A 1,153,433-nucleotide genomic window follows, 5' to 3' on the forward strand; every position below is an offset into this window, starting at 1 on the left:
TTTTTCACCTTTTGTTTTCTAAAAGCTTCTTATTAATTCAGTAGAAGTACTATCTGCAGTAGTGAATATTATTTATTATAAATTATGTATATGCTGCAGTTCTTGTTGCAGAGGCGAATGGCTAGAACGTTTCTCCAGTGACCAGAAAACTCAACGTGACTGCCAGCCTATGTCGGCAGGTAAACACGAGTCACGCCCTGGAAGCGTTTCCTATGACGAAACTTTGTGTAAAGTACAGGTACCGGGTGGTTATAATTAAATGCAGCTACTCACGGAGATCCAGTGTGGGCTGTCATTGTCGTACGGCAGCGGAAACTTGGTACATGTGCTAACAGGTTAATGTGGAGCTGACTTATGCTGGAAAAAATTGGTTCCGATTTTGGTGACCAAGTGCAGATCTGGTGGCACTGTGCACTGCTTTTATGCCGGTGTCGCATCCACGCTGTCGTTTGACAAGTCTTAAGGCGAGCGAGAAGAGAGGCTGGTGACCGGCAGCAGGTACAGACTGACCGCAGGGTGGGCGCGGTGCGGCCCGCGGAAGAGGCCGGCGTCCAGTCCTGGTGGAAGCTGCTACTCTGCTAGGTCGCTAGTGTCGGTGCCCGAGCACTGCGCGTCCAAAGGAAACTTTTGTGCTGTCTATTACACTAGCACGCGTACAAGATCCTCAAACCTCATAGTCCGCAGCAGCGTCGTCAATTTTATGTTCTTTTTCGGACACGGGGCGCGCCCGACATGTCGCCGGACAACAGTCTGTGGGGTGACGCCGCACGTTTTGCACTACGGGCTGCGGTGCGATGTTCGGATGCTGTGGGACGGCGTGCTGTGCACCGAGAGCCGCTGCACTGCGGACTCGGTGCGTGCTTCCTCGAAGAGCCACGGGCACCGTGACGTCTGCGCCATATCAGGATCTCCACGTGGCTGCTGTTGCGTGGAAACACTGTTTTCGTGCAAGATGGGACAACACGTCATTAGTGGGAGGTCTGCTTAATGCAACCTTCAACGAACGTCTAGAGATGGGACGTTTCCCAGATGAGCGGCCCGCAACATCAGCTGATCTGAATCCGTGTGACTTTAGGTAGGCTCTGAGGAAATACAAAAGAACTCCTTTACCAGGGACAACTGATGTAACGGCCAGTATAAAGGGACACATTGCTCAGATTCCGCCGGAAATTCTGCGAGAGACTGTCGATCACAGCGTTTCACGGATGCACCATCTCGTCGACGTCTCCGGTGATCGTACCGAAGAAACTGTCTAAGCGGCGCTTAATATTTGAATCCACATTACGTCTTTCTCAATTGTTTCACCTTTTCTGCCCGCACCCCGTTCCTAATCCATTACACACGGAAAAATTTCTATACGTCTTCGTTGTGTTCACACCTTCAACTGCTGGCCAAACTAGGAAATAATTTTTTTGGAGCGTAAATCGGTTCCGCTTTAATGCATTAGCATATCTCCCAGCTTCCGTGCCGTACGGTAATTATAGCCCACACTGGACCTCTGTAAGCAGCTACACTTTAATAATTATAACGACTCGGTACTTATCTCTCGGTTTTATAGATTCGTTCATATTTGTACCTTGCCGGTAAATACTCCTCCTGTCTCATTCGATGACGCGAGCAACTTTGGGAAAAAAAGAAAACCTTTTGCGTTCAAACCAAATTACGAAACGAATCTCGATCTTGAAATCTGTGTGATGAAGTACGTTACCTGAGAGTGACGCTAGTCAATGCAACATCGAGAATATGGGTATTATGCAGGTAGAAACCGACCTTTTTTTTTTCCTTTATTGTAATTTTAAACACCTATACAGGCGGGCTGTCAGCAGCATAGTACGCTGCTCTTCAGCCTTAAGTGGAACAATAAACAGGACAGAGAGGTGATATATACAATACAAAAAACGGCGGGAAAAAAATGGAGATACAAAAAAAAAAAACAATAAACAAGAAGCCGTTCACGTTGGATGAAAAAAAAACACTAACACTTGGAGACGCGGCGCACAAAACACGGAGAACGGCGACGGCACATGTGAACAGTTGAGTTGTAACTGCACGAAACACAAAACGATGCACACACACTAAACACTGATGCCGATGATCTCCGGCGCGTGAATGTTCACTGAGCGTGTACGAGTCCGGGGACCTGCCAAGAGAGGAGGTGGAGGAGGAGGAAGGGGAAATGGGAGAGGGGAGAGCAGAGATGCCATGGGCAAAGGAGAGAGGGGGAGGGAGGAAGAGGGAGGGGAAGCCCGGGGGAGAGGGTAGGAGGGAGGGGAGAAAGGAAAGAGAAGGGAAGGGAAAGGGGGGAGGGAGGGTGCCTAAAGGAAAGGACACAGGAGGTGGGGGGGGGGGGGGAGGATCAAAGTTGATAGGAGGGGTAGATGCGGGGGAGGAGGACATCATCAGGGAGGGGGAGCTGGCGGAAGCCACCTTGGGAGAGGGTAAGGAGGGTTGAGAGATGGAGACCGGGTGGGACATGGGGTGGGTGAGGATCGGGGAGACGAGCGGGTGAGGAGGGTCGAGTTTACGGGAGGTGTACAGGATCCGTATCCTTTCAAGGAAAAGGAGGAGGTGGGGGAAGGGGATGAGATCATACAGGATCCGCGTGGGGGAGGGGAGACGGATGCGATAGGCGAGGCGGAGAGCATGTCGTTCAAGGATTTGGAGGGATTTATAAAAGGGAGGGGGGGCGGAGATTCAAGCCGGATGGGCATAACAAAGGATAGGGCGGATGAGGTATTTATAGGTGTGGAGGATGGTGGAGGGGTCCAGACCCCACGGACGGCCGGAGAGGAGCTTGAGGAGATGGAGTCGGGAGCGTGCCTTGGCTTGGATTGTCCGGAGGTGGGGAGTCCAGCAGAGGCGACGGTCGAGGGTGACGCCAAGGTACTTAAGGGTGGGAGTGAGGGCGATAGGACGGCCATAGATGGTGATGTAGAAATCAAGGAGGCGGAAGGAAGGGGTGGTTTTGCCTACAATGATCGCCTGGGTTGTGGAGGGATTGACCTTGAGCAACCACTGGTTGCACCAAGCGGTGAACCGGTCAAGATGGGATTGGAGAAGGTGTTGGGAGCGCTGTAGGGTGGGGGCAAGGGCAAGGAAGGCGGTGTCATCGGCAAACTGGAGAAGGTGGACGGGGGCTGACGGCGGCATAGAAACCGACATTAGACAGTATACTTTAAGTACAGTGACTTTGAAACCGAAAATGGGATGACAGCTCAGTCGGGTTAAAGAATAACTTGCATTAGTATGCATCCGAGGTGGCTGTACAGCGTTATGTACTCTTGCTGCACCGTTGACGAGTCCAGAATCTTCTTCGACAATGGCTCATAGAGTTAACGCACCTGTTTTAAGCGCGTCCATTGTGGTAAAGAAACTGTGTGATTTACACATTAGGTGCAGTCACGAACTGCAGCTGGAGAGCGCTGCGCTCGCAAATCGTGTTCCGTGGTCGTTTGAGAGCGACCGGCAGCCACGGCGGACAAATTTGTGAGCGCGGCTGAACGGTCGTGTATTCTACAAGTACAGAGAAAGAATTAAAGTAGAAAGGAGTCGCTACGGTAATGTCGACTGGAAATAGGGGGTGTTGCAGTTCCCCTGTTTCTGTACGCCACATGTAAACAAGAACGAGAGCACCTGAGAATTCGCTGCGCGAGGACCAGGTGGAAGCGGAGGTGACGCGCGGCGCATGCGCAGGCAGCCGGTGGGGCGCTCGCCTCTCTTATCGAGCAGCGGGGCTCCCCTCCCCTCCACTCGCCGCCCGACCAACCGCCCCCCCCCCCCCCCCCCCCCCCCCCCCCCCCCCGCTAGACCCATGGCTGCCTCGCCTGCTGGCTCTCCGCCGCCTTCCGCCAGTCGCCACGCAGCGCGTCGCCGTGGTCGCTCGGCTCGGCAGCGGCGGACGTGACGCGGCGCGACGTTACGGGACGCGGCGCGGTGTGCGGTCGCGGGTGCTGTGCGCGCGCGTGTGTGCGGGTGTGTATAAGTGCGAGTGTGTGCCGGCATGGAGACGGGCCCCGGCTGATTGCAGCCGACTGTGCAGTGCTGAGCGTGTGGTGTGTGTAGCGAACCGCTGCTTCCATTTCCTCGTTGTGCACCACCAGGGGAAAAGAAACAGCCGAGTGTGGATACGTACCTCGAGGAGCGGACACCGGCCGGCGCTGCTATGCGGAGAATAAGCGGTAAGTGGCTGCTGGTGTGTGGCGCGCGCCGCCAGCCAAGCCCGCCGCCGCGTGCGCTCGCCGAATCTTTCTGGTGGGTGCTTCGACGCGGCGTCAGTGAGGGCGTGTGCTCATACACGTTTCCCTCATTAGCGAGAGCCAAGCGCTGCTGTCGTTGTACGAAGCACTTGTCATTCGTTGTCAAACAGATCCTCCTCTAACAACTTAACTGTACCGTTGTCAGTAACCGATCACTCCACCACCTCGGCTTGGTGCTCGCAAATGGGAGCCATCTGATGCTCTTACGAGTGTCAGAAGAGGCTGACTGGATCGTTGACGCCTTTTGTCCAAAATTTCATCGAGGAAAGTCGTTCAGATACGTTTAGGGAGTGAAAAACGTCGGCCATTGTTATATCCGTGGCATATTTCGTGGAGGTCCGTATTGCTGACTGCGATATTGACGTGTCGAATTTGCACAATTTCACCAGATACCGACAGCGGGTGGCTGTTAGCACGAGCCGTTTGGACAGACAAACGTAAAAAGAAATGTATTCCGAATATCTGAACGTGCACTGTAAATAAACAATTACTGGTTACGTAATTATATTAATATCCAAAACAACTTAAAGATTTGCAGAAAAAAAGAAAAGAATCCTCTGATTTCGTAGCGGTACGGGCGCAGTAGATTGCTTGCCAATGCTTTAAAGGCGGTTGGCAGCCATTCCTGCTGAGTGAAAGTCGCGAGGCATTGCGCAATTGAAAGAGGTGAGGAACAGCGGCTGTTCCGGAACAGCTAGCGTCTCGTGACAAAGGCGGCGGACCAGGTAGCAGAGAAGCAGGCGCGAGGTGAGTCTGCGAGTAGGTCGCCGGCACGCAGTCGGCAGGGGCGCTTCCGAAGCACAGCAGCTGGCGGGCGCACGCAGCTACAGCTGCAGCTACGTGCACCAGGGCCGGCCGCAGCTGCGCCGCGCCGCGCCGCTCGCGTAAACGTCGTGCAACACGGTCAGACTTTCGGGGACGTCCTAGAGAATCCTTAACAAGGGGAAAGCACAGATGGAACGAACTCGCAGGCACACGTCGCTAGCAGCTTTCTTCGCTTCGTTAAAACAGTTTCCGTGGAAACAGAAAAATTAGCACAGGTCGTTAATTGCCAATACGCAGCAGCTGCGCGATATCCGAAACTTAATCTGTTTCGAGACGTTTCGTCGGCGTCAAGTCCGTAGCGGTAATTCATCTTGAAATTAATTCTCCTCCGTGAGTTAAAACCACACAAAGACGATTATGAAAGCAGGGCTTAGATTTTAGTTTGTTTTTAACTTTACTCCGGATTTCCTTAAGATACTACAAACGAGTTAATACAGTCCCTACAACAGTATAACACTTGTAATTAAGAAGATTATGCAGCAACCTTTAGAAGACAAATTATGCATTACTCGCGAGATCTTGTTCCATAAATTTAGAAAACGGTTATACCGGGAAGACTATGCGATACGATTCTATTGCCGCGGCAGTCAGGGTCGCGGAAAGGAATAACGTACAGGAGTCGTCGTATTAGGGCTTTGACACTGGCATCGCAACGAATCGAGTAAAGCAGCTAAGCTCGGACAGCCACGAGGTATGTACCCACTGCCACGCACACTGCACTCGCTTGCGGAGTGCAGGCGCGTGTACAGCAGCTGTAGAAAAGCGACGTGCTGGGTTTGGAGCGCGGATGCTGCTGTCACCGCGGTGTTTTGTGTCGTGCTGTTGCGTCAGTGCGTGCGTGTGTTACGGCAACAGGCTGGTCTGACACGTACGGTGTGGAACCGTATTACACCAGAGGGTAGGGCGTGAACGCCGGAATGCCTACAGACGTGTGGCTGCTCATTTCAGTTAGTGTGTGTCACAAGAAATACAGTCTGTACAACCTAAGAAAAGATCGTGCTAAATTTTATTAAATGTTATACTTTACACACTGTTTAACAACACGGTGTACAGCCTGTTACTGCCGTGTCCGTCGCTGTAGCAGTAGGCCCGCCACGTCGGCCGGCACGCTTTTTGTAGACGGGTTCGAGTATAAGACGCTGACTGAGTGTTCAGTATTCACTCCAGCTATTCATGTAAGGGGGACAGGACTTCAAACGAGCCGATTCGGAGCAGCAGAGGCACCACAGGACGTCTTAATTTCCACTATCTATACTTTCACAAATATATTCACAAGACTGTCACCACGACCAGGAAGAACTTAGGATGCACACTCATAGCAGTGTAAGTTCAAAAACGTAACAAAATAATGTTTTTACATGTGAAATTTCATAATTTTTGTCACTTACTATTGCCTGCATTTGTTGCTATAGGTACACTTTTCTTCATAAAAAAATGGTTCAAATGGCTCTGAGCACTATGGGACTTAGCATCTGAGGTCATCAGTCCCCTAGAACTTAGAACTACTTAAACCTAACTAACCTAAGGACATCACACACATCCATGCCCGAGGCAGGATTCGAACCTGCGACCGTAGCAGCAGCGCGGTTCCGGACTGAAGCGCCTAGAACCGCTCGGCCACAACGGCCGGCCTTTTCTTCATAACTAATAGAGATTATTCGATGAATTTTCCACACAAACTGCTTAATGCAAAACTCTAGATTTTTCCAAACTTATTAAAAAGTGTGGTAAAAATTGACATAATTAACTATAAAATTTGAGCTTTTTCTAAACATAAAGTTTAAAGTGTAACAGCTAATTCATTTTTTCGCATATTAAATACTCTGGAGTTTCATACAGTTGTAAGTATGGTTTGTATGCTGTGCAAAATTCATCGAAGAATCTCTCTTACTTATGAAGAAAAGTGTACCTATAGCAACAAATGCAGCCAATAGTAAGTGAAAAAAAGATGAAATTTCACATGTAAAAACATTGTTTTGTTAAGTTTTTGAACTTGCACTGCTATGAGTGTGCATCCTGAATCCTTCCTGGTCATGCTGACAGGCGTTTGTGAATTTATTTGTGAAAGTATAGATAGTGGCAATGAAATGTCCTGTGGTACCTCTCCTGCTCCAGTCGGCCAGTTTGACGTCCTGCCCCCCTTAACTAAACTGACTGTGGATATGCCAATTTCCACCATTTGTCTATAAGGGTACTTGAGGCAGTCGAACCGTACTGACATACAGGAGTAATATCATCAGTGGGGTTGATTCACTCCCCCCCTTCCTTTTCATTGGTCCAGACGAGTTTTTTCTGGCGCTTGCGCACACGCTCCTGGGCATTTTTCAAAAAGCTTGTCCTCGACTGTAGTTGTGGTTGTACTTGGTGTGTGGAGCAGTGCTCACTGGCAGGTGACACGTGTGGTGGGTGTAAGGAGAGCTCCGACAGTCGTGTGAGTGAGTGTTGCCTAGTGGAGCGACTCCCTTCTTTTCGCGGTCTGACAACGGTGAACTGCAGAGAAGAACGGCGCAAGAGCCGATGCCTGCGTGACTGGGGAGCGCACCACACGAGGAATCGACGGCAACACCAGTGATGTGTTGCTCGTCGGAACCCATTGTCCCACTTTCGACAGTCACGAAGGTGAAGAGCATGTCAGTGCTGATCTGTAGGCAGGTTGATAAGACTGTATTTTCTACCATGCCACGCTTTCTTCCCCGAAAAAAGTTTCACTGTGTGTTTGATTTCTACAAGTGACTTTGCTCCGCTGCAGTCAGTTTCATTCTCAGGAAGATGTGAAGCTAGTTTTTACCTGCTTTTTTAAATAGATACATTGTCGTTTATTTTTGGAGGATGTGGGTGTTGCAATATTCAGTCTCGATACGACAGCTCTGTGTCTGCTAATCCTTGTATCCGTTTTCACGTGAGCTCCCCAACGTCTTGCCGGTGGCGGCAGAGATCAGACGTCGGATGTGAGGGCTGCGGAGGGCTATCGTTACCTTTCTCCTTTCATCGCGGACCCACACGCTACTGAATGATAGATCATTAAAAAAAATCGAACATTACTTGAGTATGGTACGGCAGCTGTTGCTGAGCTATTAAGAAGCCAGTGCAAGACACGTCATCAGAGTCAGACCCTCGCCTGTTGTCGAAGTCCGCGACCCGCGGCGCGCGGCACGGCAGCTGGGTACGCCGCGGCGCAGGAAGCTGCTCCAGCCCACATCCCTAACACCGACTGTACTGCTCTGTGTGCGCAAATGACCACGGTATCCTCACACTCTATACTAGTTGTACTATGCAGCGTTCTTCGGATGTTCGCCATTACTCTTGTCATCGGCCGCTATCGGATTATTTCCCCTCGTCTCTTCGATTCATCCTGCTACCAGTCACTATACCGAGTGCAGATTTTGTGTCCAGTATTTCTAAATTCCCGTACGGTCCTCTGGCGATGCCAGGCAACACCGCCTGTCTACAGCGGGATTACTTGCAACCGGCAGGCGTCGCCCGCGCTCCGTGGCGCCGCAGCGCGCGCCCCCGTGCTTTCTAAACGAGTGACGACGAGGCGAGCCGCTCTTCCCAGGTCGGCGGTCACTACTGAAGGGTCACTCCAACCAGTGTTTTGTCACGCGCTCATTTCCTTAATGTTGCTCCAAATTTTGTCGGCCTAGTGTTTGGTTTTCATAAAACTAATTTTCTGGGCTTTTTGTAGAGTAAACGATGAACAGTTTTTAACTTATTTCTCTTGTTCGTTTTTAGAGGCCGTTGTAAAATAATGAAATGTAGTTTCTGGTTTTGTCAAAATTAATTGCTGACAGAAGCTTAGACCGAAATTCTTCTTTCGGGCTTTATTTTTGCTGCTCTCTTTGATTTCGCCAATAGACGAATGTAGGGGTGGAAGCAGAATCACGGAAACGACCAACTCGCCTCCTGTCGCAGCAGCAGGGGCGGGATTAGTGAACGCTGCCGCGACTCGGCGTTTCTCGCGAAACTGTAGCGGCTCTCGCAATCTCAGCAAGTAAATAACACGAGGAACACGTAAAGAACGCAGAGTATGATCTGAAATATTAGTTTCATTGTAATAAAGTGTAAGCAGTATTTGTCCGTGATGAAAGTAAATCTCCTCGACGGGTTTCGTGAACAAATGACGAGAATAGATCAGGAAAACCGCATCTTCGTGACGATATCGCTTTCAGTTGTAGGAGGAGTTAAGTTTCTGGACCTTACAATTCGAGGGACACCAAGAGATGAATACACTAAGCAGATTCAGAAGGATGTAGTTTCCCGTAGGTACTGGGAGATGAAGAAGCTTGCACAGGATAGAGTAGCATGGAGAGCTGCATCAAACCAGTCTCAGGACTTAAGACCACCACACACACACACACATGCAGGATTTGACGGTCTACACAAGGAAAAATTTGAAAACGTTAAAAACATATGTTTTGGCAGAGTACAGGCAAAAGTGTGCGACTGTGAAACTGTTGGATTCATTTGTTGCAGTTTATGTGACAAACTCTTATGTTTTCATCAGTTTTTTGGGAGTAATTCTCACACCCACAAGAAAACCTAAATCGGGCAATGTAGAATCTTTTTACCCATTCGCCAAGTGTACAAGTTAGGTGGGTCGACAACATATTCCTGTCATGTGACGCACATGCCGTCACCAGTGTCGTATAGAATATATCAGACGTGATTTCCTGGGGAGGAATCGGTTGACCTATGACCTTGCGGTCAAATGTTTTCGGTTCCCATTGGAGAGGCACGTCCTTTCGTCTATTAATCGCACGGTTTTGCGGTGCAGTCGCAAAACACACTCTAAACTTATTACAGTGAACAGAGACGCCAATGAACGAATGGACAGATCATTACTTTGCGAAAATAAGGAACAACTTTTCACTTGAGGGGAGATTTGAACCGAGGACCTCTCGTTCCGCAGCTGCTCACGCTAACCACGAGACCACGGCGCTCCTGAGTGCAGATTATCCTTGATGTTGCTTATCTTCGCATGGACTACTCAGTTTGTATATTTTGCTTATTTTTTCATAGTTCCACACAACTTCTTCCTGTTTTCTCGATTGATCTGTGTTCAGTTTTTCAAGGCCTATCCACTGTGCCAACTTATAACTAAATCTGAGGGGGGTGCGATGGGGAGGTTCCCTTGTCAGTGAACCAGGAACGCAAACAGGCAAAAATCCTTTCGGTCTTGTTGCCCATAGAAAGTAATATTCCTTTCGTGCATCGTGTCTGCCGCCTTACCTGCATTCAAGTGCAGTTAATCGTTATGCCACCTCGTGAGCTCACCATTTTCTCATAGTGCGTCTAACATAACCCGTTAACGTCGCTCTTTTCTCGGCTTCTCACTTCTCGTTCAGAACTCCTGTGCATATATAACAATAATAAGAAGAAAGGGTACATAAATAAAGAAATTAATAGAAATCAATTATTTTCAATTAATGCCCAAATTTTGGAATTTTATGCTTTGTTTCCGTTGAGTCCGTTTTAAGGTGAACTTACTTTCATGTAGTCAAGATCTATACACTCCTGTTAGGTGCTTCTCCTTCTTCCGAAGCCGCAAAACTTACAATTGACCTTGTAGGTAATGTAATTTTCATTTTCATCGGACTTGTTCCTAATTTGCAGGCCGTAGGAGGTGACATGACCTTTTCGTGGTGCGCGGAAGAAAATGAAAAGGCCTCATATTTTTGCACTGAGAAAAATTATTATTCAGATACCGTGAAACCTACAACACGCATCTCATATCTAAACACGTCTTCTCTCCACTATAACTCAAGACATAAGGTGACAAAACATTGACCGAGGTCTTTATCATTTGCTCTTGCCTCATCTTTTGTGGGCGCTTACAGCGGTTATCCTCGGCTCTTCCTACGTACCAACACACTTCCTCACTGCTCGCCGGGCATTTTATTGTGTACAGCGACCCTAATCGAAAGATTACACTAGTGCCTCTCAGGTTCGTATCTGTTCGTCGTGTTATTAAATAAATTTTTAAAAAATCTTATAACGAAGCATTTATTTGATTTGGTTCATTTGATTTGAAGAAGTAGAGGAAGAATAGGCGGAGTACGCTCGCAGTATGGGAACAGCAGACAGTAATGAAATGTCACGCACTGGCGACCAGTTTGAAGGCTTTAGCCGGTGCGAGGTTATTTCGCGCACTTACAGTGGTACCAGTATGTTTCTGTCTGGAGACAGACATAATTACGGTCGAATTGTCGACCGAGAGAAATGACGCAGTTGGAAACGGCCGTCCAAATATCTTTCCCGTGTCGCTCGTCCCGTGGTTTCCCTGAAGTAGCTTAAGGCGACGCGGCGACGATCTCAGCGTCGACGGGACCTTCTCCCTTCCTCTGGAGCCTCGGCCATCGATAAAATTGTGACTCCGATCCGTGTGTGAAATTGTGGCGATAATTGTCGCTAAGAAACAAAAAAGGAAGGTGATTCTCTGGCGAAGAATGCAGGTGAATCGTTATTTTGAAAGTGTGTGATAGCTGGAGTGGCCGGCGGTAGCCGCTGCTGGCAGTTGTGCGCCGCTCCCGACACGCCACGCCTCTTGTAGCTGGAGCAGCCGCCAGTGCAGCTGCAGGCAGAACACAGCGAGCCGCCGGCGAGGCCGCCGCACGCGTACCGCGTCTTACTGGAGCCGGATTCCTGCCGTCGAGTTTTGTGTACACAGCACCGTATAACGTTAAACATATATCTGATGGTGGGACTGGATTTGTGGTACCACATACAGAGCAAGTGGTAGCTAATAATTACACTGCGTAACAAAATTAAAGGATCACCCCGTAATGTTGTGCCATTGTGACGCGTGAGCTGGGAATTTGGCTGGACCTTCCCGTGTGACGCTGCACAAGCGTGCCGCCCTGCGACGTCGTCCTCGGGCTGGATGACGGGTGTCCACACGTGCGGGGGATGGGCCACAGCCCAGCTGTAACGACGCACACTGCCACCCAATGTCGTGCCACCGCGGACCTGTCAGATGACGGAAGGGCGTCGCAGCCGCTCGCACACGCCTTCCACTACTTCTTTTGAGGTCTCTGCTGTGGATGTCAGAACCGCGACACCCAGCGTTTAAATCACGCATTGCACTTACGACTGGGCGTGGAAAACATTTGACACACTCCGCCGTTCAGAACCGACGCGAAAAAGCCTCGGAAAGTGGCAAAAGGGGCCGAACGAAACCACCCCTTTCCCTGGGGCATCGATTGCCGCACATTGTCGGTCGAAAACGATAGATCGCCGTGCGATGCGCAACAGAAATGTGGCGCCCTAGGACGTTACGACCCGTCTCTAACGATATTAGGCGGCTGCATACCTTTCGAACGTAATGGCACGCCTTTCGGCTGCAGCGCGACTTCAATTTCTGCTCTCGAGTACTGGTTGGAACTACAAGGTACCGTCCAAAACACTCGACGAAATTTGAACGTACGCTTTTTCGTCCCTCCTCTTTTCCGCCCTCCTGTGGCGTGATCACGCGGGAGTGCAACATTAACGCGTGCGCGAAGTGAAATGGGCAACTGTCCCTCTCAGAACCCCCCCCCCCCCCCCCCCCGCCCCCAGTTCGGGAACACCCTCGGTGCCACCGACACAAGTTTTTCTTTTATTTGTTTGCTTTCGCTTTTGGTTTAATGACATTACAAACAACTAAGCACATCAGCAACGACTATGACTTATGATTATTATCTATGTACAAATTTCAACGCAGTTATAGCAAAAGAAGTATAAATTTCATAAAATTGGTGTGTATACACTCCGCTTATCTGTGTGCAGAATTTAATATATATGAGGCAGTTACAACGTCAGGTGTATTATTTTAAACAAATCATTGTGTACAACTAGAATTGACTTGACGTGTTGGGTGAGTGGGGTTCTGCTTGCAGGCGGAGCAGCAATTTTTTCGCTTCCGCTCTCGCCTCCTCCTCCGTACTCGCGGGACCTACATTTCGATGCGACTGATCACACGCACACTCCCAGGGCGCTCAGTACGCGGATTCGTATCGTACACCCTGACGTCTGTTGCCACCTAAATAGTGATAACGCAGTGGGAGGGGGGGGGGCGGCTTTGTACCCCATAGCACTCAGTTGATTTAGTGTCTCGTCTGCCCTGTCCGTCTGTTCAGGACGTCCTAATATATTATACAGTTCGCGTCTCCTTCATTTCCACAAGTACGAAGAGGCCTGTCGATCAGTCCCTGGGCGTGCAAATGTTTTTTTAAAACGAGCTCTACTGAATTTCGTTCTTGCATTGGTGGTATACAGAAAATGCTGCCGCCGGGAGCACGGGCTGTGTCGCGGTGTGACGCCCCCCTCCGCCGCCGGCTCGTGCACCCCGCTCGCCGCCCCGCCCCGCCCCCATCGACGTCTGACGCCCGCGTGCGGACACGCCGGTCCACGAGCCACGCCTGCTTTTAGCCGGCTGGGCTGGTCGGCGCATCCCGCTGCGGCCTTTGTTACTTCTCTCTGTTGATTTTGTAGCCCGCTCGATTGCTGGATAATTTCACGAATGACTGGACTCTTGTGTCACTGTGTAAATTCTTTCTGCCAGATCTGACTGCTGCTCGGGAGTCGGCTAAGATGATAATTTTGCTCTCAATGCATTTTTCTGAGTACGTAAAGTGCTGCTAAAGTGGCCACTGCCTCCGGCGTCGTAATAGACAGATCTTCCGGTAATTTATAACATCCCGAGCTTACGTTGTCTACGAACGCACATCCGGTGCTATTTGCATTTTTGGCATCCGTTACATGTTCTAAGTCTCGTACCGCCATCACGTTCTCGAAGCGTTATCACAGATATCATTGAGTTGTTTGATTTGAGCGAGGGATGTGTGATAACGGCAGAGGTGCAGCGTGCGTCACTTTGTGCTGCAGCTATTCTGTTTCAAAGTAATGTAGAACATAATTATGTCGACGCTTGTCTAGTGGATTGCCGCGTTCCGGATATTCTGCGTAAACGACGCTCTCGTAAGCTGGCTACGTTCTAACATGACTTAGGGGCGAGATGAAGCCGTCAGAGGTGTAGTGGTGGTTCTGGTGTATCCCACAGCAGTACGTTCGTTGGCGCCACTTTAATCGCAGTGACGCAGGTGCGGAGCGCTTTACACTGTATTTTGTCCAGTTTAAGTAGGGTGGACTTGCTTGCGGATGCATGCATAGTCCAGGGAGGGACGAATAAGTCCCCTGTAGATGCACATTGGGGTGCCCCCCCCCCCCCCCCCCAACCCAGGCAATATCCGTAACTGCTCCCCTAGGATATTCGCATATTTACTGCTCTTTCGCACTTTTCTGTTTACTCTTTTAACATGTACGCACCATGTTAGTTTGCGGTCTATTTCCAGGCCTAAATATTTGACAATTTTCTTCACTGGAAACGTACATGACGCTACTTTTATTTGATTCGAGACGGTACATCTGTGTCTAGTGAATACACAGACGGAGGTGTTACTAGGAGATGTTTCGAGTGAGTTATTTAACAGCCAACACTGGAAATTGTTCACTAGCTGTCCTAATGTGTCAGTGGTCAGATTCAATCTTTCCGGTTGCATATGTGCAGAGATGGGCAGCAGATTGCAAGACGTTATTGTTATCCCGCACCAGGTCATGATAGCCCTGCTGTAGAGGTTGGAAAGCGGTGGGCACAAATTAGAATCTTGCGACAAGCCGCACTCGTCATCTGCAGTCCGATTGTTTGTGGGCCATTTCTAGTGGCGATTTGTCGGTGCGATAATACCTCTTGTAGACGGTGAGCAAATCTTTTGGGCATACCTTAGTTATTTAGCTTATGTGTTAATATCGGTATCGAACCAAAGTCGTAGGCTGTTGTTAACTCCAAGAAAGTTGCCAATAAGTATTTACTTTCACTTGCGGATATGTGAATGTCGGTTATTAAAAGCATTAGAATTTGGTTTGTGCCCATTGCTCTTTCAAACCCAAATTGTTACGGCGCCAAAACGCCTGTCCGCCCACGACTTCAATCTATACTTAATCAACCTTTCTAATGTTTTGTATTTCCACGTTAACAACGTTGTCGGTCTATACGATTCGACGTTATTTCTTTCGTCGTCTCGTTTCTTACTCGCCACTGTTGTTAATAGTTTCGTGGACGGATCCCATACTCTCTTCAGGATATTAAGCAGGAGTTGTTTTGCCAGTCGTGGGAGGTGGCAGAGCATTTCGTAACTGTTATGGTCAGGGCCCGGTGCTGTACGTTCCCCATTTACTGCTGCTTTGCCCGTCTCTGTCAGGCTATACGATTGCAAAAGCTCATCGGCCGAACCCGCGCACCTTTTACTGAGGTCTGGGATCCATCGTAGTGTGAGCCAGTTTCTGCAGTATTCCCTCCAACACTTCCTCCGATGTACGAGCGCCCCGTTGCGTGGTCCTCCGTGCCAGATTTCTGTGACCGCTGTTTCTTTAGTGAAAGTCAAACGGAAGTCCTCTCAACTTATTCTTCGCTTTTGTTCCAAAGTACGTTTGGCTTTCGCTATTGCACCTTTGAAGGCGAGGTAATTTAGTAATGTGGTGAGTTCGTTGTAGCGCCTTAATGCCTCCGTCCGTATCACATGTACGTCGTGGCATTCCGCGTCGCACCGTGCCCCCGGAGGCCGGTGTCGGAGCACAGACAAGGCCCTTGTACAAGCCGTGCGAGAGCCCCCTGCAGCCGCGTGTGAGCGCTTCTGTGTCGTATCGCACGGCACGCATTTCTTGCACGCCTCCCAGTCACCTTTCCGAGTACCCCCTATCCCCATACGAATATCAAAACGAGCCATTCGTGACCGTGCAAGCGGTAGGCAGGCTATCCGATGATACGAGTGGGTCTGGCAGCGGGCAGAAGCCAGGTAGACTGGTCCAGTAACGCTAGGTCGGCCGCTGATTTTCCTTGACTAGCAACACTGGTGCGACTCGCCCAGCCATCACTCAACATTACTAAATTCTCTTCATCGAGTATTTCCAGAATCATTTTCCCCCTTCGTCAACCCGTCTACAACCCCACGTAGGGTGGCGTGTTCTGACATCTCTGAAAATCGCTTTAGGGGCATCCGCTTGCTGTAATCTACGGAGAATCGTCTCCTTATTTGTCTGTGCATTTTGAGCTCTGAATGAAATGATATATTTTTAATCGCAATGGTTACTTCAATAGCAACTGCTGTTTTTTTAATATGTCCAGTGCTTCTTGCCTCCAGTTCCCCGACTGTGTTGTTGACTTCGACCCATTTGTAAGTTACGTAATCACGGATCAAGATTGCTGAGCCTCTCTGTCAGCTCCTACAACTTGATAGCTTGGAAAAGGTGAAGTTTTCAGGGGAGGCAGTTTTCATATTTCGGTAACGGCATGTAATTTAATGTCGTTCCATTGTGTACTTAGGTTTTTGTAAAGGTTTCAATATTCATACGCCGGATTTCCTGTTCCTCAACTAGCTCCCGGATGTTTATTAGTTCAATCGCGTGTTTTTATCCGCTCCACTATTCGTATTAGAAGTTTACTCCCTCGCAGCCATTGCTTATCGTTTGCTTGGGAACTTACGGATTGATCGCTACTGCACCCTCGGCTAGTCCCTGTGTCGGCGTATCACCACAGAGTCCGCACTCAGCTGTCACGTAGCTCAGGCATTTCCTCCTCTACTCCTGTTCTGCAGGTGCGCGGCGCGTGCGTCCCACCCAATGACTCGTTCGCAGTGTCGCTTCCTATAGAGCCACGTCAGGGAGTACATTCGATCTGTTGTTGAGTGTGGGCGAGCAGTTCCAGTGATGTGCAGCGACTTGAGCGTAAGATGTCCAGTGCTTCTTGAACTGAAAAGTATTAGTGACGTACTCTCCTTTCGATTCACTTAGGACATCGAGTCCGATTCAGAGACGTTCGGTGAGCAGCAGCACTCACGTCACACGTGGGTTTGCTGCGGCATTGTCTTCGTAAGTAACATACGCGCACGGGTTGCAAGGTTCCACTGAGCATCGCGTACAGTAAATGTACTCACACATTCTGAGGTAGTTTGAACACGTGTTTCATGTTTCAGGTCACCTTTAGTATTGTTTTGTAAGACCATTTTATTCAGTCTCACTTCCACTAACGATTTTATTTCGTGCATTAGCTCGTCTGTGTCAGGATCTACATCCACCCCTCGTATCACTCCCTGTTTATAGACTGGGTGGTGTCGTGTATACAATTCTAGCTAGCGATCGACTAATGTCTGCGACCTCATTATTCTGTTCGCCGCGTTGGCCGTTCTCACTCCCACCTTTAACCTGTTTCTTATTACTGCTGCGGTGTTTCAAACCTGCCCTCTGACTTCCAGCATATGTTCGTGAAACAATTTGGCAATGGCCATAGCATGGAACTTACCTATGTTGTCAGTTTTCGCTTCGATGAATGCAACGTAAGGACCTGGATCTGTTATTGTTTGAAGCCACGTTTTGCTGTCTTTACTCGGAGTAGGAGTCTGCACAATCGTTCTCTGTTCTATACCTCGTACTACAGCTTTGTCTATTTGGTTTATGTCTCACTGATTTACGTATGTCACGATTCGCATTTCCTGTCCTACCTCATCGTCACCTAACGCCGGTCTTTTATCGGCTGCAGGCTTCCTGCCTAGTTGCTCCCGTTTTACGTCCACGTCTGAGCCCTCCTGAGTTGCCCACAGCCCTTTCGACTTGCGCTGCCACGTCGTTTACTGTCGATGACGTCGCCGTGTCGTACGCGGGGGCCGGCTGCCTCCTCCGCCGAACGCCACTTACAACCACAGCTGTTTAGTCGTCTGACTGTGCACTCCGCTAGCGCTTGCCTGACACGTGGACACGGACCTGGCCACCTGGCTGCTGCCCTGGCGCCTTTGCGAATGCTCCGGTGCAGCAGTCTGGACGAGAATAGGGCGCAGGGGAGAATATCGGACGCATTGTACGAAAATGTTGCCTTCGAATCCACTAGATATAGAACAGCCAATGTGAAACGCAAGATTGAGATAGGGAACAAACGACGAAATAAACACACAAATGTCCGGAGGAAAGCTGTTCTGAACAGCCTGTACTTAGTAGTGCGTGGATTACACGAGCTGTATGTAATATTTGTGGTATCTGTACTCGTAGATCGCTTGCTGCTTCGAGAGCGGTAAGGCCGTGGTGAGCACGTAACGTCGTGAAAAATGCTGGCTAACTTGTGCACCAACATACCTGTAAACACCTACAACAATAAATACAGTGCATCGAGCATCCTAACAGTTAAGAGGCAGCAACAGTGGCCGCTCGTCACTATACGTTCCGGGCGTTCACAAATTTTCAGATTCATATAAATTTGACAGTATGAAATTAATAGCATCTGACGTTTAGCAGTTACGCTTATCAACATGTTTATACAACTACAGCCACTGCCAATAATAATAGTAATAAGAAGAAGAAACATAATTTATTTGACAAAAGAAAGAATTGTTTTGTGGAATTTTGTTGTATCGTACACAATCAAGTGCAAGAGCACCAAGGCCACCTAGGTTATACGGTCTACCCAAGGTCCATAAGGATGGGATCCCGTTGAGATTATATTGTTAGTGCTATTGGGTCTCCTACATATCGGTTGGCAAAATACTTATCCACATTATTAGCACCTGTAGCCATCATATTAATAACTCAAAAATGTTTGTTGACATCATAAAGCAGATGAGGATGGGTCCGAATGACATCATGATAGCCTACATGCGGTCTCTTTGTTTACAAAGGTACCGGTGGAAGATACGTTAAAACTGTTGGCTGCTCATTTCTCTCCTGAAATACTGAAGTTATCTCGACGCACTTTGACGACCACCTATCTTTTGTATGGTGGAAAATATTATGAAATTACTGACGGAACAGCCATGGGTTCGCCACTGTCACCAGCCATAGCTAACTTTTTCATGGCGGATTTCGAAGAACGAGCGTTTAACAGTGCTCCCTTACGTCCATTCTGCTTCTTCAGGTATGTTGACGATACATTTTTAATCTGACCACATGGAAATGAGGCACTGCAGCAGTTTGTTGATCATTCGAATGCTGTACACCAGAACATAAGATTTACAGTGGAGGTGGAGAAGGATGGGGAGCTACCCTTCTTAGATGTGCTGGTGGAGCGAAAATCAGTTGGACGTCTCGGACATTCTGTGTACAGAAAACCGACGCATACAGATTTATATCTAAACGCACATAGTTTTCACTACCCAGCTGAGAAGAGAGCTATGCTGAATACCTTGGTACACAGAGCAAGGACTATTTCGGACAAGGATCATCTCGTCTCCGAGATTAACCATCTGACGACGGTATTCAGAAAAAATGGTTATTCTGAACGTGATGTCAGATCTACTCTGGCGAAGAAACCAAGGAAGGACACTGTTCGAACAGATCACGAGGACGAACACTTCGCGCGGCTACCATTCTGCGGTGCAACGACCAACACGATCGGCAGAGTCCTGAGCCACCCAGGAAGATTAAGGAAATGTTGCGACCCGTGAAAGATAATCTCGGCCTGAGAGTACCGAGAATTTATAGCATTCCTTGCGAGTGCGGCAAAAATTATGTGGGCCAGTCTGTAAGAACTGTTGCCGATCGCTGTGTGGAACATCAGCGTCACCTGAAATACAGGTACCTGGAAAAATCAGCGGTGGCTGAGCACAGTTTGTTAAATAAACATAAGATTTTATTCGATGAAACAAGAATACCTGCTCTCACTTCAAACTATTGGGACTCTGTCATCAGGGAAGCAGTTGAAACTACTCTCTGTGAAAATAATTTCAACAGAGACTCCGGATATGCACTCAGCAATGCATGGAAGCACGCAGTTGATAAAGAAAGAGCGCAGAGGGAGACTTCTTACATTGCTCGCAGTTCTCCGCCTGTTGCGATGGGTGGCGCTGGAAGATTCGGAACAACCGCCAGGAAGAACACCACTGGCCGCCATGTTTGTTTTTACAGCTGGTAAACAGTGACAGTGACAATTCAATACTCTGTGTAGTGTTTGACAGTGATGGAGATGAGGAAAAAGGAAACGTATGTGAAACATTATGTAAATAGACACACACATACATACATACATACACACGCACACACACACACACACACACACACACACACACACACACACACACACAGAGAGAGAGAGAGAGAGAGAGAGAGAGAGAGAGAGAATTAATTAATTTCGGGCACGGAAATAACAATTTGTTTCTTGTTTGGCGGTGTTGACGAACATGCTCAACATTGACGAACATCCCTGCTTAGCCATTTTGTACTTGCTGTTCATCTCATTTTTGAGACGTTTGTATTCCTTTTTGCCTGCTTCATTTACTGCATTTTTATATTTTCTCCTTTTATCAATTAAATTCAATATCTCTTCTGTTACCCAAGGATTTCTATTAGCCCTCGTCTTTTTACCTACTTGATCCTCTGCTACCTTCACTATTTCGTCTCTCAAAGCTACCCATTCTTCTTCTACTGTATTTCTTTGCCCCATTCTTGTCAATCGTTCCCTAATGCTCTCCCTGAAGCTCTATACAACCTCCGGATTTTTCAGTTTATCCAGGTCCCATCTCCTCAATTTCCCACTTTTTTGCAGTTTCTTCAGTTTTAATCTACAGTTCATAACCAATAGATTGTGGTCAGAGACCACATCTGCCCCTAGAAACATCTTACAATTTAAAACCTGGTTCCTAAATCTCTGTCTTACCATTATATAATCTATCTGACACCTTCCAGTATCTCCAGGCGTCTTCCATGTATACAACCTTCTTTTATGATTCCTGAACCAAGTGTTAGCTATGATTAAGTTATGCTCTGTGCAAAATTCTACAAGGCGGCTTCCTCTTTCATTTCTTCCCCCCAATCCATATTCACCCACTACATTTCCTTCTCTCCCTTTTCCTACTATGGAATTCCAGTCACCCATGACTATTAAATTTTCGTCTCCCTTCACTATCTGAATAAGTTCTTTTATCTCATTATACATTTCATCAATCTCTTCGTCATCTAGTTGGAATATAAACTTGTGCCACTGTGGTAGGCGTGGGCTCAACCCGTGAGCCGGCCTCGCACCTCACCTCCGCCAGTATCTCTTCTCCTTCACGTGCCGCTCTACCGTTTCAGCTGCGGGACTAGTACTCGTGCAGGAAAGGATATATCGGGGACGCGGCTTAGCCAAAGTCTGCGGGTTGTTTCCAGAATGAATTTCCACTCTGCAGCAGACTCTGCGCCGATATGAAACCTCCTGGCAGATCAAAACTGCCTGCCGGATCGATACTCGAACCACGAACATTTGACTTTCGCGGACAACACATTCGTTCTGGAAACATCCCCCAGGCTTTGGTTAAGCCGTGTCTCTGCAGTATCGTGTGTTCCAGGAGTCTCGGTCCGCCGGCCTGTGTGGCCGTGCGGTTCTAGGCGCTTCAGTCTGGAACCGCGCGACTGCTACGGTCGCAGTTTCGAATCCTGCTTCGGGCATGGATGTGTGTGATGTCCTTAGGTTAGTTAGGTTTAAGTAGTTCTAAGTTCTAGGGGAGTGATGACCTCAGAAGTTAAGTCCCATAGTGCTCAGAGCCATTTGAACTATCATTTACACAGTACGGTAGTTGATTATAGATGTCTGCATTTTCTATTTGTGCGGTCTTCTATCTGTTTCGCATACGGGTGTGACGGGCTTTCTTCCAACCATTGGAGTACTGTACGATAAATTAAACATGGTGATTTTTTTCATCGTGTACAAACTCTAGGCACTGATCGATGTGAGGATGCCGAACAAAACAGGTCTAGTGAACTTACGTCCGGAAATGTACGGTTTCCATGCTAGAGGCCATTTATTCAATCATACACCGTTACAGAGACTGCCGTCTAATACGCGATGTACCATGCAGCTACACTTATGGTGTGTGTTGAAAATGGTTTCCACGTCCCTTAAAAGATGCGTGTACGCCGAAGCATATTCTGTGTCACACGTTCACATCGGCCAGGCTGCTCGAATACGCTGCTCCAGTGTCTCCACGTCTGGAATGGACTCTGCATACACGATACTTTTGAGGTGGGCCCGCAACCAGAAATCGGACGGGTTGAGATCCAGTGAAGGAGCAGGCCATGCGACTGGACCGCCTCGTTCCGTCCACCGACCAGGGAAGACACAATTGAGATGCGTCCGGACTTTAAGGCTGAAGTGGGTTTGAGCAACATCGTGTAGTGGCGCTTCTTACGGCAGGGGAGGCTAAGTCACCCGCAAGAGACGCCGATTGCTGCTGCCTATTAGGCGGCGTGAAAGGAAGACTAGTCGCAAAACACGGTCGCCAAATATCCGTGCCCACACATTCCGGCGTGCTGCACTGATGCTGATGATTCGGTATCAGCATACAACGTGTGTTCTGCATACTATCCCACAGATGACTGTTACGAAAGTTGAAGACACCACTCCGCGTAAAGGTGGCCCCATCTGTGAATGGGATGGATGACGCAAATCCCGAAACTGTGACGAAACCAGTGACAAGACTGCTCCGGATGTGGAGAGTCTGTCGCCAGTAAGCCCTGCACACGCTGTGAGTGATGAGGGTAGTAACAAGTGTCCTGGGGAATGTTACCTGTACTGGCTGGCCAACTGCCCGCCACTGACACGGCGGTCTCCTTCCAATGTGTTAAACACGTTTCCTCCAAGTCTGGTGTCCGAACGTTTCTGGTCCGTGTTTCACGATTTCCTGTTTTAGACAAACGCCGAAACACTGTCGCAAAGATTGAATGCTGTGGTTGTTGCAGGCGGGGATAGGTCTCCTGATACAACCTTGCCACCCGCCACCTGCCGCCGGTTGCCATTTCCCTTTTCGTAACTAAACACCATCTCGGCAAGCTCTCAATTCGAATACCGAACCATTGTATACAACGCTGTATCACGTCCAGTACAAGGTGAGTCGGCAAGAGGACTGAATCGGACACAACATTACCAATTACTGTGGCAGGAGAGGCCGCTAGGAACCGTACCACCCTGTAGGAGGAAACCGTGGTTTCTGAGGCTGTGGCTGCCTGCACGGTACAGCGCGTTTTAGACCGCAGTCTCTGTAAGAAAGTTATGACTCAATAAATGATCTCTAGCATGGAAACCGTGCGTTTCAAGAAGCAAGTTCCGGATCCTCTCATCGATCAGTCCCTAGAGTTTTTGCACGGTGGAAAAAACCATCCTGTAGTTAAACGAGGGGATTGTTGTTGTTGTGGTCTTCAGTCCTGAGACTGGTTTGATGCAGCTCTCCATGCTACTCTATCATGTGCAAGCTTCTTCATCTCCCAGTACCTACTGCAACCTACATCCTTCTGAATCTGCTTAGTGTATTCAGCTCTTGGTCTCCCTCTACGATTTTTACCCTCCACGCTGCCCTCCAATGCTAAATTTGTGATCCCTTGATGCCTCAAAACATGTCCTACCAACCGATCCCTTCTTCTAGTCAAGTTGTGCCACAAACTTCTCTTCTCCCCAATCCTATTCAGTACCTCCTCATTAGTTACGTGATCTACCCACCTTATCTTCAGCATTCTTCTGTAGCACCACATTTCGAAAGCTTCTATTCTCTTCTTGACCAAACTAGTTATCATCCATGTTTCACTTCCATACATGGCTACACTCCATACAAATACTTTCAGAAACGACTTCCTGACACTTAAATCTATACTCGATGTTAACAAATTTCTCTTCTTCAGAAACGATTTCCTTGCCATTGCCAGTCTACATTTTATGTCCTCTCTACTTCCACCATCATCGGTTATTTTACTCCCTAAATAGCAAAACTCCTTTACTGCTTTAAGTGTCTCATTTCCTAATCTAATTCCATCAGCATCACCCGATTTAATTTGACTACATTCCATTGTCCTCGTTTTGCTTTTGTTGATGTTCATCTTATATCCTCCTTTCAAGACACTGTCCATTCCGTTCAGCTGCTCTTCCAAGTCCTTTGCTGTCTCTGACAGAATTACAATGTCATCGGCGAACCTCAAAGTTTATACTTCTTCTCCATGAATTTTAATACCTACTCTGAATTTTTCTTTTGTTTCCTTTACTGCTTGCTCAATATACAGATTGAATAACGTCGGGGAGAGGCTACAACCCTGTCTCACTCCTTTCCCAACCACTGCTTCCCTTTCATGCCCCTCGACCCTTATAACTGCCATCTGGTTTCTGTACAAATTGTAAATAGCCTTCCGCTCCCTGTATTTTACACCTGTAACCTTCAGAATTTGAAAGAGAGTATTCCAGTTAACATTTCAAAAGCTTTCTCTAAGTCTACAAATGCTAGAAACGTAGGTTTGCCTTTTCTTAATCTTTCTTCTAAGATAAGTCGTAAGGCTAGTATTGCCTCACGTGTTCCAACATTTCTACGGAATCCAAACTGATCTTCACCGAGGTCCGCTTCTACCAGTTTTTCCATTCGTCTGTAAAGAATTCGCGTTGGTATTTTGCAACTGTGACTTGTTAAACTGATAGTTCGGTAATTTTCACATCTGTCAACACCTGCTTTCTTTGGGATTGGAATTATTATATTCTTCTTGAAGTCTGAGGGTATTTCGCCTGTCTCATACATCTTGCTCACCAGATGGTAGAGTTTTGTCATGACTGCTTAGCCATTTTGCACTTCCTGTCGATCTCATTTTTGAGACGTTTGTATTCCTTTTTGCCTGCTTCATTTACTGCATTTTTATATTTTCTCCTTTCATCAATTAAATTCAATATTTCTTCTGTTACCCAAGGATTTCTATTAGTTCTCGTCTTTTTACCTACTTGATCGTCTGCTGCCTTCACTACTTCATCCCTCAGAGCTACCCATTCTTCTTCTACTGTATTTCTTTCCCCCATTCCTGTCAATTGTTCCCTTATGCTCTCCCTGAAACTCTCAACAACTTCTGGTTCTTTCAGTTTATCCAGGTCCCATCTCCTTAAATTCTCACCTTTTTGCAGTTTCTTCAGTTTCAATCTGCAGTTCATAACCAATTGATTGTGGTCAGAATCCACATCTGCCCCTGGAAATGTCTTACAATTTAAAACCTGGTTCCTAAATCTCTGTCTTACCATTAAATAATCTATCTGATACCTCTTAGTATCTCCAGGATTCTTCCAGGTATACAACGTTCTTTTATGATTCATGAACCAAGTGTTAGCTATGATTAAGTTATGCTCTGTGCAAAATTCTACAAGGCGGCTTCCTCTTTCATATCTTCCCCCCAATCCATATTCACCTACTATGTTTCCTTCTCTCCCTTTTCCTACTGACGAATTCCAGTCACCCATGACTATTAAATTTTCGTCTCCCTTCACTACCTGAATAATTTCTTTTATCTCGTCATACATTTCATCAATTTCTTCATCTGCAGAGCTAGTTGGCATATAAACTTGTACTACTGTAGTAGGCAGGGGCTTTGTGTCTATCTTGGCCACAATAATACGTTCACTATAGGGTTGCAGACAGAGAAAATGTGAATTGCGCGCATTTGGCTGTCGAGAGCGCAACGAGTGAAACCTTCGACGACTACCGCAACAGAATCGTATCGAAAGACCTTTCATAAAACCCTGAGGGGATAATAGCCACAAATTCAGAATCCTATAGAAATTGCATCGGGCCCTAGAGCTCTGTTATGACTGATTGCAGCTGTTTCTCAACACCACCGACACTTTTATCTGTGTCACTCGTCTTCGCGGCTGTGCGAGAATCGAAATGTTGCAGTGAGCGTGCATTTTAGTTTGTAAAACAATGTTTGCAAATTGAGTTCCGCGTTCCTGCTTTTGATTTGGTACTGACGATTTGTATTCGTATGGCATTCGTTAGTGACCAGAAACTGACTTTGATGTCAGCAGCAGCCTTTACATACGACCAGAATTTCTCAGGGTTTTATGAAAGGTCTTTCGATACGATTCTGTTGCGGTAGTCGTCGAAGGTATCACTCGTTGCGCTCTCGACAGCCAAATGCGCGCAATTCACAATTTATCTGTCTGCAACCCTATAGTGGCTATCTCTAACTCTATATTGTTCGAGACGATATGTCTACACTGTGTCGCGACGAATCAGGTGCCGAAATGATGGCACGCTCTTGCGCCCCGTGGAGTGCTCAGCTTTTTTGCAGTTGTCTACAGGCTGATGTGTCGTGGAGATGCGCGTACTTGTGCAGTTGTTATTCGGCGGAAACCCTCGTAGGAATGCGAATTATTTCCGAAAGAGCAGGGAGTGGAAACGGTAACCGATAAATCGTCGTCGTACATCACGGAGAGCAATAGCGCTCTGACAGTGCGCCGGGTCCGGGTCCGACGACTCTCTATCCCGAGGAGAACGTCGTGCGTCTTCCCGACGAGCAAGTTTTCGATTAATTCCGACGCCCGGGTCCTTCAAAAGGCGGCGATGTGGTGGTGGCACTGCACGGCGATGGCGGACGTTTTCGGAAGCGACGCAGATTGTGGTGGCTGCCGTACTGTGGTTGAAGTGTTGCCGCGCGCAGTGCAGGCGACGCAGCAGAGCGCAGCTGTTGCAGCGGCGAGGGCGGGCTGGCTGGCTGGCTGGCTGGCTGGCGTCGCAGGTCGAGGCCGCTGCCGCTGCTTGCCGCGCCGCGCCGCGGCGTTGCCTGATCTCTGCCGCTGCCGGCTGCCTCTCTGCAGCTGGCCGCACCCGCTTGCAGGGAACCGGACAAACGGACACTTCCCTGTTCGCTCATTTTACTGATGCCATTTTTTGGTAAGTGTGATTTTCGGCCGCGATTTGTCACGGTTTAAAATCGCACTGAACTTTTGTCCCTCCGCAACGTTACAATGAGATTTCTCCGACTTACCGTCGATCCGCTACCGAGCCAGCTCGACGCGAGGTGCAGCACGAATGGCTGTGGAGTGAAAGGGGGAACCCAGAAATATACAGGGGCAGCAGCGTTCGTAGTTACACACTTTTAATTCAAGTTCGGACACTTTACTGAAAAGCAGTAGTTTAGTAAAACATTCGCCTTATGAAATGGAGAAAGATATAACGGTATTATAATGGCGGAAAGTATTTATCGAAAAGTTCATAGCGTCCCTTGTAACAAATTATTGTTAAATTACAAAACCACACAGTCCAAAAATGGAAAATATGCGCAACTTATTTACAGATTTCATGCAGTTTAAAAACTACGAAACTGATGATAACTTGGTGCTTAAAGAGCCGACAGACTCTATAAGAGAGAGAGAGCTAACTGCAGGGATTCAGATAATGAACCTTCTCCTTCTACAATTAATTAAAGTTCGTAAAAGTCCTCTAAAACTTTAAAACAATTATATGACAGAACAATAAAATAATTAAGTACACCTGAACGGCGGGACCAAGTAGTTCCTAATTTGCGCATCCCTATGACCGAGTCATACAGGATCAATTTCAAAACAGTTTTGTTCCTGCAAGGCAGCTACATCTACATCTACGTGATTACTCTGCTATTCACAATAAAGTGCCTGGCAGAGGGTTCAATTAACCACCTTCAAGCTGTCTCCCTATCGTTCCACTCTCGAACGGCGCGCGGCAAAAACGAGCACTTCAATTTCTCTGTGCGAGCCCTGATTTCTCTTATATTATCGATCATTTCTCCATATGTAGGTGGGTGCCAATAGAATGTTTTCGCAATCGGAGGAGAAAACTGGTGATTGGAATTTCATGAGACGATCCTGTCGCAACGAAAAACGCCTTTATTTTAATGATTGCCACTCCAATTCACGTATCATGTCTGTGGCACTATCTCCCCTACTTGACGATAATACAAAACGAGCTGACCTCCTTTGTACTTTTTCGATGTCATCCGTCAGTCCCACCTGATGGGGATCCCACACCGCACAGCAATACTCCAGAATAGGGCGGACAAGCGTGGTGTAAGCAGTCTCTTTAGTGCACCTGTTGCACCTTCTAAGTATTCTGCCAATGAATCGCAGTCTTTGATATGCTCTACTCACAACGTTACCTATGTGTTCGTTCCAATTTAGAGTATTTGTAATACCTAAGTATTTAGTTGAATTTACAGCCTCCAGATTTGTGTGACTTATCGTGTAATCGAAATTTAGCTGATTTCTTCTAGTACCCATGAGAATAACTTCGCACTTTTCCTTATTCAGCGTCAATTGCCACTTTTCGCACCATACAGATATCTTACCTAAATCATTTTGCAATTCGTTTTGTTCATCTGATGACTTTACAGGACGGTAAATGACAGCATAATCTGCAAACAATCTAAGACGGCTACTCAGATTGTCTCCTAAGTCGTTAATGTAGATCAGGAACAATAGAGGGCCTATAACACTTCCTTGGGGAACGCCGGATATTACTTCTGTTTTACTTGCTGACTTTCCGTCTATTACTACGAACTGTGGCCTTCCTGACAGGAAATCACGAGTCAAGTCGCACAGCTGAGGCGATACTCCGTAGGCACGCTGACGCTTGTGAGGAACGGTGTCAAAAGCCTTCTGGAAATCTAAAACTGTGGAATCAATTTGACAATTGTTCAAACAATTTTCTGAGAAATCATTCAGTACAATTTCGGATGACGTTTTATGCCTGCCGCCGGCTTTAAACGTGTAACTTTTTCAGCGTATCGAGGGTAGATTGAAGTCACCACCGACTATAATTGTGTGAGTGGGGTACCTATTTGAAATAAGACTTAAGTTTTCTTTGAACTGTTCAGCAACTATATCTTCTGAGTTGGGGGGGGGGGAGAGGGGGGTCGGTAAAAGGACCCAATTATTAATAGTTTAGCTCGATTGTCAAGTATAGTCTCTACCCATACTATTTGGCAGGAACTATGTACTACAATTCCACTACAAGGCAAACTACATGTGACAGCAATAAATACTCCACCACCAATTGTATTTAATCTATCCTTTCTGAACACTGTTAGATCGCAACACAGCTATGACAATTTAGAACTACAATACCGATCGTTTCTACTTCTAACTTACTGTGTTTTACCTGCCCACTTTTAGACAGACGCCCTTTCTGTGGTTCCCTGAGGCCCTCTAACCTAAAAAACCGCCCAGTCCCTTCCACACAGCCTCCGCTTTCAGAATTTAGGGTAAGTGGAAATACAGAAATAATAGAAGTAACAAACGTTGACACTAGAAGCGGACAATGCCGAAGGCAAACTATTGTTGTGTCTAAATGAATATAAACACTAGATTATAAAAGTTTCCAGGCCAGGGCAATGAATAAGCAAATTATTGAAATATTCAATGTGAGGTTGAATTAGGCTGTGATTAAGACATTGTGTATGTTTTTGGACAGGATCCGCCTTTAGCAAAACACAATTTTGTTTATTAACCCAAACGTGTTTCACTGCGGTTGCAGCATCTTCAGTGGGCTTTTATTTCTCATCTGTTAACGATAAAGAATGTTCTTTACTGTTTGTATACATGTAACTATTAGTTTTTAAATCGTAACTACAGATATTTGAAAAAACCCATAAATTATGAATTCGTACCTTTTCACCACATGGTGTGGTTTTTCTGATGTGTTGTGTTTCTACAGTGACTATTTTCTTCCACAGTTTGTCATCTGTAACCACTTACACCTTAAAGTAGATAAATTGTTTTAGCCAAAATTAAGATGTGAAATTGTCATTTCTGTGCCTGAAATTAATTAATTCTCTCTCTCTCTCTCTCTCTCTCTCTCTCTGTGTATGTGTGTGTGTGTGTGTGTGTGTGTGTGTGTCTATTTACATAATGTTTCACATACGTTTCCTTTTTCCTCATCTCCATCACTGTCAAACACTATACAGAGTATTGAGTTGTCACTGTCACTGTTTACCAGCTGTAAAAACAAACATGGCGGGCAGTGGTGTTCTTCCTGGCGGTTGTTCCGAATCTTTCAGAGGTGTCTGTGAATTTATTTATTTTGTGTGTGTGTGTGTGTGTGTGTGTGTGTGTGTGTGTGAAGAGGGAGAGCGAGAGAGAGAGAGAGAGAGAGAGAGAGAGAGAGAGAGTGACAATAGGTTTTAGGATTTTTGTGTGTGTGTGTGTGTGTGTGTGTGTGTGGGGGTTGGGGTGCTGTGATGGCGGTGGTGGTGGGCGGGATGGGGGCGCGGGTTGGGTGAGAGCTCTATAGGTTGGTCTTGTCTAATAATTCTTTGAGGGCAGCGAACAGAGTTCCATTGCAGAGAGCTGTGTATTCATTTATCACTTGTTCCCCTTCGACTATGGCTTTTTGTATCTGATCATTTTGTTCAGTTATTAGTTTTTGTGGGGGGCTGTTCCTGCATTTGAGAATTTTCAGATCAGTTTTGATATTTGTTGGGTTATGTTTCTTGTCCACGAGGTGTTCAGCAAATGTAGAATGACAACTGTTACTTTTTAATGCTCTTCTGTGTGTTCTGTGTATTAAAAAACAAAATTGTGTTTTTCTAAAGGCAGACCCTATTCAAAAACATACGTATTGTTAAAGCGAACACGGAAAAAAGAGCTTCAATCACAAGATGATTATATAATTAAGACATATTAATTTGTCCCTTTAGACTTAAATTACTACTATCGAATTTTAAAAAAAATTAGTAAAACATCACGAAATATACAAATGTAGGCCGTGACCTCGCCACTAAGGCAGCCCAATCACTCTGGTCTCCGCTGTACTACTGGCAGCAGAAATCCAAGGAGCCACATGTACAGCAGACTAGGCCGGCAGCCGACACGAGCGTTGGCGGGCCAGCTACCAGCTGGCCGGGCAGGCCGGAGAGCGGGCTGGCCGGTACGGCCGCAGGGACTCGAAACCACCTGCGAGCCGCAGCGTGTGTCCAACCCAGAGCCCGGATGGCAAACGTTACATTAAATCGTTCATATTTACTCTCACCATTCAAAAAACAACACTACAGGCTAAAACGACCAGAGCTTCACCGTGCGTGACACAGATTTAAATCCGCACGAACGGTAGCTCATCGAAGCATGTTTAACTGCAAAAGTCGGCGTGACCCGTGTTGCTTAGCCTGACCCTTGTATAACTGCTAGGAACTTTTATTCATTCGTAGGACAGCCACACAGTAAAGAGGCCAGTTAGGAGCCGCCATTAATTCTACAGATTAACAAGGAGGTCTCAGAATGTGTCCTACCAACCGGTCCCTTCTTCTAGTCAAGTTGTGCCACAAGCTCCTCTTCTCCCCAGTTCTCTTCAATACCTCCTCATTAGTTATGTGACTACCCATTTAATCTTCAGAATCCTTCTGTAGCACCACATTTCAGAAGCTTCTATTGTCTTTTCGTCTAAACTATTTATCGTTTACGTTTCACTTCCATACAAATACTTTCAGAAACGACTTCCTGACACTTAAATCTATACTCGATGTTAACAAATTTCTCTTCTTCAGAAACGATTTCCTTGCCATTGGCAGTCTACATTTTATATCTCCTCTACTCCGACCATCGTCAGTTATTTTACTCCCCAAATAGCATAACTCATTTACTACCAATTTAGTATTGGAGGGCAGCGCGGAGGGTAAAAATCGTAGAGGGAGACCAAGATATGAATACACTAAACAGCTTCAGAAGGATGTAGGCTGCAGTAGTACTGGGAGATGAAGTAGTGGGAGATGAAGAAGCTTGCACAGGATAGAGTAGCGTGGAGAGCTGCATCAAACCAGTCTCTGGACTGAAGACGACAACAACAACAACAACAACAGGCAGGTGACATCCCGTTGAGTTTAAATAAGGAGCAAGGCAGCCAGGTGCGGCGCGTGGTGAGGCAGTCACGCTGCGCTCTCACCACGATCACTCGAGACAGGAAGCAGCCGGCGGTGCTTCCCTTGCAAGGGGCGGCCAGGCCCGCACACGTCGTTTTCGGACAAACCGTGCCCCAGGAGTTACTTCTAGCCACCTCAGCCGCTCCGCCCATTTGAAACGTGACCAAGTGTAACTTTAACATGTTTTGTCTAACGACGAACAAATGCATTCTATGTTTTTCTTCCAACATTGAAAAGAGAAGTGCAGGCACGGCTGTGAGATATCGATACCCACGTTTCAGCACTGCCACCTTCATCTAATGGCTGCATCGTATCTGACTCTGGTCGAATTTTACTTCAACTGTGTCGATTTATTTATTTATTTTTGAAGTGAAACAGGGAACTGAACCGAGTTGAAGCCCGTCTCCGTGCTTGTAGCCTGGCTGCCGGCTCACCCAGCATCACAATAGCACGGGGGGCTGCATCCAACCAGTCTTCCGATGGAGCACAACTACTGCTACTACCACTACTGCACATAATGTGTGCATCAACGCTGCTGTCGCGTCAAAACCAAATGCAAAATTTCTCTTAGTTGCTACTTGCTTCCTGTGTCTTCCAGTTGTCACTGAAACCGGAGCCGCACGCTGCAAATTGTTTTTGTGGGAACTGCGGCTTGTCAGTCACTCTGATTTCTAAGCGATACGTCATTTTTTTCCCCGCTGCCTCATTTCCTCCGTCGTTTGACAAGCGACAATATCCGACGGCACGTAAGAGCCTGGCAACCTCCGCGAGCGACCACAACGAGCGGCTTCCGCTACAAGCACGGAGACGGGCTTCAACTCGGTTCACTTCCCTGTTTCACTTCAAAAATAAATAAATAAATCGACACAGTTGAAGCAAAATTCGACCAGAGTCAGATACGATGCAGCCATTAGATGAAGGTGGCAGTGCTGAAACGTGGGTATCGAAATCTCACAGCCGTGCCTGCACTTCTCTTTTCAATGTTGGAAGAAAAACATAGAATGCATTTGTTCGTCGTTAGACAAAACATGTTAAAGTTACACTTGGTCACGTTTCAAATGGGCGGAGCGGCTGAGGTGGCTAGAAGTAACTCCTGGGGCACGGTTTGTCCGAAAACGACGTTCAGATATTGCAGCGGCCGATGTCGAAACTCCGAGCATCTTTTCAGTCGGTAATCACCTCCCGTCGATGGAATTCAAGATTACACACTACAGAACTGGTTCAAATGGTTCAAATGGCTCTGAGCACTATGGGACTCAACTGCTGTGCTCATAAGTCCCCTAGAACTTAGAACTACTTAAACCTAACTAACCTAAGGACATCATACACATCCATGCCCGAGGCAGGATTCGAACCTGCGACCGTAGCGGTCGTGCGGTTCCAGGCTGTAGCGCCTTTAACCGCTCGGCCACTCCGGCCGGCTACAGAACTGGATCAAGACGCACTTAGCAAATAACTGGTAAACACGGTTGCTTCCGCTTATAACAGTCGAATATTATTTGATTTCTTATTTATAATTTTTCATTTTCATGTAGCACACGTTGCCGAGAATAGATTATTTAGGAAACCAGATCCTCATTTTATCCCAGCACGATCAACATACTTTTACAGGTCTCTCGCGCAACAATCCACTTGTCGAGAACTTTGTTCAAATTTTTTTTGTTTCCACTTCCAAGAGATTAAAACATATCAAGTTTTTCAGCGTACGAGACATGTTACTACAAAATACACTTTGGAAAACCGCGTCTCGACATTATATACCTCGATACGCTTGTTGTCGATTAGGAATGAAAACGAAAGAAATTCGAACAAAGTCCTCGACAATTGCGTTTTCCACGAGAGAGGTGTGAGAACATGTTGATCGTGTTAACGTGACTTCGCGATTTGACTTAATAATTAATTAATCTGTTTTCGAACAATGTGTTATACTCGAAATTATAATTTCAGTAAATAACAACCATATAAAATAATTACGTGATGGCTGTGGACCCAGTTCACCAAAGTTACAAATAAATCTTTGAACTTTGTGGATACTAATACCGAATATTTCATCTTACACATACGTTTATTAATTATAGACTTCTTTACTTGCAGGGATGTAGCCTCTCGGTACCAGTGGTAACTTCTCGAAAACCTAAACATTAGTGTATATGAAGCTGTCTTCGCAACTTCTTAATACAGCGTAATCTTAATGTACATTTTTCCTATTTATTATTTGCTCATCGTGATTAACGCTACGGCAAAGTAAAATATGTAATTGTTTTTCGTAGAAACGAAAGAGATTTGAATAAAGAAGGAAAGTACCAGTACTGAAACTTCCTGGCAGATTAAAACTGTGCCAGACCGAGACTCGAACTCTGGACGTTTGCCTCTTGTGAGCAAGAGCTCAACTATCCAAACACGCCTCACAACCCGTCCACACTGCCTCATCTCCTACCTTCCAAACTTCACAGAATTTCTCCCGCGGAACTTGCGGGATGTACTGCACAGCACTTGCTCGCCAAAGGCACGAGTCCCGAGTTCCAGCCTCGATCCGGCACACAGTTTTAATCTGTCAGTGGTTGCATGTCAGCGCACTCTCCGATGGAGAGTGACAATTTTATTGTTTTACTGGTAATATCTCTTGTTCTTGGGACTGTGGTCTGCTTAGAAGTTTCTGCATGTCTTGTTCTCGGGACCGTGGTCAGGTTTGATGTTTCTGTCTCAGCCACTACTTCCCTTTCATGTTCTTCCACTCAACTCCATTCTGGATTCTGTTGAAATAGTAACTAATATTTTGTTCCCTGTATCTTATCCCCCCTACCTTCAAAATTTCGGAGTGTATTCCACGCAACACTGTAAAAACCTTGTGTGGCCGTGCGGTTCTAGGCGCTTCAGTCTGGGACCGCGTGGCCGCTACGGTCGCAGGTTCGAATCCAGCCTCGGGCATGGATGTGTGTGATGTCCTTAGGTTAGTTAGGTTTAAGTAGTTCTAAGTTCTAGGGGACTGATGACCACAGATGTTAAGTCCCATAGTGCTCAGAGCCATTTGAACCATTTTTTTTCGTAAAAACCTTTCTCTTATTGCATCACGTATTGCTAAATTTCTCCAAACTCCAGACTGTTCATTCCAGACCCGGCCTTCTCCCGGCTTTTGGATTCTGTAAATAATCTGAGTCAGCATATTGTAAGCGTGATTTATTAAACTGGCTTCCTATAGAATAGGAATTATCACATTTTTCTTGAAATACGAGCATATGTCTTGTGCCTCATATATCTTGCACATCAAGTGGGACACAGAAGTTGGTAAATCAATTATGTAAATTTAAAAGAGAATAAGGTCACAGAAAAGAATGTTTTCTAAAGGGTTCTGAGACTTGCCAGTGATGATCTTTTAATCTTCGATGTCTCAACAAGAGCGCTGTCCCTTCAGGAGTCGGTTTGTTGGATTGCTAGATTCTTAACATCTGCAAAGGGTTGGTTAATAATTTGTAAGTACGTATATTTTATTTACCCCGTGTAACCGTAATGATCAATTCTAAATATGAGAGACCTTTACATCAAGGTAAAAGTAACATTGATCATATTAACAAGCTTGAAAAGGAAGTTCTTCTGCTTATGTTATGAATGAATATTTTTGCTTGCCTTGGGAAGCCCGTAGATTGGAGAATTAGAAAGAGTCTGAAATCTCCGGACAGTTTGTTGTCGCTCTGATGAAGTCGATTCACCGGCAAAGGGGCATGGTTGCGATTATAAATATGTGAAATACAGGGGAAGCAGTTTATGCAGTAAATGGATTAAAATAAACAGTTTAACTGACGAAGAAACTTTAGTTTATCTTTTGCCTTTATAGTTTGTATTTGGAAATCGAGAAGTCCATTTCTGCTAGAGACTTCAAACTTGCACTGCTATGGCTTATAATCTTTTTTCAGATGTATGTTCTCCGAAGAAAATTCAGTTAAATGCAGTCAAATCGTGATTCGCTTAGCGCAGGAGGCTAAGCTGTCGTCACACGGGAGGAGGCAGTTAACGTTGGCGTGAACATGGACGGGGAATCCAACGTCACGAGACACGGGGCGGTGCCAACGTGGTGTCGGGACGAGCTGGTTGACGTCATTCTGCGTTCCGGCGGCAGTTGTCGGCTTTATTTCGCTCGCAAACCACACAGTATGTAATAGGAAAATGGACACGCGCAAAATTCCCTGCGTTATCTCTATTAAAACGTGTATTTCCTCCTTGTCCATGTACTGCTCGTGTTGTTCTGTCTGTAATATACATAAACAAAAAGTTCAGTACCCATGAACACGTGATAAGACAAAAAGGAAAGATACGTGTCCAGACAGTAAGGACGTCAGCATATGAAAGTTCACAAAATAGAACAAACTTACTCCTGACATATAGTGAAGCCATATTTAAATAACAACCTTTACGAAAATGCGAAAGGGGGGGGGGGGGGGTTGGTTGCGTTGTTTAGGGGAGGATATCAGACAGCGAGGTCATCGGTCTCATCGGATTAGGGAAGGACGCGGAAGGAAGTCGGCCCTGTCCTTTCAAAGGAACCATCCCGCCATTAGCTTGGAGCGATTTAGGTAAATCACGGAAAACCTAAGTCAGGGTGGCGCGGGGGGGGGGGGGGGGGGGGGGATAAAAGTCCGGAAATTGCGGGATGCGAACCTGCTACCCTCCAGTTTCGTAATGTGGTGCCCCTACCAACTACGCTACAGTGAAATTCTCTAATGAGCTGCCTTGAAATTTTGTACCACGGTCCTCTAAAGGCCTTACCCTCCATTACGTTATTATAACCCTTTAATTATAACAAATCCTATGAAAAACAACATGTTTCTGATGTATCCTCGATATGCCGCTGCCTTAAAACAGCGTACTTTCGTAACACAAAAATAACTAAATACGAAAATTCTTTAACCACCACCACGACATATCCTGTCATTTTATTACAACGATTCGTACCAGTAACGGTACGTTCTCGAGAAATTCAATATTCTGGTGTTAGAAAAGGCATACACATGTTGGTAGGGTGTAAGTTATGGGCGTCAACTGAACTCGACGAACACAATATGGCGTCTCGGTCTCGCAAGTTATGCTTGTGACGTAGGGAGGCACAGGCTGCCGAAATACCGCATTGGGGGGGGGGGGGGGGGGAGGAGGCAGCGGGCGGGCCGCGCCCCCGCCCTCTCTGCTGCCTCGTCAAAACGTGGCGAGCGTCGGAACGCACTTGAAACTAGAATTCCTTTTTAGCTGTCGGTTTTCCACGTACAACGCTTATGCAGTGTACTTGACATTTGCAGGTGTTGCCACAGCGACAAACGAATACTGAATGTTATTGAGGGCCATTTCTTTAGCTGTGAATGAACATGAGTGAATAGCTGATGAGATAATGCTGACATTCAGCCTGCAGCTAAGCCGCACTGATATGGAGAGTTGTTTTCCACAGAAGAAATGAAACAGATTTATGCTGAGGAGCGCGACAACTGACTGTAATTGTGAAGGTTGTTTACAATTAGGGGAAAAACCCTTCAGTCTATTAATAGTGTAGACACTAGCGAGTAAATCGGACAAGTGAATTAACAGCACTCGTTAAAGTTCATAACATTGACTGCAATGCGCGGGGCGTAGTCGTATGCAGAGATGGGTATTATACGAATAAAATTACGTGTGGATAATTACCCGAATAAGTAGATGTACAAATGTATTCGCTAATAAAATACTCACGGGTAAAGGGATTATTCCTCCCTTCGAATACAAATAATTATTTGTTAATTATTATTCGTAACTTAAGCAACAAGTAACATAGCATGCCACTGGATTTTCTTTGTTTACTTCTTTTACACGATTATAGGTAGTGTCTGTTGCCTTTGCTCAGTGCTGTTTTTATTTGTCAAATGACTTGTTAATGGTTCGTACACAAATTTCCCTCGGTGGCTCGGTGGCTTTTATTGACGTAGCGCACCTTTCGCCTCCATAAGTGAAGAAGGTACCAATTCGAGTTGCACCGTGTTTCACTGTAGGCTGCCCTCTGAGAGATGTGACACAGGCACACAAACGGTCACGTTCGAGACAAATCTTCATGTTGGGCCCTGCATTACAGCGCAACATAGAAATGTGTCGTAGGCAGATGTCGTCACCAGCGACGCGGCCAAAGTCCATGCACTCTGCACTTTCGTCCCCCTGCTAACATGCGGAATAGATCCACGTAAGGAGCCAAAGACGAGAATGCGGTCAACACGAACTCTTAATCTGCAGCATTGTACGAAGATTTTTAAGCCCGCATCTCGTGGTCGTGCGGTAGCGTTCTCGCTTCCCACGCCCGGGTTCCCGGGTTCGATTCCCGGCGGGGTCAGAGATTTTCTCTGCCTCGTGATGGCTGGGTGTGGTGTGCTGTCCTTAGGTTAGTTAGGTTTAAGTAGTTCTAAGTTCTAGGGGACTGATGACCATAGATGTTAAGTCCCATAGTGCTCAGAGCCATTTGAACCATTTTTGAAGATTTTTAAAGTTGTTGGCTATACACTGACGGAACAAAATAGCAACAGGAAAGGATAATCGATGCAGTGCGATGAAATCTCGGGAATGCGTTTATCTAGATAACATATTAAGTGATTGACACAGGGGATTAATGTAAGTGCGAGGCAAGCCACCGCTGATACAGTAATAACAGTTGTAACCGCCAGAATATTGAATGCAAACATGCGAACCTGTATACATGGACTTGACAGTTTGTGGGACGGAGTTCCAGGCCTGTTGCTGTTCGATCACGACGCTGGAGTTGTGGTCCGGCGATGTCCCGTATGTCGTCGGCTGGAGACCGAGCGGGCCAGGGCAACGTGTCGACGCTGTGCGCACCGTGCTGGCGTGTGGGCGCACCTTGTCCTGCTGCAAAACACCCCGTGGAATTTTCTTCGCGCATGGCAGCACAACCCGCCGAATCACAAAACTGACGTACAAGTTGACAATCAGAATGCGTGGGATTGCCACGAGGGCGCTCCTGCACACCCCAGACCGTGACTCCAGCGTGCAGGCAGGCCTTCAGCCGACACACGTCCGTCACTCGCACCGAGGCACAACCAGCTTTCAGCAGAAAACTCTGCCCTGCAGTCAGCTCTCTCTGGACTCGCAAACGGCGCCGCCTTGGAGTCGGTGGAATGTACGCTTCAGGGCGCCTGGCTCGGAGCTTTTCTTGAAGTATGTGATGTGTGACAGTTCGCTGCGTCACTGAGATGCATTACGATGCGTCAGAGCGCTGTGGGTAGTTGCACGTGGCCGTCCGGAGCCCCGTGCTCTGGCGACCGCACGTTCTCCTGATCGCCGCTGCCCCATTCGTATACAGTGGGTACATTCCTGCAGTATCGCAGAAGGAACGTCCAGCTTCTCGTAGCCTCGTTCAGACTCAGTGTGCGTTAACGACGCCTTTGTCGCCTATAATAAAAGACATTCAGCTCACCACTTGCCCATCTCAAAGGCGACTAACGCTAACGACCGTTACAGCGGCTACTCACAGCAAACCTGATTTGTATCCTCATCTTTCAGGTATAGAGAAAGGCCTACCAGCTTTCCTTTATCTCGCATAACTCCTTCTTGATGTTGCGATATTTTTTTCTTTGCGTGTAATTACACAATTCATTCGTTTTTTCAGTGATACAAAATGAGTGAACGAAGTGAGAATTCAGAGGCTCCTAGTGACTAACGTCGACGCAGTTTAAAGAACTCAAGCGTTTGCCTACAGCTGCTGGATGTCCAGAGTCATATGATTAACTCTAAGTTGTCTTTTAGGATTAAGATGTGGGTTTTTTTTTCAGACACTGGATTTGATTTCATAATACTGCAGCACACAAACATTTTTTTTTGCCGAGAAAGTTTCAAGAGACAATTCGAAGACTTTTTTTCGGCTACACCAACTACAGTTACTGCAGCAATGCGTCACCCACAATACACAAACAAATAGTTCGCCCTTATTGCTCTCCTTGACCAAGCGAGCCTTACAACAAACTACGGATGTAATTATAGTAGTCAAAGAAATGCCGTCGAAATCGAGTCACGAGTTTCGTATGATGTTTTGACGGAACAACAAAATTTAAACAAACTGAAACCAACACAAAATCACAACGAAGTTATTAGCCAAAAACTATAGCAGAGTTGATTATTTTTCAGTTTTTGCTGCAGAAGATCGTTATTTGAAAGTCTTACATCGCTATCCCCAAACACAGACGATTGCAGGAGATACGACACACTGATATCCTCTTTGCGTGTGTAGAGCGTACCTCCTTTAGCGTTTCACAATGAAAAGTCTTTGAAAGTTAGATAAGCTTTCTGATGAGATGTTTGAGAAAGTAGTTCTTCTAAAAACTAATTTAAAAGCAACAAAAAGTTATCGGGTCTCCAGGCTCGTCAGGTGATTTAAGTTACACGAGCTTTCGACCAAGCACTGCCTGACCATTGTCTAGTGGTACGACTGGCGCTGGGCACGCCTCTATGAAGGGAGTTATCGGTGATTTCTAATTCGTCAACCCGAGAAGCCGTTAGTGTGAGCCATGGCGGATGTTTCGCCAGATTTTATCCGGTGTCCGTTTTCTAAAGCATGCTCAGCTAAAACAGATATCTCGAGGTAGCGTAAGCGACAAAACCTCTCAATGTCCTGTCCTGCGTGCTTCGTTCAGCAGTGCGTACCGTCACTCCGCACCAGCGAGGGACCTCGTAGACCCCCAGGTGTTTAGAAACGTGCTGCTTCTTTAACGAATCTCAATTTTTGTCGGAGGCCTCAAGATCGATTTGATATTGTGCCTTTTCACCAGAATGCTTATCTCGCCAGATACTGAGCCACAGAAAGGCAAGAAACCAAGTTTCTTTTCCTGCTCCTCATCGGTGGTTTTATTGTTGCTTGAAATCACTTGAGTTATTTGGAGAACGTTATAGCTGTTGTTACTGGAGGCCTTGGCAGGTCGTGGAGCAGGTTATCGCCGTCTCATATCGTTGTAAGACAGTGTGCCTCTGTGCCGGGTTGTGATGGCTGATGGCATGCAAGTACGGATCGGTGTGGGTTGATTTGCTGTAGACGCTGTAGCCACCGCAGCCATTTCGTTTCTGGCGGACGACGCCGAGGAAGGGCAATGCATTTTCTTTTTTCTCTCCGTGGTGAACTGGATGTTCCACGAGCTCGTCACGCGTCTCACGTACGTGGCGCCAAGTGACGAGCGGGTCGTCAACGCGTGGAAGGAAAGAACAAGGCTTTAATGGCGGCCTATCCTCTAAATTCTCCACGAAGAGATTTGCAATAGCTGGAGCGTATGACCTACCTACTGCTAACATTGTCCGCCTGTTCTTAACGCTGGCCGTTGTACAGAAAATAAGAATACGTAAGAGTGTGTCTGAACAGCTCGACCGCGTCAGCCACCAAGAACTGGGATACTAGGCCCAAGTGGTGGCGCTGTATACCGGTGCGCCAATCAAAGACACAGAATTAACCGGGAGTTTCAACGATGAAAGTACGGGAATGTGTGTTATTTGCTTTTAAATTTTCGTTTAAATAAGAAGATAGTTCAAGTACATTGATTTCTGTTGAACTGTATTGTTTGGAGTACCTGTAAATAACGTGCGAATTCATTTTATTACTACATTTGTAGCATTTGCAAGGAAGAATTTCTTAGTCACTAAGACCACAAAGCAGAGGCCATTAGCAATAAAGCCTCTGCTACCAAGTGATTCGCCCTACGTAAGAAACAGTATCGAAGCACTTGTTGCAACAATTACTCCACACACACTGTTTACGTTTTGGGAAGAACTCGCCTATCGATTCGATGTCCGCCATGTGACGAATTGTGCTCAAGTTGGACACGTGCAAGAAAAAGTGCTGGAGTCGCTCTTTCATTCGGTGTATGATTAATAATTTTAAATTGATGTAATATGTGCTACAGAGCCGATATTGACTGTGAAACACCCAGTGTTACCATTAAACACTTCCACGATGTGACGTGCTCCATACTTGTAGTCGGATATTGTCGGATGTTTAATCTTGATTATAGGCATTATCTGGTTTTATCCTGCTGCAGTCGCAGGTTCGAATCCTACCTCGGGCATGGATGTGTGTGATGTCCTTAGGTTAGTTAGGTTTAAGTAGTTCTAAATCTAGGGGACTGATGACCTCATATGTTAAGTCCCATAGTGCTTAGAGCCATTTGAACCATTTTTATTTTGGTTTTATCTGAATTTAATGGGAGCTGCCGTTCATTGCACCAAGCAGAAATTTTGCCCAAATGTTTCAGCATTTACACATTATGAGCGGCTTCCTGTTGGATAATTGCCATTGCAAAGAGGGACTATGGAAGTTGCGTCACGCAGGTTGAGTACACCGAGGCTTTCATTTTAATTAAAGACACCTGAAAGTGCTCAGGGGCGCCAAAGACTGCACATCTCAATGGGACAGACTGCCGCATCGTAGAGAAAGTGAACGAAATCTGCTGCCAAAGGAAATGTAATTCATGTCGGACGAACGGAGAAAGTCGTTAAAAGTACGCTAAGGCAGCCACAGATAACAGAAGTATACTACTATCAACGAAGACGAATGGAAAAACTTATAGAAGCCGACCTCGGGGAAGATCAGTTTGGATTCCGTAGAAATGTTGGAACACGTGAGGCAATACCGACCCTACGACTTATCTTAGAAGATAGATTAAGGAAAGGCAAACCTACGTTTCTAGAATTTGTAGACTTAGAAAAAGCTTTTGACAGTGTTGACTGGAATACTCTTTCAATTTCTGAAGGTGGCGGAGGTAAAATACAGGGAGCTAAAGACTATTTACAGTTAGTACAGAAACCAGATGGCAGTTATAAGGAGTCGAGGGGCATGAAAGGGATGCAGTGGTTGGGAAAGGAGTGAGACAGGGTTGTAGCCTATACCTGATGTTATTCAATCTGTACATTGAGCAAGCAGTGAAGGAAACAAAAGAAAATTTCGGAGTAGGAATTAAAATCCATGGAGAAGAAATAAAAACGTTTAGGTTTGCCGATGACATTGTAATTCTGTCAGAGACAGCAAAGTGCGAAGAGCAGTTGAACGGAATCGACAGTGTCTTGAAAGGAGGGTATAAGATGAACATCAACAAAAGCCAAACGAGGATAATGGAAAGTAGTCGAATTAAATCGGGTGATGCTGAGGGAATTAGATTAGGAAATGAGAAAGTAGTAAATGAGTTTTGCTATTTGGGGAGCAAAATAACTGATGATGGTCGAAGTAGGGAGGATATAAAATATAGACTGGCAATGGCAAAGAAAGCGTTTCTGAAGGAGACAAATTTGTTAACATCGAGTATAGATTTAAGTGTCAGAAAGTCGTTTCTGAAAGTATTTGTGTGGAGTGTAGCCATGTATGGAAGTGAAACGTGGAAGATAAATAGTTTTAGACAAGAAGAGAATAGAAGCTTTCGAAATGTGGTGCTACAGAAGAATACTGAATATTGGATGGGTAGATCACATACCCAATGAGGAAATTTGTGGCACAACTTAACTAGAAGAGGGGATCGGTTGGTAGGACATGTTCTGAGGATCAATGGATCACCAATTTAGTATTGGAGGGCAGCGTGGAAGGTAAAAATTGTAAACGGAGACTAGGAGATGAATACACTAAGCAAATTAGGAAGGATGTAGGTTGCAGTAGGTACTGGGAGATGAAGAAGCTTGCACAGGATAGGGTAGCATGGAGACCTGCATCAAACCAGTCTCAGGACTGAAGACCACAAGAACAACAACAAAAACAACACTATTATCAAACGTAGGTCTTAATATGGCAAAGAAGTACCTCATAATGTGCGTCTGTACTGAAGTGAATTACGGACTCTGGAAAACCCGGAAAGGAAGAACTTCCAAGCGTTTGAAATACCGTGTTACAGAGGATTAAGTGAACCAGTAAGATAATGAAGGGATCGTCAGCAAATCAGCGAGGAAAGAAATAGTTGAGAGTACAAGCGAGAAGACTTTGGGAAGACTTTGGAAACAGGTTGGAGACTATGGGTCAAGCTGCTGGAAAACCATTCTGGAGTGTAATTAGCAGTCTTCGAAATGGAGGTAAGAAGGAAATGACAAGTACTTTGGACAGGTCAGGAAAACTGCTGGTGAATCCTGTGGATGCCTTGTGCAGATGGAGGGAATATTTTGAAGAGTTGCTCAATGTAGGTGAAAATACGATCAGTAATGTTTCAGATTTCGAGGTAGAATGGGATAGGAATGATGATGGAAATAGGATCACGTTTGAGGAAGTGGAGAAAATGGTCAACAGATTGCAGCGCAATAAAGCGGCTGGGGTGGATGAAATTAAGTCGGAACTCATCAAATACAGTGGAATGTCAGGTCTTAAATGGCTACACAGGATAATTGAAATGGTCTGGGAGTCGGGACAAGTTCCATCAGACTGGACAAAAGCAGTAATCACACCAATCTTTAAACATGGGAACAGAAAATATTCTAACAACTACAGAGGTATCTCTTTAATCAGCGTTGTGGGTAAAATCTTCTCAGGTATTGTTGAAAGGAAAGTGCGATTATTAGTTGAGGACCAATTGGATGAAAATCAGTGTGGGTTTAGGCCTCTTAGAGGTTGTCAGGACCAGATCTTTAGCTTGCGGCAAATAATGGAGAAGTGTTATGAGTGGAACAGGGAATTGTATCTACGCTTTATAGATCTAGAGAAATGCATATGACCGGGTTCCTAGGAGGAAGTTATTGTCTGTTCTACGAGATTATGGAATAGGAGGCAAACTTTTGCAAGCAATTAAAGGTCTTTACGTGGATAGTCAGGCAGCAGTTAGAGTTGACGGTAAATTGAGTTCATGGTTCAGAGTAGTTTCAGGGGTAAGACACCTGTCTCCACTGTTGTTCATATTATTTATGAATCATATGTTGAAAACAATAGACTGGCTGGGCGAGATCAAGATATGTGAACGCAAAATAAGCAGTCTCGCATATGCGGATGACTTAGTTGTGATGGCAGATTCGATTGAAAGTTTGCAAAGTAATATCTCAGAGCTAGATCAGAAATGTAAGGACTATGGTAGGAAGATTAGCATCTCCAAAACAAAAGTAATGTCAGTGGGAAAGAAATATAAACGGATTGAGTGCCAAATAGGAGGAACAAAGTTAGAACAGGTGGACGGTTTCAAGTACTTAGGATGCATATTCTCACAGGATGGCAACATAGTGAAAGAACTGGAAGCGAGGTGTAGCAAAGCTAATGCAGTGAGCGCTCAGCTACGATCTACTCTCTTCTGTAAGAAGGAAGTCGGTACCAAGGCTAAGTTATCTGTGCACCGTTCAATCTTTCGACCAACTTTGTTGTATGGGAGCGAAAGCTGAGCGGATTCAGGTTACCTTATCAACAAGGTTGAGGTTACGGATATAAAAGTAGCTAGGATGATTGCAGGTACTAGTAGATGGGAACAATGGCAGGTGGGTGTCCACAATGAGGTAATCAAAGAAAAACTGGGAATGAACTCTACAGATGTAGCAGTCAGGGCGAACAGGCTTAGATGGTGGGGTCATGTTACACGCATGGGAGAAGCAAGGTTACCCAAGAGACTCATGGGTTCAGCAGTAGAGGGTAGGAGGAGTCGGGGCAGACCAAGGAGAAGGTACCTGGATTCGGTTAAGAATGATTTTGAAGTAATAGGTTTAACATCAGAAGAGGCACCAATGTTAGCACCGAATAGGGGATCGTGGAGGAATTTTATAAGGGGACTATGCTCCAGACTGAACGCTGAAAGGCATAATCAGTCTTAAATTATGTTGATGATGATGATGATGATGATGATGATACAAGCGAGTAGAAGGACAAAGGTAGCAAAGTTGGGCGTGTTGGAGGGCTGTGGACGACAGGAATGAGGCGGAGGAGCGGGCGTGTGCTGCTCGTCGGGTCAAGTGAAACACCTTCTCTCTGTACGCAGGGGCGAGCTCTCCAACAGGTCATGGCGGAAAGCTACAGTCTCCGATCATCTGACCCGATCCCAAGCATTTATCCAAAATGAAAACTTCTTAAATGGAATTATAGACAGTCCACGCACTTTTAATTATAAAACATATATCTTTCACTCTCTCTGTTTGCCACGTGAAATCACTGTGGATTCCATAACATTTGTTTTTATGTTGTCCCTTCTTCAGTCATGGTCAACACTTCTATTCGAAATGCGACTACTGGTTGCGTAAAGCAACAATATATTTTGAATTTTTTCTTAGTAAATACAGAGTTTTAATTTTGAAACTATCATCTAGTTCGAGACCAAGTACATATTTGGCAAATGGTTTTTGGTCATCTAGTGTTCTAGCACTAGAATATAAAGGATGACCCATCTAACTCTGCGATCTCAAGTTTCTGAAATGAAACAAAGGGTGAAAAACGCAATTGGTCACGAATGCAGATGTCAGGGGCGCACTCATATGTCAGGGGCTCCCACAATGTGCAGGAATGCACACTCCGTAACAGAAGACAAATACCCTGTCAACTCAATGTTATGTTTATTTAAATGACACATTTGTTTTTTATTTTTACTGAAATGAAAACTTGAGATACAGTTATTCGCCATAGATTTGGTTTCACTCTTGAAACTCAACAAAAATCTCTTCAAAGTTTTTAAAGAAACATGTACATTCAGTGATAATAGGACACTTAGAAACACAGCAGAATTTACACATGTCAAAAACTTAAAAGTTTATGATGATGGAGTCACGCTCGCCTCATTTCGCTTACTGATTTTCTTTTGAACCAACAAAAAAAAAAAAAAATCCCTTCCATTCAGACTGCCGAACTAGTGGACCGGTTGGAACTCACACTCTCAAACAGCTCTTTCAAATTCAACAATATACTCTACGAACAAACATACAGCCTAGCAAATAGATCAAATCTTTCTGGTTTAAGGGGAGACGGAAGGAAAGTGGGCTTCAAAAATTCGATTTTTAGATTTTAGCGTGTTTGAAATGCCTGGTCTTTCCTGCGTAAAACAGTTTGTTTTATAGAAATACGACAATTTTTTCGTGAGAGATGATGGTTTTCCTGACGCTCTGTGCAATCTGGCATTTAAATGCCACGCCTTCCTTTTCGCGCCATGCAAAGATAATACACAGCATTCTTTTTTGCTTCAGTTGTTTTATCGCTTCAGTGTTTCCTACCCTGTATCTACTATCGATACTCGTTTTTCCGATCGCCTTTGTTATTGTTTTCGAGCGTTAATGTTTATACTTAGTGAAGTTTGTTGTGAGGGAAGTACGTGTTGATTTGTATTTTCTTTGGTTCGGCGTGTTTTTGATAAAAATGCCGCAAATAAAGAAATTCTCGCCTAAATTAAAAATCAGAGCAAATAAATACGTAAAGGTAAATGAGGTTAGTGGGTCAAAGGATCCAAGAACGTTAGACATAAAGGAAATCAGCACTCAAGAAAGAAACTGCAGTGTCTTCTAGGCATTTCCTCCCAGTCAGCTTGTGGAGATGAACATTCGTTTGGAAATTTCCAAATATACTGTGTGCAGAATATGTGGTGGTGCCGTATCTTTGCTGGCCGGTGTGGCCGTGCGGTTCTAGGCGCTCCAGTCCGGAGCCGCCCTGCTGCTACGGTCGCAGGTTCGAATCCTGCCTCGGGCATGGGTGTGTGTGATGTCCTTAGGTTAGTTAGGTTTAAGTAGTTCTAAGTTCTAGGGGACTGATTACCACAGCAGTTGAGTCCCATAGTGCTCAGAGCCATTTGAACCATTTGAACCATTGACGTATCTTTGGGTGAGAATCAGCGTCTTCGTAAAGGGATTGTGTCAAACCTGACATGGAGCTGTTCAAAATGTGGTGCAGTTGCTACAACAGTGACATCAAAAATGGCAAATAATAATTTATATGGGAACAACATAAGGCTAGTTTATGGTCTCAGATCTATTGGCAAAGGGATGGAGGCAGGCAAACTCTTATGTGCATTACTTGACATTCCAAATCCTCCCGCAAAATTTGTGACTTACAACGATGTTATTGGTACTGCTGTTGCTGAAATTTGTAACATCTCAATGAAGGAAGCAGCTGAAGAAGCACTCAATGAAAGGGATGACAATGAAAGTTGTGATATTTGTGCACGATTTGATGGTAGCTGGTAAAACGTGGACACGCTTCACTAAATGGTGTCGTGACAGCTACATCATTTCATACCGGCAAGTTAACTGATGTTGAGATTCTAAGCAAGTATGTAAAACTAGTGGCAGTGGAACTGAGAAAGAGCATGAACATAACTGTCAGATGAATTATACTGGTCCAAGTGGTGGGATGGAAGTAGCAGGAGTTCTCAGGATTTTTAATCGTTCAGTGGCAAACATAGGTGTCAGATACACACAATACTCGTATTTAGGGGACGGTGACAGCAAGGCTTATGACCAGGTATGTGCTGAACTACCCTATGGTCCTAATGTCACATTTTCTAAATTAGAGTGTATTGGGCATGTCCACAAGAGAATGGGGCCCAGGTTGAGAAGATTACTGAAAGAAAATTCTAAAATAATATTGGAAGATGGTGAGAATATAGGTGGGAAAGGCCGCCTGAAAAATTTTGAAATAGATTACAGAATTATTATGGCTGGGCCATAAGAAGTGAAGGGAATTTAGAAAACACGAAAAAAGCTGTACGGGCTATCTTTTTCCATAAGCTTTCCACAAATGAAAATCCAGTGCACGGTCTTGGCCCGAATGACCCTGACACTTGGTGCAAGTACAGGAGAAGTGCCAGATATGACCACAAACATTCTTTACCTGCATCAGTAATGAACCCATATTTAGAGACCTTTGTAAAGATACCTTGTTGAAGAAATGTCTTCATGGGAAACCCAAAATTTAAATGAATGTGTGAATTCTGTCATTTGGAACCGGTTACCGAAAACTGTCTTTGTTCAGCTGACAACCCTCAAATTTGGTGTTTATGATGCTATATTATGCTTCAATGATTCTGTAATTAGAAAACGGGATGTTTTGGAGTATTGGGCATAAAATCTAGTGGAAATACTGCAGAATCCTTGGTGCAAATAGATAAAGAGAGAATCCTCAAAGCAGATATTGCTAATTTAAAATCCACAAAAGAAGCCAGACAGAATAGAAGGGGGACTAAGAGCAGAAAAGAGCATCAGTACGATTCAGGTGATGCTTAATATGGTGCAGGAAATTAGATTAGAAAATGGGACACTTAAAGTAGTAAAGGAGTTTTGCTATTTGGGGAACAAAATAACTGAGGATGGTCGAAGTAGAGAGGATATAATGTAGACTGGAAATGGCAAGGAAAGCGTTTCTGAAGAAGAGAAATTTGTTAACATCGAGCATAGATTTAAGTGTCAGGAAGTCGTTTCTGAAAGTATTCGTATGGAGTGTAGCCATGTATGGAAGTGAAACGTGGACGATAAATAGTTTAGACAAGAAGAGAATAGAAGCTTCCGAAATGTGGTGCTACAGAAGAATGCTGAAGATTAGATGGCTAAATCACATAACTAATGAGGAGGTATTGAATAGAATTGGAGAGAAGAGGTATTTGTGGCGCATCTTGACTGGAAGAAGGGATCGGTTGGTAGGGCGTGTTCTGAGGCATCAAGGGATCACCAGTTTAGTATTGGTCGGCAGCGTGGAGGGTAAAAATCGTAGAGGGAGACGAAGAGATGAATACACTAAGCAGATTCAGAAGGATGTAGGTTGCAGTAGGTACTGGGAGATGAAGAAGCTTGCACAGGATAGAGTAGAACGGAGAGGTGCATCAAACCGGGCTCTGGACTGAAGACCACAACAACAACAATGTTTTAAATGTGTTACCAGATTAGATAAATGAGTACAAAGTTTAAGCTATATAAACTTTATAGAAAAATATTTGTGTACCACACTACAAATGAAACATGTATATATATTAACGCAGCCAAAGATGTCCATAACGCTCTCACTTTGAGATAATGGTTTTGTTTTCCTATATTTTATTTGTACTTTGAAACAGTGCTTCTGTTTATGCTATATGCTCTTTGGACCTAGTAGTTTATACTCACCATCTTTGTTTAGAATGTGTGACAGTTTGTATGTGATGTATTACGACGGAGACAGGAGCGTGTGACCACTGGAGGAATTCTATTTTAGTTGTTTTATTTTCACATTTACATTTAGGTATAGTGTTTACTGAAAGAACTCCACAGAGCCATGTTCTGAAACAACGTTTTATTTCTCCACTACATGGTGCCACAGGTTACCCCAGAGTCGTAACGCAACACACACACATATCGTGTTAAGACATACAAATCAACCTGATGATGTATGTCTAAACCACTGAAACGCATTGTGGATACAAATAAACACTGATAACAATAAACAGGACTACTGCCTAATAGGGTTTAATTTTGGGTCAGGTTTAATGCTTCCGTCTCCTGTTTATTCGTTGCTTATCATTTACACGGGGAAATGTAGACGAACTATGACGAAGCTTTGTCTGATAGACCAGAACGTAGTCTTCCCACGGGCAAGTATGTAACAGCTGGAGGATTAAAGTGCTGGGTCCCGTGGGCTGGGCAAGGCGTGCTGGGAGTAGGGGCTGCGCCGGCCCTCGACCACTCGTACAGTGCCAGGAAAGCAAGAAACGTGTTCTCAAAGCCGCCAACGGTCAACTACGAATCTATCTTTACGTATTTTTCGCCATCGGGGCATTGTTTCGGTACAAGACTTTCCCTCATTTTCTGCAAATTGCTTACTCTAATTTATTACCACGATTAGCGTTATTTTATGACGAAGGCGTTAAGCCGTATACGTGTTGCTCGTACAATTTGTGTCGTGAATTTTATCCAGTCACCTGTAATGTCAGTCTTTAACGTACGTCTTTCGTTGGATATTCAGGGTATTTGGATGGCGGTGACGTTGACTCTTTAATATGCGGAATTTGCCGACTACTGTACAAAGTACTTGTCACAAAGTTGTGTGTGCCGCCCGAAGTGGCCGTGCGGTTAAAGGCGCTGCAGTCTGGAACCGCAAGACTGCTCCGGTCGCAGGTTCGAATCCTGCCTCGGGCATGGATGTTTGTGATGTCCTTAGGTTAGTTAGGTTTAACTAGTTCTAAGTTCTAGGGGACTAGTGACCTCAGCAGTTGAGTCCCATAGTGCTCAGAGCCATTTGAACCAACCATTTTTTCACAAAGTTGTGGTAGAAGAAGACGGATACGATGTGCACAAGCAGGCGATTCCACTGTTGCAGCTGCCATCATAAGAAACTAAGACCGCTCGACGCTGTAGAGAATTCGGACCTCCCGTGGAACGAGTCTTCGGTATTTGGAGCTCTCTCGTGGAGGACGACCTCGCATTTTGACCTCAGAGGCGTGCCGTTTACATTAAGCGGCCCCCGTCTTACAGGTTTCCTTATTGACTGCTACTGTTGCACGTATCGACTGCCAACTCTGCGGAACAATGAACAATGTGATCGAGATCCACGTTCAATACATTATTCGACAGATCATCTCAAGTCGACGTCGACTGACCGTCAGGTCTACGACATCCTCTTAATTCGTTGTCGGTAGCGAGGGGAGACATGTAGTCTGCAGCTAGCAGGCGGTGTGACCAGGAACAGGCACTAAAAAAATTGTAAATTTGTCGTAAGGTGTTATGGGACCAAACTGCTTCCGGGCGCGTCGGCTGTTCCCCCGTCGCAACTCAGAGCTGTTACGTTGTCGGCTGCCATCTGTGCTCTTACGTGACGTGGTCGAGTCAACTTGAGCCAGCCGGAAGATCAGAGGTCGGAGGTCCTGAAGAAGGCAACGTGCTCAGGTGTCTATTATGCACGAAAACGGGGAGGAAAGCTCAGAAATCACACGAAAAATCTTACCGTCAGTTTCACAGAGGCGATTAGAAATTAATCTAAGGTGCCGATTAGCTTGTAATTCTGTCACAGTGAGCGAAAGACTGAGATGATCTATTAGAAGAAATGGGTAGTGTGTTAAAAATTTACATTATAAGATGAGCACGAACAAAAGTAAAACGAGGATGATAGAGCGAGCTATTGTGAGGGAATGACGTCAGTGAATGAGACAGTGGGAACAGCAGGCGGGTTGTCGTTCCCCGGGCAGCAAAATGTGAGTGTTAAGAAGGGTTTTCTGAAAATAAACTGCCTGACAAAGAAGTGGAATCGCACAGAAGAAGAAAAGAAAACGAAATGAGAGGGTACGTGAAGTTATTTCACGGATTAGAAAGTGGAATGAGAAATAGTTTGGCAGCGTGAGTCGACTCGTCCGCACGGCCCGGACGCACGCTCCGACTGGACGGGAAGGCTGCCACAGAGCGTGGTGTGAGCCGGCCTACGGGTCTCCGGTAGCCCGGCCGGTGGATCTGCGGGGGAGCCGAGGTCCGAGCTGGTGGCCGGAGTGTGTGGGAGGGCGGCCGTCTCCAGTCTGGACAATACACAGCTCGACGAGAAGAGATTTGAATGTTTCGAAATGTGCTGGCGATTAGAAACGTAGGTCGGATAACTAAACTCTGCGGAGTTTACGATTCAACCCGACTAAAAGAAAGAATCGTGTGGTATAACACGTCCTCTGTAGGAAGGGCCGTGGAGCTGAATCGTACAGTGAGACGTACGCCCGAGTGGGTGTAAGTAGTGCGCGCAGCAGAGGCCTCGGACGGCACCGGCTGGCGTGCCGAGGGGCGGCACAGTGCGAGTTGTCGTCTGCTGGCGGAACTGTAACCACGCTACTTTAGTCAGCTGGAGGTTGCGGCTATTATACTCGAACTGTGACTGTTACTCGCGTGTGTGCGCACTTGGTAAGGCCGTAATGTGGGGATTTGTCGGCGAGCTGTGCGGGAGGGGGAAACCTAGGCGACGGCGTACAGCAACCGAGTTTGAGTGTGGCGCGCCCTCGCTGCCACTCCTAGGAGGTGTGTGGTCAGTGCGAGGGGCTAAGCCGTCGGCAAACCGACCGTGCATCCGAACGTTCAGCGTTGAGCGTGCCCAGTTTCTTACGTCATAGCGTGGAATAGCACGTTCGGGAGTCTTTCCGAAAGTGCAGAGGAATATCTGGCACGTCAGATATTCTGAACGTTCGTCTGAGCGTTGACCAATGAGATGGCACAACGCCACCTACGTCACACGCACGCCGTCTTCCTTCAGTACAGAGTTGTGAGGCGCCATATTGGCGTTCATTTCAAGCCTATGTGTGTATATGCCGTTTCTGAACACCAGCAAATTGAGAATCACTGGAAAACCCGTTGTTAGTTCTGTGATTCGTTCCAATAAAATTATGAGAAACATCATATTCGTGGCAAAAGAATTATTGTAACCTGCATATCTTGAGAGTAGGCTATTTGAAGGCAGCGACACACTGAAGATCCACCCAAAACGCATTGTTCTTGATACAACTTGTTATAATTAAATTTCAATTAGTAACATAATTATCTACGATTAACGTTTTTAGCAACGGGTAAAACAATACCTTTAAGGAGTACGAGCCTGTTGTTGGTTTAGCGTAATGAGTAGCGTCTCTGTCTCTGTTGGGGCGGTGGTTCGCGTCTTATTACTCCCAATTTTTTTCTTAACATTCGCGTTTTTATTTAGTTCTGATACTTTATTTTTAGTTTAATAGAAGTATATGCTATAATATTTGATGTTACGTAAATATAAGTTCACCTTTTTTTGGAGGGTGACTTTGTTCGATTGGCTTAATCTACAGCACAGCTTGCGCTACTTGTATAAAGCTATTTTGCTCCTTTTTCTTTTACGCTTCTTAATTCACATGAAAAATTCGGAGTAGATACTAAAATCCATGGAGAAGAAATAAAAACTTTGAGGTTCGCCGATGACATTGTAATTCTGTCAGAGACAGCAAAGGACTTGGAAGAGCAGTTGAACGGAATGGACAGTGTCTTGAATGGTGGATATAAGATGAACATCAACAAAAGCAAAACGAGGATAATGAAATTTAGTCGAATTAAGTCTGGCGATGCTGAGGGAATTACATTAGGAAATGAAACACTTAAAGAAGTAAAGGAGTTTAGGTGTTTGGGGAGCAAAATAACTGATGATGGTCGAAGTAGAGAGGATATACAGGGTGTTTCAAAAATGACCGGTATATTTGAAACGGCAATAAAAACTAAACGAGCAACGATAGAAATACACCGTTTGTTGCAATATGCTTGGGACAACAGTACATTTTCAGGCAGACAAACTTTCGAAATTACAGTAGTTACAATTTTCAACAACAGATGGCGCTGCGGTCTGGGAAACTCTATAGTACGATATTTTCCGCATATCCACCATGCGTAGCAATAATATGGCGTAGTCTCTGAATGAAATTACCCGAAACCTTTGACAACGTGTCTGGCGGAATGGCTTCACATGCAGATGAGATGTACTGCTTCAGCTGTTCAATTGTTTCTGGATTCTGGCGGTACACCTGGTCTTTCAAGTGTCCCCACAGAAAGAAGTCACAGGGGTTCATGTCTGGCGAATAGGGAGGCCAATCCACGCCGCCTCCTGTATGTTTCGGATAACCCAAAGCAATCACACGATCATCGAAATATTCATTCAGGAAATTAAAGACGTCGGCCGTGCGATGTGGCCGGGCACCATCTTGCATAAACCACGAGGTGTTCGCAGTGTCGTCTAAGGCAGTTTGTACCGCCACAAATTCACGAAGAATGTCCAGATAGCGTGATGCAGTAATCGTTTCGGATCTGAAAAATGGGCCAATGATTCCTTTGGAAGAAATGGCGGCCCAGACCAGTACTTCTTGAGGATGCAGGGACGATGGGACTGCAACATGGGGCTTTTCGGTTCCCCATATGCGCCAGTTCTGTTTATTGACGAAGCCGTCCAGGTAAAAATAAGCTTCGTCAGTAAACCAAATGCTGCCCACATGCATATCGCCGTCATCAATCCTGTGCACTATATCGTTAGCGAATGTCTCTCGTGCAGCAATGGTAGCGGCGCTGAGGGGTTGCCGCGTTTGAATTTTGTACGGATAGAGGTGTAAACTCTGGCGCATGAGACGATACGTGGACGTTGGCGTCATTTGGACCGCAGCTGCAACACGGCGAACGGAAACCCGAGGCCGCTGTTGGATCACCTGCTGCACTAGCTGCGCGTTGCCCTCTGTGGTTGCCGTACGCGGTCGCCCTACCTTTCCAGCACGTACATCCGTCACGTTCCCAGTCCGTTGAAATTTTTCAAACAGATCCTTTATTGTATCGCTTTTCGGTCCTTTGGTTACATTAAACCTCTGTTGAAAACTTCGTCTTGTTGCAACAACACTGTGTTCTAGGCGGTGGAATTCCAACACCAAAAAAATGCTCTGTTCTAAGGAATAAACCATGTTGTCTACAGCACACTTGCACGTTGTGAACAGCACACGCTTACAGCAGAAAGACGACGTACAGAATGGCGCACCCACAGACTGCGTTGTCTTCTATATCTTTCACATCACTTGCAGCGCCATCTGTTGTTGAAAATTGTAACTACTGTAATTTCGAAAGTTTGTCCGCCTGAAAATGTACTGTTGTCCCAAGCATATTGCAACAAACGGTGTAATTCCATCGCTGCTCGTTTAGTTTTTATTGCCGTTTCAAATATACCGGTCATTTTTGAAACACCCTGTAAAATGTAGACTAGCAATGGCAAGGAAAGCGTTTCTAAAGAAGAAAAATTTGTTAACATCGAGTATATATTTAAATGTCAGGAAGCCGTTTCTGAAAGTATTTATATGGAGTGTAGCCATGTATGGAAGTGAAACATGGACGATAAATAGTTTGGACAAGAAGAGAATAGAAGCCTTCGAAATGTGGTGCTACAGAAGAATGCTAAAGGTTAGATGGGTAAATCACGTAACTAATGAGGAAGTATTAAACAGGATTGGGGAGAAGAGGAGTTTGTGGCACAACTTGACAAGAAGAAGGGATCGGTTAGCAGGACATGTTCTGAGGCATCAAGGGATCACCAATTTAGTATTGGAGGGCAGCATGGAGGGTAAAAATCGTAGAGGGAGACCAAGAGATGAATACACGAAGCAGATTCAGAAGGATGTAGGCTGCAGTAGGTACTGGGAGATGAAGAAGGTTGCACAGGATAGAGTAGCATGGAGAGCTGCATCAAACCAGTCTCAGGACTGAAGACCATAACAACAACAATTCAAATCTTGCAAAGATTATGCTACTGGGTAGGAACAGTGATCAAGTAAGACTGACGTTGGGGTTTTACTAAAATGTGGGCATGATGAAATAATGTTTATCGTATGCGGAGAAGTATTCCAAATTTGTCCCGCGCTGTTTGTAATGGAACTGTTATAACCCTGTGTGCTTATTGATTGGATATGGTACTTTCCTTTTCGTGGACGATGGAGGAAATGTGCGTTTTAATACAGCTGACGTGCGAATTTTACGCGCGCCCGTTGAGTAAACGGTGATCATTACGAACTAGGAACATCCCTCAACTGCCGCTGGAGTGCGTTGCGATAGCGTATACCACGTTGCGGCCCACGTACCGCATGCACAAGTCGCGTCGTTCGTGTGCGTTCAGCAGCACGTTGAACTTGGCACGCTCAACGTTAAGGTTCGGCAGAAGGGTCCGTGTGCCGACGGCTTTAGGAGGGCCGCGGCTCGTCGCCGGATCGATACTTTTGACGAGGCGGCGGTGGCACGCGCCCCGTGGCGACCGGGCAGGCAGCCCGCCCCTCGCCCCAGTAACACGGGGGCGCCCACAGAGTGCAGCGGTACTTCTCGTGCGAAACGTCGCTCGCGCCTAAATTCTTCTTCACTTCGCGGACGGCGGAGACTGTTATCTCGGAAGAGGTAGTGTACTTATAGACTGTTTTGGCAATGCGGGCTGTACAGCGTCCGTGAAGTGTGCGGAGGTGAGCACGAGCGCCGCCTCGCGCTGCTGCACCTGTAGCGCGAGTGGACCACTCGCAGGTTTCGTCACCCAGTATTCGCTCGCTGTGCTACAGACGGTACTCTGTGAGTTGCCAGTATGGTTCATTGCCTCGTCAGCCCCAGTTCCGGAGAAATCGTGGCATCATTAATGCTCCCTTCGGCGAGCTGTAAACTGCGAGGGGCCGCGCGTGAGGCTCCGCTAACGTGCGTCGTCTGACACAAGTTTGTCTGCTCTGTGATTCTGCGCTCGCTTTTCGCTGGCGTAACTCGGGACGGTGAAGGCGACGCGCGGCACCGCGTTAGTGTTTCCTCGTGGACCAGCACTCCTCACGGGCTCATAAAATGGCTGCCGAAACAGCTCGCTAGTCAGCGACATACAGGTATCGAGGCGAGGGAAATTAAGTAATGTAACTACTTCCTCGTCACACACGACTAAACAATTACGGATTAAAAATCGATTTGAAAGTAAGTCCTTGTAGCGGTCTGAACGGTGCCACTGTCGGAAGTTCGTGCCATCTTCACCGATAAACTGTTTCGCCGAAATAAAGAGATGTGTATTCGTTTCCTCGTCACCCTTCGGAGGATTCGATTCGAGTGCAATAGACGCACTGTGGGTTTCAGGTGCGCCGAGCTTGATTTTCTGAAAGGTGTTCATATTGCGCTTACACCGTCGGCTCGTTACTAACCGAATGGTTCAAATGGCTCTAAGCACTATGGGACTTTAAACATCTGAGGTCATCAGTCCCCTAGACTTACAACTACTTAAACCTAAACGTGACAGACATCCGTGCCCGAGCCAGGATTCGAACGTGCGACAGTAGCAGTAGCGCAGTTGCGGACTCGAGCGCCTAGTACCGCTCGGCCACAACGGCCGGCTGCTAACCGAATGTTTTGGAACGAAGTCGCTTACATGTTATTCAGACGTCACTTAGTTACAGCAAAGTACCACGAAACTTTCGCGTCCCGAGAGGGAGGTAGAGGCAGACCTTACATAAGACAGGGAATCTTACCTCAGTCGAAACAGCTGACGGGAGAAAGTAGAGCGGCCTGCTTGTGGCACTTGGACAGCGGCTGGGCGACAAGCTCAAAGTGTTTCCAAGTACGCCGCTCGGTGTAAATCTCAAGGGAGCGGGATGGAAATCAAAGAATGGGTTCACGACGTTTTAATGTAGTTATTCTATGTAGACCCCCCCCCCCCCCCCCACTTAAATAGAATAATGCTTAGTTATTACTAAGAGATTTGTAATCGTGTTAAAATATTACGTGCTTTATTCGTGCCAATTCATGTGCAACATTCAGTCTATTCTTTTATATAGATAACAAACTAAAAGAAAACAGCAAATGAATAAATAAATACAGGAACGCTACTCCAGGTGTCGCTCCAAGGCTAAGAGCTCGTCAGCTAATTCTGTGTCTAGCTATGAAGTCCAGCCGACGTAAGCTGGATGACTGTTCCTCACAAACTGTCTCGTTGACAGTGGCGGTGTGCCGAGCGTAACGACTGTTCCAAGTCCGAGAGCGGCCTCCATACCGTTCTCTTGTGGGTCGCGGAAGAACCCGTGTTTATATTGCTGACAGAGGACGCCGTACCGTATTAGAAATGACAAAGGTCGCATTCTAGAACAGGTCCTCTGACGTCTACTTGTGTATCAGGAGAAGATAATTACCTGTTGCAACTCTATTACAAAAGACACGTTCTCTCACTTCATTTCTCCCAGTGCATAAGTCCAGCTTTCAGTATCGTGCAGAGCTGTTCTAGTAACATTCACAAAGTTAAAACAGTTTGCATTATCGCTCACGGCTTACTAATTAAGCCACCAGCACATGTTACAGCAGTAAGCTGCTTTCCTCATATTCTTGCCCAACCTTAATGCTTAACAGTTTCGTGTCAATCTTACAAGTCCTCTAGCGTCTCTCGGCTTACGTTCACACTGTTCCAGACTTTGGCTTGTCACGATCATCGTCTGCTGTGTGAGATCGAAGGCTAGATAAAGGCCTCCTCTAGACTTCTCTATGCCCGAGCTAAACGCGTGAAAGTCGTCTAGGGCCCCTACCCGGCTTGCTTCCATTAGGTAGTTTTCTCGGTGCGAATATTCTGAGCACGCGAGATCCAGCAAACGACGTTCTGGATCGTCTACCCTTTGACTGATCAATCGGTTCACTAGCTTCATTGTTAATTTGCACTATTGTGTTTTCTGCGTGTTCGCTAGTTCTCGTCTCGGAGGTGCTGCAAGAAATTTATCCGCCAATATGTAGTCGACCGTGGCAGGAGAGGGGGTAAAGTTCCCAGGGAAGAGACTTTACGCCAATGTCCGGGATGAAATTAGAAACGCTTCCGTAGCATTTCACGAAACACAGCTGGTGGTGTCGCGTCCATCTAACGGGGATGTTAGGCCGAACGTCGTCTTGCCCCGACATGCTGTGTGCCCGCACAGCCTCCCTCCCGTGTATCCACTCCTAACGCGGCCACACCCTTGACAGTTGGTAAGAGGTCGCAGCAGAGCAGCGACCAAACACTCCGCGAAGCCGTCGCCGCGAGGCACCACGTGCACGTGCACGTGGACGCTGGCGCGGGCGGGGCCGGGGGGCGGGGCCGGGGAGCGGGGGCGGGAGATCCGTCGTGTCGCGAGGCGCGGCGCGCGGGACGCAGCCGGTTACTTGACGCCGCTGTGCTCTCCAGCAGCAGTTGTCGGCTCCGTATGGCTTGCAAAGCACACAGTTGGTTCACGAAACTGTACGCGCGTGCAATTCCCGTGACACACATTCCCCCCCCCCCCCCCCCCTGTCAGTATGCTACCCATGCCGTCTGTCTATAATATACATAAATCGAAACTTCAATATTCGTGAACATGTAACGAGACAGAAAAGAAAGTTCTATGTCCAGTTAGTGGAGACATCAGCTTATAGAAGTTCACAAAATCCAGCAGACTCAGTCCTAACAGACAGGGCACTTATAATACATAACATCAAATTTTACGAACAATAATTGTGTTTAATGAGCAAATCCTAGAACCTTTTAGTAAACGCGAAGGGGGGAAAACCATGGAGTACAGCGGCAGGCTAAATCACCAGGCCACTATCCACTGTTTAATAAAGTGGTGCATTTACCAACTGTGCTACGCTCAAGTACTGGTTTGAGCGATCTTGTATTTTATGTTGCAGTCTTCTGAAAGCTTTAATCGGCGATATGTTATTAACTGCCAATTTAATTCCAACCTTTTAACTATAACAAATCCTACCAAAGAACGACACTTTTTTTTTTAAATATAGTTGTCTTAGCGTACGTTGAGAACAGACGAGCTGTAACACGAAAATAACTAGCAGTAAATGCGAGGTTCAAAAATGTTCAAGTAGCTCTGAGCACTATGGGACTTAAATTCTGAGGTCATCAGTCCCCTAGAACTTAGAACTACTTAAACCTAACTATCCTAAGGACATCACACACATCAGACTGTAGCGTCTAGAACCGCTCGGCCACCCCGGCCAGCTAAATACGAGGATTCCTTAATTATTTATATGACGTTTCCCGCCATTTTAATGCAACATATCGTATCAATACTAACACGCTCTCGAGAGAATGAACATGCTGGTGCCTAGAAACACTGTAGTACGTAAAAGCCACCAAATACTTTGTTCGACTGAGCACGACAATACAGTATGGTGTCTCCCAACTAAAGATCAACGTATTCTCGTTTAAGATTTGGTGGTCCTGAAAAAGAACGATTAGTTTCGTTTTATTGTTCATTATTTGTAAATACTTGCAAGTAAATGAACGTCGGGGTGCTTGTTTCCAGTGAGTCCCCTCGCGTCTCAATTTCGGCCTGCTTGTTGTTCGTAAATCCCTTGCATCTCACCCTTTTATGAAATCAAATGTTCAAAGTGATGGCCTACAACTTCGATGCATTTATTGACTCGTGCTGTAAATCCCTGCGCCGGCCGCGGTGGCCGAGCTGTTGTAGGCTGCTACGGTCGCAGATTCGAATCCTGCCTCGGCCATTGATGTGTGTCATGTCCTTAGGTTAGTTAGGTTTAAGTAGTTCTAAGTTCTAGCGGACTGATGGCCGCAGATGTTAAGTCCCATAGTGCTCAGAGCCATTTGAACCATTTGTAAATCCCTGCACACATCTTGATAACATCTCTAATTGCAGCGCAAGCACCTCTTATTCTTTGCATCATGTTTTCGCGAGTGGTAGGCGTTTCCTGATAAACGATATCGTTTAGATAACCCCATAAGAAAAAATCTGGCGAGGTACGGTCAGGCGATCTGGCTGACCTTATTAGTTTCGTGGGTCAGTTAGTTCTTTAGTTAATGGGTTCACTCGTTAGTAGGTAGGATGTTTCGTTAGTTAGCTAGTCAGATGATTTGTTTGATAATTAAAAATTGTGTGGCCTCATGACCAGGAAAGAAAAAAATGGTTCAAATGGCTGTGAGCACTATGGGACTTAACGGCTGAGGTCACTAGTCCCCTAGAACTTAGAACTACTTAAACCTAACTAACTTAAGTACATCACACACATCGATGCCCGACACAGGATTCGAACCTGCGACCGTAGCAGTCGCGCGGTTCCAGACTGAAGCGCCTAGAACCGCTAGGCCACAGCGGTAAATAAGTATTTTTTATGTATCGGTAACCATTTTCGACGCAAAAATGAGAAAATGGGTTTTCTTGAATTACAGCGCCAACTACCAAGAATCAAATCAAATGTTTAAGACAAAATGTACGCAGTTTTTTATTTAGAATCTGATTCTGCAATAAAAAATGGGGGTTCCCATTTGAAATTTGAATGTTGCCTCCCGCTGCACCCCTAGTGGGCTGGAGTAGCGGGTTAATTTTAGCACCAGCAGATGTCCTTCTCGAAAATAATCAACTTTGGATCCTACACATTTTTTCGTGTGAAGCTTATTTTTCGAGTTATTCTGGTTAGTCGACTTAAAATGTACACCCTTTATATCTGAGTGCTGTCTGTTCTGTGGGGCACGTGTAAGCGTGACACGCAGGGAAGGGACGGCACGTGTGGAAATCGTGACGGCTGGCCTCAACGTCAAGTAGCAGGAAGTGACGTCACCAAAGTTGCACAACGCCGCATCGACGTCGGCTGAGCCGTCCCGGGCGTCGGCTGCGTCGGGACTGGATGTGCCGGCTGGGGGCGCGGGGGGAGACGCGTTCGTGGGGCGACGGCGCGTGTGTCGCTCGTACGCGGTGTCTGCGTCGTTTCCAGTCACACTCCGTTAGTTCGTGTCTTTTGTTGTCGACATTTGTTTGCGCTAGAGGAAAGGAATGCCACCAGCAAAACGAGTACGTTGTACTTACAGCTGCTCGTGCAGTTGACGGATGTGAGAACTTGCTCTGGAGCAGCTAACGACAGCTCCCCCCCCCCCCCCCCCCCCTGCCGTACCCTCCAGCGCGCTCCCTCAGCGCCGGCGCAGACACGTGCGTCGGCCGGGAGGCGGCCACGCGCCTCGCCTACTCGCAGGTGGCGCGCGTTATGCGCAAATACCAACACGAGTAACGTACTGTCCTACTATGCTATTGCTACAAAACCTCTGACGACACCACCACCCGGCAATATGATTTTTTGTATTCACGGTACCTTAAGTTACGTCAATCTTCAAAGAGTCTTCCAGTTCAGTTCATCCTCTGACGCTCACCAACGGATCAGACAAACCTGTCACCATTCGTGCTGCTCTTCTCTGTATACGTTCGGGATCTCCTGTTAGTCCTATTTGATACAGGCTCAAACGCTCGAACAGTATTCTAGAACCCGATTTGTAAACATTCTCCTATGTAGACGTATTCGTACGAGTTGGCCGCTTCCAACAGTCGTAGTCATAGGATATTAAGTTTTCTCGGTTTGTAAAAATTTTAAAATAGCTCTGAGCACTATGGGACTCAACTGCTGAGGTCATTAGTCCCCTAGAACTTAGAACTAGTTAAACCTAACTAACCTAAGGACATCACAAACATCCATGCCCGAGGCAGGATTCGAACCTGCGACCGTAGCGGTCTTGCGGTTCCAGACTGCAGCGCCTTTAACCGCACGGCCACTTCGGCCGGCTCGGTTTGTAATTGTCAAGTGCACAATTTTACATTACCGAACATTTAAAGCGAGTTACCAGTCTTTGTATCGCTTTGAAATCCTACCAAGATTTGAGAGAATATTTATGCAGCTTCTTTCAGACAGTACTTCATCATAGGTAACTGCATCATCTCCAAAAATTCTGTGGTTACTGTTAATGTTGTTTGCGATGTCATTCGTATACAACATGGACAGCAAGGGTCCGAACACACGTTCCTGGGCCACACCTAAAGTTACTTCTACATCTGAGAATGACTCTCCATCCGAGATAACAGGCTACATCCTCCATACCAAAAACAGCGCAATTCAGTTATAAATTTCGCTTGATACCGCAAATGATCGTATTTTTTCCCAATAAGCGTAGGTGTGGGACTGATTCAAATACTTATCGGAAATCAACAAGTACTGCACCTACAAACTTCACTCCGAGAAAATTCATTAACAAATTTTCGAGAACCGATTTTATATTATGACTGTAGGAATATACTACAACCTTCTACGTATCGTTCACATACGAATCGTGACGATAAGATTAGAACAATAACTGCAGACACAGAGACATTCAAACAATCAATCATGCCGCGCTCCATACGTGAATGGAACGACAAGAACCCCTATTATCTGGTGCAGTGGAACTTCCCCTCTCCCAAGTACCTCACAATACTTTGCAGACTACTGTATAATTCTAGATGTAGACCTAGATGTAACTCTCAAAAATTCTCGAGAAAATCGATTTGGAAGATTTCCGAGGCGATTCTTCATGTCGGTCGACGTAGCTCATTCCGTAACGTCGGAGAATTGTCGCTCCGTAATCACTGGATCCATAGCTCGACGCTTGCAATGGTCATTTTTTCGTTTTATTATTATCGTTTAGTTCAAATACCTACATCATTTAAATAAAAAATTCGTCAAATATATGCTAATTAACGCATACCTAATCAGTTTTTTATGAAAAATATGCCTCTTATTGCTCCTAATTGCGTATTATACAAAATGCCAAAATAAATTGGTAATTATCGATAATTTATGAACTATTGTTAGTAAAGATTGTTAAAATTAAGAAACCTTACAAATTTATTAACGATCTTTTATGAAATATCCGCAGTTCAAAAATTATATTTGCAGTGTGCCCGATGGGTAATTAGAAAAAAGAAGACATCGATTTTTCATAAAGAATTATGAATAGATATGTGTTAAATAGCATATATTTCATGAGCCTTATATTTCAATGATGCAGGTGTTCAACATAGACGAAGAAAAAATAAAATAAGAAGAACCAGCGATTCCTTGAGCACTCCATTAATATTCTATGTCGCTACTGCGTCAGCCTTACAGCCCGTCAAGCTTAGTGAATTACAGTTCCTCAGAAATCTCCAACGTCGATTTTCTCGAAAATTATTGAGATTTGCATCTAACGGAGGAGGATCGATAGTTGAGTTCTTGACTTCACGTACCATAACTATAAAAAGATAACAAAATCCCATAGCCGTGTGGTCTACTTGCGAGCCACAACTGGAGTTACTTGTACAAGTGCCATGTGAAACAGTTTGTGGGGCTATCAAATGGAGTGATGATAAAACTTATACAAGTGTCTGTTTATAACAATTTCTGGGTCTATCAAATGGAATGATAATATAATACATACAACTGCCGGTGTGTAACAGTTTGTAGGGTTATCAAATGGGATGGTATTATAAATTGTACAAGTGTCTGTGCCTAACAGTTTGTGGGGCTATCAAGTGGAATGGTAATATAATTCGTGTAAGTGTCTGTGTATGACAAATTGTGGGCTGTCAAATGGAATGATAATATTACTCGTACAAGTGCGTGTGTGTAACAGTGTGTGGGGCTATAAATGGAATGATAACATAAGTCGAGTAAGAGCCTGTGAATAACAGTTTGTGGGGCTGTCATATCTCGTACAAGTGCCTGAGTATAACAAATTGTGGGTCTGTCACATGGAAGGGTAATATAAGACCACGTGCCACTCGCTAACTGCGGAATTTTCGCATAAATAAAAATCTCGCCGTTCACTGACTCATATTCACTTTGTTTAGGACATAAGTTACTGTCAAGTACTGTCTCACTGTGAAGTCCCAGTTACCGCACGAGTTTGTGCTTGTTAAAGTCTATGTACGTAGCTGGGAAAAGGAAATTCGCGGGAAGACAACACGTGAATACTACGGTGGCTGGGGTGTAGGGATTGCTCCCAGCGGCGAGACGGCTGGCTGCATGTTGCCAGGTCCTCCGCAAAACAGCGCTGCAAACAAATTACAATAAATACGAAAATTTCACACTTTCGGCATTCTAAGATATTCTTATTTGCCAAATTTTGCTGTCCGTAATGAAAGAGTTATTCTACAATGATTGTGGAATATCCTTCACGGTGTGCGGCACGCGGATACGGTGGCGCTCACAATCCTAAGAGCCAGGAAGTTGATGTAGGCACAACCGGAATGCTCAACTAATATCTTTGAAATCCTGAGAGTATGTAGGAGGGCCGTCTGCTAGGAGTGAGAACTGTTATCGTAACGTTATGACGATGACATGGGCACGTCGTAGGCTAGGCAGGCAGCAGACTTGGGCTCCTCGGTACGGTACTGGGAAAGTGCAGTCAGTCTGCAGACCAGCCTGCTTCCAGAGCATTTGTGCCATCCATCCTAGAATACTAATAAAGTGTGTGCGACGCACACATTGAACGGAGGTCACAGGTTTGTTTGACGTAAGATAGAGCGCCAGCGAAATGCTGGACCGTTGAAGACAGGTGCCCTCTCCACCTGTCCTCTATTTTTCCAGTCTCTCCCCTATTTTCTCCTACCGTCCCCTCAACGACGATATCCCTTCCACTTCTCACCGCATCTCACTCTTCTCATCCTTTCCCCAGTCAACAAGTCGTGCTTTCCGCAGTCTGTACGTGTATTGAACGCGAACAAACTCAGAACGTCCAAGGAGGTAGGTCGACGCTGTGACGGCATCGCATTCACGCCACACGCTCAATTGCCATCGCCGCAGTGAAACGAACTTTCTCTCTCCAACAAAGCGCGTACACGTAGTTCTGTTCTGTCGCGGACGAGTGTGTAATCCGGGCGGAGAAACACTGCCGTCGCCCACATTTCAGAGCGTGAGCCAGATGACCCGGTAAGATTGGGTGGGGCTTTGAACCATTTCTGGTTTCAAAATGCTGTAGAAAGAGAACCGCTGCTCAGAATGAAGTCAAATTTGAACAGAATACTGTTGACGCACCGGAAATCGCCGCGAAACAAAAAAAAAGTAACAAAAACATTTTTGGTTTGAGTGGCACATTACACCATCCGTACTGTTCAGGCTGGGCAGTCAACAAATGTGGCACTGTTAGTTAGGTAAGTCCATCCACCACGGCGAGGTCGTACCACGTCGGATGGCAAGAATTGGTTTTCTAATTGTCCTGGGGCGAAAAACAGTTTAAAAAGCAAAATGACATTGGTTTCAAACGTCCTGGGACCAAAAACCGCATGACAAGCAAAATAACATCGGTTTTTAATTGCCTCCGGGACAAAAACCGCGTAAAAAGCAAAATTACTTGGATTTCTTACTGTCGCGAAGCAGGCGCAAGGCGTGCCGGCAACCGTTCTCGGCCACCGATTGAAATCGAGAAACAGCATGTTCGGAGTGTGTCGAGCATAACGTTCAGAATGTGTGCCCTCAGTTCAGGCACTGAATACAACACCTTGCGGATACCCCGACAGCCGAGAAGTCACACGTGTTAAGGTCAGGTGACACGGACGGCCAGACTGTAGCCAGATGGCGGGCGATAAGTCTAGGATTTGCGTAATGCCTCTGCGACAGCCGCTCCACTGGCTGGGCAATGGGCGGGGGAGCGCCACCTCGAATAGAAACGCTGCTGAAAGAGTATCAATGACGTTCGTGCGCAACACTCTCATAGCGTTTACTCACCTTGTCTAAGAAATACAGCCCTACGATAAACGATGCCGTCAGTCCGCACCAGTGCAGAATGCAGTTGCATCGGTTGCGTGCAGATTTTCTGTCGTTCATATTCTGCAGTGTCCTCGGAGGTGGAAATGGGCTTCGTCTGTCCACAGAATTTGTCGTTGCCCTTCATTGTCCAGTCCCACGCGAGCAAGAAATTCCGCGGCCAACGTTTGTCTTGCTGGCAGGTCAGCAGGAAGCTGATTTTTGTACGGACAGCAATGCAGATGTTGCGCAGCCGCGCACTGCCCTGCACCGCTGCACCCCTCCACCGATGTGGTGGCCACATCTTCGTTAGAGGTCCGATCAGTCGCTTTCCTCCCTCTGCCGCGTTGCAATTCCAAAGAACCTCTACAGACGCTTGTCACACATTGGACTAATGTCCGTTTCCTCGAGTGTCCAGATGTACTGCCGGGCTAGTGGCTAGTGGCGCTCAGCCGCTGTTCTTGTAGACCAGCTTTACCAGCAGCGCGCCATCCATCACAAACTGGGAACAGCCGCGTACTGCGCACCTGTCGGTGTGCGTATTCTGACGAGTCTCTGATAACAGAGACATACGGACAGTCAACATATAATGTCAATTCCGGGGTAGGTTCCTCTCAATTCTCGTTAATTTTTTTGTTTTTTGTTCCGTGACGTTTCCCCCGTGTCAGTAATATGCTGTTTGAATTTTTACGTCATTGTGAGCAATGGTTCTCTTTCTAGAGCGTTTTGAAACTGGAACTTTAATTATGGAGACTCTCTGTTCGCGTTAATGTGAGACATTCCAGGCTGTTTGAATATTATGGAGTGAAGTCGGTAGCTGTTGCCAAGTACCAGTGACGTTTCGTTTTATCGTCGGGAGAAAATGGCGGAGAACGTCTCGAAGGTGGCACTGCCTTCAAAGGCTCGTAGGAGGCTCTGAAGAAAGAGCTTTAACCTGTTTTCGAGATACATGTACAACATAAATATCATCAAAATTTGTATTTATAATTTTCTTGCCTCCAGACCTTCCGCATTAATGTCAAAGTTTTCATTTCTACGTAACGCTTGCAGATGGCCGCAGAAATTGCTCGAGTACAAGATGTAGAGATTCTACATGTACATCCATATTCCGCAAGCCACCTAACGGTGTGTGGCAGAGGGTACTTTGAGTACCTCTATCGGTTCTGCCTTATATTCCAGTCTCGTATTGTTCGTGAAAAGAAAGATTGTCGGTATGCCTCTGTGTGGGCTCTAATCTCTCTGATTTTATCCTCATGGTCTTTTCGGGAGATATACGTAAGAGGAAGCAATATACTGCTGGACTCCTCGGTGAAGGTATGTTCTCGAAACTTCAAGAAAAAGCCCGTACCGAGCTGCTGACCGTCTCTCTTGCAGAGCCTTCCACTGGAGTTTTCCTATCATCTCCGTAACGCTTTCGCGATTACTAAATGATCCTGTAACGAAGCGCGCTGCTTTCCGTTGAATCTTCTCTCTCTCTTCTATCAACCCTATCTGGTACGGATCCCACACCGGTGAGCAGTATTCAAGCAGTGGGCGAACAAGCGTACTGTAACCTACTTCCTTTGTTTTCGGATTGCATTTCCTTAGGATTCTTCCAATGAATCTCATTCTGGCATCTGCTTTACTGACGATTAATTTTATATGGTCATTCCATTTTAAATCATTCCTAATGCCTACTCCCAGTTAATTTATGTAATTAACTGCTTCCAGTTGCTGACCTGCTATATTGTAGCTAAATGATAAAGGATCTTTCTTTCTATGTATTCGCAGCACATTACACTTGTCTACATTGAGATTCAATTGCCATACCCTGCACCATGCGTCAATTCGCTGCAGATCCTCCTGCATTTCAGTACAATTTTCCATCGTTGCAACCTCTCGATACACCACAGCATCATCCGCAAAAAGACTCAGTGAACTTCCGATGTTATCCACAAGGACATTTATATATACTGTGAGGAGCAACGGTCCTACGACACCCCTGCGGCATACCTGAAATCACTCGTACTTCGGAAGAGTTCTATCCATTGAGAATGACATGCTGCGTTCTGTTATCTAGGAAGTCTTCAGTCCAATCACACAATTGGTCTGATAGTCCATGTGCTCTTACTTTGTTCATGAAACGACTGTGGGGAACTGTATCAAACGCCTTGCAGAAGTCAAGAAACACGGCATCTACCTGGGCACGCGTGTCTATGGCATTCGTGTCGGGCGATCTGGATAGGTGAACGGTTCAGTCGAACTGTCCAGAACGTTCTTCGAGCCAATCGCGAACAATTGTGGCACGGTGACATGGCGCACTGCCATCTACAAAAATTGCACCGCTGTTTGGCTGAAAGTGGTCTCCAAGTAAGCGAACGTACCCATTTCCAGCTTGTGGACAGCTTAGGTCCGTGGCTTCTTGGGATCTGCGCGACACTCGAATCCTACCATCAGCTCCTACCACGGGAATAAACAGACGTTGAACACGGAATGGTAGTCGGAGCTAGATGCGTGGGACATTCCCTTCGGAAATCGTTAAGGAATTCAATATTGCGAGATCCAGAGTGTCTTTTAAGACTGTGCCGAGATTATCAAATTTCAGCCATTGACACTTACTACGGACGACACAATGGCCGACGGCCTTCGCTTACCGGCCGAGAGGAGCGGTTTTCCCGTTGTCTAGAGTCCAACCGATATAGTGACGATCTGAGGACAGGCGCTGCTGTCAGCAAAGGCACTCGCGTCGCTCGGGTGCCACAGCCCCTTAGCGCCAAATTTCGCAGCACTGTCGTCATGGATACGTCGGTCGTACGTGCCACTTTGATTTCTGCGGTTATTTCACGCGTTGACGGTTCTCTGTTAGCACTGAGAACTCTGCGGAATCGCCGCTCCTCTCGGCCGGTAAGCGAAGGCCGTCGGCCATTGTGTCGTCCGTAGTAAGTGTCAATGGCTGAAATTTGATAATCTCGGCACAGTCTTAAAAGACACTCTGGATCTCGCAATATTGAATTCCTTAACGATTTCCGAAGGGAATGTCCCACGCATCTAGCTCCGACTACCATTCCGTGTTCAACGTCTGTTTATTCCCGTCCTGCGCCCATCGTCACGTCGGAAACCTTTTCCCATGAAACACCCGAATACAAATGACAGCTGCTCCAACGCACTGCCCTTTTGTAGCCTGTGTACGCGATACGACCTCCGTCTGTACATACGCAAATCGCTATGCCGTGACTTATCTCACCTCGGTGTATGTATTACGTGTGTTTAAAAGTTTTCTTTTCTCTGCTACCGTTTGTAAAATAAGGAAAGGTTAAGGCGGTGTTCCACGATTGCTACAGAGCTGAGTGAGTACGTAAACAAACGGAGCGGCTCATATTTATACATAAAGGAATATTTAGTATTCGTTTGTAAGCATGTTGACAGAAGTTGCGAAGTGAAGATAAAAGCTGCCTCCCGAGCACTTGTCGAGACGTCAGGAGAGCAGTGGCGAGTTGGTGCAGGGGACACGTTACGTGGACACTTGCATTCTGGGTGTACGGCCTGGCCTCCACGCCGCTCGCCATTGTGAGCAGGCGGTCACGGAGCTCGTTGGAGCAGGGCAGACAGTCCTGCCGCCGCGTCGTCAGTTCGCTGTCCGCTGGTGACCGGCGAACGTGGCGGAAAACAACTAAGGCGAGGTGACAGGGAGATGCTTGTAAAGACAATCTAAAGGCTTCTATTACACTCTTTTTTATGGTCTATGTTTCGACGACACCCTGAATTACCTACGAATGTCCAAATCGTCTTTCTTTGAGTTATTGTCGTTAATAAAGGCTGATATTACCGGGAAAGAAACGAAAATGAGAAAGTGTATCTCACGGAAGAAAAACTCTACTGAAAGTCATTCAAGTTTTTGCTTTAGGAAATATTAATTACTTTAGAAAACGGTTAACACTTAAAAAAAAAAAAATAGTCCGTAGCTCGTGGTCGTGCGGTAGCATTCTCGCTTCCCGCGCCCGGGTTCCCGGGTTCGATTCCCGGCGGGGTCAGGGATTTTCTCTGCCTCGTGATGACTGGGTGTTGTGTGCTGTCCTTAGGTTAGTTACGTTTAAGTAGTTCTCAGTTCTAGGGGACTGATGACCATAGACGTTCAGTCCCATAGTGCTCAGAGCCTTTAAAAAATATGTGTATTGTAGTTCAGTGTATTTATCGTATCATATCAAAAGGAGATTGATTCAAAGTATCAGTAAAAGTAGAACATTAAAAAGAACATTTATTTCCTACATATTGAAGAGCAAAGGTTCACTTATTTGACTATGAGAAGCTTCATTTGATGTGACTGAACTATCTGCACATGGAGGAGATTGTAAGGGCACGTTTGCATTTGGGCATTGTTGAAATTGAGTCTGGAAAAATTGAACTTGTGGTTGTTGATCCACTAGTCCTGGCTGAGAGAGTGTTTTCTGTTGCGTAGGATGTTGTTCCATGCGCCTTATTTGCATAGGCTGTCGTCGTGTAGGATAGTGTAGTGCAGACGCTGGTGGCAGAGGAGCGGAGGGTCCACCGTAACCCACTTGCTGCCATCCTCGCTGTACAGGCTTTCGGGCAGCAGCGACGAAACAATCGCGGAGTTTTAATTTTTTTTGAGCAGATACTTTATGAATCTGTTACCAAAGAGAGGAAAAACAGCTTACCCTCATCTGTTTCATCGAAAGTGCGAGATTTGTCTTCCGATGCAATCTTTTTCTATAGAACTTCAATTAGCTCATCATCGTTGCTGGTTCTTTTTTTAGATCTGTGCTGACAGATCCTACATGTAGGTCCATTATGAAACGAAAGAGAAGATTCATTTTCTTCTTCATTCACAATGTCTTCTTCGTCCAAGTTTGTTGTACATTATTCCACCGCAGTTTCTAGAAAATGTAGTTGTTCAAAATAAATGTACTGTTTTTACGTAGTTGCAACTGAACCACTTTTGTCACCCTTTACCCGAAGAAGTTCTCTCGTGTAACATGAGCGGATGGATCTCCACTTCTTCTGAACGAGAGCACTAAACAAAACAAAAATTTCATTAGAGGGTGAAAGAGAGAATAGTCGGCAGGTGCTCTCACTCTCAAATATCGTGTGCATAAACCTGGGGATATTTTCACGAGCTGGCATCTCATTGTTTATGACGTCATATCTCCTCAGCAATGTGTCGTGGCTAGGAACCTTCGCGGGCGTACGGAGAACAACTCACCAAAATTTCACCGCAATCGCATGGATGGTTTAGGAACGTGTTGACGACAGACATACGTATATTAGAGATGTGAAAGTGATTGAACTGCTTTTTTAATTTTGTTTCAGATATCTGCAACGGGAACTTCGATGCAAGCTCTACATTACCAGTACAGAATAAGTCACCCACAATTTCAGTGTTTCTAAGACAGGTTTTAGATGCCATCTGGAAAAACGTTAGACGAAAATGTCTTCTAGACCTCAGCACAGATTTTTGGCTGAAGACAGCTGTTGGTTTTTTACGAAAAAACCATCTTCCCACACCATATTGGAGCCATTGACGGAAAACATGTACGAGTGATCAAGCCAACTGGAAGTGGTTCATTGTATCATAATTACAAAAACTTTTTCTCTGTCGTGCTACTCGCTATGTGTCATTCAACTACAAATTCATTTGCCGTGGAAGTGGGTGCTTATGGTAGGTTTGCTGATTCCATAACATTTATGGACAATGTTTTTAAGAAAAAAGCTCTATGAGGGCTGCTTAAATATACCTGAATCTCCATCTTCTCTCCAGCGTTTCGATGAGCCTATGCCCTTTGTGACTGCTGGAGATGAAGGTTTCGGTTTGACAACAAAGCTACTTAGACCGTGTGCAGGTAAATATTTGACCGTAGGAAAACGTGTGTATAACTACCGACTTATCAGAGCAGGAAGGAATATAGAGTGTACGTTTGGAATCTTGGCCAATAAATTGAGTATTTTCCATCGACCATTGAATGTTGACCTTCGTTTGGGTGGATTCATAATACGAAGTTGCTGTGTTTTGCGTAACATTGTCAGAGAATGTGATGGTTTCAAAGTTGAAGATACCTTGTCAGTCGAAGGCTTATTTCATTAAGTGGAGAAAAACATATTGAGCCGTGTATCGACTCGTGCTACACCTTGTGTTTAGATTGCACTGGGTTTCCTTTTCTCCCCCTGACATCTTTGTTTGATATGTTGTCTGTCTGTCATTAAGTGGCTGCTTGGTTGTCTTTTCCCTCTACTGTCGATATTTGCGTTTTTGCTTCCGGGAAACTACTATGGAAGAAGTGAGATGTTTGACCGGTTGTAACCTCGTGTGGTGGCGCAGAAGTAGGGGGTTGCCCGCAGAGAGTGTTGTGGACACGGGAGGGCAATGTGGCTCTCCAGCGCGAAGCAGGCGTGGTCGGCTGTACCGAGTCGCCACGTGATGTATGTCGGTTGTGTGTAACGAGCGGGTCGAGTTGACGGAAGAGCTCCCCGCGTGTTGGTTGTACACAGAATCGCCCCACGAGTTGTTGCTGTTCATTTTCGCCTTGGTGGGTCTTTAGCAAGCTGCTTTAAATCCTCCGTTTCAACACTGGGGTTCAAAAGGAGGCACCTAACATGAAGGAGCGGTCACTACCCGTCAACGTTGCAGAGAAGACGTGAACTCCGGTGACAGAGCCTGTCGTCGCGTGACCGTGGCGTGTTGGGTACGCTGGTGACGCGTGCGCGGTCGGATGTGTGGATCCTTGCCATCGGATGTCGTGTACTGCCTGTTTATCCAGCGTCTCTTCTGCCTTGTGGCCTCCGGCGACCGGGTTTCCTGTGCCTGGCACTTGTGTAATTGAAGACAGTGATCTTTCCTCCTCCTCTCGTTACTGTCCGATGTGGGGTGTAATTTTGGCAGTTTAATTGTTTCGCTATTCTGTCGTGGGTTATGAGTAAATTCATGCTTCTTGTTGGTTGATCATGTGGTCGCTCATTTAGGACTGTGTGGTGTAATGTTTCCTTGCACGAGATTAGCTCTAATTCTGTCAGCAAGTTAAGCCATCTTATAACAAGTTTTCACTGGCTAAAAGCCGGTGCAGTGACCAGCCTGAGAGTGGCAATTGTGTTTACGGGCGTATTTAAATTGGTCAGCATTCTGTCTAGCCTGAGCATTCCTGAGTGGGTGGTTTGTGGCCGCCTTACACGGGTCCGTCATATCTGTTATGTTCTAATGATATTCCAGGACATTTTTGCTTAAAAATTTTTTTAATTCCTCCAAGTTTGTAAATTCCTTTAATTGCCATTAGTCGTGTGTTTGCTGAGACCTGTTTAATTTTTTTTAATGGCGGTGTTGGTAGCTTCACTACCTCACCGTACTTTATTAACAAAGTTTTGTAATCACTTTAGTAGCCTGTTTACTTATGTTCTTTATTTTTTTTAAATTGTTGTAATGCTGTAAATTACTTAGATCGGCGTTTGTGGCGTGTTTTAAAAGGTAGTTATTTGCCGTACTGCTAGCTTCTATGTTTTTTTAAATTTTTTAAAAATTGTTGTATTGCTATGAATTACTTGATTGGCGTTAGCGGCGTGTTTAAAAGGCTGTTTATTGCCGGACTGCTAGTTTCTGTAAGATACGAATAAAACATTTGTGAAAATCTCAACTCGACAGTAAACTACTAGAAATTTGGCCCCGTTTCCCAACTTGTCGTGTAGTTTGTAGTAACCGTAACCACTGTGTGTGTCGCATATAGGAATATCAGCCATAAAAGTATGTGACACAAACATGTTCGAAAGCCTAACCATATTATGTATACACCATTCTGCCGGCCGGCGTGGCGGAGCGGTTCTAGGCGCTACAGTCTGGAACCGCTACGGTCGCAGGTTCCAATCCTGCCTCGGGCATGGATGTGTGTGATGTCCTTAGGTTAGTTAGGCTTAAGTAGTTCAAAGTTCTAGGGGACTGATGACCTCAGAAGTTAAGTCCCATAGTGCTCAGAGCCATTTGAACCGTATACACCATTCTACTACCAGTGATATTGAAATTTTGATCTCAAAATTGATACAGGTTTTAAACATAATTTGTCACCCAAGCAAAATACGTAAATTGTGAACATCATGTTGTACATTCTGATTAAAAGCAGCAGTGTGTAGCAGCTGATGCAGTGCATGTACATTCTATAATCAGTTATGGTATAACCTTCTGGGGGTAAATATAGAAACACAACTACAGCAAAGGGCTATACATATTATATTAAACAGTAGCAAGAGAGCTCACTTGGGTATCCTGACAGTTCCATGTGAATACAATTTTCAAACAGTGAGATACATAAAGAAAAATATTGACCAGTACCCAACCAACAGTTGCTTTGATGAACATGGAACCAGATGCAGCTACTACCTACACCTCCACAGGAAAAACAAGTAAAAATCAAGGATAGTGTGGTACACAATGAAATATAATTGTACACTAAGAACAGTGAGATATCTGTGAAACTTGATAACATGAGAAAGTAAAAAAAAGGAATGGTATCTTTGTAGAGGGCTTCAAACTTATGTGTCAGTCCTAAGTTTCTCCACTTTCCTTGAATCTAGTTTGGATTTAATTACCTTATCATTATGCATTTTCTCAAAATTGTTAATGGGTATTCTGTTGGCACAGAGAGATACATATTCTAGTTTGCTTAAAAATGTGTTGTGAAGCAAAGCAAAAACATACATTCAGCATTACCCACTGCTTTCACTACTTTTGACACGCATATCTTCTGAGGAATGGAAAGCTGTTTGCCACATAATATAAATTGCTGAATATAGTCATTCACAAGCAGAGAGACTGTTTACCACACTATTCCAACAGTGAGCACTACTGTCTCTGTAGGCAAAGTCAGTTTTCCCCTGTCCAGTTCCTTCACAAAGTTATAAGAAGAATCTACCTCAACTTCTTTGTTCAGCTGCAACCAGTCAGTACATTTGTCACACTTAAATTTCTGAAGGGCTTTCCTAGCTGCATGACCTCCTATGTATGTCGAAATAGGAACATCATCCATACCGAAGGTGATGTCCATAATACCAGAAAAAATGAAAATGTCAGTATCACAGTCTAGCTGGTGTTGGGCAGGAATCATGCGTTTCAAGTGTATATCATCATATTGAGCTGCAAACATTACATCATTTTTCAATCTTAATTTTCTTTCATTTTCTAAAACTTGGATGTAGCTAATTTGCCGCACTCAACTGTCGGTAGCACCCAGAGCGGCCCTCTAAATCATCACTTTGAAATTTTCCCAGCAATATGTAATCAATGTCATATTTCTCAAATAAGTATGGAATTATCTGCAGAAAAGATTCAGTTGTTAATATTAAAGACTGGAATGTCTGTGATGTTAAAGCATCACTTATTGGAACAGATGCTCTCCAAACTTTAAGCCAATGGCACAGATTATTTAGAAATGTCACCTGATTGTCTGTTGTCTTCCTGATGGCTTCTCTGTAAGGATAATTGAATCTGTGGCCTTCAAAGACACTTCAAACATTCACAAGCTTCCACCAGTTCACAATCACCTGAAAGAAAGTCACTGTCTGATTTATTTGCTCAGTAACATTAGGCAAGTCCTTTGTTGCATCTTTCAAAGCTACTATGTTATTATCATTGAAAATTTTCAAAGCTAATTTCACATTTTGTTTCTGAATAGGAAATGGATACAGCACTCTAGCTGATAGTGTGTGGCCATATTTGACTAAAGAGTTTCTTTCTTTCTCATATACCAACTCCAAATGTGTCAACATTACTGAATGGTCAGTCATGTGAGGAAACTGTAACACTTCACTAACACTTCTTTTTCTGCCAATTGTTCCTGACACATATCAGAATATGCACAGTATCAAACATAAACGAAGATTCTAGATGGTGTTCAATACTAGGATGAAGAATTCTACTGGGGTGAACAGTTAATATGCCTTCCTGTTCACACTGTTGTTATCTGCTATCAGGCCAACAACTTTGAAGCCCACTCTTTCCACCATGCACAGAACATTACTGATCAAAAATTTCAGCTCTTCACTTGTAATATTAGCTACTGGTATAACTGCTACAACACCAATATATTTAGACAAAAGAGAAGAGACCATAAAACCTGTACTGTTTTGGCACACGTCTCAGGATGGAAAAAAGCTACTCCTATATGTATTTAAATGAAAGCTGTGGCTGCACATAAATCTCATACAACAACAGAGACACTAACAACTCATGTTTTTTTTTTAATATTTTACCCTCTTTTCCAAATAAGGACTCGTTTGAACTGATGAAGTGACTAAATGTTAATTACAAATTAGTTTCTGCATGGTTCGTGGGAGGGGTAAAAACATTAAATCACATTTCCTCAAGGCGTTGTATGCACTGACAGAAAGTACATACAAGCAGCATGGTGTTGTTGCCATAGTGTCTCTTGTTTTTTGGGATTTGGGATACAGGGAGTTGTTCTACAATAAATTTCAGTTGTGCATTTTTATCATAATTTGGGATAGTCTGCAGGCAATTGACAGGACAGTTTAATTTATATGTAACATAGGCAAAATTTCCTCTTTCTCAACCATTGACATAACATTTTCTAAAACGTTTATAGAAGTTATTTTCTTCACATCATTGATGGATGTATTAATTACGAAATGAATTCCTTCACTAATATTTACCATAAGGCTCAAATCACTGTTAACAGTGATGAATGCAGTAACACAAGGTATTCCCTTGTCTAATCCCAAAAGACAGATATGCAGTTTTCCATCATCTCTAATCACAGACGACTTGTTGCTGCAAATATCCTGGCCTTCTAGAAACACAGAAATGTCATTGAGACACGAAAGTAAATTTTGTTGGAGGTGTAAGTTGTTTGACTCAATACTGTCCTGAATAGCTTTTTGAAGATTATCGTCTTCCACATCAGCAAGACGCCTCACTTTTGTAATTGATTTAGAACGTGTGAGGGAGTGTTGGGAAAAATAGTTGGCACACCATTTTCGGTGGGTTTTGGGATTATTCTGGGAAATTCTTTCAGTTGTCCTCTGTCCATAATTATGTCCACTCGAATTACATATGATTCATCTAAGTGTTTTGCACAAATATTTGGCCGTTTTAGTTTGGTCGAGTCTGTTGGGATATTTCGAAGCCACAGTGCACGTCGACTCTCGTCAGATGGCAAAGAAAATGTAGTCGTTCTCTCTGTTTCGGAATCATAATTCGACAGACAGCCGAACACACTACATCGACGTGGCATTTCAAGAGTTCCAGATCTAGAAATAAAATGAAACCATATTTCAATACATTACCTCGAAGTTACAGAGAGGTGTAAGATCTCGAAATCACGTCAGGATAAACACACGCAAACGGTTGCAATCTTCTAAAGTAGTAAACGAAGATGCATTTGATGTTAACATACCTTGCTTATAATTATCAATGTTTCGCACACAACACCGTAAATATAACAAATTGTGGATGTATCACCACCACACATACACGTATACACACGTATTCTGTTGATGCACTTAGTTAGGATTTACCTTTGTATTACCAAAAACAAACGCAGCAAATAGCAATGCAATACACACGTTGCTTCCACTAGCAAAGCAAAAGACGCTGAGTGTGACGTAACGTTCACGCGCCTGGCCTGTATTTCTCATTGGCCTCGCGTGAGAGTTACGAGTGAGTACATATAGCAATTTGTCGGCTTGTATATTTACTGTGTAAAGAATAGCTCGTTGAATGGTAAAAAAATCTGTTCTAGAGACGACTTGCATAACTAAATTTGACTCTATAAATAGCTGTTAGGTACGCCGCGGAAGTTAGTCTTTTTGCGCTGTGTAATTTGCAGGTGTAGCGCGGAGGAAACGACGCCCCTGCACGAGCTGTCGGCGCGTCGCGGATCCCTCAGCGCCGCTTCTCTAGCCGTGTGCTACACGTGTGGTCCGGCGCTTCTGAACTCTCAGCCGCGGGGCCGACGAGTGTGTGATTATTCGGGCTGTCGGTTCGTGCATAGTCTATGTTTCTCGTCCCCCAGTTAATACGTATTTCCAAGGCACTGTGCGTTTTCCTAAACCAGTGTTGTCAAGCCTGTGAACTATGTACGAACAAAACAATGGTTCTGAGCACAATGGGACTTAACTTCTGAGGTCATCAGTCCCCCAGAACTTAGAACTACTTAAACCTAACTAACCTAAGGACATCACACACATCCATGCCCGAGGCAGGATTCGAACCTGCGACCGTAGCGGTCGTGCGGTTGCAGACTGTAGCAGCTCGAACCGCTCGGCCACTCCGGCCGGCTATGTACGAACAGCACCGAAGAAGTTGAGTAGTGCTATTACCGCAGGTGTAATACCTTTATGCGTCAGCATTACGATCTGTGTAACTCACTTCTTTTTTTGTGTGTTTCAGGTGAGTGGCGTATCAAAATCCCTACAAGAGCTGAAGCTCAACTGATACCGTAAGTGGCAACTCGTTGCAGTTATTTGGTACAGAAATATTTCTTTAGACTATAAAACACGGCATTGCTTTACATACGAAGTACAAGCCGAACCGTTCCGGTGAACCGTGGAACCGTCACTTCTGCAAATGTGCAAGCACCGCAGCGACGGTGGCCCAGTGAGGCAGCTGTAGGACCACCGTGCCGTTTTGTAGGTTTTTCTTCGCAGGACGCTGTGTCGCATTTACAAACCCCAAAACTACCTGCAAGGAGAACCACCTGGCTTTAGTGCAAGTACAGCTTTACTGTAGCGACCTAAATATTGGTCCCCATAAAAAATTCTTTTTTATCGCTGCAGTAATAGCAGTCAAGTTACCCGGACGCATTTTGTCTTTAATAGGAAGTGTTATAAGGAGAAACAAAACTGGCGTTCTGTGGATCTTAGCGTGGAATGTCAGATCCCTTAATCGATCAGGTAGGTTAGAAAATTTAAAAAGGGAAATGGCTAGGTTAAAGTTAGATATAGTGGAAATTAGTGAAGTTCGGTGGCAGAAGGAATAAGACTTCTGGTCAGGTGAATACAGGGTTATAAATACAAAATCAAATAGCGGTAATGCGGGAGTAGGATTAATAATCAATAGGAAAATAGGAATGCGGGTAACACACTACAAACAGCATAGTGAACGCATTGTTGTGGCCCAGATAGACACGAAACCCGCGCCTACCACAGTCGTACAAGGTTATATGCCAACTAAGCTCTGCAGATGATGAAGAATTCGAAGAAATGTATGATGAGATAAAAGAAACTATTCAGATAGTGAAGGGAGACGAAAATTTAATAGTCATGGGTGACTGGAATTCGATAGTAGGAAAAGGAAGAGAAGGAAACGTTGTAGGTGAATATGGAATGCGGCTAAGAAATGAAAGAGGAAGCCGCCTGGTAGAATTTTGCACGGAGCACAACTTAATCATAGCTAACACTTGGTTCAAGAATCATAAAAGAAGATTGTATACATGGAAGAAGCCGGGAGATACTGACAGGTTTCAGATAGATTATATGATGGTAAGACAGAGATTTAGGAACCAGGTTTTAAATTGTAAGACATTTCCAGGGGCAGATGTGGACACTGACCACAATCTATTGGTTATGAACTGTAGATTAAAACAGAAGAAACTGCAAAAAGGCGGGAATTTAAGGAAATGGGACCTGGATAAACTTAAAGAACCGGAGGTTGTAGAGAATGTCAGGGAGAGAATTAGAGTACGAAAGACAGGAATGGGCGAAAGAAATACAGTAGAAGAAGAATGGGTAGCTTTGGGGGATGAAATAGTAAAGGCAGCAGTAGGTAAAAAGACGAGGGCTAGTAGAAATCCTTGGGTAACAGAAGAAATATTGAATTTAATTGCTGAAAGGAGAAAATATAAAAATGCAGTAAATGAAGCAGGCAAAAAGGAATACAAACGTCTCAGAAATGAGATCGACAGGAAGTGCAAAATAGCTAAGATTATATAGAGGGTATATACAAGGGCGGTGTACTTGAGGACAATATTATGGAAGTGGAAGAGGATGTAGACGAAGTTGAAATGGGAGATATGATTATGCGTGAAGAGTTTAACAGAACACTGAAAGACCTAAGTCGAAACAAGGCCCCAGGAATAGACAACATTCCATTAGAGCTACTGACAGCCTTGAGTGACCCAGCCCTGACAAAACTCTACCATTTGGTGAGCAACATGTATGAGGCAGGCGAAATACCTTCAGACTTCAAGAAGAATATAATAATTCCAAGCCCAAAGAAAGCAGGTGTTGACAGATGTGAAAATTACCGGACTATCAGTTTAATAAGTCACGGCTGCAGAATACTAACGCGAAGTATTTACAGACGAATGGAAAAACTGGTAGAAGCAGACCTCGGGGAAGATCAGTATGGATTCCGCAGAAATATTGGAACACGTGAGGCAGTACTGACCCTACGGCTTATCTTAGATTAAGGAAAGGTAAACCTACGGTTCTAGCATTTGTAGACTTAGAGAACGTTTTTGACAATATTGACTGGAATACTCTCTTTCAAATTCTGAAGCTGGTAGGGGTAAAATACAGGGAGCTAAAGGCTATTTACAATTTGTACAGAAACCAGACGGCAGTTATAAGAGTCGAGAGACATTAAAGGGAAGTAGTGGTTGGGAAGGGAGTGAGACAGGGTTGTAGCCTCTCCCCAATGTGAGTCTATCTGTATATTGAGCAAACAGTAAAGGAAACAAAAGAAACATTTGGAGTAGGAATTAAAATCCATGGAGAAGAAATAAAAACTTTGAGGTTCGTCGATGACATTGTAATTCTGTAGAGACAGCAAAGGACTTGGAACAGCAGTTGAACGAATTGGACAGTGTCTTGAAAGGCGGATATAAGATGAACATCAACAAAAGCAAAACGAGGATAATGGAATGAAGTCGCATTAAATCAGGTGATGCTGAGGGAATTAGATTAGGAAATGAGACATTTAAAGTAGCGGATGAGTGTTGCTATTTGGGGAGCAAAATAACTGATGACGGTCGAAGTAGAGAGGATATAAAATGTAGACTGGCAATGGCAAGGAAAGCATTTCTGAAGAACAGAAATTTGTTAATATCGAATGTAGATTGAAGTGTCAGGAAATCGTTTCTGAAAGTATTTGTATGGAGTGTAGCCATGCATGGAAGTGAAACGTGGACGATAAATAGTTTTGACAAGAAGAGAATAGAAGCTTTCGAAATGTGGTGCTACAGAAGAATACTGAAGATTAGATGAGTAGATAACATAACTAAGGAGGAATAATTGAATAGAATTGGGGAGACGAGAAATTTGTGGTACAACTTGGGAAGAAGAAGGGACCGGTTGGTAGGTCATGTTCTGAGGCATCGAGGGATCACCAATTTAGTATTGGAGGGCAGCATGGAAGGAAAAAATCGTAGAGGGAGACCAAGAGATGAATACACTAAGCAGATTCACAAGGATGTAGGTTGCAGTAGGTATTCGGAGATGAAGCAGCTTGCACAGGATAGAGTAACATGGAGAGCTACATCGAACCAGTCTCTGGAATGATGACCACAACAACAGGAAGGGTTTCTGCTGTGGGTGGTCTGGATGGTAATAATCTTACTAATTCTATTCGTCGATTTTAAATAGTTCACGACCTCTCATTTTACATCAATAAAATGGTAATTTGTATATACAGACAATTTTTGTGTTACCTTTCTTAAGTGGTCAGGGGTTGAAGGTCACACTAGGCGCCTGCCTAGGGTGGCGAAACTGTTGGGGCGGCAAGAGCGGAAAAAATTAATTTCAGATCAAACAGCGAAAGGAATTGAATAAATTAAAATAGAAAAGAGGAAAAATTAAAACACAAATTACTTTCTAACGCACGCTACTTAATAACTCTTTGGTTACTTCGTCGGAAGTAAACTTACACACCACGCGACCGAAACGGCTGATAAAACTTGTAGGCCTTTCAACAGAAAATACTAACTAGGCGTCATTTATTTATTTATTACAAGAACGTGGATGCAAAAAAAAGATGAAATTTATTTCTCGTTCTAAAAATATTTCAGTTAAAACAGGAACGAAGTAACATAACGGTTATCTAGATGACCTCGTCTGATGGTTCTGTAACTAGATGACCTAGACTGATACTTCTGTGTGTCTCGTATTTTTTAATTCAAGGAGAAATTCATTCGCACCAGGAAATAGTTCCACAACTTTATTAGTCCATTTTCTTACAGCCAAATAAAATTAATGGTGCCCAGTTGCACTGGTATATTCAGTCGAGCTCTACTTTAAAATGTTCAGTACATTCTATGTGTTTCGATTATTTTGTGAAATTTCAAAAATTGGGAACAGAAAATAAGAAATGGAGTTGTTCCAGTCAATTTAGAGGAATCGAAAACAAAGCATGTGAATTGAGAACTTCCTAGAAAAAAAGGACGCCTGGTCAAGTTGGTTTAATAATTAAAAGTGCAGTAGGAGAAATGCATTGTTGCCCCATTGGATTTTGAGGGTGTTGGAGAGGGGGTGGGAGGATTGGAACAACTGCTTTCTACCCCAAAGTACCGTTATCGAAGATGGCGGCGATGACATCATCCAAGATGTCTGCTGTGACGTCAATCAAGATGGCGGTTTTTGGCGGGAAGTTTGAATTTTGGCGGGAAAGTGGCACGCCCCCATCCCCCAGAAAAATGGCGCGTATTTTAAGTTCCAACATGATTATGCCTCACACCCCGATTATCTCTACTAAGCAAAGAAAATGGTGGGAAAAAAGGCCTTGTCTTTATTCTTTAACCAATTTCAAGCACGTGTGTTCTACACTGGGATTAGACTCCAACTCGCTTAGTTCCTATCGGTGCCACCAGAGGGCACCATCGTGACGTCAGCTCATGACGCCAGTACCGTCATTCAAGATGGCTGCACCCGGTGTATCCACCACGAGCTCCAGAGCCCAAGTGGCTCAGTTCATATCGGTGCCACCAGAGGGGGCTCTTCTGACGTCAGATCATGAGGCAAGTACCGGTATTCGAGATGACGGCACCCACTGTTTACACCGCGAGCTCAAGAGCCCAACTGACTTAGTCCATATCGTGGCCACCAGAGGGCGCTACCGTGAAGTCACCATGATGACACAAGATCGTCTGCTCTCTCTCTCGCGCACGGGCGCGCGCGCTTTATAACCAGACACGCGACCGCTTACATCACAGCCTCAAGCCCGCACCTTTATACTCGCGCCGGACATAGTCTTCTGTAAATATGCTAACTAAAGTTACACACACATCGCCCATTGATAGGTTTATCAATTACCTAAGTACTTAATTCCATTTCAATTTTAATCATGTTTAATAAGTCAATTTACAAGTTCAATATTCAATGATCAAATGAGAAGTTCCACATTTTCCCCACTATCAGCGCCGTATTCATTCATGATCTCCCCCCCCCCCCCCCCACCCGCAAATAGAATACTGCACTCCTATTGGCTGCTGCATTAGTCACGTGATTCGACTTCATAGAACCCAGGACTTGGAATCAGTTTTCACCAGTGCCACACTCACCTGGACTTGGAATCAACTGGACTTCGCCACGATCCTCAATCCAACAATACGACCCCTTACCGACCCATCTTGGCGGGCTAACGTGCACTAACGGACACTAAGCTGCACTAATGTGCAGTAACCTGTACTAACGTGCAAAGTACATGACGTCATCCTAGATGGTGGGACGAAATGACGGGAAAACAGATCTGAACACAAGTCTTTATTTTGCAGGCGGTGTCTCCACCACGAGGTTAACTGTCCAACTGACACAGTACGCATCACTGCCATCAGATCGTACTGTCATCCCTCCTATGACCTAATCCCAGACGGTGGGCTGTAGGGCCGAGAGTTTTGCTAAAATTACTCCGGCTGCGCTACGCTGCTGGGGAGAGTAACGAAGGAGTCCACTCTATTTACTTTCGAACATTTAAATCGAATATATTTATCTCACTGAGGCAAAACGCTCCCAATCTGATGCTTGCGCTCACAATACGCAGTCTGCAGACACGCAAACAACTCCTAATTTACGCAAATAATTTAATTACAGACATTCATACTACTCCTAAATAATTCAGCACAGGTATGTCCAGACACGCTAAGTACTCGTAAACTGTGCAAGTAACTCATAGCACAGCCTACACACCTCCTCGCACAATAATTCAGTGAACGCCTGCAGGCACCCTCCAGCAGCCGCTGTCCAGTAGAGCCCAGCGACGTGGCGCGACCGTCAGCTGTCAGAGCAGACACAGGCTGAGGCGGCCGCGGCTGTGGTCCCGCGTGCCGTGCTCCCTCCCAGCCCCCGAGCCGGCGTCGTCCAACACTGGTGAAAGTCGCACGCCTCCATACAGTCACGGTATTACTCACATCATAGCAGTCCGAAGCGCGCTCACGCCAGTCTCATATCCGAGGCATCTCCAGGCGCCACTGAAAGCAGAATATCACAGAACGTGTTGACACGCGCGTTCAGCCGCACGTACCTGCCCCCAGCGTGACTGACGCCTCGCCATCTGAAACATTCTCAATGTTATTCTTACGTCACGTGGCTTTGTGGAAAAATCAATTCAGCCGAGTCCAGCTCTTCGTAATTTTCTAGTGCTCCAGAAATAGTTAACGCTCACCATTATACTTACAATTAAATGTTACGATCGCCGTCTCATCAGAACGGTATTAGGCAATGAGCGAAGTATCGGAAATACACTCTGTTGACCGCTGTCGCTCTGGAAATACCTCTACCTTCCTTACGACTAGACATACTCTTCCCTTCGCTCTGAGCACTATGGGACTTAACATCTGAGGTCATCAGTCCCCTAGAACTTACAGCTACTTAAACCTAACTAATCTAAGGACATCACACACATCTATGCCCAGGCAGGATTCTAACCTGTGACCGTAGTACCATCTACGACCATACACTGGACACCAATTAACAGCTGCTAAAAGAGCGTTCAATTATCGCCTGTCAAGAGCTCGGAGGTACCTAGAATGTTCGTTTCGGATAGTGATTTTCCACAGAGCTGTAAATTTAAAACCCATTTTTGCTCTTGACATTGTCAAGGTGTGTATTGTTTCCCACAATACGATTCTTAAAAAAAAGAAGGCTACAACCCCGAGGATACTCTGTCCATAACTGGACTTGAAAGTATAACAAGAAGTGAATGTCTACGTGGGGGAATTTCTGCCAATAATGTACGAAAAATGATGACGGATTATTTTATGACACCTGAGGGATCTGTGAAATGGCAATTATATAAAATTTAATGTGCCACTGACGTAAAAAAAATTTTTTTGAATTTAAGATTTGTATTTACCATAGTCGTCTCCGTCTTTGTCACACATCCGTTCAAGTCTTCGTTCAGCTCTTTGCAAACTGCGATCCGTGCATTCCTTGTTTGTATTGTGTCCGTATAAAGTACCTTGTAAAGTCTTGTCCCACAAAACTGGTCGTTCCTGAATGAATAAGGATTTCGATATCAATTTCCGCCATGACACAGTAGACTATAAATGTCCAGAACAGACTGAACCAGCAACAAAGCAAAACACAAGTGGCCGGCACACGATAATTGTCGGGTAGATGTGTAGCGCTCCACTGCCCACCTGAGCCGGTGTTTCCGCACACCGACACAGTGGGGGCCGCCGGCATCTCACAGCCTCGGCCCGGCTGTCGGCTGTCGTCCCGTAAGCGCCCCAACCTCACAACCGGCTAGCCGGTGCCGGGTAGATGTGAAATAAGCCTTACAGATACATTCGGCCACAAGTGTTTCCCCCTCGCATGGTAACAGGGACTAGTTAATCCACTACGTAAAGAGGACGTTGCCACAGGACGGTCATTACCGACCTGTTTGCATACTTCACGCACTGCCCGAGGCCTTAGAATATATAGTCCACTACCCAACTACAAACAGCCTACTAGCCGAATACCAATCAGGTTTCTGTAAACATCACCGGGCAACATCTTCCTTAGTAAGGGCAAGAGATTACCTGAAGCTTGCCATGGTGCGCGACAGGCAGCTGTCGTGTGCTTCTTACACTCTGACTTAGTCCACTTCGACATTTTACTTGTCAAACGTAGCAGCTTTATTTTCTCGCTACGTGCAGTGCAGTGGTATCTCTCTTACCTGACATCTCGCTAGCGATTCGTCTTGTCCGTCACCGTAACATCATAATGGAGCCAGGTATCTGTGGCGTCCCCCAAGGATCAGTATTTCCTCCTTCACTCTTATCGTTGTACGGCATGTCCTACTACAAGTACAACATGTACGCTGCTAATCTCCAGTTGTATCTAAGTGCAAAACCAATGAACCTGAAGACAACGTCAATACCGACCTGTGCGCACTATCAAAATGGGCCAGAATATAGCGTTAAAGCTGGAGCCGTACAGGTTGCTCGTTCTGGGCTCATTACCGTCTCTAATCCTAAATGGAACAAATATCAACTTCTCTCCTTCAGCAAAGAGTCTGAGAGTAACAATAGCTGAAATATAAATTGGACTGAGCGCAGTCCTAGAAGGCATCAGCATCTTTTCGTGCCCTCCAAAAAAAATTATGATCTGAAAAGAAAGTTATACAAGCACTTGTACTTCCAATTGCTGATTACACCGATGTTACCTTACAAGGTCTCTCACGGCGCCTGGGACTAGTTAGGAATCCGTGTGTTCCATGTGTCTGTGATAGATTGACTCTTTGATCGTATTACTCCATCGCAGGCACAGCTATACTGGCTGCGTGGAGACAAGCTTTGGGATCTCAGTACCCTCTGTGTGTCTTCTGTAGTGTCTTTCAACGTCTCCTCGACCCTAACGCTTTTATGTGAATAACACGGCAGAAACAGCCGTTCCCATCAGAGCCAAATCCTGGCTGCCCCACTCCATCGTTGAGCAACTTTCTTCAAGCCCTTCTCAGTATCAGGGACCCGACTATCAGGAACAGCCCCCGCCTTATGTTAGAGAACGGAGTAACAGATCACAGTTAATACCGTATCTACTGAAGCAACAGTAACGACTGCCATTGCCCCTGTACTCTTTCGTCACTGCTGTACGTCCTTCTTTCCACCCAGATCTTTCTCGTTTCGCAGTATTCTTACCTGCTGAAATCTCCTTAAGCTTCTTTTCCTCAGAACTCGCAGTGTTGGAAAACATCTGTTTGGTACACCTGTAAGTTCTCTTTATATCTTCCACTATCATACTTGTTATTATTACTATCATCACCATTTTAGGTGACAAGAGGAGCAGCAGCAGTACTGCCAGTACTCGCTAACTTCATTAGCTCGTAATCACTACATTTACTCTCACTGTCTCTGTAGACACCCAGATCACTTTAACACTATTTGTCACACTAAATTTATTCCCTCTTAGGTACCTTCGATGTAAAAAAAGTACTCTGTGTGTGAAACACTGGTGCAATGTAAGACGGGGCCCGATGTCCCTAATCAGGTCAGGTTAAATAAATAAAGGGGAAACTGATGAGCGACTAATGTTACTAATCGAGAGAAAAGAGATCTGGTATTCGTCGGCATCACATCCAAATTCCTGCTCCTGGTGGTTAAAAGGCCGTTCATTTTATCGCCAATATACTACCGGCAGTTCTACAAATGGTTAAGTTTGTTAAAGTTATAGCGAGCATCATCACCACGTTGTTTCGCTACTACCACCGACCACCTTTGCTACCATTTCCGATTATTACTGCCACTGTTATGACGCTAGTCTCGATTTTGACGTACCGTATTCCCCGTAAGTGAATCAACGTCTCCAACCGCTATATTCCCTAGCATTTGAAGGTATACCACCGAGCGCGTGGTGACCCTCATCTCCCAGACAAGCCAAATCAAATGTATAAAGTAAACTTAAGCAAACAACCTATTATGAGATACTTAACACCACTGATGCTTAATCAGTCATCAATAATTTTCTTGTGATGCGTACACACTGTTCCACGCCATGATCGTAACGGTACAAAATGGCACACGTACTTTGCTTTACTTTATTAACCCAGCAGAAAGTGTTTGCTGTATAACACACAGCTATGTATGACTGATACAAAATGTTAACAAACATTCTAAAATATGAAAGTTACAAAAGTTGACATACAAATAAAAAATTACAATTTAGGGTGAAACTTCTTAAAACGTTTTCTTAAAGAGGTAAGGCGAAACAGCTTCACGATCACAACAGGCAGCACCTGCTATTGCTGAACATCTCGGCTAGTTGGCCGCCAACCTGCTGTTTCTTTAGTGTACGCTTCTGGTATGCGGAAAGTGCATTTATAGATTTTGGCCAGTGCTGGCTGCACTTATTCTTCCTTTGGTTTTGTCTTCATTTCTCTTTTGTCACCTACCGTCCGTTCAGTTTATGGGTTTTTTGTCGTGTTTTCCCTGTCAAGTGTTATTCTATATCAGATTTACGGCAATATCCACCTCGAAGGAATAACACCTTTCTTTCTTTGCCGTATCTCTTCAGATGCTGCATTCTTACATTCAGTTTATCATTCAGCAATGCCGAAATAAAAATAAAAAGATATGCTCCGTCCCTGTTTCCAACACATTTTGAAATTACGAAAACAAAGAATTGATTCGACAAATATTAAACCAGACACACACTTTCCAAGAAAAACAGAGTATTGTCATAACTACGACTACAAAGAACAGAGTCGTATCGACTGGTTGTTGCCAACAGGTGTACGAAATGTATTTGGAAAGACCCAAAGTATCATCGTTTCATACATGTAAGAAATGGAGAAAAGAGAACCAATTGTATGAATATCAAGAACTCAGATGGAAACCCAGTTCTAAGCAAAGAAGGGAAAACAGAAAGGTGGAAAGAGTATATAGAGGGTCTAAACAGGGGCGATGTACTTGAGGACAATATTATGGAAATGGAAGAGGATGTAGATGAAGATCAAATGGGAAATATGATACTGCGTGAAGAGTTTGACAGAGCACTGAAAGACCTGAGTCGAAACAAGGCCCCGGGAGTATACAACATTCCATTAGAACTACTGACAGCCTTGGGAGAGCCAGTCCTGACTAAACTCTACCATCTGGTGAGCAAAATGCATGAGACAGGCGAAATACCCTCAGACTTCAAGAAGAATATAATAATTCCAATCCCAAAGAAAGCAGGCGTTGACAGGTGTGAAAATTACCGAACTATCAGTTTAATAAGTCACGGCTGCAAAATACTAACGCGAATTCTTTACAGACGAATGGAAAAACTGGTAGAAGCCGACCTTGGGGAAGATCAGTTTGGATTCCGTAGAAATATGGGGACACGTGAGGCAATACTGACTCTACGGCTTATCTTAGAAGCTAGATTAAGGAAAGGCAAACCTACGTTTCTAGCATTTGTAGACTTAGAGAAAGCTTTTGACTGGAATACTCTCTTTCAAATTCTGAAGGTGGCAGGAGTAAAATACAGGGAGCGAAAGGCTATTTGCAATTTGTACAGAAAATTCAAAATGGCTCTCAGCACTATGGGACTTAACAGCTGTGGTCATCAGTGCCCTAGAACTTAGAACTACTTAAACCTAACTAACCTAAGGACATCACACACATCCATGCCCGAGGCAGGATTCGAACCTGCGACCGTAGCAGTCGCGCGATTCCGGACCGCGCGCCTAGAACCGCGAGACCACCGCGGTCGGCCCAATTTGTACAGAACCCAGATGGCAGTTATAAGAGTCGAGGGGCATGAAAGGGAAGCAGGGGTTGGGATGGGAGTGAGACAGGGTTGTAGCCTGTCCCCGATGTTATTCAATCTCTATATTCAGCAAGCAGTAAAGGAAACAAAAGAAAAGTTCGGAGTATGTATTAAAATCCATGGAGAAGAAATGAAAACTTTGATGTTCGCCGATGACATTGTAATTCTATCAGAGACATCAAAGGATTTGGAAGAGCAGCTGGACGGAATGGACAGTGTCTTGAGAGGAGGGTATAAGATGAACATGAACAAAAGCAAAACGAGAGTAATGGAGTGTAGTCGAATTAAGTCGGGTGATGCTGAGGGAATTAGATTAGGAAATGAGACTCTTAAAGCAGTAAAGGAGTTTTGCTATTTGGGGAGCAAAATAACTGATGATGGTCGAAGTAGAGAGGATATAAAATGAAGACTGGCAATGGCAAGGAAAGCGTTTCTGTAGAAGAGAAATTTGTTAACATCTAGTATAGATTTAAGTGTCAGGAAGTCGTTTCTGAAAGTATATGTATGGAGTGTAGCCATGTATGGAAGTGAAACATGGACGATAAATAGTTTGGACAAGAAGAGAATAGAAGCTTTCGAAATGTGGTGCTACAGAAGAATGCTGAAGATTAGATGGGTAGATCACATAACGAATGAGGAGGTACTGAATAGTATTGGTGAGAAGAGGAGTTTGTGGCACAACTTGACTAGAAGAAGGGATCGGTTGGTAGGACATGTTCTGAGGCATCAAGGGATCACAAATTTAGTATTGGAGGGCAGCGTGGAGGGTAAAAATCGTAGAGGGAGACCAAGAGATGAATACACTAAGCAGATTCAGAAGGATGTAGGTTGCAGTAGGTACTGGGGATGAAGGAGCTTGCACAGGATAGAGTAGCGTGGAGAGCTGCATCAAACCAGTCTCAGGACTGAAGACCACAACAACAACAACAACAAATGATCAGCTGAAATCTACGTACAGTTCGTTTTTGCTGTTCAGTTAAAATGAAGGAACTGTTCGAAATATCTTAGGACTGTGTTGAGAATGAAATAAAGCTCAATCGACAACGCTCCTTTCCTGTCTGAAGTCACGCCCGTGTGCCGGGAAAACGCACGTCAGTGGTTGCTGGTGACTCGTAACTGTTGTTCTGGGAGTGACGGAGTCCATTCTCGCAGGAAGTACGGCACACTTTGCGAGTAGACGTAATTTGAAACATGGTCAGAGTCGATGCCGGTACTCGCTGGCGATCTGCCGTAGGTGTTCTGTGCGGCACTTTACTCACTGCACGCGTCAACAAGTGTACCTCCACGTACACAAGGCTCTCACTTTTTAATTGCCCCACAGTTGAATCAAATATAGGTTTCCGGGGAGTTTCCCTCGGCTGAAACGCAAATCGCCTCTGAGAAATATGGCCAGTCCCCCCTTGCCCCCGCCGTTGAGCTGGCGAGACGCTCTCGTCACGGACAACCACTCTGCCGTGGGTTTACCTTATAAACGGGCAAACATTCGATCCAGAGGCTCTACAAACCAACTACACATTTGCGGATTCTTTTCCCACAGGACTGCCTCGAAGTAGGAATTTTCCAGGCACGAAGAACCAGTCTTGCTGGTAACCTGTTGCCCAGTGTCTCACTGTTGAGATATTGCCACGTGCGTTCCTGTAAGTATGTTATAAAGTCAGTATCCATGAGACGTTAGTTACTGTCACGGCGACAGCTGGAAGCCTCTTATGGACGACATTGCTTAGTGGACAGCAGTGTATGAAGCTGTCCGAGGCAGAGTGTCGTAGAAACAGAAAGCGGCGTGACGCGAAAGTGCGTCGCAGGCGAGCGTGTGACGCAGCGGCGCGAACCGGTTGCCCGTGCCGTCACCCGAAACCTCTGCAGCCGAGCATAAAAAATTCAGGAAGCACACACTTGTACACTAACCCGAATGACAGGGAGACGTGCCCAGCAAGTGGGTAAAAGGTGAAAAAAATCCACCACGGTTTAATAACGAAATTCGACGGCTGCTGACGAGGCAGAGGCTGTTGCACTCTCGGTTCAAAAGGGAACGCACGGATGACGACAAGCGAAAGTTAGCAGAGATTTGTCCGTCTGTGAAAATATCTATGCGCGAAGCACACAACAAATACCACCGTCACACCTTAGCGAAACATCTGGCAGAGAACCCGAGAGAATTCTGGTCGTACGTGAAATCGCTAAGCGTGTCTAAGGCTTCCACTAAGGCCCTTGTTCACCAGTCTGGTGTGGCAGCTGAAGACAGCGAAACGAAAGTTCAAGTTAAGTTTTAAATTTCACGTTCGAGAAATCGTTCACACAGGCAGGTTGTACAGACATACCGTCATCTGACCGTCGGACAGACCCCCCCCGTGTGGACGACATACTAGTAAGCATCCCTGGCGTGGAGAACAACTGAAACATTTCAAACCAAATAAATCACCAAGTCCGGATGGGGTTCCAAATTGGTTCAAATGGCTCTGAGCACTATGGGACTTCACATCTGTGGTCATCAGTGCCCTAGAACTTAGAACTACTTAAACCTCACTAACCTAAGGACATCACACACATCCATGTTCGAGGCAGGATTCGAACCTGTGACCGTAACGGTCATGCGGTTCTAGACAGAGCGCCTAGAACCGCACGGCCACACCTGCCGGCATGGAATTCCAATTTGGTTTCACAATGAGTACTCTGTGGTACCGGCCCCTTGCATTTATCGTCAAACTCTCGCCCAGCACAAATTCCCAAGCGACTGGAAAAAAGCACACCTGACCCCAGTATATAAGAAAGCTAAAAGAACGGACCCGCACAATTACAGACCAATATGCCTGACTTCTGTTTACTGCAGAGTCCTTCAACATACTTTCAGTTCCAATACAATAAACTTTCTTGAGGCTGAGAAGCTTATGTCCGCGAATCGGTACAGTTTTAGAAAGCATCGCTCGTGTGAAACTCAGCTTGCAGTTTTGTCACATGACGTACTGAGAACTATGGATGAAGGATAAAAAGGCAGTTACATATTTCTAAATTTCCGGAAAGTGTTTTACACGGTGCCTCATTGCAGGCTGATAACGAAGGTACGAGCGTATGGAATAAGATCACAGATATGTGAATGGCTCGAAGACTTCTTAAATAACAGAACCCAGTGTGCATCCGAGACAAGGCTGTCGTCAGGAGTACCCTAGGGAAGTGTGGTAGCACCGCTTTTGGGCTCTGTATACACTACTGGCCATTAAAATTGCTACACCAAGAAGAAATGCAGATGACAAACGGGTATTCATTGGACAAATATATTATACTAGGACTGACTGTGATTACATTTTCACGCAATTTGGGTGCATAGATCCTGAGAAATCAGTACCCAGAACAACCACTTCCGACCGTAATAACGGCCTTGATACGCCTGGGCATTGAGTGAAACAAAGCTTGGATGGTGTGTACAGGTACAGCTGCCCATGCAGCTTCAACACGATACCACAGTTCATCAAGAGTAGTGACTGGCCTATTGTGACGAGCCACCCATTGACCAGACGTTTTCAATTGGTGAGAGATCTGGAGAATGTGCTGGCCAGGGCAGCAGTCGAACATTTTCTGTATCCAGAAAGGCCAGTACAGGACTTGCAACATGCGGTCGTGCATTAACCTGCTGAAATGTTGGGTTTAGCAGGGATCGAATGAAGGGTAGAGCCACGGGTTGTAACACATCTGAAATGTAACGTCCACTGTTCAAAGTGCCGCCAAGGCGAACAAGAGGTGACCGAGACGTGTAACCAACAGCACCCCATACCATCAGGCTGGGTGATACGCCAGTATGGCGATGACGAATATACGCTTCCAGTGTGTGTTCACCGCGATGTCGCCAAACAGGGATGCGACCATCATGATGCTGTAAACAGAACCTGAATTCATCCGAAAAAATGACGTTTTGTCATTCGTGCACCCAGGTTCGTCGTTGAGTACACCATCGCAGGCGCTCCTGTCTGTGATGCAGCGTCAAGGATAACCGCAGCCATGGACTCCGAGCTGATAGTCCACGGTGCTGCAAACGTCGTCGAACTGTTCGTAGAGATGGTAGTTGTCTTGCGAACGTCCCCATCTGTTGACTCAGGTATCGAGACGTGGCTGCACGATCCGTTACAGCCATGCGGATAAGATGCCTGTCATCTCGACTGCTAGTGATACGAGGCCATTGGGATCCAACACGGCGTTCCGTATTACTCTCCTGAACCCACCGATTCCATATTCTGCTAACAGTCATTGGTTCTCGACCAACGCGAGCAGTAATGTCTCGATACCATAAACCGCAATCGTAATAGGCTAAAATTCGACCTTAATCAAAGTCGGAAACTTGATGGTACGCATTTCTCCTCCTTACACGAGGCACCACAACAACGTTTCACCAGGCAACGCCTGTCATCTGCTGTTTGTGTATGAGAAATCGGTTGGAAACTTTCCTCATGTCAGCACGTTGTAGGCTGGTTCAAATGGTTCAAATGGCTCTGAGCACTATGGGACTTAACTGCTGTGGTCATAAGTCCCCTAGAACTTAGAACTACTTAAACCTAACTAACCTAAGGACAGCACACAACACCCAGCCATCACGAGGCAGAGAAAATCCCTGACCCCGCCGGGAATCGAACCCGGGAACGCGAGCGTGGGAAGCGAGAACGCTACCGCACGACCACGAGCTGCGGGCACGTTGTAGGTGTCGGCACCGGCGGCAACTTTGTTCTGAAAAGCTAATCATTTGCATATCACAGCATCTTCTTCCTGTCTGTTAAATTTCGCGTCTGTAGCACGTCATCTTCGTGGTGTAGGAATTTTAATGGCCATTAGTGTACATAAATGATTTGGGGTGGGCAGCAACATACTGTTGTTTGGCGATGATCCCGTGATCTACGGTAAGGCGTCCTAGTCGAGTGACTGTAGAAAGATACAAGATGACTTAGACAAAATGTATAGTTGGTGTGATGAATGGTAGGTAGCCCTAAATGTGGGGAAATTTAAGGTAATGCGGATCGGTAGGAAGATGAAACCTGTAATGTTCGGATACTAATGCCCTGTCGTTTAAATATCTGTGCGTGACGTTGTAAAGCGAGATGAAATGGAACGAGCACGTGAGAACTGTGGTGGGGAGGGCGAATGGTTGACTTGGGTTTATCGGGAGAATTTTAGGGAAGAGTGGTTCACCTGTAAAGGAGACCACATATAGGAAGCTGGTGCGACCTATTCTTGGTATTGTTCTAGTATTGGGGATCCGTACCAGGTTGGATTAGAAGACATCAAAGCAATTCAGAGGCGGGCTGCTGGATTTATTACCTTTAGGCGTAAGTGTTACAGAAGTGGTTCGGGAAATCAGATGCGAATCCCTGGGGGAAGCCGACGTTCTTTTCGAGAAACGCTATTGAGGAAACTTGGAGAACCGGCATTTGAAGCTGACTGCCGAACGATTCTACTGCCTCCAACATACATTGCGCGTAAGGGCCAGGAATATAACGTACGACAAATTAGGGCTCATACGGTGACATACAGACAGTCGTTTTCCCCTCGCTGTCTTTGGGATTGGAACAGGAAAGGGAATGACGAGTAGCGGTACAGGATAGCCACGGTGGTTCGCGGAGTATCCTTGCAGATGTAGATGTCAGAATCCATGTAAGCTGAAACTAACTTAGCAAGAAAAAAATTGAAGTATTGTGTTCGTAAAATCCACCACGAAAAAATATGTGGGTGATGGATGATGGCTGTTTACCGACAGTAGCATAACCAACAATCACAGAGTCATCAAACATGCGAACTCCATATGTTGGCATGTAGCAGCAACATTTAGGAATGAAACTCGTTTATACTTTCTTCAAGTGGAACCGTACCCATAAAAATTGTGGCAAATTCGTGTGACTGGTAAGTGTGGTACTTCCTACGAGAATAGTCGTCAATATCGCACTTGTAAAAGACATTTCAAGACGAAAGATGAAGTACCTTGGTAACAGAGTGCAGCACGAACTGACGGCAGATAAGTGTAGCACCGCCAGTGACACAGCACACCTCCACCTGGTGGAGGGAGTGTGGATGCTGTGCCTCGAGAGCGTCTCTAGCGGCGAGTAACACGGCGATGGGGGGTGGGGGGGGGGGGCAGGCGGATCCCCGCCGTCGTGCCTGGACGTGGTGTGACAGGCGGAATAGCAGCCCACTTCACAGCGCCGCCCCACTTTACATCGGATACAGCGTCGACATTGACGAATCTACGAATTAACTATCCACCTAAATCGGAAAACTTTCATGTCAGATACTTAACGGTAGACGTTTCCATAGGACTTCTAAGAGGCAGCAGGTGACATACAAACAGCATGCCATTGAATTTCCACATCAGTTTTATGGTTGAAACCAACGAATAACATATCGAAATCAGTGGAATGTCCAGCTAAAGAACTGGCAAGTCCCTTTCCAGGTGTATCGACAACACAGAATTTCGCGTTGAAAATAGCGAATTCAGTACCGACAACTAGGAAAGAGTTCCAAATACATTTCTGACGAATACTGAAGCTAGTCGTATAAAGGCTTGTCAATATTTCCAAGAAATGTTCATCCGTGCAGTTCTGTATTGTACTTTACGAAGCCGAAGAACAACTTATCTCCAACTATGGAGGGATATGTTTCGAGCAGTTTCACATGTTAAGCGTTATTACATCTCTTAAGTAAATGATGTTTACGTATGTAGCTACTGATTCACCTTTCCGTTCTCTGGAAATGTCGGCGTTTTGCGTACGAACTGAATCAGCACCCTGCACTAATGTGAACAGAACTTTACATCGCCACAATCTGTCTGTCTCTGACACACACACACACACACACACACACACACACACACACACACACACACAACTGCCGTGGTGTAGTTATACTACCTTTCGGGTGGACGAACAGGGCCGGCCAGGGTGGCCGAGCGGTTCCAGGCGCTACAGTCTGGAACCGCGCGACCGCTACGGTCGCAGGTTCGAATCCTGCCTCGGGCATGGATGTGTGTGATGTCCTTACGTTAGTTAGGTTTACGTAGTTCTAAGTTCTAGGGGACTGATGACCTCGGATGTTAAGTCCCATAGTGCTCAGAGCCATTTGAACCATTTGGACGAACAGCGTAAGCTTAGTTCCACACAGTCAATATCTGCCGAATACATAGTGTTAATCCCCAGAAAGGGTCCGAGACGTAATAGTACACTAGCGTTACAGACTTTCGGTTGTTTGCATCAAGTCGATCATACAATACATTTTACACTTCTTCTATAACTTGGTGTTTGCAACCAGGTGTAGTTTTGACACATCGTAGTACTGTCGACTGCGTTATCACGTTAAGGTATTCGCATTTCTGCCTCAGACACGAAATTATAGTATGTTCGTATTATTCCTATAAAGTGAGCGTCACCGAGGGCAAATGTACGTGAAGAAACAGCGACATATTACGAGAGTAATAGTCCTTTACCTTCATATCCACGACATTACAACACGAAAAGCAGCCGACAGTGTCAGACACCGGGCGGCAGTGCACCCTACATTTAACACCAGTGACAAGTCACCAACTTCATGTTCCAACACATACTTGACGACATAATCGAAGAGCAGTCAAGATATATCCACCATCGATTGAGTCTCTCCTAGCGATCCATATTGCAGAGTACAGGTCGTACAGGTTCACCACACTTTAACGGACATCTTCGTTCTCCCATTGCTCCGTATGCAAATGGAACAGCAAAAGGGATGGACTAGCAACGCGTCTCCGCGAAGCAGCCAGTCACATACTTTAACACAACACGCACCGAAAACTGCACATCGCATCTCTTTATTTTGGATGATCTGTGAGGGAGCTTGTATGGGAAAATGTGCTGTAACAGTTCATTCAGACGTGTAGGTCGCTTTGACTCAGGTGGTGTAGTACCATACTAACGGTTACAGTAGGTCCAAGCAGGTAGCAACACGGCTAGTATCCGCTTCCACTGTTTCCAGGCTTAACTGCAGTTCTGTCAACACACGGCGACAGCTTAAAAGCCGGCCGATGTGGCCGAACTGTTCTGGGCGCTTCAGTCTGGAACCACGCTGCTGCTACGGTCATAGGTTCGAATCCTGCCTCGGGCATGGATGTGTGTGATGTCCTTAGGTTGGTTAGGTTTAAGTAGTTCTAAGGCCTAGGGGACTGATGACCTCAGAAGTTAAGTCGCATAGTGCTCAGAGCCATTTGAACAATTTTTGAACAGCTTAAAATCTGCGTCGTGCCGGTGGTGGGACGCGGATTTCGTGCCCACTGCGGACAGGGTCTCCGCCTCGACGCGGCTGCGTCGCTCACTGCGGGTTCAGATGGTTCAGACGGCTCTGAGCACTGTGGGACTCAGCACCTGAGGTCATCACTCCCCTGGAACTTAGAACTACTTGAACCTAACTAACCTAAGGACATCACACACATCCATGCCCGAGGCAGGATTCGAACCTACGACCGTAGCAGCAGCGTGGTTCCAGACTGAAGCGCCCAGAACAGTTCGGCCATATCGGCCGGTGTTTCCGCGTGTAAATCAGCAGTGTCGGAGTCGTGTGAAGTTAGCATCCTTTTTTCGAGAAATAGACATTTTTTTCATAGTTCTTGATAGATGTGCCATAGTTCTACAGTTCTTTGTACAAAATTTGAATAGTTCTGCAGAATTTAGCGAAGAAATCAATAATACTCGTAACAATTTTGGTATCGAAACCATTCTTTGTCGATTTTCGCAGAAAGTAAATTCGTGCAACAACTCGGAGGACAGTTCTGAACACAACACCGAGAGTTCCATCGAAAATCCTAGTAATATCGTTTTGTAATGTTAGATCCACTTTGTACACAGAAAAAAATAAATTAGTACAACAGTTCTTATGAACAATTCTGCATAACACCCCAAGACGTCTATCGATAATCATAATAATTTTTTTTGTGGTGATGATATTTTGTGAGATAATTAATTCTGGGCTCATTTACGCTACAAGATAAAAATATATCTATTCGTACAACAGTTCTGATGACCACTCTGGATAGCATTGTAAGAGTTCAATCGAAAATGCTAGTAACATATTTTGTGCAGGTAATTGCTTACGAAGTAACTGCATTTAATAAGGAATGCTTATGAGGGTTTACCGTGAAGTTTGCTCCCCTTTTACGAGAAATATACATTTTTTTCATAGTTCTTGATATGTATGCAATGGTTCTACAGTTCCCTGCTCACAACACGAATAGTTCTGCAGAATTTCGGGAAGAAAATAATAACTCGGCAAAATTTTTGTATAGGAAAAAAATTTTTTTCAGTTAGAAAAAAAAATGTATAACAGCTCTGTTGGCAGTTCTGGATAGCACCCGAAGAGTTGCATTCAAAATGTTAAGAAAATCTTTGTGGCGATAATAGTTTTAATATGATACTCACTTTCTCTACGAAAACAAAATTCGTATAACAGTTCTGATGACAGTTCTGAATAGCACCCACAGTTCTACCGAAAAGTATAACAACATTTTTTGTGACGATAACATTGTATTTGTTATGTAAAAGTAATAAATTCGTACAAAAGGTGTGATAGCATTTCTTAATAGGACCCTAAGAGTTCTACTGAAAACTGTAATAACATTTTTAATGAGATGATATCATTTACGAGAGACCCATTTGGTCTACGTTATAATAAATTGGCACAACCCTTTCGTTGACAGTTCTGGATAACACCGGCAGAGTTCTTTAAAAAACTCTCATAACATTTTTATGGTGCCAATAGTTTATGAAATAGATTGTGTGTTCACTCTGCAGTGGGTGTGCGCCGATGTGAAATTTGCTGGCAGATAACCTAGAACAAATGTTTGCGACAATATTAACGAAGGCAACTTCAAATTTACTCGTTACCCACAGCACATGTTTTTTTATATTCTAACTTTCATCCATGAGGGTCGGAGCATATTTTCAGCTGTTAGTAGGTCCTGGATGTCATGAGATCTCAAAAAAAATCACTGTTTTACATAATAAAATTCTTCTGGTTCTTCCCGATTCTAAAAATATACACTTCAAGTACAGTATCTCGTCATTCTGGTGGTTAAATGTCATTTTGTTTAATTTGGGCGCCGCAGTTTCCGTAGAAACTCGTTTGTGTAATATCCTTGAAGAACCTGTCGACCGTCGTATGCGCAGGAAAAATGTTTACATGGCATAAAACAAAATCAGAATGCGTTTCAACAGTTACATTTGGGAATTCTTGTCGAATTTTTTTTTTTTTTTTTTTTTTTGGGGGGGGGGGGGGCATTTCAGATTTTCACATTGGTGGAATGGTTGTCATATGTTTTAATGATGGAGTAAAAAGCAGATTAAAAACAATGAGCAGACCAGGCATCAAAACTAGGAATAACATGGAAATTGTGCTGCTATGAGCGGCCAGGCAACATGTCACAGAAATTGAAGAAGCTGCTGAAAGCATGAGAAAGGAGGCCATCATAACAAAGAAAATAAGTAAAACTAAAGAAAACGAAAAGGACACGAGAAGAATCAACAAGATTATGGAGCAGGAATGGTTTGAAATGTCGTCATTGGGAAGAAAATGTCATACAAATCTTCAGTTTCAATTTTCTGTAATCAACGTGTTTGCATACAGAGATATTGTTACCGGTATCTCATCCACTATTAAAGCTACATGAACAAAGTTATGGATGAATAATAATATAGTGCTTGCCTACACACTGAACCACATTATTCAACAACTGATTAAATATTTTAAGCTGGAGTATGTCATATTACGTTCTTAAATTGTTAGTAGAAAAAATTGACTCTTAAAATACTTTTTTTAAAATCAGAACATGAAACTAGTAATATTACTGGTTTACTGTTAAAACAAGGTAATAATTCAAAGAATAATTTTTTTTATCTTTTATTTGAATAGTGTGGTAAGTACACTGAACCTAAAATAGCAATTACATGTAATTCAGTATGTAAGAAAAACATCAATATTCACTGCACAATGTATTCCACAGATTTACAATTTTTTTCACTTAGAGCTCACAATATACTAACTGTTTGATAAAAGTTTCATTCTTGAATCTATTGGCAGTCTTGCATTATTAAATTCCAAAGTACAAGTAAAAGCTACAGGCCTTGATGTACAGGTCCCCCTAACAGCTCTTCTTCAAGAAATACATATGTAGGGAATTCAGTAATAAATAAACACAGAACTTATGAGGTGTGAAACAACTAAGAAAAATGGGTACAAAAATATATACTTGAAATTTTGGGCATAAAAGCTCATATTCTAGTAACTAAACCAGGAAGACTGTGGTTCCAGAAACAAAGATACTAAGAATTAACATAAAAGCTGTGTTTATAATATTTAGAGATCAAGTTTTTGCATGACCTTATAAAGCAAAGTTCCTATCTAGGAACCACTTGTTTCGCCTCGTCAGTCTTGTAGCTGTCATTTGAAAACTTTTGTGTCTTGACACACATGAACAGGTGTGGAGAAATTATCGTTTCTTGTGAAACTCTCTGTGCATCTTTATACAGGTCATCGCACTGCTTCCAGCAGGTTCCATCGAAGACGTATGCCGTGTAGTGTTTGATGGAGCTATTGTAATGAATGGCACCAACGAGAGTGTACTCTTGATTGTCGACTACGATTTCTTTCGTGATCGTTTGCAACACTCATTTCTTCCTTGATTCGGAGGAAACTATCTTCAGTTAGTGGACAAGGTGTTATACTAGTATCCATCATCAAGCAGTATCCGAATTCCTTTTCTTCAACTGCTTCTCCTTTAGATTTCTTGCATTTTATGACAGTCTTTAGACCTCCATTTGTTGCATCAACAGCCTGTTCCATGAAGTTATAACCAAGTCTGAAAAGCACATAGGTATCAACGGAAATATAATGTAGTTTCACAGCCGGCCGCGGTGGTCTCGCGATTCTAGGCGCTCAGTCCGGAATCGCGCGACTGCTACGGTCGCAGGTTCGAGTCCTGCCTCGGGCATGGATGTGTGTGGTGTCCTTAGGTTAGTTAGGTTTAAGTAGTTCTAAGTTCTAGGGGACTGATGACCACAGATGTTAAGTCCCATAGTGCTCAGAGCCTTTTTTTGTAGTTTCACATAGCGTGAATTTAGGCACGTCAGACACGATACCTTTTTGTTCCAAATCGGGATATCTTTTAATATTGTCTCGTATAATTCCCAAACATTCGACTCTGCATTCAGAGACCATATTTTTTTAGAGAATACTCCTATTTTTTAGGAACGGTACCGCATATAAAATATCAAATCTCTGCTTAAAATGGGAGTTTATGATTTTTTTGTCCAAAACATCCAAAGCCAGATCCAAAAATGGATGGCTCACAAATTGAATGGTACTTTTGAAATAATCGCTGAGTGAAATAGCCTGCACGAATAAGGTCATCAAAGAATCGAAACCTCACGTTCCCTTCAAGTTGTAGATAGCATATTTGAATTTGCATTGTAAATTTTATAATAGCGTCAAGTGTGGTATTTTCACAAGGGATAAGCTGAATGATTTGTGCAACGCTGCAAGAAATGTGCGTCGTTGGTCCGTGGTTATATTTTTGTAATCAGTACGGTTGGAATCTACGCACAAGTGACTTATTGTGGCAACAGTAAGAATTGTATCGGAAGGAAAGGGTTCCTGAAGCAGCTAACTTATACATTGTTGTTTTCATCGCTAAATACCGCAGAACTATTCAAATTTTGTACAAAGAACTCTAGAACTACGGCATCAAGAACTCTGAAATAAGTATATATTTCTGAATAGAAAAGGGTGCTAACTTCTCAGTGAGTGAAAAGGTTTGCTCCTTAAATTGCAATTATCTCGTGAACTATTAGCTGCACAAAAAATGTTATTAGGATTTTCGATAGAACTCTTGGTGTTCTGTTCCGAACTGTCCTCAGAACTGTTGTGCGAATTTACATTTTGCGAAATTTGACAAAGAATGTTTTTGATACTAAACTTTTTCGAGTACTGTTGTTTTCTTCGTTAAATTCTGCATAACTGTTCAAATTTTGTACAGATAACTCTAGAGCTATGGTACATGGTGAAAAAAAAGTATATTTCTCGAAAAATGGGTGCCAACATGACACGACTGAGTGTCGGTCGACGGCGTGACGTGGATGTGACGAGCTTCCGGGAGCACGTGTCTACCGAGAGGCCACCACACTGAGGTCTGGACGCGAAGCGGAGACTGCACCCGCTAGCGTCTCAGGCGCCTTCGACAGGGTCCAGATTAAGCGAAACACCGACGTGAATTCACTGTGTCGTTCCTCAGACTACTGTAGCACTGTGACACGGACAGCTACCGTAGCCGACACGGAGGGACCCAGTTGTAGCTGCCACAGCCTGCGGCTCGGGTTACCGCCGCAGGCCACAGGGGAGCCGCGCTGGTCTTCTGCGAGCACCGGTTTCACTGGCTGACAGCCTATCCACCTGTCGTACCGAGAAGCGTAATTCATTCGGTTCCCGTAGATAGGCGGTCGAATTTCGATGACCCGAAGCCCACTGCAATCGTAACCGACGTCAATACAGGAACACGTTCGGTTCGTGGACAGCGGGGTCCGCGTCCGGCAGATGCGCTGAGGCGCAGCAGTCTGAGCCGCTGCAGGTCGCTCTGCGAGGACGTCTGCGTCTTCGTGCACGTGCGTACTGCGCAGGCGTGGGGTGGCTACCACCAGAGAAAAACTGCTGTCTACAAGCCTCCGTAGGAGCCCTAAAGCCGCGCATCTCATCTTCGCGATCCTTACGCGAAGCGTACGTTGGCGGCAGTCGAATTGCTCTGTGGTGTGCCTCAAATGCCGGTTCTCTAAATTTTCGCTATAGTGTTTCGTGAAAAGAGCGTCAGCCTTCTTCCAGGGGCTCCTATTTGAGTTTGCGAAGCGTGTCCGTAATACTTGCGTCTAGTTCGAATGTACCAGTAACAAATCTAGAAGCACGCCTGTGAATTGTTTCGATGTCTTCGTTTAATCGGACTCGGTCGGAAACCCCAAACACTGGAACAGTACTCGAGAATGGGTCGCACTAGTGTCGTATAGGCTGTCTCCTTTGTAGATGAGCCACACTTTCGCAGAATTGCCCCACAAAAACCGAGTCGAGTATTCGCCTTCCCTTATAACGATCCACGTGCGTATTCCATTTCGTAGCGCTTTGCGACGTTACGCTTACATATTCAACGGGTGACACTGTGTCCAGCAGCACCTTCCTAACGTTACAGGTGCATTTTTCCTAGTCATCCGCGTTAAGTTGCGTTTAGGCCATTCGTCACACCGATGAGAAATTTTGTCTAAACGATCTCGTATCTTCCTACAGTTACCCGACGGCGAAACCTCCTCGTAGACGACAGCGTCGTCAGCAGACGGCCGCAAAGTGCCGCTCGTGGTGTCTGTCGGACCATTCGTGTACGGTGTGTACCGACTGATGGCGGTCCTGTCGCACTCCTGAGCATAGCCTCGTCTTGGGTGAGCGAGGTCATCGCTCTCATTGGATTAGGGACGGACGGGGAAGGAAGTCGGCCGTGCCCTTTCAAACGAACCATCCCGGCATTTGCCTGGAGCGATTTAGGGAAATCACGGAAAACCTAAATCAGGATGGCCGGACGCGGGATTGAACCGTCGTCCTCGCGATTGCGAGTCCAGTGTCTAACCACTGCGCCACCTCGCTCGGTAGCCTCGTCTCTGCGCGACAGTTTCCGTCCAGGACGACGTACTGGTTTCCATTGCTTAAAACGTCTTCGGGGCACTCGCTTCTCTGGGAAACTGAACAGTACGATCGCACCTTCGTCAACAGCCTACAGTGGAGCCCCGTGTATGACGCTACCCAGAAATCTAGTAACGTGGAATCTGCTTGTTGCACTCCCTCCACCGGTGGTTAAGGTATCGTGTGAGAAAATGACTGTCCTATTGTAAAGGCGATGGAATGAATGTGTCCCAGTAGGAAGACGATGGGAACAGAGTTACAGCATGCCGTCAGTTTCGCACGAGCGGTGCTGTCTGGATACGAGGTTTTGTGTCTCAAAGAAATACATTATATTCGAACTGTGAATGTGTTGGAGGATTTTGCAGCAAACCGACGTTAAGGACATTCGTGTGTAATTAGGCGGGTGCGTTCGTTTAGCAGAGGAGTGGGCCGTGCTTTGTCGCCGCCCTCCGCACTGTACTGGCGCTGAGCCGCTTGCGAGGTGCTGCCGTCCACGCCGCTCGCCTAACCTCTCGGCTCGGCAGCGCACGCACGGCACGAGCTGACAACGCAGCAGCCGAGTCGTTCCGGAGCCACCCCATCACTCAGCCCGCCGCCGCCGCCCCCGCGTCACACGTGGCTCCGACGGAACCACGGTGGTGGGGGAACTGGGGGCTGTCGTGCACGCCAAGCTCACACCGGGCCGGGGGAGGAACCGGCCCAGCATTCGTCTCAATCGATTTGGGGAGGACTGCCAGTGCTGGGTTGTGTGCCGCTGCCGTATACTGGCGGCGCCAACCACCGGACAGGCCGAGCCGCTTCACATCAGCTTTGACCCCTTAACGGCGTTTGTAATCTGTTTTCACCTACACCCACCCAGGCTGGGAGTCACGAAGAAAGCAGCACTCACTTCTCGCTACTGTGTTTTATGGGACTACGCTGATTTTTCCTCCGTAATAGCAGATCTCGAAGAGACAAATTCAGTGGCATTACTCTTTCGTAGGTCGGACAAGAAATAACGGAGTAAAGATACAGGGAGGGACTTTTGTGGTGTTGTTGCCGCGCTGCGGGGAATTTGCACTGCCGAGGCGAGGCGAGAGGTGCGTGGCGTGGCGTGGCGTGTGTAACGCTGCAGAACCGCGTCCTCGGGGTAGCAACCCCTCGTCGGATACAAAGGGGGGCCGGTATCACCGAAACAAGCCTACCGCATAATCGGCGTAGACGTAAGTATCAGCCGTTCCGGATTTCTGGACACGGAGAGCTGAATGCCACTAATTTTGCACGTCCGTTTGAATGCTGTGGGTGAGTTCTCCAGCAAATCAATAATTCTCTGCAGAAAGTATTGTGTATTAATTAGGTTACGTTAACAAATCGCTCGAATGTAAATGTGGGAAATACGCTCTACGTGGAAGGAAAATCGCCATTGCCTAGCTCGGGTGATGGAGTAACGACTGTGAATTGTGAATATGTGGTGCGGCGTAATCCGAAAGTGCGCGATATTTCTTTATTTCGTCGATAGTATGTTCGACAACGAAAAGGATAAAGCTGAAAAATCTTTGCGCTCGATATTAGAAAATGTGGCCTCGCGGACTCGTCACGCGATGTGGTCCCAGCGCGACGACGGCCGACGGCTGTGGAGAACGTGGGAGGTCAGTCCAGATATGTCGACAGCCGACAATGCGTGAGTGGTCCAGCGTGTACGTAAGTGTACTCATGCAAACGGTTCTCATTCTGGGCGTACTCTTTGAACAATTCGGCTACAGCAATGTAACGGCTCAGATAATATGTTCATTATATTTTCTTCACAATATTTAGCTCGTATTTCCTGCATTATTTTAATGTACGATTTTCAGCAGTGTGCAGATGACACATGATATCTAAGAAATGGAAGAAATAATTTGTCATTTAAAGTAATACATTCTAAAATGCAAATTCTAATAATTATGTCACTAACACTCATTCCTCTGCGAGCGTCGTGTATACTGACGGATATCTGTCAGTTTGTTTGCCGCCTCGTCTTCGCACGATGAGCTCTGTGACTGGCCTTTGCGAGCTGCACCGGTACGTAACTCACTCAGTCTCTGTACGTGCACCCATAGGTGCCTGCTGTGCGAGGGGAGCTGTCGAACTGCAGTCGTGCGCTGCGTCCCGCCCGTCTCTCTCTTTTCGGCCGGCAGGCCGGAGGCACTGCAGCTACAGCCGCCCTCGTCGGAACGCGTTGTCGTCTGTCCGAGTAAAAGTGAGTGATTTCGCATCACTCGACGGATGCGATACGATACGATACGAGATGAGGGCGCGGCGCTCTCAGCAGAGAGACTCCGGCCGACTGGCTGATCTCGGCTGCGGGACACGTGTGAGCGCAGCCGCGGAGCCGACCAGACTGGCGGCTGGCGGCGCAGAGTGTCATTTCACGCCGTCATTTGTTGCACGGTCTACAAAACAGTCACGTCACCGAACTTGCCTCATTCTGGCAGCGCGAAATAGCGCAGTTCCGTTTAAGAAGCCGAATTCGTGGCTGCACCTCAGTCACTGACGAAATTGTGAACGCACTGCTGTTTGTCTCCGCTCGCTGTGAAAACGTATTACAGATACCTCGAAGGATCAATAACAGATTGGATGGAAACGTTTGGCGCCTTACCCCGTATATGTGCATACGACATATCCAGTGCGATTGATGCGTCTTCGTGCAACAAATTTGGACCTAGCGAACGTTTGCGTAGCAGGAAGCGATACGCGAAAGCAGTAGTGGTGGACGGTCTGCTCCGAGTGTCCACGTTTCACGTTTTTTATTCCACTCTACGGCGTTTCGATACTGGACAAAACTCGAATTGGCAACGATTGAACAGGAATCATCTCGGCATTCTCCTGGAAAGATTTTACGAAACCGGCTGAAGCCTAAGTCTGTGTATTCAGACGGGATACGAACTCTGCTCCTCTGGAACTGCACCCCGCTAGGCGATCTTCACAGCCACGGACTTGAAGGCAATAGACAAAGAGGTGGGGACAAGACAGAGTGGGGAGGAGCTGTTGGACAGATAGAGGTGAGAGGGTGAGGTGGACAGAGAGCAGCACGACTACGTGCAGAGAGAGGCAGAGGACGACGAGAGTTCAGTATATGTGTCAAAAGCATACGCGGGCCAAGCCGCCAGGAATACACTTCTGGGTATAAATAAAAACGTAGACTTTTGTTCAGAATCGCGTACCTCAAAACTTCTTGACCGATTTCTTTGAAATTTTGACACAACATTGTATTCTGATACGAGCGTATTTTTACGTGCTCATTCGCTCTAATATATGTATATTTTTAGTAGACACTGACGGGAAAAAAATCTCAGCAGCAAGAAGTAGTAGTGCGACATACACGTAAGTTGGCAGGCGTGTTTCCACATCTGAAAAATGATGTCTGTTCAAATTTCGATCCACTCGTCTAAGAGTTGCGCTAGTAGTGCCACTATGAGAATGCAAATCAGGTTTGCTTTAAGTACACACTGTAACGATCGTGAACAGTAGTTATCGTAGAGATTGGTCGTGCAGAGTTAATGTTAGTCAGGAATGCATTTAAGGCGACAAAGACGGCATTAACAGCACCTCACCGAGTTTGAATGAGACCCCACTCCGGACGGCCACGTGGCACTACCGAAAGGGAAGACCATCGAGTTCGGCGGACGGCTCTGGCGCAGCGCAGCAGCGACACAACCGACTGTTACAGTCCGGTTACTTCAGTGACAGCCACGAGTCAGCGTGCACGTCACTCACCCCAAACCACCGCCATTTTTGACTTCAGTGGTGTCAAGCAAAGAGCTCGTTGGAGAGCAGTGTTTTCCGAAGAAAGCTAGTTGTGCCTGTCTGACAGCTCGTGTATAAAGCAGCAAGCAGTCACTTTTTTGAAGCACTTGTTCATTCATTCCAGGAACCGGTTTTCGAACCTTTTCAGGCTCATCTTCAGACGGTTTACAGGAAGTTACAGAGCTATTTCAAGCGTAATGTTGCGTGCTGGCTCTGTGAAAAGAAGGTGGAACATGCCGTGCGTACCGCTATTGTTTATCTGTCGATTGGGTTCAGATGGCTCTGAGCACTATGGGACTTAACTGCTGAGGTCATTAGTCCCCTACAACTTAGAACTACTTAAACCTAACTAACCTAAGGACATCACACACATCCATGCCCGAGGCAGGATTCGAACCTGCGACCGCAGCGGTCGCGCGGCTCCAGACTGTAGCGCCTAGAACCGCTCTGCCACTCCGGCCGGCTGTCGATTGGGATCCAAGTGTTAGTTTTCCCGTTATTGCGACAGTATGGGCGGCTTTTGTTGTTAATATCCACTGTCTGCCACCATTGTGATGGCCAGCTCGCTGGTACCACGTCATTCACTTTCACAGAATATTTATGCATAGACATTGTGATAACGGAAATTTGCCAGCATCCAGCGTGTGCTATACAACTTCTACTTGTTACAAAGATCTTCACACAAGGATGTGACATAGGCTTACTTTGTTCAGAGATATTATTTGTTTTTGTTTGCATGTATTAAAGTATGGCAAAATACTTTAATCAAAACTGACGTTCACATGAAAGCCCAAAATACGATAAATAAATAAATTACCACAAGGACAAACTTCAAATGATGTGGTGTCTTATTTCTACTCTTATATTAACATGTAATACAGGAAGTGGATGAGCAAATGCGCTAATTAAGATTCACATTAACATGAATGCCCAGGAGCAAAATAATACAGATTTATAGTATTTGCAATGAACTGCAGCTGTTTGTATTACCATGAACTTTATATTTAAATTTAAAACAAGAAAAAAACTTCAAATCAACTACTGACTAATTTCTCTTCTTAACTTAACATGGTCTGGAATATTAGTAAAGGCAGCTTGTGTCTATTTCAGTTAGTGGGAATGTGTAAAAAAGTTATAGTATTTGTAATGAACTGAAGCTGTTGGTAACGGTTTTTGGCAGAGTTCCTGGTGATTTTATAGTTTGGATTATCGGTGGAGTTTACAGTGGGACATATTGGACTTTTGGTTTATGGAGCTTAGGTTGTGATCTCAATTTTGTGCTGATGGTTTCATCACTATATAATGTTTTGCTTCTGTTGGTATCAACAGAATATTGCAGTTTCTAAGTAATTCACTAATTTCGTCTTGGGATTTGGGACTAATGTCATATGATATTTCTTTTACGTTATTATTTATGAATAATTCACGAGTTGTTTAATATACTCTGATTCATCCATGACAACAGCTGTGCTGCCCTTGTCTGCACTGACAGCGGGGACACGATTCTTGTTTATGTCACATAATGTTCTATGCTCATTATTTATCTTATTGCTCTTTTTCTTCTGGTCAGTATTTCTCACAACAATGTTTTTAGCCTGATGGGCTGTAGCACATTCTTCATTGTGTTTTAATTTAACTGTGAACGCAATTTTTGTGTTAGTTAGTAGATCCTTAATAGTTTTTCATGTAGTATGGAGATGGTATTGTGCTTAAGGCCCTTGTTTGACAACTGTAATTTATTACTGCTGAAGCATATTTCTGTAGTATTAATCATTTGTCAAAAAACTTATGTTCTATTTGAGAAGAATACTGGGGAACATAACTGCATTGTTGTCTTTTTCTCATGTCTAAGTGAGATGATGGTATATTCTTTATTGACATATAATTGACATAGTCTAGAAAGAGCATGAATACATAAGCAAGAAAGTTATGGCTTAGTTCTAGGTGCATATTGTACAGCTGTGACTTGAGAAGATCTTTCTTTTTGTAAAGAGGCCTGATTTAAGTTTTTAATGAAATAATTTCACATCTTGTTTTTGCTATCTTTGCTGACATGCTTTCACTCGTTAATTTTATTCTGATATATTTTGGAGCCAAGTTTCCTCAGAGACAATTTTTGTTAAATCTTACTGCAAGGATGGTTTTCGTTAGTTTAAGTTCATTTTCCCAAAATGTAAGATATCCCCATCCCAGCTACAGCTAGATTTGCGTCTCTTGACATAGTCAACTTATATATAAATCGACCTCTCAAGGAAATCTCAGTATAAGAAGAAGTAACTTACTCAAACAGGGAAAAATGGGTAGAGCTGAAATCTATGAACTCATAGAGATCCTGGATCACACAGCTACTTCGTGTTCCATAAGTTTTGCATTCAGGAAGATGTACTGGCAATGAGTCTGTCAGACTTTCTTGCAGACATATATATTAACTATCGTGAAAACAACTTTTTTAGATATCAAACCTAACTGAAAGATAAGTTACTTTATTACAAACAGTGCGCTGATGACAATCTCGTTCTGTTCAATGGAACAACAAAAGAACAGAAAATCTAGCCAAAGAACTTAATAAATTACACTAAAACATTAAATTCACTGTAGAACATAAAACAGCAGAAGGCATAACCTTAATTTAACAATTTCATATAAAAATCAAAAGCGTAGTTTTCAAATTTTCAGGATGGCAACAGCCACCAGTATCCATACATAGCTCCTCTTGCCATCCATCCAACATAAGGGCATTCTTCAAAACAATAGTTAACTGCATGATTAAAATCCCAATGGATACAAGTAAAAGACAAAAAGAAACATAAATTATTAAATCAGTTGCCTCAACCATCTGAACAACCACCCACAAACAAGAACACCACATTTGTAAGCCTGCCTTTCCTGGGGACGATTTCTGACCAATTTACCAACCTTTTCAGGACATACAACATAGAAACAAGCTCCTTCGCCAACAATAAAACACAGAATAAAATCATGCATATCGCCAAAACCACTATACAACAGTATCAAAAGTCATCTGTATAGAAATTCACAACCCATTTGAATTGGACAAACTGGTAGAAATAGAGCACATGGATGCACTCCGTCCTACCAACCTGAACAAGTCCAGCTTTGCGTCACAACCTGCGGAACACAATCATTCTGTAAATAACATAGAAGGAAAAATCTCCAAATCCTCCATTTTCCCAAAGAAGGCATGATACTTTACCTTCTTGAAGAAATCGAAATCCTTATCAACGCAAATGCAGCTATCCAATGACCAAACTGAACTGCGAAGTAAACCTCGAAGACTTGGTAGTTCAGAACAGGTGAGCAATGGAGCAACCCTGCCCCCCCCCCCCTAACCATCTGCCCCGCTCTCTATCCCTCCCTTTACATCCTAACTACTGTGGAGTCAATGAAACTATCCTACCACAGAATAGCTCCTGTACGATATACCTAAATGTCGAAGCCCACCGCTGTTAAGATAATCAATACTTTTATACATATTTCCTTTAGCTGAAATAAACAGAACCTGCCTTTACTAATATTTCAGATCATGTCAATGTAGGAACAGAAGTAAGTCAGCACTTCATTTGAAGCTCCGCGTTTCTTTTAAACATAACGTTCATGTTGAAACAAACAGCTTCAGCTCAATGTAAGTACTATAACTTTTATACTATTGCCTCTAGATGAAACAGACAGAATCTGCCTTTATTAATATTCCAGATGATGTCAGTGTAAGAAGAGAAATAAGTCATCAGTTCATTTTAAGTTTCTTCCTCGTTTTTAAATTTAAATATAAAATACATGGCCATACAAACAGCAGCAGTTCATTGCAAATAATATAAATCTGTATTATTTTATTTGTGGGCATTCATGTTAATGCCAATCTTGCTTACCGTATGTGATCATCCACTTCCTGTATTACATGTTAATATAAGGGTAGAAATAAGGCACCAGATCATTTGAAGTTTGTTTTTGTGGCGATTTATTTATTTATTGTATTTTGGGCTTTCATGTAAACGTCAGTTTTGATTAAAGTATTTGGCCGTACATCGACTTTAATACGCGCAGACACTAACAAATAATATCTCTGAGCAAAGTAGGTCTATGTCATATCCTTGTGTGAAGATCTTTGTAACAAGTAAAAGTTGTATAGCACACACTGGATGGTGGCAAAGTTCCGTCATCACAATGTATATGCATAAATATTCTGTAAAAGTGAATGATGTGGTACCAGCCAGCTGGCCATCACAATGGTGGCAGACAGTGGATATTAACAACAAAAGCCCCCCATACGGTCACAATAAGGGGAAAACTAACACTTGGATCCCAATCGACAGATAAACAATACTCATGGCAATGCATTAAAGCAGGTTCCATCTTCTTTTCACGGAGCCAGCACGCAACATTACGCTTGAAATAGCTATGTAACTTTGTGTGCTCCATCTGAAGACGAGCCTGAAAAGGTTCGAAAACTGTTTCATGGAATGCATAAATAACTATTAAAAAAAGGCTGGTTGGAGTTTTATGTATTTACATCGAATAAACAGTCACAGGTTGTTAAACATGCATAATGGATAAGCTTAATATTATGTAGTACATATAGGGAAACATTTGTACCAAAAATTTCAAATTGTACCTTTCCGATTTATTTTTGATTTTTAGATTTCACTGTAATAAACGTTTCGACACATGTAGACTATATACTTTTCGTATGAAAATATATGTAGAATACATATAAACGTTGTTAGAAAACAGGAAAGTTAATGATTTATTGGCTTGTGATTGAAATACTACTACAAAATCTGAATTTGGAGTAACAATAAACAAGGCTGAGGGTGAGATAGAGAGGTGAGGAGGAGATGGACAGAGGGGTGGGATGAAACTGGCATGGAAAGCGCGAAGGAGAGAGGAGGCGGGAGGAGATTGAGAGAGAGGAGAGGGAGAAGATGAGCAGGGAAACGTGGGAGGAGGCGAGGAATGGAGTGAGAGAGGGGGAGATGGAGAGGGAAGGAGGAGAGATGTATGAGGAGGGGTGGACAGGTACAGGGGAACGAAGGAGACTGAGAGAGGGGAGCGGGAGAAGATGAGCTGGGAAACGTGGGAGGAGGCGAGGGACTGAGAGAGAGGGAAGGAGGGGGAGGAGGTGTGGACAGGTGGAGATTAGGACGTATATCCAACTCCACCACGTATCAGAAACGTGCGCTTTCTCTTCCCCTTTCGTTCCGTTTAAGCAGACTGAGCCACCCCAAAGCGGCGCCGGTTACAGCTAGCGAGACAATAAAACAAAACGTAACATCGCAGCACTTAAATTGCGTAGTTTGTCTCTTGATATTGTGATCTATTCGAGGAAGGAGGTGTGGCGTTGAAGAGGCGGTGGTGAGTTGATAAGACACAGTGCAGGAGAGTAACCGTACAGGCGCTTCAAAATGGTCTGCAATCGTGCAAGAGAACAGCCGAAGTGGAAAACTTTAAAATATCTTTTGTTTGGAGTGTCTTATGGATTCTGCGTGCTACTGTATTACACGTTAGTATGTATTGCTTGCGCCGTTGTTTAAACGCAGACCGGGTAGCGAAGTTTGGTAGCCTCGCTCTGGCTCCGCATCTACTGTGGAATGGAAAAAGTGGTCGGACCCGAGTTTGGTGAAGATCAGTTCGGGTTTCACAGAACTGTGGGAACAGAGACGCCATAGTGGCCGTCCGTTGTGGGGAGCGGTTCTAGGCGCTTCAGTCTGGAACCGCGCTACCGTCTGGAACGGTCACAGGTTCGAATCCTGCGTCGGGCATGGATTTGTGTGATGTTCTTAGGCTAGTTAGGTTTAAGTAGTTCTAAGTTCTAGGGGACTGATGACCTCAAATGTTAAGTCCCATAGTGCTCAGAGCCATTTTGAACGCCATAGTGAACATAATGCTACTGTAGAAGATATATTGAAGAAGGGAACACCCACATTTATAGTATTTGTAGATTTAGAGAAAGCTTTTGACAGTGTCGTCAAGACTACACACTTTGAAAGTATGAAGGTAGCAGGGATAAATAGGGAATTCCAAATGCTATCTACAACTTGTAAGGGAAATTAGTGTAAGCATAATACGTGAGAGAGGAGTTGGACAGGTCTGCGGCTTATCCCCGGTATTACTGAATCTCTCCTTTGAGGAAGCAGTAAAAGCAATCGTGAAGAAATTTGGAAAGGGAATCAAACTTGAGGAAGAAGGGGGGAAAATTGAGTTTGCCAGTGACACTGCAATGCCGCCAAACACAGGGAAGGACTTGTAAGAAGTGCTGAACGGCGTGGGTAGTGCACTGAAAATAGATTATAAGGTGAGGATCAGCAAAAGTGAAACGAGGGTTACGGAATGTAGTCGAATTACATAAGGCGATGCTAATGGAATTAGATTAAGAAATGACACACTAAGAAGTAGCTGATCAATTTCCTATTTGGACAGGAAAATAACTGATGATATTCGACGCAGAGAGGATAGGAAATTCTGATTGGCAGTAAGGTGGGGACGTCCATTAATTACGTGAGGCGCTTTGGAGGGGTTCGGGGGTCGAGCCGAAACTCACCCAGCTGACATGGGAAAGTGTCGCGCGGGGGGGGGGGGGGGTTCGGCAATTATTGTGGTGTCACCGCCAGACACCACACTTGCTAGGCGGTAGCCTTTAAATCGGCCGCGGTCCATTAGTATACGCCGGACCCGCGTGTCGCCACTGTCAGTGATAGCAGACCGAGCGCCACCACACGGCAGGTCTAGAGAGACGTACTAGCACTCGCTCCAGTTGTACAGCGCCGGCCGAAGTGGCCGTGCGGTTAAAGGCGCTGCAGTCTGGAACCGCCAGACCGCTACGGTCGCAGGTTCGAATCCTGCCTCGGGCATGGATGTTTGTGATGTCCTTAGGTTAGTTAGGTTTAACTAGTTCTAAGTTCTAGGGGACTAATGACCTCAGCAGTTGAGTCCCATAGTGCTCAGAGCCATTTGAACCATTTGAACCAGTTGTACAGCCGACTTTGCAAGGAAAGGTTCACTGACAAATTACGCTCTCATTTGCCGAGACGATAGTTAGCATAGCCTTCAGCTACGTCATCTGCTACGACCTAGCAAGGCGCCGTTTTCAATTGATATTTATTATGTGAAGCATGTATCATCAAGAGAGATGTTCTACAATTGTGGATTAAAGTTAAGTATTATATCAACTACTTACTTTATTTGCAATTCTCAAGATATTGTCCTGTTCCAGACCTCGCGCCAGTCAGCTTGTAATTAAACGCGTGCATTTCGGCCTCCTCTAGCAACACAGTGTTGGCTCTTCTGCCAACACTACAATTATCAAGTAATTTTATTTGTCCACAAGAAAAAGTGTGGAACTGCGAAGAAACTGTGTCAAATTACGTAAAACACGTTTGTCCGCTGAAGTGTGGGTAAATCCTGCGGTTACGCGGCCACCACGAACGCTGGACCGTTGAGCCGACCAGGGTGGCGGGCCGGGCCGAGCCGGGCCGCGCCTGCCGCGTCGGGGAAGGCCGCCGCTGTCTCGGCTGCTCAGTCGGCGCTGCCGCTCGTTCAGAATGAGTTGTCGCGGCTATCGTGTCGCGTACGTGAAGAGACGGAGAAGTGGCAGAGTTACGGAACGAGGGAGACTCGGCGCCGCACGTTCGCACGTTCAGCGTGAGATCGAACAGTTCGTCACGCGAGCGACGGAGAGGGAGGCCCACACAACTCTGGCATTCCTTAGGCCAGACACCTCTCCTTCTATTTTAAGCACAACACATCTCGAGATCGCGATGTGAAGGCGGAATACTCGAGCACCTTTTGCGTGCGTTTTCACCACCGACAGTTCTGCTGTGAAAACAGATCTACTCAACACACACTACTCACAAAAAACATCGTCTGTAACGGGACCAACCCAATTCTGGACTTTCTTCCCATTCTTTCCGGTTCTTCTGGCTTCTGGGTAGTGGTTTCGTTGAGCTTTTACCCCTCTTTTTTTCGGACTTCCACAGCTTTCTCTCTTGCCTATTTCTTCATCTTTCTGGCATCCGCAGTCAAACATTTCGTTAAAAAAAATATTTCAATCCTAATTTAACACCGCAATACTCGTACAGAAACACGCGATTGGTAACTGGACTGGAAGTGTTAACGCACTAACGAAAGGCGCGACTGACCTGAATTATTTAATGATAGTGCCTCAGGGCTGCGTTATTCCTGCAGTACCGTGTAGCGGAGCGGCAGCAACAACTCCACGTTTGAACATGAGCGAGCTGTGTTTGGGTCGCCTGCAGTCTCTTTTTTTTTTGGTCGATCGGCATAGGCAAAAATAAAACGCAGCGGTGAAATTCTTGATTGAGATATGCTGAAAACACTCCTACAACGTATCAGCGTATTTCTAGACCGATTTGGTATGACGCACTACTTAACTGAGTTTCATCTACCATCGGCGGCGAAACATATGCGGCGCTAGTCCTCGCGCGAGACTCTACATGCTAAACGTTCATGGACTACTATCGCAGCGAATGGGATATCAACGCGGTCAGTATTTTTAAGTTTTGTGTTGTATATTTTATGTTAAAACATTTACTTTTCAGAGGATGATGGTTCCAGTAGTTACTCTTGAGACCACCCATGAGTTCCAGTAGACCTAATTAGAATGAATATTCTTTTACGAATTTTAGTAGTTCCTTTTATTTAAGTATTTTATTGATCGATTTTGTCACTGTCATGCTAGACTAAGTTCTGTCTTAAATACCAGTCTTAAAATAACAGAAACAACTAATTTTAGTTAAATTCAACGCAGTTAAGCACAGATTAACGTATTTACGGTAAAAATACACATTTTGAAAAATCTCACGTGAGATAGTGGGTGGGAGGGGGGGGGGGATGGAGGCAAATCTCCAACGTGTCACCAAGGCGGAAGGGTGGGTGGGGGGGGGGGGGGGATGGAAAAATGCCAAAATCGCCTCATATAATTAATGGAGAAACACTAAAAAGAACAGTGCTTCCGCAAAAGAAACGTCATTTTTAGGAAACCTTTTTTGGAGGTTGCTATATTTAGTGTGGTCGTGTACGGAAGAAAAGGAGAACAGAAATTTCGGAAATGTGCTGCAGGAGAATGGGCAAACCGAGTAACAGGTGAGGAGGTAGTGAGTCGGATTGTGCAGAAAATAGGTTATGACACAATCAGAGTAAAATAAGGTATGACTGATGGGACTGATGTTGAGACATAAAGGAAAAATCAGTTTGGTAACTGAGTGAGGGATTTCGACGAGTGGAAGAGACAGTTATATGTGACAGTGAGAGGGATTTTACGTGCGTATGATAAACCCCTTCCCTTGGAAATTTAACTTCTGCATACCTCCTGTGTGTTAACACAGATAACGTGTCACTGACTTATTTGCCACGCGAGGTGCCTAGTGCCTTCCACCGCTCTCAGTGGAGTGCATAAGCTCTAACTGATGTTAACCAACCTGCAGTCTTCTACAGTTGTTGTGCCCTGCGCAGAAAACAGGTCGTGAATCCGTTATCTTGAGGCTGTCCAAAAGTGGTTCAAATGGCTCTAAGCACTATCGGACTTAACATCTGAGGTCACCAGTCCCCTAGACTGAGAACTACTTAAACCTGACTAACCTAAGGACGTTACTCACATCCATGCCCGAGGCAGGATTCGAGCCTGCGACCGTAGCAGCAGCGCGGTTCCGGACCGAAGCGCCTATAACCGCTCGGCCACATCTTCTTGAGGCTGTAGTAAAGTGTTATCGCGGAACTGATATTGTAGGAATAATTAAATTTTCAATTAGTTTGTTTAAACGGGATGCCACTCGCTTTTTATTAGTTAAATACGAGAAACTGCATAATTATATTCCAATTTATGAATGACAAGTAAAATCCATTCTTCACACGTTCATAAAAAATAAACAAAACAATAAACCGCGTATTCGCGTAGTTACTATCAGATTGTTTTCAATTACATATCTAAAAAACCAGAGATTGGCAACTAGATTCTTAACGGGTACCGACCAATTAAGACAACATGTCTTCTAGTGGTAATCCTTTTCCTCTCATTCCAAGCAACTGCTTTTCAAAGCGGAATCCCAGATACCATCTTCGACCGAATAAATCACGAATACTTTGAATAAAAACATTAACTTTATTTGCAGGTAAAGTAACTTTGTTGACAAGCATATCTATCAGGTTGAACTCCTCATCAAAGAGTTTGGTGTGATCTGTATCTTTCGACTCGAACATTTTATTGCCTCTGTTTATTTCAATTAATATTGCATATGCATAATTAACATCGTTCGCGTACATGACGTGCAATAAAACTGCCACGTGACACCTTTCGCGCACTTTAGCTACGGGAAAATTTGTTTTTAGCTCTGACCATTGCGTGTATATTGTTGATACAGCAGATTCTATTGATAACCACCTTGTCTGGCACGATTGAACTGTTTTTAACGGTTTCCGTCCACCCTTATAAAGAGATTGTAAAATTTCTCGGTAGAAGTTCTTTTGCAGCAACTGAAACAGCCAGTTGCAAGGAATGGCACAGGCAACATACTAAAATCAAGTGTGGTAACTCGGTAAATATTCCGTTATTTACTGCAACCATGACAGAGGCATTATCTGTATCAGTCCCCATTAAATTTTCAAGTCAGAAACCGAATCTTTGAAGTGTCTTCTTTGTAGGAGAGACCATAGCTTCAGCATTACACTCATGCGGTTCAGCAAGGTCAAGGTATGTAGATACTATTTCTGGTGTAATTTACTGTAATAAACTATAATCAATCCCTAGTGTTTATATACTGCAGTATCTGTAGAGTCGCCAGTTAATAAGCTAAATGGTTTATCTTTGCAATCTTGTTTTAGAACGTCAGTGAAATGAGATGCTACCACGTTTTTATAACTGAGTTGCGCTTAGTTCGGTGCAGCTGAACTTTCTCGTTATCCTTTTAATGATTGTGATGAAGTACCTCTCCCAAATAGTCGATAGTCGAAGAGTGGGCAAAGACGTAAAACCGAGCAATGAATGACTAATAAATTTATAAAAAAAAGGTTGCTTACCTTTTTATTTTGTATATGCTTCTTTGACATCCCATGAGACTTCATATCTTTATAGTGACCCCTTGAAACTGTACGACAAAATTTGCACTTAGCTACTTGACCCGTAGTACTTTCAATAACTTGAAGCCAATCTTTCAAATGTGGGACTCGAAGCGGAAGCTTTTGCATATGCTGTGTGCGCCCCGTTAGCTGAGTGCCGCGCGCATTCGGGAGGACGACGGTTCAATCCCGCGTCCGACCATCCTGATTTAGGTTTTCCGTGATTTCCCTAAATCGCTCCAGGCAAATGCCGGGATGGTTCCTTTGAAAGGGCACGGCCGGGTTCCTTCCCTGTCCTTCCCTAATCCGATGAGACCGATGACCTCGCTGTCTGGTCTCCTCCCCCAAACAATCCAATCCAATCCAAGATCACATTTCGAGCGCACTTTGCAAGATCTCGAGCACCTGAAATTGAACGTTTCATCCGAGAAGTACTTCATATTGCTCCTCAAGACATCATTGGGATCCACTTTTCTATAACAAACAGTGTCGTATACATGAAACTGGTCAATGAAGAGGCGTGCACTGATGTCTGCAGACACACTCGTGGACTTAAATTTAACCATCCTGGTGGCCACATAGGAACAGTAACGTCGACCACGCTGGATTAGGCCTTCACACTCTGAGGGTCTTCGAGTTGCCATCCCAAGTTCCGCAAGTTGTTGTGATGAAAGCTTTCAAACTGTACGGTAACGTGTTAAGCCACCTGGCTGAAAAATGGAAAACGTGTGAGACGTATCCCGTCTTAAAAGGACTGCACTGACGAAGCATGTGCCATTCTATCTAGTAATTGGAGGCTGCAGAGCCATTGTACGTACTGGAGCCGGCTGTGACCAGGAAGGACATGGCCGGTCGGTCTGTATTCAATGCCGGCTGACTCAGACACCGATTGGTGAAGCTCCATTCCCAGCGACACCTGCGGGCGTACCTAGCGGCCGCAACCGCCACAGCTGTTCCTGCCCAGGATCGAAACACCGCATCGCAGTCAGTGGTCGGTGACAGTGTGGGGGACACCACATCTCCCACCACGACGTCATCGGCAGACTCACCTCAAGACGGTCATCACTTGTGCCAGCGACACGAGCCTAACGAGAAGATAGAAGTAGAAACAGAAATGGTCCCGACTTCTGCCTTCCTACCAATAGAGGCCGCGTCAGACCATTGCTGCCCGCACTCTGACACAGGACAACATGTCCGAAAACAACGGCCCCCTCGACAACGCAACAAGCGGCGCCATACGCCATCCGATGACTGCCTGCTTCGGATGTGTGACCCGGACGAATTTCCGAGGCGGATCGAGGATCAGTGATTATCGCCCCCTGACCTTACTCGACAGACACGAAGATTTTCACCCGGCTTCTGGCAGCACGCGTAAAGCGATCGGTCGATTGTGTTGTCTCGCAGGACCAGGCATCGTTTGGAGGTGCACTGCACTGCGCCGATATCGAGATATGACCGCGCTAGCCAAAGCTCGCCAAATGCCAGCAGTTTTGGCCTCACTCGACTTTAGCCAGGCCTTTGACAGAGTCGACCACGCATTTTTGATGGAGGTACTGCGACACATGGGGTATCCGGATATCATAGTTGAGGTAGTGATGCGTCTCCTGTGCGGTGCGTCGACCAAGGTGTTATATAGTGGCCTTCTCACGCCGCCGATACGGATCCAGCGATCGGCGCGACAAGGCTGCCCTCTTTCGGCGATATTGTACGCCCTCGTCTTGTAACCATTCCTCCTGCCTCCTACAACGCCTGACTGGGATGTCCCTTGGTGGACACACTTTTTGCTGCACTTCCTATGCGGATGATCTGGTACTCCTCCTTCGCAGTAATGACGATGTTCGTGCAGCACTGGCGTGGGTGGCGACCTACTGCGCGGCATCGGGCAGCAGTCTCAGTGTCCACAAGTCGCACGCCCTGTCTATAGGCAGAGGCCTCTGAGGCGAGAGCGTCGCACCGCTACGAATCAGTGACACAATCCGCTGTCTTGGCATTGAGTTCACATCTGACATGCAGCGCCCCACAGCCCTTAACTACAGGCGTTTCTTGAATCAGATGAGAGCAGGCATAGGTGACCACCGTCTTAGAAATGTACATCTCCTGCAACGGACGCGATATGCTAACGTCTATTTGGCGGCGCGTATCCCCCATTTTGCACAGATACTCCCGATACCACCTACCCTGGCTCACCGCATGTTGGCGGTTTTGGGATCTTTCGTTAGTACGGGCATGTTATTTAAGATTCGTTACGAGTCCCTAACCCTCCCGAGGAGCAGAGGGGGTTTAGGCCTTTGTCATGTTCAGAACAGAGCGAAGGCCCTGTTCGCCAGCTGTCACCTGCAACTGTGGCGACAAAGCCCGACGTGTCTCACTGGAGGCCTTACGACCAACCTCACTCACAAACCCAGTGATGATATCGGGCATCCCAGCACCTTTCTTCTACATTAGCCAATTCTTCCTTGAAGTAAGCTACATCCGCACCGCACTACTACCCACACGCTTGATGATGACGAGGGCGATATGTGCTGCCATGCAAATGAACAGGACGCCGAATGTGGTTGAAAGCAAACACCCCACTACGAAGTGGCGCGCTGTATGGCAGGCAATGAATGCCACCACCCATGCTACTGACGTGCAATCTGCATGGTGTATGACTGCTAATGGGAAACAGATGTTCCAGTCCCGCCTACATCACATCCACCATTGACACGGATGAACATCGTTTCGAATGCGGGTCGACAAAGGACGTTTGGTATTTGGTGCGTCAGATATTGGCTTTTCTCACACGCACGACTCCCGACACGATAACTACTCGATCACTTCTTTTCTCAGATGGGGTGTATTTCCCAAGAGCAAACACGAACTCTGTGACGTGGATTAGCGGCCACGCTGTTCAATACCTATTCGGTAATGGCGAAAAGACAGTACCCAATTGTTGTTATTATGTCAGCGAACGACATTGTACGATCGCCAAGAACCCTAAATGCAGACAACATTTTTCTAATTTTCTTTGGAGCGCATTCCATAACCCGCCTCGCAGCTGGATTATCCGTGTCATGAGAAGATAACCTTCGAACCTTTTTCCAGTTTCTTTTTTAACGAGATTGAAGAAACAACGGAAACAACACAGCATCGAGACGACAGTAATCGCAAAGTCCGCAGCGGGCTATAGCATGGAGACCGTTATGTCGTAACGGGACGACTTTCATTATTCTGGTTGTGTAGCCGAAGAGGAGCGGCATTCCTTTAGCCATAAAAAAAAGTGGCTACGTTGCTGTCTCTACAGGTTAATTTGATATATTGATTATTTTCATTTTGTTGTGTGCAGATGCTACCTTTAATAAAAAAAAAGGTAGCGTCTTTAAAACTTTCTGCTTTCTCTCTGGACCTTTGCCAGTTTCTTCACATCTGGCACGAGCCGTCGGGGATAATCGCTATCGCAAATAGTTCTGAACAGCTGGAAACAGTTGTTCCGAGGTTACGATTTTAGAAAGGTGCATCCCGACCAGAGGTGGACTGTTTTAGAGATAGGCAAATGTCCCGCTCGAGATGGTTCGAAGCTGTCGGTGTTCGCCTGGAAGACGACACGTCCCCGCTGCTGTGACGTGCTCTCCAGTTTGAGGTGACAGCTGCGACGTGCCGCTGCCGCGCTGCGCTCCGGGGACCGAGAGCGCCTCTCTTAAGAAAGGCACTGTGACAACGGGCTCGCATAAACCGGAAGCGTACAATACATAACACGATTATGGATCTGCACCGCCGATCCGTCGTGTCGCTGTATTCCCCATTATAACTTGCGGCGAATTCCTCCGATGGCGATGTACACTTCGGGCATTAGGTGTGTGAAAGCGCAAGATACGAATTCCGTTCCTCGGAAACCGAGATGGTCGGAACTTAGAGGTAGAAAATAAGCCAGAATTATAAGGCGCAGTCAAATGAAAACGAGGCCGTTGGAAAAAAGTAACTAAACTGTTTATAGATCCAAAAGTAATCGCCGTAACTGGAAATAAATTTTTCGCACTGTGAGAGAAGACGGGCATGTCGTCGTGGAAGAATTTTCGCTGTGGCGTGAGGAACCGCGACTGTACCCAGGCGTGCAGCTCTTCCTCCGGAGCAAAGCGACGGCCACGAATGCCTTTCTTCGGTAAATACCGATATCGCGTGGGGAGGAATGCCGGTGCAGGGTACCGCGCAACAGGTAACTGCGAGACGCTGCAAAATGCTACAGCCACACGTATTCTAAAGTCACCAGGTCGCACCGACTTGTCCGCTGACAACCAAACAACAGTGATACAGTTAGTCGATAAAGCGTAAACACTTCCAGCGAAATTCTTTCCTTAAGGAAACAAATGGTTCAGGTGGCTCTGAGCACTATGGGACTTATTTGCAGGATAAGGAGGCTTCTTTAACTGACAAGCAAAACATGGGACTAACAATCACGAGCCTAACCCTGCAATTGCTTTTGCGCTATGCTTGCGAATTTTACCTCGAATTCCATCTTGGAGCGTAGTTAAGCCATCTAAATCTGTCCTGGCTATATGAATGAAACGAGGCCTCGAGTGTGTTGAGGGCAGCGTGACACGTCTTCTGTCTCCGAGCTCTCGACCGAAACTACTACTTCCACTCCCGCAGACACACCTCGTGTCACATCAATGCTTAGAATCGCGTTGCCATATTTCGCCCTCAGATTGTTACTATCTGTATCTGAGTGCTTACACAATGCAAAGAATAGCGTTAAGTTGGATATATTGTTTTATGTAATGGACAATTCTGACAGACTCCTTACAACTCCCTTCTGATAGTGCGTAACTCTTCTAGCGCAACGGTTTAAACGAGAGACGATTTACGTAAATTACTGTCCGAAGCCGTTACGCACAGTGCGTTGGGCTGGTGGCGTTGTCAGCCGAGCCTGCGAGCTCCTTTCTGGACGAGGCCAGCCACCAGCGTGCACGCTGAGGCAGGCCGTCCTGCACACGTCGACGACACGCATACCCCTACCGAAGGTCCCACGTTAGCGGAGGGCTGTCTGGAGAGGCCACACTAACCCGTGGTTTCCGAAGAGGAACAATGACCTGCAGGGGCAACAGTATGGACGGTTGGCAGGTCCGCTGTCGCTGAGCTTCTACTTTCGAACAGCCGTTATTTTCTCCGAGGCCATGCAGCTCTTCTATATGGTCAAATGACGATGTGAAATATTCTTGAGGTAAAGTAGTCCCCCATTCGCATCTCCGGGCGGATACTGCTCAGGGAGATGTCCAAATAACGAAAAACAAAACTGGCATTCTACGGGTCGGAGCACGGAAGATCTTTTAATCCTCCAGGAAGGTCACTACATTTAAAAAGAAAAATGAATAGGTTGAAGTTAGATACGGTGAAATTAATGAAGTTCTGTGGCAGGATGAACAGGACTTCCTTACGTGAGCACAGCAAATCATAAAAGGACTGAATGAATGTTTGATAAAATAAAATAATTTATTAGGATAATAATTGTGATGGGGCACTTGATTTCGTTTGTAGGAAAAGGAAGACAAGGAAAAATAATTGGAGTTTATGGTCTGGGGGAGAGGAATGAAACAGGAACCCGAGCGGTAGAATTTTTGGGATCTGGACCAACTCAAAGAACCAGAGGTTGTTGAACGTTCAGGGGCTACATTAGGCAACACTTATCTGAGACAGGGCAAATGAATACAATAGAAAATTATTGCTTAGCTTTGAAGGATGAAGTAGTGAAGGCAGCAGAGAACCGATTAAATAAAAGTAAATGCCTACTATGAAGCTTGGATAGCAAAGTACATATAGAATTTAAGTGACGAATGAAAAAAAAGTATAAAAATTCGGCAACTAAACCAAGCAAAAACGAATACAGACATTTTAAATGCGAAATTGACGTAAACTGCAACAGGTCTAAGCAAAACCGGCTAGAGGAAAAATGCAGCACTATAGTAACATGCGTAACTAGGGGACAGGTAGATAACGCGTACAGTAAAGTTACAGAGAGAAGCAGTTGTATGAGCATAAAATGTTCAGATGGAAAACCAATGAAAACTGAAAGGTGAAATTGGTGTATAGAGGGTCTGTGCAAGGGAGATGAACTTGAAGGCAATATTACAGAAATGTAATAAGACGTAGGGTGAAGATGAGATGCGAGATATGATACTGCGAGAAGTATTTGAGAGAACACTGAAAGATGTAAGTTGAAAGAAGGCACCTGCAGTAGACGACATTCCGTCAGAATAGCCTTGTGGGAGCCAGTTTTGACAAAACTCTTCTATCTAATGTGCAGGATGTATGAAACAGGCGAAATACTCTCAGATTGCCAGAAGAACGTAATAATTTCAATTCCAAAGGAAGCAGTTGTTGACGGGTGTGAATATTACCGAACTATCAGTAAGTGATGGTTGAAAAATATTAACACGAATTCCTTACAGAAAAATGGAAAGCAAGTAGAAGCCGACCTCGAGGAAGACCAGCTCGGATTCCGAAGAAGTGTAGGAACACGCGAGACAGTACTGATCCTACAGGTTAAGACAAGTTAGGGGAAGGCAAACCTCCGTTTATAGGATGTGTAGGAAAAGCTTGAAGGTAGGAGGGGGTGAAATACACGCAGCAAAAAGCTATTTACAACTTGCGCAGAAACCAGATGGGAGTTATAAGATTGGAAGGGCATGAAAGGGAAACTGTGCTTGAAAAGGAAATGAGAGGGTTGTAGCCTGTCCCCGATGTTATTCGATTTGTAGATACAGCACGCAGTAAAGGAAAACAAAGAAAAATTTCGAGTCGGAATTAAAGTTCAGGGAGAAGAAATGAAAATTTCCTGCCAGATTAAAACTAGGCGCCGGACCGAGACTCGAACTCAGGGCGTTTGCCTTTCGCGGGCAAACGCTCTACCGACTTTTTTTTTCTTTGATCGTTGTGTTTGTCTGTTGCGGACGTCACATGACATCCGTTAAAGTTCTTTTGTTGACCCTTCCACTCAGAGGCCAACTAGCACTTTGACGTAACACGCTGAGCTACCGTGCCGGCAACGACTTACGCCCCGTCCTCAGAACTTCAATTCTGCCAGTACCTCGTGTCGTACCTTACAACTTCACAGAAAACAGTCATTTCATTGTTTTATTTTTTCCACTGGTCTCGTGACTGGCTTGATGCAGGCCGCGACGAATTCCTCTCTCCCTCTCAGTGTAGCAATTGCTCCCTGCGTCCTCAATTATTTGTCGGATATTTTCCAGTTTCCGTCTTCCCCTTCACTTTTAGAGTCTACAGCTTCCTCTAGTCGTTCCAGATGTCCTACCACACGTCTCGTTATCCTGTCCCTCTTGCTCGTAAGTGCTTCCCGTACGTGCCTTTCTTCAGGAGTTATGAGTGCATCTAATTTGGAACGTCCTTCTGTAGTACCACAATTCACGCTCTCGGACTCTCCACGGTCCGCGATTAACTTCCATACAATACTGCACTCGAAACGTACGTTCACAGAAACTCGTTCCATTTGGCCAGGAATGCCCTCTTTGTCCGATCTAGTCTGTCTGCGGTCCTGCTTGCTCGGTCCGTCGTGCCTTACTTTCCATCCAAGATTTTGAAACACGTTTTCTCAAACAATAAAACGGTCCTCCTGTGGAAGCGTTCACTGGCATTCGTAAGAAACACGAGCCCGCGGTTAAAAAGTGACGGCTGTGCGTGGGTGTGCGTGGGCGCTGCACTGTGCTCTGCGAGCTCCCTCCACACTGGAAAGCACGTGTTCGGGGAGTTAATGGAATCGCTCATTTGTAATTACAGCTGCCGCGGAAGTTATTAAGGCTGCTGCCGCTGCGGGAGAAAGCAGTGGCCGGCGAACCTGTCCCCGAGAGGTCGTTACTCGTAAACCTCGGAGAATCGGGAACCGGAGGGGACTTTGGTCTGCTCGCCGACGAGGGCCGGACACGGAGGAGACCGGAGCCGTACGCGGTCGTACTGGGCGCCGCGGCGCCTGCACACGGCTTCGTCGCGAGCCGCCCGCCCGCGGCGCGACGCCGAGCGGATGGCAGGGTTCAGCTCGCGCTGGCGCGGCGTGTGGCGGCCGCCCCGGCTCCCGGTGCCGCGCCGCCTGCGGCCGCTGCGGCCGCGTGTCGCCGGCGTGGCGTGACGTCGCGGAACGCTGGGATGCGCCGCCGCCGCCGCGGCCCGGCCCGGAGGCGAGCGGCCGTGGGCACGCGCTGAGCGGTACGCCGGAGCTCAGCACTTCTGATACCGTTCGACTGGCTCCATTCCCCCGATTCATTCCACTCCCAGCTCACATTAATTGTATCTGCAGCAGTATGTACTCACAAATTCTGCAGGTACTTTCGAGAAGTCGGTTGAGCTGTTCCCTCGATTTGTCTGTTATCCCTAGTGCTTAAATGTACGGGGAGGTCATTTGCTACATTTCGAATGTACGCGTTCGCTCCTAAAGTAAACGACGCAGCCTTAAAGGTAAAGGCGAAGGCTACGTCTGCTTCAGCCGCTCACATACCAGAAACAGGGAAAGCGATTACTGAGCATAAAGAATCCGAAATGTCATACAATTACCGATTCCACAGTGGTATAGAGAGCCTTTGGTGCACATTATCCTACCTATTCGCACGAAAGCATAACAATCGTACATTAAATAATAATAATAACAAAACGTAGGTGTGGATGGCGTGGATTTGCATCTCGAGCTGAGCGTTCGCTCAGTGGCAGGGTCTAGGCTGCAGTGCTCGTCGGTAGCAGGCATCGGCGCGCTCCAAACAGCAAAAAAACCAGCTTCTACTTACTGTTCGCATCAGTACAAGAAGGGCGACTCTCGATTAAATTTACAGGCGATTCGGCGGCCACAGTGTGGCACGTGTGTGTGCGTCGTTACGTCCTGCTTCAGCTCGACGCCAGAATAGTAAACCGCTTGTTTACAGTCGAAGAGAGAGCTGCAGAACACGCTGGCCAGGCGACAGCCGCACGTGCGATCTGGCGTTATCTTCCACGTCACGGAGACGTGGAAGAACGGCTCAGCCAGCGGCCTCAAGCCCGCCAGAGCCAGAGGCGGTCACGCCGTGCAGCTGGCGGCGCCGCACAGTTCGTCAGAATACGAGCAGTTGTCGGATTTGTACCAAAGTTACTACGTAAGGATTAACCACCCTTCTGATTAAGAGTATGTCAAAAAGTGAAACAAAAAAAAACAAAATGGCGGGCTGTATGTACACTACTGCCACGTTATTCATATAAAAGTAATTTTTAGGGAATTATCGTCGTTGCTGATGAGCACTGAGTTCAAAAATTTAAAAAAAATGGTGGATCCGAGATGGCTGTCAAAAATTGATAAGGCTTTTTATTTATATACTTATATAAAAATCAGTATTTAGGGGTTGTTGTACTTAATGGTTAAAAATATAGACCAAAAAAAGTCGAAAGCTCGAAGAAAGAGGCAAATAGAGGATAGAAGACGGTGTAAAATATTACAAAAACTTATTTAGTTTCAACTACAATTATTTCTTTTGTAAATTTTTTATAACTAACATTACAAGTTTTCATTTTCTTATTCTTTTTCATCTTCATTATCTTTTCCTGCTTCAGCTGAATCGTCATCATCTTGAAACACTGTTTCCTCCTCATCTGCATCTGAATCTTCATAATCTTCCGCCACAGGAAACAAGAGGCAACGGCTTCTGGCGACAAACTCTTCACTTTCTTTAGTAGGAAGAAATGTAGGGGTCTGTCGTTCCCAACAATTTTCCATAGTCTTAACGCTTGAAAACTTTCGAGAAAAACTCTGGCGATATTGATTTATCAGCTTATTGGTTGATTCCTGAGCATCCTCTGACAGTTGATCGATGGGTAAAATGGCCGAAGAAACAATGTCTGTACCGTGGATCAGCCATCCTGGGTGGCCGAGCGGTTCTAGTCGCTACAGTCCAGAACCGCGCGACCGCTACGGTCGCAGGTTCGAATCCTGCCCGGGCATGGATGTGTGTGATGTCCTTAGGTTAGTTAGGTTTAAGTAGTTCTAAGTTCTAGGGGACTGATGACCTTAGAAGTTAAGTCCCATAGTGCTGACACCCATTTTAACCATTTTTTGTACCATGGATCAACAATCTATGGACTGCTGTTGGCATGTTGTACCAGGGGTGTTCTTTCACGTAGTGCCCGGCAGTTGCTAAGGCGTATGCTCGAAACTGTTCGACGTCGATCTGACGTCCGCTCAAAATCGTCCGCAAAATTATATGAAAACGGTGCAGACTCCAGTTGTCATCCCCGGTGTTGAAGTGTTTTCAAGAAAACGTTGAGTGGTGTTTCCGTCGTCCGTACTGCCAAACCCTTGTTTTGACATGTCGATTAAAATTCCAAGCTGCTCTTTGAAAGATTTTTGAATGTTGACTTTCAGTATTGCTTTTTCCTCTTCATCTTCTGCTTTATGTGCTTACCACTTCTTTTTTTTCATTTGGTATGTCTAATGAATACAGCATTCAAAACATCGAATCCAGACGTGAAGAGTTGACAGTCCGGAAACTTGTTTTTTCAAAACATCGTCAATGTTATTAAACTGGGCGGGAGTGGCCTGGCAGAGAGAGCACCGTTGCGCAAATTTTGTGTTGGTCATAGTTTTGCACATTTCACCGTCTACCACGGTCATTCTTAAATTGTATTTAATGGAAATGTCTTTCCCATGAATGACTGTTTCGAATACCTGGAGTTGTTCGATCTGTTAGTCGCTTTCTCATTTACAGACGTTTGCTCTGTTTCCTTTCTAAATTCCAAGTGCCGGCCGCTGTGGCCGAGCGGTTCTAGGCACTTCAGTCCGGAACCGCGTGACTGCTACGGTCGCAGGTTCGAATCCTGCCTCGGGCATGGATGTGTGTGATGTCCTTAGGTTAGTTAGGTTTAAGTAGTTCTAAGTTCTAGGGGACTGATGACCTCAGATGTTGAGTCCCATAGTGCTCAGAGCCATTTGAACCATTTTTGAAATTCCAAGTTGAGTGCTCTGCAAAAGAGGTTGAAGACGGCTTCGGATTAATACATACAATCTTTTCTTCTTTCGTTTCTTCGTTTACCCCAGCAAGTGTCAGCTGAACAAGTGAAGTGAAAAATAAAGTTGCATCTGAAACACTCGAATGTGAAAACTTCATCTTATACATCCTTTGTCCGGAAGTTCCGTCAAAGCCCCTCTTGCAAATAAAAGTCATATTAGACATTTCTGAATCACTCATATGTACAATATCGTCTCGTTTCAGCTGTAGAACACGTTGAACGGTGTGCTCTAACAAAGCGTGCAAACGTACCAGCTTTTGATTCGGTAAAAGTAAGGGTTTCGTGTGGAGGGCAGCAAGCTTGTTTTGCTGCCACAACAGCTGACTGCAGTGGATAAAGTGTGTTTAAGCCTTTTCCTGTAGTCCCATTTCTCAAATGCTGGTAAGATTCTTTTGACAATTTCAAATCTAAAAGAAGTGCTAGACCAGGATGGCGGCGATGTTGAGACTCGCGAACCCCCCCCCCCCCTTTTTTTTCCTTTAGGGTGGACTTGAGACTGTGACGTCGTTCACAGCCTTGTGTCTTCGCAGCGTCTGGGTGCCCCGAAGATGGAAGACTCGTTTGCGCAGAGAACGATAATTAGACAGGACTGAACTTCGTCAAATCTCCTCAGTTCTCCTTCTTTTGGACCTATCAGATAATGTTTCAAATTTTGTAGCAGGTCGGGCTTTGGATTTAGTCACACTTGCAGGTTTCGTATCAATAGGAATATATACTATTGTAATCGACGCGTTATCTAGTTAAATAGATTTCGTTTTTCTTGAAAAAAATAATCTTGTCGCCCAGTTGCTTCCTTGTATTTGCTTCCTAACTTTGTCAACAGAATCGAAATGGTAGGCCTCACATCATCGAGAACTGTGATTGTATGTCCACTTTTTTCTGTCAACAACTTTTCCAAATGTTCTATGACCACCTCCAAATCGTTTGACAAATACTCTTTTGTTATTAGAGAAATACCCTTCGCCGAAAATCCAATTCTGGAATAGGCTGGATCAGATAAAAGTAAAATAAAAAAAAATCTGCGTTACACTTTCCGTCATTTTTCTAATTATTTTAATCTTTACTAGGCTTCTACGCGTCGATTGTAATTTAAATTGTACAATTGCAGCTCGCAATTAATTAATCCTATTGTAATTTTTGCAGATATCTCAACAGTGACATTTGGAAGTGTCGTTTAGAACGCGGCTCAAAGCCAGAGTAGGGACTGGTAGCAGGATTTGAAGCTTAATTTACAAAGGTAATAATATATAGTTGCGGACACAGCGCAAAAGGAAGCGGAATGTCGTGGAATGTATAACTTAACTCTATTTTTTAAGTGCATTTTACAATTTTCTCGTCCATTTTTCCTGTTATACGTTAATTGAAAAATAAACATGCATAATTGGTGATAAAAATGTTTTTCATTAGCACATACCTCCTGGAATACCTTCTACATTGAAAGTGTTGGCTTCACTTGCACAAAACACAAACGACTGTCTTCATCAACAAGACTGTTTTTGTAGCCTGGCCAGCTGCACTCACGCTAACAATGAACTGCCGCATTTGACCTGAGATATAACCGAGCAAATGAACATGTGGTCGTCCGCACAGCCGGGATTCAGTTGTCCCATCATTGCTACAGCCGACGTGATAGTCCAAAGTAACCATCAGCAAATTTTCTTTTTCCTTTGTGGCCACGTTTTCAAGATTCTGGCCGTCGCGGCGCCGGTTTAATGTGCACCAGCGGCTGTACCTAATATTTCTTTTACAAGCGTAACCGTGGAAACCTGTATCGTGTCGTCACAAACAACTACAACTGTGGGAATGTAGCGTCGTGCCCCAGGAAGTTCAAAAGGAACATCTCGAAGGAAACGAAAGGCGGAGAAACAACGGCGGATTGGTACTTGAAATAAAGTTCACTTTGCACTACGACTGACATTATAGGAAACTTAATAAAAGTACTTTTCGACTTTTAAAGTTTACGAAATATCTGATCCGTCGCAGTTAAATACTAGAAACGAAGGAATGCCGACGATAACTGAAGCAAGTAATACTCCGCCGCCTTTGTGACGGCGTCGGCTGTGCTGGACGAGGCGTCTGAAAATCTGTCGAGGAGTGGCAGGCAGCCCGTTCTTCCCCCAGAGCCGAAACCGGAGGAGGCGCACCGATGCTGGCCACTTCGCAGCTGCAGAGTCGCACAGCTGTTCCGGTGAGGCCACCTCAGCAGTGTTATACTGTCCACACACCACTGCCGCCGTGCTCCGAGCTGTACGGCGTCGACATCGCTGTCAGGCGTGTTCCCGTCCTTCCGTATTCAGCGTTCGCTTAAGCGCAGAAAGTGAACGACAGCCTAACCACGACCATCACCACTTCTCTCCAAGTTCACTCACACACCACGGCACGTTACGTTCTCCAGGCATTTGTCGAACCCTACCGCTTCCATCCAACTGCCAAACCGCATAACGCGATTCGGCACACGTTTCCGTTCATTGCTTTACACCACTTCAACCGTCACTTTTGTAACGTGACGCACAGTCGTTGTGCTAGCCGGATTACTTTAACACAGAGGAACTGACCAGATGTTCCTTCTGCTCATTTCGTGTGGTTTGTTACAACCGACCTCCTCGGTGCTTTCTGTCCCTGCTCGGCTCAGCTGCGGTCGCTACTTGGCGTTTCGACTCCACAGCTGCACTGCCGACAGTCGAAGGGACTTGTTACGTAGCCGACGTCCGCTGACCAGCTCGCGTCCGAGGCCAGCGCGACCCGCCCGTTGTGCCGACGCCACTTCTCCCCTGATGGCGCCATCCTTCCCGTCCCCATCCATAGTCGTCGGTCAGCCCCTCGTCACGTAATCACTTAACGATTAGCTCAGCATAACGTAGGGACGCTCAGAGAGTGAGTACGCGTTCTCACTTACGTGCTTATTGGCAGATGGAAAACGTACGAGAGTTGACAGTGTGACCGGCAGCGGGGGCGGCGTTACCCCCGCTCCACGTGACGTCACGCCTCACGGCCGCTGCTGGCGCGTCACGAGGCGTGTGTCTCTGCTCCGCTTCGAGAGACGGCAGCTGACTCGACAATGTCGTATTTAAGACCCACACAGAGCTACTGATGAAATACGCCAGTATTCACAACCGAGTTACATCAATCGACCGTCGCAGAATTATGTACGTCAGCCTGCATAGCGCCGTTTTGACTGTGGCGACAAAACTAACGACGACACCGTAAATAATTTAATCGGAAAGGGTGGTGTACTTCATCAGAAGCTCTGGCTGGCCCCTAAGTATGACCTCCTTCAAATATAAACCAACTGATGGCGCAACGCCTTCGCAGAATGTTTTAGAATTTACTCGAGGTTCGGAAATTTTTCACATTATACTTTTGTGAAGACTGGGTGTTGTATATGCATTACCACTCTACTCATTAGGGATACAGGGGGTCGGATAGAACGCAGTTCGTTCGGTAGAAACGGAACTCCTAAGTGGTATTGCCCGTGGGGATTCTGGCTGACGTTCACCGTGGCCTCTTGGACTCTCTATACACAGTGGGCGAGGAATGACCTGGGACCCGGTACTGAACCGTGGCCTTGAACATTCATTTCATCCCCCTTCCCCCATCCCTGCTCCTCCCTCACCATCCAATCACAGCGTAATATTAGAATCAGGCAGTCCAGTCGGAAGGTAGTTTCAATAAAGAAAATAAATTTTAAAAAGTCGGCGTAACTACCGAGTTGAGCTTTGTGGCTCTTTCCTCCCCTCCTATGAAGGCAACTACAGCGTAGCATCAAAATGAGGTAGCCTACACCAACCACAACAGTATTTCAGTAAACAAATCTAAAAACTTCTCCGTGCACATGATATCTTTCTTTCAAGTCAATCCAGTAATTCTGTGTGGAAAGCTCTATTTTCTTCTGCACATTCACGTATTAATCAAAAAGTTGCATAAATGGTGTAACTTGTAGTATTTCACAGTACATTACAGGATGTTCAAAAGCATAGGAAAGCCCTTTTTGCACCGTATTCAAAAGTATTCACCAAAATAATTACGTAAAGCAGCATTTGCATACTTCAGAATTCGAACGAATCGCAAATACTTGTTTTTCACACGTAATTGTTGTCAAGTTCCACGAGATAAGCAGGCAGGCAGCGGAAAGACTGAATTAACTGGCTGTGCATTCTGATAGCCTCAGGTTGTCTGAGAAAAGCACACCTGTATTTTTGTCGCGTCGGGTATATACGGGAGATTGCAAAAATATTGACTCGCTGGATCACTACGAGGGTTGGAACTTTAATAGTGGCAACTATTTATTTACAGCTCGTACAAAATAGATACGTGTTTCAAAGTTTTACTGACCTTCAAAGTAGTCACCAGCATTGTGTATAACCCGTAGCCAGCGATGTGGAAGTCGTCGGATACTCTTAGCAGTGCCAGTTGTGTAGACAGTTCGAGCGGTACGGTCTGTTGCCCGAAGAATTTGCAGCAGTTCTGAAGCCAATGTCCTGCAGTGTATCCTTCAGTTTAGAAATCGCGTTGAACTCACGAGGGCTCAAGTCAGGGGAGTGCAATAGATGGTATAGCACTTAAGAGCCCCATCAGCCAAACGAGTCAGTAACAGCTTGCACTGTACGTGCTTGAACATTGTCGTGCAAAATGATGGTCAGGTCCTGCAGAAAGTGTCATCACTTCTGTCTCTGTGCTGTTCATTTTTGGAACACTCTACGACCAGCTTAGATAATGTGGATAATGTGATGTGAAAATTCAAAAGCATAAGATCTGATGATGACTGCATACCTCTGTCGAAACAAGTTGAAACCTACAGTTATGGATAAAGGGATATAAGGCGAAAGTGAAACGACTGATAAATCACGAACAGGTAATTAGGGTTGTGGAAAGAGCCAAGGAGTTGCTGTCGGATTCATTTCACAATTGTAATTTATTATCATTTAGTTCATAAATACACTTTTGAAAGAATTAAATTTGCTTCACGGCTGAAGGCCTCCAAACAGATGCTTTAGAATAAGTTCAATTTTGAAAAGACGTGACACACTGTTAAATTTACGAATAAGATAAATCGTATACATATATGAGACCAGCATGGGGAGCGGCTGAAGGCCGCCGGATTAAATCTTCAAAATTCCAAATATACTATGATGGTGGCAGAAGGGCACAATGTTTTAAAATGCTAACGGAGCTGATGGCCCACAAGGTGCACAGAAAGAGATAAACAAACGCAATAAGATGGCTGAAGGCCACAAAGTTAAATTCTGCGAATTAAGGAAATATATATTGCAACAATCGGTAAAACAATAAATTAAGTTTAAAAATTTCCCTTTTGCAGCACCAACAGCGGAAGGCCCACAATAACTTGTAAAATCTTCCAGAGGAAATTACAATAACCTTTCAAGGGCAGAAGGCGATAATGTTTGGACTTGAAGGAAACTCTGAAAACATGTCTACAGGGCTGAAGGCGCACAACTAACCTTGCCAAATTAAAAATATAAAATACAGTTAAATTACAACAACATTAAGACTGCCATACGGCACTCAGGAGTCTCCAGTGGGGCGGTCCGCCCTCGTTCACTTAGGCGAGACAGGTGGAGAGTCCAGCTACACTTAATTCGTGCGAACTCAACCACGAGACAGTCACGGATCGACCGACCAACCGCTTGCTTGACAGGACGGAGTAGACGAGAATTCAAGGCCCGAAAAAAATATTACAAATATCACTATTCCTAAACGAATGCATATCTGAACTGAGCTGCCAAAACTACACACAATGTTGGGCAGTAACAACAGGTGAAAAGACACTGCCTAAAAACTACGTTAGCGGCCAGGGCACGTAACCAGAACACAAACGGCCACAAGGCATAAAATTCCGCTGGTGCACTTGACTGTGGGTAAATTAATTTGACCAATTTCACCTGACGGCGGCTATCTCGAACACTTCACTCGTTGTTGCTCACAGGAAAACCTCCACAACAGCAACGCCGGAACCAACAACGTAACACTCAAATCCACTCAAACTCCACGTCCTGGGTGGACGAGCGCCGATGCTCGTACCGATCGGACAGCTCCAGACAGACTCCGACACAGCGCAGAGACCGCCAGCCGCCCAGTCGACCACGTCGCACGGAGATAGCCTCGGACCAACCGACCGACCGACAACCCACCAAAAGTCAGGCCCGGCGTAAGTGACGGGAGGCGGGAACGGGCGGAGGGGCGATGTCCACGCAGAGCAAAAAACTATTTCGCACAGATCGCCATATTGGACTGCAAAAGTGATGTGCAGATCGTCAGGTACATCGCACGTATTGGCCGTGCCGCTGTGCAGCGCCGACGGGGTAGACTACGAGTGTAAGTGCGGCCCATGACCGCCGCCGCGGAAGGCCTCGTCAGCCAGAGAGAGAGTCCATCCAGCCGTGGGCGACCCCACAGCCTGGGAGAACGCTGTCAGCGCTCCCAGTGCATCACTCGTCATATTGAAGCTTCTCAAATTTCCTCCGAGGATACACGTGACACAGCTCAAGGCAGCTCAACGTAAACTGGGTATTAGTTCACTATTCACCCTCCCAGGGGGAGCCACGAGCCAAATCGTCATAAGCCGTAAGCTTTCTCGGACTCTCTGAACTGATGTACAAGGGATGGGCAAGCTCCATCTCAGGACAAAGGCGTTACTGTTTCCGTTTCCGACCTGTTTGCTTGCTGCTACGCTTTCTACAGCCATCTCCAGATTCACAAGATTATTGGGAACCTGACACATATTATTCAGTGTAACTACAATTAAATATTAGGCTTGCTGCCGTTGTCTGACACCGAGCAATGTACTTGAAATGTCTCCTCTTGACAGCCGTGGTTCTGGAACCAATCTCAGTATCTGTAGTGCACATAAATCATCAAAGTATACCAGACAGCACTCTACATGTTTCTCACACCTCGAGCACAGTGCTTAATTTACGATCTGTCTCTCTGCGTATGAGAGTCACAGAGCATTCTCGCTGTCTTAGGGTAACATTAGCGAGTGAACGACCCTCATCACAATGTCACTGAGCAACCCGCCGCCCAGCACCGTAACCCAAATAATCTGCAACCCGTCAGAAGTAGACCGCTGCACTCCATGTCTCGTGAATGAATGGAGCTTTCCAAGTCCTCACCCATCCAAGTGCACGAGATTTCTCGAGATGCACCTATGTCGAGGAGCTTAGCACTCCTTATAGATGTATATTAACAGATTTCAAAGTGTCGTGATATAATAGCAGACAGTTAATAAGAACAAGAAACGAATAATTTTTTATGTGCAATGGACCTAGAGACGGATAAAGTTCGACGCATTAGTACGTAAATCAGCCAAGCTATCAACTCTAAAGTATTGTTCTAGCGTCTAGGATCGATACGCCGGCCGTTGTGGCCGAGTGGTTCTAGGCGCTTCAGCCTGGAACCGCGCGACCGCTACGGTCGCAGGTTCGATTCCTGCCTCGGGCATGGATGTGTGTGATGTCCTTAGGCTAGTTAGGTTTAAGTAGTTCTAAATTCTGGGGGGACTGATGACCTCAGAAGTTAAGTCCCATAGTGCTCAGAGCCATTTGAACCATTTTTAGGATCCGTACCTGGAAGGTGCTGGTAAGAGAGAACATAAACACATGCTCTCCTAAGGCTACAATGTTCTGCACTTAAAATGGGCTATAATGTTAGACCGCCTGCGTTTCCAACGTATGAGTCATATGGAATGTAGCGCTCTTAATATTCCAATATAAGAAATATATTTCAAGGGCAAGACATACATCCTTCTTGCCGGTTTCTCTATGATAAACTATGTTATTGAACTGTAAAACGAAGAAACTACTTCCTTAAAACATTGGCGTTGTGTGATACGGGTACAATACAGCTTTCCGGACACGTATAGTGTGCACTGTTCACAGCAGATCACGGTTCAGAAATTATACTGTACTTGCATCCGCCCTGTATAAAATGATCGTTAGTAATGGTGAATACCTCTTACAAGGAAAGAGAGAAAGGCATAGCAGCAGCGTCCGACATGTGAAAATTACAGATCATTGCGTCACTAACTCCGTAAACAGCACACTTGTCAGCCAAATGTGTGCACAGGGATTGCAGTGCCTCACAAGCACCTCTCGCTAACTTAGTTATGATGCTGAAGTCTCGATTTTAGATTGAGATGCGACAGGGGGGATGGAGTACATCGCACAAATCGAAGTTCGTTTAGAGGAATGTGTCACGCTTCATCACACATGAGATGGAAGTCCTCTGATGACCGACAGGTTTACCGTTAACGATCGCAAGTAGACAGGGCTTTAAACCACATGTAGAACACGTGGATCTCTATGAGTAGAACACAGGCTATGCCTCGCGACTGATGCATCCTGACTGAAGAGTGGAAAAATTGACCTGCAGCAACTTCTTCCTCTCTAGAATGCATCAGTCAACCATTAAATCGTACCTCGTTACAGCTCCATCTCAATCGATCACCCCATCCACTCTCTCTTATCCTTTAACGCAGATGCAAGTAAATTAAGAGGCGGACGGTTCTCTGTCTTCCTGAAAGCCATCAAATACGGTAGTCAACTCGCGTGTCTCACTGGTACCTCAATAGACATACAGTATAATGCTGCCTCGACGGAGAAAAATTGACTGCCTCCCTGATTGCCTTCGTTTCGATTTCGACGTTTTCTCGGATTCCTCTTGATGCCACATACTTGTTCCCACGTACAAAGTTCTCGGCGCGAACCAGAAGATACGCAAGTACATCCTCAATTTCCCCACATTTCTGTGTATATTTGATCAATTTATAACTATTCCGTGTCATTTTTCGCAATTCTATCGATTTTATGGCAGATCTATCCATCGATCATGATACAAATTCTCGTTCTGTGTTCTAAAATTGCTCGAAAATGTAGCAGAACTGCCAACACGTAGCCTAAATGCACTGATTGGGAGGCCTACTATAGCACTGTGCTCGGCTGTATCCACATCTTCTGAGCCATCATCTATTCTGTCACTGTGACAGATGAGTTTAAATGTAAATGTCGTCAATTAATTTCGGACATCAGTTTGGAAACTCTCCACAACACAGCCAAACTCTTCTAGTTTCCTTATGTTGCAACTGTCTTTTATTTAAAATTATCCACCATGTGTCGTGTGTTACGGCAGCCGCAGCAACAAAATGATTTACACTGTGCGATGTCTAGTTTTCCGCGGACGTCAGAGCGTCTTAATGTCAGTTTAGGACCTGCCACAGACCTCCAAGTCGTGACAGAAAAAGGAAATATATGGCAGTGCACAAAGCATGTTAGAGAACAATGTTTCAAACGACTACACAGCGTCACAGGGAGCGTCTCTTGCGACTTAAGTATAGTCTGTGGGATATGGTCACCATCCTACAGTCTGGGTGATCAAACCTTAAACTGCCCTCTACAATTGATCAAAAGCTGTATATTTAATAGGATTGTCCTGCATAGGCAGCAGCAGCAGTTTGACAGGTAAATATGCCGGATGCACATCACAGCTATGTGTCATCACGCCTTCAGCGGTGCCTAGGTGAGTTCTATATCGGATTAAGTTAGTGGAGCTTTTATAGTTCGTAATTTTTCTCTGTTGGATGGTACAGAATAAAGATGATAGCATGTTGGACTGATAGATGTGAATGGACGTGGATATGCTTTGGAATGTAGTGTCTGTCTGTACCTAGTTTGGAAACGTACCACATTGCGTGCACTTCCACCAAATAGTCAAGACACGGTCCTGTAGCACTAACTCATGTCGTTCTGTTTCTACATGGGTTGCAGAAGGTGGTGGATATGTCTTACTCAGACTTTTGCTCAGTTCTGACTTAAATAGAAATGATTACATGCACAAAGCTGTAGAAATGGGAGCAGTTGCAAGATGCGTAGGGGGTGCCAAAAACCACGTTGGAATTTTACTGTAGCAGCCGGGTTCGATAAAGGTGACTCTTTTCAAGGTATGGGAGTGCCAGAAATATGATTGAGTAGTGGTTGTAATCATTAAAGGACTTGTGAATAGGATCCAACACAAGTACGTGCTTGAATGGAAAGACCTGAGGCCACATTATGGACATCATTTCTAGCAGATAGCGTAACACTAGAGATCTGAGAAGCTACTGTACATTTTCTTACGACATCAATCAGCACATCAACTACTACCACTGTTTGTGATCCTTCTCAATCAGTCATCGCCTGTAGCACAGTGGGTATATCGCAGAACGTCTGACGTGGTATCGAGACAGAAAACATTACAAGTACTATAGAAATATCGAGCTGGCGCGGGGTGAAGGAGTCGCAAATACCGCTTACATACCACATTCCTTAGCCGAATCACTTTCAAAATTCAGCGATTTTATTACGAGCATGCACCGTCGGTGACGTGTAACCGGAGTGCTGGTCTGATAATACACATTGCTTCGATCACTGTCTCGGTATTTGTCCGGAAAAACCACCTCATTCGTGGTACCTCGTACCTCGATTTGTAAAGCCACTATAGCTTTTAACATGGATAGTTGTGTGCACCTGTAGAACCAAGACCGCTTGTGACAGTAACATAGTTTCTAGTTACTCAGTGGTCTAGAGCATTCTCCACCTAGCTAAAGTTTCGGGTTTGTTGAGAAATAATACCCAGTCTGCATCTTCGATATTATGTTATGCAACCGATCGATAGGATACTGCTGTGTGCAAACCATGTGAAAATATATTTGTTCTTGTAATCCCAGAACCTGGAGATAGGTGTAGAAAAAAACAAGCAGGGAAGCAGGACCAGAACAGACACAGTAACACGTTTGTGTCAAGGGGAATCGAGCCTGAATTTGTTGAACAGTTCCAAGAGTGACTTCGGCCCACTGAGGGCGCTCTGGTCACACGTCGAGAGTGGATGACCGCCGACCTCGCAGGGAACTATCTAGTGTCGCGAGTATATCTATGGTGTTGTCTGTCGTCGGTCGGCGTGGCTGAGCGGTTCTAGGTACTACAGTCTGGAACCGCGCGACTGCTACGGTCGCAGGTTCGAATCCTGCCTTGGGCACGGACGTGTGTGATGTCCTTAGGTTAGTTAGGTTTAAGTAGTTCTGAGTCCTAGGGGCTGATGACCTCAGAAGTTAAGTCCCATATTGCTCAGAGCCATTTGAACCATTTGTTGTCTGTCTCTGCAGTATATTTATGAATGATGTAAAAGGGGCGATTTTTTTATAGCGTAGGATACGAATTGTATGTTTACTACATCAACACAGTATGTGGTGATATATTGCTGGTTGGAGATCGGTTTCGTACTATAATATTCAAGCTCCTGTCCTCAGTGGGAGGGCAGTGTAATTGAGTAAGAGTCTTTCCATATTTGACAATATGTAGGGCACATTGGGAGGTTTAGTTGTTGGTGCAATATGGCAATCAGTGCAAAATAGTGTTTTGGCACTGAAAGTCTCGTCTATATACAGAAAAAGAAAAGGCAGACAGTGCTTCCACACCAACAGCATCAGTAATTTGGCGGGTAAATTCGATAAGAGCCAATAATAATATCCTATTCATTCACAAGAGATCCTTCGTGCTGCGGTGAGAACGTTTGTGTATGTTGAAAGCAGGAGGGGTAATATGTGATGGATGGGGTATCACATTAGGACCTCTAGGAAGACTGCATTCGATGCTACTCTGCGCTATTTTCGTAAACCTGTTTCTGTTAGGGGAAGAATTTCCGTGCATGCAAGCTGACACATCACGAAAACTCCTACAAAAGCGCACATTAAGTATTTCTGTGATCCTATGCATTTTATTAGAGTTCGACTTGGTTATTATTTTAGATAGTACTTCAGTACAACATTGAGAATGTCACTAGATGCTTTTGCAACAATATGTAGCTATGCGCGGTGATGCATCAGCCACACGTCACGCACGGTCTGTTACAATCGCTAGGGAGAAAGCAGTATGTGCTATTCTGGAACGGATTTCTGCAGCGTCGCTCGGCAATTAATTAGATCTTCGCCAGACCGCAGGTAGAGGGAGGGTTGACGCCAGCAGCTGCGAACACAAGTGCATGCGGCCGACCTCGGAGTGTCTGCGTTCTGTAAATAGGTCTTCGCTACCGTCTGGTTGCGTTTGCAACGGTGCCTAGGTGAACACGTATTTCGAGAGGAATTTCTCAGGAAGCAAGTACGAAAGGGATTTCGCCCCCTCAAACGTGTGGAACCCAAATGGGCATTTGTGCGTCACTTTGCAGGGGGTGTCGGTGTATCCCAACTTGTGGGAGCTTGTGTGGTAGCCTCCTGTGCAGTCCGACGGACAGGCGGTAGCGGGTGGTGTATGTTGTTTGCGTGTCTGTTGCATTATTTTGTGAGCAGGTCTCTAGGCTGCACCGTGCATTATTTGGACAGTTAACAAGTACTGGTCGTGTTTACACATCAGTCTACTGCATTATTTAGGAGGAGTCTGCATGTCTGTACTGAACTTATTTTGGTAAATTAGGAGTTGTTTGCGTGCCTGCAGAGCGTTATTTAGGAGTAGTTTGCAGGTCTGTGGGCTGTGTGGCGTGACCACAAGCATGCGTTGTGTATCAGTGTGATAAATATACTCCATCCCTAAATAAAATGTTCCAAAATAAATAAAGTACACTCCTTCCTTCCTATCTCCAGCAAACTGCTGCAGGCTGAGTCATTTTAGCGCCTTTTCCCCCCTCCAGACCACCCTCTTGGATTACATCACAGGAGTGATGACAGCACCCTCTGGTAGATATACTGTGTACTAGGTCAGTTGGAGTCTAGATTGCACGATGGAGACACTGCCTGCAAAATAATGACTTGTCCAGCATAGGAAGGGTCGTTTTCCCGCCATTTTCTCCCACCCCAGACGGCCATCTTGAGTTACATCACAGATGAGAGCGCTCTCTGGTTGTGGTACTGTGTACTGGTTCCAGACCCCAAGGCAACCAAACTGTTTGCCACCATTTCCGCCCTCCCCCCTCCCCGCCGTCCTGGATTATATCAAAGAACGGACGACATCTATCTCTGGTAGCAGTACTGTGTATTAGGTTCAGACCTCGTGGTGAACACACTGTTTGCTGTCATCTCGTATGACGGTACTTGCGTCATCAGCTGACTTCACGGCCGTCATCTCGGATTACATCACGGAACGGACGACAGTGGGCTCTGGTGGTGGTACTGTGTACTAGATCTGTTAGGCTCTGGACCTCGTGGCGAACTCACTGGATGGTGTTACTGCCTCTAATTGCTTAAATAAAATAGTGCATGCAAAATAATAAAGACTTATGTCAAGCACAGATCGAGTCTTCACCCCGTCGGTCCGTAGGAAGAGGTGGTGGTTGGGTGATACAGGTGACCCTTTCTTTGCCTCCATTTTTTTTAGGTTAGTAGAAGTAGTCCAAATGGCCTTTCTTTACCACCAAAATTCAAACTTGACGCCAGTTCCTAGGACAGATGACATGTTACTGGAGGTAGCCCAAGTGACCTATCTTCCTGCGATTTGCTTAGGTTAGTAGAGTTGCGTTGCATTATCGTGATGAAATTTGAACTTCCCGCCATTTTCTGGGGGAGTGGAGTGGAGGGGGTTTAGGTTAGTAGAGGTAGTGCAACTGACCTATCTTACTACCAATATTCAAACTTCCCCGCCAAAATCCACCACGTTGAAAGACGTCACGGCCGCCATCTTGGATACATCTGGCAACAGTATAGAGTGGATCAGAACATAGGTTGCCGCAATACTATCACCGCCTAGAACCTGCTAAATAGTGACAGGAAGGGCTTTACACGCCTTCTGGCAGCGCGAGTTAGAGGAAGGCCCGTCATTTTGTGTCCGACTATGAGGCGCCGCTAGGTGGAGCGTACAACATTCGGACAGCGCTCTGCCAGTACAGGGTTGTGATTGCCCCCTGTGGAATCCAACATCTACACGCGGCTTTGGCATCCTAAGAGTTAAACCAGGCGTTTGATCGGGCCGATCACTGTTTTGCTCCGTCATACGCGAAACCCAGAAACTATTGTAGAGGGGGTCATAAGGTTTCTTTACGACCCGACATCCTGAGTGCCGTATAATGGTAGGCCCACACGACCGATGCCGACCGGGCGTTTGGTGCGACGGGGCTACCCACTGTGTGCTTTCGCCCAGCCATTGTCGTGTTGACTACGACCACGACTAATGGGGATATCGCTAGGACGACACGAATTTGCTGCACCGCCTCTGTCTTCGAAATGCCGACGACACCCAGGCAGCGCTTGCGTGGGTGGCGACTTCTGGCGAGGCGTCAGGCAGCTCGCTTAATGCATCCAAATCGCGAGCTGTGCACATCGGTACAGGCCTGCAGAGGGGAGCGTTGAACCGCCGACATCACTGATACCGTACTCTGCCTCGCCTTGAATTTTACGCCTGGACCTGGCGCTCTGCCGCCCTCGGCTGCAGACGCATCAGGTTTCGACCCGTCGTACATCGCTTGCGCTGCCTTGCCCTCCTGCTATGTCAACACTCACGTAGCATGTCGGATACCTCACGTGCCACAAACTCACATCCTCACATACCACGTGTTCGCTGCGAGGGGTTCCTCTGTTACCCGGGGCACGATCTTCAGAATCCGCTACGAATCCCCAGGCTGGAGGCGTGCTGGAGCGCCGGCCCACGTGGCTCGCCGGCTCCTCCGCAGCGCCTTTCTGTCACATCGGACTCTTCTTCTCTGGAGCACACCTACCCCTCTGCCTGTTTGCAGCCTGAGCGCTCGTTGTCGACGGAGGCGGTCTACACTGAGACGCGACTGGCGAACGGCCCCAGTGTCACGGAACGGAGGTACCCGCACTACAGGAGCCGCAATACGCGGGGGGCGGTGGAAGCTCCTTCCCTCCACACTGCTGCACGTTCCGCGTGCCGCTTCACCGTCAACGGCAAACACGCGGTCGTTTCCGTCTCCACCGAATTCACCTCGCCCCCTCCCCGCGCTTTGAATCGCTTAAGGGGTACCGGACACGGACGATCGCCGTTTTGTTTGTTTGTGTTGTCCTCCTCATATCGAACAAATTGGACTGTGCAGAATTTGGGACTTTGTACGGGCGCTGGTGACGTCGCAGCTGTGCGCCCGACAAACCAGGCATCATCACCGTTTCGCTTGTGGTTCAGCGGCAGACATCTGGCTCTCGGTCCAGCCAATTCTGGCGTTCCTCACACGTGCTACTCCTGACCTAAAAGCAACGCAAACGGGAATTTGTTCCGCGGTTCTGCAGTTCGATATTATTTTGTCACTGCCGAGAAGAGCGTTTTCGATTTTTGGACATGTGAACGACCGGCATTCCGCCATTGTCCGTAATCCGAAATACGGACATTACTTTTGCAACTTCCTATGGGGTGATTTCTGCTAACCGCCGCGCAATTGGAATGTATTTGCAATGAGCAGCTGATCTGATGCGCTGTTGTGATTTTTTGATACTACGAACCCCAACGGTATTCCCCTTTATTTCTAGAAGACGTATGTACACGGATTATTCCACAGCCACCGGCTTCTTTTGTGGCCTTCAATCCACAGTTCCGAGGTAAAAGATAAAATACAAAAGAAAAAAGAAAAAGAAGAAAAGAAAAAATAGAAAAATAAACATAGAAATTTTTGACTGTTACATACATTTGTTGCCACCTCCTCGTTTCCTTTCACCCTTTCTTAGTGTAGATGGGACTGTTGGGGTAGACTTAGTTAGGGGCCAACGCCTGAAGTTGTTTTTAAGGTCAAAGAGGCGGTGGCATTAGGACGTCCTTTCTTTATCGACTCTTGTATAACCAGGAGTCCTATCGCAAAAACTGACAAGGCAGGGACAGCGGTGTGCTGGCCACGTGCCCCTCCACATCCGCACTCAGTGACGCCTGTCGGCTGAGGACGAGACGGCGGTCGATCGGAACAGGTGGGTTTTCCGGAAAGTGAGGGACTGCACCACAGATTTTTCAGTCCGCCGTTCAGCGTAACCTTCGCCTGTCAACGACGTGGTTTGCATTCCACATTAAAGTGTACGTCTCCTTTCCCCGGTTAGACGAGCGGGCTTAGGCTAGGGACACACAAGTTGCCGAAGGGGCGTGCAAGTGAAATATTTGCACCAGGCCATTCACTCAGACGAAATTATTATTATAAAATTAAAGTTCGTTTCACTAATTCATACCTAGTGCTGCAAGGTGCAGTTTGTCACCAGTAGTAAGATTGTAAGAAGTAAATAAGTACAGATGGCGCAATGGAATAGGCTGCGACGACCAGTTCACTGACACAGTGTAAAGAACATTATTCCGTAATAAAATACAGAAAATCAATAACATTAAAAATACCTAATAAAGATCGTGTCTTAGAATAAAACCTAAAAATAAAAATGTAGTAAACAATATTAAAACAAATTGCATCTGCATTTCACTTTTCGTCTGGTGCTTATACAATTCGTGAGAAAGGAAATGAGACATTAACAAGCACGTCCAATTAGCATTATTTCTGGCGCCCATGTGCTAAAACATAACTTGAAGAAATTGCGTTGATTTAAAAAAAAAGATAAAAATAATCTTGTTGGAAAAAGAGCCGCAACTTGTAAGTAATACTGCTACATGTTCAGAAGGTAAATCCATTTTCTTCATTAAGATTATTGAGAGGTTGCTCCCTTTTGGCAGCATAAATTTCCAGCTCTTCTAGCTCATCGCGCTACTGCTTGTTATTGGATCTGCGCAAAATCTCCATCTTATTGTCGACACCTGTGGTTTTATGGTTACGTGTTGAAAAATGTGTAGCGCAGTTTTTCCTTTGAAGTCAAGTCCACAACAGTGTCAGCCAGACTGTTCCACACAGCCGTACCCTCAATTTCCTGATATATCTTGTTATTAATAGTGAATAAATTAAATGTAAACGTCAACTCCACAAGTTATGTTAATTTTGTCGTTTCAGGTATACTGATCTTTTTGTATTTAATAAGTTATTTTTTTAAGTATCGGAAAAGTTTCCTTAAGAGGTAAATTTGTGTATAAAGTTGTAAGATATAGTGAAGCCAGTATCGTGTCTGGAGGTATGTCAATGCCTTTAGTCTGGATAAGAAGTTGATAGCTGGTATTATTGACAGTAGGGTGTAACTTAATTCGTGCTCGTAATTTCGTGACAGCTGCATTCGTCACATTAAAATATTTTCTTAATAACGAATTACTACGTTGTTATTTATGAGTAAATAGTATGTTATTTCCCTCGGATTCTGAGTCTTCAGGATGACCCAGAATTAACCTCTTCCGACGAATATGAGGAACTCGGACCGTTGTAAGAGATTTATGTCGATACAAGCCCTCAGTGCTGTCGATGTGCTCGTCTGCTGTGGCGCCCACATTTCCTCGACTCTGGTACAGAAGTTCCGCTGCTGCGAGACACGACGTACGATGGGCTGCGGCCAAATCTAAGTCGCCATCATCGTGGCTTCAGTGTGATTCGCAGTAATGTTCCAGTGTTACTCCTGTGCTCGAAAGGTCTTAGACGCTTCAGAAATGATTTCACAATGAAAAAGGTAACACTGGCATTTCTGAAAGTAAGTTGCTGACAGTAATGGATGGGACGTTAGACTCGGACGTCCCGCCGACCGCCAGGTGACTAGAGACGAAGGAAAAGCTGGCACTGCGAGGAAGGAGAAGGAATGGCCGCCTCCCTTCTAGAGGAACGTTCCTGGCACCTGTCGTGAACTGTCGGACGGGGAAGTGGCGCTGGAGCAGAGGCTGCCGAGTCCCCCACCCCACGCCACGTGGCCGGCAATGGCGGCTAGGTGAGCGACAGAGCCACGGGCGCGCCCCGAGTCGGCGTGCGGCTGTGAGCCGACGCTGAATCGCAGGGAGCTCTGTAGCTGATCGAAGCAGCGGCGCACCACTCGCCTCGGAGCCACGCTGCTTCGCCCTATTACATCCGACTCGTGCCCTAACAACGGATTTTACAAGTACGAGGCTCAGTCAAATGAAAAGCTCGAGTATTTTTTAAATATAATATATTGTACAAAAGTGGTACAAAGCTGTATCACTTTTCACGCTCAATGCAAGGCCTCCAGTGCTTACAAAGTGCATAAATTCCTTTGGAAAAAAATTCCTTTGGTAGTCCGCGGAACCACTCGTGCACGGCGTGGCGTACCTCTGCATCAGAACGGAACTTCTTTCCTCCCATTGCGTCTCTGAGTGGTCCAAACATATGGAAATCACTTGGTGCAAGGTCTGGTGAGTATGGTGGACGAGGAAGACACTCAAAATGCAGGTCTGTGATTGTTGCAACTGTTGTACGGGCAGTGTGGGGCCTTGCATTGTCACGTGGCAAAAGGACACCTGCTGACAGCGATCCACGTCGCTTTGATTTGATTGCAGGCCGCAGATGGTTTTTTAGAAGATCTGTGTATGATGCACTGTTGACAGTGGTGCCTCTAGGCATGTAACGCTGCAAAATGACGCCTTTTTTTGTCCCAAAAGAGAGTCAGCATAACCTTCCCTGCTGATGGTTCTGTTCGAAACTTCTTCGGTTTTGGTGATGAGGAATGGCGCCATTCCTCGGTCGCTCTCTTCGTTTCCGGTCGGTGGCAGTGAACCCAGGTTACGTCCCCAGTAACGATTCTTGCAAGGAAGCCATCACTTTCTCGTCCAAAGCGCCGGAGAAGTTCTTTACGAGCGTCGACACGTCGTTCTCTGATTTCAGAAGTCAGCTGCCGCGGTACCCATCTTGCACACAGTTTGTGAAACTGGGGCACATCATGCACAATGTGGTGTGCTGACCCGGGACTAATCTGTAAACGTGCTGCAATGTCATTCAGTGTCACTCGGCGGTTTTCATTCGCTATGTCTTCAACTGCTGCAATGTTCTGTAGAGTCACAACTCGTTGGGCCTGACCTGGACGAGGAGCATCTTCCACTGAAGTCACACCATTTGCGAACTTCCTACTCCATTCGTAGACTTGCTGCTGTGGCAAACATCCATCACCGTACTGAACCTTCATTCGTCGATGAATCTGAATAGGTTTCACACATTCACCACACAAAAACCGAATAATGTAGCGCTGTTCTTCCCTAGTGCAAGTCGCAAGTGGGGCGGCCATCTTTATACTGATACTGCGACGGTATGTGTGCATCTGCACTATGCTGCCACCCACAGGGCATCTTCACGCTGTTTGTAGCACGCTTACCAACTTACAGGATAAAGGAGCGAAATTTCGATTTGTTATCACAAATTTAAGGTTTTCATTTGACTCACCCTCGAAGTAGTAGACTGCTGCACGCCTGGAACTCGGTGTAAATTGTATTCGGAGAGGATGGATCAGGCAGATGTCAGATTCATTTTCATTAGACGTCAGCTGTACTAGGTACAGATGTTCAATCTACTGGTGAGACACGAAAGTTTGTGCCGGACGGGGATACGCAGCCTTGAGCACTCGCTCTATCCGTGCCGATCCCAATCTCCGTACGGCACGCTGCTGGAGAGTGCGCGGATACGTTTGGCGTCCCACCAGTGTACTGCGTACCTGTTTCTGGTGCAGCTGGCGTCGAATGGGTGGGAAGCCGGCCGTGGCGTCGTGGCCCTCGCCGTGTCGGCCGCTGCCTCTCGTGACGCGGGCGCAGGGAGGCTGGCGGCTGCAGGCTGCAGGCCGCGGCGCCAGGTCAGCGACCGCCCAAGGCCGCCGCAGGGACACCTCCCCTCCCCCCTCCGTCTGTCTGTTCGCTCCCCCCCCCCTCCCGCTCCCACGGCTCTTCGTCTCCCTCCCCTCCTCCGTGCACCGTTACCTGGAACGCCGAAGTAAGGCAACACCGAGGCGCTCTTGCCTCAGTCACTCCGCAACTTTCGCTGAGCACGCATTTTGTCACATACAGCTCGGCAGCATCGAAAGTACGCCCTAGGGAGATACGGACATTTTGCTGGCTCTTCCAGACTCTTCGAAATGGGAGGGAGAACACAGTGTTAACGTAAGGCCCTGATGAAGGCTAGCTGCAACGCTGGCCGAAACGTTGGCGCATTTTAAATTATGACGATGCGGTCTGATACCCTGAAGAATTTTATTGAAGAGAACACTGTTGTCTGGTACGCAGAACTCGGGTGTATGGGGAGGTCGTGGACGCGAGATTTGCTGTGGCGAGAGCTGGTGAGTCGTTGCGCGGACGGCAGGCTGCAGCCGCGGCGGCGCGCGGTCCCTGCTGCCGCCACCCGACTCGACGTCTTATCAGAAGCCGTTCTGCGCGAGTGGCCGAGAGGGGGAGCACAACGGCGCACGACTGGCGCTCGCCCGGACTTCCGAATGGGTCACGTGACACCCGTCACGCGCTGTGTGGTACCATCTTGCCCTTGACCCCCACATTTATGAAAGCGTTGTTAGGAATTCGATCGCAGCCAAATGTTTGTGATAAGCGAGACTATAAATAAGAGAGCTCCTCGTTTCATTTGTAGCGATTTAACCTGTACCCTTAGATTCGTACTTAACCGCACACTCGGAAATCGGGGCATATTCGGAAAAAAAACGGTCAAGTAGTTGTGACAAGAAAGAATATCGTCAGTGCTGGTTGTTTCACACCAAGGAACTTCATCTATCGTTTTTTAATCAGACTGGATTCAGGAAATCAAAGAAATTTACGTCTGATGTAGCACGCTCAAAGATGTAAAACATTACCAATATTGCGGAACATACTTTGTTAACGGGAGTAAGAATGTCCCAGAATGTGCTACAGACGCGAAGATGCAAAAAAGTAGCATCTACCGCGATGCGCACACACTTCTTTCGACGCCGTAACTGCACGTCTCTAACCATTTGACCGTTATTATCGTTCACCTTACAGTCGCCTAAAGGCCGTTGCAGCGGATGTGCTTTCAACTGACATTTCACTGTAACAGAGTGACGCGTTTGTGATGAATCTGTAACGCGCTGCTGCTGTCATAAGACGCGAGTTGCTCACTGTTTCTTAACGTTACAGAGTGGGGCGTCGTTTGCTGCTGAAAAGTGGTGACGAAGCTACAGAGACAGCTACTGTGCTCGTCTCTGTCTGTACTCGCATTTATCCTCTCCATTACATAATTGTATTGTTGTTTAAAAAAAAAACACGTGTGGTACACAAAATAAATTTTGGAATAGGAAAACACATAGTACCTTGTTCTTAAGAAGGAAATAATAGACGATTGGAAAGGCTTGGGTAGAAAAAGAGCTCCCTTTCCTGGCTGTTTCGAGTGGCAGGGCTTCGGTAAACACTTCTAGCCTGTCTCACCTGAATTAGCATGTTATATTACACTATGGTTTCTTCTGTATACATGTTTGTCATGAGATTGGTTCTTTGTGGTTTGTGCATGAGGTACGATAACGTGCAATTACTTTCTCCATTTGGCCGTGCCATAAGCAGGGGAGCAGCACTTGTTATATCAGTGTGTGCGTTACTCTTTGCGTAGTTCAGTCTTATTATACTACATATGTGCTATTATATAGAATATAATGTTCACAGTTTCCATCTTGTACAGTTCACATAGTACACAGTTAAATGTTTGTTCTACTTTGCACAGACAAGAAATTTTGTTGCCTTAATTCTTGTTACTAACTCATTTCTAATTATGTATACATATTACTTGCAATGTTGTTGCAGTCGTATGATCTGTTACTGCGCCATATGTGGATCTGCACGTGTTCATGTCGTCCCTCATCTGTGCCTGCATGTTCATCTGTTACCAGATCAGTGTCTGACTCACGAATCGTGTTGTGGCGTCGGTCATGTCTGTATGTGTGCTCGATGTCTTCTATATGGCCGTTGCTACTCAAAAATGATGCGGCTAAGCATGCTGCATTTATATTTGTCTCTTAAGGACTACCCTATGCCTTCGATTTCTGTCATCGATCTTAGTATGCCACACTGCAGTGTTACGTGCTCGGGGGATCCACGGCTAAGGCCAAAGCGCTGCGGGTGTGTCGGGTGAGGGCAGCGTCGCACCACACCGACGTGTCTCAACGTCTCCTCTGCCGTTCCCGGATGTTCGGGAAGAGCGGCAGGCGGCCCTTCTCACATGTCTCCCATTCTTTTCGCCACGTGTCAACCTTCCGAAGATTTAATTGATATTTTTCTGTAGTACGACCCCGTGTTATCTCGCCTACCTTGTCCAGTCTTCCCTTTTTGAGCTAACAACAGCTGCTGCCCCGTGTCTGATAGCGGCGTATCTTGCAAATGCAACGCACAGAGTTTGTACGGACGTGGTGCCAGATGCCCCTGACGTTCTTCACGCCTCATGATGCTTTGCCGTGCGGGGTAGCCGCGCGGTCTCGGGCGCCTTGTTACGGTCCGTGCGGAGGTTCGAGTCCTCCCTCGGGCATGTGTGTGTGTGTTGTCCATTTAATAGTGTGTAAGCTTAGTTTTGTCGATTATGAGAGACAGTCCAAGTGCCCAAGCCCTTGCTGCGAGGAACGCAATAGACCCAAAGAGGGTCGCATCATACGCTCCAAGTGTCTGTTATGGTAGGCAGTAGTGAGTCTAGTTTAGCGTAGTAAAGTTTGTGCACTAGTCTTACCGCTTTTTCAGTTATATGTCTTCTGTACTCGTTGAATGTCAGTCGTTCGGCAAGGCAGTATCCCTGTATGTTGTGGTTTTTCTCTGTGAGGTAGTGTTGTTCAGCATAATTATGGAATTTCTCTGCAGTGCCCCTTTGATCAGTAAGTATAGTTGTTACCGCAATCTTGAGCTTGTTACGGCTGCACCAGTCATTTCTGTTGTGTGCCCTCGCCTTCGAGTTGCTCTCTCGAGTTTGCACGAGCGAGTCGTCATCATACGGCTTAACCCTGTCATCGCCGTCCAGATTGTTTAAGAGCGGTTGTATGGCAATATCCCAGAAACTCAGACCGCAGACCCAGCGAGGTGGCACAGTGGCTAACACACTGGACTCGCATTCGGGAGGACGACGGTTCAATCCCGCGTCCGGCCATCCTCATTTAGGTATTCCGTGATTTCCCTAAATCGTTCCAGGCAATTGCCGGGATGGTTCCTTTGAAAGGGCACGGCCGATTTCCTTATCCGTCCTTCCCTAATCCGATGAGACCGATGACCTCGCAGTCTGGTCTCCTTCCCCAAGCAACCCAACCCCAACTCAGATCGCAGGGTCAGCCTTTAGTTACATTCTTGATAAAATTTGCGTTCCAGATTGTCTTTGAGCCATGCTATCTTTGCAGTAGTCGAGTAAGCTATTGTAAAGGACTGTTGGTGCCTATACCTCTCGTAGCCTTGCGAACAAAGCAGGCGCCGGCTTTATCTATTGCTGCTGCTACTGTGTATTTTTCACGTTTCGTCAACTGCGTCGCGTATTGACCGTTTGCGCCTAGTGCCGTTCCGACGTCGACTAAGGCCGAAGAACCTTCTGTGTGACTGCAGGTGCTACTTCTGCCGCTTAGCCAGTGTTCGAGAGGCAGATGGGCCCGTAAGCCTTTGGGTCTGTCGGGTCCCGATCCTCACATGTTTTAGTGATTACTACGTTCGCTATTTTCCGTCTAGCAGGGACCCTACCTTGCAGCAATGCTTCTTTCCGTAACTGTCTTAGAAAAGAGGTGGTTTCTGGAAATTTATCCATCTGGACCGGGCGTCTTCTGTACTTACTAATGCTACCTCTTATTTTTGAGCAGATAGCACATTTGTGTAGGTGTCGTCCATGTGTGTACGCAAGTGCGTGTGATGGTGGCGGTCAGTCGTGGAGAGGCTCGTCCAACAAGTACTCTGCTGAGTGTCTCCTTTCCCTCGCAATACTGGCTGCGCGCCTAAGAGTTGACAGCACAGTCGCCGTCTTTACCTCATCTGTTTCAAGTTTAAATCGTTCTCGCACTCTACAGTTCTGTAGTTCAGTTTTGACAGAATTCTTCCAGTGATCCTCTCTGGTTTTGTACAGTTCGTTTCTGTATTTTTGCTTTCGTCACGGAATAATTCCAGTCTTATTTCCCTCTCTCGTGGTATTTTTGCTTTCTGGTAATGTTTTCTTTTCTTTCTAGCGTCTTGTTAACTATGTCGATAAGGGGAGTTTCTATTTTTTGTGCACGCGGTCTCGAAATTATCCTCGGCCGACGTTAAAATCCCTGTCAACTGCTACGCCGGCGAAGCCAGTTGCGTTTAGCCGCAGCCTCCCGGCTACTGTCACATCCATGTCTTGTGCACCACAGCTTGAAAATTAGTCACAAATTTCGTAATGCCACGCTGAAGAGGGCCGCAGCGTGTCGGTAGAAACGTCGGCAATTTATCTGTTTTAGTAGTTACAGTGACGTGGTCCGATACCCAGAATCATTTTATCCAAAATATCCGAAGTAAATGTCGCGCAGCGAAGCTCTGAATCGTCGCTGAAAAGTACCTGCCGTCGACGTGTGCAGGGTACCTCCGGCGGCTCCCTACTGCAGGTCGACGGGTGCGCTGGAGCGGCGGGCCGACGCCGCAGCTGGCCACCGGTGCACGGACTGCAACAGCTGCAGCTGCGCAGCTGGCAGCTGGCCGCTGGCCGCGCCCACTAGTTCACCGGCTGTCTGTTGTATTCCTCGGCCTCGAGTCACACGTGGGCGTACCCGGTTTCGACTTCTGATAGCCGGCTTCTGATGCATTTAATGCGTTACGTATTTCGCACGATTTGAAGAGGTTACGTGATAACTGTTTAATGTACTCGTACCATCTGATGATACGTTTGCAACAAGTCTATGCGGTTATGACTAATTGTGTCAACCGAGGCTCAACAATAAAGTATAAGGATTTCGCTCACACGATTTGTAACGAAAATGAACAATTCGTGTTATCTCGACGTGGGACGCGTTATGTATGCCAATACGTGCTCACAACGTGGGACGCAAAATGAAGCCAGTTGTAGGACAATAAATCGGCTTTCTGAAGGTGGCTGTGATTGCCGCTGGCTCACGCGAACTGCAGGCGGAGAGACACGACGGCCACGCAGTGAAGACTCGGCCAGCTGGGACCGACGGCACACCTCGCTTCTGCCGTGGGCCGGCGGAACACCTTGCTGGCAGTACGTGTCTGTCCCGACAAACTGACAAACACGTGCGTAAGTCCAATCACACAAAATTAGGTGGATGGCAGATGCACTGAAACGCCTCTCCTTCTACTTATCTAGATCAGTATTTTCTTTCGAGAAGGGCCGGACCGTTGTGGCCGAGCGGTTCTAGGCGCTTCAATCTGTAACCGTGCGACCGATACGGTCGCAGGTTCGAATCCTGTCTCGGGCATGGGTGTGTGTGATGACTGTAGCTTAGTTAGGTTGAAGTAGTTCTATGTTCTAGGGGACTGATGACCTCAGATGTTAAGTCCCATAGTGCTCAGAGCCATTTGAACCACTTGTTTCTTTCAAGAATATCCGAGAAACTGCACTGACATTAATCTACCAGTAGCAGCTGTGTGACGAAGCAGCAGCTGTTTTCAAAGTATTCTCTTCAGTTCTTTAATTTAAGCTGTTCAGTTTGCTGCTATAAAAAAGGAATAATAGCAAGCGCTACATTGACATTTCATTGTTAACAAGGTTTACAGATTAAGTTTCTAAGACCTGTTTACCTCGTCTTAAAGTATACCTTGAGTCGTTCCAAATTCTCGTAGGATCATATTGTTGATGGAATGTACACGACAGGACCGATCAATGAATGTGACACCGTAAACAACGCAAAATACTTGACCAGACAAATTGTGTAAAATCGTTTCTGAGACGTCAATACCAGCAGATTGTGCGAATGCGTGAAACTTAACACCACTTGACTCTCACATACCTTTTAATCTCTCAGTTGTAGTTGTCTACCGGAAAGTTAGCGCAGAAATGAGGATCTTTCAGATGTAATCAACTACAAGGCGAATCGTGTGGCCCCACTTAAAACAAAGCTGTGTCTTTTAGTATCTACAGAAATGCGAGCGAGAGCTCAATTTTGGGGCTCCAGGAAGAACTTCACTAGACGTCTCAAGAAGCCATATCAGTTTTCTCCTCAAACTGTATACGGTGTCTCATACCTCGATATCGATGGTACCTTAACCCTAATCCCCCTTTCGTCCTTTAAATTGCATAGCAAAACAGTGCAGTACATTCTCTGATCGGCGAAAACATGACCACCTCGTAAGAACCGGTAAGTGGACGTTTGTCACGGACAACAGCGGCGGCACGGAAGCAGTGAGGCGTGGGCAGGCCGCTGGAGGCAGGCGGCACCGCGTCTGCACACACGAGGCGCCCAACTGTGGGAAGTTCCGGGGAGCGGGCCGATCAGCTCTGACGCCACGCTCAGTCACGTCACACGTGTATTCGGTCGGGTCCAGATTTCGTGAGTTCGGAGACCGGCGCATCAATTGGAACTCGCAACTGTGTTCCTCGAACCACTCCATCACACTCCCGACTTTGTAACACGGCCATCGGGACACACGATTGTCACGAAGAGGTGCATGTGGTCTGCAACCAGTGTGCGATACTCCTCGTGTATCGTGGCGCCTTGCACGAGCTTCACTGGATCCGTAGATGCCCGTACAAATGTTCCCCAGCGCACGATGGAGCTGTCGCCCGCTTGTCTCCGCCCTGCATTACAGGTGCCAGTGAAACGGCTGTCCTCAAGGAAGACGGCGGATCCGCACCCTCCCGTCGGCATAGTGAAGGAGGTATCTGGATTCAGCACACCTTGCAACGCTCTGCCACCGCGCCAGTGTACAGTGCCGATGGTGACGTGGCCGTAGTTGCAGATATCGTGGTGGTGATATTGGCACATGGATGCGTCGCCGGCTGCGGAGCCCAGTCGTTAAGAGTGTTCGGTGCACTGTTGTTCAGACACACCGAGTCTGATGTTAGTTCCCCGTCTGTCCTGCTTTACCTACGACGTCCGACATCTGTAATGAGGGATGACCGCTACGTCTAGACGTGGTTTCGCCATGTGTAGAAGACACTCACCAGAACACTTCTCGAACAAGTCGTTCAGTTTCCGAAATGCTCCTGCCTTCCGGGCCATCACAATCTAGCCTCGGTCAAACTCAGCTAGATCCCACTCTACACACGGACAGCACGCTCACTGATACTATACGCACCGTGCGTGAGTCTGTCTAGCAGTCATTCCTCGCCACGTGATACTGCTATCGCCTGGACGGGATTATATCGATAGCAGGTCGGTAGTCATTTTGTTGTGGCTTATCAATGTATAACGGATCTCGAACCAGTGTATTTCCGCTTACGACTCCCGATTTTAGCTTCGAATCAGCCCACATCCTGAAAATGTGAGCTGTTGGCGCGGCTACAAATAGTGAAGGGAAGTTCTGCGGCGCTGCTAGGGATCTACTGACTGTGCGCCGAATCGACGGCGTCCTTCCATTCAATACGTCATTAGTTGGGATCGCTGTGTAGCGAACGTCGACAGTCCGCACGATTGAGGGCGTCCGTTTTTAGGCTATAACGGAATCTCGGCGAACCGAGAGGCAGCGTTTCTTCTACATCCTGCATCCTAAGTTAGGAGCATAAAGCCGTCGGCACACGGATCGTGCCTTCGAACAACGTTGTGTGTGCCGAGTTTCTGGCGTCACAGCGTGGAAAACACTTTAGGTAGTCTTTCCGGCCATGCAAAGCAGTGTCTAGCATGCCAGACATTCTGAACATAGACCAATGAGATGGAAGAACCCCATATGCACGCCATCCACCTGCAGTACAGAGTCGCTTTCATTTGAAGCCCATACGTATATATGCCGTTTCCGAGCATCGAAAAGCCGTCGTTAATCGTACGATTTGTTGTAACAGAATGACGGGAAACGTTATCTCGGTGGTTAAAGAACTATTGTAACTTACGTACTATGAATGTGTGCCGTTTCAACGCAATGGCACATTACAGATTCATCAAAAACACATTTTATTGGTACAATTTGTTATAATTAAATATCTGCGATTAAAGCTTTCAGGAGATGGTAAGATGGAAGTATGGCCGCATATCAGTCATGATCTGTGTAGCACAACAAGCAGAGATGCAGATGTGTCACGTCTCAGTGGATCCAAATAATTTTCTAGTAACAGTCGCGTTTTCTAATGGGTTGTGAAACTTTCTTATTAGTTTGATAGAAGTATATAATATTCGATGTTTCTGAGGAGTGAGTTTGTTCGACAGGCTTCATTTACTGGAGAACGCTTGCAATGCTTGCAGTAAGATATTTTGTACTTTGTTTTATGTTTCCTATTTCACTTGCTGTAAAGATTCTGTTACTGAATAGGAACAGAAATCAAGTAAGAATGACCTTGGGATTTACTAAAAAGTGACAATGATTAAATAATTTTTATCTTATGTAGAAAATTATTTTTATTTATTTAATAAAATTGCAGCCAAATAGCCACATTCAGTTACTTTCCTGAACATTTTACGTTTTACATTTTAGATTAACATTTTACATTTTTGCATATTCATTTATACATTTTACTCTTTAACTGCACAGTTATATATGATATCGTTCACAGGCTTCGTTACACAGTTCACACACACACGTTGTGGTTGGGTCGTGATAATCTTTGTTTTTGCAAATTAGATGATGAAAGCCGTGAATAGATAATCCAGTTACGACATGTCGCAGTTCGAAGTTTGGTGGTGTCCATGAGTGGTTCGTCTTTGCTTCGGTGCCATAGAATTCCGGCCATACTTTTTCACGTTTATCCTAGATGATCTTCAGTTGACTTCTGGCAGCCTTGGTATGCTGCATCATATGTCGAAGTTTGATGTCTTCAATTAGGAATGTCTCTCTCGCTAGCAGCTACACTAGTCTAGATCTTGTTGCCTTTGAGAGACCTAGTGCTCTTTTTAGAAAAGCCGATTTTGCCTTTTCTAGTGTTTCTAGATTATTTTCTGTCAGGTGGTCTCATATAACCTCCATCCCGTAGGCCAGGATAGGCAAGATTTTTGCGTTGAATAATTTCATGGCCGTTTCTAGACTGAGTAGGCGGATGTTTTTGATGTCCTGTGCTGCTATTATTGCTTGGGCTGCACGTTCTGTTGTATGTTTTGTGAAGCATTTGGCTGTTGGTTGCAGTGTCACCCTTAGGTATTTAAAGTCTGATGAGATTTTTATTTTTTGTTCTCTGATGTTGACTTCCACATTCTTGGGTGTTTTGCCTCCTTTTCTGAAAATCACCATTTCGGTCCTTGTTATGTTTATGTGTAGTTTGTGTTCACTGCACCATTTATCTATTTTCTCAATGAGTGACTGTCCACGCAGGCTTTAATTTTTTGTGTAATATGTTTCAAAACGTCTTGAACTGAGTATTTTCTAAGGCTATGCCTCTGTACCTGTTTGTGTCCGCTGGGTCTCCTCTACCTTCGTAGAGAACTTTTACAAACGAGTGTCTCCATTGGATCGGAATTCTTCCAAGTTCCGGGCATTTGTTGAATAGTTTGATCCATATATGTTGGAGAGCCTCTTTCGCATCTTCTATATATTCATTATATATATTATCGGATCTTGCTGCATTCTTGTTCTTCAGTGCTTTTGTTACTTCTTTTACATCTTCATTTAGCGGTTCCCATACATTCTCTTTTTATTTTGTTTGATATTGCTTCTCTTTCTTTGGGGGTGTTTGGATTCCTCGTTTGTTCAGTATCTTACTGAAGTGGTTTTCCATTCCTTCATGTCGATATTTGGTGTATGAGTCTGTCTTCCTGGTCTTACTGTTATGTATGGGTGTTTCGCTGATTCATCCGCTTCTCTTTTTGCCTCACTTTCTATGTATTCTATTATTCTTCGCTTCTATTTGTTTTTTGTAGATTTTTCCTCTCTTCTGCATATAGTTTGTATGTTTCCTCGTCGTGCTGGTTTCTTAATCTGTGGAGCGTTCTTAGAACAATGTTCCTTTTGCTATAGCATTCAGCATCGAACCATATTTTTTCCGTCCTTGTTTTTGGGTTTGTTTGTATCATTGAATATTTTAGGAGGTCTTCTGTTTTGTCTGTTGCTTTTTCAAGGTCTCCTTCCTCTATTAAAGTTTCTATTTGTGTTATTTGTTCTTGTTGGTTTGTTATTTTTTATTTATTTTTCTTTGTGTGATTTGGTGGGTCTTTCTTGGTGGTGGTGAGATGACGTTCTTTTTTTTATCTTCAGTGGAATGTGCTTTCGTAAATGAGTGATGGAGTCATGCCGTATTGGTTGAATATTTCCTTTTATTTCTCCTCTTGTTAATGCGATGTCAATGGTGCTTTTTCCATTATGGCATATATACACTATTGGCCATTAAAATTGTTACACCAAGAAGAAATGCAGATGATAAACAGGTATTCATTGGACAAATATTTTCTACTAGAACTGACATGTGATTACATTTTCACGCAATTTGGGTGCATAGATCCTGAGAAATCAATACCCAGAACAACCACCTCTGGCCGTAATAACGGCCTTGATACGCCTGGGCATTGAGTCAAGCAGAGCTTGGATGGCGTGTACAGGTACAACTGCCTATGCAGCTTCAACACAATACCACAGTTCATCAAGAGTAGTGACTGGCGTATTGTGGCGAGCCAGCTGCTCGGCCTCCATTGACCAGACGTTTTCAATTGCTGAGAGATCTGGAGAATGTGCTGGCCAGGGCAGCAGTCGAACATTTTCTGTATCCAGAAAGGCCAGTACAGGACCAGCAACATGCAGTCGTGCAGTATCCTGCTGAAATGTAGGATTTCGCAGGGATCGAATGATGGGTAGAGCCACAGGTCGTAACACATCTGAAATGTAACGTCCACTGTTCAAAGTGCCGTCAGTGCGTACAAGAGGTGACCGAGGCGTGTAACTAATGTCACCCCATACCATCACGCCGGGTGATACGCCAATACGGCGATGACGAATACACGCTTCCAATGTGCGTTCACCGCGATGTCGCCAAACACGGATGCGAACATCATGATGCTGTAAACAGAACCTGGATTCATCCGAAAAAATGACTTTTTACCATTCGTGCACCCAGATTTGTAGTTGAGTACACCATCGCAGGCGCTCCTGTCTGTGACGCAGCGTCAAGGGTACCCGCAGCCATGGTCTCCGAGCTGATAGTCCGTGCTGCTGCAAACGTCGTCGAACTGTTCGTGCAGATGGTTGTTCTCTTGCAAACGTCCCCATCTGTTGACTCAGGGATCGAGACGTGGCTGCACGATCCGTGACAGCCATGCGGATAAGATGCCTGTCATCTCGACTGCTAGTGATACGAGGCCATTGGGACGCAGCACGGCGTTCCGTATTACCCTCCTGAACCCATCGTTTCCATATTCTGCTAACAGTCATTGGATCTCGACCAACACGAGCAGCAATGTCGCGATACGATAAACAGCAATCGCGATAGGCTGCAATCCTTTATCTAAGTCGCAAACGCGATGGTACACATTTCTCCTCCTTACACGAGGCATCAGAACAACGTTTCACCAGGTAACGCCGGTCAACTGCTGTTTGTGTATGAGAAATCGGTTGGAAACTTTCCTCATGTCAGCACGTTGTAGGTGTCGCCACCGGCGCCAACTTTGTATGAATGCTCTGAAAAGCTAATAATTTGCATATCACAACATCTTCTTCCTGTCTGTTAAATTTCGATTCTGTGGCACGTCATCTTCGTGGTGTAGCAATTTTAATGGCCAGTAGTGTATGTAGGTATTTGTCTATCGTTCAGTAGGGTGGAACCGGCTTCTTCTAGGGTTTGAATGACTAGTCTTGTTTCATAGTTCTCCTTGTCTATTCTGTAGTTGTGATTGCCTGCAATAATGGTGGCTTTGCTATCACATTGTTTGATGCGTGTGACTATCTCCTCATTTATTTCTGCTACATTTGTGTGCGGTTGGAAACAGGCTGCAGTTATATTTATGTTTGATGCTGCTACTGGCATACTATTTTCTTGTTTCATGACTTTTTTTGGTGGGGGTCGTCCAGGGTTTCAGTAGGCTAGGTATTCCTCCCTTGGGTCGTCCTGTTTCTCCCTTCTTTGCCATTAGGTGAAAATTGTAGAAATCTTTATGTTGCCAGTTGTTTATGGAGAAGGTTTCGTTAGAACGGCAAGATCCGAGTCTGTTGGTGTTAGAGTAAGAGCTCTTTTTATTCCCTCTGTATTGCACAAGACACTTGTAATCTTTGTTCTTCTGTTTTTCTTCTTGGTTTAGTTGATGTCTGCTCCCTCTTCCTTTGATCTTCTTGGGAAATAAAATTGACGTAATTTTATGTTTTCAGGCCAGAATTCTGGTTCTTGAGTGATTTGTAGAGCTTCAAACGGAATGCCTATTTTGAAAGCTTTTTTTGTCGCCCAGTGTGCGCAATTCTTCACATTTTAGTTGTCCCCGTATTCCGTTCTGGTTGAGGTATTGCACTCCTGTATAAGTTGCAGTGGTTCTATTTAAGAGAATTGTTGTAAATACGTATCGCAAGAATTGTAATACGACTTTTAGAAGCCGATGTAATTGTTGAGTGGACACACGACTTTTTCCCTCGAAGTTCACGGATACTGATGTTTTTATTCAGCTGCACTACAGGCAGAACAGTACGACTAGCGTATGTGCAAAGGACGAAGTGTACCGCAACAGAGCCGATACAGGAGTCTTCCGCTCGAGCCAGACGCAGCGGACAACTGCCGCTGTCACACACGTAACCACACGCACGGGCGTCGCCGCTTTCGAGCGCTCAGCAGCACGTGGAACTCGGCAAGGTCGACGGTGGCGTTCGAAATGGCGGACCGGCTTAACACAGTCACACGGTGACTTGTATAGCGCAGCCCCGGCTTTAAGCACTAGGGCCTCGGATCGTAGACAGGACGAAGCCGCCTTGCCTCACCTCCAAAAGTGCGGCCACTGCGTTTGTGGCAACTTCGGGGCCGGCTAGCGAACGTGAATCATCGCAGTATTACTTGGCCCTCTGATTTTAATTTACATGTTTAGATAGTCTAGTTAAATTAATGTTAGGATGGGTAAATACATAGCCTTTGTTGATCTTTCTCGGAGTTCCGAAGTTTCGTGAAAGGCTTCGCAATTCGTACCAGTGGTCGCCGACTTGTTCGTGGAACATTCCGAGGAGGAAACTGTGGATTCAGCGCAGTGGAAACTTACTTGTTTGTAGCTCTATGTTGACGACATCTTTGTCATATGGCCACGCGGTAGAGACAAGCTGAATGGAAGTCGAAGTGGATGGAGTGCTCCCCTTTGTTGTTTTGGCGATGTTGCTGACACGTCTGTAAAATATGAGTAACAGAAAAAATGAAGTAGAGCACTCAAGAATTTTTTGAAATATATGCTCTAAACAAATAGCAAAAAATTAAGTACAGCAGCATTCGTGAATAATAATTATCTGCTGAAACAAAGGTGGTTGCATTATAATCATCTTTTACACTTTGGATCCCAGGACTGAGCAGTTCGGGTGACCTTCCCGGTAATTCTCTCACCCAATCATATATTTCCTCCTCCTCATCGAAAAGGGTGACATGGCATTACCTTTTAGCAGCCACCATCTCATACACCCACTCCGGCGTTTTACATTCCCCAGAATTGTTGTGGTGCCATTGATCCATCTCACGGAAGTCATGTACAACAATATATAGATAATAAGAAATAACAAAAAAGTCGGTAATTAATTTGTTTACAACGAGGTATAGATTATACATAACCACGAAAGAAAGGTAAGTTCATACCAGGTACAAGTGATGACTCCTGGTCATCATCCTCAGCGCATACCCCTGCATACCACCTCTCGTGTTTTTTGTAACTCTTGTTTGTAGCGTTGTTTTGCTTTCCTGAGCTGTGTGAGTCTGACATCTCTGTCCCTTGCCGTCGTCGCTCTTTGATAAATTTGCCGTTTAGTTCTTGCTTCTTTCTACAACCTTGTGGTCCTGACTTTTGGAACATCCCCCTTGAACCCCTCCTACATCAACTGGATGGGGATAGCTGTGTGAACGGGGCGATGGCGTACGCAGGTGTCCTCCTAGTGGTGGTCTACGCGGACTCGAGGGTGCAACTCGGAGCCGGCCGAAGTGGCGCTGCAGTCTGGAACCGCAAGACCGCTACGGTCGCAGGTTCGAATCCTGCCTCGGGCATGGATGTGTGTGATGTCCTCAGGTTAGTTAGGTTTAACTAGTTCCAAGTTCTAGGGGACTAATGACCTCAGCAGTTGAGTCCCATAGTGCTCAGAGCCATTTGAACCATTTTTTGCAACTCGGACACGGGTCAACACTGCTACTCACAGGCACCATCCAGTAACCGTCGGATGGCTCTGAACAAAACAGCTCAGATAATACCCAAAGGAACCCAACCATAAAACAGTACGACAACGAAACCACGACATCTTGGTGTGCAACTCGACAAATTACTGTCCCTTGACGTAGACATCAGACAAGCTGCACTAGCTGGCCAGACTCGACATAACACGTTTGAGGGTACCATTACATACACTGAGAACTTACCATTGTGCGCTCTTTGAGTCTGTGGTCTGTTTTGCAGCCAGTTCGTGGGGCCGCTGAGTACGTCTGGTGACGAATCGGAACATCGTGCGGCGAGGACAGCGGAGTGTCCCGGTAAGGTCGTCAGGAGCTCTCAACGCCACGTCAGTGAAACCACTCTGCGTGGTGCTTGGAACCTTCCCTATCGACATAACCGTTCGGTTTCGGGCTGCAAAGCATTGGCTGGGTAGGCGGAGACAGGTTAAGGTAATCGAGGTTACCGGACAGGACATCACCGAAAAGCACCTACTCGTTAAATGGCGGGTGGCGACCTGGCAGAGGGAATGGGAGTTAATCGAAAATGGCTGTAGGATATAGGATTTGTTCCCAGGAAAACCTAAGACTGTGCCGTATCGGTCCCAGCTGGAGTACGGCTCACTTGCTGGCGGGTCACGGCCCCTGCCCTGCGCTCTTGCACTGAGAAAGCCGCAGCCAGAGTGCCACTTGTGCATGTGGGAACACGGATCCTCAGAACACGTACTTTTTCACTGTCACCAGCGCAGTACGACCGTGACATGTTACGGGCGATAAGAGATAAGAAAGCCCCGGAGACAATGAATAACATCGCCGATGATGTCTCGAGGACATTACGTGGTGAATGCAGACGGACACCGCCGCACAACAGAGCACTGCAACACACACGAAGCACGTAATACAGCAGTTCCACGTAGTACCGCAACACAGGCAGCAGTAACGAAGCTCACGCTCACTCACACACCGAACACTTTGACCGAAACGTACCGCAGACAACCTTACGCAAAATCTAGAATAATTAAACTGTATTAGATTAAGCAGTGTAATCCAATCAACCCTGTGAATCTGTTGTAGCAGCACGCATATCCATCTCGCGGTCATTGTACCGTTGCGGGGATGTGACAATTGTGATAAACACTTGCTACATAAGCAATATAATAGAGACACATAATATAGGTACTGAAGGTTAATTAGTAACCCCTAGAAATAACATACTTTACACTCACACTCCAGTGCGCACTTCGTAGTGTACATAATAATTATAAGGTTTTTGTAAATAGTGTTTAGAAATATTAATTCGAAAATTAAACTGCAGCGAACCGGGACTGTAAGGCGTGAACTACTTCTTCCGAGGCTTTCAGACCAGGCTGGCTCGGATACGGTAACATTTGTCTCTCTCTTTCTGTCAAAGTCTTTCCGATCATCATATCTTCTTAAAATCTGAATATTTTTCGTGTTCTTTCTTTGAATTTCTGATGTATTTTTAATAAATTATTATTTCCGTTGTAATTCCTGAAAACAGTAATTGCTGTTTGTAATATCGAATGTGTTTTGTAATGTACATGAAAAGCTGTAAAATGAACGACGTGTTATAAAATGTAAGGCAAAACGTCTTTCAGTGAGCAATAAATAAAATTCAAATTCATCCATAAAAATTCGATCATTGTTTGGCAGCTTATGAATGGCAGCAAATGGTCTCCAGTGGCCGAACATACCCTGTTCCAGTCAATGACCGGTTCATTTGGTCCGAAGGATCCAGTCCAATCCATATAAACACAGGCCACGCAATTATGCAGCCATGACCAGCTCGCACGGTGCCTTGTGGACAATTTGCGTCCGCGGCTTCGTGGGGTGTGCGCCGCACTCGAATCCGAACATCAGTTCTTACCGGCAATCGCCTAGCCAGGCGACAGTTCTTCACCCGTCTCGGATCCAAAGGATGCGGCCACGAGGTCAGGGGCGGCGCTGCAGGCGAGGTAGTGCTCTCAGCAAAGGCACTCGCGTCGCTCGTCTGCTGCCGAACTCGGCAGCAGTGTCCTCACGGATGCGTCGCTGATTTCTGCGGTTCTTTCACACAGTGTTGCTTGTCTGTCAGCACTGACGACTCTGCACAGACGCCGCAGCTCTCGGTCGGTGAATGAAGGCTTTCGGCCATTGCATTCTTTTGCACGACTTACGCGTTCACACACGATCTGGCGCGCTGCAGTTGTTATCTTTGGGTGTTCATAAAGGGTGACGTGTATGTGCCTCCGCTAACTGGTGATCTACCCGGCTTTAGGAATAGCATTGCTGCAACAGTTACTCCAGACACAGTGATCGAGGTTTGGGAAAATCCCGCCTATCTACTTCATGTCTTACAAATAGTGTTCCTGTTGAACAACTGTAAGAAAAACTGTTTGAGTGGCCCTGTCATTTAATATATTATTTATAATTATAAACTGAGTGTAATAAATGCTACAATGTCTTGGCAACACCCTATGTTTTATGTGTGCATGTAAAACGAGTGTTTTCGCAATTTGTATATCTGTCTTGTTCCCATGCAGTTCAAATTCATCTGATATGAAGATTTCATTGCAGCACGAGTTCTGAAAATGTGCAGAGGCACACGGAGAGTTCTTTTCTCCAACTGTAGCTTTACGTTTAGAGGAGCGGTAGTATTTTCGAATATTCTATCGTAACACATCGTACCAAAAACATTACATTTTTGATAAATCTCGCTGACGTTGAAAAGCTTATTTTTATAGTTTTCAAGCAGTAATAGCCTACAAAAACTGCCAAGTAAGGAATTTTAAATTTAGTGAGCTGTGTTCCAGTAAGGTATCTCCTCGGTCCAGCTTGTGCCGTAGAAGCATATCTTTGACCGTGTCGAATGACATAGCCACATAAGTCGGAACTAGTGAGTTGTTGCCTCTAGAATTCTCGGTAACGCGAAATTTCGCTGTGTGATGTCACAAGACTCGTCTTGCCCAGCGTTTAGCATCACGTCCTGTGTGGGGGCACCTTTAGTACTCGGCACGGGAACGGCTGATGTCTGTGGCTTGAGGCACTCGCGCACGTCTTGGGAGCCGTGTAGAGCTACACGCGGCTCCCCTCACGTTGCACTGCGTCGCCTGCCGTGGTGACGAGCAGCTCGGCGGTGGCGCGTGTCTGCCGAGGCGGAAGGCGGAAGGCGGCGCCCGTCTCTCGGCCGTCCTCTCCAGTCCTCCCCAGTCCTCCCACACCGGCCACGTTCAGCACTCCTGCGCACACGGCTAAGCGCGACCGAAAGCTTGCGCCAGTTTTCACTCTCTGGGTTGGAGTAACACGGGGCGAACAAAGAGCAAATCGTATGTCATTGTTGGCTGGGAAGCCTCGAGGAGTAGGCTTAGCCAGCTAATCGGAAACGTTTTTATGCCTACACGCACCAGCACCTGGTTTTTCACAGCGTATTTCAGGACTCTGTCTTAAATGTCCCTGTTGAGCATGGGCTGTGGAGTCACGCCTGCGCTGAAACCTGCTGCCGGCAGGCTGCCTGTCTCTCTCGAGTTGCCGAGCGTAACGCCACCTTCCGCGGACGAAACAAATGTCGTGGGACATCCCCAAATCCCGTATCCGCGACTTTTGCAGTACTGCTGGAAGTGTTGGCGTATTTCCTGTAATCCGAGCTACGGGAGGCCGTTGTGAGGGACACATCTGTGGATCGTCTGCGGATTCGATCGCTGGACCCATGCTCGATGGCTTGACACTTCCGGAGTTGGAGAAGCCCACTAATCGTCAGCAAGCCGAAGCGACGGAATGGATTCTCGGCAAACTGAAGCCAGTTGACCGACAGATGTAGACTGTAAAGCATTCATTTTAAGTGTGCGGGAGCTGTGACGCTAGACTCGCCGTGGCGTCACGTCCGACCTCGTAACTGACGAACTATGTCGCCCGGCGTAGAGTCCGAAACGACTGGAAAAAGCGCAGGTGAATGCTAAAAAACCGACCCGCAAAATTACAGACTCTTTTATGTTCAATTCTTGAACATATTCTGAGTTTGAATTTAATTACCAGCACCGATTTAGAAAACATCGCTCGCGCTAACCTCTGCTTGCGCTTTTCGCACACGATGTCCTGCGAACCGTGGGTGAAGGGCAACAGGCAGATCCGATACGCCCAGATTTCCGGAAAGAGTTTGACGTGGTGCCCCCTGCAGACTGTGGGCACGGACGTGGCGACCGAGGACTTGTGGCTGTTTGCTCGTGATGTTGAGGTCTACGGGAAGGTATCGTTGTTGAATGACTGAAGCAGCACATAAGACGACTTGCGTAAAATTTTTAGTGATCAAGGTAAGTTAATGCAGATGCGTTGGAGAAACAATTTCGTAATGTTGGAATACAGTATTAGTTGTGTGCTGTTCGACACGGTCACATAACGGTGGAAAGCGATATGAAAAGAGCGCGTAACAAGTGTAATAGAGAAGGTGAATAGTCAACTTCGGTATATTGGAAAAATTGTAGGAGGTTGTGATTCATATGTAATGGGCACAGCGTACAGAACACCACCGAGCGGGGTGGCGCAGTGGCTAGCACACTGGACTCGCGTTCTGGAGGACGACGGTTCAGTCCCGCGTCCGGCCATCCTGATTTAGGTTTTCCGTGATTTCCCTAAATCGCTCCAGGCCAATGCCGGGATGGTTCCTTTGAAAGGGCACGGCCGACTTCCTTATCCGTCCTTCCCTAATCCGATGAGACCGATGACCTCGCTGTCTGGTCTCCTCCCCCACAACAACCCAACCCCAACAGAACACCAGTGCGACGCATTCTTGAATACTGTTCGAGTCTTTGGAATCCCCACTAGGTTCTAATAAGGGAAGAGATTCAAGCAATTCAGACACCGGCTGCTGAATTTTTCACTGGTAGTTAGGGTCAACACGCGAGTATTACGGAAATGCTTCGTGAATTCATATTGGTATCTCTGGAGAGAAGACGCGGCACAAAATTGATAAAATTTAGAAAACCCTCATTTGAAGATGACAGCATAACAGTTCTACTGCCGCCAATGTACATTTCGCGAAAGGCCCACGAAGGTAAGAGTAATTAGGGCTATTACGGAGGTATATAGAGTCACGTTTCCCTCCACTCTATTTGCGATTGGAACAGGAAAGTGGCACAAGATACCCTTCGCAATGCACCAAACGGTGGCTTGCGTAGAATCTATATATGTAAACAGATTTTTAAGGGGGTCGTTGATGCTGTAGCCGCTCACTTGGTACATCGTAGCGCCTACTGCATCGGCATCCCACTTCACGTCCAACCGACACGGGATGCCTGCATCACAGGGAGTATATTCACCAGGAAACCCTAGGTCGTCTGTGTTGTCATTACAAATATTTACCGGCGGCCGCAACACAACACCAGGGACCGCTACCCGTTCGCGGAGCCTGCAGAACAGCTTCACCAGAGGTCGCAGCTAGCCCAGGAACTACTTTGTTACGCCAGGAACACGATTATAGGGCGGCGCACTGCCGGTGATGGGCAGTTCAACACACCGCTCGGAAGTATACAGGGCAAACGCCTCTTCTAGCTGGCCGATATCTTGCAGATTCACTTGGTATAGTCGACGGACATCTTCACATTGCAGAATTGTTTTATTGTGATCTCTCACCGTGAAGAGTCGGGTCTTTTCTGTTATTGTTTGTTAATTTATATTGGTGACGGTCCGCATTTGGGATCGAGTCTTTTGTTTTGTTTTGGTGAGTCCAATAAATTGTTTTCGGACTCGTGTTTTCCGAATTTCTATTCTCCTAACGCAGATACTTTAGCTGATATCTTCAATGATGTTATAATCGACACGATTTGTGTCGTACGTGATACGCAAACAAGAGTCAGACGATGAAGCAAAGGTGAAGCACCCTAAAACAGCTTTTATGTCCCTTCGTGGTAGCTTTCGGTAATTACGTAAGTGTTCTGTGTTAACGTAAACGAAACAGGAATAAGAGCGGCTTCTGATACGACGTACGCAGTGTGTATCTGTACTTGTGAGAAAAATCAGGGAGATCGCTTCTTGGCCATTTTTGGACCTTGCAGATATCAACAATGCGGCGACGGTATCCAGGAAAATCCAGATTCAAACTAATATTGCGAGGTTATGCCCAGAAAGGCTTTTAGTAATAACCCGAACGTTAGTAGCCATCAGTACCCATCGCTTATAACGCAAAATCAGCGAAAACCGCAACAACGATGCTTTTCTTTAATTCTTAACAACAAACTAATTACTGCTGCGGCGAAAAGCGTGGATATCCGTGCATCATTATACAGATTTGTATCTGCGGATATGAGAATCTGCGCAGACCTCTGACCACGAGTTGCGCTGCACTCCACGAGACACTACAGACCGCAACTGACCGTTATAGCAGAGGTTCAAAACGCCGCTTCAGTTGTAAATTGCTTTATTTTCACACGACCGGTTTCGGACTGTTATAAGCCCATCCTCAGCTGTGCTGTGGTACCCGAGCGCCGCGTGTACCGGGCGCGGTGTGCTGCCTATGAGCGCAGAACAGGGAGTCTGTTCTCCGGCACCTGAGGGTGGGCTTATAAAAGTCCGAAACCGGTCGTGTGAAATTAAAGTAATTTACAACTGAAGTGTCAGCCTCTGGCCACGAGAGACTGCGGACCGCCAGCCTTACCCCACCAGCTGCCCTCCACTGCCGACCGAGCACTGCTGGCGAAAGTGACTTCAGGGAGCGAAGGTGAAGCAGTGGTGTGCCGAACGTTAAGCACTTGTACACTAGTAAACGGCAATGTCATTTTTCAGTATTTTTCGAATATTTCTTTTTTATTTGGATGTTGATCGTAATGAGGACCCGACCGATCCGTTAGGAAATTAAACGGCCAGCTGTAGCGCACGTTTAACGGCGGGTGAAGAGCACGCACATAACGGGACCTGTCACCGGCCAAAAGCGGCATTTAGTCCGTCATACTGCGCTGTGCAGTGACACATCGCGAACTTCACGACCTAGTGAGTGCTCGTACTTCAGAGGCCACGCAAAGTACAAAGTGACCCAGCAGGAATGGTCAGTATTCAGGGGTACGACAGGAACGACCAATAGAAGCAAGAAAGTCTGCTAAACGTGGCTCTAAAATGCATACATTAAGAGCAATGAGCACTTCTTCATCATCGATACTGTGAAACAAATCTCGTGTACTGCAAGCTCTTTGCTTTTCCTAGCTTGAGAGATGTCAGTATGGACCAAAACAGGAAAAAGTTGCCCAGTGCTTACCTTAAGAGCTCTGAGCACTTGTTCAGTAGAAGAGATGTGTTTCGCAATATCGAAGATTGAAGACGTGCTCGTAGCTGTTAATATATGCACTTTGGAGATCACGTCTACTAGACTTTATTGTTTCGCATAATCGTTCCTGCCATATTCCTGGATAGGGACTGCTCTTCCTGGGCCACCCTGTATCCGTCACCTCCGTCGTGTGGCTGGAGTAGACCGCCAACAACTTTTCTTCTGTACGGAGCCAAGTAGCTCGTCTACTAAGGAAAATAGCCATTTTCGTGGCAGTTCCGCAAACAGCTCAAACTGCTTAAACGGTTTTATTGCAACAATTACGTAAAACAAAGTGTCACACTTGCGACATTAGCAGAATCACATTCCCGTTTTGTGCTGCGGGGTAGCGCAGTGCTTTGCACACTGGCGTCGCATTGGGGAGGAAGACGGTTCAAACCCAACTCCGGCCATCTCGATGTAGGTTTTCCGTGATTTTCCTAAATCACTCCAGGCGTATGCCGTGATGGTTCCTTTGAAAGGGCACGATCGATTTCCTTCCCCAACCCTGACAGAATTCGAGCTTGTACTCCGTCTCTAATGACCTCATTGTCGACGGGACGTTAAACCCAATCTCCCTTTGTTCGTTTGTGGCGCTCCCTACTGGAAAGTCGATCAACAATGTACATCGAATGACTAAACTCGTTTTTTTTTTTGTTTCCATCGTCTGACGATTAGTAAATAGATGTAAAAACATAATTTGAGAGTATTATACTCGCCAACAGAAACTAACTGTAAATTTTTAGGAATCGCTGGTGGTTATTTGACTACTTTTGACATTCCCTTCTGCTCTTTGTTACAGGTCAGTATCCGAGTTATTGCTGCAGGCAGGCACCGTCGCTGCGCAGTAAGTATTCACTAAAGGATGTTACAGCTGCGTGGCCGCTCACGCTGTCGGTATTTGCGCAGTGCGTCCACCTCGTGAGGACTAGGGTCTCCGCCCAGCGCCTCGCCTCAAGCCTCAGGTTCACCGCCGTTCCGTTGAACGCCCGGTCGCTCTCCCATCAGTCGCTCTTTGGCTGCTGCGCGTGTGAATTACGGCGTTTTCTAGAACGAAATTCTCCTCTGTGAAAATAGACGTGGATTCCACAAACAGAGATGTTACGAAACTCAGCTCTCGCTGTTCCTCCACGGAGTCCACGGTGCTGTATACGACGACGCTCAGGCTGATCCCGTGTTCCCTGACCTGGCACCGTTCCGCACTGCCGTTAAGCGAGACAAGTACGGTCTTACCGAATACCGGACCAGATTTGCGACTTGGCTCTTAACCGGACAATATGAACAGACGTAAAGCTAATTTCCGGAAACCTGAAGAAACTGAGATAGGACCGTTACTGTTTACAATGCGTGTAAACAGTCGAATAGAAAGCGTCGGAAGCTCGTTAAGACTGTTCACAGATGATGCGGTTGTTTATAAAAAGAAATTGCAACGCCGGAAGAAAGCATCGATTTGCGTAATGAGAGGCAGAGCGATGATGAATGGTGCTGGGTCTGGCAGTCGGCCCTGAATGTAGATAAACGTAACGTGGCAAAAGAAATCCACTACTGTTGGTGGAAAACTCCTGGAAACAGTATTTACAGCAAAACACCTAAGGCTAACTATCCAGAGCGACCTCAAGTGGAATGAGCACATAAGGCAAATAGTAGGCAAAGCAGATGCCAGACCGAGATCAGTAAGAAGAACCTTAAGGAACTGTAATTCATCCACGAAGAATTTGGCGTACAAGGCACCTGTTCGACCGATTCTTGAATATTGTTCGTCTATCTAGAATTCTTGCCAGATGGTACTGATACATTCAATATTTGGAACAAAAAACAGTACACATATAAGAATGTTTTACAGTGTTTTGTAAGTATGCTATTTCGGCATGTTTTAGAATCAAAGAACTCACTGTTATGGCGATATTTGTCGTTGAAACTAGTTTGGGGAATAAATAAACAACAAAAGTATGTTTTTTTTCATTATATCCATTGTGGATGACTACTGCGACTGTGATTTAAATTGGTGTTTATCTGGTCATAAATAAGCAACTATTCTAAAAAAAAAGCGACTGGTTGCATATTTACTATCAGATAAACGCGAAAAAGTGTTTTGCATCAAGGCACACCCACCATCCCATACTGTGATACAAGACATATAGAAGACCGAACGGAGAGCGGAGCCTTTGGCCGCGGGATCGCTACAGACTGCAGAGACAGAGGTTCCTGAGAGGTCTGCTACTGAAACTTCGGGAGAGCACTCTCCGGGCAGAGTCGGACGTCATGTTACGTATCGCGAAATGACGACGGCGAGAAAAGTGGAGAATTTAGAACTATTGCAGACGATTAGCAACAGTCATTCTTCCCACGCGCCAATCGCAAGTGGAACAGGGAAGGAGGGATGAGTTGGTGGTTCCAAAAGTACCCTCTGCCTCACACCGGCTTGCGGAGTATGATGTAGATGTTGCTCTTCGCTATCGTCGGTAGCGGGTTCACTCATAGTTCAGCGTGCGTTAGATACACTGTCCAGCCGACTCTGAGGTTTCGCCTTGCCTAAGCTGAAACAGCCCTCTGTTTATTACGTTCTCCATCACTGTGTTCTCTACAACCTCTGTAACGGCACATTAGCACGAAAAACAGCTCAGCTTAGGCTAATAACAGAAAGATCAGTGAAGTGACCTGTGAAACCGTGTTGCAAAAAGAGTGGTTGAGGAGGAAAAGGGGGGGAGGAGGAGGGGGGGGGGGGGGGGGGGGGAGACTGCCTGCCTGCCTGCTCCGCGGCACAGCAGAACAGAATAATGTCCGGGACACTACGCTCAACTCTCATTCGCGAAATCCACTGACACCCATATGTTGCCGGGATAAAAAAAGCTGCAATAAGACAAGAGTACTAAAACGACTCGTGCAGTGCAGGCCCACAACAACACTAGGTGTCACAGTTGACGTTTCTTCTTCCACTACGTCCTCCTTCAGGTCACAATTTCAGTCCTAATTTTCCGGAAGATATACTCTCTGAACAGCCCTGTGTTGCAGATAGTATATTACAGTAAGTATACCTTTATGTCTGAAAAATGGAGACAGTCACAAGAAAGGAAATAATATAATGGAGTGTTAAGATACAACTGAACGTAAACATGAAATAAACAGTAGGAGTCACCTCGTGTGTACATAGGAATACAAACAGTGTCTATCATTTATATTTCGAGAGAAAGTAAATAAACGTCAACTGAGAATATCCAAACTGTAGCGAAACATGTTTGTGTAAAAACATACTGTGTTTTGCTCGCAGACGAACCTTTTAGTTGGTTGCTTGATTTGGAGTAAGGGACCAAACAGTGAGGTCATCGGTCCCATCGGAATAGGGAAGGATGGGGGAGGAAGTCAGCCGTGCCCCTTCAAAGGAACCATCCTAGCATTTGCTGAATTGATCTAGGTTTCCGTGGTTTCCCTAAATCAGGAAGGCCACTGCGCCACCTCGGTCGGTCCCGTTAGTAATTACCTCGATTTTTCTGGTCTGTAGACCGGATTTTGTGCTCCTTGCAGTAGTGAAGCTTATTTGCATTTAGGAGAGGTTTGGGAATTTCGACTTGATGGTGACTGCACGGAGGTATTGCTTCGGCAGCTCCCTATCGTATTGCTTTTATTGGAAAAGTGTTCTCTAGGTGCAACAGTAATTTTTGTGACACCGTCTTCTCGTTACATAGAACTAACGCGTGGAAAAGTGGCACGGTACGTAAGTTGGGTTATCCTGCGACCGTCTTCAGCAGCCTTATTTTTCGCCCAAGAAGTCCGTTAGTGTGCCTGGAGGCGAGGTGCGACAGCTGCCGCGAGTCTGCTTCCTCACCGGCCGCTAAGCTTACGCTGGTCGGACATCTCTAAGGCCCGACATCACTGCACATCAACGTGCGACACCTTCATTTACAGCCACGCTTGGCGGCTCACTGTCAACTACGTCGCTGTGTATTGACGAAATATACGTATATTAAAAGTTCTTAGCCGTTCCGCGTACGGAACGCCTGCTTGCATGCGTCTCGCGCTTGTCTCACGTAACACCCTGATTCAAAATGGTTCAAATGGCTCTGAGCACTATGGGACTTAACATTTGTGCTCATCATTCCCCTAGAACTTAGAACTACTTAAACCTAACTAACCTAAGGACATCACACACATTCATGTCCGAGGCAGGATTCGAACCTGCGACCGTAGCAGTCACGCGGTTCCAGACTGAAGCGCCTAGAACCGCACGGCCACACCGGTAGATTTTTGCAGACGGTTGTCTATAATGAAGTACAGTCAGAAGAAAGATGCACGAATATGCAGTCAGTTCTTGAGAAGATTTCATGGTGGTGTAGAGACTGGCAACTGCCTTAAAATGCTCGTAAATGTAAAATTGCGCAGTTCACAAAACAGAAAAACCAGATATCCTGTAACGACAATGTCAACGAGTCAGAAGTGATATCGGGGACTCATAAAGTCACCTGATTGTAGCAATTTGTAGGGATATAAAATGGAAGGATCACATAAGCTCAGGCGAGGCAGCGGTACATTTTGGTTCGTTAGAAGAACACTAGGAAAATGCAGTCAGCCTACAAAGGAGATTGCTTACGAAATATTCGTAGAAATCCGCCCTGCAATACTGCGCACTTGTATGAGACCAGAAGCAAGTGGGACTATTGAAAGCACCACGGATGGCGACAGATTTGTTTGAGCCACGTGAGAGAGTAACGCAGTTGCTGAGAAGCTGAGCCGAAGCTGCGTGTAAGTGGATACAGACGATGCCGAGGAAGCCTACGTAGCAAATTGTGAACACCAGCTTTAACTGAGGAACGGACGACAACGTCCTACGAATTGGTCCTACAGTGATTGAGAACGCTCTAAAGATAGTAGTCTTCTCGTAATCAGTGCGCTGAAGGAAGGAGAAGAAGGCCTAACGATTATCAGGCCTACAACGGGAACTACCGCGTTTACCAGTCACTTGGCTGTAGTGTATACATATCTTGTACCCTGCGTAATGTATTGTCAACAAATATTTTGGGGTAGGTGCCAATGAACTTGTTAGGGGCTCTTATACCGAGTAGCGAAGACTCGAACATTTCGCCGTCACGCTCCGATATGCGTTTCTGCAGCAGCGTACTGACTACTGTTTATCTGCTGGTTTTCGTAGAATGTTTAACAAATGACGTGACTTGCACCATAAAGTGGAGGGCACAACGGAACGAACCTTTATTTAGCACGAGTATATTTTTGGAATAGAGCATAGGTTTACCGAGTAGGGGAGGGGACTGACTTTGTCATCATCGGAAGAAAGGAAGGCCGGCGCCGGCTGGTGGCTGACGCGTGCGCCCGAATGCGCTGCTGCGTCACAGTGGCGGCCAATTTTCCGTGTGCCCGCTGTTTTAGCACAGGGTTTGGTCGCCTAATGGATATTGATTACGGAAGTTTCCATCAATCGAGTGATTAAAGTGCCTCCGAAGAAAGGCCGTGGCGTGCGGGAGGCGCGATCAAAGTTGTCGGCGGAAGGAAGCTGCAGCCATTAGTGGGGGGGCGGGGCGGGGCGGGCCGCTGCCTCTGTGTGCAGGGCGCGGCTGCCCACGTGGCCCGCAGCTCTCTTATATGTCTGGCTGGTCGGAGGGGACCAAACAGCGAGCTCATCGGTTCCATCGTATTAGGGAAAGATGGGGAACGAAATCGTCTGTGCCCTTTCAAATGAACCGTCCCGGCATTTGCCTCAAGCGATTTAAGGAAACCGTGGAAAACGTGAATCAGGAGGGCCGGACGCGTGTCTGAACCCTAGTCCTCCCGAATGCGAGTCCAATGTGCTAACCACTGCGCCAGCTTGCTCGATTTTGTATGTTTACACTTCCTCTGTCCGTCTTAATTACATTCTGTCACTTCCGGTAACACTAGAAATGACAAGTTTTCTTATTGTATCTTTAACGAGCGAAAATAACCGTGTCGAGGGTAATAACTGATAATTATAAGGCTCTCGCGGGAAGAGTCCAGGGTCCGTCACGATAGAGGCGAACAGATGAATATAATGCTATTGAATAGCTAATGCTACTGAACATCTGCATCTACATCGTACTCCGCGAGCCACCTAACGGTGTGTGGCGGAGGGTACTTTCACACTGAAAGTTTTCCAGCAGCCTTCGAGCCGACACTGCCCATTGACATGTGTCGGAATAGTGTGTAGCGAGCAAAACTGTGATGACGTTCCGCTTCGTAGGAATGGAGCACCGACGAGACCTCTGCAGGTGTCTACTCACAGGTCGGTGGTTTGCTGGCGCCCGATAGCGTCCCATCAGGATGTGGTGAGGCGAACTTGCCGGAGGAGACATAATGCGAGATTACTGTCGTGCTCCTCAGAACATTTTAGTACGTTTCTAGTCGGGCCAGACGGACAGTTACGGTGCCGGAGGATGCCATCGCCGTCAGGGAAGACATCGAACACGACGGGGTACACGTGGGCCACATTTACGTTCACGTGGTCCACAGGTGTCGAGGTGCCTCCCATTACTGGAGCAGCCGCCGTGCGAGTCCAGGCGAAAGTGCCCCGCAGCGCAACAGCACTGCCCTGCCGGCGTACTGCGAGTTTGGAGCATTCGTTGGCGTCTCCGGCGACGGCCGTGCACCTGGTCTGGCAACGGTGTCCTCCAGGCGGCCACGGTGAAGGTCCAGAGCGCGCTACCCGGGGTAACGATACTGCCGCACGTAAGCGGCACTCTCATAAAGTGTTCGTTTAGATCGGCTGGCTCAGTTTGCAGAGTGGATGACGTGCCAGCTGGGCGAAAACCACCGTCTGCACACTGTGAGGCAGTGCTTGCACGTCGAGCTGACTCCCAGCTCAACGGAGACACGACAAACAGAATCACAGGTATTGGTGAGTGTCAACCCTCTCTGGATGGATACATCTAATGTAGCTTCCACATCGAAAGTGACGGTTTGTCGTCAGATATAGGGTTCTCGCATTGTTGGGCGCTTCTTCATTCACGTAACACTGGCGACAGGCTGTTATATGCTGTCGCTGTTGTCTGGAGACGGGACATTTCCAGATGTCTTCCTGCGCGGTGGTGCGCACCTCGTTACAGGCTCTGTGTCCCGGCATTCCTCGGTACCAGTTTCCCCAGAGACGGATAAACTGTACAAGTCCGGATTTAAATCCACCAGCTTTCTAGTAGTGGGGTACATATGGAGGCAGCTGTGTATGAGGCGATCACAAACCTTGCACACCTCAGGGAGCGTATCGTCGATGTCTGTGCTGTTATTCCAGGTGTTGAGCTAAGTGTATCACATACAGGTGAAGCCAATAACTACGTTCGTGTGTTATCGAAACTATTTGTCTATTTCTGTACAAAAGGTGTCATAGCTCGAGTGTTAATAAAGTTACACTACCCTGAAAGACGCCTTTCTTTTTGTCCTGTAATTCTCTGCCTGTTTGACATGTCACATGACACCTTCCCCACGTGAAAATTACGACTACATCCGTGATGGCGACTTCAAAAATGGCTCAAATGTTAATAACATACACTCACAAGTTCTCCGCCCCCCCCCCCCCCTCCCCGTCTCCTCTTCTCCCATCAGAAACTACTTGACCTTAAATGTTTTTGTTTTAGAAGAGTGAATGCGCACCTCCAGACTGTCGCTGCTATTCCTATGTTACATTTTGAAGACAGACAATGTCAGATCGAAAAACCTAACGATTTTAAATGTGTTCTGTGATTCGTCTAAAGTAATTAAAACAGAATTCGCATATTTTATCACTGTCTTTATCCCCATGAAGTATGGTATTTCCGAACAGTTTCTCAAAACTCGGCCATTTTATTGCGCGTGGAATTTTTTTCAGAGATACTTTAGTAGCAGCCCTGAATTTATCGACTGTGTTATTTTGCCCCATTTTGGCTCGTATTCGTGTTGCGAAGATCTTAAAAAGGCTTTCCAGCGCCGGGTTGCTACCTAATTGCCGAGTGAGCAGCAGTCGGTGCCCCTGTGTCTTTCGAAACGGTAGCAGCCATCCTGGTGAAACGCGACGAACCGCGAGAGAGGCTGGCGGGCCGGCTGCGAGCTCCCTGCTGCTGCCTCGCCTGGAATGTTCGCTGCGGAGCTCCCACAGTGCCGGCGTGTGTACAGTGCCTGCTGTCAATATCGTGGGCGGTGAGACGCTAAACCTGCAAACAGAAACGACGCGTCAAGTTGTCCGGAGAAGGATTTATCCCAAATTTCGGCTGTTATAATAATACAGTGAGGACAGTTCGGTGACACTTAGGAGCTGCAAATAAGCTTCGAAACTGACCAGATAATTGGAGGTCGTACAATATAAAAATCGTAATGAAGGAGTTGTAACTTTGTTTAGAAATTGCTCCGCATCGAGGAAAAGAAAGATAAAGGTTTAGCGCACTGTCGGCGACGAGGTCACTAGACAAAGCTCCGGAGCAGGTGGTCGGGCAGGGAACCCGCCGCGTTCTTCTCAGAGGGAGCATCCACAGCGATTTAGCGACACCACAGGCGGCAGGACTGGGACCAGTGTCCTGCCGGTCCTCGTGTCGAGGTGTTTGTGGGTGAGCGGCGCTCGGTGCCGGCCTAATACTGACGCCTCATACGAGCCTCCCAGCGGTGGAAGCAAGTCGTCCCTGGACCTGCAGCTGCTCACGTAGAGGTCCGTGCTAGTTTCCAGAGGTATACCGCGCCATTGCCACGAAGACGACGACGACACACACTTTGGGTTTTCTCGTTCGTGGAACTCAGCACCGTCAATTCCACGGGACTTGGAGTGAAAGCTGACAGCCACATCTTCCCGACATCGCCCCATATTCTTCGAAATGCCGCCGTTGCTTGAAACCGAGTTCACCGTCGCGAGACTACACTCTGGGAGGCTGCAGCAGTCTCACACTCTACCAAAGGCGAGCCCTGCCACAGCTCTGGACGAATCTGGCTACCGAGCCAGGTAGCGCTCTCGCTGTTAGCAAAATCAAATCGACACCAGCGCACGTCACCGACAACTTCTTCACATTCGATTGTTGAAAAATGTCCAACTCGTGTAGTTAAAGGCTGTAACTGAGTGGGAAAAAGAAAATGTTGTACTAAAGTTCTGTTACAATGTAATAAATAGCTCGAAAAAGGAATATTCCGAAAGTTAGTAATTTTTCTTTCTTTTCTGTGTGTGCCTGTGGACGGCTCAACGCTTCTGCTTTTGGGTGGGTGGACAAAATAAAAGATCTTTCCGACCTACCGAGGACTTCCGTAATCGCTTCCACTCTGAACTGAAGTGTCGCTGTGGGAAAATGTGGAACGGTCAGAAAAATGAAAACGAGACGGATGGAAAGAAGTAAGTAAACTGTTTGTCATTTGAAAAGTAATCGCCATAAATGTTAATACATTTGTGCCACGATGAAACAGTATGTTCTATACCTTTATCGAAAAATGACATTTTGTTGCCAGCTTGTTTCGACTATGCTGATGAAGTTTCTCTGGGAGCCCTTACACATCCTGCGTGCAGTCTCGATCTCTTCGCATACGATTTCCGTATTTTTGGAGCCCTGAAGAGAGACATCCTCTGTCCTCCATTTGCTTAGAACGAAGAGGTCCACACCTGGGTACAATCGTGGTTCCGGAAGCAACCGCAAATATATTTCCACGAAGGCATTTGCCATCTTGGCTGACAGGGGATAAATGCATTAACGGATATGACAACTACTTCTCATAATGTATAATAGACTTTTTTCCATGCGCCTCGTTTTTATTTGACTGCCCCTTACATAAAGGCGTAATTGGCAAGGCAATAAAAGGACGGGTTAAAGAACACGAAGAGACACGCGCTTAAAGCAAAGTGTGCTATCTGCAATAGGGGAACATCGAGGGGAATGTCGCCACAATATGGTCTTTAACGGCACACGAGTGCTAGCCCAGAGTGCAACAATTAATAGAAGGAAAGTCATAAGTAGGAGATCAAAGTCATAGAGCTTTCTGGGTTCGTGACTTCCCACCATCGAGGAAGTAATTACCCAACTGCGATATACGAGGTGTACGAACTACGGTGACCTTACATAATATTTTGGTAAGCATTCCCCGCCTCCCTTCCAGACCGGCTATCACGACCTACCCGACGAGAATAGTCCACGAGTAGTAGGCCGGAAAAGTTCACCAATGGTTCAAATGGCTCTGAGCACTATGAGACTTAACGTCTGTGGTCATCAGTCCCCTAGCACTTAGAACTACATAAACCTAACTAACCTAAGGACATCACATACATCCATGCCCGAGGCAGGATTCGAACCTGCGACCGTAGCAGTCGCGCGGTTCCGGACTGAGCGCCTAGAACCTCTCGGCCACCACGGCCGGCTTTCACCAATAACAACACTTCTTTGGAAGAAGAATACGAGAACATCATTTTATCAGTCAACACGACGTGCTTTTCGACAGTGTTCAGCCAAAGGGGATACTGAGGAACTGCTGAAGGCAGTGCCAGCAGAAGAGTGGAAACGTTTGTTGTTGGAGGCGTCTGGATAGAAAGCACGACACGGCGTAATCAGCCAGAAGGTTGTCGCTACAGCGGCGTCGGCCGCGAAAGCCTGCAGAGCTGTGTATTCCACGGCCATTCCTGGTGCAGCACGCAGAGCACACGGTCGTGGAGCGCGCCCGGCTGCGCCTGCACTGCCTCCGCTCCCACACAGAAATTGCCCGGCACCGAATGCACGTGCTCACCGCGACCCGCTCTCGACCTGCACCCTGCACTGGTAGTCACGTGGCGATGCAATATTCCGACACTCCAGCGACGTGGAGAGAGTGGTTAGTGGCGACGGCGTCTGTGTAGCACACGGTTCCGCTCCTGGCGGGAAGCCACATCGCGATGCCCGCTACCGTTCTGCAAGAGATAAGAAGATCAGGAGCTGGCATACAGCTACCGAAGTCTCCTTTCGTTTATCGGTTGCAACTGTTACCTCGCATTGTGCGCGGCAGTGGTTGGAGGTCACCTTACCTGCACTGACAGCTTTATCTCCTTCAGATATTTTCGGCCATCCACGTAGCCTCGATCTCGGTTGCCACGTGCTACGAGATTGGCACGAGTCGTGTGCCTGGTCTGTGCTGGGTTACCTGGTCACGTACCTGATCAGGATGACAATGATGATGATTAGGTTAAATAGTTGACCAGGGAAGTAGCAGACGAGGCGCCAGTGAAAGCGGTATACCCTGGGCTTCCTTCGAAATGACGTAACCAACCAATTTTACAGGGACCTACAGTGTAACGTGGATTCTGAAACACGTTAGAATTTTCGTACGAACTAACCGCAGCCAGAAAAAAACATTGCCGTAAGTGACCGATAAACCTCAGAAGCGAGTTAACGGACCCCAGATATCAAGTTTGTGATCTGGTAACGTACACAGCAACCCTTATCGTGTGAATAACTTTAGAACGAGGATGACAGCAAAAATCGTACTGATTGACAGGAACGCTACTAGAACGGAGATGAGTCCGTATGTGAGTAACAGTGCTGCTCGTTTAACTTGAAGTTGTGCGCCTTACCAAAAACCGCCACCTCGGCGTCGCGGACCTCTGTCGGTTACGTCTTTTTCCCTAAAGACTGCCCGACGTCTTTCGTGCCTTGCGCTCTCTCTCTCGTAAATAACGCCAGACTAAGACCACCGACAACTGCATTAGGATAGGAAGCAGCTAGTACTGGATCTGCCATCTCCCATACAAAGTGTGTTTGTAAATATACGTTTGTCAATATCCTTGCGTTGCCACGGACGACCACGGAACGAAGTAAGAGCACGGCGTTGATGCGGACGTGACTTAGCCTACCGACTGGCAGCACGGGACGGGTAAGGCAAATAAAATTGGCCCGGAGAACAGAGTTCCAGGGTACAAAGGAACACAGTACAGGGAAGGAAATACACATGTTTTTTGGGCCCTGGCCAGCACATTGCTGGAGGCGGATCGGAGCTGCACGGCTGGATTTGCTGCAGGCTCATCCGAAATTTTGTGCTGCAGTTGCTGAAGTTGAGGTACGCTTTAGACTTGACGCCTCCTGACACACTGACAGATGAGGTGAGCAGGGTGCTCAGCTGGGGCTGCGACCACACAGGCCTGTGCTAACAGCTCTGTCAGCCGTGAAGACCACCTAAATGTGCTCCACGGTTCGGCCTCGGCCGGGCGTACGGCCGGCTGCTCCGTCCTGTTGGCAGTACCTGTCGGTCTGTCCCCCCACCGTTAATGCTGCCACTCGCATGGCCCTGCGTTAACAACTGCCCTATGTCCTTCCTGCACAGAACGTATATAGAGTCCCGAAATACAACGCAGGTTATCTGTGCTATCTATAAACTATTACTGAAAGTGGATGCGTGTTGCAGATAGATGTTTTAGACCATTGGCTCAAATGGCTCTGAGCACTATGGGACTCAACTGCTGAGGTCATTAGTCCCCTAGAACTTAGAACTAGTTAAACCTAACTAACCTAAGGGCATCACAAACATCCATGCCCGAGGCAGGATTCGAACCTGCGACCGTAGCGGTCTTGCGGTTCCAGACTGCAGCGCCTTTAACCGCACGGCCACTTCAACCGGCTTTAGACCATTAGCCACAGTTTTTAACAGTAGTTGTTATATGTATCCTGACCACAAGGAAGCACAGTGATGAGCAAGAAAGTAACCACCACTGAACCCAGCAAGAGTGAATAGCTCGTAATGACGTCGGGGCATATGACGTGGCAAGCAGAGCACGAGGACAAGCTGAAAAGTACTGCCTCCAGACTAACATTCTATTTCTTTATTCTTTGTGTCTACATATTTGCAATCCACTGCAGCTGGAAGCCTCGAATTGTAGCGTTGGCGAGTAACGTAACTCTGTCGGTGCACGAGCGGCAGGGTGCCGTAATAGAGTTTCAGGTCTGGAGAGCTGGCTCACACGTAGCAACATCTCCTCCAGCAAGACACACGAGCGCTGCCAGCCGACGCCACGGGTTCTCTGTCATCGATCGCCCGCCCGCCGTCTTGGCCCCGTCTGATTTTCGTCTGTTTCGAAAAGTTAAGGAACGTCTTCGAGGACTTTACTTTGATAGTGATACTTCATGTAGGAGTATCATATAGTTAATCAAACGCAGCGGGCGTTTCAGTGGGTTCCGCCCCTTACCTCAGTGGCTGTCCGTCATTGGCTACCGCTAGCGTCTTCCGCTTCCGGATGGGAATGCCAGTTCCGCGAGCCGCCGCGTCAAAGCGGAAAACGCTTGCCGCTGCCGCGCGCCGCGCTGTAGTGGCAAGCGGCCTTCGAAGGCCGGTTCCCACTAGGGCTGCCGCGGGTCAAAACCTCGCGGCAGTGGTGTAGTTGTCATGGAAATGCCGTCAGCGGCGCGGCGAGGTCTGCGTTGCGGTTTGCCCGTGTCGAACTACTGCCGCTGCCGCGTGCCACGCTCCAGGTCCGCGCCGCAAATCACAGAACGCGCTGAGCGTGACGTCAGGTACGGAACCCCGGGCCACACGAAATTTCGCCGAACCGCTGCGCGGACGCGGCGGCAGCTATGAAATACTTATCATCCGATTCCAAGGAAACTATTCGGTAGAAAAATTTGATTCTTGTGCATGTTACAGCCAAATATCTTCTCTCGATAAAGGACCGAATTTCTTTTCGTTATTTGTCGTGGTTACTTGCTGTATCGCATTTACATAAACCTTTACACGCAATTTTAATGAGTGTGCAGAGGTAAAAACGCATTGCGTGGACTTTGCGTACAGTTCATTTTAGGTAATACATTATTGCGTATGAAATTTAGCCAACATATCGAAATTGTTTTTAAAGCTGAGAGCAGAACGATAGCTATCACCGTTCTCGAGATATTGAATGATTTGTCGGCGGACGGGCTGTGCGGTGATCGCGCGCGGGTTGCTCGCGACGCGACCGATACTTCGTCCTGCTCGTCGTAAACCATGTGGTTGTGTCAACCGCAGATTTCGTAAACGGTTCAAGAAATCAAATGTGTTCTTTTGCAAACGATAACTTGTAAAAAGTCATGTATTCCGTCGTATGATAAATTTCCAAAATCTATTTATCTACCGAGATATGAAAGTAACTACAGTTTTTCAAAAGGGATAGATGAATTTTTTTAACGGCGTTTAATTACATGTGGTATGAGAAGTTAAACCGAAACTAATTTGCTGGTATGTCATAAGATGTAATTTACTAAGTATCTACAGCTATTGATTATTCCCTTTGGTAAGTAACAAACGTTTTTTTTTTTTGATCCAGTGTACATTATTGGTTCAAGACGCGTTTCGCCTTTTACTTTAAGGCATCTTCGGTGGAATCTAGAGTGATCCAGTTTTGTTTTGATGTGTGATACTTGCAGATTATAAAACAGTTCACTTCTTTTTTTACATGAATAACTGATTACTTACAGTGAATCGAGTTTTTGGCGGACATATATGTTTCCCCTCACCTGGTCTCATGCTGGAGGTTTAACTAAAACTTAGATTATGGAACATAAGCACATTTTCATGTTCGCTCTTTTTTCTTCTGTCACTAGCTGTAGACATTTTACCGAAAACTTTGATTTGAAGTCTTAACTACAATGTGTTCACCTTATGTCCCTTCCTGTTTGGTTTGTTTATGTACATGGTGCCAACATAAAGAATTATATGCTGAAAACTAACATTTGTTTATTTCTGTTCTCCTTATATTGTATATGTGTGTGGCTAGCTAGTGATAGTTATAGAAAGTTGAAAGTGACTGCAGTAGTTGTCAGACAGTGGTTGAAAGATTTGGTGTTCAGCTGATTTCAGTTTAGGTTTAAATGTTTTGTGGAGGAGTGCATGGAAGAGTAAATTCACTGCTTACATTAATAGATAAAATAGTAGAATAGCATTTCAGCAGATGATTATTATCAGAATACTGTCACCCAACTCTTTGATGCCTCATAATATGTCCTGTCAACAAACCCCTCTTGTAGTCAAAGTTGTGTCGTAATTTCCTCTTCCTCCTCTATTTAATTCTGTACCTCTTCTTTAGTCACACGATCCTCGTATCTAATCTTCAGGATTCTTATTGATCAGCACGTTTTGAAAGCGTCCATTGTCTTCGTGAGAGAACTGTTCATCATCCACGTTTCACTTACATACAAGGCTGCACTCCACACAAATACCTTTGTAAAATAGTACCCAACCATTAGAATTTATATTCGATGTGAACAAATTTTCTTTTTCAGAACGCTTTTCTTACTATTGATTCTTCATTTTATATCCTCTCTACTTCTGCCTTCTCAATTACTGCTTCCCTTTCAAGTCATTGAAGTCTTAGAAATGCAGTTTGGTTTCTGTACAAGTTGTAGATAGTCTTGTGTCCCCGTGTTTTATCGATGACATCTCCAGAGCTTCAAAGAATATTTTAATTAAGATTGTCGAAACCTTTCTCTAAACATGCAAATGCTATAAACATAGTTTCGCAGTTCTTCAGTCTATCTACTTAGCTAAGTGGTAGGATCAGTATTTCCTTGCGTGTTCAGACATTTCAGAAGAATTTAACATTGTGCTTATGTTAGTTTGTACAACCCCTCCCCCTCTCCTCTGTGCATATTCCTTCCACTTTCTAGCCTTCTCTTATTTTCTTACTTCTGGCTTGCGAAATGAGTTCTTGACAGTTGTTTCTCCTTTGAGCAAAGTTTCCTTTCTTCTTTCTCATTTTCATTCTCCTATGTTTTCCAAGTGCAAAATTGCGTTGCGATTTTGGACTTTATGTCAACGTCATATTTAGACATTTCTATTTCCCATGGCCTACTTTATTTGCTGCATTTTTATATTTTTCCCCATTGTCATATTTAATATATCACATTTTATCTAACGATTTCTACTGTACTTTCTTCCCGTTCACAAACTCTGCTGCATTTACCACTTCTTCTGTCAAAGATATCCATTCGTCTTCTAGTGGATTCCTTCCTCAGTTTCAATCAGTCGTTGCATTACGGTAACTTTAAGATTATCGAAAAACTGTGGGTCTTGACTTATTCAAGTTACACCTCCTTAATTTGCTACCATTTATTGTCTCTTTAGTTGTAAACTGCAGCTCGTAACCAATAAATTATTGTAGATTTGCGTCTGCACCGGGAAATGTCTTACAATTTAAAATCTGGTTTCGAAAACTCTGTTCCAAATATATATTATTCTTTCGTGGTTCTTAAGCAAGGCGCTGGCGATGATTACATTATGCTCTGTGGGAAATTCTATCAGGTGGCTTCCACTTTCATCCCTTCCCCCTAGCCTTTGTGTTCTTACTGTTTTCGTGTACCTGCTACCGTATCACATTTTAAATTTTTGTCTCGCCTATCTATCTGAATAATCTCTTTTATCGTACATTGTTTCAATGTGTTAGGAGATAGTGAACAACCATGAACGGTAGTCACGAAATCTGTTTATGGTGAAATGAGAAGACACGAATAATGAAATATGTGAAAGAGTACATCGTACAGAAAATGAAATATTGGTATGTCTTCACCCAACTTCGTCTTTCCTTCATGTAGGTGTAAGATATAGTTATTCAAACACACCGGTCGTTTCGGTGGGTCCCGCCCCGTACCTCAGTGGCGGCCCGTCATTGGCTACCGCTAGCGTCTGCCGCTTCCAGATGGGAACGCCAGTTCCGCGAACCGCCGCGTCAAAGCGGAAAACGCTTGCCGCTGCCGCTGCCGCTGCCGTTGCCGCACGCCGACCTGTGGTGGCAGCCGGCCTTTGACGCGGCCACCGGCGCAGCAGTAGGCGAGCGTCTGCGGGCAGCGCAGCCGCCGCTGTCGCAGCGACCCTCTCAATTTGTCTGACGCCTATTCGCCTCCCTGTCGAGTTCCGTTTACGTCCCCATCCTCTGATCACACACTGAGCAGCATTCGAGTTTCAATCCTGGCACAGTCAGAAAAACTGTTACTGTACGCCTTATATGCCATTTCGTTGGATGGCATTCCTCGTTTGGTGACGCTTGCAGCACGCCAACTTCCCGCCTCAGTCGACGCCCTCTTGGCCCTCTACTGCATTCGCTCTCGTGCCGCGCAGCGACGTTCAGCTCCATCGAGATTCGAGGTGTTTTCAGGTTAATGTACTTTAATTAAGGGAGTGAACATTTATTTCTCATCTTTACATGGCGCAAGATGCCAGGATACAAATCGATATATTGTCTCGATAATTTAACTGTTGAATGTTCGCGAGCTGCTTAGCATTTTATGTCATCTAGAATTTCCACATTACGGTACTTACATTTCCGAATGCAGTCCGTACCGAAATACAGAGTCCGCCAGAAAAATATATACAGTCTTTCTCAGGTTGTATCGAGATATCGATACTATCGTTCGATTTGAGTTACGAGTGTGATGTAGTATGGTCCTTGGCTCAACAGATGTTAGTACTTTCATCTCGGTATTGAGAAAATAAGAGGGCTGGACACACTTGAAATTCCAGCAACGAAAATGTACTGTGAAGTGTTTTCTCAAGCTGGATAATGCCGTTGAAGTGCAACGTTAGTGGAGGCGGTAGTTTGAAACAGGACCGCGAACCCGCGTACAATTAAAGGCATCATCGACAAGTTTGAATTGCACGGAACGATTTGTGATATTCACAAAGGAAGATCAGAAGACAGCGTCAGCTACAAGTCCTGCTTCATCGGCTCTCGTGTTATGCTAATGCTCCACACCAGCCTGCTACTCAATGTGCACGTGAAGTAGGGTTAGCAGAACAAGTGTACGAAGAGCTATGAAAGCTGCAAAATGGAAAGCTTACATTCCACGATTACTGCACGCGATTAATGATGACGATCCTGATCGACGAATGCAATTTTGCGAATGGTATCAGCAAATGGTAACTGATGACGAACAATTAGTGACGAAGGTAGTCTGGAGTGACGAGGTACAATTTAAACTTAATGAAACACTGAATCGGCATACAGTGTTTACTGGGCACCGGAAAATCAGCATCTACCAGGGGTTCACGTGTGTTGTGGACTCTCATCTAGGGGCTTAGTAGGATCCCTTTTCTTTGATGCTACCGCCGGCCGCGGTGGTCTAGCGGTTCTAGGCGCTCAGTCCGGAACCGCGCGACTGCTACGGTCCTAGGTTCGAATCCTGCCTCGGGCATGGATGTGTGTGATGTCCTTAGGTTAGTTAGGTTTAATTAGTTCTAAGTTCTAGGGGACTGATGACCACAGATGTTGTCCCATAGTGCTCAGAGCCATTTGAACCATTTTGATGCTACCGTCACTGGAGCAGTGTACCTGGATATGTTACCTACGTCAATGTTGCCAGGTATATGTGCGCTTTATGGAGCTGTCGAAGAGGTCTTCTACCAACAGGACGGGGCGCCACCATACTGCCTACCACCTAGCCGTACGAGCTTTCCCGGATGACAATTTTCGGGGGCATCGGATTGGACGAAGAGGGCCGATCGAGCTTCCCCCGCAGTCATCAAATCTAATACCTGTGGACTTTTACTTGTGGAGAACTGTGAAAGATAACGTCTATCGACGTAAGCGACGCACGCTGGAGAAACTTGGCCAGGAGATTACAGCGACGTGTGCATCAATCTCCACTGTAACACTGACTCACGTAGTTGCGGCGACCGCTCGTTCTTCTGTTACGTGCTTCTGTTACGTGTGTAGCCGCCAACGGTGAACATTTTCAACGTTTAAAGTAACCGTGTGCTATACTGAAGGTTGTAGAACATGTGTGTTCAATTATTAAATGTAAAATAAACACATAAGTAATACTTTTCGTTCCTTAAAGTGTGTATACATTTTTCTGGCGGATTCATATTCATTAATTTTATTGGTCAGTTATATAAGAGATTAATTTTTGGAATAATTGATTAAGTAATTTGCATAGTCGGTTTCCCCGTTTGCGTAAAGTATCGGTGGGTTGGTGTCATTCCTAGCAGTGCCTCGCATCTGTCTTCGCTGTATTAGGAAGCGCAGTATGCTGTCATTTGCTTTGCGATGTTTAAACATTGCATAGCGGAAGCCGATCCACTGGACTCAAGTCTTTCTCCGATGACACTTTGTTAAGCGCTTTTAAAAAATCTGTTGTTTTAAAACGAAACGTCGAAATTTCCACCTGCATCAGTTGTTGTTTTTGTTGTTTGCAGCTCCCTTTGCCAGTCCGTTGTCTGATCCCCGTTGTAGCCAACTACGTCCATCCGCGCCTGCTTACCGTATTCGAGGCCTGGTCTTACTCTGCAGTCTGTCGTCGCCTCTGTTCGCCGCATCACTAAATCAACTTTCCTTCGTTGCCTGACAATGTGTCATATCAACCTGCACCTTGCACCTTTCTTTACTCAAGTTGCGCCAAAAATTTCGCTTGTGCCCATTGTAGTTGAGTCCCTCTTCATTAGGTATACGAACTAGCCATCGACATGCTTCAGTACCATTCAATTTGAAAAATTAATTTGTACTGTACCGTATATGATCCACATTTAACTCCTGTAAAGGGCTACACTCCAAATAAATACTTCCTTACACTAAATTTTACATTCTCTTTCTGAAAAACTTTTCTTCTTATGGCCAGTTCGCATTTAATAATTGTTCTCTTTACCTCTTCTGTCGTCGCTTATTTTGCTGCAGAAATAGTAAAGCTCGTCTGGTACATTTCCCAGTCGTTTTTAACCCAGCTTCAGCGGAGTTTTATCGATTGCATTCCAATACGGTCGTTCCATATTTAATGATATTCATGTTATAACATATTTTCAAGTCACTGTTCAACTGCTCTTCCATGTCAGTTTGTCGTCCGTGCTACTCGTGGGCGAGCATTAACGGCCTTATCTGTTCTCCTGAAAGTCAGTTTCCATTCCCGGTTTCTTCTCGGTTTCCTCTACTGCGTGTTCCAGGTACATACTGAATAACCCCTTCTCACTCCGTTCTTAGCCACTGCGTCCCTTAATGTCCGTACGAGTGGCACGTGACGACGGAACGCTGGCAGGCAGTGCGGCGACGCAGCAAGGCGGGGCGGCCGACGAGGGCGTGCCGGGTCGATGCGTTCAGCGTGTGCCGTGACGTCACGGGCACGCCGGCCGAGCCGCCTCATTTGGGCGTGCGCCCCGTGCTGTCACCTCACCTTGCACAGTGCTACCAACCACCCCGGTGGAGACGGGCAATAAAACGTCGCCGGCTGGGCGATCGCCGCAGCAGCCCAGGGCTGTGCTGAAGGTCGGAAAAGGCAGCAGCGGCGCCTCCTTCGTCGGAACGCAATTTGCCATCCTACCCGACTAAACACTGTGGCGAGCGTAGGCCGGGGCGTCTGTAGCTCGGACGACGGAAAAGAGCGAGACGTCGCCATTCTTGGAGGCGGGAGTGCCGTGTGGAGGTCCACGATCCACGGCGCCGGAGGGAATGGTTCGCGGGCGCGCCGTTTCAGGAAGCGCGAGGATGTGGGTTCTACGATGACAGCGTTGTCACAGAGTTAACAGGCTGGTCACTGTGGGGGACTCGCTGACGAACTGAACAACTCGCACAACGTTACGGAGAAAAGAGGGAGCTCAGAGATCCTAAAGATAATAACGCCAAAAAACTGGCAACGCGTCGGTAGTGGTCAGGGAGTGGATGAAGTGAAAATCGACATCACCGCCTTATTACCTTAATAGAGAAGGTAATGAAGGAAAACGACAGTGTAGACAAGGTCTGAAAATCTCCAGTTACTGAAAGGGCAGTTCCCGTCACGTTTGCACGTATCCATTGTCTCCGGTGCAATCGGAGGCAGTGATGCTTCGAGTCGTCGAACGATATTAGATATTCGTTCCACAGAACGACAGTTAGGTTCGTGAAACGTTGTCTGATACTAGGATTTGCCCTGTCACTAGTCGTGACTTTAAACTCGAGCAAAGCGTTCTGTGTGTGGTAAATGCAAGGTTTCGTTCAGCTGGTGGTTCTGGGGTCCGAGGGCGGCGGCGGCGGCGACGGCGGGCCGCCTTCAGCGATGCCACACTCGCTGAAGAGCTCTGCCGAGGAACTCGCACTCCTCTCTCTCGTGTACCGAAACAGCTCTTCTGAACAGTCTCTCTTTCTTGTACTGGCTCTGTTTTGTCGGGCGCCGTACCTTAGCAGCAGTCCTATATTACCCTGACTCGGGCAACGAACTCGACATTCACCTTTTTTGTCATCGTTCTGCACAGCAGGGACTATTTCACAACTCGAGGTCCTCCTTTGTCGGAGACTGAAGGCTAGGCGCCGGCTGCACACCTCTCGCGTGCCTTTCTCGCGGCTACTCACAGATCTGTGGTGAGTGTGTGCTCGTCACGGGAGAACAACCGAAAGTTGGCGGCCCGGCTAAGCGACCGATGGACAGAAACCGAACGAGAGCTGCGACACACACTCGGCTGCGCGGGTGCCCGAGTGTAATCCTCGCTACTTACCGTACCAGCTGTGTGCTACTCCGCTTCGTCTCGCTGAATTTCTGCGCCGTGTCAGTACGGCTGTTAAATCTCGCTGCTCTCTGGAATCGACTCAGGAATGGACTTCCTCTGTCGAGAACTAGTTGCATTATGGCGTCGCTATCTCGACTTTTCTGAACCTTATTCTTTTCTTCGGCAATTCTTTTTTTCCGCCACGTCTTCTACTTTATAGTTTCCTCGAAGCCAGTCTGTCAATTTTCATATACGAGCAGTCTGAAATTTCTCACTAATGGCGAACTGTTCTGCGCGTCATGAACGCACAAACTCGTTGCCAGAGCTGCGGTTTAAGACAGATGCTATTCATCTACTATCTATTTCATATTTTTAGACGATATTTATTTATTTATGCATTTATTTTACCTGGCAAGATTAGGGCCTTCAGGCCCTCTCTTACACCTAACCAGGCATACTCAGATTGAACGAATTTCCGTTTGTACAGAACATTATGGACATACCACGTGTTATACAGTATTAATGTTAAAGAAAAAAAAATAGAGATTATAACAGTAGTACAAAGACAATTATAACAATCAAAAACATAATTATAACAATCAATAATAAGAATAATAATAGTAATCACTATGTGTATGAAAGTAAACATATTTTTCTTTTATGATTGTCAGTCCTATTGCTAGTTGGGAATTTTCTCGTTATGTTCTTGCAGCTTGTGAGTTACATAAGACGATATAATGGGGTGAAAGAGATATAGAAGAGGTAGCTAGGTTAGAGACAGAGAAATAGAATGGTAAAATTCGAAGCTATGATGGAGAGGAAAAAGAAAGAGATGAGAGGGGCACAACAATGGTGGCTATACCATTCCTAATATGTAAGTCTTGAGTTCCCTCTTGCATGTTGAGTGATTCTGGATAAGACGCAGATCACAGGGGAGCGCGTTCCATAGTCTTATGGCTGAGATGGAGAATGACACGGAGAAAGATTTTGTGTTGTGTAAAGGTACAGCCAAGATGCTAGACGTGTCCGATCTGGTATTGCGGTTGTGGAATGATGATAGGTGTTTAATGTGAGAAGATAAGTATTGGGGGCACCAGTGGCTAAGAAATCGATGAAGTAAGCACATCGTGTGGAGGTCGCGTGCCTTATGTGGGCGTATCCAGCCTAGCTGGGAGTATGAAGGACTGATATGATCATACAACCGTATATTGCACACGTATCTAACGCAAGCATTCATCACTAGCTCGAGGCTTCTCGAATTTTTCCTATTTGTGCCGTGTTGAACTACATCACAGTAGTAAAGATTAGGCAAGACTAGCGTTTGGACTAATTTTTGTTTAACATGGGTTGGAAATATTTTTATAAACTTTTGGATTGCACGTAGGGAGGAGAGCGATTTCCGGCAAGCTGTGACTGTTTGTTCTTCCTAGTTTAGGTGTTCATCCAAGATTATTCCAAGGTCTTTCACTGTTCTTTAGTATGGTAGTTGGGTACCATTGACGAGTATTTGAGGGACTGTTTCGCCAAAGTACCGGCTGATTAACTTTGGATGAGATATAAGAATGACCTGGGATTTCTTGGGGTTTAGTTTCAGACCTAGTTTCTGTGCCCATCGAGATGGTAGTTGCAGCAGTGAATCACTGAAGAAATATCATTAATGTACAGTGAGAAGAGTAATGGACCAAGGACGGAGCCTTGGGGAACTCCAGAGCGCACGTTTTTCCATGATGACTTCTCCGACCCACAAATGACTTGTTGACTTCTGTTTTTGAGGGAGCTGTCGAACTAGTGTATTTCTCTGTTTGAGAAATTCAGCTATTTCATTTTAATTAGTAATATATCAAAGTCAACTGTAGCAAAAGCCTTGTGAAGTCAAGCAGTGTTAGGATGCTAGCTTCACGTCTGTCCATAGCATGTTTAATGTCATCAGTTACTTTGATTAATGCAGATGCTGTGCTATGGTGCTTTCGGAAACCTGACTGATATTTATCATGGGTGTTATGAGTTTTGCGGTAATCCGTCAGCTGTTCATGGACGATGTATTCTAGGGCTTTAGATATTGCAGTCAGTATGCTGATCGACCTGTAGTCACCTGGCGACTTTGGGTTGACAGTCTTGGGTATAGGTTCAATTAAACTTTGCTTGTACTCAGTAGGATATGTACTACTGACAAAAGACAGGTTCAAGATGTCTGTGATAACTGGAATAATAGTGTCTACAACGTTCTTAATCATGCCAATGCTCACTCCATCAATTCCTACTGACTCGGAAGAGATTCTCATAATTGCCTTGTGTACTGTGCCTGTAGTGACATGTTTTAGGAAAAAATTGTCGCCGAGCGGTCATGGACTGTGCGGCTGGTCGCGTCGGAGGTTCGAGTCCTCCCTCGGGCATGGGTGTGTGTGTTTGTCCTTAGGATAATTTACGTTAAGTAGTGTATAAGCTTAGGGACTGATGACCTTATCAGTTAAGTCCCATAAGATTTCACACACATTTGAACTAAAACTTGTCTCTCGAGAGGTTGATATCTCGGGGCTGGTAATTTGTCGCTGCGTGACAGTTTACAGCTGTTGAGAAGAAATGGTTTAATTCTTCTGATAAACAGAGTCAGATCTTCGCTTCCCTATACCGAAAGTGCGCCGCTTTTTCCACAGTGCAGCAGGTTTTGATATGCCGCATACGACAGAGCGGGGATGTCTGATTTTGGCATTCCTCACGCTTTGCTTGGTTTTGTTTCGGAGTTTCCTATAAGCTTCGTACGCCTCGGGAGTTAGGTTACGCTTGAAGGCGCTATGTGCAGCATCACGTTTGTTCATTAACTGGCGTAATGCAGTGGTGAGCCACGGACCGGGAGCTCTCCTTACCTTGACAGTGCGTTGAGGAGCATGTTTGTCATGCAGTGCAATAATTTTGCGACATAATTCCCGAATTTTTCCGTCCAAAGTCGGTTCATTGCTTATATCATGCCAAGGATGTCTGAGCAATCCTTTTGAAGAGCCTCATGGTTAACATTTTTTAGATTTCTGTAAGTTACTAGGTGAAATTTTTCTTTGGTAGTATGCATGGAGTAATTTAAGAATATCACGTCACGAGCAGAGAGTCCCGGAGCGGATGTCTGATTGGCGCGAATTATTTATTGTCTGGTCGCTTTGTTGCTATTATATCTATGAGTGTATGGCTGTGTGGCGTGTGATGGGTTGGGTCCAGCGGTGTTATACTCATATCATTGGAGTGGAACAGTCTCCTTAGTTTTTCTGCAGAGGAAGATTTTAACTGTAAGTCGATGTTTGTGTCGGCCATAACGATTATGTGTTCATACCGTGTCACGAGCGAGGACAGGGCAGACTGAAAGGAGGACATGGCACCGACGTTTGGAGGTTTATAGATTACTCCAGTTAGTAGTTTCTGATTTGATGTGTTTATTTCGAAAAACAAGAACTCTGCTTCTTCTTCGCCCTTTGCATCCGACGTGCAGAGTATAGTAGGTGTCAGATCAGAGCGAACATGGGCGCCCACACCACCCCCGCGTCGTGTTTCACGATCTGCCCTTAGGAGAGAGTAACCAGTGATTCGGATAGCGTCGGAAGAACTGTTTGGTTTCAACCAAGTTTCAGAGACGAGGATAATATGGAACAGCGACTGGCAGAACAGGTCGCAGAACTCGTGGAAGTGAGCCGTTAGCGACTGCGCGTTCGCGTGGGCCACAAAGAGCCCGCCGCCGGAACCGGTCCGTCCCATTGCGGCTGCCTGTAGGACCGAGCGCGCTCCGTCTACCTGCTGCCTGGAAGAGGGACAGAGCTGGAATTCGCGGGGGAAGACATATTTGCAGGTATGGCCAAGGTCGTGGCTGACTCGAGCGTCTGTGGGTTAAATGTGAAAAACAGGCTGGAAGTATCGGAGAAGGGAGCGAAAAGAAAGATGGAAAGTGGCAGTAGTGGTTACGAAAAAGGTAATAAGAGTAGTAGTAGTGGTAGTGACGAGGATGAAAATAATAGATATAGAAAGGCGGATTTAAGGAGATTCCTGTTAACGGAGAATGTTAATTTCCGTTTGACTGACAATATGAATGTACATGAGCACTTATGATACAGAAATAAAGAAGAAATATTTATGTGAAACAATTGACTTATTTTAAACAGAGTACTTATGGAACTTAGAGAAATAACGAAGCAATATTTACGTTGAAAATGAAAGAAAAATAGTAAACATTAACTTATATTAGACAGAGTACAATATGAGACTGTGTCTCACGAGATTTCGCTCAGTCTTTCAGTTCGAACATGTTCGTCACCGTTTTCCTCCCTCCTTCCATCCTGCCATCCTGGGTCCATACATTTTGAAGGCTGAACTGTGTGATCGCAGCGTTCAAAACTTTTAGTATTTCGCGCGTCAGATCTTCCCTCAGGGTAACCCCACTCTTGGCGAGTTTTCTTTTCTGAGCAGACACTTCAGCTCAAATTTAATTATTACGGGCCTGGGTTTTATCGCACCTGGTATCCTGCGCCCAACACGGTGGCTTCTGTCGATACCGGCCACGTTGACCTACACGCCGAGTTTCTCACGCACGAGGCTAATGACCAGCCCGTCGGTGTTTCCGGCTACCCCGAACTAGCGCAAGCTGTTGCTTCGCTGGTACTGCTCAATTTACCTCCTAGGTCGGCGGCTTTTGTCTCTTGTGTGGCCAGGGACTTTGTAAGAGACTGGATTTTGGAGCTATTGCACGATTACGCGTAGCGTGTCTCTACTGTGCACCTGGGACCGGAGGAGGTGCCCGGTGTCGGGCAGCGAGGCCCCACCTGCCTGCGCCCCTGTGGCCTCGCCTGCCGCCGCTTACTCGTGCCCTTCCCATTTTTCACTCACTTATCACTTATCACTTGTGGTAATCAACGGAGAACAACACACCACGGCAGGTAACACTTGTTCAGTCGGATGCACTGCTCTGTAACACCTTCAGTGAGCGGGAAAACTCGCCAGCCGGAGTCACTCAGTGGCTCCATCTTGCATTCGACTGCTACCTGTTTTATATTTTCTCATGTACTCCGAACGTGAACGAGGAACATTTTAGTAACTCTTTTCCTTAGATGTTATCCCACAGCACAAATGTATTTCGTCTTAGCCGAGTCGCTCTTTGACGAGGAATTTAGACGGCTCCTGTATTCCTCCACGTATGTCCCATTGTGGTGGCAACATATTACAGCCGGACACAGGTACGTTCGCTCAAGGTGTTCGGAATTTCTTGTAAAAACTCTCTGGCTTCTGCACTCGACTGACAAAGTTACCTGATCGAGTAAAACGGGACACGTGTTCTCCACTGCGGCCATCCCACGTGACGAAGCCCGGTTCAGTGTGGTTTTAAACGCGTGGCATCTCCGAGAGACGGACAACATGTTGCTTCTATATGGCGCAAGAACAGTATACATTTCTAAACGATAATATCGATGTTAAAAATTTGGTGTGTCAGACATTTTGAGAAAATGTGCTTGTGTCGCTCTCTTTTTGCCCTTCATTCAGTGGAGGACTTGCTGTGTCCTATTTCTAGGCACTTCGTTGATTTTGTGTTTCAGCTAACACAATGTTCTTCAAAGATTTATCTTCATATAACCTATATGGAAGAGCAATAACTCCAAAGAATTGCCTGCTCAAATTCGAAGTAAAGTGCAAGTCTCCCACTTTTTTCTCCTTTTAACCTTTTTTTTATTTAGGTTAATAAGTCTGGTTATAAGCTCAGTCGTGAATTTTAGTGCTGTGATGAATGGGAATCGAGCAGAAATCAAGTTCGAAGTATCGCAAAAGTTTGTTGTGTGGCCGTATCTGAGGAAATAATTGTTACCATCACCCATTTGCGTTGTTCTTTTCTTTTTTGTTTGTTTTTTTACGTTAGATGGGACATTCTGAGGGCACGTTGTTTCGTCGTGAACCGATTTAGTACGTACATAATTCACAGGCGTAAAAACAAAAAAACAAAAAAAAAATGAACGCGAAAATAGGGAATTTGCGGTATCATTTACAAACAACACGCTACAGCAAAAAGCTGTTAAGTTAATGCGATAATCTACTATAGTTCCGTCAATAATGGAAATAAATTCCGGCCGTGTCTACCATATTTGTATTGTTTATTGTAATTTTCGTCTTTCCGCAACTTACAACTTACCTGACTTTTTTTTTTATAAATAACGTTTTTTCTACGTCAGCCTCGTTTTGACATGAGCTGTCAGTATCACGTGCCCATTTACTAAGTATGTGTTACTTTTGTAGGACTACAGTTACCGGTGCCGGCCGGGGTGGCCGAGCGGTTCTAGGCGCTTCAGTCTGGAACCGCGCGACTGCTACGCTCGCAGGTTCGAATCCTCCCTCGGGCATAGATGTGTGTGATGTCCTTAGGTTAGTTAGGTTTAAGTAGCTATAAGTTCTAGGGGACTGATGACCACAGCTGTTAAGTTCCATAGTGCTCAGAGCCATTTAGCCAGTTACCGGTGTCACGCCAGAAAATGACCCTTGTTATCTGAAGCAAAACAGAGCGTTCCTTACAAAATTCGTAACATAGTCTCTGACTTCATTGAGACGGACAACAGTAAGCTTGTACTTAGCAGCTCATCATGAAGCGCAAATTGGTCACGACACTCGACGCAAAGTACCCGCTACAGCTCCCTGCATTCATTTCGTGTTTTTCTCCTTTTCAGGTAAGTGCCGCCGCTGTACTCGCAGTAGCTGCGCCGAGCTGTAAGTACCCTTTGACTACCGTTTCCCTACGCAGCCAAAAAATTTGTTGTGAGTCGTGACGCGTTTCTCGCCACGTATCGATATCACTATGTGTATGATTTTTGACCAACTCGTTGCCGCCGGAGCGCAGCGCCCTCTGGCGTGGCGGCCGAGCTCTCCGCGGGGCCCCTTCGCCGTGGCGGGCGACACGTGTGAGTTACTATCGAGCCCCGACGTGCCTCGCGCTGTGCGCCGAGCTATCGGGGCAGTGCTGACTGTCATTTCCGCCTGTCATCCTTCTGTTTGTTGCATGTGGATGCCCGTGTATTCGAAGGGCAGTCTGATTGCAATGTCTGGTTAGCATTTTAAACAGATTCATTGGCGCTGATATCTCATTATAATTTGTTTTATGCGTTCGCGTTATGCGTCGCTGGGGCTTGCGAATCTTTAGCCACTGTTAAGGGCCGTGTTCCAGAAGAAAGCTTATTTTTGACTGTTGGGGGAGTGCTTTAGTATAAGCGTTACCTGTTCTTGTGCGCCTTCCTTTAATTCCTCCGATTTTAAAAGTAAATGATTGGTCGTGTAATTTTCAATTGGAGGCGCAGTGAAATGTTTAGTATTACCACTTACCACGGATGATAAAAAGTTTGAATCAGAATGTGTGTCTATTTTGGTGTTTTATTGGCCTATTTATAATTTGCTTTTCTGTTCTGGTTCTCTGAAGCTAATACCATAGCCTACGTTGTTTAAGAAATCCTGTAGTGCTTATGTTCTGTTTAAGTGGCTCAGATAACTTTGCTTTTTCCAGGACAGATTTTGTTTTCTCCGAACTGCTTTGGACTAATGTGTGCACTGATGAGATTTGGATGTAAATCGAGTGTCCTTGCGGCTGCTTTAATGATTTGGTAGAAAGAAAAAAATTTTCTAATGTGAAATTATTAAATCCATTGGTTAACTTGTTAAGACAGTTAGGTTGTGATGGTTTCCATAAGAGCTCAGATTAATCAGTTCTACCCTAAGAGTATTTATGTGATGCATGGCTGTGTGTTGGAGTTGTAATTAAAATTACTTGTGCTGCAGGAAACCGTCAAACCGTCGTTAATAATCTCTGGTACGTGTGTTTGCTTAGCCGGCCGCTTACGCTATTCGGGGTGCCCACGCTCGGCAGGTGTTGTGGCTGCCTCGTGCGCTGCTTCCTCGAACCGCAGTCACATTACTTAATGTTCCTGTTCAGGTTAACTTTATATTTGTAGAAATTCTGAATTTGTATCCGTCAAATTGCGGCCTTCACCTTAAGGAAATTTTGATGTATGTTCGGATCCCAACATATAACGTAATCTGTTATAGCTTATTCTTGTTTTATCGGAAAAAGGTGTTAAATCTTTAATTGATGTGTTTTCCTTAGCTTAAATATCTTGCCTAGGTATTGGTCTTAAATTGTTTTTCATTTTTCTGGAGTATGGTTTTAGTTTTTTTTTTTTAATCAGCCAAGTTTAAATTATGTATTATTCTCACCATTTTATAATTAAGGCCGTGCTAGTCTGTTCGGGTACAGTTCTCAGAAGTTACATCTGCCTTTATTACGCCTTTAGCCTTATTACATTCTGTACCTTGTATGTTTTTGTGTTAAAATTAACTTTAAATTTTTGTGTAAATTATTTAAACTGGCGTTGAATTCTAAATGAGTTTATAATTGAAAAAGAAGCTTAATTGACTACTACACGATTGAAATTATGTAAAATAAATTTGTGTTGTACCAGCGAATGAAGTGCGTGAAATCCACACTGGTCCGGCTCTTTCCTGATTTTCCTTCCTCGCTGAATGAAGTCATTTCATTTAGGCAGCTGAGAAAACTGAAGCACCCACAGACGGAGGAGGAAGGGAAAAACTGTACCTGGTTTGAGAGGATACGTGATGTTATTGTAGCGTGTACAAAATTGAGTCAAATTTGCTATGAAACTTTCCAGCATGGTGTCGTAAGCCCGTCGCGAGCTCTCCCGCTAGAAGGTGCCCCACAACTGCTGGATACCGGGACGGAGTTCAAGTCCCATCTAGGTACGCACATACTCTATCGGGGTCTGATCCGGAGATCTCCCTGAGCTCGGAAGTACCTCACCGTCAACCCCGACCGTCCGTAGAGACACATTCCCCGCGAGGACGAGCATTGTCGTGCTGAAAAAAAGGCACCACGATACTGTCGCAACTCACGACGACGCGGGATGTCAGTACCGGCCGTGACCTGACGTCACAGCCGATGGCTCCGACACCTCGAAGGCAGGGGTAACACGGCGTGCCTCTGCGAAACATCGCAACAGTGGCACCTCTCGCCGTAGTCGTCGACGACGATCATTCGGGATGGTGCAGAATAGTGAATCACCACCGCAGAATTCATTCGTCAGCAGTCCACGACACCATTCCAGACGCAGCCGACTGCGTTGTGGTGACAGCGGCAGTAGTGTTTAGCCCGGCTGCCGCTCGTGTTGCAGGCAGTCCGTTACCTGTTCCGCGCTCGGTGCGGAGTTCGGCAGACCTCCCTTGTCGTGGTCGGCGTCAACCTTGACGCCGAGTATGGCTGACCTCGCGTTCCCATGCAGCCGAAACTCGCGCCACTATAATATTAGAGCGCCCCAGAAGCCTTGGGTACTGCGCGACTCGAGCAAAGGACCAGATGGAGAGCCACAGAGGGTCACATTCTGCCCGGTGCTGGTACTGTTTCACAGGAGTTCGCGTCCTCGACGTGTAAAGCTTTTCTGCCCGTTACGGATAATTGCAACTCTAAACGTGTACACACCTGCCGACGACCGAGTTACACTGGTATTCGACCCAATCTCGTGGGCTTCCATTGCTTTTTTCAGGCAGTCTGTTGATTAAGGGTGGCTACAAAACAACGTTCTGAATGTTAGTGCGGATGTTTTGGGTACAGCTTACTAGCTTACTGTGCATTCTGACCACAGCGAAGCATTATTTCAGAATTGCTGCTAGATAAAGGGCCGTAACAGCCCCCCCCCCCCTACACACACACGCATACATTACAAATTCCACGCAATTACAGGGCAGAAATGACATTAAGTTAGCCAAGTGGGGACTCGCGTCGGCCAGCGTGCTGGCTGACTGAAACAGATGCCGAACGTGGAGGGTAGGACAGGCGGCAGAGGCGGCGGCGGGCGACGCGTCGCGGCCGCACGGAGGAGTGGCGGGGGGGCGACGGCCAGCCCTCTGCAACCCTACACCGCTCCCGAACACCGCTGTAATTTTCTTAGCCATTTTGCGCTTTAAATTGCATCAAATTAACAGGTTTTTTGAAGAAAAATTCACAGCTTAGTGTGCTTCATTGTGCCAGTCATATCTATACATTTCAAGAAACACAAATTAGGAACTAATGCTATTTTATGAAGTTAGAAATATTTTCATGTAGGTAATTAACCACACTTCGACTCGACGAAAAATTGCATACAGGTGTCGTCTACGCAAAAAAAGTTCTAGGGGACTGATGACCTCAACAGTTAAGTCCCATAGTGCTTAGAGCCGTTTCAACCATTGAACGTTTTGTAGATGACGTAAGCGTAACTAAGGAAAAAGCGCATATGATATAAAAACAGTTTAGACGAAAAATATGAACCAGAAAAACGAATGAAATAAATGAATGCTTGAATCATATTATTATTTTGGCACACACTCCTTGCATCCGTTCTTTTTATTCCGAGACGATCCTTCCTCGATTAGCCGGCCGGAGTGACCGAGCGGTTCTACGCGCTACAGTTTGGAACCGCGCGACCGCCACGTCGCAGGTTCGAAACCTACATTGGGCATGGATGTGTGTGATGTCCTTAGGTTAGTTAGGTTTAAGGAGTTCTAAGTTCTAGGGGACTGATGACCTCAGCAGTTAAGTCCCATAGTGCTTAGAGCCGTTTCAGCCATTGAACGTTTTCTAGATGACGTAAGCGTTCGTTCCTACAGCTAATCTATATGAAATGATAACTTGTCGCAGTTCATCTGCCGGTGTTTCGGTGGCCGAATTCACGCTGTACCTCATACTCCAGACTTCTTGCAGTAATAAAATGCAATTGTCTCCAGGTTGTTACTGTCGACCTACACGTCGTGGTGCATTGATGAGGACTTGCCTCACGAACATTTGCCATCTCCGTACTCATAGCCGAGTTACCTAAGGCGGTGTTCCCGCTGATATCACGCAAAAGCCCGGCTAATCGTACCACCGCTTGCGTCGGGCTTCTTCAGTACTGACATGAGAGCCATTCCGCCACTGTCTTTCCCGAGGTAAATGTTGGCTTTTGAAGGTGCAAACTAACTTTATGCCATATATAGTTGGCTTGTTCGCCATGTATATCCTAAATTGCTATCGTCTTCGTAACGTACAAGTGTATCATCGGCACAAGTAAAGTCTCCGATTCCGTAATTTTCTGGCAGTTTATGAACCTATTGACTACTTAAGAACTCGGAGTTGCCGGATCCTTTTCTCCTATGGTACGATGGGTACTAAGAGTCATCAAATTGTAATCCTTTGACAAGGATATTGGAGCGTTTTCGGGACAGCGCAGCGCAGTACATTGGCCTGACTGTGCACCCTGTGGAAAAAAGCGATTGTAGTGATTATCAAGCCGATTTCATAATACAGCTGAAAATAGGCAGATCTACTAGCGCATTTATTTCATCTAGGTCTGTCAGGCGATATCAGTTCCCATTCAGTCTGGTATTGACTCGCGTGGAATACAATTTCACGTTTGTCCGTGTGACAATGTCCTCCACAACATAGGAGTAAAAAGGAGTCCCGAAACGTCTTCAGAGCTGGGATAAAGTAAATTTTACAAGATCCATTCGGTTGTGCATGTTTTAAATTTTATAATATTTTTGCTGGAACAGGTGTTTCTGGTCTGGACGCTGTCTTTTTCCCAAACAAAATTTCTTGCTCTAAAATCACCCCTCGATGGAATGGCACTGGCTAATGTCGCGGTGGCCCTGTGCATTGGCAGGTGATCCCACCTCACGTTCTGTCGCTGTTCTTGCGGATTCGCTTTCACGACAGGAGAGTAGTGCGACGCCAGTATTAGTCTCAGTCCTAGAAAAGGGGAATTTTGCTAAAACTCAGTAAAGGCGCGGATGGGCAATGAAGTCTGGGGCTGCTGGCAGTGTCTGGTAATAATCGGCAGCCAGTAGGCCAGGGAGGGTAAACATGGCGCGGAGCTGTAGCGGTGTATTGCACGTACGATTTGTTTGGAATGAAGCAACAGCGAGGCAGGTTGTCTTAAGTTATTGCGATGTATGAGGCGAGGCAGTAGGCCAGGGCCATGAGTGGCGATGTGTAAATGGCTGACGTATGGGAATTTTCCCCTGCTGTTGTTCCTGTCTCCCTCTGTCACTACGTCAGAAGTGTGGGGAAAAGCAGTATAAATAGTCAGACACTTTTAACTTGAGGCTGTGCCAGGTCAGTCGAGAGTTGGGTCTATGCTTATAGGGGCCAGTCTGGCAGCGATGTTGTAAATATTTTGTGTAAACCTGTTCTTTATTTCTATGTACTTGTTCGGGCTGTATTCCGCCTGCGGGCACACAGTACCAGGGCGGGGTGGAACGGCAGCCGGGTACTTGGAGACTGCACGGTCTGCCTGAAGGAGGGCAGTGACAGCGGTCTGCAGCGGGTCCAGGACGGGCCACGATCGCTTCCCAACTGGCGTACCGGGATCTGAGCGAGGCGTGCACTGCAGGGGGCACGGCAGTGCCGAAGCAGCGCCAGAGATGGCGGCGGGTGTTGCCGACCGGCAAGCATCACAAGCTGCGAGTTGCGGCACCGCATGCAGGAGGGCGCGGGTTCGAGTCCGGGCCTGTCACGGGAGCAGGAGTGTCCCGAGGGCCACGGGTGACCAGTGCTTCCAGCTCCGTCCCACGGTCGGACAGAGCAGGCCAAACGGGGCGGAGGGCAGCGAGGACCGGCGACTGCAACAGTCTCGGGAATCGCTGGCAGGCACGCGACCTAAGATGCGGCACATCGGTGGGCGGCGACCGGGCAGAGCGCGGCCCACTCCCAGCTGAGCGGGCTCGACGACGGAGCAGCTGCGTCGGCATACCGGGAGTTCCACAGCGCTGTGCGCGTCACGCCCACACTACGATGCACCCGTCGTAGTACTGTAAAGTATGTGAATAAAGAAACGCTTCCAAATACCGCCGTATGACTCCGCACTGCCCCTCGACGCTGTCGAACTCTCTCGGCCTCCTGACGAAATACGGCGCGCTAGGTCCCGGCTTCAGCTCGGCCATCTCGAGTCCGGGGTTCGACCGTCGACACCCCGCAGCAGTAGGCTGTCAGACTCGTATTGTGACATTTACAGATCATTTTCCGGAAGAATGTAAGCGTCTTCTGAGCCGAGGTCGATATCTGCCTCCTCATCTGAACCTGCAGCTGAGGCAACTTGAACAATTATTCTGCTGCACGTAGAGACTTCACTGCGTGCTCTAATCGTGTCTGACAATCTGAAACAAATGATACAGATTATACGAATTTGATAGAAAAGATGAATACTAATAAAACAAACAGTAGAAACAAAATTTTCCAAAATTTACGTAAAGAAGAGGGATCTCTTAAACCGCTCCACTACGAAGGGAACACGGGTCCCTGAGACCGGGTTACTGAGACACGTATAGAGCAGTAGCTGTCTGACAGACCGATAATAAACTTACCTCAGAGGAGGAGCAGTCCAGGATACGCAGTAGGTGTCGGAAAGGCGGGAACGGGGGACCACGCGGTTCCGAGAGCCCGACGCTGACGGAACCTACCTGCTGTCCGAGGAGGCAGTGTGCGCCCGGCCCGGTGTTCTGTGTCGTGGCCCACCCCGGCCAGAGCAGCCGCACGGCTCGGAGCGCGGCCTCGCGGCAGCTGGCTGCACTGCAACTGCAGCTGCAGCTGCAGTCTGTCACCTATCCTCACCCGCCGGGGCCGACCTCACTCTCCGGTTAGCCGTGCTGTCACCACGCCGTACGCGGACGTCGGCCATTAAATACAAAGCACTGTCAACTGCTGCCACGCCCAAATCGCAACCCTTAGCATCCGTTCCTGCTCTCGTAACACAGTCCGACGGACACACGTCTGCTGCAGTGCTCGGCCTCCACGCTGTTTTCCCGATACTGGGGGAAAACTGTTACAACGTTGACACGACAGGCTCCAGGGTCTGCGCAGCCACGGCGCGGGTATGTCATTCTGAAGAGAGAAGACTGCGTTAGCCCTTGATTTATAAGCGCGACAGGCTGCGCAGTATTTTAGCTGCATCGTCAGGGTCGACTCGTGTGAGGTAGAAACAAAACACAACTAAAGTGAGAAAGTACATATGGGGTGATCGTACTCACGAAATCGAATCATTTTCAGATTTAAAAAAGAGAATGCGATGACTCAGAGTTCGTAATCGGGAAATTTTCGCTGAGGAGCGGACGTCAAAAATAAAACTACACAGAACGCTCCCGTGCTACCTACAAAGGATGAGACTGAGAAGAAATTCTTGTTGACGGACTGCAGGTAGGTGAAATACTAATTCCACTCACCGTGAGTAGCCGAGTCCCCATATGCCGAATTGCTGATCGAGCCCAGGCCGTATTTCATCATCTACAGAATAACGTAACGGCTACCGGTCACCCACTTGCCTGAAAGAGATTAAGAACCATATTGCTAAGAACCCTGTTACATTATCTTCAGTTGTACTTAATACTCCCGAAAGTACCCTGGTCAATACTACTCGAAGACATAGCACGCAACTGACATGATGTAAATACAGGAAATGAATATCCTTTTGCTATAAGAAGGTACGCGAGATGACTGCCACCGATTCGTAGTTGAATTGAGTCAGTCACACCGAGCAGTTTAGTTCACTCTTCAACACGGTGAACGGCCTCTTTGCACCTGCTAGGACTCCAACACTGAGCTTATCGGAAGGCCGCGACGACAGATGCCATTCACCGCTCCTCCAACCACCAACTATCCTACTAAGAAGACAGCCCTCAGATCACTTTGAGTAGAATGCTGAACGTGCCTCTGTCTAAAACACCTGCTGACCGCGAGTACCAAACTATCCATTATTACATTGGCTATCCGAATGGCTATGACGAAGAGTTTGTCAACATCATATCGAAAGAGGTCTTCATAAAAACGATTCGACTTGTAAAACTTCCTTGCACTTCCTAACTCTTACAAATGCAAGTCAGGATACGTTTTCCAAGTACGCATACCACAGAATGTTTACCTTGGCAGAATTTCTGACGAAATCGCTTGGCGATTGTGCTCAAACAACACTCAACCAGCTTACGTGACTCCCAAAAGTGTGAGTCCAGGTTACAGGCATAAACAACAGTTTTCCGATAAATTTAAAACTACTGGCGTATATTGTATATGTTGTGATGGCCGTCCAATAAGATACATCGCCCAGACAGATAGAATTTTTGAAGTTGAATTCGAAGAGCACCATAACCTGGGAATGTCGAAATCGACCTTAAATTCGCAACTGCCAGAACACAGTCGTACTGTCATTAGCCTGGCCAGAAATCTTCAGATTTTATTTACGTGAAGTAATGGCAACACTTAAATATTCTTGAGGCAGGGGAGATTATGCGTCCCCTGAAAATGTTCAAAAATGGCTCTGAGCATTATGGGACTTAACATCTGAGGTCATCAGTCCCCTAAGCTTAGAACTACTTAAACCTAACTAACCTAAGGACATCACACACATCCATGCCCGAGGCAGGATTCGAACCTGCGACCGTAGCGGTCGCGCGGTTCCAGACTGTAGCGCCTGGAATCGCTCGGCCACTCCGGCCGGCTGCAGGCAGCAGCAAAGGCGTCCGCAGTAGTCTGGCAGTACACGATTGACACGCATGAGTAGGCATTGTGCAGTCGCTTACAGCGCGTTACTACTTCTTCATATTCTTAGCGTCTGCTGAAATGAATAGTCATCGCACCAATATGCTTTTATCGTAGAGTATCCTGATATTGAAAAGCGTTGATAAGCAAATAGTTCAGTTTTGTCGAGAGGAAAAACGGAACGGTTTGCTTCATTTTATAAAACAGTAAAATAGGACGTCTCTTGTCTAGAGCGAGGACATTCTAGCACGGCGTGCACACTTCCTTAGAACATGGAGAGAAAACGAAAAAGAGCTCTTATCTGAACCCAACTCCAACTGTTAGGTCGTAAAATAACAACTTCATCTTAATTTCGTGCACTTCCCTCTAGAAGAATGTCTTAATATTACATTACACGCTCGCTTCAGTCAGTAGTGAAGTAACTTAAATCACTTAATAAAAGAAGTCTTCTGGTCCAGACCTTATACCAATTAGGTTCCTTCCGGAGTATGTTAATGCATTAGCTCCATACTTAACAATCACATACAACCGTTCGCTCGACGGAAGATCTGACCCAAAGACTGTAAAGTTGCACGGGTCACACCAGTATTCAAGAAAGTTAGTAGGAGCAATCCACTAAATTACAGGCCCATATCGTTAACGTCGGTATGCAGCAGTATTTTGGAACATATGTTGCGTTCGAACATTATAAATTAAGCCGAAGAAAACAGTCTGTTGACACACAGTCAACATGTGTTTAGAAAACATCGTTCCTGTGAAACACAACTAGCTCTTTATTGACACGAAGTGTTGAGTGCTATTGACAAGGGATTTCAGATCGATTTCGTGTTTCTGGATTTCCGGAAGGCTTTTGACACTGTACCATACAAGCAGCTCGTAGTGAAATTGCGTTCGTATGCGTGGTCTCAGTTACGTGACTGGATTTGCGATTTCCTGTCAGAGAGGTCACAGTTCGTAGTAATTGACAGAAAGTCATCGAGTAAAACAGAAGTGATTTCTGGCGTTCCCCAACGTAGTGTTATAGGCCCTTTGCTGTTCCTTATCTAATAAATGATTTGGGAGACAATCTGAGCAGCCGTCTTCGGTTGTATGCAGATGACGCTGTCGTTTATCGACTAATAAAGTCATCGGAAGATCAAAACAAACTGCAAAACGATTTAGGAAAGATATCTGAATGGTTCAAAAAGTGTAGGTTGACCCTAAATAACGAAAAGTGAGAAGTCATCCACATGAGTGCTAAAAGGAACTAACTAAACTTCGGTCAGACGATAAATCAAATCTAAAACCCGTAAATTCAACTAAATACCTCGGTATTACAATTACGAACAACTTAAATTGGAAGGAACACATAGAAAAGTTGTGGGTAAGGCTAAGAAAAGACTGCGTTTTGTTCAAATGGTTCAAATGGCTCTGAGCACTATGCGACTTAACTTCTGAGGTCATCAGTCGCCTGGAACTTAGAACTAATTAAACCTAACTAACCTAAGGACATCACACACATCCATGTCCGAGGCAGGATTCGAACCTGCGACCGTAGCGGTCGCTCGGCTGCAGACTGTAACGCCCAGAACCGCACGGCCACTCCGGCCGGCGCGTTTTGTTGGCAGGACACTTAGAAAATGTAACAGACCTATTAAGGAGACTGCCTACACTACGCTTCTCCGTCCTCTTTTAGAATACTGCTGCGCGGTGGGCGATCCTTACCAGATGGACTGACGAAGCACATCGAAAAAGTTCAAAGAAAGGCAGCACGTTTTGTATTATCGCGAAATATGGGAGAGACTGTCACAGAAATGATACAGGATTTGGGCTTTTTCGTTGCGACGGAATCTTCTCACGAAATCCATGTATCCATGTAGATGTAGATGTAGATTAGACAGTGACACAAATTTCATTTTATTTTTTTCATTTCTTGCCCTTTCGCCTAGAATATATTAAAACCAGCGTTGTCTCCTACACGCACAGTTACATTCTACGACCCTAAAAAGGTTTTAATTTCCCGTTCGTTTCGGTTGCTTTTCTGTAGCTGTGAGATAATGGAATGTACGTTTGTTTTTATCGTTGGACTCATAGAAAGTACAGTTCAGGAAGCGAATTAACATTTTGATTGAGCGCTGTTATATCAGTCGTGCGCCCAACCAATGGCAGAACGTGTCAGCAGTATGCAGCGCGCTCAACTAAAACGGCAACTGTAAAGTGAACGGGTTAGAATAAATGAGCGAATAAACCGAATAACATATTGTTTCCTGAAACCAGGCAGCACGGTGTTAAAACACATACAGTCAGCGTCACGAGCCGATGACTCCCGGCGGCTTTTCGTGTCATTAAGCTTTTCTTTGACTTCCTGCTTCGGTTTGTATCGGCAGCGCACCAAGGGGAGAGAGAGACGAGGCAGCTGCTCCACGCCGCGCAGCAGGCGGCGATAGCCGCGTGCGTCACGGCCAGCTGCCGACCTCGTCGCTTACCGTCTCCGATATATCTCACGTGCTTCCTCGAGAATGGATGCACACGTGACCTTCCGTCCACCGTTAAAAACATTTTAGATATTTTAGCGATATTTCTTAAACAGTAACTTCTATCCTAAAACGCACCAACCGTAAAGCGGCTAGCGACTACATTTATCACTTCAAACTTTTCAGAATATGTACGGTGTTTCGCATTACTTCGAAGTATCACAATAACTGTGAACCGTAACGAAAAGAAAACCAGTTCATTATGAAGCTGCAATGTGCGGTTATAGTTTGTGGAAAAATAATATTTCTTTTACCGAATTGGTTCCTAAAAATCGAATGAGAAAGACTGCACAGCGAAGAACACGTGCGAATCCCAAACCAGTTTCTTGTATTTTTTTACGCAGAAACTGAAAGTTTTACTGAGAATGTAACTACGGAAACGGATGTACTTTGTTTCATCTACGTAAAACATTTTTTAAAGGCAAATCGTACGACACGGAGTTTGACTCTCCGTGTGTTGCGTGGAGCCACCAGCTGCTTAGTGGTTGTGGATACGCAGGCGGAATGGGGGTGGGCGAAGCCTGACACACCTCGCACGCCCTCCTCTGCTTACTTCTGCTCTCTGTGGGCGCCGACGACTCTGCTGCACCCGCTCCGGCACACTCACGCCTCGTACTATTCCCGTGCAGTACGGTTTTTGCAAGTTTCGTAGGCGTTTTGGATGATCCGGGTTTCGGTTAACCGGGGCATTATAGTGCTTGCAGGTACTTTTATTTAGTAATTATTTTTGAGATACTGATAAAATTTATTCTTGGTACGATATACAAGGGCGATTATGGAAATGGAAGAGGATGTAGATGAAGATGAAATGGGAGATAAGATACTGCGTGAAGAGTTTGACAGAGCACTGAAAGACCTGAGTCGAAACAAGGCCCCGGGAGTAGACAACATTCCATTACAACTACTGATGGCCTTGGGAGAGTCAGTCATGACAAAACTATACTATCTGGTGAGCAAGATGTATGAGACAGGCGAAGTACCCACAGACTTCAAGAAGAATATAATAATTCCAATCCCAAAGAAAGCAAGCGTTGACAGATGTGAAAATTACCGAACTATCAGTTTAATAAGTCACAGCTGCAAAATACTAACGCAAATTCTTTTCAGACGAATGGAAAAACTGGTAGAAGCGGACCTCGGGGAAGATCAGTTTGGATTCCGTAGAAATGTTGGAACACGTGAGGCAATACTAACCTTACGACTTATCTTAGAAGAAAGATTAAGAAAGGGGAAACCTACGTTTCTAGCATTTGTAGACTTAGAGAAAGCTTTTGACAACGTTAACTGGAATACTCTCTTTCAAATTCTGAAGGTGGCAGGGGTAAAATACAGGGAGCGAAAGGCTATTTACAATTTGTACAGAAACCAGATGGCCGTTATAAGAGTCGAGGGGCATGAAAGGGAAGCAGTGGTTGGGAAATGAGTGAGACAGGGCTGTAGCCTCTCCCCGATGTTATTCAATCTGTATATTGAGCAAGCAGTAAAGGAAACAAAAGAAAAATTCGGAGTAGGTATTAAAATCCATGGAGAAGAAATAAAAACTTTGAGGTTCGCCGATGACATTGTAATTCTATCAGAGACATCAAAGGACTTGGACGAGCAGTTGAACGCAATGGACAGTGTCTTGAAAGGAGGATATAAGATGAACATCAACAAAAGCAAAACGAGGATAATGGAATGTAGTCAAATTAAATCGGGTGATGCTGAGGGAATTAGATTAGGAAATGAGACACTTAAAGTAGTAAAGGAGTTTTGCTATTTGGGGAGCAAAATAACTGATGATGGTCGAAGTAGAGAGGATATAAAATGTAGGCTGGCAATGGCAAGGAAAGCGTTTCTGAAGAAGAGAAATTTGTTAACATCGAGTATAGATTTGAGTGTCAGGAAGTCGTTTCTGAAAGTATTTGTATGGAGTGTAGCCATGTATGGAAGTGAAACATGGACGATAACCAGTTTGGACAAGAAGAGAATAGAAGCTTTCGAAATGTGGTGCTACAGAAGAATGCTGAAGATAAGGTGGGTAGATCACGTAACTAATGAGGAGGTATTGAATAGGATTGGGGAGAAGAGAAGTTTGTGGCACAACTTGACTAGAAGAAGGGATCGGTTGGTAGGACATGTTTTGAGGCATCAAGGGATCACAAATTTAGCATTGGAGGGCAGCGTGGAGGGTAAAAATCGTAGAGGGAGACCAAGAGATCAATACACTAAGCAGATTCAGAAGGATGTAGGTTGCAGTAGGTACTGGGAGATGAAGAAGCTTGCACAGGATAGAGTAGCATGGAGAGCTGCATCAAACCAGTCTCAGGACTGAAGACCACAACAACAACAACAACAACGAAGCTCTCTTCAGTAGGTGCGATCAGTTCATTTGAACGTTTTACCATTGCAGAACACTTGTTCCTGACGAACGTTGTCTTCCTCTCCCCCGGTTTCCTTGTCGGTTTCTCGCACTGCCCTGAACCAGAACCAGCAACATTTAGCCAAATGTTCCCTCCCTTCTCAGAATTGTCTATAATATGCATAGTAGTGTGAGCCGATTCGAACAAAGAGTTAAAATTAGAACGAAAAGTGTCGCATGCACCTGTCGTTCTGCAAAGCGCAGACATACAGGGTGGCTCAGTTAAACGTTTCACACAAAATACATGTAGGACAACTATAGATATTGAAAAACGGCGTTGACGGGTGTCATTTTAAGGCAGAGGCTCATGAAAGTGATACTGTGACACATCCTAACGTGAGCAAATATTATTTTCAACACAAACTTACGTATTTTTTTTAAATGGACACCCCTTTTTATTTCTTATGCAATCAATAACGTGAAAAACCGCTCGGCCACATCGGCCGGCTCAAGGGCGGCGTATTGAACACCTATGGAAACGTACGAAAAAACTTTCTGAGCTTCCCGTTCATCGAAAAACAAAATTCATTGTATATGTTTATTAGTTTCAGAAATATATAGACCTGCCAAATCGGATAAATCTTTTTGATATACCCTGTATAAAGTTTTTTTCTAAATGACAGTGTAAACTATATGGTGCTGGGCATAAGTTAGAAATTTTGGTAGCTGCATTAAGTTTTTATTGTGAGATTTTGACTATGAATCTTTGAGTTATTTCTGAATTATTATTATTAATGGAATTATTATGAACTGAATTATTATTATTAATTCAATTAATTATTAATTCCATATTAATTATTAATTCAATTTCAGTTTAATAAGTTCAATTTCAAGACTGTTGACCACTTCAGGTACCTAGGAAGCCCTTTTAGTGATAACACAACAGATATAAAAATAGATGCCCGTTTAGCAACAGCAAACGAGTCACTTTTTAGTTTTAGTTCATCAAAATTCTAAGAAAAAGATCACTTGGCAGTAACTTCAAAATCCGCTTATATCAATCGACCATTATAGCTGTGATGTTATATGGATGTGAAACATTAATTTTTAGAAAGAAAGATGAAGAAAAACTGTTAACATTCGAAAGAAAAGTACAAAGGAAAATTTTTGGACCTGTATACGACGAAAATAGCATGGAACGGAGAATAAGAAGAAATGAAGAATTAAGAGGGCTGTACAAACACCGTAACAACGTCGAAGTGCTCAAGAGGAGAAGGTTGAATTGGGCAGGTCATATAGCAAGAATGACAGTCTACCTAGAATGGCATTCAGCAGAACAATAGGTGGATGGCGGGATAACATTCGTGAGGACACAACTAGGATGAACAGGAACATGAACTGGACAAACAGCGCATTGGACAGACAGAAGTGGAAAAGAGGCTCTTAGAGCAGGCGTACAGTCGATAAGGCCCTTGCCACATATAAAGTAAAGTAAAGTAAGTATTAATTTATGAAGAGAGCGTCACATATAGCATCCATGAGTTGTAGAGAGTGCGCTGTATATTTGTACTGTTGTGCACGTTATTGTGGTTGCGTGCGTAAACACGATTTGCTGTCCCCGGTTGTTCTTCCGTTGTAAAATGTAGAGTTAAAAGTGATAGACATTACTGATGTACAGGATACTCTAAATACATGACATAATTCGTTTTTTTAAGCCCCTTTTTCAGGTTTATACTGTGGTTTACAGCTGTACTTTATTAAGTTCTGACGCACTCCCAAAACTGAAAGTGTTGCAAGTACCGTAAGCTCTTGCCCCATTCTGTACACCCGCGCGCCTTGCTGTTCTGTTCGTATGTGCAGGACACCGCGATGATGTTCTGAGATTTAAGCTGGCCGTGAAATAAAGATATATTTTCACACGTCCTGCGTACTGTCAACTGTATGAAATATTTAGTTGCTGTTGATAACCACTTTATAAACGCGTTTGCATTTGTGCGAGGGCGTGCTAAAATGTAACGCCTCCGAACTTTGAACGTGAAAACTGTTAAAGCTTTTTAAAATAATACAAACGTTACTAACATTCTACGTATTTATTCTTCATGTTTACATACTTATTTGTAATCTTAGTCGGCGTGGCAACGAACACGTTTCTCGCAGCTAGACATCAGTTTGTCGATTCCGTCACTGTAAAATGTTTGATGGACTTACAGCCTCTGATTTGACCGCTTCATCACTTTGAAAGTGAAGCCCTCGAAAGGTGTTCCTTTTGGCTTTGGAAGCAGACGCAAGTCGCGGCTGTACGGAGACTGAGCGCTGACAGTGGATGCAGGGCGCCAGACTGGTGCAGACGGTGCAGCGCTCGTGTGTGCCGAAGGAGACGTTACAGCGCGCTGGCTCTCGTGCACGGGCTTAGTTCCGTTACACCCTGTAGCTGCACAGGGCTGAAAATATGTAGACACGAAGGATAAAGGTGTGGAATGTTAATAAAGTTCCCTTTATTTAAAAAGATTTAAGAGGTTTCGCATAAAAAAATTTGGAGGCATTACTTTTCAGCACCCTTTCGTACATGTCCTTGCAAGACAACGGGCTGCGTCCTCCTCAGTGCAGTCGGAGTTTGTGTTTTAACTGCACACGATCAAGTTTTTGGTAATTACGGTTTACGCGATGCTGAGTCGAAGGCTCCCAGGCGAATTGAGCACGAAAACAGCGAATAACTGGAGTGTGAAGAGGCGGCAGCAGCCGCGCCAGCGCGTAGCGACACTCGCTGTAGGGGGGGGGGGGGGGGGGGGGGCAGGTGCCGTAAACAGTTTTATCCCGCATAAAAGGGGAAGAGGCCGCCAGATAAAATAATACGGCCGCGTAAAGCGACGCCCCCGCAGCTGCGCAGAGCGGTTGGAGGAGTTGGCGCCGAGTTGTGGGCGGGGGCCGGAGGGGTGGCGCCGCAAGCGAAGCTGAGGCCGCGCCACTGCCTCTGGGGCGCCCTGCTACGCTAGCGCTTTTCAGTAGCTACGCTGACGAGCAATAACTGCCTGTAGGAATGGCCGAAGTGACGAGATAGTTCCGTGCAGACGTCATTTCAAGGAAATACCTTCTAATGAGTAAAATATTATTAGTTCTCAGCTCGTTTGGTGGCAGAAATTCAGAGCTGTGTAGAAGAAAAAAATGGTTCAAATGGCTCTGAGCACTATGGGACTTAACATCTGAGGTCATCAGTCCCCTAGAACTTAGAACTACTTAAACCTAACTAACCTAAGGACATCACACACATCCATGACTGAGGGAGGATTCGAACCTGCGACCGTAGCCGTCACGCGGTTCCAGACTGTAGCGCCCAGAACCGCTCGGCCACACCGGCCGGCAGCTGTGTAGAAGAAATAGCAAGTAGAATGCCTGTAACTCACAGAGCTTTTGAAATGGCGAAATGTTTACTGAAAGTAAAAAGAATTCCGTCACAAGTAGGAAACAGATTCGCCAACTGTTTTTGTCTGTGGTATTACATTGCACCGAATTCTTGGACAGTTTTCGTGCGCGGTTTTAGAGAAAAATAGCTAAAGCGGAGTGAACCGCCACGCCAGAGGAGGGGGGCATTCGACTGCGAACGAGCGGCCTGTTTACAATACGGAATCCTCCAGCTGCGTGTGTACATTCCCTACTAGCCGTGGAAACGTCACAGCTTTTGCGACGCGTATCACCAAACGGAGGAACTCTTCGCAAAATCGTCATACCCTCGAGATTTGGTATTAAAAAGTTGAACACGTGTGAAGGACCGTGTTTACTTTCGAAAAGGCGTATTACGTGTCATTTTTTCAGAAGAAGAAGCATCAGGATCGAAACTACAACTGATTTGGGCTCGATGCGCAGCTACACGCATTGCCCTGTGAGCAGGTGACGTCCGAGGCGTCGTCGAAAGATGTCGCTCGCACGACAGAACGTCGCTCCCGTTCTGTTAAGTTTGTCCTTAGCGTGCGCGTACGGGCCTTCAGTTGGCTTTGCAACATACGTACCTACGCTGTTGTGTCTGAGGAGCTGTCAGCAGGCACAGTGGTAAATTATGGAGTACGTATGTAACATTCAATTGACTTTTTTTATGATCTCATTTCTTCGCCGGCCGGTGTGGCCGAGCGGTTCTAGGCGCTTCAGTGTGGAACCGCGCGACCGCTACGGTCGCAGGTTCGAATCCTGCCTCGGGCGTGGATGTGTGTGATGTCCTTAGGTTAGTTAGGTTTAAGTAGTTCTAAGTTCTAGCGGACTGATGACCTCAGATGTTAAGTCCCATAGTGCTCAGAGCCATCTCATTCCTTCCACATTTCGTGTGCCCGCGAAACCACAAAAAAGTGCAGTAATGAATTGAGGTATCCACAAAATATACATGCAATTGCCGCTAAATATAGACATATTTAAAAAAGTTGCACTTTTGGTTAAACTTGGTAGCCTTTGACTAGAGTACAGTAATTCACAAGAGCAATGTGCGTCACCTTCGAAATATGGGGAAGTACAGCCCTTCCAGATACTGAATCAGAAGATCGAGTAGAATCTTTCTGGGACACACAGTCTGTCGGTCCTCAGTCGGTCGAATATTTAGTGCATGGCTCGGCACACGACGCTAAAGGGGGGGGGGGGGGATACGGAGTGGTGTGGCAACTGCCGTGCTAGCAAAGCTCTACACGACCAGAACGGTTAGTACTGCAAACAGACGACCTACTTAACTCGTATTTCTCCCAGCGGACGAAGACTCGTTGCAAACAGAGGTGGGAGTGGCTGGCTCCGGGGTCCGGCCGCCCCACACAGTACCGTAGCGGCAGAGGGCGTGGGTCCGCTAGACCAGGTGGAAACTGGCAGTTCCGCTGTTACGTGGTACCAGAGCACAGACTCCGTGAACTGCGGCTGCCCTGCACGAAAACTCCTGTCCGATCTCTCCTGCGATATCGCCAAGGAGTGTGGGACGCACACATCGGAAAACGTGCATATCGAACGTATTATTTTCTCCCAGTCACGGTTTCCTTCGAGCTTCGAGGACATTTATCGGTTACAAAGTAGTGTTACAACCACTTTTTGTGGGTTAGCTGACGAAATACTCCACGGTCAGCATTCTGGCAGAGGACGAAATTGTCACGTGTTCCTGAAAATTCGCAAAAACATACGCTTCATGTTGATTGAGTGACAGAGGATTTGTTTTTCCCGTCAGCAGTCGAATATAGCTTCGATTATGCAAACCTCATTAACCATTCGGATGGAAGCTCAAAAACTTGATACGTATCGTAGAAATGAGAGTAGCGAGCGGATAAAGTTCGAAATTTGTGGAGACGCTGTGACGAAGTTGAACTCGAATTTATGCTCGAACCTGTAGCGACGTTTTAAAAGTCGAGCATTAAATGAACGCGAAGGCAAAGTCAGACTGCTTGTCAATTGGTCCAGGTCGGAGCACTTGGGAACATTTAAGTAAAGTAGCGTTGCGCGTGAGCGGACTGGACTTCGGTGCCCCGGAAGCCCAGCGGGTGACGGCCGCAGTCCGGTCCGCTCTCCCACCCCCGCCAGTCTCAGCCGCAGAACTTGGTCTCCGTTCCCGTCGCGAACACGTGCATTGTACGTGCACTGGGTGGCATCAAGCGGAACGTCCGTCGTTACTTTATTAGAGTGGGTGCCGCTCGATTTTGTACCTGAATATGTATCACAATACCGTCGTGTGTAAATGTAAATTAAATTTGAGTAACGAACAAAGAGCCTATTGTGCCTTCGTGCCACATTAACATGCGACATTGTTTATTAGGAGGGTCAGATTCCGCCTCCATTACGGCGGGGACTCGGCGTCTGTTGTGGAGGACCGGCCAGCTCTCGTGCGCTCCGAGCTGGCGGTGGGACTACCGCGCCCTCACAGGCAGCCGTTTCAAATTAATTTCGCGTTCTTGTATAGACGAAAGATAGGCCACGTCACGTTTTGTTAATCGATGAAAGCGATTTGTGCCGACTCTGAAGTTCGCGACACGAACTGTAACAGTGCGGTTCAGCCGACGTCGATGACGGGTACTCGGTGCTGTGCTGTATTTTAGACCAGGGGCTGACCTATTTCTGCAATATAAGGGAATCTTGATCTAGCCTCTGTTTGATTATAAAATAAAAACATATGTATCTCCAAGTGCGACAGCGCATTCGTCTCTGTGTGTGTATGTGTGTGTGTGTGTGTGTGTGCGTGTGTGCGTGTGTGTTCGGTAATGAATCGAAAAGCGAGAGATGTGCAATAGCATCCCTCGAGTACTCGCCTACTTTTGGGCGTCATTAAATATGCGGGCTGCCGTCCTCGGTATGCCTCTTAGTAATTTTGCAGAGATTACAGACGAACGCAGCAGTGAGATGCGTCCCCTCTTCACGGTGTCACAGGTGCGCCTTTCCAGTTCTTCGCTTTAATTTTTTACTCGCCTGTTGACAAAGTGGCAGAGTAGGGAAAGCGATTACCCGCGTTTCTGCGTCACTTTACGGGCACTTGTGGCGTCCTTTTCGTATCCGTTACGTTAGTGGAGTTGCGTTGTTCAGACTGTACAGGTGTCTTTTTAGGTCTGACGAAGGACTCGTATCGTGTTAGTGTTTGTAGCATTGCGTATCTCGCGAGATCTGCTACGGTAAATCAAGAACTGGAGTTGATCGACACTGAGAGTAAGAATCGAGTCATTGGCGCGGCAGCAAGCCGAGGCGGCAACGGCGAAGCTCAAGTCCAAGTCAGATGTGTGATGTCGTTGACCTCCTGTCGCTCGGGAGCTGGTCAGCAATACCTTTCACTGGCACACGTGCACACACACAAAAAGAAACACGTCAGCGAAAATCAGTTTACAGTTAAATCGAGGAAAACTATAAAATTCTGCGCTGACTCGGTGCTAGATCCGTTGTTTCTGCATTCGTGAGACATTTGAAAGTAGGAACTCGATTTACATATTCTTCAGAATTCAGTATTTTAGTCTTCATTACGCGCCTCCCCCTCCCCCACAATTCTGTGTCACAAAGAACAACGAGCATCGGGAATAAAGAAACTAATGTGGTGTTTTCTGACAAGTCTGTCGCCACGATCTCCGTTCCGAATTCATTAAGCTCTTGTCTCGTCGTTGCCGTTACGTTTATTTTTACTTGTTCGGTGTTTATTTGCCGCCAGTGCGGTACAGTTACTTTAAGAAAATGCAAACGTGTCTCTGGCTTGGTAGTCATCAGTTAGTTTGTGGCGTTCTAAAGGCGGGCTGTCATGTACCTAGGGCGCACGTCTGTCGCTGACCAAGTGGCGCCTGCGAGAGCCGGAACACCACACAGAGGACTGTTTGGAGAGACGTCGCCACGGACAAGTGACCCTCAAACTAGAGGCCCAGATGTGTCGAGTTCGGCGAATCTATCCAGTGCCGGGACCTCGCCAGCAGAGGCGTCCTTTCGAAATATCACTCGGTCACACTGCGTCCGGTACCTGGCCGACTCAGTTCGAGGCGTCAGGAATGTTCTGTACGAGACACCGCGCAAGTGGCCCCTGTACGCCTAAAATACAGAGTTACTGAAACAGTCAAAATTTTTCTGAAAAAGAGACACGTTTACCTAGATTATATAAGTACGAGTGTTGGGGACTCCTTTGTGCACGTCTGGAGTACGAAAGCGAAACGTGGACGCCACATAGTTCGCATAAAAGGAGAACATCAGCTTTTGAAATGTGGCGTAACGGACAGTATGAAAGCAAAGGTTAGGTCGCATAACGATCAGGCGCGCGGGGTAGCCGTGCGGTCTCAGGCGTCTTGTAACGCCTCCCTCCGTCGGAGGTGCGAGTCCCCTGTCGGGCATGGGTGTGTGTGTGTGTGTGTTGTCCTTGGAGTAAGTTAGCTTAAGTTAGATTAAGTAGTGTAGTAGCCTGTAAGCCTAGGGAATGATGACCTCAGCAGTTTGCTCCCATAGGATCTTACAACAAATTCCCAAAAAATTTCAGGATGACGATCAGAGAGGTACTCAGTGAGTTGTGGAATAGACTGAACTATAATGAGAGAGAGATTAGTAGGACACGGCCCGAGCTGAGTCACGGTGTTAAACTACCAAACGAGAGGCGGCACACGTGAGGAATGCATCTGTTGTTCCGTCCCATACCGAGAAAATAAATCGGGAGAGCAGTGGATAAGCCCTTTGGGATGTTTGCATTGAGTACACGACTTGCGTGCGCCGAGTGAGGGCCGTGCCTGCGAGACAAATGACAGCCTCACTGCAGTTACAACTGCATCATTATTGTAACGAAATTGGAATATGTAGGCATTAATTTTTGTAATAAAAGAATATTCCTTTAGGTACGCAATCTCGAATTTTGCTTATGAAATAACACTATCCGACATAGGAAGAACACTGTCTGAAAGTGCGCACCCTTTTAGTTCACTCTCCAAAATACACAAGTTCGTTTGACGTCAATTATGCAATGTCGACTTTCGCTATAAATGGTTACGTGTAACCAAAATCTATTACGTGTTACATATTTGAGTCATTTTCATTTTTAACCAACCATAGCCTTAGACTGCATTAGGTATCCGAAAATAGGGCACCTTACCCTGCAGTGTATTCTAAGTGTAGTTTCGTAGGGAGAAAAGTCTGTTTGACTCGAGTAACGCGTAAGTAATGCGGTGGGCTCTCAGAGGCGACATGTGGTATGTTTCACGAATACACATGTATCTGGTATTATCCGTGTTTCAGACTATCAGTGCGGAATCGATTCCGCATTAACTCACATAATAGGGACTTGATGCAAATGAATCAAACACATTATTCAAAACAGAGACTTTTTTAAATTGACTAGTGAATCATAATGGAACCTTTCTGTTTCTTTCCCCCTCTAGAAGCTTAGTTTCACCCTGAGGAGACAAAAGTTACGAGGTGGTGAGTTCGTACTGAGGACGGCAATTGAACGCCGACCTCTGAGTGTTGGCTCGACTTTTTGCAGGCACTAGTACGACTGAGATCGGCAGGCGTGACGGGATGTTGTGTGAGTGGCGGCCCAGAGTGCGGCAGTACGCGGTCACGTGCAGGGCTGGCGGGCGCGAGCCGACCTGCCGGCGTGTCGGCTGATGACTCCAGCCCCAGGGCTGATCGACAGCTGGCCTCGAGGTGCGTTCCCTCGTTTAATTACGTCCGCGGTCCTCGCACCAGCTGACGTCAAAGACGGGCAGAGCCGATTAACGCGCGCCGCCTCTGTGTTTACACGCCCGATACCTACTCTCCGCCCCCGCATTCTAATTATAGGAGCTGATAGGCGGGGCATACAAAACCTGAGGACCCGAAAAGATGGCTCGATTACTGTTCACAAGTTGGCAGCCCTGCGGCTAGGTGGTGGTCGGTCGCTCGTTTAAAAGAGTGCAGCGGCTGACGGCGCGGCGCCCCGCTATGTCTCACACGTCAGAAGCGGGCCAGTCGCTCCGTGTGTCTCACATTCTGTAGACGGCAACTTCACGGACCTCCTGAACACAAGGTGCTCTGAGAAACAACTCATACCCGTGCGGACACTTAAATCAACTGGCAGACCACATCTGTAAACAAATGAGACGTTACATCGTAGCAGACGCCAAAGAGACGACTGGGTGATCTGATGAGGACACAATACTACTGACTCCTCCAACATCGACACTGAGGACATAACACGCGTAGAAGAACGTATAGATACCCAAATATAGGAATGCTAGCTTAGTATCTGCCACGCCCTGCTGTGTACTTATTCCAGCCTTCTATTGGTCCATCTCCTCCTCGACCACTCTACCTATCTCCTCCTTCACCCCCACTCTGTCTGTCTCCTCCACCCCCCACACCTCTATCGACCTCCTCCAGCCCCTCCCCCGTTCATCTCCTCCAACCCCTGGTCTGTCCATCTCCTCCTCATCCCTCTCTCTGTCCACCTTCTCCTCGCCCCTGTCTCTGTCCATCTCCTGCTCCCTCTCTCCCTTTCCACCTACTTCTCTTTCTTTTCACTGTCTATCACCTCCTCTCCTGCTTCCCGTTTTCTCTCCTTGTCATCACGGTCACTCCAATACTAGGCTGATGGTTGTTGCCCCCATACTATTTCTTCGCGCATTGTAACTAATATATACACCAAATTACACTGAAATCGTTCCAGCAGTTTACGATAAGTTTTTTGCTGATGGCTGTGGCCGTATACACAGATATATGTAACATATTTCACATGTACTTGTACACGTGTTTCACCTGTACCTCCAACGGATTTCGCAGTTTCGTCGTGTCTCCTGAACTATGTGAAGTACAATCATGCAATTTTTGCATGTATATCCAGTGTTATATGTTGCTTCTATCAGCGAAACATACTGAAGAGCAAAAGAAACTAGTACTCCTGCCTAATATCGTGTAGCCCCGAACACTCAGATGTGCCGCAGCACAACATTGCATGGAGTCGACTAATGTCGTCTGAACTAGTACTGGAGGGAACTGACACCATTAACGCTGCAGGGTTGTCCATAAATCCATAGGAGCTTGAGGGGTTGGAGTTCTCTTGTGAACAGCACGTTGCAAGGCGTCCCACATATGCTCATTAATGTTCATCATGTCTGGGGATTTTGGTGGCCAGCGGAAGTGTTTAAACTAAAAAGAGTGTTCTTGGAGGCACTCTGTAGTAATTCTGGACGTGTGGGGTGTCGCATTGTCCCGCTGGAATTGATCAAGACCTTCGGAACGCACAATGGATGTGAGTGGGTGCAGGTGATTAGGCAGGATGCTTACGTACATGTCGCCTGTCAGAGTCGTATCTCGACGTATCGGGGGTCCCACATCACTTCCACTGCACACGCCCCACACCTTTACAGAGCCTCCACCAGCCTCCCCTGCTGACATGCAAGGTCCATGGATTCATGAGGCTGTCTCCATACCCGTACACGTCCATCCGCTCGATACAATTGGAAACGAGACTCGTCCGACCAGGCAACGTGTTTACAGTCAGCAACACCCCAACGTCGGTGCTGATGGTACCAGGAGAGGCGTAAAGCGTTGTGTCGTGCAGTCATCGAGGGTACACGAGTGGACCTTCGGCTCCGAAATCACGTATCGATGATGTTTCGTTGAATGGTTCGCACGCTGACACTTGTTGACGGCCTAACAGCAGCAGTTTGCGAAAGGGTCGAATTTCTGTCACGATGAACTATTCTCTTCAGTCGTCGTTGGTTCCGTTCTTGCAGCATCTTTTTCCGGCCGCAGCGGTGTCGGAGATTTGATGTTTTACCGGATTCCTGATATTCACTGTGCACTCGTGAAATGGCCGTACGGGAAAATCCCCACTTCATTGCTATCTGGGAGATGGTGTGCCATCGCTTGTGCGACGACCTTAACGCCATGTTCAACCACACTTAAACCTTGATAATTTGCCATTGTAGCAGCAATAACCGATCGAAGAACTGCGCCAGGCACTTGTTGTATAGGTGGTGTATTCTGCCTGTTTAACATCTCTGTGTTTGAATACTAGTTTCTTTGCCGCAGCAGTGTAGTAGTAAAGAAGCAATAAACTAAAACGTCTTACATGATACGGCAGTTTTTCACACATTGGTGTATTTGATGTCACATTTGCTCAGCTATGTGTCATACAATGATATATTTTTAACAAGTTCGTTTGTGTGGCCATCCTCCGCAGAAAGCATATAAATATTTGTTTTGTAAATAAAACTGCCTTTATTTATCCCATTCGCGTTTCGCATTTTCCTGTTCTAAGGCATCATCAGGCATAAAAGCAGAAACCTCAAAACCACAGACAACAACACAACAGAACCAAACACAAACACGCAGTCCCACAACGACTACACAGGATAATCAGAAAAAGATGAAAGAAAACACAAGATGGTACACAATGACATACAAACACAAACTGACCCATAAAATCACCAACATTTTTCAAAAGACAGGGAGTAAACATAGCATACACAGCAGACAATTCTATACAAAAATACACCTCAAAACTGACAAAAAACAGACATATACCAGAAAGCAGGTATATATAAACTACAGTGTATCACTTGTGAAGGCACATACATAGGACAAACAGGTAGAACATTTGATGTCAGGTACAAAGAACACATGAGAGACTGGAAATATGGGACAAACCACTCCACATTTGCAGAATACCTAAGAGAACATGACCACAAACCAGCCACTAGAGAGGAACACGTGAAAACAATTAAAATCACCAATAAAAAACACCTCCTAACCATACAAGAAAGTTACCTCATACAGAAAACCAAAGCAGAAGGAAAATGCTGTTGAATGACCATGTACACATGCCAAGAAATTCATTATTTACTCTACTAGATAAAATAATAGAATAACGTTCGCAAAAAGGATTAATATAATAATACTGTCCAATATAATAGTAATAGAACCCAACATCTTTACACTCATTGATCCATGAACCCTTCCACATAATACTGAAACGAAAAGTCAAATCAGTTGTCACCAAAGTTTTCAACCACTCGCAAACAGCTAATACACCGCCCCCCCCCCCCCCCCCCGACTCGTCAGCTGTATCCCCCTCTCTCTCTCACTCATACACACACACGGTACAAACATCATAAACAGAAGTTAGTCTCGAACATATACTTCGTTAGGTTGGCAACAAATGGTAAACATACCAAAGAGGATGAAACACGTAATGGAGTCGCAATATTTACGTTGTGAAAAACAGTGTACGACAAAGTAGTTGTATCGAGTGACAAAAGAAAAATAGTACACCACCAAAAAGAGTGAGAAACATGGCGAACTGTGTGAGGAAAGCCAGAACACAAAGTTGTGATTATTTGGCAGTGATAAAAGTGGTAGTGCGACCTCCAGACCAGATGTGAGGAATCGCAGATCAGCAAACCGTAAGTAATTACTTCTTTTACAAAAAAATCGCGAAGTGAACTGTTTGATAATCTAAAACTAACAAAACTGTATCGTTACATATCCCACTGATGATGCCTTAGAACAGGAAAAGGCGAAACGCATATGGGATCAATAAAGTAACTAGCAGCAAGAAAAAGGAGTTTTATTTACAAAACAAGTAATGATATATTTTTGTTGGTACGTTCAGATTAAGATGTGGGTACTGCCTGCAAAAAGTGTTGCGAATAGAGATGGTAGCAACGAAGTAATAAATTTAAACGTTTTGCATGATGTGGAAGTTTTTTACGCACCTAAGTATTCATGAAGTCGTATGTGCAGGGTCATTGACGAATTAACAAGTTGAATACACAACATCATTGGGGAATATTAAAGTTATTAATATGTTTAGTGCTATGATATTATTTTTCTGGTACATTCAGTGGCGTATGTGAATACTGTCAGCAAAGTGTGTCGCAGATACAGTTTGTAGTGAAGAATTCATAAATTGAAACTTCACGCTTCATGCTGCAGTTTTACTGCACGAACAGCGAAAATGTAGCGAGCAATAAACTTTCATCGTATTAGGGGTCGTCAGCGAGAAAAGTTTTGTACAGATGTGAAATTATGTATAAGGTTTGTCGCATGTCTGCCTTTTCATCCCCGTCGCTTTGATAATAGGTGTTTCGTATCCGCACAGCGACGATTTCCAGACGCTAACTGTTGTACGTTCCAAGTCCGGGTGAAATCGGTCCAGTAGTTTAGGAGGAGATGTGGAACATACGTGCGTACATTTTTATAATATGTATGGATTAAACGTAGATGAAACCAGAGAGATACGTGTTGTACTGGTCGTTTATTGTACCAGGCTCCAAGTTAAACGTGTTGCAATAATAACGTAGACTTGTAGCGCTTAGCATAAGTTAGGATAAGAGTACACACATGATAAAACACACGGCGGGGCACAATACGTAGCGTGCACAACACGGATCAATAACGCACAGTATGTAGACACGAATGCGTAAGATAGTGTGGCCGGTTATTCAAATGTGTGTGAATTCCTACGGGACCGAACAGCTGAGGTCATCGGTCCCTAGACTTACACACTATTAAACTAACTTAGAATTAACTTATTTTAAGAACAACACACACACCCATGCCCGAGGGAGGACTCGAACTTCCGGCGGGAGGGACTGCGCAGTCCGTGACATGGCGCCTCAAACCGCGCGGCGCCGGTTGTTGTACCAGGCGCCACGGTAAACCTATAAAACACTAACCTAGAACTAAGTGGACTAGCATGTTAACGTAGCTTTGTAAGTAACCTAGGGAAGCACTGATTAGTCGAGTTCGAGATCACATTCCGAGAGCTGGTCCGTGGACAGCGCATGTGAGGGTACATCTGCTGTTCCATCTGTTCTACCTTCTCTTATCTGTCTGCTTAAACCGGTTTTTTTCTCTTATAATTTCCCATTTCCAATGTCACTCATAACGGTTAAACAAGTACAACACAGCTGCCATTTACACAAAGGAGGAGGACAAGAGATGGTGCACGTGGCGCTGCAGCACGCGGCCGCTCGCTGGACTCAGCGGAGCATACTTCAGAGGGCCCATCAGTCCGAACAAAACCGTAACGTGTACTGCGTATTCAGTACTCAGAGTCAGTCTTGCTCGTGTTACAAGACGATCTCAAAAACTACTGAAATGTAAATACAGAAAATTTTAGCAGGCAGCTGATTGCTACCTACCTGTTAGCAAATTAATGCGTGCGTATCTCTCACACGGTACGCCTTTTCTGTTCAGTATACTGTAGGTGGTAAAGTACTTTCGGGACTACCCTAATAGAGTGTATACGGCTGTCGCTGTTTATAATTGTTCAAGTTAAAGATGTACGGACAATGTTGGAAACTCCGCGCGGCTGTTTGAGGAGGGTCCTGTTGTGTGCGCGGAGAGTGCAGCGTGAGGAATGCAGCATGCAGCAACAGCTGCAGGGGGGGGGGGGGGGGGGGGCGCGGCGAGGGCTACTTGCAAAGTAAGGTCCGATCGATCGCGAAATGAAAAACAAACAACCTGAGACATCCGATGAAGCTCTGCGCAGATATGTCGGACAGTGTCCCTAGCGTGGCCGTCGACCGCGTCACGTCGCTCTTGTCAGTTGTGACGACACAGTGAGCGGGTAAAGGTGTGAACTGCTTGCTGGGGGGTTTTTACCCGATTTCTTGCAGCCCCACATAACGTGTCTGCGGCACACGCAGTTCGTGACAGTTCTGGACCGCACACTGCGGGAGAAGGAGGATGTTCCTGCAGCGTTTTCGATGACAAGTGATTGATCACCGGACTCGGCTCGGCTCGCTCTGGCCTTCACCTGTACTCACACGAGGACAGCGCTGTGGCTGCAGAGAACTGCCTGCCTAGCTTCTGTTACGAGGCCACCACGTCTACATCGGAGCAGCGACTATGTACAGAACTAGCTGGAAGGTGCAGCCAACTGTTACAGGAAAAACTTTCTTTTTTCACTGTGGTTTCCATTTTGCGACCGATCGGACCTTACTTTGAAAACCGTCATATCTCACATAAACAAGCTAAGAGTTTCATCTGTTCGATGAAGCTATTTACGGCAAATGACTGAAAACAGTAACAACCGTATAACACATAGGAATAGCCATCCCCAACCACCTGAAGTGGAACGACCACGTAATTGTACGGAGAGCAGATAGCAGACTGAGGTTCACGGGGGAACCTTAACGAAATATAATTCATTGGTGAGAGCAGTGGCAGGGTGGATTAGCAGGAGAGGCGCAGCAGATGCAGCGAAGAGCGGCGCGCTCGGTGGCGGGATCCTCCAGTCGGCGCGACAGCGACAGCGGCAGCGGCAGGCGCTGCAGCGCAGGCAGCGTGCGGCATGGACGTCTCTGCGTACTTTCCAGGAGGACTCTCCAGTGTACTTGTACCGAAAACTAGGGAAACTGGATCTCGTGGCGACAATTATTCTTCCGACGCGCCGTTCGCGAAGGAAACAGGAGAGGGCCGACAAGACGCAGGTGCCTCGTCCCACGCGTGGTTGTGCTCAACTCGTATTTCTAGCATGTGCAGTTTTGGTGCTCTCATTCGTAGTTCAGAATTACTAAAAAGTTTTAGAACAGCATATGTGAAATAATGACCTTTTTTAAAACATTTTTTCGGCTGACGTCACAGGAGTAATAAAATCAACTAAAAACAGTGTCAGACCGACGTGGGACGTGAAAATCAATCTACGGAAGGTGCAGTTAGGGGTAAAGGGGGAGGGGGGGGGCAGAGAAAGGAAGACTATCAGACACTGCTGCATACTTCAGTAGCGCCGTAGCTGGTGAGTACCATCAGGGCTCTCTAGGAGTGCGGCTGCGCTGGATCAACCGGCGTCATTACTTCCTCACACGTTCGCACTATATTTTTAACTAGGATGGGATGTCACGTAAATTGTGAGCGAGAACGCCCTTAGTGATAGTGGACAGTGAGACGTAATACGTGTATCGCGTGTGTGGAGTGTATATTGGCGGAGAGCGAGAGCAGGCAGTAGAGTGGCAGGAAATGGCAGCACCAAACCACTGCCGCGGCCAGTGGCTGGCTGGCAGGCGCCCCAGTCGAACCCCGCGAGGTGACCGGAACCGCAGCCTCTGCTGTTTCGCGCGCCGCGGCTTCGCTCTCTCCGGCGCCTGCACGTAACGAATGCAAATGCTATGCAAATGGAAAACTGTTAGTCGACCGCCCGGCGATATCTCCACCGTGTGATCTCAGCGAGAACGTAGAAAATTGAGAGAGGACTCAATCCGGAGTACACTGATCTGCACCTGTTACAATGATTTCCCTTTCAGAAAAATCGAGAAACCCACACACGTGCTGTCCCTGCCTGTTCTCCACTGTTATCTACACACGAGTCCAGTCTCCGAATGTATTTCAAACTGAAAAACGTCTCTGTCTTACTACACAACTAAACTACATAACTAACAAAACTGTCCGTTTCAGGGACATTCGAAAGTTGCTCTTCGGAAGTATGTTTATCTAATTTGCGAAAATACTTCAGGTAACAAAGTTTGCTGATGTGGTCATTTTGCGCAGCAATTACGTAAATATTCATTTTATAAATTCAGGCGGTCTTTTGTTCGATTTAATAAATTACAGTTTGTGTACGCCTTTGCTGTTTCGCTTTAAAGGCGTTAAGCGTGGTTTCTTAAGTAGCTTTCGCCTGCGCGTTTCGTAGGTCGTAAGGCGGCCCTTCGTCACTGCACACCTAGGTTGGTGTCCCACAGTTTCTGTGTCGTTTACTGAGGAATGTGAAACAGGCCAGAGCAGGGACGGCAGTAGCTTCGGGTTCGTGGTAGGAGGTAGGGGGAAGGCAAGTGGGGGCAGCGGGGCTGGCTGGCTGGCTGCTGGCGCCAGCTGCTGGCAGGGGCAGGGGCGGGAGCCTTCCACACACTCACTCACCGTCGCCAGCTAAACGAACTACACGAATACCGAACATCCGCATCGGATCGACGACTTGCCATCGCCAGGAGGGAGGGTTGCGTCCAGCGTAACTCGAGGCAGTGTGCAAGCGTCGCCGTACTGTACGTAAACGGCGGCCATTTGCAGCGTGCTCAAAGGTTGGCAGTCGACTTGTGTGTGTGTGTGTGGAAAGATCCGATATCTCGTGACCGTCCGATGAGTTGTCAACTACTGGATCCAACGACAGGCTTCGAAGATGTAGGAGCGTCCCTGTGCAACGATTAAATGTGGAACAGCCACATAAATCTGGCCCTGGACATGGCAGATGCTACGCCGTGACTTGTAGGGAAAATCCGGCGGAGGAGGTCGCTCGCAGAAACTCTGTTCGACTAATCCGTGTATATCGGTTTACTTGTTACTTATTACTGGTTTACTTATTATGTCGTATTAAAGGAAGCGATGGAGATGATTGAAACGAGAGCTAGTGATGGGGATTGTTCAGCCGTCGTGGGAGAGCCACGGAGCTGCCCGACGGATTGCAGTGGGTGACAGGGAAGACGGGAGCAGAGTAGGAAGCGAGGAACGATGAGAGTTGTACGGCGCCCCACACACCGCTCGCTAACTGGCGGAGTACGGGTGTGGGTGAGGGCACGAATAATGTGTCAGGCAGCGCTGTGTCCGGCCACCTTGCACACGTACCGAGGACTTCCACTCGCCAAGGTCTACAGCGGAGCCACTTTCACTACGGCGACAGGCTGCTCTCCAGCAGCTTGTATTCAGCTTGCTATGCTAAATTTTCCACTGAAATAAAGAGACTAACAAATACACTGAAGAGCCAAAGATGCGGGTGCACCTGCCTAATGTCGTGCTGGTCCCTCGCGAGCGCGGCACAAGTACCGCAGCACGACGTGACGCGGACACGACTAATGTCTGAAGCACTGCTGGAGGGAATTGACACCACGGTTCCTGCGAGGCTGTCCACAAATCCGTAATACGAGTGCGTGGAGGTCTCTTCTGAACAGCACGTTGCAAGGCATCCCACATCTGCTCAGTAATGTTCGTGTCTGGGGAGGTTGGTGGCCAGCGGAAGTGTTTAAACTCAGAAGGGTGTTCCTGGAGCCACTCTACGGTAAGTCTGGACGTGTCGGGTATCGGATTGTCCTGCTGGATTTGCCCAAGTCCGTTACAATGCACAATGAACCTCAATGGATGTTGCTGATCAGACTGGATGTTTACACACGTGTCACATGCCAGAGTCGTATCTAAACGTATCAGGGGTCCCACATCACTCCAACTGCATACGCCCCATACCATTACAGAGCCTCCGCCAGCTTGACCAGTCTCCTGCTAACATGCAGGGTGCGTGCATTCGTGACGTTGTCTCCGTACTCGTACACGTCCATCCGTTCGATGCAATTTGAAACGAGACATGCCAACATGTTTCCAGTCATCAACAGTCCAGTATCGGCTTTGACGGGCCCAGGCGAGGCGTAAAGCTTTGTGTCGTGTAGTTATCCACCCCTCTGTTTGAATACGCATTTCTATACCAGTTTATTTGGCGCTTCAGTGTATATTAACAAACTTAGAACAACTACAAACGTACAGGGGATTGCCATGTTACGGATAGACGTGAAATTATGGCACTATTCGCCGTTTTATTTATGACAGGGATAAAGACAGATCAACATATAAATGTAAGACGTTGTATGAGGTTTGATGACGTTTCCACTCGAAATGAAAGGAAAAAATAAAGCTTCACATGTTAGCTGTCGTCAGAAAGATTTTACATTTCTTTACAATCAACCTGAAACGATCCTACAATCCTATTGAATATGTGACGATCGATGAAATGTTGATTGGATTTAGAGGCCACTGCTCCAAGATCCAGTATACAAAGCATCCAGACGCACCAGATATGCGATAAAGACATTTGCCATGTGCTACGCAGAGAACTTTTACGTCAATAACATTGAAGTATATGTGCGAAAGGAGCCAGATGGACCATTTGAAGTATTAAAACAGCCCAGCTGAAACAGTAAAAACCCTTGTCCGCGATATCGAAGGTACACATACAAATATGACCACTGATTATTGGCACACGAGCTGCCAATCAGCGGAAGACATGTTAGAAAAAAACCTCACCAATCTAGGCACTCTTACGAAGAACAAAAGGGAGATCGCGCCTTTATTTTCTCCACTCAAAACTAAGCTGTCGGAATTTAAAAACCTGTCTTTCGAGGTAAGAAATCTCTTATCTCATACTCAACAAAAAGAAATCGCTTAGTGATACTCCTGTCCAAAATGCACGGTGTGGATGATATCGACCCCGAAACAGGAAAGCCAACCATTGATTACGATCGCACTAAAGGAGAAGTGGATACTGTGGACAGAATAGTAGCAGGATATTCTGGTCACAGAATTACGAGGACGTGGCATACGGTGTTAATATGCTAGATACACCTGGGATAAACTGCCAAATTTTACGTTCACTTTACAAATCAGAAGGAACCTGATAAATGAACACTTTAAAGATAGATCGAAAATCATATCAGTGCCGACCAATGTTTCGCAGTTTCCAAGAAGGAGATTCCCTTCAGAAGAAGTTATTGATATAGTAGGGCCGTCATGGAAGAGGAACAAAGGGCGTTGCCACGTGTGAGGAAGGGAAAAAGAAGATAAATTATCTCACATATATAAATTAAATAACATATTTATTTCTTTATTGTGCATTTGTATCATCAAATCCTTCATTCAGGTGCTGATTAAAGCTTATTGAAACAAATATATAATAATATGGCAGCAAAATACAAATATTTAACTGTTGCTAAAGAAATTATGACTTGTCGTAGGAGTTGGGGGTACTGAATACACCACGCTCGTAATCACGGAAAAAAAAATCGGCGCGGCCGCTCGAAGGTTAAAACTTTGAACGTATCTCGTTTTTTTTTTTAATTCGTTTTTATAACAACACACTAGTTTTTGGTTCAAAAGAAACTTGCGTACAGTTAATGTTAGCGAGCATTTTCAAAAATACAAGAAAATTCACGTAAAATTACTTACCTACACATACATGTTGGTACACAGAAAACTTTTCTTGATGGCTAGATGATGCCACGGATACGCCTGACTGTCAGCGGTTTGACACTGTAGCCTCCAGCCTGTTCAGCGACAGGCACGTTTCTTATAGATGTTGACAGCACCGACTGGGGCGGCTTACTTTTTTACCTCAAATTACTTCTGACTTTGCAGTCAGTTTTCACGTAGAAAAACAGAAGCCAGAAAATAATGAAACAAACAGTAATGCGTACGCGTATCTTCATTACCACTGACGTACGGCCACCGACTTTTTTTGATGGAATTGTGCTGTTTCTGACTCAAGAATAGCAGACCTTAATCTCACTGGTATAAGTCGTCTGTGGATCTAACGAGAAATCACGGAGTAAAAGTACACTGAGTGTAAGAATTGTTTCTGTGCTGTTGTTGCGGGCCTCGAACCGGGAAGCTTACGCCAGTGTACGTCAGCGTTATCTTTCACGAAGGTTTAGACATGTGTTGTACGAAATAAAATGATATATCGCTGGAAAGTGATTCGGCCGGCATTAAGGTGAGACAATTAACTTCCACAATGCTCAATAAGTGGTCCGAAATAAATGAGAGCACCAGATGTTCGCAAATGCAAAAACTTTACGAATTTGCGCTGCAAAATTTATTATCTTAAATGAAAATCTAATTATTTCTTTCGTTTCTTTACATATTGTGTCATTTGCTCTCTCGTAACAATGGTAAATCACAATAACTTGCTCGCACCCACTAGTGCATCGCTGAAACAAACTCGTACCCATCCACTCCTTCACTCGGCCCAAGCCGTTGTCATTAACTCTGTCACTGTCTCCTGACTCACAGCCGGAGTCCCGTTGTTTCTTCTCTCTGCTACTGTATCAGTCATTCCTTCCCACTGCTCCTGTCTCTTCTCGCTGTCACTACCTCTCTCATCCTCGTTGTCATCGTCATTATCACTGGCTCTCACCCATTTCCACTTTTTCATTCTCTTTATTCCTGACCCGCTGCCACTGTCTCGTTTACTGTTTCCCTAGCACTGTCGTCAACTATAACTCTGCTCCCCTGCCACTTGTGAGGTACCCCTTGTTTGAAGATAAAAGCACATTTCACTGTACTTACGGCTTTGCTATTCCAAGTACGCGAAGTGAATGATCAGCGCTGCAGTACATACGGAGTGAGGAGCGAGCGGTGGGCTCTGGCGCGAATCGAGTAATTGTTATTAATACCGGTAAGTAAGTTGCCTTTTTCCACTTAGGCATCAGGAGAGGCCTACGGGTCGTAAATACTATCTTTCAGTAACTTTACAATGCCAGGAAACGTTGATATAAATGAATGAGTAACTTTGACATAACCGAAGATGTACGATCTTATACGATGTGTACCGATTGTACGCTCAAGTTACAGACTGCGCAACACAGTCGGCAGTCGTCGATAATACACCTTGTAGCGTTGCTCTCGGGGGGCGAAAAGAAAAAGAATTGTTATTTTATATTTTTTGAAAAATGTCGAAAAAGTGAATATTTTGGTGGGCCACTTGGCAACAGAATCAGGGATTGATTACACTATTATAATAACATACTTTGAGCATTAAATACCTGGTTGGATTATTTTGAACAAGAGCAGCAAATTGATTTATTTGAGATCGTTCGGAAGAAACATTATCATTTCTGTGCATTTTTAAAGTCGCGATGTAGTCATACCCGGAACAACACTAAGGGACCAGGAGATTTATAGACTTTAAAAGAAATGCAACACAACACAATTAAAAAAAAGAGTTGATCCAGAAATAATAGGAAAACGATAATGTTTCTTCTGCATCACGCTGCGTTCGGCCCATCAGCGCGATCGTGATTTCTGGTCGCGAACTAACACAAAATAATTAACATTCAAGTAAATGAGGAGATGGAAATGATCGAAGTTAATTTACTAAAATAAGCACACTTATCTTTAACACACGTTTTTTCATGCTACGTACCTTTTCATATTAAATTACAATAGACGACCATTGTGGTTAAACACTTGATACATAACAGTCGAAATGTGCTCTTGAGGCTGTCTGTTCGTAATCAATCACAAGAAACTACATTTTTTCTGATTGGAAAAATAACAATTAGCGTATTTACTGAATATTTTCACCAAAGTTGCGACACAGACGCCAAGATTTTGGGACAGTGTCATAAAGGAGGCCACCGAGATCAAGGTCACAGACAACCTAATAAACCGGACAGCGGTTACCAACTCAGCCCGGCGTGGAGTCCGGCTCTGGAGCTTATCAGGGGCCAACGAAAGGAACCAAGAGACTCCTCAAGAAGTAGTAACACCGCAGGAGCAGCGCCAGGCGGGCGCGGGCCGCGAACGGAGCGCCCGACAAAGGACTGGCCTCAGAGAGCTGCCACAGATGGAGGCCAAGTGGGGCGCGGACGTCCGAGGGAGCACCGGGGAAGAAACGACACCTTACAAGCAGTGCCAGACGGGCGCGGACGGCAAAGAGAGCACCCAGCGCCTTCTGGGCGTAAATACTGGACGAGATCCTCCAGCACGGCAGTCTCAGGTAGCACCTGAAGAGGGCAACGAGTTACGTGGCTGAAATATTGTGCCAGAGCGACACAAACATCCGGCAGTAGACCCGATTATTCCACAAGCTACAATTTTGCATACGGACCTTTTGCACAGTTAAATAACGGTGCTAAACAAAGCAATACATGTTTCGGCACGACAAGTCTGACCATTCCCTTTGTGAGACGCAATCGTTTCCACAACGACGAACGGCCGCTTTTGAAACGGACAGCGCGGTGCGGTGCAGAACGGCGGCAGCGCGCTCCGGGCGTCCGTTAACGTAGCCGAGGTGCACCAGCAGTCACGTGATGACAGCTTGACGGATCGCCTGTAATAGCCGACAGCACTGCCGATCGAGCGTCGCGTGCGGCCGCTGCAGATGTGGGCGCGATAGCCGGTACCCCCGCCTCGCTGGCTGTTTGGGCGTCGCGTCGCTCAGCTCACGGCCGCCTCTTGCTTCCGGAAAACGAAGTGAGTACTACCCCTGCCGTGTTGCTCGAGCAGCTGTTTCTCGCCTTTACTGCGTTACTTGCTGTACGTGCCAATGTGTCCAGAGATATATTACTCTGCAAGGGGCGACACGGTTCTGCCGTGTTGCCGATGTAGATACAACAGTACGGAACAGACTTTTTTAAAATTTTCTCTTACATGTCTGAAGAGTAAGTAGTTTCACCTTGTGGAAGTGTGACAACGACGGCCAGTATCTTCTCCTATAGCTTCGGCATCGCCCCACGCAAATTAGAAAAGATGGAGGAAGTAACGTTGTGAAACTTTGGGGAAACAGAGGGCTGCAGTGGTAAGAAATGGAAAAGTTTCCTCCCATAGCGGCTGATCATCCTCTCCCCCAGCTCTTAATTCAGTTTCTTTTACATTTCTTTAATTATTGCGAAAAATAGTTCATTTTTCGAAGAGATATGTTACGACAAAAAATATTTCTAGTGAAATTCTGCTCAAAGGAGGTCATATACGTGTTTCAAGCAATATAAACCGGTTTCGAGACACTGTGCTGGGAAGATTAAAAATCAGTTAGGCTATGAGTTTGCGAAACGTAAACCTTTCATTTCGTGTAATATTTATCAGCCGGCCGTTGTGGTCGAGCGGTTCTAGGGGCTTCAGTCCGGAAGCGTGCTGCTGCTACGATCGAAGGTTCGAATCCTGCCTCGGGCGTGGATGTGTGCGATGTCCTTAGGTTAGTCAGGTTTAAGTAGTTCTAAGTCAAGGGGACTGGTGACCTCACATGTTAAGTCCCATAGTGCTTAAAGCCATTTGAACCATTTTACAATCGAAGCTGCGACTTACCCATCACACAGAAGTGCGAAACAATCGTTACATCACATTAGGTGAAAATATATGGGAAGTACACAAGATCCCACCGATTATGGAGGAATGTTCTTCCCAGAAAATAATTTCCCGATGAATGATGGTAGCAATTTTTTACTTGCATATGAGAACAGGGGACGAATACCGGTGTTTGCCAGAAAAAAGGGACCAACATGTTCATCAAGTTACGAATCGTTTAATGTGGATGGAACGTTAGAGACATCGAGCAAGGAGTTTGGACAGTTGTTTATACTCCACCCTACCTTAATAGTTCTTGGGAGCGATCTAACATCGTCCCAGTTGTTTACGCTTTGTTGGCAAATAAAAAGAGAGAAACATATGAACGTCTTTTTTAACTATTAAAACTAGCGTGCCTGGATGGAACCCTGCATCTCTGATGATGGACTTCGAAATGCCTTCGTCCAGGCAGCTAACAGTTTGTTCCCTGGAACGGAGATTACGGGTTGCAATGATCATTTTAATCAATGACTGTGAAAACAAATTTAGTGTTGCGGCCTCGCTCCAGCCTACAAGGAGAAAGATGAAGTACGCCGCCACATAAGAAATGTGTTCTGCTCTAGCACATCTTCTCTTGGATGATGGTTGGCTGCGTATTCAGGAAAGCACGCCTGAAAGCCAGAACCTTCAGGACTTTTATGATTACTTTGTGGACCAATGGGTCGATAGCGAACTTTTCGAAGAGATATGGGACTGTAGTGGAAGGCGCCACCGCACAAATAAAGTCGCAGAAGGACGGAACCGAAAAATGTACCCGTGAATATCAAAAGTTCGTCCGAATGTTTACTCTTTAGTGAAGAATCTTTGTGAAGACGCAGAGTACTACAGCGACCGACTAATTTTGAACCTTGATGGGAACAGAAGTAAAAAGTCAGCAGTGAAGCCTGACGAAGGGATTGCAAAGGCTTTAACGAAACTCCAAACTGATGGGAACTTAAAAATCATTTCCGACTGCCTGCTCAAAGAAATTACGATGACGAAGAAAACGTCAGAATCATTTAAACATTTGTAGATACTGAAAAGTACTCTAATGTAATCATTGGCAGTCTTATTAATATTGTAAACAGATTTAATGGAGGACGAAAAGAGACTACCTTCTTGTGATGTTCCCTGGAAACGACAAAAAGTCGGCTAAATGTCCCTTGAAATTTGTAAACTCGTCCCTAATGAAGGCTGACAAGACCGTCTCAAAGACTAAGCTTTTTCTATGGAACAATCGCAGGATTCTCCTTGAGAGGTTCTTAGAATCAAAATGTGTGTGGGCGGACACCGAATGCAAGACCTTTGCAGCGGAAACGCAGGCAAATCTTATGTAATGAAATCCATACTTCCTCCCTCCATTAGAAGATGAGCAAAGAAGAATGAAACTAGCAAAGACAAAATAAATAAAGTGATTGTTCGCAGTTTTGCAACCTATCAACATAATTCTGTTGAAATTGATGTCTAGTGTCAAATGACTACAGCAGGCCTGTTGAGGATGCGGTCTCCGTCGTTCGCCGCTCGCAGTCAAATGGGGCGGCAGGCGTCGCCACTTGGCGCAGCGCGGCCGACTGGCAATGCTAACAGTGTGCTGTCTTCAGAGGGATGACCGGAACTAGCTTCGGCGTAGCCTTAGATACGAACATAGCAGGATATACGGCGCAGCGCTTAAGCGAAAGTTCCACCCGAAAATTTAAAGTTTCTTCTACGTTGCCGATAGCAACCAAATTTTAAAATCCTGTCTATTATGTAAAGATGTGGCAATATCTAAGTTTAGAAGTCCATAACTTCACTCGTTTTCGAGTACTAAATTTTTAATATGATTTTAATGGTATTCTTGAAAACCAACTTTTGGTACTCACAGCAAAATTTTCAGTTCACAGATTTTGTAGGTACGTTCTCAAGACGCAGTTCAATGGGTCTGTGCGTTGATTTTATGAGGAATAATAATTTTGAATTCAGTGTTTATTTCAAATTTTCTTTAATTATCGGTAGATAACTATGATGATAAAATAAACAAATTACATTTTCGATAATATTAGTGCATAGAAGTACGGAAAGACATCAAGACTACTTCCTGCGAAAATTCCATTCAAATTGGTTAATATTTGTGATAAAAAAGTTGGCATTGTACTTAGAGCAACAAACTTATCGTAAAACGGATTTTAACATTTTATCAAAAACTGAATGACACACACCCATTAGAATTCTCCGGCACCATAACGTTTTCCTTCCCTGCTTATATGAGGCTTCTTCTTGTAATTTCAAGATCAAGGTAGGCTTTATCTTGAATTTTCTGAGTAGAAACCTACTGACAGTCTTCCTGTGGAGGTGTAGTGGTAGGGTAACTGATCGTAACCCAGTGCCGAGTTCCTGTATTCCGTAAATTTACATTTACACGTTCAACAGGCAAAAGAAATGTTTTCGAACGACAGACTGCCGCTTGTTTCTCTTCAGTTTTCCTAAAAATCTTACAACTTGTTTTTCCCAGTTTGAAGTTATTCCAAGTTCGGTGTAAAGCTAGTTCTGTTTGATGGGGATAGAAATCAAAAATTACCTTTAGCAGCTCTCCGTGTGCCACACATCCTTATGCAGTCCGTGTTTCAAACACTTCTTGGACATACATGTAATTCAAATACAGCCAAATCGCTTTGGCATCTAAGAGTAAACACTCCAAAGATGGAAAATATTACTTAAATTTCTTTTGAAAAAAATATGAAGTTTTGGGGTGGAGTCTCCCCTTAAAATAGAGTATAGACGTTTTTAAAGGGGTGAAAAGTAGCATAATGGTCGGGTTAGGAACTTGAAAGCAGACACATGAACATCGGTGTATTACTGCAAGATGCCTACTCTTTATGTTTATTGTATGTAATGGTATCTTGATAAGCTTAGTGTTGCTTCAAAACCTTGGACACAACGAAAAAATTCAGGTTACAGTAACATTACAAAAGCCTCCATGCAAAAGTTCACGAACACTTGGAAAGACAACAGCGAGAAGCTGACGCGGAAAATAAAGAAGGGGAAAAAAACGCTTTTAAGCGATATGGCTGATGAAAGCCATGGGGAGCGGAAAAATAAAGATCTCATTAATTTTTCAATTGTGACTACAGAAATGCTTTTTTTTTGCGGAGGACCACTCAACGAATGGGTGTGCAGTTAGATGACGTTACCGCCGAGTGCTGTACAGCTTGCAGAGGGCCGCCGGCTCTCGGGTCGTGGAGACTCGGCTGCAGCTAGAACTTATACACCTGCACTGTGACGTTTGGCTGATTGCAACTTCTTAGCAAGATTAGTCTCGTCGACTACTGTTTCCCCGATGTAAATTTTCTCGACCTTAGAAGTCTCCAGTTACGATTATGTCGATATTTAGACTTATATGCACATCCTGCATTTTTGCTTAATAAAGAGAACGAAATGCGCCCACAGAAGCTCACTGGCAGACTTAAGAGCTTGGCTTCGAATTAGCATTACTCCAAAAATGGTACCAGACCTTGATCCGTTAGTGAAAAGTAAAATAAGTCATACTGATTGACATTCTGTAGTTTTATGTTTAACATTTAAATAAAATTGTAATGGTTCAAATGGCTCTGAGCACTATGGGACTCAACTGCTGAGGTCATTAGTCCCCTAGAACTTAGAACTAGTTAAACCTAACTAACCTAAGGACATCCCAAACATCCATGCCCGAGGCAGGATTCGAACCTGCGACCGTAGCGGTCTTGCTGTTCCAGACTGCAGCGCCTTTAACCGCAGTCATAATATATTTCTTTAAAGCCAATACCGCCATTAGACTGTTTATTATTTGCAGTGTTACATTTAGACGATAACGATTTCGGCTTAAAATGCCTTTATCGAGTGTTTTAATGCTATACAGTGCCTAAGATGGCATACTGCCGTATTTAAAATACGCTATTAGACACATTGTCTAAGGGTGAATATTTGTGGTAAAATGGTATTGCTTTGTTTTTATCATTGAGTATACCGCTGTCCGAGGCGCCTCCAGACGTGCCTTGGCCGGTCAGCGGCTCTCAGTTCCGAGAGGGACTCGTCGCTGGAGACACTCCAGTGAGTGAGATTCCACGAGTCTGGAGGCGGCCCGGACAGCCGTGGCTTTGTCTGTCCTTACAGCGACGCGCTGCGCCTCGTGTTGTCGCCCTCCGTGGCGAGCAGTCCCGGGTATAACTTGCAGAATGGTAACGCCCACTCTCACACAGCGCAATTTTGTACTGCCTGTCTTCGTGTTTGCCAGCGAGGCGGCCGGATCTCTCCACAACTGGGACCGTCCAACCAGATCGGGCTGTTGACAATTGGAGAGAATGTGGCGCGAGATATCCCTGAGGACAGCCAGCAGCGCTGTCAGTCAAGCTCTTTCATTCGAAAAAACTATCAAATTTTTTCTGAAACTGTAATATTTTTTCTGCCCCTACACGTACATCGCATCTACAGATTTCTGCCCATTCCGACAATTCCTTCATGTTGAGTCTTTTTTTTTTTGTCTTAGGCTGTATGTCGTGCATAAAAGGAGCCCGCTGCGAATTCCTGTCCTGTGGCAACCTCTTCATCTCACAGCAACACTTGCAATCTACGTACTTAATTATTTGCTGGATGTATTCCAATCTCTTTTTGTGTCTACACTTGTTACCCTCTGCAGCTCCCTGTAGCGGCTTGGGAGTTACTCCTCGATGTCTTGACAGATGTCGCTCCTTCTTCTCAGTGGTTTCCGTGTACCCTTCCCCTCTCCGAGAACTTCCTCATTCTATACCTTATTAGTCGACCTAATAGTCAACCTTCTTCTGCAGCACCACATTTAAATGCTCCTTTTCTCTTCTTCTCCGGTTGTCCAACAGTCCGTGTTTCACCCCCACACGATGCTGCCGTCTGGACGCAAATTCTCAGAAATTTCTTCCGCAAGTTCTACGTTCGATACTAGCAGACTTCTCGTGGCCAGCACTGGCCTTTTTGCCAGTGCTGGTCTGCTTTTTATGTCCTTCTCGCTCTGTGCGTCACACGTTACTTTGCTGCCTAGGTAGCAGAATTTCTTAACTCCGTGTACTTCGTAATCACCAATTTTGATGTCAAGTCTCTCGATGCTCTCATTTCCGCTGCTTCTCATTACCTTCGTCTTTCTTTGATTCTCCTCAATCCATATTGTGTACTCATTAGACTGTTCATTCCCTTCACCACATCCTGAGGATACCAAAGTCGTCAGCGTGGCAATGTCATCAGCGAATGTTATCATTGACATCCTTTCGACTGGAATTTTAATTCCATTCTCGAACCTTTCTTTTATTTCATTCATTCCTTCTTCGATGTGCAGATTGAATAGTAGCGGCGAAAGACTACATTCCTATCTTACATGTTTTTCGATCCGAGCACTCTCATTGTTCCGTCTCCGCTCTCGTAAGTATTGTATATTACCCGCCTCTCCCTCTAGCTTCCCCTTATTGTTCTCAGAATTTCGAACATCTTGCACCATTTTACACTGTCGAAAGCTTTTGCCAGGGCGACAAGTCCTGTGAACGTGTCTCGATTTTTCTTTAGCCTTGCTTTCGCAATCGACCGCAATGTCATAATTGCCTCTCCGGTGAATATAGCTTTCCTAAAGGCTATCTGATGGTCATGTAACACATCCTCGACTATCGTGTCCATTGCTGAGCATTATTACAGCAATGGATGCGGTGCCGGGGGAAGGGGGTGGGGGTGAGGGAGGCGCAGCTGCAACCCCGTGGCCGCCCACAGGCTCGCCACTCGCTGGTGGCAGAGCGGAAGCGGCCGCCACGTCGCCACGGCATACACACAACTTAGACAAAGCGACGTTTACTACTTTTTTCACTTGCTCGGAGCACTTTGTGAGAGATGCGTGTGTCGCCTATTAACATTGCTACCGATAGTGAAGACAGCGGAAAAGCCTCTGGCGGGCAAGTTATAAAAAACGGGGACGCGACGGTTCTAATCGCTTCGTTCGAACGACGTCGACTGCTTTCCGGAAACGTGACGAACAACTTCAAAGAGACTCCTTGCCAATGTACGACGATTCGTAAGCCACAGATGCCGTCGTAGGAGGGTACGGCCAGTAGTTGTGCGAACACGTTTCTGCCAGAGAAATCAGATGGGGGAGAGGGTGTTTTGTACTCGGTCCGTGTGGACTGGTGCTGTGCGTGCCGAACGGTACAGCCCGCAGACAGCCTACTAGCGAGATTCCTAAATGAAGTATTACCGAGCAAAACTCGAGGTTTGTCTGAAACAATCAGTATCAGTCGACACATTCGTAACTTACACGGTCATATTTTCCAAATTACGAGTTCCCGTTTTATACGTTCTTCACTTGTCCGTTATCGAGTTGGGAACGAGGAGTTTCGACGGGGCGACTAGAAGCGGCAAGCAGCGGGCGTGTGCTCGGCGAGGCCGGCACGCCCACCTGCTCCGTCATTTACGGGGTAGCCGCGAGCCAGAGCCGCGCTCCACGCTGGTCACGTATCCGCACCTTTGCCGCAACGTGTTACACTCCACTTCACTCAAATTCCACAGCTGCACTTGGACGACTAATAAGGGAAGAATTTCCGTGTCGGAAATACGACTCTTTAGGCACCGCGTGTTCTGTTTTGTGACACGATAAGTCACTTAATGTTTCTTATTTCTCGCCTGGCGAAAGTGTGTATCACAATGTGGGATTGTTTCTCCAGCCATTTGTGTTTCTGCATCTTCGACTTCGTTAAAGTTCACACATCGAGTATAAATTGTTGCACAGTTTTAGTTGGATGTCAGGACGTACGCGTCTCCGTATTTTAAAATGGTTTTTAATTCGATTACAGTCGCTCGAGCTGGGGCACTTCCCGTGTAAGAGACAGTCTGACTAATTTGGAGCGACCCACAGCCGTGGCAGGCACGACGCCGTCCCAGTAGTCTCTGCACCTCCGCTCGAGTCGTTGCTGAGTGTGTCGTGGCGACTGAAAGCTGCAGTCCATCCCACACTCGCTGCTCAGCAAATCGCCGGCAGTCGCCTGTCAGGCCTCACTTCAGCCCTGACTGCAACTCAAGTTTTCCACCTAAACTCCGCGAACGTCGTCGCCCTAGCTTCTCCGAAGGTGGTTTTGCATCACCCCGGTTCCCAGAACTCCTGAAGATTGACGTCGATTCCGAATATTGCATCACAGACACAGTCCCTTTGACTGTTCAGAGATGTCACTAAACCCGCCCAAAGATGTAAACAACCGTGCATGAGCAGCGCCTATTAGACAGTGGCGGTCTGATAGCCGATCAGTTCCAGTCACTCCACCAGGAAGGAGGTACACGGCTCGTGTTGTCTGTAGTTCAACCATGCCTAGACGGTCAATGCGGCGGTTCGACCGCGTCCACATTGTTACTTTGTGCCAGAAAAGGCTCTCAACAAGGGGAGTGTCCAGGCGTCTCGGAACGAACCAAAGCGATGTTGTTCGGACATGGAGGAGATACAGGGCGACAGGAACTGTCGATGACATACCTCGCTCAGGCTGCTCAAGGGGTACTACTGCAGTGGATGGCCGCTGCCTACGGATTATGCGTCGGGGGAACCTTCAAACTGCTTTTCGTGCAGCCACAAGACGTCGTGTTACGACTCAAACTGTGCACAATAGGCTGCATGATGCGCAACGTCACTCCCGACGTCCACGACGAGGTCCACCTTTGCAACCACGACACCATGCAGCGCGGTACAGATGGCCCCAACAACATGCCGAATGGACCGCTCAGGTTTGCCATCACATTCTCTTCACCGATGAGTGTCGCATATGCCTTCAACAGACAATCGTCGGTTATGTATTTGGAGGCAACCCGGTCAGGCTCAACGCCTTAGACACACTGTCCAGCGAGTGCAGAAAGGTGGAGGTTCCCTGCTGTTTGGAGGTGGCGTTATGTGGGGCCGCCGTCGCCGCTTGTGGTCACGGAAGGCGCCGTAACGGCTGTACGGTACGTGAATGGCATCCTCCTGCCGATAGTGCAACCATATCGGCTGCAAATTGACGAGGCATTCGTCTTCATGGACGACAATTCGCGCCTCTATAGTGCACATCTTGTGATTCAAAAATGGCTCTGAGCACTATGGGACTCAACATCTTAGGTCATAAGTCCCCTAGAATTTAGAACTACTTAAACCTAACTAACCTAAGGACATCACACACACCCATGCCCGAGGCAGGATTCGAACCTGCGACCGTAGCAGTCCCGCGGTTCCGGACTGCAGCGCCAGAACCTCACGACCACCGCGGCCGGCTCTTGTGATTCATTTCGTTCTGGATAACGACATCGCTCGACTAGAGTGTCCAGCATGTTCTCCAGACATGAACGCTATCTAACATGAGTGGGATAGTTTGAAAAGGGCTGTTTATGGACGACGTGACCCACCAACCACTCTGAGGGATCTAGGCGAATCGCCGTTGAGGAATGGGACAATCTGGACCAACAGTGCCCTGATGAACTTGTGGATAGTATGCCACGACGAATACGGGCATGCATCAATGCAAGAGGAGGTGTTACTGAGTATTAGAGGTACCAGTGTGTACAGCAATCTGGACCACCACCTGTGAAGGTCTCGCTATATGGTGGTACAACATGCAATGTGTGGTTTTCGTGAGCAATAAAAAGGGCAGAAATGTTTACGTTGATCATCTCTATTCCAATTTTCTGCACATATTCCGGAACTCTGGGAACCCAGGTGGTGCAAAATTTGTCCGGACACCCGTTTTCCATACTACGTGCTTTCTGCTGCCACCTACCCCCAGGCACTCCATATCAACGACCTTAGTAGTTATTAGACATCGTGAGAGAGCAGAATGGGGCGCTCCGCGGAACTCACGCACTTCGAACGTGGTCAGGTGATTGTGTGTCACTTGTGTCATATGTCTGTACGCGAGATTTCCACACTCCTAAACATCCCTAGGTCCATTGTTTCCGATGTGATAGTGATGCGGGAACGTGAAGAGACATGTACAGCAGAAAAGCCTACCTCGTCTGTTCAGTGACAGAGACCGCCGACAGTTGAAGGAAGGCGTAATATGCAAAAGGCAGACATCTATCCAGACCATCACACAGGAATTCCAAACTGTATCAGGATCCGCTGCAAGTACTATGACAGTTAGGCGGGAAGTGAGAAAACCTAGGTTTCATGGTCGAGCCGCTGCTCATGAGCCACACATTACGCCGGTAAATACCAAACGATGCATCGCTTGTTGTAAGGAGCGTGAACATTGGACAATTGAATAGTGAAAAAACGTTGTGTGGACTGATAAATCACGGTACACAATGTGGCGGATCCGATGGCAGGGTGTGGGTATGGCGAATGCCCGGTGAACTTTATCTGCCATTGTTTAGTGCCAACAGTAAAATTCGGAGGAGGTGGTGTTATGGTGTGGTCATGTTTTTCATGGAGGGGATTTGTATCCTTTGTTGTTTTGCGTGGCACTCTCAGAGCACAGGCCTACATTGATGTCTAAAGCACTTTCTTTCTTCCCACTGTTGAAGAGCAATTCGGGGATGGCGACTGCATCTGTTGATTATGCACGGCCTGTGGCGGAGTGGTTACACGACAATAACATCCCTGTAATGGACTGTCCTGCACAGAGTCCTGACCTGAATCCTATAAACACCTTTGGGATGTTTTGGAACGGCAACTTCGTGCCAGGCGTCACCGACCGACATCGATACCTCTCCTCAGTGTAGGACGCCGTGAAGAATGGGCTGCCATTCCCCGACAAACCTTCCAGCACCTGTTTGAACGTATGGCTGCGAGAGTGGGAGCTGCCATCAAGGCTAAGGGTGAGACAACACCATACTGAATTCCAGCATTACCGATGTATGGCGAAACACACTTTAAGTCATTTTCAGCCCGGTGTCCGGATTCTTTTGATCACACAGTACATGTGTCGCGTCGGCGGCGGTGAGGCAGCTGGCTGCCGCCCCACACGTAACTCGTGGCCGCCCCCGCCTTAATGCGCGAGTGCAGCCAGGCCCCGCCAGCCTTCCACAACCTGCACACCGGGCGCCAACGCTTCAGTGTTGCGTATTCACCGACATGCTTGTTATAATTTCAAAATTTCATCCGTTTCACTCGTTCGAGATTCAACACTCTTGTTACGTACACACATCGTCGTGGACGTAGAACGTCTCACGAGGAACAAAATGAACCCCTGTCCGAAAACATCATCCAACGGCGCTACAGAGCGCCCAAGTTACAGGCTCCGGCGACTCTAGATGTGTGTATATGCAGGGCGATTCCGAGATGACGCTACAAAATTTCGGGGATGTTGGAGAAGGATAAATGTATCGATTTGAGGTCAAGGACCCTGGTACGGAAACGAACGAGTCTAAATTTCTAAGCGAAAATTATGCTGATATTTCTGACAGGGAACACATTAAGTTACTGGTATTGTTGTTTCTGATGGTGTGCGATAGGCAACTTTCAGGGGTGGAAGTATGGTCCAGAACGCGAAAAAAAGTTCTGTAAACGTGGGCTCTGAAAAGCTACGAGGACTTGTTTATCTTCGCTACTGTGAGACACATCTCGTCTATCGAACAAGTACTCGTAGCTTTTAAAGTATACGTTTTACGGCCCCATTTACTGGACATTTATTTCTCGTTTCGGTACACACAAGCTCGTCCAAAAACGTGGAAAGTTAGAGAGGTTGCTGTAGAAGAGACGTGCGGACGCCAGCTTTTAACTGGGCCGCTCCCTCGCGTCGCCGGACACGGCTTCCAGTCGCCACTCTGTTCCTCGAGACATCTACGTACTCCCCAAGTTTGTCGGTGTAATTTTGTTCCGACATGTCCGAAAGAACAGACACAATACACTCGTATACGTGGTTACGCCGGTGCTCTTGCACCTGGTAGCAGGTCATCCGACATCAGTGAGTTTCGAAGGTGCTGCCGGTTTGCAAGCGCTTCGACTCTGTTCTCTCCGTAGAGGTACGTTTTTAAAATTCTCAATAGAGGTGGCGCCGGAGGGTTTTGCCAAACTGAGGCCTCCCAGACGGACCCTTTGCCGCTTTATTCGCCAGTGTGTCAGTGTCGCATTCCCCGTCAACACGCCACAGGAAGTGGACCGCTGAAGAAAAAAAAGAAAAAATAAGTTTCGCCGAACGGTTTTGGTCGGTCCTCGGTGGTTGCTCCCTGTTCAGGAGGGCACAGCGTTGGAAGCTAGTGCCACCACGTCCAGTGAGGATTCAGCCCCCCACTGTCCTCGGAGAAGGGTTGCAACGCCGAAGGGCGTCAGCAAAGGCGGTGAGCAAAGTTTCCGAAATCTCTTCCTGTTGCTCGTCGCACATTTTGAGCAGAGGTCTTTCTTTTTGGATGTTTTCCCCGACCGGTCGTAAGAAAACCGTCCTAATTTTTCGCACGTGTCGACGAAACCAAGGTGTCTGAGGCGTAATCGAGCACCGTTACACAGGAAGGCCGTAGGCATCATTTCAAACTTACGCGTCGCAATGGCTGGGAATTAAGGACTTTCAAAAAAATGCTCGGTTTATTGTGTTCCTCAATGTGTATATGACAATAATGGGACCGCGACTAACGACACTTTCTTTCATTGCGGACGCACACCGTGCCCGACCTCTTACGGGAGTCGGGGATCTGCGGTTCGTGGGTAGGTGGCGCTACGCCACTAGGCAGTAAAGGGCGTCTCACACGGAAGACGGATGGAAGCGATCCGTCGCACGGGTCACCGCTCGCTTCGTAGATTCCACGTGTGTGGGCAAATCGCAGCGATCCGTCGTTGGACGCTGCTCGCACGGAAATCCCGGGAAACCTGATGGATCACGTGCGATTCGCGTACGCAATATGGCTGCCTGGCTGTCAGCGGCGGCCTGTGGTAATATGGCTGCGACTCGATTCTCTATTTGTTGAGAGTGGTTATACAGTTTTCCTCCGCTTTGCTTTGCTCACGTTGTGTAAGAAATTTACGTTAGAATTTACTATTATCCAGGGACCACGAACTAGTCAGAGAAGCGATGTGAAAGCCGGAGTCGCCGTTTATACTAAGAAATAATACGAGACAAAGCCTCCGATTTGGCACTGATTAGTATTTTGGAGCGTGTGCTATAGAAGCAGAATTAATGAGAAGTTCATAGTAACAGGCGCGATGCAACGGGTTCCCTCTTACGATTTTCAGTTATTTATTATTCGCATTACTAAAGATTTTAACTTCTAACCAGAATGACGAACTCGTACGTGCCTATTGTAGTGTTCAGAGCACATTTTAATTTAAATGTTCAGGGCAAATCTATCATACAGCCATTCATATAACCTAACTCTTCTTCGTGCAAAATGATAACAAGAGTTACACTAATGAGTTGTCCTGCAGCTGACAACCTCTCTATAGACACGTCGAGTAAATCGTCTAAACACTTCGAGTTAAATGAATAAAATTAATAAAAAAAGGAATTGAGACCTAATGAATGTAAAACGAATCGTATTGGCACACAGCAAAGATGTACACAACAGATTTGGCGTCAACTCCGTATAGTAATCTACAGTTCCCATCAAACACGGTTCAAAGCAAGTTTATTAGTTGCTAATTGTTGAAAAATGGCTCTGAGCACTATGGGACTTCACATCTGAGGTCATCAGTCCCCTAACTAATCTAAGGACATCACACACATCCATGCCCGAGGCAGGATTCGAACGTGCGACCGTAGCGGTCCAGACTGAAGCGCCACATCGACTGGCCTAATTGTTGACCGTGTCGCTTAATAAAAGAAACTTTCATTTCGATGCGGTGAGGTGAACTGTTTGGCAAATAAATAGCAGTCACTGTGTGTCGCTTCACTTTGGTATTAACCCAAAATACTGTCTTGTTCTGAAAACTGTTAAGGGGCTCCGGAACGCCCTATACTTGCAATGTTAAAATAACGCTTATAAATTACATCTTTCCTCACAAAGTATTTGAGGTAGGAAGTTGAACTTTTTACAGATTATTTATTGGAATATGGGCTACAACTTAACACAGGGATTTTACAAAATTTTAGTTCAGTTATTAAAGATGATTTTTTTTCAATTGTAATGAAAATTCACAACTTTTTTTGCAATTTTTTATTTATATATTCAAAAATATACAATTTTTTGGAAAAAGGCTGTGTTAAATTATGCAGAAGGTACTGTGTAACATTTACTGAAAGTGCAGTCCAAATCCATAGGATGGATTATCTTCATCCTCTGCAAACTCCTCCTCCAGCTTCCTCTTGTTCCTCCTCCTGTTTACTCTTGCTTGTATTTCTAGACTCTTTACAGCCCTGTCTGCAGCCCGAAGGCGTTCCTTGTCTAAAGCAAGCATCGCTCGTTGTTGTGTTCGTAGATTTTGCTACCATTTTCTTCAGTTGCAGTTACTGCAACACTGTTCCAAAAGGTGGTCATGTATGAACACTTATCACATTTCAGTTGTATTTCACTAGCAAGTCCTACGTGCTTTATTATGGAGAGTTCCAGACCAACTTCACTACAATGAATACATCTGACACAGTTTGAAAAAAATCCTTTGAGAACCGACATATCAAATATTTCATTCACATCCGATTCGCCCATAAAACATTCATAGTTTTCACTCATTGAACCAAGCTTCTTCTGTGAAGTATTTTCTTTCCCACTTTGACTGCTATGGGCAGGTGTACTTGAGAGGTTAGGTTCACTCACTCTTTATTGTTTACAGTAATAACACATACCTTTGGCTTTCCAACATTTCTCCTTTTCTTAAAAGCCTTCAGAGGATTTCTAATAACTTAACTTTTACTCATTATTATACTTCAACGAAACAGAGACTCAAGAAACAGAATTAATTACGAATATTTTCGGGATAACGACAGAGTAAATAAACATGAAACAATCGACAATCACACCAGCGATATATATTGAATCATCACAGGTTAGCCACAACACATACTTTACCTCACATCACTAAAATGTACCTGATAAACACGGACGTTAATAATAACACCATTTGACAGCAGTTTAACAGCGCCACAGTGGGTCACGCCCATGTAGAACACATTTCAAAAAAAATTTAAAAATAGTTGTAGTCTTCGGAATTGAATAACTTATATATCTATTAAAAGGTAATAGTCTGCAGATTCAGAAAACGCAAAAAAGTAAAAATTGAACTTTTCATGATTTTGAGCCTTTCCGGAGCCCCTTAAACATGAAGAGCGATCAAAATGGTTCCGGTTTCTTTTCCTCAAGGACTCACAACATACTCATCTGTTTCTGCGACTTAAAAAAAAAATTGAGAGTCGTATTTCTCTGATGTAACAGCATCTCTACTGCAGCGCGTCGCTTCCCCTTTTATCTTACGTATTCCTGTTAGGAAACATATAGCAAATGCCACTACACCTCATTCGTTGAGAGAGATATGGAAGGTTTTACCGCCGATTTTGTAACACGTCACAACCGCCGGGCTATGTCATAACCATGAATATAACTGGCTCAGTTGCGTAAGATGTCACCTGTGTGACCTTGACAAACTCCCGGTGTACGCAGCTCGTGGTCGTGCGGTAGCGTTCTCGCTTCCCACGCCCGGGTTCCCTGGTTCGATTTCCGGCGGGGTCAGGGATTTTCTCTGCCTCGTGATGACTGGGTGTTGTGTGATGTCCTTAGGTTAGTTAGGTTTAAGTAGTTCTGAGTTCTAGGGGACTGATGACCATTGATGTTAAGTCCCATAGTGCTCAGAGCCATTTTAACCATTTTTGAAACTCCCGGTGCTACCCGAAACGATGATGCTGAACATAAGTCGGCCAAATGTGTTTACCAAGTGTGTTGTTTGCACTTTAATTTTATTTGATAGCCTACTGGTTCTTGCCACATAGTACTCGAAGCAAATTTAGTTGCGGCATCAAGAGCATCTAATGAATAAATCTTCAAGCAACTACATTCTTTCTCCGGACTATTCTGCGTTAAACAGACTCGGTTTTCATTTAAAATATTTCTTTCTCGGGAACTAATTGTGTTGCGTACCACACATACGATAACACAGTCTGAAAAATGCGTGCTGACAGTTGATTATGAATTCTACTATCAATAGTTGTATCCGCAGGGTTGGGAAATCCCCGCTCGGTTTCCAGAAACACAGTCCTTCTGAAGCCACTGCCGCAGGCCCTGCTGTAAACATGCGCCGCGCCTCGGTAGTCCGTGGCCCCTTGTGACGAATCCGCAGCAGTGCCACTCGGACTGTTTTCATGCAGCTGGGCTTATAAAAACGGTACTTTTGCGGGGCTCATACCTGTGGTTCTCGTGGTGACAGAAAGATAGGGTCACATGCTTCGGATAGTCCTTGGGCGAGGGGGCACTTCTATACCGTACAGAAGGAACTTCTTACTATAGCTTCCTACAGTGCGGGGTCAAAGTATGAATATTACACTCTTCCTCCAGCTTAGGCAAAAAGAGCAAATCGGTTGGTTCTTTCTGAACTAGGTCTGGTCTACTGTCCGTCATAAGGGGCTTATGATGTGGGTGGTTCCTGAGCAAAAGCGACAAACATGGTTTCTGAGTACCAAAGCCGAGCGGCGGATTCCAGCAGCTACGCATAGCAACTGGCTGTAATTTTTTACGATATACAGGGTGAGTCACTAACTATTGCCACCAAGTACGATAGGAGCTGAAAAGTTTGTGAGACAAAAGTTGTATGGGACAACGGGGGCCATAATATGACACTTGGTTTTTGTTTCTAGGTGGGGTCGCTTCAGAGATATGAAGATCAACTTAGTTTTTTTAAATGGGATGCCACAGTTTGGTACTTATTTTCTGATGGCGGCTAACGAGACGAATCCAATGATATGTAACAGTAAGGTCTTTGAAGGTCAACGAAGGTCACAAAGGTGGCATGAACGTCCATTTACAGTGTAACCTCCCCGCAAAATTTAAAATAATTGACAATATTATTTAAGAATACTAATGGACATTGCGCTAAGCGTAACCTGCCCACAATGGAATCTAGTGACAATGACAATTAAACAAAAATTAGCAATCTGACTCAAATATAAATTCTTCACAAAAAATTAAAGTCTATTCAGTGATAAGAAAATTCAATTAAACCGAAACATCGGTCTTTGGCCCTGTGCAAAACAATCAGAATTAAAGTCTTACCTCAGAATAAATGGATGTCACATTTCTGCTCTTTTTTGTGCGCACGGCTTGGAGGAACTGCATTGCAAATAATAATATTTCTTTTTTTGGTGATTTTACTGAAATTTTTCTTTAAAAAAAATGGAGTGAAATGGGAAGTGCAACGAAATCTTTAGTTCAATAAAAAATAAAATTTTTTGAGAAAATGCTTTTGAAATAAAAATTATTATTGGGGGACTTGTTGGAGAATAATTACAATAAATAAATTTTTTCATTATCTAATGATTATATTAATTAATAGTATACCTTATTCACCATCTTGACCAGTGTTGCCGACCGCCTACATCACACAACCGCACTGGGCTGCTACTACTGACCGACCGCTCTGCATGACGACTACAGACAGAGTACTGCTCTCAACTAGACAGAGCTACAGACTCGCAACGACTAACTGACTGACTCGCAACGACTAACTGACAGACTCGCAACGACCACTACTGACAGACTCGCAACGACTACTTGACTGAGAACCGCTCGCAACACTCGCGCGGTCAAGCGCATACTCTCTGGTCACAGATGCTACAATGCCTCGCCATCGCTGCTATGTTACATACGTGTTTCAACAGATGGTGTTCGAAGTGATGACCCATCAATGCAATGCTGCAATCTTCTTATCGTGGATTGAGTGGTGTTTCTTATCACATCGGCACTTATCGAAGCACATGCTCTGAAAATTCTCTCTTGCTTATCTTCAGGTGTAATTGGAACGTCTTTATAACAAACGTCTTTTAGGAATCCCCACAAGAAAAAATCCAGAGGTGTCAAGTCTGGCGAACGAGCCGGCCACGACACATCTCCGCATCCAATCCAACGATATGGGAATTCTCTTTGCATCTCATTTCTAGCCATCAGCGAAAAATGTGCCGGACACCCACCGTGTTGATACCACATACTGTTCCTTGTTCCTAAAGGTATTTCTTCAAATAACAGACCTCATGTTTCTTGCAGGAAAGTGGTGTACTTGCTACCATTAAGATTTCCTTCGATGAAATAGGGGCCTATAATTCTGTCCTCAAGAATCCCATTCCATACATTCACCGAGCACCTTTTCTGGTGTGCAACTTGCCACAGCCAACATGGATTTCCAGTTGTCCAATAATGCATGTTATGCAGATTATCATTTCCATGGTTCGTGAATGTAGCCTCGTCAGTAAATAACATCAAATTAATAAGTGTGTCATCCCTCTGAATCTGAAGTTGAGCCCATCGTCAGAATTCAATGCGATGCATACAGTTAATTCTTGGTGGAGACAGATATGGTAAGGATGATATTTATGGCGATGCAGAACACGAACTACACTACTTCGGATCGCCGGCAGCTGTGGCCGAGCTGTTATAGGCGCTTCAGACTGGAACCGCGCTGCTGCTACGCTCGCAGGTTCGAATCCTGCCTCGGGCATAGATGTGTGTGATGTCCTTAGGTTAGTTATGTTTAAGTAGTTCTAACTCTAGGGGACTGATGACTTGAGATGTAAAGTCCCATAGTCCTTAGTTTGAACTCCGGCTCATGCCAGATTCCCGTGCGATTTGACGCGAACCAACACAAGGATCTCGAACCACAGTGGCAAGAGTACCAATTTCCGTTTCCTCGTTAGTAACTTTCCTTTGCCGGATATGTTTCCGATGAGTTTAAGATCCAGCTGTTCTCAGTTTATCATACACATATTTAAATGTACGACGTGTAGGACGTGTATGTTGAGGATATCTGTCAGCGTATAAGTGCCTCACTGAATTTCGTTGGGATTCTGCGTAAATGAGAAGCATATCGACATGTTCTTCGAAGGAATAGATCATTCAAATTCGCTTGATTCGACGATAGTAGTCTTACAGTTCCTGTTAGTGTTGTATTACGAAACTGTAGAGTGGTGTTTACATGTCAATGACACGTTAGGTGGATACGCCGTATTCGGCGAATATTTACTATTTGCACGATATGCGAGAGAGAGAATTGTCAGAGATGTGCTTCTAAAGTGCAGAAGTGAGAAGGAATACCACTCAATCCATGATCAGAAGATTGGAGCATTGCATTGATGGGTCATCACTTCGAACACCTTCTGTAAATGGACGTTCACGCCACCTTTGTGACCTTCGTTGACCTTCAAAGATATTACTGTTACACATCATTGGATTTTTCTCGATATCCGCTATCAGAAAATAAGTACAAAACTATAGCATTCCATTTAGAAAACAAAGTTGACCTTCATATCTCTGACGCGACCCCACCTAGCAACAAAAAGGCAACGTCGTATTATGACCCCATTGTTCCAAGCAAGATTTATCCCACAAACTTTTCAGCTACTATCATACTTTCGGAGTTATTCTAGGTGGCAATAGTTAGTGATTCACCCAATATTCATAAGATCCCGATCTCGAGCAACCTTCAAAATTCTTTTGATACCGTTTCCTGTTTCCGATATACAGGGGATCAAAGTTACCCTGCTTGTACACGTAAAATACGCACGTATAATCCGGTCTGAGGCGAAAATGTAGTTTATAAAGTGACGTGGCACGAAGAAATGTGCAGTAAGGTATCTCCGTGTTCATCAGAAGGGTTCTGGGTACCGCATGCTCCTGTAGTACTGAGGCACAAGCAAAATTTATGTGCACATAACAAGCGATCTGAAGTATAAAATTATTTAGTTTTGCGTTATTTCAATTTCGCATAAGTAAACTATCAAAATTTTACTGACCCATGAAGTTCTCTTTATATGAATGACATGCCCTGCTGTGGAAAAACGTCGGAACACAAGAAGGCGAGTATGCCCCTGTTTATAAAAAGATTGAAAAGTGGATCACCAGCTGCCTCATTCTACCTTCCTCTGCACCTTCCCCAAAAATTTTGGCGTGCTGAGATATTCGCGCGTTTTTATGTGAAGAGAGAGGCAGACAATCGCAATAGCAAATAGACAGATGGGTAATAACTACTGGAAGGTAATAGACAGTGATTGTAGTATAGAACGAGCGAAGAAGACAGTAGCATTGTGAGAGAAAGAGAGGGACACAGTGACAGTGGAACGTAGTTGACAGTGACAGAAGTGAAGGAGGCAGTGACAGTGGGACAGGAGTAAAGAGAAGGAGAAAGTGGAAATGGTCGCGAGCCAGTGACAATGACGGTGTGCGAGGTAACGACAGCGAAGAGAAACACGAGCTGCGGTGAGGGAGTCACGGGCGCTCGCGTGTTGGAAAGAGCGCCGATGTGTTCCCGTGCCACGTTTTGTGGGGAATTTTTAAAGATCCTGAGGAAGGTAGAATTAGGCAGTTGGTACATCGCTTTTCAGTCAGTCTTTCAAATAAACAGGAGCACATTCACCTTTTTTGTGCTCCGATAGGAGCATTTTTTCCGCTACTTAATGTAACGTACGATTTCTACGAGAGTGCAAGTGATACAGTATGTAAAAATATTTTGTCATTTGCGAACATCCGATGTTCTTGTCGACGCTTTCCTTATTAACCCTCGTACTCCTAGCAGTGTCAATATGGACAAAATAGCAAAAATCTGCGAAATGCAGTTGGGAATCGAACCTGGGTCCTCCTCTCCCCAGTGAAATGTCTCTGTCGCTCCGCCAGCGTAGCATTCGCAGACATTCGCTTGTTTCCTCTAGTTCTAGGAAAATACGCGTTAACCGACGCCATGTATGGTAACGAAAATGTCTCAGTTTTCAGTTATGTATGGATCCCTTCTGTTTTGCGTCGATTGCGGGTTATGAACTTTAGCGTCGGTTTTCTAAAAATCTGTACCGGCAAGGAGCGTGGGGTGGGGGGGTGGGGGGGGGGGGGGGTGTCTGTTGAGTCACAATATGTCAACAGTCATTTATTTTAGGTTGTACACAAGCTACCTGCTAAACATAAGGCGAATCGATAGGTCTTCACCTACTTAGAACGAGATATAAAAACCATCAGAATAAACATCACAAGAGATGCCTCATACGAACTGAGGAATACTACCGTTTTGGGAAAGCCGTTGCAGAGAACAAACAAGTGATAAAAGGCCAGGCACATGTTAACACAAAGTCTCTGCTAACCTTAATAAAATATACGCCGAAAAAAGGTATCATTTTAAACCTAATCATATTGTAACAAATAGAAATTCATTCAAACACACATACACACACACACACACACACATTCGATAGTTAGGAATAATATTCAACAGTTGGCAGCAACATCGAAAACATAACATGAACCAAACGAGTGTTCACATGCAAATGAATAAATAATAAAGGCGAAAAGTTCTTTTTATTCCGTTGTAATTAGACGGAGCCAGAGTGGTAATTTCGGACATGACAGTGGAAGCTGACGCTGGTTGCGGCAGACCGCAGCGGGTGGGCGTTACGCAGCTGAGCCGTTCGTCGCGTCTCTGGCTGTGCGGTTCGCCCGCTGCCCCAGCAAGAGTTTTCTCCCCTTTCTCAGCTGGTCCTGAGCTCCGTAACGTAATTTGTTGTAATGGGTTTATAAAGACGGGTGGGGAAGAGCCGTGTGATGCCGGGGTGTTTGCTGCGCGTGCGTGGCGCCAGCGGGAGCCGGCAGCCGCGCCACCAGGTAGCTCCTTACCCACATCAAGTTCAAACAAATGGTTCAAATGGCTCTGAGCACTATGGGACTTAACAGCTTTGGTCATCAGTCCCCTAGAACTTAGAACTACTTAAACATAACTAACCTAAGGACATCACACACATCCATGCCCGAGGCAGGATTCGAATCTGCGACCGTAGCAGTCGCGCAGTTCCGGACTGAGCGCTTAGAACCGCTAGACCACCGCGGCCGGCCCACATCAAGTGCAGAGGCTTTTCACACTGTACCACACAAGCGGCTCGTACTGAAATTGCGTGCTTATGGAATATCGTCTCATTTCCTGGCAGAGAGGTCACAGTTCGTGGTAATTAACGGAAAGTCATGGAGTAAAACAGAAGTGATTTCCGGCGTTTCCCAAGGTAGTGTTGTAGACCCTTTGCTGTTTCTTATCTATACAAACCATCTTGGAGACAATCTGAGCAGCCGTCTTCGGTTGTTTGCAGATGACGCTGTGGTTTATCGGCTAATAATGTCATCAGAAGGTCCAAACAAACTGCAAAACGATTTAGAAAAGATATCTGAATGATGCAAAAAGTGGCAGCTGACCCTAAATCACGAAAAGTGTGAGGTCATCCACATGAGTGCTAAAAGGAATTCGTTAATTTTCGGTTACACAATAAATCAGTCAAATCTGAAACCATAAGTTGAACTAAATACCTAGCAATTACAATTACGAACAACTTGAATTGGAAGGAACACATAGAAAATGTTGTGGAGAAGGCTAACCAAAGACTGCGTTTTATTGGCAGGACACTTGGAAAATGTAACAGATCTACTAAGGAGACTGCCTACACTACGCTTGTCCGTCCTCTTTTAGAATACTGCTGCGCGGTGTGGGATCCTTACCAGATAGGACTGACGGAGAGCATCGAAAAACTTCAAAGAAGGCTGCACGTTTTGTATTATCGAGAAATATGGGAGAGAGTGTCACAGAAATGATACAGGATTTGGGCTGGAAATCATTAAAAGAAAGGCGTTTTTCGTTGCGACGGAATTTTCTCACGAAATTCCAATCACCAGCTTTCTCCTCCGAATGCGAAAATATTTTGTCGGCACCGACCTACATAAGGATGAACGATCACCACGATAAAATGAGTGAAATCAGAGCTCGTACGGAAAAATATAGGTGTTTGCTCTTTTCGCGCGCTATTCGAGTTTAGAATTATGGAGAAATGTGAAGGTGCTTCGATGAACCCTCTGCCAGGCACTTGAATGTAAATTGCAGATTATCCACGTAGATGTGAATGTAGATGTGCCGACGCGCGGCGTGTGCAGCGGGATCCCAGTACCTCGGCCACGTGTCGACTACGATTCGAGGACTGGCAGTCTGTGTGGAGACGAGTCTCGACATCCGCCCAGGCAGTAATGCCCGTAAACTTACTGAGCTGGCCGTCGGGCATATACAGTAGTTCAGCCCGCGTAAACAAACTAAAAAGCTGAAAGTTTCCAAAGACTGAGATTGATACGCGCTGCATTCAGAAACCCTCATTTCGTCCAGACCCTCGAACGCGCTCGTGTGATCGTAGAATGTGTGCAGTACTCTTGAACTGACAGTGACACACTGCGGCCAAGGGAAGTTGGCTGCGGCGAAGGCGTGTGCGTGTGGTAGTGTCCAGGAGCAGCAGTCGAGAGACGGGAGTGGCGGCATGAGATCGGCGACGAGGCTGGCGAGAGCGGCGGACGTCCTGCGGGGAGACGTGGGCGCGAAGCCAGGCAGGGCCACGGGAGGTGGCGCCCGCCTGCCAGTGATGGAGAGGCCGAGAGGAAGCTCGGCGCGAGGAGCATCGATAGCACCGGGCGCTGGCGAAAATTAATTTAAATCCCTTCAGAGGTGCGGAATACGCGACGAAAATAAATGGGCACAAGTAAGCTGAAATTGAAGACGAAACGAAGAGTGCGGCAGTGGGCGCCGTGCCCTCGACTGAGTGTGTGGACGCACGCTGCTCTGAGCGCCTGCCACTTCCCCGATAGCAGTTTCATTAAGGCGGAGATGGCGGCAATAAATCAACGGCCGTAATAACTTGGACGCATTTACGCAACTTGGCGGCCACGTTTCTGCTAGGCGAGCGGCCGAAAGGTTAAGCTCGATGCAGATTAAAGATACGGCCGGCAGCGGCTTACTCGGCGCGGCCTCGCAGCTGCCTATGTCAGGCACGTGTCAGTCCCTCTCATCTCGCGGCGCATAAAACTCTGCGCGTACCATTTGTAAACGGCTTCGAGCAGGACATTTTTACACAAATGTATTACGTTTTCTCTCGGACAGAACCGGACTTTACCCGCTTATCAGGCACGCGTCTAAATAATGCCGATTTGGGCTTCAATACTGTTGGCGCCCACTGCAGTATTTGTCCAGATGTACTGTAAACGACCGCGATATAAAAGCTCGTGAACAAAGGACATTCTTAAATAGTGCAGTTTATGGCTGGTAAACTGGAACACTGCGCGCGCTAAAACTTTAAAACGCTACACTGATTGGCCAGTGAGAGACGTGTGCCAGCCCCACACACTTCTGGTTCCTTCCTCAAGCATCCCTGTTACAGCGAGATACTCGTTCGCGTTTTTCAAAACCACACTCGATATTCGTGTCACTGAATTACATTCAGGTTTCTTTTTTTTTCCATAAGCCTTACAGTTTTATAGATAGTCATTTACTTCGGGCTACGGATGAGAACAAACTGTGCCGAATGTCATTAAGAAATTGTTCGCGCTCTTTTGGTGAATGAAAAATCGGCTATCTGCTACTGTCTACCGACTCGGAGAGAACTGTCACCTTCAGACGACGGTACTGTAAGTGGTGTCGATGTTGTGTGTCCGAGGAGTTCGGTGGGCCACGATAAGCCTCTGCAAAACACTGCTTCTATCCCAGTGGCGGCGTTAGTACGGCACACAGCGAGAAGCGTTAAAGAATCGGAGGGCGCAGATCTTGCTCTGAGTGCAGACCACGGGTAGAGCTCAAACTATATCACACGGAAAAGAAGCGGCAGGATTTCACTAAAGCCGACTTCGGCCATCTCTGGTTGATCCAAAGCACGTGTCGCGATTTGTAGCCTTACCTCACATGTCACCTCATATTTTAAGTAGAAGAAACCACTGTTTGGAGATAGCAGCCCCAGCAGTCGCCTTCCCGGCTGTAATTGTGACAGCAGGCAGCTGCGACTTTGAGGGAGTGCAGCAGTGCAGGCTCGGCGCCAGGGCGGCCGCCTAACGCCGTAAGCAGAGGGAGGAGCAGGGCGCAGGTGTCTCCAAATACTGTGCTGCGACACGGAAAATAGTAGGCGTCTTATCGGAAGCAGGGAATCAGTGGACACGAAGCCACCGAGCGTCACCGGCTACTGCATCAGGTAGGACTACGAAGAAAGTGAGGAAGACTTGAGATAAAGTAACAGCTCATCACGAAAAACTGGTATAAGGAAGATTCCGCTATGTTAATAATTAAATATAGCTAATGACACACCCCTTCGTTTCATTCATTGACATTGCACTTGTGAATCGCAGCCTCAAAATTTTCAAAGAAAAGAGGTCTCTGACACCAGCTACAGGCTACAAACAATGAAGAAAGCATTTTACCAATGTCCGAAGACCTCTTACTGACGACTCGGCTGTCCCGGGCATCAGGCGGCTACGGCGGGATCGAGTGAGCAACGAACCGCCCGTGCGCGCTAAACTTCGAAACATCGGCTTTCTTCTTAAAATATGAGGCCAAGTTGGTGTCGTTCCCTTGTTAGTTTGGCTTTCGGAGGGCATTTTGAACTTGTCGTTGCTGGCACAACAGATATGACGAAATACGTGCGCATCGTATCTACTTCTCTTGCGAGAAGTTATAGAACACAGAAAATGGTCACAGCGAAACCGACGTTTTCGGCCCGGCCTCTCCCGGTTTGAGGCATCCAGTAACGAGTCTTACGGTTGTAATAAGGTAACGCGCCCAGTCGTACGCCTCGGATAGAGTCCGGACGAGTAGGCCTCTGCCGGCTGGCTGGCCACCAGCTGCCGCCCAGTCGGATCCACACGACGTCACAGCAGCGTCTCCGGCACGCGACCGATCTGTCTAAGGTAGCCGGCAGTGGAAGTGTGGGCATGGGCGCGAGCAGCAGGTGAAGTTAACGTCCGGTTGTCAGCTCTTTCACGCGGACAGCTGCGCCCTGCTTCGAGTGGACGGGAACTGGGCGTTTCGCTGCACCCGAAGGCCGGGTCGGCGGAAGCGGCGGCGTACAGCGCGCTCGGAGGATGGCCCGTCGAGTGGCGCTCGGCCGCCTCCTCCACTGCCCTCGAGCACCGGGCAGTGCAGGCAGGCAGCCAGCACGGCGCTAGGCCGGGGCTTCCCTTGCCGTCACGTTCGCCGGCGTCACTGCTCGTGTAGGTTCCACTTAAATAATGATTTCGTTCACACGTATTGCTCATACAGTAACGTTAACGTACTTTCGGAGAGGCAAACGCTCTTAAAACCTACAAAAGCTGTCAACTTTTTGTCTGAATGGAGGTCCGTGTAGAACAGGGCAAAAACGAGCTTTCCTTTTCAAAAAAGATAGCCATGCGTAACGTACAGTTGACTTGAACTGTTGACAATCGGAGTCCACTGAATGGCGTCTGCTGCTTTTTTACGGTCGCGTCTACGAGCGAGCAGGCTGCGAGAACTAGCTGCTATCGTTTTGGACGTGGGTCGTGTTTTCTGTTCCGTGCTACGGCACTAACTGAGCGCCCGTACGCTGTCCACTGAAGGACAATCTGTCGGTGCATATTTGTATACCAGTGTAGCACACACATCGGATTCCGGCTGTGAGTTTATTAAGCGCTCGGTTTACATTGGTACGCGCGAGCGTGGGAGTGGAGTCGTGCCGCACGCGGTGGCGACTTTCATCGACCGAGCCGCAGGGTTTGTTTGGACGAGCAGGCAGCAGGCAGCAGCCAGCAGGCGGCGCTGGCGGGCCTCCTACAAGCGCCCGCCACTCACGCCTCTGCAGTCACGAGCGCGTCGGATGAGGACGGCTTCTAGCTCATCACTGTTCAAAGCCCGGAAAACTGAAAAAGGAAGACAAGTACGGGGGGCAGCCGTGCACTAGGTCAAACACAGGTCGGGTGCGGTTTCCCGTCAGCTCTCCGAACACGAAAAATTCCGCAAATTCTACAGAATCAGGCCAGACACTTTCCGATTTTCGAAGCAATCATTATCAGCTCTTCTGACAAAGTAGGACAGAAATTTCCGCCCTGAGGTACTCATTACAAGTTCATGAAAGTGTGTGAATCACGATAAAAATTCCACCGTAAAAGGTTTATTTTTTGTATGACTTTGTGGTACTGTGTTGTGTATCTGCGCGCGCACGCGCTCGCGCGTGTGTGTGTGTAGATAGAAATGGAAGAAGCCCGTGATGATGGTAAATATCCGGACGTGTTCTTCTCGTCTCCGTCCAGCCGCTCATTGAGACTGAGAGCCGTTTAACTTGCAGATCTCGTTCACGCCTGCCACAGTGTTTCGTGGGATCAGGCAGCCAGTCAGCACCGTCCCCAGCTGACGATTCGCGCTGTCTTTTCATTTCCAGCTCCGGCTTGTATGGGCGGCATAGAAAAAGGAGGGACACGGGTTTGAGCGCCGCAGCAGAGCGCAGAGGCAGCCGGCAGGCCTCGCCGCAGCCCATCTCCGCTACGTCTCTCGTGTTTTATCGAGGATGAAACAATTTCGATACGTTAGCCTTTTATTGTACGCAGCTGTGTATGGCGTAAATTGCCCAGTGACTACGTTATTCGTTGCAAGATTTTCAAACTAAACCCGATATTGTGGTTATTCATTATCGACCTGTGATTCTGACCATCAGATGCGGAAAAATCCTTTCTTTTTTTTTTCTTTTTTGCAGCATGGTTTCCTTAAGATCAAATGAGAAAGACTCCATAGCGGAGTAAACGCGTGGATCCCAAAACTGGTTTCCAATTTTTTACGCGAAAAGTTTTAAGTTTTAGTGAGAAAGTAACTACAGAGAGGAATGCAGCTTTGCTTCGTCCACATAAAAGTTTTTTTTTTTTTTTCCTGCGTCGCATGAGCTGAACTTTCCGTCGTACGACATAATCCGCAGAAGTTCGGGCGCCGCGACAGAGCTGCGTGCCAGCGTCGGTCACCGTAGTCCCAGTGTGTGTGTGTGTGTGTGTGTGTGTGTGTGTGTGTTGTGAGCGCTCCGGCAGTGCGGCCGCTATCGTGTCGTATGGCGAGCCGCCTCGCTTGGCGCGAAGCCTGAGTGTGAAACACTTGTAGCTTTGCAAGTTTTCGGTGACCTTGAACGCCGATTGTTCTTTCCGACGAACAGCGATATTCAGAGACTTTATGTTGTCGAGCAACGTCTTCGTATTTTTGTGACTGTGCAGGACTGCTTTTTTTCCCCACAGTTTCGACACATTATTCGAGAGGTATCCAAAAGCCCACTGTAGTTTGAACTTATCGCAGAAAAGAATGAGATAATATGTCCGTTCAGTGACTCGTGTGTGGACGATTCGTACTTACACGGAAACCACAGCGTAATTATTCGCTGTTAAATCATACGTTAGGGTACAATAAAATCTTGTCTTTAATGAATGATACATTGCGGTGCAATATTTGTGTGTGCAGAGTGGAGAGTTGAGCCGTGAAGAATTTCAATTTCTCCGTAACGAGTTGTGCAGCGCTGCGGACGTAAGCAGGCGGCCGTCAGGCAGACGCGCAGTGTGTAGGGGTGGGCTTCCAGCCGCGCCTCTGCTCTGCGGGTGGAGCGCACCCCGGCGTTGCCAGGTAACCGGGGCAGCCGACGCCTGCAGGGAGGCGGTTCCCCCTTACTATCTGGCATCTGCAGAGAACGGCCCACGCACGTGCCCTGTCGCTCGCTCACGACTGTAGTAACAGTCGACAAATACCGCTCATTCTGACTGTAGTTATCGTCGGTTATGTAGCTAAGTTTAAGAGTGAAGTAAACAAGTTTCTCTTTCGATTATTACTTCTACGCCGCTGAAGAATACCTTTACACAAAACCTTAAAATTAATGCTTGTCTTTGTTTCATTATCGATATAAGCGCCGTACAGACTATTTCCTAACGTATGTGCATTTCACTATATCGTGTTTAAATATAACATACCTTATTGGGTTCTTTTCCGCAATCCAGTGTCGCCAGAGTACCTGCCTACTACGTGGAAGGCATGGGGTTCAGTGCCCGGTACTGTCGGGTATTTTGGCCCGGCGAGGGCAGTGTTAACGGGGCGCGCGGCCGCGTCGACTCGGCAGAGCAGTCACTGCAGTGACAGAGTGGGGAGGGGGAAGGGCCGGCGGGCTGCCGGCTGCGCGAGCAAAACCGACTCTGCTCTTGAGAAAGTGTCGTCAGCGAAGCTTTTGGAAAGTGGTAAAATGACGGAAGAAAGGTTCCGGGAGGGGGCGGTGGAGGCGCGTCACCTGCTCCAGCGCCTGCCGTGCTGCCGATGCCGGGGCCGCAGCAGCCGCCGTGTGAGCGCCACACACACCGTGCCGTGTCCCCACAAAACCGCCAAGCTATTCTCACCTCCAATTCTTCTTTTCACGGGCAAACGGGCAACTAGTATCTCTACACGATTTTCATGCTGTGTTGCTGTGATCCAATGCACGTGTGTTGACAAGAGTACTGCTGGCGTTCGTCAGCGGCGTTTGGCACCCGTTCTGCTGACAACCTTTCCTTGTGTGTAGCATAACAGCCGGTCAGTTACGCCGCAGCTGATTAATAACGGTGAACAACAACGGACTGTCTCGCCGTAAATACAGAGCCGGATGTGACAGAACTCAATATATAGCCAATAAATACCCTTTCTCGGTCGCCGATTTACGTAATACGGTTATCTATCCGACAAGTTGTGAGACAGTTAGTCCCATCGGCAGACAACTTCTATAACCTCTTTACACAGCCCCCTTGTAAAGTTCACTTCTAACGCCGACATAATTATATTATGGCGCCAGTCCCCTTTATCTGGGCTTAACAATTAATAATGGACACAGAGGTTTCACCCGAGTTTGTAAACGCATTAATGAAAAGACGGTTGTAATTACGTTGACCATTACGTGACTGTTTTCGACGTGCAGTGACATCCAGCCAGTAGTTTAGTTCTGCCACTCACACCGGCCGACCCCGGGGCCCTTCGGAGCAGTGTCTGCCGTTGCCCTCCTCTGGCGCCACTTACCAGCTCTGCTCTTCACTTCAGCGTAACCACACGTCACCCCGCCTAGTTAGAGATATGCTTTATACTCATGTCGAAGCCTCTGTCTTTTTTTCTTCACATTTTTCGGCATCTATTCAAGTTATAACGCGTGCCCAGCTATACCACTTCTTCGACTCATTATTTTTTTAAGCTCTACTTTTCGAGATACGTTATTCTGTTTCCTCCCGCTCCACGTTTCCACATTCTAGCACGTTTCAACATTCTACGACAATATGCCTTTCATAGAATCGTCTTGCTCGGTTTGGAAGCTTCTTTTTGCCATTTTTCCGTGTTTGCGGATTAATATCAACTCTGTCTTATGCAAAACAGAATGTGTCTCTTTCTTATTTAACCAGGCGTGTTTCGACAGGTATGTGTCACCTTCTGTGGGTCTCGATTTATTTCTATAAAATAACATACAAAGTCCACTTTTTTTCTATTTTGGGCCAACAAACTACAACATACGCATTTTGTATAATTTGTTTAGATTCTTCACAGGGACTTACGTTGCTTGTGAAAACGGGTTTTTGCCGGTCGGCAATTTTTTTGTCCCCTTTTATCGTTTTGACAGCATGTCATCGGCAAACTAGACACGAAGAAATTTGCTTGTTTTTGAAATAGTTTTCGTGAGGATTTTCATCCTTTTCATTCTGTTCAATCTGGCACTACTTCTGACTCTTTTGGTGAAAAGTATTGTGGTATGTCTGCTGTGGGAGACCTTACGTTATGTGATGTGGTGTGATGTGATGTGATGTGTGTGTGTGTGTGTGTGTGTGTGTGTGTGTGTGTGTGTGAGAGAGAGAGAGAGAGAGAGTGAGAGAGAGGGTTGGGGGGGGGGGGGGGGGTAGACATACGTACATATTGCTGATCACGGACCCTGAAGGTCATGCGCCGATCTTCCAGTGCTCCTCCAGTGTGGATCCAGTTCTCGTGGACACCCAACAGCTGAACGTTTCATCGCTTCCTTGGTCTTCCACTTGCACGAGTTCCGTCAGGTTTTCCCAAGAGCACACCTTTTCCCCGGCACGTTTTTGGTCTCCTGACAATGTGTCCATCCACGCTTACTCTCCGCGTTTTCAGTTTTTTTGCACGATGTACGGTTGTTCTACAAGGTCGTACAATTCCTAGTCCTTTCTGCATCTCCGTGTATTCCTTCCGCGGATTGATCCATTATCATTCTCATTATTTTCCGTTCAAGGATGAGCAAGTTGTCTTCATCTTTTTTTTGGTCCTTAACGTTTCTGTCCCACATAACAACACCGGTGCTATCATTGCATTATCGGCTTTAAGTTGGTCTTAACTGATAGATTTTTTGATGACATTATCTGCTCCAGGTTGAAATAAGTTTTAGACCCGTTGACAATACCTTGATTAATTTCTTGTCTTAGATTATGAAGCATGTTAAACCAGGTACCAAAGTATTTCAGATTTTCCACTCTTGTTATATTCCATAGTGCAAGCTGTCATGGGGCATTATTAGGCGATGCTCTGGATATTTCTATCATTTCAGTCCTTTCCACATTAATCATTAGCCGGCCGCTGGTGGCCGAGCGGTTCTGGCGCTACAGTCTGGAACCGCGCGACCGCTACGGTCGCAGGTTCGAATTCTGCTTCGGGCATGGATGTGTGTGATGTCCTTAGGTTAGTTAGGTTTAAGTAGTTCTAAGTTCTAGGGGACTAATGACCTCAGCACTTGAGTCCCATAGTGTTCAAAGCCATTAATCATTAGTGAGATGTTACTGAAATTCTTTGCCAACTCCTCTGTGATTTCTGCCACATGTTGCTGTGACTCTACTGCAGCTGCAATGTTCTCTACATATCCCAATAGCTTCACGCCTTTACTTCTTTTTTCAGTTCCCGTATTACTTTCTCATCACCTTGTCTCACGTCTGTTCTGGTGCTAAATTCTTTTCATAGTTCCCCTTGTATTTCATCTTGGTATTTGCCTCTGCTGTACACACCTTCACCAAGCTAATTAACTTCCTCAGTATACCAAGCTCCATACTTAATCTGTGTATACTTTTCCTGTCACTTCTCCCAGATGTGTCTCATCGTGAATATTTAATAGTAGTAGGGCAACAAGGACATCAGGACAGTTTTTAGTGTGCGTTGCCTACATTCAGTGGCAAGTATACATTCAGGGCCAAAGTTATCGGTTTCTTTTGATTCACAGTTTATGGCGATAATCCTTCCATTTGCTTGACAGGTCCTTAACCTATTGTTCCCAGCCCTCCCCGTCATCCTTCTTCCCTTCCAACTTCTCCTCCCCTTTCCCTCAGGGAACTCCCCCTCCAATACAAGAACACTTTTGATATCAGTTTGATTGACTAATCAATTAAATCTATCACCTTAAAAACCCCATCCCCCTCCCATAAATTGGCAGGAAGACGACTCAGTTAATCGGTCATTTGGAGGTAATTCGATTGCAATGTGTGGAATATTGTTAAAACAATTTCGACAGTATGTGGAATATTGTCTATTTATTTATGCGATTCAAGGTGGTGTATGGAGTATAGTTTATTTATTTTGCTATAGAATTTGTCAGGAAATCGATTGCAGCGGTTGGAATATCGTTTAAATAATTTAGACATTTTGTGGAATATTATTTATTTAAACAATTTATGGGATTCAAGGTTGTGTACGAAATATAGTTTATTTGTTTAGTTAAAGAATTTGTCGGGAAATGGATTGCAATGTATGGAATATTGTTTACACAATTTAGACAACGTATGAAATGTTTGACGATTGAAGGCAGTGTTTGGAATATAGTTTATCTACTTAGTTAAGGAATCTGTCGGGAAATTGTCTGCAGTGTGTGAAGTACTGTTTATTTAAACAATTTACAGGATGGTATATAAGTACAGGTTATTTAAAGAATTTGTTAGGAAATCGATCGCAGCATGGAATATTTAAACAGTTGAAGTGCTTTTTTATTCTAATCGCGCTTGGAAACGCTGAGTAGGATTAGTTTATATTTGCTACCCGAGTCAGGGATGTTAAGGCTCTTTTTATTTAGTTTCCTCACTTTTAGAAGCACACTGGTGGCTAAGCACAGACAGGAAAATGAGAACAATTACATATCTGAAAGTTCGTGACATATTTAGAAACCCCTCCGTCACTTCCTGCAATTAGGCAAATTAATAGGAACTCAGCGGAAAACTATTGTCTACAGAATGAGATACATACAGCGGTCATATGGCACTGACACTTAAACTCTGCATAAGTGGTCTACAGATCAAGAATGGAATGAAGTGCGGTATAGTAGCCGCCGTTTGGGGTCTCCCGTGCGTGTATGTATCGTCAAGACACCGCAACAAACGTCAAAACCGCCCAATGTCATAATTACAGATCACGTTACTAAATACTAACGACCACGGACCAAGCATCGGCCTCCTCTGATCTCGCGGCCCCCAACAAAGCATCAGGTGGCTGCATTTTGTTGATGGGGAAATTCCAGACTGATATTCTGCGTCTGTCTTTCTCAAGAGGCCTGTCCCTGATTGTGTGAACCAATGTCCTCAAACATGCGGACAGAGGTTTGCATCTCTCCTCAGAATACATTGTTCCTATTGGCTAATGCTGGAGACAAAGGGAGAGCTGACACAATTTCGATATGAAAAATAGACTGAAATCAGCCATTTGCACTAACCTTTGAAATTAATTGTTTAACAATTTACAGCAGTCAGACCGATCGCTTAAATCACTCACCTCCACATTACGACGACCCTTCATCGTAATAAAACATATTGTCAACCTCTGAGAATCACACACAAACATTATGCAAATGAAGTAATGATATTTCCACCACAAATAGATCGTATCCTACAGAGCACACAAACGAGCGATCGCGATTCGCGCACTGTTCGCTGTCTACAGCGCAGCCCCCGTCCACGACGGCTGGCAGGCAGACTCATACCTGAACGCACGCTTGCGCGGAATACAACTATCGGAAACACGATGGGGCTTTGAAGAGTACTGTAGGATTCCTAAAGTGGTTTTGTCCACTACATTCGGAAGAAGAGAGGAAGATTCTGCTGCGTGGTAGAATAGAAACAACAGTTACACACACGCTCCTGTCCCGAGACCCACACGTTCATCCCCCTCGTACACTGCGTCACTGGCCGCCGACACGTGTGTATCCCAGAGTGCACCAGCCTCGGCCATTGAGAGCGTCCGGGGACGATTGGAGCGGTGGCAATTCGGATGTTGTCAATACCTCCAGCGGAAGCGTCCGTCTCGCGTAACACACACACATCCACTTCTGTCGCTCTCACCCGGCACACTGGACACTTCGCCAGCTCTCGCTGCCGAAATCACACAGGTAGGCGCACTCTTTGTACACATCAAAATGTACAAATGTGTGTGAATTCCTAAGGGACCAAGCTGCTGAGGTCATCGGTCCCTAGACTTACACACTACTTAAACCAACTAACTACTGCTAAGAACAACACACACACACACACACACACACACACACACACACACACACACACACACACACACCCATGCCCGAGGGAGGACTCGAACCTCCGGCTGGAGGGGCCGCGCAATCCTTGACACGGTCTTCTAGACATCGAAAGCTGAGTTAATCCGGTACTTCCGGCTGCCTACTCCTCGTCCAAAAATGGTTCAAATGACTCTGAGCACTATGGGACTTAACTTCTGAGGTCATCAGTCCCCTAGAACTTACAACTACTTAAACCTAACTAACCTAAGGACATCACACACATCCGTGCCCGAGGCAGGATTCGAACCTGCGACTGTAGCAGCAGTGCGGTTCCGGACTGAAGCGCCTAGAACCGATCTGCCACAGCGGCCGGCAATAAATTCTAATGTACTGTTTTAGTGTCTGGGATCAGCACCAGGGGCGTATTGGTAAGGGAGAACGTGAACACATGCACTCCTAAGGCTACACGGTTCTGCTTCAGTTTCCAACCTATTAGTCGTGTGGAATGCAGGGTTGTTAATATTCCAATGTAACAAACATATTTCTAGCGCTCTACGATAAACTATGTACAGAAACTGGAAAATGAAGAAACTACTTCCTTATAAAATCGGCTCTGTCTGATACATGCACAATATATCTTCCCAGAGATGTATAGCGTCCACTGTTCACATCGCATTGCGGTTCAGAAATTATACTATGACCGTATCAGTCCTGTGTAAAATGATTGTCAGTAATGGAGAATACCTCTTAGGGGCGTCTGACAAGTGAAATTACATGTCATGCCACCACTAACTCTGTAAACAAGTCATCTGTGAAGCAGATGTATACACGGGGATTGCAGTGCCTCACAAACACCTATCGCTAACTTAGAATCATCATAGTTATGAAACTCAAGTCTCCATTTTATACCCGAGATGCGACAGTGGAATGGAGTACGTCGCATAAATCTTCGTTCGTCTAGAGGAATGTGTAGAAAGAGGATGGAAGTCCTCTGATGACTGAGAGGTTTGCTGTTAACGATCGCAAGTAGACAGTGCTCTAAATTAAATACAGAACACGTGGTTGTATACGAGTCGAACGCGGACTATGTCACGCGACTGATGCATCCTTACAGAATAACGGAAAAATGTTTCAAATGACTTGCAGCAACAGCTCCCTCCCTCTCAAGGATGCATCATCGGCCTGCTATTAAATCGTACCTCGTTACAGCTCCATCTTAACCTATCACTGCATCCACTGTCTGCTATCCTTTAACGCAGATGTATATAAGTTTAGAGGCGGATGGTTCTCTGTTTTCCTGAAAAGCGTCAAATACAGTTGTCAACTCGGGTGTATCACTATAACCCCTATAGACATTCAGTAGAATGCTGCCCAACGAAAAAAATGAATGTTTTCCTGGTTCCGATGCTTCCATGTCAGCGTTTTCTCGTTTTCCTCTTGCTGCCACATACTCGTTTCCAAATAGAAGAATTCTTTTGCACCAACCAGAAGACGCGCAATTACTTTCTCAATTTCCGCGCATTTCTGTGTATTTTCCCTCAATTTATACGTATTTTCCGACATTTTTCGTAACTTTACATTTTGTGTCACTTCTATCCAAGCGATCATGACATCACGTCTCGTTCCATGTTCTAAAATTGCTTGTAAATGTAGTACAGCAGCCAACACTCAGTGTAAATGCACTATTTTTCTCGTCGAGTGGCATAATATAGCACTCTACTTGAATGCATCCAGTCACCTCCACCCACGTACTCTACAGTTGCAGTGCGCTTGCTCTGTTTTCTGTATGTCTGTGTCCGTGCATGTGCCGCAAATCGCTCCCAGGGTCTTCCCGCTGGTGGACCCAACTTGGAACGTAGAACACACCTTCGGACATAACGCGTGGTCAGTCCACCTGGGAGCCCTGTCCCATATGTGACGTGTGGTGGGTCCGCCTCTGAACATCGTTTTGCATGTATAATGCGCTGATGATCCACGTTCGAACGCTAACTCGGATGTGGTATATTGTGGATCTGTATCCCAACAGCGCTCCGGACCTTCTTATAGGCAAGAAAAGGTGGTCGCTACGCTTTCAGCTACCTAGTTTCAATTACTTTTCAAGGTCATCCGTATTACGGTCGGAGGAAGTTGGCTCAAATGGCTCTGAGCACTACGCGACTTAACTTCTGAGGTCATCAGTCGCCTAGAACTTAGAACTAATTAAACCTAACTAACCTAAGGACATCACACACTTCCATGCCCGAGGCAGGATTCGAACCTGCGACCGTAGCGGTCACGCGGTTCCAGACTGAAGCGCCTTTAACCGCACGGCCACACCGGCCGGCTCGGAGGAAGTCGGTGATTGGATAACCTTGAAAAGTAGTCGAAACAAGGTAGGTGAAATCGTAGCGACTCGCTTTCCTTACCTATATGAACAGCGGACTAGCACTCGCTATGTGTTGGGCAGCCTTCGTGATGGCATGTGTTGCCGGTGGGAATTCGAGAAGATTTCCTCCCATGAAAGTTGTCCGTTTGACTGCTTCTGCACATTTCCCGTCTTTATTTGGTTGAGAGAACATCGATTGTGGTGTGTGTTGTGTGCATCCAGCGGGTGAGAGACGGGCGCAAGACACGTTTGTTGGTTCTCTAGACATGAGAAACACCTTAGTTGACTTTGTAAATTGTAACTATGATTTGGAATCTGTTATATCACCGACATCGGTATTGGCGAGTGGAAATATCAGTTTCCTGGATTTTTTTTCGAGTTTTCACGTAAATATCTTCGAAGATGAGATAAGCTTCTAGTTACTTAGTGGTTTACAGTACGCTCCCCCTCGCTAAAGTTTCAGGTTTCTAGAGAAATAATTTCCAATCTATATCTTCGGAATTATAGCGTGCAAGCTATCGGTATCATACTGCTATGTCTACATCTACATCTATATTTATACTCCGCAAGCCACCCAACGGTGTGTGGCTTGATATCGAGAAGTATGGTGTGATATTCAGGAAAACAATGTGAAAATACATATGTTCTTGTAATCCTCGTGTCTGGAGATGGGTGTAGAAAGCAAGCAAGCACGAGGGTCCAGCCGTAGTGCCGATGGGAACCGACCCAGCCTTTGTACGGAGTTTGGAGAGTCACCTCGGTGGACTGAGGGCGCTCTGGTGACGCGCGACCGTCGGCTGCGATGGATGGCCGCCCGACCTCGTGTGCTGTGAGGAGTATACAGACTGAAATCCGGATTCGCAGGACACAGCGGATCAGGGTGTAGAAAGGGGTCAAGGTCAGTTACTTTTAGCTATACAAGAACACACACACCTTTATTCCTCAAACCACTGCACTGTTTTCTCTTTACAACAACAGAGATCAATTCACAGGTCAGGGCCCAAGTAACTTCTCCAGAGTCAGTTTCAATGATTGCTTTTAAAACACCAGGATGTAGAGTAACGACTGAAACCTTACTTAAGTAAAATTAGAATATCTTCTTGGCTAAAGGCCGAAATAATATTTCAGATCAGCTAAGGAAATTCTTTACAAATTCCGGCTAAAGGCCATATTAAGGAAAATTAAGTTAGTTCTTCGGCTGAAAGCCCAAAAAAAATATTCTTTTTACATCATAAAAGATAAGCTTTTACACAGTACAACAGAAAAACATCTTAAGAAAACTTTGAAGTATCTTGTCGGCTGATGGCCCACACAATTACTCAAGAATAATTAAAGACAACCATAAGATAAACACTTACAGAACAAGGCTGAACGCCGTTTCAAGAATTCGAGATAATTAATGAGGAACCTTACAGACAAGGATTTACATATTAAACCCACAGATTCTGACACAAACGCCGCTGAAGGCCTAAATACAGAGCAACAAGAATTTTAAATAAAAACATGGCTGTAGGCGAAATCTTAAAATAGTTGTCATGAAGTTTGGATGAAGGCCATGCACTAAACATAAAACAGACAATATTAATACACGGCTGAAGGCCTGGCACAGTACCTCCGACCAAATAAAATGACAATCACAAACGACAAACAGTGGTGCTCAGAAGTGTTCCAAGGGTCGGCCTGGGGAGGAAACTCTAACCACGTTTAGGTGAGACAGGCAGCCAAGCGTACCACTAACCAATCGGGTTGCAACACCAGCTAGGGACAGCTGAAGAACCAACTGACAACCTAATCAATTCCCTCTGTCGCAACGGACCAACTGCCTATTCCAGTACACAGACAGCATTCATCTGCTCAGTGGATATCACAGAAGCTACACACAATTCGACGTAAACACACTTGCACAAGAACTCAAACAGTCGCAAAAGCAGTCAATTCGACACACAGAGAGTTTCCACAAGCGGTCAGCGACCAAAATACACATCGTCCCACGAGATGACCGACCGAACGACCAACCCAGGTCGTTCCAACTCAAGTTACGTGTGTCGGCGACGGTTGGGCGAGTATTGGCTGTCTGAAGCTGACTGCAGTTCCAACCCGTATCAACTCCATGTCCGTTCAGAACTCGGAGACACGGCGACCCTGGCACAATGGCTCGAACCCATCCATGCAGAGGTAACTCTTGCCCATTGGCCACGACATCTCCGCGCAAGGAAGGGACCGACCCACGTCCGGTACGAAGACCACGTGACGAGACCCAGAAACGGTCAAACGACCCAATACACGTCGCCTGATGAGGCGACCAACCAACAGTCGTCCCATTCCAATCTCCTTCCTTTGGACAGTTAATGTGTGTAGCCAGCGGTCGGCGAGCACTGGCTCTCCGCACCTCACTGGCGTTCCATCGCCGACTTACTGCTCCTGCGTCCCGACTTCACTGCTGCTGCACCCCGACTGAACTCCCACTCGTGCCTCGTCCCCGACTTCACTGCTGCTGCGTCCGGACTGAACTCTCACAGGTGAGGACCTTGAAATACTAGTGGTCGCTCCAGAGACGGCACGACAGTTGACATACCGATAATCGCTGCTGCTGCCACTCACAGGCTAGCAAACCGGCAACTCAGTGACGCCAGTAAATCGAATTAAAAGATAAAACGAGACGACAAAACCACAAAAACAAGATGGCGAGCAATAAATGGCACGACCGTGAGCCTCGCACGGCTCCTATACGCTGCAGATGCTTATGCTGTCTCTTTGCGGTATATGTATGAGTGTGTGGTGGTTGATAGCTATATGCAGGATGCAGAAGTGGCGATTTTGTATCGGGCAAGGTACGAGTTGTGTGTGTTTACTACACAGGTATGGTATGTGGAGATCGGTTTCCGTTGTCAGTGGCGGAGCAGTGTAATTGAGGAGCTGTCTTTCTGTATTTGTCAATCTGTAGATTATTTTTGGAGGGTTTAACTGCCAGTGCAATGAGGTGAACTGTAGAAAATAGTTTTGCTGCCGAAAGTCTCCTTCCTCTCCAGCAGCCCAGTACAGGCTGTGTCCTTTGCCGACATTTTTCTCCAGACCGCCACGGGACGACAATGTCCTCTGGTGGCAGTACTGTGTACTAGGTGAGTTGGACTCTCGACCTCACGGTGAACACACTGGATAGAACTATTGCCTATGACAACTCAAATTGTTTGAATAAACACTGCACGCAAAATAAAGACTTACGTCCATCGTATCCGGCAGCCCGGCACAGGCCAAGTCCTTTTCACAACAATTCCGAGAAACAGGTGGTGGTCGGATGACTTAGGTTAGTGGAGGAAGCCCAAGTGTCCTGTTTTCCTGGCATTTTCTTAAGTTAGTGGAGGTAGCCCAACTGACCTTTTTTCTTCCAATATTTTAACTCCCGCCATTTGCTCAGAGAGGGGTGAGGAGGTGGGGAGGGAGTTAATTTGCGGAGGTAGCCCAATTGAACTATTTTCCCGCCAAAATTGGAGCTTCCCACCGTGACGTCATTGCGATGTTGCCACATCAATCACCGCCATCTGGAATACATTTGGCAACAATGCAGAGTGGGGCCATACAAACTTTTCCCTATTACTCAGGCGTACGAATACCTCCTTCTCGTAACATCAATTTTACCCCCCAAATAGAAATGCAAAATGTGGTTCTTCAGTGGGAAGCAGGTCCCATTGTGTGCAGCCTTCGAGAAGAAATAGACAGCCTGCAAAACCGCCTTCTGTTGCTAAAGTGGGGTGTACCTGTTTGCTCGTCTATCGTAGCGAAATTAAAAACGTTCTGGCTGCGCCGAGTGGACGCGCGGGTTTAGGCGCCACGTCACGGGACTGCGCAGCCCCTCCCGCTGGAGGTTCGAGTCCCCCCTCGGGCAGGGGTGCGTGAGTTGTTCGTGGTATAAGTTAGTTTAAGAAGTGTGTAAGTGACCTCAGGAGTGTGGTTCCTTAGGAATTCACACACACTCGAACATTTGAAAAACGTCCTGCATTGCGGTGTAAAGTTCTTTGTTACAAGAAAGAGTAGATTCTGACAGTTTCCTCATCCTACAAATCAGACGTGTCATTTTGACGAGAGTTCCTTACTCTTTCGCCGTGCAATACAGCCAACGGCCGGTCGGGTAGACACTCGTTTTCTTCCGCATTTAATTTTTAAATTTGTCTGTTTCTCGATTTTACTTGTCATTTAACGGTGTAGAAGTAGTCAACTGGACCGTTGCGATGTGGGTGTGACGGTGGCAGTTGGACGGTTCAGCAGTCTGAGCATTGAACTGTATTGAGGTAGCACTAAGTGGTTTGCAAAGTTTAACTGTTTCGTTCGTGGGAAAACGAACGTATTTGCCTTAGTGTGATTGCAAACTCGCGTGCACGTAACGGTCGTCCTCAGAGTTGGAGACTGGAGGCAGGAAGGACGCACCGGCGCGCCGCAGCCACACACCGGCCTGCTACCACTTCCGCGGCTCGCCCTCCCATCTCCCGAAGCTGCCACCGCAGGCTCCAGTTCCAGGCTGCGGGCAGCTTTCACCGTCACAGCTCGGCTAATTTCAGCGAGACTGGCCACTCGGAAATGGGGACTGCCACCCTGAATCCAGTGCCGAAGAATTAAATTATAAAAAGCACAAAAGTAAGACTGACCGACCGAAGGAAAATTACTTTGTCACACCAACACTTGCATACATATGATGAAAATGTATGTTTGTATGTCTCACATCTCCTCTTAAACCATTGGATCGATTTCCACCAAACGTGGTATACGTATCACCTACTGTCTGGAAAGAATCGCTGTGGTGCTAAGAACCACCAACCAATCACAGGGGTGTCGGTAAGAGCCCCTACCTATCAAAGGAATAGGCGGGGGGAGGGGTTAAAAAATGTGTAGCGCACGACCTGCGAATATTCACACTTTCATCAAGTATTTGAGAAACAGAGCGTTAATGACTCGCAACAAACATTAAGTATAATTTCAATCCATTAAGAGACTATTTCCCGCAGACAATCCCCACAAACTGATGAAAGGAAAAATGTTTGTCAGTTACTGCATTTTCCCTGTTCGTGCAGTAAAACTGCCACATGAAGCGTGACATTTCAATTTATAACTTCTACGATGGTTGCCCAGATAGTAATCCACCGCATTTTTTTTCTTCAACAGTTCTTTACTGAACATAACGGGAATTATACACACGAAAGAATGGTGGAAAGAATGGTGGAAAAATAGGGTGTGCAGATAAAACACCATTCTTTCGTGTGTATAATTCCCGTTATGTTCAGTAAAGAACTGTTGAAGAAAAAAAATGCGGTGGATTACTATCTGGGCAACCATCGTAGAAGTTATAAATTAAAATGTCATGCTTCATGTGGCAGTTTTACTGCACGAACAGGGAAAATGTAGCAACCGACAAACATTTTTCCTTTCATCAGTTTGTGGGGGTTGTCTGCGGGAAATAGTCTCTTAATGGGTTGAAATTATACTTAATGTTTGTTGCGAGCCATTAACGCTCTGTTTCTCAAATACTTGATGAAAGTGTGGATATTCGCAGGCCGTGCGCTACACTTTTTTTAACCCCTCCCCCCGCATTGTTTTCGGCTGAGAAGAAAAATGCGATGCGTTACTTTCTGGCCAGTCCTCGTATATGACTAGCTGTATTCGCAACACATTTCGCAGACGAAATGCGCAGATGCCACTGAACGTATTTATAAAATTACGTGTCTGCACGACACATTTTTCAGCTGATATGACGTCATAAAAGTTTGAGCTACGTGAAAAGGAAAGTGCAGGGCGAAATACTCTACAGGTACCGCCGAAATATGTTTTACTTTGTCACGTGCTTTCTCTGGCACAGCCGCTAGTAAAAAGCTCATCTCAGTAAAAAGCTCATCTTAAACCCTCAAAGTTAGTGCGTTACGGCTACAATTCTAACGAACCTCCACTACACAATATAAACAGTGTAGCTAGTCATCGTTCCGGAGAAGACGTCGACACCTAGTTAGAAGGGTTTCATTTTATCCTTACGAAGCTTCCATTGTACAGTTGCTGCATCCGGCCGCGTTCAAGATTTTAAAGCTCGGTACACATATTCCTTACTATGTCAAAAGAAATACTCAGGGAGTAGGAACAGTTAGTCTACTACTAGGTGATAACTTGCAGATAGAAGGTGAGGCAAGAGAGGGAAGGGAGATACCGATACTGATAGTGGGGAGCAGGAAACGGACGAAGGGAAGAAGATAGACGGAGAGAGGGGCAGGAGGAGATGGACAGAGAACGGCCGGAGGAGGAGGCTGGGTTAGGGCGGATAGGGAACGGAGAGGCGTGAAAAGGGGCTAGACTTAGAAGGGTCAAAGAGGGTGTGGGCAGTGAGAGGGGGACGAACAGAAGGGCAAGAGGAGGCGGGGGGAGGCCGTGGAGACTGGAATACGTACGCTCTCGCGCAACTTATAAAATGAGGCAGATGATGAAAGCATTGAAGGAGCACAAGTAGCGGACGAATCGAGTCTGGATGTACCAGCAGAATATTTTGATCGTGTCCATGACTTCACGTTGGGTCGCGTTCTTCTGAAGCCGAAGGGCAGCCGAGCAGCGAGGGTAGGGTGACCAATTTTCTTCAGACAAAAGTGGGACTTTCATACATTTTCTTGGCCAAAAAGTGGGATAATTTTTATTTCTCGCTAAGTATCACTTTTAATGCTAACATTTCTTCTTCCTCTGCAAATATAGCTTTCACGGATATTTGTGTGTGTGTGTGTACAAAACCAAACAAAGATTGGAAAGACTGGAAAGAAGTACATTTCAAGTTTTCAGAAATTTACTTATTAAGAAATGTAACATTTATAATACAGAATGTAGAAAGACATAGAGTAACAATCACTACAAAAAAAGTTCTTAGTGAACACAAGGAATTTATGGTTTTGTGGATTCCACACTGCAATCATATTTCTTCGAAGATGAAATTTCATTCAGCAACTCAGGTTTGCCTAATAGGTATGAATAGAAGTCAGTGCAACTGTATTTACTGAAGTTTAAAGAGGTCAGTAAAATACACTTAGCGCTCCTCACCTTAAATCTATTCCTCTCATCTGTCCACTGTGACGATAGTAAGCTGAAAACTCTAGCAACATTTGCATTGTTGGCAAGGACTGAAAAGAAGTACTGCGCTATATTAAGCGATTCTCTGAACTGTTCATTACACTGGCAAGATCTGAAAAACCTACACCATTTTTCATGTGCGATCAATTGATTCCACTGTTCACTGTCTGTTTCCACTTGTTGTTTTACAAATGACTGTATATGAACTATTTCATCAAATAAGAGGCTGTCATGTACTAGAATGCCCTTTTCATTTAGTTACATTAAAGTATTTTCAACTACTGACCATTCTGGTGGTTCCGTGAGCATCATCCATGAGAATCCAGAAAACTCAGCTATTCCCTGTAACCGTGAGGATAAAGAGTCTACTGAAGCATCATAAAACGTCGATACTGCTATGTCAAATTTCTTAACAGATTGGTCATCACAATCATTCGGCAGTTTTTTTACACTTAGTGGTACAAAATGTTCATGTTTCCTTGAATTTAGACTTGTCAAAGCTTTTTTTAAGACTGCTAATACTTCACATATGGAATTATTCTGTTTCTCAATGCTCAGAATGGATTGTTGGAAAACACTCATTTGTGAATGTACAAAAAGTAAATAACATTCATTTATAGTATCACTGAAAAAACTAAGATTGCAGGGCACTCTGAGTTAGACTGTGACAAAAAGTAAGATTTCAAAGGTTCGTCCATCCTTTCTATGGCTGGCAACAATGAAAGCCACCTTGTTTTGGAAAAGGAAAGTAAATTTTTGTAAGTGACACCAACACATTCACAGAATTCAGTGAGTTCTGCAACACGAATAGAAAAAATATGAAAATGGTTGTACAACTTCATGACAATGCAGTCAATGTCAACAGGTAAAACATCACAAGCACTTTGAAGTGTGTTATGAACAACATGTGCTGGACAACCTATGCCAACAAGTTTTTTAATTTTTCTTTCAGATTTGTGAAAACATTATTACACTCTTTCTTCGTTAACCCCCCAGAATTACAGTTAGTATTGTCTGGGCCAAATGCAACACAGTTTGAGATGATACTGAATGACTGTATAACACGAGAAAGATAATTGGAAATTGTTTCGGACTTTTCGTTCTGCAATTCATCGAGATCAAGCAATTTCGTCTGCAGTCCACCCTCACTTACAGAAAAATACTGAATTATCACAGGAAAAAATTTCTGATGCTCATGGTTGCTTGGCTCAAATTTATATTTTAATTCATGGTTGCTAGCATCAGTAGATATTGAAAAGTATCTTGCACTGTTTAAAGCAGCTATTACCTGTTTCTGGGAATGCGGAACTATAACATTGTTGATAATTGCTTCACACTTGTTCTTCCACACGAAACATTTTCTGCAATCTTAGAATCAGGAATTTTTTTTGTTTTTGTTTAGTTGAACACTGAAGTCATAGAGCGATAGCTTTGGTGGTGTTTAACAACATGGAATGACAGGGTTCCTTCTGCTGAAGCTACGTTTTTCTGTTCCTGTGTTTTGAAGTTACAAAATATCTCGTCATTTTTTGCAAGGAACCTGCCGATCGAAGATTTTTCCTGTGTTTCTCTGATTCCACATGATGTTTGAGATCTGCAGCACCACCATGAGACACGGATACAGCACAGCTACGTACGTTACATTTTGCTGAACAGTCATTGTCTGTAGCAGTGAAGCAAGGAAATTTCCTCTGAAGCTCTTCCGAAAACTTTGATTTTCGTTTCGGCATCACCACGACGTGCTAGCACTTCACGAAACTGATACTGAGTGCTGACAACAATGGCAAAAGCAAAGACAATAAGAGTACGCAACAATTATAGTGCTTAAGCTGTACATTATCAGGGGGTACCAACGTACGGAATGTCACTTTCAACTGGTAGTTTATAAATTCGACACTCAGAAAATATTTTAACCACTTTGTAAATGTCTGAAAATAATCCTTGAAAATCGGGACAAATCGCTGGTTTTTAAAAAAACAGTCGGGACATATTTTTGAGCCTCAAAAAACGGGACAATCCCGGTTAATCGGGACCTATGGTCACCGTACGCGAGGGCGACGCTGTGGTGCTGGCGTTTTGTGCGCCCCTGCGGCGGCGCGCCCCACCTGCTGGCTGCTGGCTGCTGGCTGCTGGCTGGTACCGCCGCCTCCCAAGGCCGCGCCTTTGTTCCAGCTCCAGCGGCACGCACACGCCTCGCGCACCGTCCTCGCTTCGACTCCCGCACGCCGCCACCTGTCGCTCTCGCCAGATCCACGCAGCGCGTTGTGCTCCTCTCCAGTTATTCGTGGCGCAGTCTTGCTGGAGCTCCTCTCCACTCGCTTCCTCGCCTTTGTCCGGGGATAAACAGTCACCACTGTCGATTTTGGAGAAATTACTAAAAAAGTACTTTCCTCGCACCAGCTGTCATTTATTCTTTTTCATTGCACGTCCTGTTTCGAAATACGAAATTTCACTTTCCGTAATATGGTAAGGCACTGCACTAGCAAAACAAGTTTTCATTTGGCAAAAGAAGGCAGTCAGATGCATCCGTGGAGTCAGAAATAACGAGTCTTGTAGAACATATTTCAAAAATCTAAAAGTACTAACAGTTGCAGCCCTCTTTATACTAAGTTGTCTGATACACACACAAGAAAACCAACACAGTCACAAACTACGACAACCTATCCATCACCGTGACACACGTATAAAACAGCAAATTGACATCCCAGTTGCTAGTCTAAAGAAAACTCGAGATAGTTACAGGTACGTGGGAGTAAAACTATTTAACATGTTGCCAATAGAGGCACATAATGTGTCACTGAATGAGTTTAAAAGTGTCGCAAAGAAATGGCTTAGAGAAGAAGCTTTTTATACAATAGAAGAGTTTATAATGTGCACTAAAGATGATCTTAAGTACCGGTACTAATATAGTTTCACTTGGATTAAAGTTATACATGTAAGTATAATGCAAATACCATGTGCAGCATCAAGGACAAATTTTGTATCTTATTAGACAATAATGATCTACAATATATTACACCATTTCTGTTAGTTATGTAAACTGTATATGTACACAAATGACGACATCAATTGCATTTTTAATGCTTAAAGATGGATAATAAAAATAAACGCTGGTTCAAAGGCTCGTCCGGCGATCCAGACACGATTTTTGTGGTTTCGCTAAACCGTTAGGGCGAATTCCCTCGAACAGTTTGCAGCCCATTTGCTTCCTCATTTTTTACGAAGCAGAAACTGTGCGCTCCTTGTAGTCACCTCGCCGCCAAGCTCCCTGCACTGCGCCCCTCTCCCACTGGCAACGAGAGGCGGCAGGCAGCGCGGAGTCAGCGCACGCCTCCCACATTTGTACAGCTGCACATTTCGAAACCGGAGTTGCTATTTAAAAAAAAGAACTGGCCGGAAGGTTCCGTACAAACTTCGTTATGTGTATAAACAAACAGTTCACCCCTCCCGGGAATCGGGAAGCTGGACGACTTTTGCCTCCACATTTATACGGGCATCGGTCCCAGGAATTCCGAGACTTTCGAGGATGTTTTAATTGTAGATCTGAAAGCTCATGACAATGACAAAAAATATTTTTATCGTGTTGAATGATTAAAAAGTTGACACTCTTCGGAATTTTTCCTTTACGTGTACTGTTAAACCTTGCTCCTTGCCAAATTTCATGATTCTAGGCCGACGGGAAGTACCGTGCAGGTTGCGACGAGTCTCAGAAGGTCCACGTCTGCAGTTAAGTTCACGGCAGAGGGTTCAAACTAATTCTCTTCCGTTCTAGCCGGCCGGGGTGGCCGAGCGGCTCTAGACGCTACCGTGTGGAACCGCGCGACCGCTACGGTCGCAGGTTCGAATCCTGCCTCGGGCATGGATGTGTGTGATGTTCTTAGGTTACTTAGTTTTAAGTAGTTTTCTGACCAGAAAGCTGATAATTTAAATTGTATTTATAATTTAAATTGTATTTGTTTATTTTAATGACTGCCGGTTCTCGTACCATATCCGTGGCTGTCTCTCTCTTTCCACTTCGTTATAATACAAAACCAGCTGCCCTTGTCTGAACTTTTTTGATGGTTTTCGATGTCCGCCGTCAATCCTATCTCATACGGATGGCACGCCGCACACTAATACTCAAAAACAGGCCGAACAAGCGTACTGTCAGCAGTCTCTTTAAGTAGACCTGTTGCATTTTCCAAGTTTTCTGCCAATAGATCGCAGTCTTTAGTTTACTATCTAATTCAAGTTCTCGTAATCGAGTATTTGGTTGAGTTTACAGCCATAAGATTTGTGTGTGTTTTTTTTTTGTGTAACCGTGTTTCAACGGATCCTCTTTGGTACTCGTGTGGATGCCTACACATTTCTCATTAATAAGACTCAGCTTCCACTTTTCGCACCATACCTTGCCAAATTGCCGGCCGGTGTGGCCGTGCGGTTGTAGGCGCTTCAGTCTGGAACCGCATGACCGCTACTGTCGCAGGTTCGAATCCTGCCTCGGGCATGGATGTTTGTGATGTCCTTAGGTTAGTTAGGTTTAACTAGTTCTGAGTTCTAGGGGACTAATGACCTCAGCAGTTGAGTCCCATAGTGCTCAGAGCCATTTGAACCATTTTTGACTGCATCTTCTGCAAACAACCTAAGAGAACTGCTCAGATTGTCTCCTAAATCGTTTATGTAGATAAGAAAGAGCAGAGGGCATATAAGACTTCCTTGGGGATAGCTAGATATAATTTTTGTTTTACTCGACGACTTTCCGTCAGTTACTAAGAACTGTAACCTTTCTGACAGGAAATTACGAATCCACTCGCACAACTGAGACGATAATCCACATGCACGCAGGTTCACTAGATTTCGCTTGTCAGGAACGGTGTTAAAAGCTTTTTGGAAATCTAAAAGTATAGTATGAATTTGTGACATAAATTACCGTATTTTTTGATTGCATTGTCTTAGAACCTTAAACTGTTTACACGTCCAAGCCGCGGTAGCCTTCGGTACGTGACATAACTCTCAACTTGACACATCTACCCATTCTCGAGAAAAAGTGTTTTTGACAGTCGGACAGCGAGATAAACAGGCGGGCAACGAGGTAGCTCTGTAACGGTTGCGTTTTCAGCTACTGAGTTACGGAACTCTAAAAAGCTTGTACAAAGAAAATAAATTTCGTACTTCCGCGATTTTGCAGTCTCGGAAGTAGCACCACACTTTTAACCATACGTAGTAAATTAAACGTTAGCGAGTGTATTTGAATCCTTTTTAAAGCCGCTTGCCAATACAATGGTCATAACGAGCCACGTTAATGTGACCACCTGCCAGCAGCGTGGATAAGCGTCGTGCAGCAAGGCAGCCAGTGTGGCTCTGGATGGGAGCCTTGCCGACTCCAGCGCCCTGGACAGATTTTTCGACTGAGGATCAGTGGTGCGTACAGCCGGAGCAGTAAAATGGTCCGAGTGCTCTTCGATCCACGCACGTACAGTGCGAGCCGTGTGAAGCGTTGCACTGTCCTCCTGGCAGACGTCATCGTGCCGAGGAAATACGAGATGCTTGCTGGGGGTGGGTACAATCCCCGAGGTTGCACGAGTCCTTGTGTCGGTCCACTGCGCCTTATAGAATGACGAGATGAATGGCACGAGGATATTCTCCTGTCGGTATCACACCCTCCTCCGGCTCGAACCCTTCGCTTTCAGACGTTTCGCGCCGTGCGTGCCGATAGCTATCTGCCCGAACGTGTGATTCTTCAGCCACGCGTCGCCAATCGCTGGACGTCCAGTTTCTATACTGACACGCAGCTTGTAGCCTCCGTCAGTGACGAATGGCAGGCGGCGCCGGTGCTGTGGAGGCGACACTTTGCCGAACAGAGGGTAGTCGGTCGGTGAGTGGGTCGACGGTCGCGCCTCTACGCTCTCTCCACAGCTGCCGTTCGCCGCAGTCGTCTGTGCACCACTAGTGCCTCGGCGCCGGTTCTGGGTAGCGACACTTGGCACTGACAGTACACTTTAGCCCTAGCAATTCACAAACTTGTAACGTTGTTTCAGAAGTGCTTCCACCCTGGGCCCAAAAGCCAACGATCATGATCTCACGGACGTCAGATTAGTGTCTCCATTTCAGGATTATGACGACAGGACAGCTTTCCGTATCCCGCCGACACGCTTTATATATCCTCCTCAACTATTGCTGCCACCTACCGTATGTGAGACACTATTGCTTGGTGACACCCAACACAGGTGGTGGTCCCGTTACTGTGACCGCACCGTGTGTTACGGGTGCTCTGTGCACGGAGGAGCAACGCCGCTGGCACACGCCCGAGCGTTCTGTGAGCCGCACAGCTCGCCAGCCCAGTCTGAGCAGACAGCAGACACCAGCGCTCGCGAGCGTGGCCGGACATGCGTGCTGTCTGAGCATGCGTGATTGCATGCGGCTCTGAAACCGCTCTGCTCGCCGCTATGCGCTTATCTTGACATTTGTTTACAGCTTGTTCTTTGCTGAAACGCGACTCGCTTCACTAAGAAGAGTTTTATAGTACCTGAAAAAATCAATGTGAAACGAGGAAAAGGAAACGATAAATTTTCACCCGTGAAGCCAGCGGCTGGCCACAGCGAAAGTCATTTATTTCATCGTGAATCCAAAAACGCTGAAGGAAATGTGTCTCCTGATACTTTCAGAAAGCCTCATTACAGAGCACTGTAATGATTACAGTAACCCTTTGTAACAGTGTGAAAAACAAACTGTCTTGAAAATAACTTTATGATACACTAACTCGTAACATTATGAATGAAATGCACACTCATATGCAACAGTATTTATTATTTGTTACACGAACCACTTCTTGAGTGTTACATCGTCATGTGGTGTACTCAGATTTTGTCATATCAGTGATTTTAAACTAGTGCATGTACAGAATATGTCCATTTCCAGAGGTGAAAAATCTCACTGTTAGAATCAGGAATAAAACAAGAGAAAATAAACTGCAATGAAGGAAATGAGGCATTTGAGTAAACACATGTCTGTCAGACCAACCTTAGTGCTGAATGACCAGGCATATTTCCCTTGCTCGCCACTTCTTACTGCAGACAGCGCTTGTAGTCCCGTCCAGGCCATGTTGTGAATTACCCCTCTTACTCGCATACCTCATTTCCTTCATTTCAGTTGCTGTAATCATTCTCATTGTGTCAAAAAAGTTTCTGCTTCGTATTATGATAGCTGCTTCACTCACCTGCTTAATATCCCTGTTATATTGCATCTCTTTGTAATTTAGGACCTATTAAGACAAGATTATTTTGTTCAGTCACATTTTTGGAATGTGTCACAAATGTTTCTTTTCTTCTATGTACAACTGCCCTAATTTGTCTATAGTTCATTAGTTACTCTGTCACATATTCTATCTTAGTTAAATAATCTTACATCACATTTACAATGAATAATCTCTTTTGTTTTGTATCTAATTCTAACATTAACATTTTTCATTAGGTCGTGACTAAAGTGCTCGTCATTTATGTTGGCGGCCGAGTTTAGGTTCGTTCTGCGCATCTGACGTCACAAAACACAGTCTGACAATGAACAGAGAACGACGTTGCCAGATCTCAACTGCATTGCAGAGCATGGACGAGTGTCTTCAGTTTTAGTAACGTTCAGTCATAAATAAAGTAATTGAACAAAAGCAATGTCTTGATAGCAGACTTTCTTTTATAGAAAGTTTGGAAAAAGCATTCTTTGTACCAACTGCTTCATATTCTATTAATTAATTAAACCAAACAGGAAATAAGACTCCTAATTCAGGCGATAGCAAGGAAAGGTGTTTGTATCTATCACACGAACCGCTTTTTCGCAATAAAGAACAGCGGTAATTGTTTATTTCCTATTGTACTTCGACGAAGCGTGAGTAATTCATAGTCATACCAACAGCGTTTGTCAGTATTTTGCGTGACGTGTTAGAGTCTTCATGGGGCTCTGTAGTCAGACAAGTGGTGATAGCGTAATGGTTAAGGTGGTAGGCTTCTACGCGAAAGGTTATGAGTTCAAACCTTGTGTGGAGCGTAATATTTTCATTATTTAAAATCAATATCGAAGTGCGTTACTTCGCGAATTATATTCGTTTGAATGCAATTTTTTTAAATTTCTAGTGCTTTGTCTCTTTATTTAAAATAAAGCCAAACGTGCTCAGTGTAAATAAAACTTTTGTTACAGTCGGGAAAGACGGAATATTTCTCAATATTACATACGGCACCTATCTGGTACTTAAATTAAATGAGGTATTGTTATACACTAAATTTTATATGAAATTTAGCTGTCTTGTCCACATTTCATTCTCAACATTGTGGCAACTATAATCGACCATACGGAAAGTATATGCTATAGACTTTTACCTCTGCAAACTCTTCAAAATTTCGTACAAAGGTTTACTACATTTAATGCTGCACAATAACTGCGTTGAACGTCGAACCGAAATTAAGTCATTTATGGGGGGAAGGTATCGGTCAAGAAGATGTGTAAAAATCTAATTTTTGGGCCAAATAGTTTTTGTGGAATCGAATGATAAGACTGTCAAAGCAGTCGGAACACGATGTGTCTGCACAGGCAAGCAGTGCAGTGACAAAATCGCGCACTGCGCGGAATGCGGGGAGCACGTCTCTGTAGTAGCGAAAGGGTTAATGAAGCCGTGGTGGCTTTACTTCATGAACTGCGCGCTTCCCCCTAAACGTAAGTTTGCGAACTATACTATACTACGGCGCTGCTTCTATTGGCGCGTGCGTCGTGGGCAACTGGCAACGCAGCAATCTCCCCCGTCTGGGCGGGCATGCGCGAACCGCCAAGATAAAAGAATTGAACTATAGTAAACACAATTTCCAAAGTAGAGCACCCAGTGAGGTGCTGGACATAAATAATGTACATATGCGCAGTTAATAGTACCAAGAAATGACTATAGTAATTTCACACGCCAAACCTCAGTGTATTCATATTTACACTTGCTAAGATTTCCCTAGTTCACGTTAAGCAAATACTGCCATGATGCTACAGTAAGATGACGCCAGCTATTTGCGCCCTTGACCAGATGTAGTAGCTATCTGCCTATATCCATTATGATCTCGTTGTCGATGAAATACGAAGCAAATCCACTCTGGACCGAATATTTACGAACAGTAAAAAAAAAAAAAGAAAATAGCTCTGAGCACTATGGGACTTAACTACTGAGGTCATCAGTCCCCTAGAACTTAGAACTACTTAAACCTACCTAACCTAAGGACATCAGACACATCCATGCCCGAGGTAGGATTCGAACCTGCGACGTAGTGGTCGCGCGGTTCCGGACTGCAGCGAGTAGAACCGCGCGGCCACTCCGGCCGGCCCTTTCAAAGGGACCATCCCGACATTGCCTGAAGCGATTTAGCGAAATCACAGAAAACCCCATTCTGGATGGCCGGGCGGGGATTTGAACAGTCATCTTCCCGAATGCGAGCCCAGTGTATCGACATCGAAACCACGGAAAAAATGCGATCTGTTCTATATAAACTTTACGTACCTACTAAACAACTCGACAAAAATCTAAGAGACGGCAGATTTTTTAGCAATTTCGAACTTGGTTCTATAGTAAAATTTGCCATTATTGATGAGTACTTTAAATCACCGATTTTTTAACGCGGTATAAAACTACAAAATTCACGGCGTGAAGAAAGCTGGTTTTTAAAAGAATTGGAAACTCAAAAAAGCCGGTGGTTGATGGTATATTGCATCAGAGCTTCTGTTATCCGAACGTAGGTCAATCGGACGACAGGTTAACCCAGTGGCCGTCAAACTTTTCCGCTAAAGAGAGCAAGTGGTGGCACGGCGGAGCGGCGCACGTACCCACCTGTAAGTAGGCTGTTTATGTTTTCTTATTGGTAACGCCACCTCTGTATGAAAATCACTGGCTGTGCTGTGTGCAGTCTGTGGCTAGTTTGCATTGTTGTCTGCCATTGTAGTGTTGGGCAGCGGCAGCTGGATGTGAACAGCGCGTAGCGTTGCGCAGTTGGAGGTGAGCCGCCAGCAGTGGTGGATGTGGGGAGAGAGATGGCGGAGTTTTGTAATTTGTCATGAACTGCTATATATATTATGATGATATTAAGGTAAATACATTGTTTGTTCTCTATTAATATCTTTCATTTGCTAACTATCCCTATCAGTAGTTAGTGCCTTCCGTAGTTTGAATCTTTTATTTAGCTGGCAGTAGTGGCGCTCGCTATATTGCAGTAGCTTGAGTAGCGAAGATTTTTGTGAGGTAAGTGATTTGTGAAACGTATAGGTTAATGTTAGTCAGGGCCATTCTTTTGTAGGGATCTTTGAAAGTCAGATTGCGTTGTGCTAAAAAATATTGTGTCAGTTTAAGCACAGTCCTGTACAATTTTTCAAAGGGGAGTTTCACACCTTACTATTAACTCACAACATGAATAGGTTAGTATTTTACCTCGTGAGCTCACAACAAACATTAGTATGTGTGTATGCTAGTTTTAATGATACGATTCTGCAAAATGCTTTCAGTATGTAAAGGACATCGCTTACCAGACGGCATCTTAGAATATCGCTCAAGTATTTGGCGTCGATACGAAACAGTAGTATCTGGGGATATTACACGTTTAAAAAGAACGGCAGCACCAGTAATCGCACGTTTGTTTGATCGACGAGACAGCGCCACGGAAATGCAGAAAAACCTGAGCTGGTAGATGCTAGACGTAGATACGTAATCTATTTGTCGTAACATAATATCAAGACAGTACCGAGTGAGGAATCTAGCAATATGGTACTGTGTGTCGTATATCGCTCCTATAGTAATCGCAAAGACAGGGTTACACTGATCACAGCTTGCAGAGAGGCATTTAAGATGTCTTTTTCCCCAGACTCCGAACGCGAATGGAACAGGACGACACCACAATACAGTGGGAAGTACCCTGTGTGCCGTGTACTTCACAATGATTTACAGAGTGCGGGTGTAGACAGGCGTAGAGAAGTGGATCGGCGAGGGTCGCAGCGAGCAGCGATGGCGCAGGTTAGTCAAATGGGCCGGCGGGAAGGCGAAGGCTGTGTGCCAGCGCACTGCCCCGATGGCCAGCAACGGTCGGGGGGGAGAGCACAGCACGAGTGGCGGGGCGGCGGCAGTGGCAGCCGTGCCCCTGACCTCTCTATCATCACTTGTGCCAACTTCTCCACATAAAGCACACTTGCGATATACAATTCCTAAATGTAAACGTGTTGTCCTTTTTGTGAGAGATAAAGACGAGATTATCAAAACTCTTCGGAAGTGAATCTGCAACAAAGTTATCTAATACGTACAAGATTGCTATGTCGACAATATTTAAGAAAAAGGCGAGACTCACAAATGTTATATTTAAGCTTGTTCTACTGATGACTGGCCGGCCGCGGTGGCCGTGCGGTTCTGGCGCTGCAGTCCGGAACCGCGAGGCTGCTACGGTCGCAGGTTCGAATCCTGCCTCGGGCATGAGTGTGTGTGATGTCCTTAGGTTGGTTAGGTTTGGGTAGTTCTAAGTTCTAGGGGACTTATGAGCTAAGATGTTGAGTCCCATAGTGCTCAGAGCCATTTGAACCATTTGAACTGATGATTGACAAGTCGTTAAACAATGAAACTCACCACGAACACAGGCCTAGGTGATTCTGTTTACAAAAAAAGATAACATGGAGAATCTATCACCAGTTAAAACGCAATTCAATTTAATGGAAGTCTTTGTGAGCCATCGAATTTTAAAGCAAGCACTGGCTGGTAAAAACGCTCTAAAGTAAGACACGGCATTTGTGAGATTCAAATACAAGGATAAGGAAGGTCTGCTGATTCTTTCGAAATCAAACAAAGGTGCGTATTGAAGGAAAAAAAATTTTTTGATTCGTCAGGCTTGTGACTATTTTCATACGGCCCGCCACGAATTCCTCCCCTGTGCCAAACTTTTCATCTCAGAGTAGCACTTGCAACTTACGTCCTCAAATATTTGCTGGACGTATTCCAATCTCTGTCTTCCTCTACAGTTTTTACCCTCTACAGCTCCCTCCACTACCGTGGAAGTCATTCCCTCATGTCTTAAACAGATGCCCTATCATCCTGTCCCTTCCTCTTTTCACCGTTTTCCACGTACTCCTTTCGTCGCCGATTCTGTGGACAACATCCTCAATCCTTACCTTATAGGTCTACCTTATTTTCAACATTCTTCTGTAGCAGAAAATATCAAATGCTTCGATTCTCTCACGTTCCGGTTTCCCCACAGTTCGTGTTTCACTGCCATACACTGCTGTGTTCCAAAGGTACATCCTTAGACATTTCTTCCTCAAATTAAGGCCTATTTTTGATACTAGTAGGCTTCCCTTGGCCAGGAATCCCATTTTTGACAGAGCTAGTCTGCTTTTTTGTGTCCTCCTTGCTCCGTCCGTCACGTGGTATTTTTCTGGTTACGTGGCAGAATTCCTTACTTTCATCTAGTTCCAGGTCTCCAGTTCTGATATTGAGTTTCTCGCTGTTCTCATTTCAGCTACCTCTAATTACTTTCGTCATTTTTCGATTTACTCTCAAACCGTACACTCTACTCGTTACACTCTTCATTCCACTCTACCGATCCTGTAATTATCTTTCACTTTGACTGAATGTAGCAGTGTCATCAGCGGATCTTATCATTGATATCTTTTCATCTTGCGTTTTATTTCCATTTTCGAACTGTTGTTTTATTTTCCCCATTGTTTCTTCGATGTATTGAACACTAGGGAGGAATTCTTGGTCTCCCATTTTTACTGTTTCCTCTTGGTTCCTGCACATATTGTATATATATACAGGGTGTTACAAAAAGGTACAGCCAAACTTTCAGGAAACATTCCTCACACACAAAGAAAGAAAATATGTTATGTGGACATGTGTCCGGAAACGCTTACTTTCCATGTTAGAGCTCATTTTATTACTTCTCTTCAAATCACATTAATCATGGAAATGAAACACACAGCAACAGAACGTATCAGCTTCACTTCAAACATTTTGTTACAGGAAATGTTCAAAATGTACTCCGTTAGCGAGGATACATGCATCCACCCTCCGTCGCACGGAATCCCTGATGCGCTGATGCAGCCCTGGAGAATGGCGTATTGTATCACAGCCATCCACAATACGAGCACGAAGAGTCTCTACATTTGGTACCGGGGTTGCGTAGACAAGAGCTTTCAAATGCCCCCATAAATGAAAGTCAAGAGGGTTGCGGTCAGGAGAGCGTGGAGGCCATGGGATTGGTCCGCCTCTACCAATCCATCGGTCACCAAATCTGTTGTTGAGAAGCGTACAAACACTTGGACTGAAATGTGCAGGAGCTCCATCGTGCATGAAGCACATGTTGTGTCGTACTTGTAAAGGCACATGTTCTAGCAGCACAGGTAGAGTATCCCGTATGAATTCATGATAACGTGCTCCATTGAGCGCAGGTGGAAGAACACAGGGCCCAATCAAGACATCACCAACAATGCCTGCCCAAACGTTCACAGAAAATCTGTGTTGATGACGTGATTGCACAATTGCGTGCGGATTCTCGTCAGCCCACTCATGTTGATTGTGAAAATTTACAATTTGATCACGTTGGAATGAAGCCTCATCCGTAAAGAGAACATTTGCACTGAAGTGAAGATTGACACATTCTTGGAGGAACCATTCGCAGAAGTGTACCCTTGGAGGCCAATCAGCTGCTGATAGTGGCTGCACACGCTGTACATGGTACGGAAATAACTGGTTCTCCCGTAGCACTCTCCATACAGTGACTTGGTTAACGTTACCTTGTACAGCAGCAACTTCACTGACGCTGACATTAGGGTTATCGTCAACTGCACGAAGAATTGCCTCGTCCATTGCAGGTGTCCTCGTCGTTCTAGGTCTTCCCTAGTCGCGAGTCATAGGCTGGAATGTTCCGTGCTCCCTAAGACGCAGATCAATTGCTTCGAACGTCTTCCTGTCGGGACACCTTCGTTCTGGAAATCTGTCGGGACACCTTCGTTCTGGAAATCTGTCTCGGTACAAACGTACCGCGCCACGGCTGTTGCCCCGTGCTAATCCATACATCAAATGGGCACCTGCCAACTCCGCATTTGTAAACATTGCACTGACTGCAAAACCACGTTCGTGATGAACACTGACCTGTTGATGCTACGTACTGATGTGCTTGATGCTAGTACTGTAGAGCAATGAGTCGCATGTCAACACAAGCACCGAAGTCAACATTACCTTCCTTCAATTGGGCCAACTGGCGGTGAATCGAGGAAGTACAGTACATACTGACGAATCTAAAATGAGTTCTAACATGGATATTAAGCGTTTCCGGACACATGTCCAGATAACATCTTTTCTTTATTTGTGTGTGAGGAATGTTTCCTGAAAGTTTGGGCGTACCTTTTTGTAACACCCTGTATATACATATTACCTATTTCTCCCTATAACTTACCACTGTGTATCTCAGAATTTCGAACATGTTGCACCATTTTACATTGCTGAACTCTTTTTCCACGTCGACTAATCCTGTTGCCGTGCCTTCATTTCTATTCAGTCTTGCTTTCATTATCAACCGCGTCAGAACTACCTATCTGGTGCCTTCATGTTTCCTGAAGCGAACCTGCTCGCCATCTGACACATCCATAGTTTTCTTTGCCATTCTTCTGTATTTTTTTTCTTGTCAGCAACTTGGATGGATGAGCTGCAAAACTGTTTGCGCGATAATTCTCGCACGCGTCGGCTCTTGCAATCTCCGCAATTGTGTGGATGATGTTTTTCCGAAAGTCTGATGATATTTCGTCAGTGTCATATTCCAAACGCCAACGTGAATAGTCTTCCAGCAATGATTTTAGAAATTCCGATGGAATGTTATCTATCCCATCCGCCTTATTTGGATCATAAGTCTTCCGAAGCTCTTCTAAATTCTGATTATAATACTGGATCACGTATCTCTTCCGTGTCGACTCCTGTTTCCTTTTCTGTCACGTCCTCAGAAAATTTCCCCCCTCCCAGAGGCCTTCAGTGTCCTCTTTCCATCTATCTGCTCTGTCCTCTTCATTTAACGGTGGATTTCCCATTGCTCTCTTAATGTTACCGGCCTTGCTTTCAGTTTTACAGAACGTTGTTTTGACTTTTCTATAGACTGAGTCAGTCCTTCCGACTATCATTCCTTTTTCGATTTCTTCGCATTTTTGATGCACCAATTAGCTGCCCTACACTTCCTATTTATTTCATTCCTAAGTGACTTGTATTTCCGTAGTTCTGAATACCGCTGACCATTTTTGTACTTCTTCTTTCATTGATCAACTGAAGTATTTCGTGCGTTACTCAGGTTTCTTCGCCGTTATTTTCCTTCTACCTATGTTTTTCTTTCTAACATCTGCGATTTCTCATTTTAGAGAGGTCCACTCCTCTTCAACTGAACTGCCTACTGTGCTGTTCACTATCGCAGTATCTGTAGCCTCACAGATCTTCAAGCATATCTCTTCATTCCTTAGCATTTTCGTAACCCACTTTTTTGCTCTTTGATTCTTCCTGGCTTAAACTTTAGCCTACTCTTCATCATTACTAAATTGTGATCTGATATTGGATTGTAATCCAATATCTGATTTCGGAATCTCTGCGTGAGGTGATGTAACCTAACTGGAATCTTCCCTATTTCCCCCCCCCCCCCCCCCCTTGTGATTCTTGAACATAGTATTCACTGTTATTAGCTGAAATTTATTGCTGAACTCAGTTAGTCTATCTCCTATCTCGTTGCTACTACCAAGCTCATATTTTCTCGTGACCGTTTGTTCTAGTCCTTCCGAAACAACCATCTTCCAATCCCCCATGACTTATATTTTTGTCTCCTTTATGTAATGACTGATCTGTTCAATATCCTCATATACGTTATCTATTTCTTCATCATCTGCTTGCAACGTTGGCATGTTCACCTGTTCGGTTAGCTGTCGATTCTAATGAGGAGTTTACGCTCTCGAAAACGTTTCCAATGCTGACGAAACTGCGTCCGAATGGAAATTTTTGCCAAGAAAAATTGTGTTTTCACGTCGTGAATTAGCAGCTCCTGGTCGTAGAATAAGCAGGATAGTGTTAGTGCTTTAGCTTGGCTAAAGCTGCTGGTATATAGCTACCGACTGTCAGTGCTCGTCATTGGGAAAAGTAAGAATCGGCGTTGTTCCGAAAACGTTAATATGTCTACAATGGCTCTAGTTTGAACCTGAACACCCAGATGGATAGTACTATTTTCACGGAGTGGTTCGTGGACTTTTGTACTCTCTGTAAAAGCTCACCAATTAAAGAATGGCAAAAGAGAGAAAACGTTACTACTCCTTCACAACGCATCAACACATCCGTCTCAAACGAAATATTTCTTGCACGTAACGTAACCTTTTTATTATAGCCCATGGATCAAGGTGTTACTGAGACTTTCTAACAGTATAACAGAAAATAATTGTTACGTAAGATATTGTTAAAAAGAGGAGGAAGAAGAAAATCCGCTAAAAAATCCCAATAATTTTGGTTTGAAATATGCGTCCTACCTGATCGGAACAGCACTGGACAGGAAGGAGGAACAGAATTTGAGAAAAAAAGCCTGGAATAAAATTTTGGGTATTGTGAAAAGTTCTAATTGAAAATGAGGAAGAGAATGATATATCCGAATTGCTCAGTATGCTAAAAGAACTCAGTTGCCATGAATTTGTCGAAGAAGAGGTTCAAGAACAGACGAGTGTCGAGATATACCAAATCATGCAGGATAACGAAGTTGTAAACCTCGTCACTGATACATCTGGCGCCGCTAGCATCCCGTCAGCTACTTGTCCAGAAAATGAAGATGAAAGTACCGGCTGCTTCTGAAACAATTAGAATGTCTTGCGACTCTTTCAAGCTCAAGATGAAAGCGACCGCCGGCCGCTGTGACCGAGCGGTTCTAGGCGCTTCCGTCCGGAACCGCGCGACCGCTACGGTCGCAGGTTCAAATCCTGCCTCGGGAATGGATGTGTGTGATGTCCTTAGGTTAGTTAGGTTTAATTAGTTCTAAGTTCTAGGCGACTGATGACCTCAGAAGTTAAGTCGCATAGTGCTCAGAGCCATTTGAACCATTTTTTTGTAAGGGTAACAGATTCAGGGTGTTGTAAATACATGTAGTTTTTATTGGTAAATAAGATAATACAGTTGGAGTTTCCTAATAAGCCGCTTTTCTGAACATCCATGTCCCGCGCTTAGTTGGGATAATGGAAGCTGTCTCGTGCATTCGTACGATAAATATTACTTTCTGCTTCCTCTTGTAGGGCATGCAGAGAGGGGTGCCCAGAGACCAGTTCGCAGCGCCCCACACCACATCGACCGAAAGGTCAACCAACGCAAGCAAACACAAAGTCACAGACTCGACTTATCGCGTTTATACGAATTTCATTTAAGTAATCATACATACAAAACAGTCAGGAGGCTGTAGGCCTACCTGATTTTCGCTCGGTTCGCCCTCTTTTTTTTTTCCAGGAGGAAGAGGTGGTGGTCTTGTGTTTGACGTCCCCCCGACATCGAGGTCATTAGAGACGGAGCACAAGCCCAGATTAGGGAAATATGGAGGAGGGGATCGGCCGTGCCATCCCGGCATTTGCCTTTAGCAGTTTAGGGAAATCACTGAAAACCTTTAGCCGTCGTCCTCCCGGATGCGAGTCCATTGTGCTAACCACTGCGCCACTTCACTCGGTTCTTTGTAGTAAAGATGTATTTTTTTTTTTCAAAGCACGCAGCGTACCAATTAAAAAAACACTCCAACAGCGGTTTCCGTTGTCTCGACAAACCGTACGTGAACCCGAGCTACAACTCGGCGCCTGTCAAGTACGCACACGTGTTCTGATCAGCCACGAAGAAGCATGTACTCGTCAGTTAAATAGTTTGCGCTAGCGAAATTGAGATCACTGTTTGTAAATGACATGTTAAATAACGACAAAATAGTGCAGCAGAACACAAATGCCAAAGCATTCGACGCCAGCTAACAGTACGCTGCGCTTGCCAAGTTATACTGTAGTTTCCATATAATGCGGGGGGGGGGGGGGGGGGGGCGCAGAAGGAAACAAATTTGTGCTCCAGCGGTGGTTTCTGCCATTGTGCCCGTGTCGTCAGAGAGGAACACATCGCGCCTAATTTGTATGTTGGAGGCTGTCTGGTTTCCTTAACGTTGTTATTTTCGCTTAGTTGCTTTTGTGTTGTGGGTATTTGCAAGTTAAAGTGTTTTCGGTGTGCGCAAGTAATGCCAGTTTGTGCTGTTATTGGCTTATACTCGCAGCGCTAAAGGGTGGTGGTGGTGGTTAGTGTTTAACGTCCCGTCGACAACGAGGTCATTAGAGACGGAGCGCAAGCTCGGGTTAGGCAGGGATTGGGAAGGAAATCGGCCGTGCCCTTTCAAAGGAACCATCCCGGCATTTGCCTGAAACGATTTAGGGAAATCACGGAAAACCTAAATCAGGATGGCTGGAGACGGGATTGAACCGTCGTCCTCCCGAATGCGAGTCCAGAGCGCTAAAGGGATTTAGTACTTCGTCCTTTCCCCGCGATGGAAGTCTGCAAAGGATTTGGCTGTCGAAATACTGTGGAAAAGACGCCACGAATGTTGCAAACGCTAGAGCATGCTCTCGTCATTTCAAAGGAACTGATTATGTTAGAGACAAGCGTTCGGAGCTGATAAATTTACCACGGAAACGACTGGTTGAGAGCGGGTTATCTCCTTCGTGTAATGCTACTGCAAGCCGTCGCTTGCTTTAATCATAAATATATGTCCAAGTGATGCTAGATGTTATTCTTCTTCTTCTTATTCAGCTTCGTTTGGACCCTTCAGGATCACTGTGGCATATTTTGCACGTCTTCGTTCATCCTAATACCTCTTCATTCTCTCGCTTCTTCTGTTTCTTTATTCTTCTGTTAGGGCAACTTTGATTTTGGTGTCCGGCCACCTGTGACCATGCACCAACCCTTTATACTTTTCCCTGACCTGTATTACTGCCTGCAGATTCCTTTCTTTTATTCGTACAGCCTTCCAGTCAGCTCCGACTTCCTTCACCCAGTTGTTTCCCGTATGACGTGATGCATTCCATATCGTCTTAGTCGACCTCTCCTCGTCCATCCCCACGATGTGCCCAACAAATCGTAACCTCCTACTCCGTATCTCGTTCGATGTGGGTTCAGTATTTTCATACAGTTCCTGTCGTGTTCTGTTCATCCGGATATCCCCAAGTTTTTTTGGTGCCCCATACGTGTCTCAAAATTTTCCGCTCTTCCTTCTCCAGCTGTATACAAGCTCTCTTGCCGAGTGTGATCGTTTCTGACGCGTACAGAGCAGCAGCTCTTACAGTTGCCGTGTAATGTCGCAACTTGGCATTCCGTGACAGATTTTTCTTATCGTATGTTGTTTTCACCGCATATCGAAGCTTCTGCAAAAGCTGTGCCCTGTCTAATGCGCTACTGTTACTCTGTATGCCACCAGTTATCTTCTCCCCCAAGTAACGAAAACTGTTGACTTTCTCAACCACTGGCCATCTATCTTCCAGTCAGACTCAGTGTTCATGTCTCGGTCTTCTTATATGCAGTGTCCAGTCCGACCTTTCCTGCTGTTTCGGCTAGATTTTTTTGGTGCTCTCTTTGCCTCTTCTTCTGTCTGCGAATGCCAGGCAGTCCACTGTTGCCTTGTACCCTATTTGCACACCTTCGACCTTCATGTTACTGTTTAGTTGCCTCCGCTGTCTCACTAGTTCGTCCAAAACCAGGTTAACTATAACTGCCGGACTGCTATCTGACAGCGTACTGCGCTGCCTGATCCTCGCAGTAGAGCCGCTTAACGCTTCCTTTATTATTGCGTGTGTTGCAGCATCCAGTCGTCTATCTTCTAACGCATCAAGCAGAGTACTTCTGTCAACTTAATCGTAGGCCTTTCGGAAGTCCACAAATGTCACTGTTATCTTTTTTCCTTCCTGTGTCTGTGTCCTATCAAGCCTTTTATTCCAAATATCTGTCCTGTACAGTTAAGGCCACACTGGTACCCACCTGTTGTCGGCCCAGTTGTTCAGCAAGATTCTCGACAAAACCTTGTACCCTACGTTTAAAGAGAGAGATGTACCTTTAGTTATCCAGTACTTTCTTGTCCCCTTTCTTGTGTAGTGGTATTATAATGGCTTCTTTTCAGTTTACGGGTATTTTCTTATTTCTCCAGATATCCATCATTATATTGTACATATTCTTTCTACTTCAGGCCCACCCCACTTCATCTCTTCAGAACAGTTACCATCATTGCCTGATGCCGTGTTTTTTTAGGTTTTTAATTGCCTCTGCTACCTCTGCCCTGGTGGATGCATTCTGTAGACTATCCTGACTTCCGCCCCAAGAGCGTAAGTGTGTCCACTTTACTATCGCTGCTTCTGCATTCAGCAAATCTCTAAAATACCTAGACATTTCCCCGAACACCTCTTTCTCGCCAATTTTTATTGTGCCATCTTGTCCTATTACGAAGGGTTCTTTTGTCTCGAAGCCTTTAATTCTGCTCTTCATTTCTCTGAAAAAGACTCGTGATTTTTGTTTCTTGATGGTTGTGTTTGCTTCTTCAAGTTTCTCACTCCATCTACTTCTCTTGGCATTTCCGATCGTTTTGCTAGCAATTTTTCTCGCATTCTGGAAGTTCGACCAGTCTTCTTGCTTTTTACAGGATTGCCGTTTCTTTCATGTTTTCCTCCTGGTCTCGACTGCATTTTCATATCCATCCGTCCATCTAATGTTATTGTCTTTACATAAAGAAAAGTACCATGTTCTCAACAACCTTCAAATTTTGAGCTACACGCTTAACTTTTATATATGAAATTAGTGAATGTACTCATGGCACTTTTGTTGCCAATGCCTGCGTCCGATAAATCTTACAAAGAAAATGACAAAAACAGATCAGAAAATGAGTGGTGCACTCGCTGGGGTGGAACCTATACAAATTCTTGCCCCAATTAATCCCTCTTACTACGCAATCTGACTTCCTTGACATGAATCGACTGTGAGGCCAAATTCTATTCAAATGGAATCAACTACGACCAAGTACATCACAAACTATGGTTGACGGAGAACAGACAGCTGCGAATGTCATTTACCAATGGAGCAATACTTTACCCTTTCTCGTTGATCCTGGCGGCAGCAGAAGACAGCGCGCTGTGGGCGAGCAGCGGCCGTAATGCTCCGACGTGTCCCCGGCCCTACGATCTGCGGGGTACTCCCCTGTAACGCGGCGCGTGTCAGGCGCAGTGGTGCGTGCTGCACTCGTCGAACGTCAGACGGCCGAATCGGGACGAATAAGTTCACCCTCGTGACACACTATATGCCTGGGATGACGTGCAGTTTCACTGTCGGTAGAGTTGAAAACTCCCACTGCCTGTCAGTCCACCAGAGAAAGACATAAAGTTCTCCACTAGTGGAGGACCAGAAGACGCAGAAGCAAAGAATCGTAAACACTTTCCACCGAGCCTCGGTAGAGGAGCCAATCGGGGACTCAAAATCTCTTGTCTGGAAGAAGAAGATTGTAGACTAGGGAGGTGTAATTGTCACAGTAAGAATGGCCATGTTTTGGCAAAAAACGTCTACTTAGGTGGGACCACAGTCCGTCATTTACAGAGATATCTAATCTTTCCCGGCTGACCACTTCCAATTTCTTAAAGAAGGCTGTTAAGCTTCCCACTCAGTGGTGGCCGTGAAATATTTTTTTGCTGGTCACTTAAAGAACCTGGCGACTTCCTGGCGTCAGTTTTTAAACACGCACTGTTGTTTTTTTTAAAAAGTCGAGCATTATCGAATCAAAACACACAAAAGTATAGCCTCTTCCTACAGTTTTCTGTCACAATAAATCTCCGAAATGAGTCTCCAGTTTTCCAAGTCTGTTCTGAAAAAGTCTGAACAAGGCTGGTACAACTCTCAATTTCATTTTGTATTCATCGCACGTTTAAAGGAATTCCAGTTAACAGCTGGAGACTGCCGTTTTCACTCAAGAAATTATACAAGTGCTTTATTTGTAGAAATCATTTGAATTTGCTAATCCGACTAGAACATCCTTCAAAATATCTGGTGGCAAACGAAACTGTGGATTATCCGGGAACACAAGGTTGACAGTGCAGGTAGAGGATATCCGAATTTTTCCGCTGAAGGAAGTTACTTTCCTGCACAACTGTGTGCAAAGGAACTGACCTGCAAAATAATGTCCTTGACCCATAGATTCCGTTTAGAAAATATTTTTCCCAGTAGTCGATTACTTTCACGACACAAAAATACACTTTTATTACTTTCTTCATTGTGAAGACGTGGGTTCGTCGATGACGTGTCATTTCAAAGATCTTTAATAGCTGCTTGGTGTGTTATCCACGTATTTTTCATATGAGCATTTCTGCTCTGTAGCAACAATTATCTGAATCGTTGGAAACAACTCGATCTCTAAATATTCATTTATCAGCGTTCTTCTTCTGTGCTGAAAGCCCTTCTTCTGTGGTGAGTGGTTTGGGTTGTTTTGGGGGAGGAGACCAGGGAGCGAGGTCGTCGCTCTCATCGGGTTAGGGAAGGCTGGGGAAGGAAGTCGGGAGTCGGCCGTGCCCTTTCACAGGAACCATCCCGGCATTTGCCTGGAGCGATTTAGGGAAATCACGGAAAATCTAAATCAGGATGTCCGGACGGGGGACTGAACCGTCGTCCTCCCGAATGCGAGTCCAGCGTGCTAACCACTGCGCCGCCTCGCTCGGTCCTCTGTGAATCTCAGATTGCTCCGTTCTCCTGCTACCTGGGCTGTGGTACTGAGAGATGGCGCGCCACTCTCTCGCTTCAACAATGCTGCCAGACGGATTGATATACATCTTTTAGGCCACGATCTCGGTGTTGCCAGTACTACATTTGGTATGTGTAGTTTATGACTTTTTACACCGAGAAATTGTGGGCAGAATGTTCGTATAAGTACACGAGGAGCCTCTAGAGAACTTGTACCCGAGGGACCGTAGTCTAGGTGACGCAGAACAGGGAGAAAGTTGCGTTGCGGGCCGTAAATCCTGTGTCTGGCGACCTGGCTGTGAGAGCGACTCTGGGATGCAACACTCTGGAGAGGGGCTTTGGCCGTCGCACTCCCCTCTTCCCAGGAGGGCGCCACTTGGCAAAACATTTTACCTGGACCGGGCGACAGACCGTCACGAAGACGATGAGTTGACCGAAAATAGGTGGAGGGAGCCATTTAAGACAGACTGCTCTTGTGTTAACGTAGTTACTGGCTGTAGAGGTAACTCTCTAGCAGTAGCAGAATGTGAATTTTCATTTTGTTATTTCAGTAGAAACTGAAACGTACCGCAAATACAGGGCATCGGTGCACCGACCACACGTGATAGCTCTGGTTCCTGAGGACCACGAGACAGACAGGACGCAGCGCCTGCGCCAGAGGTCGCCAGCTCACGTCAGCTCAGTTCGTAACACCAACTGTGGTTCTAGCCCTGTTAACTCATCACTGTGTATTTACGTACAAACGAGAATAGAATGTTCCACAGGAATCCGCTGTTCTGGAATCTTACTGATTACTGGTATTACAACGAAACACACTACTTCGCAGTATGCTGTTATTTTATAACTGTCTTTCGTGTAAATGATATGACGGCTTGTCTACAGGTGTAGCATCCAGCCTCTTCTGCTTAACAGGATTCACTTCGTGTGCCTCGTGCGAGAGATACTCATTTAGGCACGATTTCAGCTTTATTGTTCCTAGTACAGGTCAGTAGCAGGACTGTTTACTTCATCAAATGGTTCAAATGGCTCTGGGCACTATGGGACTTAACTGCTGAGGTCACCAGTCCCCTAGAACTTAGAACTACTTAAACCTAACTAACCTAAGGACATCACACACATCCATGCCCGAGGCAGGATTCGAACCTGCGACCGTAGCGGTCGCGCGGTTCCAGACCGTAGCGCGTAGAACCGCGCGGCCACACTGGCCGGCCTGTTTACTTCAGTCGTTGTCTAACTAGTAAGCAGTAGGACTGCACAGCAGCAGATAGTATCTCGCTTGTACGTAAACACTCAGCCTCGAGGCGATCACAGTTGGTGTGCCGAGCTGAGGCCTACGCACTGCTTCCCGCACGTCACAGCACGTGGCTCTGCACGTGTTCCGAGCGCCAGCAGCCGTCTCCGGCGGGCAGCGACCATAACTGCCGTGGGCCCTTCACGGAGCCGAGCGTTCACGAAATATGACGTCACAAGTCCGCTCAGCCAGTAGCAGCACAGAATGCTCACTGGCCAGGCTTATCTTTCTCTGCACCTCGTGCAGTGTGTGCGGCAGCGCGGCTCGCGCATCGTACCGCGACTAAACGTAAACGTACCGTGCACGACCGGCGGTGGAACGTGCTGGGGGTTAATAACTCGACAACTGAACACCTCCGTATGGAAATTTAAAATCTGAAAACATGTATGTCTAATTAAAATGCACTAAGTAAGGATAAGGGATCAAAACTGTATGTACGTAATATAGTTCTAAGAAAGTTGGATAATATCAAGTTCAATTAGAGATTTTAAGAGGTATACTCCAAATACTTGAGGGCAGGGGGGACTAAGAGGACGGTAAATTATATATCAAACTCACGCACATATCCGTTCAATATCGACTAAACGTAAACGTACCGTGCGCGACCGGCGGTGGAACGTGCTGGGGGTTAATAACTCGACAACTGAACGCCTCCGTACGGAAATTTAAAATCTGAAAACATGTATGTCTAATTAAAATGCACTAAGTAAGGATAAGGGATCAAAACTGTATGTACGTAATATAGTACTAAGAAAGTTGGATAATATCAAGTTCAATTAGAGATTTTAAGAGGTATACTCCAAATACTTGAAGGCAGGGGGGACTAAGAGGACGGTAAATTATATATCAAACTCACGCACATATCCGTTCAATATTATTTTAACAATGTTCTCGTAATGACATTCAGCTGCTGTATATACGCCTCATATTACAATTTAATCATACCCGTCACGTTGAAGAAAGCTCATCTCCTGCAAATGTAATTCACTTTAACAGTGCCAGTTTTAAATTCCAAAGAAAATAACGCACAACGGCGAGGTTAATAAGTGAGCAGCGTGCCGCTTGTTCTTTGGTAACCCACCAGTTCGTTTCATTTGTTGATACTACACCTGTTCAAAGCAGATAGGTCTGAGGCACTTTGACACAGTGAGGAAAACATTTTTACCAGTGTACGGTGCGTGGCGCTCGGACACAAACGGCGGCAGTGGAGCGGACCGAGCGGCAACTGGCGCTCGTGCACGTTCAAAAACGACCTTTCAGAAGGTCGTAACTGCCACGTATCACAATTACGGCCCAGACTTTCTCGCAGTACCGATTACTGGGACTTGTATCTTGCAAGTGTGCTGTTTTCTTCTTGAAATATGAGGCCGAGTTGGTGATTTCCCTTGTCCAGCTGCCGTACGTCTTCATCTTCGACCTCCTGTGTTACAAGACAGCTACTCGTCAAGACATCTTTTCTTATTCGCAGCGCTCTTACCGATTTTCATCAGTTTATTTATGTATTTTTCTAATAATAGAATTCTAATTGGCAATAATATATTCTATACACCATATCTGAAAACAGATTTTTGGTAATGAAGCTTTTTCTCAGACGCCGTTCATTCTCCATATTGAGTGTCGAAGAACCCAAAAAAGTCCTCTCGCTGGTGGATTGACCTTAGAATCCCGCCCCAGACATACGGCATTGCGGATCGTCCTCTAGACACCGTTCCGGATATAATGCGGAGTGCAGCCACCTTCTGGGCGCTTCAGTCCGGAACCGCGCTGCTGCTACGGCCGCAGGTTCCAATCCTGCCTCAGGTATGGACGTGTGTCATGTCCTAAGGTTCGTTAGGTTTAAGTAGTTCTAAGTCTAGGGGACTGATGACCTCAGATGTTAAGCCCCATAGTGCTCAGAGCCATTTGAACCATCCACCTTCGAACCCTGCCTCGGACGTAGCGCGCTGTGGATCCACATCTAGAACCATTTCGGGTATAACATGGGGTGAATCCACATTCTAACCTTAACTTAGGCCTATCTGCAACACACGCATAGATATAGGCAAACAGCAAATGCAATGCAGCTGTAGAATATTTGGCACTGAGTGACTGGGTGCATTTGAGTGCAGTGATATACTATAGCGTCCGACTAATGCGCTGTTCAATCTTATGCATAAGAATAATAGTCACAAAGGGGTGCCTCCACGCTTCGGACATCTGGTACACAAAATAGCAGAATTGGGATAATCAGGTGCCGCCATCGTGGTTCTTTAAGAGGTGTGATAGGCGCAGCACGCTACCTCGGTCTGTTGTTATTACTGGAGAATAAAGGCAAGCCGGCCGGGGTGGCCAAGCGGTTAAAGGCGCTACAGTCTGGAACCGCGCGACCGCTACGGTCGCAGGTTCGAATCCTGCCTCGGGCATGGATATGTGTGATATCCTAAGGTTAGTTAGGTTTAAGTAGTTCTAAGTTCTAGGGAACTGATAACCTTAGAAGTTAAGTCCCCTAGCGCTCAGAGCCATTTGAACCATTTGAAGTAAACAGTCGTGCTACTGACCTGTACTAGGGACAATAAAGCTGAAATCGTGCCAAAATGAGTATCTCTTGCACGAAATATTGGCAATGTAAGTTGCATCGAAGATCTGTTGTTGAGTCTCCCAACCAAAATATATAATGTACACTAACCTAACCTTCCTCTCCTACATCACGGCAGTTTTAATGTATTGGGGAAGGGGTACACTCGGGCTTTCTATCTTCAAGGACCAGGGTTCGAGTACAAGCAAGGGCACTGCCATTTGTAATTTCCTGCCAATTCCCAGGTGCGGGGTTGGAGGTGGGACGTCAGCAAAGCCTTTCGATAAACTACATTCCCGCCATTTTGAAATTCCCCCCAGTTTTTTAATTTCCCGCGAAAATTTGAAATTCCCACAAATTGGTTAGGGGGTTGGTGAATGGGGGGGGGGGGCGGGGGGCGGTGACCCACATGCCGACTGGGGAAGATATGACATCATCCGGAGATGGGGGTGAGGTGTAATTAATTGATCAATTTAGTTAATTTGCTTATCAATTTGATATCAGAATTGCACCCGGAACTGTACCATCCAACTGCTGCGAGCAACTTCCAGCAGAGAAAGGACGTGGATGTCTTGTAATACACTGCCGGTAGTCAGCATCTTCTGGACTATGGAATCCAGTAGCCAAAAGAGAATGTTTCGGAAACAATACTCTGTCCCTCGTTATATTATTTCTGCTCTTAATTATTTACGATTCAGTATATTTATTTGTTAGTGTGGACGGTGGTGTAAAGCAAAAGTAAAATAATAACTGAAAATTTTGATGTATATTAACTGAGTATGCAGCAGTGTGAGAAGTATGACTGTGCAGAGAGAAAGAGTCATATTCTCAGGGGAAATTTAACAAGTCCGCCTACCCAGTTTACGCTACTGGAAAACAAGAAACATTTTATGATAATTCCGTTATTTAAAGAGATAGTTATTTTCATATTTATGGGTTTTTAAGTTCATTTAATAAACTGGTCGTAAAGTTGTAGTTGGTGAAATGTAAAAAACCGAGCACTGCGTGGCTTAATGCTAATTTTGAATTGTCTATGATGTTTCCCAGCCAATGAGAAGAGCGGACGTTTGTTCTGATTTCACCTGCTTTGTGAATGTGTGGTTCAGTTCGGAGTTCAGTCATCATCATGTTCGAACACGTTAGTTAGGAGCTCTGAATAGATATAATAATTTTGCGGAGTAACGAGTAAAATTTCGTCGTGGAGTGCCGCGAAGTTAACGCTGAAGTGTGAAAATTTAATACAATTCCAGTTTTTATGTGTACACCGTGACTTCTGAATTAACTAAAATCTGCCTCGCGTATTGTGCAAATGGGGACCGATAATTGAACGTTCAAATGGATCGAGTTGTGTAATATTTGAGTGAGCATTCTGTCGCAGAGAATCCATTTTATAATATTTTTGGTAACTCGTTCGGTTGGACACCATGAAGCTTATTATTACGCTTGAGAATGATTGTGAGTATGGAAGCTGTAACTTAAGTTTTTCACGGGCTTGTCGATGTTTTTGTATCAAGTAGTTTTCGTTCATAGAGTATCTGTCGTTTAACGGCTCTGTTAGCGTGATCCAAAAGATGTTTTGATGCACTCAGCGCGGCTTGTCTCCGAAACAGCTTCCTGTAGCCGGAGAACACCATTCAGTTTCTGACGGGTCATTCTCGTGGACTGGACTGCGGAAGAAGATATCAGGGAAGAATGGGTAGACAGACCTTCTGTAGGACGAACGCTGTGACCGAGGCGTCGCGGCGAACTCTGCCCGCGCGGCAGGACAAGTCGCTCGCTTCAGCGCTGTGTGCAGATCCGCTACGCAAGTACAAGGTTACCGGAGCAGAACATCGATGTCGCTTGTGTATTAAGGATTTTACGGTGAGTCAGGACTTGCCGTGGCCTACACAAACATTTTATGATCAAGACACCCCTTATCTGCGTACACACAGCAACAGGTGCTCCTGGGCAATAGCTCTCCTGCTATTGGCGTAGGCCGATGTGGCACGAAGATGGTCGTCGCGCGTGGACGGCTCACCGTCAGTCGGCAAGAGCAGTGTAGCTGCCGGTTATTCGAATCCACGGACCGTGAAAGGGAAGTAGAGAGTGGCAGGGAGTGACTACATTGTGTAGCAAGATGAGGAAAGGGCACCCTTCCCGTTCTTTCCGCGTCACTGGAGGTGACGCTTTCGCCATTACCGAGGACACTTCGCTGCTAACAATTAAATTCGCAGAAAAAATACTTTCTTGTCCGTTACGTCTTTGCCTGCTAGCACCGATTCAGTCCGGCCGCCGGAGACCTCTGACGATTCCGCCTGTGGCTGATGACAGACGTGAAGTTGCCGGCAGTTAATGCAGTTTGCCGCGTGACGTTTGCCGTCTGGCTCACTTGTTAGTTCCAGAGGCGTCGCTGACGCAAGTGAGCTGTCAGTCGCCCGGAGAGGGGGAGAGGGAGAGGGGGCAGGGCGGTCACCCCTCTCCCCTCCCCTGCCAGCCGCCTGGCCTGGTTTTTGTGTGCGCGCGCCTGCGGGCGGCGTGGCGCAGCACTCCCCATAATAAGCACAGCCGGCCGGCTTTGTTTGCGCGCACGCTTGTTTACAGGCAGCGGCGAGAGAGAGAGAGAGAGCACACGTGACGTGACGTGAGCTGAGGTGAGGTGACGCCAGCGTTTTTGCCGTGTGTAGTTTGGGCACGGCGCGGCGCTGTCATCCGGCTCACTGTACACCACATCTAAAAGGTTTCGCTCGAGCATGTTGTTTACCTCACGCAGAACAAATAGACTTTAACCATCCCGGGTCGCATACTGCTTGCTTTTTGCTTTCAGTATCAAGGAAATTATGGAAAAAGAATGACGTTAAAGTGCTAAGACATCATGTTTCCAAACAAATACTGGAATATGTTTATACCATTAAACGTAGGAATTACGTACGTCGCCGGCTGCACCCTCTCCGCCACACGCGGCTCAGCTTTATCAGATATTTTACACCCGGCCGCTCGATGCCACTCTCGTATAGGTGGCATTTCCAACGTTTTAAAATTCGTCGACAAGAACCTTACAGTGAGTGCTTGAAAGAGAGAGCGTCGCGTGAACGTGGAAGTTCGACGTTAAGGATTTCTTCGGACTACTTTTTACGATTTTCGCAAAGACATAACCCAACTACAGTGTATCGAATCGCTTCGTTCAGCTTCTGTTAATCAATGTGTTGTTCACTATCCAACAAATATCGATGCAATAAGCAGCGTGAACGAAGAACGTCGCCGTGTGAGACACGGAAGCCTTTAGCCAAACCGGAATGCTCACTAAATTTCAGCCAGACAATACAAAATTCGGTGTCACACGATATTTTTCAGATGTCGAAAGCACATGTCAAGTGCTGTAAATAAATACTCAAATAATTTGACCTAGGGTATGCAAAATCCGTGTACGACATCGTAACACCAGGCAAAACTTGGATGCATTCCTACGAGCCCAAGACTGGGCACCAATCGGCTGTTTTGGATGTTGCAGTGTCAACAGAAAGCAGCGAGTTTCGTTCGCGAAGTAAAGTATCGGATACGTGACTCACTGCCCTTGCTCTCTAGGCTCATAGCCTAATGATTTATTTTTATGCCTGAAGCAAAATGAAAGATGCGTGCCGGCCGGGGTGGCCGTGCGGTTCTAGGCGCTACAGTCTGGAACCGAGCGACCGCTACGGTCGCAGGTTCGAATCCTGCCTCGGGCATGGATGTGTGTGATGTCCTTAGGTTGGTTAGGTTTAATTAGTTCTAAGTTCTAGGCGAATGATGACCTCAGAAGTTAAGTCGCCTAGTGCTCACAGCCATTTGAACGAAAGATGCGTGCTCAAGGGTTACGTCACCCCAGGAAGAAGCTGAATGCCGCGTTAAGGTTGTCTCTACCGCAAAAAGGGATGCACAGTGCTGAAACAGAAAATTTTGATCACTGATGTAAAATGACCGACAGTCAGATAAGTTTTTTGTTTTTAAAGAAAGAAACTCTTTGTAAATAATCAGCATGTACCCATATTTACATAAAAATTGTAATCTGAGTATAAAATTACTCGTTCCACATCATTATGGTTTGTCGTGTAAATTATACATGGAACACCAAACTAAGTAACTACTTTCCCAAAAGTATGTTTCTAAGGCATCGAGATCGTAGCGAAGGAAATGTTTCGGCGCTCTGTTGTAACACAAGCAAAACTACATACATTTTAAGGGTGAATAGTTTTAGAAACAGTAAAACTGTACGTACAAAAAAAAGTGTTTTCTATCACCACTCTTTCTGTAAATACATGGAAGACGGACGCTGCATCACTCCTAGCACACCTATAAATTAATATCCTTTAGACAGGTCTGCTGTTACATTCATTTTCGTGGACCACACTGTAACTCTTTCTTGATAAATAATATTACGATTAATAAGTGTTTAAGGAACGAAGATGAACTGTCCTCTCGCAAGGCGTTGAATTTTATTGTCGAGTTGGTTACACGAGTGGAGTCATCTGCAATTCTGCGCAACGGCAGGAACTGTACCGTAGAGCACGGTGCACCAAAGGCAGCGATGCATTCATTTATTTAACCTGACCTGACTCTTACATCGCATCAGGGTCCACATACACAGTACTTTTCTTTCACATCATACTTACGTAAGAAAAAAAACGACGATTTCAGTATGAAAGCCAATAATAAAGTAGCATCAATATAATTAAAAGTAATCCGGCTATATGTAGAGAGTATGTCAGTAAATCGCTCTAACATTAATAAAGTTAATAATAGTAGTACTAGTACAACTGCTGCTGCTCTGCCGCTGCAATAAGAGTAATATAATAATAATAATAATAATAATAATAATAATAATTATTATTATTATTATTATTATTATTATATTGGCAGACACAAAAGGTTCTCATGGGTGTACAAAGGTCACTTCTGACATAGCGTGTTCTGAGGGAAAGAAATTGTGATAGTCTGCTCCACCTGACATTACTGGGAATGAACACATTTGTGCTTCAGTAGATATCTCATTAGCTGTCTTCTGAAGCTGCATATGATTTTCCTTTTTGTGACACGTTGAGGGAAGTCATTCCAGAGTCGAGTTCGTGCTACTGAAAAGAACTTGGACAAAGGGCTGAAAGATGGGGTGGGAGTGAAAGGATTGTGCTCTGATAGTAAGAGGTGTTTCTGCTGTGCTGTTCGGACAAGAGTGTTAACGGCGGTGAGAGAGCTGAGGGGCGGTGTTCGTTGATAGGACAGTACAGAAGACACGGGGTACGGAAGTATCTGGCCTGCCTGCGGGCACCCAGGACGGCAGCATGTGAGACGGTGGATTGTGGTCGAGCAGCCGATACGGCGAAAGCAGGCGTTCCTCACGAGTCCAGCCACCCAGAGTTTTCCTGAGGAAGGCCTTGCAGCATAACATCGCTGTAATCAGTAATTGGAATTATAAGCGTTTGGACGAGTTCCTTTTTTGGGGCTGTACGCGGATCAGTGACGAATTGAGGAATGTGCGCAGATGGTCGCGGGTAGGCAGCCAATCGGCAGCTGCAGTTGTCAGCCCGCGGTTGGCTGGCGAGCACATGTCGTTTGGCGAACTGTCCGCAAGTAAGTTACGCAGAGTGGTGGCAACAGCAGCAGCTACCAGCAGCCAGGTCTCGCATCAGACACCAAGTGTGGAGGGAAGGACGCGCGCACTGCACGTCGTTTCGGCAGACTTGTGTGTAATATATGTCCCACAGTGAGTATCTCAACAGTAAACAGCTTCTTAACGTAAAACGTTTTCCTTTGTTTCAGGTACGTCTCTCTTTCGCGCTGGGCCTGTACCGTGTAAGTGAGTAAGATATTGCGCTACTGCTTCAGTTATATGTGTCTAACTTGTCCTTTTTATAAATCTCGTATAGTGTCTAGAGCGACGCGTACACATTCGGTTTTCTTCCGTTGCGGGACGTCAGACTGCAGTAGCCGCAGATCCTCTGCTGCGTTCTAGAGGGGAGGAACAGGGGGGGGGGGGGGGGATTGTTAGTCCCCCCCCTCCCTACTGTCCAACTACCACCACTGAAATATAAATTGGTCCTCCCACTTCTAATGTGCCCCACATGCGTAAGATTTTAATAACTATACATATGTGTGATACAAAATATTTTAATACGTACAATAATAATTATTTGTTTGCATTAGTGCTTACGACTTCGCTTTAGAATAACTCATACGAAACTGTAATTAAAAAGATTAACGATTTCGCACAATATCAGACAACTGTAACAGTAGCAAACTCCCACAACTTTGGCAGCGTCAGTGTTTCCGGGTGACTGTGCCCGGGCGATCGTGTAAGTGGAGGTGATGTTCATTGTTTCGGCCTTTTGTGCTTCCGTTCGGGAATTTTTTATTTTCTTAGTGTGGCGTCTTTCTGTGTTCTGTAATCACCTTGTTGGGGTTTGCCGGTTCTGCCCGCCCTCTCCGAAGTGTGTCGCATTAGTTGTTGGCATCAGCTGCGATCAGTGCGTGAATGAACAGGCGCCTTTTCCCCCTCTCGAATGGTTTTTGGAGCCGCTCGGGCAAGTCGCAAGCGCACAAGCCCTCGCAGGAACAGCTGCAGTCAGTCGTGTTTGCAGAATGCATCGCCGGCTTACTTCTCTGGCCGGCCGGTTTGATAGGAAAATGGTCTGTGTGTATGTGGGGGGGGGGGGGGGGGGGGGCGGAGGGGGTGAAGCCACTTGGCGGCAGGCGAAGGCAGCCGTGTTTCCCTACGACCAGCCACTTACCCACCCCTTCCCCCCGTCGCCACTCAGCCGATGTCTTGTAACCACTGGAGGTACACGGTGGAAATGATGGAGAACGAACCAGCCGACAAGTGTCGACTCTTTTAATGCCAACATTCTGTGTCTGTTGTTTCGACATTTGCTGGTGACTCGGTAAGTGCCTGCAAGAGAATGTCCTCGCAGAGAACGTAGAAAATTTTGTGCTGTATATTAATTCCAAGTACTTTGCCGATAATTCACAGAAAACAAAATACAGGTTGATTCGGCCATGGTGTTGCAAAGTTTCAGGGATTATATGTAAGTTCGAGGTCAGGGACGCTGGTCCGGAAACGGCCGAGTCGAAAGTTACGAGCGAAATTTGTTCTGACACCTCTGACAGTGGAATGGGAGTACCGCTACCGTTGCTGCAGGGTAGGTAACTTTCAGATGTACTCGTAGTATGGACCGAAACAAGAAATGCGTACCTTAACAGCAGTAGGGATCGATTAATCTTCGATACCGTGAAACAAATCATTTATACTGCAAACTTCTTGTTTTCCATATTTTGAGATGAAAACAAGTCCAATAAGTATGGACTTTGAAATGCGTACCTCGTGAGCTAAAAGCACTATATCAGTACGAGAGGTGTCTTTCACAGTAGCGAAGATGAGTAAGGGCCAACACCTCTTAAGGTATACATTTTAGAGCACTTGTTCATCTTCGTTACTGTGAAAGACACCTCTCAAACTGATAAAGTGCCAGGAGCCTTCGAGGTACGCATTGCAGAGTCCGTACTGGACTTTTTTTCTCGTTTTGGTTGAGCCTCTGAAAGTTGACTACCCTGCAGTTCTAGCAACAAAAATACCGAGTACACGTATTCCAGTGTCGGACGTGTCAGAATGGTTTTCGCTTGTAACTTTCGACCCGGTCGTTTCCGAACGAGGATTCCTTAACTCAAAGTGGTTCACTCACCCTTCTCCGTAATCTCTGAGAGCATATAACGTCATCACGGAATCACAGTGTACTACAGTTACCTCAGTAACGGTTTCTAAACATGGAAGTAACGAATAGCAACGACCGCTAACAGTTTAGAAATCGTTCAACTGCCTGTAGTTTTGCCAGTCTGAAGATTAATGTAGAAACGGAGTAGTTTGAAAACGTCGGGCGGAAGTGGCTGCGAATGGCCGTCACAGTCACTACACACACTTCGGTTTTGGTTTACTTTAGTGAAAAAACACCGCATCGGGTTTCGAATTCGAGCATTCGTCGTCTTCGTACGGCTCGCATGCTGCGGTACGGCAGTTTAAGTCTTCACGGTAACGCGTCGGCAAACCAATTTACCATTAGGCAACTGGGCAACGCACTCACCTCGATTGTGCTGCACCGAAGGTGGATTTGGGCGCCCTGCACAAGTGGAACTTTTCGCCCCCCCCCCCCCCCCCCCCTGCCGCGAGGCAGCTATTTCGCCCACAGGACGGTAGGTAGCCTTTGGGAGGGAGCGAGTAAAACCCGCACAGGGACTGCCGACGTTGTTCTGTCTCCCGGTAGACGCCGCAGATAATTAGAAGGGGTTTCCCGTGGCCGGAATTGGCCCGACAGCGAGGCAGATCTCCCGATGACGTTGGTCGAAAGCGAGATATAGCAAGTGACAGTTATGCGACGCCGAGCGGACCGGGCTGGGCGGTAGTAGGCGGCGATGGACGGGGCTGCGGAATGCGGCCTCAGGCTGCCGCCACGGCTAACGCTCTCTCCCTCTCTCTCACTCTCTCCCTCTCTCTCTCCCTCTCTCTCTGTCTTTCTCTCTCTCTCTCTCTCCCTTGAGCCGACCTGCTCAGTCGCAGACATTCCCACGCCACAACACTGCATTCGACAGCGTGCTACGTAGCGCCAAACGGGTACGCAATCAGTGCGGCGTCGATTTCTTCGTCACACTGTAAAGAGGCGATGCCATATCGGAATGGTGCTTGGTAAAGATAAAGTGAAAGTACTTGGCCTGTTTTTTTTCTGTTAGAACTTGCAAATTATGAAAGCGTGCTGCCTTAACTTATCAACCTCTTCGGAGGTACCAGCCATGTGCCGTTTTTTGGGGTACGACTTCTTATAATAAAACGTCGGGACGTCGACACTTAAAAATGCTGGTGTACGTGTAAGCGCAGAGGTCTTGGACGGGATCAGAAACCTTCGTGGAGGCTTCACCCATCCGTAGTCTTGTAGAGGTGAAAATTTAATTTGACAGGAACTCTGAATTTATGGGTACAAATGAGATAACTTTGATGACATTTGTGATTATGCAAATTCGGTGTATTTGAAAGCGCACTGTCCAGGCATAAAATTTTAACTCCTTATTATTCATGAAATCTTTGTTTGTGTGTTTCAGTATGTTATCACTAAGATGTTGTGTGTAAGGGAATGGAATACTTTTAAAGATGTCTTTTAACTGTGTTAATCACCTTTCTATGCACAGACAATGCCAGTTGTTCGCGATTTTCTCCGCGCATATTCCTAGTGACGTGAACGCAGCTTTTGTGTGGTCGACGCCATTTGAAACGGACCACTGCAGCTGGAAAGCGCTGCGGTCGCACATGACGTGACTACATCGACACGCTGAAAACCACGTCCACGTATGCAATTCAGTCTCGTCTGAGCACAATCTTATGAGCGTTTTCTCGTTTTGGTCATTATGAAAAGTAGTTTACTTCTCTTCTACTAGCCTTAGGCCGGTGTAACACTGTCATATTTATTCCACAAATAAATGTGATCAAATATTCGTCAAATTTCTTTGAGAACGATCTTTGACGTGGCGCTGAAAGGTGGTCTTACACTCTCGTCATATTTTTTATCAAATTTCAAGATGGTGGACAACAGTTTGTTATTATGCGCTGCAGCTGCTACTAGCACAATTGCATTGTGTGTGCATTTGGGAGAAAAGCGGCGAAAAAAATGGAAACGTACTTGGATGAAGCCGTAGGTATTACGCCGAGATAGTAGAAGCATTCAGCAAATTTGTTGCGAGAGCTGCAAGTGGAGGACGTCAAGTCTTACACATAAATTACTACGAATGGATGAGTGTGTATTTCACTATTTGGTCACTTAAATAGCTTCTCATATTACAAAACAGAATACTCTCTTGAGAAATGGTATATGTGCAGAAGACAGGCAAAAGGTTACTCTGCGATTTCTTGATACAGGAGACAACTACTCAAGTTTCTACGCGGCTCTCGAGTATCACAGTGCACACGAACCAAAATAACTCCAGATATGTGTGAAGCGAATTATTAAGCACTGAAGGAGGAATATGTGAAGGTAAACAAATGTTACGTACACTACATCAGGAATAAAATCTATTTTTATGTTTGAATAATTCAGTTAATGGAATCAGTGTTCCAACAGCTACAAAATTAGTGAAAAGTACGAAACAGCTGAAGCGCTTTCTAACTTGCATCCAAAGTTCAAAAATAGACAAAGTAGAATGGAAAGTTAAGAAAGAATTTTTTATTTCAGTCGAACGGGTAATTGAAAAGATGAAAAATGGGAAGGCAGTTGGCCCCGTTGAGGTATGGAAGTGTCTCGGTAAAAAGGGAATTGAGCTCCTTTGGGATTTAATGAAGAAGATTTGGCGACAGGAGGAGAAGCCAGACGAGTGGAGAACCAGTGCACAGATCCCAATATTTAAGGGGAAATGTGATGTGCAGGACTGCAGTAACTATAGAGGTATTAAACTGATGGCACACACAATGAAAGAATTATAGAAGCAATATTACGCAAGGAGACTGTGGTGTGTGAAGAGCAGTTTGGGTTCATACCTGGAAGAGGAACGACTGATGCAGTACATGCTTTAAGACGGCTAGTGGAAAGACACGGGGAGCTACAAGCCGATCTACATTTAGCTTTCATTGATTTGGAGAAAGCATATGACAGAGTCCCGAGGGACGAAATATGGAGAAGCATGAGAAAGCAGTGCGTGCCAGAGAAGTGTGTGAGGTTAGTGATGATGACTGGGTGTTGTGCGATGTCCTTAGGTTAGTTAGGTTAATGTAGTTCTAAGTTCTAGGGGACTGGTGACCTCAGATGTTAAGTCCCATAGTGCTCAGAGCCGTTTGACGCATTTGAGGTTAGTGAAGGAAATGTGTAGAGGAGCAATGACACAGGTGAGAAGTAGTGTGGGCATGACAAAGGAGTTTCTAGTAAAAGTAGGGTTACATGACGGGTCTGCACTTAGCCCCTACCTCTTTGACCTGGTTATGGATGTGCTGGTGAAAGATGTGAAGAAGGAAGCGCCGTGGAATATGATGTTTGCGGATGATGTGGTTCTTCGTGAACAGAGCATCGACAGACTTGAGGAAAAGCTGGAGGATTGGAGGAAGGCACTAGAAGAAAGAGGGACGAAAATTAGCAGGACAAAGTCAGAATATTTAGCACTGAAGGATGTGCAGATGAGGTCTTGCAAGATCCAGGATGATGAGCTGAAATCGGTCTGCAAATTTAAATACCTGGGGTTGTACATACAGAGGGATGGAGGACTGGAAAGCAAGATACAACACTGAATAAAGTGCGGTTGGAACAACTTTAGGAAAATGAGTAGAGTGTTGTGTGACAAGAAGGTGAGCACTGGGTTGAAAGGGAAAGTGTACAAGTCGGTGGTAAGACCTGCTATGATATACGGGGCAGACACATGGCCAATCATAGTAGCCCAGGAAAGGGAAGTGGTGGAAATGAGGGTGCTGAGGTGGATGTGTGGGGTAACAAGGAAGGACAGGATCATAAATGAATTTGTTAGAGGAGCTGTGAAAGTGGGACCCATGGGGAAAAAGATGCAAGAGAGCAGACTAAGGTAGTATGGACACTTACAGAGAAAAGGGGAAGAGTATATCGGGGACAGAGTTGAAGATATAAAGATTGAAGGAGCGAGAAGGAGAGGAAGACCGAAGATGAGGTGGAAGGATAAGATATCCGGGGACCTAAGGGAGAAAGTATGGAAGAAGGAAGAGGCAATGGATTGAGTACTATGGACGAGAAGGATCCAGAAGAGCAACGCCGACCCTACGTGACGTGGGACAGGGCGACGATAAAGAAGAAAGAAGAAGAAGAATTGCGTCACTTCATCCTTGCTGAAAAGCTGCCTGGATGTTTCTAGATCTTGAGGTCGATGACTGTAGCAGTGATCGTGGCTATGCATTCGCCTACCGTATATTCCACCTGTCAATTGAGACACAATTAATAGCGTGAAATGTGCCCGGTTGCTCGGGGAAGCGGTGGGGCGTCCCTAGTCGAAGCGCAAGATTATTAAAAAAGAAGAGTCGAAGGAAATCTACGACGAGACGGCGAGGCCCTAGATTTATCATATTTATTTGACGACAAGCGAGATTTGACAAAGTTCCGTATTACACCATAAAATTTATTTGACATAAATATTTGAGATATCAACTCTGACAAAGAAATATGATAGCGTAATATCGGCCTTAACAGAAATTCTCAGTAGCCTTCTCCAGAAATAGCGCTCGTATCTGCACTTCTGTGAGAGCGACTTTGTGACGCCATAGGCAACGAAAATTTGCCAGTGGTTAGTAGGCTGGCTGGGGCAGGCAGCGGTGAAGCCTGCCGGCAGGGGGCGCTCTTGCTGCCCTCGTCCTTTTGCCGTGCGTCCTTTTCTTTTTATCGGTTATTACCTGTGACTGCTAGTTTCGGCATTTGCCCCATTTTCAGACACTCGGAGTGCATGCCAGCAATCTAATTTCAAAGAAGCTGCACCGTCACACACATGGACCGATGGAGATCTCGCAGAAAAACTTGTGTGACAGCTACGCAGAGTGGCCGCCGCTCTTCACGTTGCTCCGTACAAGAGGAGGCTGACCGCGTGCAAACCGAGTTGACTGCCGTCCCGCCGGCACCTCTCCTCTTACGCATACGTCGATTTCGCGTGACATTATGCTCTCTTCCGCACAGACGATCGGGCGCAAACGACAGTGGACAACTACGTTATTGCATCGGTAGCTTCTTATGCGGACTATATAGGGCAGCCAGCATACCTTCCTACACAAAACCGGCAATTCGTTAGAGTGCGCGAGTGCTCTAACAAATGACTGTGAAAAAGCTGCACGCAGAATCTCGGTTCGGGAGGGTGTCTGTGCTCGGTTGCTACGTTCCTGAAAAATGAGTAAGAGCCGCCATACTTGCACCGGACACTACGAGAGGGAGAGCGGTGCGTGCGACGGCGAATCGCGCAGCGCTGCGGACGCACCGGGAGGCGCGTTTTCGGCCGCCGCGGTCGGTCGCCGCCGGGGCCACTGGCGTACGGAGCTCCGGCCTGCGTCTGCGCGCCACGGCAGCGCGTACGTGGACCGTTTCTGCAGCTGACGGGGTTCGAGCGAGGGCGTGCAGTGGGCCTGCAGGAGGCGGGGTGGGCGTACCGCAGAATCGCGCAACGCGTGGCGTGCGAGGTCCCCACAGTGCACCGATGAAGTCGCCAGCGGTCAGCAGGAGGTGCACGTGCCCACAGACCCGGGTCCGGACAGCGGCCGAGACTGTCGCGTCCTACCGACTACCGACACTTCACAACAACCTAGGGGCGCCGTTGCTCGAGGGGTATCATCGAGAACCGTTCGCAACCGTATCCGCGAAGCAGGGCCCCGGTCCCGCCTACCGTTAGGGCGCCTTCTGCTCGGGCCGCAGCATCGTTCGACACACCTCCGCTGGTGTCACGATAGGCGTTTGTGGAAGGACGAATGGAGACGTGTCGTCCTCGGTGATGAGAGTCGCTTCTGCCTAGGTCACAATGATGGTCGTACGCGTGTGTGGCGTCGTGCAGGTGAGCGCCAGAATCGAGCGTGTGTACCACGGAGGCACAAAGGGCCAAAACCCGGCATCGTGGTGTGGGGAGCAATATCCTACACTGGCCGTATTCCTCAGGTAATCGTCGAGAGAACATTGAACAGTGAACGGTACATTCAAATCGCCATTCCACCCATCATGCTACCGCTCGTCCACCGGCAAGTGATGTGCTTTTCCAGCAGGACAGTGCGCGTCCGCGTGTGTCCCGTGCCACCCGACGTGCTCTCGAAGGTGTACGTCAGCCACCCCGGCCAGCACGGTCCCCACTGAGCACGTCTGGGGCCGGACGAAACATCATCTTGCGCGGTCTGCACGTCCGGCAACGGAGGCACCAGGTGGAAACTGCCGAGGCGGGCCATTCCTAAGGCTTCATTCGGCACCTCTACGATCGTTTCCGAGGCGGAATTTCAGCCTGCAGTGCTCCAAAAGGAGGCTACACACGGCGCATGCGATGACAGTGTGCGCGCTCTGATGGCTGCGCTCACGTGCGTACGGCGCTGCCTGTGAGATCGTGCGTCGCGTGCGTCTGTCCTCAAGAGTGTGTCAGTAAAATTTCCCCCTGCTGGGGCGGCGAATACGTGCTGTTCGTCTTCCATTTTCCAAGAATGTGTTTGACCTAGGAGCACGGGGTAAAAGGTTTTTGGCTTAGCAGGACCAGCGGCCATTTGCATTGCCATACTGTACCTACGTTACAATGTATCGAGCAAGGTTTGACGTGGGACCGCAGTTGCCATCCACGCAAATTTTGCGAATTGATTAACAACATTTGCATACGATTTTAACTGGGCTGAATTTAATACTCAACTATTGCACCATTTGTACGTGCACTGTTCGGATTTTACGTACTAAAACAGTCACCCTCAAATAACTCTGGACTGGAGCGAGACTGATGGTTCAGATTTGATCCGCCGATGTATCGGATCTTGGTCCGAGATAAGTTTTAACCGTTTGAAAAAATCTTGCTTCGTTCGGATTTTACGTGCGAAAAGCACGTTTTTTCTGGGAAGCCTTTCAAGCGCCCCACTTCTATACTTTAAACTCGTACGAATCGGTTTAAACTTTGCACGAACGTATATAAATGGATAAAGTCAAAACCAAGTTTTTTACCCAATAATCTGTATCCGTTGTCGGGATACTGTGGTTTAAAGTCGAGTTAAATGTAGAACGTAAAATTAATTTTTACGTGAAATCATTACGCGGAAACGGTTTAAACTAAACCAGATCAATAAAAAAATGCATTCTGACGATAATATTGAAAACTAGCTTTCAAGAATCTAGCTCCATCCAAAAAAGGCTCTTGTTTTTTTATTTTTATATTCGCGCCACTTCCGCGTTTCAAACTTGTGCGAATCGGTTCAAATTTTGTAAGAAGGTACACAAACACATATAATTAATGGTCGTCGTATTGTTTTGTGAAAGCTTTATCCGTTACCACAATACAAGCAACATGGTTCGAAAGACAATAAAAAATCCTATACCAGGTGAGTCGCCACCCGAGTCACCCCAATTCTACATCGGTCGCCAATCTGTTGTTGTTGTTGTCAGTGCGGTCTTCAGTCCGAAGACTTTTTGATACAGCTCTACGTGCTACTTTAGTCTGTGCCAGCCTCTTCATCTCCGAATAACTACTGCAACCTACACGCTTTTGAATCTGCTTATTGTATTCATCTCCTGGTCTCCCTCTACCGTTTTTACCCATCACACTTCCCTCCAGTACTAAATTTATGATCCCTTGATATCTCAGAATGTGACCAATCAAACCGATTCTTTATTTTGGGCGAGCTGTGCCAAAAATTTCTTGTCTCATTATGTGATCTACTCATCTGATACTCAAATTCTTCTGTACCTAACACTATATTTCGAAAGCTTCTATTCTCTTTTTGTATGAACTGTTTATTGCCCATATCTAACTTCCATACATGGCTACACACCAGACAATTATTTTCAGAAAAGAATTCCTAACACTTGAATTTATATTTCTCTTCTTCAGAAATGCTTTTCTTGCCATAGCTAGTTTGCATTTTATATCCTCTCTACGTCGACCATCATCAGTTATTTTGATGGCTAAATAGCAAAACTCATCTACTTCTTTTGAATGTCCAGTTTTCTAATCTACTTTCCTTAGCTTCACCTGCTTTAATTCGGCTACGTTCCATTACCCTTGTTTTGCTTTTGTTCGTATTCACCTTATAGCGTCCATCGCGTTTAACTGATCTTCCATGTCCTTTGCTGTCTCTGACAGAATTGCAATGTCATCAGCGAACCTGCAGGATTTTATTTGGTTTTGTTCACAGCTTGTTCAATGTGCAGATTGAATAGCATCGGGGATAGGCTACAACACTGTCTCACTCCCTTTTCAACCAATGCTTCCCTTTCATGTCCCTCGATTCTTATAACTGCGGTCTGTTTTCTGTACAAGTTGAAGCCTTTCGCTCCTTGTGTTTCACCCCTGCTACCTTCACAATTTCAAAGAGTGTATTCCAGTCAACACAGTCGAAAGCTTTCTCTAAAACCACAAATCCTTCCCTTAACGTATCCTCTAAGGTATGTCGCAGGTTCAGTATTACCTCACGTGTTCCAGCATTTCTACGAAATCCAAACTGATCTTTCCCGAGGTCGGCTTGTACCAAATTTTCCATTCTTCTTTAAGGAATTCGTGTTAGTATTTTGCAACCATGACTTATTAAACTGATAGTTCGGTAGTTTCCACATCTGTCAGCGACTGCTTTCTTTGGAATTGAAATTATTACATTCTTCTTGAAGTCTGAGTGTATTACGCGTGTCTCATACATCTTGCGCACCAGGTGGAACAGTTTTGTCATGGAGTCTGACGGAAACTCGTCTATTTCCGGGGTCTTGTCTCGACCTAGATCTTCCAGAGCTCTGTCAAGTTCTTCTTGCAGTATCGTATTTCCCATCTCATTATCATCTACCTCCTCTTGCATTTCTGTAATATGAATCTCAAGTATATCTCCTCTGTATACACCCTCTGTCCACTCCTTCCACCTTTCACCTTCTGTGCTTAGGACTGATTTTACATTAAGCTTTGATATTCATACAGCTGTTTCTCTTTCCTCAAAGGTCTCTTTATTTTCCCTGTAGGCAGTACCTATCTTTCCCCTATTGAAATATGCTGCTAAATCCTTACATTTGTCCTCTAGCCATTCGTGCTTATCCATTTTGCACTTCCTGTCAATCTCATTTTTAAATGTTTGTATTCCCTTTCGTCTGCTTCATTTGCTCCTTTTTTATATTTTCTCCTTTCATCAATTAAATTCAGTATATCTTGTGTTATCCAAGGATTTCTGCTAGATCTTGTCATTTTACCTACTTGATCCTCTGCTGCCTTCATTATTTCCTCTCTACCCATTCGTCTTCTGCTGTATTCCTCTCCCCTGTTCTATTCAACCATTGTCTAATGCTATCTCTAAAACTCTCAGCAATCCCTGGTTTTTCTTAACTTATCCTGGTCCTACCTCCTCAATTTTCCTACCTTTTTCCAATTTCTTCTGTTTTAATCGTCAGTGCCAAACAATAAATTGTGGTCGGAGTCTATATCTGCCCATGCACATGTCTTACAATTTAAAACCTGTTTCCTAAATATCTGTCTTACCATTCTATAATCAATTCGATACCTTTCAGTGCTTCCAGGCGTCTTCCACGTATACAGCCTTCTTTTATGATTCTTAAACCAAGTGTTACGATGTTTAATTTGTTCTATTTCTTTCTATTCCTTTTCCTATCATCGAATTCTGGTCCCCCATCACAATTAAATTTTCGTCTCCTTTAACTATGTGAATGATCCTTGGCGGTCTAATGTGAAAAGTTATGGTGGAGTAAAAGTTGGGAACCACAATAAAAGGTGGTCCTATCGTCGCACAAAAAAGGCGAATGTGTCCTGGACAGAGTTGGAGATGTAAAAGAAGGGAAGTAGCTTTTCGACGTATCTGGCAGCTTCAGAAACATTCAGATCAAAACACCTGGACATATTCGCGTTCTTTTACTAGTTAGTTTCAGTACTCATCTCACGCAATATGATGCATATCATGTAAAGTAACACGATACGTACACTCAGGTAAGAGCGCGGAATGGCAACTGCAGCTAGACGCACAAATCTCTCAGGCGTTATAACGCGGTGGCCGACGGCGTTCACCTGACGATCGAGAGCAGCGGCGCTAGCGTACAGTTGTCTGTGCTAGTAGACAAGCGCGAAATAACCGCAGAAGTCAATGAGGGATGTACGACGAACGTATCGGTTAGGAAAAACGCGGCGGAATTTGGCGTTAATGGGCTATGGCAGCTGACGACCGACGCGGGGTCTTCCTGGGTTCGTGATCGTATCGGCTGGATCCTAGACGAGTGGAAAATCGTGACCTGGTCAGATGAGTCGCGATTTCAACTGGTAAGAGCTGATGGTAGGGCTCGAGCGTGGCCTACACCCCAAGAAGTCATGAACCCAAGTTGAGAACAATGCACTGTGCAAAAAATGGTTCAAATGGCTCTGAGCACTATGGGACTCAACTGCTAAGGTCATCAGTCCCCTAGAACTTAGAACTACTTAAACCCAACCAACCTAAGGACATCACACACATCCATGGCCGAGGCAGGATTCGAACCTGCGACCGTAGCGGTCGCGCGGTTCCAGACTGTAGCGCTTAGAACCGGTCGGCCACTCCGGCCGGCATGGCACTGTGCAAGCCGTAATGGTACGAGCTGTGTTTACATGGAATGGACTGGGTTCTCTGATTACGTTTGTCTACTTGGAGACCATTCGTGGGCCTCATGTCCCCAAAAAACAATTGAGCTTTTATGAATGACAATGCGCCATGACACTGGGTCACAGTTGTTCGCGACTGGTTTGATGAACATTCTACATCTACATCTACATCTACATCCATACTCCGCAAGCCACCGGACGGTGTGTGGCGGAGGGTACCCTGAGTACCTCTATCGGTTCTACCTTCTATATTCCCGGGTTCGATTCCCGGCGGGGTCAGGGATTTTCTCTGCCTCGCGATAACTGGGTGTTGTGTGATGTCCTTAGGTTAGTTATGTTTAAGTAGTTCTAAGTTCTGATGACCATAGATGTTAAGTCCCATAGTGCTCAGAGCCATTTGAACCATTTTTCTACCTTCTATTCCAGTCTCGTACTGTTCGTGGAAAGAAAGATTGTCGGTATGCCACTGTGTGGGCTCTAATCGCTCTGATTTTATCCTCCTGGTCTCTTCGCGAGTTATACGTAGGAGGGAGCAATATACTGCTTGACTCCTCGATGAAGGTGTGTTCTCGAAACTTCAACAAAAGCCCGTACCGAGCTACTGAGCGTCTCTCTTGGAGAGTCTTCCACTGGAGTTTATCTATCATTTCCGTAACGTTTTCGCTGATCCTGTAACGAAGCGTGCTGCTCTCCGTTGGATCTTCTCTATCTCCTCTATCAACCCTATCTGGTACGGATCCCACACTGCTGAGCAGTATTCAAGCGGTAGCCGAACAAGCGTACTGTAACCTACTTCCTTTGTTTTCGGATTGCATTTCCTTAGGATTCTTCCAATGAATCTCAGTCTGGCATCTGCTTTACCGACGATCAACTTTATATGATCATTCCATTTTATATCACTCCTAATGCGTACTCCCAGATAATTTATGGAATTAACTGCTTCCAGTTGCTGACCTGCTATTTTGTAGCCAAATGTTAAGGGATGTTTCTTTCTATGTATTCACAGCACATTACACTTGTCTACATTGAGATTCAATTGCCATTCCCTGCACCATGCGTCAATTCGCTGCAGATACTCCTGCATTTCAGTACAATTTTCCATTGTTACAACCTCTCGAGATACCAGAGCATCATCCGCAAAAAGTCTCAGTGAACTTTCGATGTGATCCACAAGGTAATTTATGTATATTGTGAATAGCAACGGTCCTACGACCCTCCCTTGAGGCACACATCCTGGACAATTTGAGCGAATGATGTAGCCGTGCAGATCGCCTGACATGAGTCCCATCGAACAATTACGGGGCATAATCGAGAGGTTCAAATGGTTCAAATGGCTCCGAGCACTATGGGACTCAACTGCTGTGGTCATCAGTCCCCTAGAACTTAGAACTACGTAAACCTAACCAACCTAAGGAAATCACACACACCCATGCCCGAGGCAGGATTCGAACCTGCGACCGTAGCAGCAGCGCTAATCGAGAGGTCAGCTGACAAAAAAAATGCTGCACCGGGAACACTTTCGCCATTATGGACGGCTATAGAGGCAAAATGGCTCAATATTTCTGCATGGTACCTGCGACGACTTGTTGAGCGGACGCGACATGGAGGTGCTGGTCTAGGCCGGGCCGCGTGCTGTCTTGGATCCACTCACTACCTGAGGGCCGAAAGAACAAGTAAACACGCGTGTTCGTGCTGGCAGCTGCAGCAGAAAGTATCCATTAGTGGAGGCGCATTTGCAATACCAAGTAAACATTCTAAACTTTAATGTCGTCTTGCTCGCAGTGACATTATGTAGCGTGTTAATTTACTTGTCACGATGCATTGTATTACACGACATTATATTACTAACACTAACAAGTAAAAAAGCGCGAATTATTCAAGTTATTTCGATTCAAATTTGTTTGATGTAGCAAGTAGTCGGAAAGATGGTTACCTTCTTTTATATCCCTTACTCTGTTCGGGGACGTACTTGCCGTTTTTGTGCTGCGATAGGAGCATTTTTCATTCGGTGTTACTACTGTACGAAATATATGAACAGTATTTTGGTTACTTTTCATTTCTTAATATAACTGAATACAATTCTGGTATCATCAAACCATCAATGATGTTGTCCTCTGTTTTTAACACTTGTGAAGGAAAGGGAGATGGGAAATCATGGAGAAAAACGCGTTTGACGCTCTGCCTATGGAAAGATTGCGGGGGGGGGGGGGGGGGGGTAGTGCAATTTGAAGATGCACAAAACAGGAACTGGAGCGACAGGAAGAGGCGTATAAACGTACCAGTGCAAAAATGCTCCTGTCGCAACACTAAAAATGCGAATATGTTCCAATTTATTTACAAGAGACTGACTGAAAAGAGGGTACCAGCTACGTCATGGTACCTTCCCGAGCACCTTAAAAATTTTCGCTTGCGAACGTGTTCGCGCTCTGACTTGGGTAGTGCCCGTGCCAGCAGGTCGCTCACACCCATTGCCTGCCAGCCGCAGCCACAGTCCCTACAGTCTCCTCTGAGCGCCCCTCCCTCCCTCCCTCCCTCTTACTGCTGGTGTATCACCCATTCCTTCCTACTGCTGCTGTCTCTTCTCACTGTCAATATGTCTCTCTTCCTTGTTGCCACGTGTCCCCCATTATCACTGGCTCTTACCCGCTTTCCTCCACTGGCACTGCCTCCTAGAGCTGTCAGCTACGGTCCTTTGCCACTATTTCTCTCACACTGCCATGGTGGCCTTCGTGCTTTCTATAATACCGCCACCGTCCGCCATCTCCCAGTATTTATTACTTTTCCGTCTCTTCACCACTGTCGCTATCTTCTTGACCCTCAGAATAAAAATGCGCAAATATGTCTGCTTGCCAGAATGTTTGGGAAAGTGCTCAGGAAGGCAGAACGACGCAGCTGGTACACTACTTTTCAGTCAGAGTCTTTTAAATAAACAAGAACATATTCGCCTTTTTTATGCTCTGATGGGAGCATTTTCCGATGGTTTCCTTCTTTTCCCTCTGCAGCAGGGCATGTAACTCACGAAAATAAATGTATTGATTAGTAAAAATTTAGATGATTTACTTATGTGAAACTGAAATAACGCAAAAGTAATTTTACACCTCAGACTGGATTTTACGTACAAAAAAAATTTGCATGTGTTTAGTACTACAACATGGGGCTCCCAGATGAAAACGGACACACTTTACACCATATTTCTTCGTACTGCGTCACTTAATAAATTACGTTTTCGCCTCACGCTCCATTTTACGTGTGAACCTCTGTATCCCCAAAACGGATAAAGATACGAAGAAAATTTTCAAGTCTGTTCGAGATCGGGATCTTAGAAAAACACCATGAAACTTACAGCCATTTTGAATACCAAGTTTTTGGGGTGTTTTTCGATAACGTATAAAGTTTTTTCAAAACGTGGAGACGGTTGTTCTACACAAATGCGTAGAGAATGTACTGTTAAAATTTGAGCACACTGCTGTTATTTATTATTCAAAATTTCGCTTCACGCCGGACTGGACGTGTGTATTTTAGGTGTAGAAGTAGTATAACTTTGAACCTCTGTATCTCGGAAGCGGATTGAGATATCGAGAAATTTTTCAAGGCTGTTCGACATTTGAATCTTAGGAATATGGAGTAAAAATTTAACCATTTGCTGTGCAGGGCTGTATTGGAAACCTCGGCTCGGTTTTGTCCCGCTCGTGACGGCGAAAAATACTAAAAAAGAAAAATCCCTTTTCGCTGAGTTTTCCGACGAGTCGGCCATCGACTAATCGTGTCTCCATAAGGCCCATCAAGCCCACCGTAAACGACATCTAATGCAACAACAAGCAGCCGATTTGCTCCATTTGCCTAAGTGGAAGGAAGTGTCTATTATTCGTAATTTGACCCAGTAGTGTAGGACCACCCTTCTGTTGTGTGTACGAATGGTCCCTAGCCCAATAGCTATCCAAAAATCTTCACACTACCTTTTTATCCCCAATATATCCCGAGATATGAGCGCTGGAAAATCCCGTTTGTATGTGCTATGTTTTGGAACATAACAGGAACGCATGTTGTCGCATACGTACCGATATACCACCACACCATGGGGTGATGGGGGGGGGGGGTTGGGGTGGAAGGTGGCAAGGAAGGACAAAGGTAACCGGCTTGACTTTACGGTGGGACTAATGGATCTGCTGGAGCGGCATCGAGGTGCCATTGTAATTGACTAAACGCTATGCAGTTCTTAAGTGGAAAGTTGTGAACATCATCATGAAATGGTTTTGGCATGCGAGGTGCTGGTAAAATGTGATTTTAGACGAAAAGGAGAGTTTTATGAAAGTCGTGTTCGGAAACACGGCGACAGGTGATGACTGAGTTTCTTAATTGTCGTACCCGCTTTGATCTGTACGATCATAAAAAACAATTACCGGTAGGAAATTGTGAGGGATGTTTGTAAACACCTCTCAGTCGCTTTTCTAATGCTGTCAAATGCTAGAAACAGCAGAATGGCAAGATGTAGAGAGAGAGACACAAAAAGCACGACACTTTAACATGCCTGATACGGCGTAGGAAACACTTTGGCATTCAAAACAACGTTCACTCGTGTCAGAATGGATAAACACGGATTTTGCATAGTTTTCGAGAGAATCTCATACTGCTCTCCCTGCAAAATAATGCCAAGTTGAGGTAACGGTAACTGAGGTGGGTACTGATGACGCGCCCTTCTGTGGACCACAAAGGCTCACTACTATTGGGGTGTGGTTGCTGTAGCGCCAGAGCAGATGCGACAACTTCTCGCTGTGCTCGCAAAAGCAGCAGTCCTGCGCGGACGCGGGCCCCTTCATCTTCGAACACACAATCACAGTTGGGGAACAGACATTCCGCCGTGGGCCTGGCCGCCGAAATGGTCACACCATTTTTGGCAGTAACGCGACTTGCAGAGTAACCGTGGGGCCAAATCACCACCGAACCCACGCCACGTGTGACTCTTGGGTACGCAAACTTGGCAAGACATCGGATACAACGAGAGACGATACTGACCCGACCAGACAACATTTCTCCGCTGCTCCGCAGCACAGCCCGTGTTTTATGGCATCGGCACCACGTTCTCCTGTGACGGACACTGCTGAGTGCTTCTGGAATTCCAGCTCCCTTGCAGTTCCTTGTTTTGGTGCTGAAAGGGTTCTCAAGTGTAACACTCAGTTCTGCAGTCACTTTTGCAGCTATCGTCCTTTCATTTTTCGTCACAGTTTTCTTCAATCTCAGTCCGTCACGATGACCCAACATACACTTCCGTTCAAAAAATGGTTCAAATGGCTCAGCACTATGGGACTCAACTGCTGAGGTCATCAGTCCCCTAGAACTTAGAACTATTTAAACCTAACTAACCTAAGGACATCACACACACCCGTGCCCGAGGCAGGATTCGAACCTGCGACCGTAGCAGCAGCGCGGCTCCGGACTGGAGCGCGTAGAACCGCACGGCCACCGCGGCCGGCTACACTTCCGTGCGAGCTGTGACTTAGCGGACGACGTGTTTCCGCTCTCCCTGTGTGCGGCGCGTCCACTTCGGCTGCGGGAGCATCACAGCTGAGAGCAGCAACAGATTCCCAACGGTCGAGCGCGTGTGGACTCCCAGCGTACTGAGGGCACTCCACAGGCGCCGTTCGTTGCCACCTCTGGCTGGCACCGCTACTTTGTTCGAGCGCGCGTTTCTCGCTGCGTTTGCATATTTTTGTCCAAACCCTTGACGCGGCGCCTGTATGTAATTACAGTTTTCACAACTGTTCGCCAGTACGTGTGCTCACAGCCAGTTAGCTACTAGAGTCCTCACGAAACAACGCACGTCGCTCTGTGTGCCAACAGCAAGCCGTATAGCCTTCTGCAAACAGTAGTTGAACACGTAACATTTTCAATATTTTCTCAAAGTCTGTGACTTGACTGGTAAAAGAAAGTCGTGTTTGAACACTGTCCCGTTGAATAGCTATTTTCAGCAAACGACACTCGCGCCAGCGGCGAGTACTTTGTCTCCTAGTAGCACTAAGATTTTTGAAACGACAGGTTCGATTCCATGGCGGAACAACTGTGCCCAGCGACTGTGTTCATTTCAAGTAGTAAAGGGTGCAGCGAGCAGTCGCAATTCGTACCTAGATTTCGGTCGCTGTGTAGCCGCCTCCAGTCCAGAAATGTAAGTTAAACTTAAAACATCAAAAACACTTGTATGTGCACATAGTCCTAGCTGGACTATTCGTGTCAGAGCATGAGTTCGCACCGAGGGCTCAGTATTCGATCTACTCATCTGTTTATTTATTTCATTTATTTAAACTGATCAGATTACATCTTACATCGGATCATGGTTTCACGCATACACTACCTCTTTTTTACATGATTTTTTAGTGATAATGATAATGACAATAATTACATTAATGATAGTGGCAGTTGTAAAAAGAATTTATAGGTGTACAAAATAGATGTTTTCTGAAATAGCGAGTTCTGCGGAAACGAAATCGAAAAGACTACATCAGCTAAGAATACTTGGAAAAAAGGAAGATTTCGTTGTAAAGAAGGATTTGTCTCGGTAACCAGTGCGTACAGGGAAAATGGTAATTCTTATTCTTGCTTTAGTAGACGTGTCATTAACTGCCTTCTGAAGCTGAAGATGTTATTCAGTCCTCTAATATAATCCGGGAGGTTATTGTGGGACACAAACGATTTCGCTCTGATGGGAAGGGGTATTTCTGCTGTGGTGTTCAGACAAGAGCGTCATTGTCGAAGAGAGATGTCAGGGACAGTGTTCTTTGGCAAGACGGAAAAAAAAGGTGTGGGAGTCTGTGTGTCTGTGTGCATGCAGCCAGGATAACTATGCATGAAATGTGATCAAAGAGTCGAACGTCAGAGGTACACAGACAGTCGCAGGCACCGAGAGCTTTCCAGCGGAAGGCCCAGCAGGGAAACGTCGCTTTAATCGATAACTGAAAGCGTAAACTTTCTTTTTCGGGTCATTTATATTTGCAGGGCATAAGGAGACGCTGAGGCCTTCTTGCACATTGCAGTTTCGTGCTCCGTCCAATTTAGATTTTCTTTGACTATTACTCCTAGACACGTTGTTGAAGGAGAGATGATGATATTTGTCCCATTAGGGTTAAAGATGGTAGGGATTCCCGATATTTCGAGCTAATGAGCCTAGAAAGACCAACGATCACTGCTTAGGTGTTGTATGGATTGCGCTTTAACGCTACATCCTTCGCCAATTTCCACAGTGCGTACACTTCGGTACTGAGATTCTCGACAGATGTGTCTTCATGTTTTTTTTTTTTTTTTTTTTTTTTTTTTTTTTTTTTTTTTTTTCAGTTAAATACGACTTGTATCAGCTTACATGTGGTATTCGCAGAATGGCAAAACAATGACTCATCATTTAAGTACAATGAAAAGAGTATAGGACACAATACCGAACCCTTGGGGACACCTAATACGACCTTTCTCCGTTGTGACTTTATAATGCTGGTCAGGCGTCAGGTATGAGCGAAATAATGCCACTGCACTTGGCGAGAGCTTTAGACTGGCAAGTTTGTCGAGCAAAATTTCGAAACCGACAGTGTCACAGGCTTTGTAGAAGCCTAAGAAATATGCGATAGTTGCCCACTGTGCATCCATGACAAGCTTCAGCTAACCCGATATCTTTATTAAGGCAGATGTCGTGCTGCGATTTTCACGGAACCCTGGTTAGTAGTCGCCTAGTAGGTTGTTTGTCGTTAGCTGGTTGTGGGCTGTATACTCCGAGGCCTCAGACGCTGCAGGAAGACTGGAAATACGGGTGCCGCGGCAGGTGGTAGCGTAGGGCGCCAATAATACGCGTCATCACTTGCATATTGCAGGTGCTATACTTTAGACCCCCAGGAATTAACCAAAGAGTCTCCGTTTCGTTTGTGTTTCAGTTGTGGTTGTAGAAAATTTAAAGTACCGGTTCAGTTCCTTCGGCTGAGACAATGGATTCGGCTGCAGCTTCTACTTTCGTATACCACAGGCGCGCGGGTTTTACCACAGGACAGCAGGTCTATTTCTGTCAGCGGTTAATGTATGGGCAAGCCTCAGTATAGCACTTCTCTGAACCTGGCTGTTTCTGTTCGGCTTCTGCTTGTATGTAATACGATTGTCAGGTGTGGGGGGGCTGTTTGTATTCCCGAGGCGCAGCATCTTTGAGATTCGTGAGCTGTTTTAGTCCTTCAGTTAGGCAAGGTGCAGGTTTCCTTCTCAATTTTCGAGGCCTGTCAAAGAGGTCACAGTTCTTAGTAATAGACGGAAAGTCATCGAGTGAAACAGAAGTAATATCCGGTGTTCCCCAAGGAAGTGTTGTAGGCTCCCTGTTGTTCCTGATCTATATTAACGGCATAGGAGACAATCTGAGCAGCCGTCTCAGATTGCTTGCAGATGATACTGTCATTTACTGTCTTGTAAAGTCATCAGATGAATAAAACGACTTGCAAAGTGATTTAAATAAGATATCTGTATGGTGAGAAAAGTGGCAATTGACCCTTAATAAAGAGAAGTGTGAAGTTATTCACATGAGTACTAAAAGAAATCAGCTAAATTTCGATTACGCGATAAGTCACACAAATCAGAAGGCTGTAAATTCAACTAAATACTGAGGGATTAAGATTACAAATAACCTAAATTAGAAAGATCACATAGATAATATTGTGGGTACAGCAAACCAAACACTGCGGTTCTTTGGCAGAACCCTTAAAAGGTGCAACAGGTCTACTAAAAAGACTGCTTACACCACGCATTAGATAGGACTGACGGATGACAGCGAAAAAGTACAAAGAAGGGCAGCTCGTTTTGTACTGTCGCGAAATAGGGGAGATAGTGTCACAGACATGATACGTGAATTGGAGTGGCAATCATTAAAACAAAGGCGTTTTTCGTTGCGACGTGATCTTCTCATGAAATTTCAATCACCAGTTTTCTCCTCCGATTGCGAAAACATTCTGTCGGCACCCACCTACATAGGGAGGAATGATCATCACGACAAAATAAGAGAAATCAGGGCTCGCACAGAAAAATTTAAGTGCTCGTTTTTCCCGCGTGCCGTTCGAGAGTGGAACGGTAGAGAGACAGCTTGAAGGTGGTTAATTGAACCCTCTGCCAGGCACTTTATTGTGAATAGCAGAGTAATCACGTAGATGTAGATGTGGATGCTTTAGGGGAGCGTATTTGTCATCTAGTTGAGTAATTTTGTTAGTAACTCCACGAATTTTTTGTTTATGTCCCAGAAGGGAATAGAAGATTCCCCCATAGTCTTTCTTAGGCCTCAGATGCCAGTTCAGATCAATTAATGCATTTGAAGTCTCGGTATGTAGTCAGCTGCAGTTTCTGTCTGGAACTTTCTAGCGAGTAGGTCATGAAAATTACACTCCTGGAAATTGAAATAAGAACATCGTGAATTCATTGTCCCAGGAAGGGGAAACTTTATTGACACATTCCTGGGGTCAGATACATCACATGATCACACTGACAGAACCACAGGCACATAGACACAGGCAACAGAGCATGCACAATGTCGGCACTAGTACAGTGTATATCCACCTTTCGCAGCAATGCAGGCTGCTATTCTCCCATGGAGATGATCGTAGAGATGCTGGATGTAGTCCTGTGGAATGGCTTGCCATGCCATTTCCACCTGGCGCCTCAGTTGGACCAGCGTTCGTGCTGGACGTGCAGACCGCGTGAGACGACGCTTCATCCAGTCCCAAACATGCTCAATGGGGGACAGATCCGGAGATCTTGCTGGCCAGGGTAGTTGACTTACACCTTCTAGAGCACGTTGGGTGGCACGGGATACATGCGGACGTGCATTGTCCTGTTGGAACAGCAAGTTCCCTTGCCGGTCTAGGAATGGTAGAACGATGGGTTCGATGACGGTTTGGATGTACCGTGCACTATTCAGTGTCCCCTCGACGATCACCAGTGGTGTACGGCCAGTGTAGGAGATCGCTCCCCACACCATGATGCCGGGTGTTGGCCCTGTGTGCCTCGGTCGTATGCAGTCCTGATTGTGGCGCTCACCTGCACGGCGCCAAACACGCATACGACCATCATTGGCACCAAGGCAGAAGCGACTCGCTGAAGACGACACGTCTCCATTCGTCCCTCCATTCACGCCTGTCGCGACACCACTGGAGGCGGGCTGCACGATGTTGGGGCGTGAGCGGAAGACGGCCTAACGGTGTGCGGGACCGTAGCCCAGCTTCACGGAGACGGTTGCGAATGGTCCTCGCCGATACCCCAGGAGCAACAGTGTCCCTAATTTGCTGGGAAGTGGCGGTGCGGTCCCCTACGGCACTGCGTAGGATCCTACGGTCTTGGCGTGCATCCGTGCGTCGCTGCGGTCCGGTCCCAGGTCGACGGGCACGTGCACCTTCTGCCGACCATTGGCGACAACATCGATGTACTGTGGAGACCTCACGCCCCACGTGTTGAGCAATTCGGCGGTACGTCCACCCGGCCTCCCGCATGCCCACTATACGCCCTCGCTCAAAGTCCGTCAACTGCACATACGGTTCACTCCACGCTGTCGCGGCATGCTACCAGTGTTAAAGACTGCGATGGAGCTCCGTATGCCACGGCAAACTGGCTGACACTGACGGCGGCGGTGCACAAATGCTGCGCAGCTAGCGCCATTCGACGGCCAACACCGCGGTTCCTGGTGTGTCCGCTGTGCCGTGCGTGTGATCATTGCTTGTACAGCCCTCTCGCAGTGTCCGGAGCAAGTATGGTGGGTCTGACACACCGGTGTCAATGTGTTCTTTTTTCCATTTCCAGGAGTGTATGTCATAGATGGACATGTCAGGTTCAGGTATTTGAGAGTACAAAGTGCTGTGTTTGTGGGTTTCGTTGCAAATATGTGAATGAGAGTGTGACTAGTGTTCGAGTGGTTGATACGAGCAAGCTGAAGTAACGACACGTTTGAAGAAGAAAGAATCCGATGATATTTCACATTGTAAGAAGTCTTGTATAGGAAATTGATGTTAGTGCCGCCAGCTATGCTTGTAATACTCTTCGAAGCATGCAGTCCCATCTACCTTAGAAGGTTTGTAGAGAATGCTTTCTGTTAAGGGATTTCAGCTCTACGATCATACATTCCGCTCGATTGTCTTCATTATTGTTGGATGTGTGTAGCGCGGCAGGTGACAAATCAGGGAATGTGAACTCCCCTCTTACACCCCCTCGTCGGTGAGTGAGAAGTGTGGGCTCTGTCGTAGGTTTTTGAGTAGTTTGTTACGGTGTGGGATTTGCTTGAGTAGTGTGTTTACATTTTGCGGCGTGCACTGCAGCTGTAGCGGTAATAAAGCTAAGTACTGACAAACTTAGTTGTGCACTGCTATGCAGTTATTAAATTTAATAGTTTTCAGCGGTGTTTCGTGCCGTTTGTGGCGAAATAACGATTTAATAAACTTTTGAAAATGTTCGCTCGCTGTGTTTTTTGGAGTTTGCTGTGCGTTGAAATCGTTTAGTAAATTTGGTGCTTTAGTTTCCAACTGGCGTTTCTTATTCTTTCAGTAAAATTTCCATTCAGTGTTTTAACGTCGTTTAGTGTTCCAGTGGCCGTTTGAATTTTTTGGTTTCAGCTAATAATTTTGCGAAGTTTTGTTGGTATTAGCTGTGGTGTAGTAGTATTAATACAAGTAGTTGCTTTCCTGGTAGATAGAGAATTTCGAGACCGCTATTGTTAGTTCCACAAATAGTTTTACTGGTGTAACTGAACTTTGGTAACGTAGACGTATAGTTTGTTTCAATAACTGTAAAATTTTTCCATGAGTGAGAAGCGTGGGCTCTGTCGTAGGTTTGTGAGTAGTGGGTTACGGTGTGGGATTTGTTCAAAATATTATCAGGGGAGGGGGGCGGAGAATGCAGTGGGGAAGCCAGTGGTCATTCTAGCGAGATCCTCTCCTGGGAACGCAGAATCTGTAGTTGAAATGAGTTGATAGAGGAGCAGGAGCCTGAGGTCTGTGACCTTCAGGTGCAGTTACAATGCGGAGAGGAGGAACTAGATAGGTTGAGGAGGGTGAAGGGTGGTGGGGAGTGGGGACTGGCAGTTGGCAAGAAGGCATCCGGGAGGAGGAGCTACTCAGACAGCTATTTTTGTATCCCGCCTGGATAGGCGGCGCGTGGGTCTGCTCCTGAAAACTGGGGGTAGGCCGAATGTAGGAAGAGGACCAGGTGAGGTAGAACAGATGGTACTGCAGTTGAAAGTGGTTTTACTGTGTACTTAACATTGGCTGAGACGAGCACGTAGGTGCGAAGCTGTACATCAAGTTACAAGTAGTGGCTCGCCCTCTGTGAAATACAAACAATGTTGGTTGGTCGTCTGCTCGGCATCAGATGCGCTGAATCTGGAGCGGCGCTCGTAGAGCTGCACAGCGCCGGCTAGAGGGCGCTGTCGTCGGTGTCGGTGTCGTAGTGCCAACCTAAGAACTTGCACGTACGCCGTGGCGTCGTAGCTATCGATAACACACTTATACTTTGCTTATATGAAGTAGATTTGACCAACTGTCAGAGATGAGTGGAGAGGAGCTTCGTGTAGCTGTAGATGTAGGGAAGATGCATCAGTTCTCAGCAGTTAGGAGGCCTAGGTCAATTGCAAAGTCCAACAGAAAGAAGGTTCTGCTGCTAGGTAGTTCTCACGGTAGAGGCGTGGGCCAGCAGTTGCAGGAAGTGTCGGGGAGTGAGTACCAGGTCACCAGCATTGTGAGGCATAGTGCAGGGTTAGCTTAGCTCAGGTGACTGACAGCATAGGGGAGTTATGCAGGAATTTCACGAAAGAGGATCAGGTAGTGATAGTGGGTGGAGCAGGGAACAGTCTTGATAGGGACGGGTAGTGTGATGTAGGTGGTGACCTGGTAAAGATAGCTACTCAAACTGGTGGCACTAGTGTGCATTTCGTGCACCTCTTACAGCGTCATGATCGGCCTCACCTTAATTCGGCTGTTAGGTGCGTTAACGTGGGGATGGGGAGGGCGCTGATAGCAGAGTGCGTGGGTCACATCTCAGTGGTGCCAGTAGGGTCTATCAGTAGATCGGGATTCACTAGGCATGGCCTGCAACTCAATAGGTGTGGGAAGCGGAGGCTGGCAAAGTTTATAGGTGGTGGTGGTGGTGGGATCACTCATGGAAAAATTCCTGTGGTAGTTGGTGTTAGAGCTGCACCTTTTTTAGATTGAAGCCAGCTGATAGGTATACCTGCTTAAAGGAAGTCCCTCTAACTAAGGGCTCACCTTCTGAGGATGTAATGTTTCCAAGTAGAGAAGGAGTTAGAATATTTGATCAAAATATAAGTGGCATTAGAGATAAAATTAGTAAACTGCTTATAGATGTTGACTCTGGAATTATTGGTATATCAGAGCACTACTTAAATAATTTGACAATTCAGAGGCTTCCTTTACCAGGATACAGATTAGATGGCTGCTTTTCAAGGAGTTTCTTGCTGGGTGGGGGAATGGCTGTGTACGTAAAACCCAGTATTCCATTTGAGTCCACAAACGTATCACGACACTGCACATTCAGATATCTGAATGTTGTGCAGGGGCAGTTTAATTTAGTGAAACAAAAACTACTAATTTTTGTTTTTTATATGTCTCCTAACTCTGACTTCAGAGCATTTCTGCTCGAGGTAGAGAGGGTTCTTGATTCACTTTGTGGGAAGCACCAGAAATTAGTTATATGTGGTGACTTCAATATAAATTTTGTATGTGATGGTGCAAGAAAAAGGATGTTTGTAGATCTGCTAAATTCATATGATCTGATGCAGATTGTGTTTTTTCCAACTAGGGTGTAGGGGAACAGTAGCACAGCCATAGACAATATTTTTATTCATTCTACATTACTAGATGGGCATTCTGTCAGTAAAAGGGTGAATGGCCTTTCAGACCATGATGCACAAATTTTAACACTAAAAGGCTTTAGTACTCAAACAAATGTCATATTTAATTACAAACTATGTAGGAAAGTTAATACAACAGCAATAGAGAGTTTTTTGAACCTTGTCAAGGAACAGGAGGGGCAGGGTGTTTATAGTGCCGATAACATAGATGATAAATATAACGCTTTCCTTAACACGTTGCTCATGCTCTTTGAGAGTTGCTTTCCATTAGAACGTTCTAAACGGGGTACTAGCAGTAATAGGCAGTCTGTGTGGCTGACCAGTGGGATAAGAATATCATGTAGAACAAAGTGGGAATTATATCAAAATGTTAGAAGTAGTCACAATCAAGCTACAGTAACCCATTACAAACAGTGTTGTAAGATGCTTAAAATGTTATTAGAAAGGCAAAGAGTATGTGGTATGCAAATAGAATAGCTAATTCACAGGATAAAATTAAAACCATGTGGTCAGTTGTGAAGGAAGTGTCTGGTCAACAACACAAGGTCGACGATATAAAGTCAGTTCGCAGTAAAAATATTCCTGTTACTGATAAATCAGATGTATGTACAGTATTTAGCAATCATTTTCTGAGCATTGCTGGTGAATTAAATAAAAATTTAGTTTCTACAGGGAATCATATAACTTTCTTTTCAAATACCTTTCCGAGATTGATGTCTGAAATTCTCGTCTGTGATACAGACAAGGGGGAGATTCGGTCAATAATTAAATCACTGAAGACTAAGGACTCTTATGGTTATGATGGAGTGTCGAGCAGAATATTAAAGTACTGTGCTGCACATTTTAGCCCTGTATTTAGCAATATTTGTAATTTTTCCTTTAGGAATGGTCAGTTTCCTGAACGATTAAACTACTCAGTAGCAAGGCCGCTTTATAAAAAGGGAGAAGGGGATAATGTAGATAATTTTAGACCTATTTCTATGCCATGAGTGTTTGCAAAAGCTATTGAAAAGACTGTGTATGTATAGATAATTGATCATTTTATATCACACGATTTCCTATTAAATGTACAGTTCGGCTTTAGAAGTCGTTTAACAACTGAAAATGCTATATTCTCTTTTCTCTGTGAGGTACAGGATGGGTTAAACAAAAGGTTTAGAACTCTTGGCATATTTTTTGATTTAACTAAGGCATTTGATTGTGTTGATTATATTGTGTTGGCAGAAGAGCCAACACCGTGTTACTAGTGGGGGCCGAAATGCACGCGTTTAGCTCACGCAGGCTGGCGTGAGGAGGAAAGAACTATACTGACGTGAGGTCTGGAACGTAACAAGGAATTAGAATTCAGAAAGCGGGCGTAATTAGTTTGATACTTAACTTTAATCCATTAATGATGACCGTCGCTTTTGACGGTACATGAGTCACAATATTATTATAGTAACTGAATATGGCGCCTTGCTAGGTCGTAGCAAATGACGTAGCTGAAGGCTATGCTAAACTGCCGTCTCGGCAAATGAGAGCGCATGTCGTCAGTGAACCATCGCTAGCAAAGTCGGTTGTACAACTGGCGCGAGTGCTAGGGAGTCTCTCTAGACTAGACCTGCCGTGTGGCGGCGCTCGGTCTGCTATCACTGAGAGTGGCGACACGCGGGTCCGACGTATACTAACGGACCGCGGCCGATTTAAAGGCTACCACCTAGCAAGTGTGGTGTCTGGCGGTGACAGCACAGATTACAAAATATTGCTCCAGAAGTTGGACCATTACGGAATTGGTTCACCTCTTACTTCAGCAACAGGCAGCAATAGGTCATTATTCAGAATGTTGAGAATGGTTGTGATGTGGGGTCTGAGTGGGTTACGGTCAAGGGGGTGGGGGGTACCCCAGGAATCAGTGTTGGAGCCACTCCTGTTCCTTATTTAGGATGTTGTGTGCAACATTGGCTCGGTTTCAAATAGTGCAGTACATGACCTAAGTTCGTGGCTTGTAGAAAATAAACTAACGCTAAATCACAGTAAGACTCAATTTTTACAGTTTTGAACTCACAATTAAAAAAAAACTGACGTTTTAATTTGACTGAATGGGCATATGATTAGTGAAACTGAACAGTTCAAATTTCTAGGTGTTCAGACAGATAGTAAACTGGTTAAAATAAATTGTGTGTAATTGTAAAAGGCAACCAATAGTAACTTATTACGGCCCCGTCCACAATCGTAACCGAATCGTGGTCTTGCGGTAGCGTTCTCGCTTCCCGCGCACGGGGTCCCGGGTTCGATTCCCGGCGGGGTCAGGGATTTTCTCTGCCTCGTGATGACTGGGTGTTGTGTGTCTTCATCATCATTGACTCGCAAGTCGCCGAAGTGGCGTCAACTAAAAAGGAGTTGCGATACGGCGACCGAACTTCCCCGCGTGGGTCTCCCGGCCAACAATGCCATACGATATTTCATTTCACTACCAGGTTTCACAGAAATTTTAATGTGACTAACAGTCTATGTCAGGAAGTAAACTGGAAGCTTTTGCTATTGCCCAACTTGACTTAATAGTTATATTCCTACATGACAGTTCTGCGGATTGTCTCATGTTTGTGGCTTGCGACTGATATCTCTTTCGATCGTGGTGAGCAGCTTCGGAAAAATCTATTCTTCCATTCGAACGAAATTAACAGTCGAATGTCGATCTTGAAAGCTATATCGTGACGTTTGTGGTTTCGGAGTGATGGTAGTCAATATAACACTTGAAAAGAGATGTTATTCTTGCCCAGACTGATATTACACACTATAATTAAACTGTATAAAATTTGAAACCGAAAATGTGTCGGAGATTCAATTCAGTTAAAGAATAATTTGTACTAGCACGTATCTCAAATCGTAGCGCAGTATATGTAGTGTTGCTGTATCAGCAATTCGCTGCTCGACCCATCGGAAAGTCCAGAACCATCGTCACGATTTTCTCGGCCCTCCTCCGAAGGCCGCTAACAAAGTTAACGCAACGATTTTATGCGCTTCCACTTTCGTAAAGGCACTGTCAGATTAGCGCGCCAGGTGCAGCCGGGAACTGCTGGGATGGTGTGATCGTTTCAGAGCGAGCAGCAACCACGGCAGACAGCACTTCTGGCGGGCTTCGCGACCGGAAACATGTCGCGTGTGAGGACGACCATAGGATCACGCAACGGTTTATCCGAGTGTCGAAATGGATCCTAGTCGACTTCGGAGATAGCGGGCAGGGAAGGGTGTCTCATTATTTTGAAGCGACCAATTTTAACCATCGCTTTCCAACGATGAAGTTGAATGTGATTCATGTTAGTTTGTACGCAGGAACAAATCCCCTCGCCAAAATAGCGTTGCGTGTCGTTGGAGGAGCCGACGCAGGACGGCACAGCCCGTCGGCGGGGTGGAGTCTCGCTTGCTGTGTCTGGGGGGCAGGGGCGCTGCGACAGCGGGCGCCCAGCCGGCCAAGTTAGGCAGAAAACCGTGTTCTGCCGTATAACGCGCCGGGGCAGGCCTCAGTGCCGAAGAACCAACTGGCAGATCGTCTCTCTGTGAGGAACCGGGAACTGCGAGGCTAGTGGAGTCGAAGCGTTGGTGCGGGCGAGCTGGTAGCTGGTGCTCAGTGGTTTCTCGGACGACGCTAACAGATTGTTCTCGGACGTGTCAGGCGCACACTAGCTAGCCACAACTGCTGACCAGATTACGAGAGGCCGCCGAGACGAGGCGTCTCGCTACACTCTGCACACGGTGCGCTCATTTCTGAGGGTCGACGTTTACTCGAAAGCCAAAATGCAAAAGCTACGTCACACTCGAGGCGCCCATCGTGTTACAGTGAAGGCTGAATATGTACGGCAGAACGACACCGCCGCCACCTTCCGTGATCAGAGCTTTTACTTTTTCCACGAAGGTAGTCAAAATTTCATGACCACTCTGTTGTCAATAGTTGGTTTGGCGAATACGGTGTGAATAGCCAACAAGTATATGTGTGTCAGACCGGAACTGAAACACGTATTTGACATAAGTTTTCGTCGATATCATTTCAGTCATCGCGTGTTCGTTAATTTCATCCCCATTATCTGTTCATTTGTTCCATCGAATGAAATTCAGTTATTGGAGAACGTTTGTTGTGGGAGTGTTAACATCCGTTCCCTGCCTGGGGAGTATCTCGTGCCAACGCTGACACGGATTAACGTCGACCAGATTGTTACCTGGGGTACAGCGATATCTCCGTCTCCAAAATTGGCTGTTAGGCAAGTAACGTGTATAATGGAGCCGTATTGCAAACAGGTGATGCGCTCAAACTTGCAAACGACAGTGCATCAGAAAAAAGTAATTTGAATATTTCGGCTGCTGCTTTTTGCGAATAGTCTTTGTCGATGGATCCCATTCTTTGTCTTGTTGGAGATGCAAATGTCGGCCTGGCGGTGTGGGAGCGTTAAACCCCGATATTCCGATATTTCTTCGTTCAGTGTGGAAACGCGTCGGACGAACAGTGCGCGACCAGTGTTCAAATGACAAACTGCAGCAGCGGAACTCAGCTCGGTAACACCGCCGCTCGCTGCCAGAGATCGCGTCCGACGGTGCACCTGCCTCTGCACTCGACAAGCCGACTGACGACTAGCAAACGGAGTGTCGGAAGAGCGACAGGCGGCAAACGTCCGTACCGAGTGTGCGTCGCCTCACTGTCTCGCCGTATTCTTTTTGTCGAGATGTATGTCGGCAGAACTGATAGGCTGCCGCACTCTTGTTGGAGCGCCTGCTCAGCAGTGAACTCGTGTGTAACGCACAGCCGTAGCGCCTCTCGAGCAGCCTCTGCCACCGTAGCTAGTCGGACGCCTCCGTAACGCCCTCGCTCCCACTACACGCTGCAGCTGGTCTGTCTTCTGTTAATCCAACCAGCTGAACGTCCCTCACTGATGACACGTCGAATGAGTGTTTCGTAAGCCAAATATTTCGTGGATGAATTACATTTCCTTAATATTTTCACTTTGAATCTCAGCTTTCCATCTGATTTTCCTGTAATTAGTTTCATGTGGTCATTCCGCTCTAGGCCACTACGAACAGTTACTGCGAGGCATTTTCCGTTGGTTGCTGTTATAGTACTTTACCGGCGATAGCCTCATTGAACAGTAGTGGGCCCCTTCGCCTGTTAATGAAACATTCTCGTCTCGCCTGACGCTCTCTGTTCGTCATCCGTGTTAGTAACGGATAATGTTTCGCCTCCTTGTCCTTCCTGCGTACTGAAGTGCGTAGGCCTGTTTTTCTTAATCTATTCTCAGAGAATGACAGAGGATAGTTTTAACGGTGTTGTTCGCCCAGTTTTATCGGGGAGACGTCACAGAACAGATCCGTAGAGCTTGAAGAGCCTCGGAAGGTTATAGACATCGCACGAATCTATGCATCTCGTGACGTACGTCGTCTTTGTTTCAGTGTACGGCAGCTACGATTTTCCGAACACTTGTGTGACTCTCCTTCGGCGGCGAGGCGAGAATGCCAACGTTCACGGCCCCCGTCTTCCTGTGCACTCCGTGCCCATTGTTAGTTGACCTGAAAAAGGTGCCGTAGGACGGGGTAGTTCTAGCTAGGGGCCGTACAGCCGTTTTGTAAACCAACTGCCGCTTCCCTCAAACTTACCGAAGAATCGTAGCTCGCTATTTTATCTACCCACAACTGAGCCTGCATCGCCGATGCTCTCGCCATCGCTACACGTATCAATAGGATACGATTGACTCTTCCGAGACGTTTCGGAAGTCAGCCGGATGACGTCGACATCTTGCCACGATGTTTCGGATGACAACCACTGGGACATCTTCGGGCGAGTTTTACGCTGAAGACGGCTGAACGGTTGACGACCGAAATGTATTCCAAGATGTCGTCGTCATCTGGCAGCAAACCCGACGCATCCCGAAATACTCATTAGGGCTGAGAACCTCGAACAGTCGCATGACGGACTGAAGTTGTAACTCGTTAATTCTACACTGAAAGCGTTCCACGGGTTTGTGTTGCGAGAAACGTATAACTTTGCGTGTCTCTACATTCACATCTACGGGAATATTCTGACGAAACATAATGGGATATTACTGCAATTTTCGCCGAATAAAAATTCCTCTTAAATAACCGCATCACGTGCGAAAAGTCTCGTATTAGAAACGAAATTATCCGGTAAGTCATTAACGTACAACACGAACAGCACTGGTTCGATCACTTGTCCACTCAGGATAAAGTGATGCGTCCCGGCTGTCAGCAAGTTTTCCATCCACTCGAAGACCTTGTCGGATACACGTTTTCTGAAGGAGACATCTGTCGGTGTGGTACTGTACGAAATGCCTTTCGACGCGGTAGAAACCCTTGATCAACTGGATTCGGCCCTGCGCAGCACTGAGGACAGCGCGTGTGAACGACGCGAACTGAATTTCGACTGGTAGACGTGTGGGGAAGGAAGGGTATTTCTTGGCCGGTAGGTGAGGATGTTTGAAGAGTGGAGGACCCGTGCGTCGCTCCCCCTGTGATGTAGGCTGTAGCCTACTCCTCCGCTGCCGGTACACGGCTGCGGAAGAGGCGGCGCGGGAGGCTGTGTGCGATGCAGCGGTGGCAGGAGCGGGGGAGGGCGAGCCTGCGGCGCTAATGGCGGCGTTAATAATGGAACGGCTCCTGCACACCAGCTGCGGAACTCGAGGCCTGCAGCGCGTCGCTCGCTCGCTCCAGCCCTGTCCTCCACACCGATCTCGAGGACGTACCAGACGGGCTGCGCACTACGGCGTTTAGAGAATCTGTTTCTCCACTGCGCTGTCGCAAAGTGTTCCCCCGTGGCGCTAACACGCCATAGTCTCGATTGTAATTAAATTACACCCGAATTCAGTTTATTAACAGCGACTTCAGAGTGTGTTGTTACAAATCAGTATTCGGCACCAAGTTTTTTTTGTCAATGACATGTGCAAACAGTTTGAATTGATAAATCTGGCAAAAGTGTAATCGACATAAGCAGACTGGGAGGGGGGAGTAGGGGGGGGGGGAGAAGATATATACATATTCAGACTTCTTTTTAAATTTTTATTCAGAAAACTACATCATAAACATTTAGCCCACTACTTGAACACTTTACTGGGTCCTAAATTTATATCTGTATTACAAAGGGAAAAAATAGTTTGAAATAATGGCGATTTACGTAGGGGACAAATGTGGAATTAAAAGGAGGAGAGAGAAAGTATGACAGGAGCAGTGGGATAATGAGGAAAAGGGGCGAAGAACATACATGAAGGAGCGCTACAGCTTAGATGCTTGAAGCCATCAAGACGACTGGTGCACTTTCTTACCGGACGTGGACCCTCCCCGGCATACCAACGTGCGACTATGTTGCAGTAAGGGGCACCCCGGACCGTGTGGTGTATCTGAGTGCCCCGTCTTCCACGACGTTCCAGCACAACGTAAACCGAGAGGTTCTAGGCGCTTCAGTCCGGAACTGCGCTGCTGCTGCGGTCGCAGGTTCGAATCCTGCCTCGGGCACGGATGTGTGTGAGCTCCTTAGGTTAGTTAGTTTTAAGTAGTTCTAAGTCTAGGGGTCTGATGACCTCAGATGTTAAGTCCCATAGTGCTTAGCGGCATTTTGAACCAGCTCAAGTTGGACAACAACTTCCCAGTCACGACACGCACCACCTGCTCAGGGAAGAAGACTCGTTTCACATTGTAAACAAACTGTTAAACGAAATATCGAGTAAAGTTTTGAAAGAATTTGAAAGGAACAATCGATACTAAATAAAAGCCAAGTTAGACTCCGTGCACATGTTCCGCCGAGGCGTGGACTCGACCAGCCGCTTCACGGCATGGATCCGCCACTTCCCGGACTAGGGGGAGGGTGCACATTCCAACTGATCGAGACACTCACCGGACATGACAGTACAAATAAGAATTACGTTTACATGTAGGATATGATAGGATAATCGACTAGGATAGAGCTGCATCGACTCCAACATATTATTATATCAATAAAAGTGATCAGAGGATCTCACTAAATACCGAATAGTTGACGCAGCCGAATAGTGCACGCGTGTTCAGTTGCTCTACTATACGCTGGTCAGCCAGAGTATGATGACCACCTCGTAAGAACCGGTAAGTCGACGTTCGGCACGGACAACAGCGGCGGCACGGAAGCAGTGAGGCGTGGGCAGGCCGCTGGAGGCAGGCGGCACCGCGTCTGCACACACGAGACGCCCAACTCTGGGAAGTTCCGGGGAGCGGGCCGATCAGCTCTGACGCCACGCTCAGTCACGTCACACGTGTATTCGGTCGGGTCCAGATTTCGTGAGTTCGGAGACCGGCGCATCAATTGGAACTCGCAACTGTGTTCCTCGAACCACTCCATCACACTCCTGACTTTGTAGCACAGAGCATTATCTTCTTTAAAAATGCCGCTGCCATCGGGACACACGATTGTCACGTAGAGGTGTATGTGGTCTGCAACCAGTGTGCGATACTCGTCGGTCGTTACGGAGCGTTCGTTGTACGACCTCCACTGGAGCCACGGATGGCCACGTGAATGTTGCCCAGAGCATCCCGCAGTACACGTGTGACGGTTTGGCGCCCTCGCATCGGCACGACGATAAAGCAGATCGCACCTTGCAACGCTCTGGCTCTGCGCCAGCATCCAGTGCCGGTGGTCGCGTGCATTTAGCACTGGCAGGCGCACGGGTCGCCGGCTGCGGAGGCCCGTCGTTACGAGTGTGTCGGTGCGCCGTCTCTTTGTACTCTGCCCAGCATTAACGTCTGATGTTAGTTCCGCCACGGTTGGCCACCTGCCCTGTGTTATCAGTGCGGCCAGTCGACGATGTCCGATGTCTGCAGTGAGAGGTGGCCGCCTGGCCGCCACGAGCTGAGGGCACTCACCACAGCACTCGCCCAACGCCCGACCAGTCTCCCAGTTTCTGAAAGTCTCGCGCCGAGTGTCCGCGCATTCGCAGTCTGCCCTCGGTCAGCCTCTGACAGATTGCGCGCCTTCCCCGGACAGCACGCTCACTGATACGTGTGTCTGACCAGCAGTCACTGCTCACCCGCTGACGCTACTGTTCCGGATGATCAGTCTATAAAACATAATTGACGTATTTGACCTTATAGTCGCTTTCTGTAGCAGTTAATGGTTTAATAATTATCGTTACAGCGGACCTCCTGCTATGTATGTTACCTTGTGAAAGTGTGTTGCCGGCCGAAGTGGCCGTGCGGTTAAAGGCGCTGCAGTCTGGAACCGCAAGACCACTACGGTCGCAGGTTCGAATCCTGCCTCGGGCATGGATGTTTGTGATGTCCTTAGGTTAGTTAGGTTTAACTAGTTCTAAGTTCTAGGGGACTAATGACCTCAGCAGTTGAGTCCCATAGTGCTCAGAGCCATTTGAACCATTTTTGAAAGTGTGTTAGAGTGCCTTGCCCATCTCGGGCTGACGTAACAGGAAAGGTAGTTGCAAGAAGATTTCTCAGGTACTCCCATACAGATTTAAGCTGTATTAAGCTGAATCTGATTAAAGGGGCGTGGTACTTTGAAATAATGTTGGTGAGAAAGGTCGAGCTTCGGCCACGTCGTCCGCTGACGTGCCTATTTTTGCTACACTTAGTTAGTGCATTGTGTACACTGCAAGAGACAGGTTGGCTTTCCTGCGCTCTCCCTACGCCGCTGGCCGACATGGCGGGGGAGGGGGGGGGGGGGGAGTGGGGGAGTATCTCACCGTGGTCTTCACGCTGACAGCTGGCAGGGATAGCAGTGTAGCAAGCGAGTGACGCAAAGCGTATCATTTCGCGACAGGGTGCATTGTGGTGTCCAGCCCTGGCATCTCAGGATCGTACTTCACACGCACGACACAGAAAGCGAATAAGGTGCCTTTAACTAGATGAAGCTCGAGACAGTAAAACATCGCACGTGTAACGTCTAGTACAAAAAATTGTCATTAAGAGATCTTAATAATGAGTTGGATTAGTGGCGTGAGTAACACCAGTAATAAATGAGCTATCCGGCCGCAGTGGTGGCGCCACCGCGACCGCTTCTGCCTCCGCGCGGACCTGCGGAAGCTGTGAAACCTGCAGCCGGCTCACCTGCCCACTGCGCCACCACCTTCCCTCCCCCTCGCCTTGCGAATGACCGACGTAAAGCATCTAAGTTTTTCCTACGAGCTCTGATTTTTCTTATTTTATTAACATGTTCATTTCTTCCTTTGTAGGCGAGCGTCAACGAAACGTTTTCGCACTCCACAGACCAAGTTGGAGGTTGAAATTTTGTGCAAAGGTCTCGCCGCAACGTAAAGCACCTTTCTTTTAATGGTTGTCATACCAACTCGCATATCGTACTCGTCGCACTATCTTCTCTATTTCGCGATGATACAAAACGAGCTTCCATCCTTTGGACTTTTCCTGTGCCCTCCGTCAATCCTATCTGGTAAGGAACCCGTACCATACAACAATACTCTAGGACAGACAAGCGTAGTGTAGGGAGTCTCTTTAGTGGACCTGTCGCATCTTCTACGTGTTCTGCCAATTAAGTGCAGTCTTTGGTTTCATTTCCCTACAACGTTATCTGTGTGAGTGCTCCAATGAAAGTTGTTCGTAGCACTTATGCCTAGATAATTAGTTCAACTGGCTGCCTGTTGTTTTGTGTGGTATATCGTGTAACCGAAATTTAACGGATTCCTTTTAGAACTTATCTGGATGACCTCACGCTTTTTATTATTTATGGCCATAATTACCACGTGTAAATAGTTTTGCAACTGGTTTTGATATTCTCGTGAGTTTACTAGGCGATAAGTGACATCATCATTTGCAAACAATCTAAGACGGCTGTGGTCATATTGTCTCCCAAATCATTCGTGCAGATTAGGAACACCAAAGGTCACTTCCTTGCGGAACGACACACATCACTCCTATTTTATTCGATGACTCACCATCAAATGCTACGAAGTGTGACCTTTCTGACAGTAAATCACGATTCCAGTCGCACACATGCTTAATTTTTTTTCTTGGTGAAGGAATTTCTCAAAACCGGATTTAGTAACTCTCCTTTACTTGCAGTGCCATTGGTAACATTACCGTGCATACTGTGTCCTAATACGAAAAATTGTTATGTTTTGTCACCTTGAAACGTTCTTGTTACGTGAGGTCTGATGTGCAATCTGTTACTCAGTATACCATTTTACGACGGTAACTCAGCAATACGACAGTGATGTGATGCACAATTATCCAGGACTCTTTCTGCTTCATTATCTTAGCACCACTGCACGGAGACGTGATACAGATACTTGTGTCAGTGGTTTTGGGAAACAGCTGCAACCGCTAAAATTTAACAAAGCTGCAGCATCCAATGGAATCCCTATCAGAGCCTATAGCAGATTTTCGTCTGAGTTAGGTCCCTTTTAACCTTATCTATCATATATCCCTTGAACAAAAACCGGTGCGCAGTGTTTGGAATAAAGAACAGGCAGGTCACACCTACGTACAAGGTGCGTATCAGAAATGAACCATAAAACTAACGTCCAGTACGTTTGTGATATAAATTTGTTGTAGAATTTTACATCACTTCAATAAAGCAAAAAAAAAAAAAAAAAAAAAAAAAAAAGAAAAAAAAAAAAAAAAAAAAAGACGACGGACCACGAAGGAACTTTTGGGATGAGAGGAACTCGGTAGATGCACGGACAAACAAATGATTGCTGCTTCAGGAATATTGGATCATTTATTCGAGAGAAAGAGATCCTCAAATTCAGCAAGTCAGTAACGCGTTAGTCCTCCTCTGGCTCTTATGCGAGCAGTTATTCGACTTTGCATTGATTGACAGAATTGTTGGATGTCCTCCATATCGCCACAGTCCAGACCATGTTGGAGGCCCTGTCCATAATGCTCCAAACGTTCTGCGTTGGGAAGAGATTCGATGACTCTGCCGACCGAGGCAGGGTTTGGCAGCTGAAACTCTGTCCGCGTGTGGGCGGGCTTATCTCGCTGAAATGTGAGCCCAGGATGATTTGCCACGAAGGGCAATACAAAGGCGGCGTAGAATATCGTTGAGGTACCGGTGTGCGGTGCTGATTGAACAAAAGGGCCCCGTGTGAGGCCGTGAGGTGGCCGACCATCAGGTCGCTACGTCGCCGCTGTCCGGGACCACTCTAGACACGTCTCCACTGGTCATCGGGGCTCATTTCTCTACTCCAGGTAGTGAGATTCCAAGCCCAACACACGTGTGGAGACGGTCCGTGCGCGTCGTTCTTTTGTGTTAGAATCTGTTCTGAGGTCAGACGTAATGCGGCATCTCCTCCGTACCAAAGAGCACGTATTCCGAAAATATGGACCATCTGAAACCAAACCTGGAGTTTCTTCACGTGATATGCTTAAAGCTATGGATCGAGGCTGTCAGGTAGAGGTAATATTTGTCCATTTCCAAGAAGAATTTGACTCCGATGTACATCTATGCTCACTATCGAGAGCACAATAGTCTGTGGTATCTAGCAAGATTCGTGAGTGGATTGAGGAGTTATTGGTAGGGAGGACGCAGCAATTATCTTCGACACAGAGTCATTGACAGGTTGAGAAGTAGCTTAGAGGTTGCTCCAGGGAAGTGTGTTCGGACCCCTGTTGTTACGTAGTATAGTAATGACCTTTCCGTCAGTATTTTAGTAACCTGAGACTTTTCACGGATGACCAAGTTATGTATAATGAGGTGTTGCACAAATATTCAATTAGATGTTGATAAGTTTTAAAGTGGCAAGAAGACTGAAAACTTCTTTCGAATGTTCGGGAATGTAAAGTAGTGCACTTCACAAATGGTGTCCTATGACTACAATATCAACGAGTCACAGTTAGAATCGGCCAACTCGTAGGAATACTGTGTGTAACACTTGGCAGGGATATGAAAAGGAAGGCTCACACAGGCTCAGTCGTAGGTAAAGGAGGGGCAGGATACTAGGGAAATGCAAAGGAGACTGCGTACAAAACACTCGTCAAGCCTGCCCGGGCGCGTGGGATCTGACAGGGGAAGGGGAGAGAGTGCCACCAAGGTGTGGATCAACTGAACTGGCCAGTGCTTCGAGATGGACGCAAAATATCAAGAGAAAGCCTAGTTAATAAACTTCGAGAATCAGCTGGAAATGACGAATCTAGGAATATGCTACAAGCCCTTAACGTACCGTTCCCGTAGAGGCCGCGAGAACGATTAACAAAATTACAGCCGACACAGAGCCGTTTAAGCACTCCTCTCTTTCGCGCTCCGTAGGTGGCTGGAGCGATGAGAAATCTTAACAGATGGTACAGTGGGAAGTACCCTCTTCCGTGCACTTCACAGTTGTTTGCACAGTATGGGTGTAGGAAGAAAATTGCTTTCACTCTTTGAGTCACATACAGCGAAAGCGCACTGGTAGCGCTAGCGGTGCGGTACGTGCGACTCGTGTCACCCAGGGTTCCACAGGTGACATTTCAGAGCTTGTTCGGGGATGTTTTGAGGGTATTCTGGTATAAGGAACATCTGTCTCTGGCAGCTCGTTACTAAGTAATAATGTAATTATTTGATCAAAAAAACACTTCGCCAAACATATAATCGTCCACAACTAGGCGCAACAAAAAAGACCTCTAAAAGTACTGCTCGGATTAAACAAATATAAAAACGCCAGCGCAACTCAGGCAAAGAATATATTTCTTCCTCTTTTAAGACAAAAAAAGTTTTCTGAAAGGAAATTACTTCCAACTTGTACGTCAAAGTGTAGGCTCCAGTGCAGTACATTGTTCACTGACGAAGAACGAAGAGTTATTTTCGATGATTGCTGGGGGTTAGATGATTCGGGGAAACAACATCCTTCCGTAGCTGGAAACGTTGAGGCAATGCTTCCAAGTGTAGATACAATAACCCAAATAAGTATCGTCAACTGAACCACACATTTTATCTTTATAATAAAGATTCCAGGCTACGTGTGTGTAAACAGTTTCTTCTAAACACGTTGGGTATTAAGGACATGCTTCCATCCGTGCGATTCTCAGCAAGAAAATCAACGGTTTCACAGGCACTGAAAGGAGGGGAAAACAGGGGCATTAGAGACAAGTCGACACGTTAATTAAAGACCCTGTAAGACAACACACGAATTCTGTACCCAGAGTCGACAGCCATTATACACGAGCTAAGACCAATCGTGACGTTTTTCTGGGGGATAAAAGTTGGGCAGCGCACCATCAAGACAACGTATATATGCAAGAAAAGAAGGGTCAGTCAGCCACCAAACTAATGATGTATTCCATAATTTTTAATAACGAATACAACGCTTCATTCTTTGTACCGAAAAAAGACTTGTGTAATTTGTGAGAGGCGTGGAAAAGTGCACCAAACGATGAAGAACTGAAAGCGAAGTTCCAGGAACATGAAAGAGAGAAGGTTCTAAGTCGCCAAGCCAAATATCACGATAAACGCCAAATTAATAACAACATCATCATGTCTACCTTGGATTTTCGGACCGTAATGTCGTGTCCTGCTGGTAAAATCTCTTTTTTTTCTACAAATCAAGGAGTATTTATCAGCTTGATAGTGATATCGCCATCTTGGAATGATTGTTGGGGTCAGCATGGTTCAAATGAGATAGATGCTTGCTTGCGGATGTATCTGCAAAAACTTTCTTGGCTCGTTAACGATGAAAATTTGCAGTTCACTGTTTACTGCGATAATTGCGGCGGACAAAGCAAAAATATATACATTTGTCATTATTCATGCATGCCGAGAAAACCTTAAAAATGAACAGAACAACTATGGACACACGCAGAATGAAGGCGATGTCGTTGATTCAGTAGTAGAAAAAAAATTAAAAAAAGCAAAGAAAACTGGCCTTATTTACATTCCACAATAGTGCACGACCTTAACTAGAACCGGCGATAAGAAGAGGCGTCCTTTTAATGTGAGCGAGTTGGTTCACTCTGACTTTTTAGATACGAGACGACTCAGTGGAGAAATAGGTAGTGCTCAGGTTCTAAAAGATAATGAAAGTAATGCTCTTGAGATTTCCAGAATCAAAATTTTGAGATTTAATAAATCAAAACCATCTACATTCAGGTTTAAGTGCTCTTATTGATTAGTTTGATTTTTTTGAAGTTGAAATCACAACTAGATGTAAGAGAGAGTTTCTTTCTTTACACAAAGCAATTCGAGACTACATCCTTTGAGTGAAGCCGATCGAGATGGCACAATGGACTAGCATTCTGGAGGACTATGGTTGAAACTCGCGTTCGGCCATCCTGATTTAGGTTTTCTGTGATTTCCCCAAATTGCTGAAGGCAAATGCCGGGATGGTTCCCTTGAAAGTACGCGGCCGATCCCCTTCCCCATCCTTGCCTACTCCGAGCTTGTGCTCCGTCTGTAAGGACCTCGTGGTCGACGGGACGTTGAACAGTATTCTCGTGCTGTGAGTGAACGCAAGACACAAGAGCGTCTGTCCCTGGTTGCTTACCAGCATATTCCTCTAACTTGTACCATTCGCAACATGGAGAGTAGGCTGTACTCTTATACTCGTACAAAATTGTTGTAAACGATGTTCCAATTTGTGAAATTTCTTTATAATGCAGAATAATTAATTTATTTGTAATATAAAAAGAATCGATAAAATAATTCTATTTTTGTTGTGTTATAAAGCTTTTGTTTTTATGACAGTGCAGTTTACAGTGTTTAGTGCTAGTAAATAGTTATTGTAATACTGAATTTGGTAAAGTAACTCGCCTAATTCCATTTCCCATCGTTACCGACAATATTGTGATATAATTAAGACAATGTGATTTATTTTTAGGATAATAGCTTCTTTTCATACACGTGTTTCAGAAGTATTTTTTGCTGAAATTTAATTGTGAGGTTAAAAATTCTTTTTAATGTTGTTAAAGATATCAAAGATTAGGAAAAGGCTTATTTTTTCTTACATTTAATTTCTCGGAAACTCTGCTTTGAATCTGAATTTGCTTTTATGCAAGTTATAGTAAAGTTTAAAATATTGTGAGTGAGCTAAATTCACATCATTGTATGTACTATTTTGAGAGAGAACTGGAATTTAATAAATTATGCCACAAGAAAAATTTCATAAATGCGATTACATCACTGCGTTTGAAGAGGGGGGGGGGGGGGGGTTAAATTTACTCAGTCCTCAGAATGTTTTTAACCTTTTGGTTTTTACAGATTTTACTCTTTTATGTACGCTATTACAGCTACAGAGGCGTTAAATTACATGGCTTTATACTGCGACACCAGAAAGTCGATCTTTCTTTTGCTTGTCTTGCAAAATTTAGTGTTTCTGAATTGTGTCACTTTTCTTGCGGATGAGCGACATAATGAGGTCAGATCCTCATAAAAATAAACTCATGAGAGATGCATATTTAACTATAGATTATCAAGGGCAATGTGGTTTGTAGCATGCTCTTTCGGTGTGTTAGTGCCGAAGTTCCGCGTGTTAGGTCGTAGGAAGTCACAGAGCATATTATGTTTAGTCACGTATCTTCTTTCTTTTCCACGAATTGCTGACATTAATTTCGATCACTGCAGCTGCCCCTGACATTTCACTTGCAGTGGATTCTCACTCCTGCGTTCCCGTTTCTCTGCTGCCATCGTAAATAAGTACCCGACAAGATCAAAGAACGGGTATTGCACTCGGGATCATTTATTGGTCTTGCAGGTAAAGAGAGAATCGCAGGACAAAATGAGTTGGTCTCGCTGCTAGTGCTCCATGTGCAGAGTGTGTCGTGCCGCCGGCCACGTTCTGCTGCCAGTGACGTGTGGCACCGGACGGCGCGGCTACGTCACGTCGCGTCGCTGCTGCCGGCGCTGTCCCGCCCCGTTAGACTGCGTGCGAGAGCGTAGGCTTTCCACCTGGAGGTCCACAGCGCGTGGCGTGGCGCAGCAGGTGTTGACGCAGCTGTCTGTTTAAACCGCACCGCTTTAAGAGGCAGGCTTGCACACCGCTGGCGAAAAGGCGTCATGTCATCAGGAATATGGGAAGTGAGCAGCCGTATGTGAAAACGCCACGCGCGGATTACTAATGCAAGCGAATTACCAAATTAAAACAAACTGAATAAATTCTTATTGCTGGTCGTTTTGTAGTACCGTGAACAGAAGTAGATATCATTGTTCTATTGCTTTATATAAAACTGTGGATGTCGTTTGATATGACCTTCAAAAAGATTAGAGCACTTCAGCGCATATGCCTATCACGCTATAAAAGAACAGATCCGGTTAACGTGAATTGTGCAAGGATTTTGTTGACATTTCCTTCCCAAAGATTATGAACGGGACGTAAAAATGAGCTTTTGGGGTCTCTTTTGAAAAGATACTTGAAGAATGACTTTTTGCCAACACAAGAAATTCCAAATTGGCGTGGAAATGCATGCGGTGTTGCCGCAAGCAGCAGCAAGGACATCGTACATTTAAGTGCCACATACTCATCCTCTTTACAGACCCTTTCTATGGATTATCGGCTCGGAATTATTCACGGATTTTTTTTTTATAGCATTTACAAACGTTTCATTTCCATAACAGCAGCAACAGTAACGCCATTCTAAAATAGATTTTTTTTTTTTAAGAAGTAGCATGTGAAAAGAGAAGTGTACGCTGTCTGCTTTAGAAGCTTTATCTCCGAAGAAAACTGAAGTACCACGACTGTTCGGATAGTAAGGAACGATCGGTCGCGAAATGGAAACCCCCAGTGAAAATCCGGCGAAGCTTTGCACAGTTGTTGGGCAGTGTCTCTAGTGTGGCGTCGTGACAGCTCTCGGCACCACACCGCAGGGGCAATGAGGGAGCTCGGAAGCTCCTACAGCGTTTTCGACTGGAAATGTTTAGTCGCACACCGTACAGCCTCTGATGTTCATCTCTGCTCAGATGAACCGCTAGCTATGAATACAACATTTTGGCACAGACAACGAGCTGCTAAAAAGGTGCTACAACGCTAGGACAGATGTCTAAGTCGGAGCGGCGCTGTGTAGGGGAGTATCTGGTATGTGTAGGTAGCAAACAGTTGCAGTTTTGATTTTCGCTTTGGTTTCCATCCCGCGACCAATCGTCCCTTACTTTCCAAATAGCACTCGTAGATAAAAATAAATTACATCAGATGACCAGCACAGAGGTAGTTCTTGATCCAGATGTTACTGCTAAACAGGAAATAGACAGATTAAAAACTGAGAGATAATTGCTGATGTGAGAAAACTACGGTCTGAAAATACGGAGCAAGGTACTGCAAACAACGTATTCGAAGTATATTGCAGAAGTAAATAGAAGCGCTTCTTCTGCATCTGCATGGCTGTTCTGTATTTCGCAGTTAACTGGCTGGCAGAGTGTTCATCGAACCAGCCTGAAGATATTTTTCTACCGTACTACTCGCGAACAGCGCGCGGTAAAAGCGAGCACATAAATCTTCCCGTGCGAGCTCTGATTCCTCTTATTTTATTATGATCATCATTTCTTCCTATGTACGTGTGCGCTGACAATATATTTTCACAAGAGAAAGTTGGTGATTGAAAGAACATTAGAAAATCCTGCTAGAACGAAATATCGCCTTTGTTTTAATGGTCGCCATTTAACGATTCCATTTAATGATTGCCACCTCCTCAATTTCGCAATAATAGAAAACGAGCTGCCCATCTTTAACATTTTCGATGTCCACCGTCAATCCTGTCTGATGCGGATCCCACTCCACAAGTCCAGTGCCAGGGCACGCCCACTGGGGTTTGTAGCCCAACTGACACACCTGTAACGCTGCAAAGTAGATTAGCATTAGCGTAGCTTAATAGAGTAGATTAACCTTGTCCACAGAATTATGCCAGTAAAAAATTAATTAAGTAGAAGCTGCATTTTTTGTTATTGTATTAATTAAATGACTCCGAGCACTGTGGGACTTAATACCTGAGGTCATCAGTCCCCTAGAACTTGGAGCTACTTAAACCTGACTAACCTAAGGACATGACACACATCCATGCCCGAGGCTGGATTCGAACCTGTGACCGTAGCAGACGCGCGATTCCGGACTGAAGCGCCTAGAACCGTTCGGCCACCGCGGCCGGCCTTGTATTAATTAAAGACCCACTAGTTAGTTAAGGTTATTATTGTATAATTATTATTGAATTGTATTAATAAAGAATTTTTTAGAAAAATGCTATTTTATTAAAAAAATACTTCAGAAGAGGGCGGACAAGCGTAGTGTAAACAGTGACCTTAGTAGATGTGTTGCATTTTCTAAGTGCCTTGTCAACAAATCCCAGTCTTTGGTTGGCGTTCCCCACAACATTATCGATCTGATTGTACCAGTTTAAGTTATTTGTAATTACGAAGTACTTAGTTGAATTGACAGCCTCTAGATTTGTATGATTTCTCGTATATCTGAAATTTAGCGGATTCCTTTTAGTACTCACGTGGATGACTTCACACTTACCATTGTGTAGATTCAAGAGCCAGTTTTCTTCTGCAATAAAAGCAACAAATTAGACAATGTTTCACACTAACCGGATTTGACCTTACACTGACAGTTCCTTGGGTTCAGTCTCAATGAAATTTCTTCCGAATTGACTTACGTCATCGATAATGACCGGATCTCCTTTATCTCCTCCAACTGACTGTTTCAATAAAATAAAAGAGCCCGGAGTATCGTTTTGCAGAAGTTCGACGGTGTCAGACATGCTTTGTGTAGGGCAAAGCAGTCTCTACGAGACAGGTGCAAGGAATATACGGAAAGTTCCGTGACGACTCACACTAACTTGATGTCTTCTTCGTTCCAGTGTTCAGAGACAAGTCCGAGCAGTTCAGCGCTCGGACAGGCGGGATGCTGTGCCCCACTCGCCATTCTGGCTTTGGAGCATCTCCAGACCAGAAGTTGTACGACATCGACATTCACCCAAAATTCCAGCCATTTTTCTCGTCTGTAGGACAGCGCTTGGAATTCTGTTTGTGTGTGTTTTTTTTTTTTTCTTTTTTTTCACGATCTATTGTGAGACTTGAAATATGTCACGAACTTTTAGATACGTAATTGTTCTGATTTTGCCGTCTATGCTTAGACACCGGTGCGCTTTGAGGAGTGAGAAAAGTAAGAAATAAGTCCCTTAATATCACAGACTTCATTAGCAAATATAAATTGAGCCCACGCAGCGTTTGAGAAAAGTGATGAACACAGCAGGATCTATAGGAATGATTTTTTTTATTTTTTTTTATCTCTGGCAGTGGCTGCAACCAAGTAGCTAAAAGTCGAAAAGTGCTGGGACTCTTGTTTAGAGTTATGCAAATGTTTGATTCGACTTCCAAATAACGTCGTTTTGTCGTGTAAAATCGGATATTACAGGTTATATCGGATTCGGGATCTATTTCCCACAAAAGCGGAGTTGGATTACTGTTGTAGCTCCCTTGACCTATTTTCTCGCCCGAATTTGAATATCCCGCGAGAACGTCAGTGTGATGACCGCCGTCTCGGATCCTCATATTGAATAAATTTGGCAACTACGCATTGTGGAGTGGTGCTCTCTTTGTTCCACTGCTTACGTAGACATACGTAAAGCACCTTCCCATTTCAGCAGTATTTGCGCTGGCAGTAACAACTTATACAAGTCCGTACGCCGACCGAAGTGAACAGCCTTACAATCCCACAGAGAATTCGCTAGATGCGATTTTACCGTAATGCAAAATAACCTGTTATTCCTCGTCTCTGTATGTGATAAAATTAAATTTAAACGAAGAAAGCTAACGAGCTACGACGAGTTGCAGCTCGATACAAGTTTCTAGAAAATAGTTTTTTTGCAAAGGTAATGTACGGCGTAGCGAGTGAGCACCTCGTATGCGTCTTGTCAGGAAGTGTCCGCTTTCGGCGTGAGTTCGCCTTTGACAGAGCGCCGGACTCGCGAAACGTCCCGTCTGTCGAACACATCTGGTGAGTGGGGTGCTTTTGTATTCTTTTATTTAGGAGTTGGTGCGGAAACAGTTTGTTGGGATAACAGCTGTGGCGCAGCCCCCTCCTCTGCCCCGGCTGCCGCTGCCCACACGGCGGGCCGCAGCCGGCTCCCGTTTTTAATTTCCGGCAGGCAAGACTCTGCTCCCCCCCCCCCCCCCCCCCCCGACAAAGGAAGCAGTCGGAGGGAGCTGGAGCTGTGTGGTCCCGCGAGCAGCCCTTCACCTCAGCCTCCGCCGCCAGCTGCCACACACGTACCGCGGCTACGCGCCCACTCGCTTTGAAGGGGCTCCGGAACGCCCTATACTTGCAATGTTAAAATAACGCTTATAAATTACATCTTTCCTCACAAAGTATTTGAGGTAGGAAGTTGAACTTTTTACAGATTATTTATTGGAATATGGGCTACAACTTAACACAGGGATTTTACAAAATTTTAGTTCAGTTATTGAAGATGATTTTTTTTCAATTGTAATGAAAATTCACAACATTTTTTTGCAATTTTTTATTTATATATTCAAAAATATACAGTTTTTTGGAAAAAGGCTGTGTTAAATTATGCAGAAGGTACTGTGTAACATTTACTGAAAGTGCATTCCAGGTCCATAGGATGGATTATCTTCATCCTCTGCAAACTCCTCCTCCAGCTTCCTCTTGTTCCTCCTCCTGTTTACTCTTGCTTGTATTTCTAGACTCTTTACAGCCCTGTCTGCAGCCCGAAGGCGTTCCTTGTCTAAAGCAAGCATCGCTCGTTGTTGTGTTCGTAGATTTTGCTACCATTTTCTTCAGTTGCAGTTACTGCAACACTGTTCCAAAAGGTGGTCATGTATGAACACTTATCACATTTCAGTTGTATTTCACTAGCTAGTCCTACGTGCTTTATTATGGAGAGTTCCAGACCAACTTCACTACAATGAATACACCTTACACAGTTTGAAAAAATTCCTTTGAGAACCGACATATCAAATATTTCATTCACATCCGATTCGCCCATAAAACATTCATAGTTTTCACTCATTGAACCAAGCTTCTTCTGTGAAGTATTTTCTTTCCCACTTTGACTGCTATGGGCAGGTGTACTTGAGAGGTTAGGTTCACTCACTTGGTTATCGTCTTTATTGTTTACAGTAATAACACATACCTTTGGCTTTCCAACATTTCTCCTTTTCTTAAAAGCCTTCAGAGGATTTCTAATAACTTTACTTTTACTCATTATTATACTTCAACAAAACAGAGACTCAAGAAACAGAATTAATTACGAATATTTTCGAGATAACGACAGAGTAAATAAACATGAAACAATCGACAATCACACGAGCGTTATATATTGAACCATCACAGGTTAGCCACAACACATACTTTATCTCACATCACTAAAATGTACCTGATGAACACGGACGTTAATAATAACACCATTTGACAGCAGTTTAACAGCGCCACAGTGGGTCACGCCCATGTAGAACACATTTCAAAAAAAAATTTAAAAATAGTTGTAGTCTTCGGAATTGAATAAATTATATATCTATTAAAAGGTAATAGTCTACAGATTCAGAAAACGCAAAAAAGTAAAAATTGAACTTTTCATGATTTTGAGCCTTTCCGGAGCCCCTTAAGCGGCGTCCTACGTGAGCGACCTGTTGGGAACGCTCTGCGGTGCGGCGACAGCGCGGAAATACCAGACAGTGGCCAGCGGTCAAACTGTCCTACGTCAGCGTGTACGTGTGGGGCGGTGTGCGGCGCGATCAAGTTGTTTGATATTTGCGCGCCAAGTGGACGCGGTTTGCACTGTGTTATTCATCTTAAAATGGCTGAAATTTTGATCAGCGCTGTTCGAGAACGGCATGTATTGTGGAACAACAGAAATAAAAATTATCGCAACCGTTTAATATCATACCGCGAATGGGAGGAAATTGCGAAAATAAATGGTAGTACAATTAAGTACATGTGTAACATAGATTTATTAAGCAGTGTTGTTTACTTTCTGAGTGCAGGATTTTATTCAACGTACAATATAAAATTTTTCTTCATTGCCGATATAAATAATACTACAAGTAACAGCACATAACACATTTTTAAGCAGAGTGCTCTACATTCTTTGTACAGGATTTTGTTCAAAATTCAGTTTAAAATTATCCCTCTCTTGCACAGCTGCTCGTGATGATGCATTGTTTCTCTTTTGTAAATTGTCTTGTACCGTATTTAGTATATTTCGGTATACATCTTGGAAAAATGGCTCATTTATTGATTCAAGATCACAGATGATGATGTGTAATAAAGTTATAACTTTAACAACATGTGCTGCATTTTCCACACTGGGTTTGATAGGTTTATGCAAAATTTAAATGTAGATGCTATAGAACCAAAAGAACATCCTAGCACCATTCTTGCCCAAGATAACCGATACGTGTATATTTCTTTACCGTCACCTACTGCCGCCGTTCTTTCTGGAAAATCCCTCATTAAATATTCCTTTTGTGGAAATGCTGCATCGTCTTTAAAAACATATGGTCACTTGATACTGGATCCTGGTAAAAGTTCTTCTTTAGGTAGTTTTATTCTTCCCTTTTGTATTGCTTGTCGGAAGGGGCATTCATCGCACATACCTGCGTCATTGTTTTTGCCGTAGGAGCCTACATTCACCACGACAAACCTATAATTTGCGTCGGTGACGGCTAGTAATCCAGTGGAAAAGGAAGATTTGTAGGAGTAATACATGGAACCAGATTTACTGGGTCTTTTAATACGAATGTGTTTAGCATCTATACTTCTAAGACAGGGAATTGCCATCTGTTCCAAAAACATTGTCCTATTTTTAAAAAATCATCTTCTGTTGGCCGGCCGTTGTGGCCGAGCGGTTCTAGGCCCTTCAGTCCGGAACCGCGATGCTGCTACGGTCGCAGGTTCGAATCCTGCCTCGGGCATGGATGTGCGTGATGTCCTTACGTTAGTTAGGTTTAAGTAGTTCTAAGTTTTAGCGGACTGATGACCTCAGATGTTAACTCCCATAGCGCTCAGAGCCATTTGAACCTCTTTTTCTTCTTCTTCTTCTTCTGTTGGCTCAGAGTGTTGTCCAGATAGGTTTGCAAACTTCTCTAACGATTGTGGAAATAGCCGTTTTAGAAATTGTGAATAAAAAACCGAGTTGATGGAAAGATAGGTCCGTGGCTAAGTACCTGGAATGATGAAGAATCTATGTGGATTTCTTATATTCTTTAAATTTGTTTAAAAATGAGGGTAGGTTCAAAATTGGACAATACTATTTTTTCCTTTTTACGTATGTAATGCGATAATGGAACGTTAACAAATAACATAACTATTTGTAGTACCTGTCCCTTTCACAACTGCTGACAACAGAATGGTGACACAGTCTTTGTTTACACGCTAACGAGCTCGAGAGTATAGTCACTATAGTGATACCCTGCCATTATCTGCCTTGTCCGCCCCCGGTAGCTGTGTGGTCAGCGCAACAGAATGTCAATCCAAAGGGCCCGGGTTCGATTCCCGGCTGGGTCGGAGATTTTCTCCGCTCAGGGACTGGGTGTTGTGTTGTCCTAATCGTCATCATTTCATCCCCATCGACGCGCAAGTCGCCGAAGTGGCGTCAAATCGAAAGACTTGTACCAGGCGTACGGTCTACCCGACGGGAGGCCTTCGTCACACGACATTATTATTGTGTGCCTTTAACATCTTTTGAAATGGATCGTCAACAAGCAGTCAGTTGTTATGATATAGAGCGATTCAGTGGAAAAGCAATTATAAATCACGTAGGTCAAATTTGCCAGAAGAACACGGTTAACTGTGGAGTAAACGTCTGCAGCATCTAATCAGTTATTATGTCATTAACGAATCGCATTAATTTCCTACGCTTTGATGTGCAAGAATGAATCAGTAATATGGAGAGTTTGATACTAAATTTGTCTCATGTTCGCACAGATCATATAGCGTATGGAAAGTTCCATTTTCATTGAGCGCGAATATACCAGTCGCCATTAATTCTAAACAATCGAGTCAACATTTCGAAACGGTTTTTAAGAAATATTGGAAAAATATAAGGGACATGTTTGCAAAAGAATTGAAAAAAATACCTAAGCCTCGTTCTGGGGCTGACAGCGACAGTGAACCGGCATATACAGGCACTTGGCCATATTTTGAGTCCATGCTAAGTTTAAAAAATATTTTGGCACAACGAAAAGCAGAAGGGGACATTCGGCCAGAACACTCAGCACGTCTTCGGATCTTTTGGACTCTACATGTGCTACTACTCTGGAAGACGAAATGGATGTGAGGGACACAGAAAATGCCTTAGAAAGTAATGAGACTCCCAGTGGCAGTAGTGCTGACGACAACGACGAGCCCGAACTTGAGGTTCCTGTAGTTGAAGAGCCAGGGCAGGCCATGCGCCAAGCAACGGAAACTACCCGCAATGACAGCATCCCTTCAGGCTCAAAAACGTTCAAATGTGTGTGAAATCTGATGGGACTTGACTGCTAAGGTCATCAGTCCCTAAGCTTACACACTACTTAACCTAAATTATCCTAAGGACAAACACACACACCCATGCCCGAGGGAGGACTCGAACCTCCGCCGGGCCCAGCCGCACAGTCCACGACTGCAACGCCTGAGACCGCTCGGCTAATCCCGCGCGGCCTTTCGGGCTCGGCTTCCACCGGCTGCAACGAGAAAAAAACGTAAGCAAAAAGAAGATGGGCTATATGCATTTCTCCAAGTAGAGACAGAGAAAATTAAAATAATGGGTCAGGACCAAAAAGATAACAATGATGAAGACGTTCTGTGGTTCAAGACAGTATTGCCATATATGAAAGAGTTGCCAACATTAAATAAATTACATTTTAGAACACAAATGCAGGAGTTGTTATTGAAGCAGTTGTCGAAGCTAAATACGCCACAGGTGCCACAAGTTGATAGTTCAGATCTTAGTAATGTTTGAGAAATATATAATATTAAGTACATACAGTTAAGTGAATAAAGAAGTAAAAGGACTGACTTATTACTTGTTTGTGTTTTTACCTTAAAGTAACCATCAACGGTTCTTCAACTGAAATAGGTCGGTGGAAATTCGTTGAATTCAATGGCAGAACAGGTTTTATAGCGTCCACGGTATAATCAAACGCTGTAGATAACGTTCGAGCATACTCCTCGAATAGCAAAGGTTGACATTTCAATTCTCCGTACAAATGGTGAAATTCTCCACGAATATGCCTTTCCAAGTATATAATATTAATTTCACTCCTTTGTCGTAGACAATATTTCTTCAGTATTTGATAGTGGAGATACGAATTTTCGATTAAAATTGTCTTCCTTCTGCCCACAATGAATGCAGGGCGTGTGTGCTGCCAGGTTAATAACGCGTCTGCTTGCACAACTGTTCACGACTGAGCTGCAGCCTACTCGCAGGCGGCGCGCCCTCCAATAAAAATACTTCAGCATCTTTCTCCGTTGTGTACTGAGATATGGCTTTTGTTTCAGCTTTAAAAACAATTTCGATATGTCAGCTACATTTTATGCGCAGGAACATATCACCTAAAATTAACTAAACCTAAAGTAGCCAGCGACCACATTTTTCGACGTAAACACTCTAAATTTGATGCCATAGCTTACGTAGAAATTGATTATCACAATGAGTACGACAAATATGGGCAAATTTGACACTTGATCGTCAAGCTGCGATACGATACTGTAAGGTACGGAAAAAATCAGTTCTTTGCAACAATTAGTCTCGCTACAATCCAATGAGAAGTGTGATGTAGTGAAGAAAACTTGCAAAACCGAAAGAAGCTGTTTTTAATTTGTTAAAGGAACAATGTACCGAAAAATTAGCTATAGGGTTTTTAGTGCACTTTTTTCTCTGGAAGTGGTGTGATTCGCCGCGCAGCTGACAGCTCACGTAGGGCAGAAGGACCGGCTCTCACCTGTGCGCCGCGGTCGCACTTGCGCGCCGACGTAGGGCGTGCTGTGGGCACAACGTGCCGCGTGCCGCGCTCCGCTCACCCGTGCCCGCCGAATTCTCAGCTGCTACCAAAGTAATGTCGCCTGTATTTGGAAACTCTTGTACAAACTTCCCAGCTGGTGATTTGGAGAACCTCTAATGGAGGAGGACTGCGCGACCCTCGTGCCACTATCGCACACGAGAGTGAGAGGACAGAGATTAAGGCGCCGGCGACGACACACTCACTGATTGTTTCCCACTCTCAAACCGCGAACATCTACAGTCTCCAAGTGAGCAATGTTGTAGGAAAGCGAGCTCGACAGAACGAGCGAGTTGCGGCTAAAAGAGTGTCCTCGCGCTGGCAGCGGCAGACGCCGGCTGTCCGAGCCAGAGGTACCATCGCATCCAGCTCGACACTATTCCACGAGACGAAGGCCGCCGATGAACTCTTAAAAGCAACGGAATTTTCAAGTGATTGTCTAAATTGTTTCCCCTACGGTAGTACAGGGGCTATGTTCCTACGAGCGCATTTTGTTAGTGTCGGTTACATCATTTCCCCTACGGTAGTAGAGGGGCTAAGCTCCTACAAGTGCATTTTGTTAGTGTAGGCTGCCTACATCAGGGGCAGGTATGCACTCTGGGACAGACCTCAAAAATGGCTCTGAGCACTATGGGACTTAACATCTACGGTCATCAGTCCCCTAGAACTTAGAACTACTTAAACCTAACTAACCTAAGGACAGCACACAACACCCAGCCATCACGAGGCAGAGAAAATCCCTGACCCCGCCGGGAATCGAACCCGGGAACCCGGGCGTGGGAAGCGAGAACGCTACCGCACGACCACGAGATGCGGGCTGGGACAGACCTACTGTTCTCCTTTGATTCACAGGTCCTTAGCCTATTCTTTTGTTAAGTAGTTTCCATTATCGCATTTCCTTTTCATTGACAGGCACTTAACCTATTGTCCCCGTCTCCCCCCCCCCCCCAACCTCCCCCCTCCGCTGTTACAGGTACACTTTCAGGTCTGAGTTATTGGAATAGGCCCCCCCTCACTCATATCAATTTGATTGACTACTTAATAAAATTGATCAGTTAATTAACCTCTCTGGTGGGAAAGTGCCATGACAGCCCCACCACGCCCCCCTCCCAGGTGGGAAATTCAAATTTTCTCAGCTTTTAGTGAGTGCCACACCCACCTGGACATGGAATAAAATAGATAAAAGTCTCCACCACGACCCTCATCGGACTGTCACGTCCCCTTACCAACCCGAGTTGGCGGGCTAACGTGTACTAACGTGCACAGCGTACGACCTCATCCAAGATGGCGGCCGTGACGTCAGTTGACGACGCAAGTGCCACATCCCTCTGATTGGAAGTTTGATTATGGCGGGAAAAAAGGGCAGTTTGGCTACCTCCACTAACCTACGTCATCCGAACGCCACCTCTTCCTAGGAATTGGTGGGAAAAAGACTCAGTTGATCCATCATTTGGAGGGAATTCGGTTGCTCTATGTGGAATATTGTTTAAACAATTTAGACAATGTATCGAATATATGGAAATGGTATATTCTTTATTTATTGTAAAATCAGTTTGTGGGGGTTAGATTTTTCTAGTTCATCATTCTCGACTGTTTGGAAGCATGTCGGTCTTGCAAGAAGCAGTTACATGGGGCAATCATGTTGCATAACCTAATGTTACGCATGATACTCTGGGTGTCTTGATCTAATGTTTGGGCCTTACTCGCCACTTAACCTGTTCTGTAATGTGGTTTTCCATGTCACCGCACTTAAACTATTGTACCGCCTGTGATACCAAATTAAGTAATCAGTTATGTCCTCCCACCATTTTCTGGTACACTTTTCGAATTTCACATACTTTTCAACGCCATTTCTGGCGCATTCTTCTTTGTCACACAGCCCCTTAAACTATTGTACTGCGTTTTACATAAAAATTATGCAAATTAACGTAGTGTTCTGCACATAACCTGCTCTTCTGCTCCAAATCACCCACTCACGCACTCCCTACCATTAACAACTGTACTGGTAACACCATATTGATATAAAAAATTATGCAAATTAATTAAATCGGTATTCTTCACATGTATAGAGTAGTTTTTCTTAATTCGCAAAATCCTGTTGGTGAGTGAAATCGATGGAATATAGTTTAAACAAAAGATTGCTAATAAAAGACACACCCCGCGACTCGACGCTCGACGCCGACGCCGCCGCGAGCCATCGCGGGGTGCAAGCCAGTGCGAGCCATCGCTGTCACACCGCTGCAGGTGAAAGTTGGGTCTGTTTTCGTGTGTACAGTTAGAATTCTTCGAATGTTATACTGACGTCACAGAACTGCAAGGCGCGCTCACTCTGGTCCCATACGCGATTACTGTAGAACACCAAAAAAGTAGACGAAAATTGTCAGTGTGTAACACAGAAAAACAACGATGTGCAAGCAGACGGCATTTCCCGACGTAAGCGAGAAAGCAGCCGAAAAATAACCGTAAGTACAAAGCAACCTATTCTTAACGAACTGTTTTTCGATCTAAAAAGCAAATCAAAATGTAAATAAACTTAATTACAGACCACTGATGATAATTTACCTCAATAAAGCGAAACGCGTCTGGTGAAAAAATCACGCATTTTTGTGGTTGCAACGACGGATCAAAAATACCCTCATGAATTATAAAGCAACTACGGACACTATCGCCACACAAATGAAGCAATAAATGAAAACGGCAGAAGGCAATACAAATGTCTAAAAAATTAGGTTGACAAGAAGTTCAAAATGGTTAATCAGGAATGACCAGGCCGAAATGTAGTTAGAAGCACATACCACTAGGGGAAAATCAAAGAGGCATATGGAAAAAATAGAAGCAGCTGTATTAATATCGCGAGCTCAGATAGGAAACACAGTCCAAAGCGAAAAAGGGAAAGATGAAGGCGGAATGAGTATATAGAGGATCTACACGTGGGTGATGTAATTGAGAGCAACATTATAGAAGTGAAAGAGGGCTTAGATGAATATGAGGGAATATGGTGCTGCGAGAAGAATTTGACAGAACACTAAAGACTTATGTCGAGACAAGGCCCTGGGGGTAGACGACATTCTGTCAGAGCTACTGATAGCCTTGGGAGACGCACTCTTCCACCTGGTACGCAAGATACATGACGCAGGCGAAATATACTCAGGCTTCGAAAAGGATGTAATAATTCCAATACCAAAGAAAGGAGATGCTGAGAGGGGTGAATATTAGCAGACTATTAGTTTAATAAGCATGGTTGCAAAATAATATGAATTCCATACAGAAGAGTCGAAAAATTGGTAGAAGCCGACATTGGGAAAGATCAGTTTGGATTCCGTAGAAATGTTGGAATACGTGAGGCAATACTTGACCCTACGACTTCTCCTATAAGATAGGTTAAGGAAAGGCAAACCTACTTTTATAGCATTTGCAGACTTAGTAAAAGCTTATGACAGTGTCGGTTTGAATACTGTCCTTGAAATTCTGAAGGTAGTAGGAGTAAAATACACGGAGCGAAAACCTATTTACAACTTGTACAGGAACAAGACAGCAGTCATAAGAGTCGACGGACATGAAATGGAGTCAGTGGTTGAGAAGGGAGTGAGGCAGGGTTGTAGTCTATCCCTGATGTTATTTGATGTGTACATCGAGCAGGCAACAAAGGAAAGCAAAGAAAAATTTGGTGTAGGAATTCAGGTACAGGGAGAAGGAATAAAAAGTTCGTGCTTTGCAGGTGATGTCATAATTACGTCAGACACAGGAAAGGGTTTGGAAGAGCAAGTGAACGGGATGAACTGTGTCATGAAAGGAGGATATAAAGTGAACATCAACAAAAAGTACAAAAACAAAGCAAGGACGGGGGAATGTGATATTAAATCAGGTAATTTCGTTAGGAAACGAGGCACGTTAAGTAGTAGATGAAGTCTGTTATCCGAGCAGTAGAATTAACTGATTATGGCCGAAGTAGAGATGATATAAAGTATAGACTAGGATATAGATTTAGGTGTGAAAGTGTTTGTCCGGAGTGTAGCCATGTATGGAATTCAGCCATATACGATAAACAGTTTAGACAAGAAGAGATTGGAAGCTTTCGAAATCTGATGCTAGTGTCAGTGTCGTCGTAACTGCCGTTTGTGTCACGTCTGCTGTGCAGCGAGCTACGTTAATTTAAGTACTAACTGTATTTTTCTTACTTGTCACTTCTTCTACCGTGTGTTTTTGCTTTTAGGAATCGTTAATTGTCGAGTGCTAGTAATAGTGTTCCATAGATTTCTTGTTTGTTTTGAATACAGTCAGAGAGAGTCCCATTAGTCAGCCACAGTGCCAGTAGTGCTAGTTTTTGTTTTGAATACAGTCCAGAGACAGGTAGTGCTATTTTCATTGTTTTCTGCAAGGAGTGTCTAGTAACCACAGTTTAGTCAACTATCACCCGCCTTTGGTAAATTAGCAGTCTAGTTAAAAGTTGATTAACTCTCTACAGTAAATTGATAGGATGTGTGAATGCTGTGTACGGACGCAGGAGGAGCTGGCTACTGTTCGCGAACAGCTGAACGTGTTGATGGCCGCGGTCAGCCGTCTTCAGGCTGCTGCCTCGGAGTGTAGCGGCAGTGGGGAGTCTGGTGCGCCGCATGGTACACCCCAGGTGTTACATGCTTCACCCACTGCCCCTGCTGTCGAGACATCTGCGCGGGTACCGGGCGCGGTTGGGCCACCCTCTCCCCAAGGGGAGTGGCAGGTTCAACGGCGTTCGCGGCGCACGAGGCGGAGGGTCAATGTGGAGGCTGGCCGTGTGGCATCGCCCGCTCTGCCTGTGGGTGGACATGTGGCCGCTCCTTCAGCAACGTCCGAGCAGGCACACGGGGGGAGGGGTTTATTAGTTACTGGGAGCTCCAACGTTAGGCAGGTGATGGAGCCCCTTAGTGAAATAGCGGAAAGGTCGGGGAAGAAGGCCAGTGTTCACTCTGTCTGCTTGCCGGGGGGTCTCATCCGAGATGTGGAGGAGGATCTGCCGGCAGCGATAGAGAGCACTGGGTGCACCCGACTGCAAATTGTTGCTCATGTCGGCACCAATGACTCCTGCCGTCTGGGTTCAGAGGTCATCCTCAGTTCATACAGGCGGTTGGCGGAATTGGTGAAGGCGGAAAGCCTCGCTCGCGGGGTGGAATCAGAGGTAACTATTTGTAGTATCGTTCCCAGAACCGATCGCGGTCCTCTGGTTTGGAGCCGAGTGGAAGGCTTAAACCAGAGGCTCAGACGATTCTGCGGAGATCTGGGGTGCAAGTTTCTCGACCTCCGCTATCGGGAGAAGAAATATAGGGTCCCCCTGAATAGGTCAGGCGTGCACTACACGCAGGAAGCAGCTACAAGGGTAGCGGAGTACGTGTGGAGTGCACATGTGGGTTCTTTAGAGAATTCCCTCCCTAGGCCCAACAAGACGCCTCCTGAGACGCGGCAAGGTAGGAGCAGGCAAAATTCAACAGGGAATAACAATATTAATCTGCTAATAGTAAACTGCAGGAGCGTCTATAGAAAGGTCCCACAACTGCTCTCATTAATAAACGGTCACAATGCCCACATAGTACTAGGGACGGAAAGTTGGCTGAAACCAGATATAAACAGTAACGAAATTCTAAACTCAGATTGGAATGTATACCACAGAGACAGGCTGGACAGTGAAGGGGAAGGCGTGTTTATAGTGATAAGAAGTGCAATAGTATCGAAGGAAATTGACGGAGATCCGAAATGTGAAATAATTTGGGTGAAGGTCACGGTTAAAGCAGGCTCAGACATGGTAATTGGATGTCTCTATAGGCCCCCTGGCTCAGCAGCTGTTGTGGCTGAGCACCAGAAGGATAATTTGGAAAATATTTAGAGTAGATTTCCCCACCATTCTGGATGGAGATTTTAATTTACCAGATATAGACTGGGAGACTCAAACGTTCGTAACGGGTGGCAGGGACAAAGAATCCAGTGAAATTTTTTTAAGTGCTTTATCTGAAAACTACCTTGAGCAGTAAAACAGAGAACCGACTCGTGGCGATAACATATTAGACCTTCTGGTGACAAACAGACCCGAACTATTTGAAACAGTTAACGCAGAACAGGGAATCAGCGATCATAAATCGGTTACTGCATCGATGATTTCAGCCGTAAATAGAAATATTAAAAGAGGTAGGAAGATTTTTCTGTTTAGCAAAAGTGACAAAAAGCAGATTTCAGAGTACCTGATGGCTCAACACAAAAGTTTTGTCTCAAGTACAGATAGTGTTGAGGATCAGTGGACAAAGTTCAAAATCATCGTACAATATGTGTTAGATGAGTATGTGCCAAGCAAGATCGTAAGAGATGAAAAAGGGCCACCGTGGTACAACAACCGAGTTAGAAAACTGCTACGGAAGCAAAGGGAATTTCACAGCAAACATAAACATAGCCAAAGCCTTGCAGACAAACAAAAACTACGCGAAGCGAAATGTAGTGTGAGGGGGGCTATGCGAGAGGCGTTCAATGAATTCGAAAGTAGAGTTCTATGTACTGACTTGGCAGAAAATCCTAAGAAATTTTGGTCTCATGTCAAAGTAGTAGGTGGATCAAAACAAAATGTCCAGAAACTCTGTGACCAAAAAGGTACTGAAACAGAGGCCGAAATACTAAATGTCTTTTTCCAAAGCTGTTTCACAGAGGAAGACTGCACTGTAGTTCCTTCTCTAGATTGTCGCACAGATGACAAAATGGTAAATATCGAAATAGACGACGGAGGGATAGAGAAACAATTAAAATCCCTCAAAAGAGGAAAGGCCGCTGGACCTGATGGGATACCAGTTCGATTTTACACAGGGTACGCGAAGGAACTTTCCCCCCTTCTTGCAGCGGTGTACCGTAGGTCTATAGAAGAGGGTAGGGTTCCAAAGGATTGGAAAAGGACACAGGTCATCCCCGTTTTCAAGAAGGGACGTCGAACAGATGTGCAGAACTATAGGCCTATATCTCTAACATCGATCACTTGTAGAATTTTGGAACACGTATTATGTTCTAGTATAATGACTTTTCTGGAGACTAGAAATCTACTCTGTAGGAATCAGCATGGGTTTCGAAAAAGACGGTCGTGTGAAACCCAGCTCGCGCTATTCGTCCACGAGACTCAGAGGGCCGTAGACACGGGTTCCCAGGTAGATGCCGTGTTTCTTGACTTCCGCAAGGCGTTCGATACAGTTCCCCACAGTCGTTTAATGAACAAAGTAAGAGCATATGGAGTATCAGACCAATTGTGTGGTTGGATTGAAGAGTTCCTAGATAACAGAACGCAGCATGTCATTCTCAACGGAGAGAAGTCTTCCGAAGTAAGAGTGATTTCAGGTGTGCCGCTGGGGAGTGTCGTAGGACCGTTGCTATTCACAATATACATAAATGACCTTGTAGATGACATCGGAAGTTCACTGAGGCTTTTTGCGGATGAAGCTGTGGTATGTCGAGAGATTGTAACACTGGAAAATTGTACTGAAATGCAGGAGGATCTACAACTAATTGACGCATAGTGCAGGGAATGGCAATTCAATCTCGATGTAGCGAAGTGTAATGTGCTGCGAATACATAGAAAGAAAGATCCCTTATCGTTAGGTACAATATAGCAGGTCAGCAACTGGAAGCAGTTAATTCCATAAATAATCCAGGAGTACGCATTAGGAGTGATTTAAAATGGAATGATCGTATAAAGTTGATCGTCGGTAAAGCAGATGCCAGACTGAGATTCATTGGAATAATCCTAAGGAAATGCAATCCGAAAACAAAGGAAGTAGGTTACAGTACGCTTGTTCGCCTACCGCTTGAATACTGCTCAGCAGTGTGGGATCCGTACCAGATAGGGTTGATAGGGGAGATAGAGAAGATCCAACGGAGAGCAGCGCGCTTCGTTACAGGATCATTTAGTAATCGCAAAAACGTTACGGAGATGATAGATAAACTCCAGTGGAAGACTCTGCAGGAGAGACGCTCAGTAGCTCGGTACGGGCTTTTGTTGAAGTTTCGAGAACATACCTTCATCGAGGAGTGAAGCAGTATATTGCTCCCTCCTACGTATATCTCGCGAAGAGACCGTGAGGATAAAATCAGAGCGATTAGAGCCCACACAGAGGCATACCGACAATCCCTCTTTCCACAAACAATGCGAGACTGGAATAGAAGGTAGAACCGATAGAGGTACTCAAGTTACCCTCCGCCACACACCGTCAGGTGGCTTGCGGAGTATGGATGTAGATTACAATGCTGAAGATTAGATGGGTAGATCGCATAAGTTGTGAGGAGGTACTGAATACAATTGGGGAGGCAAGAAATTTGTGACACAACCTGATTAAAAGAAGGGATAGGTTGGTAGGACACATTCTGAGACATCAAGGGATCACCAGTTAAGTAGTAGTGGAGGGAAGTGTGTGTGTGTGGGGGGGGGGGGGGAGTAAGAATTGTAGAGGGGGCCGAGACAGTATGCAGATTAAGAAGGTCGTGGGCTGTAGTAGTTATTCGGAGTCGAAGAGGGTTGTACGGGTTAGAGCAGCACGGAGAGCTGCCTGAAACCAGTATTCGGACTGAAGAGCACACCAACACGTCCATGAATACCGTCATTATTACCGTAGTAACGGACGCTGGTGGACTGTTTTGGGCGGGCGCCAGTGCAGCTGCTCCTGCAGACGGAGCTGCTGGCAGAGCCCACAGAAGGCGGCAGGCGGCAGGCGGCAGGTGGGGGACCCGGTGGACCGCGGGCCGCTGTGCGGCTCACGACGCGGAAGCAGCGCCGGCCTTGAGGCCGCTTCCCAGAGCACTGACCCCGCCCCAGCCCATATGGCGCCACACACACACAGCTCTGCAGCCAGAGCGCGTGTCTGGGGCCCGCGCCACATCACACTTCACTATTCTCCCACTGCACCTTGTCTCACTCGCGTACTTGCCACACTCTACTGGCGAACTGATCTTCTTCAGAAGCGCTACGACAATATTACCCCTTACCCGACGGTATTACACTGACTTTGATGGGTTCTAAAATGAAATGAAGCCGACGATGGACCGAGTCGTGTTGATATCCGGCTACTATATGATGGCAGCGTCTGTGAGCACATCGAGAATATTTTATGTAAATATTATTTTTGTAGTGTGTTAATGTAGTATTATTAGTAGAATAAATTAATGTTAGTAGTATAAATATTATTAAATAACGTAGTCGAGTCGCCTATGTTGAAAAGCATTTTCAACTGCTGCTGCTGACGCTGTCACCCTGACCGTCTCGAAAATCTGTTGGCTGTCGCGCCTGTGATAGGCATACAGTTCACATCCAGTTGAAGTTAGGAAATATTTTTGTCACGAAATATGTTTTGCAGGGGTAAAATACAGAGATCTGACTTCGGATTCCTCGTTAAAGAAGAAGAAATTACGTGGTTGTCGTACACGAAACCAACATTCAATTCCTCAACTGACGATCTCGGGGCTACCGTCGAAGAATAACATGCCGAGTCAGTGATGCGAGGATGCGTTACGTGTAGCACAGAGCTGTGATTCGCTGCGTTATTCGGGTACTCGGCAACAACTTAAAATAAAGCAGTAACTATTATCTTTCAGTGTCAAGTTACATGTCGTCGGCAAACGTAATGCAGTCTGTACGAAACAGTGACATCTTGGGAATAACGAAGAACGTAGTGGCAAAAAGAATGAGAATAATACGGTAGTGCAAAATGATTATTTTCGCTTCACTTATATTACTTCGTTGCATCCAGTTTTGTACCGTTTCGGGCACACAGGTTTAAGTGTCCAGTTGACTGTTCCATCTGAACTCAGTTTCTCGGCCGTTGTTGGACGTGATGTGAGGGGCAGCCTAAGCGAATTACCCTCCCATTGGCTGATTACGACTGCGAAGGACTGCGTTCTTCATTTGTTTCGAATGCGTGCCAACGTTTCGCATCCACCCGCGTAGCGTCAGATTTTCATTTACGGTAGTGTTCAGACTGCAAACTCGGAGGTTATAAATGTCATCGGGTACGTCCCGATATCGTGTCGGACCCGCTTTTTCCCGGCGCAGTGCTGCAGTTCGACGTGGCACGGACTCGGCAAGTCGTCGTAAGTGTCCTGCAGAAATACTGAACCGTGCTGTTTCTACAGCCGTCCGTAATTGCGAAAGTGCTGCCGGTGAAGTATTTTGTGCACAAACTGACTTCACGAGTATGTCCCAGAAATGTTCGATAGAATTCGTGTCGGGTGATCTGGGTGGGCAAATAAGTCGCTCGAATTGTCCAGAATGTTCGTCAAACCGTGTCCCGGTGTCGCGCCTCATTGTCAGCCACAAAAATTCCATCGTTGTTTGGGAAACGTGAAGTTCACGAATGGGTGCGGATGTTCTCCAAGTAGCCGAACATAAGTGTCCAGTCAACGATCCGTTCAATTGGACCAGAAAATTCAGTTCATTCGACGTTAACACAGCTTATTATGAAGCCACCTCCAGCTTGCGCTGTGCGTTGTAGATAAATTGGGTCCGTGGCTTCGCCACACTCTAACCGTACCGTAGGCTCTTACCGACAGAAATCGGGACTCATCTGAGCAGGCCAAGGTTTTTCACTCGCCTAGGATCCAACCTTTTTGGTGACGAACCCAGGAGGGGCGCTGCAGGTGACGTGACGTGACCAAAGGCACTCGCGCCGGCCGCCCACTGCCATGGCTCGTTGACGCCGGATTTCGCCGCACTGTCCTAACGGATACATTCGTCGTACGCGTCTCATTGATTTCGCGGTTATTTCACACAGTGTTGCTTGTCTGTCAGCACCGACAACTCTCGGTCGTTAAGTGAAAGGCATCGGCCACTGCATTGTCCGTAGTGAGAGCTTTAGCCTGAAACTTGATATTCTCAGGATAGTCTTGACATTGTGGATCTCGAAATATTGAATTCCCTAACGATTTGCGAAATGGAATGTCCCGCGCGTCTAGCTCCAGCTACCATTCCGCATTCGAAGTCTGTCAATACCCTTTGTGGCGCCACAGTCACGTCGGAAACCCTGTCACCTGAGTACAAATGACAGCTCCGGCAATTCAGTGCCCTTTTATTCCTGGTGTACGCCATCTCTATCTGTGCATATCGTTATCCCAGGGCTTTTGTCACGTCACTGTAGAAGCTTCGACAACTGCAGTCGATGAATTCCGAACATTATTTCCGTCTTGTATCTTTAGAGTACAGAGGAAGCTCTGACTGCCGCAGTAGGACTGTATTCAGCGTTATTAACATACGAGGAAGTACAAATGGCTGTCGCCGTGGTGGTGGTGGTTTTTGGGGGAAGGAGACCAGACAGCGAGGTCATCGGTCTCATCGGATTAGGGAAGGCTGCGGTACGAAGTCGGCCGTGCCCTTTCGTGGGATCCATCCCGGCATTTGCCTGGAGCGATTTAGGGAAATCACGGAAAACCTAAATCAGGATGGCCGGACGCGGGATTGAACCGTCGTCCTCCCGAATGCGAGTCCAGTGTCTAACCACTGCGCCACCTCGCTCGGTCTGTCGCCGTTGTTAGGTGCTTATAGAGTTATATTTTGGAAGAGTCGGTAGGTATAAAGCCGGTTTTAAGATAGCTGAAGTCAGTACTCCACCTCCCCGACAATCCGTGTGTGTCTTTTAGCGTATATAAAGCTTGTCTTTGGCAATTAGCATTGTGAGTGATGATGGAGATGTTTTGGAGGCTGACATTTGGAAGAATAGGAAGCAGTCATCTTGCAGATGGTTTCGTAGATTTCTCCTGGCTTTGTGGGAGAATCCAAAATCCTAAATAAATACGGTAAGCAGTAAGTACATTTACACATAGAGTATGGGGGAAAATATGGAAAATTATGGTAAAAATCCCGATACTGAATTCGAATGTGTGGTATCTATATTCACACGTTTGTATTTATTAATCTGTGGCATAAGCACTACATACGTAGGATATGGACGACACCACACATAGAAAAAAAACTGTTATACCTAGGGAGTAGAAACTGTAGGAGGATTTAAGCTTATCCACTATATATAGGAGATGGATTGTACGACTGAAAGATGTGTCAACTGTGAAAAGATGAAACATTGTAGACACGTGGTTTCAAGACGAAACTGAAGTGTTCCCCTACACAAGGGCTATGCTGCGTCAGCAATGGCCACATCGGGGGGAAAAAAATAACGGGGTAATTCTTTTAAGGAAATATATTGACTGAAAAAAGTAGCAACACCAAAAAACACTTAATGTAGTGTGATAAAATGTTGTGAATATGTTTTTCTAGGTTACATATGTAAGTGATTAACACTGGAAGATGACCCACTGCCAATGTACAATGCTTGTACATTAACAGGCGGTGTAACCGCGGGAGCATTGTTTTGTACAGGCGTCGGATGTCAGTTTGTGGGCGGCTGACGCTGGTCGAGGGTGACGCCGTATGCGCCCGAGTGGGGACACGGAGCAGGCCGAGGCAGCGTGTCGGCACTGTGTCGCGTTGCAACAGCGCTGTCCTGTTGGAAAACACCCTCTGGAATTACCGGACGTCAGGTTCAATCAGCAGATTGACGTTCAGATCTGCCGTCAGGGAGCGCAGTATAACCACGAGAGTGCGCCTGGTGTCATACGAGGTCCAGATGTAGGTGCAGTGTGTGTAGCATGTAGGCGGGTCGGTTACAGGCCCCCAACTAATACACGGCTATGGCTGGCAGCTTTGATCAGAAAACGCGAGAAACCCCCACGTGCACTCCAACGAGCTGTCGCCGGACACTAGTCGAGTGGCAGATGACGGTGGTCCGGCTTCAGTGGGGTGCACGCTGCGAGCTGCGAGCTGTCCTGCAGCAGTTTCTTATGCCACTGTGAGGCCAGCTGCTGCCTCTGCTGTAGGGACGTGGCCGCCCGGTCGTCTTGCAGTCGTAGTTTCTGGTAACCACGGCTACCAGCAATCGTCTACATTAGATTCATTTCTCACCACTTGACAAGTCACTACCGTTCCAGCGTGTATTTAAAGCAAACCTGATGTGAATCTTCACAGAGGCGCTGCTAGCGCCAATCTTATGCGACTGGCACGAAACACGCCTACCGACTTTCGTTTATGTCGCAGAACTCCTTCTGGGTGTTACGATTATTTTTCGTCAGTGTATAAAGAAAGTGTGATTACGTCGTATGAAATATGTTGAAACGCACGTTTCTCTGCGTTCAAATTGATTTCAACTCGATAACCGTCTCCAGCGCTGCAGTGGTACGTAGTCTGTGGCGACTGGAATGGGGAGGGCGCGCGAGTGTATAGAGCCACGTGTTCGCCTGGTTGTCAGTGCCCTGCTGCTCTTCACCAGTACGTTTCATTTGCAAGATTGTGGGTGTCAACGCGTCAGTATTGGCACTCATTCCATCAGAGCTGAATTTGAGGTAGTAATTGAGACAGAGAATTTGTTACGTCGTGGTAAAGTTCAGCCCGCTCCAATAGAGTGAAACGATTGTGCCAGAGGCTATCGTACATCGGGAGCCCTTCAACGATTTATCCATTTGTAGCCATAGCTGCAGCGTTGCACTCGAGCTGGGACATACGAATGACACGGATTGGGATTTGGGGAAAGGACAAAGTAATGCTGCCGTTTGCTCCCTCCGCTGAACTAGCCATGGCGACGGATAGTATTCGCTTAGGACGCTGTACAAACAATACCGCAGTGTGAGCTGTGTGTCCCTGGTTCATGGGGCAGAGTGCGAGGCCGCAGCCACTCCTCTAGCGGCACGTGCGCCGGTGCGCGCCAAAGCCAGCTTGTCTGACGTCAGAGCACGAGTGTTTCGGGGCACGCCGTTCGTCGGAGCAGACGACCCCTACGTTGGCCGTGTCGACCCGACCACACTGCGAGTTACCTGCTGAGCACTGCTGCAACCCGTGGCGCGCACGGTCGCCCCTCTGCTTCCTGCCAGAGGCCGGCACACGCGCCGGTAAGCACGCGTTCGCACTGTTTCGGCCTTTAGAAAGTCTTTATGACTTTCTAACCGTCACACATTCCTCACGTACAGTACCGTACTTCTAACAGCGTCGAGAGCGGCGCTAAGTACTGTACCTTCAGCGGTGACTGTACAACTCGGATTTGTTTGGTTGTTAAGTCGATCTAGGGGAATTATGGCTTTCGCTGTGCGTGGCGGTCGTTTCGGCGCAGTCCTGCAGTCGTGGCTTACAGAACATTGCCAAAACGCCTCCTCTTACGGGCCTGACCGAAGTGACACTCCCAGCGCAAGATAAACACGGCTGCAGAATTCGTGCGTCCACAGAGCAGCCCCTTCCTGTTGCTGCACGACGGTGGTTTGCCGTTTGTCTGTCGTCAAAGAGCAGCCGTCACGGCTTCCTGACACCGCGTCGTGTTTTACACGCGCACAGCCATTGCACTCGGCTCTGAAAAGCACAGTTTTTCAATACCGTTCGTGTCTTCGTCTTCACTTCATCTACGGTCGCAGATTCGTCGATCTAAAAAAGAAAAAACCGTTTTCTGCGCTAGAAGACAGAAAAAATGAGAAATCTCTTGCACTGCTCAAACTGCATGGAATGCAGTGCAGCTGAAGAGCAAGTTGCAGAATTACAGGATCGGCGGCCAGTTTTCGTGGCTGCAGAAAGCGGGGAACACGAGAACCATCTTTGTTAAGGGGGCTGTTTGATACTGATTTATTGGGGTTTTTTCGGTGGGAAGAATTAATTAGAATTTAATCAAATTTTGAGATTATTTCATTCATATTTCGAACAGTTTTTCTGAATTTGTTTGAATAATTTCAGCCAAACATGACAAAGTTACGCTGTGATGTCCGCTGAAGGTTTTGAGTATACTTCTCCAGTTGCGTCCAGTGTAGACATTCCGATTCTCATCTGAAATCAAAGCCGTTTTGATTTTACATTAATAACGTTTTCTAAGAATGTGAACCTCAATGCAGGTGAAAATAATTAACATTAAAAATTTTGCAGGAGTTGGAACAATTTACTTCGATTCTCACGATTTTTCTCTAATTATGCAAAAAAATACCCTTAAGATCATTATATCATCTCATAAGTTGGTTCATATAATTCGTAATTATATAAAGAATCATACTATCAATTTTCATAATGATAGGTTCTATACTTTTTGAGTTAGACAGCACGCAAATGTAAAAAAAAGTAATTTCGAGTTAAACGCGTTTGAAAAAATGATTCTCGGAAACTAGAAATTCGAGGAAGTTTTCCTCTTGTAGCAATGCTTTCTAGGCTTTCCGACGTTCCTTCGATTCCAATGAACTATGTCGATTCTGCCGGCTCATGCGTTGGTTATCCATTTGTTCCTCATAGTAGAAGCTTTACGTGCCTGCTACAATTCCTGCCCCGTTCGTGACAATCAGAAGGTACGAATTTCCTTCACTGAATAATCCCGCTGCTAAATACGATGCCAATTCAAGTGTTCCGGAGGTAATCGCCAAGTAGTGGAATTAAAGCTTTGATTCCCCATCTGTGTGCGTCCACCTGAGCACCTCTGCTGAGGTAGTGCTCCGCTTCATCTGCGCTCTAGCCTGTAGCCGATGCGCACTCGGTTCTATGCTCATAAAATCTGAACGAATGCGAATTTCGCTTTGAAGTTTTGACAGCGTATTCTTGGATAGCTAATCTAACGACTTATGCAATTAAAATCGGATTTTTTGAACCTCCTAATGTGGTTTCCCCTTAAGAGTCGGTTGTGCCGACCAATTTGAGTTTGCTTTGAGAGGTTTCCCACATTAATCTCTTCGAATGCTGACCTTGTTACCGTTCACCCAGGGAACAGAAATAATTTCATTAAACTCTTACTCCAGTCGAGGCACGAAAGTGACTGAATAAATCCGTTAAGATGGCATGTTGTGAGGTTTTATAAGCAAACAAAATGTTGTAGGTGGCATCAAAGTTTTTAAACTTTAGAATTTCTCCACCCTTAAGAGAATTAATTAGTGTTCAGTCATATGGCGAATGTAATTCTATATTGTTACATCGAAAACTTGGAATCTGCATTGATGTTTATAAACATAAGAAGGTACTATGCATTTACCAGTGAGGCTGCTTACTGGTTTCTGGCATCAAAGTAATTTTCCTTGAAGGAATATTCTATTGAAAGTATGAATCGATTGAAATGTCATACGTATAATGTACCTCGAAGTTCTGGGGTACACGTTCTCGAACTGGCACAATCAGTTCTATGATAAATGGCAGTTCTATAAGCTTGCTCCGCTTGCTCTTGGACGAATTTGCACGTTCACCAATGGCCGAACGGTGATGTTGTAGATTAACTGTATTGAGAAGTGCGGCCGGGAAATAAATCAGCGTCTCTGGCTGTGACGTCGCTGTCCAGCTTGTATGGAGCCTGACAGTCCACATCTTTCGAGGCGTTCACACAGTATGAAATATCCATTATCGTTTTTAGAGAAGGACTGATTTTAGTACGATTGCGGTTAATAGGCGGTTCTAGAAGAAAAGGCATCTTACTGTTGGTAGTTTGACCAGCACATCGTATTTTAAAGTCCGCGCTGCGTTTTCCGTTCAGACCACGATTTCAGGTGGAATGACGAAGGTGTGAGAGGAAATTATTCAGTTTTCTGTATTTTAGTTTACCAGATTTGTCGTGGTCGTCCCATGTCAGGCACGCTAAGTATCTGGTGGGTGTGGTGAAGGCAGCGTGATGTTAAGTGAGCAGACTGCGTGATTTGGCCGCTTGTCCCCATCGGCCTGTTAGAAATCAAATCTCATTCTAGGTCATTTGAATTACCAATAATAGTAACTGTTTGTATTTCTAGCACCGAAAAAAAATGTATACTTTATTTCAATGAAAATATACAGTGAGCAATGGACCGACCATTTTAGTGCCTTTCCAGAGTACGATTGGGTTCTTCTGAACTGTGTACACATACGGAATGAGGTACAAAAATGCTACGAGTCTCTTAATGATGATGGCTTGTTGCTAGAGTGTTTTAATGTGTAGTAGTTTGCCATAGGAAGTAGAGAAGTGGAACATAGAAAAACCTGTAACTGATGTGCGTTGGATACAAATGAACTCCACATCGCCGGCAGGGGTGGCCGAGCGGTTCTAGGCGCTTCAGTGTGGAACCGCGCGACTGCTACGGTCACAGGTTCGAATCGTGCCTCGGGCATGGATGTGTGTGATGGCCCTAGGTTAGTTAGGTTTAAGTAGTTCTAAGTTCTAGGGGACTGATGACCTCGGATGTTAAGTCCCATAGTGCTCAGAGCCATTTGAACAATTTGAACTCCACATCCAAACAAATGTTGTTGTTGTTGTTGTGGTCTTCAGTCCTGAGACTGGTTTGATGCAGCTCTCCATGCTACTCTATCCTGTGCAAGCTTCTTCATCTCCCAGTACCTACTGCAACCTACATCCAAACATACAACTTACGAAAATATTTCTGACTATGGAATTTGTCTTATATCTTCCCGGTACGCATGCAGCAGTCGAGTACGTCTCTTGTTCGAAGAATAAGTTGCGGGCACCTGAGGAAACTCAAATGAAAGTAGAGACTCTGAAAGCAATATTTATGGTGAAACTTATTTTGAAATACAGTTCCACGGAATTGGTTCAAATGGCTCTGAGCACTATGGGACTTAAGATCTGAGGTCATCAGTCCCCTAGAACTTAGAACCACTTAAACCTAACTAACCTAAGGACATGACATACATCCATGCCCGAGGGAGGACTCGAACTTCCGGCGGGAAGGGGGCGCGGAATCCGTGGCATGACGCCTCTGACCGCGCGGCCACACCGGACGGCGAAACTCGTCGCAGCTTGTACTCCCAGAAATATGGTCACCTTACCTAATGGAACGTAGCAGAACGACCTGGCGCGACTTTGAGTGAACAGTTGTTGGGTGCAATGATTAGCAGTACTAGAATAATTTTTGTATAATATGTCTGTCGTATAAGCATCTTAACAACAGTTACCATATTTTTAACGTAAAACATTTTCGTCTTTTTCAGGTACGTACTTGGTTCACCCTGGACGCGTGCTGTGTGTGTGTGAGTATATGAGAGCAGGAAGCTGCTAATCTATTCGTATCTGTTATATCCTCTTTTAGTTGAAGGGTGAATGATACCGTGAAATAAGCTCTCTTAGCCTGTAGAAAGCACTCACCAGAGAAAACACTCTGACACCGTCCCAGGTTGCCACGGACGGGAGTGAAGTCGGGAACAGTGCCGGTGACCGATTGTGAATGACTGACACGCGGTGTACTCGGCCAAAGCTCGCTCCGGGCGCCGCGCACCGGCGAGTGCCAGCCGAGCCCGGCCCGGCGTTCGTTGGTGGCGCTGCCGCTGCCGTCGCTGGCGGCTCTGCGCCCGCCGTCCAGATCTGCCTAGCACGAGCCGAGCTGCCCTACCCGAACGACAAATAAAAAATACGGGCATGTGTCTATTGTTGGAGCCGCTCGTCGAGCTAAAAGTCTCCATTTGTCAACAGTCGGTGTTTGAAGACCGAGGAATGTAGAAAGACTAGAGGAGGAGAGACGTCTGAAGGAACAGTGGCGTGTCGGCGGACGCGGCGGGTCTCTTAACAGAAGCCACGCTCGCCGTGCCCTCGGCATACTTGCCACGCTCCTGTCTTCTGATCGCTTTGTCGAAATGCCACGTTTCTACTTCGATGACGAATATGTACGACAACACTACGACTTCTATTTCGGGAAATATGACTTGTGCCCATCCCCGCAGTACCTGAAACGCGACTGTACTATTGTCTCCTGACCCACCTGTGCTTCTGTAACCTCCAACTACGTATTGTGTACGAATTGCGGGCTTTGAAGACGTAACCTTCGTGGGCGGCAGGAGTGATACGTGTCCGCCTATTAAAATCAGTTCCATTGGTTCCGGTCGCTCGGTGTGCGGCACTTTCCCCGCTACACAGTTGTGCTGCAGCCGCCGGCGCAGCCTCTGGTTTGGGGTGGGGAGTGCAGTGGCGGGCGGGTTGGGAAGGGAAGTAGGGGGGGGGCGGAGGGGAGGAGTGGAATGGAGTGGGGGGAAGGGGAGGCGAGGCGGGTGCAGCAGCCTGGTTGGCACTGCTCTAGCCAGACTCCTCGTCACCGATTACGTCCACGTTCGCGGTTCGTGCGCGGCTCGGCCACAAACGGAAGCGACTGAAGTGGGGGCTCTAGATGGCCCAGCGCTTCTTACTAGGGAACCTCCCCATCGCACCCCCCTCAGATTTAGTTATAAGTTGGCACAGTGGATAGGCCTTGGAAAACTGAACGCAGATAAATTGAGAAAACAGGAAGAAGTTGTGTGGAACTGTGAAAAAATAAGCTAAATATACAAACTGAGTAGTTCATGGTAACATATAGAACATTAAGGATAGTAGGATGGCAGGAGCGCCATGGTGTCGTGGTAAAGTGGGCGGTTGCGAAACGAAAGGTCCTTGGTTCAAATCTTCCTTTGAGTGAAAATTTTTATTTTTTATTTTCAGTTTATGTGACAAACTCTTATGTTTTCATCACTTTTTTGGGAGTGATTATCACATCCACAAGAAAACCTAAATCGGGCAAGGTAGAAGAATCGCCAAGTGTACAAGTTAGGTGGGTCGACAACATATTCCTGTCATGTGCTGCACATGCCGTCACCAGTGTCGTATAGAATATATCAGATGTGTTTTCCTGTGGACGAATAGGTTGACCTATGACCTTGCGATCAAATGTTTTCGGTTCCCATTGGAGAGGCACGTCCTTTCGTCTACTAATCGCACGGTTTTGCGATGCGGTCGCAAAACACAGACACTAAACTTATTACAGTGAACAGAGACGTCAATGAACGAACGGACAGATAATAACTATGCAAAAATAAAGAAAGTAAAATTTTCACACCAGGGAAGACTTGAACCAAGGACCTCTCGTTCAGCAGCTGCTCACGCTTCCACGGGACCACGGCGCTCCTGAGCTCACATTCTGCAACATGTGGCCTATGTGACCCATGGACTACTCAGTTTGTGTATTTTGCTTATTTTTTCACAGTTCCACACAACTTCTTCCTGTTTTGTCGATTTATCTGTGTTCAGTTTTTCAAGGCCTATCCACTGTGCCAACTTATAACTAAATCGGAGGGGGGTGCGATGGGGAGGTTCCCTTGTTAGAAACAGCGGGATTTCCGGTGCTGGTCGGGCGAGGCGCGAGCCGTTTCTGTTAGCGTAGGTTCCGGGCGTCGGCTGCCCGCCGCGGGAAGAGCGCGCCGCGCAACGGTAATCCGAGGGTCCCCGCGCGGCAACTCGTGCCGCAGAGCGCGCGCGCCGGTCCCTTTCTGTCTGCTGCACGACGTTTGAAATTGCCGGAAATATGTAACCTTCTCTGTTTCGAGTTCTTGCATAGATATTTGCACATTTCACCACTGCCCCAGCAGGCAGCGACATCGGCCGCCCTCTCTATATGAACGACAGTGCGGTCATTCGTGCTCTTCCACACGCTTTTTGGCTACTTCTACCTGAACACTGTACATAAACAATTCCAAAAACAGTTGCACCCTCTCCTAGGGTCGTTCATCTAGAGAGGGCGAGCGATGTTGCTGCCTGCTGAGGCAGATCCTCCGGAAGTCTCGGCAACAGGGCACATGTCACAAGTTCGCGTAGTTCAGTTTTAAGACTCCGCCATTTCTTTCTCAGTCGTCATCGTTTGCCTGGTGTTGTTAGTAGCCTGTATTACGTTGTTGTCGAGCTCAAACTCTGACAAAGAAGACGTCTCACCTGTGCCAACACACACCCACACGCAGCTTACAACTTGTTCGAATGGCGGCTTCCTTTGAATGCTCATACATGAAAAAAAAAGGTACACACTGTGCTGTCGTATAACATATACATTCACATCCGGTTTCCACCGTCGATCATATATCATATTCACAATGGGAAAATATCTATTGTAAAAACTTCACATGGCGTACATGCTGTTTAACCAAGGAAGCATAAGCCATTGCTGACATAAAAACGTAAGAAAATTGGTATTTAACGTCGTAATACTAGCGCAACCGAGCAGAAAACAACGTTCAAAACACGAAAACCGGTAAGAGTAGCAAGTTCTCAGCACAACAGGCGTCGGAGCTGCTTATTCAGTGCTCTTAGCTCAGTCAACGATCATGCCGATTGGGAGAATAAATCGCATATACAGTGAATACGCTCAGTGCAACTCACTATTAGAGCGCGAGAAATTCCTGAATGAAAGAAGTTTATGCAGCATACGACTAACACAGTTAAAAGTGAGGGACGTGCAGTAAGTTTGAATTGCGGCACAATTATGCGGCCTTACATCGCGGTGTCAGCTATAGACGGCAGCGAGAGCCCGCATTCGTCAGTTCAGTCCGTTTCCCACCACCAGTACAACGGTCGCTGACAGCGTCACAGTTACGAATTACACGCTTCTCGGCCATTGTCTCCAGGAACGTATTTTATGAAATGGCTCACTCAAAACTGCAAATACGTAGTCACTTGACGTACTGAAAGTAACTGAACTATATAAAGACGAGCGCAGATTTTTTGCCTGTTCGCATAAGAGAAGCGGACAGTAAATGGTCGGCAGATGTAGTCTGTTGTAGACTGCGCTCGTGGTGTGCCAAGTTGCCAGACCACTACAAGTGCCGTATACGATTGCTAAGAATTAATTTCTCACCTAGCAGTGTAGAACACTGTGCAGAGATCTGCGTACATTCTGTACACGTGCATTACTCAGAATTACTCTCTACAGGTGTGGGCTGATCTCCAGTATCTGGTGACTGAAACCCCTTGCCTTAGGGCCTGTTTTAAACCTTCTTTTGACTTCTCCGTCCAAGTCTTCTCTCGTGTTGTCACCGCTTAGATTCTGCTCGTAAAGGCTTTCTAGAAGCTCCTCGTCGGTAAGTGTATCTGGCACGTGACATACTGCCACCAGTGGCTCGCGTTTTCGCGGTCTTCCACAGACAATGGTGCGCAGGTCTTTAGTCTTTTCTATTATTTATTTTTTCGACACTACTCCTGTGTTTCCTCTTCTACTATACTGCAGTCTGAGTGGTTCTGATTAAATTGATACGTATATTGTCTTTCCTGGGATTTACTGTATGTTCTCGGTGATTGTCTGTCGAACAGCTTTGGCGTTTCGATTTGCTGTCGATTTGGTATATAGGGTTGCGGCCTGTTTTGTTTTAGCGTCTCCTATTCTCCGGGCCTCTTCGGTTTTGTGGTCTGTCGTTAAGGCGGCAGCATATATCAGTGTGTGCTTGTGTTTGCGCTTGTTGTGTGAGTTTGTTAGTTAATTCGCTAATTTGTTGTCGCAGGTCTCGGTTCGCTACACTGAGTTCCGTATTTTCGTCCTCTAAGTTCTCAGCCCTCTCTTGGAAAGTTTTTATTTGTAAGTCTGTGACTGTATTCGATGCTCTCTGTAGTACAAGTCTCAATCGCAATTAGGCAGGACAGTTTAGCTTCGAGGCTAGTTATTTGAAAAGCTAAGGGAAACACTTTGTCTCTAATGACGGTTAACAGAGCAGATGAAGCATGCTTAACTTTTAACTCTACTCCTATTTCGCCGAATATTTTATCTACGGCTGCTATCTTTTGAGTGGGGTCATGGGCGCAAGTTCTCCCTCCGTGTGTTCCATTCCGGGTGTGGCGTCGACGGCTCGAGCCAGCGCCTTACCCCACGCTTTCCCTCTTCTTCCGAGCAGGGCCGAGCGCAGGCAGGCGGCTGCTCATCGACAGCTGTGGCCGCCACGGCTGACGTCGAGGCAGCCGCTGGCCGCCGCTGCCGACACGCGCTCGGCCTGCCGCAGGGCCGCGGCCTCTCCTGCGGCGCGTTGCACTACAAGTACTCTAATCGCTCTCTCTGCTGTATTTACAGTAGCTAATGAGTAAACGAGAACGGACTATGTAAGATGACACTCCCGGTACCCGACAATCAAACATCACTGCCCACAGTCAAATTTTTACCGAGAAAAACTGCAGCCGAATGCGGAGCCACATCACAGGGCAACCGACTCGGCGGCCATCTTGCCCTTACCCCTGATTCCTCGACATCAGCCCTTGCAGGTGTAGAAATAGTAGCCAGTTGTGACGTACGAAAATTTTGTTCGGTCTGGGAGGCGAGCGCGTATGTGCCAAGTTGTCGAGGCGGCTGCTCGCGATAACCGCAGAATCCGCGTTCGAGTGTCGGTCCGGCACAAACTCTCTTACGTGGCTGCCGAGTAGTACGAGTAGAGGTAACACGGGCAGTGTCGGGGACTCGCACTGCAAGTACTCGTGGATGGTCAACACCTCTGTTCTCTCAGGCTTGCACGTAAGCGTAAGTTGTAACGCCTACTCAATAGTGTTCCTCATAACGGTGCTACCACATTGAAATAAATCTAAAGCTGCAATAAATGTCGTTCCGTTGTCCTTCGTGTCCACGTTGCGAACATTGTCGTTATTTCTTTTCACGAATGTCTTCTTCTGTCACTTTTCTCCACTTGCAATATTTGCAGCTCGACTGCTATTGCCCCGTTGCAAATTTTAGCCGATGATTCTAACATTTTTATTCATTCTCCAAGCATTTGTCTCAATGATGATTACCGGTTTCGTTCAAATTTGCAACGGCTGCAGATGTGTTAAAGCAGTTGGCGATTTATTGACATACAATTCGCTATTTTAAATTTCTGTTACGATTTTTTATATCGCTAATCAGGTTTGTAGCCACTGAAACATTAGAGATGCAGTGAAACAAGACATGCTAGGTTTGATCTTACATACCCGACCTGAAACCCCCATACGATAAGTACAAAAGTACGTACCAGAACAGTTGTAGTTGCAGAGCAACCCGTCGGTTGTGTGTGCTGCGGGCAGCTGCCACAAGTTTATACTCCACATTACGAACTCAGAAATTACAAAAGTGTACGGGCAAGCTTGCTGGGAGGAGTCGTGTTAAAAGTAAGCGCTGATGAGGTAAAGCGTAACCGCAGGCAGAGTCCAGCTGCGGCACTATCGGTAGCGGTGGGGGACGGGGCGGGGGGGTGGGGGTGACTAAACGTTCCCATTTGACGGCAGACTGAGTCGGCATGCAATCGTCCTTGAGAGTCTGGAACGAGGAAAACTGCCCGCCCCTATCTGTGACTGAACCGGGGACATCCAGGGGCGGAACCTACTGCTCTTCTCGCCGGACTTCTACGGGCACTAAAACAAATGACTCAGAAAGATAAGACTAAAGCTAGAACGAAGAGAATCTCGCAGATCACATCTCGAACTCATTTTATTCGCTCTCGTGTATCAGTGCACATCTTCTACGAGAGAATTCCATCAGAGGTCCTGATTACCCCGGTCTCGGAAACCTACTGACAGAGGGAAGCTCGCCTCGGCTCATCGCTTGCGCACAGCATAAAGTGGAAGACTCGTGAGATACTTCTGCTCAACACCCCCAACGGTGGTGAGTTGGGCAGGGGTGTGTGCTGTAGCTCACGTGATCGGCGAGGGCGGGGCGGCGGGCAGTGTCTGGGGCGGCGGCGGCGGCCTCAGCTGTCGACCGGTGGGATGTGTTTTGTTATTAGAGATCTTTTGTTTAAACTGTATTACATCGATTTTACTGACCAACAGGATGCTGTGAATTAAAATTAAATACGCCATACCTGTGAAAAATAACGGTTTCATTAATTTGTATAAATATTTTATATCAACATGGTGTTAGTGGTACAATAGTTAAGGGAATGTTGTGCTTGAGTGTGTGACACGGAGCAGAACATCAGGTTAAGTGCAGAACACTAGGTTAATTTGTATAATTTTTATGTAAAATGTAGTACAAAAGTTTAAGGGGGTGGGTGACAAAGAAGAATGCATCAGAAATGGCGTTCAAAGGAATGTGAAATTCGAGAAGTGTACCAGGAAATGGTGGGAGAAAATAACTAATTACTTAGTTTGGTATATAAGACGGTAGAATAGTTTAAGGAAATGGGGGTGGCACGGAAAACCACTTAACAGAAGAATAGGTTAAGTGCTGACAAAGGGCCAAACATTAGGTTAAGACACCTAGAGTATAGTGCCGAACATTAGGTTACGGAAAACGTTTGTTCCGTGTGTCCGCAGCTCGTGGTCGTGCGGTAGAGTTCTCGCTTCCCACGCCCGGGCTCCCGAGTTCGATTCCCGGCGGGGGTCAAGGATTTTCTCTGCCTCGTGATGACTGGGTGTTGTGTGATGTCCTTAGGTTAGGTTAGTTAGGTTTAAGTAGTTCTAAGTTCTAGGGGACTTATGACCATAGATGTTAAGTCCCATAGTGCTCAGAGCCATTTGAACCATTTTTTTTAACAAAAATATTTTTAAGGCTATAAACAATAAATATCAACAGTTAATGAAGTCCCATTAAGTTGAGCAAGCATCACCTTTTCAGTCTGTGAATGAAGTCCGTGGGTGACATAGGGGCAATCAGACGTTCATTAAATGTTACACCATTAAGGACGATCGCTCATTAAGAATTATAACGGCAAATTAAAGAAGATTCATTTAAAGCAATTAACATCAATAGCAAATAATTAAGTCACGTCTCAGCAACGTATCAAAACCAAATCTTTCAGTTCTATAACTATATTGGATCGTGGAATACGCCAGATTATCGACACAGAAGGCTAAATTTTACCAAACAGCAATTTCTCCAAGCCTAGAACTATCTTAAAAGTGTACAATACTTATGTTATCCAGAACTCGAATTCGCTTTTCTTGGGCAATAGACACTCGGGCAACTCTTACCCCAGCGTGGCTCGGGAAAGAGGATGGCTCCACCAGGAGGAGGAAACATTTACCCGAACTGGAAAGGGAACTCGTCTAACACGAAGAACAGTTGGCGATTTTTAATCATTAAGCGGAGCTTGCTGGCCAGCGGACGAAAATTACAGAGGCAAGGATAGCTTTATTTGTGCTCACAAGAATTGATAACTTCTGCAAATGAGATTCCAGCAGAACTACCGACGTAGTATCAATACGGGACTTCGGAGCTGAGGAGAGCAAGTCAAGAATGGTCTCTACCCAATAGGCCCAACATTTCAGACAGACCGACCAACCGACATCAGTCGTGGCTAGGCGGATTACCAAATAGAAACTCTAGTATATGAGAATGCAGGCTTTCTCGGCGAATTTTGATGATAAAACCTTCTCGGGTTGACAGCCGAGTCACAACTCTAGCACTACCTTAAATAGAACACTTAAATGCCACGGGGTCTAAACTCCTTAACACAAAAATATATACACAATAACGACTAAAGTTAAATATGTCTACATACTAATACACAACAGATATTGGCGAACATTAACATAACCTCGCATTTCAGACATCCATAAAATTAATTGGCTCTAAGTCAGCATGGCGTTCAAATGTACCATCATGCAAGGGGGCAGTAACACACACGCAAGGCAATTTCCGATCACAAACTCGAAGCAGAGAAACGTTGCCACACAGTAATTAATAGCTCCCACAACACCGGGAGATTGGCCCCGCCAGACGACGGCCGTTGCACTAACTAGATGAAAAATCTTACTTTCAGTGACGACACCACCTTCCGGATGTTACTGGCAGACGGACTTCATAGCTTTCCCAGCTGGTGGACGGAAACCAAACGTCTTGTGTCCTCACGCCCCGGGTTTTTGGGTCCATCCAGACTTAGCATGGAGGAGCCGGGCGCCCCGCTGCAGAACGGTCGTCCAGTGCCAAACACTCGCCTCAGCTGCCTCCTCCCGGCACACACCGCCTCCTCCCAGCGCGCGCGGAAACTCCGAACGGGAGTAAACCGAGGGAAAAACAGGAACCGTGCCAAACGACACGGTTCAGCATTGGTCACAGAAATGTTAATTACAAGTATTACTTTGTCTACATTTGATGAATTTTATATGTAAATGACGGACGTATTCGAACTGAGAGAAAAAAATAACGAAAAAACTAATGACCGAAACGAGATTCGACGTAGCGATTACCAGGATCGTGCGTCTCATGTATCCTACGCTTTAGGGAAATGCTCGTAGAAGTGCACCTTCGTTTAGAATTGGTTCCACCTAGAATCGAACCCAGGCCCCCTCATACATCGAGCACGTAGTCTGCCACAGAGCCACACTACTCGAAAATGATGTTCCTTACTTTAGAATATTAAACACAGCTGGAAAATTTCGAAGTAAATATTTTGGAGAACTTTTGAGAGTTGCGTCGAACTGGTTTTGGAGAGGTGTATTCGAGTTGTGAACTTGACGTGTAACACATATAAAGAAGTACAAGAGTGTGCAGCGGTGCGACAGGAGGCGCAGTGAACCCAGAGTATGCAGGCTTCGGTGGTTTCTGCAACAGACGGCCTGTGCGTGGGGGCGGGTGTGCTCCCACCTGCTGGGTGGAAAGCCGTAGCAGCTGGGCCGTTTGTCGCTGGAAGCCATAGATGGAAGTAGCACGGGAAAATCGCTGGAATTCGAAACTGCAAAACTTTCGAGAGCTCACTGTTGCCGGCAATGTAACACTATGCGCACGACAAATCTACGTATCCTACATATAGCGGTGTTTTACGTAGCTTCCGTCAGCGTCATCCCAAATAGCAAGCACTCGGTGTTTATAGTGAAGCTAGTGCACGGCGTCCAGAAGCTAAACGCTTCGTTACAAATTTGTCCATTGCAGACAGGGGCCCTATATACTTCCGGGAACAGCCAGACTGTAAAGATTGAACTCTCGAGTGCACCGAGTGGCTTTAAAGGGCCGGTCGGACGAAGCACGCGTACCTCAGAAGAGAACGCTAGTGCCGCCGAAGAAGAGGTGGTGAGGTGATGGCTGCTTCCGTCGGCGCATCAGTTACTCACGTCAGTAAAAGACGTGCCCTGGCCGCTCCCTGCTACTCTGCGTGCTCCGACAAAGAAATTGTACCTCCCGACCAACTCGGCCTGTCGCTGCGCGCCAGTTTCAATTAACAATATGCTCGAGTTTCTTGATACAACATACTGAGGTAGATAGTCTATTCGAGAACGTACGCAGGATGAAAGTAGAGACAGAGGTAGCGGCGCGGTGCGGTGTACAACTACTGAATAGTTTTGAGCTTTCAAAACAAACAGCCTCGGGTACACGTGCTGTCAGACAGTGTCCTACACTCCGTTACATGTCCTGGATTTGTTCAGACACCTCGAGACCGTGTCCCGAAAAAAGTGGTACTCGGATTGGCAGGTCAGACGCGCTCTCCGTCTCACCACCACAGCACAACCTGTGGAGACGGATGAAGTCACGGAAGAAGAGGTAGCCACTGCCTTTATTCCGTACAGTGGCGCACTATCGGAGAAAATCGGCCGTATATTAAAGAAACACCGAGTTAAAACCGTCTTTTGCCCGCCCAATAAAACACGGGCATTACTGGGAAGTGTGAAAGATGACCTCGGTTTGAGGAAGGCCGGCATATACCAAATTCCCTGTGAGTGCGGGAAGACTTATATCGGACAAACAGTACGCACCATCGAAGATCGTTGCCAAGAACATCGAAGGCACACTCGACTGAAATATCCAAATAAGTCGGCGGTAGGAGGGCACTATTTGTCCGAGAATCACGAGATGGATTATGAGCGTACCAAGATCCTGGCTCAGACCTCTACATATTGGGACAGCGTTATAAGGGAGGCTATCGAAATTCGCACCAGGGAAGATCTTATCAACCGAGACTGCGGCTACAAGCTCAGCAAGGCTTGGGACCCGGCACTGAATGTAATTAAGAAGACTCTCGGCAAGAAGTACGAACTGGCGACCAGGGCGGACGTAGCAAGCACATCGACGCTACGACGGATTCCGACGCCCACGTCTTCGCGACCGCCGGCGCGCGGGCGCGGACGGCGAAGAGAGCGGCCCGCGGGGGGAGGGGATTTGAATCGGCCATCCGCCCTCGGGAGCTCGGTTTGTCAGCGCACCTGACGATGGCGACATGCCTGATCGCCGGAATATTGTGCCCGTTGGCCACTATGAACCGGCAGTATACCCGTGGACTGTTCGAGCAGTTGAGGAGCTGTTAAGGTAACCTGATGCAGTTGTGGTTATATGGTGCTGTCATGACTAGTGTGTGGTGTCATTCATTTGTTTATTTTCAGTTTCCAGCACATAAACAAAAACAGGACTGGAAACCTGTCCTCGAAGCAATAAAAGTGCATTTTAAATTGTCGTCGGAAACGTGAAAGAGGCGCAGAGGCGACGGTGGGCAGGATTTTCTATGCAGTTGTGTTCTCTGGCTATGAAAGTTGAGAAGTAATTTGGTCCGTGATGTCTACTGTATGTGGAACTGGTGTTCGGGAGTCCCGATCGGTCCACAGGCAGGCGTTCCTGCGTGTCGGATCCCAGTGTCAAACAAGTACTGCGGGCAGGGAGCGCGGATGCAGAGGACGTCAGGCGGTTCCCCGCTACCGCTGCTAGCAGTACTTGGCTACTGGGCAGTGGGAGGCAGGGGGGAGGGATTCTGATCAGTCAGCGACCGCTGCTGTCTGCAGACCTCGTCCGCACCTCCTGGAACTCCCCTACTGACGTCTCTCGACCGTTCAGTGACCTGGCGACGGTAACTTGTCTCTACTAGTCTCAACTTGTGAGTCTGCATCAGATTTTCTCTCAGAGATATCTGAGAATCGGTGTACATTGGCCGACGTGCTAAATTTACTTGCGTGCGTGACAAGTGACACATACTGTTCAGTGTTGGCAGTTGATTCCGTAGTCCGGCGTTTCAGATGTCAAAACCATTCACTCACATCTCTCTGTCTCTCTCTCTGTGTCTCCCTCTCTCTGTCATTCAAGGACATGTAGTAAGTGCTGCCGAAACTGTGCGGCTTCTCACTGTAATTGCCGGATAAGTTTTAGCGACAAAATGATTGTCTCGTAATTCTCCGGTGACGGGTATCGAGTACAAACACTTGCTTGCGCTGTGTTTAGGCCCAGAAAGCGATTGCAGCGACGTATCAGTCTGTCTGGCACTTTTACCTTCCCGTGTTTTTGCTGCATTAGCGCTTAATTTCCAGGAGGCAGGAACGCTGGCGCCGCAGTTACGCTCTAGATGGCGCCACATCACCTTACGAGGCGACCCTCTGCGTTCTGCCCTTCACTGCACGCCACGCCTGCCCGCAGACGTGGTTGCTTTTTAACTGTGCTCCTATAAGAGGCATTTAATTACATTCGAGCATAAGATAGTGGACGGCGGTACGCGCAAGTAGCAAGTGCGAGGCAGCGGTATCAGTGGCCAGGGGAGACGTGAGCGGGGGCGGCGGAGCGCGCTCCCTATGCCCGGGTGCTGTGCTGTTTTACGGGCGGCGGCCGGCGTGTTTGTTTGTCAACGCTGCCACCGTCGCCGTTTGTTTCCCCAGCTGCAGCCCCCGCGGGGCTGAATTTACGGGCTCGTTTAACGGCGGCAGCGCCTTTCGTGTTTCGGAAAACGTGAGCCGGCGCGACGGCCGTGCCGAGAAACGGGCGGGATTATAGCAGGGGCGCCGGCGTGTCGTCGCATCCCGGTCACCTCTGCCCCCTGGCCGTGGCGCCGCCGCCCCCTCCACAGGCCACCCGACGGACACTCTATTGAACGTTTTCTCCTGGTTCTTCAGACATGCGAAAGACATGCAGTTATATGTATAAAAGCCTTAGTTGACTTTTTAAAGTACGAGGATGATCTAGAATTTGTTATATAATTGACATCGGTATTTGTTAAAATATCTTCAGAATTATACTTTGCAAGCGATCGGTAACATGCTCGTACGTGGTTGATATTGACAGCTATCGTGTCAGTGGTATGTGAAGTGTTGGCAGAAGAGCCAACACTGTGTTGCTAGAGGAGACCGAAATGCACGCGTTTAATTACACGCTGACTGGCGCGAGGTCTGGAACAGTTAAGGGAATTAATAGTAGCAAATAAAGTACGTAGTTGATATAATACTTAACTTTAATCCACAATTGGTGTACATCGCTCTTGACGGTACATGTTATAATGTCAATATCAATAGCAAAGTCGGCTGTACAACTGGGGCGAGTGCCAGTACGTCTCTCTAGACCTACCGTGTGGTGGCGCTCGGTCTGCAATCACTGACAGTGGTGACACGCGGGTCCGACGTATACTAGCGGACCGCGGCCGATTTAAAGGCTACCACCTAGCAAGTGTGGTGTCTGGCAGTGACACTACAATATGATATTCTAGCAAACCACGTGCAAATACATATGTCTTTGTAATCGCTGAGTCTGGAGATGATCGCAGCTGGAGGCACAAACCACGGCAGCAAGCAGGCCAGGCCGGAAACTTTCCAGCTGTGCCGGGGGGTCCCAGCCCAGCCTTCAGAGAGTGGCCTCCGTCCGCGGAGGGCGGGAGGGCGCTGTGATCGCGCACCAAGCCAGCACGTGTGGGGCAGTTGCCTCGTGACTGCCGGCTGTGGTGGATGGCTGACCGACCTCGCAGGGAATATCTAGTGCTGCCACTATATACGCTGCATGTACTTATGTTTCTTGGGATCTGTCAGTCTTTGCAGTATACGTATGTGAGTCTGGTGATCGACAGCTATATGAGGGAAGCAAAAGCGATGATCTTGTATGCTGCACGACACGAATTGTGTTTACTACATCAATATGGTATTGTGGTACAAGTGCTTCTGGTGATATAGCCTGGATGGAGATCGGTTTCACGCCGAAAAATTCGAATTTCCTCGTTAGTAGCAGACTAGTGTAACTGAGAAAGGGTCTTTGGCGAGAGTTTCCGTATTTCGTGACCTGTAGACCACTTTCGCAGGCTGTACTGTCAGTGTAACATGACTGATCTATGTTTTTCGATCTGTACAAAATATAGTATGGCTAAAATTCTAGTATTTGTCCATCTGCAGAAACTAGTGGACATTGTTCCCACACCACCAGTAGCAATTTGGCGTGTAAATTAAACAAGAACCAAACACAATGCTCCATTCACAGGAAGCTCGAGTAAGAAGACATCCTTTGTGTGGAACGCAGGAGCCTCTAAAGACTGGTTCGAACTAAACAGGGACAAGGTATCTAAGGAGAGTCCCTGACGTCTGAGAGTCACGTGACCAGTCCAAGCAGACCAGCCTCCTCTGTCCGAGACAGACGGGTGGGGTGCTCTTCCCCACCTGCCGCTGTGGCTTCAGAGCTTCTCCAGACCTGCGGTTACAGGACATTGCAAATTCACCGAAACTTGCAGCCACTTTGCTCGTCTGCAGGACTGTGCTTCGAATTCTGTTTGTGTGTGTTTTTTAATACATCAGTGTGCTTCAAAACGTGAGGAAGACTAAGGGCCTTAACATCCCTGACTCCAGCAGCAAATATAAACTAAGCCCACTCAGCGTTTCATCAAAGTGATAAACACCACAGCAGCTGTTGGACTCAGCTTCAAGCAAGCAGTTAAAACTCGACAAGTGGTGAGCGTCCTATTCAGAGTTACAGAGATTTTTATTTCGACTTCCAAATGTCATTTTGGTGTGTGAAATCGGAATTGCATCTGATACCGGATTCGGGATCGGTAAAGTAATATGGGGCTGATGGATCGTTTCTCATTGACATCGCTTACAAAGCAAATCTTCACGTAATTCAGAGTCTGGAGATGGTCGCAGCTCCAACTATAGGTCTCACAGTGCTTAGAGTGCCAGTGTGTTTGGAGCAGTACTTTTGTGATATGTATTCCGTTTGTGAACCGAATTGTTACTGAATATTTGCTGTGACACACCTTCTGAAGCAGCAGCATTTGCATAATTTTGTAACATCTACAACATACTTCTGTAACAGTATCCGTACATCGCTTAAACACCAGCTTTAATAACTGCTGAAGCAGGTAGTGTCCAATGAAAAGAGGTCTCTGTGTGCCACAAAGAAAGAAAGTGCGCCAGGGAGGTGGACGGCGACCGGGAAGGGCTGTCGCTGCCACGTGTGGAGGGGCCCTGCAACAGACGCGTAGCGCATCCCGGCGGTCGCCATGTACAGGGTGAGTCGCTAACTGTTGCCTGCCATTTAGAGTAAAGCCGAAACTATGATAGTAGCTGCAACGTTTGTGGGACAAGTGTTGCTTGGGACAACGGAAGCCATACTATGAAGTTGGTTTTTCTGTTGCTAGGTGGGGTCGCGTCAGAAATATCAAGGCCAAATGGTTTTTTTTTTAATGGGATGCTGTAGTTTGATACTTATTTTCTGATAGCGGCTATCGAGCCAAATCCAATGATGTGTAACAGTAAGATCTTTCAAGATCAACGAAGGTCACAAAGGTGGCACAAACATCTATTTACAGAAGGTGTTCGAAGTGATGACCATTGGTATCAGTGCAGTGCTGCAATCTTCTTATCACGGATTGAGTTTTATTCCTTATCACTTCGGCACTTAAAGAAGCACATGCTCTGACAGTTCTCTCTCGCATATCGTCCAAATAGTAAATATTCGCCGAATACAGCGTATCCATCTTACGTACCACTGACATGTAAACACCATTCGACGGTTTCGCAATACAACACTAATAGGAACTGTAAGACTAGTAGCGTCGAATCAAGCGAGCGTGAATGACGTCTTCCTTCGAAGAACAAGTCGATATGCTTCTCATTTATGGAGAATGCCAACAAAATTCAGTGCGAGCTAGTCTTATACGCTAAAAGATATCCTCAACTTAGTCACACTATACGCCGTACATCTAAATATGTATGCCATAAATTGAGAACAATTGTATCTTTAACGCATGGGAATCATATCTGGCAAAGGAAAGTTACAAACGAGGAAATGTAAATTGGTACTCTTGCCACTGTGGTTCGAGATCCTTGTGTTAGTTCTCGTCAAATCTCAAGGGAGTCTGGCATGAGCCAGAGTAGTGTTGTTCGTGTTATGCATCGGCATAAATATCACCCTTACCATATCAGTCTCCACCAAGAATTAACTGTTACGGATTGTATGCGTCGCATTGAGTTCTGCCGAAGGGCTCTACTTGAGATTGAGAGGGATGCCACATTTATTAATTTCATTTTATTTACTGGCGAGGCTACATTCACGAATTATGGAAATGTTAATTTAAATAACATGCAATTTGGCTGCGGCAAGTTGCACACCAAAAACCGTAGTCGGTAAATGTATTATGGTGTGGGATTCTGGAGGGCAGAACTGTAGGTCCCTATTTCATCAAAGGAAATCTTAATGGTACGAAGTATGCCACATTTCTGCAAGAAACATTAGGTCTGTTATTGGAAGAAGTACATTTAGGAACAAGGAACAGAAAGTGGTATCAACACGATGGGTGTTCGCCACATTTTTCGCTGATGGATAGAAATGAGTTGCAGAGAGAATTCCGAAATCGTTGGATTGGACTCGTAGGAGATGTGTCGTGGCCGCTCGTTCGCCAGACTTGACGCCTCTGACTTTTTCTTGAGGGATTCATAAAAGACATTGTTTATAAAGACGTTGCAACTACACCTGAAGATATGCGAGAATTGTCAGAGCATGTGCTTCGATAAGTGCCGATGTCATAAGGTGCAAATGGCTCTGAGCACTATGGGACTTAACATCTTTGGTCATCAGTCCCCTAGAACTTAGAACTACTTGAACCTAACTAACCCAAGGACATCACACACACCCATGCCCGAGGCAGGATTCGAACCTGCGACCGTAGCAGTCGCGCGGTTCCGGACTGAGCGCCTAGAACCGCTAGACCACCGCGGCCGGCGATGTCATAAGGAATACCACTCAATCAATGATAAAAGATTGCAGCACTGCATTGATACCAATTGTCATCACTTCGAACACCTTCCGTAAATGGACGTTCGTGCCACCTTTGTGACCTTCGTTGACCTTCAAAGGTCTTACTGTTATACATCGTTGGATTCGTCTCGATAGCCGCTATCAGAAAAGAAGTGCATAACAATAGCATCCTATTTAAAAAGCAAAGTTGGCTTTCATATCTCTGGAGCGACTCCACCAAGCAACAAAAAACAAATGTCATATTATGGCCCCCGTTGTCCCATACAACTTTTGTGCCACAAACTTTTCAGCTCCTATCGTACTTTCGGAGTTATTCCTGGTGGCAACAGTTTGTGACTCGCCTAGTATATTTAGCGCGACCTCTGAGAGTCAATTTACACGGTTCCTATTGCTGTTGGAATAAAACCAAAGTACCGCAGTTCTTTAACGTCGTCTGAAATTGTTTAAACACCAGCGTCAATTACGAGGTGTACTGAAATATCAGAAAAAAATAAACAATATACTTAAACGAGTGGTTTAAACAACGCCTTATGCACACCTAGGACATGTTCTGAGGCATCAAGGGATCACAAATTTAGCATTGGAGGGCAGTGTGGAGGGTAAAAATCATAGAGGGAGACCAAGAGATGAATACACTAAGCAGATTCAGAAGGACGTAGGTTGCAGTAAGTGCTGGGAGATGAAGAAGCTTGCACAGGATAGAGTAGCATGGAGAGCTGCATCAAACCAGTCTCAGGACTGAAGACCACAGCAACAACAACGTAACACCATGACCCAGCTGGCTACTTGACTCCCCAATCTCCGTCTATTTTCATTGTACACATTCGCTGAACAGCAACGCTTGTCTCGAAACCTGGAATAACGCAACTTGAAACGAACGGACGTGCACGGCAATGTCCTTACGCGTTCTGTCAGTTCCACGTTGCAAGAAGTTCTGCGTTTAATCACGAAGCATCGCCTTCTCCTGATTTTATACAATAACTAGTTTTGTGTTCATTAACTAGCCAACTTTAGGTGTTACAAAGTTGTTAGTAGTCTGTATGTGGCATTAGTTGTGGTTCAGCCTAGCAGCCAAACGGGCTCGGGGACAGAATGCAAACGTTTTCTGCATCTACATCTACGTGATTACTCTGCTACTCACAATAAAGTGGCTGGCAGAGGGTTCAATGGACCACCTTGAAGCTGTGTCTCTACTGTTCCACTCTCGAACGGCGCGCAGGAAAAACGAACACTTAAGTTTTTCTGTGCTAGCCCTAATTTCTCTTATTTTATCGTGATGATGATTTCTCCCTATGTAGGTGGGTACCAAAAGAATGTGTTCCCAATCGGAGGAGAAAATTGGTGATTGAAATGTCATGAGAAGATCCCGTCGCAGCGAGAAACGCCTTTGTTTTAATGAGTGCCACTCCAATTGTCTGTGACACTATCTCCCCTATTTCACGACAAATAAAAACGTGTTGCCGTTCTTTGAACTTTTTAGATGTTATCAGTCAGCTTATACATATTCCACACCGCACAGCAATACTCCAGAATAGGGCGGACAAGCGTGGTGTAAACAGTCTCTTTAGTAGACCTGTTGCACATTCTAAGTGTTCTGCCAATAAATCGCAGTCTTTGGTTGGCTCTACCCACAACATTATGTATGTGATCTTTCCAATTTAGGTTATTTGTAATCTCTAAGTATTTAGTTGAATTTGTAGCCTTCAGATTTGTGTGACTTATCGCGTAATCGAAATTTAGCGGATTCCTTTTAGTGCTTATGAGAAGAACTTCACACTTTATTCAGGGTCAATTACCACTTTTCGCACCATACAAATACCTAAATCATTTTGCAATTCGTTTTGGTTATCTGATGACTTTACTAGACGGTAAATGACAGCTCATCTAAGAGAGCTGCTCACATTGTCTCCTATGTCGTTACCATAGATCAAGAACAATAGAGAGCCTATAACACTTCCTTGGGGATCGCCGGATATTACTTCTGTTTTACTCGATGACTTTCCGTCTATTACTACTAACTATGACCTTTCTGACAGGAAATCACGAATCCAGTCGCACAACTGAGGTGATGTTCCATAGGCACGCAGTCTCATTAGAAGACGCTTGTCAGGTACGGTGTCGAAGGCCTTCTGTAAATCTGAAAATATGGAATCAGTTTGACATCCCCTGTCAATAGCACTCATTACTTCATGAGTATAGAGGGCTACTTGTCTTTCACAAGAACGATGTTTTCTGAATCCATGCTGTGTGTTAAAAAATCGTTTTCTTCGAGGTAATTTATAATGTTCGAACACATTATATTTTCCAAAACCCTACTGCAAATCGACGTCAGTGATATGGGCCTGTAATTCAACGGATTACTCCTATTTCCCTTTTTGGATATTGGTGTGAGTTGGCCAATTTTCCAGTCCTTAAGAGCCGGTCGCTGTGGCCGAGCGGTTCTAGGCGCTCCAGTCCGGAACCGCGGTGCTGCTACGGTCGCAGGTTCGAGTCCTGCCTCGGGTATGGATGTGTGTGATGTCCTTAGGTTAGTTAGGATTAATTAGTTCTAAGTCTAGGGGACTTAAACCTCAGATGTTAAGTCCCTTTTTTTTCCTTTATTGATTTTCAATTCCCCCCGAAGGGGGCGGGCTGGCAGCAGATTAGTACGCTGCTCTACAGCCTACAGACTTTTATTTTAAAAAATGGAAGAAGAAAAGAAACGAGAAAAACAGGCGATAAAACGGTGACGTCAAATGTAAAATGGCGGAAAAATGCGGAAAGTTAAAACAGAAAGCAAAAGGGGTTGGCAACGTTAATAAAAGACACAGGAATCAGACAAGTAACACACACAATTAAAAAACACGGCGACAGTCTGGTTTCTGTTCACAAGAGATAAAAGGCACACCCAGCGACAGTACGATGGCCGTTCGCTACACTTCCCAAAAAACACAACACAGAACACTCACTGTAGAACACTCACTGTAGAACACTGCACGAAAGTGGCGGCACAAAGATGACACTCCCAAGCCAAAGGCAGATTGGGGGGGGGGGGGGGGGTGAGGACCTGGAGGAGGGGGAAGAACAAGGAGGGAGGAAGGAAAAAAACGAAAAAAGGGGGGGGACCAAGGAGGGAGAGGACTAATAAAGGGGGAGAAGGGCAGATGCGAGGGAATGAGGGGCGAGAGGGCATGAGAGGCGGCAGAAGAGGGAAATGTAAAAGGACTCAGGGGTGAGAAGGGAGCAATGAGAGGGGAGGTGGGGAAGAAAGAGGATGGAAGGGGGGAGAGGGAGCCCAAGAAAATAACAGAGGAAAGGAGGGGGAGTGAGGATCAGAGTTGATAGGAGGGGTAAATGGAGGGAGAGTGGGCATCATCCAGGAGGGGGAGTTGATGGAAGCCACCTTGGGAAAGGAGATGAAGGGTGTAGAGATGGAGGGTAGGGGAGACACAGCAGTGGAGGCGTGGCAGGGGGCGGGGATGGGAGAGGAGAGGAGCAACCAGGGGGTGAGGGGGTTCAAGGCGGCGGGAGGTGTAGAGTATGCAGATATGTTCGAGGAATAGGAGCAGTTGGGGGAAAGGAATGAGATCATAGAGGATCCGCGTGGGGGACGGGAAGCGTACACGGAAGGCGAGGCGGAGTGCATGGCGCTCGAGGATCTGGAGGGACTTATAGAATTTGGGGGGGGGGGGCAGATATCCAGGCAGGACTGGCATAACAGATGATGGGATGGATAAAGGATTTGTAGGTGTGGAGGATGGCAGAGGGGTGCAACCCCCATGTCTGGCCAGAGAGGAGTTTGAGGAGTCTTTGTGGAGGCGGTTGTGGGCTTTGGATTAGATGGAGTGGAGATGAGGGATTCAGGTGAGGTGACGGTCAATGGTGAGGCCAAGGTAGGTGAGGGTGGGGGAGAGCCGGACAGGACAGGCCCAGACGGTAAGGGAGAAATCCATGAGCCGGAAGGACCGAGTGGTACGACCTACGATGATTGCCTGTTAAGTCCCATAGTGCTTAGAGCCATTTGAACCAGTTTTTAGGTACGGATCTTTCTATGAGCGAGCGGTTGTGTATATTTGCAAAATAAGGAGCTATTGTAATAGCATACGCTGAAAGGGGCCTGCCTGACTGGTAGGGGTAAGGGAGATATTTTCGTGATGATTTTTTGCTTGTGTGCAGCGGACATCCCTTTGTAAGGAGAAGGTTGGCCCGTATTGTGGTAGTTCTGTGCTTCCCACCAGATGATAAAAGGCCTAGTGTGAATCAGGAAAGAATAAAGAAAGATTCAGGAGCGAAGTGTTTCAATGAAGAACTGCAACTAAAAGCCTGCACATCGAAATCAGAGATCGAAAAACCCACACGCAAGCAAGATGAGACAGAAGATGATCGGCTTTGGGGTACATGCCATGAATCTCACTCAGGTGATGTTCGCAAAAAGAATGGACCTAAATGGATCCAATGCTCATTTTGCTTAACACCATACCATGTGCTCTGCCAGCATTCCGGCGCAGAGGAGGAAGTTTATATGTGCGACAACTGTTTGAGCATTCAGACATCGTAAACAACAATGCCTAGCAGTATGTTATAACAATAATGAAGACGAAACTTCCTGGCAGATTAAAACTGTGTGCCGGACCGAGACTCGAACTCGCGACCTTTGCCCTTCGTGGGCAAGTGCTCTACTAACTGAGCTACCCAAGCAGGACTCACGCCCCGTCCCCACAGCTTTACTTCTGCCAGTATCTCGTCTCCTACCTTCCAAACTTTACAGAAGCTCTCCTGCGAACCTTGCAGAACTAGCACTCCTGAAAGAAAGGATACTGTGGAGACATGGCTTAGCCACAGCCTGGGAGATGTTTCTAGAATGAGATTTTCACTCTGCAGCGGAGTGTGCGCTGATATGAAACTTCCTGGCAGATTAAAACTGTGTGCCCAACCGAGACTCGAACTCGGGATCTTTGCCTTTCGCGGGCAAGTGCTCTACCAACTGAGGTACCGAAGCACGACTCACGCCCGGTACTCACAGCTTTACTTATGCCAGTATCTCGTCTCTACCTTCCAAACTTTACAGAAGCTCTCCTGCGAACCTTGCAGAACTAGCACTCCTGAAAGAAAGGATACTGCGGAGACATGGCTTAGCCACAGCCTGGGGGATGTTTCTAGAATGACATTTTCACTCTGGAGCGGAGTGTGCGCTGTTATGAAACTTCCTGGCAGATTAAAACTGTGTGCCCGACCGAGACTCGAACTCGGGACCTTTGCCTTTCGCGGGCAAGTGCTCTACCATCTGAGCTAGCGAAGTACGGTGGTCCTCACAGCCTCACTTCTGCCAGTATCTCGTCTCCTACCTTCCAAACTTTACAGAAGTTCTCCTGCGAACCTTGCAGAACTAGCACTCCTGAAAGAAAGGATACTGCGGAGACATGGCTTAGCCACAGCCTGGGGGATGTTTCCAGAATGAGATTTTCACTCTGCAGCGGAGTGTCTCCGCAGTATCCTTTCTTTCAGGAGTGCTAGTTCTGCAAGGTTCGCAGGAGAGCTTCTGTAAAGTTTGGAAGGTAGGAGACGAGATACTGGCAGAATTAAGGCTGTGAGGACCGGTCGTGAGTCGTGCTTCGGTAGCTCAGATGGTAGAGCACTTGCCCGCGAAAGGCAATGGTCCCGAGTTCGAGTCTCGGTCGGGCAGACAGTTTTAATCTGCCAGGAAGTTTCATAACAGCGCACACTCCGCTGCAGAGTGAAAATCTCATTCTGGAAACATCAGAAGTAATTAGCAAAATATCAAATTTATCACGAATATATTTCCCTTTACCATATACAGTCTGGACCGGAGACCTTGCCTTTATCAAGTAATTTAAGGTGCTTTGCTACACCGAGGATATCTACTTGTATGTTTCTCATCTTGGCAGTTGTTCTTGATTGGATTTCAGGAATATTTACTTCGTCTCCTTTGGTATAGGAGTTTCGGAAAACTGTGTTTAATAACTCTGCTTTAGTGGCACTGTCATCAGTGACTTCAGCGTTGTTATCGCGCAGTGAAGGTATTGATTGCGTCTTGCCACTGGTGTGCTTTATGTACGACCAGAATCTCTTTGGGTTTTCTGCCTGATTCCGAGACAGAGTTTCGTTGTGGAAATCATGAAAAGCATCTCGCTTTGAAATGCGCTCTATATTTCGAACTTCTGCATAACTTTGCCAATCTTAAGGATTTTGCGTTCTTTTAAATTTGGCATGCTTTTTTCGTTGACTCTGTGTGTTGTCACCGCCAGACACCACACTTGCTAGGTGGTAGCCTTTAAATCGGCCGCGGTCCGTTAGTATACGTCGTGGTAGCCTTTAAATCGGCCGCGGTCCGTTAGTATACGTCGGACCCGCGTGTCGCCACTATCAGTGATTGCAGACCGAGCGCCGCCACACGGCAGGTCTAGAGACACTTCCTAGCACTCGCCCCAGTTGTACAGCCGACTTTGCTAGCGATGGTTCACTGACAAATTACGCTGTCATTTGCCGAGACGATAGTTAGCATAGCCTTCAGCTACGTCATTTGCTACGACCTAGTAAGGCGCCATTATCATTTGCTATTTATCTTGTGATGCATGTACCGTCAGACCGATGTTCACCAATTATGGATTAAAGTTAAGTATTCCAAAAGCTACGTGCTTTTTTATTAGACTCAACTCCTTTAACTGTTTCAGACCTCACGCCAGCCTGCTTGAGCTTAAACGCGTGCCTTTCGGCTACCCGTCACAGTGGATTGGTTGTGATAGATTGCCAAGTCACAAACCTCTGCAACAGCGATCTGACGCTTTTCGTATACCATTGGGGATCAGTACCATCACTTATTAATTTGTGAATTGCCGTCGATACCGTCACTTTGAAATCATTCCACATCTTTTCCTACGCTTACATGATCAGATAGGACAGTGTGGAAACTAATCTGTTAAAAAGGGATAAGAGCATTTATATCAGCTTTTTTTACTGGCTGTTTAATGCTCGCTCTACTACTGCTTCACTTTCAGAAGTTACCATGCAACGGTTGTTGAATGACACAAATCGCTACTCGAAAATTACTGACCCTCAAAGTTAGTCTAGTCGCCTCTGCCCGCCACACATTTAAGAGGATAATAGAATCAGGCCGAACAAAAGTCTCTTCCCCATCGAACCGAAAACTGGCCCTCTTTTGCTGCATCAGAAGTGGGCAGGACTGGCGCAGAGGCGTAACAAGATAGTCGAGTGCTATCGGCGGGACGTACCACCCACACGGCGTGCGGCTCTCTTCAGTCACGTGCCGTGTTTGCGTCAGGATTACACAAAAGCTTGTGCACACATCTAGTACTGTGTTCCATTTATACATTTGATGTGATGAGTGACTTTTCGTAGACTTTTGACAAGAATGAAGAAGCGTTTTGGAACAGGAAAAACGGTGGCCAGACTTCTGCCGTTACAAAACAATTTGCGAGCGTGGCCATAGGGTGCTGTCCAATCGACCGGTACGCGGAACTGGGCGTCGCCGGCATCTGCGCAGATAAGGCGGCAGATAAGCAGTGCGAGCCGAGCCACCTGTCGCTCAGTGCTGCCAACGTTGCGGGCCGCGAGAGGTGAGTGGCAGTGCACCAATCGGGCCGCCGCGCCGCGGCGCACGCTCGCCGGCTCCACAGCCGGTCGCAGCCACCATCTCGTCCCGTGTGAGTAGTTTCGCAGACCACATTTTTACGTATAGCGTACCTAAGAATGAATAATGAGGGTCTACCAAAGTCGTGTAATTTTAAAGAACGCGCTCACGTCATCTCGATTGCCTACGTTCATTGGCTGTTAGGCTGCCGGAGATCCGTAGGGTTGGTGGGTTGTTTGGGGGAGGAGACCAGACAGCGCGGTCATCGGTCTTGTCGGATTGGGGAAGGCTGCGGTACGAAGTCGGCCGTGCCCTTTCGTGGGATCCATCCCGGCATTAGCCTGGAGCGATTTAGGGAAATCACGGAAAACCTAAATCAGGATGGTCGGACGCGGGATTGAACCGTCGTCCTCCCGAATGGGAGTCCAGTGTGCTAGCCACTGCGCCACCTCGCTCGATGTTAGGGTGCCATCAATTTTCCTACACTCCTGTAACTGCTACATGACGCCGCTCTTTTCAGTTAAAAATGCCAAGTAAGTGCGTGCTAACCGTTTGGAAGTTACCAAATGAGAATTACCGCAAGTGCGAGACAGACACGATAAAGGCCGGCCAGTGTGGCCGAGCGGTTCTAGGCGCTACAGTCTGGAACCGTGCGACCGCTACGGGCGCTGGTTCGAATCCTACCTCGGGCATGGATGTGTGTCATGTCCTTAGGTTAGTTAGGCTTAAGTAGTTCTAAGTCTAGGGGACTGAAGACCTCAGCAGTTAAGTCCCATAGTGCTCAGAGCCATTTGAACTCTTTTTGAACACGTTAAAGACACCAAAGTGTACAGGTGGAAAGCTCATTTAGTGGAAACTATTTGGCCACGCGTTCTACTACGATTTGCTCCTAGCTCTGAGACTCGTGTCTGAATGTCCCGCTTTCGTGCTTCGAGAGGCCGCCACTAAGTAACCGTGTCTCGTCGACAATGTCGGGCTCGCTTGGCTGTCGGTTTGTGTTCCTCGGCGTCGCAGACCCGGCGCTACAGAAGTGGCCAGCACTCGGCCGTTGTTGTCGGACGCCAGTGTTACGAGTCGCTGGCGACATTGCAACCGTCAGTGAAAGCGAGGGACAGTTGCAGGGCCTACTAAATGCAATCAACACTAACTTTAGTGAGCACACAATGTAAACAGAAGAAAAAGCGACAGTAACGAGGAGTAGCAGATACGATACGTCAAAACTGGGGACCACGAAGTAGGCTCGTTGAAGGAAGGAGAACTGTGCGTGCCGGACGAAGCGAGACCAGCACGTGCGCCAGTGAGGGCAGTCCTGGACACAACGAGTCACACCCACGTATCACGTATTTGAGCGAGAAATTTCTGAGAATGTTCGTGTCGAGTGCAGCATTGGATGGCGGCGAGTCATCCATTGTATGAAATCTCAAAGCATTTCAACTCTAGTGCATAGAAGGATGTTAAAAATTAGATGGACTGATAAGATAAAAGAAGAGAGTTGTTAGTGTGTATCAGACTTCCTCTATAACCACACAACTATTCTGTAATTCACACTTAAGTGCTTCGCAGAATCTTCTTGAAACCACCTTCAGACAATTTCTCCACCGTTCCACTCACGAACAGCGCTTGGGAAAAATAAACGCTTAAATATTTTTGTACGAGCTCTGATTTCTCTTATTTTAATACGATGGTCATTCTCCCCATGTACGTTGGCGACACTAAAATATTTTTACGTTAAGAGAAGCAAGTTGGTGACTGAAATTCGTCGAAAGATCTCACCGCAACGAAGTACGCCTTTATTTTAATGGTTGCCACCACAACTCGCTTATTATATCCGCGACGCTCTCTTCTCTATTTTGTGGTCATACAAACCGAGTTCACTTCTTTGAACTTCCTCTATGCACTCTGTCAGTCCTATCTGGTAAGGATCCCACGCCGCACAGGGGACGGACAAGCGTAGTGTAGGCAGTCTCTTTAGTAGATCTACGGCGTCTTCTAAATGTTCTGCCAGTAAAACACAGTCTTTATCCATCTGATCGTTCCAATTTACGTTCTTCATAATTGTACTTCCTAGGTATTTAGTTGAATGAAAGCTTTTAAATTTGTGTGATTTATTGTGTAACCGAAATATAATGTGGATGACCTCACAGTCTTACTTATTCAAAGACGATTGCCACTTTTGCCACTTAACTGATATTTAGCCTAAATCATTTTTGAATTGGTTTTAATCTTCTGGTGGCTTTACTATACGGTAAATGACTGTAATATCAAACTGTCCAAGAAGAGTGCTCAGATTCTCTCCAAAATCATGTGTATGGTTCAGAAAGAGCTGATATAACATTTTCTTGGGGAACACTAGGTATGACTGTTACTCGATGGCAATCGTCAGTTAATACCAACTGTGACCTGTGTGAAAGAAATTCACGAATCCAGTCGCAAAACTGAGGCGATGCTCCATAGGCAAGCAATTTATCTGGAAATATGGAATCAATGTGATGTCCGTTACAGGTAGCACTCATTACTGCGAATAAAGAGTGCCACCTACAACGGATATCACATCGATTCCGTATTTATAGATTTGCTGCGAATAGACAGCTGCTTGTGTTTATCACAACAACGATATTTTCAAAATACGTGCTATCTGTCAATAGAACGTTTTCTTGAAGGTGATTCATAATGTTGAAACACCGTGTATGTTCGATGAATCCTATTGCAAATTGACGACAGTAATTTCATTCGTAGAGTTACTTCTACTTCTTTTCTTGAGTGTCGGTGTGACCCGTGCAACTTTCCAGTCTCTGAGTACGGGTCTTCCTTCGAGCGACCGGTTTTATACATGTGCTAATTACGGGGCTATTGCATCAGCATACTCTTGAAAGGAACCTAAACGGTGTACTATCTGGACCGGAACACATGCCTTTATTGAGTTATTTAAGCTGCTTCGCTACAGCTTGGACATCTACATGTAAGTTACTCATGTTTGTAGCTGTTCTTGGTTCGAATTCTGAAATATTTACGTCGTTTTCTTTGGCGAAAGAATTTCGGAAAACTAAGTTTAATTACTCCGCTTTAGTGACGCTCTCGTCGGTAATATTACCGTAGATATAGCGCAGTGAATTCGCTGGTCGTGTCTTGGGCTGGTGTACTTTACGTGCGACGAGAATCTCTTTGGATTTTCTATTGTATTTCGAGACACTGGAGTCTGCACAAAGTACCGAGCTTCAGTAAAACGTCGCCAATCTGCTAATCTTGCGGCACGAAAAACGAAACAAAATCCATTTTAATAGTGCTTACACTTTACCAACATTGTTCGAAAATATTTTACTTAAATTATATTTCATTTGTGTGCTACGAGAAACTATCAGGATTACCTAGGAGACGAAAAAGATAACGCTTGCGAAGGAAATCGCATAAAAACTACGGGTGAAAAGGTGTTCCCTTACAGTATTTATCAGGAGAATCGGCGAGGAAAGAAATGTGTAAAAAACTGTGACGAGAAGGAGGGTCAGAGAATGACGTGATACGACTGGGGGCTGAAGGGGATGAAACCTGTAAGGGAAGCCGGAAACCGGAGTACATACAACGAATAACTGAGGACGTTGGACTTACGTGCTGCTCTTGGACGAAGAGTTGGCACAGGAGTGCGCCGCACGGAAAGGGCAAAAAAATTACAGTCACAAAACATGGGGGCTGTTATTTACATTTTGTGTTATTAATTGCTTCTAACTTATTATATGTATACGGATGGAATGCAGTTTTCTCACTAAAAGCCAACTTCAAATTGTCTGAATATTGCGATGCCTTAATTCAAATTGTCTGAATATTGCGGTGCCTTTAATTCTATTTCTGTGTTATAAAAGGAAAGTTTCATTTACAGCTTGAACATACCAAACAAGCAATTCTGTAAAATAATACCGCAATGCTTTTGAGATACCGCCGTGGGCTGTATGACCTTTTAAGGCAGCAGTAAACGTGAGGCGTCGTGCGGTGGCTCTTTCACGAGCTGCCTCTGTCCAGTGCTCTTTACATTCTTCAGTATAAAATAACACGTAAAGCCCATTTCGACTATAAAGACAAAGTTTAAAGCATCAGGCAGTTTCCGACTAGGTCGTTCTGTATCTCTGACGCCCACAGCACAAAGTGACGCAAAGGCAGACGTAGATCGAGGACACAGAAATTACAAGCCGCAGCCGCAATAGCTAGCTCTACTGACGGGCCGCGGGTGCAGCCGTACGGAGCCGTGGTTACTTGCCCGGCGTGTCCAGCGCGCGTCTCCGCTAACTGAGGGACTGCAGGCGTTGTTACTTTCGTGTCTCACTAGAGTCCGGGCAGCAGCCCTATTGCGATTTTCTTAACATTCAGTACTAGTGTCACGTACTCCCGAGTTTGGTATACTAGTGATCCCGCCGGGAATCGAACCCGGGAACCCGGGCGTGGGAAGCGACCGCACGACCGCGAGCTGCGGACGAACCACCTTCACAGTTCTCTATTCTTCCAATCTCACATAGCGCGAAAAGAATGAACACCTATATCTGTGATCGTTCCTCCCTATGTAGGTCGGTGTCAACAAATTGTTTTCGCATTCGGAGGAGAAAGTTGGTGATTGGAATTTCGTGAGAAGATTCCGTCGCAACGAAAACCGCTTTTCTCTTAATGATGTCCAGCCCAAATCCTGTATCATTTCTGTGACACTCTCTCCCATATTTCGCGATAATACAAAACGTGCTGCCTTTCTTTGAACTTTTTCGATGTACTCCGTCAGTCCTACCTGGTAAGGATCGCACACCGCGCAGCAGTCTTCTAAAAGAGGACGGACAAGCGTAGTGTAAGCAGTCTCCTTAGTAGCTCTGTTACATTTTCTAAGTGTACAGCCAATAAAACGCAGCCTTTGGTTAGCCTTCCCCACAACATTTTCTATGTGTTCCTTCCAATGTAAGTTCTTCGTAATTGTAATACCTATGTATTTTGCTGAATTTACGGCTTTTAGATTATAATGATTTATCCTGTAACCCAAGTTTAACGAGTTCCTTTCAACACTCATGTGGATGACCTCACACTTTTCGTTATTTAAGGTCAACTGCCACTATTCCCACAATTCAGATATTTTTTCTAATCGTTTTGCAGTTTGTTTTGATCTTCTGATGACTTTATTAGTTAATAAACGTCATCTGCAAGCAACCGAAGACCACTGTACAGATTGTCTCCCAAATCGTTTATATTGATTAGGAACAGCAAAAGGCCTATAACAGTTCGAACACACTATTTGTTCCAAAATCCTGCTGCATATCGACGTTAACGATATGGGCCTTTAATGTAGTGGATTACTCCTACTACCTTTCTTGAATGTTGGTGTGACCTGTGCAACTTTCCAGTCTTTGGACACGGATCTTTCGTCGAGCGAACGGTTGTATATGATTGTTAAATATGGAGCTAATGCATCAGCATACTCCGAAAGGAACTTAATTGGTATACAGTCTGGACCAGAAGACTTGCTTTCATTAAGTGATTTAAGTTGCTTCACTACTCCGAGGATATTTACTTCTACGTTACTCATGTTGGGGCCGCAGCTCGTGGTCGTGCGGTAACGTTCTCGTTTTCCACGCCCGGGTTCCCGGGTTCGATTCCCGGCGGGGTCAGGGGTTTTCTATGCCTCGTGATGACTGGGTGTTGTGTGATGTCCTTAGGTTAGTTGGGTTTAAGTAGTTCTAAGCTCTAGGGTACTGATGACCATAGATGTTAAGTCCCATAGTTCTCAGAGCCATTTGAACCATTTTTGAACTCATGTCGGCAGCTGTTCTCGATTCTAATTCTGGAATATTTACTTCTTTTGTGAAGGCGTTTCGGAACGCTGTGTTTAGTAACTCTGCTTTGGTAGCACTGTCTTCGATAGTATCTCCATTGCTATCGCGCAGAGAAGGCATTGATTGTTTCTTGCCGCTAGCATACTTCGCATACGACCAGAATATCTTTGGATTTTCTGCCAGGTTTCGAGACAAAGTTTCGTTGTGGAAACTGTTATAAGCATCTCGCATTGAAGTCCGCGCTATATCTCGAGCTGCTTTAAAACATCGCCAATGTTGGGGATTTTGCGTCTGTTTAAATTTGTCTTGTTTGTTTCGTTGTTTCTGCAACAGTGTTCTAACCCGTTTTGTGTACCAAGGAGGATCACCTCCGTCGTTTGTTAATTTATTTCGTATAAATCTCTCAATTGCTGCCGATACTACACTCCTGGAAATGGAAAAAAGAACACATTGACACCGGTGTGTCAGACCCACCATACTTGCTCCGGACACTGCGAGAGGGCTGTACAAGCAATGATCACACGCACGGCACAGCGGACACACCAGGAACCGCGGTGTTGGCCGTCGAATGGCGCTAGCTGCGCAGCATTTGTGCACCGCCGCCGTCAGTGTCAGCCAGTTTGCCGTGGCATACGGAGCTCCATCGCAGTCTTTAACACTGGTAGCATGCCGCGACAGCGTGGACGTGAACCGTATGTGCAGTTGACGGACTTTGAGCGAGGGCGTATAGTGGGCATGCGGGAGGCCGGGTGGACGTACCGCCGAATTGCTCAACACGTGGGGCGTGAGGTCTCCACAGTACATCGATGTTGTCGCCAGTGGTCGGCGGAAGGTGCACGTGCCCGTCGACCTGGGACCGGACCGCAGCGACGCACGGATGCACGCCAAGACCGTAGGATCCTACGCAGTTCCGTAGGGGACCGCACCGCCCCTTCCCAGCAAATTAGGGACACTGTTGCTCCTGGGGTATCGGCGAGGACCATTCGCAACCGTCTCCATGAAGCTGGGCTACGGTCCCGCACACCGTTAGGCCGTCTTCCGCTCACGCCCCAACATCGTGCAGCCCGCCTCCAGTGGTGTCGCGACAGGCGTGAATGGAGGGACGAATGGAGACGTGTCGTCTTCAGCGATGAGAGTCGCTTCTGCCTTGGTGCCAATGATGGTCGTATGCGTGTTTGGCGCCGTGCAGGTGAGCGCCACAATCAGGACTGCATACGACCGAGGCACACAGGGCCAACACCCGGCATCATGGTGTGGGGAGCGATCTCCTACACTGGCCGTACACCACTGGTGATCGTCGAGGGGACACTGAATAGTGCACGGTACATCCAAACCGTCATCGAACCCATCGTTCTACCATTCCTAGACCGGCAAGGGAACTTGCTGTTCCAACAGGACAATGCACGTCCGCATGTATCCCGTGCCACCCAACGTGCTCTAGAAGGTGTAAGTCAACTACCCTGGCCAGCAAGATCTCCGGATCTGTCCCCCATTGAGCATGTTTGGGACTGGATGAAGCGTCGTCTCACGCGGTCTGCAATTCCAGCACGAACACTGGTCCAACTGAGGCGCCAGGTGGAAATGGCATGGCAAGCCGTTCCACAGGACTACATCCAGCATCTCTACGATCGTCTCCATGGGAGAATAGCAGCCTGCATTGCTGCGAAAGGTGGATATACACTGTACTAGTGCCGACATTGTGCATGCTCTGTTGCCTGTGTCTATGTGCCTGTGGTTCTGTCAGTGTGATCATGTGATGTATCTGACCCCAGGAATGTGTCAATAAAGTTTCCCGTTCCTGGGACAATGAATTCACGGTGTTCTTATTTCAATTTCCAGGAGTGTATTTCTTTGAATGTAAGCCACATCTGGTCTACACTTATATTATTAATTTGGAATGAGTGGAGATTGTCTCTTAGGAAGGCTGCAAGTGAATTTTTTATCTTCTTTTTTTAATAGGTATATTTTTCGCTTATTTTTCTAGGATTTGGGGATTACAATATTCAGTCTCGCTACGATAACCCTGAGTCGGTTTGGATGCTCGTTATTAACTCAGGATTATTTGTTGTTAAGAGGTCAAGTGTGTTTCCACAACCGTTTATTATTCGTGTGGGCTGATGAACTAACTGCTGGAAATAATTTTCAAAGAATGAGTTTAGCACAATTTATGATGATATTTTATGCGTACCTCCGGAATTAAACATGTATTTTCGCCAACATATCGAGGGTAAATTAAAGTCACCACCAACTATTATTGTATGAGTCGGGGACGTGTTTGAAATCAAACTCAAGTTTTCTTTGAACCTGTCAGCAACTGTATCATCTGAATTGGGAGGTCGGTAAAAGAATCCAATTATTATTTTATTTCTGTTGGGAGCAATGACCTCTGCCCATACTAACTCACAGGAAGTATCCACTTCAATTTCGCGACAAGTTAAACTACTACTAATAGCAACAAGCACGCCACCGCCAACCGTGTGTAGCCTATCCTTCTTCGCAAAAATTTCGGCTGAGCTTATATCCGGCTTTAGCCAGCTTTCAGTGTCTATAACGATTTGAGCATCAGTACTTTCTATTAGCGCTTGGAACTCTGGTACTTTCCCAACACAGCTACGACATTTTACAACTGTTATACCAATGGTTCCTGTGTCTACGTTCTTCCTGTGTTCAGCCTCCACCGTTTGAGACTGAAGCCCTTTTTGTGTTTTTCCGAGACCCTCTAACCTGAAAAACCGCCCAGTCCACGCCACACAGCCCCTGCTACCCGTGTAGCCGCCTCCTGCGTATAGTGGACACCTGACCTATTCAGCGGAACCCGAAACCCAACCACCCTTTGGCGCAAGTTGAGGAATCCGCTGCCTACACGGTCGCATAACCGTCTGAGCCTCTGATTCAGACCCTTCACTCGGCTCTGTGTCAGAGGTCTGCAGTCGGTCCTGTCGAGTATGCTGCAAATTGTCAGCTTTGCTTTCCTCTTGCGAGCAAGACTGACAACCTTCACCACTTCTGTTAGCCGCTCGAAGCCAGAGAGAATCTCATCTGATCCAAAGTGACACACATCATTGGTTCAAATGGTTCAAATGGCTCTGAGCACTATGGGACTCAACTGCTGTGGTCATAAGTCCCCTAGAACTTAGAACTACTTAAACCTAACTAACCTAAGGACAGCACACAACACCCAGCCATCACGAGGCAGAGAAAATCCCTGACCCCGCCGGGAATCGAACCCGGGAACCCGGGCGTGGGAAGCGAGAACGCTACCGCACGACCACGAGATGCGGGCAAATCATTGGTACCGACGTGAGCAACTATCTCTAGTTGGCTGCACCTGGTGCTCTCCATGGCATCCGTGAGGACCCGTTGCACATCTGGAATGACTCCACCCGGTATACACACGGAGTGCACATTTGTTTTCTTACCCTTCTTGCCAGCCATGTCCCTAAGGGGCACCATAACGCGCCGACCGTTGGAGCTCCCAACTACCAATAATCCCACCCTCTGTGATTGCCCGGATCTTGGAGGCTGAGTGGTTTCCTGTGAAAGAGGACAGGCGACAGCATGTGGCTCAGCGACAGTGCCAGCCACAAACAGCACCTGGAACATGTTTGTCAGACAAACCAGGGAGGCCTTACGTGCGGCCGCCTGGGAAGTCTTTCGCCAGCTGCTTCGCCCAGGGCCGACCTCCCACTCGACCACGGGTGAGGGGTGAGCCTCAGTCCGAGCAGTAACTGGGCTGGCCGCCGCTCGCAGGACTCGGCAGTGCTGGACGTCCGTTGGATCTTCACGGCCGGCCCGCTACAGTGGTGCCCATCCACTGCAGCCTCAAGCTGTGTAACCGAAGCCATCACAGCCTGAAGCTGAGAGCGAAGTGCCACCAACTCGGCTCGCATCCGCACACAACAATCGCAGTCCCTGTCCATTCTAAAGACCGTGGAAAACTAAGCAATGCAATAAACGGACTATCGGCACGTGCTGCGCAACTCTACTGTAGACCCTGACGAAAACGCAGGAACTGTGTCTAATAATACGCAGAGACTGAAAAACCTAACTATCGAAGCACTCAGGTGAAACTAAATAATTCGACCGTGATTAAGAACTTGTAATATGTCACAAAATCGGTTTACTTTCCGACGCAAACGAAAACGTGAGAACAGTGGCTATTAGATATAAAATTTAGATGCAGAAACTCAAGAAAGAAGACTATTAAAGAACACAGATGATATAATAAAATTCGCTCCTGGTTAGGAACTCGTAAATGCCACAAAAGCGGTTACTTCCCTGTTGCTGCGTCTGCTACTGCCTGAAAGGATAAGGATCAGTTATGTCGTTGCCCAGCTACCTGAAACTCAGGATTTATTATTGAATAAATCATTCAGCAACGAAACGTGTCTCTTACCAATGAAGCTGCGCGGTCCTAACAAGACTCCAGCACAAGGAAGCAGTGCCGGGCGCAAAGGAGCCTTGACAGAGCTGTGAGGGGCCACTCAGCTATGTCATCACAGGGGGCATTCACAGTCTGAGCAGAAGCTGCTTCAGTCTCGATTCACGACCTCGGAGAGCGTGATTAATGCGCTGAGAAGATACAAAGCACATCGACCAACCAGTGCTGACATCGCTACGAGGGTGGGTCGACAAACAGCTCGCAAACTGGCATAGAGCCAGGTGTACCAGCCTGAAATTTATTTTCCTTTTCAACATACTCCCATTGTAAATTTGAACACTTATCCCATCGCTCGACAAGGCGTTAAAATCTTGCAGCATAGAATTCGTGTGCCAGCGTTCCAACTAACGAATAAGCTCTGGAGATATAATAAGTTTATACTCATATGGATATGGTGTCTGTTCTTTCGGACATGTCCGAAAGAACAGACACCATTGATGACCTACAGCCGTCTAGAACGAGATTAGAATTGTATTAATACCTTCAGCTCCGGGACTCGAACCCGGGATCTCCTGCTTGCAGGGCAGACGCTCTATCCATCTGAGCCACCGAGCGCACAGAGGATAGCGCGACTGCAGGGATTTATCTCTGGCACGCCTCCCGCGAGACCCATATTCTCACCTTCCACACACTGCATTCGTAGGGTCCCACACCAACACACCCATTACTCGTGGAAGACATTCTCACCAAGTCCCGTAAGAGGGCGGAGAATATGTGTGCGTCCGCACAGAAGAAGAAGGTCATGGCCGGTGTTGCCAGAACTATATACGTATATACGTATACGTGATGACTGGGTGTTGTGTGATGTCCTTAGGTTAGTTAGGTTTAGGTAGTTCTAAGTTCTAGGGGTCTGATGACCTCAGAAGTTAAATCCCACAGTGCTCAGAGCCATTTGAACCATTTATACACGTATATGGATATTGTGTCTGTTCTTTCGGACATGTCTTACAATCTTGTGGCGTTGCTACTTTGTTACAGATTACTGCATCATCTGCGAACAGCCTTAGAGAGCATCCGACGCTCTCTACTAGATCATATATATATATATATATATATATATTGTAAGTAGTTACGGTCCTGTCACACTTCCTTTGGGATACTCTGGAAATTACCTTTACGTCTGTCGATTTTGTCCTGCCTGCAAGAAAGTTTTGAATCCACTCGCAATTCTGCTCCGATACTCGATAAGCTCTTATTTTTTTCACTAAACGGCAGTGCGGAACTGCGTCAAGTGCCTTCCTGAAATCAAGGAACACGGCGCCAACCTGTGCGCCATTGCCTGCCGTACTGCGGATCTTGTATGGGTACATAAAGGGAAAGCCCCGACACGCTACGACAAAAGTTATTGCCAATGACAATAAACACTAGCGCGGCCACTGTAAGCGTCGGCAGAGAGATATTTTGCTACAAATGATGGAACGTTTTTTACAATTATGAGAGAGACTCTGTCTTTAGTTCTCGTGGCAAGAAGACGTATTTCTTGTGGTACAGTATGTTGTCTGAATAATAATTTTGTGAAAATATGAAGTCTGAGAGTTTGTTTTTGTGCAAAACCACGAAAGTTTTCTTTTCTTCCGCGCATTATCCCAATGTCATGTCACTGTAGCTGCCTGCATCAGAAGTCTGATTAAGAATCAGTATTGTACACACTGTCAAGAATGAGAACTAATTATGGCGGAAGGAGAACCATTTAACCAAATTGTGTAAATCTCAACACCAAAGCGAATACAGGAATCGCTGTAAGTTAAAAGTGAAAGACGTTGAATTCGCGTAAAAACCTATAAGGAATCAACATGATAAAAGAGCGAAAAAATCAATTTGTTTAATTAATTATATTATATATTTTTATATAAATTTGCACAATCTCACGGAGGAACAGAGCGAGCTGAGTTTCGTAGAACGTCATAATTCTTGAGCATAAACCATGTTTCATAATTCTACAACAGATTGACGTCAACGGTACATTACTCGGAACATACTTGTCTACGACATATTGCACGATCCCTTTGAATTCTTTCCAATTGTTTTCCGTATCTTCGTCCCCCATTTGATACTGACTACTCAGATACTCTGAAATTCGTATCCTGTCGCTGTTGATAAGCAAAACATTCTGTGTCAGAGCCTTTGTCATAGATGCTACCACAGCCTTATGATCTCCTTCGCCTGCGTTAATTGATTCGATATGTTCAGGTGTGTCTGTTGCCAGGACCCTCGCGAGTTGGTTCTATAACTATCTGCTCAAAGTAATTTTCGGGCAAGGCATCCAGAAGAATGTCACTTGAATCCCTGTCTCTGGCACCAGGACACTCCCAATCTACACCTGGCAAGTTAAAGTCGTCCCTTATTGCAACAGCACGATCAGGAAAATTACTAACGATATTCTGCAAGCCGGCCGCTGGTGGCCTAGCGGTTCTGGCGCTACAGTCTGGAACCGCGCGACCGCTGCGGTCGCAGGTTCGAATCCTGCCTCGGGCATGGATGTGTGTGATATCCTTAGGTTAGTTAGGTTTAAGTAGTTCTAAGTTCTAGGGGACTGATGACCATAGATGTTAAGTCCCATAGTGCTCAGAGCCATTTGAACCATTTTTTATTCTGCAAGTTCTGTCTGTAGCGCTCTACCACTATAGCTCCTGACCCAGGCCGTCAGTAGAAGCACCCGATTACCATTTTTGGCCGCTCTTTGATACTTAGCTTTACGCAGATTAATTCACCAGCGGAATCGGTTATAACCTCGCTGGATTCCATCGAAGTCTGTACTGCAGTAAACACTCCGCCACCATTAGCGCCTAACTTATCCGTGCGATAAATATTGCAGTAAGAACTTAATGAACTTAGGATTTCGTTGTCATTACCGTCTGGTTCCAACGAACTTTCTGTTCCTAATACTATATGTGGATTATAATCTTCAGTAAGCAGTAATAATTATGGGACATTTACTTGGATGTTCGTGCAGTTTACTAAAATCATATTAATCTTTTCTATCTCTGATCTGCGACGGCGAACGTTCTCTGAGGACTTTGTGGCTAATTTATCAGGGAAATCGCCTTTAATCCGAAGGGAGGGTTTCTCTAATCTAAAGAATTTCCACGTGCACGCCACACGTACTCCGCTAGCCTGGTAGCCGCTTTCTGTGTGCAGTGCACGCCCCACACGTTAAGGCAGCACTTACAGTTGTGTAACCCATAGCGGAGGTCGAGAAATTCCCAGAGCCGTCCGTCTCTGTGGTTTAGACCTTCCACTCTGCTCCAAACCAGAGGACCGCTACAGATGCATTCACCTTAGCCTGCACCCCGCGCACGACGCTAGTTGCCTCCACCAAATCAGTCACCCGTGGAAAGGAGCCGAGGATGCGCTCAGAACCCAAGCGGCAGACGTCATTCGTGCCGACGTGTGCCACTACGTGGGTACGCACTGGCATTCTCTCTCTTGCCAGCTATTTCCCCGAGGGGCTCCGTCACCTGCGTGACACCGGAGACCCCAGACCCTCGTCCGGACTGGGCAGGGAAATCAGCGCAACAGGACGGGCATCCCGTGCCGGCTCACAGTTACCACGACACGGGCTAGCACCTCGTACCTTTTGCTAAGGCGTAGGGAGCCAGCCGCGGAACCTGCTCCGCCCGGTGACAAGCCCTCGCGCCACTGTCTGCCACCCACTCTCGAGTGAGGACGTCCTGTCAGATGCAGCGACAGCCGGATCACCAGAGGCGTCGCAGCTCTCCTGCCCAGTGCCCCGATGTTGCCGCAAATTGGAGCATAGGCCAGAAGCATGTAGACGGTAGCCAACGCTGCTTCCAGCAACCAATTCTCCTTGTGTCCGCTTACGACAAGCGCAGTCCCTTGCCGTATTACAGTGTGCAAAATAGATACAAGATCACAAGTTAGTATGTACGCAAAATATTAGGACGAGAATAAAGAAACACTGTGCCCTAATCTCTTAAACAGAAATAAATTTCTGTACTGCAGTTAGCTGTACTGAATGCTTTCCCGAAAGCGACTGCATGCAGATTAGAATGTACTGGTCTAAACTATATGTCTACGAGCACGGCATGACGTGGCGGTGTGACGGCCGCCTTACACGAGTATAAGCAAAAACAAAGTTTAGTTTTGGTCGCCTGTGCCGGGGGCCGCAGCTGCCAGGACCCCGGGCTGTCGGCGCGCCACGCCAGCCGGCCACGCACGCCTCTGTCGGCAGCCAGCGCACGCTTCCGGTGAGCAGGGCTGTTGCTGCGCAGACGGCGCCACCGAACAGCCGCCGTCCTTCGCCGAAAGCCGTCCGTAAGGGCTCGTGCTGACCGAAACACGTTCGCCATTTCCTACTGTGTTGCGTGTTCTCGCTGCTGCTGGCTATTTTGTGTAGGGGGTGCATTTAGGGTTTTCTTCCAGATCACTTTGTGTCGTTAACATTATGAAACACGACGATGTATTGAGATTTCCTCCGACACTAAAACGGCGCTGGCGACTGAGCTCGGACCACCACCCGCCCTCGTAGCTTCACTTCCTACAGTGGCCGCGAGGTAGGAGGACCCGTGTTCGAGTCTCTGTCCGGTTCTCGATTTTAAGGTGCGGTGACACACGTGCGGGCGTAACCGAGGCTTGCCCGCGCTTCTGTCGTTCCTCGTAGTGACTGGGAACTCGCCGTCTCTGTTTCTATTAGTGAAAGTCTTCGAAACCTACGTCGAATTCGTGTGAAATCAGCAGGGGCTGTATCTGCTGTACGAGACCGACTAAAAAACTTCCTCAAATCTTCACAAGGGAGTGTGGAATGGCAAGAAGAATACCTCGGCTCGCTGACACAGAGATGACACGAAGCAAAAAGTTTTATTTGTTTACAAAATAAAAGCAAATAAATCGCTTTCGGGTATTAAGAAGTGGCTTGCGAAATTGTTGCAGTTTTCTTCCAGACTCTGTCTTTGTGCTCGGCATTCCGGTATTTTTCGTTTATCTGGTCGTAAAGCACTTGTACTAGTCTGTCCATATCCATTTCGTTAAGAGAAAACAGTCTCGCACGGTTGCACAGTCTACAGAACAGTTGGACCGCCGCCTCGCCCCTCACGGAGTGGCCGCGCGGTTTGAGGCGCCGTGCCACGGACTGCCGCGGGAGGTTCGAGTCGCCCCTCGGGCACGGTGCTTGTGTGTTGTCCTTAGCACAAGTTAGTTTAAGTAGTGTGTGAGTCGTCTAGGCAACGATGAGCTCAGCCGTTTGGTCCCACAGGAATTCACGCACATTTGAACATTGAACATTAAACACGACAAATGGCGGCCGGCACGCTCTATGCTCGCTGACGTTCGTCGCGCCCGGCCCGTTGCATTTGTTCCTTTCAGTGGCAGATTTCGCCCTCCCACTGAAGACCGGTGTTGGGCCGTGTCGCGGTAGGGACACGGTCCGATCGTGTGTGACCGGACCCTTAATCTGACAGCAAGTGTACAGTCAGCTGCAGGGTGAGAAATCAGTCCGGATGACGACAAATTGTGACGAACACCATTTTAGCGCACAGTTTGACTATGTCTGTTGTGTCCTCCTGTCGTACACGCAAGTGGCCAGAGGCAACAGTCTCTTGAAGTAACACACACAGTCACATAAGACTTTAATTAAAGCTGAAATACACGTACCTTTGTAGCTCTCCTCTGCTGTGACTGAAGTGAACAGCTACGTTTCTCGATTGTCGAGTATACAAAGAAGCAGCCGAAGACACTGACACGTGTGATACGGAAAGTCTGTCGATATCGGCCTCTCGGTGTAGTTGCTGCAATACTCGTCCCCTAGGTAGAGCTCGACACTCGGTATGCAGAACCCCGGTACGAGCTCGCCAGAGCGGTCACTCAGTGGCCGTGTCCCCTGGAAGCAGAACCAGAGGTGCCGCGTCCGTCCCTGGCCGCCGTATTTCCAGTCCGACGCTCTGCCCACCACGACACAGTTTTCTTCTGCAGTACGGTGACAGTCCATGTTGTCAGTGCCACAGCCACCATCCTTCTCGAACACCCGACAAGTGCACGTCTGTGTACATCCAATGAGTGTTCTCGTTGTGTAACGCTTGTGGCCGGTATCGCTGTCGGTCACGTTTCCCTCGCCGCTATACAGTGTCGTTTATTCAAACTCCTGTCTCTCTCTCTCTCTCTAAAAAGGACTTGCAATACGGCGACCGAACTTCCCCGCATGGGGCCTCCCGACCAACAATGCCATACGATCATTTCATTTCATTTCTCTGTTTCTGCCACGACGGAAATACAGTGAAAGTCTGCTGAGAGTGTTGATAGTAGCCTCATCTGGGACGGGGGGATAGTGTCCACAAGTTACATCGGGTATACAAGTTCCAAATCTACGAGCTGCCAAATTACCATTGGATTACGATCTAGCGGTGTAGCCGGCCTGTCGACGGGGCGGGTGTTCTTGAGACAAGATGGAGACGGCTGTGGACGCTGCTGTCGGTGACGAGGCGCGACACTCGAGCCTGCGCCCTGTCAGTCGAGCAGTCCGCGTCCTCACGTGAACGGACCGTGCAGCTCCGTTCGCGGTGCGGCTACGGCCACGCCCAAATGCGGAACGCCCTTTCCGCCCCCGTGTCGCGTCGACTCGTCTACCTGCCGCGACTTCCTACGACTGCGTGGCACGTGCACACCCGTCGGGTCAGCGTGCAGGGTCGCACGACCACGTACTACCCGCTCTACGTGCGTTCCGTAGCGACCCGAGTCTTCTTCCGACAGTGCCAGTTTTTTTGCGTTCTTATATCTCGATCGACGGAGGCCTTTGTCGAGCGGTGCTCGTCGTGCGTGAGAGGAGACCACCACACGGCCTCCACACAGTGGTCAGTGTTGTCGTTTCTGTTAGAACTGTTTTCGTACCAGTTTTGCGCGACACTGCTCGTCACAGGTTTTACGTTCGCTCGCGACGCGTCGCCGGCCGGCCAGGGTGTGGCCCGGCGACGTGCGCGACAGAGGCGCAGCAGCCCCAAAGCCGGACAGCAGTGGCAGGCAGTGGACACAGCCGGAGCGCCGCCGTCACTCTGCACTGAGTGCACGCCCTGCGCAGCTTGTAACCTCCCCACCGTAATTTTTAAAGAAAATAAAGCAATACTTAATAGAAATGGGAGCCAAGTGTAACCTCCCCACAAAAATTTTAAAAGAAAAGGACGATACTAATTAGAAATGCTGATGGACATGGCTCTATGCGTAACCTGCCCACAATGAGAGGTATTGAAAATGGCAACAAAAATGTGAAATTCGCAATCTGACTCAAATATAAATTCCTCATGAAAAATTAAAGTCCATTCAGTGATAAGAAAATTTAATTAAACCGAAATATCGGTCTTTGGCCCTGTGTAAAACAATCAGAATTAAAGTCTTACCTCGGAATAAATGGATGTCACATATCTGCTCTTGTTGTTGCGCACCGCTTGGAGGAACTGCATTGCAAATAATAATATTCTGTTTTTTTTTTTTTTTGATTCTAGTGAAATTTTTCTTCAAAAGAAGTGGAATGAAATGGGAAGTGCAACGAGATCTTTAGTTCAATAAAAAATTAAATTTTTGAAAAAATGCTTTTGAAATAAAAATTATTATTGGGGAACTTGTTGGAGAATAATTACAATAAATAAATTTTTTACATTATCTAATGATTATATTAATTAATAGTATACCTTATTCCTCATCTTGACCATTGTTGCCGACCGCCTACATCACACAACCGCACTGGGCTGCTACTACTGACCGACCGCTCTGCATGACGACTACAGACAGAGTACTGCTCTCAACTAGACAGAGCTACAGACTCGCAACGACTGACTGACTGCTACTCTGCATAGCGACAACTAACTCGCAAAGACTACTACTGACTGAGAACCGCTCGCAACACTCGCGCGGTCAAGCGCATACTCTCTGGTCACAGATGCTACAATGCCTCGCCATCGCTGCTGCGTTACATACGTGTTTCATAACCCTCCACTCGGGGGGCAAAAATTTGGCAGCGATGGTGAGTCATTTGGACTTGCCAAGCGCGGCAAAATTTTTCTTTAATTAACAAAATCCTACAACTTACAGAATATTTAAATGTTGTGCACACGCACTAAGTACAAAATATATCAGACAAGGACAAAATGTGAGTACAAAACATAGTAGCAAATCAGAAAAAAGTATATACAAACTTTTTGACAGATAAAGTGCACAGGCACTGAAAAAATTCTTTAGCATATGCAGAACAAATAAACAGACTGGCAAGAATAATTAGATGTAGTACATAAAGTAAATGTTGTGCACACGCACTAAGTACAAAATATATCAGACAAAGACAAAATGTGAGTACAAAACATAGTAGCAAATTAGAAAAGTATATACAAATTATTTGACAGATAACAAAGTGCACAGGCACTGAAAAAATTCTTTAGCATATTCAGAACAAATAAACAGACTGGCAAGAATAATTAGATGTAGTACATAAAGTAAATGTTGTGCACACGCACTAAGTACAAAATATATCAGACAAAGACAAAATGTGAGTACAAAACATAGTAGCAAATTAGAAAAGTATATACAAATTATTTGACAGATAACAAAGTGCACAGGCACTGAAAAAATTCTTTAGCATATTCAGAACAAATAAACAGACTGGCAAAAAATATTATGTTGACAAGTGTACATGCACTGAAAAATGTCTTTAGCATTTTCACAACAAATAAACATAATGGCAAAAAAAATTCATGTCCAAAGTGCACATGCACTGGAAAATGTCTTTAGTATTTTCACAACAAATAAACATAATGGCAAACATCATGTCGACCAGTGACATAAGTGTACTCACACTGGAGTTTAGCGAATCGAAAAATGTATAACCTATGAACATAAATGATGTTACCAAAAAAATTTTTTCTTTATGTGACAAGAATCAGGATAGGAAAGGGAAGGATTGCATCATGGTTGTAGCACTTTAGATTGCACACAGCTGCTCTGAAAGTCCATATCTTTCCACAGTAGTACAACACCAAGTGACACAACTTGAAGTTCTTTTCCCATCAGAATTTATCAGTGTAGCCAAGACACTGAACTGTCGTAGTAATGTTCCATGTTTTCATTTTGGCAGTACATTAGGTACACCAAACAGTGGGACCATAATAATGTCTTCATCGCTCATGGTGGTGGACAGCATGTCGTGTCAACACCACACTCTTACAAGGCACACCAACGTAGAATTAGTGCAAAACCAAATATAGTGCTCCATGATCACTGGGATAAACAGGACAAATGGACATTGCAGTAATTCAGGGTAGTCAGCTTATGAGGTGAAGGACATCAAGTCACATAATATTGACAATTACAGTCTTCATTGATAGTTCGTGGCATTCATAGCCCAGTTATTGAACATTTCTGTACCAAGTATGTAGTATTACAGAAAAATGTTCATTAATTGTTTTACATAGAATCAGTAGCCTTCTTTTCCTGGTTACAAAGCATTATGAAATAATCGCATTCTTTTCAGTTACAGAGTATAATCAAGAATCATTAACCTTCTCCTAATTACAGTTAATTAATCATTTGTCTTTAATTAATCATTTGTCTAATTACAGTTAATTAATCATTTGTATAATTACAGTTAATTAATCATTTGACGTTAATTAATCATTTGTCTAATTACAGTTAATTAATTAATCATTTGTCATTTCAATATACTAAGAATTATTAGCCTTAATTAATTACAAAGCATTATTAAACAGTACCATAGTTAATTAATTATGTGTCATTCCAATCTATTAAGAATCATTAGTCTTTTCCTAATTACAAAGCATTATGAAACAGTCACATTCATTTCCAACAACAAAGTATCAACATTGGAAACAAGAGCTAATCAATGGCATAATTAATAACAATTCGTGGAGTGACATTAATTATTGGCACTCAGTGGCCATCAAGTATTGAATAGAATAAAACATAGTTCATCATTCAGTATTATTCAGATCATTACAAAGTCATTATTAAAAATCAGTTAATTACAGTCAAATCATTAGTAATCACAGGCATTACAATAAACAGTGGCAGTTATTAGCTAGTGACAAAGCATTATTTTGAATATAGTCTCATTAAGAGGTCATTACTCGAGTGACATGCTATTCAGAGTTGATCAGTATTATTCAGAATTATCATAAACTAGTGACATTATGTGGGACTGGTAATACATTTTTTTGGTAGCAATGCATTGCGTTGGGATCGATAATTAATTGCTGAGGCATAATACTTTTTGCTTTTGACCTATTGCTGCAAATGAGGATAGGTAACGTCATTCGTCATGAGTCAGCTGTAGCAAGATTATGTAACAAGGCAGTACATGTGATCACATTTATAAATGATAAACACAAATGGGTAAAAAAATATAAAAATGCAAGTACTAGAACAGGTATAATAAGTAACAGGTTTAGTAAGTGTCATGAAAAACTTCTCCTGGAAAAAATACAAAAACGGATTATTGACCTGAAAGAAGAAACGCACACTATACTTCGAATTAACAAGTAGTGAAATGTGTATAAAATGTGTTCCATAGCTGTCCTTTCCAAAACTTTCCGTCATCCTACTATGCAATGTAACACCTGCTGTCAAAGCAAACCGCAACAAATACTTAAATAACTACGCAGCATAAAGAAAAAAAAACTTCATTATCCATATCATCATAACTTCACCATTATCATCACCTGTAAAGAAAAACTTCATTATTCATAATACCATTTCCTTCATCATTATTCATCAGTATTCACTATCATCTGCAAAAAATCACTTCATTACTCATTACATAACTATTCCTTATCTCTAGCATATTTCATCACTAAAAATACGATGTGTAGTTCTCTCTGACAGCCTGCATCAATCACCTTGTATTCTGAAAGAAAAAATTAGTTAAGACTGCTATTCTGTGATGAGTATAGTATAGTCTTGTTAATGCTTGTTAATCCTGATCCCTTTACTCTTCCTCATAAAGTTATTGCATCTCCTTTCGTTTATTCCGTAGGTGAAATTCCCATTTATGTTAAATTTATTTCTTAGAATCATCATTCCTTTCTGAAATTGATGAACAAAGATTAATGTCTTGCATTTAAATCCTATACCCACTAAATAATGACTGGTTTATGGTGACACAATTAACCATACAGCATAACATGACAGAAAACGTAATATGTCCAAGACATTGACAGTGTTCGGATGCGAAAAAATGTACACAGAATAATACAATGCAGTAGCAAAAAAAATGTGAAACAGTCACGATGTTGAGATGTCATAAGGCAAAAAAAAAATGTCAAAGTCGACTGGTGTGTGTTATATCTTAACTATTTCATAGTGCATACAAACAAAACTGGAGTACAGTCATATACACAAAAAATGGAAAATGTGCACGGTCTGATGTGTAACGACAAGAAAAGCGACCTGCTAACCTTACCTTGCCGGGCACTTGCCAAGAAAAAAAATACGATAATCATCAATAAGTAGTCACATAAATATAATTGCAGAAATAGTCGTAAATGTGTAAATTCATCTGGAAAAATATGCACGGTCTGATGTGTAACGACAAGAAGAGCGACCTGCTAACCTTACCTTGCCGGGCACTTGCCAAGAAAAAATACGATAATCATCAATAAGTAGTCACATAAATATAATTGCAGAAATAGTCGTAAATGTGTAAATTCATCTGGAAAAATATGCATGGTCTGATGTGTGACGACAAGAAAAGCGACCTGCTAACCTTACCTTGCCGGGCACTTGCCAAGAAAAAAAAAATACGATAATCATCAATAATTAGTCAGGTGAATTAATTGCATTAGTAAATGGCATCATAGTGTATTGAACCATACAGTGGTTTCACTCAATAAACGGTTTAATGTTTGAGATATGGTGATTGCCTTTCGATTTTCTGGTTCTCAAAGTTTCGACGTGTACAACATTGGGGTGAGGGATACTGCGAATCCGATACGGACCTGCGTATAGAAGTTCAAATTTACTGCACTTACCTTTTAATTTGCTGGATAAATAGTGTGTACGTACTAATATCTTCTGTCCAACGTGAAAGTCGCGGCGTGTACAAACCTGTTTTTGCTGTCTTCTCCGGCGCTCTGCGGCACGTTTGATGTTGTTCAGCGCAATGTCAATTATTTCGTGGTGTCGTAGGCGACGATTTTTGGGGAATTCTATTAATTCTTTAATTTTGTTCGGTGGTTCAACGTTTTTCAGTATAACAGTCGGAGATAGCATAGTGGATTCATTTGGAATGGAATTAATTACATCTTGGAATGAGAGTATGTGTGTATCCCAATCAATATGTCTTTTGTGGCAGTATATTCTGCACAGCTTACCAATTTCCTTCATTAATCTTTCACAAGGGTTCGAAGAAGCGTGGTACTTGGATATATAGATCGGAGAAATGTTTCTAGCTCGTAACATGCGTGTCCATACACTACTACGAAATTGAGATCCATTATCAGAAATTACTTTCATTACATGCCCTACATGAAATAGAAAATGTTTTACAAATGCTTTCGAAACAGTTTTAGCAGTAGCTTTGCGTAACGGAGTGAAAGTAACAAATTTTGAAGTGAGCTCAACAGCGACAAAAATGTAGCAAAAACATGGTAGTGAGGTCGGACATGTTCTTTTGTGTTCCAATTCTACTTTGTTACTATCCGTAATAGTTTGCACGTATCAAAATTAATCATTTGCTGAAAAACATTTGTTTGTGTTTTGTGAGTGTCGTAAATTGGTAGTGACAGCAGAAGACAACACAGCTGACGGACAGAAGCATTAGCTCGCGCAGCTGACCAAAGCATGTGAAAGAAAAAAAAAGAATACTATGTCTCGTAATGACGACGAAATGAAATTTTCAAATGCAACTTGTTGAATGTACATGACGCTGAAATTTGCTTTGCAGAAGTTGGTTGCTACGTCTTGCTGATTGTTGCCGAGAGAACGCGATAGTGCGTCTGCTATAACATTTTGTGTGCCGGGAATATGAACAATCGTAAAATTAAATTCTTGTAAATATAGTTTCCATCTACTTAATCTGTCGTGAGTAAATTTAGCTGAAAGCAAAAATTGTATAGCTCTATGGTCTGTGTAAACGGTGGTATGTCTGCCATAAAGAAAGTGCCGAAATCTCGTAAAAGCCCATACAACACATAATGTTTCCAATTCTGTAACAGAGTAATTTCGCTCAGCAGGTGACAAAATGCGGCTTGCAAATGCGATGTTTTTGATTACGATTGAACCATCTTCTTCAATTTCCTGGAAAATGTGTACGCCTAAAGCGGTGTTAGAACTGTCGGTGGCAATGGAAAAATTTCTAGTAAGATCTGGGTGCGATAATAGTGGAGCATTCAACAAAGCATGCTTCAAATAACATTCTCGTGAGCAAAATTCTGCTTGTCAAAAGTAATGTTTGCGTTACTGTAGTATGCAATCTGTGCTGTATCTGGTTAAATTCTATCGTACGTGTTATTATTTACGGGAGAATGTTGTGGCATATCCACTGTATGAACTGTTCTGTTATTTCATACTGACGTGTTACGCTATGGATGACACCTATTGTCTGGATCATTCATGATAATGTGTTGTTGCTAATGTTCTTGCTGCTGAAAAGATCGACTGTTATTAAATGTACGCTGAAAATTGTGCTCATCATTTTTACGTCTGTCATGATAGTAATTTCTATACGGCGCATAGCGATGCGAGTTGAAATAGTGTGTTGTCTGTACGTAGTTATTTCTTTGCTGCCATGCGTTACTATTTGTTGGGGCTGGGACTATACGTGCACGCGGCGAAACATTAAAGTTTGGTTGACCTTGTAGACTGCATTGTTGGTTACGTATGCTAAGCGGTTGACTTTCATGCTATTGTGGTGAAAAACATCTATTGTTACCAAAAAATGCGTTTGCTGTTAATTTTACTTTTACACATACTGATGATTACGATTTTATCTGTAATTAAAATTACGGCGGTAGTTGTCATTACGGGAGTGCCTACTGAAAATTGTCACATTCGGTAAAAGTTTGTCACATCGGATATTCATTACATGTTTCTTAATACTACAAAGAGCAATAGTTAAAGAGCAGTTTGGATAGATATAAAGGATAGTAGAAGAAAAGGCAGCAGTGCAGAAAACTAAAGATGAAATAGCACTACTACAGCTCGGGGCCCTATGCTCGCTACGGCACATATTCATTAAAGCGTACTGAATCCCCTGAGGTCATTTACGCACTGCAAATAAATTTTAGCTTTTGTGTTACAGGCAATAGCGGTAAAATTTCAAAGGCAAATTGTTGTATTCGTGCTAATTCAAATTTCTTCATTACAGGCAATGCTGTTGTAAATACAAAAATAAATTGTCGCATCTGGTTCAAAGCTAGTTTCTCCATTACCGATAATAGCGGTGAATGTACAAAGATAAATTGTCGTATACAGTGCAAATCGTGTATCTGTGTTCTGTCATTATTAAATTCTTTACATTTGCTTACAAATGCAAATTGCTCGAAATCTACGTTCTCGTCACTCAGTTTGATAACACGTTCAGGTTTGTGTGTGAATCTGTTCGTCTGTGTCATTTCGGATTTCAAGTTGCGTAGCTTTTCAGATTTTAAGTCGCGTGGCTGCTGTAAATTGCTCACATTATACACGCTGCGTGACTCTGACACATGTTCATAAAGTGGCGTCTGTTGTGTATTATTAACAGAAGTGTTATTAACTGACATGTTTTTCATCTCTGTTACTTCTTGTTGTAAATTTGATAACTTCCGACGTAACGTGTTGTTAGATGAATCGATTTCATTAATTGTCAGCTGTAAATTTTGAAATTCAGGTGTTTGGATAAAAGAAACCGGTGCAGTATCGTCTGATTTATTGTCATTAGCATTTTCGATAACATCAATACGACTGGCCAATTCATCACATTTTTCAGTCAATATCTTAACCTGATCATCGGTTTTAGAATCAGACGCATTAATCTGTTTTTGCAACTTGCGCGTAGTTTCGCTCAGTTTTTTAACATCAGCTTTGATAACATCACAATCCTGTGTTAGATCTAATTGTTCGAATCTATCTGTCACTGTTTGAATATTTACTGTGTGTGTATCTGTTTTTGATTTAAGGTCAGAAATTTCATCCCGTAATTCCGCGTTCAATTGTTCTATGGTATTAATTTTGTCGGACACAGTAGTAATATTATTGTCTACATACGTCTTCGCTTTCGCGAATATTTTACGTTTGTCCTCTTGTCTTTGTGCAGTGATTGTTTCCATGACTTGTCGTTTTACTTTGTTTTGATCCTGAATAAATCTGCGGAAACGCGTATCACTGTTCTGTATGTGCTGATTAAAGCGCTCGTTAATCTGAGTGTTCTGCTGTTCGAATTTCGCGTCTATCTTTGCGTCCATAGTGCGCGAAAGTTCTACCGTCATTGCTCTAAACTCGTCCCGTAATTGTGTAGCTTTTTCAGAGCACTGTTTGGCGACTCCGCTAATTTCGTCTCTGAGTGTATCTGTTGCGGCTGTTTGCATTTCCCTTAATTCTTGTGCAACAGACTTTATTTCTTCGCTATTTTTTCGTGAACAAGCCTCAATTTCCACGCGCAACTGTTCCTTAGTGTCATGGCACTGCGCGGCAACGTCTCTAATTTGTTCACTAAGCTGTCTGTTCTGTTCCCTAAGTTGTTTGAAATTTTCACTCTGTTGTCGGACCTGTTCACTAAGTTTGTCTTGTTTTTTGTCATTATTGTCAAGTTTTTCATTTAAGTGTTTGAAATTTTCGTCATTTTTGTTCTTAGACTGTAGCATTATTGTCATAAATTGTTCCAAAGTAACATTACCTACTTTATTCTCACTACTGTTTGATGGTGTATCTACAATTGTCGCGTTTTGTGTGACCATTTGGTCATTCTGTAATTTACAAAAACGTTTATCAGTCGGATGTACATTGTCAGACACTGTTCCGGAATTAAATAAATCCGTCGTACTTTGTGTATCCTGATCACTTTCTTTAGACAAATTTGCCTGTACGTTACTTGAATTTTCCAAATCGGGTGTGTTAAGCTCTGCAGCGCTCATTACCATAGAGCATTCTGCGTCATCAATTGTCGTCAAGTTAACAGACGAGACAATTGAGTTCGTTTGTTCATCATTAAGGTGAAAGTCATCATTAGTGGTTGGAATGCACTGATTGTTAGTGAACGCAGGATTGTCATCATTACGTTGCGTATCACAATTACTATCGGTCACGTTGTTTAAGTCGGTAATTTCATTCACAATACTTCGCGATACACTATTCACAGTCTTTCGCGGCATTTTTACAATAGTCAAAATTTTTCACAAAACAAATAAGCACAATGCAAAAGCAACACACAAATACAACAAAGCAGCAAATTGCCGTTGACCTGTAGAAAGAAAGTCACAATATTATTAAAAGCGTTGCGCCAAATCCTAATTATCTAAGCAAATAAGAGCAGATATCTGACTGTCGCTCAAAAGACTCTCAACGAAATACGATCCTGGACTGGGTGTCGCCAAGTGTAACCTCCCCACCGTAATTTTTAAAGAAAATAAAGCAATACTTAATAGAAATGGGAGCCAAGTGTAACCTCCCCACAAAAATTTTAAAAGAAAAGGACGATACTAATTAGAAATGCTGATGGACATGGCTCTATGCGTAACCTGCCCACAATGAGAGGTATTGAAAATGGCAACAAAAATGTGAAATTCGCAATCTGACTCAAATATAAATTCCTCATGAAAAATTAAAGTCCATTCAGTGATAAGAAAATTTAATTAAACCGAAATATCGGTCTTTGGCCCTGTGTAAAACAATCAGAATTAAAGTCTTACCTCGGAATAAATGGATGTCACATATCTGCTCTTGTTGTTGCGCACCGCTTGGAGGAACTGCATTGCAAATAATAATATTCTGTTTTTTTTTTTTTGATTCTAGTGAAATTTTTCTTCAAAAGAAGTGGAATGAAATGGGAAGTGCAACGAGATCTTTAGTTCAATAAAAAATTAAATTTTTGAAAAAATGCTTTTGAAATAAAAATTATTATTGGGGAACTTGTTGGAGAATAATTACAATAAATAAATTTTTTACATTATCTAATGATTATATTAATTAATAGTATACCTTATTCCTCATCTTGACCATTGTTGCCGACCGCCTACATCACACAACCGCACTGGGCTGCTACTACTGACCGACCGCTCTGCATGACGACTACAGACAGAGTACTGCTCTCAACTAGACAGAGCTACAGACTCGCAACGACTGACTGACTGCTACTCTGCATAGCGACAACTAACTCGCAAAGACTACTACTGACTGAGAACCGCTCGCAACACTCGCGCGGTCAAGCGCATACTCTCTGGTCACAGATGCTACAATGCCTCGCCATCGCTGCTGCGTTACATACGTGTTTCAAGCTGCTGACTGGAAATGTTGCCGAGGCCGCAGCTGGGTCGTCTACTCGGTTAACCGCCACCTGCAAAGGTCCGAGGAAGGGGCCAGAACCCGTGCCTGCCCGCTGCTACCTGCTAGTTACCGGTTGTCGGTTAGTGCTTACCGGTCGTCGTTACTGGGTGCCGGTTACTGGTTATCGGTTCCCGCACACTGTGAAAAGTTGTGTGAATCCGAGTGCGTGCACCGCAAAACTTCCTCGTCGTGCGAGTCGGGCCCCTGGGCGCCAGTCAGCAGGTGAGGGCGGCCACTTGTGGTCGGGCGGGCCACGCCGCTGTGCCACTCGCGCCCCCTCCACCGCGGGTAGGCCGGCCGCTCCTCATCCCACCCGCCCTCCACCCGCTGGTGGCGCAGCTGGCAACAGCGGCCAGCGACTCCCGTTTCGCGCATTGCTCTTACGTTCCAGCTACAGGTCCCGATGGGGGCGACTAGTTCCAACTGTTTTTCATGTATTTCTGCAATTGTTCGTCATCCAAGAACAACTTCTCTCTCTCTCTCTCTCTCTCTCTCTCTCTTTCTCTCTCTCACGCGCGCGCGCGCGCTAGTGTGTGTGTGTGTGTGTGTGTGTGTGTGTGTGTGTGTAGCTTTAAATGCAGCGAAATATGGAAACGTGGTATATTTAGACTACCCCAGATAACTAGAATCAGGACGTAACACACGTACTTGTGAGGCACGATCTGTAACCATCACGTGGGCTCAGGTGTTGACAAAATAAATGACAGGCTTCGAGTCGTCGGTAGGATTTTTTAATTATTTATTTATTGCCAAATTATAGACCTGTTACCTGATGTTTAAAACAGGCCGTACATCTTACAAGTTTCGTTTTTCATCTTTTTTCAGTTTTCTTTCCTTTTGTTTTATCTACAACATTTACAAAGAATGATTCAAAATAACAATAATTTGAGGTTGAAATATAAATAAAATTTTGTTGTTTTTAAGAAGAATATAAAAAGAAGATAGGATAGATGAGAGATTTGTTAGTACCATCACCGAGTGTGACTGACGGTGAATACCTCGGAATGGTTTCATCGAGCCGTTGACCGCCAGTCACACAGACACACACAAATGGTTATTAGTAGAGAAATAATGTTTCTTATCCTATTTGTTACTAATCCCATGTATTAACTACATTAGGTGCGCATCCATGTACATCATTTGGTGTTTTCTTGGCTAGCAATTTGCTTATTTACATTCACATCTCAGCTTCCTCCTCCTGTTCCTCCTCATTGTCACTATTTTCGCTGTCACTGTGGGTATCGCTGTCCATCCTCTGGAAATTTCTGTTACGCTGCACATAGGCATGTCTGTGATGTCGTGTCCGCATATACTCTTCATGTGTTGTTTTTGAAATACTGTTTGTCAGTGCGTTTAATTGTGCCCATTGTTCTTCGTCTCTTATTGCTGTGTATATATCTATGTCTGTATCTGTGTAATCTAAGTGTAGTGTATGTCTATTGTTCGCGTATTGCCCGCAGAAAAAGACAGTGTGTTCTGGGGAACCTTCTTTCCCGCATGTGCATGTAGGTGTCTGCCTCAGACTCACGCGGTTTAAGTGCGTGGGATAAGGTCCGTGCCCGGTTAAGAAATGTACCATACCGCGGCTGGGATCGATATGTCTCATTCTCAACCGCTCCCTTATGTCAGGGAGGAAGTCGTGCAGTCTACGTCCCTTATCACTTACAGCCCACTCACCTTGCCATGTATCCAAACGCCAACTTTTAAGGTGACGTATCGTCTCTATGGGCACACCGGTTATTGTGTGTACCTTATCTAGTCTCCCCACCATTAACCAGTACCTTGCTGCTCTGTATTTGATCGTGATATCTATGGGGCATATTCCGAGCACCACACACAGTGCATCCGCTGAGGTGATACCGAAGGCTCCAGATAGCCTAAGTAGGACACTTCTCTGCCCTCGTCTGACGGATGCTTTGTTGGTGACCACGTTCAGTCTATGTGCCCACGTGCTAGCTGCAAAGCTGAGTACTGATTCGAAGAGCGCACAGTGGTATGTACGTATGACTGGTAGAGGTAGTCTCTACTGTTTTGAATTTAGCCTCACCAGTTTGTGGAGTATTTTTTCTGCTTTGTCTGTTGTTAGCCTTATGTGTTCGTGGAAATTCAATTTTTCATCTATGTGTACCCCAAGATAGCGCATAATGCGTGCTCGTTTGATGTTTGTGTCCCCAATTTTAACCGAAGGATTCCTTTGGAGTGATCCTTTCAGTAAAGTGTATGTTGTTTTGTTTTCGACTATCCTGAGTTTGTTGTTGTGACACCACTGAGTAATTGTTTGTAGTAATCCACTGGCTTTCTCTTCTAACTGGGCTCTGTTGTATGCAGTGACAACAACTAATAGGTCATCTGCGTAGGCGACAATTCCGTCTGACCTGTCATCCCCATCCAGAAGTTGTAGGAGGGGTTCGATTGTTATGTCCCAGAAGATGGGGCCGCAGATCGACCCTTGAGGACAGCCTTTGGTAATTCTTTTAATTACTTTCCGGCTGTCCATCTGCCATTCGACTACTTGGCCTTTACAGTAATCCAGAAAACTGTCGTACAGTGTTTGCGGTACCTCCAGATGTCTTAGCCTCTGAAACAGTGCTGGCCACCAAAGATCATCAAATGCTCCGGCAATGTCAATCATTACTGCCATGGCGTATTTCTGTTTTGTGGTGTTAACTATGTGCAGGGCCTGGTTTATGGCATCATCTATTGATCTGCCCGCTCTGAAGCCGAACTGGTGTTGGCTCATACCCCTGAGAGCTCTGTGTGTTTGCAGGCGCTTACACAGTAGCTTCTCCTGAATCTTTGCTAGGGTGTTTATTAGGCATATTGGCCTGTAAGTCTTTGGATCTGAAGGATCCCTGTCCGCTGATTTCTTAATAATGACTGCTTTGGAGGTTTTCCATACTGTAGGTACCCTGCCCAGCCGTAAGGCATCGTTCAGTAACGTTGTTAGGAACGGGGTGATCTGCGGTGCTAGTTTTTTCAGTGTTTCCGAGTGGATACCATCTGGTCCAGGTGACTTTTTGTTTTTGAGCTCTGAGATTGCTAGCGCAACCTCTTCTTGCGCAAAAGGACAGGTGACAGTTGCAGTGTTGTATGGTGTGTGTAGGCAGGATAGTCGGGCACTTGGAAGCCGTGTATCCTGCTGCACCGACAGGGGACGCGGGGCGTCTCCACAGGACTGCCATGCGAATGCCGGTCGGCCATCGAGAGAGTGTAACACAGATGTCGGAAAGTCCGACTGACGGGGACTGTAGGAGAAAGAGCCCATTTGACCTCCTGAAAAACTGCTTACGAAACTTCGAGAGCTGTCTTTCGTGGCAGAAGCTGGAAATATTTTCGAGCGCCCTACGTGTCAGCCAGTGAGAGACGGTGCAGGTGAAATCGGAGTAGTGACAGCTCGCACTGAGGAGTGCGTTCGATCACTGTTGCCGCGCAGTGCGTGCTACGGCAGGGAGGCCCTCTGCCGGCAACATCTCAGAGTAAAGCTGCACGTGTAGCTGTAACGTCTGCACGTATACTTTCATCTGCGAAGAGAGCGAAGGAAAAATAAAGTGTCGGTAGTCGAAACGAGTCGTCGTCAAACAATCCTTTGGTTCACGTGGTCAAACGAGGGACGCCTACATCCACTGCAGCTGGTCGACGGGTGCCCGGCACGCTCCATTCCCTGAGCTGGACGCCGGCCGCCCGCCACGGTCCCGCTGCTGGGGTCGACGAGAGCCGGCCCGGCCGCCGCTGCCGGGGAAGCCCCGTCTGCTTGCTTCACTCGCCCTCAATGAAAACACCGCCGAATCTCGTGGCAGAATCGTTTCCCGTAACAGACGACCGAAATGGAAGCGCGTTAATGCTGTTAACACATCCAGCTATTCTTCCTCTGTTGCTACTGCAGTTATGTTCATTATCATTCAGTATTCGAAGAGGAAACAGGTTATTTGCTGCAGCCAGCCAGCCTACTGCCTCTCGCAGGGGCACGGACCACCACTCGGAAACCTCGAGCCAGTACGCGAGGCCTTCCCGCGTTAACAGCGAAACTGCCGGCCTCGCGTCGCGCTCACACGGCTGTATTCTGCGGGAAGCCACAATCGAGTTCTCGGGCCGACGGATGCAGCGAAACTCCGAAACACTGTTGTTTTATTTTATACGTGTATACCTTGTATAGGCTGCTTCCGCGACTGCGTAATTAAACTACGAAGAAGTGAACAGAACGTGAGCAATAAAATAAACAGAGCGTAGGTCTCGTTTATGTAGAAACGTACTTTATTTAAATACTTAAAAAGAGTTTTTACCGATTTACAACTTTGCAATAATCTCTACCGCACGAGACGCTATACACACCAGAAACCTAGAAGACGCCAAGTCCCTCTAACATCTCCAACAGCTAGTAAACAGTGGGTGCGTAAAACGCAGATGCAGGTTTCTTGGGGGAAAGTACGCAATGGTCATGGACCCGACTTCCTGTCTGAAAATGGTTTCAATTTACTAATCTGCCAAATGCGTGTGCAGTAAAAATGATGAATTCTTACAACTACCAGATAGGTCAGTATCCTCGCTTTCCCGGTAGTAGTGCTGTTGAGCGGAAAACCAAAACTTACCGTCATCTGATGACGGAACAAAGCCACCAAACACAGTCGTAGGTGAACAGCTGAAGCGAAGTGACAAGTTACGTCGTGTTTATTTACAGTGTTTATCGTTCTTTCAACCTGCCGACACATCGTTTACCCTACGATTGGCGTTTGACTTAGAACCGACCACTCCACTGACGTCATTTACAATGACTTTCTGTTCTGCAGGAACTCCATTTACTGCTACTTACACCGTAACTCCCTGAATCAGTGACGTTGTGGGAAAAATGACGACACTGGAGACTGCGCAAAACTTGTCTCGCGGCTGCTCCAGCGAGTACTGTACCTTCCCGTAAAGCTAAACGCGACGACGTAACTACTGTTTGCCCGCAAAGGTAAACGCCACACCGTCGGAAATGTGTGGAAACGTTCTACCGTAATACGGCGAGCCGTGTGTCTGCCCTCTCTTCCACAACGAAACATTTCCCAAATGGAAAACACTCAGTCTGTCAGTGTGCGTTTCCTTTTTGTTCAGTCATCAGTCTTCTGACTCGTTTGACGCGGTCCGGCACGAATTCCTATCCCCTCAATTATTTGTTGCGTATATAACAAACTCTCTGTCTTCCTCTACAGTTTTTACCCTCTACAGCTCTCTCTAGTACATATACGTCATTCCCTGACGTCTTAAAACATGTTCTATCATTCTATCCGTTCTCCTTGTCATTGTTTTCCACATATTCCTTTCCTCTCCGATTCGGCGCACAACCTCCTCATTCCTTACCTTATCAGTCTACCTAATTTTCAACATTCGTCTCTACCACCACATCTCAAATGCTTCGATCGTCTTCTGTTCCGGTTTTCCCACAGTCCATGTTTCGCTACCATACAATGGTGTGCTCCAAACGTACATTCTCAGAAATTTCTTCCCCGAATAAAGACCTATGTGTAATACTAATAGCCTTCTCTTGGTCAGGAATGATCTTTTTGGCAGTGCTAGTCTACCTTTGATGTCATCTTTGCTCCGTCCGTCTCTGGTTACTTTGCTGCCTAGCTAGCAGAATTCCTAAACATCATCTACTTCGTGACCGTCAATCCTGATGTCAAGTTTCTCTCTGTTCTCATTTCTGCTACTTCTTAGTACCTTGGACTTCTTCGACTTACTCAATCCATATTCTGTACTCATTACACTGTTTATTCCAAGCAGCAGATCGTGTAATTCTTCACTTCCACTCGGGATAGCAATGTCATTGATATCCTTTCACTATGAATCTTAATTCCAGTCCTGATCATTTCTTTTATTTCCATCATTGCTTCTTCAGCCTACAGATTGAACAGTATGGACGAAAGACTACATCCCTGCCTTACACCCTTTTTAATCCCAGCACTTCGTTCTTGGTCGTCCATTCTTACCATTGTCTTTCGGCTCTTGCACATATTGTGTATTGCCCTTCTCTCCCTGTAGCTTACCCCTGATATTCTCAGAATGTCGAACATCGTTCGCTATTTTACATTGTCGGACGCTTTCTCCAGGTCGACAAATCCTATGAACGGGTCTTGATTTTTCTTTAATCTTGCTTCCATTATCAGCCGCAACGTCAGAACTACCTCTCTGGTGCCTTTACCATTCACAAAGCCAAACTTATCGGCATCTAACACTTCCTCAATTTTCTTTTTCATTCTCCTGTATAGTATTATTGTCATCATCTTGGCTGCATGACTTGTTAAGCTGATTGTACGATAATTCTCGCACGTGTCGCGATAATTATCGCACGCGTCGGCTCTCGCAATCTTCAGAATTGTGTAAATGATGTTTTTCCGAGAGTCTGATGGTATATCGCCAGTCGCATTCATTCTAAACACCAACGCGAATAGTCGTTTTTTAGCACCTCCCACAATGATTTTAGAAATTCTGATGGAATGTTATCTATCCATCCGCCTCATTTGCTCTTAATTCTTCCAAAGCTCCTTTAAACTCTAATTTTAATACTCGATCTCTTTTCTGTCCACTTCTGTTTCTTCTTGCATCACGCCATCAGACAAGTCTTTCCCCTCATAGAGGCCTTCAGCGTACTCTCCCCACCTGTCCGCTCTCCCCCTTGCGTTCAGCAGTGGAACACCAACTGAACTTTAATGTCGCCACTCCTGCTTTTGATTTCCACGAAGGCTGTTTTGACTGAGTCAGTCCTTCCGACAATTATTTATTTTTAGATTTCTCCACATTCTTGATGCACCCATTTCGCATCAGATCCCCCGTTCTTCCTATTTATTTCATTCCTAACTGACTTATAATTCTGTGTTCCTGAATTTTCCTGAACATCTTTGTACTTCCTTCTTTAATCGATCATCTGAAGTACACTACTGGCCATTAAAATTGCTACACCAAGAAGAAATGCAAATGACAAACGGGTATTCATTGCACAAATGTATTATACTAGAACTGACATGTGATTACATTTTCACGCAATTTGGGTGCATAGATCCTGAGAAATCAGTACCCAGAACAACCACCTCTGGCCGTAATAGCGGCCTTGATACGCCTGGGCATTAAGTCAAACAGAGCTTGGATGGCGTGTACAGGTACAGCTGCCCTTGCAGCTTCAACACGATACCACAGGTCATCAAGAGTAGTGACTGGCATATTGTGGCGAGCCACTTACTCGGCCACCAGTGACCAGACGTTTTCAGTTGGTGAGAGATCTGTAGAATGTGCTGGCCAGGGCAGCAGTCGAATATTTTCTGTATCCAGAGAGTCTCGTACATGACCTGCAACAAGCGGTCGTGCATTATCCTGCTGAAATGTTGGGTTTCGCAGGGACCGCAAGAAGGGTAGAGCCACGGGTCGTAACACATCTGAAATGTAACGTCCACTGTTCAAAGTTCCATCAATGCGAAAAAGAGGTGACCGAGACCTGTAACCAATGGCACCCCGTACCATCACGCCGGGTGATACGCCAGTATGGCGATGACGAATACACGCTTCCAACGTGCGTTCACCACGATGTCGCCAAACACGGATGCGACCATCATGATGCTGTAAACAGAACCTGGATTCATCCGAGAAAATGACTTTTTGCCATTCGTGCACCCAGATTTGTAGTTGAGTACACCATCGCAGGCGCTCCTGTCTGTGACGCAGCGTCAAGGGTAACCGCAGCCATGGTCTCCGAGCTGATTGTCCGTGCTGCTGCAAACGTCGTCGAACTGTTCGTGCAGATGGTTGTTCTCTTGCAAACGTCCCCATCTGTTGACTCAGGGATCGAGACGTGGCTGCACGATCTGTTACAGCCATGCGGATAAAATGCCTGTCATCTCGACTGCTAGTGATACGAGGCCATTGGGACGCTGCACGGCGTTCCGTATTACTCTCCTGAACCCACCAATTCCATATTCTGCTAACAGTCATTGGATCTCGACCAACGCGAGCAGCAGTGTCGCGATACGATAAACCGCAATCGCGATAGGCTGCAATACGACTTTTATCAAAGTCGGAAACGTGATGATACGCAATTCTCCTCCTTACACGAGGCATCACAACGACGTTTCACCAGGCAGCGCCGGTCAACTGCTGTTTGTGTATGAGAAATCGGTTGGAAACTTTCCTCATGTCAGCACGTTGTAGGTGTCGCCACCGGCGCCAACCTTGTGTGAATGCTCTGAAAAGCTAATCATTTGCATATCACAGCATCTTCTTCCTGTCGGTTAAATTTCGCGTCTGTAGCATGTCATCTTCGTGGTGTAGCAATTTTAATGGCCAGTAGTGTATTTCTTGTGTTACCCATGGTTTCTTCGCAGTGACCTTCTTTTTACTTATGTGTTTCTTCCCAACGTCTGTGATTCTTATCCCAGTATTTGTAGCCCCATAGAACTTCAAGCGTACGTTTTCATTCCTTAATACTTCCGTATCCCACTCTTTTACGCATTGATTCTTCCTGACTAGTCTCTTAAACTTCAGAGTTGTCTTCAACACTAATCAGTTTTGATCCGAGTCTATACCTGCTCCTGGGTACGCCTTACAACCCTGCGTCTGATTTCGGAACCTCTGCCCGACCACGAAGTAATCAGCTGAAATCTTCTGGCATCTCCAGGCCTCTTCCAAATATACCTCCTCCTCCTCTTCTTGAACAGATTTTTCGCTATGACTAGTTGAAATTTGTTGCAGAAGTCAGTCTTCCTCTTCTCTCATTCCTAGGATCAGGCCCATATTCTCCTGTAACACCCACATCTGCTCCTTACCCTACAACCACCTTCGAATGCCCGTGACTCACATTCTCATCTCCCTCGACGTACCGAATTACCCGTTCAATATCGTCGTATACTTTCTCTAGCTGCTCATCTTTGGCTTGCGACGTCGGCATATATACCGCAACTATCGTTGTCGGTGTTGGTTTGCTATAGAGTCTGATGAGAATAATCCTGTCACTAAACTGTTCTCAGTAACTCACTCTCAGACCTATTCATAAAGATTCCTACTCTCACTATCCTTTTTCCTGCTGCTGTTGACGTTACCCTGTACTCATCTGACCAGAAATCAGTGTCTTCTTTCAGTTTCACTTCACTGACTCAGCATTTCTTTTTTCAGATCTTATAACTTCCCTACCACGTTCCGCGTGACGGCTACGGTCGCAGGTTTGATTCCTGCCTCGGGCATGGATGTGTGTGATGTCCTTAGGTTAGTTAGGTTTAAGTAGTTCTAGGGGACCGATGACCACAGATGTTAAGTCCCATAGTGCTCAGAGCCATTTGAACCTACCACGTTGAAAACTTCTGACATTCAGTGCCTCGACTCGTCGTACGTTGGTTATCCTACCCTTTTCTGATGGTCGCCTCCCCCTTGGCTTGGAAATCCAGTCCCGGAGATCCGAATCGGGAACTAGTCCGTAATATTTTGCCAATGGAGAGATCATCGTAACACTTTTTTAGTTACAGGCCACATGTGTCTTCAGTGCAGTGATTTCCGTTGCCTTCTGCACCCTCACGCCATTGGCGATTGCTAGTTCTTCCGCCTTTAGTGGTAGGGTAGGAGAGTGCCCTGAACCTCTGTCCGCTCCTCCGCCCTCTTTGACAAGACCGTTGGCTGAATGAGGGTGATTTCTTATGCTGGAAGTCTTCGACCGACATTCCTGGTGAATTTTATTCAAAATGTGGCGAGGTTCGAATCCGGGATTAAGGACATTTTGATCACTAATCAAGGACGTTACCCCGAGATCACGGTAGAGTGCGTATATTAAATGTGACACGCGAAAGAAAGGGCTTCCGTTCTTGTTCTTCTTCTTCATCGGCTGATGGATGATACTAGAAACATCCGAGTAATACCTGCTCGCTACCTGTATAACTAGTGACGTGTGGGGGCTGTGTCTGTCCGGGGTGCTGTTACTGGCCGGCGTGTCGGGTTTCAAGCGTTGCACTCCAGACGACTACTACACAATGTTTTTGGATGCAAAGATGCCGACTCAGCCATGGGAACCGAAATGAAGTAGCCGCCGAATGAAGGAGCACCACCATCACGCACGGTACACGCGATAGGAAGACAGCTCGGCGTTTATTAATACCCGTTTTCTTACTCAGTTCGGGACTCATGTGGACTACGTAGTTAACTACTTCTGATCCAATTTCCGGTTTTTCTAATAATTTTGATTTGTGATTACTATGATCCAGTTTCCTGTTAGGTTTCCTCTGGACGCGAGATGGTAAACCATTTTTTTGAACTGGGTCTCTGGTCTCCACTCTTAGTCTCTTTCACATGACATCTGATTTCTTGGAGCGAATGTTCTAACCAGATGGGCATAAGACATCATTCTACGTTTTCTGATCGTTACATTTAGTTGTCCAGTTATGTTGTGCCGTAACTCTGCTGACCGTACCCGTGGTCTAGGGGTAGCGTCTTTGATTCATAATCAAAACGTCTTCGGTCCCGGGTTCGATCCCTGCCACTGCCTAAATTTTGATAAATAATCAGCATTGGCGGCCGAAGACTTCCGGCATAAGAAGCCAGCGTCATTCTGCCAACGGCCTTGTCAAAGAGGGCGGAGGAGCGGATAGAGGTTCAGGGCACTCTCTTGTCCTAGGGGTGGGAAATTGCCCCTAAAGGCGGAAGAATCAGCAGTGATCAACGAGATGAGGACGCAGAAGGCAATGGAAACCACTGCATTAAAGACACGTAACGTGTATCCACAGGACATGTGGCCTGTGATTGAAGAAGTGTCATGATGATCTCTCCATTGGCAAAAGATTCCGGAATAGTCCCCCATTCGGATCTCCGGGAGGGGACTGCCAAGGGGGAGGTCACCACGAGAAAAAGATTGAATAATCAACGAAAGGATAACGTTCTACGAGTCGGGGCGTGGAATGTCAGAAGCTTGAACGTGGTAGCGAAACTAGAAAATCTGAAAAGGGAAATGCAAAGGCTCAATCTAGATATAGTAGGGGTCAGTGAAGTGAAGTGGAAGGAAGACAAGGATTTCTGGTCAGATGAGTATCGGGTAATATCAACAGCAGCAGAAAATGGTATAACAGGTGTAGGATTCGTTATGAATAGGAAGGTAGGGCAGAGGGTGTGTTACTGTGAACAGTTCAGTGACCGAGTTGTTCTAATCAGAATCGACAGCAGACCAACACCGACAACGATAGTTCAGGTATACATGCCGACGTCGCAAGCTGAAGATGAACAGATAGAGAAAGTGTATGAGAATATTGAAAGGGTAATGCAGTATGTAAAGGGGGACGAAAATCTAATAGTCATGGGCGACTGGAATGCAGTTGTAGGGGAAGGAGTAGAAAAAAAGGTTACAGGATAATATGGCCTTGGGACAAGGAATGAAAGAGGAGAAAGACTAATTGAGTTCTGTAACAAGTTTCAGCTAGTAATAGCGAATACCCTGTTCAAGAATCACAAGAGAAGGAGGTATACTTGGAAAAGGCCGGGAGATACGGAAAGATTTCAATTAGATTACATCATGGTCAGACAGAGATTCCGAAATCAGATACTGGATTGTAAGGCGTACCCAGGAGCAGATATAGACTCAGATCACAATATAGTAGTGATGAAGAGTAGGCTGAAGTTCAAGACATTAGTCAGGAAGAATCAATACGCAAAGAAGTGGGATACGGAAGTACTAAGGAATGACGAGATACGTTTGAAGTTCTCTAACGCTATAGATACAGCAATAAGGAATCGCGCAGTAGGCAGTACAGTTGAAGAGGAATGGACATCTCTAAAAAGGGCCATCACAGAAGTTGGGAAGGAAAACATAGGTACAAAGAAGGTAGCTGCGAAGAAACCATGGGCAACAGAAGAAATACTTCAGTTGATTGAAGAAAGGAGGAAGTACAAACATGTTCCGGGAAAATCAGGAATACAGAAATACAAGTCGCTGAGGAATGAAATAAATAGGAAGTGCAGGGAAGCTAAGACGAAATGGCTGCAGGAAAAATGTGAAGACATCGAAAAAGATATGATTGTCGGAAGGACAGACTCAGCATACAGGAAAGTCGAAACAACCTTTGGTGACATTAAAAGCAGCGGTGGTAACATTAAGAGTGCAACGGGAATTCCACTGTTAAATGCAGAGGAGAGAGCAGATAGGTGGAAAGAATGCATTGAAAGCCTCTATGAGGGTGAAGATTTGTCTGATGTGATAGAAGAAGAAACAGGAGTCGATTTAGAAGAGATAGGGGATCCAGTATTAGAATCGGAATTTAAAAGAGCTTTGGAGGACTTACGGTCAAATAAGGCAGAAGGGATAGATAACATTCCATCAGAATTTCTAAAATCTAAAATCATTGGGGGAAGTGGCAACAAAACGACTATTCACGTTGGTGTGTAGAATATATGAGTCTGGCGATATACCATCTGACTTTCGGAAAAGCATCATCCACACAATTCCGAAGACGGCAAGAGCTGACAAGTGCGAGAATTATCGCACAATCAGTTTAACAGCTCATGCATCGACCTTGCTTAGAAGAATAATATACAGAAGAATGGAAAAGAAAATTGAGAATGCGCTAGGTGACGATCAGTTTGGCTTTAGGAAAAGTAAAGGGACGAGAGAGGCAATTCTGACGTTACGGCTAGTAATGGAAGCAAGACTAAAGAAAAATCAGGATACTTTCATAGGATTTGTCGACCTGGAAAAAGCGTTCGACAGTATAAAATGGTGCAAGCTGTTCGAGATTCTGAAAAATGTAGGGGTAAGCTATAGGGAGAGACGGGTCATACACAATATGTACAACAACCAAGAGGGAATAATAAGAGTGGACGATCAAGGACGAAGTGCTCGTATTAAGAAGGGTGTAAGACAAGGCTGTAGCCTTTCGCCCCTACTCTTGAATCTGTACATCGAGGAAGCATTGATGGAAATAAAAGAAAGGTTCAGGAGTGGAATTAAAATACAAGGTGAAAGGATATCAATGATACGATTCGCTGATGACATTGCTATCCTGAGTGAAAGTGAAGAATAATTTAATGATCTGCTGAACGGAATGAACAGTCTGAAGAGTACACAGTACGGTTTGAGAGTAAATCGGAGAAAGACGAAGATAATGAGAAGTAGTAGAAATGAGAACAGCGAGAAACTTAACATCAGGATTGATGGTCACCAAGTCAATGAAGTTAAAGAATTCTGCTACATAGGCAGTAAAATAACCAATGACGGATGGAGCAAGGAGGACATCAAAAGCAGACTGGCTATGGCAAGAAAGGCATTTCTGGCCAAGAGAAGTCTACTAATATCAAATACCGGCCTTAATTTGAGGAAGAAATTTCTGAGGATGTACGTCTGGAGTACAGCATTGTATGGTAGTGAAACATGGACTGTGGGAAAACCGGAACAAAAGAGAATCGAAACATTTGAGATGTGGTGCTATAGACGAATGTTGAAAATTAGGTGGACTGATAAGGTACGGAATGAGGAGGTTCTACGCAGAATCGGAGAGGAAAGGAACATGTGGAAAACACTAATAAGGAGAAGGGACAGGATGATAGGACATCTGCTAAGACATGAGGGAATGACTTCCATGGTACTAGAGGGAGCTTTAGAGGGCAAAAACTGTAGAGGAAGACAGAGATTGGAATACGTCAAGCAAATAATTGAGGACGTTGGTTGCAAGTGCTACTCTGAGATGAAGAGGTTAGCACAGGAAAGGAATTCGTGGCGGGCCGCATCAAACCAGTCAGTAGACTGATGACAAAAAAAAAACTCTGCTTATTGTACGTAGATACCTGTAGTCGACTGAGAGGCCATTTCCAGTTTCCGTGTCCTGTATTGAACTCCCCGTCGAGGCCGCACTTCTGTATTACATCACCAAGCTATTTAAGTTTATTGACTTGCAATTTGTCATAATCTGTGTTCATGAAGTTTGTCATATGTTCTATTTTAGCGTAAGATTTTTAGAGACTCAATTTTGTTTTACAGTTGTTTTCAAAATGATTTTTCGTGTTGTCATTGCTATGTGTCCGGCCAGTATTGCAACATCGTCTTCAAAGGCCAAACACTGAGTTCTGAGAGGTTTGTTTTTGTGGCCCAGTTGCACCTGGTCATTTTCTCCAGACTCTGGAGTTCTTCCATTCTGAGAGCACTTTGTGAAGAACACAGTGGAACAAAAGGGGGATAGACCATCTCTTGCTCTAAGATACGCCTTGAGTAGTTTTTTTTTAAACACTTTCTAGAAGTCTCCGAAGTGAAGGATCAAATAAACGAAGTTTAGTTACTGTATTACGGAACAGATTAGAGGGAAGTGCTGCCACGCTAACCCCGCGCACCGCACGTGGAAGACGACCGGCGCCGGTCCGCGTGCTCCTCTTTGGAGGCCTGCCGTTCGCTGCTGTACTCGTACCTCGTACTGGTACAAGTGGTGAGAGAGAGAGAGCTGCTTATACTGTGTACACAGACAGCAGCTGGCAACGTCCGCCGTAATGGCAGTTTACGTTCTGCAGCAGCAATTTCAGGGAATACTCAGTGCATCGGGACATTTAAAATTATTTATACAGACTCTCCACTTAACGTCAAATGTTTCTGTTCATTAAACGGACGGTTTACGTCCTTTATTACTTGGAGAATGTAACATATTAAAGTTTTAGCACTACTTTCCTTTTTTTTTTTTTTTTTTTTTTTTTTTTTTTTTTTTTCTAAAATGTGTTCCAACCGCATTAAGTGTGCCTACCTCTTGCTCTGACAAACCAATACCTGTAACTCCACTCTTTATATAGAATGCTCGAGTTAATTTCTTTCGACCTCTTATCATTTTTTTGCTGACAGAGTTGTAAACGCTATGAGGATGAGACAAAAACGAAGATTGTCTACTCTTATTGCTCCGTACTTCTGCTGCACTTTCGCTGGAATTTTTTTTTTTTTTTTACTGTGAACCACACACGAGCACGGCCTGTAGTAATGTAGTACGTAATGGCGGTTGTTAAGGGTTTGTTTGTCGTACTGCACTTTCCAGACGCCGTTTCTTAGAACTGCAGTATTCATACAGGATGAACCAAAAGGAATGGTCAATGTTTAGGAGGCAAAAAAGTCCAGCAAACATGGGCTCTGAAATTTATACCGCCAAAACTGTGAGCACTCGTTCATCTACTACACTCTGAAACAAATCACTTCTCCTGCAATATGTTTGTTTTCCATATTTTGTGAGGAGGCAGTATGGACTAAGTAAAGCTGAAGTTGTCGATAAACTTCCGCTATAAAACGCGTACCTTACGAGTTATAAGCACTTGTTCAGTAGAAGTGAATATGAATTAGTGCTTATGCTTCACAGAGTCCATTACTTCTGGACTTTTCTATCCAAGTATAGAAAGCAAAAAGCTTGCGATATGAGAGATATGTTTCACAGTACCGAAGATGAACAAGTGCTCCAACTCCTGTCCATGTCTACTGGACTTGTCTTGTCCTACCCCTGAATACTGACCGTTCCCCCGTGCTACACCCACACGCAGTAGGCGCACTCTTTTCTTCATTATGCTACACATTTTTTCCCTGTAACTTATCGAAGGCTTTTTCGAGATAAGGAGAATGTCAAGTACGTCTGTCGACTAAGATCTGCATGTTCTTGAATGATGTTTCACCATAAATACTGCATCTGTTGTCGATCTTCCTTTCGGAGACCGATTTCCTTTTTTACTTACTCACTTACCCCTCTGATATTACTTTAGTCTGGTGTTCAGGATGCTATCGTAAGTCACGCATGCTGCGGCTAATTCCGGCATAATTGTGGCAGCATAATATACGTTTGTAACTAACACAAGCAGTGTGGGGGCGGAAACTGAATTCTTGATGATGGGCCAAAGGTGTTTAGTTGCCAAATAATACAGGCAGGCTGCTTTAAAGGCGAATAAAGACGTATCATTCGTACATTTGTTTCTTCTACGATAACATTCACACATCTTTCTTTAGACATCTTGTAATAAAGATGCTGTGCACCTAACGCGTCGTTTTCGTTGTTCCAGGTAAGGAATAATTCCATCGAGCTGTGAAGGCGCCATCCGGGATGTTTGCCAACTTGTGCGGAAATAAGAAAGCAGCCGAGCACAAAGGTACCGTAGTCTTTTTTTCTTTACAGTTGCAGTTGGACTTATTTTGAAGACTCTTTGTACATAAATGTTCCGAAATGTTAGGGGCCCAGAGTCATGGAATAAGTCTGCACATATTATACGGTAATACATTTATATAACGCTGATTCTGTGCCGTCGCTTTTCAGTGTTTCATCACTTACTACATAACACGACTCAAGCATAATGCTGTCATTCTTTGCGGAAGTACCGCCTCCGCATGGAAATCACGTCTGAGATGATGTAGCCGGTATTGTAGCTGGTATTTCTGTGGTCCCCAGAGGTTCTCGGTTGTGGGTAGGTCTGCTGATGTGGTGGCCCTGAGGAGACTTTCCAGCGCTATCCAGGAACCTCGGCCCCACAGCTTCGCGGCTGTAGGCGTTCTCAGAGCGAAACTGTCAACTCCGCACGGAACTGTAATACATTCGTGGAGGCACTTCATCACAGTCTCGCTGAACTGCCCATCAGGGACGTCAAAAAGTGTCTCTCGCGTTTTCACGCTAAATACTGCTGCAGAAACTTCCTTCCTCCGCCAAGATTCGAACCACAGAGTTGAGCGGGTATTGGTGACGTCTGGCTCCACCCTGTATTCTGTAATGTCTTATATCCTATATTCTAGAATGTTCTTATCGTGTATACCACACTAGAGTCACGAGATATCTCCTCATACTGTGTCGGACCTCTTTTTGCCCGGCCGAGCGGGATAGCGCAGAGGTTACCACACAGGACTCTCATTCGGGACGACGACGGTGCACACCTGCGTCCAGTCATCGTGATTTAGGTTTTCCGTGATTTCCCCAAGTCGCTTAAGGCAAATTCCGGGACGGTTCCTTCGAAGGCGCACGACCGCTTTCCTTCACCATGCTTCCCTAACCCGAACTCCGTCTCTAACGACCTCGTTGTCGACGGGACGTTAAACACTGACGTCATCCTCCTCCTCCTCCTCCTCGTAGTGCAGCAACTCGACTCGGCATGCACTCGGACCCTGCAGAAATATTGATCCCTGCCAATTCTGTAGCCGTCCATAATTGCCAAAGCGTAGCCGATGCAGGATTTTGTGCACCAACTGACCTTTCGATCGTGTCCCGTGCCGGGCGATGTGGGCGGCCAAATCATTCGCTCGAAAGTGTCCAGAATGTTCTGACATGACAGACTGCCATCCATAAACATTCCATCGTTGTTTGGCTGCAAATAGTTTCCAAGTAGCCGAACTTAGCCAGCAAAGAACCCAGTCCACTCAGTGTACATACGGGGCATAACAACTTGGGTTCGTGGCTTTCGTGGGGTGTTCGCCACACTCGAACGCTACCGCCAGCCCTTACCGACTGAAATCGGGAGTCATCGGACCAGGCCACGATTTTCCAGTCGTCTGGGATCCAACCGATATGACGGTCACGAGCCCACAAGAGGCGCTGCAGGCCGTGTCGGCTGTTAGCAAAGGCTCTCGCGTCGGTCGCCTGCTGCCACAGCCCATTAACGCCAAATTTCGCCGCACTGTACTAAAGATACGTCCGCAGTACGTCCCACATTGGTATCTGCTGTTATTTCACGCAGTATTACTCGTGCGATAAGCTCCAGCTACCATTCCACGTTCAAAGTGTGTAAACTCCCGGCGTGCGACCACAGCCACGTCGGAGATCTCTCCACGTGAACCACCTGAGTACAGATGCCAAAGCGCCGCCTTCTTACACCTCGTGAACGCGATACTGTCGCAATGTGTATATGTGCGTATCGCTATCCCACGACTTTTCTCACTGTATAACGTCGCGTATCCTGTATTCTATACTGTCGTATTTAGCAGTGCACAGTTTCCGACCACCTTCGGATCTGTCACTATTAGCCTTACTGCATCCGATTGGGAGGCTCGGCAATAAAAACTGCTTTCAAAATTTAACCTGAAACAATAAATTTGTGTTTGAGTACCAGAACCGATATTGTTAACAATACTAACATGATACTTGTCATATAATGTGAGGAATGTTGTCAGTGAAAATATGGAGGTTTGCTTACCGTATCCGGTATCGTCACAAGTAGTCCTCCTTTTGCGTGGATCAGTTTCGTAACTGCAGCGCCATAAGCTCACTAAACAAAACAGTGCCGCAGTGCAAATATACTCCACACCGTCGCAGGTTTATTATAGAAAACAGTATCAGAATTCGAATTTACACAGGCGGAGATTACCAGTAGAAATGAATCACCTTGAGTTTTTTTATTTTCGCTGTTATAATTTACTATGCATGTGGATCGCACAAGACATAACAATTTGTGCATTTTGATGCTAATGGATTAGTAGCAGAGGCCTGACGCTTGCTCCTTTTGCAAGTTCGCTAAACGTGGCACATAGGCACAGTCTTCTGACTGGTTTGATTCCTCTCCTCTGCCAACCTCTGCATCTCAGAGTAGCACTTGCAACCGACTTCCTCAGTTACCTGCTGGATGTATTCCAACCTCTATCTTCCTCTACAGTTTTTGCCCTCTACAGCTCCCTCCACTACCGTGGAAGTCATTCCCTCATGTCTTAACAGATGTCCTATCATCCTGTCCCCTCACCTTATCAGTGTTTTCCACATGTTCCTTTCCTCTCCGATTCTGTGTAGAACCACCTCATTCCTTACCTTATCAGTCCACCTAATTTCCAACATTCGTCTGTAGCACCACATCTCAAATGCTTCGATTCTCTTTTGTTCCGGTTTCCGCACAGTCCATGTTTCACTAACATACAGTGCTGTACTCCAGACCTACATTCTCAGAAATTTCTTCCTCAAATTAAGGCCGATATTTGATATTAGTAAATTTCTCTCGGCCAGGAGTGCCTTTTGTGCCATAGTTGGTCTGATTGTGATGTCCTCCTTGCTCCATCCGTCATTGGTTATTTTACTGCCTAGATAGCAGAAGTCCTTAACTTCATCTACTTCGTGACCATCAATCCTGATGTTAAGTTTCTCGCAGTTCTCATTTCTATTACTTCTCATTACCTTCGTCTTTCTCCGATTTACTCTCAAACCATACTGTGTACTCTTCAGACTGTTCATTCCGTTCAGCAGATCATTTAATTATTCTTCACTTTCACTCAGGATAGCAATGTCATCAGCGAATCGTATCATTGATATCCTTTCACCTTGTATTTTAATTCCACTCCTGAACCTTTCTTTTATTTCCATCATTGCTTCCTCGATGTACAGACTGAACAGTAGGGTCTTACATCCTTTTTAATACGAGCACTTCGTTCTCTGTCGTCCACTCTTATTATTCCCTCTTGGCTGTTATACATGTTGTCTATGACCTGTCTGTCCCCATAGGTTACCCCTACTTTTTTCAGAATTTCGAACATATTGCAACATTTTACATTGTCGAACGCTTTTTCCAGGTCGACAAATTATATGAACGTGTCTTGATTTTTCTTTAGTCTTACTTCCATTATTAACCGCAACGTTAATTTCCTGTGAATTTCTTTGCTTGATATACTTTTATAACATGAATCATACTTGCAGATGTACATCGCACTGAATTTATCTTGAGGATCACGTCTTACTCAGTCATACGATACCTCCATTTCATATATTATCACTCTGATGTACACAGGGTGCTCCAGAACTTATGGTCAATATTCAGGGATATGACAGAAATGATCATTCAAAACAAAAACGTGAAGTAAACATGGGCACTAAAGCGCATATCTTAAGAGCTATGAGCAATTCTTTATCTTGGATAATGTGAAACAAATCTCTTCTAATGCAAGCGCTTTGCTTTCTTAATTTTGCGAACTGGCAGTGAGTGCCAAAACAAGGAAAAAATGTCCAATAAACGTGTACTCTAAAATGCGTACCTTAAAAGTTATGCACACTAGTTCATTAGAAGAGATCTCTTTTAAAGTAGCGAAGATGAACACGTGCTCATAAATTTTAAGTTATGCATTTTAGAGCACACGTTCACTGGACATTTTTTTCCTGTTTTCGTCTGTACTGCCACTTCCCAAAATATGGAAAACAAAGAGCTTGCAGTAGAAGCGATTTGTTTCACAGTATGGAAGATCAAGAATTGCTCTTAGCTCTTAAGGTATGCGCTTTAGTGCCCATGTTTACTTGACTTTTTTGTTTCAAATGATCATTCGTGCCGTATCCCTGAATATTGACCGTCACTTCTGAAACACCCTATTACTTGTTTCCATTTAAGCGGTACAAACAAACAAAATACATTTATAAATTTCAAACCTTGCAGTTTCTTACAACATTCGAAACACAATAATCTTGAGGATGCAACCCAAGGTTACCTCAAAAGGAAGTCTTATGTGATTTTAAATGTGTCAGCATAGTAGTGTTAATATGTAGATATGTGTTTCGTGTTGAAATCGTTTTAGATCGTGAAAATGAGGCTGAAACGAGCTAAGCACTCGCCGAGGCGAGTGCCGAGAAACCTGAAAAAAAACCACACTTGGATTGGCTGGCAAGAGCGATTCGAAACGACGGGGAATCAAATCGATTCGGCTCTGGCCTTTCCAAGTCTGGCACACAGCAAGCAGACCCATTTTTAAAATAGCACCTTATAACTGATCAGCTGAATTACATTGTACCAATGTTGAAATGACCTACGAGCGTACTCGCTCAGTGTTACTAGAAGCACAAATATATTTGGATTAATTAGCTTAGGAGAAAGTTAGAATTTTGCAGGATTGAGTTTTCCCGGATTTGTCCTAGTTTTGAGGACGTCCATAGGCGTACTCGACTGATTCTTGTACTACTATCCCGGGCAAACCAGGACGTGTTTCGTGTGTGGGAAAATTCGATTGCTTGGAAATAAATAGATTGTAATAAATCTTAGTTAAGTCATTAAAACGGCTCGAATTAGTTTCTTTGTTTCACTGAATTAAAAACCCAGAGGCAAGCACGCTTAGATGCTCTCCTATACACATGCACGACATTGCAAAATGATCTTTACAGCTTTGACGACGTATATTTCCGAAATGGGAATAGGTAAGAAGGTGCGGTTTGCGGCATAATGTTCACACACGCCGAAAGCTGTTTTTTTTCTTCTTGTTTTCGTATGTTAGTTATTGACTGGTCACCCACCAGCACTTGGCACAGTGTGTGGTCAGATCTGAAACCCAGGTCCTGCGGAGGCCTTTCTTTCTTTTTTTGTGGGACCTGCAGAGACTGTGAACGGCAGAAGCACGTTTTGACGAGGAGAGCACGGAAGGTCGGACGTGGAACTGGAATATCGCTTAGGCATCCAGTGTGCTTCAAATGGCCCACACACTTAAAGTGACCATCCGCCCCCTGCTTTTTTTCGTGACAGTCACGATTTTTTTAACTTTGGCCCAATTTTATCAGAAGTAATTCAGGACCTATTTGTTTCGGATTTATCAATTATGAAATGATTTATCCCCAATTAAATGTTCAGTTTAGCTGTATCAGTATGCTGGTACTGAAAGCTATTTTCCCAAATAAGTAATGTGTGGAGCAGCGACAAAAATAGTTTTTTGTAGAAACTACGAAAGCAATGTTAGTGACCACAGTGAATTATGATGAAGCTTGAGTTGAATGTTTTCATGTGCTGTTGAAGAATGCAGACAAAATTATTAATAAATACTCTACGTCTGCTCGCACTCATTCAGCTTAGAAGTAGGACTGTTGATATTTTTAAAAATTACCAAATAAGCAGCAACCAGTCGCAAGATCATGTTTTCTTTATTTAATTTTGCATATCGATTTTAATTGATTAACAATCGATATGCAAAATTAAATAAAGAAAACATGATCTTCCGACTGGTTGCTGCTTATTTGGTAATTTTGTGGTTTACTGTCGCTGCACAACTTCGGAACCGTATGGAGCCCCCCTCCCCCCCCCCCCCCCCCCCCGCCCCATTCAGGATTTTTAAAAATATCGGAAATCCTATATATAAGTATTTAAAAAATTATCACAATGGCTTGAGATTTATGGAAATAATATCGCTCTATCGGCGGAAAAAATATCGACGTATCTGACTATAAAAATATCGGCAGCACTTAGTATATACAGGGTGTTACAAAAAGGTACGGCCAAACTTTCAGGGAACATTCCTCACACACAAATAAAGAAAATATGTTATGTGCACATGTGTCCGGAAACGCTTAATTTCCTTGTTAGAGCTCATTTTAGTTTCGTCAGTATGTACTGTACTTCCTCGATTCACCGCCATGATTTCATAGGGGATACTCTATCTGTGCTGCTAGAACATGTGCCTTTACAAGTACGACACAACATGTGCTTCATGCACGATGGAGCTCCTGCACATTTCAGTCCAAGTGTTCGTACGCTTCCCAACAACAGATTCGGTGACCGATGGATTGGTAGAGGCGGACCAATTTCATGGCCTCCACGCTCTCCTGACCTCAACCCTCTTGACTTTCATTTATGGGGGCATTTGAAAGCTCTTGTCTACGCAGCCCTGGTACCAAATGTAGAGACTCCTCGTGCTCGTATTGTGGTCGGCTGTTATACAATACGCCATTCTCCAGGGCTGCATCAGCGCATCAGGGATTCCATGCGACGGAGGGTGGATGCATGTATCCTCGCTAACGGAGCACATTTTGAACATTTCCTGTAACAGTGTTTGAAGTCACGCTGGTACGTTCTGTTGCTGTGTGTTTCCATTCCATGATTAATGTGATTTGAAGAGAAGTAATAAAATGAGCTCTAACATGGAAAGTAAGCGTTTCCGGACACATGTCCACATAACATATTTTCTTTCCTTGTGTGTGAGGAATGTTTCCTTTTTGTAACACGCTGTATATGCTGCCGGTGGTGATGCTGTTTGGTTTGTGGGGCGCTCAACTGCGCTCACATCAGCGCTGGTACGAAGTCCCAAGTTTTATAAGGTCCAGTTTTTTCACAATCCATTCTACCCACTGTTACAAATTATGATGATGATGATGATGATGATGAAATGATGAGGACGACACAACAGCTAGTCCGCGGGCAGAGAAAAATCCCCACCCCGGCCGGGAATGGAACCCGGAACCCCGTGATCCAGAGGCAGCAACGCTACCCACTACACCACGAGCTGCGGATAAAATGTACTGCCGGTTTTAGTGTTTTATATTTAGAAGTTGATTTATTGTTAGATATTCTGTACATCAACAAGTCTGCCCATTCCCCGTATAGCAAGAAGTAAAAGGAAAACGATGCACGTCCACACTCAGCGAAAAACACTTTGCTAAGAATGGTGACTGCATGTAAGTGGCACAGTAAAAGGTGTCCTGTGGTCCGTCGTTCAGTTTCTTCGTCACATATCGGATTTGTCCGGAAGACTTCCGCGGTTTTTCATTTCTGCCAGCGCCAGCAGTTGCAGTTTCTGTTGGTAGCCGCGAGCGCCGATTACGTCTGTATTTCCCCCCGCACGTCTCCACCCACCGTAAAGGCCAGTCTTATCATATGGATGTTTGTTCATCGACAACTGTTTCTGAAGAACGCCGATGTGAAGAACAGTAGTTGGTGTGCTGTTTCTTCACGTCGGAAATCTTGTTATTCCATTCACCCCCAGTGCAATCGGACTTCTTTTGTGCCACTTATACTTTCTTCACACAGTTAAAGAGAAAGATTAGACATGATGGAAGCTCAAGAAGTACGAGCAGTAACACACCTTCACACAGTGAAATTAAAATAATGTTCTACTACTGTATCAAACTTCAAACATTTGCCGAAAACTGTGAAAAAAATATAATATAAAAATATCGGCACTCGATGCAGCCATTTTGATATCGATATATAGGGTGAAAGAATATCAGCGATGGACATCGATAATTTTTGGGAAAATATCGATATATCGTTATTTAATCAACATCCTTACCTAGAAGGCACTAACAAAATACACATTAATGTACTTTTCATAACAAATTAAAGTGATAGTTTGCATTTCTTGTGTTTAATTAAGATTTTTTTGCAATATCAGAATCTTTTAATGTGTCCAGAATTTGTGTCTAAAAAATATGAACTGTGTTTTAGTGTGATCGAATTTAAGCAGGTAATTTTGGAACTTCCTACGGAAACTTTCCGTACTTCTTTGTCGAGGCAGTGAAAAGTCACCGACAGTGGGCGATCGCATAAACCGCGACGCCGCCCTGACCGCCAGAAGACTGAATGTTTTAAGTGTCATTCGCCTTCTACTCACTGACCTGCATTAAAACTGACTTCCTTTACGTTCATGGTCCTTGCCGCAGATTACTACGTCTCGTGTGTAAAGGTTATCTGCTGATCTACTGGTGGGTAGGAGGTGCGAGCCCTCTGGCGTTGACCGCACCGAAACGAAAGCGAGGAAACGTCCCCCCTCTCGCGTCGCCGCTCCCCGCGTTTCATCGTGGCCACCGGCCAGCTTACCGTGTACAGTGTGTGTGTGTGTGTGTGTGTGTGTGTGTGTGCGTGTGCGTGTGTGTCCGGCTCTCCTGGAGCCAGGGAAGGCGCGAGGCCGCTGGAGAACTGTCGCCGCACAGCAGTGACCCTTGACGAACCTCGCTGCAGGCCGGTTCCCACTAGGGCTGCCGCGCGTCAAAACCGCGCGTCAGCGGCTTGGTTGCCATGGAAACGGCGTCAGCGGCACGGCGCGGCGGGGTCTGCGTCGCGGTTTGCCCATGTCGAACTGCTTCCGCTGCCGCGTGCCGCGCTCCAGGTTCGCGCCGCCAATCACAGAACGCGCTGAGCGTGACGTCAGGTACGGAACCCCGGGCCACACGAACTTTCGCCGAACCGCTGCCGCGGACGCGGCGGCAGCTATGAAATACTTATCATCCGATTCCAAGGAAACTATTCGGTAGAAAAACTTGATTCTTGTGCATGTTACAGCCTGATATCTTCTCTCGATAAAGGACCGAATTTCTTTTCGTTATTCGCCGTGGTTACTTGCTGTATCATGTCCATTATAATTATCCGGGCTGTTATGCCGTGGTCGGTGGATGAATTTTGTCTCAAATACCAACGTTTCGTCTCCGACTGCGGGAGACATCTTCAAGGGGGTCCGTAGGTCGATGGGAGGTCCAACACACCCACTGGCTCGCTACTGTCACCTACGACCCAAGGACCCCCTTGAAGATGTCTCCCGCAGTCGGAGACGAAACGTTGGGAATTGAGACAAAATTCATCAACCGACCACGGCATAACAGCCCGGATAATTATAATGGACATGATATTTCCGGCCGTGAAAGTCTACATTTTAGTAGTTGCTGTATCGCATTTACGTAAACCTTTACACGAAATTTTAATGAGTGTGCAGAGGTAAAAACGCATTGCGTGGACTTTGCGTACAGTTCATTTTAGGTAATACATTATTGCGTATGAAATTTAGCCAACATATCGAAATTGTTTTTAAAGCTGAGAGCAGAACGATAGCTATCACCGTTCTCGAAATATTGAATGATTTGTCGGCGGACGGGCTGTGCGGTGATCGCGCGTGGGTTGCTCGCGACGCGACCGATACTTCGTCCTGCTCGTCGTAAACCATGTGGTTGTGTCAACTGCAAATTTCGTAAATGGTTCAAGAAATCAAATGTGTTCTTTTGCAAACGATAACTTGTGAAAAGTCATGTATTTCGTCGCATGATAAATATCCTAAATGTGTTTATCTACCGAGATATGAAAGTAACTACAGTTTTTCAGAAGGGATAGATGAATTTTTTTAAGCAGCATTTAATAGCATGTGGAATGAGAAGTTAAACCGAAACTAATTTGCTGGTATGTCATAAGATGTAATTTAGTAAATATATACAGCTATTGATTATTTCCTTCGGTAAGTAACAAACTTTTTTTTCTTTATCCACTGTACTTTACTGATTCAAGACGCGTTTCGCCTTTTACTTTAAGGCATCTTCGGTGGAATCTAGAATGATTCAGTTTTGTTTTGATATGTGATACTTGCAGATTGTAAAACAGTTCACTTCTTTTTTTACGTGAATAACTGTTTACTTACAGTGAATCGAGTTTTTGGCGGACATATACGTTTCCCCTCACCTGGTCTCATGCTGGAGGTTGAACTAAAACTTAGATTATGGAACATAAGCACATTTTCATGTTTGCTCTTTTTTCTTGTGTCACTAGCTGTAGACATTTTACAGAAAACACTGATTTGAAGTGGTAACTACAATGTGTTCACCTTATGTCCCTTCCTGTTTGGTTTGTTTATGTACATGGTGCCAACATAAAGAATTATATGCTGACAACTAACATTTGTTTATTTCTGTTCTCCTTATATTGTATATGTGTGTGGCTAGCTAGTGATAGTTATAGAAAGTTGAAAGTGACTGCAGTAGTTGTCAGACAGTGGTTGAAAGATTTGGTGCTCAGCTGATTTCAGTTTTGGTTTAAATGTTTTGTGGAGGAGTGCATGGAAGAGTAAATTCACTGCTTACATTAATACATAAAATAGTAGAATAGTATTTCAGCAGATGATTATTATCAGAATCCCCTTTGTCCTCACTCTTTGACGCCCCATAATACGTCCTGTCAACTAACCCCTATTGTTGTCACAGTTGTGCCGTAATTTCCTCTTCCTCCTCTATTTAATTCCGTACCTCTTCTTTAGTCACACGATCCTCGTATCTAATCTTCAGGATTCGTATTGATCACCACTTTTTGAAAGCGTCCATTGTCTTCTTGACAGAACTGTTCATCGTCCACGTTTCACTTACATACAAGGCTGCACTCCACACAAATACCTTTGTAAAATAGTATCCAACCATTAGAATTTATATTCGATGTGAACAAATTTTCTTTTTCAGGACGCTTTTCTTGCTATTGACAGTCTTCAGTCAGTTTTGCGTCTGCACCAGGAAATGCCTTACAATTTAAAATCTGGTTTCGAAAACTTTGTTCCAAATATATATTATTCTTTCGTGATTCTTAAGCAAGGTGCTGGCGATGATTACATTTTGCTCTGTGGGAAATTTTATCAGGTGGCTTCCACTTTCATCCCTTCCACCTAGCCTTTGTGTTGTTACTGTTTTCGTGTACCTGCTACCGTATCACATTTTAAATTTTTGTCTCGCTTAACTATCTGAATAATTTCTTTTGTCGTACATTGTTTCAATGTGTTAGGAGATAGTGAACAATCGTGAACGGTAGTCATGAAATCTGTTCATGGTGAAATGAGAAAACATGAATAATGAAATATGTGAAAGAGCACATTGTACAGAAAATGAAAAATTGGTATGTCTTCACCCAACTTCGTCTTTCCTTCATGTATGTGTAAGATATAGTTAACCAAACGCACCGGGCGTTTCGGTGGGTCCCGCCCCGTACCTCAGTGGCGGCCCGTCATTGGCCACCGCTAGCGTCTGCCGCTTCCAGATGGGAACGCCAGTTCCGCGAGCCGCCGCGTCAAAGCAGAAAACGCTTGCCGCTGCCGCTGCCGTTGCCGTAGGACGCGCTGCCGCGCTCTAGTGGGAACCAGCCTGTAGCGTCGTAGCGGGCCGTGTGTGGCGGGCGCGCTCGGGTCGGGAACCCCAGGCCTGCGAGCGAGCTGTCTGGCAGCGTGGCTGCGGTGCTCCTCGGGAATTCTGTTTTGCACCTTCGTTGTTGCCTCTCTAATAGGTGCGTAAACAGGGGCCGGCATTACGTAACCCAACTGGGAACTTAATTCTGAGGGTGGTGGCGCGGACAGCTCCGGTAGGCGCCTTACGTCAGGGATTCCTCCTGTAACCGTGGCCACAGCTGCGGAGCCGCGCTGTTAAAAAAAATGGTTCAAATGGCTCTGAGCACTATGGGACTTAACACATGTGGTCATCAGTCCCCTAGAACTTAGAACTACTTAAACCTACCTAACCTAAGGACATCACACACATCCATGCCCGAGGCAGGATTGGAACCTGCGACCGTAGCAGTCGCGCGGTTCCGGACTGCGCGCCTAGAACCGCTAGACCACCGCGGCCGGCTCGCGCTGTTACGTTCCATCAGAAGAGCGAGTTCTGGGGCCGAGCAGCCAGGAGCCAGCAGGCAGGAGGTGGAGGTGGCAGACTGTGAGAGGCGCTCCTGCTCGCTTTCAGTGCGCCGCTCCCCCTCCCCCCCCCCCCCCCGTTTCCCCCGCCGCCACTAACACCATACCAGTGCGAACTGGTGAAGTTGCTCTGTTACGGCAGCAGGCTGCAGGCTGCAGTGCGTCAGTGCCATAAGCGAACTCGAGAGAGCGGAACGTGACGCGGTCGCCGCTGTAAGCGCCGCCTCTCTTGCGCTACAGCGATGGAGGTCTCAGTGCGGTAGTAGGTCTCGGTAAGAAAGCTGTCTGCTAGTGGGGTACTCTAATTAATGTGTCGTATGCCCGCATGGAAAATTTCGCTACTACTACCGACGTAGCTGTACACAGTACGAATTGCACCGGCACTGATTTCCCAGGAAGCGTGACAACACTCACACTGCTTGTCACATCAGAATTTCTAAGAGCAAAATTTATATATGTGGTTCGAAATTTATTTACAGCTCAATAAGTTGCATTTCCATATTCTTACTTGACTGTCATAACGAGTCAGAGTAAAATATAATTTAAAAGTTCATTGTACACTTAGTGACGCCATAGTCACACTGTATAATTTTTTTTCTTTGAAAAGAAGGGGTTACATTACAGCTTTCAACGAACTATGTCGTCATTTTCAAATGTAAAAACATCGGTTGGAGAATAGGTAATGCGAATATATATAATTCCCATTATATTTCCTCCAAGTGACGTTTTTACATTTGAAAATGACGACATAGTTCGTTGAAAGCTGTAATGTAACCCCTTCTTTTCAAAGAAAAAAAATTATACAGTGTGACTATGGCGTCACTAAGTGTACAATGAACTTTTAAATAATGAGTTGTGGCTTACGTCAAGCAGTGACGCGCCACTCTTCTGTGTTCATTGGGGTCACCTGGGGAACACTGTTGTCTGAACTATTTCTTTCAGATATTGATTTATTTCTCGATTCACTTGTTTAGCCCGGCAAGATTAGAGCGCTGAGGCCGTCTTTCACAGCTTACCAGGCGCTGTATCTATTTCGCATTATGTTCAGCACGATAAATCTCAAGCTATATCAAAAATAGAACATTATAAAACATTTAGTAATTAGAGTAGTGCAGAAAGAGGCAAGAAAGCACAGTGTACAATCGTTGACGAGTAGGACAGTAGAGACAAGTTAGACGGGGATAGTTTCACACTATGAGATTTAGCAGCAGCGGACCCAGACGCATCTACCTGTAGCCATTCCTGAGAAGAATTTCTACGGTCATCTTAGCTGCGATAAATGCAGGAACTCTCAGTGTAGGTGGCTCCGCAGTAGCGGTTCCCAACTTTTTACTCTGACGGGACACTTTCAGTATCGTGGTACTTTGATGGAACACCTCATTTATCTCCGTTTTTAAAACGGACAAAAACTTGATTTATTCCGTGCTTACTTCAATTTTAAATCGTAAATTATCGTAGTATTTTTAAAGAAGTAGATAGTATCGTCAGATGGTCGTGAAAAAACGCAGTGCTAATTAATAGTTTTTGGCGGAACACAGTTCGGAAGAGACACTCCTGCGGAGGCACAGTGAGAGGCGGAAACGCGAGCACGGGCAGGACCGTCACGTGACGCGGACCGACAGTGGGCAGAACTAGTGGCGTAAGCGAGTCTCATTGGGGCCAGAGTGTTAAGGGCCCGGCCACTGGCAACCCACACTCGGGAACCGGGGAGGCCGCGGTGTTGTGGCGTTTGTGGAAAGCGGTCCGAAGCCTGCGCCACGTGTCGCAGTTTGACTGCCGACGCTGTGCGACTGCTCGGCAGCGCGCCGTTCGGCGCACGCTACCCGCACCAGACTCCCCGTGCACGTTTGTCTGCCGACCGAACGACGTCGCGAGTCGCGCTCGCACTGGCCACAGAATAGTCCAGGTCGGGCGAATGACGTCTCTCGTTGCACCGGGCCGACGGCCACACGGGTATGCGCAGTCATCCGGCCGAACGGATACCCGAAACGCGGATCGCGACACGGGAACAGTTCGGTGAGGACAACAGTATTACACTACGGATAAAATCAGCTCGCCTTCCGTGGGCCTGTGGTTGTAATGGAAGGCACCGCAACGCCTGTGGACCGGTCGAACACTGCTGCACACCACGCGCGTCCTTTTAATGCTCGGCGACTTGCAGCAGGACAGCTCTGTGTATGATTGGTTGCGGGCGCCAATATCTTCTGCGTCGCTCCGTTCAACTCCCTGTTGTGCCCTGGTCTGGTCAAGTGGGAGTTATCTTGTCGGTGGGTCCGCTGACTGTCGGTCGGCTGAGTTGTCGTCGCATCGTGATTGGTTGGCCCGACAGCATGTCTGACCTAAGCGAGCGTTAGTGTCTGAATTCCAGGCCGACCCTCGAACATCTGAGCGCCCTTGGGTGTACCTTTTTTATTTGTTCTTCTTGTTTGTACTTGTATGACTTCTAGCCGATTTCTTTTTTAAATTCGGGTTGTTTTGCCCTTAAGGCGAAACATTCTTTAGGCTTTCAGCCTAATTTAAAGAACTGTTTCCCGTAAGACCTTTCGCATTTTAAAGGTTTTAATGTTGTTGAATTTTGAATGTTGGGCCTTCAGCCGATTTTGAGTTTGAGTTGTTTTGCTCTTAAGGCTTTCATCCTAAATTAAAGAACTGTTTCACGTAAGGCCTTTGGTATTTAAGAAAAATTAATGTTATGGAGTTTTAAGTGTTAGGCGTTCAGCCGATCTGAATTTAACTTGTTTACTTCAGCGTAACTACAGAACTGTTTTAAGATAAGGCTTGCCTTTTAAATTTCTGATTATGCTTGAGTTTTAAGTTATTAGTCTCCAGCCGTTTTTAAATTAAAGTGGCTTTCAGCCAGTAATTAAGTCCCAAAGATTAAGGCTATGTGCTTAAAAAAAATTTGGGCATCTTGTAATGTTTGATCAAATAATAAAGTTGTATGTTCGATTGTAACTGACAGCCCCTTATTTTGGCCCCATTCCACAATTTATAAAATCTGTCCTGTCCTGTGGGTAAAGCCGGGCGTTTCTCATATGTTGCTTTATATGAAATGCAGCAAAATTATTGAATTATTCTTTGACTTGGAAGGATATTACTATCTGTCACGAATCTCGAGAAGGTGGATTGTAAGTAAAGTGGTTTGTCCCGAACTCGTGCATCAGCGAAAGAGCCAGAAGGAATATTCACAAGATTCCTCGTATCTCGTAAATGGTTTCAGATATCGAAACAAGATTTTAGCAAATGATAGTACACGAAGTGCGGATTATTTTGCCGTGTGATTAATATGATACACTTCCAAATCTAACGCGATGTTCGAGCGACTACAGAATTTTTCAGTGAAATAATGTAATATTTAAGCACCATCGATAGCTAGTGAAACGAGAATTGTTGTTGGTTTGAAACAACACATATGAAGAAATCACAGTTTATTTTTGTACCGATAATTAACATTTTCCTTAACTATTCATTGTCTTTCCATCAATTGCTGTGTCACGCTTCTGTCGCAATTTGAACTGCGTTATAAGGTTAGTGACATGAATATTTATAAACTGTGCTGTGTTTTGCTGAAACAAGCACATTTGAACGTGGCAACGAGAAAACTTACATATTACTCCAAATTCGTCACTAATTTCTCTGAAGAAAAATGTAGGTAATGATAAGTCTGGGGAAAATAAATCGCTACTTCTGTTGAAACTTCGCCAGAACCTGTATCCCAGTGTATATCTAATAAAAAATTATGTGGGCTGATACTGGCCACCGGATTTGATTTCTCTATTTCAGTAATTTAAGAAATATGAAAACAATTAACAGCATATAGAATACCATGTTTTGTTCCCTATCCCTAAGCAAAATGAAGGATTGTACTTTTCCACCACAAACATCTTCTAGTCCGTCAAGGATGTTGGTAATTTGCATATTTAAATGCGCACCGGATGGGGGTGAAATGATGATAAAGGCAACACAACACCCAGTCCCTGAGCGGATAAAATCCCCGAGCGAGCCGGGAATCGAACACGGGCCCCTCAGAGCGGCAATCCGTCACGCTGGCCATTCAGCTATCGGGGCGGACACGGAGACTAGCTGGTTACGCCACGAGCGGTGCAGTAGCTAGGTGATCGCTTCGCGCCGTTTCTTCGCTTCCTTTCCGACGCTGCCGTAGCTCTCGCATTCGCACGGCAACGCAACGTGATCTTCCTTCTGACTCGATTTCTTTAATGTATAAATTCGAACAAGTTTACGTGTCTCATGAGACGAGCTCTTTCATCATTTATTTATTTTCTTTTTATTACCTGTTTAGGGTGATGTTTTTGTGCCACTATGCTTACTAGCAGTGCTGCGCAAACTGTTTACAGCGACACCGGAACCAATGTGGTGGTGGCTGAACGTCGAGTGGTAACTCTACGCGAGCGTAATTCCTAACAATCACGCACACTCGACTACGCCGGTACTATGACGTCACGGGAAATACAAGCACGTACAGATGTGGTCTATCCGTTGTAGGCTCAAGTTAGACCGACAAGCGAACAGACGCGTGCACGTCAAAAAGAAAGAATGTCGATTGGTAGGAAGGTTTCCAGAGGCACCCAGTTTCGAGGCGAGGCAAAGTGAGGCCCCAGACTGGAAGCGCCGGCCGGACTCTGGCTGTTGCTGCTCTCCAGTGTGCACTCGGGCCCTCCAGCTGACGAGGGGAGGAGGATCCGGCCAGCGACGGGGAGGAGACGGGAGCACCAGTGGCGCCAACACGACCCGACACCCAGCCATTCTCTCCCGAACAATGGTTCACACACTAATATCTTCCCAGAGTGAATGTTCTGCAATAGTAGGGTCCAGTCAGCGCGGATTCAGGAAAAATCGCTCTCGAGAAACACAAAAGTAGCTCTCTGTTCTCACGAAGTAAAGAGTGCTATCGACAGGAGTTGTCAAATTGACTCCGTATTTTTAGATTTCCGCGAGTCTTTCGACACCGTTCCTCGCAAGCGTTTTCTAATCAAATTGATTGTCTTTGGAGTATCGACTCAGTTGTGCGAGTTCTTGTCACATAGAGTTCGCGGAAAGTCATCGAGTGAAACAGAAGTAATATCTGGCGTTCCCCAAAAAAGTGTTAAAGGCCCTCTGCTGTTCCTGATCTATAAAATCGCCATAGGAGACAACCTGAACAGCCCTCTTAGATTGTTTGCGGATGATGCTGTCATTCGCCGTCTCGTAAGGTTGTCAGGTGGTCAAAACCAATTGCAAGATGATTTAGGCAAGATACCTCTATGGTGCAAAAAGTGCCAGTTGACTCCAAATAATGAAAAGTGTGATCTTATCTACTCGAGCACTAACGGAAATCACACAAATCTAAAGACTGAAAATTCAACTAAATACTTAGGGATTACAATTACGAGTAACTTCAGATGGAACGATCATAAGCTAATGTTGTGCGTAAAGCAAACCAAAGATCTCTTATAAATGCAACGTATCGACCAAAGAGCCTGCGTACAGCACGCTTGCCCGCCCTCCTCTGGAGTGCTGCTGTGCGTGAGGGAACCTCGTCAGACGGGACTGACGGAGGACACCGGAAAATCTCAAGAAGGGCAGCTCTTTTTCTATTATCGCGAAATAGGGAAGAGAGTGCAACGGGCATAATACGTGAATTATGTTGCCAGTCATTAAAACAGACAAGTTTTTATACGCGGCAGAATCTTCTCGTGAAATTCCATTCACCAACTTTCTCCTCCGCATTCGGAAATATTCTGTTGGCTTCCACTTGTATAGTGAGAAATGATCAGCGTGATAAAATAAGAGAAATTAGAGATCGCACAGAAAGATTTAAGTGCTCGTTTTTCCGGCGCGCTGTTGGAGAGTGGAGTCGTAGAGAAATAGCTTGAAGGTGCTTCGATGAACCCTCTGCCACGCACTTGATTGTGAATTCCAGAGTGATCGTGTAGATATAGATGTAGTCGTGTGCTCGGAACCATTCTCTGTTGCTTAATGGGAGGATCTGTCGATAAACAGCTAAAGATAAAGTTTCCTAAGTTATAAACTCTTGTTATTACAGCACTCTTATAGAGGATTTGCTAAAAATACTCATTGCTGGTAAAAATACTCGTTCTTGAAAAAACAGATGCCTCTAATTGCAGTACGATAAGCGAGCAACAAATATACTCTGATGTATTATAAAAAAAATGGATTAATGCAATTTAGCACCAAATGTTGACGAGGGTATTTTTTTAGACCGAAAATAGGGAGTATCGTAGGACTGAGCAACTGGCAAACAGAAGCTTGGAATGTGGCCTTCAGAGGTCTTCTGCAGCAGACACACGCCCACATTCCGAAGATAGACGAACTGCATTACACACACACAACAAGCAAAGTCTAAATATAGTAAAGACTAAAAGCAGGCAGGGACAATACAAGGATATCTACGAAGATCTTCAAAGCAAAAACACTTAAAGATGATATTGTTTGAACTTTTATCAGCAGAAAAACCCAAAATTTTGACAGTACACAAATAAAAAATTGAGACAGTACCTGACACAAAAGAAACAGAATAGAAAAAACTGTAAATTACCTTATTTAAGCATCTTACTTATAGAAGACAAGAGATACAGCACGGAAACCAGAAAAAAATTGCAACAGAAAACGCATCTTTAGTGAACAAGTCGTTTGGTACAGAAAGGAAGAAATAACTACGAGGACAGTCATGTGTGTTGTGCTTACGTACTGCTGGGAAAGCCGGACTGAGACAGCGCGTAGAGGCCACGTGAACAAAACGTTATCCTTTTATTTAGGCACAATAAATTTTTTAAGTAATTTATTAAAGTAAAAACAGAGTGAAAGCCAAGAATACCCCGAGACAGAAAATAGTAAAGGAACTACTGGAGCAAAAATGACAGCACAATACACAGAAGAATGGTCGCAACAATACGGAAAAAGAACTAGGAAAAGTAGAAGAATATATGATGATGATGAGGAAACATCGTCAAAAATGTTATACAGGTCGAGGAAATATTAATAGAAAATTACCTAAAAATATATATTTACATCAGGAACAAGTGTTATGACGGAGTGTGTCATGCCAGCCGGCCGCTGTGGTCTAGCGGTTCTAGGCGCTCAGTCCGGAACTGCGCGACTGCGACGGTCGCAGGTTCGAATCCTGCCTCGGGCATGGATGTGTGTGATGTCCTTAGGTTAGTTAGGTTTAAGTAGTTCTAAGTTCTAGGGGACTGATGACCTCAGATGTTAAGTCCCATAGTGCTCAGAGCCATTTGAACCATTTGTGTCGTGACAACAAAATAAAAATTGAGACTATTTAATTCCTACCCAAGACTGAGAGATCGTGTGGTCCACTGTGTATTAACATTCCAAATGTCGTATCCACTTTGCAACTACAATATTGCATAGACGCCACATATGTAGCGTGGGCAACAGAATGAGCTGCCCATGACAGGCAGCATCGGTGAACAACAAGGAACTGCGCATTTCATATCAGGCGGGACAGCAAACGATGTTAAGCGTCATGGCTTACAGGGAAGCAACGTTCCGCCACATGGCACTCGTTAAGCGGAGAAACTGTTGAACAGTTTACATACTGTAGCAAAAGGAATAAAAATTATCCCGATAAAGAGACCAATACAAAAACTTCGTACACCTAAAAAATAATATTTCCCAATTGCCACTCAGTGTTGTGTAAATATATTTGAAAGAGCAGTATTTACATTTGTATTATGTACGATACCATGTAACAGAGTAAAAGTAGCCAACAAATTCAACAATAGAAAATTACAGAATCATACGAACGTGTAAAATTAACGTGAACCCCAAAGCAACTCGTCCCATGGCAAGAATATGTCACAAGCAATTCGGGACCGTTTTACATCAGCGTTGTTAGCAGCAGTGCGCAATGATAAACGTTTTGTAAACCTTACGCAGTCTGTTCGTATTTAATGAAAAGTATATCAGCTAAGCAGACAACAGGCCTACACAGCACTGAACGAGACATGTCACAACGATTGACATTGGAATGAAAATAATGACATTTTTTATTATACATGGTACACATACGTGTAAAGAAGGAAAATACACCGTCGAAACAATGAACATATACATAATAAGATACAAATCTGATTCATTAGTAATATCTGAAAGGTACAAGAATCAGATCCTTGCGAACAATTGCGCAAAACAGTAAGAAGGAAGTAGGTGGGAAATAACATCATTGTGTCTGCCTGTGGCAGCATGTGGCCGAAAAAATATCATTGATGACTGACATATAATTTTTTTATTATGTGATATGTAGCTAAATCGTGGAACATTGTATTGGCAGTTAGTACTACGCCATTTTTCCGTACAAGAAATTTTCTGCGTAATTTCAGAATTTTTCCGTGTAATTTCAGATCCGAAGAGAAGATTGCTAACAACTTTAGGCGAAACGTGTGACAAATAAAAATAATTATATTACTATCTCAATCAACAAAAATTTTTCTAAATCCATTAAATAATTGCAGATCGCGTATCTCGAATTTGAGCGTGTCAAGTAACAGTACCAGAAATACTCGTCGCCCGTGTTTCACGGTGAATCCAATTCGTCCGCGTTCAGTATGAAATCCATTTTACGACACGGGGCAGGTACAGTCGCATCCTCGTTGCTACGGCGTTGTGTAGAGTACTGTAGTGTAGTGTAGTGTAGTGTAGTGTGGTGTGGTGTACGCCGGCGCCGCGCTGTGCTGACCCCCCACCACGGCCACACCGCTCAGCTCAATTGCCGAGTTCGTGGAGACGTATTCTGGGGAAGGCCAAAGCCCATTTCGGGCGCAAAGTTCCCTTTCCCCGCAACACTTCTTGGTGTGCGTGGCTTTCTTCCAGAGATCAGCACTTCAGCTGTCCTCTGAGTGGCAAGCAGTGTTTGGTATTTCAGTGCTGAGATAATGGAGTTCACCGAGACCATCAAAAGGAAGCCTTTACTAATTTACAACAGGTACCAGTGTATAGTGGACTATACAAACAAATAAGGACTTACTGGCATCGTGTAAACTTTAAAAAGAGTAAATACAAAGGAAGACTATCCACAAAAAGTAACACAGTTTTAGGAGAGAGCAACCACGTTTGTATTCCAGATGAAGCAGCAAATGAAGTGCGGAAGCGTTTTGTCATCACAAAGAAGCAGTCAAAAGAAAGAGACGCTACAGTTCCACTGGTTTACGTTGAAGAAGCGGGGCAGTTCTTCAATCGAGGGTACGACTTGTTAACGTAGTTGCCCATCACACAGAAGTGCGAAACAATCGTTACACGACATTAGGCGAAAATGTATGGGAAGTACACAAGATCTCACCGATTCTGGAGGAATATTCTTAGAGTGAACCGAGCGACAGAATACCGCTGTTTGCCAGCTAAAAGGGAAAAGCATGTCTATCAAATCGCGAATCGTTTTGTATGCATGGAACGTTCGAGTCATCTAGCAAGCAGTTTGGGCAGTTGCTTATGCTCCACGCCGACCTTTATAGTTTTTGGGGGGAATCTAACACCGTTCCAGTCGTCTGCGCTGTGTCGCCAAATAAAAAGAGAGAAACATATGAACGTCTTTTTTAACTATTAAAACTAGCGTGCCTGGATGGAACCCTGCATCTCTGATGATGGACTTCGAAACACCTTCGTCCAGGCAGCTAACAGTTTGTTCCCTGGAACGGAGATTACGGGTTGCAATTATCATTTTAATCAATGACTGTGAAAACAAATTTAGTGTTGCGGCCTCGCTCCAGCCTACAAGGAGAACGATGAAGTACGCCGCCACATAAGAAATGTGTCCTGCTCTAGCACATCTTCTCTTGGATGATGGTTGGCTGCGTATTCAGGAAAGCACGCCTGAAAACGGGAAGAACGCAGGACTTTTATGATTACTTTGTGGACCAATGGGTCGATAACGAACTTTTCGAAGAGATATGGGACTGTAGTGGAAGGCGCCACCGCACAAATAAAGTCGCAGAAGGACGGAACCGAAAAATATACCCATGAATATCAAAAGTTCGTCCGAACGTTTACTCTTTAGTGAAAAATCTTTGTGAAGATGCAGAGTACTACAGCCACCAGTGCGACCGACTAATTTTAAACCTTGATGGGAACAGAAGAAAAAAGTCAGCAATGAAGCCTGACGAAAGGATTGCAAAGGCTTTAACGAAACTCCAAACTGATGGGAACTTAAAAATCATTTCTGACTTGAGTGACCTGCTCACAGAAATTACGATGGCGAAGAAAAGTCAGAATCATTCAAACATTTGTAAATACTGAAAAGTACTGTAATGTAATCATTGGCAGTCTTATTAATATTATAATGGAACAATCGCAGGATTCTCCTGGAGAGGTTCTTAGAATCAAAATGTGTGTAGGCGGACACCGAATACCTCTGCAGCGGAAACGCAGGCAAATCTCAAGTAATGAAATCCATACTTCCTCCCTCCATTAGAAGATGAGCAAAGAAGAATGAAACTAGCAAAGACAAAATAAATTATTATAACAAAGTGATTGTTCGCAGTTTTGCAACCTATCAACATAATTCTGTTGAAACTGATTTCTAGTGACACATGACTACAGCAGGCCTGTGGAGGATGCGGTCTCCGTCGTTGGCCGCTCGCAGTAAAATGGGGCGGCAGGCGTCGCCACTTAGCGCAGCGCGGTCGACTGGCAATGCTAACAGTGTGCTGTCTTCAGAGGAATGACCGTAACTAGGTTCGGCGTAGCCTTAGATACGAACATAGCAGGATATACGGCGCAGCGCTTAAGGGGAAGTTCCACCCGAAAATTTAAAGTTTCTTCTACTGTGCCGATGTTGTTGTTGTTGTTGTTGTGGTCTTCAGTCCTGAGACTGGTTTGATGCAGCTCTCCATGCTACTCTATCCTGTGCAAGCTTCTTCATCTCCCAGTACCTACTGCAACCTACATCCTTCTGAATCTGCTTAGTGTATTCATCTCTTGGTCTCCCTCTATGATTTTTACCCTCCTCGCTGCTCTCGAATACTAAATTGATGATCCCTCGATGTCTCAGAACATGTCCTACCAACCGATCTCCTCTTCTAGTCAAGTTGTGCCACAAGCTCCTCTTCTCCCCAGTTCTATTCAATACCTCCTCATTAGTTATGTGATCTACCCATCTAATCTTCAGCATTCTTCTGTAGCACCACATTTCGAAAGCTTCTATTCTCTTCTTGTCTAAACTATTTATCGTCCACGTTTCACTGCCATACATGGCTACACTCCATACAAATACTTTCAGAAACGACTTCCTGACACTTAAATCTACGCTCGATGTTAACAAATTTCTCTTCTTCAGAAACGCTTTCCTTGCCATTGCCAGTCTACAGTTTATATCCTGTCTACTTCGACTATCATCAGTTATTTTGCTCCTCAAATAGCAAAACTCCTTTACTACTTTAAGTGTCTCATTTCCTAATCTAATTCCCTCAGCATCACCCGACTTAATTTGACTACATTCCATTATCCTCGTTTTGCTTTTGTTGATGTTCATCTTATACCCTCCTTTCAAGACACTGTCCATTCCGTTCAACTGCTCTTCCAAGTCCCTTACCGATAGCAATCAAATTTTAAAATTCTGTCTATTATGTAAAGATGTGGCAATATGTAAGTCTAGAAGTCCATAACTTCACTGGTTTTCGAGTACTGAATTTTTAATATGATTTTAATGATATTCCTGAAAACCAACTTTTCGTACTCACAGCAAAATTTTCAGTTCACTGATTTTGTGGGTACAGTCGTGGACAGTCGTGATCCGTACAGCTTTAAAGTCTGCTTTACAGCATAACAGGCAACACGACGAAGTGCTACCAACATACTATGCACAGGCGTGAAATTGAAAAAGTATCCGAACTTTGTGAGACGGTTTTCAATCATGTGTAAGACTATATTAATGCTGATTAGTGTGTTAAACACAACACGTAAATATAAGATATAAATGAAAAAAGAAACGCTAATTAGTATGAACTGTACTAATAAAAATGAATTTCATCTAATAGAGATAACATAACTGTTTTAGTAAGACAAAGTACCCCGGATCGTTACGAATTAGCAAAATATTATGCGCATTCAGCCGCGAAACGGTCTGTGTCAACGTTCAGACCAGTCATACTGGATTACCGTTGCTGACCCACCATGAAAGTGTGCAAATTTAGCAATGCGTGAAGATTCATAACGAAATTCAGTTGACAGAAGCGGAAAAAGTAGGCAGTAACAAGTATGAAATTCTACAAGAGTTTCATATTGACATCCACAGGGCGCCGGTACAGAATAAAGGTAGCAACAAAACGTATTGGGAGCGCGAGAGTTTCTTAAAATTTCTTTGCTGATGGTCTATTTGTCTCCATCGAGATTAGAACCGAAAGCAGACCAGCCCTCCACCTCCCCTGCAGTAGCAAACACCTTTCACTACGGTAGCAGACAACCCAGGCAAACAACCCTCTATTATTACCCCAGACATGAGTAAGTCGGCAATTTCGCGATGAAAATGGCAAAATGATTTTCAGTTTCTGTTGCATAGAGATTTGTGGACTCAAAAACGTGAATTTTCTACGTTTATGTCACCGGAATGGACAGTGTTTTGAAAGGATATAAGGTGAACATCAACAAAAGCAAAACGAGGATAATTGAATGTAGTCGAATTAAGTCGGGTGATGCTGAAGGAATTAGATTAGGAAATGAGACACTTAAAGTAGTAAAGGAGTTTTGCTATTTGGGGAGCAAAATAACTGATGATGGTCGAAGTAGACAGGATATAATATGTAGACTGGCAATGGCAAGGAAAGCGTTTCTGAAGAAGAGAAATTTGTTAACATCGAGTATAGATTTGAGTGTCAGGAAGTCGTTTCTGAAAGTATTTGTATGGAGTGTAGCCATGTATGGAAGTGAAAAATGGACGGTAAATAGTTTGGACAAGAAGAGAATAGAAGCTTTCGAAATGTGGTGCTACAGAAGAATGCTGAAGATTAAATGGGTAGATCACATAACTAATGAGGAGGTATTGAATAGAATTGGCGAGAAAAGAAATTTGTCGCACAACTTGGCTAGAAGAAGGGATCGGTTGGTAGGACATGTTTTGAGGCATCAAGGGATCACAAATTTAGCATTGGAGGGCAGCGTGGAGGGTAAAAATCGTAGAGGGAGACCAAGAGATGAATACAATAAGCAGATTCAGAAGGATGTAGGTTGCAGTAAGTACGGGGAGATATTCTGCAGGCAGCCGAGAGCGTGGGATTCCTGGTCTGCAACCGCAGGACACTGCAGCACAAGCGCGTGCGCCGACACCTAGCCCTCCCCATCGCCGGCATGGGACGAGACGAAGCGCTGCAGTCGATAGAAAAAGAAAAAAAAACAATAATTTTGGGTGTATGTGGAAGCCATTGTCGGCCGTTCGTTACAGATCTGTCAACACGAATGAAAACCAGAGAGGACTCCTGAAGGCCAACGTTCCACCCGGCCCTGACGGAATTCGCTGGGCCGTACTTTGAATACGACCAGTTTGTGTTCGTGGAGAACGTCCGGCATTACATGAAAACAGCGCAGATCACTCTTGTTCACAAAAAGGGTCAAAGAACGGAAGGAGAATATTACTGAGCGCTGCCTCCACTATCCGTCTGCTGCGGGCTGCTAGAGCACACTCTGGGCCAAAATTTTGTGATGTTTTTGCGGAAAAAGACAGTTTTCGCAAAGATTCAGTACGGATTCTAGAAAAACCTCTGATGTGACTGTCTGCTTTGTCCACACACGACATCTCCCATATGGAAGGTGCACGTCAGTACGTAGAATCTGTGTTCTTAGCCATCGACACTGTACAACGACGTCGGGTAGTAACGGAGATAATGCGTTACCAAGTATCTTCACAGACTGCGACTGAGTCCACAAATTTTCGTGTTAACAGAACCCAGTGCACGGCCAGTGTTCAACAGAAACGAACGTGACACTGCATTAGCTGCACGAGACTTGTCCTCGGCGCGCGCCTAGATACAGGATTTACCCGATGGCGTCACCAGCAGTCAGATTGTTCTCTTCGAGACATCACCGTTGTTTGATGCAACGACACCTGGACTGGAATGTTGCTTCACGTACTTAATGATACGCTCCTTGAAGTGTCGATAAATGCGAGATAACACTGGAAGGACCGAACAATTAAGGAAGCTGTCCGGTTAGAGTACTAGTGCCCAACGCCTGCACGCCGCAGCCACACACCTCAAGTATTCAGCGGTAATGACTTGAAAACAGCTTCAAAAATTGAACGCCAACAAAAGCAAAAGAAAAATAATGAAAGGTAGTGCAATTAAATCGAGCGGTGTTGGGAACGTCAGATGAGGAAATGAGACACTGAAAATAATCGATGACTTCCGCTATTTGGCAGCGAAATAACTGTCGATTGCCGGGGTAGGATATTAAATGCTGCCTCACAACAGCGAATAGAGCGTTTCTGAAAAACAAATAGTTCAAAAATGGCTCTGAGCACTATGGGACTTAACTTCTGAGGTCACCAGTCCCCTAGAACTTAGAACTACTTAAACCTAACTAACCAAAGGACATCACACACGTCCATGCCCGAGGCAGGATTCGAACCTGCGACCGTAGCGGTCGCGCGGTTCCACACTGGAGAACAGACAGTAACGCCGAATATACGCATATCAAAAAAAGTCTTACATCACCTCGGTTCCGAGAGTTCCGGAACCTGTACACTAAATTAGAATAGAGATCAACATAAACATCATTTCCGCCCTTTTTATTGCTCATGAAAACCACATATTGCATCCAGAATGAGATTTTCACTCTGCAGCGGTGTTTCCCATATTGCATGTTGTACCACCATACAGCGAGACCATCAGAGGTGTTGGTCCAGATTGCTGTACACACTGGTACCTCTAATATCCAGTGGTACGTCCTCTTGCATTGATGCCATAAACAGCGATTTCCAATCCATTCCAGGGTTCATGTCTGGAGAACATGCTGGCCACTCTAGTAGAGCGATTTAGTTATCCTGAGGGACGCCATTCACAAGATGTGCACGAAGAGGGCTCGAATTGCCGTCCATGAAGACGAATGCCTAGCAAATATGCTGCCGATATGGTTGCACTATCGGTCGGAGGATGGGATTCACGTATCGTACAGCCGTTACGGTGCCTTCCGCGACCACCAACGGCGTACGTCAGCTCCAAATAAAGCCACCCCAAAACAGAGAACCTCCACCTTGCTGCACTCGCAGGGCAGTGTGTCTAAGACATTCTGCCTGACCGGGCTGCCTCCAAACACGTCTCCGACGATTGTCTCGTTGAAGACATATGCGCCACTCATCGGTGAAGAGAAAGAGATGCGAATCCTGAGAGGTCCATTCGGCATGTTGTTCGGCCCATCTGTTCCGCGCTGCAGGGTGTCGTGGTTGCAATGATGGACCTCGCCATGGACGTCGGGAGTGAAGCTGCGCATCGTGCGGCCTATTGCGCACAGTTTCAGTCGTAACACGACGTCTTGTGGCTGCACGAAAAGCATCATTCAGCATGGTGACGTTGCTGTCAGAGTTCCTCCGAGCCATAATCAGTAGGTAGCGGTCATCCACTGCAGTAGTAGCCCTTGGGCGGCCTGAGCGAGGCACGTCATGGGCAGTTTCTGTCTCTCTGAATCTCCTCCACGTCCGAACACCATCGCTTTGGTTCACTCCGAGACGCCTGGACACTTCCCTTGTAGAGAGCCCTTCCTGTCACAAGGTAACAATGCGGACGCTATCGAACCGCGGTACTTACCGTCTAGGCATGATTGTACTAGAGACAACACGAGCCCATATACCTGCTTCCTGGTGGAGTGACTGGAACTGATCGGCTGTCGGACCCCCTCCGTGTAATAGGCGCTGTTCATTGATGTTTGTTTATAGCTCTGGGCGGGTTTAGTGACATCTCTGAACAATCCCCCAGCAGTCAAAAGGACTGTGTCTGTGATACAATATCTGTCTTCAGGAGGACTGGGAACTGGGGTGATGCAAAGTGTTTTTTTGATGTGTGTAATTTTAAATGTAAGGAAGCATTTTGTTAAGTTATTGTTATGGAGAGTAGCCTTGTATGGATGTGAACGATAAGCAGTTCTGACAAAAGGAGAAGACAAGTTTTTGAAATGTCATACTAGAGAAAATTCTGAAGATTGGGTAAGTAGAGCGGATAACTACGAAGAGCAACTGAATTTGACTGGTAGAAAAAAAAAAAAGACATTTAAGCCGGAACTTGAGTGAAGTTGAAAAGAACAGAACTGAGTAGGTAAGAAATCGTCAGTTTGGTAATGTGTGGAGCTAGAAAACTAAAGAGGCAGGTCAAGGGGCGAATGAACATAGGCTTAAACGGATATACGGTGCATTAATTATTTAGAAGTGAAGTAGCTTTTGCAGGGTAGACCGGCGTAGAAAGCTGCACCGAACCAGTGTGTGCAGTGAGGATCTCGGCAATGTACAAAGATATTAATAAGTGCAAAGTTAAGGTAAACAGAAGGCGTTTATGTTGTGAGACGTCGGGCTGGCACGAACCACTCGCTCAGCTCACTTAAGCCGAGAACTGCTCTCGTGATCTGCTCGAGCGCCGCCAGTCAAACTGGAGCGGTTACCTTCGTAGGGGGCGCGTCAGAATGCTTGGATTACTTTAGACACATTTACAATGTGAAAAAAAGTATATAGCAGTCGTATATTTTCATTTTTTGAAATGTATTCAACAATTTATGGCATTGAAAGAAAAATAAAAAGGGAAACATTTGTGTGACGACACAAAACAAACGTATTATTTCTTGGGAAGCATATAATATTAAGATTTTTGTAACTGTTTATATTTTACAGTAAACTTGCATTTTTGTCTTTTCTCTGTTCTCAGTTGTAAATCCAAAACAGTTAACAGTTATTTACGTATGAAATGCGGTGGAAACATTTACGTATAACAAACAGATAGCGTGTCAAGTTTGGCAGTAGGTGGAGGAGGTGACGGTTTAGCTGCAGTGGAGGAGGCCGGCAGACGCGGTGTGAGGCGAGAGCGCGCGCCACGCCAGGACTGGAGGCTGGCGCGCGGCGCGCCTATCGCCGGCTGGAGCGCACGCACACACTGCTCTCTCGCCGGCCCAGATAGTGCGGCGTGCGGCGAGGAAGCGGCCAGGCCGGGCGGTCGGCAGATAAGAGACGCGCCTGCAGCCAGCAACCGGCTCTGGAACCAGGGCCGCTCGCGCACCCACAACCTCGCTCCCGACCTCGTCGCACTGGCTTGCGTCTCACCACACGAATAATATAGTACATTCACCAAACATAATGAACGGATAATTTGTTTATTTGCTTCGAGCTAGGCTGTGGGACCACCGAGATACTGCTTAACTGGTTTAGGTAGCAGCGATCAAAACGTTGTCCGGTCAGAGTGTTTTTGCGTGGTTTGTGCGTGGGTCCGTCGAAGATGTTTGGAGCGGAGCAGCCGGTTGGCTGTTGGCGTGATGTCGTTCGTGTTCACTCTGGCAAGGGTGGCGACCGGTTTTAGACTCGGCCGCTCAGAATCGACACGGAAAGGCCTCTGGGGTGGCACAAAGGGCCGCAGTGAAAGCCCCCCTTGCCTCACGGCGTCGATTCCCACACATTTTGCGGTGGAAAACGACAGTTCGCACTCGCATGAGCGACGGGACGACGGTCTTGGCAACTTTTGACTCTAGTGACATCTTACTGGACGTGACCGCACCTCTTTGGAACACAGTGGGACCGCAATTTCTTTGCTGTGGAACCCCTAGGGACCATTGAAAACCATTCTACGAAATGTGGACGTCGCTAGAAGGATCGGTGGGTGCATATGCTCTTTGAGACCTCGTGTTTCGCGCCCTCCTGTGACACGGCAGTTCGACAACATCCTCGGTGCTACCCGTCGAGCTTTTTCGACCACTTTAAAAGTATACCTGAACAATCTCCTACAGAGTTTTAGCTTCTGCGATAGCCGCTGGTATCGCAGGCGTGTGAGGGAGATGCCAGACTGCCGGCGAGTAAGATTCACTCACAAGTTGCCTCCGTGCAGAAACATCTTCAGAATGCTCAACAAATCTGGCTGGGTGGTACCGACAGTGCTACCGAACTGGCAGGTCTTAAAGTAAAGGGACTCATTGGTATTTTATTTATGTACGGTATGTGTAAATGTCGCAACCGCACCCGTCGTGACCACACCACAGAAGGGCGCGGAACACGATGGCTGAAGAAGCATAAGCATCACGTTCAGAATCCAACCGGAGGTTCTGAGCGGTCCCGGGTCATTCCCACTGTACACCACACCGAGAACTGTGGTCGCACAGCACCCGACAGGGGCGCCGTCACGTTTAGTGCGATTGCTGGCCCACGATGTGGCGCCAGCAGAGTGGCAGAGCCCAGCTGTCGGTCGTCACACTGCAGCCAACTGTCGCTGGATCTGTGAGTCGACGTCCCGAGCAGGGGGCTGCTTCCACTCACCTGCTTTCGCACGCCCTCAGCTATTTTCGTGACATCTCTGAATAGCGACGTGTGTGAAATGTTTTCGTCACCCACCCGTAACAAATGAAGTTGCTGTATTTTAACGCTTGTCGTCGTGGTTCTCATCTCGACACAGAGTAATCGAAAGGAGGGGTGTCATGTGGGTAAGAGGGAGTGTGTCGACCCATCGTGATAGAGTTGGGAAGAACTGTCGTCAAGATCGGTGCCAATGTGACCTCGGTAACACACCTTACACCTCTCTGTTTTTCGCATTTGTGGACACCTCGATGTTCGAAGCGACGCCGAGCCCGAGGCTGAGGCTGCGGACCGCCACGCTTTTCTTGCACCGTTCAGAGGAACCGTGTGGACACCGTTGAGCAGAATTTCGAGATTTTTAATCTAGTGAGAGACGGTTACTGCGTTTCGAAAGAGTTACCCTTTCACTGTGTTGTACAGTGTATCCGGAACAATTTTCACTTTTATTCCTCTGTACTGTCACTTAGCTAATCGTAGATTGTTTCTGGTACGACCTATCAGTTCGTCGTTCCGTGCACTTCCTCCTGGCCTGCTGTGTGTACAACTTCCGTACGTCATATCTTATCCAGGCAAATACTCTTTAACAAGCTACTGTGGCATTACTTTTCCAATGCTCTCAGCATTTCGCACTTTTCCTGTAACCTGCATTTCTTTTCTCAGATTACGCTTTCCTCAGAATGTGCGTCGATAAACCAAACCAGTTCGACCACTGCTCGTGAACTAATGGCGTTGCGGGCAAGAACGTGTAAAAGTGGGGCGGAGGCGAATGACGACCTGGCGGCTCCACGAGACGCAAAAGGAGACACCCGCTGACTGAGGTGCGGTGCGGGGCTGCCGGGGAGTGACGGCAACGAACGTCAGACTGGCTGTCGCGATCTTCCGTGTGCCAAGTGGTCGGAGGGCAGCGTGCGATGTCGGAGGCTTGCCCTCCGTAAAGCGGGTTATAGGCGGGCAGTGCGAGTGCAGAACACGGGCCCCCGCCCCCGCAGCACGCAGCGTACTGACCCGGCGACGCCATCAGTTTGGACTGCAGTGGCTGGGTACACACTGTCACCGAGGTCCGACCGCAGTAGAATGGAAGCGTGTCGCCTTGTAGGCTGTCCACCCCGATTCTCGTCACACCCGGCCGAGGTGCGCCGCCGTCCGGGACAACTGCTGCCGGAAACGAGCAGCGCGCCACGGCGGCAAGTCGGTCGCGGCCCCTGTTACGCTAAGGGGAACATTCGCACGGGCCCCCACGGAGTCGAAGGCACAGTGATATCCGAGGACCGTCTGCGTCCCTTCGTGTCGGCGATCGCACCTTCCAGCAGTACAGCAGCGGTTCCAGGAGGGTGTTGTTCTCCGTGCCACACGTCTGCGGCGACAACTCGCTGACTCGGTGCCACACAAAATAGCCGCCGTACTGCTTTACAAAGGAGGGCGAAGGCGGTGTTAAGCAAGTTGTTCACACTTTGTTTGTGTAACTTAGGAAGCTAGTTTATACCCACGTTAATATATTTCATCGTATAATCTTTCTGTTGCTGGAGAAAACTTTATTGTCATCCGCTAGCTTGCGTTTGTGTTTCTGCTGCTGGAGGAAACTTTACTCTGCTTTGCTACGACCGCTAATACGTTTAAGCTGTTGTCGACGCTGTGCTGTGACCGTAGCGTTCCGTTACGTCAGATCCCACTCGGTAGGCTGCGAGCTGCAGCCAGCAGAAGTTGCCTCAGACAGTGGCGTAGCAGCCGCACGTGCTCTTGCTGTGCGTCAGCGTTCACCCAGCACTAGCCTCTCTCTCTCTCTCTCTCTCTCTCTAACCCACATTGTAGTTAACTTTAGTACCCGTTTGCATGGACTGGACAGCTAACTTCGTTACTCCATTTTGACGCTCGTTTCTGGTCTGTAGCTCCTCTTCACTGCTTTTTAGCGAACAAATTAAAGATAAGTGTCATCAGAGTTGTCTTTCTAAAGAACTGCGTTTCTTTTCGACTTTATCGCTTTAGTGATGTTTCCTTCAATAATATTTCGTCGCTGTCAGTAATATTGCTGAAATAGTCTCTCTGCTTCTGTCTTACCAGTTAGACAATCAAAACTCATATTCGGTCGAAATTATAATGACAAGCGCTCACAGCAGTCTAGATGACATCTATTACACTTGAGCTAAACTTACTCCACGGTCTGCATTTGTTCAGACCTAACAGAGGACAGCTCCACCGCAATCACAGTTTACGTCAGATACTGTTTGCCAGCCGCCAAGTCCGGAAACCTTCTGACCACTCAGCACTTTAGTCGGCAAGTACTGACATCACTAGGCCGGCCGGAGTGGCCGTGCGGTTCTAGGCGCTACAGTCTGGTGCCGAGCGACCGCTACGATCGCAGGTTCGAATCCTGCCTCGGGCATGGATGTGTGTGATGTCCTTAGGTTAGTTGGGTTTAATTAATTCTAAGTTCTAGGCGACTGATGACCTCAGAAGTTAAGTCGCATAGTGCTCACAGCCATTTGAACCACTGACATCACTAGGTGGAACGGTGCAGCTCGGTGCTTAACCGTTAAAACAACAAACGGTTAGTCGCCTTTAGTACTTTTTTGTCACAGCGAGCAACGGGAAAGCCTATTTACTCGCCCAGATCTCTGTCTCGTAACTTTTTCTTATGACCCCTGCGCGATGTACACGTCTTGCAACACAATGGTCGCAAATTCCTTTTCGAAAAGAGGTTCTATAAATTTACCGAACAGCGTTTAGCAACAACTACATCACATTTTTTCAGCGAGCATTTCTGTTACACTTTGGTATGCGTTACACCGAGTATGTGCCTCTGACTGAGTTCGTTCCGTGTCTCTAGACACGCCTGCTTCCTGGCGACTCCCATCTCTGAACACCATTGTAGAATCGGCCGCACTAGAGTGTCGAATGCGATCTCCTTCAGAGACGCACCACATTTCCGGACAACACTCCAAACAATTTTACCTAATACAGTACTGATTTTACGTCACCGTCTCGGTGTTACCACTAAACCTTCTCTCAGTGATAAGGCATTATCTCACATTTGCCCACATTTAATTCAGTCCAAGTCTTTCTGTGGTTCCTTGCGACAGTGTAACGACGACAACTTACCGAAGAAAACGGCATCTTCAGCGGACAATCTTGTAGTGTCGGTGACATTAGACTGGCTGTTATGCTTCCATGGTGCACGCTCCGTCTTATTTTCATTTCTGTGGGGCATTCGTCGTCTAGTGTAACTTTCAGGGTCCTTCTAGTCAAATATTCCTCGATTCTCCTATGACTAGCCGCGGAAAGGTCGATTTAGCGTCGGAGGAAATCAAGTGCACATCATGTCCTGTAGGGGTATTGGTTGTAAAGATGTGTCGTGTTACACCCAGTCCCGTGGATTGTTTATTTCGCTCTACAAAAGAATGCGCTTCCAGAAGTAACTGGAGCATGCTGGAATGCAAATGGAACTGCTGGCTGCCAGTTACTGAAACTTGTGTCGAAGTAAAACTGTTCTCTGACTATATTTACAAAACTATTGCGCATATTCTTAGACAAACCTCCGATTTTATGTGTCCCTTGCCTATCAGCAAGACTGGAAAATATTGGCAAAAACATCTTAAATTATTTTTGACTGGGTTGCTTAAACGGTACAAATATATTTTGTGCGATGCGCCATTCACTTAGCTGGGAGAGCGGTTAAGGAAATCTTTATAGTTTTGTCTGGACAGTCATCCAACAAAAAAGTCTTAGAAAAACATTACTTTCTCCAACGTACTAATGGCCACAAAAATTAAATAGGGTTCTCAACGGAGGACAGCAGAGAAATGTTATTCTTCTCGTTCCGTCGTAAAATTACACAAACGAGTGATGCGGATCGTAGCATGCAACTTTTAGCGTCGCCCGCAAGCTTGAGAAATAGCCGCCTAAGGCATGTAACAGTTGTCAACGCCAAGCAAACCCTCCCTTAACCCCCCCCCCCTCTCTCTCAATCTCTCTCGTCTTACGCCTGTGTAGGCGTAGGAGACGAGTGTTTTTGTCGCTGCAAACAGAGCGCCACACGAAACTTGAGACGCACCAAATCTTGCTGCCCTTGAGGTTTCTTTGTGCCGAGTTGTTTACTCGACGCTTGTCGAGAGATGAATTGCTCTGTGCTGTAAACCACAGAGGCCATGTTTTCTGTTTGTTCCTTGGCTGTTACAGCAGCAGAGCTTTACTCACGGGTAGAAGACTGCTCAAGCTAGATACTGCAGTGTTACAACTCACCTGAATAATAAGGTTCCCATCTTACTCACTTTCGTGTCTCGCCAAAAAAAAGATGGTACCATTATCCCCATGGTAAATGTACGATATCGTTGATGGACTAAGCATATTGCAATATCACAAAGAAGTGATAAAAAAAACCGCGCATATCAGGTTTACGCAGGCAACGTCCTCCGTGGTATGGGTTAGCGTCAGCGGCTCGTAAAGCGGAGGTCACGGGCTCGATCGGCCCAACGTATTTAAAAGTCCCGCCCACCTCTTAGAATGATAAAAGAGGCTCAAGATGAATGCGTGCACCGGTGGCCTGCCGGGACTTTGTGTAGCACACGACACTCATTGGCTGTCATAGTTCAATATCTCTGTCCGCAGATGGCAGGAAAGAAATAACAGACCGTCGTACCAGTGCATTGTTCATTTCGCCATAAGAGTGTACGGATCATAGGACGTGAAGGGGCGTCATTATGAGAATTTTTATGTTAATAATTGATTTTGTTTCGTTTTAATTATTTTACACTAATATTACTAATGAATAAGCAAAGAACCCGGTCAGGTCCGATGAAGCGACTCAGAAGTCCCACTTGCTATATATAAATTAAAACAAGTACGCTTTTCTGTTTTTAATTGCTTTGGTAGTATTCTCCTAAGTATTTAACCGTTTGATCCAGTTTTCCCTTTACTGGGCAGGAAAGCATTAAATGTGGCGCTTGTGTGTGTGTGTGTGTGTGTGTGTGTGTGTGTGTGTGTTCTCTAGTTACGATATTAAAATGTGTGTGACATCACTGTAAAACAAATGAGAAAATGATACGTCGGAACAATGTGGCGTGCACTGCCCTTATGGCAGGGCGTTCTTTTTTATTTTTATTTTTTTAATTTTCTTAAAGCCAGTAATTCAACAAAGCAAATTGTCAGAAGCAATGGCACAACTAAACCGTGTGACGGTAGCTCTTGTGCTGCTTCGTCAAGGTATGTGAAGACTTGGATTCTACTCGCTACCCACTACTGTAAACTTCTTGTGCGTTTCTAATCAGCGAGTTGCTGTATATTGGCAGTGTTCAGGGCGAGATCACAACGGTAAAAGGAGTCTGATAGGCCTGTATGGTTGTAGCTATTTGGTTTCACATTTATTTGTGAAACTTTCCTTCAAATATACGAAGTGATAAATAAAATCTAATAATTATTTAACGTGAGTGTATCATAAACTGAGTATTTTTTAACTTTATGTAGGTTAGTGTACATGATGAAGTATCAAAATGAAATTTGATTTTCTAAATAAATCATGAATCCTCAAGTTCGCGAGTAACTGGAATCAGGTTACTGCCTATTTTAACACGAATTACTGTTTCACGAAATTCATCAATGGTCTTTAATAAGCGTGTGTCTGTAATTAATTGGTAGGTGCAGCAGATATATTTTCGGGGTGCAATCAGCCTCGTGATGCCAATTGAGGAGCTACTCGACCGAATAGTAGCGGCTTCGGTCAAGAATACCATCATAACGACCGGGAGAGCGGTATGCTGACCCCACGCACCTCCTATCCGCATCCTCCACGGAGGATGACACGGCGGTCGGATGGTCCCGGTAGGCCACTCGTGGCCTGCAGACGGAGTGAGCAGATATATTTAGGGGGGTAACTGTGAAAGACAGCCTGCAGATGAAAATGACATTAATAATATACGTCTACATGATTACTCTGCAATCCATAATTACCGCATGAGCCTGGTAGGAGGTTCACTGAACCTCCTTCAAACTGTTTCTCCACTCTCGAACAGCGCGCAAGGAAAATGAGCACTTAAATCTTTCCGTGTCATCGCTGATTTACCTTATTTTATTACGATGATTATTTATCCTTTTGTAAGTAGGCGCCAGCATAATATTTTCACACTCTGAGGAGAAAGTTGGTGATTAAAATGTTGTCAGAAGGTCCTACCGAAACGAAAAACGGCTTTGTTTAAATGATTCCCACCTCAATTTGCGAATCATTTTCGTGGCGCTCTCTTCCGCATTTCGCGATAATACAAAACGAGTTGCCCTTCATTGAACTTTTTCGATGTCTCCATCTGTCCTATCTGATACGGACCCCACACCGCACAGCAACACTCCAAAATAAGCTGGACAAACGTAGTGTAAGCAGTCTCTTCTGTAATCCTGTTGCGTTTTCTAAGTGTTCTGCGAGTAAATCGCAGTCTTAGGTTTGCTTTACCCCACCACGTTATCCGTGTGCTCCTTCGCATTTGTAATCCCTGAGTATTTAGTTGCCAACGGCCTTGCCGCAGTGGTAACACCGGTTCCCGTCAGTTCACTGAAGTTAAGCGCTGTCGGGCTGGGCTAGCACTTGGATGGGTGACCATCCAGTCTGCCGGGCGCTGTTGGCAAGCGGCATGCACTCAGCCCTTGTGAGGCAAACTGAGGAGCTACTCGGTTGAGAAGTAGTGGCTCTGGTCTCGGAAACTGACATACGGCCGGGAGAGCGGTGTGCTGACCACATGCCCCTCCATGTCGGCATCCAGTGACGCCTGTGGTCTGAGCATAACACGGCGGCCGGTCGGTACCTTTGGGCCTTCATAGCCTGTTCGGAAGGAGTTTAGTTGTTTAGTTTAAGTATGCAGTTGAATTCACAGCGTTTAAATTTGTGTGATTTATCGTTTAACCACAATTTAGCGGATTCCTTTTAGTATTCGTATAGATGACTTCACACTTTTCATTATTTAGAGTCAAATGCCACTTTTGGCAGCTTTCAGACATCTTGTCTAAATCATTTTGCAGTTGGTTTTGATCATCTGACGGCTTTACAATACGGTAAATGACAGCATCATCTGCAAACAGTCTAAGAGGGCCGCTCGGATTTTCTCTTAGACCGTTTATGTAGAGAAGGGACAGCAGCGGGCCTATAACGCTTTCTTGGAGAACGCCAGATCTTACTTCTGCCTTTCCATCAGTTAGTACGAACTGTGACCTCTCTTGACAGGAAATCCCGAATCCACTCGTAAAATTGAGACGGGACTTCACAGGCACGCAATTTCATTACAAGTTACTTTTGAGGAACGGTGTCAAAAATCTTCTGGAAATCTAAGTATATGGAATAAATTTGACGCCCCGCGTCGATAATAGCCATTACCTCGTAAGTGCTATACTTTCCATAGGACCAGGGTTTCTTTGCGTTTTCTGTCAGACTTGTTGTGGAAATCATTAAAAGCATCTCGCAATGAAGTTTGCGCTAAATTTCGAGCTTCTGTAAAACTATGCCAATCCTCGTGGTTTCGCATTCTTTGAAATTCACATCTACATCTACATCTACATGGATACTCTGCAAATCACATTCAAGTGCCTGGCAGGGGGTTCATCGAATCACCTCCACATTTCTCTATTATTCCAATCTCGTATAGCGCGCGGAAAGAATGAACACCTATATCTTTCCGTACGAGCTCTGATTTCCCTTATTTTATCGTGGTGATCGTTCCACCCTACGTAGGTCGGTGTCAACAAAATATTTTCGCATTCGGAGGAGAAAGTTGGTGATTGGAATTTCGTGAGAAGATTCCGTCGCAACGAAAAACACCTTTCTTTTAATGATTTCCAGCCCAAATCATGTATCGTTTCTGTGACACTCTCTTCCATATTTCGCGATAATACAAAACGTGCTGCCTTCCTTTGAACTTTTTCGATGTACTCCGTCAGTCCTACCTGGTAAGGATCCCACACCGCGCAGCAGTATTCTAAAAGAGGACGGACAAGCGTAGTGTAGGCAGTCTCCTTAGTAGGTCTGTTACATTTTCTAAGTGTCCTGCCAATAAAACGCAGCCTTTGATTAGCCTTCCCCACAACATTTTCAATGTGTTCTTCCCAACTTAAGTTGTTCGTAATTGTAGTACCTAGGTATTTAGTTGAATTTACGGCTTTTAGATTAGACTGATTTGTCGTGTAACAGAAGTTTAACGAGTTCCTTTTCGCACTCGTGTGGATGACGTCACACTTTTCGTTATTTAGGGTCAACTGCCACTTTTCGCACCATTCAGATATATCTTTCTAAATCCTTTTGCAGTTTGTCTTGATCTTCTGATGACTTTAGTAGTCGATAAACGACAGCCTCATCTGCAAACAACCTGAGACGGCTGCTAAGATTGTCTTCCAAATCTTTTATATAGATAAGAAATAGCAAAGGGCCGACAACACTACCTTGGGGAACGCCTGAAATCACTTCTGTTTTCGTCGATGTCTTTCCGTCAGTTACTACGAACTGTGACCTCTCTGACAGGAAATCGCAAATCCAGTCACATAACTGAGACGATATTCCATAAGCACGCAATTTTACTACTTGCCGCTTGTGTGGTACAGTGTCAAAAGCCTTCCGGAAATCCAGGAATACGGAATCGATCTGAAATCTCTTGTCAATAGCACTCAGCACTTCATGTGAATAAGGAGCTAGTTGTGTTTCACAGGAACGATGTTTTCTAAACCCATGTTGACTGTGTGTCAACAGACCGTTTCCTTCGAGGTAATTTGTAATGTTCGAACACAATATTTGTTCTAAAATCCTGCTGCATATCGACGTTAACGATATGGGCCTTTAATTTAGTGGATTACTCCTACTACCTTTCTTGAATATTGGTGTGACCTGTGCAACTTTCCAGTCCTTAGGTATGGATCTTTCGTCGAGCGAACGGTTGTATATGATTGTTAAGTATGGACCTCAAGCATCAGCATACTCCGAATTTTGGCGTGCTGCAGTCGCTGCCTCTGCAACAGTGTTTTGACCCGCTTTGTGAACCATGGGGGATCTGCAGCATCTCTTATTAATTTTTTTGCCGTCGATAATATTTCTTGAACTCGTGCCACAAGTGGTCCACGCCTTGTGTTGGCACAGTGAGGCTGGCGCGGCTGCTACGAGCGAGCCGCGGCGGCGTGGCGCAGCCCGCATCCCCTGTGAATGCGAATCAAATATTTTGACTTCCGGAATGGAATAAACAGTTACAACAATTGACAGGTTTATGCAGTCATCGATTGCTAGCATTCTTCTGTCAGAATTTCTGTTTCATCAGCGAAGTTAGTCGTTTGTCTTTGCGGTCTGCATCATTACATTCTCAATAGAAGAATGTATCGAAATTGGGAAGCGCGTGTGAAAACAGGCTCGGAGAAGAAAACTCGCGAAATTTTGGAGGTCAGGATCCAGATAGAGAACTACCAGCAGAGAGAGCAATACCGAGGCGCATAAAAATTGACCCATCTACGGATCTGTGCAGAGTGTCAAACGACAAGGAATTCCTTCAGTTAACACACCAGAAGTTATTGCAGAAATTCACGGAAGACTTATTCAAATCCCAAAGAAGTCTACACGTGAATTGGTCGAAGAGGCGCATGTAAGTCGGAGAAGTTGGCAACGGATTGAAAAGTTTTAAGTTAACGGAACACTGTGTAATGGTTGTGCAGCATTTACGGGAGGATGGCAGTCAGACACGTGTAGATTACTGCACGAGGCATCTGAGTAACGCCAACGATAGCTTGTTAAAGCCTTTCCATTACATCACGAGTGATGAAGCGTGGTTTCATGTCTTCGATTGTGAGAATCCACAGAAAACGTGGTACTGGGCAACGGAGGATCCTAACACTGTGTGCCGACGCGATTGCGTATATGGAAATTTTTGATACATTTGTGCTCGACTCACTGAATATTAAAGAGAACACGCTGGTTCCAGGAAGATGGGGCAACATGCCACACGTCTGAGATGTCCCTGTAACGAGTCCACGATGTCTTGACTGAGTGTCAACAAACATTTATGGCCACCACGTTCTCCGGATTTTGTTAGCACACTGGACTCGCATTCGGGAGGACGACGATTCAATCCCGCGTCCGGCCATCCTGATTTAGGTTTTCCGTGATTTCCCTAAATCGCTCTAGGCAAATGTCGGGATGGCTCGTTTGAAAGGGCACGGCCGACTTCCTTCCCCATCCTTCCCTAATCCGATGAGACCGATGACCTCGCTGTCTGGTCTCCTCCCCCAAAACCACCACCACCACCTTCTCCGGATTTTATTCGCGTGGGGCACTTAAAGAGCAACGTCTATGAAACAAATTTACGCACAACACAGGCCTCAAAGACAACATCAGTCGTGAAGTTGCCACCATCGATATCCGAACTTTACGCCGGGTGCATCTGAATGTCCGCCAACGCGTACAGCTATGTATCGATGTTGCACAAGGTCTCTTTCAGCATTTTCTATAAACGCATTTTTCACTGTATTTCTCATTGTAAATAATTGGTAAGTCAGCTCTTCGTTTCCGTAATTTCAGGGCATTTGCTCTATACTTACAAGGGCTACTTTTATCTGCCCCACCCTGTATAAGAGAAACTTGAGTGGTTACGAGTTGTAAGTAACCGACAATGAAGCGAAAGTGGCTTGCAGCGGTAATTGTACCAATACTTAAAGCAGCATAGGAGGGACAGTGATTCCTCTGCCTGCAAGTCGGGAGTGCTGACGCAGGTGGCGGGTGGGCGGTGTCGGCTGACAGCGTGGCTCGCGTTTCAGCGGCAGCTGCGGCTGGAGAACAGAGGACCATCATTGTCACGCACCACCGATACTCAAGGAAGCGTCCGCCGTACTGCATGGCGCATTTTGCTTTCAGTATCGAGCGAAATTAGTCGTTTCTTCGCTCGCGTTAATCGGGAATTGCTTTGCGCGGCGAACAATCCCACTATTTTGACAACAGAGCAGATGGTTTGCGCTCAGAAGGAGGGCCGGCACCGGTGGCGCACGCCCGCACGCTGCAGCTCGGCTCTACCGCTGCGAAGTCCCTCAAAGAATCGGTGCGAGTTCGGGGAACCGACAGCGCGATTCGTTCGTACACGACGCACCGCGAACAGCAAACGCCGGACTACCGGTTACCCAACTGCGCTCGACACGTAACCACGCCGTCACCTAAGTATGCGGAGTGCCTTCACACGTTAGCGGTTCGCTCCAAAGATTTCCGTCCGCCATAACCCAGAACCTCATACTGGACGGCGAACGGCGAACAGAAGCGAAGGTTTCATCGAGTGTAGTAGGAGAAGATGTAGTGTTGTGAGTGCAGGTAGAGGGCTCGTGCAAGCTACGGACGCCGCTGCTCACTGAAGATGCTCTCGTCTGTGCAGACTGCCTTCGGTGAACGATCCTAGAGAATGCATCAACACTCCAACTTTCTGTAATCAGTCTAAGCTCTCATCACCTGTCGATAACACAAGAAGAGAGCTCAAGATTATCAGTGTACAGATAACGTCGTGGAGAACGTTACATTGTACGAGTACATAGTGACAGTGGGGAGAAGGGAAGATGGTGTCAAATGCGGGCGAGAAGTGTGGGCCTTCAACGTCGCACAGCTCTCGGGCGTACACAAGACAATGTGCCTACCACACAGATTCACATTAGTTTTCACATCGTGAAGATTTCGTGCTTGACACACAAAATAATGCCACCGGCGATGGGCTGTATGCCCCAACTCCGGTCTGCAGTTGAATATTTTCACGGTGTGCAAATACGTACAAACTGCGGAAAACCGGGAGTACAAGATTTTCTTGACAAACCGTCACGTTGCAGTAGTATTAGTTGCAGCCGTCCTTTCTCTTTGCCACCGACATACTGACAAAGATTTTTAAATAGGTTACTGATTCGAAACGTAACTGGAAGAAAACGGCCTATTGACCTCAGTACAAGATTAGAGCCAGACATAAAAGCCCGCATCTCGTGGTCGTGCGGTAGCGTTCTCGCTTCCCACGCCCGGGTTCCCTGGTTCGATTCCCGGTGGGGTTAGGGATTTTCTCTGCCTCGTGATGGCTGGGTGTTGTGTGCTGTCCTTAGGTTAGTTAGGTTTAAGTAGTTGTAAGTTCTAGGGGACTGATGACCATAGCTGTTAAGTCCCATAGTGCTCAGAGCCATTTGAACCATTTTTGAACCAGACAAAACATTTTGCGCGAACACGGCAACTTAGTGGCAACTAACTTCAGTGACCAATATTCCAGTAAGAGAACTTGAAGTCGGTTAATTCTCTCTGAAATGAAACAATAGTTACCGTTAGTTGCAGTACGTGGCACTAGGTAAGTAATCTTTCTCGTATTCGCCTGTTCGCCGAAGACATCCACTGCTTAGCGGCGGACGGCTCCATTTGCCGGCGCCCTTACTCACTGCGCGTCGCCTCGCGGCCACACCCCTCCACACCTCTGCCTCGCCGACGCCTAACCCTAACCCTAACCCTGACCCCTGGTGAGCTGCTCACTACGCCCGTGTGTCCGCTCATCTCCACTAGTTTGCAGCGGAGGAAGCGCCACAACAGCCACTATTTCATGTTTGTGCACTTTAATTGTCTTTTTTATGGCTCTATGCATTAAATTTCGTGAAAGCCGTCATTTGCCAGCTTGAGGTCTATCATTATTTTAATTAAACACTTTTATAATTACCTAATACGCTTCCTTGCGCATTATCGAGCAATTACGGACAAACATTACGTTATAAGCTTCACACAGCAGCGGAAAGATCAGGATGTAATGGCGTTCCGTATTACCGTCGAATTACGTAAAAATACCTAATAGCTGAATTTACACAATTCATGTGCTGAACTTTGTCACAGACGTCTGCTGCACAATCATCATTGGCCATGACACAATCGAGAATTAGTTTACATGCTGTTTGCTGTTGCTTTTGAAGCCTGAGAAAGGAATCACAGTGTTCATCTGATAATAGTTTCCGCATGAACCAAAAAGAATACATCACTGTCAGCAATGGCATTTTCTGTGGATATCCCAAGCCACCTCTATCAAGATCTTTAATTAGTTTGTGCTCAGCACCACATGCCAGCTGATTATCTATTGTTAAAAACTGAGCACAGTTACCACACTTTAACTTCTTTATTGTGCTGTAGCAACAGTATCCAGCAATGAACTACTAATACTGGACCGATAAGTTCCACATCACGTTGACTGACACTTAATTTACAAATACCTGATGCTGAGCTGTCACAGGCAACAGTAAGACATTCAGACTGTAGAGATCCAACTTATAATTTTCTTAGCTTAGTCACCTCGTAAAGGAAGCTCTAACAAAGTTGATAATCTCAGCTTTTTCTCGGCCTCAAATATTTGCCTCATTGATACATAGTACTGGGATCCAGACAGCTGTTGATACAATTCAAACCTGGATCCAAGGCATCAGTGTGAAATTTTCCAGGCATTTTAAGTTCTGACAGACAGTACGTTCCCAGTTATAATGATGCAAATGTTGTATGCTTCAGTGGAGAGTCTTTCCTTGCTGAGCGGCAAATTCATGGAGCTCCAGTTGTCTAGAGAATTTAGAAAATTTTCTAGAAATTTACACCTCTCATCATCCTTGTGGCTTGTTAGAGGCTTTTGCATTTCTTCTCTAAGTCTTAAGGCCTTTCAAAGGGGACTTAACATTCACAATTTTCCCCAATGTGCTTGTTATTTTAATAAATTCAGCAGTTCTTTCATAATTTTTAATGTTATTTGTAGGCCCCAACTCCAGTAAACATACACGTGATGTTGACGAACAAGCTTTACATTTTGTGTTTCTAACGAAAAGGGCCACACAGCTTTCATATGTAAACCACATCCAAATTTAGATAATGTGTTCATTACAATGTCGAATATGGACCTAACTGCAGAAAATGAAGCTTGCATTCTCATGGATATATTTTCAAAGCTGGGGAAGCAACATGTCAGAAGTTCATCTTTCAAATTCACCCAGTTATATCTGATGCGTTAATAAATGTGTACTGGGTCTATAACATAAAACAAGGGCCTGGAATGATCTGAAGGGTGTGGGTAGGCAGTACTAAGTTGTGGTGGATTTGCAAAATACTAACAGCTTTCCTATTAATTGAGTTATTGTCAGACGAAATGCAAATAACCTTTAAACCTATGTCTTCCAACCCAATCAATACTTTTTTTATTACATTGAACAACTGGTCAGCAGTCATTTTATTTACAGGCAGGATGTGGACAACATCTTCAAATGGTGAAATTAGACCTTGCACCATAAACACATGAGCAGTTGTTACAAGAGTAGTGGTATCAAGTGCCATACCAACTAAATTTCCTCCTTTGTAGTCCATGGCTGGCTTAATACGTATTTTATCGTACATGAGTGTCACAAAACAATCATGATGATTCAGATTCGATACTTTCTCCCAAATGTATTCTTGAAAGTTTGGACTGTTGGGATCAACATCAGAATTTGCACAGATGTTTCTAATAGTATTAGGATGAGGCACAATAATATTTCCAGTGCTCTGTATGAATCTGTAAGCATGACTTGAAATAAAAAACAACAAAGAAGCAAATACTAAAACATGGGGAGGAAACCCATGTCTCAGGAGGCGAAAAGCTTAACTGAAACTGGCTTCTTATGAATTCAGCTGCAGGTTTAGTTTTCCCCTCATATTCTAAGTTGTCTGACAACTCAAGAATGATGTCTTGAAGATGTTTCTCTTCCTTTTTGCTCACTAAATTTGCAAGAAATATTATAATATTGTCTAGGTCGTGGATATTACTTACAGTTTTTTCAACTTTCTTGGAAGTGTTTTCAAAACCCTTAACATAAATGCTTACACTCAGTTCCTGATTAATAATTATGTACAAAATATGTTGTGGTGTTCTTTCAGTGTCTACATAAAAAACAATATATTTGAATCTTTCACCGCTTTTGACCACTTTTCAGTACAATACAATCAAGCTTCTTCAGTCGCCTATTGGCCGAGGCCAACGAGAAAGACAGGCCGCGCCGCCTACGTCACACAGAGGATGTCACGTGACCGGCAGCGTCCCAACATCTTGTCAATTCAGAACAGATAGCATCTCTGTCTAAAATGCGTCCGTGAAAGTTCTATATGAATTAAAATTGTGCTGGATACACATATACTGGATTTCTGAATACTGGTAAACTTCGATGCAAGATATACTTAGAAACCTAGCAATCAAGAACACAGTTGTAGGCATATGTATTTAATAGCTGAAAAACAGCAGATCTGGCATGACAAATAAAACATATGCATCCCAATTAAGAGTTTATTCAATTTGTTTGCTTACTAACCAAGCACAGTTTACGTCTAGATGTATGTGGTTTTAGACATTTTTTGCTTGTGGTTCATTTTTGTCTCCAGTAACCGGTAAAGTAATTACACCACACAATAATTGCACGAACGAAAGGAAAGAATGTGATCAGAATTTTTTCTAAAATGCAGTTACAGACAACTAATTTTCGAAAGGCTCTCACATAGAATTTCATTCATAACATTATTTGTAAGTGTATGAACATTTCTTACAGACAGCGAAATATTCATGTCACAGTGATCGAAACAAATTAAAAGACAGACGTGTCATAGGCATTTCCGTTCTAGATTATATTCGTGCAAGGTGCAGAGAAATATAGGTAGACCGCCTTTGCTTTCAGTAGGTGTGTTTTTCTCATACGAAAGAAAACGTCAGCAGCCGATATTTTTCCTGGTATATTTCGCCGATTTTTCTCCAAGGTGTTTCATTTTTAATGAGTGAAAATTTAATTACATAAGATGCTCATCTCTACAGAATGATTTCGACAAAGTTGTGCATTACGCCACAGTTTTGACAGGTCTAGTGGGCCGATCACCTGAACGTAATAGATGTACCTTATTTCCTGTTTTGCACAAATGCCACGTTGTCTCTACGAGGCATAATAAAATTGCTTCTGTTAAATACTTTAAGACAGGTATTATTAAGTTCTTCGATTTGAACAAACCTGATGTATCGAATTGTCAGAAGCAACTTCTCACCTGCGTTTTTCTTGCATATTTTATTCATTGCAATTAGGAAAAGGCACCTGATAATAAGGAAGAGGTTTCCTCGAAACTGGTTGTGCAAAATAAAGTAACTTTTAACATGCATTTGCAGTTGTTTGGCGGTCAGTTCTACCAAAAACAAAAATCTCACCTGTGGTTTGACAAGAACTTGTCACTTACCTGTGTCTTGAGGAAGTCAGTGTTGATGCAGTTATTATGTTTATGGAATAAAGGATATTAGTTTTTTGGAAGAACTTATACATCATTTCAGTGTTCTCCACAATGGAAAAATTCCTACTTGGAGTACTGAGTGTGTAGTAATTTTTAATAGACATTCACAAGGATACGAAGTCAAAAAATTTCACTCTGTCAATGTATATAGTGGTTTGTGTCTGAAGATGCATAATCTAAGTTCTGTATTTTTTTCCATTTTATGCTCACTGTATTTTCTGAGTAGTTCCGATATAAAATTGAACATTTACCATCTTGGATTACCAGTTTACTTCTCTACTAGCCCCCTAACTGTCAAGCAGCACCTACCTTTACAAATAGAAGGAACTGGTGGAGAAGGAACTGAATAAAAGGAAATGAATTTCCGAATTGGAAGGACAATTTCAATTTATAAGGGGCTCTGTATCCAGGACAATAGTATTTAAAACTTTTTTGAATGTACCCACATGTGTTTGTTGGATTACATCTGCAACACCTGAGATAAACTATCATCAAACAGCGTACTACAGATCGTTTCCACAAATCAGCAACAAGCACTACTTGATAACATCAACATATTTAGACAAAAGAGAAGAGACCATAAAAACCTGTGCTGTTTTGGCACACGTCTCGGGATCAAAAAAGCTACTCCCATGTATTGAGCCGGATTTAAATGAAAGTTGTGGTTGCACATAAATCTCATTTAACAACAGAGACACTAACAACTCATGTTTTTATAAATATTTCACCCTGTTTTCTAAATAAGGACTTGTTTGAACTGATGAAGTGACTAACTGGTAATTACAAATTAGTTTTTGCAGGGTTCGTGGGTGGGGTAAAAACATTAAATCACATTTCCTGAAGGCATTGTATGCGCTGACAGAATGTACATACAAGCAGCATGCCACTATCATGGTGTTGTTGCCAATAATGTCTGTTGTTTTTCGAGATTTGTGATACCTGGAGTTGTTCTACGATAAATTTCAGTTGTGCATTTCCATCATAATTTGGGATAGTGTGCAACCAACTGACACCACAGTTTAATTTATCTGTAACACTAGGCAAAATTTCCCCCTTCTCAACCATTGATATTACATTTTCTAATACGTTTATGGAAGTTAATTTCTTCACATCATTGATGGATGTATTAATTACGAAATGAATTCCTTCACTAATATTTACCATAAGGCTCAAATCACTGTTAACAGTGATGAATGCAGTAACACAAGGTTTTCCCCTGTCTAATCCCAAAAGACAGATATGCAGTTTTCCATCATCTCTAATCACAGACCACTTGTTGCTGCAAATTTTCTGACCTTCTAGAAATACAGAAATGTCATTGAGACACGAAAGTAAATTTTGTTGGATGTGTAAGTTGTTTGACTCAATACTGTCTTGAACAGGTTTTTTAAGATTATCGTCTTCCACATCAGCAAAACGTCTCACTTTTGTAGTTGATTTAGAACAGTATGAGGGAGTGTTGGGAAAAATAGTTGGCACAGCATTTTCGGTGAGTTTTGGGATTATTCTGGGAAATTTTTTCAGTTGTCCTCTGCCCATAATTATGTCCACTCGAGTTACACACGATTCATCGAAGTGTTTTACACAAATATTTGGCCGTTTTAGTTTGGTCGAGTCTGTTGGGATATTTCAAAGCCACAGTGCACGTCGACTCTCGTCAGATGGCAAAGAAAATGTAGTCGTTCTCTGTGTTTCGGAATCATAATTCGACCGACAGCCGAACACACTACATCGACGTGGCATTTCAAGAGTTCCAGATCTAGAAATAAAATGAAACCGTATTTCAGTACATTACGTCGAAGTTACAGAGAGGTGTAAGATCTCGAAATCACGTCAGGATAAACACACACAAACGGTTAGGATCTTCTAAAGTAGTAAACGAAGATGCATTTGAGGTTGACATACCTTGCTTACAATTATCAATGTTCCGCACACAACACCGTAAATATAACAAATTGTGGATGTATCACCACCACACATACACGTATACACACATATTCTGTTGATGCACTTAGTTAAACTCCACTTTTGTAGTACGAAAAACAAACGCAGCAAGTAGCAATCCTCTTTCACACACGTTGCTTCCACTAGCAAAACAAGACGCCGCGTGTGACGTCACGTTGACGCGCCGGGGCCTTCCTTTCTCGTCGCCCTCGCCTATTGGCAGAGAGCGGTAAGGCCTCGTGACGTAGGTGGTGTTGTCTGCAGTCAGCCGCAGCTGCCGTGGCGGAGCGGAATCAGCTGGTCGCGCGAGCACACCGCAAACGGCGCAGGAATCGCTCCAGGCAAACTGAGGCGCCCGACCTGGAGCTCTCTTGTACTGACGGCTGCGTCGACCACTGTTCGTGGACGTCAGTGTGTTAATTATGAGAAAACGACGGGACCTCGAAACACACATCGCACCCCGCTACCCGGAATACCACACGTATTGCAGTAATATGCCTTCCGCAGGCATTCGCTATTATGGAAGTCAGTCACACGCCGCTTCCTCAATGATATTAATAATAGTAGTGGCAAGTAGTAAGATTAATTGTTCTACTCAGCCCAGAGACTTGGGGCAGCCGGTGTCGCCCAGAGGACGCCTGCGTGCCCGATGGCTTCTGTATGGAGACAGGGAATCGCCGCCGTGTGTCACTGGAGAACGTGATAGAAACCTGAAGTCTCTTACAAGTAGCATTTTGCAGGTGGCGTTCATAATTTTTTCTGTGGTACTTTACACTAGCACGAGTTTATGTAGGCCATTTCCACGTTAAATAATTAAAATTGTACATCCATGGACTATATTTTGCTTTAGACAGTTTAGTCGATTATCCGTATTAGTAACAGAAACATATGAGTAAAGATCCTCAGATGACGGCACTTGCCGTTATACCCTCTAAGTACGGGTAACAACATTATTTGTGTGTGTGTGTGTGTGTGTGTGATATCACGTGGATACCCCCAGGGCCAAGGATAGATCGGAGATGACTTTTTTTATATGTATAGCGTCACTCCAAATACATACCAGTGAAGGGAAATCATTTTCATCGTTATCTAGCTCCACTGTATATAGCCACTGTAACTGCTTATTTAAATGATAATAATGTATGTTGAGCAGAGGATGGCGTCAGGAGGTCACTGACTGACGGATAAGGATACGGGATGACCCTGAGATAGCCATATCGAGAAGTGAACCTTAGCCACCGCACCATGACATGGACAGTATTTGTAGACGCTGCATTCTTGAGGTACAGACGTTGTGACACGACTACACTGTCACTGATCTATAATTCTGCGTGTGTGACGAAACAGTAAAGGCTGGGGCTGGCGCTAAAGACAGAGAAGCAGCAATTCTACCTGGACAGTGTTGTCAACTGACGATCGAGTCGGCCAACTTGAAGAACCAACTGTCACGGGACATGCGTGTCCTCTTTCATAATTTGAACAGCTATCAGCCTCACTTTCTCGTTCAGCAGTTTGGCGGTAAGGACAGTGCCATCCCTGGTGCCGTTAAAAAGTGCATTTCTTTTTCCTATGGAATAACGCTCAGATTCCTGGATTTCCTACGTTTCGCTCACGAGTCTCTTCAGAAACGTTCTGCACATCACTAGCGTCGTATATCCTCGTGACGCAAAAGGGAGTTTTTCCGTATCAGTACCTGCATTCGATGGAGAGACTCCACCAAACCACATTGCCTGACGTACCCACATTTTCCAGTAAACAGGCACTGTCGTAACAGATACGAAGTACGAGCACGCGTTGTATGTTTCTCAGGTGTTCAGCATCTCTTATTTAGTAGAATCTGCTAGATTCTACATGAACACTAGCACCTTCACCGACCCCAAGTTACTTTACGGACAGTTTCACCTATTGGGTGAAGGACCGCGATCCACACGAAGTAATCAGGTACAATCCAGGAGCGCTCACGGGCGTTTTCGAGGAGTTCTGAAGTATACTTGGCCACATAGTATCTCCATCTTGCCTAACCCATGAATGAGTGAGGACGAGTACAGGGCATCCTGTGCTGGCCGCTTTGGCCTAGCGGTTCTGGGCGCTTCAGTCCGGAACCGCGCCGCTGCTACGGTCGCAGGTTCGCATCCTGCCTCGGGCATGGATGTGTGTGAAGTCCTTAGGTTAGTTAGGTTTAAGTAGTTCTAAGTTCTAGGGGACTGATGACCCCTCATAGTGCTCAGAACCATTTGAATAGGGCATCCTGTACTTGGATGTGTATAATCTGTACGGGAATCTAACATTTGGAACGTTCTGATGGCTTTTCAAAGGAAAAATCGTCAGATTGATGGAAATGATCCAGGATGTGCTTGCGGATGCTGGTGAGGCAGAACTGGCATATCCTATCCACATGCGCGAGCACACACACTTGCCAACGTGTCCGCAGTTCCTTGTCCCACGAAATGTTTCCATCCCGAAGCTGTTGACAATGCTGGGAACAAGCAACTGCACTACAGAAACCTCTAGCCAAGTCTCAGGTTGGGAACGGAAATTGTGAAGGAGTATATTGACGTAAACACCGAACAGAGACCTGAAAAAGATTTTTACAAGTTATTGAACAGTTCAGTTTTCGGGAGAACCGTGAAAAATGTTAGAAAACATAGCGAAATTCATTTATTTTACCAGTGGGGTGGCCGTTATGGTCGAAGAGATTACATCGCCAGACCAAATTTCAATCAGGTCACCAATGAAAGACTAGTCGCTGTGGACAATGGCCGAGTTTATATTGCAATTGAGGAAGCATGTCTGTGTTCGTTTGTGTGCTCCGGCCCACTCGAAACTCCAAATGTACAGCTTTCACTATGACTTGGCAAAACCAAACTTCACCGACCCCAAGTTACTTTATATCTACTGACTGCGATCCGTATGAAGTAATTAGATACAATCCAGAAACATTCGACAAATCTGGACAAGCGCCCGATAATCCTGTTGGAATAACACCTCAAAACCTCAACACCTCAAAACAAGAAGGTTATCGGTCTGATGAAAGAGAATGTGTCGCAGATTGTGGAGTTTGAGGAACCCAGATCAAAGTTATAGCCATACCACACAGATGCAGTGGCACCCAGAGGCGGGCTGCACCAAAGACTGTAGCGATTGAAGGTTTCGAGAGGTGTCTGTTAGAGGATGACGTCACTGTGCTCCACACATGGTGTGACAGGTGATCTTTCGATCGAGAGACCACGATGTACATTCTGCACTGCAGCTGAAAGTATGGCTGTCTTGCCAGGACGACAAACGGTTCATCTGTGGGGACGGGACAGGCACCCTACCGCACTCACTGCAGTGCCTCAGCGTGTGATTGTGTCCAGAGTGGTTCGTAGTTCTCTGTGCATACGTAATCATGAATGCTTGATAGTGTATAATGTGTACCACGTACATAACTGCACACTACGTGTGCATTAAAATATTGTGTATATGTTTTTGTGTGTGTGTGTTCCTTTTCTTATGTCTCTTCTGACGTACGGGCTACATCGTCTGCCCACTGGATTCTTTTGCTCTTCAGCTCCTGTAGTGTTGTAGGTCGTTGCATCAAGAGGTAGATTTCCTCATTCCTCAGTCTTCTCCGTTCTCCTTTATCAAAGATGTCTAAGAGATCTTCCTCACTAATCTTCTTTCAAATATTAATAATTTCTCGATTCCGCGTTTTGTCATGCTCCAGGTTTCTGAACCGTGCATCATTGCAGGACATGTCATCTTAGTATTCGCTGATAACTGATTTTGAGCTGAGCGTCTCCCTGATGGAATACGTGCATTTCACTCACTGCCATTCCTTCCTTGCTGTCCATTTCTATATTTGAAATGGTGAACTCTTTTGGACGTCATGCCGTCTATCTCAAGAAATTGTTGCTGCTCTTGTCTTCTTCCTAATTGCAAGAAATTCGTTTTGTCTTGTTTCACCTTTGGCCCAATCTTCTGTGCGTAGTTTTCCATTTTTCTGGTACATTTTTTTCACCTCACGGATTGGTTCACTTGTCATTTCTGTATAGTTTGCATTTGTGAGACAATTGAAATGACGACCCTGTTGCCTACATTCCCGTATTACTTTCCCATCGATAACATTGAATAAAACGCATCTTTGCGACGTGACCCTCGGAAGTGCACTGTTGCTTCGATCCACCATTGTCACTAGCTTCTTAGGGAATCTGGATTGTACAGGCTATTCCTGTGGACGCTGTCGTATGCACGTTGAAAATCGACGAACAGACTATAGTTATTTTTATCATATTCCTAGTGCTTTTCGAACAGTTTTCGTAAGACGAAAATGTGTTCTATGATTTGGTCGATGTTAGCTTCGTATTCCTGTATGTTATCCTCTATGAATGGTTGTAATTTTCTGAGGATATTGATAGACAGTATCATGTAGGTTACAGCCAGCAAGCTGACACCTCTGTAGTTGCCACATTCCATTTGCTTCCCTTCTTGTATATCGGGCGCATTACGGCCAATTTCCATTCTTCTGACAATGTCTCATTCTTCCATACAAACTGGATCAGTGTATATATTTCTAAGTGGAAACTCTCACGTCTCTCTTTGATTAATTCACCTGTTATTCTGTCCACCCGTAGGGCCCTGCTGTTTCAAAGTTTTTTTGATTGCAATCTTCACGTCGTCTGAGCCACTTTCCATTCTTGTTCAGCTTTCCTTTCCTCTGTGGCGTCTACAGGTAGCGTGTGATCTGTGTCAGTACGATTCAAGTGTTCTGAAAAAAATTCTCGCCATCTTTCTACAATAATTATTTCCTTATCGTTCATCAAGTTGCCTTTATTACCTTTAATAAAATAGGTTCGGCTCTAAATCCACGTTTGCGATTTTTGATACATTGGAAGAATTGTCTCGAGTTGTTGTTGTGGCTCTCTGCCTCAGCTTGTTCTGATAAACTGGTTACATGTATTCTGTTCTCTGTTCTCAGTATTCGCCTTGTCTCCCTTCCGATGTTCCCTACTCTGCTGACTGTCGCTGCCAGGCAGCCAATACTCCCTCATCTTCCTTCTCTGTTCTGTGGCCTCCTGGCACGTCTCTCTTCTTCGTTCTCTTCTTTCTCCCCGACGTATCCTCCGCTACACTTAATACCGTGCCTTTTATTTATTCTCTCTTGCTTATGGGTTTTCTAGGGTCTCTAAACGGTGTTTGATTTCTAAAGCAGTTATTCTTTAATTGCACTTGCACGCAGTTTGCCGACATTCTAAGCTGTTCTAGTGCCTCCCTCTTCTTCCTATACACATAGGTGAACCTCAGTGTAAGTCCACACACAACGAGGAAGCGGCTCCTCTGTGCGACTCCATGGCAACAGCGCCGTTCCACCGAGACGTGATCTACCTGGTCGCTAGCTGTTCCATCCGGCTAGCACCACGTATTCCCTTGTGTGGAACTAAGTCCACCTTACTCTCAGGTTATTTGAGTTGATCATGCTCTCACCGTTACCATTGGCCTTCCTATAGTTGTACATAGAACTCTCTTCATGATCATGCATTAAAATCTCCAAGAGTTGTCGTGACATTTGTAGTAGGTGTGCTCTCAGTTGATCATAGAACTGGTCCTTTCCGTCTTCTGTTTTATCTTTTGTCGGGGCGTGAACATTGATAAGTGTGATGTCTGACACTCGGTTTTCGAGTACGGTGTAGAAAATTCTGTTGTTAACAGCTTTAAATTCATTAACCGAATATGCTACTTTGTCGTACATCACAAAATGAGCGCCAAATTGGTGTTTAACAGCACTTCCTCCATCTTCCTTGTGAGTATCCTTGTCTCTTGAGGTGCCACCAAGTCTAGTTTACATCGCAGAGCATAGTCTGGATGGTTCCTGGTCTACATAGGCTTTGAACATTCCCAGATCCAAGATTTAAGTTGCGAAATAATAGGGGACTTTTCCTTCGAACCTTTCGTCTTCCTTCGTATCCATCCTGCTTCTTCGTGTGTGTTTCTTTGGTGGTGGTTGTCGAGGTTGCCAGCGCCGTCACTCGGATACGACGGTGGCTGTTGCGAGGCAACTGAGCCCAGGTGGAGTGTTCTTAGGAAGTGTATTAAGCGTAATTCCTAACTTTTTTCGTCGTGTCCTGTGGTTAGCACAACGCGCGACCACACAGCAAAGCATTATTTTTCACTGAATGCAGTTGACCGTGGGAACCGCCGTTACAGTAACTGCAGCGTAATTCCGCACGTAATCGTCAAATTCAGACTCGCGCCAACTCCCTCGTATTCGTACTCACTCAAGAAGTGCGATGACGAGGCAGCGGCGGCGGCGGCCGGCCTCGCAGCCTGCCACACGGCGTCTTCTGTTCACCACTGGTGGCTGCCGCTGCCCTCTGGAGTCTGTATAATCCAACTTCACTCGATACCAAACTAACAGAAACTCATAAAGTTTCCAATACATTTTGACGTGAACCGTGGCAGCGGCAGTGACAAGGCAGACAACAGTATGACGGTATACGGTCTGATGAGACGCTTATACAAACAAACATTTTCACTCTCGAATTTGGTTGGCATTAAAACAATGTGCCGCCCGTGTAGCACAGTTAATTCTTTCGCACCTGCCGCGCATGTTTCTCCTAATGACCCTGTTTCACCTATTTCTTTAATGACTGCGCGCCTTCTCTGTGTCATCATCTGTGCTTACGGGGTCACTATTAACGAGCAGTGTCTGAATGAGAAGCGCGGTCACACTGAGTGCAGGTATCCGTGTCTTGTGAACTTTCCCGAGCTTTGGAACTTTAGACAGACCGTGGATGCTACGGTAATACTGTATTTCGGTTTAATCGTATCGAATCGCATACACTGGACGGGTGAATTCGTCGGATGGGGCCGTGGCTGGACTTTGGGTGTCGCCAGTGTGCTGCTCACGTGACGTGTCCACGCAGGCGGCTGGCCGGCCACCTTCACGCTCGACAGGCCCGCAGGCGCGCGGCGCGGCGAAAGTGCGCGTCAGCCCGCGACAGCTCTGCTCTGTCGCGTGTCAGCGTCTCCAGCTGCGACCGCTCGCTGCAGCGTAGCGGCCTCACTCCTCCATCTCCCGCCACGTCTCAACACACGTCCCGCCAACCGTTCCTCGTTTTCCTGACGGTGTCCTACACACGTCTTTCCGAGGCGATTTGTATGGCCGCAGTGTGTCTCGTTGCTGCACAATTATTTTACGTATTTCAAATCTGTCCGAGAGTGGTAAATGTGCGAACCTATCTTACGATAAGCCTACCGTTCTATCGATTTAAAACGTGCCCAGCGAAAGTGTACTGCAGCTATCGCCGAGTTGATCCGCGACAGCTGCAACGGACTGGCCCTGCGCCGACTCCAGCCAACACCCGACAACTTTAACGTCTGTGTGGCGAGGCGAGGCCCGAGTGTGCTCACAGCTCCGCACACGGCCACCGTTTTCGCCTGCAGCCGGTAGCGGTGCGCGGTTAAATGGCGGCAACGGCGCTACGACCTGTCAGGAATCTACTTACGCCGTCTCGACTATAGTCGAAGTGTAAATACGCGAAGAAGGCGAGTACAAAAACAGGAATGAAAGCTGACAAGTGTGCATGGAGACGACACTTGCCGATGTAACCGGGAAATCTATGAAAAGGAACGCGTGTGCTGAGAGCGGGCCGCGTTTTCGTCGTGTTAGTTCCCCACTACATTTCCGTACTCTCGCGCTAGCCTCCTACTGTAGCACGCCCAGTTTCCTCTTTTGTTACCTTTCTCCCGCTAAATTCAGCTTGCACCGAGCGCTTTGCTCCTGATACAGTACTTTTCTGCAAGTTGTAGCCGGCCGAAGTGGCCGTGCGTTTAAAGGCGCTGCAGTCTGGAACCGCAAGACCGCTACGGTCGCAGGTTCGAATCCTGCCTCGGGCACGGATGTGTGTGATGTCCTTACGTTAGTTAGGTTTAACTAGTTCTAAGTTCTAGGGGACTAATGACCTCAGCAGTTGAGTCCCATAGTGCTCAGAGCCATTTGAACCATTTTTTGCAAGTTTTAATACACATTACGAACTCGGGTCACCGTGCACGTGATGTTCCATGTGTCAGTTGCAGGGCAGTGAAAACATGGCACAGGTGTGAAAAGCTACCGAATTGTTTGTATGTCGGTTTTCACGACTCGAGGGAAAGTCGTACAACAGCGATATCTCGAAAGATTAAAAGTGGTACAACAGCGATATCTCGAAAGATTATTTGTCAAACAGAAGGTGCTTCGTTCAAAAGAGGGAGAACGAGGAAGACTATGAGAACACGGTGTCGTAACATAAATTACGACCAAAACTTAAAAGTTACTTGAAAGGTAGGAGGCGTGTGTGTGAGTGCGAGTGCGTGCGTCCGTGCGCGTGCGCGCGCGCGCGCGCGTGTGTGTGTGTGTGTGTGTGTCACCGTGGTAGAGCCAAGAAAACGCCGAGCAGCAGCAACACGGCACGCAGAGCGACGGGTGGCGCGGCCGCTGGTAGCTGGAGACTGGTCCCACAGCGCTGCAGCAGGCTGCGGAAGCCTCAGAACGTGCCCCGCCCACTGTGGCGCTACAGCCACAACACACGCCTCACACCGATGACTCAATCGCAGCCGAGCGGTTCTAGGCGCTTCAGTCCGGAACTGCGCTGCTGCTACGGTCGCAGGTTCGAATCCTGCCTAGGGCACGGATGTGTGTGATGTCCTTAGGTTGGTTAGGTTTAAGTAGTTCAAGTCTCGGGGGCTGATGACCTCAGACGTAAAGTGCCATAGTGGTCCGAGCCACTTTTTACTCTATCGTATCGCACGTGGGAAGAGACAGTCTTCTCTGCACAAACTGCCACCCCAGACGTGGCCGCCCCAGCCCTCTCCCGCCGCTGCCGCAGCTCTGCCTGGACTCGTGGCGGACGTGGAACAGCCGCGGAGGAAGCGTGCGCGTGCAGAGTGCGCCAGCCGAGCCAGTGGCTACGTGCCCGCCGGCCGCGGCGGCATGGCGGCGCGCGCCGCGCCCGTACCGCGCGATAAGCCGGCCGTCCCCACTGCAGTGCAGTGCACTGCTGCCAAGGCCGAGGCCGAGGCCGAGCTGACGTCGCCGGCCGAGCTGCCCGTCGCGCCTGCCCTGCCCTTTCCTTTCTTTCTACACTCGCATTCACTCTCACTCTTAACGGCACGTCTAAAACGTTGCGAACAATCTCTAAACGAAAATAATCACCGACAGCTGCTCTTAATTCGTGGTTATTACAAGTTTTCTCTCTCTGGCATTTTCATCTGATCGTAATCTTTCCGATAAAAGAAGACGCGAGGTATAGGTTAGCGGCCGTGCTCTGCAAAATCCGTTCCCGAAAGCCAGTCCTGCCGCACCACAAGGTGCGGTGCACTGCTATGAGGCGTGAGCGCTCTGTCGTCCACGCCTCAGGCGTTTCACAAACCGTTTCAGACATAGTAATTCAGCCAGATGAATTGTGAGAAACTGCCCACCAAACGTGTTTCCTTACCTGTGTACGAAATCAGCAGCTCCTGCATGAAACACCGATCGTTTTCACGTTCAAAACAGATTGCCAAGTTGTAAATATTCTATTGCAGTGAGGAGATTCGCGCAGTCTCGTAAGAGGTAGCGTCCCACTTCCGGCGTGCAGGCGACAGCCGTCAACAGATCTAGCGGAACCGCTCAGTTTCAGAGACCGTGGCCTCGGACTGGAATTCCAACCCCGCTGTTCGTGAGCGCACACCCATTGCGCCGCATTGTCGGAAAGATCCTGGTGACAAACACTCGGTGCAGCCCAAATGTGTAACGGCCCTTCTCTGTGCGCTCTAGCGTATTGTTTCAAAATGAGGAGCGTCACATCGCTTACTAAAAAATACTCGCCTTTTTTAAGATAAGATCATCAATTTCTGTTACTTAGTTCGTGTTTTCCCAGACGTCAGTAAAGCCAAAAACGTAAGAAAGAAAAGGCCGGAATTAACAGCTCGTGTAGGTTGGGAGTTCGATACACGTTACGGGGGAGGTGGCACACACGTGGCGAGCTCGACTGCGGGAAACCGCATTCCTTCAGCCAGTCGACTGCTACTGTTATCGAGGCGGTAAGTCAGACTGCAGACTCGACGACTGTTCGATTCGTTTCCGGACGCGATTCCAGTTCACAACCGCAAGTCGAGGCTGTGTCCGAGATGTTAATTTTTCCACTCCACCTCTACGATGCTCATCAGCAGGAGGAAATATTATATTTGACAAAAAACAAAACTTTTGAGAATGAGATTTTCACTCTGCAGCGGAGTGTGCGCTGATATGAAACTTCCTGGCAGATTAAAATTGTGTGCCCGACCGAGGAAGTTTCATATCAGCGCACACTCCGCTGCAGAGTGAAAATCTCATTCTGGAAACATCCCCCAGGCTGTTGCTGAGCCATGTCTCCGCTATATCCTTTCTTTCAGGAGTGCTACTTCTGCAAGGTTCGCAGGAGAGCTTCTGTAAAGTTTGGAGGGTAGGAGGCGAGGTACTGCCAGAAGTAAAGCTGTGAGTACCGGGCGTGAGTCGTGCTTCGGTAGCTCAGATGGTAGAGCACTTGCCCGCGAAAGGCAACGGTCCCGAGTTCGAGTCTCGGTCGGGCACGCAGTTTTAATCTGCCAGGAAGTTTCAAAACTTTTGAGACTCGTATTTCCTTATCTACCTACGATTAACAATAAAAGTCAGTTATCTTTCAACTCAAGCTATTTTTTTTACAAAATTCACTTTTGACGACAGCAGCACAATAGATTAATAAGATATCTACAGTCGCACTGTAACAAGTAATGTGATTGTTCCGTACACATTCGTACGTTTGATCACGGTAGATGTCCCTGCAAGAGCGGCGCTGACCTCCATAGGAGCGGGACACTCAGAGGCAGCAACCAGGGGGCCGCAGGAGCTGCTGGCCGGTGTCGCGCCTCACAGACCGGTCACCGCCGCCTGTGTTCCGTGTCGACGTGCCGTAATCACTCACAGGCGGCAGGTGTGAGCGTGTCGGCGGGACGTGGGTAACCGCTCAGGCGTGCTCCTACTCTGCAAACGGAGCCATTTGTGTGACCACCAGAAAGGCGTGATCATTGGCTTTCGGACCGAGGGTGGAAGGATTTCCGAAACGGCTGTCAACTGTTGGCGTGCTTCCGTGGTTAAAGTATACGGTGCACGGCAAAATGGAGCAATCCAAAGCAGGTGGCAAGGCAACCGTGCTGCACCACGGGCCGTAGATGACAGGGTTCAACAACGGCTGTGGTGATGTGTACGGGCGAAAACACGCGCAGGTGTTGAGCGACTGGCAGCTCAGATGAACTACTCGTAAGGGGCTGCCAACAGTAAGTGTCTGTCACCCAGCGTCCAGCAAACGGTGACTGCAGTTCATCGGCGGCGAAGGCTGCAATCTGCACGCGAGTGCAGCAACTAGACGTCCACACGTGGCCTCTTCAGAGGCGTCACGTTTTATGCTCCGTGGGACTGAAGGGAACACCTGTGGCAGTCGTCGGAAGGAGGGAGCGCTCGTAACGCGGCATTCCCTGGGCGATCCCATCATTCTGGAGGGCACAAAGGATCGACACAACTACTCTTATATCCGTGGAGACCGTGTCGACCCCTACACGTAGTTTATTTTTCCTCGGCACGATGACATGTGCCGGCAGGACAATGCGACGTCGCACGCAGCTCGCATTGTACGTGCGCGGTTCGGAGAGCACGCAGATGACTTGACCGTACACGTCTGACCACCAAACTCCCCGGATTTAAGCACTACGGTGGAGCTGTCGGGGCCACGAATCCTCAAAAGAGAAATGTAGCGCACTGGAGTCGACGTGGCCCCACATCCCCGCGGTCCGCGCTGGAGAAGCTTCTGAACGGTGATGGCTAGCGTGACGGCGGGGTGCCAGCCTGTGGGACAGGGAGGTGGCCGACCCCAACTCCACCCTGGCCTCCTGCAGCGGCCAGTCTCGCTCTGCTTTACAGCCGCTGTCCCACGCTCCTTTAGGGGAATGTCGGGTCGGTCTCCAAATTTCGCCGCGTCGTAACTGCCGTCTGCTTCACGTCTGCTGTGCAGCGAGCTACCTTAATTTGAGTATTAACTGTATTTTTCTTACTGGTCACTTTTTCTTCCGTGTGTATTTGCTTTTAGGAAGCTTTAATTGTCGAGTGCTAGCAATAGTGTTCCATAGATTTCGTGTTTGTTTTGAATACAGTCAGAGAGAGTCCCTTTAGTCAGCCATAGTGCCAGTAGTGCTAGTGTTTGTTTTGAATACAGTCCAGACACAGGTAGTGCTATTTTCATTTTTTTCTACAAGAAGTGGCTAGCAACCGCAGTTTAGTGAATTTGCAGTCTAGTTAAAAGTTGATTAACTCTCTACAGTAAATTGATTTCTTAGGATGGATAGGATGTGTGATTGCTGTGTACGGACGCAGGAGGAGCTGGCCACTGTTCGCAAACAGCTGAGCGTGTTGATGGCCGCGGTCAGCCGTCTTCAGGCTGCTGCCTCGGAGTGTAGCGGCAGTGGGGAGTCTGGTGCGTCGCGTGGTACAGCCCACGTGTTACATGCTTCACCCACTGTCCCTGCTGTCGAGACATCTTCGCGGGCACCGGGCGCGGTTGGGCCACCCTCTCCCCAAGGGGAGTGGCGGGTTCAGCGGCGTTCGCGGCGCACGAGGCGGAGGGTCAATGTGGAGGCTGGCCGTGTGGCATCGCCCGCTCTGCCTGTGGGTAGACATGTGGCCGCTCCTTCAGCAACGTCCGAGCAGGCACACGGGGGGAGGGGTTTATTAGTTATTGGGAGCTCCAACGTTAGGCGGGTGATGGAGCCCCTTAGGGAAATAGCGGAAAGGTCGGGGAAGAAGGCCAGTGTTCACTCTGTCTGCTTGCCAGGGGGTCTCATCCGAGATGTGGAGGAGGCCCTGCCGGCGGCGATAGAGAGCACTGGGTGCACCCGACTGCAAATTGTTGCTCATGTCGGCACCAATGACTCCTGCCGTCTGGGTTCAGAGGTCATCCTCAGTTCGTACAGGCGGTTGGCGGAGGTGGTGAAGGCGGAAAGCCTCGCTCGCGGGGACGAATCTGAGCTAATTATTTGTAGTGTCGTACCCAGAACCGATCGCGGTCCTCTGGTTTGGAGGCGAGTGGAAGGCTTAAACCAGAGGCTCAGACGATTCTGCGGAGATCTGGGGTGCAAATTTCTCGACCTCCGCTATCGGGTAGAAAATGTAGGGTCCCCCTGAATAGGTCAGGCGTGCACTACACGCCGGAAGCTACAAGGGTAGCGGAGTACGTGTGGAGTGCACATGTGGGTTTTTTAGGTTAGAGAATTCCCTCCCTAGGCCCGACAAGACGCCTCCTGAGACGTCGCAAGGTAGGAGTAGGCAAAGTGTAACAGGGAATAACAATATTAATGTGCTAATAGTAAACTGCAGGAGCGTCTATAGAAAGGTCCCACAACTGCTCTCATTAATAAACGGTCACAACGCCCATATAGTACTAGGGACAGAAAGTTGGCTGAAACCAGACGTAAACAGTAATGAAACCCTAAACTCAGATTGGAATGTATACCGCAGAGACAGGCTGGACAGTGAAGGGGGAGGCGTGTTAATAGCGATAAGAAGTGCAATAGTATCGAAGGAAATTAACGGAGATCCGAAATGTGAAATAATTTGGGTGGAGGTCACGGTTAAAGCAGGCTCAGACATGGTAATTGGATGTCTCTATAGGCCCCCTGGCTCAGCAGCTGTTGTGGCTGAGCACCTGAAGGATAATTTGGAAAATATTTAGAGTAGATTTCCCCACCATGTTATAGTTCTGCGTGGAGATTTTAATTTACCAGATATAGACTGGGAGACTCAAACTTTCGTAACGGGTGGCAGGGACAAAGAATCCAGTGGAATTTTTTTAAGTGCTTTATCTGAAAACTACCTTGAGCAGTTAAACAGGGAACCGACTCGTTGGCGATAACTTATTAGACCTTCTGGTGGCAAACAGACCCGAACTATTTGAAACAGTTAACGCAGAACAGGGAATCAGCGATCATAAATCGTTTACTGCATCGATGATTTCAGCCGTAAATAGAAATATTAAAAAAGGTAGGAAGATTTTTCTGTTTAGCAAAAGTGACAAAAAGCAGATTACAGAGTACCTGACGGCTCAACACAAAAGTTTTGTCTCAAGTACAGATAGTGTTGAGGATCAGTGGACAAAGTTCAAAACCATCGTACAATATGCGTTAGATGAGTATGTGCCAAGCAATATCGTAAGAGATGGAAAAGAGCCACCGTGGTACAACAACCGAGTTAGAAAACTGCTACGGAAGCAAAGGGAACTTCACAGCAAACATAAACATAGCCAAAGCCTTGCAGACAAAAAAAAAAATTACGCGAAGCGAAATGTAGTGTGAGGAGGGAGGCGTTCAATGAATTCGAAAGTAAAGTTCTATGCACTGACTTGGCAGAAAATCCTAAGAAATTTTGGTCTTATGTCAAAGCGGTAGGTGGATCAAACCAAAATGTCCAGACACTCTGTGACCAAAATGGTACTGAAACAGACAGACTAAAGGCCGAAATACTAAATGTCTTTTTCCACAGCTGTTTCACAGAGGAAGACTGCACTGTAGTTCCTTCTCTAGATTGTCACACAGATGAAAAAATGGTGGATATCGAAATAGACGACAGAGGGATAGAGAAACAATTAAAATCGCTCAAAAGAGGAATGGCCGCTGGACCTGATGGGATACCAGTTCGATTTTACACAGAGTACGCGAAGGAACTTGCCCCCCTTCTTGAAGCGGTGTACCGTAGGTCTATAGAAGAGGATAGGGTTCCAAAGGATTGGAAAAGGACACAGGTCATCCCCGTTTTCAAGAAGGGACGTCGAACAGATGTGCAGAACTATAGGCCTATATCTCTAACATCAATCAGTTTTAGAATTTTGGAACACGTATTATGTTCGAGTATAATGACTTTTCTGGAGACTAGAAATCTACTCTGTAGGAATCAGTATGGGTTTCGAAAAAGACGGTCGTGTGAAACCCAGCCCGCGCTATTCGTCCACGAGACTCAGAGGGCCATAGACACGGGTTCACAGGTAGATGCCGTGTTTCTTGACTTCCGCAAGGCGTTCGATACAGTTCCCCACAGTCGTTTAATGAACAAAGTAAGAGCATATGGGCTATCAGACCAATTGTGTGATTGGATTGAAGAGTTCCTAAATAACAGAAGGCAGCATGTCATTCTCAATGGAGAGAAGTCTTCCGAAGTAAGAGTGATTTCAGGTGTGCCGCAAGGGAGTGTCATAGGGCCGTTGCTATTCACAATATACATAAATGACCTTGCGGATGACATCGGAAGTTCACTGAGGCTTTTTGAGGATGATGATGTGGTGTATCGAGAGGTTGTAACAATGGAAAATTGTACTGAAATGCAGGAGCGAATTGACGCATGGTCCAGGGAATGGCAATTGATCTCAATGTAGACAAGTGTAATGTGCTGCGAATACATAGAAAGATAGATCCCTTATCATTTAGCTACAAAATAGCAGGTCAGCAACTGGAAGCAGTTAATTCCATAAATTATCTGGGAGTACGAATTAGGAGTGATTTAAAATGGAATGATCATATAAAGTTGATCGTCGGTAAAGCAGATGCCAGACAGATTCATTGGAAGAATCCTAAGGAAATGCAATCGGAAAACAAAAGAAGTAGGTTACAGTACGCTTGTTCGCCCACTGCTCGAATACTGCTCAGCAGTGTGGGATCCGTACCAGATAGGGTTGATAGAAGAGATAGAGAAGATCCAACGGAGAGCAGCGCGCTTCGTTACAGGATCATTTAGTAATAGCGAAAGCGTTACGGAGATGATAGATAAACTCCAGTGGAAGGCTCTGCAGGAGAGACGCTCAGTAGCTCGGTATGGGCCTTTGTTAATGTTTCGGGAACATACCTTCACCGAGGAGTCAAGCAGTACATTGCTCCCTCCCACGTATATCTCGCGAAGAAACCATGAGGATAAAATCAGAGAGATTAGAGCCCACACAGAAGCATACCGACAATCCTTCTTTCCACGAACAATACGAGACTGGAATAGAAGGGAGAACCGATAGAGGTACTCAGGGTACCCTCCGCCACACACCGACAGGTGGCTTGCGGAGTATGGATGTAGATGTAGATGTAGAGAACACAGTACGCCGACAGTTAAAACACAGAACATAGCTTACACGCTTTACACACAGCTGGCGCACTCGCCTTTCCTCTTTTACATTAAGTTCACGTAAATACCAGAGAAAAGAAGAAGGATGAGCAGAACAAGTTACCGTGTTGACGCATTCTCCCCAGCCTTCTCGTGGGAACGCTCGACGAGCGCTCGTAGACTCACGCCGGAAAAAAATTGGGACCGGTGTTCCCTGGACCATGACGCAGTTCAAACTATTTTCAACACTTTGTACAGCAGTTGGACGAAATTGTGGAAACACCGCGATAAATGCACGCTGGAACATAAACGCAGGTGCTAGCCCAGCCTGCCGATACATCTCACGTGTTGACCACGAACGGCACCTGCGCAATGTCCTCGGTGCGTGGCACAGCAGCGTCCTGTGTAGCTGCGAGTGCATTACGTCGGAGGCAAGTGGGTTCGAACGTGGGCGAATTATTGTGCTCTTATCCCTGGTGCTTCCGTAGCCGAAATGTCTGATGTTTCGAGACGCACTGTATCCAAGTTTTGTACCACGTACAAGGAAAGCCGGCATAGTCGAAACGCGGACGGAAGTTCGTGTCGGTGGATCGTGTCGGACGGTCACTCGAGAGCACTGTGAAGAAAAATAAGCGGAGGAAAGCTGCCAAAGTCACTCCAGAACTGAAAGTCGCACTCGCAAACTCTGTCGGCACCAAAACGACACGAAGGGAGATCCGGAAGCGTGGATATGTAGGGCGAGCTGGAATTTCGAAACCACTCGTCGGCGATGCAAATGTCCGTAACAGAAAAACGTGGTGCCGATACCGTAAAACGCAGAGTCTGGAGCAATGGGAGAAAAAAGTCTTTTCATCGAATGAGTCTCGCTTCACACTGGTTCCAATTTCTGGATGAGCTGAAGTCCGCGGTAGCACTTCCTGAGCGTACGTTGCTGACTTCCTGCCTGCTGCCTGCACTCTACTCTCAATACTAACAATAGCTCTGCCTTCGAGAGTAGACACGATTCGTCCCGGTACTATTATAAACTTTTGTCCAAGATGTTTAATTGAGCGAATGTAGAACTGCGCACAAACTACGTATCCCAATACAACAAAAATAAATAGGATAGATGTCCGTATTACATCGTACACACACTATTAATACACTCGTTCTATTGACAATAATTCAGCAGTTCTCAGAAAAATTGCGTACATATAATTCGTAACTTGCCCCAATATGGCATTATCATTAATTATTTAAATGACTGATTCCTCTTACAGACATCAAATAACTTTATAACACGAAATAACTGTAGCTATCGCTCCTTATTGACTTATTGGCGCTAACGATCAGTATAGTTTACCGCGCGAAAATCTTTCGCTCACTACTACAAAACAAAAACCACCTAAAAATTAGTAATAAATAATTATCATGACCACCGTTTCCCTTACTTACGGTAAATCTCAATTTAGTACACCCTTTTTAAGTTGAATTTAATAAACCGTTTCTTATTACGATAATTCCGAACGTAGCAACCTAAGTTATAATTTCATTGCAAACCAGCGATATAACGATAGCTATCTCTGCGATAGCATTAATTCTCGTGCCACCTGTAAACATTTCTTGCAGTCCCTTTTCCTTATTTCTTCCTCTTTAAATCCTTGAAACAGCTGTTAAGTATAATTAAGAAGGTAACACCCTTGCCTTTTCTTTATGAAATCTAATTCAATCTTTTCTTATCTAATTACTGATTTTTAAATCGTAACAAAATCTGAATAAGAAGCTGATTCTTTGAATGTGGCTCTTTTACTTGGAATAACTGACTTATCTTTGCAAGATTGGTTCGTAATTACTTAGCATCAATGTAGCGCTATTTTTTTTATTTACGCCACTTGCGTATCTTTCAGTGGGGTACAATCCATTTCGCTGTAAAATTAGATTCCAAACTCAGAATTAAGTTTTAACTTTTCTTTATTGTAATCGAATTAGTATCTCACATACAACTTTCATGTGAATAAGTGGCATACAAAAAATGTTCACCCCACAGAAATCGGGATAGGATAGACAAAACAAAAACTCAATCAAAAATTCTACAGCAACCAAAGCTCACACTTAAGGAGTTGGGAATCGCGTTATCTGTGACAGTCCCTAAGTCAAATTTGCCTCTCCTCACCATATCAAGCAATGGAAATGGAATATCGTCTAATACTATTAATTAGTTCAGCTAGGGCATAAAGTCTATCTTTAAAAATTATTGTCACAAATTTTACGGGCAACAATAAGTGTGTCCTCTTTTACATAAGTCGTGCCGTTCCTGGTTCCTGGATTTATAAAACACCAAGTGAGACTTAAACTCGGTAGCACACAAAATCGTAATTACTACGCCACTAACCCTGTAGTGTGTACTAAATATATAGAGCAACATGAACCGCTCAACATTCAACTACCTTAGAGTGGGCGTCCAAAATCATACAAATACCGCGAGTGCTCAATTATCTTAGAGCATGCGTGAATACAACATCCACCAACTTAAACCACAACAACTTCTAGATTCTTGTGCGCACCAGGGACACCACAAATAGCAGTCTAAGTCCAGTATAATGACTGACTAACCCCTTCCAACATCAACTTCTCCGAATATAGTTAACAGTTTCCCGGAATTGGCCCTAACTTTAAAACAGCACGCTAGCCCGTTTCTTCCTAAACCACATGAACACTAATAGACTTTATCCGCAGTACTGCAGCGTCAGCTAGCCAATGCCCCAATACGATCATAGCAAAAACTCTGCAGCACTACGACCCAAATTAAACGCAGATCGCTTAGTTTAATATACCCTACTCTCTCTCGCGGAACGATATAAAGTGAAGCAGATACATTGCTAAACACATCGACACTCGGTCACACTAAGCTCTGACCGACAACACCGACCGAACATTTGCTTACTCCATCTTGACGATATTCTCACAAAACTTATTAAGCGGGATCCCATCTACATTCGCAATCTATTGTCTTTTCCGGTGAATGTTAGACATAATAAATAATTAGAGCTTGCACGTACCAGCTGTAGCGCAGAATTCACTAGCAAGACTCAAAGCAGAACTGAACTTCTAAGTCCCAGAAACAATAGGAAAACCATTTTAGACAATCGCTTCACAATTCCACCGCTTTTAACAATGAAACGTAAATTCACCGGCGGCCTTCGTCACGAGAATAGCGTCCAGCTCAGACAGCCGATGTCTGTTGCAGCCGGCGCGAGGACACTCTTTGTTCTACAACATTTGCACGCGTAGAGACTTTAGTTACAGAACATACATGTACAACCATTCACCACGTGTTGAAGCGAATCCAAGTCCGTGATGGCGCCGAAAACCTGTTGTCCCGTCCCGTGGTACAGTTTGGGCCTCGTATTCCTTGTACAGGATGTCTCTCCCAAGAGTCGTCAAGCGCATTTTCTCTGCTCTTCGGGCGTATATTTGTAATTTTGTTTTTGCGTTGTGTAGCTGGAGTCAAGCCAAACAAATACTGCTCGTGTCTTTCTTGCGACGCCCAGTGTCCTCAGAAAACGTCGGTTTGTTTCGCATTACAAACAAAATGATTTCTAAAGCGGGAATTTTACGTGCCTATTCGATAGAGCGGTCCCAGATTAGTGTAGTGCGATATTTCTATTATAGATACGTGTGAACACGGACGGCCGCTGCCGCTGCCGGTGAGCACGCCCTGCTGGACTGCTGTTCTGTCCTTCGTGTTAGTCCTTCCTGTTAGTACGTATCGTGGCACGGTAGCCTGTTCCGAACTGTGTAAGGCAGTGCGAAGACAAACGAAAACTGACATACAAAAGTTCAGTGGAGACACCTTACAAGCAAGCTTAGAGAACAAGAAAAATTTAAAGTCAGCCAAACGCAAACTCACAGTTGGTAAAAAGCAGATGACCACAATTGATGGAAATGACAGTCGAATCACTGAAAAGGATGAGGTTTTCATCAGAGACTTTTATAGCAATTTTTATAGCAAACCGAGGAAAAATTTGAGTGTATCTAAGTTAAATGATGTACCTAAGTATTGGAACAAAGCGTTTCTGCCCCAAGTACCGTTACCAAAGATGGCGGTCATCACGTGAGCTGATGACGCAGGTACCGTTATCCGAGAGTGCGGATTTTGGCTGGAAAGTGCCACACCCCCTCCCCCACAAAAAATGGAGGTAAGTTCAAATTCCGAGTCTTTATTATTTAACCGATTTCGTGCAGATGTGCTCGCCACGAGGTCCACAGCCCGACTGCCTTAGTACATTTCGTCGCCTCCAGAGGCCGCTACCGTGATGTCAGCTAAGAAAATGGCGCCAATGAAAGGACACTTGTACTAACCTCAGGCACCCGACCGCTGCCTCCTCCTAAGGATTCGTGGGAGAAAAGGACTTGTGTTTATTACTTAAACAATTTCATGCAGGTGTGTTCGGCACAGGGTCCAGAGCCCAACTGACTTAGTACACATCGCCACCAGCAGAGGGCGCTATCGTGAAGTCAGCTGATGGGGCAAGTACCGTTATTCAAGATGGCTGCATACATTTTGTTCGCCACGTGCTCTAGGACACAGCCACTGCACCATCCCATTACGTAATCCAAGATGGTCGCTCGCTTTACGTCAAACACACGTCACCCCTGTAGTCAAGGGCTGAGGGAGAGAGATGGTGTAATGCTTTCTCTCTCACGCGTCTATAATGGAGTGTGCCGCGCGTGTAGAGCCTGCGGGCGCCACAGAGAGCCTTCTGGAAGTATGCTAGCGAATGTAACTGAACACATGTGACACCCACATTGTTCATCTAACGTATCGTTACCTAAGTACTTAATTCCAATTCAATTTTAATGATATTCCGTAAATGAATGTGTGATTTTGACATTAAATTATCAAATCAGAATTTTGACATTTTCTCACTAGAAGGACAGTGTTCATTCATGACATAGCACTCTCCACCCCTAGAATGCTGCACTCCTATTGGCTACTGCATTATTCACGTGATTCTACGTCATAGAACCCCAGATGGTGGTCAGTAGAGGGAAAATGGCGCGAAAATGACACAGGCTGCACTGGGCTACTGGGGAGTGTAGGGAAGGAGTGCACTCTATTTATCTTTGTACGTTTGATTTAGGGATGGAGTACATTTATCACACACATACAAAGCACACACGCTCTCACATGCTTGGGGCCATCTCACACAGCCCACAGACCTGCAAACTACTTCTAAATAACGCTCTCCTGACACGCAAACAATCCTAAATTAACGAAATAATTGCAGTACACACTTGCAGACAACTCCTAAATAACGCAGCACAGGGGTGTGTAGACACACTCAGTACTCGTAAACTATCCAAATAGCGGATGCCACAGCTTACAGGCCCGCTCGCAAAATAATGCAATCAACGCGCACAAGTACCCTCCGCCACATCCCGTCCACCGGACCGCGAAGTGACGCGGCCATCAGCTCTCAAACCACGCACAGCCTGAGGCGGCCACATCCCTTTCATACTCGATTTAGGAGCTGTACCTATCCAAATACGAGTTCACCTAGACATAGGGACGCGCACGCTGGCCAGTCACGAGCTGCTGCCTTGGAACCGTTGATGACGTGTCTGGATGGGAGCGACGACTCATTTACAGACCGCAGGCGCTCCAAGCTTGGCCTCGCGCCTGGGTTCGTCGCTACCCTCGCTCTAACTAATACCTGGCGAAGGCACTGCAGAAATCCACTCCAGAATAGCACAAGCTGATTTCTCCTTAGCCATTCTAACGGACCACACCTGACGTGTGGTTGACGCTTCGCCGCACGTAGCTACATACTTATCTCCGAGTCCTTTTTTTCCCCACAAATCGTTAGGAGGAGATGGCGGTCGGGTGACTTAGCTTAGTGGAGGTAGGCCAAGTGAGCTATCTTCCCCCGATTTTCTTAGCTTAGTAGAGATAACGCCAAGTGAGATTTCTTACTGCCAAAATTCAAACTTGGTGGCTGTTCATAGGAGGAAGTGGCAGTGTGGTGACTTAGGTTAGTGGAGGTAGCCCAAGTGAGCTATCTTCCCGCGATGTTGTTTGCTTACTAGAGATAACCATTGTGTGGCGCATTATCCTCTTAGAATTTGAACTTCCTCCCTTTTTTGTGGGGGAGGGGGGTGTGGCACCTACCCGCCAAAATTCAAACTTCCCGCCAAAATCCGCCAAGTTTGATAACGGTACTTGCGTCATCAGCTGACGTCATGACCGCCATCTCGGATGACGTCATCGTCGCCATCTTGGAGCAGAAACCATTTTGTTCCAGCACTTACCTGGTGTTGCCATCGGAGGTCAGGTGTGCTCTAGATAGCATGAAGAAAAGAACAGTGCCGGGTGATGATGAGCTCAGTGTTGACGTCCTGAAAGTGGCAGGACAGGCAGCAATAAATCACTTGGCAAAAGTATTCATTTCCTGCCTGCGCTATGCTTCAATCCCACTATCGTTGAACAGGGCAAAGATTATACTGACACTAGCTTGCTCTCAATTTTGCGCAAAATTTGTACAAAGATCCTGTTAAATCGAATTAGTCCGACCCTTGACTCGGCCCAATAAGAAGGATACCGAAGTAATTTGACCACATTCTGACCGTTAGTGAAGTGATAAGGAAAGCAAATGAATACCAACTGCCTCTTTGCATTGCTTTTGTTGATTTTGAAAAGGCGTTTGACTCTGTTAGTCATTTAGCTGTCCTCCAAGCTTTGAGCGACCAAGGAATGGGAACAGCGTACATTGAAGTGCTCAGCAATATCTAAGAGACTTCTTCAACTTATGTTACTATCGGCGAATCAACTCAAGAATTCCGCGTCATGAGGGGTGTGAAGCAAGGCGGTCCTATCTCCCCAAAACTGTTGTCGGCTGTACTGGAAATGGCCATGTCAATGCTGAGCTGGGAAGGTATGGGAATTAGAATTAATGGAAGAAGGCTTACCAGCTTGAGATTTGCTGATGATATTGCCTTACTGGCCACCGACTTCGCAGAACTTCAAAACTTAGTTACAGATCTTGCATCGGAATGTCAATTGGTTAGCTTGAACATGAACCCTTCCAAAACAAAAGTAATGTCCAACAAACGTGTCACAGCTGGAGATGTGAACGTCAAGGACAGTCCATTAGAAGAGATCAGTGGACCTTGGCCAGATTATAAATATGAAGGAAGATGTAAGGCCAGAAATCTATCGCCGCATCAAGCTTGGACGGCAAGCATTTGGAAGGAATTCAACAGTATTCAGATGAAAACTGCCAGTAAATCTGAAGAAATCAGTATTCGATCAATGCATTCTTCCTGTGCTGACGTATGGTTGCGAGATCTCATTTACAAAAGTGAAACTTACGAGAGCACAGAGAGCCACGTAAAGATCAGTGCTGGGCTGTACAAGAAAGGACAGGAAAAGGGCAGATGACATCCGGTCTGTGACGAAGGTTAATGACATCTTAGAGACAGTAGGCTCCCTAAAATGTCAGTGGGCTGGCCACGTCGTGAGAAGAAGAGACAGCAGATGGAGGAAGCTAGTACTGGAGTGGAGTCCGAGAGAGCATCGGAGGCCTAGAGGAAGACCACCGGACAGATGGGACAAAGAAGTGAAGAAGATCGCTGGTAGCACCTGGCAGAGAACTGCCCAAGACCGTCCCACCTGAATCCACGACTCGAAGAGGCCACATCATTTAATGATTGAATTGGCTGATGATGATGACACGTCCCAATTGCTTTGCGGCAGAGACGGAAACGGACTTACAAAGGTAGCACAGAAGCATATGCGGTCGCTAGGCTGCGGGAACGCGACTCGCTGTGCTTCGAGGATACGGAAGCCAGTCACCCTGAAAGTTTGCCCGTGGCGGTCTGGTTGACGCTGTTTCTCCTAGGGACGTGACTTTCCAATCCCCCTGTGCGTTCTCCACTAGTGGGAGAGCAGCGCGTGGCCAGAAGGCTGCTGGCGGTCGTGGCTTGTGACGGAAGGAGCGGCCGCCTGCACGCGCCCTTATCTGCCTTTTACTCGAGGTCTTTGCGCGAGAGTACCCTAGTACGCGGTAATATTTATCTGCAGTCAGTCAGATTGTGATTCTCTAAAAATTGCCAACAGCATTCTGCGAAAATACGTACGGGATTCCCCTCTGGCCTCGCGGAGCATTCCCGTGACACACTCGCACTGAAGTAATGAGCCGTTAAGAAAGAAAAGCAGCAAGAGTCTCCAGTTGCTTCAGTGCGTTCCTTTCGTCCGACCAGTACCGAAGTACGGGTCGCTCCTTTGTAACTGGGCCTGCACTTGCTCCGAACTCTTTGCCGATAAACCGTGGCGCGCCGTTTCGTTCCATTCCTCGTGTTTGCACATAGTCTCGGCTAGGATCTCGATCGGTGTAACTGGAGCGAAGACGCTTTGCAGCCAGCTCTTTTCAGAGCAGTTTAGAAAGCAACTGTGGTAAGATGACGTAACGCGATGTGAGGTATCGATGACAGATGGTTTGTAAGATACGGGTATCGTGAGAAAATGGTACTTCTTCGCGGTTGGCTGCTGCGTTCCGAAGTTGCGCGCCAAAACTATTATCTTCTATTATTAATATTAGAGAAACGAAACAGAGTATTTACTTGCGTTTCATATTTGAAGCATCTCTCAGTAGCGTGCTTTTATTCTATTACTTTAGAAATATTAATAGCCAGAAAAATAATAAACTACTGCAAAACGAAAAGCCAGACCTAGCACTTGGGTGATCTTCGGATCGAATCCAACTTGGATGGCGGACGAAGTGGTTCGGCTGTAGGATCAGACCTGGTTCGGGAGTGTCAGAGAACAGGCATGTTGTCTGTTGCGGTCGGTGTTAGCTAAATCTTTGTTAGTACTGTATGTTTGTTAAGAGAGCTGGTTCGGCAGTGTCAAAGGCAGACATGTTGTTCGCTGTGATATCATTTAAGATTTGGTTTGGAATGTTTAGTTTGTGAGTAGAGCTGGTTTGGCGGTGTCGGAGGACAGAGATGCTGCCTTCTGCGCTCGGTGTTCGTTACGACTTTATCAGCAATGTATGTTTAATTGGAGCATATACTTGAGAACAATGTGGCGCTAATAACAGAAATGTGCAGTTCATTAATTTGTTGAAAGACAGAAATCGTTTGTCAGTTTCTCGGGTTCTGATAAAAAAAAAAAAAAAAGCGTGTGGCATCCCGTATAAACGACCTGATTGGAAATTTAATTATTTGTAAAATAAGAGTTCCTCGCTTAGAGTTTGTTACAGTCTCAAGGTAACGGATTCACGACCTACGTGCTATTTTCTGTGCAGGGGACAACAACTGTAGAAGACTGCCGGTCGGTGAACACTTGTGTGATCCACTTAGGGCGGTGGAAACAAATAGGCACCTCGCTTGTAATGCAAATGAAATCAGTGGCACGTCCTCTGTGGTAACGGAGACGAGGTATGAAGGAGAGAAATAGTTTTGACTGCCGCCGCCGCTGGCTCTGGCGCGCCTCCTGCCCACCTGCGGTCAGCCGGCAGTGGGCAGCAGAGGGTCGAGCTGCCGCGCCGCCTCAGACCCTCCTGCGCGTCCAGAACCTCCTCCAGCTGTACCCCTCTGTTTCCCTAAAATCACTGTAGCCAACTGGTAACACAGTTTCTCCAAAGAGGCCACAAAGAAATGCCTTCCGTGCCCTCGCTCAGTGAAGCTAGTGCCAACTGTCGAGCGGGCATAATTCCGAGATACTTCCAGATCTGAATAACCGTCTTCCAGAAACAGCACTTCAAAAGAGTGCTGCTGTACAACTTCCTATGTATCTATTGCGTGGGGTTTTCAACCTCGCTCGTCATCAGTAGTCTCAGTACCTGTGATAAATTCTTGGACACATGCGTCTCGACAGTACTAAAAATGAGCGCCTCTGTCCGAGGTTCCTGGTCTCCACAGTGGCAGCTCTGCTGTCCGTCACACCTACGAGTTACAAATGAGTGATGTGGCTACTTCTTGTCCTCTGTACATCTCGAATTTTTAAAGTAGGTTCAAGGAGAGGGAGCCGTATTTTCCATATGTGGCTAATATTTGCGAGAGCTTAGAGACTTTGTAAAGTACCCCATTTAGGTTTCGTTTATGAGAGATTTCCTCGTTGCTGTCTTTTGGCCAAGTTCTTGTAAACTTTGTATCTATTGCTGATTTGTGGGGCTATTATTATGTAGCTGCAATTGATTCGCGGCAATCGAAACAAACTATTTTACCGTTGTACAGTACAAAAAAGTACTTACTCGTCCACACCATTAAATATTCCACGTTCAGATAAAATTCTTCGCTCGCGGTTCTCACGCATTCTCTCTGCCCATCTTGAAACGAACATTAATAACTGAAACTCGTACGTTACCGTGCAAGCACATGTTAAACGAGAGAGCTCATGATTATTGACATAAGGTGTAAGTAATGTGGTATGTTCGTCTCGAGACATCTGGTTCAAAAATGGTTCAAATGGCTCTGAGCACTATGGGACTTAACAGCTATGGTCATCAGTCCCCTAGAACTTAGAACTACTTAAACCTAACTAACCTAAGGACAGCACACAACACCCAGCCATCACGAGGCAGAGAAAATCCCTGACCTCGCCGGGAATCGAACCCGGGAACCCGGGCGTGGGAAGCGAGAACGCTATCGCACGACCACGAGATGCGGGCTCGAGACATCTGGATTTGTACTTCTACCAACTATATTTTCTTTAATTAAAGCGTTGCCAGGAACATTAACTCCAGAAGAGTACCAAAAATACGTAGCGGCACGGATGATCCAGCCGGCCGGAGTGGCCGAGCGGTTAAAGGCGCTACAGTCTGGAACCGCACGACCGCTACGGTCGCAGGTTCGAATCCTGCCTCGGGCATGGATGTGTGTGATGTCCTTAGGTTAGTTAGGTTTAAGTAGTTCTAAGTTCTAGGGGACTGATGACCACAGATGTTAAATCCCATAGTGCTCAGAGCCATTTGAACCATTTTTTGCTAGTGAAGTCTGCGCTAGAGCTGGTACGTGCAAGCTCTAGTTATTTATTATGTCTAACATTCACCGGAAAAGACAATAGATTGCGGATGTAAATGGGATCCCGCTTAATAAGTTTTGTGAGAATATCGTCAAGATGGAGTAAGCAAATGTTCGGTCGGTGTTGTCGGACAGAGCTTAGTGTGACCGAGTGTCGATGTGTTTAGCAGTGTATCTGCTTCACTTTATATCGTTCCGCGAGAGAGAGTAGGGTATATATTCTAAGTTCTAGGGGACTTATGGCCACAACAGTTGAGTCCCATAGTGCTCAGAGCCATTTGAACCATTTGAACGGATGATCCAGTTCTCACGATAAGATATAAACATTGGCCAGAATACTGCGAGACGATGTGACCAGAGGACACAGACATAGTACAGTACCGTGGCAGTCTTTCCTCTTTCGGAAACTCTAAGCACTGGAAACACTCGACGCGTCGCTCAAACGAGCAAAAGCCAGGTGCAGTGTTTGCCTGTGTGTGTGTAGGAAACAACTCGCTCGCACCCGCGACGTTGTCCGCCGGCTGAGCAGCATGTCCCCCCCCCTCCCCCCCTAGATCAACACCTGCTCCCCACCTGGCCCGTCTAGCGGGGCGCGTCACAAGCGAATTTGTACTCCGACCGCCGTTTAATGGACCCCTGCCCAGAACTGCAATCTTGTTGCAAGCACTTCCATTACTAATAAGTTCATTAGTCGAAACCTATTATAACCCAACTGCCGCTGCTAATGAGTCAAGGAATTATAAATGGTATCGAGATTTACTATCGTAATAGATTCGTACAAAAAATCATAGAATTTTACGAAAACATATGGGATCGGTCGATCTCCGAAGATAGTGTCGCGGGCCACGGGCGGCAGGTGGTGGAGGGCCAGGGCTCTGCTGCCCTCCGCCAACAGCCGACCCCTTCACGGCCTTCAAACACTCGAACCCGGACTTTTCCGTGTCTCGCCGACGGTCTCCTCGGCTATCCGGGCACGGTCCCTCACGGACCAACCCATCCACACAGCACTGACGCGGCCTGCTGTCCGTACTCATTACCTTCGCTACCCGCAGCGACGCTTTGTTCCCTTAGCAATTCGGGCTCGTTTGTGCGTCTACACAGAAAGGATCATTTGCCGTCTCGCCCCGGTTGTACGCATACCGTGTCCGTTCGCTCATGTCTTTCGAGCCGCGGCCCGGTATAAATGTTCAGCTTTCCTCATTCCTTTAATTCAGCTTCAAATAACAGCTAACGCCATTATTAATGCGATTAATTTTCATATTAAGGCTACGGGATCAAATACGTCCGAAACAACGTACACATTGTTCGTTTACCACTAGGCGGCTTTACCAGCTGGTCACGGCTGCTACCACCCTCTCCCCCCATCACCTCCCGCACCACTGTTTTGCAGCCGTCAGGACTCAGGGTGTACCACGGAGGCCGTGGCTGGCGGAAGCAGCACCTACCACACCTCTCTCTCTCTCTCTCTCTCTCTCTCTCACACACACACACACACACACACACACACACACACACACACACACATAAAATGCGGTGGCAAGATTTCAACCCCCTACAAACATTGCTGAGTGACTTTCTCTCAGTTGCTGCTAAAAACAACGAGGACAATTAATCTGTTTGTAGCACCACGATGGTACATCCAGGCGGCATACTTTCGCCGTTTTCCTGTGATGCGCAGCCAGCCGCAGTACACACTACCGACACTGGCTTTCCTCGACGTGTATTGCTTGTGGGAAGCACCGCCACGGCATGTTACAGATTTCACGTTTCCACTGCAGTGGTCTTACACGTAGTACATTCACATTCACACCAGCAGCTACAAGAATTTTGCATACGTGTTCGATTGGTAACCCAAAAACTATAAGTCGTACGTTGTTCCAGGATAGTTCGGTTTTGATCCATTCTCATTTCTCCTTACGGATTCATCGACTCCCTCTTCTCTGTTGTGCGAAATTGCTTTGAAGTAAGTGGCTGTCGAAAGGGAGTGCAGCCGAAAAATGGGTGATCCGAGTTCCACGTGAAGACTTGTCTGCAGCAGCTAACACGGATAGCGATGTCGGATACGGAGTTGAAGCGTGTTACACGCTTAATGCAAGGCCGCCCACCAGCTCCTGAGAATGGACGGGCGAGACGAGGGGGAATTTGACCGCTTGACGTATCTGCAAGCCCTACAAGGATTTATTCTTCCATATCGCGCGACACCGTGTACAGGAAATATTCTGATACCGTACCAGTACAATCACAATTCCTTCCAAACAAGTAACTGTTAACCTGCGCAATAAAATGAAAAATCCGTATCTAGACTTAATTCACTTTCAACCATTCCTTTGTCCTAAATCGTACACTCTTATGACGATGTACAGCAACTAGTAAACGTGCTTCAAGGACTTGACGAATCATCCAAAATCAAATTGTAGCTGTGCGTACAGTAATGAGTTTATTTGACAAACACACATGTAGACAGTGGGACAGCCCCTGTGGAGCTTGACGCACGCTCCACGCGGGACACGGCCCTGCCCCGTGTTTCCTGCCACACAGGTGGGTGCCGACGCCTTGGCCGCTCGCTGCAAGTGTGCGGTGCGCAGACCACGTCCTCCACGCATCCGCAAAGGGAGCCGGAGGGGCCAGAGCGCCGCCACGAGGCGTTGCGGCTGCGCTCCCTGAAGCAACTCACACAGAGAAAGCGTATCGAGACACAGACTCTGCCTGCGGAGGAGAAAGGACCGAAGAGTCTGCGTTTCATTATGGAGCAGGAAACAGTAAGTTTCGGAGAATCAGGTTCCTGTTTCAGAGAGGCATGCGGCTCCTATGTACCCCACATTCTCAAATTATGCCTCTTCACTTAATCACTTAACTGAAATGTTGCTTCGTCGGGGTAAACAGGCCTGTCTCGTAAACCGCCCACCTCCAACTGTACTTGAAATTCAACGTTTTAACTGTCTCAGTTTTGTTTTTCAACTGTTAGTGGTTCCTGCAACATTTGAGTTCTGTAAGCGGGTAACTGTAGTGGCTTTCGGAACACACGCCGCACTTCTCTGCTCGCACTATGCGTGGTTTTCCCTTGGTTTCTTTTCTACGACGTACAAATGTTTTCCATCTTTTCATTCTCGACGGATGGCCGTCCTGAGTTATTCTTCTCGTATGTGCATCCCGTCTCCTCGAGTTGATTAGCCCGCGTAGCAATGTTTTGACGGTCTGGTGCCAGTTTTGCAAACTTGTTGCCTAAATGTCTTTGGACAGTTATTGTTGCTGTTAGTTTTGCATTTTCTACGATACTATATACCTTTCCTAGCGTGGATGCCAACATTTTGAACGCTAACGGTGGCGATGAACGACAGCGGCGACTTTCCGTTCTTTCATTGCTGCAATCTAAGCACTGAGAGTTAACCTTTCAGTCTATACGTGTATTTCTGAAATAAAGTCATTGCTCAAGTCACAAGAATACTTTCTTTTTGAGCCACTCATTTTGTACCATCCCAGCCCTAGGCTGGAGACTATAAGAAATTACCTGTTATTAGTGTATTAGTATGGCGTACTACTGGTTTCAGGGTTGCGCCAACCGTGGCGCATAGTCCGATGAAGAAATTACAACTTTTTCTGAGGAGGAGAGCGTTCTCTGATGCTGCTATATTGTCCCAGTCCCTGTAGGAAAACCACTGTATATACGGTTAACAAAAGTCAGAGACATAATGCTTTAATTTCGTAACTGTATCGCAAACCGTCCTGAGGGAGAAATCGTCGCTGCCACATAGGTTCAGACTTGCACACAGACACGAGACGCAGTTTTCTGGCGAGTCCAGCAGACGGGAGGCCCAGACCCAGCCTGGCCGCTGGGCCCAGCGGAACGCACACCCACCGGGGCGGGGCGCTTCACGCGACTGCAAAAACCGCACAAAGCGACGGGAACTGCCGGCCCGCGCAAGCGGCTCTTGTCGCAAAGCCTGTCCGAGGCGCAAGCAGGCCTGCTGCCTCGCCGGTAGCCAAGTGCGGCCTGGTCACGGGGGTGGGACATTGGTGCCCCTTTTGACGGGACTCCGGGAATGCCCGACGCAGACAGCAAGTCTCGAATCCCTGAACGAGCCTACCAAGTTCCGACCACGACGTACAGCGGACGTTGTGGGTCTTCGCTTTATGTGCTCCAGCAAAAGCCGCCCCATTAGACCGAGCGCAGCGGCCTCGCCGGAAGTCTACAGGGGCGTCGGTGAGTTTCGAGGGGGTACTTCAAGACGATCCGCCGCGAACTTTACTGGTCTAGCGCGACAGCCATCTAGCGGTAGAACGGGTGAAACTACGAAAATTAGCAGACACTTCATCCGCACGCCAAGATAGAGAATAGTTCTAAACTGCCATCAGTCCGAGCATACGCACCAGATAGTGACAACGGGGTACCGCATGCTTTGTGCTTGTCATTCGCCTATTGTTCGGTGGCTAGTAACTAATTTCAGATTTTCCGCGTTTTTTAGTAAGTTAGTTTTCACAATTGCAAAAAAATAAACATTTTTTTGCCTGTAGACTTTCTTTTATACTAGCTGTTTGTGAAAGCATTTTTTTTCCTTTTGATTACTTCGTGTTATAGAAATGAAATGGAGCAAAGAGGCGTTAAGCGTCTAAATCCAGACATACAGCGAGCAAAGGTGTATGTATGTACTCGCTGTATCATTGTAAGATACGTTGGCAACCGTTTCTTTCTTAGTAATATTCATATAACATTACACGTTGATTTTCGATTTTTATCGTAATGGCTCGTCTTAGGAAAGTTCGTGTTTGATTTGATTGCACCTCTTGCTTATTTCGGCGTGTCAGAAAAGAGAAACGGGCAGCTATGGCGAGAAAGTCCGCCAGTTTCGCCCAGCGCGACAGACGAGGACTGCAAGACTGAGTAGCGTAATGCACATTGCATTCCATTTTCCAGACTTGGAAAAATAACACAAGTCCACCTTTAAGTATTGTTCCTTTAAAGTGTTGCAGATTGTTGTGCATACACCCGCAACAACTTTTGAAATGGTAGGCTGTGCTGTTGTGTGGCTAAAAGCCACAATCGTAAAAGATTCCCCAGTCGCCAGGAAACGTAATGTCACAACCAGTCTGCAACTTAACAGGGCAGGTACCTATTATCAGTGATCTAGGCTGGTATCATCACATAACATATAAACATATGATTTAATTCTTACTTTCGAGAAGGTGAGATAGTCTCGCTCATTACTGTGTCACATTGGATAATTCCATCTTCTATCATAGACAGCAGCTTTTCGAAACAGGCCATGTCCTTCCTCAGGAAGTTCTTGTAGATCTTCGGGCCTGTTTCTTTCATAAGCAATATAATCCTCTGTCTACGTTGTTTCCGAGGGTCGGACTCGACGACGTCTGGCTTATCGTTTTCATTGTCGTTCTGCCCTCATCCGAAGATGTATTGTCACTGTTAGGGCAGTAGCTCGAAAAACAGGTGGGTCGTCCATGTGCGGAATGTAAATTCAGATATAGCCTACGTGCACCTGTGTAACCAAGTGTCGCACTAGAAAACTAACTGTAGAGTCTGTAATTGAGAAGAGTAGTAACCTACATAATAGAATAGCAATTAGTTCATAAATAATGATAAAAACAATTTCCTATTAAATATGAACATTGAGCTCACATAAATAATTGACGTTTCAGTACGTCACAAAGTGTTTCGCGCGGTAGAACGAACGACTGTACAGGAGAGCAGACGGTTCTATTTGCGTTTCGCGCGTTATCACCGTCTACTCACTGCGTATGTGCCAGTATATCCCGCCAGCACTTACAAGGGGAGGCCGCCAATTGTGAAATTCAGATTCGATTCATACTGCGCATAATAAAAGCTCATGGCCAGAGGTGTAATGTGGCTAAGCACCAAGATGCACTACTCAACCGTTGTCGAGAAAATCGACAGTTAAAAGTAACCGTTGCGGTGAAATACTCTCTACGATTTGTAATTTCCTACAGCGTCGTGGCGCAGCGGTAAGCGCTCGGGTTCGTAATCCGAAGGCCGAATCTCGCGCCATGCAACTTTTTTTAAGTATTTCTTTTTTTGTAATTCATATATATATATATTTGTTTTTTGTAATTCAAATATATATATATATATATATATATATATATATATATATATATATATATATATATAGTGGGGCCTCTACTCTAATTCGAACGTTGGACTTACACTATACGTATTCGTTTCGGAATATCGTTTCTACGTCTTCCGTTAAGTACACGTGTAAACATTATGAAGACAATTAATAACATTTGTGAAATACAACTTTGTTTGCGGAAAACATTATCATGTTCGAAGTCGCCAGTTTTTCCACGACAAACGACTTTCAACAACTTGTTATATGCATAATTGTTGCAAACTGACTGCCGGGAATATATATATATATATATATATATATATATATATATATATATATATATATATATATATATATGAATTACAAAAAAAGAAATACTTAAAAAAAGTTGCATGGCGCGAGATTCGGCCTTCGGATTACGAACCCGAGCGCTTACCGCTGCGCCACGACGCCTTAAGAAATTATAAATCGTAGAGAGTATTTCACCGCAACGGTTTCTTTTAACTGTCGATTTTCTCGACAACGGCTGAGAAGTGCATCTTGGTGCTTTGCCACATTACACCTCTGGCCATGAGCTTTTATTATGCGCAGTATGAATCGAATCTGAATTTCACAATTGGCGGCCTCCCCTTGTTAGTTACAGATATGCACGCTTGGGGCGCTGGCGCATAGGTGTGCAGTTTATGCGCATCGTGTAACATGGGCTTTACAGTCGAAGGGAACGTGGAGTCGCTGCTCCAAGTTGGCGTCATTGCGCCTGCAAACAGCCGGCCCTTCAGCTTTGAAAATGTCGCGCTACGATAGCACTGGCGGAGACGAGGTCGCAGTCGCACGGCCCCGAAAGCGTACAGTCTGTGCCGACCGGGCGAATCACGAGAGGGCGAGCTTGGGCCAGCTTGGTCCATAGTGGCAGCGAGCGATGTGGGCCGCGAGCGTCTGGACGCCTAGTTCCCCAGTCCGCGGAGCCGAGCTTTTTGTCGCTGTACTGAGCCAGGGGTAGTAACACTACGGGGCTCTGCAGCAGTAACAGCGCGCTCCACTTCGGTGTCAGTTGCTTCGTGTTACATCTCCTGCATCGATAAACGCCGGGCGCTTTGCACGGTGAGCACAGTTATTTCGATTACACGTGACGGGCATTACTAGTGCTGTAATCTCGAACGTACACTGGCATAGCCCGCTTTGCGAAACGAGTAAGTATTGAAAGATGCTAGTGCAGCGAACGAGAAGCAGTAGCTAAACAGATGTTGTTTGTTGTCAGACGTGATTTGTTGCGGATGTTATCCGATAATTTGCAGAGCACGTGGGAAATTCCGTTTCCGTCTGTAACTGACTCCACGAGTGCGAGACGGCAGCCGGCTGTCTCGCTTCTGTGAACGACTCTGGCGTCGTTGCGTTACGGAACGGAAGCATCTCGGGCGGTGTCTGTCGCGTTTCTGGGCGCGAAGCGAGAAACTTTCCACGAGTGCAATTGCGAACGGGTTTCGCAGAATTGCGGCTGTGTCCGTAAATCTCAATAGCGGGTGACGCGCGCTGCTTAATAAGAGGGCAGACAGCTGGGCGGCCGGGCAGCTGGCGGCCTCGTGTCCGTGTGGACACAGCGGCGCCGGCAGACGCCGCCTTGCCGCAGTCTCGTCCGCGGCTGATCGAGGCGCGTGCAGCATAAACGGCTCTAAACGTAGCAATACTGATACACACGTGAGGTAGAGCAGGTCGAGGAGGATAGGTCGTGGCCGGCTGTCGTACTGTGCGCCAGGTTAAACCTGTAATTACATTACATTAACACACAACAATTGCAACGCAAGAAAATCTAGCTAATTACGACTGGCGACGCTCTAGACGTGTAGCGTGGTACACTGCCCACGGAGGGCCACCTCCCTGTACAGCGCCGGCGAAGGGACATCTGTCTCCGACACCCTCTTTTTATTCTGTTCTTAAAAATTTTAAATTTTTCGTTACAAAATTTCGTGTGATAACTTGACGAAGTAATCACGGGTATATCTCGAGTGAGGGTACAGCTGGTGCTCTGAGTGTTCCTCGGAGACTCGATTGCGTTTACAGGAAGGACAATACGAGATAAGAACAGTCTGGCGTGGCTCGGTGACCTGGTGCTAGTTTCTCTATCGGGCGTCACTTGGGCGATACGTACATCCCTAACTTACCGCAGTTATTTCCCTCGTTACGGTGACAGAGCACCGCAGCTCTGTTCATAAACTACTCTGTAGGAAATACTACAAGTTTCTTGAAAATGACTTTATTGTACCTTTAGTAGTTTCAGATCTGAGCCCGTCATCAGACGATAGCGTTTATTTCTTGGCAAGTTTTACATTTGTGTAAATACACTGCTTGCATTTAGTTTAGCTTTTGGATCAGAATGGATCGAAAAAGAGAATAAAACCTCTCTCCTACAATGTCTGAAGGAGACCTTTTCGTGAACTAAGCCGCTTGTAAAACGTGTAAAATTTTTTGTAAAACTTGCCTTCTTTACCAATTACGTCTCGTTACCCTAAAGGAGGACAAGCGATGTGGCCCACGCAAAGCTTGCCAGGTGGTCGGTCGGCCCCGGTTGTCTCCCTGGAGCTTTATAAAACTGCTCCGCGGTCGGTGGTACAGTGACGTGGTGGCCACGAAGCGTGCGCCGGTCTTCCTGCCTCTCCCGTAGCGCACGCGCCAGAACGCCACCGGCTTCGCTAACACCGCATAGTGGTAAGGCCGCGAAGCAACCTGCACGTTATTCCCGTTAGGAGGTGTAATAGCCAAGTTATCGTGCTAATGGAAACGAGGCAGCAGCTCAGGAGTGGACACCAGAGGCGGGCGGCGACGAGATCAGCGGAGGAAGGCGCGCGTGCAGCAGGCAGCCGCCACGAGGGCAGGCCACGGGCGTACGTGCACGCTGCTCACTTCAAATACCTCGAAAACTACACAGCGGACCGGAACAATTGAAATTTTGCACATTTTTAACTGCAGGCTTGAATTCTACGGGCAAAAATACATAGGTTTTGTCTGAAACATTTTTCCCGTTTCGCGACAGGTGACGCTGTAATCGGAAAAACCCAGACGGGTAGAAACGTTTGTGCTGTCCAGTGGTACTTGAATTAACGCCCCTCCCCCACGGTGCGAGTACAGTACGGGCAATAATTTCATAACTTTTACTGGGAAACCGCATTCTCAACGTAGCATTCCTCCGATGGAAGGAAGAGGGGACTGCTGGATGCGGCAGTGGGCACAGCCACTGCAGTCGCATTAAAAGTCGCCAAATAACTGCCTTTCCTACCCTCACACCGGGCAGGTGGGGCGTTAATTCGACTGCCATTGGACAGCAGTTCAAAACGTACGGTTTTCTACCCATCATATTTTTCCGGTTATACCGCAACGAAAAATATGTTTCAGACGAAACCTATGTATTTTTGTCCATAGAATTCGAACGTCTAATTAAAAATCGGGGTTCCCATTTAAGATTTTAAAGTTGCCCACCGCCTCCTCACACGGGTTAAGCTGGGCGGTCGAGTTTGTTACCACTGGACGTGTTCATTTCGAGGTAGTCCAATGCCTTCAGCTAAACGAACACCCTGTACGTACGCTGATGAGCCACAACATTACGACAGCTTGTCTGTCCTTCTTTGGATCTCAATGCATCACCGATTCTACGTCTTACACATCTGAAAGTTTGTTGGTAGGTTTGTGGAGGTGTGTGACGTTAGATGTCTACTCACAGGTTACGTAATTCGCATAAATAACGGGCCGCTGATTTACGTGATGGCGGCCGATAACGACCCAGGTAGGTTCAATAGGCTGTACGTCAGGCATGCCGAGACATCAACGTGAGTTCACTATAATGCTCCTCAAACCACTGTAGCACGGTTCTGCCTCCGCGTCGAGGGCATTACAATTGCTGAGAGATGACAGCGCCGTCGGGGAAGGCGTCAAGCTTGGAGGGATGCAGGTGGTTCGCAGCTGTGAGCGTGTCTTCGGTTACCACCACAGGCCCCACGCGAGCGCAGGAGAATGTCGGCCACAGCGTAATACTTCTCCCACCATCCTGCACGTTTCGAGCTGCCGTTCGCCTCGATGACGGCGTTTGTGGAGACGATTATCGAACAAGTGTGGCAATAATTTGATTCGCCCGAAGGGCCGACACGTTTCCACTCGTCGATCGTCGAATCCCTACGGTCCCGTGCCCGCTGGAATCGTACTGACTACGTCGTTCGGTCAACATGTGAACACAACGTGCGGGTGGTCTGCTGCGGAGCTCCGCGTCGGACAGAGTGCGGCGAACGTCGTGCTCCCACACCTCTGTCTGTGCTCTTTCGGCAGAGATGCCACAGCTTGCCACCTAGCCTACTTTACGTAGCAGACAAGTCTGCGAAGAGTCGTCAACTTGCAACTGCTTAGCACCTAGTGGTAGTTTCGCTGTCCTCCTACCTCTTTCCGTAGATGCTCACGACAGCAGCACGCCAACATTCGACCAGCGTCGCCGTTTTCGAGATATTCGTTCACCGACTGTGCGTAATAATAATCTGCCCTTTGTCGACATCGCTTATCTGAATGCATTTCCCCATTTGCAGCCCATATCTTCGCTAGGGTGATCCCCCGTCCGTGTGTGCTCAGTTTACGGTACTTTGTTACCGCCCCACGTGCCCGGAACGCCACCAGGCGGCATCCGAGGTCGCGGTGAGCAGTGGCCATAATGCGTCGGCTGATCGGCGTATACATTACATACTGAGTGCTGGCTGCCTGGCAGGTCCGCGGCTTCTAAATTCGTAACTAATGGAGAACGAAGCGTGTAGTACCACTTAACTGTCCTCAACGTTCTCTGTGGCTTAATCTGTTAGACTTTGTAGTTATGGGGGGCACTTGAAAACTTTTGTGCATCGATCCTTAAAACACCAGAAGAAAAGCACAGAGGGACAAAAATAATATTACGAAGTCGAGTGGCTGCAATGCACGTTGAAAGTTAAGACAGACAAGTGTCTGTGAAGAAGGGAGTAAGGCAAGGTTGGGAGGCGTCCTCCGTGTTGGTCTCACCGTGACGCAGTCTGCAGATCGTGCATTATACTAACTCGTAATTCTACAGAGAATCCCCCTGACATGATTCCTATATGCAGTATCTGACTTTTACTCGTAATTCCTTGCCCCTGTTGAAAATTCGAGCCAGGTGAAGATGCACGCCCCACATACAGTATAATAACAATCAATTTAATAAAAACACAAAAATAATCCCCCAAAAGAATGACTGTGCAGAAAGAAACAAGTTTTTATTACATAGGTTTTTACATTAAATTCTCAATATGCACGATTAGGTTATACCTCACGATTAATTATGGCACAGTGTGTGTACATAAAAGTGACAACTAACACAGAAGTAGTATTCTTTTTGAGTTTTCAATGGGTTAGCAGCCCTCCTATCACTGACAGAGCGCGTGAGGTTCTAGTTATGAGCTTTATTGACGCACATAAGAAACTACGCTTCGAGCACTCAGTTCACTACATGTACGTGCCACAACTAGCCCTTCTGTACCCGTCTCGGCAAGAGCGATTCGAATACGGCCGGAGCTGCAGATATTTACGCTGCGATGTTCTTCTCAACGTCGCGGTGTCGAGATGTGGATCAGCGTCTTGTTGCACGTGTGACTGCCCCATGCGATCGCGACGGGCAGTACACGGCGCACTTGACCCGGAGTGCGACTGAAGGGTAGACAAAGCGAAGAAGAAGGTAAAGAGTTTTTGAAAACACGAGAACTGTGAAAAATGCAGAATTGGAAGAAGCGAAAGGACGTAAGGCTGCACACGATGCCCGAAGCGAATAATGCATCGGAAGTAGACTTCCGTGGGCTAATGAAGAATAGGGAAAGAGTGGTAAATACAAAACAGTTTTTGAAGTATATTGGGGGTGAAAGTTATATAAAGGTGTGCCCCATCACCTAGGCCACACATCGCTCAATTTCCCTCTTTCGAGAGTGGGTCGTACACTCCACAGGATGGGCTGCGGTCTTCTATACCTTCCCAGCAGATGAAAACTCTCTCCCTCAGAGCTTAACGTCTGGGCCTCGCCTCTTCTACTTCCACACTTCCCATCTTCGTTCATTTCAGCAAATACGACCGTCAAAGGGCGTCATTGACTGCAACATTCCGCAGGAGTTGAGTAGCCTAGATCTGGTTCGTATAGGCACCCTTCTTCAGTGTTTTGTGTTTAAGTACAAGTGAGTACGATGAATGTGTGTTGAGCGTAGTGAGAATGACGCCCGGTGCCGTCACATGACCTATACCGGAGGGGGTGCGGCTTTTGTGGTCGGACGAATCACCATCACCAGCCGGACGCTCTAGTGTCAAAATTACTCCTTTCAGATGTCAGACAAACAGAAATCGGCAAAATTCGGAAGTGTACTACAGTCTTTAACAAAAATGTGAATATATTATTGTCGTAATTCTGTATACGTTGCACCACAGCTTCGCAAATTCCACTTAAAAACTCACTGCAGCTGCAACAAACAGGCGTTTCTGGCGTGTTGAGGTCGCAGTGAAGGTCTTTCAATTAGAACTGTAGTCCTCGTGCCAAAACTGTGCTTCAAATTTTACACTGGCGAAGCAGAATCGTTCCTGAGAAGACAGGCAGGCGGATTCTGTTGGCAAGTTTTCCACTTGCGCCACTGTCTCTGGTTTGCCCAGTATAGCCGTTACGGCTGCCACGAAATAGAAAATCAGAGCGACATCGAAACTTTGACTTATTCCTAAATGTAACAATTTCACATTTTACGAGTTTTTTTACAGCAAAATCCACCGATAATGGCGAGCTATCGTGGAAACGAGTTCAGGGAGAACAAAGAAGGCGGTTCCACAAAAAGTTCCGTATTGTTTTTCTGCAGGTACGGCTCATTTGGGAGACGACATGAAGTGCACACTGGCCGGAATCTCGGAACACATGTACTAGTGGCACGAGGCCGGTGGCGGCCGACTGCACAGTGGCTGCCCACCGTGCCGCACCGCACGCCGCCCACTTTGCGCGCGGCGTGTGGACTCTGCCAGAATCAATGTTTGCCGCCATTACGCGAGCAAACGCGCCGTTCATTGTAGGCTGCGTCGGGCTGCCAATTATGCGGCCGAGCCGAAAAAGAATAGAAAACAGAGGGCCGCGAGCGGGCTGTGGCGAGGGGGAGGGGGCGGGGAGGGGAGGGGATGGGGGGGGGGGGCAGCAGCTAGGAGCGCAGGGCGATGCCAAACGCCAGAGTTCATTAGACAGAGCGAACGCAAGTTGCTCTGCGAAACTCGACGTGTGTCACGTGGCGGCCAGTAGGATGTGTGGCCTTTGCACACACACACACACAAATTCTCATTTTGCTCTTACTATCCTACACATTATTTTTCGCCCTCATAATCGTAATAAAATTTGTGCAAATATTACGGAGACCTGTCGCCCATAAATAAGCTGTAACGTGGGGGGTGCTAGATGCACGGGCGCGAACGTTTGTTTTCGTTGACTGCCACCCGTTCCTTCTTCCTCAGTTTTTACAACAGTCCAGTCATTCGGCGAAGGCAGCAGACGCCTCGCGGCGCAGCGTGCGCCCCTCTGTTGAAATTCCCTAGGTGAAATTAACGATTTCAAACGTGGGGCCGCCGCGGATACACATCCGTTTAGTAACTGAAAGAGTCGAGAATATACACTGCTCAAAAAGTCTGGAGTAGTATAGTAAAATGTAGTCGACGATGCTAGAGGTCTCAGAGACCTAGACACTTGGAGCATTACCCAGTTAGAGCCCACATGCTGGCGGGCTTTGTGGCCGTTTCCCAGTCACGTGAACAGACCGCTTCCGCGAGCACTACAGCATCGACAACAGCATCGCTCAGTTTGTGTTCAGCACTGCAGTAACATGTCGCGTAGAGGCATACAACACTTGGATGGAGTCAGGACGGTGGCTTTACTTTCACGCACAGCAAGAGGTTACGTGTCACTCGAAGTGTTATATCAAACGTGTGGGGAAAGTACAGAGACTCGGGAAATGTGAACGATAAACCTCGCAGTGGTCGCCCTCGTATGACAACACCAATGCAGGATCGTTTGGTCCAACTGTCGACTCACAGACGACCGACATCAACTGCCAGGAATACTGGAAATGGCTTTTCTCGGCCAACAAGGATTAGTAACACAGACCAAACAGTGCGTAGGAGATTGCATCTGGATGGTCCTCATTCCAGAAGACCAATGAGATGTTTAGCGTTGAATCGACGGAACCGATCTAATCGAATGACCTGGAGTCCTGCAGATCGACACTGTGCCGTTGCAGAATGGGGTAGTGCCATGTTTGCTGACGAGACCAGGATTGCCTTGCGACCGGACACTAGAGGTTTTAGGGGTTGGAGAAGTGCTAGGAAGGTCAGCCGTTTGCAGGTGGAAGTGTAACGTTTTGGGCATCAATGATGATGCGACAGCAGACAATCTCCGGGACACACCATTGAAGCTGCCATTGAGGAGTGCGACCTCGTACCCCAAGATAGACTTGGTAGTCTCATACAGAGCAAGCGCCCGTCTGGCTGGCATGTGGGGAGGGCATGCTCACTACTAGACACTCATAATCACTACCGTGTCACCAAGGTTTTCACCGTTTCTTTTTTTTTTCTTTTTTTTTTTGTTTTTTTTTTAAGATGTACTCTCTGGCGAGAGCCTGTTTTGTTTTGCAATGATTTTTTTTGTAACTAACCAAAACTATCCTGTTTTCAGAAGGAAGCAATCATGTTTATTTTGTTAATAAGGAATTGTACAAGCCTATAAGAAGTCACTGTAGTAAACTCTACGATATTTCAAACTTCTGTCAAGGTCCAGCAGGCATCTCACATTGCTGTGGCACTCAGGCCCGTGAAAGATTTCTGTTCTCGGTCACAGAGGACAGAAGAAATGAAACTGTAAAGAGACAGTTGATCGTAAGTAAGAAAAGACCCAAGTCAATCAACAGCGGAAGAAAATTTTTTGACTATCGCCGTCAATCTCCGTTATGTTGTTTGTACGAGTCCCCGTACCCGCTGCGCCACTCTTCTGCTCGAGAAGTGTACGCTGAGCAGCTGTGTCTTTCCTAATAAGACAAAGCGGAATGTGTGTTCTGCCACGAGACAGAGACGACGCGATGTCGTGGCGTCGTCTTCACTCCGGCGAGTGGTAATCGTGATTAATTCTCTGTACTTGAGAACGGGCAGAGAATGGCGCAAGATTCTGTTCAGCATCTCGAAACAACTGCAAAATTTCACGGTCACGTTCTGCAATTCTGACACGAAAATTGTAAGATGGGAAAGGATCGTTCCCGGGGTATTTTCTTGCCAGGACATAATGAAAAGAAGAAGAAGAAAAAGAAGAACCTACTCTAGCGAGCAAATTAACTTTTGCATTGTCACTGCCAAGTATCGTTGCTCGCTGAAACTTGGACCGTACATATGTAGAACTGCTGCAATATGACACAGAAGGACTGAAAGAAATACGGAATGAAACGTACAGAAGTGACATTATTATTTAGAGACAATAATTACACTGAAGTGATCGCAATTTACGATGGTCATCGCAAAAGGCGGGACGTAAGTGTTAATAAGGTGTGTGATCACCACGAACGGCAACCTATGTTCTGGAACGCGCTCGCATACTGGCCACAAGGCTCGTAAGCAGTTTTTGTGGCGGAGCATTCCATTCCTCGACTACCGCGTGGTCTTTGAAGTATGCGGAACTGCTGCAAGTTTCAGCTCGATGCCTCTTATCAGTTCCTGAGGGAAAGGCGGACAGGCAGACCCTACAAGGGCCGCGATTGAGGTACGGAACCTTAAAAGTGATCGACATATAAGGTTACCGAGTACCCGGCCAGATTTGTGCACGTCCTTGCAGATAGACCTGCACTGATTGTTCTTAACACAACCAAGTCGACAGATATAAAGAGAGTGTCTTAGGCAGGGCCGTTATGTAATCGTACACACGATCTAGTCGATAACGTCCGTCAGGTATTCCTGGACGCTGCTGTCGTCTGTAGTAGGCCGGAGCGATGTGCAGGAAGATCCGCACACGAGCACACCAGCTATCAAAGGGGTCAAATGGCTCTGAGCACTATGGGACTTAACTTCTGAGGTCATCAGTCCCCTAGAACTTAGAACTACTTACACCTAACTAACCTATGGACATCACACACACATCCATGCCCGCGACAGGATTCGAACCTGCGACCGTAGCGGTCGCAAGGTTCCAGACTGTAGTGCCTAGAACCGCTCGGTCACACAGGCCGGCCACCAGCTATCGTTACGTAAATAAGTGTAACGTGTTTCACACAAATAGGCGAGGAGGACCGTTACTGTTCGATGTCTCTGATGGCGATGAATCATCTAAGAGTAGCCATCGGAGCCGCCTAAAGTGGAATCGCCACATAAAATTAATCGCCGGGAAAGCTGATGCGAAGAGTGATTCATAGGGACAACATTGTATGGGCCACTCGTTTGTCACGTTCTCGAATGTTTCGTCACAGTCACAGAAGCTACTGAAAGACGATCAGGTCGCGAAAAAGGTTTGCTGCCCGAGTTCCGAGAGCGTACCAAAAAGCGATCGGCGCAACGCGTCACTTCGTGGCTGAGCGGCGCGTGGCGCAGTCGCGCAGCCGCCGCCGCCGCGGCCCTGCTTCATCGGCGGCGGCGCCGGCGCCGGCATCTGTATGCATTGCCCTCACCACGTTGCTCGGATCGCGCCGTATTTCCCCCGGCACTTGCTGTCTGTAAAGGCGCGGTCCGCACTGCTAATTTAACTTGCAACCGCAGGCGCAATTCTCGCCGAGAACTGCCGTGCCCAACACACAGTTTGTTCCTCTCTGCCTCCTGTTCCTGTTCCGTTGATTATAACGTTTTATAGGAGCGGGACCCAATAACGAAGGCGAGCCACAAGAGTTGTGTTCGCCCCTTCCGACTACCGCCCGTAACACTGCTAAACGGATAAAACGGCGCGCGCTGCCAGTTACAGGTTATTCCCAGGGGCAACAAGAATTTAACTATCACTATTTCGTATAGTTAATGACAGAAATTTAAAATGGTGTTTGAGTCTGCTCGTCAAAAATTATAATCTTACGTTAAAATTTAATAAGGGCACCGGACTGATATCGGATTCTTGTCATTGTTTTATATTTGTGGTGCCCGAGGTTCAAGCCTCAAATATCAACCAACCAAAGCCGTTCGACACAAGTCTCATCAAATTCGTAAAATAGACTTCCAAGTTTTGGGAGTCACTTTAATGCCCTAAAGCGAGGCGGTGTGGCTCTGTAGAAGAATGCTCGTCTGGCTTGTGGGCGCCAGCCAAATGTGCGTGTTCTACAATCATTTCTGCACAAAGTATCCTTTACAATGACAGGGAAAATCACTAGCGATGGAGACTGGTAAACGCTATATCGCCTCTTCGTGTCTCGTTTCGGTTATTATTTTCCTAAATTTTTTGTTTCGTTCAGTTCGAATACTTGCGTTATCCGTAAATCCATACATATTATAGAAATGGATGTACGTATGTTCCACATCTCCTCCTACACCGCATTGTATACGCACATCACTTACTGTTTGGAAATAATAGCTGTGGGCCAAGGAGCGGGCCACCTATCCAGTAGCGTGGCGACGACGCGCGGCTAACCGGGTTGTATTCAGTGATTCACAACAAACTCTACACATAATTCGAAACCATTACGAATGTCTCTTATTACATTTTCGCTGTTCGTGCAGCAAAACTGTTGTATTACGCACGCCTTTTTACTTTATTACTTCTATAGTAATAACTGTGTTCGCAACCATTTTGCAAAATGGCTCTGAGCACCATGCGACTTAACTTCTGAGGTTATCAGTCGCCTAGAACTTAGAACTAATTAAACCTAAGTAACCTAAGGACATCACACACATCCATGCCCGAGGCAGGATTCGAACCTGCGACCGTAGCAGTCGCTCGGTTCCAGACTGTAGTGCCCAGAACCGCACGGCCACTCCCGCCGGCAACCATTTTGCAGACAGAATTCACACATACAACTGAATGTATCGGTAACACGATACTTACACTACTGCGCGATGTATAGTTCTGGAGAAATGACGTCACGAACACTGGAATGCGTGACAGTGTCCAGCATCGTAAGTACCGTTTAAATTTGTTTGCTTCTTTGCTACTAACTCTATTCGCTACACTTTTCACAGGCACCATCCACATATGCCACGGAATGCACCTACAAAAATGTATCGCTGTACGACATACGGTTTAGAAGTTCTCAAGTCAAATACTGAGATGCGTGGAAAACTACTGAATCGTGCGTGATATTTTAATTTATTACTGTTTTGTTAACTCTGTTCGCGACACATTTAGCAGGTGGTATCCACGTACACCACTGCATGTACGTCCAAAGTTATGTAGTTGTACGGCACAGAGTTAAGGATATACGACACGATAGACATTGAGCTGCACGAAAACGAAACAGGAGTTGGAATTTCGATATGTGTACAGGTGCACTGATCATGACCACCGACCTCCTTTCGACAGAAACCCGTCCAGGCGACAGCAGCGTCGCCTGGCGGGGAGCGACTGCTGGTCAGACACACGCAGTACTGGCGAGCTGACGGCCCGCCGTCTCTGTGGGTGTGGCCGAGGCGCTCCAGCAGCTGCGCCACTTGTCCGATGTTCGAGGAGTGCTGTGGCGAAACCACGTCCAGGCGTCGCGGGGTTTGCGTGGCCGACCCTTACTGCGATATGGGGCGTCGTAGGCTGGTATAACAGGTCAGGCTGCCAACTGGGCAGAGCAAAAGTGTGACTGAACACACACTGTTGTAACGACGGCCCGTGCGTGTGCCAACGTTAACACCGCGACATCGGCAACTGCGACTCAAGTAGGCACGTGACCACCGGCACTTTACGTTGCACAGCGTCGCACGGTCTGATGAATCGCGAACTTCCTCCGTCATTCCGATGGGAGGACGCGAATCCGTCTTCCAGGGCAGGGCAACAGCTCCTCGATGCCCACAGAGACGAGCTGGCTGCGGCTATCATCCGTGGCGCCAGTGCAGGTCGTGCAAGGCGCCACGACGGCCGAGGGGCAGCAGACCACGCACACCCCTTCATGACAGCCACGTTCCCCGACGGCAGTGGCGTCTTTCGACAACACTGCGCGCCACGGCACAAAGTCAGGAGTGAGACGGAGTGGTTCGAGGAACACAGTGGCGAGTTCCAATTGCTGTGCTGGCGCCCCCAGCTGGCCGCATCTCAACCCGATCGACATGTCGCCGCTGGTATCCCGGCTATTACGTAGGTGGTCGTAGCGTTCAGGGATCAGAGTATGTGTGAAATATGTTCAACAAATGATATGAAATACATGTGGCAAGTGCATACACAGACAATTTACTACATATTAATATCTGGAATGAAATCGTAGAGGGGGGGGGGGGGGGTAAGACTCAGCAACCAGGTATTGGGTTGGAGGTTATAAAGTGGTGCGACAACGGGGGCAGATTGACAGGCGGAGAGGGGAAGACGAGATTGACAGAGACATAGGGAAGCAGAAGTTAAAGTAATAAAAGACTGGGATACACGCATACCAGTGCAACACCGGGTACTCACGCACTTTAAACGTAAAGTTTATCACTTAATATGCTAAGTAAAAAATGTCTAACTGTCGCTTTTATGAAAACTGCACATCTTCGTATTTGTAAATACATACTGCACGCAAAAATCCAGTTTTCATTGCAAATATAAATTCGTAATTACAGATCTGTAAGGTTGTTAACCAAGATGGTGTAAAATACAGAAAACATTACAAATTAATGTTTTTCATCTTGACGTATTTCAGACTTCACAGAAATGCTCGTAGACACGTACCTTTGTTTAAAAACGTACGCCAGGGACACGCATCTGAAGATGGCAGGTTTTAAAGAAACAAGCACCTCGAGACAACAGTATGTAAACGGATGCTATTGTAAGCGACAACAGGATAGCAAGGAGTGCGCCCCCTGCCCCGTCTGTGGAAGTATCGCGAGTAGATCAAAGTCACCCAGGGCAACTTTCCACCGTCCATAAGCTCTAGACAATTGTGCGAGTAGTGTTCGAGATCGTGATTTAACTCAACACCGGTCACTTGACCTAAAATTGGCGGGAAGCTCTTCCCTATGTCTCTCAGCCAATGGGAATACAATGAAATGGCGGAAAACCCAACGGACCAATAAGATTCTAGCTGCCCTCCCCAACTCCGTCTTTTATAACTGGGACTCTTCAGTCGGTGTGGGTCGCTCTAGAGCTCAGCAGTATAGGGAGAGGTTGTACGCTCGTTAATATAACAAACTACGTTAGGTCACGTCTCTTGAGGTCTATCTAGGCTATGACTATTTTTTTTATGGCTATCTGTCTTATGGCTCTTTAATAATTAGCTCAGTTCCTCCTTGCAGTTTTTGTAGGCGAGAGCATTTGGGGAGTTTACTTTTGCCTCTTATCTCCTGCATAAAACTGCTGTTCAAACCCTCCACGTCTTCCTGGGTGTACATCGGCAAGCACTCCGCCCCACATTATTACGGAATGTCTGTATAGAACTTGAAGTTTACAATTTTTGCAAATGTGCGTCCATGAAATGTTGTATTATGTCATCGGTTTCAAACTTTATAAATGGTTATTTTCTTGTTAGGTGCACAACATCCAGGCCGTCACAGTTAGATACACTATAATCATTCTTTTTAAGCAGATCCAAATGAGATCGGTAGTTTATAAAAAATAATTCGTGTATTCTTTAATGTAGTAAGCATATTGGAGTCCAAAGTTTTGGTCAGTGTTCGGACAAGTGTTTGATTTCCATTGCTGTTTACGGTAAATTCAGATATTTTACATTTCCCAGTCATAGCCAGATTTGACCATATACTGTGTTTAAAGCACTGTCTAAACCTTGCTTGCATATCTGCAATAGCTTCTTTTTCCAGTTGCAGTTTATATTCGTCCTTTGTAGAAACTGTCTTTGCTATATATTCCAGTTTTCGTTTTTTGCCTTTGATCTCTTACCTTTCCAGTTTTCTTTTCGTACACACAACATGTTACCTGCACTTAAAGGGGTAAGTGCTTTAATGGGGAATGACTTAAGTCGTTTAGATACATTTACTCTTTGTCTTAGGACTTGTGGGATAATATTGTTAGGAGGTACCAGTCATAATTCGACGGTATCCTTATCTGACGGTATGGTGGAGAATTATCTCCTGGATTGAGAGAAATCTGTTTCACCCACTTTAATGTAGCATTTATATGTAATATTGATGTCATCTTTACCGGAGTGGGTGTTAAGAATCTCCACGTACGTTACAGGTATATGGCAGAGTCCAGATTGTATAACTTCATAACTGAGGGATGTCTTAGATGAACACAGTTGTCACCCAATTTCACGCATAATGCACAGTCATCATGCACTGTTGTAATAGAAAGTGTCACACCAGTAAGAAGAATGTCTGGGGGAGAATGAGTTTGATAATATTCCATAGTCATCTGCTGATTGATGTAGCGCTCTGCACCACCTATTTCATCCCAGTCGAACTCGGGAATTATCACTTTAACACATTTGGATACATTTTCAATCTCCATTCTAGCATGCAACCCCCAGACATGATGCGCTTCTATAGAAATGTTCACACGTTTGGATCCACTGGGAGTTAAATTGTATTGTGAGGTGAAAAGCGTAGGTGCACTCGACGCCTTCTTCTTATCCACAGTATCTGCATTCTGTGGTGCGCTATCATAGGGATGTTCTGCTGGGATGGGTCATATGTTGATGACCAGTACTGACCTCCATCTTGTTGTTTAACACCGCCAGCGACAGCATTTGATGTGCCGGGGGTTGATTGTGTGTCCTCATCACATAAATCGATGAGTGGGACGGACAGCAGCAACTCCTTGTCCTGATCCAGCAAGTGATCTAAGTGCGCTACAAGATCCCGTGTGACCGCTACTAGTTCAGACGTGCTGGAGGCTGTTGCTGTAGGTCTCTACGAGATGGCAGGTGAGGTTTCTACAGGTCCAGACGTGTCAACAGAGCTAGGCATGTTGGCGCTCGACCATGTTGAAAAAAAGACGAGCAAGCGTTACATATGGCAATAGGTGAAAACTTTGAATAATAATAGTAATAAGGCTAAATACTTATTTTTGCATTTAATCTTGTTCATGACTGTGCTGGAGTGCTACTGTTGTTGACACTTCATGGTGATTCTTCTTCTTCTTCTTCCGCTGAGGTGCCAGTTCATAAGAAGATGTGGCAGTCGAGTGACTTGGGTTAGCCCAAGTAACCTATCTTCCCGCGATTTTCTTTGCTTACTAGAGATAACCTTCGTGTGGTGCATTATCCTCTTGGCATTTGAGCTTCCCGCCATTTTTCTGGGGGAGGGGGGCATGGCATTTTCGTGCCAAAATTAAAACTTTCCGCCAAAATGCGACATCCTGAATGGCGTCATGGCCGCCATCTTGTATGATGTCGTGCGCTGTTGCCACGTCTGCATCCCGCCATCTTGAATGACGTCATCGCCACCGTCTTGGATACATGTGGCAACAATGCAGAGTGGTGCAGAATCACCCTTGCCCCAATACTCACTTGCTCATAGACTTTAACAACCATATTGTTATTGCAAAACGGTCCTGTAATGGATGAAACATACTTAAATTCTTCTTGCTAAGGAGGGTGCCATTTTCGCTGTGATTTGTAGTACCATTGTCACTAACAAGATCGGCCAGATTCTCCAATAAGAATTACTGTGCCGCCGTGAGCTGTCGCCAGCACGCCGGTCGGTGTGCGGATTAACCGCGACAGCAGCTAAAACACCAACTTGGGCATCATCATTTGTTGCAGGTCGTGGTTTACGTTTCACATGTGGCTGAACACTTCCTGTTTCCTTAAATAACGTAACTATCCGGCGAACGGTCCACACACTTGGATGATGTCGTCCAGGATACCGAGCAGCATACACAGCACCCGCCAGTTGGGCGTTTTGATCACAATAGCCATACCTCAACACGGTATCGACCTTTTCCGCAGTTGGTAAACCGTCCATTTTAACACGGGTAATGTATCACGAAGCAAATACCGTCCGCACTGCCGGAATGTTACGTGATACCACGTACTTATACGTTTGTGACTATTACAGCGCCATCTATCACAAAGCGAAAATAGTGGTCCAACTAAAACATTCATATTTGTTTACGTACTACACGAATGTGTAATAAAAATAGGGGTTCCTATTGAAAAAATAACGCAGTTGATATCCATTTGACCTATGGCAGCGCCATCTAGTGGGCCAACCATAGCGCCATCTGGTTTTCCCCCTTCAAGCTAGACGAGACGAGTTTCGTTCTTTGTAGTTTTTTCGTTTGATGCTTATTTCGTGAGATATTTTCCCCGGCCACTATCAATGGACCACCCTGTATATATCTCCACACAGACTGTTGTTTTCTATGCGTTCCTATTGTGGACTGCTTCGGCTCGTTTTTCGTTTTCTTTATAATTTCTGCTTGTATGATACAGCCAGAATGAGGATGTTGAATACATTATTGAAACTTTATGACTACTAAGTGTGCTCAGTGTAGATTGAGCTAATATTGAATTATACTATTTCTCTAAGAGCAAACCATTTAATTGTCTTGTTCAAAGTTTCTGATCCGATCGCGAGGTGCTTGTCTAACGCAGTGTTCTCTCTGTTGTTGCAGGTAAGCGAGACAGTTCACACGACATCCCTGGGCAGCAGGGGAACGTTTGCCATTGACCGCTGCGAAGGTAAGTCGGCACTCGGGCGGGCAGCGGCCGCTGGCTGCCAGAGATAAGTAAGTACGAACCCCCAGCTGTACGTGTGAACGCATTTCTTCACTCTTGAGTCCTGCGTTTACTGTTATAAAAGAAGTACGCAAAGAGTACACGGAAAAATGAAGTAAGTAAAACAAACTACACGATATTGAGAAAAGTCGCTGAAAACCACGCTATTTAGCATCCCACATTTTTAAATCCTTCTAGAAAAGCTATAGGAAATTTTACACGAACATCACAGGCAGATTTTATTATTCTGCTAGGAAATCTAACAATGAGCGTGCAATAATATGTCATGACCAGTGCAGTTTCCTAATTTTTGCTGAAATAAAACGGCAGCAAACCGTGCTTACCTGGCTGACTGGCGATGATTCGTACTTATATTTATCCTTTCCTGGATGAGACTGTTCAGCCAAATCTGAAAACAAATGGAAGCGAAATTTTCGTAAAAGGTGTTCGCAGTTCTGCTTACTGCAGCCATTTCGGTGCGTACACCAATTTTAGAGTCATACAAACGACAACCTCGTCGGTCAGGAAGCAAGCAGGGCTGTTGTACAGGCGTGTCTTACACTGAGAACGACTGACGGCCGTTGGCTTAGGTTTAGAATTTCAGAATAGCGAGGAAAACAATATCGCGGTGGTTGGAAGAACGAGAGAAATAAGCTGCGTAAAACGCGGCCGGTCACAGAGATAATTTATTTATTAAAAATTATTCGAGGCCAACAAGGTCTGAGAGAGAAATCGTGGCTCAGAATGTGGACAGAGTTCTTCGCGACGGAGCGACGTACTCGGGGGGCGGGCGTAGGTGAGCGGTGAGGCTTGCACTGGACTGGCGGTCCTCTGCTTCGGTCGACGTCCCTGTTTGCCGCTGCTGCAGCGGGCGGGTGCTGCTCACTGTAGTCTGTAAACTCAAAGAGCGAGCAGCGCTTTTGGTGGGGGAAGTGGCCTTTCCCGGAAGAACGCTGCCACCGGCCTACAGGGACACCAAAAATCAGTTGCCTGTTATCTGTCTAGCGGTGTGGATCGGCGTGCACTGATATACATCGTTTCTGTTCGCGGGATCTTAGTTGCCAGTGTCAGTGAGTTAACTTTCTGTACTTATTGATATACTTCGATATCCGAAAGTGATGGATAATAGTCCAGCATTGCAAGAAAATGTGCAGAATACTAAGAAGAGGTGGTATTTGCGGAGTAACGAGCGTTCGATCGTTTCTAATGTTATTACAGCGTGTATTATAGAGGCGACCCAAAAAGAACTGTTGGCTAATATTACCAGACCCAATCAAAGGGCTGTAATTTATGCAAACGTCAGCCTTGCCCAATAGGACGCATGAGGAAGGAACGCAAAAATAAGCCGCATGGTTTACTGGAATCGGCACGAATTAAAACTAATAATTTTGGGAGGAAACCCCTAAATATAGACAGTTTCAAAATCACGTAAAACCATTGATGCTTATGGAACATTAAATCTCTATCTCGGTCACTATTCACCTGATTCTAAGACACAGTGCTTAAAACATGTGCAGTAGCTATTCTAAACACTGGTGAAATTTCCTTCGAAACAAGTACACTGATTCTGGACTTCTAAGCAAAAAGCTTGACATACGAGGTACGTTCGCATATTAATTTTTAGTTTTTGGTTAGAACTTTATTTCTTAATCTACAGCAATGTTATCCTCTTCAAAATATTCCTCATTACATACTATACACTTCAGCCAGTGCTTTTTCCAATTCCCGAAACACTTTAGGAATTGTTTCTTCAGGATAGTTTATAGGTCTCTTAGCTGTGCATTTTTAATCTCATCCATGCTTGTAAAACAGGTGTCCCTAAAAGGCCTCGTTTGAAATGTTTGTACCACTTGTCTTCCCTTTGTTTATCCGTAACAGGCTTACCAAAAGCAATATTTAACATTTCTAAAAATTTCATACATTTTATTCCGTTCTTATAACAAAATGCAGTACAGATTCTCTAATTTAATTGTATACAAAACAAATAAACGTTGATGCTACCAAAACACATGTAACCTTTCTGACAGCTGACAACAGACTAACTACCCAATATGGATGACATTCTACACATACTTTTGAGGCATGTTTATGAAGACAGTGACAAAAAAGTAGTACAAATCTGACTAATACAACACATAAAATTGTAAATTTCTGCTTACTTTTTAAACACTCTTCGTGTTGCAAGAATTTTTAAGTTTCAATGCAGTCCTTCAAAGAAAACTTCTACCTTTTAATAGGAACACAAAGTAAGAACAAGCCTTAAAATCTACAGACTGATTAAATTATATGGGGTTCGTTTTACGAATAGCAATAAAGGAACATACATTCAGATGAACAAGTATTTGGTTCTATGTTTGTAGTAGAATCCTGACTTCCGTTATTATGTTAATATTATTTCAAAATTGTTAAGGCTATCGTGGCCACTTGTTGACAAACTGCCTATTGGCTTCTGTCTCGGGTTCTTCGGCCGACGTTCATCTAATGATTTTTCTGACGTTTCGCCAGCACGAGTGGCTGGCATTGTCAAAGCTTCACCCTCCATTGCCGGTGGTGAACTGGAGTCGAGCTCGCGGGCGCAGACTATATGTACCTGGGGCGCCAACGTCCGAGGGCTTCTCCGCGGTCATTTCCGGTGCGGTTCTCCTCTTGCTACCTGCGACGGTCGTTCGCTGCAGTACGGGAAGCCAGGATCCGTTGACCTTAAGGCTTTCCTCTTTCTTGTTCAAACTGTTCGCGTGTTTTTGTATTTCTACAGCTTCTCTGAACAAGCGCGTGTGATAGTGCTTCTCTACAGCCAGAACTTCCGTGTCGGCACTCATTGAGTGCGTGCTCTGCCACGGCCGATTTCTCCACCTGCCCCAACCTACAATGTCGCTTATGCTCGTTGATCCTGGTGTTGATGGATCGTCCAGTCATTCCGACATAAACTTTTCCGCATGTGCATGGTATACGGTATATTCCCGACATTGCAAGTGGGTCTCTTTTCACCTTCGCCGATCTAAGACACTCTTTGATCTTCCTTGTCGGTTTGAAAATCGTCTTCACGCCATGTTTGCGCAATATACGGCCGATTCTGTCCGTCACTCTGGGAATGTATGGCAGAAAGGCCGTACCCGACATTTCTTTTTCTGGTTCCTTACTTCGCCGAGTGTTTGGCTCTGTTACACTTCTAATATAATTTTTGGAGTACCCATTGCTCCTTAGGACAGTTTCCAGGTGTTGCATTTCTCGTTTGAGGTGTTGCGGCTCACATATTCGTCTTGCTCTCGTTACAAGCGTCCTAATCATGCCTCTTTTCTGGCTCGGGTGGTGGTTTGACAGTTTGTGCAGGTATCGGTCCGTGTGTGTCGGTTTTCGATACACGCTGTGTCCCAGGACGGCGAAAACCTGGGACAGAGTGGGCACTCGCTTGCTCGCTCTCTCTTCAGTTTGCCGACAGACTATAACGACCGCGCTATCGACGCCACGTTGCAGTCCGTCTCACCTGTCGAGCGGCGCGCACTCGCACGCCTTCGCCTCGCAAAACGAATCTCGTAAGCTCCGTATCTTCCCTTGCATTTCTTGTTACGAGTGCGAGAACAGAGCACACCGTGACTGATAAAAATTCTGGATCAAATTAAAGACAGGTTCGTAGCTAGTAAAGGACTCGTGAGGTGTTTATTTACAGCCGTCGCATCTTACTGTTTCTTGTTCGTCGGAAGCGCTCCGATTGAAATTAGCGCCTCGTCCAGGCGAGAAGGTTATTGCGCTGGACCGGGCACCGGCAGCGGCTGCGGATGTTTTGCTACGGCGGGCTGTTACGGTCAAGCTGCCCGCTTTATGCCGCCGCCCGTCCTGCTGCATCTGCAGCCTGCCTTCCCCCAGAACTAACGGCCACAAGGCGAGCCCTGTTTTGCCGCCGAAGCTTCGTTCTCACTCCGTGCCGGATGTCGACTGTGAGATCCCGTGTACCGTCTATCCCCGTGCAAGTTGGCGCCTTTGCGAAACACTGCCTCTGTAATCATTCCATGTAGGCTTTCACGGCCGGCGTCTTTATCAGTAAACTCTTCCGGGCTAAGTTGCCGTGGTCGATCTGTAGAACTTCTTCTCCCTGACGTTTCGTTCTCAACTACGGAGAACATCTTCCGAGGTGAGTCGACGACTGGCTGCTAGGAGCTGGGGCCGCCGCTTATATAGAGAACGTAGGGGGCGCCACCACACGTCACGTGGCGTCGATGTGCAGCTATCTCTGGCTATCGTCTGTTCTCTCGATTGCAGGCAATCGATTGTCACGTGATTGATGCAACGTCGACCGCCATATCTTATCCAATTTTAATCCTTCTTCTTTACGATTAAAATTGTATTGATGTTTGTGGATTTCAATTGCCTCTCTATACATACGTGTATAATAGTGCGACGTCCTCGCTAGCACGCTTGTTTCACCAAACTTTTATGTCGTGATCTCCATCCTTAAAAACATGTTCCGCTACTGCCGATTTGTTGATATGTCCCAAGCGACAGTTTCTTTTGTAGTTCCTATGTAAACCCTGCCGCAACTACACGGAATTTTATATACCCCTGGGGTGGCTAGGGGGTGACGAGCATCTTTTGTTGATCTTAGGCATTCACTAATTTTCTTAGTAGGTCTAAAAATGGTCTCTACCTGAAACCTGGCTAGTACTTTTCCAATGCGATCCGTGATATTATAGATGAACGGAAGAAATACTTTTCCAGCTGATGGTTGTTGCTGTCTCCTATTTTTAGGCATTTTTCTATTTGGGTGAAGTGCTCGATTAATCTCGTTTTTCGTATAACCATTTTTCGCAAAGACCATTCGTAAATAATTTAGTTCTTCTTGTAAGTAGCCTGGTTCACAAATATTATTGGCCCTATCCACTAGTGTTTTTATGACCCTTCTCTTTTGCCTAGGGTGGTGGTTTGAGTTCTTATGGAGGTAGCGATCAGTATGTGTACCTTTCCTGTAGACCTTATGGCCTAAGGTTCCATCCGCCCGTTTGATAACTGATACATCCAACTTAGCCCGGAAGAGTTTACTGATAAAAACTGCCTCTGTAAGTTGTTCGATGTTACGATGCTCAACTACTGACTGGCGAGTGGACCTGCGTTAACACACAACAATGTGTTGCTAGAAAAGCGTCGAAAGGTATTGACAATATAACTTGAATTTCGGTGGAATGTTTAATGGCACCATAAACGCTACCGTGTACATCTTATAGGCTCCACAGTTGTTGGAGAAACACTACAAATGTACTTTTTTTCTAGCACTAAAATCATTTTGTGGCACCTTTACTCTTTTGCGTCGTCTACATTATCTTTCGCATCCATCCATTTCCAAATTATTTGTGGCAGCCCCTCTCGCGGTAGCAACCTCAGGCTTCCACGACTGCTCCTCCTCTCTATCGTCGCAAAATTTTTCTTCTGTTTTTCCGTTGCTTTCCGTGATCTTTCTCTTATCCCGTATGTTTACTCGGTGCTGAGAGGGTAAGCAACAGGCTCGGAGTTGATCTCCATACTCTCGTGGGATCCTTTTTGTCGCTAGTTTATTACATTAACAGATGTCAAACTGGTCAGTGGTTCGGTGCCAATGGCCGGGTAAGTCAGTTAAAGGCCGATAGGGTCGTGTGTAATGGGACGCTCCCGTTCTGAAACCGAGCTTCCGGTTGAGAACAAATTTATGTTCAAATGGTTCAAATCGCTCTGAGCACTATGGGACTCAACTGCTGAGGTCATAAGTCCCCTAGAACTTAGAACTACTCAAACCTAACCAACCTAAGAACATCACACACATCCATGTCCGAGGCAGGATTCGAACCTGCGACCGTAGCGGTCGCGCGGTTCCAGACTGTAGCGCCAGAACCGCTCGGCCACCAGCGGCCGGCACAAACTTATGTAATTTTAAACTACCTCTGAATCATAGCTTAGAAAAAGCCGTTTCCTCCATTCTTTACTGGTGATGTGTATTTTTGAAAACGCGTATTTTCCGTCCGTGGCTGACAGTACTTGCCACGAATGCCGTGGACATGCTCGTCCGTGAGTATTCGTTGAGGTATCTTCCGCAGACCGCGGTGCCGCACGCGAGTCGGCGACGAGAATCGATACCGCAGGCGGGCGCTCCAGGAGTCCGCAATGTAGAACCGAGCTACGAAGAGCTCTGATCCGGTTTGTGACCTCAGCTTCAGCAGTAATCTAGCAGACCACTGTCTCGGTGGCATATTTACTCGTGTTAATGCGGAACATTGTACTCCGAGAGAACAGTTTGTGATTGTACGCATCCAGTAATGCTTTCTTGGTCAGTGACTCCTGTGGCAGAGAACTGTATATAGTTAACTAAATGTTTGTATTCGTTCGTGTAGTAAAGTGAACTAATATTGCGTCTGTTGTAGTTAAAAATGAACCATCCCCATCAAAGAACACACAGTTACGAGTGAACGACTCTAGTTTCATGTGGTCGCAACACTCGCCTTTTTCGCCTGTCCGGCAAGGTAGAGTTAAGCTGGCTTATTATTGCTTCTCCTTGTTACAATTTGTGGAGCACGTGTTTTTCTTAACTTGAGTGTGCTGCTAGGTAGTTGATCGGACCACTATTCCGCGAAAGGCCTTTTTTTTCTCGAGCTGAAGACTCATAGTACACGGTCAGCTGGACAAATTTCAGGAACACGAATCATCTACATTCCTCTACCAATCGAGATTAACAGAAAGAATGAAATGTCCGCTGAATGGTTTCACAAATGAAGTGAACAGCCTGTTAGTGACTACCGATAACAGGTAAGAAAGAGAACTCTAGCAGAAATAATTATAAAATGCAGGGCTCAAACAAATGCTGGTTGATAGAGGAAACAAAGGAGGCGTATCTCTGACGGTTAGCACCAAATAATATACGAGACCGACACTATTATAAAATATACTGCTCATGATGAAGAAAATGATGCACGAAAGCAAAGGACAACTTTCGGCCTACGTGGAAAACATTAAGGGATTTCAGCCCGCATCTCGTGGTCGTGCGGTAGCGTTCTCGCTTCCCACGCCCGGGTTCCCGGGTTCGATTCCCGGCGGGGTCAGGGATTTTCTCTGCCTCGTGATGGCTGGGTGTTGTGTGCTGTCCTTAGGTTAGTTAGGTTTAAGTAGTTCTAAGTTCTAGGGGACTTATGACCACAGCAGTTGAGTCCCATAGTGCTCAGAGCCATTTGAACCATTAAGGGATTTCAGAGAAGAGCTCAACGATGCCAATTACGAAATAGATGGAATAAAGAGGACTTGGAAGAGTTTACAGTGAAAGAAAATAGGAAACAGAGAAAAGAAATAACCGAAGTACACATATGGTAATAAGAAATGGTTTATATTGCCTTCGTCGGCAGCTGAGGGGCAGTGAGTGGAGCGTCGCCCCTGCCTGCCTTCCCACACTGTCCGCAGGGTCTCGGTGGTCTGTGGCGGAGGGTACTTTCGGTGTCACTATCTGATCCCTCCAAACGAGTGATTGTCGGTAAGCCTCTGTATTGGCTCTAATTCTGGGGGGGGGGGGGGGGGGGGGGGGAAGGTAATATATAGTCCATAGTCCAACTCCTCCTCAAAAGTGCTGACCCGAAATTTCAATAGTAAACGTCTCCGTGATGCATAACGTCTCTCTTGTAACGTCTGCCAGTGGAGTTTGTTCAGCAGCTCCGTGACGTCTCTCGCCAGCTAAACGATCCAGTGACAAAACGCGCCGCTCTTCGTTGGACGTTCTCTATCTCCTCTATCAGTCCTGCCTGACAGGGATCCAAGATGGATGAACAATACTCAAGAATCGGGCGAACAAGCGCCTTATAAGCCACTTCTTTCTTGGATGAGTTACATTTCCTTAAGATTCTTCCGATGAATCTGGAGTTTGGTGTCTGCTTTTCCCACTATCTGTTTTATATGGGTGTTCCACTTAGGGTCGCTGTGGATAGCTACGCCTAGATGTTTTACGGCGGACGCTGTCTCCAGCCGTCAGTCAGCAGCAGTGCAGCTGTACAGCAGTGGAGGCAGCTACTCTGCAGCGGTAGCGCGCCGCGTTGCCGACCCTCTGCCTGCTGTCGGCGAACGACCATTTGTTTTTATTTGCTGCTACGCCGGCCCGACCTTGTTCGGTGAACTGACACAAGTGCAGAAATCCAAATGTTCGCTCAAGTGGAGCAACTAATAAATAATAACCTACAGAGTTTGCGTGCAACACGACTCGGGTATTTGCGAGACCAACACAACTTACACTCTTTTACTAGCTACGACGACTCGTGATGCAGAACACTCGCAACGGTTCGCTTATCACGGTTTGAGATCGTCACAGGCGATCGCCAAACCGTGTAGTCCGTGGTGTGAATTCATCTGAATAGGGTTCAAAATTTGATTAAGGCGCTTCTGTGTAGCACAGTACAAAACCTCGAGAGGTTTCAAAGAACATCGGACAGACTAACAACGGCGGACATTCGACCTGTTGTGCTTGTCTCACGCTACGACACAAAACGCTCGCGTCGGCTCGCATGGACGCTGCTAATGACGTCAGAGTGGGGTGATTTGTGGCGTCTTCCGTGACTGGCAGCATTCAGCGCGGCCATTACGCCAGCACGGCGCGGCTGCGCGGCGTTACACACACGTCAGTCACGTGTCCTCCACTGTACCGACCCGGCCTCTTTACTTTCGTATCTCCTCACTCCGACGAGGGCTACCTCCTTTCAACTGCACTTCGACGAAAGTTCCGCGTTGTAGTCAGGCTGTTCGCGTAACACTTGTTACACGCGTTACAAACAGGTGACTTTCGTGACATTTTCGAGTTAAATGTAAACCAACGATAAATCTAATGACACAGCTTTATTCCTCACACTTTCGTCTTTAAGAAATCATTTTTGTATCCTCATCACGCGCTACCTGTAAGCGCTGCACTAGGTGCGAGGACCCTCTTGCAGTCGAAACATTGGTTATCGGCGGGAAATCCGAGCTATCGTGTTGAACCCCTAACAAAGTAATTTGGCATATGTCATTGTCGGTATATTTTCCATCAGGATACGCAGAATAGTTGAAAAATATTGAGTCCTAACAGAATGTCGGAAGTATTGAAACAAATGCCATTTTCTGCCCCGCCAGCCTGGTGCTTCCAGTGGCCAGCAACCTGCAGGAGTGCGCAACTGGGTAGCCTCGTCGTTAACCGAGTACTTAGGTGTCGATGTGGCGAGCTTTCCATCGCGCCTTCGCGGGCGGTACAGTGCAGTTCCACTAGTCTTCCGAGTAGCTCGAGTCCTTCAGATATCTTGTCCAGTTGTTAGTCATTTGCCGAATGTTGGAAGCTTTGCATAGAATTCTTCCTTTCTGCCAGCTGTAGCGAGTGGCCTTTCCCGTGGAGACCGGCAAGCTGACGTCTCCGTCGTTTCGCGACGAGTGTAGCGTTTATTTCTGTTCCTAGTCCGCCCCCGTTAGGTGAGTGGTCAGAGCGGCGGAATGCCACGCCGAGCGGCCCGGGTTCGATTCCTGGCTGGAGCAGGAGATTTTCTCCGCTCACAGACTGGCTGTTGTGTTGGCCTCTTCATCATTTCATCCCCATCTCCGACACGCAAGTCGCCCAATGTGGCGTCGAATGCAATAAGTCCTTGCCCTCGGCGGCCGAACTTTCCCGGATGCGGGATTCCCGGCCCCCAATGCCGTACGCTGATTTCATTTTCTGTTACTAATCGATCACGAATCGCGCGTGCTCAAACGTGTTGGCTGCATTGTGACTGATTTGACAAACGACGCATGTTAAGCGTTTGGGAATACGTTTCGAATTTGATTGGTGTGCGAACCGCGTGCAAGAACAGGTGCTAATGTTTGTCGGTTCATAGTGTCTCGCTTCAGTGAGCATGCGCGTCGCCGGCAGATGCAGGCACCACGTCTGCTGGAATCGGCTTCCAGCGTGGCGAGCCGTTTCCAATGGTACATTTACGTCTGCTGTGCGTGCGAAACACCTGCAAGTTTAATCCTGTAAAGCTTATTCCCGCTGCTCGGCACTATCAGCTGTACATTGTGATCTCACTTGCGCAATCCGATTGAAATCCTGCATTCGATTTTCGTAGTACTGGCTGAAGCCGGCCGCTGTGGCCGAGCGGTTCTAGGCGCTTCAGTCCGGAACCTCGCTGCTGCTACGATCACAGGTTCGAATCCTGCCTCTGGCACGGATGTGTGTGATGTCCTTAGGTTAGTTAGGTTTAAGTTGTTCAAAGTTTCGGGGACCGATGACCTCCCATAGTGCTTAGAGCCATTTGAACCATTTGACTGAAACCATTCGTATAGTCAGATCAATCGTGTACAGCGAAACCTGCACAGAGTTAGAAGCAGGGGGACAAGCTTGGCGTCGGTGTAATTCGTTAGTACCGGTTGCGTACATTCGGGGGCAGGTATACATTAAAAGGCAAGTTACTGTTCTTGATTGAGAGGTACCTAATCTAATGTTCTGCTAAGAGGACTATGATCCCTTAGGGATCGCCGTTGCTTTTGATTCACTGGTCCTTAACCTGTTGTTTACTTAAGTGGTTTTCCGAGAAGCTCTCACATATTCCCTTCCATCTCCTCCCCCACCTCTTTCCCATCCCTTTGGCAACTCCGCTCACCGATACAAGCACACTTTTGATATCAGTTTAGCTAATTAATTAAATCGATCAATCAATTACCCCCTTCTGGGAAACCTCCTGGCTCTCCCCCACCTGGAAATTGGCAGGAAAGACTCAGTCTATTGGCCATGTGGGGGATAATCAGTTATAGTGTATGGAATATTGTTTAAGCAATGTAGACAGTGTGTGGAATATTATTTATTTAAACAATTTATGTCATGCAAGGCAGTGATTAGAATATAGTTTATCTATTTAGTTAAAAAATTTGTCGGGAAATTGACTGCAGTGTATGGAATAATGTTGATTTAAACATTTTAGAGGATAAAAGGTGGTGTATGGAATATAGTTTATTTAAAGAATTTGTCACAAAATCGATTGCGCTGTGGAATATGTAAACAATTGCCCTTCTTTTTTTGTTCTGATCGCTCATGGAAATGCTGAGTAGACTTAGTCTGTATTTGCCGCCGGAATGAGGAATGTTAAGGCTCTAATTTTTTATTTTCCTCACTTTTCGAAGCGCACTGATGTCTAAGTATAGACGGGAATATCAGAACAATTACATATGTAAAACTTCATGATCAGAACAATTACGTATCTAAAAGTTCATGACACATTTACAAATCCACCGCCACTTTCTGCATATGGACAAATTACTAGAATCTCAGTGACGATCTATTCTGTAAAGATCGAGAAACATACAGCAGTCATATTGCACTGACAGTTAAATTCTGTAAAAGGAGCCTACAGATCACGAATGAAATTAATTGCCGTATCGTAGCCACCCGTCTGGGGACTCCAGTGTGTGTGTCCATTGTGTGGGCGCTTCCACGAAGGTCAAAACCGCCCAGTGTACTAATTACGGATCACATTACCAAGTACCACCGAACACGGAGTGCACGTCGGCCCCCAGACAAAGCATCAAGTGGCGGCATTCTGTTGACTCGTATGTTCCACACTCGCTTCCTGTCTCTGTCTTTCTCAAGAGGCCACGCCCTGATTGTCGGTGTGAACCAACGTCCCGAAACATGCAGACAGAGGTTTCTATCTCTCCACAGAATATAGTGTTCCTATTGGCTAATGCTAGAGACAAAGGGGAAGTTGATGCAATTTCTATATCGAAAATAGTGAAATAAGCCATTTGCACTACCCTTTCAAATTAATTGTTTAACATTTTGCAGCAGTCAAATAGATGGTTTGAAACACTCACCTCCACCTTAAGATCGTAGTAAAACATATTGTCAACCTTTGAGTATCACACACAAACATTATGCAAATCAAGTAATGAAATTTCCCCCACAAATGGATGGTAGCACTAAACATATCTGAGGTATTTTATGCACCATCATTTGAGAGCACAAACACCCTCCTCGACACAGTGTTCCACTAAACATAGCCGAGGAAAAAAAATCGTACCGATTAGACGAACTTGGGATCGCGAGGCGCTCGCCATTCGCCGTCTACAGGGCAGCCACCGCCCGCGCCGGCCAGGGTCCTCCTTCTGTGTCTGTCCGCCATTTTGCCGATCCTTTCGGTGTGCGAGCGCACGGAACGGTCTTGTTTTGAAGCAGAGCCCCAACATTAATCGCCGAACGGTCCTAGCGAATCGAAACGCTGTTGTCAGTTCTCCTCGCGCCAACCAGTGAAAAGCAATCTGCCTCAGCGGCTAGTAGTCGACACAGGCATACCATTCTTCACTGTACCGAAAAGTGTGGTTAGACTACGTAACACTTTTCAAATTACGCCGACCACCGGCATCCATGAATGCATGTTATCGATAGAATATTGACTGTGTTCTAGAAAGTGTCGTAAAAATCACATTGTGTCATTTTATTCTCATTCACATCGATGTCTCGTTTTGGATTTTACGTTTCGGAATATGAGTTAGGAATGGAGTGTAGTACCACATTGTACAATTAAAAATGTATCATTTTTTTTCTGTTTTCCGTCGTTCCTTAGTTGCTTCAAAATTCATGGAGGTACGTTCCGTCTATGCAACTAATTGAAGGCAGTTTGTTTATTGCCATAGGCGTTTCGCTTCCTTTATTCGTGATGATGCTTCACAAATAAAAGAAGCAAAACGCGTATGTAACTAAACTGCCCTTCAATTAGTTGCATAGACGGAACACATCTCCACGAACCCGAAAAATTATTTAAGAGATTGTAAAAGAATAAGAAGATGCATACAATGTGGTTGCAGCTCGCTCCAAGAGATCCAAATGATGAAGTAGCCTACTTCCCTATACGATACATCAACGATTTGATTCATAGAAACAAAATTTAATAAATCTCCGTTTCGAGAGCGTGTGGCGAGTGCAGCTATAGAAGTTCGTTGAAGTAATAACCTGCATGTGATGAATCAAAATGTTTCGTATATGGTGGTATAGTCTGAAAGTATTGTGGCGAGAACCTTTCATCTCTGTCTACTGCTGTTAAGGATTCGATCGCAGATAAATACTTGTGACGAGCTAGACTATAAAGACGATTGCTGCTAGTTTCATTCGCACTAATTTACGTTGTGCTACGTATTCTCAAAAATGGTGAATTATTTGCGACGAGAAGTAGTATAAATGCCAGTGACAGTTGTTTCACGCACAGTAATTTCATATTTCATTTCTTAAACATATGGAAGTCTGGAAATCGGTTACTCGTTACTGAGAAAGTGCGCTCTTACGTGTAAATTACAACGAATATTTCAGAAAAATGCTTAGCTTTGACGATTAAGGAAGTCTCAGAATGTGTTTCAAACACGAAGAGGAAATAAAATATTTTCGTATCCAGCTGTATAGGAACCTGCGCCCTTTGGCACGGCAGTTTCTCAGGAGCAGGAGGACGGATGGGGCAGGGGTCGACACCCGAGGCCCGGCCATCCCGCCGCCATGCCGGAGGCTCGGGGAGGGGATGTAGAGGGATTGTCTGTGTTGTTTTAGTTATTTATTTGTTCAATTTTTATAATTTTTAATTGTTTTTATTTTTACTTTTGTAAATTGTATTTATGGATTTATTTCTGTTTCATTAAAAGAAAAGATCCTACAACTGCCGTAGCCCGGCATCCGAGTCGTCTTCTCGTCTGTTGGGAGCTGTTCTGTCCGTAGAGGATCAATATGCTCGAGGATTCCTCTTAATTTTCAGCGCCTCATACCCGGTACGCCCCATTGAGCAGGAGCATAATTTGCGAAACGGGTTCTGAAAGTTGCATGTGTTCTCATCAGTAGGCACCAAAAGTCGAGTGTGCCTTTGTGAGCATCGAAAAATATGCAGTAAGTGGCCATGCCTTTTAGCCAGTTAACGGCGTTCGTCCTGGTCGATGGAAAATATACGCCGTCGGGGCGCGATATATCATCAGGGGAGATAGCCTCCGGCAATCGCCGCAAGAGTAATGCCAGAATGCGCTGCGTGAGTAGCCAGCACTCGCTGGTCGCGGCACAAACCAGGCGGTGTGCATCTGAGACACAAGGGGTCGTCCGTCAGGTGAATGGAATGTAGCCCCTGACGAGTAGCGAACTTCCCGTTCACAACCAAGTACCACAACGAACGCACAGTCGTAGGTGGAAAAGGCGTGTGCACTGCTCGCCACACCGTGTTCCAGGAAACTTCAGGATGTCTGTGTGCGACCGTATTGATAGGTCGCTGCTGTTGACAGAAGCGATAATAGTCTTGCGTGCTGGCCATCCGTGTCGTCGGAAGGTCTGACCGTAAGTAGCTGAGGTCAATCGAGAGTTCTCTGATGTGGGCGAGTGCCGGTGAAATGTGTCCTACAGAAACCGAGGGGTTGCAGAGAGTGTGGTGCCACTTCAGCTATCAGGCTTCTCGTCAGAGTAGCGTGGGCAGAGGTCCACGTGCGACGCATAGTGTTGAGAGAAAGCGATCGCGCACGGTTATTGACACGAATTAAACCGATACCGCCCGCCCGCTGCGGCAGTGTCAGGGTGGTGTATCGGACTTAAATACAAGTCCGGCGCTCACGAAATGTCCATATGCTGCTTAAAATATGTCGCCGATCGTAACCGGCAAGGGAAGGACATGCGCAAAATCGTTCAGTTTGGAGCCAAGATGGGTGTTGACACAACGTGTCCTGAGGACCATGTCCATGCGACGCAATTTGGTGTCACGTGTCAGAGCACGTGTCTCGTGTAGGAGTCGGCGGTACGTAGCCGCCGCCGTGCAGCGAACACTGCTGTACAACTGCACTCCTAAAACATTTGAGTAAGGACACGTTGTCGAAGGGCACCGCCGTTGCGTAGCCACTGAAGCGCGATATGCATTTCATTATCTGATCTGGCCAGGAACATCACATCATCGGCGAATGCACCACAACGGAAGGTCACGTCCCGCAGGTAAATGCCTGTTAATCGCTGCCGTAGATCGTGTAAAGCTGTTTCGAGCGCTGCCGCAAATAATATACCCGACAAAGGGCGCACTTGTCGCACTGACCGTCCAACAACAATGTGACCAGACTGGTAACCGTTGACCATCATGCGGGAGCGCGCTCCGTGGACCAGTCGAAGGACCACCTGTGCAGACTCTAGAGAGAGGCCCATGTGTTCCAAAACTGCGCGTAGGAAGCCGTGTTCGACGCGGTCGAATGCGTGGTCGAAATCGAGGCAAGGGCGCGTCGTATTTTGCAGGCCGACGTCAAAGCAATTACGTCGCGGTATGCTCCTAACGCTGTATGAATGTTGCTGACACCACTTAAACATGTCTGATCGGTGTGGATGGCTTTCCCGATAGCGGTGTGGAGACGCGCGCTGAGGATGCGGGCGAAGATCTTGTAGGGGTTGTCGAGGAGTGTGCGTGGGCAAAAGTCGTGTTACCTACAACCACCATTCAGTTTCGGTACTGGGGTCGAGATGCCGTCTGTGAATTCCGTGGGGACAGTGAAATCAGGGCGGATCAGTTCTTGAAACATCTGGAGCCACTTGTCGTGCATAAGGTCATAAAAAGTGCGCTACAATTCCAGGGGTAAACCGTCCGGCCCAGGCGATTTGTTCGGGGCTCCACGTGCCAAGGCCGATGTCAGCTCGACGGATGTAATGGGCAACAGCGGAGTATCATCCGGTACCACGTCCCTAGGGGCGGCAAAATCGTGCAACAGCTCGTCATAGTCACGTACGTTTCGCGGATCTTCGATGTACAAGGTCCCACAGTGTCGGGCGAACGTGTGCGCTACGTCCGTTTGCGCCACTGCGCGGCCGCCCTCCTCCGTGTTTACCGCCGTAAGGAGCTGACGTATGCTCTGGAGCCTCTCGCGCACAATGTGGTAGACTGATGCCGTTTCATTGGGGATTCAGTCTTGCACACGCGCGCCGATGCGGACACATTCTAGCTGCTCTGCCCTGATGCGAAGCAGACAAGCTTTGATGCGTTGTACGGACATCTGACGTTCGGGAGACGGCGGTTGCGTCGCCAGCTCACGTAGCGCTGAATAGTAAAATACCGATGTTGTCCTTTGCCAGTTCGATCTGTCACTCCTTTAGGTCATCAGGGTCTTTCAGAGTGCAGGTTTGGCACATCCCAGCCACCCCAGCAACGTGGAAGTGTACATGGGCAGGCGTCTGAAACAACGACGCCACGTGTCAGTAACTGCTTGCCGACACGGTTCCTCGTGAAGGAGGGTGACGTTCGACGTCCACGGGCCTCTGCTGCGCCTTGTCAGTTGTCGGGGTAAGGTGGTAGTGCAGGTATACGCGAGACGATCTGCGAAGGCCGTCGGCCAGAGTTCTGCATCGCGGGTTGCTGTCCACGTGGAGCGCTCGCGAGACGTATATCCGTCCAGATGACTGGCAGTGGCCGGTAAAGTGCGTATACCCGCGCTGGCTCCCACGATGTAACAGCCACGTGTCGTGGAGCGCGAGGTCACGTACCTGTGCTTGTAGAGCCTGGCACGGCACGTAATCTGGTCCTTGGGCCGCAGAACACTGTTAAAATCTCCGCCCATTATGCAAAGGTCCATATTTCCTCCGAATAGACGACATGCCTGTCACCGCAGCGCGAAGTGCCGGAGGCGAGCGTAGACGTTAACGAGGCGGACTGTGCCAAGTGTGAGGGCGATGCCTCACCCGTTCGGCAAGTACGTCACGTCCGTCGCTTCCGTGCCATCTCGGAGAAGGATGGCCGTTCCTCCTGCGCCGTCGCCAGAGGGTAGGCTGTAGGTGGTGTAGCCATATAGGTGCAAACCCAGCTCGAGACGGATCTCCTGGAGCAGGGCAGTGTCGAAGTCTGCCGCTCTGATGATGTCGCGTAACATGTGGATCTTGACACTGGAGTGGAAACCATTACCATTGACTATTTCCACGCGGTATGACTGAGAGATATCAAGTGGCGAAGGCAGTGTCCTGGTGCAAGCCCACAGTGATCTCACACACCACAGAGCCATCTAGCCGCATGCAGTGCATTACTGCACCGTATGATCCCCCGACTGGCAGAGCCCTCTGGGCTCAATGTCAGCCGTGGGCTCTGGAGGAGGTATCGATGTGTGCTGTGTATTATCGGCCTCCATGTCGTCTGCCCAATCACCGAGAAAGGATTGGGAGGTCAGTGGTGGCTGGCCACTTTCACAGTATCCCACACTTTGGGAGTCGACCCGATGCGCCTCGTTTTCGGGTCCACCGGATGTAGGAGAGTCTTCCTGATGGTCAGGCGCCTTCTGCTGAATGAGACTGCTCCAATCCGTTGCAACTGTCGGCACGTCAATGGAGTCGATACCTTCCGCCGTTCTCACATCCCTGTCCCGTCCTTCAGCTGACAACCGCCTCTTCTTGTGTCGCTCGGGTGATTTTTGCTCGCGGGTCCGAGATTCGACATCCACTGGAGGTCGGCGCTCGACACGGTCTCGGTCATCTGGAATCCCTGTGGCCGATCCCGACAGTGACGGCGGCTGGGGGCCACGGTGGCAGAGGCTGCAGGAACCTCTGCACCGTTTGCCTGCGGTGGCGTCGTCGTCGTCGTCGTCGGCGCTGACTCTCCGACGGAGCTCGCAGCAGCTTGAGGTGGTAGCAGGTTGTGAGCGTCCGTCACATTGTGTCGTGCCGCCTCCACATACGTTAGCGGGAAGTTCATTGCGGGGCACTGGAACGAGGCGGCGCTGCAGACACTCAGTTCTAACGTGGTCCTCCTGGCCGCAGCCCGAGCAGGTCCTCTTTTGGCCAACACATATAACAATTGCGCGGCAACGAAAACATATTATGGAACGTGCTCCTTAAATTCGTACCCCTTTAAGGACAGGCTACGTTTCGAATGTATTCCATTTCTCCTCTGTGTGGCTCATAACAGTGCCGTATGGCTGCTGCGCATCAGCGGCAAGGCTGGCGGGAACTCGGAACGGTAGTTCAAAGATGTGCACAGTACGCATCCCCAGACCAGCGTGGTCATCTGCTACCACGCTCACATTACTGTCTGCGTGGCAGAAGCGAAAGACGTTTGCAGATCGTTGGAGGAGTCTGTCGCAGGCCGCTTCGTCAGTGTGCTAGATACAACAGACAAATGATTGCCTATCAGTTCTTGCGGTTCTATGTGCACGATGTCTCGAAGAAACCGTTCAATTTCGTGGGCCTTCGGTCTCGTGTACAGTGCGCTGAACGTTAGTTTGATTGTAGCGTGTCGATATGAGAACGCCATGGCGGGTCGGTACCGGTACAACGACGCACGGCCGCGCTAGCGGGTGAACAGCAACGCCTGTATCACGGCTGGAAGCCTTACTAACTCTGCGTCTTCAACACGCACGCTGCCGGTGCTGTATTTTATGGGAGCGACTTCAAGTGGGAAATACCTTTAAAGTCGCTCCCGTCTGCAAGCGCGCCGAGTGTCAACTTTGTTCGCGCGAGTAGTAATTGCATTAGAGAGAGACGCAGACTGACTACGTTGCCGAATGATGCGGGCGTAAGACGTAAATGCATGACATTTTGGATGGTTTCCTCTATCAGAATTCACAAAATTCCTTTGCATTATTACTTAAAAGTTTTAAACGCGTTTCGATAGTTAATAAGTGAAATCTAGTTTCGCAGGACAGAGCATATCAGGTTGTGGAAAGGGACCAAGGTCAATTACTGTTTGTTATACAAGAACACACACAACTTTATTCCTCAAACCAATGCACAGTTTTCTCTTTAAAACAACAAAGGTCAATTCACGGCTGAGGGCCCAAGTAACTTCTCCAGAATAAGTGTAAATGGTTGCTTTTAAAACACCAGGATTTAGAGTAACGGCTGAAGGCCTTGCTTAACTACAATTACAGTATCCTCTCGGCTTAAGGCCTAAATAATGTGTCAGATCAGCCAAGAAAATTCTTTAAAGACAAACAGTTACAAATTCCGGCTACTGGCCATATTAAGGAAAATTCAAGTTAATTCTTCGGCTGAAAGCCCAATTAAAAAAATTTTCTTTACATAATAAAAGAGAGACTTTAAAGATAAGCTTTTACACAATAAACGAAGGCCTAACAGAAAAACATCTTAAGAAAACTTGAAGTACCTTGTCGGCTGAAGGTCCAAACAATTACTCGAGAATAATTAAAGACAACCTTAAGATTAAAATTTACAGAATTCAAAGAATTCAAGATAATTAAAGAGAAAGCTACATACAAGGATTCACATATTAAGGCCACAGATTCTGAAACAAACGTGGCTGAAGGCCTAAATACAGAGCAACAAGAATTTTAAATGAAACACGGCTGAAGGCCCAATCTTAAAGTTGTTATGAAGTTTGGCTGAAGGCCATATACTAAACATTAAATTGACAATATTAACACACGGCTGAAGGCCTGACACGGTACCTGCGTCCAAACAAAATGACAATCACAAACAACAAACAGTGGCGCTCAGAAGTGTTTCAAGGGTCGGCCTCGAGAGGAAACTCTAACCACAGGTTAGGTGCGACAGGCAGCCAAACGTAACACTAAATAATCGGCTGGCAGCACGACCTAGGGGCGCCTGAAGAACCAACCGACAACCTAATCAATTCCCTTCCACCCGACCAACGACACGACAACCAAAAATATCAGCGAGGACGAGGATCGCAGCTGGACTATGTCTTAATAATTGGCGTCTAAACACAGTCAAGGTACAATAACCACTCAAAGGAAAGGGAGAACAACATGAAACAGTCGAACTACACGCCGTGCCGGACAGCATCAACACACTGCCGGAAAACTACACCAACGTCCAGGGCAGGTAACCAGAACGTTAACGGCCGCAAGGCAGAAGACACCGCTGGTGCACTTCACTAATAAATTATAATCATTTCAATGTTAAACATCACACAGGAAGACGGCTGCAAAATTTTGCCGACTCCAGCACACCATCAGGTTGCTTCTTGCGGGAACAGCCCAGGAAGCAACAACCGCCAATCAACGAAGAGATGTCACAGCAGTCGAGCTTTCATCACAGGTTCACAGGTTACTCGACTCCAGTAAGCAGGTGAGGTGGGCGACGAAGTTAACAGTTCTCGCAGCTAGTGCCACACAACTCTGACAGCGCATGCCCCCGCCTGACCTCACGCCGCAGAGACTTCCTCGCTGGTCCGCCGCAACCGACCGACTGGCTACTCCAGTACGAAGACACCGCTCATCAGCTCAGCGGAAACCACAGAAGCTACACACAGTTCCACGTAAACACTGGCACCGAGAACTCCGGCAATCCTAAAATCACTGTGGAACAACAAGGAGAAATGACAAGCCACACACAGAAAGAGTTTCCATAAGCGGTCGGCGACCAAATACACGTCGTGCGATGAGACGACCGACGGAACGACCAACCGAGGTCGTCCCCACTCAAGTTATATGTGTGGGCAACGGTCGGGCGAGTCTTGGCTGTCCGGAGCTCACTGCAGCTCCAACCCGACTCCATTCGGAACTCGGAGACACGGCGACCCGGGCACACTGGCTCGGGCCCAACCATGCAGAGGTAACTCTTGCCCATCGGCGACGACATCTCTGCACGAGGAAGGAACCGACCCACGTCCGGCAAGATGACCAACTGACGAGGCCCAGAAACTGTCAAAAGACCAAATACACGCCGCTCAATGAGACGACCAACCGGCGGTCGTTCCCGCTCCACTCTCCTTCCGTCGGACAGTTGAGGTGTGTGGCCAGCGGTCGGCAAGTCCTGGCTGCCCGCGCCTCCGACTCCCTTCGGACGGACGACGTCCCGGGGACACTGGCTCGGACCCGACCGTGCAGAGGGAACACTTGGCCGTTGGCCGCCCCACATCTCCGCACAAGCAAGGAATCGACCCACGTCCCGCTAGATGACCAACTGAAGGGGCCCGGAAACGGTCGGGTGAGTACTTGCTCTGCACGCCTTACTGGAACTCCATCCCAACTCAAGTCCCCGACTGAACTGCCGACACACGACGAGCCTTAAATACTATCGGTCGCTCCAGAGATAGTACGACATAGCACTTATCGATAAGCGCTGCTGCTGCCACTCACGGGCTGGTAAGGCAGGAAGTTAGTGACGCCAGTAGAAGAAATAAGAAAACGGGGCGGCAGTACCGTAAGAGAAAATGAGAAACAATTAACGGAATGAACACGAGCCGCGCACCGCTCAATAAGTAAATCATTTGCCGAAAAGAGTACGCGAAGTCACTAGTAATTTCAGCTAACGCTCATGTAATATACGGAAGCAGAGCTGATGTCTTGAAATTTAATGATCTCTAAACTCTTAATTGAGAAAATATTGACAGAAAACTTATTTTTTTGCTGTAATCATTCACAGTAACAACCTAACCTAACCATATTTCTAACAAAGGAAAATTATTATGAACTCACTTCTCAACCGGACGCGTCCTAGAAGAACAGTTGAACGGAATGGACAGGAGGATATAAGATATAGGTCAACGAAAGCAAAGCAATGATAATCGAATGTAGCCGAGTTAAATCTGCTGATGCTGAGGGAATTAGATTAGGAAATGAGATGAGACACTTAAAGAAGTAGATGAGTTTTTCTATTTTAGCAGCAGAATAACTGATGATGGTCGGAGTGGAGAGGGTATAAAATGTAGACAGGCGATGACAGCGAAAGCATTTCTGAACAAGATATATTTTTAACATCCAGTATAGATTTAAGTGTCAGGAAGTGTTTTTTGAAAGCATCTGTATGGAAGTGAAAGATGGACGATAAACAATTTAGACAGGAAGAGAGCCGGCCAGTGCGGCCGAGCGGTTTTAGGCGCTTCAGTCTGGAACCGCGCGACCGCTACGGTCGCAGGTTCGAATCCTGCCTCGGGCACGGATGTGTGTGATGTCCTTAGGTTTATTTAGGTTTAAGTAGTTCTAAGTTCTAGCCGACTGATGACCTCAGATGTTAAGTCCCATAGTGCTCAGAGCCACAGGAAGAGATTAGAAGCTTTTCAAAAGGGGTGCGACAAAAGACTGCTGAAGATTAGAGCTACTGAATAGAATTGGGAAGAAGAGGAATTTGTGGCACAACTTGACTAGAAGATGAGATCGGTTAATAGGACACGTTCCGAGACATGAAGAGATCACCGATTTAGTATTGAGGGGAAGCTTGGAGGGTAAAAATCGTAGAGGGAGAGTAAGAGATGAATACACTAAGCAGGTTCAGAAGAATGAGGGTCGCAGTAGTTACTCGGAGATAAAGAAGCTTGCACAGGATAGAGTAGCGTGGTGAGCTGCATTTAATCAGTCTCTGGAATGGACACCACAACAGCAACATGAATCTCTGTCTGGCATCCGCTTTCCGTACTATTGGTTTTATGCAGTCTTTCGTGGATAGTTACCCCTAGATATTTTACGGTAGACTTTCCAGTAGTGTCTCGTCAGTAGCGCAGTAGTGGATTTCTTTCCCTACGTATGCGCAATATGTTACATTTATTTACGCTCGGTATCAACTGCCAGAGCTGAAGCATTCATTGGTCCTCGGCAGGTCTGTACTGTCCTCTGGCGTTGCTGCTTTGTCGTATAAGACACCCGCATCGACCTGCCAACAGCCCTGCTGTACCTACACCGAGAGGGCGCGCCGCCGCTGCACGTCTACGTCTGCGTCCGCGTTGCTACGTGCTGCCGCCCGAAGTGGCCGAGCGGTTCTAGTCGCTGCAGTCTGGAACCGCGAGACCGCTACGGTCGAAGATTCGAATCCTGCCTCGGGTATGGATGTGTGTGATGTCCTTAGGTTAGTTAGGTTTAAGTAGTTCTAAGTTCTAGGCGACTGATGACCTCAGAAGTTGAGTCCCATATTGCTCAGAGCCATTTGAACCATTTTGCTACGTGCTCTGCGTTCACAGTTAGCTGCTGCCCCTCTCGGGAGCCGCCCCTGCTCGAAATTAGCACCTAAATACATCCGTCAGAGTTCTGACCATCGCGATGGTCATTTGTTCCTGTGTAGGTGGGAGTCAACAAAACCTTTTGGCATTCTGTGTAGAAAGTTGTACACAGAATTTTCGTGAATGGATTTCGCCGCAATGAATAACGCCTTTGCTTCAATAATGACCAGTGCAACTCATCGCATCCGTGAGACAGTCTCCACTATTTTCCTGTAACGCGAAACGAGGTCCCCTCGACTGAATTTCTTCGATGTTTTCTGTCAATCCTCACTGGTAAGGATCCAACACGACGCAGCAATATGCCAGAAGAAGACGTAAGGTCGTTGTGTAAGCAGTTGGTTTACCGAGACTTCGTCTCGTAGTCTTAATCTTCTTCATTTCCGTGTTCGCCATTCACCACGACATTGTACCACGGTATCGAGATTTCCGATCTCGTATCGTTGCCTTCAGTACCGCTGACGAAACACGGTGTACCGCCGTTGTCAGACACGTGAAAGCACCGCGCACGAATTTCATACCGCCTCGCCTTGCAGTGGGAGCCGGCCGCGTGTAGCACGTGGGCCGCAGACGGCGACTTCCTGACCGCCAGCGCCTCGCATGCGTGGTCAGTTTCGTAAAAGGTGTGGGAGGAGGGGAGGGGGCGGGGGTTAGGGCGGTTGTTTGCAGGACCCTGTGTGAGCAGCAGCAGCACGTGGTGGCCCACATCTAGACGTCGAAAACGAATACTGCTTCCCAAGCCGTGCAAACTGAGCCGCAGCACGGAGACACGGAGACAAGAGAGCGGAGAGGAAGCCGGTGCCAAACTGGGACACAGGCACACGCTCGTCCTGTGCTAGGCTGGAGCCGAGAACGACACGCAGCACAGCTGTATGTAAGGACGGAAGCATGCCAGACTTGTACTGACACGGTTCACGTGCACGGTGCTTCCAGGGCTGTGGGGCGTGGGTTCAGAACCCGTGCATCCGCCCGGCTGGGCCTACCCGCGACTCGCTAGACACGCGGCCGGCTCTCGCCCCACTCGTCGAGTGCGGGCCCAGCAGCCACGCTGCCGACACGCGTGGCGTGACAAACCAGCGGTGCGGTGTACTTCTCCTGCCTTTACTGCTGTCTACAATACGTTCCTAGTTATAATCTTTTATTGGTGCTGGGGGGTATAGCTGCAACAGTCAGGGGTGGCAGTATTGAAAGAAAACTGTTGTGAAGCCACGGTACATCTGTATTATGACATCAGTACGGAAATAGACGCACCAGTTTTCCAGATGTGAGCTTCATTTAATTTAAAAACAAAATATGTTCTGGGAACACACAATCACATGATCAACTTCTTAAAAATTTTATACCATGCTATAGCCATAATGCAATCGTGTCTTCCTAAAATATGAAGTGTTTTTTATTTAAGTGCAGCACACATCTGGACAACTTGTACATCACGTTGTTCATACTGACAAAGTTCTTTTTGTAAACTGTTGTGCAAGAAGACTGCGCACAGAGCTTTTGCTCTCGCAAAACACACAGTGACGTCAGATCCTCGTAGAAAATAAACTGATGAAAGGTGCGTCTCTAATAACAGATTAGTTAGGGGAAGGAGGTAAGTAGTATGCTCTTTCGATGTGTCAGTGCTGAACGTCCGGGTCATAGGAAACCACACTGCATATTTTTATTTGGTTCTATATCTTCTTTCTTTTGCACAAATTCCTGAAATTAATTTCGACTACTGTACATGTCAATGACCTTTGCCTTGTAATAATGTCTCACCCTTTATGACCTCTGCTCCTGTTGCTGTATTCGGTACTGCTCTGATCGTAAATAAATACTGCGAAAGACCAATAGAACGAATACTGGCGACGTACGCACTGCTTTCCGGGCGGGAAGGCGCGCCGGTCCCCGGCACGAATCCGCCCGGCGGATCAGTGTCCAAGTCCTGTGTGCCGGCCGGCCTGTGGATGGTTTTTAGGCGGTTTTCCATCTGCCTCGGCAAATGCGGGCTGGTTCCCCTTATTCCGCCTCAGTTGCACTATGCCGGCGATTACCGCGCAAACACTTTCTCCACGTATGCGCACACCATAATTACTCTACCACGCAAACATTGGGGTTACACTCGTCTGGTGTGAGACGTTCCCGGGGGTCCACTGGGGGCCGAACCGTACAATAACCCTGGGTTCGGTGTGGGGTGAAGTGGACTGCGGTAGCCGACCACTGCGGGCTACGGCGGGGACGGAGCCTCTCCGTCGTTTCTAGGTCCCCAGTTCAATACAATACAAGGTACAGAGACAGGCGCACAACAAAAGGAGAAAGTTTCGTAGATACATTGTCACTGTAGACCACGGTCGTGTATCGTCGCGAAGTGCTTCCAGTCAGTCCGGCCAGACTGCGTGCGACTGCGTTCCAGCCAGCTGGAGCTTCAGAGCGGGCGGCGCAGCTGTTCGGCAGCTGTCTGTTTCAAGGGCGTGGCACACACGGCCGGTAGGCAGCCGTTCCGCGTGTTCTGTGCGCTTTTGCTATGCGCTCCCATCTCTCAACACAGTCCGCCAGAGGAAAAATGTGAACCATTAATCCTTGCGTGAGTTTCAGCTTAATGTCGATTGACAACATGGAGACTAAACTGTATTCAGCTGTTTTCTGTGGATTTTCTAAAAGCCTGTTTTGCTTTGCATAACGTTATGCTTGAGAGTGACAGCTGTGAAACTGAAGATACATTTTCGATAACTGTGCTTGAACAAGTACAGGCAGCTGGACTGATACGTCGACAAGTTTCCAAAAATAACGTGAAGATTTTACTGATAGATTACTTTTTACTTCAGCTGGGTCTTTAAACTGGTACTTCTCAAAAGTATAATTGTATAACGGATTACACAGGAGAAAAATATTTTAATGAACCAAGGTGTGAGCAAATGTGTACTTTATTGCTTAGTCTTTTTAATATTTATACAGATGACGCCATCAGAAAGTGGGAAGAAACAGCTCCAGGAGGGATCCATATAAACAATAAATAATATATTTGCGTACTATTATATCTGATGACATTGTATTAATGGCAAATTCTGAAGACAAACTACAATAATCAATACATCTTTTGAACTTTATAGGAAATTATTGTAATTTTAAAATAGCACTGCATGAAGCTTAGCATCCCATGGGAAATATCCAGTACGAAGCGAAATTGTAATTAAAGATCACGTATTGTAACAAGTTCAGCACTTCAGTTACCTAGCGAGCTATGTCGCTTTTATCGAAGATAAGGATCTAGATGTTTGGCACTATAAGCAAAACATAAAAAAAATACTCGAAGAACCGCAAAAACTAAATTCTGTAAGTCTATGGCCGTACCAGTTTTACTGTATGGTAGTGAAACCCGTGTTGTGAAGAGAAAAAGATTCTAGCCACGATCAGGCGGCCGAAATGAAATTTTTACGACCTATCAAAGATTGAAATAAGTTGGGCATGATTCACAACGAAAACAAAAGACAAGAACTGAATATTTTTGCAGTAAATGACAAAATAGAACAACATAAACAAACCTAGATGGAACATTTGGAATGAATGAAACAAAAGGGGATTCCAAGGAAGAGCTTACAGTACAAGTCCAAAGGGAAGAGCAACACAGAATGGGCAGTAAAAAGAGTAAACTTAACGTAGAACAGGTCTGTGAAAGACAAACAAAGAGGAGAACATAAACATGTTTTTGTGTGTGAAATGGGCCTTAAGCTAAATCGTAACACAGTGGCACTAATGGCCTCGTGCGGATTGGCATGCTGTTAAAATTGGAGTCTCCCTTTACCTGTGGAGTTACCGCCTTTTAAATGGAGAAAGAGTTTCACCACGTATTAAATTAGCAAACCCCGAGTATGATCATGTATAACTCTGATACTGATTATTACTGAAGGGCACTGATTCAGCTGTGGAACTGTAAACGTTGGACAGAATAAATCCAAAAGATTTACGTTGACAAGTGACAACTGGTCATAATTGTCCAATATATTTGTAATGAACAAAACATTTGCATCTAGCTACACGGTAGTCTCCAGCAGATACAGCACTTCGTGTCTGATTTCTCCTCTGTTGGAGATTTCGCATGTAAGTGTTGAGAAACAAGAGCTTGTCGACATTTGTAGTGGAAATGCTGACCTCCTTGCCGAAAGTAATTGTCGATTTGTGCTGAACACATGTTCAGATGAAGCGCTGGTAAGTGATATTCCCAAGAGTTTTCAGACCACGTTGGCCAGTTTAAGTTAACCACATTCCTACACAAACAAATCGTTGCCGAAAGTGGATAATATTTGTAAATATGAATTTTCTGGTCGTACCGAAAGTAGAAATATTTACCTTAGCTTCCCCTTTTTACGCAGATATTGGTCATCTCCAGGGCGGACCCTTGGGTAGGCTTCAGTTTCATCGTCTTCGTCACTCTCACGCCATTCGTCATAGCCTTCGGCACGTGATCGCTTCTGGGATGATCAGACAGCTGGCTCGGTCACATTATTCTCGAACGTAACCGTGGCCCAGAGATTTATAGTTTCAGCGTGACCCTGGCACGGTGTTAAATCACCTTCTACTTTGCTGTCCTTTGGTTCACACAGAACATATGACATAAAAAGCTTGCATTCCTCAATCTCTCCTCTTATGTCAGCATTTTAAGTCGTCGGAATTGTGGCCATAAAAACACCACTTTTTTTTGCAAGTATGCGGCACAAACTTTCGACCCAACAGAGATCGGGATTTATGTTTGAGATTTCTCATTGTCAGACTTTCGCTGTCCTTGTGTTCGCAATGTTTCACAAGCCTAGCGAATGAAAGCAAAATGTACTGAGCTGTCGGTTCTCTTCCGGCTTCCATTTTGTCTCTCTCTGCTTGGGAAATAGTAAAAAAAAAAAAAAAAGAAAAAACTGAGTAATTCAAGGACTGTGTGTTGTTACGACGACGAGATAATTAAATGGTGTTGTGATGAATCTCCGAAGTACTACTTACCTACAAAAAAATAACAAACTAGTACACCAAAGGGATTTAGATTTTCTAGTTTCAGAATGAATACGGCCTTCAGAAAAACGTTAAGGCAATGAGCGGAGCAATGCAGTCACTTTAGCCTCGCAAGGGGACAACGCTTTTACGATGTTGGCACGTGCCACCGGTCACGGCCAGCCCGAACCACAAACAGAGCAGCATTTACCCGGTAAACCTCTGCAGAATACCGATGCGAGCAAGAAGTCCTTCCAAGGCAAATGCCTGTCGGAGTATCGATTCCTCCATGGGATCTAAGCTGCCGCCTATGTTGAAGAGAAAGGATCTCGTGACCAGAAATTCAGTTATATAGCACAGTATGTACTGTTTATTTATAAAATTCAATTCGCAGTGGCTGGATCTCACCAGAGAATGTCCCACCCACCTACCCCACCACCTCTCGCCCCTTCCCACCCCATCCCTCCTATAAAAAATTGGTACGAGAATGACTCACTCTGTCCTGGAGAGTGAGGATGTGACAACACGTAATTCAGAGCAAGGTCAATAATATACTGGTACATATTCTTTATATAATCTGTTTGTGGGAGATGGTGTTCAACCACTTTGGTGACATCATGACTGCACCCCCCCACCCCCCTATCCTGGCTCCCCATGACATAATAACTGTAATCACAAGGGAGTGGAATGAAATGCGAAATGCGATATACTAGCCACCGTCTGGGTTCTCCCACGTGTGTGTCTATTGTCAGGACATCGCCACAAAGGTCAAAAAAGCCCAATATCCTAATTACAGATCACATTACTAAGTACCTCCTTTGACCTCGCGGCATCAAGTGGCGGCATTCTGTTGATCGGCAAGTTGCAGACTCGTTTCCTGTCTCCATCACTATCAATAGGCACTAACTGCATCTCTGTGTGGGCCAACGTCTCCAAACGTTTCCATCTCTCCTCAGAATACTATATTCCTATCAGCTAATGCTAGAGACAAAGGGAAAGTTGATGCAATTTCGATATCAAAAATATAGTGAAATGATCCATTTGCACTACCATATCAAATTAATTGTTTAACAATTTACAGGAGTCAAATAGATCGCTTAAACTCTCACTTCCAATTTATGCTGATCCTTCTTCGTAATAAAACATATTTTCAACGTTTGAGTATCACACGCAAACATTTGCGTGCAACCATTATGCAAATCAAGTAATGAAGTTTCCGCCACAAACATATCATAGTGGTAAATATTCCGAGGTCTTGTATGCACCCTCCTGCACCACAACTTTTTCAGTAAGAATATCTGGTGAAAAAACGTCCTGACGATCACACAAACTCCCAGCGCACTGGCCATGCCCTGCGACATGTGCAAAGACACAGACATACAGAAAACAGAGCAAACGCACTGCAACTGTAGAATATATAGTTGGAGGTGACTGGATGCATTTGAGTACAGTGATGTACTGCGCAGCCCAACCAGAAAAAATAGTGGATCAAGAAGTGATGTCATAATCGCATGGGTAGAAGTGATATAAAATCGAAAAATTTACCAAAAATAACGGAGCAATACTGGTACAAGCGAACGAGTGTGAGACAGCAAGAGGAATGCAGGAAAACATTGCCATGGAACCAGCAGGAACGAGGGAAACAGTCTTTTTTTTCGTCGACGCAACATTCTGCTGTACGAGTATTGAGTTAATAGTGATACACGTGAGCTGACAGTTATCTTTGATGCTTTCCTGAAAAAAAAAGAACCATCTGGCTTCTAAACTTACTTGCATCTGCGTTAAAGGATGACTGAGAGTGTATGGAGTGACCGGCTCAGATGGAGCTGTAATGAGGTGTGATTTAATGGTAGGCTGATGATGCTTTCTAGAGAGAGAGGGAGATGTTGCTTCAGGTCATTTGACCATTTTTCTGTTCTCCTGTCGGGATTCCATCGCTTGCGCGACATAACCTGCATTCGACTCATACACAATTGCGTGTCCTGTGTGTGACTTAGAGCACTGTCTACTTGCGATCGTTAACAGCAAACCTCTTAGTCATAAGAGGACTACCATCTCATGTGTGATGAAAGATGTCCATCCTGTTTCAACATATTCCTATAGATGAACGAAGATTTATGCAACGTACTCCATTTCCCTGCTTCATCTTGGGCATAAAATCGAATCTTCAGTTTCATAACCATGTTGATTTTAAGTTAGTGGCAGGTATTTGTGAGGTACTGCAATCCCCGTGCATACATCTGCTTGGCAGATGTCCTGTTTATAGAGTTAGTGGCGGCACGTCAACCACCGCTGCTATGCGTTTGTCTCTCTTTATAAGAGGCGAGAATGCTCTGTGACTCCCATTTGCATAGGGAAACAGGGGCAATCGTAATGGTAAATTACGCACTATGATCGAAGTGCTAGAAATATGTGGATCACTGTCTGGTATACTTTGGTGTATATGTTTGAGATGACATACTGCACAGTCATCTATCTACATTCGCAATGGTACTTGCTAAGTAGAGGAGGGGCGGATTAGCAATGATACAGAAATTGGGAAGCATGCTGTCATGTCACTGGTCGGCGTTTACTGGGTAAGCACTGCTTTGTTTGCAGTTCGGTGTGACCGCGACCATCGCCGCATGCAGGACCAGCAGTGACGGCAACACACACGTCAGAGAGAGAGAGATAGAGAGAGCGCGTGCGTGTTTCGATGGCCATTTCCTGGGTGCTTTTGTCCAGGGATTAGCGTGACAGCTGGTCTGTCCGAGTACAATGGTACGCTTCTGAGTAAAAATCCTTGGAAATAAACCAGCCTGTGCGGTTTTCGAGGTGCCACTTCTTCGTTCCTCTCACCTGCGTCCAAGATTTTCGTAGTTTCCGAAGTATAATCCTTCCAGTTCGGCTGCACTAACGGCCGGTCGCGACTCTATTGTGCTCCAGCACTTGGGTGCTACGGCGTCCGTCTTGCTGTTTCCTGTGCTTCAGCAGGACCAACACACCTGTTTGGGCCTTCCACCCGTGGCTTGAGTTCTGTCTGCCGTTTCATTTCCACTGTCGTTCCAACCTCTACTAGTATGATAAGACACTCCGCCACCTTTCGTGCAATAAGCGTTAACAATTACTAATTGTGTTTGTAGATCATGGCCAAGTAGGTGGATGAGTTCTTGTAAGGTGCGAAATTAAAGCCATCTTAAATACCCCCACCTAGCATGGGGTAATTCTTATAGTATTATCTCATCCAGTACAAAATCATATAACCATCAGTTGTCTGTAGAAGAAAACTAGTAAGAATATGACGGCAGAGGAACACTTGAATCATGATATGTTCTTCTACAGTCATTCTGCATTCATTCATGGGCTTACTGCCATAAATTTACTTATTACATGTTTATTATAATCTGTCTACCCTTTATGTTTGGAACATTTTTCCGAGACGTGACAATTGGAATATACAATATCAAAAGACATTTAACTAACACAAAACTTTTTTATGCTCTTTCAAAAATTGCAGTTCCCATCTTTCTTTAGACTTAAGGACCACACACTGTCATTCATCCATCCCTGCCCGCATCTCGTGGTCGTGCGGTAGCGTTCTCGCTTCCCACGCCCGGGTTCCCGGGTTCGATTCCCGGCGGGGTCAGGGATTTTCTCTGCCTCGTGATGGCTGGGTGTTGTGTGCTGTCCTTAGGTTAGTTAGGTTTAATTAGTTCTAAGTTCTAGGCGACTGATGACCTCAGCAGTTGAGTCGCATAGTGCTCAGAGCCATTTGAGCCATCCATCCCTAAGACATAGGTTGAGGCAAGAAATATTAAAGTAAAGTATCCTAATCTTTCCAAAGTGGTCGTCCAATAAATTACATATGCTTCATTTAGCCATTGATATGCAAAAACGGAATGGTTCCATGCCCGAGGCAGGATTCGAACCTGCGACCGTAGCGGTCGCGCGTTTCCAGACTGTAGCGCCTAGAACCGCTCGGCCACTCCGGCCGGTTGCTAAAACAAGCAGCTACATCAATTATTCTAGCGGTTATCTATTGGTCATTATACAATTCTGTGAAACATCCTACGTAATTTCACTTGTTCATATTTATGCTCTTGGCTTACATTACAAAAGAAAACATTATTTCACGAACTGACTGACCAAGCCTAGTTTTTGCTCAACGTGTTGTTTCGTGCTGTGTTGTCCCCGGCTGAGGTCTCGAGGTGGCTGATGAATAGCCCGCGACCGGGCTCTGGTTTACAAATGGCGTCCTGTTAGCCTCCTGTTCTGTCCGCACGCCATGCGCCATGTTGTTGCTTCCAGCGTGTCTCGCAAAGTTTTTTTTTTTTTTTTGCGCATCCTGTGCTCACTAATGCCCACAATTAGTTCCTGATTTACAGCAAATATTATGCAGTACACAACACAAAATTATTTACATTTATGAAATATAAAATTTTAAGATGCATTCACTAGCGAGGTCGTTTACCTATACATTTATTACTGTTCTGTTTGTGTAATTAGCCAAGACACTCATGTATTTACTGTTATTATTTTGATAAAAAAATTTTATGTGCAAAGTTAATGTTACTTATAAAGGAATATGCCTCTGCCTATGTCAATGAATTATTAAATATCAGTCAGCATCTGTATACCTATAAAAATACATGTTCATTAGTTATTCATACAATAATAGAAGTAATCCTCACCAAATCCCAATGTTAATAGTTGCAAATACTACTTGTTAAACTATTTGTTAATCTACTTGTTAAACTACTGTTAATTACTGGCCAGCAGGATGTTTTATATAGTCTACCTACGACACTGTCGTGGGTATCACAACATCGTCCGATCTCATGGCTCTTGGTTTACATTTTGGATGTCGTCGTGAATATCTGTGAGCAATAAAGCGCACGTCTGCGCACACAAACATACACAAATGAATGAGTAGGTGGGCCTCTTCTTCATTTCATGCTTCGGGCGTGCTTCCTGTGGACAATCATACTACATAGCAAGTTTAGTGCAATTACTGATATCTTTTATTTTAATCACGCTTTCACGTACCTTTTTTCATGGTTTTACTCAGTAATACCTTCTCTTCTCTGTCCCCCTTTTTCGGATCTGCTGCTGTTGCCTTTCTCTGGTGGTCTCTTGTTTTCATCTTAATAAACTTACATTTTATTTTATTAGTAGTACCTGCAAATATAAAGATTTTAGTAGATTATATAAAATCACTGCTCATGAGCACGACTGCCATGTCCTTATGTATTACCGTCCGTGTCCTGTGCTTTGAATGTACAGCTTCGTACTTTTCCTTTATTACATTTTACATGTCCATATCCCTTATTACACTTCCATTCCATGTCCCTCTAGCACTCAAGTAATATTTTGGTGCGCTCATACGGAATTTCGCAGAACTGGTCACCATGTACGCAACTACTTCGTCTCATAGAAATAAGTGTGCGCTCTCACGCAGACACGTGGAGCTGGCCACCTTTTGAATTCATACTTGGACTACACACCTGCGTGTCACCGCAAACCCTATTAGCAGGTCACTCATTTATGATGCTATTGCTAAACATGTAAAATAGACACTGATTTCTAAAAACTTCTTACTTACTTTTTCTCCTAATACGTTCCACATCAATTAGTTAATAATTTTTTTTATCTATTCACATATCTTTACAACGTTTTTGCAGTACCACACATCTCTCAATTTCACTTTATTCTTTCATGGACAGATACCACATCTTAAACTCTAAACACCTTTTAAAATTGTACGCTCAGTTTGCAGTGTACATAGTTATAACCTACCAAGAAACATACCCTAATTTTCTTACCCACGACATTCTGCCATTTTATGTACTGTAGTACCTCTTTTAACATGATAATATTATAAAAAATTTGATAAAGCTACAGATACCTTCAGTGTAACACTTAACTTTATTGCTAACTATACAACACAATACATGTGCCATACAAGCTCCCTTCAATTCTCCCTACTTATTCTATAAATGGCTTGAGATGGCTCACATGATGGAGTTCCAAAGATTTTCCTGTTTTCACAGACTCAATTTCAACCGCATTTGCGTGCGCTGGTCTTCTTATACGTACATGGCCGCTGTATCTCTTGTAGAACTTTTGACACAGCTTCATTTGTTTGTTGGACAACCTGTAAGACTTAACTAAGACTTTTTGTCCAACTACAAACTCCCTTACGTGCGCCTTTTGGTCTCCGCGCACCTCGTGCCTCTCACCAGCGACCCGAATATTGCGCAAAGCGTCCTCCACTATGACTTTATGCTGTCGGCGCGTCCTTTGTGGAAAATCGATCAGTCCTCGAGTTTTATTTGGAGAGTCCCTGTTCTCCGGAACAATCGTAGCCGGCATCAGTGCAGTACTGTGGGGAAGCTCGTTTATCACATTCTGAGAATCTTTAAGAAACACATACCAGCTAGCATGATTATTTCCACAATATAATCTACATAAATGGCCCAAATCCTTCATCGTTCTCTGTGCAGGGTTCGAACTAATACATGTAGGCTTTATCTTATACCTCCGTAGTGTTCTTTTCAATACCTCAGATTTGTATTGAGGTCCATTGTCTCAGATGATACAGTCTACAGTTCCCACTTGGTTGGTTGGGTTGTTTTGGGGAAGGAGACCAGACAGCAAGGTCATCGGTCTCATCGGATTAGGGAAGGACTGGGAAGGAAGTCGGCCGTGCCCTTTCTAAGGAACCATCCCGGCATTTGCCTGGAGCGATTTAGGGAAATCACGGAAAACCTAAATCAGGACGACCGGATTCGGGATTGAACCGGTGTCCTTCCGAATGCGAGTCCAGTGTGCTGGCCACTGCGCCACCTCGCTCGGTGTTCCCACTTGGTTTATGAAGTCTCTGCACAAGCATCTACATGCAGTTGCACCAGTCGACCGTTTTAGTGGTGTCAACATCACAAATTTGAATGTCAGCTCCACTGCTACCGACATGTATTGATGGCCCCTCGTGTTTTGGGTAATAGTCCCATTAAATCCGTCGCTGCCTTATGCCTTGACTTCTCAGGAACTATTGGGCATGAAGGAGCCTGGGTTCCTACACTTATGGATTTCGCCTTTTGGCAGTTTCTACAGATGGTTAGTGCTTTCCGTATGCGTTTCTCCGTGTTTTTAAAGTAGCAGACACTCCTCATTTTCATAAAACATTTTCGTGGACCGAAATTTATTAGCTCATTTGGTATGCACACAACCCACAATGAATTATTAACGTTTGCCCTATAAAACAGAATCCCTTTTCTCAAGAGGTAGTGCTGTCTTATGCAGGCCTGCGTCCGATCCTTCCATTTTTCCTTTATTTTGACTAAATCTGGGTCCTTGTCCTGCTCATTCTGGATATTCCGCATCGTTGCAGTAATGAAGTTTTCAAATGCCACTCCTTTGAGGAAGAATAACGAAAAGTGCTCTTGCTCTAATGCTTCAGCCGTCTCTTCTGTTATGCCAGTAGGTGAGCGGGACAGGGCGTCAGCGATGACGTTTGTCGTACCAGGTACATAGACCGCTGAAAACTGGTATTCCTGAAGCACCGCTACCCATCTCGCTAGTCTTCCATGCGGAAGTCTGGCGCTTAGGAGAAATGGTCCGTATAGACTTTTGTTTTTCTACCGAACAGAAAGTACCTCAACTTTTTAAATCCCCATACTATTGCAACGGCTTCAAGTTCGGTAACAGAGTAATTTCTTACCTGCTACCAAAGGCGATCGTTCTGGGTTCTAATTTGCCATCTTGTTCAAGCTCTTGAAACAGCATGACTCCCGGGACGGTTTTTGCACTGTCAGTGGCCACACAAAAGTCCAGGATGTGATAAAATAGAAGCATTGACGAGTGCCGCCTTCAAATTATTGCATTCTCGGCCTGCACACTCATCCCACACCCAGGGTGTCCCTTTTCCTGTCAATTGGCAGAGTCGAGGACTTGCCAATGTTTCCACATAGATAAACTTCTTATAGAAATTTATGAATCCAAGAAACCCTCTCAGTTGTTTCCTGGTTTTAGGAGTGGTAAACTTTGCAATTTCTGCCATCCTCTCTGGGTCGGTACTAATCCCTTCTCCTGTTATCACGTGTCCCAGAAAGCTGACCCTACTGCTCCCAAAACAAGACTTCTGAATGTTTGCGGTCACCCCATATCTTTTCAAACAGCTTAAGACTTCCTCTGAGAGTTTGTTATGTCTCTCTCAGGTCTTTTCGGCTATCAGTATACCGTCTACATAACACGTGAGCTTCTCTTTTAACTCTTCACTCAATATTTTGCTAAAACCCCTGATAAATGCAGCTGAAAATATATTCAATCCAAAAGGGAGCCTTTTGAATTGAAAACACCTTCCGAAGGCAATAAAGGCCGTGTATTTTCGGCATTCAGGATCGAGCTCAATCTGCCGAAAGCTCGAGTGCAAATGAAGTGAGGAAAACACGGAAAGCCCGTGAAATCTTTGAAGCAACTCCTCAAGCCTTTCAGGGCGATCCGTCTCTGGCACAATAATGTATTTATTTGGCGTGAGTCTAACACCAGTCGAATTCCACCGTCCTTTTTGGCTACCATGCGTAGTGGACTATTATACTCAGACCTCGGGCCCCAATCACCCCTTCGTCCTCCATTCTTCGTAGTTCACTTAGAACCTTTTCCCGGTATGACCATGAGATGGCATAGGGAGGTACCCGAAATGGTCTACGTTTCTTTACCTCAAATATATATTGATACCCATTAATGCATCCGGTTTTGGGTACGGAGATCTCTGCGTTATTTTTAAGTGCAAGCTCCAACCCTTTTCTGTCCTTATTATCTATGTTATCCAGATTCTCAAGTTTCGAATCAATCTTACTGTTAATTTCATTAATATGTTCACGTTCTGACTTGAACTCTGTTTTATTCTCATTTTTTTACACTCTTCCCTCTGAACTCCATGTTCGCCCGTGAATTTTTATTTTATTCTCTCTCCCCAACGTTAACTCCCCCCTTCCTAGATCGATGATAGCTTTCTGCGCTGAAAGAAAATCTACACCGATTGTTATATCAGCTGTTAGTTTCGGTGTTATGAACAGATTTGCAGTCATATGGTGTCCTTGGCAATCAAAGTCTAGACGTGTTTGTTGCAGTATTTCCATACCCTTTGCAACTAACGCACCTCGTACCTTTGTTTTTTGTACTGTGAGCACCGGTGGATTAACTGACTCTTTGCATTTAGCGAACAGCCTATCTGAAATTGCTGAGAGTTCACTTCCACTGTCCATTGCAGCAGTACACATAATTGCTCCAATTCGTATATTTACCACCGGATAGATGTCCTGTTTAGGAAACGTTTCCTTTTCTTCAAGTAATATCTCAGTCATGCCCACGTATTCTATAATATTTGTATTATAACTTCAGAGACGATTTACGGGCGCAGTTTCTCTAGTGCCCGTCATCTGGCCTAGTCATTGTTCGTTTTCCATGTCATCTTGGTGTACTCTCCCAGGGTTGGGTGGTCTAATTTCAATCGATTGCTCCCGATTCCTGTTGTTGTTCGTTCCACCCCACCCTCGGCCAGACCGATGACGATTTTCTCTATTGTCGCCCCATGATGCGCCATTATTTTGTGGCAACTATCTCCGGTCATTTTGTTTCCTATATTCTCTGCCATAGTTCCTCAATTGTCCATTATTCCCGCTACGATCTGTCTGGTCCATGTTTTGCTGAGGCGGACGATTTACATTGTTTTGCCAAGTATGGCCTCTGTTATACCCTCTGTTGTTCTCCCTTCTTCCATTCTGCACGTCCCTCTGCCTAGGTTTTTCTCGCGCCTGCTACTCTTTGAAAGCGAACTCTAACTCTCTTAGGATACTCTTGAATCCTTGTACATCACTTCCACATCGGCCGACGAGCGTTTGCTGGTAGGAAATTGGCAACTTAATGTAACGCAATCTTATGATCTCAGCCGGTGTGCATGGGTCGTCCAACTACTGATTCTTCTTGGTCAAGTTTTCGAAAAACTTCACCGGACTACGGAACCCTGAACTCTCCAAGTCCCTACTTATCATTATTTCCTGTTCGATCCTGTCCTGTGTCTCCTTGGGCCAGTATTTGTTTAAAAATTCGTCACGAAACTCTTCGTATGACGTGCACGTTTTGGCAGTGTTCCGTTGTTCCCTCGATATGTGAACATACGAAGTTTGTACATCAGAGGCCAGTGAGGAAGTAATGATAAATCAATTTGTCCAATGAAAGTTTTCGCGTGTAAAGCATTACCCTCGCCTCTGTAATGTTGAAATTTTCGTACAGAGATAAAATGCTTAAAATCAAAATTTCATTAGAGTTTCTTCCTGCTCGGCCTATCACATTCTCACTTGGCGCTAACGTTCCCTGTCTACCGTTGCCTTGGGCGTCCCCTCTTCTATTCCCTTTCACGTTTTCCTCACTGGAAAAATGTTCCGTGGTGCGCATTATCGGATAACAATTGTGCATATGAAATATTTCATTGCTGTTCTCCGTATTCGCAATCTGCGATCCAGTCGTGCCCTGTGTAGACATGGGGACCACATCTCTAGGGATATTTCGTTGCTCTGCAGGTACGCTTTCAGTCTGTGGTTGACGAGTAACTCTTACATTCGAGCACATTCTAATATCGTCTGGGCTTGGACATGATCGTGTAGAGTTTGAACTGGCTCTTTCGGTTTCTGTTGTTTCCAAATCGCCTACTACTTCTATTCTGAGAGGTGATTTTTGCCTCGGTTGCGACCTGTCTTCCTGAGATAATTGCTTAATTTCGCTCTCTATGTTCTGCTTAAATTGGGAGAGCTCCTCGGTCAATGCCTTATGTGGTGCAATTTCCGTCTTTTGGAGCTGCATTATTTCTACTTGTTTCACGCGCCTCTGCAACTTTGTCGTATTCTCTGTTTTCTCTAATGTTTCAATGACAATCCGCTTTTCACCCCTCGCTAGTAATCGTGACTCGCTCGCGGTTCTTCTGACCTCCGCAATCTCTCGTTCTAGTTTTGTGCGGAGCAACACTACCTCATTTTTCACTTCCCTCGTCTGATGTTTTATTGACTGAATTTCGGCACTAACGTTTTGAATTTTACTTCCCATTTTGGCATTAACGCATTTGAATTTGATTTCCCATTTCTGAGCTGACCTATATTTCAGCACTAACGTTTTGAATTTTACTTACCATTTCGGCATTAACGTTTTGAATTTTACTTTCTATTTGTTTTAGGTATGCAAGAATGTCCACATACCTGCGCTATCTAAATGTTCTCTCCTATTGTGACTTTCCATTCCTCTACTCTTAGGTGATCTTCTCCCATTTTCCCTTTCCATTTCTTGGTACAATAAGTCATAACCGCGCGCCCCCGACATGTTGCCTCGAGACGGTACCACAGACGGCGATCTGCCACAGTTCTTAGTTGTTCTGCGTTCACATGGACTCCCTACATTAAATTCCCGTGTCTTTACGATTGCCTCAGTGTGTCGCTGTTCCTCATCTTCGCTATCAGATTACCCAAAAATGGTTCAAATGGCTGTGAGCACTATGCGACTTAACTTCTGAGGTCATTAGTCGCCTAGAACTTAGAACTAATTAAACTTAACTAACTTAAGGACATCACACACATCCATGCCCGAGGCAGGATTCGAACCTGCGACCGTAGCGGTCGCTCGGTTCCACGCTGTAGCGCCTAGAACCGCACGGCCACTCCGGCCGAGATTGCCCACCAAGGGCTTGACTGTGTCTATCATCCTCAAAAAATTCCCTTGGATCGGTATTCTCCTTGTACTGCTAACAAAGCTAACTCTTTCTCATCCCACAGGCTCTCTTGACTGCCCCGAATATCTGCCATTTCTATGTTGTTACAACTCGTCCTCTGTTGTGCTACTAAGCGCGCTTTCGCCCTAGTTAACATGGACTGCTCTCTTAAAATACACTCAGTTTACAATATCCACATGTATAATGTAACGGCACGTAAGATAAATATCTACAACAAGGAAGCTAAAATAATGGCAGCGTCGTGAACGAGCAGCGTCGCTACAATACAAACAAAATACACTGACAGATGAGATAACATAAATCAATAAATTGCAGCCACGCCTCTGAAAAGTAGTACAATAAAATACACAAATATTATTTTTTAATGTTGTCACGTGACTTTACCACTGCAGGCTATACACGCAGGCTGGTGATCACCATCAATAACACCTAAACATTAAATGGGGAAAAAATTGAAAATTACCGAGATTTGAAACCACTTCATGACTACTATGAGAAGAGTCTAACTAGGATCCTGGCAGGGTAAGCTATATCCATGATGCTACTCCAGGCGGGTGTAAAAGTGAATATGCGCAACGGGAAATAATACACGCTAAAATGAAGATTTGGCCCTGTCTGACTACCCCAAGAAGCAGATCTTACGATCTCTTAATTCTATAAGTTACAATCTAAAATGAATGATGAAGGCAACTAATCCTACTCGATGATAAACGTTGTCCCTGCTTATATATTTATTGTAGGTTAAAAAGAACACCTCTGTATTTCAAAGTTTACTAATCAATTGCCCAACTCTGCCCCTTATTATGAGTGCGCGGTCTAATATCAGTAACGCGAAATGACTGACATCATCTACGTACCAAACACTAGAAGATACTACTTTCAAAGATGATCTACGGTGGTGTGGAACCTCAGTGGAAATAAACTAACGTGATCACAGCTGTTTAGCTTTTATAGCCCTAATAAGCCGAAGCAATTTGCGCTATCACCGTACGCGTCCGGTGCGTCGAAGTGATGGTTCTCGTACTCGTCTGCGAGGATGGGAGAGCTCCAGCCACAAATAAACTCTTTCAAACACTAGGACGGCAGAAGGCGGTCCCCTGACTAATATACTCTAATAATGTCTTCTTCTCTCTGTGTTCTACATACGAGAAACGCGAACTCCCAGCCACAAGGACGGAGTTCAGATAACGTCCCACTGTAAGAATAGGCAGAGGAAGTGCTCACAATTACTGAACGCTGCGTACTCAACGACGACTTCCAGCCAGGAGGTGAAGTCCAGAATCGTATAGGTTCGCAACAGTACAGTGCCTGACTGTTCTAACTATAAACTCTCCTGAGAGCAAAGACAGCAAGTCCGTCTGTACCAACAGAGCTGGTATCGAGCGACCGTCACACACGGGTGCTCACAACGGAAGACCTCGTCTGTCTAGCGCTAGCTTCCCAGCAAGGCTTGGCTCCCCACCATCGTAATTCCGAAAACGAATCATATTCCCGAAACCACGGAATATTCTCCCTCTCTACAGATTCTTCCGAACACCGACCAACCATATTTTAGTCTTTTGTCGTCCAGCGAGGAAAGTTTGCGAGGAAAAACCTATACTCGTACAATGGTACGCTTCTGAGTAAAAAATCGTTGGAAATCACCCAGCCTGTGTGGTTTTCGAGATACCGCTTCTTCGTTCCTCTCACTTGCGTCCAAGATTTTCGTAGTTTCCGAAGTATAATCCTTCCAGTTCGGCTGCAATAACGGCCGGTCGCGACTCAATTGTGCTCCAGCGCTTGGGTGCTACGACGTCCGTCTTGCTGTTTCCTGTGCTTCAGCAGGACCAACAAACCTGTGTGGGCCTTCCACCCGTGGCTTGAGTTCTGTCTGCCGTTTCATTTCCGCTGTCGTTCCAACCTCTACTGATATGATAATAAAGACACTCCGTCACCTTTCGTGCAACAAGCGTTAACAATTATTTACAAGGCGTACGTGACAAAGTCAGTCTTCTTTATATTTTCATACATACGATGTACAACCTATCACACGATGCCTAATTGTGTTCGTAGTAAGGTGAGAAATTATAGCCACCTTAAATCGTGACGGTATTCCTTGTGTGATCAGAATTAAAAAACGATCGATTTAATTACTTCTTTGCAAGAACTGCATTTTCCCAAACTGCAGCGAATGACCAGCAAAAGAGATCCAACTTCTGCAAACTAAACTTTTTATAGATAAACAATATACCCTCTGCTATGCAACTGAATTTCGTGTCATGAGATCCTTCCTCTTCAGCACAAAGCTGTCAATTTCCAGGTAGCGGAGCAGGAGAGGGAAAGGGAAGGTTGAAGGTTTACCAGAGAGGGAGGGCTGATTATTTGATTTATTTAATTCAGTAGTCAGTCAAATTGATATTTGAATAATGCAGACCTAAAAGTGTACCTGTGTCAGCGAGGGAGACGGAGAGGTTTGAAATTTCTTGAGGGATTGGGAGGATGAGGGGATGGGGGCAGGTGGGGGAGGTTTTTCAGAAGGACAGATTATCCCCAGGGATTCATATTCCTCTTAGCACAACAATAGGTTTAGGACCTATCAATCAGAAGAAAGTAATAGGTTTGCCTCTGAATGTATGGTTTCCCCTGATGTATGCGATCTGCACTAACAAAATGCACCAGTGTCCTTGTTGTTCTACACTCCTGGAAATTGAAATAAGAACACCGTGAATTCATTGTCCCAGGTAGGGGAAACTTTATTGACACATTCCTTGGGTCAGATTCATCACATGATCACACTGACAGAACCACAGGCACATAGACACAGGCAACAGAGCATGCACAATGTCGGCACTAGTACAGCGTATATCCACCTTTCGCAGCAGTGCAGGCTGCTATTCTCCCATGGAGACGATCGTAGAGATGCTGGATGTAGTCCTGTGGAACGGCTTGCCATGCCATTTCCACCTGGCGCCTCAGTTGGACCAGCGTTCGTGCTGGACGTGCAGACCGCGTGAGACGACGCTTCATCCAGTCCCAAACATGCTCAATGGGGGACAGATCCGGAGATCTTGCTGGCCAGGGTAGTTGACTTACACCTTCTAGAGCACGTTGGGTGGCACGGGATACATGCGGACGTGCATTGTCCTGTTGGAACAGCAAGTTCCCTTGCCGGTCTAGGAATGGTAGAACGATGGGTTCGATGACGGTTTGGATGTACCGTGCACTATTCAGTGTCCCCTCGACGATCACCAGTGGTGTACGGCCAGTGTAGGAGATCGCTCTCCACACCATGATGTCGGGTGTTGGCCCTGTGTGCCTCGGTCGTATGCAGTCCTGATTGTGGCGCTCACCTGCACGGCGCCAAACACGCATACGACCATCATTGGCACCAAGGCAGAAGCGACTCTCATCGCTGAAGACGACACGTCTCCATTCGTCCCTCCATTCACGCCTGTCGCGACACCACTGGAGGCGGGCTGCACGATGTTGGGGCGTGAGCGGAAGACGGCCTAACGGTGTGCGGGACCGTAGCCCAGCTTCATGGAGACGGTTGCGAATGGTCCTCGCCGATACCCCAGGAGCAACAGTGTCCCTAATTTGCTGGGAAGTGGCGGTGCGGTCCCCTACGGCACTGCGTAGGATCCTACGGTCTTGGCGTGCATCCGTGCGTCGCTGCAGTCCGGTCCCAGGTCGACGGGCACGTGCACCTTCCGCCGACCACTGGCGACAACATCGATGTACTGTGGAGACCCCACGCCCCACGTGTTGAGCAATTCGGCGGTACGTCCACCCGGCCTCCCGCATGCCCACTATACGCCCTCGCTCAAAGTCCGTCAACTGCACATACGGTTCACGTCCACGCTGTCGCGGCATGCTACCAGTGTTAAAGACTGCGATGGAGCTCCGTATGCCACGGCAAACTGGCTGACACTGACGGCGGCGGTGCACAAATGCTGCGCAGCTAGCGCCATTCGACGGCCAACACCGCGGTTCCTGGTGTGTCCGCTGTGCCGTGCGTGTGATCATTGCTTGTACAGCCCTCTCGCAGTGTCCGGAGCAAGTATGGTGGGTCTGACACACCGGTGTCAATGTGTTCTTTTTTCCATTTCCAGGAGTGTATTACCAATAGAATGCTAACATTTCAGTTCTGGTCTGTATAATGGACTGTTATAGAGTCAAAGAATAATTTTTGTTAAGTTCGCAATGAAGAGTCGGTTGGATGCATGACGTTTTCTTTCTGTAAAGCATCCGAAACTTCTGACAGTATGTTGTTTTCAGTAGAAATTGCACATGATGCAACTGGACGTGAGACTGTTGTAGGATTACAGACTAACTGAGAGGCGTTGACACACCCATGCTTTGCTCCCAACTCAATACGTACTTTCACTCGATCCATAAAATATCGTCTGCGAATGTGGCGAATGGCTGAATGTCACCTGCACTCGTATTAACACAAGCACCCCAAAACCTAGTCTTCATTTAGACAGTGTTTTCTGTTGCACGTCAGTCCATAACTCCATATGCGTGTTTGCACTGACACACTCATGTTTTTTTCGTTGGAACATGAAAGACATTGTACGAAACCCCGTGTACCTGTTTGTGCTCTTTTTGAATATTTCTCCAAGTTGTTCCCAGCGTGTACTCGTTATGCGCCTACCTGCTTTGACTCACACCACCCTTTCAATCGACAAAACTTTTTCCTGGGCATTTTGTTTCTGTAATTATTCCATTTTCCCCTTTTTTTTAGTTTTCCCTAAAGAACGATTGTCCTTCACCGACGTTCTGCTGTTATTCGCTCACCCTGCAACTAAACTGAGCAGTTGAATTGATTTGACATGTTAACATTCGATGATGTTAACAGCACTGACTGGAAAGAGGAAGGAAGCATAAGGTGTAGTGGCAAGCTAGCGTATTGTGCATGTACACACTGCAAATTCACAGCCAGTGCAAGTGCATGGTGAGACAGGCGTGTGACAAATCCGTGCCTGGCGAGGAGCGCTCACGCGGCTGCGTTATCAGCCGAGATAGCATCGGTCATCTTCGGCAACTTCCGCCAACGTCCGCGACGGGTATAGGCCCGCCCTCTCGCGCGCGTTCTACGCGGGTAGGCGACGCGCCGCTCGGATTCTGCAGAGGCAAGTAGCCCAGCCCGTGTGTGCTCACATCAGGCAGACACTTGACGTTCAGAATGGACTTAAGAACCGCCAGTTATTACAGCCTGCCAAGCAGTCCACAGCGTTCTGTCTTCCCTGGGATATCTCCTACAATTTTTTGGAATCAGTTCCACTGTCGAAAAATTATAACGTAAATGATAGTACGGGAAATCGCACTATTACCTCTTTAAAGGAGAGGAACTAATTCATCGGTGTATCGAACAACACACCCAAGTCGGTGAAAATTAAGGAATCTTGGACAACCTAATAGCCGACCACTCAGGAAGGGGTTGTAATTCTTAGTACGTCTGCTGCCTTAAAAACAGGGGCATTTCGTGACCACTACCGATTCTCTGAAAGATCTCATATGACGAGACGAGGGCACTTAACTTTCATTCAAACGCCGTTTTCTAAAGTACCATGGTATTCAGGTTGAAAAAAACATGTTCGACGTAATAAAAAGTCAGTAATGGTGACGACATATTGTTACCGTACCCATTTGCACTGAGTGAGTTTTTTAATTCCTCTCTATTACGAAAAGTATGCTGCCCAGCCGTTCCCGATAGACCAGCCGACAACCTAAAATATCCATAAGGCAGCAGTGGAACTCTACCCAGATGTCTCACAGGCCTCGCTCCACAGCCGGAAAATCTATGTAGATGTCGCAAAATATTGTCAAGAAGTGGGCACAGCTTTGGAAACTGGGAAGGCACCATACCACAGCGAGCGTATTATTTGATTGATACTAACATATATGTACCGGTCAAGTGAAGTGAGAACAAGAAGCCGCTGCACTGACTGACAACTTAACTGCTAGCTGCATTCACAGCATTATTGGCCAGGTTCCCGCCTCTGCCTCGGGGCCGCGGGCAGCCTTACACCTGCTGTGCGACCTTACAGGCCAGTGTTGTGGTTACATTCGAAGGAAGGAGTGGAAGAGCCATTCGGTTTATCTTTGAAGACACGCTCAGTTCGGATTCGAAATGTGGTTTCACGACGAGGCAATATCAGGAAACTCTGTTGTAACTTGATCGTACCTGCCACGATCCGGGAAACTGAAGACAAAGGCAGCAGTACTGGAAAACGATTGTGTAGACGAGTGCACCTACTACGTGGCGGTACCAGGAGAGGAACTGCAACAAGATAATTGGGAAACAAAGGTCTGACAGAATGTAGGCCAGCTCTGTCGTGAGGCTGGAATTAGAGCAGACGCTGCTAAGTCCAAAAATTAAAAAAATCAGTATATTCTTGCGGTTATTTCAGCAGAAATTAAATTACAAGTGATTTTATGGTTTCTTGCAACAGAAGCTACTTATCAGTTTTACAAAAATTCGTGTCAAAATGTTTCAACCAGCGATTAGAAAATTTATCTCCTGTATTTGTTCAGGGTAGGTTCCACTTCCTTGTTCCTTTTCAAATTAGACACATAAACCGAATTAGGTCCGCTATTTGACTGTTTAGAATCCTCATCTTTGTTCCTCGATGTAACACATATAATGTAGCTCGCAAATTTTTAATTTTATTTTTTACTACCAGCACAGCAAAGTAGTAGGGCAAGGGGTATATCAGAACACATTGCCAGTTGCATACATTCAGGGGCAAACTTATTGTTGTCTTGTGACTGACAGATCGCTAAGCTACTGTTCTGCTAAGTGGATTATGAGTGGACGGGGATAACCTGTCCTTCAGAGAAAACACCCATATCGCCCCCTCCCCTGCTTCCCCACTCCTGTGGGAACTCCCCACCCCGATACAAGCACGCTTCTGATATCAATTTGATTGACTGAGAAACCTGAGCCCTTTCCCTCCACTCAAGCACCTGGAAATAGGCGAGAAAAAGACTCGGTTGACTAGCCATTTGGCGAGAAATAGATTGCAGTGTATGGATTATTGTTTAAACAATTTCGGTAGACAAGGCAGTTTTTGGAATATTATTTTTTAAACAGTTTATGGGATGGAAGGCAGTGTTTGAAATATAGTTTATTTATTTAGTTAAGGAATTTGTCGGGAATTGAGTGCAGTGTATGGAATACTGTTTATGTAAACAATCTGTGGTTGACAAGGTAGTAGGGAACATTTAAACAGTTGCGGCGCATTTTTATTCTGATCGCGCATGGAAGCGCAGAGTGGGCTTAGTTAATATTTGCTGCTGGAGTCAGTGATGTTAAGGCTTTTATTTTTTATTTTCCTCGCTTTTGAAGCACACTGGTGTCGAAGCATAGGTAGGACGATCAGAACAATTTCATATTTAAAAGTTCATGACATATTTCGAAACCCACAATAGATCGTGTGGGGGAAAAAAGAAAAAAAAGAATAGAATTCGAATCACTCTCCTAGAGACGACAAAAACGGCTGGAATTTTCGGTGAATTTTCGATGTCGTACAAATGTCGGTCTGGAGATGCCTCAAAGCCACAGTGGTCGCTGGCGGGACAGCATCCCACCTGTCGGAACCAGAGGACGCTCCTCTGCTTGGCCTTGTCTCTGAACACTCGAACATAGGCACTCTCTGACGTCACGGAACTTTCTGTAGACGACATTGCTCTGCCGCCGTCTTGATCGAAACAGTCTGTAGAGACTCGTATGTAAACTCCGCCCCACCCCCACCCGGCACAAAGACGTAGTGCCTGTGGCGGGCGGTTAGATACAAAGAAAGTGGCGACCCGCCTGCTCTAGCCTGCTGCTGTGTGTTACGTGAGAAGATTCAAAGTGGCGGGTGTTTGCGCTGTACGATTAGACCAGCCATGTAAATCGATCACTTGCCTGCTCGGGGACGTCTCTCTGCGAGCGTGCGGTGAGCTTCCCCCTCCTCGTCCTTGGGGCCGGCCGAGCGCCAGTTTGTGTGGTCGCTCGCATTTTTCTCACCTAATAACTTTAGTTTAAACGTTGTGGTGGTAGAGGGTATTTGTTCTCTCAAACGTCGGTGCGTAGAAGACCTCAAATACATTTGGCGCTACGATCTGTTTCTGGCGGAAATTTCATTATTTAGTTTGCATAATGTTTGCGTGTAATACTCAAACGTTGAAAATATGTTTTATTATGAACAAAAACTCATTCTAAGCTAGAAGTGAGTGATTTAAGCGATATGTTTGACTCCTATAAATTGTTAAACAATTAATTTGGCAGGATACTGCAAATGGATTATTTCAGTCTATTTTTGACACCGAAATCGTGTCAGCTTTCCTTTTGTCTCCAGCATTAGTCAATAGGAAGACAGTATTCTGAGGAGAGATGAAAACCTCCATCTTCGTGTTTGGAAACATTGGTTCACACAGACAAACAGGGAGAGACAGAGACGGGAAGTGAGTCTGGAATTTGCCGATCAGCAGAATGCCATCACTTGCCGCTTTGTTTGGGGGCCACGAGATCAAAGGAGGCCGATATGTGGTCCGTGGTCTGTGGTATTGAGTAACGCGAGCTCTAATCACGACATTTCGACTGTTTCGTGGCGGCGCCGCGAAGATAGACACACACGCGGGACACCCCAAACGGTGGATCCTATATCGCACTTAATTCCATTCACGATCTGTAGATCACTTTTCCAGGCTTTAACTGTCAGTGCAATATGAGTGCTGTATGTTTCTCGATCTGTACAAAATAGTTTGCAGCTGAAATTCTCGTGCTTTGTGTTTCTGCAGAAATTGGCGAACAGTGATCCCACACAAGCAGCAGCAATTTGGTGGGTAAACTGAATAAGAATGATGCATTCACAGGAAGTTCCAGAGTCTCTACAGACTCATACGTTCGAGTGTTCAGAAGTAAGTCCAAGCAGACTAGCCTCCTGTGTTTCGGACAGGAGGTATGCTGCCTCCCCCCCCCCCCCCCAACGGCCATTGTGGCTTTCTTTACAGCATCTCCAGACCGACATTTGTAGGACATCGAAAAGTCACGGAAAATTCCAGACGTTTTCGTCGTCTCTAGGACAGTGCTTCGAAATCTGTTTCTTTTTTTCTTTTTGTTTCACGATCTATTGTGGCTTCCGAAATATGTCGTGAAATTTTAAATGTGTAATTGCTCTGATTTTCCTCCCTATGCCTAGATGCGAGTGTGCTTACAAAAATGAGGAAAATAAAAGACAAATGCCTTAACATCCATGAGTCCAGCAGCAAATATTAACTAAGCCCACTCAGTGTTTCCATGCGCAACTAGAATAAAAAAGCGCCACAATTGTTTAAATATTCCGTACTGCCGTGTAAACCTCAGATCGTGTAAACAAACAATATTCCGTGCACAGTTTTCTGACACACTTTAATTAAACAAATGAAAACGTGCGAGGAAGAAGGGGCAAACCCTCAAATGTAAAATCCTAGAGACAAGTGTTGCCGCCTGTTGCTGGGTACAGGAACTATCAAAATTGACATTGGCCTCACCCCTAAATAAACTAATGTCATATTTAGGGATGAGGCATAGTCAGTTTTGATAGTTCCTGTATCTGGCAATAGATGGCGACACTTATCTCTAAGATTTTAAATTTGAGGGTTAGGCCATTTTTCTGCACGTGTTTTCAAATGAACTATATTCCAAATAGTGCCTCGTATCGCATAATTTTTTTAAATAAAGAGTGTTCCAGGGATTACCTTGTCTACCAGAAATTGGTTAAACAATATTACATACACTGCAATCGACTTCCTGCCAAATGGTCAATCGACAGTCTTTTACCCCCAATTTCCGGGTCGGGGGAGGGGTAGGGGTAGGGCTGTGGGGTTTCCCAGAGAGGGAGGGGCTAATTAATTGATCGAATTAATTAATAACTCAATCAAATTGATATCAAAAGTGTACTTGTATTGGCAAAGGGATTTCCCAGAAAAGTGGTGTAGAGGGAGGGGTAGAGGGGGGATTTCTCTGAAGGACAGATTATCCCCACGGGGTCATAATCCACTTAACAGAACAATAAGTTAAGGACTCGTCAATCAGAACAGTAGGTTTCCCCCCGAACGTACAGTCGTCCCCGACGCAGGCAACCCGCAATGTCGGGCGACACCCCCTTTGCCCTACTACTTAGGGAATCGTGTACTTTCCTTAGTAGTACCAATTTTAGACAACCATTGTTCCCAATATTTTTGTTTTTGTTGCAGCTGTTTGAAGACGCACAAAAATTCTTATGTTTTGTAGTCTCGGACAAATTTGGATGTCACTTGGACAGTTTTGAAACCATTTAGAAATGTTTCCGAAAAGAACGCTCGCAAGAAAAGACCCATTTGACTTGGCCGATTCGAGTAGTCACACTGGTCGAGTAAAAAGCGAGCAGAGCGCCGGGTGGTCCAGTGTCTCGGCCCTTAGTAGGCCTCGCACTAGCGGCACAACAGCCGGCCTCTGAGCTCCGGCCAGAAGGGTCGAGTCGTCCGCGAACCTTAGCCTCAGGTATGGCGTCTGAGTGAGGGACACAGCTAGCCAGCTAGGCTCGCCTCTGCCGACACGCTGGCTGCGCGAGTCTTGCGCAACGCAGCGGGCAGAGCAGCGCAGAGGTCGGCGCGGCGATAGCGCTATCACGAGGCGGCCACGGGCCGGCCAGCCAGTCTGGCGTCAGCCGCCGCGCCGCGACCACATCGCGACACCTCCAGGCTGTAAGCACGGCGCAGCGCCGCCTGCCTCGCGCACAGCCCGCCACCGCCGCCACAGCCCCCGTGACATCGTCGTGTATTGTGAACCGGCGCCTTCCCCGTGCACACAGATGCGGCGCCTGTTTATATCGAAGTGGTCCTTTAGCCCGGACGGCGCTCACGAGCCCTCACTAAGTCCTGGTAAGAGCAGTCTGCAACTACCCAGACTCCAGTTCAGCGCAGGCCTCAGTGGCGCACTCCATCCTGCACGGTGGCGTCCGCGGGCGCACCGACAGCTGTACACATTACTGGCAGCTGCAGTGACGTCCGGGTTTCGATAAGATAATGTTGCGAATTTTATCCGTAATAGATGGCGTCCATCTCCGTCACTGTTCCTGTATAGCCTGTTTCCAATAAGTTTCGCTTTCAGTCACAATTCGAGGTGATTTATTTAAGGGACGGCTCGTTTCGGGCTTTTGCCCATCTTCACGTGATAATACGTTCATTTACCACTGTTTACGTAAAACGCAAAGTACGTTATGCTGACTCAGTAACGCAAATAAAAGAACTGCGAGTGGTGAAGTGACACGTGTTGGAAATACGAGTGTTCTGACATACAGCTGGAGCATCCAAATCGCACTCTTTACAAGCGAATTGTCCATTTTCGCACATTAACTTGACACTTGTCACCACGGTAATTACTTAAACTGCCATATTACGTCTTTAGCACAGTAATGGCACTTTAGATGATAAGAGCTGTAGATGAGACGACCTGTTAACATTGGAGTGCAGAGAAGGAACTTGGACCGTAGTAGCACACAGTTGATAATACAGACAAATGCTGCAGGTGTTACAATTTACGAAAATGAAAACTGTCACGTGAATGTGGAATATTTTTCTGCTCCGTATTCCAAAGTATATACGCTGGATGATGAGAGCTCTTGTCGTTAACATTCAATATGGTATTACTGTGTTAAAGGAGTAACATGCAAGTTAAATAATTACCATGGAAAGAACTGTCAGGTTAATGTGTGAAAATCGACAACGTGTTTGTAAGAAGTGTGAGAAATGTGCAGTACGATTTAGATACTCCAGCTATACGTAAGTACACTAAATTTTCAACACGTGTCACTTGGCCACTTCTGTTATTGAGTCAGCATCACGTAATTTCACTTTTACGTAAACAGTGCAGTCCAACATTAAATGCAGAAAAATATAAATGAATGTATGATCACGGGAAGATGGCCACAAGCCCGAAACAGGTCGTGTTTTAAGTAAATCACCTCCAATTCTGACTGACAGCGAATCTTATTCAACACGCTAGATATTTTTGTATTGAGCAGCGTAACATAAATATCGATTTACACTCTAGTCCAACTCGTATCGTGTACTGCGTGCATCTTCACTGACTTTAAAAAGGTTATTTGCAATACCGATCCGTATTTTATCATATGCCGTGAAAAATAACATCCGGACAGTGCTCAACCACAAACGCAGCAACAAAAGTAGCAAATTGAAAATAGTCGAGATTCAGTTGCGAGTTTTTGTGACCGTGCCATTGTTGTGTTTACGCCGAGTGTGTACAACATCTTAAGCAGTATTACTGTTCTTAATCTCGCTGAAGGTGCATACAATATCAGATGGTAGTTCCGACAGTCTATAAATAAGTACTCGTATTAACAAAATGCAGTTGATATTAATTACTGTACGAAAAAATGATTTTCATTCGACATATTGAAGATGCTGAGTACTGCTGTGTTAAAGGAGTGACGTATTCGAGATTGCTGAATGTCGGCAGTTGCCCGTCTTCTGCAGATAACGGTCGCACTACTTCAGCCATGACAAAGAGCAGGGGAAAACATCGTGCCGTTGTGTACGTTATATCACACGTGACAGCTGCAGTGATATTCAGCTTCTGCGTGTACATTTGTTTCATATTTTGAAGTGTTAGGTTCGGTTTGAGCTGAAGCTGCCCAGGAAGTGTGGAACAGTTTTAGTGTAACGTTATTTCTCGTTTCGAATTTGTACTCTGTTACTGTTGTTCCCACTGTCGATATACCGAGCGAGGTGGCGCAGTGGTTAGCACACTGGACTCGCATTCGGGAGGACGGCGGTTCAATCCCGTCTCCGGCCATCCTGATTTAGGTTTTCCGTGATTTCCCTAAATCGCTTCAGGCAAATGCCGGGATGGTTCCTGTGAAAGGGCACGGCCGATTTCCTTCCCCATCCTTTCCTCACCCGAGCTTGTGCTCCGTCTCTAATGACCTCGTTGTCGACGGGACGTTAAACACTAATCTCCTCCTCCTCCTCCTCCCACTGTCGATACACGCAAAGAGGTTTCCACCCGTCACTCGCTGTTGGAATGTTTACCTGTAACGACAGCGGTCTCATCGAGTCGCAAAGTACTGATACGACGAGAGATAAGAGCGGAACGGGGCCGCCGGCGTGCATACGCGGCAGCTGGCCGGCCGGCCGGCCGGCCGGCTGAAGTCACCTCCGCGGATAGCGCGGCTGCGCCTCCCGACTCCTCCACTCGTCGCCTCCACTGTCACCTTCTGCGTCACTCTGCACTGCCCCAGGGATTTTGCTTGGCTAGAACATAAAATAGCTGCGTTCGTAATAGCCGAACAATCATACAGCTGTTCTTCGGTATACAGAAAAGTCGCAATGTGCGAACACAGTGTCGTTGTTGTTGTTGTTGTTACGGTTGTTATGCTCTCCAAGAAGAAGAGTGGTTCGATGGGCCCCTTCACCTGTGAATAACTACCGCAGCACTCACCCATTTCAGACTGTTTGCTGCATTCATCCCTTCGTCACGCTCTACACGTTTTACCGCCCACACTTCTCTCCGTTCCCATATCGACAATTTTCTGATGCCTCAGTATGTGCCGTATCGAGCTATCCTTTCTTTTAGCCAACTGTGCCATAAATTTCCTTTTCCCCCAATTCGACCAAGTACCTCCCCACTATTTACTCCATCTACCCATCTAATCTTCAGTATCCTTGTGTAGCACCACATTTCAAACGCTTCTATTCTCTTCTTGTTTAAATTGCTTATCGTCCATCTTTGACTTCCGTACACTGCTAACGCCGTACGAAAACCCTCATCCATGACCGAGGCAGGATTCGAACCTGCGACCGTAGCAGCAGCGCGGTTTCGGACTGAAGCGCCTAGAACCGCTAGGCCACAGCGGCCGGCCTCTCTCTCCCTCTCTCTCTCTCTCTCTCTCTCCCTCCCTCCCTCCCTCCCTCCTTTCTTTAGAAATGCTTTTCTCGACACAGCCAGTCTCCGTTTTATAGTCTGTTTGCTCTAGACATCATCAGGTATTCTGATGCCCAAATGCCATTACTGTCTCATTTTCTAATCTACTTCTTTACCATCACCTTATTTAACTGGGCTACATTCTATTATCCTTGCCTTATTTTTGTTGATGGTCATCGAATAACGTCTCCTCAGGATAGTATCCATTCCGTTTAACCGTTTTTCCAAGTCCTTTAGTGTCTTTATTAGAACGACAAACCTCAAAACGCTTTACTTTTTTTCTCCCTCTCCAAGTTTGTCCTCAGTTTCCTTCGCTGCGTGCTCAGTGTCCAGACCAAATAATATTGGGGAAAAGTTTGAAATGAAGTTTCACTGCCCGTATTTTATGCCTGGTAACTTTAGAATTTCGAATAGTATATTCCAGTTAACGCTGTGAAGAGCTCCCCGTAAATCTATAAATTGTATAAATGTAGGTTTGCCTTTTTTTCAGTCTATCTTTTAAAATAAGTTTTAGGGTCAGTATTTAATCGCATGTTCCTCCATTTCTCGTGGACCGAGAATGATCTTCCCCGAGTTCGCCTTCGACGAGCTTTTCCATCCTTCTATAAACAATTCGTGTCATTATTGCGCAGGCATTTATTAAAATCGCAGTGTGGCAATATTCACATCAGTCAACACCTGCCTTCTTCCACACCAGGTAGAACGGTTTCGTCATGAGTAAATAAGCCAAGAATCTCTTCCCTTTCTATACTTCCATTGTATCTCTTCTATACAGGGTGAGCCTCGTCAGCTGACTGCTGTCCTCTGTCACGTCGTTTCGTTAAATGACGCAAGAATCTGTCGTTCTTTAACTTGGACCACTAATTCACTGAATTGTCCGGCTCCTTTACCTTCCACTTAGATGTCTCTCATTCCTCTAGTATGGCTGATTTCATCCCCTAAGGTGCTACATGTAGAAATTTCAAAATATTTTCAGTACTACGTGCTGCGTGTTTTATCCGTCGTAAATGACGGCCAAAAGCAGTCTCATTGTTCCTTAAATCTAGTACCAGTTACTACCAGTTTGTGGTCTATATAACAGCGATCATGTCATCCGCATTGTAAGCTACACACGGCAAATGCTCGGTGTGTTATAGCTTAAATCGGTGACCGAGCGGTTCTAGGCCCTTCAGTCTGGAACCGCGCGACCGCTACGGTCGCGGGTTCGAATCCTGCCTCGGGCATGGATGTGTGTGATGTCCTTAGGTTAGTTACGTTTAAGTAGTTCTAAGTTCTAGGGGACTGATGACCTGAGATGTTAAGTCCCATAGTGCTCAGAGCCATTTGAACCATAGCTTAAATCTCATTTGTTTGCTGTGCGAAACCCTGCTTTTGACTACTTAGGGAAAGCGTGCGCCATCTTTTCGGTAATAGGTCGTGGTTCTTGAACCAATTCAACTTTTTATCCTCATGTGGGTTTTTGTTGCCTCTGTATTTTTTGAGAATCTGAGTAAATCTCTTTTGAATCCACTGGTTACTGCCATTTGTTTGAGACTACTCATTTCTGTTTGATACGAGGGAAGCTTCACACGGCCGAACCAATACTTCTGTGCTGCGGCGGACGGCTCGAGACGTCCTCTGCTATCGGTTTCGATGAGTTAAATGTCGGTTTCAGTTTTGATTGGTGTGAATTTGGTGAAAAACTTTACCAACAAAACACGGTTCGGCGACGAGCAGTTGCCTCTCTGGGTTATTACCAGACTTGTATGGATCAACGATTTATAGACGGCGGTTTTTCGAAACGACACACTCAGGGTACAGAAGGTAGTTATGTATAAAAGCCACGTAGGCGAGACAGTTATAATGGAGGGAGGGCATGCCGCCCTTCACGAGACATTCAATTATCACCGCCGTAGTATTAAATATACTCTGAAAAATGTCCAGGTCTGTAAATCAGGCGTAAGCCGTAGGTGGCGGAACATTGCACACTGAAATGTCGTGAAACTGTAGGGGCCGGCAGCAGGGCGCCGCGATCTCTAAGTTTAGGACGTACGTAGGGGCGCGGCGAGTGGCGAGGGCTGGACTGTGGCAGCGGGCAGCGGCCTGTCGGCTGGAGGGCGCCACTGGCGCTCACCAGGTGGCGTCACAGGCGTACTGGGGGGTGGCGGTCCACTGTAGTGGCGCCACAAAAGGACTGCGCCCTTCCAATTCACAGTCGTATCGAGCAATTCGCGTAGGCGTCGCACTATCTTTGTGGCCACAACCTGCCACACAGTACTAGTATGGTTGGTGACACACACATACATACATTGCACAAAGTACGAACGGCTTTCGTCCATAAGTACACTACAAAATTGGACCTGTTTAGGTCGGCTGCGGACGCCTCTTTCTCCCGGCGTAAGCACACTGAGGTGCAACAACACTGACGAGAGAGCGCCTCTCGCGCTCGGCCCTTTGTAGTCCTCGGTTCGTCTCATTTAACGGTGCAAGTGTTGGCGCAATTTGCACACGTTCTTCAGTCGTAGCCGTGCTACTCACTGCTGGGGTCAGCGCTATTTCCGCATTCGGTGTACGGCAGCCGCGAAGATTTCGGTCGTGAATTCGTAGAAATGCGGCGGTTGCACCTGAGCAGGTGGGCGCGAGGAAGGTAGCCGCGTCTTCGCGATAGTACTCTGCACTGCCCGCTCGTGGCCTTCAGTCTGTTCGATTCTCGTGACTATTAATCACTTGACGAACCGTCCAAAGTGCTCTCGCTCTCTTTGATCGGAGGCTGGACTACTTGTCCGAACGTTCCTTTATGTTGCAATTATTTGTTTCTTTTGTCTAGTTCGGCGCCGAGACTTTTCAGGCTTTTCACTTTTCAGGTGTTTGGAGCAGTTGTAATTAACTACCTCGTTCCACGTGTTTTTTACAATGTATACAAGTTTTCATCAAATCTTTTGAACTTCTGGTCTGATAAATTCCCCTGTTGCCTCTTACAACTACACTCCTGGAAATGGAAAAAAGAACACATTGACACCGGTGTGTCAGACCCACCATACTTGCTCCGGACACTGCGAGAGGGCTGTACAAGCAATGATCACACGCACGGCACAGCGGACACACCAGGAACCGCGGTGTTGGCCGTCGAATGGCGCTAGCTGCGCAGCATTTGTGCACCGCCGCCGTCAGTGTCAGCCAGTTTGCCGTGGCATACGGAGCTCCATCGCAGTCTTTAACACTGGTAGCATGCCGCGACAGCGTGGACGTGAACCGTATGTGCAGTTGACGGACTTTGAGCGAGGGTGTATAGTGGGCATGCGGGAGGCCGGGTGGACGTACCGCCGAATTGCTCAACACGTGGGGCGTGAGGTCTCCACAGTACATCGATGTTGTCGCCAGTGGTCGGCGGAAGGTGCACGTGCCCGTCGACCTGGGACCGGACTGCAGCGACGCACGGATGCACGCCAAGACCGTAGGATCCTACACAGTGCCATAGGGGACCGCACCGCCACTTCCCAGCAAATTAGGGACACTGTTGCTCCTGGGGTGTCGGCGAGGACCATTCGCAACCGTCTCCATGAAGCTGGGCTACGGTCCCGCACACCGTTGGGCCGTCTTCCGCTCACGCCCCAACATCGTGCAGCCCGCCTCCAGTGGTGTCGCGACAGGCGTGAATGGAGGGACGAATGGAGACGTGTCGTCTTCAGCGATGAGAGTCGCTTCTGCCTTGGTGCCAATGATGGTCGTATGCGTGTTTGGCGCCGTGCAGGTGAGCGCCACAATCAGGACTGCATACGACCGAGGCACACAGGGCCAACACCCGGCATCATGGTGTGGGGAGCGATCTCCTACACTGGCCGTACACCACTGGTGATCGTCGAGGGGGCACTGAATAGTGCACGGTACATCCAAACCGTCATCGAACCCATCGTTCTACCATTCCTAGACCGGCAAGGGAACTTGCTGTTCCAACAGGACAATGCACGTCCGCATGTATCCCGTGCCACCCAACGTGCTCTAGAAGGTGTAAGTCAACTACCCTGGCCAGCAAGATCTCCGGATCTGTCCCCCATTGAGCATGTTTGGGACTGGATGAAGCGTCGTCTCACGCGGTCTGCACGTCCAGCACGAACGCTGGTCCAACTGAGGCGCCAGATGGAAATGGAATGGCAATCCGTTCCACAGGACTACATCCAGCATCTCTACGATCGTCTCCATGGGAGAATAGCAGCCTGCAGTGCTGCGAATGGTGGATATACACTGTACTAGTGCCGAATTGTGGATGCTCTGTTGCCTGTGTCTATGTGCCTGTGGTTCTGTCAGTGTGATCATGTGATGTATCTGACCCCAGGAATGTGTCAATAAAGTTTCCCCTTCCTGGGACAATGAATTCACGGTGTTCTTATTTCAATTTCCAGGAGTGTATTCATATCGCTATCAGAAATCACTATTAGACGAGATGGGGTCCGATGCTAGCGGCGGTCGAGGCAGCAGAAAATTGGCAGGTAAAGCTAAACGTCCGTATTAATCGGGAATCGGAGGTCGGGCACAAGTTTTCATCAATTCTACTATCGGTATCGCCACGTCCTTTTTAACAGAACGGCAGCAGTGTCAAAGCGGTGTCGAGCGGACGCAACGATTATCGTTTTATTACGTGACAGTGCGTATGTGTGTAGTTCGCCGACGTGAGGAGTCTCAACCTCAAGTCATTTGACGAAATATTGTACATAAAAAGAATAGCGAGTGGGTGCAGTTACTTCCATAAAATGTCTCTGAGTATGCGCGTGGAGCGATCTGAAATGGAACGACTACACAAAATAAATCTTTATCGGAAGAATCCACAGGAAATGCAGCCCATCAACAAAGGAAGTAGCTTACATAACACTCTCTCGACCAACACTCGAATACTGCTCGTCAGTCGGAGATTCGTAGAGGAAATGGAGCAGCACGTTTGGTTGCAGGTTTCTGGAGCGAGCGCCAGCGCCAGCCTGCTCCAGTGGCACACGCTGCAGGAGAGGCGTTCTGCATCACCGTCAAAATTCCCAGAGAATTCCTGCGAGAGTCAACTGACTTATTGCTTTCCCCTACACAGATGTCGAGAAAAGACCGTGGACACAAAATTAGAGAGAGTCGAGCCGAGCCCACAGACAGGCTTCCCGGCTGTCATTCTTCCCGTCTACCGTACGTGTCTGGAACTAGAAAAAGGGGTAAAGGGAAAAGTGGTGCACCAAGTACCGTGCCTTGCAGAGCACAGATGTACGCTGAGGAGCCGAAACATTATGACCACCTGCTTAACAGCTTGTTTGCCCGCCTTTAGAACAGAATACGTGTCTGGTTCTGCGTATCAGGGATCCGCCAGTCTGTTGTAGGTTTGTGGACGTATGTGGCATTACATGTCTAGCCACAGGTCATGTAATTCGTGTAAATGAAGGGCCGCCGATTTGGGTGCGCGGTGATGGCGCCCGATACCGACCCAGATGGGTTCCGTAGGATTTACATCGGGCGAATTTGGTCGCCGAGACATCAACGTGAGTTCTCAGTAATGCTCCTGAAACCACTGTTGCACGGTTCTTGCTCCGAGACACGGGCATTTATACTGCTGAGGATGACATCGCCGTCGGGAAAGACGACTAGCACGAAGAGATGCGGTGGTTTGCAGCTGTCAGCATGTCGTCGATCACTACCACAGGTCCCTTGCAAGCGCAGCAGAGTTGTCTCCCGTAGCACAATACCGCGCCCACCTCAGTGACGGCATTTGTGGAGACGGCCGTCCAACTAGTGCAACAAAAATGTGATTCACCCGACGTGCCGACACGTTTCCATCGATCGGCGGTCGAATCGCGATGGTCCCGTGCCCGCTGCAATCGCAATTGACGATGTCGTCGGACCCACGTGTGAACACGTAGGGGTGGTCTGCTGCGGAGCTCCACGTTCAACAATGTACGATCGACGGCTTGCTGTGAAACAGATGTGCTCTTCCGGCAGAGGTGCCGCAGATCACCATTTTTCCTGCTTTACAGAGCAGACAAGTCTCAGAGACTCACCTTATGTGAAGAGTCGTGCATGTCCAATCATTTAGCGCCTAATGCCCTTCTACCCCTTTCCGCAGATGCTCACGGCAGTAGCACGCGAACATTCGACCAGCCTCGCCCTTTTCGAGATGTTAGTTCGCAGGCGCAGCGTACTGATAATCCGCCGAATGTCGACGTCCCTTATCTCAGTGGATTTCCCCACACGTGTCTACGCCGTGTGTGCTCCGCTTACATGTTTTTGTTTGGGCGACGCGCGCCCGCAACGGCTCCAGGCGGCCCCCGACGTTCGTAGTGTTCCTGGTGGTCGGTGCACGTGTAGTAGTGTTGCGGTGGTTGGGTGCGCCGGCAGCCGCGGTGGTGACGTCAGCGTGACGCCACCGTGCGGCTGGCGTCACCCGCCACCGCTGACGTCACCGATTGCCGTTGCTCGCAGAGTTCGCAGTGGACGAGCACTCCGGATGCAGGTTTTCCCAGTTTCACCCACATCATTTACGGCCAAAAACGGGAAGGTTCGTCTGGAATGTTCTCTCCCGATATCCCGTCCAACCTCGCGTCGCTCCTAGCCGGCGTTCCGTCTCTTAACTTGCACTTTGCTCGAAACCTCCGATTTTCCCTCTTAACTCTATTTTTATTTACACCGAAATCGACGAAGTTGATTGTTCAGCTGTCCAGTATCGTCGCCAGGTTGTGTTGTACTTTCAGTTTCCAGAGACCTGAAGCCGGACGAATGCGACAGAAACCGATATTTGTGACGGGGGTACTGTGTAGCGCTAGTCGACGGCCGCTAAAACTGTTCCAGTTGGGAACGGTGGGTCCCTGCTAAGCTTTCTTCTGGTTCGTCGGAGAGCCGGGCTGCCCGATTCTGTTCGTCGGAAATGTTACCCACGTCTTCTGACTTCTTTCGCTCTGTCGTGTCTGGGCAGTTGTTGTCACAGCACTAACTCAGAGGAGGGGGGATTAAAACCCACATTGGCCTAAGTGCTTTTGTGACGCTTGTTCAACTTTCTGTGTGTCACAGTCGAGAATACGTAACAGTACCTTAACTGGAACTTCATCGTACTCTCTGAGAGTCAATTGGTACGGAACATGGAGGAAGGCAAGGGACCACTCCTTTCGGTAGGGCATGGCCACCAGCGGGGTGCGACGTTCTATCGTTCTTTGATACCCACACCAGCTACGTGAACCTTACATGGCGTCCCCGTCTACCCCGTATTTCTATTGCTTCACATTATTTTTACGTCTTATCGTGTTCATCCTGCTTCACACTTGTCATCGCCTGTTCTATGTGAAGTTTACATCTACTGACATCGACAGCAAGCTTAAAACACTTCGCCGTAACTTGCCCTTGTAAAAAAGAACACAGTTAAGTGAAGCCGACCCTAGCATAAGTCGGGTCAGACCTCTTTTGGGAGTATCCCCAACGTTGCCCCATTTAACTCGATCCTCTAATGATTTCGAAGCCTAGTGCAGCGGTGACCTAGCCGTTCCAGGGACTGCGAGCCTCAAAATACTTAACGGAAGGGACGCATTTCGACGTTACTCGGTTCCTCTCACAACTGACTTCCCGCTCCGTCTTTGGCAAAGTTGCTGTTGGCGATAGTCGCATATTAAGAACGAACGAAAAGACAAAATAAGGACAGTGCCCGCCAGGTATCCTTGCTGATGTCCACATGTGAAATAATGCAATAGTTTGACGTAAATCTTTGAGTCGGAAGTTCAAAAATTCAAATGGCTCTAAGCACTATGGGACTTGACATCTGTCCCCTAGACTTAGAACTACTTAAACCTAAGTAACCTAAGGACATCACACACATCCACGTCCGAGGCTGCGACCATAGCAGCAGCTCGGTTCCGGACTGAAGCGCCTAGAACCGCACGGCCACAGCGGCCGGCCACTCGGCGGTTCACTAGTATCACAAGCGACCATTAATATGACAGACGCTTAATTCGAAGTGTATTGAAGATTTGTACTCTCGCCGTCTCGTGTTTGAGACGATTCGTGTTTCTCCTTCACACCGAGTGTGACGTCGCCGCCGCCGAGAACGGTGCTGTGGCGTCGTGCGCACCCTGCGACACACCTCGCAGCCGGGTCATTTCTGTTTAGGTTCCACTTTTACTGAATATTATCACTGGCATCAAGGTTCACTTTGCCACACCGCACTTATTTTGAAACTTGTCCGAGGACTGTATTACACGGTATATAATGGAATCAGAAATCGTTAAATCACGAATTTTTTTCTGGTTATTTAGTTAGTTGCATGTTCCATTGATCAATCGCACTGTACGGTAGCCGTTACGATGTGGAACGCGTCAAGTGCACAAGAAATGCACATATGAAACAAGATTTTTTAATACATATATATTACAATACAGTGTTAAAGATTAATATTTCTATTATTTACCCCATTCCTTTAAATGGCACAAAATGCATAGAGTGTATTTATAGACTTATTTATTCGTATTCACGAATTCGTCTATGATATAGAAGGAGTTGTCAAGGAGATATGATTTCAATTTATTTTTGAAGCTATTACTGCTGTCTGTCAGACTTGTTATTTGATCTGGTAATTTGTCGAAAATTTTTATAGCAGCATATTTTACCCCTTTCTGTGGCAAATATAGGTTGAGTGAAGGATAGTGTAAGTCTTTATTTTTTCTGATATTATAATCATTAACGTCACTGTTGTTTTTAAACTGGTCCATGTTGTTGAGAACAAATTTCATTAGTGAGTAAATGTACTGTGAGGCTTTTGTAAGAATTCTCAATCTTTTAAAAAGATGCCTACAAAATGTACGACTATGAACCGCACACATTATTCTTACCACTTTCTTTTGAGCAGTGAATACTTTTTGTCAAACGTTGAGTTACCCCAAAGCATTATTCCGTATGACATCAGAGAGTGAAAGTATGCAAAGTATGTGAGCTTACTAACTTCTATATTCTCAAAATTGGCTATTATTCTGATTGCAGAAGTTGCTGAACCTAATCGCTTTAGAAGATCCGAAATATGCATTTTCCAATTAAGATTCTCATCTATATGTACACTGAAAAACTTAGTATGCTCTACCCTGTCTACTCACTTCTGTTGATCTGTTATATTTATTGAAGGAACTGTTCTTTTTGCGGCAGAAAATTCTATTTCCACCCGACGAGTAATGTCTACAACAGGTTTAGACCAAGCCCATTTACATAAAACATGTTAATGACTTTACCAAAGACCTTATTTGTATCGTTTTTAATTGGAGTTTCTTTTACTGGATTAATAATGATGCTTATATCATCAGCAAACAGTGTCAGTTCAGCTTCCTGTTTCAGATAGGAAGGGAGGTCGTTCACATACATCAAGAACAGAAGGGGACTCATGATTGAACCCTGTGGAACACCTAATGTAATTTCACCCGTTAGATGTAGCGGCAAACTTATTTACATAACTTGACCCATATAAGGAAACTTTTTGCTTCCTGTTCTGTAGGTATGACTTAAACAAGTCATATGCTATTCCATTTATGCCATAGAATTGTAATTTTTGTTACATAATGTCACGGTTCACACAGTTAAACGTGTCAGGCGACCAAAACTAATATGACCGGACGAAAATGTTTTCACAGTATGCCCGCGTGGACGTCAGCCCGCCTCTGCTGCACAGCACTCGAGTCCATCTTTCACAATTGCACTTCACCGGAGTCTGACAGGTTTGTCTTGTCTGTGGATGTGGCTTTCCTCTTCTTGCGGCCTCGCGTTAAACGTATTCACGACTGGTGGACGAAACTAGGCATCATTCGAAAGCTCCCTGCGTATCGTTTTGGGGCGCGGCGTCGCTTACCCCGTGCATTGTAGACTAGTCGTAAAGCTATCCAGTGTCGCACTCTGACGTGGAAGATGCTGTGCGTGTTTTGTACAATAATAGTGTTGTAGACATTACTCGTCGGGTGGAAATAGAATTGATATCGTTTCTTAACCAAAGTTGTTTCGCAACGTATGTAGTGTGCAGTACAAGTTTTTATTACAGTTCCTTTTTGTCTTTGTTTCGGTCTCGTCCTGAGCCAACTGTTCGCTGTCCATTCTGCGTACCTTGGTCGTCGAGCTGCAGCCTGCTCCATGTAGTTGACAGTGCTCTGTGTGCAGTCCAGTCTGCTGGCCGATGTGTACCTCGGGATCGCGGATGCCACATTTACCAACTGCTCGACTCGTCTCTTTGTCCATGTAGTCATTGTTTCTTATGCGTGTAAACCGTGCAGTACCCTCATGTTGCAAGGCTTTCATCGCAGATCAATTATAATTTTAAGATGCTAATATTGATTACTTACTATTCTAAACCATTCTGCTGGTTCACCTCACCTACATGAGTAAGTTCCTTGCCCCGTTCCATCTTTCCAAACTCTATGCTCATCCATTTTGATCGATCATTGAAGTTTTTCTATATATTGTTTTATGGAAAGAAACCTGTAGACACTTGTTTCAGGTACTTTATTTAGCCGACTGAACTTTTTTGTTGCTGACGCAGTTTGTTATTGGCGATAGGAATGTCATCGGAAAATACCAGATAGGCAATCAAGATACATAGCTCTGAGCTTAAGAGCCACTCTGAACTGTTGATCAGTTTCTTCCTGTCGTCGTCGTCGTCGTTGTTGTTCTTCTTCTTCTTTCTCTTCTTCTTCTTCTTCTTCGACGCTCATTGTCTTTTTTTATGCTCAGATGACTTTCTTCAAAGACACACGGGGAAGACCGCCTCCTTGTACAGCAATCCTGATGTCGCATGGTTAGTAATATATGAATTAGTTTGATGCCATAAATATTTTGCGTACGGAAATATTTGTTGTAGTGTTTTCTGTTAAAAACTCCTAAAGGCGCTCAGAGTAACTGGATGAAACGTGTTTGGTTTGGAAACAGTATCAACTCTTGACTCACACCCAGTTTGGCGGGTTAGTCATTTCGTGGAACGGCGGGATGTTTCCTTCAGTAAGGCACGTGGGGCAGTTTCTGCAGCCCTCCTACTGTCACACACACACACACACACACACACACACAGTCAGCGACACATTGTGCACTGTCCGCCGCTCCTCGTGCTACCTCGACACAAGTGCACAAACACTCCAGCTACGAGAACACTCGATACTTTTAGAGGTGGTCTGGCTGTAACCGCCGACGCTCAGTGTGTGCCGCCGTGGTTCCCTGGCACGTACTAGTGGACGCTCTGCTCGACGCAGCCGTGGCCAGGAACTCTTGCGGCGACTCATTACATAAGCGCTGAGCTGCGCGCGGGAATAGAACGGCGCGCAACTGCAGGATAAGCTTATCGCCCAACCTTTCAACACCAGGCGGACATGTTAGCTCAAAACAACGCGATTGTGACGCGGAAAGCCGGAGGAACGTTTGGGGCGCCGTATTTGGTGAGCGACGGAGCACACGCGCTGCGTACAGCTAGCTGGCTGCACAGCCGGCTGGCCGACTGTTGTTGCCCGTGACTCGCCTATTCGCTTATCTCGGGGGCACGACCTCGTTTCAGCGACTGCGTGTCGCTCACTCAGCACAGAGCTTATCAGGACGTGTGTAGCAGTGGGCGCTGCACGGGCAAATTACGTACCGGACTGCATCTGTTTTAATTTACTGTTTCCGAAAAGCTCATGCTGTTACGGTGTGCGATGCCCAGTAGCAAAAGGTAACAGTGAAACGTCAGGAGAGCACGTTTTATTGCACGCAAGATTTGTTTCTGCAGTGAAATTCAATCGTAATTAAATAGCAATTATTTGTCTACTGATCGGGGATGACACTGTAAATAAACGAAGTAAAGAGTAATTGAGTGCCGTATGTTTTCTACACTTAACGAATTGTTGAAACACCGCACCAACTAATACGTCATAACGACGTATGTGTAAACGGGGAACCGTCTCCCATCAGTTGTCTACTTTTTTTTTTTTTCCTCTGTGGAACTTGGAACGTAAGCGGTGCCGAGTTGCTCAGTGCACACGATACAGATGCTTTCGGGGTGAAGTAATTTAGCAATTTGGTTGTAGCGAAACACTGGGACAAGGCGTCAGTGTATCGAGAATTGTCCGATGGGCATGTGGACGCCTAAGACGCTATTGCAGGACGGAGAGCGCGTTTAGAATATCACACGTTAAACCGAGGTCGCACGTTGCGATGGCGTGAGCAATTTGTATCTGTTAAAGGAACCCTCGAAAACCATCAGCCGCACTTGAAATGTTTGATAGCCAAATCGGTATCCGGATACAGACCCCGTCGTCATGGCGTACTACGAGTCCCTACACCAGTGACACGCGTGTTAGTTGTAAATTCTTCCACATGTTCAGCTCTATGTTCATCTCACAGCACGCAGGCTGTCGTGCACGTCACTCATACCGAGACAGGTAACACGCCACTGACGGTAGGCTGTACACACGAATACCGGCTGCCCTCATTAAAATATCGAGTGCAGCTGACGGTCCTTAAAATACGTTTACGAGTTGCGGAGCCCCGAGCGTTCAACGTTTTTACGATATGTACGTGGTGATATTTTTGGTCAGCGAACTGCCGCTGTACGCAACTGACGGTGGCGTCCCCGTGCAGCTGGGCGTGGCGGCTGGCAGGGGGCGAGAACGGCGCGCCCCCGCCCCCACCTCGCGACACGTGGCGCGGGGGCGCGGCTGTCTGCAGGCCCTCCCCGGGCCGGAACCAGGGCGCTGCACCTGCCGCCTGCCGACAGGCCGCGAACGGCTCGCTACGGGCGTCCTCCTCCGCGCCGGAAAAATAATTTGTAACAATTGTCAGGCGAAAGAACCAGGTAGACGCTGTCAGTCTGAGTAGTGTGTTTTGCTAGAGGCGACTGTATCCGTTCGAGTCAGCACACGTCTGCGTTTGCTTCTCACACTTCTCAAAATATTTGCGCGCAGCGCCTTCGGTGAGGTCGCGCAGGCGCCGTGCCGCGTGTTTTCTGGTCGTCTGCGTTTCACCGGACGAGTAAACTGCTCGTGTGTCGCCAATGACTGCAACCCTCCACCGTGCACCGTACCCCTAGGCAAACTTTCCGTTACCAGACTAGTGCGGGAAGCGTAGTGTAAGGCAGCAACTTGAACCGCTCAGGAGTAGTGAGTGCGGGTGTGTGGGCGGCGCCAGTGTGTAGCTTACACGTGCAGTTTAGCGCTACGATCGCTACTTGATTTGCACAATGTTTGCGTCTGATACTCAAACGCTGAAAAAATATTTTATTTGGGAAAAGGATCATTGTACGAGGGCTATCCACAAAGTACATTACGTTTTGGAATTAAAAATAAATAAAGTATTGGAAATTTTTTTTATTATATGCAGATGAAAGCCACACTTAAATACTACTTTTTTACATTGTTGCCATTTAAATTAAGGCACTTATCGTAGCGATGGACGAGCTCGGAAATTCCTTCGTCGTAAAATTCGGCCGCCTGCGTCTTCAATCACGTGGTTACCTCTTCTTGAAGCTGTCTGTCGTCAACAAAACGCTGCATAGCCAACCAAAAATGGTTCAAATGGCTCTGAGCACTATGGGACTTAACAGCTGTGGTCATCAGTCCCCTAGAACTTAGAACTACTTAAACCTAACCAACCTAAGGACATCACACACATCCATGCCCGAGGCAGGATTCGAACCTGCGACCGTAGCAGTCGCGCGGTTCCGGACTGCGCGCCTAGAACCGCGAGACCACCGCGGCCGGCATAGCCAACCACTTCGTCATTGCTGGGAATAGGTGGAAGTCGCTCGGTGCCAGGTCGGGACTGTACGGCGGATGAGGAAACAACTCCCACTTAAAAGATTCGAGAACTTCACGAGTGGCATTTGCCGTGTGGGCCCGGGCGTTGTCGTGAATCAGCAAGATCTTTGAGCCCAACTTTCCCCCGCGCTTGTTTTGTATTGCTCTTCTGAGGTTGTGCAGAGTTTGACAATACCTTTGAGAGTTTATTGTAGTGCCTCTTTCCAGGAAATCCACAAAAATCACAACTTTTCTGTCCCAAAAGAAGAGGTAACCACGTGGTTGAAGGCACAGGCGGCCGAATTTTACGACGAAGGAATTTCCAAGTTCGTCCATCGCTACGATAAGTGCCTTAATTTAAATGACAACTATGTAGAAAAGTAGTATTTAAGTGTAGCTTTCATCTGTATATAATAAAAAAAATTTCCAATACTTTATTTATTTTTAATTCCAAAACGTAATGTTCTTTGTGGATAGCCCTCGTATGTTGGAAGTGTGTGTCTTAAGCGATCTATTTGACTCCTGTGATTCGCTAAACAATTAATTTGACAGGGTAATGCAGATGGGTTATTTTACTCTTTTTTTGTAGTGGAAGTTACGTCAACTTTTGCTTTGTCCCTAGCATTAGCCAACGGGAAACAGTATTCTGATGACAGGTGGAAACCTCCATCTTCGTTTCAGAAGATGTTGATTCACACAGAGAACCAGGGAGTGGCTTCTTGAGAGTGGCAGAGACAGGAAGTGAGTACGGAATTGGCCGATCCACAGAATGCTGCCACCTGATGCTTTGTAAGAGGCCCACGAGGTGAAACGAGGTCGATACACGGTCCGTGGTCGGTGGTATTTACTAACGTGATGTCTAATTAGGACACTGGGCTGTTTTGCTATTCGTGGCGGCGCCCTGACGATAGACACACGCACACACGGGAGATCTCGAACGCTGGCTATTACATCGCATTTCATTCCATTCGCTTCTCATTACAGTTATTATGTCATGCGGAACAAAGGTGGGGGGTGCAGTCATAACGTCCACCCAAGTGGGGGAACCCCGTCTCCTGCAAACTGATTAAATAAACAATATGTATGAATATGTTATTGACTTTGATGTGAATTTCGTGTCGTCAGATCCTTCTTCTCAAGCACAGAGTGAGTCTTTTTCCTACCAATCTTTTCTTGGCCGGGTGGGGAGTGACGGCGTGAGGGGTAGAGGGGTGGAACGTCCTGTGGTGGCGTCACTGCGCACTAGCTCAGTCGATCCCTGCACGTCGAGGTGAGCGCAAACAGGAAAATTTTCCAGTAACACGTCACCTTCAATCTGCAGCAGTGTGATTACGTAATTTGGACATGAAGTTGCTGCATTTGATGCTTTCCCACCAAATAAAAGTTGGATCCACCCCTTGCAAACTGAACTTCATAAGTAAACAGTATGTCTGTCCTGTGCAGTGTAGTTGAATTTCTGGTCGTGAGATTGTTTTTGCTCAGCACAGACGCCGGCTTAGAGCCCATGGCGGAATCCGTTCTGAGTCAGGAATTGCCTTGGAAAAAGGTTACCGCGTGCGTCGGTATTCTGCAGGAAGGAGCTACAGCGTGCGTCGGTATTCTACAGGGGCACGAGTTTCGGCGTGAATTTCTCGGGTGCTTTTGTCAGTGGTGGCACCCACGCGGCCTCAGATGCACTCGACCGCCGGTGCACCCCGACTCCGCACAGCCTGTGCGGGTGGAGCGAATGGCGGGCGGTGCGTGCTTCACGGTCGACAGATTCTTAACCGTGTAATTACGTGTGATGACTGTTTCATGACGGTATTCCTTGCGCTATCGGACTAAAAAGAAGCTGTCGATTTACCTACTTGTTTACGAGACGTGCACCTTTTCCCAAACGGCAGAGAATGATGAGAAGAGAAATCCAGCCCATGAAACTAATTTTTTTGTATATGAACAAAGGCATCCACGGCCCTTGTCACGCTCAGTAAAAGTTTTCTGTGTATGTGGTGGCATTGTCAATACGTAAAACTACCGACATTTCAGTCACTGTTGCAAGTGACCTTGTTCAGGGTGTTTTTGTGTACTAAACACCCTGAAGATGGTCAGTTGCAACACTGACTGAAATGTCGGTAGTTTTACGTATTGACAGTGCAGGCACAAATCCAGAAAAATTTTATTGATTGTAAATTTTTTATAAATAAACAATTGGCATGTAATTAGATTTCTTGCGAGGAGATCCTCCCTCTGCAGCACAGAGCCACCAGTTTCCAGGTAGGGGAGGGGAGGGCTGGTGGTTTGCCATATGGGAGAGGTTGGTTAATTCGTCAATTTAATTAAGTAGTCAGTCGAATTGATAGAGTGACTGGAGTCTATTTGAGTAACTCAGACCTGAAACTGTAGCTGTATCGGCGAAGGGGATAGGGGAGGGTTGAAGGTTTCCTGATGGATTGTGGTCAAGAGGGGGAGGGTGAGAGGTGTCACAATCCTCTTAGCAGGACAATGGGGTAACGACCTGTCAATAAAAGGAGAACATCCGTGTCGGTGCCTTGCAAACCTCAGTTACTGTCTTGCTGTTCGTCGCGCAGTCTTCTGTGGCCCTGTCAGGTGGTGACAGTAGTGTGACGGGCCAGTGTGCAGCACACGGCGATTTCCCGCCTCGACCTTTGCGTCTTTTGTCCTTGAGTGCTGAGTAACATCGATGGCTGTTTTCCTCCTTCTACAGAGTGGGGTTTTTCTCTTGTACAACAGTGTTAACCAGAAAAGTTTTTGATCTACTTAAGTTCTTATTTATGGACAGTGCAGGTTTCTTAGTTGCGCACTTGTTGCAAAAATTATATTACTTGTCGCTTTCACATATTTGACCCGCCTCGCCTAAGCCCCAAATAACGACGAAAATCATATTTTCACTGTCAGAATAATTCTCATTAAACACGTGTATCTATTCACGTTGCTATTTACACTTAGTGTAGGTTTTTTTTCTGTAAAACGTAAATATTTTTTGCCTTCATATATTTCGTCTCTTTTGTGGAGTAGAAGAACACTGGTAGGAAAAAATACCAGTACCCCGTGTGGCTTTTCAGTGTGCCACGAAAACAAAGCAAAGAAGACGATGAAAGATTAAGGTAACAGGAAGACGTTACCAGACGCCGCTCTAGTTCCTCGTCCCTGGACACGCACAGTGTGCAGCGTAGTCTGACATTTACAAGTCCACACTCGACACAATCTATAGACGATTGACGTCACCTCGCGACGCGTTCGGTTGCCGGTTTACACGCAGGCGTGGAAAGCGCACGCACTTGGAGCTGTCATTTTGACCAGAAAGTCACTCGTGTAAAACGGGAAGCTCTCGCTCGGGGTAGTGCAGGGGGGGGGGGGGGGGCGCAGGACACGTCGGCTAGAAGGCGCAGGTAGATCACGCCACGCCACTGCGCGGCGTTGCCTGGTTGCCGGGCCGGTGCGTGCCGCCGCCGCCGCACCGGAACTGCCGAGGTCGGCAGACGGCTCCGCCACTGTGCGCTGCGCTCCGTTATCCCCCTGTGCGCCTCTGAGCCCGGCGTCCTTCGCGGCAGGAAGTTTTTCGCGGGTGGAATGCGCAGCCGGCCGGCCGCGCTCTTTGCGGCTCGGAGGACGTGACTCGCCTGTCGGACTGTGGACCGCGGCCGCGCAAAAAAGCGGGACGGCCCGAGCGAGCGAGTTGGCAAGCGCGTGGCGCGCACTGTGTGACTGCGGCAGGCGGCGGTGGCGGGCGCTGCTCTGCTCTGCTCTGTCTGTGCTCCGCTACTGTGCTCTGCTGTGACGCGCACAGGTGCTCCACACTGGCGACCGCCGCCATGTGCTTCTGGTCGTGGGTGACGGCCGTGCTGGCACCGCGCCACCACCGGCCGCAGCAGCGCGACCACCAGGTGCTGTACCGGCCGACTGCCTGCCCAGGTAAGTCCACCACTCGCCCTCTCTCCTCGCCTCCTCCTAGCTGGCCCATCTACTGTACCTCCGCGGACGTCTGTCGAACCGTCTTCTCAACTAGCCGCCTGTCCTGCAGATAGATAACCTCTTCGCGATGTTTGCTACGGAACGAGTAAATCGACAGCTCGAACCGTACAGCAAACAATTGGGCACAATCGTTGTACACTTAAGCTTTTTTCCTGGTGGATTCGTATGTGTAGGAAAATAGTACGAGGTCTGCGAGGCCTTGTTATTTCTCGGGTCGTCTATACAACGCAAAAACTAAACGTTTTCCACTGCGCGTTTCATCTGTTTAACACTTTTTTAAAAAAGAGCTGATACAACGAATTCTCGCTGAAACTGCTATTTTGGGGTAGCAAACGGAGGCCTTTACATCAGGGCGGACCCACCGTAGCGGTAACGTAAGTATACCTGCATAGTGTTGCTCCCCTCTGATTCGGCGAATGAAAATGCGAATACCTAGTGCGTAATGTAATCTACAAACTCCGTTACGTTTCAGACCGGATAACTAACCTTCCGACCACTGCGCAGCCTACGTTGCTGCTGTTTTCTGTATATGTTATAGGTCTACTCGATTACTATGAAATTTACAGTTAATTCTTCGGGTTTATTGCTACTGAACTTATCCTCAACTCGAGGCGAAATCGTAAACTTTCCGTTGTGGCTCTCCGATGCTGCTTGCTGAACCAGTCGCACCAGGATGTCTCGAGAGTTTGCTTGTGCTGTCCTGTGTCTATACGGTGCGAGAAGGACAACCGCGGCAGAGAGGTGGAGGGGAACGTCAGTCAGCAGTCAGCCTCTGGCCGCCCCCGGCCACACCGTGCAGCCCCAATGACAGCCGTTCTTGTACCTGTCTTCAATATGCTTCCTGCTGTTAGCGAGCATTCAGTATTGCACGGAGGCCTGTATCACTGTCGAATTACTGGTAAATGTGTCCAAGTAGCTTTTGAGGTTGAAGCCGCTAGTTAGTGACACACATACTCTACGTATCTTTCACTATATGTATATAACGGTGAATTTTCGGTGCGAATTACGTCTCCGTGTCAGCAACTTAAGACGCTTCGAATGTGATGTGGAAACGTGTAATACGTGAAAACGAAACAACTGCGATTTGCAATTGCTCTGCAAGATTCGCTGTTGTACGCAGTGCATTTATTTGTTGATTGATTACCATTTACATTTCACTCCGCAAAATGTCTTCTGTAATCTTTGTTGTCTTTCAAATGGCACGTGTTTTCATAATGAAGGGTAACAGGGAGATTTGGAATGTAAGCGGAAGGTGAGGATTTCGTCTGCTGGCGTCACATTCCCCAAAGTTTTCCTTTTACAGACTGTACCAAACACGGTGCACTTCAGAGAGACAGCTACAAAGTGGCTCTGTAACCTCACAAGCTGTAAGCCGCTGTGTATGCTTGCTTTGTTTCTATCACCTAATCACGGCTCAGGACTCATAATAACATTCACACTTTACTGACGCAAGTTATTGATGCAATCAAATCAAATCCGTCGGTTTCGGCAATCCACAACCGAACTATCGTCTTCTACGCAGGTCTTACAGCTGTCGGTTTGCGCCACGAATCAGTCACTGCAAACTTAATTCCATAAGATAATGAAACTAACATTGTGAGTGTTGTGTGGTTGACGCCAGAAATATCTTTTGTGTGAGGTCAAGGCGCCTCCTGCACTGGTTGGCTCAGCCGCCGTGGTGCACTGCACCCTACTGAAGAAGTTGTGGTGTTCTCTGTGTCGAAAATCGTGTGCTGTCAATTACGTTCTTTGGATGTAAGCGTGCATCTGAGATCTCTCAAAACTAGTTACTTTCGTAATACTTGATGGTGCAATGTGTCGTGAAACGTGATGCCAGCAGATTAAACCATTAGCCAAACGACGCTTAAACTGGAATGCGTTATAAACTGTCCACGGAAAATACGAATGCTACTTTAAGACAATCTTCAACTTTTGTTGTCCTGTCTTCCTCATTTGCGTGTAATATCACGGTATATTGATAATTTTTATATTTGGATCGTCTAACTGTAACTGAATGAAACACAATTTTCGTGCGATACGCGTTTCGCCTTTATTCTCCGCAAGGCATCTTCAGTTGCCTGGAATATGTACATATTTTTACTATTTACTTTATATTTTGGGTCAATGAGCAGTTCTGATGGTTGGTTTTTGCTATGACGTAGTAATTTGTTAAATTCTACTTACAGGTCGCGTGGACGATTCTCTACATATTGTGTTTCTGTTCCACTTTTGGCGCTGTTCCTCTTCTTATAATCGCCATTTGGGGTTTTTGTTTTCCGCATTTCATAGCGCTAGGAACTGAACACTTGTTCTGATGCAATGTTTTGGTTTGTGTTGCCGACTGTCGGACGTTATTGTCGAAGATCGAATGATATTGCATCGACTCGGCCGTAACTGCGGTAACACGTCTGATTGAAACCAGGCGCAGGCTTTTGGTCGTGCGGTAGCGTTCTCGCTTCCCACGCCCGGGTTCCCGGGTTCGATTCCCGGCGGGGTCAGGGATTTTCTCTGCCTCGTGATGGCTGGGTGTTGTGTGCTGTCCTTAGGTTAGTTAGGTTTAAAGTAGTTCTAAGTTCTAGGGGACTGATGACCATAGATGTTAAGTCCCATAGTGCTCAGAGCCATTTGAACCATTTTTTTGAAACCAGGCCCAAGTCCGCACAGCGCTCTTGGCTGCTCTCGCGTGCCGAATGTACATCATCTGGCGAGGCGAGCGACTGGCTGCTTCAGGAATCTCTGTGCCAACGTCCCGGCGTCGTGTAGGTGAACACGAGTCAGTTCCGGACGGTCTGCCCTTGGCTGCACGCTCTCCAGCCGGATTGTCGGCACGTGCTCCTGCACTGCCCTGCGTACGGTAACCCTAGCTCTTTCCCACAGTTGTTAGTTCCCTCCTGCTTTCGTATTACGTATAGGGGTTCTCGACGTGACTAATGAGCATTTTCAGACCTCCAAAGTCGATCGTTCTGAGAGTTCTCATATCGTGATAAATAAAGCCGCACTTCGTCTAAAACAAGGACGGGACGAAACATAGGGTCACGCAGAGACTTGAAGGGCCACTTGCAGTACCGACATCCTGCAGCACTACGTGAATTCTCCAGCCGGTGCACTGGCGTTCCTTCGCAGTGTTTCAGTTTGCGCTCAGCAGTGTGAGCAGACAGTGCTGGCCCACCCGTGCCATTGTGGCCCGCACCTGTCCACACAGATCTCACATCCTCCTTTCAAGACACTGTCCATTCGGCTCAAGTGCTCTTCCAGGCCCTTCACTATCTCTGACAGAATTACAATGTCAGCGGCGAACCTCAAAGTTTTTATTTCTTCTCCATAGATTTTAATTCCTAATCCGAATTTCTCTTTTGTTTCCTTTACTGCTTGCTCAGTATATAGGTTGAATAACATCAGAGATACGCTGCAACCCTGTCTCACTCCCTTCCCAATCACTAATTTCCTTTGATGCCCCTCACTCTTATAACTGCCATCTGGTTTCTGTACAAATTGTATATAGCCTTTCCCTCCCTGTATTTTACCCCTGCCACCTTCAGAATTTGATACAGGGTATTCCAGTCAACACTGTCAAAAGCTTTCTCTAAGTCTACAAATACTATAAACGTAGGTTTGCCTTTCCTTAATCTATCTTCTAAGCTAAGTCGTAGGGTCAGAATTGCCGCACGTTTTCCAATATTTCTACGGAATCCAAACTGATCTTCCCTGAGGTCGGCTTCTACCAGATCTTCCATTCGTCTGTGAAGAATTCATGTTAGTATTTTGCAGCCGTGGCTTATTAAACTGATAGTTCGGGAATTTTCGCATCTGTCAACACCTGATTTCTTCGGGATTGGAAATATTATATTCTTCTTGAAGTCTGACCGTATTTCGTCTGTCTCATACATATTGCTCACCAGATGGTAGAGATTTGTCAGGGCTGGCTCTCCCAAGGCTATCAGTATATATAATGGAATGTTGTCTACTCCCGGGGCCTTGTTTCGACTTAGATCTTTCATTGCTGTGTCAAACTCTTCACGCAGTATCATATCTCCCATTTCATCTTCATCTACATCCTCTTCCATTTCAATAATATTGTCCTCAAGTACATCGCCCTTGTATAGACCCTCTATATACTCCTTCCACTTCTCTGCTTTCCCTTCTTTGCTTAGAACTATGTTTCCATCTGAGCTCTTGATATTCATACAAGTGGTTCTCTTTCTCGAAAGGGGCAGTATCTATCTTACCCCTAGTGATATATGCCTCTACATCCTTACATTTGTCCTCTAGCCATCCCTGATTAGCCATTTTGCACTTCCTGTCGATCTCATTCTTAGTCGTTTCTACTCCTTTTTGCCTGCTTCATTTACTGCGTTTTTATATTTTCTCCTTTCATCAATTAAATTCAAAATATCTTCTGTTACCCAAGGATTTCTACTAGCCCTCATCTTTTTACCTACTTGATCCTCTGCTGACTTCACTATTTCATCTCTCAAAGCTACCCATTCTTCTTCTACTGAATTTCTTTCCCCCATTCTTGTCAATCGTTCCCTAATGCTCTCCCTCAAACTCTCTACAAACTCTGGTTCTGTCAGTTTATCCAGGTCCCATCTCCTTAAATTCCCACCTTTTTGCAGTTTCTTCAGTTTTAATCTACAGTTCATAACCAATAGATTGTGGTCAGAGTCCACATCTGCCGCTGGAAATGTCTTACAATTTAAAACCTAAATCTCTGTATAAATCTCTGTCTTAGCATTATGTAATCTATCTGAAACCTGTCAGTATCTCCAGGCTTCTTCCATGTATACAACCTTCTCTCATGATTCTTAAACCAAGTGTTAGCTATGAGTAAGTTGTGCTCTGTGCAAAATTCTACCAGGCGGCTTCCTCTTTCATTCCTTACCCCCATTCCATATTCACCTACTATTTTTCCTTGTTTTCCTTTTCCTACGATAGAATTCCAGTCACCCATGGGTATTAAATTTTAGTCTCCCTTCACTATCTGAATAATTTCTTTTATCATACATTTCATCTATCTCTTCGTCATCTGCGGAACTAGTTGGCATGTAAACTTGTACTACTGTGGTAGGCGTGGGCTTCGTGTCTATCTGCTGTTTGTAGTAGCTTACCTGCGCTCCTATTTTTTTATTCATTATTAAACCTAGTCCTGCAGTACCCTTATTTGATTTTGTATTTATAAACCTGTATTCACCTGATCAGAATTCGTGTTCCTTCTGCCACAGAAATTCACTAATTTCCACTATACCTAACTTAAACCTATCCATTTCTCTTTTTAAATTTTCTAACTTGCCTGCCCGATTAAGGGATCGGACATTCCAAGCTCCGATACGTAGAACGCCAGTTTTCTTTCTCCTGATAACTACGTTCTCCTGAGTAGTCGTCGTCGTCGTCGTCCCCCCCCCCACCCCCCGCCCCCCAGAGTTCCGACAGGGTGACTATTTTACCTCCGGAATATTTTACCCAAAGAGACGCCATAATCATTTAACCATTCAGTGAAGCTGTGATAGTACTACGCAAAACAACAAGGCCGACAAGCCCCTCCATGAAAAACACTACCACACCATAACACCACCGCCTCTGATTTTTACTATTGACACTACACACGCTGGCAGATGACGTTCGCCGGGCATTCACCATACTTACACCCTGCTATCGGATCGCTACATTGTGTACCGTGATTCGTCACTCCACACAACGTTTTTCCACTGTTCAATCGTCCAAAATTTACGCTGCTTACACCAAGCGAGGCGTCGTTTGGCGTTCACCGGCGTGATGTGTGGCTTATCAGCAGCCACTCGGCAATGAAATCCAAGTTTTGTCACCTCCCGCCTAACTGTCAGAGTACTTCCAGTGGATTCTGACGCAGTTTGGAATTCCTGTATGATGGTCTGGATAGATGTCTGCCTATTACGTATTACGACCCTCTTCAAGTCAGTCAACAGACGAGGTCGGCCTGTACGCTTTTGTGCTGTACCTGTTCCTTCACGTTTCCACTTCACTAACACATCGGAAACAGTGGACCTAGGGATGTTTAGCAGTGTGTTAATCTCGTGTACAGACGTATGACACAAATGACATCCAATCATTTGACCACGTCGGAAGTCCGTGAGTTCTGTGGTGCACTCCATTCTGCTCTCTCACGAAATCAAATGACTACTGGGGTCGCTGATATGGAGTACCTGGGGTAGGTTTCAGAACTATGCAGCTAATATGAAAAACGTATGTTTTTGGGGGTGTCCGGATACTTTTGATCACATAGTGTGTTATCGCACCATTTCCAGCTACCCCATAACGGATAGCCAGTTTCACGACAGATAAGCTCCACGACAGACTATTTCGCATTCGGTTGCAAGCCGTCACATTCCATCAGTTCTCATCACTCCGTTACGTCAGTACGATTTTGTATGCATCCCTTAAGAGTGGGCACCTAGCTGAACGCCCTCCACTGTTTGTAACTCCTAAGGAGTTCTCCTTAAATCTGGATGGTGCGAACTTTTGAGGTCACTGTGGCGCGATGCAAGTTGATGGTTTCTTTTTAACATTTCTCGAATGTCGACGATGCCCATTTAGTGAAGAGTAATACATGGATCGCATAGGAGGCTGATCTCTGTACCTCCCAGTCACTCATTTTCTGTCGCCCTTCTCATGCACACATTGACTCATTAGTAGCTAATTATTTTTTGTGAGATAATTGTGACCACAGCAGTTTCATATGAGCCTTACTAAAGATGAACTTGTCGCCTCGCACTCAATGGGTTATTCGTAAGCCAGCGAACGACAGACATTCGATTCGGCCGAACGTCGCTCGTAAATGCATTTCCGCTCCCTCCGCTTGTCATCCTCACGAAACGAAGCGCTGGCGGCCAAGGGATTCGGCCGTGTGGTATCGCAGCTGGCTCTGATAACTTGCCGACGTGCTGCCGTTGTTTTTGTTGTAAGCAGTGGTTTAATTATGGTTTCACCGGCGGATGTTTTGAGTGAAGAATAGGATTTAGCGATAGTCGCATGTGCGACATTTATTTCGCTGCAGAAAGCTGATCACCAGGAAAAGAAGAAAAATAGGGAGCTGTGTGGTGGGACAAAATTAGTGTCTACCTTAAAGCAGTATTAGAATATGAGCTGTGTCATAATTTTCTCCGAATGAAAGCTACAGATTTCAAACTGTTATTGGCTTGTGTAGGCCCTAAAATTTCCAAAGAGACGCTACTCTTAGAAGAGGTGCTCGTGTAGCAGAAAGATTATTGATCACTCCCTTTTTGATTTTTTTCTCTGTTTCGTTCACGGTGAAAAAATGTCAACAGAGACTCCCTTTTCTTCTCCACGTCGTGCATATTTGTTTCCAGGGGAGAAGTACCGACGCTTTGTCGTTACCGCCACCAGACGGAACCTCAAACGAGGCTTCGTTGGTCCGCTTTGGTGTCCGTAAGCGAAACGGTCGTTGTGAAGGCGCGGGTTGCGTGCGACCACACCGCAGCTGTCGCGGGAGGTGGGGGCGGGCTTCTGGCAGAGCGCCGGCTGCTGTGCAGCGTGTGGGCGTGGGCGTGGGCGTGGGCGGCGCCACAGTAGCTGGAGTCCAGCCGACAGGTGCCTGCGCGTGCTCCCTCGCGTCACGCAGATCTGTGCAGCATAAACCACACCAAAAATGCAGTGACAGAGTTGCGCTCATAATAATTAATCCTTATTCACGACACGCAGATCTGTGCAGCATAAACCACACCAAAAGTGCGATGACAGAGTTGCGCTCATAATAATTAATCCTTATTCACGACAGACTCTTTCGGTTTTTATCGCCGTTGTCCAGAACGTTGAGAAGAATGTCACGTTCGTATTACTTCGCTAATGAAGTGACTCTTAACTGTCAGTGTTTTGATTAGGTGGTAAGTGACATAACTGAAAATTAAACGTCAGTTATGATTTGACAGTAGTTGTACAGTTCTTTTCTTAGAACGTTATATGTACAAGGTAGTACACTAGTCATGTGACATGGCTGTCACATCATTCTGCACGTACTCGGCAATGCAGATGAATGCCAAAACAGTCTGTCGCTAACAGAGATTAATTACGATAAGCAGCTGTACTGGTGAGTCTTTCTAATAATAATGCCATTAGTTTTGTGGTACTGGGCCTACAAAACAAAAACAAATTAACAGTGTAGTAGCTTCTTTTAAAGTAGGCCTACGTGGCCCTGTGTTGGCTGCCTATCCTTGTTCGGAACCCTAGTCGCTCTGCCTCCAGCACGGTGCACGTGGCAGTGCTTGCACTGCTGATAGGGTAGCGGAGTCATTTGTTCGCTACAGGACCGCTAATATCGAGCACCACAATAAAAGAAACACGAGCTTCCATTAACAGGAAATGGTTAAACTCTTTCCTAGTCACTACATCACACTGTTCGATGTGACGGTGCAAAATATCGTACCAAAACTTGGGCGTAATTTTGTCGGTAGCAAATATTACGCACTAAGACATAGGCCAGTTTTTCTCACACAGCAGTATCCTGATTGTAAAAATAACGGCTCTGGAAATAATCCCAAAGTAGCGTCCAGCAGCCGTCTGCTTCACACCGGAGACTGTGGATCGGCCGATCTGGAGTCGGATGTAAAGGGTGGAACTTGGATAAACTAACGCCTCTGTTTGCGATGCAAACGGGAAACTATAACGTAGAACGGTTCAGGACTACGCCAATGCGTTTTGAAAGCATTTTGATTTATGTAGGTGAAAACGTATACAATCTCTTCGGTGCTTACAGATGGCAGTTCCAGCCGGGAAACTCAGCTCATCGATAAGCGAGGTGTTCCAGCCAAGATGAACGTAGAAAGGGTGAGGTAATACTTCGAGTCAGCGGAGCTGCCAGTGGTGTTACTGATGTAATCGTGGTTAGCAGGCTGCACATAAACTCCCATCACTGTGATGTGCTAAACCTTCCAACTAATGTGGGCTTTCGCAGCGCATTAAACTTGCTCGCAGGGAAGCTTGTACTTCGGCCAATTTTGGAGCGTTCCCTTCATTTTTTAAAATGTTGAACTCGCTCTCGTTTCTTCTGTGCACATCTACATACAGAATACTGGTTTTCTTTTTACACTCGCCGAAAGGCCGCAAAAGTACACCGTATAAAAGTTTCTCTCGCACATGGTTTTCATTTGTTATTCGACATTCAGTACTGAAGAGGACATAAAAGCTTCGTGCGGCGTCACGTCTTGAAACTGTGTTAAAAGAGTAGCAAAACGCGTTGTAAGTGGCGGGTGTACGAGCAGAACGGTGGGATGGGCCGGAGCGGCGACACGTTAAGGCGTTCCACCTGCTTAGTTGCCTCCGTCCAGATCTGAGCCAGTCGTCTGTAAGCAACGGCGCACAACGTACTCCTCCCTAGAAGCTCTCGGTTTCTGCAAAATTCTCGTCAGACGGTTACGTGAATTTGTACAGAGGATAGGCAGAAAAAAAGCTTGTCGTGTGTAGACAGAGCGGATCATGTGCAGAAATTAATTCTGTATTTTTTCCCCTCGATGTTTCGTATATTCCATAATGGTGAACTGCTTTCTCATTTTATAAATGAAACAGCAGCGATGTTTTTGAAGGTGACTGACGCTGCGGTTAACATATGATGACGGAGCTGGTTCTTTCCACGAGCAGTTTGTGTCAGGAAAGGGAGATACGACAATCTCCGTAGCTTAGGTGATCGTAACCCTTCCCGAAATGTTTCCTATATCAATAGCGTCTTCAGCAGACTATTCGCGTACTTCGTAAGCGTCGCAGACTGTTAATTCTAGTCTGTACTCTGAAAGGAAAATCGGTTATACTGCTGTACTGCGAGAAAAAGGTCACCTATAAGAAAAGCGAACTGCAAAACGAATCAGAAATTGACACGAAAGACTCGTACAAGTCAAAGCGGTAGAGCTTAAAGTTTCCGACTGTAGCTAAAGTAAAAGTACAGTCACATGAATGGTGGTTTTGATGGGTGCAGAATTAGGTGTTACTCGACGCAGTAACAGTCTCACTCGTGCCGGAGAGTCGAATTGTTGCAGAGTATACTCATGTCGCCGGCTGTCGCCATAAGCTGGCCGGTGTGTCTCAGCTAGTCAGACGTGAGCTTCGGAACTACTGTTGTTCGATCGGTACCCTGCTGTTTTTTCCACACAACACTCCAAATCTCGAAGCAACATCTTGCTGCATTTACCGTTGTAGCGCGCAGAAGCCGACAACATCACCGGGGTTGTGCGATAAAACCGGATCCCCCTTTATTGTCTTTATTTTTAATTTTCTTTGGGAGGCTAAATGATTAGGAGTGTCCGCAGCTAGACAGCTCCTACGGTGATGATGATGAGCGTTTGGCGTCATTGGCCGGGAGGCCCCTCGCGGGGCAGGTCCGGCCGCCATATCGCAGGTCTTATTACAGTCGGCGCCACATTGGGCGACCTGCACGCCGGATGGGGATGAAATGATGATGAACACAACACAACACCCAGTCCCTGAGCGGAGAAAATCTCCGACCCAGCCGGGAATCGAACCCGGGCCCAGAGGACGGCAATCCGTCACGCTGACCACTCAGCTACTGGGGCGGACAGCTCCTACGGTGAAGTAATGGCAGCGACCGAGTGGCGGCCAGACCGCCGAGTGTGGGGAAGTGCTGGCGGCGGCGTCGTGGGACCGTGCAGCGGCGCCGCCCCATTGTGCAGGCCGCTCTCACGGCCCCACTAGCGGCCGCCGGTGTCAATAAGCACGCGTCACTACGTTCGTTGTTACAATCTTTTCTTCATCACTCGAATCGTCCGCAGCGTTGTTCGAGTAACAGTGGAAACGATACCGTTGTACTAGCTCTTTTTTCTCTGTTCGCTCATTTCGTTGGTGGTGTTTGCTACAGATATTCAGATCTGCTTCTTACGGTTCAGCGCTTCTCATTTAAAGATACTAGGTTGCACCCCAATAACTGGAAAGGCTCCAGAAAGTGACTCACGCGGATGTGAGACGTTTTGTGCGGTATGCAAATCCCCTAGCAAAATAAGCTGGAGGTGAGTACAAAGTAGAGGGTTCAGTTACGGTAAGAACACTTTACTTCTGCAGACAGAACAACCAGTATTAAGTGAGGAATCGAGAAGTACACAAGAATCCTGACGCACTGCCCGCCTAGGAATGCCGGAAGCAAGAATAATTACACCACGCACAGCGGCGTCTTAAGCGGACTTTTTTTGTCAGGAATCACATGTGATTGGATCGGGAAATTTGTCAAATGAGTTGTACAATGGGAATCACCCCCTGTCGTTTACTCCAGAGTGGTTTGCAGAGTGTGGATGTAGATGCAGATGCGGATTCCAGTGTTCGTGTGTGTGTGTGTCTGGTACAATGCTTGGACCGGCCGAAGTGGCCGTGCGGTTAAAGGCGCTGCAGTCTGGAACCGCAAGACCGCTACGGTCGCAGGTTCGAATCCTGCCTCGGGCATGGATGTTTGTGATGTCCTTAGGTTAGTTAGGTTTAACTAGTTCTAAGTTCTAGGGGACTAATGATCTCAGCAGTTGAGTCCCATAGTGCTCAGAGCCATTTGAACCATTTGGTACAATGCTTGTGCAGGCTTCGGAACGCCAGTTAGTCCGCAGCGGTGCTCGGCTGTCAGAATGCTGAAGACTGAGTGTGAAGTAAGTACGATTAGGTGGCGCTGTAGCTGTCAGTGGGGTCCAGCTGTCGGTGGGTGAGACTGAGTTGCGAGGCAGGCGCCCCAGTGGGCGTGCCCTGGCCCCAGCCCCGTGCTTCTGTTGTCAGCCCGCGCCGCCACCGGCCGCACCCCCCGCCAGTCCGCGGCGTCTCCTCCACGCTAGTTTCCCGAGTTGCGGAAAATGGATCTGCCGGTAGCATCTCAGTTTTTGAGTGTCGCATCACGAATCGGAAGGTCCATCCGATCACGTTCAAACGTCTGTCACTTAGTGCGTAAACCGTGAATAATAAACAACTGCTGTCTCGAAACCGACCTTCAGATTGGCGACAGTTGTACCTTATACCATTACTGGAAAGCTGTCTCTTCACTACGGGAAACATTTACCCTCGGCTGCACGACGCATCCTGTAATTCTGATGAACAATGTGGAATCTATATGCGGTCGGACTGACACGGAGTTTGACACGTTTGTAAACGAGAGCAGGGCGTACAGCGCGTCATTATTTTCCTCGCAAAAAAATGCAGCAGAGGTGCCGGCAACCGGAGTGCACGGCGGTGGTGGGCTCTGCTGCGCGCCAGGTTGTGTCGTCACCCTCGCTTCCCGTCTGCCGTATAATTCCCTTTGAGCGCCAGATACACTACGCTAGACTGACAGAGATCAAATTTGTAGAGTAGGGAACAGACGTAAAGAAAAAGCGGATAACGGGGACCCACCTACACTGCTGGAAAAACGAAATTCTAACACCGAGAGGGAGTTGTACGAGATAAACGAAACTTGGCAGGCGCGTGCCTGCATCTGAATGATGACGTAAGTTCAAATTACGCGTCGGTCGCGTAAGTGCTACCGTGAGCATCCGAACCGCGTCTGTTTAAACACACACTGCAACGGCCGCGACCGCCAGCAACACCGACTCAAAGGAAGGCCTCGGCGCTTGTTGATGACGCTAGGAACGGCGAACGCCAGGTCTGTTGCAGGCAGAAACGCCTGGGCGTGCTTATCACTACAAATCTCTTATTTTTGGACAAACTGTTTGGTATTGTTTTGGATTCTACAGTTTTATTTGGATGAAAGATTTTCTTACTATCGTAAAGCTACAAATGAAGATCATAGTTATGTATTACTGAATCCTGTCGAAACAAACGTAGATCAATATGAGAAGATGCTTTGCCCCATTGCAAGCTTCGGACATTTTACATTCAACAAACTATATTTACTTGATCCATTTCGTTATCCAAACTTACCGCAACCCCCTTACAATGAACTCGTTTCTTTTATTTATTTATTTACTTTCGTTTGAGATCGTCACTGGAAATGTGAACTAATTTACATGTATAAATGTCCAACTGTTACCAGTCATTAGATTACAGTCGTTTTCAACGAAAGGAATTCTAAACAGGAAGCAAAATAGCTTCATACATCGAAAATACTGCCGAGCTTAAACTTTTTTAAACATGCACATTAAAAAAAAAAAATATTCCCGTCTTGCAGTTGAAAGGAGAAACTTTATGAGATAAAAAAATTTTATTTGACAAAACAAGTATCTCTCTTTTGCCTCTTCTTCTGTCCCCCACCCCCTCCCCCAACATGTACAATCGCAAGATATTTCATTAACATTCAGTCCTCCTCACCCCATAGTCAACCAAGATACCTAAAGAAGAGCACCAATATGTTCACAGTTTCTTGTAAATGCAACCCAGTACAAACGTAACTTCCTCAGATTTACAAATAAGGTAAAGAAGCAGGAATTCTGTTACTGCTGGACCATGAGGCTGTTTTTCTATGTCAATCCTTAAAACACGTGTAAATTTAAGTTCAGGAGTACACTATTTGTGTAATCAATTGCAGAATTAATTGATTGCAAAAGTCTCTCAGAACAATGTGTGTTGGTCAACTACCACCAATAGTTTCACATTTTCCTGTGTCAGAGAGGGAGACACCACCATTATGAGTATGCCTGCAACAGAGCTGGCGTTCGCCGTGCCTAGCTGACGTGACGTCGCCAACAAGCGCCTGATTGTGTGCCGGGCACGCTGGACCTGCAGTGGTGGTCTGGGGCGCGAATTCGTAGGACAGCGGCAGCACTCTCGTAGTCGTCCCGCAAAACTGTACGTCAGTCTGGTGATTCGACCTGCTGTGCTGTCGTCTACGAACAGCGTTCCAGGGGTAACGCTCGCCCACGTGTCGCTGTTGTAAGCCGACTTGTCGAAATGTCACTCTGGCCTGCTGTCAGTCGAGCACATACTCGACGGCGACTGCAACGTCACCCTCAGAGAGCGTTAACTGCCCCGTGTTGACCGCCAGAGTGCAACGAGCACGGAACTCCTGCCCAGAAACTGATATCAGGCACCTGTACACCACGCACTTGCCTGTCTGGCGATTACGCAGGTTATTAACGTAGCAGCACTTTTGCAACGGCTATTCTCGCGCGTCATTAACCTACGAACTTGCAAAGTTAATCATAAATACGTTACCTAGACAAATGTAGTCCCGGAAGTTCATTATTTTTTGGTGTTGGGAGCTTTCCCAGTGAGTGCATATTACAACAAGAAAATCGAATAGCTGCTCCAGATGATCTCAGAATGTCTCGACCGAGTGCTAGGTAATTAGTCCGCACAGGCCCCTGAGCCCGAGAGGCGCCACAGCGGGGACGTGGCAGGGTGTCCGGCCTCGCCGCTCTGCAGCGCCTGCCGGTCGCTCCGCTCGCCCTCTCCGGCGGCGCGCGCTGCCACCCGACCACTCCGGCAGCCGTCGCGTTCCGTCTGGGCTAAATGGGCAGCGCCGACGCTGCCGACACTGGCGAGGGACGAACGAGTGTGAAGCTGGCGTGACGCCGCTGCAGCGCGCTCATACCGGCAGGGTGCTTCCGAACAGGTTGTGCCAGCGACGAAGGGAGCAGTCGGCCACTCTCCGCAATAGAAAAACCGAACAGATATCGACTCGCTTTTACGTCGAGTAATATGCGGGCCGTAAATAATCCGTCTTTCCGGCAACAAGAAAAAGAACGGCAGAAGTTTTCAAAATCGCGGCCGTGCCTGTTGTAACATTTACAGAGCTACCGGTCAGAAGGATGCGACGACCACGTAACGTTGCTCTGTGTGCGGCCACAGTTTCAGACCGCAGTCCACCTGCACCCCTGGAGAGTAGTGCGTCTGAGGAAGCACCTCCGTATACAGTGCGCCTACTCGGAGCGGCAGCACAGTGAAATTCGACAGACACCCCTTCGAGGCCAGTGTCCGTCGTTTGCGGCTGCTCCGAGTTAGATCCGCCTGAGGTCGGAGTGGCGGACCACAGCCTGAGAGACGCCGGCTGCTCGTCCGTCGGTACTGCGTACAGCTGCTTCGGCGAGCAGCACGGAGGCGCCGTCGCCCGACACCGCGGTCCACAACTGTCCAGTGCGGTCAGGGGATTCGTATCATCACTGGTCGTACCACACGTTCCTCTTCATCTGCTCCTTGTGAACGGTTCGCTAACGTGTACGATGCACCACATTTACGTAACACACAGGGTAAACTGTTGCAAGTGCTCGGTGCAGCACACTTGGCAGCAGTGTTAGCGACTCGCTGCCCCCTCGCACTCGCGTGCATTGCTTACCGCGAGCCGCAGTGTGTGCCGCAGTGGCTGCCGCCTCGTTCCCTCAGCCCTTACACGTGGCGCACTACGGTTCGGTGTTCCGCTCCATCGTATTCTGTGGCCTGCAGCGAGAGCGCCGCCTCCTTCCTTCCAATGGTCACAACACGACACTGACGATCGTAGCATCGCCGCCCTGTAGTCGTATCGTACGGTTTCCGCCGTCAAGACTCCTCGGTAAGGACGCCGTTGTTCAGTACAGTTGGTCGCACTAGGGTCTCGTTCGCGAATTTCTTTCAATTTTGCTACGACCCTTGCAACAATTCCTTGTGTCCGATTCACCTTCCCTTCCTCCAGTATCATTAGGCTTCCTACTATCACTGCTAATCATTTACACGATGCGCGTACTACATATTTACTATCGGGTTCCTCCTCTCTGTTATCGAGATTGTATTGTATCATCCGCATTGAACACTGTAGCAGGTGCAAATTGTCTTTTTGTATTTCCTTAAAAACTCGTCCAGCGACGGTCCTTTCCTGCTGACTATATGACAAACCGTCTAGGTACTACCAGAACACTAAGCTGAAAAAAAAGTGCTTCAAAATGGTACGAGAAAGCGGCCGAGCGCAGGCAGCTGTGTGTGTGAGAGATGAGTCAGTTGTGAGGCGATGTGCGGCGTGCGGAGGCGGCGCGACATCTGGCGGCCACGTGTGCGCAGTCTGGTCCGCCACCTGCTGCTGCTGTCGACCGCACCCACACACCTCAAGCTTTGGACGGTGTCTACCATTCTTTGCCGTTCTGCTCATATTTGTCCGAGTGAATCCGAGCCGTAAGGCCTCCCTCGTGCGCGGTTGGGCCAGACTACTAAGAATCTTCACAAATCCTTCGAGAAGGCAGCCACAGAATCGGTCAGCAATGCTCCTTTCTCGATAGCTGACCATCGCAACAAAATTTCTGATGAGTCTGCTGCATTCTGCTTATGGTGTGAGTTGACATGAGAACAGGACGTGATGAGGTCTCCGATTACGGCCCACCTGCGGGCAGCCTCTCTTTAGACATCCTGATGGTAAGTGTCGGACATCCAGTATGAGACGTGTCCACACATCGACTTTATGACGGTTTGAACTCACTCGAGGTCACTTCCAGTACGGTGTCTGAATGTGTGAAGTAACGGCAATCCATTGTTCTTCGAGAGCGGGAAACACAGAAGGCAGAATGTTACGTCGCATCGGTCTGCAGGGACGTCGGCGCTCATTTCGTCCCGATGATGTTCCATCGGCTGCAGGTGAGTGTTGCCTCCCAGATTCACGGTGCGCTGCCCTGCTGGTGCAGACAGCCGCCGTCTCCTCACTGTTGCTCTACTGTCCACGGTACACAGTGCTGTGCTCCTATCCTTTCGCGTCTAGTGTTTTCTTAAACTCTGAAAGACGACCGCACCTTAAGCAAGAAAAGAACCAACATACCCTAAAACCACCTCCTAGGTATTTCACTGTTGGCTCAATACACGAAGGCAGGTAACGTTCTGACGGCGTTCGCCAAACGGAAACACATCCGTCTGATTGCCACAGGGCAGGGCAGGTGAGTCACTCCAAATCGCTCCTTTCTAGTCATCATCCGCGAGTCGTTCCTTCCGCCGATTTCGTGCGACTTTGTTACAGCAACCGTGTCCGTCAGCGTACGACATCTACCTGGTCTCCATTTAATTAGGATTACGCAAACAGAGATATTGCGAAATTCAGATCGCTCCGTTCCTCCGTAACGTCCACAGTGCAGTGGACATCGGCTCTGAGGCTGACGCCGTGTCCTCGAAAGAAGGCTTTGGCAGTGCCTTTTAGTGAAAGAATAAATAAACACGACCTTACCGAGTATCGGACCAGATTTGCCACTGGATTTGAGGCACCCTAGCAGATAGACCTCAAAGTGTCGCTCTTAGAGCAACTTGACTATCCCCGCCAGCGGAGGCAGACGAGCAGCGGTGTAGCCTACTCAGGAAACGTGCCGCGGGGGGCGGCCGGGCAGACGTCGTTCCGTATTTTCTGCTTCTCGTAGACTGGCTCACACGCCGAGCGTCGTTTGCTCTCACTCTGTTCCCCGGTTACGATCGAACCACCGCCACCCTACCAAGTACCAACGCCTACAGTATAATGTAGCGTCGGTGTGACTCCTGTGCAGGTACTAGGGGAACAAATTGACAGGTGTAAGGGTAATTTGGGGAGTACCCAGAGAAACTGAGATAGGACCGTTAATTGTTTCAGACGTATATAAATAATCTAACAGAATGAGTCGGAAGCTCTTTTAACGCTCTTCGCAGATGACGCGCTTGTCTACAAGAGGGTAGCGATCCGTGAAAAGAGTAACACTTAGCGGAAGAACCGACAGAGGATGCACGAATGGCGCAGGCTCTGGCAGTTTAGCCTGAACGTAAGGAAATGTAACATACTGCGTGTACGTAGTAAAAGAAATGCAATGCTGTACGACAACATTTTTGATGACAATTTTGTGGAAACACTAAACACCGTAAAATGTGTAGGACTGACTGGCCAGAGCTACGAGGGAAGCGTAACTCATCCGTAGAAGAGCGCTTGTTTCACCGATTACGGAAGACCCGACAAAGGAGCACTGTGTTTCGTCAGAGGGTCATTTAGTCGGCACAAGAGCGTGCTCGACAAACGCCAGTTGCAGATGCTACAAAAGTGGAATCGTGCATCGCACAGTAGTTTACTGTTGAAATTCCGAGAGAGTACTTTTCGAGAAGAATCGGAAAAGATATCTCTTCAGCTGTGCTCCTTCCTTCACAACACATTAATTCTCATCACCGGCAGTCTAACTGGGCAGCTTTATAAGGACGAAGTGATATGTAGTGACTGCTCCACGTGTAGGTCCTGACAGATCCATTCTGCCGGCAGCGCGTCCTTTCTGACAACGCAATAGTCCCCGTCTCCTTTTGTACTGGCTGGCCGCACCCTCGTCACATATCGTGGTAAATTCCGCTTTAGAGAAGGGAGTCTAATTAATTTTGATCACATATTGTATACGGCAGCGGGATTCTGCCTAGGTTCTGTTCCATCTTGTAACTCTGGCGTTGTGACAGCTGCAGAGCAATCGTTTAAGCCGCCAGCAGCTCACGACTGTTGCCAAATAAAGTATTCCTGAGCGGACGCCCCGCTACAGAAACCACAGCAATACTTTAGAGGGCGACAGCGGAAGCCCACTAAGCGCCAGAGCGTAGGGTTTAAAACATGTAGTCAGACGCGATCATACAGCCTTTTACCATCGACAACACAAGTAATAAAGAGGATAAAGCTAACAGAGGGACGGCACTGTTGTGTACTGCTGCCTGGTGTCTTCACAGTTACTAAGATGCACAAAAGTGTTCCGTTCGCTCGGCAGTTGTCTGTTACACGGGGTCATTCAGCTGCCCCTGCCGATTCCTTTTACGCAACCCCACATAAGAAAATAATGTTGTTGACTAGTTCGCCTCAGAGATGTGAAGCACATTGCCAAACTGTGACACAGTAACTGGTAAAGTATGCGAAGACATCTTGGACCAGTCTGGAACCGCGTGACCGCTACGGGCGCAGGTTGAATCCTGCCTCGGGCATGGATGTGTGTGATGTCCTTAGGTTAGTTAGGTTTAATTAGTTCTAAGTTCTAGGCGACTGATGACCTCAGAAGTTAAGTCGCATAGTGCTCAGAGCCATTTTGAACATCTTGGACTTGTCGCACAAATTATTATGAAACTACTTTAGCATATTAATGCAGCGAATCAGTTATTAATCTTTTCGTTGGTTTGTATACCGGAAAGTTGTTATTTCCACGCTTCCCATTTTGATACCTGCTGTTAATTTCGTTGTTTCTCATCGCGAAACACATAAGGCAGTGTTTCTGAATCATTTACGAAAGAACAAGCGGAATAAACTTACAGACACATCCACAAGCTGTACGAATACACTGCTGATCGAAAAAAGAAATGTTGAAGATGATTGGATAAGTATGGAAGAAGTAAAGAAGGTTAAGTACCACAAGCAGACATTCGAAACCTATATGATTACATCGCTAGTAACATAAAGAAAGATTGGAGACACTAGGCTAAGTATGGGAGAAATAAGGTATACCTTGGTCAAAAAATTCGGTACGACTCCGTTTGCTAGCAGCCGCCCAAAGCCCTAGGTAGCGGTCCTGACACAGGCGCAGTACGGATTGTATAAAACGCCACGGTTAGGGGCAGCTTAATCACCTCGTGTAAGACGGGCCATTAAGTCTCCGTCAGCTGCGAGGGTACACCCGTGTAACGTACGGAAGGCCACTTCCCGGAAGCCTCTCACACAGTCCCGTCCGGAAAACAATACGCGTGCAGCGCCTCGCGAAACAGGCAGGGGACAACCCGATCGTGTCGTCGCGAGCGGAGGTGACTTTGGTTCGGTGTACGCCAGTCGTGTCACGTAATGCCGATAGCAACTCGTGAGAACATGCACAGAGACGCGCATAGGTGATGAGTTGCTGGAACGAAAACTGACAGCTGACCGTAAACTTAACACAAAGGTAATGCGATGCGCGCACACAGTCGGAAAGGTCTCGTATTGTAAGACCAGGCGGTCGCCGATCGAACACTGAAATCGGTCACAATCCTCAACTGTCGGGGAGTTTCTGTCGTGAGAAATTTATAACACAAATTTGTCCTTCGGAAAAGCCGATACCAAGTTCAAATTTACGTTAAGGACGCGTAAGCCGAGTACGGCAGAGATCGTTCACAAAAGGCTAGACCCGAGAGTTCTCGAATAATCGTTCGAAGCTCTGGGATACTTACTCAGTTTCTTGATGCAATAATTTACCAACAGCGCTATGATCTGTAGAAGTTTATTTTATTTTATGAACTTCTATGTGCTACCAGTTTCGGCATTACATTGATGCTACCGTCAGGCCCCACTCGTCATAGTCGTAAAATCGCTGTACACGGAAGGAGCCATATAACTGGATCCGTCAATCAATCTACCTGCAACAGCTCTTGGTGGCCAGGCCAATTAGCGCAAAGAACAGGAAAATTGTGAAGAAAAAGTTTCTAATGTGAAAATGTGTTTATGTGTCGTGTCGTAAGTGAAGTTACAGTGCGACCTACAGCCACGACCAAATGAGAGGAACCGCAGATGCCAGACAAATACTCGATTATCTGTAAGTAGTCACTTATTCACGTAAAAAAAAATAAGACGTGAACTGTTTTACAATCTACAAATATCGGAAAGATTCCACTGGAAAGCAAAAGGCGAAAAGCGTCTAGAACAAATACAATGCATCACAGCAGGAAAATGGCGTTTGCTATTTGCGAAACGAATATTTCTGTGCTTGCTGCAGGTGATGGCCACGTAAACAAACTTCTTATTAATTATCTCGTTTTGCCTTAAGACACTGCAACGTTTAGAGTACTTTATAATTACATGTAATAGCACCAGATTGCCAATTACTCTTTCCACCACCTCTGAAACAGTCTTAACAGGCAGGATATGTAGCCTTTAATAAGTCGATTTCTTTTACCAAAAGATTTTACATCCCTGATCGAATCTTTGCATGAAGTACCAAATATAATACTGTGTGAATCGTCTTCAATATCCATAAAGTCTCACTGATCCCAGTCTTGCTAGTAGGACGAGTCCTAATAATTGGTTTCACAGTTACCACTTTAGGCGTTATAATCCAATTGCCGAGTCCATATTTGGTTGCGAAAATGCTGTATTGATTTTTTGATTACACTGCTTTTCCCGACACAAAGGGTAATTCAAAATAGTTTCGTACGTCGTTAGTGCATCCTTTAATATGCCTGAGAATGGTCACATGCTACCTGAAGTCAGCGGAAAAGCCTCCACTGCACAAAAAAGTATGGCGGCATATGTAAAAGAGCATAACGATACATTTGCCACTGATGACTTCTACACAGTTTGAGAACTGCCAGTGCATTCGAAATTCATGGATAATACGAAACCGGTCCTTGGTTGTTGTTTAATGAAGGAATACATGTCTTATGGAAAATGATACAAATGGCAGAGTGGCCATAACAGTAATTAAACTTCATCATTTGGTGACAGTCACCATAAGAAAACTGCATTCAAGTTGTAACTTTTCCCTAATATAAGGCTGTTTGCAGAGATGTATACACAAATACATCACAAATATATGTGAAACTTCCTGGCAGATTAAAACTGTGTGCCGGACCGAGACTCGAACTCGGGACCTTTGCCTTTCGCGGGCAAGTGCTCTACCATCTGAGCTACCCAAGCACGACTCACGCCCCGTTCTCACAGCTTTACTTCCGCCAGTACCTGGTCTCCTACTTTCCAAACTTCATAGAAGCTGTCCTGCGAACCTTGCAGAACTAACGCTCCTGGAAGAAAGGATACTGTGGAGACATGGTCCACAATGAGATTTTCACTCGGCAGCAGAGTGTACGCTGATATGAAACTTCCTGGCAGATTAAAGCTGTATCTGTCGCAGTTCGTGGCGGGACTGCTTATACCAATACCGAAATCGACAGCGAGTGTCAGCGCCCATCAATTTAGACCGCTCACAATGCTCAATACTGGCTATAAGATCTTTACGCGAATGTTGGCGGCAAGGTTCAAGACTGTAATATCCAAGACAATACCGCCAGACCAGGCTTGTCTAGGGCTTCGGAGCAACATCCATTCTGTCCTAGGCGAATACTGTGACAATTTCCGTGACGGAAGCTTGTCGCATGCGAGCGGCATTCGTATCGGTGGATATTGATCGTGGCTTTGACAGGATCAACCATGATTTCCTTGACTCGACCGTCCTGATGCGCCTCCTCCGCGGCGCTTCTTCCACGGCGAGAGTCAATGGCAGGGGGGTAGGAACGATTCCTGTTTGCAGCTGTCAGGCAAGGATGTCCCTTGTCGATGATGCTGTTTGCAATAGCGCTCGAACCATTGATACAGGCTCTTAGACGGCCTCTAACAGGCGTCAGACTCCGTGCGAGCTCCTTCATGTGCCGTGCATATGGATGATACTCGTCCGGTCGGAGAACGAAGTACGGAGTAGCTGCGGGAAGCAGGGTCAACATGAATAAAACCAAGATTATGCACATCGGACGAGGGCTGGAGGCTGTGCACAGTCCGTTTACGACGGTGGACATCTTGCGATGCTTAGTTGTATTGTTCAGCCGATTGCTACGCCAATCAACGGCGGCGAGCTATTGACGTCTCCTCCAGCACGTCCGGCTGCACATACTCAACTGTTCACCCCGAACGCACGACCTGCTCCAAAAGGTGGAGTATACTAATGTTCATGCGGCTGCCGCACCTGTCACATGTGCTGCCAATGCCCCATGGTATTGCTGACCGATTAATGGCGGCCTTTGGATACTATGTCAGCCAAGGAATGTTGTTTAAGATCAAATACGAGACTTTAACTCTCCCACACCATTCTGGAGGACCTAATCTCGCGAATGTGCGGAACAAGGCTCTGGCTCTATACCTGCGAGCGACGCTACGAACTTAGAACCAACGGCAACACGCCATCACGTCGGCAATCCTGGATGTGCTTCTTCCCCCCCTCCTTTGAACCGCCGGTGGCGGTTGGCACAATATCACCCAATTTTTCTCACGTCGTGCGATTCTTTGTTGATTTTAGTTATGTTCAGTTACAGATACCTTCTACAAGAAGCCCCACTGCCCGTGAGATATATCGCTACTTGCAGCGTCATCATGGCAGCAATGCTGTCGAACTTAAATACCCAACGCGAGACTGGCGACAGATTCGGCGAGCTGTCCGTACGCCTCTCCTCTGCGCGACAGCGAGATCGTCACGGTATACATTAATCAACCGACAGCGGCTGTACGACATTCGCATGGTAGATTCCCCGCTCTGCCTTATGTGTGGCATGCAGGACACCGACGAACATTCTCTGCAGTGCGGTGAGGCAAAGAATGTTTGGCGGCTGACGCAACGCATCATGACACTCCTCCGACGCACCGACGAATCCTCGCCCACGACGGACCCTTTATGACGCTGTCTTTTTCCCCTCGCATAAAACATCGGCAATCCGCTGGATCGGAGGACACGCATCGCACTGCGTGCTGTCGCGGACCTTGATATCGGGCATGGACTATTGGCATTATCTACTAGAACAAAACGAAATCATCCGACGCCACTCTAAATATAAAACGCACTTTGCGAACTTTCTATGCAGCATGCTTCATGACACCCCGAAGCAGTGGGGAGTCTCAGGTTTACGTTGTTTCGAGGGATAGGATATTACTCACAGTCAAGTGACGAGCATGTCACTTCGGCCCTATATTTCTTTCCTTTCTTTTTCATATATGATTTTTCATCTGGGACATTAAAATTAAATAAATAAAAAAATTATATTGGTAATAATAAAAAAAGAATTACATACATGTACAATGTTTCCTTCCTGCTGCCTCTCCCTTAACCTGTCAGGACACAAGGACACCGTGGCCTGCCCACTCAACCCCTTCATCTACTACACATTTCAAAAAAAAAAAAAAAAAAGGCAGGTGGAGCATTTGCACGCGTTCGAGTCTCGGTCCGGCACACAGTTTTAATCTGCCAGGAAGTTTCATATCAGCGCACACTCCGCTGCAGAGTGAAAATCTCAGTCAATATTAAACAAATATTGTGGTAATAAATACGCAACTGACCTACCAAATGAAAAGTGATGTTATTTGCTGTTGGGCTGCATTAACAAGAAATGCAGTTGGTCTGTGTGTTGACACAGTTGCCGCGCGGGGTAGCCGTGCGGTCTTCGGCGCCTTGCCACGGTTCGCACGGCTCACCCCGTCGGACGTTCGAGTCCTGCCTCGGCCATGTTGTCCTTGGCGTAAGTTAGTTTACATTAATTTGATTATTGTGTAAGCCATTTTGGTCCCATAGTCCTTAACACAAATTTAAATTTGTTTCACAGCAATATATCCTCAGTAGGCCTCTTCATCTCTACGTAACTACTGCAGCCTACATCCATTCTAATCTGCTTACCGCTGGCAAACCTCGATGTCTCTCTACAATTTAGCCTCCATTGCCAGGCTGACGATTCCTTGGTGCATCATAATGTGTCCTGTCAACTAACCGCTCTTTTAGACAAGTTGTGCCATAATTTCCTCTTCCTCCTCTATTTAATTCAGTACCTCTCCTTTAGTTACACAATCTTCGTATCTAATCTTCAGCATTCTACTTTAGCACCACCTTTTGAAAGCGTCCATTGTCTTCTTGACAGAACTGTTCATCGTCCACGTTTCAGTTACATACAAGGCTACACTCCACACAAGCACCCTTGTGAAATACTACCCAACCAATCGATGTGAACAAATTTTCGTTTTCAGAAATGCTTTTGTTGCTATTGACAGTCTGCATTTTATATCCTCTCTACTTCTGCCTTCTCAATTACTGCTTCGCTTTTAAGTCATTGAAGTCTTAGAACTGCAGTGTGGCTTCTTTACATTTGTTGATAATCTTGTGTCCCTGCGTTTTATCGCTGATGCCTCCAGAACTTGAAGGAATGTCTTTCAGTCAGGATTGTCAAAACCTTTCTCCAAATGCAAGTGCTATAAACACAGGATTGCCTTTCTTCAGTCAGTCTGCTTATCTAATTGCTAGAATCAGTACAGCCCTGCGTGTTCTCACATTTCACAGGACTCTAACATAGTGCTCATGTTAGTTTGTATAGCTGGTCCCCCTCTCCTCTCTACATATTCCTTCCATCTTCTAGCCTTCTCTTATTTGCTTAGTTCTTGCTTGCCAAGTGAACTCTTGACAATTGCTTCTCCTTTGAACAGAGTTTCCTTTCTTATTTAACGTCGGCACCTATGTTTCCCAAGAGCAAAATAACTGTTGCGATTTTGGACACTCTGTCAACGTCCATTTTATACATCTCTATTGCTGATTGCCTACTTTATTTGCTGGATTTTTATATTTTCCCTCGTTGTGAATTAAAAGTAATATATCATGTTTTGTACAAGGATTTCTACTGTACCTCTTTCGCATTTACATCCTGTGCTGCATTCTCAAACATATTCATTCGTATTGTAGCGGATTCCTTCCTCTGTTTGTCAGTCGTCGCCTCACGGTACCTTTAAGATTATCGGAAAACTCTGGGTCTTAACTTATTCAGGTTCCATCTCCTTAATTTGCTGCCGTTTCCTGATCCTTTAGTTGTAAACTGCAGTTCGTAACCAATAAATTATTGTCGGCCTACGTCTGCATCGGGAAATGTCTTACAGTTTAAAATCTGGTTTAGAAAACTCAGTTCCAAATATGTACTATTCTTTCACGATTCTTAAGGAACGAGTTAGCGTTGATTAATTATGCTCTGTGCAAAATTCGATCCGATGGCTTTCCCTTTCATCACTTCCCCCAAGCCTATGTTTTCTTACATTTTCTCTTCCTATACCTGCTACCGTATTTCAGGCTCTCATCACAAAAAAATGTTCAAATGTGTGTGAAATCTTATGGGACATAACTGCTGAGTTCACCAGTCCCTAAGCTTACACACTACTTAACCTAAATAATCCTAAGATCAAACACACACACACACACATACCGATGCCCGAGGGAGGACTCGAACCTCCGCCGGGATCAGCCGCACAGTCCATGACTGCAGCGCCCTATACAGCTCGGCTAAGCTCTCATCACATTTTAAATTTTTGTCTCGCTTAACTATCTGAATAATCTCTTTTATCGTACATTGTTTCAATCTGTTCATCACCTGTGGTGAAGGTAGGCATGTAAACTGTGGTGTGTGTGTGTTAGCGTTTTGTCTATCTTGGTAATCTATAATATTAATGGCAGTTTACAGATGGAGCTGAGTGTTGTGATACTAGTTCATTGATAGTTTCAATAGCTAACACTCACAGAGTGGTTAAAATACATGATCTTAACATAGCAACTGTCATACATTTTGAGTTATAAAAAAGTGACTATCGGATAACAGGTAATGTACTATCATTATAGTAAACTGCGCTTAAGTACTGCAATTTGCCATACTAAAAGCTCATTCTGTTTTGGAGCCATCGGTTTTTAAAATGAGATAGTGAACAATCATGTACGGTAGTCATAAAATCTGTTGAAGGTGAAATAGGAAAACACGAGTAACGAAATATATGAAAGAGGACATCGTAAGAAAAATTAAAAATTGCCGTATCTTCGCCTAGCTTCGTCTTTCCTTCCTGTAGGTGTAAGATATAGTTAATCAAACGCACCGGGCGTTTCGGTGGGTCCCGCCCCGTACCTGAGTGTCGGTCAGTCATTGGCCACCGCTAGCGTCTGCCGCTTCCAGATGGGAACGCCAATTCGGCGAGCCGGCGCTTACCGCTGCCGTTGCTGTGGGAATCGGCGTTAACGGAGCGAACCGCTGGGGGAATCCGGCTCGCTACTGGTGTTATTACCTGGGCAACGGCGTCACGTCGCGTCCGCTGAGCCTGACGTCAACACCCGCAGCGGCTGTTGAGGTGTATACCAGCTTCCGGTTCGAGGAGGAGGAGCGCAGTTAGAGGACGAGTTAGCGTTCTCATATCCGGACTTCGGTAGCAGAACTGGACGAGCCGGTTGGCAGACGACTGACAGCAGCGCTCGGAGTAGCTGGAGAGGCTGGAGCCGCGGCCGGCCGCGCGCTAGGCCGTTCTGCCCTCTCCCCCCCCCCCCCCCCCACCACCACCCTCGCCCCACGTGTGTGGCGTGCCCTTTGTCCGGTCGCAGGTACCGAGCCGCGCCGCCGCCGGAGCAGCCGCCCGCAACACTCTTCCCTCCTACGCTTACTTCTGCATCACCCCTCCCCTTCCCTCCATCCTTTCCTCCCCCTCTCCCCCCCCCCCCTCCCCCTCGCCCTTTCTTGTTCCTTCGCGAATGCTCTTGGTGAGAACGATTTCTGATAATCTCCGTTTCGAGCTGAAATTTCTTTCATTCTTACCGTTGCGCTAATTTCGCGAGACTTACGTTCAGGGACTCTTCGTGCAACATGCGCACACGTAAACCTCTCATAAGGGACGAGCGTCTGCCACGGCAGCTTCTCGACAATTCCCGTGCGGTCTCGCGTGGATTAAACGACCCGGTGGAAAACGCGCCGCCCTTCGTCGGACTCTCTCTCTCTCTCTCTCTCTCTCTCTCTCTCCAATTAATCTTACCTGGTAACTGTCCCAAGTTGATGAGCAGTACTTAATAATTTGACCAACAAGCGTTTTTAAGCGACTTCTTTCGTGAATTATTTTACATTTCCTTAAGATTTTACCATACAATCTCAGCCCAGTATAAACTTCTCCTAAAAGTACTTCTGTGCGCTCATTACAGTTCAGGTCTCTGCATCCGGTCATTCCGCGGTATTTTTCACTCCGTTTTAATTTCGCGATTGATCTGCAAAAAGCCTCACCAGATTTTCACTTCTTCCAAACTTTACAGAAGCTCTCCAGCAAACCTTGCAAAACTAGCACTCCTGGAAGGTAGGAGACGACGAACTGGCAGAAGTAAAGCTGTGAGGACGAGTAGTGCTCGGGTAGCTCAGCTGGTAGAGCACTTGCCCGCGAAAGGCAAAGGACCCGAGTTCGAGTCTCGGTCCGGCACACGGTTTTAACCTGCCAGGAAGTTTCACATCAGCGCACACTCCGATCCAGAGTGAAAATCTCATTCTGACGACGATATCTTGACCTGTCATCAGAAAGATTGGATATGGGTCGACCGAGGATACAGTGGACGGTAAACTTGTCAGGAGAAAGCACAGAGGAGCCGGAAGACGACGATCACGAGCATCAGCATCCACAACGCCAAACAGGTTTAGAATTTCCTAAATCTATTGAGGCGAATGTGCCGTAGGTTCCTTTAAGAAAGCTCGCGGACGATTTGTTTCTCTGTCCTGCGCGAGGTTGAGATACGCCTCTCACGACCCTCGCGTTTTCATGACAACCGTGAATCTTCTCCTTGTCTTTCACTTCCAAAATATAATAATGGCAAAGCAAAGTATTTTTAGTAGTTGGGAAGTGTGGAAATGTCGTGTGCTTCACGAAAAACACAAGAACACGAGTTATTTCGGTAACGTACAGCTTGCGTCGATGTAGTTGCTAGTGCGAGAACTAGCGAGCGCCTGCCGGTCTCATTGTATGCAATCCGCGAAGTCTGAGAGAGCGATGGGTTGCATACACTGCAGGCATTGGCGTACATGTGAGTGACGATCCAGAGAGAATGAAATGCTATTCTTGTTCATTTTTGTATTGAGTTTTATCGCGAAGTAAACGCGTCCAAATTTTATGTGCTAAACACAATAGGGAAATGAGTACTAAAGTCAGTTGTGGAGGCAGGACGGCTTCCAAGAGGATCGTCGCATTTATTGAGAGGACCACCGTCACAAAACCGACTACTGAATTTAATACGAGCCTAATGCATACGGCGCCATAAAAACAGTGTAACGGAAACTGCTTGGTCAAAATATCGTGGTGAAGTTACTGTTGGAAATCCCGCCGTAAATCAAGTGACAAAGGACACGTTTCGTTCCTGCAATTTCTAACCTGACTCGCAGCCGACGGAAACATAGTGTGTGGTCCGGTAGTTCGCTTTTAAATCGTTACCTACCGTACGACGTATTGTTTATGGAGAGTACCAGAGCATATGTACTAACCTACTTTCATACAATTGTACTGCACAAACCACTTTGTAGTACATAGCATTGGGTGCTTTTGGTTTTTATCTTCAACCGCTGGCAACTCGTGATTTTAAAAATTTCCTGTTCGATCTCCAACAACTCAGAGAATCCCGTGACCCCTCGTGCTGCCGTCCCTCGGATACATTCAGTATTCTCTAGTATTCCCTGTTAGGCGTACGTGTTGTGTGTTCCACATACTTTGTCAGTATTCTAGGATGAGTCGGACGAGTGTTTTATAAACGATCTCCTGTGTAGACTGATTGCATTTGTCCCGTATCCTATGAATGAACTAAAGTCTCCCGCTTGGTTTACATGTGATGAAGCTTATGTAATCATTCCATTTCATATCCTGTCGAATTATTATACGCAGGTATTGTTTAAGTTAATTGATTTAATTTGTGACCAATTGGTAGTGTATTTATGTGATACTATGTTTCCGTGTGTTGTCAAGTGCTCAATTTTACATTTTTCAACATATATAACAAGTCGCCGATGTTTGCATCGTATTGAAATCTTAACGATATGTGATTAAATATTTGTGTTGATATATTTAGATATTACTGCCTTATCTCGCAAAAGTCTGAGCTTACCGTTAATAGTGGTCGTTAACATACGATATGGACAGCTAGGGCCCCGACACCCTTCCCTGGGGCGCATCTAGAGTTACTTGTTTATCTGTAGATGACTTTCGATAACAGATCGATCGTTCTTTCCGTAGTAAGCGTCGGTATGCGACTGAGTCAATCGCTGAAACTGGAGATATTTGGCAATGTGTGGAACCATTTTATGTGTACCTGTTAAAAATGGCTCTGAGCACTATGGGACTTAACTCCTGAGGTCATCAGTCGCCTAGAACTTAGAACTAATTAAACCTAACTAAGGACATCACACACATCCATGCCCGAGCCAGGATTCGAACCTGCGACCGTAGCGGACGCTCGGCTCCAGACTGTAGCGCCTAGAACCGCAAGGCCACTCCGGCCGACTGGACCTGTTAACCCCCGTGGCACAAAAGGCAGTTGCTACAAGAGGACTGCGGGTCTACCGCCATCTCTGCACAAGAGTTCACGAAGTGAGGTGTATGGAGGATGTGGCTAGTTTGATGTCTGCGTACGTCTGGTTGTGATTAACCATTAATAGGATTGGGTCGTAAATTAACGAAAGGTAGCGTTTCGAAGGGCAGAGGAAAAAAGTGCAAAGGGAGGAGCCGGAGCCGAGGGAAAATTGCCTCTGCGAGGGCGTAGACGGGTGGTGAGAGCAATAGCGGATTTCTTGCTGTCTGCGACAGGTCATGCAAGGGACTGTTTGTTAGAAGTGGGTAGCACTCATCGAGACCGCGTCAAAGGCTACAGTGAGAGCGAACCAGTGCGCTGCTGTGAAGCTTCTGCTGTGCCGTGACTGAGGCGGAACGGCGGCAGCTCGCTGTGGTGCGGCGCAGTTTTTCTGTAGTCGATTCTCGAGCAGTTGTGATCGCTCGACGAGCTGCGCTGGCGATTCTTGGGAGAGCTGCAGGCAGGTCTCTCCCGCTGTGGCGAAGAATGCTGCCTCCTTTCCTTCCGTCTGGACGCCGGTCACCCCCGCGGCTTTCGGCTTTGCGGTGGACGTCTCCGTGGCGCGGCAGGCAACCTTGCAACCTTCTGCTGCTCTGCGGGGATGCGGGAGCTTTCGCCGCGGTTTGGAGCCCTGCAGCTGACCGCAGGACTGCACGCAGTTGCCTCCAGCCTCCTCCCCCTCCCCCTCCGCAGTCAGGTCGGCCCTCCTGCTGCCACGACGGCGCGCTCTCCTGCGTCCCCGCTGTTGTCCTCCGCGCTGTCTCCTTCTGCCGGCCTTCTTCTCCTTCTCCTCCTCCTCCGCTGCCGCGGGCGCCACGTCGCTTTCGGCCCAGCTTGGGCTCGATAAAGGCGGACGGCTGGCCGCACCGGGCACAGGTCGGCGTGAGCTCGGGGCTCCGCGCTGCTTCGCTACGTGGCCCTCGCCCTGACACTCTGTGTCGGACGGGAAAGGCTCTGTCGTCGCAGGGAAGGCCGACGAGAAGGCGCCGCTAGCGCAGTCGACCGCTCGCACTGCGGCGCGCGACAGCGGCGGTCTCCTGTTGCCACGCAGCCGTACAGCCGCGTTACGGAGCCCTAAGCGCAGCAGTCCTCGCGCGCCTCGCAGCAGTGGTCTCCCCTCGCGCCGGCAGTACGGGCGGCCACTGCGTTGTCGATCGGCCGCGGTCGGCCCCGTTCGCTGCCCCACGCACGTCGTCGCGCCTCAATCCACTCCACACACCCGTAGGCCACCTCGCGCTCTTTCCAGCTCGCCGTCGAGTCGAACAGCGCTGTCCACGCGCCTCTGCACTTGACGTACGGAGGGGATCTCCTCTGACCTGCACTTCCCGGTCGGCAGACTCGATCAGCTGCGCGACCGTCACTCCCTTCGTCGCGGCAGGGCGATGGCAGCACGAAAGGTTGCTGCCGTTGTCAAAAAGACGTCCGACAGTTTGCTTTCTGTGGCGGCCACAGCGCCGAATTTGTGTACGGGCCGTCTTCGACCTATCACGCGTAGCGTACGGCAGCGGCGGCCCGAGATTCTGGTGTGTGTGTGAGGGGGGGGGGGGGGGGGGGGGGGCAGTCGCTAGCCGCCGCCGCGGCAGACCGTGGCGTGATGTGGCCGGTGATAGCACCTTCTGCCTCTGCGGACTGCGGGGACGGACTTCCGTAGTGCCGAGCACGCAGCTCACCGGTGTCTGTCTCGCAGCAAGGCAAACGCCGATTAGCTTAGCGTTCAGTTTTTGTTCTTCCAAACTGATCCGATTACTCGGTGTAGCAAAAACGTTGCGACCCTAAATGGGTCGAATCTTACAACACACTTTCCTATTTATAATATTAGTACGGATTATTACTACTGTCCGTTTTCTAATGCGTGTACTGTTTTAATTGAATGTAATTAAGAAGTATATTTCTATTATAACTCATATGTAAAAAATTTCATTTCGTTGATTCGTGGAAACGAAGTCCATATTTTCGAATAGTAACGGGAGGAGTTAGAGCGCCAAAGGAGAAGGCGCGGGGGCGGGTAGCTGGCACGTCCAGAGGCTTCAGCCAGTCAGCAGCTTATCTATTGACCTTATAATTGCATTGTTCTCGAAACATTCGAGTCTCATCTTTATTACAATAACGATGGAAGGTGAAGAAATGAATCCAAAATTTATGCCACAGCGAGGGCTCGAACCCAGGTCTCCATCTCCACTTTTCTTCTTTTTTCTTTTTTTTTCCTGTCGCGAGAGGTTTTCTCCTCTACTACTTGTTTTTTCTGCCCATGGACATGGTAGGAAAAACTACAATAAAAAAATCTACTTGCCACCGCCACTTGTGTCCTAACAAAAAAAATAAATGCACCTCTTCAGGCGTTGGCGCCTATCTAGGCCTATCCCAAAACAACTAACCTATTACTACAAGGGTTGGGAAAGGAAGAATGTAGGTTGGAAGAACATAGAGTATAGCGATGAAAATTAAAATACTTGTCAATGGGCTTTCTTCTTTTACTTTTTTATTGTATTTTTTTGCGTTTTCCTATATATAGTTTTATATCCTTTTATTTTTTTCTATTTTTCATTTAAATTAGTCTATCTACCAGAATTCCAGGAGTCGCTAGCGCCTTCCGATTGGCAGAACATCCAAAAACGTCTTCTCGAAAATTTAATGGAGATTCCGTTTGTAGTGCGTTCAGAAAATTATGAGGGCATAAAAAGTATCATCTTGGACGTTCGAGCTGGAAGTCGGGTCACGAAAGGCGCTCCGTAGAAAACTGAAAAAGAATTGCTTGTATCTGGGGTTGCGAACAAGTCCACAGTGTCGATCGTTAAGGTGCGTCCAATAGCTTAGTTCTGATTCCTCGTCGGGGCCAAAAAGGTAGCGGACCGTATGACCGCGTGTCCAATTCACAGCGTTACTTTTTGTTGCTGGGTAATGAATCACATCTGGGAATAAAAGCGCCTGGAAAGTGATCTGAGCAGGTGTCTGTCGGGTAACGAAAGCCAAGGTATGCTGCGCGGGCCTCCAGACGTCAGACGACGGACCACATGAGAATCGGTGAGCGTCCGTGTCCTCTACACCAAGGTGAACACAGAGGGGTGTGCCAGCGAGGCGGAGGCGGGGCAAACGAAACTAGTTGGCCTGTTTGCCATTGACGGTGATGCACCAGGTGGACTGGACGCTGGTGTCGAGATAACCAGCACGCACCGCTTTCCACACGCGACGCCATATGATCTGGGGAAACTCGTGCTCTATGGGGTTGTGGGTTCGAATCATTTGTAATGTGTCATGCACGTTTTTGTCCGGAATATACGTGGAGGGGTAAGGAGTGCAGGATGTAACTTATTTCAAGAAAGAAGTGCCGAAAGTCATAAAAAAGGGGTGGAATGTCTGATGACAAGACTGGGGCTGACTCGGGGACTGGCGCGTAGAAGCAGTGCTCTCAGGCTCGCCGGGCACCCACGCCAGACTTTCAGTCGGGAGCCGACAAGAAGCGCCGTAGCTCTGCCTGGCACGTGGAATAGGCGAGCTCCAGCACGCTCCCGCGGGAGGGCAACGGAGGATTACAGAACTTTAAATAACATCCCGGTACAGACAAAGCATCCCATCGCCATCAACATAAGAGGTGCGAGGGTAATCGGGACCGGGAACACTTGTGCCACACGGGAGATGCGCGAGGCTTGGTAAACATTCACGTATTGCGCACGCTGTACACTGTCGAGGGATCTAAGCCGGTGTTCCACAAGGCCAGCCCTGATCGTTTGGAGGAGACGTCTACTGCCGGTTGCCGCTGAACGACGGAGGTCACTCATAAAATCAGTGCCCAGACAGCGGACGCTGGTGGCCACATTTAGAGGAGCGACATATCTCTCGCGTAGACCCTCACCAATGAGAAGAACCTTCGATTTGGAAATGTTAGGAGAACTGCCCAATGCCTCCCCATATGTTGCCACCCAAGTAAGAGCCACGCGAACATCGTCTTCATTGCGGAGGTAGAGCACTAGATCGTCAGCATAGGATGTACAACAGAAGCGGTGCCCGTGCAGTGTGAGGCCAACCAGGCGTTGGCGAAGCCCCTGCACTAGCGGCTCTAATGCCAAAGCATACAGTATCGTGGAAAGTGGCCGACCTTATCGGACAGAGCGCTCGATCGCTAGAGGTGCGGTAAGGTCATTACTATCATTACAGAGTATTCTTGCAGTCGCGCCGCTCAAGAGTCGTATTACCACTGTTACTGTACGAGCCGGAAAGCCAATGTGTCGGAGGACCGATTTCAGAAAGGTATCGTTGACACGGTCGAATGCCTGACTGAAATCAAGCGATGCTAATGCGCCAGGTAAATGTTGCGACCGCACGATCGCGATCGTGTCTCTGTAACGGCAAAGGGCCGAATGGATGTTGTTGTCACCGGCCAGCGAAGTCTGATCGAGGGAGGTGACGTATCTTGCTGCCTTCTTGAGCCGTGAGGCCAACAAACGGGTAAAAAGTTTCATGTCACTGTTGAGCAGAGTGATGGGCCGGTAACCTGAGATCTGTGATCCCCCATGTAGCGTAGGGACCACGATGGTGACCCCATCGAGGAAGGTGGCTGGGATCGTCTTGTCGTGGCTGACATCACTTCACGACTGATGGACGTCCAAGTAGGTACCAAAAGATAACTAAAACAGTTGTAAAATTCGAGGGGGCGGCCGTCAGGTCCAGGGGAGTTGCTGGCAGCTCCCACCTTGATAGCATCTAGGACTTCATCGGAGGTCACCTGTTCCTGAAGTTCTTGAGCTACATCCTCTGGCCTGGTGTTGACAGCCAGTGGTGCTACCCCCGCAATTAAGGTGAGGGGATGTGGGACGTCAGCGTAGAGCCGGCGGAAATGAGAATAGAAAGCGGGACCAATGGCGCATTGCATAGTCTATCGTCGTCCTTCCGCATCGGTGAGCTCGATGACGACGTCGGCGTTCTCGGAAGAGGTGGTACACCGATGGCGTTTCGTGAGGCATATGGTAACAGGTGCAGGATCTGACAAAGGCCCCTTCCAAGCGTCCTCGCGCGAGTGAAGTGATCTGCGTTTTAGCACGATGCACTATCGTCTGACGGGTAGGAGAGAATGCCATCGAAGTGCAGTCACGAAGCACCGCGTAATAAAAGTCCACGGTGCTCGCTTGCCAAGCTTTGAAGTCCTTGCGATATCCCATCAGTGCCCTGCGTAGAGACGGTTTCGCGCAGGATAGCCACCAGGATAAGGTGGATGTGTATGGGGGGCGACGTCGACGACAGACGGCCGACGTATCCTCAACGATCCGTCGGCAATCGGGGACAGTCAGCTGTGAAACGTTTAATTTCCACAGGCCATGGCTGTGCCACACCTGTTGGCGGGCGAGGACGACATAGCAGTGTAGGCGTCGTGGTCAGAGAAAGCCAGAGGCCATACTTCGGCAGCAAGGGAAGGTGTGAAGTATATACAGTCTAGGCGACTGGACTAATGCGCCGTATAGTATGTAAAACCTGCACGGGTGCCATGAACCTTTGTCAGTGAGTCAGGAAGCTGAAGTCTGTCGACGATGACAGAGAGGGCTGCACATTGTGAGTGATGTGGAAGTTGGTCATCAGGCCCTTGTGTGGAGTTGAAATCGCCACCGAGGACCATTTCATCCAGAGCACCCTCAGAAAGCGGCCTTACCTCGTCATCAGGGAGTCCAGGACGCAGGAGGATGGCGACTCCACTACCGTTGACAGAAGCATGGGAGATGTGTGCCGTGGGGGAGTAGAAATCAGCGACGATCACTTCTTGGAGGAGGGCAACGTCGACATCACCAGCATAAATGGGCTCTCGGAACATTGCCAGTTTGTGATAAACCCGAATGGTGGACAGATTCATCGTCGCGATGCAGTAGTGTTGTGGGCGAGCTCCCACCATTGGCACAGATGTTCCGGCACAGATGTTCCGGCAGAGATGCCCGGCCGGCGTGTAACATCGGACGCACTCCAAGGGGCACTGCTTGACGGGAGGGCCACCATCGCGATCTGCCCCACCGTCGACATCATCAGCCCAGGAGACTCGAACAGGTGGCAACCTACTGTCGCACTCATCGAAGGCGAGTTGTGGTGGCTGTGCTGAAGCGGGCTCCAGGGTCTCTCCCTCCACGGGATCCATCGTTGTCGGGTGGGACCGTTCCATCAGGAGCGGCCAGTCCTGTCGGCAGGGTGCCCGAAGGGAGATCACTGGCGCGTATCCGCTCCACTGCTTGTGATGCCACACGAAGAAGTGTGTCGTCGGATGGCGTCTTGAGTTCTTCCGCTTTCGAGGCGACCGCTGCTTTCGGAAGTGCTGTTCTGTATCAGAATGTGGACGCTGTCCCTCGCAGCGGGCGGGCTTGTCATCGAGCTCTGGAGAGGTTGTGGTCTCGTAGCTGTCGGAGCAGATGGTGCCGGTGCCGGTGAGGGCGTGCCGGAGGGAGAACAGGCGCTCCCTGAAGTGAGGCATCGGGGCGCAGCTGTCTGGTAAAGAAGTGACCGTCGCTTTGTGAGCTGAGTCACTGGTCGGGACCTGGAGCAAACGTCGACGGAGGCAGTTTGACCCGAGATGGCCCCATTGTCCGCAACCGGCACACGTTCGCGGCTGGCCATCGTACATAACGAAGGCTCGCACGCCACCTATCAGCGGATAGGATGGTACATGTTTGGAGAGTTCGATTTTGATTTGGTGGACACCATTCGACACGTGGTATGTCGTGAACGTCTGCCATTTTTCTGCGATGTGCGCCACAGCATTGGCGTAGGGTCGGAAGGCTTCGAGGACTGCGTCTTGTGGCACTTTGAAAGGGAGCTCAAAGACCCGAATTGTTGGAAGACCGAAACCAGCGTCATCTACTGTTAGCTCTCCAATATACCCGTCAGAATTCTTGAACTCGAGTCCGTGTGCGTGTTGTCGAACTACCTTAGCACATGCTTCCTCCGTCGTCATTTTAATATAGACGATAGTGCCAGAGATAGAGAAGTGAATACCTATCACTTCCTGGGGGTCTAGACGTAGCTCTTCGCGAATGGATTGTTGAATGTCATAAGCGCGTGGCCGTGCACGTTCGGGCTGGAATGTCACTCGGCGGTGACAGCGCGCGCCACGAGGTGCAGGAGTGCTGGACGCAACACAACACAACACCAAGTAGCGCGACGTGCAAGTTGGACAAGCGCGGTGCGCTGTCGGGCGCGCGGAGCCGGTGGGCGCGCGAGCACGGCCGACAGCCGGCTGCCGGCCGTCGAGGCCATCACAGCGCTGCACCGACTGCCCAACTCCGGTGCCTTCAGCGCTGGTGTAACAGCTCTCATTTCCTGTCTAGTAGGGGAACAGACCTGGGTTCGGGTCCCAGCTGTCGCACAAATTTCAGTGCGTTTCTTCAATTTCCATGAACATCGCAGTCAGTAGCTCGCCGCCGAAGTGTGAACATCCTGGAGTGGGAAATGAAGCAAACTTACTTCCACATTGTCGTAAAACTGCAAGTGGTTTCAGCGTATCACGACACGGCATAATGTGGAGTGCTCTGAAATGCCCGACATTGACGAGAAGAAATTTAACAGAGCAATTCGTACCAAAAGCCACAGCTGCACAATAGTTGTCAGTATCCTCACCGCAAGCGTACATCTCCAGAGTACTTAGACTTGTCTCACTGCATGGACTGCTCGTTCCATTGCAGTGTGTCGATATACTTGTAAAATTCGATGTTGATATGTAACGAGAACAGCACTGAACTAACTCACGTAAACTGTATCGCGGTTGTGTCACCTGATCCGTCGATATTTATTCGAGTTAATATTAATAATTATAGTGTTTATAGACACGAGTGAAATTATTAAATGTGATGTCGTTTGTAAATTGCTCAATGTGATCAAAAAATCAAATTGGTGCAGAAAATAGTTGCTTTAAATTTTCGTACTAGCTCGAAATTACTTTTGTGTAAATTAGTGCTACAAAATTTAGCGTATGCCGTATGCATTTCTGTGTCTGAAAACTGCTGTTAAAAGTGTTGTTGTATCATACCGCAATTCTAAGGTCCCCGTATGCTAGTAATTGTTTTGATGAATGCCTGATTAATTTTCATTGCAACAGTTTTTTTTGTACATTAAGCTGGTCCGTTAGTACATGTTACAGTGTGGGAAGTTCCATTATAAACCAGTAGGGAGCTCGATGTACAAGTAGTGTGTCACTGATTTTGCTGATATGTTATGACCTACTTACGGAGTTTACGTCTCTCTCTCTCTCTCTCTCTCTCTCTCTCTCTCTCTCTCTCTCTACCTCTTTTATTTTTGTTTTTATTTTTTTATGTAGAATGCTATGTTTGAAAACGAAGTAATCCTTGACAGAAAGAACCCTGTAAAAGTTGCGACATTTTGGCAATTTACGATTGATGAAAGGGCTGTGAAGGTGGCCGGCTGCCTAGAGTAAGCTTGGTTTTCTGTTGTTGCAGGTGAGTGGGAGCTGGCTGGCGCTCTGCTTCAGCTGCCGTGCGTCTCGTGTCCGGCCGCCGGCTGCGGTGGAACTCATTTCTGATACTAGTAAGGGAGCTAATCTTTGTAGTTCGGCACAAAAATCTATAACTGTGTCGTTTCTTTAAGTCGGCCCTGTTTGTCCTGCTAGAGTCTAGCTTGAATAAATTTAGAGAAACATTTTGAGAAAAATATAGCAGCGGTGATGCGTCAGTAAGCTGAAACTCCTTAAAAATGAATATCTATGATGTTGTTCAAAGCAAGGCTACATGGCATAGTGACTGTTTGCAATTATCACATCTTGTATTAGTTCCTCAGTCTTCCTTTCACCTCCATATGCTGATGACTCGTAAGAGCAAAGCGAAAAGGCACTTGGTCACATTGACCGTTACAGCTGACCTGCACATGATGTAACATTTCTCCGTTTAGACGGCCAGAGAAATATAGGTGGCTGCCACATCTCGGTGAAGCCAGTACACATTCTCAGGAGGAGAACAGAAAGGATACGTAAATATTTGTTTGAAATACAAGTAAATGGCTAAAAACTGAATCCTCTATGCGAACTGCATATAAGGTGGCACCAACTGACGGCGGCTACATTAAATCGCCACCGAATGTATCCTCTCTATTGTACCAAATAACTCATTAAAGATTCTGTTTCTTCGTGGCAAAAGCGGTGCATAGAAAATAGACAAAAAGAGAAAAACAGATTCAATATATTAAATTAGTACATGCAAAGGAAATTTAGACACAATGTGACGCAATTTCAGGCATACAATAACACTTATAAATAAAGAGACTAAAACTCTGAATATAATCGGACCAAAAATTAGCGACCTCGCACGGCATTGTCCCTGCCCCACAATACGCCCTCCAGCCCCGTGCAGGAAGCTGGGAACTCAGGGCAGCTGGTTCGGCTCCACATTTTCATTGTTGAGGTCATCAGCCCCGAAGACTTAGAACTGCTTAAACCTAACTAACCTAAGGACATCACACACATCCATGCCCGAAGCAGGATTCGAACGTGCGACCGTAACAACAGCGCGGTTCCAGACTAAAGCGCCTAGAACCGCCCGGCCACAGCAGCCGGCTACGTGTTTCCAAGATAGTTCCATTTGGCCATGTTATCCTTTGTTCTAAACCATCCCGCCTGTGGGCGGACTTCCACGTTTTTCATTGCAGGTTTTCCCCTGGGGGCATGGCCTCCGATGGTGGGCTGCATGGTGCGATATCTGGCCGCGAGTCACGAGGCCGCCTCCACGTGCGACGCCGCCGGCTGTGCTCGCTTAACGGGCGGCGATGTTCTCGTGGATAGCTTTTGCGGTATTCCGTACGAGGGGCCGATATACGGAACTTCATTTGCACGTGATGGAGTCATCGAATACTGCGATTTTCTCGAGTTAATCCCTATTGCGACGTATCAGAGTATTCGATTAAGCACACGGTGATAGATTTTATTCGTAATTTGTACACGGCAAAGGTGTTTTAGCGTTAAAATAAATGTCACACGTTTTCTTCATTTTGTTGCATTCGACTATAGGTTATAAGTAGACGGCTTAGCCGCAGCCAGAAAAGGTGGCCTCGACACGAGAGGGCAGCACGTCCCCGCCTGGAGCTGGAGGCGGTGCGGCGCGGCGCGCCTCCAGGGAACGGGACGCGGCGGCTCGACGCCACGCAATATCATCTCGACGGTGTAATGTAAATGCCATGTGACTAGGGCCTCCCGTCGGGTAGACCGTTCGCCGGCTGCAAGATTGGACGCCACTTCGGCGACTTGCGCGTCGATGGGGATGAAATGATGATGATTAGGACGACACCCAGTCCCTGAGCGGAGAAAATCTCCGACCCTGCCGGGAATCGAACCCGGGCCCTGAGGATCGACATTCTGTCGCGCCGACCACTCAGCTACCGGGGGCGGACATGTCGACGTTGATAACGTACAGCAAAAGCAGCTGACATTTCTAGTAGGAACGACTGTGTCACCTGCTTAAAGTGTGAAACAGTGACAAGGCCAACCGAATTGGGTAGTGACTGCTCGCACATGTAACCTGGCAACTCACCTGTGCTGGATCGAGATCTGCACAGATTAAGTCGGAGGAAGACTGCAATTTATGTAGCTTATTAACTGTCGTGGAACTGGAGGAAAAGTGTTATACTGGCTTTATTATTTCAAAAATTAAAACTTACAGCTACTGAGGTATCAGTGGCGCAGTCGTAAACGTCTCCAGATCGCTGTGGGAACAGCTAAGCATCCAATAACGATGGACACTCTGCGCTCCTCGCCTGCAACGTGCGGCCTCGATGCTGACAAAGACGAGCGCCGCAGCACGCCACCTGCAGCTGTCAGCAGTAGGGCAACAACCACCTCGTGTGGCGCAGTGCTCCGGTGCAAATCGGACGCCACTCGGCCGACTAACCTACCCCTACACCTCAAAGTGGATCCTAATCCCTTTTCTGGCGAACCTCCACATCGTGGAGAGGTAGATACTACGTTAACAGGCAGACGAAAAAACCTGTGGTTCGGCCGGCATTGGGTCCCGCGACCTATCTGGTTGTAGGTTCGCGCCCTACCGTCCTGAATACGTACTAGTTTCGACTCATTACAAAAGTGACAGATACCCTTCAAAGACGTGCCTCGAAAGTCAGAAAACCGTGAAATTTGTGCGAGATTTCTGGAAAAGCATCACAAGGGAGGGTACTTGTGCAGCTGGCACCATTGTCGTTGCTTTCACGCAGTAATGACTGTTCTGCGTCAAATGGCATTGCGGCATTTTTGTTAACTGACTACAGTTTCCTGTGACTGATCTGTGATACGGAAAATGGTGCGTTAGGGTCCTGTTACACCGCTCTTTGACGAATCTTCCGTAAAAGATGGAATTACCCTCGAACTTTTATGAAATGTGCGACACAAGCAAACCGTCATGTGAAAAAAGCACACCGCCAAGAATTTTCTGTCACGTGGCAATATGAAAGACGATTGGCCATATCTAGTGCAATGCGAGTGTTAGCAACGGCAAGTCAGCGTGTGCTGCCCGCAGAGCACATGTATAAGGCGGGTTGCCTCCTCGCACAGGGGCTCGTGTGTTGGCAGGCATCGGCTTTCCTTAGATGAGCACGTCTCTCTTACAAAAATGTTGCGCTCTACGGAAGAGTGTGACGTTTAGTGCACTTTGTAGCAGCGCTGTAGATTTATGCAGAAAGTAAGAGAGATTAAAGGGGGATACTGTCACTTGAATCCACGCCACCTCAGGTGTTCTCTTTTCGCTTCTGGAGTGAGTCCACGCTCTCCGGTCGTCTGCATTCCTTTTGTGGCATGCATATTTTAATCTAATACGCAGCTACATACGCGAATTACACTGACATAACGACGGCTGGTGTGGTAGAAGTAACTGTTAGTGAGCAACAGCGGAACGAGTAAAGCCGAAGGGAATATTTTAAACGTGTGGTTCAAGATGAGAACAGGAATATGCAGGAGGCCTCCGTGGGAGGAGAGCGGTAGTCATTTTGGATGAAATCTGACTTTGGACTTCCCGCTATCCCCGTCACCCCTTTCCCTCCCCTCTCGTTCCTCGCCTCTCACCCCTCCGTATCCCCTCCCTCCCTTAGTAAAGCCCTCCCCCTTCCTTGCGCCTTTTTTAGCCCTTCTCCCCGTTTCTATTTACTTTTTTGTGAGTAGGCCAAGCAGACAGCTTGTGCCTTGTGAAGTGCCTTGTCACAGCATTTAGCTGTCCCAGTCATAGCTGAATATGGACTGCCATATCAACTCCTCCAATCACATTTCTCATCTTTCCCCACGCCACATACTTTGACCCGCAGTCCACCGTTTTTACTGAAATAATTTTAGTTAAATAGTACAATTAGAGGGCTTCCTACGGAAGTCTACATGACGTCGGACATATTTACATCATTGCCAAAAGGTAGTTCGTTTTCTATATACGGAAGGCGGGCGGCTAGAAAGGTGAAATAATTTTTAACCAAGACCAACTATGAGAGGACATTCTTAGTTTGCTATATTTTCTGTTTTCAATATAGCTATGAGCCTAAACATACGCGTCGTGACCTCGTGGGCATTATCAAAAAATGGTAGCATCATGCTATAGCATTTCCTATTTCCTATTTCGACATTTTTTGAGGAAAAAGATTTGTAGTTACAGCCATTTCCACAGGTAAATCAGTAATCTGTTTTTTGTTTGTTATGAGTATTAGGTATTTATGAGCGGACTGTGAAACGGCTTCTTTACTAACTATGCAGTTTTGCGCTGTTAAGTCTCTGAATCCTTCCATCATATGAGTATAATATCCGTGATTCACTATTAAAATGAGTTTTTTGGTAAAAATTTCTAGGTGTAACGATTTCATTGAGCAGCTTGCCACTTGCCCTGGCGAATCTGTATGAGCCGCAGCTTCAATATTTCGTGAGTAACTTTTGTCCTAGAACCAGGTTATCAACATTTAAGACGTGGTTTCTGGAAAATATCCTCCTCCTCGGATGTGATGCCCGAGGAAATAAGAAAAGTATTTCTGTGACTCGACAGAGAAAATTGCTTTTTGGTCGTAATTTTAAAACTTTCTCGACCGGCGTATTTTGACTTGTAGTAAACAAATTAGGAAAGTTACTGTCTCGCATATAAGATTCACTGTACGCGTTCAGAGGCCGCCATGTGCGAGTGACGTCTTTAAAAAATGATAAACTGTTTACGCGGACCTCGCTCACCACGGAGGTGACCTGAAAAGCCAGCCGATTTGTTGACAACTGCAAGGTATGCTGGGTGAGGAAGCTAACGTGTAGACGTGGATCACGTGGTAGGTACTCGGTATCGCCAGGACAGCGCAGGTGGCGGGCCGTGTGGCACGGACGCTAAACGGCCTGCGGGTCTGCTGCTCCCGGAAACGTCTCCACTTGTCGCGCTCTCCACGAACGACGCGACGGCTCCTCCGGCATTCCAGCTCCAGTAGTCGACACGATTAGTTGTGGCGCAGGCGGCGAAGGTTCTATTACTTTATAACTGGGCCACACGTGGCATCTGATGACTCCGGTGTATCATTATCACCGATTTTACGTCCGTAAAGTATAGACGTGGCCGTGTTGTATCCAGTCTGCGCAACGGATATTGGAGGATTTTGTTTATGGGAAACGTCTGACTCGGTCGGGAGATGATGAGAGTTAGGCTCACTGAAATGTCGAGAAGATTTCGTAATCGGGATGCACCGGGGGCGGGGGGCGTCTGCCAGTATGCACGCGCTGTCACTTCGCTGGAGAAGAGGAGCAGAGGAGGGCTGAGCGGGCTTCACCTCCAGATGACCCAGCCCGACACTCACGGGGAAATCACGGAAGTGCTAAATCCGGAGGTCTGAACTGCGTCCACTACCCCGACTCTCCCGCCACATCTCGTGCACTTTAGTGTAAATCTGCACTAACTAACAAATGTGTCAGCAGCAGCTGACGCTGCGTCTTTTCCACCAACACCGACACGCTGTACTCCCCTTCGGTTGGAGCGAGATTCGAACCCGGTTCTTTCACACAGATTTAGGACTGACAACCCATTCGTATTAGGAAAACGTGTAGGTGGTTCCTCTGGAAAGGTTACGCTCTGTTTTCTTTCCCATCCGTGTTCAACATGAGCTTCTGCTTCGTCTCTGATGATCTTGCACTCTAATCTTCGTTCCCTTGCTGTGCCTTATTTTGCGAGTTCTTTGCTTCGCAGACTCTGGACAGAGGAATCTAGCGAGGCAGCCGGGCCTCGCGAATCGTCCAGCGCGCCGTCGTTCGCCACCAGGGTGTCCGCACTGCCGCAGTAATTCGGGGTGTCTGCCGTGGCTTCACGTACGACGGTTCGCCTTCCTATTTATCGGCGACCGCTCGTACGGGAGGCATGCCCAGGGAAGGCTGGAATGTGGCGCGTACCCGCGCCCAAATTATGGTCGAGCGACCTGCCGAAAACCCGGGTCGCATTCTCTCCACGAACATTTCACGTCGGAATGCTCGGGAATTTCGCGAGCTCTACATTCTCTGGAAGCTTTTGCCGAACAACTTGAGCAGCGGGACATTAACTGTTAAGTACAACGCTGCGCCCCTAACAGTAACTCAGTCGTGAGAGTGTTCGATACTGTGACAGTGTAGAACATGTAAAAAGAAAGTGATGCAGCTCTGTAATACATTACCCATGGCAAACCAAGGAACGTGTCATCGTTACAAGTACAGGCTCGTCACAGTTTGACCGCCTCACTTATTATCATAGTTTGCGTTAGCGCCTCCCTAGAGAGTGCGTCAAATTGAATTATTAACATTAATTTACCGGCGATGGTGGTCGTCGACCACCGTGGCTTACCAAACTACAGCAGAGACACACAAAACTGAAGTCAGCACACGGGTCGGGTCATCTATCACGGCTCTGTGCATTAATGATGCTATAAACTGAAAAGTCGTGGTCGGGAACGTCCCATTTGAGGATGTGCTTTGTGTGACGCCCGAATGTTGCGGAGTTCGGGGCGAGTGCAGCACGGTGCTGGGACAGACGAGGCGCCAGCACGCCGCCAGTACGTCGAATTATCGTCGCCTTCACAGCGTTCTGACTCGTGACGCAGCGTGCAACTTATCCCCGGCTGTTTCTGTGCTTCGCTTCTATAAACAGCTTCTCTGACACTTTTTGCATGTAGTACATGGCTGTAGCAATGAATATCCTGTTGTGCGCCCACCGCTGAAAATAGTGACATTGCTAATGATTGATAATTACAATGTACGCATATTAGAAAAATCGATGTACGTGTACACATATGTATGTATGTTCCACGTCTCTTGCTAAACCACTGGACCAATTTCAACGAAAAGTGGTACACATGTCACTTTGGGGGGTAAGAGACACCTACCTGTCAAAAGGGGTGTCGGTGGCGCGAAAAAGCAGCGTAGCCCACGAAAACACACATACTTTAGCCGTCGAGTATTTGAGAATGAGAGCGCTTAGAAACTTGCAACCAGCTTTACACATTATTTTAAATCCTTAAGAAAATTTTTTTCACCAACGATCCCCACAAAATGAAGAAAAGGGAAAATATTTATCAATCACTACATTTTCGCTGTTCGTGCAGTAAAACTGCAACTTGAAACGTTAAGTTTTAGTTTCTTAATTCTGTATTACTAACTGTATTTACGACACGTTTTGTAGTCAGTATTCACATATACTACTAAATGCACCAGAAAAATTATATCATTGAACAACTCTTAGTTCAGGAGGTACAGCGTCAAAAACTCTGAGATGTGTGTGAATGAAATTGCAGGGCGAAATTCGCTAGAATACAGGTGAAATATGTGTACAAATACGTGTGCAATATTTGATATGTGTATACGTGGGCCAAACCACAAGTCAGAAGGCTCATACGAAACCCATGACACGATTTGAAACAAATTTGATACACATATTACTTACAGTCTGGGAAGAAATACTGTGGGGGTTAGAACAACCAATCTGCTGAAACTTCCTGGCAGATTAAAACTGTGTGCCGGACCGAGACTCGAACTCGGAACCTTTGCCTTTCGCGGGCAAGTGCTCTACCGACTGAGCTACCCAAGCACGAGTCACGCCCCCTCCTCACAGCCTTACTTCAGCCAGTACCTCGTCTCCTACCTTCCAAACTTTACAGAAGCTCTCTTGCGAGCCTTGCAGAACTAGCACTCCTGAAAGAAAGGATATTGCGGAGACATGGCTTCGCCACAGCCTGGGGGATGTTTCCAGAATGAGATTTTCACTCTGCAGCGGAGTGTGCGCTGATATGAAACTTCCTGGCCGGACCGAGACTCGAACTCAGGACAGGTTCGCAGGAGAGCTTCTGTAAAGTTTGGAAGGTAGGGTACGAGGTACTGGCAGAAGTAAGGCTGTGAGGACGGGGCGTGAGACGTGCTCGGGTAGCTCAGTTGGTAGAGCACTTGCCCGCGAAAGGCAAAGGTCCCGAGTTCGAGTCTCGGTCCGGCACACAGTTTTAATCTGCCAGGAAGTTTCATATCAGCGCACACTCCGCTGCAGAGCGAAAATCTCATTCTGGAACCAATCTGCTGTCGGAATGGCAATGATAACATGGGGACAGAAGGGGGAGAGTGAAAGAGGATGGAGTAGGAGGGGGGGGGGGGGGGAGAGAAGAGAGAGAGGAGGTGGAGGCGATGGACAGAGAAAGGGGGGAAGGAGCAGATGGACTAATAGAAGACTGGAACAAGTAGATACGGGTGCAGTGCTGGGTTTCCAGCTGGTACAGCGCAACTCGTATACAGACCTAGGCTGCGCGGACGCCACGGCTCCGTCTGCCGCGGGAGGGGGTGACGTCATGGCGGCTATAGCGCCCCCAAAGACCGTATTGTCGGCCGTCATTGGTTTCTTAAGCTACGTAAAATATGCCTTTATACCTTCGATTGTAGCCGTACGCACAAGTCGTATTTGCCAAAACAGATGTGTGTTGTGAAATGATGACTGATACGGAGGGAAAACTGGAGGTGAGACAATGAGAGCTCAGATTACGGAGTCCGCCGACTCAGCACAACCGGCAGTATTTCTGAAAATGTCCAATGTAGCCTTGGACGAAACGTCAGGGATTGAAGAGTTCCGTGGAGCACGGCCATACAACCCGGAAAAATTCTCAGCAGCTGAAACATCCGGTCGCTAAAGCCTTCGTGGAATGATCCAGGTTGACACGACGACAGCCACCCTGAAAGGAGTGCACTGTCCAAATTTTAGTTGCTAAGATGCTTTGCACTTTTTTTAAATTGCTGAAGTTCCTCCTTTGTACCGCACGAAGAACCCTTTGTGACAGCAGTCCGCACAGCTCTTCCCCCCTAGCGCGGGAATCGGCCGCGGCAAGAGAGCGTGGACTTAGAAACCGTACACAAAATGTCGCGTATCATCAAGATTTTGACTGAGAAGCAATGGGTATCGACAGCTAAACTGTTGTTATGAAGTCCTTTCAAAGATAACTAGCAGAGAAAAATAAATAAGTACAGAGGACCTTCATCAGTGTGGATTTGAAATGAAATATTTCATACACATATATCATTTTTAACAACTTCTCTGGCACATTTCCTACGATAATTTTTGAATAACGTATGTTTTACTGACAGTGAAATAGTTCTTTGTTTATCGCCCACAGTCGTCACAGTAGAGCCAAGTGTCATTTGAATGACAAAACAGTTTCCTTACATCAGGCACACCTTAGAAACCAAAAGTTAGCGACTTCACAGTAACTACTAGTGTAATTTAGGAAGAATTGGGATGGTGCGAGGAATGGTCCCGGCTGTTCTTCCGCTTATAGTTCTGCATACCAGGCATACTTAATGTAATTCATAAAACGTGCCACGGCAAACTGCTAATGCAAAAATCAGTGACGTTTAAGAATACCGTTCTCCTGACAATCCTCGAATGACAAAGAGATATCGGAAATTGTATTGTCCGTCAGTTTGCTTAAAAATAATTTCCACTGTCGAAAAAATAGTTCTTTTGCCATTGTTCCAGATTTAGGTATTTCGATTATAATTTTTTTTGCCACGAAACTGTCCCTTTTATATTTTTGATCATAATTTGCCCTGACGTCTACGAAACAGATATAAAACCGCAGAAACAGTGATCCACTCACACGCACCAATGACATCTTTGTACTGTACACGAACGTGTCGTAGCACGAAGCCGCCGCACCAGCGACTGCCTTTTTTTCGCTCAGAATTGATAAAGTGCGGTTTTTTTCGCAGTTACTTCACGAAACGTGATTCGTCGGCGTTAGACACAGACGATGCAGGGGTAATAGCAAACTTGTTCGTGCTATCTCGCAGTTACTGCCATCTCCTCTGCACGTTTACTTGCAGGAAACTTAGTAGTTCTGCGACTTCCTTTAATCTCTGATTTCTTGAATCTGTTTAACCGAGTCGAAGAAGCCTCGCAGTCGGAACGGTTCGTCTCGCTTGCCATTAGGAGGGCTACATCTCGTAGACCCCCATCGGCGACGGTGCATTGCCTCTCACGACATTTGTACATCTTTCGAAAGGTTTTTCTTTCACCTTTTCGTGAGTTCCATCTTGATGTATGTTTATTACTTTGTGTAAATCCTTCTTCCATTTATGCAGTACACATTGAGATATTGCGAAGCAAAACCGGGTTCGCACACTGTTTAGCGTTAGCATTAAACACAATGAATATTAATTCAATATAAACTCTATTGTTAACGCTCGTGATACTGCAAAAACGTCTGATGATTTTATTAATAGCAAATGAGTTGCAAATTTCAGCGAACAGTAACTGCGGAAACTTATTGCAGAGAAAATATGAACGAAAACTGAAATTCGCTTTACAAATTGCGCTCGCAGTTAGTCGTGTCATCCGTTTACCGCTGTGCGCCATCAACCGTGGGCTGCTACAGCACCGGTACCGATCTGCGTTTCTGCAGCCGTCTGGTGCCCCGAGAATCTGGCAATTTTCAGCATTAAATAAAAAGTTTTTGCAGTGCTTCTTAGCAGCTAAGATTCGGGCACTGTATTTGTTTTGGTGTATTCTTCGTGTATAAAAAATTTCAGGCCATGCTTCGACAGGTGAGACTGGACCGTGACCCGCCGTGACTTTTGTGCCCTTCAGCTGCTGCTACGTCCTTGTCTTACGTTTTCATTAGGAATCCTGCCCCACTTACGGCAACCTTTGACTGCTCTAAGAATTTCATTTCAGCCGCCTCATCCTGCTTAGAATTTTTCCCCACCATATCCCTGGTTTCACTGCCATACGGTAGAACGTGCACAGCGATCAATTTACAGGTTGTAATTTTTGTGGTGCTTTGTATATTTCTTTTAATGCTTTGCTTGTAGCGCCACACCCGCTGTCATATCTCTAATTTAACATCCACACCATTATCTTCGTTCAAGTGATGTAGCTCGCCAGGTAACTGCTGTATTGAGCTTAAATATCATCTTCAGTTACAATTCTATTTCGTACTGGGTATTTCCCGTGGAATACCAGTGCCTTAGTTTTATTTAGCGCCAACTTAAAATTATAAGGCTTTCCAATAAAGTTTAAAAGAATGATTAAGTTTTCTAGTTCATGTTCCGAATTTGCCGTTATCAGAATTATCGGAATATCATACCATATTAATTATTTATTATTCTTATGTGCACCCCTTATGGCGCTCTTTCTTCCCCATTTGCGGACGGCTTCGCCTACACAATTATCAAAAGAGAGTAAGCAATAAAGTAACCCTTGTCTCTCGCCTTGATTTATTAAAAAATTTTTTCCCTGTAGGATCTGTTATATACTTACGTTTTACAAAGCTGCCAGTTTAGGGACCCGACTGAATCAGAAAGTAATCTGTAATTATGTTCTTCAAGTTGTTTGTTTAAATTTCTCGACCGATCTGTCCAGCTGTCTGCAGTTGGTCAAGCCCAGTTATGGACAGTGCAACTTCAGTTTCGCAGCAGTCTCTGTCACGCACGCACTCGGTCTAAAGGGGCAGCGCCTGCCGCACTCACGTGACCCAACCGGCCGGCGCTGTACGGAGGAGATCTTGTGGAGGATTCTAATGTGTTCACTGCTGAATAGAGCAACGGGAACACAACGTGACACTTTACCAAAAGAACTTTATCAGTATGAAGAATATGACGCACAAGTTGTTCAAATGTGTACTGTATTTAATTAAAAAAAACACGTTTCTGAAAACATGATTGCGCTATAATTATAACATGGCATAATATTTTTAAGAACCTGATAGTGGTGTCAAGTCTTTCCAAAACACGTTGTGTCTTTTTATATTAAACCTTTCCAGCTGGTGCGTCATATTTTCGTAACAGATACCGTAATACAGGCTCACAACGGTCTCTTCTAATACTTCCCAATCACTGTTGCAGCCACAAAAATCGCCAATGTCAATAAAACTATTAAACGTAAGAACGTATTTTGGACATCTGTTGCTGTGACTGAAGCCAGGGAAACCTGACCGTCCCAAGGAGGCGCGCTGCCACCTGACTGTACTGATCTCTACCAACGTCGAGGGACGAGCGTGTCGCGCCAGTGCCACGTGTCTGACGCGCCACGTGTCGCACCGCTGGCCTGTCACAGCACGCGTGTCAGCCGCGCGCCACCTAGGCCCGCACTCGGTGAGCGAGCGCCGCGTGCTTCCGCGTGTGCGTGCGCGTGCCCAGCAGGTCACTGCAGGCCGAGGCGGGCGCTCGAAACGCACTCTCCCGGGATTTGCAAACTTCCTGCACTTGCTGGCAGGTAAGCTGACGATAGCGCACTAGCGTAAACTTGACGGTTCGGGAACGTTGCGCGCATACGACAGCCGTCCTTGCAGACGCCCACTCGTTGGCAACGTTGGCGTACTGACGTTACTACTGTTTTATAATTTGTCATTTGTTACTGTTAAAATAATGACTGTTTAGCGGTACGGTTTGTCTAGTTTGAGTATTTAAAGAAGCGGTGTCGCGAAAGAAAGGAAATTTCAAACAAAGCTTTTTTTTTTTTTTTTTTTTTTGGTGTTACTATTTTCGGATGACCGTAACTCAACAACCAACCCTCGAACCGCTTCGTACATCCTTTTTTTTTTTAAAAAAAAAAAAAAAACCTTTATTGATACAACAACATTATAACACGATTGAAAAGCAAGTATTGTGATACAGATGATTCATAAACAACAAACATTGTATTATACACACTAACTCACCACCTTATATAATTAGTGGGTCCAAGTACTATACTTAAACATGCAGCTTATACTAATTGATTAATGGCACTTGCTATAGACAGGGTTAATCTAATCGTACATCTTTTGTCGAACCACTACCTCCAGCACTGTTTACAAATGGTTCGCATAATTTCGTCACGGTCGTCCTTCCGCTAGCGGTGAATTTCGCGAAGGTCTACCACAATCGGAAAATCGATCGTTATTATTGTTGGATGTAAGGTCCGCCAGTTATGCAAAACACGGCGGTTTCCAAGTTCCCAAACAGGTTTCGGCACCTCCGTGCCATCATCAGTGGGCTTCTGTTTTACTAAATGACTACAAAATCACGGGAATATTTAGCTCAAACAACAATTTCTTTCTTTTAGTTAATATCTTTATACTCGGTTTGCATGGGTTTTCAAGACCACTAGTGTATTATTTATTACAGGTAGCATGTCATCTGCAACCAAACAATGTTGATGTGAAATTTTGTTGGGAATTAACCTGTCATTTTATGCTATAAAACGTAATTTAGTTTGCCGCGATATTTCGCGCCTATATTTGTTTTACTTAAGTCTTTTCTGGCAAGCTCTTTTTTTCTCAGCATCTTCATAAAGTGTTGTGAAGCACACGTAAATATAACACACATTTTCGCAAATATGGTCGTAAGAGCACTTTGCACTTCACCAAAACACACGTGTGTCCCAGCCCATTCAGTGTTAATTTGTCCACGAGTGAGTTTACCGCCGAATCTGAGTTTTTTTGACATTTTCTCTTTGTGTGTGTGTGTGTGTGTGTGTGTGTGTGTGTGTGTGTGTGTGTGTGTGGTGGTTCCACATCTCCTCCTAAGCCACTTGCTAGACACGTCCATTACTGTCGGGCAACAATCGCAATGGGGATAAGAACCACCTACCTAACATAGTTCACGAGATACGCTGTCAGTAACAATGAGACGCGGGAAAAGCAGCTGCATCATGCGTGACGTTTAAATGTATTACTTCGCGGTACTACTTTTATTCGCAACATGTGTCGCTGAATGTATTTACACAAATACATAATTTTACGACACATAGTTCGAGAGATTTTTGACGTCATAAATACAGAGATGCGTGAAAAAATGCTGAATGATGCACCAAGTTTTAATAGATTTATTCTTTACTACTGAGACAGTCCCACAGCTAAGTCAACTTAAGGAAATCCCTGACACCCGGCAGCAGCGCTTTTGACAGCTTTCAGCTGCCGAGCGCAAACGGAAACAGTAGCCGTCTGCAGAGCCGCGAAGACGCGTGGCCTCAGACGTGTTGGCAGAATCAGGTTGTAGAGGCGCGAAGCCGCTGCGCCTGTCCGGGATCGTGTTTCATCATTTGGACACGGCACGTATACATTTGTACGACTGTTTCATGATTTCAGAGGTGTTCTCTCGAATACGTGGAAATGGAATTTGTTCGACACTTCACTACAAACAAGGTGATTTTTTTGTTTTCGCTTGTAATAGAAAGTTGGCCACACGGATGCCCGGGAAACGCGGGTTTGACAGGCAGTTGCCGGTACACGGTGCGCCGCACTCGTCCACAGGTGTCGGCGGCCGGCTGACGTCACCACGCCGCCGCGCCGTACTCGGCGAGGCCGGTCCGCACATTCCGGCAGCCTCTGCAGCGCGTGACCCCGCGGGAGCAGCGTATGGGGTGCGCGACACGTGCGGGCGGCACGTGTGTGCCCGACTGTCGGCACGCGCTACCACCGCTTTTGATGGAAGGAGGAGACTTTTCCCTCTGCTCCTTCTGGCTACAAAATTCCACACCACTTTCAGTTTTTTACAATCGTCCACACATTATTTCCCTAAACGCTGTAATTCGTTTTGGTATAGTTTCAGATACCGACACCTCAAATGTGCTTTGCAAAAGGGAAATTGTTACGTGAAAGGGACAGTGCAACTGCGGAGGTAAATCAGTCTTCCTTAATTTTGCCCTCGATTTTGTCATCGCACTTGGTATTACTACTGATGTTAGTGCTGCTACGGCAATATGTAGGCCTATTTGTGTCGAACGAAACGTCTGAAATTACTGTTACTATAAATAACGTATTCAAGTATTCTCCGACAGGTCCTGGAGTTCTCAACTCCATCCACTTTCTCGAGATTGAAGAGGGAAGATGGGATCTATCACTTTAACACGAAAACTTCGTTACAACTATTACAATACTTAATCCTAACGAGATTTAAAAATAGAGCTCAAAGTATTAAATGACTAGACTAGAGGGTAATCAGGACGCATTTTTTTAAGTAATAGTAGTAGAAAAATTTTGAAGCGTGGGTCCCTGATTGGGTACTGCTTTTTGTCTGTGTAGCTCGTGGAGGTTGCAATCTTACTCTCCTACACATCACTACTAAAATTCTCTGTCTCTGCACAAATTTTGAAAGCTTCGTGAGACGTAAGATATACAAAAGAAAACCATTTTACTTATCATTTTCTCTTGTTCTTGTTGGCTTCAGTTCTTGCGTCTAGGGATACATTCTTGCGCCTGAAATTTTGACGTAGAGGGTTCCCGATGATTAAATAAATGTTGTAGATTTACTTGTATTACTCTTCAATTTTATTCTTTGTCACATTTTTCCATAACACACCGTCTTTACAATTTCCACTTGAAGACTCAAATTGACAGTGTTACAGCATAACATAAAAATTTCATCATAGGCGTGCGCACTACTACTTACATCCTGCGGTACTCACAATATTCCAAAGCGTTTACAAAGCAAAAGAGTTTACAAACTTTCTTGACAAAAGAAGAATCATCGTTAAAAATATCATTATTTTGTAAATGAGCCAGAATTAAATTTTATAATTATCGTCAGATAGTGAAATTAACAATAAGAATTTTAAGTATGCCAGATATTTCTTAATTTCAAATACTTTTAAAAGAAGAGTAATTTTAACTGTTAGTACATATCGATTGTAACACATTAATTTCTTGTTAGATGTTTCAGCCTGAAATATAATACATCTTATAGAGAATCATATGAAATTATTTTAGCAAAGAACTGAGATAATGTTCACCAATACAAGAATCGATAGTATAAATGGTATCGGTTGTTTCTATGACAAAAAGGTAATGTTAGAGGAGGGTGTCCCATTACAAGGTGATTTTGTACTGGTTAAGTAAGCACCTGCTTTATTCTCGATCACCTGTCGCTCACTGCACAGCAGTCAGCTGCACCTGACACCAAGACCAGCCGCGACTGTCTGTACAAATCTTACACATACTCTCTTCCGATTATTTTTACATACCGCTGCTTTACTCCAGGAGGCATGAACTGACATCACGAGCGTCACCAATCACCCTACAAACATCGACATCTTTGCTCTGAAGCAAATGAGGTTGCCCGTTTTCTTTTTCGTGTCGCCTCCGTCCCACCCTGTCCTCCATTGCTGTCCGTGCTTGGAGTGTTTCAGCCCGCAGCATTTTGTCCTTTGTACTACATTTGGCTGAAACTGTTCCAGTGCTTTACTTACCATTCGCACTGGTCCCTGCTGCACCTTCCTTCGTCACTCGTCAGGTTTGTGCCAGTGTGAAGTTCCAGTGAGGCTCATATGAGACAGCAATATGTGCAGCACGAAGACACGGTACGTATCCGTGTCGCAGTAGTTCGCCGGAAGCGGGCCCTTTCGCCGACCTGCGAGCGGCCGGCTCACAGCGACTCACCAATTGAAACTGTGTTCATGAAAACACACGTGCTCGCTCAAAGCGAGTACCATCCGGATGTGTTAGCAGCGACATGAGAACATTCATCTTGCCGCAGTTGGGTGCACATACAATTATTGCACGTGTATTGTCAGGAACGATTATGCCGGTCTTCTTGCATGCCGTCACGACTCCAGTCGCTTACAACACAGTCTCGATGCTCTACCCACCCTGCCATAATAGCTGCTGTGTGTAATGGTGTTTTATAGAAAATAATGAACCCTATGCCTTGCCATCGTATCGATTATGTATGGCACTGGCGTGCAATGGGCTTTTGCAGAGAATTTAGTTAAATGACATACTTTTCTACTGTTGTACGTTTGTAGTGAAAATACTGGTAGCAATAGATCTAGTTCTTGCAATATAATGAGAGGTAAGAGATAAAATACATTATACAGGGGGTGCACTACATCAACAGGTTCTTTCTTTATCTTAACACCAGTACAGGATACGGAAAGTAAAGCCTTCTTGTAAGCACTGAATTGAGCACGTTTTTCTGTCAGACGTATTGTCAGTACATTAGTTTCCGTTGGCACCATATTGATTCACTGCTGGAAGTCGTCTACATGCGCACTGTTTACACTGAGAGACTCCGCAGTGCCCCTATACACAGCTTTAACACAAGGCAGCCATCTGTTCAGTCTTTCCAAGACAATGGATAGACCGAAGAAGTCTGTAACGGTGGAGTGCTGTAGACAAACGGATGTGTCACCCGCACTGTTGTGACGGACAGAGTTGGAGCAGCACAGTAAATGTCCGGAGGAGGACGGCTCGGGTGATACTCGGCGGTCACCTGCTGCTCGGTGAAGGCTTTTGCACGACAGAGTTCATCCCATTCCATCTGCGTAAACCGCACTTTGGCACTCTTAGCTGCATTCTCGATCTCTATGACAGTACGCCACTCTCTGCCTGTGATTGCTTCTGTGGAAAAATGGAAATGAGCGTTTGGCGTGATTGGCCGGCGGGCCCCTCGCGGGGCAGGTCCGGCCGCCTCGGTGGAGGTCTTCTTTCATCCGACGCCACATTGGGCGACCTGCCCGCCGGATGGGGATGAAATGATGATGAACACAACACAACACCCAGTTCCTGAGCGGAGAAAATCCCCGACCCAGCCGGCAATCGAACCCGGGCCAGTAGAACGGCAATCCGTCACGCTGACCACTCAGCTACCGGGGCCGACATTGCTTCTATACCAATACGTAAACGCTTCGAATCACTATCGTTTAAATTATACACTGAAGCGAACAGTAGTGGCGCACACGGTTTAATTGGTATCTTCTCATCCATCATATCCCCCTTTTGTCCACGCAGTGTCACTGGAATATTGTGCAGTGGCCCGTACGATTGGGCCCAGTACCGACCTGCGTCATGCAGATTAGGACCCCCGGGGCACTTCTGCGCATCCGGGGCTGGCTGTGTGTCTTCAGCTGACAACAACAGCTGACTGTCCTGCTCCGACAAGCTGACCAGGTGTGCGATAGGGTCCCAGGATGCAGCCGCTGCTGCAGGGACACGTCGCTGTTGCAGACTCCGACAGGCTGCAGGACGTCGCATCCACTGATGAGCAAACAAGAAAAACCGTTACAAGCGATGACAGCAGCACGAATACTTGGTCTTCCTCATACGACAGTAAACACAGGCATCAAGCAGGGGGAACTTACTCTTGCGTGGATTCTCCCTGTTGTGCTGCGGCTGCGGCTGCGCACCGCTGGACGATGCCGGCTGGCGTTTCGTGCTGACTGCAGAGCTGCTGGGCCCGCCGTGATCGGGTGCTGCGTTCCTATTGGCTGCTGCCAATTTCGAGCGCGTCTGGTGGCACGATTGTGAACTAGACCAGTTTCTTGGTCCTCTGCCGGCCGCTGTGGCCGAGCGGTTCTAGGCGCTTCAGTCCGGAACCGCGCGACGGCTACGGTCGCAGGTTCGAATCCTGCCTCGGGCATGGATGTGTGTGATGTCCTTACGTTAGTTAGGTTTAAGTAGTTCTAAGTTTTAGGGGACTGATGATCTCAGATGTTAAGTCCCATAGTGCTCAGAGCCATTTGAACCATTTTTTCTTGGTCCTCTGGATCGGAGGATGTCGTCTCTTGTGTGCTGGCAAACTGAATTTCAAAAGTGGCAGGCAGTTATAAGAAAAGCATCGGTCTGCCTGACTTGCAGAATACATCCTGCTGCATAGTCATTATCTGCTGGACAGTATTCGTTTTCTTCTTCAGGTACCCATCCAGTGTAACTCCTTTGCGTTATGCATGTAGGAGGCTAAGGGCAAAGTCCTCGGCCGTTTACTTACGGGCAACACACCTGTTAAACTACTCCTGGTTGGACACCGACAGGTCTTCAATAGAACACATTCCACACAGCACCGAGGATCACGAGCAACTGATGACGGGATGAGACGATGGGTTGGTGGAGGGTGAAGTGGATGGAATGAGCAGTCGCAGCTCTTCAGTGGTGTATATCACGTATGGGAATATGCTTCCACTGAAGCGAATTAGCATCAACTGGCTGCCTCCTCTGTTTTGGAAGAGTGAGTGGTTAATGTAGTATATCTCGGCAGTTTTCGCTCGCACGTGACCGCTTATCGGCTGCAACGTGCAACTTAGCTCCTTCCCTCTGCATTGTCATAATCTGCTGAACGGATTTCTTTTGCTGCTTTCTCCTACATCCTTCCATTATCATAGTGTTCAGTTCCCTGTGTAGTGAACTGTGGGTACGGTCCTCCTCCGAATGCGTGTATGTAATACAGCTATGGAAAGCAGCTCTACCCTTCAGATTCACCTCATTGACTGAACACATTGCGATGCTTCCACAATGACAGCTCAACATAGACCGAACCTCTCCCACCAATTCTGGTCACGTGAGCGGTGAAAAAAAAAATCCCAGGCTATTTCTGTGGGAGGGGATAGGGTGGGACGTCGACGCAGTCCTGCAATAAAGAAATTCCCACCATTTTTGAAATTTCCACCAAAATTCGCAATTCCCTCCAAAGTTGGAAATTTGGAGGTTAGGCGGGGGTGGGGAATGGGTATGGAGAGACAGAGGCCGTGGGGACACATGTACCCGCTGGAGAAAGCACATGACATCATCTGGGGGAGGTGGGGGTAATTAATTGATAAGTTTAATTAATTTGTATATTAATTTGATGTGACAACTGCGCTCGGAACCCCATCTCCCCACTACTACCGTAAACTCCGTCCTCTTCGACCAGAGGCTGTACAGCCTCCAGCGGTTTAATCAGCCTCTGAGGTGAGTGAGTCGTAGTGGTTTGTAGCGACACATCCGACTACACAAAAGTAAAAAAGCCAGCCGTTGTTGAACACAGCACAAGATCAGTCGGTGGCCTGTTTGACTCATACAGTGTTTGATGTTGCCGAAATCTCGAACTTGTCTAACAAATTGACGTGGCAAGTGCACCGAGGACATGTAATACAGCAAAAGCGTCATCTAAGACTTTGTCGTTATTCTACTGCTTTAAAACCAAATTCATTCGATACATCGTCCGTTTTAAACTAGAGAAATCATATCTAGGGCAAATTACCAGTAAGTACACATTTCTGTTCTCGCTGTACTAAGGAATTCTCGCCTCCAGCTGTTCGCGGGCTGTGGCAGAGGTGAGCAGCCCCCGGCTCCAATCATCCTCTCTACCCGAGCACACGCGTCTTCAGTCTCTGGCGACACTGTCGCCGACGGGACGCGAATTCCTGACCGCTCTTTCTTTCCAGCTAGCACCACTCTCTACGATGAGTTTCTTATCCGTAGTTAGAGGCAACGCACACTCGTCCTTAGAAGGATACTACGATCGAGCTTCAGTTTCTTCACATTTTATTGGAGTCAGCGTTCCTGTTTCACAGTTCAACACACATGACACAAAGATTTCTATGAGGCGTTTCGTTGTGGGACTTTCATGGCCTTGTAAGGGGTAACCTTTCTTTCTATTAACTGAGCGATTCAGACCCACTGTTCGGCTTAATCACCACATTCCTGCGTCTAGAGAAGAAAAAGTTTAACTTTTTGAAAAAGGGTCCATTATATATAAGCAAAGGTTTTCTAAAATCTGAATGTATTTCCACACATGAAGATAAGAGTGCATTTGTCTTCCGCACGTGCCGCATGCAAATGTTGCGTCCTCGGAAGAGAAAAATAAAATGAGAGCTGGTTTGTCTGAGTTAGTATAAAAAGGACGTTCACGTCGCGTCGTACTTTCTCAATTGTTAAGACCAGCGAGCAGGTGCGGAGTGCACTTCAGAAGCGAAACAGGCCTCCTTACGGCTTCTTACGACGTAGTCGGGTTGTAAAGTCACAAGTCGAGATTCTCAAGAGACCGGCATATAAGTTCCACAAATCTTCGTCCTTTTTATGAGCATCTCATTCCCTATTTCAGCAGCAGCTCTTCTGCCTTTATATCCCGGTATAAGTCACGCAGGACAACGTTCTTTGATGAGAACGAAGATCCGGCTGCAGAAAGCGGGAAAGGAAGATAGAGCAGCCCTATTAGAGACGGAATCGGCGGTCGCGCTGGACACAGGTGGAGAAGAGCATACGCCGCGACTTCTTTAGGCGAACGATGTGGGGAAAGCACACTTGATCTGCAGGCGATTTTTCTATCGTGTAGCAACTGTAGGGATTCTCAATGACAGGATACGGAACAAGAAAAATCTAGGTTTCCATGCTAAAGACCATTTATTCAATCATACATTGTTACAGAGACTGCAGTCTAATAAGCGCTATATCATACACTCACAGTTACAGTATGTGTTGAAAATGATTTCCACGTGCCTCAACAAAATGCGTGTCAGCGTCGTAGTATGTTGTGTCTGACACGTTCACATCGCCCGGGCTGCATCTGAACAGTGTCAAAGGCAGCACGAATACGCTGCCCTCAGTGGCTCCACATCTGGAATAAACTCCGCATACACGATACTTTTGACATGGTCCCACAACCGAAAATCTTGAGGGTTCAGACCCGGTGAACGAGCAGGCCATGCAACTGGACCACCTCGTCCGATTTGTCGACCAGGAAGACACGATTGCGATGCGTTCGCACGTTACGGGAAAAGTGGGCTGCAGCAGCAGCCAGATAACCCTTCGAATCATCAACGGCACTTCTTCCAGGAGGGAAGGCAAAAGTCACCGGCAAGAATCGCCGATAGTTGCGGCCTGTTAGGCGACGTGGAAGGAAGACTGGTGCCAAAATACGGTCGCCAAATATCCCGACCCACACATTCCGGCTGCACCGACGAAAGTTAAAAGATATCACTCCGCCTCATCTGTGAATAGGATGTGTGACACAAATCCCAGAATCGTGATTGCCTGGTGACGAATCCAGTGACAAGACTGCTCCGGATGTGGAGAGTCTGCTGTCGCCAGTAAGCCCTGCACACACTGTAAGTAATAAGGGTAGTAACAACTGTCCTGGGGAATGTTACCTGTACTGGCGGGCCAACTGCCCGCCACTGACACGGCGGTCACCTTCCAATGTGTTAAACACATTTTCCTCCAAGTCTGGAGACCGAACATTTCTGGTCCGTGTTTCACGATTTCCTGTTTGAGACAAACGCCGAAACACTTTAGCAAACATCGAATGCTGTGGTTGTTAGCGGCGGGGATAGGTCTCCTGGCTGCCCGCCGCCCGTTACCATTTGCCCTTCCGTAACTAAACACCACCTCGGCAAGCTCTCGATTGGAATACCGAACCATTGTGTACAACACTGTATGACGTCCAGTACAAGGTGAGTCGGCAAGAGGACTGAATCGGACACGACATTGCCAATTACTGTGGCAGGAGAGGCCGCTAGGAACCGTACCACCCTGCAGGAGGAAACCGTGGTTTCTGTAAAATTAGGCCGCAGTCTGTGTAACAAAGTATGACTCAATAAATGTTCATTAGAGCTTTTTCGTTCCGCAACCTCTCATCGATCAGTCCCTAGAGTTCGTGCACGGTGGAAAAACGACCCTGTATATCTGCTTTCAGATGCGTTTACGGCGACTTCAACCCTGCTCCAAACGAATTTGAGTCCAGCACTTCACCACCTTATTCGGCTTACAAAATGAAAGATTTGTGAGAAGTGCAGCCGTTCTGTGTAGCCGACAACCGGCCTTTGTACTCGTAGTGGTGGCGACACTTGTCCCACCTGTGGTCTGTCAAAGTGGGAATGGCTCTTATCTGTCTACTTCCGCATCTTGTGTTACTGCCAAGGAAGATAGCCAGTATACATACATAGAAAAAAGTCCTATAGTACAGTACGGTACAAATAGGCAATGGGACGATCGGAAAAGCCACGTGTATTAAAACAAAATAATTACATTTAAGTCATTGCGATTGACGATGTTGCCCTGGACGGGTGGGTGACGGTTTTTCGCAGCGTGTGTGATGGCAAGCCTGCAGCAGGCCGTTCCATTCGTCGAGGAGCGCGGCTGAGCGTGCTGTTCTTTAAAAAAAAAATAGACCAGTCGCCCAGCAAGTACGGTAACAGGGGCTCTCACGGTTGTGTGAATGTCCTTTTAATCAGTTTACACGTCTGTAAACACCTTGTTGTGTTAAGGATTAACAAAACGGAATCGAGAAACAAAAACAGAAAATCAAATTGGACAATAAAAAGAAATTCCACCGTAAAGGAAAATAAGGCTAAGCTACACAACTCTGATGATTCGTAGTCCTAGTATCAGCGATAGCATCTGGTTTGGAATGAGTACTTGTACTGCCACCGGTATCGGCGTTATTCGTGAACGGTATCTTATAACCAGAGAAACCGCTATCGTACATTAATACTATCGCTACAGTAAAAAAAGAAACTGCCGCTTAACGCGTTATTAGCAGTGACGTGATCGTCGATGTAGCGCCGCCACACTGGCCGTGGCCGCCGGTGCCACGTCTCGACGCGGAGGAGGTGACGGCCACAGCCTCGAGTCTGTCTGCTGCACGTAGCACCTGCCCTCATTCACTTCCACTGACACTCGCACCGTGTGTGTGTGTGTGTTGCGTTCTCTAAGCCTGCCTTCCGACTTCCCTATCTGCTACGGAAGTACTCCAACTGAAAGTAAATGGCAAGCGCGTGCTGTTTACAATGTACAGCAACTCGCGGCCCTCAATATTATGTTCAGCAGGTATCGTCATATATGGTCTCCGGCCTGTGCAGGTTGGTCAGTGGACTCTGTACTGGGGCACTAGTCATTTTCCAGTTGGTCGGCGGCACTGGGTGGTAGGCAGCTGCTGTGGATGAGCGCCGCTGCCGCGGAGCGGTGGTGGGGGGGGGGGGTGGGCGGGGGGCGGCCGGCAGCCTCTGCCACGCGAGACTCGGTCGCTCTGCGCCTCAGCCAGTCCACTGTGTCGCGTCACCCTTCAGCAAGCGAGTCACACAAATTCGGACGGGTACGGGAAGACAGAACTGGTCGCCACTGTGTGCGCAGGAGGCTGGAAAAGTGAGGTGTACCTTACGTGGTGACGTGATTTTCCGAATGATCCTCCTCGGACACAGGACTCGGAGTGCTGGTCAGGCGTACGGCGAGTGCAGCGGCGTGTCGGCAGCGAGCAGCCGTACGGCGGCCATTGGCTGCCGCCACCCTGCTAGCGCTCGCGTGCCGTGCGCTCTCTGCGCCTCCCAGACGGAGTGGCCGCCTCCGCGGAAGGCGGCGCACGCAGACCGCTGTCCGGCGAGCGCAGGCGGACGAGCCGCAAACTGGCGCCGCCCACCTGCCGGACACTGCCAGTCGGCCGTCGCAGCCCGCTACCTCCAAAATATTAGCCGTCCACTCAAACTAGAGCTACGCAAATTTGTGCGACGGCAGCCTGCCTCCACCGTCGGAACACGTTCCCCTCGCGTACCCGTGTCCATGCCCTGTTAGCAGAGCGCGGCCCTGCCCGCGCTCCGACGGGGCGTTCCCTACGAGTTTGGCAGCTGTCGATGCTGTCGTCCACAAGAATGTTCCGTCTTTGGTCGGCCATAGTCACATGTAAAAAAATCGTCGACAAAAATTTCCACCTCCTCTCACTAAATGTAGTTATATGTGAGACAATGTTCGTGACAAAAAAAAGTATCCTTGTAGTACTGATGCAAAGTCGAAGGTGAATATGGTGAGTTCAAAGCACCGTAAGTGATATGAAATGGGAATATCGTGTAAAATGGGAACTGAGAAAGGCAGATGGACGAGTTCTGGACAAAGTGCACTGTTGACAGATTTCTTCCAATTTCCGCACGCATAAAATGGCGAGAAATTCGAAACGTGGTATCAAATACAAAATAGTCCGAATGGTGCACACCCTCGTAACATAAATGTGGAGGTACGGCTGTTGTCCTAAATATAAATTGGCACGAAATTAAAAAATCCGAGATCTTGCATTGGCCTGTTGGTGTGTAATTCAAAACATTCGAGGTGGCGATCCGAGACGGCTGATACGGTATCGTGACGTCAGTATCCGAGACGAGACGGCGATCTGCAGTGGCCGATACCATTCATCACCGTGCAGCTTCTGTACAATAACGTACGTAGATTGTGGACACACGGAAACATGGTGGGAATTTGAACAATTTGTGGCTGCACATTGGTCACTTCATAACACTTACCGCACACGTGTACATCTTACAGAAAAATTGTAATAAATTGCCCAAAAACTGCAACAGATTACCCCAAACTACAACAAATTAGCTTCCAAACTATAAAATACTGCCTCCAAACTGCAACAAATTCCCCCCGAACTAAGAAATTGCCCCAGAATCGCAACATAGTGCCCCAAAATTGTAACGTAGTGCCTCAGTACACACAAATGCTGCAGAGAAGTTTCAAAACTGACTATTATCAGTGGGCATAACTGCAGTGTGCAGCTCTTACTGGATTACTGTACAACTTGTGTGGAGGGCTACGCAAGAACATCAGAAATACAGAAGAACAGGAATACCGTGCACAGCGCTGACTTTTAGGAATCTCTCTGTAATCGAGTATAAAAGGATGAGCAAGTTGTCACACTGCATTACAAACTATCACTGTGAAACAACCTGCCAGTGTCACTTTCAGAGGCGTATCACCAAAAGAGACATATCACAAAGTAGCGAAAGACGTCACTGAAAAAGACCGCTAATACGTTCGTAAATTTGAAATAAATTTCATGACAATGCAGCTATTTAGTCGAACAATGGAAACTGATTTTATAGGTGACCCTAATCTAGCTGTACCTAACGTTTCCAAAAAACTCATCAGACTTTTTTTCTAACCTGAACGAAAAATCCACAAAAAGCAGCTGCTGATGATAAAAAGGCATGCGTATGCGTATTCTGCGCTAAACCTGTGCAAAGTTTGATTCAAGTGCAGCTTATTTACCAAGAGAATAACAAGAGGACAGACCTAGGCGACGGACTACTTCACCTACGCAATGAGTACGGTCCGAATTTTAATGACCTAAAAAACAGTTAAGTTTGCGAGCATTTATAACCTAAATCAGACATAAATCTAAACTCAAAAATAAAATATGGCTTCATGTAAGTTTCTTTAAGAACATTCTCGTTGATTTTTTTACATGCCATGCAACACAAAATTCACTTTTGAACAAACTGGGAGTATAGTACTTACTTTTTCACAGTGTTTGCGAATAGCTAGCAGTTACTTTTCAAATTTGTCTACATACCTGGAAAAAAAACACGAAGGACAGTGAAAACAATAATACCTATCCAAATAATGAAACCATGTTTTTAATACTGTACACTACTTGTTTGAAGAGTTAGAATAATCCTTTAAATCTTCAGTTCGTGCAAAGTCGCACTCGATCACAAGCTGCATTTTCGGGTTTTCCAATTTCAAATATCTACTTTTGACACTGGGGATAATTTTGTACCTGCTAAAACTCCTCTCCACATCACAGGACGTCACAGGGTAGTATTTTAAGGTGGCGAGGTCACTGCAGGGCAGGTTCGGTGCATTGTCTTCGAACGTTGTGCTACTCCCAGAAAGACTGTCACTAATTTTGTGCAGTACTAAAGCATCGATAGTGTTCAGAGCCCCCTGTCAACGCTGATTTAACCAGCCGCCCGTTGTTGGTCGGTCCTCGTTCGGTCACAGACTTGGAGAGCATCAGTACTGAGTGATAGGAAGACAATACTTAGCGAGTGGTACTTGCAAATAGGAGGCACATGAAGCCACTTCATAAACAGAAGTTACGTTTGCTTCCGTTTTAGAAATAAAGTGGTATATTAATTTTAAGGTTTAGTATACAGATTCACCGCAATTTCTCTCCTTCCTTGTTCCTGTGGGTGCTGACTCGACGGCAGCCGAAACATTGTAGGACTCTGAAGTCCACTTTGTTCACTTTTTCAGCCACGTGACCACGAGCTCGACTTTATGTTGCACGATGTCATATCCAGGGCGGCACACACTTGAGTAGCTGTAGCTTCCAGTCCTGTTGTGGGTTCTGATGCCGTAGAAAAGTTGTCGTCGATATATGCCAAGTCTCTAGACGAGTTTTGATAGCACTTGATCAAGTTCACAAATGACTGTCTTTACTTTGATGTATTTGGTGCAGTAATACTCAGAAACGCCACCGTGTAAGATCAGGTGGAGGAGAACGGGCAATGAAGATGCTCTCGACTGCTTAAGCCACGTATGAAACACCATCTGCTCACACCATCCGGTCACAGTAGCTACGTAGAGCTTTTTACTCTCTCCAGAACTTCATACGTTACGAGCAACATTTCTTCACGCGTCAACTTTTACAACAACATTTGCAACATAACGGCCACCTACATGGGTGGTTTCTTCTATGAACATTTTGTCAGGAACACTAATTCGTGTCTTGTTGAGCATCTCCTCGTAGCACAGGGATAAATTATTCTTTCTCACTGTAGATTCATTTGGAACTGAATGTGTTGCGTGCAAGAACTGTTTGAAGGCTGGATTCGTCAGCTTCTCCTATGACATGTTGCAAGACACCATCGTCTCAGACAAGTGCCTGCACAGTTGAAGGTGGACTTGCCTTCCCAAGTCTCGTTTCATTTTCAGAACTTGTCTTCACACAATTGCTGTCTTAAGTGGTATTACGCTGTCGTTGCACATTAAAGCGCTTTTTTGCACTAAGTTTAGCTTTACGTAGTTTACAAAGTAATATTTCCACGTCAGTACCGAAGACCAGTCTTCAAAACGACGGGCAAAACCTCACAACTTCGTGGTTTTGGAACACTTTGGTTTGGGCATGTTGAACCATATTGCGTTTGAATTCAGACTGAATTCTGTGGCCACGTGTGCGACGCAAATTACGCCGGAAGCCACCCCTGTTGGCTTCGAGAGCCTTCTGTCGACCCCGCGCAACAATGTCTCGTCCGCGAGCCGACTGGCGTGTGACGCAGTTTGTCCACTACAGTAACGATAAATGAAGCTTTGTAATAATTGTTGTTTATTTGTGACAACATCACTTGAAACATTGTCGTGTGGCAATCATTTTCATTTTTTTATTCTTGTGACCTTAAAGATGCGCCCAATATGTACATTTTTGGCAAAACTTGGCCGAAATATGACCTATTACTAAGAAAGTTGTAAATATGACTTCATTTGCGCAATGAAAACACATTATTATACACCACAATACTCGAATTCGTGCATAAATTGTTGTAAAATTCACCGTTACTTCGTGGAAAAATCGATGCCCCCCCCCCCCCCCCCCCCCCCAGCGATCAATTCGAACTTGTCACTTTTCGGCAGTGTTAACTACCTTCAGGAAGTTTCAGAGATGCGACCAGTACGCGGCTGGTACATGTAAGCCGCTGACAGTTCATACACTGCTCTCCAGCTGGTTTCTTGCTACATTCGCCAATATCTCCACAACAACAAAACAGAAATACGGTTCAGAGTCTCACACAAAAACACCGCACTCTAATATCCACAGTAAGAGGTGGGATTTATTTGCCTCCCTATGTTTGCTTCGTTCAGTGAGCACTACTTGGAGCTAGGGAACGGCTCGACACTGCCCTCAGAGATATCGACATGTCGTACTATGGAGCACGTTCGTGTAACACTCGCCTAGAGCTCGGAAAGTACTAACCAGAATTCGACGCTCGCGCACAGAAACACCTTAGGAGTTTTGCAGTCTTTTTTTACTTTACGTTTTAGCAACTTTATTTTGACGTCTTCGTTTAGCCACGTTAAGCCAGCAGCCCCGCCTGGGCCGCGCGAGCTGCCAGCGACTCCAACTCTTTGTATACGCTCTGGACATTCGGCCGATCAGACCCGGCAGATGCAGCCAGGCACTTCCCTTCTCGAGTCCGACCTCGCGCTGAAAGATTGTGCTTTCCGTCCTGTCGCTTCAAAAGTTCATGTTGAGCAGGTACTGGGAAACAGCTGCCAACTTGGGAAGCTGGTTCGCCCTGGAGCCGGACTCCGGCACAACCCGTTTAGGACGATTACCGAAAGACCAGCCCGTCACCTCCAGTCTGGAGAAAATCTCCCGCATGTACGCCTCCAGGAAGTGAAATGTTACAGACGTTTAAAAGAAGTGTAGTGTTTTAAAATAGACAGCCTCTTATATTCTTAGAGGGATCTTGACGTTTCGCCGAGTAGACGGCCTCGGAGAGAGCGTGGCGGTGTGTTGTTTGTGTTGCTGGTAGGTGCGCGGTGGAAAGTTGCGGGGGCTGGCAGCTGGTGGGCGGTAAGCCGCAGCCGGCACAACTAGGCTAGGCTGCGCTGGGCTGGCGGGTCGCAGCAGCAGCAGCAGCTCGGCCAGCCCGCGCTGTGCTTTAGTGTTCCCTCTGCCGCTGCAGTTACGCCGTTTCACAGCCCGCGCAGCGAACAACGCTTCGGCACTCGGCGCCTCTGCCGCCACGGGAAGTTACGTGCCATCTTAAACGCAATAGGCTCCGTATGTTGAACGTGAGGCGCCGAGGCAGCCAATCGGCACGCAGCAGCTGCCAGCCAGTAGTCGCCGGCTATACCTCTGATCTGCGAGCTGCGATAATGTGTCGCTCTACTTCAGCATAGTTATAGGAATGCCAGCCTCTCATAGTTCTTGGGAAGTAATGTCTCTTTTAATTACAAATTATATCTGGGTCTGTTTACATTTCGTTTATATTTTTCACCCCAAGAACTCGTGACGACAGTGTCTTTGACACAAAGTGTATTGCCCTCTCGCAGAACGGAAAGGGTTTTCCGTAACTACAGCAACAGCTCTCTTACCAAACATTCCACTGTAAAACCGAGCCTAACGTACGATAGTGAAATTTGAACCACCTACAGAGGTTGGCCGAAAACATCAGAACATCGCGAGAAATGCATCATCGAACGTAAATGCAGACGCTAGCCGACAGAACGCAGCATGTCATTCTCAATGGAGAGAAGTCTTCCGTAGTAAGAGTGATTTCAGGTGTGCCGCAGGGGAGTGTCGTAGGACCGTTGCTATTCACAATATACATAAATGATCTTGTCGATGACATCGGAAGTTCACTGAGGCTTTTTGCGGATGATGCTGTGGTATATCGAGAGGTTGTAACGATGGAAAATTGTACTGAAATGCAGGAGGATCTGCAGCGAATTGACGCATGGAGCAGGGAATGGCAATTGAATCTCAATGTAAACAAGTGTAATGTGCTGCGAATACATAGAAAGAAAGATCCTTTATCATTTAGCTACAATATAGCAGGTCAGCAACTCGAAGCAGTTAATTCCATAAATTATCTGGCAGTACGCATTAGGAGTGATTTAAAATGGAATGTTCATATAAAGTTGATCGTCGGTGAAGCAGATGCCAGACTGAGATTCATTGGTAGAATCCTAAGGAAATGCAATCCAAAAACGAAGGAAGTAGGTTACAGTGCGCTTGTTCGCCCACTGCTTGAGTAATGCTCATCAGTGTGGGATCCGTACCAGATAGGGTTGATAGAAGAGATAGAGAAGATCCAACGGAGAGCAGCGCGCTTCGTTACAGGATCATTTACTAATCGCGAAAGCGTTACGGAGATGATAGATAAACTCCAGTGGAAGACTCTGCAGGAGAGACGCTCTGTAGCTCGGTACGGGCTTTTGTTAAAGTTTCGAGAACATACCTTCACCGAGGAGTCAAGCAGTATATTGCTCCGTCCTACGTATATCTCGCGAAGAGACCATGAGGATAACATCAGAGAGATTAGAGCCCACCACAGAGGCATACCGACAATCCTTCTTTTCACGAACAATACGAGACTGGAATAGAAGGGAGAAGCGATAGAGGTACTCAAGGTACCCTCCGACGCACACCGTCAGGTGGCTTGCGGTGTATGGATGTAGATGTAGATGTATTTGAGCGGGCGTGGCACCTGTGCAGCGCCCTCCGTACTGTCCGGTTCTGAGTGCATTCCGTATGACGGAGCTCGGTGAGTTCGAACGTGGGCAAACTGTCGGTGCTCGTGTGGTGGCCGATTCTGTAACAAACGTGGCCCAACTCTTTGGCGTTTCGAGAGGCGCCGTATCGAAGATACGTACCGTATACGTGGAAACCGGGAAAACATCATTCCCTAAGTCGCAACGCGGATAAAAGTGTGTGTCGAGTGCGTGACTGTCGACCACTGAGCGGACGACAACTGCAAAAGTCACTGCGAACTGAATACACAACCAGCGAACCCCGGCAGTACCAAAACAGCACGAAGGCAGCTCCAGAAGCAGCGTCTTGCAGGGTGAGCTGGAACTCCAGAGCCACTCGTCACTGATGGAAACACACGTAACAGGAAAATTTGATGCCTAAGCCGTAATATGTGAGTAATGGTACAACTGATCAAAGTCGTTTGGTTGGATCAGTCTCGTCTGACAGTCTTTCCAACTTCTGGACGAGCACGAGTTTACGTCTCAAGAGTGGAACTTGACGGGCGTTCGGTGCTGATTTGGACGGCATCGTGGTACCCCGCGGTCTCCGTGTTTACTCTGCGAGATCGCATAACTGCCGAGGATCGCTACTACGCCACGGTGCAGTGCTCGCTTTCGCCGGCGGGGCCGGCTCTTTGAGCTCGCGCCTCCCTCGGCCACCGCAGTCAGCACTCACAATGTTATTGAGCTTTTGTGGTCTACTTTGAAGGCAAGGTTGCGTGATCGCTATCCACCTACTTCATCGTTACCTACAAATAACGACTATTTTGAGCGAAGAATGGCACAAAATTGCCATGAAAACCGTATCTGAATTTCTGAACATTGTTGTTGTTGTTCTGGTCCTCAGTCCTGAGACTGGTATGATCCAGCTCTCCATGCTACTCTATCATGTGCAAGCTTCTTCATCTCCCAGTACCTATTGCAACCTACATCCTTCTGAATCTGCTTAGTGTATTCATCTCTTGGTCTCCCTCTACGATTTTTTGCCCTCCACGCTGCCCTCCAATGCTAAATTTGTGATCCCTTGATGCCTCAGAACATGTCCTACCAACCGGTCCCGTCTTCTTGTCAAGTTGTGCCACAAACTCCTCTTCTCACCAATTCTATTCGATACCTCCTCATTAGTTGTGTGATCTATCCATCTAATCTTCAGCATTCTTCTGTAGCTTCTATTCGAAAGGTTCTATTCTCTTCTTGTCCAAACTATTTATCGTCCGTGTTTCACTTCCTTACATGGCTACACTCCAAACAAATACTTTCATAAACGACTTCCTGACACTTAAATCTATACTCGATGTTAACAAATTTCTCTTCTTCAGAAACGCTTTCCTTGCCATTGCCAGTCTACATTTTATATCCTTTCTACTTCGACCATCATCAGTTATTTTACTCCCTAAATAGCAGAAGTCCTTTACTACTTTAAGTGTCTCATTTCTTATCTAATTCCCTCAGTCTCACCCGATTTAATTCGACTACATTGTATTATCCTCGTTTTGCTTTTGTTGATGTTCATCTTGTATCCTCCTTTCAAGAGACTGCCCATCCCGTTCAGTTCCTCTTCCAGGTTCTTTGCTGTCTCTGACAGAATTAGAGTGTCATCGGCGAATTCAGAAGGATGTAGGTTGCAGTGCATACTGGGAGATGAAGAAGCTTGCACATGATAGAGTAGCATGGAGAGCTGCATCAAACCAGTCTCAGGACTGAAGACCACAGTGGCGACGACACGTATCATTGCGAGATGACTGGAGGCCGTTTTGAATGGCAGTGATTTTTCTGCCCCGTCTTAGGGCTGATAATGTCTTTCTATGTTTTTTTTTTTCTTTTTTCTTTTCCAAAACGTAAGAACAGTTTTAGAAACAAGGCCGAGGGAGCCTGCAACGGCTAGGCAAGATTCAGGGAAAACATCTTTCGATGTTAGTTTACGTCTTTATTTTACAAATTGTATTTAAACAAAACCAAAAATTCTTAATAAGGAAATATCGCCGGTGTTTTAAGAAATATAACAAAAGAGTTTAAAGCATTTAATTAAAGAAACACGTAGCGTAAACTACAGTCCTACTCCTGCGTTGGAGGAGGATTTACTATTACCTAATTTTTAGAGGAAGCATTAATCGTTTAAAATACAAAACAAATTAAGAGAGACCCCAATAGTGTGTTTTCAGTTCAACTTTGCTAATATGCATCAAATCCTTTAAGATATTAAATTCCCAAAAAGTCCACAATATTTAGCAAAATGTTACATATTTCTCTGAGTTAAACAAGCAACGGGAATTTTTTTAAAGGTATTAACCGTTTAAGAGACCAATCATATAATAAAATCTCGAAAATGTGCGTTCAACCCACATGTATATAATTTTCTTTTAAAACTTTGGTCTCGTTGTGTCCACCATACCTAAAAGAATCTTATAATTGCTTTCAGTTAAGGAAGGAACAAGATTTTTTTTTAGTTACGAAAGGTATTAACCATTTAAGAAAAGAACCATTTAAGACACATCCCAAAAAGGTACTTTCCGCTCAACTTTGCTAAAGTGTACAAATTTGTTTCGATTCGGTGAGCCGTCTGTCGGGGCAGGTCCGGACGTACTTCCATCCTGTCAGTCCGGCGTCGTCTTGCGTAAGGTCTGGAGAAACTAGAACAGTCCGAGGCGTGCGTTAACGGTCACTTCCGTACCACTTGTGCAGAAGTAGTTGTAATACCAGTGCGGTCCGAAACAGAAGGTGCTGGAAAAACGACCAGGGCGGACGACGATACACTGGAACCGAGCGTGAACGCCTGCTGGCCTGCTGGCGGCCCGGCCAGAGCCGCTCCATGAGGCCGCGCCGCGCCGACGGCGACGCCCGCCGCCCTGTCGCGGCCACCGTCCAACTATGATTGGGCTTTGGTAACGCGTCGGACTCTGCAGTGCCTTTAACATCGTGGCCTGAGGAGGATATTTCGAATAAAATAGCTTCTATGAAGCTACTGGTAGTAGCATAGGGACGACAATAATGTGACATCAGGTTCGATGAACTTTCGGTATCGTTCCCTACAGAGACTCGCATCTCCCCAAAGAAATAGTGAATGCTTAACATCGCAAGGAGGGTAACGTAAACGGCATAAAGCCGACTTGAAACGCGAAAATGCATGATCGGTATTGAAAATTGGGAGGCTACACGACAAATCGGCAAGCATGGCGCCGGTCTGTCGATGAAGACCGACGACACATGGAGGAGGAACACTGGAAGTATAAAGACGGGGGCGGAGGGAGGGGGGGGGGGTGGCCAATCCGAGAAGGACGGCCAGCGTGCTCAGACTGGTGTTAAACTTCTGCCAACGTCGTCTCGAGTCTGCAGCTGCCGCATTAGCCTGTGTAGCCATCATTCAATCCACAAGCAGTCAGTTGACAAAGTAGCAGGTGATGGTTGGCAGCGGCCGCCGCCCTGTCCAGCTCCGGTGTGAGCGGCGCGGCTGACACAGCAGACGCAGCCAGTGAGGTGGCAGCCACACGCCATTCCGGGACCCGCAAGCGGAGTCGGCTGGCGCACGGAGCAAGTCTCCTCTGTGTTCCGTTACGGTGGCAGTGTTTACGGGAGATCAACCTTGGCTGCGGGTCTGGACACTACTGATTACGCCGACTTACGTTTCGTCTTGTTTTCAGTATACATTTTGTAACTAGTGATTAATTCCGACTTTCCGTTTGGTAGTTTGTACCTGGGGTGCAACACTACATGTTTAAGTTTCATTTTTATACAAAATCTATACGTCTATGTTTCATTTTTACGCAAATTGCGTGATAAGAATAAATATTCAGAGTTACTAATTTGTAGACTAAAATACGCAGCTATTTTTTCTCAAATCAGTTTAAAAACGATGTTTCACTATACACAAAAATATCTGTACAGACTTATTGTTATATCGACAAGTCTGTACACTGCTTAAGATTTTCAGGTCTACGTAAAAAAAGAACTTTGACAAGAAATACGGTTAGTCATATGTTGGGAAAATTTGTTACAGTGCAGAGTGGTGCAGGCGTAGTTTGAGTAGAACCGGTTTGAGGTCTGTGCTGCTGCCTGCAGCTCCACTGCCCGACGTATCGCTGACACTCGGCTCTGTGGCGCCTGTTTGCGATTTCTGTCTTCCGAGTCCTGCTGGAGGCAGCGCGAATGACCAGCTGTGCTGACGTAAGGTGCGCACAGTGAACGAAAATTGTCAAGCGCTCGGAACTTGTCCCCGTGCCGGTGCAGCGGGTGGAGCACGGGGCTGAGGCCCCGGACGTGCCGAGTTCGATCCCGGGTAGGGGCGGCCATTTCTTCCCAGCCCAGTCTCTCCGGGGCGGCCCGAGCTCCACTCGCCCTACTCTCGAACTCATTCCCCGTTCTGTCAGGCAACATCTCTTTGCAAAATCGTAGCTGGTACTTGCCGTTTGACCACGTTTGCCTGACGTATTAAGGGTTTTGCCATTTGTTCCTCTTCTCTTTCTATTGCTGCTCACGCGTGGTGTAAGTGACATTTAAGCTACGTAGCATTAAACAGAGTAATTGGAACACTGCGGGAAAGACTGAGGTACGTACGCTAGAGACAAAAATGCGTCTCACACGGAGCCCCACGTCAGTAAAAGAAAACGGCTGTTTCTTTAGTCGGGAAATAGAAAGATGGTTGGCAATACAGTAAGAGATCGACGCATAAAAATAATCGACTCTGTTTTCGCAGGTGGAGCGATACGGAACTGAAACGTGCGATGTGGGCAAGATGTTAAGGGAATATTTAAGCTTCGACTGTAGACCGCTCCATTTCCTCGTCGTGAACACTGTGTAGACGGCTCTGTCGTGGCCTGGACCCGAGCACCGGCACTTGTCCCGAGGCGAGCAGGACTGCCGAGGAGCGGCCGCGGGCGCGCGCGCCACCTACCCCAGCCCCAGCCCCAGCGCCGCAGGGGCGTCGCCGTGGCGACGCGCGGTCGATGCGCCCGTAATTAGCTGCCGCCGCCGCACGTCCCCCACAAAATCTCGACCGCACAGCCGGCAGTGGAGCCTGCCCGTCAGGCAGCGAGCGAGCGTGTTGTGGCACACTCTCCCACCCCCCGCACGCGAGCAAAACATACTCAGTGTGCGCCCGATCGCCGTCCGACACTTAGTAGCAACTCGCATGCCTCTGGGATTCCACTGTACTCGGAGCCGAGCTGGTTTGAATGCTGGCAGTGGAAGTCACTTGCACCGACTCTATTTCGCGGGCATCGGGAGCAGAGAGGGTGACGTGAAGTTTCTGACAACGAGACATCGAACCAATGTCTCGGATTAATGCAAAACCCCGTCCGCAGAGCGTCACAGAATGAGGAGACGTGGCACTGTCGAAGGGGGCCGGCACGCCGGACAGGTGCGTGCGTTCAGCTCGGCGGTCCCCCGCTGTGTTCTCTCGCGCCAGCAGGACGCCACACACCCTTGTTACAGGCACCTACACCCCCCCCCCCCCCCCCCCCACACACACACACACTTCACACGACTCGCGAGAGGTCAGCGTGGCCTTTCCGACGAGGTGGCTGAACCGATCCGTCATCGTCTAAAAGTGAGCAGTGCCTCACGATTCTTCCTTCGTTATTTCTGTCTTTTCTTAGCGACAAAGTGACGAAGGAACCGTCTCTACATTCGCTTTAATACACATTAGGTAACGCCATAACGCGTATTTTCGACGCTCTTCCCTAGCAAGAGGCACGTCTCACACTCGTGTCCGGGAGGGCGGAAGTAGTAAGTCAAAGTATGTTCTCAGACAGTCTGTTCGTGTGCGTTGCTTATATCAGGGGCAAGTATGCAATTGGGAGAAAAGCTATTGTTCCCTTTTGATTGACAAGTTGTGATACCCTCGGGATAATGCTTCCTTTAGATTGACAGGTCCGTAACCTATTGCTCCCCCCCTCCCCCCCGTCCTCCTCCTCCTCCTCCTCCTCCTCCTCCTCCTCCCAACCCCTCAGGAAACCTCCAACCCTCTCCCCTCCCACTCTCTGATACAGGTACACTTGCAGTCCTGAGTTATTCGGAGAGCCTCCTCTCTTATCAGTTTTATTGACTACTTAATTAAATTGATTAATTAACTAACCCCTCCCTCTCTAGTAAATCCCCCAACCCTCACCCCCCCCCCCCCCCACCCTACCTGGAAATTGGCGCCTCTATGGTGGAGAGGCAGGATCTCATGATAGGAAATTCAATTCCATAGCACAGGGTATATTGTTTATTCACCAAAAATCCAGTTTGCAGAGGTTAGATTTCTCTTGCTCATCATTCTCTGCTGTTTGGGAAGATGCAGGTCCTGTAAAGAAGTAATTACATCGATCGCTCTTTTTATATTCCGATCGGGGAAGTAATACCGTCATGAAACACCCGTCACACCTAATTATCCATCGCGAAGGACGCACTACCCGCCGCTCCCTGCCCAGTGGACCGCGCTGCCGGCTCGCACCACCGCAACGCAGCCCGCTCGGGTTCTGCAGAGCGACGCGCCACGCGCAGCCGCCCCCGTGGCCCGCCACTCACAAACCGGATGTCGCGCTAATCCCCGAACACAAGCATCCGACAAATTCCTGTCGAAACGCGTGCTCTTTCTCTGTTTCTCCTCGTGTTTGTCGGGCCTGCACACGCCGTCGCTCGCAGTCAGACCGAACTGCAAGCGAAGCAGCGTTTACACGGAAAACCCCTGCGGAATACCGACACATGCGAGGTGCCTCCCTTCCGAGAAAAAATCCTGGCTGAGAATGGATTCCGCCATGGGCTCTAAACTGCCCCAGCCATCCTGCTGCACTTTCTTGTCTTGCATTTCACTAAATGATTCGCCAGTTATTACATCCGGTGTTGCGGGATACCGTCACATACACAACTTGAATATAGCACAGGAATTAAATGTACCACTGCACAAAGAGCGAGAAAGAGACACAGAGAGAGAGAGAGAGAGAGCGAGAGAGAGAGAGCGAGCGAGAGAGAGAGCGAGCGAGAGAGAGAGAGAGAGAGAGAGAGAGAGAGAGAGAGAGCTTCGCAAGTGATGTGAGAATATTTAAAAAATTTCCAGGAATACTTCCACCGCCACACTTGAACACACACTCTCAAAGAAAAGATTGCGACACATTTGTGAAACCGTTCCTGAGACAATTCGCGCGCTTTCGCGTTAAATCCCCTTGCCTACGAGCACGACCTTCTTCAGGAGCTACAAAATCCAACTGAATATGGCTCCAAACGCATTTTCAAAATTATCGCTGCACAGTAGCTTGCGTCAATTTTCCTATGTGTACCGCCACTGACTCTAAAAAAAGATTGTGGCACACTTGTGAAACCTTTCAGTCTTCGTCCACTACTCCTTATCATTTACCTACGCAAACAAATTAGGTAAAGTCTCAATACATTTGCAAATGTTGCTTTAAACAATTTGTTTGAAATACGCTAGCCCGCAAAACACTGCACTGTCTCCCCAGGTACACGTGGAACGGCAATACATTACGGCAAAAGACACTCAAAAAAAATACATCGCTAAAATAAACGAGTGCAAATACACCGCGTCGAAACTCTGGAGACGATCGCGCAAAATATGTTAAGTAGAAGTCATTTGACTGTCAAAGTTAACATATTCGATGCATTTGCAAATTAATCTTTTCTTATATTTTCCGCATCATCTGTTTTGTGGTATTAGCGGGTATCTCATTGTTAGAAATTCCGATGGGATATGTAATTCGAGGAATGCGGAATAGAATATTGATCCCACTAAAAAAAGGTAACCCGCTTAACCGAATGAAACTTTCAAAACAGATCTGGAGTCACTGTACGTGGCAGTGCACGGGTGGAAGGGTGTCGTGTGTATCAGAATTACACTGTCATCGGCAAACTATTTCATCTGCCTGGCATTTAACTCGTTTCCGCATTTCTTCTCGGTTCCCATTACAGCTTGCGCTTTGTGCAGAAGAGTAGCTTGGGGTTTGTACAAATCTCTGTGTCACTCGCTTTTGAATCGCTGCCTTCTTTTGACGTTGCTCTACTTATACACTGGTGGGAAAAAGGTGGCAGCACCAAAAATTGATAATATAGAGTAATGACATTTCGGAAATATGTTTGTCTGTGTAGCATAATTAAGTGATTAACAGTGCAAGATGGCGAGATGAGGCATTGCACGTGTGAAATGCTGGTACATTAATACCCTCTGTAGCCAGCAGAATGTTAAATGCGAGCATGCAATGTGGGGGGGGGGGGGGTTTCAGTTCGTGAGATGGGGTCCTCTGCGTGTTGCGCTCGGTCGGTCAGTCACAGTAAACGCAGTTTGTGGATTATGGCGGAGGTGTCGTCCGAGGATGTGCCGTGTGTGCTCGACTGGAGACACATGTGCTGATGGAGCAGGCCGAGGCTCGTGTAGAACACGTCGAGCGTGTGGGCGGGCGTTATCCTGCGCCAAAACACTCGCTGGGATCAGCATCCTCGAATGGCAGGACAACAGGTCGAATCACCAGACTGACTTACAAATTTGCAGTGAAGGTGTGTTGGGGCCTCCTGTTCATACGAAACCGGACGCCAGACCGGAACTCCAGCAGGCCCTGATCGTGCTTCCTTGTAACCACTCGCAGTTGGCAGGGCCAGCTTTCACCAGGAAACATGACAGGCCTTGACCCCGCCCTTCAGTGGGTCCCAAATGACAGTGGTTTTGAGCCGCTGGAATCCAGGCTACAGGGCGTCTGACTTGGAGCTGTCCTCGAAGTAACGGTTTGTAACAGTTGGTCGTATCTCTGTGAGGCCAAGTGCTGTTGCAGACATAGTACGCGATGGTCTTCCCTCTCGAGAGAAGCGCGTGGCCGTTCGGAGACCTGACATTCCTGCAGTATCGCAGAAAGGACACACAGCTTCTCCAACTCAGTGAAGGGTTGATAACGGCATCTTTGTCGCATTAAAGGCATTCTTGACTAATATCCGCTCACCACGACCAGTCTCAAAGGTAACTGACGCTCACGACCGTTCCAGCGTGTATTTAAAGAAAACCTGATTTGCGTCCTCACGGTGACGCTACTAGCATCATTTTATACGACTGGTTCCAAGTCTGAATGTTTCAGATGTAGAAACACGCCTACCAACCTTCATTTTTATGTGGCACAACTCTTTGTTCTGTGTCTTGTGGCTGGAGGCCGGTTTCAGTTGAGACTTGTAGACGAACGTTCGCTCTGTGTCCGCGGCCTTTCCTCCAGAAGCGCGCCGGCCAGGCTGTGCTGTGGTTGCTGGCCCCCGCGCGCCGCGCCCGGCCTATATTGATCGCGCCTCCACTGTACGCGCGGCCGCTGCCCCCAGACCGCGCCTCTCCCCCTCTGGGCCCGCCGCAGTACATCGCGTCCTGGCACGAAGGCGTGCCGAAAAATACGTTCACCTTTCCGCCACGTCGGTTCTTTCACTGCAAATGACATTATTCGCGGAATGAGTATCTTCTGAACGAACTGTGTACAATATCAGCTCGGGATCGTGAGGTTCGGCTGGCGTGTCGTTAGTGTGTGTATTGCCGACGGGGGGACGCTGGAAGACAGCGTGCCACTTTGTCGTGGCTATGGCACCACTGACGGAAGACCTGACGTAAAGAAAATGGTGCGCAGAACTGTTCGGAAGCGGGCTGCGGGTAGCGCCGTAATGCTCGCTTAAACGGCGTCGACGCGCTCCTCCAGCGTCGGCGCACGCGTACGAATTAGACTCTGTTTGCGACAGTCTTTTCTTACGCGTTGTCTTAATATGAGGATGGTTTCCACAGAAACTTATGGACAGGGTTTCAATACGCGCTAATTCTGCTTCACAAATTACACTGAAGATCGTTTGCAGAATAAAAAATTTTATGTCATTCGTAAATTTTTCGGATTATGAAGAAAATTCATTTTACGTGTTGCTGTTACTACCGTTCGTGACTTTACACTACGGGGCGTCATTATCTGTACCTTGTAATTGGGCGAAAAACTGTATCAAATGGAATGCTGCGTTACATCATTCAAGTTAAAAGAATGTGTGACCAGTGTACAAATTCGAGGAGATTACTACGTGTTACAGAACAAAAGGCAGTTGCAGTGTTCAAAATGCAATCCGTAAAAATGTTCTGCATATAAGGGTACGTATTTCGCCAACTGAACATTAATGTAATCCCGAAACGTGTCTTGACGTAAGAAAAGACAGGCACTCCTACGTAGAAACTGGCTGCTCGCTGTACGCCTTCGATTAATTTAAACCGCAGAGGAGTAACATATCTGTAAGTTTTCGCATAGAGCGGAGAGGCGGAGTTTCGTGTAGGCACAACAAAAAGACTGTCACAAATAAGCTTTCGGCCAGTAAGGCCTTCGTCAATTCGCTCGAGTTGCCAGTGACTGCAGTCATGTATAAGTGAGCTGCGTTCGCGCGCGCGCACGCCTGTGTGTGTTTGTGTCTATCTATTTTTGACGAAGGCCTTACTGGCTGAAAGCTTATATTGTGACGGTCTTTCTGTTGTGCCTATCTGCGGCTCAGCATCTCCCCTATATGGTCAGTAGTATCTTTCCTTTTCATAATATTCTTACATTCCAGCCCGGATTTTCCTTTGTTTGATTTTCCGCATAGAATGATACCAGTTTGTCACAGTGCACGGAATGCGTAATCTCCATTTTCCAGCTACACAGCCTCGGTACGGCGCTTAAGGGATCGCTCCTCAACGAGACACGTCCAGGTGTCGTCAGTTACGCAACGCGCGAGAAATGACCCACCGGCTACACCAGCAACACAGCTACGCCATTCCTCCAAGTCTCCACAATACCGGCGCTTGGCGGCCCAACTTTCCCGGATGGGGTCTCCCGGCCAACGACGCCACACGTTCATTTCCAATTTTTTCCAAACTTACCTCATATAGGAAAATTAAAAACTTTTTCACTGCCGTGTGATGAGGATCCGAAAGACACAAACACGCCGTCCGTTGCAAAATTTCTTGCTCCCTCGAAATCTTGCTCCAACGTAAATATTAATAGCAGTTTTACTCGGGATTTAGGACACGAAGCAATTGCTGATAAACATAAAAACAGATTTATGGTGTGAAGACACCAGTTTCAGATAGTTGCTTTCCAGATTCCGGCAATGTCCTACTGGAATTTCTCAAGTCCGTCGGAATGCACAATGGACATCAGTTGATGCAGGTGATCAGACAGGAGGTTTACTTAGGTGTCACGTGTCAGAGTCGTACTTAGACGTATCAGGGGTCCCATATCAGTCTAACTGCACACGCCTCACACCTTTACAGAGCCTTCACCAGCTTGAACAGTTCCTTACGTACAGGGTCCATGGATTCATGAGGTTCTCTCCATAACCGTACACGTGCATCCGCTCGATACAATTTCAAAAGAGACTCGTCCGATCAGGCAACATATTTCGACTCATCAACAGTCCAGTGTCGGTCTTGACGGGCCCAGGCGAGGAGTAAATCTTTGTGTCGTGCAGTCATCGAGGGTACGCGAGTGGACCTTCGGCTCCGATAGCCCACATCGATGATACTTCGTTGAAAGGTTCGCACGCTGGCACTTTTTGATGGCGCAGCATTGAAATCTGCAGCAATTTGCGGAAGGCCTGCACTTCTGTCACGTTGAACGATTCTTTTCAGTCGTCGTTGGTGCCATCCTTGCAGGATCTTTTTCCGGTTGCAGCGATGACGGAGATTTGATATTTAACCGGATTCCTGATATTCACGGTACACTCGTGGAATGGTCGTACGGGAAAATCCCCACTTCATCGCTACCTCGGAGATGCTGTGTCCCATCGGTCGTGCGCCCACTACAACACCACGTTCAGACTCACTTAAATCTTAATAAGCTGCCATTGTAGCAGTAGTAACCTAACAAGGGCGACAGTTCAAATGGTTCTGAGCACTATGGGACTCAACTGCTGAGGTCATCAGTCCCCTAGAGCTTAGAACTAGTTAAACCTAACTAACCTAAGGACATCACAAACATCCATGCCCGAGGCAGGATTCGAACCTGCGACCGTAGCGGTCTTGCGGTTCCAGACTGCAGCGCCTTTAACCGCACGGCCACTTCGGCCGGCCAAGGGCGACAGTCACTTGTCTTGTATAGGGGTTGCCGACCGTAGCGTGGCCGTCCGGTGTGGCCGTGCGGTTCTAGGCGCTTCAGTTTGGAACCGTGCGACCGCTACGGTCGCAGTTTCGAATCCTGCCTCGGGCATGGATGTGTGTGATGTCCTTATGTTAGTTAGGTTTAAATAGTTCTAAGTTCTAGGGGACTGATGACCACAGATGTTAAGTCCCGTAGTGCTCAGAGCCATTTGAACCATTTTTGACCGTAGCGCGTTCCTTTCCGACATTCTCACTGCCTAGCTGCCGGCGCCACCTCGGTTTACCTGAGAGCCCGCGGCTGGGGTGAGGAAACACGCTTCTGACGTTTGAGCTATTGACATCGTACACACGTACCGTTTATTTTACATTTTATGCGAGTATTTTGCCCTTTTGGGCGTTCTGTATTAATGTTGGATCGTGCCTCTTCAGGCAGTTTGTAGTTTTAGTGTGTTCCGAAGAAGGCGTGGTTATCCGCGCCGAAACCTAGGTCAACACCCGGTTTCTACTTGCAGTCGAGGCGGATTCTTTATAATCATTAATGTCTTTCTGGTGTCGGTGATTCTACAGTTGTGGCCGAGTCCTTTACATCGCCATCACTTCAGACGTTAGTCGAGTCCGTGGCACGTCGTGGTGCCGCTCTTCTGCACGCTCGCGGGGGCTCTACACGTTGTGAGGCAGGTGTACTAGCAAGTACATTGTTTATACACTGTTCTACGTCCATTCTTAATAAGCAGTTGATTTTTTTAAATAACACACCTGCCAGTGTATAAAAAGGCTTCAGACTTCCGGTTAGTGTACAGATGAGTTAATATGTTAAATATTCGACGCTAAGCGTGTAAGCGGGAATAATTTGGGCTAAGCGCTCTGATTCTCAAATGCTGGATGAATGTGGTCTCGGTATCCGCCCGTGGTAAATCACGCAGCCTGAAGTAAACACAGTTCGTAAGTGCAAAACTTGTCTTACTATGTCGAACATTTGACGTAAGATTAGACCTCTTAGTGACTCGGTTATGTCAGCATTTAAAATTTTTTAATTTTGTCAATAATTACGCGAAACGTTCGAAATGAAATGTACACGTCGGAATTATCCGAAAGAATAGACGGCACATGTGTGTGCCTTAGTGAGACCTCCGTGCAGGGAGGACCGTGTGCACGCGGCCACCACTCGCACTAGGGGGAACGTCCCGATCCGGCACAAATTTTCACTTGTCGCCGTTTGATTTATTTTAGAGCCAAATAGCAGCTGACGTCGCACTTTCTCTTTCTCCGTGAAAACGAAATCGCTGTTGCTCGCGAAAGCCGTTAGCTAGCGCACCGGCAACCAGGTCCTGGGATATTCGCTCAATTCGTTTCCTTGGAAACGACGAATTCTGCTGTCGGAATAACACCGGTCTGGAATATCGAGTACGGGAAGCACCTGTTACCTCTCACTCACATCTGCAGATCAGACACTAACTTCCCCTAAAGTCCGTGTTCTGACGATGAACGGCGAGACTAGGACGTAAACACCTCTATGCGGGCAACGCATATGTTGCGCAGATGGCCGCTATGTATAATCGTAGGTAGCTATCTCAGCTATACTGACAAAGTGAATGTCGCTCCGAATGAAAGGTATTCGTTTCGTATCGTGCGCTCTGTCGTACGTGATGAACGCTTCCTGTAGGCAGATATTCTCTTCGTACTATCTGAGTGTGTGTGTGTGTACCCTCTATTAGACATTAAAACGTAAGAAATTCCTGTTAGCAGTGCTGGAACGGTTGGCAGTACATTTCGTGCAGCACATGCGAAATCGTGCAACTCTTAGTAAGCGGCCTCATCCGTACGTTAAACGTCACATAGTTAACGCGTACTTGCAGCAGTTTTAGTACCGTGCGATAATGGTGGAATCTGAATAAACGTATTAATATTTTTGCCACGGCCGGGTCTCGAACCCAGGTGTCCTTGCTTACTAGACAGAAATGCTGACCATTACACCACCGCAGCACTATGTCTAATATTGCCGCACGGACTACCCAAATCGAGTGCCCTCCCCAACACAAGCTTCAGTTCGTACCTTCGGCTTATTTTCCCCCTAAATGCCGAGCGAGGAGACCCAGGTTCGAGTCCTAGCCGTGGCACAAATTTTAATTGAGTTATTCAGCTTCCACCATAAACTTATAAATTTGATAAATATTGTACCATCGATTCATGGGTGCACGATGGCTTCGTAGAAGCTCGACAAAACTTCTAGCAAGTTACTACCAGAAACCTGCAGCAGTGGGCCTTGGGCGCTGCAAGTCAGTTCCCAGATTTCAACTTATAATTGCAACAGCTAGAGAAAGGTGTCACAAAGCAAGTAGTATTCTCTGTCTGCGTATAAAGTAAATAATTATTCGTGAAATCACCTACGGAACACGGTGCAACGATAACAAATGGCAGTGACAGTGCGTGCGTAAACCCGTAGCCACTGCCCCGTTCTGGCCCAGCGGCGGCCACTGTACAGCAGACGTCGACCGTTGTAGGTCGAAATTACCTGCGATACGTGGCGACAAAAAAAGGTTTGCAGTCGGCTGCCCTTTCGAAAATGTAGCTGTTCGTGAGCGACGTAGTCTGCGACGAGAATCACTGTGGGTCTTTCTGTGTCTTGCTGACGAAAGTCTGAAATAGCTCACCCGTTATGCAGTGCCTTGTGGAAGTGCCGGAACGGTGCGAAGAGCCACGGCCGGATTATGGCGGGGGGATGCAGAGGAGGCGGCCAGGGGCGAGTGCGGGATCATTCCGGGGGCGCCGGCAGGGCGGGCGGCAAGGGGTTCGAGGACGGCCACGCCTCGTGTCGGAGGTTGGCCCGCTGTGTGCAGTGCGGTGGGCGGTGCACGTCGCGACTCCGCACTGGACGATGGCCGTGTCGTCCCGCGGCACCGTGGATTACGATTGCAGTGGGCGCGGTGGGGCTGTGTATTAGCGGAACCGTGTCGCCGATTCCTGGATATCCCAGCCTCGCTACACGCTGACGGTTTTTCCCGAATGTCTGCTCGAGTTTGAGAGAAGCTCGTTTTCCTCCAGGAACGACGTGTCGTCTGACCTACGAACACGCTGGAGGTTCCCGCTGCTGGCCTTTTATTTTGTGCGTCCCATCTCTCGGTGCCGAGTTTCGCCTTATTATTGTGTCGATTACTAGCAGGACTTGATTTTATCGCGTGATTACTTTGAAACGAAAGGTTTTAAACTTTCAAAGTAGTCTTTGTGAGGAACGGCGTCTAAATCGGAAGAGCTGAGCATACGAGCAGGCGCCGTTGGCACGCAGCATTCGCGAATGGAAGACGAAATGAGCTGAATGAGAGCGGGAGCTGGAGCGCCGTCAAGACTCGTCCGCGTGACGGGCAGCACGCCGCTCTGGCGTCCGCGTGGCCGGACGTGGCAGCGCAGGCGGCAAGTGTGTGTGTCACGGATGGTGGCTGGCAGCTGGCGGCGCGGGCCGGCACCCCCTGCCACTGCTGCGCCTAGCCGGCGCTGCCCAACTCGACGGCGAGCGCCGCGCTGCAGTCGCCCCCGGCCCTGTGCCCACGTAGCGAGGGCAGCAGCGCGCCGGAAATGGCCGCGGAAAAGCCGTCGCACGCCGGCGCACCAGATGCGTCTGCCGTGTATTCTGCGGCCGCGCGCTCCACTCCAGTCCAGCACAGCAGTGCACACCGGCCAGTGTGGCCGAGCGGTTCTAGGCGCTTCAGTCTGGAACCGCGCCACCGCTACGGTCACACCTTAGAATCCTGCCTCGGGCATGGATGTGTGTGATGTCCTTAGGTCAGTTAGGTTTAAGTTCAAATGGTTCAAATGGCTCTGAGCACTATGGCACTTAACATCTATGGTCATCAGTCCCCTAGAACTTAGAACTACTTAAACCTAACTAACCTAAGGACATCACACAACACCCAGTCATCACGAGGCAGAGAAATTCCCTGACCCCGCCGGGATCGAACCCGGGAACCCGGGCGCGGGAAGCGAGAACGCTGCCGCACGTAGGTTTAAGTAGTTCTAAGTTCTAGGGGACTGACGACCTCAGATGTTAAGTCCCATAGTGCTCAGAGCCATTTGAACTATTTTGAACAGCAGTGCAGTGTGAAGCTGTGACAATGCCAGCCACTCGTGCTGCCGTAACGTCAGAAAAATCGTTCGGCAAACGTCGGGCAGAGAACCCGAAACAGAAAGCAGCGGGCAGTTTGTCAACAAGTGGCCACGAGAGCCCTAAGACTTTTGCAGGCTGGCTGTAACTATGACTCCGTGAGAATCGAGTGATCGTAGGACAATGAAACTTCGTGGGAAGACTCGTAAAGTCGTGCCGAAGGGAAATAACGAATAAAGCGCTTAAAGGACGCATTTTATTTTCCACACGAGAGGCTAATTAATATTTGTTAACAGCTTGCTGACACCCTTACGCTCCGTACTTGCGCCGTCGAGAGCCTGGGAGCGCACTGTGGATCGCCCTCCTGCTGCGGACCGTCGCGACACAGCGCGCACGCTGCTCCGAGGTCACACGCCGCGGCCACGGCGGCACTGACTTCTTCGACACTTTGTGGCACAATTAGTCGTCGGCCTCTCCGAGGGGCAATCCCCAAGTCGCCAGTTAATTCTTATTCTCGATTCGTCTCCTTCAACCCCGCTGAGGAAGAGGACCTCTCCGTATTGGTTTGCTGCCCCAATCCCCGCGAAGAGCGGCCCCACTGTTGTTGTTGTTTCGATAAAATAGCTTCAGGGGTAAGGCGGTGCTCGCCTCTTCGAGAGCCGCTCCGACAGTCTGCAGCTGTGATGCACAGCGATGTCTTTCGGCCCTCCGTCGCCGAACCGGTACCGGCGCCTAACGGCAAGTCGCGACGTTAACACTATCAAAAACGCAAATTCTGTAGCCTACAGTCTGAACATCATTCCTACAAAGTTCGGTAGGAATACGGTAAATAATTTTCCGTCTAGACAGGCTCGAGTTGCGAAAGTTTTGATTATAACCACCCTGTATATTTCTCGAGGAGACAGCGTTGGTGACTTAACGCGAATCGAACGCGCTTTTTCGTCGTCCTCTTATCGTTGTTCCTGTTTCGCTGGGGTTGATTGAGACGTAGAAAAAGTACTGATGACGAGGAGTAACTGCGCGGCAACCTCCTCCCTCCCTCCCTCCCTCCCTGCCGCCGCCGTGCGCCAGGTGTGGGTCGTGGTCGTGGTCGCAGCCAGGCTCCACCCATTCTTCTCGACGGGCCGACCGCGAGAGGTCGGCTGAAGATGGAATCGGGCGACGCACGTGGTTCCTCTGCGCTACTGCACGAGTGCGCTCGTCACGCTGAGGGCATACCACGCCGAGGGCGCTACCGGCCACTTCCCATCGCAAACAGAGAGACCCACATACATTTAACGTAACAAATGCGACCGCAGATTCCAGTTGCCTACAAAATTTCAAACTCATCGGAAACAGTCTGAGACCGGACGGATCTGTAATCACAAAACTAAATCGGTCATTTTATGTAATTACAATAATTTTCCGCAGCCGACGACATCACCGAATGAAACTTCCTGGCAGATTGAAACTGTGTGCCGGACCGAGACTCGAACTCGGGAGCTTTGCCTTTCGCAGGCAAGTGCTCTGCCGACGAGCTACCCAAGCACGACTCACGCCCCGTCCTCTCACAGCTTTACTTCTGCCAGTACCTCGTCTCCTACCTTCCAGACTTCAAAGGAAGTTTCGTATCAGCGCAGACTCCGCTGCCGAGTGAAAATCTCATTCTGGAGACATCACCGAATGATTCCACACGTGGAGCAGTATCAAATGGAGAGGGCAGGCGTCAGAGCGCTTAGCCCAAATTATTCCCGCTTACACGCTTAGCGTCGAATATTTAACATATTAACTGATCTGTGCACTAACCGGAAGTCTGAAGCCTTTTTATACACTGGCAGGTGTGTTATTTAAAAAAATCAACTGCGTATTAAGAATGGACGTAGAACAGTGTATAAACAATCTCACAACGTGTAGAGCCCCCGCGAGCGTGCAGAAGAGCGGCACCACGGACTCGCCTAACGTCTGAAGTGATGGCGATGTAAGGGACTCGGCCACAACTGTAGAATCACCGACACCAGAAAGACATTAATGATTATAAGGAATCCGCCTCGACTGCAAGTAGAAACCGGGTGTTGACCTAGGTTTCGGCGCGGATAACCACGCCTTCTTCGGAACACACTAAAACTACAAACTGCCCAAAGAGCCATAGTCCAACATTAATACACAACGCCCAAAAGGGCAAAAGTCGCATAAAATAGAAAATAAACGGTACGTGTGTACGATGTCAATAGCTGTACTTAGCTCAAACGTCAGAAGCGTGCTTCCTCACCCCAGCCTACGTTCGGTGGGCCGCGGGCTCTCAGGTAAACCGAGGTGGCGCCGGCAGCTAGGCAGTGAGAATGTCGGAAAGGAACGCGCAAATTGAGAAATCCTCTTCTTCCATGTGACTGGCGTAAAATGTGTTACGAAAGTGATCCGATATTCATTCATAGTCCCAGCTGTAGCTTAAAATTAGGAAATAGTCCTTAACTTTTTAAAAAAACGTTGAAGTGACGTCGTACGTCGTGGAGAAAATGCAGAAAGTGACGCATTTCCTCGCCAGTTGCGGGCCGTGACGCTTCGGTGCTGCCGCCCGCCCCCGCCCCCGCCCCCGCGGTGGTCGTGCGCCAGGCCGGTGCGGCGCAGCGACGGCAGCCGGCGCCGCGGCCAGCTCCGTCGTTGGGCCGCTGCTCCCGCTCTGGTGGCTGGGGTCTTATCCATCTCTCGTCCAACTCTTCCTCGCTGTCTAGCCACCGGACGTAATTTCGTTCAACTTCGATACGTTTTGACGAATTTTCTTGTTTTAAGGTAGCTTCCTGCCAAGCTAGTGCCATTTGTCAGTGCACGTCATAAAAATTTTGATAGGCCTACCTCACATTCGTCCGTTTTACTGCAACAGGAGATCTCGAAACAAAGTTCGAATTTAATGTGTCGAGGTGAAACAGAGCTTAAGTCTATCGACAAAATCTTTACTCATTATTGAAATGTACAGGTTAGGAATTTCCTTTTCGAAGATAATTCAGTTAAATGCAATCCAGCGCGTCTGCGCCACTGACTTAAACGATAAACAAAATGTTTCGTGTCTGCTCGGCACATAGACACTGGGACGGCTGCCGCTGCGCTACAGACGTTTTCTCTCAGCTGCTACACAGCAGTCGCATTATTCGCATATACTTTAGATTTGACATGTCTCCGTAAGAAAAAAAAATCCGCGAGCCTCAAATCTGGACTGCGTGACGGCCAATCTATCTGTCACCCTTCTGGAAAACAGTTTGTCAGGGAAGATTTTACCATCTGGCCGTTACAGATTCTTTGGACCTGAGTGCTGTGACCCCGTCTCGACGAAACCGAATTCTTTGGTTAAATGTTCAAATGTGTGTGAAATCTTATGGGACTTAACTGCTAAGGTCATCAGTCCCTAAGCTTACACACTAGTTAACCTAAATTATCCTAAGGACAAACACCCATGCCCGAGGCAGGACTCCAACCTCCGCGGGGACCAGTCGCACAGTCCATGACTGCAGCGCCTCTGACCGCTCGGCTAATCCCGCGCGGCCTTTGCTTAAAACCACAAAAAATTTACAATTTAGGCACCAACGAGTCATTTAACATCGTCACATAACCCGAATTCCATGTAACTGCTCGACTGCTCTCGTGCTCGTAAAAGTACGGGCCAATTATTCGTCGAACCAAACAGTAGTTGCTTAATGACATGACAGGTCAAAATTGCTCAAATGGCTCTGAGCACTATGGGACTTAATTGCTGTGATCATCAGTCCCCTAGAACTTAGAACTACTTAAACCTAACTAACGTAAGGACATCACACACATCCATGCCCGAGGCAGGATTCGAACCTGAGGCCGTATCGGTCGCGCGGTTCCAGACTGTAGCGCCTAGAAGCGCTCGGCCACATCCGCCGGCCGTGACAGGTCGGGTCGGGATGTTGTTAAATGAAGGGTGTTAAAGAAGGGCACTGAGTCACGTCCTTAAGGAACTGCAGCCTAAGTCTGGCACCCTGAGGCTTTAATTCGTGCGCCATTTGTATTGTGTAATGTTGTACTGGTGACCTCCGACACATTTAAAGAACTCGCACGCTTACGAATAGTCAAGATTTTCACGAACAGACCGGATTCGCCCGTTCTCGGTCACCTCCGTTGCCTGGGTTTCGGCTCAGCCTGCGTCGAACCGGACTCCTCAAACGTTTTCCTCCATTCCCGGATAAGGGGAACACTTGGAGGATCACTTACGTTATGCGATGCACGATCAGTGCAAAATTTCCTGCGTGCTGCCGTCGCCGAATAACCGTTCTTGTAAAACTCTTCCACGCACAACGCGCAGTCCGCTGCCCAGAAGCGCTCCATCTCATCTCAGTTCCTAGAGGCTAAGCGAGGCAACGGACGAAGGCTGTCCCCTCCGGTTTCTCGCGTGCACTCAGACAGATTCTTCAAATGTAGACTTCCTTCTGGGATACGCCGTATATGCCTATTTTAAAAGTGTTTACTGCCTCTCGCGAGCCGGCCGGTGTGGCCGAGCGGTTCTAGGCGCTTCAGTCTGGAAGCGCGCGACGCTACGGCCGCAGGTTCGAATCCTGACTCGGGCATGGATGTGTGTGATGTCTTCAGGTTAGTTAGGTTTAAGCAGTTCTAAGTTCTAGGGGACTGATGACCTCAGAAGTTAAGTCCCATAGTGCTCAGAGCCATTTGAACCATTTGAACCTCTCGCGTTCTGTAACTTTCCCGCTCTGATTTTGTCATTAAAGAAGCTACGAATCAGGCGAGGAAACACCTGCAGAGAGAACAAGTCCGACGCCTATTACGGTCCAGGGACCGCTGATGAGCAGGTGAGCTGTCAGGGAAAAGACGGTAGGCGGAAGAACAGTACGCGGCACCATTGAGCCACTGCAGACGTCGGACCGGCGTCCACAAACTCCCTGTCAGCCTCGCGTTAACAGCACGTGACGGGACCGCACTTACCACAGCTGCAAAGGCCCTTCACTTATCTAACTAGTTTCAGAAACATCCCGAGATTTGACCACTAGGGTAGAAAAGGCTTCGGGATACTGGCGGCTTGTAACAAACATAAAACAGGGAAACAGCGCGGCAAAATCGCCGGGGAAACAAGTCTCGTACAAATATATTTCACAGAAACATCGGCAAGCCGTTTCTTTTAGCAAACATCTCTTCCAACAAGCTAAACATTCCACTACTTCTTAGTTAAGTCGTTCCAACCGAAAATACAATACTCCGGAAAATTGGAACTACGGAATTTCCACACCCCCGCACGAGGAGGCGTGTGCGAACTCTCCGAAGCTTTCAGTACCGACAGAATAACTTTATCCAGCACTGATTGAACGACACCGGATCGGCGACACGCCTCCCAGCCCGACCCTTCCCGGCGAGCTCCGAGTTGTGAACGTGTCGACCTTCCAGCCAGCGAGCCTCGCTCCCACTGCCAGCACTGCTGCCACCTGTCCGCAACTCGCCGGCCGCAGGGTCGCCAACACAAACGGCTTGGACCGGCGCTGGCTCAGCCGCTGTGTGGGCTGCAAGCGACTGCCTCTTCCGCCAGTGTCCTTAGCGACAGATGGACGTGCACTGTACCGTCGTTTGGCATGCGCTGCGTGTTCGGCAGGTCCCTCACTCGTCACACTCCGTTGCCGTTCTTCTTACGCGCATTCCTTTGTTTGAGCGTCTCCTGCGTGCAGTCGACGAACGTAAAAGGTCCGTATCTGTTCGCGTACCACACGTGCCAATCGATGGGAATTTCCGAGCAGTTCGATGAATCGCAAGCGACGAATCGCCCGAACCGACAGAGATTAGTGGCTGCCACGTTTCTGTCTATTTGCCAGCCGTAAATCTGTAGTTGTGTTTCCTTTTGCTGTGGCCACGCGTAGTGAGGACTCGGTGTTAGAATGTATAGTTATTCGGTAAGCACGAACGACTCAAAAAAATGAAGTCGAAGGAGGCGTTCTCTTTTCTGTTGAAAAGGAATACACATCGAAAAAGATTCGTACTGTTCGGTTTCACTGCGAGCAATATTTTAAAGTTGGTGCAGTGGAAGTAATGTTCACGGGGAGTTCTACAGCCTCTGGGAAGGTGTACCCCTGCACGCGCAGTCTGTCGGTAAACGACGTCCGAGTGCACGGCGGGGGCTTCGCGCTCATCGAGTGTGGCACGCGGCAAGAACGACTGCAGCAATTAGTCTAATCTCGTCTTCGCCATCGCCATACGCAGATTCCTCACTTAATACTGTAATAGTCACAATTCGCTAGGCTTCAATTAATTATTTTGTGTCGCTGATGAAATAACGTGAAAGCACGATTAAATATTTTAGCCTGTAAAAGGAGCTGAGAATTTAGTTTAAATTTTTATGACGTGTCTAGGTAGTCTAGAACTATAATTCACTTCGCATTTCATACAATAATCTGAACTCCCCTTCGCACAATGTACAAGATTTGTAGTAGCCACTAGTTCTGCTGTTCGTAGCATTTTTATAGACACATTGAGATCGCAAAGCTGCCTGCAGGACCATAATATTAACACATGAGAAAGGAACTAACGAGTTTAAGGTATATTCCCGAAATACAAAGTAGAAAAGTGTATACCGTGCATTTGGCATTAATGAAAAATATGTCAGTCAGTAATTGGTTAGCTGCATTGAACGTTAAATTACATCACAAAGCACTTTGTACAGTTGTAAACGGCATCGTCATAGAATCGAATTGTACTAATTTCCGACAGAACCTGGACCTCTCCAGTAAAGGGGTAACAACTGTTTGGAACGCAGTGAAAAGTAAGGCACGCAAAAGCAACAAGGAAAATGAGGATAGACACTTTCAGCTTTTTTTCGGCAAGTAAAGTCATGTACGTCTGAACACTTCCACAGAGGCTAGCCTGTAATCTGCAAGAGAAGCGTCCGAGGACAGATTTACGACCTGTGAACTCCCCCTGAACACCGTGCCTGAGGCTGCCAGAACGCCCCTCCAGCCGCTACTCCTCGCGAATCAGCGCAGTTCTCGTCTCCTCTGAGACGACTCAGAATCCATGCCTGATCAGGACTCGAACCCGGTCCCTGGCCATCGCCAGCCGAGAAGCCGCCTCTGTTGGAGCTGGCCCGATTTACAGTTTCGTCGTGGCTGGTGTTTCCGAACGCTGCACTGCGGGATCTGGCCGCGGCGTGTGCCGGAGCGGCGCCGCAGCGCTGCAGGGACGCATTCGCTGGCGCCAGCAGACGGCGCGGCGTCGTGCCTACATCGTGCCTTAATATCGCCGCTACGTGCAACGGACGCAGGAGTGAGAAGAAGCCAACAGGCCGTAACTGTGTGATTTACTCTGAGCGTAACGGAGACACATGGCCGCAGCGACAAAAGAACAACAGCGCCACGTGTGCAGGGGAGCAGCAGCCGACACAAATGGACAAATGACAGCCTGTTAATGCTCGTGCAGCCGGGTCCTCCTAATGGAGACTAATGCCGGCTAATGCTTGTTTTCGTGCCAGCGAGTCCGTTTACAAAATCACGTACCATGTTCACATTGCTCTCTCTCTCTCTCTCTCTCTCTCTCTCTCTCTCTCTGTCATCGCAGCTATAACTGACTTGTCATCTTGTTACGTGATTGTGCATACAAAATGAAGTGTTACAATTTGACAACATATAAGTTCATTAGTTAAGACAAATTACGATGATTCTTGCAAAAAGTTTAAACAGGAACAAGCCACTGACAATGTTGCAGTTTATTAAGAACACAGGTTCCAAAGATATATGCCTAGGGATGTACATTCGTGTTCAGAAAAAAAACTCAACACCTTGAACAGCTAGAGATACGACGTTCATATTCACAGGACATATAGATTAGTATGTTCTGCAGAAATGGTTAGCATTTGGCCCATGTCGTCTCGTAGATTCAAGGTCAACATGAAGATCACGACGCAACACCAGCTACCGATAAAATGTGCCTACGGCTCTTGTTGTCTCTATAAACCGAAGGTAATGGGTCAGTGTGACTTGTGCAGAATACGTCGCAGACGTATACGCAAACTGTACAGCCAAATCAGTGAGCTTGAAAGAGGGCCCGTTATTCGCATGAGGGAATGTGATGCAGCCATCTGGAAAATTGTTGCTCGTGTGGGACGAAGTGTTTCGGCAATGTAGTGTGTGTGTGTGTGTGTGTGTGTGTGTGTGTGTGCGCGTGTGTGTGTGTGCGTGCGTGCGTGCGCCGAATGGTCGACGGAAGGCCGCACAACACGAGGAGATCCTTGGGGTTGTGATGTGACCACCGCGAGAGAGAAGGTCGGAAGTTCATCCGAATGGCACTGCAGGACAGGTGTGCGCCCTGCTCGGCTGTGGCGCAACACTGGAACAGCGTAACACATCGTACTGCATCAGGGGCGGCAGTCCGCCGCCGTTTATTACGCCATGTTTTACGTGCGCGTCGTCCGTTTCTTCCCTACCTTTGACAAATTTGCAGAAAGTTGCTCGGCGGCAGTGGTGAATCGGAAAACGTTACTGGCGACGAGAGTGGCGTCAGACACTGTTTTAGGACGAGCCCAGGTCCTGTTTGTTTAGAGGCAGGGGTAGCGGTATGACAGTGAGTGCACCTGCACGAGAGCTCGCGGTGTGGGCTGCTAGGGGGGGCCGCTGCGTGTGCAGGGCAGCGCTACCTGTGTGACGGGGACGCCCTGCCACCCGTAGCCGTACTCTTCCTGCACCACCTCCAGGACGCCATGTTGCAGCAAGACAATGCACGGCCGTATGTCGTTGCACGAACACGTGCCTTCTCGGTTTCACAGGGTGTCGGCCTGTTGCCCTGGTCCGCCATATCACCAGACTTGTCGCCAATCGGAAATGTGTGGGATGCGGCGTGACGACGGGTGAAGCGCTGTGACAGTGCCAGCCACCACACGTGAACAGGTGAATGCAGAGGGTGCTATTCGCGCCTTACACGCGTCTATTCCGTCGCGCACAGAACAAGTGGTCCGGTCGTATGACGAACACTGTGCCCAGTAGGCGACAGGGCATATGCTGCACCGAGGTGACTGAAATGCTACTCATTTCTGCAGAACGCACTAATGTCCAATTTCTGGGAATATGAACGTCCTATCTCTAGTCGTTCGCGGTGTTCTGTTCTTTTCTGAACAATAATGTACAACCAGTGTTGCCCGCTTCTCATTGTGGCAAAAGTTCCTTATTGTTACAGCAAAGAAATAATGTCAGGAAAAGGATTAGTTTACTGTAATTCGACCTAACGACGAACTGAAAGTACTGTCTAATATAAGAAACTGTCCACGATAATTTGACGATTTTACTAGAGCTGCCCGAAGCGGAGAAAATTGGCACTAGTTGAAAAATATTCGTTAGTCTGCGAGTGCTGCCAGCATTAAGGTGCCGCTAGACACGAAGTATCGCTGTACCAGTTTTTGAGGGTGATGTTGGCAGCACTGCGGGACTTGCCCTCGGAGCTGTTCTCCCCTCGGCACGCTCGATGCGGGTGCGACGCACGCGTCCCGCCTTACCCGACGGCCAACTCTGGAACCGTCTACTGTCGTTTTTCTTATGCGTACCACCACATCGAGGAACTTTCGCGAAAAGCGGTAACAGCGAAAAGTCGAATTTAATTCCTCGTTTAAACTTGTATAGTCATCTTACCACAAACTTGGGGACCGATGAGCTAAGTAGTCTAGTCCCGTAAGACCTTACCACAAATTTTTTCTAAAAGAAAAGAAAGATGAAACCTCGGTAACCTCGCGTTTGGTCGCTAAACGGCAGCCTGCAACTGCGTCGAACACGTTCCGCAAGTCGAAGGATACCGTTCTGACAGATAAGTGGCTCTCACGGACGAAGAGAGCTTTTCCAGAAAAGGACATCATTTGTCGGAGCAAAACGTGTTCCTTACGTCATCGGTAGGCGTACGTCCGGCTGCGTGGCGGCGCTGTTGTCGCGAGCTGGAGCGCCGGTGTTAAAGGCCCGGCGCCGCTGCCGCTGGCCGGCTGGCGGATCGCCTTGGGCCCACGCGAGGGCGGCGCCGCCCACCGCGCCTCCACTCTGCCCTGCCGGCCGGCCTTGTGCGGCCCCCAGACAAAGAAGGCTGCCGGCTCACTCGTCCCACGGAAGCAACGCTAGCGCGCTGTTTGCTCAGCCGTCACCGTGGCTGTTACCGATAACCAGAGAAACAACTGTGCCGTTTGTCAATTTAAGGACCCTGTCCAAATTACCGCGCCCCATCTGGACGTTGGGACGCAAATATAATCAAAAGTTCACTCGTAGAATCCATTTTATTTGACATGTATATCAAATACTTTATTCATTCCAAAAGCAAACGCCCTTCCAGATTAACATACATCTGTATATTCTTCAGAATACAAAAACATTACTCACACAATATCGAACCGAAAAGTTTTTAACGTCAGTGTAACACTGCAGTTCACAGCAGCATCATTAAAACAGTTTCCCCGAATATAATTAGTACAGACTGGCAACACAAGTAGTAAAACAATAAGCATAAAACTATTACTTAAAAATTCAAACATATTAGGTAAAGACCGTTTAATCCTGTTAATAGAAACACAAAACCGTGTGGTGAAAGAATAACAAGTTTACAAAAAAGCGGGCTGGTCGGAAGGTATGTGATGTGTCGAAGACGCACCACGGTTTGCGTCGTACGTTTCACCTGTGCCGGGCAACACCTAACTACCAGTACGGCTATTGACGTGACGTAACCCAGCTTCGCCTCTGAGCACGTTTCTGAAACGTGCATACTTTGGACACAGGCTAACGGTAGATCGTACACAATCGAGAACTAAAACTAGCGCTTTCTGCGCGACAGTAACTTTTAAATCACGTCCGGAAAGGTGACAAAATCTTTGAAGGTGAGGATCAATAGTTCAAACAAATCATAATAACGTAACCATAAAGAACCATAAAACAGCCTCCGAACCCGGGCCCAACGTCATAACACTGTCCAATTACGAAGTGGCCCTAGGAGCACGACGTGAGAGAGTCTGCAGCACACCACTGATTGTCGAATGCGGCCGTTACTTCGTCGTGAACGCACCTACACAGCCAGACTCGGTGCCTGTCTGGAAAGTCTTGTTCCCGCTCTGAAAGCGCTGGAGCGCCGCTGCAACACCAGCGAATGTGAATCGGGAGAGGGCTGGCAGCTGAACGCGGAGGTGCAGCAACCTTGAGCCGTCCCCCGAGAGCTGCCGGCCTGCCCTCGGCAGCGTTTCCGCCTAAGCGGAGCGTTCACCTTGCCGAGCGGAGCGGCCGCGCGGTTAGAGGCGGCATGTCCCGCCGGAGGCTCGGCTCCTCCCTCGGTCATGGGTGTGTGTGTTGTCCCTAGCATAAGTTGCTTTAAGTAGTGTGTAAGTCTAGGGACCGATGACCTCTGCAGTTTGGTCCCTGAAGAACTCACACACACACACATACACACACACAGAACGTTCAACGTCTTTCGCCGGCTGTCCGTCGGTTCACGCCCTTCACATAACGTGTCAAAGAGGCCAACCGGCCTCGCGATATCTTTCGCACAGCCGCTGTAGTTTGCACTAGTGCCAGCCATCGGTACACAACACGTCGACTGTTTATGGGCCACAAGTTATTTATTTGCACGGCGCATTTTGGGAGGCTTCTTTTTCTTTCGTCCTGCCTCCGAAACGCGTTTTCCAAATAAACGAATTATGGCCGGCAACAGTCAACTCGTTCTTCTATTCTATAGTAATAATCACTGTGCCTTTCGAGCATTACAATCCACTGATCCCTTAGGAGCATGTAGGGGGAAGGCCTAGAGTCATCTGTCTGTTTTGCCCAGTTCGCCTTGTGAGATAATCTCTGATTTGTGTCCTGTGTAGATGTGTACATCTGTGTGTCGTTGTTCGAGATGATAGCGCTGTGGTCGCTGTGACTACGCGACAGTGCATTCGCATTTGCAATTGTCGTATCGATGGTGCTGCTGGCTGGCGGTGGCTCATTCGGAGTGTTGACGTTGTACAGGTTGTGTTCGGTTATCACCTCGTGGACTCGGTTGTCCGTTGTGTCACAGTGCCACACAGTCGACCTAGCATTTACGTCTGCAGCTATTCCTAAGTTTCTGTTATCGGCGTATTCGACATCGACTCTGTCGTGCCAGTACTGCACGTATAACGACGCAATAATCTACTTCTTGCGATCGTGCACTATTTCCCCCGTTGCGAGGTGTTCGGTACATCACTGACATATCTTTGTAACTGTCGAGATTCGATTTGTGACAACGATCGGAGCCATAGCATTGGACGTACCTGTTACGATGCTTTGTTTGTGGTCAAAACCAACTGGTTTGTCGTTCCTGCGAGTAGACCACGTTCTGCGTGCACTTCATCCATTAGGTCCGTATTAATTAGCGTCTGGTTGTTTCCATTCAGTTGTTAGAGTCTCATGGATGTCGGGCATGTAAAAAACATTTAGATCCCTCTTCATTGTAATCCAAGTACACTCGTCCGTGGGATCCGCCAAGGTCTTGTGTACATTTTCTAGAATGAGCTTTTTGCCCCTTCTAATGCAGGTTTTGAGTAGCAGCGCAGTCGGTATATCACCCGATTTCAGCAAAAGTCCGTTTGTCTGCTAGGTGGTCGGACAGCAGATTGTGGCAGCTTTTGAGTTGCCGATTCTAGTCACGAGTCCCAGTGCTGTTCGAAAGGTGTCTCTGTTTTGTACACTCGAAAGCCGTACATTTTCTTCCAGCTTTAAAATTCGTCTGTACTCCAAGTTCTGCGTTCTTTGTCTCGGTCTGATGGTTCTGTAGCCGTCTGCTCGGGCCGCGAGTGGGTGTCTATAGTTCCTGTTTTGTGTCGTATTCTCGTTAATGTGGTTGAAGCCGTGTTGGGTTTTCTGTTCGTTTGTGTTCCTTTGGAATCACCTTTTTTCCATCCAGCTGTTCCTCATCTGATACTGTGCGCTGTATTATTTGCATTTGTGAACCCCCCTGAGATGAACGTCACTGGTTTGATGTAGGTTTTGCACTTTTCGGTGTTGTATACCCTGATACCATGTTGTGTTTCATTGTGTCGCGGTGCTTTTTCTTATGTCTGCGTTTTGCGTGTATCGTCGGGTGCCTGTGCAAGTTTTGAGAGCTGTGTAGTTGTCGGTGCAAATACCATCATTAATTTCGTGATGTCTACGCCTTCCACAATCAGTACTAATTCTGTTTCTAATACTTCTATTCTTAACAATAAGGGTGTCTGCACAGTAGCCAGTCGGTACGTTTCACGGTTTAGATGGCTGGCTACCTCGTAGTGCACGGCACATCGCGTGCACAGTAGGTCGGTGTGCTCCGAACGTCGCTGACAGCGACGCACGCTCGCATGCGCGCCTCGCCGCACGCCTCGCGGTCGTAAACAACGGTCTGGCGGCCGGGCCTGTCTCGGCGGTCAGCATGCGTGCGCATGAGAGGCGGCCAGCTGTTTGTGGGGTCGCAGTGTGTGCTCACGCGGAGGTGCGGCGCGTGGCTGCGGAATGTTGTGGGTGTCGGCAGGTATCGAGAGAGGAAGGTGATGTGGTGGCGCCTTGCTGCAAGAGTCTGTGGGAAGCGGTTTACGGCCGGCTTGCCGAGACGAGAAAGAGCGGTACTCGGTAGCTGGGGGGCCCGCTGCTGCCAGCTGCTTGCGAAACCGCCGCCTGGCAGGCTGGCCGGTCGGCGGTCGGCCGCACGCCTCTGCCGTGCCAGCCGGCAGTGCGCGCGCACCCGTCACGCATTAAAACTCTGTCCTCACTTTGCAGGACAACGAAGGACGCAGTGTTTGTCGTTCACAAGCTAGTTTCACTAACAACTCGCTAGCGTCAGTGAGCTTTTTGTTTTCTTCCTTTCCACATTCTCTGCACGTTTGTATCGTTCCCCCGCGACTCCTGTGTGCTAGTCCTGTTCGTTACCGTAGTCGCGTAGTCCAGGTTCAGCTCGTGGAGGGCGGGGTTTTCCTTCGGTCGTAAGTTGCTGGGCTGGCCTTTCCCTAATCCTCCGAAATGCACCGTTCTCGTAGCCGATTACGAGATTTGAAGGACAAGTAATTTCCCCGCGAAGGCCGGTGTACGCAGTTCACTGGTCCTGCGTTAGCACATTTAAGGTTTGAGCGTGCATAGCGAGAGGACTCACTGTCCTCCCCTCGTTTCTCCCCTCGTTTCCACTCACAATAGTTACGCGGAAGACAACCTCTGTGATGTATAAACGTTTTATTCCGTATTACTTTACACGTGCTAACGAGTGCACGATGTGCCCGCGGGCTGGACGACACATACACTGTGTGATCAAAAGTATCCGGACACCGCCAAAAATCTACGTTCTTCATATTAGGTGCATTGTGCTGCCAGGTAATCAGCGACCTCAGTAGTCATTAGACACCGTGAGAGAGAAGAATGGGGCGCTCCGTGGAATTCACGAACTTCGAGCGTGGTCAGGTGATCGGGTGTCACTTGCGTCGTACGCCTGTACGCGAGATTTCCACACTCCACAACATCCCTAGCACCACTGTTTCCGATGTGATAGTGATGCGGGAACGTGAAGGGACACGTATAGCAGAAAAGCGTACTGGCCGACCTCGTCTCTCGACTAACATAGGCCGTCGACACTTGAGGAAGGTCGTACGTAATGTGTAATAGGCAGACATCTATCCACACTGAGACGCCCGCTAAACCCGCAGGGCACAACATGTGATTAGGATTGTGGAAAGGGCCAAATAAGGTGGCGGTCAGTTTCACTTCAAAATTTTAATTTATTCTAATTTAATAACACATTTAAACCAAAACGGCACATAGCCGAACCTTTACAACTACGAGTTTCAAAATCCAATTCTTTCACGGCTGAAGGCCTCCAAACAAGAAATCTTAAAAATCAACAAGATAAATTTCAAGTGACTGAAGACACGCAGTTAAAATTGCAAATAAAATATATGTTTATATCACAGCTAGGCTGAAAGCCTCAAGGGAAAAGCGGATAGAACAAACGTAAACAAGTTGCAATACCAACGGCTGAAGGCCACAATTAAATTTCAAAATTTTAAAATATATTACCATAATCTTTTAAGAGGAAAATTAAGGATAAGGCTTTATGTGGCTGAAGACCCACAGTTGATTTTCCAAAAATTCAAAAAATAGCTTAAACCTTCAAGTTTTCAGTGGCCGAAAGCACACTAAATGGAAAGGCAAAGCAACGACAATAACTAAATCTAAGAGTAACGTTTTAAGCAGCTGAAGGCCCACAACTGATTTTCCAAAAATTCAAAATACCTTAAACCTTAAGGTTTTAAGTGGCTGACAGCGCACTAAATGTAAAGATAGCACACAACAGTAACTTTCAGCAAAATATCCACTTGCCAGAATTCAACTTACTTATACGAGCTGAAGGCCCTTGGTTTACATAAAGCACAATAATTTTTGTTTCCTTTAAAGCATTGCCTATAATAGATTACCAACCATGAAATGGACAATATACACAACGGCACTCGGACGCCTCCGGGAGGGGGGGGGGGGGGGGCGGTGCCCTCGAAACATTAACGTTCACTTAGGTGAGACAGGTGGTGGGCCCATCTACACTCGATCCGTCGGTAACCCAACCAAGAGACAGTCACGGACCGACCAACCAGACTTGCTAGCCACCGATCGGTACATGAAAACTCAAACACCAAACTGTTACGGACGTGATTATTCACAATGAAATATGTATTAAACTGTCAAAACTACAGACCGTGTTGGACAGCGACAACAGGTGAGGACAGGACGCTGCCTGAAATTACGTTAGTGGCCATGGCAGCTAACAGGAACAGTGGCGGCCACAAGGCAGAAAATTCCGCCGGTACACTTGAATTTGAAATAAGGTAGTATAGCTAACTCCACCCAACAAGAACACTGCCTGAATTTACGTCAGTGTCCAGGGCAGGTAACCAGAACACTAACGGCCACAAGGCAGAAAATTTCGTTGGTCCACTTGCATTGTAGTGAACCGATATAGTTAATTCCACCGCGACTCGATTTCACCACTACAAACACTCGGTGTTGCTCACATGAAAAGCTCCCGAACACCGAACAACCAAAACGAACGACACAACATGAACACACGTGGCTTGGGTACTTAAGACACCACTCAACTTTGGCGTCCTGGGTCGGTGAGCCACGAAACACGTAGCGATCGGACAGCTCCACATCCACACACGCTGAGACACTGCGCAGGGACCGCCAGCGGACCCAGCCGACTACGCCGCACGGAGATGTCCTCCCTGGTCCGCACCAGCCGACCGACTGCCCGCATGCCCCGTAGCCGGAAACTATGTGCACAGGACCAAAGATGGTACACGGTGCAAATATCGATACACATCGCTGCTTCCACACGTAGAAGGAGTCAGAACCACGGCATAACCGCAAAAATGGGTGGAAACCAAACACAGATAGACAGCCAAGTTCAAGGAAACGCATAGTTCCAAGTAAGCTTGGCTCACAGAGCATCACTCACGAATTCCAAACTGAGTCAGGATCCACTCCGAATACTATCACAGCTAGGCGGAAGGTGAAAAAACTTGGATTTCATAGTCAAGCAGCTGCTTATAAGCAACACACCACGCCGGTAAATGCGAAACGATGCCTCGCTTGGTGTAAGGAGCGTAAATATTGGACGATTGAACAGTGCATAAACGTTGTGTGGAGTGACGAATCACGGTACACAAAGTGGAGATGCGATGCCAGGGTGTCGGTATGGCGAATGCCCGGTGTACGTCATCTGCCAGCGTGTGTAGTGCCGACAGTAAAATCGGAGGTGGCAGTGTTGTGGCGTGCTCGTGTTTTTCGTGGAGGGGGCTTGCACCCCTTGTTGTTTTGCGCGACAGTATAACAGCACAGGCCCACGTTGATGTTTTAAGCAGCTTTTTGCTTTCCACTGTTGAATAACAATTCGGGGATGGCGATTGCATCTTTCAACACGTTCGAGCACCTCTTCATAATGCACGGCCTGTGACGCAGTGGTTACAAGACTATAACATCCCTGTAATGGACTGGCCTGTACAGAGTCCTGACCTGCATCCTATAGAACACCTTTGGGATGTTTTGGAACGCCGACTTCATCCCAGGCCTCACCGACAGTCATCGATACCTGTCCTAAGTGCAGAACTCCGTGAAGAATGGGCTGTCGTTCCCCAAGAAACATTCCAGCACCCGATTGAACGTATGACTGCGAGAGAGGTAGCTGCCATCAAGGCTAAGGGTGAGCCAACACCATACTGAATTCCAGCATGATCCGTGGAGAGCGGCACGAACTTGTAAGTCATTTTTATCCAGGTGTCCGGATACTTTTGATCAGATAGTATACGTCTGCTCGCTGCAGAGTCTCCGTGTTACCTGCTGGTGCCGGCCGGAGTGGCCGAGCGGTTAAAGGCGCTACAGTCTGGAACCGCACGACCGCTACGGTCGCAGGTTCGAATCCTGCCTCGGGCGTGGATGTGTGTGATGTCCTTAGGTTAGTTAGGTTTAAGTAGTTCTAAGTTCTAGGGGACATATGACCACAGCAGTTGAGTCCCATAGCGCTCAGAGCCATTTGAACCATTTTTACCTGCTGGTCCCTTACAACGGCCGACCAGCTTACCTGCGCGCGTAAAGGAGCTGGGAAGCCTACTTCCGCACACACATACAGGGTGTTTCAAAAATGACCAGTATATTTGAAACGGCAATAAAAACTAAACGAGCAGCGATAGAAATACACCGTTTGTTGCAATATGCTTGGAACAACAGTACATTTTCAGGCGGACAAACTTTCGAAATTACAGTAGTTACAATTTTCAACAACAGATGGCGCTGCAAGTGAAGTGAAAGAGATAGAAGACAACGCAGTCTGTGGGTGCGCCATTCTGTACGTCGTCTTTCTGCTGTAAGCGTGTGCTGTTCACAACGTGCAAGTGTGCTGTAGACAACATGGTTTATTCCTTAGAACAGAGGATTTTTCTGGTGTTGGAATTCCACCGCCGAGAACACAGTGTTGTTGCAACAAGACGAAGTTTTCAACGGAGGTTTAATGTAACCAAAGGACCGAAAAGCGATACAATAAAGGATCTGTTTGAAAAATTTCAACGGACTGGGAACGTGACGGATGAACGTGCTGGAAAGGTAGGGCGACCGCGTACGGCAACCACAGAGGGCAACGCGCAGCTAGTGCAGCAGGTGATCCGACAGCGGCCTCGGGTTTCCGTTCGCCGTGTTGCAGCTGCGGTCCAAATGACGCCAACGTCCACGTATCGTCTCATGCGCCAGAGTTTACACCTCTATCCATACAAAATTCAAACGCGGCAACCCCTCAGCGCCGCTACCATTGCTGCACGAGAGACATTCGCTATCGATATAGTGCACAGGATTGATGACGGCGATATGCATGTGGGCAGCATTTGGTTTACTGACGAAGCTTATTTTTACCTGGACGGCTTCGTCAATAAGCAGAACTGGCGCATATGGGGAACCGAAAAGCCCCATGTTGCAGTCCCATCGTCCCTGCATCCTCAAAAAGTACTGGTCTGGGCCGCCATTTCTTCCAAAGGAATCATTGGCCCATTTTTCAGATCCGAAACGATTACTGCATCACGCTATCTGGACATTCTTCGTGAATTTGTGGCGGTACAAACTGCCTTAGACGACACTGCGAACACCTCGTGGTTTATGCAAGATGGTGCCCGGCCACATCGCACGGCCGACGTCTTTAATTTCCTGAATGAATATTTCGATGATCGTGTGATTGCTTTGGGCTATCCGAAACATACAGGAGGCGGCGTGGATTGGCCTCCCTATTCGCCAGACATGAACCCCTGTGACTTCTTTCTGTGGGGACACTTGAAAGACCAGGTGTACCGCCAGAATCCAGAAACAATTGAACAGCTGAAGCAGTACATCTCATCTGCATGTGAAGCCATTCCGCCAGACACGTTGTCTAAGGTTTCGGGTAATTTCATTCAGAGATTACGCCATATTATTGCTACGCATGGTGGATATGTGGAAAATATCGTACTATATAGTTTCCCAGACCGCAGCGCCATCTGTTGTTGAAAATTGTAACTACTGTAATTTCGAAAGTTTGTCTGCCTGAAAATGTACTGTTGTCCCAAGCATATTGCAACAAACGGTGTATTTCTATCGCTGCTCGTTTAGTTTTTATTGCCGTTTCAAATATACTGGTCATTTTTGAAACACCCTGTAGGTTCCCGAAAGGGAGCAAATTACGCCGGACAGTCTGCCCGGCCCAGTTTTCAATCTGCCGTTACATGGCTCTTACAGTGGCAAGTGAGTTAAGGAACTCAGCCATTGATGATTCCCAATATGCGCGGCGAACTTGAAGAAGCTCTTCCACGGAAGTGCCGGCGCCTAACGGAAGCGACTCGCCGGGCAGAAGGCCCACGTGTTGAGTAACTTGGTGCACCGAGACAATCGTGCCTACTACCGATCAAAGTAAGTAACCTGGCAGTAGTGAAGCTGGTTAAATCACATAATAAAAGCTGCTCTTCCGATCCACACTGTATACCAGTTGGGTTCCTTTCAGAGTATGCTTGTCAGTCGTACAGAACAGCTCGCTGGACAAAAGATCCTACTCAAAGACTGGAGAGTTGCACAGGTCACACGAATATTCAAGAAATATGGTAGGAGGAATCCACTAAATTACACGCCCACATCAGTGACGTCGATATGCAGCAGGATTTTGGAACACAGTAAGAGAGGTCACAGTTCGAAATAATTGACGGAAAGTCATCGAGTGAAACTAAAGTGATTCCTGGCGTTCCCCAAGATAATGTTATAGGCCCTCTGCTGATCCTTATCTATATAAATGATCTGAGCTGTCGTCTTAGGTCGTTTTGCAGATGATGCTGTCGTTTATCGACTAGTAAAGTCAAGAGAAAGTCAAAACATAATGCAAACCGATTTAGAAAAGATGTCTGTATGATGCGAAAATTGTTAACTGACCCTAAATAATGAAAAGTGCGAGGTCGTCCACATGAGTGCTGAAAGGAATCCGTTAAAGTTGGGTTACACGATAAAACAGTCTAATGCAAAAGTCGTAAATACGACTAAATAGGTAGAGCAACGTCGGAAAACTACGGATTCGACAGCGGTACACAGCAGACACGGGTCGGTTACTGTTACGTGTGACCCTTTGACACGTTTTCTAGGTAGTAGGTCGTAAATGTAGCAAGTTCGGTTGAAATGACTCTCTCTCTCTCTCTCTCTCTCTCTCTCTCTCTCTCTCTCTCTCTCTCTTGTGTAATGTTTAGGGAATAGATCGTGTACGCCAGCTTTGATTTTCCCGGCGGGCTTCCTTCTGCAACGTTCTAATCGTCAAGTGTCAAAACGGGGTTGCTTTATTTTCGTGTGCACATGCGTGTTAAATACGAGTAAATGTTGATGAATAGGGAGACGCTGTTGTAGTATGGGATGGCTTTATTCGACGCATTTTACACAGCGTTTGACTTGCTGCCTCTGGATCGGAGACTGGGGCAGTGGCGTCACAGACGGACTTGTTCTTTCGTTTTCCGCTCTCAGCAGTGCCTACTTTTCGACCGTGACGAGTGCAGAGGTGTGCCTGTGTGGAGAGTGGTGGCCGGCTCTATCAGTTTCGCGACACAAGGACGCGCAAAACTATCCGGCGTGACGCGCAACCCGACACGGCCGCCAGCCGCCAGTCGCCGCAGCCCCGCCCTGCAACACGACCTGCCGCCGCCGCCGCCGCCGCCGCCGCCGCCGCCGCCCTCTCCCGCGGCCTTCTGAGGCAGCCGGCGTCTGTGTGTGCACGAGCGCCGCTCCGCTGCCAGTGTCCAGCAGTGCCGTGTCGCCCGCCCCCACGTTGCGCCCTGCAATCGCTTCGCTCGTCCCATTTTTAATTTTTGCGCGCCTACAAGATTCCGGCAGACGCCCCCGCCGCGTCCCGCCCATGCCGCTGTTCTGAGCTCGTGACGCTCCTCTCTCTCTGCCCACTGTGTACCGGCTTCTGACAGCCAGCGTCCGGCTTCCCATTATACAACTTCGGCAGCTGCTACAACCGTTCACAGGGCGGAGTGTTGGACTCACACACGAAAATAAAACACGGGACTCCGGGAAGCAGAAAGTAGGTTTGTACACTCGACTACAGCAGGCACATGGGCTCACCACATTCGTAATGAAGACAACGAGGTTCGGATTTCTGTAAAGAGCAGACTGGAAGATACTAAAGTTACATCGTGTAGACAAAATGGCCAAACAAGGGCGCCATCGTCCGATGTTGGATTGTTGCCACATGTATTCGAGATGACGTCCATAGATGCGGCAACGTCGCAGTGACGTCATGGCGAGAAGTTCAAATTTTGGCGAGGAAATAGTTCAGTTGCGCTACCTCAACTAACCTAACGCCTCCTCTCCCCCCCCCCCCCCCTCCTCCTCCATCTGGAAATTCGCCGGAAAAAGACTCAGTCCGTGCTCAGCTGCCAGATAGAATGGACGTAAGTCTTTATTTTGTATGCTTTGTTTGTCTAAACAATTTGAGTTGTCGTAGGCACTGTGTTCACCGTGAGGTCTGGAGTCCAACTGAGCCAGTCCACAGTACGGCACCAGAGTGCGCTGGCGTCCCTCCCACGCTCCCCCCCTCCCCCCCGTAACGCAACCCAAGATGGCGGCCTGGGGGGGGGGGGAAATATGGCGAGAGAAGCACTCAGTCTAAGTTAGGTGCTGGACTTGGAGAACAAAGGTAATTGTTTATTGTGTTCATTGGACAAGATGTGAGTGCTGGACAAGGAGGAGTATATTAGTATCTGAAGACGGTGTCGATAGCAATGATGTTTGGTGAAGACGAACCCACTTCATAAAATAATGCAAATGGGGCTAAGTTGCACTTCGCAACTCATGCTGGTAAATGTGTGTCCTTTAAGCGTAGATCATTCGATGACAGTCCAGTAAGTGAGAACCTTGAGCCCAGGGTCTCCGCGCCCCGCTCTGAGAGAGGCATCGCGCCGCGCCGGCTTACCGCGCAGGCACGCGGTAGCCGCTCAGCACTTGCCGTCGTGTTGCAAACACCCTCGGCCATCCTCCTCCACATCCCCGGCTCACGGGTACCCTTTGTCGTTCAACAGGAACTGCTTCACGAGTTACTACAACTGGTGTTGCTCAATATCTTCACGTAAACAACTTGAAGATCTCACAGGAACTAAATGTACCACTGCACCAAGAGACACAGAGACAGAGAGAGAGAGAACTTTGCTGATGACGCGAGAATATTTAAACACTTACACATTTCATTCCGGGGAATACCGCCACCCGCGCCCTGTATAAGGAAAAGATTGCGACACAGTTATGAATCCGTCCCAGAGACACTTGGCGCGCTTTTTTGGGAATAGCCTTGTCTTCGAGCACGAACTACTTCAGGAATTACTAAATCCAATGGAATATGTCTCTAAACGCATTTTCGAAAAGACCGCTGCACAGTTGTTTGCCTCAATTTTGAAATGTATACCGCCACACTTCAACACTGACTCTATAAAAGGTCGCTGCACACTTGTGAAACCTCTCTGAGACATTTCACACACTTTTGTGGGAAACAGATCCCGAAACCAACATCAGCTGCAGTAGTGACTTTACGCACCAAAAATATCCCTGTAACTCTAAACAGGGCGCTCGCCACTTTTCGAGTTTTAGCTGCTTGTCTCGAGGCGCTGCGAGAGAGAGACAGAAATTTCTTGAGTCCTACAGCTGCTGTGGTGGGCATCACTTTCCTGAAACGTGTAGCGGGCTTAGTTTATATTTGCTGCTGCTGCTGCTACTGCAGTCAGGGACATTGTTTTATCCTCGTTTCTCGAAGCACTGCCTAAGCACAGATGGGAAAATCAGAACAATTATACCAACAGAATTCGAAGCACTGTCCTCTGGTATTCTCGTGTCTCGAAACAATTCACCATTTTGTAACCTATCTCCTACAGTAAAATACCAATGTGGTTCTACACAGTCCCCATGTGTCCTGTAGCTGTTCCTCAGACTCTGTCCTCCCTACAGCTTTGTTCATGTGATCCAATTTTAATCGGAACTGAGCACAAGTCGGAGAGCCTTGTATCTACCACCTTCTGCAAACCGTGCATAAACACGTCGAGCTGAGGTAAAGCGACAGGGCCGTATTTTGACCACTCGGTGGGAATGGGAACATGTTGATGTAGTTCTGCTAACCGTGTACGATGTGTAAGGTCAGCGCCAGACGAAACCTGCTCCTGCAACACGAGGTAGTATAAAGGACAGTACAACCAGTTACAAGAACTGCGAGGAGGACGACAATTTTTCTGTTGCATTGCAGTGTGCCTCCAAACTACATACAGGTACTGCAGTCCGAAGGAGATCTGCATTTCTTAGGGTGCATCCACGTCTGTTATCCAAACATTCTCTCTATCGTGTACCACCCAACAGAGGAAAAAAAACTATGAACTATAAAAGTTCCGCTAACTACGTGCGACAGGACAGAGAACTCAGTACATCTATCAGAAACAAATACCGTGTATGTGCTGCCACCGAGCATATGCGCCGACTCCCATTAAATATACAGGTATTGATCCACTCAGTCGCCTGCACAGACCAGTGTAAAGGTATTGTGGGGGGAGGACCGTATACCACAGGCTATACTATCAGTCGCAAGAGAGACTCCCTCTGTCATTGTTTTTTTCTGCTGTAACACGTCCAATCTGCGAATGACGCAGCTTTGTGCACCACCATACATTATATGTTTTTTCCACCATGACTTCGAAGTCTGTGTGAGGTACTAAACTAACCCACTGGCCCTCACAGAAACTGAACATCAAATGGTGCAGATTATCTTGTTGCTGCTACTACACCCATGCGCGAGGCAGGAGTCGAACATCCTGCGGGAGGGGCCGTGCAATCTGTGACGTGGCGCCTCAAACCGCGTGGCCACTCCCTGCTGCACAACACACACACTGGATGATTTTAAATAAAAGACAGTCACAACATATGGAAACTGGAAGAGTTTTGCGGCTTTGTGGTGATTGATTGCCTCTACATTTAAACTCGCCTTTCACAGTGACGGGATGGCTGATGGTTCAATGGTCAGTTTCGATTTAATCCTCATACAGCAGTCATATATGCGATCACTGTTTCGGTGCTAGCCATCCTCGGAAGCTGTTGCCTCTCCTCCGAGACTCTTTCTCCATCTCAAAAATGGTTCAAATGGCTCTGAGTACTATGGGTCTTAACATCTGAGATCGTCAGTCCCCTAGACTTAAAACTACTTAAACCTAACAAACCTAAGCACATCACACACAATCATTCCCGAGGCAGGATTCGAACCTGCGACCGTAGAGGCAGCGCAGTTCCTGACTGAAGCGCCAGGAACCGCTCGGCCACAGCGGCCGGCTTCTCCATCTCCAACAAGTGATGTCAGTCACTCATTATGTCGTAATCAATAGTGTACCTGTAGATGGATGAAATGGAAAAGATGCCATCGATGTGCTGTAATAATAAGCATCACAGTTGATAGTGTGATCAATTTTAGCAATTTTATTGTAATTTCAAATTTCTTTATCATCAGTAAAGTGCCCCTCCACTACTTTACACGGACCGTATACTTGATTGTGTATGTAGAAAGATGACTCTGCAGTATGACGATCCATTGTTAATTCTTGAACATATACATCAAAGTATACCAGACAGAGATCTACATATTTCTAGCAGTTGGATCATAGTGCGTATTTTACGATCTTTCACTGTGCGGATGGAAGTCGCTCTGGGTCTTGCGAAGAACTAGAGCGAGCCGAGTCGGCAAGTGCTCACGGTACCCATCCTGGTGCACAAGGTTTCTCCATATGTCCATGTCGAGGAGTTGTGTGCCCCTAGTAGTAGACATTAAAATGTCGTCATGTAACAGCAGACAGTTAAGAAGAAGAAGAAATAGTTGGTTTTTATGCATGATGGAGCCCCAGGCGGACAGAGTTTGAAGCATTTTACTTAATCAACTGCGCTATCAATTCTAAAGTATTGACTTACTGTAATGTCTACCGAGTGGATTCCCTGTACCAACGATATTCTCACAGTGCTACATCTGACTGCACCAAGCTCCACGTTGCACACGCAAATTGCCATTTCCTACCGGCTCATCTCGACGACTTCCGTCATATATTTCGAGACAAAGACATCCGTGCAATGCTTCTGTCGGACACCTGGCTTAGTACAAGCATTCCCACCAGTTCCATGAATATTGACGAGTATATTTTTCCAAGACACGACAAATGTAACAAACGAAGCGATGAAGTAGGGACTGACATACCATCTGAACGAAGAAAAACGACTGGAATATGTGTTCGTACAGATCTCAGCCCCTAACAGGACCTGTCGACTGTGTGTCCTCTATAAACCTCCTAAAGTTGGCGGCTCGACCTGTACTGAAACTGCCTTTTCAAGTCTCGAATCAACATGCGAGCATATAGTTATCTGTGGTGACACCAAGTAAAATTTTCTACACGACAGTCGCTTCATTGTGGAATGGTATGCTTTTTTCTTAAAATCTGACGCTAATGCAGCTTGCGCCTATCCGTCACACGACCAGCAGTCACACTCTCAGATATACATTTCCAGCGAAATCCCTAAAGAGAGTAATTCGTACCTGGCAAACATATGAAAGAAAGAAACCACAACTGACTACTTATAGAGGCTTCATATGCATAAATCTGTATGAACTTGCAGCTGAGGTGCAAGACATGTTTTGAGGGACAGCTTGTACTCCATTCCCGGAAGCGAAAGAAAATCTTCATTCTGTGTGCTTGTTTGGTGATGGAGATGTTTTGTAATTTAACAAGGATTTGTACGCAGTGAAAGCTGACCTTTTAGGATTATGTATGTAGTTTCTGTGAGGGCGTGGTTAATTTGTTCTGCGCAACACCGCTGCACGCCGGAGAGGACGCCATTCGGCTGTCCCTGCAGCTCAGCTCTCGAGCAAAGGAGCGCCACCACCTGATCGACTCGGTCGTCTTCTTCCTGGAGAGTTGGCGGTTTCCCAGCCAGCAGCTAAATCCTCGCTTCCTCGTACACTCTGCCACACCACATGGTCTACTATTGGCGTTTCCAAGTCGCCATTACTGCGACTCTGTTGCTGTATGCGCGCCTTAGTGCGACCAGTGCAGCGAGGAGCTTCTCCTTTTCGTGAATTTAATTACGATCCATCCCATAACCGCATCTCACGGTGTGTTGTATTTGCCACCTTTTCGAGCAATTTCGTTTTCGCCCGGAGTCTACACTTTCGGAGGCCTCACGAACGAGCCAGACTGGCATAGCGGGCCATCCGTGGAGGACGGGCGAGGACGGAGAGGGAGGAAGGCAGTCGCCCAGTGCTCGAGGGGCGACCGGAATGGCCCGTGTGCTTACCTGCTAGCGGAGGCGGCGGCGCGCTCCAAGCTTTGCCCAGCTAGCTCAGGCGCCTCTCTCTCTCTCTCTCTCTCTCTCTCTCTCTCTCTTGATGCTCGCGGGTCTGTTGTGTTTCGTCTGCGCCGTAATTAAAGATGAGGCGCGCACAGCGAAAGCAAAGACGGTAATGAGTGTAGAGGCGGCCAGGCGGCTGGATCCGCTGGCTCGGGTCGAGGGGCGCCGTTAATTAATCCCTTTAGCGAGGCCCCAGGCCCCGAACCTGCGCAGGCGCGTGGCCATCCGGCTGGCAGGAAGCCGAGCGTGACCACACGCAGTGTCTCCATAGGTATGCGGTTGGCGCAAACAATTCTTGACTACGACAAGCCTCGAGATTATACTGTGCTGCGAACGTTCGAAAAACACCTAACTTCTTCGATGTGCCGTAAGGAAACGTAAAATAACCTCTGTTACTACATTACTTCAGCAGACGATGCCGTTCGCTGCAGGGGTGTAGTAATTGGCCAATCGTAAGGAATTGCAGAAAGACTTACACGAAATTTACAGTCGTTGTACTGAAGAATAGCTTTGTGTAGAAACAACAAAAAGAAACAACGACTATGCGATTAGAACATTTGGAGTTCCACGTGTCGTTCAAATATTTAGCAGTATACTAACGAGGAACCCGCTGAGTGCGACGTCGTGAGTTCAATCTTTAGTAAGATTCATTTGAAACTCTTAACAATTACGACAGGAAAAATAATACTTGCTGATGACTCACCATGTGCATTGTTAGCACGGCGGAAAATGAGTGTCCGGATGGTGCAGAGATCAGCCTCCTATGCGATCCATGTATTACTCTTCACTAAATGGGCACGGTCGACATTCGAGAAATGTTAAGAACAAACCATCAACTTGCACCGCGAACACCGTATGAAGGCGCGCCACAGTGACCTCAAAGGTTCGCACCATCCACATTTAAGGAGAACTCCTTGGGAGTTACAGTGCAGTTCGTTCAGCTAGGTGTCCACTCTCAAACATTGCATACAAAATCGTACTGGTGTAACGGAGTGATGAGAAGTGATGGAATGTGGCGGCTTGCAACCGAATGCGAAACAGTCTGTCGTGGAGCGTATCTCTGGTGAAACTGGCTATCCGTTAAGGCGTAGCTGCAGTTAGTGCGGTAATGTGTTTTATAGGCACGGAAAAAACAAACATCCAGATGCTGAATTTATCCAGTGGTTGTAGGTGGTATGAACTGCAATGTGACACATTTCTCAGCAGGAATTGTTTGCTCTAAAGGAGTATCATTATTTACATGCAGAACAGGAATCAAGAAAATGCTATTGGCCAAAAGCATTGCTCATACCATAGTTATAGTTCTGTTACGCCCATTTTCCCATTCTTGCTTATTGTGACGTAAATAGTCGCTACTGTCGTTGCATTATTATGCACAAGAGAAAGATGTGAAGGGGGCAGAGCACCTTCCGCTTGTCGGAAGACAATAACTAACTTACCAGTCAGTTTACCATCCCAATTAACTGTCAGCATAATTGTATACGAGTGCGTTGAGGCGCTGATGTTAGTTGATTTTGATACAGCTCTCTTCCTACCTTTCCAGAGTTTCTTTCACATGCAATTACGCTTCAAATCCCGATTGGTCGGAGCTCAAAATAAATCGCTTACTGAACGATGGGATAAGTTTCTTTATCTAATCTACTAATTTACTGGCCGATTCCGCAGTTTGCATCGTCAAGTTGACGCTTTGTTTCAGATTTCGTTATCTTACGTCTTCCAATTCTGTAGCACTGTTTGAACTTGTGCAGCCATCCGCTGCTTCCCCTGTAATCTAAGCCACGCGCAGTTTGGTGTGCATAACGTAGCGGGCCACCGCCGTGCACGTCCTTCAGATTTATCGAGCCTTCTCGAAACACGCAAACGCCAGTTTTTCTATATAAAAAAAGTGCCTTCTTCTCCTTTCAACATCCTTAGTTTTTCATATGCACCATTCGGTCACGTTGCTGTCGGCTTATCCGGAATCCGTTGATAATGGTCTTTTTACTATGCTGCACAAGATCTTCCGTGTACGTAATTATGTTAAGTACCCGCTCCTTGGACAACAACTGTCCTTTACTATACAAAATTGTTAAGGTTTTCGTGGCCACTTGTTGACAAACTGCCTATTGGCTTCTGGCTCGGGTTCTTCGGCCGACGTTCACCTGATGATTTTACTGACGCTTCGCCAGCACGAGTGGTTGGCATTGCCAAAGCTTCACCCTCCATTGCCGGTGGTGAACTGGAGCCGAGCTCGCGGCCGCAGACTATACAGTATGTACCTGGCGCGCCGACGTCCGAGCCGTGGGGAAGAACAGCTCGGTGACTTCCTAAGACACTTGAACAGCCTCGACGCCAACATAAAATTAACCATCGAAGTAGAAAAGGACAAAAAATGCCATTTGTAGATGTGCTGGTCACAAGGGATGGCGAAAACCTGGGGCACAGCGTGTATCTAAATACACTGACCGATACCTGCACAAAGTATCAAACCAACACCCGAGCCAGAGAAGAGGCACGATTAATACGCTCGTAGCGCGAGCAGGACGAATATGTGAGCCTCAGCACCTCAGACGCGAAATGCAACACCTGGAAAGGGTTATGAGGAGCAATAGCTGCTCCACAAATTATATTAGGAGTGTAACAGAGCCAAACACTCGACGAAGTAAGGAATCAGAATAAGAAATGTCGGGTACGGCCTTTCTGCCCTACATTCCCAGAGTGACGGACAGAATCGGCCGTATATTGCGCAAACACGGCGTAAAGACGATTTTCCAACCGACAAGGAAGATCAAAGAGTGTCTTAGATAGGTAATGGAGAAAAGGGACCCACTTGCAATGTCGGGAATATACCGTATACCATGCACGTGCGGAAAAGTTTATGTCGGAATGACTGGACGATCAATCAACACCAGGATCAAAGAACGTAAGCGACATTTCAGGTCGAGGTAGGTGGAGAAATCGGCCGTGGCAGAGCACGCACTGAGTGAGACCGAGCACGTAATAAAATTCGCCCACACGGAAGTTCTGGCAGTAGAAAAGCATTATCACACCCGCTTCTTCAGAGAAGCTGTAGAAATACAAAAACACGCCAACAGCTTCAACAAGAAAGAGGAAAGCCTTAAGGTAAACGGATCCTGGCTTCCCGTACTGCAGCGAACGACAGTCGCAGGTAGCAAGAGGAGAACCGCACCGGAAATGACCGCGGAGAAGCCCTCGGACGTTGGCGCGCCGGGTACATATAGTCTGCGCCAGCGAGCTCGGCTCCAGTTCACCACCGGCAATGGAGGGTGGAGCTTCGACAATGCCAGCCCCTCGTGCTGGGGAAACGTCAGTAAAATCATCAGATGTACGTCGGCCGAAGAACCCGAGACAGAAGCCAAAAGGCTATGTTTGACAGCAAAAGGGATTTGTGGCTCCCTGTGCGCCATTGCTCGACACCTGTTTTAGTATCACTTACAAACACATGTTCGTTGCCCGCACAGTCGAGCGTATACGACACCGCACGTACCACTGACTCATCTTGCAGAAACGCCAATATTTCATCTGTCACTTGTTTCTCGCTTGCGAAATTCCTCGGGTTCCTTTCTGGCGAAATGGCAACTTCGGCAACTGTGTTGTAGATATAATGCCATGCTTGCTTTGTTAATCGCTGTCATTGCTCTGCTCTAGATCTGTAGCACTGTTGTGAGTCGGAGTTCAACGACGGTCCACAGCGTCACGCTGAGCACACCGGTGGACACCTTCAGTCCAGTCCGCTGTTGCCGTTGGCAGACAAATATTGTGGTCGCCTGGTGGACAATAAGCAAAGTGTCAAATGCCGTAAACATCGGTCTCTTGCGACTTGGCACTCGAGGCGTTCCTTGTAAAAAGAGAGATGAACTGATACGAGCCTGTAAAATCCGTGGTATGGAAGGCAAATAGCAGACTCAGGTTTTTTGGAATTATTCTGACAACGTTCAGTGTGTCAGTGAAGGAAATCGTATACGAGACGCCTATGCGATCAATTCTAGAGCACCGTTCCAGTGTTTGGAGTCATTATTAAGTGGCCATCGTGGCAGAAAACACGAATTTCCATCATAGCAAGTGGGCGTAACCCACAAGAAAATTAAAGATGTTCGTTAACTTGGATGGCATTCTCTGGAATGCACGTGACCCTGTCGGATAAATTCTGCATTCTAGGAGACCTGTGTGACAGTTGTGCCGCCGGTGTAGTCTTCCTCGCGTATGGATTGTGAGAATGAGACAAGAGAGACACAGTGAGGCCGGTAGGCAGTCATTTTAGCTTCGCTCAGTACGCTGGATCACAAAATGGCGAGTATGGGTAGCGTGGATGTAGACGAATAGTGCCGTGGTGCGAGGCTGCTTCTGCTTCCGTCGCTTTATGGGAGGTAACCGACGAGCAAATCAACAACATAGTCTGGAACGGGATGTCAGCCCTGAGGTTGCCGAAGCTGGGGTACTGAGCTGCCAGAGCGCAGCAGTCCACGGTCGACACGACGCACGAGGCTGGAGCGTGGCCGAGGTGAGTTTTCTGAGCCTGCTAAGCTGTCGGCTGCAGCAGCGGCAGGACGTAGACGCTCCGCCGAATCATGTTTTGGCCACAACGTCGTAGGAACACACGGAGTTGCCAGTCGGCCACAGTTTCCTAGAGCTGCCATCTGGAATCCACCTGTCGCAAATCACTGATTTGCTAGATGGTTTCGTGAACATACTCACCGTAACACGCCCTCGTTTCAAACTCTCCGATCTCACCGCCGTAAGAGCGATGTGTCGTGTTGAGATTACGAGATCTGGACGAGTAAAGCGGTGCGAATTCCTGCAACGAGGCCCCAGTGAGCTGAGCAGTACGGGAAGATAGGTGATCCCCAGTACCTTCTGTGCTGCGTTGACAGTCGGGACTGGCGCCCTGGAGTGTTGCCGGAATAAAATGATTTTCGTGAGTGGCAAGATTGCAGTGTCGGGACGCAGAGTTGGTGTCGTACTTACAAGTGGCTCGTTCTGCGTGGCGCCGGAGGAGGCAGTACTGCGACTGGAGAATGCCTCCGGCACTCGAGTGCAGCGCTGGATGCCGGTCGACTAGAGACGCATACACGCACTGTCGGCCAACAAACACACTCGTGTAACCTCAGTGTTTGCTGAGCTAACGTCATACGTAGCTCACGGCCTCTCTGGATTTCTACATCTTCATCTACACTGTATGATACGCGTGACATAGTGCACTGCACTATGCGGCAAGAGTGACAAGCGAAATATGTCGGTGCGCACTGTAATTTGTCTGGGCAGGCCGTACAGAACTGTGAGTACTCGGCTGTAACACGTTACAAGTTTTGTTTGCAAACTTTATACGAAGGCTTTCGCGTTACGGCTGCCGTCTGAAGCGTCTTCCAGTAAACGTTTCTCAGCATTTCTGTTTGGGTTACTTGTGTTTCAGTGAAACTAACGATCATTAGCGCTGTCCGTCTTTGTATAGTCACTTGTATTTGGTAAAGATTCTGCACACTAGAGCCGTATTGTAAGGTGGGCCTCAAAATGTTTTGCAAGGTTTTATAGCATGTGTCTATCCTCCCAAAAAGCCAAGTCTGCCAGTAAATTTCCTACGACCGAGCCTGTGTGATCATTCCATTTCGTACGTCCACGAATTGTCACTCCCGTTTATTTGTTTAATTTAACTGATTCCAGTCGTGACTCGCTGGTATTGTGGCCACAGGATATTACTGTTCCAAGTTGTCTGAAGTGCACAGTGATACACATCTGTACGTGCAAAGTAAGCTGCCAGCCTCTGCGCCAGTTTTAAATTTTGTCAGGATCTGATGGGATACCTGTGCAGCTTACGGGATTACTGCATCATCTCGAAAAAGTCTGAAGATACTATTATTGCAGTGTGACAGGGTACCGTCACAGTGCCTCGGGGCACACACGAAGCTACTTGCACCTCTATACTTCACTGTCCGAAGGAACTTTTGAGGAGGTTGTGGAGGCCGACATTTGTGATGTGGTGCCGACCTCAGGGACCGCAGCGCCTCTGAGACATGGCGCTGCACCAGCCTGGTGGCGCTGGCCGTGGGCGCGTAGCTGTGCCAGGGCAGAGGAAGCGGCTGCCCGCCGCCCACGGCTGCCGGCCCACGCGCCGGACGCCGCCCACAGCTGCCTCGCTGGCCACCTCGAGGCGAGCCTGCAGGAGGCCGCCGCGCCGGTCACTGTCTGTCAGCTGTCGGCGGTCCTTTCTCTGTGAAAATCCGCGCTTCCGACTGGATTCCGGCATCGCCTTCGTCAGGAAAGCAGCCCACTGCGGACCGAGTACCGTAATGACCGGCATGTAGGCTGCGAGCGCTGCGGCCAGAGGTGACGGCGGCGCCAGCGGACAAACTCGTCTCACTAAATGGCCGTCACATCGACCGCCGAACAAAATCGGAAAAATCTCACGTCTTCAGAGGGAGAGTCGTAGCTTCAGGGTTCCACGTGTTTACGACTTTTGTGTTAACCACAAACAATACGGACTACACACTCGCCAATGCATTGATACCGTGAGACTGCTTAAGTATTTTTTAACTGATTTTTCTCATGTAAGTAGAGCGGGCTATGGAACATTCTCGAGTCAGGTAGTTTCGAGCCAAATACCGGGCGCCTTGTTGGTGGGGGGATTAATGACAGCGGCTTTCCGGGGCCCAAACTCGCCTGACACACAAGGAAAACCCGCCGTTAACGTCAACTGGACCACGGAATTGGAACTATTTGTGTCTCGCCTTGTGTCGTGTGCCGCAGTACGAGTATGCTGCGTGTCGCGTTTTGTGGCCGGAAACGAAGGCACTGCGACTGCCACAAGTGGCGCACCGGCCTCGCGTTACGTTTGTGCCCACTCGAAACCTTCAGCGCCTGACAGACTTGCAGTGGCCGACTCGGCTGGCAGCGTAGCTTGTGATAAAGTGAAGAGCGAGCAAGCGAGTCCCCACTCTGGCTACCCTGGTACGTCACAGGGCGCTTCTACAGGCTGTTTCACAACGTAGTAGCGGCCCTGCCGCGCCCCGCGCCGCCGTCTACAGATACGTCGCGGCTGCCTTTATTTTTAGACAAATGCGTTAAGAGTATAAGGAAAACAAAAGACGATAGCATCTTCGAAACAAAACACAATAGAGTAATATTATTTACATAAGAACGGAAGTCAGGATTCTACTACAAACGTAGAACCGAATGTCTATTCATGTGAATGTATGTTCCTCTATTCGTAAGACGAACCATATACAGGGTCTTACAAAAAGGTACGGCCAAACTTTCAGAAAACATTCCTCACACACAAATAAAGAAAAGATGTTATCTGGACATGTGTCCGGAAACGCTTAATTTCCATGTTAGAGCTCATTTTAGTTTCGTCAGTATGTACTGTACTTCCTCGATTCACCGCCAGTTGGCACAATCGAAAGACGGTAATGTTGACTTCGGTGCTTGTGTTGACATGCGACTCGTTGCTCTACAGTACTAGCATCAAGCACATCAGTACGTAGCATCAACAGGTTAGTGTTCATCACGGCCGTGGTTTTGCAGTCAGTGCAATGTTTACAAATGCGGAGTTGGCAGATGCCCATTTGATGTATGGATTAGCACGGGGCAATAGCCGTGGCGCGGTACGTTTGTATCGAGACAGATTTCCAGAACGAAGGTGTCCCGACAGGAAGACGTTCGAAGCAATTGATCGGCGTCTTAGGGAGCACGGAACATTCCAGCCTATGACTCGCGACTGGGGAAGACCTAGAACGACGAGGACACCAGCAATGGACGAGGCAATTCTTCGTGCAGTTGACGATAACCCTAATGTCAGCGTTAGAGAAGTTGCAGCTGTAGAAGGTAACGTTGACCACATCACTGTATGGAGAGTGCTACGGGAGAACCAGTTGTTTCCCTACCATGTACAGCGTGTGCAGGCACTATCAGCAGCTGATTGGCCTCCAAGGGTACACTTCTGCGAATGGTTCCTCCAACAATGTGTCAACCTCATTTCAGTGCAAATGTTCTCTTTACGTATGAAGCTTCATTCCAACGTGATCAAATTGTAAATTTTCACAAACAACATGTGTGGGCTGACGAGAATCCGCACGCAATTGTGCAGTCACGTCATCAACACAGATTTTCTGTGAACGTTTGGGCAGGCATTGTTGGTGATGTCTTGATTGGGCCCATGATTAATGTGATTTGAAGAGAAGTAATAAAATGAGCTTTAACATGGAAAGTAAACATTTCCGGACACATGTCCACATAACATATTTTCTTTCCTTGTGTGTGAGGAATGTTTCCTGAAAGTTTGGCCGTACTTTTTTGTAACACCCTGTATAGTGCAATCAATCTGTAGAATTCAAGGCTTGTTTTTACTTTGTGTTTCTACTAAAAGGTGGAACTTTTCTTTGAAGGGCTGCATTGAAACTTATCAATTCTTGCAACACGAACAGTGTTTAAAAAATAGCCAGAAATTTATAATTTTGTGTGTTGTATTAGTTCCATTTGCACTGCTTTTTTTGTCACTGTCTTCGTAAAGATGTCTGAAAAGTATCTGTGCATATTTTGCATATTGGATATTACCTTGTTGTCAGCTGTCAAAAAGGTTATATGTGTTTTGGTAGCATCAACTCTTATTTGTTTTGTATAAAAGTAGATTAGAGATTTGTTCCAATATTGGCCACTATAATCCTATTGCTTCCGCTAACATTGTCCATAATGCCATCAACGCTAGGGCCCTGCCAACATTGTCCATAATGTCATCAACGCTAGGGCCCTGCCAACATTTTCTGTAAGTAATGTTGTTTTCCGCCGCCCGGGGTGGCCGAGCGGTTCTAGGCGCTACAGTCTGGAACCGCGTTACCGCTACGGTCGCAGGTTCGAATCCTGCCTCGGGCTTGGGTGTGTGTTGATGTCCTTAGGTTAGTTAGGTTTAAGTAGTTGTAAGTTCTAGGGAACTGATGGCCTCAGAACCATTTGATTAGTGTGTGTTATGGTCCTCATAAGTAGAGCTTTGTAGTAAATGTTGTGTTTATTAGTGACAATATCACCTGAAACATTGTCACGTAAGTAACATTTTGATGTTTTTATTCTTGCGCCCTTAAAGATACGAGAATTACACGCACTTTCAGCAAAAATATGCTTATTACTAAAAAAAAGGGTAAATATGACTTTATAGGCACAATAGCAATACAGTTTCTACACTGCAATGCCTAGATTCGTGCATAAATTGTTGTAAAGTTAACCGTAAAGATCAGGAGAAAAGCTGACTTGCCGTCAACAGCCGGGCCCTAATGAAAGTCGTGCGAGGAAAAGAAGCAGTCGCTGGGAAGGGATTTTAACAGTTACGCTCTCGATGATAGGCAAACCCTGTGCTGGTCTGCCACTGGCGTCTGACCAAAAGAAGCGCACGTCGTCGTATGTCGCCCACCAGCTGTGTGGAGCCGGCAGTGAAGACCGCTGGCTGACGAGCACTACTCGAGCATCGGCGGCGTGGACGTTTTGTCAGCCTTCTCTTTTGTGCGTGAACTGTAGTTCCGTCCAGTTGGCCTCGGCCTGGTATCAGCCGTTGATGCAACTACATTCCCTCGACATGCCGCGGTGCGTGCGGCGCTTCCTACCTCCGAGGTGTTCCCGCAGCTGCCTGCCGCCTAGAATGACGGGTCGCGTCCCGTGCGCAGTCGCAGCGCAGCTGCTGCCCTCTCCGGTAATTTGTTGTCTCGTTGGCCGAGCCGCAGAGCGGAGCAGAGCCGCGTCTGCCGCCTTCCGGATGTCTGACTGAGCACTCACCCACCCACACATCTCGTCCGTGCGTGTCTAACAGCTTATCGTGTTGTGTATCTTAAAGAAAGTTGTGTAGCATTTACCTCTTTATATACATCGTCGTTACTGGCTTCTCGATTTTCGTCCTGAACTTCTGTGAGCAGGGTGCGTAGACTCTAGAATCCATATTTTAGAACGATTTTCAGCAGCAGCGCATTTTCTACCGTCAAGTACGGACGTTTAGGAGTTCAATGTGACGGATACTTGGAGGTAAGGCGTTAATTATTTTGTGTTGTAAGTTTGGTGAAGTGTAAAATGTGACACGGAAGTAGCGTTGTCAGATTTTGTTCCTAATTACGACTCGCAAAGTTAAAAAAGAAGAGCATTTTGGTTATCAGTTCACGTCTGTCGGCGAATGGTCTCGCTTCGTCACACCGAAACAGCTTTTCGAAAGATACATCATTAGAATAGAAAGGGTTACGGATAAGAGAGACGTGAAAGAATTTCCCACCACTAAGCCGGAACTTTGCGAAAACACTTTGCGAACCGTCTTCCGAATACATCGTGCTAGTGCCCAAAGTCCGCTGCCGACGCGACATGTGCGTAACGTGGAGAACGACAGTCTGGTGAGAGCCGATCCTAAGTGTGTAGATTCCCCCACCAAAACATATTAACAAGGGTGCAGTGAGGTTCCAGCACGACATTACTGCACTACTAGGAAACCAGCAAGTACCGTAGTAAGTGGTCCGTCTGTTTTCTGTACGCTTCAGAAGCATCGGTTAAAAGAAACACGAAAAGGAAATTACAAAACACGAGTGAGTTAAAGTGGCCGTGTGGAGGGGATTAAACTGGCGGACGGTGTGCGGACACTTGCCACGACCTTACCTGCCCCGAAGGGTTGTGTCCCTTGTCTGCCCCTCCTCCTCCTCATCGCTGTCGTGCAGTAAAGTTACTTACTGAGCCTTTCCGCTGGTTTACTTAACATAGGACCAGAATCTCTTTGGGTTTTCTGCCACTTTTTTAGAGAGAATTTCGTTGTGGAAACTATTAAATGCATCTCGCATTGAAATCCGCTCCAAATTTGGAGCCTTACTAAAACTTCGCCAATCTTGGAGATTTTCCGTTCGTCTAAATTATACGTGCCTTTTTCGGTGCTCCTGCAGCAGCTTTCTGCCGTGTTTTGTGTACCGTGGGGTATCAGTTTCGTCTGTTATTAATTTATTTGCTATGAATCTCTGGAGCGCTCTTGATACTATTTCTTTGAACTTAAGCCACATATGGTCTTCACTTGCATAGTTTGGAAGGATTGGAGACTGTGTCTTAGAAAGACGCCAACCGATTTTTTAGCTGCTTTTATAAATATATAGCTTTCTCGTTTAGGTTTGGTGAATTTCTTTGTTACGGAATTGAGCCTCGCTCGACTGTGTGTTCACGAATCCCTATATCCGTCGTGATACTCAGGATTATTTGTGGCTAAGAGGTCAAGTGTGTTTTCGTAACTATTTACAATTTGAATGGCCTCGTGAATTAACTGTTCAAAATAATTTTAGAAAAAGCATTTAGAACAATTACGGAAGTTGTTTTCTATCTACAATAGGGTCTGAAAATGTGCTTTTGTCAACATACGGAAGGTAGATTGAAGTCACTGCCAACTATAATTGTATGAGTAGAGTACCTATTTGTGATGAGACTCATGTTTTCTTTTCTTTGAACTGTTCAGAAACTGTTTGATCTGAGACCGAGGGTCAGTAAAAGGAGCCAGTTATTAATTTATTCCGGTTGTCGAATATAATGTCGACCCATACTAAATCACAGGAACTATCTGCTTGAGTGTCGCTTGTGAGCTGAAACACACATTACGTTATTTTTTCCTTAAGTTGTCCTTTTTTCTGTTGTAGTGCAGATAATTACAATTACGGCTTTTCCCTCCAAAACCTAGGATGGTTTCTCTGTGACCCTGTAAACAGCAGAGCTAAACAATGTAGAACAACAACGTACGTTACAAGCATAGCATTCTGTATACTTCATTTTCCTATTTCTAACATTTTGAAATTGTACGTCGACTTTATATGACATGTCAATCATATATGTTCTTATGTCTATTTAGTGAACGTATTTTCAGTCATGTTTTGAACATTGTCACGCTACACTTTATTAACTAATGTTTCGCCGCAAGGGATATCGGATTTTAGAGAGTAAATTAATATGCAGTATGTCGTTCTTCTTTTCAAACATTTCCATTCCAATTTCTTCTTTCCTTGTTGTCTTTTGGGCATGCAGTTGTAGTAATTAAAGTAGGCACAAATGCAGTGATCAAAAAGAAATGATTAGCTTACATTCGCATTCTCTTTACATCGTTCCTTTCTTGTTGCTCCCATGCCGCTGGACTGTTTCTATCGCAATCAGTAAGCGTGAAAGGAAGCTACCCTACAAACAGAGGAATCTATATTTATACTTGGCAGAATTAATTACATACTGACATAATCGTCGGTATAGCTTTCGTTTCCCAAAAGTTATAAATATTTCGATTTCGGAAAAGAAGCTCTGTATTTCGGCAAGATGTAGAAGAAGAAGGTCCCTTACGTACTGGTTGTATCGAGTAAGATGTGGAGACGGCGGTCTGAAAGCGGACAGGAGTAGTGCGGGGAAGGGCGTCCCTTACCTGAGGGATCGCTACTCAAGCTACCTGGCGAAGGGGCAAGTGTGGCGAATGTCCGGCATTCCTGCCGGACAGCCCTGTGGCCTCCTGGGCTAGGCCTGCCTCCGCGCTGGGTGAGTGCGTGGCGCTCTCGCTGGCAGCTGCGGCTACAGTGTATACGCATTTTCTGAAGGCCGAGGCCGTGGAGGAGCGTTTGCAATTTGTGTTTTGCCCAGAATGAACTCGTCTGCGAGACGTTGCCGATTTTCACGAAGCTCTTCCGGCTGGTCCTGTGTGAACCTCAGGACTACTAGGAACGTAATAGTGTGAGGGGCGGCGCGCGTGTGGCTGTGTGTGCGTTACTCGGCGCCTCGGCCTCGTTCTTCTTAACGTAGGAGGCCCGCGTGCCGCCGGTCAGCCTCCTCAGCCCGGCATCCGCCTCCAGCAACTGCTGCGGCGCTGCTGCCAGCACGGAGGGCGAGCCGTGCAAGCGGGCTGCCGCCGCTGGCTCGCGGTCAGTCCAGCGCCGTGGACGCCGCTGCCGGCAGCCGTCTCGCCCTAAATCTGGGGCCGTAAAGCGCCGACGCCTGCGTCCCGGGCCACGCCCTTCCCTCCTCCTCCTCCTAATAATTCTTGCGCGCCCTTGTGTTGTGTTGGCTGGCGCGGACGTCCCGCGGACGGGCAGGCGCGTCCCCTCCCCTCCCCAGCTGCCCGCCTCGACAGCGTTGTGACTGCTGGCGTGCGGCGGCGGCGGCGGCGGCGGCGGCGGCTGTGGCCAGCGGTTGCCAGTTCGCCGGCCAGGGGAAGGGCGCGGCGCGCTCTTTAAACTCGCCTGCAGTGCGGCTGCGGTGGGCGGCGCGCTGCCCACGTCCACACTCACCTCACTGTGCCCAGCGGCACTTGCCAGTCCCCACTGCAAGCAAGGCACCGCCCGAGCGTACAACCTGGCGACGCTCCGGCTCCTGGGGCACTCTACTGCACCTGCCGCACTAATCACACAATTTCTACACGAAAATGGACGCGCGAGATACAGTTACTTCAACTCTGTTACCGTTCGTCGAAGAAGGACGGAGAAAATTGAGAGGAAGATTCTGGACTCGTCGACAGCTCGACCTGTTAATTGCTCATGAGGGACACTACATTCATTCTTCCCGCGCGCTATACGAGATTGGAATAATATAGAATTGTAAAGGTGGTTCCATGAACACTCTGCCAGGCACTTAAATGTGATTTTCAGTGTATCGATGTAGATGTAGATGTAGATATGGTGTACAACGATCTGAGATAACTACCAGTAGAGGTTTTACTCGCCAGCTCAGTTGAATCCCCATTACATTTTCAGTTTGCAATTGAGTACAGTTAAGCTATAGTGTCTCAGTGTCAATTTCCGCACATGCAGGATGAATCACCAAATACTTCCACCGCAAATATTGCGGAAATCGAAAGTGCTATTGATCTGCGGTTTTCACAGAATGGATTGGTATTCAGGGGCTCTTATTGTTAGTCGACAAACAGATTGTAGTAATACTAAGAAAGTGTACACACACACACACACTTTTTAATGGAACAATACCTATTGACATTAACAGACTAAAAGTAGGGTAAACTACAAAGAAGGTGCTGTTTGTTGCAGGATTCTAGTGTAAGTAATTTAGGAAATATGGTGTTTTCAAAACGTCGCGCTCACCCACACTCCTACAATAGCTACACACTGAAGAACCGGCACACACACACTACACTAGGCGACTGGCCGTCGCACGATGACCGCCGGCAGCGCCAGTACACGCCCCCACTCTCGTACGGAACGAATGCCGCACACGTGCTAGCATTTCTGCGGGAAAGTCCGAGTAGTGCGTCTTTGCATATGACCGGCTGCAGTCGGTATGCCATTGTAGGCAGTGTCTTTCAGCTTTCTCCACAGAAAAAACTCCGCGTGTGTCAAATCCAGGGAACGGGCCGACCGAGGTACAGGTCCACTCCATCCCATCCAACGGCTTGCGAACAACTCGTGAAGACGTGCTGTAGCACTTGCGCTGTGGGCTGGACTACCGTCATGTTCGTGCCCACATTCTTCCTAGTCTGTAGAGAAACGTCTTCTGCCATTATTGGAAGATGATCTGTTAGGAGACTGACTAGCAACCCGCGTTGCACTCGAGGAAGACAGAAGCACACTCTAAGGAACATAAAAACATCGTATCTAGCAACTATGCAGGTTGAATGCAGAAACAAAGAACACCAGCTGACATCCTGATTTACCCTACTTTTAGTTTGTTAATATCGATAGGCATTGTTCGATTCAGAAATGTGTATGTTTGCACAGAAGATACACTTCCTGAATATTATCTCTTGATTGGCTAACAGCACGAGCGCCTGACTGACAATCCATTCCGCGAAAACCGCACATCAGTAGTTGCAGGTGGCTCAGCCACATCCTCGACGCCACGCTGACCACGGCGTCACAGTCGAGTCACTCACTCACCTCGTCACACAGGTTTCCACATCGACATCCGTTTCGTAATTTCATTCGAATGGAAGAGGAGTTTTTTTCCCAAGATACTGACCACCACAGAAAAAATATTTAGCGACGACATATAAATACGAGAACATAGAAGAAAACCAACAGATAGGTATACAGTTTTTACAGAAACTTTCGTAATAGCAAAAACTTGTAGTGCGTGAGTTTTTGTTTCTTTCTGACCTACTGGCAGTCACGTTAAAGATTTCTGGCCACTGGGCAGAAAATCCAGTCGGTCGTTTATGCATCGAGAATTGCAGAAAATGCATTACTCATAATAAATAACATGGAGTATAGCAGATAATACTTGCATTAAATAAATAAGAACATATCAATTAGAGAAGATAAGTCGGGGAAAACTAAATGTCGCCAGGCAGACGTGGACCTACTAACTTTCGCCTGGCAGTTTGCAACGCTACCAATCACGTTATGCTTTTAATACGTCCGTGGTGATTGACCTACTTGCTACATAACTGACAGAAACGTCTGAAGGCTGTAGTCACACGAGTGCCGGTACGTAGATTAGTTAGCCGTCATTTTATTGTAGCAAATCGCAACGGAAACGACGTGTTTGCCAGAGATCCTCCGTGTGCCGGTGCTGTTAAACAGCTTATATTACTAGCACTTAGGTTGCAACAAATGAACCACCTGTGGCGTAATTCAACTCCGTGTCGCCCCCATACAGTGTGGCGTCTCCAGAGTTGTGCTCGTGGGGGGAAGCCGACGCTGCACCAGGCACAGAATGTTCTTCCTTCCACGCTTCGCAATGTATCCAGAATCGTTTTCACGTTCTGTGAAGGACGACTTAATATAATCGATTTTATGCATTTGTATCTTCTTAATCTTTAATTTGTTGCCACGCGGTTTGAGGCGCAATGTCACGGACTGCCGGAGGTTCTATTCCTCCTTCGGGCGTGGCAGTGTCCGCTGTTCTTAGCATAATTTAGTTTAAAGCAGTGTGTAAGTCTAGGGACCGATGACCTCAGCAGTTTGGTCCCTTAGGAATTCACACACATGTGAACGTTTTTATTTTAAAATTTTCGTGACGTTTGGCAAATGTTGCGTGACGATTTGGAGTTTTCCCTAGAGATGTTTTGCCACAAGATAGCCCACATGTCCAAAAATGGAAGTTGTCTGTATTATAAAATACCTGGACAAATATAAAACCTGCGCTGTGGGCTTAAGCAGCTTAGTCGATAAAAATTATTCGTCTGTGAGGAAGTGTAGTCTGTCGATGGAGAAAAATTATTTCGGATACTATTTGGCACTTGGAAAGAAATCGAGACGCAAAGGATAAAGCAGAAAGGCGATGTCTAGTGCCTCTTAAATATTGTTTGATCACACGGTTGTCATAACGGCTACTCCTGGCGAAACGGAGAGACCAAAATCAATAGAGATCTCACTAGCAAAATCCGTCTTCTTTTTTGTCGGTATTGTTTTCACTTCTCCAATTTTCGCGCATATGCCGCGTTGACACGGCAGTGAATGTCGTCCCACAACAAGCGCCTTTCTTCTGAGGAAAGTGTCTTCGGAAATGCGCATTTGCGAAACGAGAGAGCTTTTGGTGAGACAGGAAAGTGGATTTTATTATTAAGAGTTCCATTGTTCAATGTATATAAATGCATACGTTTCCTCGAGCAAGTCAAAATCGTGCACTGTTAATAGTGCTTTTGTCATTCGATGTCGTTACAGTGTTTTGATTTTCTGTATCGAGGACGGGTGGTGGTGACGTGTGTTGCACTGAATAGCGCTGTCTCCAGACACAGACACGGGCACAGCTGGCCGGATAGGCTGCAGTGGAGAGCAGAGTGGCTGCGCCGCCGCCGCCGTGCCCCCACCCGCGGGCCGCGCCCCCCACCACTGCCGCCGCCTGGGCTGTAATTTGTCGGGTCGAGTCCTTCCGGCCAGTGGCGTCTGCGTCGCGCGCGCACTCGGTCGGTTCTTCCGCAGCTGACCCCGCGACAGGGCGGAGCCGTCTGCCGTGGACTCGCTTCTAGGCCGTTGCCGCGGCGTTCGCGTGTAGCGCTCTTTACGGGCACCGCCTTTATTGCCCACCGAACGACGGGTGGCAGGTCACGCAGCGAAAGCGGCACACGCGTCGCCTACGAGAGGCGTGCCTCTCGGCTGTGGCCGACGTACGCCCGGCGGGCAGCCGCTGCCAGCCACTCGAAACTGCGCAGCCGACCAGTGTTTTGTGATACGTCTGTGAACAGTGCGAAACACTATCTCGTAGAACAGCCGTCGAAGGTCGTGACTCTCGCCGGAGACGTGGTGTACTGACAAATGCCAGAGAGGTGGCGGGCGCAGCGAGCTACTAGCAACGAGTGAGGGGCGCGACGCGCAGCCATGTCGGGCGCGTGCCTGGGGCCGGGGCCGGGGCCGGGCCTCCCGCAGGCGCCGTCCACGTCGACGTCGCGGCGGCGCCGGCAGGCCAGCGCCTACCTCAGCTTCAAGGAGCAGGAGCGCGAGCGGGAACGGCGCGGCCGCGGCGGCGGCTACGGCTACGGTTCGCTCAGCCGGCCGCTGCAGCGCGCCGACGACGACGGCGACGACGCGGCCATCCCGCTGTCGCTGCTGAGCCGCAGCGCGTCGGACGGCAACCTGCGCGCGCCGCCGCCGCGGCCCGGCCGCCTCGGCAGGTGCCTGCGGCTGCTCGGCAACAGCTGGAAGAACCTCCTGCAACGTGAGTGTGTGGCGCGGCGCCTGCCGCGGACAGCCCCAGTTGCGCCCTATCTTTGCCAACAAACCCTCTCAGTCGAGTCACATTTACGAGAGCGATTTGCTCCTAGCGTTTTATTCCCGTATACAGTCCCGCATGTCACGTCACCGCCAAAGTTGCGGGTATTCTGAAATGTGCGTGTGTGGTACCTCGACGGCGTTCGCTATGATGTACTACATATTTTGCAAAAAAATCGAAATGTAATTACAGAATGTAGGAACGAGCAATTATAGTTGAGTTTATTAACGAGCAGAGCAAAGCCGATGGTCGACGTTATTGACAAAAGTCGTGTGCTAAAGTCTCCATGTCCCAGACAACTCGGAACAAAAGGGAAATCATCTTCCAAACATTCCAAAGCATTGACGATTACTTACTCGAAAAAATAAGTTATTAGAGATATGTTATTTTTGTGGTCTTCACTCCAGAGACTGGTTTGATGCAGCTCTCCACGCTATCCTGTGCAAGCTTCTTCATCTCCCAGTACCTACTGCAACCGACATCCTTGTGAATCTGTTTAGTCTATTCATCTCTTGGTCTCCCTCTGCGATTTTCACCCTCTACACTGCCCCCCAATACAAAATTGGTGATCCCTTGATGCCTCAGAACATGCCCTACCAACCGATCCCTTCTTCTCGTCAAGTTGTGCCACAAATTTCTCTTCTATCCAATTCTTTTCGATACCTCGTCATTAGTTATCCGATCTACCCATCTAGTCTTCAGCATTCTTCTGTAGCACCACATTTCGAAACCTTCTGTTCTCTTTTTGTCTAAACTATTTATCGTCCATGTTTCACTTCCATACATGGGTTTCAGAAACGACTTCCTCACACTTAAATCTACACTTGATGTTAACAAATTTCTCTTCTTCAGAAATGCTTTCCTTGCGATTGCCAGTCTACATTTTATATCCTCTCTACTCCGATCATCATCAGTTATTTTACTCCCCAAATAGCAAAACTCCTTTACTACTTTAAGTGTCTCATTTCCTAATCTAATTCCCTCACAATCACCTGATTTAATTCGACTACATTCCATTATCCTAGTTTTTTTTTTCTTGTTCATCTTATACCTCCTTTCAAAATAATGTTCATTCCGTTCAACTGTTCTTCCAAGTCCTTTGCTGTCTCTGACAGAATTACAATGTCATCGGCGAACTTCAAAGTTTTTATTTCTTCTCCATGGATTTTAATTCCTACTACAAATTTTTCTTTTGTTTCCTTTACTGCTTGCTCAATATACAGATTGAATAACATCGGGGACAGGCTACAACCATGTCTCACTCCCTTCCCAACCACTGCTTCCCTTTCATGTCCCTCGACTCGTATAACCGCCATCTGGTTTCTGTACTAATTGTAAATAGCCTTTCGCTCCCTGTATTTTACCCCTGCCACCTTCAGAATTTGAGAGAGAGTATTCCAGTCAACATTGTCAAAAGCTTTCTCTAAGTCTACAAATACTATAAACGTAGGTTTGCCTTTCCTTAATCTATTTTCTAAGATAAACAGTAGGGTCAGTACTGCCTCACGTGTTCCAACATTTCTACGACATCGAAACTGATCTTTCCCGAGGTCGGCTTCTACCAGTTTTTCCACTTGTCTGTAAAGAATTCGTGTTAGTATTTTGCAGCAGTGGCTTATTAAACTGATAGGTCGGTAATTTTCACATCTGTCAACACCTGCTTTCTTTGGGATTGGATTTATTATATTCTTCTTGAAGTCTGAGGGTATTTCGCCTGTTTCATACATCATGCTCACCAGATGGTAGAGTTTTGTCAGGACTGGCTCTCCCAAGACCGTCAGCAGTTCTAATGGAATGTTGTCTACTCTCGGGGCCTTCATTCGACTTAATTCTTTCAATGCTCTGTCAAACTCTTCACACGGTATCGTATTTCCTATTTCATCTTCATCTACATTCTCTTCAATTTCTGTAATATAGTCCTTAAGAACATCGCCCTTGTATAGACCCTCTATATACTCCTTCCACCTTTGTGCTATCCCTTCTTTCCTTAGAACTGGGTTTCCATCTGAGCTCTTGATATTCATGCAAGTGGTTTTCTTTTCTCCAAAGGTCTCTTTAATTTTCCTGTAGGCAGTATTTGTCTTACCCCTAGTGAGATAGGCCTCTACATCCTTACATTTGTCCTCTAGCCATCCCTGCTTTGCCATTTTCCACTCTCTGTCAATCTCATTTTTGAGACGTTTGTATTCCTTTCTGCCTGCTCCATTTACTGCATTTTTAAATTTTCTCCTTTCATCAATTAATTTCAGTATCTCTTCTGTTACCCAAGGATTTCTGTTATCCCTCTTGATCCTGTGCTACCTTCACTATTTCGTCTCTCAAAGCTACCCATTCTTCTTCTACTCTATTTCCTTCCCCCATTCTTGTCAATCGTTCCCTAATGCTCTCCCCGAAGCTCTCTATAACCTCTGGTTCTTTCAGTTTATCCAGGTCCCATATCCTTAAATCCCACCTTTTTGCAGTTTCTTCAGTTTTAATCCACAGTTCATAACCTATAGATTGTGGTCAGAGTCCACATCTGCCCCTGGAAATGTCTTACAATTTGAAACCTGGTTCCTAAATCTCTGTCTTACCATTATATAATCTATTGATACCTTTTGGTATCTCCAGGGTTCTTCCATGTATACAACCTTCTTTTATGATTCTTCAACCAAGTGTTAGCTATGATTAAGTTATGCTCAGTGCAAAATTCTACCAGGCGGCTTCCTCTTTCATTTCTTCCCCCAATCCATATCGAGCCACCCATGACTATTAAATTTTCGTCTCCCTTCACTATCTGAATAATTTCTTTTATCTCATCACACATTGCATCAGTCTCTTCCTGATTTGCGGAGCTAGATGCCATATAAACTTGTACTACTGTGGTAGACATGGGCTTCGTATCTATCTTGGCCACAATATTGTGTTCACTATGCTGTTTGTAGTAGTTTACCCGCGTTTCTATTTTCCTATTCATTATTAAACCTACTTCTGCATTACCCCTATCGAACAATATTTACAACGCAATAAATAGAGGTCTTTTACTTTATTGACTGTGTCCTCTCTCTTTCCAAGTGTCAGACAACACTGAAAATAACGTTTTCATTACATAGATCGGATTTATTTCATGGTCGAAGCAATTTCTATTAAAAATATTTAATTTGTTATTTTTGTACGGTACATACTTTTTCTGCCACTATATTTCAAAAAGTAAATAGGACACGTTGTGATTATCAAATATTCCGTCTCTCTCTCTCTCTCGAGAGAGAGAGAAGACTGGTACGAAAATACCAGGCCGTCGAGCAAGCTTTGGAATGTATCACGAAAACAAAGCAAACGACAAAATTAAGAATGCGAAATGAAAACAGGACAGTATGCGTTACTGTAACGGCAGACATCTCGGCGAGAGCGACTTCGCTTGCGATGTCAGCAGGCGACGAGAAAGAAAGTTGCAGCTCGGCACGGTAGGCAGCTCACCGTCGACCCACGGGCCGCTGCGGCTCATCTACAAGCGCAGTCCCCCAGCCTGTGTGTAACGGGCTCTGCGCAACTAATTTCCCTCTAAAAACTTCTTTTCTAGTTTTTACCCACACGTAGGTGCTAAACGTGTGGAAATGACTGCGATTTCATACGATTTACTGCCGTTCGCGATGGTGTATGAACTTTACTGTTTATGAATCGTTTGACACATAGCCAGTGCAATTTCGGTGGGAAATAGATTTGTAGGATGGTGTATCAGATTTGGCTAGGAAATTTCAATATGTTCTTTTTAGGTGCTCGACAGGTTCCCTGCTGAAAGTTGTTTCGATTCACGCAGGGAGGAAATAGGTATCGATTTTGTCAGCAGGTCTTGGTGCTACATAAATATGACTGCGTTATACACCATGTGATCAAAAGTATCCGGACACCTGGCTGAAAATGACTGACAAGTTCGTGGCGTCCTCCATCCGTAATGCTGGATTTCAGTATGGTGTTGTCGCACCCTTAACCTTGATGACTCTCGCAGTCATACGTTCAATCGGGTGCTGGAATGTTTCTTGGGGAATGGCAGCCCATAGTTAACGGAGTGCTGCACTTAGGACAGGTATCCATGTCTGTCGGTGAGGCCTGGGATGAAGCCGGCGTTCTAAACCATCCCAAAGGTGTTCTGTAGGATTCAGGTCAGGACTCTGAGCAGGCCAGTCCATTACAGTGATGTTATTGTCGTGTAACCACTCCGCCACGGGCCGTGCATTATGAGGAGGTGCTCGATCGTGTTGAAAGATGCAATCGCCATCCCCGAATTGCTCTCCAACAGTGGGAAGCAAGAAGGTGCTTAAAACATCAACGAAGGCCTGTACTGTGATAGTGCCACGCAAAACAACAAGGTTTTCAAACCCTCTCCATGAAAAACACGACCACTCCATAACACCACCGCCTTCTAATTTTACTGTTGGCACTACACACGTTGGCGGATGACGTTCACCGGACATTCGCCATACCGACACCCTCGCATCGCATCGCCACGCCACTTTGTCTACCGTGATTCGTCACTCGGCACAACGTTTATCCACTGTTCAATCGTCCAATATTTACGCTTCTTACACCAAGCGAGACATCGTTTCCGTTTACCAGCGTGATGTGTGGCTTATGAGCAGCCGCTCAACCATTAACTCCAAGTTTTGCCACCTCCCGCCTAACGGTCATTGTACTTCCCGTGCACCCTGACGCAGTTTGGAATTCCTGTGTGATGATCTGGATAGATGTCTGCCTATTACACATTACGACCCTCTTCAACTGTCGGCGGTCTCTGTCTGTCAACAGACGAGGTCGGCCTGTACGCTTTTGTGCTATAGGTGTCCCTTCACGTTTACTCTTTATTATCACATCGGAAACAGTGGACCTAGGGATGTTGAGGAGTGTGGAAATGTCGCGTACAGGCGTACGACACAAGTGACACCCAATCACCTGACCACGTTCGAAGTCCGTGAGTTCCATGGAGCGCCCCATTGTGCTCTCTCTCGATGTCTAATGACTACTGAGGTCGCTGATATGAAGTATCTGGCAGTAGGTGGCAGCGCAACGTACTTAATACGAAAAACGTATGTTATTGGGGGGGTTCTCGATACTTTAGTTCACGTAGTGTATGTATTCTCGTACGGAGTATTACTGTTCCAGTGATACATCAGAAACCGCATATGTAGACGCCCTGCCCCGCCTCGAACTTTCAAACGAGCTATGAAGCACACTTGGGATTGCACAGTCGGTTAGACCGTGGTCTGATTACAACGGGTTTGCACCTGGTGGCCAGTTTCACGGCCGACTACGATCCATTTCACTGTGGCAGGCTGTTTCACGTTTGATTACAATCCGTTTCAATGTGGCGATGAGACACCCGCTAAACCCTCTGGCCAGAACAGGTGACTAGGATTGTGGAAAGGGCCAAATAAGGTTGGGGTCAGTTTCACTTTAAAATTGTAATTTATTATAATCTAATTAAACATTTAGAAAGAAAGAGGCACATAGCCGAACCTTTACAACTACGAGATTCAAAATGCAAATCTTTCACGGCTGAAGGCCTCCAAACAAAAAATCTTAAAAGTCAACAAGATTAAAATGCAGTTAAAATAGCAAATAAAATAATTAAAGTATAAAAAGCCTCAAAGAAAAAGTAGATAGAACAAACATACGCAAGGCGCAATACAAACGGCTGAAGGCCCGCAATATATTTTCCAAAAATTTTAAAACAATGCAACCATAAGCCTTAAGTTTTAAGTAGTTGAAACCGGACTAAAAGAAAGACAACACAACGGTAATAACCTTTAAGCAAATATCCACTTTCCGGAATTCAAACCTTTTTACATAAAACAGAGTAAGACTAAGAAATTTTTTTAAAATCATTGGCTGTGATAGATTATAAACAGACAATTAAACGCTGGTGAGAAGAACAATAAAGAAAACGGCACTCAGAAGCCTCCAGGGAGGTCGGTCTGCCCTCGTTCACTTAGGTGAGACAGGTGGTGAGCCCAACTACACCTGATCCGTGGGAACCCAACCAGGGGACAGCCACGGACCGACCGGGGACTTTCTTGCCACCGATCGGTACATGAGAACTCAAACACCAAATGTTACGGACGTAATTATCCACAATCAAATATGTACAAACACTCGCTGTTGCTCACAGGAAAACATCCCCAACAGCGAACCGCCGAAAAGAAGCACAACACGAATGGACGAGGCTTGGGCACTTAAAACAGCACTCAACTTTGACGTCCTGGGTCGGTGAACCACAAAGCTCGTAGCGATCGGCCAACTCCACACACACTCCGACACTGCGCAAGGACAGGCAGCGGACCCAGCGACTGCACCGCGCGGAGATATCCTCCCTGGTCCGCACCAACCGACCAACTGGTCCGTTGGCGACTGCTGCTCCGTCGCGGCTGCACTGCTGGTGCGTCTCCCAGACGGCGGAAATACTGGCTCGAACCCAATGGTGCAGGGGAAACACGCCAATTGGCTAAGCGACATCCCTGCACCGGGAAAGGACCGACCCAAGTTCCACAAGATGGTAACTGAAGGGGCCCAGGAGCGCTCAGAGCACCAGTTACACGTCGCCCGATCAGACGACCGACCTCTCAGAGCCAGTACGCCGACAACATTTAAAATAATCGTCAGTGGAACTAACGCCAACTACACACACAACCTGACAAACACTTGCACGAAGACCTGAACGATACAACAGGAACTAAGCACACATGAAGACAAATCGATGCGCGCGCACACACACGCACACACACACACACACACACACACACACACACAGCCGACTCACGAACGATCGGGGAGCCAAAACTCGTCGTCCAGTTGGACGACCGACCGACGATCCACCAAGACCGTGGCCCGGCTCAAGTGATGCGCGGCGGCAGTGGTCGGGCGAGCCATGTCGACGCAGACCTCACAGATCCAACCCGACTGCACTAGTCTGCATTGCAACTCCCCGACTGGCAGGTCCGGACTGAGCTCCAGACGCGTTCCGACTGACTCGCCACCCGAACTCGCGACCCGAACTGGCGATCCGAACTGACTGGCTTGCGGCAGAGAACGACCGGGAAGTAATAGCAGTCAAGCAAAGATACTTACTACGAGAGTGCATATATGTATACGCGCTGCTAATGCCGCTCACGGTCAGGCAAGGCAGCAACTCAGTGGCAGCAGTAATTTAAATTAACGTAGTGGGGTGGAAGTACGTTGAAAACAGGGTGTAAAATACATAATGGCGGGAAGACGGGCCACGCACGGCTCAGTGGCCAGTTCCACGTCTGACTCAGGCTAGAGGTTCAGCTACAATTTTCTCTATTCTGCCTGTTATGTGGTTGGAACTTTCGCGACACTTAATTCCATCGAATTTTCAAGTAGAGAATACACAAAGAGAATCTTGCCAAGCTTCCGGCACAGTGCCGTCAGAAATCGAAAGCACTTCCTACCTGCTAAAACTTTTAAGAACTTTTTGTGTGTCACGTCTAATTAACTAAAACGAAAGAAAGGACTCATGTTCTCTATAAGCTCTGTTATTAATGTCTGGTGTTGACACCTATAGTGGTCTGCAGCGACCTTCTCGTTGTTAGATGACGAGAGAGAGTGAGAGATATTACTTCGTCCACAAACTAATAATTGACCGTGGCGGAACGATGAGAGAAATAGGAACTCGCACGCAGTGCTTTACTGTGCAGCGAAATTCTAGGGGACACGGTAGTGGGAAATGCAGGTCCGAGTCTGTAAGGTTTCTTCCAGCGTACAATGAAGGGAACGTGCCGAAAACGTCGGTCCGCACGGGGCGATGGGAACTACTTGTAACTCGAGAGACGAAAGCCTGGTGTGGGAGTGTTCGCCGTGGCGGGCGTTCACCCCCAGCGGCAGCTGGCCGCCCGCCTGCACCCCAGCTGCACTCCGCGGACACGTGTCTCTACCAGAACACACACTCGTCACAGAAAGCGTACGCGCTGCAGCTGCCGAGTGGTAAGCTGCTGTGGTAAGCTGGGCTCAGTTTTCTACTGCCGGGGCCGAAACCGACAAATCTTGCGTACGTTCAGCACCCGCTCCAGACAGACTGCGCGCCAGTACTACGATCCAAATCCAGTTCAAACAAAAATCTGTTCCGGGCTCGCCTTCAGTACGCGCCTTACCACGGCGAGTCGTACTGAGCGTCGGCGTGGTGGAACGTGTGCAAACGAGCCGGTTCACAGTATACAGTCGTTTAGTCCGAGCGTTTTTGGTAGCCGTATTTACCGCGTAAATTTGCGTAGCTAAACTCATTTAGTTTATTTATTAAATTTGCTCAGCGATAGTTGTTGCCGGCTGAATGGATACTTAACAGACTATTATAGTACATTTGCAGAGCTGGTACCCAGTCGGTGAGCAAAGTTTTCTTATGTCCTGTATCGATACGTTCACCTCTTCAGAGACACTGTGTACGTGTAAAACAAACACAGCTGTAGGCGCGTCGGCCCCTTCGACGGATCTTCAGAGCGAGCTGACCTGCACTTGCACACGGAATCCCATCCACGGCACACCTCGCTAGGTAGCAGGTGAACAAACTAAGCAACAACAGCTGACAGGTGAAACCTTACGGACGACAGGAAGACTGAACGGCGTTACTTTGGGATTTACGTACCGGCGAGCCACGGGCGGCTCTCTCGCTGGAGGGACGTGTCAGCTGCGTCCGAGTACCTTTCTTGCTACAGGACGTCCGCCGCGAAAGAGCGCGTTTCTCTCGCTTTCTGCCGCGGCTGGCTCATACGCAGCTGGAATATGCTCGCTTCAGATGAGAGCAGACAGCAGAGCTGCAGACAGCGCGCGCACCGTAAGAATAAACCAGATGTAAACATTACGCCGTGTACGGTTCCGCGTTTGCTTCATTCTCGTTGGATTTCGTTTCACGTGGAGCGGAAGCCAAGCAGTGACCAGTACAATCAAGTACGATGATAAAGATACGTTTTATGCTGTGTCACACGCACATAGACTGAGCAATAATGCGGGACAACAGGTTTACCGGCGCACTAAACTTGGACAACGCTGTCCAGCCAGCGGCCCTACTAACCTGCAATGATGTGAGCAGTTGGAGCTCAGACGTAAAAAGAGACGAGCAAAGAAAGAACATAGCTTCGAATGTCATTTAATTTTTAAAGAGAATGAAATAATATTCGGAGAAACTCCAGGACCACGGCGCGCTTCTTAGGGGACCAAACGGAAAGCATAAAATGCACTCGTTCTCAGCTGACACAGGTGTTCTAATTACAAACAAGAGTGGTGAATATTTCTAATTTAAACACAAGGTAATTTTTCAGACAGAGTTGTGTGTAATGCAAAAGCATAGTGCACTGATTTCACCGTACTGTTGAATACTGAAGCCACTGGAGGTATTAATTAGTCAGTCGTCTGGCAATCTCTTGGCTCCTTCCTTATCCGAATCCGAGAAATACATTTAAGTTCTGGAAGTGTCATGTGCTACCTTGATAAAAAGCCTGCCAACAACAGAATCCACGAAGCCAACCAGGCGCCGCATTGTGTCTTCTTCTTTCATGACGAGCCGTTCTATACCCAGCCAGCGTTCGGCAGTGACACGTGAAAAAGCTGCGTGCGTCAGTTCCAGTACGACTGGCAGCTGAACAGTCTTGTTACTTCTCGGGCCAAATCCCTTAAATTGGCTCCAGATCAGCTCTGTTGGGTTCATATTGTAATGGTGCAATAGCAAATCTAAAATTGCAGCATTTGTATGATGTGCTCGATGCTGTGAAAATGATTTTTAATGTTTCTACGATATCTCTGTGGTATAAAACGATGCACATAGTCCAAATAAAGAGGATTGGGTTTCTCATTTTTGCCTTAAAAATTAAATTCTTATGTTTTCTTAATTTAAGTAACTTTTATGAATAGTCTTTCATAAAACATCGATAATTAAGGATTTGTATTTGAAATACAAACACGAATTCGCGTCCAATGTGTAATTAGAAACAAGAAGACGTGCATTATTCATAATAAATGACGATGAGTTTTATAATTACGAGATGTGCGTATCTCAAATGAAACGAGAAAAAAAACAGTACTGGGTAGATTTGAACCAACGAACCATTAACTGTACTTGGTTACCATTCTATTAAAGATACAGTCCCTCGGAAATCTTTAAAGCCGATTATCTCCGCAAATGTATGAAAAACATGAAGAACAGCCTGTTTCAGGGCACTTTTTAACCGTGTTCCACTACTGAACAGAAAGCAGCCTCAGCCATTTTCATACTGCGCATTAACAGCGCGACAATCAGAGCACAACGCTGCAGAGGCTATGACTGTACACGATTTTTGAAATAAAAACTACGGAACTAAAGCTTGATTAAGAAAAAACATCGATGGCTGTTAATACATCTGAATAACTTAACGTTTCATTTAATGTAAATTAGTAATAACACCTATCTAATACATAAGTAGGGCCTATTTCCAAGAGCTTACTTAACAACACCAGTGTACGGCTTGTGACCAGTGGTCGCGTTTGTCTTTGTTTACACCGGGCTTATTCCTGTGATGAACGGATTACAGCGCACGCTGGTCTACGCGCAGTTGACCCGTGGCGTTCGTTGCAGATCTCGATCTGCGATTTGCCCAAACATCTTCACGTACTTGATGTTTTCTACAGGCGTCATGTACGTGGCAGAACCACACGAGGGATTTGAAGCGGCTGTTCTGGCCCCTTTGACTACCGTACAGGAACACAAAGAATTAGTTTCGCGTTTGACTGCGCAGTGCAGCATGCTGCAAGTTGTGTAGATTTTCTTCCTTTGCGTTTCCTGTCGCAGTGGTATTAGTTACCAGCATATTTGTGTATACTGACTTACTTACTGAATTAGTCAGCTGATGAGTGGGTGTCCCATTTACTTACAAGGAGATCACACAATGCAATCGCATTTTTGCATTTTTTTAAAAATACTTGTGGTAAGTGAAGTTCAGAACTCAGACATCGATACTCCATAAACAGTTCGATGCAACACTGAAACAATCTTTTATAAAAGACTGACAATTACGAATTTATATTTGTAATGAAAACTCGATTTTTTTTGCGCAGTATGTTATTAGACATAAGAAGACACGCCCTCCCCTGCTAGCCCTGTCAACGAACACCGAAACAGGTCGAATAGCGAAAAAAATCGTGCAGTCGCAAATTTTTGTGCGTTGGTAGAGGGGAGTGTCGTCAACAGCGTACTAAAAATCCCCTCCGGTGGAGAAAATTAAACTATTTCCTAAAAAAAAGTCCCATTCATTTTTTTCTCTAGGACTAGTGGAGGTGGAAAAGCACAACTATTAAAAGCAGTGTTTTAGTGGTATAGTGATCACTGCTAAATGAAGTGGGTTAAGAACAAATATTAAACGTGCGTACGACGCCCGAGTGCAGTGCAGCCGTAATATCGGATAAGTTGTGTTCTTGGGGTGTAGCAGGCTGGAGGGGGTAGAAGTGCGGGGGAAGGCAGGTGGATGGACTGTGGACGTCCACAGGTGTGGGCTGGTTCCCCACTCTACCTTCCGCACCCTACTACGTCACAAGATGCGACTCCAGGGTGTTTTACAAAGTCGCAGCGCGCCTCACGAATCGCCGGCGACGCGGCGCTCACACGTCCACTGCTAGAGACGGCGCTGATCCTCGGCGGTCCTGCACCTCAGCTACAGCTTTCTTGCCGGAGAGCCAAATTCCTCCACCACGAGCGCTGCTCGCCTTTCAATTTACGGACACGCTGTACATCCATTGCGTGAGTAGACAAAATAACTTCACTGAAGATCGGCTGTGACAGTCTGCTTTCTCGTCCTACAGTGCGGCGTAACAGCTCTGCGAATTGCAATAAAAATGCTGCTCGTCGTGCTTCGCACACATTTCAGATTCCCCCGCTCAGCCAAGTTGACAAGAACATTAAGCTTAGAATAAGAAAATGTCCAAAGGGTTTATATAACACGGAAGATACTGTCAAGGATATTGCACAGTACTGCCCACAGACGCCACAGTATTTCCGGGCACCGCAAAATAGTTCAAAAGTTATTAACGTTCTCGATATTGCTCCGCAATCTGTCGATTTCACTCGTACACTTTCAGTGTTATTGCGCTTCGGGAAATACTGCGCAATATTATTGACTGCCTACGGTAGAGCTCAAACCCAAGGCGTTCATTTTAACTGAAGGCATTGAAATATCTCGAATACTACAAATCGGACCAAAAAAAGTAATAATTCCAGTTTGTTTGCCTCCGACGATACCATACTCGAGCCTCCTTCACTCCACCTCAGCCCGTCCGTCCGTGGCAAGGGTCAACTTTGAAATCTTCTGTTGGAACCCCTCATTTTTGTTGCAGATTACGATTCCTCAGCAAAATCTACGCAAGTTTTGTCCGAAGAAATTTCTCCGTTTTGCGACAGATGGCGCTGTTATCGGAGGAATAGAAATGGATACTCAATCGTAATTTCCGACATGCTTCTCAATGGCACTCGACCATCCAGTGGCACGTGGAACCCCACCTCCGTGCTGCGAGGGTAGCACACGCCAGTATTTCAAAACTTCTAATTGGAAACCCCATTCGCAGTGTTGTATTCCGCAGACATATTGAACAGGGGACTACTGGACGCACCACTGAGACCGTGGCTCGAAGCGAACGTTACTCTACTTTTCCAAGTAGAATAATGTTCAAACGTAGTACTCCCAACTTCAATACACTTAGTGTTTCAAATGACCGTACACAGGACAGAAGCATTTCCGCGAGAATGTCGGCGCAGGCGTTTCTGAAGCGGTCGACCGTGTCTTCACACCAGCTGCCGGCAATGGCTGGTAGACCTTACCTTTTAAATGTCCCCACAGAAGGAAATCCGTGACGTAGCGGGCCAGTTAACAGTGCCTCCTCTGCAAATCCACTTACCAGAGTAAACACGGTCTGATACGTCCCGTGCTTCAGTAGCATAATGCGATAAGCGATCGTCATGCTGAAACCACGTACGTTGTCGAACGTCGAGAGCAACATCCTGCACTAGTACGGGAAGTTCCTGTCCCAAAAACGTTCGATATTTGCGTCCATTCAATGTGTCGTCGATAACATACAGACCAATCAGTTTGTTCCTCACGATGCGTTAACCGGCCAAAGACGTCGACGGTCGACTTGCCGTAACCAGTGGAGTCTGTCTACACGTCTTATGCCGGCTAACGCTACCGTGGTTTCTGGACGTAGACTCAGCAAAGGACGTGGGGGTCGATTTCATTTCTAGACGTACCATTTTCAAAACACTACTCGGTTATGGAAGTCGGCGTCCTGAAGTTCTTGCTGCAGTGACACGTGGTATGGACGGTACTTTTGACGATGCAGCACTGTCACAATACTACGTACGTACATACCGGAATGCCGCCTACCCGTGGCGTGTGGTGCTCTGCCGCTAGTACTGCTATTCCATCAATTTCTCCTGTAACACGTTTTGGTTTCTTTCCTTTTGCCGGTTCGTACGCTGCCCTCAGACATAAAGGCGTTCACAATCTTGTAAAAGGACGAAGTAGAGCGAGGTTTCTCTGGAAAACGCTCGGTATACAACACCAGCCTCAACATTTCTCCTACATTATCCGTAACTCACGATCATTTCAAATTTTTCTTCTGTGGTTGCATCATTCATCGTCCACTTGCACGGCTGTTTTCCAAATGATAGGTAGGTGTGCAGGCAGTAAGGATTGAGCAAGTATTGTAATGTTTAGAGCCGCAGCGTTACAACTATGTGAATGAGGTCCCCAACTACAAGTTAGGAAATACTGGAGTGTCCTATCCGTGTAACTTAGAGCTGGCCTCCCACGTGCTATTGGATATTCGAGAATCGTTGAGTAGCATGTCGTAAAATACGATTGTGTACCAATTTCTATTCCCCCGATTACAGCGCCGCCTGTGGTGAAACAAAATAAAATGCTCCAGACAATACGTATGTAAATTGTACCGTAGAGTCGAAATCTGCAATAAAAAAACGGGGGTTCCCATTGAAGTTCAAAGTTGCCGCCGCCACCCACGCATGAGGTTGGATGCCGGGTCGCGTGTCGTATCGTTGGATGTCTCCCTGCGTGACAAAGAAACTGGAATTATAACATTTTTGGTCCGATGTGTAGTTTTTGAGATATTTCAGTGTATTCAGTTAACAGGAACAACCTGTATAATAGGCTGAATCGTCCGCCATTAACCTATCCACGCTGATTTCTACAATATTTCTTATAAAATATTTTATATTGCACGTATGATGTATTCTGAACAGTAATTAATGTGTGTAGAGATATTTAGAATGCTCTTTTCATATAACAGAATGATTCAAATGTAGTATTACGTGATTATGGAAAAGTAAACTCGGAACTTGTGTGGTAGTTCGTAAATATTAAATGTTCAGAACTCGGTACTAATGTCTTCAAATATGGGTGTTATGCAGTAACAACCTCTGCTTATTTATTAGTTTTGCCCATATGAAAACACAAAAAAGTGGTGTTTATTTTATATAGGGACTTGTAAAAGTGGTGTTTATTTCTTAATCACAAGCATTGTACACACGGGGGAAGAGTATATAGTTCCATGTTACAGCGAAACGAATTTTTACTGATAGTTGCATCCATTATGAAATCGGTCTTCATTTTTTGAACTTGGTTAGAGGTTTGTTGTTTATTGAGTTGTGGTAAAAATCTTTATTGTTTGAAGGTAATGTGACCCGTGCAGGATCCCTCAAAATCAACAATTCGCTATAAAAATATCTTAATTATCTCTCGTCGTACCCCGTATTGTTCAGCGTGTGTATGTAAGTTTTGGATCATAAATATTCATCTCCACTTTCCCAACTGCGAAAATATCTGAGGAATCGAAAACTTTTGAGATGAACTGCTTGAGTATAGTTTTCGACTGGGGAATGAAACGGAGATGTATGCAACTGGCCTCGTGTTTACAACTGCTTCTGCTAACGTGTACGTACACTACACAGCTGAGCGCCAGCTCTTGGTTCCCAGTCGCCTCTCCGGCAGTTTGAGGCCAATATTCGGGGTCGCTTGGAAATCCAAACACAACCAAAACCATTTCTGCAGTGGTTAGTTCTGTTCACAGCTGAGCAGCCACCCATATTTACGGCGAATTCTTCAATACATTTAATTAGAAATCTCCACTCGCATCGTGACTCGTATACAAACAAGTATGAATATCCTGTAGTGTGGGGGAAACGTGGCGAACAGTCCAGCCCAGGTCTTACAGCTGCATTAGGGGGCGCCTGTCCGTCCCTTGGTTCAGGGCAGGCAGGAACTGCCGAGTGGCAGCAGTCGAAGGACGCGGCAGTCACGTGACACAGCCTGCAGAGAGCGGGGCCGGCCGGGGTCCGCGCACTAAAGCAGCTGAGGGCGCCGAGTCCTCAGAACTTACTTGTACCACAACAGCAGCTGACGGAGCGTTGCGGCGCTGCCGCAATTTCCCGTTCTTTTCACGACTGAGTGGCAGTCCTTGTGAGCAAGATTTTCCCTTCGTGGTACGTCAGAGGAAGTGACACGTCGCCTGACTGTTCTTGAAATGTGCACTCTGAATGAACCCGTGACGAATCACACAACTCTTGGCTCTGTCTCCGAGCACCCTCTATTAACGACCCGAGATGCGACTTACAATAGCGGGCAGCATTCAAGAATTGGTCGAGCGAGTCTTCTGTGCGATGAATACCATTTCCGTGGCATTCTCCTAATAGTTCTCAGCCCCGTTTCTGCGATTCGTAGAACTAGCTTTATGTGATCTTTGCATTGTAGGTCATTCGGACGGTCGTTCCCATAGGCCTAGAAAGGTAAAGTTCTGCCTTCCAGAAATTAGTGGAATTCGGGGAATCACTCGTGTAAGCTTCTGATTTGAATAATCTGAGTTCGCCCCGATTTCTGAGTGAATGTAAAAAAAAACCACCAAAATTATGGACTTTTTTCAGTTTCTTCCGAAACTAAGCGTTTTAGTGAAAAAGCCAAGGCTCCGAAAGCCCCTATCGATGATGTTACGCTGAACGGTTCGCACGCTGACACCTGTTGATGGTCCAGCCTTGAAATCTGCAGCAATTTGCAGAAGGGTTCAACGAGTCTCTTCAGTCGTCGTTGATCTCGTTCTTGCAGATCTCTTTCCAGCCGCAGCGGTGTCGGAAATTTGTCGTTTTACCGGATTCGTGATATTCACGGTACACTCTTGGAATGTTCGTACGGGAAAATCGCCACTTCATCGCTTCCTCGGAGATGCTGTGCCCCATCGATCGTGCGCCGACTATAACGCCACATTCAGACTCACTTAACATCTTGATAACGAGCCGTCGTAGCAGCAGCTGCCGATCTAGTAACTGCGCCAGACACTTGTCTTATATAGGCGTTGCCGACAGCAGCGCCGTATTATGCCTGTTTGCATACATTTGCATTTGAATTAGCAAGCCCGTACCAGTTTCTTTGGCGCCTCAGTGTATTATCCGTGTGGATGACCTCACACTTTTCACTGCTGTCATTCAATTGCCACATTTTGTACCACGTACATATGTTGGCTAAATCTTTTGCAAATGATTTTGATCATCTGAAAAGTTTACAAGACGGTAAATGACAGCATCATCTGAAATCAGTCTAAGAGAGCTGCACAGATTGTCGCAGAATCGTTTATGTTGAGCAGGAACAGCAGAGGAGCTATAGAACTTCCTCCTTTTCGTCAGTTGCTACGAACTGTGACCTTTCTGACGGGAAATCACGAATCGAGTCGCTCAGCTGAAACGGTAGTCCACAGGCACGCAGTTTGATTAGAAGCAGCTTATGACGAAAGCTATCGAGTGCTTCTGGAAATGTTTGACGCCCGCTGTCGATAGCACTCTTCGTGAGAATAGAGAGCTAGTTGTGTTTCAAGGGAACGTTATTTTCTGAATCCGTGTTGGGTGTTTGTAAATAAACAGTTTTCTTCGAGGCAAATGATAAATGTTCGAACACAGCATACGTTCCAAAACTGTACTGCAAATCGAACTTCAATTCAAAGGATTACTCCAGTTTCCTTTCTCTGGTACCGACGTCACTCGTGCCCAGGTGCCGATGTTCGACTGGTGGTATTTTAAGCTGATTTTCTACACCGAGGATATGTGCTTCTAAGTTACTCATGTCGACAGCTGTTCTCGAACGAATTCTGGAATTTTTACTTGGTCTTCTTTAGTAAAGGAATTTCGGAAGCTCGCTTAGCAGCGCTGCCGTCAGTAGCAATGCTGCTGACATTGTCCAGCCCTCTGAATGTGACGGAGGGAGACGGACGTCGCTCTGGTTGTGACCGGCTGCCCCATTTCGCTGCCGGGGCTGTCAGAGACGGGCGAGGCGGCCCCCCGCAGTTCCAGTCGCCCGCGTGCCTCCAGCTTCTCGGTCAGTTCCGGCGAAGGAAATCTGGAACTCGTCGCGGCACTGGAGACCAGCTACACCCTGCAGAAAGCGACAGAGACGCGGGTGTTGAGCAGTCACGGCGCCGCTGCTAATGCAGATGGCGCTGCACACGAGTGGGCTGGGCTCGTCAAAAAGTCTCCGTTTGAGGGCTTTGTTGCAGCGTGCGACTTCGATACGGGTATATAAGCACCGAAGCTCGTACAAGGGATTAGTGTGGCATTATACAATGCAACCAGACAAGGCTATCGTAAGGAGTGCCCGAGGAAAGTGGGGAAGGCTGTTATTTTCTGTATACGTAAGTGATCAGGCGGACGGGGTGGGCAGCAATCTGAGGGTGTTTTTTTTTTTTAAAGGTGTCGAAGTTGACTGGCTACAGTAAGATAACACATCAGTGGCGTAGCGTGGTTTTGTAAATGTTGGGGAGACTCTGCAGTTATTATAGGGGGACAAAGTAGTGCAATAAACATTAATTTAAACAAATGAAAGAAAATGCATCAGATAAAACAACAACAACTACTACTACTACCACTACCACCGCCACTAATAATAATAATAATGAAGAACAAAAAGCCTGTTGCAAAGGAGCACGAGGATGTAAAGATCAACTGATAATAGATGGAGAAGTGACATATCAAGCTAAAACTAAACAAAGGTCGCTACACTACGCATACATTGATTACCAAAAAGCATTTGATAGTGTACCCCACTCATAGTTACTACAAATATTGGAAATATACAAAGTAGATCCTAAATTGATACAGTTCCTAAACATAGTAATGAAAAATTGGAAAACCACACTTAATATCCAAGCAAATTCAAATAATATCACATCACAACCAATACAGATTAGGCGTGGAATATACCAAGGAGACTCATTAAGTCCTTTCTGGTTCTGCCTTGCTCTGAACCCACTATCCAACATGCTAAATAATACAAATTATGGATACAATATTACTGGAACATACCAACACAAAATCACACATGTGCTATACATGGATGATCTAAAACTACTGGCAGCAACAAATCAACAACTCAACCAATTACTAAAGATAACAGAAAAATTCAGCAATGTTATAAATATGGCTTTTGGAACAGACAAATGTAAGAAAAACAGCATTGTCAAGGGAAAACACACTAAACAAGAAGATTACATATTGGATAAACACAGCAACTGCATAGAATCGATGGAAAAAACAGATGCCTATAAATATCTAGGATAGAGACAAAAAATAGGAATAGATAATACAAATATTAAAGAAGAACTAAAAGAAAAATATAGACAAAGACTAACAACAATACTGAAAACAGAATTGACAGCAAGAAACAAGACAAAAGCTATAAATACTTACGCTATTCCAATATTGACCTACTCATTTGGAGTAGTGAAATGGAGTAACACAGACCTAGAAGCACTCAATACACTTACACGATCACAATGCCACAAATATAGAATACATCACATACATTCAGCAACAGAAAGATTCACATTAAGCAGAAAGGAAGGAGGAAGGGGATTTATCGATATAAAAAACCTACATTATGGACAGGTAGACAATTTAAGAAAATTCTTTGTAGAACGAGCAGAAACTAGCAAAATACACAAAGCAATCACTCATATAAATACATCGGCTACACCACTGCAATTTCATAACCACATCTACAACCCTTTAGATCACATAACATCAACAGATACAGAGAAAGTAAATTGGAAAAAGAAAACACTACATGGCAAGCACCCGTATCATCTAACACAGCCTCACATCGATCAAGATGCATCAAACACATGGCTAAGAAAAGGCAATATATACAGTGAGACGGAAGGATTCATGATTGCAATACAGGATCAAACAATAAACACCAGATATTACAGCAAGCATATTATTAAAGATCCCAATACCACAACAGATAAATGCAGACTTTGCATACAACAAATAGAAACAGTAGATCACATAACAAGCGGATGTACAATACTAGCAAATACAGAATACCCCAGAAGACATGGAAATGTAGCAAAAATAATACATCAACAGCTTGCCTTACAACATAAACTTATAAAACAACACGTTCCCACATACAAGTATGCACCACAAAGTGTACTGGAGAATGATGAATTCAAATTATACTGGAACAGAACCATTATAACAGATAAAACAACGCCACATAACAAACCTGACATCATACTCACCAATAAAAAGAAGAAATAAACACAACTAATCGAAATATCCATACCCAATACAACAAATATACAAAAGAAAACAGGAGAAAAAATTGAAAAATACATCGAACTGGCTGAGGAAGTCAAGGACATGTGGCATCAGGATAAAGTTGACATTATACCAATTATACTATCAACTACAGGAGTCATACCACATAATATCCACCAGTACCTCAATGCAATACACCTACATCCAAACTTATATGTACAACTACAGAAATCTGTAATTATTGATACATGTTCAGTTACCCGAAAGTTCCTAAATGCAATATAACACATACCATACAGTTAAAAGGAAGTGACGCATGATCAAGGTCCACGTCACTTTCCATTTTTAACCAGACTTAACGTCTGAGAAAGTAAAGCAATAATAATAATAACTAACTAGTTCAAGAAACGATGACAAATTTGTAGAACTCCAGCAGCAAGAGAAGACGCACTTATATTTTCTTGAACACAAGTGCAATGCTGTCTTTTCTTTCCACGAATAAGTCTATAACTCGGTCTACAAAGATCTGATCACTGGATAGCTCTCCAAGTAGTGTCTTTTCTATTGCTAACGTGCTCAAACACGACAGCCGGATGTTGGACACTGAATTCCTTAAATAATTCTTCACTCGTTTTAGATGACTCATGCTTCGTTTACTGCTTGCTGTAGTTGCGGGTAGGGTCAAAACCAAACGCAGGACCGAGCGAGGTGGCGCAGTGGTTAGCACACTGGACTCGCATTCGGGAGGACGACGGTTCAATCCCGTCTCCGGCCATCCTGATTTAGGTTTTCCGTGATTTCCCTAAATCGTTTCAGGCAAATGCCGGGATGGTTCCTTTGAAAGGGCACGGCCGATTTCCTTCCCAATCCTTCCCTAACCCGAGCTTGCGCTCCGTCTCTAATGACCTCGTTCTCGACGGGACGTTAAACACTAACCACCACCACCACCACCACCACCAAACGCAGGAACTTCGTTGTTTCTTCGTAAACGGAGTCTAAATCATTGTTGACAATGTACTTTAAGAGGATTCTTGGAGATAAGTATTTTTTCTCATCAGCGTATATGTTACACAGTTCATTTTCAAGTTGTTCTTGTTTGAAAAGAGGGTACTGTTCTAATAATTTTAGCAGTTTCAACTTCGGGAATTCTTTTTGATAGTTCGGGAAACACTTTTCGTTCAAAAGTTCAACAAACTGAATTTGGGGAAAGTCTTGAAACCTTCTTTCCATCTGAACAATTTGCAAATCGAGTATCGCGTAAGTTAGTGCCCTGAGAGATGTCTTTCGACTGACGCAGAATGATAAGTTGCCATTCAAACACAAGCTGCATTTAATGCATTCATCAACGAATGTTCCGTTCTTAACTGTCATAAGTTTCTCAAAACAGTTCCTATTTCGTCGTGGCAAGTAGTTACACTGACAGATTTCGACTAAAGAACATTAAAGAGATGATCAACGTAAACAAAGCACCCCCGGTAGAAACAAAGCAAGTAAACAAAGGTAGGCTCATCCATTTAAAAACACTATATAGCCCTGAGAAATGGCTAGATGTGGTTAAACTGCACTGGAAAGAAAGTTCCAGCGAGTGTTGCTTGAATGTGGCAGTTTAAATCCTTTCTCAGTTAGCAATACAGTTCGTTTTGATGATTTGCTGAAAAACGAATGGAATGCAGTAAGATCACTTACAAACATGCGTACTTGTCGTATAATTTTGGAGGCATGTAACAGTACCAAATTCAGTTGGTGTGCGTAACAATGAATAAACAGCGCATAGGGACAGAACTGCTGCAGCAATTGTTGTGGTCCTCTTTCTCTGCCCGCCATTACTGAAGCGCCATCATATGTTTGACTAACCACTTTTCTTTCCACATTCCATTCTTTCAACACTGCATTAATAATGTTTGACAAACCTTCAGCAGTTTTTTCTCCAGAAACGTCGTAAAATCCAACGAATCTTTCCTCAATTTTGTCTGCAATACAGTACCTGAATATTATACTCATTTGACTCTTGCATGACACGTCTAAAGTTTCATCAGCCTGAATCTAAATGAAATTGCAGTTCTGAATTTCAGATTTTATTTTCTCGTTAACTACCAGAGTTATCATTTCTATTACATCATTCTGTATATATGGAGAAGTTCCTTTAAAGGTTGAAGATAATGGCAGATGGTCTCGGAATAACTGCTCTCCTTGAGCAGAATCCAACGATTCCAGATAGTTACCTTTGTTGCTGGAGGATTCGTCTTCTCGATGGCCGCGAAAGGCTGGTTCTTGTTTACAAAGAAATAGAATTGCCTGATTAAGACGAGCCAATACTCTCCTGCTGGATGCAACTTGTTTGTTGTATTTTATTACTGTCAGACGAGCAGCTTCAGAAAGGGCGTGCTCAATTCTACTTTTGCCCAATAACTGAAATCATTCTTTGTTCTGCAGGTGACGTGTTGATATCTGATGCTTTTCTGCTTTCCTGTCAAAGTCCTTTATTGTACAAATGCCCTAATTGCATTATTCCTTTTCACCACCAAGCGAAAGACATGTGGTATATAACAATATAATGTGTTATTACCTGCAATCGCAGTCAGCCAAGCATACTTTTCGTACCAGGCTGTCTGAAAAGTGCGTTTTTGTTTGGCTTCACTTAAAACTACACTCAGTATAGGAGTAGGTCGTTTGTCCTTCAATTCGCAATTTTTTTCGTACGTTAATGTAGAAAAAGGCGTTTTTAATAAAAATTCTATAAGGTGTTCAGTTGCTGGCTCACTCATGTTGGCGACACAACGAAAATATGCACTAAAATCACACAACAATGACTACGAACACAAACCGCGCGACTGTCCACTTCCGTGTTAAAAGCCAGCATAGAAGCGGCAGGGACTAGTCTCGATACCTGCTGGCAAGTGCAGCGCACCGGCCTTCCTGGGAAGAGGGGAAGTGGAGGGGAGCCGAGAATGCCAGGTAAGGGAGGGAGGCAGACGCTGACAGCAGGCAGATACACCAATACTCAGGCTGCGGCGGCGCGGGCTACAAAATTAATGTCTTCGCACATTTAGTGCTCTTAGTAGAAAGTTGTTTATAGTTTTGTTATGACTTACTATTGCATCTTTTTTAAGCACGAATACAGGGGAGACTAAGTACCCAAGTCTCTTCTCACGCTACGCCACTGTAGCAGATACTTAGACAAGTATTATAGTTGGTGTGATGAAATGTGGGTGAATGTAAGTTAATGCCGGTGAGTGGGGAAAACAAAGGCGTAATGTTGGATACAGCGTTAGTAGCGTACTGCTTGACACAGTCAGGTCGTTTAGGTAGCTGGACGTAACGTTGCAAAGCGGTACCAAGTGGAACGAGCACGTGACAACTGTGGTAGTGAAGGCAAATGGTCGACTTGGACTTACTGGAAGAAGTTTAGGAAAGTGTGATTCACCTGTAAGGGAGGTCGCATGTAGGACGCTAGTGCGACCTATTCTCGAATACTGCTCGAGCGTTTGGGATCCGTACCAGGTCGGATTGAAGGAGGACATCGAAGCAATCTAGAGCCGCAAATGTTACGGTGACGCTTCGCGAACTCAAATGGGAATCCCTGGAGTGAAGGCGACGTTCTTTTTGAAGAACACAGTGGAGAAAATTTAGAGAACCGTCATTTGAAGCTGACTGCAAATGAGTCTACTGCTGCGAACATACGTTGCGCTTGAGGACCACCGACGTAAGATACGAGAAATCAGATCTCATACGGTGCCCGCGGACAGTCGTCTTTCCCTCGCTCTGTTCGCGAGTGGAACAGGGAGGGAAGTGGCTGGCAGTGGTACAGGCTGCCCTCCGCCACGCGCAGTGTGGCGAATGCGGAAGCGTAATCTGTATCGACGTTGTTTCCAAATGCTTTCGAACCAGACCGACGCGCTGTTATTCTTTTCTTGCCCGGTCCTTTAAAAGAGGCCTCGGTGTCGGACGAGGTAGCAGGCAGTCAGGCAACGGGACACGGCCTTGTACCAGACGGGTGCGTCACACCTGTGCTGTCGGTGGTGCGGCTGCCTCGACGCCTCACTGGTACTCCGACTCCGGGCTGTACGGCCTTCAGACGTAAACTTATAGCAGCCACGTACAGCCAAGATGAAAGAAACATTGCCATTAAATGAGCTTCGCTATCAAATCTTTGAAAACTGTACATCAGAGACATTGTCGCACCTCACGTCTTTGCCTCCTAAGAAGTATCTGCCCGACAGCATTCTCTACAAGTGGAGGTTCGTAAAAACAACCAACCAGATCCACTGCAGTGGGGTTGGAAGGCTCCAGAATTTGACCTCTTGCCATGTCCCTCTACTAAAGACCTCGCGGAACTGTTGTAAAACATTTCGAGGTACTGCACGTGCGGTTCAGTGAGCCGTGGAAATCGTTCCGGCAGAGAAAACAACATTAAGTGTACCACCGTTTGCAAACCACGCTAAGCCTAATCCTGCACCAATCATCCAGCTGAAATTTACATTTATGACTGTGACACAGATAATGAAATTTGGGAAAAGGAAGAAGAAATCCCACTGAGCATGTGAATACTGAAGAATTAGAGATAGTCTTCCTTGGACTCTCATCATCCAAGCGCGTAAAGGAGTAATACTGTAAAATTAAGAGAAACCATTGCCTAGCCATACATTAATCTTTTACTCCCTCTGAAAATAACTTCTTTATTGTATTACATTAACGCAGTTTAATAGAACCATATCTAATTCAATTTATTGTTAATTCAATTAAGTTCTTTATTCATAATAAAACAGTAAGAAATCTTTATTTTCCCTTTAATACCCTCGTAACACAATTTTTTGCCCTTTACCGAAGATTATTCTATTAATTACGTACAGTCTTAAAAACTATTATCTTGGTAATCTATATAATAGTGATTGTGTACCAGAAGAGAGTTGAAACAAGTGGATGTTAACTTTCATTGCATGGAAAGTAGAACGTCGATGTTAGTGATAAATCATGTGATTTACGTGCAACTCATTAATGGCGATATGTACTTAGCAGCTAGGTTTTGTGTCTCTCTCTTTGATTTTTTGGTGGTCTACAACTTTTCTCCTACAAAATTTGGCTTCAGATTGGTCAATTCTCAGATGCAACACGCTTTATAGCAAAGATGTAATGCTCTATATTTTTGTTAACATTGTCTTTTTCGATAAAACGGTTAGTTTCGGAGGAGTTTGAAAAAAGAACCTCAGGGAAAAACTAAAAGCTCTGTGGTTTTCTTTTCATCCACTAAGAAATCGGGGCAAACTAAGATTATTTATATTAGAGCCCTACTCCAGTGATTTAAACAGTTTCCAAACTTTCACTAATTTTTGGAAGGCCATCTCCCCTTTTTGCAGCGAACTTTACTCGCCTGTTACATATTTTACAATTGTACCGGGGCCTGCATATTTAACGCGACTTCCGTTAACTATCCTGCAGATAGGCCTACGACTGTAACAACAACCGAGAAACCAGGCCAACTCCCCTTTTTGCAGCGAACTTTACTCGCCTGTTACGTATTTTACAATTGTACCGTGCCCTACATATTTAATGCGACTTCCACTAGCTATCCTGTAGATAGGCCTACGACTGTAACAACAACCGAGAAACCAAAGTGTGCCAGTCTTACTGCGGGACGAAATGCTTGAACGAGGAGCAGTCGTTACGCCGGTCGCGTCACGTCGGTACTGCCCCGGGGCTTCCTGCTAGGTGCTCGTCTTCAAACGTAGTCCCTTTCTGTTTTGCAACTAGCTCTCGGTTGGTTCAAATGGCTCTGAGCACTATGCGACTTAACTTCTGAGGTCATCAGTCGCCTAGAACTTAGAACTAATTAAACCTAACTAACCTAAGGACATCACACACATCCATGCCCGAGGCAGGATTCGAACCTACGACCGTAGCGGTCGCTCGGCTCCAGACTGCAGCGCCTAGAACCGCACGGCCACTCCGGCCGGCTCTAGCTTCAGGAAAAAGAGCTCTAATAAGAAGTGCAGCAGCTGAATCATAATGTGTACGTACTGATATACTCAGCTGTAAAGCAATTTAGGATTGTTCTCCGTCATGCGGGCACAATCGATTTGGTGCTAGCGGCTAGAACGTCACTGTACTATCAAACCGGTAAGAGACGGGAGAGACATACGTGCTAAAGATACCGACGAAAGTAAAATAAAATAAAGTAAGTAATGGTGATAATGAAGACGATGAGCTGGAACGATTGTGGGCACAAGAAAAGTGCGAGCTGCTGGCAACTTTTTTAACGTTCTACGTTCTTGAAATGTTGGTTTCCGTGACTGTTTCAGAAATTAGAAGATATTACGCACTGTTTTCAGTTTCAGTCACTTTCTAGTAATTCAATTAACAGACTGAATTTCTGTAGAAGGGCACCACTTCACATCAATGTCGAATGCCTCTTCCTTCGTGTTGCTTTGCTAAACTCACAGAAAACAGACCAGGGCGTATTCGCAAAGTGACGAACATCCCCAGTTACGAGAAATGACGCAGGAGAGGTTGTGTGTGTGTGTGTGTGTGTGTGTGTGTGTGTGTGTGTGTGTGTAATGACTAACCGCTACGCAGCTATTGTACTACTTCTTTATTTTTTTGGGTGTGAGGAAAAACTTTTAGTGGAAGGGAAGAAAGCACAGGAGTAACGTTTGAAAAGTTGCTGCACATACAATTTGATTTCTGGCATTGAGCAGACCGTCCGACTAGATTGCTGTGTGGAGGAATCGCGGACTAAACAAAACCTGCCTATAACGAGCAGTTACGTCGGCGTTCGTGACAAAAACTTTTCCTTCGAGACGGCGAACAGCCTCGTTACGTGGCTTTATCGCCCGAGTCCTTCCCGTCGGCGGTGGCAGCTCTAAACGTCCAGCCGAAGCGCTCTGCGGCGCTCGTTTAGCTGGGCGTTCGTGCCCTGCACGGCCGGCAGTCCGCTCTCTGTTCCTCCCCTCGCACCTACACACCACTTGAGGCACCGCTTTGAAACACATTCCTGCGGTATCGTAAAGCCGTACTGGTCAACACCTACCGTGTTTTAGTGCATACTCCGTGCACCACTGGACGGGGCATAGCAGAGGGGTGGTCCACGGCCACGACACCACGCGTCAGCCAGTGCGCAGCGCCGGCTTCACATCTACGTCTACATCTGCATACATACATGCTCCACGAGCAACCGTGCCGTCCATGGCACTACCACTAATTTCTTTTCCCGTTCCACTGGCAAGTAAGGCCCGTGCGGTTCTAGGCGCTACAGTCTGGAACCGAGCGACCGCTACGGTCGCAGGTTCGAATCCTGCCTCGGGCATGGATGTGTGTGATGTCCTTAGGTTAGTTAGGTTTAAGTAGTTCTAAGTTCTAGGGGACTGATGACCTCAGAAGTTAAGTCGCACAGTGCTCAGAGCCATTTGAACCATTTTGGCAAGTAAGGCGAGAGAAAACGATTATCTGTCTGCCTCTGTACGAGCCCAAGTTTCTCGTGTCTGATCTTCGTGATCCCTACGCGAAATCTACGTCGGTGGCAGTAGAATCGTTCGGCAGTCAGCTTGAAATTCCGGTTCTCTAATTCTCTCAATAGCGTCCGTCGCCATTCCTCCAGGGATTCCTATTTGACTTTCCAAAGCGTCTCCAGCCGGCCGCCGTGGTCGAGCGGCTCTAGGCGCTTCAGTCCGGAACCGCGCTGCTGCTACGGTCGCAGGTTCGAATCCCGCCTCGGGTACGGATGTGTGTGACGTCCTTACGTTAGTTAGGTTTAAGTAGTTCTAAGCCCAGGGAACTGATGACCCCATATGTTAAGTTCCGTAGTGCTTAGAGCCATTTGAAAGCATCTCCGTAACACTTGCGTGTTGTTCGAACTTACCGATAACAAATCTAAGAGCCCGCCTCTGAATTGCTTCGATGTCTTTCTTCAATCCGACCGGGTACGGATCCCAAAGCCTCGGGCATTACTGAAGAATAGGTCGCACTGGCGTCCTATACGCGGTATCCTTCTTAGAAGAACCACTCTTTCCTAAAATTCCCCCAGCAAAAGGAAGTCAGTCATCCGCCCTCCCTACCACAGTTCTCACACGTTCGTTGCACCTCATATCGCTTCGCAACGTTGCGCCCAGATATTTAAACGACTTGACAGTGTCGATCAGTACACTACCAGTGCTGTATCCGTACACGACGGGTTTTTCCCACATTTAGAGCTGACTACCGTCCATCACAGCATCTAGAAACCTTGTCCGAGTCGCCTTGTGCCTTCCTACGGCCACTCATCTTGTACACCACAGCATCGTAGACTGATGCCTGCACACCCAGTCCGCCGACACTTTTTTTTTTTTTTTTTCTTCCCAGTCACCAGGACTCGTTTGATGCGGCCCGCCAAGAATTCCTCTAGTGTGCCAACCTCTTCATCTCAGAGCAGCACTTGCAACCGACGTTCTCAATTATTTGCTGGATGTATTCCAAGCTCTGTCTTCCTCTACAGTTTTTGCCCTCTGCACCTCCCTCTAGTACCATGGAAGTCGCTCCCTCATGTCTTAACAGATGCCCTATCATTCTGTCCCTTATCCTTGCCAGTGTTTTCCACATATCCCTTTACTCCCCGATTCTGCGCAGAACCTCCTCATTCGTTACCTTATCCCTCCACCTAATTTTCACCATTCGTCTGCAACACCACATCTCAAATGCTTCGATTCTCATCTGTTCCAGTTTTTCCACACTCCATGTTTCACTACCATAGAATGATGTGCTGAAAACGTACATTCTCAGAAATGTCTTCTTCAAATTGAGGCCTATGTTTGATACTAGGAGACTTCTCTTGGCCAGGAATGCCCTCTTTGCCAGTGCTAGTCTGCTTTTGATGTCGTCCTTGCACCGTGCCTCGTTGATTAGTTTGCTGCCTAGGTAGCAGAAATCTTTAACTTCGTGTTCTTTGTGACTATTAATCCTGATGTCACATTTCTCTCTGTCATCATGTATGTATATAGAAAATAACAGCGCTGCTATCACACTCCTCACGCAACCCTTGACGCTGATAAACACTCGCTCTCATTACTTAAGAAATCTTCGATCCACTGTCATATCTGCAATCTATTCGCTATGCTCGCACCGTGTCAAATGCTTTTCGGAAATGTAGGAACATGCAATCTGCCTGTTGCCCATCACCCGTAGTTCATAATAAATCATGTGAGAAAATGTGTGGCAAAAGGGCGAGCTGAGTTTCGCACGAGCGATGCTTTCAAAAACCATCTCGATTCTAGGAAATTTATTTTATCCGAACTCAAGGCATATTCTAGAATTCTGCAGCACTCCCATATTAACGACGTTGGTCGTTAATTTTGCTGCGTCGTTCTTTTACCTTTCTTATATACAGGAGTAACCTGATGCTCTCAGGCAGATCCTTTCCTAAGGTAAGACGCTCTAATTATAGGCTTCGCGCATCCATCTTTTCACAGATGCACGAATCACTGCTAACCTCTGCCTGTCGTCATTTGCACGTTCTCTTTTGAACCGAGAGTGCAACAGCCTTTGCTTACTCAGCATTTTCCGAATTTCGCTGTTAAACTACGGTGGTTTTCCGTACTTAATCCACTTACTATGCACATAGTTGTCCAGAGCACGATTTACACCCCGTTTAAACTTTGCCCATGTTTTCACGTCATTTTAGATACGATGGGGCTACGTAGTCACTGTAGCGTTCGTTGTGGGTGGCGTAAGACGAACGCAAGTATCACGTTAAAAAGCGACAGCGCTAGTTTTCCGAGCTTCAAAGTTTCCCTACGCAGAGTTAGAAGCCGAATGCAGCGCCAGCTAACCAGGGCAGCCAACGTCTGCAGAGGGAGGTGCTGGACGGAAGACAGACGGAGACGGCGGCGTAGCCCCCCCTCCCCTTTCCCCCGCGTCCTCCTTCCTACACTTATTTTGCTCGGTATTGACGCCAACCCCATGGAGGCAGACAAGACCTGTGAATCACAATGTGAATTGTGACTTAAAGTATTGTGTTACATTGATGGCTAATTACGTAGATACTTCATTGCATCCTAATGACGCTGACATTGGCGGTTCTGCCCGTACGCAAATTGTGTTTCGACTGAACCGGAACCAAAGGGCTAAAAACATAAAAAATACTATAATCACTAGACAATGTCGCATAAAGTTCGTATATATGTCTTTATAGCTGTAAATAACTAACAAGAATTAAAACATCGTTTTTTAAGTGAAGTTAGTGATCAGAAGAGAGGTATCTCGACGCCCTTAGACCACTCGCTTCAAAAGCCTCTCGTAAACGATAAGTGTCGCATTAAGGTGAGCACCGTACTCGTGTGCCGATTCGCAAGATTTGTTGCTGGATTACGTATGTGTGAGTGAAGCTCAGAACAATTTCTAAACGACAAACTAAAGATCTAAAACGTAAACCTTCAATCTGCTAAAGTAAATCCGAGTAAAAACGTCGATATGAAAAGGCGAGGAAACATTTATTACATAGAAATTGGCCAGTGTTCTGCTCTCCTGAAGACGCCGTGCTGTCGAAACACGCGTTCCGGACGACAGCGAGCGCTATAGGTGGCTGCCGGCAGAGCGGCTTGCAGGTAGCCCGAATGACCTCTAACCCTGCCCTACGTCCCACTTTATACTATACCACAGGGGTACTCGCCCAGCGTATCAGAGGCGCACTGTGTAATCTAGTAGTCTGGCACGTGTGCGCCACAGGCTGCGCTTACGGGGTCGCCTCGCCTCTCTGATACATTATTGTACTTGGGTTTTCAGGACCTTGCCAATGTCGTAAATAAAAGTACGTAATATGTCATTTTCCGGTCGCCCTGTGTGAGCCCCCTTTGACCACTGCGTACGAGAGGGTCGGGTTCTGGAGGAAAGAGGCTTTTTAAGCGTGGAAGCGATGGGTCGCGACTGGAACCTACACGGCTGGATCATAGGACATTTGTTTATTAATGACGGCCTCTGTTTTCAACATGCGTCTCAGTTTAAAAAAAAAAAAAAGAAAGAAAGAAGTCCTTGCGTCCAACAGGAGACAGCAGGTAAGAGAAGCGCTGCTTCTGACTCTGACTAGCTTTGGGTCTACACGTCGAATAATTTAGTGGAGCACTTTGTGGGCTCAGGAAATGAGTGAGTCGGCTGAGAACCGTGTTAGGATGTGGAAGCGGCGTGCGCTCTGGGGAGTTTTCTGGTGAAGCGAGCCACTCATTGCGATCCGAAAGGCGCGGCGTGGTATTCTGCTCAGGTACCAGTCCGTGTGACAGTTAAGAAAACCGAATTGAAGCAACAATTCGAGCGAGCTACAAAGTTGCTCACATTATAGGGACGAGTGGCAAGCCATTTTCTTTGGGACTTCTCGTAAAATCGTGCAGTGTGACAGTTGCATAATGTTTGTACCCTAGGGACCTAAAGGCAATTGAAAGGCTTTGCCTTTCGAAGTAAACAGTGTCTCGTCGAATCCTGGACGTCGAAACGGATTTAGAGACAGAGCTCAGGAAAGAGGTCGAGAGGTCTCTTGCATTTTCCTTAGTACTTGACGAAAGCACAGATAAATGTGACTGTCCTCAACTTTAGGTAGTTGTGTGTGGTGTCGCTATGGAGCTGGAATTATCTGAGGAACTCTTTGAGTGTGGTACCGTTCGATTACACCGCTACAGGACTTGATGTTTTTGAAGCTGTTTGTGAATCAGTGGACAATTTGAATTTACCGTGGGATAATCTCATTTCTGTAGATACAGATGGTGCACCACAAATGATTCGACGTCATCGAGGTTTCTGTTTTTAAAAAATAAATTAAAGAAAGAATTCGGGGAAGACACTTTGGCTGTTCATGTTTTTCATTCACCAACAGTCACTGAGTGCTGAAACAGTGAAACTGGGTGATGAACTGAAAGCTGCGGTCAAGTGCGTGACTTTTGTGAGGCGGCACGATATGAATCACCGTCATCTCAAAGGATTCGTGAAATATTGGAAGCGGAGCATGGGTACATACCTTACCATAGCGCTGTTCGTTCGCTTAGTCGGGGAAAATTGTTGATGTTTTCTTTGTCATTCACGAGGAAATATCTCTCTTTCTCGAAATGAAAGGGCAAGAAATGCGTTGTCTGAAAGATTTTAAATGAACATTGGACCTAACGTTCTTATCTGATGTAACTATGCATGTGAATAATTTAAATGACGTAGGAGGACAAGGAGCAGCTAATAGTTGACATGCACGACCAAATCAGAGCGACCGTGGAAAAGTTACATTTAGTTTGAGAGGCAGATGGGTGATGGAATGTTAGCATTCTTCAATCGTCAGGCATCTTCCAAATTGCCTGAACATATCAGTTTCGGCGATTATCGAGCGAAGATAATGCAGCTCATCGTATCTTTTGAAACAAGATTCAGAGGGGCCGCCTTTACTGAAATGGAAGTGAAATTGTTCAGCTCTCGTTTCTCGGTTTCAACCGATGATTTCCCATCGCCATTCTAGTTGAAAATTGTTCATTTGAAAAATTCAAATTTGTTGAAAGACAGATACTACAGTACGCTTAACTTGCCACGGTGGTATCGTTCACTACAGCAAGAAACATTTCCCAAGCTCCACAAAACTGCCGCGCAGGTCGTGTGCAAGTTTGGATCTCTGCATTCTTAACAGCAGCTTTTTTCAGCAATGAAAAGAATAAAAACAAAGGAACGGTCTTTTCTTCAGGACGCGACACTGAAGGCCATCCTCCGCGTTAACGTTGGGAACTGTTCGACGCCCTGTATTTCTGCTCTTGCTATGAAATAACTGTCTAATTTCAAAAAATGGTTCAAATGGCTCTGAGCACTATGGGACTCAACATCTTAGGTCATAACTTAGAACTACTTAAACCTAACTAACCTAAGGACACCACACACACCCATGCCCGAGGTAGGATTCGAACCTGCGACCGCAGCAGTCCCGCGGTTCCGGACTGCAGCGCCAGAACCGCTAGACCAACGCGGCCGGCGTCTAATTTCAAATGCTCAGTAAACGTATGCAGCTCCTTCTTAAACAGTTATCTTTTATTTATTTTCCAAACGTCCAGTTTCGCCGAGGAAGCATGCCGCTATGTCAAGGAGTACGGCGTCTGCGCGTCTTGTAAAGGCCGGTTCCCACTAGAGCGCGGCAGCGCGGCGTGCGGAAACGGCAGCGGCAAGCGTTTTCCGCGTTGACGCGGCGGCTCGCGGAATTGGCGTTCCCATCTGGAAGCGGCAGACGTTAGCGGTAGCCAATGACGGACAGCCACTGAGGTACGGGGCAGGACCCACTGAAACGCGCGGTGCGTTTGATTAACTATATCTTACACCTACGTGAAGGAAAGACGAAGTTGGGTGAAGACATACCAATTTTTCATTTTCTGTACAATGTGCTCTTTCACATACTTCATTATTCATGTTTTCTCATTTCACCATAAACAGATTTCATGACTACCGTTCACGATTGTTCACTATCTCCTAGCACAGTGAAACAATGTACAACAAGAGAGATTATTCAGATAGTTAAGCGAGACAAAATTTTAAATGTGGTACGGTAGCAGGTACACGAAAACAGTAAGAACACAAAGGCTAGGTGGAGGGGATGAAAGTGGAAGCCACCTGATAGAATTTCCCACAGAGCATAATGTAATCATCGCCAGCACCTTGCTTAAGAATCACGAAAGAATAATATATATTTGGAACAGTTTTCGAAACCAGATTGTAAATTGTAAGGCATTTTCTGGTGCAGACGCAAACCTGACTGAAGACTGTCAATAGCAAGAAAAGCGTTCTGAAAAAGAAAATTTGTTCACACCGAATATAAATGCTAATGGTTGGATACTATTTTACAAAGGTATTTGTGTGGAGTGCAGCCTTGTATGTAAGTGAAACGTGGACGATGAACACTTCTGTCAAGAAGACAATGGACGCTTTCAAAACGTGGTGACTCATAAGAATGCTGAACATTAGATACGAGGATCGTGTGACTAAAGAAGAGGTACGGAATTAAATAGAGGAGGAAGAGGAAATTACGGTACAACTTTGACGACAATAGGGGTTAGTTGACAGGGCGTATTGTGGGGCGTCAAAGAGTGAGGACAAAGGGGTTGGGTGATAGTATTCTGATAATAATCATCTGTTGAAATACTATTCTACTATTTTATCTATTAATGTAAGCAGTGAATTTACTCTTCCATGCACTCCTTAAAACATTTAAACCAAAACTGAAATCAGCTGAACACCAAATCTTTCAACCACTGTCTGACAACTACTGGATTCACTTTCAACTTTCTATAACTATCACTGGCTAGCCACACACACATACAGATATAAGGAGAACAAAAATAAACAAACATTAGTTTTCAGCATATAATTCTGCAGGTTGGCAACATGTAGATAAACAAACCAGACAGGAAGGGACATGAGGTGAACACACTGTAGTTACGACTTTAAATCAGAGTTTTCGGTAAAACGTCTACTGCTAGTGACAGAAGAGAAAAGAGCGAACATGAAAATGTGCTTATGTTCCATAATATAAGTTTTAGTTCAACCTCCAGCATGTGAGCAGGTGAGGGGAAACGTATATGTCCGCCAAAAACTCAATTCACTGTAAGTAATCAGTCATTCACGTAAAAAAAAGATGTGAACTGTTTTATAATCTCCAAGTATCACAGATCAAAACAAAACTGAGTCATTCTAGATTCCACCGAAGATGCCTTAAAGTAAAAGGCGAAACGCGTCTTGAATCTGTAAAGTACACTGGATAAAGAAAAAAGAAAGGAAATAATCAATAGCTCTACATATTTAGTAAATTACATCTTATGACATACCAGCAAATTAGTTTTGGTTTAACTTCTCATTCGACATGCTATTAATGCCATTTAAAAAAATTCATCTATCCCTTCTGAAAAACTGTAGTTACTTTCATATCTTGGTAGATAAACAGATTTAGGATATTTATCATGCGACGAAATACATGACTTTTCACAAGTTACCGTTTGCAAAAAAAAAAAAAAAAAAAAAAAAAAACCAATACGATTTCTTGAACCGTTTACGAAATTTGCGGTTGATACAACCACATGGTTTACGACGAGCAGGACGAAGTACCGGTCGCGTCGCGAGCAACCCGCGAGCGGTGACGGCACAGCCCGTCCGCCGACATATCAGTCAATATCTCGAGAACGGTGATAGCTATCGATCTGCTCTCAGCTTTAAAAACAATTTCGATATGTTGACTAAATTTCATACGCAATAATGTATTACCTAAAATGAACTGTACGCAAAGTCCACGCAATGCGTTTTCACCTCTGCACACTCATTAAAATTTCGTTTAAAGGTTTACGTAAATGCGATACAGCAAGTAACTACGACGAATAACGAAAAGAAATTCGGTCCTTTATCGAGAGAAGATATCAGGCTATAACATGCCCAAGAATCAAATTTTTCTACCGAATAGTTTCCTTGGAATCGGATGATATGTTTTTCATAGCTGCCGCCGCGTCCGCGCCAGCGGTTCGGCGAAAGTTCGTGTGGCCCGGGAGTCCGTGCCTGACGTCACGCTCAGCGCGTTCTGTGATTGGCGGCGCGCACCTGGAGCGCGGCACGCGGCAGCGGAAGCGGTTCGACATGGTCAAACCGCGACGCAGAGCCCGCCGCGCCTTGCCGCTGACGCCATTTCCATGGCAACCACGCCGCTGACGCGCCGTTTTGACGCGCGGCAGCCCTAGTGGGAACCGGCCTTAAAGGCCGGTTCCCACTAGGGCTGCCGCGCGTCAAAACGGCGCGTCAGCGGCGTGGTTGCCATGGAAATGGCGTCAGCGGCAAGGCGCGGCGGGCTCTGCGTCGCGGTTTGACCATGTCGAACCGCTTCCGCTGCCGCGTGCCGCGCTCCAGGTGCGCGCCGCCAATCACAGAACGCGCTGAGCGTGACGTCAGGTACGGACTCCCGGGCCACACGAACTTTCGCCGAACCGCTGGCGCGGACGCGGCGGCACCTATGAAATACTTATCATCCGATTCCAAGGAAACTATTCGGTAGAAAAATTTGATTCTTGGGCATGTTACAGCCTGATATCTTCTCTCGATAAAGGACCGAATTTCTTTTCGTTATTCGTCGTGGTTACTTGCTGTATCGCATTTACGTAAACCTTTACACGAAATTTTAATGAGTGTGCAGAGGTAAAAACGCATTGCGTGGACTTTGCGTACAGTTCATTTTAGGTAATACATTATTGCGTATGAAATTTAGTCAACATATCGAAATTGTTTTTAAAGCTGAGAGCAGATCGATAGCTATCACCGTTCTCGAGATATTGTCTGATATGTCGGCGGACGGGCTATGCCGTGACCGCGCGCGGGTTGCTCGGCGACGCGACCGGTACTTCGTCCTGCTCATTGTAAACCATGTGGTTGTATCAACCGCAAATTTCGTAAACGGTTCAAGAAATCTAAATTTTTTTTTTTTTTTTTATTTTTTTATTTTTTTGCAAACGATAACTTGTGAAAAGTCATGTATTTCGTCGCATGATAAATATCCTAAATCTGTTTATCTACCAAGATATGAAAGTAACTACAGTTTTTCAGAAGGGATAGATGAATTTTTTTAAATGGCATTAATAGCATGTCGAATGAGAAGTTAAACCGAAACTAATTTGCTGGTATGTCATAAGATATAATTTACTAAATATGTAGAGCTATTGATTATTTCCTTTCTTTTTTCTTTATCCAGTGTACTTTACTGATTCAAGACGCGTTTCGCCTTTTACTTTAAGGCATCTTCGGTGGAACCTAGAATGACTCAGTTTTGTTTTGATCTGTGATACTTGGAGATTATAAAACAGTTCACATCTTTTTTTTACGTGAATGACTGATTACTTACAGTGAATTGAGTTTTTGGCGGACATATACGTTTCACCTCACCTGCTCACATGCTGGAGGTTGAACTAAAACTTAGATTATGGAACATAAGCACATTTTCATGTTCGCTCTTTTTTCTTCTGTCACTAGCAGTAGACGTTTTACCGAAAACTCTGATTTAAAGTCGTAACTACAGTGTGTTCAGCTCATGTCCCTTCCTGTCTGGTTTGTTTATGTACAGGTTGCCAACCTGCAGAATTATATGCTGAAAACTAATGTTTGTTTATTTTTGTTCTCCTTATATCTGTATGTGTGTGTGGCTAGCCAGTGATAGTTATAGAAAGTTGAAAGTGAATCCAGTAGTTGTCAGACAGTGGTTGAAAGATTTGGTGTTCAGCTGATTTCAGTTTTGGTTTAAATGTTTTAAGGAGTGCATGGAAGAGTAAATTCACTGCTTACATTAATAGATAAAATAGTAGAATAGTATTTCAACAGATGATTATTATCAGAATACTATCACCCAACCCCTTTGTCCTCACTCTTTGACGCCCCACAATACGCCCTGTCAACTAACCCTATTGTCGTCAAAGTTGTACCGTAATTTCCTCTTCCTCCTCTATTTAATTCCGTACCTCTTCTTTAGTCACACGATCCTCGTATCTAAAGTTCAGCATTCTTATGAATCACCAAGTTTTGAAAGCGTCCATTGTCTTCTTGACAGAAGTGTTCATCGTCCACGTTTCACTTACATACGAGGCTGCACTCCACACAAATACCTTTGTAAAATAGTATCCAACCATTAGCATTTATATTCGGTGTGAACAAATTTTCTTTTTCAGAACGCTTTTCTTGTTATTGACAGTCTTCAGTCAGGTTTGCGTCTGCACCAGGAAATGCCTTACAATTTAAAATCTGGTTTCGAAAACTGTTCCAAATATATATTATTCTTTCGTGATTCTTAAGCAAGGTGCTGGCGATGATTACATTATGCTCTGTGGGAAATTCTATCAGGTGGTTTCCACTTTCATCCCTTCCACCTAGTCTTTGTGTTCTTACTGTTTTCGTGTACCTGCTACCGTATTACATTTTAAATTTTTGTCTCGCTTAACTATCTGAATAATCTCTTTTGTCGTACATTGTTTCAATGTGTTAGGAGATAGTGAACAATCGTGAACGGTAGTCATGAAATCTGTTTATGGTGAAATGAGAAAACATGAATAATGAAATATGTGAAAGAGTACCTTGTACAGAAAATGAAAAATTGGTATGTCTTCACCCAACGTCGTCTTTCCTTCATGTAGGTGTAAGATATAGCTAATCAAACGCACCGCGCGTTTCAGTGCGTCCTGCCCCGTACCTCAGTGGCTGTCCGTCATTGGCTACCGCTAGCGGCTGCCGCTTCCAGGTGGGAACGCCAATTCCGCGAGCCGCTGCGTCAAAGCGGAAAACGCTTGCCGCTGCCGCTGCCGCACGACGCGCTGCCGCGCTCTAGTGGGAACCGGCCTTAAGGCGCGGCGCGGCAGGCAGATCAGAAGCGCTGCCACGTGGCAAGTGCCGGCGACCCATTCGACTGTCCACGACGGCAGCTCAGCACCGAGAGACAGCCTGGCTGTTACGAGCAACTTTGCAGGAATACCGTACTGGACAAGCCTCAACAATACGATAGCAGATTGCGCTGCCCGTGCTAGTCCGATTTACGATGCAAAGTTCCTTCGGATATGCATGCACGAAATACGTGAAATGCATCCGCAGTTGCGAGTATGGACTACCGTCAGCTGTACCATGGAATGATGACAGCGCAAATGTGTGCCGGACCGGGACTCCGAGCCGGGTTTCCCGCTTATCGCGGGCGATCGCCTTACCATTTGGCTATCCGAGCGGACGCATACTTCCGTATGTCGTCAACCGTGTGTCTACACCCCGTACTCGTACATGCATTATGTATATTCCCGTATAGGGCAGACGCTGTATTTGAAAGTCGCTCGCCTCGTGTCGGCGGATAAATACGGTATGGCTCAAATGGCTCTGAGCACTATGGGACTTAACTGCTGAGGTCATCAGTCCCCTAGAACTTAGAACTACTTAAACCTAACTAACCTGAGAACATGACACACACATCCATGCCTGAGGCAGGAATCGAACCTGCGATCGTAGCGGTCTCACGGTTCCAGACTGTAGCGGCTAGAACCGCTCGGCCACTCTGGCCGGCTAAATACGGTATCGCAGTGTCTGTGTTATTCCGATTTACGATGCAGGGTTCTTGCGACGTACATTCGTACACTCAGAAGTAAACTGTCTCCCCTGTACTGGAATCGTACAAGTCGTAGATGCAGAACTGACGACATACAGAAGTTTGCGTCGGGCCGTGAGTCGTGCTCGGGTAGCGAAATGACGAACGCTCAGGATAAGCGGAAAATCGGGGTTCGAGGCCCGGTCGGGCACAAATGTTCAACATCGTCATTCCATTATACAGCTCATGATTGTCCATATTCGCAACTGCGAATGCATTTAATGCAAGTTTCAACAAAGTTGACCGTGTAACAAAATGTCGTGCATCTGCGCGTACCGCCACCTGCAACTCTGAGGCGTTACGTCTGTCGCGACGTACGCTGTTTACGAGTCACTCAGACTCTACAGCGTTACGCTTTGGTCTGAAGAGGGGTTCTGCGCGTCGTGTGAGCGTGGCGGCGGAGCAGCGGGGAAGCCGCTGCGTCAGTAGCCGGTGGCGGCGGCTGCCGACATTTCCGTGTCGAGGGCAGAAGAGCCCGTGCCGAATGTCGACACAGTTCGTGTGTGCCCGGCGCGCCGTGTGAACATCGCTGCAGCGGTGGAGACGCCGTGGAGCCGGGCCGCTGTCGCGTGGGAGCGCGCCGTTTTTGCGGGCGGGGCGCGCGCCGCATGTTTGTGCGCGCGGCTGACGTCATCCGCGACCCCGCGCTCTTCGCTCGCATCCGTGCCCCACTCTCCGTCTCGTGTTTCTCCTCCCCAGTTTTTAGCTTCGTTCTCACTACAGCATCTGCTTCATTTTTGCTTCCGACGTTTGCATTCCGTCGACGTGCTGGTCATTACCGAAGCTCATCCGTCTAACCGCTCGACAGCTGCGTCGACTGGAGCCGGATTCCGGGACGAGGGGGCACGGCTGCGGTTTGCCGTGCTGTTCGCGCCCACCACCTACTTTTCCGGTTCTGCACACTCGTTCGCTGGTGTCAGTTGGTCCAGCCTCAAAGTTTTCACGCGTTCGTTATAGTGATGTGGTTGTGGTCGGTTGGTACGTCAGCATTTGCACCTACGGGGCAGCAGAGGCGGCTGGCCACCGCCGAGGACGCCCTTCCACTCTCGAGTACCGCGTGGTTCCTCCAATCGGAAGAGCAAGTTGTCGATTGAAATTTCGTGTAAATATTTCTATGCGACGACAAACGCTTCTGTTTTAATGGTTCCCATCAGCATTCGCTTATCGTACCCGTGACACTGTCTACTCTGTCGTGGTAAGGCATAATAACTCGCTCTTATTTGGCCCTTCCGACGTCGGCTGCCAGTGCTACGCGCGGAGCAGTACCTTACAGCAGGACAGAGAGGCCTAGTGCGGCCGGTCCCTCCAACGTGTTTGTTGTACCTCGCATTTGCTGTGGCAGTCAGTCGCAGCCTTTGCTTCGCCTTACCGTCCGCCAAAGTAAGTGGTTCCTAACTGTAATCTCAAGATATTTAGACGAACCGTCGATCGCTAATATTGCGTGACGAATCGTGTAACAAATTCAAAATTGTGTCGTTCGTCGTGTTATTTAAATTCAGTGGAATCCGCGTAGTAGCCGTGTGGTGGGCTTTACACTTTTTATTAAGATACGCTGTTGAAATCATTTAGAATTTTGTTTCAACATCTGTTCACTTTGCTAAACGACAGTGTCGTTAACTAGGAGGGGTGCTCCGGTTGTCTCCTAAATAACTTACACACAACCAGAACAGCAAAGATTGCAGCAAAGTCGCTTGTGGAATGCCGCGTGTACATTGGGTTTCACTGGAGGAGTTTGCATCCGTTTCTACGTGCTGTTAGCTTTTTGCACGAGCAGACGAGTTCGTTCGCACAACCGACCGACGTGACGGCGGCACGCGGTGCGAGTAGCTGGCGGAGCGGACCGAAGGAGGCCGACGCACAGGCAGGGCGTGGACAGGAGCAAGGCCGCCGGTTTGGCGAACCTCTGCCGGGTCACTTTTCGACACGCGTATTATCTTTTTAAATAACCACAGTGGGAGTGTCGTCGATTAATTACTCACGTCAATCGACGACGATTGCGAGAAAACTGGAGATGTAAAAGATACCTGTGACGGTAGGTGCCTCGCCAGTGTTGACCAAGTTGTCAACTGCATTGCCTCATACACACAAACACACGAGCGCGCGCGCTGTAGAGGCTTTATAGGCCTTCACATTGTTCTAGAGCTATCAAAAAGTAGTCCGGCAGTTCCCTAATTCGGATCACGATTTTCAGGGGGAAAAGACAAATGCAGGGGTTGCCGATCCCGTCCCACGCACTCCCCGGTAACTGAGGACGGCGGTCGTGGGCTCCCGGAGCCGGTGGAGGCACGTGGTCGCGTGCCCGCCTCTGGCTGCCCCGACTGCGCCGCCGCCGGCCAGCCAACTCGACCGCGCGCCCTTGTGCCAGCCAGCTACGCGATGTGTTCGGATGCGTAAATATTGCTTTTCGTTTTCTTATTGAAAAGAACACACTGACGTCGACGAAAGTATTGTATTTTCCAAGTCGGCAACAATCTTTTCGTTTTTCGATGCTGTTGCCGTAATCTTCATTTCCCGAATCCCAAGTTACTGCACGTCGTCGTAATCGAGTGACGGAACGTTCCACGTTACTTCTGCAGTGGGACAGTGCACAGAATCCTTTAAAACGACGCATCAAATACGTGGGAATCGACGATCACGAAGCACTGACGGACGACGGACGCGGCAGTTGTTTACCCTCTGGCGGACCACCCCGTGCGAGTGGTCGGTGTCCGGAGAGGCTGAGGGCCTCGCCACGCCCCACCTACCTTCCGTCTCTCGTCACGAACTGGCAGTGCCTCTTCCGGGTAGCGCGCCCTATCGCCGGACTACGTTTGCGACTAGCGCCCTCGGTTATCTGTTGCACGTAAACCAATCTCTGCCCTCTAGTGCCGCAGATGTTTCTTTCTGATGTCGTATTACCTGTCCCTCCGTCTAGACGGCGGAATATTTTCACAGGTGGTGTACGCGGTTTAGTGAAACGTGCTTACTAGCTGCGGCCTGTGTGGACCACGTCGTCTCTGCGGCGGTGTCGGGAGAGGAAATGAGGCCGCCTCCTCCCCCCCCCCCCCCCTCCTCCTGAGGCCGCACACAGAGCGCCCCTGTGCCCGCGGCCAGCCGGCCCAGATAGCCGGCAAAGCCACTCACACGGTCGCTACACACCACACACACACTGTGCACACGACCTGTAGCCGTCCTATACTCAACACCGCATGTCTCGGCTATCCAGTGACCGGGATTCGATCTTCCCGAGTATCGCACCGGATTTGTGACTCGATGCGGGACTTTCTAGTCGCCGCTAAACGTCGTCCTAACGGGAACAAGGGAAGTAGGGCTGCAAAGCCAGACCACTGTAGCGAAAATAACCTGCACTTCCGTCGCCGGGATTGCAGTTCACCCACGACGTAAACAAATACACAGTATTGTCTACATACAGGAGAAGACAGCCGTTACAGTCGTGCCCTCCAGCTGATGCATCTTTCCATGCCGTGCGAGCCACATCGCCTCTGTAGACCATATCCTCTTCAGCCCCGTCACTGTATTCCAAGCTTGCGCTCTCTCTCTCTCTCTCTCTCTCTCTCTCTCTCTCTCTCTCTCTCTCTACAATGTTTAGTCAAGTCATGCCGCGCATTTCTTTTCTCCGCAGTTCGGTTCAGCACCACCCAATTCGTTATTCGATCTGTTCGTATAATCTTCTCCATTATTCTATGTTGTTGTTGTTCTCGTTTGATGCAACTCTCCATGCTACTCTCTTCTGTGCGACCTCCTTCATCTCCGAATAACTACTGCAGCCTACAGCCTTTTGAATCTGCTTACTGTGTTCATCTCTTGGGTATCCCTCCGCAATTTTTACACACACCCCCCTCGCCACACACACACACACACACACACACACACACACACACTTCCCTCCAGTACTAAACTGCTGATTCCTCGATGTCTCAGAATGTGTCCTACCAACTGATTCCTTCTTTTCGTCAAGTGGTGCCACAAATTTCTTGTCTTCCCAGTCCTGTTCAGTATCTGCTCATTAGTTACGTGACCTACCCATATAATCTTCAGCATTTTGTGTAGCAGGCTGTGCAATGCATTATTTTGGGTGTTTACGATTAGCGCCTGTGCAGAGTATTATACATGGTTTATTTAGGAGTAGTTTGCAGGTCTGTGTGCTGTGACCCCAAGCGTGTCGGAGCGAGTGTTCGGTATCACTGTGATAAATATGCTCCATCCCTAAATAAATTGTTGGAAAATAAGTAAATAAAGTACATTCCATCCTCTCTCCAGCAGCCCAGCACAGGTTGAGTCCTCTCCCAGCCATTTCCTAGGATGAGATGGCGGTTGGGTTACTTAGGTTAGTGGGGGTAGTCCAAGTGACCTATCTTCCCGCTATTTTCTTAGGTTAGTAGATGTAACCATGGTGTGATGCAGTATCCTGTTGGAATTTGATCTTCCTGCCATTTTTTGGTGGACGTGGCAGTCGCGTGACTAGTTAGTGGAGGTGACCTTTCTTTCCAGGAATTTTGTTAGGGTAGTAGAGGTGTGTTGCATTGTCCTGATGGAATTTGAACTTCCCGTTATTTTCCTGTGGGAGGGGAGGGGGTTAGGTTAGTGGAGGTTACCTTCCTTTCCGCCATTTTGTTAGGTTGGTAGAGGTGTGTTGGATTGTGCTGATGGAATTTGAACTTCTCGCCATTTTTCTGGTGGGGGGTGAGGAGAGGGATAGGTTGGTGGAGGTAGCCTAATTGACCTGTCTTCCCGCCAAAATCCGCCATCTTGGATGACGTCACGGCCGCTATCTTGGATGACGTCATGCACTGATGCCAAGTCTACATGCCACTATTTTGGATGAAGTCATCGCCGCCATCGTGGTTACATCTGGCAACAATGGAGAGTGGGGTGACACGTACTTTGTCCCGCTACTCTTAAGGGTCGGTATCAAAACAACTTATCAAGTGTCGTACGACTGTTACTGCGGAGGACGTCGCTAATAATTTCGTACTTTACTCGCGAAGGCGGTAAACCAATAGAATAAGTGCAAGAACGTTTTATGCAGATGAGAAAAAAGATACCTGTTGTTGGATATCCGAATGTTAGTCGCTTTTAAAACGAATGTGTCGGATGTTGTCGGGTGGCCGGTCACGCGAAGAAGAAGAGCAAGTAATGAGCGGCGGTGCTACTTTTAGCCGCCGTCCGAGCTCGTTTCTCGGAATCCAGAGCAGAGTCAGAAACGAAACTCGAAGCCGGACGATTGAGGCAATTGGCGCCAGTTAAGCGCAGAGGGGAAGGAGCGCCGTGGTTGCGCAACCGCCGGGTCGCGTTATGGGCGGAGCGTGGGCCGTCTCGCGTGCAGACTCGCACAGGCAGCGAGGACACTCCTCGCTAGACGAAACCCAGAGTTATCAGACGCAGGCATTAGCCTGAGCTAGACATTCCTGCGAACGTCGGCGTGCAGCACGGCGCTGCCAGCGTTCCTCACAGCTCGGATTCTCCGCCTCACCAATCGACTTAGTTGTCAGAAACTTTCACTGCTGTCGCGTAATGCCTTCTTCTTCGTACTAAAGGAAACAGTCACTCGCGGAGTATGTTCCTTTCTACAAGCATTCCAAATGGTACACAGCTACTGCGTAGGGTTGTCTGGGACATATTGATTGTGGGGTGGGGGGTTAACGGGACTAAACGGCGATGTCATCAGTCGGTTGTGTGGGAGGGAGATTAAGGGCTGAACATCTTCTCGTGACCAAAATATTTACTGAACAACGTATGCTTATAAGATCAATCAAACCTATGAATAAATATTACTTGCAAGTTTTCGGCAGTTAATTAAAAACGCGTTAAGAACAATAACAAAAAGTGTCGAAGGTGATTCAGTTTCATAGATGTGCACATTCCCGAACATGTGCTGCATTGCATACTTTGCATTCGAGTAACACTTTAATACACTGTCACACTGACCCGCATTACACTGTTAAAAACATAGGAAACCCAAAATGTTGTACACATGTATTAAAAGACGAGCTTCGCACGTAACTATCACAGTTACGCAAGCAAATGCTTTCAACAACCCACATCATAGAGCCAAAGATATTTCTTACACTTCGTCGAGAATTCCTGTAATGAGGTAATTATTAAGACAAAGAAAATTTTTAGTACAGTTTTACGTCACGGAAGTGCGATGAAAAAATTTGATATAGTATCTGTTTCAAACCGACAGCTACAACAAGAAGAATTTGTGTCACAATCAAATTGGCAATTCACCTTGTCGTATTTTCTGATAGGCTGTTTACTGATTTACAGTTGCTTGGTATCACAGTGTTCCACAACACTACTGACCAAAGGAATGAAAACTTACTAAAACAATGACCTGAAAATTTACAATCAGTTTCCCAAAAGGACACACACATTTCCAAAAATATATAATTAAAACAAACTAATAGAGGTATAGTGTTGCGTGAAGCAATTTTCTCGGCCGCGCGGGTGCTAGCGATCGAGAGGCAGGGCAGCCCGCGACCCGCGACCTCGGAATACAAGCGGCTGCACTGTGCGTAGGGCGGATGTAGAAATCTGCCGGATAACCAAGACAGTTCTGGCCATGGCGCTGGTAACTGCTGGTATTACCTGCGAAGGAAAAGGATCTTCAAGTTCAACAAATTATCAAATCATTAAGCACCTTTACTCCTCAGTCATGGAACTGAACACAAACATGGCTATGAGCGTAATTGCATACCAACACATCACTCAACTGGCAGACACCGAGCCCTCCAGTATTAACAGCATAAAAACAGTCGGCCCTTATTACTGAACACACACCAAAATCTCAACAAGGAGATAAGAAGATTCGTCCGCTAACCGCAGTTTAGTTTCAAAAACACCCAAGGGCGTAATGGTAGCAAGGGGCCGCCACGCGGGACGGAGGATAAGCAAGATTTGAATGGATGCACGCGGTCGGCATCCACCGTTAATTACATTAGCAGAAAGTATCGTAAACATCAAGAAATTGGCACGAACGCTTTGCTACCAAGATTAACAAGTTAACTTCGCAGGCATAAAAGCCACTCCCAGCAATAAATGCGGTAACTTAAACCAGAGTAAGTGAAGGTGAAAAAATCAGTGTGTCTTAATTACAGAAAATCACAAATTTACGCCGGTGTAATAAGCAGTCGGTACAGACACGTGCAGGCCTCTCCAACCCGCGACCGGGGCTTCGAGCAGGGAAGATTGTGCCGGCATTTTTAGAGTTCTGCCGGCCGCTGTGGCCGAGCGGTTCTAGGCGCTTCAGTCTGGAACCGCGCGACCGCTACGGTCGCAGATTCGAATCCTGCCTAGGCCACGGGTGTGTGTTTAAGTAGTTCTAAGTTCTAGGGGACTGATGACCTCGGATGTTAAGCCCCATAGTGCTCAGAGCCATTTGAACCAATTTTTTTTTAGAGTTGAAACAGCTGCAAAGTGCATAAGCAGATTCCGATGCACTGGGAAACGCAATAGAAAGGAACGTTTTGCGAACCTCACACGCTGTTGCCAAGTTCACTCGACGGAAGTGATGTGGTTGTGAGGCTGCTCTTTACCGACGCGGACTTCCGCAGCAGGAGCCGCCAGGACAGGAAGTTGTTCTCGGACACGCGCGGCCCCAAGCGGAGTATGAAGTGCAGTCGTCGGCCAGACACCCCGTGCCTGCAGAGCCCCCTCCTGCCCCGACATCGAGCGACGCCCTGCTTCCGGCGACACCGCAACTAATACGCAGTAGGGTAGCACGGCCGGTTCACAGACAGCTGACGATTTTATCTTAAGGTCACAGCCAGGGTAAGGGCTACACGAAACGATGGCCTTTACATTTGACTGATTTATCGTGTAACGATTTCTTTCAGCACTCATGTGGATCACCTCACACTTTTCGTTATTTAGGGTCGACTGCCAATTTACACACCATTCAGATATCTTTTCTAAATCGTTTTGCAATTTGTTTTGATCTTCTGATGACTTTATTAGTCGATAAACGACAGCGTCATCTGCAGACAACCTAAGACGGCTGCTCAGATTGTCTCCCAAATCGTTTATATAGATAAGGAACTGCAAAGGCCCTATAACACTACCTTGGGGAACGCCAGAAATCACTTCTGTTTTACTCGATGACTTTCCGTCAGTTAACTACGAACTGTTACCTCTCTCACAGGAAATCTCAAATCCAGTCACATAACTGAGACCACGCATACGAACGCAATTTCACTACGAGCCGCTTGTGTAGTACAGTGTCAAAAACCTTCCGGAAATCCCGATATACGGAATCGATCTGAAATCCCTTATCAATAGCACTCAACACTTCATGCGAATCTACATCTACATCTACATTTATACTCCGCAAGCCACCCAACGGTGTGTGGCGGAGGGCACTTTACGTGCCACTGTCATTACCTCCCTTTCCTGTTCCAGTCGCGTATGGTTCGCGGGAAGAACGACTATCTGAATGCCTCCGTGCGCGCTCTAATCTCTCTAATTTTACATTCGTGATCTCCTCGGGAGGTATAAGTAGGGGGAAGCAATATATTCGATACCTCATCCAGAAACGCACCCTCTCGAAACCTGGCGAGCAAGCTACACCGCGATGCAGAGCGCCTCTCTTGCAGAGTCTGCCACTTGAGTTTGTTAAACATCTCCGTAACGCTATCACGGTTACCAAATAACCCTGTGACGAAACGCGCCGCTCTTCTTTGGATCTTCTCTATCTCCTCCGTCAACTCGATCTGGCACGGATCCCACACTGATGAGCAATACTCAAGTATAGGTCGAACGAGTGTTTTGTAAGCCACCTACATTTTCTAAGGACTCTCCCAATGTATCTCAACCTGGTACCAGCCTTACCAACAATTAATTTTATATGATCATTCCACTTCAAATCGTTTCGCACGCATACTCCCAGATATTTTACAGAAGTAACTGCTACCAGTGTTTGTTCCGCTATCATATAATCACACAATAAAGGATCCTTCTTTCTATGTATTCGCAATACATAGAAAGAGCAAGTTGTGTTTCACTAGAACGATGTTTTCTAAACCCATGTTGACTGTGTGTCAATAGACCGTTTTCTTCGAGGTAATTCATAATGTTCGAACTCAGTGTTGTTGTTGTTGTCTTCAGTCCACAGACTGGTTTGATGCAGCTCTCGATGCTACTCTATCCTGCGCAAGCTTCTTCATCGCCAAGTAACTACTGCAACCTACATCCTTCTGAATCTGCTTAGTGTATTCATCTCTTGATTTCCCTTTACGATTTTTACCCTCCACGCTGCCCTCCAATACTAAATTGGTGATCCCTTGATGCCTCAAACATGTTCTACCAACCGATCCCCTCTTCTAGTCAACTTGTTCCACAAATTCCTCTTCTCCCCCAATTCTATTCAGTACCTCCTCATTAGTTATGTGATCTACCCATCTAATCTTCAGCATTCTTCTGTAGCACCACATTTCGAAAGCTTCTATTCTCTTTTTGTCTAAACTATTTATCGTCCATATTTCACTTCCATACATGGCTACACTCCATACACATACTTCCAGAAGAGACTTCCTGACGCTTAAATCTATACTCGATGTTAACAAATTTCTCTTCTTCAGAAACGCGTTCCTTGCCATTGCCAGTCTACATTTTATATCCTCCCTTCTTCGACAATCATCAGTTATTTTGCTCCCCAAATAGCAAAACTCATCTACTACTTTAAGTGACTTATTTCCTAATCTAATTCCCACTGCATCACACGATTTAATTCGACTACATTCCATTATCCTTGTTTTGTTTTTGTTGGTGTTCATCTTACATCCTCCTTTGAAGACCCTGTCCATTCCGTTCAACTGCTGTTCCAGGTGTTTTGCTGTCTCTGACAGAATTACAATGTCATCGGCAAACCTCGAAGTTTTAATTTCTTCTCCATGGATTTTAATTCCTACTCCGAATTTTTCTTTTGTTTCCTTTACTGCTTGCTCAGTATACAGGTTGAAGAACATCGGGGATAGGCTACAACCCAGTCTCACTCCCTTCCCAACCCCTGCTTCCCTTTCATGCCCCTCGACTCTTATAACTGCCATCTGGTTTCCGTACAAATTGTAAATAGCCTTTCGCTCCCTGTGTTAGACGCCTCCCACCTTCAGAATTTGTAACAGAGTATTCCAGTCAACATTGTCAAAAGCTAGAAACGTTGGTTTGCGTCAATATATGTTCAAAAATCCTGCTGCATATCGACGTCAACTATATGGGCCGTAATTTAGTGGTTACTCCTACTACCTTTCTTGAATATTGGTGTGAATTGGTGTGACTTGTGCAACTTTCCAGTATTTAGGTACGGGTCTTACGTCGAACGAACGGTTGTATATGATTCTTAAGTATGGAGCTAATGCATCAGCATACCCTGGAAGGAACGTAACTGGCATACAGTCTGAACCAGAAGACTTGCTTAGTGATTTAAGTTGCTTGAATATTCCAAGGATATTCACTTCTACGTTACTCATGTTGGTAGCTGCTCTTGATTCGCATTCTGGAATATTTACTTCGTCTTCTTTTGTGAAGGTATTTCGGAAGGCTGTGTTTAGTAACTCTGCTTTGACAGCACTGTCTTCGATAGTATCTCCATTGCTATCACGCAGAGAAGGCATTGACTGTGTCTTGCTGCTAGCCTAGCATACTTCATATGTGACCGGAATCTCTTGGGATTTTTTACCATTTATAAGCATCTCGCATCCGCGCTAAATTTCGAGCTTCTCTGAAAGAACTTGAGGATTTTGTGCCTGTTTAAATGTGGCATGTTTGTTTCTGTCTCTGCAACAGTGTTCTGACCCGTTTTGTGCACGACGGGAGATTAGCCACGTCGTTTGTTAATTTATTTGGTACAAATCTCTCAGTTGCTGCAGATACTGTTTCCTTGAATTCAAGCCACACCTGGTTACACTTATATTATTAATTTTAAACGATTCTCAGGAAGGCATCAAGTGAATTTTTATCTGCTTTTTTGATTAGTTATATTTTTCGTTTATTTTTGGAGGATTTGGGGGTTACAATATTCAGTCTCGCTACGACATCCAGTGCTCAGCAATCCCTGTATACTTCTTGATGTTCGTTATTAGCTCAGGATTATTTGTTGCTATGAGGTCAAGTGTGTTTTCGCAACCGTTTAGTAATCGCTTGGGTTCATGGACGTAGATCATCGTACACAGGGAAATACTTAGGATGTTTAGTACGACGGCAAATAAGACAAGAAAACACTCTCGTACAAAATTTTGTTAATTTCTACATTCATATTTACACACGGGAAACAACCCTTTCTTTCTGTTTGTTTGATTTAGTTCCAATAACATGCGGCTTAATTTTGGCTTATAATTGTAATCTTCAAATTCCTTCTACATCCTGGAACTTGTCACGTACAAAGAATTTATATTCTCGAATTCCTATGTGCATCTAATTTTTTGTTGTAAAATGTACATTTTACGGCTTTCACAATTAGTTCCGTGCCCGCATCTCGTGGTCGTGCGGTAGCGTTCTCGCTTCCCACGCCCGGGTTCCCGGGTTCGATTCCCGGCGGGGTCAGGGATTTTCTCTGCCTCGTGATGGCTGGGTGTTGTGTGCTGTCCTTAGGTTAGTTAGGTTTAAGTAGTTCTAAGTTCTAGGGGACTTATGACCACAGCAGTTGAGTCCCATAGTGCTCAGAGCCATTTGAACCATTTTGAATTAGTTCCGTTCGTTCGTGCAAATGGCTCTGAGCACTATGGGACTTATCATCCGAGGTCATCAGTCCCCTAGAACTTAGAACTACTTACGCCTAACTAAGCTAAGGACGTCACGCACATCCATGCCCGAGGCAGGATTCGAACCTGCGACCGTAGCACTCACGTGGTTCCGGACTGAAGCGCCTGGGACCGCTTGGCCACCGCGGCCAGCTTCGTGCAAATCTTCTAGCGGAGATTGCTCTGGGAGTTTATCTTTTACTTCCTGGCTGACACTAATTATAGCTAAAGACCGCCGGCCGGAGTGACCGAGCGGTTCTAGGCGCTACAGTCTGGAACCGCGCTACCGCTATGGTCGTCGGTTGGAATCCTGCCTCGGGCGCCGGCCGTAGTGGCCGTGCGGTTCTAGGCGCTACAGTCTGGAACCGAGCGACCGCTACGGTCGCAGGTTCGAATCCTGCCTCGGGCATGGATGTGTGTGATGTCCTTAGGTTATCTAGGTTTAATTAGTTCTAATTGTAAGTTCTAGGCGACTGATGACCTCAGATGTAAAGTCCCATAGTGCTCAGAGCCATTTGAAACATTTGAGCTAGAGACCGAGTGATATGCATTTCGTTATGTGTCATTGAACTGGCCGTGCTATCCTGCTGATCGTCACTCACTGGAAGTGATGCGGCGCCCAATGTTTACCTGTGCTCGTACCGGCCCGAGATAAGTACTTCTGTCCTGTCCACCCCGACACTGGGATATGACGTCTCGATGTCGGAAGAATGCGGCTCGTGGTTGGCTCGTATAACGCGTTAGGTGCCGTTTCTCGCTTTACCGGTTGCCCAGTTGCAGCGCTGTACGTGTTGTGTGCGACGGCTACACGTGGTGTGTTTTCTTTTGTTGCAGGTGAGTACGGGCAGCAGCCGCGCAGCAAGCGTCGCAGTGCGGGCTGCGGGAGGTGAGCGCGCGACGCAGCTGCGGGCGCTCAAAGGCCGCGTGTCACGCACAAACACGGCCGCGCTTGATTTCCCAGCGGTCGCCAGCCGAGGCATCCATTCTGACTGCCTTACACCCAAAAGGCAATACAGTAAAGAAGCATCCAACTTGGCTTCGGTGTTGATCGTGTGTGATAAGATGAAATCAGCACTCTTGCCTCCCTGGGCAATGAGCACCTATCTCAGACCCTCGACCGATCTTCTTCAGGCTTTGTAAGGGTGGGCGGCGCGGTGAGTATGTCCCTCAGGCGACTTCATACAGAGGAATAGTCCAGGCATGTGGAAACCTGCCATGAAATTTTTCACACTCGAAGAATGCTCCGAAAGAAAGGCATTATCAAAAAATTTTAGCTGCCAAGGTGCACTGCAAGTATTTTTTTTTTTTTTTTTATGTTGAAGTTACTCACTTCAGCCGCTTGCAACAGCGGTTCGTACAGCACTCTCTGCCTATTGCTCGAGTCGGCGAATTAAGCGGATGCATCCGTGACAAGCAAACGTAGCGCCACGTAACGCGAAATCCAAAGTCCACACACGAATTTTAATCACTTAAACTGCCCCAGAATGTCTCGAATCAGTAGTTTTTTAATAACAGCGAAACTGTTGCACATGTAATTATAACAGAAGTGACTCACAGAGGAAAGACAATCGAGGCATTTTATAAAGTTACGTTACAGATGTCTTCCATCAATTGCGACTTTAATTTGTTGACATTAAATATTTTATAAGAATTCTGTAGCACAGTTCTTATGATAATTTTTGAATAATGTACATTTTGCTGACAATCAAATATTTTCTTGTTTATTCCCTGTAATCGTCGCAAAAATGTGAAGTGTCTTTTGGATGACGATTCGTTTTTACACCAGGCACATCTGACAAAATGTCAATTCGATCGGGCACTTCTCAGTAATTGGTAGTTTTATTGATACACAACTGGAAAGCTGTAAGAAATGGTTGTGACCATTGTTCTGCATTTGTACCGCTGAAAATTATTCTTTGCAGTTTCCACAGATCTTTTTAATCTTAATTCGGACTGTTGCTCTTCAAGACAGGCATAAACGTGCGGATACTTATCACTGGCACTGTGGTATAAGAGAGTGTCATAGCATTCTTCGACTGCACAAGCGACTCTGCCCTTTTTATCGTTGGAAATGATAAAAGTGCGTTTTGCACACAGTTCGTACACAAAACCTGACTGATTCGCTTTATACACAACATTTTACAGAATAACAAGAAGCTTCCTCTTCACGTTAGCTAAGAATCTCTTTACAGTATTACCTAGTAATGACATCGCCTCTACAGGTTTTCTTTAGGTACGCTTCGTAATTTTTCGGCTTCCTTTTCCGTATAATTACCTGAATCTTTGTAATAAGGTCGAACAAGCCTGGAAATTGGTAATCGTCGTATCTCTTGGATTCTAGAGTGTCCAGTCTCGTAGATACTTCAGTGCACTGACTTTCACGAGCAGTTCTAACGTTTCCAATAGTGTATCTTTCACATTTCCGTGAGTTTAATTTTGGTGCATATTTCGCACTTCGTGTAAATCTTTCTTCCATTAATACAATTCTTGGTCAGATTTTACGAAACAAAACACACTACGTATGTTTCTCTCTCCTTCGTGTAACGAAACTGAAAACCGCGACAGTGATGGATGCTGAAGAAATGAATTAAAATTTCTGCCACCGCCGGGGACTTCAACCTAGGTCTCCTTATTTACGAGGTAAAAATGCTGACCCCAGCATTATGGTCGACATTGCTGCACGAGCTACCCAAGTCGAATGCCCCCCCCCCCCCCCCCCCAACGCAAATTCACATTTCCAGCTTATTTTCCCCACTATATTGTCACTTACGTAATGGTCTGCATTTCTGCATACTGAGGAAGAAGACACAAACAACGGTCATTCAGTTTTATCTCCATAGTTAAGACTTAGCGATACTGCAAATTCAATGCGTTGCACATTAGAGCGAATAGTAACAGTGAAGAATTTATTGTGTCAGGAAACTATCAAGGGAAACCGAAATTCACTTTACAAATTACGGTGGCGTTGTGCTGTCTGTTTGCCGATGTGCCGTCAACGAAGGGTATGTGGCTGCCCTGTTGCGCATGCGCTATCTGCTACAGCTACGGCACGGGTGTACAGTTCTCCAGTCGCCTGGAGGGATGCGAATTTGACTATTTTTAACACTCTTTAAAAACTACCAGCATTGTAAAATTTTGACATTGTGTTTCAATCTGCGTATTCTTGCTGTATAAAATATTTCAGGGCAGGTTTCGACATGTTGGACTGGACCATTCCCAAGACAGTTGTAACACCGACAGGCAAAAAATTTAGTCGTTGACGATCCACTCTGGAAATCTATCAAGAGGACTGTCCGAAGTATAAAATTTAGACTCCATGTACTTTGTAGTCGTTGATGCTGTTTTGGTTATCATCCGTGAAGTAAGTTTGATACGAGCGTCCATTTGCGCGGCTTGCTGCTGTTCCCTTCACTTGAGATGCCTCGCCGGCCACCAGGTACTTCCCCTGCCTTCGACTACGGTTTCTGAGCGACGATTCGTGTCGTAATGTGTGTCCAGCCATTGCCTCCGCTCTTCTCTTTCGGTTCATTTTTAGACTTTTGTTCTCGCTGCGTTGATTTCTTCTCTCCTGAATTGAACAACTTCTGATATTCGACTGTCTCGCGTGACACCCTATTTTTAAAAATCGTATGATGAGACGACTTGTGCGTTTTCCACTGTCCACGTGCTGTGTTTGAGATACAGAGCCGTCCTTTTAAGAAGCCTTCTCTCGTCTGTAGCCGTACATTTATGGAAGTTTGCAGTTGTTACCTTTTTTAGAGAAAGTCGTCCTGCCTCGTGCAGTGCCCGCTATCGCTGCGTATCCTGCACCTTCCTACTCTGTGTATTTTTCTTTCGAAGTAGAGAAATTTTCCGACCTCAGAAGTAGTCTCTCGCTGAGATGTCGCTACCGTTTAGTCGCCCACCGTGTTTCTGATGCGCGACCCGCGTGCTCAGACTCGGCCGTCGCTCACGTTTGCGCACTAACGTCACGTCATCGGCGACGGCCACCGTGCTGAGTGATGTTACGCGGGTGAGTGTGTCAGACGACACCCACGTCCGTCGCTTACGTCATCGCCCCGTCACTGTACCAGGTAAACACCACTAGTCGGAGGCTAGTAAGCGAAGTGATGGAGACAGCTCAATTTTACATAATTTGTTTCGCGTTGTTTGCAAAGACAGATCAAAAAGAAAAGAAACGGAGAGAAATTTATTAACGTTTAATATAAATTTAAAGGTAGGACATTTTCGTGAAATGCCGTTTTTCGGTTTATTGTGTCAAAAGATAGTGGTAGGTGGGCGATAAATAGTAGAGGCGAGAAGTAGAAGCTTACGAAACACATTGTTACAGAAGAACGCTGAAGGTTATTTGGATAGAGAGTGAAATGTTGCTAAATCGATCGAAAAGAAACGAGTTCTATGGCTAAAGCTAACTAAGTGGAGACTTGCCAGCCACCAGGAAGTAGTTGCTGGCGAGTGAGGAGAGGGAGACCATAGCAGGAATACACTGCGCAGTTTAGGCAGTTTCCGAATAAGCACATCTCAGCTACTGTGAAACACTTGTGCTACCTGACCGATGTTCCAAGTGTAGCCCATAATCGGGAAGTAATGCGTCTTATTTCGTTAAGCCGACCTGATCCGGCAAGATACGCAAATGGCGCGGATAGACTGCCCGAACGATGCGTACGATATACGTGCGCGTGACCTGTTAATGAGAGACCGCGGTCGTAATGTTTACTGTCGAGCGGAAGGCCACATCAGCCGTCACTGCTTTGTATTCGGCACATCTCTGCGACTCCTACTACTACCGACTGCTATAGGCTTCGCTACGGGCCTCAGAGCTTGCCGTCACCTCAGACGGAGTCGGACGTGCCCGCAAACTGGGCTGCTCGATAGCTGTCCCATACAGCGTAGGCGTGTATCACATCTCTTTCCTGTCTGTCATCAGCTTTTGGTTTCGTCACGATGCAGCCGTCCACAATTTCTGTAAATTATCTATCGCGAATTCTAAATACTATTTGTGTACAGTGATATATACAGATTAATAACAATATTAACATTTTCACACAAAAAAAACATATTTACAGATGACGTTGTCGAGTGCTGCGCGACGGCCGCTGTCGTTCCCTTCCGCGTTAACCATCGCAACAGCTATCTAATCGAAAAGTTGCGAGGGAAACGTTGAGGTTTTGTGTGGCGGTATTTCGCTACTGTACTCTGTCACCCCTCCGCAGCTCGGTCCAGCGCCATGTCGGCAACTCCTGGCAAGTCGCAGTACATACTGTCCTTCCTTATCTCAAACGTCTCCTACACATGTCTCTCCTCGAGCATTACTTTTAAAACTTGTTCACTTTGTGCTTAATTTTTGACAATTTTCTATAGCATCAGATCTCAAATGCTTCAATTTTCTTCTCCTGAAGACCTGCGTTTCACTCCAGTACAGTGCCGTGCTGCAGGGGTGCGCACTCGGCAACTCCCCGATTCGCGCATCGATGTGTGCTACTGTCAGTGCCGGTTTGTGGGAGGACTGTTTCTACTTCCTCGCTTCGGCGACCCACCCCGAGTGGTCTCATTTCCTGGACTGGAGACTCCTTTCACTTCAGTTGTCCCAGCCTCGATATTAAACGAGTCCCTGTTCGCCACTCTGCTACTCTCCACCGTCTTCGGCTTTGCTTCGTTGGTCCTAAAGTCGCACTGCGTGCTTAAGTAAGTCCTACGTTCCTTTCTGTAAGTGTCTTAATCTGTCCAGGAGGTGTATATCTGCTAGCCTAGCACTGCCATTTCCCTTCGGAAATTTTCTCGCACACACCCGACAAGAGAGAGCTGTGATAAACTGCAACCCTGCCTTCACACCGTTCTCGACAGCGTCCAACTCTTGTTACCGCCACTCAGGTATTGTGTATGTTGCAGCTTACTGATCTGGTGTATTTCAGACGCAATCGCTCGCCAAATCGGCGTCAACTTCCGACCTGACCTCGCATTGTCTAAGGCTAGACAGCTTGCACTCCCAGAAATGCCAAAAGCGTACGCTACCCCGATTTTTGCTCGGTTCGGCTTCTGTTGAGTGTTTTCACGTATCCCTGTAAGCTGGCAGCCATCTTAAGGTGTGTGGAGGACACTACTTCTGCTACTCCCGCCCCTTCTCCATTCGCGGATGCCTCGCGGGAAGAATGACTGCCGGCATAGTTCCGCGTCATCTGATCTCGGCGTCGTGGTCGTTTCGCGAGACGCACCTGGGAAGAGGTAGCGTGCTGCCCGCTGTGGGAATCTCGGCAGTAACCGCTTCTCTGACGCACGGCGCCTCTCTTGTAGCGTCTGCCATCCTTACTTAGCTGAACAGAGCGTGTCATCCGTCTCCAGTGACCTCGTTGTCGAAACTCTAATGTTCTTTCTTTCTTTTTTTTCGTGACGAAACACGTTGCTCTTCGCTCAGTGCGCTCTGTCTCTTCTAGTCTTACAGCCTGATATCAGCCCCACACTAGTCTCGTGGGTGAACTACATTTCCTCGAGAGTTTTGCCATCTCCTTCACGTACAAGTATTTTTATGCGGTCCCGCCACCTTGGGTCGCGCCGGACGGTTAGTCGGAATTACGTAACGAGGTTACGTTCGTTTGCAGCGATCTGTCGCCAGTGGCCGCTAGCTCGTTGCACTCACCCTCGTCCAGGGGCGACTGTCAGCCGCTGCCCGCACCGGCCGTCCTCTGCAGGCCTTGCCGCACCTCACCAGTTTCCTAGCAGTGCCCTTTTTTTGCTTCCATCCTGAAACCAAAATGCTGTTTAACGCGACCGTGTAGCCAGGGCAGGGCCGTTACCACTACCACTACCAGTACCAGTAGCAGTGGCAGTAGCGGTGTGCGGTGCGACCTGCAGCGCAGCGCAGCGCAGCGCAGGCTTGCGAGCCGGCTGAGCAGGAAGCGGTGGCCACGAGGCTGGCTGAGCGCCTCGAAGGCCATCCCTTTGGTCTCTACCGTTCTTGTTTTGGTTGCTCTGGTGCAGGTTGCCTTTCGTCTCTTTGTGTCTAAACGTGTATGTGTCTGTGTAAAATGTCACTTGGTCATATGTTTGCGTTTTTGAGGTCCTTTCCAATTTCGTCCAGCCAGGGTTTTGGGTTCCTAAGTGATGTTCCGTAGTCTATTTTTGTCATTCGCTTTTCTGGTAGTCTGTTGAGGTCATGAAAAAGAATTTCAGTCGCGTTTTCCTAATGTCAGTTTCGATGTTTGAAGACTTTTCTGTTGTTCTGATTAACTGTAGGCTGTAAAAATTTTGCTAATGATCTTCTCACTCCTTTTTTTGATTTCTTCGAGTCCGCAAGCTCGTGTTTTCTGTTAAGTGTCAGGTTTTCGCTCCCGTAGAGGACTGTCGCTTTCGTGACTGGGTTGAAGTGCCAAATTTTTGTCTCTCTTGACACGTATTTTTTGTTGGAGAAGTTTAGGACCGACCCTTACTTTTTGGAGGCGATTTTGCCGTGACACTTTTTTTCGAGAGCAGTCACTTCGATGAAATCTCCGAGATATTTAAAGAACGAGACCCTGCTGATTTCACCTTACTTTGTTTTCAGACTCGCGATTTCTGTTCTTTGAACATAAGATTTCAATTTTCTCGAATGAGATTTGTATCACTCCTTTTTCAGCACATTTTTTGGTATCTCGACCGGTTAGAAGGCAATCTCTTCTTCCTCTGTAAGTATCGCCAGGTCGTCCGCAAACTCGACGTAAGGTTTGCAGAGGTTGTTTTTGGGAAAGCGCAGTACGACCTATTACTGACAGTGTTGACTTCATTGTCTCCACTATCACTGTCCGGAATACTTGTCAGAGCATGAGAGGTCTCCGGCTCTGTCACGACGCATGAAGAGGCTCGGAGGCTTAAGTTTTCTCCCTCGGCAACAGAAGTTGGTCACGTATGTCTTGTGGCATTTGATATATTTCAGCACTGCATTACAGCAGATTACTACTGTAGATCTGAATACAAGCAGTCTCACTGCATTAGACATAGCATTGGCACCCAACGTGGAATGCTTACAGTGTCCTGGACGGAGCGCCCAGTGCCACCGTACAAGTCCCACCAATATCTGAATGGAAAAGATTTATGTAGACTACCAGTAACACAAGAGAAGTGCATTAGCTTTCTGGTCACTCATTAATTCAGCACCAAATGACTGCAAGACAATTACACGAGTTTACCGTACCCTGTCAACGATAGGCAGCAGAAAGGTATCACAATTACCGATACAGTCCCACCAAAACTACGTAAGTCACCCACCACAGCACACATAAACACGTCCCAGCCATCGTTTATAGGAACGTATTTTACGTAAAAGATGAACTGCGAATACATACTCAATAAAGTAACAACAAGTGCACTTTATAAATACGTGCTCTACTCGTGTAAGTGCGCTGGACAGGAAATACTGGTGAGATGTAGCGTGCCTGCAAAGTGAGAAGCGAGGGGCGCTCGCGGTCTGCACAGCCGCCTTCACCGGAACGATGCGACACCTACCGTCTGTCTCCCCTCTCACAGTGTGCACAGATTTACGTAGGATCCGCCCATATACTTTCCTTGCTTCAGCACCATTAGTATAGTAAGTCATTTCAGAGTGACGTGTCGTGTTAACACAGAGCGGGCGTGAGTCATTCGCAAGGCGAGCTGCAGAAGGAAGGTTTGCTAAGACAAGCCTTTGGTGCAAAATGGTTTAAATGGCTCTGAGCACTATGGGACTTAACATCTATGGTCATCAGTCTCTAGAACTTACAACTACTGAAACCTGACTGACCTAAGGACATGACACAACACCCAGTCGTCACGAGGCAGAGAAAATCCCTGACCCCGCCGGGAATCGACCCCGGGAAACCGGGCGTGGGAAGCGAGAACGCTACCCCACGACCACGAGCTGCGGACGACAAGCCTCTAGTTGCTTCTTGTGACGTAGTGGGGTAGACACAGTGTGGAATCGGCTGCTGGTCTTCAGTTTGCAGACCTGTTGAGGAGGGGAGTGCACCGACACAGTTCACCCCTGGAACACAGTTTATCCTTCACTGCGTTTTACCGCTCTTAGACGCGGTACAAACGTTAGTATTTGTTCTTAACTTGCTTCATTTAACAGTGAAGAGTAATTGTATAGCACTGAAACGGGACTTTTACTTCCAGAATGAAATTTTTACTCTGCAGCGGAGTGTGGGCTAATATAAAACTTCCTGGTAGGTTAAAACTGTGTGCCGGATCGAGACCCGAACTCGGGACCTTTGCCTATCGCGGGCAAGTCCTCTACTATCTGAGCTACCCGAGCACGAGTCACGACCCGCCCTCACAGCTGGTAGAGCACTTGCTTGTTCAGTGGACGTATCGTACCCTGATTCCTGTCTTCCCATTCAATTTTTTACCCTCTACAACTGTCTCTAGTATCATGGAAGTTACACCCAGATGTCTTTAGCACAGTCCCCCTGGACAATTCACTATCTGGGATACGTGTGAATGGAGCCCTCTCCGAACCATTTTTCACAGAGGCAGATGTAGCAGCGCGTGCAGCCCCCTCTCCTGTGCTGTAGAACTGAAATGTGGACAGGAAAGAAGGAAAGCTCGGTCTTGTAGGCCAATGGAACAACTTCCTTGTGTCGTGTACTGACCGTGGATGAGCTGCATAATCGTATCAATAAAGAGAGAAGGTGGCGAATTAAAACCGACGCTCAGAAACTCAACTAGTATTCGATCACAGGAACTGCACACGATGCACGAGACACACTCTTCGCAGTCGCAGAAATGCGTATCTGAGGACGAGGCCGGCCGGCAGAGGACGCTGCGCCCCACACGGCGTGTTGCGTGTGGCACACTCGAGAGCCACAGTGGGAGACGTGCGCAGCCTGGCCGATTGCGACACCCCTCAAACTTTTACTGTCGCTTACCGCTCCTTTCACCTCTAGCAGCAACGCGTATTCGCGAAAAACCAAAAATTCTATCTCGGTCCGCAGCCCACGAGCGTAATTCAGCGCACATGTAGGATGAACACTACGGCAGAACCACGCACCTGCAGTAAAGTACTGTGCCGCTCAAACATTTGTCTGGACTGAGGACAGCGTTATTGTCACTGTAGCGAGGCTCGAAACCATCTCAAACAAAGCCACTAAAAATAAACGGAAAATCTACTTAAAACAGCAGATAAAAATTCGCTTGGTACCTTCCTAAGAGAGAGTCTCCATTCCTTCCAAGCTAATTATGGCTCAGATTCAAAGATACAGTATTGACAGCAATAGAGAGATTCCCAGTTAATAAGAGACGGGACTGATCCACCATGGTACACAAAACACGTCAGAACACTCTTGCAGAAGCAACGAAAAAATCATGCCAAATTAAGAAGAACGCAAAATCCCTAAGGCTGGCTAAGTTTCACGGAAGATTGAAATTTAATGCGGACGTTAATGCGAGATGCTTTTAATAGTTTCCACAATGAAACATTGTCTCAAAATATGGTAGAAAACCCAAAGAGATTCTGGTCGCATGTAAAGTACACCAGTGGCAAAAAACAGTTAATACCGTCACTCCGCGATAGCGATGGAAATGTTACCGATGATGGTGACACTAAAGCGGAGTTACTAAATACAGTTTTCCGTAATTCCTTCGAGAAAGAAGATGAAGTAAATATTCCAGAATTCGAAACCAGAACAGCTGTTAGCACGAGTGACATATAAGTAGATATGTTAGGTGTTGCGAAAAAATTCAAATAGCTTAAGAAAGGCGAGTCTTCCGCTCCAGATGGTATACCAATCAGGTTCCTTTCAGTGTGTGTGCAGACACAGTAGCGCCTTTCTTAGCAATCATATACAACCGATCACTTGACGAAAGGTCTGTTCCTAAAGACTGTAAAGCAGCACAGGTTACACCAATATTCGAGGAAGGAAATAGGAGTAACCCATTGAATTAGATACCCATATCACTGACCTCAATTTGCAGTAGGAATTTGGAGCATATACTGTACTCGAACATTATCAATCACGTTGAAGAAAATGACTTATTGATACATAACCAACACAGATTCAGAAAATATCGTTCTTGTGCAACACAGCTAGGTCTCTACCCCCGCGAAGTAATGAGTGCTGTCGACAAGGGATCCCACATCCATTCCATATTCCTAGATTTCCAGAAGGCTTTTGATACCGTTCCTAACAAGCGACTATTAATCAAATTGCGTGCATATGGAGTATCGTCTCAGTTGTGTGACTGGATTCGTGATTTCCTGTCAGAGAAGTCACAGATCGTAGTGATAGACGGTAAATCATCGAGTAGAATAAAAGTGATATCTGGCGTTCCGCAAGGTAATCTCATAGGCCCTCTGCTGTTCCTGATTTACATAAATGATGTTTGTGATAATCTGAGCAGCCTCCTTAGATTGTTAGCAGATGATGCTAGTAAAATCATCAGACGAGAAATTCCAATTACAAAATGATCTGAGAGAATTTCTGTATGGTGCGAAAAGTGGCAATTGGTACTAAACAACGAAAAGTGCGGGGTCATGAACATGGGTAGTCCGATAAATCGCACAAATCTGAGGGCTGTCAATCCGACTAAATACCTAGGAATTAAAATTACAAGCAACTTAAATTGGAAAGACCACATAGATAATATTGTGGGGAAGGCGAAACAAAGACTGCGCTTTGTTGGCAGAACACTTAGAAGATGGGCCAAATCCACTATGCGCCAAACCCACTAAAGAGACCATACATTACACTTGCCCATCCTCTGCCGGAATACTGCTGCGCGGTCATCAGTCCCCTAGATTTAGAACTACTTAAACCTAACTAACCTAAAGACATGACACACATCCGTGCCCGAGGCAGGATTCGGACCTGCGACCGTAGCAGCAGCGCCGTCCCGGACTGAAGCGCCTAGAACCGCTCGGCCACAACGGCCGGCTCGTCGTCGGTGATCGATAATATTAACAATAAGCAAAAGTGAATGAGACGTGACCGTGACGTATGGAAGTGAACACGAGCTACTCAGCGACATTGTAGGGAGTGTCTGCCCCCGCCCCCCCCCCTGCCCCTACCCCTGGACCGCGGCGCTGCGGAGCGCTGGCTGCCCGCTGGCCACCACTAGTTTAACAAAGACAACGACGACATTTATTGCTGGCGCCGCCACAGATACAGTTCCAGAGTGAACGACACTGATTCGTATTTCGTCTGCTTACGGTAGTCGCAAGGGATGACTAGTTCCGAGCGCTACGCAACGATTCCCCTCCCGCGCCCAACCTAATCGTCTCAGGCTGCACTTCTTCCAGACGTCCTCGATTGTTTGTCGGATATATTCCAGCCTCTGTCTTTTCCCCGAGTATCAGTTTTCCTGTGCTCATGACGTACGAAGGCCGACATTTGATACGTCTTCTTATAGCGATCGATACTCTCCTCACATCTGCTTCTCAGGTCCTTCTCGCTTCTGTGTTAACAAGGGACATTGCCAAATCGTCTTTCTGAACTACCTTAAACGCACGGAACGCAGAAGCAGACATTCTACGAAAAAAATGGTTCAAATGGCTCTAAACACTATGGGACTTAACATCTGAGGTCATCAGTCCTCTAGACGTAGAACTACTTAAACCTAACTAACCTAGGGACATCACACACACCCATGCCCGAGGCAGGTTTCGAACCTGCGACCGTAACACCAGCGCCGTTCCGGATTGAAGCGCCTAGGACCGCTCGGCCACAGCGGCCGGGAGACATTCTACGGTTGTTACAGGAAATTTAGAAAGGTAGAAAGAGAGCGGCGATAGCGGGCCTCCACTGTTCTCTGTTGCTGTCATTTGTCGCTAGTACAGGTAAACAATTAGTTTGCAGTTATGATTTTAATTTCTCACCTACCAGTGAGAGCATACTAAGGAAATATTTCCGATTATACTTTCAGAAGAGAAACTCAGAGCAGCGGGATGTGTGATTAAATAAGATGGCAGTCTCTCGCACAAACACGAATTTGTACACTGCCCGAGAAACCTATTAGTCGAGTGTTAACAGGTGAGTCGCTGGAGGTAGCTTTTACCAGAAACAGGGGCGGGACAGTTGTTGTGACGGCCAGCCTCTGTTTCACAGTGAACGCCGCACAATACTGTGGCAGGCCTGAGCGGAAGACATCAAACGAGTAAGCAGTCGTTACGCGGCGTCGGATTCGTTTGTCTTCCGCTTTCACGTTAGGCGGTCGCTGCCGTGAATGCGCGAGGACAGCTGAGGGAAGGCTTTTGTTCGCTGCCCTGTTTACGACGGCGCCGGCCAGTGCGTTTCATTTCGCTGTAGCTCTACAACCAAATATAGTATGTGCAGAAGAAACGAAGCCAAACACTGCCTGCGTGTCTGTGCATTTCTGTTACCCTACGTGCCTGGCTCGGGTAAAATATTGTCGGGCACGCTAACAAAAGTAAGAGAGAGAGAGAGATGATAGAAGCCGTCACCTCGCACCATCTGTGAATTCCTATTCTAGGCTACGTGATCAGAGGCACAGTGCGACTCTGTATTCTGCACATAAACATCAGATCTGCCAGTATTATCTCGGATGCTTTAATTTCATCTCACAAAAGTCAACAAAGTCTAGCTCGATGCTGCTGGGTATTTCCACTTTGATGCAGCTACGGCGCGTGTCTCGAGTTTAGTCATTGAATACGAATAACAGAGTGATTCACGTCTAGCTGATAGAAAGGCTGGGGTCTAGTGAAGCACGGGATACAACCCGTCGGCTTTGGCCAATGACGTCAGAATTTGCCAGAGATCATTTATTACACAGATGTAACAGTTGACAAGAGTGTTCAAAAACAAATGAATACGAAACACAAAAAATATGGTTGACATATATCAAGGCAAGTAATATTTTCACGTTAAGGACATCGCCTGTTTGTATCGTATTATTTTTGTGGAAAATGAAGGGGAAGAAATGGATGGAAATATTGGTAGCATAGAGTACCTCACGTCACATATATATGGGTTGTATCTCGAACCTCATTCGAACTGTATTGTTTAACTGCAGTACAGGATACAAGTTCAGCGTACGTCGATTTCTTCGTTTTCGTTAGTTGTTCAGTTGAACTATATAGGTCAACTAAAGCACGGGATACAAATTTTACATGTGTTGTTTCTTTCGCCTCCGCTACTACTAATAGTCTGTCCTTACGTAGATAGTAGTACTACCGATGGCAGAAGGAGCTACGTACATAATATTTTTATCCCGTACTTCCGTTGACCTATATAGATGTACACTGCTAATGAAAACGTGGAAGTGGACGTACGTTACATTTGCAACCTGTACCTCAGTTGAACTACGCGAAGACGCAATACGAAGATACGTATACAATTTGTGTCCCGTACTTCACTATGGGGAACAGTGTTTTTTCGCCTTCGATGCTTGTATCGACTGAAAGTCATAGTTTTGATCACAGCAGTATCCCATTCTTTAGTTGAGCTACATAGCTATACAGAACATTTGTATCCTGCTCTCCAGTTGACATACATAGGTAAATCTCACCAATGTTACGTATGTCATACTTTTCGAATAGATAGTGTCACTGTAAAAGTCAACTGAAGGATGGGATACAAATTTCAGTTGTGTCGGCTGTTTCGCCTTCAATATTGCTAGCACAGATTCGAAAAAATCCTACAGATACTAGTGCTGGGAAACGAAAGAAGAACGACAGGTGCGAAATTTCTGTTACGTACTTGAGTGCACGAAAACATACGTATTGGCGTAATACAACAATGAAATACCTCAAAATAGTGAAATGCAGTAAAAGAAAATAATGGAAAACTGAACTTACCACCCGGGAACTTCCTAAAAGAACCGAAGCTCGCCTAGAAAGACATCAACAAAAATCTCATACCCACATACACAGCAAACACAACCATAAGAAAACACACACACACACACACACACACACACACACACACACACCTATCCTAATGTGGAATTAGCTAACATATTTCGGACCGTACATCTGCCCAACACGTTTACCAAAACATTTAAACGGGCATTACGTTTGGGGAATACTACGCCTCCACGAATATTCGGCTAAGTGACTTTGAAGAGTGGAAACCCGGCGTTTCCCCTTCCCTACAAGAGATTTCACAGCTGACGAATAACCTTCTATGCTATCTGTGCAATGTGGATAATGATCTGGACTCGATATTGTGAACTACGAGATGCTGATAACTCCTTTCCCGTAAATCCCTATAAGAAGAAAATCCATCTGAAATTACAATGGAACACTCTGCAACGTTATCTTCAATTAAGCTGACCAAAACTTCCTTCCTTCGATTGCGTACTACTTTAAACACTATATCGTCACACTCTTGACCTGAAACTACAACCCCCCCAGCCCATAATCCCACCGGAAGTTCCCCCACCCCCCCGTTGTACTTCCTTTTGCCAAAATTTGACTCGTCAATTTCGACCATAACATCCGCCCTCTCCCTCCCCCCGCCCCCTCCCCCACCGGGCCCCTATATTTCATGTATTCCCCACAAACTTTCCTACAAAAAGAGTACCAATCCACAACTGTACGCTTACTCACACGACATTCATGCACACACGGCCACACAGGATATCTGGAATACCAACAGTACGTGATTTTCATAATGTGTCTCAAGGCGAACTTTTTCGAACCACGTCCCTCGTCTAATGGACCGCTACAACCGATCTTTGCTGCAGCGCCATACGAATAAGTCGTGAGTTCGGCGACGAGATACACTTGTGAGGTGCATATGTACGGCGCACTCACGACATCGAACATACTCTGCAACGAGATCACACATTTGTAAAAAACAAATCGTAGCCAACATGTATTCGCCCATAGCCTCTCTCAAATCGGAACAGATAAATCCATACCTACAAACTAAAATGAGATACCAAAAATTGTCCTAAAATAAGAAACAAGTAGTCCAAATTACCTCAATATCACTAAGAATGAAATTAAGTACCGAATGAATAACAACCATTTATTTAAATAAATGCACACGAAGAATATTTTCAGCAATATGTAGCATCTCTTTTAAAATCATATTCAATTATTTTGATTTACATAACTGGTTTTTTATCTATCGCTGAAAGTGAAGACATTATCATCTGTGAGTAACGTATGACGTCATTCGTCAAAGCCGACGCGCGTGGTCTCGCCTTGTGGTGTGTATACCTTCACCGCTGCGAAATCGGTCTGCTACTACAGGTGACGGTTACCAGCCAGTTGCGGACCAGAGTTATGTCTGGTAAACAGATCCGTTTCCGTTCTGTGCTTTCCCTGTGCGGCGAGTTTATTTTGTGCTACGCAGAATGGCAGCCGAAGTGGGGTCTAGTGAAGCAGGGGATACAACCCGTCGGCTTTGACCAATGACGTCGTACAAAACTCACAGATAGTAACGGCTTCAAAAAAATGGCTCTGAGCACTATGGGACTTAACATCTGAGGTCATCAGTCCCCTAGAACTTAGAACTACTTAAACCTAACTAACCTAAGGACATCACAGACATCCATGCCCGAGGCAGGATTCTAACCTGCGACCGTAGCAGCCGCGCGGTTCCGGACTGAAGCGCCCAGAACCGCTTGGCCACCGCGGCCGGCAGTAACGTCTTCACTTGGAGCCATAGATAATAAAACAGTTCTGTGTCCGGATAAGCGCTATCATTGTACATTAAAATAATTGAATGTGATTTTTAAAGAGATCGCTACATATTGCTGAAAATATTCTTCGTGTGCCTTTATTAAATTAATTGGTTGTTTCTAATTCATTCGGTACTTAATAACATTCTTAATTATATTGAGGTAATCTGGACTATTAGTTTTTTATTTTAGAAAAAATTTTAGTATCTCATTTTCGTTTGTAGGTATGGATTTATCTGTTCCGATGAACCTTGATGGTTTACGAGACGCTATGGGCGAATGCATGTTGGTCACGATTTGTTTTTTGCAAATGTGTGGTCTCATTGCAGAGTATGTTCGATGTCGTGAGTGCGGCGAAGATATGCGCCTCACAAGTGTATCTCGTCGCCGAACTCACTACTTATTCTTATGGCGCTGCAGGTTGTGGCGATCAATTAGAAGAGGGATATGGCTCGAAAAATCTAGGCTCGCCTTGAGAGACATTGTGAAAACCACTTACTGCTGGTGTTCGAGATATCCTCTGTGGCTGTGTGTGCATGAATGTCGTGTGAGTAAGCGTACAGTTGTGGATTGGTATTCTTTTTGTAGGGAAGTGTGTGGGAGTACATGAAATATAGGGAGCCGTTGGGGGGGAGGGGGGAGGTTGTGGTCGACATTGACAAATCTCATGGGATTATGGGTTTGGGGAGCAGTCGTTTCAGGTCAGGAATGTGACAACGTAGTGTTGAAAGTAGTACCCAACCTAAGGAAGCAAGTTTTGGTCAGCTGAATTGAAGCTTACATTGCAGAGGGTGCCATTGTAATTTCAGACGGGTTTTCTTCAAATAGGGATTTAGGGGAGAGGGATTTATCAGCATCTCGTAGTAAATCACAATATCGAGTTCAGATCATTATCCACATTGCACAAATAGCATAGAGGGTTATTGGTCATCTGTGAAATCTCTTGTAGGGAAAGGAAAATGCCAGATTTTCACACTTCAATGTCGCCTAGACGAATATTCATGGAGACATAGTATTCCCCAAACATATTGCCCGCATAAATGTTTTATTAAATATATTGGTCAAATGTACCGTTCGAAATATGTTAGCTAATTTCACATTAGGATGGGCGGTTGGGGGTTCAATGTGTGTGTCTCTGACAGCGCGCGTGTGTGTGTGTGTGTGTGTGTGTGTGTGTGTGTGTTTTCTTAATGTTGTGTTTGCTTTGTATGTGGGTATGATATTTTTGTTGATTTCTTTCTAGGCGAGCTTCGGTTCTTTTAGGAAGTTCCCGTGTGGTAAGTTCAGTTTCCCATTATTTTCTTTTACTGCATTTCACTATTTTGATGTATTTCATTGTTGTATTACGCCAGTACGTATGTTTTCGTGTACTCCAGTACGTAACAGAAATTTTGCACCCGTCGTTCTTCTTTCGTTCCCAGCACTAGTATCAGTACGATTTTTTCGAATCTGTGCTAGCAATATTGAAGGCGAAACAGCCGACACAACTGAAATTTGTATCCCATCCTTCAGTTGACTTTTACAGTGACACTACCTATACGAAAAGTATGACATATGTAACATTGATGAGATTTACCTATATAAGTCAACTGGAGAGCAGGATACAAATGCTGTGTACAGCTGTATATCTCAACTAAAGAATGAGATACTATTGTCAGTGTTGTGATGAAAACTACAACTTTCAGTCGATACTATTAGCATCAAAGGCGAAAAATAAAAAACTGTACCCCATAGTGAAGTATGGGATACAAATTGTGTATGTGTCGTCTTATTGCCTCTTCGCGTGGTTCAAACTGAGGTACAGGCTGCAAATGTAACGTACGTCCATTTCCACGTTTTCGATAGCAGTGTACAAACATAGAGGTCAACGGAAGTGTGGGATACAGATATTATGTACGAAGCTCGCTCTGCCATCGGTAGTAGTAATATCAACGTAAGAACAGACTGTTAGTGATACCGGATGCGAAATAAAAATCACATGTAAAATTTGTATCCAGGTCGTCATTTAGGGTTTAGTGAAGCAGGGGATACATAGTTCAGTCGAACAATAGAACAATAATGGTAGTGAAAACGAAGAAATCGACGTACGCCAAACTTGCATCCCGTACTGCACTTAAGCAATACAGTTCGAATGAGGTTCGAGATACAAGTCATATATATGTGATGTGATGTAATCTATGCTACCAAAATTTTCCATCCATTATTTCCCTTTCATTTTACAGAGAAATAATACGATACAAGCACGCGATATCCTTAACGTGAAGATATATGTCAACTATATTTTTCGTCTCTCGTATTCCTTTGTTTCTGAACATTCTTGTCAGCTCTGTCATCTGTGTAATAAATGCTCATTGGCCAATTCTGACGTCATTGGTCAAAGCCGACGGGTTGTATCTTCTGCTTCACTAGACCCCCGAAGTGTGCAGAACGGTTTGGTTGCTAAACGGACAGTACAGCAATCTGGTCACGTTTAGCGTGGTCATCATGCTAGTTTGTGTGTTCGGTGCGGGAATATCTTGAGGACAAGAGACAGTGGTGTGACTCTGTTGCGTCTAATAAAGGTTATCGAAAAAACAGCAGACATTTTGAAGATTCATAAAAAAAATTGTAAGGAAGAATACTGTGGAAAACAGGAAGAGGCTTGTTCATCAAAGCAACAGAGACTAGGGAAAAAAACCACACACACGAATAACAAATTTGGTGATATTCCAACAAGATGGTGTTCGTCGCCCCATACACGATACACGGATATTAAGTGAAGAAAGAGCATCCGTTTGTAAACAATCTGTTCGTTAACTTCTGCGAGGCACAATATTATTCTGTTGCAAGAGGACTTGTTTGTTATGAGTTGTCGGCAACATCAAGTTCCAGGAACAAAAAATATTAGTGGACGTAAAATTACAATGGAGAGCAGTGATACCTTTGCTTGGCATCGTCGGTTTACAGGAAACTTTGTTAAGGTATCGTTTAAAGATGTGGCTCGCAGTTAATTATCTCATATCCAGGGCCGGATCTAGGAGTTTTACGAAGGGAGGCAAGCTTAAATTTGCCGCCCTCTCTTTCACCCCCACTCATAAAAATGAAAAATTTTTGAGAGTAATTTGGGTAATATATTTCGAAATAAATGTCAGTATCTGACAACATTAACGTATTTCATTAAATGAATTAAGGTCAAAGAAAACAAACATAAACAATTTTAAAATATACAAATATACCACAAATCTGATACAGTAATGAATTTAAAACTTCGCTTTCTGAGCTTTTTTGGCTGCAAAAACGTTTATGATATCATCATATTTTATGGAAGCAGCTCGTTTGTGCTCTATGGAGATTGTACTGAGATTTGTTAATCTTCGTTGAGCAGTCACGCTCCTCAAATCATTTGTAGTTAGTTTCAGCTTGCTGAAACTTCTTTCTCCACAGGAAGCAGAAACCGTTATGGTAAGGAATATTCTTAAGGCTGTAGTAATTTATTTTTATACATCAATTTGGATGATACGGTAGCAGTTGGAGGTTGTCGTCCGGTGTCAGAACACGTTTGAACAGTTTACTTCTGTATTCATTAACTTTCGCTGTTACGGAATACATGTGTCGTTCTTTTCTGATATTCTCATTTAATTTTGAAACTCTGCATAACTGTAATATCATTTTTGCCGCACGGTTCTTAGATTCATCTGTGTGCTCGATCAGCCGTGTACGCTCAACTGGGACAGTGTCTCTGTTGTGATGAACATCACTTTGTTTTGCGCGTTGATTTCCCACTCGTAATGTCGCACGTTTTGGAGATGGTTACATATAAATGGCACGAATTCCTCGAACGAGTCTGCAATCGTTGTGAATTTTTACGAATAATCCAGTCAAGATTGGTTACTGGTTTTCATTTAGTACGATGTTCCGGCCATTGCTATTGTCAGATAAGTGCTTCGAACTCGAAGAAGGAAGTTTAGTGTCAGTTGCAATAAAACCTCTGCGTAACTGTGAAATAGGTTTTTGAAGTTTACGTTCTGAGGTTTTTCAGTTGCGAGTAAAAAGTTGTCGGTATTGCCTGTCCCTTTTGGGCTTGTTAGGGTGCCAGCGGGTGCTCGTACCCTCAGAGCTCGAAGCAGCTCGCCAGTGCGACGTGCGCTGCTCCTGGGCCACTCGCATCGCTGTTGCCGGTGCACCCGGGCGTGGGCGTGGGCGTGCCCTCGTGGTCTAATGGGGCCCGCCCCGCCGGGCCCCGCACCGCACCAACAGGCGTCCACGCTGTCGCTGCCGCTGCCGCTGTCGCCACAAACCGTCGCAGGCCGTTTCCGCGCGGCTTTCGGACGTAATTTCTAGGACTCGGGTTTTCGACTTTTACATCTCTATACGTACTCTGGAAAGTGCGTGTCAGCGGGTGCTACCCTCGTACCGGTCGTTCTATTTGCGTTTGGGGCGCGGGAGAAATGACTGCTCAAATTCGCGTGTCCGCTGTGCAGTTAGGCTGAGCTCGTGTGCGCCGCTGCTGCAGTAGATGCGCCTCTCAGGCCACGGCCTAAGCTGGACGCCCAGCGTCTAAAGCAGCAGCTTCAAAAGTCGCCTGGTGGTGGCCACATTTGACCGTGTATACAGCTTCTTTCGGCGCAACGCGTCCTAGCGACCGAAGACGCGAATGTGGCCATATATGGCTCAGTAGCGATTCAGACCTGCCTGGGTGACATCGCAGCATTGAGAAATGAATGTATTAAGTAAACAATTTGCAGCAATAATATGTGCTGCATTGTTACTGATTCGGCGGAGACGACGTAGACAAAAAAGACGTTTTGGGATTCATCCAATAATTGTAGACAGATCAGAGAGGAGAACATTCAGTCACCTACACAACAAACTTAATGAAAACACTGAAATGTATTTGAGTACTACGGGATGTCTATTAAGTCATACGAAACTCGGCTGTCTAATGTGTCGAATGCTGTTACTGGAAGAAGCACTCGACTGCGTGATTGTATAAGGGCTGAAGAAAAACTATCAATTACTCCGAGGTAAATCAAGTTTATTACTTATTGTATTACTTGTTTACAATGCATAAAAGGACAGGATTGAATCTTCTGATTTTTCCTCGAAGATCATTGTAGGTGTGCTGCCTGTGGTCTGAGATGATTGTTGGCCACTTTCAGATGTAATTCTGGACGGCTTTGCATGTGTGTACGGCTGAACCAATTGTAAATATTTCAACTGAAAATCCATCTTGTCAGCTGGGCTAAAGTTCTTAATAAGGGGTATTTGCGAAAGTAGGAACATTTCATCTGGATCATTATTTCTAGGTTCCTTTATATGTGATTGTTGCAAACTCGTGTCCAAAACGCCCAACAACTTTTTTTTCAAACTCGTCCTGTTATCGTTTCTTCGGAAATGGACTTTCTTTGTCCCTTTGCGCTGTGCGAGCAGGGAAAGAGACTTCGGATGTAGTATTTATGTTGTATGTCAGGTGTCGTGTTTGCTTCTTGTTGTGCAGTGTTTTTGTCAGCATCTTGCGTACTTTCTGTTAGATTGACAGCCATATTCCTAGATGTCCTGTAGTAAAAAGAGAAAACTGTGATTATTCACAGTAAAATTTTATAATCTGTGGCCATGCATCGCTCAGTCTGGAACTTAAAAATGCACGAACATTATAAATATGGAATATTCACTCTCTTTCTACACGTAAAGATTGGAGAAATGACAACTGTTTGTGATAAATGTAATGTTTCCTGGGTTTTGGTGAATGTGCACATTTGCCATCGTGCATTTTCACATTTTTGTAGTAGAAATGCTTAATGCTCTTCCGTTCAACAATTTCAAAGATTTTTCGAGAGACATGCTCAGCAATCTGGAAAACAATGCAAGGCCAATATATGAAACAATTAATTGTTGAAGATTGGTTGATATTAGTTAACAGTTTGAAAAAAAATAGGCCAATTTTCCACATTGCGTGGCATGTATTGATGGTGACCATATTAGAGTGATCAATCCATGGGGATCGAATAGTGAATACTTTAACTACAAGAAATACTTTTCAACAGTTTTAATGGCAGTAGCTGACGCAAATTACTGCTTCAGATATATAGATGTTGGGGCCTTTGGACACGAGGGAGATTCAAACATTCTGAAAAGTACTAATTTTGGCAAGAAAATCTATTCCAATAGCCGGCGGCGGGTGCCGAGCAGTTCTAGGCGCTTCAGTCCGGAACCGCGCGACTGCTACGGTCGCAGGTTCGAATCCTGCTTCGGGCATGGATGTGTGTGATGTCTTTACGTTAGTTAGGTTTAAGTAGTTCTAAGTCCTAGGGGACTGATGACCTCCGTTGTTAAATCCCATAGTGCTCAAAGCCATTTGAACCATTTTCTGTTCCAACAATTTACCATTACCACCACCAGCCCCCTTACCAAACGATATATCCGGTCGATTACTGCCATTGTGTTTCTGGCAGATGAAGCCTTTGCTCTGTGTGAAAACCTTGTGATACAATACCCCGGTTAGGACATTACTACCATTAAAACAGTTTTTAAGTACCGTTTATCGAGTGCCAGGCGGTACGTCGAATGTGGCTCAAATGGCTCTGAGCACTATGGGACTTAACTTCTGAGGTCATCGGTCCCCTAGAACATAGAACTACTTAAACCTAACTAACCTAAAGACATCACACACATCCCTTCCCGAGGCAGGATTCGTACCTGAGACCGTAGCAGTAGCGCGGTTCCAGACTGTAGCGCCTAGAACCGCTCAGCCACCCCGGCCGGCCGTCGAATGTGCATTAGGTATTTTAGCCGGTAAATGGCGTATATCCCACCGTCCGATTGACGTCAGTATCGATTTGGTTGACGTCATTGTTAAAGCCACTCGTGTACTGCACAACTTTGTGAGGGAAAACGATGGGCACAACTTTGAAGACACGTTGTCGTGTCCTTTGGACAGCATTCCGGCCCAGGGGACAAGAGGGACCGTGAAAGGAATACACACAAGAGATCAGTTTGCTGAATATTTCTGTTCTACCGCAGGTTCTGTACCCTGGCAAAAGCGATACGCAAACAGTGCTGAGTGAAAAAGACAGCTGGCATAACAAGACACCTCTAATATATTGTGACTTGTTGTACTTACTTAATTTAACAAATGTAATTCACCAGACGCCTTCCAAAAATTTTAACTATTTTATTGTATTTTTTATCTTTTATACTTCCCAAATTAAATGTTTCTACTACACTTACCTAAGGCTTCTTTTGTTTCTTTGTCCACGTTGTCCCAACCTTCTCAAACAACATAAGATGTCACAGCTAGCCAACTATCTCTTCTTTTTTATCTGCTTTTATAATCCGCATTTTGAATGTCGTATAAAAAAGGTCGAGCTTGAACTTGTAAAATAAGACGTTCGGTGTCAAGTTGAAGTTTTTCCATCTCACACATGGAAGAGACTGTAAAAAACACTTGACTGCACACGCTACGTTGTGTCGACACACTGCAAAGTTACCCCCGAGTCCACGTGGGAACGCAATGCGAGAAGCGTCTTTTGACGCAGGGAATGGGCCCCGCCCCGGCCCACCCGACTGGCGTGTGACCTCGAGGATGCGGGCTCCCGTCGGACGTTGGCAGAAAGAGACGCCGTGTGCGGCCGGCCACCACCGGCCCTCTCCAGCCTGCCTATAATTGTGCCGTCCTTTGACGCTGAGCGTCCAGCTTCAAAAAACTCGAGTGTGGGCGGAGCCTTAACGCCGGCTCTGTAAGCGGGCTCCCATGGCAGGAGTGTTGCAACTGCCCGCACTCCGTCACTTGCCCCTTAAGACGCGACATAGAGTTTTGATTGCACGACGGAATCGCTAGCTCACAAATCGCCCCAACGTAAAATCCTAAGTGGGCGAATTGCTAAAAAATCCTACTGTATGACTATTTTTACTCACTAAACAAAACAATAGTAGTAGTAGTAATAATAATAATAATAATAATAATAATAATAATAATGAATTTAAGAAAACTACAAGTTAATTCAGATGAAATTTTGAATGAAAACCAGCGTATGGCCCCGACTTTAAATTAATAAAAAATTACTTTACACGAACACAGCTTTATCGTAACTACAGATGTGAGCTCACTAGACAATTATCAGGCCTTGTGAATAAGAGCCGGCCGGTGTGGCCGTGCGGTTCTAAGCGCGTCAGTTTGGAACCGCGTGACCGCTACGGTCGCAGGTTCGAATCCTGCTTCGGGCATGGATGTGTGTGATGTCCTTAGGTTAGTTAGGTTTAAGTAGTTCTAAGTTCTAGGGGACTGATGACCTCAGTAGTTAAGTCCCATAGTGCTCAGAGCCATTTGAACCATTTTTGAATAAGGAAAATAACAATTTGTAAAAGCTAGTAGGTTTACAAAAATACTCAAATAGCGAGATCTCGTAAATACGTAAATTAACTATTATGGAAAACATTCGTAAATATGATATTATGATAGCCTGAAAGATCTACACAGCAATCAGCAAATTCTCGACGTTTGACGTTCACATCGCCCGCGGGTCTAAATTCCTTACTGGAGAGCTCAAGTGACAACAGGCAGGAGGGCCTGCGCACACCAATAACTGCTTCTAGAAACACAAACCCACTATTAGTACACAGTTCGCTAAAACCAACAACCAAACACTGGGTAGCGCTAAATGCAGGAAGACATGTTACACGTTCTAGTGTGACAACCGCAGTTACTATTAAAGCAGTAGTTCATTACACAATCTCGAATGACGTGAAATTTCACTCGATACATTTAGAAACCACAACAAGTTCAAGGTGATAATGACCAGACAATACGCACACAATCTTAAATACCAAAGCACTATATGACGGCGCAAAATTTTTACTATTATAGTTGCAAACCGAAATGACGTTGGCAATTCCAATTTAAATTGGCGGCTGAAGTTTTATACAGAGAATAAACTTTTTTTAACATATTGACAATAACAATCAAAAAGGAATCACAGAATTTCGGTCACACTTGTAATGCAACAGAACCGGGACACAGAGCACTTACAAGGACTTGGAATACCGAGCATCCCCGACCCAGGTCCAAGTGATTTAAGGAGTAAGTAGCGAAATCGAGGTGGCTACACGCCGCAATGCCATCCCAAAGATCCACCACAAAATGGCTCACCATTTAAAGTTAGTCAGGGAGCTGGCCGTTAACATGCACGCCAGGGTAAACTCCTCAGGATTGGAGACGGACACGTCTCTCAAACAGAGCCTATGTCGACCGGTGTGTGCGTCCGCAGTGCAGTTCCGCCCGCCGCCTCGCGCCGGCCGACTGCTCTCAGTGGCCCGTGCGCCGCCTTGGCTCAGCCCCTGTCCTGTTGCCAGCCGAGTGTCCGTCACTGACCCGACCTAGGCTCCCCACTGCCCCGTGAGCCACAGGGCGCTAGCCAACGAAGCGCCTACTAGCCTGACACGAAGTGCGGCTCAGGTAGCTAACCCTACAGTTAATGAGGATCAGTGGGAAGATGAAACGTGCAATGTTCGGGTACAGTGTTACTAAATAAAGTCCTGCTTGACACAGTCGAGTCGCTTAAATCTCAGGACGTAACGTTGCAAAGCGATATGAGATGGAACGAGCGTGTCAGAGCTGTGGTACGGGGGGCGGATAGTCGACTCGGCTTTATTGGAAGAATTTTACGACGGTGTGGTTCACCTGTAAGTGCATATAGGTCGTTGGTGCGACCTAGTCTCGGGTACTGCTCTAGTGTTTGGGAACCGTACGAGGTCGGATTGCAGGACACCGAAGCTATTCAGAGGCGGGCTGCTAGATTTGTTACCGGTAGGTCCGAACAACACGTAAGCGTTACGGAGGTACTTGGGGAACTCAAATGGGAAATGCTGGAGGGAAGGGGACGATCTTTTCGAGAAAAAACTATTAAGGAAATTTAGAGAACCGGCATTTGAAGACGACTGTCGAACGATTCTACTGCGGTCAACATATATTGCGCGTAAGGACCACGAAAATAAGATACGAGAAAGTAAGGCTGATACGGTGACGTCTTTCGCTCGCTCTGTTTGCGAGTGGAACAGGAAAGAAAATGAGTAGTAGTGTTACAGGGTACCCTCCAGCCCCGCGTACTGTGCCTTGCGGACTATCTTTGTACATGTAGGCGTATAACAGTGTTTTTAAGACATCGAAAAATCTATGTGACTGACTTTATCCGTAGCTCTCAGATCGCCACGTGAGAAAGCCATGAGTTTGGTTTAGTGCAAGTTGGGCACAGTTCCAGTGCACGTTTAAGCTCGTTGCTGTTGAAACGGAAAACGTCAATCTGCATTTTCACGGTTCATCTTCAGGTACATAGAATGCGTGTGTAGTCCGCAGCTCGTGGTCGTGCGGTAGCGTTCTCGCTTCCCGCGCCCGGGTTCTATTCCCGGCGGGGTCAGGGATTTTCTCTGCCTCGTGATGACTGGGTGTTGTGTGCTGTCCTTAGGTTAGTTAGGTTTAAGTAGTTATGAGTTCTAGGGGACTGATGACCATAGACGTTAAGTCCCATAGTGCTCAGAGCCAATGCGTGTGTAGGGCTAGGGATTACTTGTGCGAGGTGCTCAGGCCTGGCGCTCGATCCTGAGGCAGTGGGAAGAGTTTGGTGTGTGACTTGTGGCGTGTTTCCCCTGCAGACTCGCAGGAGTGAGTGGCGCGACGCCGTCCCACGCGGCGGAAAGGCACGCGGCTACCCTGCTCTCTCTCTCTCTCTCTCTCTCTCTCTCTCTCTGCGCCACTGACTCGGTCGCAGGGTGTCACCGCGCTGGCCTTCGCCTTTCGGCATCTGCTCTTCGTCAGCCTCGTTCCGTGTGCCCATCCTCTTGTCTGAAAGGAATGCTGTAACTAAGTGTCCACTGTGCAGCTGAAAATAAATATGCGAAATTTAGGCCGTACCCATTTTCGCCGCAAACAGCTGGCCTTCTCTCCTGTCGGACATTGTTGCTCTTTATATCTGAGACATTTAAGACATTCGTCAGTCTTCCCTGGTTTTACTTGTCGATCAGCGTTAGGCGTTTCGCAGATTTTATGGTAACAGAGCAAACATAAAACGAGAGTGTTGTATAAACATCTGTTAGAGGTAAAATAAAACAAGCAGAAAATGTGAGAGCCAAACAAAACGGCTTCAGACTAAGTTCCGCTGCGGTGTTTGAGGCTTTGCAGACTCGATAAACGCCCGAACGGTCCTGGGGCGCGTGGTGCCGGGGAGTCTGCACAATGTTCTAACGAGGCGAGTGCTCGTCTTGATGTGCGGCTGTGGCGAGACGACATGTGCAGGGAGTGAGCGAGTTCACTGCGTGCGGCGCGGCGGCGCAACATCGCCGCAGAATCCGTTTCTCTGCGGTGCACGCCCACCTCCTCCGTGAAGGGAGTCCCAGTAGGCGGGGACGGAAGAGGCTAATGGTCCTCCACCCAGTCGGCGCCGTGTTCCGTACCCACTGGCCGCCAGCATCGGATTCTTGTGGCGGACCTGATTTCGTGTTGGTCGCACGTGTCTTTAGCGGCGTCGCGGGCTGGATCAGAGCGCCCCCCCCCCCCCCCCCCCCCCCTTGCTCCATCCCACGCGAGGACAGCTGCAGGCGGCACGGCCCAGATTGCCTCTCCCGGTCTCCGTCATCGGCGATATTTCCTGTCTCGACGTCTGCGTAAGGTGACCAAGTTCCTCGCAAAGTTTGACATATAAAAGAATGCCACGTTCGGAATTCACTCTTTTTTTTTTTTTTTTTTTTTTTGGTCATCAGTCTACTGACTCGTTTGATGCGGCCCGCCACGAATTCCTCTCCTCTGCCAACCTCTTCAACTTAGAGTAGCACTTGCAACCTACGTCCTCAATTATTTGCTTGACGTATTCCAATCTCTATCTTCCTCTACAGTTTTTGCCCTCTACAGCTCCCTCTAGTACCATGGAAGTCATTCCCTCATGTCTTAGCAGATGTCCTATCATCCTGTCCCTTCTCCTTACCAGTGTTTTCCACATATTCCTTTCCTCTCCGATTCTGCGTAGAACCTCCTCATTCCTCACGTTATCAGTCCACCTAATTTTCAACATTCGTCTATTGCATCACATCTCAAATGCTTCGATTCTCTTTTGTTCCGGTTTTCCCACAGTCCATGTTTCACTACCATACAATGCTGTACTCCAGACGTACATCCTCAGAAATTTCTTCCTTAAATTAAGGCCGGTATTTGATATTAGTAGACTTCTCTTGGCCAGAAATGCCTTTTTTGCCATAGCGAGTCTGCTTTTGATGTCCTCCTTGCTCCGTCCGTCATTGGTTATTTTACTGCCTAGGTAGCAGAATTCCTTAACTTCATTGACTTGGTGACCATCAGTCCTGATGTTAAGTTTCTCGCAGTTCTCATTTCTACTACTTCTCATTACCTTCGTCTTTCTCCGATTTACTCTCAAACCGTACTGTGTACTCATCAGACTGTTCATTCCGTTCAGCAGATCATTTAATTCTTCTTCACTTTCACTCAGGATAGCAATGTCATCAGCGAATCGTATCATTGATATCCTTTCACCTTGTATTTTAATTCCACTCCTGAACCTTTCTTTTATTTCCATCATTGCTTCCTCTATGTACAGATTGAAGAGTAGGGGCGAAAGGCTACAGCCTTGTCTTACACCCTTCTTAATACGAGCACTTCGTTCTTGATCATCCACTCTTATTATTCCCTCTTGGTTGTTGTACATATTGTATATGACCCGTCTCTCCCTATAGCTTACCCCTACTTTTTTCAGAATCTCGAACAGCTTGCACCATTTTATACTGTCGAACGCTTTTTCCAGGTCGACAAATCCTATGAAAGTATCCTGATTTTTCTTTAGTCTTGCTTCCATTATTAGCCGTAACGTCAGAATTGCCTCTCTCGTCCCTTTACTTTTCCTAAAGCCAAACTGATCGTCACCTAGCGCCTTCTCAATTTTCTTTTCCATTCTTCTGTATATTATTCTTGTAAGCAGCTTCGAAGCATGAGCTGTTAAGCTGATTGTGCGATAATTCTCGCACTTGTCAGCTCTTACCGTCTTCGGAATTGTGTGGATGATGCTTTTCCGAAAGTCAGATGGTATGTCGCTAGACTCATATATTCTACACACCAACGCGAATAGTCGTTTTGTTGCCACTTCCCCCAATGATTTTAGAAATTCTGATGGGATGTTATCTATCCCTTCTGCCTTATTTGACCGTAAGTCCTCCAAAGCTCTTTTAAATTCCGATTCTAATACTGGATCCCCTATCTCTTCTAAATCGACTCCTGTTTCTTCTTCTATCACATCAGACAAATCTTCACCCTCATAGAGGCTTTCAATGTATTCTTTCCACCTACCTGCTCTCTCCTCTGCATTTAACAGTGGAATTCCCGTTGCACTCTTAATGTTACCACCGCTGCTTTTAATGTCACCAAAGGTTGTTTTGACTTTCCTGTATGCTGAGTCTGTCCTTCCGACAATCATATCTTTTTCGATGTCTTCACATTTTTCCTGCAGCCATTTCGTCTTAGCTTCCCTGCACTTCCTATTTATTTAATTCCTCAGCGACTTGTATTTCTGTATTCCTGATTTTCCCGGAACATGTTTGTACTTCCTCCTTTCATCAATCAACTGAAGTATTTCTTCTGTTACCCATGGTTTCTTCGCAGCTACCTTCTTTGTTCCTATGTTTTCCTTCCCAACTTCTGTGATGGGCCTTTTTAGAATGTCCATTCCTCTTCAACTGTACTGCCTACTGCGCTATTCCTTATTGCTGTATCTATAGCGTTAGAGAACTTCAAACGTATCTCGTCATTCCTTAGTACTTCCGTATCCCACTTCTTTGCGTATTGATTCTTCCTGACTAATGTCTTGAAGTTCAGCCTACTCTTCATCACTACTATATTGCGATCTGAGTCTATATCTGCTCCTGGGTACGCCTCACAATCCTGTATCTGATTTCGGAATCTCTGTCATGATGTAATCTAATTGAAATCTTCCCGTATCTCCCGGCCTTTTCCAAGTATACCTCCTCCTCTTGTGATTCTTGAACAGGGTATTCGCTATTACTAGCTGAAACTTGTTACAGAACTCAATTAGTCTTTCTCCTCTTTCCTTCCTTGTCCCAAGCCCATATTCTCCTGTAAGCTTTACTTCTACCCCTTCCCCTACAACTGCATTCCAGTCGCCCATGACTATTAGATTTTCGTCCCCCTTTACATACTGCATTACCCTTTCAATACCCTCATACACTTTCTCTATCTGTTCATCTTCAGCTTGCGACGTCAGCATGTATACCTGAACTATCGTTGTCGGTGTTGGTCTGCTGTCGATTCTGATTAGAACAAACCGGTCACTGAACTGTTCACAGTAACACACCCTCTGCCCTACCTTCCTATTCATAACGAATCCTACACCTGTTATACCATTTTCTGCTGCTGTTGATATTACTCGATACTCATCTGACCAGAAATCCTTGTCTTCCTTCCACTTCACTTCACTGACCCCTACTATATCTAGATTGAGCCTTTGCATTTCCCTTTTCAAATTTTCTAGTTTCCCTACCACGTTCAAGCTTCTGACATTCCACGCCCCGACTCGTAGAACGTTATCCTTTCGTTGATTATTCAATCTTTTTCTCATGGTAACCTCCGCCTTGGCAGTCCCCTCCCGGAGATCCGAATGGGGGACTATTCCGGAATCTTTTGCCAATGGAGAGATCATCATGACACTTCTTCAATTACAGGCCACATGTCCTGTGGATACACGTTACGTGCTACAGAGCTGTATTTAGGAGTAAAAAAAGCGCATAATTGTTACGCAGCTACATTTACAAGAAAAGCTCGTAAAAGCGCACGACGAAGTGCACCTTGTTCCTAGATTTACAAGTTATCCAGACCTCCGTCCATCTTGTACGGTGTGTCGTGGGGGGTCGTTCACTTTCCTCTGACGCTGCGCAATGCGAGCGAGGGAAGTGACTTCCTGCGTGCCTGTTCAAAATGGTTCAAATGGCTCTGAGCACTATGGGACTCAACATCTTAGGTCATAAGTCCCCTATAACTTAGAACTACTTAAACCTAACTAACCTAAGGACATCACACAGGCAGGATTCGAACCTGCGACCGTAGCAGTCCCGCGGTTCCGGAGTGCAGCGCCAGAACCGCTAGACCACCGCGGCCGGCTGCGTGCCTGTGAACCGGTCCTAAACTCACTCGTCGTGTCCTCGCGCTGCTGACGCGAGATGAACTTCGCAGGCAGCAGAATCATTCTGCAGTATGTCTCAAATCCTGGTTCTCTAAACATCGCGAGTATCCTTCTTTTAGAAAATGTGTGTCTTCAGTCCGACGAATGGCATTTAGGCACACGGAGCATTTCGGTAACACTCACTGACATACACAGTAGCAAGCGTAGGTGGTTTGCTTCTGTGCAACTTGACAGCGGGCGCGGTGGCGCAGTGAGAAGGCGGTCAACGGTGTCTCATTCGACAGAGCAGCCGTTCGAGTCCGAACCGTTCTGTGCTTTGCCTAAATCGATTTACCTTCAAAAGCATTCCCTCCCTGTACTCAGCGAACTGGCGGGTAAGACATCTATCAGTAGGCTTCTTAATTACTTTGATAGCTCCTTAAGAACGCTCTCCGCGCGGTCTGCTTCGTACACTAGCTGATCGAAAGCATTGGCGCACGCGTTAGTGGTCTGTCCACCCTCGGGCTTCGTAACGGGCCTAACTCTGCTGGGGATACGTTCGGTGAGGTGTCCGAATATATGTTTAGGCTACTCATTGTCGAGAGGCGAAACCGGGGAATGTGGTGATGTTTTGCGCTGGGGTCGACATTCGAACTATTTTCAAAGCTATCCCACTGGGTTGAGGTCAGGACTCTGGGCAACGCATTCTGTTTGACGGAAGTTATTCTCCACAAACCTTCCCTTTGCAGTTGCTCCTATGTGACACGGAATATTATCGTCGCTGTCGTCACCGCCACTGTACGCGGCACGCAGTGCTGGAAAACGTGTTCCTATCATTTAGCATTTAACGCACGACAGGGGCCGGCCAGCCCCACAGCTCTTCCGTACTTCACTGCTGTACTACACGTGACGGTCGGCCGGCAGCGTTGTCCAGGCATTTGCGACAGACCGAGACCCTCCCGTCGGCCTGGCACGGACTACAGCGTGTAGTTCATCGTTTCCGGTCATCCTCTGTCCACTGGCGATGCCCCATTCTCTGTAATTCCGTACGCATACGCGTTGTGCTAGCTGGAATGCCGGTAGCAATACGGCTATTTAACAACTACTTTTCGTCCGTCAATACCTGAGATCTCCCCGATTTCGGTCTAGCTGTGATGATTCCTTCTCATTTCCAGTTCACAATCACATCACCAGGACTCGACTCGAACGGCTGTAGGAAGGTCCGACTGTCGCTCTGGATTTGTTACTCAGCTGACGGCCTAGTCTAGTCCGCGTTGGAATTCGTCGAGTCTCCCAGCCGGTCCAGCCTACCGTTACCTCTGCTGACGACACAGTACTTGGTCTCCTCCGCCACTCGTAGCATCTACTCGTTAATTCCGCATCCCGCAGGCCTGTCTCGTAGTTTTTATCGGACAGTGTAGATTCGCTAAACTCTACCGACTGCTGTATTCGGCCCTCCACGTTCCCAACAATCGACCTTACGCGATTCTTCGATTTCACGTATTTCCGGAACGCTATGCCGAGGTACATTATCCGTGTGACTGAGTCGACAGAGTTTCCGAATGTTTCAGGAATGTGTCTTCTGCTCATCGGCATTTTTTTGACACTTACAGGGTGCTACCGTCCACCGCGCCTGTTGCGAATCGTGGTCGAGTCATCCGGAATCCCACCGCGTGGTGTGTGTGTGTGTGTGTGTGTGTGTGTGTGTGTGTGTGTGTGTGTGTGTGCGCGCGCGCGCGCGCGCGGGGTCGCGTGACCGCCGCTCGGCACGGACGCCGAGTTTCGGGAAGGGCGTGGCACGGCGTGCGTGCGTGCGTGCGTGCGAGGCAGGAGCGCGGCGGCGCCGCCACCCACGCCACTCGGGCGTTCCTCCACCTGCCACACAACACAATGAGCCACGTCCCCTTCTCGTCCGTGTTTATATCTACGCGGCCATTACACGTGTCGCTTTTCGTTCCGGTTTCATTCGCTGGCTTCGGCGTCCTATTCGAGTCCGGAATGTGTGGACGGTGTATCTGACTGACGGACTGCGCCGAGTCTCGACGTGATGCCGTAATAAACGGACACACGACGCATCGACAGTACGACCGCGTCTTCGGCGAACATGTTTACGTGTTCGTGTCATTGACGTCTGTATTTTACAAATACTTCTACTGTAACAAAACTACACGAAAAACCTAAACCAATTACCTAGCCACTGATCTACTGCAGTACGACACATGTCCAGGTTTTTCTGCTTTAACCGATGCAGGCTGTCGCACTCGTGGCCACTGAAAGCTACCGTCGACTGTATTTATTGGGACCTTTGAAGGGGAAAGTGAGACAACACACGGGTAACACCCTGCTCCAAGTATCGTGACATCCGTTTACTGGAAACCCTGTACAGACTGTATGCGACGCATTTATTTATTTATTCTTCGTAATTACAGCCTATTATCTGGAAAGGTAAAATAGGCCCTACAAATCACATTTCCTTGGATAGTTGTAAATTATGTATTATTTATTTATTTCCAATACTTAATTTAAAAGAAGGAAAAGAGATAAAAGATACTACAAATACTTCTACTGTAAGAAAACTACACGAATAACCTTAACCAATTACCTATCCACTGATCTACTGCAAACACTATAGAATTCGTTCTCTGTTCCTCATTTAAGTTGTAGACGGCTGTTTCCGCTACTAGATCGGCCCTCGTACTATCCCGGTCGACAGCCGTAGCCTGCTGGATTCCTCGGGCGCCAGCAGCGTTTCCACAGCAGTGTTACTCCTTAATGACCACTTTTCCGCGATGACTTGCACCAGCGAATTGTAGATTCGTGGGACAGTATTTGATTCGGTGGTCGCCGACCTCACTTATCTTCTCTCCATCTGCAAAGTGTGCTGTCTAGCCTGGACGCAAGCTTGATGGCTAACGGCTGAATGCCTCGTGAAGTCTTACTTGGCCTTCCTGAATCCTGCTCAACTGGCTCTAAGCACTGCGGGACTTAACATCTGAGGTCACCAGTGCCCTAGACTTAGAACTACTTAAACCTACCGTAAGGACATCACGCACATCCATGCCAGAGGCAGGATTCTAACCTGCGACCGTAGCAGCAGCGCTGTTCCGGTCTGAAGCGCCTAGAACCGCTCGGCCACAGCGGCCGGTTCTGGACACTGCCTCTGCAGGGTCGTCCAAGATGCGCCAGGTCGACTCGCTCCTTAGCGCTGCTTTGGGATGCAGCATCCTTAATACGCGGCGTCCATTACCCGCAGCATCATCATACAGCGTGCAGTCCCACACTGTCTTCTGGTGTGCCCACACTGCTACAGGCGCAGCTGTCATTCATCTGTCTTCTGATTTTGTACAGATATGTGGCATAAGGGCCATAGCCAGTCAGCTATTGTATCAGTCCACTCGATGGATTAAGAAATCTCATTTTTAATCTCTCCCTGCTGTTAGGGAGAAATTCGTATGTTCTCCTGCCTGTGCCGGAAGTGTCCCATTCATTTTGCCAGAGTTGTAGCGTGAGATCTTTTTTTGCCTCAGTTCCGAGCACCCTGTTTGCTTCCATTTGATAGCCTTTCTTTAACCAGTAAAAGGCTCCCGTTCTCCTTATTTCCAAGTCCCGTGGGCATATTACTAGAATTACAAACAAAGGACCATTCGGGGTAGTGCGGTAGGCGCCCGTCAATCTTAGTAGCACGCCTCGTTGAACTCTTATCCCTGTTGAGGCTGGCTGCACTAGCTGCAGTCTATGAGCCCAGACTCTCGCACCGTACCCTACGTCTTACGCTAATATAGATTGCTGATATAATCTTATTGTCTTAGAGGGAAGCCGAAATGTTCTATCTGCAATGGTTGTAACTTCATTCATCACGCTACCTGCTGTATGATGTGCAAAGTTACAACGTTCGTCCACAAATACCCCGAAATATCTCGTTACTCGCTTCTCGTAATCGTTACATCATTTAATTTTGTTTTAGGGCTTCTTATTAGGTACATTCTTTCGTGAGGTGTTAGTGAGAATTACATTTGTTTTCTATAAATCTTCTCGAGTCACCACTTACAACGAACCGCACGTCATCCGCAAATGCCACCAGTCCGCTTATGTTACCGCTGTCACATTGGACTCCAGTGTTACATTCTAAAACTCCGGACCACACACCGATATCTGCGAACAGCCTTTTGTTATTGTCTTCGTTATTTTCTTTCCTGGGCATGGTAAAGAAGACTGTCGCCCTTGACAGTAATCTCTCAGGCAATTACACAGGGCTTCTGTACACTGCAAATCCCTAAGGCGACCAAAGAAAAGACGGCCACCATAGGTTGTCGAAAGCGCCAGCAATATCAGTCACCATCGCTAGAGCGTACGCGGGATGAGTATCTGTTGCTAGCGAAATCGCCTGATTAATGTCGTCTTCAGTTGACTTGCCTCTTCTAGACCCGTACTGGTGAGGCCTCATCCCGTGTAGCAGTCTGTGATCTTGTAATCTTTTGCATAATAGTTTATCAAATGTCTTGACGAGAACGTTCAAAAGACAAATTGGTCTGTAGAATTTGGGTATCATTGGACCTTTATCTTTCCTAATTATTACCACCTCAGCGTTCTTGCACAGTGCAGGGACCCTTCCAGCGCGAGATGCAGATCGCAAAAGTAACTATTAATTGGTCATATTAGGCTTGTATTACTTCGGCAGGGATCACGTCCGATCCTGGAGATTATTTATTTTTCAGTCTTAAAATTGTATGCATAATTTCTTCTTGTGCGAAGGACTACACAAGTTTATTGTTGCTATGTTTTTCGAATAACCTACGCTGGTCATCCGTCTCGCCTTCTTCTCCATCGCCAGGAAGTGTTTCCACAAGCAGGGCAGCTGACTGTTCCCAGCTTTCTGTTAACGTCGCATCGTTCCTTCTGAGAGTGGATAAGACTGTTGGTGATCGTATTTTCACGCAGACTATTTTATACAGCTCACCTCGGGGCAATTTGGATCGGATTGAGCAAGGCATCTTTTAAATCCGCAAGCAACTCAGGAAGTGCCTTGTTAGTTTATATTACGAACACGCAGCACAACAGGCCGAATCCTGGACATTCTCTGGCCCCCATGAGAACCTGAAACGTGCCACTAAACAGTCACTTGGCCAAAGCGAAATATTACTAAATTATAAAATAGGTACAAGTATGATTCCATCAGTAGTAGCACGAACGCTAACCACGCTCTGCTACCATTAATGAACCGTTGAAAATGTACTTTCAAAATCTTTTCTTAAAGAATTTACTTTATTTACTAGCGATTCAAATGTGTGTGAAATCTTATGGGACTTAACTGTTAAGGTCATCAGTCCCTAAGCTTACACACTACTTAACATAAATTATCCTAAGGACAAACGCACACACCCATGCCCGAGGGAGGACTCGAACCTCCGCCGGGACCAGCGGCACTGTCCATGACTGCATCGCCTTAGACTGTGGTGATTCAACATGTATAATTCTGTATTATACTATACAAGTAAACAACATAATTTTATGATTCATTTTTACGAAAAGTGTGCCATCATTGTAGGATCAGTCGACAACGCAGAAATGCGGAAACGAGTTTGTCGTGATAGGCATGTAGGGAATTAATAACGTGTCAATAAAAAAGCAGCAAAAACTTGGAACAATTTATGTAATATGTCGTTGTTCGACCCAGTACGGCCTGCGGACGCCGAGGAAGGAAAGTTTCGGATGGAACGTCTTAATAACATGACACCTTTCAGTAGTACATGTCGACTGTCTCAGTGCTGTGCTCTTTCTGCAGTTCAGTTTACTACCTTAAGAAATCTATGGCACATCGGTGTGTTTAGAGTAGCTGATTCAGTAGTCGAGCTGCAACCTGTTAACTGTATTGTGGTGTGCGTTCGTACGGTGGTGTCAGACGCGCGGCGTACTTCAGAGAGCTGAGAGCGGGGGCGCCACAGTAGATGCACCAGTCGTACCGGCGGAGTCGGCGGAGCCAGTGGGGATGCAGCCCCACGGAAGGGGAGTCGTCTGCTGGGCCACGTTGTTGTTGCGCTAATGTGAACTCTGGCTGCGGACTCGGACGAGAGCGATTCCGACTTTCCATTTGGTAATTTGTACCGCAGAAACTCGGCGTCCGACGTAGCCAGCCGTGGGTAGATGTTATACGGTTGCGTAGCTTTGACTGTGCAGCTGAAACAGGTAATTCATTTACCAGCTGAGCTCTTCAGCGTTAAGAGCTGTTAGCTGCGGCAAGTCCGTTCGAATCCACAAACTTGTAATCGCTCGCCGCCGATTGGCTGTCGTTTTGTGCCCGTAGCTCCAGGACTGTGCACTTCGGAGCTGTGGTTATTCTGCGCTCGCCGTTTGTTTGTGCCCCGGCAGCCGGCGGCGCGCGCCGCGACACAAAGGCAGGCCGCGGAAGTCTCCTCTCCTCTTACTCACAACACTACACACTCCATTCCCTAAATATAGCTGGCCGCTACCATGGCACAAAGCGAGCTTCAGTTCTCTCTCTCTCTCTCTCTCTCTCTCTTTCTTTTTTAATTTATCGGCAGGCGTTTCGGCGGGTTTAGTGGTGTCCACCTTTCGCTAATCACTTCACCCATGAGTGACGATTACACCCAGTATTTTCTGCAGCTCCACCGACCCGATATCGGCGGTTGTTGACGGAGTTTTTGTGAGTGTTTTGGTACGGGCGATGCGTGGTCTCTGGGACTCGGTGGAGAGTAGCTGCATTTCATTCTACTTCTTCCTGCTACGTATCTATCAACTTCGTTGAGTTGGGCAGTAAGCAGTCAAGTGCTCGGGCCCCGGCCCGTCCCTCGCAGACAGCGCCGCGTCTTCCTGTGGCGGTGGCGGTCCACTCTCCAGCGACGGTCGACGGTTCGCTGCCGTGCAGTCCTGCACTCTAGACGTACTTCTTCCTCGCAGGCGTATCGGTGCCTTACGCCGGTTCGTCGCTGCCTTCATTTCCCGTCGTTATGCCTCCCTTTCTACGTGTCCGTAGGCTCACCGGCTGCCTTCTGCGTACCGTGCCGTCGACCATCTGCTGGACCGCCCTTCTTTGCAAGCAGAACGACACACCAGTGCCCTGCCTTCCGCCCGGCGAGAACAAATTTCCTTTTACAAAATGGCTCTGAGCACTATGGGACTTAACATCTGAGGTCATCAGTCCCCTAGACTTAGTACTTAAACCTAACTAACCTAAGGACATCACACACATCCGTGCCGGAGGCAGGATTCGAACCTGCGACCGTCGCTGCAGCGCGGTTCCGGACTGAAGCGTCCAGAAGCGCTCGGCCACAGCGGCCGGCTTTCTTTTCTAGGCAATAAGATTCATTACGAATAGCAAAGTAGGGCAGAGAATGTGTTGCTGTGAAGAGTGATAGGTTCTTCTTATGAAAATCGACACCAAGCCAACATTGACAATGATAGCTCAAGTATACTTGCCTACATCGCACGCGGACGGTGAAGAGAGAGAAAGTATATGAGAATATTGAAAGGCTAAACGGACACGAAAATTTAATAGTCATTGGGGCTGCAATGCAGTTCCAGCGGAAGGATCAGAAGAAACGGTTACACGAGAACATGGGGTTGCGACAAGCAGTGAGAGAGGAGAAAGACTGAGTTCTGCAGTAAATTTCAGCTAGTAATAGCGAATACTCTGTTCAAGAACCACAAGAGGAGAAGGTATACTTGGAAAAGGCCGGGTGCTACGGGAAGATTTCAGTTACATTACATCGTGGTCAGACAGAGATTCCGAAATCAGATACTGGTTGCAAGACGTAGCCAGGTGCAGATATAGGCTCGGATTACAATGTAGTAGTGATGAAGAGTAGCCTCAAGTTTAAGAGATTAGTCAGGAAGAATTAATACGCAAAGAAGTGGGATACAGAACTGCTAAGGAATGACGAGGCACCCTTGAAGATCTCTAAAGCTATAAATAGCTCAGCAGTCAGTACAGTTGAAGAGGAATGCTCATCTCTGAAAAGGGCAATCACAAAAGGTGGAAAGAAAATGGCTCAAATGATGCAAATGGCTGTGAGCACTATGGGACTCAACTGCTGAGGTCATTAGTCCCCTAGAACTTAGAACTAGTTAAACCTAACTAACCTAAGGACATCACACACATCCATGCCCGAGGCAGGATTCGAACCTACGACCGAAGCGGTCTCGCGGCTCCAGACTGCAGCGCCAGAACCGCGCGGCCACTTCGGCCGGCCGGTGGAAAGAAAAACGTAGGTACAAAGATGGTAACTGCGAAGAAATCGTGGTTAACAGAAGAAATACTTCAGTCGATAGAACAAAGAAGAAAGTACAAAAATGTTTAGGGAAATTCAGGAATATAGAACTACAAGTCACTTAGGAAATAAAGAAATAGGAAGTGCAGGGAAGCTAACACAAAATGGCTGCAAAAAACGCGAAGAAATCGAAAAAGAAATGATTGTCCTTAAGACAATCATTTCTTTTTCGATTTCTTCAAAGGACTGACTCAGCTTATAGAAAAATCAAAACTATCTTCGGTGAAATTAGAAGCAAGGGTGGTAACATTAAGAGTGCAATGGGAATTCCACTGTTAAATGCAGAGGAGAGACCGATAAGTGGAAAGAGTACATTGAAGTTCTCTACGAGAGGGAAGATCTATCCGACGTGATAGAAGAAGAAACAGGACTCTATTTCGAAAAGATAGGGCTTCCAGTAATAGAATCAGAATTTAAAAGAGCTTTGGAGGATTTAAGATCAAATAAGGCAGAAGAGGTAGATAACATTCTGAATTTTTAGTCCTCGGGAGAAGTGGCAAGAAAACGGCTATTCACGTTGATGTGTAGAATGTATGAGTCTGGCGACATAGCATCTGACTTTCGGAAAAATATCATCCACACAATTCCGAAGACTGAAACAGCTGACAAGTACGAGCTTAACAGCTCATGCATCCCAAGTTGCTGATAATAACATACAGAAGAATGGAAAAGAAAATTGAGGACGAGTTACATGACGATCAGTTTGGCTTTAGGAAAGGTAAAGGCACCTGAGAGGCAATTGTGACGTTGCGGTTGATAATGGAAGCAAGACTAAAGAAAAATCAAGACACGAGTCGTCGACCTGGAAAAGGCGTTCGACAATGTAAAATGGTGCAAGATGTTCGCAATTCTGAGAGAAACAGGGGTAAGCTATAGGGAGAGACGGATAACATACAAGGGAACAATGACAGTGGGCGACCTAAAACGAAGTGCTCGGATTAAGAAGGGTGTAAGACTGGGATGTAGTCTTTCGCCCCTATTGTTCAGTCTGTGCATCGAAGAAGCAATTATGGAACTAAAAGAATGGTTCAAGCGGGATTAAAGTACAAGATGAAACGATATCGATGATACGATTCGCTGATGATAATGCTATCCTGAGTCAAAGTGAAGAATAATTACAGGACCTACCGAGTGGAACGAACAGTCTAACGGGTACAGAATACGGACTGAGAGTAAATCCAAGAAAGACGAAAGTATTGAGACGGTCACGAAGTAGATGAAGTTAAGGAATTCTGCTGCCGAGGCAGCAAAATAACCAATGACGGACGGAGAAAGGACGACATGAAAAGCAGACTAGCACTGGGAAAAAGGGCATTCCTGGCCAAGAGAAGTCTACTAGTATCAAACACGGGTCTTAATTTGAGGAAGAAATTTCTGAGAATGTACGTTTGGAGTATGGTAGTAAAACATGGAGTATGGGAAAACCGGAGCAGAAGGGAATTTAATCATCTGAGATGGGGTGCTACAGACGAATGTTGAAACTGAGAAGGCAAGGAATCAGAAGGTTCTGTGCAGAACTGGAGAGGAATGGAATGTGTGGAAAACCGTGACAAAGAGAAGGGATAGGATGATAGTACGTCTGTTACGACATCAGCGAATGACTCACTCGGTACTAGAGGGAGCTGTAGAGGGTAGAAACCGTAGAGGAAGACAGAGATCGGAATACATCCAGCAGATAACTGAAGACGTAGGCTGGTAGTGTTACTCTGAGATGAAGAGGTTGCCACAGGAGGGAAGTTGTTGGCGGGCCGCATCGAACCAGTTAAGAGTACTGATGACCCAAAAATATTCGCTCCGTGTGCTCGGCGGCCAGTGGGTCGGCAAGCGTCGGTCCGCTCTCCAGCAGATGGTGAGTGCCACGGCTTCCCAGGCTCCCGCGCCTTCTTTTGCCGGAGAAACGTTTCTCCGTCTATGCCAGCCTACTGTCGGTATCCCTCTTGTGTCCGTTTCTGTAAACGGGAAAACACTTCCTCCACTATTCTACATTTTACGTATTTCTTGGTCCCTATTTTCCTTTCTAGTAATCGTCACCATCTTCCTCTTTCCTGTGTTTGTTTTTAAACCGCATCAGATATCTCCGGAGAGTGAAGGGCATAAAAGACCACTTTGCTTTTAGGATTGGCTACGCCTCGCAAAGTAAGATGAAATATTCAGCTTAATGACGGATCTAAAATTCATTGTGAAGGTTCCCCGATGAAGCGCAGGGCAACTCGCGGAGACACGCGGCTGGCGGCGCTGCAGGCCATGTGGAGCGACGCGGGCTAGGGGGAGAGAGAGAGGGAGAGAGAGAGAGAGACGCGCGAGGTCGGCGACCTGTGGTGGCTGCGCCTGCGCCGTCAGCCTCCGTCCCCGGCAGCAGGTATCAGCGGGCCCTCCAGCTCCAGCCCCAGCGCAGCCACTGTACAGCCGAGGGACGCTTGTCTACTAGTAGCTGCCACAATCACTTTTATTAACATTGCGCTAATTCCGAAACTTTTGTTTTTGTTTTCGGGCCATTTCCCTCCCTCCGCCCTCCGCCCGTCGACTGGCGAGCGCTTGTCCCGGGTCACGCGTGGAACCCCGCAGACCCTGCAGCGGCGTAGCACACTGCACACTGTGAAGCCGCGTACGCCTCCCAGGTGCCTTCGGAAGCTCCCGCTACGGTCGGCCGCGCGTTCTCACTTCATTTCGTCATTTTTCCTTCTCCGTACGGCACACCCTCACCGTAGTCTCTTTGCGTCGTCTGCCATGTGACATTCTCGTCACTTTTCCTATCCTGTCCAGCGTGTAGCTTGACTCTGCGCGTTTCTGAATTCTGTTTTTTCGGTTTTTAGCTTGAGGCGAATTTACGTCGCGAAAGCTGTGTTCTTGCCTCCGCGTTCACTCGAATAATCGATATACTCTGACGACAAAATCGTAACACCGAGATATTATTAATGTAGAGAAATGAAATTTCGCCAATACATTTATCTACGTTACATATTTGAGTGATTAACATCTGCCGGCGTTTCCGGTTTTCCTGGTGCACTTTCTCCCTTTGTACAGTGCTCAATATGTGACTCCCGTATTCGGCTTCTTACTTACCATCCAAATTTGGGATCACACACTAAACGGAGTGAAGGAATTCTGTTATCTCGGAAGTTTCGGTTTCCTCGCTGTAACATCCGTTGCGTAACGACGTATGCTGATGTCGTGCGAAAGACATTTCTTTTAGTGTAGGTTGTTAGTGACGTTTGGTGGTCTATCTCGAGTTGGCGTATTCGTTCCGCGAGTGCTCCTTTGGCCGGGCCGCTTCGCTCTCCGCTCGTGCTCCACAGTCTCCCGTGGCATACGTTTTGAGAAAATAACCTCGGCAGGGACGACGTCCGGCGAACCGTTCGCGACGAGAGTTTTTGACGTGTCGGTCTCGTTCGAATTGTGGGGGAGATTTGACCTCACGTATTAGTTTGCGGCTCTGGCAGCGTCAGTCTGCCTCGGTCCGACTGCCGAGGTTCGAATGCCTCCCTGCGCTGTAGTGCGTTCGCGTGTGCACGCTCCGTCCGTGCTGGAAGCCGCTGTCACAGACGGGCAACCTCCGTAGGGACCTGTCGACGGGGGACGGGGTGTTTACAGCAGTTCTGTCAGATGACGCTGAGGTGGGAAACTGGCCGGACAGCGGGCAGCAGGCACAGTCTGTCTGTAAACTCAAGAGCGAGCAGCGCTTCTGGTGGGGGAAGTGTCCTCTCCCGGAAGAATCCTGCCGCTGGCCCACAGGGACACCCAAGATCAGTTGCCCGTTACCTGTCTCGCGGTGTAGTTCGGCGTGCAGTGATATACGTCCTTTCTGTTCGTGGGATCTTAGTTGCCAGTGTCAGTCAGTTGACTGTTGCAGGTAGCAAGAGGAGAACCGCACCGGAAATGACCGCGGAGAAGTCCTCGGACGTTGGCGCGCCAGGTACATATAGTCTGCGCCCGCGAGCTCGGCTCCAGTTCACCACCGGCAATGGAGGGTGGAGCTTTGACAATGCCAGCCACTCGTGCTGGCGAAACGTCAGAAAAATCATTAGACGAACGTCGGCCGAAGAACCCGAGACAGAAGCCAATAGGCAGTTTGTCAATAAGTGGCCACGAAAGCCTTAACAATTTTGGAATGGAAATTTTATTCATCAAGCCTTTTCAAAAACAGATTTAAAATTTATAAGCAGAAAAGCAGCCTCGAAATATCAAGTTACAATTTAACAAACGCGAATTTTATTGCTAAAAGCTTTTTCAAAACAGTTTTAAAATTATAAGCAGAAAAGCACCCTCGAAATATCAAGTTACAATTATTCAGAGGCAGAATAAAATTTTTTTTTGTTTCAGTAGGAGCCGTCGGGCTGAGAAGCTTCCGCGCCCTTTCAACACGGCCGTACTCACGACCGCTCACAACGACCTCTGAAAGACTACACTGGTGCAAATCTGCAACACACCAGATTACCTTAAACTAAAAAATTTTAACAACTCACACAAACACATTAACTATGCACCCCGTAAGACGGATGGAAATAGTACAAACGCTCACACTAAGAACTTATTTTCCACGAAAAGTGCAATTTGTTTTTAAAAGGGCTCTTACGGTGGAAGGGTGGCAACTTTATAAAAATAAGTGTTTAAATAAAACCCATGAAATTTAGACTTACATAGAGTGTACAACATGCTCTACATTACACATATACCGCCTCGCAAGATGATAGGCAAGACAGGAATTCGGCCCTTACCTTGATTCTATAAATTCGTTAACACCGAATCCGACAAACATGACAGAGGCAGCTATTAACGTACGGCAGACCGACAGACAGACAGACAGACAGATAGATAGACACTAACTGCCTAACAATAGGAGCAAGCTGGGGACGAGAGACTGACCAAGAAAACAAGTAGAATTTAACAAGTGACTGAAACAGCATATCACGGATCACTTAACTTCTAATAAACTGCGATTTCTGGCGAAGACCTGGCGCAGCACCCCCAAAACGCTCTCCCGAACTGTCCGCTGCCAGCCGCTTCAACGGACGCAGGAAGGCGCGCCCGTCTCACGGCGCCGCAGCTCGCCCCGGCCAGACCGACGTCGTGGGTTGACTCCTGTTGCTCTCGTGTCGGCCGCGAAGCCACTCCCCTCGGTATAAGGCGAGGCCCACTGGACTGACGTGGGGACCTCACATGGGCCGACGCTCGAGACGGACAAGTGATGCTGTGTCCCAGTGCGCGACCGACCAACCGAGCGATCCGACCGCCAATGACCGTTGCCCTGAACAACTCGAGCAGACTGGCGGCCTAAAACATACCAGCACTCCGGACAACCGACAGACACCGACTGCCCCACACTGATCCGGCTGACCAACTAACCAGACACTTCTCAGACTGACTGACTGGTCTGGCTGACCGACTGCCTCCGACTGAGTGACTCAGACTCTCCAACTGGCGAGCTCATAGCGCCCCTTAGATGCACGTCAACAAGTAACTTTTCCCCTTTCCCACCAGAGGGAGACACCAAAGCTGCGATTGCCACAGCGGCGCCACCGCCAGAAACGGAAGGCGACTGCTTTACACTACGCGCTGCGGCGCGTTCTTCAAAACAGCAAATTTTACTACGGTTCAACAAGTAAATGGAATTATAGCGTTTCCTTCCTACTTAATAGCTGCACGAAAAAAAATGTTATACACTATTGCCGATTGTGACGAAGATATTGCGTTTAGCAACTGGAAGCTCTTATGATTGTTGCGTTATCTCTACTATTAAAAATGTGTAATAATAACGACTGAAGGATGCCAAGTTATAACTTATCGCGTAGAAAATGTTGAATAATAGAATGTATATGTCAAGATGATCCATAATACGTAGTTATACATCTGTCATTACTAGAAAGACAATACGAGAGTTTCATTGCCGTAGGAAGCAGTAACGTTAAGTCCCTGTGTAGGTAAGCTTCAATGGAACTCATTACATCGCCCTTCAGATTCGTAAATTAATGGTGGCTTAAGAAGAATACTGCCAAACGCAAACGTGAAAATTCGTCTCTTCTCGACAGTGACGTGACGCGGAAGCGCTCGCTGCCGAACGCTTTGGCCCGAATTTTCTATGTAATAGCCTTGTTGGTGCCTGTACCGATGCGGCCACGCTCTCTCGGTCTCTCCCCTGTGTCACCCCAGCACGCCGCCCCCCGACGTCAGGGAGGTCATTGCCGAAGCGCCTCTAGTGTGATCCCTCGAAACTAAGCATGCCGTCTAACGGAACTACGAGCACAGCCCCGGGACAGTGGTTTAGGGGCAGCTTGCTCTCTGTGTATATGTTACTCTGCAGCCACTGCCGGACCAGAGAAGGCCGTCCGTGCCCCGCCAGGCCAGGGGCTGCGGCTACAGCGGAATGCTCTCCGCCCGGGCGCACTTATCAGCGGCGTTCGTGGCCTTATCCGGCCGGCCTGCGCCGTGTTTACCTGCAAACAGCGGATCGCGCCGCCAGAGTGGCTCTTCGGAAGGCAAACACCCGGGTGAGGGGGCGGGCATATCTGCTGGAGGTGTGTGTATATGTGTATAGAGGGAGAGGGCTGGCAAGGCGAGGCGAACCGGCAGCGACCATCACGACGCACCGAGATTCGGGGGCCTACCGGCTCACTGTACGGTGGAAGCCGCGACAGGACGGGTGGCTGCAGCTACAGCTTCCGCTCAATTGTAGAGGGCAGTGCGGCGCGGCGGACCTCGCCACGTCAGCGAGTCAGTAACTGCCCAACTGCGACGTCGGATTTACCTCGTTTCAGTGGGTTCTTATACTTCCCTCTTAGCATTGGAATGAGCCTTCGAAGAGAACTCGAGTGACGTAACGTGTGTGGAACTGGATAAGGTAGTAATAAGGCAGCAGCCTGGCAAACCGCGGCGCAGCTGTCAGCAGCAGAGGCTGCGGCGACTTTCTCACTCGTATGGAGGCTCGTGTTTCATGAAAGCAAGTTTATTGTAGCGAAGAATGTCGTCTTTGCCTGTCCGCGTTTGCTCCTTATATCCTTCCAGCTTTGTCCGCCCTCCCTCCCCCCCCCCCCTTATTTTACTTAGGCAGCAGAATTCCTTCACTTCGTTTAGTGCGCGATCGACAACTCCGATGCTAAGTAACGAACCGAATATGGGGGCCACATATTGGGCACTCTAATAAAGGGAGAAAGTCCGGTAGGACAATGGAAACGCCGCCAAGCGAGTCGGGCCCCGCTGCGAACAGAGCGCTCCGTCGTGGTGGGTTGCCAGCTGGCTGGAACTCGGCTGAGCGCCGCCCTTTTGTGACCACAGCTGGCGTGTGTCGGGCTGTGCAGCCGAGGGCGAGCGGCAGCGGCCTGGTCCGCGGCGCTGTCCACAGCAGCACCCGTGGAGTCCGCCGGCAGGGACACGCCAGACAGCTGCATACTGCAGCCAGGCCAGGCCAGGCCACGTCTACGTTCCGCCGCAATAACTCAAAATAGCCAACACAATACCGTCGAATGCTGTTTATTGCAGGTCGCAAATTTCGGCACTCTGCAGACGGATTTTTTTTTTTTTTTCGGAATGTTAGCGTTACTTCTATTTCACTATGGGCATTTCTAAGTTGTACTGGTGTGTTGTTGTACAGGTTTCTTTTATTGCCATGTTCTTAGAGTTACTGATGTCTTGCTTTATTAACTAATCTAGTCTACCTGCAGCGTGTTATAAAGCTACGTTGTCGGCCGTGCCCACCGAGCTAATCGCAGTGGGCGTCCCCTGGCACTGGGCTGGCCCACAGTATTTGAATCACTGCAGTTTTGTGCTAATGCCATTATCCTCCGTCCGACCTCATACTAATTCCTACTGTCATATCTGGTGAGTGTCTCGATCAGTTTAAATGTGCACCCTCCCCCTAGTCCGGCAAGTGGCGGATCCCTGCCGTGAAGCGGCTGGCCGAGTCCACGCCTCGGCAGAACGGGACAGGTGCACGGAGTCTAAATCGGGCTTAACCTGTTATTGGCTGTTCCTTAAGAATTCTTTCATTGGCAAGTTTATTTAGGATTTGAAAATGGTCTTCTTGCCTGAGCAGGTGGTACGTGTCGTGATTTCGTAGTTGGTGTCTTGGTTGTGCCGCTACATCGTCCAAGAGGTGCGCCCGTCCACCACACGGTGTGGGGTGCCCTGTGTGGTCCCACAGCCACACGTGGTGTAGCCCGCTTCCCGCTTGGTGTACGCCGGGTAGGGTCCGTGTCCGGTAAGAAAGTGCAGCAGTCCTCGCGGTGCCTTGAAGTATTTGAGCTGTAATCGCTCCGTAATGTTAGGCAGCAATTCGTGTCTTCTACGACCCGTTTCGTCACTAACCCTCTGTTCCTGCCATAGCTCGTCCCCCTTACGTTTAATTTCACACTTATTCCCTATGTGAATCCCCATTAGTTCGACTATTTTGCCCCTCTCCTCCTTTTTTACCGAGTACCGTGCCGCCTGTTCTCTGATTTTTATGTCAAGAGGACAGAGTCCCATTAGTACTAGTAATGTTCCCCCTGCAGAGCGCAAGAGCGTATTTCGCTGCGCTCTTCTTACGGCCGTGGCGGGCATGGCCCTCGTCAGCCTATGAGCTCAGACTCCTGACCCGTATCCTACAAATGATCTCTGAATACTATTATGGTATAATTTTATTAAGTCTGGTGGCAGTTGGAAACGTCTATCACAGTGTCAGTACGTCATGTATAGTTGCACCTCTCATCGACGACTACACCTACATGTCGGGCCTCACGGCGCCGAAGATCTGGTGAGCCATCTATTCTTACTGGTGGGTTCCTTACGAGTTGTCCCTTTTAAGTTTGCCTTTTTCCAAATGGAGCGGAATTTCCCGAGCCTTAGGCACTCATTGTATAACTTAGCGAGAGGTGCTACCAACTGGGGCAGGAATTGCACCACTTCCACTGTAATGACGTCTGAGCCAGGAGCTTTGCCCGTTGTAAGGGCCTTTACCTGGGCGCCCACCTCCTCTTCAGTCCTGTTGGTCTTCTCTTCTGATTCGTTGTTGTACTTCTGAATCATCTTCCTCTCTGTGTCAGGCAACAGGACCCGGAGGAGGACCTCGGCAGTCTCCTGCCACGTTTCCGTCATCCAGCCCCCGTCCCTGACGGTAGACAACACCGTAGGTCATCTTATCTTTTCCCGTACTAGCTTGTACGGGATGCCCCATGCGTCCGTAGCCAATTGGCTTTGAACGTACTTCTCGCAGCTTTCCAGCCTTGCTGTCCTTAGCTCCTGCTGAAACTGTTCTTTTGCCCCCCTGTCCCAATTCGGCTGACCACGGTGACGGGGAAGCCGCGGCGGCTCCCCTCCTGGACGGTGCAGCTGCTTTCACCGCCCTGACGACTGCTTTCACGAGTTCCTCGGCGTATTCCTCCAAAGTCTCATCACCTTATGGCATTGTCGGTATGTCACACTCCCTGGCCAAGCGATCCCAGTCAGTCTTGTTATAGTTAAACTGTACTTTCAACCCCATGTCCCAGCGGCACTCCCTGTCTCCCAGTGAGAATGTAATTAGATTGTGGTCGCTGGTCATGATCTGATCCCAGACCATGCATTGTGTCAGCTCTGTTACGAGATCAGGCGTGCCTTCAGCCCCACCACCTGTGTCTGTGTAGGTAGGTGGGTGCCCTTGCTTATTGGCGACCATTAGTTGTAATGCCATGAGGGTATCTTCGGATTTTTCTCCTCGGTCGTCTCGGGTGCCGCTGAACCGAGGGGGGACCTGGCGTTTATATCTGCTGTGACGGCAGATACGCGCCCCTTGAGTTAATTTGACCAGAAATTCTTCAATTCCTATACCGTACTGGAAGTACGTGTTGATAATGTACGGCACTCCGACAGGTGACTGTAATTAAAACTGTGCACGAACCGTAGCTCTCAGCGCCCTGTTGGTGACCAAAACTGCAGCTCTCGATTCTACCTCACTGTGTGTTGCTGCTGCGAAGGCGATTCGCCCAGCTTGGGAGTATGGTTCCTGCAGACACAGGACATCCAGTCTCCTCTCGTCCACCACTATTCGGAGTTCCTGCATAACCAGTTTACTATTATGTGCGTTTATCTGTCCTACGTTTAAAAGGCTCACGTGGAAAATATGTTCTAATCTGGGATTCCGGCCTGTTCTTGCTCCAATCGTGCGCTAGTCTCCCATTTGTGATAACAGATTGATTGTACAACTCATCTAAATCAGATTTTTCGTTTCGTCTTTCAAAACGTTTTTTAACTAAGTCTCGCAGGGCTCCGTAGTCGGTGGGGAGATTCATCGTCTTCAGCTGTACCCTCCCCACAGCCTCCGTCACCGAGAAGGTGGCGTCCCTCTTGCACTCGTGACCGACACGCACCACGAGTCTCAGAGCTGTAGTGAGGACAGCCGGCTCCTCCAGGCGTGATAATTGCATTGCGTGTTCTATGTTCGGGGTCTACACCCAAACCTCCCTGGAAAGATGCATCTACAGGCGAACTCGTACTGCTCACAGTGTTCACCCGGACTCTCTCTTCAGTGTCCGTATCTTGTGTTTTGCCATCGGAAGACTCCCTGCCACAGGATGCCCTTTCGGTCGTTCGTGATCTTCAGGCGACCTTAGCCCCCGGCTTGAAGGAGAGGGAGCATCTTTCTGACCACAAGGTTCCGTTTGCATACATGCATCTCTCATTTCCATTTTTTCAGTTTGCATCTCGGTGAACTTTTGTACGAATTCCCTAAATCTGCTGACTCTCAGTGCATCCCTCAAGCGTTAGGTCGGGGACTTTCTCTTAGGCTTGCTGTGTACAGATATCTTGCGATGAGCCTTTGCTCTAGCATCCTGTAGGTATGGCAGTTTCTTCCTGTGCTGTTGCAGCTTTTCTCGCCTCTCCGCGTGCATGGGATACGTATCCCAGTTCTGCCGCAGGTTTTCCTTGTACGGTCTTGGGCCCCACACCTGGAGCAAGCGGGCTTTCGTGCGCTATGTTTGTGAACGTGGTCAGTCATTCTAGCAGCTGGCAGGGGAGGGGCGGGCCCCGCCGGCGAGCTGCTGCGGCCGCCGCAAGCGGCGCTCTGCCGGCTACATTCTGCGTGGGGGTGGGCGCATTAACGTGGCTGATGTCGCACTGCCGTGATTTCCAGTTCTACGAGTACAACCGGGACTGACATTCGGTTGTAGTCTAATATGTGGCATGTGATCTATATAAACGGAGAGAGGAGCTCGTGGGTCGGACATTTTAGACCTTCCTACACTGTTCAGATAACGTGTCCCTTCTTTTTTTTTTCAAATGTCCCATTTGACCAGTCAAATGCTGATTCTTAGAGGAAAGTTTTGTACAATATGTTTGTAGAGGGTCCTGAATCCTAATTGGTAAAGTCCAAATACAGTTTCGGTCCGGATGGGGGTCCAAAACATAAAAATAAGAAAAAATCGGCCTTTTTAAGGTTTCCGCTAGTATCTCCGAAACGAAACTAAAGGGTGTACAGTTCTCGACAGAATAGGTTCCCGTGCCATTTCTCGTCAGACTAACCGTATCTCGTGCATGAAATGTAACCGTCAGTTGTATCATGGAATGACGACAGAGAAAATCTGTACCCCGCCGGCACTCAAACCCCGTTTGTCGCTTTACGTCCGAGCACGCTCCGTGGCTAGACAAGCAAGCATGTACTAACGAACATTGCCTAACCCAATTCCTCATCTCTAAGCGTGCTATGATGTTCATTGAAACAGCAAAGTCAAAGCTTTCACCACTTCCACAGTTAAAAAGTGTTCAAATAACTCATTTAAAAGACAAAATGATTATGCTTTAGTCTGCATTTCGCAACAACAATAATAATAATCATCGTAACATTATATTATTAAAATAATAATTTTAAAGAAATTTCAAAGAAATTTCTTCCCCTACGCGGTTCCTGTACGACTGCCTCTTGATCCGACATAAAAACGACAATATACGCTATGTGATCAAAAGTATCCGGACACCTGGCTGAAAATGACTTACTAGTTCGTGGCGCCCTCCATTGGGAATGCTCGAATTCAATATGGTGTTGGCACACCCTTAGCCTTGATGACAGCTCCCACTCTCGTAGGCATACGTTGCATTAGGTGCTAGAAGGGTTGTTCGGGAATGGCGGCCCATTCTTCACGGAGTGCTGCACTGAGGAGAGGTACCGATATCGGTCGGTGAGGCCTGGCACGAAGTCGGTGTTCCAAAACATCGCAAAGGTATTCTATCGGATTCAGGCCAGGACTCTGTGCAGGCCAGTCCATTACAGTGATGTTATTGTCGTGTAACCACTCCGCCACAGGTCGTGCATAATGAACAGGTGCTCGATCGTGTTGAAAGATGCAATCGCCATCCCCGAATTGCTCTTCAACAGTGGGAAGCAAGAAGGTGCATAAAACATCAGTATAGGCCTGTGCTGTGATAGTTCCACGCAAAAGAACAAGGGCTGCAAACCCCCTCCATGGAAAACACGACCACGCCATAACACCACCGCCTCCGAATTTTACTGTTGGCACTACACACGCTGGCAGATGACGTTCACCGGGCATTCGCCATATCCACACGCTGCCATCGATCGACACATTGTGTACCGTGATTCGTCACTCCGCACAACGTTTTTCCACTATTCAATCGTTCGGTGTTTACGCTCCTTACACCAAGCGAGGCGTCGTTTGGGATTTACCGGCGTGATGTGTGGCGTAAGAGCAGCCGCTCGACCATGACATCCAAGTTTTCTCACCTCCCGTCTGTCATAGTACTTGCAGTGGATCCTGATGCAGTTTCGGAATTCCTGTGTGATGGTCTGGATGGATGTCTGCCTATTACACTGTACGACCGTTTTCAACTTGCGGCGGTTTCTGTCAGTCAACAGGCGAGGTCGGCCTGTACGTTTCCACTTCACTATCACATCGGAAACAGTGGACCTAGGGATTTTTCGGAGTATGGAAATCTCGCGTACAGACGTATGACGCAAGTGACACCCAGTCACCTGACCACGTTCGAAGTCCGTGAGTTACGCGGAGCGCTCCATTAACCAATCTGCGTTCTCACGATGTCTACTGACTACTGAGGTCGCTGATAACCTGGCAGTTGGTGTCAGCACAATGCACCTAATATGAATAACGTATGTTTGTGTGGGCGTCCGGATACTTTTGATTACATGGCGTATATAGCTATAGTGCAGCTAGGTAAGATAATAAAACGACTAAAATCAGTTCATACCTCCCCGCCCCCGGTAGCTGAGTGGCAGCGCCACAGAATGTCAATCCTAACTTCGAATCCCGGCTGGGCCGAAGATTTTCTCCGCTCAGGGACTGGGTGTTGTGTTGTCCCAATCATCATCATTTCATCCCCATCGACGCGCAAGTCGCCAAAGTGGCGTCAAATTGAAAGACTTGCACGGCGAACGGTGTGCCTGGCGGGAGGCCCTAGTCACACGACATTTACATTTTAGTTCATACCAGATAATAGGAAAATAATTAGAGCTGAAAACAATGTTCGGTGTTTGTTACAGTATTGAGGTCATGAGATTTCACAAAGGAAATCTGTAATAAGGACAAAGTGAAATATGGCTTACCTTCGTGTGGCGTGGTACACTGGATTCCACCCATTACGTGGAAATGTTGTTTTCATCAAGAGTGTGGGTGTTGTAATCAGCACTGTCGCAGAGGAATTGAAATGACGTCGTCGTTGTTGTTGTTGTTGTTGTGGTCTTCAGTCCTGAGACTGGTTTGATGCAGCTCTCAATGCTACTCCATCCTGTGCAAGCTTCTTCACCTCCCAGTACCTACTGCAGCCTGCATCCTTCTTAATCTGCTTAGTGTAGTCATCTCTTGGTCTCCCTCTACGATTTATACTCTCCACGCTGCCCTCCAATACTCAATTGGTGATCCCTTGATGTCTCAGAACATGTCCTACCAACCGGTCCCTTCTTCTAGTCAAGTTGTGCCACAAGCTCCTCTTCTCCCCAATTCTATTCAATACCTCCTCATTAGTTATGTGATCTACCCATCTAATCTGCAGCATTCTTTTGTAGCTCCACATTTCGAAAGCTTCTATTCTCTTCTTGTCTAAACTATTTATCGTCCACGTTTCACTTCCATACGTGGCTACACTCCATACAAATACTTTGAGAAACGACTTCCTGACATTTAAATCTATACCCTATGTCAGCAAATTTTTCTTCTTCAGAAACGCTTTCCTTGCCATTGGCAGTCTACATTTTATATCCTCTCTACTTCGACCATCATCACTTATTTTGCTCCCCAAATAACAAAACTCCTTTACTACTTCAAGTGTCTCATTTCCTAATCTAATACCCTCAACATCACCCGACTTAATTCGACTACATTCCATTATCCTCGTTTTGCTTTTGTTGATGTTCATCTTATACCCTCCTTTCAAGACACTGTCCATTCCGTTCAGCTGCTCTTCCAAGTCCTTTGATGTCTCTGACAGAATTACAGTGTCATCTGCGAACCTCATAGTTTTTATATCTTCTCCCTGGATTTTAATACCTACTCCGAACTTTTCTTTTGTTTTCTTTATTGCTTACTCAGTATACAAATTTAATAACATCGGGGATAGGCTACAACCCTGTCTCACTCCCTTCCCAACCACTGCTTCCTTTCATACCCCTCGACTCTTACAACTGCCATCTGGTTTCTGTACAAATTGTAAATAGCGTTTTGCTCCCTGTATTTTACCCCTGCCACCTTCAGAATCTGAAAGAGAGTATTCCAGTCAACATTGTCAAAAGCTTTCTCTAAGTCTACAAATGCTAGAAACGTAGGTTTGCCTTTCCTTAATCTATTTTCTAAGATAAGTCATAGGGTCAGTATTGCCTCACGTGTTCCAACATTTCTACGGAATCGAAACTGATCTTCCCCGAGGTCGGCTTCTATCAGTTTTTCCATTCGTCAGTAAAGAATTCGCGGTAGTATTTTGTAGCTGTGACTTATTAAACTGATTGTTTGGTAATTTTCACATCTGTTAACGCCTGCTTTCTTTGGGATTGGAATTATTATATCCTTCTTGAAGTCTGAGGGCACTTCGCCTATTTCATACATCTTGCTCACCAGATGGTAGAGTTTTGTCATGACTGGCTCTCCCAAGGCCGTCAGTAGTTCTAATGGAATGTTGTCTACTCCCGGGGCCTTGTTTTGACTCAGGTCTTTCAGTACTCTGTCAGACTCTTCACGCAGTATCATATCTCCCATTTCATCTTCATCTACATCCTCTTCCATTTCCATAATATTGTCCTCAAGTACATCGCCCTTCTATAAACCCTCTATATACTCCTTCCACCTTTCTGCCTTCCCTTCTTTGCTTAGAACTGGGTTGCCATCTGAGCTCTTGATATTCATACAAGTGGTTCTCTTTTCTCCAAAGGTCTCTTTAATTTTCCTGTAGGCAGTATCTATCTTACCCCTGGTGAGAAATGCCTCTACATCCTTACATTTGTCCTCTAGCTATCCCTGCTCAGCAGTTTTGCACTTCCTGTCGATCTCATTTTTGAGACGTTTGTATTCTTTTTTGCCTGCTTTTGTATTTTCTCCTTTCATCAATCAACTTCATTATCTCTTTTGTTACCCAAGGATTTCTAGCAGCCCTTATCTTTTTACGTACTTTATCCTTTGCTGCCTTCACTATTTCATGCCTCAAAGCTACTCATTCTTCTTCTACTCTGTTTCCTTCCCCCATTCTTGTCAATCGTTCCCTAATGCTCTCCCTGAAGCTCTCTACAACCCCTGGTTCTTTCAGTTTATCCAGGTCCCATATCCTTAAATCCCACCTTTTTGCAGTTTCTTCAGTTTTAATCTACAGTTCATAACCAATGGATTGTGGTCAGAGTCCACATCTGCCCCTGGAAATGTCTTATAATTTAAAACCTGGTTCCTAAATCTCTATCTTACCATTATATAATCTATCTGATACCTTTTGGTATCTCCAGGGTTCTTCCATGTATACAACCTTCTTTCATGATTCTTGAACCAAGTGTTAGCTATGAGTAAGTTATGCTCTGCGCAAAATTCTACCAGGCGGCTTCCTCTTTCATTTCTTACAAGGGAACCTCCCAATCGCACCCCCCTCAGATTTAGTTATAAGTTGGCACAGTGGATAGGCCTTGGAAAACTAAACACAGATCAATTGAGAAAACAGGAAGAAGTTGTGTGGAACTGTGAAAAAATAAGCTAAATATACAAACTGAGTAGTCCATGCGAAGATATGCAACATCAAGGAGAACGCGTGTCAAGGAGTGCCGTGGTCCCGTGGTTAGCGAGAGCAGCTGCGGAACGAGAGATCCTAGGTTCAAGTCTTCCCTCGAGTGAAAAGTTTAATTTTTTGTTTTCAGTTTATGTGACAAACTCTTATGTTTACATCACTTTTTTTGGAGTGATTATCACATCCACAAGAAAGCCTAAATAGGACAAGGTAGAAGAATCTTTTTACCCATTCGCTAAGTGTACGAGTTAGGAGGGTCGACAACATATTCCTGTCATGTGACGCACATGCCGTCACCAGTGTCGTATAGAATATATCAGACGTGTTTTCCTGTGGATGAATCGGTTGACCTATGACCTTGCGATCAAATGTTTTCGGTTCCCATTGGATAGGCACGTCCTTTCGTCTACTAATCGCACGGTTTTGCGGTGCGGTCGCAAAACACAGACACTAAACTTATTACAGTGAATAGAGACATCAATGAACAAACAGACAGATCATAACTTTGCGAAAATAAAGAAAGTAAAATTTTCAGCGGAGGGAAGACTTGAACCAAGGACCTCTCGTTCCGCAGTTATTCACGCTAACCACGGCGCTCCGAAGCTAACGTCTACCTTGATGTTGCTTACCTTCGCATGGACTGCTCAGTTTGTATATTTTACTAATTTTTTTCGTAGTTCCACACAACTTCTTCCTGTTTTCTCGATTGATCTGTGTTCAGTTTTTCAAGGCCTACCCACTGTGCCAACTTATAACTAAATCTGAGGGGGGTGCGATGGGGAGGTTCCCTTGTTAGCCCCAATCCATATTCACCTACTATGTTTCCTTCTCTCCCTTTTCCTACTCTTTCAGATTCCAGTCACTTTGACATCGTTCATTACTGTGGGGTTCATTACTTTTCTGGAATGGTGAGTGGCCATAGTTTATATTTGCTACTGGAATCTGGGATGTTACGGCTCTTAGTTTTTATTTTCCTCTCTGGTGTCTAAGCACAGACAGGAAAATCAGAACAATTACATACCTAAAAGTTATTTCGAAACCCAGAACAGCTCGTGAAAAAAAGAAACAGAAACAGAATTCGAAGCGCTGTCCTACAGACGAGAAAAATGGCCGTAATTGTCGGCGAGTTTTGCGATGTCCTACTCCTAGTCTGGAGATGCTCTAAAGCAGGGCTTCACGACATACTGCTCGCGGAGCAAGCTGTGAGCAGCAAGGCGCGAGCACGGAGCAGCGCGAGAAGCTACCCCCACTACCGGACCAGAGCGGAGAGTGGGGAGAGTCACGTGGGGCACACAACAGCTGCCGCCAGTCAATGTAAACCCGCGGCCACCTGCAGGGATATCACTCACGAATTATTACTGCGACAAATGAAACAAATAAAGGAGAACGTACTCATGCCACATAGTTTTATTAGCTTAGTGTATGCCTCTACATTCGCATTAATTTGTGAACTGTAACACAATAAAAGGTGTCACTGAAGTGTGGGATTCTCGGTTATCTTGTACTTCTTGCACTTTACAATTGCGTCTATGTTCGGAGTAATTGTTCTTGTGCATTTCAGGCGTAGCGTGCAGTTTAAATTTCGATCAGACAATGCGTTTCTCAGGCGCGTCTTGTTACATTTCATTGCAGAGAACAGTTGTTCACAAACATACGTGGAACCGAACATTGATATTATTGTAGCCGCCAGTTTGTGCAAACGAGGAAATCTATCCTGAGGGAAGTGTCTGTAGAATTCCAAAATGTTTTTCTTGTTCTGAAATTTGTCTCTGTATTCTCTGTCACACTGCAGGTCAATAATTTCTTGCTGCAGCTCAGGACGAATCTCTTAAATATTCGCTGAATATGGAGAGAACAGATCAAAATCACTGTCTAGTGCTGTCAGATCTTGAAAGCGCTGATCAACTAAACTATGTGAATAACGTTCACCGTCTTTGTGAAAATCTTGCATGGATGATAATTTAGGAAAATGAGCTAGGTTTTCTGTTTCCAGCTGACTCACCCAAAGTGTCAATTTCATTTTAAAAGCTCGTATTCGATCTATAAAATGAGTACTTAGCAGATCTTTACCTTGTAGTAAAATGTTCAAAGCATTCAGATGGCTAGTTAAATCTGCTAAGAACGCGAGATCACATTCAAATATGTGCGCACATCATTTCCCCTCCCACCCTACTCCGGGACCTTGCACCTGCTCGCGAGCGCGTGCCTGAGCAGACGCGAGTACTCGCGCTCAAAACCGGCCAGTTGTTAAGCCCTGCTCTAAAGCGACAAAGTTTGGTGTGATGAGGGGGGGGGGGGGGGCAGCGTGAACCACAGGAGGCTGGTCTGCTCTGAACAGTCCAACAAAGAAGACGTCACGTCACTCTCAGCCCACCCCTGTTTTGTTCCGACCAGTCTGTAGAGGCTCCTATGCCCCAAACAAAGAATGTCTTGTGGCTCTCAGACGTCATGGAACTTGTTGTGAATAGAGCATTCTGATGGGTTGTTACTGAATTTACCTGGAAAACTGCTGCTGCCTGTGTGCGAGCAATGCCTGCCACTTTCTGCAGACGGACAAATTACATGCTTTTCTAAATAATTTTTGAGTTTTAAGATTTTTTGCGTTTTTATCATTTTCTTTGGCAAAATAATGAATATATATTTACACAGATATACACTTACCACAGGCACTCATTCGCATACTCAGACATACACGGAAGCACACAGGCTCATACATACCACGCAACACACTCATCCAATATTTACACTATGATAAAAGACCCTGGAGATACTAAAAGGTATCAGATAGATTATATAATGGTAAGACAGAGATTTAGGAACCAGGTTTTAAATTGTAAGACATTTCCAGGGGCAGATGTGGACTGACCACAATCTATTGGTTGTGACCTGTAGATAAAAACTGAAGAAACTGCAAAAAGGTGGGAATTTAAGGAGATGGGACCTGGATAAACTGAAAGAACCAGAGGTTGTGCAGAGTTTCAGGGAGAGCATAAGGGAACAGTTGACAGGAATGGGGGAAAGAAATACAGTAGAAGAAGAATGGGTAGCTTTGAGGGATGAAGTAGTGAAGGCAGCAGAGGATCAAGTAGGTAAAAAGACAAGGGCTGGTAGAAATCCTTGGGTAACAGAAGAAATATTGAATTTGATTGATGAAAGGAGAAAATATAAAAATGCAGTAAATGAAGCAGGCAAGAGGGAATACAAACGTCTCAAAAATGAGATCGACAGGAAGTGCAAAATGGCTAAGCAGGGATGGCTAGAGGACAAATGTAAGGATGTGGAGGCTTATCTCACTAGCGGTAAGATAGATACTGCCTACAGGAAAATTAAAGCGACCTTTGGAGATAAGAGAACCACTTGTATGAACATCAAGAGCTCAGATGGAAACCCAGTTCTAAGCAAAGAAGGGAAAGCAGAAGGGTGGAGGGAGTGTATAGAGGGTATATACAAGGTCGATGTACTTGAGGACAATATTATGGAAATGGAAGAGGATGTAGATGAAGATGAAATGGGAGATACGATACTGCGTGAATAGTTTGACAGAGCACTGAAAGACCTGAGTCGAAACAAGGCCCCCGGAGTAGACAACATTCCATTGGAACTACTGACGGCCTTGGGAGAGCCAGTCCTGACAAAACTCTACCATCTGGTGAGCAAGATGTATGAAACAGGCGAAATACCCTCAGACTTCAAGAAGAATATAATAATTCCAATCCCAAAGAAAGCAGGTGTTGACAGATGTGAGAATTACCGAACAATCAGTTTAATAAGCCACAGCTGGAAAATACTAACACGAATTCTTTACAGACGAATGGAAAAACTGATAGAAGCCGACCTCGGAGAAGATCAGTTTCGATTCCGTAGAAATGTTGGAACACGTGAGGCAATACTGACCTTACGACTTATCTTAGAAGAAAGATTAAGGAAAGGCAAACCTACGTTTCTAGCATTTGTAGACTTAGAGAAAGCTTTTGACAATGTTGACTGGAATACTCTCTTTCAAATTCTGAAGGTGGCAGGGGTAAAATACAGGGAGCGAAAGGCTATTTACAATTTATACAGAAACCAGATGGCAGTTACAAGAGTCGAGGGACATGAAAGGGAAGCAGTGGTTGGGAAGGGAGTAAGACAGGGTTGTAGCCTCTCCCCGATGTTATTCAATCTGTATATTGAGCAAGCAGTAAAGGAAACAACAGAAAAGTTCGGAGTAGGTATTAAAACCCATGGAGAAGAAATAAAAACTTTGAGGTTCGCCGATGACATTGTAATTCTGTCAGAGACATCAAAGGACTTGGAAGAGCAGTTGAACGGAATGGATGGTGTCTTGAAGGGAGGATATAAAATGAACATCAACAAAAGCAAAACGAGGATAATGGAATGTAGTCGAATTAAGTCGGGTGATGTTTTTCGGGATATTAGATTAGGAAATGAGACACTTGAAGTAGTAAAGTAGTTTTGCTATTTGGGGAGCAAAATAAGTGATGATGGTCGAAGTAGAGAGGATATAAAATGTAGACTGCCAATGGCAAGGAAAGCGTTTCTGAAGAAGAAAAATTTGCTAACATAGGGTATAGATTTAAATGTCAGGAAGTCGTTTCTGAAAGTATTTGTATGGAGTGTAGCCACGTATGGAAGTGAAACGTGAACGGTAAATAGTTTGGACAAGAAGAGAATAGAAGCTTTCGAAATGTGGTGCTACAGAAGAATGCTGAAGATTAGATGGGTAGATCACGTAACTAATGAGGAGGTACTGAATAGGATTGGGGAGGAGTTTGTGGCACAACTTGACCAGAAGAAGGGATCGGTTGGTAGGACATGTTCTGAGGCATCAAGGGATCACCAATTTAGTATTGGAGGGCAGCGTGGAGGGTAAAAATCGTAGGGGGAGACCAAGAGATCAATACACTAAGCAGATTCAGAAGGATGTAGGTTGCAGTAGGTACTGGGAGATGAAGAAGCTTGCACAGGATAGAGTAGCGTGGAGAGCTGCATCAAACCAGTGTCAGGACTGAAGACCACGACAACAACAACAAAAGAGCTATACTATTCGATGCAGAACCCCCCATCACCGCATTCACACGCTCATTCTCTCTCTATCAATCAACCAGAGTCTCCCACCCCTACTTTCAATTCAAGTAAATAGTGTGAGTATGGGATGGTTTCCACCCCATCCTCACAAATGACTCTTTTTATCATCATGTGTCTAGGTAACTGGTACTTCAAATTGCATGCGTTGTGAGCTGCACTATGGAACTTACGCTTAAGATGACAGTGTTCTCTACTAGGAGTCTCCGCTTTTGTCTCTAAGGATAGCCCGCAAATATGACAATTAACCGCCTTTTCATACAATTCATCATCTTCCTTTGATTTGGTCATGGGAATGTTGGTGCTGTAGAGCCGATGAATTTGCCATGAAAGTTTTTCAAGCTCAGTGAGGAGCCAAACTGCAGGATCGTCCCCTACATAACACTGTTAGCGGTTAAGTTTAGAATCATATGCACATACAAGTTGGAATGCTGCCGCATAAGGTACGTGTTTTTGTGTGAAAGCCGTATGTGAGGCTAAGGGATTCCCTTCACAACGAGTAATATGGGCCAGCAGGCATTCAAATTCGGCATACACAACACATGACGTGTACCGGGTCCTTGGAAGCACAATCTAATAGATGTACAACTCTTCAGATGACACCTTAAACAAATTTGCTGTTTACATCGCTTGTTACTTAACTGGGAACAAAGGAGATGGGACTTATCTCTGATCCAGACATAGTGACTATTATCAGCTTCAGAGAAGAGCAGCATGTTTACGTGCAGCTCTCGCTCACCTGCCAATTTTGAGAAAGGGGGGGGACCCACAACGGTGTGCTTGTCTTGCTCAGCTGACTTGTCGTTATTCTTCTTCTTCTCCAGGCCATAAACGTGAACCGATATTCCGGTATTCTGCACCTCAAATTTAGCTATGTCCTGGATCTTGACGGGGGACTCTATACCGTCAAAGTTTTAATATGTCTCAACATCACTGACTTTGTAACTGCCTGGACATCTAGGACTATCTTTGTAATTGTAATTTCTCTTATAAGGTAGGACTGACCATGCAAAGCAAGCTTGATCTTTTCTATTTTGGACACCAATGCATGCCCGCTTGTTCTCAATATCCTTAGGGAGTTTAATATAACTGGACCCTACATTTATTGGATATCGAGGTGTGGTATACAGCTGAGCGCTTTAGCGGACCCGCGTACTTCCATCTCGGAAAATCGGGTGGATTCTCGATACCACTCAGCAATGGATGTGCTCCGAGAAATAACGTGATTATCACCCCATATAAAGTGCAGACTCGTTGTCTCTGCGTCACTTTGATGTTTAGGGGGGGGGGGAGATTCAATTCGTAGAATAATATTGTACTGCAGTTAATGGCGTTAAATCTAGGATCCTCTTGGACTTTGAAGAGGTCAGTCTCCAAGGCAGGGAGGCACGCCTCTAAAAACTGGACAGGGTCGCGGTACCTCCCTCCCTGATTCTCAATCCTGGTGAAAGAGATGCGCCCTCAAAAGCCCTAGCAACTGCTGAGTATTCTAGGGAGGTCATTGCGCCATTATTCTGATCCAATTCAGTATGAATAGGACAGGGGAGAGCTCTACCACTAGCCACAGGATAATGACTATTACTATTGGCACTACAACTAGGGGTCCAGCCGGTCGAAGATGGGGCTGGCGATGGTGCGTCATCTGGAGGGAGGGGTATGCGGGTAGGCACACGAACCTTGCGTTGGCGGTGGGGGTGAAGTGCCTGAGGAGGAGGTGGAGGCGGTGATAGCTGACTGGATGGACCGGGCTGCGGCGACGGCCCCTGGGGTGCGATGCCCCCGCTACTGGCCGGCGGGGCGGCAGACTGTCGGTCGTGCTGTTCTTCCTGCATTGCCCGTGGTCGCCAGAGGGTCTGCCTGGTGCGTGGGCTTCTTCTGTCCCTCTCGCTGCTCTGATGGGGGCTACACGCGGTGGAGCGTGTCTCTGTGGCTGTGTGCACCGGATTCCTGTTCCCGAAACCACCTCTCTAGGTATATGGCATATGCCGTGTGATATACCTGTAACATAAATAAGAAAAATATGAGTTTAATGATGTAGACTTAAAACAGCAATAAATATTAATAACAATAAGACCAAATAATGGTAATTATTTGCTGTAATAATAATATTCAAAACTGTTCACCTTCTCTGCTCTGGCCCCACGGTTTGAGCAATTAATTGCCACATTCGGTCAGGTCTCGCACTCACTCAGGCAGATGGAGCTCCCTGCATCGGCCGCCCTTTCGCCCCCGCCTCGCACGCCGTCCTCGGTGCACTGCACCCCCCCCCCCCTCCCTATGCGCGGAATGATCGTCATCTAGAAGGAAAAGAAAAGAATATGTCTGAGAAAGCTCAATCTAGATAGTTGGAAAACGATTATATATTATTTCATCTAAGAACTACGTTTTTATTACTATTGTACTTACATTCGAGCTGTGCTTGACCCATCTCGAACTCTAGCTGCTGATCAAGCTCTTCCAGCATTTGTGGGATGTCATCTAGAAAGATGAAAAAGGCTGAGTATAATATCGAGTATGGAAGAAAATCTCTGTAGAACAAGTGAAACCACTTAAAGGGTGCAGTAGGCAACTGGCACTGCCGCTGCTGTTGGTTGGAGCTGCCTGTACGCTTCATATTGAACGAAAGTACACCGACGACCACGACGACACGCACACACGTACTGCGCCGAGCACAGGAGCAGAGTGAGGGTGAGCTGGGTTGTGGTTTGGTTTATATAGGTTCAATGACGTAGAGTCAAGTGACTATTGGAGTAGCCAATAGGAGAGCAGCATTCTAGGGGTGAGGTGTGCTAAGTCATGAAGGAATACTGCATCCCTAGTGGGAAAATGTGAAATGTCTCATTTGTTCATTGAATATCCAGGTGGTACATTAAAATTGGAATGGAATGAAGTACTTAGCTAATTGATACGTTAGATGAGCGATATGGATGTTAATTTAATTAGGATATTTACAGAAGACTATCCCCGGCACGAGTATGAAGGTGCAGGCTGGAGGCTGTCGGACTGCTGACGCGACGCGTATGCAGTTATAAACGCGTGTGGGAGAGAGAGAGACAGAGAGAGAGAGAGAGAGAGCAGACGATCTTGGGACCAAGCAGTGGCTGTGTGTGTCCTAGAGCACATGCTGAAGAAAATGTATTCAGCCATCTCGAATAACGGTACTTTCGCCATCACCTGATGTCACGGTAGTGCCATCTTGTGGCGACGAACTGAACTAAGCCATTTGGAGTCCAGACACAGTAGCGAACACACCTGCATGAAATTGGTTAAATAATAGAGACAAGTCCTTTTTCCCGACGAATCCTTAGGTGGAGGAGTCGACTGAGGTTAGTACACGTGTCCTTTCTTTTGCACCAGCAGCGAACCCCGAGTGACCTATCTTCCCACCAAAATTCAAACTTGGCGCAAGTTCGTAGGATGAAGTGGCGGCCGGTTAACTTAGGTTAGAGAAGGTTAGTGAGATATCTTCCAGGAATTTTCTTTGCTTAGTACAGATAACTGTTGTGTGGTGGTGCATTATTCTGTTGGAATTCAAACTTAGCGCCAGTTCGTAGGAGGATGTGGCGGTCGGGCGACTTAGGTTAGCCCAAGTGACCTTTCTTCCAGCCATTTTCATTGCTTAGTAGAGATAATCGTGGTGTGGTCCATTATTGTGTCGGAATTTCAACTTCGCGCCATTTTTCCGGGTGAGGGGAGGAGGGTGTGACACTTTCCCGCCAAAATCAGCCATCTTGAATGATGTCACGGCCACCATCTCGGATGGCATCATGCGATGCTGCCAAGTCTACACAATGCCATCTCGGATGACGTCATCTCCGCCATTTGAATACGTCTGGCAACAATGCAGAGTGACCCGATACATATGTTGTCCCAGTACTGCTGAGGTGCCGTCAGCTGCGACGGCTACAAAACAACTGAAGGATCACTCACTGTTTTTATTATTTGTCTTCCTTTACTGACTGATCAATGCCGTCTAGTAACATGTGGTTGGAGGGGGGAGGGTAGTTTATAACCGTGTCTCACGTCTTTCCCTTAGATGCCCTTGCAAGTACAGTGTGGTTTCTGTACCATCTGCGGATAACTTGTCGCTCTGATTAATTTCTGCTGCTTCAAGAATTTCAAAGATTTTATTCCAGTTAACATTGGGAAAAGCTTTCTCTCGATATACGAATGCTGCAAATGTACACGTATTGTCAGTTTTGGGTCGCGTGTTTGTACGTTTCTCCGGAACCAGAAGTGACCTCCGCGGAGGCCAGTAGCTCCTGCTGGAAGCAGCTGAGTCACACACGGCAGTCCGCGGGCGCCGAGTGGGCGAGGCCGGCTGCCCCCCTACCACACACTCTGTCCCACTCTCTTTCCAGCGTCGCTTCCAGAATCGGACGGCGGACTGGTGCGCCCGTTGTGCTTTGCCGCCGCGCATCCGACGCTGTTTGACCTGTGCTGACCACTGCGTGAGAAGCTCGCCGAATGGACCGCTCTCTACGGGTTGACGTGACCACGCGTGTGAGCCCGTCGCGTCTTGTGCGCGGCGCCTGCGTTTGCCGTGAGGCGCGCGTGCTGAGCAGTAGCGGCCAGTGCTGCCACGAGTGGACGTTTTTAATTTTTCGACCTCTCTGGAAGACAATCGAAAAAATTAGACACACAGAAGTTCGTACAGGTAACATTTTCTCCGCTCTGATGGTGGGAGGGTCTTTAAAAACTGATTTTAGAAATATTCGTCAGCTTAACGGGTCAATCAAAGTCGCCGCGAACTCAGTATGTTTAGGGAACAAAATGAAATCGTCAGGCAGCAAGTGCCGTGGTAGGAGCGACGATACGTTTTTTCCACATTTATCTCCGTCAAAAAATTGTTTTACGTACTGTCGAATGAAGAAGAATGATGCGACGTCTTCGGTTCTTTTTGCTGATTCTGTCGACGATTCGTGACGAGCAGATCGTTAACTCTTGTACGACCGTGGAAAGCAACGGCCCTCAGATGCCCGGTGCTGGCTCACACCTCTACAGTTTTACCTCGTCGGGCTCGTCGCGAGATGTCGGTAGCGGGGAGGAGAGTGTTGGAACGTACGCTCTGAATTCTGACAGTATACCGTACAGTGGCCCACAACGGCTGTCTTATAGCGCCTGCCATTCACTATACCTGCTCCCGCTGCCATCGATTTTATGCGATCGTCCCACTTTAAATCGCTCTGTACGCTTACTGGTAAGTATTTAACACGTGTGACTTTTTCCACTAATTATTCGACAGTCGTGTAATCAAACGATAACGGACGTTACCAGCTACATCTCAACTGCCAGTCTCCACTTCGTCCATCCACTCCAGGTCATTCTGAATTGTAGCGTTTTCAGGAAGCACCATTCACATTCGGCGATGACTGAGGTACCGCAAAAACAAATCCGTCGCTACCTCTCGAGCATAAAAGAGTCGAAGAATCACATTTTGAGCATAGCGATATGTTGGTGATCGGCGAGAATACGACTAGGTGGTGGTGCTAGTTGGAAAAGTGCCGCGTCCTTTCTCGTCCGGTCATCGCTCTGTGCACTGCGCCACGGTAACGCGGCGGCGGTCATTCATTTCGCAATGTGAGCGGATGTTTAGCGATCTGCTCTCCACACCTTTTGTGTTTCGGTCTAGAGATAAACGTGAAGGAAATTAAAAAAAAAGCAAGTGGAACAAATCCACGTCGTAGGATGCTTACAGCATCTGGAGGCGGTGGACGATTCTGTGTACCCGCGGTCGTTCGTGAGTTACACAGGAGAGAGCGACAAAGAAACAAAACGACGATCGTGTTTCGCAGAGCCGGGATCGGACTGTTAAAATCAGTTCAGACGTGGCAGAAACGAGCAATATCCACCGAGGAAGAGGCGCTCCGTAGAGTGGTCGTCATTGCCTGTGCTCTTACACGGCTGCGAGCCCTGCTCCGTGAAAACTAGCGACAAGAGCCGAACCGACGTCTTCGCATACAACCAATGCTCCCTGAGCTAGGTAGCGTTGTAAAGCGATCAGTAAACGCGGTTTTCCAATAGCTTCGACTCTCAAGGAACTGTGCGAGACCCCTCGCCCAACCCCGCCGCCCCACTACAACAGATAATGGTCGGCTTATGTGCGCCACGTATCGGCTGATTGAATTACACACAGAAAAGAGAGCCCGCATGTGCCTACCACCTGTTCCTACCTGTGCAATAACGCTTAAAGGTTTGCATCTTATGTGGACTCTTACTCAGTTATCAACAATTGGAATACTTTTATGTCTTTAGGTGTTTCACACTAATACACACCCATAAACGGTGAATATATTTTAGATTTTTCTTTGCACTTTTGATTTTTTTTTTACACTTACAAGGTGTTTAAACAACGCGTAGTCTTCATATACTGTTTAGCAGCTGGATGTGCACCTGCACTTGTACGTCTGAATCGTGTAATATTGTCCAACGATACCGGCACGGTAGATGAATAGTTGTGGTGGTAATGACCGAGATGTCGCCCAATCCAAACAAAAATCCGTCGATCGATCCCTATGCCTTATTTGCACTTGGGCGTCCGCTGGAATACTAAACTGTAAATTATTCTTAACATTGGCAGTAAACTTCTGAACAGAGTACACAAGGACAGAGTGAGAGAAGGGCAGCGGCTGCCCCGTGTCTCCGGCGGCCACACACGCGGTGTGGACAGAGCCGCGCACGCAGTAACTCAGAGTGTGTAGATGAGATACAAAGAGGCACTAAAATGTCACACGTGCGTCGCTTCCCCGCTTGGGGTTCACCGAAGCTCTGACGCAATTCACGTTCGACAACGATGTCCAAACGGCCGCGTGATGAACATTGATTTAGATTTTTTGAAATGTTGCTGCAAAGTTACCCATTTACAACAGTGGACCTCTAGCCGGAAAATGGTGCATCTGTTATATTTTTATCAGATAAAACAATGTTTGTTTTTTCTCGTGTAAATACTGTAAAACTTTGAGTGTGCAGTTCTTTTTTACATTGAGTATATGAAAAACTTGGCTAACGTGGAGCCCTTGATTCATTTAATATATAAGATGTTCAGAAGTTCCCATTACAAACTTATAGGACCTGTAGAGCGAAGTGAGTACGTAGTATATTGAACACGAACCCGTGTCCGGTAACGTACCGTTCCCATTGTGCGACAGTTTCAAATCAGATGCGTAATGCGTCCACGTCTGCTCAGGGAAAGAGAAGAGTCGCACAGTTGCACGCAGTAGGGTAGACAGGATGGCGTGTAGGACGTAAGACGATCAGCCGATCTCACCTAAGTTTGATTTAAGAGATTCCTATGCAGACAGAAGAGTTCTGCCCACTGCACTAGAAACTGAAGAGACACCGGGTGGGCTGGAGAGTGTGCACCAGAACACACTTCGTAGGTGCAGTGTATGTGATAACGTTTGTCGTCGCCCAATATAGACGCCATTGTACTGGATCAGTACTGTTCTGTACTAATGGTATGCTGGGCTCGTTTTTGTTTTGGAACAATGTAAACATGTAATGCTTTATGTGTTATACAAACAAATGTGTTTATCTGATAAATGGATGTTTCCTACTGTTTTCTTCCCAATTGCAACCTAACAGCTGTACAAGCATCAGTAGGGGGACAAGGGGGGCACCAGTCCATTTTGTTAGTTAGGGTTGCCTACATCAGGGGCAGGTATGCACTCAGGGCCAAATCTATTGACTATTTTGATTGACACGTGCTTAACCTATTGTTATCCTCCCATTGACAGGTCCTTAACCTATTGTTCTGCTAAAAGGATCCTTCCTTTTGATTGAGAAGCACTCAACGTATTGCTCCCATGCCCCCTCAGGAAACCTCTCACCTCATGGCTACAGGTGCACTTTCAGGTCTGAGTTATTGGATAGCCCCACTCACCCTTTGATTCACTACTTAATGAAATTGATCAATTATTTAATGTCTCCCCCTATGGTAAACCCCCTCTCCTCCCATCCTCTCTCCCAGAAATTGGCAGGAAAAGACTCAGTCGATCGGTCATTTGGAGGGAATTCGGTTGCAGTGTGTGGAATATTGTTTAAACACTGTATAGAATATTGTGTGCTTATTTATGGCAGTGAATGGAATATAGTTTATTTATTTAGTTAAAAAATTTGTCCAGAAATCGATTGCTATGTACGGAATATATGAAAATCGGTGCAGAGTGATGATCTCATAACAGGAAATTCAAAGATATATTGTTTATAAAATCGGTTTGTGGGAGCTGAATTTCTCTTGCTCATCATTCTCTGCTGTTTGGAAACGTTCTTGTAACAAGTAATTACATGGGGCAAACATGTTGCATAACCTAATGTTCGGCCCCTTGTCGGCACTTAACCTATAGTTGTATTTAGTGGTTTTCCACGTTTCCCCCATTTTCTTATTGTACCGCCTGTGATACCAAATCAGGTAATTAGTTATGTCCTCCCACCATTTTCTGGTACACTTTTCGAATTCTACATGCTTTTGAATGCCATTTCTCGCGCATTCTTCTTTGTCACCCACCCCCTTAAACTATTCACTGCGTTTTACATAAAAATTATGAAAATTGACGTAGTGTTCTGTACTTAACATCCTGTTCTGCTTCATGTCACCCACTTACGCACACCCTCCCGTAAACTTTTGTACCACTAACACCACTTTGATATAAAAAATTTATGCAAATTAATTAATTCGATATTCTTCACTTGTATGCGGTAGTTTCTTTTCAATTTGCAGCATCCGATTGGTCGGTGAAATCGATGGAATACTGTTTAAACAAAAGATCGCTAATAAAAAAAACACATCCCGCCAATCGACGCCCGACGCCAACGCCGCCGACTCTGCGTAGGTGTCCGTTCGGGTCCCACAAACATCAGCCAGTGGCATCTCTTTCGTACATGACGCCCGCGAAATTCCTGTCGAAATACGTGTTCAGCTGGGCACCTTTGCTGGCGCGATGATGCATAGCTGCGGTGCGGGTCCAGTGCCGAGAGAGATGTTCCAATGCTTCTCAGAATAGCAATCCTAACGGGGCAGCCCATCTGTCACTGAATTTACCCGCCAAACTGCTGCTGCTGTCAGTGTGGGAGCACTGTCCGCCATTGTTTTCTGCAGATGACACTTTCAGTGGCAAAAACTATTTTGTACACATCGCCATATTGCAGTGGTAGTTAAACCCCGCAAAAGTTGTCTACAGATCATCAAATACATACAAGATTCACAATAATATTGGGAGCCAGGAACATATTTACCAGTGTAACAACAATTAAATATTACGATTGCTGCTTCAGTCTGACACCGATCGATGTACGTGTAATGTCTTTTATTGACGGCTGTGGTTCTGGAATGAATCTCAGTATCTGTGGCACACACAATTTTCCACGTAGAAATGTCTCTCATACCCCCACGGTTATCGTTGTGGTGAATCTATGTGTCCATCACGATAGGACATACACTCTTTTTCTCTGGTTGTGTAAGAAATAAGCCACAGTAACATTACACTACAATATATACCCTTTTTACACAAACAGTGCAGTTATCTGTACAATGCCCGAAAAAGTTATGGTATATCTACAGAAGTTATGGGTTACCTACACTCACACTGGCTATATGTCTCGATTCTCCTCAGCTTTAGGAAATTGTCGACATAGTCTTCGAATCAGCGCTTCTGGAAGGTGCTGCATCCTGCCAAGATTCTCTCAAACAAGTGTTACGAAGGACAGGCATCCGGTACTATGCGATAACGAATACCGCACCCACAGACGCAATGCTCGGAAAGACATCACCGACGTGAGTTCGTGTACTGTAATGGACATCACTGTCGATAGAACAAGGAACATGTGAGGGTACACTTAGGGGTGCCGATGAGGGAACGTATTGTTACGTATTGTTACGGCCATATTGCCCATCCTGTTTGTACACTATAGCAGGTCCAACTGAACACTCGCATTGCCATATTTTGCAGCTGTGTTCTCGAAATGAATCTGTCACCACTTACATTCGGATATAGTCCTCAGTGCATTGAAATCACAATTCACTGCGTCCAATCTATCCTTCCATTACGACTAGATATAAATAATTTTTTTTTGTTTTTTTACGTGAATAGTAGTTTCACTACTTCCCACAAACGTATGTCAGAACATAAGCCACAGTACCTTTACGTTCAAGCAGCAGCATGTGCACCAACAATTAAACCTTGCAAAGTAGCCTACAGGTCGCCAAAAACGGAAACACTCTTACTCAATTACACTGCTGTGCACCTCGTATATTAGAGCGGGATACCGATCTCCGACCCAGCAATATATCACCACTTACTGTGTCGATGTAGTAAACGTACAGTTCATATCCTCTGGGTTCGTTTTCGAAATATTACGTACTCACTCCTCTCTACAGATCTCAGAAGTTCGTACGGGGAATTCCCGAATACACCGTAGGGGGTCATTCGCAGGCAGCTCCGGGGTTTCGCGAGATATACAGAGTAGAGACAGACGTCAGCGGACAGAGCAGTCTCCGCTCACATTGCAGGTGTCGAGTCTGTGCAGCGTTTGTGACGTACGGAGCGCGAGTACGGCCAGAAGAGGTCGCGTCTGCGGCAGCCCACTTGGCAAGTCTGTTAACTGTGTTGCCTATCTGCAGGTGCAGACCACTTCTGTGCAACAGTGCGGACTTGATGGATTGTTTACACTTTCTGGCACGCGCGGGCCCTCACACACACACACACAGACATGCACTGGCTATGCCACGGCTCATATTACGAATAGAAAGTTGCTGATATGCTCTGTCCACTGAAATACATCATTTTTGTGTGCACGTTGTAGTTTTTGCGCTGTTGTGCGGGGCAGAGCGGCGCCTGACGCGGCGACGTTGTTGTGTTGGCAGTGGGCGGTATGAGCCGGCCGCCCAAGCCGGCGCCGCAGGTGAAGAAGGTGGCGCCGCCCGCGGTGCCCGACCAGTACCAGGCGCAGCAGCAGCAGCAGCAGCAGGGCCAGCAGTACCGGCTGTCCGGCTCCTCCTTCGGCTCGGCCGGCTACTCCTCCAGCTCGGACGACGGGCTGCTCACGCCCGCCGACGTCACGCCCCAGCAGCAGGCCGCGCAGCGTGAGTACGCCATCCAGCCTGCGTGGCGCCTGCACCGTACGGTGTGTGCTTCCTGCAAACAAGGGCTCTCTATAAAACCCCCATTTTCTCATCGTGGTCATTTCCCGACACGTCTGGAAGTGAGTAATACGTTGCCGACTCTTCCCGGAAAGTACGCCGGCCGGTGTGGCCGTGCGGTTCTAGACCGCTACGGTCGCAAGTTCGAATCCTGCCTCGGGCATGGATGTGTGTGATGTCCTTAGGTTAGTTAGGTTTAAGTAATTCTAAGTGCTAGGGGACTGATGACCACAGATGTTAAGTCCCATAGTGCTCAGAGCCATTTGAACCGGAAAGTACGCTTACCGTGTTACGCGACGCACGCCCGCTCTCGCCTCGACTAAGCTGAGCGCTGCCGTTATCGAGTGCGCCGCTGTCGCTCGTTTCTTTTCTGTGCCTTTTATTAATCCGACCTTTCAAAGAGACCTCACCGATGAGCAGCGGGCGAGAGCTGCTGCAAAACCACACGTAGTCAGCTGTCGCCACTACTCGAGTGCCGAAAATTCCAGTCGTCGGAGTGGAGCGGCACACACTTCATTCTCCTAGTTCTCACCCAGAGAAACAAAAGTTGTCTATCGGGTGTTACCAGACAGATTGTGGCCCTGGCCGTCGCCTCCGCACCCTGGCCCGAATGTCGGCAGGAGCGACGCGTCGGCTGCCGCGGCCCCGCCGCTCCCAGTCCGGCGAGCCCTCTGCTGTGCGCCTTCCCACAGTTCGACGTTCCACCCTGCCTGAGCTACGTTTCTGATTTCGATTCGATTGTTGTTCTGGCTCGAGACGATGTTGCTACTGTATAAACTCATTTCTATGATACTCTCACTGTTGTCGTTTACCTCAGAATCGACCGCACGAGCTGTCGTAAACTGTGTTCCACGTACGCTCTCCGAGCTGCTCTATCCAGTGCGAGCCTCCTATGCTGACCCAGGCAGAAAAATCGTCGTTATAGAACTACACAAAAACGTACGAAAGTAAAACAACAGCGCCGATTCACAACACCGACTTACTCGTGATCTGGCATTCGTATCAGCACAATGAGTGGTATTCGATTTCTGTGCTCAATTAATTACAACAGTGCAATGTAGGGGCGAAAAAAATGTTCTAATTCCACTGTACAGCTTGCAAGCTGCAATGCAACTATGCAATATTATTTTGAGCGGGTAGCTATGTGATTACAATTCAGTATGGAGTAATACATTTTAGTCTCATGTAAAATATTACACGCAAACAAAGACACAGGTTAAGTTCATTTAAAGCACCATATTTTCGGTTGAAATGAGTACCGAGTTTGTGAGTCGTCAGCCTACAAAACTGAATCGGACCTAAATAAGGTATAGTAGCTTCCAGCACGTTACAAAATCTGCCGACACGTAAAAAGATTTTGCAGCGCCTCTTGCTTCGTTAACGAACAAATCCGTGCCCGCCCCTCGAGTAATGGTGTAGGCGTCAGCTGCACGCAGACCACCTGCTCGATACTCCCCGTTTACACGTGCTCAGCACCACGTCGCAGTGTTGTTGTGGCCTTGAGCGCGATGCAGCTCTCCGTGCTTGTATTCTTCCCGCTACGAGGCTCGCCGCCGCCGAGTAACTACTGCCCCCTCCATCCTTCTGAATCTGCGTACTGTATTTATCTCTCGGTCTCCATCTACGATTTTTGCCCGCAGCCCCACACTTTCCTCCAATACCAAATTGGTGATCCCTAGATGTCTCAGAATGTGTCAAATCAATCGATACCTTATTGTAATCAAGTTTTGCAACAAATTTCTTGTTTCCTAGTTCTGTTCAGTACCTCCTCATTAGTTACATGATCTACACTTCTAATCTTCAGTATTCTGTAGCATCACAGTGCAAAAGTTTGCAGTTTCGTCGTATCTAAATTTTTTTATAGTGTATATTTCACTACACAGCTACAGTCCATACAAATACCTTCAGAAAAGACACCCTAACACTTAGGTCTATATCTAATGTTAACAAATTCCTCTTCTTCAAAAACGCTTTTCTCGCCATTGCCATTCTACATTTTATCCTCACTAATTCACCACTGTCAGTTATTTTGCTGCGCAAATAGCAAAACTGATCTACAACTTTAAGTGTCTCTTTTCCTGATCTAATTTCCTCAGCATCATCAGATTTAATTCGACTGCATTGCATTATCCTTTTCCGCTTTTGTCGATGTTCATCTTATACCCTCCTTTCAATACACTGTCCATTCTGTTCAACTGCCCTTCCAGGGCCTTTGCTGTCTCTTGATAGAATTACAGCGTCGTCGGCAAACCTCAAAGTTTTGATTTCTTATCACTGAACTTTAATTCTTGCTCCACATTTTTCTTTTGTTTCCTTTACTGCTTGCTCATTATACAGATTGATTAACGCCAGGAATAGGCTACAACCCGGTCTCACTCCATTCTCACTCATTCCTCCCTTTCATCGCCCTCGACTGTTATAATTGCGGTCTCGTTTCTGGACAAGTTGTAAATAGCCTTCGGCTCCCTATATTTTATCCCTAATACCTTCAGAATTGTAAAGAGAGTATTCCTGTCAATCTTGTCTAAAGCTTTCTCTACGTTTACAAATGCTATAAACGCGCTTTTGCCTTTCCTTAACCTTTCTTCTAAGATAAGTAATTGGGTCAATGTTGTCTCGTGAGTTCCTGCATTTCTCCGGAATCCAAACTGAACTTCCCCAAAGTCAGCTTCTACCAATTTTTCTATTCTTCTGTAAGGAATTCGTGTTAGTATTTTTGAACCGTGACTTATTAAACCGGTAATATTCACGCCTGTCAGCACAAAGTTCCTCTGGAATGGGAATTGTTACATTCTTCTTGAATTCTGAGGGTATTTCGCCTTTGCCATACATCTTGTACAGCAGGTGGAAGAGCTTTGGTCATGACTGTGTCTCCAAGGCTGTCAGTAGTCCTGAAGGAATGTCGTCTACTCCCTGACGGACCCTTTTTTCGACTTGGATCTTTCAGTGCTCTGTCGAATTCTTCTCTCCCATCTCATCTTCACCTACTCCCACAATATTGCCTTCAAATCTGTCTCCTCCTCCATCTGAGCTCTTCATGTTCGTGCAGCTGCTTCTCTTTTCTGCAGAGACCTTTTTAGTTTTCCCGTAGGCAGTATCTATCTTTCCACTAGACAAACATCCATTTAAATCCTTATATTTGTCCCCTAGCCATTCCTGCTTAACTGCTTTGCACTTCCTGTCAATTTCATTTTTTAGATGTTTCTGTTGCCTTTCGCCTGCTTCATTTGCTGCGTTTTTATATGTACTCCTTTCGTCAGTTAATTTCGATATCTCCTGTGTTATCCAAGGATTTCTAATTGGCCTTGCCTTTTTACCTATTTAATCCTGTGCTGCCTTCACTATTACATCGTACGCATTCGTCTCCTACTGTATTCTTTTCCACGGTTGCAGTCAACTGTCGCTTACTTCTCACTCTCCAGTTATCAACAACCTCTGGTTGTTTCAAATTATTTAGCTCCCATCTCCTTAATTTCCTACCTTTGAGCAATTTCTTTAGTGTCAGTTTACAGTTCATAAGCAATAAATTGTGGCCAGAATCTACATCTGCCCTCGGAAAGTCTCACAATTTAAAATATGGTTCCGAAATCTCTGTCTTTCTATTACATAATCACTCTGAAAGCTTCCAGTGTCTCCAGGTTTCTTCCAGGTATACAGTCCTCTTTCATGGTTCTTAAACCAAATGTTAGCGATGATTAAATTATGCCATTGTTCTTAAACCAAATCGTAGGGATGATTAAATTACGCTCTGTGCGAAGTTCTATCAGGCGGCTTCCTCTTTCTTTCCTTTCCCCCAGTCCATATTCACCTATTTTTCCTTCTCTTCCTTTTCCTACTATGGAATAGCAGTCGCTCTTCAGAAGTAAATTTCGTCAGCCTTAACCATCTGATTATTTCTTTTATCCCATCGCATATTTCCGCAATTTCATCATCATCATCGGAGCTAATTGGCTTACAAACGTTCACTGCTGTGATAGGTGTGGGCTTCGTGTCTCTGTTGCCTACGATTATTCCCTCGCTATACTGTTCAGAGTTGCTTAACCTGATTCCTATTTTTTTATTCATTATTAAACCTACTCCTGCATGACCCCTATTTGATTTTGTATTTATAACCCTGTATTCATCCGCCCTGAAGTCCTGTTCATCTTGTCACCGGACTTCACTAATTCCCATTATTTCTAATTTCATCGTATCTATTTACCTTTTTAAATATTATGACATACCTGCCCGGTTAAGGGATCTAACATTCCACGGTCCGATCCGTAGAACGCCAGTTTTGTTTCTGCTGATAACAACGTCCCCGTGACCATTGAGATCCGGACGGGGTACTCCGGAATATTTTACTTCATCACCATTTAAGCATACCATAGAAAAATTGCGGCCGTAAAAAAACTTCCTGGCAGATTAAAACTGTGTGCCCGAGCGAGACTCGAACTCGGGACCTTTGCCTTTCGCGGGCAAGTGCTCTACCATCTGAGCTACCGAAGCACGACTCACGCCCGGTACTCACAGTTTTACTTATGCCAGTATCTCGTCTCCTACCTTCCAAACTTTACAGAAGCTCTCCTGCGAACCTTGCAGAACTAGCACTCCTGAAAGAAAGGATACTGCGGAGACATGGCTTAGCCACACACTGGGGGATGTTTCCAGAATGAGATTTTCACTCTGCAGCGGAGTGTGCGCTGATATGAAACTTCCTGGCAGATTAAAACTGTGTGCCCAACCGAGACTCGAACTCGGGACCTTTGCCTTTCGCGGGCAAGTGCTCTACCAACTGAGCTACCGAAGCACGACTCACGCCCGGTACTCACAGCTTTACTTCTGCCAGTACCTCGTCTCCTACCTTCTGCAAGGTTCGCAGGAGAGCTTCTGTAAAGTTTGGAAGGTAGGAGACGAGGTATTGGCAGAAGTAAAGCTGTGAGTACCGGGCGTGAGTCGTGCTTCGGTAGCTCAGTTGGTAGAGGACTTGCCCGCGAAAGGCAAAGGTCCCGAGTTCGAGTCTCGCTCGGGCACACAGTTTTAATCTGCCAGGAAGTTTCATATCAGCGCACACTCCGCTGCAGAGTGAAAATCTCATTCTGGAGATTAATCAATTCATAAAAAATCTAAAGGGTCAAGTAATGGGATGTTACTCATAGTGACACATCCCTCTACCGTAGCGTGTCGTCGTTTCAAACATGTTATACTGCCCTATTGACCATACGCGAAATAGGTGCTGTTTACAACGTTTCTCCAGTGTAGAACATTTTTTACTGCGTTACTGTACTTTCGTTACAAGTGAACCTACATTTATAAATACCATACAAAATCTGCATGTGATGTTTTACATTAAAAAAATGCTAAACTTATTTCTTTACATAAATGGCCAACGTGAGTCATCTCAAACTTCGTTAAGCTTCGTAAATGCAGTCAGTACAGAAAATATAATCCCGGGAAAAAAAACCCTAGTAACGTCGACGCGTATAGCTGTCGTATTAGAGCGTGTCCAATGGCAGGTTAAGTGACGACGTGCGCGCTGGACTTGGTCTAATCTGTTCTTCACTGCCTCTAGCCCGCATCTCGTGGTCGTGCGGAAGCGTTCTCGCTTCCCACGCCCGGGTTCCCGGGTTCGATTCCCGGCGGGGCAGGGATTTTCTCTGCCTCGTGATGGCTGGGTGTTGTGTGATGTCCTTAGGTTAGTTAGGTTTAAGTAGTTCTAAGTTCTAGGGGACTGATGACCATAGATGTTAAGTCCCATAGTGCTCCGAGCCATTTGAACCATTTGAACTGCCTCTACGATAGCGACACGCAGCTGGACTTTTGCGGAACTGCGGGCCCTCGAGGTTTCTGTGACGCTCTCGTCTGACCTGTCGCCTTTGCTGCTGCGTTCAGTATTTACTATTCAGCGTGGACCTCATACGCTTCAGCAATATTCTACGACGGGTCGCAAGAGTGTTTCCAAAGCAAATCGATTTGGTACGGCTACGACCCTACTAGAGTCCGACGGGGAATACGAGGCGTTATTTCAGTGTTTACACATCACTGTCGGGTTGTTATAAGGTTCTGCGTCATGCGTACCAGGAAAATTTCGATCCAGACGCCAACCGGGTTAGATGTCTCATAGGGAAGTGTTTTCTTAAGAACGCGTCTAGGTGATACTGAATGAAAAAAGTTTTTGAAGCACAGTCGAGCTTGTTTCTGATTGCTGTCACGTGACGAGCCCCATCTCTGACAGTGAGGCAGTTGAATCGACAACGATTACCAAAGAACAGAGCACTATATTATAGCAAGTAGGAAGTTATATATGCTCGGTAAACTAGAAAAACAGGAAGAAGTGGTGTATCTGGAGGATGAACTCGAAATATTTAGCTCTGGACAGGATCGTGAGGAGTAACTTTGACTCAGTTTTAGAAAAACAATTTATCACCAAGTGCTCTGTACATATGTACAGGATATCACTGTTCCTTATGGGAGGGACCCTCCACGGTATTCACTTTTTCTGTAAAGAAAGTTCTGAAGAACTGTATAAAATTGCACACGAGGTGTGAAAAAAAAGTTTATCACACATGAGAGATACTGATCAAAACGCATTCGTCTATGAAAAAGGCAGTGCGTTAAGCCTTCCACGACTTACCGTAACAGAATGTTATTCAAAGACATTTCTCCAGATCCAAATAAATCCTAGTCATACGTAAAGGCTTAATGGACAGTATCAGTGGCAATCTCGGACTTTTCGCAGCCGGTACAGTAACCGGCGTGTAAATTGTATCCGGTAAAAGTTGCAGTAATATCCGTCTACTCCACGAATAGAGAAAAACCTGGTGCGAACACTGGCGACTGCAGTAGCTCCTAAAGCTCTTAGGAAGTGCAAAATTGTGGACCTGACGAGGTGTAAAACCGAGGTATCCTTCGACTACAGGATAAGTGGGTCACAGGCAGATAGCGAGGAACTGCGGTTATCTGCAAAAGAGTTCACATACGCAACACTTGTATTTACAGAACGTTAGTTACGACAGTCCTTACAGCTCCCAGGCCACGGTAGCAGCGTTGAACTGGCAGCACGTGCAACCGAGGGCCTTGTCACTTTGTTACCTGGGGAAATACTGACACATCTCTGCTGCGGGAGGCATCCGTAGAAATTAGCGATGGACCATTAATCGCAGTTAATCGATTAATCGTCATCGTTCTGGCAACAACCGCTTATCTTTATTCAGTTTCTTATGTTCTATTTTAAGTAAAGCCTAGTGAGTGTGACTTTCTGTGTATTACGACAAGGAAAAGTCGAAAGATTTGGTGTCGACGTCAGCGCCCCAGCCCCAGGAGTTGCAGTCCACGCGACTGCGCAGACGCCTGCGCGTGCGACACGTCCCCGCAAAGCTCGACTGCGGCGACCGACTACCCTCACGCAAAGGATACTTCACATCAGGACACGAAGTCTGCTACGGGCTGTGTTGGCAACTAGGCTTAAAAAAAGCTAACAAAGCGTCAGAGACGGAAATAACGATCTAAATAATGAAGGGAGCCGCTGCTCCTTAAGCGACGGTATTTTCACGTAAGGTATTAATTTACTTAGTGAGTTGTACGGCAAACCCGAAGACTGGCGAAATTATTCGCAAATGATGACGGGAAGATGCCAATATTCAGTAGACCGGAACTCCGCCGTGTGGACGCGCGGGATTTTCGGCGATTTATTGCAAACGCCGATGCCAGGAGACGTAGATAATTCTGTACTGTGTGTCAGTTCAGAAGTAGCTGACGTTACAAGTGTGTCTGAACATGAACGCCTGTAGAATGGGCTGTAACGAAACCTTGTTCCTTCTGTCGTAGTCTGTACCGCAGTTGCTGATTGGTACAAGGAGAGAGCCCGAGAGTCTTCCTAAGGGCAGTTACTGAAAAATTTTGGTTTCACAAGCATATTCACTCGGTATCTCTGTCAAAAACAATGACCTTAGGTTTACTAATAAATGTTAAATAGGTATATATTTCTGCAAAAAATAAAAAATGGTGATTATGTACATACAGTAAAACCCAGTTATCCGAATGCGGGTCAACCGAGATCTGGGTCTTCCGAAAAACGCAATACCAAAAAACAAAAAAAGGAAAAATCGCGGAAATAATCCTTGGCTAGGGTGTGTTTTGGCTGCGGTGAGGAGGGAGAGACGTACGCATACCATTTAAGTTGTTTCTCGATCCACGGACTCACTAGCGTGCACAAGGCTACTCTGTTAGCAGTAGTGCGTTCGACTTACTTCTTTCTGTTGCGTGCGGATTTTTGTGCTATGGCGTCTAAGCGTAACCTGTTGTGACTACTGTCACTGATAAAGTAGCTGTTATCAATGAAGTTGAAAAAGGAAACTGTTGCGGCTAGTTACGGAATTCGTGTTCCTACCGTTTCAGAATGGGTCAACTCGAAATCTAAACTATGAAGCTATGAAACTACGAAGAATGCTCATAAAGAACAGTGAAAACGTCCGAGTTTGAAAAAGTTGGCGAAGCTCTCATCTGTGGTTCACCAACAGGGAAAAAAGGCGTGCATCTGAATGGCGCATTGCTGCAAGAGAAAGATAAAATGTTCGCTCAGTTATTAGGTGAGGAAGGAAAATATTTTTTTACAAGCTCGGGCGAGGAGGGGGGGGGGGGGGTGGGGGCGGGGGGGGGGGGGGGGTACACAGGTTCAGAAACAAATACGACATTCAGCAACTGAATGTATGTGGAGAAACGTTGTGGCTCTGAGAACTATGGGACTTGACATCTGTGGTCATCAGTCCCCTAGAACTTAGAACTACTTAAACCTAACTAACCTAAGGACATCACACACATCCATGCCCGAGGCAGGATTCGAACCTGCGACCGTAACAGTCGCGCGGTTCCGGACTGAGCGCCTGAACCGCTAGACCACCGCGGCCGGCCGGAGAAAAGTTGTCTGCAGTCCTAGACGCAGTTGATGTTTTCGAAACAGAGTTTGAAGATTGCGCCCGAGGGTACACTAAAGACCAAACTTACAGTGCCGATGAAACAGCAGTTAATTTCGAGATGTTGCCTACAAAATCCTTTGCTTTCTGAAAAAACAAAACAAAAATGGCTCTGAGCACTATGGGACTTAACATCTAAGGTCATCAGTCCCCTAGACTTAGAACTACTTAAACCTAAGGCCAACACACACACCCATGCCCGAAGCAGGATTCGAACCTGCGACCGTTGCAGTCGCGAAGCGGCTAGAACCGCTCGGCCACCGCGGCCGGCAACAAAAGTAATTTTAACTTTGATAAATAACATACGTGCAGGCTACAAAGAGATTTCGGAATTCGTTTCACCTTCAAAAGTTTTAAAAATTTCGTACTGTAATTAGGGTACAAAATACTGTACAAAAATACGGTGCAAAATGCTGTAGTACATGTTAAATCGGAAATAGCTTCCCCCCTTCAATTCTGTTAACCAGTGTTGTAATGTATTTCATAAAATTGGGCATGTGTTGTTAATCATAGAAAGTGTGGTAGCATCGATTTTTTTAATAAAAAAAATAGTTTTTGGGGTATTCAGTTTAGACCCAGAAATACATAACGTAACGATTTGTGGAATAATCGATCCGATTAAATGAAAATGCCAGATAATGAACACTTAGTCGTAAGCGGCCATCGTTAGGAGAAAAGTCGCCGAGCACGTCGCGGGGAAGTGCTTAGAAAACCTCGGTCAACCACGTTTCAGCGCACAGACTAGAAACACTGAGACATTATAGAAGTAACAGCTGGCACACGAGGCTGGTCGCGGGGCGGGGTACGGCTGTGCTGTGGGGCTGCGGTGCGCGGCGACCGGCAGCGCCGACCCCAGCCACCGCCACTCCACCTTCACTGGTCTCCACAGGGTTTCGCAGCTCTGTCGTCTCTCTGCTGTCGTCTGTTCGGCATTACTTAGCAGCGCTGACAGCTGCGACGTGATTAGTGGGGGCTAAAGGCCACGCGAGAAGCACAGTCCCGCGCGGCAAACCACACAACTTGCCGAACCTTCACTCCACCCCAGCGCACCACCTCACTACGCTTCCCGCCTGCACTATGCTTCACTTCCAGTGGGCTCGCTGTCCCGTGAGACTTTTGCACCGCACGACTCTGTTTGTGTCCCTTTTCCCGGTTGTAAGAGCATTTGTTTGACTCGTAGTTACTGCTATTTCCTGTGTGCTACTGAGCAACGTCTGTAAGAAGTTGGTCGAGAGTTGTGAGTGGAAAAGTTGGACGACGTTTTCTCCGGCAGGAGATTGCAGACGGTCTGCACGTTACGTGGACGCTCTGACGCGAGAGTGAAGCACTCGACGGGCAGCCGTCGCTCTCCGTTACTGGTGTAATCGACGGACTGCCGCAGCTTTCGGTACAGCCGAAAACGCTGTTCTGAAGATTGCCGAGGGAACGTCCGAGAAAGAAAATAAATCTGAAGCAACATCGAAACTTAAAAGCCCTAGGCGAAAACGTTGTACGGATAACCTGGATACCGGCATAGATAAGTTTGCAGAGGATGCGATTCTCCGTCACGTTTACGATTATCATCGCAGAAGTGAACATCCGACACAGAGAATCGGAACCTCTTCGAGGCTGTCGCACATCGTCATTCACAGTTTCACACAATTTGCGCCGTTCGCTACAGACATTTCTGTCGTCGTGCGCGCTGTTGATAGAGACTGGGAGGTTTTCCATTATCACCGTAGAAACGCACCTCGGACAGATTCAGCTGAAAGTTTGGACTATGCAGTTTGCGACTGAAGAGTGCACGGAAAGACAAGGTTAAGTCTATTGTTTAGATTTTGTCCCACGACAAAATTCTGTTCATCTGGTGTGAGTCAAGTCATCTATCGCACAAGGTGTTCGTGACTGATTGGGTTTTAGGAATAACGTTGTTTCTCAATATTCTGCTTTTATTTCGAACGAACTTGACTGTGTATAAGCGGACCGCACGGTGTGTGTGTGTGTGTGTGTGACCGCACGGTGTGTGTGTGTGTGTGTGTGTGTGTGTGTGTGTGTGTGTGTGCAGACGCTACTGTTCCACGTATTCGGGACAAGCACAGCAGAATAAACATTTGTTTGGTTTAGTCTAGTGTTTTGTCTAAGGAACAGTGTCTACGGGGTACCAAGTGTACCGTCATGGGCCGCTCGACTGTGAAACACGTTACAGTGCGCAACTAAAATATTTTGTAGGAAACATTGGTAAAATATTTTTCTATGTGACAGCTAAAATGCGATACAAAGTGAGAAATCAAAATACACTCCTGGAAATTGAAATAAGAACACCGTGAATTCATTGTCCCAGGAAGGGGAAACTTTATTGACACATTCCTGGGGTCAGATACATCACATGATCACACTGACAGAACCACAGGCACATAGACACAGGCAACAGAGCATGCACAATGTCGGCACTAGTACAGTGTATATCCACCTTTCGCAGCAATGCAGGCTGCTATTCTCCCATGGAGACGATCGTAGAGATGCTGGATGTAGTCCTGTGGAACGGCTTGCCATGCCATTTCCACCTGGCGCCTCAGTTGGACCAGCGTTCGTGCTGGACGTGCAGACCGCGTGAGACGACGCTTCATCCAGTCCCAAACATGCTCAATGGGGGACAGATCCGGAGATCTTGCTGGCCAGGGTAGTTGACTTACACCTTCTAGAGCACGTTGGGTGGCACGGGATACATGCGGACGTGCATTGTCCTGTTGGAACAGCAAGTTCCCTTGCCGGTCTAGGAATGGTAGAACGATGGGTTCGATGACGGTTTGGATGTACCGTGCACTGTTCAGTGTCCCCTCGACGATCACCAGTGGTGTACGGCCAGTGTAGGAGATCGCTCCCCACACCATGATGCCGGGTGTTGGCCCTGTATGCCTCGGTCGTATGCAGTCCTGATTGTGGCGCTCACCTGCACGGCGCCAAACACGCATACGACCATCATTGGCACCAAGGCAGAAGCGACTCTCATCGCTGAAGACGACACGTCTCCATTCGTCCCTCCATTCACGCCTGTCGCTACACCACTGGAGGCGGGCTGCACGATGTTGGGGCGTGAGCGGAAGACGGCCTTACGGTGTGCGGGACCGTAGCCCAGCTTCATGGAGACGGTTGCGAATGGTCCTCGCCGATACCCCAGGAGCAACAGTGTCCCTAATTTGCTGGGAAGTGGCGGTGCGGTCCCCTACGGCACTGCGTAGGATCCTACGGTCTTGGCGTGCATCCGTGCGTCGCTGCGGTCCGGTCCCAGGTTGACGGGCACGTGCACCTTCCGCCGACCACTGGCGACAACATCGATGTACTGTGGAGACCTCACGCCCCACGTGTTGAGCAATTCGGCGGTACGTCCACCCGGCCTCCCGCATGCCCACTATACGCCCTCGCTCAAAGTCCGTCAACTGCACATACTGTTCACGTCCACGCTGTCGCGGCATGCTACCAGTGTTAAAGACTGCGATGGAGCTCCGTATGCCACGGCAAACTGGCTGACACTGACGGCGGCGGTGCACAAATGCTGCGCAGCTAGCGCCATTCGACGGCCAACACCGCGGTGCCTGGTGTGTCCGCTGTGCCGTGCGTGTGATCATTGCTTGTACAGCCCTCTCGCAGTGTCCGGAGCAAGTATGGTGGGTCTGACACACCGGTGTCAATGTGTTCTTTTTTCCATTTCCAGGAGTGTATATTCATGCCCTGATGCGCAGCCGCCAAACCGGCTTACATTTTACGAGTATTAAGAAGACGCAAATTGCTAGCTGGAGCGAAGGGGAACCGCCAGAGGCCAGAGTTTTACAAGTCAAAATGTACAAGATGCCCACAACATAAACCGTGCAACGTAACAAGATGCATAATGAACCCGACTCCGCGAAGGGCGTGCAGAACGAGCGTGCCGACACCGCCGTTCCGCAGGTTCCTTTGGTTTTTTCTCGACGGCCGGTCCACTGTAGAGTGCGAAAGAATTAACTCGCACGCCCTGTACCAGCTGCCTGTGGCAGCCCTCGGACTGCAGTGTGACGTCGCCAACTGGTCTCGGAATGGTTCCGGAAACCGGAGTGACGTGCCAGCGACTGGAGCGGTGTGGCGCGCTGCTGACACCGAGACCGAGACTGCTGCCACGAATAGATCTCGGCGCCGTCTGTTTATACACGGCTAGCGCTAACAAAACGCGAAACCCCGTCTCGAGGGGCTGTATACACAGCGCGTTACATCCAAATGTTCGCTATGTCAGACACGTGGTGTGTGCGGCGTGTCGTGATTTACAAAAACAGGCTGGCAACAGCTCTAAAGATAGCGGCCGAGGGGGAAGAGCGAGCCGAGCCTGGCGGCAACCAAGCCGAACACTGTGCCAGCAGCCGAGGGCCGGAGGTACGAGGCAGTTCCAGTTAAAGTAAATTAGCTGTAAGGGCAGGAGAGTACTTCAACGAAAAAGTCTTACACCGAACGTGAAAACTGTGCAGCACGGCGATGCTACCAGACGACTAGAGTGATGTTGACTCCTGTCTGCAGGCGGGTCCACGGTCCGTCGGCCACGGGAGCACCTACGCTTCCGCAGCGCGCATTTTGAATCGATGGCGACGCAGAGCGCAGACACGCGCCAAAGGCATTTGTTTTCCAGTACATGGCTTCACACAGCGCAAACTACAGAAGTAGTAATCACGCGGTACAGTCACATTAATGCGACGAGTCGTGAGAAGCCCGAGTAGCCACCCCCTGCAGCGCGCGACCTGCCGACGGGGCTGTGAAGACGTGTGCCGACTGCAGTGCTGTCGAGGGGCCCCACCCACGTGCACCTACATTGGGCCACATTTCGACCGAGTTTAAATCGGGGAGTTAATTGGCCGGGGGAGTACCGTAGACTCGACCGCCTGCTCTTCGAACCGCGCGCGTTCGCTGCGACCTCGTGCCGAGAGAACGACAAAGTTCGTGCAGGGGTGCACGTGGCTGCCAGTGCCAGATGAGTACTTGTGTCGATCCGGTGTGCATTCCAGAATGACGATATCGACCGGATAATGCCACGAAAACATTCCCCACACCGTAACGCTGTCTCCCTTGTGCCAGACCCTTACGACGATTGTTGCGGGGCAATACACACCGACGGCCGTCTGAACGATGTAGCGTAAAACGCGATTCATTTGACAGGGTCACCTGCCGCCCAGCTGCGGCAGCAGTCAGGTTGCGTTTACGAACGAGGCACCTGTTGTGGAGGCTCAAATGCAGCGACGTTCGCCGAAAGGTCATCGAGGAAACAGTGTCGGTAGTCCTTTGGGTCAGCTGGTCAGCAGTTGCACGTCTGTAACCCCTGGCACGTCGCAGTCGCCTCGGATAGAGCCGTTTTGCCCTGCACGGTGTACTTAACCACGGCGGCACGCCAACACTTGACAAACTTAGCCGTTTCGGAAATTTATCGAGTGCTAGCTAGAAAGCCAATGGTGGTGACTTTTGGACGTCAGGTACACCGCATCATTTCCGCATTACGGCAGCGACTGCACAGCTAGCCGCGTCCCCACGACACGCTGTATACAGGGTGTTACAAAAAGGTACGGCCAAACATTCAGGAAACATTCCTCACACACAAAGAAAGAAAATATGTCGTGTGGACATGTGTCCGCAAACCCTTACTTTTCATGTTAGAGCTCATTTTATTACTTCTCTTCAAATCACATTAATCGTGGAATGGAAACACACAGCAACAGAACGTACCAGCGTGACTTCAAACACTTTGTTACAGGAAATGTTCAAAATGTCCTCTGTTAGCGAGGATACATGCATCCACCCTTCGTCGGATGGAATCCCTGATGCGCTGATGCAGCCCTGGAGAATGATGTATTGTATCACAGTCGTCCACAATACGAGCACGAAGAGTCTCTACATTTGGTACCGGGGTTGCGTAGACAATAGCTTTCAAATGCCTCCATAAATGAAAGTCAAGAGGGTTGAGGTCAGGAGAGCGTGGAGGCCATGGAATTGGTCCGCCTCTACCAATCCGTCGGTCACCGAATCTGTTGTTGAGAAGCGTACGAACGCAGGAGCTCCATCGTGCATGAACCACATGTTGTGTCGTACTTGTAAAGGCACATGTTCTAGCAGCACAGGTAGAGTATCCCGTATGAAATCACGATAACGTGCTCCATTGAGCGTAGGTGGAAGAACACGGGGCCCAATCAAGACATCACAAACAATGCCTGCCCAAACTTTCACAGAAAATCTGTGTTGATGACGTGACTGCACAATTGCGTGCGGATTCTCGTCAGCCCACACGTGTTGATTGTGAAAATTTACAATTTGATCACGTTGGAATGAAGCCTCATCCGCAAAGAGAACATTTGCACTGAAATGAAGATTGACACATTGTTGGAGGAACCATTCGCAGAAGTGTACTCATTTAGGCCAATCAGCTGCTGATATTGCCTGCACACGCTGTACATGGTAGGGAAACAACTGGTTCTCCCGTAGCACTCTCCATACAGTGATGTGGTCAACGTTACCTTCTACAGCTGCAACTTCTCTGACGCTGACATTAGGGTTATCGTCAACTGCACGAACAATTGCCTCGTCCATTGCAGGTGTCCTCGTCGTTCTAGGTCTTCCCCAGTCGCGAGTCATAGGCTGGAATGTTCCGTGCTCCCTAAGACGCCGATCAATTGCTTCGAACGTCTTCCTGTCGGGACACCTTCGTCCTGGAAATCTGTCTCGATACAAACGTACCGCGCCAAGGCTATTGCCCCGTGCTAATCCATACATCAAATGGGCATCTGCCAACTCCGCATTTGTAAACATTGCAGTGACTGCAAAACCACGTTCGTGATGAACACTAACCTGTTGATGCTACGTACTGATGTGCTTGGTGCTGGTACTGTAGAGCAATGAGTCGCATGTCAACACAAGCACCGAAGTCAACATTACCTTCCTTCAATTGGGCCAACTGGCGGTGAATCGAGGAAGAACAGTACATACTGACGGAACTAAAATGAGCTCTAACATGGAAATTAAGCGTTTCCGGACACATGTCCAGATAACATCTTTTCTTTATTTGTGTGTGAGGAATGTTTCCTGAAAGTTTGGCCGTACCTTTTTGTTAACACCCTGTATACCCTGCCACCTGCCGTCTGTGGATGATTATCGCACGTTAACGTCGAACGAAGGCGTTAGTCACGTTATTCTGCTATAACATACGAAAGAAACGAACACGAGGAGAATGAACGTAAATGACCGTATGCCGCTGCTGTTGCGTTATTCCGGCAGGGGCAGCGCGCTGTTCGCCTTTCGGTTTGCTGACAGACCGACGTATCCGTGCACAGACGGCCGAGAACGAGCGCTAGAAAATGTCTGGACTGCCTGGCAAGGAGGACTGCGCGCTCTGACTAGTTCCTCTCGTCTACGGAGCGATTTGCAGGACGCTGCGCTATTTTCCACTTGACGCTGCGTCTCGAAGCTCCGTAAGCAGGCCTTCCTGGGACCTGCCAGTTCAGCTCTGTGACGCTCTTGCGTGAGTCGGACACGGTTGTGATTTTTCGTGTTGCCATTCCTTGTACAAATTCAGTATCTCTCGCTTGTCATTTGGACTGGTTGCTCTTGTATTTGCCGTGTTAGCAGATAGAATTATTGGACATAAGGTCATCCTGTTATGCAAAACACTGTTCTTTATCGAGTCCTACTTCACCTGACGTATAGTATTTTATGCAACCCAGCCAGCTCCACTACACACCCACACGTATACACGTGTCAGCACCTCTGTGCCATCATTAGCGGGTCTTTATTCAAATGTGTGAAATATGAGCATATTATCAGTGGTTACTACTGTACGAAAATTAGGAACACTTTTTGGGTGTTTTTGACGTTACTTTCATTTCACATTATACAGCTATGCGGTACCATTTGTACATTATCGTGTAGCTTGTCATCTGGAACGAAACGATGTTAATGCGAATTTAGTTGGCGAGTTAACACATTATATCAAGTTTAAACGTGATTTTGCCCTATCGAGGTATTTCGAGCATATATTTGCTATTAATGTGGGATACACAATAACAACGTCTACACTGTCTTTCGGCGAAATGAAAAAGTGTTCGTCACACTACGGTCGCAGGTTCGAATCCTGCCTCGGGCATGGATGTGTGTGATGTCCTTAGGTTAGTTAGGTTTAAGTAGTTCTAAGTTCTAGGGGACTTATGACCACAGCAGTTGAGTCCCATAGTGCTCAGAGCCATTTTGTTCGTCACAAATAAAAGTCTGCAAAATAGTATTTGTGTGTGGGTCTCAATAACTCGTGAGAACGCAAAAGAAAAAGGACGTGACGCAGCAAAACGTAAGTAGTAGCAGCTGTATGTGCGAAATATATTGACACGACAAAATTACGCGTGTTAACTCTCACCGACGTCGTATGCTTGCACGTGACGGACTACCTGTACACGATAACGTATAAAGCAAAAACTGTTTTAGGCCTAATTTTCGTAGAGTAATTATTATTTAAAATATGTTCGTATTTCACAGATTTGAATGAGGAAAACCCTCTGGTGAAGGCTCAGAGGTGCCGAAACGTGGTTGGGTCACGTGAAAAAACAGTGTTTCGCGCAACAGGCGGACCTTATACCAAATAACCTCCTGCTCGGTATGGGTCGCACACGCTCCGGCAACGTCGTAAGGGAAGGCGTGTACGATCGCTTTCTAGAATTGACTGCGTTCTCCCGGCTTCCCGCTAATGTGTTAATGTAGCTTGCATTGCCTACTTACTGAGCCTGTGTGCTTCCACATCAACAGACGTCACAACCGAGTGCTTGTACGAAATAGCCCGTTCCACTTGCGACTCGTTGACATCGCAGTCATAGGATAGTACGTTTTCACGTTTTATGAACTGCACAAGCATTTCTGAATACTGTAGATTGAAAGCGAGTTTGCAACCTTTGCATCTTTCCGAGTGTTTCTCGAGATCTGCGCCGATATTTGTGCAGCTTTCTTCAGTGATCCAGAACACGTCACGGCGATTCCGTGGGCAGCTTCTCAGCAAGCTGTGAGAAAACAGCTCTCCGTAATGCTCTCGTTGTCTCGGGGGTGAGACTTGCAGGACAGATCAGCTGTACATTGTGCGTACAGTACCAGCCAGAACGCTCTGTCGGCGTCTGTCGCCCCGAATGCGCGTCGTTGTGCAGCGGTGACAACACGCACTAATGGCTCGGCGAGGAAACGTGACTCGTCTTCGCGGCTCCCTGGCTGCGGTGTGCAGCTTTCCGGGCTGACTGCCACGAATTTGTGACGCTTGCGCGGAGTGCCACTTGTACGTGCAGGCAGTGTGTTGACATTTTCACGGAGCCCAGGACACTGTACCGTAGGTAGTGCACAGCGATATACCGGCCTGTCCGCCGCTACCGTAGACGTATTCGGGTGAAGACAAAAGCCCATTTCTGCAAATGTTCACATGTGTATGAAATCCTAAGGGACCAAACTTCAGAGGTCATCGGTCCCTAGACTTACACACTACTTAAACTAACTTACTCTAAGAACAACACACACACCCGTGCCCGAGGGAGGACTCGAACCTCCGGTGGGAATGGCCGCATGACGCCCTTAACCGCGCAGCCATTCCGCAGGGCCCCATTTCTGCACAAAATTGCCTGTCCGCGCATCAGTCCGTAGTGTGCCTGGCTTTCAGCTGACATCTGACTGGCGAGCAGTGTCCCGTACTTTAGTGCTGAGCTGATCGAGCTCACCGAGAGTACAAACTCACTGATTTGCAACGGGCATCCGTATACAGGGTGGTCCATCGATAGTGACCGGGCCAAATATCTCACGAAATAAGCATCGAGCGAAAAAACTACAAAGCACGAAACGCGTCTAGCTTGAAGGGGGAAACCAGATGGCGCTATGGTTGCCCGGCTAGATGGCGCTGCCATCTAGCCGGATATCAGCGGCGTTTTTAAAAATAGGAACCCCTAGTTTTTATTACATATTCGTGTAGTACGTAAAGAAATATGAATGTTTTAGTTGGACCACTTTTTTTCGCTTTGTGATAGATGGCGCTGTAATAGTCACAAACGTACAAGTACGTTGTATCACGTAACATCCCGCCAGTGCGACAAGTGGAACATCAGCGACCTTGGCGGGTTAATGTATCGTGCGGAATTATGGGAGGAAGGATAACTGGCCCCCATTTTATCGATGGCAATCTAAATGGTGCAATATATGCTGATTTCCTACGTAATATTCTACCTATGTTACTATAAGATGTTTCACTGCATGACACAATGGCGATGTACTTCCAATATGATGGATGTCCGGCACATAGCTCGCGTGCGGTTGAAGCGGTATTGAATAGCATATTTCGTGACAGGTGGACTGGTCGTCGAAGCACCTTGCCGTGGCCCGCACGTTCACCGGATCTGACGTCCCCGGATTTCTTTCTGTGGGGAAAGTTGAAGGATATTTGCTATCGTGATCCACCGACAACGCCTGACAACATGCGTCAGCGCATGGTCAATGTATGTGCGAACATTACAGAAGGCGAACTACTCGCTGTTGAGAGGAATGTCGTTACACATATTGCCAAATGCACTGAGGTTGACGGACATCATTTTGAGCATTTATTGCATTAATGTGCTATTTACAAAAAAATGGTTCAAATGGCTCTGAGCATCAGTCCCCTAGAACTTAGAACTACTTAAACCTAACTACTAACCTAAGGACATCACACACATCCATGCCCGAGGCAGGATTCGAACCTGCGATCGTAGCCCTCGTGCGGTTCCGGACTGCGCGCCTTTTTTTTTTTTTTTTTTTTTTGGACCTTTGCCTTTCGCGGGCAAGTGCTCTACCGACTTTTTTTTTTTTTTTTTTTTTTTAAGGAAGGTAGGAGAAACAGAAACCTTTATTATTCACAAAATAAACATAGTACGTCCTGTCACATGATAACTGTTCTGGAAGGATCCTTGCTGCCGTCCTACCATGCAGCATGAAATAACAACAAAATCGAAGTGGGGCCACCTCCGGCACCCTAAAGAAAAGTATTTTGGATATGGAAACAAAATTTGAAATACATCCATTTGATAACTGTTCAAGCGTGAGTTTTTCGCAAGTCGCATACTCGCATAGTGTTCTTAGTCGATCACTTTAACTTGGTCGGTTTCACAAGACAGCACCGCCGCTCATCTTTGCGCACCCGGCACACCCCAGGTATATGGCGGGTCCGCAAAAACCGTTACTAGGAAATTGGCATACCAATCCTTGTACTTTTGTAGCCGTAATAGTTTTGTGTGTCCATCTTGCAAGTATTGCCAGTAATCCAGGACGTTCAGTAAGTTCGTACGTGTGTCTCTATAGATGTAATGGACCGTCATACCTGTGATCCACGCCACCGCGTTCGTCTTATGACGCGGAAAATACGTTTCCTCTGGAAAAAATACTATGTCAGAAGAGACTGCTGTATAGATAGTGCGCCGCATGAACGCTATTATCTTTCTTGCGAGAGTCCAGACAGCCAATGCCTCGCCGCAGACCAGCCGATGGTCGTCCGTATCCAGCACGCCGCATTGCTGACACAAGGGCGAATCCGCCAAATGTATTGCGTACTTTTTATCATTTGTAGGGTATTTTCGGTTGACGACAAGGTACCATGTTGATCTGACTGATGTAGGTAGGTGGGGGTGGTGGACCGTGCGCCACACCACGTGCCAATTAACAGCTGGATGTTTGCGTTCCACCCTATTCCGGGCGATCTGTCGAAGGAGCAGATGGTACACGTCCTTCGATGTCGACTGTCGGGTCGTCGGTAAACGCTCTCGAACGTAACTGTGTTCCACGATGAACGTGCGCACATACGTTAAAGGGGGCGATATATGGCCGACACTGACTGGAGGAAGATGCGATGTTGGGACGAGTTCTTCGATGATCGTCCCCGTAAGCGAGTGGTTCCTGTTGCGCCACCGTTTGAGCATAGTATTAATAAACATGGCACGCGCCTTCTCGTGCACGTTCACTAAACCAACGCCCCCCTCTCGCGCTGGGAGGGTAAGCGTGTTGTACTGTACCTTAAAGAGTTGTCCCAGGCACACATAGTACCCAAAAGCCGCCTGAATCCTCATAGCCATCGTACGCGTCAAGGGGAGAAGGTGTGTCAGGTGGCACATCATGGGCGCGAGAAAAAGGTTGACGAGTAACACTCGCTGCAGCATATCCATCGACCGTAGGGCGTTTAGTCGTACTGCCGTGCGGACTCTGAGTAACAGTCTTCGGTAGTTGTCCGCAGCCGTTCCCGCTGTCTCTTTATGAAAGGTGATACCCAAACAGCGAAGGGTTTCCACCGCAGGTAAGGGTCCTTCCGTTCCTGGTTCTAGGCCACGCCCCACATGCATGAATTGTGATTTTCGGTAGTTGACCACACTTCCAGCTGCCATCCCATACGTCTGTAGCCAATCCAGTGCTGTTTGAGTCTCCCTCTCATTCCGTACGAGGAACACAATATCATCCGCATATGCTCTGCATTTGAATGATAAATGCCGGAGGGAGATCCCGGTAAGACGGCGGCGAAGGCCTGCGAGGCACGGTTCTAAGGCAATCGCATAAAGGAGGATCGACGAGGGGCAACCCTGTCTCACTGATCTTAAGATCTTAAAATACTCAGTTCTCCCTCCGTTGACCACCATCGCTGATCTGGCGCCGTGCAACAGCCGCATCACAGCATTGGTAAGTAATGGCGAGACACCCATCCTGTTCATCACCGCCGCGAGGTACACATGATCCACGCGATCAAAAGCATGATCGAAATCTACAGCAACCATCGCCCCCCGGAGGCGGCATGCAGCCGCGAGGGCGACGACGTCACGATAGTCTCCCAAGGCTGTGTGGATATTACTGATGCCGCCAAGACAAGTCTGATCGGCATGTATTCGATGCTCCAGCGACTTTTTGATACGACTTCCCAGGATGCGCATGAAGATCTTGTAGTCACTATTAAGGAGGGTCAAGGGGCGATAATCACAAGGCCGTTTGCCACCACGGGGCTTCGGTATCGGTATCATGAGTCCTTCCGTGAACTGAATGTGAACCGGTACTTCTTGCCGCAGAAGCTCATTAAACATACATAGCCACATCGGTGTCATAATGGTCACGAAGGCACGGTAAAATTCCAACGGGAATCCATCTGGACCTGGGGACTTGTTGCAAGCACCTCGTGTAATCGCTTCTTCCAGCTCTTCACACGTAATTTCGGATAACCCGTCTGCTTCCCCGTTCACAGTCGTCGCGTCAGGGATCTCGTCCAGGACGTTCCCCAGCTCCCTCTGACCATCCCCGTTGCTCGCATAGAATCTGCTAAAATGATCCGTGAACGCCTGTGCTATGCCCCTTTGTGTTGTATAACGACGTCCATCGCCGAGATCGATCTCATGTATTAAATTCCTGCGTCTTCTTCGTCTTTCCTTTATCACGTAATGCATCGAGGGAACCTCGTTGGGCAGGAAATCCTGCGACCTCGCGCGTATCATCGTACCTGCCTTCCTCTGCGGCGCAAGTTGTACCAGCTTCGCCTTAACTCGGTGGACGGCCGTCTGGCGTTCTGGTGTAGGTGGTTGAGCTAACAGTTCCCGGAGAGCCGTAAAGTAAAACTCAGTGGTCGTGCGCTGCCATTGAGAAACCTCCTTCCCATAACCTATTAACGTCCTCCGTAAAGCTGGCTTCGCGCACTCGATCCACCACTGCAGGATAGAACCGAAAGAATTTCGTCGACGGAGGCAGCCATGCCACGCGTCCTCCACCATGCGTCGGCATTCTGCATCTCGCAGGTGGGAGACGTTCATCTTCCAATTACCCCTCCGTCTCCACACCTCCTGTCTATCAAGGTTAACTGTACAAATATATGCCTCGTGGTCTGTAAACGCTGTCGGCCATATTTCTGCGTCCACCGTCGACACTGCTAACGCCCTTGAAACGTAGATTCGATCCAAACGGCCCGCGGAGTGGCTAGTAAAAAATGTATATCCTGGTTGGTTGCGATACTTCAGGTCCCATGTATCGACTAATTCCATCCCGTTGACCAGCTCCCTAAGTTCTTGGCTAGTAGTATAGTTAGGTTGTTGGTCCTTTCTGTCAAGCACACAATTAAAATCTCCGCCGAGTATGCAACCATCGTATCGTCCCTGGAACAACGGTGCAACCTCATGGGCGTAAAAATCTGCTCTGTCCCTTCTCTTATCCGAACCTGACGGTGCGTATATGTTGATCAAACGTATTCCTCCTATGGTCACGGCCGTACCACGGGCAGAAGGCAAATACTCTACTTCGTCTGCACGTATCCCTTCCTTTAATAGTATAGCTGTACCAACGCCTCTCTCGTCACACGGGGAACAGTAAATGTCGTAACCGTAAAAGTCCGAGGGGGGAAGTACCCGAACTTCTTGTAATAGTGCGATGTCTAAATCCGCAGCCTTTATCATGTCACTGAGCATCTTGATTTTCACCGGCGTCCCAATGCTATTGATGTTAACAGACCCTATCCGATAAGCTTGGTGCATGGCGGTCAACGTAGATAGGGTACCGTACGGTCGCTAATTTTGCCGTACATAGGCTGCTGTCGGACTAACGTCCCCCGCCGTCCCCTCATATAGTCTGCCATTATTCCGTGCACCCTGCCGGTCTTACACCGGGAGAGTGCGTGGGAGCAGTTCCTCCGGCATCATCTGTTCCCCAAGGGGGTGGCTCTTCTGACCAGTCCCCTAGTGTCCCATCGTTGTCGTGCGATGCAGGCGCCGTAGCCTCCTCAGTAGCCTGTTGCCATCTATCGAGCTCCTTCGCTGTGTCTGGAGCATCGGCAGCAGTAGGTCGTGCCGCCGTCCCGCTGGCCACCGTTGCATCCACGCGAGGTAGTTCTTCTGTATCCATGGTCGTCTGTTCTGTACCCATAAACTTCTCAGAATTATCTACTAGATCAGAGTGATCGTTCTCCACCGTGAGGCGGCGCTTCTTCCGGCGTTTTGGTGAGCGCTGTTTACGTTGCCGGGCCTCGGAATCAGAGGTCAGCATGGTCTCCAGTTGTTCGTGGGGGACGTTAGAATCGTGCGCCGTCGTATTTTCGACGTCTCCAAGTGCCTTATCTGAAGGGGCCTCAAGCGGAACCGAAGAGAGGGCGTCCTGTGACTGCTGCAGGCGGTCCAGCGCAACGTCGTCTTTCTGTGGCTCGCCACGATCCGCCGCTGTCTGTGTGTTCTGGTACGCGTCTGTCTCGCGGCCCACGTCATCGCGTAATGCGGCGACGTAAGTCATGGGGAGCACAGTCGGATGCGGCGTGAGGGGTGGATCATCCCGTGGCAGCTGTAATAACCTTCGTTGAGCACACTCAGAACGTATGTGTCCCTCCTTCCCACATCCAGAGCACGTCCTTGGATGTCCGTCGTAAATGACAATCGCCCTACAACCGGCGATGTACAAGTATGACGGGACGTGTTTTCGGAGTTCAATCCGTATTTGTCTGACGCCATTGAGGACAGGATACGTCTTGAAGCTCGCCCATTTTTCAGCCACGTGGGATAGGACCGTTCCGTAAGGACGCAGGGCGTCTGTCACCAATTCTTCTGGCACTTCGAATGGAAGCTCAAAGACGCGGATCGTTCTGAGTCCCATGCCGGCGTGTTCAACTGTTACCGCTCCAACATTCCCGTCCGAATGACAGAAACGAAGTCCTTGTCGGTGTCGAAGTAGTAGTTCGTCACATGCCGCTTCATTTATAAGCTTGACATAAACCACGCTGCTGACTATAGATAAGTGGATTCCAACTAGAACGTCAGGTTCGATTTTCACCTCGTCCCGTAAATAACGTTCGATCTCGTAAGCCTTCGGTCGAGCATATTCGTTAACAAAACTAAATTTCAGTGTCGATTTGCGGAAGGACAAGGCCATGATTCGTTCTATGTATTACCGCGACACACCGCTACACACGTAACGTAAACACCTCTCGCGCAGACGTGCGGCAGGGACGTAAACACCGTCCGAACCGCTGCGCCGCCGAAGGCTGACTGCGCCTAGAACCGCTAGACCACCGCGGCCGGCGCTATTTACAGGTAATCACGCTGTAACATCATGCGTTCTCAGAAATGATAAGTTCACAAAGGTACGTGTAACACATTGGAACAACCGAAATAAAAAGTTGAAACGTACCTACGTTCTGTATTTTAATTTAAAAAAACCTACCTGTTACCAAGTGTTCGTCTAAAATTGTGAGCCATATGTTTACAACTATTACAGCGCCAACTATCACAAAGCGAAAAAAGTGGTCCAACTGAAACATTCATATTTCTTTACGAAGTACACAAATATGTAATAAAAAATGGGGGTTCCTATTTAAAAAAAAACGCAGTTGAAATCCGTTTGACCTATGGCAGCGCCATCTAGCGAGTCAACCATAGCGCCATCTGGTTTCCCCCTTCAAGCTAGACGAGTTTCGTTCTTTGTACTTTTTTAGTTTGACGCGTATTTCGTGAGATATTTGGCCCGGTCACGAGCAGTGGACCACCCGGTATAGTGGACTATGCTAACAAACAAGAAAACACTCACTGCCGTTGTGTAAACTTTAAAAAGACTAAGTGCAAACGAAGGTTATCCACAATAAATAACATAGTTTTAGGGGAAGATAGCCGTGTTTGTATTCCAGATGAACCGACAAATAACTGTGAAAACTTATTGTCAGCGCAAAAAAGCGAGCAAAAGAAACAGACGCTACACGTTCTTCAGTTCATGTTGTAGACGAAGGGCGCTCTTCAGTCGAGGCTAAGGCTTCATAACATCATTACCATCACACAGAAATGCGAAACAACCGTTACGTCGCATTAGGCGAAAATATATGGGAACAGCACAAGATCCCTCCCATTTTGGAGGCATATTCTTAACAAGAAAATAATTTACTGACGAATGATGACAGCAATGTTTTACTTGCAGGTGGTAACAGGGAACCGAATGACAGAATACTAGTGTTTGCCAGCGAAAAGGGGAACGTGTGTTTACCAACCTCCAGATCGTTCTCTGTTAATGAAGCGTTCGTGAGTTCGAGCAAGCAGTCTGGACAGTTGTTTATACTCCACGCCAACCTCAATAGTTCTTGGGAGAGTGGGAAAAAAAACCTTCATTCCAGTCGTTCACGCTTTGTTCCCAATTGAAAAGCGAGAAATATATGATCGTTTTTTAAAGCTATTGCAACTAACGTGCCTGGATGGAATGCTGCATCTTTTCGAAATTTCTTGTGTTTCACGCCTACGGTCACAAACTTGTAGTTCCTCATAGCATCGGTCTCAGTCATCAGTGACCATCTTCAGATCTGCAGAAAAATGTGGGAAAATACTCAGATACAACTAGCAGACTGACTGCAGCTTAAAACAGTAAAACAGGCCATGGTGAAAAGTATTACTGACATACATATGCATTTAAGTGCTATAAATATGATGAGGCACACCTCTTTTATAAAAACACGCCGTAATATACTGGAGTGGTAGTGGCATCGTCAAATGCTAAGCACAAAATCAGCGCCAGCATCGTCACACACACACACACATATAGTATACACAATAGTCGTCTCGTCAGCAGCACTGCTGTTCAAAACAAACTGCCGCACGTACAGTAGCCACAAAGCGTTATGTGTTTCAAGTTCGCCAGATGTCGCTACTGTAGGCGTTCAAATATTCTTCAGTGATTATTGTACGATGTAAAACAAAAAGAGGTATACAATCTGTAAAGTATGTAGTGGGCTTAAAAGGTATAATAATAACTGCAGTAGCAAACTGCAATGAAGTACAACACGCCGAAGTTAGATTGTTAAACAGGAAAAAATCAGGAGACCCTCAAGTGAAGATATTTTAGATAATGACATAAATAATAAAAAGCTCCCCCATTACGCGGAATAATACAAGAATTACAAAACAAATATCTGAAAAAGCCAAAAAAATTAAAACCGTTGGCCAAAAGCTGTTTACGTAAAGAACTCAGCATTTTAAAACAGATTGCAGTAGCCTACGGCATTTCTGTAAATGTCGTCACGCGCCGGTGCATTAGGCTAAAGAAATGTACAATAAACAGCAGTCAGACAAATACTAACCTAGAGAAAAGAAAGATCGAAAACCATTTGTATGAATTTTAATGGTAAAATGTCCCTGGAAATAGAAAAGTGTTTAAGGAAATCTGACGTTAGATATGGCTTTCAGGTTAACAACACTCTCGAGCTGCGAGTAAAACATAAACTTTTCAGGACGTATGACATATGACAAATTTGATGGCTCTGCAGTATACATGATCGATTGTATTAACTGAGACAAATATTATGTTGGTCAAAGTGACCACTCATTTAACGTAAGGTTTGAGGGACTTTCACAGCCACGTAACAAAACTGCTTTGAGACAGCATTTATCGGAAACTTGTCCTTCTATAGCGATGATTGAGAATAGTGCGTGTATCGTCCACAGGGTGGAACGAGGCCGTGCTCTTAACTTGTTAGTAGAGTTTGAAGTTTGTAAAGCGAAGAAACAAGAGCCAGCAGAAGTACTTAATTGGCACAGCGATTTTGTGCCCAATGCTTTCTTTGCTTTGTTTGACAATGTTCAACCTTAATCAATGGACACCTCTGTTTTATATATCTTGCTTATAGTTTCAGCTAGTATAGAGTGATTTACATAATTACTTCGTTTTCTTGTCGCTTTTCTGTTTATATAATGTACTTTATTAACTAGATACTCTCACTCATGCTCTGGCACGGGGTTTTATCATTCCTTTGTTGGAACGGGGCCCCCTGGCAGTCACATTCCTCTAACCACTTCTCGCCTATGCGGCATTCTGGCGTTAACGCCAACAGAGGGCGCTGATTATGTGCGACAGTCTTGTTTTTATGCATTGGGCTTCTTTACGTATTTGATTTGTAATTTTTATATTTTTCTGCGTACTCTGAAAGCTGTTTTTTGTTTATGTCGTTATGTAAAATATCGGCACTCGAGCGTATCTCAATTACCGTCTCTTAACTTTTTCCTTTTCAACAATCTCACTTTTGTCATGTTTTACTTCATTGCACCTAATTACTGTAATGACTATTATACCATATATCTCCTCTTCAAGCTCCAAACCTTCGCCCTTCCCATTAACTACGTCCGTCTGATCGGTTCCTTTCTCTCTCACCGTCCTTCCTACGTCACCATCCATTACACGGATTCCTACACCTTTTTCCCCTCCGCCGGTGTGCCCCAAGGATCCGTCCTCTCCCCCCTTCTGTACCCTTTGTACACGGCGGACATGCCGCCGCCGTCACCCCCCGTTCACCTCCTCCAATTTGCCGATGACACCGCCTTCCTTGCCCTTGCCCCCACCCTGCAGCGCTCCCAACACCTTCACCAATCCCATCTTGACCGGTTCACCGCTTGGTGCAGCCAGTGGTTGCTCAAGGTCAAGCCCTCCAAAACCCAGGCGATCATTGTAGGCAAAACCACCCCTTCCTTCCGCCTCCTTGATTTCTATCTCACCATCTATGGCCGTCCTATCGCCCTCACTCCCACCCTTAAGTACCTTGGCGTCACCCTCGACCGTCGCCTCTCCTGGACTCCCCATCTCCGGACAATCCAAGCCGAGGCACGCTCCCGACTCCGTCTCCTCAAGCTCCTTTCCGGCCGTACGTGGGGTCTGGACCCCTCCACCATCCTCCACACCTATAAATCCCTCATCTGCCCTATCCTTTGTTACGCCCATCCAGCCTGGATCTCCGCCCCCCCCCCCCCCCTACCTTTTATAAATCCCTACAAATCCTTGAACGCCATGCTCTCCGCCTTGCCTATCGCATCCGTCTCCCCTCCCCCACGCGGATCCTGTACGATCTCATCCCCTTCCCCCACCTCCTCCTTTTCCTTGAAAGGATATGGATCCTGTACACCTCCCACAAACTCGATCCTCCTCATCCACTTGTCTCACCCGTCCTCTCCCACCCCCGCCCGCAGCCCCGCCTGTATTCCCACGTCCCACCCGGTCTCCATCTCTCAACCCTCCTTACCCTCTCCCAAGGTGGCTTCCGCCAGCTCCCCCTCCCTGATGATGTCCTCCTCCCCTCCATCTACCCCTCCTACCAACTTTGATCCTCCCTCCCTCTTCCTGTGTCTGTTCCTTTGGGCACCCTCCATCCCTCCTCCCCTTCTCCCCACTACTCCCCTGGGCCTCCCCTCCCCTGTCCCTCTACTCCTCCTCCCATCTCCTCAGCCATTGGCATCTTTGTTTTTCCCTCTCCACCCCCCTCACCCTTCTTCCCCTCTTGGCAGGTCCCCGGACTCGCACACGCCACGTGACTTTCGCGCGCCGGAGATCATCGCCATCAGTATCTCGTGTGTGTGACGTCATTTTGTGTTTTTAGTGTCCGCCGTCACGCCTCTATGTTCACTTGTGCCGTCGGGTTCATCAGTGTTATGTGCGCCGTGTCAACGTATTTTCAGTGTCGTTATCGTCGAGTGTGAACGGCTCCGTGCTTTTTGTGTATCTGTGACCACTATTTTTTGCCCGTCACTGTGTTCATTTTAATTCTCCATTATTGTACTGTTATTGTCAACACTATGGCTGAAGAGCGGCGTAGCATGCCGCTGCCAGCCTACCTGATTGTTCAGGTGTTAAAATGACAATAAAGAAAAAAAAATAGCATATCCCCCCCCCAAATTCTATAAGTCCCTCCATATACGCATCCCGTCCCCCACACGGATCCTTTACCCCATTTGCTGCTGTTCCTCGAACATATCCGCAATCTCTACACCTCCCGCTGCCTCGATCCCCCTCACCCCGTGGTTGCTCCTCTCCTCTCCCCTCCCAACCCCGCGCCCTGCCACACCTTCGCTGTTATGTCCCCCCTACCCTCCATCTCTACACCCTACATCTCCTTTCCCAAGGTGGCTTCTGTCAACTCCCCCTCCTGGATGATGCCCTCTTTCCCTCCATTTATCCCTCCTATCAACTCTGATCCTCATCTCCCCCTCTTTTCCTCTGTCCTTTCCCTGGGCTCCCTCTTGCCCCCCTTCCATCCTGTTTTCTCCCCACCTAACCTGTCTCTGCCTCCCTTCCCCCCCCCCCCCCCCCCCTCGAGTCCTTTTGCATTCCCCTCCTCTGCCTTTCCCCACTCTCTGTCCTGTCTGCCCCCCCTCCTTCCCCCCTCCCCCACACTTCGTTTCTTCCTCTCCTTCCCCCCCTTTTCTTTGCCATCATCTGTCCATGTTCCCCCCACCTGCTCTCGGCTGTGGTATCTCATATTTGCGCCAGATTTTTAGTGCAGTGTTCAAGTGAGTGTTCAGTGTTGTGTGTCTTTCCAAAGTGTTGTGAACAGAAATCGTGCTGTCGCTGGGTGTGAATTTGATATCTCTTGCGAACAGAAACCAGACTGTAGCAGTGTTTTTTAATTGTCTATTATTTTTCTGCTTCCAGTGTATTTTATTAGCCTCATTAACCCTTTGTTTTAAGTTTTAAGTTCCACAATTTTCCGCCATTTTACTATTTAAGTCACCAATTTTATCGCCAGCTTTTATTATTTATTATCTTCATCTTTTTAAAAAAAAATTCTGTAGGCCCCCTTCGGGGGCAATCGAAACTCAATAAAGGACAAAAAAAGAAAAAAGGTATACCTTATTCGCACACAGCAGACTTTAATGATTGTTTTCGACTTTTTATTTTACATCGTACAATTATCACTGAAGAATATTTGTACACCTACAGTAGCGACATCTGACGAACTTGCAAAACAAAACACTTTGTGACTACTGTACGTGCGGCAGTTTGTTTTCAACAGCAGTGCTGCTGACGAGACGACTATTGTGTATACTATATGTGTATATTTGTGTGACGAAGCTGGCACTGATTTTGTGTTTATCGTTTGAAGATGCTACTACGGCTCCAGTGCATTAGGACGCGTTTTTATAAAACAGGTGTGCCTCATCATATTTAAAGCGCTTAAATGCACATGTGTGTCAGTAATACTTTTCATCCTGGCCTGTTTTACTGTTTTACGCTGTAGACAGTCTGCTAGTTGTATCTGTGTATTTTCCCGTATTTTTCTGCAGATTTGAAGATGGTCATTGATGACCGAGACCGGTGCTATGAGGAACTACAAGTTTGTGACCATAGGCGTGAAATACGAGAAATTTATTCTGCAGTTTTGGGTCGCTGTTCAGTTTGCGACCATGTCGCAGCTTGTGAGACTTTGAAATTGTCATCGCTCAAGCAGCTAACAGTTCGTTCCTGGAACAGAGACTACTGGTTGCAATTGTTGTTCTATTTCATGTTTGTGAAAACACGTTCAGTGTCGCTGCCTCGTTCCAGGCATAAGGAAAACGAGGAAATGCGCTTTCACATAAGAATGTGGTCTGCTCTAGCACATCTTCCCTGGATATGTTGAAAGATTGCGGACTTTGTATTCAGGAGAGCACACCTGAAAAAGAAAAGCTTCAGGACTTTTGTAACTATTTTTTGGACCAGTGACTCAATAACGAACATTTGCTAAGAGACCTGTGGAACTGCATTGGAAGGTGGCATCACAGTAACAGCGCCTCGGGAGGATGCAACCGAAGAATAAACACGTTACTATCAAAAGTTCATGTGACTGTTTACTCATTAGTGAAAATATTCAAGAAGATGCAGAATACCACAGCCACCAGTTTTGATGGCTAATTTAAATCTTTCATCGGAAAAGAAGGAAAAAAGTCAGCACTGAAGACTGACGAAACAATGGGAACTTAAAATCATTTCTGACTTCTGTGGCCCACGCACAGAAGTTACAATGACAAAGAAAACGTCAGAATCATTTAAAAATTTGTAAATATTTAAAAGTAGTTCAATGCAGTTGTTCTCTGGAAACGACACAGTCGGGTAAATGTCTCTTGAAAATTCTAAAATATTACCTAATGAAGGCCGACAAGACTATCTCAAAGGCCAGACCTTTTCTGCCGGCCGGAATGGCCGTGCGGTTCTAGGCGCTACAGTCTGGAGCTGGGCGACCGCTACGGTTGCAGGTTCGAATCCTGCCTCGGGCATGGTTGTGTGTGATGTCCTTAGGTTAGTTAGGTTTAAGTAGTTCTAAGTTCTAGGGGACTGATGGCCTTAGAAGTTAAGTCCCATAGTGCTCAGAGCCATTTGAACCATTTTGAATAATTTTCCTCAGACAATTTGGACAAGTGTAAAACATGGAAAAGATCTAGTAAATTGGGCTTTAAATAATTTATCGATGCTACAGATGCATCTACTAGGATATAATTATTGTGGACCGTTTACTAAGCTTGAAGAAAGTCTAACACATGGAGATAAAGGAATTAATCCACGAGATGAAGCTTGTAAACAACATGACATCGCCTACTGTGATCATAAATATTTAGAATCCAGACATCAAGCTGATAAAGAACTTCAATTAGCTGTGAAAGAAAGAATGCATGCAAGTGATGCTTCATCAGGTGGGGAAGTAGTTGCAACTGCAGTTAGAGGAATAATGTATGGGAAATGTAAATTAGGGATATGTTTAGCTGTAGATGAAAATAGTTGGGGTTTATAAAAATTTCAACAGTGTAAAACAAAATCCTTTAAAAAGTTATTTCTATTTTAAATACTTAATCTATATAAATCAATAACTTTAGTATTGATTGTATTTTGCTACCAAGTTCCAATACTAAACCAAAATCAATTAAAATTAAATTATTTAATGAACGGTTACATAGTATTGACCAGTTTTTAACTGACACAATAAAGAAAGAGACATAAAAAACTGGTGGAAATTAATTTGTTACATTAGGTATTCCCATTGTGAAAACGATTATCGAATATCTAACAAAAAGGAAAGAAGGTACTGAATTAACAAAATATGAAGGTGGATTTTTACCATTACTATTAGCTGCACTAACATATCTAGCAACTACTAGAAACCCTTTCTGGTGGGTCTTCAGCAGTCACAAATGCAGTAATAAACAAGAAAAATTATGATAAAGAATTAGAAGAACAAAAATGACATAATTCAGCAATGGAAAATGAAAGAAGTGGATGCCGAAAAAAATTTCGAAAAAATTATCAAAATGTATGATAACCCTTCATATCTAATTTTGATAGAGAAAAACTTGGTAAGGAATTAAAAATAAAATGTTATCATGGCGATTTTATGATTGATGAATGAGGTGTTGTAAGAATAAAGGTATACAACTTTTTTTGATTCATTTGGAGGAAATATATATAAACTACTAGTTAACTATTCAGAAAAATTAATCTATAGTATAATATAGAGTGGATGCAAAATTTTAATGAAGTAATTTGTGCTCATTTGTGTTTGTTTGTTTTAAAAGTATTATTGGATAATTAAAAAATTTAATGCGTTTTGAATCTTATTTTTGGAAATAAGCTGCAGCCTTAAGGCCACACAATTAATGGTCAGATAAATTTAGCAAACATATAGAATTCAAAGCAAGAATTAATCCAAAAATAAAAAGGTTAATTAAACAGTTTGATAAAGAATTACATGCCATTCTTAAAGCAACTTGGGGATATATTAATTTTAATGCTAGCAGAATAGTGGATATAAAAGATCCAATAAATGGTTATGATGCTGTTTCTAAACAATACTTAGGAAAATAATGTGTTATGAACCTAAATATACAAGTATTCTAAAACAGTTCTACAATTATCTCAGTAAAACACATTTTACTGAGGAAGTTGCACAGGTTCATCATGATAATTTTAACACTATAACAAGTCTTGATGAAAAAATGGAAAGCATGCATACAGATCTTAACATTTTCTTTACATAGGTCTAATGAACTAGGTATGATACACTAAATAATTGAATTTACTTTTATGACTGGAGATGAACAAAAAATACAGTTTTCAATATGATTTCAGGTTTAATAGAATTACTGCTCCGAGTAAGAATATAATAAGCGAATTGGAATTTGATGATTTAGATATAACAGTAAGTGTATCTGATAAACTATATAAATACTAATAATCAATCAATAATAGTAGACAAATCAAATTTTCTAATTGTAAGATTAAATGATAAAGGTGAAACTGTTCCAGTTGGTGTAAAGTTGATTATATTTTGTGAAATAATTTAAATTCTATTAAATTTTTCATGCATATAAATGGAGAATCACATTTACTATTTGAAGAGTAAAAAATTTAGTAAAACATATAATCCTCACAGAGTAACAGCTTAAAATGGAATACAGCAAATTGAATACAGTATGTAAAATTAATAAGAGGAAATTAGTTAAATAATTGTGTAGGTGAAGGTGTAAAAATTTGAGAAGAAATTATTAATAAATTCCATAAACCAGTAACAAAAAATTTTAATATTAAAAATCTTGGCATACGTTATGATCTGCATCTTAAAACTGATGTATTTTTATTGGCTGATTTTTCTGCAAATTTTAGAAAAACCTGTTTTAAAACTTATTATTTAGATCCATCTTGGTATTTTACAACACCAGGCTTATATCGGGATGCAGTGTTAAAAATAACTAAAAAACCACTTGATTTATTACATGATTATTATTTGATTTTAATGGGTGGAAAGTTAATAAGACGAGAAATAGCACAGTATTGTAAAAGATATGATAAAGCAAACACTAAATATATGGAGGCTTTACCTAGTGGTGGATTTAAATGGGGTGAACAAATTAATTATGACTACAGAAATAAGTGAAATGTCAGATACTGCTAAAACTGGAGATATTTTTGAAGCATATTTAGAATATCCAAAAGAGATACATGTTTTACATAAAGATTTACCATTAACTCATGAAAATAAAATTGTATGAGGAACTAAAGTAAGCAAGATGTTGACTCTCTAAATGACAAACTTAATTATGTATCTCAGTGTAGAAATTTTAAACAGTATCTCTCTCTTGGAATGAAAATAAAAAAAAATACACAGAATTTAAAGTTGGTGATAAAACAGAGGAAAACTCTAAAGGAGTTAAATGTATTCTTTAAAATAGAATAAGTTTAGAAAATTATAAAGATTGTTTGTTTAGCAATAGAGAACTGTACATAAAAAATTATGTTTTGCTATGGAAAACATGAAGTCTATACAGATGAAATAAACAATAAAGCATTGTGTCCTCATGATGACAAATCATATGTTTTGGAAAATAAAATAGATACATTGTCATATGGACATTACTAATTATTTAAAAAATCTAATAAAATTTTTTCTATATAAATGGAGACTCTAATCAAGAAACTCAACAAAGAGTTAGAGATAAATATTTTTATGATATTGCTGGATGTGAATATTTAAACACTAGATTCAGAGAAAAAAATTTGTCTGGAGCTTAATGAGTTTAAGATTATTTTATGAGGTAGATATAATTTAATTACTGCTTGGGATTTTACAATTAACTGAAAAACAACAGATGAGACTGAAATATAAAGGAATGAAGGATCTTAAAAATAGAAATAATGAGTTTATAATCTGGAATTCACTCGGTAAAAATTTTTTAAGAATTGTACTTCTTTTGTATTAAATTTTATACCTTTAAATGGGCGCTACAAAACAGCTATAGCGGTGTGGCGACTGTCTAGAGAAAAGAATATTAATTAATTTTATAAGGATAAATATTGAAAAGATAGATATTGTTGAAATTGTAAAGAATGTAAAAAATATTACCCAAAAATTCAAGTATCTTGTGAATGTGGTAGAACTCTAAATAAGCTTTCTCTCAAAAAATTTATAATTGGCAGTACATAAAAATCTTGTGGCTGCTCAAGAGGAAATAATTCGAAAAATTTTGGGTAAGGAATAAATTTCTTACAGTCACTATAATTCATTTTATTAATTTTCTTACATTCACCCTTTATAATAAAAGCTATAATTATTTTCTAAGGTTCACCTCTAGTGAGAAAAAAATAATTAATTTATATTAAGTGAATGTGATATTAAAAATATTCTTTTTTAATTTTTCTAAGTAATTAATACAAAATAGAATTTTTAAATGAAAAACATGAATGTTGATGTACAATTGGAAAAATAGCAGCTAAAAAGTACCGGTCCTGGGTAACGTGGCTTAGCCGAGTGAGCTTGTACCGGTACTTTTTATCTACTCATTCATGATCTATCCAGTGTTTTTTGACATGGTTGGCTTCAGCTGTGTTAATCCTGGTAAAGATTATAGACCATGCTTCGCTTATGACTGCTTAGTACGTGTTTCTTTCTTACGCTTGTTATTACTTGCTCTCGTTTTCTGCTCGTGAACAGGTAATTTTAACGATATCCGAGATTTTAGGCCCTCTTGTGTACTTGAATTTTTGGGTGTTGTTTTATTGGGATTTGATAGTCACTTCATCTTTTTACCTACTTTTAATCTATGTTCTCAGTGTCGTTTGTGGATTCTGTTGTTATGTAACATATATTTTTGTCACTTTTGCTCCTTTATGTGCACGCATTTCACAAACCTCACGATACCGACTGCATGTATTAGCATCTTTGCACTCCATTGCTCATATTCTGTGTATGTTCATATCTTTGTCGCTTTGTGATCTATTTACCACACCTGCTTCACAAAATGTAAATTTACTTCACCAGCTTTATAACTTGTATGTGGAACAGCAGATAAATTCACAACACCACAAGCAACTTCTCTTAGGCATCACGTCAAAGCTTTATATTATTGAGTGGGTTACAATATCGCACGTGTAGGTTTGAAATTTTCACTTTCAACGTTTGTCAATTTCGTGATTACGTTTATTACATTTGACGTCTGATTGGTTTGAGAATGGTTGAAAATGACAAAGTGTGGAAATATCAGTTCAATAAATAAAGCCAAAAGCGGAATGCATTCATTTAAAAACTTCACGAAGATCCAATTATCATCAAATCTATGTTATTTCTCTACCGTTCCACTCAGTTAACGGCGCACGGAAAAATGAGCACTTCAGTGTTTCTGTGTGAGCTCTGATTTCTCTTGTTTCATTGTGACGATTATTCTCCCTGTGTAGGTGGGCGCCAACAAAATATTTTCGCAATCGGAGGAGAAAGTTGGCGATTGAAACTTGATGAGAAGATCCTGCAACAGCAAAAAATGCCTTCGTTTTAACGATTACCACCGCAATTCACGTATCTTCCCCTATTTCGCGATAATACAAAATCTCTGCCCTCGTCAAAGATCGTGTTCGTGCAAATGAAATCCAGTCCGGGCAAAGCATGCTACCATTAATGATAGGCTTGTGAAATGGTAGTTATATTCATGGAAGAGATGCATAGTTACGTTCGAGTTTGCATTCGGTAGGGCCTTTGAATGGTAGAGATGTTTATGGACTGTAGTAACATTCGGTAGAATTATGTACTGGCTCACTTATTTTTCAGTAGATAAGGTATTTGTCGGAGGAAGGCAACGGCAAACCGCCTCATTAGTACCTCGACTAGTACAGCGGTGCGGGTCTCCCGCATCGTTGCCCTAAGCTCTGTCAAGAAGCGTGGAACATCATTTCCGTTTTCCAAGGTATTTGTGTTAGCATATTCCGTAATCTTCAGCATATTATTGGCATTTTCTAAACGTAGATTTGGCATAAAATATGTTTTAGAGTTGGCAGCATTGCACAGCGGCATTTACTCCTGTGGAGGTCAGCTGACGCATCCTCGCTAGTCGCTGTGTTTATTAATTCATACAACTGCCGCGGTGGCCTCTCTCGTCACCGTTCGCTGTTTCTCTTGATGGCGACGCCGCACCGTGGGCTCCTACCGGGAAGCACGGCTCTTCTCTGTCCATTCGTTACCACCATCATCTTTGAAGAGCCCTACCCCTCTGTAGAACAGTATTCAGTTCTTTGCCGTTTACTGCCAAACTCCTACAATTCTGAATTCCAGTTTTCCTTACGTCGTCCCTAACATCTTCCTTCCACCTCAGCTTTGGTCTTCCAACTCTCCTCGTCCCTTCAGGTACTGCGTTGAATATCTTCTGAATCATTTAGGTCTCAGTATATCTCCTTCCCATTTCAGCCTTTTAATCTTAATGTAACCGTGTCTAGTAAATTATATTGAGTATATAATTCGTAGTTGAACACCTTCCACCAGTACCATATTCTTCCGCAGCCCCAAGAATTTATCTCGACATCTTTGTTTCAAATATGGAATACTGCTTGTCATTGAATTTCGTTAATATCCACGTTTCATCGCCGGCCTCTAAGACTTCGTACATCACAACTGTAGGTTTCCTAAACAGTAGTTTACAATTCAGATGTTCTCTCAGACCACGGTATACTTGTTGGCGGTCAATATTAGTTTTTCAATTTTACAGCTAACATTGTTCTTACAGTTCGCAAGTATACTGTCCCTTTCATCAGTTTCAGCGTTTCCAGTTAAAAATTGACATTATGTGTTGCAAGAAATTCCCGCACATGTAGATTATATTTTTTTTGTCTTCCACATAAATTTTCGGTGTGAAAGTTACACTTTCGCCGTCTTTTATTAGTCATAAACCCTGTGAATCCTTGTCCTGCTGAACTTGGCGAAAAAATGAATGCTCGGAGACAGCCACGACGAATACTTTGAGGAAGAAAGGAAGATAAGGTTTAATTTTCCGTCGACGACGTGGTCATTTGGACCTGGACACGAGCTCCGATTGGAAGAGGACGGGTAGAGGCATCGGCTGTACCCGTTAAAGGCGATCCATCCGTGCATTCACCCTAACGCATGTAGGGAAACAACGTGCAAAAAATAATAAAAAGGAACAGGCTGACCAGAAGAAGATTTAGACTCCGCTTCTCCTCGATACCGTTACCACGTTCCTCGATGCCACTCCTCTGCGCCGGAGAACTCGACCAACACTTACGCCGTACTCATCGAGAAACGCAGCACCCCAGTAAGTAAGTGGTTCGTGGACAAAGCGTGTCTCGTAATGCTGGCTGTCACAGGCAGGCTTCGTGAACTGTGCTGCAGTGGCCACTTACATTCTACGGTCATTTGCTGCAGTCAAGGATACAGAAATTCGTTTCCTATTGTTGACAACTGAGGAAGTACTCGCATATTTGTGGGAGGCGGTGGAAGTGGTCGGTGAGCTGCGGCGCCCACATTCGTCCCCCCTCTCCCTGCCCCTCTCCCTCCACATCCCTCCTGAAGCGCCCTGTGCTGCGCCCATATTTTAGTTTGCTCTCGGAAACCGCGGCATCCCTCCGGCGGGCGGACACACTGATTAACGACCTAGCCGGTCCTTACCTCCGCAGTATTTTTCCTCCCTCTTCGGTTCCTTAGTTGGAAGTCTTACATCGTCATTGGAGAAGGCAGCTCACATGTGCCGGAGGGCACTTTGGAATGCTAGTGCGGCACATTTTGACGCTTTTCCTTCAAAAAATGAAATTAAAAGCGTAATTTTTTCTGCAAGAATCGTGTAATTTAGTTTGCGAATGTGATTTGATTGGCAGACAAATATACCTACAACTTAGGGAGAAGTCGGAAGGTAAAAGACGAGGTACTGGCGGAAGTAAAGCTGTAATGACGGGTCGTGAGTGGTGCGTGGGTAGCTCAGTTGGTATAACACTTGATAAAGGTCCCGAGCTCGAATCTCCGTACGGCGTACTGTTTTAATCTGCCAACTTCGAGGGACGTAAGAGGAGTTATCCTGATCTGAAACTTCCGCAGTATAAATACTAACAGAACTGTTGATCGAGACGTATGTGCTACATTCGTCAACTGAAAGTGCACTTCACACGCGAAAATTGTATTTAAGGTTTCTGATTTCATATCCAAATTCGTCTAAAAGAGCAGGCAAGCGCATTGAACTCTTTGTTACATGTGGCGTATAATTTACACATCGTGTAAGTACAGCGGCATGATAAGTTCAGGAGAAAATATGCAAAGCAATCAAAAATGTAAAAGTGCTACAGATGCATCTTTTGTGCCTAGACTCGTACATACTGTTTAACAGTTGTTAGTCAATGTTCTTATCAGCTGAAAAATCCAGCCGCATCTGGACGTACTTATGGTTTCAAGATGCCTCTACATCTACTCTATTTTCCAAATTCGACAAAGGCCCTCCAGCATATTGTGTCGGACAGCGGGAAACGACATCGCAGAAGGTAACAGAGCCACAATCTGAGAGCGTTTTCACAATCGAATAAATACTGATAAACAGCATTCAATATGAAATATTTCGCCTTCATCATTTTGAGTTGTATTGTTTGAATAAACAAACGAGCAGTGGCGGCTGCTGTGTAAAGAGCACCCTAACTTTCGACACCATGCGGATTTATTCGTTATTTTTCTTTGAACGCTGTTAAACGTAATCTGCAATGGGAAAGATACGGCACTTGATAAACATTGTGCACGGCTCGCGATGTGCATGTGCCATTCAGCAAGAAATTTACGTGAGTGCCACCAGCTGGCGGCACACTTTTATTCCCGTTCGTTCGGCATAAATCGTGCTCGAGGATAAGCACACTCCTTAGATATGCTAATTCACTCACTATATACTCTAGTAAAATCAGATGGGACGTCAGTATATGTTAAAGTTGTACTGACAGTAAACCTATTTTGTAGATTTCTGAATGAACCGTAGTATATTAAGTTACGAATTTTATCATGCAGTAATTCATTTGTGGCGCTAAGAATCATAAGGGGCATAAGGCACATCACCGTCGATCGGGAGGCTGTAGCGTTTATTCGTGCTTTTGAAATCTGTTGTTCTTATGGTGAGTCAGGTTTATCTGTACTATAGGCCCACATTGCATATATGAAAATTCACGAAAAGCTGTAGCAATGGTTTCTCTGATATTCTTTCAAATGTGAGATCGACGGTGGTGTGTGTTAGGCCCTCGTGGATCTCAGCGCCTCATTTGTATTCTAGTCAACTGACCTTGTTGGTAGGCATTATTAAGTGAGTTTAACCATTTCCACCAACGGCACTTTGTGTTTGGAGTTGGTTGTTTACTGTTCAGTATCGGCTTTCCTGTGCAGTGTTGAAGCTATTTTAAATGCTAACAAAAAAGTAAAGCTGCGAGGTCGGAGCGTAAGTCGTGCTTGGGTAGCTCAGTCGGTAGAGCACTTGCCCGCGATAGGGAAAGGTCCCGCGTTCGAGTCTCGGTCCGACACACAGCTTTAACCTGCCAGGTGGTTTCATTTCAGCGCACGCTCCGCTGTAGAGTGAAAATCTCATGCTGCAAACAGAAACGTAATTTACCAGGAAACGTTAGCCGCAAAGGAACTGGGGCCTGCTGGAACAGATCCTTTGATTGAGAGAGTGACAAAATCAAATAAGGGTGACTATAAGCGAACATTTAACAAGGAAGTTTACAGTTAGAACAAGTTGTATGGATGCAGCTTAAGAATAGCTATCTGATTTTCAGCACGGAATTAAATCCGTGATCTAATACGTGTGTTAGGGATCTTATACATCCGTCCGAAAAAATGGAAAAGCACGAAAACTCCCACTCACACAAAACTGTAAAACGGAAAGTTGCAAAACCTTACACATTATTTTGTTATTGCCCTAAACTGTACTTAATTATGTGCAAAACAACAAAATTGCACAAAACAATTCTTGCTTTTTTCAGATAAGTTGTACATGTCATTATTGTTGTTATTACTGTTTTTATTATTATATGAAGTGGCTGTAGTTGTAAAAACTTGTTGAATAGCAAACTCATATGCAGCAGATGCAAACGAAAAAATTTTAATTGTAGTTGTAAACCAGAAAAACCTGTTTTCCATAAAGTAGGGCTTTGCAGTAACATGTGTCCAGAATAAGATTTTCACTCTGCAGCGGAGTGTGCGCTGATATGAAACTTCCTGGTAGATTAAAACTGTGTGCCCGACCGAGACTCGAACTCGGGACCTTTGCCTTTCGCGGGCAAGTGCTCTACCAATTGAGCTACCGAAACACGACTCACACCCGGTACTCGCAGCTTTACTTCTGCCAGTATCTCGTCTCCTACCTTCCAAACTTTACAGAAGCTCTCCTGGAGACGAGATACTGGCAGAAGTAAAGCTGTGAGTACCGGGCGTGAGTCGTGCTTCGGTAGCTCAGTAGGTAGAGCACTTGCCGGCGCAAGGCAAAGGTCCAAAGTTCGAGTCTCGGTCGGGCACACAGTTTTAATCTGCCAGGAAGTTTCAGTAACATGTGTGCTAGTACATGACATGTCATCATCTGAGGCGGCTTTAAGCACCCGACAATCGTAAGTAGTGAGCGTGAGAAAACGCCCCGTGCCACTTCGCTGAATGCCTTCTCGAAACCACCTACAACAGATAATTTGGGACCCCACTAACGATGGAAATACTCGCACATTGGATCTAAAGGCAACAAATAGTTCTTGTTGTGTGATTTTTGAGTATAGCAGCGACCTACGAACTGTATTCCTTCACTTGTATTGGAATTGTATATACTGAAGGGATTTCTTGTTTGTCCGTCGCCCTTTGCTCGCGACATATCTGTATATCACTGGGATCATTTCGTTTGTAATAAACTTCATTAATACGATTTGCTTGAATTGTAGTCTAGCGATCCGAGAAAGCAAGTTTCCTAGGCACCCCATATTTGACGAGTAGGCAGGATACAACAAGATCTTCAAAATATCCACGGGTGTACTGCCGGTCTGCAGTGTCCAACTGGCACAATATTTCGGTGATCATACATGTCGCCATCATCAGGTGAACTGACGGACTGAGCTCCTGTGAACGTGCCGGTACGGAGATCCGTACGCTATGGCTGCTCAGGGGGAACTGGGTTCGGTCGCGGCGGCGGCCGATTTAAATACCCTCCGCCCACGGCGCACTCCCTCCGCCATCCGCGCCTCGCGCCACAGTCGCGCGGTGGAGCAGATTGCGACGCCGTCTGAGATGACGTCAGTGTGATGGCTCTGTCCGCCGTGGTCGTCACAACTATAAGTTTGCTCGATTTACCCTCGATTAACGAAATCGCTGGGTCCCAAGCCTTGCTAAGATTATAGCCACAGTCACGGTTTATGAGGTCGTCATTCGCGCGAATTTCGATGGCCTCTCTAACAACGCTGTCCCAGTATCTCGACGTCTGTACCAGAATCCTCGTGCGTTCATACTCCATAGCGTGATTTTCCGACAAACAATGTTCAGCGACCGCCGACTTGCTCGGATACATCAGTCGAGTGTGCCTCTGGTGTTCCCGGCATCGATCCTCGACGGTACGCATCGTCTGACCAATATACGACTTGCCACATTGACACGGAATCTGGTACACGCCGGCCTTCCTCAAACCGAGGTCATCTTTGGCGCTCCCCACCAGCGCACGAGTTTTATTCGGAGGACAAAACACAGTTCCGACCCGGTGTTTTTTCAAAATGCGGGCGATATTCCCCGAGAGTGCGCCTGTATATGGAATAAACGCAGTGCCTACCTCTTCCCTCGTGACTTCATCCATCTCAACAGGTTGTGCTGCAGTGGTTGGGCGGAGAGCACGTTGAATCTGCCACTCTGAGTACCCATTTTTTCGGAATACAGTTCTCAGATGTTCCAATTCCTGGGGTAGACTCTCAGCGTCAGAGATAGTGCGCGCCCTATGTACTAGAGTTTTAAGTACCCCATTTCTCTGTGAAGGGTGGTGGCAGCTGTCTGCGTGCAAATACAGATCAGTGTGCGTTGTCTTCCGATACACCCCATGACCTAGGGTGCCGTCGGCCCTTCTCTTGACCAAGACGTCAAGGAAAGGTAATTTACCCTCCGTTTCAGTCTCCATAGTGAATTTGATGTTGGGGTGTATGGAGTTTAGATGTGTAAGGAAGTGAGGGAGATTATCCATACCATGTGGCCAGATGACGAACGTGTCGTCCACGTAACGGAAAAAGCAAGTAGGTTTCCATTCGGATGACGAGAGGGCTTCCTCGTCGAAGTTCTCCATGTACAAATTCGCTACCACCGGTGAGAGTGGGCTACCCATGGTGACTCCCTCCGTTTGTTCGTAGTATGCTCCATTAAATAGAAAATACGTGGAAGTCAAGACATGCCTAAAAAGTTCAGTGGTCTTCTCGTCAAACTTCTGACTAATCAATTCTAGTGACTCTCGCAGGGGTACCCTCATAAACAAGGAAACGACGTCAAAACTCACCATGATATCTGACTCATCCAACCTGAAGCTGTCAGGGCGTTGAACAAAATCCACGGAATTACGGATGTGATGAGGGCATTTACCCACATAAGGACTTAATATTCCCGTCAGGTATTTGGCGAACAAATATGTAGGTGCCCTGATGTTGCTGACAATGGGGCGTAATGGCACCCTGTCTTTGTGAACCTTCGGGAGTCCATATAGTCTAGGCGGTACCGGAACTTGGTGTAACAATTTCTTAGCGTCGCCCTCCGGTAAATCTGCGTCCTTGAGAAACGACCTCGTCTTGTTCTCCACCTTCTTTGTAGGGTCAACGTTGATCTTCCGGTAGGAATCGTCATTTAGCAGGCTCTGCATCTTATCAGTGTAGTCCTTATAGGAGACAAGAACTGTAGCATTGCCTTTGTCAGCCGGTAAGACAACAATTTCAGAGCGTTCCCTCAGATCACGAATGACCACCCTCTCTTTACTGGTGATCCTGCTTTCTCGGATCGCCAGACAACAATTCGAGCAAATCGTATTAATGAAGTTTATTACAAAAGGAAATGATCCCAGTGATATACAGATATGTCGCGAGCAAAGGGCGACGGACAAACAAGAAATCCCTTCAGTATATACAAATCCAATACAAGTGAAGGAATACAGTTGGTAGGTCGCTGCTATACTAGTGCCCACTCTTGATGCCGCTGAGGAAGTCGCCTTCAACTACTGTAGGCGGTGGCTTTTACGTGCTCTTCGTGTGGAGGGCGCGGGCGCTGCCGTCAGGTTTTCCGCGTGCAGTTGGCTGTCGGCTTCTTCACAGCCCACTCTGCTCTAACCTTCGCGCCTGCCGTGCCGGCTTTTGTATTTACGCCGGAATAGATCTGACCTCTTTTTGAATGTTCTCATTCAAAATGGTATCAGCGACAAATGATGCACTTCTAGTAACTGATTACCAAAGTGCAAATGGCAACTAAAACAAGCAGAAGGATCCAAATGTTCGGCATACTGGATAATCAAGATGTAATATCTTAGTTTGGAACTTGAAACATTTAGCTCAGGACAGGAGAAAGTAGAAGAATGAAAGAAGTTCGAAAGACTATTTGAACATGAAGCTGATTTAAGTAGGAGCTCCCATTTTTTATTACATATTCGTGTAGTACGTAAAGAAATATGAATGTTTTAGTTGGACCACTTTTTTCGCTTTGTGATAGATGGCGCTGTAATACTCACAAACGTATAAGTACGTGGTATCACGTAACATTCCATCAGTGCGGACGGTATTTGCTTCGTGTTAAAATGGACCGTTTACCAATTGCGGTAAACATCGATATCGTGTGCTGTGTTTGCTGCTCGGTATCCTGGACGACATCATCCAAGTGTCCGGACCGTTCGCCGGATAGTTGCGTTATTTAAGGAAACAGGAAGTGTTCAGCCACATGTGAAACATCAACCACAACCTGCAACAAATGATGATGCCCAAGTAGGTGTTTCAGCTGCTGTCGTGGCTAATCCGCACATCAGTAGCAGACAAATTGCGCCAGAATCGGGAATCCCAAAAACGTCGGTGTTGAGAATGCTACATCAACATCGATTGCACCCGTACCATATTTCTATGCACCAGGAATTGCATGGCGATGACTTTGAACTTCGTGTACAGTTCTGCCACTGGGCACAAGAGAAATTACGGGACGATGACAGATTTTTTGCCCGCGCTCTATTTAGCGACGAAGCGTCATTCACCAACAGCGGTAACGTAAATCGGCATAATATGCGCTATTGGGCAACGGAAAATCCACGATGGCTGCGACAAGTGGAACATCGGCGACCTTGGCGGGTTAACGTATGGTGCGGTATTATGGGAGGAAGGATAATTGGCCCCCATTTTATCAATGGCAATCTAAATGGTGCAATATATACTGATTTCCTACGTAATGTCCTACCGATGTTACTACTAGGTGTTTCACTCCATGACAGAATGGCGATGTACTTCCAACATGATGGATGTCCGGCTCATAGCTCGCGTGCGGTTGGGTTGGGTTGTTTGGGGAAAGAGACCAGACAGCGAAGTAATCGGTCTCATCGGATTAGGGAAGGAAGTCGGCTGTGCCCTTTCAGAGGAACCACCCCGGCATTTGCCTGGAGTGATTTAGGGAAATCACGGAATACGTAAATCAGGATGGCCGGACGCGGGATTGAACCGTCGTCCTCCCGAATGCGAGTCCAGTGTCTAACCACTGCGCCACCTCGCTCGGTCGCGTGCGGTTAAAGCGGTATTGAATAGCATATTTCGTGACAGGTGGATTGGTCGTCGAAGCCCCATACTATGGCCCGCACGTTCACCGGATCTGACGTCCCCGAATTTCTTTCTGTGGGGAAAGTTGAAGGATATTTGCTATCGTGATCCACCGACAACGCCTGACAACATGCGTCAGCGCATTGTCAATGTATGTGCGAACATTACGGAAGGCGAGCTACTCGCTGTTGAGAGGAATGTCGTTACACGTATTGCCAAATGCATTGAGGTTGACGGACATCATTTTGAGCATTTATTGTATTAATGTGGTATTTACAGGTAATCACGCTATAACCGCATGCGTTTTCAGAAATGATATGTTCACAAAGGTACATGTATCACATTGGAACAACCGAAATAAAATATTCAAACGTACCTACGTTCTGTACTTTAATTTAAAAAACCTACCTGTTACCAACTGTTCGTCTAAAATTGTGAGCCATATGTTTGTGACTATTACAGCGCCATCTATCACAAAGCGAAAAAAGTGGTCCAACTGAAACATTCATATTTCTTTACGTACTACACAAATATGTAATAAAAATGGGGGTTCCTATTTTAAAAAACGCAGTTGATATCCGTGTGACCTATGACAGCGCCATCTAGCGGGCCAACCATAGCGCCATCTTGTTTCCCCCCTTCAAGCTAGACGAGTTTCGTTCTTTGTAGTTTTTTCGTTTGACGCTTATTTCGTGAGATATTTGACCTGGTCACGATCAATGGACCACCCTGTATACAGTCACGGTAAAGCAAATTCTTAATAAATGAAGACTACTGCACAAAACATACTACTATACATAGAGAGATGCTGAATTAAACACATTTGGTTGTCAAGAGGGCAATGCATGAAACCTTCAGTGACTAATATTATCCAGATCTCTCAGAAAACTTAAAAAATAATGGTCATATATAAAGGCTGTTAGTGGCAGCTAAGTTAGTTGTCGAACTCTCATGGACGAGACAGGAACTGAAATTGAGGGCAGCAAAACAAAAGCAGGAATGCTTAACTCTGTTTTCAAATGTTCCTTTACGAAAGGAAATTCAAAAGTATTCTTCCTTTTTAATTCTCGCATCACTGCAAAGATCAGTGGTATAGATATTAGTGTCAGTGGTGTTGAGAAACAGCTGAAATCACTAAAACTGAACAAGGTTCCAGGACCCGATGGTATCCCTATCAGATTTCACAACGGATTTGCGGTTGAATTAGCCCTGTCTTTAACAATAATATTCTATATATCTCTCAAAGATAAAGCAGCTCCCAGTTGTTGGAAGGAAGCACAGGTTACAGCCGTCTACAAGAAGAGTACCAGGCACGATTCACAAAACTACCTGTTCCTGTTCCTTTATGCCAACCAGCATGGATTCTGAAAACACTGATAGTTTGAAACCCACTTGTACTTTTTTTTCAAATGATAAGAAAGCCACAGATCAAGGCAGCTGAATAAATGCAGTATTTTTTAACTTCCAAAATGCATTTGACTCAGTACCACACCTACGCTTATTGTCAAAAGTACGATCATATGGTGAGTCAAATCACTGGACTAAGGATTTCCAGTCACAAAGGAAATAGGACACACCCTGTTATCAAGCACGGAGACTCATTGGCACACGTAGAAGTAACTTGAGATGTGCCGTAGGAAAATATGTTAAGACCCTTGCTATTTATGTTCTCAAATATTAATGGCCTTCCAGACAACAATAATAGCAACCTCAGACTTTTTACACATGAATCTGTCATTTATAATGAAGCACTGTCTTAAAAAACTGCACAAATATTCAGTCAGATCTTCATAAAACTTGGAAGTGGTGAAAAGATTGGTAACTTGTTTTAAATGTTCAAAAATGTAAAATTGTGTACTTCGTAAAACCAAAAAATGTAGTATCTTATGGCTACATTATCAATGAATTATGAGGGATATAAAATTGACTATTCGGATAGATGCGGTTACAGGTAAATGGATGGCAGACTTCAGTTAACCAGTTGCAGTCAGGGTGCAGAGGAGATTGCTTACATAACAAATAGGCCTAACAAGAGATATTGAACATATGCAAAGAAGGTGGTTTTAAATGACGAATCCAGGAATATACCACAACCTCCCTACGCATCACTCCCGTAGCGAAAGCGAAGAAAAAATTAAATTAATTATAGCACACACAGAGCAGTTTAAGCAATAATTCCCCCTGTATTCCATATGTGAATGTAACAGGAAAAAGCTCTAATAACTGGTACTCACTGCCGTGCACTTCACAGTACTTAAAAGGAGTATTTATGTAGATGTAATGCGTATGTTTGAATAAATAATGAGAGGAAGTACTTCAGGTTCCCCACATTGACGAATGTGCAAGCAGTCACAACACATTCTGCAGGAAGAAATCATTCAGTGAACTGTCGTGTAGATGAGGTGTTTTCCATAGTTAGCCATTACCAAAAATAATAATTGTTCCTTTATGAAATGAAACATTATTTGCTCACATGTGTAAGCCACAGTATTAGTATTCTTCAAAGTTCATTTAATCAATGGAAAATCCAGGATGGAATGTAACAGTATTATGAAAAGGAAAGTTGCCAGTCACCATATGCTGAATCGCAGATAGGCACTACAAAAAGACTGTCACAAATAAAGCTTGCTCTGTGTGTGTGTGTGTGTGTGTGTGTGTGTGTGTGTATTTTTGACAAAGATTTATTTGTGACAGTCTCTGACTTCATTAAACTTGAAAACAACCACAGTGTGGGTATCTTAATCAAAAATTTAATGACTGAACAGTATTTTTCATGTGTGTCACTACTCTTTCACCCAGTGTGTTTCAGATGATTTTATTTCGATGTACCGATAGCTATTTCTAATTAAGTTTAACTGTTTCTAATTAGAATCTTTATTTTCAGAGGCATGTGACCATAGTGAAGTATACGAACTGACAGGAAAATCACCCGGAGCACAGTTCTCGTACCCCGCCTTCACATTCCCAGGTCCACAGGTGAGTCACATTTGATATAAACTAGTTCCAACACATTTACATTTCTGACCAACAAAGTTTCATAAGAGCAGATTGCAGCTGAAGTTAAATGATATATATTTATGTGCCAAAGTACACTTATGACAGTATAAAAATGTTATACTGCTGTTGTTGAGAGAGAAATAGAACACACAAATATCATGTAACAGCTTATTCACAGCTCAGTATTCACTTTCATGAATAATTCAGAGCATATGACAACCAATTATTTACTTCAAAGGTATCATTAAATTGTACTGTTTCATTTGCTGAAATTTCGACAAATATGACTGTAGTTCTGTTTTTTGTGACATCTGCAGGGTGTTCAGTACACACAGTTAATGCATTCTGGCAAGAGTGCAGCCTACTACCACCAGATGTCTCTTCAGGAAGATCAAGGAATTGATATGACACAGGTAAGATAAAGACTGCAATTCCTACAAATGAATCATTTTCTTCTTTTTAAAATAATAATAGTAGTAATAATGAAGAGGAGGAGGCTAACTTGGCTTGGTAAATTTGGCAATTCCCTTTAAAAAATTAGAGGAAAACAATGAAATGTTTTTATTAGAATACAGAGAAATTATGTAGAGGTACTCTTTCTTAATGAGCCTCCTAGGGTGTTAACCTAAATATATAAGTAGTGTTGTGCTGTTCGGAGCATGGTAATTTGGAACACACGTTGCAGAGTCCCGGGAGAGACAGTCCGGGTTCTTCGGGTTCCGGGTCGGGCTCCGGGTCGCGCCACAGCACTGCGAGCCTGGACAGCGGGCGGGCATCCGGCTACCACCTGCTGGGGCCGAGCAGCGGCGGTACGGGAGTGCGGGGGCCGGGGCCGCTCTCGTCCAGCCCGCGGTGCTCCCTCTCCTCGTCCTCGCTCGCCTCCTCGGAGCTAGGCGGTCCCGCTGCCCGAGCCGAGAGGCTGCTGCAGCAGGGAGTGCCGGTGAGTGCCGAGGCGCGCACTGTGCCTAGAGAACTCTCTCCTCATTGTCATTCATTCTTGCCTCACAGTAGGAACTGTATTAGTTTTAATATACTTTACTTGTGTGACACTCTCTTGTGTACACTGATGTCCTTGAACAGTGAAATATTATTGTTATAATGACGACGATGATGGTGATAATGGTAGAATTCAACTGTAGTGATGTTGAAAGAATGGTCCCAACATTGATTTGAAGTGGTCTATTTTTGAAGGAGGGAAGGGGAGACAGTGAAGTTCCTAAATCTGGATTTAAATTTTTGCACGCACAGATATGGTAATGGAAAGTTTTGGTGTTGGTATACCTGATTTGTTGTTTTTTTCCTCAGTCTTGTATAATTCAAACACACACACACACACACACACACACACACACACACACACACACACACACACACACACACATGGAGAGAAAGAGAGAGGGAGAACATTGGGCTAGCTTTATTTATTGTATTTGATCATGTCTCTCTAATCTTCACAACTGATTCTTGTAGACTTTTTGCACTGGAAAATACAGGGTGATGATAATTAAAGTTAAACTTTCAAACCACTGTAGAAATAACACCACTGGTCAGAATGATGTCAAATTGAAATGGAATATTATCGGAGAAGGGGGAAAACGTATGGCAGAAGAAAAATAAATAGCTACAAAATGTAGCAATAAATGGTGCTGTAAGCTTCAAAATTAGTAGTGGTCGACTACAGATAATAAATGAATCGTACAACGATGCCTGAGGTGTATGTTTGATGTTAAACAAACTGTACTACCCAGTGTGCATGGGTGTACAGGTGTGATACTGTTAGTTACGACAAGATTCACCACGGCAAGGTCGTATCACATTGGATGGGAAAATCGATTTTTAATTGGCCTGAGGCCAAAAACCTCATAAAAAACATTACTCACATTGGTTTTTAATTGTCCTTAGGCCAAAAACTGCGTAAAAAGCGTCAATCACATTGGTTTTTAATTATCCTGAGGCCTAAAGCCACATAAAAAGCATCAATCAAAATCAGATCAGATTATTAATTTCCGTGTGACTGGCACAAAACATGTTCACTACGCTGTCCACCGTTTTCTGCAAAAAGTTGAAATTGAGAAAGAGCACGTTCCCCAATCGATCGAAATGTTTCTGGGGTCATGTTCAGAATGTGTTGCGCAATGTGTGCCTTCAGTGGATCCATGTTTGCAATTGGAATACTGAACACAACGTCTTTCAGATAGCCCCACAGCCAGATGTCACACAGATTAAGGTCAGGTGATCGGGACGGCCAGGCTGTAGGGAAGTGGTGGCTGATAATTCTAGCATTTCTGAAATGGCAGTTCAGCAGCTGCTTAACTGGATTTGCAATGTGCAGAGGTGCGCTATCTTGCATAAAAGTGATCCCATCCGCACGTCCGTGCCGTCGGAGAGCTGGAATGACGTGGTTGCACAAAGGACACTTGTAGCGCTTACCAGTGACGGTACAGGTAACAGGACCCGAAGCACCTGTCCCTTCAAAAAAATATGGCACTACGATAAGTGATGCCGTAAACCCTCACCATACAGTGACCATTTCAGGATGATGTGGTACCGGTTGATATGCGTGTGGATTTTCCATTGCGCATATTCGACAATTCTGTGTATTGACATATCCTGTCAGGGCTTCGTCTGTCCACAAAATCTTCCACAGTCAGTCATTGTCCACTTCTGTGAGCACAAGAAATTCTAAAGCAAACGTCTCCCTTGCTGGCAGGTCAACAGGAAGCAACTCACGCATATGGGTAATTTTGAATGAATAACAAAGAAAGATGCTTCGTAGTATTTTCCACACCGTGCTCACGGGTATGTCCAGTGTTCAGGCAATTCTCCGTGCACTATACTCCTGTACTGCTGTGGCCACTGCTCCCACAGATGTCGAATCAATTTGTTTCCTACCTCTACCAATCTTTTCCAATTTCATTTTCTCCAGATCCATGGCAGTCATTGGACCAATGCCTTTTTTCAAACACTTCAGTGTCCGGAATTTCTGCAGAGCAACGTGTGCACAGTCATCATTCTTGTAATACAGCTTTACAAGCAGAGCGCGATCCTGCATTGAGGCAGTCATGGCAGACGATGCAGATGCGAAAGGAGGAAAAGCCGTGTACCCAGCATTTTTGTACCAACTTCAATGGCCCATGTGACAGGCATTTTCATTTACATATTCTGACACACACAGCACCATCTATTGATCAATTTTCACACTATTTGTTTTCTTCTGCCATACTTTTCCCCCCGTCTCTGATAATATTGATGTCATTCTGACCAGTGGTGTTATTTGTACAGCATTTTGAATGTTTAACTTTAATTATAATCTTTAACTACTGATTTGTATAATACAGTGTAACGGGATAGATAAAAAAAATATACCCACCAAGCGACAGCAAGAGAACACCCACATAAAAATGGGTTTTTACTTATGCAAGCTTTCGGAGCCAGTGGCTGCTTCTTCTGGCAGTCTCCTTTAAATGTGAACCACATTTTCCTAAAATTCTGCCAGTAAACTTAAACTGTCCATTCACCTTTCCTACCACAGTTCTCACATGCTTGTTTCATTTCATATCACTTTGAAACATGATGCCCAGGTATTTAAATGACTTGACTGGGTCAAGCAGGACACTACTAATACTTCATCTGAAAACGGTGGAGAATTAGCATAAAGGAGTGATCAAGAAATAGCATGTTGGATTCACAGCTTTAATATTTTATGCTTTATTCACGTTTGTAACTCACAAGTTTCCACTACTCGAGAAACCTCGACCTACTCTGCTTACATAAAAATGGACACCAGTCACTTTTGTGTCAGGAATATGCAAAACATTTGGAAACACATTCTTGTTTCCTTTGTTCATAAGCCACTTATATATTAAAAGAAATATTTTCTAATATTATAAAAAAACCTCATTTACTTACCTCACATCCTTCCATCACGGGTATTCAACATTGCTCAGTGCATTTTTCAGTTATGGTAGTAAGGTTTGTTTAACTCTGAAATATAAACTGCAGGTCTAAACTTTCAGAAAGCAGCCATTAAAGTGATTATCAGAATTATTAAAAGGAAACAGCCTGCATGAAGACAGAGATGAGCTGCACACAAAAGTTTGAGTTTGTACAGTGTCACGACCAGCTCTGGGTTAACACTGTCTTTAGGCTGTGAGCTGTGTGAACACTGAGTTGAGGAGGCTGTTGCTGACTGAAATAAAATCTAATGTGAGTGCAGTGCCTGTTGCTGCAATTGATAGATGGAGAAAGATAGGTTGGCTGAACGTCTTGCAGAAAATATACAGGAGGGCTTTTCTGTGATCTACCTAAGGCATTTGACTGTGTGAATCACAGTATTCTGCTAGATAAATTGAAGTATTATGGGTTTTTAGCTTAGAATTGTAATTTGAGCACACTATTTTGAAATAAGAAAAAATACGGAAGAAATACACAAAATGCTTAAAAATGCACAGAAAAATAAGGCTAGCTTATTCTGTCAAAGTATTAGAGAACTGAATCGTCAGGTAGAAGAGCATCTTATACTTCTGGAAAATTTCGAGAGCTCTGAAGGGATAGACTACCTGTGCCTATCTGAGCATCGAGTAGCCACTGGGTTAGATAACTTTGATAGAAAAGATTACACTCTAGCAGCTTGCTCGTGCAGAACTGATATGGGAAATGTAGAAACTGTTACACATATTAAGACAGTACACGAGCTCAAAAACATTGAGATGAGCAGATTTTGTAGTGATAAGTAAGCACGTAGAATTGTGTGTTTGTGAATTAATACTGAAAAATAGTTCATTTTTATTTGTAACTGCAACTGATCCCTGAAGGGAAAGTTTGATGTGTTTTTAACGAATCTGCATTCCTTACCGTGCTTTGTGTCTGAGAGCAGCAATCGGTCTATGGCGACTTTACTGTACGTTTTATAAAGCAAAAATTATTTGGAACCTACAATTTGATCTCAGTAATTAACAACTGAATCCTAACTCATAATGTTTTATTGGCTGAAAGCAAGAAAATAAATGTTTACTCAGTAACAAATACTCTCTCTGATCATGATGCACATTTAATCACAAAGCGAGACAGTAACTGTTTATTCAGATGCTCTCTCTGATCGTGATCAACAGTTAGTTAGCATAAATAACATAGTGCTTTATTGTTTGGATACTCATTAGTGGAAATCAGTTAGAATAATTAATGACTCCAGTTTTTAGGAATAGTTTACAAGAGATGCCCTGGGATGAACCAAATGCTAACATAAAATTTAATCTATTCCATTACAAATTCATATCATTATTTGAAAATAGCTTTCCGCATAAGCTAATCGCAGAGGACATTAAACGGCCAGGTGGATCACTAAAGGGAGTAAAGTAACCTGTGAAAGAAAAAGGGAAAATATATCTGTTGGCAACAACAAATAGAGATCCTGAGGTAGCCACACACTACAAAAACTATTCAAAATTTCTACGAAAAATTATTAAAAAGTCAAGGAACGTGCACTTACTCGTAATGCCACAAATTGAACTTCCAACAATGGATTTAAGCCTATGTGGACTGTAGTGAAATGAGAGACAGGACAGTCAGCCACGAAAAAGAATAACACCACTGTTGAATTGAATATATGGGCTATAAATTATGAGTCATAGCTAGTAAATATATTCAATAGTCATTTCAAAAATCTAGTAGAAATTATAGGGACCATCAGTTCAATAGAAAAAGAAACAACCATAAAACTTAATCATATGATTGTATCACCAACTTCTCTTTTGTAATTAAGAAAATTATACATTCTTTCAGAAGTAAAAGCTCATCTGTTTTTTACGGTATTTACAATAGAAAAATGCAGATTAGTTCCTATACAATAAGCCCAGTCTTATCTGAAATAATTAATGCATCACTACTCGAGGCATTTTTCCAGAGAAACTGAAATATGTCATTGTCAAACCCCTATGTAACAAAGGTGATAGGAGAGATGTCAATAACTACTAACCTGTTTCACTACCGCCATCATTTTCCATAATTTTTGAGAAGGTGATATATTTTAAATTAGTATCTCACCTGAGAAACACTAATATCATCAGAAAATCACAGTTTGAGTTTCAGAGGACGTGCTCTACTGAAAATGCAGTTTACACGTTCACTCGTCAAATTTTACAAACATTAAATAATAAAATAATACAATTGGTATTTTCTGTGACCTACCTAAGGCATTTGACTGTGAATCACGGTATTCCTATAGAGAAATTGAAGTTTTATGGGATTGATGGTACAGCCAACCTGTGGATAATGCCATGTCTAACCAAAAGAATGCAGGACATTGTACTTAGTAATTCAAACAATGTAGCCTAGGGACATTATTCTGAAAGGGGAGAAGTAACATATGGGGTCCCCAAGGCTCATTCTTAGGTTCACTACTGTTCCTCGTACAGGGCGATCAGTTGCGAATGCAGCGTGCGGTGCTGGCGAGGCCAGCCGCTGTGCCCTCGGCACAGATGGCAGGAAGCCTGCAGGAAGTACAGTATGGTTTCGTGCGTAACTTATTTCTAAAATAATAAAGAAGTAAATTGCTCATTTATACTAAGCAAGAAGATCCTGGAACTGCCTCCATGCATTGTTCAAGCATTTCTAAGACCTGCATAGGAAATTGTTCATTACACTCTTCAGTACCCTCTCAGAAATTTATTTATTTATTTCATTCGTGTTCTGTAGACCCATTAGCGATAAATTGCTTTGATGTAGAACATGTTGTGTACATAGATTTATAGACATTTGTTTATAGTAATAGACTGTACAATGAATAATATATTTCATAGAAAAAATGTTTACAAGAATTGTTTTTTGTAAAAAGTTACAAATTACGTTGAACATTCTTACAATAGATCAAAATCAATTCACATACTCTTATACATAAATTCGTCCAGTGAGTAAATGGTATAACTTAGAAGATATTGTTTAAGTTGATCTTTAAAAGTAGGTGGATCGGTAACTGACATTTTTATTGCCTGAGGGAGAGCATTAAATATTTTTATGCAAGAGTAGTGTACTCCTTTTTGTACCATACTTGGATTCTTTTGTTCAAGATGTAGATCATTTTTTGCCCTAGTGTCATAGTTATGATACATGCTGTTCATTTCAAAAAGGGAATGGTTTTTACACAAGAAACACATGATAGAGAAAATGTATTGAGATACTGTTGTGAGTATTCTCAGCTCTTGGAAGAGTTTCCTGCAGGAATGTCTGTAATTGACACCATACAGAATCCTGACTCTTTTCTGGGCTAAGAGGATTGATTTTGTTTGCCTTTCACTGGTTTCCCCAGAATATCATTCCATAGGTCATCAGGGCATGAAAATAACCAAAATACGTAGCTGTCAAAGTATTTAAATCACTGAAGGAAGCAATCACACGAATAGCATAAATTGCTGAGCTTAGTTTTTTTTACAGGTAAGGAACGTGTAAGGACCTGTTTAGATTGCTATTAACAAGTAGACCCAGGAACTTTGTTGACACCACTCTTGCTAAATTCCCATCATTATATTTAACATTAATCCCACCTTTGATATTTTGGCTTTTATGGAATTGATACTAGAATGTATCAGATAGATTATATAATGGTAAGACAGAGATTTAGGAACCAGGTATTAAATTGTAAGACATTTCCAGGAACTGTAGATTAAAACTGAAGAAACTGCAAAAAGGTGGGAATTTAAGGAGATGGGACCTGGATAAACTGACTAAATCAGAGGCTGTACAGAGGTTCAGGGAGACCATAAGGGAACAATTGTCATGAATGGGTGAAAGAAATACTGTAGAAGAAGAGTGGGTAACTCTGAGGGATGAAGTAGTGAAGGCAGCAGACGATCAAGTAGGTAAAAAGACAAGGGCTAGTAGAAATCCTTGGGTAACAGAAGAAATATTGAATTTCATTGATGAAAGGAGAAAATATAAAAATGCAGTAAATGAAGCAGGCAAAAAGGAATACAAAAGTCTCAAAACTGTGATCGACAGGAAGTGCAAAATAGCTAAGCAGGCATGGCTAGAGGACAAATGTAAGGATGTAGAGGCTTATTTCATGAGGGGTAAGATAGACACTGCCTACAGGAAAATTAAAGAGACCTTTGGAGAAAACAGAACCACTTGTATGAATATCGAGCTCAGATGGAAACCCAGTTCTAAGCATAGAAGGGAAAGCAGAAAGGTGGAGGGAGTATATAGAGGGTCTATACAAAGGTGATGTACTTGAGGACAATATTATGGAAATGGAAGAGGATGTAGATGCAGATGAAATGGGAGATACGATACTGCGTGAAGAGTCTGACAGAGCTCTGAAAGACCTGAGTCGAAACAAGGCCCCGGGAGTAGACAACATTCCATTAGAACTACTGATGGCGTGACAAAACTCTACCATCTTGTGAGCAAGATGTATGAGACAGGCGAAATACCCTCAGACTTCAAGAAGAATATAATAATTCCAATCCCAAAGAAAGTAGGTGTTTACAGATGTGAAAATTACCGAACTAACAGTTTAATAAGTCACAGCTGCAAAATACTGACGCAAATTCTTTACAGACGAATGGAAAAACTGGTAGGAGCCGACCTTGGCGAAGATCAGTTAGGATTCCGTAGAAATGTTGGAACACATGAGGCAATACTGACTCTACGACTTATCTTAGAAGAAAGATTAAGTGAAAGGCAAACCTACATTTCTAGCATTTGTAGACTTAGAGAAAGCTTTTGACTGGAATACTGGAAGAGTCGAGGGGCATGAAAGGGAAGCAGTGGTTGGGAAGGGAGTGAGACAGGGTTGTAGCCTCTCCCCGGTGTTATTCAATCTGTATATTGAGCAAGCAGTAAAGGCAACTAAAGAAAAATTCGGAGTAGGTATTAAAATCCATGGAGAAGAAATAAAAACTTTGAGGTTCACCAGTGACATTGTAATTCTGTCAGAGACAGCAAAGGACTTGGAAGAGCAGCTGAACGGAATGGACAGTGTCTTGAAAGGAGGATATAAGATGAACATCTACAAAAGCAAAACAAGGATAATGGAATGTAGTCGAATTAAGTCGGGTGATGCTGAGGGAATTAGATTAGGAAATGGGACAGTTAAAGTAGTGAAGGAGTTTTGCTATTTGGGGAGCAAAATAACTGATGATGGTCGAAGTAGAGAGGATATAAAATGTAGACTAGCAATAATGGCAAGGAAAACGCTTCCCCGAAAAGAAATTTGTTAACATCGAGTATAGATTTAAGTGTCAGGAAGTCACTTCTGAAAGTATTTGTATGGAGTGTAGCCATGTATGGAAGTGAAACATGGATGATAAACAGTTTAGACAAGAAGAGAATAGGAGCTTTCGAAATGTGGTGCTACAGAAGAATGCTGAAGATTAGATGGCTAAATCATGTAACTAATGAGGAGGTATTGAATAGAATTGGGGAGGAGTTTGTGGCACAACTTGACCAGAAGAAGGGACCAGTTGGTAGGACATGTGCTGAGGCATCAGGGGATCACAAATTTAGCATTGGAGGGCAGCGTGGAGGGTAAAAATCGTAGAGGGAGACCAAGAGATGAATACACTATGCAGATTCAGGATGTAGGTTGCAGTAAGTTTTGGGAGATGAAGAAGCTTGCACAGGATAGAGTAGCATGGAGAGCTGCATCAAACGAGTCTCAGGACTGAAGACCACAACAACAACAACACATGGAATTAAATCAATAGAGTTTTTTCAAAATTTAGTGATAGTCCATTAGAGGTAAACCAGTTAAAGGTCTCCTGAAAAATTGGATTTACAGTGATCTCAAGATTAGTATTTGTTGAATTGTGTACCAGAATTGTCATGTCATCGGCAAACAAAGGAAATTTTACCTTAGCCCTTGTACACTCTGGAAGGTCATTTATGAAAATAAGGAAAAGTAGAGGACCCAGAATAGAGCCCTGTGGGACTCCACAGTTTATTGTGCCCCAAGTACAGGACACTGGTTCCCCATTAGTGTCGTTTGCCATGACTTTCTGTTTCCGATCCTTTAAATAGGAGGCAAGCCACGTCCCTGCTTTGCCAGTTAACCCATAAAATTCTGCCTTTCTCAGGAAAATCTCACGGTTCACGCAATCGAACGTCTTAGAAAAGTCACAAAAAATTCCAGATGCAGACATTTTACTATTGATTGATTCAAGAATTGCATTGGTGAAAGAATATATTGCATCTTCTGTTGAGATGTTTTTCTGGAAACCAAATTGAGTTTTATTGAGAAAATCGTATTTACTAAGATTTTCAAGAATCCATCTGTGTACAAGTTTCTCGAGAATCTTGGAGAAACAAGTTAAGAGTTACATAGGATGATAATTGGTTGCTTCATTTCTGTCACCCTTCTTGTACAATGGTTTCACAACTGCATATTTAAGTCTATCAGGGACAATTCCTAGTGTCAGTGATTCGTTAAAGATGTGGCACAGGACTTCACAAATGAAAATGTGTGTGTGTTTCAACACTTTGAGCAAATACCATCAATAGCAGTTGAGTTTTTGTTTTTCATTGTCCTTATTATCTTCTTAATTTCCTCAGACTGATGACCGTAGCTGTTAAGTCCCATAGTGCTCAGAGCCAATTTCCTCAACAGTGACAGGAGGCATGCTAATTTCCGGTGTTGCACTAAGTCCACTTCTTTGTAAAAGATTCAGAGCATCATTTATAGAACCTTTACACCCTATCTTATGCGCTGCAGTCAAAAAATGCTTGTTGAAAATTTTTGCAACATTTTCACCTTTATCAGTGATATTCCCATTATGTCTAACTTCAATATTTCCTGCATTGTTCGAATAACTAGCAGTTTCTCTTTTAATAATACCCCAGATGGTTTTTATTTTGTTGCCAGAATTATCTATTTCTGATTTGATGAATATACTTTTTGCCTTTATCAGAACTTCATTTAAGATCCTGCAGTACCTGTTATAATGAGCTCCTTTTCAGGATCATTTGTATTTCTGAGAGAAACATAAAGCAGTCTTTTAGTGCTACATGATGTCTTTATTCCTGTTTGCTGATATGGCTCTGGTACTTGTTCTCTGCAGTTCTTAGAGGGAAGACACCTTCAAAGTGCCACATAAATTCATTTATAAATAGGTTAAATTCGTCAATAGGTTAAATTTGTCATAGACTTTCAGTGCTCTATAAATTGGGCTCCAGTCAATGAGTTGAAGATAACTGTTGAAGATCATGAGATTTTCATTATTAATTACTCTAAATGACCTTTTACAGACTTTGTCCTTCTCGTGTGGGCATATATCATTGATAGTTAGCAATCGGCCGTCACGGTCTGAAAGACCATGTAGGACTTGTTTTACTGTTGCATTGGTGTTTCTATTCTCATCAATCAAAATATTATCTATAAGATTTGAACAGTAGTTCGTAACCCTTGTGGGGAAGTCTACCCTGGGTGAGGTTGTATGTGTTCATTATATGTAGAAACAGTGTGCACACTACTATCGTAATCTGGAAAGTTAATGTTAAAGTCTCCTAAGACTACAGTATTTTTATTTTCTGAATATATATAAGATAGAAGAGATTCGAGTTGCTTAAAGAACATACATTTTTCCCCTGATGTGTCGCTATACACTGTTACTATAATGTAATTGGTGCTAATTTCTATGTCACAAGCTTCAAAATGCTGATCAAAACAGTACTTTGTGAGCTCTAGAGATCTATACATTATATTCTTTTTTACATATATTATTACACCACCCTTCTGCACACTGTTTCTACAAAAGTGAGAGGCAATACGACAGCCATCTAGATTCAGCATATTGATACACTCCTTTCACGGTGTTCAGTAAAACAAAGGATATCGGCATTATCAATAGTATTACTGTCACTAATATTCATTGTCAACAGTTCTAGTTTACTTGCTAGGTTTCAAGATGGGCGAGTTTTTGCACACGCTTGTTAGATAATTGATCTTTTGCTGAGTGTCATTTCTAACTGACTTACCTAAGTCATGGTTTTCCCCTTTTTGTTGCGAAACCATAAAAAATCTTGTTTAGTAGAGAAGGTTTTGTAGGCCTCGAGCTCCTCTTTTGATTGTAGACTGCTGCAGTCCGTGGTGACACTACAGTAGTTTTGATGGAACACTGTGATCTAATTGTTGATCCTGCTGCAGTTAATGTTTCAGGTGCTGTAGTCGAAGTATCTGAAGTTGATGACACTTTCACTGAGTTGCTGACACTTGCACTCTTTTGATTGCAGACTGCAGCAGGCCTTGGTGACACTACAGTAGCTTTGATGGAGCACTGTGGTCTAGTTGTTGATCCTGCTGCAGTTAATGTTAATGTTTCCGGTGCTGTAGTCGCTGTAGCTGGAGTTAATGACACTTGCACTGTTGACGGGACAGTTGATGTAGTAGAAGCTGAGCTTGACGAATCATCTATGTCAATTTCTTTACTTGAATTGTTTCTCAGTTTATCCGAAGTCACTGCAGTTGTACCACTCTGTGATCCTAGATTAGGCTCCACCGTACTTACTGCTATTGGTGGATACTGCGATTCATTGAATTGATGTAGGTTTTCCAGTATTAGGTCACACAATCTAGATTTGCCACTGCTGTTCCTGTGCATTCCATGCGTTGTGAAGTCTTCTCTTAGATTGGCAGCTTTAAGAAAGCTAACGTTGCAGAACAGTTTGCACACATTCTCAATTTTACGATTTATAATTTCTAATTATTTATTTACACAAGATGTTTTTGTTAGGTCATGTCGCTCAGGAACACTGACGATAGTTATTTTGAGTGCTGGCACACACTGAAGCATTTTCTTCAGATCTCTTATTGCATGTTTCGCTTCATTTTTGTAAACATCATTTGCTCCAGCTATTATTATAAATGAGTTATTTGAACCCGAGTCTTTGTATTTGTGGATATCTTTCATAACAAAATACAGAGGCGCAACTTGTTTCACTAGACCCATAACATTTACCTTTTCCATTTTTTCTTTCAGTGTTTCAGCTAGCCCTCTTCCATGACTGTATGAGTATAAGTAAATATTTTCTCGATTTACTTTCCGATTTTCAGCCCTGTTATTTTTCCCCAGCAATAAAGTGTTCACCTTATCATCACATTTGTTTCTAATATATAATCTATTAGTACTTTTTTTGCTGCCAGAATGAGTTAAATGTTTCTCATTGAGACCTTTTGCTGTAAGGTATTCAAGAGAATTCGCAATGACTTCTCTTTTTGCACTACAGTACTGTCTGATAATACCTGATATCTATTACTTAATTTGATATGAAAATTATCTGTAGAAACTTTTGCCTGATCAGCCTTTTTAGGTGTGTAGGACATGTTACAAAGTAGGTCAAAGTGAGTGTCTGCTGCTTTTACGTTCGCTGACTTGGTTTTTTTCTACTGAGAAGGCATTTTTTAGTCTGTTTACTTCAGATTTTAGCCAGCACACATCATTCATTAATGTTGTAACAACACATTGTTCAATGCCTGCATCGTATGCCACGAAAAGTTTGTTAATGGCGTTGCACTGATCACTACACAAACACATTTTATTGATTGGAGTGTAACTTAAACTGACTGCGACAACACAATTTGGATGAACCCACTGTTGAGCTTCTTCACACACATGGAGTCCCTGTGTTACATTTTCTCCACATACATAACACTTAACACCATTATTTTCGTAATTTGAACTGGAGTGATTTACCACTAACCAATATGTGACACCATCTTGTCTTATATTTATTATGTTTAAAAAGTAAACTGTTTCATTAGAAATAACCTACAGTCCATTAATGAACTTTTGCTTTTTCATTATGACCAACATTATTATTTGAACTTCTTCTTACTCTGGTATTACTATGAATACATAGGTAATATATCTTCACTGAGGTATACACAACAAGAAACAGTGCTACATCTATATATGTTCTCATATCATTTATATCTAAAAACAAAGATGATGTAAATTAATAGAGGGAAACATTCCACATGGGAAAAATATATCTAAAAACAAAGATGATGTGACTTACCAAACGAAAGCACTGGCACGTCGATAGACACACAAACAAACACAAACATACACACAAAATTCAAGCTTTCGCAACAAACTGTTGCCTCATCAGGAAAGAGGGAAGGAGAGGGAAAGACGAATACTTGGTATATGTGTGGATGGACATGTGTGTGTGTGCGAGTGTATACCCGTCCTTTTTTCCCCCTAAGGTAAGTCTTTCCGCTCCCGGGATTGGAATGACTCCTTACCCTCCCCCTTAAAACCCACTTCCTTTCGTCTTTCCCTCTCCTTCCCTCTTTCCTGATGAGGCAACAGTTTGTTGTGAAAGCTTGAATTTTGTGTGTATGTTTGTGTTTGCTTGTGTGTCTATCGACGTGCCAGCGCTTTCGTTTGGTAAGTCACATCATCTTTGTTTTTAGAACAAAGATGATGTAACGTACCAAGTGAAAGCATTGGTATGTTGATAGACACACAAATAAACACAAACACACACACAAAATTCAAGCTTTCGCAACCCACGGTTGCTTCATCAGGAAAGAGGGAAGGAGAGGGAAAGACGAAAGGATGTGGGTTTTAAGGGAGAGGGTAAGGGGTCATTTATATAGGCAGGATAAAATTGTATGGTACATTACAGTAAAAAGGGAAGGTGACTCCTTACCCTCTCCCTTAAAACCCACATCCTTTGGTCTTTCCCTCTCCTTCCCTCTTTCCTGATGAAGCAACCGTTGGTTGTGAAAGCTTGAATTTTGTGTGTGTGTTTGTGTTTATTTGTGTGTCTATCAACATACCAATGCTTTCGTTTGGTAAGTTACATCATCTTTGAAACTTCCTGGCAGATTAAAACTGTGTGCCCGATCGAGACTCGAACTCGGGACCTTTGCCTTTCGCGGGCAAGTGCTCTACCAACTGAGCTACCGAAGCACGTCTCACGCCCGGTACTCACAGCTTTACTTCTGCCAGTATCTTGTCTCCTACCTTCCAAATTTTACAGAAGCTCTCCTACCTTCCAAACTTTACAGAAGCTCTCCTGAAGACGAGATACTGGCAGAAGTAAAGCTGTGAGTACCGGGCGTGAGTCGTGCTTCGGTAGCTCAGTTGGTAGAGCACTTGCCCGCGAAAGGCAAAGGTCCCGAGTTCGAGTCTCGGTCGGGCACACAGTTTTCATCTGCCAGGAAGTTTCATATCAGCGCACACTCTGCTGCAGAGTGAAAATCTCATTCTGCAAACATCCCCCAGGCTGTGGCTAAGCCATGTCTCCGCTATATCCTTTCTTTCAGGAGTGCTAGTTCTGCAAGGTTCGCAGGAGAGCCACGAAAGGCAATGGTCCCGAGTTCGAGTCTCGGTCGGGCACACAGTTTTAATCTGCCAGGAAGATTCATATGAGCGCACACTCCACTGCAGAGTGAAAATCTCATTCTGGATTACATCATCTTTGTGTTTAGATATACTTTTCCCACGTGGAATGTTTCCCTCTATTATATTCATATCTTCTCATATCATGTGTTTGACTTCTCCCATATCATGTTGTACACTTCTGTACACTGAATGATTGAGTGGATCAATAAATATACAAATACAAACTGAAGGCAGTTGCTAGTTTCAAGTTCATCTAAAGTGTGTGGATTTGATTCGTACACTTTTTAGTGCTCCTGACCCAGAGATAAAAATCACAGTGTTAAATGGGGGTAACGAGGAGGCCATATGTTGTTCATGATAATTCTATCTTGAAACACGTCGTGAATCTCCTGTATATGTGCCATTGCAGGGTCCTGTTGAAAGGTCATGAAAACATGTTTCCCCTCAGTTAATTGGCCAAAATATTTTTTCGAGAAAAAAAAAATAGGTCTGTTAGTCTCTCACCACTAACAGCACACCAAATTCCTATTTTCTGATCATGCACAGATGCCTCATGCCTTTTGTTAGGCTTTTCAAAACGCCAGTAATGATTATTTTGTGAACTAATGTAGCCACTTAGGTAGAACGTGATTCGTCTGAAAAAGGAGGGGTCAATTTCTCTGTCATGCGCCCTATTCAAACTCTGTTCAAAAAACTGCAACATTTTTGTAGAGTCACCCTATTTAAGTTCTTGCACTGCAGTTATTTTATTGGGCTGTAACTTGTTCCTCTTTCAACAGAGCCATAGGAAATTCCCATTTGCTGAAAAAGAATCAAACTCATTTTCTAGGAGACCTTTCCAGAGTATGCCCAATGTTATCAAGTGTTACTTCTGTGAGTACTGCATGTGGTTGTCTACATTTCCTGTCAAGAACACTTCCCATTTCACGAAATTTATTTATCAATCTATGAATCGTACTCTGATTAGGAACACGAACATCAGGAAATTCCTCTCCAAATAATCTCATTACTGCACGTCCTTATCCAGCACACGTGAATGAATCATACACGAATACTCTTTAGTGAATAGGATCTTGTAATTCACCATTTCACTCAAAACACTTTCACTCAATACGCTGTATTCCGTCGCCTAGCGAAAATGTACTACCTGCAGATCACTTCTCCACAAGCAAAGTCCTCACAGCGGAGGGGAAATATTTTCACCAAAGCAGAATTACAACTTTCTGCAGATGACACAAGTGTTGTAATCAGTCCAAGCATACATATAGAAGCAGAAGAAAATGGTAAACAGTGTTCTTAAAAATATCATTAACTAGTTTTTTGCAAGTAGTCTCACCCTCAATTCTAAGAAGTCACAGCATGCACACCTAGGTTTACTAAACCAATGATAAGTGTAACACATGATGAGGAAATAACGTGTAGGGTGGAAACTTCAAAATTCTTAAGTGTGTGTATCGATGAAAATTTAAACTGGAGAAAGCACATTTTGGAACTCCTAAAACAACTTAATTCAGACACATTTGCATTTAGAATTGCTGCAAATCTTTGGGAGAGACAAATCAGTGAGCTGATATGTTCTTCATATTTTCATTCAATAATGTGATATGGAATAATATTTTGGGGTAACTCATTTTTAAGAAGGAAGGTCTTTATTGCTGAAAAATGTGCTGTAATAATGATATGTGATGCTCACCAAAGCTCTTCTTGTAGGCATCTTTGAAGAAGTCCTAACTACTACTTCACAGTAAAAAAGGTTGGAACAACAATCTTTGATCATTTACTCAGTGATATAAAATGTCTTGACACACTGCAAAGTAAAATTTGAAAAGAAACCAAAAAGTTTCTCCTTGACAACTCTTACTGTTCCATAGAAGAATTTATATTATTTTAACTTGTAAAATGTGATGGGTAGGAATTACTAATGCACATCTGTATGTTAAAAATAAAATATTACAAATGTTCAGCATGTAAGCCATATTTACAAATTAATTTGTCATGTGACCGTATAATGACTCATTTAACATCATTACAATTCATTGCGCAAAATGATCCATGGAACATGAAACTAACTAACTATAAAATTATGAGACAGAATTTCTGGCCATTAGGTACCTAAAGAAGGTATTCTCTCTCTCTCTCTCTCTCTCACACACACACACACACACACACACACACACACACACTACTTCTGTGTTTGTCTGTGTTTGGTCGTTTGCTACTATTCATTGGTGCAAAAGGTACTCCCTGAAATGCACAATACAGGGTGGTCCATCTGAAGTTTCGGATGAGATTCTCGAAAACTATACATCCGGTAAAAATAGTGGATATGACAAGTTCATAAGCTCAAAGGGGGACATCAAATGATACTACACGTGACCCGCAGCCCCCACCCCTTGGGTGGGGTGGGGGGCAACTTTTAAATCGTAAATGGAAACCCCCATTTGTTATTGTAGATTCGGATTCTCCATAAAAAAGTAATCAAGTTTTGTCTGAAACATTTTTTTAAACCATTGACACGTGACGCTGAAATCGAGAAAAATTAAAATTGGGTTAGAACTCCGACTTATTTAGAATGATCCGAGAAAGGTCGCATCAAATCGATACAAAATGTGCACCGATTCTTCCATTACGCGAAATTAAGCTAATTTTTTTTTTTTTAATGTATCCTACCTGCTACAGTTTTTGATGGAGGGAGGCGGAATGGTATTAAAATCTCGTTAGGGTACTCTTCACAATTGCATTACTCACCCGACTGTGGCGCTACTGTGGCCAAACTGCGAACTATGGCTCAGTATAAAGGTCGGTGCAATGCGATCAGACGTCACTTCACTTTCAGATTGTGAACGTAAACTTCAACTGACGAAAGTAAATTATTCTGTAGCGAAACATGGCTCACTGTCCTCGTACAGAGATTGTTGATATGATGTTAATTTCAGGTGAATGCCATAATTATTACGCTGCAGCTGCGCAACTGTATGCGGATCTTTTCCCAAACAGACGACATCCAAGCGAAAACATTATTCTAAATTGCACTCAACGAGCTCGAAATGGATACATGCACCATCCACCTCGCCATCGCGAATACAATGAAAATGACGCTCGTACCCTCCCAAAATGACTCGGAGACAAACTGGAATACCAAAATCAACTGTTTAGAGGATTTTGAAGGCACATAAATATCATGCGTGTTATATCACACTGACACAGGCATTAACGCTGAAAGATATGCGTTGCGGCGGGGCGAGTTAAAAGTTGCCCTTCGTTGCGTAATTGTTTGACCACTGTCTTTCGTCGTACTGTGCACTACAAAAAGTTCCACCTACCTCAGCACGGCGTCTGGTCACCAGCCCGATTCCCTGCATGCGTAGATACCGTTCAGACGATGTTAAAAGCCGCGTTGAAGAAAAACATCGTCAATACTTACGTTTGCAAAGTCCGCCTAAACCCTGGTAGGAAGCTATCCTGTAAAATAACGATTTTCGGGTGGAGGGCGACTGCTTCATTCTTTTAGAAAAAATGTCAAAATTCCGCAACACGTTCTTTATTTCTTTAGGCTCAAAATTAAAGAATTAGTCATCAGCCCTTATTTATTTAAATGTCCTCATCTAACAGTTCATACAACCCAGTATACAAGCAAGACAGCCAGAAATATACTTAAGTCCAACCCGAATTACTACGTGATCTACAGTCGATGCTCTGCTACAATATGTGAGTTTCACATTTGGTCTTATTTTTAGTGGATTTCTAATAAAGAAACTGCTCGCCAACTGTTCCATCGATGAATATAAAACATGCCAAGCAGAATTCTACAAAGACCGAAAGTTCATACGTGTTTATCTTTCCAACTAAACAATTCACAAAGCTCCGTAAATGCAACTGCTTTCTCGGCAATACCATCTGGACGCGAAATACCAGTAACTTCTTCATTTTACTCATAATGTAGACGGATACGTCCAACATGATCTGTGCGTCCGATAGCTAGCCAACGACTCACCACCTGCCGCTCCTTCCAGGGCCTATAACTACTTGATAAGCCCTGGAAATGCTTAACTCTGATTAGTTGTTCAAAATGACCAGCCAATCAAAACAATCATTCGAGTTCTTCTCGCACCAAAACTGTCCTATGCCAATCAATATTCACAGATGCATTTACGTCACTTCATCATGCAAATCTTAATGAATTGTTTAACAAAACCAAATGAAAAGAAAACTAATCTTGAATTGACTTTAGAAAATCATTACTCTGCAAATGGCTATTCTGGCTGCCTTCTTACAAAAGCAAGTGCACTTGGACTAAGTCATCAGCAAGGTAGGGAAATTACAGCTTTCATTGCAACTGCTTGCTTCACACTTTCCCGTGACATAGTTACATAATGTTTAACATCAGATAATATTGAATCTTTATGTATATCCCACATACAGACTCTCACTCACTCTCATTTATTCACACAACCAAAACAAATAGCTATTAAATAAATATTAATCCTTTCTGAATTCTATGTTACAAAAATGAAAAATAATTCCAAATGATACTAAAAGACAAACTGCTATGAATCCTAACTGACTTAAATCAAATAAGTGTTGGTTTTTAGTGTTTTAGGTGTTGTTGTTGTTGTAGTCTTCAGTCCTCAGACTCGTTTGATGCAGCTCTCCATGCTACTCTATCCTGTGCAAGCTTCCTCATCTCCCAGTACCTACTGCAACCTACATCCTTCTGAATCTGCTTAGTGTATTCATCTCTTGGTCTCCCTCTACGATTTTTACCCTCCACGCTGCCCTCCAATGCTAAATTTGTGATCCCTTGATGCCTCAAAACATGTCCTACCAACCGATCCCTTCTTCTAGTCAAGTTGTGCCACAAACTTCTCTTCTCCCCAATCCTATTCAATACCTCCTCATTAGTTATGTGATCTACCCACCTTATCTTCAGCATTCTTCTGTAGCACCACATTTAGAAAGCTTCTATTCTCTTCTTGTCCATACTAGTTATCGTCCATGTTTCACTTCCATACATGGCTACACTCCATACAAATACTTTCAGAAACGACTTCCTGCCACTTAAATCTATACTCGATGTTAACAAATTTCTCTTCTTCAGAAACGATTTCCTTGCCATTGCCAGTCTACATTTTATATCCTCTCTACTTCTACCATCATCAGTTATTTTACTCCCTAAATAGCAAAACTCCTTTACTGCTTTAAGTGTCTCATTTCCTAATCTAATTCCCTCAGCATCACCCGATTTAATTTGACTACATTCCATTATCCTCGTTTTGCTTTTGTTGATGTTCATCTTATATCCTCCTTTCAAGACACTGTCCATTCTGTTCAACTGCTCTTCCAAGTCCTTTGCTGTCTCTGACAGAATTACAATGTCATTGGCGAACCTCAAAGTTTTTACTTCTTCTCCATGAATTTTAATACCTACTCTGAATTTTTCTTTTGTTTCCTTTACTGCTTGCTCAATATACAGATTGAATAACATCGGGGAGAGGCTACAACCCTGTCTCACTCCTTTCCCAACCACTGCTTCCCTTTCATGCCCCTCGACTCTTATAACTGCCATCTGGTTTCTGTACAAATTGTAAATAGCCTTTCGCTCCCGGTATTTTACCCCTGCCACCTTTAGAATGTGAAAGAAAGTATTCCAGTCAACATTGTCAAAAGCTTTCTCTAAGTCTACAAATGCTAGAAACGTAGGTTTGCCTTTTCTTAATGTTTCTTCTAAGATAAGTCGTAAGGTTAGTATTGCCACACGTGTTCCAACATTTCTACGGAACCCAAACTGATCTTCCCCGAGGTCCGCTTCTACCAGTTTTTCCATTCGTCTGTAAAGAATTTGCGTTAGTATTTTCCAGCTGTGACTTATTAAACTGATAGTTCGGTAATTTTCACATCTGTCAACACCTGCTTTCTTTGGGATTGGAATTATTATATTCTTCTTGAAGTCTGAGGGTATTTCACCTGTCTCATACATCTTGCTCACCAGATGGTAGAGTTTTGTCAGGACTGGCTCTCCCAAGGCCGTCAGTAGTTCCAATGGAATGTTGTCTACTCCTGGGGCCTTGTTTTGACTCAGGTCTTTCAGTGCTCTGTCAGACTCTTCACGCAGTATCATATCTCCCATTTCATCTTCATCTACATCCTCTTCCATTTCCATAATATTGTCCTCAAGTACATCGCCCTTGTATAAACCCTCTATATACTCCTTCCACCTTTCTGCCTTCCCTTCTTTGCTTAGAACTGGGTTGCCATCTGAGCTCTTGATATTCATACAAGTGGTTCTCTTCTCTCCAAAGGTCTCTTTAATTTTCCTGTAGGCAGTATCTATCTTACGCCTAGTGAGATAAGCCTCTACATCCTTACATTTGTCCTCTAGCCATCCCTGCTTAGCCATTTTGCACTTCCTGTCGATCTCATTTTTGAGACGTTTGTATTCCTTTATGCCTGCTTCATTTACTGCATTTTTATATTTTCTCCTTTCATCAATTAAATTCAATATTTCTTCTGTTACCCAAGGATTTCTATTAGCCCTCGTCTTTTTACCTACTTGATCGTCTGCTGCTTTCACTACTTCATCCCTCAGAGCCAGCCATTCTTCTTCTACTGTATTTCTTTCCCCCATTCCTGACAATTGTTCCCTTATGCTCTCCCTGAAACTCTCTGCAACCTCTCGTTCTTTCAGTTTATCCAGGTCCCATCTCCTTAAATTTCCACCTTTTTGCAGTTTCTTCAGTTTCAATCTGCGGTTCATAACCAAGAGATTGTGGTCAGAATCCATATCTGCCCCTGGAAATGTCTTCCAATTTAAAACCTGGTTCCTAAATCTCTGTCTTACCATTATATAATCTATCTGATACCTTTTAGTATCTCCAGGATTCTTCCAGGTATACAACCTTCTTTTATGATTCTTGAACCAAGTGTTAGCTATGATTAAGTTATGCTCTGTGCAAAATTCTACAAGGCGGCTTCCTCTTTCATTTCTTCCCCCCAATCCATATTCACCTACTATGTTTCCTTCTCTCCCTTTTCCTACTGACGAATTCCAGTCACCCATGACTATTAAATTTTCGTCTCCCTTCACTACCTGAATAATTTCTTTTATCTCGTTATACATTTCATCAATTTCTTCATCATGTGCAGAGCTAGTTGGCATATAAACTTGTACTACTGTAGTAGGCATGGGCTTTGTGTCTATCTTGGCCACAATAATGCGTTCACCATGCTGTTTGTAGTAGCTAACCCGCACTCCTAATTTTTTATTCATTATTAAACCTACTCCTGCATTACCTCTATTTGATTTTGTATTTATAACCCTGTAATCACCTGACCAAAAGTCTTGTTCCTCCTGCCACCGAACTTCACTAATTCCCACAATATCTAACTTTAACCTATCCATTTCCCTTTTTAAATTTTCTAACCTACCTGCCCGATTAAGGGATCTGACATTCCACGCTCCGATCCGTAGAACGCCAGTTTTCTTTCTCCTGATAACGACGTCCTCTTGAGTAGTCCCCGCCCGGAGATCCGAATGGGGGACTATTTTACCTCCGGAATATTTTACCCAAGAGGACGCCATCATCATTTAATCATACAGTAAAGCTGCATGTCCTCGGGAAAAATTACGGCTGTAGTTTCCCCTTGCTTTCAGCCGTTCGCAGTACCAGCACAGCAAGGCCGTTTTGGTTAATGTTACAAAGCCAGATCAGTCAATCATCCAGACTGTTGCCCCTGCAACTACTGAAAAGGCTGCTGCCCCTGTTCAGGAACCACACGTTTGTCTGGCCTCTCAACAGATACCCCTCCGTTGTGGTTGCACCTACAGTACAGCCATCTGTATCGCTGAGGCACGCAAGCCTCCCCACCAACAGCAAGGTCCATGGTTCAAGGGGGGGGGGGGGGGGTGTTTTAGTTAACTGTCTCTAAATCTGGAAGTATCTCAGCTAGGCATATGAGATTTTAACACAACCTTCCTTTTAATAACAAAGGGCTGTATATTGACTATTAACAAAATTGAGTAATATTTAATACTGTTTATTTACATTCTTGGAGGCTTGAATATTCTGTTGTCGAACTAACATAGGTTGCGCTTCCCACAGCTAGGCTAGTGACAGGTGCGAGAGAGTCATGCTAAGATACCAGCGGCTGTATATTGCCACCACCAACAGCTCCAAAGCTACGAGCCTGTACTTCAGAGTAGCTTACTGCAATAAAATGCTATTGCATACTTACTCGCAAAGTTACAGCATGCATTTCTGCCGATGGGCCTTGGAAATGATAAGAGATAACAAGGATTTTTTTTAGATACATTATGTTCACCAATGAAGCCACACACAAAAACAATGGTGAATTAAATAGTCATGATTGTCATTGGTCCCCTGTTAATCCACTCTGGCACAGACCCATTGACAATCAACGCAAATGGTTGTTAATGGTCTGGCGTGGAATTTTAAATGGTTACTTGATAGGACCGTATCTTTTTGACTGAAATGTTACTGGGGAATCTTATTTACAACTTCTCCATGATGATTTGTTGGAACTAATGGAAGATGTTGATTTAGAAACCAGACAATGAATGTGGTTCCAACTGGATGGAGTAGCTCCCCATTCTGCTAAAAATGTGCGGAACGTTTTAAATTTACAGTACCCTGGTCGGTGAACAGGACATGGTGGAGCAATTCAGTGGCCTCCACGTTCACCAGACCTAACATCTCCTGATTTTTTCTTGTGGGGTTATTTAAAAAATATTATTTATGAGAGACAGCCCACAACTTGAAACAATATGGAGCAACACATTCAAAGAGTGGTTGCAGCCATACCGCAGGATGTGCTGCTCAAAACTGTGGACAACTTTTGCAGATGATTAACTTAATGCATTGAAACAAATGAGGATAATTTTGAACAATTTATTCATGGCTAATTTCATTAATTAAGCACCCCAAATTGTGAGAGGCAAGGGGACTCTCACTAATGAAGCACCCCATCATGTGAGAGGCACGGGGACTCTCACTAATGAACCACACCATGGGAACATCTTTCTACTACGTACATGTCGTTGTTCCTGGGTGACGCTAAAAATAGGATACAGTACATTTTGTACAAAAATAGCTTAATTTGATGTAACAAAAGAATTGGTGCAAATTTTTTATCAATTTCATGTGTCTTACATAATTCTAAATAAATCTGAGTTCTTTCCTAATTTTACTTTCTTCTCGACTTCCGCACCATCTGTCTATGGTTTAAAAATGTTTCAGACAAAAATTAATTACTTTTTTATGGAGAATCCGAATCTGCAATAAAAATGGGTGTTTCCATTTAAGATTTAAAAGTTGAGCCCCCCACCCAAGGGGGTGGGGGTGGTGGTCATGTGTAGAGTCATTTGATGTCCCCCTTTGAGCTTACAAACTTATCTTGCCCACTATTTTTACCTGATGTATAGTTTTCGAGATAATCTCATCCGAAACTTCAGATGGACCACCTTGTATTTTTACCCACTTTCGTAAGTGCAGCATGTAAGAAAGATCTATTTATTTGCTTAATCCAAAACTGCTTCAGTAAAAACTGTTCAATTCTGCAGGCTGTAAAGACTTTGATATCATTGTGTAAAGCTAAGAATGATAATTTTCTTGTTGTGCGGGCCTACACTTACTATAGAGATTTTGTAAAACTGTGGCATAGTGTCTGGGGACCCACAATCTTTATAATTTGTACCAGTTTCTACACCACTCGAAACACGAAACAGGTTCTGTTCTCTTCAGAAGCCGTTATCAGCTCTCGTGGCATGTTCTATTGTGAACTGTTAAATTAAAGTTTTATTTCAAAACTAAACCTTTAGTATAAATTCACTTTATACAAGAGCTACAAGATTTGATGACAGTTTTTGAAGAGAATTGAAACTAGGCACAAAAATTAAATTTAATGTTTGTGATCCTGATTAGGAGAAAATGGATATAAATCTAGAGAAACCCATGTGCTTCACTCGTACAGCATAAGCAGAAGTATTATTGTTAAGAAACAACACCTAAACCTACCTAACGAAACTGTTTCTGATGCCTAATTCTGTTGAATAATAAAATTTGTGAACAAATTCTACTTTCTTATGAATTTTTGTTTATAGGATACAATTGTTCTCTAGGCTGAGGCAATGCATTATTCTGTCATTTGTTCAAGATCATTATTGGAATAATGATAATAACCTTTTTGTGCACTGCAGGATCAGGATGTCCTACATGCTTGGCTTATGGATCTTCATTTTGAAGAATATTTTCCCCTGTTTGCTTCAGCTGGTTATGATATGCCCACAATATGCAAAATGACACCAGAGGTAAGTTTGAAGTAAACTGTTAATAGAGAATAGCGGTGTGTGTTGGTGTGGTTAAAATGCCTGTACAGAGAGTAAGTTGAATTATTACAGACAAGTTACAAGGACCATATTACACATCAATAGTTTTGTGACTGTCTGGTATGTGACACTTTGGTATAAGTACGGGTAATTTGCTGTGGGAAGGGGCAAATATTCATTCTGGATTAGATGCAGTTGGTGGATGTCAAGAATGTTTTTGAGATATGTGAGAAAAGTAACGAGACTGATTTTTTATCTACCAAAGCTTTTTTTATTTTTATTTTTTTTCAAACTAAAATATTGTCCACTACATGGTAGTTCCCTTACACCAACAGAGTCATCATTCCCAGCCTTGGTGACAGTGCTGAAAGACTACAACTGGTAGGGCCTTTAACATGTAGGTCACATTCTTTCAAATGTTCTCCAGAGTCCAAAAATGCTGAACTTTTAAAACATTTTTCAAAGGAAAAAGAAAAGTCACAAGGATTAAGATCAGGTGAACAGGGGGACTGTGAGACAACAGAAATGCCTTTTGAGGACAAAAATTCTGTAATGGGAATGGCCATGTGAGATGGGGCATTGTGATGATGCAAAATTCACTTGGGATGAATCTGTGCTATTGATGAGAAATATTCCCTGTATGCCTGTTTCAATTTTTAAAGGTCATACGTGCAGATTCCTCAAGCTTAACACAAACCCTGGTGGCAATAATATTGCTCTGAATTTGTAAAAATCTCACGACGGCTGTATGTAGGTGAAACTCAGGCCGAGCACTCTGAAGCACGAGTAGAACAGCACAGCATCGCCAGAACACTTGCAGTGTCGCCAGTCTCACACACGTTGTGTATCATATAGCCGATGATGAATACAATCACATAATCAGGTTCCGAGACTGACAATGTGATTTCAAAATTGGTTAACAGTCCATTATTCGGCTTCTCGGAAATAAAAGCACACATTTTTCAAAGAAGTTTTATTTGTGTGGGGATATAGTCAGTATAATTAATGTAGTAGCTCTTTGATATAACATAATATTCAGCATCAGACAGGATTTCTAGAGATATAAGCTGCTTACTCTGCAATTTAATTGCATAGATAAAAAAGTCTACTCACCAAGTAATGGCAGGAGAGCAAAAATATAAACAAAAAAGATGTTTTACACATGTAAGCCTTTGGAACCAGTGACTCCTTCTTCTGGTAGAAAGGTTGAAAGGAAAGGAAGAGTGGAGAATGAAAAGGACTGAAGAGGTTTAGGAAAAGGGGCACATTCCAGAAATGTGACCCGGAACCCCAGGTCACGGGAGGCTTACCGTACTTACGTCCTGTCCGATAAGTCTCCCCTGACCTGGGATTCTGGCTGACTTTTCCAAACTCTTCCCCTTTTTCTAAATCTCTTCAGTCCTTTTCCTTCACCCCTCTTCCTTTCCCTTCAACCCCTCTGCCAGAAGAAGTGGCCACTGGCTCCAAAAGCTTGAATACGTAAAACCTCTTTTTTTATAAGTGCTCTCCTGCCACCACTCAGTGAGTAGATCTTATACTGTCAAAAATTGATTATTTTTGTTGTTGCGAGTTGCTTAATCCGTACATTTTACTTCTTTTTTTGTATGTGAACACCATAATATTGGGTTACAGCTACAATAATTCTTAACAGCAAATGCTGGAGAAAATAATTTTTCTATATTTTTATGTAGTATAAGATATTTGGTAATGCTTTGCCAGTTCTATTTGTCAGTTATTGTCATAGTGGAGTGGAATCATTACTTGTGTGAGTACTTATGAATCTTCATAAAATTTTGTTTGTAAGTTTTGAAACTAAGAACAACAGAAAACCCCGGGTGGAATAACAGTGATATGAAGTGGGATGAGTTGATACCACCACACTGAGGAGGTGCCGAGTGGCAGACAGGTATATTTAAAAGTAGACTAAGCTGTTTGATAGAGTCTTTCAGATTTAGCAAAAACACGCATTCATACATCTGCAACTTGCACATTTACCTCTGTCATCACCGGGCAGCAAGGCCCCACTGATGTGAGTGACAATCTCTGCCAGATTTCGTAGCAGAGGGTACACTAGAAGTGCGGTGGGGAAGGTGACGGACAGCAGAGTATCGGTGGGGGACAGACACCGAAGTGCTTTCCGGGAGAATATGAGACGGCTGGCTGCTAGGTGCAGTTCTGCTGGTGGAGAGGGGAGGAGAAGAAAAGGGGAAAGGTCTATTCAGGTGCACAGGGGGACAGGAAACGAGTGAGATGGGGTGGAAACAGGGGCCCTCCACCTGCTCCTATCTCCTTCCCAGCCTCACACGCACCCTCACTACCTGTCCCGGCGGACATCACTACTCACCTCAGTTGAGAGATGACAGAGGACACAAAGTGTGCAGTTAGACGTGTATGAAAGTGGAGGACTGTGTCTGAGACGTTAGTCTACTCTTAAATGTACCTGTCTCCCAATCGACATCTCCTTTGTATGACAGCTAGCAATCTCCCCTAATTAATTTTGTTGAAACTAAAGATATTATATACGAAGAATGAAAAATGAATGATGTTTGCCTTTTTATAGGATCTCACGGCCATTGGAATCAAGAAACCAAACCATAGGAAGAAACTAAAGGCTGAAATTGCTCAACTTAATATTTCTGATGGACTGCCAGACTATATTCCTGTAAGTTATTCACAATTAATACAGTTAGATTATGTAATGTGCATGTACTTAGTGGTGTTGGTACCGTACCAGACGGTTGCCGTACTCATCTCGTATTGCTGGTGTGATTCTTTTTCTCGTCAAATCGTGCCGTAACTGTAGCTCGGGCACAATTGTCTCCAGTGGCGCTGCTTCCTTCTCGCACCCTCAGTGTGGTTTTTTACATCTGTGTCGGCTCCTCTAGCAGCAGAAAATAGCAATTTGGGCTGTTTTTGATTCAGGCTGAAGGCAGAAACTAAAGAAAATCATTATTTATGGATATGTTTGACATTTTCATCCTTTTGATCCTTTCGATTTAGTTTTGATTTCTTAAAGTATACGTGATATGATTCTTGCAATCTCAAAACAATTATAGAATGGACATTTGTTAGTGCAACTTAGCAAGAAGCAGAGTGGTAGTCGTAACTCTGTAACTGATGTAAACTTTTAAGCAGGGACCATATAAAACAGAGTTTTGTTCAAAATATGTGGCAAAATCACAAAAGTTGACACATCTTCAGGGTTTTTGCCATCTCGACCCTCTTACACGACATTCTATGCTCTTTCCTTTTTTTCAGCCTTATTTCCTGAAATATGACTTTCCGTTTTTTTCTTTGCTTATTTTGTATTTACTCTGGTGTTCCTTTTTTCTTTTTCTCAAGTTTTATATCTTGTCTCTCATTTATCAGTTGCAACCATGTTTTAAAATATTATTCATTGATATTGAATCTGTTCAGTACGCTTTCATGTCAACCAAAGAAACACTAATACTCTATCTCGGTGTTAACTGTAGGGTTCACTAGACGAATGGTTGCGACTGCTACGTTTGGAAGAATATGGTCCGGCACTGCATCAACAGTGTTATAAAACTGTTGAAGATGTCACTCAACTCACATGGGAGGACCTGGAGGACATCGGCATTGTGAAACTGGGTCACCAAAAGAAGATTCTCCTGGCAATTAAACGTGTGAAGGACATAAGAGCTGGAAAGAGATTTCCTCCACAGCCATCCCTTGCTGGGCCATCCCAGGTAGGGAGAGTCTACTAGGAACTAGTGTTGAGAGCAAAGCTTTTCACTGTGTATCTGTTCATTAATATTTAAGTTTTTCACTGCATTTTAAATCATTATGATTATAAAGTAAAGAATGCTGTCTAGCAGTTACACATAGAGTGCTTCAGTGGTGAAACTAGTTAGATAACTACAAATGTATGCCACTCAAGATTTAGTTTCTGCTTACTATTAGATTGTTCACAATATAAAGTTTCAGAAGAAGAATAAGGGATTGAGCAAAGATCCACACCCTTCCATGCAAAAATCTACAGACATACTGTAGTAATCATAAACAATGTAACAAATTCTTTTATTACTAGTAGTATGCTGAGTCCACACTAAAGCTAGTACAGACTAAATAAATCATTCCGAAGGCCTCATTCCGAAGGCCAGAGGAAGCAACGGCATACCACTTGCAACAGAACCACTCCTAGTAAAGCACTGTGGTGTTCGTAATGACCTGCTTGAGGACAGCCCCTTCTCAACTAAAATCCTACGAATCTCTGATTATGCAATGATGAAGTGAAAAATTTTTCACAGATGTTATTTTTAATATTGCAATGAGAAATATGGATAATATGGATTAAGACACATTAAACAGTTCTAATTATAGCTGCTACTTTTAGCTGCTTTGCACATTCAGAGAAGAAAAGTTATGAAGACTTTGCCTGTAAAAAGATCAAGAAAATTATTAATGGATCCTCATAAACATGTAACAGACATGTACTATAAAGAAAATGTTGAAGATGTGGCTTCATTCATATTATAGAAAAAATTAGAGAATCCGTAATAATATTAGCTGTGGAACTAAAAGTTGAAAAATCCATTAAACAGTCAGCATTAACTTAGTATATTGTATTCTGTTTTATAACCCACACTTGAATTGTAAAGAAGCTGTTTTGCATCGTAGATGGCAAGTATGTTAACATGCATGTGACTCCCAAACTTTTTATCTGTCATTAATTTTTTTGCACAGTATGCTTGCCTATTCGTTGCTTATGTTTTATGTGTTATTTGAAGTTCTTTCCTCATAGACATAAACTCATAGGTTAATGAATGTTAACAGATTAATTTTTGTTTATTGTATAGCCTTTAGATACACCTCACTGACAGACTGATTATGCATGTCTTATTTCCATAGTCTTCAGCTGGTGCAAAGACTAAAAAGTATCACAATTAATATGTCGTTAAGGTAAAGACAAAAAGTGTCAAGAGATTTCACAGTTATTGTAGACGATTGCTGTAGACAAACAGTTCTACCAATTGAAGTAAACATGCTCAATATCTTTTTTGCACCACAGCTGAGATGCATAATTGTCCTGCCATGCTGTTAGGAGGCAACTTTACATGTTATTTTTTTAGTTTCTTCTGCACGTGTTGCGATTTTGTTTTTGTCCCGATTCTTCAAGGAGGTGTTGATCGGATCGCCCAGCGGCTTGCATTCTCCGGACGAGGGTGATTGTTACCCGCCTGGCGTGCACAGGACGTTCCACACATTTCATCAGCCCTGGGAGATTGAGGGCAGCCATCACATGTTTAGCACAATCACAACACCGTACTTCCAACCCATGTACTGTCCAGATATTGTCCCCATTAAGGTAGTCATGCACTCAGTTAACCTTGACCTCAATTAACGACAGTGTTTGTGCGATTCCAAGAACTGTGTCAAGTTGTTTAGATTCGTAAATAAAACTTCGTCAGTAAAATACTTGATGTAATAATGTTTTGTAATCCATTGTTTTTAAACATATTTTGTGATTTTAATTTCTGCCAGCCTATTAACAATATCTTATGGTGAGCTACTTGTTTTTCAGTCTTTTCCTTTTTTTCACTAGTCGCTGACTACAATTGTTTTTTGTTTTGCATTTGTACATCCTCACATTCCAACCAAATGACCTGAATAAATTTTCCAAAGAAAGGTACATACGTGTAAAATTATGTAACTATTGATTGCTTTGTTTTTTAACCCCACAACTTATTTCAAGTTGGAAAAGTATTGTATGAATTTGGATTGTGGACACATTCCTTCATAGTTCCCTACTTCTGCAATTTAAAGTGAGGTTGGTTGGTTGGTTGTGTTGGGGGAGGAGACCAAACTGCGAGGTCATCGGTCTCTAAAGTGAGGTAAACATCAGGTGAAGTGAGGGGAGGAGGAAACTTCTGGGGGTACTGATGACAGAAAAATAGTTTTAAAAAATGTGACAAATGACCAAGGAGGTAGAAAGGTAAAATGAGGAAGGTGATGTGAGTCCCTCTGTGCACTATGCTGATGACTGGTCCAAACTCACTTGAAATAATGAGGGGTGTCTAGGAAAAGTGTGTAAATATTAAAGTATCAGTAGTGGAGGGGGGGGGGGGGGGGGGGAAGAAAGGGAGGGAGAGAGAGAAAGTGGAGAAGATGGAAATAGAGTAAGTTGGAACAGGAATGCAAGGGAGAGACAGAATAGCAAACCAGCAAGGAAACTAGTAACAGGGAGGGCGTATAAATTTAAGGAACTATTACTTTCACAAAGAGCCAGGACGTACCTTCAGGAGGTGCAACTCCTGATACTGATGGTATTGAACACAAAACTTGTAGCTTTTAGAACCGTAGGTCCTTCTTCTGGGAAGAAAGAGGAATTTATTGTGGTGGATTGGAAAGTGGCAGGATGGTAGGGGGGGGGGGGGGAGAGAAAATCACTTAGTCCTAGATTATGAAGGACCAATTTGTTATGACAAGGAAGGGACTGAAAGCTGAAGGAGAAGCTGTCGCAGAGAAAGTAACACATCAAAGATAATACATTAGTGAGCTGGTGCCACATTTAGTTCGTGTGTGATAGAAGAGAAAAAGTGAGTAGTTATCTACTGTACATTCGTGTTCTGAAAATTGTTGTGGTGCATCTCAGAGGGTACTTCCCATTTTTCCACATTCTATTCCATTCACATATGGCTTGCAGGAAGAATTACACCTAAAATGTCTCTGTGTGCACAGTAATTAGATCAACTGTCTCTTTTCGGTCATTTTGGGAGAAATACATAGGAGACTGTACCATATTCATACACTCCTCACATAATAACGGTTCTCAATACTACTTCAGTAGGCTTTTGTAGGGTAGGCATAGCCAGCATCCGTCTTTGCGAATCTGCTGTATCGAGTTTTTCAGCTTTTCTGTGTCACTGCACCCTCATTTGTACATGTTCAATATTCCCGTTTAGTTCTACTGACAATGGTCCCACACGCTCGAGCAATGTACTGTGGCATATTGTGTATCAGTCTCCTTTGTTGACTTACTATATTCTCCCAGTATCCTACTGACGAACTAAAGTTTGGGATCTGCTTTACCTGCCCCTGGGCCTATGTGATTATTCAATTTGAAGTCTCCACAAATTGTAACAACCAGGTATTTGTGTGAGTTGACTGTTTCTGACTGTTACTCGATATTTTATGCTACTGTGTTTCTGTCTTTTGTGAGGTGCTGAATTTTATATTTCTAAACATTTTAAAGTAAGTTGCTGTTCTTTTCAGCACTTTGAAATCTTGCTGAGATATGAGGCAGTATTTTTGCAACCTTTTTCCGATAGTGCTTCATTACAGAGAACTGCATCATCTTCAAAAAGCCTGAGGTTACTGTAAGTGTGGCCTCCCAGGTCACTGATATACAGCAGAATAAAAGTGTCCCAGTACACTTCCCTTAGGCACACCTCAAGTTACTTTTATATATGTTAATGGCTCTCCCACCCAAGATATGACACTGTACTCTCCTTACCAAGAAATCCTCAGCCTACTCATAAAAATTTGTTTGGTACCTCATACAAACATACTTCTGTTAACAAGCTTCAGTGCAATATTCGGTCAAATGCTCTTAGGCAGTTGAGAAATTCTACATCTACCTGATTGCCTTGATCCACAGAATTGTGGATTTTATGTGAAATTAGAAAAGGAAGAGACAATTACAAGTAAAAATAATAAAGAAATTAAGGAATAGAAGGAATGAGAGCAAAATAGACAGAACAACAGGTAGAGACAGAGAAGAAACAAAACGTGATTGGTTGTGGGTGGGAGAAGTGGGAGGTGTGGAGAGTATATAAGTAAATAATAAGCTAATTTGTGTGTTCTGCAAGTTTGTTGGTAGTAATAGTTGTACAGAATGCTGTGCACTGAACCCACCAGCTGACAAATCACGTGAATTGTTTCACATGTGGCCCTGCGATTAATGTTGTATATTTGTTGTTACAGAAGCTGGTGCATGCACTCATCCACTGCCACTTATTATTATCCAATCACATAAAAATTGTACAAAATTGAAAGCAGGGCAACATGTAAAACTACTTCCATTGTTTAGGGTGCTGGCACGTGTTTACCGCTCTGCTTCCTACACGGGAACAACCATTCTTCGAGAATGCTCTAAATCCCGAGTGAGGAGCCCCACCCCCTCCCCCTGCTCTCTTGCATGCTGGAACCTGACAGCCAACAGTGGTATGCAGTGATATGGATGTTGATGATATGGAAGAGGAATTGTGCATGGAGACAGAAAAGCTGTGAATGTAGTTAGGACAGACCACACTGGTATGTGCACAGGGGGAGTTCACTGGCATTTACAATGGGAGCATCTAGGAAAAATGTTATCACAAACAGTCTACACTAATAGGCTTTCACGAACACGCTAAGATAAATATGACTTTGAAGATAAGTTCCATTTTGAATGTCTTGTTTCGAAGAACTGGTATGACTTCTATCTTCTCTTTATTTATTACCTTGATGTTCATGCTTCATTAAACATTCTCTATATAATAATACTATATGGAAATTATTTCTGTGGAAAATCTGGAGGGGCCCTCATGATCTGTTAAAATTCTGTGATGGAGCACCTCATAGTCTTTTGTCTGCAAAATGCACAAAAGTTCAGTTTGTTTCCAGTTTACAAATTTACAAAATTTCTTAATCCAAAACAGCGTATGAACAAAACAGAAGAAACAACGGAAAATCTAGAATGGAATAACAGTATGATCTGATTTATGTTTCTGAATTAAACCGCTTTCAGCTGTGTATGAACTTTTACAGGAACATGACAGGTTTCATTATTTCAGATTACATCTTCAGATGTACATTTGTCAGTAAAATATACAGGAAGGAGGGTGACTCAGCCTTCTCAAACTTCCCTGCGAGGTGATTGGAGTGTTGCCGTACACCACTTTACGTCCTTTCAACATGTCAGTTTCACAACTGGTCAATCTGAGCTATGATGCCCTGCTTTCTGCTAGTAACAGTATTTTATTTTGAGAAGGTTAAGTCCCTCTCCTTCCTTCGGTTTGTTTCAGAAATATGCAGTTGCCCTCAACAGAAAACTATTAGTGCAATCTGTGATTCACATCTATGTCAATACTCCACAATTTACATCCGAGTGCATACTCTGCAATTTACATCCGAGTCCTTGGTAGGGTGTTCACAGAACCACTTTCAGACTGTTTCTTGACCATTACACTCTCCGCTAAAGTACACAGGAAAAATGAACACCTAAATCTTTCTGTGCAAGCTCTGGTTGTTTGGTCGGTTGATCGATTCGGAGGAGGACAGCTAGGTCATCAGTCCCCTTGGGTGAGGGAAGGATGGGAAAGGAAGTTTTCAAAGGAATCATCCCAGCATCTGCATGAAGCAATTTATGGAAATCGTGGAAAACCTAAATCGGGATGGCCGGAAGCACGTTTGAACTGTTGTCCTCCCGAATGCAAGTCCAGTGTGCTAACCAATGCACCACCTCGCTCGGTGTGAGCTCTGATTCTACTACAGTGGTAATTTCTTCTTATGTAGGTGGGAATTCACAAAATCTTTTCAGCATTTGGGGAGAAATTTTGTGGTTGAATTTTGTGAAAAGATCTCACAAAGAAAGATGCCTTTTGTTTTAATAATTGCCACCCCAGCTCGCCTATGGTATCTTGGACAGTCTCTCTCCTCATTTGCCCTTCTCTGAACCTTTTTTGATGTCCTCCACGGTCCTATCCAGTAAGGATCCAATACTGACAGCAGTGCTCTAGCAAGTGTAGAGTAGGCAGTCTATTCAGTAATCTTGTTGCATCTTCTAAGAGTTCTGCTAATAAAACAGTCTTTGGTTCACCTTCCCCTCAGCATTATCTGTTTCACAGTTTCAATTTAAGTTGTTTGTAATTGTGATTCCTAGATATTTAGTTGAATGGACAACCTTCAAATTTGTGTTGTTCATCATGTAACCAAATTTTAATGGATTCTATTTAGTACTCATGTGAGTGACCTCTCACTTTTTATTGTTCAGGGTAACCTGTCACATTTCGCACTGTACAATATCTTGTATAATGTTTTTTTTTTTTTTTTTGTACTGGTCTTCTGATGACTTTACTCAGTGGTAAATGACAGGATCATCTGCAAACAATCTGAGACAACTGTTCACTTTGCCTCCCAAATAGTTTATATAGATCAGTGGGCCTATAACACTTCCTTGTCGAATGTCAGGTATCATTCATATTTCACTTGATGGCTTCCCATTAATTACTATGAACTGCGTCATTTCAGACAAGAAATCGTGGATCTAGTTGCATAACTGAGATGATATTTCATAGATTTGCAATTTGACTATGAGCTGCTTGTAATGGACAATGTGAGATGCCTTCTCGAAGTAAAGAAATAACTTGAGATCCCCTGTCAACAGAACTCACTACTTCGTGTGAATAAAGGGCCAGTCGTGTTTCACAAGAATGATATTTTCTGAATCCATGCTGACTATGCATCAATAGACAATTTTCTTTGAGATATTTCATAATGTTAAAACACCGTATATGTTCCAGAATCTTATGTTGGTCTATAATTCAGAGGATTACCCTGTTTCCTTTCTAGAATATTGATGTGACCTGTGCAACTTTTCAATCTTTAGGAATGGATCTTTAGCTGCGTGAGCAGTTGTATATGATAGTTAAATATGGAGCTATTACATCAGCATATTCTGAAAGGAACTTAATTGGTATACAATCTGAACTGAAAGACTTGCCTTATTAAGTGGCTTAAGTTGCTTCATTACACTGATGGTATCTATTTATAAGTTTCTCATATTGACAGCAGTTTTCAATTTGAATTCTGGAATATTTACTGCACCTTTGCTGGTGAAGAAATTTCTGGAAACCACTTGCAGTTACTCAGCTTTAGTGGCACTGTCATAAGTAACATTACCATCACTATCACACAATGAAGTTGTGTGTTGCTGCTCGTGCACTTAACATATGACTGGAATTTGTTCAGATTTTGTGCTAGATTCTCAGACAGAGTTTCTATAAAACATCAATCTTAGATGGATTGCTGCTAACCACATAGAGAAGCCGTTAAGTGCCAAGCAGACACATTTAAAAATAGACTACTGGTAAATATCGGCTTTATGAGAAACCCCTTTATCGGATGAGGCTCTCTCTCTCTCTCTCTCTCTCTCTCTCTCTCTCTCTCTCTCTCTCTCTCTCTCTCTCTCTCTCACACACACACACACACACACACACTGTGCTGGAGTTGATAGAAGCCATGCCCGTGTGAGATGTGAATATGTTTGTGTTTGTCTCTCAAAAGATGGAGGACTTTGTCCAGAAGCTGGTCTTTTCCAACTGTCTACTTTTAAAGGTGCCTGTCTGCTGCTCTATGCCTCATCTACCCGAATCAAATTGTTATACAGGACATTTCAGTAAAAGCAATAACTATCAAATAGCACAGGAGAAACACCTAATACTACAATAAGGAAAGCGTACTCTAACAGCTAAGGGAACACCAAAGAGGTCAGTTTTGTGTGTATTTTATCCAGACTCTTTACTTTCCTATAGATAAGTTAATGTGTCATTTTCAGCACAAAATGTGTTATGCCACACCCAACTGCACATGTTCTTAGAATCGCACAATTCCTGTTTGTGAGCCTTTTTGCATATTAATATGATGTTACTGCTAACTGTGCTTAAACATATGTGCATAGAAAAGGCTGTGTATGTTTTAAGTTCTTATTTCATAAATTAAGTGAGATTTGTCATATTTATCATAACATATGCATGCTTTTAACTGTGCATGATTAATAGGAAATATGATAAAGGAGCTAGAGCAATGAGAAAAACAAAATTAGTGTCTTTGTGTTGATTTCACTGATCTGTTGTTCAGAATAGACTACATTTTGAGTGTTTTTTGGATTTTAGATAGCACAAAACAAAATGTTAACTTACCTTTTCCCATAATGAGTAAAGTTTATTAAATGTTCAAGTTCATCAGGTTATAGACGATTTGTTAATATCGACATATCAATCTGTATTGTTTACAGATTCGTGGCGGTCGAGGAAAGTCACTGGAAAGTTTAGAAGATGGCAGTGAGAGGACTCACCACACATTTAGTGCAGATAACACACAGACTTTCTACTACCAGCACGCCGTCCACGGGCCCGGAGGATGGCGACCACGCAGTTATGACGACGGAGATATTACTCCGACAAATGAAGCCGTTGCCCTGCACGAGGGAGGTGGCACACTGCCGAGACCCAGGGGACTGGTCCGTCCGAGACCCGTCGCAAAAATAGTCGCAAAGACACGTAACGACGGGTCGACATTTGCCGTCCCCGATTTTGAGAAGCCCGGCAGCACGTACTACAAAAGCTTACCGAGAGACCTCATAGATGTTAGCAAGTATGACCTGGATCGGTATTCGGGTGGCACCGGCAACGAAAGCCCGAGGATGGCGCAAAAGAAACGGCCACCGTCACCGCCGAAGAGGCAGTCGTCGAGGACCGGAGAAGCGGACGTCGTAATAGACTGTAGTGGGCCAGTGCCGAGAGCTACTGCAGATGTTCCTGGTAGTGGTGGACGAACTACTGTAGTAACTGTGGATCTCCATTCGACCGACCGGGGTACGTCAGTGTCACCCTTGTCACTGCCGGCATACCCGAGCGGGACTGGCGACGATCTGGCAGAGCCCGACCTGCCCCTCCCACCTCCGCCAGCCCCGCCCTCACCACCGGGGCTGCGAGAGTTGTCGACCATGAGTCGATCCTGGAGTAACATGCCTACAACTTCTGAAGCACACGCTGCCAGTGTCGAGCAGGAGCTTATAGCCAGTCTCGCGATGCAGCAGGGGCGTAACGGCTCTGATGCCAGTTTTAAAGTAAGACTCTGAGCTCTACTGAATGTTTAATGTCTTCTCTATTTTCATAACAACTATTACATCTGTAATATCTGTGTTAAGTTACGGACTAGACAACTGCTACTGAACTATTTAAAATGATGTGCCTCAAACATTTCTCATTTTTATACCGCAAAAATAGTTGCAATACGTGAAACTGCAGATAAAGAGTGACACATGGCACTGCACAATTTCGGTATTTGATAATTGTACTGCCTTTGCAGCAATTTGAGTGGCAGGGTTTTCTTTCTACAAATGGTAGAGATGAACAGAAATAAGTACAAGTCTGTTCCTGAATGTGGATGCTTACCATGTCATTAAGTTAACTGCTTTTAACAGTTTTATCACTTCGCCATAGAAGTGTGTATATGTGTGTGTGTGTGTGTGTGTGTGTGTGTGTGTGTGAGAGAGAGAGAGAGAGAGAGAGAGAGAGAGAACGTGACCATCACTGTTGACCATCACCATTCTTTGTAATGCAAAATCAGCTCTAAGTAGTCCTATCTTGGTAGTGAAATTAAGTGACTGCATAAGAGCATGGAGCTGCTCACACTTTAGGATGGTTGAAGGAAATAATTTTAGAACATTGTTTATCATAAATAAAAGAAATAATGGAAACTGATATACGCAATAAAAAATCAGCAAATTGATGTGCTTTCTTTAGTTCTAACTGAATAATGTTGTGTGTAATAGGGAACTGAAAATAAATTGTGAAATCAAATAAAATGTCCTACAGACATACTAATTTACAAAGCTGATCTATGAAGAGTTTTTTTTCTTTTTTGGGGGGGAGGGGGGGGGGGGGGAGTTTGTGCAGTGCTGCATGCTGTATATCCATGGTGATGTCAATCGGTGTCTGTCATCACTTGCCTTAGTACAGAATTTTACAGATTGTTTATTTTTAGTGGACAGTTGGAAATCTTTCTAAGAGGCAACATAAAGCACCCCATTCCTCATTCTTTTAAAAACTGTATAATGTGGTATTATACAGTTTGTGTCATCTCCATACATCAGAGGAGCCATAATTCTATATCAGAGCACACACAGCTCTTTTATCCTCTAAGGAAGGTCCAACCAAACAGTCACACATATCCCTTTATATCAGTTTCTGTTGGTGGTATTAGAATGGCTGCCCACTTATACAGTTCATTTTTGCTTTCATGACTAGTCACTTTACGATAGTGTCTGCAGGTCATAGTTTGGGATGCTGGTCGGTATTGTCAGTTCGATCAACTCGTTCATTTCTGAGAGTTTAATAAACACTGTTGGCCCTCCACAGTAAAACTAGTCCAGTTTAAATTAACAGGAACTACTTTTCAAACTAAAGGATGAATGTTGCACCACTTAGCAGTACTTAGTAGTGCTAAACAGTACTCCCTCTTGTTCACAAATAGATGGGCAGGTATCTTAAAATGATTGGGTTGTTGCGTTTATGCTGGTAGGATCAGGCTTCAATTCTGAGTCCCACAATCCTCACTTAAGCTATCCATGATGTTTCAAACTTCTCAGGTGAATACTGCAGTGGTACCTCACTCAAAGCCATGGCCAGTTATGTCTATGAACTACAAAAATGAACAATTATGAAAAGAATAAATTGCTACTCACTGTAAAGGTACACGTCGAGTTCTGGGCTGCTGCTACTATCCTCTGCTGCTTGTCTCACTCACACTGATTCAGAAATTATTATCTGTGTGTTTTATTAACAGAGGCCTGTTTATAATAGGTGTTGTTACTTCTCTCACAGGTAACAGATATATTCAGTTCTTGAATCTGGATAATTTTTGGGAGTGGCTAATGTGGGGTGCTTTTAAATTATTTTTGAATTTATAGTGATTTTCAGTTTTTGCATCATATCAGAGTGGAACTTGTTAACGACCCCCACACCAAAACATAAAATCCCAGTTTGAATCTTAGACAAGAAGGCAAAATCTGGATGAAAATAAAAGATTTTTGAAAGGTTGAAATTCTGCACTTGACTGTGACTGACATCTGGATTGCTACATTTCATGGGAGCTGCATGATCTGTACACACCTCTCATCCTCTGACCTGGACATCTTTTATGAGAAAACTTTTACGAGAAAACTTCTGGTCAGTCAGTGAGGCGTGCGGGCAGCGATCCGGTGCAAATCCGAATCGAGCACGCAGTCGGAGCTCGTCATCACAGTCTGTGCTCTGTTAATGACAGAAAAATTGTCATCTTTAGACAGAATTTTTTTTTACTTCGTCATCTCGTTGTTGTGCAGTCACTATTTGGCTGAAACTAGGTTGTCATTTACTGTCTCAACTGTCAAATACTTTGTGACTGCTTCTTATTACATCATATGTTCTGAGCTTTTAATCTTATTTCTCTGTATATTTAATTTATCTGCAGATGGGAAAGGCCAAGATTTAAAAAAAATATTTTCATTTTACAGTCAAGTTCAAGCACAGAATCAGATTCCCTCCCTTTTGCTAATGAGAATGCAGGAACTATTAAGCAAAGGGTGACAAGACCGCATCCGACACTTACGACAATGGATTATCCCAAACAAGGTAAGTGACTTAATGGATGTACTGTTTTTTTTTTAAAAACCAGCTGTCATTTTTGCACTCAAGCAAAAATAAGTATTTCACTAGATAGTTAATTACTTTGCACACTCCACAAAGACACAGCAGTCATGCAGTGGCTCATGTTAGTGGCAGAGTAGACCAGAGTGTCATGGTGGTCTGCCTTCAAACTGGGACTGTTTATATTTCTACAAATATCAGAAATCCAATAATCGATATTTAAAAAAAGTATATTATTGTCGGCCTTCAGTATATCAAAGAAAAGTATCTATATATTGACGGAAAAAATATCAACATACCTGCTTATAAAAATATTGGCTGCACATTGTAAATGTACAGCCTGTTATTTAAGTATTGATTTATTATTAGATATTCTGTACATCAACAAGCTAGCAGCCTGCCTATCCCCCTTAGAGAAAGAACTGACACGAAAACGATGCACGTTTACGCTTGGAAATAACCACTTTGCTTACAATGGTAACTGCATGTAAGTGGCACAATAAAAGGTGTTCGACGGGTCTGTCATTCAATTTCATCACATATTGGATTTCTCGAAAACACTTAATGTTGACTTCCCTGGTTTTTTCATTTCTTCTAATACCAGAGACCTAGCAGTTGTAGTGTCAAAATTGCGTGGTGAAGCTAAACGTTGCAGTTTCTGTCGGTAGCACCGAGTGCCGATTACGTCAGCGTTTCCCCTCACAATCTTGTCATTTAGATTTTTGTTCATCATTTTCTGATGTGAAGAAATAGCACACTAGTTGTGTTAAAAATTATTATTTAATGCAACTGGTGTGCTGCTTCTTCACATCACAAATCTTGTTATTCCATTTGCATCACCACCCGCTAGTGCAGTCAGACTTCTTCTTATGTGCCACATGTACTTCCTTCACACAGTCAAAAAGAAAGATTGGACATGATGAAAGCGCCTTCAGACAATGAAAGTAAAATTATATTCTACTGGAATTTTAAATGAACGTCAAATATTTACCAAAAATCATGAAAAAAAGTAATATAAAACAAAAATATCGGCACTCAGTATTGACATTTTGATTTCAATTTTATTGGGGGAAAAAATACTGCCTATGGATATAGATATTTTTTGGGAAAAATATAGCTATATTGATGCCTTATCAACAGTCCTACTTCAAGTCAAAAGATTCACTCGTTTTAAGTCACTACCACTACTAAGCGTAGCCCTGTATACTATCATTATTGTCACCATATTGTGTTGTCTTTGCCATGCTGTGTTTTGTTTCATGTTATATTGCATATTAGTGGATTTTGAGTTATGGTAGGAATGAGTGATGTGGCAGCTTAATATACAGTGAACACTATGCATTTCACATACAGACGCAGGTGACATTCTAAATTTAGCGATGTCTGCTAATAAAGGCAAGCTACGTCGACTGACGAGGAACCTGTCTGCCAGTTGGTATCCTACCCCCATAAGTCATCATGTCAATTGACTTTGTGGAGAGTGTGCATAGTGGTCATACAGCGCACAGGGATGTTCCTCAGATATGCAGCAGCTGTGTCACTGTGAAGTGCACAAATGTTTGTGCTAGGCTGCATTGTGTCCTGTTATCAAAATTTCTTTGTAATTAGTACCTGCTGACAAATAAAGGCTGACATGTTTAGGAAAAAATGACATTTTGGTTGAGCTGAAGATGTACAGTAATTGACTGTTATTAAAATAGTTTATTGACTGGCACAATCACAATAATTTCAAATAAAGGCCACAATAACAGTCTGGATTCCACATTTGAGATAGTGAACTGTGGCATGCAGTTATTATCTAAAGAAGCTCAATGTCAGCCAGAACCATTCATTTGTTTGAAATTGTTGTCATGTTTAGATTTTCTGTGTGTCATCCTCCAATCACTATTTTCATTTCAGAAATGTCGTTTTACATTTGGTGTGCTGAAATAGTTCAGTATTACATTTGCTGTGCTTAAAATAACTGAACTATTGACACAAATGTGATAAGATCTGAAGTGACTCCCAGATGCCCACACAACAAATAAGATCAAAAATGCCGTTTACCGTGTAGATAACGGATGGCTCCGTGGAAAGGGCACAGGCAATTACTTTCCCAGTTCACAAGTTGTGCTTCACCTCTGATTACTTATCTGTCAATGGAGTGTTAAGCTTTAATCTTTCTTCTACAACCGTTGAACATCCCTTATCTTTCCCTCTTCCTTTCTTTCCTGATCAAAGAGTTCAAGTTCAGTTCAGTTTTTTGTAACATTTTGGAATGCATTGCATCAGTTAATTATCTTTAAGTATGGTAATGCTATGAAAAACTCCAAACCCTCTTCTTTTTCATCTTCATCTTAGCCTCCTCCTTTTCTTCTTCTATTACGACTTCTATACGACGACCAGTAGACCTTTCGAGGAGAGCATTTTCTTTTCGTCCATATCTTCTTCATCCTCTCTCTTCATCTCTCACTCTCTGTTTCCAAGATCTTCAGTGTCCTCTTGTATTGTCTGATCCACTGGTGACTCTGTATCCTCTTCTTATAGCCCACCCGCCGGCCGAAGTGGCCGTGCGGTTAAAGGCGCTGCAGTCTGGAACCGCAAGACCGCTACGGTCGCAGGTTCGAATCCTGCCTCGGGCATGGATGTTTGTGATGTCCTTAGGTTAGTTAGGTTTAACTAGTTCTAAGTTCTAGGGGACTAATGACCTCAGCAGTTGAGTCCCATAGTGCTCAGAGCCATTTGAACCATTATAGCCCACCCAAATTCATCTACTGACTGTAATATATTCCTTTTTATTTGTTCATGAAGTTAACTGATACATTAAAAAATTGTGTAATTTTCAGAGTTTACTCCTTCTAAGAGGGTCCAAAATCCACAAAGTGATCTAGCAGCTAGTCAGAAGGCACTAAGAGACCGGTAAGCACTGCAGACTTTGAAGAATTTTATTTCATTTTTGTAAAAATATGTCAGTTAAACAGGACATTCACACACTTTGTTAAACTCCTACTCAATTTATTTCCGATATCTTTTAGCTTTACCATATGATCATAAAAAAATGATGTAAGCTTAACATAGGATTCAAGTATGTTGTGAATAACTGACATGGAATTCTGATGTTGAATTTGCAGCTTGCACACACTTCAAATTTACATTGTTTGTCACACTGTTGACAGATCATCGCTAGTATAGAAAGTTTGGTGACAATCTTGCATATATAACATAGTTCATTAGGAGCTACTTAACAGTGAGTTTACTTAACAGTGATAAATGAGTGATGGCAATGAGAGTAGTGTAGGGACATCAATGAACAGACTCTGAAAGTACCAGCAGTAGAACTGGAAATATAAAAGTTAACAGGGGTTTTGAATCCTGCAAAGTATGTATCTATACAGACATCTGGTGAACTTAAAACTACTTCTTAAATGTAGCAGGCAGACATGTATCAGACAGGAAATTCTCTTAACATGAACCCTGTAACAAATAATGACTAGTGAGATATGAATTCATATGAAGCTTGTGGCATGTACTATGATATACTGAGGAGTTATTATTTATAATATGTCACTGCAATGTAAAACACACACACAATTTTATTCCATCGCATATTGTCATATTACCCAGTGACTCATACACAACTGCTACAGGTTTCTCTGTTATATATTGCTGTACTTTGTATATTTATTTCTATGACATCTTTTTAATTATTGTTGTGATTACAGATCAGCATCACAAGAACCTGCTGATGTTTTGAATGATATTGGAAATATGCTCGCCAATTTAACTGATGAATTGGATGCTATGCTTGAAGAAGAGAAGCGGCAAGGATTAAATCAGTGAATGTACATTTGTGCTTAAGTTCCTAGTGTAGGAATAAAAAAATTCCAAACTGACGTTGTTTTATAGCTCAGCTGTCACTGTTCATAAGCTGAACTGGTAGAGCTCATCCAAAAGCATTGTTTACCTCATTTAAAATTTGAACTAAAAATGTGTGATATGGAGTAATCTTATATGTCTTTGGGACATAGCTGAAACTGTCCATACATGATAAGAATTTAATTTTTTATCAAACATAAATGATTATTAATGAAGTTGTGGGGTAGGTTCTATTCCATTTTATTAAATGTGAGTGTGCGTGAACTTAATAACTTTTGAGTTCCACAAACCTGAAAGAGATCAGTAGTTGTAGTTTGTACAACTGCTTAAAGATACAAATTTTATTCACTTGACATTATCATTTATTTAATTTTAATGGCCGTATTTAAGAAAAAGAAGGAGAACTCCGAGGGGCAAAAGTCCTATGCTACTGCGACAATGCCTTGTTCTTGGCAATATGAAAAAGGCTGACAAAATTTTTTTGACTGGTTTGTGCATATGTCTTTTCCCACACACTAATTAATGTAAAATAATTTGCTAGTTGTTTATTAGCAACTAAATTAGCTTTAAAGATAACCATAAAAGTGATCAAGTTCCCTTGAAAAAGTGCAAAGTGTAGTTTCTGCTGAGGAAAAAGTTGTATGTCGAAGAATAGAGAGATAAGTCATCCCATAATTATGGTAGAAGAAATAAATGACAAATGCTATAACTGATAGCATGTTTTACTCTCACTTTAAGAACACCCCCTATTAAACAATATTTTGCATGAAGACTAAGTAAAAGGAAGTTAATTGAAATTTAAAAATTTACCGTCAGTAGTGCCTTGCAGTGTAACACATAAAAACGACTGCAAAAAGTTGTGAAATAACCTCATAAACAATTTGTGTAGTTGCAAGACAGAGAAGTTTGATGGTGCATCATCTTTCAGAACTTTAAGTATTCACTGGTTCACATTGGAAATTGAGGTCCTATTTTTTCTCAATCAGGTCTTTTGTTTACTTATTTCTTTCATAGTAAATGGGGTTTCAGACAACAGAATCTCAAACTGCTGGAATGTTTCTTTTAAATGAGTGATGAATTCAGGTACACCTTTTGCGTTGAAATCATTTCTTTCCAATACTGTGATACTGTTCTTGGGAAGAAAGAACAAGAAGGAGAAGAGGAAGAAGAAACTGTAATTAATCTGGTACCCTGAATATTAAAGTTGGCCACTACTAACTGACTTCTCTTAATAATTTTGGAACTCGTCTAATAATTTGTTTTTGTCGTCATGTTTCTTCAACTGAAATAACAAACCTGGTTGAAATACATCCAGTAATACAGCTGATAATGTTGTTGTTTGAAAGTGTCCAAGTCGAATGCTTGTATCATTATCCCATTACATCTTTTCTAAAAAAAAGGAAAAGATTGCTCCATATTCCTGTATTTGTGGATAATATCAAATAACATTGTGACTACAATAAAATAAAAGTTTGTATATCCACATGCAGATAAAGCTCACTTGTTATAAATAGGTTAATAAGAGGGGACAAGACTGATATGAATATAATACCTACATGTTTGTTATATTCATGCTACAGAATTTTATAACAAAGGTCCCAAAATAAAGCAATATTCAGCCAGCTTCATATTATTCACAAATACACTTATTGGTTTTTAGCACATAAATTGAAAAGCGTTCTCTCTGAAAAATCCATTTGACAATTGAAATGGGGAAAAAAAAGTTAATACTTTTAAGTCAAGAATTATTTCATAGCAGTCAAATTATGCTTAGGGATTGGTTGAGTAGCCTTTTCAAAGATTCATTAGATGGCAATGTTTTGTGTGAGAATGTCATGAATGGCCCTTTATGTTTCAGTTAAACTATGTGTATAGCTCATGATTAATATGTAGATTTTTGTACAAAATTAGTTAAGTCGCATTTCATAGAGAATAATGTTTTGTCTAGGATACCTAATAAATGAAACTTGAAAGAATATAGTGTATATGACACCAGAAATTCTGGTATTTAATAAAATAAAATTAATGAAGACACAACCAAAGTCTCTACTTAAATGTCCTCTCCCTCTTTATCCAATGTATTACCTTGCTAAAGTAAGTTAAATGTTAATTAAACAATGGAAAATCCAGGATGGAATGTAACAATATTATGAGAAGGAAAGTTGCTACTCACCATATAGTGAAGATGCTGAGTCGCAGATGGGCACAACAAACAGACTCTCACAATTATAGCTTTCAGTCATTAAGGCCTTTGTCAACAATAGACACACGTGTCCTCGGTGTCTTTTGATGGTTGGTTGGTTGGTTTGGGGAAGGAGACCAGACAGCGTTGTCATCGGTCTCATCGGATTAGGGAAGAATGGGGAAGGAAGTCAGCCGTGCCCTTTCAGAGGAACCGTCCCGGCATTTGCCTGGAGTGATTTAGGGAAATCACGGAAAACCTAAATCAGGATGGCCGGACGCGGGATTGAACCGTCGTCCTCCCGAATGCGAGTCGGTGTCTTTTGAGACGGCATACATGAATGAAATGTTCTCTGTTTTCCAGCCGCATCAATTCAAATTGATGTGACTGGAAAACTCCGCGCGCGTGCGCGCGCGCGCACACACACACACACACACACAAATGAAACTCATACACTTGACTGCAGTCTCAGGGAACTGAAACCACACTGCCTGAGAGTGCAATCTTTGCCTGATGGAATGATATCTAACACGTGTTCTGCTGAAAGAAAAAAACCATTTGCCTTCTGTCCTTTGATTTTCCAACTACGGCACCATAAGATGATAACTACCACTTTACCCTCTTTCATAATTGGTGAACGATGCCTTATACTCTTTCTCATTGTCCCCACCAAATTTTTTCTGTACAGCAGTTCGCAAGAGGAGTAAATGTGTAATAGTTATTTGTAAGGACTGGTTGGTCCTCTCCAAAACATTACTGAGAAGCTCCAGGATGGTACTTTCTACCAGGATTTGAGACACAATGTTTGTGCATTCTTTTTATAAATGCGCAAGTATATCCAATACTACCACATAATTTAAAAAATCTTAATACCACATTTATGACTTTTCTCTGGAATATACTGTAAAAACAAAAGTCATCCTCAGTTGATGCCATGCTTTAATTTATAATAATGGCTTCATCTGATATATATTCTGGGAAAATTTTTCTGTCCAATATATTTCATAGTTGCCTGAACGTATTGGTTTTATCATGTTCTTAGGTGGTTTATTGTCTGGAAAATGAATGCAATGGAGCAATAAGTGAATGTGATTTCTGCTTATTATTTTAGACAAAGTGTTAAATTTGAACAGAGAATTTGTGCTCCAACAATATTCTATTGCTGGATTCATTATCAGTCCAATGTACATAATAATGTTAAAAAAATTACAAACTTCACAGTTAGTTTAACACTTCATCTGTACAATTTTACATACATATTTCCTATTTATTTCAAAACTCTACACCACATCTATTGGTCTCAGTCACAATCAAGTTAACTACTTTCTCATCAAAACATGAGTTGAAAACTTGGCATAGTTTCAAACGATTCCTACCTATAGAATAAGAACATAAGAAGATAAATCTGCAAAAAACAAAATTAAAAGCATTCATCAAGATACTGTTTTTGATTTCCCGTACACAGGCATCAACTCAGTGACAAACTACAAATTAATGAAAGTACAATAAGACACATGCTGCAAACACCACTATAAGAAGCCACAGCTGCGACCAAGGATAAACTGCTAATACATATATGCATATGCTTATGCATATGGAGACCAGTTTTGTTTTAGTGTATATGTTTCATCAACTCACCTTCAGGCTTAGGACAACTTTTTGGTAGAAACTGTACTGAAAATAATCTCTCTCTCTATACGGTGCCTATATTCTCTACATTTAAAAAAAAAAGAAAAAAATTGTATGTATATACATTTCACAACAATTGGATCGATTTCTATCAAGCTTGGTAGACATATCACTTACTCTCTGGAAAGAAAAACTGTGGTGGGAGGGGAGGGGACTCAGAAATGTGACATAACTCAGGAACAGGTCGAGCAATTTTGACAGTTGCCCATCACAGTTAGTTCCGGGAATTCCGTATGTGGACAGCTCCAACTAAAAGAATCCTGAGACATTCTGTCTTTGGTCCAGTGCTCCAGATTGCGATCTGGGGTTTTGTTCTCAGTACATGGAGCTGGCAGTCTGTCTGGGGTTCGCTCCCCATGTCGTGCCCACATTCTCAATTCTTCCTTATGTTGAGGTCTGCTGCAGCTCTTCCCCCCACTCCCCAAATTCAAGAGATTTTCCACCACCTTTATCTCCATTGACTCTCTTATAACATTGTCAAATATCCGGGGGTCTGTGCCAGAATCCTCGATTCTTCACAGTTCACATATCGATTAAGACACTGACAATGCTCGGCAATGGCTGATTAAGTTGTCTGTCTCAGCCGGGTGTGCCACTGATGTTCTGGTATCTGATGTCCACTGTCCTAATTATTTGGCCAACATATAACCTGCCAAAATGGCAAGATATATAAAAAATTCATGGTTTTCCTAAGCCCACACTGTCTGTCCCGTTTTGCAGTATTGCTCTAATGGTCAGTTTTGATATTGTCTCCCTGTCTACCAAGGTACCACCCAAAGACTCACAGGAACTGATTACAGACAAATGTGATGATATGATGGATTTTTTCAGGCATATACTGATTCACCATATATTCTGCATTCGCCCGATATTACGAGCACACGAAGAGAAACTGTGGGCCACCTCTTGTCTCCAGTGGCTGCCATCTGGGAGAAATTTGAGGAGCAAGTATCAGAGATGGTTAGACACAAACTTACATGTTTCTCCAGTGCACACTGATTTATACCTGCAAGCTAGCAGCTTTCATCACACAGCACAGGAGAATGGAGTACTGAAGACATTGTTCCACGGGGCACACACCTTATCACACCAAGATTGTTTCACGTCAGAAATATGTATTTATGCTGTCTTCTGTAAAAATGGATACAGAGGCAAACAGACTCAGAAGGCCTTCCAGCCAGCTACTCTTTTACACGTCAGAGAAAAGAGCAACATCAGCATAACATCGAGTGTGTTCTGTCCACCTACCAAAATAACAGTACTACTGGGACAAGTTAAAGATGACCTGGGCTTATGAAAACCAGGAATGTATAATATACTTTGCCAGTGTGGCATATTGTACATCAGCCAAACAACTGAGACATAAGCATCAGCCACTGAGCATTAGAAGCACATTCATCTGGGGCAGAAAATTAAACTGGCCATCACTGAGCACTATCCGGAACTTAATCGTGTGGCAATATATGATAAAACATGGGTTCTAGCACAGGTTCCCAGTTAGTGTTACAGTGTTTCAAGAAAGCTGAGAGATAAAGGTGGCAGGAAACCTCACGAATTGTGACACTCAGCAGAACCGGGGATCCTGCACTGCAGTTGCTAGAAAGGCAAAGACACAGTGGGAGCGGCATTAGAACTTGACAAAAATAGGAACTGAGACTGTGTATGTGGGGAACAAACCCCAGACAGTGCATGTGCCTATGTCAGAACCCCAGATTGCTGTCAAGCACACTGAACTGAAAACAGAATGCCAATTTGTGGCCAGGTGCAGCAGGCTGAGGATGGAATGTCTCAACACATTTGTGAGAGTGCCCCACAGACAGAGTGGGAGGTAACAGCCACCAACACTTGACCCATTCCACTCAAGTAGCAGTCTCAGATAGCACCTGCTGAAGACAATGATGAGATTGTCAAATACTGTGCACAGATGTGGTGATATCTGGCTAAATGCCAGACACGTTAACATGCCTTCATGAAAACTACTTACAAGGAATCAGGGAGCATGCCATCATATTGCAGGCTGGTGAATCTGAGGTACGGCATGAATGTTTCCGGGAGAGCTTCTGTTAAGTTTGGAAGGTAGGAGACGAGGTACTGGCAGAAGTAAAGCTGTGAGTCGTGCTTGGGTAGCTCAGTTGGTAGAACACTTGCCCGCGTAAGGCAAAGGTCCCGAGTTCGAGTCTCAGTCCGGCACACAGTTTTAATCTCCCCGGAAGTTTCGGCATGAATGTTACTTACAAGGGATAAGGAAATGAATAATGAAATGAGGATCATTATAACACTTTTATCCATTATGGATAGGGAGCACTGCAATTGTGCCGAATAAAAGTTTCTTGAAATTATTGCAACCAGTTACCCGCTTGCAGTAATTTCAAGAGGATCATTATGATCCAAGCACATATTACAGCAAAAATAAAAGAAGAGTGACAGGTGAAGTGGATCAAGTATGTAAGCGCTGTCTATTAAGGTGAGGTTTTGGTTGTGTGGAGGAAGAGGAGGATGAAGGGGAGATTAGTGTTTAACGTCCCGTCGACAATGAAGCCGTTAGAGACAGAGCATGAGCTCGGATTACGGAAACATTAGGAAGGAAATCGGCCGTGCCCTTTCAAAGGGACCATTCCAACATTTGCCTGAAACGATTTAGGGGAATCACGGAAAACCTAAATCGGGATGGCTGGAGACGGGTATGAACTGTCATCCTCCCGAATGAGAGTCCAGAGTGCTAACCACTGCGCCACCTCGCTCATTCGGCTGTGTGCTACTCCCCTGTGGACACCTGTCTGCCACCACTCTCAACACCTTCAGGGCCATTATTCTCTCATTTGTACATGGTTTCCTCAGTATCAAAGCATTTTCTCAACAATGTTCAAAGCTCATAACAACTGTAAAATGTGTATCTTCCATTTTGACACATAAACCTTTATCTAAAACTTTTTGTGCACTTCTTACCAAGGAAGAATTAGAAGTTTCATCATGGTTGAGATGGAACTGCAGGACTAAATTTGCTACAAATACATACACTATATATATGGCTGAAAAGGTAGTGTTAGTTAAATGTAGCCTAGTAAACTAGAAGCACAGCTACTATTTTTCAAAATACTGCTACATCCTGAATAATAGTAAATAACTGTTGTTTGTCTCTGTTGGTAGCTTAACATTTACTTTGTTATTTTTCATATAGAATAGTCACCCGTACTGCAATGGCAGGGAGCTGCTTACAGCATGACACTACTAGTCATTACGCTTTACATTGCCCACTACTACTTGCCACACTCTTAATCGTTAAATTCAAATTTTTGGGGTGGCTATTGAGGTACATCTTTATTTCAAATGGGGATAAACTGTGAGAAGTATTTGCAGAATGTAGTGGCCAGATGCTATATCCAGGTTACCTACCATTAGGTATGAATTTAATGACCTGAATTGAAAGTCCCAGGGTTAGATTCACAATTAATTTTCTGTCAATAGTCACCCTAGCAGGAAAAATTAAAGAAAGAATGAAGACAGACAATTAATTTCAAACATATTTACCTCATGTGAACAAGATACATTATCTGAGAAGGAAAGAACAAATTGAAACTTCCTGGCAGATTAAAACTGTGTGCCTTAATGCAAAGGTCCCGAGTTCGAGTCTCGGTCTGGCACACAGTTTTAATGTGCCAGGAAGTTCCATTTCAGCGCACACTCTGCTGCAGAGTGAAAATCTCATTCTAAAGAACAAATTGTTAATATATATTAAGGTGTCTTGTTATGATGACTGAGATCTGGATTTACAGTATTGAAAACTACAAGGGCATACTGAAAAGCAAATTGTTATTGTAAGAAATCTTGAAGATTTTTAACTAAAACAGACTTCATTAACATTCTACATCTTTGTTTTTCATGTCTATATATTCATTTCTCAACATTGTCACCCACACAGTTCTCCCAATGGAGGCATGGAGGTCAGTTTGTTGATATTGTCACTGTAGAAATGACCACAACCTGACCTCTGCTTGCACCATTTCATCAGTATCAAAGTGAGGTCCTCGACAGTGTTTTTTAAGATTTGGAAACAAATGAAAGCTGGATGGGGCCTAGTCGGGACTGTGTCGAGGATCGTCACTCACAGTCAACCCGAGGTATCAGATTGTTGCAGGTGTGAAGTGCTTTTGTGTGGTCAGAAGGAGAGGATGTTCTATGTACAAACAAACTCTGTTGCACTTAGAAACTTGAATATGGGATGCTGTTGCACATTCATCAACACAGTTATGCTACACACCACCATGTTACATGCCACAATCCAGAGCCCTCTAGTGGCAGAGAGTTGCAGCTTTTGTCAGCAAAGTGAGAAAGTTGACTGAGTAATACGCATGAAATGTAACTCGTCAACTGATATTGGGAAGAGAATAAAAATTTGGGAGGAATTACTTTTCAGCACACCCTCAGATGCATTTCACAGACTGTTGTGGAAGACCTAATCTGGTTCCTACATAAGAGGTATGGATACTCCTATATACAGAAGTGCATTAAAGACATTATTAAAGCTTATTACTGGTGGCTGTAAAGCTGTGAGGAAGGGTCACAAGCTGTGCTCGGGTAGCTCAATCGGTAAAGGGATTGCCCACAGAAGGCAAAGGCCCTGAGCCTCAGTCTTGGTCTGGCACAAACTTTTAATCTGCCAAGAAGTTTCATATCGGCACACACTCTGTTGCAAAGTGAAAATTTCAGTCTGGGATCATTAAAACATTATTTGAAAAGCTTAGGTTTTATTGGTAAGAAAATTTTGCTAACATATGGCTTGCCAGAAAGACACAATAGCCATTTAAGATGTATGTTGCACCCTGTTATACCTAAAGCACTGCACGATTTAACAGCTGCAGAATGTTATGGCCATCTGCCAAAAGATAGAGCTGGTGTTATCTGTAATCTGGAGTTATTAGAATGCTGGTTAAAAAATGTATATTTTATTGAATAAAGTCAGTAACCACTTAAATCATCATCTGTTACTTAAAAGAATATTGTGAGGCTGTGGGAAAAACAAATTGGTCACTTACTGACAAAGGATCACAAATTATAAGAAATGACTTTCAAGAATTTTTAACATGTAGGTTGGAAAACCAAATTGGTTACTTACTGACAATGGGGTCTCAATTTAGAAGTCATAACTTTAAAGAATTTTTAACATAGCAAGGTGTAACGTGTGTCACTATTTGAAAATATCACTCACACTCCAGCCCCTCTGATATGGTAATGGAAGAGATTGATAGGTTATGTAGAACATATAGTTCTAGCAGACATACCACCAGTGCTCATTTAATGCCAAAATTTCAAGTTATATTAAATGAATTACCACATGGAAGTATTAGTTAGAAAGTTTATTGGTGAACCCTTGTTAAAAGTTTCCCATTGTCTGGTAGGAGAAAGAGCAGATGTGGGCAATGTGAAGCAGTATGTCAACAAACAATTGAGAAAGCAAGCCACATGCAGAGTGCAAGAACATAATGAAAAAGGAACAGCACTGAATTTTCACCTAGAGGAATGAGCATACCATCTACATTCAGATATAAAAGCCAAAGACTAGTAAATTCTTTCATTGATATGAGGGACTGTATAAAATAGCTAGTATACCACATCTGAAAGTAGTCTTTCTGATGGACCCAGTTGATGGAAAAGAAAAGGGACTGAAAATGTAGAGCTCATAAGATAATGTGATAAATGAACAAATTTTTTTTGTGAAGTCTGCTCTCTTTTTTCCAGCCAGATGAATAAACAACAGTAAAAATCCGATTTATTGGTTAAGTTTCTCATAAGTTATGCATACCTAGAGCACATTAATTTGCAGAGACCAATCCATTGTCTTAAGTGAGGACCTGAAACTTAGGGACAATTATTTTTTACAAATGTAAGTTTAGTACCTATAGTGTGGGGATTACGGTAGAGGCAACAGTATGCACACGAGATAGTATATTCCAAGTGTATGAATAATATAGATTTAAGTCCAGTGAAGGCAGAGGAGAAAAATAACTATTATTATATTAGCAATATTATGAGAAGGAAAGTTGCTACTCACCGTGTCGTGGAGATGCTGAGTCGCAGATAGGCACAACAAAAAGATTTTCACACTTAAAGCTTTTGGCAAATGGCCTTTGTCAACAATAGACACACACATGCATACACACACTCTCACATAAACACAACTCACACACACGACTGCAGTCTCAGGCAACCACGGAGACCGCAGTCGTGTGTGTGAGTTGTGTTTGTGTGAGTGTGTGTGTGTGTGTGTGCGTATGTGTGCCTATTGTTGACAAAGGCCATTCGCCAAAAGCTTTACGTGTGAAAATCTTTTTGTTGTGGCAATCTGTGACTCAGCATCTCCACTATATGGTGAGTAGCAACTTTCCTTCTCATAATATTGTTACATTCCATCCTGGATTTTCCATTGTTTTATTATTATATTAGCATATACAATAAAGCTACCGAACAAAAGAAGATAGATAAAGACAGATGAGATAGATAGAGAGGGGGAGGGGTGTTACTCTTGAACCTGACTTATTACTGATATGAACGCTTCCTCACAATTGAATTTTATGAACAAATAAAATTCTAACCACAACCTGCTTAGAATAGGAAACACACTGAAAAAAAGATTTACAATTGGAGACCTTAACTTTTCTTGTTTCACTAGCCAAAAGTAGGGGATACATTGTCACGTTTGATGGGGGAAAATATTGTTGGAAACCCAAATTCAGGGTGATTCCTCGATGATGTTACAAACTTTCTGGGACGATAAAAAAGGGTAAATGTGTTAATCTGAGATCAGGGACTCTGGTCTGGAAATGACAGAGTCAAAAGTTATATGGGGAAATTGTTCTGATACTTCTGACAATGGAATACATGCACTGCTACCATTATTTGCTAAGGCTGTAGGGTAGGCAACTTTCAGAGTTGGTAGTACAGACCAAAACAAGTCAAAAAATCTGGTAAACATGGGCTCTAAAATGCAATGTCATAAGAGGTATGGGCATGTCTTCAGTAGCAGGGATGTGTTTCACAGTAGTAAAGATGAATAAGTGCTCATAGCTCTTAAGCTATGCAATTTAGAACCCATATTTACTGGGTAATTTTTCTTATTTTGGTCTGTATTACTGCCTCTAAAAGCTGCCTGTCCTACAATCTTAGCAACACCATAACTGGTGAATGTATTCCACTATCAGTGATATGAGAATGTTTTACGTGTATAGCTTTCAACTCAAGACATTTCCGGATCAGGATATTTAACATCAAATTGATATATTTACCCTTCCCCATCAACCGTGAAAGTTTTTAACTCATCATCGAATCACCCACTACAGATATGAGCAATGACACACTAACATGCAGCCTACATCTGGTGCTACGATATATAGGGATATTTGCAGCAAACACATTGTATGTAAACTAATAATAGTAATAAATGGGGATTATGAATCCAATAACGGATGTACAGCTCAGAAGTGGTTGTTTTCAAAGCTCAGAATTCAGGTACAGTTTTAAGTATTAAAAAGAGGGAACTGCCTCACAAAAGTAGGTGTTTGGAAGAAGAACGTAAAAACATGCCTCATCTTGACCAAGATTCAGAACTCATATAAAGGGTGAATCCCGTAAAACATGCTCCACAAATATTGCAGAAATGGAAACTGCTATTGATGTGCGGTTCCACAGAATAAATTGGTAGTCAGGAGATCATATTGTTAGCTGGTAAACAGATTGAAATAATACTTAGAAAAATTAAAAATAGGTTAAATTAGAATGTCAGCAGTGTTTGTTTTCTGTTGCAAGTCATTTGCAAGATATTGTATTTTGAGAAGTTTCCACACTGACACTGGTTTGTGCCATTCAACCTGTGTAGTTTCCAGATATGATGTTCTTATGTTTGCTTAGAGTGTGCTTGTGTGTTCCTTGAGTGTATTGCAACTTGCAGTGTGTGACAGTCCAAGCAGTAATTTGTGAGTGGACAATGGAATCTACTAATGCAGAAAAAGCCAAAATGCTCATGGTCTACAGAGAGTGTAAGAAGAATGCCGTTCATTCTTGTACAGTGTATGCGTCAAGATATCCCAATAGATGACAACCGTCTTGGCAATTATTTATCAATCTCTTCAACCAGTTATGTGAAAGTGGTAGTATAACACCTGGACAATATAACAGAAGGAAACAAAAGAGATGACAGAAGAAGGAGAAATTAATATTCTTGTTGCTGTTGCAGTTGTTCCGCATGTTAGCTCTTGCGCAATTGCATGAGGAATAAATGAATTGGGCAAGACTCGTACACATTCTACAACAACATAGATTCCATCCCTTTCACATCTCACTCCATCAAGAGCTGCCTGGAAACAATTATGAGAATCATATTAACTTCTGTACATGGACATTAGGACAGGATACTCCAGAGGCTTGTTTAGTAATGAAGCACATTTATCGATCATGGCCAGATAAACTGCCAGAATATGCACTATTGCTCTGTTGAAAATACCTGTTGGCATTGTCAGGTGAAATGTCAGCATCCTTGGAGTGTATACCTATGGTGTGGTATACTGAAGCATCAGCTCATAGACTCCTTTTGCACAGATGGAACACAGAATTTGCACAAGTATAGCGGCCTCCTAACAGACCGTCTTCCACAGATGCTAGAAGTCATTCCTCTGCAGGCTAGGAGGGACCTGTGGTATCAACATGATGTCTGTCAAACTCATAATGCACGAAGAACTATAGGACATCTTTGTGGATTGTTTCCAAACTGTTGGACATGACGGAGCGGATCTGTACCTTGGCCAACTCATTCCCCAGATTTGACACCTGTAGGCTTCTTTCTGTGTGGAAAGGTGCTCTGCAAGGACGTGCCAACTACATATGATATGGAATGATGTATTACTGCAGCTTGCTCGGACATCTAAACTGAAATGCTAGTACCTGTGCAGCGGTCGTTCCACACCAGACCGGACGCATGTACTGCCACTGCTGGTGGTCATTTTGAACACAACCTGTGATGGTCAATTGTTTTGTTACTGGTCAGAATCCACATTACTAGTATATGCACAGATTAGATTAGATTAGATTTACTTTCATTCCAATTGGTCCGTCCTCCTGGATGTAGAACATGTCAGAAAAACAACAATACATGACAAATATTTACAACTAAAAACAAATAAGCTAACGTACCATTCCACAGGTCCCAAGTGGAACGATCATTTCTTAATGAACACTATATGAAAGAGTCATTTTGCAAATACTAATGCACTGAATTAAAATAAAAAAGTTTTTTATTTATTTATAAGGTAATAAATGTGTAATACAACTACTATAATACTTATTTACAATGAACACATTACTGCACTCTAATGGTGCAGAAGTGAGATTGTACTTACACACACACACACACACACACACACACACACACACACACACATTTTTGTTCATTAGTGTGTGATGCCAGAGCTATTGTAGAAGTGTCAGTGTGTGTACTTCTCAAAATACATCATAAACCACTTGCACTAGAATCCTGCAGCAAACTTCACTGTCATTTAAATTTACCCTACTTCTGCACGTCAATAGCACTTTTCATTTCTGCAATATTTGCAATGCAAATTTTTGGTGATTCACACTGTGTGTGTGTGTGTGTGTATTGGAAGGATGCCACTGAATTTGAGGCTTACTCCCAAGTTGTAAGACATGTCATGTCTTAAAGAGTATAGAGGATAGACAGGGAGTTTGAAGTCAGCCTGCAATTTCCAAGCAGTGAGGAGCAAATGGAGAAAGACAAATTCCCAGTGAAGGCAGATTGATGACTTGGATCAGTGCCACAGGGCACATACGAGAGGTGCAGATTTTATGACTCGACAGGATTTTTGTAGCAGGAGACTCTTGGAATTCAGGAGTCTGATTTATTAGTGATTAGACTAACTATTACACTAAGGCTAATTCTCAACATTAGAAAAAGCAAAGGAGGCAACTGGTTGCACAAAAGAAGTCAGTATATGAATCCAAGGGGGTGGGCACTAACAGAAGTAGTGGACATTAGCAGCATGTTAAGCCAAACTTGAGAGCAGCACTCCAAGTGGGAAAAACAGACATTTTAGAGCTTACCAAGGCTGGACATGAGTGACACTGAATCGGTGCCCCATCGATCTGACTAAGAACTGTCTCTGGATACACAGACACTGTATCTCCCTTCATAGAGTTGACCTAACAATCTGCCAGCACTTAACAAGCTTCAGCCAATCTGACAAGGCGCTCTGCACCTCCAGCGCACCTCTGGCCGAGCAGATTTAGATTCCTCCCCTTCTCCTACTTGGCAGGTAGGTAGGGATGCTTCTGGACTTTACATTAATGGACTCCATGTTAATGTCCAGCTGGAAGCTAAACGCCACTGCCCCTCCTGTTATTGCCAGCAACAACTGCACTTGGCCCTGCCCTTAGTCTTTTTCTGAGCTGTAGTAGTACTGTAATCTGTGTAAACCCACTGAGGTTGCAGCTCTCTGAAGCAAGTATCAAACATGCTATCTCTACTGAGATGTGCCTTTTCATGGCCATCTTCTACTGTGACACCTCACAACAGGTCTAGATGGTGGATGGCGTTACCAGTTAATTCTCCGAAGCAAAACTTCTCCCCTGGGACCTCTGCCCATAGCGTCTCAATTCGCAGGGCTCTCTTGTTACTATTTAGCTCCGATAACCTAAACGCTACAACTTTTGCCAGATCTCTGCACTGTATCTCTGATCTTGTAGTATCCTTGATGACTCCCAACAGCATAACATCATACAAGTGATTATGTTGTCAATATATGACATGTAGAGAAAACTTGCCTGAATTTGTAGATAATTTTGATGATTGAATACTAAGGTCAAGTATCTGTGAGCTGTAAGAAAACCATGGTGCAAGTAATGTTAGATAAATAATGAAAATTCTTTCATCAACAAAACCACTGCAAGTTGTGCCCAGCATGAGACTCCTCTAGATAATGGCTGAGCCACAGTATAATGAAAATACAGCAAACTTACACTTACGTGTTGTGGCTTGGTGGTAAAGTGCAAGACTAAAAACCCAAAGGTCTTTGGTTTGATCCCCAGTCATTCCTTACCTTCTTGACTGTATTTCCTGATAACTAGCTGAAAAATTTGGGTTCCATGACCAGACAGTAACCAGTTCTTTGAGCTTGGCTGTGGAAGGTTCTTTCACTATTTTGTAGAGAGTGCAATGAATAAGAAGTCTATTTGTTAAGTGTTTGATACAGGGAAAGTTTGTACCTTCTATGGATACGTGGAACTACGTTGTTGGATTTATAAGTATTTTAGGGGCGATTTGGCTGATTTAGTCTATTTAACTGTTTTCGTTTTAATTGTTTAGTTTACCGATAAAATGGGCAATACTGTGTCGTGTCACTACCATCACCACTAGGCACTGATAGTAGACGTTTGAACCACTTTTCGGTGCCAGGTGAAGGGGAGTTGATCGAGTTCATTTTGTAGAATCAGTGGACATCTTCATTCTCAGATCCAATGGTGACGAACCTCCCGGCAGCAATCTGTGTGGTGGCAGGTGCAACAGGTATCTTCTTTCTTGGTTTCCTAGGCTCTTACGTTCCTACTCCATCTTTTCCTTTCTTTCTTCTCCACCAAGACTGCCATCCCTATCCTTCCACTTTCTGTAATCAATATTTTCTATCAAGGAAGCACTTCTCCTAAGATGTATATCGAAGCCTCTGTTCACAGGATTGCCAGAGGTGTAGCGGATGCTCCTATAATTACCAAAGGAGGTTGACATAACATGAATGTTAATGACACACCAATGACGCTGGAAAAGCAACTGGTTTGCACATTTTCTGTATACTTAGTTCAAACACATATCAAAATATATAAATGGTATACAACTGATGCATGCTGAAATCATTGTTACAGCTATAATTGAAGTAAAAAATTGAAATAATAAAAACCTAATATAAACAGCTGACACAGTTACTGATACTGATTGTGACCAAAGTGTTCAATGACAATTGTACAGCAACTTTTAATGAATACAGTGTATAAACAACATAATTAGACTCGGTTAACCTTAAATGTTAGCTTTTGCTGTCTGAAGTACCAGGAAAATATTTATAATGAACTTACCTGAATGATTACATCATACAGATGGCTAATGTTGATGATTTAAAGTTAACAGAAATGTATATTGAGTAGAAATAAGGGATTAATGTTTAACTTGTGATTTTATGAAGAGCTTTGGGCAAGTGTATTTGTATTCTGTTGTGAACTTTACATTTTAGAGCTACATATTATCTAAGGAGAGGGACATGAGGTGCAACATACCCTTCCAGTAACATGATGTTCTGCACAATGTTTACTGCCTCAACAATGTGCAATTAGTTTTTATTAGTTTGTTCAGTAAGTTTGGACACTTACAAAGTGTGGAGATTTTGTATTATCTGTACATGTAACAGAGTGCACAAGGATGCAGAGTTCTTTTCAGACGAGATGACACTGGAAGTTTGGTCACACTTTGTGGCAACTGCCGGATTGGTGAATACTCTGTGCAACTGTACCCCAGCTTCAGAGATGTGCTGCCCTCCGTGGAATGATAATGGACTATGTTGTGAAAGGAACATAAGAGAATTAGTCTGCTCAGAAGTTTGATAGAGAGTTGGCACTGAATGGTCTATCAGTTTGCATTAATTGATGTAATGATCAAATCATAATGGCAGACATTTATTGTACAGGATGTTGTGTGAGCTGGAAGAATATATGTAAGTCTTCAAAGAGTGATTTCTGGTATTTAGTAGCTTATAAAGAGGGAAGATATACTTGAGATAATTAAGTCAGTAATTTCATATCAGTACTCATCAGCATCAGAAGTAATACACAAAATTCCCCTCCGAGCACCTGTCTAATGCAGCAGGGATCATCCCAGCAGATGAATTATCAGTTGATGGGACTACACTTATTTTAGTTGGTAGCCCATTAGGGATATTGCTCAAGAGGAGAGGGAGAAATCAAGTGTGCACACTGCGTGGATATCAGGGGAGTCATCTCAAATGTGGAATAGGGCCTTCCAGGCACCATGAAGAGCACAGGGCACAGTCCAGTGCAGGTGGTGTCTCATGTTGTTACTAATGATGTGTGTTGCTCTGAAACAGAAGGCAAACTCTCTGGTTTTGGGTGGCTATCTGAAGTGGTAAAGACTACCCCTCTTGATTGCAGATGAAGCCTGAGCTCACCACCTGTACCATCATTGAAAGTAACGATTGTGGACCTGTGGTACAGAGCTGAATGAAAGGTCTGAGTCAGAGGCTCAGTTAGTTCTGCAGCCATATAGTCTGCAGATTCCTGACTTGAACAATAGAGTGGAGGCATAAGGGAAAAGAAATAAAAACTTTGATTTTGCCAATGACATTGTAATTCTCTCAGACATAGCAAAGGTCTTGGAAGAGCAGTTGAACAGAATAGACAGCATCTTGAAAGGTAGATATAAGATGATGTGAACAAAAGCAAAAAAAGAACAGTGTAATGTAGTTCAATTAAATTAGGTAATGTTGAGGGAATTAGATTAGGAAATGAGATACTCAAAGTAGCAGACAAGTTTTGCTGTATGGGCAGCAAAATAACTGATGATGGTCAAAATAGAGAGGATATAAAGTGTATACTGGCAATGGGAATTAAAGTGTTTCTGAAGAGGGGAAATCTGTTAACCTAAAATATAAATCTAAGTGTCTGGACGTATTTTCTGAAGGTATTTGTCTGGTGAGTAATTGTGTATGGAAATGAAACATGGATGATAAACAGTTTAGACAAGGAGAGAATAGAAGCTTTTGAAAAGTGGTGACACAGGAGAATGCTGAAGATTAGACGGGTAGACCCTGTAACTAATGAGTAGCTGAATAGAATTGGTGAGACAAGAAATTTGTGACACATCTTGACTAAGTGAAGGGACTGGTTGATAGGACACTTTCTGAGAGATTAGGAAATCACCAATTTAGTATTGGAGGGAAGTAGGGAGAGTAAAAATTGTAGAGGGGGACCAAGAGGTGAATACAGTAAGCAAAAAAAAAAAAAAATGGCTCTAAGCACTATGGGGCTTAACATCTGATGTCATCAGTCCTCTAGACTTAGAATTACTTAAACCTAACTTACCTAAGGAGACCACACACATTCATGCCCGAGGCAGCATTCGAACCTGTGACCGTAGCAGCAACACGGTTCTGGACTGAAGTGCCTAGAACTGCTCGGTGACAGCTGCTAGTAATACTGCAAGCAAATTCAGAAGTATGTAGATTACAATAGCTATTCAGAAATAAAGCAGCTTGCACAGGATGCAGTAGCATGGAGAGATGAATCAAACTAATCTTCAGAATGAAGACCACAACAACAGCATCTGTATGGTACAAAAAGTCATCTAGGGATAACAATTACGAACACTTTTATCTGGAACAATCACACAGATAATGTTGTGGGAAAGGCAAAGCAAAGACTGCATTTTATTGGCACTATAGAGATTGCTTGCACTATGCTTGTCCATCCTCTGCTAGAGCACTGAGAACAGCTGAGCAGTTTGGGATCCTTACCAGATAGGATTTACGGAGACCATCAAAACATTCAGGGAAGTGCGGCTCATTATGTACTATTGAAAAATAGATGAGAGAGTGTCACAGATATTATATGTGAGTTGAGATGGCAAAGATTTAAACAAATGAAATGTGCTTTTCAACATGGTAAGATATTTTCACAAAATTTTAGTCTCAATTTTTCCACTCTGAATACAAAAATATTTTGTTGATATGACAGGAGAAATGATCAGAGCTCACACAAAGTGATTTCATTTTTCCCGCACACTGTTTGAGGGTGGAACAGCAGAGATATATTGAAAAAGTGGTTGTTAAACCCTCTGCCTAGTGATGTAGATGTAGATATAGGTGAATGGAAGGGACTGCATTCATCTGTAGAAAAAAGTGGGCTGCAGTTGAATATTAATACTAATTTAAAGAGATAAATTGGAAACTGAGTTGAGCAGGAAAGTGACATGGAAAAAATAGGTGCAGACAACATTACACACAAGTGGGGCTTTATCGAGATTCTGCAGCAGCAAGATTGACACTGGACTAACAAAGCAATCAGGTGAGTTAACCAGGAACTGAGCACCAGTGTGCTGTGCCAGCTGCTGAAATCGAGAGATGGGAATGTGCAAGACATGGCCTATACTATAATAGGAAGGAGTAAGAATTTTTTCAACTTTCACATGAGCTAACCTATGATTAGAGAGGGGGAACTGTCACCAATGGTAAAATTCTTGTGACTACACATGTGACAGGTTAGCTGTTTTTAGATTCAATACCTCACTCAGACCGCTTTAAAAAGAAGTCCCGATAAATGAAGTATTACACATTAAAAACAAACGTATTTGCACTAGCTTACCACTATGCATCAGAATATCAGAGGGCTAAAAAGCAATGGTAATTAACTACTGAGCACCGGCCAGGGTGGCCGAGTGTTTCTAGGTGCTACAGTATGGAACCGCACGACCGCTACGGTCGCAGGTTCGAATCCTGCCTCGGGCATGGATGTGTGTGATGTCCTTAGGTTAGTTAGGTTTAAGTAGTTCTAAGTTCTAGGGGACTGATGACCTTAGAAGTTAAGTCCCATATTGCTCAGAGCCATTTTTGAACTACTGAGCTACTTACATGGCTCAGAATGCCAAATGGAAGTTCACGTACTATGTCTGTCTGAGCACCAAGTGAATACAGAAAACTCATGTTAAACCAGAGAACTGTAAGTTAGCAGCCCAGTTCTGTTGGTCAAGATTGAGAAAGAAGCAGTTGATATTATATAATAAAATAAAATGAAGTTCAGACCTTGTGATATCAGGTGCTTAGGTCAGTTGGAAGCCTGTGTTTTATGTTGCTGCTACCAGAAAATCTGAATCATTATTATGCTGTGCAAGAGGCAAAAGAAAGGGAATGACAGTCTGTGAGGATTTTGATATTGTTTTTGCTGAAAGACCAAGATAAAAGGAACAATTTGTAAATGTTACTTAACATTTATTAGATGTATTATGTTGATAACAGTGACTGTCAATCCTGTCAATTGTTGAGATGCAAAATCTTTGGTAGTGTGGTGGTTGCGTAATTTCACAGGATATAATTTCTACCATGTATAGAAATAAAATCATGTATATTGACAGGCATGATTGGTCTTCTCTTTGTTGCGAGGAACATAAGTTTCTGAAACAGACAACAGTAGTGGCAGCTGTTTGTTCTGCACATAAGAAAATAAAGACACGGCTTCACATTTTTGTAGGATGTTGAAGCATTTAGTTAATTGGTGCAAGATTTTGTAGACAATGATAGTACAGATGATAATATTGATTATGATACTGTCTTTGTACAAGAAGAATTGGCTGGCCGGTGTGGCCGAGCGGTTCTAGTCGCTTCAGTCTGGAATCGCGCAACCGCTATGGTCGCAGGTTCGAATCCTGCCTCGGGAATGGATGTGTGTGTGTCCTTCGGTTAGTTAGGTTTAAGTAGTTCTAAGTTCTAGGGGACTGATGACCTTAGATGTTAAAGTCCCATAGTGCTCAGAGCCATTTGAAGCAAGAAGAATTGTGTCAAACTGTTGTTGCTGTTGTTGTTGTGGTCTTCAGTCCTGAGAATGGTTTGATGCAGCTCTCCATGCTACTCTATCCTGTGCAAGCTTCTTCATCTCCCAGTACCTACTGCAGCCTACATCCTTCTGAATCTGCTTAGTGTATTCATCTCTTGGTCTCCCTCTACGATTTTTACCCTCCACGCTGCCCTCCAATGCTAAATTTGTGATCCCTTGATGCCTCAAAACATGTCCTACCAACTGATCTTCTAGTCAAGTTATGCCACAAATTCCTCTTCTCCCCAATTCTATTCAGTACCTTCTCATAAGTTACATGATCTACCCATCTAATATTCAGCATTCTTTTGTAGCACCACAATCTGAAAGCTTCTGTTCTCTTCTTGTCTAAACTATTTATCATCCACGTTTCACTTCCATACATGGCTACACTCCTAACAAATACTTTCAGAAACGACTTCCTGACACTTAAATCTATACTCAATGTTAACAAATTTCTCTTCTTCAGAAACTCTTTCCTTGCCATTGCCAGTCTGTATTTCATATCCTCTCTACTTTGACCATCATCAGTTATTTTGCTCCCCAAATAGCAAAACTCATCTACTACTTGAAGTGTCTCATTTCCCAATCTGATTCCCACAGCATTGCCTGACTTTATTCTACTACATTCCACTATCCTCATTTTGTTTCTGTTGATGTTCATCTTATATCCTCCTTTCAAGACACTGTCCACCCCATTTAACTGCTCTTTCAGGTCCTTTGCTGTCTCTGACAGAATTACGTCACTGGGTAACCTCAAAGTTTTAATTTCTTCTCCATGGATTTTAATTCCTACTCCAAATTTTTCTTTTGTTTCCTTTACTGCTTGCTCAATATACAGATTGAATAACATCGATGATAGGCTACAAACCTGTCTCACTCCCTTCCAAACCACTGCTTCCCTTTCATGCCCCAGACTCTTATAACTGCTCTCTGGTTTCTGTAAAAATTGTATATAGTCTTCCGCTCCTTGTATATGATACCTGCCACCTTCAGAATTAGAAAGAGAGTATTCCAGTCAACATTGTCAAAAGCTTTTTCTAAGCCTACAAATGCTAGAAATGTATGTTTGCCTTTCTTTAATCTATCTTCTAAGATAGGTCATAGGGTCAGTACTGCCTCGCGTGTTCCTACATTTCTACGGAATCCAAACTGGACTTCCCCAAGGTTGGCTTCGTCTATAAGGAATTTGTGTTAATATTTAAAAGCCGTGACTTATTAAACTGATAGTTCATTAATTTTCACACGTCTGCACTTGCTTTCTTTGTGATTGGAATGATTATATTCTTCTTGAAGTCTGAAGGTATTTCGCCTATCTCCTACATCTTGCTCACCAGATGGAGGAGTTTTGTCATGTCTGGCTCTCCCAAGGCTGTCAGCAGCTCTAATGGAATGTTGTCTAGTCCTGGGCTCTAGTTTCGACTTAGGTCGTTCAGTGCTCTGTCAAACTCTTTATGCAATATCATATCTCCCATTTCATCTTCATCTATGTCTTCTTCCATTTCCATAATATTGCCCTGCTCAGAACTGGTTTTCTATCTGAGCTCTTGATATTCATACAAGTGGTTGTCTTTTCTCCAAAAGTCTCTAATTTTCCTGTAGGCAGTATCTATCTTATCCCTAGTGATATGCGCCTCTACATCCTTACATTTGTCCTCCAGCCCTCCCTGCTTCGCCATTTTGCTCTTCCTGTTGATTTCATTTCTGAGATGTTTATATTCCTTTTTGCCTGCTTCATTTGTTGCATTTTTATATTTTCTTCTCCTGTCAATTAAATTCAGTATCTCTTCTGTTACCCAAGGATTTCTATTAGCCCTCATCCATTTTCCTACATGATCCTCCGCTGCCTTCACTATTACATCTTGCAAAGCCACCCATTCTTCTTCTACTGTATTTCTTTCCCCCATATTTCTCAATCGTTCCCTAATGCCCTCTCTGAAACTCTCTACAATATCTGGTTCTTCCAGTTTATCCAGGCCCTATCTTCTTAAATTCCACCTTTTTGCAGTTTCTTCAGTTTTAATCTACAGTTCATAACTAACGTATTGTGGTCAGAGTCCACATCTGTACCTAGAAATATCTTACAATTTAAAACCTGGTTCCTAAACTTCTCTCATACCATTATATAATCTATCTGATACCTTCCAGTATCTCCATGCCTCTTCCACGTATATAACATTCTTACATTGTTCTCAAACCAAGTGTTAGCTATGATTAAGTTATGTTCTGTGCAAAATTCTACCACGGGGCATCCTCTTTCTTACCTTACCCCTATTCCATGTTCAGCTACTACTTTTCCTTCTATTTCTTTTCGTACTGTCAAATTCCAGTCCTCCATGACTATTAAATTTTTATCTCCCTTCAATATCTGAATAATTTCTTTTATCATACATTTTTCAATCTCTTTGTTATCTGCAGGGGTAGTTGGCATATATACTTGTACTACTGTGGTAGGTGTGGGCTTTGTTCCTATCTTGGCTACAATAATGTGTTCACTACGCTGTTAATAGTAGCTTACCGATATTCTTATTTTCTTATTCATTATTAAACCTACTCCTGCATTACCCCCCCCCCCCCCCCCCCCCCCCCTTCCTTTTGATTTTGTATTTATAACCCTATATTCACCTGACCAGAAGTCTTGTTCCTCCCGCCACCGAACTTCACAAATTTCCACTATATGCAACTTTAGCATATCCATTACCCTTTTTAAATTTTCTAACCTACCTGCGCGATTCAGGAATCTGACATTCCATGCTCCGATCCATAGAACACCAGTTTTCTTTCTCCTGATAATGACATCCTCCTGAGTAGCCCTGCCTGGGGATCTCAATGGGGAATTATTTTACCTCCAGAATATTTTACTCAAGAGGACGTAAGCATCATTTAACGATACAGTAAAGCTGCATGCCCTCAAGAAAAATTATGGCTGCAGTTTCCCCTTGCTTTCAAACGTTCACAGTACCAGCACAGCAAGGCCGTATTGGTTAATGTTACAAGGCTAGATCAGTCAATCACCCAGACTGTTGCCTCTGCAACTACTGAAAAGACTGCTGCCCCTCTTCAGGAAACACACATTTGTCTGGCCTCTCAACAGATACCCATCCATTGTGGTTGCACCTACGGTACGGCTATCTGTATCGCTGAGGCACGCAAGCCTCCCTACCGATGGCAAGGTCCACGGTTCATGGGGGGAGTGTGTCAAACTAGAATGGGTATTTCTCAGTTTGAGATAGGAAAATGTTTGTGGAAACAATTGTTTGTGTTTTTTTCTGGCACTTCTTCCCTTTGTGAACCACGAAGCATTTCTTTTATTTGCTATATATTTAGAAAATGACGTCAGTTATTCTGTGATGAATGTAGGACAATAAAATATCCCTCTTGATAACACTGAAAGGAGGTCAGGACAAAGAGGAATCACCCAAAAAAGCTAAACTACGTGTAAAAAGTGTAATAATGTTAATTACAGTTTTAGGTAGTAAGTTTTCAGTTACTGAAAGTAGAATAGATGACTAGATGGCAAATAAAATTGGTAAAATTCTACATTTTCTGCAAAACCTGGCATTCATTAAAAGAACAAGGAAAAAAACTAAACACTCAAAGAAGCTGGAAATAAGTAATCCAGGAGTAGTTCCAGCCTTTCATGAAAGGTTATTATCATGATTAAATGTGGCTTGTCTCCTTAATAAAAAATACAAAAAAACTGATAAATATGGTTGGCTGTCTAAGATATGACAAGGCTTATGGGGCCCTCAGTCAAAATGTAAATTTTTCCACCAGAATTAAACAGGAAAGCAGTACACCACTAGACAACTAGTTGAGTCAACACTTAACCAGTGAATGGCCTTTATGACCGCACACTCAGCTGTCAGAGATATTCTGGGATGGGCATAATCACTCCCACTCAGTATCACATCAAATGAATTTGCAATTGCGAATAAGGACTACTGTCAGCTTTGGAATGGAATGACGACAATGAAAATTTGTGCTGGACCGGGACTCAAAACCAGATTTCCTTTTTATCGAAAGCAGTTGCCTCACCGTTTGACTATCTGTGCACGACTCACGGCCAGACCCCACTTCCACATGTCACCAACTGTGCATCTGGCTGTGAGTTGTGCTCGGACAGCCAAAAGGTGACCACTCACGATAAGCAGGAAATCCTTGTCTCAGTCCCGGTCCTGCAAAAATTTTCATTATCATCATTCCATTCTACAGCTGATGTTAGTTATTCGATACTGCGAATTCATTTGATGTGTTTCGTATGGGCTGTGGTCACCACAGTGCCTTTATATCGTAATCAGAATAACAGAGGCAGAGCAATATCGCTCCCATACAATATGGTCACCCATGGCTGGCTTATCTGAAGTATGCTGAAGCTCTTGCTGAGGCGTTTACAGATAGGCACTATCCCCTAAACCTAATCCATGAACAGATTTCCTCCATCATATTCTAATATTCCCCTACTACTCCCATCACCCGCAAGGACCAGCTGCAGAGGAAAAGGAGCTCTGCACTCATTGCCAAATATCATCCTGGAGCGGAGCAATTGAACTGTGCGCTTCAGCAGGGTTGTGATCATCTATCACTGTGCACAGAAATGAGGGACAGTCTATGCACAATCCTCCCCACTCTTCCAAAGGTGGTATTCTGCCTCTCGGTCAATCTGTGTAATATCCCGGTGACTTCCTAGGCCACTCTCAGTAAAAACTCCTTGCCTTGTTAGCCATACCCACACAATTCACCCACCTAACACAAGCTACTGTAGTCCTATCACTGGCTTATTGTGTTCCATCAGAAGCATCTCATCTCATATACCAGTCCTGCCACAATTTCTCCAGAGTATTGTAAACACACATGACCATCAACCAGCTATTCACATTGCCATGCCAAGACAATTTATGAAGACAAAAAATTTTAAAAATCACAGAAAACAATTTTTTTACTTTACTGCTATGTATACAAGTGTCTTATAGTTCAATATTTGGATAAAAACTAGGATAAATGCAGATAACATCATGTCTCAGAGTAACACGAACCCAGTGCCTTTAGAATGTTGGCAGCTGCAGGTTACTTATCTCACAATGTGAATTAGAAACAAGAACTAATGTAAACAACAGGTAAACTATCAACAAAAAGAAAGTAAACGATCATGGATACAATATATTATTTATTGAGTAGGAGAGCAGAATTGAGGATGCATATACATAGTGATAGTGCATCTCTGAATAACAAGTTGGACAGAGCCATTTGTTGCAGATTTGACTCATTTCATGTCATCAGATTTTCCAGAAGTTTTGGAATTTTTAAGTAACACACTATTCCTTTCTCACTTTTATTATCTTTTTCTTGTGCAGCTCCCTGGTAGAGGTTGTTTCTGTTTCCTGATACTGAATAATGAGAGTGTTGGTAATCTTTGTTGTCTCCGAGAGTGTTGCAAAAATTCTTGCTTCATTGAAATTCAAAATAAATGTATATTATATTTGAATCCTGAAGTTCATTATTTGCGTCATGTTTCCAGTTAGCTTCCTGTACAATGGTTCATTTACCACTGTGGTAATCTAGAGAAATTCAAGGAGAATTTTGTAGTACCATTGACTGGTTTTCTTATAAGCGTAAAAAGTAACTACCCATTTGATCTGACATGTCTACTCCTTGTTTTTCTTTGATACATTTAAGCATGGCTGCTTGTTTTAGTTTTTCATTTCCAGATTGGTTTTTGACTGAGGGTACAGTATGTAACATGTGTTTTATTGAATGAAAGCATTCTTCCTTTCATCCTTCCATTTTCCAATTCCAGTGCTATCGGATGACTCTTTACCAACCACTTAAACATTTTTATATTATTTTTTCACAACTGATGGTACATGCCTTCTGTTATTTCTCAGTGTCTCCAACAAATTTCTCTGCTTTGCAAGGAGATCATTTGTGAGAGGCACAGATGTGCAATAGTTATCTGTACAACTTGCCAACCCTCTCCAAAAATAATCACCATACGCTTCTGCCACATTTTCAGACTCAACATTTATTCATCATAAGTTACCGTGCATAGAGTATGCCCAGAAATATTGCATAGCTTGAAAATCTTAACAACATATTCATGACTTTTTCTTGGTTGTTGTTGTGGTCTTCAGTCCAGAGACTGGATCGATGCAGTTCTACATACTACTCTATCCTGTGCAAGTTTCTTCATCTCCAAATACCTACTACACCCTACATCCTCTTGAATCTGCCTAATTTATTCATCTCTTGGTCTCTCTCTATGATTTTTACCCTCCATGCTGCCCTCCAATACTAAATTGGTGACCCTGTGACAGCTCAGAATATGTCCTACCAACCGATCCATTCTTCTAGTCAAGTTGTGCCACATAAAAAGCAGTGAAATTTTGAACTCTGATAGAACAATGTTTAGGAAGGATAGGACTGATGGTATGGGAGGTGGTGTGTTCATTGCAGTTAAAAGCTGTTTAAACGTAGTTGAGATCGATACTGTGTCGGACTGTGAAATAGTCTGGATAAAGCTGTCAGTCAGACAAGGATTGACCATTGTATTAGGATGTTTTTATAGACCACCAGCATCAGCAACAAATGGCACAGAACGTTTCAGGGAAAGTCTTGAGTACACAGGAAGTAAATATCCAAATTATCCAGTAGTCATAGGTGGAGACTTTAATCTTGCATCCATTGACTGGGAAAATTATTTGTTTATTACAGGGGGCAGAAGCAAAGATTCATGTGACGTCATTCTAGGAGCACTCTCAACATACAACCTTGAGCAGTTGGTTAGAAAACCAACTTGAGATGGGAACATATTAGATATTTTGGTGACAAACAGACCTGATCTTTTGAGGAACTTAATCTAGAAGAAGGTATTAGTGACCATAATGTCATTGTGGCCGAAAATAGCACACCAGTGTAGAGTTATCTTGTTTGGGAATGCAAATAAAAGTGTAATTAATGAAGCTCTTCATAGTAAGCTCCAAGCATTCACCGATATTGAGTATCTTTGGTCGGAATTTAAAGGTATTGTCCACCATGTGCTAATGAAGTATGTTCCTAGCAAAAGTATAGGGGAGGGAAAGGATCCACCTTGGTACAGCAAACATATTAGGAAGTTGCTGAGAATGCAGAGAGTTTTGCACACTCATTTTAAACATAGTCACTGCCCCGCTGACAAACAGAAGTTCAATGCAAAATGAAAGAAGCTCTCAGAAAGACAATGAGAGACTCCTTTAATGAATTTGAAATCAATATTTAATCTGAAGATTCTAAAAATAACCACAAAAAATTCTGGTCGTACATAAAATCTATGAATGCTAAAAATAATTGAATACCTTCTCTTGCTGACAGTACTGGTAATGTAACTGATGATGATAAACAGAAGGCCAAAATATTAAACCTAGCTTTCAATAACTCGTTTATGATAGAGGACTGCAGCACCATTCCCCCTTTCAATTATCAAACAAATGAAAGGATGGCTGACATAGTGTTTAGTGTATCTGGGATTGTAAAACAGTTAAGATCCTTAGATGCCAGAAAGGCATCTTGCCCAGATGGTATCCCCATAAGATTTTATGTTGACTATGCTACAAATAGAGCACCATTCTTATCCATCATCTATCAGAGATCATTGGAACAGCAGAAAGTTCCATGGGACTGGAAGAAGGCCCAGGGCATAGAAATCTATAAAAAGGGTAGAAAATTGGATGCACATAATTACCAGCCAATTTCGCTGACATCAATTTGTTGTAGAATCATGGAACATATTTTGTGTTCAGACATAATGACCTTTCTAGGCTCTGAGAAGCTCATCTCCAGAAACCAGCAAGGTTTTAGGAAACAGTGGTCATGTGAGACACAGCTGGTCCTCTTTGTGCATGATATACAAAAGGCTCTAGATACCGGCTCCCAGGTTGATGCCATATTTCTCGACTTTCGAAAGGCATTCTACTCAGTTCCGCACTGTTGCTTGCTACAAAAAGTGCGCACTTAAGGTCTATCCAATGACATATGTGGTTGGATAGAAAGTTTTCTAACAGACAGGGAGCAGTATGTCATCCTGAACGGGGTAACTTCACTAGAAACAAGAGTAACTTCAGGTGTGCCAAAGGCCAGTGTAATAGGTCCTCTGCTTCTTACGATTTACATAAATGATCTGGTTGATGGTATTGACAGCGGCCTTAGACTGTTTGCCGATGATGCTGTAGTCTACAGGAAAGTAGCATCACACGAAAGTTTTGAACAAATCAATGAGGATTTGCAGAAAATAAATGCGTGGTGTAATGACTGGCAGTTATATCTCAAAATTAGTAAGTGTAACCTACTGCATATAACAAGGCGAAAATCCCCATTAATGTATGAGTACAAAATAAACGATCAGTCTTTGGAAGCGATAACATCTGTCAAGTATCTGGGTGTGACTATTTGAAATGATCTCAAATGCAATGATAAGATTACACAAGTAACGGGTAAGGTGAACTCAAGATTGTGGTTTATTGGTAGAATCCTGAAGCGATGCAGTCCTTCAACAAAGGAAATAGCTTACAATATGTTAGTTCATCCAGTCTTCGAGTACTGTTCGTCTGTATGGAACCCTTACCAGTTGGGTCTGATTGAGAAGGCCCAAAGAAGAGTGGCAAGATTCGTGACTGGTACATTTAGCCATCGTGAGAGTGTTACAAATCTCATAAAAAGTTAGAAGTGGGACACACTTGCAGATAGACGACGCGCTAAACAGAAGGGGCTGCTCACTAAATTCCGAAATCCAATCTTCACCGAAGGTGTAGAGCATATACTTTTACCACCAACTTTAAAAATCCCATAATGATAATAATTCATAGATAAGGCAAATAAGAGCTCGTACTGAGGAGTTCGGACAGTCATTTCTCCCTCGCGTGATCCATGAGCGGAACAGAGGGGGGGAAATATGACTCTGGCGCGAATTGTGCCCTCCAACACACACCTCTTGGTGGGTAGCGGAGTGTGTATGTACATGGAGATGGAGAAATTCCTCTTCTCCCCAATTGTGTTCGGTACATCCTCATTATTTACAAGATCTACCAGTCTAATATTCAGCATTTTTCTGTATCATCCTTCTACCCTCTTCTTGTCTAAAATATATATCGTCCATGCTTCACTTCCATGCAGGGCTACACCCCAAACAAATACATTCACAAAAGACTTCCTGACACTTAAATCTACACTCCATGTTAACAAATTTCTCTTCTTCAGAAACGCTTTCCTTGTTGTTGCAAGCCTACATTTTATATCCTGTCTACTTTGACCATCATCAGTTATTTTGCTTCCCAAATAGCAAAACTCATCTACTACTTGAAGTGTCTCATTTCCCAATCTGATTCCCATAGCATTGCCTGACTTTATTCTACTACACCCCACTATCCTCATTTTGTTTCTGTTGATGTTCATCTTATATCCTCCTTTCAAGACACTGTCCATTCCATTCAACTGCTCTTCCAGGTCCTTTGCTGGCTCTGACTGAATTACAGTGCCACTGGCAAACCTCAAAGTTTTCATTTCTTCTCCATGGATTTTAATTTCCACTCCAAATGTTTCCTTTGTTTCGTTTACTGCTCAATACATAGATTGAATAACATTGGTGACAGGCTACAACCCTGTCTCACTCCCTTCCCAACCACTGCTTCCCTTTCATGCCCCCTTGACACTTATAACTGCTATCTGGTTTTTGTACAAATTGTAAATAGCCTTTCGCTCCCTGCATTTGACCCCTGACAACTTCAGAATTTGAAAGAGAGTATTCCACACAACATTGTCAAAAGCTTTCTCTATGTCTACAAATGCTAGAAACACAGGTTTACCTTTCCTTAATCTATCTTCTAAGCTAAGTCATAGAGTCAGTATTGCGTCACGTGTTCCTACATTTCTACGGAATCCAAACTAATCTTCCACGAGGTCAGACTCTGGTGCGTGGTTTTTTGTAATGTCGCCGACAGAGACGAGGATGTTCAGATGAGATGAGCCTGGACCGATGTGTCACGGGGAGGTTTGCTCGACAGAGCACAGGGGAAGTGAGTCTTGGATGGATGGTGAAACACGGTGTTTCGCACCAGGTCTGGTGAAAGTTTGTGGTGTCGCAAGAAGTAAATGCCTAGTATAGGTTCGTCAATTTCACACACTAAAAAAGTCCACTCGAGTTTGCAGTTTGCGGAGAGTGAGACGACATGGGAAGTTCAACCCGAGCATTGTAGTTTAGTTGAATTCATGGCTTGCAGTGAAGTATGATGAGGGCAGATGTTCGACGACGCTAAGGACATAGGCAGTAGTGAAACGTCGGCGCCCGTGTCCACTAGGAAAAGGTATTCCAATGAAATGTCTTTAATATAAAGTCGTCCACAATTATCTGATCGTTCCTAGACAGAATGGAGCGCTGGGGGGTGCCTGTCATGTTGTGTGCAGGAGGCAGCACCACGACCTGCCTGCGACTGCCGTTTGGGAAGTAACAGGGTGGATTGCACTTCCGTGCCGCCTCACCAAACCGTATGTGGAAGTAACAGTACAGTTAGTGCGGTTGCATTTCCTGCGGAACGTTCGTTGCCAGTGGCGGTGGCCAAGGTTCGGAGGCCGCAGCAGGTTCAGTTGCAGGAGGGGGCGTGACCATGGGTGGAGCCAGTGACGTCCCAGTTGCTTGTTTACTGCTTCCTGGAGCGAGCGGAACGATCGGCACAGTACGGCCCTGGCCGCGTCTGGCCGCAGGACGATGAGCCTGAACTTGAGACTTGTCAGGTAGTCAGTGGCTGGCGAAATAGAGCAGTGATGCATCGTGTAGCTTGTCAGCAATTGTTATTCTTTGCTCGCCATGTTGTGCAAGTTGTAATGGATCTGGGAGATGTTATTTTTTTACCGTATTTGTCGATACCGAATTGTAAATGTTTTTTTATATTTTTGTCAGAATTTATTATAATTTGTCTTATTATATGTTAATTTACTTCTGTTTTTGAGAGTAAAAGCATATTGATTACTATTAGAAAATGTATCGAAGAATAGCAAAGAGACTGATAACAAGTGGAAACTTGTGAATTGTGTAAAATATCTTTGACGTTGGAGTCGTCTTTGACTATAGTCAGTCGGCAGCTAACTCTTGGTGTGTGTTGATGGAAGAACAATGTGAAGGTCGCCGTCATAAATAATTTTGAATTATGTTACTATTATTTTTATATTAACTAAAAAGAAGAAACTACATTTGAAGAAACTGTATTTGAAACACCAAAATGAGAGAAACACGTTGAACCACGTCTTTTCTGCAGCCGACAACGATGCATTGTGGAATCATACTTAGACAACTGAAGCCAAGACTAATATCACCTTGCAAACGTCTAACGGAAAAGGTACTGTCACGAAATATGGCAAATTTAAGTAAATAAAAAATAGTGATCATATTTTCAACTTGTGTCTTAGCCGGGAAGCCATATTTCAACTGTGTCTCAGCCGGCATGCCATATTTCAAAGCCGACGTAGAACTGTCTTTTTGGTTAGAGTGTACCGGGTAGATGAGTCAGGGGCGTCGACCAGGTCAGCAATCAAGTCCTCCTGGTCGTGCAGGTGGGTAATGAGGCACAGAAGCCTGGTTGACTTGTCGATTTTGTAATGGTCAAATACTTCGTCCTCAATTTTGAACCAGGTTGTAGCTCTGTCAGGATTAAATGGCGGCAGTGTCGGTAAGCATTGTGGAATGTTTGGAAGAACAAGTTGAGTTGCGTTCGTCGTGACACTGCCTGAATCGAGCTGTTGTTGCTGTAGTATTCCAGGAGAGTGTGCCTCCAGGGGATGTGGCAACGACGGCTGTTCAGGTGGTAGCGTGAAGGTGACACATTGTGGTTGAGCACAATCCATTGTGACGCGGGTGAGACACTGTAATGTGTCAACTGCGATTGTGGAAGATCAACATGTTGTGGGTGTGTAGTATTCCAGGAAAGTGTGCCTCCAGGGGATGTGGCAACGACGGCTGTTCGGGTGGTAGCGTGAAGGTGACACATTGTGGTTGAGCGCAATCCATTGTGATGCGGGTGGGACACCATAATGTGTCGACTGCGGTTGCGGAAGATCAACATGTTGTGGGTGTGTTCGGATTGACGCGTTGCCGAAGACCGATGCGGATGAGGCACTGAGATGTGCCGAGAACGGTAGCGGAAGCTCAACTGGAGTCGGCGCGGGGGCGACAGGTGAGAAAAAGTTCAAAGTTTGAGAACGCATGTTAGTCCGTGTAGAGCTCAATGTATGACCAGAGCCGGGGCCACCTGTGTTGCAGGAAGGCTGCGGAGATGCGGGCTGTCCAGAAGCAAAGTGTGTGAAATGATGTCGAATGTGGGATGGAATGTGTGAATGTTCACTGTTCATAGTCACTTCACTCAAAACAGTGTGTGGATGAGGTGAATGTCGTGGCACAAAACACTGAGGCGTAGCATTGGGGCAGAGGTGGGGGTCAGGCACAGATAACAAGTAATTGTTCCTGTTGCAGGATGAGGTATCGAAGTAGGAAGGCATGTGCTGATGCTGAACCCAGGCAGGCATGGGCGTGGTCAGATGTTGAGGAGGTTGACCTGTGGACAAAGCAGTTCCGGCCACGTGACAGGTATCCACATGGTACTGCACAGATTTTGGTGTGGCAAATCGTTGTTCTGGCGGTAGTAGGTTGTCCGACGAAGCATTTGCAGAAATCGGCATTGGTCCCGCACTGCACGGAGATCCGTAAGAGGTAACTGCATAGTTGATGAGGGAGGTCACATGTGGCGGGAACAAAGGCGTTTGATAGCCGGAGGCATGTGCACTCCTAAACTCACTTATTGTTGCAGGCTCAAAAACTGCCGGCAAAATCAGTGGAATCATCGAGTGAGAGGCATTGTGTTGCAGTCTTGGCGGGTGTACATTGCCCGCAAGACGATGCACGTCGATCACAAAATCCAGCGTTAGGCACTCACTTACTGTTCAGGCTCAAAAACTGCTGGCAAAATCGGTGGAATCATCAAGTGAGAGGCATTGTGTTGCAGTCTTGGCGGGTGTACATTGCCCACAAGACGATGCACGTCGATCACAAAATCCAGCGTTAGGCACTGAGCCGAAGTCATTGTTCGAATGCTGTGTCGATGTAATACACGCGAAAATAACCGACGCAGAGGTTGCAGACACAGTAAAACGGCGAAAACGGAAGACGTTACAAGTCAGGGTCACCAGTGAGGGAGAAGTTCGGGTTGGTTACACGAAACAACACCCACTTAGCAGTAGTTCATTTATTCACCTAAATACATGCAAGGCTCACAAAGAACTGCTCATGGCAGAACAGCCCAAAGACAATGCTCAGAGTCCAAAGACGATGCTCAGAGTTCAAAGACGAATGCATATCGATGCTGGTCTCGACCTCATCGGCGCCACAAATGTTTTCCAGGTGTTACTGTGTTTTTTATTATTTGTTTTTTCTTTTAGTTTTTGGCCTACTGTGGCAAAATAGTCATTGAAGAGATTTATGATTTTATTCTGTTCAGGAATAGTTTTTTTGATGATCATGAACTGTATTTTGCTGTGTTCCTATGATCTGGAGGGTTTGCAATTTGTATTTATAATAGGCCAGCAAGCCTTGCTTTTAATAGCAGCATTATTTGTGTACTTTTTTGCTTCTAGTCGTTTGGCTGCTTGCAGTACTTTAGCATACATTCTTTTATATTTTCTGTAGTACTCTTTAAAGTTTTCATCAATGCTAGTTTTATATATTCTGTGCATCATTTTTATCTTGTTCCTAGAGACCAAAATGCCTTTTGTTATTCATTTTTTTGTGGTTTTGGCTTTAGTTTTTATTACTGGGCATATAATATTGAGATGGTAGGAAAGTGTGTCAATAAAATGAGTCACTTTATGATCCACTGATGAAGAGTCTTTTTCCAGTAGTTCCCATTCTTCTTTTTCAAGTTTTATCCTAAGGGGTGTTAAGTTTTGTTCATTTAAGCTTCTTTATTCCCATAATTTTTGTGCGTTTTCATTTGAGGTGATATGATTTAGACATATTTTTACTGCATCATGGTCTGACAGGGCTGTTTCTATAACTTCACTTTTGTACTGAAAGTCCCTTAAATTTTTGAAGATGTGATCTATTTGAGTACAGGAGTTTGCAGCATCCAACCTCTTATGTAGGAACCAGATAACAGCGTGTGGAATGCATCTGAGGGTGTGCTGAAAAGTAATTCCTCCCAAATTTTTATTCTCTTCTCAATATCAGCTGACATGTTACATTTCATGCATATTACTAAGTCGACTATCTGACTTTGCTGACAAAAGCTGCAACTCTCTGCCGCTAGAGGGCTCTGGATTGTAGCATGTAACATGGCGAGCAACAGCTTCCCATGTTCAAGTTTCTAAGTGCAAAAGAGTTTGTTCCTACATAGAATACCCTCTCCTTCTGACCACACACAAGCACTGCAACAGCTGCAACAATTTGATGCCCTGGGTTCACTGTGAATGCTTGTCCTCCACACAGTCCCAACTAGGCCCCATCCAGCTTTCATTTGTTTCCAAAACTTAAAAAACACTGTCGAGGACCTCAATTTGATAGTGATGAAGTGGTGCAAGCAGAGGTGAGGTTGTGGTCATTCCTATGGTGACAATATCAACAAACTGGCCTCTATGCCTCCATTGGGAGAAATGTGTGGGTGACTATGTTGAGAAATGAATATGTAGACATGAAAAACAAAGATGTAGAATGTTAATGAAGTTTGTTTTAGTTAAAAATCCTCAAGATTTCTTACAATAACAATTTGCTTTTCAGTATGCCCTTGTAGTTTTCAATATTGTAAATCCGCATCTCAGTCTCCATAACAAGACACCTTAATATATATATTAACTATGTGTTCTTTCCTTCTCAGATAATGTATCTTGTTCACATGAGGTAAATATGTTTTAAATTAATTATCTGTCTTCATTCTTTTTTTAATTTTTCCTGCTAAGATACATACTGCATTACTAGTGTGACTATTAACAGAAAATTAATTGTGAATCTAACCCTGGGACCTACTATTCTGGTCATGAAATTCATATCTAACAGTAATCTGGATAAAGCATCTGACCACTACATTTTGCAAGTACTTCACGTGGTTTATCACTATTTGAAATTCTTCAATGAAAAAGAGAATCCGCCAGATTAACCTGCTATGTAGAAATCTGTTTTCCATCAGGAAACCTAATGATTGGTAATCTGTGTACACTCAGATTTATGATCTCCAGATACGTGTTTGAAACTTTTGCAAATTTCACAGTAGTGCTCATAAAATTTTTTCTGTAGCTGTATAATTTTGCTCAAACTTATTGGTACTCCTGCTGGCAAATGCTATGATAATATGTCTCCCTTTTCCAGGGTCTCACTCCCATTGGAAAATTTCTGCCCCTGATACCATATATGGATGTATCTGATGCCAATTTGAACAGCTGATGTATCCTGGGATGACATAAAACTTTTCATTTACTAGACCTCGAGTGTTATTAAAGCTACTGCTGATCCATCATGCCAGCCCCTTTGGACTGGTGCTTCAACAAGGGACCGGTCATTCACTGACTGTCGAATCCCACTAAGCCTGAGAATGGACGTAACTGTTTTGTATTGTGTCATTCGGGACATTCTTTGATCACTTCAGAGTGGACTGACTCTGCTGTCTATCATCCACGACGTAGTCCACTGTTATGATGTGTGCTACTCCATGGAATGCAGTGTGTCTCTGTGGCAGGGGTGCAGTTGTGTGGAGTATTTGCCAAATCACGGAGTATTTGCCAAATCGGATAGTATCGTAAAGCATGGCAAAACTGCCAGCATTGCCCCATCTTGCAGAATGCTACATCCATTTGCATAGTTAGCTGGTTAGTTAGTTAGTTACATGTCCCACAGATTACTCGAATGATTTTTTTATTGAAATTATGCGGAATGAGTCAGTTTACAGGACACGGATACACAACTAGTGCAAACATTGTTGAACACTTTAACATTTTAAATTAGATTTAAAACTTGCTTTGCTATGCGTCAGACATTTTATGTTATTGGGCAAATGATCAAAATATTTTAGTGTTGCATCTTGAACTCCTTTCCAAGTCTCTCAGCTGCACAATGGGTAACAAAGGTCACTTTTCATACTAGTGTTGAAGATATGTATTTCACTGTTCTTCTGAAATTGTGACAAATTATTTATCACCAATTTCATTAGTGAAAATGCCTAGCTGCTCCTTGAGTCAACATATAGATGAAATGATCAAGAAGCTCAGTTCAGGTTGTTTTGCTCTTAGAAATCTCTCTCATTGTGTTGACCCAAAGACAGGATGTTGGCTTATTCTGCATATTGTCTTACGGCATTATCATCTGTGGGAGCACACATAAACTAATTGTGTTTACTCAGCAGAAGTGAGTGGTGATAATACTGTGTAAAGTTGATAACCGCACATCTCATTGTGGATGGTGGTACCTTAAACTCATTACTCCTTCATGGTTTTCACTGCTGAGAATTAAAAATAATTTTCATGTGAATCGTCATGTACAAAATTGCTACACACTGTGATTTACATGTAGTCTTGCCCTGCTTGTCTAGTGTTCAGAATGGGTGTATGTTCTCTGGTGGGAAAATAATTAATGATCTCCTGTATAAATAATGCAGGAAATTAGTGATTGTGACAATTTCAAAAGAAAATTAAAGATGTACCTCATTAGCCACCCCTAAAAATCTGGATTTAAGGATTAAGAATCACTGGTAGCTGTATGGCAAGTAGTAGTGGGCAATGTGAAGCGGAACGACTAGTAGTGTCATGCTGTAAGCAGCTCCCTGCCATTGCAGTATGGGTGACTATTCTATATGAAAAATAACAAAGTAAATGTTAAGCTACCAACAGAGACAAACAACAGTTATTTACTATTATTCAGGATGTAGCAGTATTTTGAAAAATAGTAGCTGTGCTTCTAGTTTACTAGGCTACATTTAACTAACACTACCTTTTCAGCCATATATATAGTGTATGTATTTGTAGCAAATTTAGTCCTGCAGTTCCATCTCAACCATGATGAAACTTCTAATTCTTCCTTGGTAAGAAGTGCACAAAAAGTTTTAGATAAAGGTTTATGTGTCAAAATGGAAGATACACATTTTACAGTTGTTATGAGCTTTGAACATTGTTGAGAAAATGCTTTGATACTGAGGAAACCATGTACAAATGAGAGAATAATGGCCCTGAAGGTGTTGAGAGTGGTGGCAGACAGGTGTCCACAGGGGAGTAGCACACAGCCGAATGAGCGAGGTGGCGCAGTGGTTAGCACTCTGGACTCTCATTCGGGAGGATGACAGTTCATACCCGTCTCCAGCCATCCCGATTTAGGTTTTCCGTGATTCCCCTAAATCGTTTCAGGCAAATGTTGGAATGGTCCCTTTGAAAGGGCACGGCCGATTTCCTTCCCAATGTTTCCGTAATCCGAGCTCATGCTCTGTCTCTAACGGCTTCATTGTCGACGGGACGTTAAACACTAATCTCCCCTTCATCCTCCTCTTCCTCCACACAACCAAAACCTCACCTTAATAGACAGCGCTTACATACTTGATCCACTTCACCTGTCACTCTTCTTTTATTTTTGCTGTAATATGTGCTTGGATCATAATGATCCTCTTGAAATTACTGCAAGCGGGTAACTGGTTGCAATAATTTCAAGAAACTTTTATTCGGCACAATTGCAGTGCTCCCTATCCATAATGGATAAAAGTGTTATAATGATCCTCATTTCATTATTCATTTCCTTATCCCCTGTAAGTAACATTCATGCCGAAACTTCCGGGGAGATTAAAACTGTGTGCCGGACTGAGACTCGAACTCGGGACCTTTGCCTTACGCGGGCAAGTGTTCTACCAACTGAGCTACCCAAGCACGACTCACAGCTTTACTTCTGCCAGTACCTCGTCTCCTACCTTCCAAACTTAACAGAAGCTCTCCCGGAAACATTCATGCCGTACCTCAGATTCACCAGCCTGCAATATGATGGCATGCTCCCTGATTCCTTGTAAGTAGTTTTCATGAAGGCATGTTAACGTGTCTGGCATTTAGCCAGATATCACCACATCTGTGCACAGTATTTGACAATCTCATCATTGTCTTCAGCAGGTGCTATCTGAGACTGCTACTTGAGTGGAATGGGTCAAGTGTTGGTGGCTGTTACCTCCCACTCTGTCTGTGGGGCACTCTCACAAATGTGTTGAGACATTCCATCCTCAGCCTGCTGCACCTGGCCACAAATTGGCATTCTGTTTTCAGTTCAGTGTGCTTGACAGCAATCTGGGGTTCTGACATAGGCACATGCACTGTCTGGGGTTTGTTCCCCACATACACAGTCTCAGTTCCTATTTTTGTCAAGTTCTAATGCCGCTCCCACTGTGTCTTTGCCTTTCTAGCAACTGCAGTGCAGGATCCCCGGTTCTGCTGAGTGTCACAATTCGTGAGGTTTCCTGCCACCTTTATTTCTCAGCTTTCTTGAAACACTGTAACACTAACTGGGAACCTGTGCTAGAACCCATGTTTTATCATATATTGCCACACGATTAAGTTCCGAATAGTGCTCAGTGATGGCCAGTTTAATTTTCTGCCCCAGATGAATGTGCTTCTAATGCTCAGTGGCTGATGCTTATGTCTCAGTTGTTTGGCTGATGTACAATATGCCACACTGGCAAAGTATATTATACATTCCTGGTTTTCATAAGCCCAGGTCATCTTTAACTTGTCCCAGTAGTACTGTTATTTTGGTAGGTGGACAGAACACACTCGATGTTATGCTGATGTTGCTCTTTTCTCTGACGTGTAAAAGAGTAGCTGGCTGGAAGGCCTTCTGAGTCTGTTTGCCTCTGTATCCATTTTTACAGAAGACAGCATAAATACATATTTCTGACGTGAAACAATCTTGGTGTGATAAGGTGTGTGCCCCGTGGAACAATGTCTTCAGTACTCCATTCTCCTGTGCTGTGTGATGAAAGCTGCTAGCTTGCAGGTATAAATCAGTGTGCACTGGAGAAACATGTAAGTTTGTGTCTAACCATCTCTGATACTTGCTCCTCAAATTTCTCCCAGATGGCAGCCACTGGAGACAAGAGGTGGCCCACAGTTTCTCTTCGTGTGCTCGTAATATCGGGCGAATGCAGAATATATGGTGAATCAGTATATGCCTGAAAAAATCCATCATATCATCACATTTGTCTGTAATCAGTTCCTGTGAGTCTTTGGGTGGTACCTTGGTAGACAGGGAGACAATATCAAAACTGACCATTAGAGCAATACTGCAAAACGGGACAGACAGTGTGGGCTTAGGAAAACCATGAATTTTTTATATATCTTGCCATTTTGGCAGGTTATATGTTGGCCAAATAATTAGGACAGTGGACATCAGATACCAGAACATCAGTGGCACACCCGGCTGAGACAGACAACTTAATCAGCCATTGCCAAGCATTGTCAGTGTCTTAATCGATATGTGAACTGTGAAGAATCGAGGATTCTGGCACAGACCCCCGGATATTGGACAATGTTATAAGAGAGTCAATGGAGATAAAGGTGGTGGAAAATCTCTTGAATTTTGACTGTGGGTACCAACTCAGTGGGGAGTGGGGGGAAGAGCAGCAGCAGACTTCAACATAAGGAAGAATTGAGAATGTGGGCACGACATGGGGAGCAAACCCCAGACAGACTGCCAGGTGCATGTACTGAGAACAGAACCCCAGATCGCAATCTGGAGCACTGGACCAAAGACAGAATATCTCCTACATCTTTCTCACCAGATGGAGGAGTTTAGTCAAGGCTGACTCTCCCAAGGCTGTCAGCAGCTCTAATGGAATGTTAATCTACATCTACATCTACATTTATACTCCGCAAGCCACCCAACGGTGTGTGGCGGAGGGCACTTTACGTGCCACTGTCATTACCTCCCTTTCCTGTTCCAGTCGCGTATGGTTCGCGGGAAGAACGACTGTCTGAAAGCCTCCGTGCGCACTCTAATCTCTCTAATTTAACATTCGTGATCTCCTTGGGAGGTATAAGTAGGGGGAAGCAATATATTCGATACCTCATCCAGAAACGCACCCTCTCGAAACCTGACGAGCAAGCTACACCGCGATGCAGAGCGCCTCTCTTGCAGAGTCTGGCACTTGAGTTCATTAAACATCTCCGTAACGCTATCACGGTTACCAAATAACCCTATGACGAAACGCGCCGCTCTTCTTTGGATCTACTCTATCCCCTCCGTCAACCCGATCTGGTACGGATCCCACACTGATGAGCAATACTCAAGTATAGGTCGAACGAGTGTTTTGTAAGCCACCTCCTTTGTTGATGGACCACATTTTCTAAGGACTCTCCCAATGAATCTCAACCTGGTACCCGCCTTACCAACAATTAATTTTATATGATCATTCCACTTCAAATCATTCCGCACGCATACTCCCAGATATTTTACAGAAGTAACTGCTACCAGTGTTTGTTCCGCTATCATATAATCATACAATAAAGGATCCTTCTTTCTATGTATTTGCAATACGTTACATTTGTCTATGTTAAGGGTCAGTTGCCACTCCCTGCACCAAGTGCCTATCCGCTGCAGATCTTCCTGCATTTTGCTACAATTTTCTAATACTGCAACTTCTCTGTATACTACAGCATCATCCGCGAAAAGCCGCATGGGACTTCCGACGCTATCTACTAGGTCATTTATATATATTGTGAAAAGCAATGGTCCCATAACACTCCCCTGTGGCACGCCAGAGGTTACTTTAACGTCTGTAGATGTCTCTCCATTGATAACAACATGCTGTGTTCTGTTTGCTAAAAACTCTTCAATCCAGCCACACAGCTGGTCTGATATCCCGTAGGCTCTTACTTTGTTTATCAGGCGACAGTGCGGAACTGTATCGAACGCCTTCTGGAAGTCAAGAAAAATAGCATCTACCTGGGAGCCTGTATCTAATATTTTCTGGATCTCATGAACAAATAAAGCGAGTTGGGTCTCACAAGATCGCTGTTTCCGGAATCCATGTTGATTCCTACATAGTAGATTCTGGGTTTCCAAAAACGACATGATACTTGAGCAAAAAACATGTTCTAAAATTCTACAACAGATCGACGTCAGAGAAATAGGTCTATAGTTTTGCGCATCTGCTCAACGTCCCTTCTTGAAGACTGGGAATACCTGTGCTCTTTTCCAATCATTTGGAACCTTCCGTTCCTCTAGAGACTTGCGGTACACGGCTGTTAGAAGGGGGGCAAGTTCTTTCGCATACTCTGTGTAGAATCGAATTGGTATCCCATCAGGTCCAGTGGACTTTCCTCTATTGAGTGATTCCAGTTGCTTTTCTATTCCTTGGACACTTATTTCGATGTCAGCCATTTTTTCGTTTGTGCGAGGATTTAGAGAAGGAACTGCAGTGTGGTCTTCCTCTGTGAAACAGCTTTGGAAAAAGGTGTTTAGTATTTCAGCTTTACGCGTGTCATCCTCTGTTTCAATGCCATCATCATCCCAGAGTGTCTGGATATGCTGTTTCGAGCCACTTACTGATTTAACGTAAGACCAGAACTTCCTAGGATTTTCTGTCAAGTCGGTACATAGAATTTTACTTTCGAATTCACTGAACGCTTCACGCATAGCCCTCCTTACACTAACTTTGACATCGTTTAGCTTCTGTTTGTCTGAGAGGTTTTGGCTGCATTTAAACTTAGAGTGAAGCTCTCTTTGCTTTTGCAGTAGTTTCCTAACTTTGTTGTTGTACTACGGTGGGTTTTCCCGTTCCTCACATTTTTACTCGGCACGTACCTGTCTAAAACGCATTTTATGATTGCCTTGAACTTTTTCCATAAACACTCAACATTGTCAGTGTCGGAACAGAAATTTTCGTTTTGATCTGTTAGGTAGTCTGAAATCTGCCTTCTATTACTCTTGCTAAACAGATAAACCTTCCTCCCTTTTTTTACATTCCTACTAACTTCCATATTCAGGGATGCTGCAACGGCCTTATGATCACTGATTCCCTGTTCTGTACATACAGAGTCGAAAAGTTCGGGTCTGTTTGTTATCAGTAGGTCCAAGATGTTATCTCCACGAGTCGGTTCTCTGTTTAATTGCTCGAGGTAATTTTCGGATAGTGCACTCAGTATAATGTCACTCGATGCTCTGTCCCTACCACCCGTCCTAAACATCTGAGTGTCCCAGTCTATATCTGGTAAATTGAAATCTCCACCTAAGACTATAACATGCTGAGAAAATTTATGTGAAATGTATCCCAAATTTTCTCTCAGTTGTTCTGCCACTAATGCTGCTGAGTCGGGAGGTCGGTAAAAGGAGCCAATTATTAACCTAGCTCGGTTGTTGAGTGTAACCTCCACCCATAATAATTCACAGGAACTATCCACTTCTATTTCACTACAGGATAAACTACTACTAACAGCGATGAACACTCCACCACCGGTTGCATGCAATCTATCCTTTCCAAACGCCGTCTGTACCTTTGTAAAAATTTCGGCAGAATTTATCTCTGGCTTCAACCAGCTTTCTGTACCTATAATGATTTCGGCTTTGGTGCTTTCTATCAGCGCTTGAAGTTCCGGTACTTTACCAACGCAGCTTCGACAGTTTACAATTACAATACCGATTGCTGCTTGGTCCCCGCATGTCCTGACTTTGCCCTGCACCCATTGAGGCTGTTGCCCTTTCTGTACTTGCCCAAGGCCATCTAACCTAAAAAACCGCCCAGCCCATGCCACACAACCCCTGCTACCCATGTAGCCGCTTGTTGCATGTAGTGGACTCCTGACCTATCCATCGGAACCCGAAACCCCACCACCCTATGGTGCAAGTCGAGGAATTTGCAGCCCACACGGTCCCAGAACCGTCTCAGCCTCTGATTCAGACCCTCCACTCGGCTCTGTACCAAAGGTCCGCAGTCAGTCCTGTCAACGATGCTGCAGATGGTGAACTCTGCTTTCATCCCGCTAGCGAGACTGGCAGTCTTCACCAAATCAGATAGCTGCCGGAAGCCAGAGAGGATTTCCTCGGATCCATAGCGACACACATCATTGGTGCCGACATGAGCGACCACCTGCAGATGGGTGCACCCTGTACCCTTCATGGCATCCAGAAGGACCCTTTCCACATCTGGAATGACTCCCCCCGGTATGCACGCGGAGTGCACATTGGTTTTCTTCCCCTCTTTTGCTGCCATATCCCTAAGGGGCCTCATTACGCGCTTGACGTTGGAGCTCCCAACTACCAGTAAGCCCACCCTCTGCGACCGCCCGGATCTTGCAGACTGAGGGGCAACCTCTGGAACAGGACAAGCACCCATGTCAGGCCGAAGATCAGTATCAGCCTGAGACAGAGCCTGAAACCGGTTCGTCAGACAAACTGGAGAGGCCTTCCGTTCAGCCCTCCGGAATGTCTTTCGCCCCCTGCCACACCTTGAGACGACCTCCCACTCTACCACAGGTGAGGGATCAGCCTCAATGCGGGCAGTATCCTGGGCAACCACAGTCGTAGTTCAATTGGGGGATGCGTGGGATAAGCTGGCCATCCCCGACAAACCCCCATCCGAAACCCCACAGTGATGCCCATTGGCAACAGCCTCAAGCTGTGTGACCGAAGCCAACACTGCCTGTAGCTGGGAGCGAAGGGATGCCAACTCAGCCTGCATCCGAACACAGCAGTTGCAGTCCCTATCCATGCTAAAAACTGTTGTGCAAAGAACGTCTGAACTAATCTACAGAGAGCGCAAACAAATCGACACAAAATTTAAACGGTTATTAAAATACAAGATTGCCTAGTAAATGCAGTAATGCTGCTACTTGTGCACTGCTGAAACACTGCTCGGCGGCGGAAGGAAACTACGCGATTTTACACTATTCAGGTACTAAAACGTGATGCTACAACTCTCAAATACTATAATATGCCAGAAATTTATGAATTAGACAATACAAGTACCAAAAACATGCAAAGAAATTAAGAATTAAACTATGTAGCAAATGAGTGAGCTAGGAGTATACGACTTGCTGCTGCAGCTGCTTATCCAACGGCGGCAGGGAGCACACTGACTGTGACCAACCGACACTGGCCATTCAAAACAAAAACAGAAGACAAACAACTACGTGAATTTACACTATTCAGGTACTAAAACGTGACGCTACAACTCTCAAATACTATAATACGCCAGAAATTTATGAATTAGACAATGCAAGTACCAAAAACACGCAAAGAAATTAAGAATTAAACTATGTAGCAAATGAGTGAGCTAGGAGTATACGACTTGCTGCTGCAGCTGCTTATCCAATCACGGCAGGGAGCACACTGTTGTCTAGTCCTGGGGCCTTGTTTTGACTTAGGTCTTTCAGTGCTCTGCCAAACTCTTTACGCAATATCATATCTCTCATTTCATCTTCGTCTATGTCTTCTTCCATTTCCATAACATTGCCCTGCTTAGAACTGGTTTTCTATCTGAGCTCTTGATATTCATACAAGTGGTTGTCTTTTCTCCACAAGTCTCTCTAATTTTCCTGTAGGCAGTATCTATCTTACCCCTAGTGATACTTGTACTACTGTAGTAGGCATGGGCTTTGTGTCTATCTTGGCCACAATAATGCGTTCACTATGCTGTTTGTAGTAGCTTACCGACATTCTTATTTTCTTATTCATTATTTAACATACTCCTGCATTACCCCCATTTGATTTTGTATTTATAACCCTGTATTCACCTGACCAGAAGTCTTGTTCCTCCTGCCACTGAACTTCACAAACTTCCACTATATGTAATTTTAACATATCCATTTCCCTTTTTAAATTTTTTAACCTACCTGCCTGATTTAGGAATCTGACATTCCACACTCTGATCCACAGAACACCAGTTTTCTCTCTCCTGATAATGACATCCTCTTGAGTAGCCCACCTGGAGATCTGAATGGGGAACTATTTTACATCTAGAATATTTTACCCAAGAGGACGTAAGCATCATTTAACGATACAGTAATGCTGCATGCCCTCAAGAAAAATTATGTCTGTAGTTTCCCCTCGCTTTCAGACTTTCACCGTAGCAGAACAGCAAGGCCGTTTTGGTTAATGTTACAAGGCCAGATCAATCATCCAGACTGTTGCCCCTGCAACTACTGAAAAGACTGAAACTTCCTGGCAGATTAAAACTGCGTGTCCGACCGAGACTCGAACTCGGGACCTTTGCCTTTCGCGGGCTAGTGCTCTACCAACTGAGCTACCGAAGCACGACTCACGCCCGTTACTCACAGCTTTACTTCTGCCAGCACCTTGTCTCCTACCTTCCAAACTTTACAGAAGCTCTCCTGCGAACCTTAAAGAACTAGCACTCCTGAAAGAAAGGATACTGCGGAGACATGGCTTAGCCACAGCCTGGGGGATGTTTCCAGAATGAGATTTTCACTCTGCAGCGGAGTGTGCGCTGATATGAAACTTCCTGGCAGATTAAAACTGTGTGCCTGACCGAGACTTGAAATCAGGACCTTTGCCTTTTGCGGGCAAGTGCTCTACCAACTGAGCTACCTAAGCACGACTCACGCCCGGTTCTCACAGCTTTACTTCTGCCAGTACCTCGTCTCCTACCTTCCAAACTTTACAGAAGCTCTCCTGCGAAACTTGCTGAACTAGCACTCCTGAAAGAAAGCATATTGCGGAGACATGGCTTAGCCCACAGCCTGGGGGATGTTTCCAGAATGAGATTTTCACTCTGCAGCGGAGTGCGCGGTCATATGAAACTTCCTGGCAGAATAAAACTGTGTGCCCGACCGAGACTCGAACTCGGGACCTTTGCCTTTCGCGGGCAAGTGCTATACCAACTGAGCTACTGAAGCACGACTCACGGCCGGTACTCACAGCTTTACTTCTGCCAGTACCTCGTCTCCTACCTTCCAAACTTTAGAGAAGCTCTCCTGCGAACCTTGCAGAACTAGCACTCCTGAAAGAAAGGATATTGCGGAGACATGGCTTAGCCACAGCCTGGGGGATGTTTCCAGAATGAGATTTTCACTCTGCAGTGGAGTGTGCGCTGATATGAAACTTCCTGGCAGATTAAAACTGTGTGCCCGACTGAGACTCGAACTCGGGAGCTTTGCCTTTCGCGGGCAAGTGCTCTACCAACTGAGCTACCGAAGCACGACTCACGCCCGGTACTCACAGCTTTACTTCTGCCAGTACCTCATCTCCTACCTTCCAAACTTTACAGAAGCTCTCCTGCGAACCTTGCAGAAGTAGCACTCTTGAAAGAAAGGATATTGCGGAGACATGGCTTAGCCACAGCCTGGGGGATGTTTCCAGAATGAGATTTTCACTCTGCAGTGGAGTGTGCGCTGATATGAAACTTGCAGAAGGTAGGAGACGAGGTACTGGCAGAAGTAAAGCTGCGAGTACTGGGTGCGAGTCGTGCTTCGGTAGCTCAGTTGGTAGAGCACTTGCCCGCGAAAGGCAAAGGTCCCGAGTTCGAGTCTCGGTCGGGCACACAGTTTTAATCTGCCAGGAAGTTTCATATCAGCGCACACTCCGCTGCAGAGTGAAAATCTCATTCTGGAAACATCCCCCAGGCTGTGGCTAAGCCATGTCTCCGTAATATCCTTTCTTTCAGGAGTGCTAGTTCTGCAAGGTTCGCAGGAGAGCTTCTGTAAAGTTTGGAAGGTAGGAGATGAGGTACTGGCAGAAGTAAAGCTGTGAGTACCGGGCGTGAGTCGTGCTTAGGTAGCTCAGTTGGTAGAGCACTTGCCCGCGAAAAGCAAAGGTCCCGAGTTCGAGTCTCGGTCAGGCACACAGTTTTAATCTGCCACGAATTTTCATATCAGCGCACACTCTGCTGCAGAGTGAAAATCTCATACTGAAAAGACTGCTGCCCCTCTTCAGGAAACACACGTTTGTCTGGCCTCTCAACAGATACCCATCCATTGTGGTTGCACCTACCATACGGCTATCTGTATCACTGACGCACGCAACCCTCTCCACCGATGGCGAGGTCCACAGTTCATGGGTGGGAGTGAGTCAAACTAGAATAGGTATTTCTCAGTTTGAGATAGGAAAATGTTTGTGGAAACAATTGTTTGTGTTTTTTTCTGGCACTTCTTCCCTTTGTGAACCATGAAACATTTCTTTTATTTGCTATATATTTAGAAAATGAAATCAGTTATCTTGTGATGAATGTAGGACAACAAAATATCTCACTTGAAAACACTGAAAGGAGGTCAGGACAAAGAGGAACCACCCAAAAAAGCTAAACTATGTGTAAAAAGTGTAATAATGTTAATTACAGTTTTAGGTAGATAGTTTTCAGATACTGAAAGTAGAATAGTTGACTAGATCAAATAAAATTGGTAAAATTCTACATTTTCTGCAAAACCTGTCACTCATAAAAGAACAACGAAAAAAACTAAACACTCAAAGAAGCTGGAAATAAGTAGTCCAGGTGTTGTTTCAGCCTTTCATAAAAGGTTAATATCATGATTAAATGTGACTGGTCTCCTTAACAGAAAATACAAAAAATTGATAAATATGGAAGTCAGTCTAAGATATGACAAGGCTTATGGGGCTCTCAGTCAAAGTGTAAATTTTTCCACCAGAATTATCAGGAAAGCAGCACACCACTAGACAACTAGTTGTAAGTCGACACTTAACCAGTGAATGGCCTTTATGACCGCACACTCAGCTGTCAGAAATATTCTGGGATGGGCATAATGACTCCCACCCAGTATCACATCAAATGAATTTGCAATTGCGAATAAGGACTACTGTCTGCAGTAGAATGGAATGACGACAGTGAAAATTTGTGCTGGACCGAGACTCAAAACCAGATTTCCCCCTCATCACAAGTAGTTGCCTCACTGTTTAATTATCCGTGCACAACTTGCGGCCAGACCCCCACTTCCATATGTCATCAACTGTGCATCTGGCTGTGAGTTGTGCTCAGACAGCTAAATGGTGACTGCTCACCATAAGCAGAAAATCCATGTCTGAGTCCCAGTCCTACAAAAATTTTCATTGTCGTTATTCCATTCTACAGCTGATGCTAGTCATTCAATACTGCGAATTCATTTGATGTGTTTCGTAGGGGCTGTGGTCACCACAGTGCCTTTATACCGTAATCAGAATAACAGAGGCAGAGCAATATCGCTCCCATACAATATGGTCACCCATGGCTGGCTTATCTGAAGTAATAAGAATTCTCTTGCCTCGTATGCTGAAGATCTTGCTGAGACGTTTACAGATAGGCACTATCCCCTAAGCCTAGTCCATGAACAGATTTCCTGTATCATATTCTAATATTCCCCTACTACTCCCATCACCTGCAAGGACCAGCTGCATAGGAAAAGGAGCACCGCACTCATTGCCAAATATCATCCTGGAGCGGAGCAATTGAACCGTGCGCTTCAGCAGGGTTGTGATCATCTATCACTGTTCACAGAAATGAGGGACAGTCTACGCACAATCCTCCCCACTCTTCCAAAGGTGGTATTCTGCCTCTCGGTCAATCTGTGTAATATCCCGGTGACTTCCTAGGCCACTCTCAGTAAAAACTCCTTGCCATGTTAGCCATATCCACACAATTCACCACACAAGCTACTGTAGTCCTATCACTGGCTTATTGTGTTCCATCAGAAGCATCTCATCTCATATACCAGTCCTGCCACAATTTCTCCAGAGTATTGTAAACACACATGACCATCAACCAGCTATTCACATTGCCTTGCCAAGACAATTTATGAAGACAAAAAATTTTAAAAATCACAAAAAATAAATTTTTTAACTTTACTGCTATTCATACAAGTGTCTTATAGTTCAATATTTGGATAAAAACTAGGATAAATGCAGATAACATCATGTCTCAGAGTAACACGAACCCAGTGCCATTAGAATGTTGGCAGCTGCAGGTTACTTATCTCACAATGTGAATTAGAAACAAGAACTAATGTAAACAACAGGTAAACTATCAACAAAAAGAAAGTAAACGATCATGGATACAATATATTATTTATTGAGTAGGAGAGCAGAATTGAGGATGCATATACATAGTGATAGTGCATCTCTGAATAACAAGTTGGACAGAACCATTTGTTGCAGATTTCACTCATTTCATACCATCAGATCTTCCACAAGTTTTGGAATTTTTAAGTAACAGACTATTCCTTTCACACTTTTCTGTTTGATTATATTTTTCTTGTGCAGCTCCCTAGCAGAGGTTGTTTCTGTTTCCAGATATTGAATAATGAGTGTTGGTGATCTTTGTTGTCTCCAAGAGCCTTGCAAAAATTCTTGCTTCATTGAAATTCAAAATAAATGTATATTATATTTCAATCCTGAAGTTCATTATTTGCGTCATGTTTCCAGTTAGCTTCCTGTACAATGGTTCATTTACCACTGTGGTAATCTAGAGAAATTCAAGAAGTTTGTAGTACCATTGACTGGTTTTCTTGTAAGGGCAAAAAGTAACTACCCATTTGGTCTGACATGTCTACTCCTTGTTTTTCTTTGTTACATTTCACAATGGCTGTTTGTTTAATTTTTCATTTCCAGATTGTTTTTTGACTGAGGGTACAATATCTAAGATGTGTGTTATTGAAAGAAAGAACTCTTCCTTTCATCCTTCCATTGTCCAATTCCAGTGCTATAGGATGACTACCAACCACTTAAACATTTTTATGTTATTTTTTCATAATTGATGGTACATGCCCTCCGTTATTTCTCAGTGTTTCCAACAAAGTTCTCTGATTTGCGAGGAAATGATTTGCGAGCGGCATAGATGTGCAATAGTTATATGTACAACTTGCCAACCCTCTCCAAAAATAATCACCATATGCTTCTGCCACATTTTCAGACTCAACATTTATTCATCATAAGTTACCATGCATAGAGTATACCCAGCAATATTGCATAGCTTGAAAATCTTAACAACATATTCTTGACTTTTTCTTGGTTGTTGTTGTGGTCTTCAGTCCGGAGACTGGGTCGATGCAGTTCTACATACTACTCTATCCTGTGCAAGTTTCTTCATCTCCAAGTACCTACATCCTCCTGAATCTGCTTAATTTATTCATCTCTTGGTCTCTCTCTACGATTTTTACCCTCCTATACTAAACTGGTGACCCTGTGACAGCTCAGAATATGTCCTACCAACCAATCCATTCTTCTAGTCAAGTTGTGCCACAACATCTCTCCAATTCTGTACAGTACCTCCACATTATTTACAAGATCTACCCATCTAATCTTCAGCATTTTTCTGTAGCACCACATTTTGGAACCTTGTATCCTCTTCGTGTCTAAACTATTTATCGTCCATGTTTCACTTCCATACATGGCTACACTCCATACAAATACTTCCAGAAATGACTTCCTGACACTTAAATCTACACTCGTTGTTAACAAACATCTCTTCTTCAGAAACGCTTTCCTTGCCATTACCAGTCTACATTTTATATCCTCCATACCTCAACCATCATCAGTTATCTTTCTCCCCAAATAGCAAAACTCATCTACTACTTTAAGAGTCTCATATCCTAACCTAATTCCCTCAGCATCACTTGATTTAATTCGACTACATTCCATTATCTTCATTTTTCTTTTGCTGATGTTCATCTTATATCTTCGTTTCAAGACACTTTCCATTTCGTTCAACTGCTCTTCCAGGTCCCTTGCTGTCTCCGACAGAATTATAACGCCGTTGCAAACCTCAAAGTTTTTATTTCTACTCCATGGATTTTAATTCCTAGTCCAAATGTTTCTTTTGTTTCCTTTACTGCTTGCTCAATATACAGATTGAATAACATCAGTGACAGGCTACAGCCCTGTCTCACTCCCTTCCCAACCACTGCTTCCCTTTCATGCCCCTCGACTCTTATAACTGCCATCTGGTTTGTGTACAAATTGTTATTAGCCTTTCGCTCCCTGGATTTGACCCCTGACAACTTCAGAATGTGAAAGAGAGTATTCCAGTCAACATTGTCAAAAGTTTTCTCTAAGTCTACAAATGCTAGAAACGTAGGTTTGCCTTTTCTTAATGTTTCTTCTAAGACAAGTCGTAGAGTCAGTATTGCCTTACGTGTTCCTACATTTCTAAGGAATCCAAACTGATCTTCCCAAAGGTCAGCTTCTACCAGTTTTTCCATTCATCTATAAAGAATTTGTGTTAGGATTTTGCAGCCATGACTTACTAACTGGTAGTTCAGTAATTTTCACACCTTTCAGCAATTGCTTTCTTTGGGATTGGAATTATTATATTCTTCTTGAAGTCTGAGTGTATTTTGCCTTTCTCATATATTAGTATCTGGACACCCCCAAAAACATACTTTTTTTTCATATTAGGTGCATTGTGGTGCCACCACTGCCAGTTACTCCATGTCAGCGACCCCAGTAGTCATTAGACATCGTGAGAACGCAGAATGGGGTGCTCTGCGGAACTCACAGACTTCGAACGTGGTCAGGTGATTGGGTGTCACTTGCATCATACATCTGTACGCGAGATTTCCATACTCCTAAAAATCCCTAGGTTCACTGTTTCCAATGTGACACTGAAGTGGAAACGTGAAGGGACACGTACAACACAAAAGTGTACAAGCTGATCTCATCTTGTTGACTGACAGGGACCACCGACAGTTGAAGAAGGTTGTAACGTGTAATAGGCAGACATCTATCCAGACCATCACACAGGAATTCCAAACTGCATCAGGGTCCACTTCAAGTACTATGACAGTTAGGTGGGAGGAGAGAAAACTTGGATTTCATGGTCGAGCGACTGCTCATAAACCACATATCATGCCGGTAAGTGCCACATGATGCCTTGCCTTGTGTAAGGAGCATAAACACTGGACTATTGAACAGTGGAGAACGTTGTGTGGAGTGAAGAATCATGGTACACAATGCGGTGATCTGATGGCAGGGTGTGGGTACGGCGAATGCCTGGTGAATGTCATCTACCAGCGTGTTTAGTGCCAACAGTAAAATTTGGAGGCGGTGCTGTTACGGTGTGGTCATGTTTTTCATGGAGGGGGCTTGCGCATTTGTTGTTTTGCATGGTACTATCACAGCACAGGCCTACATTGATGATTTAAGCACCTTTTTGCTTCCTACTGTTGAAGAGCAATTTGGGAATGGTGATTGCATCGTTCAATACGATCGAGTACCTGATCATAATCCACAGCGTGTGGCAGAGTGGTTACACAACAACAACATCCCAGTAATGGACTGGCCTGCACAGAGTTCTGACCTGAATGCTATACCACAGCTTTGGGATGTTTCGGAATGCTGACTTCGTGCCAGGCCTCACCAACTGACATTGATACCTCTCCTCAGTGCAACACTCCGTGAAGAATGGGCTGCCGTTCTGCAAGAAACCTTCCAGTACCTGATTGAACATATGCCTGCGAAAGTGGAAGCTGTCATCAAGGCTAAGCGTAGGCCAACACCATACTGAATTCCAGCATTACCTATTGAGGGCACTATAAACTCGGAGGTTTTTCAGTGCTTTGTCAAACGCTTCACGCAGTATAATATCTCCCCTTTCACCTTCATTTACATGCTCTTCCATTTCCATAATATTGCCCTCAAGTGCATCGCCCTTGTATAGACTCTCTATGTACTCCTTCCATCTTTCTGCCTTCCCATCTTTGCTTAGAACTGGTTTTACAACTGAGCTCTTGATGTTCATACAAGTGGTTCTCTTTTCTCCAATGGTTTCTTTAATTTTCCTGTACGCAGTACCTATCTTACCCCTGGTGATATATGCGTCTACATCCCTATTTTTGTCCTCTAGCCATTCCTGCTTAGCCATTTTGCACTTCCTGCGATCTCATTTTTTAAATGTTTGTACTTCTTTTTGCCTGCTTCATTTACTGCATTTTTATATTTTCTCCTTTCATCAATTAAATTCTGTTACCCAAGGATTTGTACTAGCCCTCGTCTTTTTACCTACTTGACCCTCTGCTGCCTTCACTATTTCACCTCTCAAAGCTACCCATTATTCTTCTACTGTATTTCTTTCCCCATTCTTGTCAATTGTTCCCTAATGCTCTCTCTGAAACTCTTTACATCCTCTGGTTCTTTCAGTGTATCCAGGTCCCATCTCCTTAAATTTCCGCCTTTTTGCAGTTTCTTCAGTTTTAATCTACAGTTCATAACTAACAGATTGTGGGCAGAGCCCATATCTGTCCCTGGAAATGTCTTACAGTTTAAAACCTGGTTCCTAAATATCTGTCTTACCATTATATAATCTATCTGATATCTTCTAGTATCTCCAGGGTTCTTCCATGTACACAACCTTCTTTCATGATTCTTAAACCAAGTGTTAGGTACGATTAAGTTGTGCTCTGTGCAAAATTCTACCAGGTGGCTTCCTCTTTCATTCCTTGCCCCAGGTACTACTACTACTTTTTGTTCTCTTCCTTTTCCTACTATCAAATTCATGTTCCCTGTGACTATTAAATTTTCGTCTTCCTTTTACTTGGTGCGTACTGTTAAAATGATAGTCGTCCTCTGGATGGTACCACAGTTTTATCTATTGCAAAAGTTTCACCTGGTACTGATTCTGTACAAAACTTTTCCCTGCAGCATATCTGACATTTCCTTGACCTACGGGGTTTTATCTTCCTCTTTAACTGTTTTATTGGCTACAAAATTAATGTGATTACAGCACATTATTTTAGGCAAAGTGTTACCTCTGAACAGAGCATTTATGTCCCTATAATCTTTTCGTACACAATAATGACAAAAAATTTACAGATTTCTTCGTTGCTTGTTTCTTTCCAGGATTTTATCTGTGCCCTTTTACTTAAATACACTGCCTCGTGAAAAGCATGTGGAAACCCTCATACTAAAATAGGTCTAACAACAGATAGACCGGGCATTATAAGAGGAGGCCAGGAACATTGTATTGTCAGTAGAAAAGCAGCAACAGCAGAATGGGTCGGTGAAGAGAGCCTAGTGACTTTGGATGTGAATGAGTCAGTGGGTGTTACATGAGTAACATATTAATAAGCAACATTTCAACACTTCTAAAGCTGTTCAAGTCTAGTATTGGTGAAGTGGAAATGCAAACAAAAAACCACAGCTAAACTAAGATGGAGGGGGACCAATGAGCACTGCGGGGAGTGGTTGTAAAAACTCACATAAAATCAGAGATAATCAGGGAGAACAGGGAGTTAAAAAGAATGGGGTACGACAATTGAACAGCTCCTCGTAAGCCACACATCTGTAGTCAATTGTACGTGATGTAAGGAGCAACACCACTGGACAGTGGATGGTTGGAAATGATCACTTTGGAGTGACGAATCACACTCTACTCAATGGCACTCTAATGGAAGGGTTTGGGACTGGAGAATGTCACCTACCGTCACGAGTAGTGCCAACAGTGAAGAACGGGGGAGGTGGTGTTACAGTACCAGGGTGTTTTTCCGGTTCAGAATGTGGTTTTCTTATAGTGCTCAACACTCTGAAAGTGAAGACAATGATCAGTCATTACCCATACCAATGACAATTCTGTCAGAAGGGCAATTTGTCAGTACTCTGTTTACTTTTGCTCAGTTTACAAAATTCACCACTCAGTGTCGATGCTCGACCTTTCGATTCACACTTATGTTGACAGTTTTCGACTTTTGAGTGTAGTTGCAGTGAAATATCAATGACTGATAACCACTACTGTGTTGTTCTCTTGTTGATATCATGCTCTGTAATACTTTGTAACACTTTGGTACCTCATTCAACGTTTTGTGCGGTATTGTTACTTAATACAGTTTCTGTGCTTTTTTTTCTTTAAGTTAATGTTTTCAATTTGTTTATTTCATTTGCTTTTGCGATTTATTTTTTTTAAATGTATTCGACAGTGAAATTTGGAAATTATTTGAAAATGGAGTGATACAGAGTATTTTAGCGAAAGCAGCAGTAGTTCAGAAAGTGGCAGTGGTGTCTGTCCTGGTATACAGACTGAAAGTGCTGACAGAATGGAAAATACATAGTACACTGAAGTGATTGCACCCAAGACGCTGCAGCTGCTACCATGCCCATTTCACAAAGTGCTTAGACCAAAGGACAAGGGAGATCTTCTGAAACAATTCTTTGACTTGGAAGAGCACTAGAACGGAATGGACAGTGTCTTGAAAACAATAAATAGTTTAGACAAGAAGAGAATAGAAGCTTTCTAAATGTGGTGCTACAGAAGAATGCTGAAGATTAGATGGGTAGATCACATAACTAATGAGGAGGTATTGAATAGAATTGGGGAGAAGAGGAGTTTGTAGCACAATTTGACTAGAAGAAGGGATCGTTTGGAAGGACATGTTCTGAGACATCGAGGGATCACCAATTTAGTATTGGAGGGCAGTGTGTAGGGTAAAAATCGTAGAGGAAGACCAAGAGATGAATACACTAAGCAGATTCAGAAGGATGTAGGCTGCAGTAGGTACTGGGAGATGAAGAAGCTTGCACAGGATAGAGTAGCATGGAGAGCTGCATCAAACCAGTCTCAGGACTGAAGACCACAACAACAACAACATCAATTCTTTGAATGATTTCTTGAAGCCTTCAGCTGCCATTCTCTTCATTTCCTGTATGATTGTACAATTGTGGCCTTAGACCATTTTCAAGTATTTTATGGATGAGTTTTCAGTAACACATCATGCCACATACATCATTGCTCTTATGATATCATGCTATGCTCATAAATTAGTTCAAGGTGTTCACTCTATTTTAGGAGCACGTTACTTTCGAGCAGTTGTTGCAAATTCAACAAATTCATCTCAGCTGCAGACCCTATTGCACTGAAAATTGCATCAGTTCATTGGCACTGAAAAAGATCGACAAGTTAATCAATTTACAGGGTTGCCAAGCTAGAGGTACACAAAAACATTTGATATATTCCTGTACCTTTTAAGGCCTAGATTTAAAGTTTCCAACATTGTACACAGAACCTCAAACATTTTTATGTACGTCAGTACAGTTCAATTGTGGGCACTGTATGTAGCTTGACAGATATTGCGACAGTACTCTGCTTCTCACCACGTGTTTGTGAGCATCACAGTCAGAATGGGAGACCTAGGGGGCCACGCAACAGAACTCCCCCCCCCCTCCCCACTTTGTTCTGGTCTAATTCTCGGGAAAACTTTAGTGGAGAAATGTGATAACATCCCCATGACAGTGGGGGTGGGACACTGATCATAACATGTTTCTGTAATTCCAACCACACATCCAGTTTTTGTGTGACCCTTTTATACTCAGTAACTTCTCCTGGAGTCTCACTTCCTCATATTCGACAGTTATGTCAATTAACTTTCCTGCAGACTCATCATTTTTGTCTACACGGTGCAACATTTCAACAGGAGAAACACATAGTCTGTGGTGATCCTCAGCTTAGTGTCATGCAAAAATTGGAGTTAGTAAGCAGAAAACCAGACGTTTCTAGCAAACAAATCGCTCATACATTCTGGAGCCTCTCCATTCACAAGCATTTTACAATGTTTTCCGGCATTTTAAATCAAACTCCCTGTTCCTCAAAGAGTTCTGTTGCACTGATAAATAGATTTACATGTGGGAGGATCCGTGTCCCATTCTCTTCTCGCACGCCGCTGTACGTATGTTACAGATTTTAACTCTACTAACCGTAGCACACACTGCACCTCCGATGTGGCATTCATGTGTCGGCTGTCGGGAGTACGCCTGCCTGCCAGACAGTATACGTTTGTACACACACACCACACGACTCGGCACTGTTCACGAAACGGGGAGGATCAGATCTCGGACAGTCTCTATCGACTGGATGTTTACCCGAGAATGTAAAATGTCAAGTTTTTTCATTATAAGTATTTATTTGGGTATACCTATAACATGGCCACCCCATATACCTAAACAAAGTGCTACATTGTCCGGATCTTATACCGAATGGAAGAATGTGGAAACAGCTGAGGTAAGATGTTTTATAGCACACTTACTAATCATGGGACTTTACAAAAGAGCACAAAACCGGCTAAGGCATTTCCACAGTTCAGTAAAATGTATTCTGCTGCAAAATACAAATGTCGTACAATACGCAATTGCATACATCGGGGAGACTGTGATCTTCTGTCCTGTTACTAATTCTGTAAATAATATAAAAAATTTCATTTTTATATGTTATTTTACTCAGAAATTCATTGAGACATTTTACGGATGCTAGTGAGCTTTGTTTGAATTAAGTGTGGTGTTAATTATTTGGAAACAAAATCAAATTTGTTTTTTGTTTAAATACTTCTTATTTTGACGCTTATTTAAAGTGAGGAAGTATGATACTCTTGGTATGCCATAATAAACTACACACTTTAGTGGCTAAGCGGTATGTTTCTCATATTTTTATATCGAATGCAAAATGATATGTGGCTATTTAAACTGAATACTGCAGGACAGTCTACAAACATATGACATTTTTAGCATTCAACACTCAAAATGGCTGACTGAAAGCTTGAAAATGCACCCTGTCATAAAGCAACACCTGAAAGGCAAAGGTTTGAGGACAGTAACATTCCTGAAATGGACTGACACAACCAGAATTCCAGTGGGAGGAGTCGGTACATGAACTTTCCTCCAGACCCCAGCGTTCAACATCAATACCTTCTCTGGTTTTGGCTCTTCAGCTACGTCTACAAGAATGTTTCACAAAAGCCCCTGATGGTGTGTGATGGAGGGTTCTTCTTGTACCACTAACTGATTGCCCCTTTCCTGTTTCATTCACGAAAGGCGCATGGAAAGACTGACTCTATATTAGGCCTAGTTTGCTGAATTTTCTTGTTGTGATCATTTTCTAAGACAGATGTAGGAGTAAGTAATATTATGTCAGATTCTCTCCAGAAGGTACTCTCTCGGAATTCGAAGTAAACTACTATGTGATGCAGAATGTCTCTCTCGTAGCATCTGCCTCTGGAGTTTGCAGAGTATTTCTGTAATGTTCTTGAATTGACTAAATGTCCCACTGACAAAAATAGTGCACTTTGTTGGATCTTCTCTACATCTTCTATTAGCCTACCTGGTAAGGGTCCCAGAGTGAATCTCAGTCTCACATCTGTTTTTGCTGCTATTTGTTTTACGTGGTCATTCAACATACAGTTGCTCCACACAGTTACTCCTACATATGTGTAGTACATACTGTTTCCAGCACTTTGCCGTCAATGGTGTACTTGCACAGTAGTGGATTACTTCACCTACGTATGTGAAATACGTTAGATTCACTTACGTTCTGGGGCAACTGCCAATGCCTGCACTATTCATCAATGCTCTGCAAGTCATTTCCAAGTCACTACAGTCTTCTCCCATCACTTCGTTTTTGTAGACAACTGCATCTTCTGTGAATAGCCTTAAGGAACGTCCAATATTTTATATTAGAGCATTTACGTACATTGTAAACAATACGATTCTTTAAAGCTTCATTAGGGACTCCTGAAATTAATTTTACACCTGTCGGTTTTGTTCCATTAAGAGTGACGTGTCAAGTTCTCTCTGCGAGGAAGTCTCGAATCCGGTCACAAATGTGCTCCACTACCCGGGGTGAGCTCATATTTTCCCCATCGAATGGCAGGGCAGGATGGTGTCGAACACCTCTTTGAAGTCTAGAAACGTGGCATCTACCTGAGCACTGATGTCCACAGCACTGTGGATCTCACAGAAGAACAGAATAACATAAGCTTTTCAAGGTCTCTAGTTGCAGAATCTGTGCTGATTTTTCTGGTGGCAATTTTTGCTCTCCAAAAATGTCGTGATACGTGGGTATAAAACATCGCACACTGACATCACTGATACAGGTCCTTGAGGAAGAATGAGCTACCATTCCTCCACAGGCATTCAAAGTGTCCTCAGGAGGGTTAAGACCACCATAAAGTTGAAGAGTAGACGCATTCCTGTAAAAGGTGTCTGGTTACATTTGAACAAATAATGTAGACGCTATCTAAAAGCTGCAAAGCGTACGTATTAGTCTCAATTTCAATCAAATAAAGCACTTTCTGATTTTTTTTAACTTAGTAAGGTTTCAAAGCATCCTCATCCATAGGATAAAAGGAATTATAATTGTATTCTTTTAGCTGTAAATAGAATCCTTTACAAATGGGTACCATTGACATTATACCACAGTGATTGTAGATTGACTAATGTTTGCAAGTGCAACACGACTACCAAAGTCCTCACCGTTACTGACACAATCACTGTCACCATCATTGGTGTCACTTTCACTTGCGTCCACATACGTACCTTCTTTGTTGTACAAATCCAATAATGCTAGCTCTCCGACCTCAAAATCTTATTCTCCCAACATCCTCAATAATTTTTCATCAGTGAAACCCTTCGTTTTTTAATGTTTAAAATGTCCCACTGATTGACATTATGGGACCTATCTGAGCTAAAACCATTTCTACTTGTATTATAGACTGACTGAAAAAAATGCAGCATCAAAAAACAATTACTGTAGTGAACTGAAACTTCAGGAATACAATTGTCTAGATAACAAATGTAAGTGATAAACGTTGCAAGATAACAGGTTAATACAAATCAGAGATTAACCATTGCACATGTGCACACATCATGTTGTGCAGGTGCTGGTTGTAAGTTTTTGCGATGGAGTTCCACGCCTGTTACACTCGGTCAGTCAGTCCAGGGGAGGTTAATGCTGTTTGTGGATGGCGCTGGAGTTATCATCCGATGACACTCAGTATGTGCACAATTGGAAGAGGATCTGGAAATCGAGCAGGTCGAGGCAACGTGTTGACATTCTCTAGAGCGTGTCGGTTTACAACAATAATACGTAGGCAATCGTTATCATGTTGGAAAACACCTCCTGGAATGCTGTTCACAAATGGCAGCACAGCAGGTCGAAACACTGGACTGATGCACAGATTTGCAGTAAGGATGTGTGGGATAACCATGAGAGTGTTCTTGCTCTCATACGAAATTGTACCCCAGACCGTAACTCCAGTTGGAGGTATAGTGTATCTAGCATGCAGACAGGCTGGTTGCAGACCCCTAACTGGCCTTCCTCTAACCAACACATGGCCATCATTGGCACTGAGGCCAAATCAGCTTTCATCAGAAAACTGAGTTTGGGGTCAGTGGAATGCACGTTACAGGCCACCTGGCTTGGAGCTGTCCCCGAAGTCACCAGTAATAGTTTGTTGTATGATTGTGGTGCCAACTGCTGCTACAGATGCAGTATGATCCACAAGAGCCGTACATCGAACACAATTGCATCCCTCTCAGTAGTGCCACACGGCTGTCCAGAGCCTGGTCTTCTTGTGACTGTCGATTCTCGTGACCACTGCTGCCAGCAGACGTGTGCAGTGGCTATTTTCCTGCCAGGTCTCTCAGCAGTATCACAGGATGAACATCCGTCTTCTCATAGCCCTATTATGTGGCCTCGTTCAAACTCAATGAGGTGTTGATAATGGCACCTTAAAGGTGCCCTTAAGGCACTGACAGAAACTCATCACATCCAGTCTCAAAGATAACTAATGCTCATGACCTTTATAGAGTGTATTTAAAGCAAACCTGATTTTAATCTTCATAGTAGTACTACTAGCACATTTCTTATATGACTATGATGATATCTGAACAAACATCATCTTTCAGATGTTGAAACATTGCCTACTAACTTTGGTTTATGTCGCCCAAATTGTTCATGGAATTGCATTTTAACCCATCAGTGTATGAGAAAGCAAAATCACAGTTTGATGCTACAAATAAATTAGCAGTCAACTTCAAAATATATGTAAAGTGATGTTGAAATCCTGTAGTACTTAGAAGCAAAATCTCTGCTGAAAGCAAAGCTGCAAAAAACAAAATTAAAAACATTGAACAGGATACTGGACCTGATGTCATGTACATGGGCTTCAACTCAATCAAGAAATACACATTACTACACAGTACTGTAAAAAAAAAAAAAAACTACAGGAAGTAGAACTGTTTGAAGCCACAATTGAGACCACTACTACACAAATACTGACTTGCCAACTCAAGATCACATTTACAGCATATGTTTGATCAAAAAGTTGCATGTGACTGTGATTGTATTACAAACACATCATCCAAAGATATATTACTCAAAACAGAGTGGAGCTTGGGGCTACCGGCAGGCACATGGTGTCAGGTATGCTGTGGACAGCAGAAGTCTTGTGACAGTCAGTGTTACAGTTAACATTCTTTGGATGCTCCAAAGTCTTCTTTTTCCTTTATATTTAGATTTAATAATTGACAAAGTGTCTCTGCCAATCACCAAATGCCTGACAAAATTATGCAAGTAACTTGTATTTCATTGTTTAAATAACAAAGATTCAAAAAGTTTGATTGTTTTACAAATATTACATTTGATTATGAATTCAGCACCAAGTTACTTAATAAATTTATGAGCACAAGTGTTGAAGCTGGACAGTAGTGGAATAATTAATGCCACTCCACAAAAGAACAATCGAACTGTCAAATATAGCAATGGAAAGTCTAGGAAAGGATAGATTGCTACTCCCCAAAAGGCACGATGAAAAGACTGTTAAAATATTTAAGCTTTCAGACAAAGACTTTCTTCTGAAGTAGAAAACACACACTCATATTCACACACACACATCTGCAGTCAGGCCCCAGTGCCCACAGACAGCAGCCATGTGGGTGCGAGTTGTGCTTGTGTAAATGTGTGTGTGTTTTTTACTTTGGAAGAAGGACTTTATCTGAGAGCTTAAATATTTAAGCAGTGTTTTTCACTGTGCCTGTCTGCAACTCAATGCCTCCACGATATGGTGAGTTGCAATCTATTGTTGTAGTATAACGCGTAAAGCACAAAATTTGAATTTTAAGCAGTATTACTACAATTTATAGCAGAAAATCTTATTTTTCAAAGGCAAATGACAGATCAATTAATGCACAAAGTTTTAAATGATGTAAATTACTAAATTATTGCGCATGAGCTATCCAACAATGTATAATGTAATGCTAATTGTTATACATTTATAATTAAAAATTTAACATAGGTCAGCTCCCATCTTTTTTCCTTTCTTTTTTACTAATTTGGTGCAGACTGACTGCACTGTATCATTTTCATCTCACACAGTAAAAATGAATAGTGCAAGAAGTAGTGTCTCACTAATCAATCAAAACCCAAAACTCCAGACAAACACACTGCACACCCAAAATTGAAGACTGCAACTTCATATTTAACAATGCTGTATCTATCACTAGCATGTGGTGTTACGATGTAATATTGTGTTCCATAAAAATCATCCTACTGAGTTCATACATCTTTTAATTGCTAATTTTGAATGTTTGTGATATAAGAGAGATCACAAAAACGTTTATTTCCATTCTTACTGTAGAAAGGTGCTTAGTTTTCAGGTGTTATCATCATTTTTTGTCAGGAAGGGGGAATTTATTTGTCACAAAACCTATCCCAAAATTGTTCAGTGGGGATATGGTTGGGACATGGGGCAACAGGTCAGCAACACCACTATTTTCTTCAACAAAAATCATTTTAATACTAATTTTGATCCAATTGATGAGTGTGTTTTCTACAGTATTTTCGTAAACATATGCACTAATAATCCACGACTAATCATACAAGGCCAACAAAAATGGGTGCAGGGCAGGGGAAGGGGGGCACCTTAATCCCCCCCCCCTCCCCCACATCCAATTTCAATTGTTTACAGGATAGCACTTGGTGTTAGCACAAATTTATTTTTATGATATTTGGTTTCTGTGGAACAGCATACAATAAATAACAACTGACTTGTTCTACCTCCTTATAGGTTCTTCTTGTGTCACTGGCCTTTGGACTCGACTTGCAATGGAAGTGCTTCATAAGAACAGTCAATGTCAATGTGTTACACAACAGTGCAATCATGAAAGACTTCTACAATTTTCAAGGCGATATGGTCTGCAGCCGTGATGAATTTCTTGAATGATTTTGTGATCCCTTCAGCAGCCATTCTCTTTGTTTCATGGATGATTATACAATTTCAGCCTTAGACCATATTCAAGCTTCTTAAATGGGAGCTTTATACATTGGATAGATTAGTGACACTCATGATTTTGACACAGGAACAAGTACATATGCTAGGCACATTATAATATACTTTACGAATGATTCGTTAGTAGTATATTATGCCATGTATGTCCTTGCTCCTACAACTGCATGTAATGGCTGTCAGGAGAGCAATGCATGAAGCCTTCAATGACTAACATAGCAGAATATTGTCAAGTGATCTTTCAAATAACCCAAATAAATTCTGGTCATTTGTACAGGTTGTTAGTGGCACCAAAGCTAACTAGTGTCCAGTCCCTACTGAATGAGAGAGAAACTGAAATTGGAGGTAGCAAAGCAAAAGATGAAATGCTTAACTCCATTTTGGAAATGTTCCTTTACAAAGGAAAACCCAGCAGAACTGCCCCAGTTTTATATTCGTACCACTGAAAAGATGTATGAAATAAGTATTGGTGTCAGTAGTGTTGAGAAACAGCTGAACCATTAAAGCTGAACAAAGCTCCACGGCCTGATGGAATACTGGTCAGATTCTATACTGAATTTCCAGTTGGGTAATCCCCTCTTCTAACTATAAGCTATCAGAGATCCCTTAAACAAGAAACAGTGCCCAGTTCTTGAGAAAAGGTACAGCTCACACCAGTATACCTTGGAACTTCTTATTGACGATGAAACACAGAAATTGCATCGGAATTAAATTTAAAAGGTACAATGCCGACTTAAGTACAAGCGGACTGACACTCTAACTTTCTATGATTTGAACCTCTCCTGTGAGTCCAGTTTTAGATTCCGATGCTTCACATCAGGTTTACTGTATCTCTTGGACCTTCTTATTTACGATGAAACACAGAAATTGCATCCGAATTTAATACAAAAGGCACAATGCCGACTTAAGTACAAAAGGACTGACACTCTAACTTTCTATGATTGGAACCACTCCTGTGAGTCCAGTTTTAGATTCCGATGCTTCACTTCAGGTTTACTGTATCTCTTGGACCTTCATATTGACGATGAAACACAGAAATTGCATCCGAATTTAATACAAAAGGAACAATGCCGACCTAAGTACAAGAGGACTTAAACTCTAAATTTCTCTGATTAGAACCGCTCCTGTGAGTCCAGTTTTAGATGCCGATGCTTCACTTCAGGTTTACTGTATCCCTTGGACCTTCTTATTTACGATGAAACACAGAAATTGCATCCGAATTTAATACAAAAGGCACAATGCCGACTTAAGTACAAGAGTACTGACACTCTCACTTTCTATGATTTGAACCTCTCCTGTGAGTCCAGATTTAGATTCCGATGCTTCGCTTCAGGTATACTTTATACCTTGGAACTTCTTATTGACGATGAAACACAGAAATTGTATCGGAATTAAATATAAAAGGTACAATGCCGACTTAAGTACAAGCGGACGGACACTCTAACTTTCTATGATTTGAACCTCTCCTGTGAGTCCAATTTTAGATTCCGATGCTTCACTTCAGGTTTACTGTATACCTTGGTCCTTCTTATTGACAATGAAACACAGAAATGGCATCCGAATTTAATACAAAAGGCACAATGCCGACTTAAGTACAAGAGGACTGACACTCGCACTTTCTATGATTTGAACCTCTCCTATGAGTCCAGTTTTAGATTCCGATGCTACACTTCAGGTATACTGTATCCCTTGGACCTTCTTATTGACGATGAAACACAGAAATTGCATCCGAATTCAATACAAAAGGCACAATGCCGACTTAAGTACAAGAGGACTGACACTCTAACTTTCTATGATTTGAACCTCTCCTGCGAGTCCAGTTTTAGATTCCGAAGCTTCACTTCAGGTTTACTGTATCCCTTGGACCCATTTATTGACGATGAAACACAGAAATTGCATCCGAATTTAATACAAAAGGCACAATGCCGACTTAAGTACAAGAGGACTGACACTCTAATTTTCTATGATTTGAACCTCTCCTGTGAGTCCAGTTTGAGATTCCGAAGCTTCACTTCAGGTTTACTGTATACCTTGGAACGTCTTACTGACGATGAAACACAGAAATTGCATCCGAATTTAATACAAAAGTCACAATGCCGACTTAAGTAAAATAGGATTTAAACTCCAACTTTCTATGATTTGAACCTCTCCTGTGAGCCCAGTTTTAGATTCCGATGCTTCACCTCAGGTTTACTGTACACTTTGGAACTTCTTATTGATGATGAAACACAGAAATTGCATCCGAATTTAATACAAAAGGCACAATGCCGACTTAAGTACAAGAGGAATGACACTCTCACTTTCTATGATTTTAACCTCTCCTGTGAGTCCAGTTTTAGATTCCGATGCTTCACTTCAGGTTTACTGTATACCTTGGAACTTCTTATTGACGATGAAACACAGAAATTGCATCGGAATTAAATTTAAAAGGCACAATGCAGACTAAAGTACAAGCGGACTGACACTCTAGCTTTCCATGATTTGAACCACTCCTGTGAGTCCAGTTTTAGATTTCGATGCTTCAATTCAGGTTTACTGTATCCCTTGTACCTTCTTATCGACGATGAAAAACAGAAATTGCATCCGAATTTAATACAAAAGGCACAATGCCGACTTAAGTACAAGAGGACTGACACTCAAACTTTCTATGATTTGAACCTCTCCTGTGAGTCCAGTTTTAGATTGCCGTGCTTCACTTCAGGTTTACTGTATACCTTGGAACTTCTTATTGACGATGAAACATAGAAATTGCATCCGAATTTAATACAAAAGGCACAATGTTGACTTAAGTACAAGAGGACTGACACTCTCACTTTCTATGATTTTAACCTCTCCTGTGAGTCCAGTTTTAGATTCCGATGCTTCACTTCAGGTTTACTGTATACCTTGGAACTTCTTATTGACGATGAAACACAGAAATTGCATCGGAATTAAATTTAAAAGGCACAATGCAGACTAAAGTACAAGCGGACTGACACTCTAGCTTTCCATGATTTGAACCACTCCTGTGAGTCCAGTTTTAGATTCCGATGCTTCACTTCAGGTTTACTGTATCCCTTGTACCTTCTTATCGACGATGAAAAACAGAAATTGCATCCGAATTTAATACAAAAGGCACAATGCCGACTTAAGTACAAGAGGACTGACACTCAAACTTTCTATGATTTGAACCTCTCCTGTGAGTCCAGTTTTAGATTGCCGTGCTTCACTTCAGGTTTACTGTATACCTTGGAACTTCTTATTGACGATGAAACATAGAAATTGCATCCGAATTTAATACAAAAGGCACAATGCCGACTTAAGTACAAGAGGACTGACACTCTCACTTTCTATGATTTGAACCTCTCCTGTGAGTCCAGTTTTAGATTCCGATGCTTCGCCTCAGGTTTACTGTATACTTTGGAACTTCTTATTGACAATGAAACACAGAAATTGCATCGGAATTAAGTTTAAAAGGGACAATGCCGACTTAAGTACAAGCGGACTGACACTCTAACTTTCTATGATTTGAACCTCTCCTGTGAGTCCAGTTTTAGATTCTGATGCTTCACTTCAGGTTTACTGTACCCCTTGTACCTTCTTATTGACGATGAAACACAGAAATTGCATCCGAATTTAATACAAAAGGCACAATGCCGACTTAAGTACAGGAGGACTGACGCTCTAACTTTCTAAGATTTGAACCTCTCCTGTGAGTCCAGTTTTAGATTCCGATGCTTTAATTCAGGTTTACTGTATCCCTTGGACCTTCGTATTGACGATGAAACACAGATATTGCATCCGAATTTAATACAAAAGGCACAATGCCGACTTAAGTACAAGAGGACTGACACTCTCACTTACTATGATTTGAACGTCTCCTGTGAGTCCAGTTTTAGATTCCGATGCTACACTTCGGGTGTACTGTATCCCTTGGACCTTCTTATTGACGATGAAACACAGAAATTGCATCCGAATTTAATAGAAAAGGCACAATGCCGACTTAAGTACAAGAGGACTGCCACTCTAACTTTCTATGATTTGAACCTCTCCTGCGAGTCCAGTTTTAGATTACGAAGCTTCACTTCAGGTTTACTGTATACCTTGGAACTTCTTATTGACGATGAAACACAGAATTGGCATCGGAATTAAATTCTAGAGGCACAATGCCGATTTAAGTACAATAGGACTGACACTCTAACTTTACGTGATTTGAACCGCTCCTGTGAGTCCAGTTTTAGATTCCGATGCTTCACGTTAGGGTTACTGTATCCCTTGGACCTTCTTGTTGACAATGAAACACAGAAATTGCATCCGAATTTAATACAAAAGGCACAATGCCGACTCAAGTACAAGAGGACTGACACTCTAACTTTCTATGATTTGAACCTCCCCTGTGAGTCCAGTTTTAGATTCCGATGCTTCACTTCAGTTTTACTGTATCCCTTGGACCTTCTTATTGACGATGAAACACAGAAGTTGCATCCGAATTTAATACAAAAGGCACAATGCCGACTTAAGTACAAGAGGACTGACACTCTAACTTTCTATGATTTGAACCTCTCCTGTGAGTCCAGTTTTAGATTCCAGTGCTTCACTTCAGGTTTAAGGGACACCTTTGACCTTCTTATTGACGATGAAACACAGAAATTGCATCAAAATTTTATACAAAAGGCACAAAGACGACTTAAGTACAAGAGGACTGACGCTCTAACTTTCTATGATTTGAAAGTCTCCTGTGAGTCCAGTTTTAGATTCCGATGCTTCACTTCAGGTTTACTGTATACCTTGAACCTTCTTATTGACGATGAAACACAGAAATTGCATCCCAATTTAACACAAAAGGCACAATGCCGACTTAAGTAGAAGAGGACTGACACTCTAAATTCTTATGATTTGAACCGCTCCTGTGAGTCCAGTTTTAGATTCCGAAGCTTCACTTCAAGTTTACTGTATACCTTGGAACTTCTTATTGACGATGAAACACAGAAATTGCATCCGAATTTAATACAAAAGGCACAATGCCGACTTAAGTACAAGCGGACTGACACTCTAACTTTCTATGATTTGAACCTCTCCTGTGAGTCCAGTTTTAGATTCCGATGCTTCGCTTCAGGTTTACTGTATACTTTGGAACTTCTTATTAACGATGAAACACAGAAATTGTATCGGAATCAAATTTAATAGGCACAATGCCGACTTAAGTACAAGCGGACTGACACTCCAACTTTCTATGATTTGAACCTCTCCTGTGAGCCCAGTTTTAGATTCCGATGCCTCACTTCAGGTTTACTGTACACTTTGGAACTTCTTATTGACGATGAAACACAGGAATTGCATCCGAATTTAATACAAAAGGCACAATGCCGACTTAAGTAGAAGAGGACTGACACTCTAAATTCTTATGATTTGAACCTCTCCTGTGTGTCCAGTTTTAGATTCCGAGGCTTCACTTCAGGTTTACTGTATACCTTGAAACTTCTTATTGACGATGAAACACAGAAATTGCATCCGAATTTAATACAAAAGGCACAATGCCGACTTAAGTACAAGCGGACTGACACTCTAACTTTCTATGATTTGAACCTCTCCTGTGAGTCCAGTTTTAGATTCCGATGCTTCGCTTCAGGTATACTGTATACTTTGGAACTTCTTATTAACGATGAAACACAGAAATTGTATCGGAATTAAATTTAAAAGGCACAATGCCGACTTAAGTACAAGCGGACTGACACTCTAACTTTCTATGATTTGAACCTCTCCTGTGAGTCCAGTTTTAGATTCTGATGCTTCACTTCAGGTTTACTGTACCCCTTGTACCTTCTTATTGACGATGAAACACAGAAATTGCATCCGAATTTAATACAAAAGGCACAATGCCGACTTAAGTACAGGAAGACTGACACTCTAACTTTCTAAGATTTGAACCTCTCCTGTGAGTCCAGTTTTAGATTTCCATGCTTCAATTCAGGTTTACTGTATCCCTTGGACCTTCGTATTGACGATGAAACACAGATATTGCATCCTAATTTAATACAAAAGGCACAATGCAGACTTAAGTACAAGAGGACTGACACTCTCACTTATTATGATTTGAACGTCTCCTGTGAGACCAGTTTTAGATTCCGATGCTACACTTCGGGTGTACTGTATCCCATGGACCTTCTTATTGACGATGAAACACAGAAATTGCATCCGAATATAATAAAAAAGGCACAATGCCGACTTAAGTACAAGAGGACTAACACTCTAACTTTCTATGATTTGAACCTCTCCTGCGAGTCCAGTTTTAGATTACGAAGCTTCACTTCAGGTTTACTGTATACCTTTGAACTTCTTATTGACGATGAAACACAGAATTTGCATCGGAATTAAATTCTAGAGGCACAATGCCGTCTTAAGTACAAGAGGACTGACACTCTAACTTTACGTGATTTGAACCGCTCCTGTGAGTCCAGTTTTAGATTCCGATGCTTCACTTTAGGGTTACTGTATCTTTTGGACGTTCTTATTGACAATGAAACACAGAAATTGCATCCGAATTTAATACAAAAGGCACAATGCCGACTTATGTACAAGAGGACTGACACTCTAACTTTCTATGATTTGAACCTCTCCTGTGAGTCCAGTTTTAGATTCCGATGCTTCACTTCAGGTTTATGGGATACCTTTGACCTTCTTATTGACGATGAAACACAGAAATTGCATCAAAATTTAATACAAAAGGCACAAAGACGACCTAAGTACAACAGGACTTACGCTCTTACTTTCTATGATTTGAACCTCTACTGTGAGTCCAGTTTTAGATTCCGATGCTTCACTTCAGGTTTACTGTATACCTTGGATCTTCTTATTGACGATGAAACACAGAAATTGCATCCGAATTTAATACAAAAGGCACAATGCCGACTTAAGTAGAAGAGGACTGACACTCTAACTTTCTATGATTTCAACCTCTACTGTGAGTCCAGTTTTAGATTCCGAAGCTTCACTTCAGGTTCACTGTATACCTTGGAACTTCTTATTGACGATGAATCACAGAAATTGCATCCGAATTTAATACAAAATTCACAATGCCGACTTCAGTACAATAGGACTGACACTCTAAATTTCTATGATTTGAACCTCTCCTGTGAGTCCAGTTTTAGATTCAGGTGCTTCACTTCAGGTTTACTGTATACCTTGGAACTTCTTATTGACAATGAAACACAGAAATTGCATCCGAATTTAATACAAAAGGCACAATGCCGACTTAAGTGCAAGAGGACTGACACTCTCACTTTCTACGATTTGAACCTCTCCTGTGAGTCCAGTTTTTGATTCCGATGCTTCGCTTCAGGTTTACTGTATACTTTGGAACTTCTTATTGACGATGAAACACAGAAATTGCATTGGAATTAAATTGAAAAGGCACAATGCCGACTTAAGTACAAGCGGACTGACACCCTAACTTTCTATGATTTGAACCTCTCCTGTGAGTCCAGTTTTAGATTCCGATGCTTCATTTCAGGTTTACTGTATCCCTTGTACCTTCTTATTGACGATGAAACACCGAAATTGCATCCGAATATAATACAAAAGGCACAATGCCGACTTCAGTACAAGAGGACTGACACTCTAAATTTCTAAGATTTGAACCTCTCCTGTGAGTTCAGTTTTAGATTCCGATGCTTCAATTCAGGTTTACTGTATCCCTTGGTGGACCTTCGTATTGACGATGAAACACAGATATTGCATCCGAATTTAATACAAAAGGCACAATGCCGACTTAAGTACAAGAGGACTGACACTCTCACTTACTATGATTTGAACGTCTCCTGTTAGTCCAGTTTTAGATTCCGATGCTACACTTTGGTTTTACTGTATCCCTTGGACCTTCTTATTGACGATGACACACAGAAATTGCATCGGAATTAAATTCTAGAGGCACAATGCCGACTTAAGTACAAGAGGACTGACACTCTACCTTTACATGATTTGAACCGCTCCTGAGAGTCCAGTTTTAGAATCCGATGCTTCAGTTTAGGTTTACTGTATCCCTTGGACCTTCTTATTGACAATGAAACACAGATATTGCTTTCGAATTTAATACAAAAGGCACAATGCCGACTTAAGTACAAGAGGACTGACACTCTAACTTTCTATGATCTGAACCGCTCCTGTGAGTCCAGTTTTTGATTCCGATGCTTCGCTTCAGGTTTACTGTATACTTTGGAACTTCTTATTGACAATGAAACACAGATATTGCTTTCAAATTTTATACAAAAGGCACAAAGACGACTTAAGTACAAGAGGACTGACGCTCTAACTTTCTATGATTTGAAAGTCTCCTGTGAGTCCAGTTTTAGATTCCGATGCTTCACTTCAGGTTTACTGTATACCTTGAACCTTCTTATTGACGATGAAACACAGAAATTGCATCCCAATTTAACACAAAAGGCACAATGCCGACTTAAGTAGAAGAGGACTGACACTCTAAATTCTTATGATTTGAACCGCTCCTGTGAGTCCAGTTTTAGATTCCGAAGCTTCACTTCAAGTTTACTGTATACCTTGGAACTTCTTATTGACGATGAAACACAGAAATTGCATCCGAATTTAATACAAAAGGCACAATGCCGACTTAAGTACAAGCGGACTGACACTCTAACTTTCTATGATTTGAACCTCTCCTGTGAGTCCAGTTTTAGATTCCGATGCTTCGCTTCAGGTTTACTGTATACTTTGGAACTTCTTATTAACGATGAAACACAGAAATTGTATCGGAATCAAATTTAATAGGCACAATGCCGACTTAAGTACAAGCGGACTGACACTCCAACTTTCTATGATTTGAACCTCTCCTGTGAGCCCAGTTTTAGATTCCGATGCCTCACTTCAGGTTTACTGTACACTTTGGAACTTCTTATTGACGATGAAACACAGGAATTGCATCCGAATTTAATACAAAAGGCACAATGCCGACTTAAGTAGAAGAGGACTGACACTCGAAATTCTTATGATTTGAACCTCTCCTGTGTGTCCAGTTTTAGATTCCGAGGCTTCACTTCAGGTTTACTGTATACCTTGAAACTTCTTATTGACGATGAAACACAGAAATTGCATCCGAATTTAATACAAAAGGCACAATGCCGACTTAAGTACAAGCGGACTGACACTCTAACTTTCTATGATTTGAACCTCTCCTGTGAGTCCAGTTTTAGATTCCGATGCTTCGCTTCAGGTATACTGTATACTTTGGAACTTCTTATTAACGATGAAACACAGAAATTGTATCGGAATTAAATTTAAAAGGCACAATGCCGACTTAAGTACAAGCGGACTGACACTCTAACTTTCTATGATTTGAACCTCTCCTGTGAGTCCAGTTTTAGATTCTGATGCTTCACTTCAGGTTTACTGTACCCCTTGTACCTTCTTATTGACGATGAAACACAGAAATTGCATCCGAATTTAATACAAAAGGCACAATGCCGACTTAAGTACAGGAAGACTGACACTCTAACTTTCTAAGATTTGAACCTCTCCTGTGAGTCCAGTTTTAGATTTCGATGCTTCAATTCAGGTTTACTGTATCCCTTGGACCTTCGTATTGACGATGAAACACAGATATTGCATCCGAATTTAATACAAAAGGCACAATGCAGACTTAAGTACAAGAGGACTGACACTCTCACTTATTATGATTTGAACGTCTCCTGTGAGACCAGTTTTAGATTCCGATGCTACACTTCGGGTGTACTGTATCCCATGGACCTTCTTATTGACGATGAAACACAGAAATTGCATCCGAATATAATAAAAAAGGCACAATGCCGACTTAAGTACAAGAGGACTAACACTCTAACTTTCTATGATTTGAACCTCTCCTGCGAGTCCAGTTTTAGATTACGAAGCTTCACTTCAGGTTTACTGTATACCTTTGAACTTCTTATTGACGATGAAACACAGAATTTGCATCGGAATTAAATTCTAGAGGCACAATGCCGTCTTAAGTACAAGAGGACTGACACTCTAACTTTACGTGATTTGAACCGCTCCTGTGAGTCCAGTTTTAGATTCCGATGCTTCACTTTAGGGTTACTGTATCTTTTGGACGTTCTTATTGACAATGAAACACAGAAATTGCATCCGAATTTAATACAAAAGGCACAATGCCGACTTATGTACAAGAGGACTGACACTCTAACTTTCTATGATTTGAACCTCTCCTGTGAGTCCAGTTTTAGATTCCGATGCTTCACTTCAGGTTTATGGGATACCTTTGACCTTCTTATTGACGATGAAACACAGAAATTGCATCAAAATTTAATACAAAAGGCACAAAGACGACCTAAGTACAACAGGACTTACGCTCTTACTTTCTATGATTTGAACCTCTACTGTGAGTCCAGTTTTAGATTCCGATGCTTCACTTCAGGTTTACTGTATACCTTGGATCTTCTTATTGACGATGAAACACAGAAATTGCATCCGAATTTAATACAAAAGGCACAATGCCGACTTAAGTAGAAGAGGACTGACACTCTAACTTTCTATGATTTCAACCTCTACTGTGAGTCCAGTTTTAGATTCCGAAGCTTCACTTCAGGTTCACTGTATACCTTGGAACTTCTTATTGACGATGAATCACAGAAATTGCATCCGAATTTAATACAAAATTCACAATGCCGACTTCAGTACAATAGGACTGACACTCTAAATTTCTATGATTTGAACCTCTCCTGTGAGTCCAGTTTTAGATTCAGGTGCTTCACTTCAGGTTTACTGTATACCTTGGAACTTCTTATTGACAATGAAACACAGAAATTGCATCCGAATTTAATACAAAAGGCACAATGCCGACTTAAGTGCAAGAGGACTGACACTCTCACTTTCTATGATTTGAACCTCTCCTGTGAGTCCAGTTTTTGATTCCGATGCTTCGCTTCAGGTTTACTGTATACTTTGGAACTTCTTATTGACGATGAAACACAGAAATTGCATTGGAATTAAATTGAAAAGGCACAATGCCGACTTAAGTACAAGCGGACTGACACCCTAACTTTCTATGATTTGAACCTCTCCTGTGAGTCCAGTTTTAGATTCCGATGCTTCATTTCAGGTTTACTGTATCCCTTGTACCTTCTTATTGACGATGAAACACCGAAATTGCATCCGAATATAATACAAAAGGCACAATGCCGACTTCAGTACAAGAGGACTGACACTCTAAATTTCTAAGATTTGAACCTCTCCTGTGAGTTCAGTTTTAGATTCCGATGCTTCAATTCAGGTTTACTGTATCCCTTGGTGGACCTTCGTATTGACGATGAAACACAGATATTGCATCCGAATTTAATACAAAAGGCACAATGCCGACTTAAGTACAAGAGGACTGACACTCTCACTTACTATGATTTGAACGTCTCCTGTTAGTCCAGTTTTAGATTCCGATGCTACACTTTGGTTTTACTGTATCCCTTGGACCTTCTTATTGACGATGACACACAGAAATTGCATCGGAATTAAATTCTAGAGGCACAATGCCGACTTAAGTACAAGAGGACTGACACTCTACCTTTACATGATTTGAACCGCTCCTGAGAGTCCAGTTTTAGAATCCGATGCTTCAGTTTAGGTTTACTGTATCCCTTGGACCTTCTTATTGACAATGAAACACAGATATTGCTTTCGAATTTAATACAAAAGGCACAATGCCGACTTAAGTACAAGAGGACTGACACTCTAACTTTCTATGATCTGAACCTCTCCTGTGAGTCCAGTTTTAGATTCCGATGCATCACTTCAGGTTTAAGGGATACCTTTGACCTTCTTATTGACGATGAAACACAGAAATTGCATCAAAATTTAATACAAAAGGCACAAAGACGACTTAAGTACAACAGGACTTACGCTCTTACTTTCTATGATTTGAACCTCTCCTGTGAGTCCAGTTTTAGATTCCGATGCTTCACTTCAGGTTTACTGTATACCTTGGATCTTCTTATTGACGATGAAACACAGAAATTGCATCCGAATTTAATACAAAAGGCACAATGCCGACTTAAGTAGAAGAGGACTGACACTCTAACTTTCTATGATTTGAACCTCTACTGTGAGTCCAGCTTTAGATTCCGAAGCTTCACTTCAGGTTCACTGTATACCTTGGAACTTCTTATTGACGATGAAACACAGAAATTGCATCCGAATTTAATACAAAATTCACAATGCCGACTTAAGTACAATAGGACTGACACTCTAAATTTCTATGATTTGAAACTCTCCTGTGAGTCCAGTTTTAGATTCCGATGCTTCGCTTCAGGTGTACTGTGTACTTTGGAACTTCTTATTGACGATGAAACACAGAAATTACATCCGAATTTAATACAAAAGGCACAATGCCGACCTAAGTACATGAGGACTGGCACTCTAACATTCTATGATTTGAACCTCTCCTGTGAGTCCAGTGTTAGATTCCGATGCTTCAATTCAGGTTTACTGTATCCCTTGGACCTTCTTATTGACAATGAAACACAGAATTTGCATTCGAATTTAATACAAATGGCACAATGCCGACTTAAGTACAAGAGGATTGACACTCTCACTTTCTATGATTTGAACCCCTCCTGTGAGTCCAGTTTTAGATTCTGATGCTTTTACTGTATCCCTTGGACCTTCTTATTGACGATGAAATACAGAAATTGCATCCAAATTTAGTACAAAGGCACAAAGCCGACATTAATACAAGAGGTCTGACGCTCTAACTTTCTATGATTTGAACCTCTCCTGTGAGTCCAGTTTTAGATTTCGATGCTTCACTTCAGGTTTACTGTATCCCTTGGACCTTCTTATTGTTGATGAAACACAGATATTGCATCCGAATGTAATACAAAAGGCACAATGCCGACTTAAGTAGAAGAGGACTGACACTCTAACTTTCTATGATTTGAACCTCTACTGTGAGTCCAGTTTTAGATTCCAAAGCTTCACTTCAGGTTCACTGTATACCTTGGAACTTCTTATTGACGATGAAACACAGAAATTGCATCCGAATTTAATACAAAAGGCACAATACCGACTTAAGTGCAAGAGGACGGACACTCTCACTTTCTATGATTTGAACCTCTCCTGTGAGTCCAGTTTTAGATTCCGATGCTTCGCTTCAGGTTTACTGTATACTTTGGAACATCTTATTGACGATGAAACACAGAAATTGCATCGGAATTAAATTTAAAAGGCACAATGCCGACTTAAGTACAAGAGGACTGACACTCTAACTTTACATGCTTTGAACCGCTCCTGAGAGTCCAGTTTTAGATTCCGATGCTTCACTTTAGGTTTACTGTATCCCTTGGACCTTCTTATTGACAATGAAACACAGATATTGCATCCGAATTTAATACAAAAGGCAAAATGCCGACTTAAGTACAAGAGGACAGACACTCTCACTTTCTATGATTTGAACGTCTCCTGTTATTGCAGTTTTAGATTCCGATGCTACACTTTGGTTTTACTGTATCCCTTGGACCTTCTTATTGACGATGAAACACAGAAATTGTATCCGAATTTAATACAAAAGGCACAATGCCGACTTAAGTACAAGAGGACTGACACTATAACTTTCTATGATTTGAACCTCTCCTGCGAGTCCAGTTTTAGATTCCGAAGCTTCACTTCAGGTTTACTGGATACCTTGGACCTTCGTATTGACGATGAAACACAGAAATTGCATCGGAATTAAATTCTAGAGGCACAATGCCTACTTAAGTACAAGAGGACGGACACTCTAACTTTACATGATTTGAACCGCTCCTGAGAGTCCAGTTTTAGATTCCGATGCTTCACTTTAGGTTTACTGTATCCCTTGGACCTTCTTATTGACAATGAAACACAGATATTGCATCCGAATTTAATACAAAAAACACAATGCCGACTTAAGTACAAGAGGACAGACACTCTCACTTTCTATGATTTGAAACTCTCCTGTGAGTCCAGTTTTAGATTCCGATGCTTCACTTCAGGTTTACTGTATCCCTTGGACCTTCTTATTGACGATGAAACACAGAAATTGCATCCGAAATTAATACAAAAGGCACAATGCCGACTTAAGTACAAGAGGACTGACACTCTAACTTTCTATGATTTGAACCTCTCCTGTGAGTCCAGTTTTAGATTCCGATGCTTCACTTCAGGTTTATGGAATACCTTTGACCTTCTTATTGACGATGAAACACAGAAATTGCATCCGATTTAATACAAAAGGAATAAAGACGACTTAAGTGCAAGAGGACTGACGCACTAACTTTCTATGCTTTGAACCTCTCCTGTGAGTCCAGTTTTAGATTCCGGTGCTTCACTTCAGGTTTACTGTATCCCTTGGACCTTCTCATACACGATGAAACACAGAAATTGCATCCGAATTTAATACAAAATGTACAATGCCGACCTAAGTACAAGCGGACTGACACTCTAACTTTCTATGATTTGAACCTCTCCTGTGAGTCCAATTTTAGATTCCGATGCTTCACTTCAGGTGTACTGTATCCCTTGTACCTTCATATTGACGATGAAACACAGAAATTGCATCCGAATTTAATACAAAAGGCACAATGCCGACCTAAGTACATGAGGACTGGCACTCTAAATTTCTATGATTTGAACCTCTCCTGTGAGTCTAGTGTTAGATTCCGATGCTTCAATTCAGGTTTACTGTATCCCTTGGACCTTGGTATTGACGATGAAACACAGATATTGCATCCGAATTTAATACAAAGGGCACAATGCCGACTTAAGTACAAGAGGACTGACACTCTCATTTCTATGATTTGAACGTCTCCTGTGAGTCCAGTTTTAGATTCCGATGCTACACTTCAGGTTTACTGTATCCCTTGGACCTTCTTATTGACGATGAAACACAGAAATTGCATCGGAATTAAATTCTAGAGGCACAATGCCGACTTAAGTACAAGAGGACTGACACTCTAACTATCTATGATTTGAACCGCTCCTGTGAGTCCAGTATTAGATTCCGATGCTTCACTTCAGGTTTTCTGTATCCCTTGGACCTTCTTATTGACAATGAAACACAGAATTTGCATCCGAATTTAATACAAAAGGCACAATGCCGTCTTAAGTACAAGAGGACTGACACTCTCACTTTCTATGATTTGAACCCCTCCTGTGAGTCCAGTTTTAGATTCCGATGCTTCACTTCAGGTTTACTGTATCCCTTGGACGTGCTTATTGACGATGAAACTCAAAAATTGCATCCGAATTTAATACAAAAGGCACATGGCCGACTTAAGTAAGAGAGGACTGACACTCTCACTTTCTGTGATTTGAACCTCTCCTGTGAGTCCAGTTTTAGTTTCCGATGCTTCACTTCAAGTTTCCTGTATACCTTGGACCGTCTTATTGACGATGAAACACAGAAATTGCATCCGAATTTAATACAAAAGGCACAATGCCGACATACGTACAAGGGGACTGACACTCCCACTTTCTAACATTTGAACCTCTCCTGTGAGTCCAGTTTTAGATCCTGAAGCTTCACTTCAGGTTTACTGTATACCTTGGAACTTCGTATTGACGATGAAACAAAAAAATTGCATCGGAATGAAATTCTAAAGTCATAATGCCGACATAAGTACAAGAGGACTGACACTTTAACTTTCCATGATTTGAACCGCTCCTGTGAGTCCAGTTTTAGATTCCAATGTTTCACTTCAGATTTACTGTATCCCTTGGACCTTCGTATCGACGATGAAACACAGAAATCGCATCGGAATTTCATACAAAAGGCACAATGCCGACTTAAGTACAAGAGGACTGAAACTCTCACTTTGTATGATTTGAACCTCTCCTGTGAGTCCAGTTTTAGATTCCGATGCTTCACTTCAGGTTTACTGTATCCCTTGGACCTTCTTATTGACGATGAAACACAGAAATTGCATCCGAAATTAATACAAAAGGCACAATGCCGACTTAAGTACAAGAGGACTGACACTCTAACTTTCTATGATTTGAACCTCTCCTGTGAATCCAGTTTTAGATTCCGATGCTTCACTTCAGGTTTACGGAATACCTTTGACCTTCTTATTGACGATGAAACACAGAAATTGCATCCGATTTAATACAAAAGGCATAAAGACGACTTAAGTACAAGAGGACTGACGCTCTAACTTTCTATGCTTTGAAACTCTCCTGTGAGTCCAGTTTTAGATTCCGGTGCTTCACTTCAGGTTTACTGTATCTCTTGGACCCTCTTATTGACGATGAAACACAGAAATTGCATCCGAATTTAATACAAAAGTCACAATGCCGACTTAAGTACAAGAGGACTGACACGCTAACTTTCTATGATTTGAACCTCTCCTGTGAGTCCAGTTTTAGATTCCGATGCTTCACTTCAGGTTTACTGTATCCCTTGTACCTTCTTATTGACGATGAAGCAAAGAAATTGCATCCGAATTTAATACAAAAGGCACAATGCTGACCTAAGTACAAGAGGACTGGCACTCTAACATTCTATGATTTGAACCTCTCCTGTGAGTCCAGTGTTAGATTCCGATGCTTCAATTCAGGTTTACTGTATCCCTTGGACCTTGGTATTGACGATGAAACACAGATATTGCATCCGAATTTAATACAAAAGGCACAATGCCGACTTAAGTACAAGAGGACTGACACTCTCATTTCTATGATTTGAACGTCTCCTGTGAGTCCAGTTTTAGATTCCGATGCTACACCTCAGGTTTAATGTATCCCGTGGACCTTCTTATTGACGATGAAACACTGAAATTGCATTCGTATTTAATACAAAAGACACAATGCCGACTTAAGTACAAGAGGACTGACACTCTCGCTTTCTATGATTTGAACCTCTCCTGTGAGACCAGTTTTAGATTCCGATGCTTCACTTCAGGTTTACGTTATCCCTTGGACCTTCTTATTGACGAAGAAGCACAGAAATTGCATTCGAATTTAATACAAAAGGCACAATGCCGACTTAAGTACAAGAGGACAGACTCTCTCACTTTCAATGAGTTGAACCTCTCCTGTGATTCCAGTTTTAGATTCCGATGCTTCACTTCAGGTTTACTGTATCCCTTGGACCTTCTTATTGACGATGAAATACAGAAATTGCATCCAAATTTAGTACAAAGGCACAAAGCCGACATAAGTACAAGAGGTCTGACGCTCTAACTTCCTATGATTTGAACCTCTCCTGTGAGTCCAGTTTTAGATTCCGATGCTTCACTTCAGGTTTACAGTATCCCTTGGACCTTCTTATTGTTGATGAAACACAGATATTGCATCCGAATTTAATAGAAAAGGCACAATGCCGTCTTAAGTACAAGAGGACTGACACTCTCACTTTCTATGATTTGAACCCCTCCTGTGAGTCCAGTTTTAGATTCCGATGCTTCACTTCAGGTTTACTGTATCCCTTGGACCTTCTTATTGACGATGAAACTCAAAAATTGCATCCGAATTTAATACAAAAGGCACATGGCCGACTTAAGTACAAGAGGAGTGAGACTCTCACTTTCTCTGATTTGAACCTCTCCTGTGAGTCCAGTTTTAGTTTCCGATGCTTCACTTCAGGTTTCCTGTATACCTTGGACCGTCTTATTGACGATGAAACACAGAAATTGCATCCGAATTTTATACAAAAGGCACAATGCCGACTTACGTACAAGAGGACTGACACTCCCACTTTCTAACATTTGAACCTCTCCTGTGAGTCCAGTTTTAGATTCCGATGCTTCACTTCAGATTTACTGTATCCCTTGGACACTCTTATTGACGATGAAACACTGAAATTGCATCCGTATTTAATACAAATGCACAATGCCGACTTAAGTACAAGAGGACTGACACTCTCGCTTTCTTTGATTTGAACCTCTCCTGTAAGACCAGTTTTAGATTCCGATGCTTCACTTCAGGTTTACGTTATCCCTTGGACCTTCTTATTGACGAAGAAGCACAGAAATTGCATTCGAATTTAATACAAAAGGCACAATGCCGACTTAAGAACAAGAGGGCTGACACTCTAACTTCCTATGATTTGAACCTCTCCTGTGAGTCCAGTTTTAGGTTCTGATGCTTCACTTCAGGTTTACTGTATACCTTGGAACTTCTTATTGACGATGAAACACAGAAATTGCATCGGAATTAAATTCGAAAGGGCCAATGCTGACTTAAGTATAAGAGGACTGACACTCTAACTTTCTATGATTTGAACACCTCCTGTGAGTCCAGTTTTAGATTCTGATGCCTCACTTCGGATTTACTGTATCCCTTGGACTTTCTAATTGACGATGAATCGCAGAAATTGCATCCGAACTTAATACAAAATGCACAATGCCGACTTAAGTACAAGAGGACTTACACTCTAAATTTCTATGATTTGAACCTCTACTGTGAGTCCAGTTTAAATTTCCGATGCTTCACTTCAGGTTTACTGTATACCTTGGACCTTCTTATTGACGATGAAACACAGAAATTGCATCCAAATTCAATACAAAAGGCACAATGCCGACTTAAGTACAATAGGACAGACTCTCTCACTTTCAATGATTTGAACCTCTCCTGTGAGTACAGATTTAGATTCCGATGCTCCACTTCAGGTTTACTGTATCCCTTGGACCTTCTTATTGACGATGAAACAAAGAAATTGCATCCGATTTTAATACAAAAGCACAATGCCTACTTAAGTACAAGATGACTGACACTCTAAATTTCTATGATATGAACCTCTCCTGTGAGTCCAGTTTTAGATCCTGAAGCTTCACTTCAGGTTTGCTGTATGCCTTGGAACTTCTTATTGACGATGAAACAAAAAAATTGCATCGGAATTAAATTCTAAATTCACAATGCCGACTTAAGTACAAGAGGACTGACACTCTAACTTTCCATGATTTGAACCGCTCCTGTGAGTCCAGTTTTAGATTCCGATGCTTCACTTCAGATTTACTGTATCCCTTGAACCTTCTTATTGACGATGAAACACAGAAATCGCATCCGAATTTCATACAAAAGGCACAATGCCGACTTAAGTACAAGAGGACTGACACTCTCACTTTGTATGATTTGAAGCTCTCCTGTGAGTCCCGTTTTAGATTCCGATGCTTCACTTCAGGTTTACTGTATCCCTTGGACCTTCTTATTGACGATGAAACTCAAAAATTGCATCCGAATTTAATACAAAAGGCACATGGCCGACGTAAGTACAAGAGGACTGACACTCTCACTTACTGTGATTTGAACCTCTCCTGTGAGTCCAGTTTTAGTTTCCGATGCTTCTCTTCAGGTTTCCTGTATACCTTGGACCGTCTTATTGACGATGAAACACAGAAATTGCATCCGAATTTAATACAAAAGGCACAATGCCGACTTACGTACAAGAGGACTGACACTCCCACTTTCTAACATTCGAACCTCTCCTGTGAGTCCAGTTTTAGATTCCGATGCTTCACTTCAGGTTTACTGTATCCCTTGGACATTCTTATTGACGATGAAACACTGAAATTGCATCCGTATTTAATACAAAAGGCACAATGAGGACTTAAGTACAAGAGGACTGACACTCTCGCTTTCTATGATTTGAACCTCTCCTGTGAGACCAGTTTTAGATTCCGATGCTTTTCTTCAGGTTTACGTTATCCCTTGGACCTTCCTATTGACGAAGAAGCACAGAAATTGCATTCGAATTTAATACAAAAGGCACAATGCCGACTTAAGAACAAGAGGGCTGACACTCTAACTTCCTATGTTTTGAACCTCTCCTGTGAGTCCAGTTTTAGATTCTGATGCTTCACTTCAGGTTTACTGTATACCTTGGAACTTCTTATTGACGATGAAACACAGAAATTGCATCGGAATTAAATTCAAAAGGGCCAATGCTGACTTAAGTACAAGAGGACTGACACTCTAACTTTCTATGATTTGAACATCTCCTGTGAGTCCAGTTTTAGATTCCGATGCCTCACTTCAGATTTACTGTATCCCTTGGACGTTCTAATTGGCGATGAAACGCAGAAATTGCATCCGAACTTAATACAAAATGCACAATGCCGACTTAAGTACAAGAGGACTGACACTCTAAATTTCTATGATTTGAACCTCTACTGTGAGTCCAGTTTTAATTTCCGATGCTTCACTTCAGGTTTACTGTATACCTTGGACCTTCTTATTGACGATGAAACACAGAAATTGCATCCAAATTTAATACAAAAGGCACAATGCCGCCTTAAGTACAAGAGGACAGACTCTCTCACTTTCAATGATTTGAACCTCTCCTGTGAGTCCAGTTTTAGATTCCGATGCTCCACTTCAGGTTTACTGTATCCCTTGGACCTTCTTATTGACGATGAAACAAAGAAATTGCATCCGATTTTAATACAAAAGCGCAATGCCTACTTAAGTACAAGAGGACTGACACTTTAACTTTCTATGATTTGAACCTCTCCTGTGAATCCAGTTTTGGATCCTGAAGCTCCACTTCAGGTTTACTGTATACCTTGGAACTTCTTATTGACGATGAAACAAAAAAATTGCATCGGAATTAAATTCTAAAGTCACAATGCCGACTTAAGTACAAGAGGACTGACACTTTAACTTTCCATGATTTGAACCGCACCTGTGAGTCCAGTTTTAGATTCCGATGCTTCACTTCAGATTTACTGTATCCCTTGGACCTTCTTATTGACGATGAAACACAGAAATCGCATCCGAATTTCATACAAAAGGCACAATGCCGACTTAAGTACAAGAGGACTGACACTCTCACTTTGTTTGATTTGAACCTCTCCTGTGAGTTCAGTTTTAGATTCCGATGCTTCACTTCAGGTTTACTGTATCCCTTGGACCTTCTTATTGACGATGAAACACAGAAATTGCATCCGAAATTAATACAAAAGGCACAATGCCGACTTAAGTACAAGAGGACTGACACTCTAACTTTCTATGATTTGAACCTCTCCTGTGAATCCAGTTTTAGATTCCGATGCTTCACTTCTGGTTTACGGAATACCTTTGACCTTCTTATTGACGATGAAACAAAAAAATTGCATCGGAATTAAATTCTAAAGTCACAATGCCGACTTAAGTACAAGAGGACTGACACTTTAACTTTCCATGATTTGAACCGCTCCTGTGAGTCCAGTTTTAGATCCTGAAGCTCCACTTCAGGTTTACTGTATACCTTGGAACTTCTTATTGACGATGAAACAAAAAAATTGCATCGGAATTAAATTCTAAAGTCACAATGCCGACTTAAGTACAAGAGGACTGACACTTTAACTTTCCATGATTTGAACCGCTCCTGTGAGTCCAGTTTTAGATTCCGATGCTTCACTTCAGATTTACTGTATCCCTTGGACCTTCTTATTGACGATGAAACACAGAAATTGCATCCGAATTTAATACAAAGGCACAATGCCGACATAAGTACAAGAGGACTGACACTCTCACTTTGTATGATTTGAACCTCTCCTGTGAGTCCAGTTTTAGATTCCGGTGCTTCACTTCTGGTTTACTGTATCCCTTGGACCTTCTTATTGACGATGAAACACAGAAATTGCATCCGAATTTAATACAAAAGGCACAATGCCGACTTAAGTACAAGAGGACTGACACTCTAACTTTCTATGATTTGAACCTCTCCTGTGAGTCCAGTTTTTGATTCCGATGCTTCACTTCAGGTTTACTGTATCCCTTGTACCTTCTTAGTGACGATGAAACACAGAAATTGCATCCGAAATAATACAAAAGGCACAATGCCAACCTAAGTACAAGAGGACTGGCACTCTAACATTCTATGATTTGAACCTCTCCTGTGAGTCCAGTGTTAGATTCCGATGCTTCAATTCAGGTTTACTGTATCCCTTGGACCTTGGTATTGACGATGAAACACAGATATTGCATCCGAATTTAATACAAAAGGCACAATGCCGACTTAAGTACAAGAGGACTGACACCCTCATTTCTATGATTTGAAAGTCTCCTGTGAGTCCAGTCTTAGATTCCGATGCTACACTTCAGGTTTACTGTATCCCTTGGACCTTCTTATTAACGATGAAACACAGAAATTGCATCGGAATTAAATTCTAGAGGCACAATGCCGACTTAAGTACAAGAGGACTGACACTCTAACTATCTATGATTTGAACCGCTCCTGTGAGTCCAGTATTAGATTCCGATGCTTCACTTCAGGTTTCCTGTATACCTTGGACCGTCTTGTTGACGATGAAACACAGAAATTGCACCCGAATTTAATACAAAAGGCACAATGACAACTTACGTACAAGAGCACTGACACTCTCACTTTCTATTATTTGAACCTCTCCTGTGAGTCCTGTTTTAGATTCCGATGCTTCACTTCAGGTTTACTGTATCCCTTGGACATTCCTATTGACGATGAAACACTGAAATTGCATCCGTATTTAATACAAAAGGCACAATGCCGACTTAAGTACAAGAGGACTGACACTCTCGCTTTCTATGATTTGAACCTCTCCTGTGAGACTAGTTTTAGATTCCGATGCTTCACTTCAGGTTTACGTTATCCCTTGGACCTTCTTATTGACGAAGAAGCACAGAAATTGCATTCGAATTTAATACAAAAGGCACAATGCGGACATAAGAACAAGAGGGCTGACACTCTAACTTCCTATGATTTGAACCTCTCCTGTGAGTCCAGTTTTAGATTCTGAGGCTTCACTTCAGGTTTACTGTATACCTTGGAACTTCTTATTGACGACGAAACACGGAAATTGCATTGGAATTAAATTCAAAAGGGCCAATGCTGACTTAAGTACAAGAGGACTGACACTCTAACTTCCTATGATTTGCACATCTCCTGTGAGTCCAGTTTTAGATTCCGATGCCTCACTTCGGATTTACTGTATGCCTTGGACTTTCTAATTGACGATGAAACGCAGAAATTGCATCCGAACTTAATACAAAATGCACAATGCCGACTTAAGTACAAGAGGGCTGACACTCTAACTTCCTATGATTTGAACCTCTCCTGTGAGTCCAGTTTTAGATTCTGATGCTTCACTTCAGGTTTACTGTATACCTTGGAACTTCTTATTGACGATGAAACACAGAAATTGCATCGGAATTAAATTCAAAAGGGCCAATGCTGACTTAAGTACAAGAGGACTGACACTCTAACTTTCTATGATTTGAACATCTCCTGTGAGTCCAGTTTTAGATTCCGATGCCTCACTTCAGATTTACTGTATCCCTTGGACGTTCTAATTGGCGATGAAACGCAGAAATTGCATCCGAACTTAATACAAAATGCACAATGCCGACTTAAGTACAAGAGGACTGACACTCTAAATTTCTATGATTTGAACCTCTACTGTGAGTCCAGTTTTAATTTCCGATGCTTCACTTCAGGTTTACTGTATACCTTGGACCTTCTTATTGACGATGAAACACAGAAATTGCATCCAAATTTAATACAAAAGGCACAATGCCGCCTTAAGTACAAGAGGACAGACTCTCTCACTTTCAATGATTTGAACCTCTCCTGTGAGTCCAGTTTTAGATCCCGATGCTCCCCTTCAGGTTTACTGTATCCCTTGGACCTTCTTATTGACGATGAAACAAAGAAATTGCATCCGATTTTAATACAAAAGCGCAATGCCTACTTAAGTACAAGAGGACTGACACTTTAACTTTCTATGATTTGAACCTCTCCTGTGAATCCAGTTTTGGATCCTGAAGCTCCACTTCAGGTTTACTGTATACCTTGGAACTTCTTATTGACGATGAAGCAAAAAAATTGCATCGGAATTAAATTCTAAAGTCACAATGCCGACTTAAGTACAAGAGGACTGACACTTTAACTTTCCATGATTTGAACCGCTCCTGTGAGTCCAGTTTTAGATTCCGATGCTTCACTTCAGATTTACTGTATCCCTTGGACCTTCTTATTGACGATGAAACACAGAAATCGCATCCGAATTTCATACAAAAGGCACAATGCCGACTTAAGTACAAGAGGACTGACACTCTCACTTTGTTTGATTTGAACCTCTCCTGTGAGTTCAGTTTTAGATTCCGATGCTTCACTTCAGGTTTACTGTATCCCTTGGACCTTCTTATTGACGATGAAACACAGAAATTGCATCCGAAATTAATACAAAAGGCACAATGCCGACTTAAGTACAAGAGGACTGACACTCTAACTTTCTATGATTTGAACCTCTCCTGTGAATCCAGTTTTAGATTCCGATGCTTCACTTCAGGTTTACGGAATACCTTTGACCTTCTTATTGACGATGAAACAAAAAAATTGCATCGGAATTAAATTCTAAAGTCACAATGCCGACTTAAGTACAAGAGGACTGACACTTTAACTTTCCATGATTTGAACCGCTCCTGTGAGTCCAGTTTTAGATCCTGAAGCTCCACTTCAGGTTTACTGTATACCTTGGAACTTCTTATTGACGATGAAACAAAAAAATTGCATCGGAATTAAATTCTAAAGTCACAATGCCGACTTAAGTACAAGAGGACTGACACTTTAACTTTCCATGATTTGAACCGCTCCTGTGAGTCCAGTTTTAGATTCCGATGCTTCACTTCAGATTTACTGTATCCCTTGGACCTTCTTATTGACGATGAAACACAGAAATTGCATCCGAATTTAATACAAAGGCACAATGCCGACTTAAGTACAAGAGGACTGACACTCTCACTTTGTATGATTTGAACCTCTCCTGTGAGTCCAGTTTTAGATTCCGGTGCTTCACTTCTGGTTTACTGTATCCCTTGGACCTTCTTATTGACGATGAAACACAGAAATTGCATCCGAATTTAATACAAAAGGCACAATGCCGACTTAAGTACAAGAGGACTGACACTCTAACTTTCTATGATTTGAACCTCTCCTGTGAGTCCAGTTTTAGATTCCGATGCTTCACTTCAGGTTTACTGTATCCCTTGTACCTTCTTAGTGACGATGAAACACAGAAATTGCATCCGAAATAATACAAAAGGCACAATGCAACCCTAAGTACAAGAGGACTGGCACTCTAACATTCTATGATTTGAACCTCTCCTGTGAGTCCAGTGTTAGATTCCGATGCTTCAATTCAGGTTTACTGTATCCCTTGGACCTTGGTATTGACGATGAAACACAGATATTGCATCCGAATTTAATACAAAAGGCACAATGCCGACTTAAGTACAAGAGGACTGACACCCTCATTTCTATGATTTGAACGTCTCCTGTGAGTCCAGTTTTAGATTCCGATGCTACACTTCAGGTTTACTGTATCCCTTGGACCTTCTTATTGACGATGAAACACAGAAATTGCATCGGAATTAAATTCTAGAGGCACAATGCCGACTTAAGTACAAGAGGACTGACACTCTAACTATCTATGATTTGAACCGCTCCTGTGAGTCCAGTATTAGATTCCGATGCTTCACTTCAGGTTTCCTGTTTACCTTGGACCGTCTTATTGACGATGAAACACAGAAATTGCACCCGAATTTAATACAAAAGGCACAATGACGACTTACGTACAAGAGCACTGACACTCTCACTTTCTATTATTTGAACCTCTCCTGTGAGTCCAGTTTTAGATTCCGATGCTTCACTTCAGGTTTACTGTATCCCTTGGACATTCTTATTGACGATGAAACACTGAAATTGCATCCGTATTTAATACAAAAGGCACAATGCCGACTTAAGTACAAGAGGACTGACACTCTCGCTTTCTATGATTTGAACCTCTCCTGTGAGACTAGTTTTAGATTCCGATGCTTCACTTCAGGTTTACGTTATCCCTTGGACCTTCTTATTGACGAAGAAGCACAGAAATTGCATTCGAATTTAATACAAAAGGCACAATGCCGACATAAGAACAAGAGGGCTGACACTCTAACTTCCTATGATTTGAACCTCTCCTGTGAGTCCAGTTTTAGATTCTGAGGCTTCACTTCAGGTTTACTGTATACCTTGGAACTTCTTATTGACGACGAAACACGGAAATTGCATTGGAATTAAATTCAAAAGGGCCAATGCTGACTTAAGTACAAGAGGACTGACACTCTAACTTCCTATGATTTGAACCTCTCCTGTGAGTCCAGTTTTAGATTCCGATGCCTCACTTCGGATTTACTGTATGCCTTGGACTTTCTAATTGACGATGAAACGCAGAAATTGCATCCGAACTTAATACAAAATGCACAATGCCGACTTAAGTACAAGAGGACTTACACTCTAAATTTCTATGATTTGAACCTCTACTGTGAGTCCAGTTTTAATTTCCGATGCTTCACTTCAGGTTTACTGTATACCTTGGACCTTCTTATTGACGATGAAACACAGAAATTGCATCCAAATTCAATACAAAAGGCACAATGCCGACTTAAGTACAAGAGGACAGACTCTCTCACTTTCAATGATTTGAACCTCTCCTGTGAGTCCAGTTTTAGATTCCGATGCTGCACTTCAGGTTTACTGTATCCCTTGGACCTTCTTATTGACGATGAAACAAAGAAGTTGCATCCGATTTTAATACAAAAGCACAATGCCTACTTAAGTACAAGAGGACTGACACCCTAACTTTCTATGATATGAACCTCTCCTGTGAGTCCAGTTTTAGATCCTGAAGCTTCACTTCAGGTTTGCTGTATACCTTGGAACTTCTTATCGACGATAAAACAAAAAAATTGCATCGGAATTAAATTCTAAAGTCACAATGCCGACTTCAGTACAAGAGGACTGACACTCTAACTTTCGATGATTTGAACCGCTCCTGTGAGTCCAGTTTTAGATTCCGATGCTTCACCTCAGATTTACTGTATCCCTTGAACCTTCTTATTGACGATGAAACACAGAAATCGCATCCGAATTTCATACAAAAGGCACAATGCCGACTTAAGTACAAGAGGACTGACACTCTCACTCTGTATGATTTGAACCTCTCCTGTGAGTCCCGTTTTAGATTCCGATGCTTCACTTCTGGTTTACTGTATCCCTTGGACCTTCGTATTGACGATGAAACACAGAAATTGCATCCGAAATTAATACAAAAGCACAATGCCGACTTAAGTACAAGAGGACTGACACACTCACTTTCTATGATTAGAACCTCCCCTGTGAGTCCAGTTTTAGATTCCGTTGCTTCATTTCAGGTTCACTGTATCCCTTGGATCTTCTTATTGACGATGAAACACAGAAATTGCATCCGAATTTAATACAAAAGGCACAATGCCGACTTAAGTACAAGAGGACTGACACTCTCAGTTTCTATGATTTGAACCTCTCCTGTGAGTCCAGTTTTAGATTCCGAAGCTTCACTTCAGGTTTACTGTATACCTTGGAACTTCTTATTGACGATGAAACACAGAAATTGCATCCCAATTTAATACAAAAGGCACAATGCCGACTTAAGTACAAGAGGACTGACACTCTCACTTTTCATAAGTTGAACCTCTCCTGTGAGTCCAGTTTTAGATTCCGATGCTTCACTTCAGGTTTACTGTATTCCATGGACCTTCTTATTGACGATGAAACACAGAAATTGCATCCGAATTTAATACAAAAGGCACAATGCCGACTTAAGTGCAAGAGGACTGACACTCTCACTTTCTAACATTAGAACCTCTCCTGTGAGTCCAGTATTAGATTCCGATGCTTCAGTTCAGGTTTACTGTATCCCTTGGACATTCTTATTGACGATGAAACACAGAAATTGCATCCGAATTTAATACAAAATGGACAATGCCGACTTATGTACAAGAGGACTGACACTCTCACTTTCTATGATTTGAACCTCTCCTGTGAGTCCAGTTTTAGATTCCGATGCTTCACTTCAGGTTTACTGTATCCCTTGGACCTTCTTATTGACGATGAAACACAGAAATTGCAACCGAATCTAATACAGAAGGCACTATGCCGACTTAAGTACAAGAGGACTGACATTCTCAATTTCTATGATTTGAACCTCTCCTGTGAGTCAAGTTTTAGATTCCGATGCTTCACTTCAGGTTACTGTATACCTTGGAACTTCTTATTGACGATGAAACACAGAAATTGCTTCCGAATTTAATACAAAAGGCACAATGCCGACTTAAGTACAAGAGGACTGCCTCACTGTCTATGATTTGAACCTCTCCTGTGAGTCCAGATTTGGATTTCGATGCTTCACTTTGGGTTTCCTGTATACCTTGGACCCTCTTATTGACGATGAAACACAGAAATTGCATCCGAATTTAGTACAAAATGCACAATGCCGACTTAAGTACAAGAGGATTGACACTCTCACTTTCTATGATTTGAACCTCTCCTGTGAGTCCAGTTTTAGATTCTGATGCTTCACTTCAGGTTTACTGTATCCCTTGGACCTTCTTATTGACGATGAAATACAGAAATTGCATCCAAATTTAGTACAAAGGCACAAAGCCGACATAAGTACAAGAGGTCTGACGCTCTAACTTTCTATGATTTGAACCTTTCCTGTGAGTCCAGTTTTAGATTCCGATGCTTCACTTCAGGTTTACTGTATCCCTTGGACCTTCTTATTGTTGATGAAACACAGATATTGCATCCGAATTTAATAGAAAAGGCACAATGCCGTCTTAAGTACAAGAGGACTGACACTCTCACTTACAATGGTTTGAACCCCTCCTGTGAGTCCAGTTTTAGATTCCGATGCTTCACTTCAGGTTTACTGTTTCCCTTGGACCTTCTTATTGACGATGAAACTCAAAAATTGCATCCGAATTTAATACAAAAGGCACATGGCCGACTTAAGTACAAGAGGAGTGACACTCTCACTTTCTGTGATTTGAACCTCTCCTGTGAGTCCAGTTTTAGTTTCCGATGCTTCACTTCAGGTTTCCTGTATACCTTGGACCGTCTTATTGACGATGAAACACAGAAATTGCATCCGAATTGTATACAAAAGGCACAATGCCGACTTACGTACAAGAGGACTGACACTCCCACTTTCTAACATTTGAACCTCTCCTGTGAGTCCAGTTTTAGATTCCGATGCTTCACTTCAGGTTTACTGTATCCCTTGGACATTCTTATTGACGATGAAACACTGAAATTGCATCCGTATTTAATACAAAAGGCACAATGCCGACTTAAGTACAAGAAGACTGACACTCTAAATTTCTGTGATTTGGACCTCTCCTGTGAGTCCAGTTTTTGATTCCGATGCTTCACTTCAGGTTTACTGTATACCTTGGAACTTCTTATTGACGATGAAACACAGAAATTGCTTCCGAATTTAATACAAAAGGCACAATGCCGACTTAAGTACAAGAGGACTGCCTCACTGTCTATGATTTGAACCTCTCCTGTAAGTCCAGATTTGGATTTCGATGCTTCACTTTGGGTTTCCTGTATACCTTGGACCCTCTTATTGACGATGAAACACAGAAATTGCATCCGAATTTAGTACAAAATGCACAATGCCGACTTAAGTACAAGAGGACTGACACCCTCACTTTCCATGATTTGAACCTCTCCTGTGACTCCAGTTTTAGATTCCGATGCTTCACTTCAGGTTTACTGTTTACCTTGGACCTTCTTATTGACGATGAAACACAGAAATTGCATACGAATTTAATACAAAAGGCACAATGCCGACTTAAGTACAAGAAGACTGACACTCTAACTTTCTGTGATTTGGACCTCTCCTGTGAGTCCAGTTTTTGATTCCGATGCTTCACTTCAGGTTTACTGTATACCATGGAACTTCTTAATATCGATGAAACACAGAATTTGCATCGGAATTAAATTCAAAAGGCACAATGCCGACTTAAGTACATGAGGACTGACACTCTAACTTTCTATGATTTGACCCTCTCCTGTGAGTCCAGTTTTAGATTCCGATGCTTCACTTCAGGCTTACTGTATCCCTTGGACCTTATTATTGACGGTGAAACACAGAAATTGCAACCGAATTTAATACAGAAGGCACTATGCCGACTTGAGTACAAGAGGACTGACACTCTCACTTTCTATGATTTGAACCTCACCTGTGAGTCCAGTTGTAGATTCCGATGCTTCACTTCAGGTTTACTGTATACCTTGGAACTTCTTATTGACGATGAAACACAGAAATTGCTTCGGAATTAAATTCAAAAGGCACAATGCCGACTTAAGTACAAGAGGACTGACACTCTAACTTTCTATGATTTCAACCTCTCCTGTGAGTCCAGATTTGGATTCCGATGCTTCACTTCGGGTTTCCTGTATACCTTGGACCTTCTTATTGTTGATGAAACACAGATATTGCATCCGAATTTAATAGAAAAGGCACAATGCCGTCTTAAGTACAAGAGGACTGACACTCTCACTTACTATGGTTTGAACCCCTCCTGTGAGTCCAGTTTTAGATTCCGATGCTTCACTTCAGGTTTACTGTTTCCCTTGGACCTTCTTATTGACGATGAAACTCAAAAATTGCATCCGAATTTAATACAAAAGGCACATGGCCGACTTAAGTACAAGAGGAGTGACACTCTCACTTTCTGTGATTTGAACGTCTCCTGTGAGTCCAGTTTTAGTTTCCGATGCTTCACTTCAGGTTTCCTGTATACCTTGGACCTTCTTATTGACGATGAAACACAGAAATTGCATCCGAATTGTATACAAAAGGCACAATGCCGACTTACGTACAAGAGGACTGACACTCCCACTTTCTAACATTTGAACCTCTCCTGTGAGTCCAGTTTTAGATTCCGATGCTTCACTTCAGGTTTACTGTATCCCTTGGACCTTCTTATTGTTGATGAAACACAGATATTGCATCCGAATTTAATAGAAAAGGCACAATGCCGTCTTAAGTACAAGAGGACTGACACTCTCACTTACTATGGTTTGAACCCCTCCTGTGAGTCCAGTTTTAGATTCCGATGCTTCACTTCAGGTTTACTGTTTCCCTTGGACCTTCTTATTGACGATGAAACTCAAAAATTGCATCCGAATTTAATACAAAAGGCACATGGCCGACTTAAGTACAAGAGGAGTGACACTCTCACTTTCTGTGATTTGAACCTCTCCTGTGAGTCCAGTTTTAGTTTCCGATGCTTCACTTCAGGTTTCCTGTATACCTTGGACCGTCTTATTGACGATGAAACACAGAAATTGCATTCGAATTGTATACAAAAGGCACAATGCCGACTTACGTACAAGAGGACTGACACTCCCACTTTCTAACATTTGAACCTCTCCTGTGAGTCCAGTTTTAGATTCCGATGCTTCACTTCAGGTTTACTGTATCCCTTGGACATTCTTATTGACGATGAAACACTGAAATTGCATCCGTATTTAATACAAAAGGCACAATGCCGACTTAAGTACAAGAAGACTGACACTCTAAATTTCTGTGATTTGGACCTCTCCTGTGAGTCCAGTTTTTGATTCCGATGCTTCACTTCAGGTTTACTGTATACCTTGGAACTTCTTATTGACGATGAAACACAGAAATTGCTTCCGAATTTAATACAAAAGGCACAATGCCGACTTAAGTACAAGAGGACTGCCTCACTGTCTATGATTTGAACCTCTCCTGTAAGTCCAGATTTGGATTTCGATGCTTCACTTTGGGTTTCCTGTATACCTTGGACCCTCTTATTGACGATGAAACACAGAAATTGCATCCGAATTTAGTACAAAATGCACAATGCCGACTTAAGTACAAGAGGACTGACACCCTCACTTTCCATGGTTTGAACCTCTCCTGTGACTCCAGTTTTAGATTCCGATGCTTCACTTCAGGTTTACTGTTTACCTTGGACCTTCTTATTGACGATGAAACACAGAAATTGCATACGAATTTAATACAAAAGGCACAATGCCGACTTAAGTACAAGAAGACTGACACTCTAACTTTCTGTGATTTGGACCTCTCCTGTGAGTCCAGTTTTTGATTCCGATGCTTCACTTCAGGTTTACTGTATACCATGGAACTTCTTAATATCGATGAAACACAGAATTTGCATCGGAATTAAATTCAAAAGGCACAATGCCGACTTAAGTACATGAGGACTGACACTCTAACTTTCTATGATTTGACCCTCTCCTGTGAGTCCAGTTTTAGATTCCGATGCTTCACTTCAGGCTTACTGTATCCCTTGGACCTTATTATTGACGGTGAAACACAGAAATTGCAACCGAATTTAATACAGAAGGCACTATGCCGACTTGAGTACAAGAGGACTGACACTCTCACTTTCTATGATTTGAACCTCACCTGTGAGTCCAGTTGTAGATTCCGATGCTTCACTTCAGGTTTACTGTATACCTTGGAACTTCTTATTGACGATGAAACACAGAAATTGCTTCGGAATTAAATTCAAAAGGCACAATGCCGACTTAAGTACAAGAGGACTGACACTCTAACTTTCTATGATTTCAACCTCTCCTGTGAGTCCAGATTTGGATTCCGATGCTTCACTTCGGGTTTCCTGTATACCTTGGACCTTCTTATTGTTGATGAAACACAGATATTGCATCCGAATTTAATAGAAAAGGCACAATGCCGTCTTAAGTACAAGAGGACTGACACTCTCACTTACTATGGTTTGAACCCCTCCTGTGAGTCCAGTTTTAGATTCCGATGCTTCACTTCAGGTTTACTGTTTCCCTTGGACCTTCTTATTGACGATGAAACTCAAAAATTGCATCCGAATTTAATACAAAAGGCACATGGCCGACTTAAGTACAAGAGGAGTGACACTCTCACTTTCTGTGATTTGAACGTCTCCTGTGAGTCCAGTTTTAGTTTCCGATGCTTCACTTCAGGTTTCCTGTATACCTTGGACCTTCTTATTGACGATGAAACACAGAAATTGCATCCGAATTGTATACAAAAGGCACAATGCCGACTTACGTACAAGAGGACTGACACTCCCACTTTCTAACATTTGAACCTCTCCTGTGAGTCCAGTTTTAGATTCCGATGCTTCACTTCAGGTTTACTGTATCCCTTGGACCTTCTTATTGTTGATGAAACACAGATATTGCATCCGAATTTAATAGAAAAGGCACAATGCCGTCTTAAGTACAAGAGGACTGACACTCTCACTTACTATGGTTTGAACCCCTCCTGTGAGTCCAGTTTTAGATTCCGATGCTTCACTTCAGGTTTACTGTTTCCCTTGGACCTTCTTATTGACGATGAAACTCAAAAATTGCATCCGAATTTAATACAAAAGGCACATGGCCGACTTAAGTACAAGAGGAGTGACACTCTCACTTTCTGTGATTTGAACCTCTCCTGTGAGTCCAGTTTTAGTTTCCGATGCTTCACTTCAGGTTTCCTGTATACCTTGGACCGTCTTATTGACGATGAAACACAGAAATTGCATCCGAATTGTATACAAAAGGCACAATGCCGACTTACGTACAAGAGGACTGACACTCCCACTTTCTAACATTTGAACCTCTCCTGTGAGTCCAGTTTTAGATTCCGATGCTTCACTTCAGGTTTACTGTATCCCTTGGACATTCTTATTGACGATGAAACACTGAAATTGCATCCGTATTTAATACAAAAGGCACAATGCCGACTTAAGTACAAGAAGACTGACACTCTAAATTTCTGTGATTTGGACCTCTCCTGTGAGTCCAGTTTTTGATTCCGATGCTTCACTTCAGGTTTACTGTATACCTTGGAACTTCTTATTGACGATGAAACACAGAAATTGCTTCCGAATTTAATACAAAAGGCACAATGCCGACTTAAGTACAAGAGGACTGCCTCACTGTCTATGATTTGAACCTCTCCTGTAAGTCCAGATTTGGATTTCGATGCTTCACTTTGGGTTTCCTGTATACCTTGGACCCTCTTATTGACGATGAAACACAGAAATTGCATCCGAATTTAGTACAAAATGCACAATGCCGACTTAAGTACAAGAGGACTGACACCCTCACTTTCCATGGTTTGAACCTCTCCTGTGACTCCAGTTTTAGATTCCGATGCTTCACTTCAGGTTTACTGTTTACCTTGGACCTTCTTATTGACGATGAAACACAGAAATTGCATACGAATTTAATACAAAAGGCACAATGCCGACTTAAGTACAAGAAGACTGACACTCTAACTTTCTGTGATTTGGACCTCTCCTGTGAGTCCAGTTTTTGATTCCGATGCTTCACTTCAGGTTTACTGTATACCATGGAACTTCTTAATATCGATGAAACACAGAATTTGCATCGGAATTAAATTCAAAAGGCACAATGCCGACTTAAGTACATGAGGACTGACACTCTAACTTTCTATGATTTGACCCTCTCCTGTGAGTCCAGTTTTAGATTCCGATGCTTCACTTCAGGCTTACTGTATCCCTTGGACCTTATTATTGACGGTGAAACACAGAAATTGCAACCGAATTTAATACAGAAGGCACTATGCCGACTTGAGTACAAGAGGACTGACACTCTCACTTTCTATGATTTGAACCTCACCTGTGAGTCCAGTTGTAGATTCCGATGCTTCACTTCAGGTTTACTGTATACCTTGGAACTTCTTATTGACGATGAAACACAGAAATTGCTTCGGAATTAAATTCAAAAGGCACAATGCCGACTTAAGTACAAGAGGACTGACACTCTAACTTTCTATGATTTCAACCTCTCCTGTGAGTCCAGATTTGGATTCCGATGCTTCACTTCGGGTTTCCTGTATACCTTGGACCTTCTTATTGTTGATGAAACACAGATATTGCATCCGAATTTAATAGAAAAGGCACAATGCCGTCTTAAGTACAAGAGGACTGACACTCTCACTTACTATGGTTTGAACCCCTCCTGTGAGTCCAGTTTTAGATTCCGATGCTTCACTTCAGGTTTACTGTTTCCCTTGGACCTTCTTATTGACGATGAAACTCAAAAATTGCATCCGAATTTAATACAAAAGGCACATGGCCGACTTAAGTAAAAGAGGAGTGACACTCTCACTTTCTGTGATTTGAACGTCTCCTGTGAGTCCAGTTTTAGTTTCCGATGCTTCACTTCAGGTTTCCTGTATACCTTGGACCTTCTTATTGACGATGAAACACAGAAATTGCATCCGAATTGTATACAAAAGGCACAATGCCGACTTACGTACAAGAGGACTGACACTCCCACTTTCTAACATTTGAACCTCTCCTGTGAGTCCAGTTTTAGATTCCGATGCTTCACTTCAGGTTTACTGTATACCTTGGAACTTCTTATTGACGATGAAACACAGAAATTGCTTCCGAATTTAATACAAAAGGCACAATGCCGACTTAAGTACAAGAGGACTGCCTCACTGTCTATGATTTGAACCTCTCCTGTAAGTCCAGATTTGGATTTCGATGCTTCACTTTGGGTTTCCTGTATACCTTGGACCCTCTTATTGACGATGAAACACAGAAATTGCATCCGAATTTAGTACAAAATGCACAATGCCGACTTAAGTACAAGAGGACTGACACCCTCACTTTCCATGATTTGAACCTCTCCTGTGACTCCAGTTTTAGATTCCGATGCTTCACTTCAGGTTTACTGTTTACCTTGGACCTTCTTATTGACGATGAAACACAGAAATTGCATACGAATTTAATACAAAAGGCACAATGCCGACTTAAGTACAAGAAGACTGACACTCTAACTTTCTGTGATTTGGACCTCTCCTGTGAGTCCAGTTTTTGATTCCGATGCTTCACTTCAGGTTTACTGTATACCATGGAACTTCTTAATATCGATGAAACACAGAATTTGCATCGGAATTAAATTCAAAAGGCACAATGCCGACTTAAGTACATGAGGACTGACACTCTAACTTTCTATGATTTGACCCTCTCCTGTGAGTCCAGTTTTAGATTCCGATGCTTCACTTCAGGCTTACTGTATCCCTTGGACCTTATTATTGACGGTGAAACACAGAAATTGCAACCGAATTTAATACAGAAGGCACTATGCCGACATGAGTACAAGAGGACTGACACTCTCACTTTCTATGATTTGAACCTCACCTGTGAGTCCAGTTGTAGATTCCGATGCTTCACTTCAGGTTTACTGTATACCTTGGAACTTCTTATTGACGATGAAACACAGAAATTGCTTCGGAATTAAATTCAAAAGGCACAATGCCGACTGAAGTACAAGAGGACTGACACTCTAACTTTCTATGATTTCAACCTCTCCTGTGAGTCCAGATTTGGATTCCGATGCTTCACTTCGGGTTTCCTGTATACCTTGGACCTTCTTATTGTTGATGAAACACAGATATTGCATCCGAATTTAATAGAAAAGGCACAATGCCGTCTTAAGTACAAGAGGACTGACACTCTCACTTACTATGGTTTGAACCCCTCCTGTGAGTCCAGTTTTAGATTCCGATGCTTCACTTCAGGTTTACTGTTTCCCTTGGACCTTCTTATTGACGATGAAACTCAAAAATTGCATCCGAATTTAATACAAAAGGCACATGGCCGACTTAAGTACAAGAGGAGTGACACTCTCACTTTCTGTGATTTGAACGTCTCCTGTGAGTCCAGTTTTAGTTTCCGATGCTTCACTTCAGGTTTCCTGTATACCTTGGACCTTCTTATTGACGATGAAACACAGAAATTGCATCCGAATTGTATACAAAAGGCACAATGCCGACTTACGTACAAGAGGACTGACACTCAAACTTTCTAACATTTGAACCTCTCCTGTGAGTCCAGTTTTAGATTCCGATGCTTCACTTCAGGTTTACTGTATCCCTTGGACCTTCTTATTGTTGATGAAACACAGATATTGCATCCGAATTTAATAGAAAAGGCACAATGCCGTCTTAAGTACAAGAGGACTGACACTCTCACTTACTATGGTTTGAACCCCTCCTGTGAGTCCAGTTTTAGATTCCGATGCTTCACTTCAGGTTTACTGTTTCCCTTGGACCTTCTTATTGACGATGAAACTCAAAAATTGCATCCGAATTTAATACAAAAGGCACATGGCCGACTTAAGTACAAGAGGAGTGACACTCTCACTTTCTGTGATTTGAACCTCTCCTGTGAGTCCAGTTTTAGTTTCCGATGCTTCACTTCAGGTTTCCTGTATACCTTGGACCGTCTTATTGACGATGAAACACAGAAATTGCATCCGAATTGTATACAAAAGGCACAATGCCGACTTACGTACAAGAGGACTGACACTCCCACTTTCTAACATTTGAACCTCTCCTGTGAGTCCAGTTTTAGATTCCGATGCTTCACTTCAGGTTTACTGTATCCCTTGGACATTCTTATTGACGATGAAACACTGAAATTGCATCCGTATTTAATACAAAAGGCACAATGCCGACTTAAGTACAAGAAGACTGACACTCTAAATTTCTGTGATTTGGACCTCTCCTGTGAGTCCAGTTTTTGATTCCGATGCTTCACTTCAGGTTTACTGTATACCTTGGAACTTCTTATTGACGATGAAACACAGAAATTGCTTCCGAATTTAACACAAAAGGCACAATGCCGACTTAAGTACAAGAGGACTGCCTCACTGTCTATGATTTGAACCTCTCCTGTAAGTCCAGATTTGGATTTCGATGCTTCACTTTGGGTTTCCTGTATACCTTGGACCCTCTTATTGACGATGAAACACAGAAATTGCATCCGAATTTAGTACAAAATGCACAATGCCGACTTAAGTACAAGAGGACTGACACCCTCACTTTCCATGGTTTGAACCTCTCCTGTGACTCCAGTTTTAGATTCCGATGCTTCACTTCAGGTTTACTGTTTACCTTGGACCTTCTTATTGACGATGAAACACAGAAATTGCATACGAATTTAATACAAAAGGCACAATGCCGACTTAAGTACAAGAAGACTGACACTCTAACTTTCTGTGATTTGGACCTCTCCTGTGAGTCCAGTTTTTGATTCCGATGCTTCACTTCAGGTTTACTGTATACCATGGAACTTCTTAATATCGATGAAACACAGAATTTGCATCGGAATTAAATTCAAAAGGCACAATGCCGACTTAAGTACATGAGGACTGACACTCTAACTTTCTATGATTTGACCCTCTCCTGTGAGTCCAGTTTTAGATTCCGATGCTTCACTTCAGGCTTACTGTATCCCTTGGACCTTATTATTGACGGTGAAACACAGAAATTGCAACCGAATTTAATACAGAAGGCACTATGCCGACTTGAGTACAAGAGGACTGACACTCTCACTTTCTATGATTTGAACCTCACCTGTGAGTCCAGTTGTAGATTCCGATGCTTCACTTCAGGTTTACTGTATACCTTGGAACTTCTTATTGACGATGAAACACAGAAATTGCTTCGGAATTAAATTCAAAAGGCACAATGCCGACTTAAGTACAAGAGGACTGACACTCTAACTTTCTATGATTTCAACCTCTCCTGTGAGTCCAGATTTGGATTCCGATGCTTCACTTCGGGTTTCCTGTATACCTTGGACCTTCTTATTGTTGATGAAACACAGATATTGCATCCGAATTTAATAGAAAAGGCACAATGCCGTCTTAAGTACAAGAGGACTGACACTCTCACTTACTATGGTTTGAACCCCTCCTGTGAGTCCAGTTTTAGATTCCGATGCTTCACTTCAGGTTTACTGTTTCCCTTGGACCTTCTTATTGACGATGAAACTCAAAAATTGCATCCGAATTTAATACAAAAGGCACATGGCCGACTTAAGTACAAGAGGAGTGACACTCTCACTTTCTGTGATTTGAACGTCTCCTGTGAGTCCAGTTTTAGTTTCCGATGCTTCACTTCAGGTTTCCTGTATACCTTGGACCTTCTTATTGACGATGAAACACAGAAATTGCATCCGAATTGTATACAAAAGGCACAATGCCGACTTACGTACAAGAGGACTGACACTCCCACTTTCTAACATTTGAACCTCTCCTGTGAGTCCAGTTTTAGATTCCGATGCTTCACTTCAGGTTTACTGTATCCCTTGGACCTTCTTATTGTTGATGAAACACAGATATTGCATCCGAATTTAATAGAAAAGGCACAATGCCGTCTTAAGTACAAGAGGACTGACACTCTCACTTACTATGGTTTGAACCCCTCCTGTGAGTCCAGTTTTAGATTCCGATGCTTCACTTCAGGTTTACTGTTTCCCTTGGACCTTCTTATTGACGATGAAACTCAAAAATTGCATCCGAATTTAATACAAAAGGCACATGGCCGACTTAAGTACAAGAGGAGTGACACTCTCACTTTCTGTGATTTGAACCTCTCCTGTGAGTCCAGTTTTAGTTTCCGATGCTTCACTTCAGGTTTCCTGTATACCTTGGACCGTCTTATTGACGATGAAACACAGAAATTGCATCCGAATTGTATACAAAAGGCACAATGCCGACTTACGTACAAGAGGACTGACACTCCCACTTTCTAACATTTGAACCTCTCCTGTGAGTCCAGTTTTAGATTCCGATGCTTCACTTCAGGTTTACTGTATCCCTTGGACATTCTTATTGACGATGAAACACTGAAATTGCATCCGTATTTAATACAAAAGGCACAATGCCGACTTAAGTACAAGAAGACTGACACTCTAAATTTCTGTGATTTGGACCTCTCCTGTGAGTCCAGTTTTTGATTCCGATGCTTCACTTCAGGTTTACTGTATACCTTGGAACTTCTTATTGACGATGAAACACAGAAATTGCTTCCGAATTTAATACAAAAGGCACAATGCCGACTTAAGTACAAGAGGACTGCCTCACTGTCTATGATTTGAACCTCTCCTGTAAGTCCAGATTTGGATTTCGATGCTTCACTTTGGGTTTCCTGTATACCTTGGACCCTCTTATTGACGATGAAACACAGAAATTGCATCCGAATTTAGTACAAAATGCACAATGCCGACTTAAGTACAAGAGGACTGACACCCTCACTTTCCATGGTTTGAACCTCTCCTGTGACTCCAGTTTTAGATTCCGATGCTTCACTTCAGGTTTACTGTTTACCTTGGACCTTCTTATTGACGATGAAACACAGAAATTGCATACGAATTTAATACAAAAGGCACAATGCCGACTTAAGTACAAGAAGACTGACACTCTAACTTTCTGTGATTTGGACCTCTCCTGTGAGTCCAGTTTTTGATTCCGATGCTTCACTTCAGGTTTACTGTATACCATGGAACTTCTTAATATCGATGAAACACAGAATTTGCATCGGAATTAAATTCAAAAGGCACAATGCCGACTTAAGTACATGAGGACTGACACTCTAACTTTCTATGATTTGACCCTCTCCTGTGAGTCCAGTTTTAGATTCCGATGCTTCACTTCAGGCTTACTGTATCCCTTGGACCTTATTATTGACGGTGAAACACAGAAATTGCAACCGAATTTAATACAGAAGGCACTATGCCGACTTGAGTACAAGAGGACTGACACTCTCACTTTCTATGATTTGAACCTCACCTGTGAGTCCAGTTGTAGATTCCGATGCTTCACTTCAGGTTTACTGTATACCTTGGAACTTCTTATTGACGATGAAACACAGAAATTGCTTCGGAATTAAATTCAAAAGGCACAATGCCGACTTAAGTACAAGAGGACTGACACTCTAACTTTCTATGATTTCAACCTCTCCTGTGAGTCCAGATTTGGATTCCGATGCTTCACTTCGGGTTTCCTGTATACCTTGGACCTTCTTATTGTTGATGAAACACAGATATTGCATCCGAATTTAATAGAAAAGGCACAATGCCGTCTTAAGTACAAGAGGACTGACACTCTCACTTACTATGGTTTGAACCCCTCCTGTGAGTCCAGTTTTAGATTCCGATGCTTCACTTCAGGTTTACTGTTTCCCTTGGACCTTCTTATTGACGATGAAACTCAAAAATTGCATCCGAATTTAATACAAAAGGCACATGGCCGACTTAAGTAAAAGAGGAGTGACACTCTCACTTTCTGTGATTTGAACGTCTCCTGTGAGTCCAGTTTTAGTTTCCGATGCTTCACTTCAGGTTTCCTGTATACCTTGGACCTTCTTATTGACGATGAAACACAGAAATTGCATCCGAATTGTATACAAAAGGCACAATGCCGACTTACGTACAAGAGGACTGACACTCCCACTTTCTAACATTTGAACCTCTCCTGTGAGTCCAGTTTTAGATTCCGATGCTTCACTTCAGGTTTACTGTATCCCTTGGACCTTCTTATTGTTGATGAAACACAGATATTGCATCCGAATTTAATAGAAAAGGCACAATGCCGTCTTAAGTACAAGAGGACTGACACTCTCACTTACTATGGTTTGAACCCCTCCTGTGAGTCCAGTTTTAGATTCCGATGCTTCACTTCAGGTTTACTGTTTCCCTTGGACCTTCTTATTGACGATGAAACTCAAAAATTGCATCCGAATTTAATACAAAAGGCACATGGCCGACTTAAGTACAAGAGGAGTGACACTCTCACTTTCTGTGATTTGAACCTCTCCTGTGAGTCCAGTTTTAGTTTCCGATGCTTCACTTCAGGTTTCCTGTATACCTTGGACCGTCTTATTGACGATGAAACACAGAAATTGCATCCGAATTGTATACAAAAGGCACAATGCCGACTTACGTACAAGAGGACTGACACTCCCACTTTCTAACATTTGAACCTCTCCTGTGAGTCCAGTTTTAGATTCCGATGCTTCACTTCAGGTTTACTGTATCCCTTGGACATTCTTATTGACGATGAAACACTGAAATTGCATCCGTATTTAATACAAAAGGCACAATGCCGACTTAAGTACAAGAAGACTGACACTCTAAATTTCTGTGATTTGGACCTCTCCTGTGAGTCCAGTTTTTGATTCCGATGCTTCACTTCAGGTATACTGTATACCTTGGAACTTCTTATTGACGATGAAACACAGAAATTGCTTCCGAATTTAATACAAAAGGCACAATGCCGACTTAAGTACAAGAGGACTGCCTCACTGTCTATGATTTGAACCTCTCCTGTAAGTCCAGATTTGGATTTCGATGCTTCACTTTGGGTTTCCTGTATACCTTGGACCCTCTTATTGACGATGAAACACAGAAATTGCATCCGAATTTAGTACAAAATGCACAATGCCGACTTAAGTACAAGAGGACTGACACCCTCACTTTCCATGGTTTGAACCTCTCCTGTGACTCCAGTTTTAGATTCCGATGCTTCACTTCAGGTTTACTGTTTACCTTGGACCTTCTTATTGACGATGAAACACAGAAATTGCATACGAATTTAATACAAAAGGCACAATGCCGACTTAAGTACAAGAAGACTGACACTCTAACTTTCTGTGATTTGGACCTCTCCTGTGAGTCCAGTTTTTGATTCCGATGCTTCACTTCAGGTTTACTGTATACCATGGAACTTCTTAATATCGATGAAACACAGAATTTGCATCGGAATTAAATTCAAAAGGCACAATGCCGACTTAAGTACATGAGGACTGACACTCTAACTTTCTATGATTTGACCCTCTCCTGTGAGTCCAGTTTTAGATTCCGATGCTTCACTTCAGGCTTACTGTATCCCTTGGACCTTATTATTGACGGTGAAACACAGAAATTGCAACCGAATTTAATACAGAAGGCACTATGCCGACTTGAGTACAAGAGGACTGACACTCTCACTTTCTATGATTTGAACCTCACCTGTGAGTCCAGTTGTAGATTCCGATGCTTCACTTCAGGTTTACTGTATACCTTGGAACTTCTTATTGACGATGAAACACAGAAATTGCTTCGGAATTAAATTCAAAAGGCACAATGCCGACTTAAGTACAAGAGGACTGACACTCTAACTTTCTATGATTTCAACCTCTCCTGTGAGTCCAGATTTGGATTCCGATGATTCACTTCGGGTTTCCTGTATACCTTGGACCTTCTTATTGTTGATGAAACACAGATATTGCATCCGAATTTAATAGAAAAGGCACAATGCCGTCTTAAGTACAAGAGGACTGACACTCTCACTTACTATGGTTTGAACCCCTCCTGTGAGTCCAGTTTTAGATTCCGATGCTTCACTTCAGGTTTACTGTTTCCCTTGGACCTTCTTATTGACGATGAAACTCAAAAATTGCATCCGAATTTAATACAAAAGGCACATGGCCGACTTAAGTAAAAGAGGAGTGACACTCTCACTTTCTGTGATTTGAACGTCTCCTGTGAGTCCAGTTTTAGTTTCCGATGCTTCACTTCAGGTTTCCTGTATACCTTGGACCTTCTTATTGGCGATGAAACACAGAAATTGCATCCGAATTGTATACAAAAGGCACAATGCCGACTTACGTACAAGAGGACTGACACTCCCACTTTCTAACATTTGAACCTCTCCTGTGAGTCCAGTTTTAGATTCCGATGCTTCACTTCAGGTTTACTGTATCCCTTGGACCTTCTTATTGTTGATGAAACACAGATATTGCATCCGAATTTAATAGAAAAGGCACAATGCCGTCTTAAGTACAAGAGGACTGACACTCTCACTTACTATGGTTTGAACCCCTCCTGTGAGTCCAGTTTTAGATTCCGATGCTTCACTTCAGGTTTACTGTTTCCCTTGGACCTTCTTATTGACGATGAAACTCAAAAATTGCATCCGAATTTAATACAAAAGGCACATGGCCGACTTAAGTACAAGAGGAGTGACACTCTCACTTTCTGTGATTTGAACCTCTCCTGTGAGTCCAGTTTTAGTTTCCGATGCTTCACTTCAGGTTTCCTGTATACCTTGGACCGTCTTATTGACGATGAAACACAGAAATTGCATCCGAATTGTATACAAAAGGCACAATGCCGACTTACGTACAAGAGGACTGACACTCCCACTTTCTAACATTTGAACCTCTCCTGTGAGTCCAGTTTTAGATTCCGATGCTTCACTTCAGGTTTACTGTATCCCTTGGACATTCTTATTGACGATGAAACACTGAAATTGCATCCGTATTTAATACAAAAGGCACAATGCCGACTTAAGTACAAGAAGACTGACACTCTAAATTTCTGTGATTTGGACCTCTCCTGTGAGTCCAGTTTTTGATTCCGATGCTTCACTTCAGGTTTACTGTATACCTTGGAACTTCTTATTGACGATGAAACACAGAAATTGCTTCCGAATTTAATACAAAAGGCACAATGCCGACTTAAGTACAAGAGGACTGCCTCACTGTCTATGATTTGAACCTCTCCTGTAAGTCCAGATTTGGATTTCGATGCTTCACTTTGGGTTTCCTGTATACCTTGGACCCTCTTATTGACGATGAAACACAGAAATTGCATCCGAATTTAGTACAAAATGCACAATGCCGACTTAAGTACAAGAGGACTGACACCCTCACTTTCCATGATTTGAACCTCTCCTGTGACTCCAGTTTTAGATTCCGATGCTTCACTTCAGGTTTACTGTATACCTTGGACCTTCTTATTGACGATGAAACACAGAAATTGCATACGAATTTAAAACAAAAGGCACAATGCCGACTTAAGTACAAGAAGACTGACACTCTAACTTTCTGTGATTTGGACCTCTCCTGTGAGTCCAGTTTTTGATTCCGATGCTTCACTTCAGGTTTACTGTATACCATGGAACTTCTTAATATCGATGAAACACAGAATTTGCATCGGAATTAAATTCAAAAGGCACAATGCCGACTTAAGTACATGAGGACTGACACTCTAACTTTCTATGATTTGACCCTCTCCTGTGAGTCCAGTTTTAGATTCCGATGCTTCACTTCAGGCTTACTGTATCCCTTGGACCTTATTATTGACGGTGAAACACAGAAATTGCAACCGAATTTAATACAGAAGGCACTATGCCGACTTGAGTACAAGAGGACTGACACTCTCACTTTCTATGATTTGAACCTCACCTGTGAGTCCAGTTGTAGATTCCGATGCTTCACTTCAGGTTTACTGTATACCTTGGAACTTCTTATTGACGATGAAACACAGAAATTGCTTCGGAATTAAATTCAAAAGGCACAATGCCGACTTAAGTACAAGAGGACTGACACTCTAACTTTCTATGATTTCAACCTCTCCTGTGAGTCCAGATTTGGATTCCGATGCTTCACTTCGGGTTTCCTGTATACCTTGGACCTTCTTATTGTTGATGAAACACAGATATTGCATCCGAATTTAATAGAAAAGGCACAATGCCGTCTTAAGTACAAGAGGACTGACACTCTCACTTACTATGGTTTGAACCCCTCCTGTGAGTCCAGTTTTAGATTCCGATGCTTCACTTCAGGTTTACTGTTTCCCTTGGACCTTCTTATTGACGATGAAACTCAAAAATTGCATCCGAATTTAATACAAAAGGCACATGGCCGACTTAAGTAAAAGAGGAGTGACACTCTCACTTTCTGTGATTTGAACGTCTCCTGTGAGTCCAGTTTTAGTTTCCGATGCTTCACTTCAGGTTTCCTGTATACCTTGGACCTTCTTATTGACGATGAAACACAGAAATTGCATCCGAATTGTATACAAAAGGCACAATGCCGACTTACGTACAAGAGGACTGACACTCCCACTTTCTAACATTTGAACCTCTCCTGTGAGTCCAGTTTTAGATTCCGATGCTTCACTTCAGGTTTACTGTATCCCTTGGACCTTCTTATTGTTGATGAAACACAGATATTGCATCCGAATTTAATAGAAAAGGCACAATGCCGTCTTAAGTACAAGAGGACTGACACTCTCACTTACTATGGTTTGAACCCCTCCTGTGAGTCCAGTTTTAGATTCCGATGCTTCACTTCAGGTTTACTGTTTCCCTTGGACCTTCTTATTGACGATGAAACTCAAAAATTGCATCCGAATTTAATACAAAAGGCACATGGCCGACTTAAGTACAAGAGGAGTGACACTCTCACTTTCTGTGATTTGAACCTCTCCTGTGAGTCCAGTTTTAGTTTCCGATGCTTCACTTCAGGTTTCCTGTATACCTTGGACCGTCTTATTGACGATGAAACACAGAAATTGCATCCGAATTGTATACAAAAGGCACAATGCCGACTTACGTACAAGAGGACTGACACTCCCACTTTCTAACATTTGAACCTCTCCTGTGAGTCCAGTTTTAGATTCCGATGCTTCACTTCAGGTTTACTGTATCCCTTGGACATTCTTATTGACGATGAAACACTGAAATTGCATCCGTATTTAATACAAAAGGCACAATGCCGACTTAAGTACAAGAAGACTGACACTCTAAATTTCTGTGATTTGGACCTCTCCTGTGAGTCCAGTTTTTGATTCCGATGCTTCACTTCAGGTTTACTGTATACCTTGGAACTTCTTATTGACGATGAAACACAGAAATTGCTTCCGAATTTAATACAAAAGGCACAATGCCGACTTAAGTACAAGAGGACTGCCTCACTGTCTATGATTTGAACCTCTCCTGTAAGTCCAGATTTGGATTTCGATGCTTCACTTTGGGTTTCCTGTATACCTTGGACCCTCTTATTGACGATGAAACACAGAAATTGCATCCGAATTTAGTACAAAATGCACAATGCCGACTTAAGTACAAGAGGACTGACACCCTCACTTTCCATGATTTGAACCTCTCCTGTGACTCCAGTTTTAGATTCCGATGCTTCACTTCAGGTTTACTGTTTACCTTGGACCTTCTTATTGACGATGAAACACAGAAATTGCATACGAATTTAATACAAAAGGCACAATGCCGACTTAAGTACAAGAAGACTGACACTCTAACTTTCTGTGATTTGGACCTCTCCTGTGAGTCCAGTTTTTGATTCCGATGCTTCACTTCAGGTTTACTGTATACCATGGAACTTCTTAATATCGATGAAACACAGAATTTGCATCGGAATTAAATTCAAAAGGCACAATGCCGACTTAAGTACATGAGGACTGACACTCTAACTTTCTATGATTTGACCCTCTCCTGTGAGTCCAGTTTTAGATTCCGATGCTTCACTTCAGGCTTACTGTATCCCTTGGACCTTATTATTGACGGTGAAACACAGAAATTGCAACCGAATTTAATACAGAAGGCACTATGCCGACTTGAGTAGAAGAGGACTGACACTCTCACTTTCTATGATTTGAACCTCACCTGTGAGTCCAGTTGTAGATTCCGATGCTTCACTTCAGGTTTACTGTATACCTTGGAACTTCTTATTGACGATGAAACACAGAAATTGCTACGGAATTAAATTCAAAAGGCACAATGCCGACTTAAGTACAAGAGGACTGACACTCTAACTTTCTATGATTTCAACCTCTCCTGTGAGTCCAGATTTGGATTCCGATGCTTCACTTCGGGTTTCCTGTATACCTTGGACCTTCTTATTGTTGATGAAACACAGATATTGCATCCGAATTTAATAGAAAAGGCACAATGCCGTCTTAAGTACAAGAGGACTGACACTCTCACTTACTATGGTTTGAACCCCTCCTGTGAGTCCAGTTTTAGATTCCGATGCTTCACTTCAGGTTTACTGTTTCCCTTGGACCTTCTTATTGACGATGAAACTAAAAAATTGCATCCGAATTTAATACAAAAGGCACATGGCCGACTTAAGTAAAAGAGGAGTGGCACTCTCACTTTCTGTGATTTGAACGTCTCCTGTGAGTCCAGTTTTAGTTTCCGATGCTTCACTTCAGGTTTCCTGTATACCTTGGACCTTCTTATTGACGATGAAACACAGAAATTGCATCCGAATTGTATACAAAAGGCACAATGCCGACTTACGTACAAGAGGACTGACACTCCCACTTTCTAACATTTGAACCTCTCCTGTGAGTCCAGTTTTAGATTCCGATGCTTCACTTCAGGTTTACTGTATCCCTTGGACCTTCTTATTGTTGATGAAACACAGATATTGCATCCGAATTTAATAGAAAAGGCACAATGCCGTCTTAAGTACAAGAGGACTGACACTCTCACTTACTATGGTTTGAACCCCTCCTGTGAGTCCAGTTTTAGATTCCGATGCTTCACTTCAGGTTTACTGTTTCCCTTGGACCTTCTTATTGACGATGAAACTCAAAAATTGCATCCGAATTTAATACAAAAGGCACATGGCCGACTTAAGTACAAGAGGAGTGACACTCTCACTTTCTGTGATTTGAACCTCTCCTGTGAGTCCAGTTTTAGTTTCCGATGCTTCACTTCAGGTTTCCTGTATACCTTGGACCGTCTTATTGACGATGAAACACAGAAATTGCATCCGAATTGTATACAAAAGGCACAATGCCGACTTACGTACAAGAGGACTGACACTCCCACTTTCTAACATTTGAACCTCTCCTGTGAGTCCAGTTTTAGATTCCGATGCTTCACTTCAGGTTTACTGTATCCCTTGGACATTCTTATTGACGATGAAACACTGAAATTGCATCCGTATTTAATACAAAAGGCACAATGCCGACTTAAGTACAAGAAGACTGACACTCTAAATTTCTGTGATTTGGACCTCTCCTGTGAGTCCAGTTTTTGATTCCGATGCTTCACTTCAGGTTTACTGTATACCTTGGAACTTCTTATTGACGATGAAACACAGAAATTGCTTCCGAATTTAATACAAAAGGCACAATGCCGACTTAAGTACAAGAGGACTGCCTCACTGTCTATGATTTGAACCTCTCCTGTAAGTCCAGATTTGGATTTCGATGCTTCACTTTGGGTTTCCTGTATACCTTGGACCCTCTTATTGACGATGAAACACAGAAATTGCATCCGAATTTAGTACAAAATGCACAATGCCGACTTAAGTACAAGAGGACTGACACCCTCACTTTCCATGATTTGAACCTCTCCTGTGACTCCAGTTTTAGATTCCGATGCTTCACTTCAGGTTTACTGTATACCTTGGACCTTCTTATTGACGATGAAACACAGAAATTGCATACGAATTTAAAACAAAAGGCACAATGCCGACTTAAGTACAAGAAGACTGACACTCTAACTTTCTGTGATTTGGACCTCTCCTGTGAGTCCAGTTTTTGATTCCGATGCTTCACTTCAGGTTTACTGTATACCATGGAACTTCTTAATATCGATGAAACACAGAATTTGCATCGGAATTAAATTCAAAAGGCACAATGCCGACTTAAGTACATGAGGACTGACACTCTAACTTTCTATGATTTGACCCTCTCCTGTGAGTCCAGTTTTAGATTCCGATGCTTCACTTCAGGCTTACTGTATCCCTTGGACCTTATTATTGACGGTGAAACACAGAAATTGCAACCGAATTTAATACAGAAGGCACTATGCCGACTTGAGTACAAGAGGACTGACACTCTCACATTCTATGATTTGAACCTCACCTGTGAGTCCAGTTGTAGATTCCGATGCTTCACTTCAGGTTTACTGTATACCTTGGAACTTCTTATTGACGATGAAACACAGAAATTGCTTCGGAATTAAATTCAAAAGGCACAATGCCGACTTAAGTACAAGAGGACTGACACTCTAACTTTCTATGATTTCAACCTCTCCTGTGAGTCCAGATTTGGATTCCGATGCTTCACTTCGGGTTTCCTGTATACCTTGGACCTTCTTACTGACGATGAAACACAGAAATTGCATCCGAATTTAATACAAAATGCACAATGCCGACTTAAGTACAAGAGAACTTACACTCTCACTTTCCACGATTTGAACCTCTCCAGTGAGTCCAGTTTTAGATTCCGATGCTTCACTTCAGGTTTACTGTATACCTTGGACCTTCTTATTGATGATGAAACACAGAAATTGCATCCGAAGTTAATGCAAAATGCACAACGCCGACTTAAGTAGAATAGGACTGACATTCTAACTTTCTATGATTTGAACCTCTCCTGTGAGTCCAGTTTTAGATTCCGATGCTTCACTCCAGGTTTTTCTGTATACCTTGGAACTTCTTATTGACGATGAAACACAGAAATTGCATCGGAATTAAATTCAAAAGGCACAATGCCGACTTAAGTCCAAGAGGACTGACACTCTCACTTTCTATGATTTGAATCTCCCTGTGAGTCCAGTTTTAGATTCCGATGCATGACTTCAGGGTTACTGTATCCCTTGGACATTCTTATTGACGATGAAACACAGAATTTGCATCGGAATTAAATTCAAAAGGCACAATGCCGACTTATGTACATGAGGACTGACACCCTAACTTTCTATGATTTGAACCTCTCCTGTGAGTCCAGTTTTAGATTCCGATGCTTCACTTCAGGTTTACTGTATCCCTTGGAACTTATTATTGACGATGAAACACAGAAATTGCATCCGTATTTAATACAAAAGGCACAATGCCGACTTAAGTAAAAGAGCACTGACACTCTATCTTTCTATGATTTGAACCTCTATTGTGAATCCAGTTGTGGATTCCGAGGCTTTAGTTCAGGTTTACTGTATCCCTTGGACCTTCTTATTGACGATGAAACACAGAAATTGCATCCGAATTTAATACAAACGGCACAATGCCGACTTAAGTACAAGAGGACTGACACTCAAACTTTTATGATTTGTACCATTCCTGTGAGTCCAGTTTTACATTACGATGCTTCACTGCACGTTTACTGTATCCCTTGGACCTTCTTATTGACGGTGAAAGACAGAAATAGCGTCCGAATTTAATACAAAAGGCACAAAGCCGACTTCAGTACAAGAGGACTGACACTCACACTTTCTGTGATTTGAACCTCTCCTGTGAGTCCACTTTTAGATTCCGATGCTTCACTTCAGGTTTACTGTATCTCTTGTACCTTCTTATTGACGATGAAATACAGAAATTGCATCCGAATTTAATACAAAAGGCACAATGCCAACTAAAGTACAAGAGAACTGACACTCTAACTTTCTAAGATTTCAACCTATCCTAAGAGTCCAGATTCAGATTCCGACGCTTCACTTCAGGTTTACTGTATCCCTTGTACCTTCTTATTGACGATGAAACACAGAAATTGCTTCCGAATTTAATACAAAAGGCACAATGCCGACTTAAGTACAAGTGGACTGACACTCTCACTGTCTATGGTTTGAACCTCTCCTGTGAGTCCAGTTTTAGATTCCGATGCTTCACTTCAGGTTTCCTGTATAATTTGGACCTTCTTATTGACGATGAAACACAGAAATTGCATACGAATTTAATACAAAAGGAACAATGCCGACTTAAGTACAAGAAGACTGACACCTAACTTTCTGTGATTTGGACCTCTCCTGTGAGTCCAGTTTTTGATTCCGATGCTTCACTTCAGGTTTACTGTATACCTTGGAACTTCTTAATATTGATGAAACACAGAATTTGCATCTTAATTAAATTCAAAAGGCACAATGCCGACTTAAGTACATGAGGACTGACACTCTAACTTTCTATGATTTGACCCTCTCCTGTGAGTCCAGTTTTAGATTCCGATGCTTCACTTCAGGCTTACTGTATCCCTTGGACCTTATTATTGACGGTGAAACACAGAAATTGCAACCGAATTTAATACAGAAGGCACTATGCCGACTTGAGTACAAGAGGACTGACACTCTCACTTTCTATGATTTGAACCTCACCTGTGAGTCCAGTTGTAGATTCCGATGCTTCACTTCAGGTTTACTGTATACCTTGGAACTTCTTATTGACGATGAAACACAGAAATTGCTTCGGAATTAAATTCAAAAGGCACAATGCCGACTTAAGTACAAGAGGACTGACACTCTAACTTTCTATGATTTCAACCTCTCCTGTGAGTCCAGATTTGGATTCCGATGCTTCACTTCGGGTTTCCTGTATACCTTGGACCTTCTTACTGACGATGAAACACAGAATTTGCATCCGAATTTAATACAAAATGCACAATGCCGACTTAAGTACAAGAGGACTTATACTCTCACTTTCCACGATTTGAACCTCTCCAGTGAGTCCAGTTTTAGATTCCGATGCTTCACTTCAGGTTTACTGTATACCTTGGACCTTCTTATTGATGATGAAACACAGAAATTGCATCCGAAGTTAATGCAAAATGCACAACGCCGACTTAAGTAGAATAGGACTGACATTCTAACTTTCAATGATTTGAACCTCTCCTGTGAGTCCAGTTTTAGATTCCAATGCTTCACTTCAGGTTTTTCTGTATACCTTGGAACTTCTTATTGACGATGAAACACAGAAATTGCATCGGAATTAAATTCAAAAGGCACAATGCCGATTTAAGTCCAAGAGGACTGACACTCTCACTTTCTATGATTTGAACCTCCCTGTGAGTCCAGTTTTAGATTCCGATGCATGACTTCAGGGTTACTGTATCCCTTGGACATTCTTATTGACGATGAAACACAGAATTTGCATCGGAATTAAATTCAAAAGGCACAATGCCGACTTAAGTACATGAAGACTGACACCCTAACTTTCTATGATTTGAACCTCTCCTGTGAGTCCAGTTTTAGATTCCGATGCTTCACTTCAGGTTTACTGTATCCCTTGGAACTTATAATTGACGATGAAACACAGAAATTGCATCCGTATTTAATACAAAAGGCACAATGCCGACTTAAGTAAAAGAGCACTGACACTCTATCTTTCTATGATTTGAACCTCTCCTGTGAATCCAGTTGTGGATTCCGAGGCTTTAGTTCAGGTTTACTGTATCCCTTGGACCTTCTTATTGACGATGAAACACAGAAATTGCATCCGAATTTAATACAAACGGCACAATGCCGACTTAAGTACAAGAGGACTGACACTCAAATTTTTTATGATTTGTACCATTCCTGTGAGTCCAGTTTTACATTACGATGCTTCACTGCACGTTTACTGTATCCCTTGGACCTTCTTATTGACGATGAAAGACAGAAATAGCGTCCGAATTTAATAGAAAAGGCACAAAGCCGACTTCAGTACAAGAGGACTGACACTCTCACTTTCTGTGATTTGAACCTCTCCTGTGAGTCCACTTTTAGATTCCGATGCTTCACTTCAGGTTTACTGTATCTCTTGTACCTTCTTATTGACGATGAAATACAGAAATTGCATCCGAATTTAATACAAAAGGCACAATGCCGACTTAAGTAAAAGAGGACTGACTCACTGTCTATGATTTGAACCTCTCCTGTGAGTCCAGATTTGGATATCGATGCTTCACTTTGGGTTTCCTGTATACCTTGGACCCTCTTATTGACGATGAAACACAGAAATTGCATCCGAATTTAGTACAAAATGCACAATGCCGACTTAAGTTTAAGAGGACTGACACTCTAACTTTCTGTGATTTGGACCTCTCCTGTGAGTCCAGTTTTTGATTCCGATGCTTCACTTCAGGTTTACTGTATCTCTTGTACCTTCTTATTGACGATGAAATACAGAAATTGCATCCGAATTTAATACAAAAGGCACAATGCCAACTAAAGTACAAGAGAACTGACACTCTAACTTTCTATGATTTCAACCTATCCTAAGAGTCCAGATTCAGATTCCGACGCTTCACTTCAGGTTTACTGTATCCCTTGTACCTTCTTATTGACGATGAAACACAGAAATTGCTTCCGAATTTAATACAAAAGGCACAATGCCGACTTAAGTACAAGAGGACTGACACTCTCACTGTCTATGGTTTGAACCTCTCCTGTGAGTCCAGTTTTAGATTCCGATGCTTCACTTCAGGTTTCCTGTATAATTTGGACCTTCTTATTGACGATGAAACACTCTAACTTTCTGTGATTTGGACCTCTCCTGTGAGTCCAGTTTTTGATTCCGATGCTTCACTTCAGGTTTACTGTATACCTTGGAACTTCTTAATATTGATGAAACACAGAATTTGCATCTTAATTAAATTTAAAAGGCACAATGCCGACTTAAGTACATGAGGACTGACACTCTAACTTTCTATGATTTGACCCTCTCCTGTGAGTCCAGTTTTAGATTCCGATGCTTCACTTCAGGCTTACTGTATCCCTTGGACCTTATTATTGACGGTGAAACACAGAAATTGCAACCGAATTTAATACAGAAGGCACTATGCCGACTTGAGTACAAGAGGACTGACACTCTCACTTTCTATGATTTGAACCTCACCTGTGAGTCCAGTTGTAGATTCCGATGCTTCACTTCAGGTTTACTGTATACCTTGGAACTTCTTATTGACGATGAAACACAGAAATTGCTTCGGAATTAAATTCAAAAGGCACAATGCCGACTTAAGTACAAGAGGACTGACACTCTAACTTTCTATGATTTCAACCTCTCCTGTGAGTCCAGATTTGGATTCCGATGCTTCACTTCGGGTTTCCTGTATACCTTGGACCTTCTTACTGACGATGAAACACAGAATTTGCATCCGAATTTAATACAAAATGCACAATGCCGACGTAAGTACAAGAGGACTTATACTCTCACTTTCCACGATTTGAACCTCTCCAGTGAGTCCAGTTTTAGATTCCGATGCTTCACTTCAGGTTTACTGTATACCTTGGACCTTCTTATTGATGATGAAACACAGAAATTGCATCGGAAGTTAATGCAAAATGCACAATGCCGACTTAAGTAGAATAGGACTGACATTCTAACTTTCTATGATTTGAACCTCTCCTGTGAGTCCAGTTTTAGATTCCAATGCTTCACTTCAGGTTTTTCTGTATACCTTGGAACTTCTTATTGACGATGAAACACAGAAATTGCATCGGAATTAAATTCAAAAGGCACAATGCCGACTTAAGTCCAAGAGGACTGACACTCTCACTTTCTATGATTTGAACCTCCCTGTGAGTCCAGTTTTAGATTCCGATGCATGACTTCAGGGTTACTGTATCCCTTGGACATTCTTATTGACGATAAAACACAGAATTTGCATCGGAATTAAATTCAAAAGGCACAATGCCGACTTAAGTACATGAAGACTGACACTCTAACTTTCTATGATTTGAACCTCTCCTGTGAGTCCAGTTTTAGATTCCGATGCTTCACTTCAGGTTTCCTGTATAATTTGGACCTTCTTATTGACGATGACACACAGAAATTGCATCCGAATTTAATACCAAAGGCATAATGCCGACTTAAGTACAAGAGGACTGACACTCTAACTCTCTATGATGTGAACCTCTCCTGTGAGTCCAGTTTTAGATTCCCATGCTTCAAATCAGGTTTACTGTGTACCTTGGACCTTCTGATTGACGATGAATAATAGAAATTGCATCCGAATTTAATACACAAGGCACAATGCCGACCTAAGTACAAGAGGACTGACACTCTAAATTTCTATGATTTGAAACTCTCCTGTGAGCCCAGTTTTAGATTCCGAGGCTTCACTTCAGGTGTACTGTATCCCTTGGACCTTCTTATTGACGATGAAACACAGAAAATGCATCCGAATTTAATGCAAAAGCACAATGCCGACTTAAGTACAAGAGGACTGCCACTCCCAATTTCTATGATTTGAACCTCTCCTGTGAGTCCAGTTTTAGATTCCGATGCTTCACTTCAGGTTTTCTGTATCCCTTGGACCTTCTTATTGACGGTGAAACACAGAAATTGCAACCGAATTTAATTCAGAAGGCACTATGCCGACTTAAGTACAAAAGGACTGACACTCTCACTTTCTATGATTTGAACCTCACCTGTGAGTCCAGTTTTAGATTCCGATGCTTCACTTCAGGTTTACTGTATACCTTGGAACTTCTTATTGACGATGAAACACAGAAATTGCTTCGGAATTAAATTCAAAAGGCAAAATGCCAACTTAAGTACAAGAGGACTGACACTCCAACTTTCTATGATTTCAACCACTCCTGTGAGTCCAGATTTAGATTCCGATGCTTCACTTCTGGTTTAGTGTATCCCTTGGACCTTCTTATTGACGATGAAACACAGAAATTGCTTCCGAATTTAATACAAAAGGCACAATGCCGACTTAAGTACAAGAGGACTGACACTCTCACTGTCTATGATTTGAACCTCTCCTGTGAGTCCAGATTTGGATTCCGATGCTTCACTTCGGGCTTCCTGTATACCTTGGACCTTCTTACTGACGATGAAACACAGAAATTGCATCCGAATTTAATACAAAATGCACAATGCCGACTTAAGTACAGGAGGACTGATACTCTCACTTTCCACGATTTGAACCTCTCCAGTGATTCCAGTTTTAGATTCCGATGCTTCACTTCAGGTTTACTGTATACCTTGGACCTTCTTGTTGATGATAAAACACAGAAATTGCATCCGAAGTTAATGCAAAATGCAAAATGCCGACTTAAGTAGATTAGGACTGACATTCTAACTTTCTATGATTTGAACCTCTCCTGTGAGTCCAGTTTTAGATTCCGATGCTTCACTTCAGGTTTTTCTGTATACCTTGGAACTTCTTATTGACGATGAAACACAGAAATTGCATCGGAATTAAATTCAAAAGGCACAATGCCGACTTAAGTCCAAGAGGACTGAGACTCTCACTTTCTATGATTTGAACCTCTCCTGTGAGTCCAGTTTTAGATTCCGATGCATGACTTCAGGTTTACTGTATCCCTTGGACCTTCTTATTGACGATGAAGCACAGAAATTGCATCCGAATATAATACAAACGGCACAATGCCGACTTAAGTACAAGAAGACTGACACTCTAACTTTCTGTGATTTGGACCTTACCTGTGAGGCCAGTTTTTGATTCCGATGCTTCACTTCAGGTTTAATGTGTACCTTGGAACTTCTTAATGACGATGAAACACAGAATTTGCATCGGAATTAAATTCAAAAGGCACAATGCCGACTTAAGTACATGAGGACTGACACTCTATCTTTCTATGATTTGAGCCTCTCCTGTGAGTCCAGTTTTAGATTCCGATGCTTCACTTCAGGCTTACTGTATCCCTTGGACCTTATTATTGACGGTGAAACACAGAAATTGCAACCGAATTTAATACAGAAGGCACTATGCCGACTTGAGTACAAGAGGACTGACACTCTCACTTTCTATGATTTGAACCTCACCTGTGAGTCCAGTTGTAGATTCCGATGCTTCACTTCAGGTTTACTGTATACCTTGGAACTTCTTATTGACGATGAAACACAGAAATTGCTTCGGAATTAAATTCAAAAGGCACAATGCCGACTTAAGTACAAGAGGACTGACACTCTCACTTTCTATGATTTGAACCTCCCTGTGAGTCCAGTTTTAGATTCCGATGCATGACTTCAGGGTTACTGTATCCCTTGGACATTCTTATTGACGATGAAACACAGAATTTGCATCGGAATTAAATTCAAAAGGCACAATGCCGACTTATGTACATGAGGACTGACACCCTAACATTCTATGATTTGAACCTCTCCTGTGAGTCCAGTTTTAGATTCCGATGCTTCACTTCAGGTTTACTGTATTCCTTGGAACTTATTATTGACGATGAAACACAGAAATTGCATCCGTATTTAATACAAAAGGCACAATGCCGACTTAAGTAAAAGAGCACTGACACTCTATCTTTCTATGATTTGAACCTCTCCTGTGAATCCAGTTGTGGATTCCGAGGCTTTAGTTCAGGTTTACTGTATCCCTTGGACCTTCTTATTGACGATGAAACACAGAAATTGCATCCGAATTTAATACAAACGGCACAATGCCGACTTAAGTACAAGAGGACTGACACTCAAACTTTTATGATTTGTACCATTCCTGTGAGTCCAGTTTTACATTACGATGCTTCACTGCACGTTTACTGTATCCCTTGGACCTTCTTATTGACGATGAAAGACAGAAATAGCGTCCGAATTTAATACAAAAGGCACAAAGCCGACTTCAGTACAAGAGGACTGACACTCTCACTTTCAATGATTTGAACCTCTCCTGTGAGTCCACTTTTAGATTCCGATGCTTCACTTCAGGTTTATTGTATCTCTTGTACCTTCTTATTGACGATGAAATACAGAAATTGCATCCGAATTTAATACAAAAGGCACAATGCCAACTAAAGTACAAGAGAACTGACACTCTAACTTTCTATGATTTCAACCTCTCCTGTGAGTCCAGATTTGGATTCCGATGCTTCACTCCGGGTTTCCTGTATACCTTGGACCTTCTTACTGACGATGAAACACAGAATTTGCATCCGAAGTTAATACAAAATGCACAATGCCGACTTAAGTACAAAAGGACTTATACTCTCACTTTCCACGATTTGAACCTCTCCAGTGAGTCCAGTTTTAGATTCCGATGCTTCACTTCAGGTTTACTGTATACTTTGGAACTTCTTATTGATGATGAAACACAGAAATTGCATCCGAAGTTAATGCAAAATGCACAATGCCGACTTAAGTAGAATAGGACTGACATTCTAACTTTCTATGATTTGAACCTCTCCTGTGAGTCCAGTTTTAGATTCCAATGCTTCACTTCAGGTTTTTCTGTATACCTTGGAACTTCTTATTGACGATGAAACACAGAAATTGCATCGGAATTAAATTCAAAAGGCACAATGCCGACCTAAGTCCAAGAGGACTGACACTCTCACTTTCTATGATTTGAACCTCCCTGTGAGTCCAGTTTTAGATTCCGATGCATGACTTCAGGGTTACTGTATCCCTTGGACATTCTTATTGACGATGAAACACAGAATTTGCGTCGGAATTAAATTCAAAAGGCACAATGCCGACTTAAGTACATGAAGACTGACACCCTAACTTTCTATGATTTTAACCTCTCCTGTGAGTCCAGTTTTAGATTCCGATGCTTCACTTCAGGTTTACTGTATCGCTTGGAACTTATTATTGACGATGAAACACAGAAATTGCATCCGTATTTAATACAAAAGGCACAATGCCGACTTAAGTAAAAGAGCACTGACACTCTATCTTTCTATGATTTGAACCGCTCCTGTGAATCCAGTTGTGGATTCCGAGGCTTTAGTTCAGGTTTACTGTATCCCTTGGACCTTCTTATTGACGATGAAACACAGAAATTGCATCCGAATTTAATACAAACGGCACAATGCCGACTTAAGTACAAGAGGACTGACACTCAAATTTTTATGATTTGTACCATTCCTGTGAGTCCAGTTTTACATTACGATGCTTCACTGCACGTTTACTGTATCCCTTGGACCTTCTTATTGACGATGAAAGACAGAAATAGCGTCCGAATTTAATAGAAAAGGCACAAAGCCGACTTCAGTACAAGAGGACTGACACTCTCACTTTCTGTGATTTGAACCTCTCCTGTGAGTCCACTTTTAGATTCCGATGCTTCACTTCAGGTTTACTGTATCTCTTGTACCTTCTTATTGACGATGAAATACAGAAATTGCATCCGAATTTAATACAAAAGGCATAATGCCGACTTAAGTACAAGAGGACTGACTCACTGTCTATGATTTGAACCTCTCCTGTGAGTCCACATTTGGATATCGATGCTTCACTTTGGTTTTCCTGTATACCTTGGACCCTCTTATTGACGATGAAACACAGAAATTGCATCCGAATTTAGTACAAAATGCACAATGCCGACTTAAGTACAAGAGGACTGACACCCTCAATTTCCATGATTTGAACCTCTCCTGTGACTCCAGTTTTAGATTCCGATGCTTCACTTCAGGTTTACTGTATACCTTGGACCTTCTTATTGACGATGAAACACAGAAATTGCATACGAATTTAATACAAAAGGCACAATGCCGACTTAAGTACAAGAACACTGACACTCTAACTTTCTGTGATTTGGACCTCTCCTGTGAGTCCAGTTTTTGATTCCGATGTTTCACTTCAGGTTTACTGTATACCTTGGAACTTCTTAATATCGATGAAACACAGAATTTGCATCGGAATTAAATTCAAAAGGCACAATGCCGACTTAAGTACATGAGGACTGACACTCTAACTTTCTATGATTTGAACCTCTCCTGTGAGTCCAGTTTTAGATTCCGATGCTTCACTTCAGGCTTACTGTATCCCTTGGACCTTATTATTGACGATGAAACACAGAAATTGCATCCGAATTTAATACAAAACTCACAATGCCGATTAAGTAAAGGAGCACTGACACTCTATCTTCTATGATTTGAACCTCTCCTGTGAGTCCAGTTTGAGATTCCGAAGCTTCAGTTCAGGTTTACTGTATCCCTTGGCCCTTCTTATTGGCGATAAAACACAGAAATTGCATTCGAATTTAATGCAAACGGCACATTGCCGACTTAAGTACAAGAGGACTGACACTCTAACTTTTTTTTGATTTGTACCTCTCCTGTGAGTCCTGTTTTAGATTCCGATGCTTCACTTCACGTTTACTGTATCCCTTGGACCTTCTTATTGACGATGAAACACAGAAATAGCATCCGAATTTAATACAAAAGGCACAATTCCGACTTAAGTACAAGAGGACTGACGCTCTCACTTTCTACGATTTGAACCTCTCATGTGAGTAAGTTTTAGATTCCGATGCTTCACTTCAGGTTTCCTGTATAATTTGGACCTTCTTATTGACGATGACACACAGAAATTGCATCCGAATTTAATACCAAAGGCATAATGCCGACTTAAGTACAAGAGGACTGACACTCTAACTCTCTATGATGTGAACCTCTCCTGTGAGTCCAGTTTTAGATTCCCATGCTTCACTTCAGGTTTACTGTGTACCTTGGACCTTCTGATTGACGATGAATAATAGAAATTGCATCCGAATTTAATACACAAGGCACAATGCCGACCTAAGTACAAGAGGACTGACACTCTAAATTTCTATGATTTGAAACTCTCCTGTGAGTCCAGTTTTAGATTCCGAGGCTTCACGTCAGGTGTACTGTATCCCTTGGACCTTCTTATTGACGATGAAACACAGAAAATGCATCCGAATTTAATACAAAAGCACAATGCCGACTTAAGTACAAGAGGACTGCCACTCCCAATTTCTATGATTTGAACCTCTCCTGTGAGTCCAGTTTTAGATTCCGATGCTTCACTTCAGGTTTTCTGTATCCCTTGGACCTTCGTATTGACGGTGAAACACAGAAATTGCAACCGAATTTAATACAGAAGGCACTATGCCGACTTAAGTACAAGAGGACTGACACTCTCACTTTCTATGATTTGAACCTCACCTGTGAGTCCAGTTTTAGATTCCGATGCTTCACTTCAGGTTTACTGTATACCTTGGAACTTCTTATTGACGATGAAACACAGAAATTGCTTCGGAATTAAATTCAAAAGGCAAAATGCCGACTTAAGTACAAGAGGACCGACACTCCAACTTTCTATGATTTCAACCACTCCTGTGAGTCCAGATTTAGATTCCGATGCTTCACTTCTGGTTTAGTGTATCCCTTGGACCTTCTTATTGACGATGAAACACAGAAATTGCTCCCGAATTTAATACAAAAGGCACAATGCCGACTTAAGTACAAGAGGACTGACACTCTCACTGTCTATGATTTGAACCTCTCCTGTGAGTCCAGATTTGGATTCCGATGCTTCACTTCAAGCTTCCTGTATACCTTGGACCTTCTTACTGACGATGAAACACAGAAATTGCATCCGAATTTAATACAAAATGCACAATGCCGACTTAAGTACAAGAGGACTGATACTCTCACTTTCCACGATTTGAACCTCTCCAGTGAGTCCAGTTTTAGATTCCGATGCTTCACTTTAGGTTTACTGTATACCTTGGACCTTCTTGTTGATGATAAAACACAGAAATTGCATCCGAAGTTAATGCAAAATGCACAATGCCGACTTAAGTAGAATAGGACTGACATTCTAACTTTCTATGATTTGAACCTCTCCTGTGAGTCCAGTTTTAGATTCCGATGCTTCACTTCAGGTTTTTCTGTATACCTTGGAACTTCTTATTGACGATGAAACACAGAAATTGCATCGGAATTAAATTCAAAAGGCACAATGCCGACTTAAGTCCAAGAGGACTGACACTCTCACTTTCTATGATTTGAACCTCTCCTGTGAGTCCAGTTTTAGATTCCGATGCATGACTTCAGGTTTACTGTATCCCTTGGACCTTCTTATTGACGATGAAGCACAGAAATTGCATCCGAATTTAATACAAAAGGCACAATGCCGACTTAAGTACAAGAAGACTGACACTCTAACTTTCTGTGATTTGGACCTTACCTGTGAGGCCAGTTTTTGATTCCGATGCTTCACTTCAGGTTTAATGTATACCTTGGAACTTCTTAATGACGATGAAACACAGAATTTGCATCGGAATTAAATTCAAAAGGCACAATGCCGACTTAAGTACATGACGACTGACACTCTAACTTTCTATGATTTGAACCTCTCCTGTGAGTCGAGTTTTAGATTCCGATGCTTCACTTCAGGTTTACTGTATCCCTTGGAACTTATTATTGACGATGAAACACAGAAATTGCATCCGTATTTAATACAAAAGGCACAATGCCGACTTAAGTAAAAGAGCACTGACACTCTATCTTTCTATGATTTGAACCTCTCCTGTGAATCCAGTTGTGGATTCCGAGGCTTTAGTTCAGGTTTACTGTATCCCTTGGACCTTCTTATTGACGATGAAACACAGAAATTGCATCCGAATTTAATACAAACGGCACAATGCCGACTTAAGTACAAGAGGACTGACACTCAAACTTTTTTATGATTTGTACCATTCCTGTGAGTCCAGTTTTACATTACGATGCTTCACTGCACGTTTACTGTATCCCTTGGACCTTCTTATTGACGATGAAAGACAGAAATAGCATCCGAATTTAATACAAAAGGCACAAAGCCGACTTCAGTACAAGAGGACTGACACTCTCACTTTCTGTGATTTGAACCTCTCCTGTGAGTCCACTTTTAGATTCCGATGCTTCACTTCAGGTTTACTGTATCCCTTGCACCTTCTTATTGACGATGAAATACAGAAATTGCATTCGAATTTAATACAAAAGGCACAATGCCAACTAAAGTACAAGAGAACTGACACTCTAACTTTCTGTGATTTCAACCTCTCCTGCGAGTCCAGATTCAGATTCCGACGCTTCACTTCAGGTTTACTGTATCCCTTGTACCTTCTTATTGACGATGAAACACAGAAATTGCTTCCGAATTTAATACAAAAGGCACAATGCCGACTTAAGTACAAGAGGACTGACACTCTCACTGTCTATGATTTGAACCTCTCCTGCGAGTCCAGTTTTAGATTCCGATGTTTGACTTCAATTTTACTGTATCCCTTGGACCTTCGTATTGACGATGAAACACAGAAATTGCATCCGAATTTAATACAAAAGGCACAAAGCCGACTTAAGTACAAGAGGACTGACGCTCTAACTTTCTATGATTTGAACCTCTTCTGTGAGTCAAGTATTAGATTCCGATGCTACACTTCAGGTTTACTGTAAACCTTGGAACTTCTTATTGACGATGAAACACAGAATTAGCATCGGAATTAAATTCAAAAGGCACAATGCCGTCCTAAGTACAAAAGGACTGAGATTCTAACTTTCTATGATTTGAACCTCTCCTGTGAGTCCAGTTTTAGATTCCGATGCTTCACTTCAGGTTTACTGTATCCCTTGGACCTTATTATTGACGATGAAACACAGAAATTACATCCGAATTTAATACAAAAGGCACAATGCCGACTTAAGTACAAGAGGACTGACACTCTAACTTTCTATGATTTGTACCTCTCCTGTGACTCCAGTTTTAGATTCCGATGTTTCACTTCAGGTTTACTGTATACCTTAGACCTTCTTATTGACGATGAAACACAGAAATTGCATCCAAATTTAATACGAAAGGCACAATGCCGACTTAAGTACAAGAGGACTGATACTCTCACTTTCTATGATTTGAACCTCTCCAGTGAGTCCAGTTTAAGATTCCGATGCTAGACTTCAGGTTTACTGTATCACTTGGACCTTCTTATTGACGATGAAACACAGAAATTGCATCCGAATTTAATACAAATGGCACAATGCCGACTAAAGTATAAGAGGACTTACACTCTCACTGTCTATGGTTTGAACCTCTCCTGTGAGTCCAGTTTTAGATTCCGATGCTACACTTCAGGTTTCATGTATAATTTGGACCTTCTTACTGACGATGACACACAGAAATTGCATCCGAATTTAATACAAAAGGCACAATGCCGACTTAAGTATAAGAAGACTGACACTCTCACTTTCCATGATTTGAGCCTCTCGTGTGAGTCCAGTTTTAGATTCCGATGCTTCACTTCAGGTTTACTGTATACCTTGGACCTTCTTATTGACGATGAAACACAGAAATTGCATCCGAATTTAATACAAAATGCACAATGCCGACTTAAGTACAATAGGACTGACACTCTAACTTTCTATGATTTGAACCTCTCCTGTGAGTCCAGTTTTAGATTCCGAAGCTTTTCTTCAGGTTTACTGTATACCTCGGAACTTCTCATTGACGATGAAACACAGTAATTGCATCGGAATTAAATTCAAAAGGCACAATTCCGACTTAAGTCCGAGAGGACTGACACTCTCACTTTCTATGATTTGAACCTCTCCAGTGAGCCCAGTTTTAGATTCCGATGCTTGACCTCAGGTTTACTGTATCCCTTGGACCTTCTTATTGACGATGAATTACAGAAATTGCATCCGAATTTGGTACAAAAGGCACAATGCCGACTTAAGTACAAGAAGACTGACACTCTAAATTTCTGTGATTTGGACCTCTCCTGTGAGTCCAGTTTTTGAATCCGATGCTTCACTACAAGTTTACTGTATACCTTGGAACTTCTTATTGACGATGAAACACAGAATTTGCATCGGAATTAAATTCAAAAGGCACAATGCCGGCTTAAGTACATGAGGACTGACACTCTAACTTTCTATGATTTCAACCTCTCCTGTGAGTCCAGTTTTAGATTCCGATGCGTCACTTCAGGTTTACTGTATCCCTTGGACCTTCTTATTGACGATAAAACACAGAAATTGCATCCGAATTTAATACAAAAGGCACAATGCCGACTTAAGTACAAGAGCACTGACACTCTACCTTTCAATGATTTGAACCTCTCCTGTGAGTCCAGTTTTAGATTCTGAAGCTTCACTTCAGGTTTACTGTATCCCTTGGACCTTCTTATTGACGATGAAACACAGAAATTGCATCCGAATTTAATACAAACGGCACAATGCCGACTTAAGTACAAGAGGACTGACAATCTAACCTTTTTATGATTTGTACCTCTCCTGTGAGTCCAGTTTTAGATTCCGATGCTTCACTTCAGGTTTACTGTATACCTTGGAACTTCGTATTGACGATGAAACACCGAAATTGCATCGGAATTAAATTCAACAATCACAATGCCGACTTAAGTACTAGAGGACTGAGACTCTAACTTTCTATGATTTGAACCGCTCCTGTGAGTCCAATTTTAGATTCCGATGCTTCACTTCAGGTTTACTGAATCCCATGGACCTTCTTATTGACGATGAAACACAGAATTTGTATCCGAATTTAATACAAAAGGCACAATGCCGACTTAAGTACAAGAGTACTGACACTCTCACTTTCTATGATTTGGACCTCTCCTGTGAGTCCAATTTTAGATTCCGATGCTTCACTTCAGGTTTACTGTATCCCTTGGACCTTCTTACTGACGATAAAACACAGAAATTGCATCCGAATTTAATACAAAAAGCACAATGCCGACTTAAGTACAAGAGCACTGACACTCTACCTTTCAATGATTTGAACCTCTCCTGTGAGTCCAGTCTTACATTCCGATGCTTCACTTCAGGTTTCCTGTATACCTTGGACCTTCCTATTGACGATGAAACACAGAAATTGCATCCGAATTTAATACAAAAGGCACAATGCCGACTTAACTACAAGAGGGCTGACACTCTCACTTTCTATGATTTGAACCTCTCCTGTGAGTCAGTTGTAGATTCCGATGCTTCACTTCAGGTTTACTGTATACCTTGGACCGTCCTATTGTAATGAAACACAGAAATTGCATCCGAATTTAATACAAAAAGCACGATGCCGACCTAGGTACAAGAGGACTGACACTCTCACTTTCTATGATTTGAACCTCTCCTGTGGGTCCAGTTATAGATTCCGATGCTTCACTTCAGGTTTGCTGTATACCTTGGACCTTCTCATTGAAATGAAACACAGAAATTGCATCCGAATTTAATACAAAAGGCACAATGCCGACTTAAGTACAATAGGACTGACACTCGATTTTGCTATGATTTGAACCTCTCCTGTGACTCCAGTTTTAGATTCCGATGCTTCACTTCAGGTCTAGTGTATACCTTGGACCTTCTTAATGACGATGAAACACAGAAATTGCATCCGAATTTAATACAAAAGGCACAATGCCGACTTAAGTAAAAGGGGACTGGTACTCTCACTTTCTATGATTTGAACATGTCCTGTGAGTCCAGTTTTAGATTCCGATGATTCACTTCAGGTTTACTGTATCCCTTGGACCTTATTTTTGACGATGAAACACAGAAATTGCATCCGAATTTAGTACAAAAGGCACAATGCCGACTTAAGTACAAGAGGACTGACACTCTAACTTTCTATGATTTGTACCTCTCCTGTGAGTCCAGTTTTAGATTCCGATGCTTCACTTCAGGTTTACTGTATACCTTGGACCTTCTTATTGACGATGAAACGAAGAAATTGCATCCGAATTAAATACAAAAGGCACAATGCCGACTTAAGTACAAGAGGACTGATACTCTCACTTTTTATGATTTTAACATCTCCTGTGAGTCCAGTTTTAGATTCCGATGCTTCAGTTCAGGTTTACTGTATCCCTTGGACCTTCTTATTGACGATGAAACACAAAAATTGCATCCGAATTTAATAGAAAAGGCACAATGCTTACTTAAGTACAAGAGGACTGACACTCTAACTTTCTATGATTTGTACCTCTCCTGTAAGTCCAGTTTCAGATTCCGATGCTTCACTTTAGGTTTACTGTATACCTTGGAACTTCTTATTGACGATGAAACACAGAAATTGCAACGGAATTAAATGCAACAGGCACAATGCCGACTTAAGTACTAGAGGACTGACACTCTCACTTTCTATGATTTGGACCTCTCCTGTGAGTCCAATTTTGGATTCCGATGCTTCACTTCAGGTTTACTGTATCCCTTGGACCTTCTTATTGACGATGGAACACAGAAATTGCATCCGAATTTAATACAAAATGCACAGTGCCGACTTAAGTACAAGAGGACTGACTCTCTCACTTTCCAAGATTTGAACCTCTCCTGTGAGCCCAGTTTTAGATTCCGATGATTAACTTCAGGTTTCCTGAGTACCTTAAACCTTCTTATTGACGATAAAACACAGAAATTGCATCCGAATTTAATACAAAAGGCACAGTGCCGACTTAAGTACAATAGGACTGACACTCTAAGTTTCTATGATTTGAACCTCTCCTGTGAGTCCAGTTTTAGATTCCGATGCTTCACTTCAGGTTTTTCTGTATACCTTGGAAATTCTTCTTGACGATGAAACACAGAAATTGCATCGAAATTAAATTCAAAAGGCACAATGCCGACTTAAGTCCAAGAGGACTGACACTTGTGATGTTACAAAATAGAAGTGATGTTGCTATTCAATGGAAAGTTGGATATTGAGATTTAACTAACTGTTTTATCAATCACAATTGGCGTAAGAATCATGGATTGACCATTGTCATAAAATATTGCATTATGAGATGTGAATAGTTTTTACTTGCGGTTTCGCGTGGCTTGAGGCAGTCACAACTAGCGTGCTATTGATTAAGAAGTTGCGTTATCGTCTTTCTAATTACTTCATGATCGTAGATACGATCATACCCGGTTGTGAAGTTATTGTTATGACAAAACAATTTCCTAAGGGACCAGAAAGTTCTTAAGGGCGCAAAAACAACTGTAACATCACACAAAAGGGAATTTCGATATTAAAGCTGATGCAAGAAGACGATAAAACAGTTTTCTTTTTATCAATGTAACACGCACATTGGACTGCTGATCTTGGAGTCTGTAATATTAGCAAAATGCATAATTAAAATGAAAATAATACTGAGGAGATAATAGGAATGAGCACTGCTAAATGATTCAGTATTCCCAGAACAAATATTTATTATAAGTAAAACATATATCGTACCTTAAGCTTAATACAACAATGACGGTAGATTTTTATGTCCGTATCATGTCCACTGAGCGCTCTTTTATATAGCCATTGTCTTCTTTGAGTCGCTCGTGCGTCGTCACGGTAAGTTATAACAGTTCTTTACACTTCACTCAAACTTAGACATAACACGTTTTTATACATTTAGTAAAAAATTAGATCAGACTGCCACAGATCTGCGTCCGTCTTACTTCAGAAAAACAGTAAAAGTTTTCTTAGCGCTCAAGGCTTCATTTGTTCTCCAGCGAACAAAATAGTGAAGGATCGTATATCTATCCGTATTTATCTGTTTATATTGCCGCCCAAAGACGACGAATTACATTATCTAGAAAATTCCACCGTCGCCATGCGACGCGTTATTATATATTAATCATTCTTTACAAACAAGTATTTGCCTTCTGGCTGAAAGTATTAACTACTCGTATTTGCTGTTTTAATGAAGTCAAAAATAGCGAATATCTCATTGCCTCCCATGAGGAGAGAGGGAATGCCGAAGGATTACCTCGATCGTCATGTCCTCACGAGATATTCGTGATTTTTGGTGTGACATTTACATAATGTTACTGGCGTACTATGTACTTAAATTGAAATTGCATTTATAAACATATATCAGATATTTATCATTTTTCAAAATAAAGTTTTTCATTCTTTGTTCATCAGTCACTTCATTCCATAATACCAAGATTAACATTTATGTGCATATTTAAGTTTGGTCCATATTTGCTTGTAACAATAAGTGAACGTTCATTTCGCACTTCAGGGGATAGAATTCAGGAATTACTTTCTCTTGAGCTTAACAACTAATACATGAGTACAGTGAGTGCTTATTTTCACTAAACTAGAGTGGACAATGTTCGAGCATCTGTTGACTCCTTGTGGTTCAATTACAGTTTAATAACGTAGCACTACACTTCGTGATGCTTTCACTTTCTGTGTTAGCTGTCTACGGTGTTCATTATGCAGTACATCTGTCCTTTCCACTGTGGTGCCAGGAATTCAAGTGGTTTCCCGGGTTTTTATTTACAATATGAAACAGAAGAAGTGGAAAATTATTAGTATAACTTACAACCTATTGGATACATTTGTTAAGGATCGGGACTGGTCTGGAGTTTAGGGTCTTCCTATAGTGCACATTCATTTTCTTTGTCCATCAAGAGACAGGGTTATAATTCATTTTAGCAGTGTTCAGGAGTGCCGGTATTAATGGCTTTAAGGCCTGAGTAATCTATCAATCTACTTCTCACTCATCTTAACTTCAACTCAAGAAAATTGCTTAATTTACGTATGAAAATGTAGTCACACAAGTGTACAAATGTCTTTCCTCCAGTATGTACGATGGAAGTCATGGCGGTTAGCAGTTTAAAGTTTGGATTGTTTCGTCACCCACACGTCAGCCACTCACAGCGGCTGCACAGTGTTGCGTGAGCTCCAATACTCAGTATCCGTTCGCGCTCAGGCTGTAACAGAGCTGGTGGTCGTCGAGTGCTCCTTTTTTTTGTGAACTTCGTATCACACGAGTGCATCGATACAAACACCTCGCGCGCGTTTTCCATCGGAGGAGCCAGACACTGAAGTTGCCTCCATACTTCTCTGTCAACTGCCTCGCATGAGGCTCACAGGTAAGTGACGACGAATGTTTTAGCTGTCGCTGCACTTAGAACAACACTGAACTTTGCGTTGCACCTGTTGTCGTAGCCTTGACTTCTTTTTTTACACTTGCAGTACAACACTACCACTAATATACAGTGAACAGTTACTTTTATTATGCACGTCGCACTTTAGTGTGCATCTTCACACAGCATTCGTGCTTAGTTCCTTCGCCGATGGAGTTCATTTACAAAACAATTAATTTTGCAGGTTTCCTCCATTGGTATAGAAAGACTTATATTCTACTATTTACAAAATATCACTTACGAGCTAATATTTACAATTAATGGTCACTCCTTTTGTTAAGTCCAGTGAACAACTGCTTTATGAATGGAATCTTTATATCTCAAGATTTTCTTTCACTAGTGAACCTAAAAATATTCTTTCAAACTTTCTTTTAAGTGCTCATCCCCTCATTATGAGAACTACAGGCTTCGCAACACTCGTTGCATTTATTCTTTAGTGCACCCAAGATCATTTTCTACTGCCACGCAGCATATCTACTACTTAACGAGTACACATTTAACGCTGAATCTTTTTTTTTTTTTTTTTATTTATAAATTTGAGGGCAGACTGGATAACAATAGGTCTCCCTCTTCGCTTCATGTACTCAGCAATCGTTCTCTGTTAAAAAAAAAATAGGGTAACGCGTGTCTACTATTTTTCGCATGAATGGAATTACCGACAGTTCACTGGGTTTACGCAACCGGTCCATAACAAACATTACCAAAGCTAGCGAAGTTCATCACGCTACGTGTCTCATTTCTCATAAGCACTGCTTTGCCTCGAAGCACACGTGCCTTTTACAAGTCGACCCTTGGTCTGGGTTAATGAACCAGGATCAAAAGGAACGGGCAGAAGGAAAATGGATTTCATAAGAGGAGTGTCTTAGGAGACATTTTTGCAATAAAATCTGCACGTAAATAAAATTATCTTATTAAACATAGGCACATATATAAACTTCAACCTCCTTACTTACAGCATGCTTTGCTACTTCTACGTCTTACTCTGGTTATAGTCAGTATTAAGTTTAAATATCACTGAATTGCTTGTTCTTTGGATTAGCCTTCAATTAGGGTATTGAATGGTCGCTAGATTACACTACAGATCTTCTGAAGATCTTTACTTGGACTTATTTATGATACAGGTGGCTTGCTGTGTGGTTATTTAGTACCTCGATTCTACTGAAATCAATTCGTCAGCTAACATTCCTCATATACTCTTTACATTGGGCTCAGATCACAGGGAAATAGTTTACTTTCATAGCAATTAATGGCCTCGTGGAGTACTTACGCTACATTATTGATGCTTCATGGTTTGCCTCCATTTGTACTGTATTTCACCTTACTTAGTTTACTACAGCTTATTGTCTCCTTGCGTGAACACATGCGGGTTACCACTTGTTTTTCCATTTAACAGCACGCTTTAACTGAACTTTAAGCTATTTCTTCTACTCCTGTCCACTGTCTGGAGTGTTTGAACATGTACCTTTTTTTTTTTTAAGCAGGTAATTTGGGCTTTTACTACAGAACTTCAAGTACTTACATTACTAAAAATAAATCTATAAATCTTCTTGTACCTTGAGAGAAGTGCTTATTTACGCATCCTTCTCCATTTCTCACCTTTACATATTTATATAGCTCCGGGCAATCGCCTCGCAAGCACTTTTTTTCTTATTACTAACTTAAAATTAAATTGAAATTCTTGGTGCAACCTCAATTTCCTGCTTCAGCTTGTTGAAGAAATATCAGTTCATGTCCATCACTATAAACAATTTTTCCATACATAGCATTTAATACTTAAAGTTTACATATAGTCAGTGCGCTTTTCAACACAATACTTATCATTAACAGTTCACACAAGGAAATTTCCAGTACGCAATAGGTAAGAAATCAAAACAGATTCTATCTGCAGTTGAGGCTGTGTCTGTAAACTAACTCTTTGTTTCAATGGACCAATCGCTCCCGATATGGAGCAGCCCTGAATCGGCAATGATAAAACTTTTGAAACAGAAGACACCTGTCTGAAGAGACATGATGACATCACATTGATGTTTGCTCCTACATCAACAATGGCTGTGAAAGGAATGTTGGCAATAGAAATCTTAATCGCAGCCTGGACCCGTTCATCATAAATGTCATTTATGTCTTGAGCTTCTAGGTCAGGTGCAAGGTCATCTCGTAAGTCGGTCTCATGGTCGTACCGTATCGCATTAACATACTCAGAATCAGAGTATTCATTAGTGCCCCCACTCAAAATCCGCAGCGACCTCTTGGAGGCTGAAAGGCGCTGCCTCTAATTTTCCGCAGGATGTTTAACCTGTTTGTCATTCATGGCCTTAAGTGTTTGTTCCGTTTCATATTGGTGCTGGTTATGTGGTACAAATGCCGGTGTAGAGGGGTAAAATCCACTGGGTGCATTCACTTGTGAATAAAATACTTGAGACGGCTGCTGCCGCCCGATCTTTTGGTTGCCGGCAGAATCATTTCCTTGTGAAGGAAAGTTCGCATTTGGTACCGTTTGAAAATTGTTCCGCGGTCCTCTATTCTGTGAAAAGTTCTTCTGATGTGCTGGGTGGCCTCCGCCTTGCCCATGCCACTTGCTATTTTTCGACCTATAACTTTGATTGTACACTGGTCCATTTGAAAAATTACCAATCGTTTGTGGAGAATTTCCATACTGCTCAGGCGCAGAATTAAAGGGTGGGTTTCCGTACTGATGTTGTACCTGGTGGTTGTAAATTGGGTGGTATCTCTGCTGATTACTGTAATTGGTTTTCTGCTTCCGTTTAAAGTTATTGCCGTTTGCGTTTTGATAACCGCTGGCAGGTTGGTAACAGCGGTCGCAGTGGCTCGCTCTCTCCTTGGGCGCATTGTTGTCCGCGTGCGATGCATTCTGCTGGCTGCCAGGGAAGAATTTGCCGCTGCCAACCTTGGAGCGCACATCCTCGCTAATTAAATCTAAGGAATCCAGCACAGAAAGGAATACATCCGTGTCTTCTTCGGACACATTTACTAATTTCTCTCTAATAGACACAGGGAGTTTGCTTTTGAGAATCATAATTACGTCCTTGGAAGAAATCGGAGAATCCCAGAATTTAATTTTTGCTAGATACTTCTCAAAGTATCGCCGGAGACTTCCATGCTTCTCATTGAAAATTTCCGCACCATACACCTCCTTCCTTAATCTTTGCTGTACCCCATTACTCCAAAATTTTGCCAAGAACATTTTCTCAAACTCTTCATAATTCCTACACGTGTCTACCATTTCCGTTCCCCATAATGCTGCATCACCAGAAATAAAGCCAGTGACGAACTGAATACGCTGTCTGTCTGTCCAGCTCCTGGGAAATATGCCGGAAAAATTCTTTAGGAACACGATGGGGTGTATTTCTCGCTTCTGCGGATGAAAAACAGGAAAAGTGCGATGCTTAATCACACTTTCCTCTTGCATTAAACTCACGATTGTGGGCGGATCATTTATTTTCCCTACTCGGGACTCAACAGGACTGTTGTTTTGCATGTAATTAGGCGGTGAACAATAAGGAGTTGACTGACATTCGTCACCGTCTAAAGAGGTGTTCCCTATAGTTTGCGTATGCGTGTGCGGATTTTCTACCCAGTTTCTCAGCATTCTGACTTCGTCCACTACTTGCTGCTTCCACTCGGGAAGATCCCGTGTAAATGTCCTCCGAATCTGTCCCAATTCAGAAACTACTGTGTCTCCCGACTTACCAGGAGCAGCTAAGATTCCATAAGTTACATCCTCGACAGTCTCCCTAAGCTCCTCCCTGACCTTCTTTTCGATAAAAATATCTTTACCCTTTATCCATTCACTGTAGTGTTCCGACAATGCCTCCGCGTGTGCTTTCACGGTGCTCTTAACCTGTTCTTCGATATTGATTGAGTCTATCTGCCTCGACAGATCCTCTACTACACCTTCAATGTCAGATACTGCATTTCTAACTGAGTTTATTTCTTTGGTAGCTGCCTGAATTTTTGTGTTTAATGTTCCAGATACTTCAGCTATTTCACTTTTCACCTGTTTCTGCATTTTCTGAATTTGATCACTGATCTTAGTTTGCACCTCACCCAAATGGGTATTTAATTCAGCCGTAATTTCTTTATGCAGATCTGTTTTGATTGTGCCTAGCTCTGTTTTTAATGATTCGCTTATAGCATCTAGTCGGGCGTTAACAGTCTCATTTTGTGTTTTTATAGTCTCATTTTGTGTTTTTACTGATTCGCTTACAGCATCTAATCGGGCGTTAACAGTCTCATTTTGTGTTTTTATAGTCTCATTTACTGCGTCAAACTGTTGTTTCAGCATTTCCATTAACGCACCGAGGTCATTTGTAGCTGCAGCGGGAAGAATTTGGACTTTAGGGTCACTTTCTCCTGTTACAGACATGGTTAGTTCAGTTCCCACACGGGAACCTACCGTTCGCGATCGTAAAGGGTATGGAATACTATTAACGTCTTCACTCCCGTCTCCTGTTGTCACCTGTCTCTGTTTACTATCTGCCATTTTCGTTAGTAAATCACGTGCTACGCAAGGCTTTCGTCGTTTGTCAGTGACGTGGTGAGTCCGCTAAGAGCACCGCTCTCGCGTGAGCAACAAATGAAATTCTATCTGGCAAGAAGACAAGATGGAACCTAACCGTTTCAGACAAATGAATGAAGATGCTCTTCACTGCAAATTGCACACACTATCCACCATGTTGAAAATGCAATACAGCTCTACTAACAATGGGGAGAAATAATTTCTATTATCAGACTACGAAGAATTTTACTTTGAAAGATAAAATAAAGCAGATTTTCTATAGCGGGAAGGAGATAGAAAGGATGTGGATCGACTTGGAAAAGCAACGTTGCTACTGAAGCACTACACTGCGTATGCAAAATTCTGACTTACTTTTTGATGGCTTGGTTACCGCTATGTTGTCTCAGCAAATTCGCGTCTCTTTTCTTTTCCTTTCTTTCGATAATTAAACTGCGTTGTCGACCAGCGTATTTTCTGTCTTACTCACAGAGAGATGATGTGTACATGAAACGACAGAACATTTATTAACACAAGCACATAGAAATTTTCCAAGAATTTGAACTAATTTTTGGTCAAGTCCCTGTTCGGGCGCCAAGTGTGATGTTACAAAATAGAAGTGATGTTGCTATTCAATGGAAAGTTGGAAATTGAGATTTAGCTTGCTGTTTTATCAATCACAATTGGCGTAAGAATCATGGATTGACCATTGTCATAAAATATTGCATTATGAGATGTGAATAGTTTTTACTTGCGGTTTCGCGTGGCTTGAGGCAGTCACAACTAGCGTGCTATTGATTAAGAAGTTGCGTTATCGTCTTTCTAATTACTTCATGATCGTAGATACGATCATACCCGGTTGTGAAGTTATTGTTATGACAAAAAAATTTCCTAAGGGACCAGAAAGTTCTTAAGGGCGCAAAAACAACTGTAACGTCACACAAAAGAGAAATTCAATATTAAAGCTGATGCAAGAAGACGATAAAACAGTTTTCTTTTTATCAATGTAACACGCACATTGGACTGCTGATCTTGGAGTCTGTAATATTAGCAAAATGCATAATTAAAATGAAAATAATACTGAGGAGATAATAGGAATGAGCACTGCTAAATGATTCAGTATTCCCAGAACAAATATTTATTATAACTAAAACATATATCATACCTTAAGCTTAATACAACAATGACGGTAGATTTTTATGTCCGTATCATGTCCACTGAGCGCTCTTTTATATAGCCATTGTCTTCTTTGAGTCGCTCGTGCGTCGTCACGGTAAGTTACAACAGTTCTTCTTCCTACACTTCACTCAAAACTTAGACGGAACACGTTTTTATTTATTTAGTAAGAAATAATTAGATCAGACCGCCACAAATCTGCGTCCGTCTTACTCGAGAAAAACAGTAAAAGTCTTTTTAGCGCTCAAGGCTTCATTTGTTCTCCAGCGAACAAAATAGTGAAGGATCGTATATCCATCCGTACTTTTCTGTTTATATTGCCGCCCAAAGACGACGAATTACATTATTTAGAAAGTTCCACCGTCGCTATGCGACGCCTCATTATACATTAATCATTATTTACAAACAAGTATTTGCCTTCTGGCTGAATTTGCTATTTTAATTAAGCCAAAAATAGCGAATATCGCGCCAGTTGTCTGATGACACAGAGGTACGATGAAATAATACCTGATTATGAATCTTGAAGAATTTGGACAACTTATGGTTTGGATTTTCTTGAAGAAGAGAACGATTGCTGAGTACATGAAGCGAAGAGGGAGACCTATTGTTATCCAGTCTGCCCTCAAATTTAAAAAAAAAAAAAAAAAAAAAAAAAAAAATTTGGCAAGCACAAAGGAAAGCACAAAAAGAAAAAAAAAGATTCAGCGTTAAATGTGTACTCGTTAAGTAGTAGATATGCTGCGTGGCAGTAGAAAATGATCTTGGGTGCACTAAAGAATAAATGCAACGAGTGTTGCGAAGCCTGTGGTTCTCATAATGAGGAGATGAGCACTTAAAAGAAAGTTCGAAAGAATATTTTTAGGTTCACTAGTGAAAGCAAATCTTGAGATATAAAGAGTCCATTCATAAAGCAGTTGTTCACTGGACTTAACAAAAGGAGTGACCATTAATTGTAAATATTAGCTCGTAAGTGATATTTTGTAAATAGTAGAATATAAGTCTTTCTATACCAATGGAGGAAACCTGCAAAATTAATTGTTTTGTAAATGAACTCCATCGGCGAAGGAACTAAGCACGAATGCTGTGTGAAGATGCACACTAAAGTGCGACGTGCATAATAAAAGTAACTGTTCACTGTATATTAGTGGTAGTGTTGTACTGCAAGTGTAAAAAGAAGTCAAGGCTACGACAACAGGTGCAACGCAAAGTTCGGTGTTGTTCTAAGTGCAGCGACAGCTAAAACATTCGTCGTCACTTACCTGTGAGCCTCATGGTAGGCAGTTGACAGAAGTATGGAGGCAACTTCAGTGTCCGGCTCCTCCGATGGAAAACGCGCGCGAGGTGTTTGTATCGATGCACTCGTGTGATACGAAGTTCACAAAAAAAAAAAAAAAGGGAGCAATCGACGACCAGCAGCTCTGTTACAGCCTGAGCGCGAACGGATACTAAGTATTGGAGCTCACGCAACACTGTGCAGCCGCTGTGAGTGGCTGACGTGTGGGTGACGAAACAATCCAAACTTTAAACTGCTAACCGCCATGACTTCCATCGTACATACTGGAGGAAAGACATTTGTACACTAGTGTGACTACATTTTCATATGTAAATTAAGCAATTTTCTTGAGTTGAAGTTAAGATGAGTGAGAAGTAGATTGTTAGATTACTCAGGCCTTAAAGCCATTAATACCGGCACTCCTGAACACTGCTAAAATGAATTATAATCCTGTCTCTTGATGGACAAAGAAAATGAATATGCACTATAGGAAGACCCTAAACTCCAGACCAGTCCCGATCCTTAACAAATGTATCCAGTAGCTTGTAAGTCATACTAATAATTTTCCACTTCTTCTGTTTCATATTGTAAATAAAAACCCGGGAAGCCACTTGAATTCCTGGCACCACGGTGGAAAGGACAGATGTACTGCATGATGAACGCCGTAGACAGCTAACACAGAAAGTGAAAGCATCACGAAGTGTAGTGCTACGTTATTAAACTGTAATTGAACCACAAGGAGTCAGCCGGCCGAAGTGGCCGTGCGGTTAAAGGCGCTGCAGTCTGGAACCGCAAGACCGCTACGGTCGCAGGTTCGAATCCTGCCTCGGGCATGGATGTTTGTGATGTCCTTAGGTTAGTTAGGTTTAACTAGTTCTAAGTTCTAGGGGACTAATGACCTCAGCAGTTGAGTCCCATAGTGCTCAGAGCCATTTGAACCATTTGAACCACAAGGAGTCAACAGATGCTCGAACATTGTCCACTCTAGTTTAGTGAAAATAAGCACTCACTGTACTCATGTATTAGTTGTTAAGCTCAAGAGAAAGTAATTCCTGAATTCTATCCCCTGAAGTGCGAAATGAACGTTCACTTATTGTTATAAGCAAATATGGACCAAACTTAAAAATGCACATAAATGTTAGTCTTGGTATTATGGAATGAAGTGACTGATGAACAAAGAATGAAAAACTTTATTTTGCAAAATGATAAATATCTGATATATGTTTATAAATGTAATTTCAATTTAAGTACATAGTACGCCAGTAACATTATGTAAATGTCACACCAAAAATCACGAAGATCTCATGAGGACATGAGGATCGAGGTAATCCTTCGGCATTCCCTCTCTCCTCATGGCAGGCAATGCGATATTCGCTATTTTTGGCTTAATTAAAATAGCAAATTCAGCCAGAAGGCAAATACTTGTTTGTAAATAATGATTAATGTATAATGAGGCGTCGCATAGCGACGGTGGAATTTTCTAAATAATGTAATTCGTCGTCTTTGGGCGGCAATATAAACAGAAAAGTACGGATGGATATACGATCCTTCACTATTTTGTTCGCTGGAGAACAAATGAAGCCTTGAGCGCTAAAAAGACTTTTACTGTTTTTCTCGAGTAAGACGGACGCAGATTTGTGGCGGTCTGATCTAATTATTTCTTACTAAATAAATAAAAACGTGTTCCGTCTAAGTTTTGAGTAAAGTGTAGGAAGAAGAACTGTTGTAACTTACCGTGACGACGCACGAGCGACTCAAAGAAGACAATGGCTATATAAAAGAGCGCTCAGTGGACATGATACGGACATAAAAATCTACCGTCATTGTTGTATTAAGCTTAAGGTACGATATATGTTTTAGTTATAATAAATATTTGTTCTGGGAATACTGAATCATTTAGCAGTGCTCATTCCTATTATCTCCTCAGTATTATTTTCATTTTAATTATGCATTTTGCTAATATTACAGACTCCAAGATCAGCAGTCCAATGTGCGTGTTACATTGATAAAAAGGAAACTGTTTTATCGTCTTCTTGCATCAGCTTTAATATTGAATTTCTCTTTTGTGTGATGGTACAGTTGTTTTTGCGCCCTTAATAACTTTCTGGTCCCTTAGGAAATTTTTTTGTCATAACAATAACTTCACAACCGGGTATGATCGTATCTACGATCATGAAGTAATTAGAAAGACGATAACGCAACTTCTTAATCAATAGCACGCTAGTTGTGACTGCCTCAAGCCACGCGAAACCGCAAGTAAAAACTATTCACATCTCATAATGCAATATTTTATGACAAGGCCAATCCATGATTCTTACGCCAATTGTGATTGATAAAACAGCAAGCTAAATCTCAGTTTCCAACTTTCCATTGAATAGCAACATCACTTCTATTTTGTAACATCACATTCTCTCACTTTCTATGATTTGAACCTCTCCTGTGAGTCCAGTTTTAGATTCCGATGCATGACTTCAGGTTTACTGTATCCCTTGGACCTTCTTATTGACGATGAAGCACAGAAATTGCATCCGAATGTAATACAAAAGGCACAATGCCGACTTAAGTACAAGAAGGCTGACACTCTAACTTTCTGTGATTTGCACCTTACCTGTGAGTCCAGTTTTTGATTCCGATGCTTCACTTCAGGTTTACTGTATACCTTGGAACTTCTTAATGACGACGAAACACAGAATTTGCATCGGAATTAAATTCAAAAGGCACAATGCCGACTTAAGTACATGAGGACTGACACTCTAACTTTCTATGATTTGAACCTCTCCTGTGAGTCCAGTTTTAGATTCCGATGCTTCACTTCGGGTATACTGTATCCCTTGGACCTTATTATTGACGATGAAACGCAGAAATTGCATCCGTATTTAATACAAAAGGCACAATGCCGACTTAAGTAAAAGAGCACTGACACTCTATCTTTCTATGATTTGAACCTCTGCTGTGAATCCAGTTGTAGATTCCGATGCTTCACTTCAGGTTTACTGTAACCCTTGGACCTTATTATTAACGATGAAACACTGAAATTGCATCCGAATTTTATACAAAAGGTACAATGCCGACTTAAGTACAAGAGGACTAACACTCTTTCTATGATTTGTACCTCTCCTGTGAGTCCAGTTTTACATTCCGATGCTTCACTTCAGGTTTACTGTATACCTTGGACCTTCTTATTGACGATATAACACAGAAATTGCATCTGAATTTAATACAAAAGGCACAATGCCGACTTAAGTACAAGAGGACTGACACACTAACTTTCTATGATTCGAACCTCTTCTGTGAGTCCAGTTTTAGATTCCGATGCTTCACTTCAGGTCTACTGTATCCCTTGTACCTTCTTGTTGACGATAAAACACAGAAATAGCATCCGAATTTAATACAAAAGGCACAATGCCGACTTAAGTACAAGAGGAGTGACACTCTAACTTTCTATGATTTGAACCTCTCCTGTGAGTCCTGTTCTTGATTCCGATGCTTCACTTCAGGTTTAATGTATCCCTTGGACCTTCTTATTGACGTGGAAACACAGAAATTGCATCCGAATTTAATACAAAAGGCACAATGCCGACTTAAGTACAAGGGGACTGACACTCTAACTTTCTATGATTTGTACCTCTCCTGTGAGTCCAGTTTTAGATTCCGATGCTTCACTTCAGGTTTACTGTATACCTTGGAACTTCTTATTGATGATGAAACACAGAAACTGCATCGGAATTAAATTCAACAGGCACAATGCAGACTTAAGTACTAGAGGACTGACACTCTAACTCTCTATGATTTGAACCGCTCCTGTGAGTCTAGTTGTAGATTCCGATGCTTCACTTCAGGTTTACTGAATCCCTTGGACCTTCATATTGACGATGAAACACAGAAATTGCATCCGAATATAATACAAAAGGTACAATGCCGTCTTAAGTACAAGAGGACTGACACTCTTACTTTTTATGATTTGAACCTCTGCTGTGAGTCCAATTTTAGATTCCGATGCTTCACTTCAGGTTTACTGTATCCCTTGGACCTTCTTATTGACGATGAAACACAGAAATTGCATCCGAATTTAATACAAAAGGCACAATGCCGACTTAAGTACAAGAGGACAGACACTCTAGCTTTCTATGATTTGAACCTCTCCTGTGAGTCCAGTTTTAGATTCCGATGCTTCACTTCAGGTTTACTGTATCCCTTGGACCTTCTTATTGACGATGAAACACAGAAATTGCATCCGAATTTAATACAAAAGGCACAATGCCGACTTAAGTACAAGAATACAGACACTCTAACTTTCTATGATTTGTACCTCTCCTGTGAGTACAGTTTTAGATTCCGATGCTTCACTTCAGGTTTACTGTATACCTTGGAACTTCTTATTGATGATGAAACACAGAAACTGCATCGGAATTAAATTCAACAGGCACAATGCCGATTTAAGTACTAGAGGACTGACACTCTAACTCTCTATGATTTGAACCGCTCCTGTGACTCTAGTTTTAGATACCGATGCTTCACTTCAGGTTTACTGAATACCTTGGACCTTCTTATTGACGATGAAACACAGAAATTGCATCCGAATATAATACAAAAGGTACAATGCCGTCTTAAGTACAAGAGGACTGACACTCTTACTTTTTATGATTTGAACCTCTCCTGTGAGTCCAATTTTAGATTCCGATGCTTCACTTCAGGTTTACTGTATACATTGGACCTTCTTATTAAAATGATACACAGATATTGCATCCGAATTTAATACAAAAGGCACAATGCCGACTTAAGTACAATGGGACTGACACTCTAACTTTCTATGATTTGAACCTCTCCTGTGAGTCCAGTTTTAGATTCCGATGCTTCACTTAAAGTTTACTGTATACCTTGGAACTTCTTATTGACGATGAAACACAGAAATTGCATCGGAATTAAATTCAAAGGGCACAATGCCGACTTAAGTCCAAGAGGACTGACACTCTAACATTCTATGATTTGAACCCCTCCTGTGAGTCCAGTTTTAGATTCCGATGCCTCACTTCAGGTTTATTGTATCCCTTGGACCTTCTAATTGACGATAAAACACAGAAATTGCTTCCGAATTTAACACAAAAAGCACAATGCCGATTTAAGTACAGGAGGATTGACACTCTCACTTTCTATGATTTGAACCTCTCCTCTGAGTCCAGTTTTAGATTCTGATGCTTCACTTCAGGTTTACTGTATCCCTTGGACATTCTTATTGACGATGAAACACAGAAACTACATCCGAATTTAATACAAAAGGCACAATGCCGACTTAAGTGCAAGAGGACTGATACCCTCACTATCTATGATTCAACCTCTCCTGTGAGTCCAGTTTCAGATACCGATGCTTCACTTCAGGTTTCCTGTATACCTTGGACCCTCTTATTGACGATGAAACACAGAAATTGCATCCGAATTTAATACAAAAGGCACAATGCCGACTTAGGTACAAGAGGACTGACACTCTAGCTTTCTATGATTTGAACCTCTCCTGTGAGTCCTGTTTTTGATTCCGATGCTTCACTTCAGGTTTAATGTAACCCTTGGACCTTATTATTGGCGATGAAACACTGAAATTGCATCCGAATTTAATACAAAAGGCACAATGCCGACTTAAGTACAAGAGGACTAACACTCTAACTTTCTATGATTTGTACCTCTCCTGTGAGTACAGTTTTACATTCCGATGCTTCACTTCAGGTTTACTGTATACCTTGGACCTTCTAATTGACGATAAAACACAGAAATTGCTTCCGAATTTAACACAAAAAGCACAATGCCGACTTAAGCACAGGAGGATTGACACTCTCACTTTCTATGATTTGAACCTCTCCTCTGAGTCCAGTTTTAGATTCCGATGCTTCACTTCAGGTTTACTGTATCCCTTGGACCTTCTTATTGACGATGAAACACAGAAATTGCATCCGAATTTAATACAAAAGGCACAATGCCGACTTAGGTACAAGAGGACTGACACTCTAGCTTTCTATGATTTGACCTCTCCTGTGAGTCCTGTTTTTGATTCCGATGCTTCACTTCAGGTTTAATGTATCGCTTGGACCTTCTTATTGACGTTGAAACACAGAAATTGCTTCCGCATTTTATACAAAAGGCACAATGCTGACTTAAGTACAAGGGGACTGACACTCTAACTTTCTATGATTTGTACCTCTCCTGTGAGTCCAGTTTTAGATTCCGATGCATCACTTCAGGTTTACTGTATACATTGGACCTTCTTATTAAAATGAATCACAGATATTGCATCCGAATTTAATACAAAAGGCACAATGCCGACTTAAGTACAATGGGACTGACACTCTAACTTTCTATGATTTGAACCTCTCCTGTGAGTCCAGTTTTAGATTCCGATGCTTCACTTAAAGTTTACTGTATACCTTGGAACTTCTTATTGACGATGAAACACAGAAATTGCATCGGAATTAAATTCAAAGGGCACAATGCCGACTTAAGTCCAAGAGGACTGACACTCTAAGATTCTATGATTTGAAGCCCTCCTGTGAGTCCAGTTTTAGATTCCGATGCCTCACTTCAGGTTTATTGTATCCCTTGGACCTTCTAATTGACGATAAAACACAGAAATTGCTTCCGAATTTAACACAAAAAGCACAATGCCGACTTAAGCACAGGAGGATTGACACTCTCACTTTCTATGATTTGAACCTCTCCTCTGAGTCCAGTTTTAGATTCCGATGCTTCACTTCAGGTTTACTGTATCCCTTGGACCTTCTTATTGACGATGAAACACAGAAATTGCATCCGAATTTAATACAAAAGGCACAATGCCGACTTAAGTACAAGAGGACAGACACTCTAGCTTTCTATGATTTGAACCTCTCCTGTGAGTCCAGTTTTAGATTCCGATGCTTCACTTCAGGTTTACTGTATCCCTTGGACCTTCTTATTGACGATGAAACACAGAAATTGCATCCGAATTTAATACAAAAGGCACAATGCCGACTTAAGTACAAGAATACAGACACTCTAACCTTCTATGATTTGTACCTCTCCTGTGAGTACAGTTTTAGATTCCGATGCTTCACTTCAGGTTTACTGTATACCTTGGAACTTCTTATTGATGATGAAACACAGAAACTGCATCGGAATTAAATTCAACAGGCACAATGCCGATTTAAGTACTAGAGGACTGACACTCTAACTCTCTATGATTTGAACCGCTCCTGTGACTCTAGTTTTAGATACCGATGCTTCACTTCAGGTTTACTGAATACCTTGGACCTTCTTATTGACGATGAAACACAGAAATTGCATCCGAATATAATACAAAAGGTACAATGCCGTCTTAAGTACAAGAGGACTGACACTCTTACTTTTTATGATTTGAACCTCTCCTGTGAGTCCAATTTTAGATTCCGATGCTTCACTTCAGGTTTACTGTATACATTGGACCTTCTTATTAAAATGATACACAGATATTGCATCCGAATTTAATACAAAAGGCACAATGCCGACTTAAGTACAATGGGACTGACACTCTAACTTTCTATGATTTGAACCTCTCCTGTGAGTCCAGTTTTAGATTCCGATGCTTCACTTAAAGTTTACTGTATACCTTGGAACTTCTTATTGACGATGAAACACAGAAATTGCATCGGAATTAAATTCAAAGGGCACAATGCCGACTTAAGTCCAAGAGGACTGACACTCTAACATTCTATGATTTGAACCCCTCCTGTGAGTCCAGTTTTAGATTCCGATGCCTCACTTCAGGTTTATTGTATCCCTTGGACCTTCTAATTGACGATAAAACACAGAAATTGCTTCCGAATTTAACACAAAGAGCACAATGCCGATTTAAGTACAGGAGGATTGACACTCTCACTTTCTATGATTTGAACCTCTCCTCTGAGTCCAGTTTTAGATTCCGATGCTTCACTTCAGGTTTACTGTATCCCTTGGACATTCTTATTGACGATGAAACACAGAAACTACATCCGAATTTAATACAAAAGGCACAATGCCGACTTAAGTGCAAGAGGACTGATACCCTCACTATCTATGATTCAACCTCTCCTGTGAGTCCAGTTTCAGATACCGATGCTTCACTTCAGGTTTCCTGTATACCTTGGACCCTCTTATTGACGATGAAACACAGAAATTGCATCCGAATTTAATACAAAAGGCACAATGCCGACTTAGGTACAAGAGGACTGACACTCTAGCTTTCTATGATTTGAACCTCTCCTGTGAGTCCTGTTTTTGATTCCGATGCTTCACTTCAGGTTTAATGTAACCCTTGGACCTTATTATTGGCGATGAAACACTGAAATTGCATCCGAATTTAATACAAAAGGCACAATGCCGACTTAAGTCCAAGAGGACTGACACTCTAAGATTCTATGATTTGAAGCCCTCCTGTGAGTCCAGTTTTAGATTCCGATGCCTCTCTTCAGGTTTATTGTATCCCTTGGACCTTCTAATTGACGATAAAACACAGAAATTGCTTCCGAATTTAACACAAAAAGCACAATGCCGACTTAAGCACAGGAGGATTGACACTCTCACTTTCTATGATTTGAACCTCTCCTCTGAGTCCAGTTTTAGATTCCGATGCTTCACTTCAGGTTTACTGTATCCCTTGGACCTTCTTATTGACGATGAAACACAGAAATTGCATCCGAATTTAATACAAAAGGCACAATGCCGACTTAAGTACAAGAGGACAGACACTCTAGCTTTCTATGATTTGAACCTCTCCTGTGAGTCCAGTTTTAGATTCCGATGCTTCACTTCAGGTTTACTGTATCCCTTGGACCTTCTTATTGACGATGAAACACAGAAATTGCATCCGAATTTAATACAAAAGGCACAATGCCGACTTAAGTACAAGAATACAGACACTCTAACTTTCTATGATTTGTACCTCTCCTGTGAGTACAGTTTTAGATTCCGATGCTTCACTTCAGGTTTACTGTATACCTTGGAACTTCTTATTGATGATGAAACACAGAAACTGCATCGGAATTAAATTCAACAGGCACAATGCCGATTTAAGTACTAGAGGACTGACACTCTAACTCTCTATGATTTGAACCGCTCCTGTGACTCTAGTTTTAGATACCGATGCTTCACTTCAGGTTTACTGAATACCTTGGACCTTCTTATTGACGATGAAACACAGAAATTGCATCCGAATATAATACAAAAGGTACAATGCCGTCTTAAGTACAAGAGGACTGACACTCTTACTTTTTATGATTTGAACCTCTCCTGTGAGTCCAATTTTAGATTCCGATGCTTCACTTCAGGTTTACTGTATACATTGGACCTTCTTATTAAAATGATACACAGATATTGCATCCGAATTTAATACAAAAGGCACAATGCCGACTTAAGTACAATGGGACTGACACTCTAACTTTCTATGATTTGAACCTCTCCTGTGAGTCCAGTTTTAGATTCCGATGCTTCACTTAAAGTTTACTGTATACCTTGGAACTTCTTATTGACGATGAAACACAGAAATTGCATCGGAATTAAATTCAAAGGGCACAATGCCGACTTAAGTCCAAGAGGACTGACACTCTAACATTCTATGATTTGAACCCCTCCTGTGAGTCCAGTTTTAGATTCCGATGCCTCACTTCAGGTTTATTGTTTCCCTTGGACCTTCTAATTGACGATAAAACACAGAAATTGCTTCCGAATTTAACACAAAAAGCACAATGCCGATTTAAGTACAGGAGGATTGACACTCTCACTTTCTATGATTTGAACCTCTCCTCTGAGTCCAGTTTTAGATTCCGATGCTTCACTTCAGGTTTACTGTATCCCTTGGACATTCTTATTGACGATGAAACACAGAAACTACATCCGAATTTAATACAAAAGGCACAATGCCGACTTAAGTGCAAGAGGACTGATACCCTCACTATCTATGATTCAACCTCTCCTGTGAGTCCAGTTTCAGATACCGATGCTTCACTTCAGGTTTCCTGTATACCTTGGACCCTCTTATTGACGATGAAACACAGAAATTGCATCCGAATTTAATACAAAAGGCACAATGCCGACTTAGGTACAAGAGGACTGACACTCTAGCTTTCTATGATTTGAACCTCTCCTGTGAGTCCTGTTTTTGATTCCGATGCTTCACTTCAGGTTTAATGTAACCCTTGGACCTTATTATTGGCGATGAAACACTGAAATTGCATCCGAATTTAATACAAAAGGCACAATGCCGACTTAAGTACAAGAGGACTAACACTCTAACTTTCTATGATTTGTACCTCTCCTGTGAGTACAGTTTTACATTCCGATGCTTCACTTCAGGTTTACTGTATACCTTGGACCTTCTTATTGACGATATAACACAGAAATTGCATCTGAATTTAATACAAAAGGCACAATGCCGACTTAAGTACAAGAGGACTGACACTCTAAGTTTCTATGATTTGAACCTCTCCTGTGAGTCCTGATTTTGATTCCGATGCTTCACTTCAGGTTTAATGTATCCCTTGGACCTTCTTATTGACGTTGAAACACAGAAATTGCATCCGAATTTAATACAAAAGGCACAATGCCGACTTAAGTACAAGGGGACTGACACTCTAACTTTCTATGATTTGTACCTCTCCTGTGAGTCCAGTTTTAGATTCCGATGCTTCACTTCAGGTTTACTGTATACCTTGGAACTTCTTATTGATGATGAAACACAGAAACTGCATCGGAATTAAATTCAACAGGCACAATGCCGACTTAAGTACTAGAGGACTGACACTCTAACTCTCTATGATTTGAACCGCTCCTGTGACTCTAGTTTTAGATTCCGATGCTTCACTTCAGGTTTACTGAATACCTTGGACCTTCTTATTGACGATGAAACACAGAAATTGCATCCGAATATAATACAAAAGGTACAATGCCGTCTTAAGTACAAGAGGACTGATACTCTTACTTTTTATGATTCGAACCTCTCCTGTGAGTCCAATTTTAGATTCCGATGCTTCACTTCAGGTTTACTGTATCCTTTGGACCTTCTTATTGACGATGAAACACAGAAACTACATCCGAATTTAATACAAAAGGCACAATGCCGACTTAAGTGCAAGAGGACTGATACTCTCACTATCTATGATTCAACCTCTCCTGTGAGTCCAGTTTGAGATACCGATGCTTCACTTCAGGTTTCCTGTATTCCTTGGACCCTCTTATTGACGATGAAACACTGAAATTGCATCCGAATTTAATACAAAGGGCACAATGCCGACTTAGGTACAAGAGGACTGACACTCTAGCTTTCTATGATTTGAACCTCTCCTGTGAGTCCTGTTTTTGATTCCGATGCTTCACTTCAGGTTTAATGTATCCCTTGGACCTTCTTATTGACGTTGAAACACAGAAATTGCATCCGAATTTTATACAAAAGGCACAATGCTGACTTAAGTACAAGGGGACTGACACTCTAACTTTCTATGATTTGTACCTCTCCTGTGAGTCCAGTTTTAGATTCCGATGCTTCACTTCAGGTTTACTGTATACCTTGGAACTTCTTATTGATGATGAAACACAGAAACTGCACCGGAATTAAATTCAACAGGCACAATGCCGACTTAAGTACTAGAGGACTGACACTCTAACTCTCTATGATTTGAACCGCTCCTGTGAGTCTAGTTGTAGATTCCGATGCTTCACTTCAGGTTTACTGAATCCCTAGGACCTTCTTATTGACGATGAAACACAGAAATTGCATCCGAATATAATACAAAAGGTACAATGCCGTCTTAAGTACATGAGGACTGACACTCTTACTTTTTATGATTTGAACCTCTCCTGTGAGTCCAATTTTAGATTCCGATGCTTCACGTCAGGTTTACTGTATCCCTTGGACCTTCTTATTGACGATGAAACACAGAAATTGCATCCGAATTTAATACAAAAGGCACAATGCCGACTTAAGTGCAAGAGGACTGATACTCTCACTATCTATGATTCAACCTCTCCTGTGAGTCCAGTTTTAGAATCCGATGCTTCACTTCAGGTTTCCTGTATACCTTGGACCCTCTTATTGACGATGAAACACAGAAATTGCACCCGAAGATAATACAAAAGGCACAATGCCGACTTAGGTACAATAGGACTGACACTCTCACTTTCTATGATTTGAACCTCTCCTGTGAGTCCAGTTTTAGATTCCGATGCTTCACTTCAGGTTTACTGTATCCATTGGATCTTCTTATTAAAATGATACACAGATATTGCATCCGAATTTAATACAAAATTCACAATGCCGACTTAAGTACAATGGGACTGACACTCTAACTTTCTATGATTTGGACCTCTCCTGTGAGTCCAGTTTTAGATTCCGATGCTTCACTTAATTTTTACTGTATACCTTGGAACTTCTTATTGACGACGAAACAAAGAATATGAATCGGAATTAAATTCAAAACGCACAATGCCGACCTAAGTACAAGAGGACTGACACTATAACTTTCTATGAATTGAACCACTCCTGTGAGTCCAGTTTTAGATTCCGATGCTTCACTTCAGGTTTACTGTAACCCTTGGACCTTTTATTGGCGATGAAACACTGAAATTGCATCCGAATTTAATACAAAAGGCACAATGCCGACTTAAGTACAAGAGGACTAACACTCTAACTTTCTATGATTTGTACCTCTCCTGTGAGTACAGTTTTACATTCTGATGCTTCACTTCAGGTTTACTGTATACCTTGGACCTTCTTATTGACAATATGACACAGAAATTGCATCTGAATTTAATACAAAAGGCACAATGCCGACTTAAGTACAAGAGGACTGACACTCTAACTTTCTATGATTTGAACCTCTCCTGTGAGTCCTGTTTTTGATTCCGATGCTTCACTTCAGGTTTAATGTATCCCTTGGACCTTCTTATTGACGTTGAAACACAGAAATTGCATCCGAATTTAATACAAAAGGCACAATGCCGACTTAAGTACAAGGGGACTGACACTCTAACTTTCTATGATTTGTACCTCTCCTGTGAGTCCAGTTTTAGATTCCGATGCTTCACTTTAGGTTTACTGTATACCTTGCAACTTCTTATTGATGATGAAACACAGAAACTGCATCGGAATTAAATTCAATAGGCACAATGCCGACTTAAGTACTAGAGGACTGACACTCTAACTCTCTATGTTTTGAACCGCTCCTGTGAGTCTAGTTTTAGATTCCGATGCTTCACTTCAGGTTTACTGAATACCTTGGACCTTCTTATTGACGATGAAACACAGAAATTGCATCCGAATATAATACAAAAGGTACAATGCCGTCTTAAGTACAAGAGGACTGACACTCTTACTTTTTATGATTTGAACCTCTCCAGTGAGTCCAATTTTAGATTCCGATGCTTCACTTCAGGTTTACTGTATCCCTTGGACCTTCTTATTGACGATGAAACACAGAAATTACATCCGAATTTAATACAAAAGGCACAATGCCGACTTAAGTGTAAGAGGACTGATACTCTCACTATCTATGATTCAACCTCTCCTGCGAGTCCAGTTTTAGATTCCGATGCTTCACTTCAGGTTTTCTGTATACCTTGGACCCTCTTATTGACGATGAAACACAGAAATTGCATCCGAATTTAATACAAAAGGCACAATGCCGACTTAGGTACAAGAGGACTGACACTGTCACTTTCTATGATTTGAACCTCTCCTGTGAGTCCAGTTTTAGATTCCGATGCTTCACTTCAGGTTTATTGTATCCCTTGGACCTTCTAATTGACGATAAAACACAGAAATTGCTTCCGAATTTAACACAAAAAGCACAATGCCGACTTAAGTACAGGAGGATTGACACTCTCACTTTCTATGATTTGAACCTCTCCTCTGAGTCCAGTTTTTGATTCCGATGCTTCATTTCAGGTTTACTAAATCCCTTGGACCTTCTTATTGACGATGAAACACAGAAATTGCATTCCAATTTAATACAAAAGGCACAATGCAGACTTAAGTACAAGAGGACTGACACTCTAACTTTCTATGATTTGAACCTCTCTTGTGAGTCCAGTTTTAGATTCCGATGCTTCACTTCAGGTTAACTGTATACCTTGGAACTTCTTATTGACGATGAAACACAGAAATTGCATCGGAATTAAATTCAAAATGCACAATGCCGACTTAAGTCCAGGAGGATTGACACTCTAACTTTCTATGATTTGAACCTCTCCTGTGAGGCCAGTTTTAGATTCCGATGCTTCTCTTCAGGTTTACTGTATCCCTTGGACCTTCTTATTGACGATGAAACACAGAAATTGCATCCGAATTTAATACAAAAGGCACAATGCCGACTTAGGTACAAGAGGACTGACACTCTCACTTTCTATGATTTGCACCTCTCCTCTGAGTCCAGTTTTAGATTCCGATGCTTCACGTCAGGTTTACTGTATCCCTTGGACCTTCTTATTGACAATGAAACATAGAAATTGCATCCGAATTTAATACAAAGGCACAATGCCGACTTAAGTACAAGAGGACTGACACTCTAACTTTCTATGATTTGAACCGCTCCTGTGAGTCTAGTTTTAGATTCCGATGTTTCACTTCAGGTTTACTGAATCCCTTGGAACTTCTTATTGACGATGAAACACAGAAATTGCATCTGAATTTAATACAAGAGGAACAATGCCGACTTAAGTACAAGATGACTGACACTCTCACTTTCTATGATTTGAACCTCTTCTGTGAGTCCACTTTTAGATTCCGATGCTTCACTTCAGGTTTAATGAATCCCTTGGACGTTATTTTTGACGATGAAACACAGAAATTGCATCCGAATTTAATACAAGAGGCACAATGCCGACTTAGGTACAAGGTGACCGACACTCTCACTTTCTATGATTTGAACCTCTCCTGTGAGTCCAGTTTTAGATTCCGATGCTTCACTTCAGGTATACTGTTTCCCTTGGACCTTCTTATCCACGATGAAACACAGAAATTGCATCCGAATTTAATACAAAAGGCACAATGCCGACTTAAGTACAAGAGGACTGACACTCTAACTTTCTATGATATGAACCTCTCCTGTGAGTCCAGTTTTAGATTCCGATGCTTCACTTCAGGTTTGCTGCATCCCTTGGACCTTCTTATTGACGATGAAACACAGAAATTGCATCCGAATTTAATACAAAAGTCACAATGCCGACTTAAGTAAAAGAGGACTGACCCTCTAACTTTCTATGATTTGAACCTCTCCTGTGAGACCAGTTTTAGATTCCGATGCTTCACTTCAGGTTTACTGTATCCATTGGACCGTGTAATTGACGATGAAACACAGAAATTGCATCCGAATTTAATACAAAAGGCACAATGCCGACTTAAGTACAAGAGGACTGACACTCTCACATTTTATGATTTGAACCTCTCCTCTGAGTCCAGTTTTATATACCGATGTTTCACTTCATGTTTACTAAATCCCTTGGACCTTCTTATTGACGATGAAACACAGAAATTGTATCGGAATTAAATTCAAAAGGCACAATGCCGACTTAAGTACAATAGGACTGACACTCTAACTTTCTATGATTTGAACCGCTCCTGTGAGTCCAGTTTTAGATTCCGATGTTTCACTTCAGGTTTACTGAATCCCTTGGATCTTCTTATTGACGATGAAACACAGAAATTGCATCCGAATTTAATACAAAAGGCACTATGCCGACTTAGGTACAAAAGGACCGACACTCTCGCTTTCTATGATTTGAACCTCTCCTGTGAGTCCAGTTTTAGATTCCGATTCTTCACTTCAGGTTTACTGTATACCTTGGAACTTCTTATTGACGATGAAACACAGAAATTGCATCGGAATTAAATTCAAAAGGCACAATGCCGACTTAAGTACAAGAGGACTGACACTCTAACTTTCTACGATTTGAACCTCTCCTGTGACTCCAGTTTTAGATTCCGATGCTTCACTTCAGGTTTATTGTAACTCTTGGACCTTCTTATTGACGATGAAACACAGAGATTGCATCCGAATTTAATACAAAAGGCACAATGCCGACTTAAGTACAAGAGGACTGACACTCTAACTGTCTATGATTTGAACCGCTTCTGTGAGTCCAGTTTGAGATTCCGATGCTTCACTTCAGTTCTACTGAATCCCCTGGATCTTCCTATTGACGATGAAACACAGAAATTGCATCCGAATTTAATACAAGAGGAACAATGCCGACTTAAGTACAAGATGACTGACACTCTCACTTTCTATGATTTGAACCTCTCCTGTGAGCCCAGTTTTAGATTCCGATGCTTCACTTCAGGTTTACTGAATCCCTTGGACCTTCTTATTGACGATGAAACACAGGAATTGCATCCGAATTTAATACAAGATGCACAATGCCGACTTAGGTACAAGATGACTGACACTCTCACTTCCTATGATTTGAACCTCTCCTGTGAGTCCAGTTTTAGATTCCGATGCTCCACTTCAGGTTTACTGTTTCCCTTGGACCTTCTTATCCACGATGAAACACAGAAATTGCATCCCAATTTGATACAAAAGGCACAATGCCGACTTAAGTACAAGAGGACTTACACTCTAACTTTCTATGATTTGAACCTCTCCTGTGAGTCCAGTTTTAGATTCCGATGCTTCACTTCAAGTTTTCTGTATACCTTGGACCTTCTTATTGACGATGAAACACAGAAATTGCATTCGAATTTAATACAAAAGGCACAATGCCGACTTAAGTAAAAGAGGACTGACACTCTATTTTTCTATGATTTGAACCTCTCCTGTGATACCAGTCTTAGATTCCGATGCTTCACTTCAGGTTTACTGTATCCGTTGGACCGTCTAATTGACGATGCAACACAGAAATTGCATCCGAATTTAATACAAAAGGCACAATGCCGACCTAAGTACAAGAGGACTGACACTCTAACTTCCATGATTTGAACCTCTCCTGTGAGTCCAGTTTTAGATTCCGATGCTTCACTTAAGGTTTACTGTATACCTTGGAACTTCTTATTGACGATGAAACACAGAAATTGCTTCGGAATTAAATTCAAGGGGCACAATGCCGACTTAAGTCCAAGAGGACTGACACTCTAACATATTATGATTTGAACCCCTCCTGTGAGTCCAGTTTTAGATTCCGATGCTTCACTTCAGGTTTATTGTATCCCTTGGACCTTCTAAATGACGATAAAACACAGAAATTGCATCCGAATTTAACAGAAAAAGCACAATGCCGACTTAAGTATAGGAGGAATGACACTCTCACTTTCTATGATTTGAACCTCTCCTCTGAGTCCAGTTTTCGATTCCGATGCTTCACTTCAGGTTTAATGTATCCCTTGGACCTTCTTATTGACGTTGAAACACAGAAATTGCATCCGAATTTAATACAAAAGGCACAATGCCGACTTAAGTACAAGGGGACTGACACTCTAACTTTCTATGATTTGTACCTCTCCTGTGAGTCCAGTTTTAGATTCCGATGCTTCACTTTAGGTTTACTGTATACCTTGGAACTTCTTATTGATGATGAAACACAGAAACTGCATCGGAATTAAATTCAACAGGCACAATGCCGACTTAAGTACAAGAGGACTGACACTCTAACTTTCTATGATTTGAACCGCTCCTGTGAGTCTAGTTTTAGATTCCGATGTTTCACTTCAGGTTTACTGAATCCCTTGGATCTTCTTATTGACGATGAAACACAGAAATTGCATCTGAATTTAATACAAGAGGAACAATGCCGACTTAAGTACAAGATGACTGACACTCTCACTTTCTATGATTTGAACCTCTTCTGTGAGTCCACTTTTAGATTCCGATGCTTCACTTCAGGTTTAATGAATCCCTTGGACGTTATTTTTGACGATGAAATACAGAAATTGCATCCGAATTTAATACAAGAGGCACAATGCCGACTTAGGTACAAGATGACCGACACTCTCACTTTCTATGATTTGAACCTCTCCTGTGAGTCCAGTTTTAGATTCCGATGCTTCACTTCAGGTATACTGTTTCCCTTGGACCTTCTTATCCACGATGAAACACAGAAATTGCATCCGAATTTAATACAAAAGGCACAATGCCGACTTAAGTACAAGAGGACTGACACTCTAACATTCTATGATATTAACCTCTCCTGTGAGTCCAGTTTTAGATTCCGATGCTTCACTTCAGGTTTGCTGTATACCTTGGACCCTCTTATTGACGATGAAACACAGAAATTGCATCCGAATTTAATACAAAAGTCACAATGCCGACGTAAGTAAAAGAGGACTGACCCTCTAACTATCTATGATTTGAACCTCTCCTGTGAGACCAGTTTTAGATTCCGATGCTTCACTTCAGGTTTTCTGTATCCATTGGACCGTGTAATTGACGATGAAACACAGAAATTGCATCCGAATTTAATACAAAAGGCACAATGCCGACTTAAGTACAAGAGGACTGACACTCTCACATTCTATGATTTGAACCTCTCCTCTGAGTCCTGTTTTATATACCGATGTTTCACTTCAGGTTTACTGAATCCCTTGGAACTTCTTATTGACGATGAAACACAGAAATTGCATCCGAATTTAATACAAAAGGCACTATGCCGACTTAGGTACAAAAGGACCGACACTCTCGCTTTCTATGATTTGAACCTCTCCTGTGAGTCCAGTTTTAGATTCCGATTCTTCACTTCAGGTTTACTGTATACCTTGGAACTTCTTATTGACGATGAAACACAGAAATTGCATCGGAATTAAATTCAAAAGGCACAATGCCGACTTAAGTACAAGAGGACTGACACTCTAACTTTCTACGATTTGAACCTCTCCTGTGACTCCAGTTTAAATTCCGATGCTTCACTTCAGGTTTATTGTAACTCTTGGACCTTCTTATTGACGATGAAACACAGAGATTGCATCCGAATTTAATACAAAAGGCACAATGCCGACTTAAGTACAAGAGGACTGACACTCTAACTGTCTATGATTTGAACCGCTCCTGTGAGTCCAGTTTGAGATTCCGATGCTTCACTTCAGTTCTACAGAATCCCCTGGATCTTCCTATTGACGATGAAACACAGAAATAGCATCCGAATTTAATACAAGAGGAACAATGCCGACTTAAGTACAAGATGACTGACACTCTCACTTCCTATGATTTGAACCTCTCCTGTGAGTCCAGTTTTAGATTCCGATGCTCCACTTCAGGTTTACTGTTTCCCTTGGACCTTCTTATCCACGATGAAACACAGAAATTGCATCCCAATTTGATACAAAAGGCACAATGCCGACTTAAGTACAAGAGGACTTACACTCTAACTTTCTATGATTTGAACCTCTCCTGTGAGTCAAGTTTTAGATTCCGATGCTTCACTTCAAGTTTTCTGTATACCTTGGACCTTGTTATTGACGATGAAACACAGAAATTGCATTCGAATTTAATACAAAAGGCACAATGCCGACTTAAGTAAAAGAGGACTGACACTCTATTTTTCTATGATTTGAACCTCTCCTGTGATACCAGTCTTAGATTCCGATGCTTCACTTCAGGTTTACTGTATCCGTTGGACCGTCTAATTGACGATGCAACACAGAAATTGCATCCGAATTTAATACAAAAGGCACAATGCCGACCTAAGTACAAGAGGACTGACACTCTAACTTTCCATGATTTGAACCTCTCCTGTGAGTCCAGTTTTAGATTCCGATGCTTCACTTAAGGTTTACTGTATACCTTGGAACTTCTTATTGACGATGAAACACAGAAATTGCTTCGGAATTAAATTCAAGGGGCACAATGCCGACTTAAGTCCAAGAGGACTGACACTCTAACATATTATGATTTGAACCCCTCCTGTGAATCCAGTTTTAGATTCCGATGCTTCACTTCAGGTTTATTGTATCGCTTGGACCTTCTAAATGACGATAAAACACAGAAATTGCATCCGAATTTAACAGAAAAAGCACAATGCCGACTTAAGTATAGGAGGAATGACACTCTCACTTTCTATGATTTGAACCTCTCCTCTGAGTCCAGTTTTCGATTCCGATGCTTCACTTCAGGTTTAATGTATCCCTTGGACCTTCTTATTGACGTTGAAACACAGAAATTGCATCCGAATTTAATACAAAAGGCACAATGCCGACTTAAGTACAAGGGGACTGACACTCTAACTTTCTATGATTTGTACCTCTCCTGTGAGTCCAGTTTTAGATTCCGATGCTTCACTTCAGGTTTACTGTATACCTTGGAACTTCTTATTGATGATGAAACACAGAAACTGCATCGGAATTAAATTCAACAGGCACAATGCCGACTTAAGTACTAGAGGACTGACAATCTAACTCTCTATGATTTGAACCGCTCCTGTGAGTCTAGTTTTAGATTCCGATGCTTCACTTCAGGTTTACTGAATACCTTGGACCTTCTTGTTGACGATGAAACACAGAAATTGCATCCGAATATAATACAAAAGGTACAATGCCGTCTTAAGTACAAGAGGACTGACACTCTTACTTTTTATGATTTGAACCTCTCCTGTGAGTCCAATTTTAGATTCCGATGCTTCAGTTCAGGTTTACTGTATCCCTTGGACCTTCTTATTGACGATGAAACACAGAAACTACATCGGAATTTAATACAAAAAGCACAATGCCGACTTAAGTGCAAGAGGACTGACTCTCTAACATTCTATGATTTGAACCCCTCCTGTGAGTCCAGTTTTAGATTCCGATGCCTCACTTCAGGTTTATTGTATCCCTTGGACCTTCTAATTGACGATAAAACACAGAAATTGCGCCCGAATTTAACACAAAAAGCACAATGCCGACTTAAGTACAGGAGGATTGACACTCTCACTTTCTATGATTTGAACCTCTCCTCTGAGTCCAGTTTTAGATTCCGATGCTTCACTTCAGGTTTACTGTATTCCTTGGACCTTCTTATTGACGATGAAACACAGAAATTGCATCCGAATTTAATACAAATGGCACAATGCCGACTTAAGTACAAGAGGACTGACACTCTAGATTTCTATGAATTGAACCTCTCCTGTGAGTCCTGTTTTTGATTCCGATGCTTCACTTCAGGTTTAATGTATCCCTTGGACCTTCTTATTGACGTTGAAACACAGAAATTGCATCCGAATTTAATACAAAAGGCACAATGCCGACTTAAGTACAAGGGGACTGACACTCTAACTTTCTATGATTTGTACCTCTCCTGTGAGTCCAGTTTTAGATTCCGATGCTTCACTTCAGGTTTACTGTATACCTTGGAACTTCTTATTGACGATGAAACAAAGAATTTGCATCGGAATTAAATTCAAAACGCACAATGCCGACCTAAGTACAAGAGGACTGACACTATAACTTTCTATGATTTGAACGTCTCCTGTGAGTCCAGTTTTAGGTTCCGATGCTTCACTTCAGGTTTACTGTAACCCTTGGACCTTTTATTGGCGATGAAACACTGAAATTGCATCCGAATTTAATACAAAAGGCACAATGCCGACTTAAGTACAAGAGGACTAACACTCTGACTTTTTATGATTTGTACCTCTCCTGTGGGTACAGTTTTACATTCCGATGCTTCACTTCAGGTTTACTGTATACCTTGGACCTTCTTATTGACGATATAACACAGAAATTGCATCTGAATTTAATACAAAAGGCACAATGCCAACTTAAGTACAAGAGGACTGACACTCTAAGTTTCTATGATTTGAACCTCTCCTGTGAGTCCTGTTTTTGATTCCGATCCTTCACTTCAGGTTTAATGTATCCCTTGGACCTTCTTATTGACGTTGAAACACAGAAATTGCATCCGAATTTAGTACACAAGGCACAATGCCGACTTAAGTACAAGGGGACTGACACTCTAACTTTCTATGATTTGTACCTCTCCTGTGAGTCCAGTTTTAGATTCCGATGCTTCACTTCAGGTTTACTGTATACCTTGGAACTTCTTATTGATGATGAAACACAGAAACTGCATCGGAATTAAATTCAACAGGCACAATGCCGACTTAAGTACTAGAGGACTGACACTCTAACTCTCTATGATTTGAACCGCTCCTGTGAGTCTAGTTTTAGATTCCGATGCTTCACTTCAGGTTTACTGAATACCTTGGACCTTCTTATTGACGATGAAACACAGAAATTGCATCCGAATATAATACAAAAGGTACAATGCCGTCTTAAGTACAAGAGGACTGACACTCTTACTTTTTATGATTTGAACCTCTCCTGTGAGTCCAATTTTAGATTCCGATGCTTCACTTCAGGTTTACTGTATCCCTTGGACCTTCTTATTGACGATGAAACACAGAAATTACATCCGAATTTAATACAAAAGGCACAATGCCGACTTAAGTGCAAGAGGACTGATACTCTCACTATCTATGATTCAACCTCTCCTGTGAGTCCAGTTTTAGATTCCGATGCTTCACTTCAGGTTTCCTGTATACCTTGGACCCTCTTATTGACGATGAAACACAGAAATTGCATCCGAATTTAATACAAAAGGCACAATGCCGACTTAGGTACAAGAGGACTGACACTCTCACTTTCTATGATTTGAACCTCTCCTGTGAGTCCAGTTTTAGATTCCGATGCATCACTTCAGGTTTACTGTATACATTGGACCTTCTTATTAAAATGATACACAGATATTGCATCCGAATTTAATACAAAAGGCACAATGCCGACTTAAGTACAATGGGACTGACACTCTAACTTTCTATGATTTGAACCGCTCCTGTGAGTCCAGTTTTAGATTCCGATGTTTCACTTCAGGTTTACTGAATCCCTTGGATCTTCTTATTGACGATGAAACACAGAAATTGCATCCGAATTTAATACAAGAGGAACAATGCCGACTTAAGTACAAGATGACTGACACTCTCACTTTCTATGATTTGAACCTCTCCTGTGAGTCCACTTTTAGATTCCGATGCTTCACTTCAGGTTTAATGAATCCCTTGGACGTTATTTTTGACGATGAAACACAGAAATTGCATCCGAATTTAATACAAGAGGCACAATGCCGACTTAGGTACAAGATGACTGACACTCTCACTTTCTATGATTTGAACCTCTCCTCTGAGTCCAGTTTTAGATACCGATGTTTCACTTCATGTTTACTGTATCCCTTGGACCTTCTTATTGACGATGAAACACAGAAATTGCATCCGAATTTAATACAAAAGGCACTATGCCGACTTAGGTACAAGAGGACCGACACTCTCGCTTTCTATGATATGAACTTCTCCTGTGAGTCCAGTTTTAGATTCCGATGCTTCACTTCAGGTTTGCTGTATACCTTGGACCTTCTTATTGACGATGAAACACAGAAATTGCATCCGAATTTAATACAAAAGGCACAATGCCGGCTTAAGTAAAAGAGGACTGACACTCTAACTTTCTATGATTTGAACCTCTCCTGTGAGACCAGTTTTAGATTCCGATGCTTCACTTCAGGTTTACTGTATCCGTTGGACCGTGTAATTGACGATGAAACACAGAAATTGCATCCGAATTTAATACAAAAGGCACAATGCCGAATTAAGTACAAGAGGACTGACACTCTCACTTTCTATGATTTGAACCTCTCCTCTGAGTCCAGTTTTAGATACCGATGTTTCACTTCATGTTTACTGTATCCCTTGGAGCTTCTTATTGACGATGAAACACAGAAATTGTATCGGAATTAAATTCAAAAGGCACAATGCCGACTTAAGTACAATAGGACTGACTTTCTAACTTTCTATGATTTGAACCGCTCCTGTGAGTCCAGTTTTAGATTCCGATGTTTCACTTCAGGTTTACTGAATCCCTTGGATCTTCTTATTGACGATGAAACACAGAAATTGCATCCGAATTTAATACAAAAGGCACTATGCCGACTTAGGTACAAGAGGACCGACACTCTCGCTTTCTATGATTTGAACCTCTCCTGTGAGTCCAGTTTTAGATTCCGACTCTTCACTTCAGGTTTACTGTATACCTTGGAACTTCTTATTGACGATGAAACACAGAAATTGCATCGGAATTAAATTCAAAAGGCACAATGCCGACTTAAGTACAAGAGGACTGACACTCTAACTTTCTACGATTTGAACCTCTCCTGTGACTCCAGTTTTAGATTCCGATGCTTCACTTCAGGTTTACTGTAACTCTTGGACCTTCTTATTGACGATGAAACACAGAGATTGCATCCGAATTTAATACAAAAGGCACAATGCCGACTTAAGTACAAGAGGACTGACACTCTAACTATCTATGATTTGAACCGCTCCTGTGAGTCCAGTTTTAGATTCCGATGCTTCACTTCAGTTTTACTGAATCCCTTGGATCTTCCTATTGACGATGAAACACAGAAATTGCATCCGAATTTAATACAAGAGGAACAATGCCGACTTAAGTACAAGATGACTGACACTCTCACTTTCTATGATTTGAACCTCTCCTGTGAGTCCAGTTTTAGATTCCGATGCTTCACTTCAGGTTTACTGAATCCCTTGGACCTTCTTATTGACGATGAAACACAGGAATTGCATCCGAATTTAATACAAGATGCACAATGCCGACTTAGGTACAAGATGACTGACACTCTCACTTTCTATGATTTGAACCTCTCCTGTGAGTCCAGTTTTAGATTCCGATGCTCCACTTCAGGTTTACTGTTTCCCTTGGAGCTTCTTATCCACGATGAAACACAGAAATTGCATCCGAATTTAATACAAAAGGCACAATGCCGACTTAAGTACAAGAGGACTGACACTCTAACTTTCTATGATTTGAACCTCTCCTGTGAGTCCAGTTTTAGATTCCGATGCTTCACTTCAAGTTTGCTGTATACCTTGGACCTTCTTATTGACGATGAAACACAGAAATTGCATTCGAATTTAATACAAAAGGCACAATGCCGACTTAAGTAAAAGAGGACTGACACTCTATTTTTCTATGATTTGAACGTCTCCTGTGAGACCAGTCTTAGATTCCGATGCTTCACTTCATTTTTACTGTATCCGTTGGACCGTCTAATTGACGATGAAACACAGAAATTGCATCCGAATTTAATACAAAAGGCACAATGCCGACTTAAGTACAAGAGGACTGACACTCTAACTTTCCATGATTTGAACCTCTCCTGTGAGTCCAGTTTTAGATTCCGATGCTTCACTTAAGGTTTACTGTACTCCTTGGAACTTCTTATTGACGATGAAACACAGAAATTGCTTCGGAATTAAATTCAAAGGGCACAATGCCGACTTAAGTCCAAGAGGACTGACACTCTAACATTCTATGATTTGAACCCCTCCTGTGAGTCCAGTTTTAGATTCCGATGCTTCACTTCAGGTTTATTGTATCCCTTGGACCTTCTAAATGACGATAAAACACAGAAATTGCATCCGAATTTAACAGAAAAAGCACAATGCCGACTTAAGTATAGGAGGAATGACACTCTCACTTTCTATGATTTGAACCTCACCTCTGAGTCCAGTTTTCGATTCCGATGTTTCACTTCAGGTTTACTGTATCCCCGTACCTTCCTATTGACGATGAAACACAGAAATTGCATTCCGATTTAATACAAAAGGCACAATGCCGACTTAAGTACAAGAGGACTGACACTCTAACTTTCTATGATTTGAACCTCTGTTGTGAATCCAGTTTTAGATTCTGATGCTTCACTTCAGCTTAACTGTATACCTTGGATATTCTTATTGACGGTGAAACGCAGAAATTGCATCGAAATTAAATTCAAAAGGCACAATGCCGACTTAAGTACAAGAGGACTGACACTCTAACTTTCTATGATTTGAACCTCTCCTGTGAGGCCAGTTTTATATTCCGATGCTTCACTTCAGGTTTACTGTATCCCTTGGACCTTCTTATTGACGATGAAACACAGAAATTGCATCCGAATTTAATACAAAAGGCACAATGCCGACTTAAGTACAAGAGGACTGACACTCTCACTTTCTATGATTTAAACCTCTCCTCTGAGTCCAGTTTTAGATTCCGATGCTTCACGTCATGTTTACTGTATCCCTTGGACCTTCTTATTGACAATGAAACATAGAAATTGCATCCGAATTTAATACAAAGGCACAATGCCGACTTAAGTACAAGAGGACTGACACTCTCACTTTCTATGATTTGAACCTCTCCTGTGAGTCCAGTTTTAGATTCCGATGCTTCACTTCAGATTTACTGTATCCCTTGGAACTTCTTATTGACGATGAAACACAGAAATTGCATCCGAATTTAATACAAAAGGCACATTGCCGACTTAAGTACAAGAGGACTGACAGTCTCACTTTCTATGATTTGAACCTCTCCTGTGAGTCCAGTTTTAGATACCGATGTTTCACTTCATGTTTACTGTATCCCTTGGACCTTCTTATTGACGATGAAACACAGAAATTGTATCGGAATTAAATTCAAAAGGCACAATGCCGACTTAAGTACAAGAGGACTGACACTTTAACTTTCTATGATTTGAACCGCTCCTGTGAGTCCAGTTTTAGATTCCGATGCTTCACTTCAGGTTTACTGAATCCCTTGGATCTTCTTATTGACGATGAAACACAGAAATTGCATCCGAATTTAATACAAAAGGCACTATGCCGACTTAGGTACATGAGGACCGACACTCTCGCTTTCTATGATTTGAACCTCTCCTGTGAGTTGAGATATTCGCTATTTTTGACTTCATTAAAACAGCAAATACGAGTAGTTAATACTTTCAGCCAGAAGGCAAATACTTGTTTGTAAATAATGATTAATGTATAATGAGGCGTCGCATAGCGACGGTGGAATTTTCTAAATAATGTAATTCGTCGTCTTTGGGCGGCAATATAAACAGAAAAGTACGGATGGATATGCGATCCTTGACTGTTTTGTTCGCTGGAGAACAAATGAAGCCTTGAGCGCTAAAAAGACTTTTACTGTTTTTCTCGAGTAAGACGGACGCAGATTTGTGGCGGTCTGATCTAATTATTTTTACTAAATAAATAAAAACGTGTTCCGTCTAAGTTTTGAGTGAAGTGTAGGAAGAAGAACTGTTGTAACTTACCGTGACGAAGCACGAGCGACTCAAGAGGACAATGGCTATATAAAAGAGCGCTCAATGGACATGATATGGACATAAAAATCTACCGTCATTGTAGTATTAAGCTTAAGGTACGATATATGTTTTAGTTATAATAAATATTTGTTCTGGGAATACTGAATCATTTAGCAGTGCTCATTTCTATTATCTCCTCAGTATTATTTTCATTTTAATTATGCATTTTGCTAATATTACAGACTCCAAGATCAGCAGTCCAATGTGCGTGTTACATTGATAAAAAGAAAACTGTTTTATCGTCTTCTTGCATCAGCTTTAATATTGAATTTCTCTTTTGTGTGATGTTACAGTTGTTTTTGCGCCCTTAAGAACTTTCTGGTCCCTTAGGAAATTTTTTTGTCATAACAATAACTTCACAACCGGGTATGATCGTATCTACGATCATGAAGTAATTAGAAAGACGATAACGCAACTTCTTAATCAATAGCACGCTAGTTGTGACTGCCTCAAGCCATGCGAAACCGCAAGTAAAAACTAATCACATGTCATAATGCAATATTTTATGACAATGGTCAATCCATGATTCTTACGCCAATTGTGATTGATAAAACAGTTAGTTAAATCTCAATTTCCAACTTTCCATTGAATAGCAACACCACTTCTATTTTGTAACATCACACTTGGCGCCCGAACAGGGACTTGACAAAAAATTAGTTCAAATTCTTGGAAAATTTTCTATGTGCTTGTGTTAATAAATGTTCTGTCGTTTCATGTACACATCATCTCTCTGTGACTAAGACAGAAAATACGCTGGTAGATAACGCAGTTTAATTACTGAGAGAAAAGAAATGAAAAGAGACGTGAATTTGCTGAGACAACATAGCGGTAATCAAGCCATCAAAAAGTAAGTCAGAATTTTGCATACGCAATGTAGTGCTTCAGTAGCAATGTTGCTTTTCCAAGTCGATCCACATCCTTTCTATCTCCTTCCCGCTATAGAAAATCTGCTTTATTTTATCTTTCAAAGTAAAATTCTTCGAAGTCTGATAATAGAAATTATTTCTCCCCATTGTTAGTATACCTGTATTGCATTTTCAACATGGTGGATAGTGTGCGCAATTTGCAGTGAAGAGCATCTTCATTCATTGGTCTGAAACGGTTAGGTTCCATCTTGTCTTCTTGCCAGATAGAATTTCATTTGTTGCTCACGCGAGGGCGGTGTTCTTAGCGGACTCACCACGTCACTGACAAACGACGAAAGCCTTACGTAGCACTTGATTTACTGACGAAAATGGCAGATAGTAAACAGAGACAGGTGACAACAGGAGACGGGAGTGAAGACGTTAATAGTATTCCATACCCTTTACGATCGCGAACGGTAGGTTCCCGTGTGGAAACTGAACTAACCATGTCTGTAACAGGGGAAAGTGACCCTGAAGTCCAAACTCGTCCCGCTGCAGCTACAAATGACCTCGGTGCGTTAATGGAAATGCTGAAACAACAGTTTGACGCAGTAAATGAGAATATAAAAACACAAAATGAGACTATAAAAACACAAAATGAGACTGTTAACGCCCGACTAGATGCTATAAGCGAATCATTAAAAACAGAGCTAGGCACAATCAAAACAGATCTGCATAAAGAAATTACGGCTGAATTAAATACCCATTTGGGTGAGGTGCAAACTAAGATCAGTGATCAAATTCAGAAAATGCAGAAACAGGTGAAAAGTGAAATAGCTGAAGTATCTGGAACATTAAACACAAAAATTCAGGCAGCTACCAAAGAAATAAACTCAGTTAGAAATGCAGTATCTGACATTGAAGGTGTAGTAGAGGATCTGTCGAGGCAGATAGACTCAATCAATATCGAAGAACAGGTTAAGAGCACCGTGAAAGCACACGCGGAGGCATTGTCAGAACACTACAGTGAATGGATAAAGGGTAAAGATATTTTTATCGAAAAGAAGGTCAGGGAGGAGCTTATTGAGACTGTCAAGGATGTAACTTAGGAAATCTTAGCTGCTCCTGGTAAGTCGGGAGACACAGTAGTTTCTGAATTGGGACAGATTCGGAGGACACTTACACGGGATCTTCCCGAGTGGAAGCAGCAAGTAGTGGACGAAGTCAGAATGCTGAGAAACTGGGTAGAAAATCCGCACACACATACGCAAACTTTAGGGAACAACTCTTTAGACGGTGACGAATGTCAGTCAACTCCTTATCGTTCACCGCCTGATTACATGCAAAACAACAGTCCTGTTGAGTCCCGAGTAGGGAAACTAAATGATCCGCCCACAATTGTGAGTTTAATGCAAGAGGAAAGTGTGATTAAGCATCGCACTTTTCCTGTTTTTCATCCGCAGAAGCGAGAAATACACCCCATCGTGTTCCTAAAGAATTTTTCCGGCATATTTCCCAGGAGCTGGACAGACAGACAGCGTATTCAGTTCGTCACTGGCTTTATTTCTGGTGATGCAGCATTATGGGGAATGGAAATGGTAGACACGTGTAGGAATTATGTAGAGTTTGAGAAAATGTTCTTGGCAAAATTTTGGAGTAATGGGGTACAGCAAATATTAAGGAAGGAGGTGTATGGTGCGGAAATTTTCAATGAGAAGCATGGAAGTCTCCGGCGATACTTCGAGAAGTATCTAGCAAAAATTAAGTTCTGGGATTCTCCGATTTCTTCCAAGGACGTAATTATGATTCTCAAAAGCAAACTCCCTGTGTCTATTAGAGAGAAATTAGTAAATGTGTCCGAAGAAGACACGGATGTATTCCTTTCTGTGCTGGATTCCTTAGATTTAACTAGCGAGGATGTGCGCTCCAAGGTTGGCAGCGGCAAATTCTTCCCTGGCAGCCAGCAGAATGCATCGCACGCGGACAACAATGCGCCCAAGGAGAGAGCGAGCTACTGCGACCGCTGTTACCAACCTGCCAGCGGTTATCAAAACGCAAACGGCAATGACTTTAAACGGAAGCAGAAAACCAATTACAGTAATCAGCAGAGATACCACCCAATTTACAACCTCCAGGTACAACATCAGTACGGAAACCCACCCTTTAATTCTGCGCCTGAGCAGTATGGAAATTCTCCACAAACTAGTGGTAATTTTTCAAATGGGCCAGTGTACAATCAAAGTTATAGGTCGAAATATAGCAAGTGGCATGGGCAAGGCGGAGGCCACCCAGCACAACATAGGAACAACTATTCACAGGATAGAGGACCGCGGAACAATTTTCAAATGGCACCAAATGCGAACTTTCCTTCACAAGGAAATGGTTTTGCCGGCAACCAAAAGATCGGGCGACATCAGCCTTCTCAAGTATTTTATTCACAAGTGAATGCACCCAGTGGATTTTACCCCTCTACACCGGCATTTGTACCACATAACCAGCACCAATATGAAACGGAACAAACACTTAAGGCCATGAATGACAAACAGGTTAAACATCCTGCGGAAAATTAGAGGCAGCGCCTTTCAGCCTCCAAGAGGTCGCTGCCGGTTCCAGTGGGGGTACTAACGAATACTCTGATTCTGAGTATGTTAATGCGATACGGTACGACCATGAGACCGACTTACGAGATGACCTTGCACGTGACAAAGAAGCTCAAGACATAACAGGTCCAGGCTGCGATTAAGATTTCTATTGCCAACATTCCTGTCACAGCCATTGTTGATGCAGGAGCAAACATCAATGTGATGTCATCATGTCTTTTCAGACAGGTGTCTTCTGTTTCAAAAGATTTATCATTGCCGATTCAGGGCTGCTCCATATTGGGAGCGATTGGTCCATTGAAACAAAGAGTTAGTTTACAGACACAGTCTCAACTACAGATAGAATATGTTTTGGTTTCTTACCTCTTGCTTACTGGAAATTTCCTTGTGTGAACTGTTAATGATAAGTATTGTGTTGAACAGCGCACTGACTACATGGTAACGGCTACTACATGTCATCTTTAAGTATTAAATGCTATGTATGGAAAAATTGTTTATAGTGATGGACATGAACTGATATTTCTTCAACAAGCTGAAGCAGGAAATTGAGGTTGCACCAAGAATTTCAATTTAATTTTAAGTTAGTAATAAGAAAAAAAGTGCTTGCGAGGTGATTGCCCGGAGCTAAATAAAATATGTAAAGGTGAGAAATGGAGGAGGATGCGTAAATAAGCACTTCTCTCAAGGTACAAGAATATTTATAGATTTATTTTTAGTAATGTAAGTACTTGAAGTTCTGTAGTAAAAGCCCAAATTACCTGCTTAAAAAAAAGGGTACATGTTCAAACAGTCCAGACAGTGGACAGGAGTAGAAGAAATAGCTTAAAGTTCAGTTAAAGCGTGCTGTTGAATGGAAAAACAAGTGGTAACCCGCATGTGTTCACGCAAGGAGACAATAAGCTGTAGTAAACTAAGTTAGGTGAAATACAGTACAAATAGAGGCAAACCATGAAGCATCAATAATGTAGCGCAAGTACTCCACGAGGCCACTAATTGCTATGAAAGTAAACTATTTCCCTGTGATCTGAGCCCAATGTAAAGAGTATATGAGGAATGTTAGCTGACGAATTGATTTCAGTAGAATCGAGGTACTAAATAACCACACAGCAAGCCACCTGTATCATAAATAAGTCCAAGTAAAGATCTTCAGAAGATCTGTAGTGTAATCTAGCGACTATTCAATACCCTAATTGAAGGCTAATCCAAAGAACAAGCAATTCAGTGATATTTAAACTTAATACTGACTATAACCAGAGTAAGACGTAGAAGTAGCAAAGCATGCTGTAAGGAAGGAGGTTGAAGTTTATATATGTGCCTATGTTTATTAAGATAATTTTATTTACATGCAGATTTTATTGCAAAAATGTCTCCTAAGACACTCCTCTTATGAAATCCATTTTCCTTGTGCCCGTTCCTTTTGATCCTGGTTCATTAACCCAGACCAAGGGTCGACTTGTAAAAGGCACGTGTGCTTCGAAGCAAAGCAGTGCTTATGAGAAATGAGACACGTAGCGTGATGAACTTCGCTAGCTTTGGTAATGTTTGTTATGGACCGGTTGCGTAAACCCAGTGAACTGTCGGTAATTCCATTCATGCAAAAAAAAAAAAAAAAATAGTAGACACGCGTTACCCTATTTTTTTTAACAGAGAACGATTGCTGAGTACATGAAGCGAAGAGGGAGAACTATTGTTATCCAGTCTGCCCTCAAATATAAAAAAACATTTGGCAAGCACAAAGGAAAGAAGCACAAAAAGAAAAAAAAAGATTCAGCGTTAAATGTGTACTCGTTAAGTAGTAGATATGCTGCGTGGCAGTAGAAAATGATCTTGGGTGCACTAAAGAATAAATACAACGAGTGTTGCGAAACCTGTAGTTTTCATAATGAGGAGATGAGCACTTAAAAGAAAGTTTGAAAGAATATTTTTAGGTTCACTAGTGAAAGCAAATCTTGAGATATAAAGAGTCCATTCATAAAGCAGTTGTTCACTGGACTTAACAAAAGGAGTGACCATTAATTGTAAATATTAGCTCGTAAGTGATGTTTTGTAAATAGTAGAATATAAGTCTTTCTATACCAGTGGAGGAAACGTGCAAAACTGATTGTTTTATAAATGAACTCCATCGGCGAAAGAACTAAGCACGAATGCTGTGTGAAGATGCACACTAAAGTGCGACGTGCATAATAAAAATAACTGTTCACTGTATATTAGTGGTAGTGTTGTACTGCAAGTGTAAAAAGAAGTCAAGGCTACGACAACAGGTGCAACGCAAAGTTCAGTGTTGTTCTAAGTGCAGCGACAGCTAATACATTCGTCGTCACTTACCTGTGAGCCTCATGGGAGGCAGTTGACAGAGAAGTATGGAGGCAGCTTCAGTGTCTGGCTCCTCCGATGGAAAACGCGCGCGAGGTGTTTGTATCGATGCACTCGTGTGATACGAAGTTCACAAAAAAAAAAAAAAGGAGCACTCGACGACCAGCAGCTCTGTTACAGCCTGAGCGCGAACGGATACTAAGTATTGGAGCTCACGCAACACTGTGCAGCCGCTGTGAGTGGCTGACGTGTGGGTGACGAAACAATCCAAACTTTAAACTGCTAACCGCCATGACTTCAATCGTACATACTGGAGGAAAGACATTTGTACACTTGTGTGACTACATTTTCATATGTAAATAAAGCAATTTTCTTGAGTTGAAGTTAAGATGAGTGAGAAGTAGATTGTTAGATTACTCAGGCCTTAAAGCCATTAATACCGGCACTCCTGAACACTGCTAAAATGAATTATAATCCTGTCTCTTGATGGACAAAGAAAATGAATGTGCACTATAGGAAGACCCTAAACTCCAGACCAGTCCCGATCCTTAACAAATGTATCCAGTAGCTTGTAAGTCATACTAATAATTTTCCACTTCTTCTGTTTCATATTGTAAATAAAAACCCGGGAAGCTACTTGAATTCCTGGCACCACAGTGGAAAGGACAGATGTACTGCATGATGAACGCCGTAGACAGCTAACACAGAAAGTGAAAGCATCACGAAGTGTAGTGCTACGTTATTAAACTGTAATTGAACCACAAGGAGTCGACAGATGCTCGAACATTGTCCACTCTAGTTTAGTGAAAATAAGCACTCACTGTACTCATGTATTAGTTGTTAAGCTCAAGAGAAAGTAATTTCTGAATTCTATCCCCTGAAGAGCGAAATGAACGTTCACTTATTGTTATAAGCAAATATGGACCAAACTTAAAAATGCACATAAATGTTAATCTTGGTATTATGGAATGAAGTGACTGATGAACAAAGAACGAAAAACTTTATTTTGAAAAATGATAAATATCTGATATATGTTTATAAAGGTGATTTCAATTTATGTACTTTGTACGCCAGTAACGTTATGTAAATGTCACACCAAAAATCACGAATATCTAATGAGGACATGAGGATCGAGGTAATCCTTCGGCATTCCCTCTCTCCTCATGGGAGGCAATGAGATATTCGCTATTTTTGACTTCATTAAAACAGCAAATACGAGTAGTTAATACTTTCAGCCAGAAGGCAAATACTTGTTTGTAAATAATGATTAATGTATAATGAGGCGTCGCATAGCGACGGTGGAATTTTCTAAATAATGTAATTCGTCGTCTTTGGGCGGCAATATAAACAGAAAAGTACGGATGGATATGCGATCCTTGACTGTTTTGTTCGCTGGAGAACAAATGAAGCCTTGAGCGCTAAAAAGACTTTTACTGTTTTTCTCGAGTAAGACGGACGCAGATTTGTGGCGGTCTGATCTAATTATTTTTACTAAATAAATAAAAACGTGTTCCGTCTAAGTTTTGAGTGAAGTGTAGGAAGAAGAACTGTTGTAACTTACCGTGACGAAGCACGAGCGACTCAAGAGGACAATGGCTATATAAAAGAGCGCTCAATGGACATGATATGGACATAAAAATCTACCGTCATTGTAGTATTAAGCTTAAGGTACGATATATGTTTTAGTTATAATTAATATTTGTTCTGGGAATACTGAATCATTTAGCAGTGCTCATTTCTATTATCTCCTCAGTATTATTTTCATTTTAATTATGCATTTTGCTAATATTATAGACTCCAAGATCAGCAGTCCAATGTGCGTGTTACATTGATAAAAAGAAAACTGTTTTATCGTCTTCTTGCATCAGCTTTAATATTGAATTTCTCTTTTGTGTGATGTTACAGTTGTTTTTGCGCCCTTAAGAACTTTCTGGTCCCTTAGGAAATTTCTTTGTCATAGCAATAACTTCACAACCGGGTATGATCGTATCTACGATCATGAAGTAATTAGAAAGACGATAACGCAACTTCTTAATCAATAGCACGCTAGTTGTGAATGCCTCAAGCCACGCGAAACCGCAAGTAAAAACTAATCACATGTCATAATGCAATATTTTATGACAATGGTCAATCCATGATTCTTACGCCAATTGTGATTGATAAAACAGTTAGTTAAATCTCAATTTCCAACTTTCCATTGAATAGCTACACCACTTCTATTTTGTAACATCACAGAGTCCAGTTTTAGATTCCCGTTCTTCACTTCAGGTTTACTGTATCCCTTGGACCTTCTTATTGACGATGAAACGCAGAAATTGCATCCGAATTTAATACAAAAGGCACAATGCCGACTTAAGTACAAGAGGACTGACACTCTAACATTCTATGATTTGAACCTCTCCTGCGGGTCCAGTTTTAGATTCCGATGCTTCACTTCAGGTTTACTGTATACCTTGGAACTTCTTATTGACGATGAAACACAGAAATTGCATCGGAATTAAATTCAAAAGGCACAATGCCGACTTAAGTACAAGAGGACTGACACTCGACCTTTCTATGATTTGAACCTCTCCTGTGAGTCCAGTTTTAGATTCCGATGCTTCACTTCAAGTTTACTGTTTCCCTTGGACCTTCTTATCCACGATGAAACACAGAAATAGCATCCGAATTTAATACAAAAGGCACAAGGCCGACTTAAGTACAAGAGGACTGACACTCTAACTTTCTATGATTTGAACCTCTCCTGTGAGTCCAGATTTAGATTCCGATGCTTCACTTCAGGTTTACTGTATCCGTGGGACCTTCTAATTGACGATGAAATACAGAAATAGCATCCGAATTTAATACAAATGGCACAAGGCCGACTTAAGTACAAGAGGACTGACACTCTAACTTTCTATGATTTGAACCTCTCCTGCGAGTCCAGTTTTAGATTCCGATGCTTCACTTCAGGTTTACTGTATCCCTTGGACCTTCTTATTGACGATGAAACGCAGAAATTGCATCCGAATTTAATACAAAAGGCACAATGCCGACTTAAGTACAAGAGGACTGACACTCTAACATTCTGTGATTTCAACCTCTCCTGCGGGTCCAGTTTTAGATTCCGATGCTTCACTTCAGGTTTACTGTATACCTTGGAACTTCTTATTGACGATGAAACACAGAAATTGCATCGGAATTAAATTCAAAAGGCACAATGCCGACTTAAGTACAAGAGGACTGACACTCTAACTTTCTATGATTTGAACCTCTCCTGTGAGTCCAGTTTTAGATTCCGATGCTTCACTTCAGGTTTACTGTAACCCTTGGACCTTCTTATTGAAGATGAAACACAGAAATTGCATCCGAATTTAACACAAGAGGAACAATGCCGACTTAAGTACAAGAGGACTGACACTCTAACTTTCTATGATTTGAACCTCTCCTGTGAGTCCAGTTTTAGATTCCGATGCTTCACTTTAGGTTTGCTGTATCCGTTGGACCTTCTTATTGACGATGAAACACAGAAATTGCACCCGAATTTAATACAAAAGGCACAATGCAGACTTAAGTACAAGAGGACTGACACTCTAACTTTCCATGATTTGAACCTCTCCTGTGAGTCCAGTTTTAGATTCCGATGCTTCACTTCTGGTTTACTGTATACCTTGGAACTTCTTATTGTCGACGAAACACAGAAATTGCATCGGAATTAAATTCAAAAGGCACAATGCCGACTTAAGTACAAGTGGATTGACACTCTAACTTTCTATGATTTGAACCGCTCTTGTGAGTCCAGTTTTAGATTCCGATGCTTCACTTCAGGTTTACTGTATCCCTTGGACCTTCTTATTGACGATGGAACACAGATATTGCATCCGAATTTAATACAAGAGGCACAATGTTGACTTAAGTACAAGAAGACTGACTCTCTCACTTTCTATGATTTAAACCTCTCCTGTGAGTCCAGTTTTGGATTCCGATGCTTCACTTCAGGTTTACTGTATCCCTTGGACCTTCTTATTGACGATGAAACATAGAAATTGCATCCAAAAATTAATTCAAAAGGCACAATGCCGACTTAAGTACAAGAGAACTGACACTCTAACATTCTGTGATTTGAACCTCTCGTGCGGGTCCAGTTTTAGATTCCGATGCTTCACTTCAGGCTTACTGTATACCTTGGAACTTCTTATTGACGATGAAACACAGAAATTGCATCGGAATTAAATTCAAAAGGCACAATGCCGACTTAAGTACAAGAGGACTGACACTCTAACTTTCTATGATTTGAACCTCTCCTGTGAGTCCAGTTTTAGATTCCGATGCTTCACTTCAGGTTTACTGTATACCTTGGACCTTCTTATTGACGATGAAACACAGAAATTGCATCCGAAATTAATACAAAAGGCACAATGCCGACTTAAGTAAAAGAGGACTGACACCCTAACTTTCTGTGATTTGAACCTCTCCTGTGAGTCCAGATTTAGATTCCGATGCTTCACTTCAGGTTTACTGTATCCGTTGGACCTTCTAATTGACGATGAAACACAGAAATAGCATCCGAATTTAATACAAAAGGCACAAGGCCGACTTAAGTACAAGAGGACTGACACTCTAACTTTCTATGATTTGAACCTCTCCTGCGAGTCCAGTTTTAGATTCCGATGCTTCACTTCAGGTTTACTGTATTCCTTGGACCTTCTTATTGACGATGAAACGCAGAAATTGCATCCGAATTTAATACAAAAGGCACAATGCCGGCTTAAGTACAAGAGGACAGACACTCTAACATTCTATGATTTGAACCTCTCCTGCGAGTCCAGTTTTAGATTCCGATGCCTCACTTCAGGTTTACTGTATCCCTTGGACCTTCTTATTGACGATGAAACGCAGAAATTGCATCCGAATTTAATACAAAAGGCACAATGCCGACTTAAGTACAAGAGGACTGACACTCTAACATTCTATGATTGGAACCTCTCCTGCGGGTCCAGTTTTAGATTCCGATGCTTCACTTCAGGTTTACTGTATACCTTGGAACTTCTTATTGACGATGAAACACAGAAATTGCATCGGAATTAAATTCAAAAGGCACAATGCCGACTTAAGTACAAGAGGACTGACACTCTAACTTTCTATGATTTGAACCTCTCCTGTGAGTCCAGTTTCAGATTCCGATGCTTCACTTCAGGTTCACTGTAACCCTTGGACCTTCTTATTGACGATGAAACACAGAAATTGCACCCGAATTTAATACAAGAGGAACAATGCCGACTTAAGTACAAGAGGACTGACACTCTAACTTTCTATGATTTGAACCTCTCCTGTGAGTCCAGTATTAGATTCCGATGCTTCACTTCAGGTTTGCTGTATCCGTTGGACCTTCTTATTGACGATGAAACACAGAAATTGCACCCGAATTTAATACAAAAGGCACAATGCCGACTTAAGTACAAGAGGACTGACACTCTAACTTTCCATGATTTGAACCTCTCCTGTGAGTCCAGTTTTAGATTCCGATGCTTCACTTCTGGTTTACTGTATACCTTGGAACTTCTTATTGTCGATGAAACACAGAAATTGCATCGGAATTAAATTCAAAAGGCACAATGCCGACCTAAGTACAAGTGGATTGACACTCTAATTTTCTATGATTTGAACCGCTCTTGTGAGTCCAGTTTTAGATTCCGATACTTCACTTCAGGTTTACTGTATCCCTTGGACCTTCTAATTGAAGATGGAACACAGAAATTGCATCCGAATTTAATACAAGAGGCACAATGTTGACTTAAGTACAAGATGACTGACTCTCTCACTTTCTATGATTTAAACCTCTCCTGTGAGTCCAGTTTTGGATTCCGATGCTTCACTTCAGGTTTACTGTATCCCTTGGACCTTCTTATTGACGATGAAACATAGAAATTGCATCCGAATTTAATTCAAAAGGCACAATGCCGACTTATGTACAAGAGGACTGACACTCTAACTTTCTATGATTTGAACCTCTCCTGGCAGTGCAGTTTGAGATTCCGATGCTTCACTTCAGGTTTCCTGTATACCTTGGACTTTCTTATTGACGATGAAACACAGAAATTGCATCCGAATTTAATACAAAAGGCACAATGCCGACTTAGGTACAAGAGGACAGACACTCTCACTTTCTTTGATTTGAACCTCTCCTGTGAGTCCAGTTTTAGATTCCGATGCTTCACTTCTGGTTTACTGTATACCTTGGAATATCATATTGCCGATGAAACACAGAAATTGCATCGGAATTAAATTCAGAAGGCACAATGCCGACTTAAGTACAAGTGGATTGACACTCTAACTTTCTATGATTTGAACCGCTCTTGTGAGTCCAGTTTTAGATTCTGATGCTTCACGTCAGGTTTACTGTATCCCTTGGACCTTCCTATTGACGATGGAACACAGATATTGCATCCGAATTTAATACAAGAGGCACAATGTTGACTTAAGTACAAGATGACTGACTCTCTCACTTTCTATGATTAAACCTCTCCTGTGAGTCCAGTTTTGGATTCCGATGCTTCACTTCAGGTTTACTGTATCCCTTGGACCTTCTTATTGACGATGAAACATAGAAGTTGCATCCGAATTTAATTCAAAAGGCACAATGCCTACTTAAGTACAAGAGGACTGACACTCTAACATACTGTGATTTGAACCTCTCCAGTGAGTACAGTTTTAGATTCCGATGCTTCACTTCAGGTTTAAATTGCATCCGAATTTAATACAAAAGGCACAATGCCGACTTAAGTACAAGATGACTGACATTCCAACTTTCTATGATTTGAACCTCTCCTGTGAGTCCAGTTTTAGATTCCGATGCTTCACTTCAGGTTTACTGTATCCGTTGGACCTTCTAATTGACGATGAAACACAGAAATTGCATCCGAATTTAATACAACAGGCACAATACCGACTTAAGTACAAGAGGACTGACACTCCAACTTTCTATGATTTGAACCTCTCCTGTGAGTCCAGTTTTAGATTCCGATGCTTCACTTCAGGTTTACTGTATCCGTTGGACCTTCTTATTAACGATGAAACACAGAAATTGCACCCGAATTTAATACAAATGCCACAATGCCGACTTAAGTACAAGAGGACTGACACACTAACATTCCATGATTTGAACCTCTCCTGTGAGTCCAGTTTTAGATTCCGATGCTTCACTTCTGTTTTACTGAATCCCTTGGATCTTCATATTGACGATGAAACACAGATATTGCATCCGAATTTAATACAAGAGGAACAATGCCGACTTAAGTACAAGATGACTGACACTCTCGCTTTCTATGATTTGAACCTCTCCTGTGAGTCCAGTTTTAGATTCCGATGCTTCACTTCAAGTTTACTGTTTCCCTTGGACCTTCTTATCCACGATGAAACACAGAAATTGCATCCGACTTTAATACAAAACGCACAATGCCGACTTAAGTACAAGAAGACTGACATTCCAGCTTTCTACGATTTGTACCTCTCCTGTGAGTCCAGTTTTAGATTCCTATGCCTCACTTCAGGTTTACTGTATACCTTGGAACTTCTTATTGACGATGAAACACAGAAATTGCATCGGAAGTAAATTCAAAGGGCACAATGCCGACTTAAGTACAAGAGGACTGACACTCTAACTTTCTATGATTTGAACCTCTCCTGTGAGTCCAGTTTTAGATTCCGATGCTTCACTTCAGGTTTACTGTAACTCTTGGACCTTCTTATTGAGGATGAAACACAGAAATTGCACCCGAATTTAATACAAGAGGAACAATGCCGACTTAAGTACAAGAGGACTGACACTCTAACTTTCTATGATTTGAACCTCTCCTGTGAGTCCAGTTTTAGATTCCGATGCTTCACTTCAGGCTTGCTGTGTCCGTTGGACCTTCTTATTGACGATGAAACACAGAAATTGCACCCGAATTTAATACAAAAGGCACAATGCCGACTTATGTACAAGAGGACTGACACTCTAACTTTCCATGATTTCAACCTCTCCTGTGAGTCCAGTTTTAGATTCCGATGCTTCACTTCTGGTTTACTGTATACCTTGGAACATCTTATTGTCGATGAAACACAGAAATTGCATCGGAATTAAATTCAAAAGGCACAATGCCGACCTAAGTACAAGTGGATTGACACTCTAACTTTCTATGATTTGAACCGCTCTTGTGAGTCCAGTTTTAGATTCCGATGCTTCACTTCAGGTTTACTGTATCCCTTGGACCTTCTTATTGACGATGGAACACAGATATTGCATCCGAATTTAATACAAGAGGCACAATGTTGACTTAAGTACAAGATGACTGACTCTCTCACTTTCTATGATTTAAACCTCTCCGGTGAGTCCAGTTTTGGATTCCGATGCTTCACTTCAGGTTTACTGTATCCCTTGGACCTTCTTATTGACGATGAAACATAGAAATTGCATCCGAATTTAATTCAAAAGGCACAATGCCGACTTATGTACAAGAGGACTGACACTCTAACTTTCTATGATTTGAACCTCTCCTGGCAGTCCAGTTTGAGATTCCGATGCTTCACTTCAGGTTTCCTGTATACCTTGGACTTTCTTATTGACGATGAAACACAGAAATTGCATCCGAATTTAATACAAAAGGCACAATGCCGACTTAGGTACAAGAGGACTGACACTCTCACTTTCTTTGATTTGAACCTCTCCTGTGAGTCCAGTTTTAGATTCCGATGCTTCACTTCTGGTTTACTGTATACCTTGGAACATCTTATTGCCGATGAAACACAGAAATTGCATCGGAATTAAATTCAGAAGGCACAATGCCGACTTAAGTACAAGTGGATTGACACTCTAACTTTCTATGATTTGAACCGCTCTTGTGAGTCCAGTTTTAGATTCTGATGCTTCACGTGAGGTTTACTGTATCCCTTGGACCTTCTTATTGACGATGGAACACAGATATTGCATCCGAATTTAATACAAGAGGCACAATGTTGACTTAAGTACAAGATGACTGACTCTCTCACTTTCTATGATTAAACCTCTCCTGTGAGTCCAGTTTTGGATTCCGATGCTTCACTTCAGGTTTACTGTATCCCATGGACCTTCTTATTGACGATAAAACATAGAAGTTGCATCCGAATTTAATTCAAAAGGCACAATGCCGACTTAAGTACAAGAGGACTGACACTCTAACATACTGTGATTTGAACCTCTCCAGTGAGTACAGTTTTAGATTCCGATGCTTCACTTCAGGTTTAAATTGCATCCGAATTTAATACAAAAGGCACAATGCCGACTTAAGTACAAGATGACTGACATTCCAACTTTCTATGATTTGAACCTCTCCTGTGAGTCCAGTTTTAGATTCCTATGCCTCACTTCAGGTTTACTGTATACCTTGGAACTTCTTATTGTCGATGAAACACAGAAATTGCATCGGAAGTAAATTCAAAGGGCACAATGCCGACTTAAGTACAAGAGGACTGACACTCTAACTTTCTATGATTTGAACCTCTCCTGTGAGTCCAGTTTTAGATTCCGATGCTTCACTTCAGGTTTACTGTATCCGTTGGACCTTCTAATTGACGATGAAACACAGAAATTGCATCCGAATTTAATACAACAGGCACAATACCGACTTAAGTACAAGAGGACTGACACTCCAACTTTCTATGATTTGAACCTCTCCTGTGAGTCCAGTTTTAGATTCCGATGCTTCACTTCAGGTTTACTGTATCCGTTGGACCTTCTTATTAACGATGAAACACAGAAATTGCACCCGAATTTAATACAAATGCCACAATGCCGACTTAAGTACAAGAGGACTGACACACTAACATTCCATGATTTGAACCTCTCCTGTGAGTCCAGTTTTAGATTCCGATGCTTCACTTCTGTTTTACTGAATCCCTTGGATCTTCATATTGACGATGAAACACAGATATTGCATCCGAATTTAATACAAGAGGAACAATGCCGACTTAAGTACAAGATGACTGACACTCTCGCTTTCTATGATTTGAACCTCTCCTGTAAGTCCAGTTTTAGATTCCGATTCTTCACTTCAGGTTTACCGAATCCCTTGGACCTTCTTATTGACGATGAAACACAGAAAGTGCATCCGAATTTAATACAAGAGGCACAATGCCGACTTAGGTACAAGATGATTGACACTCTCACTTTCTACGATGTGAACCTCTCCTGTGAGTCCAGTTTTAGATTCCGATGCTTCACTTCAAGTTTACTGTTTCCCTTGGACCTTCTTATCCACGATGAAACACAGAAATTGCATCCGACTTTAATACAAAACGCACAATGCCGACTTAAGTACAAGAAGACTGACATTCCAACTTTCTATGATCTGTACCTCTCCTGTGAGTCCAGTCTTAGATTCCTATGCCTCACTTCAGGTTTACTGTATACCTTGGAACTTCTTATTGACGATGAAACACAGAAATTGCATCGGAAGTAAATTCAAAGGGCACAATGCCGACTTAAGTACAAGAGGACTGACACTCTAACTTTCTATGATTTGAACCTCTCCTGTGAGTCCAGTTTTAGATTCCGATGCTTCACTTCAGGTTTACTGTAACTCTTGGACCTTCTTATTGACGATGAAACACAGAAATTGCACCCGAATTTAATACAAGAGG

The 1,153,433-nt window shown here is 45.0% G+C and overlaps 2 protein-coding genes and 1 pseudogene across 7 annotated transcripts; all 3 read left to right on the plus strand.

Moving 5' to 3' along the window:
- Positions 1 to 3,885: 3,885 nt before the first annotated feature.
- On the plus strand, positions 3,886 to 971,728 carry LOC124596493 (caskin-2). 6 transcript variants are annotated; one of them, XM_047135646.1, is made up of 14 exons: positions 3,886 to 4,178; positions 452,471 to 452,557; positions 875,209 to 875,427; positions 924,622 to 924,713; positions 925,052 to 925,147; positions 925,420 to 925,674; positions 950,292 to 950,402; positions 952,981 to 953,082; positions 953,894 to 954,130; positions 955,561 to 955,749; positions 962,440 to 963,273; positions 965,704 to 965,821; positions 968,662 to 968,734; positions 969,538 to 971,728. In XM_047135646.1, exons 2-14 carry the CDS (start codon positions 452,512 to 452,514, stop codon positions 969,653 to 969,655), a joined length of 2,490 nt encoding a protein of 829 aa, XP_046991602.1. In that variant the 5' UTR covers positions 3,886 to 4,178; positions 452,471 to 452,511; the 3' UTR covers positions 969,656 to 971,728. The 6 variants fall into 6 exon arrangements, with proteins under 6 accessions (XP_046991602.1, XP_046991601.1, XP_046991600.1 ...); XM_047135645.1 differs by lacking the exons at positions 3,886 to 4,178; positions 452,471 to 452,557 and adding an exon at positions 602,528 to 602,688; XM_047135644.1 differs by lacking the exons at positions 3,886 to 4,178; positions 452,471 to 452,557 and adding an exon at positions 623,263 to 623,376.
- LOC124594687 lies at positions 318,444 to 318,848 on the plus strand. Its single transcript, XM_047133053.1, has one exon. The coding sequence runs from the start codon at positions 318,444 to 318,446 to the stop codon at positions 318,846 to 318,848; it is 405 nt and encodes a 134-aa protein (XP_046989009.1).
- Positions 489,512 to 489,629, plus strand: LOC124596862 (annotated as a pseudogene).
- Positions 971,729 to 1,153,433: the final 181,705 nt, after the last annotated feature.

Source organism: Schistocerca americana, chromosome 2 (assembly GCF_021461395.2).
Source record: "Schistocerca americana isolate TAMUIC-IGC-003095 chromosome 2, iqSchAmer2.1, whole genome shotgun sequence".
NCBI lineage: Eukaryota > Metazoa > Arthropoda > Insecta > Orthoptera > Acrididae > Schistocerca > Schistocerca americana.

What these genes read in the sequence shown, in the direction of transcription:
- LOC124594687 (XM_047133053.1), top strand. Translation starts at nt 318,444, where the DNA reads ATGACACAGGTGAGAAGTAGTGTGGGCATGACAAAGGAGTTTCTAGTA.
- LOC124596493 (XM_047135644.1), top strand. Translation starts at nt 623,277, where the DNA reads ATGTGCTTCTGGTCGTGGGTGACGGCCGTGCTGGCACCGCGCCACCAC. An exon ending in CAGATATTGTCCCCATTAAG is followed by an intron (nt 955,750 to 962,439) that starts GTAGTCATGCAC and finishes TATTGTTTACAG; the next exon opens with ATTCGTGGCGGTCGAGGAAA. An exon ending in GCTCTGATGCCAGTTTTAAA is followed by an intron (nt 963,274 to 965,703) that starts GTAAGACTCTGA and finishes TTCATTTTACAG; the next exon opens with TCAAGTTCAAGCACAGAATC.